This window comes from Phascolarctos cinereus, unplaced genomic scaffold, assembly GCF_003287225.1.
Source record: "Phascolarctos cinereus isolate Bilbo 61053 unplaced genomic scaffold, phaCin_HiC Scaffold_726;HRSCAF=1367, whole genome shotgun sequence".
Classification (NCBI taxonomy): domain Eukaryota; kingdom Metazoa; phylum Chordata; class Mammalia; order Diprotodontia; family Phascolarctidae; genus Phascolarctos; species Phascolarctos cinereus.
The window spans coordinates 255808247-256669658 of NW_027556098.1; the positions used below are offsets into that span (position 1 = coordinate 255808247).

Here is an 861412-nt window from a genome sequence, read left to right on the forward strand (position 1 = left end):
ACTCACAAGAAATATTTACAGGAGATTATATCTTTACTAATATGCAATTTGCTGGGGGGAGAGGAGGCTACAAAATCTCATTTATCATAGGTTAGACTTAAACATTTTTTTATTTTTTTATAATGTAAGGTACTCTTCCCCTTCCTAAGTGAACGTTTTAGTTTTTGAAAGGGGTATAAAAAAAGGAAATCTGTATTAGAAAGACAGTCTAAGATAGTTCTGAGGACCTGTGAGAAAACAAACCCTCAGATAAATGACATGTTTAAAATTGAAAGGGTAATGTGAAGGTTGTTGGTGGTGGTGTTCAGTCATTTCAGTCGTATCCAACTCTCCATGACCCCATTTGGAGTTTTCTTGGCAAAGTTTCTTGGAGTAGTTTACCATTTCCTTCTCTAGCTTATTTTAAGATGAGGAAACTGAGGCAAACAGGGCTAAGTGACTTGCCCAGAGTCACACAGCTGGTAAATGTCTGAGAACAGATTTGAACTCAGAAAGATGAGTCTTCCGGATTCCAGGCCTGGCACTCTATCCACTGCACAACCTAGCTGCCCTGATCTAAAAGTAGGGGTGGCTATATGGTATTTAGTTCATTTACATATGACTTTTCATACTTTTTTCTTTTTTTTCAGACTTTCTAAGGATATAGCTGAGCAACCATAAATCAAAGAACTATTTGTGAAAACAAACATGGAAAAATTTCTATATTGTCTATTTATATCATACTTGAAAAAAATTGTGAATTTGGGTTTTTCAACCTAAAATAGAGATGGGACAGATAGAGGAGGCCCAGATTTGAGATGTTAGATGTCACAAGCTGAATATAGAAGGAGTCAGAAGAAGATGGAGAATGAAGAACACAAAAGATGGGAGAAGCTGAGAAAATAGCTGCTTGGAGCTGAGACAGTTGACAGGAGAAAGACATGCCCTTCGGCCATTTGATTTTGCTGAGAGTAGATGAGCTGGAGAATGATTGTACTGTCCTTTGTCACCATCTACAGCTTGAGAGAGGGGAAACTTCTCAAGGTTCCCTATATTGTCCTTTACTGCCCTCTACAATCTAAGAAGGATTTAAATAAATCGGTGCTAGGGTGGTGCAGTGGATAGAGTGCCAGGCCTAGAATCCGAAAGACTCATCTTCCCCAGTTCAAATCTAGCATCAGACACTTACTAGCTGTGTGAACCTGAGCAAGTCCCTTAGCCTTATTTACTCCATTTTGGGGTTTTTGTCTTCTTGGGGGTTTTTTGGCTAGGCAATGGGGTTAAGTGACTTGCCCAGGGTCACACAGCTAGTAAGTGTTATGTGTCTGAGGCCAGATTTGAACTCAGGTCCTCCTGAATCCAGGGTCGGTGCTGTATCCACTGTACCACCTAGCTGTCCCTGCCTCCATTTTCTGATCTGTAAAATGAGCTGGAGAAGGAAATAGCAAACCATTCCAGTACTTTGCCAAGAAAACCCCAAATAGGGTCACAGAGAGTAAGGTGTGACTCAAAAAATGACTTAACAATAGCAACAACAGGAGGAGGAAAGCAATCTTGCATATGTTTAGCTGGGAGTTATGCTCCCTGGAGGAGAGACATTGTTGCTTGGAGCTGATTGAAGCAATCAAAATCTTGTTCCATGAAGAGTTGGCAGGGCTGGTCTGTACTGCTTTTCAACACCCAGCCAAGGAAGCAGGTCTGGAAAGCTGAAGACTACAGGTTTAGGATTGCTATTTCACTTTAAAAAAAATAAAAGTGTAAAGTTGATATATTTTTGCTAAAAGAGGATATCATTTTCTCAGCATCCTTCCAAGGGTGGCTATGTGCTAAATGAACTCAACACTGCTTCAGTGACCTCAGAGTATCAGAGAAGCAGCTTTTCTGAGCAGGAGAGTTGTGAGGACCTGCAGGGGAGCGGATAATAAAGAAGTAGTTTGGACAAACAAGTGATATACTATTCCCTAAAGAGACTAAGGACATTAAGGCCTACAGTCTAATGTTATAAGTTACCCCAGGTACATGTTTCCTTACTCATGAGACATTCTGTGAGGTATCTGTAACTGTGTTCCTACTTTTCCCAAGAGACATTAGTTACATTGATGGGAGAATATGAACCAGGTTGATGGTAAGTGCCTTTGCTTCCTAGTGAGTAAAAGTCATGATCATTCTTTCTTTTGCCCTTTTGTTTAATAAATGTTTTATGTTTTAAAATTAGTGGTATTTTTATGACTGTTTTGTGTAAATGGGAAATATACTAGTGGAGCCTAATAAGTTAAAGTTGTGAGTAGTAATAGGAATCAGTCTCTCTTAACATACCAACGTTACCCCTAGAACCTTAAGAACAATCCTAGTAGCCGAGTGGCTACCCCTATGGGAAATCACTTTGACTTACCAGTCTGGATACAGGTTGGATGAATGAACCAGGCCTGATCTAGAAATAAAGAGAGTCTGGAGAGTTCCATGCTCATTTTGCAAGAGCAAAGTACTGCTTTCAAGGAGTGCCTCCAAAAAGATATCACCCAGGCTTACCTTAAAAATCATAGAAGATTCCTTGGGGAGAGGGGGGGATTATGACAAAGATAAACTTATTCAGTGACCTTTAGCTCAGTAATATCAATTGAGGTATAATACAGAGAGACTTATGTAAGCAACATTATTCACCACTGTCATGGAGACCATCTCATATTCCAAGTCAAAGAGATTTTTCTATTTGTGAATGATGTGCTGGTTTCCTCAAGTCCTGGAACATTTATGAAGATTCCTAAATGAGATCCCTAATCACTCAAAAGAGTCTGATCTAACTACCCACATAGGAAAAATCAAGTGGATGAAGAGTGTCTATTGTTCAGACTATGATATAGAGTTGGATAGAAACTCTATACACCTAACCTATGTCATCCATCTGTGTGTGTGTGTGTGTGTGTGTGTGTGTGTGTCTGTGTGTGTGACAGACACTCTAAAAGGACAATGAATTGAGCCTAGAATCAAACAGGAGGAGGAAAGGGTGGTGGAATCCCTTTGAGAAATTGCAAAGTTCCTTGAATTGTATCGAATGTGATAAGATCAGTATCTGACAGGGTTTCTTCTCTCCTGATATGTAGTTAGGCAAGTTTTTTCCCTAATGTCCAAAGAAAGGGTACCCAAAACTATGCCCAAAGGACTATAAAAATATGCATACCCTTTGACCCAGCAATACCACTTCTAGGGCTGTATCTCAAAGAGAACATAAAAATGGAAAAAGGACCCACATGTACAAAAATATTTATAGCAGCTCTTTTTGTGGCAGCAGAGAATTGGAAATTCATCAGTTGGGGAATGGCTGAACAAATTGTGACATATGAATGTGATGGAATACGATTGTGCTATAATAAATGATGAGCAAGCAGACTTCAGAAAAACCTGGAAAGACTTGTACAGACTGATGCTGAGTGAAGTGAGCAGAACCAGGAGAACACTGTACACAGTAAGAGCCACATTATGAGACGACTAATTTTGATAGACTTAGCTCCTCTAAGCAATGCAAGGATCTAAGACATCTCCAAAAGTCTCATGATGGAAACTGCTATCCACATCCAGAGAAAAAACTATGGACTCTGAATGCTGATCAAAGCATACTGTGTGCTCTTTTTTTCCTTCTGTTTTGTTTTGTTTCTTCTTTCTTGTGGTTCCTCCCATCTAATTCTACTTTACAACATGAAAAATGTGAAAATTAAAAAAAAAAACCAAGGTACCCAAGATTTAATTGGTTCAGTAGGGTTAGGCTCAAGCCAAGACGCTATTGACACATCTTCCTAGTGGACTCCAGCCATGTTAACATGGTTCCTTGGTCACTTAAAGGATGTAAAATGCTTGCCCACATAGGAGTTAGGCCCTTCAAACTTAGCAGAATTCCCAAGGCTACTTGAATCTCCAAACCCTCCCTTGATGAACAGGAAAGTTTTCATATGAAGATGAAGGGACCCAAGCTAAGTATTGTATCTTCATCAAGTATCTTTTCTATGCTATAGCTAAATAAATCCCCTCTGAATGACTGACAAGTATTGGAGTTTTGGAAAAAATAAAACTAAGAGCAGTTACATGACTTGTTCGTGGGTACATAACTCCTAAGTAATATAGCAAGGATTAGAACCAGGGCCTCTAATCTTCAAGTCCACTGCACCTTTCATTCTACCATACTGCCTCTTATATAGAATAAATACCAAGTGGTTTTTTTTCCTTCTGAAAATGTGAGTTTATCAACATATGGAATTCCCAGTGTGAAAATTCTTGGACCAAAGCACTTCTAGAACTTATGATCAAAATTTCCTGGAGAATTAAGAAGTTAAATGACTTGCTCATGTTCATGTGACCAATATGTAGCAAGCTAGGATTAGAACCACGATCTTCCTGACTCTAAGATCAGCTCTATAGCTACTCTGCCATCCTACCTCTTTTCTATACCAGTACTTCTCCCAAATTCTGGTGCCTGGAAGGAGGGGTTAAGTCAAGATGGGGAAAAAGATGGATGAGAACTCATTCCATTTCCTTTTTCTCCCCTATCTGAAGACCTATGTTAAGGTTAATATTCAGTTAAGTTCTATGGTAAAATATTAACCAAATGGTCTAAGATGTAGTGGGAAGTTGTCTGATCTTTAAAAAGTCAAAACAACATGACACCCTTTGAATGGTGCTTGATTAGCTATAAATGATCTTCCAAAGATGGATTCAAAAGTGAATTCTATCAAGCATTCAAAGGAAAATTGATTTGAATATTACATAAATCATTTGCAAAAATAGCAAAAGAAGAAATTCTACCAAATTCCTTCTATGACACAGATGTGGTCATTACACAAAAACTAGGGAAAATCAAAAGAGGAAAAGAGACTATAGACCAATATCCATAACAAACAGATGCAAAAACTTTAAAATATTAGAAAAGAAGCAAAAATACCATATTACATACATTATACGCTATGACAAGACTGGATTTATGCCAGGAATTGCAGGATTGATATATTAGGAAAACTATAAACTAAAATAACCATATTAATCACAGTCAATAAAAATCACATTGTTGAAGAAGAAGCTTTTGATGAAATACAGCAGTGGCTTCTGTTTTGTAATAGAAAACATAGGAATAAAATGGACCTTTAAAAGTTATATATAGAATATATCTAAAACCAAGCAATACCATTTTTTATAATAGAGACAAACTAGATTCCTTTCCAATAAATTCAGGGGTAAAACAAGGATGTCCTTTGTCACCAATTCTATTTGACATAGTACTAGCATAATCTATAGCTCATAACACATTTACATAGAATTTTCCTCATTGGTAGGCACTGATTACTTAATGCTCCATATCTGCATGAGGAGACCGTTGTCAAGAGCTTGAGAGAAAAGAAATCCTGGTCTTTGGGCTCCCAGCTTCAAGAAACATGTATGGTTAATTAAAATAAATCCCCAAATTGGCCATAGTAAAAAAAAATTATCTCATTCTGAACTCTGAGTCCTTCACCTCTATCAGGAGATGGGCAGCATGCTTCATCCTTAGTTCTCTGGAATCGTGGTTAAGTCATTATATTGATCAGAGTTCCTAATTCTTTCAAATTCTTTGCCTTTACCATGTTGTTGTCATTGTACAAATTGTTCTCCTGATTCTGTTCACTTTACTCTGCATCAGTTCATATAAGTCTTCCCAGATTTCTCTGAAACTTTTTTCATCATTTCTCACAGCACAATAATTGGTCACATTTCCATACCTTAGCTTGTTCAACCTCAATTTATGGGAACCCCTTCAGTTTCTAGTTCTATATGACTGCTTTGTAAACTGTAAAAAAAAATATGCATATATATATTATATATGTTCAGACACATATATGTATGTATATAAAAATTATTATTTGTGTTATAAGGAAGAGAAATTGGATCTACTTGATCAAGAGGAAAGAACTAGAACTAATAGGTGATGGTTACAGGAGACAGATTTCAGATTTATATAATGAAAAATATCTTAAGAGAACTTTTTATTTGACCTGAATCTTTGAATTTTGACTATGATGTTCCTGGGATTTTTTTTTTATTTTGGGATTCTTTCAGGAGTAACCAGCGGATTCTTTCTATTTCCACTTTGCCCTCTGATTCTAATAGAACTCGGCTGTTGTGGCCATTTTTTAAAGATTTCTTGAAATTGAATGTGTAGACTCTTATTTTGGTCATAGCATTCAGGTAGTTTGATGATTCTTAATTTTTTTTCTCCTCAATCTGTTTTCTACGTAAGCTGTTTTTCCTATGAGACACCTTATGTTTTCTTCTACAACGTCTTTTGACTTTGTTTTAATATTTCTTGTTGTCTCACAGAATTGTTGACTTCTATTTGGTCCATTCTAATTTCCTGGGTAAGGTTTTTTATCTCTTGTGCCAAGCTGTTACTTCTCTCTAAGTCTTTCTTCCATAGCTTTCCATATTTTTCCTCAAATGCTCTTACTTTATTTATAAATATGTGTGTGTGTGTGTGTGTGTATATTTTACTTTTTTTTTTAATCCTTGCTTCATCTCTTCTAGGGATTCTAGCTGAATCTGTGATCCAACTGTATTTTTCTTTCAGGGTTAGTGTATAGATGTTTCAGGATCATTCTCTTCTTCTGTCTTTGTGTCTTGAACATCCTGTCACCATACTTTTTATAGTGAGATTCTTTTTTTTTTCTCCATTCTTCCAGCCTACTTTCTGACTTCAGATTTGGCATTAGGGTTGGGCTCTGGCATACTTCTAGAGGTCTGGGCTGGTCCTGTTGCTGCTTTCTTGGGGTTATTGAGTGATGCGTTATTCCAGGGTCTCAGGGATAGGCTGGGTACTTGCAAACTTTCAGTGCTCCCAGTGTGGTCTGATCTATAGTTGTCTAATTATTGTACTCCTGGTCTACATAGAAATCTGTTTTAAAACTTAAGGGGGGGCAGCTAGGTGGCACAGTGGATAGATCATCGGCCCTAAAATCAGGAGAATCTGAGTTCAAATTCAGCCTCAGACCAAATACTTGTCACTTACTAGCTGTGTGACCCTGGGCAAGTCACTTAACCCCAATTGCCTAAAAAAAAAAACAAAAAGTTTTTTAAAAGACTTAAAAGAGTAAAGCTCAATAGATAAAAGTTCACATATCTATTGGGAGATTAATTTTAATGTTAATTCCATAGGGAAATTTTGTTGAGTTATTACTTTTTAACTGAAAGCTGTCACTGAGTGCCAGAAGGCTCTATTTGAAACCATCAGAAGATATAGCATATCTATATATGAGGCTGAAACTGAAACTAGAAGTACTTGGCAAGTGAAGACTGAGGAAACAATGGGGTGTCAAAAGAGCAGCTTTGTAAGAACTATGTATAGAGAGCAGTAGCAACTGGTGACAGAAGCCTTCAGGTCCGTGATTCCTGATTGGCTGGAAATAGAGTCAGCCTCACAAGAAAAGAGCTTCAGTTCCAGTCATTCTTCTTCAGTATATACTAAAGTTTGAGAGAAGTAAAGACTCTCACAATCTTGTGCTGCCCTTTTCTGCCACCTCTGATTTGAGGGGGGAACAGAAAGGTGAAGGACGAGTTCTGAAATTGTTTTTTCTATATAAAAAGAGCTGACATTCAAAGGAGGTAAATGGGTACTTTTGATTACATAAAATTTTAAAAGTTTTTGCACAAACAAACTCAGTGCAGCTACAATTAGAAGAAATGCAGCAGTGGGGGGGGGCAGATCTCTGCAGCAAGTTTCTCTGATAAAGGTCTCATTTCTCAAATGTCTAGGAAGCTAAAATTAATAACCAAATTTATTAGAATAGGAACTATTTCCCAATTCATAAATGGTCAAGGGATATGAACAGGCAATTTTCAGAGGAAGAAATCAAAGCTCTCAGTAGTGATGTGAAAATGGTCTAAATCAGCAATAATTTAAGAAATTCACATTAAAACAACTCTGAGTTAAATTAAAACACCCATCAGATTGACTAAGGCAACAGAAAAGGAAAATGGCAAATGCTGGAAAGTATGTAAGAAAATAGCTACACTAATGCACTGTTGGTAGAGCAGTGAACTAGTCCAACATAGTTCACAACTACATCCCAGCAATACCACCACTAGGTCTATACTGCGAAGAGACAAAAGTAAGAGCCATTTCCCAGTTCATAAATGGTTGAGGGATATGAACAGGTAGTTTTCAGAGGAAGAAATCAAAGCTCTCAGTAGTGATGTGAAAATGCTCTAAATCACTAATAATGTTTATAGCAGCTTTTTGGTGGCAAAAAAATTGGAAACTACTACCCATCAATTAGGGAATGGCTGAACAACTTATGGTATATAAGGGCGGTGGAATATTATTGTACTATAAAAAATTTTGAAGAAGATGGTCTCAGAAAAACTTGAGAAAATTTATATGACCTGATGCAAAGTAAAGTAAGAAGAACCAAGAAAACAATTTACACTGTAACAGCAATATTGTAAAGAGAATCAACTGTGAAAGACTTAGTGACTGAAAAAGCACATGTTGTTGCTGTTCTTCAGTTGTTTTTAATCATGTCTGACTCTTCATGACCTCATTTGGGGTATTCTTGGCAAAGATATTGGAGTGGTTTGCCATTTCCTTCTCCAACTCATTTTACAGATAAGGAAACTAAGGTAAACAGGGTTAAGTGACTTGGCCAGGTCACACAGCTAGGAAGTGTCTGAGGCCAGATTTGAACTCAAGAAGATGAATCTTCCTGACTCCAGACCTGGTGCTCTATCTACTGAGCCACCTAGCTGGACAGAGCAACACCCTGACACAGTACAATTCCAAAGAACTTAGGTTAAAAAAATGTTATCCACACCCCGGGCTAGAGGAGGGGGGAAGGAAGGGAGAGAAAAACAGAAAGAGAGAGAGAGAGAGAAAGAGAGAGGAGAGAGAGAGAGAAGGGATTGATGGACTCAGAGTGGTGCATATTGAAGCATGTTTTTTTCCTTTTTCTCTTTTTTTAACACAGCTAATATGGATATTTGTTTTCGCTTAATTTCATATTTGTAATAGGTTTGTATATCTTGCCTTCTGGATGCGTGGAGGAGAGGTAGGGGAAAAGAATTTGGAACTGAAAATAAAATGGAATAAAAGAAAAAAAAAGAGCTGGCTAGGCTTATTTGCTCTACCATGAAAGTCAATCTGAGTTGTGTTTTGGTAAGTGGTGTCCTAATAAGGCACACAACTTTCACAACTTCTATATCATGCTTAATATGGCATTCCGGTAAGCCACCAGCTAGTTGGGCTGATTTGTTATGCCCAGAAATAGCCAGAATGATAAGCTTGTTTTCTTTGGCTTAAAGGGGGACTACCTAGCAGGTAATTCAATAGTGTTACACTTTTGCAAAGCCCTTTTAAGGGTGATTGTATGTTTAAAGAGCTATTACATGCTATACTAGTTCGAGAAGAGAAGAGGATTTGCCCACCTGGAGAGTGGGAAGGACCAACAGACAAATTACAAAGAAGTAATTTCATGTAGTGCAGATGTGCCTGAATGGATCAATTACATTAAAGTTTGTAGTCCAGCATTGTAAGTCACCACAAGCACATGGGTTTTCCTCTCTCATATATTTCTCTGACAAATTTCTATATTTACCTACTCTTTGCCACAGTTACTGAGTATATTGATAGGAGAGTATGATCCAAGTTTATGGGTGGATTGTAATATATTTTGTTATTCATGCATATGCTTTAATATATGAGTGCCTATGATGTTACTATTTTTGGCCTTATTATTAAGTGGTCATATTTAATATCTAACAATGTAATTATTGTGTTGGCTTTTTGTGTAAAAAGAAACACATAATTGGAGGCTTAAGAGCTAAAATGGTGAGTAATATGAGTTTATTTCCCTACAACACAGCTACCTCTAGGGCCCTGAAAAAATTTAAGGGTAACTACGTGATAGTGGTCTTTCTCTGACAGGGTGAGAGCAAATTGGGAGATGAATTTTAATGTTAATTCCATAGGGAAATTTTGTTGAGTTATTACATTTTAACTGAAAGTACCAAGTAAACCAGAGCAGAGGCCACTAAGTGTCCATACGTCTACATAAGAGTAAGCAGTACAGAGTAGATGGTGACATATTCCCATACATCAGTTACACTTGAATGTGACTGCTAGCTTAGCACTTTCTACTGTTTGTTAACTTGTTATACCTATGTTAGGTAAGGGGGTCCAGATACCATTAGACAATCTATGATTCTACAATTCATCCTTTTTATATTTCAGATAATAGTACCATTATTCTCCCAGTTTTTCGGCCAGACACCTTGAGGTTGTCTTTGAGTTCACCGTCTTTCTTGATTCTATTTACCAATATAGGATAGAAAGATCTCAGTTTCCATTATTTATAAAATTGAGAGAGTTGAATTTGATAATCTTTAAGGTTCCTTCCAGTCCTATCTATCCACAAGTCCATCATTTCTTCACTTACAATTCTTCTTATCTATCTTTCTCTTTCCGTTGTTGTTGCTTTTAACATAATTCAATCCTTTTTCAGCTTACACATGGACTACTGAAATAATTTCCCAACTAGTAGATTTTGATGCCTTTTTTTAAACATCAGAGTCATTTACAAATATACCCTCATACCCCACCTTCCACTGAACCCTACTTTTTTAGAAAGAAAAGTTTGTTTTGGTAGAGCCTGTTTTCTCTTTGATATAGGGAGTTCCTGATGGGGAAATGCCAGCTACTGATGCATGATGGTACTTGCTCTGCAACTTATAATCTTAGAAAGCTGCCTGGGGCACTGAGAGGTTAAGTTATTTGTCCAGGATCATACAGTATGTGTCAGAGGCAATACTTAACCCATGTCTTCCAAGCTTCCTCCAGGAAAGAAAGAAAGAAAGAAAGAAAGAAAGAAAGAAAGAAAGAAAGAAAGAAAGAAAGAAAGAAAGAAAGAAAGAAAGAAAGAAAGAAAGAAAAGAAGAAGAAGAAGAGGAAGGAAGGAAGGAAGGAAGGAAGGAAGGAAGGAAGGAAGGAAGGAAGGAAGGAAGGAAGGAAGGAAGGAAGGAAGGAAGGAAGGAAGGAAAGAAGAAGGAAGGAAGGGAGGGAAAGAAAGAAGGAAGAAGGAAGGAAGGAAGAAAAAGAAGAGAAAGTAGTTAAGTAAAGTCTGTTTCAAAACATAAGAAATATTTCACTTTAATTCCACAACTTCTTTAATGACAGGAGACAGAGGTATTTTATTATTTGATAATTGGGACTAAGATTAGTCATTGCAATTAATTTTAATTTAGCGGCCTTTTAGTATTGTTTTTATTTGCATTATTGTAGTTATTGTGCATATAGTTTTCTTGGTTCTTTCTTCTCTTTATAAAAATTCATATAAATCTTCCTGTGTTTATGTTAGTTTCTCAAATTCATTGTTTTATACATCACAATAGTATTTCATCACATTCACATCCATTTCAAAAGGTACCTAATTTGTTTCCAATATTGTGCTTTCATAAAAAGAGTTGTTACAATGATTATTTTGGTGTATTAGGTGTATTTGTATATATTTTGGTACCTTTCTTTTTGCATTTGTCCTCCTTGGGTTATATGCCCAGTGATGGTATTGCTACATAGAAGTATATGAACAGTTTAGTGACTTTTCTTGTGTAATTCCAAATTGTTTTCCAGAATGACTGGACTAATTCACAGTTTGGTTGTACCTATCTTCCTAAAATACCTCCAACATTAACTTTTGTCATCTTTTGTCATCTAAGGGTAGGTAGGAGATGTAGTGGATAGGGTGCTCAACCTTGAGACAGAAAGATCAATTCTACCTCAGACGTTTACTTGCTGTATAACCCTAGATACGTCATTTAAGCTTTCTCACCTCAGTTTCCTCACCTGTCAGTCAGTCAATAAGCATTTATTAAGTGCCTAGTATGTATCAGGCAATATACTAAGCACTGGGGATACAAAGAAAGGCAAAAGACAGTCTCTGTCCTCAAGGAACTCACAATCTAACTGGGGAGATCACATGCAAAGAATTCTATACAACCAAACCATACACAGAAAAAATAGAAAGTAAACAATATAGGGAAGCCACTGTAATTAAGAGATGTTGGGAAAGGTATCCTGTAGAAGACCAGATTTTAGTTGGATTTGAAAGAAGCCAGGATGTAGAGATGAGGAGGGAGAGCATTCTAGGCATGGGGGACAACCGGAGAAAATGGTCTGAGCAAAGAGATGGAGTATCTTGTTTGAGGAGCAGCAGAGACCAGTGTCAATGGATTGAAGAGTACATGGTGGGGGAGGGTGGGTAAAAAAAGACTAAACGGGTTGGGGTGAGGGAGGCCCAAGTAATTGAAAGTCTTGAATGCCAAACACAGGATTTTATATTTGAGCCAGGAGGTTATAGGGAGATACTGGAATTGATTGAGTAGCTGGGTGATTTGGTCAGATCTATGCTTTATGAAAATCCCTTTGGCAGCTGGATGGCTTGGAGTGGGGAGACACTTATGGCAGGAAGACCAATCAGTACCTTTTCCCAAAGTAAGCACGCAGCATGTGATTATCCATCTATTACTTCCTTTACTGATACATGACTGACTCAGGTCCTTTCTAGGCTGTGTGGTTTTTCATATCACTTTCCAGGTTCAAGTCATTGATGATGTGTTGCAGCCTACTTGTGCATCAGCTTTGGATTACCCTCTATTCTATAACTATAACTTTGCACTTATTCTCAAATATGAGTGGCATAAGGAGTTGGGACTTGGACCTGGGGAGAAGGGAAAAGCCATGGGGCAGAAAGGAAAGGGACTATGGGAAAAGAAGAAGAATCAGGAGTCAATTCTTTATACTGTGTTTTAAGAAGAAAGAACTTAGCTAGTAACAGTTTAATATAACAGTAAGAATTTGTGATGGACTGGAAATTGGGAAGCACTCATTGCAGAAACCCTTACCCTGATATTCAAGGTCCTCAACAATCTGACCTCAACTTTCCTTTCCTACCTTATCTTCCATTTTTCTCCCTATAAGAATCCTCTGAGACCAAGGGAATGAGCATTTTTGTGGGCAGCTGAGGTGGAATAAAGGTGCATATCATGGGAGGTGAGATGGTTGATGAGCTGGGAGACCAGAGTATTTGAGAGGACATCAACATATACATTGAAATCTCTAAATATAAGGGCAAAGACTGGGGTAGAGAGGAAGACTGAGGGCCAAGTGCTGGACTCCTTGATAAAGGAAGGAAAAACAACTTGGGAGAGAGGACTGATGATGATGAAGCATGCTACCTGTAAGGGACAAGGTATCATGCTCCCACAATTTAAGATAACCTTTGACATCTTACAACATCAGTAAAGAATTTGGTAATAGCAAGTTACATTGTTTTAACAAGCTTGCAAAACCTTGAAAGGGCAAACCAATGAGAAGGGCCCTAATCTTTTCATAGACCCCAAAGTTCTAGAGGGCAGAACCAGTTTTAACCAGCCCTAAGTAGGACAAAGGGCACAGGCTTTTGGAACTTCACATACTTAATTAGCTGATATAATATTAACTGACACACCCTGCATAGAATTAGAGTCTCACTAACTGATCGTGTGAGGGACAAGGGGAACCATGGGGTGGGAAGATTATAATCTGGAAAGGAATGGACCAATCCGGGCCTGGAAGGGAGGAGTGGCGGCATTCACAGTATTCTAACAGTATAAAGCTGCCTCTAGCTTCTGTATTTGGTGCACTCTCCTCTGAGAGGTGTGCCGGTTCTCCCAAGAAAGGTAATAAACGATTCTTCTTTAACTGAAAGGCTTGGTTTCTCAGTCATACAATAGAGGGGCAATTGGCTTCGGCAGCTCACCAGGGCTTAAACTACTACTCTGCTCTGAGAGTCTCTAAGGCCTTATTTCTAACACTACCCATCTCTTGACAGAGGGACTGAAGATGCCTAAGGAATTTTCAGACATGGCCACTGTGGGAACTTATTTTGCATGACTATGTATCTTTGTTACAACAGGTTTGTTTTCTTTTTTGTCAATGACAGGTAAGAGTGGGAGGAAAAAAGGTATCTGGGCATAGGTTAGTCTCCTACTCCTCCCCCAAAAAAAGCAAAGAAAAGAAAGAAGGAAGAAAAACAAAGAAAGAAAAAGAAATTAGAGAGGATAATTGAAGCATTTTTTGATGCTCAAGAGAATAGAAGGAAGGACAGAAGAAAAACAGAAGAAGGACAGCTTTGAAAGTTTCATGTTGAATTTAGGACATAGCTGAGACTCATGTACAATCTTTTTTCTGTTCTATTATGTATATGGAGATGCTCATCTTACTTTGTGTTTATTAAGTTCAGAATGTTTTTAAAATTGAGGACCCTCAGGGGCAGCTAGGTGGCACAGTGGATGGAGCACTGGCCCTGAAGTCAGGAGGACCTGAGTTCAAATCCGGCCTCAGACCAAACGTTTGACACTTACTAGCTGTGTGACCCTGGGCAAGTCACTTAACCCCCATTGCCTAAAAAAAAAAATGAGGACCCTCTGATGTATCCAAACTAGTCTGCTCTCTAACCTCTGAACATTACTCATACCTTTCTGTCTCCATTTCTCTGCTTATACCATTTACCATGTATATACTATACTTAGCTCTCCCTATTGCCATCTATCAAAATCCTACCCATCCTTCAAGGCCAAAATAAAACTTTACCTACTCCTCCACCACAATGAACTTCACCTTTTCCGAAGTCCTTTATCACTTGTTGTCTGAACTATTCATGTATTTTAGTTATTTCTGTATAAACTTATCTCCAATGAGATTACACACTCAAGACAGGTAGGGGCCATGTCTTAGATTTCTTTGTAAGTCCCACAATCAACCTTTTGTGCCACAGACACTCAAGAATACTTGTGGAATAAATACAGTACTTCAATTATTTCAATGGATCTGTTATGTTATTGATGTAGGATCTCCCTCTAGTCAGTCAACACATATTTGTTAACCACTTAACATATTCCAGGCACTGTGCTAAGCACTAGGGATGTACAGAAAGGTAAAAACACAGTTCTGGTCCTCACATTCTAATGGGGGAGACAACATGCAAATGTATCATAGATACAGTGTAAGTGGGAGACAACCTAAGATGGAAGGCACTAGCAATAGGGAAAATTGGATAGGTCTCCTACAGAAGGTGGAATTTGAGCTGAGTCTTAAAGGAAATCAGAAAAGCCAATAGACAGATAAAAGTACGGACAGAATTTCAGGTAAGAGGGACAGTCAATGAAAAGACATGCATGTGGTGGTGGGTTTGAATAACAGTAAGAAGGCAGATGTTACGTAATAAAGTATGAGGAGAGGCATAAAATAAAGGGAAACTGAGAAAGTAGGAAGGTGTAAAGTTGGTAAGGTCATTAAATGTCAAACAGAGCATTTTATATTTGATTCTGGAGATAATAGGGAGCCACTTGAGTTTATTAAGCGGTGGGGTGGGGGAGGTGACATAGTCAGACCTGCACTTGAACAAATAGATCACAATCCATCTATACCTTTTCATCTCGTGTGCCTCTCATGCATGTTCTTTCATAGATCCTCCATAGAGCACCTTCCAACATGCTGGCAACCAACCTATCTTTAGGGATTTTTACATTTTATAGGTATCAGTGCTATACTTCACCCTTTGGTCTATTATCCCAAGACTGGCTGACTCCTTTTTTCTGGTCACTGGTCACACATTTCCTTCCTTCCTTCCTTCCTTCCTTCCTTCCTTCCTTCCTTCCTTCCTTCCTTCCTTCTTTCCTTCCTTCCTTCCTTCCTCCTTTCCATCCTTCTTCCTTCTTTCCTTCCTTTCTTCCCCCCCTTCTTCCCATTCTTTGACTCATTAAACCCCATCCCATTGTGACCCAGGTAAGATTTACTGAAAGCTTAAGTCTTGGCTTGTGTCTAGGGTCTCCCCAGAAAGGAAAATAGAAGGTTGGTCAACACATAATGTAAATCAGAAATGAGACAGATATTTATACCTATACACACACACACACACACACACACACACACACACCACAGAAGATTCTCATTAGCTCACATTGACAGAAAAATATAAACAAGCAAACCAATGAGCAGTGAGAACTATTGTTATACTCTACCAAGACACTGAGAGACTTAACACCATCATCAAAACATTAAGCATTTGCCGTGACTGTTAAATAATAGAGATTTCACCTTTCACTTTCCCTCATCACATTCCCATTTAAGGTAGACATCTTGTGCCAAGCAGGTAGTGAGTCCATTTTCTGGTTAGTGGTCATGGACTTCTTCAATGCTGGAGTAGTTGCTAGAATCTCCTTTTGAAGTACAACTAGCCCAGGGATATGCTAGAACCAGCATGAACTGGCTGGTGAGAAAGCCATTGTTAAATTTTTAGTGTGAACATTCTGTTGTTCAGTCGTGTCCTACTCTTCATGACCCCATTTGGGGTTTTTTTTGGCAAAGATACAAGAGTGGTTCGCTATTTCCTTCTCCTGTTCATTTTGCAGATGAGAAAACTGAGTGACTTGCCCAGGGTCCCACTGCTAGCAAGTGTCTGAGGCCAGATTTGAACTCAGAAAGATGAGTCTTCAGGATTCTAAACCCAGTGCTCAATCCTCTGCACCACCTAACTACCCAGTGTAAGCATTTACAATTCAGAAATCAACAAATGCTGATTGTCTTAAAATAGAAAGTGAGAGAAAAAAATGTTAATCATGAAGGTTAAACCTAAAAGTGGTCTCCGGGTATATTCCACCCACTCATCCAGACCCATTGCCAACATTTACCAATACCACCCCACTTTCTCCCCAACCCCAGCCCCAACTGGGTACCTGGGATTCAGACTATTGTAATTCACAAGGTCACCTCCTAGTCTGAACATATTCACTTTAAGATTGATTCAGTCTCCTAGGATCAAGTAAAGAAACACCAAGCAGAAAAAAGCCCCCGAAGGACCATGCTCCAACTAGATCAGTTAAACCCCCCTGCTCTAGCTGCTACATGAGAGCAGCTGACATGCTTCTGAGACAAAGTCATCCCTCCCACAAACTTCATGGGAAGTTTCTGAGTCTCATGATGCTACCTGGTTGGTAGAAGGAAGAAAGAGTCAAGGGTGGAGTTCCTTCCTTTTTAAAGTTCTGATGAGTCAGCAGTTCATCTTGCCTTGTGGCCAGTAAGGGGATTCTACAATCATAACTGAGTCACCTCTGGCCACTGAGAAGCAGCCTGGGAGTTCTTCATCACCAAAGCCCCGAGGGCAGCTTTATGAATGTCTTTTCACATGGGGAATGTTGCAGTGAGGATCTTTTTTCAATTATGCTTGGACTAAATGGCTTCTGAAGGCCATTCCAACTCTGAAATTCTGTCATTCTGTCAATCATTGAGAAGTTCTCATAATGTACCTGTGTCTCCTCATCTGTAAAATAAGTGGGTTAGACCAGATGCCTCTGAATTCTCTTTTAGCTCCAGGTCTCTATCTTACCATCCTATTTTGAAGGAAATGCTCTCTGGAAGCCCAGGGAACCTACTCACAGAAAATAAGTTGTGAGGTGTTAAACCAAATGTAAAAATGCAAGGACATCCGGTAATACCTTTATGAAAGTAGAACAAGTCTCTTGAGTGGATTAGAAAGAGAGTAATCCCATTGGTCATGAAATGATATACTATACCTGGATCACCATTAAAAGCTAGTTCCCATGAAGGCAGGCTGGACCCAGAATCAAACAGGAACCCAGCTCCTACTGAGACATGTAAAAGGCCACAGTGCTGGAGAAAAGGAACCATGGGTAGAGGCAGATGCCAGAAACAGTGGGGCCAGGACACAAATAAAGACTGATTGAACACCAGAAATGTCAGGATGGGTGTTGTGTTGAAATCTTCCAGGCCACAGATGCCAAAGCTATAATTCATATTTCCTTTTTCTCCTTTGACTCCTTCATGGGAGCCTGTAAGTCAGTCAACAAACATTTATTAAGTGCCTACTTATGTGTCCTAAGTGCTGGGAATACAAAGAAAAGCAAAAATAGGAAACAAAACAAAAACCCTATGGTCCCTGCTCTTCAGGACTGTACATTTGAATGGGGAAGACAACACACAAATATTTAGGTATATACAAGATATAGAGAGAGAATAAGAAGATAATTTAAAAAAAATAGACATGGGGGTGGTAGTGGGGGGAGACCAAGTGAGGTTTCTCCAACCTAGCAGTGCCAAGTACTCCCATGTAGCCTGAAGCTTTTTGCTCTGGTCACTGCAAAGGTCAGTTTACCTTTCTTTGTTTTCAATGTTTTCTTTGTCTTTATAAACAGTCAAAACTATAGGCGTTTGTAAATCTGGGTGTATAATTAGAATTATAGTTTGCTATAGGGAGCAGGCAGTTGGTGATCATTCCAGGTGAAGAGGAAAGAGAAACTTAGAATTGTACTGTCTTTCCGGAAAGGAGTCAGAAAGATAAAGAACTATAGATTCCTTTTGTTACAGGGTTTATACAAGGACCCCCAAGTAGGCATTTGAGTCAGTAATAGAGTGAGGAAGCCAACAGGAATGGCTGAATAACCCTGTTCACCAAATGGCCCCCACTGATAGACTACATGAAATTCAAACTCATTAGCCCAGTATTCCAGGCCCAAAGCCACCCTTTCCAACCTTATGTCCTATTCTTTCACCATAGACACTCTGTGCCCCAATCGAACAGGAATACAGATATTCATTCTTCCTGATATCACCAGCTTTTGTGATCTCATTCATGCTATTTTGTTCATACAGAATGTCTTCTTCCTCTCCCCTCCCCCACCCCTCATTACTTTCTCTAGAAATCCTACCATCATTCAATGTCAGACCCAAGCCTCTTAATAAAGAAGCCTTCCCTGATTCCTCTCAATTGGATGTGATCTCTTTCTTTTCTGAACACTTCAGGCACTTTGTATCCCTTTATCCCCCTTTTCCTATTCTACTTTACAGCTATATGTCTTAACCTCCTATAGACTGTGAGAGAAAGGATCTTTGACCATTGCCAAGACCATGCCTCAAGGGAAAAAGTAACAGCCTCAGGTAATATCAAGGAAGTGGCTGAACATCAGGCTCAAAATGCCTTCTCTCTTGGCCTTCTAAAGGCTGGAGAGACCTCCAGGCATTTCACCAGAGAAAGCAGGAATGTACCCAGAAAGACACACAAGGGCATCCCCTACTGCCTGTACTCTTGGGATATAGCAAAAGAAGGCAAAAACACATAGACTAAAGGGAAGACACTTTTACTGATCCCAATCCATAATACTCTAACTCTGCATTGGCAGAATTATGAGATCCAAATTTATGGAAGTACCATATATGTAGCACTGTTTGGTGTGGGGCTGAGAAGCAGCTGGACATGGAGAGGATGGTGTAGCAACTTCAGAAAATTCCCTATGTAGACAGATCTTGCTGCTTCAGGAGTGGCTGATGTATATGATTGGCTGTGCTGGCATTTCCACAAGATTATTTAGGGGTGCCAGAGAGTAGGAAGAGGGAATATTGTTCAAGTGTTGACGGATGCAGAGCCAACCTTAATTTGGCAGCGAGGGAGAAGAGAGTGTAAAGATTAGATCAGAAGTGGGAGTCAGTGGCTGTCACAGTGAGAATCAGAGGAGGGTGAATTTTCTTATGGAGAGGCACATAGAGACTAGGAGGCACATGGTAGCAAATGTCCAGGGCAAAATGTGGAAAACAGAGAAACACAAAAAATAGCCTTCAATCTCATGGAGTCTCCTTTAGTTTCTGCAGTGAGTGGCAGAAAAGGGGATAGAGGGTGCTAAGAATCACTTGGTTTTGGGACTATCTATAAACAAAAATTTAACAGTTCTCAAAGTGAGAGATTCTCATCCAGTGACTAAGGATATGCTACCGGAGGAACTAAATCACATGTGATGATGGAATGTACTACATGTACACTTGTCCCATGGGACACCAGGTACTGCAGGAGCAGTATTTTAAGCATCTACTATGTGTCAGGCACTGGGACAAGTGCTGTGAATATAAATATTAAAAGCAAACAAACCCACAGGCAGTCCTTGCCCTCAGGGAGCTTGCAATTTAACAGGAAGACAACACACAAAGAGAAGCTGAAGAGGGATGAGGGAGGGAAGGTACTAGAAGTCCAAAGAAAGGCAGCCAGGTGGGAAATGAGGAGATGGATGGCCTGGGAACTCCCTTTAAATGAAGGCTTTGGGAGAAGTTCTTTGCTCCATCCTCCATTCCTCCAATCCTAGGGGCAGAGGTACCAAGAGCACTGAAGAGATGTGAGTGCCAAGGCTGATGCAACTGATGATCATCAGTTTCCTGATGATGAGGTTCCTGGGAACATGATGGAACCCAGGGCAAGGAATGGAGACAGGTGGAAAATAAAATCAATAGCAGAAGTCCACAGCAGTCTACGTCCTACTACCTTTAATCCCATAGAAAGACAAAGGCTCACTTCATAATTAATCAGTAAGGAACTGTAATATATAATTAGCCCACCAGGTGGCTCTATACTCAATACACCAGCTCAAGGGTTCAGGCAAGGTTTCTTTGATATATGCACAGATTTTTTAATTTGTACATGCACAAGTTACCCACCCCTCCAACCCCTTTGGCTTCACAAGGGGTGGGTGGCCAAGGGGGAAAAAAAAGACCATTCTGAGTGGATTCTAAATTACAACCTTGGGAGTGATATAAAATTGCTCACAAGTATAAAAATAGTACAATATACAGCTCTAGAGCTCCCACTTCACCTTTGAGAAATTTACTAGCTCGCTCTCAACACTCTATTTATATTACCTAGGCAATCAACTTTCCACAGCCACCGGGTTTATTATGCATAGCTGTACTACAGAAAAACAAAATTGTTAAGCCCTTGGAGTGCTTCACTAAGTCATTTCCCAAAACCTACTCCTATATCTTTGTCCTTCTCAGGGTTTCAGAGATACCCTTCTGAATCTTACACCCTATAAAGGTCATAGGGAAAACTGAGGGAAAGGATTACATGTCTAGGATCTGCCTGAGATCAACTTTGCAAGTAAGGTAGAAACAGGGAAAAAGGCAAAGAAACAAACCCAAAGTAAGCACAAAAGAAGAAATCTTGAAAATTAGAGGAGAAATAGATAAATTAAAAACCCCAAAGACTACAGAACTCAAAAAAACCTAAAAGCTGGTCCTTTGAGAAGACTAACAAAATGGATAAACTTTTAGCCCACATAATTAAAAAGAAGAGATCAGAAAATCAAATGAGCACTAACAACAAAAAAAGGAATAGGGTGAAATTATAATACATGGAAAAGAAATAAAAAAGAATTATGAGAACCTGCTATAAACAGTCATATTTCAACAAAATTTAGAATCCAAAAAAATAGATTATCTACAAAGATATAACATACTCAAATCATCAAGCCAAATGAGGAACTTTCATTTTCTCTCCTGACCACTCCCATTGTAGGGAGAAAAGCACTAAATACATAGTCAAACAAGGTAAACTTCCATATTGACCATGTCCAAAAGTGCATGATTCATTCATTCTGTATCTTAAATCTTTCACCTCTCTGTGAGGAGATGGGTAACATGTGTCATCAGTTCTTTGAACTCATGGTTGGTTTTTGTATGGATCAGAGTTCTTAAAGTCTTTCAAAGTTGTTTGCCTTTACAATAATGTTTTTGTTTAAATTGTTCTCTTGGTTCTGCTCACTTCATCTTGTATCAGTTCTTAAAAGTTTTCCCAGATTTCTCTGAATCATTCCATTCATTGTTTCTTATGGCACAATATACTCCATTAAATTCTTATACCATAATTTGTTTAGTCACTCTCTAGTTGATTGGCACCCCTTTAAATTCTAGTTCTTTGTCACCACAAAAAGGGTTGCTATAAATATGAGATCGGTTGATAAAGTATTCATTAAGCATTTACTATGTGCCAAGCACTGTCCTAAGCTTTAGGGATACAGTTACAAGAAAACAAGATGTTTCCTACTCTCAAGGTACTTCTAACAGGGGAAAGCAAAACATAAGAGGGAGCAGGAAAGCAGGTGGAAGTAAATGGGCAAAGCCCTTCAGTGAGCTCTTTGAGACTATTTAGCCTTCTTTTGCTTTCTCTATCATCCCAAACCCATCTCACCATGCAACTGACTCTTGGAAAATTCAATACTTTTTTTTAATAGAAAATATTCTGGACCATCCAATTTGAAAATAGTGAAAGATTTTTAGAAATTGCACTTGCATTCTTTTTGCCAAGATTTTATTTAAAATTTTTGAATCAATTTCTTTAATGATAGTGGTCTATGGTTCTCTTCCTTTGCCTTGCTATCCTCGTTTTAGATGTTAGGAATATGTTTGTATCAAAATGACTTTAGTAGAACGTTTTCTTTCTCATTTTTAAAAATAATTTGTATGGTATAGGCGTTTTTGGTTCTTTAAATTACAATAGGAATCCTTTAATTTTTTTAAATTATTTTTTAAAATTATCAATCATTCAGTGTTTTCCAAATTTGAGAATTGCATATGTAGATCACTAATCTTCTCTTCTTCTGTTTTGTTAATGTATGCTATTAGGGATGTATTTTTTCCTCCAAGAGAAGTGCTTTAGCTGTATTCCATAAATTTTAGTATGTTGTTTCATCATGATCATTGTCTTTCATATAGTTATTGTTTTTATAATTTGTTTTTTGACCCATTCATTGTTTAGAATTTCATTATTATTATTATAAACTTCATATTATTATGTTTCTATTTAGGTCTTTGTCTTTTATTTGTGTCCCCTGTATTAATTACTATTTTATTGTATTATGGTCTGTAAAGGATGTGTTCAATTTTTTTTTTGCCTTTTCCCACTAATTTGCAATTTCCCTGTGCCCTAAAACACAGTCTATTTTCATAAAGGTGCTATGTGGCACTGAGAAATATGTACATTTGTTAATGTTCCCATTTATCAGATGCCATACATCTTTTAGCTCCAAATTCATAGGCTGCACTATTGTAATAGCCTCCTCACTAATCTCCTTGTTTCTAGTCTCTCCTCTCATCAATCCATGCTCCATACAGTTTCCAAAATAGTCTTCCTAAGTCACAGGTCTGTCATAGAACCTTGAGCAGTTCTCCAATGTCTCTAGAATAAATACAAACTGCTTAACCAGGCATTTAAGGACTTCCACAGTCTGGTTTTTGCCTACCTTTCCAGCTTTATTTCCTTCTATTACATTTTGTGAATTCTACATGGAGCCAAGAGTTGGAATGTTATGTGGGAGAAACAGCAAGTAAACCAGTGTAGCTAGATGGTTCATGAAGGTAGGAGGAGCTGGGTCTGAAGGGTTTTAAATTATAAACAGATGATGAGATATCAGTCCAGACCAGATGGTAGTGTCTCCAAATGGATATTTGCTCCTCCTGTAAGGCAAGCCCCAATTTACAGACATCTGACATAAATAGCTCACATTTATATAGTATTTAATAGTATACAAAGCACTTTCTTCTATTATTATTATCCTCCTTTAACAGAAGATGAAACTGAGGCTGAGAGAAGTCAGTGGCTTGTGGATGGACTATGAACTCAGACCTCTAACTCAATGTCAAGTTCAGCTTTCTTTCCATGTTTTTTCCCATTTTCTTTCCATTGTTCCATGTTGCCCACTTCTCCCCCTCCCCCCACTGTTTTTTAAATTAATTTGTTTTGATTTATCAACCATCACTTCCTTAAGCTTTTGAGTTTAAAATTTTTCTTCCCCTTTCTCCCCACCACCCTCCCCAAGATGGCACACAATCTGATATAGGCTATACATACACATTCCTATTAAACATATTTTCACATTAGGATGTTGTAAGTAAGAATTAAAACCAATAGGAGGAACCACAAGAAAGAGGAAACAAAACTTAACAGAAGAGGAAAAAAAATAGGAAAAAGTATGCTTCGATCTGCATTCAAATTCCATAGCTCTTTCTTTGGATGTGGATAGCATTTTCCATCATGAGGCCTTTGGAAATGTCTTAGATCCTTGTATTGCTGGGAAGGGTTAAGTTTATCAATATTAGTCATCACATAACGTGGCTGTTATTGTGTACAATGTTCTCTTGGTTCTGCTCACTTCACTCAGAATCAGTCCATACAAGTCTTTCCAGGTTTTTCTGAAGTCAGACTGTTCATCATTTCTTACAGCACAATAGTATTCCATTCCATTCCATTCATATACCACAACTTGTTCAGCCATTCCCCAACTGATGGGCATCCTCTCAATTTCCAATTCTTTGCCAGCACAAAAAGAGCTTCTATGAATATTTTTGTACATGTGGGTCCTTTTCCCATTTGTATGATCTCTTTGGGATATAGCCCTAGAAGTGCTATTGCTGGGTCAAAACCACTGTTTTGTTTTGTTTTTTTAATCAATGGCTGCTGTCCACACTCCTATCCTACAACCAGAGCAGCTGCTGCTGTGGCAGCTGTTGTGTTTAAACACACACACACACACACACACACACACACACACACACACACACAGAGCATTTTTGGAGAATCTGTTTGTTCAGAAGTAAAGAAAGGGAAGAAGCTGTGAAAAGCAGGAATATCTTATGGAGCTAATCCTAGGGGCAGACTCCTCCCCAAGCATAGCTACATAGTCATTCTTTGGCTCTAAAACAACTTTCCTCACTGTCTGAACTTTTTACTGTCCGTTTTTGTAGCAGTGCTTGAAACTTTGATAATTATAGATTCATTTTTTAAAAATGCAAATACTTCTGGAATAGTCAAGGAGTTATTAGTCAGTGACACCTTCATGTATATTACCTAGTTTCCTACCTCCTAGCTTAATTTTGCCATGCTGAAGAATGGGAGTTTTTGTTGTTATGGACCAAAGGCTATTACTTGATGACCATGGAGCACTCTGGAAGGCAGTCCTATGTATGATGCCACAGCAGAGGAGGTACTGGGTGTCTAGGGACTGGAGAAAGGGGGAACAGAAAGGTAAAAGCATATCAAACACAAACTTAGACTATTTAACAGTGTTCACCTGGGGCCAGTCTAGTGCCTTGGAGAAGAAATTCTCTGCTTCTTATCCTTTCCCTTCTCCATCCTACTGCAGTGAATGATTTCTCATCCCCAGAACCCTAGATTTAACCTAGAATAATTAGTAGGATAGTAGAGCTACATTTTGAGTTAAATAGACTTTTGTGGAATAATCTTGGCATCTCATCTGCACCATTTACAGCCATTGTTTCTATAAGTTAATGGATTTTTATTTCTGAACAAGTGACCTATAAATGAATTTGTGGAACACAGATTCTTTGCTAAGTTAAGGACTTTTTGTTTAAAAAAAATAGTTAATTTAAAATTATAGATTCCCTACCCAAAAGAGCCTCTGATCTAAAGCAAAGATAATACGTACAAAGATGTAAAAGGAGATCAGTCTTTTAAAAATCAGCTTTTATGTGCATAGGTATGAAATAAAGGGATATGTTAGCACACATGCCATAGCTAAAGCCCAAACTCCTCTAATGTCAACATCAGCATAATCCAAAAATCTAGCAAATGTTTAAACTTTCTAAAAACAGAGTTAATTTATTAACTAATCTCAAAGGAGTATTACCCACATGCTTATAAAGTGGATAGTTGCTTTTTTAAAAAATGATGCTAGCATCTTATCAAAATCTATTTTATTTTTTTCCCCAAAATTTAACAGTAGTTTGAGCATCTACCATATTCGTCATGCATGATGTTCCTAGGCTCACAGATTCAGAACTGGAAAGGACCTTAAAAGTTATCTGGTTGCACCCCTTCATGTTTACAAATGTAGCTTTTAGTTCCAGGAAGTTTGTCACTTTCCCATGATCACATGGATAGTAAATGGGAGAGCTGGGATTTGAACTATAGTCCTCTTAATCCAAATCCAGCATTTGTTACACACACACACACACACACACACACACACACACACACACACACACACAAAGCTATTTGCATGTCTATGGGCCCAGCAATGTACTGCATATTTATTGTCCAAGGATAAACTTACAAATTTGGAAAAGTTTGTCACCCATTTGGTCAAAGTGTGGCATTTTTACCACAGCAACTCTCAAAAGCCATCTCCTAAATTGTACAGTTTTTATAACCTGCATGAACAGAAAGAGGGCCTACACCAATCTTTGAAATGTGTATTTTCTGACCTCGACACAATAAAATTACAATGAATAATGGGCCTTTGAAGCATAAATTAGAAATTAATTGGAAACTAAATAATCTAGTCCTAAAGACTGAATGGGTCAAAAAACAAATCACAGAAACAATCAATAATTTCATCAAAGATAATGATAACAATGAGACAACATACCAAAATGCAGCCAAAGCAGTACTTATGGAAAAATTCATATCTCTAAATCCTTACATAAATAAAAGAAAGAGCAGATCAATGAACTGGGCATGAATCTAAAACCAACTAGAAAAACAACAAATTAAAACCTCCACAATAAAACACCAAAATAGCAATATTGCTAATCAAAGGCAAGATTAATAAAATTGAAAGTAAAAAATCACTGAACTAACAAATAAAACTAGGAGCTGGTTTTTCAAAAACAAAACAGCACTATTAAAATAGTTAAACCATGTTCTAATTTAATTAAGAAAAAGAAAGAAAACCAAATTACCAGTATCAAAAGTGAAAAGGGTAAATTCACAACCAATGAAGACGAAATAAAAGCAATTATTAGGAGCTATTTTGCCCAACCATATGCCAATAAAACTGACAGTTTAAATGAAATGGATAAAAATGTATAAAAACAGAAAATGCTCAGATTAAGAGAATAGGAAATAGAATAAATAAGCTTATTTTAGAAGAAGAAATGCAAGCCACAAATGAGCTCCCTAAGAAATATGTGTGTGTGTACCTATGGTTGTTGCTCTGTTTAAATCATCCTTCCCCAACTTACGCTCCCAGTTTGGGTCTCCTGGGTAAATAACTGCCCCAAGTTCAAAAGTCTCCCTTTGTGGGTCCTCACTTGCAAATCTATGAGCTCTTGAACTCCCTTCAACGCTCAAAGCAAAGGTAGTGAGTAAAATGGCATAAAAAGAAAAATAGCAACAAAATATTACCCCCATTAACCTGAAGCACACTCTCTCACAAATATTTGGAGCATCAATGGGAAGAATGGAAACACATAGGGGTATACAAGTGGAGAAGCACACATAGAGGGAACACATAAGGCTAAAGCACTTTATACTTCTAGCGCTCATGATGCCCTTGAGCTACTCTTGATGAGGTGAGGTATCTCTGAAGGGTAAGTTGCTCCAGTGGGAATCCTGGCCATGCTCCTGGATGGGACACATGAACTCCAATGTTTGGTCTTGGTCTCCACTGTCTCTAGCTTCAGGCTCAGCTGAAATCCTGGCCTGAGATACTAAAAGGAATTTTCGGAAAGAACTAGAACCCACATCCTAGGACCAGCAGGAGTCGTCACCCCAGCTGCAAGCACTGGATAGACACTTGACTCTTCCCAACTGGGCTTCATAGCTCGATTCTGTTCTGCCCAGTGCTACCATGTGCTCTTAATGGGGGAGGTAGGATTGCCTCCATCAGGAGGCACTCGTAGCCAAAAAAAAAATATCACCAGAGTTAGATGTTGTGTTTCAAGATACTATTAAAATCATTAACTTCATTAAAAGCCATGCCCTTAACAGTTGTTTGTTTTCAAACTTTTGGGAAGACATGGATTACAAAAGCTTATTACTACATGCAGAGGTAAAGTGGCTCTCAAGAGGGAGACATTTAAACAGATTATTGACACTGAAAGATGAAGTTGTTATATTTTTGACTGAGTAGAAAACTGATTTTGTTAATTTTTTCATAATGACATGGTTTTCAAAACTGTGTTGTCAGGTATTTTTGAAAAACTCAGTGACTAAACCTGTCACTTCAAGGAAAATATTATAACATTTATGTTAAAAGATAAAATTGAAAGTTTTACTAAAAAAGTTAACATATGGAAGAATAGGGTAGAAAATGGTTCTTTAAAAATGTTTACAGCTACAAATGATTTTATAATTGAAAATAACCTTCCCAAAGACTTCATTGTAAGAGTTATAGTTGATCATCTGAAGTACCTGGAAACATAGTTTTAGAAATATTTCCCTTCAAATTTTGATTCTAAAAAACTAAGTTGTGTTCATAAACCAAACTCAACTGAAATTTTTAAAAAAGCCAGTCATCTGCCATTAAAAGTTCAAGAAGAATTTTCTGAGTGATCAAGTGACACAGGTTTAAAATTTGTTACCTAAAAAATCATTAAATGAATTTTGGCTTGAGATAAGGGCAGAATTGCCAATAATTTCTGAAATCACCCTAAACATACTTTTGCCATTTTGTACTACATATTTATGCAAATCAGTACTCTCAGCATTGATGATTATAAAATTAAAATATTGATCACCTCTGAAAAACATTGAAGGTGCTCTACATCCTACAGTATCAAATATTCCACCAAGATTTAATTCTTTGTGTAAAAATAAATGACACATCTATCTCATTAGTACGCAAATCTGCTTTTATCTTTAATAAATGACAAAATTATGTGTATACCAAAGAATTGTTTTAAAATAAATTTATATATGATTTATTATCAGTAAATGTTTGATTTGTATACCTATTTTATACATCTATATACCCAGGGTCGCATAAAAATTTCTCAGGTGAAAATGGATGATGAGTGGGTTAGGAGTGGAAAAAGTTTAAGAAGCCCTGATCTATGGTTGCTCAGCCAAACAAATCATACAGGAAAAACTAAACAGATAAAAAAGTGCATTGTCCAGACTATGGAAATACAGTTGAATGGCCAGTCTGATGAGTTACCATATCAGTATATATATTTGGGACAGGCACTGCAAGTGGACAATGAGTTTGGCCCAGAAAAGAGTTGTATTACATTTGGGAAACTATCCTGTACTTTCAACAATCCGCAGCTGTTCTCAACATAAAAACCCATCTTTAGAATAAAAATGTTCCCTCCAGTGGTTGTGTAAGGTTAAAAATCCTGGATTATCAGTCTCCTAAGAATTAGGGTGTAGGTGACCTATTGACATAGGTGTGTGTATGGAGCATGGGCCAGGTGTACAAGTATATTCTGGGAGGGAGGAAAAGGGCCAATGGAAATGTTCTCCTAGGATGTGCTAGCATGTCTGGCTCAAAGTCTATGCATATCTACACTAAAAAAGCAATGGAGAGACATGCCTTACAGAAGTTGGTTACAAAGGGGCAACTAGGTAGTACAGTGTATAGAGCACTGGCCCTGAAGTCAGGAGTACCTGAGTTCAAATCTGGCCTCAGACTAAACACTTGACACTTACTAGCTGTGTGACCCTGGGCAAGTCACTCAATCCCAATTCCCTAAAAATTTTTTTAAAAAATTATTAAAGAAGTCGGTTACAACCCATTTGCAATAATGACCTAAAGGCAAGTGGCATGAAATGTATAAATCTCCAAGAAGGTAAAATGGACAATGGATAGAAAGCCAGTCTTGCAGTCAGGAACACAAGTCCTATATCCTATATAGCGTGTTGTTTGTAATTATTCAGTCATTGTCATGTCCACTTCTTCATGACCCTGTGGACCATAGAATACCAATGCTGTCCACGAGGTTTCCTTGGCAAGGATACTCAAGTGATTTGCCATTTCCTTCTCCAGTGGTTTAGAGCAGAGATTAAGTGACTTGCCCAGGGTCACATAGCTAGTAAGTGTCTGAGGCTGGATTTGAACTTAGGTCTTCCTGACATCGGGCCCATTGTTCTTACCATGCCACCAGCTGCCTCTGACATATTGTTTAACCATAAGCCCCTTGTGACTCTCAAGCAACTCTTTTTTTTTTGGTCAAGGTTTCCTTTGGCAATTTGGTGAAGCTTATAGACCTCTTCTCAGAATGTTTTTTTTTTTAATTCCTAATTGAATTTCACTGGGAGGTTGGTGAGAATTAAAATGTAATTTTTTTCCCTCCCATTCAAGTTCATGAACCCAGTAAAGAATCTTGCTCTAAAGGAAACTTCAAAAAGAGATGGGTGTTTTCCATGGAAGTGACACTGTACGAAGGCAAAGAAAGCTCTTTGAAGAGCCTTATCCTGTTATTCCAAAGATCATAGATTTAGAGTCAGAAGGAATCTTTAGGGTTATCTTGTTTAATCCCCTTATTTTATAATGGAGGCTCTACAGGCCCAGAGAAGTGACTTTGTCTTATGGTGACAGATCCAGAATTCAAACCCAGGTCCTCTCTCAATCCAGTCAGGACTCTTTCTACTTTACATATTGTCTTTCTCATGGTTTTGGTACAATAACAAAAACATGTGACTTCAGAGGGTCTTTAGAACTTCAAGTCACTGGAAGCTACTTGTTGCTAAATGTGTTCTATTGATTTTCACTTTTTGTTTGATGCACTATTTCTTCGGTATGTTGTGGCCAGTCTACTTATAAGGCCAAGTTCTTATTGTGCCAAAGGCCAGGACAGTGTCCCCAAAATAAATCCCCACTGAGGCAATTTCCCTAAGCCAGAATCATAGAATTTCAGAATTGGAAAAGACCCATAAGACACTTCAATTCAACCAGCATTTATTACAGGGCACCGATGTTCAAGGCATTGTGCTAAAACAAAACAGTTCCTGCTCTCAAGAAACTCATATTTTCCTGGGGTTAAGATGAGGTTTGTTTGAGTGAAACACTATAGGTAAGTGGTACAATTGCCAGCTACTCAATGTTTGATCTCCCTGGGCAATGGTTCATTACAGAAGGAAGCACCAGGTGCTCTTACTGACATTGTGCCTTTACAAATATAGTTTGGATTTTGATAATCATACTGCATGGAAGTTAGCCTGAGGACAGATTTCACTGTAATAGTCAGGAGACTTGGGTTAACCTTGGGCCTTGGCTATACTCTAAGAAACTCTAGAGTTTCTTACTAATTCTAGAAAATGAGTTTAGACTAGATATTCTTTAAGGTCTGCTTCAGTTATGAGTCTATGATGCTATAATTTTAGTGAGGCTAAGCAGCTCATGAGCACAGTAACAAGACCTGATGGGTGGGGGCTTTAGAGACTTCAACTAAAGAACTTTAACTGGACCCTAACACTCCATACATAAGGCAGAAAAGAAAGGTATGGGGGTGATCAAGAATTAAGTTTTAGTTTAGAAGAACTAGAAAGAGCAATATAAATACTCATAGATTAAAACAGTTTTCAATTCCCCAAATATGGATACAGGATCCAATCCCCCTTCCCTCCCTACCTCCTGCAACATATATACTTTTCTCCTGCCCCCCAACCCCCACCAAACCAGCACTAACAGCTAACCAACTGTCACTAATGAGCAGGTAAGCCTAAGAGTCTCAGGAAGAACAAAACACTAGATTTCAAAACTGAGGACCTATATTCAAATCCAGTCTGTGCCACCCCATGTGGCAAGTCAACTTCAACTTCCTTATCCACTGTGACCAATAAGGTCCTTATAACTCTAAATCTGTGATCCTCTGACCTTGGCTCCACACTGAAAGTAGGTACATGAGCTTGTGTAGAACATGTGACCCAAAGACTATGGAAAACTCATGGAGAGAACATGAGGCAGACTCTAGACTCTCTCATACTGGTACCAAGAGACTCCGATATTTAGGACTCCACTGACTCACATCTGTCCCTTCTCAAATGGTGTCTATTGTTCTTGACCCAACAAAGGCATCCTCCTCTCTGAAATGCTCCCAGATGACCCCATTCCAGTGATCTCACCCTTCCTGTTTGTACTGCTTATATGACACTGTTAAGTACTGCCTGCTGACACTTCTCAAACTTGTTTCATTAGATTTCTTCATTCTATGTCTTCTCTCCCAATTAAACTGCACATGCCTTAAGGCTGAGGACCTCATTATGTGCTTACTATTTTCCTGATCATAGTATATGTTCAAAAAGATTTCCTTGATTTATTTCATTTAATTCTATTTTAAGAGAGATGCAGAATGATATAGCAGGCAAAGACAGGGCTTAAGAAGACTTTGTTTCAAGTCTCCTCACAACCCTGGGCAAACCATTTAACCTGGTACTATTAAGAACAATTCATCTACCCATAAAAATCTCTCTAAGATACTCCAAATGGGTGGGCATCCGGCCTTCCTGTGAAGACCTCAAGGAAGAGCCCACTTCCTTCTAGTGTAGCCCATTCCACTTTTAGTCAGTTAGGAAGTTATCTGCTTCTCTGTAACTTCTACCCCTTGCTTACAGTTATGCCTTCTGGACCAAGCAGAATAACTCTTACTTTGCTTCTGCATAACAGTACTTTAAGACAGCTACCAAAGAAAGGGAAGGGAATAAACAATTATATAGGGCCTACTATGTGCCATACATTACTAAGCTAAAATGTATGTGCCATACATTACTAAACTTTACTATTACCTCATTTGATCATTACAAGGTTCCTTAAAACAACCCTGTAAAATAGATACTGTTATCTCCATTTTACAGTGACGAAACTGAAGGAAACAGAAGTCGTGACTTGCCCAGTAGCAAGAAGCTAAGTGTCTATCTAAGTGTCTGAGACTGGATTTGAACTCAGTTCTTCCTGACTTCAGGTTCAGGCCTTTATCTACTGTGCAGCCTACAATTATGTCTTCCCTGAGTCTTATCTTTTCCTGGCTGTCCTTCAATTCTTTCAACTTTTGCTTGTAGGGCATACTCTTTTTATTACACTCTCATGCTCCCTCACCATCCTGCTTACCTTACCCTCTTAGGTATAACTTTCCAGCTTAACAGTCCTTCCTAAAATGGGACACCTGAGTCCAATTCCATTATGAGCAGAGGGACCTATCATTTCCCGAGTCTTGTGAGCCTGGGTAATCATTTCTCAATGCTCTATCTAGGCAATTCTCCAAGACTGTAAGTTGCAGAGAAGGTACTACCTTACACTGGGAAAGAGAACCAAGCTTGTATGTAGGGAGTTCCCTAAACCAATGAAATCCCAGGCACGGCTTAGGGTCCATTAAAACCCTGAGATCTTTTTCCCCACACAATTTACCCCATGGTGCCAGCCTGGTCATTGTGTACCTGATTTTACCAGTCCATCAAGACCAGGTCCGTTTCATTTTTGTCTTTGTATCCCTAGAATCTAACAGTATCTAGGTGCAAAGGAGGGGCTTGTTTGCTGAACTGAACACTGCAACAATGTGTTCCTTTAGAGGAAATCTTTTAGATAAATAACATTAGAGTGAACTGACACTATTCCATCCCCACCCCTCACCCCCACCCCACACGAAAGGTTTTACATAATTGGGAGAGAAAAGACTGGCCCCAAGCTCTCCCCGAAGTCCACCAACATAGGGCCCCGCAGCTGCGGCGTGCGAGGAGGAGCGCAGTGTCACGCCCAGACAAGGCCATGTGATAACCAGCTGGGAGGGAGGGGGGGTGTGGAGCCTAGGAGTGGTCGAGTGGGCGGAACGCAGGACTCAGGAATCCTGGCTCCCGGCCGGACGGCGATTCCAGCTGCACCCGCGATGCTTTCAGCCCGCGGGAGAGCCGATCCCCGCGTTCGAGCGGCGGCTCGGCCTGGCAGGTGACGGGTGGACGGGTTGCGGGGGAGGGATCGGGGGTGGTAGGAAGTCGCAGCAGCCGTCCCCCACCCTCTCTCCGCCCCGCGTCTCCTTTCCCCTCCGGCCGGAGGTTCTCCGAGCCGCGGTCTGGCCCGTCTCCAGGTCAACGGCTCCCCGACGCAGCAGGCCCGTCGGGCTCGGCCGTTCGGCACCAGGAACCGCTTCGGGGGGAAGCGGCCGCCGCCCCCGCCACTTCCTCCAGGGCCCCGCGAGGAGAGCCGCCGTTCCCGCCGCGGCCGGATCAGGAGCCCAGAACGAAGGGTGAGGTGAGGCGGGGGCCTGGTGGCAACGGCTGCGGTGGGACCAAGCGGCCGCCGCTGCCCTGGGAAGAGGAGGTGGAGGACGAGGAGAAGGAGGAGGAAAGCAGGCCATCCTCGCCCTCTCCGGCTCCACCTACCTCTCCTCTGATTGGCTGAGGCCCTCGCTAATGAGCGCCTCTCGTCTGGGATTGGCTGGAGGGTGCTGCCTATCACACTTGCCCCGTGGGAGTCCGGGTTGCTGAGGGACGCTCCGCTGCAGGCTCGAGTTGGGGAGGGGTTGGGGGCCCTGAGGCCGACCGACTCACCCCTTCTTTTAGGTGGCTGCCCCTGCCCCTGCCTCTGCCCCGAAGGGGACCAGTAGCAGACCAAGGTGGGCTTGGCAGGGAGTGGAAGGAGAATCTGGAGCCTATGGGGCGAAACTTGAACTACGGCCATAGTAACTGAGTGGGGGTTAGTGGATAAGGAAGAAGATTTAGAGGCAAGTCCAACCCCGTGTGATAGAAAGGCCTAGATTTCTCTTGTTAGATGGATGGGACGTCATGCCGAATTTTCGTAACTTAATTTTGGGGGGAATTTCATTTTCTAGGCCTGTTATCTGTCAAAACCCACGTGGAGAATCTGTAGTCTATTGGGGGCAGCAATGGTAGAATACCAGGAAGTATCCAGGCTTCAAAGAGGCAACCTAATTTAAATATTCAACCCTTGCTTTTGAAGGGTATCTCCCAGGGGGAAAAAAGTAATTAAAGGATAATAGTTCATGCCTTTTAAAAAAAATTAGAAAAAAGTTAAACTATGCTTAAATCTTATGATTAAATGATGAATCATACACGAAAATGTCTTTGTAGTATTCAAATTATTACTATTAGTAATAATTTTAGAATAGCTTGATCCCGGGAATAATTTAGTTTTTTTCAGTTATTTAGAAGAAAATAGTATTCAAGGCTCTCTGTTCCTTGTTTAGTGGTAGGTTATGTCCTGATTTGAAAAATTAAAAAATAGATAGCTTTTACAGCTGTTAACTTCCATGTTAGTTACCTGTTTGCCCCATTTCATATCTTAGTTCCTTTTTATGCTCTTAAAGTTAAGCGGCATGAGATTTTTTATAAGTATTAGAATATATAAATATCATTTGAGCATTTCCAGCCTGTTCTTTCAAGCACTTGCCTTAAATGTGTGGGTTTTTCTTACCTTTGGTGAGTAGTCATTTACTTCAGAAATTCCCATTATATCATGTGGTGAGGAAACTACATTGGATTAGAAATCAGAAGACGTGGGTTCTGATTTGAATTTAGACTGAAACTATGGCCCTGGGCAAGCTACGTGATCTCTGGCCTCAGTTTTCTCTTCTCCTAAATGAGTAGGTGAGAAGTAAGGTTTCTTACAGCTGAATCAAATATTCTGCGATGATTAGGAAATCCAAGTCCAAGCTGGAAACCAAGTAGTTGGTATTCTATATGTAGTCTAAGAGCTGTTATATGTACCTGTGCCTGACCAAAGAATAGAGGTTGTTTCCCGTACAAAGTACCCGGTTCTTGCCCTTAAATAGCTTCTCAGGGTGCAAGGGTTAAGACTTGCTACACTGATCAGATATCTAGGACTGAGTGCTCTTTGTGAACAGTGGAAGGAACTTGTTGCCAAAGGAATGGAGAAGTGCAGCTAAGAATTCGTATTTGTTACTTTATGTGGGACTCAATTACCATGTTGGGAATGTTTGACTAGTAACAATATCTAAAACCTAGCAGTGTATGATGCTCTTAAAGTTTTTCAAGCCACATTGTCAGCTCTTATTTGTGGACTTAAGTATTTTTTTTAAATTAATAAGTTTTTATAGGAGTTGATGTAGACTAAATTACCAGAAATTGTATTTAATACCATGTTCTGTTCTTCCCAGCCTTAAATCACTTCCTAGAAGTAAACGAGGTAGATTAATACTTTTGGATCATCCTGGAACTGTTAAATGTAAATGCAGTCATCTTCTTTTTCTCCTTATTTCAATCTACATTTTACACTACTGCTTATACAGTCTTCCTAATGAATTCATCTGCTTCAAAATGTTTAATGGCTCTTTATTGCCTACTGAATAAAATATAAATTTCATATCCTGGCATTCAAGGCCTTCCATTATTGGGAACTAACTTATCTTTCTCCTCTTATCTCTTGATATTCTCCTTCATATACTCTTATGTTTAACCAAACTGCAATGTAATGTCATTCATTCTTGACCTCCCTTTTTTTGTTTTTTGCCTTTGTCCACCCTGTTCCTTTGCTTTCATCCTCTTCCTCCAACTTTTACCTGTTGAAATTCTTTACTTCCTTCAAGATCCAGTTTTGGCGATACTCATTATAGCCTTCTTACTTCTCTGTCTCCCAGCTCCCAAACTGAAAGTGATCTATTCTAAAATTTCTTATAGTATTTTGTCTGTACATCTTCACACTTACCACGTTATGCCTTGTATTATAGTTGTGTTTGTACATACCTTATTACCCGCATTTGATTACAAGCTCTTTGAAGGGCAAGGACTCTGTTTTATTTAATCTTTGTATCCCTAGCACCTTGTTAATAGGGCTTAATAAATGTTTGTAGAATTGAATGCAACAGGATTACAACAGTTTTATTTAATTAGACAAACGGTTTCCTTAAAATAGAAATTTTTTAAAATGTGTAAAATAAAAAAATTCCCATTGACTTGAATTTTAATTGGCTTCACAGGAGAAACAAATGTGGCTATAAGCCAGAAATTTTTCTTGCTGCCTAATCAAAATATCCTCTCATTGACAGGTTTCAGCAAGGCTCACCACAAGTCAGACATTAGAAAAATGTCCATTGGGTAGGGAAAGGTTGGGGTTTAAGATGAAGAGCCATCAGATACTCTAACTTAATACCTTAGACTGCAGCCGTCTCTGTGGAAGTAGCAGTTTTCTATGAGATTTCTTCATATTGTCATTGTACAGGTAGCAGATCTTTCTTTTTGATTTTGGGGAAATAACCTCTCCAGGCAGAGTGGGTAGGAAATAATTGACAGAATTATAGCAATATCTGGTATGGGAAATATTTTACATTTTAGGACTTTGCTTTTTGAAATCTACTTAAATATACTGTTTGATAATCGACAGGTGTTTTTAGCTATTCCTAATTTGGTATGCTAATTGTGTTTTTTAAGCTCTTAGATTCATTTAAATTACTTAGTAATAGTAACTCAGATTAATAGAGTACTCTGAGGTTTACAAAGTATTTTCCTGATAACCCTGTGAGGTAGGTAATACAAGTATTATTAACTCCATTTACAGATGGGGAAACTAAAGCTGAGATTGTGATTTATTGCTAGTAAATATTTGAGATAAGACTCAAATGTTTAAACTGTCTTGCAACAGTTTTTTGGCATGTAAAGTCAGGAAATGTACATCAAAAGATCTAGTTCTTTATTCCTTAAAATTTTTAAAAATATACTTCATTCAGCAAGTCTTTTGTGGCAAAGACTCTGCCCTGGATGAGATATAAAGTTTATATGAGATGAGTCCCTGCATTCAGGGAGCTTATAGTCTAATGGGAGATAATGTATAACATTGCAACTAATATATGTAATATTGGCACAATACTTGACATATAATGTTTAATTTGCTCCATCTATTTCTTTTTAAGTATATTGGAGAGTTGCAAAACAAAGCACTCTATGAGTTCATAGGTGAAAACTATTTCTGACTGGAAGGGTGTGAATTGGGGAAGGCTTTGTAGAGGAGATGGTATCTGAGGTGGCTTGAAAGGGTTAGTAGGCATTCAGCAAGCTTAGAGAATGAGACAGAAGACACTGCAAGTATAGGGAACAGCCTGAGCAGAGGTATTAGGGAAGCTTGAAGGCCCAGGGCATACAGGGTTTAGGAGCAGAAAGTATTTTTGTTTGGTTGGAGTGTAGAGTGAGTGAGGGAAGTAATATGATATAAGGTTTGGAAAGGTTTTGTGGTATAATATTTAATAACTTGTATGCCAGTCAGAGGAGTATAAACTTGGCTTGCTGTTGCCCAGCAAGTACTGAAGTTTTTGAGCCAAGTAGTGATATGCCCACATCCATGTGTAAGGAAGATTATTTTGTCATCAGTAAAGAGAATGGACTGAACAGGAAGAGATTAAAGATAGGAAACATGTTGGGAAGCTAATATAATAACCCAAACAGATGGTAATAAAGTAATAAAGGCCTGTATTGGGGTCCTTGAAAAAAAAATATATATATATATATGGGGAGAGAGAGAGAGAGAGAGAGAGAGAGAGAGAGAGAGAGAGAGAAGAAGGGATGGGTGTGGAAGATACCCTAGACATAAAATTGACGGGATTGGTAATGGGAGAGAAGAATGAAATATATTGTCAAAACATGAGGTGTGTATATGTGTGTATATTATATATAATGCACCCCATGTCACCATTTTGGTTATATATGTATATGTCTGTGTCTGTGTATATACGTGTATATATATACACACATATATATTTGTATTTATATATTATGTACATATATGTATATATACGTGCATACATACATATATATACACATACACATGCGCACGCACACACACATATATAAATAGTGAAGTCAGAGGGAGGAGCAGATTTAGGACAAAGGATAATAAGCTTGGACTGAGTATCAACAAGATTTTCAAGAATTTTAGCAGTAAAGAATAAGAAAGATGAGGTGATAACTAATGGTTTTGAGGGGTAAAAGTTTTTATGTACTTTTAAGAATTGGGAAGATCTGAGCATTTTTTTTATTTTTGTTTTTGTTTGTTTTTTAGCAGATGAGAAGAAGCCATTGATGAAGGAAAGGTTGAAGGCTCATGAAGGGGGAGGGGGGAATGGATACAGGAACAAGAACCTGGAGAGGTGGGGAGGGAATAGAATCAAAGGGGTTGGTAGAGAGATTAATCTTAGGGAGGAGAAGTAAAGATACCTTGTCTTCTGCTGCCAGAGGGAAGGAGGAAAGGGTGCTGATGCCAAGGTATAAGAATGAAATGGGGGCGGGGGTGAAGAATCTCTAGTCTTTTGGCTTTAATATCTTCCCAGGGAAGTGAATAGCTGTGTCATCTGTTGTCAGGGTGGAGGGTGGTAGTGTGGTTGGGTGCAAAAGGAGAAGAAAACAAGGTTTTCTAGTCCAACTTAAATGAAAAATGAAGCAACCTGTAACCTATGATTAACACATTGAATTTTTTTTTGTGTATCGGTTGAACAGGAAGCCAGGATATCACAGCATGGATCAGTCTAGGTCTAGTTCAGGTGGAGGTAGTGAACAGGCCTCTTCTCAAGACCACCGTCACAGTGAAGATGAGCGAAGATGGCAGCAAGAGCGCCTCAGCAGGGAAGAGGCCTATTACCAGTTCATTAATGAACTCAATGATGAAGATTATAGGTTAATGAGAGACCACAATCTCCTAGGCACCCCTGGTAAGAGATGTATAGCAGGAGAGAAATATTTTGGCATTTAAGGAGACAATTCAGAAGCATAGCAAGTGAGGAGTTCTGTTCAGAGAATCAGTGTACTGATTTCTGCCTTAACGTTAACAAGTAAAAAAACTGAACAAACCTGGAATACTCCTTTATGTTGGTGTAGGATAGAAAGCAGGAAATAATTCTGCTACACAAGCAACCTAACTAACTAAACAGGTTGATGATACATAAGGACATCTGTCCCATAAGATGTTCTAGAGAGAGGTGGAGACATATATTTATATGTACACACACAGACATACAAACATTTAAGCAAAGTTTTCATGAATAAAATTACAGACGTTATTCAAAACAAGAGTCTACATATCTTTAGGCATAACTACTTAATCATTTGATTTACTATGTCTCATAAGAAGCCAGTGTACTCTGTAGATCTAATTTGATCATTGGATTATATATGATAAGATTTATTAAATGAAGTTCAAAAAGATTTTGGGAATAAATAATAGTTGATGTTTCCAGAAGCATTCCTTCCTTGATTTCTACATCAAGTTGAGGAAATCCACAGAATCGTACTCCAAGGTTTATCAATGTAGGGCAGCTTGCTAGGAGATCAGGGGATAAATTTAATTTGAATAAAAACATTATTTAAAAAAAGAAAGTATTTGGATTTTCTGGTGACTGTATAGAATGTGTTACTAGAAGTTTAAAATTCCTAGTTATTTACTCTTTGGGCCCAACATTTATATGGCTTTCACTTTCCTTTAGCATCTCCAAAACAATGAACATTTAAATTCATTCTGTTATAGTATGCCAAAGATTTGTTCCCCTGTAAAACTGAGCAATTAAAGGCTGACCTTAAAGTTTCCATTTTCTAATTGCTTTTAGGAGAAATAACATCAGAAGAGCTACAGCAGCGATTAGATGGAGCCAAGGAGCATCTAGCATCCCAGCCTGACCTGGAGAATAGACAGACTGAGGGAGGAACTTTGGGAGGTACTGTGAGCACTTTTTCTTTACCTCCACAAGTACTAGATTTTATCTGAGCGTATAGGACAGTGAAATATATTAGTTGTTTGACAGTCTAGTCTTACATATTCAATTTTTGATTTGATACAAAATTGGATTCATTATTAAGACTAGCTTCACTCTAAGAATGTGTAACTTGCCTACCAAAAAGATATAACTAAACTTAACTTCTAATTGTTTATCAGTAGAGAATGGAATGACTTAATGTCTAGATGCTTGATGAAATTTCCATGTATGAACATACACATGGACACACTTCTCTCTTATTACTGCCACTTATAAGCTTTATTCTTAGACTTCTTGCCTTAGTAATGAAGTAGTAAAAATATCCTAGAATTGTCATGAACTGCAAAAATTGGATGTGGAAGAGGAATAGATGTTAACTGTATATGGTAAAGTTAATTTTTTTTAAACTGTTCTCCTTGATAGCATTTTACATGTTTGGAAAACACAATAAAAGACACCTGGTTAGACATGCTGTGCCTACAGTCATACCATGTGTTTGAGTTATCAAATAAGGAAGTGATTTTAAATCATCAGTGTTTATTTTAAATGCCTTTTTAATTGATGAACTTTCTAAAGCTCATTGGCCAAAAAAAAAAAACATTAACCCATTTGCTTCCTCATACTCACATCTATGTTAAGTTTAATTATGTTTTTACATATAATAAAAAAGAAGCAGCTTTTAAAAGACCATGAAACCAGTGATCTGATTATGTTTTAATGAAAGAGAATTCATCATACATCACATGTTGTGATCTCATAGAGACCTTTCTTGAAGGTTATCCAAAAGCCTTCATTTTAAATACGAAGACCCTTATGTTACTGATGATAAGGCATTTCATCACTGTATCACCCATTCTTTAATTATGAGTAAATATACTAATACTAAATAGATACAATGAAGATCTGTATTCCTATCCATTTAAAAATTTACCCTCATTATCTAATTAGCAGTTTTACTCTCTAAAATAATCTTCTTTAACAAGACAGGTCATGGTCATATGGTGAAACTATAGTCATCTCACCAGTTTTTAATGGTTATTAGTTAATGGAAGAATTTTGTGGATAGAATGATATTTTGTAACTTGATTTGTTAAAGCTATGGTTTCCTAAAAAAGCCTACTTGTAGTGTGACTTTTTACTCTTTTAGAATTTACTAATTTAGTAGTTAACAGTAGAAAATATTAGGAGTTGTACAGACAGGCAGTACACAGCTCTCACAGCATTTATTTGTTCAGTGCATCAGTGTCAGGTGATCAGTTCTTTACAGGCAGTTGTCTTTAGAACTCCTATCCTGAGCTCCAAACTTTTTGGAAGTTCCTGAATAATAAGGTACAGTTCTTGAAGTTCCAGATTTAGAGTAGATCTTTATTTGGCTCTAGGGGTTGATGGTTCTGATCTTAGCTTTGGCAAAAATAATTTTGTATACATTGTTTCTTCTTGCAGTGAGGGTAAGATAATCTTAAAAGCCTTTACATTTTAAAATATAATAATGGTTCCTATTTACTAAGTGCTTTATGGTTATAAAACATTAATTCATAAAGTTTTGATAGATCACGAGAGCTAGGAGGGATCTCAGAGATCATCTTCTACTCTCCTCATTGTACAGATGAGGTAACTTCAGATTCAGAGATGAAATGACTTTCTTAAGGTCACACAAGCTAGTGAGATTGTGACAGTACTTGAATTCAGGTCCTCCTACAGCTAGTTCAAAGCTCTTTCCACTGCATCATGGTGCCTTTTGTTAATATTACTTGTCCTGATGTTTGTTCTAATGAGGATTTATCTGCTGTGATCATATAGACTTGATTTTAAGTTTTGTGATGTTGTGGTAGTCCTAAGATTTTGAAATGTAATCAAACTAATTCTGTTAATTTGACTAACTTTGTTGTTTTTCTTAAGCTTCCTATGAAAAATAGTGTATATATAAATCAATTTTTAAAATGTATTTAAATCCATTTTTTTCCACGTTTCCTAGATGCAGAGATACCCAGGGACAGTTCAAATGGAGACTCTCTGTTAGAGTGGCTAAACACTTTCCGTCGGACAGGCAATGCAACTAGAAGTGGGCAGAGTGGGAACCAAACTTGGAGAGCTGTGAGTCGAACAAATCCGAATAGTGGAGAATTTCGGTTTAGTCTGGAAATTAATATAAATCATGAAAACAATGGATTTGAAGCTCCTAATGATGAATATGCAAGTGTTTCTCATTCTCATGCCAGCAGAAATCATCCTGGAAACGGACACCAAAGAGAAGTTAGTCCCGTGGCCAGGAGAACAAGGAGCCAGACCTCAGTGACTCTGAATGGTGACAGTCTCAGGGTCCCAAGGACTAGAATGGCAAGAAGTTCAAGGAGGCGGAATTCAGTAGAAATGTCTTTTTCTATGTTGGGAAGGGTGAGGAGCAGAAATAGGGGGTCAGTGAGCGTTACTAGAGCAAATTCTGTAAATGATAATCTGAGTGGTCATGCAAACCCCCGTGGCACTAGTGAATATAACATTAGAGAAGGGCTAGGTGCATCTTCACAGCTCCAGGGAAACAGGCGTAGAACTCCTGTTCCCACAAGGAGTGCAAGCCAAAGACAAGAACCAGCAAACTTAGAGTCTGCTGTAAATAGTCGAAGCCGCTCACCAGTTCAAAGACAGAGTGATGCCATGGATTCTGAAGAACATAATTCACATAGGGAAAATAGACCTTCACAACAAACCTTTAGAAGGTCAGTTAGGAGAAGGCATGTAGCTCATGTCTATTTAGAGCCAGCTGGGGAACACAGAGGTACAGCCCACACCCCACTGTCCAATTCAGGACTACTGTCAAGAATTACAGTGGAAGGGGAAGAATCCATTAGGCCCACAGCTGCTGTGAGGCGACATCCAACTATCACACTAGACCTTCAGGTTCGAAGGATTCGTCCTGGAGAAAATAGAGATCGGGATAGTATTGCAAATAGAACTCGTTCTAGAGTAGGGTTGGCAGAAAACACAGTCACCTTTGAGAGCAATAGTGGAGGCTTTCGCCGAACCATTTCTCGCTCAGAACGTGCTGGCATTCGAACCTATGTCAGTACCATAAGGATTCCACTCCGTAGGATTTCAGAGAATGGACTTGGTGAGCCATCATCAGTGGCTTTACGGTCAATTTTAAGGCAAATCATGACTGGATTTGGGGAACTGAGTTCTCTAATGGAAACTGAATCTGAGTCTGAATTTCAGAGGAGTGGGCAACATTTGAGAGAGATGCATTCAGAGGTGAGTAACTCACATGCAGTTGATGGCAGTCAACAAAATGAAGTCTCTTTTCAAGAGAGGCAGGCCCAAGAAGGCAACATTGAAATGAGTGGTGAAAATGAGAGGACCCAATCTAATAACCACAACAATGAAAACAGAGAGAACCGGCAGTCTCAAGATGCAAACAATTTAGTTGAAAGTGGGACGCTACCTATTCTTCGTCTTGCCCATTTCTTTTTATTAAATGAGGATGATGATGATGAGCACTTTAGAGGCTTAACCAAAGAGCAGATTGACAATCTTTCTACACGGAATTTTGGAGATATTGAGAGTGAACTAAGTAAAACCTGTAGTGTTTGTATCAATGAATATGTAACAGGAAACAAGCTCAGGCAGTTACCTTGCATGCATGAGTTTCATATTCATTGTATTGATCGGTGGCTATCTGAGAACTGTACTTGTCCTATTTGTCGGCAGCCTGTTTTAGGATCCAATATAGCAGACAATGGATAAAATAATGAAGCTTGCTTTAATAATTATATTTTATCATAGCTTAGTATGTGTTTAAGCATTCATTTTTTTAGCCTATTTGTGATGAGCCAACTGGGATAAATAATAATTTAGATAATGGTTTGGGCTATTTTCTTGAAAAAAATAAAACAAAAAAACTTGTTTGAAGAGGTAGGAAATTTGCATAAATTTTAAAATGCAAATGATAAATTACTTTACAAAGTTTAGAACAATTAATATTGCTAGAACCAAATAATCTTTAATATGTTTTTATTTTGTTATGCTAAGCACTTTCATATATGTAGAATACAGTAGGATAAAATCAATTTGCTTATTGTTAACAGTGCAACAGACTTTATTTAGGATTCAAATTTTCACAGACTCAGTACTGTGTCAAGAAATTGGTGTCTAAATAGTCACTCATTAGCTTTTTGTTCTAAGAACAATTTCTTTTCATAAAAGAATCTTTTGCTGGATGTTTGCTAAAAGTATTTAAGTTACTTGAATTGTCCAATTTAATATGCAGTATACTATACATACATATATATCTATTTTTAAGATTGAAATGTCCAGTCTGAAAACTACCAGTTTGGTTCTATTTAAACTTTTTGGAAATTTTTGCATGTGGTTTTACACAATGCTTAATGTTGAAAAGTTCATCTTGGAAAGTGGGTGGATTAAGGTGACATTAAAATATATATACAGTTCAGTATGATGTTTCTGACAATCTGACTCTCAGTAGGCAGCAAGCAATCTATTATAGCAAACAAGTATTTCTTTATAGTATGTTTGAACCTGAAATAGATATGAATTCAGAAAGGGAACATGAAAATTTTAGGATATCTAGATTACTTTAACTTTGGTTCAACTTGTTTTTTACTTTACTATTTTGAAAACGCAAAGACTTCTCTTGAATTATAAAATAATGTATACAATATGCACGGTTTCTCAAACTTATATAAAAGGTTTTTTGGAAAGGATACCATTTCTGTACTGAATAAAATGTATAGATAATATAGTGAGTTCTCTTTCAGGCATAATAAAATAACTATAATAAACAAAATGTAGACTTTATATGAACACCAAAAGTCATGTATTTAAAAAAAACCTTTCTATTTCTACAATAAACATTAATGCAAAGGTTGTGTGTAATATTTTTGTAATCATACAATCTCAGAGTTGGAAGGAGTCTTGGGGGCCCATATAACTCATACTTGGATGAGAATTTTTCTGTGATATCTCTAGAAAGCAATTGTCCAGCCTGTGAAGATCTCTAGTGATATCTACCTCACTGTATCTGAGGCAGTTCATTTTACTTTTTGACACCTCTTAGTTTTCTTAAGTTTTTTTTCCTTATTATATATTATATAGGCTTGGGTAATTTAGAGCTGAAATGGGAACTTAGAGATCACCAATTCACGCCTTTCCCAAATCATGAATTGTACTTCCAAAATTCCTTATAACTAGTCACCCAATCTGCAGGTGGTAATTCAGGACTGAAGCACAGGGGTGATACAGGGGCTAGTTATATGGATCTGTGAGTTATCTCAGATGAAAGTTATCTTACAGCTGGTAGTGAAACCCATGGGAGCTTAAAAGGTCTCTAAGAAAGACCATAAAGGTATATGATTGTGGTGGAATACTATATTGTACTATAAGAAATGACGAGCAGAATGGTTTCAGAAAAAACAGGGAAAACTTAGAAGAAATGATGCAAGTGAGCCAAGAGGTCATTGTACACAGTAACAGCAATATTGTATTATGATCAACTGTGAATGATTTAGATATTCTCAGTAATACAATGATCCAAAATAATTCCAAAGGATGTATGATGAAAAATGCTATCTATCCCCAGAAAAAGAACTGATGGAGTCTGAATGTAGATCAAAACACACTTTTTAAACTTTATTTTTTCTCTTTTTTGATCTGTGTTCCTTTGCAACATGGCTAATATGAAAATATGTTTTACATGATTGCAAATGTATAAACTGTCAAGTGCTTGCCTTCAAGGGGGGTGGGGAGAGGAAGGAAGGAACTTGGAAGTCAAAAATTATGAAAAATAAATGTCAAAAATTGTTTTACATGTAATTGAGAAAAAAAAATAAAAACGTTTAAGAAAAAGAGCATATAGAAAGAGAAGAGGACCCAGGACTGAGACTTGGGAATCATCCACAGTTAGGAGATATGATGACCACAATGACCCAGGAAAAAAGACTAAGGAGTGGTCAGGCAGATAGGAGGAGAACCAGGAAAGAGCAGTAGCAGGAAAACAAACAGAGAAAAGCTATGAGATTTAACAATTGAAAGAGATCATTGGTAACTAGAAACAGCAGTGTCAATTGAATGATGAGGTAGGAAGCCACATGCAGGAATGAGTGAGAGGATAGGAAGTGAAAATAATAAGTGTAGATAGCTGTAGCTTAAAATGATGGTAGAGTCCAGTGAAAGCTTTTTGTTTTTGTTATAGGACATGGGAAATTTGGGCATGTTTATACACAGTGAAGAAACTAGTAGTTTCAGGATTCATGAAGGGATTGTTGAGGATGCAATCTGATGAAGACAAAAAGGGCTAGGATCGAGGGCACATGTAGGGGGATTGGCTTTGGCAAGAAGAGAGGCCATCTCATCAGAGACTAGAAGAATGGATTAGAGATGGTAGATAGGTTTTAAGGTTAAGAGAAGGGGAGAAGCCCAACTGTGAGGAGCTCACAATTGAATGACCCTAGTTTTCTGAGTGAAATAAATGGTGGAGTCTAGCTAAAAGGAAGAAGTGTAAGTGGCTTGAGGAGAGAAGGTTAGGGATTAAATTCTGGGAGGTGTGAGGGAATCAAGGAAGAGTAAAGTATTGCTACAGTAAGAGTCCACCTGAAATTGTATAACAAATCTATAGTGTTATCCAATCTGTATGGTTGTGTGACTTCTTTCAGCTCCATTTAGCAGCATGTATGTAGGACCAGAGGAGGGTGGGTGGTGGGAGTAGTCTAGACTTGGTATTTAATAAGCAGTGAGCTCCCATAGGATAGCAGGGTGAGGGATTTGAGAGTTAACTATAGGACTGAGATTGGGAAGGGAGGAAAGGAATCATAGCAGAAGTAATGTCCTTAGCAAATACTAAAGGAGAAGAGAGAGGGATGTCTCATCAATGGTAAGGAATAGTTTTAAGAGCCATTGGGAAGCCATTGGGAAACAGAATGATTGAGAAATGTTCCCATTTTTGACCAAAGAAATGGAATGCTTGTGTGATGGTGAGATCCAAGGTATGACCATCATTCTGTGTGGCTGAGGTGGAGTGTAGAAATAGGTAATGGGATTTGAGTAGATTGAGAAATAGTATAGGAAATTACAGAGAACATTACCTTGAATGTTGTAGTCACCTAATATAAGGGCAGAAGTTATGGAGAAGAGAGTGAGCCAGGTACTACGAAAGCAAGGAGTATCACCTGTATGTCAGTATACAATAAGCTACCATGATTTGAATACTGTAGAAAGTTTTAATAATATGAACTTCAAAGGAATGGGTTGCTTAATTCTGACAGCAGAAGGAGAGTTTGGAAGCACTAGTGAGGAGCAAAAACAATTTCAACTTCCCTCCAAGACTACTGTACGGGGGGTGGGGGGAAGAATGTGAGTGAGAGTACATTCATTGCTGAAGAGGGTATAGCGTCTTGGGGAAGCTGAAAGGTCTTGGTGAGAATGAGTTAAAGGATTATGAGAGGATGAGGTCCAGAATGAAGGGAAGTTTGTTCAGTACAGAATTGGAATTCCAGAGAGCACTGTGGAAGGAGTAAGCAGGGTTGGAATGGAACTTGGGTGGAGGAGAACTGAGGAGAATGGAGATAAAAGAACAAGAGGTGGTGACTTGGTATAGTTTGCTCTTGGGTCTCAGGCAACTAAATGAAACAGGAATAGGGAGAGTAACAGTTGGTGGAAATATGGTACCTATAAGAGTAGAAGTAGGCAGCAGATGAATTATAATAGAATCTTGAAGGGGTATAATTGCTGGGCGATAGACAGCCTACTGCTTCTCCATACTGGGTGGGTGGAGTTGTGACTGGATCATCCATAATGATATATATGTGTGTGTATATAATGTGTGTGTGTGTGTGTGTATGTATATATACACACACATATACATGTATACATATATATACGTGTGTGTGTGTGTGTGTGTGTGTGTGTAGTGCTTGAACTTCAAGTCTGTCTCCAATAATTAACCTATGTGACCCCACACAAATCAACCTTTTTGGGCCTCATTTTCTTCTGTAAAATAAAAGATTGAACTAGATGACCTTTAAGAGTCCCAACGCTCAGTATATGATAAATGACAATTGTCAGTTATTAATTCAGTAGCTTATTATTAGGCTCAAGAGAGATAAAGTATAAAAGCGCTCTCCTTAAGGTATTCACCATCCTGGTAGTATATTTAAGAAAATAGGAGGAATAATGATTTTAGACCTGGAAGAGACCTAAAGATTATTTAATCCAACCTACTCATTTTATAAATGAGGAAACTGAATTCTAGAAGTAACTTACCTAGAACTGCATCACCCAGGTTTCTTGACTTTTAGGTTTTACCATGCTGAATGCCTACTATGTGCAAGATAATGTAGTAAGTGCATGAGGTGGATACAAAGGAGCGAAAGATATGGTCCTTTCCTCCAGGAGCCTGCTATGTATAATTGACCTATAAGCAGTTTGAACATTAAGTGCTATAGCAAGTTGAGTGGAGTGAGAAATTAATTTTAGCTGAGTTATTTGGAGAAAGCTTCATGGAGGAGATATAATTTGAATTGGGCATTGACCCCTTAAACTGGGTTTAGAATGGTAGGAGCTCATTTGCGTGGAGCATGGGAAATGTAGGTGTGTTCAGAGGCAAGTAGATCACTTTGATTGGAAAAGGATTTGTTTAAGGGAACATAGAAGATGATATCAAAGAGGAAAGTTGGGATGGTACTCTGGAATCTAGATTTGGCCCTGTCAACAAAAGGGAACTCCAGTAGATTTTTGAACAAGACAGTGACATGATGAAAGTGTTTTAGAAAAATTAATATGGCTTTGGTGTATAAGGCATATTAGTGGGCAAGAAAAAAATAGTGAGGGAAAGCAACTAGGAAACTCTTGAAATTAGCCAGGTGTGAGATAATAAGAGATGAAACTAAAATAGTGGCAGCAGGAACTGAACAAAAGGACAGGTGTGAGAGATTGGGAATGAAGATTAGATACTAGTTAGAAACTGCCTGCATATGGAGATCCAGAGAGATGGAGTCCGATTTCAAAATAATTCCAAAATTCTGACCCTAGATGACTAGAAAAATGGCACCACAGTTGTTAGAAGTAGGTAAGTCAAGAGGAAGAGTTGGTTTGGAGCAAGGAAAATGGTGCATGCATCCAGCCGTAGATATATTGTGTTTGAAGTGCCAATCAGGCTGGAGGTAGAGGAAGAAACCAGGGCTTGAGATTTAAGTATGAGATATGAGGTAGAGATGATAGTTAGAGCAATGGAAATGAGTGAGATCTCATGTTACAAAGGCTATGTGCAGGAAATGCAAAGGGTTAAGGACAAAACCTTAGGGGACAGGAGGAAGGATCATCCACAGAAGCCATCATGTATGAAAAAAAAATCTAAGAATAAAAAGCAACATCAACAGGCACAAAACAAGACATCTATTTTGACTCCAATTCATAATTCATTCAAATTCAAAAAAGATGGTGAAAGTTTTCTTTGCCCAGCAAATCCTTATTAGTACAAATTAATAGATTTCACATATCATGTTTAAAATATTAAAAGAATTAAACTGTTTTCAAGCTCTTTTAATACACAATTTTTATATAACTAGTTGAATACTAATCACAGAAATGTAATTTTAAAAAAAATGAACAAACCAACCTTTAATTATAATAGGCCCTTCCAAAGATCTCACTAAGGTCCATTGTGAATGAATGAATACTTTATTAACAGCATACTGGCCTTTGGGAACTTACAGCAAATACTTTATAAATTAGGGTTGTGGACATATCAGAAAATTTAAAAATGACGCACTCAGAACCGTGGAAAAAAATTACTGAAATAAAATTTATTGGGGTGAAATTTGAATGCTGATCCTCATCTCAAGTGGGCAAGGACATGACTGCAGAGGGGCCCCAGATCCCAGTTGGGGGTATGTTCCATACATATATGTAACCCTACTTCTGTTCAAGCCTAGGGTACTTTTCTTGAGGAACATCCCTGTGATGCTGAATGCTTCTCAATGGCTGGAAGACCTCTGGTTTAATGATGCATCACACCTGCATAAAAGTCAGACACTTGAGAAGAATTTGAAAGAGGCCATTGAGACAGGTAAGTGAACTATTGATTGATGGTCTGGAGAACTCCCTGAAGTCATAGACATGTGGGGAAAGTCCCTAACATGTCCCTTAATTCTCAGCACCTGAAACTTTAGGAACCGCTAAAAGCAAACTCTCCTCCAGAGAGATTGTTCTCTTCTTGGTTGAGCTGACATGTTATCTCCTCCTGAGTCAAAAAAACTCATTCATTCTGGCTTATTCCATTGTTTACCTTAAATCTGTCTAACTTCTCTGGTTTCTTTTTATTGTTTATTTTGATAAAGAGGTTTACTAGCTATTCACTTCCTGTCATTTGTGTAACCAGAGTTGATGGGAGGGAACTAAGTTGGCAAGGCAAATTTAACTGTTACTTTCCCCTTGAGAGCCATCAGGGAAAGTGACTTTTATTCTGAACCCTTTATCATATCTGACCTAGACTATGGATATTTGATGTATGACAGATAGATATAATTCTACCTAGACAGCCCTCTTGGAGATAGGAGAGTAGAAGAGAGATCACCCAACCTTAGTAGTCCGAGATCCTGTCTACCCCTTCTCTCTCCCCTTGGCCCACTTCCTGCTCTCCCTAAAGAGGGAAACTGTGGTCTCCGTTGGAGATGGGGGCGGGCCAGATATCTGATCTGAAATCTATCCATGCCACTTTTGGCCTACCACATACATAATGTGGGGAGGGGGAGTATAGGATAAAGGATAGAGACTGGACTTATGATTTCATTATGCACAGAATTTCCTGGTGAGGAAATTCCCTTTCCCAATGGCACATTAGCATATTCTTTTCAACTTAGAGTCTTAGAGAGCTGCCTAGGACACTAAGACGTTACATGATTTACTCAGGTTCCCATTTTGATTTAGGAGTAGTACTTGAAACTAGGTCTTCCTGTATCTAAGACCAGCTCTTTATCCACTATGACACATTTCTGTGTGTGTACAGAAATACATACATACATACATATACATACATATCATAGGATCATGATATCAGAGATTTAGAACTAGAAGGGACCTTGAAGAACAAATAGTCCAATTCTTATTATTTTGTGTATGTGAAAACTGAGACTCAGAGAGATCAAGTGATTTCCCCAGGGACCTCCAACTCTAATAGAAATGGATCCCTGTGGGCCACATTATGACTTAGAAAACCACAAATTGACATTTATATTTTATTGTTTTCTAATTTATTTTATTGAACATTTCCCAATTACTTTTTAATATGGTTTTGGCTGTACTCAAGAATATAGGGGGCTTGCTTACTTAATTCCTCCAAGCTATGAATTTGACATCTCTGCTCCAAAGTCAGTGTTCCCTGAGTTCAAATCCAGCCTCAGATACTTATTAGCTGTGTGACCCTGGGCAAGTCATTTAACCCAGATTGCCTCAAAAAAAAAGCCAGTGTTCTTTTTAATGATGTGTATGTGTGTAAAAACAAAAACAAAAAAAAATCTCGTATTATGATGGAGATATATGGATTTGTATATATTTTTTGTATATACATTTTGTTGTCTGTATGATTTTATTTACATATACCTCCCTTGCAAGTCAGGACTTTTTCTGACTAAAATATTAAAATGTATATGCATATAAAACATAATTTTTTTAAAACTAATTTTACTAATTTTTCTTTCTGTTTTTATGAATCTCACTTTTGGTTTATGTACCATGTCTGTGCTTTTATCCAGCTTATCCCCTTTGGACTTTTTGTCTCATTCTGGTCATGTCACTTTCTTCTATTATGAGTAGCTTGTCTTTGGCTTTCTTTCTCACTAGTCCTAGCCCCTCAGTCCTCCATTGCTAAGGCACATTTTCTCCCTCAGAGATCCAGAGGTTAGCCATCCTCAAGATGAGGTGTACAAGGGGCTGACTGGTTCTCTAACCAGGAAGAGGACCAATTCCAATTAGCTTTCTCGGCATGGAAAAATCTTTCCTTCTAGCTGACTGTGCTCATAAATCTATGTTCTTCACCCCATCTCTTCCCTTTTCCTTCTTATGGTTGTTGTTCAGTCATTCTGATTATATCTGACTCTTTGTGATTCCTTTTGGCATTTTCTTGTCAAGATACTGGGGTGGTTTGCCATTTCCTTCTCCAGCTCATTTTGCAGATGAGGAAACTGAGGCAAAGAAGACCTGCCCAGGGTCACACAGCTAGTGAGTGTCTGAGGCCAGATTTGAACTCAAAAAGATGAGTCTTCCTAACTCTAGGCCTGGCATTCTCTCTACTGTGCCACCTAGAAGCCCATTTTTATGATTGGGTAGATTCAATATCTTCTTCCTCTTAAGGACAAGTCACTGTAGTTTGAGAACCAGGCAGGATTTTCTCTCTACCCTCTTCCCTCTGCTCCTGCTCCACAGCCCCCAGCCCTGCCATAGTCAGACCACGATGTTCAATCCTATGAAGTTGTTTCTGATGACTGCACTACCTTTAGTATAGCCTGGGTGTTAGGGCAGTGAGTTCAAGCTTTAACTCTCTACTATTATTATTATTTCATGAGGCCTTTGCCTCCTTTACTTAATATAATTCTGGATTATCATTTGAGAAGTGGTTTCAGCTTTAATAGCTTCATATTTGTTATGTATTTCTTCCTTGTGAGATTTTTCAGTGAAAACCAGCTTTCCTGACATTTTGCTGATCACTGACTTAGGCTAGTACTATTTGGCACTTGGGTGACAACCAATTGAAGAACAAATGTACTAACTTTAATAAGATAGCACCAACATTGTCCATTGTACGTACCATGAATTTTGTTGTTATTTGGTATTATCTTCCTCTACAGGAAGTGAAGTCCGTGTATAAATTGTTCTTTTCCTTTCCATGTAAGTCTTCTTGTGTTCCCTCTAATACCATTTCCATTTCCATTTCTTTTTCCTACCATAATTTTTCATCTTCATCATTCCTTATAGCACAACATTATTCTGTTATATTTATGTACCACAATCACATTAGCCAGTCATTTTCCTAATGGGGGGGGCACATGGATTATTTTCAAAATTTGTTGGTGGTTTGTTTTGTTTTGTTTTGCTATTACCAATAGTACTACTATGACTATTTTTATACAGATGTGTCCTTTCTTTCACTAACCTCCTTAAAGTAGAAACCAGAAAGTGGGATTTCTGGGATAAACATTTGAAGATAAAGATATGATTTTTTGCCCATCCAAGTTTACAGATCCCTTGAAATCTGCCTGGGTACCTCCCTAGGTAAGGAACCCCTAACTGACACCTTCCTTCTAACTGTCCAAGAAAGAACTGAGAACAGATAGAATCACCAGTTTTCAAAGCTTCTCTTCCAGCAGAATAAATCAATACACTTTTATCAAGTACCTACTATGTGCCAGGCTGTATGCTAATTGCAGAAAGCCAGAAGAAGTAACAAAGAGAGCTGAGAACAGGCCTAAAGCCATATAGGTATGCAAAGGAGGAAACCCAGCTAATGCTAAATCAAGATGGATAATAAGTTCAATTGTAGGAGGTACTGAACATGTGTCTGCATGTTTAGAGTTCTCTCAGGCTGCTATGAATTGTGTTACTCCCCAGGCCTCCCTTATTGTGGCTTTCCTAGGTCAGGAGTAATAGAGAAGAAACTTGGAATTATCTAGGTACTTTACTGAGCCATATAGCTCTACCTAGTTGCTGTGGGGTACTCATTCTCTGTGCAATTGAGGCCTGAGCTCCTCCCTTTTCCCTTTTTCCTTAATAACATAGGACTTATGCCTTTTCCCTCTCTCTGCTCCCATCACATTACTAGGCATAGTTACTCCCTTGTTGCTTCCAAAATTTCAAACCCTAGTTCTGGATACTTCATTTCTTTCTTTCCTCTTCTTCTTCTTCTTCTTTTTTTTTTGGTGAGGCAGTTGGGGTTAAGTGACTTGCCCAGGGTCACACAGCTAGTTAGTGTCAAGTGTTTGGTCTGAAACCATATTTGAACTCAGGTCCTCCTGACTTCAGGGCCGGTGCTCTATCTCTTGCGCCACCTAGCTGCCCCTGGATACTTCATTTCTACTATTTTTATTTCTCCTAATTATCATGTCATTGACATATTTTGGCATAATCTTTTACATTCCCAGTCCAAACTCCAGTGAGATCATTCCTCCATTACTCAGGTGAAGTACTGGCATGTTTCCATATTAATACTTCAGTTTAGCACAGTGCCTGGCATATTGTAGATGTTTAATAAATACTGATTGATTGATTGCTTCAATAAATCCTCTAGATATCTTGACCTAATTTCTACTGTTTCTGCATTCCTGGGATCATCCTTCTGTTAGTTCTGGCTTATGCCAGGGGCCGGCCTTATCTATCTGTCTTGTCTCCTCTTTATTTTTGTGATAGGAGTGCTTACTGTTGTGGGGTGGAGCAAAAAGAGGCTGACCTATGACTTCATTGGTAAAAGAATGTCCCAGTAAGGAAACTCCCTCTTACCAATTCAGACCATCACCTGTTCTGCCCTTAGAGAGTTGCCTGGGGGTGCTAAGAAGTTGAATGAACTTGTCCAGGATCACCCAGCCTGGAGGTATCAAACTTGACAAAGGTCTCTTTGTTACAATTCTGTTGTTGGGTCGTTTTCAGTCATGTTTGACTCTTCATGATCTCATTTGGGGTTTTCTTGGCAGAGATACTGGAGTGGTCTGCCATTTCCTTCTCCAGCTCATTTTACAGATGAGAAAACTGAGGCAAATGGGGTTAAGCGATTTAACCAGGGGCACACAACTAGTGTCTGAAGCCAAATTTGAATTCAGGAAGAGGAGTCTTCCTGATTCCAGGGTTGGCACTCTACCCACTCTACCACTTATCTGCTCTTTTGTTACAATAGCTTTCTTAAAAGAAAGTCCAAGAGTTTGTTTACAAATAATACTAGAGAGTCTGAGCCAGCTCCTAACTCTAACCTATTCAAGTCAATTGTACCAGACCAATCTTTAGACCATTTAAACCCTTTTGCCACTGTAACAAGTTGTATCTTTTCTTAGGAACTTTAAACAAAAATAGTAATTACTTATAATTAGGCTGCCAGTCCCGGTCAGAAGTATCAAAGTCAAGTTAGACAGGTTTTGCAACATGTAGCAAATAATCTATGCCATGTGATCAAAGTTCAAGGCAAAGGCAACAGATGTGAGAGAGAGAGAGAGAGAGAGAGAGAGAGAGAGAGAGAGAGAGAGAGAGAGAGAGAGAGAGAGAGAGAAAAAGATTCTAGTTTCCTGGGTCAGAAGGGCATCGTTACCTGGAAGCAGCCCAGCAAACTGCAGAGAAACGTGGAAGACATTGCTCTAACTCTATCCAGGTTTTATCCTAAGAGACCTATTGGAGGAGGGGGGAAGTTCTGTCCTCTCAATGGGAAAAAAATCTCTATTCAGTCATTCAATAAATGTTTATTAAGTGTTTATCAATGTAATTGTTCTCAACAAATTATGTGGGAACACTTTGCTAGGCCTGGGAGGGTTACCAAGAAAGTTCCTATTAATTAGAGCTATCTAAAAATGGAATGGGCTGTCTCCTGAGGTAGTGGACTCCCCATCACTAGAGGTCTTCAAGCAAAGTTTAGATGACCTCTTGTTGTATATGTTGTTAAGGGGATTCACGTTCATGTGTGGCTTAGACTTCCAACTCTGAGATTCTGTGAAAGTTGAGATAAGAGACTTCATCCCTAGCTTCAAGCAGCCTACATTCTGGTAAAGGGAAAGACACAGACAGATAAACATAATACACAACTGCCAGATAAGAAATGGATTACAGCGGTACAGAGAAAGGTGCAGGGCGAGACTGGACAGGAAACATCATCCTCAGATAGGTGACCCGAAGTGTTTGTTGGAGCAGGCCTTCTGAGATGGGTGTACAGGATGGGTCCATATCAAAACTTAAAGGGGATGAATGGTGGGAAGGCATTCCAGGTATAGGGAATGGCATGAACAAAAGCATGGAGGGTAAATGGGACACTGGAAGAAAAAAGAATGGACCCATTTGGTTGGAGTAGTCGGTGAATTGAAAGGTACCATCCTGAAGTGGAGTTGCAAAGTTAAGGGTGGTGTCAGATTGTCAAGAGTCTTAAATAGTGTTAGGAAGTTCATTGGCAATAGAGAACCAGTGAACTTTTTTTTTTATTATTAGAGGGATGATACAACCAGATCTATTTTTAGAGGGACTTCACACATTTATGTCAGATTTTGTCTACATGGGATCAGGATACTTTCCTCATTATTCCTTGAGTGCTTTAAGCATTCAAACAGCCATATTGAAGCTGGCATAGTTAGGTGTTCCTGAATCATACGGGACCTATGCTATACACAAAAGATTCACTCAAGGACACGTAAGTTAGGACAATTTCAAGAGTGACATTGATATCTTGGGTTAGGGCATATTAGGAAAGCAAAAGCCCAGAACCAGTTGAGGCTTGCAAAATATGCCAAGAATGACAAAAAGGGCATAGCAGGGGCAATAAAAAAAAGAATAAGGAAGAGGTAAGCCTGGTTTTTTTTTAAGAGTAGATGGGATGATATTAATAGATGACAGAAAGAATTATTTCACTTCAGTTTCACTGTCAAGAAGACTCATTTTCAGATTGAAAAGGTTGGGGTAGAGGGAAGGTTAAAGAATGGAAGCCCAAGATAAATAGGAAGTTAGTAGAAGTTGATGAACAAACATTTATTAAGCACTTACTATGTGCCAGACAGTGTGCTAAGTACTGAGGATTCAAAGAAAAGCAAAAATACTACCTTTGCCCTCACATTCTTACATATGAGCATATGTACATGCATGCATACATATAGCATGCCGGTTGTTTGGTTGTTGTCCTTTGTTCTTGAAGAGGACCAAAATGACATCACTATGTTGGAGTCAAGGTTTCAGCTGCAAGGCAGATGGAAAGGGCCCACGGTTCTTAGAGTGCAGCAGTAAAGCTGATATTAGTGCATCTTCCTTAGTGCCATCTCCATTAATAAAACCATACTAGTTCCTGAAGTTTAACCAGTTGACCAAGGACTTTGGTGACCAGACTTTTTTTCCAGGTCCACAGTAGCTCGGGCTGCTGTGGAGATCGGGGTTGCAGCACCTGCAGAGACAAGTAGCCAGGTCACCACTCCACAAAGGTCGATTCCCTGCACTATGCCTTCAGGGGCTAAGCTTGAAGAAGGGCTCATGGTCTAGGAGGTACTGCTGTGCCATGTGGCACTTGGAGTGCTTGGAGTTGTTGTTGGTGGACATGGCAGGCTCCTTCTCTACAAGGATGCTTCTTTTGATGATGGCTGCAAGGGCTGGCTGCAAAGAGGATAGAAAAGCAATTGTGGTAACAAGTTTTAAAGTCACTTGGATATTTCTCTGTTCTGAGACTCTTCACTGAAAGTTTTTCACATTTCACTCCCTCTGAGAACAGTGCTGGCAATTGTGACTCATTTGACCCTGAGGTCATAACTTCTTGATCTAGAGATGAAAGAGACCTTAGAAGTCATCTGGTCCAACCCTATTATTTTACAATTGAGGAAGCTGAAAACCGCCAAAAGTGGCAAGTGGGGGGAGGGTCTGGAAATCAAGTCAAATTCCTGGGACTCCACATTCAGAGTTCTTTTTACTGCACCATACTGTCTCTAATAGTGTGGGGAGGCATAGAAGAGTAGTGGATAGCATAGTAGTACTAGAGTCAGGAAAACTTGGGTTCACATCTTGCCTCTGATATTTCCTCAGTGAGTGGTATTTAATTCCTCCGTGTGGCAGTTCATCACTCTGAACCTCAGTTTCCTAGTTATAAAACGGGAATAAGAACACCTGTAGTAACTACCTCACAGGACTGTTGTAAGGCTCAAATGAGATCATGTCTATTGCTACATAAATTTGATGGGATACTATTCTGCTATAAGAAATGACAAGGGAGTTTTCACAAAAACCTGGGAAGATTTATGTGAACTGATATAAAATCTTGTGTGCTGAACTAGGAGAACACTGTACAAGGTAACAGCAATATTGTACGATGATCAACTGGGAAAGAGAAAGACTTAGCTATTCTAATCAATGCAATAATCCAAGACAACTAATGTTCATCTTTTGCAAAAAGTCTTTGATCACAAAATCTCAGAATCATGATAGATGACCTCAGTGTCCATTTAGTCCCACCTGTGACTGAATAATAATTCCATCAACATCATATACTTGACAAATGGTCATCCATGGTCTGATTAAAAGATCTCTGGGAAGGGGGAACCTACTTCTTTCCCAGGTTTTACTTTAGCATATCTCTAATTGTTAGAAAGATTTTCCCAGACTGGCCATTAATTCTCTGTGTGGACTTGAGTGAGTCACCTCACCTTTGCGGACATCAGTTTCTTCATCTTTAGAATGAGAAGGGAGGAGGTAGCATCAAAGGGTAATAGTTATCACTGAAGCTCACGGCCAAAGAAATCAATTCTCTCCCAGCAATCAAGAATCACAGCTGAAGCCTACTGTGAATTGACTACTTCTTAACTGCTAGAAGCTGAGCAACTTTGAAGCCCTTGTGCACTCTCTTCAATTCTCCTCCTTAAGTCCATTGTCAGGTTTTTCTACCTATCAGTTCTTCTTCCTAGTTTTCATTCATTAAACGAGAGCCTTCTGAGTCTCAGAGATTCATGTTTCACTTACAAATTCACAACTCCCTAAACTTTTCCTATCAAATCAATAGTCCTTTAAAAAATAATACTTTGGTCTCCAAATGTTTACATGGTTTCTTTTTGTTGTTGTAGTTGAAGTTTTACCCTTAGTTTGAAAAAAAAAAGAGTTACATATGAATGGAAATACACTTCATGCTTGTAGCTCTGAAGGCTTCACCATGAGCATCTATCACTGATACATCACTTTGGAACTGTTCCTATACATTCATTTATCTAGTTTTTAATAAATGAAAGATTTTTCCCTGCCTACTTTAAACATTAAGCTGTTTCCATACGAGTGAGGCATCATCTTATATCATTCACAAAGGGATTTGAATCTTTATATCATACACCACAAGTGTTTTTTTTGTCTAAATCTTATTTGAAAACCATGTGTGTGTGTGCATAGTAACAGCATATTTTAAAACAAGGTTCTTCTATGTCTCTTTACCTATAATTAACATAAATCCTTTCCTTCACACAAAAATGTTTTCTGTCCTTTTTATCACCAAATTGCAGTGTACTTTACACTATAAATGAGTTTCTAAATACCACATGAAACCACCTGGATCAAACCTTTGGTCTGCACCCACAGAAGGAGAACCTGGAAGATGGAATAACTAAGCATTCACACTTTGCCCACCCAAGACTCTATTGCTCTAATGTTCATGGTTTAGGACAAAGACATTTTTGTTTCAAGAACTCCTTTTTAAATTAGATTCATGAATTTTTGAATTAATGGAAACCACTAAGTTCATTGAAGGATCAGCTCAAGTGCCTCCTATGTCAATATCATTTTTGATTTTTGCTAGGTGTCAGCGGCCCTGTCTCTCTGTCAACACAGACTCGAGAAAGTTTTCAGATATCAGTACAAGAAAACATAGGGCTCAAAACAAGAAAATAAAGCAAGCCAGCTTTCCTGAGGCTTCCTCTGGCCTTCTAGAAAGTCAGTGAGATCACTGTATTCCTTACACATCCCAAATTATGTTTATTTATTTTCTACACACCCTATATGCACTCTATAAATGAGTTGAATCCCCACAGAAGTATGTAAGTTCCCTGTCACTCTGGGTCTCTAAGCTGCAGGTTTTAAGCTGCAACAACAATAGCTAGCAAAGAATTAGGTGGCCCGGTAGGGCCTGCCTATGTGAAATGACTCCTTCTCTCTCAAAGGACTCTTAGTGAGAACTGCTGCTTTTCTGTAAGAAACAAAACTGTTAGCGTGTTGCTTGCATGTGATTTATAATTAGCATGTGGTTTTCATGGTAAAGTGTTAGCAGGTTGTTGGCATGTAATTGGTGTGTTATTGATTTTGTGGGAAAGTGTAAACAGTATAGTTGGCATGTGCCATTTTGTGATAAAGAGGTATCCTTGATGTGTAATTGGCATGTTGTTGATTTCACAGTTGTGTTAGCATGTGGTTGGAGTATAATTGGCATGTTATTTTGTGGGAAGGTATTGGCATGTAGTACCATGTAGTTGTCATGTTGCTTTCATGGTAACGTGTTAGCATGTTGTTGGCTATTGAAATTTTTGTGATTAAAGGGTTGGTGTGTAATTGGCATGTTGTTTATTGTGCTGTAAACTGTTAGCATGTAATTGGTGTGTTTATATTGGCATGGCTTTGATGCTGCTTTTTTTGCTGCTGCTGGTGGTGATAGTGTTACTGGTGGTGGTACTGCTGCTGCTTTTAAAGTATGTAATTAGTGTGTTATTGGCTTTTACAGTGTGTAATCAGAAATTTGGCATATAACTGATGTGTTGCTAACTTCGATGACAGTGGTGGTGCTGGTAATGGTGATGCTTGTGCTGGCTTACGCAGTAAAGTGTTAGCGTGTTGTTGGTGTGTATCAGCTTGTGGATTTTGACAAAGTTGTATCTGTGAGTTATGGGCAATCTCGTTGGCATGTAATTGGTGTGTTGCTAACTTTGAAGATGCTCCTGCTGGTGCTGGTGCTGGTGCTGGTGCTGGTGCTGCTGATACTGGTGGTGGCGCTAGAGCTACTGGTGGTAGTGAAGGTGACAGGGGAGTTGAAGGCGGTAGTGGTGCTGGTAGTGTTGTTGCTGGTGCTGGTGTTGCCACTGATCTTTCTGCTGCTGGTGGAGCTGCCGCTGTATTTGTAGTGGTGTTGGTACTTTAGCTGCTGGTGCTGGAACTGCTGGGGGGTGTGGCGGTGCTACAGTTGCTTTTGGTGGTAGTATGGCTGGTGGAGTTGGTGCTTGCGGTGGTGCTGGTGGCTTTCACGGTAATATGTTTCCGTGTTTTGGGCATGTAGTTAGCATGTTGCCACTGGCTTTCAGGGCAAGCAGTTAGCATGCTGTTGGTGTGTATTTGGCATTTCATTATGGTGTTGATTTTGACACAATGATATCTGTGAGTCATTGACATGTTGGCATGTAATTGATGTGTCGCTATCTTTGAAGTTTGTGGTTTTGATGGTGCTGCTGGTGCTAGTGATGTTGCTCCTGCTGCTGGTGGTGGTGGTGCAAGTGTTGCTTCTGCTGTTTTTCCTGCTGGTGCTGCTGGCTATATATAGTGGCTATAGCAGCACAGCAACCAGCAGCACCAGCACCAGCAATTACACTCCACCAACATACTTTACCTGAAAGCCGACTTCAAACCGATTATACCCTAACACTTTACAATGAAAGCCAGAAATAGCCATCAGCACCACCAGCAGCAGGAGCAGCACCAGCAATTACATTCAACAACAGGCTAACACTTTACCTGAGAGCCAGGAACAGGCCACCAGAAGGAACAGCAGCAGCAGCAATTACACTCCAACAGCATGCTAATACTTTACAGGAAAACAAACAACATGCTACTGGCAAGACAGTTACACCTCAACTCTTTACTACAAAATCCTGAAACAGTCCAGCAGCAGCATCACCAGCAACAGCAGCAATTATACTCCAACAGCTTGCTAACGCTTTACCTCAGAGCCAGCAACAGGCCATCAGCTCCAGCAGCAGCAGCAGCAGGAGCAGCAACAACAGCAGCATATTTTATGACTTTTTTTTTTTTTTGCAAAGAGAGCAGGACAATGTCTGCCACCCTTTTAGGTATGCTCAGAGATAGAAGACTCAATATGTCTTCCCCCAGAAGGGAATTAAGTGTTAATAGGAAAAAGGTGCTAGGACTGGGAATGTGTTCTCTTTACCTTGCTCTTCATAGGTGAAGATTATACCCATCAACACATCAGTAACATCTTCCCTTGGTGCTATATCACAACAACATATAATAGATTATGTAGAATATTTGCTGAGTGACTGCCAAAGCCTTATTTCTTAATTGCTGCATATGCAAATTTTTGGTCTTTGTAATTTTTTTTTTGTTATATAAATAATGGAGGTCAAGCTTCTATTTACTAAGCCAGCCCAGTCTGCAAATGACATCTTTTGTTCCAAAGTCTGTAGTCTAGGACCAAGCACAAAAGTCTACAGGCCTCCATTTATGCTGTATGAATCTTGTATGTAACTATTTATTGTCTCTCACCTTAGAAAGTAAACTACTTGAGTTTTCTTTGTATACTTAACACTTAACAAAGTACCTGGCACACAGGAATTCATTCATAAATGATTGTTGACAGAGTGACCTTTTTTCTTCCACATAATAGCATTTCAAATACTTGCCTTCTCTCTTCCAGTATAAGCATCCTTGGTTCCTTTAACAAATCTTCAAATAATGTAACTTTCACTCTTAGTGTGGTGAGGTATAAAGGGTCCTGGATTTGGCATCAGAAGACATGCAATGTCAATTACTGCTTATAGATAACTTTTATAGGTTCTAAGTTGATACAAGCCATAGTGTTTGCCCTCATGAAACTTATAATCTATTGGCTTATAAGACACAGATAACTATAACAAAGTTCCAGGCTCAAGAAATTTAGGAAAACAATACTAATGTATAAGACCAAGAGCTATTCCCTAATGGATAAGTAGATGAAGAACATGAACAAACAATTCTCAAAGGAACTGCTAACTCTCTTTCTTTTTTGGGGGGTGGGGGCTAGGCAATGGGGTTAAGTGACTTGCCCAGGGTCACACAACTGGTTAAGTGTCCAGTGTCCGAGGCTGGATTTGAACTCAGGTCCTCCTGAATCCAGGGCCAGTGTTCTATCCACTGCACCACCTAGCTGCCCTGGAACTGCCAACTCTTAACAGCAATATCAAACTTGACTACAAATGATTAATGATAGAGAAATGCAAATCAAAATGACCAAGACTTTCCATGACACCAAGCAAATTGTCAAAGATGACAAAATGGCATAGACAAAAATTGGAACACTCAGTGTTGCAGGGAATGTGGCAAGACATGCTCTAATAGACCATTGGTGGAGCTGTGAATTGAGTCAACCATTCTGAAAAGCAATTTGAAATTATGCTAAAACGGTGAATAAAATGTCCATACCCTCTGACCTAAAGATCATGCTGCTAGATATTTAACCCTCACATTCTCAAGGAAGTCAAGGACAGAAAGTTTACATATACACCAATATATTCATAGCAACCTGTTAGGTGGCAGCAAAGAATTGTAAACAAAATGGATGCCCATCAATACGGGTGAATGACTAAACAAACTGTGATCCATGAATAATGGAATATTGCTGTGGCATAAGAAAAATTGAATATGAAGCAACTTAGGAAGATTCATGTGAACTGAGGCAGAAAGAAATACGTAAAACCACATAAACCATATGCACAATAACTACAACAATGTAAATTGAAAGCATAAAGGAAGAAAAAACTGGACACTATATAATTACCGTGGCCAGTAATAATAATGGCCAAGCTTGAACCCAAAGAAAAGATGAGAAAATGTATTTCTCTATCTTCTTTGTAGAGGATATGTCACTAAACAAACCTCCTTCCCTAAGTAAATCCAAAACAAGATACAGCTTCTCTTCTGTTTGAAAAATACAATGTAATTTAACAATAAGTGCATGATTAACTTCTGCTAAGATATCATGCTCTGGTTTTTTTGTTTTGTTTTGTTTTGTTTTTGTTTTAATTTTTAATTTTTTTTTTGCAGCTTCTTAAAATACTTCTTTTCTTGGTCAGGCCTAACCCAGGCCAGTCTGGTGGTCTAGGCTTAGTACTGGAAATGAGACACTCAGAGACCAGCTAGGTGCAGCTCTCTTTCCCTCACAATGAGGCACCACTATTCGGGAGACAGATGAATTTCACAATGTCAGGGATCTCATCAAGCACAAGGAAGTCTAGCACCTCCTGTTCGAACTTTTTATGATTCAGGAAGCTGGAAGTTCTATGAAAATGGTGACTAAGCCTAAGGCTAATTTTGTTGCCTTTATAGAGGGGGGAAAAAACTAACTTAGCCTACTAGCTTAGTAGCCATTGCCACACTGACCTAATGTGTGTGGAATAGATGTTATTCCAGCCACAACTTTCGTTGAATAAAACTGTCAAGCATCATATTCATTTTTTCCCCTATAAATACCTTTGCAAATAATCCCTCTTCTAGTATTTTAAAGAGTTAAAACAGGAAAGATCCTAGTTTTTAATGCACTTCCTTCAAATAATATATGATTATCATTTCTTTGATTTTTGTCTTCTATGGCTTGAGAATTAATCTCTTCTCTCCAGGACTCAAATTGTAGAACTCTGCATAGCATCAATTGAAGTACATTTTTAGTTAGTATGTTTAGTTTAGTTCATTTGTTTAGTTTTGCAGAACTGTTTTCTTTTGCCATCTAAAATGCTAAATGTCCTTGAGTACAGGAATCTAATTTAGCTCTTTATTTTCTTATTCCTAAGCCAAACTGTTGATAATCCCATCATTTCTTTTAAAAATGATTTTAATTTACTTTCAACATTCTTTTATTTTTAATTTGCGTTCCAAATTCTCTCTTTCCCTTCTACCCACTGAGAAGGCAAGCAATATGATATCAAATATACATGTAAAATCATGCAAAACATATTTCCATATAAGCTATATTGCCAAAAAAAAGCAAGAAAAATAAAGTGAAAAATTATACTTCAATTTTCATTCAGAGTTTATCAATTCTCTTTCTGGAGTGGATAGCATTTTCTTTTTTTCCTTTGCGAGGCAATGGGGTTAAGTGACTTGCCCAGGGTCACACAGTTAGTAAGGGTCAAGGGTCTAAGGCCAGATTTGAACTCAGGTCCTCTTGACTCTAGGGCTAGTGCTTTATCCACTGTGCCACCTAGCTGCCCCACAGATAGCAGTTTTCATCATGAGTTCTTTGGAACTGTCTTGGATCATTATATTTATTAGAGTAGCTAAATCTTTCACAATTCATCATTATTACAATATGGCAGTTATTATGTGCAGTGGTCTCCTGGTTCTATTCATTTCACTCTTCACCAATTCATATATGTATCTATATCTATATCTATATCTATCTATCTATCTATCTATCTATCTATCTATCTATCTATCTATCTATCTATCTATGTATCTATTCTATCTATCTATCTATCTATCTATCTATGTATCTATCTATCTATGTATCTATCTATGTATCTATCTATCTATCTATCTATCTATCTATCTATCTATCTATCTATCTATCTATCTATCTTCCCAGGTTTTTCTGAAACTATCCTGCTTGTCATTTCTCATAGTACAATAGTATTCCATCACAATCATATACCATAACTTATATAGTCATTTCCCATTTGATGGGCATCCCTTCAATTTCTAATTATTTGCCACCCATAAAAATAGCTTCTAAAATAGTTTTATATGTATGGGTCCTTTTCATTTTCCTTTGATCTCTTTGGGATACAGACCTAGTAGTGGTTACTGGGTCAAAAGGTATCCACAGTTTTCTGGCCCTTTCAGCATAGTTCCAAACTGTTCTCCAGAATGGTTGGACCAGTTCATAACTTCACCAGTAGTGCATTAGTGTCCCTGCTTTTCCACATCCTCTCTAGCATTTGTCATTTTCTTTTTCTGTCATGTTAGCTAGTACCAATAGCCTTACCTCAGATTTGTTTTGATTTGTATTTCTCTAATTAATAGTGATTTAAAGCATTTTTATATGACTGTAGATGATAATGCCATTATTTCAAAGATTGGTCAGTCACTTATATGACTGAGTTTTGTTTCATGCTCTACACTGAGATCTAACTCAGATTATAATATCATATTTCCTTTGATTCTATGGATAATTAATTATTTCAGATATAATTTACAACCAGTTCTTTCCATGAAGGGCTGCCCTTCCTCTAGACTATGCCCTAATATATATTCAGATGAGACAGATGCCTTACCAAGGATGACAGGAATCTTGAACCCAAACTATGACATGTATCTTTGTGATAAGATAATTCCCCTTTCTCATATTTCGCCTTAACCCCAATCCCCACCTGCCCTCTTCTGAGACTGTATTTAAACTGATGTCATCTCCTTATGAGTGTTCCAGAATCGGGGAAAGGGAAATGTGTCTGGGGAATTTAGAGTAAAGGGTCACCCACAGGAGGAGGAAAGACTGAAAAATTGTATGTGAGCTGCTCTCAGACCTTAACATGGTCATAGTGGTGAAATACATTTAAAATTCACATTGAACCATTAAAGTCATTTCTGAAATGATATTTATAATGATATTCCTGTAGCTTTGCCCTTCAGCCTGCTATTGAAGCAGAAATAATGACAGGATTTGAAATAATAATGAATAAATCCATCACTCTCAACAACTAAGAGGGTCACCAATTAATTCCAGCAGCAGATGACTTTTCAACTTGATCACGTCTGTAACAGTCTTGAAGAAGAGCTGAATTTCAATTGCCAGCCAGTCAACCAGTAAACAACAGATCTTTCAAAACTACCTACTGCAGTAGGAAGCATAAATGTAAATTAACTTAGAGGATCCAGATGAGTTCATTCGATTCTTCCTTAAAATGGCAAAGGTTATTTGCATCATTTCAGTTGCCATTGAATTTCTGAAAACAGCTGCCCAGAATGCAAATGGAAGGACTCCTTCCCTTCACCAGATTGAATGGAGAGTCTGAAATTAGAACTTAAAAATGAAAGAAATAAGAATTTTGTAAATTAAAAAACAGGACCAGATGAGTGGATACATTGTTAACTAGATTAGCAGGAAGCTAGGCTGGAAACTTATCACATATTATGCCTCTAAAATGGTGCACTAGATTCTTTAGGTTTTATTTACCCGTTGCCAAGCAGCAGGTGAGCTTACGCTACGCCGGGGGGGGGGGGGGTTGGTGCAGTCCAGATATATTCATTTGGAGTTGGGGAGATAGAAATTCTGAAGGCTCAGAATCAGTTGATCCCCTGAGAAGGATATTTTATGAAGTCCTAAATAAGCCACATTCCTAAATAAGCCACACTTTACATTCCTAAATAACCCACACTTTTTAGGGGTCTGTAGGGAAGGAGGCTGCTCATGGTACATTCCAAATTTCATTCTTTTAGAAGAATTTAGGAGACATGTGTGAGACTAATGCCTCCTTAGACCCTACTACAATGAAAGCAGTTTTGGATCCAGAATATTGACTTTCTCAGTGCTTAATTTGTCCTCTACTTCTACCTAGTGGTTCCTTTTGGCTTTACAAGAACTGTGGAAATGAGATGTAGAATTCCAGTTAGCTGACAAACAATAGAAAGAGCATTGATTCTAGAGGCAGAGAACTTGGATTTCATGTGAGTTCCCATCAAAATGGAGGCTTCTTAAGTTCAAGGACCTTCTTTTCTTTGTATTTTCTGTGCTTAGCACTGTGTCTGGCCCATAGTAAATACTTAATGCTTATTGACTGACTGAATTCTTACCACCTGTGTGAGCTTCAACAAGTCATCGAAAATTCCCGGGCCTCAGTTTCCTTGTGCGTAAAACAAAGGGGTTAAGCTAAATGTTCATTAAGGTTACTTCCAGCTATAGATCTATGATCCTATAGATGTAAGGATGGCTCCAATTTCCCCCAAATAGAGAAAGGCAAGGTGGCATATCTTGAGAAGTACCCATCAAACAGGAAAATAACACAGTTTCCAACTCAGATATAATCACCTGGAGAAAAAGGACAAAACAGTTTACCCAAAGATGACCCCAAATCCTCTAGTCTTTATATTGAGTTATCTACTTTCCCACTGTTATCTCAAATATATCTAATCTCTGCCCCTCTCTCTATATACATTTAATATTTTAAAGATGGTAGACAGGCAAGTCTTGAGTATTTATTTATAAATTGACCAACAGAACTGTGTGTTTGTGCACTCACTCTGAAAGTGGGCACTAAAATAAAATCTCCATTTGTTTATTTCTTCGATTATTGACTCATAGTGAATACTTTGGACAACAGGATCTAAAAATACCTTGACAAACTAAAAAATTTTGGGCCAGATCATTCAAAAAAAATCACTAGGGATAAATGTGAGGTCCTACATTTGATTTCCAATATCAGTTTTATCCATCTAAGATGATATGATATAGCTGGGTGAAAGGTCTTTTGAAAAAGATGTGGAAGTGTTAATGGACTGAAGGTTCAATATAAGTGAACCAGCTTTTTGGAAGGATCACAGAAATTGGGAGAAGTACCACAGGGCTGGAGAAGGGCACATGCTATCTTGATTTTCAAAAAAGAGAAGAAGTTATATTTTTCAAACTATAGAATGATGAGCTTGACTTCTGTTCATGAAAAATTCCTAGAACCCATAAATAAAGGAATGTTCATGAAGGAAGAATTTATTAAACACCAGCTATGTACTCGGCACTTTACAAATATCATATTTGATCCTCACAACAGCCTTGGGAGATAGATATTATTATTATCATCCTCATTTGAAGTTGAGGAAACAAATTAAGTGATTTACCCAGGGTTATATACTTAGTAAGTATTTGAAGGATTATGAACTTATGTCTTCCTGACTCTAATCCCAGTTCTCTATCCATTGAGCCACCCAGCTCCCTTTGGAGTACTTGGAAAAGGAAGCAGTGATCACAAAGCAGTGTAGATTCTTAAAAACAAATCACACTAGATAAATTTCATTTTATGATATAACACGGTTACTAGATCTGCAGATTAGGGAATGACTTAATTTTGGTGTAAAACAAAGTATTCTTGTGAATAGGATGTGGATATATGAGCTTGATGATAATATACTTCAGTGAATTTGGTGCATTGTTTTGTCCATCATTGGATGAGTTAGGTCTGCAGGAACATGGCTGAATGTGTCCATGGTAAAAATTGAATTCTTCCTAGTGGTGTACCCTGACAATATCAGGAACATGGCAAGCAAGTCAACAATTGGGAAGAGGCCAAAGATGGTATCATAGGGTACAAACCAGAGAGTCTCAGTAAGACTGATAAAGGGTACTAGAAGGAGCCATAGTGCAGTCTGCAGAATAAAAATCCAATTCTGCGTTACAAAAGGTCCAGCTAAACAAAGGGTAAAGTCAATTCATTGTATTCAGTAGCCTCATTGGTACCTGCAAGTGGTAATCTAATTTATTAATTTTCACTGAAGTCCTATTCTATTGACTTAACACTTGATTCTTAAAAGAATTACGAGATCTCAGAATTCAAAAGGATTCAAGAGATCATTTAGTCCAACCCAGGAATCATCTCCTTAACAAGACAACAGACATATAGCTTCTATTCAAATCGTTCAGGGGAGTTAACTATTTCTCAAGGCAACCCATTTTACTTTTGGATTGCTCTAAAAGCTAGGCAGTAAAAACCTGAAAATCAAAGAAGAGTGAAGCATAATTTAAAAGAGAAAGATTTGAGCTAAGGAATATAGCTACTGTTTTAAAAATTGAAATACCATTAGCTACAAAAAAGAGAAATTCCTCAATTGATAAATGGTCACAGGATATGAACAGGTAGTTCTCAGAGGAAGAAAATAAAGCCGTCTATAGTCATGAAAAAATGCTCTAAATCACTATTGATTAGAGAAACGCAAATCAAAACAACCCTGAGGTACCACATCACACCTATCAGATTGGCCAACATGACAAAACAGGAAAATGATAAATGTTGGAGAAGATGTGGGAAAATTGGAACACTAATGCACTGTTGGTGGAGTTGTGAAATGATTCAACCATTTTGGAGAACAATTTGGAACTATGCCCAAAGGGCTATAAAAATGTGAATACCTTTTGACCCCAGCAATAGCACTTCTAGGGCTATATCCCAGAGAGATCATACAAATGGGAAAAGGACCTACATGTACAAAAATATTTATAACAGCTCTTTTTGTGGTGGCAAAGAATTGGAAATTGAGAGGATGCCCCATCAGTTGGGGAATGGCTGAACAAGTTGTGGTATATGAATGTAATGGAACACTATTGTGCTATAAGAAATGATGAACAGGCTGACTTCAGAAAAACCTGGAAAGATTTGTATGGTCTGATGCTGAGTGGAATGAGCAGAACCAGAAGACATTGTACACAATAACAGCCATGTTGTGCTATGACTAATATTGATAGACTTAACCCTTCTCAGCAATACAAGGATCTAAGACATCTCCAAAGGCCTCTTAATGGAAAATGCTATCCACATCCAAAGAAAGAATTTTAGAGTTTGAATGCAGATTGAAGCACACAATTTGCTATTTTTTTTTCTTCTGTTGTGTTTTGTTTCCTCTTTCTGGTGGTTCCTCCTATTAGTTCTAATTCTTTTTTTAGAATATTTTATTAATTTATTTTGATTCAACAACAATCACTTGCGTATGCTTTTGAGTTGAAAATTTTTCTCCCCCTTGCTCTCCCCTACCCTCCCCAAGATGGTGCACATTCTGATATAGACTTTACATTTACATTCCTATTAAATATATTTTCACATTAGTGAAGTTGTAAGTAAAAATTAAAACCAATAGAAGGAACCATCAGAAAGATTAAACAAAACTCAACAGAAGGTAAAAATAAGTGATAGTGATTCGACTTCCATAGTTCTTTCTTTGGATATGGACAGTATTTTTCATCCTGAGGTCTCTGGAGATGTCTTAGATCCTTGTAATGCTGAGAAGGGTTCAGTTTAACAACATTAGTCATCGCATAATGTGGCTGTTATTGTGTACAAAGTCCTCTTGGTTCTGCTCACTTCACTCAGCATCAGACTATATGAGTCTTTCCAGGTTTTTCTGAAGTCAGCCTGTTCATCATTTTTTAGCACAATAGTGTTCCATTACATTCATATACCACAACTAGCTCAGCCATTCCCCAATTGATGGACATCCTCTCAATTTCCAATTCTTTGCCACCACAAAAAGAGCTGCCATGAATATTTTTGTACATGTGGGTCCTTTTCCCATTTGTTCGCTCTCTTTGGGATATAGCCCTAGAAGTGCTATTGCTGGATCAAAGGGTGTGCACATTTTTGTTGCCCTTTGGGCATAGTTTATTGGTTCTAATTCTTACTTACAACATCACTAATGTCAAAATGTTTAATAGGACTGTATATGTATAGCCTATATCACATTGGGAGCCATCTTGGGGAGGGAGGTGGGGAGGGAGGGGGAGAAAAATTTAAAACTCAAAAGCTTATGGAAGTGATTGTTGATAATTCAAAATAAATTAATTAAAAATTTTAAAAAAGAGGGAGAAAACTAATATTACCATAATCCATAATGAAAAGAAATGGAGAAGAAAAGGAAAATTAATGAAAACTATTATGCCCAATTACATGTGAATAAAACTGAAAACAAATGAAATGTGATAATGTTTACAAAAATGAAAAATACATAAATTAACAAAACAGGAAAGAGAAACTATAAACAACCTGATTTCAGAAAGAAAAAATGAACAAGCCATATGTGAACTCTGAAAGAATAAAACCTCTAGTCCAGTTGGATTTACAAGTGAATTTTATGGAACATTTAAAGAAGAAATAAATCCTATGTGACAGAAATCATTTACAAAAATGGGGGGGGGGAAATCACCTCAGCAAACTCTATGAAACATATATGATCTTTTTTTTTTTTAAGGCAATTGGGGTTAAGTGACTTGCCCAGGGTCACACAGCTAGTAAGAGTCAAGTATTTGGTCTGAGGCCAGATTTGAACTCAGGTCTTCCTGACTTCAGTGCTAGTGCTCTATCTGCTGCACCACCTAGCTGCCCCAAAACATCTGTGATCTTCATACTCAAGCAAGAAAAGAGAAATGAGAGGCAGAAAATCTATGCCAATATCACTAATGAATATTTGTTAGTGAAAAGGGGGAGAAGATGCTGGGTGGGTAAGAACTGGGTGACAAATGAGATAAGATTAAGAACCCAGCAACCAAATAAAAAACATAGAAAGTCCAGATGTTGGAAGTGATGTGTGAAGTTGAGGCAGGGTTAAAACCAGGAAACAACAAAGTCTGAAAAGATTATCAAGAGGTAAGATTTAGGGTTCAAGAGGCAAATTCAATTTAGTTCAAAAATTATGCACTCTGTTATTGGAGGCATTGGTGATACAAAGACAAAAACAAAACAATCCCTTCCCTAAAGGAGCTTGTATTCTTCTTGGAGACACAAAGTGCCCACAGAAAAGTGAATACCAAGTTTATAGAAAAATAAACAATACTATTGTGTTGGAAGTAGTCAGCATATACAGACTATATGTCAAAGACCTATGATTTCTTAATTGTGGTGACTTCCTGAAGCAATATTAGATGATAGTGTAATGTAATTTTTATAGTCCAGCTATCATAGTTTTCAAAAGGGAGAGATAATTTACAACTGGGAGAATTAGGAAATGCCTTAGATAGAAGGTGGCACCTGAACTCAACCTCAAAGAAAGCTGAAGAATTCCAAGAGGCAGAGGCAGAGTCAGTACAAAGACCTGTCTGAGGTTCTATGGTTCTCTGCTTTCATCTCATGGGCCTGCCATTTGCCTATGTTATCTTCATCTCCCCAGGGGAATTACCTATGTCAGTATGGGCAGTGATTTGAGGGAAGAATTAAGGATGAAAGTCACAGTTTAAGAGCATGTTCAGAGTGGAAAAGTAGATCAGGTTCTTAGAACTCTGTAGTGAGCCAAAGGGTAGACCAATACAAGAGTGAGGGTGTTGTAGTTTCTTGTTGGTTTTCTCTAACTAGCCATTGGATTGGTGATAAATAGAGGAGAGGTGAACTTCAACCTGAAGAATAATAAAGACAATAGACCAACATTGTGAGGGGGAAGGAGGTCATCCATGCTGAAGGTTTCCTTGAGAATTAATCAAACCATCTTGGCTACTTCAAGGAATCTGGAGCAGGGGTTCAAGCAAATGATCAATAAGTATTTTATTAAGCACATACTATTCACTTGGCAATGTGTTAGGTGTTAATGATACAAGTACCAAGAATGAATCAATCCCTACTCCCAACTAACTTACATGTTAAATGTATATGTAGGTATAAAATACATAAAGCATAAATATAAAGTTAATAAATATAAAAATATTGAAATATATGATAGTCTGGGAGGGTACCAGGGATTGGGTAAATCAGGAAGGCTTCATGCAGAAAATTGTGCTTGAATTACATTAAAAAGAGAGTGAGGGACTCTGGGGCAGAGGTTTTGAGGAATTCCTAGAATTTGTGGCATGTGGGATTGGTAATACAAAGGCATGGAAATGGGAGATAGCAAGTCTAGTAAGGAGCAAAGAGAAGGCCAGTTTGCTGGATTGAAGAATGCAAGAGGGAAAGTAATATCCATTGAGGCCAGAAAGATAGACTGGGATCAGGCTTTTAAAACTATACAGAGGAATTTATTTTCATCTTAGAAGCAATAGGAAGTCATGGGAGTTGATTGAGTAAGAGAGTAACATGGTGAGATGAATAAAGCTACTTTTTATGAGGCTAGATGGCACAGTGGATAGAGCACTGGGCCTGGAGTCAGGAAGATCTGAGTTCAAATCCATCCTCAGACACTTACTAGCTGTGTGACCCTGGGCAAGTGATTAACTTCTGTTTGCCCTGATCTACTAAAGAAGGAAATGGCAGATCACTCTGGTATCTTTGCCAACAAAAACCCCATGGACACTATTGGTGTTCAGTGGAGTCACAAAGAGTTGGAGATGACTAAACAACAAAACCAACTACCACTGAAAAGCAGCGAGTCACTTAGCATTTCTGAGTCATAAGAAATGTCCGAAGCTTATAAATTTTAGCTGGGCTGTCATTTATATTGGTGCAGGGAGTTCCCACACTTTAGAAATCATAGGTCTGTGGGGGTGAGAACTAATTGATTAAATCCATCACCAGGTTTTCAGGACAGTTGAAAGTGGTTATAATAGCCCATGTGGCAGTTCGGTCATTGGGTCATTTGGTCATTGTTTGGGCACATGCCACAGAGCCCAAATGTACTGCCTTAATATCATGCCACACTTGGGATCAATAGAATTCTTATGTGAGCTCATGAATGGCCTTGAATAGCAGCATTGAGTAGTCTGCTGTGGCATAAACTCAATATCACCCTCTGAGCCTACCCAAAAGGTAATGTATCCCCTTGAGCAGAAATGGAGCTGTCCATAAAATACTGCCCTATTTCCAGGAAGATTTTTCCTGTTAGATAGTAGACAGTTGGGCCTGAGAGTAGGAATTCTACACCTATTGTTATTCAGTAAGCTGATGAGATCTAGACAAACTTTTGCAGCTGCCAAATTCCCCAGATGTAATATCATTTGCAGAAAAGGCAGAGTTAAGAGAGTTATGGTCTAACTTCTGCAGCAGGGTGCCAGATTGCTAACTGATGAGGCCTGAAGGATATTATGGAAAAATAACCAATCAATCAGAAAACATTTTTTAAGAGTCTACTATGTGCCAGGCACTGTGCAAAGTGCTGGAGATACAAAAAGAGGCAAAAGTCAGTCCCTGCCCTCAAGGAACTTACAATCTAAAGGGGGAGATAATGTAAAAAAAAAAAAAACCACACATGAAGCAAACTATATACAGGATAAATAGGAAATAATTAACAGAGGGAAGATACTAGAATTAAGAAGGATTGGGAAAGACTTCCTGAAAAATGGGATTTTAATTGGGACTTGAAGTCAGTAGGTGGAGTTGAGGAGGGAAAATATTTCAGCATGGTAGACAGATGAAGAAAAGTGCCCATTTTACGTGTAACTGGTTGAACCATTCACTTGGTCCCCCAGGACCATAGGAAATATAGGAGAACTGGGAGACATCTAGAGTGAGGTACCCCCTCTGTTTTTCCACAGGGGACCATTAAGTATGAATTTTTGAATAATGGTCTTGACCGAAAATATAAAGGGTTCTCTATATTGCCCCTGACAATATCTAGGTATGGAACAGCACTTGCTCCCTCTGGGCCAGTTTTATTTCCAAGAAGCTGGAAGAAGCTTCTGAGCTGACTAAAGCCCAGAGGTGGAGTCTAGATTTAAGTCCAGAGGGTGAAATAGGAGAACCAGTTTTCTGGATGGTTGGCAGTGCTGGTGGGGCAAGGGAGCAAATTTTATTCTGTCAACAGGCCCCTCATAGTGAAATCATGGCATTTCTTTGTTCCCTTAGACTCTTGTTTGGGGATACTGTCAGTAGTAAAAGCACATCACTGGGCTATTTTGCAGGTGTCCATTTGGAATGCTCTGCAGTGCAATGATCCCTCCTGTATTCCCTACTCAAAGCTGCGTGGATTTGTAGGGGATAAGAGATAGGGCAGGGTTTGGAAAATTAAGTAGATGGCACCTGTGTGAAGCCTGACCTTGCCTTGGCCAGGTGCAAGGTCTCTATCCAAGCACAAATTTTGTTTCATGAACCCAATGAAGGCATTATCTTATTCCTTGATCGTTTATCCCAAATCGTGTCTGCCAGGCCCTCCATAAACAAATCCATCATTCAGCCAGTTCCTCCTCCAGGACACCCTGAGTCAGCATCCAGAGGCTGCTTGTATACTCCAGTAATTAGGGCCCTCCCCAGCTGGAGATGACAGGTATGTGGCTCAGTGGATTTAGAATCAGTTGGGTCATTGAAAGTCTCCTGCAACCCCTGTATGAAGTCTTCATAGTTTGTCAGCAGGGGGAAAATGGGTTGCCTTCCATGACAGCTATTTAAATGATGATGTTTTTATTTGGCATGAAAGGTGACTTTTGTGGGAATAAATATATACATTTTAATATAACTGTGGATTTTATTTGCAAGTCTAGTTGGAAATTTGCATTTGAAGTCTTTTCAGAAATATTCCAGATTTTCAGTAGTAGGCTCTTATACCAAAAACCATCTTGCTTGTATTTGAAAGGTTTTCAAACCTTTGAGCCATACGATCATTTCAAGAAAGCTTGATCCACTATAGAAGCTTGTTCTGACATTCCTTTAGGGCTTCCTGAAGAGAAAGAGGGCATAGACTGCCAATCCCATTCAAAATGACCCATAGTCTCCACTTGTGTTTGGCATGCTACTGATTTTAAAAAGACCAAGAAAGTTACTTTACATGGTAATCAAAATGTCTCACTTTTGATTTGGAAAGTAAATCCAGCTCTCCATTTGCTTGGGGTGTTTTTGGGCAATTGGGGTTAAGTGACTTGCCCAGGGTCACACAGCTAGTGTCAAGTGTTTGATTTAAGGCTGGATTTGAACTCAGATCCTCTTGACTTTGGGGCTGGTGCTCTATCCACTGAACTACCTAGCTGTGCCTTCTCCATTTGTTTTTAAGGCTATTCTCCTCAACCTGGAAAATCACTGCAGGTGTGATTAATAAATCCATGTCAACCTGGAAGAAGGTCTCTGGTGGAGCATCCCAGATCTCTAGCTTTATCATTGGTCCTGGTTCAAAATTTTTGCCAATGTTTGGATGAAGGTAAAGATGATGTGCTTATCAAAATATCAGCTGACATGAAATTGGTAGTAATATCTAATATGTTGGATGTCACAATAGGCATCTAAAAGATCCTTGACACATATTGTTGGTGACTCCAAAGCCAGCACCCTCTTAGTTCAGGTTCAATGTGGGGATGAAATGAAACATTCACTCACAAGTTGCTGAATTTTTAACAAAGGAGGAGGTTTACTTTGTCCTAAAACAGTAAGAATATACAGCAAGGATACAGTAGTACTTAGCTTCTCTGGACATGGCCCCTTTGTCTCCATCTGGAAATTGCCTAGTCAATACATCACCAGGTATGGTGACTTGTGTGGTCTCAGGCACCCACCAAGTCTGAGAGTCCCAGATTATACTCAACTGGGAATTCCTTATCAGGAAGCTATGTCAGGGAAGCTGAGTTCAATCAAGTTGTGGGGGAGGGAGGGTGAGGAGTTGAGGGGATAGGAAGCAACATCAGGGAAGCTGCTAGGGAAAATGGGGCTCAAGAAATGGTGTGGGGAGGAAGCTGAGTTAGAAGCTGAAGCTATGGGGGAAAAATGCTGGTTTTATCACAGCTGAGTAGGATGATTGGGCCTGCTAGATGCAAGATGAAATTTAATAGTTACATCCTATTCTATAGTATCACAAAACCAAATGCACAAATACAGGGTGAGGTAGATATATCTAGGGAAGTTCCAGAAAGAGCTGAAGATCTTAGTGGACCATGAGTCAATAGTGTTACATGGCAGCCTTAAAGCTAATTGGGTGCAGACTTCCTCATATTCTAGAAAAGTCATGTCTAAAATGAAGTTGGTCAACTCTGACGTCCTCGCTCTGGTTAGACCACATCTGCAACAATTTTCAACTAGGTCAGCCATCTTTTAGGACAGATGTCAATCCATCTGAGCATGGCCAGAGAAACATAATCTGAATGGTGAATGTCTTCATAATAACGCATAGGAAGATCATTTGAAAGCCCTGATGACATTCAACCTACAGAAAAGAACACTTAAGGGAATCACGATGACCATCCTTAAGCATTTGAAGGACTGTCATATAGAAGATAAGTTTAATTTATTCTGCTTGACCCTAGAGCCAAGAGGTAGAAACAAAGGGTGTAAATTACTGAGAGGTATATGACTTAACATAAGGAAAGACTTCCTAACAATGCTATCCCAAATTGGGATGGACCTGGAATTCTTATAGTTGGGCTGGATGATCACTTGTCAAGAGTCATGTAGAGAGAGGATTACTGTTCAGATATGGATTGAACTATGTGACCAGTGAGGTTCTATCATTCTATGACTAAGTGGCTAGTCTGTGGTCAGTGGTGTATTATTCCCCAGGGTCAGGACCACTCCTCAAGGACTGTGGCTTTATGGATTCTGTGGCTTTATGGATTCAGTGACATTGGTTGAAGCTTTCTGGCTTGAGCAGCAATGTATACCAAAAGGAATGCCTCAGGAGACTCCTGAGTATGTAGGAACTGAAAACTTCATGGGTTAAGCTGATCTGGGGTACAGATCATTGAGATTTGGGGTCAGAAGTGGAAACTAGGGTCTGGAGCAAAAGCAGGGCCAAAAACCAGCATCAAAACAATATATGAGGCAGGTGATGGGGGAGGCAAAGTCTAGGGTCAGGCAGCAGAAGTCTAATGCTGAGGCAAACAATAGGAGGTCAGCTATGGCAGAGTTTTCTCCATTTGATGTAATTAAAGTTTTGAAGTTTAATGCCCAGACAGGAATGGCTGGGTCTGTTTTCCAGCTTCCTCTGAATTTGTTTTGACTGGGGAACTTCTTGTTCTTGCCTTTATTGCTTTCCATAGCAATGGTTCTGCTAAGCCTGGAGGACTAATTGTGTGGTTACTAATCACCTCAGCAGCATTATAGGGATCAATTTGCCTTCAGTATTTGTGTATGTTTAGTATGATGCCCAAAGTTATCTCCTCTTTCTTAGCTATACTCATCAATTTTATGAACATGATGGTTTCCCCTTCTCAGACCAGGATGGCGATCTTAGATTTTCAAGGTAAGCCTGTGCTAAGACAGAGCAGTGGTGATTTAGACTCATCATCTCACCTACTGAAATCGCTTATATCAGTTTGAGAATGCTGCCTTCAATCCAGAAACAACACTATGATTGGCCTTGTATCTGAGGCTCTTGAAAGGTGTACTTAGGTAGTTGGAGCAGAGTCTCAGAGAGGTATTCCATCAGAAATGGGCCCAAGGCTCTCTCGGTAAAGCCTTACCATCACAGGCTCACCAAGAGCAGAAGACTAACACCCAGACAATGGGGAGAAAACAAACATATCCATAGCACAAGATACATCTAGAGTGAGGGGCCTAGAGAGAGAGGAAACATATATACCACACTAGACTTTCCTACATGCTATCTGAAATGTTGATATACTATAAGAGACATACAGAAGTAGGCTCATATTTAAGGATGGTTCCCAGAGCTCCTAAACAATGAGGTTCTGCTCTTCTGAAGTTTCAGAGGCTTACCTAGATCAGAGGAATGCCATAGGTTTCTAAGGCAGTGGCCAGTCTTTCAACTTCCAGCAGCAGTCTTCATCCTTCATTAAATCTGTAGTCAACTATATAGCTTGGGGGAATTTCCACTCATTCACCCACCAATCAGGACAGCTCAGCCTCAAGGCAAATCCATAAAGCTGACTAGTGACTGATAAAAGCACTTATTTCAAAGAGTTGTTGTAAGGATGAAATGAGAGAATAAAGTGTAAAGTGCTTGGCACATAGGAGGTGTTATATAAATGCTTATTCCCTTTCTTCCCTTCATTCCTGAGAGTTTATTTTCCTTAGGATTAATGCCTAGGTGAAGGTCCCCATCTCAGTCAGCCCTGAATCTGTGACTTGGAACTGAATAATGAGCAATAGATTTGCCAGTTAGCAGCTATTCCTGTACACTGACAAGGTTGGGCCCCTCTTTGCTGGATTTGTTCAGATACTTGTTCTCGCTCAGGTACACAACCTTCCCATTGTCCTGTAGTGCTCTGAATAACCATTCCTGGCTACCTCTGTCTGCAGTGCCCACAGAGTTTTCCGTCTTCCTCGCTATGCTGTCCTGGACTATAAGTAAGACTCACTGTGATTTCTTTTCCCTTGGATTTCTTGGTCAGGACTAGCTCTGTTTGAAGTTGTTGTGGGAGGAAGGGGAAGAAGCTCAGCTTACTTCTTCCTGTTACTCTGCCATCTTGGTTCCCTCTCCTGGACTCTTGAGTATCGAAAGGTCATTGTTTCTGGAGAGGAAAGCAGAATGATGGCAAGATGCCCATACTGGGTAGCCTAATGCCTTCATAGATGGTTGGATGAAGTTTACTCAGCTAACTCTTCAAGGTTGCCCTGATATGCTCTTCCTTAGCATGCCATGAATTGAATCAATAAATGAGTAAAATGTCTTAAAGGATCAACTGGGTATTTACTGAATCACTATGATGACTATAAAACTTAACTCCAAAACAGGACTGTGAAATCATTCAGTCAGAGGTCACTGGTCTATATTGTGCCTGGCTTTGAAATTTGACTAATTGAAAGTAGATTATGGGGGCAGGTAGGTGGCGCAGTAGATAGAGCACTGGCCCTGGAATCAGGAGGACCTGAGTTCAAATTCAGCCTCGGACACTTGACCCTTAACTAGCTGTGTGACCCTGGGCAAGTCACTTAACCCCATTGCCTAGCCAAAAAAAAAAAAGGCAGATTATGCCTGCAGTGATGGGCAGGGATCTCAGTGGAGGCAATCATCTCAGATTCAAGGACTTCCACCTTATAAAATCATGAATGATATCTTTGCTATGTTTCTATCGTGTTGCATCACATGCATTTTCAATGACACGGACAGTATTGTCACTTTACTATAGCATTTTGATCCTCTAATAAATGCTTTTGGAATTCAAAGACTAATCCACTTGTTACTTTGGATATCAGAAAACTTAAGAGTTATTAAGTCAAGACACTGAATGTGCTAAAGTAGCCACTATTTTAGATTATCCAGTTCACCCACTCATCTCATTAATGTGAACAAAGAAGTCATGCCTTGTTAAAAGTCAAGTGTTATTACCCAAATCAGGCTGTTAAGTTGTCAGGGTGACCTGCCAGATGTATTTTCTAAACCTCAGTCATTGACATTATCTTTGATAATCCGGTTCCTTCAGCTTTTTCTCATCCTTTGGCCCTATGCTTAACCCTTGGGTCTATTGGATACTGTTCATATATTCTTATTAAGTTTTTTAAAGTTTTCCACATGTCTCTTAAGTTATTGAGTGCTGAACTGTAACCATTATTTTAGGATAGGTTCAACTAATGCTGAATCTGTGTGACAGCCATTCCATAAATGGTATCAAATCCATATTAATAGTCATACATTATGTATATTATGTACACAGATGTCCTGTGTCAAATCCTTTGATACCAACTCAGAGAGTTGCCTCCAAGTTGCCTCCACTTGCCCCCAAGTCCAACTTTCAAGAAAAAGTAAAGGAGGAACACCTCTTTACTTTGCTCCCTAGGCCTGAACTTTGCCTGCCTACAAACATTCCATAGCCTTTTTGCTCTCCTTCACATCTTCTCTATTCAAAGGTCCTTCCCATTCCTCTGCCAATCTCTATGGCAGCCTTGGCATGTTTCTCTGAATAAGAGATGATATAAGATGATGTTTCTGGAATTAAAACATACATTTATAAAAATTAATATTAAAAAAACTTCATTTTGCCCCTTCAGCCTTTCATCATGGGTAGCTATATCCCCAGAGCCTTGGCTTTTATGACCAGGTCCTAGATGAAGTCTATCTCTCTTTTCTCATATCATAATTACTTACATTTTCATGAGGCCCATAAATATTTTTAGGATCATTTCAGTACTAAGTTTCTGCATGTAGTGTCAGAAAATAAAGTAAGAGAGCACTTTGGAGTATGTCTTTGTATGTGCATTTTATACATATATTTGTAAACATGAGCCATTGTGTGAGTATGTCCATATGTGTGTTAATATTTGATTGTGTCTAATGATGATGATGATGATATCTGTGTACTAATCTAAGATTTAAAAAGTAGTTTACATATGCCATCTCATTTGAACCTCACAAGAACCCTGTGAGGTAGGCATTCATTTTACCTTCATTTTAAATATGAAGAAAACTGAGGTTCAGAGCAGTTAAATGACTTGCTCAGGTTCTCAGAACTAGCAAGTATCTGAGGAAGGATTTGAACCTATGTTTTCCTGACTCCAGATATAGTGTTCATTACCACACACTGCTTCTAAGAATGTGCATGGAGATCATAGTGTGAGGAATTTGTGTGTGTGTGTGTGTGTGTGTGTGTGAGAGAGAGAGAGAGAGAGAGAGAGAGAGAGAGAGAGAGAGAGAGAGGTGTATATATTTGGGTCTTTACTTCTTGGGCTTGGCTGGAGCTGAGGCTTACAAAACCATAGCAACTCTGGGGAAGAGGTGGCAATTCTACTCTTGGATGGTCCTAATTATTTTGAAGTTTTTTTCTTTACATTGAAACAAAGTCTGCCTTTTGGCTGATGGTCTGCATAAAAATAGAGGCTAGTTCTTTATTCCTTTTCACACTTATTCTACCCTACTCCTTTCCATCTCTTTCTTGGTCTTCCTTTAGTCCTCTGCTAGTCAATCAACAAGCTTCAATAAGTGCCTACTATGTGCTAGGCACTGGGATTGCAGATGCAAAAGCATGAAAGGGAAGAGAAAGATACAGCATATAACTAAATGCATGTATAAAACAAGGTTATTTAAGGAAGGAGGAAGCACTAACTGGGGAGGGGAGGCTTTAAAAGGCTTTGTGGAAGAGGTGGTTTCTTAACTGAGAACCATCCCCGGTACTACTTTGGTGTGGACAGTAGGTGGCTATTGCTATTCTTAGTTCAGGGAATTTAGTAATTCCCACATACTTGACTTTCCTGAGCTGATTATGCTCCTTCTACAATTACCACCAATCGGGATATACAGAATCAATGTCTTTCACCTAAAAATAGAATTATATTGGGGCAGCTAGGTGGCGCAATGGATAGAGCACTGGCCCTGAAGTCAGGACGACCTGGGTTAAAATCCGGGCTCAGACTAAACACTTGACATTAGCTGTGTGACTCTGGGCAAGTCACTTAACCCCAATTGCCTAAAAAAACCCCAAGAATTATATTTCAACACAATATTCAGGAAAGACAATATAGTAAACACACACGTATATAAGCTACTATCCAAATTCATTTTAGAATTGAAAACCAATGTTTTAGTCATTCAGTTCTATTCAATAAACATTTAGGGTTAAGGTTAGGTTGCCTTACTGGTTGGCTATGTGGAGATACATAGCCAAAAATGAAAGCAAGTCCATTCCTGCTCACTTGGGACATTCTGTATCATTTCAGTCAAATGTAAACTTCTTGAAGGCAGGGATATGTTTTTATTTTTTCATCATTGTACCCCTCAGCATTTTGCACATTATTTAGCACATAGTAGTGTGTAGCTACTAAATAGATGCTTAATATTAAATGGAAGGTTATTTTCATCCTTATCAATATCAAATTAAGATTAAGCAATCTCATATAATGGAAACCATGTAGTGAAATCCTTTTGAAATTTCATCCTTTGATATACTTAAAAAATCTGTGCATAAAGATATTGTCCAAAATAAAGCTTGCTTGAAAAAAGAAAGAAATTGAGAAAGTTTGTGAGGTGGGATAGTTATCAGAATTATGCTTTTCAAAACTATTCTTCTAAATATCTAGAATTTTGTAAATAAGATGATAAATAACTAGGAAAATTTTCAACCCTTTGGCTCTTTCTCATCATGAAATTCAATCTATCTTGGTAGCATTCTTTCAACAGAAATCAGAACATACAAATTCATATAATGTATGTGTTCAAAGGTCACTGTTAATATTATCCACTAGTCAGAAGATGTGACTGAAAAACAGATGTTAGATCAAGATCTTGCTACCTTGTTTCTGTGCAAAAATTGCCCCTTGTTTTGTAGTCATTATAATCACTTGTAGGAACTGATTTTTCTTCCTATTTGCATAGCTCCAACTCTTTGCTGTCAGACACCTTTGCTCAAAACAAGCTAGTCCATCTGATCTAATTTGGTCTGCCAACTATCAGAATTCTCTTTTGGCAGATATGTTTCCCAGAATTCTAGAGGTGTGCTACATTTCCTGGAGTTGTTTTTCAGGACATTCTTAGAGCATTCCTTCCTACCATAGTCTATCCAGCATCGGTTGATTTTTGTTGTTGTTGTTGTAAGAAACTGCTGTTTATTTTCCTTCAGCCTATTTTAGCATTAGGAAAAAGCAAATGGGATAAAACTTAGTTCTTACCTACTCAGTGACCATCAGTAGGAGCTGCAGACCAGTCTTCAGTAGCAGACTGAATGTTCCAGTTATTAGGGAACTGCCAAATGGGCACAGATGGCAATTAAATTCCTTCAGACCAATCTGCAACCTTAGTTGGGATAACAATGAGTTCTGGAGCTGAGGCAGTTCATCCACCTTGAAACTCTCCTTTGCCCCTAACTTTTCAGCTGCTGCCTTCTCCTCCTTTTCATTCTCCTCTGGATTCCCAAAGAAGTAAAGATCAGGCATGACCTCCCATGGCTGCTCATAGGAGATAGCACCACACATGTCCATCCCATTAGATCCACCGAGTAATCTCCTTTATTGATGCATGCAATGGTAATGTCCACGTATCAAAGTGGGGATTCTATGTTCCATAATATTTGGGAGGTTGGGAGGTAAATGTAAGAGGATTTCATCCTAAACTGGTGGTGATCAGCTCTAGGATCAGTAACCACCAAGAGGCAAGACTCCCAGAAAGCTATTTGAATCTGGATAGTGAAGGTGTCAGGTGGTAAATGTCAGCAAGGAATATAATAAATTATTTTAAAAATCAGTTTATTGTACAGTGTTCCTGGATTAGAAGATACTCATATTAGTTGGATTTTCAATAGCAACAATAGTACAAGCTCCTATGAGAAGCATTTCCCAAGTTCTCTTCAGATTTATGATGTACATAGTTTCTAGATCTACTGTTCCATTTGGAAGTCCAGGTTGGTTCTACCAGAATGGGTAAGAGCAGCCAGGAATTTGAGGTCATCGTTCTCCATCCTCAAGACATCTAAGGATCAAGATATTGTGAGTTGCCTTTTAAAGTTACAATGGAAACTGAATACAATGTCTGTTTGGAACCCTGTTCTCTATAATACAAAAAAAACCCTCAAAAATTTACTTTAGAAATTTGTCATCATCCATCCTTTTCACAAAGTCCTACTGGATGTAATGGTTTCACAACTTCATTTCTGTGTTCATGGACTTGCTGAAATTGCAGACTTGATTTTAATGATCTTGTTTTGCCATATGGTTTATGCCAACAGGTAAAGGATGCACAAAAATAAATATTATTATTAAATTAATGTTCTGGTATTTCATTCTCCAAAATAGTATTCTTCCAACTAAGGTTCCCCCATCCTCTGATACCTCATCATGATGTGTGAGGTGACCCAGAATTCTAAAAGGCCATGCTAAGTGTCAGTTCCTGCTCCAAGGTGGAAAGGCTTCTAGCTTGAGCCTATGTACCTATGACTTGTAATTTCTGTTGATGAAGGGAAATCAAGTGATATGTCCGTTGTCTGAAGATCAGCTTGACTCAACTTAGAACCTTAGCAATAACCTGGCCGCAGGGTAATGAATTTTTTGGCCAAACCAATTTTCTTTTTCTTTCTTTCTTTCTTTCTTTCTTTCTTTCTTTCTTTCTTTCTTTCTTTCTTTCTTTCTTTCTTTTTTTGCTTAGGCAATTGGGGTTAAGTGACTTGCCCAAGGTCTAGTAAGTGTCAGGTGTTTGGTCTGAGGCCGGATTTGAACTCAGGTCCTCCTGACTTCAGGGCCAGTGCTCTATCCACTGTGCTACCTAGCTGCCCCATGGCCAAAGCAATTTTCTACACTACAGTATGGTGTAGTAGAAAGCTCCCCGGCTCTGGAGTCAAAGACTTGAGTTCATATTCCACTTCTGATGCTTCTACCTATGTGCCTTCAGGAAAATGAGGTCATTAGACTAGATGGATTCTGAGGCCTCTTCCAGGTCTAGAGCTATGAGCCTATATACTTATGACTTATAATTTTTATTGGTAAATGAATAAAATATTTCTTAAGTGCTTACTAAGCACTGGGGATACAAATAGAAAAGTAAGAGAGTTTCTGATCTCAAGGAGCTCACATTCTAATGGGGGAGACAACATGCATGGAAGTTTCTGGCTCTAAGTCAGATGGAAAGGTCCCATGCTCCTTAGGGTGCAGTGACAAAGCAGATGCTAATGCCTTTTCTCTAATGTCATGTCCACTGATAAAATCATATCAGTTTCAAGTGCCAAGGACTTTAGTGACAAGAATTTTATTTTCTGGCTCTTCATGGTTATAGCAGCTACAGGAACATTTATCAGGCTTCATCTCCATAAGGGTTTTCCTGGCTTCCCAGAATGAATACTACAGACATTGGTATTGCTATTCTGAAGGCTCTTGGGTTAATAACAACAAAGACAAAAATAACAATAGCTGGCATTTACATAATGCCTACTATTTGCTAGGTACTGTGCCAAGCACTTTGCAAGCATTATCTCATTTGATCCTCACAACCCTGGGAGGGAGGTGCTATTATTATCCCCATTTTACAGATGAGGAAACAGGCAAATGGATGTTAAATGATGTGCCCAGGGTCACACAAGTTCAGGGTCCTGTGCTATTTCCATCAGTGTCTGAGAAGAGATGGTGGTCAAAGAGCATGGTGATTTGACTTTCTTGACAAATTGCCTCCTGTCTTTCCTTCAGGGTGCTTTGCCACTTCATCCAGGTTGGTTTGCTTACCCTGTGAATGGCAGTTAGTGGGGACAGCTGGCCCCATCTCCATTGGAGTCACTTCCTGGGATGAATGCTGTGAGAGCTAAAAGCAGGACCTTGGGGAAGGGGACTGCCAGTACCAGGGCTCTTGTCCTTATCTTCCTGTTGGTGGCAATTGGTCAGCCATTGATATTCATAGTGATGAGGAAGGTAAATTCCTCTATGATGATTTTTTCTTTCAATGGTGGCTATGGCAGCTGGACTTGGAAGCAGGTTTGTTGGTTTTGGAGACACTGATAGCCCCAAGGTTATTGGGTTAAAGGTCTTGGACTGTCTTTTTCAAAGTCCAAGGGAAGGCATGTGGTCAAGGTAACGGTGTTGGTGGCTTAACTTGCCTGGCACATTTGGCCTCCTGTTTCTCTCTCAGGATGCTCTGCTAGAAGTGCCCAAATGATAAACTCACAAATGCCTAAACTACTGAAGAAAATAAGGTAATGTTGTTCAATCATTTTCCAGTTGTGTCCTACTCTTCATTACCCCATTTGGGATTTTCTTGACAAAGATACTGGAGTGGTTTGTTGTTTCCTTCTCCAGCTCATTTTACAGATGAAGAAACTGAGTTAATAGGGTTAAGTGACTTGCCCAGGGTCACATAGCTTGTAAGTGTCTGAGATCAGATTTGAAATCAGAAAGATGAGTCTTCCTGACTTCAGGCCCTGCACTCTATCCACTGTGCCACCTAGCTACCCTAAAAGTAATGTTAGAAGAGGCGTATAACATATGAAAGGAATAGTACAAAAGTATCTCTTTATTCAGATGTAAAAGTGGAAAATATGCATCTTTTGAATTATACAGGAGTTAGTTCCCTTGGTGGGTACTGACCTCTGCTGACAGTTTTTTGAACATACATTTGAGGTGTTAGCACCAATGATTCTCTGGTATGTGTACAAACCTGTGAAGATTAATAAGTCTTGCTTACTGTAAAATAACCCCCCCAAAAAAAATTGACAGAATTTTGATTTAGACTTGTGTTTCTTTTTCACACATGATTTTTTTACGTTTAGAATATATACGTGTATATGCGTGTATATGTGTGTGTACATAAGCATGTATATTTTAATTCTGGAAGGTATGACCAGGGCAAGGGTGCTGCGCTTCTCCACATGGCTCATTTAAGAGTTAGTAATTTCCTAACTCAGAAGTATCTATAGCCTTATTACTATATATTATCATAAGATGTCATACCTCAAGGATGGCCCATCAGGGTTCATCTACTAAAAGGAAAAAACTAACCTTCAGAAGAAATTGTTTGATCTAGGAAACATTTGAATCAGGTCATTTGGGTCTGGCCATGAGTTGAAGTAGTAAACCATGATAAGACAATAAAAAATTCAGAGAGCAGAAGAAACAAAAGTCTTAATCAACAAATATGCCTAATACTTTCTTACCATCACTGAGATATGATAAAATAACACTCAGAGTGAGAATAAAGGCCCATCAAGGTATAGATTATTCATCAGCACTGGAAAGACAAAAAAAGCATCAAGAAATTCTGAAGCTATTCTCAAAGTAATCTGATTTTTTCATCAGTTAAAAGTCATACCTGACAAGCTCTGTAAAAGAGCAGACTATATAATCATCTCAGGCCCTAGTCCAGTTACATTAATTCCTTTCTCTCAAATTCTCATTCTGTCCTTTATCAGAGCATCATTAGGGCAAGACAAGAGCATTTCTGTGCTATCAAGTGTTATTTGACCATTTGAGTCAAAGCAGGTTGACCACGTCCAAGTGTAACATTTTCTTCAGGGGCATTTATGGATGATCATGTCTTTCCTGTTACTGTTGGATTTTAGATATTCTCATTGTCTCCCCCCCCATCCCACTTCTCCAGTAATTTTCTATTTGCCTACCAAGTAAGTTTCAAATTTCTTTACTTGGCATTCAAGGCTATACATAATCTACATGCCACTCTTCCTTTCCAGCCTCATCTCATATAATGCCAGTATATACACTCTGTCTTTCAGCCAAATTAGACAACTATTTCCCCCACCTGAATATGCCCTATTTTAGAAACTTCCCAATCCTTTTAGAGCTAGGCTGTTGATAACACATCATTTAGACTTCCATTACAACAAAAAACAAAAATAATTTATTTAAATGTGAAGCATTATGACATCAAGGAAATAAATCCTCAATATGTTCTTCCAATGCCTATGACCCTAAGAAAACCATTTTGTCTCCTCCCAATTCCCCATGGATGGAAGGTTGTGAGACCAAACTCTCCCCCTGCTCTCTAGGCCTTTTCTGTACCATGGGAAAGAGGAAAGCTGTCTGTCTCATAATATAGAACAAGACAGAGATATCTTGGTTATATACAGGAGTGTAACAAGGCAAAGGTTGGTGTCTGTGCTTTTCCACATGGCTCAGACTACTGTGGGAATGTTGGCTGCTACACCTGCTACCTCCCTGACCTGCACAAATTTCTCCATTAGGCAGCACAAAAATGATCGTCCAGCTGACTGCACCATTCACTACCTCACATGAATGGGAGGGATTACTACCTACCCAGAAAATCGGATCCTGTGTATGGATACAGCCATGTCAGTCTATCACTCCCATACTTTTCTTTCCCAGCATTCCTTTCTAAAACCCCTGCCACTATGTCTGCTGATTCAAACATTGTACTGCTATCAGCACAATTGGTCTCTGCCCTAAGTAGGGTGAGTGAGGCTGCATTAGAGCTTCATGGCCTTGGGATGGAACCAAGAAATGGTCTTTCCTACATAGGTTTTGCACTGGGAAGTTGTCATAAACTGACAAGTCAGAATCGTTCTTAATGTGTCTTTTTTTAAAGATATCATCTAATGAACTCCATTAGTCACCTTTAGTTGTGATCCAGAGGAAGTGGATCTGATCCTGAAAGAACACAATTTCTTTGCAGATTGCTGTTTGTTTGTCTCTGTGTCTGTGTACTCCTGGAAGAGATTCAGAGACATTTCTCAAGTTGGTCAATTTAAAAAGGCCTGTGGATCAGAGTTGACCTGATCTCTGAAAGGATATTCTGAGACCCCCACTTATGTCTAACAGTAAAAGCATCAGCAGGGAAAGAAATATTACATTCTGCAAGTCAAATTTAACTCTTATTTAGTCTATTTTGGCTCATAAAATATTCATTAAGTGTTTATTCTGTTCAGAGCATCTTGTTAGCTATGTGAAAGATACCAAATTTAGACAAGACACAATCTCCTATAGAGTAGCAGGGTGACTGTTGAAGGACAGAGCTGGAGAGTCTAATATGGGATAAGGAATTTAGGTTAGAGCTTGACTCTTTCCTTTTCCTACCCATAAGGGCTTACTTATTCAGAATATTTGGCTCACCAACTTCTTGTGCCTGGAAGGTGTTAGAATAATCTGCCTCTTGAACCTTGAAGGCAAGCAGGTGTGAATAATTAAGGATGCACATGAGGGCTGGGATTAGTCAAGTAAGAATGCTGAGAATGCCTCCGGGGATGATTGTTAGCTTTCACTATTTAAACTGGACCCTCAGAATAATAAATTGGCTCAGTCTTTCACTGACCCACCTGGCCCACGTTTCTTCATTTCACACTCCTCTGTTTGATGCAACACTTAGGGTGACAGGTGATAAGGAAAAATATAAATTATTATAATATGAATTCTTATATAATAAATGCCTTAGAGAGAAGCAAAACAAAGTTCTATGTCGGGTTTAAGAAGGAAGGCCATTTCTTTTCTTCCCCCCACTTAATGGTACCATATTTCACCACATAATCATTGCACTCTATTTTTCAGTCCAAAAATTGGTTTATAACCTTTTATAGCATAATTGTTGCGTGGTATAATTCTATTCATCATGTCATTTAAAAGGTAAACAGAGCAGCAATGTATTCACTAGTGGCATATGGATATGCATTTATCTTTCATGCATTGTGAGCCCCGAACCTAGAATTTTCAGCACACACACATTGTTAGTATATTTCAGAAAGTTACTTGTGTGGTTTGATTACAGAGTTATAGTACTTATGGTATTGTCACTCAACCCAGTGAAGAGCCATAGGAGTAAGGGGAGCTGGCAGGCAGGCGAAACTGCCACAACTAAGTCACGTGATATAGTAAGACTTGAATCTTCCCAATTTTAATGCATATTTATGCATATTCCATGCATCCTAATCTTGCACCAAAGATAGTTCAGTAATAAATGTTTTTTTAAGTAATATTGGCACAAGTTTTTTTAAGCTTCAGATAATAGTCACACCCAACTTTTTTGCAAAAAAAATTGGCATAAAATCTGCGATGATTATGGAGTGAAATATGGTATTTTATTTTTTCCAATTATATGTAAAGATAGTTTTCAACATTCACTTTCATAAGATTCTGAGTTCCAAATTTTTTCCCTCCTTCCCCTTCACATTACCTCCCTCCCCCATCTCCAAGATGGCAAGCCATCTGATATAGATTATACATGTACAATCATATTAAACATATTTCTACATTAGTCATGTTGTGAAAGAAGAATCAGAACAAAAGGGGAAAACTACAAGAAAGAAAAAAAGTGAAAATAGTATGCTTTGATCTGCATTCAGACTCCATAGTTCTTTCTCTGGATATGGATAGCATTTTCCATTGAGTCTTTTGGAATTGTCTTAGATCATTGTATTGCTAGGAAGAGCCAAGTCTATCAAAGTTGATCATTGTTACTATGTACAATGTTCTCCTGGTTCTGCTCACTTCACTTAGCATCAATTTATGTAATTCTTTCCATGTTTTTCTGAAATCTGCCTGTTCATCATTTCTTATAGCACAATAGTATTTCATTACATTCATAGGCCACAATTTGTTCAGCCATTCCCAATTGATGGGCATCCCCTCAATTTCTAATTCTTTACTACCACCAAAAGAGCTGCTATATATGTGTAGGTCCTTTTCAATTTTTTATGATCTCTTTGGGGATACTAACTTAGTAGTGGTATTGCTGGATATGCACAGTTTTTTAGCCCTTTGGGCATAGTTCCAAATTGCTCTCCAGAATGGTTGGATCTGTTTACAACTCCACCAACAATGCATTAGTGTTCCAATTTTCCCATATCTCCCCCAATATTTATTATTTACCTTTTCTATCATATTAGCCAATCTGATAGATGTGAAGTGGTACCTCAGAGTTGTTTTAATTTTCATTTCTCTAATCAATAATGATTTAGAATATATTTTCATATAACTATAGACAGCTTTAATTTCTTCATCTGAAAACTGCCTGTTCATAGTCTTTAACCATTTACCAATTGGGGAATGACTTATATTCTTATAAATTTGACTCCATTCTCTAAATATTTTAGAAATGAGGCCTTTATCAGAAACACTGGCAATAAAAATTATTTCCCAGCTTTCTGTTTTCCTTCTAATCTTGGTTGTATTGGCTTTGTTTGTGCAAATTTTTAAAAAATTTAATGTACTCAAAACAATCCTGCATTTCACAACATTCTCTATCTCTTGTTTGGTCATAAATTCAGGAAGGTTGTTTCTAAGAAGTGAGATTAGAAAAAGCTTCTAGGAAGAGGTAGCATTTGAATTGCTTTGTAAATTACAGATAATAATTCAATACACAGAGATGGGTAGATGACATCCTAGGTGTAGGAAATTACAAAGGCACAGGAGCAGAGAAATATAGGCTATATTCAGGTGGGGGAAATAGTTGCCTAATTTGGCTGAAAGACAGAATATATGAACTGGCATTATGTGAGATGAGACTGGAAAGGAAAGGGTGGCACCGGATTATGTATAGCCTTGAATTCCAGGTAAAGAAATTTGAAACTTACTTGGCAGGCAAATACGGAAGTACTGAAGATTTTCAAGTAGCAAGAACAACATGATTAGATCTGTGCATAAGGAAGATTACTTTGGCAGTGCTATAAAGAGTAAATTGGAGGGGAAAGTATGAAGAACTATTGGGGGACTATCACAATAGTCTAGATGGATGGTAATGGAGACCTGATGGTGCAGTGAGAAGGAGGTGGGAGATGGGATGGGTGTGAAAGAGATTATAGAAATGAAATTGTTCATTCATTGTCTTTGTGAAAGATGACTTCTTATCATGTTCCCTATTGAGATTATACCAAAGCATTCCACTGACTTAAAGGCTCTGATTCTACCACTGGTCTACATTTAGAGCAAATTATCAACTTTATTGGAAGACTGAGATCATCAGGCATTCACTCTCTTAATGGTATTCCTCCACAGTGAGTCTACACCTTTAAAAAGTGTCCTTTAAAGTGTCTCTCCTCCTGGGTAAAAGCAATCTTTTTATACTTGTATACCCTTAATAATAACTAGTGTAACCAGAGCTTCAAAGCCCATTTGTGTGAGACTTTCCTAATTGGTGGAGATTAAATACTCAGTGCTTTGGGTTGTATGAGGGGTGGAGTCTGTGAGAGGTTGAGAAAGGAGATATCCTGGTCTTCTGGCTTCAAGCTTCAAGAGAGAAATCTTTATATACTCTCTTCAGGTTTCTGAAGGGAGAGAAAGACTCTAGGAAGAAACCAACATGTAGGGGAGCCTGAACTTCAATCATGTCTCTATCCCCAGCTTACTACAGCAAATACTTTGGAAAATTTTTCCTTGAGCGAGATCTAAGACTCTCCTTTGGTTGAACTGAATCATCTCACTTCCAATAGGATAAGTCATTTACTCTGTGCATTGTCTATTATATATTCTCCTTTGTATACTTTTTCTGATTTCTGTTTTGCTATCAACTTGGATAAATTGGTTTATTCACTATTTGCTATGTGTGTTCATTGTGGAACTGGATGTGTTCCTTGTTAAGGCGCAGTCATTAGGGGCATAGCTTGAATCTAAAAATTATTTCCCCTAGACTAATAATATTTAAGGGAGCAGATGTAAATCTAGCCCAATATCCCTTCTTTCTGAGACAAGCAGAATGTCCAGACCCTGCCTCCAACCTCCTGTTTTCCTTCCTGGCAGGAATCCAAGTCTCTCTTAGAGAAGAGTGAGGGGAGAATATTCTATAGATACTTTTTTTTTGCCTCCATGCAAAGTCATTTAGAATGACCTATGTGGATACGCATAACTTATACAGACAACATAGAACACCCCTCCCCACATACATACGTTACAGACAAGAAACACAATGATTCAGGGTGATTCATGGGATCACGAGAGAAATCATATCTTTATACATCAAGGACCTGCAATTTCATGGGCATGGGGGCTATTTGGTATGGGAACTCCATTCACAATAACAGATCACAATCCATTTATAACTTAGAGTCTTAGATAGTTGCTTTAGGCTCAGACAGGTTAAGTAACTTGCCTATAAACTACTTGCCTAATAAGTCTCAGAGGCAGGATTTGAATCAGGGCTTCTTTTGGAAGACAAGTTCATCATTCCCTCTATCCATTGCTCCTTTTTCATATTAAAAAAAATGCAAGTATTTTGAATGTCAGAAAATCCTTTTTTCCTTGGCACACATGTACTTATTTTATTACAAATGAAGCAGGATGTGTGTGTGTGTGTGTGTGTGTTAGACTGAAGGTGTAAAACCACCGGTTTCAGTCATATCAATGACTCTGCAGCCATTAGAGTAATAAAAGCTGTATTATAATAATTAAATTTGCAATTGTACTATGTCCTAATTGTGCTTAGTTATTCTTTTGTTGCTCTGCTACTGCTATACTTGGAAATGGAAATAAACTCTTTTTTGTGTATCCATTTTGTTTTGAAACAAAAAGTATTTCCCAACAAACATCTCTCCCCCAAGCATTTTTCTTCCAAACAGTTTGGCAAAGCTGCCTAAGATGGCAGATATGACTGATAGAACATCTTATTTTTCACATTTGTGGCTTACTGATTATTAACTGGGAGGAAGATTGTGTGCTTGAACTTTGATAGATTCTTACTAACAGTATCCACTGTATTTGACCTGGGTTTTTTTTTTTCCATTTAATGTTGTTTTTACATTGTTTTAATCACTCGGTATATTATTACTGTGGACCTACTTTATTCTCTCTGCATCTCTTTGTGTAAATCTTATATGCACATAAACATTATAATGTCTAGTAATCTTCCATTATATTCAAATGCTAGTTTGTTCAATGATGTCCCAAATACTGGGCACCCATTTTACTCCTAACTTTTTCCCTAATTTTTATTATTACAATAATGCTGCTATGAATATTTTTGCTTGCTGTCTCTAACTCCTTGGAGCAAAATCTCTGTTTTGGGATTTCTAAGTCAAAGGGTATGAACAAGGTTGTAACTTTTCTTGCAGAATTCTAATTTGCACCTCTACCAGCAAAGTAGGGGCACCTAAGTGGTACAGTGGATAGAATACCAGCCCTGAAGTCAGAAAGACTTCCTGAGTTCAAATTAGACCTCAGACACTAGCTGTGTGACTGTGAGCAAGTCATTTAACCCTGTTTACCTCAGTTCCTCATTTGTAAAATGAGCTGGAGAAGTTAATGGCAAACCATTCTAGTATTTTTGCCAAGAAAACCCCAAACTCACAAAGAGTCAGACACAACTGAAATGACTGAACAACAACAATAACAACCACCACCAGCAATGAATTGACATGGTCCCTCTAACACTGAATTTTCTCATCTTTTGACAACTATGCTAATTCAGTGGAAATGAAATGATGCCTTAGAGTTCTTTTAATGTCCACTTCACTGTTCATTAGTAATTTCTAATACTTTTTCCTAGCTTGTTTATAATTTGTATTTTTTCTTTTTGAACTGTTTGTTTCTGTTTTGAAAACTTGTCTATTAGAGAATAACTAAATTCTATTTCTGTCAATTCTCTGTCGATTTTATGTGTCAGACTTTTATCAGAGATGTTTAATGCAAAGATGTTTTCAGATCAATATCTTTTTTAATTCTCTCCTGCATTGTTTTGTGTGTACAAGAGGTTTGTAATTTTATATGAGATATAATGAAGACCAGTTACAAAATGGAGTTGGTTTAATGTGGGAACTAAGGGAATCAATCAGATTCCATTTTATAAACATTGACACCATCTTGTGCTGCCACATATATTCTCCTCTATCTTGTTTTTCTGTTATTCGTCCATGGGTAACAAGATTATATAAGCCATCTTTTGTTTCATAAATACAGGTGGATGCAATTAATCAACATCTTTGTCTTTTATGAAGAGGATTTTGAAATCTACTCCTCCTCCTCCCAACTTGGAAAGCTTCTAATCTTTCCTTCAGTTAGAAATTAGATTACCTAATTTTGTATTCTAAAATTGTTTTTATCATAATTAATTGGTCTTACCTTATTGTTTTTTGTGTATAAAAATTCACTTCACTCTGTATTCAGGGTCTTTGGACTGACTGGGGAGTCCACTGACCCATTTATTCTAACTGCCTAACTAATAAATTATTTTTGCTCAGATTGTTTCCTCAGTTATTATAAACTAACTACCACACAGAACTAAGATTGTTCATAATTTCATCTATTCAATACCTTCCAAACTGCTCTTTTAAGAGCAACGAAATGATGCCTGTACTTAAAATTGACATAAAATTGCTTCCAGGTGACTGGGGAGAATGGAGTTCTCATTAAGAGAAATAGAAAAGTCAGAACAAAGTTCAGTTTTGGAAGGAAATACAATGATTTATACTTTAGACCTGATGAACTTGAGAGATCAGGCAGCAAGTGGAGATGTCCAGTAAGTAATTAGAAATGAACAACTTGAATTCATCAGAGAGACAGGTTGGTGTCATTGCTAGGGCATTGTAATTGGAGCCTCTTTGTGACTCAATTTCCTGATCTGTTCAATAAAAAGTTTGGATTTGCTGGCCCTTCCAGAACTATAAGCCTTTTATCTCATGATTGATTATAAATGTGGACGTCATCCATATAAAGGTGATAATTGGAGATGTGCCAATATATGAGATCATCAAGAGAAAGTGTAGAGAGAAGAAAGCTGAGGACAGAGCCATGAGGGAGTGCCTATATTAAGGAAATGGAAAGAAAAAGAGTTGATATGGAAAAGATCAGACAAGGAGTGGTTAGAGAAATAAGAAGAGAACCAAGAGTGCAATGTCACAGATGCCTGGGAAAGAATGAGTATGAAGGAAAGGATGGGGGAGTGGTCAATAGTTTTAATGCTGGTGAGAGTTCAAAGAGGATGAATGCTGAGAAAAAAAAATCTTTGGCCTTATCAGTGGGGAATTTCAGAGAGAGGTTTCAGTGAGATGGTGACTGACATCAGATTACAAAGTCTGAGGAATAAGCGGATGATGGGAAAGCAGAGAAATGAAGGAATTAAAAAGGACCCTCACTGGCATTTAGTCAAATCTGTAGCTGAACTAGAATTTACTCTCCAGAATTCCCAAGTAGTCATGCAGACTTCTCTTTCTTAAATTTATTTTTCCACATTTATTTATTTTAATTTACTGAATAAAACAAGCATTTCCATAACACAGTACAATAATAATAATAATAATAATATAATAATAATAATAATAATAATAATAATAATAATAATAATATGATTGCACATGAAGCCTTCTCTTAAAGACCTTTACTGAAGAGGAATCAACTAATTCACCACCCATTCCACTTTGGAACAACTCATTTCCTTAGAAAAATTTTCCTTATGTCAAGCTGTTAGCTTGTTTGCAACTTCCACCTAATCCTCCCAGATCTACCCTCTAGGGTCAAGATGGAAAAATCTAATCCACAAGACAGCCATTCAAATATTTGGCAACTAATACGCCAATCCTAAATCAGTCATTTCAACTGGGAACAGAATAGCAAAAAGTTTTTGTTCATTTGCTTCTAGGACAGGACAGGCTTAAATTTGTTGTTGATAAGTGAAGGAAAAGGAGCCAGTGCATAAGGAGAAATTGAAGATGGATGACAGTTTGCCTCATTCAGTCATTAAACATTTATTTTTGCTTTTTTTTTTGTATCCTCAATGCTTGGCACATAATAAGTGATTAATAAATGTTTATTGATTAAGTGCCTACTAGGTGCCATACACTGTGCTAAGCACTGGGGAAAGGTAAAAAGTAGGCCCTGCTCTTGAGATTAGGCAGTCAGCAGACAAACAAATATATACTAACAAACTATATATACAGGATAAATTGGGGGAAAATTATTGGAGGGAAGGCATTAGAATTGAGGGGCTGGGAAAGGCTTTCTGTAGAAGCTTGGATTTTAGTTAGGACATGAAGAAAACTAGAGAAGCCAAGAGGCAGAGATGCGAAGAGAGAGCTTTCTAGGCAGAAGGGACAGCTAGTGAAAATTCCTGGAGCTGAGAGATAGAGGAAGGAACAGAAAGAGGCCAGTGACACCAGATCAAAGAGTATATGGAGGTAGAAGTGTAAGATGTAAAAAGACTGGAAAGGTGAGGGCAGGGCAGGTTTATGAGAGTCTTTGAATGCCAGAGGATTTTATATTTGATCCTGGCAGTGATAGTGAGCCATGGAGTTTACTGGGAGTAAGGGGGTGACATGGTTAGTTCTATACTCTAGAAAGGTCACTTTTAACAGCTGAGTAGAGGAGGGACTGGGGAAGGGCAAGATTTGTGGCAGGCACGCCAACCAGCAAGCTACTATACAATTGTCTAGACATGCGGTGATACGGACCTGTGCCAGGGTGGTGGCAGTTTCAGAAGAGAGATGTTACAAAGGTAAAATCAACAGGTCTTGGCAACAGGAAGGGCCACCTTTCCATATAAGATAGGTGAAGGAGGAAATAATGGCAGAAGCCATGAAATGAGGAGGAGAGGAAAAGAGGAAGCTCTCTGTGAACGGCCTCAGCGTTCTCGGTAAAATATGAGGCAAACTTCTTAGCTGAGATGGAATTACAGATGAATGAAGAAAGATCCTGGAAAAGATAGGAGACTATGGGATCAAGGATACTTCCAGTTTAAGAGATTTGTATGAATGTTTGAAAGCTTTACTTGTTTCCACCCTCAATAAAAGCATGAACATAATTTTACGTCTTAAAAGAATAATTTAATTCTTTTTAGAGACATTGCAGTAGCAATACAAAAAGAGGCACAGTTAGAGGTACTATATGATTGTCACTTTAATAGTGATAATGCAATTTTTAAAAACTTTAATGGCTACAAAGACATTTATTATGGCATCAGAATTAATGGGCTCTTAGTATCATATTGAATGGAAAAAATACTTTAGGAGGCAGTGAAGCCTCATATAGGCAGTATAGCATGGCTACAAAGACGTTTATTATGGCATCAGAATTAATGGGCTCTTAGTATCATATTGAATGGAAAAAATACTTTAGGAGGCAGTGAAGCCTCATATAGGCAGTATAGCACTGTTGTCAAACTCAAATAGAAACAGGAGCCACTAAATTGTTCACAATGGTTCCTGTTGCCTCATATTGAATCAGGAAAACACATTATCTGTTTTTATTGCATTTTAATTTATTTTGTTAAATATTTTTAAATTACATTTTAATCTGGGTCAGGCAGCCCTGTTTGACATGTCTAGAGTAGAGGACCTGAAGTCAGACAGTTCAAATCCCACCTCAGGCACTTATTAGCTGGACTAATCACTTAAATTCTCTTTTCCTCATCTTTAAGATAGGGATAAAAACAAAAGTTGTAGTATCACTCTCAAAGGGCTGTTCATGTGATCAAATGCCATAGTCATAAAGTACTTGGCAAAGGAAATAGTGCCATCTAAATGTTTATTATTATTATATTTAAATTTCCTTTATTGCACTCATCATATCACAACACTACCGTGTTGTGCCTAAATCTATTAAGGACCTACTATGTGCCAGGCACTGTGCTAAATGCTGGACCTTATGAAGGTTATTATAAAGATGAATGAATTAATGAATGAAGCACTATATGCAAAGCACTGTGTTTAGGATGCAAATACAAAAATAAGATTTCCTGATCTTAAGGAGCTCATATTCTAATGAGGGAGATAACATATATGAACAGTTTCAGCTGCAAGTCAAATAATGAATAAGGTGCTGGGTCAGGAGTCAGGAAGACCTGGTTCAGATACTTCCTCTCATATTTATTAGGTGTGTGGCCCTGGGCAAGTAATTTTAACCACTACATGATTCAGACAACTCTCCAGGACTTATTTACTAAATCTTAGGCGAGTTGTGTCCATTGGTGGAGGGAGATCTCAAAGCAGATGAAATCACAGAGCTTTTCCATATTCATTATTATGGGGATGAAGCTTCCTGGCTCTAAAAGACTGAACAATATTAAATGACAGAGACAAGATGGTATTAATGGAAAATTCACTGCAGTGGGTCCCTGCCCTGCCCAAGCAACACTTGTTGGTTGTTTTTTGGGCCCTCCTGGCTCAGAGTGAATGTAAATAACTTTCTCTTTTGTCCATCAACTTTGAGGGTCTTCCCTTCTCAGTTTGACTTTTTTCTTTTTTTTTTTTTTTAAAGGGGCTGATCCTTGACTCACTTCTTAAAGAGGCCTATTCACTGAATGGGCATTGTCTCACTCAACCTGAGAACTTGAAAAGACCTTAGTTTAAAAAGGCCAAGGTCTCCCACTGCATCCTGGGCCATCTTCACTCATCCTGATCCATATTTGGCCTCTTGACCCAGAAGGACCTCGAGGAGAAAGTTAGGCGGGTGACTTTGCACAGCCCTCTCTCTCTGGTATCAATTCATTTGCAAGTCATGTCATAATCTCCCTGATGTCACAGTCCTATTCAAGAACAAAGGACAAACCACACACACAGGTGTGGGAAGAGGGGACTGATGGGAAGGCTTGTTTTTTTTTTTTTTTACCTTTTATGCTCTGTTCTGAAGGTCACTGAGGCTTGAGAGATGAAAACTAACAATGTAATAATAGCACCAAAAAGTATGGGCTTTACCTATCGACTCAGGCCTTTAACTGGGTAAGGCTGTAACACTCAGGCACAGGATATTAATTTGTCTTATTCTGAACATTCCTTTTGAAATTCCACCTTATCAATAACGTATCCAGGAAACCAGCAATCTTTATACTTTAATTCGTAAAGACAAACAAAACAGCTCCTGCAACAGGAAAAATGAAGTGCAGTCTAGCTGAACCTCAGTGAGGAAAGCTGGAGATCCATTCGATTTCCAGGTTTCCCAGAAACATAAGCCTACTAGGAATACATACCAAAGCCTCCAGAATTCACAAATAGATACCACCAGAAAATCTACACAGCTGCCCCAGGTGAACATACATGTGGTACAGCAGAAGAGAATGAATAAAGGGTTGAGGGACATTCTGCCATATTGAAAAGAGATAGACAGACTGACAGACAGGTAGGCAGATAGGAAGGCAAGCAAACAGACAGCCAGTAAAGAAGACAGACTGACAGAGAAACAGTAAGATAGAAGGACAAGAAGAAAGACAGACAGGCAGCAAGACAGATAAACAAGCAGAAAAGGACAGGAAGGCAGACAGTAAGACAGATTGCAGACGGGTAGGCAAACAGAAGCTGGCAGCAGATTATAAAACAGACAGGCAGACAGTAATACAGACGTTAAGACAGGGAGACAGACAGGGAGACAGGCAGGCAGACCGACCTCGGGAATGTGTGTATATGGGTGTGGGGCTGGGGGTAGAAACTCAACTTTCCGAAGCTTTGGCAAAGTTCACAGCCAAACCCCATGTCCTCAGGCCCACCCATCCTAGCCCATGGCCAAGCACCAAAGTAAGCATCTGGCCCCCACTGCTTGCCCTGGCTCTGTTTCCCAGCCTCTTCTCATCATCCTTCCTGCTTTCCTTCCCTAGCTCGGGCGGAAGGTCGGGATCTAAGCGCCGCCAGAGCTGCTCCCCACCCCCGCCCGCTGCGCAGAGGCCAGCGGAGTCCGCAGTAGCCGCAGCGGGGCGGGCGGGCGGCCGCAGGAGCTGCATTGGGAGCTGCTGCAGCCCAGCCGGCAGCGGCACGAGCCCATGGCCAGGAGTCCGGCCCAGCAGCCGCAGCCGCAGCCGCAACCCCAGCAGCAAGGGCCACGGCAGCTTTCCTCTTCCAGCCCCTGCTTGCCATCCGGGCCGCTGGCCGACCCTGATCCGGAGCAAGATGCCGAACACCTCGGGCCTGGACAAAGCTCTGAAAATGTCTCTGCGGAGGAAATCGAAGATTCATTCGTCAGCGGGTAGGGCAGGAATATAGTGGTGGTCCGTAGTAGCGGACGGGGGGGGGGGCAACGGGGGGCGGGGAGACGATTGCAACGCCTTATTGGGAGGGGAGGAGAGGAGGGATGAGAAGGAAGGACCAGCAGGCAGGGCCGAGCCAGGGGAGGGGGCTGCACCAGAGGAATACACACGGCCAGCCAGCCGGGAAGGGTGGGCGGGACTGGGCCTCTAGTTCCAGGCTGTTATCTGACACACCCTTGCCCCTCCCCTGGACTTTTAGGTTCACGGGCGTTTGCTCTCTCCACAAAGCAAGCCAAAGGGCCAGAGTGTGTTTAAGAGATATCCTTGTCTCCCTTTACCCGGGAAGCACAAGATAACAGCTGCTGTCTCTTTAATGTTGGGGGGTAGTGACTAGGGAAACGAGCCCGGTTAGAACCAGTCGAATTGCCTATACCTCCCAGGCTGGACAAAGACGGAGCGGGGAAGGGGGGGGTAGCAAAAAGGGGAGGGGGTTGTGTGTGTGTATATGTGCCCACTCTTTAAAATTCAGTGCGGTGTTTTGCTGGCGGAGACAGAAGCGCGCCCAGGTTCCTAAAGTCAGGGTGGGCATTGCTGGAATCGGCGTGTAGAGCCCCGTGTCCTCCTGAGCCTGCATGTGGAGGCTATAGCTTCTCCTAGGTTTTGTTTGATTTTGTACACTGTCTTGCTGCAGGAGAGAAAGGGAAAGACAGCCAGAGGGTTGAAAATGTTTATGGGCAGATCCAGTTATCTGAAAAAAAATCACAAAAAACAGTCCCTTAAACAGAATACACCTACTCAACCCCCAAATTTGGAAGGACAGCCAAAACACATACCAAGCACTATGTCTTCATAATGTACACATTGTAAATATGTGTAACTTCTGGTGATTTAAGATATTATGTTATAATGGAAAAAACACTGGACTTGAAGTCAAAACCTGAGGAATTTTGGCTCAGATATAATAGCAATGCGACCTTGAGTAAGTCAATTGATCTTTTCTAGCCTCAGTTTCTTTATCTATAATGGTATGTGTATGGCCTACCTTGAAGGAAGGTGCTTTGTATATGGTCCAGAAGTGAGTGACTTACTTATTGTTATGTATGTTGTTATTTACAATCATAATCTAGAGATAATACATTAGTCTCCTAAATTTAGCACTCCTAATCTAATACATCTCTGTAAGCATGTAGTTTGCTTTTACTTTATTAGTTATTTAGAAGTTCCTTCCTTGGTGTCCTATGTGGTTAAGCATAATGGGTTGCCCTGCTTCCTGTGACCTTGGATAATCTCAGTTTTACTGTGATGAAAATCGAAATGTGACCTTTACTCAGTGACTTTCACATATTGCTAAGAATTTCCTGAAGGCTTGTTAAGAGACTTGATCAGAGGAAGGCACTTTGTTTACATTTGGAGGTTGTTATTTCAGGCTTTTTATAGAGAAGAGAGACATCTAAATATAATTTGACTTTCATACTTCAGGTATTGAATATCACTAATGTGAACTGCCCTCTACTGATACTACCACTAAGGATGTTTGTCTCAGCCATCAAAGCCTGCAAATCTAGAAGTCCCTTTAATATTTAATAAACCATTTGAGATTCAGACTTTTCCAGTGTTCATAATTTACATTTTTTTTAATTTAGTGGGAAAAGTAAGACAATAGCATTTTTAAAAACCAGATACATTTGAAAATAATGGTGGCACTTGAGGGCTTCTCTCAAATAATCATGATAAACAGAAAATATTATGGAATATGGAATCATAGAATATGGAACCATCAAAGCTGGGTACCTCTGGCTCTTTATGTTCCTTAAAAATAAGGTTTATTTTTATACTATAAATAACAGGTTATTTTATATTTTTAGTATAATATCACTCTAGGCATTACTTAATAAAGGCACAACTTGGTTAACTTGTTTTCAGTTAACTTGCTATTTACTCTTGTGGAAACTGATTGTATGATTTTATTAGTAGGCACTGACAGTTCTATGCATTATAGTGGTTTAGATCAATAGTACAAACTGCTTTCTAAAAGCAGCTGTACTTCCATGACTTGGGCAGCTCATTGCTTGAACAAATGCCCTTATATGGAATGTTTATTTAGAGAAGGTAACAATAGTGTAAGTTCAGCTACCTCATCTGAAACAGGAGGGATGTTTCTATTGGAAAATAAAAAACACATTACAGACTAGAGATAGCTGCAAAATTATGTACTGGGTTGCATGATTATATAGTTCTCTGATACATATGTCTATATGTAGGTATATGTATAGCCATAAGAGAGTGCTGTGGGTAGTAATTAGTCAGTCCACCTCTCAGTCAAGACCCTAAGGGCACTAACCCACTGGTTCATCCCTGAATTATATCTTCACAGCTAAGGTCTGATATTCATTTAGGGATGTGTGTGTGCGCGTGCGTGCGTGTGTGTGTGTGTGTGTGTGTGTGTTGTGTGTGTCCATCAATGAAATCTCTCAACTTGTACTCTCACATGTTTAGCCAATGCCTTTCTCCCTCACAGCCATCCATTAAAAGTCTCTGCACAAAGAATCATTACATAGTCTAATTGGATTAAGTAAAACAGCAATTAAAAAGGTAAATGCATTACCGACATCAATATATTCCGACATTCCATTTAATCCCTGGTCCAGCCCTATAAAGAGTTGTTGACTGCATACCCAACTTCACCCCAGCCATAGTCTCCCCAGCCAAGGTCTGGGTCACAGAAGTACAGGAATCAGTATCTCATCTCCCAGCTGCAGCCCAGGATATAAGACAATAGTCCATACTCACAATAGGCATGGAGGTGTGAAGTCTGAAAGGCCCTTTACACTATTACTGAGGACAGAGTTTAGGCTACTGGTCTCAGAGCCCTGCCATTCCCCCCCCCCCCCCCCCCCCCCCCCCCCCCGCCAATGTGAGCGTCTTGAGAACAGGGGCAGTGTGCAGTGTTGCCTTTCTTTATATCCCCAGTACTTAGCATAGTGGCTGGCATGAAGTAAGCATTTACTAAATACTTGTTTACCGATTGGCCAAAGGGCTAGTTGCTCTCAGCCCTTCTCAGGTTCCAGAAAGAGTTTCTATTGCATTGGACCTCTCCAGTGCTTGTCTTTCTCACTTCTTGAAAGCTCTTAGTGCTTACCAAGAATTTGGGTTGGGGATAGAAAGCTATGCCTGGAATCAGGAAGATCTGAGTTTGAATTTTGCCTTAGGCCCTTATGAGCTATACAACTCTGGGTTTCTTAACCTGTGTTTATTTGTAAAATGGGAATAGTAACAGCACCTACTTCACAGAGTTGTTTTGAGGATCAAAGGAGATAATTATGGAAAGTGCTTTGCTATGTAAATGTTAGCAAAATCATCATCATCATCATCATCATCATCATCATCATCATCATCATCAAAGCCCCATTTTCCCTGAGAAGGGTGAAAGATTAGGTCTTACAGACACCTGAGCTCTGGGGCAGAGAGCTCAGCATGTCTGTTGTCATTTCTCTCCTCTCTCTGTGTTCAAAAGTCTGGGTGGAGGATTTGGAATCCAACAGTACATGTTAAGGACTCCACCAATCACCTTGCCCCTCTGTCCTGCTTCAGTTGCAGAATGTACTTACTACTTATAAGAAATTGCTCTTCTCAGAAAGCATTAACCTTGCAGATATTTTTCCATTTAATTTCAGTGGGGGAGTGAGGGGAGTAATATAATCAAGGAGGCATGGAAAAATTATTAATGATAGGATTGATAAAGGAAATCTTCAGGGAGGAACTTGAAAGGGGTTTCATCTCTTATTTACTATTCTATTCCTCATAGCTACTGCTCTTTCTACAAAAATAGACAGATAACTGCCTCCTTTTTTATATCACAGAGGCCATCTGACATAGACTCTCAGAATTGGAAGGGACCTTTGAAGTGGTTTAGTCCAACTAGATGAGTCTCTTAACCAGCTTCCCTAGCTTAGTTTCTATCTCCAACCCATCCTTCACACTGCAGACCTTACTGATTTTCCAAGAGTAACTCTGACCATGCTGTCCCAGTGCTCAGAATCCTTCCATGTTTGTCTATTGAATACAGTCTAAATTCCATATAGAATATTGAGCCCTCTACAATCTGGTTGGAGCCTATATATATTCTACACTCCACTGAAATGGAAATATATCCCCTGAACTTTGCCTTTGTGCCTTTCCTCTTATATTTACTGTGCCTGCATTCTCCCCCCCCCCATATCTCTACTTTCTGAAATTCTACTCATTTATCAAGGCCTAAGTTCAAAGGCTGATAGAGTCTGTAAAGCAGGGATTCTTAACCTGGGGTTCATAGAACCCAAAAACATCCTTGGATAGCTTTCAGAGGGTCTGTGACCTTGGACAGGGGGAAAAAAATCCATCTTTTTTTTTTTTAATTAACCTTTGGTTGCCTTTTAATCCTTTGTATTTTAAGCATTTAAAAACATTCTGAGAAAGGGTCCTCAGCTTCATCAGATTGTAGAAAAGATCCATGAAACAAAAAAATTTAACAATCCCTGCTATAAAGGGAGCTTAGAGGTCACCTAGTCCAACTCTCTCATTATATAAATAAAGAGACTGAGGCCCAGAAAGATTAAGTGATTTTCCCAAGGTCACAAAGGTAGTAAGCATTAGAGGCAGGATTTGAACCCAGATCCCAACCTAATTCCAGAGTCAGTGTTCTTTCGACTCTTCCTGTTACATAAGGTATTTCCTAATCCTTCTAGCTGTAAATGTTATCTGCATTCTCTGAATTCTCAGAGTACCTGTTTAATGTAGTTGTAATTTTTCTGTATTACAGTTTTATATATATATAGTTATATAGATATATATGTATAGATCTATACATATAGATATATATGTACATATATATCTATACATATAATTATATTACAGATATATATGTATAGATCTACACATATAATTATATTCTATCTTATTTCTCCTATTGGATTACAAATTCTTTGGGGACAAGTATCATATATGCTTCATCATTAATAAATATTTGTTAATAGATCAAAAAAAGTCTTTAGTTCTTAGGCAGAAGGAAACTATTCTAAATGGAATGGGAAGTATAAATAGAGGTATGTAACTTCTGTATTAAGGTTTAGCTTACCGTGACTTAATTGTTGATATGGCAGTCAAGACCCAGATATTTTGGGTGAAGAGCACAATCAGTGAGTTTTTATTAAGTGCTTACTATGTACCTGGCATGGGGCATCTAGGTGGTACAGTGGATACAGTACCAGGCCTGGAGTCAGGAAGACCTGAGTTCAAATCCAGACTTAAACACTTACTAGCTATGTGACCCTGGGCATATTACTTCACCCTGTTTGCCTTAGTTTCCTCATCTGTAAAATGAGCTGGAGAAGGAAATGGCAAACCATTCCAGTATCTTTGCCAAGAAAACCCCAAATGGGGTCAAAAAGAGTTGGATACAACTGAACAACAACAAATGTACCAGGCACTGGGGGTGCAATGATTAAAAACAATGAAACAATCCCTGCTTTCAAAGAGCTTATATTCTACCAAAGTTAGAGGGAAGGGAGGCCAACAAGCACTTAAATAAGTATATTCTGAATAAATACAAAATAAATGCTCCCAACATGCAAATGGAACTGTGATCTCATTGATTTGGGAAGCCCTCCAATAATGTAAATCATAACCCATCCAACCCTGCTTATTTTATATGACTCTCATCCATGTCCTCTTCAAAGTTCACTACAGAGGACCCACCCAATATGCTGGGAACTTTCCTCATTTTCTCCCAACATTTAGAGAAGGGTTAGAGCTCTCTGACCATCCACCTGTCATTCCTTTCTCGTACCATGTGGCTACACCATCTTCTCTTTCTGTCAATCAATCCCTTGATGAAATCCTCTACTCTTGTTCTTCTTTGGAGTTTCTTATTGGTTGTATGTTGCAACTTCCTCACACCAACCATGTGTCTTTCTATTGTCCTCTGATGCTCATAATTAGTTCTTCAGAGGCAGTGGTGTTCCATGTGTCACTGTTATATAGAAACATTGGTAAAATGTTTCTACTGAAAAGATGGGCCTTTGAGATTATGGGAAACTTTGGGTCAGTAAAAGTGAATTTTCTAATACCTGAAAGCCATCCAGCTATATCTTCTCCTTTTCAACTCTTGGCCCAGCTTATTGTACATCTATACTGTCTGTTTCCAAGAAGAATATTGTTGGAAAGTCCAGGTATCTATTCAAGGGCATGTTGAAATCTGGGCGATATGGATTCTTCATCCACTTGGTCTTTCTGGTGTGAATAGACAGGCCTTTGAGTGATTAAAGAGCTCTTCCAGAAGGCTCTGCATTGTCTTGGGACTTGGTGAAATTAACCCAATGTCATCCACAAACAGGAGCTGTAAGACTTCATCATTCTATAGGGAATCCCACTTAGGCCTGGATTTCCTCTATTGGAAATACTTTTGGTGTTTCCCTGTTTTAATCTTCTATTATCAAAGGGTAATCAAACAGAAAGATTATTTCTGCTATTACATCTTCTAAATAGTACTAAATGATCTTGATGTGGCTGGGAGAAAACTTTTTATAATAAAAGAGGCTGAAAGAAAGGTAATGTTTTATTCTAAAGAGTTGTGTTTGTTGTTTTGTTAATCAAGAAACAGAAAAATAAGATCTTCTGTCTTTTAAATCTTTCCATCAATTGTCGGAACAATCAATCAAGAAGTATTTACTAAGTGCATATTATGTGCCAGGCACTGGGCTAGGTGCTGGGAATGTAAGTACAAAGAAAGAAATAATTCCTATTCCCAAGGAGACATGTTCTGATAGGGGACACAAGTAACATACATAAATACATACAGCATAAATATAAAGTGATAAGTACAAATATACTCAAAATAGTTAAAAGATAGTTTGGGAAGGAGGGTAACAGCTGTTGTGGGGATCAGGAAAGGCTTAATGCAGAGGGATGATGCTTCCATTTCGTTTTAAAAGAAAACAAGAGACTTCCTTTGTGAAGCAGAGATAAAGAGTAGGTGCAATCCAAGCATGTGGGATGGCCAGTGGTAAAGATGTGGGCCATTGTTGAATATTACTTGTGAAAGCCTACTTGTCCTCTGTGTATACCCTTACCCCGTATGCCCTCAATTCCTGTATAAATTATCCTCATAAAGATTTCATGTTAATGGGAGAGTAGGCATACAAGTCAGTAGATGTTTTCTTATTCACCTTTTTGGGGTATCAACAAAATTCAAGAATTTTTGTATGCCTTTAATTTCTTTCCCTCCTTCAGATATCTTGTACATTGGTTACATAATATCTTCATAGTTATTATCATTACATCGTGGAGGTGATATGTTTATTAAAAATACATATAAAGTAGTTAAAAATAAGATAGAGGGAAAAGCTATTAACACTTAGGGCAAACAGGAAAGACTTCATACTTGCGCTGTGTCTTCAAAGAAGTGGGGGACTCAGTGAAAAGGCAGTGAATTCCAAGCATGACTGATGGCCAATGAAAAGACAGGGAAACTGGGGATAGAGTAACATCTGTGAGAAACAGAGGGAAGTTCAAGTTTGGTTAGACAGTAGAGTGTGAGAAGGGGAGTAATGCATAATGAGGAAGGAAAGTTAATTTGGATCTAAGTTGTAAGGTACTTTGAAGCCAAAGGAGATTATATTCATCTTAGAGGCAAGGGGAGCTACTGAAATTTATGGAGTATGGGAGTGATATTTTTGGAACTGTGCTTAAGGAAAATTATTTTGGTAGCTTTGTAGAGGATGGATTGGAAAGAAGAGAGTTTTAAAGCTGGGAGACCAAGCTGGGAGAAAGTCCTTGCAATAGTCCACATCAGAGGTAGAGAAGCCTGAACTAAAGTGGTTGCTGTGTGAGTAGTGGATAAAGGTCAGATGCAAGAGATGGTGTGTAAGTAGAAATTAACTACTCTTCCACCCTACCTCAGCTACACCCAAAATAATTATACCCTTGATCTTGCCATCAGTCACAAGTATTCCACTTCCATGTTTATGAACTCTGAAATTCTTTTATCTGATTCCAATCTGTTATCATTCTATCTTTGCCTTGCAACCCCATATCTTGTTTTTCATCCTCTCCCTGACCTCCAATCCCTCTGTTCCTCAGTTCCTTCCCTGGCCATCACAGCCCTCTTGGTGATTTCTCTTTGAGATTACTTCCAATTTACCCTGTATATATCTTGTTTGTACATAATTGCTCATATGTTGTCTCCCGTTTTATGCTGTGAGCCCCTTGAGAGCAGGGACTCTTTTCTTTTTTTCCTTTTTTTTAAAAGCTTTTATTTGAATCTTCAGGGGTTAGCATAATGTCTGGCACAAGCCAGGTACTTAGTGAATGCTTATTGTCTTAACAACTTTAAATGACAAGATTTGGCAATAGATTAGACATGTAGGGGAAGGAGAGTGAAGAGTCAATAATAATGCTAAGGTTATGAACCTGGGAGACTAGAAGAATGCTGGTATCTTTGACAGAAATAGTGAAGTTTGAAAGAGGGAGAGGTTCAGTGGGAAAGATAATGAAGTCTTTCTTGATCATGTTGAGTTTTGAGAAATCTCTAGAACATTAATTTTGAAATATCAGTTGGCGATATGGGACTGGACCTCAGAAGGAGACTGGATCTGCATATATGAACCTGTGAGTTATCTGCATTGAAATAAAAATTAACCTCCATAAGTGCTGATGAGGTCATCAAGGAAGAACATATAGAAAAATGAGAGCCCAGGACAGAGCCTTAGGGAACCCACAGTTAGGGAATGTAATAGCAAAGGAAATTAAGAAGGAGTAACTAGACAAGTAGGAGGAGAACCAGAGAGAACAGCACAATGAAAACCTAGAGAGGAAAGAGTATCTAGGAGAAGAGGATGATCATAGTATCAAATGTAGCAAATAGGTAAAAAAAATATGAAGACTGAGAGTTTCAATCTTGATATTCTGTCAGATTTGACAATTAGATCATTGGCTACTTGAAGAGAGTAGTTTCAATTGACTAATGAAATTGGAAGCCAGATTGCAAAGGTTTGAGGAGTGAGTGCAAAGGGGAGCAGAGGTAATAAGAGTAAAAGCTTTTTTTTTTTTCTGGGAGTTTGGCTGAGGAAAGGAGGAGAGATATAGAGCAATAAGTTGAAGGAATGGTATGGTCTAGTGAAGATTTTTTTAAGGATAGAAAGACTGGAGCATATTTGAGCATCAGAAAAAGAATCAGTAGATGTAGAAGAAAAGAGAGACTTTAAAAGAGAGAGAAAGGGAAAGACGCTGGAGAAGACAGGAGGGGACGGGACCAAGGACACCTATAAAGAAATTATCCTTGGCAAGGAAAAAGGTTTTCCTTATCAGGGACTGGAGAAAAGGAGGAAGCAGGGGAGTAGGGATGATGTCAAAGAGTTTTGAAATGAAGGCAAGGGGAGTAGAGGGACCTTATGGTGAATAGCCTTAATTTCTTCAGTGAAGTAAGAAATGAGATCTTACTTGATAGGGTGAATGAAAGTCCTTTAAAAATACCAGGTGATTTTTGGAATTATACAATGTTAGAGTTGGGAGGGCTTTAAAAGACCACCCTGTGATTATATGGATAAGAAAAATAAAGTCTAGAAAGTTCAATTAATTTTCTCAAGGTCTCATTTGGTAGAAGAGTCAAAGCTAGAACCCAGATCTTTTGCTTCCTAGACCATTGTCTTTCTTCATATTTAACATAAATTGACTAGCCCATTTAATTGGTATTTATGTCCTTCCCTGGGAAGGGAGAAAGTGGGTCTTATTCTCCATTCCTCTAATTTTTATGTCATCCTTCTTGATGGTACTAAGATATTAATTGACTGACTGATGATGACCTCTGTCATATATTCACCTTGAACAAGTTGCTTTATGTATCTATCATAGGCAATGGTTTAGAAGTATTTTCAGCATGGAGGCTGGATGAGATATGAAAGCATTAAATTATTGTTAATATCATTTTCAGAATATTTTAAAAGTCTTATGCTTTCCCACTATTATTCTAATGATTTTATCACTAAAGATTTACCCTGGACAACAGCAATTACAAAGGAATTGAATTGAAATCCCTAATTATTTCAAAATTTCCTTTGTCTTGGTCTTTATATGAAGAGATTTGACTAGAGGAAGAACTTTATGGAATTTACATTCATTCATCCATTAACAAATATATATTAAGCACCTACTACATGCAAGCAGTATGCTATGGTAGGTGCTCTGTAAAGAACACAGAAAAATGCAATTCAGATCATCTTTCATTCTAGTTAGACAATTTTAGGAAATAACAAATGTAGATTTGTAAGCTTCATGAGGAAATGACTGTCTTATCTAAACTTTGCATCTCCCTTAGCAATTGGCACAGCCTTTTGTACACAGTAAATAGTGGATAAATGTTTGTTTAGTTGAACAAAAGAGCCAGCCAAAGAGCTGGAGGTTTCAAAAGTTTATCAACTAGTATTTTGTCTTTTTCTTTCCTTTCTTTTCCTTTTCTTCTCCCTTCCTCCTTTCCTTCTTTTCCTCCCTCTCTCTTTCCTTCCCTTCCTGTCTCCCTCCCTTCCTCCCTCCCTCCCTCCCTTCCTTCCTTCCTTCCTTCCTTCCTTCCTTCCTTCCTTCCTTCCTTCCTTCCTTCCTTCCTTCCTTCCTTCCTTCCTTCCTTCCTTCCTTCCTTCCTTCCTTCCTTCCTTCCTTCCTTCCTCTTTTCTTCCTTTCCTTCTTCTCCAAGACTGGAAGCCCAGCAATCTCATTGCTGCTCAATATGGAAGTTTTGACCTGCTCCATTCCTGACCTGATCCAGCTTGCTTCTCTTTAGTCAGTCTGATAGCCCCCATACCTTTAGGGTCTGCTGGATTTAGTGTAGACACTTGACTGGTTTTAGCCCAGTGCAGTTTAGAACTCCCAAGCTCAAACAATCCACCAGCCTCAGCCTCCCCAATAGCAGGGATTACAGGGGTGAGTCACCACTCCTTACTGTCACCTTGTATTAAAGGACTTCCAGCCTAAGTGCTTACCACCTTCTATTTTGAAGGTGGTTAATAATCATTCTGGCTAATGGCTTTGTTTATTTAATTATTGATTTATTTTGCTTTAGGGACATGTCTTTTATCTTAAACCTTCCCCTCACTAAGGTGCTTGTCTAGACAAATGCATTAGATTAAAATTATTCTCAAAGAAGCTTCCAATCATTTCTGGGAGGATATGGAACCATCAAAGCTGGGTCTCTACCTTTCCTTCCTAGATCTTTATGTTCACTGAAAATAAACAATGGTCAATACCACGCTTAGGTACAAGATGTTATTTACATCCATCTAGGCCAGTGAAAGTACACAGAACAAATGTTAACAACCATTAAGATGGGTTAAAAATAAAAGTGAGCTCACTCCTTTCCATTGTGGTTTTTCTCCATAAGCATCAGAAGCAACCACAGAAATAGGGCAAATGGCACAATATGAAGAGAAGAGGTCCCTTGTCAGGGTGTCTAGCAGCAGCAGCAGGATGGACCAAAATAATAGCCATAGTCATTCTGATAGCTAGTCTGAACAGTCTGCTTCCCTACATTAAGGACTGCTAAGCAGGACTACCCAGCCACACATCAGTCCCTGTCCCTGGCTGCGTAGGAATTTCTCTGCAAGTATGGAAGTCTCCTTTTGGTGGTTTCTCTGAGTTTGTGTTTTCCAATATCAGTTTATACATTTTTATTTTCCTCTCACTTCTTATCTCTCACTACTAATCAGGGATGACATTATATTGCCTACTAGAACACTGGATATTAAATGGACTGATGGGACATGGAGTGTTGATCAAAGCTATTGTGAAGGAAGACCTCTACAGGAGTGCCTTGGGACTGTCTTTGGTCCTGTTCTCTGGTCACTGATTGGGATAGAAGCAAACAAGGCGTGCTAAGTATTGCAAATGACATAAAGCTTGGAGAGATAACTAATATATTGGATGGCAGAACTGGCAGGCTAGAACAATGGGCTGAAGTTAAGGTGCAATTCAATAGGGATGAGGGGCAGTATGGAAATGGATTCAGAGTTGGCTTCATAGTCAGAAAATGTTGAGAGCTTCTGCCCCAATGGGTGGAACTAATGCCAGTGGGTTAATGATACTGATAAATAGATTTTTGACTTAGCGTAATACAAGGGGAAAAAAAACAACAAAATTCCTTAACAATTAGAGCTGCCAAAAATATAGTGGCTTGATTGAAGGGGTAATGAGTTCTTTATTCTTGAAGGTCTTTAAATAAAGGTCAGATGAGCTCTTGTCAAGAATGTTGTAGACAAGATTCTTCATGATTGGAATAAGGATTGGACTAGATGGTCCCTTGAGTTCCTTCCATTCTGAGAGTCTGTGTTTTTGATTATGGAATTTTGAGCCATCAGTGAACATATCTCATTGATATCTCTTGCCATACTCTTATTGACTTCAGTAGTTGTTTTGAAGAAAGAACAGCAATTAATTTGTAATTTAAATTACAAATTAATTGTAAATTTAAATTTACAAAAAGTAAATAAGTAATTTAATATGCTAATTAATTTATTTCATGATATGTGATGTGTAATATATTTCACATACGCTATATTTAGAGGTAGAGATTACTGAGATTCTGGGGATCCTTAGGGGAGAGGGAGAAAGGAAGAAATATTTATTAAGTATTTACTATGTAGCGTGTAGTAGACAGTTTATGAATATTATCTTCATTGATCCTATACTAGTATATCCAAAATAACGAGGAATTAACAGGTTAAATTTTGAGTGAGCAGCTCAGACACTTTTTTTTCTCTTAAGTTCTTTTTTTTTTTAAGAGATGTCACATCAACATCTTGTACTGAGGACCCCAGGACAGAAGCCATAATGAGCCTTTAAGTGTTATTACTGATTCTAATTATATGGAAAACTAGGGTGATCAAACTACTATCCAGGGTGCTATATAGTAAGATGCTTCTCCCTGGTACTAAAGGAAACAATGATATTCTAGAAGAGTTAATTCACCTTCAAAAAGGACAGCAGTGTACAACTCTTTCTGAGAGTAGTTTATTTCCCTTCGCTGTCCACAGGATCAGATATTTTTATAAGCCCAGATATTTTTAGCCACATGATTATCTTCATTCAAGACTCTTTCTCTTGGTCTTCCTTTGAGTCTTCTTTACTCTTGCATGACGATGAAATTTCACCTCGAATTTAAGCTACTGCCCTTCTACTGAATGTTGATAGCCCTAATGGGATTGGCACTCAATGATGCCTACCCAACAAACTGAAGAGCCGTTCCTCTGATTCCCTGATTAGTTTCCACACAGTAACTGGCTGGTCTGTTAAATTAACCCGATCAAGCTTCAAAGTCTCAATTTCAGCTGTTCTGTGGTATCAGTTATCCCACCATGCCACTCCCCAAAGTGGTATCATCTCCAGCATCAGTTTTCTCTTTCCTCCTGACTCACCTACCAAGTATTGCTAGAGAATGTCAGAGTTATGATGAGTAGGTCATTTCAACCCAAACTGGGCCTTTACTGTAGCTCAGAAATCTTTTCGTTGGTCCATTTACTTCCCATCAAATTCTCTACTGACTCTATTTCAAGTATTTCCTTTATTCCTCATCATCAAGCCCCTAATCCAATCCATGCCTCCCTCAGTCTCAGCAAATGACTTTGCCTTCCACTTTAGGCTCAGATTAAGACTTACTATTAACTTCACAACCATCTCCCCATTCTTCTTGTCAACATTTTTCTTCTTGTCTCAGAATTTTTCTTCACCCATCCTTTCCTCGTGTCTCAGAAGAGGTGTCTTATGTCTTTCTTAAGGCCAACTCTTCATCTAAGTCAGTTGAGAATGAGATGCACAATCCATTTTTCTCATGTCTCCTCCAAGACTTTGGTTAATCAATTATCTCATTTCTCTCATGCATCTCTCTTCCCCAACTGATTTCTTTCCCTTTACCTACAAATATGCTCAGATCTGTCCTTTCCCATGATACTTTCTCTTATCCTGATACATCTTCAGGTTACTGTCCTATCTTTCTCTTCCACATTACTGCTAATCTTGAAAGAGGGTTCTATGTTCAATATCTATTTCCTTACCATACAGTTTCCTCCTCTGTATCTGACTTCAGTTTCTACTTCTCTACAGAAAATATTCTATCAGATCTCGCCAATGATTGCTTCTTCTCAATCTTTTTGAGGGTCATCTTTCATTTCCTATGCACTGATCATGGGTATCCCCTAAAATTTTGTTCTGGGGCCTCTTTTCTCTACTTCACTGCCTCCTCTTCCTTGCTGACCTCAGTGATAGCTCCAAATTCTCCCTCTTTCCTAATTTCTCATAGCCCTTTGAAGCCTTGTAATAATAATAATAATGACAACTGACATTTATCTAAGTACAAAGCATAGGCTTTGCAAAGCACTTGGCATATGGCATCTCCATTTTGTTTGCTCTCTCTTTCTAAATTAGAGTGCTTGAAAATAGGCACTCTATCTAATACCACCTAGCTGCTGTGTGTAAGGTACATAATGAGTTAATGATATAGAACTTAGGTGAATTCTGTAGTAAATACTGTTGGAGAGGATGTTTTTGCCTTTCTTATTTCACACTTAGCATGGTGCCTGACACATAGTAAGGGACTTAAAAATGCCTATTGATTGATCTAAGATCTAAGGTTGACCTTCCTCATACTGAATGTGAGTGTTACAGTGAGTCTGCAATTCATCTATAGCACAATTTAGCTCTTTGAACCTTTGACTAAAACAACTTATATCAACACCATAGAAGTCAAGGGATCAGCGGAGACACAGAGAACATCTACAGAATTCATTATACCAGCAAATTTTAAACTGCTTTTAATGAGGGCATTGAGCACATGAAGCAAAACATAGGTACAACATCTGGTAAAAACGGAGTGGCCCATATATTATCAGCTCTACAAAGTGAGTAGACATCTTAGCAACAATTTTCTTTTCCAAGAGGCCAGACATTAATTAGATTTGACCTATTCTTTTAAACAACATATTTCAGAAATTCCTCTTAGTCTATATTTACTCCATAATTTATTACTTGCTCAAATAAGCCTCCCAGCGGAAATGCAGGCAATAAAGAGCATATGTGAGTATAGAAAAGGGCCAAATGGAATGTTAAATGGAGAAATGGCCACCATCTCTTCAGGCCATTGGCAATGGATGAATGAAAAAAGAAACATTTATTAAGTTTTTACTGTGTGCCAAGCACAATGCTAAGTGCTGGGGATACAGATGGAAGAGTGAGATGACCCCTGCTCTCAAGGAATTCACATTCTAAATGGGGATGACAACCCATAGAGAAGGGTTAAGCTGCTGTGTAGGTGGAAGGGATGGATGGTCCCAAGATCCTAAGCTGCAAGGAGTCTTGTAAAGCCTTTGGGCCCTCCTGGAAACAGTCACCATAAGAAGCATTCCACCTACCCCTAAACCTTCCTTCCAATTCTCTCTTCTCATTTTTCTTCCTGGCTGCGTGCCAGGAAAAGAGAACCCAGAGGCCCTGTTCCACTCCAACCCTCAGACCCACTTTTTACCTCCCAATGATGGTGAGCTAGGCTGCCTCCAGCTGTTCAGTTCCACCCTACCACCCTCAGTCCCCTCAAGGGATAGTAATATGACTGAGTGCTTGACAGAGAACAAAGATAGCTTTTGGTTGGAAGTCACTCTGTGCTAACATTTGATCGTTCGCTATTCAGAGTTAGTAAGAATTTCTAACTGCAGGTTTCCATTGATGATATGATTCTGTAGAGGTAACAGTGGTATAGTGAATAAAGAGCTGGCCTCAGATCCAGGAAGACCTGAGATCAAGTCCTACCTCAACACATACTATGTGTATGACCCAGAGGTTAAGTTATTTAGCCTCTCTGTGCATTAGTCTCCAAGACTAGATGTTACAAAGAAGGTATTGATCTGCACTGGTAAAAAGAAGTTTCTGAATCTGGTCTCAGACCAAACACTTGACACTGACTAGCTGTGTGACCCTGGGCAAGTCACTTAACCACAATTGCCTGAAAAAAAAAAGAAGTTTCCTTCTTCTAGAGTTCCCTATATCAATAAATTCACAAATTCAGTCTTTTCCTCTACTATGACCATATAAAGATTTGGAGGGCAATAACTCTATCTGTTCTAAAACATTAGTGACAGCATGGTAGGCCAGCCTGGTACATCAGGCTAAGCAATGTCCTAGGGGATGGAATTTAGCCTACAATACATTTGAATCTTCAAAATAAAGAGATTTTCATAGTCTTATTTATGCCCATGTGAATTAATAGTCCACAGACCTACTATGACTTTTTCTGCTGGGTCTATCTCTCCAGGATCTTTTGCCCAGTGCTTGACCACGTTATTTGGAAAAATGGTGTGTCATCTGGCTTAGATGGTGTCTTCTGACCACTGCCTAGCGGCATGGGCACACTAGATATGGCTGTCAGTACCAGCATCACTAAGTTGACCTTGAGAGAATGGCTATGCAGATATAATGAACATGATGATGTTATTGTGTCAGTACCATCACAAAACCTCATTCTACCCTAAGGAGACTGGTGGTGAAAGTTCATTGCCTTCTATTGATATAGATTTGGCACGAAACTGGAGTGGTTTTGGTATATGTGGTAAGTACAAACTGATCTTAAATAAGGGCTAAACCAGATATGATCCTTTGATGAGAAAAAAAATCTTTTAATGAACCCTATCTACAAGGTACTGAAATAATTGGAAGATGTGTTTCATAATTATTAGCATTATTATTATAGTGATAGCTAGCATTTATATTACACTTTAAGGTCTGCTTCTCTCTTAGTTGCAGAGCTGGTTAATGAATCAATAAACTCCTTCCAAAGGCTACCTTTATAGAAGGCTCAAAATGTTCCAACTAACTTTATTTTCAATCAGTTGCTTTGCTTGGTTTCAACTCCACTGGATATGCTGTGGTAGTCCCTCTCCCTTTTCAGTTTCTTCTCATGTATTGTCTCTCTCACCCCCCACCATTAAATTGTAAGCTCCTTGGGGGCAGGGACTGTCCTTTTTCTTATTTGTATCTCCAGTGTTTAGCACAATGCCTGACATATAGGCATTTAATAAATAGTAGGCACTCAATAAATATTTTTTGACTATTGGCAAAGTGTTTTACAGATATTATCTCATTTTATCCTCAGAACAGCTCTGGGAAATAGGTGCTATTGTTATTTACATTTTATAGATGAGCAAATGAGGTAGACTGAGGTAATAAGCTAATAATTGTCTGAGGCCAGATGTAAATTTAGGTCTTTCTGACATCAGATCTGGGCCTCAGGCATACTATCCAGTGACCTTTGAAAGGTTATGGAGAATTGTAAACATATTTTAGGGTAAATAAAGGATAAATGTATTGATTTTCATAAAAGGGAAGAGAATGGACTTTGCAAATTATAGGCTAGGCAGCTTAACTTCAATTCCTGGCAAAAATTCTTGAAGACATTATTGAAGAGATGGTTAGTGAACATCAGGAAAAGGAAATGGTGATCACCAAGAGGAAGTATGTCTTTATAAAGAAAAAGTCATGGCAGACTAACCTTATATTAACCAAGTTTATAGACTGGTAGATCAGGGGAAAGGAATACTAGATATAGTTTATCTAGGTTTTTTGCAAAACATTTGACAGAATTTCTCATGCCATTCTTTTGAACAAGATGGAGAAATGTGCATTAGTTAGACTCAGAGAACAGTGCAATGAAGAATATTTAGAATTTGTTTGGCTGAACCCAATGAGAGGGCCCCTTAATGGTTTAATGTCAACTTTCCAGCCTCATTATACATTACTCCCTTTCCTGCATTCCTCCACTTTCCTTTTCAGCCAAACTAACCTCACATGTGGGGCCAATGTGTCTAGATAATAGTTTGCCTGAAAAAGATCTGGGAGTTTTTAATGTATTACAAGTAAAGGTCTGTAACCAAGAAAGCTACTGCAATTTAGGTTGCATTGGAAGACATGGTGCCTGGGATTGGAGATGTGGTAGTCTCTTCATACTTTATTTTGGAGGAATCAAACCACCTCTGGAATCCCGTTTTCCATTCTGTATTTTACACTTTAGATATGACACTAAGCTAAAAAGCATTGAGAGGATATTAATAAAGATGGTGAAGTGGCTAAAGCTCATGCCATATGATGATCTTTTTGAAGGAACTGTATTTGTTTAGCCTGAAAAAGAGATTTACTAGGGATATGATAGCTATCTTCAAATATTTGCAGGGTTTTCACCTGGAAGGGGGTCATTAGATTTATTCCACCTGGTTGTAGGGGGCAAAGCTCTGAACAATTGAGAAGAGGTAGAGGTATTGTGAAAGAGTAAAAGTAAGTTTGTGGTGAGGCAACTGGGGTTAAGTGACTTGCCCAGAGTCACACAGCTAGGAAGAATTATGGGTGTGAGGCCAGATTTGAACTCAGGTCCTCCTGATGCCAGGGCCAGTGCTCTATCCATTGTGCCACCTAGTAGCCCCCTAAAAGTAAGTTTTGATGGGCAGAAAATATTCCAAAGTATTAGAAGCATCCCAAAATGGAATGGACTGTTGGAGGAGGTAATATGTTTCCCCTTTACTGGAAGTCTTCTCGAAGAAGGAGGATTACAAGTTGTCAAGTATATTATATCAGTAGGGGGCAGCTAGGTGTTACAGTGGATAGAGCACCAGGCCATGAGTCTGGCCTCAGACACTTCTTAGCTGTGTGACCTTGAGCAAGTCACTTAACCCTGTTTGCCTCAGTTTCTTCATCTGTAAAGTGAGCTGGAGAAGGAAATGGCAAACTACTACAGTAACTTTGCTGAAGAAACCCCCAATGGGGTCACAAAGGGTCAGACACAGCTGAAAATAATTGAACTGAAAGGACCTGTTAGAGCTTATTCTTTTCCGCTTAATCCTTGGGAACCCTGACACTGAAAACATTCATAATGCTCCAGTGTCACATGGCTGCCAAAGCACTATATAAATATTAATTGAAATCGTTATGAATTCTCTCATTCTCATTTTGATAGCATGCAGATAGAAATATTTCTGGGACAAGTTGCTACATTGCTATTATTCTTTCCACATGGGGTAGAATAACTGCTAACATACCATATTATAAGGTATATCCTATGGGCTCCCAAGAACATCCTCAATACAACTCTGATAGCATATAGGATGATAGGAACAATAGGTATTTCATTCTGTTCCCATATAGTTTTGATTTCTTCCAAAGATTTTCATTCCCTGTAGGTTAGAGATTATGAGAGCTTCATATAATCTGGTATAGCTACTAAAAACATTGCTCTTCAGTTTTTATAGATCAATGTAATGTTCAGATGATTATGGAAAAATGTTTTTGTCTGTGATCATGGTCCAGTTCCAGTGCAGTTTATTAGTTGAGTTCTTCAGGATATTTTGAAGTCTGCATGCATACTATGGTAATTTGTTATCTCTCTAAGTCCATTAAATATAGTGAGCTTCTGATGGATATATAATTCTATTCATTGGTCAGGTCTTGCTAAATATTTAGTAGGTGCTAAATTTTTGTAGCCTGCACTAATGAAATGTATAGTTTCTACCATTTACTTTAATAGTATTCATTGATCACCAAGTCTGAGCTTCTTAAGAGTAATCCTTCATAATTTCTGATATCAATGACCTGGTCCTGAATTGGCATAATAAACTCTTTTGTTTCCAAGAAAAAAATTCCATGTGACTTGGCTACTGGTCTCATGCTTATGTTACTATTATTATAAATGAGTGTTCAAGGAAGACTAGCACCTCTGGGGTGAGGACTTGCCCAGTCCTTTTCAGGACTGTTCAGCAACCATTGGTGTCCATCTGGTACTCAACTGTCATCTTTGTGGCTCCAAAAAGCTATAGCATGTGCAGTAGCCACTCCAGTAAACCATCTCTGCAAATGGGCTAACCGAGGTTGAGTATGCCTCAAATCCATCAGTGAGTTAACAGAGTCGCTATCTCAAGCATGTAAACACTTCCCTCAGTGGAATGGGCAGATGAGAACAATTTGTTCCAATAGCTATGAAAGCAGCTGAAGCAGGTGTTGTGGAGTGCTTAGAACTTGGTCGGACATTGAAGATGCCAAGGTCATCCACTGCATCCAAGGTTATTGCCAGTATTCCTGACTTATGTCTTAATACTGGACTTTTATGACTCTGGAAGAGAAAATGAGACTGAAGACTTTGTGCAACCTGCCTCACTTAAATCCAATTCACCCACTAGTCAAGACATTACCCTGTGATGTCATTGGTCCTCTTCAAAAATGAAAGACAAAACAACAATTGTTATCTCATTCTTCTCATATTTCTTGATGGAGTTCAGATGGAAATGATCCCAGGACAAATCACTATCCTGTTATTGTTATTTTATATTTAATGTTCTTTGGACTGTTTTTATTCTTTTGGGTATTATGTATGAAGAAGGAGGGAGGTGGTAGTTTTGCTGGGCCTTTCACTGGTCAGAATACATGTGAAATATTATTTATGGGGAGGATGGGGAATAGGAGGGAACAAGTATTCGTTAAGAGCCTACAATGTATCAGGCACTACGCTAAGTGCTTCACAAATATGATCTCATTTGATCCTCACAACAGCTTTAGAGGTAGGTACTATTATTCTTTCCATTTCGCAGTTGAAGAAACTGAGGCAGGCAGAGGTTAAGTGACTTGCTCAGCATTACACAGCTAGTGAGTATCTGGGGCTAGATTTGGGCTCAGGTCTTCCTGACTTCAATGTACCACCTAGCTCTCCTTTGTACTCTGCTGCTTTATGGGTTTATAACAAATGAAAAATAATTAACAAATCACAATAGCTCAGATCTCCCAATTAGAAAAATCCTTAACCTTCAAGCAGAGGTTTGGTTCTCTGCCCTAATTTAAATCATCTTTATCCTTGTCTTTACTAGATAGGTATTGTTCAGGTAAGAGGAGACCTTTTGTTAGAACTTTGTTCTATCCTTGAAGAGATAGGTAAAAGCAGGAGGTTCAGCCCTAACTTTGTTCTCTGAAATATCTGTGGGAGGGGGCTGATAGCCCTCCTCTCCTTTCTCCTTTTTCCTGTTGTCCCCTTGCCACTGAATCTTTCCAGCTCATCTCGTTGTTGGACACGCCGAACTCCACAGCCACTCTGTTTTTCGTAGACTGTGTGTGTGTCTCTTTAAGAACACAGAAGTTGTGTAACTCAGTTCTAGCTTCTGGTTCAAAGATTACATTGGACCTAAATCACTCTTCCGGCTGAGAGGGGAATGCTTATCCCTCTGAACCATAAATCCTTAGATTTCAGTCAGTTCTCAAACTCATATTGCTGGAATATAGATTGACCAGAGGGACATGAAGCTGCCTTCAATTATTTGAATCATTGTCAAATAGAAGAGTCATCAGACTTGCTCCGCTTGGCCTTTCAAGTCAGAATTGTAGGGAGACAGTAGCAGGGAGATAGATTTTGGCATAACATGAGGAGGAATTTCCCAAACAAAGCTTTCTAAAAATGGAGTGGACTGCCTTGAGAGTGAGCTTCCCATCACTGGAGGTCATCAGGTGAAAGTTGGATGACCATTGTTCAGGGATATAGAGGAGATGCCTCAGATGGTGATTGCAGCAGATGACTTTAAGAGTTCCTAATTCTCTGACTAGCCAAAGTGTTTAATGGCTCTCCAAGCTGACCATCAGTATGAGTGAATTTCTGGTGTTGCTTAGTTTTGGGTATGAATGGGTTACAATGTCTAGAACTTTTTAAGAATTATGTATGTTCAAATAGTGAAATATTACTTTTCTAATTTTATTCACGTTCACCAAATGGATCTTCTGTGCAACAGCTTTCTTAAAGGCTCCATCTTAGATGTGCTTTTATAATGAATATCTCAATCAACATAGAGGAGGAAAGGGAGTGCAATTTAGTACATGGGCTTTGGAGTCAGAAAACTGGGATTCAAATCTTTTTTCTGCCATAAATTAATTACCTGTATAACTTTGGGCAGCTCACCTTAACTCTCTCAGCCTCATTTGCTTTATTTCTAAAATGTAAAGGTTACTGAAGTTAATGTAAAGGTAATGTAAATGTTATTAGGGGTAATATCACCTCCATCTTTACAGCGCCTGTTTTAGGTTCCAGAATGAGATGAAAGCAGGGTGAAGAGGACAGTAACTAACTTCGTTTGTCAGGAGTAGAGGTGGGAGCACCAAGAGCTGAATATATTCAAGTGGAAAAAGGGCAGTTGGTTATAAGTCTTAAAGCAGAAAAGAGAACCAAAGGTGCAATCAATATATCATCATGCATTTATTAGGCACCTACTATATGCCAGGCACTTACAGACATAAGTGAAACAATACTTGTCCTCAAGTTGGTTGTAGAAAAAACAAATTCAATTCCTCTTCCACATATAAGTCCTTCAGAAATGTGAAGAAAGTGATCACGTCCCCTGGAAGTCTTTTCTTCCCTTCTATTACATATAGAGAAAGATGGTAAGATTATGCAAAGAGAATGAAGACGGCACATGACCAATGGCTACCACGGAGGACAACCACAAGTTGAAAATACAGGTGTAGACCAAGGAGAAAAGATCCAGAGAGGACATTTTGAGTCTCACAGAGATAAGATATTGCCTCAAACCAAAAAGTAAGAAGACACGTTTGACTACTGAGGTAATAAGAGCTTTGGACTTCTAGTGAAGGGAAACATTATAATTCGTAGACACTAAAGGAATAACTTTTGGTACTATATTTACAACTAGCCAGTGGTCAGAGTTGGGAAGAATTGATGGGGAGGCTGGAAGCAGAAAGGATAAACTGGGAGCTGTTGACTTTATATCAGTGTAGACATGAGATGATTAACACAGTGCCTGGCACATGGCAGGTCCTTAATATATGTTTGTTGATTGATTGATTTGAAGTTAATACATGGAACAGAACAATGGTATTGTTATAAAGGGGTAGCTATCTAGGCAGTTAGGTGGTGCGTGGATAAAGTACCAGGCCCAAAGTCAAGAATACTCACCTTCCTAAGTTCAAATGTGGCCTCAGACATTTACTAGCTGTGTGACCTTGGGCAATCAATTAACCCTGTTTGTCTCAGTCTCCTCATCTGTAAAATGGACTGGAGAAGGAAATAGCAAACCATTCCAGTATCAAGAAGAGCCCAGATGGGGTCATGAAGAGTCAGACACAACTGAACAACAATAGCAATGGAGAGGCAGTGGGATCCAAGAAATAATGAGAAAGAAACTGTAAGACTTAGCATTAAATTGTATGTGAGCACTAGAGGAGAGAAACAGGAAATAATCTCAAAGTTATGACTTTAGGAAGATGGTGGTGCCATCAGTGCTAAGTGGGAAGTTGGGAATAAGTCAGTAAGAGTTTGCTGAACAAGAGAAAGAGCTTTGATTTAGAGATATAATAAAACTTCATTCTTTTAGACACTAACTGATTTAAAATTTGTATCATTGGGCCTAAAGTTTAACTCTGTTCTATGTGAAAAAAGTGTGTGTGGGGGGTTGCATTTTAAGCTAGCAAATCAGATGTACACTATTGCTGTAAGAGTATTTAAAACACTCAAAAGACTGTTTTCAAGCACTTGGGAATACAAATTTTTCTACATTCACAAATACAATTGATAACTAACTACAAGGATTCATAGTTATTTGTCTCCTCCCCATCCCACTCTTTTTAGCCTAGTCCTAGTTACTGCATATATTTCTTTTAAAATAATTTATAATTCAGACTTTTCATTCATTGATTCAGATTAGTCTTACCCTAATTAGCTCAAACCAGTGAGATTTGCCTCTTTATTCATTTTCTTATACTCTTCCACTTTGAGGGTTTAGGCATGCTGCTTATCCTCTTTTGCCTGCTTTTAGTGGAGGCTAAATTATACTTTGCCACTTCCATCAGATCCCAGACAGGGCCAGGGAAAGGGGAAGAAGGAGAAACAAACATCACTTAATTTTATTTCTTATTGGTAACTCTGACAAAATGTTTGTTAGGGAAATCAGTTTTAATTCTTAGTTTAAAAAGTGGTTTGGGGATTATTTTCCAATTTGAATGATATTCCATCTTCTGTTTCTTATCACAATCTACTCACAATTATCCACATAAATTATAAAGTGTCAGAGGCTCTTTCTTCCTATGCCAATTTAAGAAACTCCCCCCCACCCGCCCTGAATTGTTTCCCTCTAAAGACTGAACAGATACACATTTCTGTAAAATGCCACTTGTTCGAAGCCCCTTGGAAGTTCTAAACAACTCTCGACATCAAAGGAAAACAAATGTAATACAAAAAGAATTAATATCCTTGACTTTTGAAATTCAGCCAAAAGTTATATAGTTGATTAGTACAGTTGCCTTAAATCATTTTCTGGGAGGCTGACCAAGAAAAGAATTAAAAATAAAAATAGAACTTTTATTGTGGCAATAATCAATCTAAAGATATGAAACCACAGATAAGCAAATTCCCTACAGGACAGCCTTAGAGATCTTTATTTTGGTATCTTTTAGGCAAACCACACCTTGGAGTATTTTTAAAGAAGTTCAGCAATGTAAAGCAGTGAACAGTATATTACCAAAAGCAGTAAGCCAGAGTGTATGTTTGGTGAATAAGCATTAAACTAGGAAGCCAAGATTAGAGAGGGCATTGGTGTAAATATCATTTAAGCACCCTTGCATCTTAGGGAGTCCATGGAAGGAGCAGGCCCAACTCTGAGGGACATCTATTAATTTTGCATTCATTAAGTATAAAGGAGTCTTTTCAAATTGGTTTGCTTAATTTGAGGGCCTATAATTAAAATTTATGCCAGTAGGTAGAAACAAAGGAGAAAAGGTACTTTTAAACAAAATTATAATGTATATTCTGGTGATATGATATAATGTGGATCACTAGCACATATTAAGTGCTAACTATGTGTCAGGCATGGTGCTAAGGCCTGGGGGATTCAAAGAAAAACAAAAACAGGATCCCTGACTTCAAGGAGCTCGCATTCTAATAGGACAAGACAACATGTAAATAACTATATGTATACACACACACACACACACACACACACACACACACGCCCCTAGTTAGCTAGATGGATTGATAGAAAGAGAATTTTTGTTTTTCATTTGTTTCATTCATGTCTAACTCTTCATGACCCCATTTGGGGTTTTCTTGGCAAAAATACTGGAATGGTTTGCCATTTCCTTCTCCAGCTTATTTTACAGATGAGGAAACTGAGGCAAACAAGGTTAAGTGACTTGCCCAGAGTCACCCAGCTAGTATGTGTCTAAGGCCAGATTTGAACTCAGAAAGATAAGTCTTCCTGACTCTAGGCCTGGCACTCTGTCCACTGAGTCACCTAGCTATCCCCAGATGGAGGATGGATAGAAATTATTATGGGAAGGAAAAGCACTGGTAACTGAGGATACCAGGAACAGCTTCCCGCAGAAGGCCAGATTTTATCTGCTTGCTGGGAAGCTAAGAAGTGGAGGTGAGAGAGAGGGTAGAGCATCCCAGGCATGAGGGACAGTTAACATAAAGGCACAGAGAATGTAGAATATTGTGTGCAGGGAACAAGAAGAAGGCCAGTGCAGCTAAATCAAGTATGTAGAGTTTGTGGAGGGGAGTTATGGATAAGAAAACTGGAAGGGTAAGAAGGGGTCGAGTTATGAGGAGTTTTACAGGATGAAGAGAGGACTTTATATTTGATCCTAGAAGTAATAAGGAGCCAATGGAGTTTAGTGTGTGTGTGTGTGTGTGTGTGTGTGTGTGTGTGTGTGTGTGTGTGTGATCAGATCTATACTTTAGAAGAAATCACATTGGCAGCTAAGTGGAAGATGGGTGGAGTGAGGAAAGAGTTGAAGCTAGGGGACCATTTAGAAAGCTATTGACTACTGACAAGAGATGATGAGGGCCTGAACTAAGCTTGTGACTGTATGAGTAAAGAAAAAGGGACATGTACAAGAGATGTTGCAAAGGTAGAAATGGCAAGATTTGGCAATGGATTGGATATGTAGATTGAGTGAGAATGAAGAGTTGAGGATGACAAGTTTGTGGGCCTGGGTGGCTGGGAGGATGGCGGTACCCTAGGCTACCTAAGGGACTAGAGGGAAGGTTGGAAGAGGGAAAGGCTTTGGAGGAAGATAATGACCTCTGTTTTTAGCATGTGGAGTGTGAGATACCTACAAGGCATCCAATTGGAGACGTCCAAAAGACAGTTGGTGATAAGAAATATAGTTTAGGATAAAAACTAGGGAGATAGATAGATAGATAGATAGATAGATAGATAGATAGATAGATAGATAGATAGATAGACAGACAGACAGACAAACAGACAGAAAGAAAGAACTGTGGAATCATCTGCATAGGTGAAAATAGAACACATTGTAGTTGATGATATTGCCCAGGGAAATAGTATAAAGGGAGAAGAGTGACCAGGACAGAGTCCTTGGCCATTTCTCTCTCCATCCCCATAGTTAATGGGTATGGTATGAATGAAAATACAGCAAAAGAGACCAGGACAGAGTGGTCAAACAAATAAGATGAGAACCAGAAAAGAACGGTGTCCCAATATCCTAGATAAGAGAAAATGCCAAGGAGCTGGTGATCAAAAGTATCAAAAGCTGCAGTGAAGTCAAGTAGAATGAGAGTTGAGAAAAGGCCACTAGACTTGGCAGTTAGGAGATCCATATTTGGCAATTTGAAAGGAGAGTTATCAGTAATATGATGAAGTCAGAAGCCAGGTAGTAGAGGGTTTAGAAGTGAGTGACAGGAAAGCAAGAGGAGAAACTGAGTATGGGTGGCTTTCTTAGGGAGGTTAGCTACAAAGGAATGAGAGATATAGGATGATAGCTAGCAGACAGGGTAGGTTCAAATAAGAATTTTTTAAAAATACTATTTCCCCAATTAGGTTAAAACAATTTTTACATTTTTTACATTTTTAAGTTTTGAGTTCCAAGTTTTGAGATGGCAAGCAATCTGATATAGGTTATACATGTGCAATCACATAAAACATTTCTACATTAGTCATTTTGTACAAAAAGACTCAAACAGAAAAATGAAAGAAAGAGATAGTAAAAAAGAAAGAAAAAGAAAGAAAGAAAGAAAGAAAGAAAGAAAGAAAGAAAGAAAGAAAGGGAGGAAGGAAGGAAGGAAGGAAGGAAGGAAGGAAGGAAGGAAGGAAGGAAGGAAGGAAGGAAGGAAGGAAGGAAGAAAGGAGGAAAGAAAGGAAGAAAGAAAGGAGGAAAGAAAAAAATAGTATGTTTCAGTCTGTATTCAGATAATCTGTTCTTTCTCTGGAGGCAGATAGCATGTTTCATCATGAGTCCTTTGGGTTTGTCTCGGATCATTGTATTGCTGAGAATAGCTAAGTCATTCACAGTTTTTTATCATACAATATTGCTGTTATTATGTACAACATTCTCCTGGTTCTGTTCATTTCACTTTACATCAGTTCATGTAAGCCTTTCCAGGTTTTTCTGAAATCATCCTGCTTGTCATTTCTAACAGCACAATAATATTCCATCACAATTACACACCACAGCTTGTTTAACCATGCCCCAATTGATGAGCATCCCCTCAATTTCCAGTTCTTAGTCACCACAAAACAAACTGCTATAAATATTTTCATACAAATAGGTCCTTTCCACTTTTTTGATCCATTTGGGATACAGACTCAAATGAGGATTTGAGCTAATAGGGAAAGACTGAAGATAGAGGAAGTGGGAATGTTAGTGGCAACAATGTGCTGGAGAAGGGATTAAGGGTACATTTAGAGAGTTTTGCTTTGGGAAGAAAAAGACCATCTCTTTTTTTATAGAAGGAATAAAGAAGGAAATAGTAGAGGAGTTTGTCTGTGATGTAAGATGAGGAGTGGGGAAGAAGAGGTTTATGGTGAATGACTTTAATTGGTAAAATTTGAGGAGAGATCCTCAGTAGGGAGGATAGTCAGGGATGCCATGGGAAGCTTAAAGAGAGACAAAAAGGCTTGGAACAGCTACTGTGTAGAGCAGGGTAGCAAACAAATTGAGGGGATAGAATGATTCCTTCATTGCAGTGAGGACCCAGTTGGAATTAGATCGCATAAATTATTAGTAGATCAAGTTTGTAGTTTCATAACGTCCTCCAGTTCCAACATAAATAGGAACCAAGGAGGCAGGTAGTGAAAATACTCCAGTGGCAATGTTTAGCAACACCTGATAAGTGATATAAAAGGCAGCCAAGGATTTGAGAGCAGGTGATGGTGTAGAGTTGAGTTGGTTATTAAGGGATCAAGATAAGGAAGGCAAGAGAGAGTGGCCAGTGCAATTCTGGAAAAGAAGAGAAGAATAGAAGGAATGGAGGTCATCTTGAGAATGAAGAATAGGGTTAGGGGTCAAAAGGAATAGAGAAAGATGAAATAATAAAATATTATGATCAAATAAAGGAGTTTTAGAGTTTGTGAACATGGAAGTGGAACACTTGTGGGTGATAGCAAAGTCAAGGGTATGCCCAACTCATTGTAAATGAGATGGATTGGAAGGGTCAGTCATTGGAACTGAGTAGCTGAAGGGATCAGAGTTTTCTCCTTCAGACACTTACATCTTTTCCCTTGTACTTTTTTAAAATTCCCTATACCATGACCTCTCCACATAAGTTCCAATCAGCTCTTTAGAATGAACAAACTATTTTTATCACAATACAAAGGAACCTCAGGGTATAAGCTATAAAGAAATTAGGTAAATCATAGGTCCTTTCTGGGTCTCAGTTGAGAGTTTTCTCTTTGAAGTCATTTGAAACCTGGCTTGGCTGTCTCTCCTGTATTCTTCCCTTGTTTCTCCTGAACTGTTACCTTTCCTTGGCATACAATCTCAGGGTTCTTCCCTGCACTACCACCCAGTCTCTTGTTTTAAACCTTTCTCTTTTCTGAATACATTTCTTCTATCAATTCCAATATCCTACAATTTTCACCTAGCATCATAATTCTAGTCTGCCCTCTTTGTTGTTCATATAATCAATGGATTCATATTTCCCAGGCATTCGTTTCTGGGCCTATTGTCTCTTCTTAATATCAATAATTACAGAAACATTACCTTTTCTAAAAACAAATCATATCTCAATTATTCTAGCCTGAAATTTAGAACTGAAAGGGGTCTCAGGGATTATCTAGTCTAATCCCATCATTTTACTGACAACGATTTATTTTTAATTCCCGAAGGATTTTTTTTTTGCTTGTTTCGTCTTGTTTTGCAACAGATGATACTTCCCAGATACTTGTGTAAAGGATTGGCAAATCATTCAGTTTGAGTAGTTCAAAAGATAGAAAAGGAAAGAAGGATGTCCTTTGAAAGAAGCCACCTAAATATTTGTACAGGCGTAGAAAAAATGTTTCTATATGGAAGCAAAACAGTTCTCTATGTGATTGTAATGTTCCCTTAGAATTGGAGGAAAGGGAACATCTGATGTCATGGAGAAGTCTTGAGGAGCAGAAATTTAGCCACCAACTGCCTTTGTGAATTACCTTGAAAGAGAATGTGAGATCACTAAAAGGTAAATTAGGAAGGAGTGGAGCTAGCAGTCATTGAAAGTCCTGCACCCATTTGGCATGGATCCTGTAAGTTATACTGCATTATGCTAAATCATGTGATGGCTTGGGTTGTAGAGAGATGTAAACGGAGTCAGATTCCCATTTTTCCCCCCTCTTGGGATCAAAATCAGCAGTTTCTTCCAATCACCAAGATTCATGACCCAACTTAATGTCACTTTTCTGCTTTGAATTTCCCAGAGCATTTCTTTCAGAGACATGCCAGCTGCTCATTTGATGCTGCAAGTACAAAATGGGAACATCATCCTTTTGGATTATTAGATAGTAATGATATTCTCAGTCCTCTATCCCTGGAAATAAAGGGAAAAATATTTTTCACAGTTTGAGGCTAAGGCAAATGGAGAAGACCTAACAACCAAGAAAATAGCTTTTAATTAGCTTGGGCTCCGAAGTGCTTCCTAGGCAGGGGTGTGTGACTCTGTATACCAGGCTATTTTTTGGTAGGGAATAAAATAGCACAGTTGTCTGTGGGTGGAAGTGTCCAAACTGTTTCCAAATTTTTTACCTTATTTTCACATTTTTATTTCATACATTTGTCTCTGCTGCTGCCATATCCTGTCTTGAGGGGAATTTTCCAGACAGACATATCTTGATTGCCAGTGGGTTGCGTTTACAATCCACTTTATCTTTAGTGCCTGTCCAGTCCAAATAAGATCTAAAACACAGAAGGAAGAGAAATGTAATAGGCCACAGACTTGCCTCATGTAAAATTAGCCTTAACAATGATCTGCTGTTAGCTTCTTGGATACATATGTGAATTTTGGTTTCTTAGTCTCTAAAATGGATACAAATCAAAATCTTTGTCATCAAACCTTTGTTATTACCCCAGGATACACTTGGGAGGGCAAAGTTTGGAAGTAAAGGTAAAATCTCTTAGAATTATTAGTTATTAAAGTTCTACAGAGATAATATTGGAGCACTGATAACAATGATAATTATGGATTTGAAAATTCAACAGCTTTTATTTCTTTTTTTCTTTACATTTCTTATTTTTGTTCTCTAAGTTTTCTATAAACTCATTTTGGTGTCCCTTTGGAGCCTCTGTCTTTCCGTTTTGGAAGTTCTTGATTTCATTATGGTGGTAGACATGTCACTGTTTTATTACATGTTCTTTTTAGTAACATAGTTGGAAAGGAGATTAGTCCTGCACCAATGAACAGGAGGCTGACAACATGAAGAACTGCTTTAGAAAACTGCTGCAGGAGGAATTCAAGGATATGGCTGTTTCAGCCAACGAAGTCTTTCTTCAGTAAGAGAGAGCTCAGCCTTAACAATAGATACCTAGGTGGATGAGAGGGGGAAGTGGCATGAGTGCTAATGTGTAAAGAAAAGAAAAAGAAAATAATTATCTACCTTCTAGATGATTTTACAGAATGCAAGGTGAGAGGGGCCAAAAGGTGTAAAAATAAAGGATCAAAGGCCACTTGTGAAATGCTAGAACATTATTAAAGATGGGATAAACTGTATAAGTGCTATGCTGAAAACTAAAGTAAAATTATAGAGAAAGGACAAGAACAACTTTATTCATAGGATCATATTGAACTTGGACCTGGAAGGCACCTCAGAGGTCATTTTTCTAGTCCAGGGGTTCTAAATCTGGAAACTTTGAATTTAGTTTGGACACAAATTGGTTTCCTTTGTAACTATTTTGTTTTATGCACTTAAAAATATTATTCTGAGAAGGGATCTATAGGCATCTTCAGACAGCCAAAGGGATCCATGATATATATATTAAAAAAAAAATTAAGAACCTCCATTCTAGTCCAGTTTCTTCATGTTATAGGTGAAAAAAGTAGAAAGGAGCAAAATAAAAGTAGAAAGAAAGAAAAAGTAGTAGAAAGAAAAGAAAGAAGTAGAAAGAAGAAAGTTTTGCCCAAGGTTACACAGGAATAATGGCATAATAATAATAATCTCATTCCACTCACTGCATATCTATACCTCTCTTTTAAAAGGATGAGAAAAGAAAAACACTAATTTGTTTAAGAAAGTGTCAATTAATGTATCAGGGAAATCCCTCAAGTTGGTTTTTTTTAAAAAAAATTTAAAATTGTAAGCATCTATTTGTGGAATACTGTAGAATCATAAAGTGTTAGAGCTGAGAGGGACATTACAAGTAATATAGTTCAGGGATCTCAAATCCTGGAATTAACATCTATGTGAAAATAAACAAAGGATGTGATAATTATCAGAGAAATGGATTTATGATAGATAATTCAAACCATCACATTTGGTAATGAGTTTGAGGCAAAGTCATTCTAATCCAAACATTTTTTATTTTACAAATAAAGAGAATGGATTTCTTGGAGATTAAGTGATTTGTGGTGGGTCTGGAAACAGGAAATCATCCTGACAGTTTGAATATTGTTTAATCATTTCACTCATGTCTGACTCTTCATAATGCCATTTGGGGTTTTCTTGGCAAAGGTACTGAAGTGGTTTGCCATTTCCTTCTCCAAATGATTTTATAGATGAGGGAACTGAGACAAACAGGGTTAAGTGACTTGCCTAGGGTCAAACAGCTAGTAAGTGTCTGAGGCCAAAATTGAACTCAGGTCTTTCTGTTCCAGGCCCAGCATGGAACCAAATAGGAATTGATGGATTTTGTAACACCTTTTATGTGAGCTAAAGCTTCAAATGAGAGTGTCTGTCACTGGGTATAATCTGCCCTTTTGCTATTTTATTAAATAGAAATGAATAACAATGAAGCTGCCAGCCTGACCTAGGTGTAGTTGGAGACTTTCAGGCACTTGCCATCATATGTCAGTCCTCAATATGGCTGGGGAGCTTACAGGGAGGGGACAATCTATGATTAGATTAATACAGGTGATTTTGGGAAGCTGGAAGTGATGGGCTATGGGTAGAGATTAATGAGAGGATATTGCGAATCTGTTAATCTTATTCAATTTTGTGCTGAAACATGGAAATCAAGGTATAGAGCTTCACTTGGGTGTTTTCTAGTCAAGTCAAGAAATGTTTATTGAGGGGGCAGCTAGGTGGCGAAGTGGATAGAGCATCAGCCCTGAAGTCAGAGGAGCCTGAGTTCAAATCCAGTCTCAGACCAAACACTTGACACTTACTAGTTGTGTGACCCTGGGCAAGTCACTTAACTCCAATTGCTTAAATATGTGTGTGTGTGTGTGTGTGTATATGTGTGTGTGTATTTATTTATTTATTTATTGAATACTCACCATAGCAAAAACCATGAGAGATGGTGAAGGGATACAAAAAGGTAGAATATTCCTTACTCTCTAGTATTTACACTCTAGTTAGCAAGGCAATCTATAGACAAAGGAAACGTTGAATAACAACAAAATATTCACCTAAAGGTCAAGAGATGATCACAAGGCAAGATTTTGGAAATTGGGAAAATCATTTCAGGCTCCTATGAATCAGGGAAGGTGGCATTTCAGCTGGGGCTTAAAGGATTGGTAGAATTCTGAGATCATGGCAGACAGGAAGATTCTAGTTCAGTATCGAGAAAGCAAGGCAAGAAAGCAATACCAAGGAATGGGGTCAGAGTCAAGGCCAAAAGCATACAGCTCAGTGAGCAAGTCAGAGGCAAACTACAGGCTTATGAGAAATAGGTGAGAAGAGCAGCTTTTGACACAAGCTTTAGAACTGAGCTCATTCAATGACAGATTTAGAATTAAGAAGGTGGATAGAATAGGGGGTGGAAGGGATTTCAGAGGCTATGTCAATCAACCCCCTCATTTTACTAATGATGAAACTGAGGCCCAGAGAGGTGGTGACTTACCTAAAATCAGACAGGCTATAAGTAGCAGAGACAGGATTTGAACTGAAGTCCTTTGACTCCAAATTCAGCAAGTTTTCTGCTGGCCGCCCAAGCTGCCTACTGCCCCTAATTAACTAGTTAGTTATGTAACTAAGGGTAAGTCACAACTCCTCTGAGCCTTAAGTAGCCCTTTAAGTTAGTGGAGACATAAGAAATTATAGGCCCTTCAGAAACTAAAGCTTCAACCTGTGGCAATAGGTGGGGACCCATCAGGAGAACTCTTAAGGATTTGCAAGGCTAAAATATCTGTATTTCTTCATCCTGTAGTCCTTCATTCTACATTCCCTTCTTCACAAAGGTGAAATCTGGTGAAAAGGAAAAGTCAAAGTTGTCACAAAAGGATGCTGTGGGACATTAAGAATGTATTGGTTAGCTGAAAGGAGGGTATTATTGTCAAGTAGTCAAAGCAATCCTGTCTGGGGCGTTGGATTTTATGGAGGCAGATTCTACTATATGCATACGAATACCCCAGGTGTCTTTTAGTACCAGCTGTCAGTCCCACCCACCTCCAAGCTCCTTGGCTATGGCCTCTTTGATTTACTGCCTCCAATGTTCTGGTCCCTTTCCTGGGTCCCAAGGAAACTGCCCTAATTGGCCATACTCTGACAGCTCTGTTTTTAGGACCATCATAAAGTTGTTCTGAGGATAATTTATCAAAAGGGAAGATCTTTGTTTTTGGTTAACATTTAAGAGATTCAGAAGTGGTCTTGGAGGTAGTTATTAATCAGGAAAGCATGGCCTCAGAGCAGAGATTTCTCCAGGGAACAAAAAACAAAAAAACCAAAAAAACCAAAGCAAAACAAAACAAAACAAAAATACCCAGTACTGGCCCTCAGGGAAATAGGATACAGATAAGTATATACATAATAATTTAAGAAGAAAGAGAGCACATAATTGACCAGGGGTGGGGATGGGCAGGAAAACTTTTTTTTCTTTTTTGAGGTGGCACATGAGCTGAATTTTAATAGAGGGAGTACATTCCGGACATGGGCGCACACACGAGCATTCACACAGACAACCTTGAATGGCATAAAGGCAACATAGAATTCTGAGTTGAAGGAATAACAAGTAGGCCAGGCTGGCCAGAATATATCATGTGTGAAGTGGAAGGAAAAACAAATCTTTTCTCTCTTCCTTCCAATCTTCCTTGAGCTAATGGAATAATGGTATATTTGTAGTAGGAACTGGAACTGGCCAATGAGAGCTCAGTCCTTACAGCACATGAACCGTGCTCTGCTTGACTTATACGGATGTCTCTGGTCTGCTTCTTATTTCTGGTCTGCTTACCATGTGAAGATGAGCCTTTCAATGGTTAAACAAGAACTGAGAAACACTTACAGAAAGTTACTTATTGGGTGATTTAGTCTTTCTGTTTCTTGTTTCTGTTTGAGTAAGCTATAAGCCTTCAGGTAGAGAGAGGCCTTGGACCTTTATCTCCCCACCTGGACAATCAGTTTTTTCCAGTATGTTTTCTTTAGTCAGACCAATTACTTTTGAGTTAAAATTTTTTGCATAATTTAATGTTTCAGTACTGATACCAACTGTGTTATCGACTCCTTTACAAGTATTAATATTCTGGCTAATATGAGATGCATGGATTTTGCTTCACTGAAATCTGGTGCCTAGCTGATAAATGCTTCTATTTGTAGTTTGCTTTTAAACAGATATAGACTACTTCCCTTATTTTGAGGGTAAACTTTGTTCACTTGCCTAGAAACCCCAAATACTCAACACAAAATGATTAAATCCCTTTTTTTGGAGCCTCAGACTTGTTATTCAAAGGTGATATGCTCTTGTTTTCTTTTGTCTTTGACTGATCCCACTTCTCCTGTTATTGGGTAAGTTTGAAATTTCAGTAGGATTTCTGTTGCAGTGGCAGAGATCCATTGTGCACATTTCAGATATCCCTTTGTATAGGGATCCAAAGGAAATTTTCCTGGACCTCCAAGGGAATTTCCAAAGGCATAGGGAATGCTGGAAAAAAATGTTGGTATGCCCTAAGTAAAAATGGCTATGCAGAAATTGTCTAGACCTCATTGAGGAATGCACTATGCACTGAGGGTATCATAAAAAGGTTTTTACCCAGGACAGTTTGCTCACCTGCAGGTCCTTAAACCCTGTAGGGAGAGTCCCATTTATTCTTAGATCATTGTAGGGTTAAATCTTTCCTTCCCAGAGGGGAAGTTTGATTGCTTTTTGCTATTTAATGTTGTTAGTGATTAAATCTGACCTGTGAATGTGTGTTTCAAATGAGGGGCTGGGGGTGGAGAGGGAGTGGGCAGGGGTATGTGTGTGGTGGGGTAAGAGATATGAAGAAGTTTCCCATCCTTTCCTGGAACCTAGAGCTGGTTCACAAGTCCCAGACCAGCTGTGAGGCCCTGAAGAAGAACCCGCAGGACCCAACTAGCAACAAATCAGACCTGGCCCCCCAAGGTGCTGTTTCCTGGAGCTATTTCATTCACTGGATATGCAGAATTTGGAAATGGACTTAGTGGGATTAATGTTTTGTAGGAAATTTTAAGTTTGAAGCCACTTTCCTCAGAAATCATGGTGGTATAAGGGGGAATACGCCCCCCACTCAGGGAAATATTAGCACTTTGGTTCTTTCTCTAACCTCTCACTAAGTATCCCCCTACCAGTGTGACTCTGGGCAAGCCACTGAATTTCTATCAGCCTTGGTTTCCTTAATGGTAAAATGAGCATGATAATACCTGCCTCCCAGAGATGTTGGTGGGCCAAATACTATGCTTGTAAAGTACTTTGCAAACCGTACATAAATACAATACAAGTTATTATTGTTTAATTAGCTAATAGCCCTGAGGATAAAGTGCTAGGCCTGAAATCAGGAAGATCTGAGTTCAAGTCTGGCTTCTGACAATATTTACGTGTCACTGGATAAGTCGCTTAACCTCTGTTTGCCTTGGTTTCCTTAACTCCAAAGTAGGGATAATAATAACACCTTCTCCCAGGGTTATTGTAAGGATCAAATGAAATAATATTTGTAAAGCAATCAACACAGTGCCTAGGTAGGCGCAATATAAATGTTAACCATCACTATAATCCTCATTGTTATCAAATCCATCCTCATCCCATCTCTTCATCCTTATCTTTATTTTCTCAATTTATCTTCATGCCATCTAGCCATCCCAACTCTCTATCCACATCATCCACTCTATCCATCCTCATCCTTAATATCTCACCCATGCTTTCTGTCCTCACACCCATCCTTATCCCCATTCCCAGCCCCATGCTTATCCTTATCCTCATCATCCCATCAATCCATCCTCATCATCCTATGCCTGCATTCCATTCCATTTGTCCCCATTTTCATCTCCATTCTCATCTACATCATCACACATCCATTCTTTCCATTTACCCCACCCTCATCATTCCATCTATGCTTTCCATTCAGCCCTCTCTTTGTCCAAGTCATCATTCCCATAATCCTGTTTATCCATTCTCATTTTCCTCATACTATCTATCCATCCCCATCCTTCTCCTAATAATCATGTCTTGAATTCCAGCTATACCTTGAATGGTTAAATTTTGTATATAACTACAACAGAATGCTGAAATAAGGGAAAATAATTCATGATGACTACAAGTTTGCAAAACAGAAAAAGGAAGAAATAAAGTTGCTGATAATCTCCAGGGTTGTGTGACAGGAGACCTCTATATGTTTTCAAAAGTAAGATGTCTTCAGGATAAGGAAAAGGACTTGGATCAATATTATATGAACTGGGGAACAATATTTGGCAATGAAAAGAAACTAGAGTTGTTTGATCGAGGGTATAAAATCTGGAGCACTTTAGAGGAATCTTGTAGTCTCCTGAAGGCTGCCTCATGCGTATGTTCAACCTCCATGCATGTATTTAGGCTACTGCATGTAACAATGAACTTATCATTAAGTTGAGATAATTTCTATCTCCTAATTTTTCTCAATCCAACAATCATGACAAGAAGGAGAAGATTCCTCTTATGGACTTGAGGCAGAGCTGAACCATGTGTGGAAAAGTAGCAGCTTCTAAGCAGGTAATAATACCTGTAGTTTCTGTCTAATTAAGCCTACCCATACTTGCTTCCATTTCACCAGCCCTGGAAGGAGACTCTATATGAACTAAATTCTGAATAAGAGGCATTTGGACTGGTTGTCACCTGCAGTCGTTGGATTCAGATAGTCATAGTTTCCTTCAGGGACTCTTCTAGAGAAGATAGTTAACAAACATGGCCAACCCAATATGCTTCCAACAGATCTCACACTCAGAAGACTAATCTCCCTTCATCATACCTGGAATGGGTATACTTAGGAGGGCCCCACCTGGCAGTGGTCAGATGGAGGATCATCTATTTGAATTAATTAACCTATCTGAAGGGATTTTTGGAATCAAGTCACTAGAAGCAAAAAGACTATGGGTACCTCTAAGATCATGCAAGGGTATAGAAGGAGAAGGAGAAGTTTGCTAAGGACTGCGATAGAGAAAATAAAAATAGATGGAGCTATCTGGAAAAGATGAGGAAATTGAAAGAAAAGGTGAAACAATTAAAGGAAAGTAATATATCATCCCCTATTCCCCAAACTCTTCCTGGAAGGGTGCTTCCTTCCTGCATTACTACTCCCTACTCCTTCCCAAGAAGAAAGAGACTTTCTGGATGACTAGTTTCCTGGGGGTGGTGATGGGAGGATATCTGGGGACTGACAGATACTTTAAGGAAGCAAGTTAACAGTATTTGGGGTATGCATTATTGGGCAGCCAATTCCACCCTACTCCTCTACTAACCTTTTCCCCACTGATCTGACATATCACATGACTCTCAAGGAGCAGTGGCTAGGAAGGAAAAAGAATGTTTGCGATGGTTTTATCATATGTTAGCACTTATAAGGTTCTTGGACTTATAAAGGACCCATCAACTAATAAAGTTAGAGTAATGTTGCAAAGTCAGAATCCTGAAAACAGACGAAAGTTCCATATACAGCTTGCCACTTCTCTCCTCCTACCTCTACTGGGGTCATGCTCTACTGAGGAATCCAATATGTACATGAACCTTTTACAGAAACTGAGACCTGGGAAAGCCCTTAGCTTAAAAAGGCCAAGATCTCCCATTGCTTCGGGGGCCATCTCCAGGCATTCTGATACGTATCTTGCCACTGGAGCCAGATGGCTCCAGAACAGAGAATGAGGCTGGTGACTTTACACAGCCCTGCCTCACTTAAATCCAATTCACTTGCAAGTCAAGACATCACTTTCCTGATGTCATTGGTCCTCTTTGAGAATGAATGGCAAACCACAACAAACAAGGGATTCAGAAAAAAGATAATACTATTAAATTATATTAAGCAAAAGATGAAAAGAGTTAACAACCAGAGAGGCTCTTGGCTACAACCATTATGTCCCAGTTTGCTGATACCAGAAATATGCAGTGAGATCATGACTGTGAAATCTGGTTCAAGTGCTTATCCAGGTTACTGGCACAAACCAAGCAACTGGTAGGAGTAATGTCTGCCATGTCTGCACCTGATAAAACTGAATATGGTGGCTAATTACAAACTCTATGAGGCACTGATGATGGTACTTAGTAAGTGATACAGATGGCTGAGTGTTTAGCTTGCCTGTAGCTGTCCATGTGACTTGTAAAACTGGTGCATGTGGATGGTTAAGTCTTATAAAATCCATTTTAGAGACTGTATCTGAATATAGCCCTAACCCAAACTCCTTTGAGTTGTCCTAGTAAGAATGTGATAGGGAAGGTTTGAAGCGAGTGATCACATAGTCATCATCTCTCAGAAAAAAATTCTTCCTAAATCACGAAGGTTTATAAAAGTTGGAATAAAAATGCTACTCAGAATGAGGGGAGGCAATAGTCTCAAAAGAGACTGAACATTTTTTTAATTGTAAATGTAAAACAACAACAACAAAATACCATAATCAAACATGTAAAATAGAGTCCAATCTTACATACAACTCTTAGCATTCAACAACCATTATAATAGCCATGATTTATGTGGTACTTTCCACCTCAACCCCATTTGATCTTTATTTATTTATATTTTATTTTTTTAAGGCAATTGGGATTATGGGACTTGCCCAGGGTCACACAGCTAGTAGGTGTCAAGTGTTTGGTCTAAGGTCAGATTTGAACTTGGGTCCTCCTGACTTCAGGGGTGGTGCTCCGTCCATTGTGCCACCTAGCTGCCCCCCCCATTTGAGCTTTACAACAGCCCAGGGAGGTGGGTGCTTTTATTGTCCTCATTTTACAGATGAGAAAACTGAGGCACAAAGGGATCAAATGACTTGCCCAGCACACACTGTTACCAGTATCTCAGGCAGGTTCAAATTTGGACCTCTCCATTCAGAGCTCTATCCTTTACAGTACCTGGCATAGATAGAAATAAGTGAATGAGCAAAGAATAAATGGGATGCAAAGGATTTCATTATTGTCCCCTTTCCAGTCTGTCCAAAGCAGACTTTCTGATGCCTATTTCTCTATGGTAATTTTGCCTGGTGCCCTAGTTCTGAGGTATCTGTCCCACACTTGTAAAAATGTGCTTCATCCTTGAGAAAGTGCTAACACAGCCAAATATGGCAACAAAGAGTAGCAAATGTGGCATCCCCAGAGGACCCCACTGGAAGGATTTTGTAGAAGAATCCTTAGAAGTTGGAATTGTCTGGACACACTAAAATGAACTGAACCTATTAAATAAGAGTGTGACCTTATAAACAAGGGTCACACATACATACATAACTCATGACAGGAACCTTTTGGGATAGCATCTTTCACATGTGCTTTTTAAAATTTGTTCATCCCTGCCTGAAATGTATAGTATATTGAATACCTTATTCTTCTGACATTGTCAGAGAATAAGATGTTCCCCGTAAGTTAGCTTTCTAGATACTGAAATAACCCTATGTAAGCCAAACCTTTGTTTCCTTTAACCATTTTAATGGAAATCTTTCTAAAATGTATTATATACTTTCTTGCCTGTTTAGGTAGAGGCTAATGAATCTAATTTAAGATTTTATTGATGACTGATGCAGTACATTTGCATGTCTTCTTTTTAGATTTTTTCATACCCTCTACAGCTGTCAGACTGTCCACTGCTAATCATTATGCCTTACTTGTACCTGTCTCACTCAGCCCACTGCTCTCTTTATAATTTGTTCCTTCTAGTCTGCCATGGGCTAAGAAACCAGATAACCAAGTTTGTTAAAATTAATGTTAAATAAGAGTGAATAGTCCCTTAGTGAAAGTGAAAGCCTGAGAATATATCCTACAGAGCAAAATATATATCTTTGTGATGCCTTTTTCTGCCAGGAAGGAGTCTTTTTTTGCTTTCTTTGAGCCCATGACTATATGTTAAACGATTAAGGTCCACAGAGATTATAAGATTTAGAATGGGAAGGGACCTTAGAAATCATCTAGTCCGAGCCTTTCATTTCATAGATGATGAAACTGAGGCCAAGTGAAGTTAATGTTACCTCCCTAATGAAGCAGAGTCAGGATTTGAACTTAGGTTCTCTGACTATAAATCCTGCATTCTTTCCATTGCATCATGCTACCGAATCTCCAAATGAGTTAGATGTTACTGTAATAGAAGAGATGTCAAGTATTTCCATATTTGGGGAATATCTATCACATTAGACGTAAATGAAAGCCACGAATGTTTGTATATGCCACATTAGAGATTAAAGCTGGAAGAGATGCCAGCAACAAAATGGCCTAATCAACATTTGCAATGAATAGAGTTGAAGTGAGTAGCTCTTGTTTCCTATAAAGGTAGCCCTAGAGCTTTTTGGTTCCAGAATGACTTTTTTCACATTGTTTTTCTCCTGCTTTGGGTTATTTTTGACAATGAATATATTTTATGTTGGGGTGGGATAGACAAATGCCAGCAACTGTTAGTTGAGGGGAAAAACCTTCCCCAAGTAAAATAGATAATGTATGTGAGTGAGTAAGCAACAACAGGCTGTATGGTCTTTGCTTCCTAGTGTTTTTGTATGAATGTGTTTTTCAGCATGAATAGAAATGATGACATTGAATAAGGACCCTTTCAACATTTGCTTTCTCTTTATCTACCATGCTTGTTTGCCATGATAGCCTGACTTCTCAGCAACAGTGGAAGACAGCGATAACGTTTCAGTTAAATCTAGTTTCCTCTTTGCCGAATCAATAGTATCTAGCTTCATCAGTCTGGGCACCCAACAAAATAATGATACTATGGTCTTACTTCTCAGGAAGGGCCTCCAAAATCTAACCTTTTCTAAACCACAAGAAAACCCTCTCTGGGCAAGTAGTTTCTTGTTTAGTGGGCCAGGATAACCTAACTGGTATTGTGTTAATAATTTATCTTCTTGAACCAGGAAGGAGAGAAGTATCAATAGAGGCTTATCCTTGCATCAGCAGTGAGGGCTGTAGAAGGAAGAAGGAATGCTGGGCTTAAATCCTGACTGCCAGCAGCTCCGTGCATGACCTTGGGCAGATCACCTAACATCTCTGAGCCTCAATTTCTTTGTCGGTGAAATAAGACACTTAAATTAAATGATCTCTAAGTTCCTTACAACTCTGAAATTCTGTGGTTCTTGAGACTAAAGATGACCCTATGTTTGTCAATGGGATATGTGGACACTAAGCATTGAGTTATAACCCCCGATTTGCAGCTAAATCACCTTGAAGAGGTTGTTTAACCTTTCTATGCTCCAGATTCCTCATTCAAGGCCAACATTATACATAGACAGAGTAGACAGTCACCTACTCTGTAGGTGGAGTGGTTTGAAGGGTAATGGGAAGGTTACCCATACAAAAATATGTCCTCCTCTGAGGCATGACAATCCACTTATTAGCATTCATTCCTTCTTGTGAAACATCTTCTCTTCACCAGTCATCTTCTAATATTCTAGGGAAGGATAACACATAAACCTCCAACCCCAGAGTGGAAATCAATCCTTCAAACTGCTTTCCACTCTATAGAAGAGTTGGAAGCACAAAATCACTGGAGGAAAGAGGGAAGGTATAGAGGTGGAAAGGTGTGAATAGGAACTGTTCACATCACATAACCCTTCAAGATCTGTACTATATGATCCCCACAACAACCCTATTGTACAAATATTGTTATGTACTTCTTGCAGATTGGGAAACTGAGGTTTAGAGAAGTTAAGTGTTTTGCTGATGGTCACAAGGACAGTAGATATTAGAATCAGGAATTGAAGCTAGGTCTCCTGACTTCAGTCCAAGTGCAGCACTCTTACTGCCTATACCAAGCTGCAGTAGCTCAAAAGAAATGTGAGATGTGCGTATTTAGAGCCATTTCCCTCCTAAATGTTCATAAGGACTATTTGGCCCCAACCTGTGCTAGAACCTTCTGAGCTCATATTGGTTTGATCAGCCACAGTTGGACACACTGTACCTTGACTCTGACATTGTGATGTCATTTTAGTCTTTTTCAACTATGAAGGACAAGAATGCCATGCTGCATGAATGAACTTTGCCTGACTTGCTGTTTTGCCTTGGGGCCAGCCCTGCTTGATTCTCTAAAGTAGAAATTAAATGCATATTAGATTTTACACCCAGATCTTCATTTGTATCATGTAATACTCCTCAAAAACAAAACAAAACAAAACAAACAAAAAACAACCAAAAAAACCCTTATTGTTTGTGCAACTGACTATATCATATACTCCTATACTTTAGCAGCCTATTCAAATGTCCTGATTCTAGCTCCCTGAAAGTGACCTACTGGGGATTAATCCAAAAATAGCATTCAGCCTATAGCCCATTAGCTATACCTAGAATATAAGCATAGTCTCTAGTCTTGCCTGCTAAATGCAGGGAGGTGTCAAAATTGTGCTCTACTTTTTCTAAGCGTTTATGATAAATGTGAGATAATCATAAGAATAATCTCATATTATAAGGAAATTATGAGCAAGAACTAATTAGTCAATTTGCCATGAGGTGCTAATTGTTTTTTTCTAATTTTTCTTTTTGAAACTGGGTCTCCCTATGTTACCAAGACTGGAAGTCTAGTGGCCATTGATGGGTCTGACCCACTGCTGGTCAGCATGGAAGCTTGACCTGCTCTATTTAAGACCTAGGGCAGTTTGCCTCTCCTTAGGCAGCCTAATGGGTCCTCCACTCCTTAGGGCTCACCATATTGGTGCCAATCTTAGTGGGGAAACCCAATCAGCTTTAACCCTACTGCAGCAATAACTCAAGCAATCCACCAGCCTCAGCCTCCCCAGCAGCAGGGAGAACAGGTATGTACCACTGCCTCTAGCCTATCCTGAGCATTTTTTTTAAAGGCTGAAGGTGCTCTATAGCTCAAGAGAGCCTGAGAGGAGACACTTCTGAGTAAAATTATATAAAGGTAGGTTATCTTCTGCTACTCAGTTCCCCTTAAAGGATCCTCTCTTTGATGCCTCCCTACCTCTAGCCTCCTGGCACACTGTGACACTCCCTCCACCTCCCTGAGGCTTGATTTTTGTCTTCTCCATCATCAAGTATAGGTATCCTGTGTCCTATCCCTTTAGGGCCTTGCTCTCTGACACAGAGTTGTTCAAACTGATGTTGGGGAATAGTAACCATGCTTGCATTTTTAATAATGACATCCTATAGATCATGCCTTAAGGGAAGGGTAAGGAATGACACTTTTAGGCAGTCAGGCTTTTTAGCCCCTCAGGTCACACTTTATGAGCAACTTCTTTTATGACCTACTCATAGGGTGAAGCCTCCTCATAGGTTCTTTTGCTTTGAGGACCAAACACTCTTCCCACAGACTTCATAACAAGAGAAATTTATTTCCATGCTGCCTATAAAGAATGACACCACTGCCTTTTATTAAATACTGAAAATTGATGAATCAGTAAGGAAACGATAAGAACAATTTGAAAAAATTGAGGCCTCCATGCCATATGTTTTTGACGAGTATAATTTAAATTACTTATAGTACTGTGTAAATATTCTGAAGTAGGGTCTTATAAAATTAACAATGTAAGGAGGATAATGAAGGATAAGGAAAGAGCTGTCTGACTACCCATTATCCTCATGATTTACAAGGAATTCATTTATTCATTCATTCAACAGACATACCCTTCTTCTTCCAAAGTTCTGCCACTTCAAAGCTCTGCTTAGTGAACTGGTATCACAAAGGTGAACCAGTTCTTTTTGGAGAGGCAGTCCATCTTGATTATCCTCCTCCTGCGATGGATGTATCCAGGCTTGGAGGTGACTTTGTGAATTTGAGAGGCTCTCATTTGGGGCCGGCTGCACTGTCCAAACAGCTCTTTCTGGGTCCATTTCTTCTGACAAGCCAAACCAGGGCTTTGAGGTCTACTGGCTAGTGGCCATTTTCTCTGAAAAGTTTCAGAGTATTTGCCAGAGACTCCTTTTGAAATTCAGGCTGCACCAATGAAAGACCCTGCATTTCCAGACCTCTTGAACTTTCAAGGGTGCCTCAAACCTGGATACCTCCACCTCAATATAGATACTATGGATATTTGGTCACTTGGGATCAGGAAAATTGGCAAAGAAAAACAAAACAGAAGAGGCTGCTAGAGGCCCAGGCTCAGTCTTGCCTGAGTCCCTTTGCTCTTATTCCCATGTGGAAGCAGTCCACAGGCATCTGTGGTGGAGAAGGGCCACCTTCTTCCACCCATCATGGGAAATCCCAAAGTTATATGATGACACCTGGAAGAGATAGACAGAGGGTAACAGCATGCCCTCTTCACAGATCTACTGAGTCATTGGCTCTTCCTGCTCAGTGACCAATAAGGCAGTTTACTTCAACATCCACAAAGCGCAAGTCTTCATCATGAGTCACATGTGTGGTCAGGTGGAAACAGGCAGAACAGCTCTGTGCATGTCTTGTCATTCACATATATGGACATATTGTCTCCTCCATTATAATGTAAACTTTTTGAGGACAGGGACTCTCACTTTTGTCTTTCTTTCCTCCCTCCACCTAGGATCTGTATCCAGGAGCTCGGTAGTGGGCAATAAGGGTACCAATTTGCATCCATCAGGATTTGGTCTGGTATAGTTTCTAGATGTGTTTGGAGCAGTTGGGGGGTAGGGGAGGAGATCTTACTCATTCCTCCTACTCTGCTATCTTGGCAGATGCTACTATTTTCTCCATTTTACTGAAAGAGGTTGAGAGAGGTTAAGTGACTTGCCCAGGTGTCTGAAGCAGGATATTCCTAATGCCACATCCAGTGCTCTATCCATGAAATCACTAGCTTTTACTATGCCTTGGTCTTGCAGTTCCTCATATTTGGCATATGACAATTTCCAATTCAGAATTCAGAAAAGTCTAGTATTATAGTGCCATCATCCTTCAGAAATTCCTCAGAGGAAATATATCACAAGCATACAAACACTGAGCTGTGTGCATTTAACTATAACCTTATTTATAACGTCTAGAATAAAAATGAAATACTTGATGGGGTTTTGCTTTTGATTCCTTTAGTCGCCTTTCTGAAATCCACATGCTCTATGTTGCTATTGCTCTGTTTCCAGCTTTACACAGCATTTATTTATCCCCTTCCTCCTCCTGTTTATATTCACCTATACTCATTTCCCCTGTTATGTTCCTTCCTGTAAAGTCCTCTTCCCTCTCAAACAGCAGTTTCTCGAAATCAGCACTTCTGGCTAGACGAGGCTAGCAGACTAGTTCTTACCACCCTTCTGCTTCTCTGTCTGCTAAAATATTGACATGCAGTCTAAACTCTCAGAAGTAAGGTCTGGTGTCCTGTCTGTTTACAGAGACTTGCCAAAGCTTTGTTTCCTTTCCGTTCCCTTATTGCTTGTTGTTTTTAATGGCATGTTTTACATTGCCCAGAGCCCTGAAGTTGTGATTATTATCCTCATGAAACATGGAAAACATAAAACAAAAACAAAAGACAAAGTTCTTGACATCCAGAGGCCCAAAATCTAAACTGGAAGAGAGACCAAATGCTATGTGCAGAATCTGCCAAGTTGAAATGGATAGTGATGATGAAACAGACAAATTGGAAGAGTAAATGGAAAAAAATGATCGGAAAGAGTGATAGTTTCATCTGAGATACTCTTATGAGCTAGATGTGAGCTTCTATGGCAGAAATAACATTATTTCATAGATCATAGAACTTTAAAACTGAAAGAGTCCTTGGAAATCCTATAATCCAACCCTTTTGTTTTATAGTTGAAGAAGCCCATAGAGGTTACGTGCTTACTTCAGGTCACATAGCAACCAGGTGATAGAGCTAGGACCCACACTTAGGCTTCCTGCCTCTGTAGTCTAGTGTTTTTTCACACTATACCACAATGTTTCCCATGGTGAAACTATGGATTTTAAAGACTTTAGGTTAAATGCCCAAGTTCACATCCTTATAGTAAGGTGGGCTAAAGATAAAATGACCGGGAAAACAAAGGTTTGATAGTCTAAGCACATCAATTTATTAAGCAATGCGTGGCAATTGCCCAACAAATTGGGACCAGGCACCTTCTTCAGCTTTGGAACTGGACCCCAAATACATGAGGAGACAGATTTTTATACATGAAAAATTAATTAAAAAGACCAATTAATTAAAAGGAGATAATATAATATTTAGGTAATCTGATTTATAATTAGATGAAAGATTAGGGACTTTCCAAATTGGGAGGGGGAGAGTGAGCAGGGGTAATTCCCTAAAACTAGAAAAAGAGATGTCCCACTCCCTGTAATTGTCTGTGTATAATCAAAGGAATATGGAAACAAAAACTGATTGATCAGTACAAGGCCAATTTTCAGGTAAGACACATGGGATGCTTGAGATATGTAACTGGGGGAAAGCTCCTTGCATTAGTCTTTGGATCTGACCAGGTTTCTGGTCAGCATAACCCAGGTCCTTAGTTAAAGGTCTCTAAACAATAAAGATGGTTCAGATTCCCAGCCAGGCAGGACTAGGTTCAAACAATTCAGTAAGATTCTGTTCTAATTCACACAACTGGATAAAGTTTTCTTACAAGGTAGAATTTGGACTAGACACACAATGAATAGAAAGGTAACTGAGTTAGCTCCAAAATTGAGTCACAACATGGAGTTGGTGTGGTTCAATCAATTCCCACCACTACTTGCTGCTCCAATCCCCTCAATTCCCTGAGTAGTATCTTGACTGGGCTATTAAATTAGCCTCCCTGCTTCCAGCCTCTTTCCTTTCTAGTCCATTCTCCACAGATGCCAAATTGATATTCCTTTTTTTTTTTAATTTGAAATTTTTCATTTTCAGTTCCAAATTCTCTTCCTCCCACCACCTCTTCCTGTACCCATTGAGAAGGCAAAAAATATGATACCCATTATACATATGAAGTAATGCTAAACATATTTCCACATTAGCCATGTTGTGAGAAAAAAAAAGTGAAAAAATGCTTCAATCTGCACTCAAGAGTTCATTAGTTCTTTCTCTGGAGGTGGATAGATTTTTCATCATGAATTCTTTGGAATTGTCATGTTTCATTGCAGTGATCAGAGTAACTAAATCTTTCACAGTTAATTATCATTAAAATATTGCTACTGTGTGTAATGTTCTCCTAGTTACACCCATTTAATTTACATCAATTCATACATGTCTTCCCAGGTTTTTCTGAAACCATCCCCTTCGTCATTTTTTACAGCGCAATAATATTCCATTACAATCATATACTACAACCTGTCTAGCATTCCCCAATTGATGGGCACCTCACTCCAATTTCCAGTTCTTTGCCAGCACAAAAGGAGCTGCTATAAATATTTTTGAACATCTAGGTCCTTTTCTTTTCTTTTTAAATCTCTTTAGGCTATAGACCTAGTAGCATTATTGCTGGTTCAGAGGGTATACACAGTTTTATAGTTTTTTGGGCAAAGTTCCAAATTGTTCTCCACAATGTTTGGAGCAATTCATAGCTCCACCAACAGTGAATTAGCGTCCTTATTTTTCCTCATCCCCTCCAACACTTGTTTTCCTATTCTTTCATCTTAGCCAATCTGATAGGTATGAGGTGGTACTTCAGAGTTGTTATAATTTGCTAAGTTGAAATTCCTATAGCAGAGGTCAGACCATGGCCTTCCCTTATTCAAGAACCTCCAGTCTTCCTTGTTACATCCTCTGTTTGGCAGTTAGAGCCTGTCACAGTCTGTTTCCAGCTTACTTACTGCTGATTGCAGCTAATCCTCTATTACACTGCCTTTTTTTCTCTTCCCTATATGTTCCCTATTCTATCTCCTTCTTCCAAGTCTTTTGGAATATGCTTCCCTCCATGCTTAGAATGTACTTCCTCTTCATGTTGGCATGTAGGATCCCCAGTTTTCTTCCCAGCTTATCCCAAGTGCTGCCTCCTAATTCCACTGGTCCTCCCTTGGGATACTCCCACTCAATTATTTGTGTATATTTTGTATTTGTGTTTTGGTGTACATATTATTTTTCTCCAATGGAATGTAAAGCTCCTTGAGGTTGGGAATTGTTTTGTTTTTGTCTTTGTTTCCCCAAGGCCTAGCAGATAGTAAGCACTTAAATGTTTATTGAATGAATAAATGAACACGATCTCTACCCTGAAGGAGATCACAGTTTGGGGGGAGGGTGGTGTAGGGACTAGAAAGGAGAATAGATCTAGAGTTAGAAGACCATCTAATTTGACTCCTTAATTTTAAAAGTATGGAAATGGTGGCCTAGGGAGGTTAAAGTGGCAGAAGCTGGCTTTGAACCCAGTTTTTCTGACTCTAGAGTAAGTGCCCTTTCCATTATATCATGTAGCCATGTAAGCAATTAAGTAACTCACTCACCTACCATCAGTGGAGAGACATGTAATTTTTAAACTGTTTTTCTAATAGTTGAGTATGCACTGATTTGGCCACATTCTCACTTACTCAGATTCTCTGGTATTCAACGGAAAGCATTTCAATGTGTTTGTTAAGGATCAGAGGTATAATTTGTGACAATGGAGGAGACCGACCCTAATTGGCCAACTGGCCTCTTTAGTATGATATAGTAATCCGCTTAGTGAAATTCTACATTTAACATAGCTTCAATGTAACATTGATTCTACAGAAGTCTGGTTCACATTTGGGGTAAAATCATGTCCCTCATATATAGTATTAGCCTTCTTTAATCACTGAAATGTATAAGAACTTTTGATTACTATGAAGAAAGGTCATCAATTAAAACAATTAAATGCTTTGTTAAAAACTTAAAACTGAACTTAGGAACTATATACATTTTTTAAAAAATAGGTTTTTATGGATATCTTCTATTTCTTACATTATCATTGTTATCCCAAGTATTCCTCCCCCTTAAGGAGAGCCATCCTATATAACTAATAGTATTTTTAGAGAGGGAAAAAATAATCAGCACAACTGTTCAATACATTGAGTAAGTCTGAAAACATGATCAATGTGTAACACCTGTGGACCTCCCACCTCCATGTAAAGGTGAGTTGGAGGTGTCCTCTTGTGTCTTTTCAATCAAGTACTGCTTGATCTTTATAATTTTGTTACATTTACTTTTGATTTTTTTTTTTGGTGTGTCATTGCTTTTTCCATTTACTTTGTTGCAATTACTATGCATATTGTTTTCTTGGCTCCTTTGCTTACTTCACTCTGCATCAGTTCATATAGATTTTTCCATGCTTCTCCCCATTCATCATACATATCATTTCTTATATCACATTACATTTATGTACCAGAATTTATTTAGTCATTCCCCAATTTATGGACATCTACTTTGTTTCTAATTCTTAGCTGTCACAAAAGGTGTTGCTGTAAATATTTTGGTAAAGAAGAGGGCTTCTCATCAATGGCTTCCTTGGAGTATAAATGCAGTAATGGAGTCTCTGGTTCAAAGACTATGAAAATTTTAGTCACTTTGTTTGCATAATTCCAAATTGCTTTCCAGAATGCTGGTACCACCTCTGGTGGTGGTTTCCTTGCAAGCTGGAGCTCTAGCCTCCTCCCATGCTGGGCAATTTATGCTTCACTAGCTCAAGTCTCTTCCCTGAGTGACTTTTGGGTGGTCTGGATGATGTACTCTTTCCCTCACACTTAGAAGAGTGCTTTACAGCTCCACACACACATAGAGTCTTGTATTGGTTTTCTGGATCACTAGGCAGGTCAAAGAGCTGTTACACTGGTGCTGTGGGGTTGTCCATCCTGGCACTAATAGAACTGCTGCACTGGAGCTATAAGCTTGTACACTCTGGCACTGGCACTTTAGGGCTTTGCAGAGCTGGTGCTACAGGGCTGTGGTACCCAGCAGAGTTTTGCTCCTGAAGGGTTGTTGCCTACTATGGTATCTGTCTATTACTGCCCAGGCAAACGTCTGCAGCCTGGAGCCAGAGTCTCCACAGTACTGGAAAGAGGATGGGGGGATATGGAAATGGAGATGGGTTTTATTGCAAGCTCTGATCCATGTCTCCAGTCCTTCGGCCTGCTCCTGATGGTGGAGGAGGAGAACTGAGTGAGCTCAGGATCATTGAGTCTCAGTTAAGGTTTTTTTTTTTTAAACTTTCTTTTGGATTCTGGGTATCCTAGACCATGGATAAAACTGAAATTGTTTTCTCTTTGGCACATAATTTCTGTTTTGGAGAGAATTGGGATGTTTAGGGATCAGAGAAAATGTTTAGTCCTCCATCTTGTTCATGTGACCCAGAAGTCAAAATAACTATCTACATTTAAATTAATTTTGGTGCATAGAGTATCATTAGAATTTTTCAATCAGTTCCTCCAAGTCCCCATCAAGATTCCTCACCCATTCATTCTTACTTAGTTTTTCTCTTATGTGGTCATAAGTCACGTGTAATTCATTCTTCTGTTTTTTTTTTTCACTTTGCATTATCTCATAAAGGTTTTTCCAGATTTGTTTTCCTCATACTTGATGATCTTAATGGCATTACATTAATGTACTACAATTGATTTAAACATTCCCAGCTGTGAGACATTGAGGTTGTTTCTAGCTTTCTGCAATTATGCATAATACTACTTTGAAAATCTTTTAACATATGAAATCTCATCACTTTTTACTTTGTGAGGATAAACAAGGTAAAAGAATTAATCTATGGTCACACTCTTTCTTTACCCTCTCCATGCCACATCATGGTCCAAAGCTTATTTCTGTCAGTCTCCTTTGCCAATGAATCGTTTATAGAGGGTTTTGCAGTTTACAAAGTGCTTGATTCAAAAAAACTGTGTTAGGTAGATAATGGAAGTATCCTTATTCCAATTTTATAGATAAGGAACAGAACATTAAGAGAGCTTAAGTGACTTGGTCATAGGTTTCAGAGCTAGTAAAACTGTTCAGTTCCATTCAAGATGGCTTTATTATGTGCTTCCTGTTCAGCTAAGAGTACTGAGGATACCAATCCAAAAAGGAAGCAGTCTCTGCCCTCAAAAGTCTTAGGAATCCTAACTCCCAGTCTAGGGCTCTTTCTACTATGTCACAATATTAATAAATATTTTGAGAGCCTATTATGTACAAGGGCACTGTGCTAGATGCATTGTATTTCATCCCACATTTTTTTTGTATGGACTGCAGGTATACCCCTCTACTTAAAAAATTGTTTTCCAGGCAGCTGATAATAAAAACTAGCATTGAAGTTTGCTAAGCACTTTACAAATATCTCATTTTATCCTTACAAAATCCCTGGCAGGTAGGTGCTATTATTATCCCTTTAAAGGTGAGGAAACTGAAGCACAGACTAAGTGACTTGCCTAGGGTCACACAGTAAGTTACTCTGATCAGCATGGGCTTTTAGAATCCCTAGCTTCCTTCAAGACAACTCAAACACCAAGAGGCCTTTCCTAGTTCCTCCAGCTCCCTTTGCTTTTCCTTCTAAGGTTATCTTCTCTCTATGCTGCATGTATCTTGTATATGCTTATTTATATAGATGTTGTCTCCCTCATTAGAATTTAAATTCCTTAAGGGCTGGGGCTTTTTGACTGTATACTCAGCATTTAGCAAAGTGCCTGACACATAACAAGTGTTTAATAAATGCTCATTAATTGTTATTTGGTTGACTTTATTTTCGAGGGAAAAGATGCATGTGGTAGATTGTAGAATAACTGCATAACAAGGCCCTATTTATAAGATATGATAGAATCCTTAGAAGGGTCCTTAGGAATTATCTAGCCCAATACTCCACATTTTACAAATGAAGAAATTAAGGTCCAGATGAGTGTTTTCCCCGAGGTCATTCAACTAGTTATTGGTAGATCAAGAGCCCAGAAGCCATGTCTCTTGGTTCTCCAGCCAAATAGTGCTTTTTCCATATGTTTAAGGAAGGTTAAATGCATTGCCTGTAAATAAGAATACAGGCAGCCCCTGTAGTGTTTGTGGGACCTTGAAAGTAGGATCTCCTAGTCCCATTAGAGTCTAGAGTCCCTTTAATAAAAGGATTCATTCTGTGAAGTTTGGATTCGGTCAAAGGGCCACACTTAAGGACCTAGAGGGCCACAGGTTCACACCCCTGTCCTAGACTATCTGGCAAAGTATTTCTAGGGCTAATGAGCTAGAGAAGATCCCCGCCTTTAAATATTTTTGTTTAGATGGTTGTAATTAAATATATTTCATTGCTGGTACTTTTACAGGAGATAAAACTTTCCACAAGGAAGTGTGGCCCCTGAGACTTCTATAATTTAAGGTCAGTACTGGAACCCAGTAGTCCATACACCCTGCAGGAGGGGAAAGGTCATTTGGTCTCCTAGACCAAATGACCTAGAAGATGGGGCTTGGGAGTTGAGAGGAAATATCACTCTGTTTTAGATTTCAGAGTCCTTAAAGTAAGGACAATATCACTCCTCCATATAAATCCCCAAAGTCGTAAATACAATCAGTAAACTGGGGTCTACACATCACTATCTGTTGTTGCTGAAGATGGTGATCCAGCCAGGAGATGGCACATGTGCCAAAGCTAACAACAGCAGCGCTTGAGCTGCATGCCATGGCAGCACCTGTTGCTATGAGCAACCACGCTCTGACACTCTCTTTTTGAGAAGTGGTAGGTGCCCACTCTTGCTGCTGCCTTAGAGTCAGCATACTCCTCACCTTAATTTCCCAGCAATTAGTAACTCAGGTTTGAAAAACTGCTGACCTCTGATGTAGAGCCTTTCCTTCCTTTGAGAAGCATAAATTTTACTTCATTGTCTTTGTAACATCTCTGTGATGTAAGAAAGTATTTTATGTGTGTGTGTGTGTGTGTGTGTGTGTGTATGTATGTATATACACACACACACATGATAGATGTGAAAATGGAAATATGAAGCGATTAAACATAACCTGAGGTCATGCAGCCAGTCTAGGGGAAAGATAAATTTAGCATTCATATCTTCTGTTATCTAGGTCAGAGAGGCTGCCTGGCATAGTAAATAGAGAGCTGGATTTGGAGTCAGGAAGACCTACATGGTCATGGACAGATAGCTTAAACCTGTCGTTAGTCAGTCATGTCCTACTCTTCATGACCCTATTTGGGGTTTTCTTGGCAGAGAGTGGTTTGCCATTCTCTTGTCTGGCTCATTTTACAGATCAGGAAACTGAGGCACACAAGGTTAAGTGACTTCTCTGGAGTCACACAGCTAGTAAGTGTCTGAGGCAGGATTTGAACTCAGGAAGATGAGTGTTCCTGACTTCAGGCCCAGCACTCTATCCACTGTACCACCTAGCTGCCCTTTAACTTAAACTTAGCCTTAGTTTACTCATCTATAAAATGGGAATAATTATACCTTTAGTACTTAAGTTGTTGGGTTATCATGAAGTTCAAATGAGATTATATATGTCAAATGCTGCATGTGTCAGTTACTATTATTACTTCCACATTATGCTCTCTTCAGTTCCTATAGACAGGAATTTGGAATGCTATGGAAGTCTGAATGGCTGAATCAAGAGTTTTTGTTTGGAGGCAGGGAAAAAAGCCAAAGAGAGAACTGGAAAGGTATCCTTTCTCTCTTTGTCAAACTTCAGGCAAGTGATACTTAGTAGTACCTACATAATATTAAAAATATTAGTCAATTTAGGGGAGGGAGGAAGGAAGAAGGGAATACACATTTATTAAGCATCTACTATGTGCCAGGCACTGTGCTATTATCTCACTTCAGCCTCACAACCCTGTAAGGTTGGTGTTATTTTTGTCTCTATTTTACAGCTGAGGAAACTGAATCAGGAAAAAATCATCCAGGGTCACATAGTTATTAAGTATCTAAGGCTGGATTTGAACTTAGGTCTTTTTGATTCTAGTCGCAATGTTCTTGTCACTGTTCCACCTACCTGGTAGTTTACCAGCTAGTGACCAGTTTGGTAAAAAGTAAAACTATATTTGACTTGAATTTGCCTCTCAATTCAGTCAGTTGGTAATACTAGGTAGGCATATCTTCAAGAATCCCACCCTCTTCCCATTGTCAAGGTATTTCTCTTAATATCTTCCCTCTGTTAAATATTTTCTATTCATTCTGCACATAGCTTGCTTTGTATTTAATTTTTTGCATGATTTCTCCCTCATCATATTGTAAACTCTTTGAGGGTAGAGGTAATGAGTGAAAGTGCTAAGGATACCTAAAAAGCAGCAACAGTAAGCAGCAACAGTAACATTCTTTAAGCTTCCACGATGGGTAACTTCCTATTAGACATCTCAAACTAGATTTCCTGTAGACATCTTTTTTTTTCTTTTTGTTTCTTTTAGGCAGTTGGGGTTAAGTGACTTGCCCAGGGTCACACAGCTAGTAAGTGTCAAGTGTTTGGTCTGAGGTCGGATTTGAACTCAGGTCCTCCTGCCTCCAGGGCTGGTGCTCTATCCACTGCCCCACCTAGCTGCCCTCCTGTAGACATCTTAAATACACCATGTCCAAAACTCAGTTCATTATCTTTCCCCTCAAGCCCTCTCTTCTTCTTAACTTCCCTATTGATGTTGATTGTATCACCATTATCTCAGTCACCTACAGTCAAAACCTAAGGATCATGCCCCTCTCCTCCTTCTCACTCACCATACACATCAAATCTGTTTCTAGGAGCTATTATTTCTACCTTCATAACATCTAACAAACTATGCCCCTTCTCCCCTCTGACACTGCCACCACCCTAGTGCTGGCCCTCACCACCTCATGCCTGGATTATTACAATAGCCTGCTATGGATCTGCCTGCCTCAAGTCTCTCCTCACTGTAGACCATCTTCCAATCAGCAGCCAAAGTGACCTTAAGAGCACATTTAAACATGTTACTCCTGTACTCAAAAAACTTTAGTGGTCCCCAGTTACCTATAGGATGATCAAGTGAAATACTGTTTGGCCTTTAAAATCCTTTACAACATGGTTACTTCCTACTTTTCCATTTTTTCCCCCCTTTATTTACTCAGCAGAATCTTCCCACTATGGGCATTTTATTGGCTGTCCCCCATGCCTGGAATGCTCTCCATCTTTGTGTACATCTCCTGGCTTCTTTGGACTCTTTCAAGTCTCAATTCAAATTCTACCTTCTGTGAGAGGCTTCTTCTCTCTCTCCCACCTTCCTCTCTCCCTCCAGCTGCTAGTGCCTTTTGTTCAGTTGTTTTTCAGTGGCATCTGACTCTTTATGACCCGATTTGGGGTCTTGGTAAAAATGCTGGAATGGCTAGCCATTTGCTTCTCCAGCTCATTTTGCAGAAGAGGAAACTAAGGCAAAAAGGGTTAAGTGACTTCCTTCTGGTTATATAGCTAGTAGGTGCCTAACGCCAGATTTGAATGCAGAAAGATAAGTCTTCCTGATTCCAGTCCTGGCACTCTATCCACTGCACCACCTACCTGTCCCAGTGTGAGTGCCTACCCTCTGAGATTTTCTCCAGTGTACTTTGTATGTGTCTTAAATGTATCTATCTGTTGTCCCCTCCATTAGAACATGCGCTCCTTGAGGGAAGGGTCAATGTTTTTACCTTTCTGAAGATGGCAACGCTTAGCACAGTGCTTAGCACTAGGTAAGTGCTTTTTGAAGGGAGATACAAAGGCATGATTAAAAAACAAACAAACAAACTCAGTCCTCAAAGAACTTCACATTCTGTTGGAGGTCCTTATATTCTCCAGGAATGCTATTGACCAAGCAGGCTCCAAACAGAATCATGCTTGAGGGCTTTTTCCATTCCACCATGTTACCTAGACCAGAGAACAGATGTTTGTCATTCTCTGAATATAAGCTTTCCATCTTCTTGAAGACTGATACCAAATCAATCCCTGGGCTTTCTTTTGAATGAATGAATGATAAACACATTTTTAAGTGTATTATTACCATGTGCATGCACTGGGCTAAGAGCTGGGATACAATTAGAAAAGTAAGACAGGAGCTCCCCAGGAGCTCACATTCTAATGGGAGTATATGTACATTAATGGAAGTTTTCAGCTGCAAGTCAGAAGGAAAGGTCCTATTATGGTGCAGTAGCAAAACAGATGGGAATGCATCTTCTTGAATGCTATTGCCACCAACAAAATCATAAATTTCTGATGTCCCATTTGGCAGTGCCAAGGACTTTTTTTGGCAAGAATGTTCTTTTCTGGTTCTTCAGCAGCTAAGGCTGCAGTGTCTATAGGAGCTATTGCCAAGCTCCATCTCCACAGGGACAGGGACCACTTCCCAGGATGATGGCTGCAGACATTGTGCTGGAAGCATTGCTATTCCTGTCTTTTGGGTTCAGGGGTTCTGGGCTATCTCCATCAGAGTCTGAAGGGAGATGGTTGACAATGTGGTAGTGGTAGTTTGATTTGCCTGGCACATGGTGCCCTGCTGCTTCTGCTAGTCTGGCTTCCCTCCCCTGTGTGTGGCAGTGGATATTTCAAGGTCAGATAATCCTCAATGCCTAGACTTTCCTTACAGCTCTTTGAAGGCAAAGCTATGGTCTTATTTGGTTATGTGTATTATTCACAGTACTTACAACAGTCCCTTTGTTTTTGTTGTTGTTGAGTTGTTTCAGTCGTGTCTGACTCTTCGTGACCCCATTTGGGTTTTCTTGGCAGGGATACTGGAGTGGTTTGACATTTCCTTCTTCAGATCATTTTATAGATGAGGAAACTGATGCAAACAGAGATAAGTGACTACTTGCCCAGGGTCACACAGCTAGTCTGAGGCCAAGTTTGAACTTATGAAGATGTGTTTCCCTGATTCCAAGCCCAGTGCTCTATCCACTGTACCACCTAACTGCCCTTAGAACAGTCCCTTATCCCCTTAAAAAAAGTTGATAAAAAAAATACATATTGAACAGATCACAATGCAGGGTGTTCCAAAAGTCTCAGTGCAGGTTTAACCTTTGGGACACTCTGTACATAGTTGAATGTGAAGCAAAATATTTTTTTTATTTGAATCTAGAATATAGGTCTCAATTTCTAGCTCTTTAGTTAACTCCTCTGGACCCTTTCCCCACTTTAGTTGTGGGAGATATAAGAACACACAGAACTCTAGGAATAATATGTGCAGTGGCTATTATTAGCCATCAGGCCTACCTGAAAAGTGTTAAAGGCAGCTAAGTGCATTTAGTTTCTTCTGGAGATGACAGATCACAGTGCAACTACAAAGACAGTTGAAAGATTTCAAAAATATATATAAATCCTATATACAGATGGATTTCTGTCCACCACTGAAAGAGATCCGTTGGACCTGTTTTCACATTTACAGAGCAACGTTGGACCGGGTGGGTAAGTTCCAAAGTCCCCATCCAAATCTTACGATTTGATAGTTCTAGGTGTCTGTGTCTTTCCAGCATTCCAAACCACTCCAGTGTGATGTAGCAAGAGTTTCTTAAGATTTATTACACCTGTGCAAAGGCACTTCTCTAGTCTCTGATGATACAAAGACAACATAACCTGTGTCTCAAAACCAAATCAAAAGGGCTCAAGAGAATTTGGGGATTTAAGATTAAATGAAACAAAATAAATATCAAGCACCTACCATGGGCATAATATGGTAAAATTTTAGATTTGTGCAGGCTAGAACAGGAGGTAATGCATTTAAAATTAGTTCTTTTTCAATATTGACCCTAAATGGATGCATTAGGTATGAGGAGGGATTCTGGTGTCAAGAGGTGATTTCAGTGATCAATACTTCTTTAAAAAGAGAACGTCCTTAACACACTGGCCTGTCAAGTAGGTCTGCAGACTAGAGCTACTGAGTAGAATAAACAAATAGTCAGATTCTGTCTTGATGTAAAGAAAAACTCTGTAATGATTAGAGGTGGTCTATCGTAAGGGGCAGAATTATAGACATAGGAGCTACAAGAGTCTTTAAGAAATCACCTGATTGGGTCAGCTAGGTGGTGCAGTGGGTAGAGCACCGGCTCTGGAGTCAGGAGGACCTGAGTTCAAATTTAGCCTTAGACACATAACACTCACTAGCTGTGTGATTCTGGGCAAGTCACTTAATCCCAATTACCTCACCAAAAAAAAAAACCAAACACCTGATTAATTCTCCTATATAGTATGTGAGATATTATTTTCACTTTACAATAAAGATTGCTGAGTCATTGAGACATTAAGTGACTTATTCAAGGTCACACATTGTTAAATGGTAGAAGATGAACTAGAACTTGGGTCTTTGGCCTTCCAGGGCAATGACCTCTTCAGTATACCATATTTTTGATGGAAACGTTTAAGAAGAGGCTAGATGACCATTTGTCAGGGGAAAAAAACAAACAAACTATAGAAGGCTTTTTGTTCCTCTACCATATGACTTCTAACATCTCTTCTTCTTCTTCTTCTTCTTCTTCTTCTTCTTCTTCTCTTCTTTTTTGGTAATTTTTTAAAAATTTTAAACAATTACAAAATTAGAAAAGAAAAAAAAAATTACCATGTACACAGCAGACCATGAGACGGGATTCAATATAAAACAATACATTTCCATTTCAAGAAAACCTATATAATAAATACCACACATTGTTTTCAAAGCTGCCCAGCTTTTCTTTGCTTCCTTATTATTTTGTTTTTTACTGTTACTTTTTACTTTATTTTCCCCCTCCCTAAAGAAGGTTACAATTAAGTGTGGATGTATATACATATAGTTGGATATCTATAAACATATACTTATATACACGTAGACATTCATACACATATATGTAACACCGTACCATGCTTATTTCCTCCCATCATTTGTTTCTCTGAAGGTGGACAGCATCTTCCTTTATAAGTCCAAGTCTTTCCATGTTTTTCTAAATCAACCATCTCATCATTTCCTATACTACAGCAATATTCCAACACTATCACACCTTTCTGAGAGATTGTCTATGAAAGTTCCCCCCACCATTTTCTGCATTCCTTCTATTCCTTGTTACATGTTTTATTTATACAAGAAAATTTTAATTCAAAATAATTGAAATTGTCCTTTTTATATTTCAACAATGCTCTCACCTTATAATATAGTTTAAGGAGTAATACTACTGAATTTATTTCCTTTATATCTTTTTCCCTTGGTTTCTTTGAAATTCCTGATCTTTTGTTCTTCTGAATGAACTTCATTATTTTTTCTAGCTCAGCAAAATTTTTTTTAGTAATTTAATTGGGATGACATGGAATAAATTAGGTAAAATTGTCATTTTAAAAATTACATTGGCTTTATCTACTCGTGAACAATAAATATTACTTCAATTATTTAGATTTGACTTTATTTGTATAAAAATTATTTTATGTTTATGTTCATATATTTTCTGTGTCTGTTTTGGCAGGTATACGCTCAGGTTTTTTTAGGCTGCTTAGTTATTTTAAATGGTCTTAAACGGTATCGAATTATATTACTGACACATAGTATAGTTTCTCTATTTTTCTTTTTTGATTAAATCTATTTTAACTTTAACTTTATCTGAGATCATGATTACTACCCTTGCTTTTTTTCATAATACATTCTACTCCTGTCTTTTATTTTATCTTTGCGTACATTTCTCATGTTTATAGTGTTTCCTGAAAGCAGCATGTTGTTGAATTCAAATTTTTAATCTATTATTTGCTTCTGCTTTATGGGTAAATTCATCCCATTCACATTCTAAGCTATAATTACTTGTTGTATATTTTTGCCTTCTTATTTTTCCTCACTATGCTTCTCACTCTATTTACCCTATCCCTCCTCACTCCTCTGCTTTACTTCTACACACTTATTCCTTAACTTATCATCCCTCCAAGAGTCACTTACTTATCCCCTCCCCCCATCCCCTTGCCCTCTTATTTCTTTCTGAATTTAGAAGACCTTTATACCTTTAACTTTTCAACTTTTTTTCAACTTTTCAATTTTTTTTTCAACATTTAAAAAGGTTATTCCCTTTTTAATTCACTCCCAATGAGAGTAAGGTTCCAGCACAACCCGCCCTCTCCACTATTAGCTTTTTCTGTATCATTTATCCCTTTATGCTTCATGTGTATGAGATAATTACTCCTTTTTATCTCTCTCTACACAGTTTTATTTTTTTAGAATCACTCCATCATACTCAGCTCAGCTCAAGCCTTTCTTTCAAACTACCCAAAAATGATGACAGTCATAAGAGTGCTAATATTTTCATATATAAGAAGTAAACAATTTGACTTTGTTGAGTCCTTTATAATTGGTCTTTAATGTTTACCTTATGTTTCTCCTGGATGTTATACGTCAAATTTTCCCTTAAGTTCTGGGGTTTTTGTCACAAAAACATGAAAGTCTTTGAGTTCGTTAAATGTCTATTTTTTCCCCCCCATTCAGGGTTATACTTAACTTTGCTGGATAAATTACCCTTGGTTGTAATTTCAGCTGTTTTGCTCTATGGAATATAATATTCCAAGACCTATAGTTTTTTGACATAGTAGCTACTAGGTCTTATGTAATCCTTACTATAGTTCCATGATATTTAAATTGTTGTTGTTGTTGTTGTTGTTGTTGTTTTTCCCTGTTGCTTCCAATATATTCTCCTTAATCTGAGAGCTTTGAAATTTGGCTATGATATCCCTCTAAGTTTTCCTCCTGGGAGGTGGTGATGGGTGGATTTTTTTTTCTATTTTCTACTTTGCCTTCTTCTTGTAGAACTTCAGGGCAATTTTCCTTGATAATTTCTTGTAATATTGGATCAAGGTTCTTTTTTTTTATTGTAATTTTCAGGTACTCTGACTATTCTTACGTTACTTCTCTTTGATCTGTTCTCCAGATCAGTTGCTTTTCTGATGAGATGTTTTACTTTCTCTTCTATTTTTTTCATTCTTTTTAATTTGTTTTATGATTTTTTGGCATTTTAAAATGTCATTAGCTTCTCCTTGCCCAATTCTAGTTTTCAAGGAATTGTTTTCTTCCTTAAGTTTTGATTCTCTATTTCTAGTTGGTTGACTTTCTTTTCATAATTTTCTTGATTTTCTTGGATTGCTCTTATTTTTTTTCTAATCTTTCCTTGATCTCTCCTATTTGATTTTTAAAGTCCTTTTAAAATTCTTCCAAGAACTGTTTTTGTGCTTGGGACTATTTGATGTTTCTCATTGAAAAAAGAGTGGCTTTTTTAGCTCCGTTATCCTCCTCTGAATAAGAGCCCAGATCTTCTCTATCCTCATAGTAACTATCTATGTTTGGGTCTTTCTCCTTTGCTTACTTATTTTTATTTATTTATTTTTTGTTTTATTTTGTTTTTAGCAGCTATTAGTCTAATCAAGTTATAGTTTCAAGATAAGGGGAATGATGTTCCAAGCCTCAGGTTTTTTTTACTGTTATTTGCTGAGATCTGTCATGGGGCCCAACCTTGAGCTCTTGTCTCCACTCCTAGGCCACAGCTAGGACCCCCAGCCACACTCCCACAAATAATCTTGCTCCTTGTGGTCCCCCGGTGGGCACAAACTATAGCTGTCCTCTCTGTCCGAAGTGGCCAGAGTCAGAGGGTCCCTGCCCCTCACTACTGCACTCACCCAGTGTGTGCTAGCTCCTTCTTCCTGCAGCCACAGCCCAGGAAATATCTGGTCAGCACAGCTGTGCTTGGCATCCCTCCTCTTTTCCTACTCAGCCACACTGTTTGAGAGATGCAAGTTTCCTAGCCTGAAACTACCTCCCAACCTGTCTGTCCCTGGGGCTCGTTTGATTATTCTGCAAAGTATGCCTGGCAGTGTTTGCACTTCACTCAGGCCAAACCTCCACCCATCCAGATCAGGTCTTTCTTAAATTGTTTTAGGAAGACAACTGCTTTACCCTGGGTTCATTTCTGAGGCGATGTTCTGCCTTTATTTGTGGAAGAGATTTGGAGTTGAAAGTTTTCTGACCCACTCTGCCATCTTCCCAGAATCCTCTGCCCTAACATCTCTTCTAACTCTAAAATTGTATGATTCAGTAACATACTTTAAGCCCTTTATACTATCTATGAGGGATCTGAAATAGTTTTTAGGTTGTGATTGTGACATATTTGCTATAATACCTATAGCCCCTGATGGCCCTAGGAGCAGTCCAAGGGTTATTCATTTTAAAATGTTTGGTTGTCTTACAGAATGGAAGTCATCTTTACACCTTCTTAAAGTTGCTTTCATTATTGAACATGTACGCTTTACTTTTTGCCCTGTTATGTAATACCAAAGAATAAAGGAGAATCCAGGCAATTATCAGAAAAAGCCAGGTCTTAACCTCTCTTTCAGTTGAATTCTCTGAAATGATAGCAGCCCATTCACTCACTTTGGTAAAACTTTCCTTTCTAGACCAACTTCATAACATCATCAGGATTTTCCTGGCTTTTTGTCTAATGATTCTTCGGTGTGTAGAATTCCTTCAAGTTGATGTAAAAAAGATTATTTATAGTGAAGCCTCAATTATTCACTATTCTTAAGGAATCTAGTACTGTAGGTTTTTTTAAACTTTTTTTTTAAATTTATGGGTCAAATAGAAGATTCTTTAGTTTCAGATCTTGTTGAAAATTAGTTTTTTTAAAAGTAGCATCAGTGCTAAACTTGAACATTGGCAATGCCCAAATGGCACCCTCCCAACCTTCTCATCTTGTTTTCAATTTCATGGCTCATCTATACTAACATTTACTTTCTATGTATATGTCAGTAAAACTTTCCTGCCTTAGTAAGAACTGTAAAGTTCAATTGTTTCCATCATCCTCCAGCAATGCAGCTAGCAATATATTTGTGCCTTTATAGCTTGTGCAAATCTTGTTCATGTCTTTCTATAAATCCTCCAGAGAGGATTAATCAATGTGCCAGAAGCCTTCCCTCTGGGTCTTTTATTATTTCATGGATACCAAGGCAATACTTGGCACTTGTCCAAGGTCATATAAGGTAGGATTTAATCTCAGGTCATATGATGATAATTTAAGAGCTGGATAGGACCTCAAAAACTATTTAGTCCAAACCATTAATTTTGCTGATGAAGAAACTGAGGCCTGAGAGGTTGTGATTCACCTGAGGTCATATAGCCAGGAAGTAGCAGAGCAGGGCTTTGAACAACCCATGTCCTCTGACTCCTGAACCAGAGCTCCTTTTTTTAAAAAAAAAAAATTATTTTTAGTTTTCAACATTCACTTCCATAAGATTTTGAGTTCCAAATTTTCTCCTCATCTCTCCCCTTCCCCACCCCAAGATGGCATGCAACTTATATAAGCTCTATGTATACATTCATATTGAATGTATTTTCTTTTCTTTTCTTTTTTTTTTTTTTGGTTAGGCAATGGGGTTAAGTGACTTGCCCAGGGTCACACAGCTAGTAAGTGTTATGTGTCTGAGACTGGATTTGAACTCAGATCCTCCTGAATCCATGGCCGGTGCTCTATCCACTGTGCCACCTGGCTTCCCCATATTGAATGTATTTTCACATTAGTCATGTTGTAAAGAAGAATTAAAACCAATAGGAGAAACCACGAGAAAGAAGAAACCAGAGAGAGAGAGAGAGAGAGAGAGAAAGTAATATGTTTTGATCTGCATGCAGACTCCATACTTCTTTTTCTGGATGTGGACAGCGTTTTCCATCATGAGTCCTTTGGAGTCGTCTTGGATCCTTGTATTGCTAAGAAGAGATGAGTCTATCCAAGTTAGTCATCCATCGCACCTTGTAGCCGCTGCTGTGTACAGTGTTCTCCTGCTAAACCAGAGCTCTTCCCACTACACTGTTTTTTTTTTATTAAGTTCTTAAAATTAGAGTCAGAGAACATAAGAACTGGCCACCCTCATTTTACAGATGAGGAAATTGAAGCCCTGCAATGGGGGAAGTGACTTACCCAGTATCACACAGTGTGTAGTATACCTAGACCCCTGGTGTCGTGACCCTTGTTCCACGCTTCTTTCTATTAACCTACACTGCCTCTAATTCGCTTATTTATCATTTGCCTCTGTCTCATAAGAGTTGAATGCCTTCCAGGCCAGTTTGACTAGCTGAGTTTGAGTTAGTGGAGATTTTCTTGTACAGTAATAATCTTACTGAACACTTTTCTCTTGCTGCAAAGCCGTCAGGTTCCATAGTTCCTGCTCTAACCAGTGCATTGCAGCCTGATTCACTTCATGGCAGTAGTTTGGAATTGCTCTTTTAAAGTCACCCAGGAAATGGTGTCATGGCCTAGTGGTTAGTGTTTATGTAGTGTTTCTTTCATCTTCCTTTGGCTTCTCACAAGTGTCACGTCATCTGTTCCTTAGTTTTTGTACCAGCTCCCGAAGAAGGAGGGTCATGGGGAACAGATGCTGCATGAACAATTTATTTACCAGCAGGCCTCCCCTACTTTTCATTATTGGACTGTGTAGAAACACACAACGTAATAAAGAAAAACAACTTTGAGAAGCTTTAGGACTCTGACCAATGCAATGATAAGCCATGAGTCCAGTGAACTGAAGATGAAGCAGACCATTTATCTCTTGCTAGAGAGGTAATGAACTGAAAATGGAGAGGCTTACATTTGGGGGCATGGCCAATGCATGTTTATGTAAGTGCTATATTTTTGATTTATTTTTGTTATTTTTTAATGGATGGGGTAGTGGAAAGGACAGATTACAAATGCATGTATAAATAAATACTTTTTTTTTTAAAAGAAACAAAAGGGGAAGCAGATCCCTCTGCAGAATGGTCACACCTGGTCTCTGAAAAAGCTCAGAATCTACTATTGACTAAGCATAACCATGGCAACCGTGGCTTTTCTCACCTAGACTTGATGCTTCCTTAAGAGAATAGTGTGATCATTTTTTTATGTATTTGTCTGTGAATGTGTTGGACTTGATTGGTGTTTTCTGAGACCCACGCTGGAATCAGCAGGAATTTCAGTGAAACACCAAACACCCATGATTGCAGCATTTGTGCTGAGCAAGAACATTGGAAATGCCCATATGGTACCCTCCCAGCCCCCGGTTCTGTTTTGTTTTTCAATTTCACCTACCTCATATACACTAGCATTTATTTTCCATTTACTTCATAAAACTTCTGATCAGAGAGAAATTTTTTTTGTGTAAGCCTCTTGGGAGACTCCAGTTTCAGTCCTGGCGCCAGGGTCAAAAGGTAGGCCCTTGCTTTTCTGTAGGATGGATCCATCAGACAGTAAGCATAGACAGTCCATCATTGATTCTGGACAGCCTTTGTTATATTAAGTGTTTATATTCTTTACAGAAAACTTAGAATTTATCTTAAGAAAACAGCAACAAAAAATGAACATGCCAAAAAAGGAACCCTGAACAAACCCAGAATTTAAATCAACTTGGAAACATTTGCTTTGCACTATTTCTGATATTATTTGGTTAATATGATACATAAGGAGAAGCATAAATAGCCCTGATGGCTACAGACCTCTTGAAGTAATCTAGCTAGAATGACATTACTGTTGTTAATATTTATGACTGTTGTCCAAATGGTTCCTTTTATCATTTCCCTCTCCCTTTTATCCCCACAGAAGACACAGGAAGTACCTTTGTTATTGGTAATTTTGCATTTTTGTGGATATTTTGTTTTCCTGTTATTACTGTCAGCATAAATGAAGTGACATAACTTAATCGAGCCAAAAAATAACAAACTACAGAAGAAAGAAAAGCATTTGTAATTGTACATTATGATCCTACAGGCATGATATGGGAATCAGAAGATGGGTTAGAAATTGGACTCCATGTTAACTCAAAGACTTGAATTTTAAAATATAAATTTAGGGTTAGGTGAGAGGAATTCTTTGGAGGGTGGATAACCAGTCCATCATATTCTTATCTTCATGAGAATTCAGACTTGTAACAGTTATTATCTTGTCTCACCACTCTGTGACTAAAGGCCAAGACTTGGGCATTCTTTCCTGGAGCTCCAGTTCTAGGAACTCAGCCCACTCTCTTCTCTCTCATGATCTTTCTCAGTATTGTCATGGATATTAGTCTTTAATACAACAGAAATGGCTTTACTACTTGAGTGAAGATTCATAAAGGTATTAATCATATACAGGTACATAACATAAAGAGTACAGCTTTTTTCTTTTTTTTTTTTTAGCTTGGTAGACAAATCATACTGAGAGTGGCAACATGATATGGTAAGAGTCCCATGCTTGCCTTCTGAAGAATTGGGTTTGAGTCCCAGCTTAGAAATTTACTACCTATGTGATTTTGAACAATTGCTTTAGGTCTCTGAGCATTGGTATCCTTATCTGTAAATTGAGGATAATAACATACATGATATTTGCTTCTTATGCTTGTTGTGTGACATAATGTGACATAATGTGGAAGGTATGGGATGTGACTGTGAACAAATTATATCTTCTTCAAGGGTGTTGGTTTCCCTATTTCTAAAACAAGGATGTTAAGCTAAGGTCAGTGGTTCTCAAAGTATGGTCTGGGAACTCTGAGGGATTCTACTAGACTTTTTAGGGGTTCTATGAGGTCAAAACAATTTTTATAACAATATTAAGATATTTTAATTTCTAATATTTAGTTTCAATATTCCAATAAATATGCCCACAATAAAAGCACTGCCAGGAGAGGGAAATTGGGGCAGGGGGAGAGACAGTGAGGTCCTCAATTATTTCTAAGAGTGTTGCAGATTCTTGAGTCCAAAAAGTGTTTGAGTACCACTGGGTTAGCTGACATCTAAGATGTGTTCAAGGACAAAGTTTTTGTAATTCTCTGGTAACAATGAGTGGCTCTGTGGCTCCTGTCTTTTTGGTTTCTGATAGAGAATTGGACTAGAATTGTCCTGGCCCAGTAATGTGGCCAAACTGAATTCCAAAGCCAAGGACATATATATGGGTAGTTGAAGCAAAGGAAACTTGGGGTGCCATAAGTGTGTGTGGAAGGGAGAGAGCTATCTGGACAATTGCCTCAATTCTCTGTTTTGTGTTGTATAGAAAAACAAAAGAATCTATTTATCTAGATATTCAAGAGTAACCTTGTGGTATCCATCCGTGTAGTAGAAAAAGGTAAAATTTACCACTTGGTCATAATATAATATAATAATAAAGTAACATAGTTTTTTCATTTTGTTTTTGCATCAAATCACAATACAAATGGATTTTGTGAGTTATTAACAATCCTTTTCTATTAGCATTTTCTCCCATTAAATTGATATAGGATAAAGTTTTGCTTCTGTCTCCTAAAGAAATTATTGGCTTATTTTTCTTTACTATTCTCTAGGAAATGACAGAAATATTTAGGTGCTTGAGAAAATTCTAGTTTCTTAGTATAGCCTCCACTCACTGTCTTCTTTTGCTTGCTGAAGATCCTCAGTATAAAAAATTTCATCTTTTTCTCTTTTAAGTCATGGTGGTAGTATCTTTAAAACTTTATTATTTTTCAGCTTTTTTTGCAGCAGAGTCTAGACTAGTCTGACATTTTCACTTTAGAATTGCATCTATGCTTCCATTTTTAACATCCTTATAACTTTTGGAAAGATTATTCTCTTAAGCATTTAAATTCCTAACAGGAAGGGGGATTTGGGTTTGGATATTGAAAGTATAGAGACTTTTCTATGAGCTTTTGTACTCGACTAAATAGGATAAAAACAACAACAACCAAAAAGTCCAAATAGCACTTATTACGATGCATTAGGACAAGATGAAGCAAGATGAGATATTGAAAAGTCTAAACTTCCCATTGAGAGGAGATCCCTTTGCCAGTTCTGAAAATAAAAGATTTAAAGTAATTGAAAGCTGGGTGTGCATAATAGACATTTTCTCCAGCTGTCATAGTTAGTTTATCCCAAAGAGTGCTGCAGGCCTATTGAATCAGGCCAGGATCTTTTAAATGACTACTTGCCAGGACTCCCATTAGTTGCCAATTGCTAGTATAATTAGAAGGAGGTTGCTATTGTGCTTTATTGGAGGTGGGAGTGGGTTCATATCATTGGTTTAAATTTATTTTATGGTGGGTTTTTTTTACTTTTTTTAGCCTCAAAATGTATGTTCGCCTGTAACCATTCATGTAGATAAAGTGAAAATAGAAGATCCTCAAGCCACTTAATCACTGTTTTTCAATCAGCTCTGAAGAATCTTAATTTCATAAGGGGTCCAGGTGGGTTACTATATTTCTCACCTTTCAGGCATACCCAATTTCAGAATTCATTTACTGTTGGGGAGGGGATATTGGCAGGAAGGACATTCATTGAGATCGAAAAAACAGGATACCTGAGGCCAAATGACAGTCAAGTTGCCAAGATAAAGAGGAAAAGCCGTAAAGCTGCAGTACACGAAATTGGGGGTGGAGACAGGTTGGTGGTTATGACCAGAGGAAAAAGGTGAGTGTTTTTTGAAGAATGGTATGACTTCTTAGTTGCATTCTTATGAAATTTCTTATTGGGACAAGTAAATGAATGTTTCCCACAATCCTGCAGCTCTATAACATAGAAAGGTGTCTACAGAGATGCCCACCGCTTTCCTCTCTCCTTTTGTCCTTGGTAACGCTGACTTGGCCTTACACACATTTTACAGTTTACAGTGCTTTCAGACGGGAAGATGCTAGTGTAGTCCAGATTACACTAGTGTAAAATATGAGTTGCAATAATTAATGAAAGTAATTAAAAGAATCGTTGAATGTTTGACTTATGGAGTTTAAACAACCAAGTTTTCAATGGGTTTAGTGAATATAATAGTTCATCTAAGAAGAGGGTAAAATAGTTTAGGCAGAAATGGACCTGAATTCAATAAAAATAAGAAATTTCAGTCTGCTAAGAAGTTTGGTCTTTAAATGGCTGGATTCTTTAGAATCTTCTTGTTTAGGGGAGAACGAAGTCTCTAAGTAGCTTCGATATCTTTCTAAACCTTTTGAAGCTTTGGAAAAGATGGGTTTTTGCAAAATTTCTTTTAAAAACTATGACTTAAGCTTGCTAATTGTTTTCTACTTCTTAAAATTTTTTTAAAAATTATTTATTTTTAGTTTTCAACATCCAGTTCCATAAGATTTTGAGTTCCAAATTTTCTCCCCATCTCTCCCCTTCCCCACCCCAAGATGGCTTGTAAATTGATATAGGCTCAACATATATATTCATATTAACCTATTTTCACATTAGATGTGTTATAAAGAATTAGAACCAATGGGACAAACCATGAGAAAGAAGAAACGAAAAAAGAGAGAGAAAGCAAACTTTTTTTACTTAAAAAAAAGTTTACCTAAAAACTAGCATTTATCCTAGAGGTTATTTCTAATATTTATTGATATATGCCGTCAGCTTGGGTTTGGGATTCTGTTATTCAAAATGTACTTTATTTACACAAAGTTGATCTATGAGGAGCAAGAGTAAGCAAGCAAAGCAGGAGGCTGTTTTTAAAAAAGGATTAATTTCTATTTGGCCTTGTTGTATATTGAAAGAGATTCAAATTACAGAAACATTTTACATGATGTTTTATGAACACAGATATTATGAAACTGTCATATCCCTACACAGAGATGGTTGTGGTAATAGCCTTTATAAAGGGATTTAACATATGTTACTTACATACAGTAGAATGCAAGCCCTTTAAGGACAGGGACTACAATTTGTCTTTGTATTCCTCATGCCTGGTATGCCTTGTGCAAAGCAGACACTTAGCAAATGCTTGTCCATTTGGTAAGGGGTATAAGGGTATAAAAAGCATTTTGTTGTTCAGTTGTGTCTTTTTTGGGAAAGTTTTCTTGGCAAAGATACTGGAGGGTTTTCCATTTCCTTCTCCAGCTCATTTTATAGATGAGACAACTGAGGCAAACAGGGTTAAGTCACACAGCTAGTAAGAGTCCGAGGCTGGATTTGAAGTCTGGTCTTCCTGACTGCAGGCCTGATAACTCTATCCACTGTGCCACTTAGCTGCCTCATAAAGAGCATAGCTTCAGCTATATGTTCAACATATTTTTATTAATAAATTTTGTTTTGACATCAGTTATTTCAAAACATACAATCTTTTCTATATTGCCTTCCTATGAAAAAAGTGAAGTGAAACCAGTTAATAGAGAATACACCCCATTTAATGTTACTTTGCTAAATAAGACATTCTAACTTAAATCATTTTTCACTTTGGAGTTAGGTTGTTCTTTGGTCTTAACTAGAGCACTGTATTATTAGCTAAATGTTGTTAGGTATAAATGCTAGTTGACTATTTTCTGCCTGTATTTCCTTTTAGGATATGTAGTGGAATCTTTAAATATATCAGATTTAAAATTTAATTTTAAATTTAAATATATCACATAATGCCTATGAATAGTGTCGGGCAAACGTTTATTATATGCCTATGATGTGCCAGGCATTGTGTTCTAAGCATTAAGGATACCAAAAGAAGCAAAAAAAGCTCCCTTAAGGAGCTCATAATCTATTGGGAGACACAGCAAGCAAGCAAATATGTACAAACAGGGAACATACAGGATAAATAGTAAAACAATTAAAAGAGGGAAGGCACTAGAATTAAGAGAGGTTGAGGAAGGCTTCCTGTAGAAGGTAGGATTTTAGTTGGAACTTAAAGGAAATAAAGAGCAGAACCAAGGAAATATATAATCATCAATAAGCCACCATCTTTAAGTCATGCTCCTTTGGCTTAACATGACAGCAATCAATATTATGGGGACAGTTCTTTATTGGGTTGGCCCATGGGGCAGTTAGCAAGTGCTAGATCTGCCTAAAGTTTTCCTCAATCCCAATAGCCAGTGTCTCTCCTTTTTCTTTCCTTTTATTCTTTTCAATTCTATCCACAGAATCATAGAAAGTTAAGATCTGAAAGAACGATAGAGACCAGTCAATCCAACCCCTTCATTTTTCAGAAAGGGAAATGAAGGTCCAGAGAGACTGACTTGCTTGGGGTTATAAGCTAGCAAATGGTAGACACGAACTCAAATTTTTGATGCCCAGTTTAATACTTTTGCAGTCATTTGACTTCCACCATATACTCAATGGTGGTGAATGATTGAAGAAGGCAAAGGCAAGTGTTTTTGGTTTTTAGTTCTCAGAAAAGATCATGGCGCCATCCATGTTCCTTTCCTGGGTTACTTATCAACTACTATATTAAACAGAGCTTTTAAAAAAGGAACAGACATGAATTGTTAAGAGAACAAATAAAATCTTAAAGACTAAATAAATATATGACAAAGTATTATTTAAAAACCCCATATATTATTTATCCCAGTAATAGCATATTTTGGCATGCATCTCTGACCCTTAGACCATAACAAAACTTATTTTAAAAGCATTTTGACTTGTAGCTCTGCCCTTTAGGGCACATGTGATATTTGATAGCTCTTCTACATATTAGACTGGACTCTACTTAAAGATTTAAAAACATTATGACTGAAGAATCTTAGCTTATAGGTTGCAAACCCAGTTGTGGTTACCATGGAATCTTCTTGACAACATAGCTTCCCTTTATTAAAACTGAGGGTGTGTTACACCTACATCAACAGCATTGTAACCAGTAGCATAAGCTTTAAGAATAGACAAATGTGTTAAGTGTAAGTGTTTTAAAACAAAAGACTCATTGTTTAATCCAGATCAGTTTTTGGTCTTGAGGGCCTGTCTTCTGGTAGAAAACTTGTCAATTTGTAGAGACCTTAATTACTTTTGTCCTTTTGGAAATGGACCATCAAATTTCCACACACAATTTTGAATAACAAGGAAGCAAAAAGAATGCTGTGCTTACATTTTGTCCAAGTTAGAATTTCGATGTCCCAATGGGATTTGTGATATTGTTGATGATGAAACTCCCTCTCATGATGTATCACAACTTAACCTCCTTTGTGTCTCCTGTGCAATTCTTAGACCTATCTCTTACTCTGTGGTTATTAGCAGAGACAGTGTAGAATAGTGGATAGTTCTGTGTTGTGTCTGTGTGTTTAGAGACAAGAAGATCCTCAATGTGACACTGTTGCCTTGGACAAGTCACATATCCTTTAACCTCAAGCAATACCCTTGGACTTATCTAAATAATCATACACATGTTATGATCTGATGAGACGGAGACAGAGAAACACCTTATTCCCTTAGCTGAAAAATATGCTTGACATAGAGGAAAGAGAATGGAATAAGTATTTACTGTGCTAAATGCTTTATAAGTATTATCTCATTTGATCCTCACAACAAACCTGGGTAGTAGGTGCTATTATTATCCCCATTTTATAGATGAGGAAACTGAGGAAGGGAGAAATTAAATGACTTGCCTAAGGTCACACAGCTAGTAAGTGTCTGAAGCTGAGTTTGAATTCATCTCTTCCCACACTTTATCCACTGCACAATTTAACCCGATAGGACTCTGGACTTGATTTAGCAATGTCTTGTTTCAAATCCTGCCTTACATACCAGCTCTGTGACCTTGGGCAAGCAAGTCACTTAACCTCTGTCTCAGTTTCCTCGTCTATAAAATGAGGGAATTGTATTCAATGGCCTCTAAAGTCCCCTCCAGCTCTAAATCTATGATGCTATAATACTTTACTGTAGATTCTTAATAACCACCTTTTTCAAAAGAAAGATTAATTTTTTATTGATTTGGGCATTTCTAAAACGGAATGTTTTTCATTTAGCTTTTTTGATTCTAAATATTGTACACTACTGATAATCCACAAGGGATAGGATACTTAACATGTCACTGAAGTGCTTGCCGGTCATTCATTCACCTTCCACTCTCATGTTGAGTAACTCTTCCCAGTTGACCCTTGTTCTCTTTAATTCCAGGCTTCCTTTGAATTTTAAGCTACTATCCCAACCTTGCCATCACTTAAAATGTTTTTATTCTGTTTTAATTTCTAAACCCACCCGTGTTCAGGTGACACAAAAACTTTAGGAGTAACTACTCCTTGAGCCTTTGTAGTTGTATGTATCTGCTTGAGTATAGCAGCTTGGAGTAATGGACAGAGGACTGGATTTGGAATTACGAAGACCTGAGTACAAATCATATCTTAGACACTCACTATGTAGATTATTTTGTTCAGTTAACTTAATTTCTCTGTGACTCAGTTCCCTAATTTTAAAAATTGGGAGGAACTGGACTTGATGGCCTTGAAGATCCCCTAACAGTTTTAAATCTATGATCCTATAAGTATTGAAAATATAATAATTTCATACAACAGTAATTAAGTGGAACAGGTAGAAATTAATCTCGGGAAACAACCATTCAGTAAATGCACAGAGGGAATAATTCCGAAAGTGTTTGCTTTACCGTGGGTATTTAAGGTAGGGTCTGTGAATTTAAAAAAAAAAGGTATTTTGATAAATATTTCAATATGATGGGTTTCCTTTGTAATCCTATGTATTTTATCCATTTAAAACACTTATTTTGATAAGAGATTCATATGTTTCATCCTGATGGCTATGACAAAAAGTTTTAAAACTCTGGTAGTGCCCATAGGTAAAAGGTTTCTTTTTCTTTTTGTTTTTTGGCAAGATAATTGAGGTTAAATGACTTGCCCAGAGTCACACAGCTAGTAAGTGTTATGTGTCTGAGGCTGAATTTGAACTCTGGTCCTCCTGCCTGCAAGGCTGGTGCTCTATCCTCTGTGCCACCTAGATGCCCCCATATCTTTTTATCTTGTTAAAATCTTTGAAGCTTTTCCAAAGAAACTGTTAAAGCTCTCATGGCTCCAGCCCAGACTTCACATTATTCACATTTATGCTTTTAAATATAAAACTCACTTTAGCCACAATAGGCCTGTGAGGTTGGTAGTACTGTTATCCCCATTTTACAGATGTAGAAACAAAGAGCTTGGAGGAGTGACATTATTACCACCACCATAGCTGGAATTTTATTCAGCACTTTAAGGTTTGTGAAACAATTTACAAATACAATCTCGATTCTCACAGCAACCCTGGGAAGTGGATGCTATCATTATCCCCATTATATAAGTAAGGAAACTGAGGTTGACAAATTAACTGTCTTGTCCAGTGTTACACAGTGGATAGAGCACTGGGCCTGAAATCGGGAAGAGCTAAGTTCAAATCTGGCCTCAGACATTTACTAGCTGCATGAACCTAGACAAGTCACTTAACTACAATCTGCCTCAGTTTCTTCAACTGTAGGATGGGGATAATAACAGCACCCACCTTATAGGACTGTTATGAGGATCAGATGAGATAATATTTGTAAAGCATTTCACGTAATAGATGCTTAATATCTGCTTGTTCCTTACCTTTGCCTCTCCTTTCCCTTACACAGCTAATACACATCTGAGACTGGATTTGAACTTGGGTCTTCGTGACTCCACGTACCTCTTCTATATAATGCACCACCTGGCTACCTCTGACATACTCAAAATGACGTGGTCAGTAGCAAAGCCAAAATTATAGCTTAGGTGTTCTGACTCCAAATTTGGGTATTGGTTCATCTGCATATTGATCATTCTCATTTTTCCCAAACACTGAAAGGGTGTATTAATGTTCTGCATAGCCTTCAAAAAATCAAGAAACTGGTTTGGTATAAGTTATTTAAAGAGTCAGTCACTGGAAAGCTCAGCAAAGTCCATAAATGTTCCTCTATAACCTCATGTGCAGTTGTTTAATAAACTGCTTAATCGTTGTTCATCTCTTTCTGTGTTTGGAATTGGCATTTTGCCTCTGTCTTTTGCCTGGATCTCCTCCTGTCTTTAGCCCAGATCACACTGTTCAGTTTAAAAGCCAATTTCCTTTACATGAAATGCCAAGAAGCAGCACCTTTTGATATGCAAACCTTTTCTGAATGTTTCTATGCCTCAAAATACTGAGAAGAAAGGGAGCTTGAGAGAAACTGAATGACTGAATGAAGTCTGTGGAACTGGAAGGCAAAGCTGCTTTTCTTTTTTAGTGACTTAAGGTGTTGCACTAAGTGTAAAAATAACTAATTTTGTGATTGTCCTAGGGTACTGTTTTACTAGAAACTTCTTTATTACTTTGTGTGTCTTTTTTCCCAAAGTTTACATGCCATGTATTTCCCCCCTTTCTCCCTAGAGGCTCATATCTTTTGTTTATGTCAGTGGAAAAATTGCTTTCCAGACTCTGGGTTTCAGCAAAGAAAATTGTCTTATAACTTTCCTCCATTTCATTTGTATAATGTTTCAAAATTGATTGACATTTTGGATCTTTAACCACAATCTAGCTGGTAATAATAAAACTGGATAGAAAACACAAGGGAGGGGGAGAAAAGAAATTACAGAATCTTGTCATAGGAAGGAGCCATTTAATTTAACGTATATCTGAACAGTTCTGTCTACAGCATTCCAGATAAATGAATATCCAGTCCCTATCAGATCTTCCATGAATCAGCTTTTGGTTAACTCTAATTGCTGGGAGCGCCTTCCACCAAACCAAATGTAAATCTCCCTCACTGCAAATTTCTCCAGTTATTCTTGATTTGTTTCCCTTGGGAGCTATGCCCTTCTTCCTTATATCCCTGTTGAAATGTTTGAAGATACAGCTATTGTATTCCACATGTCTTTTCCCACTCCTCAATTCTCTCCTTCAGACTAAACAACCCAGTTCCTTCAATGAGCTTTCTCTATGAGATGGTCTCAGATAGCTTTGGATGCTGGTCAACGTCTTCCCTAAAATTTAATTCCCAGAATTGAACGTGATACTATAGATGTGATCTGACCAGTGCAGAGCCCAGTGTATGTAGGCACATCCTCATTATGGACATTGCAATCCTCTTAATGAAACTTCATCGAATCATATTGACATGGCTCACAAGGGATGATAAAGGATGAAGGTAAAGAGAAAGGAACTCCCTTGTAAAATTGCTAGCAAATCCTGTTGCTGATATAGAGATTTGCATATTTTTGAAACATTCCATAGCCTTATTGCTTGACCTTTGTACTGCCTACACTTAGTTCTTGATTCTAGTACAAGGCACCAGAAATAAAGATTTCTAATAGTTTTATTTCATTCACTAGATTATAAGCTCCATGAAGGCAGACTTGACTTATTTACCTTTATATCATATAGTATTTTGTATCTACTAGCTGTTTAATAAATATCTGTTGAATGAAAAATGAGAATATAATATGTCTAATGACTGTGATAAATCTGATTTTATTTGTGAGGGCAGTGCAACTTTGGTACACAGAGAGGACCAGCATTTGTTAATTTAGGTATGTTTTTCATGGACAGAATGTCTGTTTACTAATTATTTCTTAGTGAACTTTACTTTATCAGAGATCTAGTTTCAATAAAAGGTTTTGTTTCTGCTAGGAATAATATAAGCACTAAAAAACAACCAACCCAATTAATTTTTTTTCTTTGAAATGCAAATAGAACCATGGGTTTCATGCTTTTAATGTAAATTATTCCTTGGTGGAATATGAGCTGAATATTTTTGGTCTTCCTTTCAGAATTTTAGACTAATTGAGTTTTTGTGTGGGTAGAGCTTTAGTAGGCATCATTAGGAGCCTGGTCTGCATTAGGACTAGGGGATCAGCAGGAAATGTTTAGTAATGATGGATCTGTAACCATGCTGTCACTGCAAAGAAGCTAGCCCAGTATACAAATCAAATGGTAAAGTACAAACCATGGGTTCAGAGAATCATAAATTTAGAGCTGCAAGGGACATTAGTGGATATCTAATACAACACTCATTTAACAAAGAAACTGGGACCAAGAGTGGGCAAGTGAAATGCCTAAGATCACATAGGTATTAGTGTAATAAAGTGTAAGAGGTGGAATTTGAACTCTGGTCCTCTGGCTCTAAATAATTTGCTCTTTCTATCACACCATTCTGCCTCTCAAGGATTACGCATTCAGACTCTGATGTCTTGGAGGCCTTTTTGCTTTTGGCCAGCTGGTTTCAGGACCCCCCAAAGTACCCTAAGCAGGCTTCTCTAGATTTTAGATCTCCACAGAGAAAAGGCTATTTCTAGGGCCGTCTCTAAACAATTCAAAAACCCCAAGGAATCCATCTTTGTGACCCTGCCCAGAGGGTCTTCACATTGGCATAGGTCTAGATTTAGAAGGGATATTAGGGGTAATTTATACCAACCTCCTCAGTTCACAGAGGAAGAAATCTGCTCAAGGTCACAGGCATAGTAAAGGGCAGGACCAGGACTCAAGCTCCAATTCTGTGATCTCTGTACTTCCTCTTAAGACTGTATGGAGCATCCAATGCTTGTGGTGGTCTTGGCCTGCAAGCCAGGGGCAGCCTTAGGATCTCTAAAGCCATTCCTGATTTTTAAGTGTAGGCTGGCCCATGTTGACCTGAGGCCTGAAAGGAGCTGGCTGGAAATAGCCCCCTTTTAGCCTCTCTGACGTCAGAACTCCCATAATGACTTCTGGCTCAAGGATAGATGCTGCTTTAATACAGGCTATTGACTATTGTAGCAAGTAATTCAGCCCACTCGCCCCATTATAGCGATTATAATTATAATTCTGTCCACCTTCTTGTACGAAGGGGGGAAAAAAAAAACAAGGAAGGGTAGGAAGAAATGGCCATGCCACATGGAATCCATAGGCATAGGCCTTGCAGGAAAACCCCTTTGAAAAGTGTGTGTGTGTGTGTGTGTGTGTGTGTGTGTGTGTGTGTGTGTGTGTCTGTCTGTCTCTGTGTGTGTGTGTGTGTGTGTGTGTGTGTCTGTCTGTCTCTCTCTTCACCTCCCAGGCCCTTCTGGTCGTGACCTCCAGTGGGGAGGACAGGTGGCTGTGCCAGAGGGGGCATGGCCACTCACCCCTGCTCTGAAGCCTGGTCACCCCCATTTGGGCCAGGCCTGGGATCTCAGGAGCCTCAGCTACCAGAGCCAGCCCCAGGGGGCAACCTGGAAAAAGTGCCGAAGGGCCGGCCCTGGGGGAGGGCAGGGTAGGACCTTTGACCTTTGCCCTAGGCCTGTGTGTGGGGAGAAGCGTATCCTGAGGTCACAGGGCCTGGAGGCTGGGAAGATGGAGCAGTGCAAGGAGCTCCACTTAGGGCACAAGTTCAGTTTTTGCGGGCAAACCAGGCCTTTTTTGAAATGGGGCGAACATCCAGGCACTCCACAAAACAAGTGCGAGGGCTCCCAGGACTCCTGTGTCAGTGAGTATCCTTGGGAACAACCCCGGGGGTGCTGTAGCTAGCTGCCTGCCCCTCTTACCTCGGGGCACCCTACCCCCACTCTTGGGGCTTCAGACCACGTGCCCCCTACATCCCCTCAGCACCCTTGGCTAAGGCGGCACCCCAGCCTCCTTGGCTGCGCCCCGGGCAGGGACCTGGGGAGCTGGCCTTGGGCAGGGGGTGGGAGCTTGGTGGTCAGGCCAGGCCCTCAATCCCGGGCCTGACCCAGGCTTCTGGGGACCTAGTCAAGATTGGCCTTTGATGGTACCTCAGCCAGAACAGGGGCTAGAATGGGGTGCTCTGGTACCCCTTGGAATGGACTTGGGCAGTATCAGTGTCAAAAAAACCTTTTGACATGCAGAATCGATCCATAGATGTAACAAAATGTGATATGGAACCCCCTACTCTAAATGTAAGAGGATTCCCCCCTTCCTCCAAATTAAGTTTAATACAAAAAACATCTTTGAAGAGCACCCACCCTGTTTAAAGCGCTGTGTTCTGCTCAGGATCCAGCTAATGAGACCCCCTGGCATAAATATCTCAAAAAAAGGTTGATAGTGATGACTACTTGTTTTTGGTGGAAGGGCCCTTTTTTTCTTCATGGAAATGATTTTGTAGAAAGCAGAATTTTCGAGTTGGAAGGGACCTTGGAGGTTATCACAAACCCATATCAGAACTAGAATGTGCTCTGCAGCTTATCTCATGAATGGTTATCTAGCCTTTGCCTGTGGACTTTTCTAGGAGGAGGAATTGGAACCAAAGGCATCCCATTCCACTTGTGGGTAGGCCTGTTGTTAATAATACTAGTAAAATTTATATTATGTTAACTATGTGCAAAGCACTGTGCTAAGAGCCTTATAAATATCTGTTTGGGGAAAAGGAAAAAAAAAACCCAAGCCCTTGTATGTGCCTACTGTGCAATGGGGGCAGCGAGGTGGCTCAGTGGAGAGAGCTCTGGACTTGAAGTCAGGAAGGAGCGCAAATCCAGCCTTAGATATGTACTAGATGCGTGATCCTGGGCAAGTCCCTTAACCTGTTTTTGTCTTATTCCTTAACTGGAGAAGAAATGGTAAACCACTCCAGTATCTTTGCCAAGAATGGATAGCATTAGTATGCTTCACAAGGTCACAAAGAATTTAACTCAGCTGCACAACTGAACAACAAATGTGCCAGGCACTGTGCTAAGCACTTTACAATTATTATCTCATTTGATCATTACAACAACCCCATTTTCCCCCCATTTTACAGATGAAGAAACTGAAGTAAACAGAAGTTAGTTGTTTTGCCCAGGGTCACACAAGTAATAAGTGTCTGAGGCTCTTCTTTACTCTAGGTCCAGGGCTCTATCTACTGTTCCACCTAGCTGCCTCAAATGGAACAACTCTAAACCCTTGTCCTTAAGATAGCTCTTAAAATAATTTAATGATAACTGTTATGTTTCCATTAAGTCTTCTCTTCTCCAAGCCAAATGACCCTACTTCCTTCAATTGATATGGCAGCCTTTCTCTCCATACTGCCAAAGTGATTTTTACAAAAGCACAGTTCTGGTCATGTCACTACCGTGCTTGATAAACTCTCATGTTTCCCTTTTCCGCCTAGGACCAAATATGAAGAGGCACTATGGTATACTCATGGATAGAGAGTCAAAGTCACAGACAGGAAGATCTGGATTCAGGTCCTGACTGATGAACACTGGCTGTGTCACCTCAGTTAACTTTTCTGTGATTTAGGCCACTCTCAAGATTATAATTTGTAGAGAGGTTGCCAACCCATACTGGTAGAGGTTACTTCCTCACCTGGGAGTTCCCTATTGGAGTAATAACGATGATGATGATGATGATAAATAGCCAATATTTACATAATGTTTATTATGTGCCAGGCACTGACTATGCTAAATGCTTAACAAATATCATTTCATTTGATCCTCACAACAACCCTGGGATTTAGGTACCATGATTGCCCCCATTTTACAGATGAGGAAATTGAAGCCAACCGAGTATTAATTGACTTGCCCAAGGTCACACAGTTGGTGTCTGAATTGGGATTTGAACTCGGGTCTTCCTTATTCCAGGTTGACAGCTCTATCTAACATACCACCTATCTCCCTGTCTCTCATTTATTGTTTCCTTCAATAAAATATAAGCTCCTTAAGGGTAGGGACTATTTCATTTTTGTCTCTATATTCCCTAGGACTTAACTCAGTGCCTGGCACATACTAGGTGCTTAGTAAGTGCTTGCTGATTAAATAATCGGGATTCCCTTCACTATCTTGCTTGCCCTCAATTCAGTCTTTTGCTTTTTACTGAAATTTATCGCTTGATACTTAAGGCCTAATTGTGCCTTTACTTTTCTGTACATATTAACATCTCCTTCATGTGTGTTGTATTCTACTTATGTGTGAGCCTTGGTTAAAGGATCTAGAGATGGTTAGCCTGGAGGAGAGAAGTCTTGGGAGAGAGGGGAAAAAGACTGGAATATAAACATTGCCTTTTAATATTTGAAGAGCTGTTATGTGAAAAGAAGATTTTACTTGTTTTGTACCTCTGCAGACAACAGAACTAGGACTAATAAGAAAAATGAAAGGAAACACAGTTTAGCTTAATAAAAGGAACAACTTCTGGACACTTAAAGCAGTTTGAAAACAGATTGGGCTATAGTTCCTTGTCACTACAAGTACTCGAAAAGAAGCCGGATTCATCAGGGATGTTATAGAGAGAATTTGTCCTTTGGGACAAATGAGTTGAACTAAATAATTTCTTTTTAAATTAAATTTTAAAAATATAAACTTAAACAGCAAAAAAAAAGCCAAAACAGAACACAAAAAGATGGTTGTATATAAAAGTGTGAATCTCCATTTCAGTTTGAAATGAAAGTATCTAATACATTCAGCACATTGCTTTCAGAACTGCTTCTGCTTGTCTCTGCTTCCTTTTAACCCCTTCTATATATTTTTAAAAGTTGTAATGCTCCCCCCTTTTTTTGGAGGGGGCTAGGGAGTGGGAGGATCACTTTTGCTAACCATACTCCTCCAAACTCTTTCCAATGAATCATGAGAGGGGAAAAGGACCTTTTTAACTAATAAGCCATTTAAGCCAAATGAATTCATGTAGTGGCCATGTCCAAACAATATGTCTGAACCTTGTTTCTATCCCTTCTCTATCTGGAGATATGGTTGGTCATTGATTTGATTATAGTTCTTAAATCCTTCAAAAGTTATTTTTCTTTACAATGTTGCCCATGTATAAATTATCCTCTTGGTTCTGCTCATTTCCCTCTGCTGCAGTTCATGCTATCCATCTCTAATATAATTTTCCATTATTTCTTATGGTGTGATGACTAAATGACTTCTGAGAACCTGCCCAGTTCTAAGGTTATACGGTTAAATTACCTTTGCTAATATTATTGACTGTTCTGTTTTGGTCTTTTTTGTGTCTTTGTGCCAAGATCTGTTTAAAACATTTCATCCTTGAATATTTTTTAACTCAAATTTAACTTGGTCAATGTTCGAATAGACCAGGCCTGCATAGCCTGTGACCTATGCATTTACAGCCCCCACAGGCATGCCAAAGGATTTCAGTGGCTCCCGAAAAATGTAGAGAAAAACACCTCAAAATCCTTTGGTGTGCTGCAAGGGCAAGGTTGTGCAGGCTTGCCATAGGCCCAAAAGTTTTAGGATAGCCAAAAGGAACCTTGCAGATCACCTACTCCAACAGCCTCTTCCTTTTCCAGACAAGGAAACTGAAGTCTAGAGAGAAGTGACTTACAGTATGTCAGGACAAGGCCTAGAACCCAGGTCTCCTCACTCCTGAAATTAGTTCCATGAAGACATGCTGAGGAGAGCAACTTTTCTGAGAATTGGCAGTTAGTTACACAGGAATAATAAATATTGGAAGTTTACTGATTGAAGAAATTCATTTGGACAGGAGTGGTGGTATCTTATGCAGAGGCTTTTAGATCAAAGATCTGTTAAACTTAAGGCATAAAGAATCTAGTAGTCTTAAACTGGGCTTATAAAAAGCACATGTACTTTGATAGTTTTTGTTCTGTGAGATTATCAGTGTGCATGCTGTAAAGCCATCTGTATCTTTTCATCTTGTGTGATTCTTGACCAAGTCTCCCCATAAATCCCTCCAAGAGGATCTAACTGCCATGTTAGAGACCTTCTCCTAATGTAGAAGCTCTTAATCTGGAGTGTATTAACTTGGTTTGAAAAAATATTTGGATAACTGTACTTCAATAGAATTGGTTTCCTTTCTCATTCTATATACTTCATTTTACATATTAAAAAAAAAACATTCTTCTGAGAAGGAATCCATAGGCTTCACCAGACTGCCAGAGGAATCCATGATACACAAAAGGTTAGGACCCCCTGCACTAATAATTTTATTTTGAAATATGTATCCTAGGCATTTATATGCTTAGAAAACTAATATTCAGCTATAGAGTGTAATCTTTATATCACAAATGTTTTTATGTAATCTAGGGCCTGAGAACACTTTGGGTAATTCTTCACCACATTCTTGACTTTTACCTCTCACCAAGCAAGCTTGGGAAGATATATGCATGGTACTCCCCCACACCAACTCCCTAAATATTTACAATGAATTCCTACTTGTAAGCATGTGGTTTTTAAAATAATGATTACTGAAGAAAATTTCACCCTAAAAAGGAAGAGAAAACATCCTTGAATGACCAATTATCTGTCCCAAATATCTGTCCCAAACTGAGTTTTGGACTTTGTCCAGTCTTAACACCTGTCTTAGCTAACTTTTTGACAGAAGGTATGTCTATATATGTTGGTCATATTCATATGTTGGGCAGCTAAGTGGTGAGCACTGGGCTTAGAATCAGGAGACTCATCTTCATGAGTTTAAATGTAGCCTCAGACACTTACTAGTTGTGTGACCCTTGGCAAGTCACTTAACCCTGTTTGCCTCAGTTTCCTCATCTGTAAAATGAGCTGGAGAAGAAAATGGTAAACTGCTCCAGTATTTGTCAAAAAAAACCCAAATAGGGTCACAAAGAGTCAGATGTGACTGAATAACAATGTGAATTGGGGAAGGTGAGGGTGGAAGGTAGAGAATGGAAATACATATTTTTAAAAAATCCTCCCTAAGTTCTGTCTACTCTTTATGGTACATGACAGCCCATTTGTGCTGTCCGCTAGTCCACCAGTTTCTCATCAGGTGAGTCTTATCATTTTGCACTATTAGCTCCCATGCAAGATGAATTTGACACCATTTGGAGTCCACTTCTCCATGGCTGTCTCCATTCTCTCCCATAGCCCCTTTCTCTGGGCAAAATACTCTGTTAATATTACTCTATGGAGCTGACAGACTTTGTGAATATTGATATGGATAAGATAAGCAGAAGTCATAACTCAATAGATTTAGCTAGTGCTCATCTGGCAGTCAGTATGGAATAGTAGGAAAAGCACTGAGTTAGGAATCAAAAGGCCTCTAACTGGAATCCCTGCTCAACTGTTTGCCACTAGCTGGCCCTTAAGCTCCCAGCCTCAGCTCTGTTGGTGCTGCAGTGAAAAAAAATCAGCCTCTGGAGTTAGGGGACTTGGGTTCAGATACTCTGCTAACTATCTGTGTGACCTTGGGCGAGACCTTTAAACCCTGAGCCTCAGTTCCGTCATCTGAAAATTGAGGCAGTGGGACTGAATGGACTTTGAAGTGCCTTCCATCTCTGGAACTATGATTTTATGACTGTAAACGTTTTACTGTCTACTGCACAGGGCCATGGTGAAAATAAATGGGAGAAACTGGGTAAAGTGCTTTGTAATCATAAAATACTACATAAATACAGGCTGCTACTTTAAAACAAATGAAGCTTTTGTTATACAATCAGAGGTTGTATTTGACATTTTAAGAACATTCTTGAGTGTGGAAACTTTATCAGACAGAATTTGATTAGACTTCTTAGACTGATCTCCAAATGGATTGTAAAGAAGCCATATTATATAGGAAGTCATATTTAAGTCATGGCTATATTATAGGAAAATATTTGGATTCTAGATAGACAGTAAAACCTAATGAATGATTTATTTATCTTCATTTTTGAGAGAGGGAGAAATGAGAAGTAAACAAGCTGATAATTAGGAATTTCATTTTTAGATCAGACCTGTGATTTCATTGATAGGGAGAATCCTAGTGGGGAAAGGCCTTCTGTAAAACAACTCAGAATCTTCTTGGCAACTTATATCTTCAGAGAGTTTTCTAGGGCAGTGGTGTCAAACTCAAATAGAAATAGAGGCTGTTAAACTCTGCAGAAGGATTTCTGCAGATGCATATTGACATAAAAAGCACACAGATGAGCATTAACTTTGTTTTATTGTAGTTTTATTTTGTTAAATGTTTACCAATTATGTTTTAATCTGATTCAGGCTGCTGTCTAGCTAGCAGGCTATTTGGTTGACACCTCCAACTTTTAGGGTACTAAAAGGCTAAGGGTCATATAGTCAGTATGTGTTAGAGGTGGGATCTGAATCCAGGTCTTCCTGGCTTTGAGGGTGCCTCTCTAATTCAATTTTATGTTCGTGATATGTTTTATAAAGTCATTCAGTGGAATCATCATTGTGAACCTATTTTTTACTTCTGTGACTGTACTGCTTGGTGTTTGGAATGTTGACATGTGATGTACATGTGATGTACACTAAGACCCTAAAGTACCTTCTGCATTGTCAAAGAAAGATAGTCCATCCAATCTCATTAGAGTGTGGGCCTGAGGTCTCACTCTAATTTTTTCCTGGTATGGAGGCAATTCTGGGCTCTGAGTGGCTATACCAATGGAGTGTAGTAATTCCTGGTAGGTTCTGCTAAGTTGAGGTGGACCATCTTTGGCCTAAAGGTAAGCCTAAGGAAGCTCCGGAGGACCCATTATTAGAATGTTTACTACCAGGTAATGTGGACTTTTTGTCCATAGCCATTTATGAAGTATTGAGGTCTCTCGTGGAAGAAATCTTTTAAAATCTTTGGGTTTCTAGAGTTTCTAATTGAAATAAATTGTGACTTGAAGTACTGAAATAAGTGTAGTTCTACTGTTAAATATATCATGTACTTAGTCTTTGAAAACTATTGGAGGGGCAGTGTGGAACAGTGACCAGAATGCTGGAATTAGAGTTAAGAAGGCCTAGGTTCAAATCTCACCTGATACGTGTGACTTTGGGCAAGTTGCTTGTACTCTTAGTGTCATTGACCAGAACCAGATTAAAATGCAATTGGGAAATATTTAATAAAATAAATATCCAATAAAAACAGTTAATATTAACATATTTGGGTTTTTTTGTCCATAGTCATATCAACTTTTTTGTGCCTTGGGCAACTAAGTGAACAAGCCAAGTCAGCTGGTTTTAAGCACCTGTTGTGTGCCAGGCACTCTGCTAAGCACTTGGCATACAAAGAAAGGTAAAAACTGTCCCTCCTCTCATGGGGTTCCCATTCTAATGGGGGAGACAACATACAAACAACTGAGTATAGACAAGTTATATACAGGATCAATTGGATAATCTCAGAGAGACTTAACTATTGCTTTGTAGTATCTAGATATGAGAAGAAAAGGTTCAGTACCAGAGTGGTGGCAGGGTCAGAGAGAAGAAAGGAGTATATACAAGAGATGTTATGAAGGTAGAATTGATAAGGCTTGGCAACAGATTAGATACAGAGGAAGGAGTTGTGGATGACACCTAGATTGTTAGTTTGGATGACTGGGAGTATGGTTGTCCCCTTCATAGCAAATAGAACATTAGAAGAGGATAGAATTTGGGGGAAAATATAATTATTTCAGTTTTGGACATGTTATATTTGTGATGTCTTTGGGAAATTCAGTTTGAGATGTCCAGTGGGTCATTGGATACTATAATTTATAAATGGATTGACTTCCCATGCCAACAAAATCACAGATCCTTGCTATATAGTAAGCTAACAAACATTTATCGAGAGGCTACTATGAGCCAAGTTAACATGCTAAGTAAGCACTGGGGATACAAACAAAGTTAAAAACAACAACTACAACAAAAAGCCAAAACCTGCTTTCAGAAAGCTAACATTCTAATGGGGGTGGAGGGAGACAGCATGAAAATAACTACAAATAATTTACATGCAGTATGAACTAGAGAGAGTCAATAGAGATTGAGTTTGACTGGTAACCCATATCAAGTGCTTCTGAATGAACCACAGTGTCACGTCTTTCATCTATTTTGGATAAATGATCTTTTGCCACAGTCTCTTCTGCTATTTCAGTGCAGAAGGCAGCTTGAAATAAACTCTAAGTTGTTACTAACTCAGCACTCTGTTAAACCAAATAGCTCACACACCTAGGTATATGAATGGTCTCTTTGAGATCTATTTTAAGGGGTGATTTGACCTATAAACCAACAAGAAAGGAGGTGATCTGAACTAGGGGGACCCTTAACATCTAAATTCCTTCGAGGTTCAGAATATTAAATTAGGTTTTACTTTGAATTTTTCACTAGTCACAAATTCTTCCATTTGTGATCAGATTGGAAAGTGGTGACACAGAGATATTTTCAGCCTAAACTGAAGTTGGAAGCTTCCCATATTTGATGACAAAACTTATTCTGTTGGGATTAGCTCCATCCAGATTTTATAGGCAAAAGAATTCCAGACAAGTACCCAAAGTACAAGAATATGAGAGAGAATCCAAACATAACCACAGTTGTGAGAGGCAGAATTGGAATGGTGGATTGAGTGCAGACTTTAGGGATGAGATGACTTGGGTTCGGATTCCGCCTCTGACACAAACTGGCCCTCCTGGACAAGTCACTTAAACTTTTATGGCCCCTGGCAACTCTGACTATAAATTGCAGAGCAAATGCTAGTGTGCATTGGTAGAAGGCCTCCTCCCTGGGATTTGCTATACCAATAAAGTCACAGCCCCTCAAAAATAAGTCATAGCACTATGCAGACCTATATAGTTCTTTGTGTCAAAGACAGTGTGATGTTCTGGTTGGATTGGGACAGTCCTGGTTTTTGACCATAGGACTAGCCAGACAGAAGGCCTAGAAAAATAGGTTAACTTTGCTTCAGGACCAATAGCACCCTATACATGGGTGAAATATGGTGGGTTCACTGACTGTTATTTGTCTCATCAATTAAACAATCATGTATTAAGCACTTGCTGAGTTCAAAACGCTGATTAGTTCTGTGAAACTAAATTGGAAGTAGAGTAGTTGGCAAAATAATTTATAGTGTTTAGCAAGTCATCTATAGATGAAATTGTGTCTTCTTAAGGAGGTAGCCACTGGAATCTTTGCTTTTTAGCGGAGAGATATTAAACACTGGGAAGTATTCCATTGGAGATGCCTATTATTCCTCTCCTGTTTAATCAATCAACAAGTATTTCTTAGACATCTACTACATGCCAGGTGCTGGGGATGCAAAAATAATCCCTATTCACAAGGTGCCGCCCTCCCCCTTACTATGGGCTATGGCCAAAGAAAGGAATAGGCTCTTTGGACCTTCTTTGTCGACAAAGCCACCAAAATCCTAGGGGCCATGGAGAAGGTTAAAAATTGGCTTGTCATCTTTCTTTGCCTGGTTTATTGAGCAGTTTATGCCCCTTGGCTTGTTGCCACATCTTGAAATAGCTTATTGGAAGCCTGGCCTCTATTCCTAACTGAATATATTGCTTCCTGTGGCATTGTGAGCTTTGCACACCCTATGCAGGTGCGTATGGGTGACAAAAAGGTACAAATATCCTTTCTTCTAATTGAGTTCCATTAGAGTCTCTCTTTTGCCTTACATCTGTTGTCAGTATTACAGGCAACCAAGCTGTGACATGTGGTTTAAAAACAGTAGTTTTAACAAAAAAAAAAAAAGCCAGAAGCCAAAATCAGGCCTAGTTTCTAGTCCAGCTCCTGTCATTCTTACCTTTAGTAATCTCTCCTAGATGCCCCCTTTTCACCTTTGGCACTGGCACTCCTCTGGTACAGGCCCAATCACCTCACACTGGATCATTGCCATAGTATGCTGATGGGTCTGCCTGCCTCAAGTCTCTCCTTACTTTAGGCTATCTTCCACTTAGCTGTCAGACTAATTTTCCTCCAGTGCAGGTCTGATCATTGCCCTCTTCTTCTCCCCAACTTCTCCCCTTCTCCCCACTTCCCTTTATAAACTCCAGAGGCTGTCTGTTACATCCAAGATTAGATCTAAAATCCTGTCTTCCTTTTTTTTTTTTTGGCAATTGGGGTTAAGTGACTTGCCCAGGGTCACACAGCTAGTGTCAAGTGTTTGGTCTGAGGCTAGATTTGAACTCGGGTCCTCCTGACTTCAGAGCTTGGAGCTCCACCTAGCTGCCCCTCCTCTGTCTTTTAAAGCCCTTTATAACATGCCCCCTTCTTATATTCTCAGTCTTCTTACACCTTACTGTGTGATTAGTGACCCTGACATCCTTTCTGCTCCTCAAACCTGACACTCCACCTTCAACTCTCTCACTCCTCAGATTTGCCTCTTGGCTTCCTTCAAGTCTCAGCTAAAGTCCCACCTTCTGCAAATAACTTCCCCCAGTCCTCCTTAATCTTATAGTACCTTCCCTCTGAGACTACCCCATTTTGTATATATCTTATTTGTGTAGATAGTTGTTTGCATGTTGTCTCCTACATTAGACTGTGAGCTCTTTGAAAGCAAGGATTCTTTTTTTTGCCTTTGTATCCCCAGCACATGGCACAATGCCTGGTACACAGTAAGTAGGTGCTTAATAAATGCCAGTTGATCAATTAATTAGTGGTGTGACCTTAGTCATTTTTGCATGTCTGCTTTTCTGTTTTCCTCAGCTGCCCCCCAGATGTATTGCATGTCTTCCTCGCCTAATTGAGTATGATTAAATTCTGGGGCACTCCCCAAACAGAAGACTCCTTGTTTTCCTTCTAGAAATTGTCACCGTGACTATCAAAGGTGCTATCAAGGAGCTTTGTATTTTGTTTTGTTTTGTTTCCTCATTGGACCATATCCAGGTAACAAAAGTCCTTTCTGGGCCCCTCCTTTAGTAGTGTCTTGAGCACAATTGTTCCAGTAGAATTTTTACCATGTTTGAGCTTTTTTCATAGACAGCCAACGGTTGTATGCATGAAGTACAAACTGTTTCCCCTGCTACATGAGATGGGAAAAGGACTCTCTGGCTTATTACGGAGGATAAAGGTGTTTTTTTTTTCAGCAGGATAGAATAGAAGAAAATGGACAAACAAAACCAAACCAGAATGCAGGGAACAAAACTGGACTTGGGTCAAAAGGTTGGAATATAGAAGAATGTGAAGGATTGCTTGAGTTTTTGCTCTGAAAAAAACAGCTATAAGTCTCAAACTGTAGAAATAAGGGCCTAGCCAGGCATAGTGGCATACACCTGTAATCCAAGCTTCCAGGGATACTGAGGTTAGTGGATTATTGGAGTTTGAGAGTCCTGAATAGCAGTAGCACTGAGCTGACTGGATAACTGCATGCTGGCATAAACATGGTGATGATACATTTATTAGGCACTTACTATGTGTTTGGCTCTGTATTAGGCACTAGTGAGACAAAAAATGGAAAAAACAATTCTTTTCTCAAGGAACTTAATTTCTCCTTGGTGGATAAACATTTAAGTAGGCAGATAAATAAATAAATACAAAAATATACAAAGTATTTGAAGTGTGTACCAGGAATTGGAAGGGTCAGGATATGCTTCATGTTGGAGGTAGTATCTGATCTGAGCCTTGAAGGAAGCTCAGAATTTCAAGGGGTAAAGAAGAAATGTATTCTGGGTGTGGCGGACAGCTTGTGCAAAGGCCCAGAGATGGGAGATGGCATACCTTTATAGGCAACATGAAATAAACCAGTTTGACTAGAATATAAAGTTTGTGAAGAGGAATAATGGGCACTGTGCTTAAATTTTAAGCACCAAATAGATGAGTTTCTATATTGACCCTAGAACCAATAAGGGGCTAATGGAGCTTTTTGAATAAGATATGATATGTTTAGATGTGAAAATAAATGGAGTAACTTGGGGGAAAAAAATCCGGAGATTCTAGAGAACTAGACAGGAAGCTTAAGACTTAGGACCACAGGAATGTTGTGGCTGCTGCCAATTCTTGATAGGGGTTTGAGAAAAGAAAATAGCTTATGGAAAGTGAGTTGCTGCTGAAGACATTTAAATGACTGAACTATGGTTTAAAATACAGGAATAATGGGCTTTGGCCAAGAATAAAGTGCATTTAACGAGGGATGGAATGAATGCTTATCTAGAGGATACACTCCAGAATGACCTTAACTTGGGAAGAAAATAAAGTACCAGTTATAGATTTTAAAGCAGATACCATATAGGTGCTCAGTCATTTGTAGGAGGAAAATAACCAGGAAGAAGAGCAAAAATGATGCCCATAGTTTTAGACGCCCATATTTCACTCTGCAGGGGATGAGTAATAAATACAATGAAATGGAGATTTTAAAGCAAGAAGATAAAGATGACCTTATGAGTATAACCTAAATTTAATACAATGTAGCCCACAGCTGGAATATGACAATGGAAAGATACTTCATTCAGAAGGGGAACATGGACATAAAAAAGACAGTGGAATAGCCTTGTACGTAAAGTAAATATACCTTATTTGGAAGTTCTGAACCCAAAGGGGTAAAACAGAAACAGTACTGTGGTAGAAGTGTGTTGGCGTAGACTACCAGGAGAGTTAGAGAGAATGGATGAGTTCTTTACACAAAGAAAGAGCTGGCACAGGAACAGCATATACTTGTCCTGCAGGGACGTTGTACCTTCAGGAATCTCTTACAAGTTTTTGCTAAAAGGAGAGCAGCTACTAAGTTCTGGCCTTATTTTCCAGCTAATTTCATACTTCATGTGTCAGAAGAGATGATGAAAGCAATTGCTATTCTGAAATGGTTGAAAGAGAAGTTTTGGGAATCTTTGGAAGGCAATGAGCCAAAGGGCAAGGTAACAGTTTCAGCAAGCATGACTTGCCAGGTACCATGCTAATTGCTGAGAACACAAAGAGAAAAGTAAGAAGGTACTAAGCCTTGGATTCTGGAGGACCTGAGTGCAAATTTGGCCTCAGTCACATAACACCTACTAGCTGTGTGACCCTGGGCAAGTCACTTAACCCCATTGCCTACCCAAAAAAAAAAATGTCTAGATAAGGGGTGATATTGAGAGAAGGAGCTGGTGTGAAAGAGCTTTTAAAGATAGAATTGGTGATTTATTGGATATGGGGGTGATGAAAGGAAGCAAAGAATCATGAGTCAATCAACAAACATTTATTACCAGGTGCTGAGCTCACAAAGAGTCCCTGTTCTGAAACAGCCTTCATTCTATTGGGAGAAACTACATGTACCTGCATAAATATGTGTAAAATAGATATAAATACAAGATAGTTTGGGAACCAAGGTACTTTGTATAGAAGATAGCTTTTGAGCTGAGTTTTGAAGGAAGTGCTGAATTCAGTGAGTTGGAGGTGGGGATGAAGTGCATTCCAGCTATCTGAGATGACCATTGTAAAGGCACTGACTGAAATTGTGCTAAGTGTTAAACAGTAATCTAGTTTGGCTCTACTGTAGAGTATGAGATTGGGAGTAGTTGAATAACCTGATTGGAAAGCTAGGTTGAGGCCAGTTTTTGAAGGACTTTAAATGCCAAACAAAGGAATTTATATTTGATCTTAAAGGTAAGAAAGATCAAGCCACTGGAGTTGGTTGAATAGGGAAATCAAATAGTCAGATGTGACTTAAAGAAAATGATGGTAGCTGTGGAAAGAGACTTGAGGTAGGAAGACCAATTGGGAAGCCTTTACTATGAGATGAGAGAGGTGGTAAGGGCCTAACCTGAGATGGTAGCTATGTGAATACAGAGAAAGGGTTGGATATGAGAGATTTTGTGGAGGTAGAAATGACAAGATTTGGCAATTGAATGGATATATAAGGTAGATTGAGACATCAAGGATAACACTGAGGTTATGAATCCAGAATACTGGAGAGAAGGGTGATACCTTGAAGAGAAATAAGAAAGTTTGAATGAGGAGTGGGTTATGAATAAAGATAATGAAATTTGTTTTATATCTGTAATTATTTTAAATGGCATTGTTCTTTCTATCTCTTCCTGATGGGTTTTGATGGTAATATAGAGAAACATTAATGATTTCTGTGGGTTTATTTTATATCCTACATTTTTTTGCTGGAGTTGTTAATGGTTTTAGTTTTTTAGTTGACTCTCTAGGGTTTTCTAAGTAAACCATGATCATGCATTTCTTGACATGGTGTAGGTCCTTAAGATGAGCAGTATGTTGGAGCTGGTCTGTCAGGTGAGGGACATGAAGGCCATGGGATCCTGATGGAGATGGGGGATCCTGGGAGTAAGGTGAGGAATAGGCATGGTCACATGACTAGTATGTTATAGAAAGGCATATGTGGAAGAAGTATTCCTCCTAGTTGTGGGTTCCCTTGAGAAAACCCCTAGCTTCCCCATCAAATTAAAAGCATTAAGCTTGACTAAGCTTCTGTAATTTTTTGATGTTTGCTAGAATGGTAGATCTTTGGATTGCTTTGGATACAGAATACCTGGATTTCAGCAGGACAGATAGCAAAATGCGAACTATTTAATAGAATAAATTTGACTTAGACCCGGAACAGTGGTACTTGTAATTACTACTGGCACCCTGAAGGGTAAGCAGCCCAAATTGGTTTCAGTTACTTGCCTTAAGCCTACAGACAGGCTTATCACTGTATTAATTGTCCTGTGACAAAGTACAATATCTGACTTACCTACTAAGTGATGCTCTCATTCTAAGCTTATGCAGGACAGCTCTCCACCTGAGGGTACCCTAAAGATACCTAGTACAATCCACCATCATTCCCCCCTTCATTCCCCACCAACTTTGGTTTCAAATGGCCATGCTTGCTGGGGTCACAATCTAGTCTCTAGGGGTGAAATGGAATGTTATTTAACATATTAAAAAATATAGAATCTGTATTCTATAAGTAGGGCAGCTTAGGTGGCTCAGTGGATAGAGTGCCAGTCCTAGAATCAGGAAGACTCATCTTTCTGAGTTCAAATCTGACTTTGGACATTTACTGGCTATGTGACTCTGGGCAAGTCACTTAACCCTGTTTGCTTCAGTTTCCTCATCTGTAAAGTGAGCTGATGAAGGAAATTGCAAGCCACTTTGGTAGCTTTGCCAAGAAAACCCCAAATGGGGTCATGAAGAGTCAGATATGACTGGAAACTACTCAACAACAACAACAACAACAACAACAACAAATAGTCTGTAAATAGTCTGAGCCCTTAGATCATGCCTGAGTTTTTTTCTCTATGGTTCAACTCTCCAGTTTTGCAAGATTCTGACACTCCATTTGTGTCTATATAGTTGCTCGAACACAGCAAAAGTAGAAGGAAAAAGTTAAGTACTCATGAATCCATGTGCCTCTAACCATCTCCCTAAATCTTCTCTTGCTTGTCCTCCAAGTTCTTCAGAAATACCTGGGGAAATTTCAAACTATATACCTACATAGGTAATGGAAAAGGAATACAGGGGAGGTATGTGTCCAGATGTTCTATTTCTAGATCATGGACTATATTAGGGGAGAGCATTGAGAGAAGCTGACCTTCTAGCTCATCAGCTTCCTGGGAATCACAGTAACTACTCTCATGACTTGGGATTGATCTAGAATTCTAGATGACCTCTGCAGTTCAAGTGTGTGGCTACTTGAGTCTCTGGATACAGCCATGGCAATGGCCCAGCTCATGGAAGCTTAGGAGTCTGTCTTGTGGCATTTGCTGCTGATTTTTTTCCATGGCTTTCATGGCAGTCTGGAAGTTCTGGTCCAAGAGTCACCTGCCACTCCCCTGCTTGGTGATCAGCCAGATCTCAAGGTCAGTAGAAGGAAGAGAAAGTTAGCCAATCCTGGACACCAGTGTCTGTATCTCTTTCCCTTGATCTTCTCACATGGCTTTGTTATTGGTGTTGGGATACACTACCTCATACCACCAGTAAAGAGGTGGGGGAGGGGGGCTGAAAGAACAGTCATCAGTATTCTTACAGTTTCTCTCTCTGAATCATCACCCTAGGTTCAAGGGTTATAATAATTAAATAGATCAGGGCAATGTGTGGGCACATTTATCTGCCTTAGTTAAACCGTGTCAAGAGTGTTTTTGCCCAATTTTAAGGGTCAAATTTTCAAGAGGATGTTTACAATTTGGGGCATGATTAGAGGGAGGGTGACCAGGTTGTCAAGGGAACAGGCAATCGTGCCATAGAAAGATTAGTTCAAGTTATTGGGTTGTTTAGCCTGGAGAATAAAAGTCTTTTGAAGGGATAGGATCACATTCAAATATTTGGAAAGTCTCCAGAAGGAGGATTAGACTTATTCTGGTTTTCTTTGCACATATAACTAGAACCAGTAGTTAGGCAGATTCAGGCTTGAAATGGGAAAACTTCCTAACAGATAGAAGTCCCTGAAAATAGAATGGGCTTCCTTTGAAAGTACCAAGTGTTCCATAACTAGAGGTCTTCAAATGAAGTCTGGATAAAGCCTTTCCTGATTTCTCCCACCTTTCAACTGGTAGTACCTTCCCCAAAATTATCTTGTATTTATTTAATTATATTTTGTTATTCAAATATATGTACATCATGATATATGTGCATGTGCATATAGACACACAAATATATATTACATGCATACATATATGTATGAAGAGAGACACTCACATGCCTCTCAGGGAGCATTTCTTTTTTGTCTTAGTAATTCTGTGTTTGGAACAGAAACACTTAAATGCTTGTTGAATTGGTTGGATGACTACTTTTAAGAACTATTGTAGAGACAATTCATACTTTGAATCAAGGTTAGACTAGTGACATTTAAGATACCTCTGAACCCTAGAATTCAATAATTGATAATAGTTACCAATAATGTATTGAGACACAACAGTTCTCTCCACAGTAAGAGCAAATCTCAGGGTAAAAGCTATACAATAATTATAATATCTAACATTTATATAGTGCTTTAAGGTTTGTAAGTTCTTTACATATTATCTCATTTGATTCTCACACCATCCTATGAAGTAGGTGCTATTATTAACCCCATGTTATAGATGAGGAACCTGAGGGTAAGAACCTAAGTGATTTACCCAGGGTCACACAGCAAATAAGTGCCTGAAGCAGAATTCTAACTCCAGGACCAGAATTCTACTTCACTGGACCATGTAGAGGTCTACTAGAGTAGGTAAAGAGAAAGATTAGGAGTCCTGGGATCTAGTCACATGTCTCTAGCAATGCCATCTTGGTTGTCACTTTATTTCTATTGATTTTCCCCTCTATAAATCGAGGGGATTGGACTAAGTGATCCCTTAAAATCCTTTCCAACTATAATATTTCATTATTTTAATTAGGCATAACACTGTTCTTCCTGAACAATGTTGAATCTAATTTTAGGCACATGTTCATTTCCATGGTGCATGCTTGAATCCTTTAGCCACCTCCCCCTTCTTTCATGTGACTTCTTAGCAAAATGAGAAATTTTCTAGAGTTGTTACTTTTTTGGTACCATCAGAATCCTGCCTCCTTTTCTGCCCTCCCCCTTCTTTTCAAGGTCAAAGCTTCAGTAACTCTCCTTGCTTCCCATGTACCATTGTCAACCTGTCTATCTTCATAATAATTTCCATCAATTTTTATGCTCACTACTCAAAGTAGGTAATAAATAACCTCATGCCTGGCTTTAAAAATTTATTGATGCTTTGTATTTTTATTTAAGTCCTTCCTGATATATGCCTCCCTCCCCGACCACCTGGATCTTTCCTTATAGCAAAAAAACAGTTAAGTATAACCCAAGGGACATGATGATAGCGTCTGAAGCTGTATCGAGCATTCTTCACTCCTGGCCCCCCACCTTTCTACCAAAAGAAGAGAAGTGTTTTTTTTCCTCCCATGATAAGTCATCGCAATTACATACCTTTGGCTTCATTTAAGTGTTCTTCTCATGTTTATCATTGCATCAGTTGTGTATATTGTTCTGGCTCTGCTTTCTTTTGCTCTTCATCAAATCATATCTTCCCAGGTTTCTGCGCATCCCTCATTTGTTGTTCTAATGGCTCACTAATATACTGTTACATCCATATGCCACAATTGGTTTAGCCAATTGATGGGTACTCATTTATTTTGAACAACAGAAAGTTTATGCGTGGATTATTGCAATAACTCAAATTTTTATTCTGGGCCTTGTCCTTCCAGTCTATCCTGATGCCATTGCTAGATACGTTCTTCTAAAACATTTTCACTGTGAACTCCTGTCTCAAACTTTTAGTGGCTTCAGGTTACTTTAAAAACTGGCATTTGAGCCTGTCTGTAATCAAGTCCCAAGTTGCTTCCCTTCTAGTTTCTAGTACTCCTGGAGTGGCCAGATAAGTCTGTTTGCTGTCCCTTAAACAGTCAAATTCAAACAGCATTCATTAAGCATCTAGATGGAGCAATGGATAGAGCACAGGACTTGAGTTCAGATCCAACCTCAGACCCTTACTAGCTATGTTATCTTGGGCAACTCACTTAAGCTCTGTCTGCCTCAGTTTCTTCATCCATAACATGGGACTAATGATATACCTATTTCACAGGGTTCTTGTGAAGATCCAATGGGGTAATATTTATAAAATGCTTTGCAAACTTCTAAGTACAATATAAATGCTGCCTGTCTTTTAAGATGTGATGTCTCACTGGGGATATGTGCTGTCGTATCACATTCGTGCTAAATGTTCAGTCTACGATGTGAAGAAGGAAGATTTAACTTAAGGGAGAACTTTAAAAGACATATGATTCCAGAGTTTAACTTACTGTGGCTTGGGAACATTATAGTACATGCAGCCACATTGTCATCTGTATAGTGATGCATTTTTGGGGAGGGTAATGAAAGTGAAGTGTTGTTTGGGAGTATTTGTGACTTCAGTCTTAGTTCTGATGGACTCTCAAAGTTTTTGCAAGGATCCTCCTTATGGGTTTTTCCTCATTACTATTCAGGCAGTTATTGTACAACTAAAGTGGCCTTCCTCCCAGCCAAGGGGTTTCAGCACATCCAGCAGCGCATCCTAAATCCTGGAGCTGTGATGGACGCTCTAATTGTTACTTGGACAATCCCAGTCTTGCATAACTTTTTCTTTCTTTCTCATTTTTGTCCCAGTTAACGTTGGTTAACTCCCCATATATTCTTTCTCCTTCCCCTTTTATCCCTTTCTTTCTTTACAGACAGACTCATAGTGATTCTGTTAGGCCTCTGTCTTTCACAGAGTGTGGAAAGGGAATTTGTTGTATAATGAGTTTGAAAGATAGGCTAGGGTCAGGTTGTAAAAGGCTTTAAAAACCAAATAGGGAAGTTTATATTTGATCCTGGAGGCAATTGGGAGCCATTGGAGTTTATTGAACAGGGGAATGAGATGGTCAGAGCTGTGCTGAAGGAAAATGACTTCTACAGCTAATAGGGTGAAGGTAGAGACAGGGAGAGGATGTTGGAGTAGTTCAAATGAGAGGTAATCAAGGTCTGAACTGAGAGATATCGAAAATGTTTGTTCTCATAAATTTGGAGCAAACAGCTATAAAAGTAACTAAGTAAAACAGGATATAGCCCTGTCTTGCCTTGTTTTGCTAATAGAAGTTAGTTAAGTAGAACAAAAGATTCCATAAAATTGAAACGGCTAAAAGTAACTAAGTAAAATGTGATAAAGCTGGTCTTATCTTGTTTTACCGTTAGAAGTTAGTAAGTAGGACAAAGGTTAAGCTTTGCTCAGAGTACACATGCTTAATAGGCTTATAAATATTAGCTTCTCCACCTCCAGGAAAGGGCTAAGACGCCATTTTGTGAATATCGGATGTATGAAGAAGGAGGAGAGACATGTCAAGGAGTATATGTGTAATAGGCATACTGGAAAATTGTACACTCTGGAGTCCTCAGCCAATGAGGAAACAGAGGAGGGACTTTGAGGCCAGGATTAGAGATAAATAGTGAACTCCTGCTTTGGTACAACGTGTCCTAGTCTATAGGACACCTGCGGTTGCAACTGCATAATAAACTGGACTTTTAACTTCATCCCTCCTGAGTTCGAATGAGTTATTTCTCACATGAACCAAGATGGCAGTCATGTAAGTAGAAACAAGAGGTCACATGTGAAAGGCATCACAGAGGTAGCAACAGCAATGCATGAAAATAGAACAGATTTATATAAGACTGTAATGAACTCCTAAAGTACTCATAGTTAAGCCCTCAGTAAAGCAGAGCACAACCCCTTTGCTGTACAGCCCACTTTCTTTCCTAGATATTTCACTCACAGTTACCATAAAGTGATGGACCTTTTTGGTGAAGGCCTGGCATCACCAGGGGACTTTGGAGTCCTGAGGAAAGCACAGGTTCAGGGCCACTCTTTTCTCAGGTGGGTCAGTCTGGATCTAGTAAACTACAGAGACTCTCTCCCTTTATCATCCTAGTGTTTTGGCATGTCTCTAATAGATCATAGTGCCCATGTGCCATGAAAACAGGGTCCATGCTTTAGTTCAGTTTCTTCTCTCCTGGTTTCTCCTTAAGTGGTTCCTATCACACAAGTGATCTGTGCAGCTAGCACTTAAGAAATGTTTGTGAAATTTTTTCCATGCCAACAGAATGGAGTTCTGCAAACAAATACCAAAACTTAACTCATTGTAACTTGCAGAAAGTCTTCAGGTTGAAATGAATTAGACCTTTTTTTCCTGCTTTGTTAGTGACTTTTTGTAGGGCTGATGTGTTGTTTCTGTAATATAGTGAGGGAAAATGCTGGATTTGTAGCATGAAGCTTCAAATTCTGGGTCTGCTACTTCATGGTTGTGAAACCTTAGACAGTGACCTCATCTCTGAGCCTCAGTTTCCCTTCTTACTACAATGCAGCTAATACTTTGCATCATTTTCTACTTTAGAGGGTTGCTATGAAGATAATATGTGTCAAGTGTTATTATAATTATAATCATAAATCAGATTTTCTCGGGAAGGAAACTTTTTTGTGTGGGGTTAATACCTGGGGCCTGTGACCTGTAAATATTTTTTTTCTATTTCAGTATAATTGATTTCCTTTGTAATTTGATAAATTCAATTTTGTGCATTTAAAAACTTTATTCTAAGAAGGGATCCAGAGGATTCACCAGATTGCCAAAGAGGTCCTTGACAATAAAAAAGTTGAGACAGCTGCTTTAAAGGGACTCAATTACTTAACTTCTTCCTTCTTCTGGCTTGGATTAGAGCAGATCTGTTTGAGAATTTTGTCTTGATTCTTTCTTAATATGCTACTCTGTTAAATCTGAGAATAAGGGTAAATGTGGTCTGTGAGGATTAGAAGCCTTGCTTGCTTTATTTTGTGGAATATTGGACAATTACACTAGATGTCTTGGTCATCTTCCTTTTCAGAGGAGAAACTAGGGTTTTTTGCTAGGCAAATAACAAATGGGATGCTATTGTCAGCATGGAATATAACTCTCCCAGATTATCTTGGGGATCATCAGCCCTAATTAGCTTTGTTAATCCTTTTGAAAGACTCCTGCTGTACTCCTCTGCATATAGCCAGAGTAAAAAGCCTGACCACCATGCCTCAGATGTCCCACAGATGGGGAAAATACTGTTCTATAGGTAAGAATGGCTCATTCTTCTGTTGTGGGTGTGGGATTTAAGGCTGATGTGAAGAATAAGGACTATAACAAGAGCACTAATTTTTTTTTTTAGCAGATGCTTGGCGTATACTCAATAATTCTCTAAACCATATAATCCAGAATCTGAGACTGTGGTCCTCTAAGCTTAAAGTGGAGCAAGAATTGTGTGGATATTAGATATGGTTATAGGTTATAGATTGTATGTTGATTAGACATATAATTGCATGGATGTAGACCACTTTTCAAGTAGAAATATTAGTACGTTTCAAACAATAATCCAACTGAGATCCTTCAAATGGGCATCTGCTAGCTGAAACATTTAGATGGAACCATAAAGATAAATTGGACAGTATGCAGACATATTGTAGTAAGAGGACTAGCAGCTTTATGACAGAATGATACTAATTTTAAGACACTGTCAATTTAAGATGATAATGTCAGCCCCTGCTGTTGTCAAAAAGAAAATCTGGAGAGGGTAAGGTAGGGAAGCTATAGTTTTAGTCAGAAACCATTTTACCAACTCAAAACATTACAGTTTTTCAGCTGCTTCTAGGAAATGTTTATTCACAGTACATTTGTAGGTTGCCATTAGTGATAGTGTACCACTGACAATGTTAAAATAGACATTGATTTTACAAGAATGTGTATTTTTCATCGAATTGGAGTGTCATACTGAATCATGGATGAAAGTTCATTTTATTTTGTCCTTGTGGCTTAAGGCTATTGAGAATAATGTCTCAGGTTAAATGAGGCCTTTATTAGTGGATTGACAAATATCTCTGGACAACTTGGGTAATGAACTGCTGAAATGACAACTTCTGAGAGATGTAGGGGTAGGGGAAACCCTTTAAAGCCAAGAGCTGACCAACCATATTACTACCTCCTGGCATAAAACCAGGGACCTCGGTTAGCATCAAATAATCAACTGTGATATATGCCAAATCTAGGTAGGAAAAGGTTTTGAGAAGTGTGTTATTATGTATAGGCTGTCACATTTTTATAACGGGTTTGGTTGTCTTGGAGACACTGTAGTCACACTAAGGCTCCCCATTTTAATTCTTAAAATAAAAAGAAACAAAAATCTCAAACTTCATCTGTAAATATACATGCTGGTTGTTAATACTTGATGCCTTTTTTTCTCCTTCCTTATGTAGACTTGTTGCAGTGCAGGCTGATCCAGGGAACTGACTACTCCTAAAGATGAAATGCTAAATAGTTTATAGATATGCAGATTGTCCTAAAAGTCTTCATGTAGTTTTAAGCTACTAAAGTTTAAAACTGCACTAAGACTAGATATACTCTGTAGAATTATGCATTTACCAGTTATGGGGCCATTAAATGGAAAAGCAAATTTTAATTTAATTTTGTTATCGCATTATAATCACATTATTATTATTATTAAATTTATTATCACAATTTTATCTCCATAATGTCTTCAAAGTAAGTTAGTATCCTTTCTCCTCCCCTCCCCCTATTGTGTTAGTAAATTTGTGAAAAGGGGATTAAGATATATTGGTATTCAAAGATTGTTGTTCAGTTGTTTTAAATTGTGTCCAATTCTTCATGACCCCATTTGGAGTCTTCTTGGCAAAGAGACTGGAGTGGTTTGCCATTTCCTTCTCCAGTTCATTTTGCAGATAGGAAACTGAGGCAAACAGAGTGAAGTGACTTGCCCGGGGTCACATGGCTAATAAGTGTCTGAGGCCAGATTCGAACACAGGAAGATAAGTCTTCCTGATTCCAGGTCTGCACTCTATCCACTGTGTCACCTAGCTGCTCTGTCAAAGATTAAGCTTTGGTCAGTTGTGATGATCAGCGCCAATTTACAACTGCCTAAGGACCCTTTGACCTTTACTTATAAGGTTTGTCTGTCTTTGTGATTAATATCCTAGTATCTTAAAAGCTAGGAAGGCTTTTTTTGTTATAGTGGGGTGGGGTGTAGGCTTGGGAGGATATGAGGGGGGAGACACAGCATACGAAGTTAGAAAAATATTTAAATTAGGCCAAAAGAAGAACAAGAAATAGAATATAAGTAAAGATAATGGTGAAGACATATAGCTAGCTATTAGGGCAGATACTATGATTAAAATGTGAATGAAATGATTGTTTATGGGGGAAAATGATCAATATAAAGGTCATGATTGCATTAATTTTCCCATAAAACAGTTTGCTAGTCTAACTGGATTTGAAAATTAAATTTATATGTCATGTGCATATTTATTAGTCAAATCAAACAACTACTTATAGTATGTCTGTTAAGTAACTACTTGATAAACTCAACCTTGGTGTGAGGGAGGGTAATTGAGATTCAAGTCATTTAACCTATTCTAATGTTAACTATTTAAGATCTAGGCAGCTAGGTGGCAGTGGGTAAGAATATTAGATTTAGAGTATGGAAGACGTGAGTTCAAAACCTATCACAGACACTAGTTGTGTGACCATGGGCAAGTCACTCAACCTTTCTTAGCCTTAGTTTCCTCATCTGTAAAATGGGGATAATAATAGCACAGGGTTGTTATGAGGATCAAGTGAGTTAACATGTAAAGCACTTCACAAAAATTAAAGAACTATGTAAATATTAGTTATTGTTGTAGCTATTATTACCTTCAGCGGTTATTAAGTCCATTAACACATAAAATGAACTTTTAGCTAGAATTCCTAGCCTAATAGCAAGACTATTTAAAATTAAAAATTAAAAACACTTCAGAAATCCCACATTGAATAATCAACAAGTATTGATGTGCCAGGCATCATGCTTGGTGCTCCAGATCCAAAACCAAAAATGATATAGTCCTTGCCCTCAAGGAACTTGTATCCAATGGGGTAAACAATATATACAAGCATAATTCTATGTAGTATTGTTAACACAAGGCAATTTAAATGAGTCCTTTTGCTTAGAAGAGCAGATTGGACTAAATGATGGTGGATTATTAGCCATTCATTTAAAGATTTAAAAAGTCCTCTATATCGTTGCCTCCACTTCCTCTCTTTTCACTTCTCAACTGTATTCAGTCAGGCTTTTGACCTCTAAACTCCTCTGAAACTGGTCTCTCCAAAATTACTAATAACCTCTTAATCACCAGATCTGATGGCCTTTTTTAAATCTCCATCCTCCTTCACCTTGCTTCAGTACAGGATCGTTTTTTCTTTGACACTGCTTTCTCTTGGTTCTTCTCCTAACCTATTTGGCTTCTCCCTCTCTGTCTCCTTTACTACTGTCTTATCATCCACATGCCTAACTGTGTGTGTACTTCAGGGGTCTGTCCTGAGTACTTTTCTATTTTCTCTACACTCTCTTTGGGTTATGGTTTAGTTATTTCTATGCTGATACCTCCCAGATTACTATATCCAGCCCTAATCTTTCTTTTTTTTTTCTCCCCACCATGCAGCATAGCACATTAAGCCCAAATTATGATAAGCCTCAATAAATGCTTGTTAACTGTCCACCTAACTAGTCTCTCTCTCTTGAGCTCTAGTCGTGCATCTCTGACTGCTTTTTGGACATTTCAAATTGAATTTACTTGTAGTGTTTCAAACTTAACATACCCAAAACACATTCTTTTCCTGTTCAAACATACCCCTTTTTATGAACTTGCCTATTTCTGTTAAGGATACATCATCCTTTGAGTTGATAAGATTCATAATCTTTTATCTTGTACTCCTCATTCTCCTTTACCCCACATTTCTAGTTAGTTGCTAGATCTTGACATGTCTACCTCTGCAACATCTCTTGCACATGTCCCTTTCCCTCCACTCATACATCTACCATCTTGGTTCAAGATCTTATCAGTTTTTATTTGAACTAGTGTAGTAATCTCCTGATTGGTATTTCTACCTCCTTCTTTTCCTTCTTCAGTCCATCCACATAGCTGCCAAAGTGACTTCCTTAAGTGCAGAGCTGACCACATCACTGCTGTATTTAGTCAATGCCAATGCCTTGGCTTTTAGAGACCTTTACAACCTGGTCTCAATTCTTCTACCCCTCTTCTAGGATATTGGCTTTTTGCTGCCCAACCTCCCTGGCTGTGCCCTAAGAATGCCCTTCCTACTTTTCTCTGCCTCTTAGAATCCCTGTTTTCCTTAAAACTGCTTAAGTGCAAATTTCTACTAGAAACTTTTCTAGATTTCCCCCAGCTGTAATGCCTTCCCACCCTACTCCCAAAATTGCCTTTTACTTTATACATGCTTATTCATGTATGTATTGTTTTCTCCTATCAAATGCAAGCTCTTTGAAGGTAATCTTTTTAATTTTTTTTCTTTGTGTATCACAGCATCTGTAATATAGGTACCTACTAAGTGTTTGTTAGTTGTGTTAATGATGGCTAAGGTAAGAACAGTGAGGAGGATAATATAACATAACTTTTCTTCCTTTTCCCCCAAACCCAATGGGAGGTAGCATAGTCCATTGGAAAGAACATTAGACTTGGAGTCAGGAGACCTGGGTTTGAGAACTGGCTCTGCCATTTGTTATGGGACTTTTGATAAGTCAGTTTGCCCCTCTGGGCTTGTTTCTTTATCTGTTAACAACAATACTAATTTGGACTAGATCTCTAAGCTCTTTTCAGGCTTTAAATACCTAATGATACTAGTTTCTTTAGTTGTTTTTTTTAAACAGAAATTGAACTTTTGGCATCTATTGAGGTGCTTTTGAAATGTTGGTAGCTGACTGAAAGCAAATTACGTTGGCCTTTTCCCCTGAAGTGCTCTTTGGCAGTTTTAACCACACTTTCAGACTTGAGATGACTGCTCACATGTCACTTGGATACCATCTAAACTTTCTGCCTAAGGTACATTTTTTGAAGGACAATTGTTTTTAACATTTAAAGAGATGCTCACCATTTACCTTGAGTGCTTTTATAGGCTGTCCAGCATGTTATAAAAGCATCTCCTTATCAATACTATTAAATATTCATTGAATATAGTATTATACTTGTCATGATAATAATTTAGCTTAGATCAGGAAAGGCCCAATTGAAAGCTGAGATCTAGCCTTAGATTTGGTGGTGTGTGGCCCCCAGCCATGTAACATATTTTGTTCAGGCACTCCCTAGGCTTCCACTAAAGTAAAGTTTCTTCCCTCCAAATTCTTTTATTTTTAAAAATGCTTTGTCTGGTTTATCTTTTACATCATAGTCACTTACCAAAAACTCTGTCAACTCCATAGAGCCTTGTAATAAAGAAATACACAATTACTACTACTACTACTACTTCTTCTTCTTCTTCTTCTTCTTCTTCTTCTTCTTTTTGGTGAGGGCAATTGGGATTAAATGACTTGCTGAGAGTCACACAGCTAAGTGAGTGTTGTGTCTGAGGCCAGATTTGAACTCGGGTCCTCCTGACTCCAGGGCCAGTAATCTATCCACTGTGCTACCTAGCTGCCCTGAAATATACAGGAACAACATCTGGTCGGATAGACAACATTCTACATCAGTAGTCAAACACCTGTCTACTGAGAAGGAAGTGTGTTTCAACTTCTGCAAGATTGGTCATTGCATTTAAAATCTAATTCTGATAGCTGTGTCTTCGTTTACATTATGTAGTCACCTGTGTATTCTTTTGTTCTGTAAAGCAACATTCTCTTGGATAGCTGAAAGGCTATTACAGCCATTGCCTTCCTACTGAGATATTCTGTTGACCTTGTTGCTTGTCCTTTTGTCCTCAAAGAGGACCAATAACATCAGGAGGATGTCTGTTGACCTACACATTAGGCAGAAGCCCTGCCATTGCCCGCTAAGCTGCTAAGGTGCAGACACATAGATGCAAGATGTTGCAAATTATTGGTTTTGAAAGGTAAACTAAATGTACTGTAACAACTTAGTTCACTGTCATAATTGGCGAATAAACTGTTTGATTTAAACTTGATTCTCTAGGAAATGGAAGTTTAGCTCATTTCTGCAATAAAAGTGTCTTTTGGCAATGCTGCTCTTTAGAATATTAGGTACTTTCCTTTGGACAGTTCTGTTAGTTTTAAACCAAGGCAAGATGGAAGCAGGGAGAATTCTCCAAACAGTAGGATGGGCTCCCACATGAAGTATTGTGTTTCCAATCCTCGAAAGGACTCTGACCCAGCCCACTTTATCCACTGCAACTCCTTGCTGTCTCTAGATAGAGAGATAGGTAAGAACAAAGATAACTACAACATGTGATAAGTGCATTAGAGTTGCCACAGTACTTTGTGTGGTGCAAGAATGTATAAGAAACTAAAGGGAGTTCAAATGGCCTCTGAATCACACAGGCATCTGTCAAAGGCTACAGAGCTTCAGAATCAAGGTAATGATTTTAGTATGGCAAGAATTATTCCTGATAAAATTATGTATAAGTATATGTGTGTATGTGCCATTTTGTAGACTCGGGATACTTGGATTTCAGCAAAGTGTTTAACAGCATCTCTTGTGACATTTCCTGTGGACATCAAGAGACATGAACTAGGTTATAATATAATTAGGTAGATTCAGAACTGGTTGAATAACTAAAGCCAAACCACAAGCATTGATGGTTTGCTGTGAATTTGAAGAGAGGTTTTTAATAAAGTGGCCCAGGGCTCTGTACTTGGATCTGTCCTGAGTCAAAATTCATCAATGACTTGAATGAAATAATAGATGCTAATTTATCAGATTCACAGATGACTTCAAGATGCCAACAAGCAGCAAGACATTCTGAGGGTGAGAGGTGGGTCATACCCCTACCATGTCCCCATGGACCTCACTGAGGATAACCCAAGAGCCTTGGGAATAGTGGTATTCCCCATTCCGTAAGTCCTGCTTCTATCCTAGACCCCATACCCTTTACAGAGGACAAAAACCTTTGTACAGATGCAGCTTGGCAACTTCCTTTGCAGGTGGCCCAGCCCCTACATCCTCATCCTCAACAGCCCCAGTTACTTAAGAACTAGAAAAGAAAGTTTTCACCTCCAAGTCTTTAGTACTATCACAGTTTAACATCAGAAACCAACTCAGTTTTATGAGTGGAAATGACATTAAAGAAGAAGTTACCACCTGCTTTTTTGCTGTACCTCTAAGGTCCATTACAGCTTTCCTCCTATGTAGGAGGAAATATTCATTAGAATTTGAGTTCCCTTGGGGCAGGGAACTACTTGTATCCCAGCACTTAGCACTGTGCTTTGCTTATAATAGGCACTTAATAATTGTTTTTTAATTCATTATTCCTCTTGAGTGGTAGATTCAGGATTAGAACCCATGCATATGTCTACATTTTAGAACAATAGATCACATCTAATATAATAAAGACCTTTTGAAAAACAAACTTCAAATACAAAGGGAGAGAGGGTATGTCTAGATATGTCTATTTTGTACAAAAAAAAATAAGATCTGAGGGTCTTAGTTTACTGTAAACTCCTTAAAAGGAAGTAATGGCATGGCCACCCCAAAAGTTAATGTGAGCTGAAGTTGTTTGGAGAGGAATGGTGTCCAGAATGAGGAGGTGATATGTTTGTACTTGGTCCTGGTCTGACTCCTCTGGGATGTCTAATTCTGGGTGCCTCACTTAAGAGGGAACTTGACAAATTGTAGTATACCTAGAGGAGGATGACCAAGATAGCAAGAGAGCTACCATGTGAGAAACTGAGCTTCATTCTGAAGCTTTCAATAGTTGTGGAATTTTCAGAGAAGCCCTAATGATGCAGGAAACAAAACAAAAACAAGAAAACTGTGACCATTTGGAGAATGCCATTCTAGATAGCAACATTTTCTGCATGACATAATGTTTAACCTTTAAGTAGTAAAACTTAAAACACTTTGGCTAGAAATATATTAGTAATAAACTGGGTACAATACTTGGTATATTATAGAAATGCTGAATATATTCATCTTTTTTTTTGTGAGGCAATTGGAGTTAAGTGACTTTCCCAGAGTCATACAGCTAGTAAGTATTATGTGTCTGAAGCTGGATTTGAACTCTTGTCCTCCTGACTCCAAGGCCAGTGCTCTATCCACTGTGCCACCTAGCTGCTCCTGAATGTTAATCTTGCTGTCTCAAGGATACATTAGTAGATTGGGTGGAAAAAAATGATATAACCAGAGCCTGTTGAGGTATATGTAACAACTTTCCTGTTAGCCCCATAATCTGCTTTTTTTTTAGTTGTTTTGTCTAGAATGGCTTTGTTTCCTCTTAGAACTTTCACTTTTCACTGGTGATAGTCTGCCTTCTCTAGTAGCCCTTTATTCCTCACTACTCTTTTTCTTTTGATTTGCTCTTTTGGTAACTGAACTTGTTAGGGCTCTGTTGAAATTAAGAGTGAAATGAGTCTGAGTGTATGCCAGAGGTTTCTCCTTTTAAAAAAAAATCTTGAATTTAAACATACTAACCTGATCATTTTTTTATTGTTCAGAGACTTAAAAAAATAAGCAACCACAAACCTAAAACAAAACTTGCTTACCAATTCATTCTAATTATGAACTTACCAGTTCATCCTACATTCTAGATAGGTGAATGAAGTGATTTGTCCGTGCTCCAAAGCATTTTATATAGGCAACCGTAGTGTCTCAGTGGGGAAAGGTGAATTAATTGTATTGGGATTAATCTATAGCTAATGGCTCTTAAAATGTTTTGCCAGCAAAAGCTTTTGAGGGTTCAGTTCAGAATTGTCTTAAAGGACAAAAAAATGAAGTTTGATTGGCAATAGTAAGTATGGGATATAACCTATTTAGTGTCTTGATATAGGAAAGACAATTTTAAATGGGTTTGATAAGGATAGAATCCAGAAGAATGTAAAATGAATGAAAGGGAACACTGTGGGGAGGCAGTGAAGATGCCTGAGGGAAATGACTGTTCTTTGGAAATCCTGAAACAGGACAACTGATCAAAAAGAATCTAATGTATTTTGATTGAATTAGGCTATTAATGAGCCCTTGATGTACATAATTACTACATAAATGCTTGCAATTTATGCTTTTTAAAAACTGCAATAAACTTATACTTTTAAATGAAATTGATTCTTGGCCATTTGTAAAATCCTTCTAGAGTACAGTAGAGTTCAGGGTCTGAGGCTGTATTATACACAGTTGATTAGAATTCTGGATTAGAACTGAAGTTTAGTGTTATTGTATCATCAGTTAGGCCCATTTGGTTTGGACATAATGCTAACGAGACCAAGGCTATGTGTTTGATCCTTTCAGAGGGTAGATAGTTTTGTTTCGTTTTCTCTTCAGAGACCGTATGCCTCCTCACCCTGGGGATTAGTCATCTGATACAGATAGAAAAAATGGGGCAAGTCCTTACTCACAATGAGCTCCATTCTAAATAATGGTGACAGCACATGGAGAAGGGATCAACTGTTGGGCAGATGGCAAGGCCTAAGGGTCCTTAGAGTGCATTGGCAGGGCAGATGGTAAGGCCTAGTGGCCTTCTGTATTACAGAAAGGATTTCTAATTGGTGACTTCCTGCTCATTCAAGTGATGTGACCAACCATATCTATCCAGTAAGAGGAGAGAGGTATAGGGACCCAGCCCCAGTCTACCACTATTGGGAAGGGGATGGAGTAGGTTAGATGATTGGAATGGAGGGTTTCTTACCTCAGGGAAGGGAAATGGGGTGGGGTGGAGTCAGTATCTATTTAGCCAGAAAATAGAAGGAAAAAGGGAGAATTGGCAGGAAGGTTGGGGGTCAGGGGTTTCCTTTTGTATGTGCTTCTTGCTGGTCTTGGATGAGATGTAGTGCTTTAAGGTTTGCAAAATGCTACAGTCACAGGAAACATTTTTAAAATTTAAAACCACAGTGTTTTTTTTTTCCTTCAGTAAATGTAATATTCATTTGACCAAAATAAGCATGTGTACTTTTGGGATTTAAAAAAAAAAGTTATATAAGCTCTTAAAATTTAAATAAAAAATTTTTCTGAATTACATGAAATATTTAATATTATAGCCTTACTTTTTTGCTTGACATAAATTCCTGTAAAAATTCTGGAATGTGTTATTAAACAGTTGGTCTGAGCTCTTTGGGAATCGGTGATTTCTATGAGCCAGCTTGGGTTATTAAGGACAAACAATTATCTTTTTTGATGGTTGATCAGTAGAATGTATATGATAAAGTATACCTGTATTTTAATAAGACATTTGAAAAGGTCTCATGATATCTCTGTCAACAAGATAAAGATGTATATACTAGGTAATAGTACAGTTAGGTAGATTCCGAATTTGTTTTACTGGACTCCCAAAGAGGGTAATTAATTGCCAACCTAGCTCTATAGTAGCATGCTGAAGGTCTTTCTTCTGTGGCCTATTTTGTTTAGCTTATTTTTAATCAGCTACCTGGATAAGAGATAGACTTTTTTGGGGGGAGCTAAGCAATAGGGTTAAATGACTTGCCCAGGGTCACACAGCTAGTAAATGTTATGTGTCTGAGGCCAGATTTGAACTCAGGGCCTCCTGAATCCAGAAGGTACTCTATCCGCTGCACCACCTAGCTGTCCCTAAAGATAGACTTCTCAAATGTGTAGTTGACACTAAGAATGACAACCAATGGTTACGGAATTGGTATCCAAAAATATTGGAATCCTGGGCCATCTAATGAAATTAATTTCTTTTAGGTAAAAAAAAATTAACTAGATAAGTCCAGTTTTGGTGAGCTGTGTTTGGAACACAAGAGACCTGGGGATTTTACTGGACTACAAGTGGAATGACTCAGTGTGACATAGCTAGAAAAGCTAATAAAATTTTGGCTGTCTTCATAGAAGTGCAGTACACTGTTAAGTAGAATAAGAGCAATGTTAGTAGTCCTAGGAAATGCCCTTGTCAGACAAGTAGGATTTGTTATGGGGTGGGGGCACACTGATAAGCTGAAGAGTGCTAAAAAGACTTGTATGACTTGTGCCCATATTAATTAGTTATTGTCTTGTATACTTAATGTAGTTTTAATTGCGTTTGTTTTTCACCTCAAATCAGCTGAGGCCTGCTAAGTTATAATTTCATAAATAAGTATATATTTAGATCTAACTACCCACTCTGCCATGCCCCATCCACACCTAGCTCCTGTTATTGTATCATAGATGAGCTCCCCTTATTTCTCTTAACTGACCTTGAGAAGAGGGGGTGGGGTGGAAGAATTATCACATTTATACAAAGATTTGGAGGACTGCATCATCTTGGAGCCTTCTTCCTATATAGTAAATATCATTTAATAAACCTGCTTTGGAAATGTACATCTTGTGCTTGAGTCCTTTTCCCTTCCCTAGTTTAGATGATGAATTATGAAATGATCATTTGTTTGGAGAGCTCCTTGCCAGGATATGTAGAAACTGAAATGGATGGGGAAAATGCATAAAATCTTATTTAAGAACTCCTCAATCTAACAGAATTCTCATTCAAATTGCTGCAGTTAGTGGCTTTAACTCAAGAAGGCTACCCACATTGAACCTAGTGTTTATTGCAAATAGTATGCTTTGATCTGCATTCAAACTCCATAGTTCTTTCTTTGGATGTGGACAGCATTTTCCATCATGAGACTTTTGGAGATGTCTTAGATCCTTGCATTACTGAGAAGGGCTAAGTCTATCAAAGTTAGTCATCGCACAATGTGGCTGTTATTGTGTGCAATGATCTCCTGGTTCTGCTCACTGACACTCAGCATCAGTCCATACAAGTCTTTCCAGGTTTTTCTGAAGTCTGCCTGCTCATCATTTCTTATAGCACAATAGTATTCCATTTTGTTCATATACCACAACTTCCTCAGCCTGTCCCCAATTGATGGGTATCCCCCTCATTTTCCAATTCTTTGCCACCACAAAAAGAGCTGCTATAAATATTTTTGTACATGTGGGTCCTTTTCCCATTTTTATGATCTCTTTGGGATATAGCCCTAGAAGTGCTATTGCTTTATGCACATTTTTATAGCCCTTTGGGCATAGTTCCAAATTGCTCTCCAAAATGGTTGGATCATTTCACAACTCCACCAACAATGCATTAGTGTTCCAATTTTCCCACATCTTCTCCAACATCTATCATTTTCCGGTTTTGTCATGTTGGCCAATTTGATAGGTGTGCTGTGGTGCCTCAGAGTTGTTTTGATTTGCATTTCTCTAATCAATAGTGATTTAGAGCATTTTTTCATATGAGTATAGATGGCTTTAATTTCTTCATCTGAGAACTGCCTGTTCATATCCTTTGACCATTTATCAATTGGGGAATGACTTGTATTCTTATAAATTTGACTTAATTCTCTATATATATTTTAGAAATGAGGCCCTTATCAGAGAGATGGGTTGTAAAAATTCTTTCCCACTTTTCTGCTTCCTTCCTAATCTTGGTTGCATTGGCTTCGTTTGTGCAAAAACTTTTCAATGTAATATAATTAAAATTAACCATTTTGCTTTTTATAATGTTCTCTATCTCCTATTTGGTCATGAATTCTTCTGTTCTCCATAAATCTGACAGGTAAACTATTCCTTGCTCTCCCAGCTTGCTTATAGTATCAGCCTTTATATCTAAATCATGAACCCATTTTGACTTTATTTTGGTATATGGTGTGAGGTTTTGTCCTTGCCTAGTTTCTGCCATACTCTTTTCCAGTTTTCCCAAACAGTTTTTGTGAAATAGTGAGTTCTTATCCCAGAAGCTGGGGTCTTTGGGTTTATCAAATAGTAGATTACTATAGTCATTGACTACTGTGTCTTGTGTACCCAACCTATTCCACTGATCCACCACTCTATTTCTTATTCAGTACCAAGCAGTTTTGATGATTGCTGCTTTATTATACAATTTAAGATCTGGAATGGCTAGACCAGAGAAGGATATATTTGACAGCTTTGACCTTTATTTTCTCTCTTCTGTTAGTATCAGTTGGATCATCATATTCTGTGTGTGTATGTGTGAGAAGGGTTTGACTAGGAGGTGAGGAAGAAGCAACAGGGAGCAGTTTCTCAAATGAAAATTGAAGATTTTCAGGACCTTTTTGTACCCCTCTAACTTCCCCACTTTTTTTTTAACCACCTTATTGACTAAGAGTTAATATAGTCCAATAAATTCTTATGGCATACTTAAGATAGAAAATATAATTTAAAGTGTTAGAATTATTAGAGAAGCAAGCAAAAGTATGATGGGAGTTGGTAGCTGGCTCAGTCAGTGTTAAGTTTGGAGAAAAGTGGGTCCCGGCTTGCTTGCAAAATGGTACCCTACACCATTGTAGGGGTTGAATTAGCTAGAATATTTGAGGAGGGGAGTTACTAGGTGACTGGTAACTTAATCAAGCTAACTAACCGTGGTGCCTTTGAGGGAATCTCGTAAGGCTTGGGAAGGGTACTGCTTCCTTATCTGGACCTCCTGAGGAGGAATTTCCTGTTGGAGACCAGTCTGTGTTTGTTCCATAGTGTATGTTGACCTGCAGGAAGCAGATCATTAAATATGTCATTGCATGTACTTTTCCAGGGTGTTTTGTGCCACATGGCAGTGGTTCAGTGTTCTGATAGGGACTGAGTCTGTGATGATGCGGTCTTTAAGAGACAGCCCTGACTTAGCACTTCTGAGACTGTATCCCATCACCCTATGGGCATAATTTGAAAGCCTAGTCATAGCTATAAGCTTGGCGGAAGTTGAGTAGTGATCACTAATGGATTGAGCATTAGACAGTAATATCATTAATAGAATATTTAAATAGGTTCTAGTCTTGTTTCCCAAATGAGTATTGTATTAGTGCTTTTATTACTTGGACCTTTCTCTGCCATAATAGCAACAGGAAGGACTATGGTTCATATGAAAAATATGCTGTGTAGTTTTTCTTGATTTTTGTTTTTCACTCTAGGTTCTAATGATAACTGTTTTAGAATTTTTGAGGTCATACTATTCAAACTGTAGCAAAACAACTGTGATATAAAGCTCTTGTTGTTTTAGTCTATAAATGAAGGAAAATGGGAGATGACCTTTGTCACAGAATCATAAAATCTCAGAGTTGGAAATGACCTCAGTGGTCATCTAGTACAACCTATATGTTGAGTTACTGTATTTTATCCTAAAAGCAATGAGAGAATTTCTCAGTTTGCCATTTAAAGCCATTTTAAATCTGGTTCTAGTATAGACCTGCGCAACTTGGTTGTTGGTAGGGACCAAAATTAAAATAGGCTAAAGTTCTTCAGGGTGCAGATAGGTTAGACTAGAGACAGACTGATGATGGCTGGTTGCAACAGGTCACATGACAAACAGGCTAATGGACATTGGCAACCCTACTTTTTTGTGGATGGCCCAAAATCCTTTGGTGGGCCATAAACAGCCCATTCATTGGCCATATATTGTGCAGGCCTGCTCTAGTATATCTTTCTAGATGCAGTTCATATCTAACTAACCCCTTCAAGGTCTCTGTTACAGCACAGATGTCCTACTTTTTCACAAATTTCTACCGCCTCAGGGCCTTTTCTTATGCCTGGACTTTTCTTCATTTCCCTAGTTAGTGGTCTTCCCCCTCCTCAGATTTTTTCAGATTTACTATTATTTACCTGTTGTGTTCATTAGAAAGTAAGCTCTTTGAGGGCAAGGGCTATTTTTTTTCTTTGTATCCCCAGTACCTGGTACAAAGTAAGCATTTAATAAGTATTGATCGAGTGGAATATCTGAGCAAGGATGCACTTTACAACACTCCTTACATTCAGTGAAACAAGTCTAACCTTTTTTTATTGGATAACCCTTCACAAAATTGAAGACTGCTATTGTTACTCCTAAATCTTTTTTTCCTCCTGGCTACATAATCCCAGTCCTTTCAACTCATCCTTGCAAGGCATGGTTATAGTCCTTTTTGCCAGCCATTAGCCATGGTCCTGCTGATCAGTGACCTTCCAACAATGTGGTGCCTAGTGCTGAACCAGCACTCTAGATGTGGTTTGACAAGGCCAAAGTATGTAGAGTAAGACATTTCACCTCCCTTGTTCAAGATGCTATATTTTGGTTAATGCAACCAAAGATTTCATCAGAATTTGGTTTCCTTGTCACACTGTCAATTCTTCTCCTGCTTGTAGATTACTAAAGTGCCCAAGTTTTTTTAATATAAATATTGTCTTGCCACATGTCTCCCACCCTTTACTGTACATTAAAGTGTAGGGCTTGAAATTTAAGAGGGATAAATGTAGTCTATTAATTTCAAACCATCATTCTAACCTGTTGAAATCAGTCTTCTACCCTGACCCTGATATGTAACATGTTGACTGCTACTCATAGTTTTAACCACTTACCATTTTCATATTTTTAACTTTGAAAATAACCACAATTAATGTGATGAGTGGGTGTTTAATGTCAAAAAAAATCTCAGTATGGTACTGTTAACATTGTCACTCATAATGATCTGTCAGCCATTGATAGGGATAGATATTTTGTCTTTATAATAATGTCAGAAAACCCATTTCACAAAAAGGTGTTATGAATGGTAATAAAATTTGTTTATGGGACAGCTAGGTGGCACAGTGGATAGAGCACCAGCCCTGAAATCAGGAGGACCTGAATTCAAATGCGGCCTCAGACCAAACACCTGACACTTACTAGCTGTGTGACTCTGGGCAAGTCACTTAACCCCAATTGCCTAAAAAAAAAAATTTGTTTACAAAATTAAAAAAAAAACAACTTCCCTAACATCATCTTCAGCAACGTATTGTACGTATGTAATGAAATGAGCTTCTTGAATTACTTATGCTTCATCCACTTTCCATGCAAAATAGGGAAACTTTGGTTCTTTAATTAATTGGTTGCAACGATCTTTATGGATGATTATATCGATCATATTATATGGATGATATGGATGTTTCCCACCATATTTATGCAAGTTGAAATGTTTGAAACTCCAAGGAGCCACAGCTTTGCAAACCCACATTGAAATAGCCACCCTCTGCCTGCTTTCTGTTCTTTCACTTCTATTACTATATCCTGCAAGGCATAGCTCAGGTGCCATATTCTCTTTCATGAAGCCTCCCTGATCTCCCTAGCTGGGAACAATCTATTTCTGTTGAACCTCTATGGCACTTATTTCCTTGAATTATGATCATTTGTGGACATCTTTATCCTTGCCATGCTGAGAGCTCCTTAAGGGTAGAGGAAATCTGATACATGTTTGTAGTTTTCCCTACCTCTGCCTGTGGCCCCTCAGCAAAATATTTGGCTTACAGGAGGCACTAAAATATTGGTTCAGTGATGGTAAAAACATACATAGGGAACCTCCATACTTCCCTGTTTTCATTTACCTATCAACCTACCAAACTTGTTTTCACGCTTCATTTTCAGTCTTATTTTCCACTACTACCCAGTAGTATTAATTCTTCACTTCAGTCAGAAGGGGTGATTCACTATTTTGTCATCTACTGTGTAGTTTCCTCATGTCTTCTTCTTTTGCTTATGTTGGTTCCTTTAACTTTTACTCATATTTGGCTCTTTTCTTTCTCTCCTTCTAATTAACTCCTCTGTGGATCAAATCCTACCTTCTGTAAAGCTTTCCAATTAATAGACCTTTACTTAGGGCCTACTATGTGAAAAGTGTGCCAGGTACTGTGTTAGGCTCTGGGGATACAAAAAAGAGACAAAAGATAGTCCCTGCCCTCAAGGGGCTTATACTAGCTTGTGTATTTGGACTGGAAAGACATAGGAACTTCTCCTATGGACATTGGTAACAATGGGAATATTTAGCCTACAAAAGAGAAGACTTGGGTTGTGGTTGAGGGTGAGGAACAGAGGATATGACAGCTGTTTTCAGGTTTTGGAAGGGCTGTCATGTAGAAAAAGGAAGGAGAATTGTTCTACCTGACTCCTGATGGCAGAAATTAGAGCAATAGATGGAGGTTACTGAAGTAGTCTTTGGCTGGGAATAAAGGAAAACTTCCTAACCACCAGAGCTGTCCAAAAGTGAAATTAACATTCTTGCCTAAGTGGAGACTGGCTGTGTTCTTGGAAGTCTGGGCAGAAAATAGGTGACCACTTGTCAGGTGTGTGGTATAGGGAGCACCTCTAGTAGGGGTTAGAATGACTATTGACCTATGGTTGTCTTTTCAAGCCTGTTTATTTTATTTAACTTCCTTGAACACTTCTCCTCTGTCCTTTACTGTGACTGAGTGTGACATAGATATGGGCCAAACAATAGTGTATTCATTTACACCTATCAGTGTTAAATGTGAGGTAAAAAGTTAACTTTACTCAAGTGATTCCCTTTGGGACTGTGTTTCAAGTTTGATTTTGTAATTTCAAGATTTTTTTTGTCCTTGATATGTTCACAATCATTGTCATGGAAACCTAGCTTACCCCCTGCTCCTTATTTATGTTTCATCAATAACTCCTAAGCTTTGTGCCTTTTCCAAGCTCTAATCTTTTATATTTGTAAAGCAATTACTATAGTACGTGGCATATGGTAAGTGCTGTAAGTGTTAGCTATTATTATTATCATTGCCTGTGTAACCAATAGTCTGTCTGGGGGCTCATAGTAAAACCACAGTAATCAATTCCAGGATAATATCCTCAGTTGCTGTCCTGGGAGATAGGATATATATAGATATAGATCTATATCTATATCTATCTATATCTATATCTATCTATATCTATCTCTATCTATATAGATATAGATAGAGATAGATATAGATAGATATAGATATAGATATATAGATATATAGATATATAGATATATAGATATATATAGGTATATGTATAGATATATATATATAGATATCCATATATATATCTATATATATATCTGTGCCTTGACTTACTTCTACATTTCTTTCCTCCTTTATTAAATGTCAGAATCCCTGAAGTCTTGCCCCTTCCTCCTCCGTGTATAGCCACCCAGTATAGCTTATTTTTTTTTCTGTCCTGGTAGCTTGAAGTGAGAAAGCTTGTGACTTAACCAGTCCTTGTTTCACAAAAAAAGTACACATTACCATACTGACTGTTGATACCTTTTTCTGATTTACCTTCTATCAGTTTGGATTTGGAACTTTTTTTTTTACCCTGTCTTGCATTTAATAACTGTTTGCTTGTTAAACAGATCTGCTTAGCTGAATTCTTGTCCTTCTGCCTAGACTTGACTTTTGGAAATTACATGTGCTCGTTAATTCTTAACTACCCATATACCTGACCTCATCTCTGCTCTGGTAACTGGGTGTAATTATTAGGTTTTACTGATATTGGCATCTAACTGGTAACCCCAGCACCACTGACATTCATAGAACCATGCTTGGATCCTTAAGGATCTGGCTTCAATAACTAAAAGCCATCTTCAAAATTTAGTTTTTTAAAAAGTATAGGAGCCTGTCAACATATATTTGGATGTCTACTATATTCAAGAACATGGCATTCTGAATGTCCCATCTCTGTCTCTTCTCTTTCCACTCTGTCTCTCAGTGACCCCAAAAAAAGGACAAAAGAGAAGCTTTGTCATTTCTGCCTTGAAATGAAATTCTATTCCACCAATATCACCTTTTTACTTAGCCAATCATTATTTCCTTAGGATACTGGGGTAAAAACAGCATAGATCCAGTATCTGGAGAGATGGAATTTTGGGAAATTGAAGTTTGCTAGGGTCTTAGAGCTTGGTTTTTATACTAAAGGTAGAATTACTGTGGTATTTTGCATTTGCACAACACTTTTATTGTGCTTGGTAGATTAAGGGAAAAGTATCCATCCTGACCATTCTCTAAGTGCTATTTTAAGATCAGAGAAACAACAGCTTTCATAGGTTGAGGATGTAGGAGAAGTTAGGGTTCAAGCGGGGGAACTGTTCTGGAAATGTCAGGGACTTTATTGCTTCCCTTCCAAAGGTGGCTGGGATAGCTGCCTCATAGTTCTTGAGACCTAGCTTCAATAGACTCTATTGTCTGGACATCCAGCATTCAGGTACACAGAAGACAGAGAACACCTCTTCTGTGGAGTTCAAGAAAAAAAAATGAAATTAGTTCAGACTTCAGTAGTTATAAGTAATCCTGTTAGATGTGAACATTTGAATGGGTTGCTGAGGAAAGATTTTATTCCCTGAAGATTTAATGCCCATTCTTTGACTCATTACTGTCTGCACTGTGAGGCAGTCAAAGGAGATACGTGTTTAAGGAGGTTTTGACTTAGTAAAAGAAACAAGGTAAACACATGGGCAAAAATAACCATAGGGCAGTAATCTAACCCATACAGGAGCCGGATTCTCTCCACCACATACCTGACAAATGATCAGCCTTCTCTGCTTAGGGATCTCCAAGGACAAAGAACCCATTTTACTTTTAGAGATCTCTAGTGGTTAGGAAAATTTTCTCTACCTCCAGCCAAAATTTACCTGTGCAACTTTTGTTCTGTGCTCCAGGTCCTGTTTTTGGGAAGAGATCTGTAAGTGTAGGCAGTGTCAAAGAAAAAAAAAATAATACTGTATTCTACACATTAGATAGGGTGCTGGGCTTGGAATCAGGAAGACTTGAGTTCTGATTTGGCCTCACATGTTTCTTAGTTGTGTGACCTTGGGCAAGTCACTTAACCTCTGCTTACTTCAGTTTCCTCAACTATAAAATGGGGATAATAAAAGCACCTACCCTGCAGGGATGTTGTATCAAATGATACTTAACACAACGTTTGGCACATACTAAGCAAAAATAAATGTTCCTTCCTTCTTTTTTCTCTCATTATACAGCTCAGTAATATTTTGTTATGTTTGCATGCAACAGTTAGTTTCGGTAGTTATGGGCTTTCTTAAAGAACATGCCTGAACTTTGAAACAAATGCTGCTTTTCTTTTTGGATAGCTTCTGAACTATAGGTGATAGTTTGAGATTTCTAAACTGAATTTTCTGAATCTGCTCAATTCACATTAATTTCAAAACATCATTAGGAGCTGGTATGTAAATGGGGCAGCATGGCATAGGGGATTGCAAGCTACCCTTTGAGTCAGGAACACATAGGTTCCAGTTTCCCTTGTAACCTGGGGTATATGGTAAATGTCTAACATTTGACTCTTGAAGGGTGTGGAAAACTGTACGTAGAATACACTTTTAAGATTAATCTGAATTGGGGGCAGCTAGGTGGTGTAGTGGATAGAGCTCTGGCCTTGGAGTGGGGAGGACCTGAGTTCAGAACCTGAGTTCAAAAATCTGGCCTCAGACACTTGTCACATACTAGCTATGTGACACTGGGCAAGTCACTTAACCCCGATTGCCTCACCTAAAAAAAAAAAAGAAAGAAAAGGAAAGAAAAGGAAAAAAGAGACTAATCTGAATTAATATGAACATTTTTCCATTAGTCATTATTAACATTTCTTCATCATTTATTACATCTAGATGATCAACAAAACAATAAATTAAGCTTTGATTGGTAGTATTTTCATGTAACACTGAAAACTTAAACTTCTGAGTTGGTTAGAACTGCTTCTAGCACTCATGCTTATAACCTATATTGACAGTGTAATCTGGGTAAATTGCTTAATGGCTTAGTCTAGACAGTTCTCAGACAATAAATTTCAGATCAAGTACCATTTTGCATTGATAGAGGAAGCCTACTCACTGGGAGTTCCCCTTCACCAATGAAATCACAAATCTAGACCAAAAGAATTAATAAGTATTCAAATAAGACCACTTTTATTAAGTACCTACTGTGTAAGAGGCATTTTACTAGTCCCAGAGACATAAATGTAAAAATGCAGTCTGCCCCTTCAAGAAGCTTACATTTTACTAGAGAGGATAGCTCATTCACGGGTAAATATAGTGAAAGGTAGAGTGTTGTGGGGGCAGGAAAGAGGTTCAGACACAATGCTTTAGGAAAACTGGAGGAGTAAGAGTACTTTCATTTAGGGGGATCAGGGAAGGCCTTGCAGAGTGGGAATCAATGGAGTATTAAAAAAAATTCTGAAAGCTGGAGATCAAGAGAGAGTGTATTCTTTATATGAGAAACAATCTGCATGAATAAACAGAGGCAGGAGATGGAATTTAGATTTGGGGAATGGCCAACAATTATTCAGTTGGGGTAGAGTATAGTATATATAAAAGGGAATAATGTTATATAAAATTTAAAAAAGAGATTGCATTCTGATTATAGAACACTAGCCTAAGGAGTCACTATTTTTCTTATAGGCAGTAGAGAGTCACAGAAGGTTTTGGGGCTTTGAAACAACATGCTAAGACTTTAAAGGCACAAGGTATAGGGGGAAAGTGCTACATTTAGAGCAGTAGGAACTGGATTTGAGCCCTGGCTCTGCCACCTACCAGCTGTGTGACCTTAGTTAAGTCAACCTCCCAGGACTTAAGTTTAATGTAAAATGAAAGTTTTGAAGAAGATGACTTTTTAAGTTCTAAATCCCATCCTCTATTTATTAGATTTGTTAGATTTCTTGGATAATAATGTCAAGGATGATTTGGAGAATAGAGACTTGGAGGCAGGGAGACAGACCATTTAGGTGGCTATTTCAATAGTCTAACCAATGGATAATGAAGGCTTGAACTTGATTTATGGCAGTATTAGTTAGAGAGAAGGGAATAGATGAAAAGATATTGTAGAGGTAGAATTGTTAGGACCTGATGACTGATTGATTGTTGGGTTTATCGTGGAGGCATAGTCAGGATCACACAAGATGTAGCAGCTTCCATGTTAAGGAGTGAAGGGCTTTGAAGTATGATATTCCAGAAGGCCAAGGAGCTAGGATTACAACCAAGAATCACTTACCCAGCAAAACTGAGTATAATCCTTCTGGGGAGGAAAATGGTATTCAATGAAATAGAGGACTTCCAGGTATGTCTGATGAAGAGACCAGAGACGATACTTGTTGTAACTCCTAAGAACTTTTTCATTATTAGGGGGAGAAGGAGTATACATAGAGGGCATGGGTATGAGTTGAATATGATGGCATGATATCTAAAAAAAAATGAAATTAAGGGGTGAGGAAAGAGGAATACACTGGGAGAAAGTGAAAGGGAGAGGTAGAATGGGGTAAATTATCACACATAAAAGAGGTGCAAAAGAGTTATTATAGTGGAGGAGAAGATGGGGGGAGCACTTGAACAGAGAATAATATACAAACTCAGTTGGGTATAGAAATCTATCTTACCCTACAGGAAAGTAGGAGGAGAAGGGGATAAGCAAAGGGGAGGAGTGCTGATAGAAGGGAAGAACAATTGAGAGAGGCAGTAGTCAGAAGCAAAACACTTTTGAGGAAGGACAGAGTTAGGTCTTGAGAGTAGATAACTGATATAATGGTAAGTAGAAAGTTAAGAGGAGGTACAATTTTGAGGAAAAGAATTTAAGTTTTGTGCATGTTGAGTTTGAGGGACATTCAGATGGAACTGCCAAAAGACATTTGGAGGTACAGAAATAGAGTTCAGGAGAGAGAATATGGCTAACTGCATAGATTAGTTATTAGGCTAGCTACATAGGAGTCTTTATATATAAGAAGATAATTGAACAAATTGGAAGCTGGTGAGGTCACCAAAGGAGAGATTATAGAGGTTGAAGAGGACCCAGGGTAGATTTGAAAAAGACTTAAGAAGCAGCAAAGCAATGATGGACAGGTAAAGGAGAAGCAGAAAGAGCAGCCAGACATACTTGGAGTATAAGTAGAGAGAACCAGGGAAGTGACGAATGTTTTTGAAGCCCACTTGGAAGAGTATCCAGAAGGGAGAGAATGGTCAGCTGAGTAAACACAATCCTTCATATTCTGTTCCATTTCACTGACAAGAAATACTTATTGACTACCTGACTGCTGACTCTGCAAGACATCCTGCTAGTCTCCAGGGATACAGTATTTCTAAAGAAGTTTTTTTTTCTCTTTTTAAGTGAGCAATACATTTTCTCACATGAATAGTTCATGTTCTTGACTTTTGTAAACTTTGGTCAGCTCTGGATTTATTTATTTATTTTTCCTTGATAGTATTTTTTTTTCCCAATTACATGTAAAGATAGTTTTCAACATTCATTTTTGTAAAATTTTGAGTTCCAAATTTTTCTCCCTCCTTCTTTTCCCTCCCCCCTTCCCCAAGACAGCTAGCAGTCTGATATAGGTTATACATGTACAATCACAACAAAAACCAGTGAAAATAGCGTGCTTTGACCTGCATTTGGACTCCAGAGTTCTTTCTCTGGATCTGGATAATGTTTTCCATCGCGAGTCTTTTGGAATTGTTTTGGATCATTGTATTGCTGAGAAGAGTTGTTTCTTGTAGTTCATCATCGCACAGTGTTGCTTTTGCTATGTATCATGTTCTCCTGGTTCTGCTCACTTCACTCAGCCTCAGACCATACAAGTCTTTCCAGGTTTTTATGATCCTGATTTATTTTTTAATAGTAAATAGGAAGAAGCCTTATTTCTTTCCTGAGCCAAATCAACAAGCATTTATTAAATGACTGCTGTGTGTTGGGCACTGTGCAAAGCACTGGGGATGCAAAGAAGGTCTATAAAAAGTTACTCTTAGAACTCAAGGAGCCTACAGACGATTAAGTTTCTTAAATGACTTCTTTCTTTGTCTGGTGGCTCACTGCTGTGTACTTTTTTTCTTTGAATTTTCACTCAATCTAGAGAGTCTTGAGGTTGAAGATATTTAATTATTCTTCCTCCTATTCCTTTGATGTTTTGGTTTTATGTTGTTGCTTCTCTCACCAATCCCTCTTCCTTCACTTTCACCCTCCACGTAGATTTAGTACTTGGCAATGTACTACAATTTATAGTCAATGCTGATTTTCTTTTGAGTATTAAATCATATATTGTCCTTTAGATTGCTTATGCATTCTACATAAGTATTATCATTCTAAACTCCAAAAATGTAGGACTACAATATCAAACTTTCATTTATTTATTTTTGGCTAGGCAATGGGATTAAGTGACTTGGCCAGGGTCACACAGCTAGTAAGTGTTCTGTGTCTGAGGTCACATTTGAACTCAGGTCCTCCTGAATCCAGAGCCAGTGCTTTATCCACTGAACCGTCTAGCTGACCCCACAACATCAAGCTTTTATGTCTCCTGAAGTAGCTAGCTTAGTGTTAGAGCACAGTATGTAGGTGTTCAGTAAATATCCATTTAAAGCAACCATTCCTTTTTAGTATTTAAAACTTGGCTACATGGCACCTCTTCTCCAGTGTAGTGCCCTGGTGGTAGTTATTGAGGAACGGTTCGGCTTGCCTGCCCTATCTCATGCTTCCTATGGGGGTATGGGAGGAGGAAGAGAAGTAAGTTAAATGTTCATGTTCTGGGCACTTTCACTGGTTCTCCCTCATTTCTAGAACCATCTCCCTCCTCATCTCCACATCCTGGCTTCTTTGGCTCCTTGAAATGTCAACTAAAGTCCTACCTTCTGCAAGAAGCCTTTCCCAATCTTTTCTCTAATTGTAAATCCAATTTATCCTGTATGTATTTTGTTTGTACATAGTTGTTTGCATATCTCCCCCATTAGACTGGGAACTCCTTGGGAGCAGGGATTGTTCTTGCCTTTCTTTGTATCCTAGTATCACACTGCCCATTGCACAGTAGGGACTTAAGTGATAGTTGATTGACTAGAAAAGATTCGGGCTTGGACAGTAAGATTTTTCTAGCTAGGAAACGGGGAGAAGAAAAGGCTTTTAGGGACTGGAGTAAAGGATAAGCACAGAAGGTGGTATAACAAGTGAAATTGTGTAAGTGTGAATGAGTATGTTGTGTGTGGGATGTTCTGTTTATCTGGGCTAGAAAAGAAGATATGAAATAAGGAAATAAGGGTGAGATAGTAGGGTTGGATTATGGAAGGTTTCAAAAGCCAGGCAGAAAAGTTTACGTTTAAGGTAGTTTGAGTAGAGGAGTAACAAGATGCAAACTGTCTTTAAAAAAGATAGGTCTGGCAGTAGTATGCAGGATGGTTGGAAGACTGAGCCTGGATAAGCTAGGCCAGCTAGGAGGGTAGGAGCATAACCAAAACATGACATAATGTGCATTAGGTGGTGTGACAGGAGAAATGAATAAAAAAGATTTTAAAGGAAAAATTCCAGATGTCAAGTCAAACAAGAAACATTTATCCAGTGTCTTCTATAAGTTGGACATTATGTTAGGAGCTGGAGATACACAGACAAAAATAACAGTTTCTGCCTTCTAGTTTGCATTCTACAGGGTAGACTTGTCCCTGTTTGGGAATTCCTCAGCCCAGAGATCCTAAAAACTTCCTGGAGAATAATTTTTCCTCCTTAGGTCCTTTGATTGGAAGGCAATAAATTAAGAGGCAAGGCTGGAAGTTTGATTAGCATCAGCTGATGGGTAGTTGTCCAGTAGCTAGAAACTCCTAGGAACACACACACACACACACACACACACACACACACACACACACACACACACACACACAGAGTCTTATACACAGCTTTAGGGCAAAAGGTGAGGCTGTTCATTGAATTGTGTGTCAGGTGATTTGGGGGAGGGGAGAGAATGTCTTAACTTTGGAATTACCTTGATGTCACTCTAGATCAGGTGACTGGAGTAGAGGCTTCCCTTTGAGATAGGTTAAGTCCAGTCCTGCAGGCTCCATTTCTTTGATCTCTAAGGTTACTTTCCTTGTTGGAGTTAGGAGAGAAGATAGTTCCCCTAAACTCACATAGGGTTCTACATTAGGGTTTACCTGTCTGGTGCACATTTCTGCTAGCTAGTTGGGTCCCCAGAGAGGTGATACTACTTCAAAGATTCTAGGGGTAACTTGGGTGGCTAACCTATTGAACCCTAGTTCTCAAGCCCAAAGTGGTGTGCTTTCCTTTTTAATAGGTTCAGTTTGGCACATACCTATAATCCCTGCCAGTAAGTCAGTTGAAACCGATAGATCACTTGAGTTCAGAAGTTCTGAACTGCAATAGGGCTAAGTTGATTGAGTGTCCACCCTAAATCCAGCACCAATATGGTGAGCCTCTGGAGATGGGTGAGGGGCGGGGTTATCATCCTGCCTAAAGAAGAGTGAATAGTCCTAGTTTGGAAATGGAGCTGGTAAAGATTCTATGTGCATCAGGAGTGGGATCGCTGCTCCACCTCATCACTCCCCTCTGCCTCTCTGGTTAGAGGGTAGGCTGAACCTCCTCATTTCTCACCTGACTGTACTATATTAGGACTTCTGGCTTCGCCACCATGGCCCAGAGTTGGGCACCTTCTCTTCCTCACCCCCCCCACCCCTGCTTTTTAGTTTCCTTTTGTGTGTTGTTTTCCTTCATTAGTTTGTAGATTCTTTCAGGCCAGGGACTATCTTTGTTTTTTCAGATTTGGATGCCCAGTACTTAACACAATACCTGTCACATAGCAGGTACCCAGTAAGGGCAGCTAGGTGGCACAGTAGATAGAGCACCAGACTTGGAGTCAGGAAGACCGAAGTTCAAATATGGCCTCAGACACTTAGTAAGTACCTGTGTGACCCTGGACAAATCATTTAATTCTGTTTATCTCAGTTTTTTCATCTGTAAAATGATCTAAAGAAGGAAACCACTTTGGTATCTTTGCCAAGAAAATCCCAAACTGGGTAATGAAGAGTCAGACATGACTGAACAACAAAAACAAAAAATAAATTTTTATTGATTGATTGGTCAATAGCCTCTATACTTCCAGTCTGGGTGAGCTAGGGAGAACCAGTCTCTAAATAAATAAAAAACAAACAAACAAAAGCCAGTAGACTTAGAGCTCTGACAAAGGTATTTACTCAAATTACACAACCCCAGTAATTACAAATAATTTTCCTCAACCCTAGGGTACACTTTCCTACAAATACACCCAGAATACAGAAGAGGGAAGAATGGGCAAAAACTTGGAATACAATAGCTAGGCACAAGTGTAAGGGACTCACTCAGAATCACAGGACCTTGAAGTCCTTTCTCCAGATGATTCTTGCAAAATTTGGTTATGAGTCACTAGCTGCTGTCTTGGTGGCTTAGCTGGGCTCCATCCTAGAATTAGATGTCTTATCCGTATTGGCTTATCTGCTAAACTAGGCCAGGTAGGTCACTTGGTGGTTAAACTGACTTCTCACTGGGCTCTGGATTGCAGGACTGGTTGCTTCTAGGCAGCTGCTGGTGGACATATGGGGCCATGCAGGTGTCTCTTTAGGGTGGGTTGCTCTGCTGATCTACAATCACCTTATTTCTGAAACTATTTATCTCCTCCAGGCTGCAGAAGGGAGAGGGGTTTGTGCTTTCTTTCTATAAATTCTTCTTCACTTAGAGGCCTCTTCACAACTCCATGTTTCCTTAGAGCTTTCAGGTTGGTTTTGGTTTTTTTGTTTTTACTTCCCAGACTCCTCTGAGAATCTTATGTAGGTAAAAAAATAGCTTGGAGCTTGAATTGTAGTCTGCCTAAATAGGTGCCTTCTTTGTCTTGCTGGCCTCTTCATATATAATTATAGTATTTAAACTCTCTACATTTTTTAGGGTAGAAAATGTTTATTTTGGGAAAGATTTTTCTTTACTGTTCATTCTGTCTTTTGCCTCTGAAGACCTATAATTCTGTCAAAGTCTCACTAGGGCATCTTACTACAATGTAACTTTCCCCCACCTCCTCCTTAGATGGAGGACATACCCTTATCCCCAGTATGTATCCTTTGTATATGGTTGTTTGCTTATTGTTTGTATGTAGTTGTTTGTGTGTTGTTTTCCTTCCTAGATTGTGAGTTCTTAGAAAGCACGGACTGATTTTTGCCTTTCATTGTACCTTCAGCTCTTAGTACAGTGCCTAGTACATTGCAGCACACTTAATAAATTCCAACTGACAAACAGTAAGGAAGCATCCAGTTTGACTGGACCATAAGAGGATATAAAGGGGAGAAAAATATAAGTATGGGAAGGTAGATTAAAGATAGGTTAGAGCTAAATTGTGAATGGCTTTAAAGGGCAGATCTGGTGCCTGATTTGATTTAGAGGATGAAAGAGAAAAATGACTGCAGAGATTCAACAGTTTCACACTTGTAATTGGGAGAATATAATGTTGACCAAATGCGGAGTAGAAATCGGAAAGTAGAGATGCTTTGGAGGCACAGGCAGAAGAAATATATTGGGTTTGAGGTGTTGCTTCGGAGCCATTTCCCTATCCACCAATGATGGCAAGACTTCCAAGTGTCCTTTCCTTTTTTCATACTACTTTCTGTCTATCAAGCTTCTGGGATCCTGTTGGCAGGAAGAAAAAGGAATGGAAAGGAAAGCATGCATACACATTTACTTTGATTTTATGAAAGAGGTGATAGCTAATTTTACCTTTCTCTTCTGTACGCCTGTGTGTATGTGTATACATACATTCTCACTGTAAATGCAGATTGATGTAAAACCAACTAATACATGCAGACAAAGCAAAAGCATTGTCCAGAAATACAACCTAGAGATTTCTCACTTGTTCTAGTAAAGCCTGTGAAAATTTCGCCTTAACAGCCACATTGTGCTAGCGTTGTGAGAAAAGTGTTTTGTATTTGTTACACTGTTTTTAACCAAAGATAAGATAAAAAAATAAGTAAGTTGCCTTTTCAAAAACAACTCTGATTTCTTGAATAAGTAGGGTTGATGGGGGCTGGGTGGAAGAGTGGCTCTGAGGTAGTAAGTCAATTTTTGTTTTGAAGGAGAAAAGATAATTCTGACTTAGCTTGTTCTGTTCCTATCTCAGGGCTCCTAGTAAAGGCTGTGGTCTATAATATTCATAGGTGGGATACTTCCAGAATTTCTTTCCCAATGATAAGGGGACCTGAGTGACCTGAGAGACCATCATAGATTTTAGAGCTAGAAGGATCTTGAATCATCCAATCTACCCATCTCCTTTTATAAACATGATGAAGAAACTGGCCCTCAGTTTCTTTATGTCTACAGAAGGTAGAATACTATGTTCAAGCTCTCAAAGGGATTAAATGACAGAGTTGATATTCAAAACTGGAGAAGGAAGCATCAGAAGGTGCTACTATTGAACATCTTCAGGGGTTTGTAGCTTGCAGCTACACATAGTAGGTCATCAGGATTAGTTTATTGCTAATAGAACATGTTGTTTGAAGATTAAAGTGCACATAGTTTCCTTATGCACATCTTTGCTTTTCTGAGAATTGGAAGGGGGTTTCTCAAATGAACTTGAGTGAGTGAAAATATTGCTAAAAGGCCATGGTTTGCATTGGCTTCATTTTATTACATGTCTTTGATGTAGATATTTTAAGAATGGTTTCCTAGTAAAGTGCTATACACCTATTGGATTTTCAGTAAAGGTTAACAAACGTTGAATTTTCAGATTTTTTTCTTACTCTAAAGGTAATAGTGTTGTGGAATTCCTCAAACAAAAGGTCCTAGGATCCTCCTGGAGATTAATTACCCCCATGATGGATCCAATTTTGACTGAAGGTCAACAAATTAAGAGACAAGGCTAGAAGATAAAAACTTTCACATAAAATGATAGGCATTTTTCAGGTAGATAGCAATGGTCAGAACAAAGGGAAATACACATTTGAGGCTTTATACAACCTTTGGGTGACAGTACCAGAGGTAAAAGAAGACTATCAGATAAGGCCTTTTAGCCACTTAATTTGGGAAGTTGAATAATAGGTATAGGATGTTGGGTGATTTAGGGAAGAATGTGTTAACCTTGGGGTTAGAACTGTTAACCTTGGGGTCTCAAGAGTAACAAAGGTCAGGTTGTTCTGGTGGATATTGCATTTCTTTGAGGTTTGTCGATACAGAATCTTGTGGAGGTGGCAGAAAATCTCTTAAGATAGTGGAAGCTTCCTTCAAAATAGAAATTTTTGTCCTTGCCAGTCTGAGAGTCTCTGCAACCCTGTAGCTGTTTCTTTGATTTCTAAGGTTCCTTATTCTGGGGAGAAGATGTTTTCCCCAAACTAACAGTCTGCTTTCTCCACAATAGTTCCTGATAACTTCTCAAAACGATGTTTCGTACATATCCAGGATACACTTCAAGTGTGGTTATAGGAAGAGATATGTCTTCCCAACTTGTTTCTTAAATGAGGTGAAACAGGTTAAGATTAGAAGAATTTGCCTTTAATTACCCGCAAAATGGTAAATAGATATGACTGGATGTAAATTATTATTTTTAAATACCTAAGGAAACTAAAATGAGAGTCTTCCTGCAAGATATGTAGTCATCTTCCTTTGACATCCTAAGGAGGCAATTTTTAAGGAAATTGATGAGAGATACTTCTATGTGTGTGAGGTACAGCTGGGGACTGGGGCAGGGGAACAGTTAAAGTAAACAGAACACTTCTTTGTGACGCTTGCCCAGAATCATTACGTTTCTCAGAGTAGGGATCTATAAGACCTGTTATTGACCTGCTTTCTTGCCTAGCATGTGGGGTGAATTTACCCTCACGAAAATGTTAATTCTGAAGTAGGTTATATAGGGATGGAAAAAGAATCATTAGGGTTTGTGTTGTATCCAAAGAAACCCTAATTAACACAGCGAAATGTCCTGAACCTGGGTATGGGCTGTATTGCTTCATGTTGCCAGGCAAACTCACGAAGAGACTGTCCTTAGGACCATGGAATGGGGAATCCTCCCCTGTGCGGGGGATGTGCAAACTATAGCACACTTGTCGGAGATACTCTTTGCTCTAGAGCTGCTTGCGTTATCCAGTAGGGCTTATTCGTAAGGCTGCTGAAGATTGATTTGTGCCATCCATCGCTTGCAGGCAAAATCCTTTTGCATCTCTCCATCAAAATCAAACACCACTACTCCGCCCCTCCCCTTTGTCCGCCCCTCGGATAGAGGCGGCTGCATCCCCCATTCTCCCAATTCCGAAGCGTGAGAATTTGTCTTTTTCCTCCTTGTTACCCAAGAGGGTTCTGGTTTGCAGTTGTGACTTGGGGCTGCCAAAGAACAATAGCCTCAGAGCTCAGCTGCCCTCCCTTGCCTCAGCCCAGCCCAGGCCTGGCCTTGGCGCTTTCCCTGCACCAGACAGAAGCTGCTCAAAGCTCCTGCCCTGCCCTCTGCTCCTCCTCGGCGCTCTCTGCTCTGGTGCTCAAGTGCAGTGCTGCCAAGGCTCGGGGAGGTGGGTACTGGTGGAGCAAGCGCCTGCGCCAGCCCCAGCTCGGGCAGGCAGGCTTAGGGGCGGGAGGAGGGGATGGCCACCGCTGCCACCTCTGCTGCCCTGCTCCTCTGCTGTCAGGCTGGAGTCTAAGCCTGGGGAGGGGGAGGAGAGAGGGAGGGAGGAGGAGGAGCTGGGAGCAGCAGCGGCAGCAGTCTCCGGGGGGGGGATAGGTACATAGGCGGGACCTGGGCATCGTGCTGAGAGCATCCTTCCCCCAGCTCTGTCCCCAGCAGCTGCCAGTGTTTGCTCGCCTCTTGCCTGGTTCCTGACTTCTTTTGTGTTCTCTTCCCTGCCCTGTCTGTTGCTTGCTGCAGGACCTGTTTATACCACCTCAAGCTACAAGAAAGCGGATGATGAGATGTCCGGGACCACGTCCACTGCTGACCTGGAGGAAGCACCTACTCGTACCATTTACTTCAACCAGCCCCAGCAGACCAAGTTCCACGACAACCAAGTCAGGTAAAAAAAAAATGGGGCAGTTGGGAGGAGGAGCAAGGAGAAACCCTTCCTTGCATGCACAGTTAGGATGCTAGGTGCTGTTTCTTTCCAGCGACTCCCTCAAAGAACAACAACCATACAAAAAGCAGTTGTATTCTGTGGACCCCTCTGGTTTGGAGTACTTGCCCTCTTGACACTCTCATCCCTTTCCTCTTTTGCTCAGGTGATCCTTTGCCTCAAGCCCTCATAGTTCCTGGAATCCTGAGCAAAGGCTCCCCTGCCCCCACTTCTAAGAGAGGGATCCTTTCTCATCCCAAGGCCCTCACCCAGGGGATCCCCTTGAACCTATTGCTGAGCAGTACTGTGTAGCCAAATGCTAGAAGATATTTCTTGTTTACAGACTGCACAGGCATCTTTTTTAAAAAAAGAAATGACACACTTCATAAAGCTTTATTACCCAAGCATTGTACCTGGCAATTAATTAGTCAAACAGCCTGTCATAAGAAACACCTGGTTTTCACTTGTTTGAGCTTAGAGTAATGAGAACTAAGTTTGCCCAGCTTCTCTGACATTGGCATTTAAACACAGAGTTGTAGAATGTTAGCAGTAGGAGGTGCCCTAGAGGTAATATCTAGTCCTTTCCTTTTACGGAAACGGAAACTGTGACTGGAGGAGGTGAAGTGATTTGTCTCAGGTCATATTACAAGTTAGTAGGAACCTAGTACTAGAACCTTGGTCTCTTTGACTTCTAGTAAAACATTCTTCCTTGAAGGCTCTGTTTAAAATATTTTACAATTTTTTTATTAAGAGAAGAAAAATATTTTGACAGTTCTATTAAAGAAAGATTATTTCAGCAACTATCATAAGTGACTTAATTAGAATAAGCAGTGGTATTAACATATGGAATGACTTCTTTCTTGATGAAGAAGAGCATTATGGGTGTCATGGATTTTCTCTTTGAACCTCTGATCAGTTAAATAAAATGATTAGTGTTGCCTTTAGTGAAAGGATAGTTTAATATTACTGTTAGAAAAACTACATGCTTTTCTTTACTATCATTTTTCAGACTTGCTGTCTGACCATTGATGGACTGAGATGTTGGTTTCTCTATGGTGGGGAGATTTACTCCATTCATTCAGTAGTTTTCCAAGCTGTTCATATTCTCAGCTTCCATTTTAGAAGAAAGGCTTTCTTTCTGAGCTAGCCTGGGCCTGGCCTGTGCTGATATACCTGTGTACCTGTATTAATTCATACCTTTTGCTGTAACTTGCCTATATAAAGTTAAATCATAAAAGTATTTTACATTAAGATAGGAATTGAACAGTTAGGATATTTCTCTTTCTTTCAAGAGTTCAGTGTGCTGACAGGTGTTCTTTCTATTTGACTTCCAGAGTTTAGATCTTATTTGTGTTCTTATTTATTTTTGTCTTCAAATGCTACAGAGGAAATGTGATGGGAGATGGGTATCTTTCGTCATCCTCACTCAGGAAAAAGCTCCTCGTCCCTTTCTTAACTTCTATAGAAGGGGTGTAGTAGAGGAAGTTTAATTCCTGCAGTCTATATTAGGACAAAATTATTTTCTTGAGTCTCATTGCAGTTTAATAGTAGAATTTTAAGAGACTAGTGTGTTGCATGCTTTCAGATATGGTGTGGTGTGCATGTAAACTACAGAGTGTTAACAGCGAGAAAAAATTACAGTAGTCCTTCCTTCTCCCCACCTCCTCTTATGCCTCGGGATAAAAAACCCTGTATAAGTGATCTAAGTTAGAATCAAATTAGCTGAACCTTGTACTTATTAATTATTAAAATATTGTCTGTATATATTCAAGTTTCATAGCATGTACTGTCAGCATAAAATTGGCTCAAAATTGAATAGTTAAGATCTTGAACATTTAAATGTAACTTGCTTTATGGTCTGGGAGCCCAAGCATGCTTGATGTACAACATGTCTGTCAGTAGGAATGACAACCAGACTAATCATATAACATTATCCCTAAGAGGCTTATCATAATAGCATATCATTTCATCAAGAATTCCTTGCAAAACTTGCTTGGACTCTTAATGGTTATCAGAGGGAGGTAAATTATGGCGTCTTTTACTATCATAGTGACTTTGAAGCTTGCCTTTTTTTTATTTAAAGATTTCAGTCAGTTATTGATAATTGTCAAGGCCCTTCTTTTTGGCCAGAAAGGTTTGTTAAGAGTCTAAAACAGAAAAAAAGATCTATTTTTATAATCAAATTGAACACCAAGATTTTATTACTTTGTTTTCATCTTCCAAGGCATTATTTAGGAAAATCACATCACTCTGAGGAAGGACAATTTCCCATAGAGGGAGAATCCCAGATTCTAGATCACTGGTGTTTTCCCCCTAAGTATGATGAAAAATAATATACTATTTTTTTCTAGAGAATAGTACCAAATAAGTTATTTGAGGTGGATCATAGTTTTATATAAAGAGACCTACAATTTGGTTGGACCTTGCTTAAGCATGATTCTTGGTTTCTAATTTCTAACTTTTTACTGGCTTGGCGCTTTATTGCCAGGAGGCTAATCTCTTGCTCCACCAACCATAGGTAGCTAAGGATTTGATTCAGAAAAGGATCACAGTTGGGGATGTCTGCTCAGGTGACTGTGCAGTTGGGACATAAAGTATAAGATGGAGGAGAAGAGGCTAAGTTTTCAGAAAGCAGGGGAAGGGGAATGGAGGTTGATTCTGAGCTTATTCTAGGAATAAGGGAAGCAGAAAGGGGAGAAGATTGCCCTAAATCTCTTCATGAACTAGACTTACTATGCATGCCGTCTCTATTTGATAGCTCTGAAATGTAGAGCTTTACCTTAAGCAATTGTCTTTCCAATTGCCTCTTGTCATTTTACAGCTGGTAGCCAAGTCCCTTAGGGACAGCTAGGTGGTACAGTGGATGGAGGGCAGGGCCTGGAGTCAGGAAGACTCGTCTTCCTGAGTTCAAATTTGTCCTCAGACACTTACTCTAGCTATGTGACCCTGGGCAGGTCACTTAACCCTGTTTGCCTCAGTTTTCTCACCTGTAAAATAAGCTGGAGAAGCAAATAGCAAACAACTCTAGTATCTTTGCCAAGAAAACCCCAAATAAGGTAATGGAGAGTCGAAATGACTAAGTCCCCAAATATTCAAGCTAGAAATAATGTTGGTGTTTCATCTCAAATCTACAATTTCTTGTAGTTCATCATTCACTTAAAATATTCCATTTTGATTTAAGATCATTCATGCTAGTAAGCTACAAATATACCTTTTCCTCCTAGGCAATAATCTTCTTCAGAGTCAGCATGGCATCATGGATAGAGATCTGGTCTGAAAGTCAGGAACACTTGAGTTCATCCTTCTGACCCAAACTGACAATGTGACTGTATTAACCTTTCAGAACTCCAAGAAGCTCTGAAAAACTCTGCGATAGGCGGTGTCCATAGAAATTCCTTCCTTTGGGGGAAATGACAATCATAGAATCCCATTGACATGTATCACTTGTAAATGATAGTTGGAAGTAGTTTAAAAAAATGATGTGACATAGCTCAGCATAGGATAATGTGCCCTATTTTATGTAACAAATGCCTTTCTACAAAGTTGAGTGAAAGACAAATTTTGGTAGTTTGAATTGTGCTTTAAACCCCCTATGAGAACTTGCTGTTTAAAAACATAAGAAGCCAGTGAACCTTTTTTGTTATGTGAATAACCATCTCTTAATTTGATTTGTAAAGCTAGTTTCACCCAAATTTACTCAGAAGAATATACCTGTGTTCAAAATCAAGTTAAAAAACCCCACACAACTCATACATTGAGAAATCAGTATTTATATAATCAGGAACTGGGCCTGGTGCCTAGATGTGGCCTTTTTATGTGGTTGTAAATATCTGATTCTTGAATTGGGGCTTAAAAGCTAAAACAAGTTGTTTTCACAGCTCTTTTGAGATAGAATTCTTAAAAGCAAGATGGGAATGTAACCATATGCCCAGGTATTTAATGCATCATCCATTTCAAGTGGGAGTTTTTTCTTGGCAAAAATAACTCAAGAGTTCAAGCAGCCAGTTACTAGAGCAGCAGCCAAATAGCAATGATAGGATTTTAATTCCAAAGGATACAAGAGCTTACTTCCTCAGGTCGTCTTGTATGTAACTGAAGTCAAATTGTGATTGTCAGTAAAAGGTTGCCTTGCATTCATTGGCTTTAAATTACAGTCATCTTCCTTTGTAAAGTAATAACTATTTACTGGCCCTGTTTTAATGCTATACGGGGTCATGGTTTTATTGTAGTGTCTGTACAAGTTGTTCACGTGCTAAGAGCCTGGTTCTTGAGAACCTCTTTTCTGATATTGCTAAGATGAGATTTTTGGCTATAAAGAATGAAAGGGGACAAAATCCCATCTTGAATGGGAATTATGTCAACTTATTTTCCGCTTGAAGGACCTGTGGCTTCATCTATCTGGCTAGTCCTTCCAACCACACAGATCCCATCCCCTCCATGCCTTAAAGGACGATTCTGATTTTCCATGCACCCTCACCCCCAAATTATCACTTGATAGTTAACCTTCTATCTATGAGCCTCCACATTTAGCTTAGTTGGGTGTCAGATGTGACATATACACATAGCTCATTTTCAGGATCTTTACTCACATCCTTCCAACTTGGTAAGACTGTCAGAGCCTTCATTGGCACTGCTTGTGAAATCCATGGCCACTTCTGTTTCACTTGGAAGCACTGGAGTAGAGAAACCTTGTAGAAGAAAGGTTTTAGCAGAAAGGGGTTATTAGGGTACATGATTTAATGCTTTGATCATTGCAAATCAAGCAGTATTTGGTGATCATCACCACCAACAGAAGGTAGGTACTGTGTAAGCAGCCCCAAGGTGTTGGGGGGTAGAGGAGAGGTAGAATTGGAAGAAGAACCATAGTCTAACTGTAATAAGACAAATATTATACCATCATCTACATTGCAAGTAAAAGCTTTAGAGACCATTTTGGATAAAGTGTGGAAGTCCTACATGTCCCTGAATGTGAAATAGGTATTCCCATGATACAAAGCAAGAGAATATAGACTTTAAGCGCCTCAAGTATAAGAACTACCCTTTTTAAAAGTCTTCATATCCATAGTGGTTATTATTGTGCATATAGGTGCTTAACAGAGGTTTGTAGAATTGGTATTTTTTTTTAAATTTCAATTGAAAACATATATATTTTTTCAAAACATTATTTATAATTATCTCTAGTCATGAAACAGCCCACACATTTTCACCCTCTCTTAGACAGTTTGGCTTCTGAGGCAGTCGTGTTCATTATGTCTGCAGCTCAAGCACTGAGCACTCAATGAAAATGAATTCAGTGAGATCACTGTCATACTCCTTTTTATATAAATACCAACAAATGTCAGAGGGCAAATACAAACCCTGCATGGAAATCCTGTAAATAACATTTTTAACCAGTGCAAAGAGAATGTTGGGCTATGAGAACACCTGGTGATTTACCAGGTTCCCCAGATAACCAACCTCCAAGATGATGCGCTATCACATGGGTTCTCTAGTTCAGTCATCTACTCTGCACTTGTGCTTATTGAGTTTTATTCTTCAAAGCTAAAAAGTAAGTTAGTCAATGTTGTTTGTCAGGCATTAGCCAATTTTGTCCTCCTACTGCTTGCAAGGAAAGGATACATTTCTAAGAAATTAGAGGGCTGTTTAAATGACTTATTTGCTTATCTTTAATTGCCCTCAGAAAATGTAGTAAATACATGCTGAAGCTATCCAAGTGCAAGGACAAGTCCTACTCATAGCTGTGAGAAGTAGGTTTAACAAAATTTTTTTTGAATTAACAAGTATTTATTTTCTCTCCTTCCCACTAAACCCCATCCCCTCTGCCTCCTCAAACCTTAACAGAAAAAAACAAAAACAAAGGCATTGTAAAAATATGTGTAGTCAAGCAGAATAAATTCCTACATTGGTCATATCCAAAAATATGTCTCATTCTACACCGTGAGTATATTGCTTCTGCCGCTAAGCAAGTGTCTTATTTCATCATCATTCTTCTGGATCATGATTGCTCATTGCCCTGGTCAGTGTTCTTTTTTCTATACAATGTTATTATTGTATAATACTGGTCTTCTAGTTTTGTTTATTTCATACCAATTAATGAGTCTTTCCTTTTTTTTTAAACAATCCCTTTCACTATTTCTTAAAGCACAGTTATTATCCATTCCATTCCTATACCATAATTCATTAATTCCCCAAAATAATGGATACCATCTTATTTCTATTTTTGGCTACCACAAAAAGAGCTGTTATAAATATTTTTGTACACATAAATCCTTTTCCTTATTCTTTAGTGTAAGCAATAAATTAGGAGCTAGTTGGCACAGTAGATAGAGTGCTGAGCTTGCAGTCAGGAAAATCTGAGTTCAGATTCTGACACAGACACTATTGACTATATGAACTTGGGCAAGTCATTTAACCCCTGTTGTTTCAGTTTCCTCAACTATAAAATGGAGAAATACCTCCCATTGGTTGTGAGAATCAAATGAGAACATTTATAAAGCACTTAGCTTAGATTCTGGTACACTACTGAGAATTTACACTTACTAGGAATTTAATAAACCTCTTATTCTCTTCCCTTAGTTAAAAGAATCAGCTGATCAGACTATTGCATTGCTCAGTCTTTGTCTTCTCTCCTTTGCCTTAACTGCTGTTGTCCACTGTCTCTGGACAACCTCGATCACCACTTAAAAGGTTATCTGGAATTGGTTAGGTAGATCTCAGTAAAGGAGGTGTAATTTTAGGGCATTTCAGGTCTCTTAGAGATGTTGCCTTCAGGAGGAGTAACAGCCGTTGTGTGGGTTGAGATTGTGTCATGGTCTTTACTCTCTCACGCTAGCTCACGACTCTCTGAAGCATCAGAGAGGAGTCATCAGTCTAGAGCCTGTTAGGTTTTGAGATCACATAGGATACTTATTGCCCCTGGTTTCTGGTGTTGATAGGGTGGCTTGTTTAGGACAGGAAGAATTAAAGAAGAAATGTATGAGATTTCTGAAGGTATGGATTTGGTATCCCTATGCAGGGAGTCAGAGCTATGAAACATTGCAGGAAGTATTTGGGAAAGTAGGAGTTGTAGCTGCCTGGTAATGGTAGAGTAATAAGTTGAGAATGGGCTGTGTGGAGTCCTGAGATATCCTAAAAGAGGGTTATATTTTCAGCCCCAAACTGTAGAATGTACTCTTTGTTTTTGGTTTGTTCTGGACATCTCAAATGATTGTATTCCTCATGAGCAACAAATGGTAGGTTTAAAAAATTCTGCAAGGTGCTGGATAGTTCTGATAGTGAATGATTGCTCAACCAACTCTTCCTTTGCTTCCTCAAACCCTGGCAAGAGGTAGTGAGAGGAAAATAGAGCTCTTTTGAAAGCCAGGACTGTGTAGCCGTGGAAGAGATATGGCCTCTTCAGATAGATCTGCCAAGATCTTACTTCAACGCCACATTCAAATAAGTGTCCCATGTCGTCTTTGGTGATCTGTTCTGACATTAGGACACATTTGTGCAAGATGTTGTGGTAGGATAACTTTAGGGGCAAAAAAAAGACCTGCTAGAATCTGGGAATTAACTAGGGACTTTCCTATATATAGTTGATCATTCATAGATCTAAAGGTAGAAGGAACCCCAGGGGCCATCTAATACAACTCTTTTACCTTACACATAAGGAAACTGAGACCCAGGAGCCTCTGTTAATCCTGAAATATTTCTTTACTGAACAATAACCCACTTACAATGCTTTATGGTTAGCAAAATTGTTATAATACTCCCAATCCTGTGAAACAGTAAATGTAAGTATCCCCATTTTACAGATGAAAAAAGTGAGGCTCTGAGAGGTTCAGTGACTTGCTTATACTTACATGCTTTCTCATTTCTGTTTGCTATTATTCCTAATGCTTTTCTGCCTGGCTCCAAGTTTATTAATTCTAGACAGCTCTTTTTTCAGAACACCCTCTGAAATTATTACTGCGAGTTGACCAGAGACCCTATGGATTGACTGATTCCAGAAAAGCAAATATCTCATTCAGAACCAATTTCCTAAATGAGATACCTAGGACATCTAGGAAATATCTGTTTTTATCCTCAATTTCCATGTTGATGTGTGTTCTTCAGGCTCAGAAAAGCAGTCAGTGGAATAGTGAAAACTTCAGTGTTATTACTACTTAAAACCCTAGTGATTAATGCTAGCTAGCTTAGTTAAATGCAAAAAAAGAATTCTCTTTCAATCTTCCAATAGTTGGGAAAAGACATAACTCAATCATAGACAGGCCCGAGCTGGGGACTGAGGGCAAAGAGTGTTGTTCAGCAATCCTGCAGGGTAATTAAGGGGTAACAGCATGGTACAGTGAAGAGGGTGCTGCCTTTAGAATTAGAGAATCTGGGTTTGAAATGTCAGCTCTGTTACTTACTACCTATGTGACCTTGGGATAACTTTCCTCATCTGTCATATCTCACATCTGACCCCTTCTCTACCCTCACACAGCTATCACCTTAGTTCAGGCCCTCAATACCTCTTGCCTTAGTTATTGCAATTAGTTTCCCTCCCTCAACTCTCTTACTGCTCTGGTCCATCCTATATATCACTCCCAAAGAAATTTTCCTTAAATGCAGACCTGACCATGTGATGCCTCTACCCTGTCAACTCTAGTGGCTTTCTATTGCCTTTAGGATAAAATATAAACTCTTCTGTTTGACTTTTAAATCTCTGTATAACCTGACACTAACTTATCTTTCCAGCCTCATTGGGCAGTGTTCTTTTTTGCACTCTGATACAGCCAAATGGGCCTTCCCTCTGTTCCTTCTATACTATGCTCCATTCTCTCTCTTCATTCCTTTGCCCTAGCCATCTTTTTTTTTTTTTGGCTAGGCAATGGGGTAAAGTGACTTGCCTAGGGTCACACAGCTAGTAAGTGTCAAGTTGGATTTGAACTCAGGTCCTTCTGATTCCAGGGCCAGTGCTCTATCCACTTTGCCAGTTAGCTGCCCCTGCATTAGCCATCCTTTAGACTTGCAATGCACTCCTTCCTTATCTGTGCCTCAGAGTACATTTCTTCTTTTAAGATGCAGCTCGGCACCATCTTCAGCATGAAGTTTTTCCTAATTCCCTCAACTGTTACCACCCTCCTCTCAAAATATCTTGTGTTTAACTAATTTGTATATTTTTGCATTTAACATTATATTTATGCCATATATATATATATATATATTATATATACATGACCCCTTAGAATGCAAGCTCGTTGTGAGTACAGGGTTTGAGTACTGTTTCTTTCTTTGTAACTACAGGGCCTATTGCAGTGCTTAACACATAGGTATTTTAAAAATACTTGCTGATAGATAGACTCTACTCAGTGCATTTGAGGGAGAAGGGGTTGGGTGGAAAAAAAATGTTAGAATATGAATCCTAAATGATTTGCCACCTGATTTCAGAGGAGTTCATAGTGATTTTTGGTTGGGATGGCAGCTAAGAAACTTGACAATGAAAAACCTCATGTCTGAGAACTTGACTTTTTGTCGTTGTTGTTTGTCTTTTGCTTTTGAAGAGGACCATGACATCAGGGAAGCGATACCATGACGTGCAAGTGAATTGGATTTAAGTGAGGGAGGGCTGTGCAAAGTCACCAGCCTCACTTTCTCCTCCAGAGCTACTTGGGTCCAGGAGCAAGATATAGATCAGGAGGAGCAGAGATGGCCCAGGACGCAGTGGGAGATCTTTGGACTTTTTAAGCTAAGGTCTTTAATGGGCCTCAGTTGGACTGAGGCAGAGCCCATTCAGTGATTAAAGCTAGATAAGAATAGAGGGAAAGAATGGCCTCTTTAAAAAACAGATCTGGGAGGGATGGACCCTCAGAGGGCATTGCCATTTATGATCTTATAGGGAAAGTGAATATAGTTTGTACGTGTTACTCATAGCTGCTCTTATTTGTGAACTACTTCAGCCAACGGCAAATTCATAATTAAAAACACTAATCAGCAGCCTGCCCCTTTTAAGAGGGATTGTGAATAAAGAGAACAAAAGAAGCATCAGCTCTTTCATTGTTGGGATGGTAGAATGTATGCAAAGTAATTTCCAGAACATGCAAGGTTAGACTTGGTATTAAATGCTGATTGATCCCTTTCTGTTTCCTCTTTTTAAATGATAGCTAATTCTATAAACTTTAGTTACTGTCTTATCAGTAAAACTATCATTTTTAAATCAATACAAAGTAATTTTTGTAAAGGCTCATTTCTGATAGAGTTCTATGTTTATCTGGGTCCACAGTTGAGGTTAGATCATAAAAGCTACAATGATGTAAATGATACCTTGTGATGGTATCACATGTCATCTCTAATGGCAGTGGTGTAATTCCTTGTTTACACGTTCCACATCTCTAAGAGCTATCAGACACACATTTGACAAAGCCTCTGGTGCTATTCTTATGAAGAAGATCAGATTTAGGAGAGTTAATGGGTCAGTTAGATGGGTTCAGAACTGGTTAAATGGCCACACCTAAAGAGAAGTCATTAATGACCTCATTTCTTCTTGGACAGAAGTCAATAATGGGGTGCCCCAGGGATGTGTGCTGTAGGAGATAATATTTGCAAAGCACTTTGCAAACCTTAAAATACTATATAAATATTAGTTATTATAATTATAATCATAATGATCATCACTGTCAGTAGCTTAGATAGGTGACATGCTTATCATGCTTGCAGAGGACATAAATCTGGGAGGGATAGCTAACACTGAAATGACAGACAGGATTTTTAACAAAAAGACCTTGATAAGATAAAATATCTCATTAATTCTAATAAGATGAAATTTAATGAGGATTAATGTAAAACTCTTACGGTCTTGGTCTGTCCGAGTATCTAGTACAATACTCCATATGTGGTAGGTGCTTAATAGATACTTATTTTTTAATTTGTTCAGGCTTGGATATATGTGCATCATAGCTTTAGTATGGACTTGGACAATTTGGGGCTTCATCATTAATTGACTGTGAACCACAGCTGGTATTTTAAATCATTTAATTAAAATTGACTTTTTGTGGAGTGGGGGTTATGTTGTACTTTTTAAATGCCTGTTTCTTTTTCTTACTTTATTTTCTTGGTCTTTGGAATTTGCAGGATAAGGAACAGTGTTTTAAAAATGTTCCCTATAATATTTAGCACTGTGGGTGTCTAATATTAAATATAGCACACTTAATGACAGGTCCCTACGTGATAGAGTAGCAGTCAACTTTAAATTACACTGTGAAGAATGTTTTTCTTTTCTAATAAGCCTGATGTGCAGCAAAGGTGTTATGATAAATAATATTGTCTGGTCTGTGAAATGAAATTTACCATGCTTTATTTGACAGTCCTTAAAATAGAACTCTCTCCTTTGAAACAAAAAGACTTTTGCTGAATAATACCATAATTACTTCCATGGTGCTCAGTCTTATTTTGTTTAATGCTGCTTTATATTAATATTTAATGTGTTACCTTTACAAAATTAGAGTTCTTTAATCATTTCAGTCATGATGTATCAGAGTAAATCTAATTACTTTATATGAATGGCTTTGCCAAGGGTGGGTAGAAACATTAACTTTTGTATTACAGTGGTGCCTGCCAGCTGTCCTGAAGGGTTGGTAAGCACGTCTGTCTCAAATGAAGTTGATATTTCACTTTATGTTCTCATTAAAGGGGAAAATAATTTTTAAATTTGGAGAAGTCCATTTATTAAGGAAAAAAAACAGAAACTGAACCAAATGTTTGGTTTTGTTTTTAAAATATGAATGAGTGTTAAAAGTGACTTTCTTAAGGCCTAGGGACAAATTTTGTAGTTTCCAGATTAAGTAAATATTAGATTGAATGATTGTTTCTTTCTGGTGTCTTCACCAAATTATTTTCTGTTTCTTAGGAATCGTAAAGATAATAAAATTAAATATCTTTCCTGCTGCCATGCATATCCATATTACCTTTTTTTGTTCACAAAATAACAATCAAACAAATATTTAATTATGTATTATGTACCAGAGAGGTGCTGGGAACATAAAGAAAAAACAAAGATCCTTGCCATGCAGAGCTTACATTCTATTAGGGAAGACTATGTATACATATAAATAATTAAAAATGTATACAAAATAATTATAAAGTAATTGAAGGGGCACTAGTAGTTAGTTGGTAGGGGGTGTTGGGAAAGACCTCATATAAGAGGCAGTGTTTGAGCTGAGCTTTGAAGGGAATTAGGAATATACTAAGAGGCACAGATAAAGGAGTAGAGCATTTGAGGCATGGGCAAACCCTTTGAAAAGGCATGAAAGCTGGAGATAGAACATCAGTGAATTAGGACCATCAAGTAAGCTAGTTCGTCTGGAACACAAATTTATATGGGGAAAGTCATGTAACCAGTTGTGTCAGTGAAGGACAAAATCTAAGTTTGTTTCTATGTTTCTGGCTTTTCCTGCTACTGCTCACTCTGCATTGTCTAGAACCTTCTCCTGTGGTCCCAGGACGCTTGGTCACAGAACTTCTCTATAATTGAAGGCAAATAGGTGGTGCAGTGGAAGAGTGCTAGGCCTGGAATCAGGAAGGCCCGAGTTTAAATCTGGTATCAGACACTTATTAACTGTGTGACCCTGGCCAAGCCATCTGAACTCTGCCTTTGTTTCCTGGATTGTAGTGGGGATAATAATAGGATCTACCTCACAGAGTTGTTGTGAGGATCAAATAAGGTCATATTTGTAAAGTAGCTTAGAAAACGTGCTAAGCATATATGTCAAGCATATGTGCCTGGCACATAGTAAGTACTTAACAAATGCTCCCTTCCCCCTCTTCCACCACTGTCATTCTACTGTTGCAAAAAACACAAACAAATGATCATATTGAGGGATAGTAGAGTAGTGGCCATTGTTTTAAATGAAATGCATAGATGGCAAATTAATGTAGTAGATATGATGACACAGGTGAATCGGGATTTTGGGGGGTTTTGTATGTTTTTTGGGGGAAGGCTTGTAAGATAAAGATCTTATAGGCAGCTTGATATAATTGATAGAGCACTGGAATTGGCGTCAGAAAGAACTGAGTTTGAATCCTGCCTTAGACATTTACCAGTTGTATGACCACGCAGCTAGTCACATAACTTCTGTCAAGTCACATAACCTCTGTCTCACTTAACTTCACAGGGTTGTTGTTAGGATTACATGAGATTGTATATGTAAACCACTTTGCAAACCTTTAGATTGCTGTCTGTGTACATACTAGCTGTTCACTTATTACAGACTTCAAGGTTGAGGATGAGAAACTAAATTTTGGCCCCCTTCTCCTTCAGTGAAAGGATTTAAGGAAGGCAGTGCTGAGCTTTTTATAAGCATAGTATACTTATAGACAACATCATAGTGTTGTTACATCTTGCTTGGACTCCACCAAGGATCAGCAGTTTCAATGATATGAATACTCGCTCTCTGCACTGATGCAGACTGCAATCCCTCTTTGCCTTTATTGGAGGCCATGGCCCAAACACAATGAAAACTCCCTTGTCACCTGGTAGCCAGTCTTTGCCTACTTCCAAACTTCACTGGACCAGCTCTTTGATGACAGACCTTTATGGCAGATGCAGGCTGTTGTTGAGCTTGTACCTCCAGCCTTTCTACTTTGGTGTAGGGCCTATCACTTTCTGCACCCTGCTAGCATGGTCTTGTGCCCTGGAAAGAGCTCTACTCTTGAGGCAGAGGACCTAGGTCTTACTTAGACACTGCTACTTATTACCTAGGTCACAATTTAACCTCTGTGGGTGTCAGTTTTCTAATCTGTAAAATGTCAGTGGGGGTAGGAGGGGTCTGATTTGGATTAGACAATGTTTAAGGGGCCTTTGAACTCTAAATTTGTTATCCCCTAATCTTTCAAGATCCTAGCCACCTGCATGTCACAATAAATGAGGAATAGAAGTAATGGACATTTTTTGCTAAGTCACTTGCTGAAAAACCAAAATCCTCTAAGATGTGGGGTGACAAAAATGACTGAGCACTGTAGTTTGACTGAAGTTGTGACATTGCTGGGCTCTCTCGCTCCCTGGTATACCTGTCCTTTGTACTTCAAATTTGACAGAGGGCCATGAGAACAGATGGGAGAAGACATCACACGGGGGAGGAAGTATTCAAGGTAGGAGCTGACTTTTTTCCTCTCCAGCACTGGCTGTGTCATTTCAGAAGGCAATCCCAAGGTCTCTCCACTGCTAGATCTGGGTGGGTTATATTTTTGTTGATATGCGATGTAGTTTCCTGACCTGCTCTGACAATACCCCTGCAGATTAAGTCACTCTTAAATCTTTATTCTGTCCCCTAGGCCAGGGAGATATTCAAACCTGTGGTGCTGCTGCTCAGGCTGCTTGGCATCTAGACATTTTAATGGCTGCTCCCACAATGACTTTGTATTAATGCTAGCAATTGGGCCTTTTGGCATTTGTGATCAAGTTGCTATTTGCTCCAGCCTCAGCTTTTGGGCTCTTGTTTTGTTTCTGTTCATGTAAACCCAAAACTTGGGTGTACTGGGGGCTATGAGTAAGACCTGGAATGCACTCCAGCCCGCACCTCTGCTTCTTAAAATTCCTGCCTTCCTTAGGAATGCAGCTTTTGTGTTTCTGGTAGGATCCCTTTCCTAATCACTTTAATTGATCTTTCTCTCTCTTCCTGAAATGACCATGTACGTACTTATATGTTGAGCATTTCTACCTTCCTCCCCCCGGCCATTCCATTAGAATGTAGGATCCTTGAAGTTAGTAACTGTTATGTTGTCTTTGTGTCCCCAGTGCCTAGAGGTACTTAGTAAGTGATTGAATAATGATCATAATAGCTAGCATTTATTTAGCCCTTTAAGGGCTTGCAAAGCACTTTACATTCATTATTTATGTTTTAAAGATGATGAAATTGAGACAGAAGGAGATTGTAATTTGCCTAAGGTCATAGCTAAGTAAGTGTCTGAGGCAGGATTTGAACTGAGGTGTTATTAACTCTAAGTCCAGCATTCAATGCACTGTGCCATCTAGCAGCCTGTATTGAATTGGAATCTAGATCCCATTCAGCATAGCATTTCCTCTGGAACTGGGCCCTACATCTTTGACACTAGTCCTTTCAGAGACTTAAGAGTCCTGACTTGTACCCTAGTTCCCATGATTTACTCCTCATTAGCACTAACATCAGATCTCTCTGATATCAGATATGCCTACCTGCCAAATGTTCTACCTACTTTCTCTTTTCTGCCTGCCATTAGTGCTCTGATGCCAGCTGACTGCATCTGCCACTGATAGCCTGAATTTGATCCTTTGTACAAAGGTCTTTGCAGGGCAGAGGATATTTATTTTCTTCAAATTAAATATTTTTTCTTCAATTATCAAATATTTTTCCCATTCCACCTGACCCTCCCCACTAGGGGTGAGGGAAAGAAAAACAAAACACATGTAACAAATATGAATAGACAAGCAAAACAAGTTAGGCATTGTCCATTTGCATATTTAGTTTATCTTCTCTGTAATTGGAGGTGGGTAGCATTCTACATCATCAATCCTCTGGACTCATGACTGATTACAGTTTTCAAATCTTTCAAAATTGTTTTTACAATGTTGTTGTTATGGTATAAGTCACTTTGTTGGTTCTGCTCATTTCACTTTGTATCATTTCATACAAATCTTTCCAGGTTTCTTTGAAACTAGAGTATATGACATTTTCTGAGATTTGTCAAGATAAGTGTAGCTGCTTAATTCCTGCCTCGGTTTTCTCAGTCATAACCAGCAGATTAGTTAATCCAGTGGTGACCAGCCTATTCCCTGCTTGCCCATGTTGTTAACTCTATTCTTTCAACAGACATTTCCCAACTGCCTTCTATTTTCTAGGCATTGTGATAGGCACTGGAAGCAATGCTAACAAATAGCCAATGTAGAGCCAGAGAAAGATTAGGAGAAAGTCAATGGATGTGGAATTGTGATTTATAATGAACTCCATTTGACTGTCTCTCAAGCATATGGATGTACTCAATGTGATTGAGTATTTGGGGTGGCCAGTCCTTGACAAGATAAAAGTGGTAAGCAGATGCCCTTGGCTTCAGTCTTAACTTGAGTTGGTGTTACATAATAGAGGGAAGGACCCTAAGAGAATAACTCTTGATATACCTAGCAATAGCCTGATAGTCAACCAGTAATGACTGACTTACTCAGACATGCATGGTTTTGTACCCAGTCAACTTTGGTAGCTCCCTACAATTTCACAGACATGCGCTATTGGTGGAGTTGTGAAATGATCTGGCAGTTCTGGAGAGCAATTTGGAACTATGTCTAAAAGGCTTTATAAAACTTTGCATATCCTTTGACCCAGTAATATATATGTAATATATAATATGCTAGGTCTATATCCCAAAGAAATAAAAAAAGGAAGGGAAAAGGACCCATATGTACAAAATTATTTATAGCAGCTTTTTGTGGGTGGCACAGAATTGGAAATTGAGGGGATGACCATCAGTTGGGGAATGGCTGAACAAGTTGTAGTATATGATTGTAGTGGAATACTGTTGTGCTATAAGAAAGGAGCAGGAGGTTGTCAGAAAAACTTGGAAAGACTTACGTGAACTGATGCAAAGTGAATGAGCTGAATGAGGAGAACATTGTACACGGTAAGAGCAATATGTATGGTGAACAACTTTGAATGACTTGGCTATTCTGACTTACGTGAACTGATGCAAAGTGAATGAGCTGAATGAGGAGAACATTGTACACGGTAAGAGCAATATGTATGGTGAACAACTTTGAATGACTTGGCTATTCTCAGCAATACAATGATCCTAGACAATTCTGAAGGACTTGATAAAAAATGCTTTCTACCTCCAGAGAAAGAACTGATGACATCTGAATACAGATCAGAGTACTATTTTTTACTTTTTTTCCTTGTTTTGTTTCACAGCATTATGTTTTGCATGACTGCACACATGTAACATATCAAATTGCTTGCCTTCCCAATGAAGGGGAAGGGAATAAATTAATTTTGACAATTTTTACATGTAATTGGAAAAAAAATAGGAAAAAAATTCACAAACATGGTCATCTCTCGTGCTTTTAGTCATGTACCCATCCCATATTCCTCCAGTTTTAACCCACTAATAATACTAAGTATTCCATGGTCCACAAGAGGAATTGCTTTTGATAGCATAATTGTCACAATCCCTATTACAACAGTTGGCAACTTCATAGCACTTTATACCTCTGAAAACTGAACTCCCCCCCAAAAAATGACCAAGTGTATGATCAATTACTATAAGAAAACACAGGAGACCAAGACTGAGCAATGCTGAAGAGATGGAGGAAGAAACAAATATTCTTAAATTCTATTGTTGAATCTTTTACATCGACTCTAGTGAGATGCTTCTTGGGCCAATCCTTAAGTGTCAAATGCCTCTCCTAGAATAAATTCATCACCTCTAATTTTGCCACCTTGCTACTAACTCAAGTCTTGACTGATATCATCTCCCTCAGCCTCTTCTTCCCTCTGGAGGGTGGGGCACCAACTTCTCTCAATGCCTTCTTTTATGAAGGGCAGGAACTGGACTTTTGGACTCGCTCCACTCTGCATCTTCTGCTTTGCCTGGTTTCAATTCCACAGAACAAGATTCCCCTGCTGGTATCCCCTGGCGTTCCATTCTCCCCTTCCCCCTCCCCCAATTAGATTGTAAGCTCCTTAAGGGCAGGGATTGTCTCTCTTTTTTACTAATTGTATCCCCAGTGCTTAGCACTGTAGCTGGCACATTATAGACACTTAATAAATTTTAAATGTTTATTGAATTGGATTTGTTTCTTCTGTTGTATAAACCATTCTCACATCTGTTAACTAAGTTGACTTCAGGTAGTTTGGGCAAAAACAAACAAAACACTAACAAACTTTTGTGGTATTTTGTTACTGCTAACTGTATGCCATACTTAGGGTGTTCTGGCATTTTAGAAAATAAGTATTTTTTATAACTTTAAATTACAACTCATGACTGTTCCTTACTAAGGTATTGAGGTGTTTTGATCTTGGTTTATGGAAAGTTAATCAAATGAAATCAATAGGGTATTTAAAGATTTATAGATATCAATGGAGTGTGTCCCCAAGAATTTATTTTGCTTTTCACCAGTTGGATTTCCAAAATGGTTAGTCATTTTACATTTCAACCATGATGCTTATTAAACATCTTGTATTAATGTACCTTTCTTTAAAAAAAAAAGACAAAAATAACTTCAGATATAGGAGACTTCTGAGAGCCAAGATGGTGGAGTAAGAAGTAAGTCACTCTCACTCTCCCTTATTGACCTCTAAAAACCCAGAAAATATCACCCCAGGAAAAACCCTGGAACAGCTGAGCCAGCAGAAAAATGGGGTGTAGCAGTGTTTTAACCCGAGAAACTTGGGAGGATTAATGGGAAAGGTCCTTCTTGCTGTGGTAGAAAGGCAGCAGTATAGGACAGGAGGCATCTCAGCAAGCCAGCAGCAAGCTCTACCTTGGCAAACCAGTGGAATATCCTGAGCTCCAGGGTGGTGGAGCAGGTAAGTGCCAACACCAAGATACCTCATGTACCTTGGCAATGGCAGGGAGCCAGTAGGCTATAGCAGTCGGACCTCCCCGTGCTTCAGCACAACTCCAGACAGGCAGGCATCTTCTAACAGCCAAACCTCCTGGTGCTTCAGAGCAACTGTTCTACAGGGGCCAGACCCCTCTGCACCCTAAGATCTTTAGTGTTGCTGACACCAGCTCAGCACCAGGTAAGCTGCCAGACCCCTACAGCCTCCAGCTGCCAGCACCTGAGGCCCCAGCATGCAAAGCCTCAGTACAAGAAGCTTGGGTCAGTGCCCCCTGTGCTCCAGCAGGAGAGCTCAACTTTGCAAACATCATGAGAAAAAAGCAGAAATGGACAATGACTATAGATTCTTACTATGGGAACAGGGAAGATCAAAACACAAATTCAGAAGAGGACAAAATTGTCAATATATCCACTTCTGAAACCTCAAAGGGTAATATGAACTGGTCTTGAGCCCAAAAAGCTTTCATGGAAGAGCTCAAGAAGGATTTTAAAAGTCAAATAAGGGAGGCAGAAGAAAAATTGGGAAAAGAAATGAGAGGTATGGAAGAGAGTCAATAGCTTGGAAAAGGAAGGACAAAAATTGGCTGTAGAAAACAACTCCTTAAAAGTAGAATTGGCCAAATGGAAAAGGAGGTACAAAAACTCACTGAAGAGAAGACCTCCTTAAAAAGAAAAATGGGTCAAATGCAAAAGGAGGTACAAAAGCTAATTGAAGAAAACAATTAGTTAAAAATTAGAACTGGCTGTGTGACCATGGGCAAGTCACTTAATCCCGATTGCCTTGCCAAAAAAAAAAAAATTAGAACTGGGCAAGTGGAAGCTAATGACTGTATGAGACATAAGAATCAGTCAAAATCAAAAGAATGAAAAAGTAGAAGAAAATGTAAAATACCTCATTGGAAAAACAGCTGACCTGGAAAATAGATCTGGGAGAGGTCATTTAAGAATTATTGGTCTACCTGAAAGCAGGGATCAAAAAAGGAGCCTGGATAGCATCTTTCAGGAAATCATCAAGGAAAACTGCCCTGAAGTCCTAGAACCAGAGGATAAAATAGTCATTAAAAGAATCCACTGATCACCTCCTAAAAGAGATCCCAAATTGAAAATGCCAAGGAATATTATAGCCAAATTCCAGAATTATCAGGTCAAGGAGAAAATACTGCAAGCAGCCAGAAAGAAACAATTTAAATATCATGGAACCAGTGTCAGGATTACAAAGGACCTTGTAGCTTCTACAATAAAAGATGGCAGGGTTCATAATATGGTATTCCTTGAGGCAAAGAAGCTTGGATTGCAATTAAAGATCCACTACCCAGTGAAGCTGAGCATAATCTTTCAGGGGAGGAGAAGGATATTCAATGAAATAGGGGACTTCTAAACCTCCTTGTTGAAAAGACCAGAGTTCAACAGGAAAATCTGATCTTCAAATACAAGACTCAAGAGAGGCACAAAAAGGTAAACAGGAAAGAAAAAAAATATTATTCAATAAAAGCTAACTGTTTACATCCCTACAAGGGAAAATGGTAATTGTAACTCTTGAGAACTGTATCTTTATTATGATATTTAGAAGGGCTATACATAAAGGGTGTGGGTATAAGTTATCTTTGATGTGATGATAAAAAAATCTAAGTGGTGAAAAGAGCCTTGTACTGGGAAAAGAGAAAAGGAGGAAGCAGAAAAGGGTAAATTACATCACATGAAGAGGCACAAAGACCTATTACAGTAGAGGGAAAGCAGAGAGGGAGATAAGCATTGTTCGAACCTTACATCAAATTTGGCTCAAAGATGGAATAACATACTCAGGTATAGAAATTTAATTTACCAAGTAGGGGAAAGAAAAGGGAGGGAGGATGGATAGAAGAGAGAGAAGAAGTAGTAAGGGAAAAGGGAAAGAAAAGGGAGGGGGTGATAGAAGAGAGGGCAGATTGAAGGACACAGTGGTCGAAAGCAACTCTAGTGAGGAGGGAAAGGGAGAAAGGAGACAGAAAAGCATAAACAGGATGTGAGGGGAATAGGATGGAGAGAAAGACACAGACAGTAATTATAACTGTGAATGGGATGAACTCTACCATAAAACAGAAATGGATAGTAGAATGGATTTAAAACCATAACCCCACAATATGTTGCTTATAGGAAACACATTTGAAAAAGAGTGACACATACAGGGTAAAGGTAAAAGGCTGGAGCAGAATATATTATGCTTCAGCTGAAGTAAAAAAAGCAGGGGTAACAATCCTGATCTCAGACAAAGTAAAAGCACACATAGATCTAATTAAAAGAGATAAGTAAGGAAATTACATGCTGCTAAAGACACCATAGACAATGAAGTAATATTACTAAACATATATGCAGCAAGTGGTATAGCATCCAAATTCCTAGAAGTTAAGGGAGTTACAGGAAGAAATAGACACCAAAACTATATTAGTGGGGTACCTCAACCTCCCCCTCTCAGAAGTAGATATAAATCTAATGGCAAAATAAAGAAGAGAGAAGTTAAGGAGGTGAATAAAATTTTAGAAAAGTTGGATATGTAGAGCTCTGCAGAAAATTGAATAGGGATAAAAAGAAATACACCTTTTTCTCTGGGGTACATGGCACCTACACAAAAATTGACCATATATTAGGGCATAAAAACATCACAATTTAAATGCAGAAAGTCAGAAATATTAAATGCATTCTTTTCAGCTCATGATGCAATAAAAATTACATGTAATAAAGGGCCGTGGAAAATAAACTAAAATTAATTGGAAACTAAATAATCTAATCCTAAAGAATGAATGGGCCAAACAACAAATCATAGAAACAATCAGTAACTTCATCCAAAAGAATGACAATAAGACAGCATACCAAAACTTATGGGATACAGCATGGGTTCTTAGGAAAAGTTTTATATCCCTCAATGCTTACGTGAATAAAACAGAGAAAGAGGAGATCAATGAATTGGGCATACAATTAAAAAAGCTAGAAAAAAAATTAAAACTCTCCAATTGAATGTCAAATTAGAAATTCTGGAAATCAAAGGAGAGAGTAGTAAAACTGAAATTAAGAAAACTAAGAGCTGGTTTTATGGAAAAAACCAGTAAAACAGATAAATCTTCAGTTAATTTTATTAAAAAAAAAAGGAAGAAAACCAAATTACCAGTATCAAAAATGAAGAGTGAATTCAACACCAATGAAGAGGAAATTAAAACAATAATTAGGAGCTATTTTGCCCAACTGTATGCCAATAAATTTGACAATCTTAGTGAAATGGATGAATATTTACAAAAATATAAATTGCCCAGATTAAGGGAAGAGGAAATAAAATACTTTACCCCATTTCAGAAAAAGAAATTGAACAAGCCATCAATGGGCCCCCTAAGAAAAAAATCTCCAAGGCCAGATGGATTTACAAGTGAATTCTACCAAACATTTAAAGAACCATTAATTCTAATACTCTACAAACTATTTGGGAAAAGAGGCAAAGGAGTCCTACCAAATTCTTTTCATGATACAAATATAGTGCTGATACCTAAACTAGGAAGAGCCAAAACAGAGAAAATTATAGACCAATTTCCCTAATGAATATAGATGCAAAAATTTTAAATAAAATATTAGCAAATATATTACAACAACTTATTGCGAGAATAATATGACCAGGTAGGATTTATACCAGGAATGTGAGGCTGGTTCAATATTAGGGAAACTATCAGTGTAATTGACATATTAACAACAAAACTAACAGAAACCATATGATTATCTCAATAGATGCAGAAAAAGCTTTTGACAAAATATAACACCCATTCCTATTAAAAGCACTATATAACATAGGAATAAATGGAGTGTTCCTTAAATTGATAAGTAGCATCTATTGAAAACCATCAGCAAGCATTGTATGTAATGGGAATAGGCTAGAAGCATTTGAATTAAGATTGGAGGTGAAACAAGGATGTCCATTATCTCTACTGTTATTCAAGATTGTACTAGAAATGTTAGCTGTAGCAGAAAGAGAAGAAAAAGAAATTGAAGAAATTAGAATAGGCAAAGAAGAAACAAAGCTATCATCACTCTTTGCAGATATTATAATGGTATACTTAGAGAATCCTACAGAATCAAGTGAAAACTATTTGAAATAATAAACAAATTTAGCAAAGTTGAAGCATATAAAATAAGCCTACATAAATCATCGGCATTTCTATATATTACCAACAAAGCCCAACAGCAGGAGGAGATAGAGAAATTCCATTTAAAGTTACTATAGACATAATAAAATATTTGGGAGTCTACCTGCCAAAACAAACTTAGGATCTATAGGATCTACATGAACACAATTACAAAACACTTTTCACACAAATAAAGTCACATCTAAATACTTGGAAAACTATCAGTTGCTCATGGGTAGGCCAAGCTAATATAATAAAAATGACAATTCTACCTAAATTAATTTGCTTATCTAGTGCCATTACCAATCAAACTACCAAAAATTTATTTTATAGAGCTAGAAAAAAATAACAATTGATCTGGAAGAACAAAAGGTCCAGAATATCAAGGGAATTAATGAAAAGAAATGCAAGGGAAGGTGGCCTAGCTATATCGGATCTTAAATTGTATTATAAAGCAGCAGTCATTAAAACTACTTGGTACTGGCTAAGAAATAGATTGGTAGATGAGTGGAATAGGTTAGGTACATGAGACACAATAGTCAGTGACTATAGTTATCTGTTTGATAAACTCAAAGACTATAGCTTCTGAGATAAAAACTAGTTATTTAACAACAACTGCTGTGACAACTGGAAAACAGTAAGGCAGAAACTAGACACAACCACCAGCTTACACCATATACCAAGATAAAATCAAAATGAGTACATGATTTCAGTATAAAAGCTGATACTATAAAAAAACTAGGAGAGAAAGGAATAGTTTATCTGTCAGATGTATAGAGAAGGGAAGAATTTATGACCAAACAAGAGATAGAAAACATTATGAAATGCAAAATGGATAATTTTGATTACATTAAATTGAAAAGTTTTTACACAAACAAAGCCAATATAACCAAGATTAGAAGGGAAGCAGAAAGCTGGGAAACAATTTTTATAGCCAGTGTCTCTGATAAAGGTCTCATTTCTAACAATGCATAGAGAACTGAGTCAAATTTATAAGAATAAAAGTCATTCCCAATTGATAAATGGTCAAAGGATATGAAGAGGTAGTTTTCAGATGAAGAAATTAAAGCTATCTATAGTCATATAAAAATGCTTTAAATCACTATTGATTAGAGAAATGCAAATCAAAACAACTCTGAGGTACCACAGCACACCTATAAGATTGGCTAATGTGACGAAATGGGAAAATGATAAATTTTGGAGAAGATGTGGGAAAATTTGGAACAGTAATGCATTGTTGGTGGAGTTGTGAACTGATCCAACTATTTTGGGGAGCAATTTGGAACTATGCCTAAAAGGCTATAAAGCTGTGCATACCTTTTGACCCAGCAATAGCACTTCTAGAGCTGTATTTCAAAGAAATTGTAAAAATGGGAAAATGACCCACATGTACAAAACTATTTACATCAGCTCTTTTTGTGGTGTCCAAGAATTGGAAATTGAGGGAATGTCCATCAGTTAGGAATGGTTGAACAAGTTGTTTTATATGAATGTAATGGAATACTGTTGCACTATAAGAAATGATGAACAGGCAGACTTCAGAGAAGCCTGGAAAGACTTGTATGATCTGATGCTGAGTGAAGTGAGCAGAACCAAGACAACATTGTATACAATGACAGCCACATTGTACGATGACCAAGTTTGATAGACTTTGGCTCTTCTCAGCAATACAAGGATCTAAGACAACTCCAAAAGACTCATGATGGAAAATCCTATCCATATCCAGAAAAAGAACTTAGGAGTCTGAATGCAGATGGAAGCATACTATTTGTGTGTTCTCTCTCTCTCTCTCTCTCTCTCTCTCTCTCTCTCTCTCTTTGGTGGTTTTGTTTCTTCTTCCTCATGGTTCCTCCCATTGGTTCTAATTCTTCTTCATAAAATGACCAATGTAAAAATAGGTTAAATATGGATGTATATGTAGAACTTATATAAATTGTAGGTCATCTTGGGTAGGGGGAGAAAATTTAAAACTCAAAATGTTATGGAAGTGAATGTTGAAAACTAAAAATAAATTAATTAAAAAAACTTCACAGCCATGCATGTTTTATCACATTGGGGTCTATATTACCATGATTCTTCACAATGTCATTATGTAAATGCTGTCACTAAGGGATAGAATGGAATGTAATACCTCATTATACAGAAGTAAACAATGTGTGAATAGCTGTATGTGATTTGGAGCATTCTTGTTATTGGATTTTTAAAAGTTTGTTAAAGTTACTCTATAATAAATTTCACCTAGAACATTATTTGCATAAGGATCCAGAAAAAAGGGCTTTCATTTCCCCCCCTCTACTTCTAACTATATGATATGTTAGGTTTGAAAAGTATAAGGTAATTCAATAAGGAAGAGAAATGAAATAAAATTATGTATATTTATTCTTCAATATTATCCCAAATGTAAATCAGTCAGTAAATATTAAGGTCCTTTTATGTGCCAAACTATTTGGTGATGAGGCATAAATACTAATATAAAACAAGCTCTGCTCTTAAGTGGCTTACAGTATAATGAGGGAGACAACAAATATGAACATACACACCTATGTACATACATATACACTATAAATACAAGATAATTTGGAAGGAAGGTTACTGGCATTTGGAAGGTGAAGATAAGGGAAAGCTTGATGTAGAAGATGGTGTTTGAACTATGTCTTAAAGAAGAGAGATTCTATGAGGTTAAGAGAGGAGGAGGTTTATTCTTGATATGGGGGATGACCATTGCAAAGGCATGGAGACAGATGGAATGTAGCATATGAGGAACAGAGAGAAGGCCAGTTTGACAGAATTGCCAAGTATAAGAGAGAAAGTAATATCCAATGAGTCAGAAAAGATAAATTAGGGGCAGGTTGAATAGGGCTTTAAAAGCTAAACAAAAGAATTTCTATTGGATCTTAGATTCAGGAAGCCACTGGAGTTGACTGAGTTAAGGAGTCACAAGATTCAGTCTGCACTTAAGGAAAAGGACTTTTGCTGCAGTGGGTGGGATTAACTGGAGTAGGGAGAGACTTGAGGTAGGGAGACCAATTGAGAGGCAATTATTACCAAGGGCCTGAGCTACAGTGGTAGCTATATGGGGGTGGAGAAAGGGGCCAGATGTGAGAAATGTCAAGAAACTAGAAATGACAAGATTTGGTGACTGATTGGATGTGTTAAGTGAAGGGAGGGTGAGGAGTCCTAGATCGAACACTAAGATGACAAACCCAGGAGATTGGAAGGATGGCTGTGACTTGAGAGAAATAGAGAAGTTTTGAAGAAGGGATAGTCGGGGGAAATAATGGAACATTCCCTTAATTCATAGCATGTTTTGTAGTTTGATTATACACAAACTGTTAAAGGGAAAGTTGGCATGTATCGATGGAAAATTACAGTGGAAATTATACCGTATTAGGAGTTAGAGGACCAGCATTTAAATCCCAGCTCTGTTTTATTAACTGTGTGACCTTGGACAGGTCACTGACTTCTCTGGCCCTCATATTTTCTCGGGTGTAAAATGAAAGGATTGGACCAAAGACTGTCAGAGAGTTTCCTTCTGCTTTTAAATCTGTGAGACTGTCACTGAGATCTGACAAGGTTAATAGATATACTGATTAAAACGGGTGCAGTGATTAACCCCAAACTGTTTGAGCCATTTGCTTACCCTGGTATGTCTTTTACCTTACCCTGGCATGGTTCCTTTTCCTTGTCTTAACCGACATAGTTGTCTTATGTTGCATAACACAAGCTGGGTACAACAGTTAATCACGGATATGAGTGAATTGATAAATACAGTAATTTTTTTTTAATTAGAAACTCTTGGGGTTTCTTGGTCCTTCTCTTTTTTTTTTCTAGGACAGTTCAAATTGAGCATAGTTAAAATGTAGAGAAGCTTCTTTTTGAGTTTATGTTGATAATTTTTAGATGAGGCAAGAAAAATTGTTCTAAAAACTTATTGTAGCTTTCTCTTCTCCATTAGGTTATTTTTAGTAAGAGATTAGCAGTAGGAAGTGTTTGTGATTCTTGATTTATCTGGTGTTAACATCTTTTTTCCTTTTCTCTAAAGATGAATGATTTGTGTTCACATTAGAGAAGTTTAACCCCAAGCCTGTAGTGTCTTTTTAACAAACTTAATTTAAAAAAGTGAGGAACAGATTCTACAATTCACTATAAAATATGTCCAGTTATGTGTTTGCTTCAGGTACATACTTGAAGACAGTGCTGCCAGCACAAAGAATGGACACTTACCTTGAACAGTTTTACAAAAATAATCAAATCTTGAATGAAGATAGCAGAAATTTTGATTGTTCACTCTCTTTACATGATAAATTTTGAGGAATAAACTGTAGGAATTTTCTCTTTCCAGTAAGCATGATCTTAAATAAAATATTTTCCTAAATGTTCTAAATGGCTATATGAGGAAACAGTGATAAAACTTACAATTTTGTAAGACATGGTATATCTAATACCACTAGCTATTGTCCTGTACCTCTCCTCCCTTTCCTAGCTAAACTCCTTGAAAAAGCCATCTACTTCTTTATCCAGGACAGTTGCCTGAGGAGGTATCTAATTGGTGCCTCCACTTCCTTTCCTTTCCTTTCCTTTTCTTAATTCTTCTTGCATTCTGACTTTGGACCTCATCATTCAACTAAAACTCCTTTCTCCAAATTTACCAATAACCTTGTAATTGCTAAATTTAATGGCCTTTTCTTAGCCCTCATCCTTCTTGATCAATCTTCAGCCATTGACAGTGATAAACCTCTTCTTGATACTCTCCTTTCTCTAGATTTCATGACTCTTCCCTCTAGATTCTCTTCCTACTGACCACTCCTCAATTTCCTTTGCTGGATCTTTATCTAGGTTATCCTAACCATTGATGTCCCCCAAGGCTCTGCCTTAGGCCCTCTTGTTTTCTGCTTCTATACTATTTTACTTAATTTCATCAGCTGCCATGATGATTATGCAGATGATTCTCAGATCTACTTGTCTAGCTCTACCCTCTCTCCTGACCTCCAGTCTTGTATCTCTAATTGTCACTTGGACATCCTCGAGCAGGTTGTCCTTTAGACATCTTAAACTCAACATGTCCAAAACTGAATTCATTCCCCCCAGCTTCGTAACTTCCCTTTTTACTATTTCAGGTACCATTATTTTCTCAATTTTCCAGGCGTACAACCAAGGTATTATTCTTAACTCCTCACTCTCTTACCCATATCCAATCAAATTTCACTCTCTTCTCTCCTCTGAATACTGCATTTACCTTGGTGACTCTTCACACTTGGACTATTGCAATAGCCTTTTGGTTGGTTTGCCAGCCATAAGTTTTTCCCCACTCCAGTCCATCTGCCACAAAAATTTGTCTTCCTTAGTGCAAGTCTGACCATGTCATACTGTTCCCTCCCACCTCCAATTCAGTTAATAAATTCCAGCGGCTCCCTCTTGCTTCTGTGACCAAACACAAAATCCTCTGTTTGGATTTTAGAGCCCTCCATGATCTGACCCCTTCCCAGCTTTCCAGCCATTTTATATCTCATTAATCCCCACGTGCTCTGTGGTCAAATGACACTGGCCCCTCTCTTTGCTGGTCCTATCATATAATACTCCATTCCTTGACTCCATGGATTTTTAGTGACTTTCCCATGCCTGTAATTCTCCCATTTCTTATCTCTGCCTCCTAGTTTCCCTAGCTTCCTTCACATCTTGGATAAAATTCTATATTCTGCAAGAAGTTTTTCCAGATCCTCCTTAATCTTAGTGTCTGTTCTCTGAGATTATACTTTATCCTGTGTATGTGTTTGTGTGTTGTCTCCCCTATTGTAATGTGAGTACCTCAAGAACAGTGACTGTTTTTTGCCTTTGTTATCTTTTGGGCTTAAAACTGTGCTTGGCATATAATAGGTACTTAATAAATGCTTGTTGAATGACCTGACTTTCTTAGAATTTTAGTACTCTCTTGTCTGTTATGTCTTCATTACTCCTCTTCTAGAAAAAGTGCTGCATTCATTCAGCAAACATTTATGAAGTCCCTAATATGACCAAAGCAATGACTACGGGCTTAGGAGAGTTACAGAGGAAATCCTTGTCCTAAAGGGAGCTTACCACATTAGTAGGGGAGACAAAATGAATATAGAACTGATATAAAATAAGAGAAGTACAAGGTAAAGGTGAAGGTTCATAGGAGGTAAGAGTTCCCTTCTTGCTGGGAGGACATATTTCAGCTGGTCTTTCAAGCATCTCAAAGATCTCTGCATATAGATCTGTGCAAGAGAGAACATTACAGATAAGATGAAGAAGCAAGAAGCACAAAATCTGTCTGAAAGATAGTCCAGTTTAGCCAGAGTGTGTGATTGGGAATAATGTAGATATGACCAGAAAAGTAGGTTGGAACCTGCATACAGAGGACCTTACATGCCAGGATGAGGAATTGATACTCTATTTAGAGGGCAATTGGATTCCCCATTGCATGTTTTGTTTTCTTTTTGAGTTGGGGGCAATATGATCAAAGCTGAATATCAGGAAAATTAATCTGACTAGTGATGAGGATTCACTAGAATGAGGAGATATTAGAGGTGAAGAGAATAGTTAGGAGGCTATTAAAATAGTTTAGACAAGAAAGAGGTAATGGAATCTAAGCTAGAACAGTGGCACATCGCACATATTTTTGAAGTGAAATGAACTAGAATAGGGTTTTTTTTTGCCTTTTTAAAATTTTATTTAGTATTTTATTTTTCCCCAGTTACATGTAAAAACATTTTTTTTTTTAGTGAGGCAATTGGGGTTAAGTGACTTGCCCAGAGTGACACAGCTAGTAAAGTGTTATGTGTCTGAGGCCAGATTTGAACTCAAGTACTCCTGACTTCAGGGCCAGTGCTCTATCCACTGTGCCACCTAGCTGCCCTGTAAAAACAATTTTTAACACTCATTGTTAAAACTTTGAGTCCCAAATTCTCTCTCTCCCTCCCTACCTCCACCCCCCATTGAGAACGCAAGAATTTGATGTAGGTTATACATGTATAGTTGTGCAAAACATTTCCATATTAGTTATGTTGTGAAAGAAAAAAATAGACAAAAAATACCTCAAGAAAAATAAAGCAAAAAAAAAACCTTCAGTCTGTATTTGGACACCATCAGTTCTTTCTCTGGGTATGGATAACATTTTTCATCAAAAGTCCTTCAGAGTTGTTTTGGATTATTGTATTGCTAGAATAGCTAAGTCATTCACAGCTGATCATTTTACAGTATTGTCGTTACTTTGTACATAGTACATTTCACTTTTCATCAGTTCATGTCTTTCCAGGTTTTTCTGAGAGCATCCTGCTCATCATTTCTTATAGAACAATAGTATTCCATCACAATCACATACCACAATTTGTTCAGCCATTCCCCAAATAATAGGCATCCTCTCAATTTCCAATTCTTTGCCACCAGAAAAGAGCTGGTATAAATATTTTTGTAGATACAGGTCCTTTTTCTTTTTTTTTTATCTCTTTTGGGACACAGACCAAGTCCAATAATGTGTTCAATAATAAAGTGATATTGCTAGGTCAAAGGATATGCAGGGTTTTATAGCCCTTTGGACATAGTTCCAAATTGCTCTTCAGAATGTATAAATCAGTTCACAACTCCACCAATAGTGCATTAATGTCTCATTTTTCCAACATCCCCTTCACCATTTGTCATTTTCCTTTTCTGTTCTATTAACCAATCTAATAGGTATGAGGTAGTCCCTCAGAATTGTTTTAATTTGCATTTCTCAAATCAATAGTGTGTTAGAACATTTTTTCATGTGGCTATAGGTAGCTTTGATTACTTCTTTTGAAAACTGTTCATAACTTTTGATCATTTATCAGTTGGAGAATGGCTCTTATTTTTATAAATTTGACTCAGTTCTCTATATGTTTGAGAAATGAAACCTTTATCAGAAAAAACTTGCTTCAAAATTTTTTCATAGTTACTCTTGCTGACTGTATGTCCCTCCATCCTATTTCCTCCCTGTTTATTCTCCTCTCTATCCGCTTTGACCCTGTCCCTCCTCAAAAATGTTTTGCTTCTAACTACCCTTCCCCCAATTTATCCTTTCTTCTATCACCCCTCCCCTTTCATTTCTTTTATCCCCCTTCCCCTCCTACTGTCCTGTAGGATAAGATAGATTTCTATACCCAATCTAGTGGGTATGTTATTCCCTCTTTGAGCCAGCTTTGATGAAAGTAAGGTTCACTCACTCTCCCACATCTCTCTTCTCTTCCCCTCCACTGTAAGAGCTTTTTCTTGCTTCTTTTATGTTAGATAATTTGTCCCATTCTACCTCTCCCTTTCCCTTTCTCCTTTTTCTCTCTTACCCTTTAATTTTATTTTTTTAGATATCATCCCTTCATATTCAACTCATACCTATGTCTTCTGCCAAATAGAAGTAGATTACAGTCTAAAACCTATACTCCTTCTAACTGGCCTAATAATGAGAAAATTCTTATAAGTTGCAAGTATCATCTTCTCATGTAGGAATATAAATAGTTTAATCTTATTAAGTCCTTTATGATTTTGTCAGTAAAGCTTGCAAGTCCTCTATTTCATTGAATGCCATTTTTTCTCCTGAAGGATTATACACAATTTTGCTGAATAGTTGATTCTTGATTATTATCCTAGCTCCTTTGCCCTCCAGAATATCATATTCAAAGCCCTTCCATCCTTTAATGTGAAAGCTGCTAAATCTTGTGTTATTCTGACTGTGGCTCCATAATACTTGAATTATTTCTTTCTGGCTAATTACAATGTTTTCTCCTTGACCTGAGAGCTCTGGAATTTGGCTAAAATATTCCTGAGAGTTTTCATTTTGGGATCTCTTTCAGGAGGTGATTGGTGGGTTCTTTCAATTTCTACTATACCATCTGGTTCTAGGATATCAAGGTAGTTTTCCTTGATAATTTTTTTATAATTATTTTTAGTTTTCAACATCACTTCCATAAAATTTAAAGTTTTAGATTTTCTCTTCCTCCCTCTCCTTTCCCCTCCCCAAGACGGCATGCAATATATATTCTACATATAGGCTCTACATATATTCATATTAAACATATTTTCATGTTAGTCTTGAACATCTTCTCCAAAATTTATCCCTTGATAATTTCTTGGAAGATGATGTCTAGGTTTTTTTTTTTCATGGCTTTCAGGTAGTCCAATAATTTTAAAATTATCTCTCCTTCATCTATTTCCAGGTCGGTTGTTTTTCCAAAGAGATATTTCACAGTCTTCTATTTTTTCATTCTTTTGGTTTTGTTTTATTGTTTCTTGATTTCTCATAAAGTAATTAGCTTCCATTTGCTTCATTCTATTTTTAAAGGAATTATTTTCTTCATTGAGCTTTTGTACCTCCTTTTCCATTTGGCCAATTTTACTTTTTTTTTAAACCATAATTTTTAAAATTTATTCTTAGTTTCCAACTGAGAGAGGTCTCATGAATTACAAATATCATCTTTCTATGTAGGAATGTGAAGAGTTCAACTTTTTGATAAGTCCTCATGATTTTTCTTTCCTGTTTACCTTTTCATGGTTCTCTTGAATCTTTCAAAAAGTCAAATTTTCTATTCAGCTCTGGTCTTTTCACCAAGAATGCTTGCAAATTTTCTATTTCATTGAATACCCATTTTTTGCCCTGAAGGATTATATTCAGTTTGCTGGATAGGTGATTCTTGGTTTTAATCCTAGCTCCTTTGCCCTCCAGAATATTATATTCCAAGCCCTCTGATCCATTTATGTAGAAGCTGCTAAATCTTGTGTTATCCTGATTTTGTTATTTGACTTGTTTCTTTCCGACTGCTTGCAATATTTTCTCCTCGACCTGGGAACACTGGAATTTGGTTATGATATTCCTAGGCATTTTCCTTTTGGAATCTCTTTCAGGAGGTGATCGGTGGATTCTTTCAATTTCTATTTTACCCTCTCTATTTTTTAGGGAGTTTTTTTCTTCTTCATTGACTTCCTGTGCCTCTTTTTTTCCATGTGGTATGACAATGCTTCTCCTTACCTGGGACTGCCACCCAGGACGGTGAACCAGATCCAAGTATGGGCAAAGCAACAGAGTCCTGTCTCAGTGCTAACAAAAAGAGCCCCGTAATCTCCTTCTGACCACTTCTTCAAGCCCCTTGGAGAGTTCCAGAAGCAGCTGCTACAGCTGCTGATTCAGTGATTACCAAAGTCTGCCCTTGGTTTGTGGGGCTGGGTCTGTGTTGGCACAGCCTGCACTGGATTGTGCTCGGCTGTCATACAGGTGCAGCAGACTGCTCCTGCTGACCTTCTAAGTTGTCTTTGGCTAGAAAATTATTTCACACTATCCTTTTTGGTTCTGCTGCTCCAGGAATTGTTTTGTGGCATTATTTAAAGGTATTCAGAAGGGTTTTAGGGAGAGCTCAGGCAAGTTGCTGCCTTTTCTCAGCCATCTTGGCTCTGTCTCCCCCCCCCCCAGTTTTTTTTTAAACTTTAGAATTTGGTCATAGTTTGGAACTGTGAAACTTGAAGGTATCACTAAGCTAGGATTGAACATTATGTGGATAACTTACATCATTGATTCTGATTGAACGCTTCTAGGGTCCTTAGTACTTTAGCAGGAAGATTGGCTAATATGGCCATCCAGTACATCAGAAGAGGATCTATTGAACACAAACTAATAAAAAAATATTAGATTTTGTGAAAGCTTTCTTGCTGAGTATTTGCACTGAGGAATGTGATAACCATATCAAGAATAAAATCATCATCCATCTTGCATTTAGGAAATAAACTTCAGCATAAAAATTACCAGGAACCTTTATTATGGAGGGTAGTGCTTCACTTGCTCTTCATATATGTGTGTATATTGTCCTTTTAGTTTTTTATTAGGTCTCATCCAAGTGCTTGGCCAGCCCATATAGTTTGGATATTAGGAAGATGGTCTCTCAGTTAATGATAGACTGAAAAGCTGATGCTGACTATCACTACATCTAATGTCAGATTCAACATGAGTTATAGGATAAGTCAGAGAGATCTTAGCTTCAACAATTATTAGAGATTTCTACCTTGTGTAGGGGTACTTTGACATTTAAGGCATTTGAAGGAACTTCATTAATGTTATAGGGCTTGGACTCAGATGTCAGCTCATCCCAGCTCAGATATGGCTTGGTGATCATGGGTAAATAATTTGACTTTTCTGGGCCTCAGTTTCCTAATCTGTAAAATAAGATAATAATAGTAGTACCTACACAATGGAGCTGTTGTGAAGAATAAATTAGATGTGTATATTAAGGATTTTATGAACATTAAGGTACTATGTAAATGTTGGTAGTAGTAGTGAAATGGAACTAATACTTTAGTTGCCATATAGGATAATTGTGAGAAAAGTGACATATCAACCTTTTTTGTGTCATGGTCCCCTTTGTGTAATCTGAGGCCTATGGACCCCTTTTCAGAATGTTTTTAAATGCATAAAATAAAATAGGATTACAAAGGAAACCAATTATATTGAAATGTAATAATCAAGATAATTTGCCTAAGTTCAGAGACCCCTTAATGAGAACCTGTCCCTTAGAGAATGGCCAAACAGCTTAGTAGCAGTCCAAATGCTATGCAGTTTCCCAGATGTAATTTAGACCATTCTCTTCCTCTTGTACCCTGAGCCTGGCCTATTGTGCATCTGCCTCACTTGTCCAAGACAGATTTATTGATAGACTAAGTGAGTTGCTCAGCCAGTTATGTTATAGTTTGGGTAACATAGATACTCATTTATCAAGGACATGATACTGGTGGTAGAGACAGTATCTGGAGTCTTTTCACCTCTTTGTTTTTTATTGAGTAAAATTCTTTAATAGTTAAGGAAATAGAACTACTAAAGAAATACTAAAAATCCATTTCCTATTTTTTTTCCAGAGTTTGCAGCAGCTTATTTAAAAGGATTAGTTAGAACTTCTGCAATTGCAAGCAATATCTTTTTTTCCCATTTTTATCCTAATTTGCTATTGATTTCAGTCTTTGGTCTAATGTATGCCTGCACAACATCTGGGCCACAGGCCGCTTGCTCCCCACCAAGGGATTTTGGGTGGCCCATGAAAAATGTAGGATTGCCACTGTGCTCTCTCTCCTGTTTGTTACGTGACCTGTTGCAACCAACCATTGTCAGTCTCTCTAGTGGCCTGAAGAAGTTTAGCCTATTTTAATTTTTGCCCCTACCTACTGCCGAGTTGTGTAGGTCTGGTCTAATAAGGCAGTGATCTTGGTGCACATGAACAGCTGATTCTGAAGTGATTTCACCCTCATTAACCAATTGTTTCCTGTCTAAGATTGTTTGTGTGTGTGTGTGTGTGTGTGTGTGTGTGTGTGTGTGTGTGTATTGGGATATTCTGTCTTCTTAAAGAAGTACAGAATGAAAAAGTGCTTATTAAGCACTTATAAATAAGATGGCTCCTGGAGCTTCCATTCTAACATTCATAAGATAACATGATATACCCCAGGGGTTTATTAAGCACTTACTATATGCCAGGCACTGTGTTAACCTCTGTGGCTTTTTCTTCTCATTGGCTTGCTTCTCCTAGAACATCCATTTTAAGGAGGATATCCAGGCCAGCTATGTCTTCATTCCTTTCCAGTCTGTACTCCTGACTTCCTGGAGTAAGAATGCATTTACTGTTTTTCATTTAAAAATTTTTTCATCCTAAACCGTATTTTTCAATGTTCTTTGCTCTCCTTATTCAATTATCATAATATTTCCATGTCCCTTGTGAGGCTGCTTCCTTGTCCCCTATTTCCTGTACCTGCAAAGAATTCCAGAGGTATGAAGTTTAAAATGTGGCTTGTTTGGTCTTGTCAAGTTCTTAAAATTTTTTTCACTGCTTTATTCTGTGAAGAAGTTGTTGGTACCTACACCATAATTAATTACCTCTATTTTGGCCCAGGCTGAAGCAGGTTAGGCAAAATGATCAAGGTCCCATGAAATCTTTCTTCTTGCTGATAGGGGCAGAATGAAGTCAATTCCTTAATTTGACTCTTGAAGGAGAATCTGAGAGCCATCTTCTCATTTACCTGCAGTTTCTTTGTGATTTCTGTTTTACATTCCTTTGGTTTTTGAAATATGTTATGAAAGTTATTTAAAGTTTGGACACTGTGTTGCATGCACGTGATAGAGGAAGTCTTAGACTGTCTTCAGTGTATACTAAGAAGCATGAAAGAGGATATTTGCATATTACAATACATAACCTAGGCCCGTGACTACAAAGTTAGGTAGCAAATATTGTGGAGGAAACATCTGGTCATGGAATGACACTTACTCACACACTGCTAACTTTAAGGATTATAGAACTGCTCAGCAGCTGGCAGCAGTTTAGGTAAAGTCAAGTTAAGTGTTTAATGTTTATGTTCCTTTCCATTTCCCCACACCTCTTCCCTTAAGATTTCTGATGCTGCGGTGCAGAATTGCTAGGTGACTAGAGTATGTTATCTGTTCTTTGGACTTGTGAGATTTCCTTTGTCAGTCAAAAAGGATTTATTAAGTACTTATTGTGTGGCAGGCACTGTGCTAACCTCCGCAGCTTCCTGCTCTGAGGCTTGTCTTTCCCAAAACATCCATTTTAAGAAGGGCACCCAGGCCAGCTGTGTCATCATTGCCCTCCAGGCTGTATTCCTAACTCACTGGACCTACTGTCCCATGTCACAGAAACCTCTTCACCCTGCAAATTCGCTCCATCCCTAGACTTCTCACACTGCAAGCATCCTTCCCTGCAGAGGCCTCTTCTTCTAATTGGCTAGTTCCTGCCAGAACCTCCATTCTTAGGGGAATACCCAGGTTAGCCATGTTTTCATTTCTCTCCAGGCTGCACATTTGTCTCTCTGGACTTGCCTGTCTGTGTACCTAATCCTCCCTCTCCCTCCATTGTCAGCATCTTTTTATGTGTTGTTTTGCCCCATTCAAGTATAACTTCCTTGAGTGCAAGTATTGTCTTTCTGCTTGTATTTATATTCCCGGTGCCTAGTATAATGCCAGGCACATAGTAAACTCTTAAAAAATCTGTTTGACTTGACTTGGAAGTACAAAGAAAGGCAAAACCCCAGTCCCTTCCCTCAAGGATATCACATTTTAATCAGGGAGACAGAATGCAAAAAGTTTTATTCTACAAACAAGTTATGTATAATGTAAAAGGAAGGCAATCTCAGAGGAAATCAATGAAGGAGATCTGGAAGGGCCTGTTGGAGAGGATAGCACTTGAGGTGAGTCTTGAAGGAAGCCAAGAGGTGGAAGTGAAGAGAGAGAATATTGAAGGCATGGAGGGAATAATCAGTGAAAAGATAGGGCCTGTGAATCCCTAGTCCTGAAGATGACAGAGGCCAGGACCTAGTGGAACTCTCTCAATATTCTCCCTTAAGCAACTTTAAAATAATGCCTCAAATCAAATTTTATAGTGTTAGAGCCAACAAAAAGTCAGAGGGAGACATTTTTTTCCAGACCAAGGCAATATAGAAGGTTTGCAGGAGAAGTCTGTGAAACGGGGGTAGGTGCAGGCCCGAGTGTAGCAGGAGCACCAGTGGTGGGCCTTGCACGTGGCCACACAGCAACAGTTGCAGTAGCAGCTTTGGGAGTTCTCAGCCTGGAGATAGTTAGGGAGTCAGGCAATTAGTCAGAAAGGGATTACTGGAGTGTAATTGGTGCTGATTGACAGCTCTTTTGTCTATAAGCAGTTCTGGGTCACAGTTCCAGGATGGTGAAGAATGCTTTTGGTCAGTCACAAAAGAGTAGGGGCCCTGGCTACGGTTCCAGGGTCAAGAGGGGTGCTAGCACTTGGGACTGCAGGAGAACAGGAGCCTTTTCTGGGTAAAGACCAGAGTGTAGGCCAGGAGATCAGTGACCCTCATTTCGTCAGATCACACCATATTGGAAGTACCAGAAACTTACAGACCCTCAGAACTAGCTCTGAAAACATCAGCACAAAAAAGTCTGAAGCTTGGAGGGGTTTGGGGGAGAGCTCAAGCAAGTCATTGCTTTTATTCTGTCCTCTTGGCTCCTTCCCCAAGTCTGAAGCTTAGGACAGTACCTCTACACTCCAGGTTTGCAGAGCCCAACTTTAACATAAAATTCAAAATCAAGAAATAGACTAGGGAAAATAAGAAAACAACAACAACAAAAAGAACTTGACCATAAAAAGCTACTGTACTGGCAGGGAAGACCAACATATAAACTTAGAAGAAGACAACAATGTGAAAACAGCTACAAGCAAAGCCTCAAAGAAAAATGCTAATTGGACCTAAGCCCAGAAAGAATTCCTGGAAGAGTTTTTTTTTTTTTAAAGAGGAAAAATTGGGAAAAGAAATGAGAGTGATGCAAGAAAATTATGAAAAAAATTAATAGCTTAGTGAAAGTGGCACAAAAATACTAAAGAAAATAATACCTTAAAAAACAGAGTTGTCAATGATAAAAGAGGCATAAAAACCCACTGAAGAAAAGAACCCTTTAAAAAACAGAATTGATTAAATGGAAAAAGAGGTACAAAAATTCACTTAAGAAAATAATTCCTTAAAAGTTAGAATTGGGTAAGTGGAAGTTAGTGATTCCATCAGACTTCAAGAAACAATAAAGTAAAAAGAATGAAAAAATAGAAGAAAATGTGAAATACTCATTGGAAAAACAACTGACCTGGAAAATAGATTGAGGAGAGATAAGGACAGCAAGAATTATTGGACTTTTACCTAAAAGCCATGATTTAAAAAACATAACTTAGACATCATCTTTCAAGAAATTATGTAGGAGGAGTGCCTTAATATTGTAGAACCAGATGGTGTGAAAGAACCCACCAATCACTTCCTGAAAGAGATCCCAAAATGAAAACTTTCAGGAATATTATTGCCAAATTCCAGAGCTCCCAGGTCAAGGAGAAAGTATTGCAAGCAGCCAGAAAGAAACAATTCATGTATTATGGAGCCACAGTCAGGATAACACAAGATTTAGTAGCTTCCATGTTAAAAGAGCAGAAGGCTTGGAATATGATATTCCAGAGGGCAAAGGATCTAGCATTACAACCAAGAATCATCTACTTAACAAAACTGAATATAATCCTTCAAGGGGAAAATGGGTATTTAATGAAATAGAGGATTTTCAACCATTTCTGATGAACAGACCAGAGCTGAATGCAACAGTCAACATTTAGACAGAAAACTTGAGAGAAGCATAAAAAGGTAAACATACAAGAGAAATCATAAGGAATTCAATAAGGGTAAACTGTGTACATTCCTGTATGGAAAGATACTTGTAACTCCTAAGAACTTTATCATTATTAGGGCACTTAAAAGGAGTTTGCATCAACAAATGGCACCGGTGTGAGTTGATTATGTTGGGATGATCTCCAAAAAAAGAATGTAGGGAGAAGGAGCTAAGTGATGTTGGGGTGGGAGAGATGATAAAAGGGGAGGCAGATTGGGGGAGGTAGTGGTTGGAAGCAAGATAGACTTTTGAGGAGGGATAGATTGAGAGAGAGAGAAAGATACACAGAGGAAAATGAGATGGAGGGAAATGCAGTTAGTGATCATAACTGTGAATGTTAATGAGATGAGCTAAACCATAGAATGGAAGCACTTAGCACAATGGATGGGAAACCAGAATCCAACAAGTGTGTAAGAGATGCTTGGGAAAGAAAGACACACACAGATTTGAAATGAAGGGCTGGAGCAAAGTCTATTATGTTTCAGCTGAAGTGAAGAGGGTAGGGAAAAAAATAATGATCTCAGACAAAGCAAAAACAAAAATAGACCTGAGTGAAAGATAATCAGGAAGACTACATTTTGCTAAAAGTTACAATAGAAGATGAAGTAATTTTAAAAAATTTTAAAGCAGGTATCTCTGATTAAGGCCTAATTTCTTAAATATAGAGAGAACTGAGTCATAAAAGTAAGAGCTATTCTCCAATTGCTAAATTCTGATCAAAGGATATGAACAGGCAATTTTCAGAAGAAGAAATCAAAGTTATATATAGTCATATGAAAAAATTATCCAAATCACTATTGATTAGAGACAGGAAATTAAAACAACTCTGAGGTACCACATCACACCTATTAGAAATGACAAATGCTGGAGGGAGTGAGGGGAAAATAGGTACATTAGTGAACTATTATTGATGAAGTACTAAACTGATTCCAAAGTACCCAAAGAGGTCAAAGAAAAAGGAAGAAGATTTATATATGTAAAACATATTTATGGCAACTCTTTTTGTGTCGACAAAAAATTGGAAATTGAGCAGATGCTCATAATTGGGAACTGGCTAAAAAAATTGTGGCTTATGGTTATGATGGAATACTATTATGCTATAAGAAATGATGAGGGGGTAGTTTCAGAAAAAAAATATGGCAAGACTTATATGAACTGATTCAAAGTGAAGTGAGAAGAACTGGAAATTCATTGTGCACAGTAACAACAATGTTGTGATGATGATCAACTATGACAGACTTGGCTACCCTGATCAGTACAGCAATTCAAGACAATTCCAAAGGACTTGTGATGAAAAAAAAATGCTATCCATCCCCAGAGAGAGAACTAATGAACCCTAAGTACTAATTGAAGTCAGTCTTTCTTCCTGTCCTCCCCTCCCCCTCTCCCTTCCTCTTTTCCCCTTTCTCTCTCCCTCCCTCTTTCTTTTTGCAATATGGCTAATGTGGAAATATGTTTTGTGTGGTTTTACATGTGTGATTGTTATCATAATTTGCCTTCTCAGTGGGTAGGGCAGGTGTGGGAAGGAGAGAGTGAGAATCTGGATCTCAAAATCTAGAAAAAAAGAAGTGCTTAATAAATGTTAGTTGATTGATTTGAAAGAAGTTCCACAGTTTACCCACAGCAACTTTCTTCATTCCTGAAATGGAGGCAGTCCTATATGAACTAACTACCTCACAAACTGATTGTGAAGAAAGCAATTTGTAACCTTTTAATAAATGTCATAGAAATGTTTGTTAACAGAGTCCTAGAAAATTATCACCAATGAGAGTAGGCCAGGGGAAGAAGAAGTTAATGGAGCTTCTTTTCCTGATCCATTCCTTTCTTTTACCTTATCTGCCTCCTCTAGAAGAGTGAGAGCACTAGCCTCTGTTGAGGAGAGTGAGGAAGTCTGGTACAATGGGCAAGTGCTGTATTGGAGTCCAAGGTTCTGAGTTTGAATCTTGATTCTACACTTATTATCTCTGTGACACTGAGCAAGTCATTTGCCTCACTTTCCCTTTCAACAAAATGAGGGCTTTGGAGATGACTTTAAACTCTCTTCAATGCAAAATTGGTGATCCCATGAAAAAGGAAATGGCAAAATGGTAAGATTTCTCCTCATTCCAAAATGTTTACACGTATTGCCAAAAGTGATTTAAAGTTTAGACGTAAAGAACGGAGATGTTTTGAGACTTGTGGTAGTAGCACTTTTATTTATTTATTTTTTCATCAAATAAATCTGAAGCATGTTGGGATTTGAGGGAGGGAATAGATAAATGTAAATTCTTGGCTTTTGCCCTTTATTGACCACTTGCAGAGCAATCTGTAGTGTCTGGTGTTTTCAGGTTGGGATTTACATCCAAGAATGACATAGGTTATGGGGCTTTTCTGGTAGCTACTTATAATGCTTCATAGAGAGCTCCTGAGATATAGAATTTGTCCTATGCGTGGAATAAAAGTACCTCTTTAATTTCCTCTTGCTGCTTGGTTTTTGTTTGTTTGTTTGTTTGTTTTTGAGAGCTAGTGCTGAAGAGAATGGCAGAGCCAGAGTAGTGGGTAGAAGTCTTCCCTTGGAGTCAGAAGGACGTGGGTTCAGATACCACTAAGGACATGTATCCTGGCTTTGTGACCCTGGACAATTCATAAACTTCTTAGTACTCCACACAATTCTCCAAAGTGTAGAGGGGTTACTGGTAAAGCATCAGTCAAGCCACTTGGTGACCCCTTTGTGTCAGTATAGGGAGACCAGATTCACTTTTGTTTGTAAGATTTAACTCATTAATAACATGAGGAAGTGATATTCAGGGCTTTATGGGGAAGGATATATGAGGGGTTTTTTTTCCTCTTAAACTTAAATATTCCAAAAATGAGAGGGTTTAGTCAACTATCTAGGCTTTTGGAGTTCTCAGAGAATAAAAGATAAATAGTACAATACCTTGTTTTGTTGTACTTGTTGTTTTTTAGTCACGTCCGACTCTGTACCTTATTTGGGTTTTTCTTGGTGAAGATACTGGAGTGGTTTGCCATTTCCTTCTTCAGCTCATTTTACAGATGAGTAACTGAGGCAAACTGAAGGTTAAGTGCCTTGCCTAGGGTCACATAGCTAGGAAATATCTGAGGCTGGATTTGAATTTATGAAGATGAGTCTTCCTGATTCCAAGTCCAGTGCTTTATCCATTGTGCCACTTAGCTGTCACAGAATGCCTGGAAGCCTGTGAAAATTTAATGTGTATTTGAATGATGAGTAATGTTGAAGACCATTGTGTGTTGAAGGATTGTTAGGGCTAAAAAGTTTCAACGTGGAGTCAGTGGCATTACTGAAACTTTTTGGGTAAAGATGTGGTTAATATTGATAGAGGAAATAAGTCATATTTTAATATATGCTTCTCTTAAAATTCTCAAATGCTTCAAAATTATATTCTGCTTCTATGATAAATTGAATCCAGTCCAGCAAACATGTCCTAAATGCCGACTGTATGGGTACTGTGCTAGGTCCTATAGGTACCAAGATAAAACAAAAGATAAGCTCTGCCCTCTAAGATCTTACAGTCTACTGAATGTACTGAAAATATTTAAATGAGCATTAAGGAAATTCTTTATGCCTCTGAAATTCCTATAAAAGGTGATTTGTCTTAGAAGCTTTTGTAAGCCTAATTTCTGCTTGACTGGTGAATACAATAATGTTGAAGCCCTCTCCGCATTTCAGGGATGACTGTGTTGCTCAGTGTTGTAAGCATAGTTGATGTTGAAATATTAATGATTGAGTTGAAAATATAGAATTAGATAGATGTTATTAAAGACTTATTAATAGTGCTCATGGACAAATGAAGCATAAATAGGAGTACTTAAGAATTAAGCTAGCTTTATAGGAACTTGTTATTAATATGAACATACTGTGAAATCTTTTTATGAGTACGCACGTACTTTTTCTGTCCTTATGTTTCCGCTGATCTTTGAGATTATTCACTTTCTGCTGATAGAGATGCACACTTCATAATTCCTTTTTTTTAATCTGTTATTTGCCTGCTTCCAATAAAATCTGTAGTTCTTGGTTACCTCACTGACCTTTCTCCTTGGAGAATCCTTACTTAACCTGAGCTGAATAAAGAAGTGTTTTTCAAGGTGTGTTTTAGTAATTCTGAAACTCCTTGGAATGCTACAGTGGCACTTTCTTGGGGAAACCACCTCCCTTGTTAAAGTAAATAATCTCAGATGCATTCCTGGCTTGCAGTATGGGCTTCTCCTTTTTCTGTAACTTTTCAGAGGCAGTATTCCTCTGGGTCTGGCCCAGTAGCTTCTGGAATATTTGACTGTGGCTAGGAATACTGAATTTGCAGCTGGTAGTCTGAGCAAAATGTTGTCTTCCTCCTCCTCCCTTCTTTTCCCCAATTAGTATCAAATTATTTGTATAAATATAATAGTGTGGGCACTGTGAGAGATTACTGGGGTGCAGGGCAGGGCTGTAAGGAGCTGAACTTTGTATCTATGATGTGAGAGAATAATTCTGTGCCTGCAAATAGCCCATTTTTCAGGTATGACCACTTGGTTTTTTTGTATACTGTGCCTCACTAACTATGGAGTTCTAAAGAGGGTAAAGTTGCATTGGGAAATGAGGTTAGAATTGATAGTTTCCTTTCTGATGATTGTCAGTTTTTGGTGACATGCATATGTTAAAGTTTTTTTTTTTAAGTTCAGAAAAGCATTTAGTTGTCTAATTCAGAAAGAACTGGAGTTTTAATTTTAAACCTTTTTTATGTCGTGGTCCCGTGACAGTCTGCTGAAGCTCTTCTCAGAATAATGTTTTTAAATGTATAACATAAAACACATAGATTTACAAGGAAAATAAATTATATCAAAATATTAAAAAAATTTATAGACACTCTTCCCAAATCCATTCACAGACTCCCTGGACCATGAACGCCAGGTTAAGAACCCTCAACTTAATTTATTGTATTCTTTGGAATTCTTATAGTTTTTTTAAAGCTGGATTTTAATATGAAAAAAATTCACAAAGTCATTGAATTTGAGAGTTCAAAGGAATTTCTTAGCCATCTAGTCCAACCCATATGTGAAGGAAATTCCCATTATCACATAACCAACAAATGGTTGCCAGCTTCTGTTGGAAGACTTCCAAGGAGGGAAGACTTCTTGAGGCAGTCCAGTCCTGTTTGGGACAACTCTTGTTTCTGGGAAATTTTTCCCAATATCAAACCTTGTCTTCTTTGCAACTTCCACTGGGGCCAAAGTGAACAAGTATAATGTATCCTCCACATGACTGACATGATACTTGAAAACCAGGGATCATATCTCTCCTCCTCCCTCCCAAAGCTTTTCTTCTCCAGGCTTAACCATGCCCATTTCTTTCAACCAGTATTTAAATGATACCGACCTAAGACCTTTCACCATCTTGGTTGCTGTGTTGCTTGGTGCACTGAGAAATTAAATAACCTACTCAGTCACACAGCCTGTATGTGTCACAGGTGGGACTTCAGCTTTGGTCTTCCTGATTCTGAGACCTGGTCTTTATCTGCCATTCTATGCCACCTCTCATGTCATCTCTATAGGTAGCAATCGTTGCCTTCCTCCCTTTTAACAAAGTTTCTATTTTTTTGAAAGGACAAGCATAGCTGAATGGAAAAGTGCCTTCTTGGTATCCCAGTTAACCAAGCCAGTGGGTAGGAAACATAAGCCGTCAAACCATGAATCTAGAGCCCAGATACCACCATTCACTTAGTGGCAGTTTATATTACTTGCAGACCTAGTACCCCAAAGGAAATAACTGATAGGATGACTACAGGTACTTATTTCTTTTAGTATCCTCTTCATGTTTTCTTTTTCCTATTTGTAATGAAATTTACTTCAGAGTAATAAGAGATGCTATTCCATTAAATAAAAGGAAGGATGTAAAGGAGCTTATGCAGTAGCTGTTCGTAGGACTTTCAAGTATGCAGTTAAGAGAAATAAATTTTAACACATGAGGTTAATATATTTGAATCTACGTTCAGATGTTGGGAAATTGATGACCATTTGTCCCAGGGTTTTTTTTTTAAATTAATTAAGGGATTCCTATTCAGGCAGTGGTCACTTCCTGAGGCCCTTTTCATCTCAGGGCTTCAGTGATATGATATAGTTAACCCCAATTTTGTATGTACTAACCTTCTCTACTTAGCATAAGGCACAAATAGAGCAGTCATTTTAAGAATCCTTGGACCATTGAAAGTTAAGGAATTGTTAACATTATTCGAGCCATATTTAAGATGAATGCTTTGGAAATGCTAATGTCACCATTATTTCTATTTTATAGTAGGAAGATAACCTTCTGGGACCCAGTGATTCAAATACCTAAAATAAGTTTGGCCTTGAACTGCCATACGCACTTTAGTATAGTAACCTTTCTTAATTTCCATGTGGAGTTTGGAGAGTCAGGCCTGACCTCCCTACTACTGCAGAGACCTTTCTGCTAATATTAAAACAGTCATAAATATTTATGTAAAGCTTCCTAAGAGCAAAACCACACTGCAAAGGGCTCTGAAAACTTGTTCATCCTGAAAGGATGGGGAAGAACAAAAATAATGAAAAGCAGAAAGTGATTAGAAGCTCTATTGTGTGTGATATTTATATTTTCAGGATAACCTTGGTCTCCTGCCTGTACCAGCATTTTGTTTAATGAAGTATAAAAAGTTAAAGATAAAATAAAATTCAATATTGATTTGTATCTTTATATCTTCATAAACTGTTTAGCTCATATAAAAGTTCCCCCATTTATTTCTGTCTTAAATCTTATTTTAAACTTTTTTTTATTAATTTATTTTATCAACAATCACTTCCATGTGCTTTTGAGTTTAAAATTTTTCTCTCCCCCTTCCTCCCCACCACCCTTCCCAAGACGGTGCACAATCTGATATAGGCTATACATATACATTCCCATTAAGCATATTTTCACATTAGTGAAAAGTTAAAATTAGAACCAATAGGAGGAACTATCAGAAAGAGGAAGCAAAACTCAACAGGGGAGAAAAAAAATAGCAATTCAACTTCTATAGTTCTTTCTATGGATGTAGATAGGATTTTCCATCACGAGGCCTTTGGAGATGTCTTAGATCCTTGTATTGCTAGGAAGGGTTAAGTTTATCAATATTAGTCATCGCGCAATGTGGCTGTTATTGTGTACAATGTTCTCTCGGTTCTGTTCACTTCACTCAGCATCACACCATACAAGTCTTTCCAGGTTTTTTTCTGAAGTCAGCCTATTCATCATTTCTTATAGCACAATAGTATTCCATTACATTCATATACCACAACTTGCTCAGCCATTCCCTAATTTATGGGCATCCTCTCACTTTCCAATTCTTTGCCACTACAAAAAGAGCTGCTATGAATATTTTTGTACATGTGGGTCCTTTTCCCATTTGTATGATCTCTTTGGGATACAGCCTTAGAAGTGCTATTGCTGGTCAAAGGGTATGCACATTTTTATAGCCCTTTGGGCATAGTTCCAAATTGTTCTCCAAAATGGTTGGATCATTTCACAACTCCACCAACAATGCATTAGTGTTCCAATTTTCCCACATCTTCTCCAACATTTATCATTTTCCTGTTTTGTCATGTTGGCCAATCTGATAGGTGTGATGTGGTACCTCAGAGTTGTTTTGATTTGCATTTCTCTAATCAATAAGATTTAGAGCATTTTTTCATATGACTATAGATGGCTTTAATTTCTTCATCTGAGAACTGTCTGTTCATATCCTTTGACCATTTATCAATTGGGGAATGCTTGTTCTTATAAATTTGTCTTAATTCTCTATATATTTTAGAAATGAGGCCTTATCAGAGAGACTGGTTGTAAAAATTCTTTCCCAATTTTCTACCTTCCTTCTAATCTTGTTGGCTTTGTTTGTGCAAAAACTTTTCAATTTAATGTAATCAAAATTATCCATTTTGCTTTTCATAATGTTCTCTCTCCTGTTTGGTCATGAATTCTTCTGTTCTCCATAGATCTGATAGGTAAACTATTCCTTGTTCTCCCAGTTTGCTTATAGTATCAGCCTTTATATCTAAATCATGAACCCATTTTGACTTTATTTTGGTATATGGTGTGAGATTTGGGTCTATGCCTAGTTTCTGCCATACTCTTTTCCAGTTTTCCCAGCAGTTTTTTTCAAAGAGTGGTTCTTATCCCAGAAGCTGGGGTCTTTGGGTTTATCAAATAATAGATTACTATAGTCATTGACTACTGTGTCTTGCATATTTAACCTATTCCACTGATCACCACTCTATTTCTTAGCCAGTACCAAGCAGTTTTGATGATTGCTGCTTTATAATACAATTTAAGATCTGGAATTGCTAGGCCACCTTCCCCTGCATTTCTTTTCATTAGTTCCCTTGATATTCTGGACCTTTTGTTCCTCCAACTGAATCTTGTTATTTTTTCTAACTCTATAAAATAATTTTTGGTAGTTTGATTGGTATGGCACTGAATAAGTAAATTAGCTTAAGTTGGAATTGTCATTTTTATTGTATTAGCTCGGCCTACCCATGAGCAACTGATGTTTTTCCAATTATTTAGATCTGACTTTATTTGTGTGAAAAGTGTTTTGTAATTGTGTTCATAGAGTTCCTGGGTTTGTTTTGGGAGGTAGACTCCTAAATATTTTATAATGTCTACAGTAAGTTTAAATGGAATTTCTCTTTCTATCTCTTGCTGTTGGGCTTTGTTGGTAATATAATTTCTCTTTCTGATGATTTATGTGGGTTTATTTTATAGCCTGCAACTTTGCTAAAGTTGTTTTGTTATTTCAAGTAGTTTTTTACTTGATTCTCTAGGATTCTCTAAGTGTATCATCATGTTATCTGCAAAGAGTGATAGCTTTGTTTCTTTGTCTATTCTAATTTATTCAATTTCTTTTTCTTCTCTTATTGCTAAAGCTAATGTTTCCAGTAAGATATTGAACAGTGGTGATAATGGACGTCCTTGTTTCACCCCCAATCCTATTGGAAATGCTTCTAGCTTGTCCCCATTACATATGATGCTTGCTGAAAGTTTTAGGTAGATGCTATTTATTATTTTAAGGAAGACTCCATTTATACCTATGCTTTCTAGTGCTTTTAATAGGAATGGGTGTTGTATTTTATGAAAAGCCTTTTCTGCGTCTATGGAGATGATCATGTGGTTTCTGTTTAGGTATTGATATGATCAATTATGCTGATAGTTTTCCTAATATTGAACCAGTCCTGCATACCTGGTATAAATTCTACCTGGTCATAGTGTATTATTCTTGTGATAAATTGCTGCAATCCTATAAGTTTTGGTATGTTGTCTAATTATTGTCATTTTGTTTAAAATTTTTACATCTATATTCATTAGAGAAATTGGTCTATAATTTTATTTCTCTATTTTGACTCTTCCTGGTTTAGGTATCAGTACCATATTTGTATCATAAAAAGAATTTGGTAAAACTCCTTCTTCACCTGTTTTCCCAAATAGTCTATATAGTATTGGAATTAATTGTTCTTTAAATGTTTGATAAAATTCGTATGTAAATCCATCTGGCCCTGGAGATTTTTTCCTAGGAGTTCATCAATGACTTGTTCAATTTCTTTTTCTGAGATGGGGTCATTTAAGTATTTTACTCCCTCTTCTGTTAATCTGGGCAATTTATATTTTTGTAAATATGTATCCATTTGACTAAGATTGTCAAATTTGTTGGCATACAGTTGGGCAAAATAGTTCCTAATTATTGTTTTAATTTCCTCTTCCTTGGTGGTAGCTTCACCCTTTTCATTCTTGATACTAGTAATTTGATTTTCTTCTTTCTTTTTTTTAATTAAATTAACCGAAGGTTTATCTGTTTTGTTGTTTTGGTTTTTTTCATAAAACCAGCTCTTAGTTTTATTTATTAGTTCAATAGTCTTCTTAATTTCAATTTTGTTAATTTTTTCTTTGGTTTTCAATATTTCTAATTTGGTGTTTAATTGAGGATTTTTAATTTGTTCTCCCAATTCATTGATCTCCTCTTTTTCTATTTTATTTATGTAAGCATTTAGAGATATAAAACTTCCCCTAAGAACTGCTTCTGCTGCATCCCATAAGTTTTGGTATGTTGTCTAATTATTGTCATTCTCTTGAATGAAATTATTGAGTTTCTGTAATTTGTTGTTTGACCTAATCATTTTTTTGGATTAGATTATTTAGTTTCCAATTATTTTTTAGTCTATCTTTCCATGGCCCTTTATTACACAGAATTTTTATTGCATCATGATATGAAAATGCTGCCTTTCTGCATTGGATTATGAGGATTTTATACCCTAGTACATGGTCATTTTTTGTATATGTGCCTTGTGCCAACGAGAAAAAAGTATATTCCTTTCTATCCCCATTCAGTTTTCTCCAGAGGTCTATCATACCAAACTTTTGTAATGTTCTATTCACCTCCTTAACTTCTTTCATGTTTATTTTGTGGTTAGATTTATCTAGTTCAGAGAGGGGGAGGTTGAGGTCCCCCACTAGTATAGTTTTGCTGTCTATTTCTTCCTGTAACTCCCTGAACTTCTCCTCTAAGAATTTGGATGCTATACCATTTGGTGCATATATGTTTAGTAATGATATTACTTCATTGTCTATGGTGCCTTTTAGCAGGATGTAGTTTCCTTCCTTATCTCTTTTGATTAGATCTATTTTTTTTTGCTTTGTCTGAGATCAGGATTGCTACCCCTGCTTTTTTTACTTCAGCTGAAGCATAATATATTCTGCTCCAGCCTTTTACCTTTACCCTGTATGTGTCACTCTTTTTCAAATGTGTTTCCTGTAAACAACATATTGTAGGATTATGGTTTTTAATCCATTCTGCAATCCATTTCTGTTTTATGGGAGAGTTCATCCCATTCACATTCACAGTTATGATTACTATCTGTGTCTTTTTCTCCATCCTTTCCCCCTCCCCTTTATGCTTTTCTTTCTCCTTTTTCCTTTCCCCCTTCACTAGTGTTTTGCTTTTGACCACCACCTCCTTCAGTCCCTCCCTTTTATTATCCCTTTCCCTTTTCTTCCCCTTTACTTACTGCTTCTTCCCTCCCTTCTTTCCCCCTCCCTTTTCTTTCCCCTTTTCCCCTCCCTGCCTATAGGGCAAGTTAGATTTCTATACCTAACTGATTATGTTATGCCCTTCTTGAGCCAAATCTGATGAGAGTAAGGTTCAAACAATGCTCCCCCTCCTTCTTTCCCTCTGCTGTAATAGGATTTTGTGTCTTTTCCTGTAATGTAATTTACCCTTGTCTGCCTCCTCCTTTCTCAGTACATTTTCTAAGATCAGATTGATCCACTTATTTGGATCCATTTAACCCACTTGATTAGATTTTTTTTTATCATTACATCAAAGTCAACCAATATCCACCCTCTTTATGTATACTCCTTTAACATGGTGTAATAACAATACAGTTCTCAAGGTTGCAAGTGTCATTTCCCTTGTAGGGTTTAAACAGCCCTTATTAACAACATATTGTATCTTTGTCCCATTTACCTTTTTAAGTCCTTCTTGAGTCCTGTACTTGAAGATCAAATTTTTTGTTGAGCTCTGGTCTTTTTATCAGGAAAGTTTGGAAGTCTCCTATTTTGTTGAATATCCACTCCTCCCTTGAAAAATGATGCTCATTTTTGCTGGGTAATTGATCCTTGGCTGCATTCCAAGCTCCTTTGCCTTAGGAATATCATGTTCCATGCCCTGCGGTCTTTTAATGTAGAAGCTGCAAGGTCCTGTGTAATCCTGACTGTGGTTCCATGATATTTAAATTGTTTCTTTCTGGCTGCTTGCAGCACCTTCTCTTTCATCTGGTAATTTTGGAATTTTGCTATTATATTCCTTGGCTTTCAATTTGGGATCTCTTTCAGGTGGTGAGGTGGATTCTTTCTATGGTTATTTTCCTTCTGGTTCTAGGACTTCAGGGCAGTTTTCCTTTATGATTTCCTGAAAGATACTGTCCAGGCTCTTTTTTCATCATGATTTTCAGGTAGTCCAATAATTTTTAAATTGTCTCTCCTGAGTCATTTTCCAGGTCGTTGTTTTACTGATGAGGTATTTTACATTTTTGTCTATTTTTTCATTTTTTTTGTTTCTGTTTGACTGATTCTTGCTCTCTCATAGAGACATTAGTTTCCATTTGTCCAATTCCAGTTTTTAACAGATTGTTTTCTTCTGTTAGTTTTGTACTTCCTTCTTCAATGGCCAATTGTGTTTTTTAGGGACTTGTTTTCTAGTGTACTTTTTTCCTTTTCCAATTGTGTTTTTTAGGGACTTGTTTTCTTCAGTGTATTTTTTTTCCAATTGGCCAATTGTATTTTTGAAGGACTCTTCTACCTCTCTCATTTGACTATTAAAATCCTTCTTGAGCTCTTCTAAGAAGGCTTTTTGGGCTTCAGACCAGTTCATATTCCCTTTTGATGTTGCAGATGTGGGTTTGTTGACAATGTTGTCCTCTTCAGAATTTCTGTCTTGATCTTCACTCTTCTCATAATATGAATCTATGGTACGTTTCTTTTTACTCATGGTGTTCTTTATTCCCTGGCCTTTAAAGAGATTGAGCTCTCCTGCTGGGCAGAGGGCACTGACCCAAGCTTCTTGTGTTGGGAGCCTAGGTCTTGGTCACTGACTTTGTGTGCTGGGGCCTCCAGTGATCCTGACTGGAGGCTGTAGGGTTCTGGCAACTTACCTGGTGTTGGGCTGGAATCAGCAAGGCTGAAACTTTTGGGAAATTATAGGTTGCCTGCTTTTCCTTTCCTTTAGCATTCTTCAGCTCCTTTCAGATGAATGTTGCAGGGTATTTATCCATCTGGGGCCCTTTGTAGTGCTGATTGCCTTATTTTTGCTGAGGCACTGGGAGACCCATTTGCTGTAGAATGCTGAGGCAGCAGGATCTCCTCCTGGTGTGCTAAAGTGGTACTTTCTGCTAGCTGACTGGGGTATATCCCGTTAGGTACTGCTCCCCTTCCCCCAGGGCAAGAGGGCCTTTCCTGTTAATCCCTCAAGCTACCAGGGCTACTCCACTGCTACTCCCCATCTTTCTTCTGGTTCAGCTGTTCCAGGGTCTTTCCTGGAGTGATATTTTCTGGGCTTTCAGAGGTTGTTAGGGGAGAGTGAGAGCAACTACCTTTTTACCCCGCCATCTTGGCTCCCAGAAGCCTGTCTTAAATCTTATAATGGAAAAAGTTTTATTTTATCCTTAATTGTAAAATGGCAAATGTAATTGTCTTCCTCCACCCTCACCCCCACCCCCATCCCCCCAAAAAAGCCTGAGCTGACTTTCAAAAGAGTGGAGCCAAAAAAAGAAATGTCTGTGCTCAAGGTGTCTTGATTTTGTTCATGGAATGTTAAAGCTTCAAAATAGTTGAATCTGGCCATATTATTTAATACAGTACGTATAACAAACATTGATTAATTAATTGCATGTTGAATAGAAAGAACTGTGCAAGCCCCCAGGGAAAGTTTATGTAAGACTTAGTCCCTACCCTAAAGAAGTTTTCAGTCTAGCAAGGAGACGGGATACCAACACTGGTAGTAATACACACAATTTATGTACTCAATACATTTCAGAAGTGGGACATCTGAATGCTACTTGAGGGAGAAAGTCAATACCAGGGTGGGGGAGGGGGGAGAACAAGGGAGGTTTCACTAAGGAGGTAGCATTTGAATTAGGCTTCTGGAAATGAGTAGGAATAAAATACTTGAAGGGGAGAAGCATGTTCCAAGCATAGGGAACAACATAAATGAAGTTGTGAGAAGGTAATCCATGTTGGGAGGGAAGGAAGGTGACAGAGAATAATACTGAAGTATATGGTATATGAGAGGGAATACTATAAGAAGTCTGGAAAGGTGAGTTGATTTCGGGTTGTAGAATATAAAGATAGTCACAAGGGCCTGGACTAGTGTGGTAAAAGTAGGAATAGAGAGGTGGAGGAGGATTCTAGAGATATTAGAAGGGGAAGTGATAGGCCATGGTAACTAATTAGGGATGATGAGGGAGGGAGAAAGAAAAATTGGGCAACCCGAAGATCTGTACTTAGTAATACAAATATTAACATTAAAAGGAGGTTTAGGGGTAAAACAATTAAGCTGGGTAAAGAAAGGAGGGCTAAAGACAATCATGAGGATCCATAGGACCAGGAAAGAGGATGAGTAGCCAGTGAAGAATCAAAGGAATGATGAGAGTAGTATAGTAGTAAGAGAGCCAGGAAAGCCTGCTGATTCTCAAGCAGGTAGACCAGAGACAATCAGTAGGAATAATATTCAATGGTGTCAAAACTACAGAGAAGCCAGGAATATTGAAAAAAGACAGTTAAATTTAGGATGAGGATATTATTGCTAACCTTAGAACATCTTCTGTAGGTGGGGAGCAGAAGCTAGATTTTAAGAGGTTGAGGAGAGAGTAAATAGGTAGTGAGGAAGTGGAGGTATCAGGTGTAGACAATTTTTTAAAAATCAGAGCTGTTAAGGAGAGGAAAAATATGACATGATGGTCAGGGTAGAAAGATCAAGGGAAAGTGCACCTTTTTAAGGGACTAGGGAAACATCTTTGTAGGCAGATAAGTCATTGGAGAATTAGAGACTGGATATGCTTGTGAGAATTGATGACCAAAAGATGCAGGTCTTTTGGAACGGGTGGGAGAGAATGAGATGAAAGATGTAAGTAGAAGATTAGCTTTTGTGAGTGGTGTGGTTATGTCTCTTGTAACTGGGAGAAAAGGAGAAGGAAAGGTAGAGTCAGAAAGAATGAATGATTTTGAGGTTGTGAAAAATAGAGGTAGAAAACCAAGATAATTAATGTTAAATATTTTTAGTCGAGTAGGAGAAAATGTTACCTGATTTAAGTGTAGGGGACAGGGTGTTGTTGGGGGTCAGAGGAGAGAGGAGAAGGCTTAGAACAGTTGCTGTGGAGAACTAGATGAGGAGGTAAGGCTAAATTGGCAGGATTATCTAGCAGCAGTAAGCTCTGTGTACTATATATTTATAGTAAGTGAGATAAGCTTGATGGTGAAGAAACTGAAGGAGATAGCCTAGAGATTTGTGAAGAATGGTGTGTGAGTGTGTGTGTGTGTGTGTGTGTGTGTGTGTGTGTGTGTGTGTAGGTGGTAGCGATGGGGAGGGGTGCTGTATAATCAAACTGAAAGGGATATGTAGTGAATACCAACCCCAAAACATGACCATCCCTAGGAGAAAACCCTCATTTGTCTGAACTAGCAAGACTCACAAGGATCTGGATAGATTGTATTGATGAATGAAAATCAAAGTTGGACATTGATTGAAATTGTTTGAATGGTTTTGCCAAAAGGGAGTCACAAAATTAAAATGGGCTAAGTATCGAACGTAATGCTTGATTTGATTCTGAACTCTGACATCCTGTATTTCTGGTATTGAGCACATTTGGATTATGTAAGGGAAGTCAGTCTTGCAAATATAAATATATGTAAACCAATGACTATGCATCCTTTGAAATATGAAAGAATTTAAACTGGGGCTCTAATTCTTTTCCTGCTCCACACATTTTATTTATCTATGAAATGACCATAGAGGATGCAGAAATAAATGAAAGTTCAAAAGGTAGGAATAGATACTATTATAAAGAGGTTAGTAAACATAGAAAAAAGAATAGATTTAGTATTCAACAACAATCTATTCAGCACATAGCATATTTACAGCCTGGTAATTTATTGAGAAAGCCATATACATGAGGTACCTCCACATTCTCTTCCACATTCTTCTAAACCCTCTGAAATCTTGCTTTTAAACCCTCATTCAATTGAAACTACTTTCTCCAAAGTTATCAATGATTATTTAATTGCCAAATCTAGTGGCCATTAAACATTTTTTTCTATCCTTACCTTACTGGAGTACTTGACACTATCAGTATGTCTACTCCTTGATACTCTTTTCTCTCTAGGTTTTTGTAACACTGATTCTTTCTGGTTTTCCTTCTACTTGTTTAATTATTTTTACTCAGTAGCCTTTTCTGATTCTTGATCCACGTCACACTTGTTAATTCTAGGTGTCCCCCAAGGCTTTCTTTTCTTTTTCCGATATATAGTCTCATTTGATGATCTCATCAGTTATCATAAATTCCATTTTCATCTCTTTGCAGATAATCCCTAGATCTATATATCCATTTCTAACCTCTCTTCTAGGCAACATTTCTTGGGGGGGTTTTTTGTTTGTTTTGTTTTGTTTTGTTTGTTTTGTTTTGTTTTGGTGAGGCAATTGGGACAAGTGACTTGCCCAGAGTCACATGGCTAGTGAGTATTATGTATGTGTCTGAGGCCAGATTTGAACTCAGGTCCTTTTGACTCCAGGCTGGTGCTCTCCCTACTGTGCCACCTAGCTGCCTCCTACGCAACATTTTCTACATCAGAAACTGCCCTTTGGACATCCTTCACTGTTCTTCTATATCTTCAACTCAGCATGTCCAAAATGGAAAACATTACCTTTCTCCCCAAACCCTGTCCTTTTTCTCAAAGTTCCTAGTCCTGTCAAGGGTACCAGCATTTATCTAGTCACCCAGGTTTTCAGCCTTGATACCAGCTTGACTCCTCACTGGCACTCACCTTACATGTCCAATCTATTGTCACTTCTTGTTTCTACTTCCACAGCTCCCTGTATGCTTCCCTTCTCTCCATTTGCTTAGCCACCACCCTGATCCCTTTTCACTTCTTGTGTGTACTATTGCATTCTCATTGGACTCTCTTTCTCAGGTCTTTCTCCACTCCAATCCAGCCTCCACTCAGCTGCCAGAGGGATTTTGCTCAAGTACAGGTCTGACTGTTACTCCTATACTCATTAAACTCCAGAGGCTGGTTATTACCTATTTATGATCAAATATAAAATACTCTGTTTTGCATTTAAAGCCCTTCACTACCTGGCTGCTTCCTACTTTTCTATTTTCTATTTGCATCCCTTCTTCACACTCTGTGTTGTAGTGACACTGGCCTACTTGCTATTCATGACAGATGACACCCCATTTCCTGTGTATCTTGTCACTGGCCATGCCTGGAATGCTAATCTTCCTCCTCATCTACGCTTCTTAGCTTCCTTGATTTCTTTGAAGACCCAGCTCAAATAACTCATTTTGTTAGGAGGCCTTCCCTTGGTCCCCCTCTCTCTGAGATTATCTTCAATTTATACTGATTATATCTTGCATGTAAAGTGTGATCTCTAGAAGGGTGGGACCAAATTTTTGACTGTCTTTGTATCTCAAGTGCTGAGCACAGTGCAAGGCACATAATAAATGCTTCTTGTCTGATTGACCTCAGAGGCCATCTAGCCCTATCCATACTTGAATAAAAACCCTTTCTTGCTATCTCCAACAAATATTCAGCTAGCTTCTTTTTGTTTTAGGGACCTCTAATAAGAGGGAATCCTCTGTGCCAGGAGGCAAGCCTTTTCTACCTTTGAACAGCTCTTGTTGTTTGAAAGCCTTTCTTTAAATTATGCTCAAGTCTGCTTCTCTATAATTAATAATTATTCTTGGTTCTGCCTTCCAGCTCCTCCTTTCAGAGGAGTATAGTCTAAGAGACAAGATGACTACTTGTGATATTTAATTAGCAATACAAGGCTGTATATGATTAAATGTCAAAGTGAATGAGAAGTTATATAGTAAATATTCTAGGAAGTAACTTCATCCCTCTGTTCCTCAGTTTCCTCTTCTGTAAAATGAGAAGTTTGGTTTAGTTTGTCTGGATGGTCTCGTAATTGGTCAGATGTCCTGGGTGAGTGGGACCCTTGACCTGAGCTTTTAAGGTTGGGTAAGAATTAGGTAAAGTTAAAGGATGAGGATTGCATTTTAGGGCCTGGGAAGAGCTTGAATTGATGAAGGTGGGTTTGGAAGACAGTGAAGCTAGGATAGGCAGATAGGGGCCCAGAATATGGCATGCTTTTAATGTCAGTTTAGAGGTAGGGATGGATTGAGGGTGGGCAGAGATGAAGGTACCCAGAACAGAAGCATGATTTTTATTTCTGGAAGTCAGGAAGAGAGCTGAGATGGGCAAGGAAGGCTGATGTGGGCCCCTCCATAAAATGGAGGCTCCAAGAGGAACTCACTCAAGGGGAAAGAGGGATATTCCAGGTTGAGAAGGCCCCAGGGGTGATTGGATGTTCCAGGATAAGGAAGCCCCAGGTTCTGAGGGAAGTTCCACGTTGAGACAGTGGTAGAGGCATAGTTTTGAAATTTGGAAGCAAAGAATAAGTCTAGGAGGGAAATTAAGACTGTCCTGGGCCCTTCCACAAAATAAAGGCTCTAGGAGGAATTTGGCTATGAGAGAACGGGGCCTTACTCTGCTTAACTCACCAGTGGGAGAAGGGGGCCTACTCTGCCTAAGATAACCTCCGTCTTTAGGAAGAGAGTATCCATTTAATAGGGTAGTTAAAGAAAGGCTTGTTTCCACCATAGAAAATAAAATTAATTACTTTCTATTGGAGAAAGGAGGAGAAATTTTTTAAAAAAGTTGAGAAAAGAAGAAAATGTACCCAGGTTGTCTTCTTTTGTTTTTCTGGGCCTTTCAAAATCTGAATAGTTGCCACCCACCATATAATGTTAAAAAGGGTGGTACCTTTGTAATTTCTAAAGACTATGGACATTTTGGGGTAAAATTTACTTCAAGAGTACAAAGGGATGAGTAATTACTGTAAGGTTCAGGATTTCATACATCTCTGAGTTTGCTGCCAGCATTTTGTAAATATTGTATTTAGGAATAAAGATATTCAGCAGTACACATGTAAGGTATGATCCAACATATAATGGCTTATGAGTAAAAGGAGAGTTTTTAGATCCCTTAAGGACAGATGGACCCTGTTGAGACTAATTTTGTTGTTCATTCATTTTTCAGTCAGTTGTCTATCAGAGGCAAAGATATTTGCTTTGCAGTCAACTCTTCTGTTTTTCTGCCTATGCTTCACAGTTCAGCTCCAGTCCATCTTTTCCGTGAAGTCTTTGCTTGATGCCTCCTTACACTGTTCAGAAGTTACATTTCTCTGATTAACCCTCTTAGCACTATGTACCTCTTACTATTCTTCTACATTCTACCTTATATTATAGTTAGCTGTAGACTGTAAGCTCCCCAATGACAAAGGACTTTTCCCTGCCTCTTTTGGCTTTTTATCTCAAGCTTCTAATAAAGTACCTTGCATAAAATTAGTGCTTAGTATTTGTTAAATGTGGCAGTTTCTTTCTGTACCATGTATTCTCCCCCATTGATCTCTAAAAGTGGACTGCTGTAGTTTTTGTAGCTTATACTAGGCTGTACACGTTATGTGTTGAATAGATTGTTGCTGCATATTGAATGTATTCATTTTTCCTTTGTTTCCTAACTTCCCTTTATAATAATGTTCACTCCTACTTTTTGAATTGTCATTTATTTCTGCATCCTCTGTGATCATTTCATAGAAAAATAAAATGTGTGGAGCAGGATGAGAATTAGAGCCCCAGTTTAAATTCTTCCATATTTCAAAGGATGTATAGACATTTGTTTGGATACTCTAATCATTGGTACAGATTATAACTCATCTCCTCTGTGGCTATTATTATTGTCTGGTTCCTTTCCGTACTCCATGGAGACCTTCCTCTGGTCATTTGAATATTTTTCAGATATTGTGAACATTAGGGCTATCCATCCATTTGCTGCTTCTCTCACTAATGATGGGCTTATCTCCATTTCTGGCCATCCATGTTCTTATGTCCTCTATACCAGTAGTATCAAACTCAAATTACTGAAACAGTCATTGGATGCATATTGACTTAGAAAACTACATATTAACATTATTTCTGTTGTATTTTAATTTTATTTTCCTAAATATTTCACAATTATGTTTTAATCTGGTCTAGCCTCTATTAGAAAGTGTTGCCAGGCTGAGTTTGATACCTCTGCTCACCATTATCTGTTTGTAAAGCCTTCAAAAATACATTTTTATTTGCATTTTATAAATTTCCACTTGTAACCCTACTTATCCTCCCAAATGCCATCATCCTATATAAGTTTTTAAATGAGCAAAATTGATCAATATGTAAACCATCTGGCAATAGATTTTCGGATTTTGACACCCCACTTGTTCTCTACAGAGGAATGACTGTCTTCTCATATCTCTTTTTTGATGGGCAAAAGCTTGCTTCTTGTAATTTTATACAAGTAAATTTTGATGATATATTGTTGCCAATTTTTATCTGTCTGATCCATTTCTGTTGGCTTTTGGGTTGTCTGTACTCATGCTTCTTCCAAGATCATGGTATTTGAGGCTCACAGCCTTATAGCATCACTGGTAAAAAGACAAGCTCTTGCAACAAGGATAAATGTAGATCATTGAAAACACTGTGTACATACCTAAATTTGATCTCTCACTACTAAATTTGATGCTTAGCTAATTGTCTATCTGCAGTGCCTGTTTTAAGTAATGGTAAACTAACTCAGCCTCATGTTATAATCTGGACAGTGTGTTTTTTATCCATTCATCCACTTTGTTTTTCCAATTTCTGTTGTTAGTCTGGTGTATTCAATAATCATGAACTCATTTTGGAGGAGGTAATCCTATTCTATATATTGGTACACATTGTCATCTTCAAAGAAGAGCATTTTAGAAACTTGATTGAGAAGCTACGTTCTGTTTGAATTTGATGTAGTTTCTTTTTTGAGACATTAGACATCTTGGGTAAACATATCTGCCTTTTTAATGCTTGGCTGATATTGATACTTGGTCATTATGCCACAAGTTTATCTACATATGAAAGAAACTATGAAGAGAGCCTCTAGTACTGCATTTCACTCTACCTAGTCAAATGAATTTTTTGGAATCAGCCAAAAGAAATAATGGCAGTAGTTTATTTTTAAAAAAAAACTTCTCAGTCATTTATGGGACTGAGAAGATGTAGCTTGCTATGGAAAATGCTCTGTTAAAGCCATCCTTTTCTGTTTTCATTTTTAAAAATCGAAGATACCCTCAATTCATATACGGACTATTCTCAATGTCTTGCAGAATCTAAATGCAATGGTTCTATTGTCAGTGCTGGTAAGATCACCATAGAAACTTTGGCAGATCTGTTTCAAGTCTCTGTTGTCCCTTTTCTAGTTGCATCTACCAATGCATCCAGTGTGATCTGGTGTAATTGCATCTCAGGCCAATCTGTTTGCAGGTTCATTTTATCTTTTGGGGGGGGGGTTAATGAAGTGACAGTCCACAGTCTTCAGTTTTCTTCTTTGTTGCTGTTATATAAGTTAACTTAGAATTTTAAACCAGTGTTGCCTTTTGTTGTGTGTTTTTTTTTTGTTTTGTTTTGTTTTGCAAGAAGATAAAATCTGGCAAAAGCAGTTTCTGGGTTCTTTATATCTCCTCATTGTAGTGACTGTTTGGTGGATTGGCTTTGGATTCAGTAAGACCTGGTTTCAAGTTCCACCTCTGGCACAGATTGGCTCTGTGACTTTGAAGAAGTCACCTAACCTCTAAGAATGTAAGCTGCAGAATACTTGCTAGTTTGTATTGGTAGAAATTCTTACCAGGAGTTGTCTATATCAGTGAAACTAGGAAGCAATGGAAGGAGACCTAGCTCTGGACTCAGAACACTTGTGTTCAAATTCTAGATCTAGCACTGTCTGTTCAACATTGGATATTAACTCCTCTGTATCTGTTTCCTTTGAAATGGCATAGTTGGATTAGATGGCTTTTGAGATCTGCAGTATTAGATCTATTATCCTATGATATCACAAATCTGGGAGAAGAAAATAAAAATGAAAATTGTGAGCTATTTTTGGGGGTGGAAATAAAGGACACCACCAAATGATAATAATAGTTACCATTTACATGGTATTTAAGGTTTGAATTCTTTACGTATTGGTGTTTCATTTATGGTTCTCACAACAACCCTTTGAAGTAGGTGCTGTTATTATCTCCATTTTACAGCTGGGGAAATTGAGGTGGAAAAAAATAATGTAATTGGTCCATGGCCATATAGTTATCTAAAGGAGCATTTACATGCCTGTCTTCCTGACTCCATGTTCAACATTCAACCCACAATACCACCTGGTGGCCATTAGCAAAATACAGTCTCTGTTTATGTGATTGGGTTTAGGAACAATAGCACTGAAACCAATCAATTTTAACATACCTTATTTCCTTCAGACTAGTATGGTGACTTTAAATCTTGTGGGAAAAGTAATTTCCTGCATTTAGACAGATCAAATGCTTAAAGTATATCCATAAAATAAGCAATTGAGTCCTTGCTACAGAGATCAGGGCTGCTCTGATACTCAGCATCATTTAGAAAAAATGATTGGGGTTTTTTTCCCTCCCTTCTTTTTAATCTGTAAAAGTCTTTCTTGTATTCAGACACAAACCAGTATCGTTTGGTAGAAAAACTACTACATGTGGAATCAAAAGGCCTGGCTTCAAATTCTGTCTCTGTAGCTTAGTAACTGCACAATGTTAGGGAAGTTATGGTGTTCAAGACCCTTCTTTTCCTCAGCTGTAAAATGAAGCAATTGGACAACATTTTTCAGGGTCTTTTCCTGTGCTAACACCTGTGACAAATGAAATAGCAATCTTGTAATCTATGGTGTCCTTTTCCTCTTTTCTTTTTTATATTCTTACAATCTCTACTGAAGTTCTCATGCTGAATATTACAATAGCCTCCCATTAAGTCTCCTTGCTTCCCTGTCCAAAGCATCTTCTACACAGATGCTACATGAATATTCCTGAAATCTAAATCTGAGCATTCCTGTCTCTATCTTTCTCTCTCCCCTTCACTCTGTCCTTCCCCCTCCTCTGTGTGTGTATGTGTGTGTGTGTGTGTCCGTCTGTCTGTCTTTGTGTCTGACTCTCTCTGTCTCACTATGATATCTTTGTCTCTCAACTCAAAAAATCAACACAAAAAATCTTCACTGAACACATCGCTTTTAGGACAAATACAAAATACGTAGGCGCATAAGTCTCCTCTGAACACCCCCACACACACACTCCCCCTACCCTGGCCTCCATAATCTAGATGTCATCTACCCTTCCAGGTTTATTGCATATCTTCACTCTTCCTGCACTCTCCATAGTCAAGCTGACTTGCTAGCCTGTATATAACATTCAGCTGTCCTCTTCTGTGTTTCTTCACTGGCAATCTTCATATCAGGACTGAACTGCCATCACCTACCTTATGGGAAACCTTAGCTATCTTCAAAGCACAGTTTAAGTGGTAGCTCTTTCTTAGCTCTCCAGGTGGTACGGTAGATAGAGCGCTAGCCTGGAGTAAGGAAGACCTGAGTTCAAATACAGCCTCAGATACTAGCTGACCCTGGGCAAGTCGCTTAACCTCCATTTGCTTTAATCCACTGGAGAAAGAAATAGTAAACCACTCTAATACTTTGGCGAAGAAAGCCTCCCAAAGGGGTCATGGAGAATCATACTTCTGGGGAAAAAATTGGGCAGGTAGGTGGCTTAATGGAATCAAGAAGACACATCTTCCTTCAAATCTGACCTCAGATACCTATGACTGTGGGACCTTGGGCAAATCATTTACTTCCTGTTTGCCTCAGTTACCTTATCTGTAAAATGGGAATAATAATAGCAGAGTTGTTGTGAGGATAAAATGAGATAATATTCATAAAGTGCTTTGCAATCATATAAAAATGCTAACTGCTATTATTGGTATTATTTTTTTTCCTGCAAGAAAACTTTCCTGATTGTTTCCATCTCTCTCTCCTTGAAATCATTTTGCATTGCTTTGTAGTTACCTAGTGTAACAGGCACAAGTCTGCCAGAAGCAATTTTATTTCATTACTAATCTAATATTTAAGCATTTTTGTCCTGGAGAGCTGACTGACCATATATCATCCAGTCCCTCTATACCATCAGACATGACTCTAACTCAAGACAATTTGAGGTAACACTTATAGGTATCTTGAACTAGGAAAAGATCATAATATCTTAAATCTAATCTGGGGTAAACATTGCAGATTAGTCACCATTCAGTTCCTCCCTGGACTATTCCCCTTGAGGACTGAAAATATTTTCTTCCCATTGATTAATATCTTAATCTTGAATGCAAAAGAGGACATTGCCTCTAGGTGGGCCACAGTGCCAATCTCTTCTGGGGCTTAGGGAGAAAGCATCTTAACTGATCTTAATTTCCTTATGAAAAGGTTTATTTTTTTTCTACCCACTTTCCCAATGGGAAATGTCTAGAAAGGGTTTTTAGACTAAATAAAATATTATTTCTTAATATTTTCAGTTGAACAAAAAAGGTTTTGTTTTATTTTCATTTTTAAAAGACACTTTCCTACTAGATATATGTTTTATATCCCAGGAGAATGCAGGAACTCCTTGAGGAAAGGGACCGTTCATTTTTCATCCTGTCCCCAGCACCTAGCATGATGCTTAAGCACTTCATAAATTTTTGTTGAATTGAATAGTAAACTTCTTGTTAGTAGAATCCCATGTGTTTGTAACCATAATTTACTTGGTGAAGATATGATTGACTCTGAAATAATCCCGATTCCAGACACTAACAGGTTTTTTCTTTGCATTGCTTGTGACTTAAATGTGTGCAGTTGTCTTGGAGTAAAGCAGACCTTGACACTGTAACAAATTATCCCTGAAATCTTCATTCCTATATGTCATTCCATGTCCCTATTTCCTCAGCCTTCTCTTTACTATGCAATGTGAACCCACTTTTTCAAATACTTATACATGTTCTTGTGCATGTATTTCACTACATCCTGTACTGAGGAGTTATTTAATGGGTTGTTTAGTTCCAACAAAAACACTGTAAAGAAAAACAACTTTGGAAAATTTAAAACTATTTTCATAGCCATAGTAACTCACAAGTCCAGAAGAATGATGGTGAAACACACCACTCACCTCCTGTGGGAGAGGTGATGGACTGAAAATGGAGAATAAGACACATTTTTAGGTGCTGCCAAGGTAAGACTTTATTTTGCTGGACCTCACATATTTTATGAGGATTTTCATTTTCTTTTTTTTTTAATTGTTCAGTCAGGGGAGGGGGCAGGAGACATAAAAAGACCATAGATTTAGACCTGGGACCTTAGAATCCATCTAGTCTAACCTCCTCACTTTTATGAAACTTCATTCTTCTGGACTTGTGAGCTTTCATTGCCCTCTCACAGTCTTGAGAACATCTTTCTCAGTAGCTTATGTTGAATGGTAGATGTTTGCTCCCATGGGTACCATTAGTGAAAAATGCCACAGGCTACAAATAGCTTAGTTTGTACCAGGTAAAATTCCAGTGCAGAAACCATGTGTTTATTTCCTGCTGGCATATATGCTTATTGGCACAGCTTTTCCAGCGAATCATAGAAGTGTTCGTATCCTTGTAACCTTAACAGAATCAGTTTTGAAGTTGGAAGGGACCTCAGAGGCAATTTTGTCTAACCTGAATCTGAGTAACAAGTGGTCATCCAGGCTTTGCCAGAGGGACCTTTCCTTCTCCCAAGGCAGTCTGTTGCACTGTAAGCCCATTCTTTTTCGTGCATGCTCCCAAACATCCATAAAAGATGATGAGGAAAAAAGAGAAGGAGAAAAAAAGGGGAAAAATATCACAAGACTAATTTTGAAAATGATGTTTTGTTTTGTTTTGTTTCTTAGGGATGTAGGCATTGGTGTTTATAATTACTTAGCTATAGGATGGATATGCATCTCACACATACACACACACACACACACACAAACACACACACACACACACACGCTGTCTCAGGATCACAAGCCCTGGGCTGAAATAAATCCCATTTTTGTTTATATTGCCATGAAAGTGGTCCATGATTCTGGGTTCTATCCTTAAAGTTCTTTGAGTTCACTTGCATTAGATATGTCATTAGTATTGTTAAGAGTGGAGAGGCCTGGCATTTGTATGATACAAAACATGTGTATAGTATATGTTTATATGAATGTATGCACATTCATATGCACATTGGGGCAACTAGGTGACACGGTGGATAGAACACTGGGCCTGGAGTCAGGAAGACCTGAGTTCAAATCCAGCTTCAGAAACTTAATAGCTTTGTGATCCTAGGCAAGTCACTTAACCCTGTTTGCCTCAGTTTCCTCATCTATAAAATGAGCTGGAAAAGTAAATGACAAACCACTCTAGTATCTTTGCCAAGAAAACCCCAAACAGGGTCATGAAAAGGCAGAAGAGTTGGACACGACTGAAATGTCTGAACAACAACGAACAATGCGCTTAGATTATACATATGAATATATACATATGAAATTAAAGAAAAAGCTTTGTCACTGTTTAGAATTTACTCTTTGTGTTTCTTATATTTTTATTTATTCTCTCTGTATTTGGATAGCTTGTATATCTTTAAATATGTATGTATTGTCTCCACACGTAGAAAAAGAGCTCCTTGGGGAAAAGGGCCTTTTCACTTGTGTCTTTGTATCCCCAAGCATTTTGCACAGTGTATGGCACTGTATTAATTGCTTAATAAATGCTTATTGGTTGATTTATTCCTGCCTTATAGAAGTTTGGAAGCAACTTTGCACAAAGATATAATGGTTAGAATACTGGACTTGGAGTCATGAAGGCATGAGTTCAAATCTCTTTAACACTTACTAGTTGGATAATTGGTCAATTACTTAACCTTCATCAGTCCCAGTTACCTCATCTATAAATTGCTGGGTAATAATAGCATCTATTTCACAAGGTTATTATGAAGACCAAATGAGATAATGTATATAAACCTTAAACTGCTATATAAATAAAAGCTAATATCATTATTAGAAAATCCAATAAGATAATCAAATTATGCCCTCTCCCTGAACCACCCCACACTGCTACAACACACACCTTGCCTCTAATTAAGTACTTCAAAAAAGGTGCAAATGTTACTTTATCCCTAGGGAACTTGATATCCTGTTTTAGCTAGATTAGGTAAAGCAGCACAGCTGGTGGAAAGAGTTTTATATTCTGAATCAGCAGAGCTGGGTTAAGATCTTGGGTCATTATGTTACCTTGGGTAAGTCACTTAAGTTCTTTAGGCTTCAGTTTCCTTATCTTCAAAATGAAGGGGTTGCACTAAATAATACTGAAGGTCTTTTCTGTCTCTGATTCTGTGAATCCATGATCTTGGCTGTCATAATTCTGAAAAGAAGAATGTTAGTTCATTTAGCTTGTAGAGAAGACTGCTCTAATAGCCGGCCACCAGAGGGCACTGTGGAGTTAATACAAAACGGCTTGATACGTTGTTAGAGGCGGTAGAGAAATAACTTACTATTTAATGACAACAGGAACCAGTCCCCATTTCAGGATGAAAGCTTCAGGTGGTATCCCTTCTTTAAAGGCTGAGTTCAGGAGCTTCTTCTGATAATGACATCATAGAGGGGATCTCAGAGGCCATCTAGATCAACCTCTTTGCTTTACAGATGGGAAAATGAAGGAAGATAACTGACTTTCCAAGGTCACACAGGTAGTATGTAACAGAGGTGAGATTTGAACCCAGGTCCTCTAACTTCAGAGCTAGTGTAGTTTTCACTACACCACACAACCACCCAACCCCTACTTACATCATTTTGTTTGTTAGGTCAGAGAGTGATCCGAGAGCCCTTCCTCTTACGAAGAAGTGAAGATGGGGAGTTAGTTGTGTTGAGTGAGTGTGGTTACTAAATATTTGTTGTGGTTTTTTCCCTTGTGACTAACTTCCTGTGTGACAGTTATTTTTGGACATTTGACATCACATGTGGCTTGATCAGCTTCTCTTGATCATATTTGGATTATGTTTTTTGCTATAATTTTCTTGCTGTGTTTTATTTTCATTTGTGAGGTATTATTTTTTTCTCCTTACTTTTACAAAATCAATTACAAATTGGGATCTAAAATGTTTCACAAGATGTTTGAATAAAGTCTGATGATAAAATTATAGCAGAAATTCAGAATAACAGATTTCTTAAGTCAAAGTAGCTCATTTTTATTTTCTGAGTTTTAAAAAATAATTTCGTTTCTAATTCAGATTTTTTAGCATCTATAGAAGTAAAGTGTGTGTGTGTGTGTGTGTGTGTGTGTGTGAAAATGAGCTTTTCTTTAACTTTAGGCTCAGATGCTTTTTTTCTTATGATGAATTGTAAGTATCAGCTATGTCAGTTCCTGAAAAATCTGTTGGTATTCCCCTTTCCTAGCTTGATTCTCCATCCATTGAGGCTTCTTTTGCAGATAGGCTAATCACTGTAGTCTCTGCATTTTTTTTTTGCTAAAAAAGTGTCTTTCCTGTGATACCATCAGTCCCTTTCATTTATGGCATAGGTGTGTTTATGGTAGCTTCATGGTATGTTCTATTGCTAATGTTTGCTTAGGGTGATTCTTATGTTTTTTAAGTTGGCTAGTGAGAAATTCAGCAGGTTGCTAGATATTTTATAAACTTTCGCTTTGAATGAACAAAAAGTACCTAACATGTATATCTTCATTTTAAGATATTTAATACTCCATTAAACATCATTTGCATATAAACATTGTATTTTTTGTTTACTTTTAAACATGTGATTCTTATTACATCTAAATTTTTATTATTGTCTGATAGGACCACGGACAGCTCCTAAATTCTACTATGCTATTTGTAAACTTATTTCCTAGATGGTTGGAAGTGTGCAAATTTAGTTTTTAAATGAAGGTGGTGAGGTATGTGATGAAAATCACTACTGTGTTTAGATTTGATACTTTTGCCCCCATACTATCCTGTAAAGCTTGATTTTGTGTTTTTGTGGGACAGTGGAAACATTGAGCTCATGAAACTGTTAGTACTCAATGTTAGTTTCTCTTACACTCTTCCCTTCTCTCTCTACAAGGACAACAGTGGAAACAGCACATAATATGGATTGAGAGGACTTTTGTTGAAATCTCAGCTCTGCCATTTACCATTCATGTAGTCATGGAAAAGCTACTCTACTGCCTGGTCCTCAGTTTCCTCATCTGTGATAAGAGGGTTGGACTAGATGATGGCCAAGGATCCTATGATCCTTTGCCAACTGTTAACATTATACTTTTGTCTCAGTCTCACCTGAAGAGCTAAAAGTTGAGTTTCAGGTAATGGTAGCAACTTGTGGGAAATTTAAACAGGGTTTTAGATACACAGCTTACTGCCATTGGATACAGTTCACACAAGTCACCCTTGTTCATTCAGAATAGGCAGGCTATCCCAGGCAGATTGTCTACCCAGTGGTCATTTTGACTAAGCTGTTCCTGATTTTCACACTTTCTTTGCTTTCTCTGCATGTGAACCCATGCTTCAAGTGAATGTAATAGTATCAAAGTCTTTTTTGTTTGGTTTTATTCTTGCTCATCTGGCAGTAATTGACAAGGAGATATGGGAGATTCCTGAAGTAGGAGTGGAGTAGGACAGGCTATTTGAAAGTACAGGTCTGCATTTCTCTACTCAATAGTGATTTAGAGCATTTTTTTCATATGACCATAGATGGTTTTAATTTCTTCATCTGAGAACTGCCTATTCATTTCCTTTGACCATTTATCAATTGGGCAATGACTTGTATTCTTATAAATTTGACTTAATTCTCTATATATTTTATGAGGCCTTTATCAGAGAGACTGGTTGGAAAAATTCTTTCCCAGTTTTCTACTTTCTTGCTAATCTTGGTTGTATTGGCTTTGTTTGTGCAAAACCTTTTCAATTTAATGTAATCAAAGTTGTCCATTTTGCAATTTGTAATGTTCTCTATCTACTGTTTGGTCATGAATTCTTCTGTTCTCCATAAATCTGATAGGTAAATTATTCCTTGCTCTCCCAGTTTGCTTACAGTATCAGCCTTTATATCTAAATCATGAACCCATTTTGACTTTATGTTAGTATATGGTGTGAGATTTTGATCTATGCCTAGTTTCTGCCATACTCTTTTCTAGTTTTCCCAGCAGTTGTTGTTAAAGAGTGAGTTCTTATCCCAGAAGCTGGGGTCTTTGGGTTTATCAAATAGTAGATTATTATAATCATTAACTACTGTGTCTTGTGTATGCAGCCTACTCCACTGATACACCACTCTATTTCTTAGCCAGTACCAAGCAGTTTTGATGATTGATGCTTTATAATACAATTTAAGATCTGGAATAGCTAAGCCACCTTCCCTTGCATTTCTTTTCATTAGTTCCCTTGATATTCTGGATCTTTTGTTATTCCAAATGAATCTTGTTATTATTTTTTCTAACTCTATAAAATAAATTTTTGGTAGTTTGATTGGTACAGCATTGAATAAGTAAATTAGCTTAGGTAAAATTGTTATTATTATTATATTAGCTTGGCCTACCCATGAGCGACTGATGTTTTTCCAGTTATTTAGATCTGACTTTATTTGTGTGAAAAGTGTTTTGTAATTGTGTTCTTAAAGTTCCTGGGTTAGATTAGTTGATTAGAGAAATGCACATCAGAGCAACTCTGAGGTACCACATCACACCTATCAGATTGGCCAATGTGACAAAACAGGAAAATGATAAATGTTGGAGAAGATGTGGGAAAATTGGAACACTAATGCATTGTTAGTGGAGTTATGAAATGATCCAACCATTTTGGAGAGCAATTTGGAACTATGCCCAAAAGGCTATAAAAATGTGCATACCCTTTGCACTTCTAGGGCTATATAACCCAAAGAGATCATACAAATGGGAAAAGGACCTACATGTACAAAAATATTTATAGCAGCTCTTTTTGTGGTGGCAAGGAATTGGAAATTGAGAGGGTGCCCATCAATTGGGGAATGGCTGAACAAGTTGTGGTATATGAATGTAATGGATTACTATTGTGCTGTAAGAGATGATGAACAGGCAGAATTCAGAAAAACCTGGAAAGTCTTATATGGTCTGATGCTGAGTGAAGTGAGCAGAACCAGGAGAATGTTGCACACAGTAACAGCCATGTTGTACAATAACTAATATTGATAGACTTAACCCTTCTCAGCAATACAAGGATCTAAGACATCTCCAAAGACCTCATAATGGAAAATGCTATCCACATCCACAGAAAGAACTATGGAGTTTGAATGCAGATTGAGGCATAGTATTTGCTATTTTTTTTTCTGTTGTATTTTGTTTCCTCTTTCTGGTGGTTCCTCCTATTGGTTCCAATTCTTACTTACAATATCACTAATGTGAAAATATGTTTAATAGGAATGTATATCTATAGCCTATATCACATTGTGTGCCATTTTGGGGAGGTAGGGAGGGAGGGGGAGAAAATTTTAAAACTCAAAAGCTTATGAAAGTGATGGTTGATAAATCAAAGTAAATTAATTTAAATAAAAAATTTAGAAAAAGAAAGTACAGGTCATTGGGAAATTGGGGACTGCCTATAAAAATAAAACCTGCTGCAAATAATACCAAACTCTTTTTTAAAATTTAATTTAATTTTTTAAAATTACTTAATTAATTTTTAGTTTTCAACATTCACTTCTACAAGATTTTGAGTTCCAAATTTTCTCCCCATCTCATCCCTCCCTCCACCCCAAGATGGCATGCATTCTGAATACTCCTTTCCCTAATCTGCCCTCCCTTTTATTTCCCCCTCCTCTTTTCTCTTATCCCCTTCTCCTTCTATTTTCCTATAGGGCAGGATAGATTTCTATACCCCATTGCCTGTATATCTTATTTCCCAGTTGTATGTAAATACAATTTTAACATTTTTTTTTAAACTTTGGGTTCCAAATTTTCTCCCTTCCTCCCTCCCTACCCACTTTCATTGAGAAGGCAAGCAACTCCATACAGGTTATACATGTGTCGTCACACAAAACACTTCCATAGTAGTCATGTTGTGAAAAACTAATTATATTTCCCTTCATCTTATCCTGCCCCCTCTCCCCATTTATTCTGTTCTCTCTTTTGACCCTATCCCTCCTCAGAAGTGTTTGCTTCTGATCACCCTCTCCCCCCAATCTGCCCTCCCCTCTATCATTTCCTTGCTCTCTTATCCCCTTCCCCCCTGTTTTCCTGTAGGGTAAGACAGATTTCCATACCTAATTGAGTGTGTATGTTATTTCCTCCTTAAGCCAAATCCAGTGAGAATAAGATTCACTCATTTCCTCTTACCTCCCCCACTCCCCCTCCAGTGTAAAAGCCTTTTCTTGTCTGTTTTATGTGAGATAATTTATGCCATTCTTTCTCTCCCTTTCTCCTTGTCCAAGTATAATCCTCTGTCACCTCTTAATTTTATTCTCCTGATATCACCCCTTCATCTTCAGCTCACCCTGTGCCTTCTGTGTATCTATGTATGTATGTATATATGTATGTATGTATGTATCTATCTATCTATCTACATATACATATATATAATTTTTTCCTTCCAACTATCCTAATACTGACAAAGGTCTCATGAGTTACAAATATCAGCTTTCCATGTAGGAATGTAAATAGTTCAACCTTAATAATTCCCTTATGATTTCTCTTTCCTGTTTACTTCTTCATGCTTCTCTTCAGTCTTGTATTGAAAGTTGAATTTTCTATTCAGTTCTGGTCTTTTCCTCAAAAATGCTTGAAAGTCCTCTATTTCACTGAATGTCCATTTCCCCCCCTGAATGATTATACTCAGTTTTGCTGGGTGGGTGATTCTTGGTTGTAATCCTATCTCAATTTGACCTTCAGAATATTATATTCCAAGCCCTTTGATCTCTTAATGTAGAAGCTGTTAAATCTTGTGTTATCCTGATTTTGTTACTTGAATTGTTTCTTTCTGGCTGCTTGCAATATTTTCTTCTTGACCTGGGAACTCTGGAATTTGGCAACAATATTCCTAGGAGTTTTCCTTTGGAGATCTCTTTCAGCAGGTGATCCAAGCACAGGCAAAGCAAGAGAATCCTGCCTCAGCACCAGCAAAGAGATCCCTGCAATCCTACTTTGATCAGCCACTCAGTCCCCCCTCAGTTTGTGGGCCAAGAGCTCCAGAAGCGGCCGCCACCCTAGGGCTGTGCCAGGACTGGGGCCGGACTGGCTCCTGTCTCACCATGGTCAAACAGACCTTTCCCACTGACTTCTAAGTTGCCTTTGTTGTTTGTGGGTTGAGAAGTCTGGAAACCCCCCCAGTTTCCTGTGATTCAGTCCCCTGAGGCCTGTTCCAGGTTCACTGAGGCCCTGTCTTTGCTTCTCTCCCAGCCTGTTGCAACAGACCTTTCCAATCAACTATCCAAGTTGTCTCGGGCTAGAAATTTGTTTCACTCTGTCTTTTTGTAGGTTCTGCTGCTCTAGAACTCATTTAGAGCCGTTTTTTACAGGTATTTGAAAGGGTTTGGGGGAGAGCTCAAGCAAGTCACTGCTTTTACTCCGCCATCTTGGCTCCACCTAAACTCTTGGTTTAATTGGAAGTTCAAAACATACTTCCTCAAAATGGTTTGAATAAAGTTTCTGAAAAGTAGTTAATAGAGGCAGAGCCAAGATGGCAGAATATATGCAGCAACCCAGCTAAACTCTTCCAACATTCCTTTCCAAACAGCTTTGAAATAATTCCTATCAAATTTTGGAGGGTCAAAAAGGGTCAAAAAGAAAAGATATTTTTCCAGCCTAAAACAACTTAGGAGGTTGGCAGGGGAGGTCTAACACCAAAGTGGGAGCTGACTTGTTGTAGGCAGGAGCACTAGTTGTAGGTATTGGAGGTGGCTTCAGCAGCATCAGCTTTCAAAACTCTCAGCCCAGAGATGGTAAGGTGCTCAGACAATTGGTCAGAAAGATATGAGTATCCTTTGCTGGCACTGGGTGTAGCTGGCACTGATTGGCAACTCTGTCCATACGCAGTTCTAGGTTGCAGTTCCAGGGCAGAGAGGAGCATTTGTGGTCAGTCAGAAAGGAGCTGGGGCAAGGCAGAGACAAATGCTAGTGCTTGTGGCTGCAGGAGGGCAGGGAACTTGGTCATAGTTACAGGGCCAAGAGGAGTGCTAGTGCTTGCAGCTGCAGGGAACCAGGGGCCCTTCCTGGGTATAGACCAGAGCACACACTGGGAGATCAGTGACCGACACCTCTTCCCAGATCACACCACCTTGGAAGCACCAAAAACCTGCAGATTCCCAGAATTAGCTCTGAAAACAGCAACACATACATACACACATACATACACACACACATACACACACACACACACACACACACACACACACACAAGCCTGAAGCTTGCAACAGTGCCTTCCCACCTCCAGGTGAGCAAAACCCGACTTTAAAGTTCAAAGTCAAGAAATAGTCTGGGAAAATGAGCAAACAGCAACCAAAAAAAAAAACCAACTCCAAAACAAAAAAACTTGATCATAAAAAGCTACTGCATGGCAAGGAAAACCAAGACATAAACTCAGAAGAAGACAACAATAATATGTTGTTTATAAGAGACACACCTGAAACAGAAAGACACACACAGAGTTAAAATAATAGGCTAGAGCAGAATTTATTCTGCTCCAGCTGAAGTAGAAAAGGCAAGGGTAGTAATTATGATCTCAGTCAGAGCAAAAACAAAAATTGATTTAATTGAAAGAGATTATAAAGGAAACTAAAAGGTACCATAGAAAATGAAGTAATATAAATCTTTTTTCAGCAAGTTTCTCTGATAAAAGCCTAATTTCTCAAATATATAGGGAACTGAGTCAAATTTATAACAGTAAGCTATTCATCAATTGATAAATAGTCAAAGAATATGAACAGGCAATTTTCAAAAGAAGCAGTCAAAGCTAGTTATAGTCATATGAGAATGCTGTAATTTCGATTGATTAGAGAAATGCAAATTAAAACGACTCTGAGTTAACACCTCACAGCAGAAATGACAAAACCTGGAAAGGATGAGGAAAAATAGGTACAGTAATGCATTGTTGGTGGAGTTGTGAACTGGTCCAACTATTCTGGAGAACAATCTGGAATTATGCCCAAAGGGCTATAAAACTGTATGTACCCTTTGACCCAGCAATATCACTACTAGATCCATATCACAAAGAGATCAAAGAATAAGGAAAAGGATTTATATGTATAAAAATATTTATAGCAGCCCTTTCTGTGGTGGCAAAGAATTGGAAATTGAGGAGATGTTCATTAGTTGAGAAATGGCTGAATAAGTTGTGGCATATGATTGTGATAGAATATTGTGCTATAAGAAATGGGAAGGGGGATGGTTTCAGGAAAAAAAAAAACATGGCAAGACCTATATGAACTGATGCAAGTGAAGTAAGAAGGGACACATTCGTTGTGCACAGTGATAGTAATATTGTAATGATGATGAACTATGAAAGACTCGACTATTCTGATCAATACAATGACCCAAGACAATTCCAAAGGACTCATGATGAAAAAAATACTGTCCACCTCCAGAGAGAAACCTAATGAACTCTGAGTGCAAAATGAAGTATAACTTTATTGTTTTCTTTTCTTTTCTTTTTCTTTTTTGGTGACATGGCTAATATGGAAATATGTTTTGCATGATTTCACATGTATAATTAATTGATATCATATTGTTTGTTTTCTCAGTGGGAGGGGGAAGGATAGGAGGGAGGAAGAGAATTTAGAACTCAAAATTTAAAAATAGAAGAATGTTATAAATAAATGATAAATTAAAAATGAATTTAAAAGGGAAAGTAGTTAGTTCAGACAGATATGAATTTTAGCTGGTCACTGATGATAGAGATATGTTGGCAGAGCAGTGAAATAGCCAATAATTTTGGCTTCTAGCAGTCCTATCTTTGCCAGTAAATTATTTTTGCAACCTTGGGCAAATTTCTTCCCCTGTGTTTGCTTCTTGATTTGTAAAGTGATAAGATTGGACTTGATGATCCTAAGGTCACCTAGGTCTAAAATTCCATGTGTATGAATTTGTGATTAGTAGGAGGAAGCGAATGGAGAAATTGATCAAAGGGCCTGAGTAACTGAGAATAGTAGTAATGCTTATTTTCAGAGATGAGAATTTCATGATGTATTTTGGTAAGAACTATTAGCAAAACATTGGTGGAATCATTGTCTAGTATTAGAGGATAACCTAATTTCCCTTAAATTGCAGGTTCTGAGTGCTGACTGTTAGTGGAGTTGTTGGGGGGGGGGGTATATCCATTTGGTAGTGGCAGAAGACCAGTGGGAGATTGGCTTTTGGAGGTGGTTTAGAGGGATGCTGGAGATAGATCAATTAGGCTGATATAGAGACATCAGTGGTCTCAGAGCATTAGCACTATTTTCTCGCTCATGACTTGCAGTAACTTGGTTTACCTGGCTATATTGATTGTTGATAATTGAATGTGAAAGAAGGAAATATTTTTAGTGCTTAGATTAGGTAGAAGGAAGTTAAAAAAGCATGATTTAGAGTATGGACAATTAGTTTTTTGAAGAGAAGAGAACCTAGATAAATGAATCAAGAAATATATATTAAGTGTTTACTATTTGTCAGGCATTGTACTAGGGCTCTAAAGAGAGAAATGAGAGTCTCTGCCCTCAGGGAGCTTATTTTTTTGTTGGGGGAGTCATAGAGGTCATCTAATACAACTCCCCCTGCCATTTAAATAGGAAGAAATGAGGCCCTGGGAAGTTCAATGATTTGCCTAGAGTCACATAGCAAAGCTGGAATTCAAGCACAAATGTCCAGTGTTCATTGTACTTCCCTCCGCTCCCCTCCCCTCCCCTCCCCTTCCGTTTCTTTTCTTTTCTTTTGCTTTTTGATGAGGCAATTGCGATTAAGTGACTTGCCCAGGGTCACACAGCTAGTAAGTGTTATGTGTCTGAGGTTGGATTTAAACTCAGGTCCTCCTGACTCCAGGGCCGGTACTCTCCCCGCTGTGCTACCTAGCTGCCCCTCATTGTACTTTTCTACACTATCATGGGGCAGCCAGGTGGTGAAGTGGATAGAGTGCTGCGTCTGGAGTCAGGAAGATTCATCTTCCTGAGTTCAAATCTGGCCCTAGACATTTACTAGCTGTGTGACCTAGGGCAAGTCACTTAACCTTGTTTGCCTTAGTTCCTCATCTGTAAAATGGGGTATAGAAGGAAATGGCAGACCACTCCAGTATCTCTGCCAAGAAAACCGCAAATGGGGTCACGAAGAGTCTGACACTACTGAAAGGACTGAACAACAACAAACAACACTACCATGGATTTCCAGTAGACGGGAGTAGCAGGAATATTTTCCTTAATAGGGACAAATGAGATAGTTCCCATCTTTGCTTTTCTCCTTACCCCAACTTTTCAAGTAGAATTGTGAAGCCTGTAGGTTTTAAAAACCTATCCAAATATCCCCCCCCCAAAAAAAGTCCAAGGAAGAGCCCAGGAAAGTCTGGGCTGGGAAGACCTGAGTCCAAATCCTGCCTTAGATACCTATTAGTTGACTTGGGCAAGTCACTTAAACTCTCTCAGCTTCATTTTCTCCATCTGTAAAACAGGGATGATAACAGCACTTATCTTACAGGGTGCTTAGGAAGATCAAATACGGTAACATGTGTAAAGCTCTTTGTACCCTTAAATCATTGTATACATGATAGCTAGTATTCATTATTTTTATAATTATGTTGAACAAGTGGATCTCCTTAGATTAAAGACAGCAGAAAAAGTATTTCTGAAAATCACTTTCTAATGTGATTTATCTTTTCTCTAAGTGTTTTTGATTTTTTTTTGTTTGCTGTTTTAACTGATAACTTTTTAAATGATTGGCATTACGGACAACATATAATCCCCAAAGAATGAATGATGTATCATCTGACCTTGTTTTATTATTGGCTTCATTGTCCTCTAGGCTCTAATGAAAGGATGTTCTGTATCTGTTTGTCCTGTTATAGAAATAAAGGTCTTGTTTTTTTTTTTCCTGAGTCTTTAATGAATTATCAACATGGGGAAATTAGTAATATATAGCACATTTATAAGCGCACAGAAATAAGATAATAAGAAAATAATCATTTTATTCATCATCTTTGGAGAATAGTTTCCAAAAAATGGATTTTCCAAAAAGCTGAAGCTTACTAGTTTGAGTGACAAAATAATTTCATTTAAACTATTTCTGTTGTTGTCAGAATTATTTCTAAAATGTTTCCATGTCTTATTATTCTTACCTTATGGTCATTAGGAAACAATTGTTCTACTGGACTGTAATATAGTATTGCATATTTGGACCTTTTGAAGTGTACAAAGCTTCTAGCTTCTTCTTTAATTTCTCTAGACAGCTGTTTTCTTTCAGTCTGTTTGTCTTTTTCTTTTTTTTCCTCATTCATCACCTCATGTTGCAATTAGTGTCTGCTTTTTACAAGCCCTCTTCTTGACATGTCTTTTCCCAGCTCTTTTACTCTACTCTCTCCTAACCAACCTCAATACCATTTTTTTAAGTTTGATGCTTCTAGTTGGCTATCAGCTTATAAGCCAAGTAACTGAGTGTCTAGAATCACCCTTAAAATAAAATCATACATGCTTCAGAATTATAGACTGGGACATATCTTTTTGATGTTCAGAAACTGTTTTTGCTCATTGTCTGGTTTTTGCCTGTGTTCTGGAGAGTTGTTGGAAGACAAGTCAAGAATTTATTAATCACTTGATATGAGTGATTTTTGCTAAACTCTAGAGATATAAAGAAAAGCAAAAGTCCTTGATTTCAAAGAGCACACATTCTGATGGACAAATGCTTTCCAAACAAGTGAAGAGTTAAAATATTAGAGAAATCACTGGGACCAACTAAAAGGTAACTTTTGGGAACTCAAAAGAAGTTGTACCAAACCAACAAATTAATGAACGATTATAAGTGTATCATAATAATGTCTTGATCAGTGAGTGGTTTGGTTTTGTCCCCTGCTCATAACATGATAAAACCTCATTTCAGTCCTTTGCCCAAGATGCAGTTGTATATTTAATGATAGATGTGAATTAGTATTTGAGTCCTGCCTTTAGGTCTATTTTCTAGAAGTCTGAATGGGCCAAAGTATGGTTTCTATGACATTTATTGCCTCTTTGTAACACTGAAATGTTTTCTAGGAACCAGTTAATGATGTTAGATAGGGTATGACTGTAGTTGTATGGTTAGGAATAATTGTAATGATGAAATCAACTTCTGCAGAACAGATTGGAATGGGATGTTTTGTACCATATTTTATTTGTACCTTGTATTAATGCGCTACTTATAAAAGTGACAGAATTTAGATGTAGGCATATTCTCTTGCTCATCTTTTCCTTTGGCAGGACTTGTTAGTCTTTTTGAATGAAAAGAATTATTTTCTTTTCAGAGAGTCTTTTGTCAGACTCGACTCTCAGAAATATTTTGTTTCTGAAACACTAAATATATGAGGGGGAAAATGAAGGACATAAGTGTATGTATGTATGATTACATATATGTAATATATACATACAATATGCATATGTGAAATAATGACGTGTATGTATCCCATGATATATTTTCCAGGTTTGTGGAGAAAAGAAAAAAAGTGTTTAAAAAAGACCATTAATATTTATTGAAGAATAAAGCTCATATGCATCTCTTCGTTTCTGATAACAAAACAAGTTAATTTACCTTAATTGTTAAGCTCATAATTGTCTTTTTATCCAGAGCATGATTCATAGGCTGTAGCTTTGTAGTAAACAGTAAGACCCTGCCAAGTTTTGAATGCACTTTCTGCCTTGTTTGTGCCTGATGTTAATGATGAATACTGCGCTCTTTGTTGCTTGATTTCAGTTTCATGAAATCAAGTTTCGGAACTGGAAAGAACCTCAGGTTATCTTATCCAGTCTCTGCATTTTTGAGTGATGATCATTGGGGGGAAATCATGTATTTAGGTATTTGTGGTGTACTTACCAGGTTCATAGCTTAGGTTCCTAAGTTGTAGGCATTTCTTTTGTGTCCCTTACTTGGAAGAAATCAGTTCAGCAACACTTACAAATACAAAGTCAGAATAGAAATTCTGAGTAGTAATAGGTTCTTTTTCTAGACAAATGATCTATAGAAGATTAGGGCCCCATAAATTGTCTGACTGGTTTTAGTTGCTGCTGCTGTTGTTTTTCATCCTTCATAGACATCACAATGTTTGGGTAAAATAGTGGATAATGGATTATATCTTGACTTGTGTGTGAATTGGATTTAAGTGACTGCAGGGTTATGCAAAGTTGTCAGCCTCACTCTCTCTTCCAGAGTCATTGAAGTCCAGTGGCAAGTCAAAAGTCAAGATGACTAGGGATGACCTGGGATGCATTGGATGACCTTGGTCTTCAATGTTTGACCAAGCTGTAAGCACTCCATAGTGCCTGCTTTAGCTGCCTTATTGTTCAGTAATTATTTTGGCTTTTTTTTTAAAAGCTACCTTTGGATTTTTAACAAAGCTGTATTTTTAAAAGCTGTTTGCTTTCTCCTTCTCCCAAACCCAATAGCGTTATTAACAGATAATGTCATTGTTTTGTTTATCTACAGCACAGCAAAGTACAGTGTGGTTACATTTCTACCTCGATTCTTGTATGAGCAGATTAGAAGAGCTGCTAACGCCTTCTTCCTCTTCATTGCCTTATTGCAGGTAATGGTTTTTTGTTTGTTTTTGGTTTGTTGTTTTGGATGCAAATACAACTGTTTCCTTGCAAACAATAATAAATAGCTAAAACTTTGATTTTGAAAGATATTTTAGTTTGTAAGACTTTTATTTCAAATTGAGTTTTTTAGCCCTTGTGTAAGGAAAGTTGATTTGTAAGGAAAATCCTAGTTAATAAAAAAAAAGTCACAGTGAGACTGTATGTGTGATTATTGGGGCCCAGTGGGCTGGATTTTTGATCTATTCTGTGCAGAACCAGAAGTGTATTAAAACTACAAGTCAGTTCACAGATATCCTAATGAAAAATAATTGAGTCTTTAAGTTACTGAGATCTTGATTAGAAGGAAGGCTCAGTTGACTGGGTTGCAGTGATGATCTGGGATACATTTTCTCTTGGGTTGATTTAGCCATCATTGACCCTTCTCTGGATAACTTCCGCTAGATCTTTTAAATGAGCTCCAGTATTAAAAGGATATGATGTCCCCCGATGGTCAACATCAGCTTTTGATAGATAGTGCTTTAGCATTTAATGTCATTTTCAGAGCTATAGTAAATTGAGGATTCTTGGAAAGCGGAACCAAGGGTATAACTTTCTTGTAAACCCCAGGTGGGGGGAGACCTTGAGTATTGCTACCCCTCTGACTTTTTGCAGTTAGACAAATGATCCTTTCAGGTATTTCTAGAGCCAGGTCAGTGAATGCTTTATTCTATTCCAAACACTGAAGGATTTTTCCTCCTTTTTTTATATAGCACAGCACAGTTCAGTAAAATAATATGTTCAGTAAAATAGAAATGTCAGGAAACACATTTAAAGTGCTGTGTTGTTTTTTGGAGTTGTTTCAGGTAGACTTGAAATAGCAGTGAAACGGGAAAAATGGGATTCCTTTTACACTAAGGATATCTTGAGTAGCCCACTAAATGCATATTTATTTTGTGAAGTCCTACAATCCTTGCCCTTCCTTTGGACTCATTATTATGCTAGGCATTTAGACAACAACAATCACCACCACAAGAATCCTTCCCTTCAAGGAACTTTCATTGTCTAACCATGGAGAAAAGATTTAAAAATGCAGGGGTTCAAGGCAGTGTATGATTTTGTATTAGAAGGGTGAGTGCTTAAGTGCTATCAAGCTGTAAGAAGCATTGGGGATCAGGGATTTGGGTAGGCCTTAGAGCTAGATCTTGAAAGATAAACAGAATTTGAAGAAGTGGTATATGTAGTACCCTAAGTATGAGGAGCAACATGAGCAGAAGTCTAGAGGAAGGAAGCATAGCTAATGGGAAGAGTATGTTTGGGTTAGAGCAAAGGGTCCAGATAATGGAGAGAAGGTTCATACAGGGAGAACAGGCCCAAAGAGAATAGGCTCTAAACTTGGATTTTTTTGGAGAATAAATGTTCTAAAGCATTTTTAAGGGGAGGGGAGAGTTTCTGTAAACTTCTCTTGGTGAGTATTAAATTGAAATTGAAAATGAAATGAAAACCCCAAATATGAAGCCTTTGAAAGGTGGTTATTTTGGTAATTGTCTCCCTTTCCAACCCTGCAATAGTACAGTGGTTTGGGGAGTGTTCCAGGGAGGGGCTTGACCCACTAACAAGAAAACCCTTCTACACAAATTGTCATTTCCTGGGCATGCTATGTCCCCAGTGTGTTAGTGATTTAAACCAGTATCTTGTTTGGTGGATACATTAATCCTGTATTTCTGATTATTTTGCAGCAAATTCCAGATGTTTCTCCAACAGGAAGATATACCACCCTGGTGCCATTGATATTTATCCTAACAGTTGCAGGCATCAAAGAGATTATAGAAGATTATGTAAGTTAACTTTTGATTATAGAAAGAAACATGTTCTTAGATCATTGAATTAGATGTAATAAAACCTTCAGAATGGTTGATGCATTTTTTAAGACTATGTATGAAATTGTTTGGAATTAGTATAGTTATGTTTGCAGCTGATAAAAATCAAATATCTGATAGCTAAAGAAATTGAAATATACATATGTGAAACTTTTTTGTTTATATAGAACAGCATTTGAACAAGATCACCTTCACCAGCACAAAAACTGTGACAATGTAGTTAAGGAGATAATACATACATGTGAGAACCTTAAAATCCACGAGAAGGAACAGACAGATGAACACCAACTAAGTACAGTGTATGAGAGCGGAGGTTACAACTCGAGTCTTATTTTGATTGTTCCTTGCTACTAGCCTTGTGAATGGGAAATGCCCAATATGATTCCTATTTTACTTTTCTCCCATACTGTGCTTGCTTTCCCGTGTGCCAGGTATCATTTTATACGTCCTCATTTCCCTTCTTTTACCTTGTTTTCTATGATATTTACCCTGTGAGCCTGACTGTTGCTATTCATACAACTGATTTTTATACAGGTATATTATCAGATGTTATTCACATTTTTTTCCCTTTATGGAAAAGTTTTCTATATCAGCGAAATGTTTTGGACCATATTCACAAAAATTGGAAAAGAAAGCCCATTGTCATTTAGAATGCTGGCTACCTACTCTCACATTTTGTAGTGTTTACTGCCTCTAATTTAGGTTATTACTTCAAGAATTTATGATTTATCCATGCAGATACTCTTCTACAGATATAGAGCATTTCCATGCCTTAGTAGGTAGTTTGAGATCATGTGGGCCAAAAAAAAAAATCACTTGGTGGCAAATAGGCCTAAACTCCCAGTGAAAAGGGAAGAGTGCTAGATTTGTAGTCTGAGAACCTGAGTTCAAATCCTGGCTCTGATATTTATTACCTATGTGTTCTTGGCAAGTCACTTTAACATCTCTGGGCCTCAGTTTCCTCATCTGTGACATGGGGAGTAGGGAGGTGAATTTAATGGCCTCTAAAAGCCATTGTGAATGTATATCTAGGGTTATAAACTCTCTGATGAGCCCTTAGAACTTAAGCAAAACTGGGCCTTAAGCAAGAACTGGTGGACACAGATTGCTGTTGGGCCTGTATTCCAAGCTTTTTCAGCTTGGTACAGCATTCCAGGGCTGTAACTCTGCTGGAGTAGCCTGCAGGAACTCAGGGTCACTTCTGTACCATGATGAAGTATCAGAAAAGGACATGGAAGGAGGAGAAAACCATATAAGAACAAGGAATACTTGAATTAAATTCCTTTCTTAGCTGTAAAACCAAGTTTCCTGTTCTTCGTACTTTGTGCCATTATGGCTTTATTGTGCTAGATAGAGTATTGATATGGACCTTTTGAATTTAATATATTTTATTTATTTTAATATTAATAATATAATTTTTTTAATATATTTATATTCTAGAATTTAATATATTTTAATGTATTTTTCTTTGCTTTTTTTCTATAACAGAAACGTCACAAAGCTGACAACACAGTTAACCGAAAGAAAGCAATAGGTAAGCTAACTTTTCTGCTCTAAAATCCACAGTTCACGTACAAAATTACCAGTAGGATTTAAGAAATGAATTACTGGCTAATATTTTGGTATTTTATGGTAGGAAAAAAAGCAGCATATGTTTGATAAAATAAAGGAATGTAATTAAAAACAAAGGGTAGCTGGGTGGCGCAGTGGATAGAGTGCCAGGCCTGGAGTCAAAAAGATTCATCTTCCTGAGTTCAAATCTGACCTTACTAGCAGTGTGACCCTGGGCAAATCACTTAACCCAGTTTTCTTATCTGTAAAATGAGCCGGAGAAGGAAATGGCAAACCACTTCAGTATCTTTGTCAAGAAAACCCCAAATGGGATCATGAAGAGTTGGATACAACTGAAACCACTAACAACAAAAAACAAATAAAAATATAATTATGTTAATTATTCTATTCTTCTAGTATTTGATTTATTCTACTTAGAATAATAGAATAGTAAAAAAGGGGAAAGGAGTACAATTTTTAGGAAATAGTTTAAAAAAGCAAAAATACCAGAAATTTGATATCTTTATTGTCTTAAAAAGTGTCCTTACCTATCCTGTAATTTAAAATGTATTTCTTGTTATTTGCAGGATATTAGCCAGGTTTCCACCCTATGTGTTTTTCTGACTGGACTTTTTTTTTTCTTTTTAATGCTGAAAGCAGAGAGTATAGATTTTCCATGCCCTCTATAGGACCACTGCTTTTAAAAAAAATTTGGATATAATATTTTGTCATGTTTCTAAGTATACAATCTTATCTTTGCCATGATGCAGAGAGGATTAAAATACCCCAAAGATAATTAACATGAATTTAGTTAGTTTTTATAGAAATGCTCTTTGGTTACTTGGGCTATACCATTGTAATATAGAAAATTAATATAGAACTATTTTCTTTTCAGTGTTAAGAAATGGTATGTGGCAGAACATTATTTGGAAAGAGGTAAATACTAATTTAAAGATGACGTAGCAATTGTTGTTTGAGGCTTGTTCATTTTTGGTGAGGATTGGTCCTTACAAAACAAAAGTTTATTGTCTTAAATATGGATAATGTCTGTGATTGTTAGCTGTACTTAAGTTTTGAACTACCCATGAAAGTGGGAGGGAGTAAGTAGATTGAATGTATGTACTGTTTTCTAGAATATTCTAAAACACATAGAATAATGTAGCATACTGTGTAGTTGAATGTAGGTCATAACACAGCAGTTTTGAACTTTTTGTGCTTATGTTTTGTGATGGTCTCTGAGCCATGTAAACAACTTCAACCAAATAAAAAGATTTTCTCTGTTTCCCCTTCCTCTCTTCCTTACCTTTTCATTAAACCTGTAGAGAATGAATTTGATCTCTTCCAAATGTATGCAAAGTTCTCTTAATTCTTTCTTCTATTTCTAAGTGATTTTTTTTTAACTTCACTCTTTTGGGGATAATGTAAACACTGAACATGGGAAAATCATAGAATTGAGGTCGGAAGTTTATCTACTTTCTGACTCAAGGCAGGACTAAGTCTGAAAAGATTGCTATCATTCATCATCTTAAGAGGTTTGGAGAAAGTCTCTTGGCAACTAGATTGAAGGTTTACAACAATGTTTTTTGCTTTGTTTTGTTTTTTGTCTAACAGGATCATTACTAAAAATACAGTGTCTAGAGTCTACTTTGTAACCTCTTTGTCTCCCTATAGAATTTGTTCTTTAGCAGTAGGGAATCAAATGGCATGGTCTTTTTCTCCATACCAAAAAATTTTTAAATGTGATGGTTAGCTCACTTTCAAAAGGAAAAAATTACCCAGGATAATTAAAATAATCTTATAGCTTTTAAATAAATATACCTTCAAAAAACATTTCTAACATGAATTTTATAACAACTAAGTACGTTCTCTGATCAAGGTGTAGTAATTGCAAAATACTAAAAATATTCACTCCCTCCTCCATTTGTGTCTGTATAAGAACAACTTGGAATTTAGGGAATGTCTCCCTCACCCCCAACATTAAAAAAAAATGTCTCATGTAGGAGACTGAAATATTTTGAGCAGACTATGATGTTAGATACTACAGAGCTTTCAGTTACTCAGTTCTAACAGATTTGTTTCTTGGCAATGTGCAAATATACTCAGAGTTGGCTAGTGTCATTTGGTGGGATCATTAATATATTATAATGAAGCTTCACTGTGGCATCACTTGGCCAGTTGCCCATTTATAATTTTCTGTGTGTATCTGGTTGCCCTATCATGTTGTAATTCTTTTTTAAACCTGGTTTTACAAAATGACTGTAGCTACGTAGCATTTGCCTTGGTTACACTATCAAAATTTTTGCTGAGCATCCATTAAAGTTTATGTCTGCAGGAGGTAAGGGTTCTGCTTGGGAGCATTGAAATACCTCTCATCTAAAAGTCTTAGCTCTGGCACCTCTTCAAAACCTTTTTGGAGGTGACTGTGTCATTAGTTGATACAATTAACCTCTTTTTTGTTTTTTGTTTTTTCATGCTGTTGCATCCCTATTCCTCATTAAACAGGTGGCTGTTGGAGATGTCGTGAAGGTCACCAATGGGCAATATTTTCCAGCAGACTTGATTCTTATTTCTTCCAGGTCAGTGTGAAATGACATTTTTATGCTGAATTAAAATTTCAGGAGATCTTGAAAGTTAAACTTAAATCTGTAATGTCACCTACTACTTTTCTCTGTCCTCATTTTGTGACTCTTCTTTCACCTCCCTTCTACCTGGGTCTCATAGGTCTACCACCTTTTTTGTTTTTTCCTTGTCTTTGCTTTTGGTTCATCTTTCTCGGGCCATGTTATTTCCTTAATTTGCATAGTATACTTTAACTGTGTTTAAAAGTATTTTGGATAGAATACAGATGAGTATTCTTGTTTTATAGATGAAGAAACTGAGATGTGGAGAAAGGCAAAGTTGACTTACTTAAAGTTATACAGCAAGTTAGTGACAAAGCCAGAACCTTCAGGATGTGGCTTTCTTCTGGTTCTACTTGTGAAAGAATGGAGCTAACTTCATTGCATTTTGGGGGGATTTTGATTTCACTCTGTTCCAGACAGAAGGATCTCTCCCTATGTGCCCAGATAATCTGAGGTGCTGAAAATTCTGGATGAATGCTACCCTATATCTCTCTGCAGGCCCAAGCCTTTGCCATCATGAGAACAGCTCTGGCTCTTCACCCCTTTGTTCCTCTGTAACTTCTGCTCAACCTTGACTTAAGCAAGGGTTCATCTATCTACACATGATAGGATTTAAATCTTTCTTTAGGAAAAAAAATCACAAAAGTATCCCTCAGAGTGCTGAAAACTTTACTCACCAATAGAACTAGGACCCAACCCCTTGGATCCGGTGAGTAGAATCATCTGGTTAAATGCCCTAATCCAAGTTAGTTTCATCCTGAGTCCTGTCTGGGATTTAGACTTGGCTACATAGAGATAGGATTCCATCATTAACCAAGAGAAATGCACCATATACTTTTTACCCTCCCAAAGAGTCCCAGGGTATGCCTTTGATCATCTTGATGGGGAAGAGTCAATGACAACTGTTCATCCCCCATATGAGTCAGTATACAATAAGTATTTATTGAATTATATTGACCCAACTTAGGATTTACATGGATTTATAGAAGGGCCAGGAGAAATGTGTTCCCCAGTTTCCTGGAATGGGGATGACTCTGGGATGGCTTCAAGACTAATATCTTCCCCGACCAACTGCAGCAGCAGTGTGAAGGGGTGGGGGCATCTCCTACCAGTGATAATTTTGAAGAAGTAGTTATTTCCTAGTTTGGGGAAAATACCCGAGGGGATATCTAGGGCACATGGCCTAGGAATTACTCTAGGGATAGCCTGATGGTTAAGAGAGCTATTTTTGTATTGTGATAACAAAATTCATGTAAGAATGATTATATAAAAATAATAATATATACCACCTATATTCCCTTTTAGGTTGAAAATGTTTTATCCTGTTCAACTTTGAGACATAGTAAAGAAAGACTGAGAGCCATTATTCTATTGGAAAGGATGTCAAAGACCTTAAGAAATGTGGTCCTAGGTAGATCACTTTAGTCTCTCTGAATCTCAGTTTCCTGATCTCTAAAATAACAACAAAATTGACCTTATGTACCTCACAAATGGTTTTTCGGACAAAATTAGGAAATACATATAAAAACACTCTGAAAGTAAAATTAGCACTAATAAATAGCACAGTGATGGTAATATGGGCTTGTCCAGGACCATGCAGAATGGTTACTGTTGAGTGACAAGTTGTAGAATATTTTCTTGTTATCTGAACATGGAAATCTCTTAAACAGTAGGCACCTGCAAGCACCTTTTTGTGGCTCTCTTTGAAGTCATTGTGAGCCAATGCCTGCATCCTGTAGGGTGACTTCTCAAGTGCCTTTATCAGAGTAAAAGACTGAGGTTTGTAACTGAGGAAATGAGTTATATAATTTCTTTTTACAGGAGAGGAAATCTCAATGTTGTAAAATGGCCTTTAACAAATAAAAAAAGAGGAGGAACTTAGGAAGACCTTTTTTTTTTAAAGTAAACTTGACTAGTTGTGAAGGATGAAAAGAACAGTGTTTGTATTCTCTTGAGAGGCATTTTGAAGCATCAAGAATAACGTTAAAAAAAAACTGGGGGATGATAAGATTCTGTTACTGAGTGCTAGAGAGTTTGTGATTTTTGTCTGTTCTTTCTTTCTAGATTGTGAATCATGGCTACTTAGTTTCTTTGGAGTTATTTTAGCTTATTTTTTATGATTAAGTCCTTCTCCCCTCTCTCCCAACATTAATTCTTTCCTGGAGACAGGTTATTCAAAAAGGAGTCTACAGCATCAAGTGTTGGTCTCCCATTGTCTTGTTGAAGAGAAGATCCCTGCAGTAGCATAGAACAGCATCTGCAGCTGCCCCTAGTGATGTAGACCATAAGTCTACTAAAGACTACTACTACTACTACTAAAAATTTATTCTTTCTTGTATATGGGTTACTCATGTGTTTGTATGCTGTAGTATCTTATCTTTGGGCTTAGGAATCAAGGAGAAAATTTTAAGGTCTTATAGATTGAAATGGGGAAAGAAGTATCATATTACAAAAATTTTAATAATGTTAAGTGTGATGATGGCCTGACCGATTTTGAGTAGCTTTTTGCTGTGTGCTTGCAAGCTGTAAAGTGGAAAATAGCTGCTCTGAGAGATGAATTGTTTTGAGTTTCTTAAAATTAAATATATATACACATATGTATGTATTTGTATATATGTATATAATATATATATATATTATATATACATTATACATACATATATATATATATATATATATATATATATATATATATAGAGAGAGAGAGAGAGAGAGAGAGAGAGAGAGAGAGAGAGAGAGAGAGAGAGAGAGGACTGCAAATTAAAATAGTTTAGCAGGGAATATTTTAGAATATGAAGATAACTCTTGAAGATATTTAATGTGAAAAAAATTTACACATGAATACTTCCATATAGGTATATTAGTAGTTACAATCTTGGAAGAGTACATAGATTATATGGAGAGATTTATTTAATATTGATTTTATTTGCTTTTTTAGTGAACCTCAGGCAATGTGCTATATTGAAACATCTAATCTGGATGGGGAGACCAATCTTAAAATTCGGCAGGTAAAGTCACCTTTTTAGTTTTAGTATTCTCTTTGAGTCCACATGTTCAGATCCCATCTGCAGGTGAACCACTTACCTTTGAAAAGTGAGAAACCATTCCAGACTGTATGCTGACCCTACTCAGACATTTTGAAAAAATATATGCTTTAGGTAGCCTTGGGAATTGGGTGAGAGTGTGGTTGGGTTAAGACATTCATCACAGCTGTTAAAGGGAAAACAAAAAAACACCTCATTAGTAATTGTCCTGTTAAGTGTAAGTTAGCAATTCTCTCTCTGTGTTTTTTTTTAAACTACGGATAGCACATATACCCAGATACCTTTCTGAGTGCTCTTCTTGGGTCCTTGTCTGGGAACTTGTCTGGAAGCTGTGGCAATATGGAAGATCAGTGAGCAGATCCACAGGATGGAGATAATGGGCTCCAAGAAGCCTCATCTCCTCTATTGTTTCTGTGGTCCTAAAGAGAGGATTGGGGTTATAAAATAGAAGAGGATTTTCTGTGACTTTTTTTCAGAGGTATTCCTAGATATACTCTCTTAACTGTACAAAGAATAGGAAAGAGGATAGTAGAAGAGATTATAAATTTCTGTAATTTTCATTTAAAAAATGAAATATACAAAGTTAAAAAAAGATAGTAGCAAAATTTACCCATTCTGTAGCAGAAATATGTGTGTATATTTGTATACGTAAAAAGGTGCTAAAATATGCTTATGCTTTTGCTTGTTGATATTTTCAATGTGAATTGTAGATGTTCTGCTTTGCTAGATTCATTGACTCTTGAGTTGTCTTTTTGGTTCTGACTTCCAGGGTTTGACTCAGACAGCTAATCTGACTTCAAGGGAGCAATTGATAAAAGTATCTGGGAGAATAGAATGTGAAGGTCCCAACCGACACCTTTATGACTTCACTGGAAACTTGTGTTTAGACGGTAACAGGTATTGCTTTTCTTCCTGTAGAGTTTTTCCCTTGATGCATGATGGTAATCCTTGATCTTCAGAGCAGGTGGTAAAAAATTGTTTTGGTTAGTGTAGCTGTTACAGATGGCTTTTGTCTCCAAGCCTCATAATCAAAAACAACTATAAAATTTAAAAATTTATTCAGTATAATATGTGAGAAAATGTTAATATAGCATGATTCTAAAGAGGACAGAATTACTACCACTTTTAGCACATGTATTTTGAGGGAATTCTTCTTGACAGGGAAAATGCTAATTTTTTAGGTGTAAAATGGTGGCTTGCCTTTGAAAAAAATAACTTGTTCTCTTCTTTCCCAAAATAGTAGGGTCAGAAAAAACAAGGCCAAATCTTTGTCATTTTGTTTAGTCAGTCAACAAGCATTTATTAAGTGCTTACTATATTTCAGGCACAGTGCTAAGCATTGGTTATACAAAAAAAAAAAAGGCCAAAAACACAGTCTGTCCTCAAGGAGCTTACATTCAAATGGGGGGGACGTGAAATATTGGAAATAGAAGATATGTACAATATCAATGGAAGGTAATCTTAGAAGGTGGGAACAGTGGGAGGCATCCTGGGAAAAGTGATATTTGAGCTGAGTCTTGAAGAAAGTCAGGGCAACCAGGAACTGGAGATGAAGAAGGAAAGCATTCTAGATGTGGGGGAAAGCTAGTGAAAAGCAAGGCACCAGAAGAGGGAGAGAACTATATGAGGAAGCAATAGGGAGACCAGTGGTGATGGATTGTAGAGTGTGTGGAGGGTAGTGAAGTGTAAGAAGTGTAGAAAGGTAGGAAGAGGCCAGGTTGGGAAAGCTTTTAAAAGCCAAACAGAGGATTTTATATTTGATCATCTATCTTATAGGAGTCATTGGAGTTTATTGAGTAGAGGGAGTGAGGGAAGTGACATAATCAAACCTTTGCTTTAGCAAAAAACACTTTAAAAGCTGAATGGGGGTTGGCCTGTAGCAGGGAGAGACTTGGGAACAGATCAGAAGGCTTCTGTAATAGCAGGTGTAAGGTGATGAGGGTGTACACCAAGATGGTGGCTGCATTGAATAGATAGAAGGGCATATATACAAAATTCACATGAGAATGATTATTTAAAAAATAACAATAGAGATGTTAAGAAGGTATAAAGGATGAAACTTGGCAGATTGGACATGTGGGGTGAGTACAAGTGAAAAGACAAGGTAACAGTGAGGATGTCAGCCTAGGTGATGGGGAAGATGGTGGTACCCTTGACAGTAATAGCGAAGTTTGGGAGAGAGGAGGTTGAAGGGTGGATAATGGGTTCTGTTGACCGACTGAGAAAATTTTAATGTATCTTGAGTCTAGTTAATACATAAATAGGCTATATACATGGTTACACATTATTTTCCATGTAGTAAGTGCCAACTGTTAAATGAACAGGACAAATAAATCTTTGAAAATTAAGTAAAATGTTGGCTTTAATACCAAAGAAGGAGTAATGCAACTGTTACTGTGGATATTTTGTATAGTGAGAGAAACTAATTAGGAACTACTAATCATAGGAAGCTTAGTAGAGAAAAGAGCTGGGACAGAGAAATGGTTACTATACAAGAATTTCTTGGTATTCTTAGAAAATTATTGTTTTGAAGGTGTATGGGAACAAATGAGATGGTTAGTGAAGTGGCTAGTTGGTATTGACAGAATTTCTTTTTCAAAGCAGTGATTTGTTTATTGACAGTAACATTTTAGATTAAGGAATGGGAAACATTTTTTCCCTTTTAGTACCCTTTGTCTGCATTATGTTTTCATTGTTGTATTTTGGTGGCATTTCTATCATTTGTTTCAGGATGGTGTTTGGTGTCTGGTGCTCCTGTCTTTTCTCCTCTGCCTTTCCTGTTCATGTATTTGCTGCTTATGTCTTCTATGGGACCACCTTTTAGATTGTTCAGCTGAGCCAGTGCTGTAAAGAAGGCAGTTAGGAGAAGCAACATTAACTTGAGTTGCTGAAAATGTCTTCTCTTGGGTGCCCTGACTTGCTGTAGACTATAGCCCTTTTAAATAGATAAATTAGGAATGGGGTTGTTATGTGGCTCCTATGTCACTCTTGCAATGTTATTGTGCATTTTCTGAAATGGAATGGAAAGTGATTCCCAAATGAACAAAAAAGACCTTGACTTAGCAATGACACTTGCGGTATGGATTCCAGTACAGCCTCTACTAAGAAGCATCCTTCTTTCCCAATGTCATAGTTTCATAAGAATTTACCATCGCTGTAGTGAAAATTGATGATTAAAAAAATTAACTTTATTTTTATACTTTCTTAACAATAAGCAATCTTGGAAAAAAGCCATCCTAAAGTGAACTTTTGTTTTTTCTGTGGAATGGTTAAACTACACTGAAAAAAATATCGATGTTGTGTATTTGCTCAAGGAGACAGTTTATGCCATCATATTGTGAAAACAGTGAAAAACACCTTTGCCAATATATTATTAAATATAAATTTTATTTTTTTCTTATTTTTAGTTCAGTTTCAATTGGGCCTGACCAGATCTTACTAAGAGGTGCTCAGCTTAGGAATACTCAGTGGGTCTTTGGCATAGTTGTATACACTGGACACGACACCAAGCTCATGCAGGTAAAGCCTTTCTGCACCAACATGATTCTATTCTTCGTCATTGTTTCCTTTTTCTCTGTGTCTGTCCAGGAGGGGGAGAGGCAAGTATAGAATCTAGATGATGCCTGAGATTCAATTCTGTTTAGTTACCTTAGGTTAACCTTTCCATCCTTCTTTTGTGGGTAGGTAAAATTCTTTCTCTTTGGTCTTTTTCTGTTAAAAAAAAAAGGATCTCACATGAAATATAATTGCCCTCCATGTTCTGAGCTTTGGGACAGGGAGAATGACTGGTACCAACTCCCTTTTTGCTTCTTCCCACCCTTGTCCATTTGTTTGAGTTGTAGAACAAATTCACATTTTGAAGGACCAATTATTACTTAGTGAGCTGTTTTCTTTGCATATGTCAAAAAGAAAATATCAGGAACTTTCCCTCAACAGCCTCTTTAGTCTGTCTAAATTAAATTGGCCTTAGTTTTTTTAGTGTGTCTAGACATTTCTGGTTCACCTTTGCCAGGGGACTTTCCAAATTCTGGTTGAATCAGTGCCTTGTGCTGTTCTTCAGAGCTGCTCCCTTTTGAGAGTACTTGAAGGCCCTTTTGCCTTGAAGAGAGACTCTTCCTGTTAGAGGGAATAACTTTGAAGATATTTCTGTCCTTTTCTCTGGCACAATATTTTTATTACACTTGAGGAATTATAGCAATTTTAAAATGTACATTTTGCTCAGTAGTCTTGATCTTATGGAATTGAGGTATGATGTACCAGCCGTTTCCTACCTCATCAAAAATATTTCCATCGACAGGATCAGAATAGGTTGTTTATGCATAAAGGATGGTAGATTGAGAGCTAGAAGACACTTCGATTGCCACCTTGAGCAATCCTCACATTGTATAGATGTGGAAACTGAGGCCCAGAGAGGTCTAGTGGATTGTCTAAGGTCACACAGGTAGTACTAAACGGATTTGAATCTAGGCCCTTTGACTTCATTCGCATCAAACACTCCTTTCACAATGCCACACACTTCCTTAGATCTTGAGGGATCACTTTGTGTTTTCCAGAAGACCATGGATATTTTGGCTTAATCTTTCTTGAGTGCTCTTTGTAACTTCTGTTAAATGTTAATCCAGGAACACTCAGCCAGTTAGAATGGAGGGGGGTGATAAGCCATAATCTTATTCTCATTTTGCCTTCTCTATTTTGTTTTTGTTTCCCCATATTAGGCACTTAATAAATGCTTGTTGATTGATGACTGATTGAATGAACTTTGGGTAGGACAGCCAGGTTTAAAGTTCCACATTTAAGTGATTATGACCTGATCATTCTTCTGAATTGAAGCTGACCTACTGTCAAATTAAGTAGCAACAGCTTATATTTATGGAGTTGCCTAAACATTTTCATCTCGGTGTTTTTATAGTATATTGTACAACAATGTAGCTATCACTTAAAGGATCCTACTCCTCCCTGCAGCACCTCCAACACACCTTAATCTTTTTAAGGTCTCCTCACCTTTTATGTGTGCATCCCATCAACATCTTATGGGATCTGGCCACCACTGTTTTCTTTGGATTTCCTGGGTTGTCTGCCAATGTAGGCTTGTGAAGAAGGCTGTAGGTTTTCTTTGCTTTCCTTTTTCTTCCCTCTGTTCCACACTAAGAGGCCACCAACCTCTTAGATGTTTTGAAAGATTTACTACAATGGTATTGTGAGTCAACATGTACCTACTCCTCCCCCACACCCATGAGTTTTATTTCTATGAGTTACAAGCGTTATTAAGGTAAAATCTTAGTCCATGATTCCAGTTAAAAGACATTCAACCTGATCTTAGTTCCTTCTTGTTTAATTTTTGTACCTGGTCTTTGCCTTGATATTAATTGAGTCAGTCGATCAAAAAGTATTTAGTCAGTGCTTACTAGTGTCATATACTGTGCTTTTTACTGGAGAAATAAATGTAATAAATGAAAAAAACCCTGATCACAAGGAACATAGATTCTAATGGGGAGACGAGAGCACTTAAGTATATGTAACATAAATATAAAGGTAATAAAATAAATACAAAGTAGATACATACAAGGTAGTTTGGGAGGGGAGTGCAAGTAGCAGTTGGGAGAATCAGGAAAGGCTTCATATGGCAGGTGGTAACTGAGCTGCTTCTGGAAGTGAGGAAGGAGGGAGCACATTCCTGGCATTGGAGGAGGGCAACCCATAGTAGAAAAGCATGGAGTTTTCTTTCTATGATTTGGCTACCCATGGTGCTACATGTCTGTCCTCAACTATGCACCTGGTTGTCTAGAGTTTAGACAGGTCCTTTCTTACTAAATGTTGCATTTGCATCTATCTTTTGACTCTCCCTTTCCCTCAGCCACACTGTCCAGCTTAGTCATCTCCTAGATTCCTCACTGACACCTACCTGCTTGCCATGTTTTGGGAAAGTCTCTTTCCATTAATTCCTAGGGAGAGGTTTTCCCCCTCCCTGAACCCTTAAAGATATCTGTCCTTGGGTTCTTCCCCCATTCTCTGTGTTCTGGTCCTCAGAAAATTGCTCATTCTCATTTTGTTGTATCATGGTTAGTCAACCTGAAGCACCATTCTCTGATCTCATCTTTCCTGGCTGGGTTAGACAGTGATGTTTAAATAGTGTTTTCCACTTATATGACACGAGAACTTTGGATTCTGTGACCCAGACGCACAGGCCTCTTTGAGCCTGAGGCCCAATGCTAATTTACCCCCTTAACTTTCTGACTCCCAAGCCAAAATTGATCTCTAGTTTTAAACAGGTACCTTCTTGTAGTGATGCTCTAGTTGAGTAGTGTCAAACTCAAATAGAAATGGAAGCTATACATAAGGATTCCTGTGGGTCACATATTTACTTAGAAAACCATTTATTAATATCATCTGTGTTTTATTATATTATTATTTATTTTGTAAAATCTTTCCTAATTATATTTTAATCTGGTTCAGGCCACACTGGAGAGTGTTGTGGGCGGGATGCATCCCAAGGGCTACATACTTGACATCTCTACTCTAGTTCATCCTTTGTTGGTCAATGTGAAATTATAGGTACAGCCTAGGACCAATGTTTATTGGCCACCTTTGATTGCCCTTAGGTAGGATAACCAATCATCCGGTTACCTCAGATTGTGGCTCACTAGTTCAGATCTGGGCCCCTCCCCTCATGGAGTAAATTATAAAGAATTTGTATCAGCCATTGAAAACTCCATGAGCCAGAGCAATATTTGGTATCTTCTCCATACTCCTCTACCTCCAATAATTGGGCAGGGTTTGATGACGATAAAAAACAAAACAAAACAAAACAAACAAAACAAAAAGCTACTGACTCAGCAATATGTAGGTAATTCTGTAGCTAACAGTTTATACTTCTATAGCAACATATGGCGGAAAAAACTAGCTTAAATGTTTCTCATTTAATCTAATCTACTTATCTGCTCCATTGTGCATAGTTCAGTAACAACAGATGTACACTTTATTATCACATATTGTTTTGGGGGTCTATTTGTATAGCTTTTTGCGAGGCCATTGCAGTTTTCATGGTTTTGAACTATAATAGTAGAAAATCCCCAAAACATCTGTACACAGAATTCCCTGTGTCTTAAGGGCAAAAAAGACAAAAAATAGAGTTCTTTAAAGAAAGATAAAGGATCATGTGTAGCTAAAGACCATCCTGTTTATGAAATAATATTTATAATAAGTATATGTGCTACTTGACCACAGAGAGGAAATATGATTGCTGTGGGGTGTTTTTTTATATTCCTTTTGCCTTTATATTGCTGGCTCATAGCCCTCCTAGAACTTCTCTTGTGGCATGTTAAACCTAGACTTTCCTATAGACTGAACTTTCTTTTAATTGAGTTAATAGACTGAGTTAATGAGATTATATTTTCTTAAAGCAATCCCCTAAATTCTTTATGATGTCTCATGAACCTTCATTCTTATAACTATACAGATTCTGTAAATTTCATCCAAGTATATTTCATCCAAGGGTATAGAATACTTAACCTCCTTTCTTTGGAAGAAATGTCCCTAAAATTAGAACTCAATTACACAGAAAGTATAGGGTTTTTTCTTTATATAAAGAGCTTTATAGCAGTTTCTATAACGCTGATGGGAATTTCACATTAAAAGCTTGTTCCTTGATATTGCTGATATACCCTAGAGTTTTTGTTTCCATGAAATGCAGATGTTATTAAAGTCAGAGGTTTTTTTGGGGGTAATTATTACAGTATTCTTAGGTGGATTTTTTCCAGCAGCCCAGGTGAAAGATAGCTTTGCATAACCTTGTTAACTGGAAAGAGTCCAACCACTGGAAAAGATCAAAAGTCAATAAATTAATGGGATCATGGAAATGAGCTCATTGCCAAAGTATATTTATTTTCCCTGCCTGTCCATTCGCTGAGTGTTTATTAAAATTTTGATAAGGCAGTCATGGACTGTCAAATTTACAGCATTTATTTAAAAAAAATGGAGCCCTTGTGTGAGGGATACTGCTGTGAGACCAGATGTGGATGTGCAGTACTAGAGTAGGGTCGAGGCGGGGGTAGGGGGTGGATTAATCACAGATCTGCTCCTAATGAATTTCCTTTTCTTGTCTCTGGGGCCCCCCTTTTTTACCCTAAATATAAGGCAAATGCCAGGGTTTGAGAGGCTACGCTTTTAGAGAAGTGAAATGTGAAAAGAGTCTCTAAACAAAGGGAAAAGTGGCTATAGTATACATTCATTGCATGGATTTTAATTCCAGAGGGAATTGTCATCCTGGTACTTGAAAAAGCCAAATACAGCATAAAGAGCAGTATTTATGGTTCCACCAGCTGAGCTCAGATACACATCTTGTGGCTGTAGGGTGTAAACAGATCTCATGCTATTTGCAAATGAATTCCCCTTCATTCTCATCCTAGCTGGTTTTCATTTTTGATGACTTTATCTTTTTTATTTTTTTAAGGCTCTTAGATTTATCACTTCCAAAGGAACAATTAAGGCAGATAAGAGTATAGTAACAAAGGAAAGAGCTGATATTCACCCACCCAATTCAAACCATCTTTGTAAGAATTTGAAGCCCTAGAATACTTTTGACCTTGCCTTACAAAAATTATGTGCTTGCACACACACCCAAATACACATATGTGTATGTGTGTGTGTGTGTGTGTGTGTGTGTGTGTGTGTGTGTGTGTGTGTGTGTAACTTGTAACTGGCACTCAGAGCTCCTCTAATCTATCCTCAATCTATCTTCAATCTATTTGAAAATCTACTTCTAACAAAAATCAGTCAGTAAAAGGTTGTTTTTTTTTAAACAAGTTTGGTGTCTTTGTTTGCAAACCTACCCATGCTTTTTATAATTTCTAATCCTTTCCTCATACTGTTGTTTTTGTCTCTTGCTGCTGCTTTATTAGATTTTATACTTAGCATTCTTAACTGAGCCCAAGCACCCCCTCTTGCATAAGAGCTTCTTCCTCCCTGCCCATATTGTACTCTTGAGTACCTGTTGTCTCATTCATTTCATCATGTAATCACATACAGCCTCACATCTGTTGACTTGTGTTGTGTTTGTCTTTCCTTCTACTTAGATTAGTATTGGGGATGGGGAGGCCTTCAGGGAGGGAGGAAGCAGGGATCATGGTTATTGTCCCCTTTAGACTCAGGAGAGGACTGTACATATAGGCACTTGAAGCACTTGTTGTAGGGGGAAAAATGAAGCTTCTAATATTCCTTTGTACATAGTCAGCCCAAGGTATCTTTTAGATTCAATCTAACATCTTTCAGGAACTGTTATTGTGTTTCCAAGATGACTCTTTTTGTATCACCAAATTTAACACTGAAAAGTAGGGTTGGAATTTGATGGGAGAGGACATATGCCCTAGCCAAAAGGTGATTGGAGAGTGACCTTCAGGTCTGAGATGGTGGTAGGAAAGACATTAGGTTGAGGATCAGTGGAACAGATTACTGAGCCAAAAAATGTGATAACACCCAGTTCAATTCAGTAAACATTTATTAAGCACCTTCTGGAAACTGTGCTAAGTGTTGGAGATACAAAAAGAGGCAAAAGATATCCCTGCCCTCAAGGAGCTTACAATCTAATGATAGCTCTCTATTCAGGAATTACTCCCCTCTCCCCCAATACCTGTATGCTATGTGAACATTGACTTTTTGTGCTATTATCCAGAATTCAACTAAAGCACCTCTCAAGAGATCCAATGTTGAGAAAGTGACCAATGTGCAAATTCTGGTTTTGTTCTGCATTCTACTGGTCATGGCCCTAGTGAGTTCTGTGGGCGCATTGCTATGGAACCGAACCCATGAAAACATAAGCTGGTACATTAGTGAAATAGGTAAGTTTCAGTGAATGGGGCATAGAAGCACAATTTCTCTAAGCTCATAACCATTTTCAGTGGGTTGAAGACTTTATTTTTGTTATTAATTTTCTTCCATTAAATAAGGGAAGTGTCTCTAGCCAGTAAATGTTGGAAAATGGGAGTTTAGCACTTTTAGAAACAAGATACATAAGTTTTGAAAGTTTTCCTGGGAACATGTGTTCCTGTTGGCATTCTCCCTTTGGCAGTGACATAGGCTACTTACATTCCAGGGGAAAGATGAAAGAATAAGATCAAAAGGTGACGAAGATGAGGTTGTTCAATACTCAGGTTAATGTCCTGTCAATAAAAAAAATCAAGATAAACTCTTGAATTAAAAATTGGTTTTCTTTTGTACAGTCCTTCCGTTGTTTGCAGGGTAAACTGTTAAAATGTTCTTTACATTAGTCTCTATCCTTTCATCTGAAGAACTCAGACTATTCAAACAGCCCTCAAGGGCACACTTGTTACATTGCCATTTCCAAGGAGAGGGCCCGTTTCAGAAGGACATTGGTTGCAACTGGAATCAGAATCTAGGATTTCAGATTCTGTCATAGTCTATTTTCTTAAACGCCATTGTTTAGTCTAGTCTTGATTTCAGGTTGTCAATCGTTATATTTAAAATCACAAAACCATGCTGTAAAACAAAACCAAAAATAAAATGGTATTCTTTGTATAATTTAATGTGACTGAAAAGAAGAGACCATTCTAGTTTGAAACAGGAATAAATGTATAGAGAACCCACTCTGTAGATTCTTTTGGTGGTTCTGTTTATACATATGTACTTAGCTGTAAAATGTGTTGGGTTCTGGGTAATGTATAACATTGACACTATCTTGGGATACAAGCCTTGGGAAAATAAATAAATGGCAATGAAATTGTTTGGATAATCTCTTTCTAGTAGCTACATGATTTACTGTGGAAGAACTGTCCTCTGCTGTTCCACTTAATGCACTCTGTCTTATTAACAGAGATGTTATCTTTATGGTGAGGGCTGCAATTGCTCTGATACAAAACAGTAAAGCTCCAAATTCCCATTTTTCACCGACTTGCCTTTAACTTTAGTTCTTGGTACTTTGTCCTTCCAAATTACTATCCTTTCTGCTCTGTTAATAAAATTGGGGGGGGGAGAGAATTAAATTAATGGGGGTAGGGAATACAGGAAAGAGTTCATTGTGCCAGAAAATGATAGGCTGGAGAAGGAGGTCTGTGCTACTGTTTGTTCCTCCCTACTCTCTTTACCCTTTCCAACACAAGTTTGGGTTTCCTACCCTAAATTCTTCTGGGGAGCCAGGTGGCACATGGTTAGAGTACTGGAACTAGAGTTGGGAAGATAAGAGTTCAAACCCAGCCTTAGGAAAAGTCGCTTATCCTTTGCCTTAGTTTTCTCAACTATAAAATGTGGAAAATAATAGCACCTGCCTCCCAGGGTTCTTGTGAGGCAAAAATGAGGTATCTTTAAAATGTTTCTCAAATCTTAAAGCTCATTATTGTGGTTGTTATCATTATTACATTCCTCATGGAAAGACCGGCTAGTTAAGTTTTTTGAGGCCCATCATCAAGTTGGCTCTAAAATATGAGTTTTTCAATCATGCAACTTAGAGAGACAGCCCACTAAAGTGCGCAGGGTTACATTAATACAAATTCTTTTTCTACCCTTTAGGCTAGTTGTTTGACTTGCTTAACCTCTTGGTTGTTGGTTTTCACAAACAAAACTGCCTTGAAATGGCATTATTGAATCAATTATCTCCATTTCTACTAGCCTCACAGAACCAAGAATCCTGATCTGAATTTACGAAATAGATCATATGCAGTACTGCCTGGCATAGTTGGAAGGGCTGCTGGTGTTTGGAGTCAGAAAAAAGAATGTGAGCCTTGGTAGTGTCTTTCACCAGCTGTATGATGTTCTCCAAGCCTCTGTTTTCCCCCTTGTAAATTGGGGACAATAATAACTGACCTGCTTAGGTCACAGGATTGTTCCAAGGCAGGATCTTGTGAAAACAATGAACTCTTCTCAGAAAAATGTTTTTAAATGCATAAAATAAAATACATAGGATTATAAAGAAAATTGATTATATTGAAATATAATTATCAAATTAAAAAATATTTCATAGATCCCATATTAAGAACCACTGTTTTAAGGAGATAATGTAGATTAAAGTGCTATAAAGCATGAGCTATAAATGCAAAGTGCTCTTTCATATTTAATAGTATCACAGTGTCTAGAATGAAGAGGTATCAGTTCTTTTATGTAGTCTGTTTGGAATATTGTGTTAAGCCTGAGAGGTGCAGTTTAGGAAAGGCATTGACAAGCTAGAGTAGATTGACAGAACCAGTGACCACGATGTTGAAGGAACTCAAAACCATTTCTTTATGGGAGTTGAATAATGAAAATAGGTGTTTAGTCTGAACAAAAGAAAATTTAGCAGAGATACTATATTGATCTTGAAGCAATTGAAGGGTTGTTATTTAGAAGAGGGATTACACTTATGCTGTTTAGCAACAAGAGGGCTGAACAAGGACCAGTGGGTGGAAGTCATGGAGGGATTTCAGCATGATACAAGGAAAAAACTTCCCAACAATTAGAGATTACTCAAAGAGGAATGATTTTCCTTGTAGCCTGTCCATGGAGGTCTTCAGGTAGAGGCTAGTGATTGTTTTTCAGTGATGCCATAGAAGGGATGCCTGCTCATATTTGGCTTCAACTTGATGACCTCTGAGGTCCCTTCCAGTTCTTGAGAATCTGTGATTGGTCTATATATCAAAATCCATGTAGAGAGGCAGAATTGAATAGTGGATAGAGAACTCATTTTGGAATCAGGATGACTTGGAGGGTCATATTAGTTGTTTTCTTAACTCAATCCTCTTATACAAAGCCATGTATACCTGATCACTGGAATCCTGCTTCAGTGTTTTGAAATATATATTTTAGTGGGAGTGGATTGCATTCTTGTTATTTCAGAATGTCTTCGTCAATAAGATCCTACTTCATACAAAGTATATTTTAGATCTTTCAGTCTAGCTTTCAAATTTTAAACTTACTAAGCAATTGGATAGACTTAATTTTGCATTTTGGATATCACTCTCAACATAAATATTTATTCATCATTATGCCAAATGCAGCATGATATAGTGGGCAGAGTACCAGTCTTGGAGTGAGAACGACCTGGGTTTAAAACCTGCCTCTGATGTTTACTAGTTGTATGACCAAGGATGGGTTGCTGTGTGTCATATAACTCTATAAAATTATAAATTATAAATGGTTTGTGACTTGCCATTTCCCATGCTGACAAAATCATGCTTCCTTATTGTATTGGTGTGTGTTCCCTAATTGTACATGATATGAGGGAAATGCAAGACCAAATCTTTACTCTTAATGTTAATGTCTTTATACTTTTGCATATCATTTTAAATCAGAACTTGTGTGTTATAATTTTTTCCTCCTCGAAAAAAAAAATCCACAAATGATGCATTAAGGTAATGTGAAAATAGAAGAAACTGAACAGAAACTTTAATTCAAACTGTATGGTTTTCTCTTATTGGCTTTCTTTCACAGAGGGAATTTCCAACAATTTTGGATATAATCTGTTGACATTTATCATCTTGTACAACAATCTTATTCCAATTAGTCTTCTGGTCACTCTTGAAGTTGTAAAATTTATTCAGGCCCTTTTTATAAACTGGGTAAGTATTCAAAGCAGAAATGATTAAGATAAATTTTTTCAGCTGCAGAAGCATGATGTGTCAGTCTACCATCCTGTTTTTACTTTCATGTTGAGAATTTTGGAATTAAATGGATCATAAAAAAATGTCTATAGCCACCTTAGCCAATAGTGTTTTGGGTTGTAAGTTCTAAGCAAGGTTGTTTTTCAGTGCTTGTGAAGTGTTTATTTTTTATTAACCTAGTATCATTATGTAGAGAGGTTCCTTTAGCCAAGTGAAGAATGTTAAGTGTATATGTATGGGTTGCAGGTGTCAAAGCATTGGTAAGACACTGAGAAATCAGTATGTATAGAAGAGAACAGAGTGTCCAGTAAGATTGCAGAAGAGATTTAAAGATTTAAAAGGGGAATTAAAAAAAATTAATTGGCATCATTTGTCTTTACATTGCTTAACATTTCTTTCAGCATCCTCCCCAGAGAGCCATCACATAAAACAAAATCATCTTTTTTATTTATAACTCATGAGACCTTTGTCAGTATTAGGGTAGTTGGAGGGAAAAAATTATATGGATGGATGGATGGATAGATAGATAGATAGATAGATAGATAGATAGATAGATAGATAGATAGATAGATAGAGGGCACAGGGTGAGTTGAAGATTAAGGGGTCATATCTGGAGAATAAAATTAAGGGATGAGAGAGGATTATACTCGGAGAAGAAGAAAGGGAGAGGTAGAATGGGGTAAATTATCTCACAAAAAAAAACAGAAAAGAAAAGTCTCTTACAGTGGAGGGGAAATGGGGGAAGGTAAGAGGGAATAGGTGAATCTTATTCTCATAGGATTTGGCTTATGGAGGGAATAACATACACATTCAATTGGGTATGGAAATCTGTCTTACCCTACAGGAAAATAGGGGGAGAAGGGGACAAGAGAGCAGGGGGATGATAGAGAGGAGGGAAGATTGGGAAAGGGGGTAATCAGAAGCAAATACTTCTGAGGAGGGACAGGGTCAAAAGAAAGAATAGAATAAATGGGAGGACAGGATAGGATTAAGGGAAATAGAGTTAGCTTTTCACAACATGTCTACTGTGGAAGTGTTTTGCTTGCCTTTTCAATGAGGGTGGGTGGGGAGGGAGGAAGGGAGAAAATTTGAAACCTAAAGTTTAAAAACATGTGTTTAAAAAAAATGTTTTCACATGCTACTGGGAAATAAGAAATACAGGAAATGGGGTACAGAAGTCTATCCTGCCCTACAGGAAAATAGAAGGGGAAGGGGATAAGAGAAGGAGGGAGAGATAGAGGGGAGGACACACTAGGGGAAGGGATATTCAGAATGCATGCCATCTTGGGGTGGGGGGAGGGGTGAGATGGGCTGAAAATTTGGAACTCAAAATCTTATGGAAGTAAATATTGAAAACTAAAAATAAATTTATATTGAAGAGAAAAAAATAAAATAAAAAACAATCATCTTTTTAAAGAAAAAGGAATAAATGGAAAAAATATTCAGCAAAGCTTATCAATATACTAAAGAATTATAATAACATATGCAGTATTTGAAACCCATAGACCTCCTACATCTGCAAAGGAGTAGGGAGAGGCATCTGAGAAGGGAATCTTAAGGAGCAATGATGGAATCAATTTAGAGCTTGGGGCATGTTTTCTCAGATAATTGCTTTGGTGTTAATTTTATATTCTTTCTCAGCCTGAAAAGGTTGACAGCAACCATCTTTGTACCTTAGTAGAAGTAGAAGTACCTGAGTTTTGCAGCTGAAAAAAAAAAGATTATCTTTTAGCCAACTTTGTAAAAAAAAATCAGCTTTGGTGTTTCTGGAGGTTTGACTGTGATGGAAAATTGAAGGTGGATGAAGTGCTGTATTTGGAGTCAGGAAGACCTAAATTCAAATAAGGCCCCAGACATTTATCCTTCAGGAAATCACTTACATTCTCTCTGCCTCTGTTTTATTAAATATGATGAAATGTAAAATAAGGGTTGGACTTGATCTTTACGGTTCCTTTGAGCTGTAGATACACAATCCCATGAGATGTAATTGAACTGAGAGAAGATCTAATGTATTAGACTTGAGGGTAGTGTTTTTGTTAAGTTATACTTCCTAAACTAAAATTCTTTAGTTCATTTTAGCTGAGTACCTAGTAGAGGACACTGTTAGGACATTGAGACCTTGGTGTCGTGTTGGATCTTCAAGCACAAGTACAATAAGTGGCCATTATTCCCCTTGTATGAGGACTCTCACCTCCTTCCCTGTGGTGGTCTCACCAGTGCTTCAGGCACAGTGTGGATGTAGGCTTCCTAAAGGAATTGTGAGCCCTTCCCTGGTTTGGCACTTCTTGACTTGTTCCCTGTCCTTGCATTTCTTTCAGGACCTGGATATGTATTATATGGAAAATGACACCCCTGCAATGGCCCGGACATCAAACCTTAATGAAGAGCTTGGGCAGGTGAGAACTTTCTTTTATAATTGCAGGAGTGTATGGAATTAAGGAGGAATGTTTGAGGAAGACAAAAGGGAAAACTTAAGCAAAGGGGAAGGTCCAAACTTAGCTTCAGAAAATGATTCCCCTCGATGCCAGCAGGAGCTAGAATGTAACCATCTGAAAAGACGACCACATTAGGAAATGGGCTTTTACTCTGTCTAAATGTCCATGTTAAGACAGAGGTATTGACCCTGATATGGATGAATGTGAGCATGCTGATCAGCACACATGAGAGATTAAAAACCATATCCCATGGGCATGTGGATGAGGATTTCTCATTCACTGCATCTGTTATTGAGATGCAGTGTGGTCTAGTTTAAGGAAACCTGGATTTAGTCATAAGACCTATGTTTGAGTTCTAAACCTCAGTTTCCCCGTCTATAACATGGGGATAGTATAACATTTCTGCTGCTCGCTTCACAGGGATGTTCTGAAGAAAGCTCATTATTAAACCTCAAGCTGCTATATAAATTTGAGTGGTTTTTTTGCTGCTGTTATTATTAATAGTTAACAAGCACAAATTTTTGGCATTAATAATAAACCTTGTTGAATCTACATCAGGAGCATTTTTTATATCTGTCTCCTCATCTCCACTCACACCATATCATCTCTTTTCTACAGTATTGTCTAGACTATTGTCATCTCCTTTAAAAATTTTTTTTCATGGATGGGTCTGACTATATTTCCCCCTCTCCTTATTCCAGAGTGTTCAGTTCTTTTCCCCATTGCTGATAAGATACGATACAACCTCCTTAGCTTGATATTTAAAGCAGTGTAGTTGCTTGCCAGACTCTGTTTCCAGCCATGCTTGATTCAAATCTCCTTCACTGTCTTAATAGTCCAGCCAAATCAGACTTAGCCCACTTTCTTTTGCCCCAGTGTATTTGCTCAGGCTGTCAGGCTGTCACCAGTGCTTGTATTACATTCAGTCTTTGGTCTGTGTTTGGTGAGGGCCCACTTTGTATCACCTTCTCCATGAAATCTTTGATTTCCACTGCCCCAAGCTAAAAGTGATCTCTCCCTTCTTGTACTTCTTGTAGTACTTTATCTTTTTCCTTTCTGACTCTATCCTCCTAGTATCATTCTCTTCTTCCCTCCCCAAGTGCCATCACATATACTAATATATTTTAAAGGGAAAAAAAAGAAGATACAAAAACCATTTAAATTGATTGATAAATGCTGCAGTGTATTCCACCCATAAACCTCCCATAGCTTCAAAAGACTGGGCTGGGGCTGTTTATTCATGTCTCCTTTGGAGCCACACTTATTCTTTGTAATTTTGCAACAATCACTTTTGGTTGCCATGTAGTCCCAGCATCCTAGGGTTGGAATTGGAAGGGGCTTTCAGAAGTCACCCAGTCTAATCCCTTCATCTTAGAGATAAATAAATCGATGGCTGGGGAGGCTGAAGAACTTGCCCAAGGTCACACAGATAGTAGTAAGATCATGGTGGGATTTGAATCTAGTTCTGCTGACTCTGGAGCCAGTCAGAAAACTGCTGTTTTTTTACTTTTCCAATGTATCCCCAAACACCTAGCACAGTGCTTGGCACATTGTAGGCACTTAATAAATGCTGATTGCTCCATTGTAATGAGTGTAAGAGTTCAGAGGGGTGACACTATGGAAGCCCTTCATTGAACAGCACTGGAACAAAGCCTTCTGTTTTTCATCTTTGTAAATGGCACCTCTCCATTTCCCCTCTCTAACCTTAGTATCCTTGCTGCTGAGCATGACTGCATATTTTTATATCCTAAGAGTCATGGGTAAAATCTTCAGATCAAATAGCCTTCTGGTACAATATGAATCTTTCTGTCTATCTCATTGCTATTCCAAAAATATTTCCCATCCAAATTGCTCTTAAAACATATCATACATATTCTCCATTATGCATTAGGCTGCTAGGGAGCACAGGGGATAGAGTGCTGGGCATGGAGTCAGGAAGACCTGAGTTTAAATTCAGCCTTAGACATTTAACTAGTGATGTGACCTTGGGCAAGTGACTTAACCACTGTTGACCTCAGTTTCCTCATCTGTAAAATGGGGATCATAATAGCACCTACCTCCCAGGGTTATAGTGAAAATCAAATGAAATAATATTTGCAAAGCACTTAGCACCGTGTCTGGCATGTAGTAAGTGCTATGTAAGTACTAGTCATTATTATCATTATCATCATTGTTATTATTATTATTATCTCCTATGTTGGGGGAAGATCCCCAGCTCAGTGACTCCTGTAGTACTGCCTTTTTTTCTCACCTGATTTAGTTAGACTGAACACTGGTGAGTAAGCAGCTGTTTTCCTTGTCCTGTGCCCCACACCAGGAAACCTCTATAGGCTTTCTAGGTTTTTAGAACTGAGCATTGGAAGAGGACCTTTGATTGCACTGGCCATGAACCTGTCTGCTTTTGACACATGGCTGAAAAAAGAAAGGAAATTCTTGGTGTTTTTAGAGTATCCATGCCATGTGCAATTACATAGTAGAACATTTTAGAGAGTTGGGGTTGGGATAGGGACTGGGACTAGGTTCTTGAAGGAGGCTGTAGAATCTCTATGTTTCAAAATGTAGAATAACATGTTTCAGTTAAGACATCCAGCAGGAAGGGGATGATGAATGGAGTTGCCTGCTAGTCTTACACTTCTGTGATGGTTTTAGCTGATATTAGTTAGATGATATTCAGTTCCTTGTTGGCACATTGCTGTATGAATCATTCTCATGTTGGCCATGGAGAAGGTTATGATCATGTATAAAACATAAAGGCATTTGACCTGTCTAGACTAAGGCACCTACTCCATGGCAGGCTACAGATTTTGAACTTATGCAGCCTTTGTTCAAGAAGAGATAGATTTTACTAAGTAGCTTTTGTGTAATAATGACCTCCCTTACTGTTCTGCTGTTCTCTTTCCTTATAGGTCAAATATCTATTTTCTGATAAAACGGGAACTCTTACATGCAACATTATGACCTTCAAGAAGTGTAGCATCGCAGGAGTAACCTATGGGTTAGTGTCATATCTCTGTTCCCCATTGCATATTTCCATTGGGTTTACTCAAAAAAACCCAAAATTCACATTTAGTTGCTTTGAAAGTTATCTGGAAATTCTATTTTCTCTTCTGAAAAAAGAAAACTTATTCATGAAGTTTGTTTATCCATTATGTGGTAGATAGCTTGGGGATAGTGGATAAAGTAGACTTGGAGTCAGGATGAACTGGATTCAGATCCCACTGCTGCCATTTTACTCAGTGAATGGTCTTGGGCTACTTGTCTAACTTCCCTGTGTGTGAGACAACTCCCTAGGTCTTATCTACTGCCATAGACAGGTTGTAATCAGTACTGGTGGAAAGAATTCCCCAAACTAACAAAATCATAGATTCTTTACATGCTAACACGTGAAGTATGCATATTTATATAGAGACGTTCTTGGGGATGTTTAACTAGCACTTACTGGAATTTTAATAAAAAACTATTGGTAATAGAAAACCTTGATTTATTTCATATATATATATATATATATATATATATATATATATAAAATATATGTGTGTGTATGTATGTGTATATATATGTACATATGTATGTATATATGTGTACACATATATGTATATATGTGTGTATGTATGTGTATATATATGTACATATGTATGTATATATGTGTACACATATATGTATATGTGTGTGTGTATATACATAAATATACACACACATATAATATATACTATGTATGTGTAGTGTGTGTGTATGTATAAAAAAATTTTGTAGTGAAGAGCCTAAAGGACTTTGTAGACTTCCTAGAGTCAGGAAGACCAGAGTTCAAATCCTGACTCAGATACTTGCTAGTTGTGTGACCTTGTGGGGAGAATAATGGCACTTACTCCTCAGGATTGTTGTGAGCATCAAATGAGATAGTATTTGTAAAGCATTTGCAAACCTTAATGTGATATACATGTATATATTTATATATATACATATTTATTAGCTATTAGAATTATCATTATATATTTAATACAATTGACAACAAATTATAAGCCATTTGTTGACTCAGTCTTTGTTATAATATGTTGTTGTGCTCACACTCTATAACATGTGCATTTTTCTCACACATCGATGGACAGTCATTTCCCAGAGTTGGAAAGAGAACGCTCCTCAGAAGACTTCAGGTGAATATCTATTAGAACTAATGTGAAGTCACTGTGCATGTAGCTATATGTGTGTATGTATGTATGTATTTATTTTTGATGGCTTCCATTTATATTTCTCACTTGCATGTCTGTGGACATAATTATAAAATATATTTATGTTGTAGTTTAAGAATACTGTATAGTCATAATATCTGATGAACTATGGCTTAAATAATGATGGAGGTATACAAGAATGCCATCTGTGGCCTGAGAAATATTGATGGATTAATACTTTTTCTCAGATTGAGATTGAGATGTTAAATGGAAAATAGGGGAATGTCATTTTAGGTTTTGCTAACACCATTCTACATGTTTGCTTTTATTTCCTTTTTCAACCCAGCTAATAGCCTTTACTTTATTGTAATCTCTGTGATTTTTCTTTCTCCTACTTTTCATCCTTTGCTGTAGCTGATTTGTATGCATGAAATAAATAATCTTCTTATGCTTCTGCATCCCCCTTTCCCTTATTCTGACCCCAGGTCTTGTTTCTATATATGTACAAGTTGTTTGAGTGCAGATTTGCCCTGCCTTATTACCTCCTTGAGGGCTGTAATAATGTTTTATATGGTTGTCTGCACCCTTGTATTACCTGGTGGTACTTAAATTTTAGTTCTCTTTGAGTAGCAAAAGGATGGACAGATGTTGCCTCTGGGTTCTTTCTAGCTATGAGCTGTGATTTTACATAAATATGCACATGCTAATAAGAATATATTTCTATTACATGGAATGTTTTTTCTGTTCTTCCTTGCAGTCAGTTGCCTCCTCCCACTAGTGATTCATGTATATTCGATGACCCAAGATTGTTACAGAACATTGAAAATGATCATGTAAGTTTTTGGTTTGGTGCCAAGTTAATTGCTGATGCTGTGCATCTCTAAAGGGATGTACTTTTTTTTTTTTAGCATTTATGAATCCTAAACATAGGGATGGGATGGGATCCTGAAATTTTACAATGTATCAGCACCTCAGGCAAGAGACTTTATGCTAATAATATTCAGCTTGGAAAACTGAATATGGTAGTATGCCCTTGAATGTAAATGTTATACAGTGAAGTAATTGGTGTAGGGGCAGGGATATGTCAGTTATGTTCTATTTTTATCACTTGTAGAGGTCTTGAAGAATTCTTACTTAAGAGGCATCTTAAACTAGGTTTTAAAAATGTTTAAGAAGAATGAGGTATAGAAAAAGTAATATATTCAGTCAGTCAACTAGCATTTATTAAGTCCTTACTATGTGCCAAGCAGGTGCTAAATCCTGGGGATATAAAGATAATTTTAAAAATGTTTAAAGGCTTGCTAAAGTTATCTTCCAGATACATAGGTCTGATCACATTCATCCTGCTCAAAATGATTTAATGGTTTTCTGTTGCTTTGGGGATAAAATGCTTAACCCTTATGCTGGTATAAAAGGCCTTCCACATTCTAGTTACACACTTATCTTTAGAGTCTTATTTTATATTGCTCCCCTGCAAGTATGCAAATATTTATTAAGCATAAACTATATTCTAGGCATTAGGGGTATTTGTAGACACAAAAAAGAAATAAGCCCTAACCTTCAGAAGTTTTTATTCTGTTGAGGGGGGGAGGAACATGAATGCAGATAAGTAAATTAAACATTTATACAAAATAAATACAGAGTAATTTTTATGGAGAAGGGATAAGAAAAAAACTTTAGGAATCAGGAAAAACTTTGTTGGAGGTGGTATTTGATTTGAGCCTTGAATAGAGTTTGGGGCATCAAAAAAGGAGGTTGAAAGGAAGAGTATTTTGGTCTTGGAAGAGATGGCTTATGGAAAAGTAGAGAGATGGGGATTTATGGAGAAAATAGCAAACACTCCAATTTGGCTAGAATGTAAAGTACATGAGGATAAGAAACGTGCAGTTAGTGTGGAAGGATGGGCTACAGCCAGCTTCTGAAAGATTTGAAATGTTAGAGGAATATTTTATCCTTGAGGAAATGGGACCACTGGAGCTTCTTGCACAGAATAGCGATGTGGTGCTTCAGAAATATCTCTGGGGCATACAGAATGGAGAGGCTAGTTGCAGGATGCAGGAAAACCAACTAGAAGCCCATTGCAGTTGTTTAAGAAAGAAGTGGTGAGGCCCTGAACTGGGGTGGTAGATGTGTGAACTGAGAGGAGGAGATGGATATGAGATATATGAAGGAGGTAAAATCAGTAAGACTTGGCAAATCATTACCTGTGGGAAGGGGATAGGAAGGGGGAGTTAAGGATTACTCCTAGTTTATGAGCTTGGCTAAAAGAATGGTAATGTCCTCAAGAGAAATAATGAGTTTAGGAGGATCGAGTGTAGTTGAAAACATAATTCTATTTTGGACACATTGAGTTTGAGATGTCTGTGGGAAAACTAGGTGGAGATGTCCAGCAGTCACTTGGAAATGTGGTACTGGACTTCAGGAAAGGGATGCAGGGAATATATGCAGATATATGGGATATGCTGAACTCAATGATGAACTATACAGAGTGATAAGGCTTTGAAATAGAGCCCTATGATAGACCCATGTGAGAGTGTAACAAGTAAGATTCAACAAAAGGTAGACTGAGGCACTTTCTCTTTGGGCAAGATAATTTATTAGCAAGATTTGAAGTAATAAAGCAGATAAATGGTTGCCTCAGTTCAGGCAAAGATCCTGAATTGCAGGCACAGATCCCTCTTATAAGCATAAAACAAAGACAAGAAGAGGATTGGTGAGGAAATAATACAATTATTTATAGGGTTGGCAACATCACAGGGGTGAAGAATTATGATTGGTTATATAGCTGAGGCATGGGAAACAATATGATTGGTTGGAGATTGGGAATGAGGGGCTGGCAACAACCCCCTCCTTCCCTCCTATGCCTAAGAAAAGTTCATTGTTTGAGTCCACCAGCAAGGTTAGAGATAGTAGACCAGACTTCTTAGGATAATGAACCAGATATCCTTGAAGGGTAGCTCAGTGCTGTAAAGATAAGGAGACTCCCTGGTATCCACCCTTACCCCTCAAGGATATCAGATTTCCCTGAGGTGAGAATAAAATAGTGACTAGCAGGAGAATTGGATTTCTAAACTTAACTCATTACAGGCCAGATGAATTTCTGAACTAAGTTCAGAGACAAAGAACCATGACTTAGTTATCAGACAAAATCAAGTAATTTTAAATAGGGTCAATAAAAAATGATACACAATCAACTTAATCTTCTCAATTGAGAGAATATGGATTATGAGCCCTCTAAGGAGCATGAGAAGGAGTGGTGAGGCATGGAGAAGAACCAGACACTATCAAATATTGCGGAAAGAATAAGAAGGAAAAGTATTGAGAAAACATTGGCTGTAGCAATAAAGATAGCATTTCTGACTTTGATCAGAGTAGTTTCAGTTGACTGGACTCAAACCAGATTGGAAACTGAACAGGAGGGACAAGATAGAGGAAACAACTGTAGATGACTAAGATCTATCAATGAGTATTAATTAAGTGCCACTACGGGTACAGCACTGTACTGGGAGCCAGGCATTCAAATACAAAGAATGAAACACTCTCTCTTCACAAGAAGCTTTTTTATGTTACTAGAGGAGATTAGAGGTATGTAATGATAATGATAATAATAATGACAACAATAATATTCGACATAAATATAATTAACAAATACAAAGTAGTTAAATATAAAGTAGTTGAGGGGCAGCAGTTAAAGAAATGAGACAATGCATCATATAGAAAATGGTGCTTGAGTTGCATTTTAAAGGAAGAGGGACTCTGAGGCAGAAGTAAGGAGGGAGTGCATGGCAGGCAAAGTACAAAGGTACAGAAGTGGGAACTAAGAGTATCTTGTGTGAAGAATAGAGATGTCTGCTTTGACTGAATTGCAGAGTGCCTGAGGAATCAAATCTAATGAGGCTGAGAAAGATAAGTTGGCATCAGGTTACAAAAGGACTTTAAATGCTGAGGAGAATAATTTATTTCCTCAGTAGGGAACCACTGAGATTACTTGAGTAGAGGGAGTCACATGATCAGATCGACTCCACAAGAATGAGGATTAAGCATGATAACTCCTTCCTGATAGAGATGATGGACACAAATACTAAATGAGATACATTTTTGGACATGACCAATAAGGGAATTTGCCTCAATTGACTGTATATTTGTTATGAGAGTTTTCTTTTTCTTTTGATAGTGTTCAATTTGGGGAGGACAGGAGAGGGAGAGAAAATAAATGCTTCTTAATCGAAAATAATAAAATTAAATTTTAGAAAGGGAAAATAACTTTGGCAGCAAAGTGTGAGATGGACTATAATGGCAAAAGCCTTCAGAGAGGGAGGCCAGTTAGGAGATTGTTGCAGTCATTTTGGGAGAGCAGTGTAGCTATGTGAGGGTAGCTATGTGAATGAAGGGAAGGGGTCATATGTGTAGATGGTGTGCAGGCAAAAGTAGCAAGATTTGGCAACTGATTAGATATGTGATGCAAGGAAGCATGAGTTGAGGATAATGTAAAGTTTTACACTGAGAGATAAAGAGAATAGTGGTACCCTAACCAGAGATAAATGCATTTAGAAGAGAAGAGTTTTTAATAGAAAAGAATAATGAGTTCTGTTTGGGGGTATATTGAGTTTAAGTTAATCCTGGGACATCTAGTTGGAAATGTTCAATAGACAATTGAGCAGATAGGTTGTAGTTAGATTACAGTAGATTTTGAAAGCCAGGCAAAGAAATTTGGATTGATTGAATAAGGTACCAATTATAGGTTTTTGAGCAGAAGAAGAAGTGTTTTATGAATTAATCTCTAATTAACATGCAGGATGGATTAGAAAGGAAATTGGGCTCAAAGAGAATAACTTGGAGGCTGTTAAAATATACAGGTATGGAATAATGAAAATCAGATTTAAGTAGAAATGGATGAAATGAGTCCAAGAGACCTTTCAAGGAAGAAATAACAGCATATAATTTTGACAAATTAATTATGTACAGGAATTATTAGTGTTCAAAATGACTTGGAGATACTGTGCAATTTCTGCTCTACAACAATGTATTTTGTTTGTATTAGAATATTTCCTATCCCAGGATAGTAGATTAACACATTTCAGATTTTCATAAGGGGTGAAACAGTTAATCTTTAGTCCTGTGTTAGGAGCAGTCCTTTCCTGAGCATTCCATTTAGTTAAGGAAGAATACTTTTGTATTTGGGGAAAGGGTGAGCTTTTATGTTCCTTTCCTATGCATTTGTAGAAGAAAGAATTTTCTTTAAAATAAAAAAAAATTGTGCTTTGATTTCTTTGGATGATTTCATAGAAATTGGAATCAAAACTGGAAGGGACATAGAGATCCTATAGTCTAACTTCTTGGTATTATAGGAGAGAAGAATGAGTGTTGAAATGACTTTCTTCTGTGTCTTTGTATAGGCTGTCTTTCTTACTAGCCTCTGCATCCCAGATGCCTAGTGTATTTTCCTTTTTCCACTCTGTTTTTTGAATATGTAATTCTGTTCCAAGTTCAACCAGTGCCCTCACCTTCAGGAAGCTTTTCTTGAGTCTCAAGTCGTTTATTTCCACTACCTCCAATTACTTTGTATTTATTTTATGTATATTTTTATGTTTATTTTTCTATGTGTGCATGTTGTTCCTTTCCCCTCCCCTTTGCCATCTCCACCCCTCAATGTAGTAATAAATGACCGTAGTAATCTAGTGTTAGATAAACCCAAAGATCCAAATTTTGGGGGTAAGAACTCAACATTTGACAAACATTTCTGGGAAAACTGGAAAGCAGTTTGGCAAAAACTAGGCATAGACCAATACTTCACTGTATACCAAGATAAGGTAAAAATGGATAAACTATTTAGACATAAAGGGTAATGTCATAAGTAAATTAGGGGAGCATGGAAAAATATCCCTGTCAGATCTGCAAATAAGGGAAGAGTTTATGACCAAACAAAAGCTAGATTGGATCATTGGAAGTAAAATAACTAATTTTGATTATATGAAATAAAAGGAGTTTTTGCACAAACAAAACTAATGCAGCCAAAATTAGAAGGAAAATAGGAAACTGGGAAATATTTTTGCAGCAAGTTTCTCTGATAAAGGCCTCCATTTAAAATCACTGCAGACATTATAAAATACTTGAGAGTCTACTTGCCAGGACAAACCCAGGAACTATACGAACACAATTATAAAACACTTTTCACACAAATAAGTTCTGATATAAATAATTGGAAAAATATTCATTGCTCGTGAGTAGGCTGAACCAATATAGTAAAAATTACAGTTCTGCCTAAATTAATATATTTATTTAGTGCCATATGGAACTACCAAAAATATTTTATGGAGCTAGAAAAAAATAATAAAATTCACTTGGAAGAACAAAAGGTCAAGAATATGAAAGGAATTAATGAGAAAAAAACAGTCTGGTACTGGCTAAGAAAATAGAGTGGTGAATCAGTAGAATAGATTAAAGTATAAGATACACAGTAGGAAACAATCATTCTGGAATGGGAACTCACTATTTGACAAAACTGCTGGGAAACCTGGAAAGCAGTTTGGAAGAAACTAAGTATAGACCAACATCTTACACCATACACCAAGATAAAGTCAAAAAGGTTACATGATTTAGACATAAGCAAATTAGGTGAACATGGAATAGTTTACCTGTCAGATCTGTGGATAAGGGAAGAATTTATTCCCAAAGTTGAGAGAGAAAGCATTACAGGATGTAACAGGGATAATTTTAATTACATTAAATTTCAAAGATTTTGCCCCCAAAAAACTAATAGAACAAAGGTTAGAAGGAAAGCAGAAAACCAGGGTGGGGGAGTGTTACAGCAGATTTTTCTGATGAAGGCTTCATTTCTCAAATATATAGGAAACTGGGCCAAATTTATAAAAATAAGAGTCATTCCTTAATGAATGGTCAAAGGATATGAACAGGCAGTTTTCAGAAGAAATCAAAGCTATCAAGTCACATGAAAATATGCTCTAAATCACTATTGATTAGAGAAATGAAAATTAAAATAACCCTGAAATATCATGCCACATCTGTCAGATTGGCTAACATGACAGAAAAGGAAAATGATAAATGCTGGCGGGGATTAACAAAAATTGAGACACTAATGCACTTTTAGTGGAGTTGTGAACTATTCCAACCATTCTAGAGAACAATTTGGAACTATGCCCAACAGGATAGAAAACAGTGTACACCCTGTGACCCAGCAATACTATTACTAGCTTTGAATCCCGGAGAGATCAAAGAAAAGGAAAGGACTCATACGTACAAAAATATTTTTAGTAGCTTTTTTCTGTGGTGGCAAAGAATTGGAAATCGGGAAGATGCCTATCAAGTGGGGAATAACTGAACAAGTTGTGGTATATGTGTGATGGAATACTATTGTGTTATGATGAGCAGGATGGTTTCAGAAAAACCTGGCAAGACTTATATGAACTCATGCAAAATGACATGAGCAGAACCAGGAGAACATTGTACATAGTAACAATATGACCAAAACAGTAATCCAAGACAATTCCAAAGTACTGCTGATGAAAAACACTATCCAGCCCCCAGAGAGAAAATGGATAACCTCTGAATGCAGATTGAAGCATACTTTTAAATAATTCTGTTTTTCTTGTTCTATTTTGTTTATGTTTTCTTTTGCAACATGGCCAATATGGAAGTAGGTTTTGCATGACCTCACATGTATAATCGAAATCGAGTGGAGTGGAGAGGGGTGATAGGGAGGGATAGATTTTTGGAACTCAAAATTTTTAAAAATGATTGTTAAAATTTTATTTTATGTGTAACTTGAGAATATTCAATGAAATAAAAATAATTTTTAAAAATGCTTGTTGCTGAGAGAATAAGTGTCTTGCCAGTATAGAGGTGATAGCCTGAGGACAAACAGAGAGGTTGAGAGTAGGAAGACAACTACCATAGAAGAACTGAGAGACAGTGTGGTCCAGTAGAAAGAAAACTACATGGAAAGTCAGAGAGCCTGGTTTCAAATACAAGTTCTGCCTCTTTCTTATGATCTGTGTGACCTTTGATAAGTGACTTTGCTTTTTGGGGCTTCAGTTGCATTCTTGATAAGATGCCTAAGTGATGAGGAGAAGCTATTACCAATATTCCCAAATATATGATCTTTGATTCTACAAATCAGTCTAGGATTACATAAATAAAGTTAATTTAGTGATTTTCTTCTATGTATGTGTATATAAGAGAGAAACATTTCACAATTCACTTTTTAAATACCATTCATATCTTTTCAGTTTACAATGGAAAGGCTAGATTCATAGTCAAAGGACCTTGGTTAGGACCATGTGTCTTCCATTTATTATCTGTGTGAACTCTTTGAATCTCAATTTCCTTATCTGTAAAATGAGGGTGTTGGATTCAGTGACCTCTAAGATCCTTCTAGCTCTCTATCTAGGATGATAATGATTTTTATCGTATCATGTTTTTCTCATCAAAGCTTCATGGTATTCTGAAGAAGATCATCACAGCAGCCCACCAAAGGAGAAATTTATTCCTCAGGTTATAGCAATGTGCTTAAGACAGAGATTTTCTCTCTGAGATTTTTGTATACTGATATATATGTAACCCTGTGCAAACTCAATATATTTTTAAAAATTCCTTCAAAATTAAAATACCTCATACCTAATATCACTCTATCAATGGACTCTTCCTCAGATAATTAGTAGTTTCCTTTGAGTACTCATCCTGGACATTCTAAGAAAATACTTTTTCTCTCTCCCCTCCCCTCAGAGTACTAAAAGAGAATAAAATTTTACTTCCAAAGTGTGTACCAGAATTTGGTTCAGCTTAACCTGCTTAACCTAGGGAAAATAGAGAAAAAGGCAGTTTTTACAGTAATTTTTGGGTGCTAGAAAGTCATTGCTGCTATAAATTTCTTTGAATCTAGAGTTTCACATTTATTCATAATCATGAAATGTTTAGAACTGGGAAAGACTTAAGATAAATTATAGTTCATCTTCTCCCCAGCCCAATTTACAGATTTACAGAATAGTCAAGTGACCTGTCCAGCAAATTAGTGACAAAGTCTAGACAGGAAATGGGGGGAGGAGGAGTGTATTTTCTGACTTTTCATCTAGTATTTTTTCTACTATTTATAATTAGAGCCTTTAATACTGGATACGGTTTTCACAACCACAGATATAAATGAAGTCAGTTTTTGGTTCTTAGGGGCAGGGGTAGATTAAATTAACTAAAGATTTTGTCTTGCGTTCAAGGGGCTGATTCCAAGGACTGGATCAGAGATAAGTATCTCTCATCCATTTCCCTGTTTAACAACACATGCTTTCTAAATGGATAGTTATATGGTAAGTCTTAATACCACAGTACCAAAAGATGAAAGCAAAACTCAATGCCCAACTCATGTATAGTCTAGTAGGAAAGGTATAGTATGACTAAATAGAGAATAAAGGAAGTAAGAAAGCTGTCAGGGCTTTTTCAGGCGCCTTCATGTGAGGGATGTCTGCTTTGTGAGGGCCCATAGAGCTTTTGGTCCTATGCCAGCCTTCAGTGCCCTGATATAAATACCATCATCTTTATGAAGGTCATAGAATAACTCTTGGCTGCAAAGTAATTTGAGGCTAGATTATTCTTGCTTACGTAGAGAAAAAAATGCTTCTGAGGGTCAATAAATTCTTACATCACAATCTGGTCTTAAGGGTTTGGAAGCACTGACTGGTCAGCGTACACTCAACTGAACTTTTGGACAGTCTTCAGTGGATTCATGCCTGGTCTTTTGAACAATTTTACTTTGGCTTACATTCAACACCCTCAGCAGCCTCAGACACGTGTGGCTATTGTTTGGAGGGGAGACCTGTTTATGATGGATAGTTCCTTGTAATTCATTTAAGGAGATAGCCGTTGTGTCAGGATAGGCAAGCTGTCAGTGGAGATGCTGTACTTATACTGAAGGTGACCTTGGAAGAAGCTGCTGTTAAACTTAGATTGGAGCTGGCAGAGCCTGTTCACACTTTGTAATTTGCAAATGTTATTATGAAGGGGGTGGGGAACGTTGAATTTTAGAATGGAAACTGTGACGTTACAAATAGCTGTACTACAGAGAAAGCTATTAACTCATAACATGTAAGGAAAAAAGATTGCAGTAAAGTAAATGGTACAGTAAATAAAGTTCTGGCTTTGGGGTCAGGAAGACTTGAGTTCAAATCCTGCTTCGTTATCTGTGTATCCTGGTCATGTAACATAACCTCTCTTAACCTTAGTTTTCTCATCAATAAAATGAATATTAAAAATAGCACCTACTTCTCAGTGGCATCATGAAGATCAAATTAGATTATATATGTAAAGTGTTTTACAAACTATAAAGCACTATATAAATGCTAACTATTATTATAATTATAAGAAAAATTCGTTTCTTTCCTCTACTTAGGTGAGTTCCTTGGGGCAAAGACTGTTTCATTTTGTCTTTGTATCCCATGCCTGACACACAATAGATGTTTAATAAATGCTTATTCACTTCAATTAGGAGGAAAAAATCTCTGGAGGATAAGAAGAAAAAAGTTGGTTATTACAGCTTTGAGCTCTTTAAAATAATAATATAATCATTTTTTATGTTTAGATCTCAGAAGTTTGCCTACCAGGTAATGAGATATATAAAAATACAAAATGGTCCTTTGTCTTATGGACTCTTTGCTACTTCTGGTGGTAGTAGTAGTAGTAGTAATAACAACAATAAAAACATTTATATAACCTTTAAGATTTGCAAAACACTTTACATAGGTTATTTCACTTAATCCTCACAACAAAGCTGTAAGGTAGGTTGAACTTGAGTTGCAGTGGATAGAGTGCTTGCCCTGGAGTTAGGAAGATTCATCTTCCTGAGTTCAAATCCAGCCTCAGACACTTAATTGCTGTGTGACCCTGGGCAAGTCACTTAAACCCTGTTTGCCTCAGTTTCCTCATCTGTAAAATGAGATAGAGAAGGAAATGGTAAACCACTCCAGTATCTTTGCTAAGAGTACTCCAAGTGGGGTCACAGAGCATCTGAAACAACAGAAAAGTGACTGAACAAATAGTAACTTCCTAACTTCAAGTCCATCACTCTAGCTACTACTCCATTTAGCTGCCTCCTGATAATGATAATGGCAGAGCAGGCTAAGAATCATAGTTCTTAAATACATCTCCAGGCATGAATTTAACTATTGGTACTCTGAATCTAGGATCTTTTTCCAAAACCAATGGGTTGACGCATTATTGGAGGAGTTGACTCTCATATTGTTACTGGTTACAGAATCAGCTGTTGGATGAGATCATGTCATTGATTACTCTGGGGCATAGTTCAAAGTAAATGCTGAATTGGAAGAAAAGGATAAAGATTGGAAGATGGGCACTGCATGAACTTGTAAGAGTTGCAACCCAGCCTAATTAAATAAGCTATCAACACTGAAGATAGAAGTGGAGCAAAAGTAAAGATGCTGACTCTGTCACCGTTTCTTAAATCAATTTAATCAACATAGAATTGTTACCACAATGAAGCAGTTTTTAAAAAAAAGTCAACAAGTCATGATAAAGGAATAGGTCGATGGACTTTGAGAACAAGGTGCTCACGAGGACATCAGTTTGTTTCCTGAAGTCTCCCAAGTATGAGAGCAGGGCTTGTTGCAGGGCAGAAGACTATTAGTAGAACGCAGCAACAAGGAGCTGATTGGAATGAACCTCCACGATGAAGTTGCTGTGTGTTGGCTGAAAAGGGGTCCAGAAGAGACAGTGAAGAATGAGGAGTAGGGCTGACTTTCTCCCTAGTCTACTGTGTTTGGGGACATGAGAGAAAGTGCACCTAGCATTGCTGAAGGGTAGCCTAGAATTCAGTGTCTTCTAAAGAAAGCTATGTTTTTTGTGAGCATAAGAAAATTGCAAAAGTGAGAGAAGGAATCTAGAAAGCTTGTTAATGATAGAGCCTGGCTTCCAGAAGGCACGTGGAAAAAGGTGACGGGGATTAGGGATTAAGACATGAGACAAAAACAGGCAAGTTTTCACTATTTCCAACAGTGGGTAATGATCTTAATTGTCACACAACTGGTTGAGGTATGTAGAGAATATAAGATCATCTTGGGTCTGATCTTTCTAAAAAAATGAAGTCATGTCAGATGTGTATTCACCTATCTCAAAGGATATACAAAGCCTTTTCCAAAGGATCTCTTTATGGTAAAGCTCAATTTACTTTTATTTGTAGATGAAATTGTGCTAATTAATTACATTGTGATCCAGAACACTACAAAGCATCCTCAGAGAATACTATGCAGAAGACATTGATCTAAACCAGTGGTGTTAAACTGAATTAGAAAGGAGGTGAACTAAATCATGTATAAGGATCCCTGCAGGTGCATATTGACTTAGAAAACCACGTACTAGGGGCAGCTAGGTGGCACAGGGGATAGAGCATCGGCCCTGGAGTCAGGAGGACCTGAGTTCAAATCTGGCCTCAGATACATGATACTTACTGGCTGTGTGACCCTAGGCAAGTCACTTAACCCTGTTGCCTCACCAAAACAAACAAACAAAAACAACCCCCCCCCAAATCCCACATACTAACATTATATCTTTGTTGTATTTTTATTTATTTTGTTAAATATTTCCCAATTATATTTATCTGGTTCTGGCTACACTCAGGAGTGATGGTCCCTTTGGGCCATGTATTTGACACCTGTGGTCTAAACATCTGTATTGGAAAACCAAGATAGATGAGAAACACCTATTATTTAGATATGCTCATGAAACTCTGGATAAGCAGCCTATTGAATTAGTGTATGGAGGGGTGAGGAAATTAATGGATAGAGAGCCAGCATAGGAAAACCCAGGGTCAAGCCATGCCTCTGATACCAACTGAATGCGTAATCCTAGACAAGTCATTTTAATGTCTCAGTACCTTAGGGTAATTCACTAAGAGGATAAGTTGTAGAGTTGCTGCTAATTTGCTTTGAAAGAAGGGATTTCTTCAAAAGGAGTTCCAAAACCCCATGTCCAAACTGCCTCACTCCCCAAAATTTTACAACCATTTACATGCCTATAGACAATCTTGGGGTTGAGTAAGGTGCCAGAATTAAACAGGAGGAAGAAAGCAGGCTTCTGAATTACAGTTGGAAAATTGTGTGTTGTTTTCAGTCATAGCCAAACACTTTGATTCCTCAGAAGCCCAATATTAGATTTTAAGTCATTGATCATAAGCTATTTGACTATAGAGACTGTCTTTTGCCTCTTTTCTGGCTGTTCTCTTTTTAGGATCATAAATCCTCAGTGGAGGATTCATGAAAAGACATGAGCAAGAATCACAAGAAAAATACCTTGCAGTGGTCAGGTTCTGCAAATTAGAGAACCTCAATTCCAATAAAGTACTAGTGAAAGTGATTTTAGTATAAAGGATTACCCAATCATGGACAAGATTTAAAATATTTAAACTAAGAAAAACCCCTATTCCCTCCCAAGGAAACATTTCCCATCTGCTGTAGAATTTTATTTTGCCTTGGGTCATCATGTTGGGTCTCTTTAGGCACATATTTAAACTTTTAAATGTGGGCTGATGGCCAAGGCTGAGTCTGGCTTTCATTCACTCCACAGAAAGTATCCATGGAAAATAACTCCCTTGTCCCTTGATAACATTCCTAAGCAGCGACTTTCTATATGTGGATAAAACCTGCAAAGAGCAGAATTTGTATTTGTAAAGTTACCATTTCTGTTGTGGTCCCCAGAGAACTCTCAAGCCTGTGTCCCTCTGAAAAGATAATGAATTCACATTACATTTTCATCCTTATATTATTTGTCAAAGCCTGTTTTATAGAAGTCATTTGACTTTGTAAGAAAAGTCCAGACTCTTACATTTCTCTGGTCATTATGGAAGCCATCAAATAAATTGAAAATGACTCATTAGGTAAACAGTTTTACACAGCAGATGAAAACTCATATCTTCGTAGAGGATTCTTAGTTGTTAACAGGAAATATATGTCTATCTGCTAAAAGATTTTTAGACTCTGAGGAAGATGTGTAAGACCATGCCTGGTGCCACCTAGCACTGAATCCCAGTTTTGGAATATATCAGTCCCCTCTGCCTAACTTGGACATCTATAGCTATGAATTAGCAATTATTCTATTTCTCTTAGTGAATTTTTGGACCATTTATTAAATTAGGAAGTTAGTATTCTTTACATGTGTTATCTGGTACCCCTGTGTAATTTTCAAAGGGTATTTATTAATATTTTAATAGTAGTACTGTTCAGCCTTAAATTGGTAAGGGACAAGTGTCCCTCTTGGGAAATTGAGATGAAGAGGAGGGAAAGAAGGACATCTTAACCCAAAATGCAATCAAATAGAGGTAAATTTTTTTTTGTTTAAAAATGTCCTCTGATTTTGTGGAAAGAGCATTGGATTTGGCTTTAGAGGAAATGGATGTGAATCCTGCATCTACCATTTACTACCTTGGTAATTCATTGGACAATGTGCTTTCATTCCCTAAACCTGTTTCCTCATTCCTAAAATGAGGATGATAAATTATATCTCTAAGGTCTTCTCCATCTCTAGATCTATGATGCTATTGTGCCCTGGGTTCAAATACTGGTTCTATTGGTAACTTCCTTGGTGACCTTGAGTAAGTTGCTTCTCCTTGTCTGTGAAATGATGAGCTAAAGTAGATGATCGCTGTAATTCCTTTTGGCCCTAAATCTACATTCCAGTGATGCTGTTTTACCTACAGTATCTATCAATTAAGGACGTTCTTTTTTTGATACTTGAATAGATTTGTGATCTCATTGATGTGGCATGATTCACAGTTCACTCATGAATTTCTGTTCTTTGTGACAATTGCCCACATCATCCTATAAATCATCTAGGGAATCTACCTACCATGCCAAGAGTTTTGCTATAGGTATCTTGACAATGTTGCTTGGGTAATATAGCCCATGGCTTGTTTATGGGTTATCCTTTGTTCTTGTGACATCACCAGCTTACCTGTTTTTAGGAATGCATTTATTTAATATTTTTCAGTTTCCCTTTATAGTTTAAACCCGATATTGATGTACTTCTGTTTTTCACTCTTGGTGTACTTATTTGTGATCTATATTGAGTGGATGAACAGTCAGCACTTCTTCCCATTGTACCCTGCGTCTCAGTCCTGTTGGCTTTATTTGAGAGAAAGGGAAGGGGAAGGAAGGGGATGAGCATTTATTACATTCCCACTATATGCCAGGCGCTATGCTAAGTGCTTTACAAAGATCATCGCAATTGATCCTTATACCAACCCTGGGAAATAAGTGTTATGTAATCTCCACTTTACAATTGAGAGAAATGAAGCAGATAGAGGTTAAGTAAGCTAGTCACAGAACTACTAAGTGTCTGAGGTCAGAACTGAACTCCGACCTTCAAGACCCAGTGTTCTAGCCACTGTAGCCCGTGGTTGCCTTGTCGTTGACTTCCCAGTCATTGGTTAGCCTGGCTTCAACTTGCCTTTCCAGCTTTATTATGTGTGGTTCTTCTCTACTCTGAGGTCCAAGCAAACTGACCTACTTACTGATCTTCACATGTAACATTCCGTCTTCTGTCTCTGTGCTTTGCTAGTAGCTCTCCAAGTCTGGAATGCGCTCCTTTGTTCTTTTGTACTTTTCACCTCTTAGAACTTCTTGTTTCCTGCAACATTCTGCTTAAGCTACACCTTACTATGAAACATTCCCTGATTCCTTTCCCAGCCACTGGATCCCTCTTCCTACCAACATTTACTAAAAATTATGTTGTATGTGTTTTGTGTATAGCTTAATTTAATAAAGGTACTTGGTGAATGCTTAAAAAGAAACCCAAAAACTTGTTGCCTTTCTGAATTATTTATATATGTTTTGTCTCCCCCAATAGAATGTAAGCTTTCTGACAGAAAGGACTGTTTCATTTTTGTCTTTATATCACCAGTGCCTGAAATATAGTAGATCCTAAATAAATGCTTGTTGATTGATTAGACCCTCATGTATGCTTCAGCCAACTCTCCATCCTCCCATCTTTCACCCTTTCACACCTTTCATTTAGAGTAGAACATCCTAATTCTTCCCCCCCCCCCCCGCACTGACTATTTATCATCTTCTCCCTTTGTATTCATTAAGGTAGCAGGTGTTTTGTGTTAGAAGAATAAAAACAGACACATGACAGCTTGGAGAGAGAATGGCAGTGATTAGCAAGGCCTTGGTGTTCTGTAATCTGTAGTTGCATAACTGTCAAGTAATCTATCAAACTATGAAAAGAGTAGCAACAAATTCAGCTGCAGGCTCTCTTTATCTCCCTTTGAAAGATTGAGGGGAGGGTATGAAATCTAGGATATTTGAGGGCAGTCTAAGGGTAGTTGTATTGCCCCAGTTCAAAGGCCATTGTACAGTCGGTGAGGTGATATTGAACTCTAACGTCAAAGTCTCACAGGAACAGATGTTGAAATGTGAATCCCATGCACTATGTGTATGTGGAAATTAAATCATTTTTCTATCAGCATTGAAAGCAGGAGGGAAAAAATGCAACAGGTGGAGGCAACATCCTGGCAAAAATCTAATTGTCAAACACTTTACTCGCCAAAATAGATTTTTATAGATTCTGGTTTCCTTCAGTGTGACTTTCCTTTCACATTTATTGAGTCTGTCCTTGATTTTCCAATAGCAGTGTGTTCTCAGTGTGCAGTATATAGTAAAGTAATTTTATGAAATACTGTTCCAGATTTTTGTTTGAAGGGGGAGGGGAGAACTGGGATGACAGTCACCCTCTTGGGTCAGCTTCCTCAGTATTTCTAAAGGTCATTTTGTATAATCATTGTGACTTTGTAACTGGTTCATAATTTGGGGGTCTTTAGATTTGGGGGAATAGGTTTGCTTGAAACCAGGTCCCATATATGATGGGTTTTACAGATTTGTAAGTATCCTGTAGTCTCCTGTATATTATTACAACTTACTAGAGACAGTTTGATAGAGCTCAGTGGATAGAACACTGGGCCTGGAGTTTGGGAGGCCTGAGTTCAAATCTGCCCTCAGACGCTTACTAGCTGTGTGATACTGGGCAAGTCACTTGACCACTGTTTGCTTCAGTTTCCTCAACTGTAAAATGGGAATCATAATAACCCCTACCTCCAAAGGTAAGGATCAAATGAGATAATAATAGTTTAAAAAATGCTTAGCACGGCTCATGGCATATAGTAGGCACTATATAAATGCTATATGAATATAAATATTCCTCTGCCTCTCCCTGTCACCAGACTGTTTACTTGAATTTCTTATACAGAACCTCTTACTTCAGTGCAACCATAACTGGAAATAGGCATGTGTAGTAAAATTATGATTTAGGAAGCAGAGTTTAATTTTTGCCCAGAAATATGATTATTCAACCAGTATCTGATATAATTATGCTCTTTGGTGGGGAAGAAGGGATAAGAAGAATCTGAGTAAGAGTGGTTAATGTTTGTAGGGATGTTGGTTTTTTATACAAACCTGATCACCAAAGTTTTATTAACCTTTCCATCTATTTCTGGAAACAAAGCATGTTAGAGCTAGGAAGAACCTTAGTTGAGTCCTCTCAGTTTAAAGACAAAACTGAAGCCCTGAGAGATTAAATAATTGTCCTGGCATCACACAGATAATAAGTGGTAGATAGAACTTGGACCCAGATTTTGAGTTCAAAGCCAGACCTCTCTCCACTCTACCAGATTGCTGTTTTGCCACAATGTCTCTTCTGCTGATTTCTCATCATTAGCCTTGAAGAATTATCAGCTTTTATTATGCTTAAAAGTTTTACTTGCTTCCTTCTTTCCTTTCCTTTTTCTTCCTTTTCTTCCTTTCCCTAAACAATTACTATGTACCTAGGCATCTTGTTAAGCGCTGGGGATATGAAGAAAGGCAGAAATATGGTCTCTGCCCTCAGGGGGCTCACAGTCTAATGGGAAAGACAACATGTCAATCAATAACTATGTACATTCAAGGCACATTCAGTGTAAATGGAATGTCATCTCAGAGGAAAAATGGCACCAGAGACTGTAGGGGATGAGAGAGGGAGAGAATAAGAAAGGCCTATTACAGAGGGTGGGGTCTGAACTCAGTTTTGAAGGAAGCCAGGGAAGTTCAGAATCAGAAGTGAGGAAGGAGCGCATGAGGGACAGCCTGAGTAAAGGCACAGATATGGGAGCTGACATCCTGTTGCTAGACGGTAGAGTGTGTGGAGGAGAGTAAAGTATAAGGAGACTGGAAAACTAAGGTAGGTGGAGAATGGGGGGGATGTGAAGGCCTTCAAATACCAAACAGTGGACTTCATATTGGATATTAGAAGTGAGAGAGAACCATTAGAGTTGGAGTAGGGTGGTGATACAGTAGCTATGGTGTCACAGAATGAGGTGAAGCAGTCATAAGATCAGGACCAGAGAGAAGGGGCAGCCAGGACAACATGGCAACATGATAAAGAGGTTTCAGTAAAAGATGGCGCCTAACTCTGCATGCATCTGAGGCCCAAATTGCAGACCACCCACATTTTTAAACACTAAAAGTAATGACAATCTGGTTTTCAGACTTTAATTGTGTAAAATACTTTGCAGCCCACCGCTGCGTGTATACAGGAGTTCCTTACCTTGCTGGCTGTTTGTCACACTGTTGTTCCAGAGCATGATGGCAATACTATCAACTACCAGGCCTCTTCCCCAGGTGAGTGTGTTCCACCTGAGATACTTTGCCTTTTACTTTTTAGATTACTAGATGTATTCTGCCTTTGAGGCTCATGGTGGCTCTGTTGATTGAGAGTGTGGTATAGGTTGAATCTGAAAAAAAACAAAAACAAAAACAAAAACAAAAAACTTATCTATTTGTTTATTTGGGTTTGCTTGGGGCCAGAACCGGTTTCCATGGTTTAAAGGCAGTTGTTGGGAAAGGTATCAGTGCTATGGAAAAGTGACACTGTCTAGTCCCAGCTTTACAACACTTTAGCAGCAGAAACATGACATGTGGAGCCTCAAGAATTCTTGAAAGGTTATCTCTTCATCCTGGCTTCCCAGCAGCAGTTGTTAAACCCTCATCTGAACCCTGAGAGAGAAAAAATGAACCACAATGAGAAAAGAGTGATGTTATGTCTGGCTTTGCCAACGGATTTTAAGTGTGAGAGACCCTGAACTTCCTATTATTAGATAGAGATAAAATGATCTCTTATTACCTTGGCTTTTTTCTCTTGTTGTGGTACAGTGCCATTTGGAGGCATCTCAACCAAGCTGTGCCTGAAAAAAGATCCCTTCTACATCACACCTGATAACTGGGATTTACTACCAGTGATGGGAGCCCACTGTTTCCTGGGGCAGCCAATTATACTTTGGGATGGCTCTCACTGTGAAGAATTTGCCTGACATCAAACAAATCGCCTCTTGGCAGCTTCCATGCCTTTTTCCTTGTTAAGTCCTCTGGGATCAAACTGAACAAGTATATGCCCTTTTCCAGATGGCAGCCTTTCCTTCAAATACTTGAAGACAGTTATTATGTTCCCTTGAGCCTTTGCTTTTCAGACAAAATAGCCAAATAGTCAAAAAAGTAATATGATTTAGACCTTTGTGTCCACCTCACTGGATGATTAATGGGCATATTGAGAAATGTGTATTTTATCTTAACTGTGAATAGTCACAAAATCATTAATTTTCAGCTTCTAGGAGAACTGTTTAACAAATTGCTGATACACTGTTCAAAATGTTATCCAGTGGTTGAAAAAATCTTTGGATCCCTTTCTTATTAAGGCCAATTATGTTAAAATGGTAGGAGAGTCTTAGCATTCAAATGTACCAATACTATAGTTTCATCTTGGTGATAGACATTATTTCTTTAACTCCTTAATATGCACCATTTTTTATCAACAGATGAAGGGGCATTAGTGAAAGGAGCAAAAAAACTTGGCTTCGTCTGTACTGCAAGAACTCCTGATTCTGTTATCATAGAAGTTGTAAGTAGGATGCTTGTGAACTTGGCATGTATCAGACAAATCTCTGTTACGCCTTCAGAAGGAAGGTTTCCTCTCCAGTAACAGACATACAGTACTGACGTAAAGTGCAAAACACAAATAATCTTCCTTGAGCTTTGCTTTACACCCCTATGTGCTAGGTCTTGTTTCCACTTTACAAATGAGGAAACTGAGGGTTAGAAGGTATGTATATGTGACTTGTCCAAGTTGACAAAAATACGTGACAGAGCCTTGGACTCCTTGTCTTCCTAACTCCAAATCTAGCACTCTAGCCACAAGCTCAGGCTCCTCCACATTATAATCAGGAAATAAACTATTTTAATTTTTAACTATGTCTTGTGGGCATGTTTGTTAATTCTTTGTATTATGCACGTTGCTTTAGTAAATGTCACCTAGCCTGAAAGCTCACCATAAGGCTTTTGGTGTTTTGTTTACAAAACTTGGCCTCCACATTTACATCTCTTGAAGTAACTTTATACGTGAAAACAGTGTAATATTCCATTCTTTAGTAGTTTGGGATGATCTTTGTACTTGAGCAAATGTCCTAACTTAATTTTGCCCTAGACTATGATATAACTGTTTGGGGCTACATAGGTAAAAGGCATAGCAGAATAGAAGAGATAGAAGGCAACAGGAATCAAAGATGTGGATAGGAGCAAATTATCATGTTCTGCCTGCCCTGTGGGCTTGAGAACTGGCAACAGAGATTCAGTTCAGGTAAGGAAGCATTAAGTTCAATCAAAGTCAGGGCTCAGAGGTGAGAGAACATCTGAGCCTGGGGGCCAACAGAAGTAAATGTTGGGAGGTGCCAGAGATGGGTTGGAACACTTGATTAGACCAAATCAGGATACTACAAATAGTCAAAGATAAATTTGGGTTGAAAGCATCAGAGGATGACACATACTTGCCATACATGTATTTCACTTTTAGGGATTGTGTCCAGCATAAGGTCTAAATGGAAGAAGGATTCCCTCTAGAAGGTGAAGTCCTTTTAGTAGATGGCATTGTGCTAATGGCTTCAAGCCCTGGGATATTGCAGAGCTTTCTAAATGGAATCCATAAGTATTCAGGAAAGTTTAGCCTCAGTAGCTACATAGGTAAAGCTAAGTGGATGAAGAATATGCATGTGCAGTTGGAGATGCAGTCCAGAGAGGTGGTCCATTGCTATGTCTATATCCTTGGATGGACACTGCATATGAACAGTGAACTAGACACAGAATGAAATGGGAGAAATGGCTGAATTACATAAGGAAAAGTGTTCAGTACTTATAACGATCCTCAAGCTTCTCTCTGAGACAAAGACCAATCATTTTAATATCAAACTTCTTTTGGCCATGCTTCATATGACTATGTAGCATACCAAAGACTATAGAATTAAGCTGTAGGTCACCCAAACGGTAAAGGAGAGGCAGAAGCATGATACGTGTGAGTAGTTCAATGAATAACCACACAGGAGAAGTGAACTAAAGCAAAGTAATGAATGACCGGAAGAGGGAGTGGACTAGTCATGTAATAGGGACAGCAAGGGAAAACCACTGGAAAGAGTGTGTGGGATTGGTACCTGTGCAATATCAAGAGAACTAGAGAAAAGCACCCAGCATATTGGGTGTGTCTTTTGTGAAGGAGTCATGGGAGGACATGATTAATACTCACACAGGAGGACACTGTGTTCATGGCTCGTTATCTGCACCTTTGGAAGGAGAACCCAAGTCAAGGAGATCTCTGATCCATGCAAGCATTGCAACTTCAAAGAATGTTTAAAGATGCTGTAATAAAGAACTGTAGAGATGATCAGATTCAATCCCTTCATTTTAAAGATGAGAAAACAGTCTCTGAAAGTTTAAAGGGCTTTCCAAAGGTCACACAGCTAATAGATCTCTGTCTAAGTCAGAAGTAAAACCCAAAGTTCTTGACACTCTCTCCAATGTGTTTTCCGCTACACCACATACATGGTTTTTTTTTTGTAGTACTGAAAATCAAGTAGAAAAGTCTATACGATATTAGCTGATATAAAACTGAAAGTCTTTCTTCCTCCACTCACCCACCCAAAAGTCTGATTTTTTATGGGTTTGTTTATCCTTCTATATTGTGATGGCATCTTGATTTATGTTTCTGTTTGGATGTGTCATTTCTGTTCCCTTAGTTAAATGTTCTGCCATCTCTGCAACTTGTTTTTTTCCATTTTTGAGTAACAGTTTCAGTTGCCTGATCTTCAGTGAGCTGTCCTTAGATCCTGATGCTCTGTTAGCCAGGTACATACTATGAATCTGACGGCTCTTTTCCGGAAGAGTGCTCAGCTGGCAAATTAGGACTTGTTTTTACCAGAAGAGGGAGCTGTCATCACACAAGTTTTGTCCTATAATTTTTTGAAAATGATGTCTTGGGGCTAGAGGTGGAGCACATATATAGTTTAGGGGAGTATGGAGGTTTGGATATTGTGGGGGGGAAAGTAACTTCTGATTATTTGTAAAAATAGATTGTTTTATCTTCCTGCAGTTGGGTCAAGAAGAAACATTTAAAATTCTTAACATCCTGGAGTTTTCAAGGTATGTTAACTTTTCCACACGCTTAAACATTGTAATGTAAGCAGCAAAGGAATGCATCCTACTTCCTTCATAGGATTATGTGAATGTTTGGGTTTTTTTATATATATTTGGCTGTTGCTTCTAGCAACACATCTTCATTTTACCCAAGATGACATTTCCCCCCACTATCAGTATGCCTACAAAGATGCTTTACATGAAATAAAAATCAAGCCAAGCATCTTCAGCCCCTTAGCAAAAAAAGTTGCTCTAGGGTAGGAGTTCTGAACATTTTTTGGAGTTATAGACCTCCTCTGTAGTCTGTTGAACCTATGGGCTTCTTCTCAGGATAATATTTTTAAACAACTTAAGCAAATGCTAAATTTTAGTTAGAGATGAATGAAAATATGGATACATTATTTTTCCTATCCAAGTTCATGGACCCTCAGAAATCTGTCTTCAAACCTTTGGTTGTCTGTGGACTCTTAGGTTAAGAACCCCTAACTTAGGGTATCTTAAGGATTTTAGAGCTGGAAGAGACTTTAGATGTTAATACATTGTCATCGTAGTAAATGTGATGAAGATGGCTGATGTCCAAAAACCCAGTTGAACCTGAAGTATTAACTTTTTTTTTCTTTAGAGGTGGACAATGAAATCATCTGTTTTTCTTCCTAAATGTCTTTTCTAAAGAAACTCAATACATCTCCATATCCTACTCTCCTTTTCCATTTCAAAGGCCCTAGTGCTCTAGCAGCTGGGGCAGAACTCCCACCAGGGCAGCAGCAGACATGTCTGAATAATTCAGGGTATGTCGATGATGGTATTATTTTCATTGGAGTTTCCCCAGGTCTTGTGAAGTCATACCTCTTGCACCATCTGAGCACTGTTAATGTAAGAGCTGAGAAATTGGAAACGGAAAAGACTGACTGATGAGATCATCAGTTCATCCCAGTGGAGGGTCAACGTAGGATGGCTCCTTTGGCCATGTTCTGAAGCACTCTCCCTCAAATCCATTTTAAAGTGTTTTAAGCCCTGGGGATGTTTGTTCTTTCCCCTGGAAAGATTTTTATTCCAATAAGACTGTCAAAAGAAAATATTTCCTAATATCTAGTATATGTTTCTCGGTTCTTAACATCTGGCTGTTACTTCTAGCAGCACACCCATTTTCTATCCTGCACACTTTCTTCTCCATCATCAGAATGCTCATGTCAGTGCTTTATTCAATCATCAGTCAATAAAAGTTGCATAATAAGATTGCTTTATGTATTTAACCATTATTCAAGCAAGTTGCCTGAATTGGTTTTGAAAAGATATTTTAAAATCATATCAAGCCTTTATGACTTCTCAGTCTTAGTCATTGCCTCTTTGCATTCTGTGTGTGTACAAAGGATCTCTTTAACAGCTCAGGATGCTAGTGATGGAGGGGATTGAGGAAGCAAGATAAGTGGAAAAGATGAACATGGCAGCAGCCTTAAGGCATGAGAAGCTTCTGTCTTCTACCATCTAATCTCTGACATCCTAGAAGAATTACTTGGCTAGTTGTCTACTGAACTTAGGCTCTCTGCAGAGCAAGGACAAGTGCAAAATGACAGGAGTTTGAATAGAAAGACATGGCAAAGGAGTCAGGTCTATGTGCTATGTTTCATGAGAGATATTGACAAGCTGGAACACCTCTCCTGGAGCCATCTAGAAGATGATTTGGATGATGAGGGGACTCACATCCATTTCCTTTGAGGAGCAGTTGAGGAAATGAGGAAGACTTAAGCAAGACATGCTCGTTGTCTTCAAATACTCCAAAGGCTGTCATATTAAAGAAGGACTTATTCTTCCTGACAGAGCTTTCCAAGAATGGAATGAACTGCCTTGGCCCCTCATTTCCATTATGGACAAAGTATTCAACAAGAGAGAAGAAGCAAATGCTTACTTGCTGGAAATTATTCATTCAGAAGCCTTTAAGCTCCTCAGCATCTATTTATGCATCTGAAGAAGGGAAAAGAGGAACTATAAAGGAAAACTCTAAGGTCCCTTCCAGCTCTAAGATTCAATGAAATTGGAGAAGATAGAAAAGAGGAAATATCAAAACTGAGGGGATAAAACAAGTACATTTTGGTCATATTTAGGGTCTATTTCTTGCTAGTTTTATATAAACCCCAACCCATATACTTGTGCTTAAATCTGTCCAATACTGTTTAAAAGATTCTCCTCCATCCCCTTCTAGGATGTTTTCTGCCTCCTCTGCTTCCATTTTACACTTTTGTAAGCCCCCTCTATGTCAGTATTTACACTTCTGAAAGTGAAAAACCCAGTTCTTCTTGTAGTCTGTGTTGATCAGTTAGAATAAACATGGTAGATTTGTAGAAATACCTTCTTGTTTTATTCCATAAATTAAAAATAACATTAAATTAAAAAAAGAAATACCCTCTCTCATAGGATCAATAAGCTCCAAATAACATATTTCTAGCCTGATGGGTTTGGTAACTAAAAGTTTGGGGAAAACTACTTCCAGACACCATTTTCTCTCTTGGTGATGCTGGTCTGGCTACAGAAGAGCAGAGAGCAGGATGAGCTTTTTACTTCAAAAGATACTTTTCAAGTGTGAGTCAGTTGATTGTTAATTTGTTCTTTCATAGCTCTTTACTTAGAGAGTGAATAGAGAAAGGGAAGAATTGTAATCTCATTAGTCAATTATAGTTTTGATTTTTAAAAATTAGTCATGGAATTTAAAAATGATGGAGGGGGGAGGGGGGTAAAGGCAGGGTGGGAGAGCAGGACAGACAGGGAGATGGCCAAATACAGCTCATACCCCTGATTTCCGTAATGTAAGGAACTCCTCTGTGGAGACACCTTCCACTGATACAGAGCAACAACTCCTCTATAACTTAATTTCAAAGAATTTGCTAAAGCACTGAGGCATTGATTAATTGACTTGTCTATGGTCACAAAGCTGATGTGTGTCAGAAACAAGACTTGAACCCAGGTTGTCCTGATTCCAAGGCTTCATCCGTCCATCAGCTGTGACGTGCAAGTAGAGTTAGAGATTAATTTAGATTTTATTTACTTAAGCTGATTCTGGCTCCCTATTGTCACAAATAATTCAACAAACTTTAATTCAGCATTCAGTAGGCATCTCCTAAATAAATTAGAGCAGGGTGTGTATGTATGTATGTATGTGTGTGTGTGTGTGTGTGTGTGTGTGTGTGTGTGTGTGTGTATATACACACACACATACATACATAAATATTTATAAATTAAACATTTTAAATGAAGGACATTCTTGCTTTCTCTCCATTATTATCAGTGAATTACCTAATTATACTGGGAAGTTATCAATTAATTATACTATAAAATCCGTGGAAGTTTGGATCATTTTTTCCTCATTTGACTGTCTTTTAAAAAATAGTTTTATTGAATCAGGCAATGATATTGAATTCCTGGGGGTTATAAAGGAGAAAATGAATGGACTTGGCCACTTAGGCAGTATGGTGGCCAGTCCGTCATTATTTTGTCAGCAGCAAGCTGGTGATTGAAGCTCTGCTCAAGTTTTCCATCTGTTCTCTGTTTCCTCCCACCTCCTAAACAAAACAAAATATTCTTAAGTTGCTCAGGATGTTAGCTTAGTCATTTGGTAATTTGACCAGGAAGAGAGACCAGTGACAATTTCTTTTTCCTTATAGTGACAGAAAAAGGATGTCGGTAATTGTTCGAACACCATCAGGACAAATTCGCCTCTACTGCAAAGGAGCTGTAAGTACCGGCTTGGTCACTTGCATTGCAGTATGAATTTGCTGACTGTTGCCAACCAGAATATGCTACAAATACTTTTGCATTAATAGCCTGTTATAGTATTCCTTTTCATATTCCCAGTCTCACATGTGGATGACTAATTTAATATTGATTCCATGGGGGAGAAATGCCAGTCATGATTGATGACACTTGAATTGAATGATGGAATAGAGGTCATACCAAATTATCAGATAACACTAAGTGGGAAGGCAGAGGTAACTAACCCACTGGATGACAGAGTCTAGATCCAAATAGAACTTGACAGGCTAGAGTAATGGGCCACATCTAATAAGATAAGATGATAAATATGAATGTAAAATTTTATATTTAAATTTTTAATAATCAGCTTTACAAATACAAGATGGGGAGTTATGTCCAGAGGATAGTTCGTAAAGTCTGGGAGTTTAAGTAAATATCAAGCTCAATATGAATTGTCTGTGAAATATGGTTGTCACAAAAACTAATGCAATCATTAAATTTCATTAAGAGATTTTAGCTTAGTGTCCAGGACTAGGAAGGTGTGATATTCCCTGTCTCCTCTCCTCTGGTTAAAACCCATCTGAAGAACTGTCTTTCTGGGAGTCATGACTTCAGAAGGACATGGATAAAATGGAAGGGGGTGGCTTTGCCTTTGTGTCAGGTGAGGTTTAGTTGTAGGAATTGGGAATGTTAACCTTGGTAAAGAGAAGCCCCTTCCTGGCTGTCCACTATTAGGGTCCATCCTCTTTTGCATACTAACCTTTCCAATGAGGTGGGAGAAAATGTCCGAGTCCTATGACAACCTTGGATATTTAGGGTGTACAACAGAAGGCTCAAGAGAGGGCAGTGTGATTGTTGTCTTCAGGTATTTGAGGGCCATTATGTGGAGAATGGATTAGACTTTATTTTGCTGGGTCCATAAGGTAGGACTAAGAGTCACAGGTGGAAGTAGCAAGGCAGCAAATTTAGGTTCGACTTCAGGAAATAGTTTCTTATATTCAGAGCTATTCCAGAGTGGGGCTGGGGCACTCACCTTACAAATAGAATCTCCCTTCTCATAGGTCCTCAAACATAGTTGAGATGACCATTTCTTGGATATGTTGTTGGAAGGGGCTATTGCTTAGGGATGACTTGGGATTACATGGTTTCTATCCCTTCCAACACTGAGGTCCTGTGATCCTGTCTTATTCCAGCACTCAACAAGGAAATGGCATATAAGCACATGATTGGGGAGATGGGCTAGCCATCAATTTATGTCAAAAAGACATAGGGACTTTTGTAGACTGCAAACTCAATATGAGCTAGATAGGAAGTTAGCTATAAAGGGATGCTTTTAGCATACAAAACCCTGTGGCCCTCTGCCCTGGTCAGACCACATGAATAAGAAGAACAATAGCTGGTATTCACATATATATATATATATATATATATATATATATATATATCACATTAAGCTTCACAAAGCATTTTATATATGTAATCTCTTTTGATCCACACAGTCACCTGGTGAGGTAGGTGGTGTTATTATCATCCCCATTTTGAAAATGAGGAAACCAAGGCCGAGAGAACTTAAGTGAAGGGTCACACAGTAAGTTTGTGATGCAGGATTTGGATACTCAGTTCTTCCCGACTTAAGGTCCTATGCTCGACCCACTGTACCCTTTAGTTGTGTGGAGAATTATGTTGTATGTGTGGCACCACAGTTTAGAAAGTAAATTGATGAACTAGGGTTCTGACCCAAGGAGAGCAATCAGTTTGGTACTGAGACTTGAAGCCATGCCATATAAAGAGAGGTGAAAATAATCGGGGGTGGGATGGGGGGAAGACGGAGGAGGTCGTGATCACTGTTATGTTGAAGAGTGATGACACTTGTTTAACTTAGCCCTGGAGAGTAGAACTAGGAGCAATGGGTATAAGTTGGAGAAAGACAGATTTCACTTGGATAGAAGCACAAGAAACTTGCTAATAAGAAGAACTGTACAAAAGTCTTATGGACTGCTTTGGGAGCTAATGAGCTCCCAGGAGCTGGAAGTCTTCAAGTGAAACAGAGACGTCCACTTTTTGGGGATGGCACATCAGAGGCACTGTTTCAAACAGAGGTTAGACTAGGTAAATTTGGAGGCTTCATCCAGCTCTGAGATTCTCAGTCTAATAGCTAAGATTTAAGGAGACTTGAAGGTCATAGTTCTCTTTTATTTGACTTGGAAAGTGATACCAAGTTAGTGTTCTGGTTACTGTGTGGTGGTAATGTGCAATAGGGACTGCCCTGATCCTGTGAGACAAAAATAAGAGTCTGTGGAGGTCTGCTATTTTCAGTACCTGGTCTGAAAAAAGGCAGTTCTCCTGCTTGTGGGAAACTGGCATGTAGTCTTATCTGACTGATAAAACCTCGTGTCTGCATGTATTCATTTCTTGGCATGCATTTAGTATATCTATGATCTTAAGAATCTCATTTTAAATGTTAACATTTAAAATGCCAACATAACATTTTATTGCTCATTCTTTTGTATTGCTATTTTTGAAAAATTCCTTCCTAGATTTGTCAGTGTGTCAATTATTAGTGTTACAGCCGCCACGAAAAGAAATTGAGAGGGTTAAGAAAAGTTGAACTTCTATAAAACCAAACACTATCAGAACAGGAAAGGACATTAGAGATCATCTAGTTTAGGGGGGTCTTTACCTTTTTTTTGTAAGAGACCCCTTTGGTGGTCTGGTGAAGCATATGGACTCATCAGAAGAATGTTTTTAAATACACAAAATAAAATATATAGAATTATGAGGGAAACCAGTCATATTCAGATTTAGTCAACAGTGTAAGTATGTGTGTGTGTGTGTGTGTGTGTGTGTGTGTGTGTGTGTGTGTATGCATGTATTTAAAACAAGTTCATGGACCCTGGGTTAAGAACACTTGATTTAGTCTAAATCCTATTAAGTAAGACAAATTTTGAAAGAAGGGTGAATCACATCTTAGGTTTAGACCTCTCTCTCTATCCTTATTCACATAGAAACCAGAAAACCTAAATGGGTCTTTGTTCTAGTGCCACAAAACAGAAAAAGGTGTTCTGTAATGTTAAACCAAACATCATTGTATCAGAAAATGTACATTCTTGGTTTGGTCATAGTTCTCAGATTTGGTGGGGTACAGTGCTGGATTTGGGTTCACAGGAGGTAGGTTTGAATCCAAATTTTGCTCTTTTCTGCCTGGGTGACTTTAGACAAGTCTTTAAGCTATTTGGGCCTCCATTTTCTCATCTTTAAAATGAAAAGGTTGGACGTACTGCTCTCTGACATGCTTCCTAAAGAATGATCCTAAGGAATCCAACTCACTGTGAAGTTCAAAGCTCATCATTGCTTGTGGATTAGAATTTAGCTACTCTTTCAGGGCTCATCAAAATACCTTTTATTCATTAGGTAGAAAACATATAAAGCTCTAAAATAGTATTTAGAATACTGAAAGATTGAATTGTAATTTTATATGTGAATTTGTTGGTCATGATGACTTCCTCTTTGATAGGATAATGTGATTTATGAGAGACTGTCAGAGAAATCTGAGTTCACAGAACAAACTTTGTGCCATCTTGAATATTTTGCTACAGAAGGTAAGTTATCTTAAACTACTTTTATATTATTACAACTAATAATAAAATTAATATCAACAATAATACCTCACACTTATATATCACTTCTTTTATTTAGCCAGTACTCTCACACTTCTGCATGGGGTCAAATGTTGAAATGTTAGTAATTCTAAATACATATGATTCATGCTTTGTAACACACATATATATGTATGTACATATCTCTGTGTACGCATATATATACACACATGCATGTGTATGCATATATACACATATATATACATATATATACATATATATATATATATACATATATGTGTCTGTGGTGACATGGTCTTAGATGTATATTTGCATGTTTTGGTCCAGAACACTGATACATAAATGTGAATATTTCCAAATCTAGATCTCATTGAGGCTTTTTGAACTTCATCATATTCTGTGTTCATGCCAGCAAGAAAACATATTCATCCTCATGCTATGCTTCCCTCATTCCTGTAGGGAATCTACAGTCCATTATGTACAGTCCATTCAGTGTGTCTGGGTCTGGTGTCAAAGGCCCTCCAGTGGTAATAGGAATTTGAGAGTAGAAAATGGCCTTGTGGATAACATGCATTGTCTGAGATCTTGTAGTTTCATTCTGTCACTCAGAGAAGCCTGTATTCTGTTCACTAAATAGACAGCTGAACCAGCCCCTATAGTTAATGGGCTTAAACTTTTGTTAGCTATATAACACTGACTTCTCATCACTTGATTATAGACACTGAAATCACAGTGACTGACCCCAAGCATTCTCTGAGAGACTCTAAACCAGGCTTCTGGTTTCCATCTTCCTTGCTTTTGGAGGTGACAAAAGTCATAGACTGTCTTGCCCAAGATCATGTTTGAGCTTGTGAGCTCCAGCCTCTCACATGCTTATGTCTCTGGTACGAAAGCATGGATCTCTTTACCAAGGTCTTGGTACCTTTGACTTCTGTCCTAATAAACATAATTGTGCTCCAGGCAGGTATCAGAAGGTAGTTGCAGGAAGTGCTTTAGAATGAAATATGAGACAGCAATTCTTTTAAAGTGGAGATTTGACTTTGAAGTTCTGGCTGTGTTACCATAAATAGCCTTAATTCTTAGAAGAGGACTTACTCTTCCTCTCTTCATTCCCACCAAAGGTTCTCAAAAGAAAGAAGGTTCTCAGAGATGTCAAAGAAGTCTCCTAGTGCTATCCTGATGGATTACTACTTGGTTAAGTTGGGAAATAAAGAGGGAATGGGACAACATGGATAGAGGGCTGGTGTTAGAGTCAGGAAGACCTGGGTTTAAATCATGCTTCTGTCACATACTGACTGTTGTGACCCTGGGCAAGACATTTAACTTCTTGGGGCTCCAGGCTTGGGTCTCCAAGCCTGTAAGTTATAGATGAGCTGCCCATCTGTAGTGGTAGAGGGAGTTCCTATACTAGGAGTTCATTATGCCTATGAAATTGCAACTCTGTATCATCCTCCCCCCCAAAAAAAAAGAAAAAAATGGAAATTCTAACCATTGAAAAGTAGCAAGAACCATTGAAAGACCTCATAAAGCTTGGAGTGTGAGAGAAGACTTTTGTTTTTTGGTGGGGTTTTTTTGGATATTGTCGTCAGGTGGTGAGTTTCTGTGAACTGACATAGAACGTGACATTTCTCCATTATTTGCTGTTCTTCAGGTTTGAGGACACTCTGTATTGCCTATGCAGACATATCTGAGGATGTGTACCAGGAATGGTTGACTGTTTATAATATGGCCAGTGCAACTTTGAAAGACAGAACTCGGAGGTTGGAAGAGTGCTATGAAATCATTGAAAAGGTAACCAGAGCAGATGGACTCTCTCCTACCAAATCAGCTTCCCTTTGACTGGATTATTTTCATAAGTACAAAAAAAAAAACCCAAAACAAAAACAACACAGCTATCATACCATGTTATATTAGCATTTACCTTTTTTATTTTTCCATGATCTTAAACATCTGAAATATTGGGTTTTGTGTCCTTGCAAAAGAAGCTCACTTCTTTTTTTAAAAATTTTTTTTAGAAACTCACTTCTTTAAGAATAATTTAAAAGAGACAAGGCTTAAGCTACAGCTTTTCAGTCGTTATGCTTCCTTCTCTCTATTCACTTCATTCCTAGACACCTTTCCTGTGAAAGGAAACATTAGGGGTTAGACTAGGGGTTAGAACAATTTTGTGAGAATTCAAAGTTCCAAGTTGTAGTTCTGCAGCCTTTCAAGACTCATGGGCAGCTTGTTAGATAGCTTTACTATGCTGTACTTCACATTAGGATTATGACTCCTCTATAAATGTAGGACACCAATTCATGATCGAGTTTGTCAGATATTTCCTTTGATATTAAAATTCAGTAGAGTTTGAAGTTATGTTTGTTTGTCTTGAGTTTAGTGAGCTCACAGGTATAAAAATAATTACAAAATCAAGTCTATACAGACCAGGCATCCCTTCATGAAAAGAGACACCTGGAGTCTGGAATATAAGTCTGTGTTCTGGTCCTAACACTTCTTAGGTGTGTGACCTTTGGCAAATCATTTCATGTCTCTAGGCCTCAAATATGGAATGTGTCAAATAAGAAAGTTGGACCATAGGATGTATGTCCTATGCTGTTGTGATTTGAGTATTTTGGGGAAGATGAACCTTTTAAGAACATCATTGGTATCTTTTAGTGCAACAGAGCAGTAAACTAATTATACTATAGTGTGAGAGAGGTGGAATTTCCCCCAGGTGAAAATTGGGCACAAATTGTACTATTTACTTGGCAGATCTGACTCAACATATCTTAAAATTGACTTTATACCATGTGGCTATGATAGTAGGGGAAAACCTCATGAGTTACTTATAAACTAAATGTAAAAAACCAAACCAACAAACCCCAAACCAAAAAAGAACATTTTCTTGTTCTTTCAGTGTTTTGACTTTTTCCTTCTGAATAAGTTCTTATTTGATTTAGTGCCACTAGAGGGCAATATTTCCACAAAACTTTTTAATGTAACTGAGATGAAACTCTTCCAGGATACTTTAACTTTCCTGAATTTTAGACAAAAGAAAGGAATAGGAATTGGACGTGTGATTTCATTGGTAGAGGGGTGCTCCTGGGAGAGGAAACTCTTAGTACCAGTGCAGGTCAGCGCCTTTTCTGCAGCCTTGAGCAATAAAGAGACAAAACAAACAAACAAACAAACAAAACCATGATTGAAACTAGATCTTTAGGCCATAAGATTTTCTTGAAACATAGCTGCTAACACTCTTAAGAGCTAGTGATTCTTCCATTCATTTTATTTCCCTCAGAGAAAACCCTGAAACCATTTCCCTCAGCTGATTTTCCTGGGGTGCATTAGAAAGGTGATAAGGGAATTCCAGTAAGCATCTGCCAAAATGATTAGTTATAAATGAGGAATGGCAATTTTCTAGCAGTTTGTAGTAGTAGAACACTGGCAGAAGGTCCTCCATACCTTTCTTTAGTTTTAGTTTTTTGGTAGCAACTATTGTAGGATCTCATATTAGAAAAACAGGCAAGAGTAGTGTTATCAAAAAAAAAAAGAGTAGTGTTATCCTTGTTTCTTCTACCCTGTATCCAGTTGTGTTGGATGTACCTTCTGAAAGTGAGACAAACAAAACCAGTGTTGGACTATTGAATTGTAGAGATAATGTTTCAGAGGAAAGGAAACTTCCACTAAGGACTTGCCTTGTGTCTCTTTGTTAAATCTTGGGAGCCATTAACAATCCAATCTGATAAACCCACTTTACTCGTTATCTATCTCAAAGTCATCTGGAACAACACTTTTCCAATACTTACAGAAAACTTACTTTTGTATGGCTTCAGCTGTGGTGTAGCTAAATATCTAAACATTGATTAAAGGTGATTTGGGATGGTCAGGGTCAACATGCATCAGCAAAGTCAGGATAATTTGGAGAAGAACAAGGGTGAAAAAAATCTGCTAATCACACAACATTGCTACAACTCTCTTTTACAGGGTGAGCCTGAATCTAGGGTCTTTGATTTAGTGTGAGGGACAAGGTTACTCTAGGCATCTGAGCCTGTTCCTTTTCCCTTTGAGGTCTTAATCATTCTAAGACCCACATAGCCAGATCAGACACTCTTCCCTATTGTCTCCCCACCCCCACCTCCTTGCCTGGCTGCTTACATGTACATATAGTTCATAAAGCACCTCCCAGGGAAGAGAAGAAATCCTGTGGTGCACTTTCAAAGTCTAGGCAGTTCAAAGGCTGGCTAGTGAGCCTTGAAACAGAATGAACATGTTACTCTATTGCTGTTCAGTTTCATATTATATTATAAAGAGGGAAGAATTTTGGGGGAAAATTAAATATATATGTATATATATATTTATATATATAAACATATTTTACATATATGTGTATATATATACACATATGTGTATATATACACACAGAGAGATAAAAAGAATAGTTGGCATTAATATATCTCACTAAAGTTTCTAAAAGTTTTTACACAGATTTTCATTCGAGCTGCACATCAACCCTTTAAGATAGGTACTAGAAGTATTATTATCCCATTTGACAGATAAGAAAATTGAGGCTTGGAGAGAGGTTAAGTGACTTATCAATGTTTACACAGCTAGTAAGCATCAGATACTATTTTAGGGGAGGCTGAAAAGTGATATTTTGCTGCTGTCAGCATTTATTTGTCTTCTACAATGTATGTGTTAGGGTAGGTGGCATTTGAAATTATTAATCTTACCCTTTCCATTGGTTTGGGACATTAATATTGTCAATTTCAAGTGTTCTCTACTATAAATAAAGAGGCATTTCTGCTTCATTATAGTAAGCAGGGTCTGAAGTTGATGACTTGGAAACCTTGTGAGCCTTGAATTTGAAACGATGGGAGTTGAGAAAAGAAGACATGCCCGTCTAATTCTCTAAGGGAAGAGTTCCTCTATTAAGTCTGTGAATTACTGAATGAACCTAAGTAAATATTCCACTGCAAGTAATGCTCTAATCATGTATTTGGGATCGGAAAGAGGGCATCACAGAGAATGCCCTCCTTACAAAGGTCACCTTTCTTATCCCCATATTTAGCTTCTTTTATCTTACCAGAATTCTTATGCCCTAGGAACCTACAAGGCTTCTTGTCTACAACTGACAGCTAGTGAGCAAAAAAAGCATAATTATAATTAGGATGACAAGAAGCCCTAGGAGATCTGAAGGGAGATCCAGGCAGGTTTAGACACCTATAAGGAGCATTGAGAGACATATTCATGGGTGTTAAGTGAAAGAAGCTCATCACTAGTAGGGAATGGGATACTTGGTGATTGTTTTTTCTTAATTGGGTTTAGTAGAGAGCAGTACAGGAACTTAATCTGAATTGCTTAGGTTGACTAACTTGACAAAAATAGGCTAGACAAATGGGTTTAGGAAAATAAGATGAGAGCATTCATGAGCCAATTACAGCCAGAGTGCTATATGTAGAAAGGACTTTAGGTCATCTGAAAAGGTCAAATCAGATCACTGAGAAACACTGAATATGTAGATCAGATAACCATGTGTAGGATCTCCTCTGAGGCTATTCTCCCAGCTTGAATTTATACTGGTAGGTAGAGTTCCCAAAGGATGGCTGACTTCCTTGGGTTACATTTCTTTATGAGTAGATGATACATGTAACTCCTAAGAACTGTATCATCATTAGGACAGTTAAAAGGTGTCTACTCAGATACAGGGTATAGGTGTGAATCTGTTATGTTGGATCGACTTCAAAAGAAGAATGGAAGGCTGAGAAAAAGGAATGCATTCAGAGAATAGGAAAAAAAGAGATATGCAAAGAAGAGCTTATACAATGGAAGGGAAAATGTAGGGTAGTGAGCAGGCAATGCTTGAATCTCACTTTCACCTCCCCTGTTCAAGGAGGAAAGAATGTATATACACACTCAATCAGGTATAGAAATCTAGCTTACCAAACAAGGAAGTAGAAGGAAAAAGGCCTAAGAGAAAGTGAAGAGTAGAATAAGAAGGATAGATTAAAGAAGGCAGTGGTCAGAAGCAAAACAGACTCTTGAGTAGGGGATAGTGTGAAAAAGAGAAGGCTAAATATAATAGGAAATACACAGTAGCAGTCATAACTGTAAATGCAAATGGAATGAACTCATTCAAAAACAGAATTGGATAGCTGAATGGATTAGAAACTAGAATCTAACAATATGTTATTTAAAAGAGACACTTGAAACAGAAAGAACACACTGAGAATTAAAATAAGAAGCTGGAGCAGAATCTATTATGCTTCAGCTGGTATAAAAAAAAAAGCAAGGGTAACAATCATGATCTCAGACAAAGCAAAAGCAAAGAAAGACCTGATTAAAAAAAGACAGGGAAAATACTTTTTGCTAAGAGGTGCCATAGACATAGACAATGAATTACTATCAGTACTGAGCATATGCACTATATATGGCATAGCATACAAATTTTTGAAGGAAAAATTAAATGAGTCACAAGAGTAAATAAGCAGTGAAACTATATTAGTGGGAGATCTCAATTTACCCCTCTCAGAGCTAGATAAATCTAACCATGAAATAAATAAGAAAGAAGTTAAAGAAATAAATAGAATTTTAGGAAAGTTAGATACAATAGACCCCTAGAGAATATTGGTTGGAAATAGAATAGTACATACCTATTTATTATCTGTGCAAGATATTCACAAAAATTAACTGTGTATTGGGGCATAAAATCTTCAAAAACAAATGCAGAAAAGCAGAAATATTAAATAAACCTTTTTTGATCCATTATGCAATAAAAACTACATTCAGTCAATGGCTTTTGAAGCCATTGTGTAGAATAAAAATTAATTGGAAACTAATCTAATCCTAGAGAATTGGTGGATCAAGAAACAAATCATAGAAACAATCAATTTCATTTAGTATAATGACAACAATAAAACAACATACCAAAATTTGTGGGATGCAAGCAAAGCAGTACTTAGGGGAAATTTTATATCTCTAAACACTTATATTAATAAAAGAGAGAGCTAATAGATGAATTGGGCATTCAATTTAAAAAAAAATAGAAAAAGAACAAATTTAAAATTCCCAATTAAATACCAAAATAGAAATCCTAAAAATCAAAGGAAAGTTTAATAAAATTGAAAGCTGAAAAAAAATTGACCTAATAAATTAAAACAGGAGCTGATTTTTTTGGGAAAAAAAGTTCAATAGCTATATGATGGCTAATTTGATTAAAAAAGGAAAGAAACCAAATTGCTAACACCAAAAATGAAAAGCATGAATACACAATGAAGATGAAATTAAAGAAATTATTGGGAGGTGGTTTGCCCAACTATATGCCAATAAAACTGACAATCTAAATGAATTAGATGAATATTTTTAAAAATATAAATGGCTCAGATTAATAGAAGAGGAAACAGAACATTTAAGTAACCTTATCTTAGAAAAAGAAATTGAGCAAGCCATAAATGAGCCCCCTAAGGAAAAAAAAAACCCAGGACCAAATGGATTTACAAGTGAATTCTATTAAACATTTAAAGAACAATTAATTCCAACAATATAAATTGTTTGGGAAAAAATAGGTAAAGAAAAAGTTCTACCAAATCCCTCAAAACCAAATGTGGTTTTGATAACATAAACCAAGGAAAATAAAGATAGAAAGAAAACTATAGACTTTTTTCTCTAATGAACAGTGATGCAAAAATTTTAAATAAAACACCAACAAGGAGATTATAGCAATATATCATGTACACTATGATCATATACCATGATTAGGTTGGAATGCAGAGCTATTTCAGTATTAGCTGCTATAAGCAAGAACGACCATATCAATAACCAAAACAAAAAAAAATTCATATGATTTTATGAGCAGATGCAGAAAAAGCTTTTTGGCAAAACATAATACATTCTTATTAGAAAACACTAAAAAGTATAGGAATAAATGGAACTTTTCTTAAAATAAGTAGTATTTATAGAAAACCAAAAACAAACATTATTTGTGATGATAATAAACTAGAAACCTTTTATGATTAGATCAGGGTGAAGCAAGGATTTTAATTATCACCCATTATCATTCAGTATTGTACTAGAAGTGCTCGCTACATCAATAAAACAAGAAAAGGAAAGCAAAAGAATATAGACAATGAGGAAACAAAATTATCACTTTTTGCAGCTAATATGATGCTATATATACTTAGAGAACCTTAGAAAGTCAACTAAAAAAACTAACAACTTAAGAAAGTTTCAGAAAATAAAATAAATCCACATAAATCATGAGCATTTCATATATTGCTAGAAAAATCCAGCAGGAAGTGATAGAGAAATTCCTTTAAAATAACTGCAGAAAATACAAAATACTTGGGAATCTACCTGCCAAGACACATACAGGAATTATATGAATGCCGTTACTTTTCACACAAATAAAGATCTAAAAAATTGGAGAAATGTTAATTGATCACAGGTAGGCTGAGCCCAAATAATAAAAAAAGTATGATACCTAAATTAATTTACTTATTCAGTGATGTACTAATCAGATTACCAAATAATTACTTTATAGAGCTAGAAAAAATAATAACTGAGTGCAGATTGAAGCATGTTTTTTCTTTATTTTTCTTGCAGTTTTTTACAGCAAAATGCAGAAATATGTTTTGCATGGCTTTATATCTTAATGGGTATTGTATTTCTTGCTTCCTCAGGGGTGGTGCAGTAAAGAGGAGAATTTAGGGGCAGTTAGGTGGTGCAGTAGATAGAGCTCTGGCCTTGGAGTCAGGAGAACCTGAGTTCAAATTCAGCCTCAGACACTTGACACTTACTAGCTGTATTGACTCTGGGCAAGTCGCTCAACCCCAATTGCCTCACTAAAAGAAAAAGAGAATTTAGAACTGAAAATAATTTTTTTTAAAAGTTAAAGTTTAAAAAAAGTTAGTAGACTTAACTTTTTCTTTGTTTTAAAAGACACATACTAAGAATATATAATAAAAACAGCACTTATAACTCTACCCCCTCCAGCCAAAATTTGGGACATAGTCTCTCACAAATACACAGCTCATAGAAGAGCAGGCTCAAGCTTAGGGTACAATGGTAGTGAGGCTCTTATACAGAGAAAGGCAATGGAGCATTCATTCACAGCTTCTGGTTCTGTAGGATTTTTTCCTTTTAGGTGTAACTCTACTGGATGGGCCAGTCAGCTGGATTCCTATTATCTATCTCTTCCTTTCTTGAATCTGTAACCAGTACTTCTCTCAGATTGAGGGGTTCTTGTCTTATTTGATTCTATCGCTTGTATTTTTATGGTTGTTAATTGAGCACAATTTTTTCTGATTCTTGCTTTGTCTTCTGTTTCACTGGTTTACCCATCTGATTTTTTTTTTAAAACGAATCCCAAATAGGTTTGGCACTTTTTAGTTCCAGGTTCATATTTGAACATAATCCAACTCGAACATAGTTTAAGGCCTGGATGAAGTCTAGTTGAAGTAAGATTACATAGCTTTGTAACAAACCTTTTCTGTAGATGTATCATTTTAACTATTGATGGTCAGCAGTATTTGAATAGAATTGGAAAAGGTGATGTTGAGGGTAATCCAGGAGGCAGGCATAGAGTTTGACAGGGTGTGAGCAGTGATAGGACCAGAGGTCAAGCAGTTGAGGGGTAGAGGACAGTATCTAGTCATGTAACCATGCTGACTGGCTCTACTACATATTTGTTATTTGACTGAAGTTGGTGCCTCAATGAAACAAGAGTCATTTTACTCTTGTCTAATGGAGCTGGGGCAGTTAAGTAGCACAGAGGATAGAGTACTGGGCCTGGAATCAGGAAGACCTGAGTTCAAATGTGGCCTCGGACACTAACTTTGTTACCCCTGTTTGCCTCAGTTTCCTCATCTGTAAAATTACTTAGAGAAGGAAATGGCAAACCATTCCAGTGCCTTTGCCAAGAAAATCCTAAATGGGGTCACGAGTCAGACACAACTGAAAATTACTGAGCAACAAAATTGAGCCTTTTACTTTCCACAGCAGCTGCTACAAACTTCCTCTTTCCTCTTCACCTCATCTTTAACTGAGAAAATTGAGACTACTTTTTGCCAACTATTTACCTTCTTATCTCACACCCTCTTGACATCATATACCTTGTTCCCCTGCCTGACCACTTCCACCAGTGTCTTCTCCTTTTTTCCAATCTTTGGTGAAGTAGTGGCCTTTTTCCCCCAAGGCCAAAACTCCTACATTTATCCTTGATTTCCCCCACAATCATTGCTTCCCTGACTCTAATCTTTAGTGTCTTCCTGGATTCCTTTCTTACTGCCTACAGGCATGCCCAAATCTCCTCCATTCTTAAAAAAAGAAACCTCACCAAACCCATCCATCCCTGCAAGTTGTTTGTCTCTCTTCACTTTCTCGGCCAAAGTCCTTAAAGAAGCCACCTACACTCATTACCTCCTTGTTCTCTGCTCTTATTCTCTTCTAAACCCTCTTCATTCAGGCTGGTAACCTCATCACTCAACTGAAATGCCTCTCTTCAGAGTTACTCATCATCTCTTCATACATCAAATGATATTGCCTCAATTTCCGTGTATATATATATATATATATATATATATATATATACACACACACACACACTTGGTGGGGGGGGCTAGGCAATAGTAAGTGTCAAGTATCTGACGCTGGATTTTAACTTGGGTCCTCCTGACTCCAGGGCCGGTACTCTATCCACTGCACCCCAAGCTGCCCCAACTTTCATATTTCTTGATCTCTGCTGAACTGGATGCTGCCAACCACCATCTCCTCCTGGATTCTCTGTTCTCTCTGGATTTTTGTGACACTGCTCTTTTTTTGGTTTTCTGCCTACCTATCCAATTGCTTCCTTTCATTCTCCTTTTTTGGATTATTATCGACACCATATGCTCTAGCTGGGGGTATATTTCAAAACTCTGTCTTGATCCTTCTTTTATCTCTTTGTGTTCTCATCAGCTCCTGTGGGTTTGAGTTAGGCCTTACAGGTTTAACACGTCTAAAATAGAACACATTGTCTCCTCTCCCCCCTAACCGATCCTAGCTGCTTGATTTCTGCAAGGGCACCACATCATCTTTTCAGTCACCCAGATTTGGAGTCACTGGAGTCTCTTCATTCTCCCTCTCCATTGAATGCAATGATATGCTAAATCTTGTTGTTTCTAGTCTTACAATATCTCTGTAACTCACACAACCATACCCCTAGTTCAGGACCTAATCACCTATTGACTGGACCTCCGTATTGGTTTTCCTGGCCCAAGTCTTCTGTGACTCCATTCCATCTTCCACCATCACCAAAATGATTTTCCTACAGGGCAGTTCTGAGCATATCACTCTCTGACACTTCTTCATCCCACCTTCCACACTCAGTAAAGTCTAATGGCTCTCTGTTACTCCTGGCCATTTAGAGCTCTTCGAAACCTGGCTCCATCCTACCTTTCTAGACATTATATATACATTATTCCCCTCCACATACTCTAAGTTTGTCCCTCATACACCTCCCTTCTCAGTGCCTTTGCATTTGCTGTCCACCACTTCTGGAATGCATTCCTATCTCACTGCCACTTCTTGGAATCATGGGCTTCAAGATACAACTCAAGCATCATCATCTTCTGCATGAGGCCCTTTCTTCTAGTGCCAGCTATGTATGGATACACTGCACTGTTAGAATGTAAGCTCCTTGAAAGCAGGGACTATTTCACCTTTGTCTTTGTATCTCCAGTATGTAGCATAGTGCCTGACACCAAATAGATGCTTCTTAGATGCTTGTCAGCTAGATTGATTTAATACTAGCCAGGCAGAAATCTTGGTGTTAGTGGAGTACTTCATCTGCCTTGATGCTTAGGGTGGTAATGAAAGGCTATAATGTTATTCCAGTGACCCATAAGAGAGTAAGTTCTACCTTTTCCTGAGGCAAGAGGTTCCAGGGCTTTGGGTTCTAGGGGGAGGAGTCTGAACTGGTACACCCACCTTTATCCTGCTTCAGGCCTGAAATTGTGGTTCTCTCCTGACTTTGAAGGAGATATTAGATGCCATTCCACTTCAATCACCACTATTCTACTGAAATTATTCTTTCTCAAAATGTTACTGATGACTTCATCACTAAATACAATACCTTTTTCTCAGTCCTCAGCTTCTTGAGTCTCTGCAACATTTAATACTGTTAACAAACTTTGCTTCTACTGGGTTTCATGGTTCTGTTTTTTCCTTGTCTGTTTGGCTCTTCAGGTCTCCCATCTCCTAAATGAAAGTGGCCCCCTAGTACTATGTTCTTGACCTCTTTCTTTATATTTTCTCCCTTGGTGTTATTATACTTTTCTAGCTTCCATTGTCACCTATGCGGGAGATTCCAAATTTCTACCTCCAGACTTGACTTCTTCCTCCATACCCCCTGCCCCAGACTCCAGTCTGGAATTTGCTTTTATCTGATATTGTTTCACTTAGATGTCCTATTGACACTTCAAAGTCTACATGCCAAAAATTAGACGTATCTGCCTTAAAAGTCTAATGAATCTTCTAACCTTTTTATTTTTGCTTTATTTATTCTCCTAACCATCAAGACTTGAACCTTTGGTGTTGTCTTTGACTTCATCCTGTCCCTTACCCTTGGCATCCATTCAATTGCCATACCCTTTCCTAAGCACTCCACAGGAAGCCTACCAGATGTGTGGGAGCACCTTTCTCTAGACCTCAGAGAACCAAATCAGCTTGCAGGTTTTGTGGGTTATCCCTAGCTCTTGATACATGGCATTGCTGTTTTTCAGTCATTTCAGTCGTGTCTGACTTTCTGTGACTCCTTTTTGGGGTTTTCTTGGCAAAGATAATGGAGTGGTTTGTCATTTCCCTCTCCAGCTCATTTTACAGATGAGGAAACTGAGGCATGGTTAAATGACTTCCCCAGGGTCACACAGCTAGTAAGTGTCTGAGACCATATTTGAACCCAGGAAGATGAGTCTTCCTGACTCCAGAACCAGTACTCTATTCACTGTACCGCCTCCCTTTCCACATGCATCTCTGATATATTTTATGCTGCTTTGTGCCTATACTATTTATTGTTAACTGTATACTGCTGCCTATTCATGCTTACTCATGGGTTTCTCCATTGTTGTAGGTCATCTGAAGTTTTGATAATTCTGTTTCATGATTAGAAACCATATAGCATCACTGAAAGGATACTGGAATTAAAAAGAAGCTTGGTTTTTGTTTCATATAGAAGTTTGTAATTGTTGACAACAACATACAACTTTCCAATTGCAAATTCTCTCACTCTCTTTTTTTGTTCAGTTCTGGGCCCAGCTCTTTGTCCAGCAATGGTCCCTGTGTAAGATAATTTTCCAGTTTTGCTTACACTGGGAAAATCTCACTTTCAAACTACATTTTTACATTCTGTTAGATGAAGACATGCAAGCCAATTTTTATTCTTCAGTTCATAATTTATGTGTGTGTGTGTGTGTGTGTGTGTGTGTGTTGTAAAATATAGTGTTTAGATGTTTAAGTTAACTTGAGCTTCCATTCACTATATGTCATCTTTTGCCTCTTCCTCACATAAAATATTTCATTAGAAGTTCATGTATTTTCTAGCATTGAAATAAAATAGCCTGTGCAGTCATTCCTCTTATGTCTTTTTTCCCAAAAGGAACAAAATTTGCCTAAGATAAACATACAGATGGCAAAAGGATATGTCGTATATGATTTCAATGAAATCATGCTTGTCAAAGCCCTGTGGTATCCTTTAAAGTCATAAAGTATAACACAGGAAACTGTGGATAAAGCACTAACCATCCATTCTAGAATACATAACCTCAGGGACCACAGCCCACTTGAGAGCCATTCTCCTGACTACTATGTCACCAGAATCTTCATATCTATGATTGGCTGTAAACTTCAGTTGCTTCTATAGATAATATAATGTTGTGGGAGCACTGGCTTCATAGCACAATTAGGATGCTTTTATCTAAGCACCATCATGGAACTAGTGGATGACTGGGAATGTTTTCTACTAATACTATCTCCAGACCTCAGGATTTCATTATTATTATGATTATTATTACTAATTTGAAAATTGGTTTCTCCTCTCATCCTATTTATTCTAATGTGATAATGAAACTGTAATCTCTTTTAATAAGGGTGCTCCTTCCAGTAATTCAGATTGCAGCCTTTCCATGATTTCCTATTTCATGGTTTCAGCTCTTCTCTACTTCTGCACATAAATCTACCACAAGGGGATCCAACCAATATGTTGGAAACCATTCTTTTAATATTGCATACTTAGCAATGGAGTACATCAGAATGAGGGAAGGGAATGAAATAAGCATTTAATGTAGTGCCTCTGTTAATTATTGCCTATTTGCCCTGTCTATAGCTTGCTTTGTATACATTTGTTTGCATTTTGACTCCCCATTAGGTTGTAAGCTCCTTGAGAACAGGGATTGTCTTTTGCCTCTTTTTCTATCCCTAGGGCTTATACAGTGCTCAGCACATAGTGAGTACTTAATAAGAATGATTGCCTGCCACTGTGTTAAGTGCCTTTTGCAAATATTATCTCATTTGATATGTATGACAACCTTGGGAGGTAGGTGCTATTATTATCCTTATTTTACAGTTAAAGAAACTGAAGCAATTCTGTATTTGACAGACAAGCTAGGTTTAAATCCTAGCTCTGCCATTTGTTACCTGTGTGACCTTTGGGCAAAGGTCCTTGTATGTAAAACGGGGGCATTTTGATTCTCACTGTATAATCCTGTTGTATGATAATTTCACCCAGGGAAATAATAGTGATGTTATAATGTAGCAAAGCCCTTAGACTCCTGGAAGCATCAATAGACTTATGGGGGGAAAAAAAACTGTACTAATTTATGGACAAACTGCAGCAGACCTAGAAGGGGGAAGACTGGGATGCTGAGGGGATTTGAAACTATGGCATATGAAGGTCAATTAAAGGAGAAGGGGATGTTTTAGCTTACAGGGAAGATAGTAGCTGTTTTCAAGTATTTCCATCTGTTTCTGAGTGATTAGACTTCAATTCTGTGTATTTCCAGATGGTCGAACTAGAACTAGCAAATGGAAGTGATAGGAATATAAATTCCTTCAGTAGAAAGAATTTACTAACAATTACAAGTGTGTAGAAATGAACCAGTGTTCTAGTGGCACGAGCTCCCGTTGCTGGAAATGTTTAAGTAAATGCCAGCTAACTACTTGTCCGAAATGGTGTTGAGGGGATCATCTACACATGGGCAGAGGGGGCATTTGGGGTGGGGGGTGGGGAAGGGAGCAATACTAGATGACCTAAAAAGTTCCTGTGTAACTCAAGAATTTGCAGTCTTTGCTAGCCTATAAAGGTAAAGTGGGACATGATAGGCCTGAGATCTCTTCAGTCTCCTTTGCTAGCTTGTCATCCAATCTGTGCATGTGCAAGGTTCTGTCCTAGGGCCTCTTTTCCTGCCTCTTTCTAACTTGGTAGTTTCATCAGTGGGTTTACCTATCATCTCTATGCAGATGATGCCCAGGTTTCTATATCTAGCCCTTCTGCCTTGACCATTAATCATGTGTCACCAGCTGCTCACTGGACATTTCAGACTGGATTGTCACAGACATCTTGAACTTAGATTTAACGTTGCACTCATTATCTTTCTCCTTAAACCCTCTACCAAAACCTCCTTGTTTCTATTGGAGGAATCACCATCTTTCCAATGTCTCAAGTTTGTAATCATGGTGTTTGTTAGCCTGGACTCCTCACACCCTACCTATCCAATAACTAATTGCCAAAACTTGCCATTTCTACCTCTACAACATCTCTCTCATCTGCCTCCTTACTCACATCACTACCACCACTCCGGCTCTCATCACCTCTTGCCTAGATCTTTGCAACAGCCTCCTAATTGGTCTTGGCCTTAAGTCTTTCCTCCCTCCAAGCACAGCTTGCATGCTGCTGCCAAAATAATTTTCCTTAACTATAGATCTGACCATGTGCCTTCCCTACTCAACCTCCAATGGCTTCTTACTGACTCTATGATGAAATAGAAACTCCTCTGTTTAGCTTTTAAAGCCTTACACAACTTGGCCACAACTGATCTTTTCAGCCTCATTGAGCATGCCTCAATCCAGCCAAGCTGGCCTTCTCTCTCTTCCTCACATACAACAACCCATCTGCCATATCTGTGCCTTTGTACTACGTGTCCGTGTGCCTGGCATGCTCTCCCTTCTTATCTCTGCCTCACAGTCTCTCTCTTCCTTTAAGTTCATCTGTATGTACCTCATTCCCCCTGAAGCCTTTCCTGATCGCCTCAAACTGCTAGTGTCCTCCTTCCCAAAATACCTTTTTTTTAACCATTTTGTATATATTTGCATTTATTAACTTTTTACTTATTCTGCATACATTTTTACACTTGTTTCCCCCTTTAAGACATAGGCTTATTGTGAGTGGCGATTACTTAATTCCTTGTACTTGAATATCCCTAGCACCTGGCACATAGTAGGCACTTAACAAATAAATGCTTATTAATTGATTGAGATACAAAGATTCAGACCTTCTATTCAAAGGTATCAGTATGTGAGCCATACTAATTGGTCAAAAGGTAGGCTATCCATTAATCACATATTTTTTGATCAGTGATTTCATTGGGTTGGGTGCTGAAGAATTCTTACCAATTCTGGTGAACTGCTATTTAGCAACTTACAGAATTAGAGTTGCCTGGAGTCATGAGAAGTTGAAATGCATGCCTAAGGTCACACACACATACACACACAGTATCAGAGGCTGTACTTGAACCCTCCTAACCCTGAGACCATTTCCCTATCCACTCTTCTAGGTGCCTCTCAGTAATGATGATAATTATAATAATGTCTCACATTTCCCTGGCACTTTCTTTGCAAAGTGTTTTGCATTCATTATTTCATTCAGCCTCCCGCAATTGAAAAAAATACCTGTATTTGGCTCCTCACTGAGGCATTAATGATTATATTGAGCAGTATTTTACTGAATTTCAGACTTGATATGTTTTTCTCAATTCTGTGATCCAGAGCATTAGTGCCACAGGATCTTTTTTGATACTTGTCTTGCCAAAAATGTGTCCCAAGTGTTTGAAAATTTGGTTACATCTCATGGTTGATTACAATGAATATGCATCATGGAATAATAGATGGGATTCCTTATCCCTCTCCAGTACTTAAATGCCTAGTTAAATGGGTCTTAAAAAGACATAGATTTTGCTCATCAGTTACAAGACCAGATGATATCCATTCTGTCTGACATGGCCATTGTGCTTTGGATAGTTCCAACATTACTTGATTTTGAAACATTGACGCCCATGAGATCCAAACCATTTGTGTACCATTAATCATTGGAGCTAGTACATTAGATACTGAAGTAGGAATGAATTTAGACAATATACCTCATCAGGATTTTCTATTGTTGATTCTACCTTTGAGTATATTCAGACCTGTAACTGCTTAAAAACTTTTTTGTTAAAAAATTAGGATCTCCTGCTCCTTGGAGCTACAGCCATTGAGGATCGTCTTCAGGCGGGTGTTCCAGAAACAATATCAACACTAATGAAAGCAGAAATTAAAATATGGATCCTAACTGGAGATAAGCAGGAAACAGCAATCAACATAGGTAATCGATTTTTAAAGAAATAATATGTTGGTTATAATGGTAATTAATGTATTCTAGTGTCAAGGATAGGTAGTTGATATCCAACAATTCTTTCAACCTTAACTGAAAAATGGAACCCAATAAGATTTTCCTGTCATGAGGCAAGAGAAAAGCCACTTGAAAAACAGGGGGTTCTAAACATTTTTTGTGTGCCAAGGATCCCTTTGGTAGTCTGATGAAACCTGTAGACTCCTCCTCACATTATTGAAGGAATTGCTAAATTTTAGTCCGAGGATAGTGAAAGTAAAGATGTAATTTTGTTCCCATCCAAGTTCATGGACTCCCCAAAATTAATCCACAGATTAAGAACCCTTGTTCTAACTAAAGGGAATGCATCTGAGTGAAAAGATAGTAAGATAAAAAGTTTGTTGTTTTTCTGATTTTCTAAGGTAAAGTTCTCTTCTGTATGTGGTCTATGCCTTCCTTACTTTGCTTCAGATCTTCCCTGTTTTTCTGCTTGAAATATGATTTATGTGGGGTTTTTATTCAATCCCTATGCTCTTTGTAAACTCAAACTTAGCCATTGTGAGTGAAGACCTATAATATACTTTCTTAGCAAGATATCATAAAATGCAAGATTTTGGCATAAATGTGTGCTTTTATATAAAAGTGCCTTCCCCACCCCCCATAACTTCATGTTATTCTATACCAATTTCTCTTTCTGGACATATAACTCATTATGGATACATAACTTTGAAGTTATTTTTATGTATATTTATAACCAGTTTTGATTATTTAGGGACACATCCAGTTCATGGATTTTCCAGACTTTGTGCTTCTTCAGTCTGTTCCTTAGACTTATTTAGTGCTAGTCAGTCCCAGAAAGAGACCAGAAAGGAAAGGTGAACTAGAAATCAGTCCAACTGCTTTTGTTAGCAGCTTAAATGAAAGGTTTAGGTGTGGAAGGATTGTATTGCTAACCAATATTAGGTTTGAAGATTATCTTAGGAATTTAATTACATGTGATTTTCCTAAAACCATTATTAAGGAATATTGAAGCGTGGTTACACGTAATGGTATACCGGCATAGCTTACCTAATGTCCTACATGTTTTCCTATAACTCATTATGTTAAATAAAAAACACCATGGGAGCAGTTAGCTCTATAGAAACAATGATATCAATGGGCCATCAGCCTAACAATGTTATATAAAGTGGAGTTTCACAACTCTACAATGAAGTTTGGTTGTAATTTGCTAATGATGTTGCAAAATATTATTGGTCAGGGCAAATTTTTGCCTGATGTGTTTGTATGTGGATGACTTAAAAATTAATGTACTAGTACTTGTACATACACAATTGACTCTTAACCTCTTCAGAGTAAACATTAATTACTTAAAGTTATGTCACCATTGCTCAGAGCACTTGCTCAACTCCTTTGGAGTTAGTTTTGAGGTCTCTATTAAACTTAATCTTGAGTATCCTCAGTGGTGACAAATGTCTTTAGAGGAGTGATTTGGCTTTTGGAAACAAATTATTCATAGTCAAGGATGGAAAATAAGGTAGTGATATAAGTTATTACTACTTTCAGGCTTTTAAAAAAGCAAAGTATGATTGTAAAGTGAAGAGAGAGAGAGAGAGAGAGAGAGAGAGAGAGAGTGTGTGTGTGTGTGTGTGTGTGTGTGTGTGTGTGTGAAGCTGTTTGAGTATATACAACTAACTCTGAAGACCTAGCTGTACAATACACCTTGAATTCTAGGATTCTTCCTGGGTATCTTGCCAGTGAATATCATTGGTTTATGATGAGGACTAAGCTGATTTAACACAATCCTATCCCTGTTACTGAAAAAAAAAACACTGAAAGCTCATACTCTCCTGATGTTATGATGTCAAAATTGTAAAAAAAAGGACAGACTTAATGTAGGATGATATTTTATGGTATTTGGAGAGGATGTGCATGATAAAATTTTGAGAATAATCTTCTAGTGTCTTAATGTGGTAAAGGTAAGCTTGGATTCTCAGGGGCTGAGCCCCAGGCTCCAGAAATTCCTAATAAGCAGGAAAGACTTCAAGTACTAGCTGGGTGATAGACTGTAGATCTGTCAGACAGGCTCTTCCCTGCTTGACCTTAGGATATGGCAAATTCTTGAACATCCTCTTCTAAATGGCAGAGGAGTCACAGTTTGTGTCTATGGAAGTGTTATGCATACCCATAAAATTATAGATCTTTGACTCCAATGCCTAGAAGGAGTCTTTAGTCCCTGATCCCCATTATTTTTTAATAACAAGCCACTAAAGCATGGGGATGGCTAAAATGATGAGTTTATGACACCCAGCTACTTTCTGTATGGGAATGTTTTGTAGACTTTTTGGGTAGGGGAAGTGAGTATTGCCTGTAGGAGCTATTGATCTTGAAAAGGAACTATTCTTTGTGAATTTTTAAATGTACTGCAAGCAAAAAAAAATCTGAATTTTCTTTTTTCTGATGCAAATTAAAATGTGTATGTGATCTACACTTTCCTCTCTTTCAGCTCTTCTCTACTTTTCTACTTGAAATGTAATTTATGCAAGTTTTTTTTAATGCCTGTGCTCTTTGTGAACTCAAATTTAGCCACCATGAATTGCCTTGTTGTGGAAATGGTAGAAAAATAGGGCTGGATAGTGCTGATGTGATACTGGTTGGGGGTGGGGAGATAATTGCCTTCTTTCTCTACTGCTCTAACTCCCATCCAAGTAAGCCCTGTGATGAGTATAGTGCTAGAGGGTGGGAGTGTGTGTGTGTGTGTGTGTGTGTGTGTGTGTGTGTGTGTGTGTGTGTGAGAGAGAGAGAGAGAGAGAGAGAGAGAGAGAGAGAGAGAGAGAGAGAGAAAGATTTTTTTTTTGCCTGACCCAACCAAAGTCTGGCCAAGTTAGGAACATACATGAGAACATACTGGCTGAAGCTCAATCTAGATAAGATAGATGTGTTGCTTCTAGGTAAAGGCATTTTTAGCAGCTTGCTGAATAAGGCTTTCTTTATCTTTTATCCTCAAAGGCTTTCTACATAATTCAGTGATAGTTCTTGATTCACAAATAGTGACTGCTCAGATTGCATCTGTGTTATACTGACTCCCTGTCAAAGAAGGCTTAGTGCTAAAGTCTTAATTCATGCTGCTCACACCTCTCAGATTTTATTTAATTGGCTAATAAAGGCTATCAGAAAAGTATGACTGATTCTGAATACCTCCTCCTTGAAATCTGAAGGCTTTGCCAAAGTAATAGTATCTTATCTTCAAGGTTTTTTCTGCCCTTATTTTCTCCCCATCTCCACCTTGCCCCCTGCTCCTAGCATACTAGTAGAGGTCTGCCAAACAACTCCTGTGTTCCTTGGTCTGAATGGCTATAGAATTGATATCTTTGAGAAATAGCAGTAGCTTATCTTAATGTAGAGCTTTATATGCTTTATAAAATTCTCATTTGTACCTTAAGAGGTACAGGGTACAGGTATTATTCCTATTTTACATGGAAGGAAACTGAGGCTCAAGAGGTGAAGGGATTTCAACTTGGCTGGTTATAGGTAGAGTCAGGAATGCTTTCTGATCAATCATGCCTCAAAGTGTTTCTTAAGATTAGCCTTATTTTGTCCCACCACAGTGTTAAACCTGGAAAAGGTCCTTAGAAGTCAGCTAGTCAGTCTCCTAATTTTATACACTGAGGCCTATAGGGATGAAGGGGGCAGGCAGCTAGGTGGCACAATGGATGGAGTGTTGGGCCTAAAGTCCGAAAGACTCATCTTCCTGAGTTCAAATCCACCCTCAGACACCTCTTAGCTTGTGTGACCCTGGGCAAGTCACTTAACCCTGTTTGCCTCAGTTCCTCCTCTTCAAAATGAGCTGGAGAAGAAAATGGCAAACCACTCTAGCATCTTTGCCAGGAAAACCTCATTAGGGGGTCACAGACTGAAGTGACTGTACAAAAAGGGCATTTGGTGTCACAGTGGATGGAGGGTTCTGATTAACTGATTAACCTTTTCTGTGGCTCTCTAGTGCCACCATCCTGTTCTCCCTAATCCCTGTAATTGGGTTACCATTTGTTGAGGGAAAATGTACCCCTCCTAACTTTCCTTGAACTCTCATCCATATCCACTCCTCCATAGTCCATTCCCTCCTTTGTTTTCTAATTCTGTTCTCTTCTCTGAATCCCTTGTTTAACTTACATGAACTTATTAACTTATTTTCTCCGTCCAGCTGTGGGGAACCTGCAGCCTGGAGGCTACATGTGGCCATCTAGGTCCACAAGTGTGGCCCCTTGACTGAATCCAAACTTCACAGAACAAATCACCTTAGGGAGGGACCCTAGATGTCTTTTAGTCCATCTACCTCATTTCACAGATAAAGAAACCAAGGAAACTGACTTAACCAAGCCCACAAGGATAGTAAGTCTCAGGGCAGCATCTCTGACTACAGAGCCCTTGAAATAATAGCTTATATAAATGTACTAAATGACTTAGCAATGGATATGTTGTTGTTGTTGTTGAGTCATGTCCAACTCTTCATGACCCCATTTGGGGTTTTCTTGGCAAAGACAGTGCAGTGGTTTGCCATTTCCTTCTCCAGTTCATTTTACAGATGAGGAAACTGAGGCAAATGTGATTAAGTGACTTGTCCAGGGGCACACAGCTAATAAGTGTCTGAGACCAGATTTGAACTCAGGAAGATGAATCTTTCTGACTTCAGGCTCAGCATTCTATCTACTGTGCTACCTAGCTGCCCAGGCAGGTGGCACATATCACTTCTCAGTTTTGTCCTCTGTTAAATGTGAATGGGTTGTACTAGATGACTCCTGAAGTTCCTTCCTCACAGGGTTGTTTGTCCTTTGTTCTTGAGGAGGACCATATTATCATGGAGGTGATGCCATGACATGCAAGTGAATTGGATTTAAGTGAGGGAGAGTGCTGTACAAAGTCACCAGCGTCACTTTCTCCTCCAGAGCCCTCTGGGTCCCGTAGCCAGACACACATCAGGATGACTGGAGATGGCCCCGAATGAAAGCTAGGAACTTTCTTAATCACTCTTCATAGGGTCATAAATTTGGAACAGGAACCTCTGAGGCCATCAGGTCCTACCTTTGTTTTACAGATGAGGAAACTGAGGCACCATGAGGTTTTTGGCACATGTCAATAGTCAAATAGCTAGTGTTTGAGGAGGAGTATGAGCCAAGGCCTCAGCGATGGCAAGTCCAGTGCTCTAGCCATTATACCACACCGCCTTTTAATGTTGAAAAGAAACTTGGAGAGTTGAGGTGGTGGAGAAAGTCCAAGCATAGCCTCAGTTTCTCTACAGCTTGAGCACCTAGTTGCTCCTCCTTGTTATCACAGCCTTGCTTCTAGGTCTGCCCGAGCCTGGACCTGACCTTGAGGTATGGTTTGAATGGTTCCTTTAGTCATGATCCCTGAGCAGCGGGTATCTTTGGGATCCAGAAGATGGAAAAGATTCTCAGGATGTATATGGTACTGGTCTTTTTGATTCAGGACTTGAGGTAATAGGGAGGCACTCCTAGAACCTATGGAGATGTCATCAGCAAGGCTACCTCTGAATATAAAGGAGGACAAAGGAATGTATAAATATGCAACAAACTTGGTGGCTCTTGTAATTCATGGTGGTTGTTCTCTCTGGCCTGATTTTTTCCCTTGTTCATTTATTTTTCTTAATGTTGTACATTTGCCCAAAGGCTCAGGTCCTAAGAATATTCCTTCCTTCCTTCTTTCCTTTCTTCCTTCCTAAATAGGAATTGTTTCTGTTTTGGACAGAAACCCTGAGGGTATTTCTATGCTAGGTAAAAGAGGCCATTCTTTGCCTCATTTTTTTCTTTTTTTTAACCTAGCCTTAATCAATGTATGGGCATTTCCTCAGTCAAACTTAGATCTGCCAAAGACCTTAGCTTTAAAAGGCCAAGATCTTCTACCTCATCTCTAGTCATCCTGATGTGTATCTGGCCAGTGGACCCAGATGGCTCCGGAGGAGAAAGTGAGACTGGTGACTTTGCACAACCCTCCTTCACTTAAATCCAATTCGGTTGCTTGTCATGGCAGCACCTCCCTGATGTCATGGTCCTCTTCAAGAATGAAGGACAAACTACAACCCTGTGAGGAAGGTACAACAATCTTCCACTCTCTAATGTGATTCTGAGATCATCAGCTCCTTATGTCATGTACCTTCTCTGTTCTCCATTATACCTAACAGTGCTAGGCATATATTAGTGACTTAATATGTTTCTGAATTCTTGAAATGACTTTGTCTTCCCAAGCAGGTGGGCTTTTTGGCCTTTGTCTAAGATTTAGAAAATCCTATTGATTTTCTTTGAAACAAGGAATGGGAAGAAGGAAAAAGAGGGCACCTAGTTTGAATGTGCAATTTGGGAAAGTCTGATGATGTGATTTATGAAAGGCTGTATCTTTCATAGTTTTTGAGCTAAACATCCAAGTTTTGTGATCATTTTTGTGATTTACTAAGTGTTTTTGGGTTGGTGGACTGCATGTATTTTGGGGAAAATCAAGTAGTTGCTAAATTTATGAATATAGATGTGATTTATAAAACTACTTGACATTTTTCATCTGAAACCATCATGTTTCAGAGCTCAAAAGGACCTTGGAGATCATTTAATCCATCCATTCATTTTACAGATGAGAAAGAGGCACAGGAATCATAATGAATTAGCAGCAGAATTGGTATTAGAGTCCCAGCCTCCTGACTTCTAGACGAGAACTGTTTGCGTTATCCCCTGATGCCTTGTGAAACTAACAACAAACTAGTTCTGTGAAATGGGTTAGCTTGTATTTGACATCTTTATAATGAAAGACTTGCTAGCCTAGGGCTTATTGGTTTTTAAAAGTAATCTCTATCACTTTAGAATTTATTTTTAATGGAAATATGCATTTTTTTCTCTTAGTTTATTTGCTGAAATGAAAATGCTGATTTAAATTTAACCTAATTTCAAGTAATTTGTGGTTTTTGTGAGCTAAACTGACCCATTGAGCCTTACCTAGCAAGGTTTGCATAGATGCTGTGGTTTTTAGGAAGCATGGTCCTGGCATGAAGCCAGAATTTTGGCTTTCTGTGCATGAACTTATGCTAACTAGCCATGTTCCAGGGAGTTGGCAGTTTTATTTAACTTAAAAATATGGCATCAGTTAGGCTAAAGTGAAATTTCAGATGTGACCAACACTGGGATTCATATAGTCATGGTTTCTCTTATTGTTGAAGATAATTTTTGTGGTATGTGTAGGCAGTGATACAAATGGATTGGACAGATAATTTTCTGAGCCTATTTTTTTTTAATGGAAGTAGGTCAAAAGCAAAAGTCTTTTAGTGAATATGTAACATTTTTAAAAAAATTTAAGTTGTGAATTGTCTTTTATCCCATATTCAATGTATACTTTGCAACTTTTCCATCAGTAGGTATTTATTTACCTTATTTACCTTCATTTAATGCTTTTTCCATCACTTATGAGGAGAACATTGAACGTCTGACCAAAGGAATGAATTAATCAATGGTGGGCTTGCCAAATAGACAACAATAGTATACTCATTGGCCTGGCCATTTAAAAGATACTATTGTCATTCCTGGTTCAGTCTGGGCCATAAAGTTTATAGTATAGTTGGCATGGGTTCTGAGCCTGTGAATTCAATAAATTATATTGAATTCAACCCCCCCCCAATAAATTAATCACTCAACTATAGTCCACCTGTTATGACCAGTGTGACCTTGGACAAGTTATTTAAATGCTTTAGGCCTTAGGTTCTTCATGTGTAAGGAGAGGGGGCTGGACTAGATGTCCTCAGAAGTCCTTTCCAGTTCTAAATCTTTGATCTTATGCATTGAGCCTCAGGCAGATGCCTATCACAGAAAGGGAATGTGGGGAGTTAGAGGGAGATGGGGTGGCAAAGAAATAGGAGGCACAGACATTGACCCCAAGGAGCTTGTTGTCTAGCTGGCGAGATGAAGCCTAAACTTGAAACGAAACAGAGAACAAGACAAAATACAATTGTGTGAGAGATAAATACAAAAGAAGTTCAGAGATAGACAATCATCTCATTGTGAACTAGACAGGTTAAGGGAAGGCTCCATGTCAGAAGCAGGATGGGAATTTGGGACTTAAAGATGGCTGATGCTATGAAGAAACATGAAGGGAAAGCTGGGGCAGTCTAGACAAAGGGAAGAACTAGAATTATAGCATGGAATTCTACTCAGATCAGTGAGCAATTAGGTTAGATATGAAATCTAAATTTTAAGTTTTAAATCAATTAGATTTCCAGTGTCTGAACTTCTTTTGCAAATGCCCCTAGCACCCAGTTATATATTGTCTCATTTTCTATGTGACAGGCACTGTCCTAGGGATACACATAAAAATTAGATGTTTCCTGTCCTCAAGCATCTCATATTCTGTTCAGGAGAAACAATGAATGCACAGATAAGTAAACACATAATATATAACAGTTAATCAACAAACATGTATATACCTACTACATAGCAGACACTGTGCTCTTGGGATACAAATAAAAAGTGAGACAGTCTTGACCTAGAGTTGTTTACATTCTACTGGGGACCTTTTATATGTTCATAATGAGGAATAAGAGCCTTGGGAGGATTGGGAAAGGCCTTTTGAGTGGGAGGGGCCCCATGAACTGAGCCTTGCAAGGAGTCAACAGTAAGCATGCCATGGGTAGAAGGACCTGAAAAATTGTGGGCAAGGGGAACATAATGGAAAGGAAAGTGAGGTTTAGGGAAAATATGAAAGACAGAGAAGTTGTTTACTTAACCTGATCTAAATTCAGAATCACATTAAACTGTAATTCATGGGAGAACTTGGCTTTTCGTGGTGTAGGTGAGATACCTTTTGAATTGTTGTTTGAAAGAGACTGGCATAGAAGATTTGGCTTATAATGATTTTATCTTAACAAAGAATATAATCAAAAGAAAAGCGGAATCAGTGAGTTTCAAAGGGTCGATACATTTGATTTATGTTGGATGATTTCCAATGTATTTTTTTTCATTAAAAAAATAAAGTGCCATTTCTGAGAACTAGAGTAAAACAAACCGCATGTTACATTTTGGTTTCTTTGAACCTCGATTACACTGAAGTAATATGAAAAACAAACAGTTTTGCAGCACTGTTAATTTCAGAGGCAGAAAACATAAGCTCCCAAAGGTCTTCTCCCCAGCCACTTTATGATCCTCTTGTTAGATGGCTAGATTAAAGATCTAGACCTCAATTTACAAGTGTGGATTGACATTTCATACCTGGCTTTGACCCAGGAGCTGATCTCATTTTATCCACAAACATCAAAAATCAACTGCACCAGAATTGGAGCAGACTTAATTTAATTTGCGACATTAGCTAAGCCCAAATTTACTCCACAAAATAGCCGTGGCTTTTGTAATTACATCTATGATATGTGGTGACTTTCTAAGGAAATTAGCTTCATCCTACACATTTTAGAAAATGCTTTTGGTTGGTCTTAGAGGTCTGACTCACTGCATATTTAAATATGTGGCAGTTTCCTTTGGGGGTGCCCTCCTTCTGACACTCTGACCAGGAAATACTTAAAACATTTTCTCCAGAATATCTTTGGCCAGGTTCACTTGTCAAATGGCATCTTGCTTGAATGGGAAGATATGAAATAAAGCAGTGAGCCGGTATTTAAAAATTACTGCTCACTGACTATAGCAGCTGTTGTTCCAATCAAAAACTGCTAGAAAATCCTTTAGAATTAGTTATACTGAATTTGTAACAGTCTGCTGCCTAAAGCTGCTAGTATCCTCCAGGGGAGGAGTAAGCCCAACAGAGAGGGAAATGATTAAAGTTGCAATATCTCCTCCCAATCCCCCAACCCCTGCCTTTTAAATGAAAATAAAATGCACCACCTTCCTTCTGGACCCAATCTAAAGGTTCAGACTTTGGAGGGTGGGGAAATCAAATTCTGGAACTTGGAAATGGAAAAAAAAAGGATACAAATACTTGAGGATACGTAAAGGTAACAAATGGCTTGGACTATTTTGGTAGTAGTCAGGCACTGTATAAGCTGCTTCTTGTTTGTCACTGCTTGCTCTAAATCTTCATTATTCCTCGTTGGAAGCTACTTTTGACAGAATATAAGAAGTGCTTCTTTTGTCAGACATCAAACTTTCTGAGTGTGTGATTTGTCCTTTACAAAAAACTCAACAGATATACTTGTGGCCTACCTGTATGACTGGTTTGTTTTGAGCATGGTGCAATCACATTGGGATCATAGAAACATAGTTTGTATGCCTGCCAGTCAAGTAAAGAGTCTTTGGAAAGTGTTTGACATTAAAAAATAGTATAACGTAAGGGGGCAGGGGGTGAGAACAAGCGTTTATTAAGCACCTGCTATGTGCCAGGCACTGTTCAAAACACTTTACAAATATTATTTCATTTGGTCCTCACAACTTCGTGGGTGGTAGGTGCTATTATTATCCCCATTTTACAGTTGAGGAGGCTGAGCCAGGCAGCAGCTAAATGATTTGCACAGGGTCATACAGCTAGTAAATGTCTGAGTCCACCTTTGAACTCAAGCCTTCCTGACTCCAGGCCTATCCACTGTACCACTTAGCTGCCTCACTAGGCAAATTATAAAACCATCAAGTATATATAATTTGCTCTTCATTGGCTTATCTTTTTTCTGAGGTGGACTTTGGGCATAAGCCAAACATGTGCCTGGTCTTCATGGAAATGTAGTGTTTAGAGAGTAAAGAATAAAACTTGTTAAGTGTCCCTGCTCTGCAAGTTTGGCCTCTAAGGTGTTTGGAACAGTGATAGTTAAATGTCAGCTCCAAAGAGTTGGCTTTTAAATTTAGCTTTCTAAGTCACTTGCATTTATATTTACATAGTATTATATTTTTATTTTGTTTGTCTTTATTCATTCAATATTATATATGTCCATGTTATCTCTCCTGAAAGTAGATATCATTTCATTCTTTGTATTCTTATCCCTATTGTCCTGCACAGTGCCAGGAACATAGCATATGCTTAATAAATGCTTGTTGATGATGGATTTATAAAATTGTTTCATGTACAAAATGCCTTTCTTCACAATAACCTTGTAAGGGAGGTCATAAAATTAGTATTATACCTACTTTATGGATGAGGAAACTGAAAGTGAGAGCTTGTGGCATGTCTACTCATACATAGAGCAACAGAGCTGAAATGTAAACTCAGTTCTTTTGATTATATGAATAGTTTTTTTTCTGCTGCATCATGATGTATAAAATGCCTGATTATGTGAAGGTGGAATGGACATTCATTGTTTAAGACTAGTACTAAAATCTTAAAATTTCTGACAATTTGTCTAGTATCCAAACAGGTATTGAGACCCATGGGTCCATTGTATTAGGATTCCTTAGAGTAAATGTAAGGAAGATTCCCTTTGTTGTTGTTATTTGACAAACCCATACTTCTTCATGTGTATATAACAGTAGGCAAGTGGATTATTTTTCTATGAGGAAGGTTCTTTTAAATTGACCTTGTGTTCAAGAAAAAGGTGAACACCAGGAACTAAAAGCACTTTTAAAAATGTCTCCTCTCAGAAGACTTTCAGGAGGTACATTCTTCTTTAGTCAAATGAGAGGGTTGGAGTAGATGACTTGTAAGGTCCATTTTGGGCAGGTAGGTTGTGTAGTGAATAATTCACCAGGCCTGGAGTCAGGAAGACTTATCTTCCTGAGTTCAAATCAGGCCTCAGACACTTCTTAGCTGTGTGATGCTGGCAAGTTAGTTAACCCTGTTTGCCTTAGTTTCTTCATCTGTAAAATGAGATGCAGAAGGAAATGGAAAACTATTCAGGTATCTTTACCAAGAAAACCCCTGTGGAGTCATGAAGAGTTGGACATGACTCAAACAACTGAACAACAACAAGGTCTCTTCCGTCTCTCAGTCCTATAATCCTTACGTGAATCCCTTCCTGCTCCACCTGCTAGTACCCTCCCTCCCTAACTAATTCGTATTTAACTGCTGGAGCAGCTACACAAATTATAGTACATAAATGTAATGAAATGTTACTATGCCATAAGAAATGATGGATATGATGGAGGACAAAGCATAAAATAACTTAAATGAACCGATTCAAAGTGAAGGAAATAGAACCAGGAAAGCAACATATAGAATGACTATACTAGTATAGATAAGAACAATAACTTCAATCCCCAAACAATTTGAACTAAATGTTATAAAATTATAAAGACCAAGGTTGTCCCCACTGAAGATATGAAAAGATACTTCCTCCTACTCCTTTGTATCTTTGTCTACATTGAAGCTAATGGGAGATAAGGATAGTAAGGATAGGGGAAAAGCCACAGAAATTCTGAACGTAGTTGTTTAAACTGTTAGTAATGACATTTTCCCCAGGTACTTCTGCTCAAGAAGCAAAATGGGTTGAGTTGAGCTTTTTCCTTCTTAACCTATGTGGATGAGCTAATGAGCCATGAAATGGTTCAAAAGTATAGGGAAGTTGAAGGAAAAGAAGAGCAAAAGTTCTGGATAATTGACAAACTAGCCAATCAGGTTTTAAAAATCAAGAAATCATTGAAGGGATTGGCATTTCAAATGTGTAACATTGGTTTTTATTTCACTTTCTTAACAGGCTATGCCTGCAGACTGGTGTCACAAAACATGTCTCTCATTCTGGTGAATGAACATTCTTTGGATGTAAGTAAATTTTCCTCATAGGTACATTTAATTGAATATGTCAGATTTTCTTAAACTTTGGGGTTTATCTCCATCTTAACTTCTCATGATGACTCAAATGGGTGGGTGGGGGAAATAAAGATTAAACAATATTTCTCTATTTATTCATACTAACTTAGATTTATGGTAATGACATCTTACAGTCACAGACCTTGAAGATCAAAATAAACCTAAGGGTTGGCTCTTCTTGATGAGGCTTTGTTATTATTTAAATAGTTAGAGAAATGTAGCATTAAGTCTAGTAGTTTGAATATGTGATTTTACTTGAAAAAATAAAGAAAAGATTAAAGTACCATGCTTGTAAGAAGTTTCTGATACTGAAGCGTTGTTTATTTTGTTTTTGTTGCTAAGTTCCTGAGTCCTATCCATTCCTTTTTATTGGAACTTTTAATATACCACATGGATCTTCCTTCTAAATAGCATTGTCTAGCACTCCTTAACAGTGGTGATTAAAGTTTAAGTGGTAGGGAGTAAATATTCATCTAATTCTAAGGTAGCTAACCCCTACTATTTTGCAAATAATTTAATAAAAATAGCACCTTAATGCAAACACCTTATGCATTTAAGGAATGCTTTGCAGCTTATAAAGTATTTTCACATGTAGTATATGACTCATTTCTCATGGTAACCCTATGGAGATTAGGGCAAAAATTTTCCCCCTTTTACAGATAAGGAAACTGAGGCTTAGAAATGTCCTTTTGCCTGCTGTCTCAGCAGAATTGCCTCGGTTTGACTATACCTTACTGCCTCTTGAACAGGATTTTTATATATACTAAAGATTCCTTGGAGATGGGGAGAGCTATCTATAATCTTCACATCAGAACACACAAGGTGTTATATATAATTCCACATCACTTCCCTGTTCTGTTGATCCAATATACTATTTTTGACAGAAGTCCTGAGGCATCTTTTGCTGGAAACAGACTTTAAAGGTTAAAGGTACATTGTCTTGCTTCCCATAACAACTAGTTATGGATCTCAGATTTCACAAATTTAACTAGCTTTTTATGAACCCAACATTAAAATCAAATGTTAATACAAGTTCATACACACTTTCTGTCTTCTTGACTTTTTAGAAAATTATTTTATATCATCCTCCTTCATCATTGCCTGGCAGTGCTAGACAGGTGCAAATTAATAGTGAGTTCAAACTTGAAGTTTTGCGTGTTATTGTATATTTAAACAGTGGGGAGCTAAAAAAAAAATCTTTTCCCCTACTCATCTTCCTGGGCTCTAAAGGCAATTTGAAAGTGCTAACAATAATTTTGCTGTAAGCTTGTTAATTAATTTTCATTGGGATACCAATAAAAATTGTTTTGGGGGAGGGGCAAGGGAACCACCCAGCCAGGAGCTTTTTTGAACCCCACAAACCTTGGAGTCCCAAGAAGAAGGCCATCTTTACTGTCTAAACAATGGATGACAGAGGTTGTTAAAAAAAAATAGCCATAAGTAAAAAAGAGTAAGACTTCTTGACTACTTAATTTGTAACTCCAGGCAATGGTTTTTTTTTTTTTTTAAATAGAGGTCCAAGTGTCAAAAATAAGTTTGATATCCACCTTTATTGTAGTAAATGCTTTTGCTTAAGTAAAGTGGGCATGTCTTAACAGTTGGCTCAACATGTTAAGCTTAATACTATGACTACAATACTATGGTTGTTCATGCTGTAGACCTGCCATCATTTCCCTGTACAAATACATGATCACATGACACAATCTATATACTGGTCAAGTTTTCTGACTTGTTATTAAGGATTGGTATAAAAGCAGCTGGTGGCTAGTTAGGGAGTCTAAATAGGATAGCTCTGGGATGATTGTAGAATTCAGCTATGTACAGTGAGGCGGAGAGAAAAAAGTCCACAGCATCAGTTGTCTTTGTCCAGCCTAGGAATGAATAGAAGCCTTATAAGTGTTAAAAAACAGAGTGAAACTGGGAGCACCATACCCCGTCAGCCAGTGCCAGAGCTTCTTGGTTTCCTTACTGAAGAAAGTTGGTGATTACATGGTATGTCCCCAATCTCTGTCATGAGAAATGAGGACTGTCATCAGTGATGGTGATGCTTGAGCTCAGATAACAGGTTTTGGGGCTGTAACAAGGTAGCCCTTATTATTGTAGAGGCAGTAGATAGGTGTATTACCGTTACATCAGAGGCTTATGTCTGTCAGATGGCTTCACTGATGAAGTTCGTTCTACTCTAGGGTTTCCAAGCACTGTTGTCTCTGGGTAAGGACTGAAGATAATATATCTTCCTGTAGGCCTGAGTGTGTTTTATTTGGAAGGACTTCCAAGCAGTATCTCATGTGCAGCCTTTGATACAGCTTACTTGGTTCACATGACAGTTATCAGTATGTGTGCTTTTAAAGTAAATTTGATTATTTTTTTCCTTTCTTGCAGTATGAAAACCTGACCAAGGAGTTTTAGTTAGTTATTTTTTACACTCAGCAGAAAGCAGACATGAGGTCCTTTCCAGCTCAAAATCTATGATCCTGTGATTGTTATGTTTTCTCATGAAGTGGTTGGATGATGGCAACTGTTAGATGAAGTGATATTTTCTTAGCCTTCATTTCCTTAAATGAATTTGTTTCATGATTTACCTTGCGTAAAACCCTGTGAGTTGAAATTAACTTCATGTATTTCATGCATGAAATCATAGTAGCAACAAATGAATTTTCCAGCAGTTGTGGCCAAGCTCTCAGAAGTGGATATAGTTCCCCCTCATGGGGAGCTTTTCTGTTTTTCTTCTTGGCATGCAACAGGTGATACAAAATCAGTGTCACTACTCTGGTTAACATTCCTACTCCACTGAGGTAAGAGAAGCGTCTTCCAGTTATTTTTCACTTAAATCTATAATAGCTTTTTGAAGATAATACCATCCTGATTCAACTCTACACTCACCATAGTCTTGTGCTGATGTGACTTATGCCTTGAGCCTTTTGTACTCTACAGTCTTATAAAACCTCTTTGATAGAAACGCTGAAGGCATTCAAATCTCAGCTGCCTTGACAATCAAATTCCTCTTTCAAAAATTAAGTTATAAATCTTCTGTAGTATAGTCTTGTGTTACTCTTACCATATCTTTTATGATATTTCATTCAATCATTTGGAGTAAAAGAAAAAAGATGATATATCCAGACTTGGTCTTGGAAACCTTAGAGACCAAAACCAACCAACCAACCCTGAATCATCATTTAATATAGAACATTTTGGAAATTGAAAGGAATTGATGAGATGAATATCACATGCACCTGGGCTAGGGAATAGCCAATAGTTTTCCTAAGTTGTATTAGTCAGCCCTGGATTGAAATATTGCATCATTAATGCCATCATTTGGATTCAGATACACCGTTTCGAAGGAAGGCTCAGAAGTGCTAAGGGAAAGGGAGTGAAAGAATTAAATATCTAAATGTCAGGGTTTTAAAAAAAAATGTTCTTAGCCTCTACTTTCAAAAATAGATGGCCAGAAGAGAGATGTTTTTCTAGAAGCTGAGGAAGATTAGTTCTGAACTACACTTTGAAGTAGGAAAGATTTTATGGAGTTCTTGCATTACCCCTCCTGCTTTAATTGATTTGAAATATGTCTCTAGAAGGCTGCCTATCATTCTTATGATGATAAATGCCATTACCAATGACAGTTGGGAGTGGAGGTGCATAGAGGTTAAGTCTTGGTGTGCAGAAAGTATCTTTTAAATAGCATTACATCAAACAGTTTGCCTGTTTTCACATGGACTGAAACCCAAGTAAGTATTAAATGAATATTGTAGTAACCCAGTATGAACACCAAGCAACAAAAAATGCAACAAAATGGATATTTTATTAGGGCAGTATTTCCCCTTTTGACTTGCAAGGGCAACACTTTGTTTTCCCAAATAGATACTTTGTTGTGATGACTTCAGTTTGATTCCCAGTCTTCTAGATGTAAAGAAAAATGTAGTGTTTCTTTAATTTGATGAATTCTTGAGCTGTTCCCAAATTTTTTAAGTCAGTGATGGGTGAAAATAGATCAAGTGTGTTAGTGGGTAATGTTGACACTACCCAAGTGTATTTTATACACCAAAAATGAACAAAAAAATCAACCACTGTGTGACATGTATAAAAGTTTTTTAAGTTCTTATGTGATCCTAAATCCATTTTCTACCTCCTTTCCTAATGTCATTATGAAATGTAAAGCTCTTTGGGGAAAAGTTTAGCAAATAATAATAATAATATTAAGTAAAAAATAATAGCTAGTATTTATATGGCACTTTAAGTTTGGCAAAGCACTGCAGACAAATGTTATCTCATTTGATCCTCACAACAACCCTGGGAGGTAGGTACTATTATTATCCCCATTTTATAGATGAACACACTGAGAAAGTCAGAAGTTAAATAACTTGCCCAGGGTCCCAGATTTGAATATAGGTCTTCCTTACTGCAAATCCAACTTTCCATCCATTGTACCACCTAGCTGTCTCTGAGGAGTTTGCACACATATTCAAACCATTTTAGGATTTCACATATTTTCCCAACAATGTGAAAACCCTTGCTGACATAGATCTGCACATTTAAAAAAGCTTTTCTCAATCCTTTCAGTAACCTGTAGGTCTCACTTGGTAGGATCTATCATTGTAGCTTTGGGAAAAGACTTTTTAAAAACTTCTAAACCTACACTCCCATTAAAAAGAGCATTCCCATAAACGTAGTAGAACACAAAAAGAGGATTCTATGTAAAACTGTAAATCTGGGATCTTGCATTAGCAATAACAGATTTTTTATTGTTAGCTATGCTTTTCTTCAGTATTCTCTGGGCAGGAATGCCCTGTTGTAGGTCTATTCTGCCACAAAATTTGTGCCTTGAGAGCCTGATTCTTTCTTAGGACGGGGGCTATTTGTATATTTAGAAACAATGGATGGAAGAGTCTTGAAAACTTTGTACTTGGAAATTCTTAGAAATTGCACCCTCAGGATTTCCCTTGTGAACCAGATTTTCTCAGTTTTTCCCTACACATTCCCAAGGGTCCCCACTGAACAGGATACCAAAAATAAAGAACGACAGAAAAGAGGCAGACTGTTTTGTAGGATTATAGTTCATCCACCTATCCAGGAGGTATAGAAACCACCAGGGCTACTTCAGCCAGGCCCCTCTAGCCATCTTTCAGGGAAACAACTCCTGTGGAAAAAGGGCCCATCTTTCTTACCACCACCACTATCAACTACCAACCAATAGCTGTCACAGTGGCAGGCCTTCCCGGCTAGCTGAAGCAGCAAGGCATCCTGAAGGAGAAGGAGGATCAACCCGCTCCCCCATCTCCCTTCATATTCAGGGAGAGATTGGCCATTACACTATGACCAACATACCCAGGAAAATCAATACCCCTCAGGTCTTCTTCTATCCCTGCTGCCACAGCCATCATCCAGGAGGCCCCAGAGGGTTAACTGATTTGGCCAAGGTAACAAAGTGGCAGAAACAAGATTAGAATCCTTGTGTCCTGAATCAGGCCTACCTACTTTCCATTAGTCTTGGGGCCTAATCTCTGATATTGTACTCATTTGGAATGTATATTACACATTTTTTAAAAAATAAAATTTTACTGATAATCTTTTATTTCACATCACTTACATCTCTCATTATATTCTTTCCCTACCTCCACTCCTTCACAGAGAGCCGTCCCTTATAATAATTAAACCCAGTATATAGAAAAAGTCTTGAGGTTGCCTGCAGTATCCCATCCCCATGGATTTTAGAGCTGGAAGGAACCTTAGATGCCACCAAAATCAGCATCCTCATTTCACGAACAAGTAAATAGAGACACAGAAAGAGGTTAAGTGACTTCCAGAATCACAAAGATAGTGTCTCTAGGGTGAGAGTTGAACCTGTTTTTTTCCTTTATTCCAATTCCTGCATTCCATATAATATCCCACACTGCCTCTACTTCTAAAAATAATTTTATTAATATCTTTTTTTTTTTACATCATTAGAATTTTTCTTAGCATTTCTTCCTTTCCCTTACCCTAGGGAATCATCCCCATGGGACAAATGATATTAAAAAAAAGAAAAAAGAAGAGGAAAAAAAAGCAAAACTGATTGATATGTTGAAAAAATCTGCAAATGTGTATAATGCACAATACAGTGGACCTCCCACCAGGAGTAGGGTGAAGAGGTCTTCTCAGATCTCTCCTTTGGAGTCAAGCTTGTTCTTTGTAATTTAGTAGCATTTGCTTTGTTTTTGCAGGGTTTTTTTTTTTAGGTTTACATTGTTGAAGAGAATGTGTGTATTGTTTTCTTAGCTCTGCTCGCTTCAGTTTTCATTAGAGCCTATAAATTTTTTTATGCTTCTTCCTATTCATCATATTCTCTATTTGTTATAGTTCTGTAATATTCTGTTACATTCATGTGCCACAATTTGTTTAGCCATCTTCTTTTTTTGGGGGGGGGTTAGGCAGAGCCATCTTCTGATCAATGGGCATCTACTTTATTTTAATCCTTTGCTACCCTAAAAATGCTTTTATAAATATTTTGGTGTATGTGGGGATATTCTTCTTACTAAAGACCACCTGGGAGTATAAACCTAGTAGTGTAATGTCTGGGTTAAAGGATATGGGCATTTTAATCACTTTATTTGCATAATTCCAAATTGCTTCCTACAATACTACAGATTTTTAAAAATATGAATGTAGAGTTTCTTTAGTGTTTAGAACTCCCCATGAGGAAACACCCATTGATGTAGATCGGCATCAGTTCTGTTATCACTTCTGTGAGTTGCTTGGGGCAGTAAGACACTAAACTGACTTGCCCAAAATTACACAGTTAGTATGTATCAGGTACATAACTTGAACCCAGGCCTTTTGACCCCTATGCTAGCTTTTTCTCCATTATGTCACAGTATCCATGCCACCATCCCTACCCTTACACATACAGAATAGCTCAATAGACTCTTCCTTTAACTGCATGCCACAATCTAATAGGTACTTACTTTTCATCCACTTAGTTTTTCCAATGTGGATATTTAGATAAATCTCTTTTCCCTGAGGATGCATTTTAGTATTCTGGATCTCAATGCAGTTAGTACAGTTTACAAATATGGAAAATTGAACTTAACAATCAATAAATAAATCTTTTTTTAAAAAAAAAGACTTTTCTGTGACAGGGGAAAATGCGCATCTCTGACATTACTGAATCAGTGTTTAAAAAAAAAATCAGTTGCAATGGCATCATTTCCACATTCCTCACTCAGATGTGACAATGAAGATTATGATTTGCACAGTGGGTTGGAGAACTAGAAATTTGCTCCAATTCTCCTGGACTCTTAGAACTTGCTAATAGAAGAATTATGTTAAGAGGTAAACTACTTGGAGCTATCTCCCTAGGCAAAGACACCAAAAATTCTAAGGAGACCACAACCTAATGAACTAACCAAGGAGACTAATCTGTAACCCTCAACAGCACTGACTCCTCCACTAGTCCCTAGGTTCTGGCCGTATTCCACAACAGACTCCTCTGCTTGTTTTCTGGGATCTAGGCAGTAATTCCCTGGATACTGCAGTCTTTGTCAGCAAACCTGGCCCAGTCCTGACCTTCCCATCTTATGGAAACAAGCAGCAGGCTATAACTTCTTGCCCTGCCTCCCATTCCCACTCCAGGAGGGGTATAGGAAAGTGGAAGTGTATGCCGTATGGCTTGGCAGAATCCCTGTCATAGTCAGAGAGCTAAGAGCAGATCATCCCGCTCCAAACTGACTCATCTACTCCCATGAAGAGTTTACTCTTCACCGACCTTAGCCTCCCTGCCCCAAGTGATTCTATGGGTTCAAGGGGCCAGAACTAGCCTCCACTGGATACCAGTGCCCTTGTGGAGCTCCACACACATATTGTCCCACTTCCCTCTTGTTCCCTTGTTCACAGCTGGGATGCTGCTCCACCTTTGCTGCACAGTTTTGGTGAAGCAGAGTTGAGTTGTTGCTTGTTGCCTCAGAATGGTAGAGGGAAGGCAGGGAAGGGGGAAGAGGGTTAGCTGGCAAAGAATGAAATTACAGCAAAGGGATTCCTGAGGAGATCTCAGGGGGAGTACAAGTCCACGTGTTAGGCTGTACCTCTCTGCCAGAGTTTTTAGGCTTATGGGGGAATGAGTGCTGAATGAGCAATAAGCATTAGCCTTCCATGTTGTTAGTTGTTACCTCCATAGGGTTATTAGTGCCCTAGATTGTGGAGACAGTTGCAGTTGCTTTATATCTTATGCATAAATTCTAATTTGTAGAGGTATGAGGGTTTATAATCCCAAAGTCCAGTTTCCCATCTCATTGGTCATGTGGTCCAGAACACTCTGCTATCTTTACTTTTAAAAAGAAGCAGGGAGAGGTGTCTTCTCATATCTCTTTTTAGGGGCCATTATTGGTCATTATAACTTCCCAGAATTTAATTTTCAGTCAATCACTTGACTTTTTTTTCATTTTTTATAAAAAATTTTTTTTAAATCTTTTGCAACTAACTTTTATTAAATACCTACTCTGTGCCAGGCACTGATTGTTTTGTTGTTCTTACTATTTCCGTTGTTCAGGTGATTATTCTTCTGACTTTGCTTTCATTGGTTCATAGAAGTCTCCACATGCTTCCTTGTATTCATCCTGTTGATTCTTATAATATAGCAATATTTCTTTTACATTTATGTACCACAATTTCCTTAACCATTCCCCAGTTAATGAGCATCTACCTTGTTTCTAGTTCTTGACTACTGCAAAAACTACTGCTACAAATATTTCATTACATAGGTAGGCTTTCTTTTTCACATAGTTTGCTTTGGACTATATGCCTAGCAGTGGAATTTCTGGATCAAACGACATGGACATTTTAGTTACTTTATTTGTTTAATTCCACATTGCTTTTCTAAACACGTATTAAGTATATCTTTATCCACGTATTAGGGGTTGGAGTCATTTTTTTTTTCTGCTTAAGGCTCTTGGTCAAATGGTGTTCATTTATGATGTCCCATCATCTGTGCTCCAGGAACAGAGTAGATTGAATCATGTAAAGACACCTTTTTCTAGCAGTCCTGGTGGATGATGCTTCCCTAGACTTATATTTTTAGCAAAGCCTTGGGTCTAAGTTTGACAATTAAGATGTGGTTTAGCATAGTTTGCCAGGTTCTCCAGGTCCTTGAGATAATTATTAGTCTTTGAAAAGCAAAGAAAATAATGATGCTGAGAACATTTTTCAGCATGTGAAGGTTTATTCAGTCTTTGAGTTGAAATACTTTTTTATTCATCACTTCTTTGAGTCATGAGTATCATGTGAACTCTGCATTTTATCTTTAAAAAAATTCGACAGATCTTTTTAAAGAGAAGTGATAGGTTGAAGTTGGGCCATCCAGTGGCAGATTGGCACATGTGTCTCCTATTGAAGCTGTTAACCTTTTGAAGGCAATGGCAGCCATATACCTATTTTGTAACCAGGATTCCATCCAGAGTGCGTTATGGGTGTAATTTAAGTTATAACATAAAGATTAAATATATAATTGAAAATGATTTTGCAGAGTGATGCTGAAGGCTAGAATATCATGAAAAGGAAATTATAGCAGGCATAAAAATGGCTTACTGTAGAGTTGAATCATGGTTTGGGTAGTAGATATAACTCCATTTATACAAACTAGGTGGAATAAAGCCCTAAAATGATACTTAGAATACAACTGAAAAACTTGCTGTACATGTATGGAAACAATGAAGGCCTTGATGCCAGGCTGAATGTAAAAGGAGGTTATTTTTCTTGAAGGTAATTGTGTTTGAATTGAGTTTGTTACAGGGTTTCATTATTTAATGGCTCCATACCATTCCTTTGCAGTTGCTTAATGAATTCGTTTTGGGGGTATTTTTGTTAAGTTATCAAGTAACCTTGATTGAAATAGGATATTAGTTTTGTTGTTTTTGGCTGCTGAATATTTTCATATTTCAGCTGATATAAATTTCTGGGTGGTTCATTTGTGTTATTGACTTGAAGTCTTCTAATCAGGTTTCAGTGTGTGATTTCTGTCCCCAGTGGCAAACTGACTTAATGAGACATACTTAATTAAATGTGTTTTGTTGAACAAATGGGCTTATTGACTATGAACCATCTCCCTCACTCACCCTCATGACAGCAGCAGAACAGAGGAATCAATGTCAAAATGCCTGGATCTGCGTTTTGTTTTCTGTGACCTTGGTGCCTTGATTTCATTTATGGTAATATTAATTTTTTCATGACTGTTTTATTAATGTTGTACAGAATTCCTTAATTAAAGATAATGGACTCCTAGTTTCACCTCATAACCAACAAATTGAGAAATATGACAAAATTTAGAAATCTATGCTGGAAGGGGTATAACAAGACAGGAGTGTTACAAGGCTATTGGTGCAGTTATGAATTGGTCTAACCATCCTGCAAAACAATTTGGACCCAAAGGAGTTCAGAGATAAGAGTCTATATATACCAAAATATACAGAGCACTTTCTGTGGTAGTAACAAACAGATAATGGTGCATTAAGTGCCCATGGATTTGGGAATGGCTGACCAAACAGAGATAGATAGGGCACAGTAGATAAAGCTCTGGGCCTGTAGTCAAAAAGACCTGAGTTCGAATTTGGCCTCAGACATTTAATAGCTATGTGACCCTGGGCAAGTCACTTAACCTCTGTTTGCCTTAACCCTCTGGAAAGGGAAATGGCAAACTACTTTAGTGTCTTTGCAAAAAACAAAAAACAAAAAACCCATAAACAGTATAGTCCATGGAGTCACAAAGAGTTGGACACAACTAAACAATAGATAGAGATAATTATCTAGATATTTTGATGTGTAATATATATTTATATCTGTGTTCATATCTGTATACATATATCATACATATACAATGATATTTCATTAAATTATAATTATATCTAGTATCTGAACACATATGCATATAAATATGTATTCAGATACTAGATATCTGTGTTATGTAATGGAATATTGTATATATTCACACATCTGGATATCTATCTATATATATATATATATATGTATACAGGTACCTAAATATATATCTATAAATGTAATGAAATATCATTGTGCCATAAGAAACAATAAGAGGAAATCAAGGAAACATGAGAAGGCTTGCCTAAACAGATGCAAAATGAAGTAAATGCAATCAGGAAAAGAATGTAAACAATAACTACTGGATATTTTGACTTCCTCCTACTTGTCTGATCTTTATCAATCTCCTTTGATGGATCATCATTTATATCCTGACCTCTAAAAGGGTGTATTCCAAGATTCTATCTTAGGTCCTTTTCTCTATGTATTTTCTTGTGGTGCCCTCATGAGTTCCACTATTTTTTTAATGATTATTTTTATGTAGATGACTCCTAAATCTGTATATCTTGCTCTAGTCTATCTCCTGAGTTCACTGACGTTTCCAGTTACATATCCCATAGGTATCTTAAACTCAATATGTCCAAAACAGAATTCATTATTTTTTTCTCCAAACCCACATGTCTTCTGAACTTGACTATTTCTGTCAAGTATACCAACATACTGTCTAGGTTGGAAGCCTTGGTGTCATACTTAGCTCCTCATTCTCACTTATCCCATATATCAAAGTGCATTGCTAAATCTTATTTATGTCTCCACACTATTTCTCACATATCCTCTACTCTTGCTCCCTGCTCACAGGCACAATTCTAGTTCAGGTCTTGTCATCTATGATCTGGACTACCATAGTAGCCTCCTAATTTGTCACTTTGCCTCAAATCTCTCCACATTCCAACTAGCTGCCCAAGTGATATTCTGAAGTACATACCTGATCATTTCACTCTTCTACTCTATAGATTTCAATGGATTAAATACAATTCTATATCATAATATACTTTATAATTACAATGAAAATTAGCTCCAAGTACTTGAACACTTACTTGGGCCACTGAGAGAATAAATATCATCCTTCATTAAACCATGATATTGTACAATAGTCAGTATGGGACAGTTCTTATTGAGAAAAGTTTTATTGTAATCTGTGAGTTTAATAAGCATAATTTAGTGCTTGGAGAAACCAGTGTCTGGTACAAACTAGAGGACTCAGGATATATATATACATATGTGTGTGTGTGTGTGTGTGTATACACATATATATATATATATGTATATATATATATATATATATACACATCTTAAATGGAGGGCATCAATTATTAATAGAGGTAATACTATAGTCAACAAATTCTTAATATTAAGGATAACATTTGCTGTGTAAAGCACTTAGTGTTCATTTGCCTTTTTAGTTCTTCTGGAAACTAAAACAACATGCTGTATATAGATGTTTAATAATTGCTATTGTTGAGCCATTTTAAAAGTCGATTAAATAATACTTTTTTGCCTTCCAGCACTTTAAAGAAACGAATGCTACATTTCTAGGTTTATCTAGCTTTTGACCTACATCGTATGTGGGATGGAGTGGAAGGGGAGGGGGAGATATAATAGATTGATAGATAGATGTGTGTGGTGTGTGGATGTGTGTGTGTGTAATCTTTCTAAAGGATATTCTCTTATTTGGCAGTCTGAAAATGAAGAGGCAGAATGGTACTAGGGAACAAACAGTGTCTTTGAAGTCAGAGGACCTTAGTTCAAGTCCTATCGTTGATACTTAACTACCTGGGTAACCTTGAGCAAGAGCCTCTGGGCCTGTATTTTCATGTGTAAAATAATGGGATTTGAGCAGATATTCTGTAAGGCTCCTTACAGTTCAATTTCTGTGATATGTGTGGAGCTATGTGTTCAACACACAGTATGCATTTCATATAGTAATGGTAGCGCTGTGAGCTTCTCAAGATCTTAAACACAGGTGTCACCTCCTCAGGAAAGCCTTTGATTCCCTTGTTGGTTGGTAAGAAACTTTCTGCTCAAAGTTCATGTGGTACTTTATTTGTAAAATTACTATATAATATTGTATTCTATGGCTATCTGTATTGGTGCTTAATGGGTCACCATGGCCAAATAATTAATCACTTATGGCCAAACTGCTGGCAGCAGGCCATTCCACTTATCTAGGTCGATTTTCACCTATTGAGTCATTTGCTTGCCCATGCCATACTCCAGGCCTTTTCAGCTTGAAAGAATATGTCTGAACTGGAACTATCTGGCATAAGCTTCAAGAAACCTATATCTCTTGCATGATGAAGTATTGAATGAGGACTTCAATAGAGGAGAGATTCCCTACGAATGGTGAGGCTTTCTAAATGCTCTTGTTTCCAAAAGGCATTATGTTAACTGCATTAAGTCCTAGGACATTGAGATTTTTGAATCAATCAATTGACTTATTAAACCAAAAATGAAAAAAAAATTAGATAAACAGGAAGATGTAGGACAGGTGATGTGAGAGACATTATCCATAACATATATTACTCAAAAACTGAGTCAGTCATGTATCGAGGGTAGGAAGCAATAAACAATCTGAGTGTTGCTCCAATATCCATCCGTGAGCTTGTTGTTCTATGTCCTTTGTTCTCCAAGAGGTCCATGACATCGGGGAAGTGATGCCATGACATGCAAGTGAATTGGATTTAAGTGAGCAAGGACTGTGCAAAGTCACCAGCCTCACTTTCTTCTCTGGAGCCATCTGGGTCCACTGGCAAGGTGTAGATCAGGATAACTGGAGATGGCCCTGGATGCAGTGATAGCCATCCATGAGATACCAAGAAATCCAAAGGGAGGCTTCCAGTTTTATATGTGATTCATCTGTGGAGGATTTCTGGAAGGGTATGGAAAGAATCACACTGGATGAAAAATATGAATGGATTGTGATATATATTGGAAGCAGTAGCAATGCCAGCGAGATATGGGTTATCGTTGAGAGTATAAATTAGCAGGCATTTATTAAGCACTTACTATGTGGCAGACATTGTGCTAAGTGCCATGGATACACAAGTCTGATAATCATAGGGCTTACATTCTAATAGAGGGAGATGACATACGTAAGGGGGGTGGTGTTTAGGGAGGAGTGTTCTGGTTTGGGAAGTCATGGGGTAATGTATGGAGCCATAAAGGAGTTGACCAATGAGCCCTTGCCAGTAGCAATGGCAGTGCTGACTAAGTTGTGGTTCCGTATGGTTCCAGAGGCTGTAAAGTGATGAGGACTGTTGACATGATGGTGACTGGACTGGAACATGAAGCATGGCTAGGGCTGCCTAAGTGGAGTGGGCCATGTGGTATACTCACCAGCCTGGACAGTCTGGGCCCCAAGATGGTGTTCCAGAGCCAAACATTCTGCAGGGGAGCATGGGGAGAACAAATATCAAGGTCCCGTGGTTTGAAGACTGCAATTGTAAATAGTGTGGCTGGCAAGAAGAAGTGTGTGTGTGTCTGTGTGTGTTTGTTTCTAGTTGATTGTAGATGATCTTCATTACTAAACTCCTTACTTTACCTAAACTTTGCATCTCCCCCCAGACCTAGTACAATATACTCTATATGAGTGTTTAATAATTCTTGTTAAATTTGTTGTGTAAAATAGATTAAACAACACTGTTTTTTCCTCTTGGGACCTTAAAGTCTAATGTTTTATTTCTATATTCACTTAGCCTGTGACCACATCCTGGGGAGGAAAAGATGTTTTCTTATTTGGTGGTTTTAAATTATTCAGAATTTACTTTGAAATTCTAAGGGTTTTTTTTCTTTTCTCCCTTTTATGAAATTAAGTTGAAAAGTGAATGAATCATTTACCAAGAAGAAGGAGGTCTGAGTTAGCAATGAATCGTGGGAGTAGGAACTCTACATAACTTTTGAAAAGGGTAGTTCACAGCCATTGGTTAGAAAGGTAGCAAGAATAATTAGCACTAACAGTAAATAGCACAAGTGTTAATCACCATAATTTCTTTTCTCTGGAACATGTTAAAAAAGAAAAAAGGTGCTGAGTTGCCTTGGTGGCAAAGATGATAATGGTCTTACTGTTTAAACATTTGTTTTCTCTAGTGCCCAAGTGAAACACCTGACAGTTAAGTAATAAGGAAATTATTTATTTTGGACTTAGAAGTTTTCTTTTAACTTTAGTTTTGAGGTATCCTATCATTTTCAAGAAAAAGTTAAAAGTGAATATATATTAATGCTCTATTCTGAATAACATGTTAAATTTTGTGGGGAAAATGCAGGTTATATTTTTGCTTCTCTGTTTTTCAGGCCTTGAAGATGATTGAATGCTTTGAGAGTAAGCTATTTTAAATAGGTACCACTATTTGCTTGTAGGCAGCTATCCAAGGGACAAGCTTAGTACTTGTAGGGAGCCCGTTTAGGGTTAGCCTTGTACCCGTTAATCTACTTTAGTGACAGAACTGTCACATTTCCTAAATTTGAAATTATTTAGTTCTATTCCTTTCCTATAACTTTATTCTTCCATGGTGCCTATATCTAAATTGTCGGGAATATAAGCCCCAGTATTTTATATCCAAGGACAGGAAAAGATTAATGTTTAATATCATCTGTTTTATGTTATATATATTTGATATTTTATAATATATTTTCATATATTATATTCACTATTCTTCAAACCACAGATTGGGAATCCTCTATTATCACCATTCTTAGAATCAAGGTATGGTTGATATGGGACTGATGTCTCCCCTTATTGCTAAGAACTATTATACACATGAGAACCAAGGCTGTGGTGGCCTGGGAACTTAGTTATAAACAAGATCTTAAAAGAGAAATTTGTTTTGGGGAAAATTCTATTTGTAACAAAATCAATATAACACAAGATCAACTGAACTCTGTATAATGTTGGAACTATTTTTTTCTTATCCTTCTGAGCATTAGGGGACAGTTCATTCATTTCACAGATGCTTTATTGTATGCCCTCTAGAAGCACACTCAGTGTTTGTAAGTTACTTCAAACAACTTGCATGTTGAAATGATGTTTTCCAATTGAGTGAACACGTATAATGGAGTAGTGGCCAGAGAGGGGTGTTTTGGTGAGGGAATTTGAAGAGATAACACTCCCTTTTTCCAGAGTGATAGTATGTCCTTGCTGTGTCCAAGGAGAGTAAAATGTTGAAGAAGGGGTTGGGTGGAAAGGGTAAACAAAGCATGGTATGAAGATAGCTGAGGAGCAGCAGCGTGGTAGACCTGGGTTGAACTAAAAACAGTACTGGTTCACTCATAGGGGAGGAAGTCAAGAGTCACCAATGGCAAAAAGCTGGAAAGATAGCTAACACATTTAATGATAGTCAAGATTTAAAAGAGCTGGATAGATTAGAACATTAGGCTGATGCTAATAAGATGAAATTTAATAGGTATGACACTGGTCATGCCAGTGTTCAAAAAGTTTAGCTTCACAAGTACAAGATGAGGAAAATGTGGGTTTTTGGTTTTGGGTTTTTTTTTCAGTCCTCTGGAAAAAAAGAGCTTGTGTTTTTTGCTTGTTGTGTAGCAAACAATTTAAGTTAACAGTGTGATATGGTAACCAAGACACAATCAAATCCTGATTGTGTTAGGAAAGGCTTAGCCTCTAAGACTAAGGAATGTCGTCATGCTGTACTCTATCCTGATTGGACCACATCTAGGGTGTTGTGTTCAATTTGAGTGCCACATTTTAGGGAGGTCTTTGAGCTAGAAAGAGCCCAGAGGAGAGCAACCAGGATGCTGATCAGCTTTTGCAATATGAGGGTCAGTTGAAGGAAGAATAGATGTTGAGCTTGAAGGGAAGAGTTTAAGTGTTTAAAAAGCTGAAACATAAAAGGTGGGAGAACCTTGTTGTACTTGGTTCTAAAGTGTAAAACTGGAATTGATGGGGGGAAGTTGCAAAGAGGCAAGTTAGGTTTGATGTATAGGGGAAGAAGGTTATAAAAAGTATATGTTGCCTTGGAAAATAGCAGGTTTGAGCAAAGACTGGATATGCTGTAGAGGGGACTCTTTTAGGTGTGGGTTGAAATATATGACCTTCTAAGGTCCCTTCTACATGCTGAAATTCTGTTGTTAGTAAATACACTGGGCTGGAAACAATTATTCATGATGATTCAGAGGGGTCAACTTGAGCTTTCATTATTGTTCTGTATTGTTTAAAAAAAAAGACTCTCCAGGTTGTTGAAGTGTGATTGTCTTTACTCCAAATGCTCCCAGACTTCTGTGTTATTCCAATCTGTGTTCTTTGCCCTTTCCACCTCTTGTGAATCTTTGTGTGCTGCTGTGCCCTCCTCATCTTGCCCTTGCTTGTGGCAGGGTTTATAGAGCTCTTACCAAGCAACAAAAGTGTCTTATTTTATTTTCTGGTGGTTAAAAGACCAATCACCCTTTATCCTTAGTCTTTTTATCTTCACCTTTTTTTACTTTTTGGGTGGGTTGGCAGGGAGAGAGAGGTCTAAGTTTTCTTCAGTAGTTTGAGAACCAGCTGAACATGAGACAGGTGGAATGTTACTGCATTTTTACTCATGTCTGTCTGTCAATTCAGTACTTGATCAATCAGACATATATATTTTAAAATTCTGCTATTGAAAATGAAATGTCCTTAGCTTAGAGGTCAGCATCATGTATAAAAGAAAGATCATTGGACCCCAAGTAAGAAGATCTGGGTTCAAATATAAGTTTTAGGTATATTGCTTGTGTGACCTTGGACAAATCTCATCACTGATCTGGCTTCAGTTTTCTTACCTGTGAAATTAAGATCAAAGGTTCATTCCTTCCAGATTTATATTCTGTGAGTGCAGGCATCTAATGGTTCTATCCCTAAAAATTTGGAGCTACTTATTTTATCCTAAAGACCCTGCTTTACTCATGGAAAAAATAAACTGGAGGCCAGAGCGTCTAGGTGCCTTATCTCAAGGTATATCAATAACATAAGACTCTGTTCTTTACTAATGTCTTTTTCTGAAACTCAGAAAAAGTAGGTAAGTGTGTACTATATTTAGCAGGATTGCCAAAAAAACCAATGACAACAAAATAAAGTTGCAGCAGTTCAAGTTGTAAAGTTTTAGTTACTTGGAAACCTTATGTATCTTGAATATCTCCTCTTCCTTTCTCTCTAATCCTTTCCTGCTTCCCTACTCCCAACCTCACCAGACCTTATTCTGGATAACTGCTGGCATAGGTATGATAATAACCTATTTGGACAACCAGGGATAGCAAGGGTTAAACCAGTAGCTACTTAAACATCTTTTTGCTAGGGAAAAAGAAGGCCATGTCTTAAGTCTTTCTGACCTCACTAAGGAAGTAATTTGGTGTAGGTTGGAAAATGTGTCCAAGGATAAAGTATTCTCTGATCCAAGAAATCCTCTAATCAGAAAGAAAACACTTTGAAATGTTTGTCAACCAGATTCTCTTGGGCAGCTAGGTGGCACAGTGGATAGACCTGAAGGAAGGAAAAAAAAAGATTAAAAAAGAGATCTCTGCTTGGAATGAATGGGGTGCTGAAACAGAGGGAAGGCAGATTTGATCAGTTCTATTTTGTTTCTCTTTCTCCACGAAGAGGAATGATACTTCTACTGGAGATAACAATAAGAAAGCCTATAATGGGAATGTGATACCTAAAATAAGCAGAGGAGGAGTAAGAGATCACCTTGCCGCCCTGGATGAATTCAGGTCGCTGGTACACATCAATACCATTCATCCTCCTTTGCTGAAGACAAGCAGGTGAGCCTGCTGATCTGCTGTGAGCGATATAAGAACTATCATGGGAAAGGGAAGAGGTACCACAATATAGAGAGGGCAAATAAATGTCCTGGTTTTTTTCAAAAAATAGAAGAGAACAGAATCTGAAAACTTTTGTCCAATGAGCTTGACCTTGATTCCTGCGACAATTCTAGAATGAATAATTAAAGAGATGATTGGCAAATACATAAAAATGGAAACAGCGATTACAAAGAGCTAGCATGGCTTCATCCAGGACAGATTATGCCATACCAAGCTCATTTCTTTTTTTGATAGGATGACTAAACTATTAGATGAAGGAAAGGCTGTGGCTATAGTTTACCCAGATTTTAGCAGTCTTTGCCAAAGTCTGTCATACTATTCTTGTGGAGAAGATGGAAAGACACAGCCTGCTGGTTGGTTGGTCTGCCTGTCACAAGTCTCTCCCTGTTCCAGTCTGTCCTCCACTCAGCAGTAAAATGGATCTGCCTAATGCACACGTCTGTCTGTGTCATTCTCCTACTCAATAAACTCCAAGATCAAATATAAAATCCTGTTTGATATTTAAAATCCTTCATAACCACCCCCGCCCTTTCTAGTCTTCTAACAACTTATGTCACTCCATGTACTCTTTAATCCAGTGAACACTGGCTTCCTTGCTGTTCCTCTAACAAGACACTCCTACCATTTTTTTCAGCATTCAGTGGAAGGTTTAATTGATTCATTGAGTTCCTCCATTAGTACATATATTTCACACACATGCCAATAAACTGGGACCAAAACTTAATGGGAGGAACCAAGCTATCTAAAAGGCCTAAAGAAAGTTGTGTAATGCTTTCAATAATTCCAAGATCACTGCCACAAAAAATGCATTTTGTTGAGAGACATTAGTATTAGGGATAATATGGAATTGTGGAGCACCATGATTTCAGAAAAATCACGGTTGGTAAGTGACACAAAAGCTAGTAGGCGGTGAGCTCACTGTCTCAGCCCTTTTCATTATTGCACAGGTCTAACATAGAAGGAAATATCTTATACTGAGTTGACCCTCTTTTTGGTTTCCTCTGCCTCCATCATTACTCCTACTTTCCTTGCTGACTTAGTAGCACAAATGTAAATTATTTTTTTCACCTAATAGCTATTTATTTGTAGATAGGGATCAAGTCTCCACTGAAGTATTTTTTTCTCTAGGTTAAGTATCCTTAGTTTGACAGAGCTGAAAAGGGACCTTAAAATATATTCATTCATTAGAATACTTTTTTTGTATTACATGATTTCTTTATTTGAATTGTTGCTTATTGTCTGAGAAAGAGTAAGCCTAATTCTATTAAGAACTTTTATATTTTTAAAATTCTTTTAGAAAATTTTTGAGTTCCAAATTGTCTCCCTCCTTTCAGCCCCTCCCATACCCATTGAAAAGGCAAGTAATTTATCAATTATACATGTGAAATTATGCAAAACTTATTTCTCAATTAGCTATGTTACCAAAAAGAGGCAAGAAAAATAAAGAGAGTGAAAAAAAATTAATCTGCAATCAGAGTTCGATCAGTTCTCTCTCTGGAGGTGGATAGCATTTTTTATCATGAGTCCTTCAGAATTGTTTGGATATTTGTATTGAAACTGAGCATTTTGATTGGCTGTCCCTCATTCCTAGAATGCTCTCCTTCCTTTTCTCTGCCTTCTGGCTTCTTTCAAGTCCCAGCTAAAATCCCATGGGTTTTTTTTTTTTGAGAATAACAAAGAAACCTATTTATCCAAATCATAACAAAACAGAAATCAGAGAAGGTCTACATAGCAGAATATATTCCAGACAATAAAGAATGAAGGAGCTCACCTCCTGGGGAGTGAGGTAACTCGGTTTAAGCAAAAAAGTAGGTCATGGATCTTACCCAAGAGAAAGCTCTCTGAAGTCTCTAGAGTAGTAAATTGGGAATAGGAACCTGATGGAGACTGCCTGCTCCTTTCATTTCTTCCCAGTCTTTTCTTCCAGCAGCCTAAAGTGGGATTGGCCTCTTCTATCTTCTTTCTCAAAGCTGGAAGTTGAATCTTTTCTACTCTTGAATCTGGGGGACTGGCCTTTGGAGAATCTCAGAGATGATAGACTGATAACTGAAGTTGTCTCTTATTGACTTCATCCCACCCCTCATGCAGGGCAGGAATTTCATCTCTACCAATAAGGAAAGAGTCATATGCCAATGGGCTTTGGGACAGGGGTTACAATTAAAACACACAAGACTCACAAGCATGTATTGATAGACACAAAATAGTATTCAGACGCTTGAAACTACTGTTAGCCTCAGCAGACTCTGAGAATATTAAACAGGCAGCAGTACCATCTACTATCATACCAGGAAGCTGAAACTTAGTTATCAGAAAATGAAGCAGTTTGTTGGGCTGCTGAATGGGCATTTTACATTTTACCTTGCTCTAGACTGCATCTCTAGTATCTTGAAGCTCACATTGTTGCCTCCTTGTGTGAGGGTATTGTAGGTATGGTTCTAAAGCTAGTGCCCTCTTATTGCAGATTCAGTGTTAGGGCAAAATTAGTCACTCACAAGGCTTTGAATGTTCAATAAAGGAGGAGGTTGATTTTGACCTAACATAGCAAGGATAGATATCATGTGTCCTTATATACAATGGCATTTAACTTCTCTGAATGTGGTCTCCCTTGTCTCCATTTGGAAATGCATTTAGTCAACATTTGGCCCCTTGTGTGATCTCAAGCACCCACCAAGTCTGAGAAACTCTGACTACATGAAGCTGTCTGCAGGCTAGGAAGCTATATCAAGGAATCTAGGACCAATCAGGTTGCATGCAGAAAGGAAATTGTATCAAGGAAGTCAGGAAAATTGCATCAGGAAACTGCTAGTCCTATCACAGAAGCATTTTATACCTACCCATTTGGCTTCTTCAGGATCACAAAATTATCTCCATAACTGAACTTTACCATCTTGGGATTTCTCTTTGGGCAGCTGTACTCAGAAAGGCAGCCAGGGGCCCAAAGGCTCAAGTCTAGCTCACCTAGCTGAGTGCCCATTCCGTTATCACATGGATGAAGTCACCATTTCTGCCAGGACAAGGGGAAGGGCAGCTGCCTTCTCATCCCACTTTCCTCAGGATGTACTCAAATTGTCCTGACACAATTGGCAGTAAGAAAGAGAAGTTACAACCAAAGGTTAGTCATCAGGGCTTTCTGTTCAAGGGTCAATGCAGGTATTGCTTTGTCATCACCAAAGCACTTAAATTCTTCTGCGTTGAGAGAAACGTGGCCAGCAATGAGCAGCCAGAAACCTTGTCATGTTAAAAACATCCTAGAGTTGAACTAACATATATAGCCAGAGGCAGGGAAGATACATCTGCATGTCTTGTTATACTAGCAAGAAATATTGTTGTACTTTGTACAACTCTTTAACTTCTATAAATATGTTTCTTTTTAAATTTTTAATATGATTAAATGATTTTAAATACTTTGATAAGTAACACAACCATTATTATGTTAATTTTACAAAGAAAAAAAACTTGATAGGTTCTGTGACTTGTCCAGGGTCACACAGCTATAAATTTCCTCTTTCTTATGGCACATCTTTCCAATGTACATCCTTCCTAGGCAGCACTATGGAATTGGGAATCTTTGTCTTGATCTTTACCTTAAGTCATCATAGTGTATGCATTTGTACTCTTCAGTGGGATCACAACTGATTCTATCTATTTTATATTTCTTGGTCCATTCTCCATGCATACTGTTGGATAGTTGGAGGCTGAGATAGAAATATTCTGATACCTTGCTACCTTGCCAATTTCTAAACTATCTCTTCCATGTTTCACTTGAGTCTTGTATTTGAAAGCCAAATTTTATATTCAGCTCTGGTCTTTTCCTCAGGAATACTTGAAAGTCCCCTATGTCATTGAATGACCACTTTTCACCCTGAAGGATTATACTCAGTTTTGCTGGGTAGGTGATTCTTGGTTACAATCCTATCTCCTTTGCCCTCCGGAAAATTATATTCCATGCCCCGTGGTCCCTTAATGTAGAAGCTGCTAAATCTTGTGTTATCCTGATTTGTTTCCACAATACTTGAATGTTTCTTTCTGGATGCTTGTAATATTTTCTTCTTGACCTTTGAACTCTGAAATTTGGCTACAATATTCCTAGGAGTTTTCCTTTCGGGATGTCTTTCAGGAGATGATCAGTGGATTCTTTCAATTTCTATTTTGCCCTCTGGTTCTAAAATATCAGGTCAGTTTTCCTTGATAATTTCTTAAAAGATGATGTCTAGGCTCTTTTTTTGATCACGGCTTTCAAATAGTCAATTAATTTTTAAGTTCTCTCTCCTGGATCTGTTTTCCAGGTCAGTTGTTTTTCCTTTTTTTTTCTTTTTCTTTTTTTATTTTTAGGCAATTGGGGTTAAGTGACTTGCCCACAGTCACACAGCTAGTAAGTGTCAAGTGTTTGGTCTGGGCCTGGATTTGAACTCAGGTCCTCCTGACTTCAGGGCCAGTGCTCTATTCACTGCGCCACCTAGCTGACCCTGTCAGTTGTTTTTCCAATGAGATATTTCACATTCTCTTCCAATTTTTCATTCTTTTGGATTAGTGTTACAGTGCCTCTATTTCTCAAATTGTCACTAGCTTCCAATTTCTCCATTCAAATTTTTAAGGAAGTATTTTCTTCAGTAATCTTTTGGACTTCCTTTTCCATTTGGCCAATTTTGCTTTTTAGGGCATTCTTTTCCTCATTGGCTTTTTGGATCTCTTTTGCCATTTGGGTTAGGCTATTTTTTAAGGTGTATTTTCTTCAGTATTTTTGTGGGTCTCCTTTAGCATCACTCTCAGTTTTTCCTCTACTTCTCTTACTTGCTTCTCAAAATCCTTTTTGAGCTCTTCCAAGGCCTGGGACCAATTCATATGTTTCTTGGAGGCTTTGGATGTAGAAGCTTTGGCTTCATTGTCTTCTTCTGGTTGTACATTTTGATACTCTTTGTCACCAAAGTAAGATAATATAGTCTGACTCTTTTTGCGCTGCTTGCTCATGATCCTGGCCAATTACTTGAGTTATAAACTCTTTGTTAAGGTAGGAGTCTGTTTCCAGTGTGCAGAATGTGGGGTTTTGTGCAGCTGTTTTCAGAGATACTTCTAGGGACCTGTAAATTTTCAGTTTTTCCAGGGTGCTATGATCAAGGGTGAGGTGCTTCCTGGCCTGTGCTCTGGTCTATGAGTGACCACAAGCAGTCTTTTCTGTCTTGGAACTGTCAGAGTTTTCTCTCCACAGCCACTACAAGCTCCACCACACCAGTGCTCCTCCTTGCCCCAGGACCACCTCCCAGAACTGTGACCCAGATCTAAGCATGGGCAAAGCAAGAGAATCCTGCACTAGCAGAGAGATCCCTGCAATCCCCCTCTGATCAGCTACCTGATTCCCCCTTAGTCTGTGGGCTAGAAGCTTGGGAGGCAGCCGCTGCCTTGACTTCTGGACTATATGCCAATAGCTTCAACAAGAGAAAAAGCATAATTACCTCCAGTTCATGCTCTCATAAACTGGAGCTGAGACCCCACACTCTTCTCTCACCACCGCAGAAACAGACTTTTCCCACTGACCTTCTAAGTTGTCTTTGGCATTCATGAGTTGAGAAGTCTGGAAACCACTATTGTTGCCTGTGATTCAGTCCTCTGAGACCTGCTTCAGGTTTGCTGTGGCCTGTGCACCCATGACAAGCTGTGCTCCTCTCCCTGCCTGGTGTAATACGCCTTTCTGATCAACCATCCAGGTTGTCTTGGGCTGGAAATTTGTTTCACTCTGTCTTTTTGTAGGTTCTGCTGCTTTAGAATTTGTTTAGAGCCATTTTTTATAGGGATTTGGAGGGATTTGGAGGAGAGCTCAAGGAAGTCACTGCTTTACTCCACCATCTTGGCTCCGCACCACCCAATCTAGCCCAAAATCCCATCTTTTACAGGAAGCCTTTCCAATATAAATGTTTCTCTCCTTGCTGCTGAGGTCTCTTGCCACTCAAATTCCTTGATTCTGTGGGAGAGAAATATACAATGGAGAGTATGCATCACTGGGGTGGCCAGCCTAGTAGAAAAGCAAGGAAGATGCCAGGATCTCTTTTGGGGTTGGAGATGGGTGGATATCTCACTAACTCTCCTAGTTTCAGCTGAATGAGAGCTAGAAAAGTACCTCAGTGTTACTCTGCCACTTCTTAGTATGTATGAGGAAACAGCCTCAGAGAAAGTGAGCAGTTTCTCCAACGTCACACAGCTGTTCACGGTACACTTGGAAGGAACCTCTGTTTTGGAGCCTGAGTCTATTACTTTTTTCCACTTTGCCTTCTTCTTTGCTTTGCTGTTATCAATACACCAGTTCTGTAGGAAATTTCCTCTCCTTTGTGGCCAGCCATCTATCACATAGCACTGGTGCCATGGATAGTATGAAGATGATTGAGTGTTTTGTTCCTTTCGTATCTCCATTCCATTACCAGAAAGGCCAAACATCTGAATTTGAGTATCAGTGATCATATAGTGGGAAACTAGGCTTAGTGGCGAACTACATGTAGCAATTCATAATTTATAAGATGAGTCAGGAGTTGAGAGAGTGAGGGGAAAAGGACAGAGGTAATGGTGGCACAGAATTGTACAAGATATTGTCTACCTCATAGTAAGAGGTTGGGTATCACTCCCTTTCCCATCTAGGGAAAGCTTCCTCTTCATTTAGCATCTTACTAAATAGTTTCACTTTCATATTGAGGGCAATGCATAAATGCCTCTCCTGTGGAGTTAGAAGAAGCTGGGGATACAGGAAGAGAGCCCAAGAAAAAGAAATCAAAGTCCTGTATATTTCAGGAGCCATACTATAGGTTCAGTTATTCTAGTGTTTATAGCTAGGGTTTTTTTTTCTAGTTCCTCTGATTTTTATTGCAAAAATACGTTTTAATCCTAATGGCAACTTAGTGGAACAGGCGGTAGAGTGCTGGACTTGAAGACCTGAGTTCAAATCCATCTTTAGATACTTTCAGTGATGTGACCCTGAGCAAGTTATTAACTTAGGTGTTACCTCAGACGGCATCTTAAAAGAAAGTCTTTAGCATTTTCTAAGTTGTTGAAGTAGTGGACATCACTATTGCATACTCTTTTAGGGTGTTTTTTTACCAAAGTTCACAGCCAGTGATAGGATTATTTACTTACTACTGCTGAGTTTTAGGTATTTTTCTTCTAATTAGAGTAGTCTTGAAAAAACAAGTAAGATTATATTCCATTGACTAATTGGATCATCAAACACTAGCTAAACTTTCTTCTGCCTTGACTTCTGGACTATATGCCAATAGCTTCAACAAGAGAAAAAGCATAATTACCTACAGAACTGAATTTACTTATGTAGGGAACCCAAACTAGAACAGAAATCTAGTTATCTTTCCTTTCAACTTCCCTCACCCATTCCAGCCTTCTCAATTCTTTCCTGACAGTCTTTTCCTGACCCTTTATTTTGATTTAAACCTATTTGGCATTTTAGGTCCCTCCTTCATTCTCTTCAAAGAATTTCTCAGCACTGGAAAGATAACAGTCTTATTCCTTAAAATGAGTTCATTGTTCTTTACTCTGGCTAATGTTGATATTTGGAGTGTTCTGTTTTCTGTCCTGACAAATAGATAAGATTTCAGCTCCTAGGAAAATGGAAAAGGTAAGAATTGGATGGTCCAGATGTTACCTGGGGATGGGTAGAACACTTTATTCTTTTATTCATAGAAATAATCTACAATGAATAAACAGACGTTAAAAGCAGTAGAAGATAGATATGCCATAAATCTAGAAGGAACTTGCTAAAAAGCTAGCTTGTACCTTCCAGACCCGCATTACATCTCTCTGTTGTGTCCTCAGCTGTACATTGTGAGAAGAAAAATTGTGACCTTCTTTCAAGGCATTTAAATATTAAGATGAGACAGAGTAAAAAAAGGAAAAGTCTCAACAAATCCTAATAAGCGTTCTTATTCCATTCACTTCTCCCTTTTTCTTATACTTCATGACTGGAGAAGGCAAAGCATTGATAAAGGGGAAGAAAAAGGTGTATTGTAATGAAAAGGAGAGGGGCGGAAGCATCAAATAGGAAGAAGTTAACACTTTTCTCTTTAATCAATTCTTTGACTTTCATAGTCAAAAATATTTTTTAAATTATAGAAGAAAATGTAATATTATAAAAATATTTGCTTACATTAGTACTTTATGATTTAAAAAGTGCTCTCCTCACAACAATCTCATGAGGAAGGTAAAACAAATATTATTGTTCCCATATTACAGATAAGGAAGGTAAGGTTCAGAAAGGTTAAGGTGAAATGTGTATGGACATACAGATAATTTTGGACTCCAAGACCTTCCCTGCTGCCCCGTTCCCCCATTCTGCCTCATTATACTTTTGAGTGTAAAGGTTTCAAATTTCCAGAAACTGTTGTCATGGCCTGAGTGGTGCCTGTCTCTCAAAACTAAAAAATATATGTGATGCTTATTTTGAAACTATACATCTAAAGTTGCTTATGTTGATATATAGTTCTTCAATTAAGGGATCATATTTGAGATATTAGATTTAGGAGTATAGTGGTAATTGTATGCATTTCCTAATTTAGACACAAAAATTTAGATTACAAGTAGATACAATAGGCAGAATGTTATAACTTTTAATACCCCTGAGTTATTTTTAATTTTGAGAATCAGTCAGAAACTTGAACGGTGTTGATATAGTGGGGAAAAAAAGCCATTGTATTTGGAGTGGATTTGGGTTCAAATCCAGGCTCTGCTACTTGGCACTTGTGTGACTTGAGGCAGATTCAATTTAATTTCATTTCCCTGGACTTGAGTTTCCTCATGAAAAATGAAGGAGTTAGACTGATATCAAAAGTCCCTTCCAGCTTTAAATCTATGATCCTATCAAACTGTCAATAATAGACAAAAGCTGTGATTCTTGTATCTTCAGGCGCAAGCAGGTATAGAATTATTTTATTTAAAAAAAAAAGAATTTGAGAACAGGAGATAAACTCCCTCACCCTTGAAGAACTCATTGAATTCATTTATCCTTGTGAAACCCTAACTTTGTGAACCTTTTAGCACCAGTTTTATTTCTGTTCAAGAATTTCTGAAAACCAAAGCTTCACTTAGACTGAAACAAGTTTCTCTACCCTTTGCTGTGTTAGTATGTTTACTGATTATAAGTGGGTTTTGAAACAAATTGCCTTTTCTTTGACACACTGCAAAAAAAATGGAGGAATTTGAAGTGAGAGAAAAGCACAAAGAGTTAAGAATGTCATTTAAAGGCAGTGTGGTGGCTGGGCCCAGAGTCAGGAGCACATGAGTTCAAATCTGGCCTCAGCTTCTCAAAAATTAAAACAACTCAGGGTTATTAGAATTTATAACATCCTGCATTTTGGATTCCTATTTGTAATTTAAAATTAAGATATAATTTTAAGTTAAATTTAAAATCTTTATTTGTAATTTAAATTACTAGCTGTGTGACTCTGAGCAAGTCACTTGACCTGTCTTAATTTCCTTATCTGTCAAACAAGGATAATAATGGCACCTACCTCCAAGGATCGTTGTGAGGATCAAATGAGATATATGTAAAGTACTTTGAAAATCTTAAAATGCTTATGTAAATGCTGATAATTATCACCACTAACCCAACATCACTACCAAGATAGATGCTTAGCAGAATCCTAGGCTGTATTCTTGGGCCCAACTGTAGCATCATCCCTGTTATAACCACCATCCCTACATCTTACTTCATGGGGTTATAGTGCTGATCTTTGCTAGGAATGAGTATCAGTTTTTGTTTGTTTGTTGCTTTTATATCTCTAGTTGAGATAGCCAAAAACATTTATGAGGAGTCATATTCACTATAATCCAATGAGAGAATATATGTAATGTGCTTTGCTTAAAGCTCTATATAAATCTGAGCAAGACAAGATTAGATAAAGCCACCTTGGTGTTTCTGTGTGGCAGGCAATGTTCAGCACTGGCAATGCGTGATCAGGAAAATAAGATTTTCCCTCAAGGGACTTACATTCATTTGGTGGAAGACATGATATAACAGGAAGATGAAAGTTGGGTTGCACGTGAAGTGGAAGGTAACCACTACAGAGTTGAAGCAGATTGGATAGTGTGCTGGGAGAAAATGAGGAATGTGATTGATACGCCAAATGATATAGTGGATGTGGGCAAGGACTTACTTATTGTTGAGTCAGCCTCAGGCTTCCCTCCTTCTCCTCCATCCATCCGTCTTCCTTCTCATCATCTATCCATCATTCTACCCCAAACAATACTTTTGTGTCATAGGATTGTATTGTCATAGCTTTAGAGCTAGAAAAGATCACAGAAGTCATCTAGTCCCACCCTGTCATTTTATACCTGAAGTAACTGAGGATTTGAGAACTTATGTGACATATCCAAGGTTACACAAATAGTGTGACAGACAGATCAAGGATTTGAACCAGGTGTGTGTGTGTGTGTGTGTGTGTGTGTGTGTGTGTATGTGTGTGTGTGTGCATGCCTTGCCTAGTCAACTAGACCAAAAGCTTCTTGAGGATCAGAACATTAGCTCTTTATTTTTTTTACAATCCTCCAAAACACTTATTATATAATTGAGTGACTTTATAACTTCTATGAAAGTCCCTTGGGTTGCCTCCTAACAGCTTAAACAAGCTTTACCTTTGACTTCTGATGTACCAGCTGAGGTTTATTATTAGCATATTGGGTATATGTACATATGTACACAAATACATACATACATATTCATGTATATGTGTATGCTTGTGTATATTATATATATGAAAGTAATGGGGAGGTCTATTAAACTTAAATGACTGCGATATACAGTGTTTAGAAGAAAAAAAAATAATGCCCAAGGGTAAAGGTTTGATTTACATGTTTTATTCCTAACTTTAACTGATTCTGGGCAAGTCTTTTGCCTTCTACCCCTCAGTTAAGTTGATATTTTATTGGTAGTGTAGAAATACAATAATAAGGCACCTAGGAGTTTAAAGTCGAATGCAGTCTTCCTGAGTATTTATAAAGCGCTTGGGACATTGTTATGTGTTGTAAGTACGCTGAAAAATGTGTTCCCAAAGTGCATATTGTAGGGGTTTTTTATTTCACAAAATACTGAACTATAAAAGGCTTTTGAGGAACATGCCCAATTATGTGCTTATAAAGTTAGTAAGTAGTTTGGTAATAGTTGTGTGAATTAGTCTTGGCTAGTGACTGGTGGTGTCTATGCAACCTGTTTTTCAAAAGAAATAAAAAATAAAACAAAAACTGTTGTCTTGTGCCCACATAATGTGATCTGTGTAGTTACCATACTAATTATCCCCTACTAAGCTTTTCAGTTCCATTTTCAGCTCTTGTAAATTTTTCCTTTGTATTATTTTTTAAAAAGCCATAAGTAACATATTAGTACTGTTCTGTGTATTTTTTAGCTGAAGCATATGATCTAGCTTTCCCATGTAAAGTGCCTCAACTCATCAAAGGACAGTAATCTGATTTTTTATTTTTCTTTTAGAGCTTTCAGAAGAAAAACTTCACAAGGGGAGTGAGTTTTGGGAAATTAGTTTTATAAAAGCAACTCAGGAAGTCATTCTGGATTGGGCAACTTAAGTCAGGGGAGTCATCTTAGCTACTGGTAAAGCTGGTGGCAGCAGCAGGTTGATAATTAAGCAAATGGAGTTCTAGAAGAAATTGAGGGTGGGAGAAAGAAAATTAAAGATTAGAGCAATCCATTTCAACTCTAAGACTTTGGATTTTGTAAAGATGTAAAAAATTGTATACAAGTTATTTAAGATTTGCACAAAAGTTTGTGTCCAGTAATCAAACGAAATCTGAGAAATGTTAACTGAGAGGAAACCTTTATTTTACTATTTCCTTTTATTGGATGGAACAAATGTTGCCTTTCACAGTATTAATTGGACATTCAGCAAAGTGTATGTAAAAGCAGTAGTGCCAATGTGATGTAAAATATGTAGTGTTCTACATGAAGTCTCTGTCCACTGTGAAGTTTTTGTCTACAATTACAAATACTAAGGGAATTCTAGCTGCTAATTAGACCTTCAGATTTATATATAATCTGGATTCAATCAAGGATTATTAAATTGCATTTTCAGGAAATAATACTAATGGTTTTGAGCTATGAGTTGCAAGGAGACTTTAAGGAGTATGAAGGACCAAGTATTTCATTGTAGATTTTGGAAGATGTTATGAAAGGTGGTGGAAGAGTTCAATATTTGCTAACACATTATTGGTTGTTTGGGGAGAGCCAAGGCCATTTAAATCCACTTGAAAGTCATTTCAAGTTTGTTTGGGGATTACAGCTAAATAAAAACAATCATGAGCTGAAGACTGAGCTTTTTTTTTCATAATCATTGAATTACTTTGATGGTATTTGCCATAATGAGTAGTCATAGAGATAGGATAAATGTATTATCAAGAAATTTAGCCGTTCTATAACTACTGTCTCATAACCGTATTCAGGAGCTGCTATTTTAGGAAAAAAGTAAAGAGAAGGGTTTAACTAAGTTTATTTAAAAGAATCTTATATTTAGAGTTGAAAGAGATCTTAAAGGTCATCTAGTCCAACCCTCATTTCACAGAGGAAAAATTTGAGGCCCAGAGAAACTAAGACACTAGTTCAAGACTTGCCATATTGGTGGTAAATAAAGCTGGGATTTGAATCTGTGTTTTCTAATTCCAGATACAGAACTTTCCTCATTGCCATGCTACCTTTCCTATTACTTCATATGAATAAGCAACTCTCCTGCTTTTCCTTGTATGTGTCAGTGTGTACACATGTGTATGCTAACTGTACAGAAGTTGTTTAGGAAAACAGAATGCTCATGAGGTTTACTGCTGGATTTGATCATCATTTTGAAATTCAAAGCTAAAGTGGAAGCTTACATGAGTGCCTTGATTTTCACTAGTAGGCTGAATCAGAAAAATATGTACTATATCTGGTCAGACTTACAAAAAGATTAAATTTGAATTTTTGATACTATTTTTTTTTTATTTACCCCATCTGGATTTTCAAAGGAAGCCAAATATCACATCCAAATAACTAACGACAAGCAGCCTCTCAAAGTCAGTTGTAATTCTTTTTGAGTAGTTTACCTTTTGAGGGTTTTCTTCCTCTTTGAAGAGACCTACTCTGATTTCAGAATGTAGGATCACTTTTTTGACTTTGGCTAAACTCTGATAATAGCATTAGATACACTCCAGTTTTCTTTTTTTGTTATACTCTAGCCTTAACATATTAACTTTCTTTGGTCCCCAAAAAACCCAAATGTAAGTACAGGTTTCCTTTTATAAGTGCCTTACTTATTAACTTGTTAAATTCTGTCACCTTTTACATAATTCTTCAAAGGTATTGTGATTTGTAGAAATGACCTACAAGCAAGGACAATTTCAGCATAATTAAGCAAAAATGTTCTGGAAAGCAAGGAAACAAAATTCTATTATTCATTATGCCTAATATGATTTTTTAAAATGTTGATACCTATATTTAAGATGCTGTTTGTTTATATTTGGATTTTTTATAGTTAATAAATTATTCTTACATATATATTATCTCACTTGATTCTAACAATTCCCATAAGGTATGTGGTACAGGATTAATCCTCATTTGACAGATGACACTGAGATTTAGAGGGTTTAAGCTCCACAAAATTCTGTTGAAATACTTCATCATGGCATGGAGGTCACTCTGGAGTTGTCCAAGACTGTTCTGTCAGGTTCTGCCATGCTGAAACAAGCTTCAAGTAATGATCATAGGAAATACCAACTGCTTTCCAAGGACCAGAATAGCTGACTATGCAAAAACTTGGAATCAGTAAGTTTCACACTTGGTGAAGAATTCTTTGGCCCTGACAAACCAGGAAACAAAAGAAAAGGCAAGTGAGCTTTCATTTTCTTGTGGCCTCCTTCCATTTCTGCATTAACAGTGGAAGAGTGACAAAGGAGATGAAGGTGCTAAAAAAAAAAACCAAAACACCTTTTGTTTTGTTTCTTTTTTTTTGGTCCCTTCTATAAGCTTTAACTATTTGTACTCTAAATGGGGGAACTCGATTAATTGAGCAAGTGGATAGACTTATTGGAGAAACAACATCCAGTCAATTTGACATTTTTGCTATGACTAAAATTAAAAGAAAGTAGAAAGTTACAGCTAAATGGAAGGATGACTCATGGTTCTCCTTTAAATTGTTCTTATTGTATTTCAAAGGCAACAAAAAAATCTCATTTCATGGAATGTTTGGTCACTTCATGTTGCATTGTTCATGATACTCATTTGTAAAAAAGACCAGCATAAGATAATTGTAGCTTAAATTTCAGTGTCTGTTGTGGAGAATGTGGAAGTAAAGAAATAAATCAACATACTTTTAATACTTTTTCACTTCAGTGCAAAGATAGACAATAAGGGAGGATGCCACAAGAGTCTGTTGGGGAAATACACTTCAGGATAAAAAAGTGAGCTGCCAAAAGCACGTAGACTAGAAAGAAAGTTTTTACCTATATTTCATGAATATTTTCTTCAAGAGAGTTAAAAGACATTAGATACAACAAATGCTAAACCAGGTCACAAAAAATACATCCTAACAGACATATACTAACAGGTTACCAATATGGAAGGCATTTCAAAATCACCTGTCTGTGTAGTCAAGTCATTGACTGATTATATCAAAGATCAAAATAATTTCCAAATTAGAAGGTTGAATAAAAATGAGATTTGACATATAATTAAGCCAATTACAACCTGGCCTTCTTTAACAAGCTGACATCTAAAAATGTAAATTGATTTAAAAAAACAGGCATTAGAACTCTCTATCACCATTTCCTAAAGAGATTTTAACTAACCAAAAGTAGTCATTACAATGAAGAGATGAAAAGAGACGGAAATCACCTCAGTCAACAAGCTCTTGATCACCTTAGAACATAAGGAAGGTGACAGCCAGAGTCAACACAAGTTTGAAGAATCTTATTAAGGAGGCTCATATACATTAATGACCAACATTATGTTATAAAACAGCTGGAAGCAGTGAGTGTGGGAGGATCAATTTAAAGAAAGCTAACAAGAGATTCAACCAAGTCAAGTTATCTCAAGGGCATTTAAGAATGAAATCTATGAGAGAAAAATCAACAGGCAAAAAAGTGGAAAAGATCTGCAGAGATTCTTTTTTTGAAACAAACTCTTCATCAATAACAATGGAACTCCTATATTTGGCTTTAACGTCACAGTCTCTGTGCTTTGTGAGAAATGGAAATGAGAATAAAGAAATCAAAGATAGGAAGCTCTACATACACAGAGAAAGCCTGAGCTGAAGACATCAGAATTTTGAAAGGAAGATATCTCTTTAGATACTTGGATATACTTTGGAAATGTTAAATACTTGAAAAAATTTATAGAACTTATTCCCTCACAACTCTCCAAGGCAAATTGAAATAATACAAGTGATTCTGGTTCCATATGCTTAATTTTGCATCTTTACAAAATTTTTATGAAAACAGTATACACATATGTTAAAGAAATCCATGATGACAGGATGAGAAGGGAAAATTTGGTCTTTTGCAAACAATATTCTAAAGCAGACTACGTCTTTATAGTCATATGATTGACAAGATGCTTATGTCTTTGACCATAAAAATTTTTTTAATAGAGAAAAGCACTACTTTTAAGAACCTTATTTGTCAAGGCTTCTTCCATGGATATATTAAAACATAATAAAATATTCCTTAGATGTAACAACTTTTTTCAAACTTCTGCTTATTAAGATTGATCAGTCAACAAATTAGGAGGCAGCTAGGTGGCTCAGTGGATAGAGCACTGGGACTAGAATCAGGAAGGCCTTAGTTTAGTCAGGTAATACTAGCTGTGTGACCCTAGGCACGGCACTTAACATGTGTTTGCCTTAATCCATTGGAGAAGGAAATGGCAAACCACTCCAGTCAGTATCTTTGCCAAGAAAATTCCATGGACAGTATAGTTTACAAGGTCTCGAAGAGTCAGACACTACTGAACAATTGAACAACAATCAATAGAAATTTGAGGCAGTAAGCACTATACTGGGTGATATAAATGAAGACAAAAATGAAACAGCTCCTGCCTTCAAGGGGCTAGCATTCTATCAGGGGAGATAACGTATATTTATAAGTGTATGCCAAAACAAAACAAACAAATAAATAATGAGTAATTCAGCAACACAAGCAGCTAGTGGAATTAGGCGAGGCAGTGCCTGGCAAATAGAAGCACTTAATAAAGGCTTAATAAATTGTGTACATTTATTGTGTACAGGGCATCACTTAGCTGAGCTTTGTAGAAAACTAGAGATTCTCAGAGGCAGAGGTAAGGTACAAGCACATGCCAGGCATGGGAAACAAGTTGTGCAAAGGTAAAGAGATGGACAGTGTAAAAGGTTAGGGCAGGGACAGCAAGTAAGCTAGTTTTGATCATATACATAATGTACAAAGAGGAATAATGATTCTCCAGTGGCTTCCTGTCATCTCTAGGATAAAATACCAATTCTTCTGTTGACCTTTTAAAACCAAAAACAACTTTTCCACAAACTATCTTTTGAGACTCATTGGACATGAATCTTGTTCTGTACTTTGTGCAGTATAGCCAAAGTGGCCTCCTCTGTATTCCTCCCACTCCATTTTCCATCTTTGTCCCTTTGTATTGGCTGATCCCCAGGCTTGAAATGCACTACTCTTACCTTAAAATGCAACTCAGTTCCCATCTTCTGCATGGCCCCTTTTCTGACCTCCTCATTTCCCACAACTCCTAGTATCCTTTCTTCCAAACTACCTGGTATTTAACTACCATGATATGTGTTTGCATTCAATAACTTCATATTTGTGCTATATAAAATTTTATATATACTTTTTGCTACCCCTGTTAAAATGTAAGTTTTTTCTAACTAGTGTTTATGAAACAGGAGAATGACATAGTTAAGTGTGTATGTGTTTGTGCATGTGCACATGATTTAGGAAGTCCTATCTGGAAGAATAAACTAACTTGCTCTGGCAGCACTGTTGAGGGTAGATTAGAAAGGAGGGAAATTTGAGGCAGGATGATAATTGGCTGTGTATATAGAAAGATAAGACAGATGGCAAGAGGTGTTTGGGAGAAAAAAATTTATAAGTTGAGCACCTGATTGGATATGTGAAGTGAGAGGGATCAAGGAGTAGTGAATGTCTCTCAAGTTGTCAACCTGGGTAACTGAAAAGGATGGTAGTATTGATAGAAGCAGGGAAGTTGGGGATAGAGATGGTTTAGGGGCAGCTAGGTGACACAGTGGATAGAATGCCAAGAAGACTCATCTTAGTTCAAATCTGGCTTCAGACACTTACCAGCTATGTGACCCTGGGCAAGTCACTTAACCCTGTTTGCCTCAGTTTCCTCATCTATAAAATGAGCTGGAGAAGGAAATGGTAAACCACTCCAATATCTTTGCCAAGAATACCCTAAATGGGGTCACAAAGAGTTGGACACAACTGAAACGACTGGCTACGACAACAACAAATGGTTTGGGGGGAAAATTATGAGTTCTGTTTTGGACACATTGACCTTACGTTGCTTATAGAACATCCAGTTGGAAACATTTAATAAGGTAATTGATAGGATTGGGTATATAGATCTAGGACTCATCTACATGGAGATATTAAAGCCATGGAGGCTAGTGAAGTCACTGAGAGTACATAGAGAGAAGACCCATAACAGAGACCTGGAGTACCTGATTAGTTGGCGGTAAGATAGGAAGGATGATGATCTAACACAGGGGTGAAGAACCTACATCCTCAAGGCCACATGTGGCCCTCTAGGACCTCAAGTGCAGCCCTTTGACTGAATCAAAACTTCATAGAACAACCTTCAGTCTCCAGGCTGTAGGTTCCCCATCCAGAAGAGATTGAGAATGTGTGTTCAGACCAGTAGAAGGAGAATCAAGAGAAAGCAGTGTCATGAAAACCCATAGACCAGAAAGTACTTAGGAGAAGGTTGTGAGAGAACTTTTGTGCTCTACTAGTATCAGTGCAAAACTAAGACAATGATAGGCAGGCCTCCATTATGTTCAGTGCACCCTCTGTGCAGGATTTGTAGGATATCATGGGCAAAAGTTACACAAGATGAGAAAGTGTGAATGGATTACCACCTAACCTTTGGAAGGAGTATCCAACATCATTAGCTTCACAGATCTATCAAGTGTACTGTCTCCTAAAGTGAAGGCCAAATAGGTTTTCAACTAAGCTGGTTTCTCAAATATATTTTAAAGCACAAATATTGATTATAAAGTATTCAGGCTACTCTACAAATGATGCAGTTTTTTAACCAATGGTAATGACAGACCAGAAAAGCAAACTTGTAAAAATGTGGAGTTTATTTTCAATATAAAATTTAATTTGCTACCAGTAGGACTGAAACCTAGAAAAGAATAAAACATAAATTAATATATACACTTAAGAGCTCAATTACTTTCAATGTTGGAAAATGAAAAACAATCTTAAGGGGAATTTTCTTCAGACAGTTAATTAAAAAGTCATTTAATCTTTGAGAGTATGTAGTCCTGATAATTTCATTCCTAACAATCTTCTTTGGGAATTGTATGTCTTTCAGCTCTGAAACTATTTTCCAGATTTTTTTAAACTTGCTTATAGAATGAACTCTAATATTTAGCTTTCCAGAAATGACTTTGCAAATATTTTGTCAGTGATAATGCAGCTCATGCATATATCTCATAAATCACTTTAGTTTAGAGAGCCCAAGATAATAATAGAAATAATGACTAGACAGCTCTTCCAAGCATTACTTGAGGTGGAAGTTCTACTGAACACCTTTAAAAAACTCTCATGTCAATACATGAAAAATATGTTCTTTAATAATACAATATGTTGAAATCTAGGAATAACAAATGCAAGTGAGCCGAGTGTGTTTGATGCCCAGTTTATCTGTTTATTTTAGCTCCTTAATTTCCTTCTCCTTGTTTTTTTTTGGGGGGGGAGCTAATCCATTCTCATGTAATACAAACACTCGAGCTGCTGAGGCAGCAGTCTAAGTTTTATATGTAAACTATTTTGTTCTGCTTGTCCTAATGTTCTGTCTGACAGATTTATGCTAATGTGTCCATGAGTACCTTTTGATAGTTGACAGAGAAAGCTTCATATCTATGGGAAGATAGTTTACTGTTTCTGGTCATTTGGTGGTTAAGAGATAACTCTATTAGCAAAAAAAAATAGAAATAGTTAAGAACTAATATTATTTGAGGTTTTGTTTTGACACAATTTCTCTGAAAGAAAAGAATATTTCCTGATATACTTGTGTTCAATATCAAGTTCTCAGATTTGATGTCCAGTTTCCTTTGGTTGTCTTATGTTAAGGACCCTATTCCTGAGGTCCCTAAGGTCTTTTTCCAAAGGGATTTTGGAAAGGGAGACCAGGGGGGCAGTATTTGGTATGAAGAACAGTTGCTAAAGTTTTGTTCTCAGTAAATAATCAACATGAGAATAAGGGGTAGCCAGGTCTTTGGGGAACTTAATTGCCTGGCCTTCAGATGGCTGTGATTCCCTTTTCAGTCTGTACAAATAATGTATTCATAGGACAATTAAGAACTGACACAATTGTGCTCACTGACAGGCAGCCTAGGCTTGGTATTTCAGTGTGTCCGAAGTGAAGTAGCAGCATGAGCTCCACAGAAGTAGTGAATGAGTGAGACTAAACTCCTTTCCCTTCAGTATGACACTTCTCTCCTGACATGGATTTTTTTGGTGTTGCACTTTCCTCTGCCAATCTAGCCCTACCCTGATCCTCATTTCACATGCATCTGTATTTATCCCATCATTGATAAAACTGGCTTCAGGCTAACTCTCTTCTAAATGAAAGGAGCTTAGATTGATAAAAACAACTAGCTGCTGGATGCAGCCAACTCTTAGGGGCTGTTAGGAATGGAAAGCTGTTCCAAGCACTTCCTTGAGGGCAGAGATGCTCTACAGGAAATGTTTAGAAAGCTATTGTGGTGATATAGCTAAAATATGTTCCTTAATAATACATGTCCATGATTATCAGATGAATGGAGTGTTGAAAGATAATTTAAGTAATCTGATTGGTTAATGAGCAGGATGTTTATTCCCTATGAATATTATGGGCATACTGAAGGCAGTTTCATGATCTGTTGAGAAAGGGTTGGTGGTGGTGGTGGTAATAGGGTTTGTGTGTGTGTGTGTGTGTGTGTGTGTGTGTGTGTGTGTGTGTAAAATGCCTTTTTTTCCAGCTTTTCCTTTTTCATTTACTGTAACTGCTTCTGTGACTTGTATAGAGTATTTCCTGGGGATTAAGGAAGGACTGGGTCAAATTAATGGCCTTTGACTGTGCCCCAGGCCATCAGCTTCTCCCAGGAAATGCCTGGGCACCAGGATTATCAATGCTTAATTATAATATTTGCATCTGTCTACTGGCTGTAATTTCCAGAGATTTTCATTGAACCTTAACTATAATAATTTGTGCATATGTGTGCATATATAGGTATTAATATCCATACATAAACATGTACATACACTCGTGAACTCACCAAAGAAGTGAATAGACTTTACCCAGATGAATTGTTATGTGAGAAAAGGCTTTGATTTTGCCTGTGTCTTATGGACCTGGTGTGAGCTAGGGAAGCTAGGCTTTGGGATTTGGCTTCTTTAATGACTAACAAACACGTACTCCTACCTGATAGTGTGTGACATAATTTCGGGTAATGGGTCACCCCATTCACTTTTTCACCACCCCCAGCTTAACAATAGTTTAAATTTGTTTCAGAAGTTCTTAGCACAACAAAATGATTTGGTTTAAAAGTGAAAAAGCGAAGCTGAATCTTCATTTGAATTGGCATATGCACAAACCAACCACTTTACCAGTCTGATTACTGTTAAAATTTACTATAAAAGCAATATCTTTTTGAAATTAGAAACAGAAGTAGAACTTTGTGATGACCTGTCCGTTCTATTTGAATGAGAGAAATTACTAAAAGTATATTTAGAAGATCCATCTTGGTTTCTATCCTAGCTCTCTGATTGTTGGTAATAGAGAATGTAGTGATGCACTCTATAACAATACTATGTATTTTAGGCACTTTTGAAACAGAATAATCCACTGTAAAATGATGCTGACTCTAACTCGTTCCTTGAAGTAAGCAGAAGCCCAAGTTCCTCTTCTTGGGGTCTGTGAGCAGTTAAGAGAACAACATGGCTTGACTCTCCTCAGACCACATTTCTTTGCCAGATATACTGAATTTGGTATCTTGTGAATTGTTGGTTTGATCTTTGGAATGGATCATTATCCTTAGACCACCCCCATTCCTGACTCTGACTTATTAACTGTACTCTACTGCTCAGCTTGCAAAATGAGGCAGTTCAGACAGTCCCTACTTTTCAGAGATTTTCACTTATGCCTAATTAGTAACATTTCATTTCTGGTTACCTTTATCTGATGACACGAAAGAAATTCACTATAACATAACTGACAAGTAATCCCTTACCATCTGCTTGAAGGCCCCTAAGGAGGGGGAACCCACCACCTCTCAGAGCAACTTACTCTATTTTGGGATAGTTAACAATTGTTAGGTAGTTTTTTCTGACATGAAACATAAATTTGTTTTTTTGTTATTTGCACTTAATAGTATTTTTTTCTAATTACATGTAAAGATAGTTTTCAACATTCTTTTTTTTTTTAAAGATTTTCAGTTCCAAATATTTCTCCCTCCCTCCCTACCTTCCTGCCTTCCCAAGACAGCAAGCAATCTGATATAGGTTATACATGTACAATCATGTTAAACATATTTCCACATTAGTCATGTTGCAAAAGAAGAATCAGAACAAAAGGCAAAACCCATAAGAAAAGGAAAAAAAAACAAAAATGAAAATAGTATGCTTTTGGTCTGGAAGTGGATAGCATTTTCCATCAGGAGTCTTTTGGATTGTCTTGGATCACTGTATTGCTGAGAAGAGCTAAGTCTATCATAATTGATCATCACACAATGTTGCTATTACTGTATATAATGTTCTTCTGGTTCTGCTCACAGCTTCTCTTCATGTAGGTCTTTCCAGGTTTTTCTGAAATCCTCCTTTGCATCATTTCTTATAGAACAGTGGTATTCCATTACATTCATATACCACAACTTGTTCAGCCATTCCCCAGTTGATGGGCATCCCCTCAATTTCCTGTTCTTTGCCACTACAAAAAGAGCAGCTACAAATATTTTTTATTTGTGGGTCCTTTCCCCTTGTTTATGATCTCTTTGGGATACTGACCTAGTAGTGGTATTGCTGGATCAAATGGTATGCACAGTTTGGTTGCTCTTTATACATAGTTCCAAATTGCTTTCCAGAATGGTTGGATCAGTTCACAATTCCACCAATAATGTATTAGTGTCCCAATTTTCCCACATCTTCAACATTTATCATTTTCTGTCGTATTAGTCAATCTGATAAGTGTGAGGTGGTACCTCAGAGTTGTTTTAATTTGCATTTCTCTAAGCAATAGTGATTTGGAGTATTTTTTCATGTGATTATAGATACCTTTATTTCTTCATCTGAAAACCACCTGTTCATATTCTTTGGCCATTTATCAATTGAGGAATGATTTGTATTCTTATAGATTTGACTCAGTTCTCTATATATTTTAGAAATGAAGCCTTTATCAGAGACACAGGCTGTAAAAATTTTTTCTCAGCTTTCTGCTTTTCTTCTAATCTTGGTTGCATTGATTTTGTTTATACAAAACCTTTTTAATTTAATGTAATCAAAATTCTCCATTTTGCATTTCATAGTGTTCTCTGTCTCTTTTTTTTATCATAAATTCTTCCCTTCTCCATAGATCTACAGGTAAATTATTCCTTGCTCTCCTAATTTGCTTATAGTACCATCCCATGTGTCTAAATCATGTACCTATTTCAACCTTATCTTGGTATATTGTGTGAGGTGTTGGTCAATGCCTAGTTTCTGCCATCCTATTTTCCAGTTGTCCCCAGAAGTTTTTGTCAAATACTGAGTTCTTATCCCAAAAACTGGAGTCTTTGTTTTTATCAAACGGTAGATTACTAAAGTCATTTACTGTGTCTTGTGTACCTAATCTATTCCACTGACCCACCACTCTATTTCTTAGCCAGTATCAAATAGTTTTGATGATTGCTGCTTTATAATATAGTTTTAAATCTGATATGTCTAGGCCACCTTCCTTTGAATTTTTTCCATTAATCCCCTTGCTATTCTTGACCTTTTGTTCTTCCAGATGAATTTTATTATTATGTTTTTCTAGCTCTATGAAATAAATTTTTTAGTAGTTTGAATGGTATGGCACTGAGTAAGTAAATTAATTTAGGTAAAATTGTCATTTTTATTATTTTAACTCAGCCTACCCATGAGTGATTAATATTTTTACAGTTGTTTAGATCTGACTTTATTTGCGTGAAAAGTGTTTTGTAATTGTGTTCATATAATTCCTCAGTTTGTTTTGGCAGATAGACTCCCAAATATTTTATATTGTTGGCAGTTATTTTAAATGGAGTTTCTCTTTCTATCTCTTGTTGCTGGGCTTTATTGGTAATATTTAGAAATTCTGATGATTATGTGAGTTTATTTTATATCTTGCAACTTTGCCAAAGTTTTAAATGTTTTAAGTAATTTTTCAGTTGATTCTTTAGGATTCTCTAAGTATACCATCATATCATCTGCACAGAGTGATAGTCTTGTTTCCTCATTGCCTATTCTAATTCCTTCAATTTCTTTTTCTCCTATTGCTAAAGCTAAAATTTCTAGTACAATATCGAATAATGGTGTTGATAATAGGCATCCTTGTTTCACCCAGATCTTATTGGAAATGCTTTTAGCTTATCCCCGTTACAGATAATGCTTGCTGATGTTTTTAGATAGATACTACTTATCATTTTAAGGAAAATTTCATTTATTTCTATGCTTTCTAGTGGTTTTAAAAGAATGGGTGCTAAATTTGGTTCTTTATAACTGCCCCACCCCCTTTGCTCCTGACTCTAAGCTATAGAGCCAAATGGAAATTATCCTACACTTGACAGCCCTTCAAATTCTTAAAAGGTGACTCCCACATTCTCTCTGAATCTTCTTTTCTCCTGGCTAAGCATACTCACTTCCTTCAACTTTTCTTCATTTATTATGGACTACTGGCCCTTCACTATTCTGGTTGCCTTTCTCTGGACACTTTTCAACTTCTTAATATCCTTCTTAAATTGTGGACCCTAGAACTGAGCACAATACTCCAGATGATGGCAGAGTACAGTGGATTTATCACCTCCATATTCTTGGAAGCTATGCCTCTCTTAATTCAGTCCAAGATCACATTTTTGTTTTTGTTTTGTTTTGGTTCTTGGAGCACACTGATGACTTAAATTGAGCTTGTAGTCCACTAAAACTCCCAGTGTTTTTTTTCAGACTAACTGCTTGACCATGCCTCACACATCCTGTATTCATGAAGTTATGTTTGTTTGTTTGTTTTTAGTGCACAAGTGTAAGGCTTTACACTTACTCCTATTGAATTTCATCTTATATTCAGTTTACTTTTCTGGCCTTCAAACATCCTAACTTTGTCATTCACTATATTAGGTATCTCACCCAACTTAGTAAATTGGATAAGCGTGCCATGTATACTTTCATCCAAGATATCGATAAAAATGTCTAATAGCATATTGAGCATATTGAACTTTATTCAGGAGACTTCCTACCACATTGATACTAAACATTAACATCTTGTTTTTGAGTTCAACCATTCTCCCATTCAAAATTTCTTTGATTGTATTATTGTCTAACTCATGTCCTTCTGTACTTTCTGCAAAAATAGAATGAGATACTTCCTCAAGTGTTTGGCTGAAATCTAGATAAACTATATCCACTGCATTCCCCTCATCTGCTTGTTTGGTCATCCTATGAGAAAGAAATAAGCTTACCCTGATATGACCTGTTCTTGAGGAAGCCCCACACTGACTAATTATAATAATTGTTTCCATTTCTAAATGAACACATACTGTCTCTATAATGATCCACACTACAATTCCTGAAATTGAAGTCAAACATACTAGACAAGAGTTTGCAGTCTCTTTTCCCATCCTTTTGACAAAATTCGGACAACATTTCTCCAATCTTGTAGTCCCTCTCCTGTTTTGCATGATATTTCTTGATGATGATTTTTTATGATCACCACTAAAGATGGCTCAGGAATTACATCTGCCTCTGCTTTCAGGACTTGAAGATATAGTTCATCTGTTTTAGGTGACTTGAACTCATCTAAGGGGAGTTAGGTACTCTTATTAGCTCCTTACTTATCCTGTGTATCAACTCCCTGATCATCATTCCTGTTCTGTCATTAGCAGTGTAAAAATAGTTTTCCATGGTAGAGAAAATGGAAACGATAAAAATTGAGAAGCTCTGCTTTTTCTCTGTTGTTAGTTATCAATGCCCCATTTGCCTCAACAAAAGTCCCTGTGCCTTCTGTGATTTTCATTTTTCTCCTAATATAGCTAACCTCCCCCCATTACTTTTAGCTTTCCACACTAGCTTTAGTTCATTCTAAACTTTAGTAATCCTGATGCTCTTTTGACAAGACTCTGCCACTTTATTTTCATCTTCTAATTTAGAGACTTGTTTCGATTTTCTCTAAATTTCTTTTTAAAAATCTAAGTTGGTTGGTCCTTTCCTTGTGCAGCTACATCAGACTTTCTCAGACAAATCCTATTTTTACTATTTATTGGAATTGTTATACTTAGCTTCTTCAAAATTTCATTTTGAGCATCTCCCATCCCTCCAGGGCTGACTTCCTCCTGAAATATTTTTGTCCATGAGATATTACATATTCTTCTCTGAATTCTTTGAAATCTTCTTTCCCAAAATCTAGGGTGGACATCAGATCTACTAAGATTTCCCTTTCTTCTCTATTACAGTCTCTAGAATTAAGTGATCACTTTCCTCCAATTTATTTTCCTCATTCCTCATAATTTATTCCAGAATCCTATTCCTCACTGCTAGTAAAAATTAAATCCAGAATAGAACTTCTTCATGTTGATTTCTCTTCCTTCTGAAGGATACAGTTATTTCTAAGAAAAATTAAGAATACTTTTTAGCTGCTTAGAATAGTTATTAGCTGTGTTGCTTTTAGCAGTGTAAGGGCTGTAGTAGATGTCTTGATAATTAAAGTCCTCCATTATTACTATGTGATGCCTCTGTAGCAGGCTTGTAATCTTTTTCTAAACTCCTCATAATTCCTTCTTCTTCTGTCTGGCACTCCAATGAAAAAATAATTTTGGTTTCTTCTCCCTTTGACCTTAACCTGAATACTGTCATGTTTCCCCCACTGTGGTTCCCAGATTTCCTCATATGAGTATACCTAAATATATAATGCTACTCTACCTTGCCCTTTTTTTGTCTACCCTTTTTTAATTTGAATAAAGCATACCAACCCAGAACCAAAGTTCAGTTATAGGTTTCATTGTTCCAGTTCTCAGGTCGTCTTGTTTGTTATCTAAACTTTGGGCATTTGTATACAGACATTGGAGGCCATGGGTTTTACTACTGTATTCTTTCTCAGATTTTGTCTTCTGTAAATCTCTGCATATCTCAGCTGCTATTATTAATTTTCTATGGCTACTCTTTATGGTGTCTAATTTTAGGGATATCCATAGACTTTCTTTGTCTCCTCCATCCTTTTTAATTTTTTTAAATTAGATTTTCAAGACCCCTGGCAAATACATTCGGCCTTTACCATTTGTATTCTACCTCTGGCCAGGAATCTGTCAACTCTGTGAACTATGAGCAGATATCCAAAACCCTTCCCTAATAAGCCAGCCGTTAGCACTTATGCTTTGTACCTAGTAAGCACTCATAAATGATTGATTGATTCATTCATTCATTCATTCTACTCAGAGAGCCACTACTTTTGTTCAGGCTCTCATCACCTTTCACCTAGTAGAATACTGCAGTACATTATTGTTTGGTCCTGCTTCAAACATCTCTCAATTCTAATTCATCCCTCACACAGCTGTCAAAGTGATTTTCCGTAAGTGCCGATCTGACCATTCAGCAAACCCAGTGACTCCCTATTGCCTCAGGTATCAAACATAAACTCCTCCATTGGACATTTAAACTTCTTCATAAATGAATATCTTGCCATCCTCCCAGTCTTGTTATACTTAGCTCCTTTCTTTCCCTTGGCATCCTAGCCATAATGACCTTATTCACTGTTCTTTACATACAAAGTCAGTCCCTCCTTGCCTCCACTTCTTGAAATTCCTCTTTCCTTCAAGACTCAACTCAAGCTGGGCTTCATGACAAAACCTTACCTGGTCCCCTGAGCCACGCCCTCTACTGAAAATCTCTTGTATTCACTTAGGATAAATTCTTTCTATACTCTTATGTGCATATGTTGTCTCTCCTTTAGGGGGTAAGTTCCTTGAGAATAAGGGCTGGCTGACTTTTCTTTCTGGGTTACCAGTGGATAGCACAGCTCCTTGCACATAGTAAGAGCTTAATCAATATTGATCTCAAAATAGAGAGGCGATTGAGTTAAAGTACTGTCTCTGATACATCATGTCTTGGTGACTCATAGCAAGCCGTTTAACTTCTCAAGGACCAGGCAATCATCTAAGACTATAAATTGCAGAGCAATCTCCTCTACTTTGGTGAGGGAGTTTTACTCAGTGTAAGTGCCCTATAGCAATGAAATCACAGGTCCAGACCCCAAAATAAAATAGATTAGCTGTAAGTCGATGATAACAATAATGACTACAATGAGTATTTTACAAATGACATAATAAAAGGAGGTTTTACTAGGAATACTTTTGTAAACACCCAATATTGAGGCTCAAAAACAGGTCATGAAATTTCTTCCCCTTGACAGCAGAAAGGCAGAATACTTATACATCAGAAGTATAAAACTCGGGGCCTCAGGTGGCCCACAGCACTTCTGAAGGTAGCCTGAACCAGGTTAAAATGTAATTGGGAAATATTTAAAGAAATAAAGAACAATACAATAAAACATAGATAATGTTAACTTGTGGTTTTCTAAGTCAATATGTAGCTACAAGCATCTCTTTCTCTTTTAGCTTGACACCACTGGCATGCATTATCAGGCATCACTATGTTAATTATTTTTAATTTACTATTTTTCTTGCTAGAAGGGAATGTTCAGTGAGTGTGTGTATGTGTGTGTGTGTGATTATTTATAATGTTATGTATCCAGGAAAAAATTAAAGGCATTAATAAACTTTTTTTAAAGATAAGGTGAGAAAGTATTATACTCATTGGTTTTATATATATATATATATATATATATATATATATATATATACACACACACACACATATATGCAGTATATATATGTATATATATATATATAAAGTATATATACAGTGTATCAATATAACCATAAAATATAAATTTGACCTAAGCTTAAAATTTTAAACTAAATTTAATTAGCAGTAATTTCATATGCCTTTTTAGTGCTTGTTTAAGCTGATCAATATTGCTATTCCCTTATATCAATTTGGAGGCTTTCGAAATCTTTCAATTAACCTTATTTTTCAAATGAATATTTGCTATAATATGTTTGATTCTTTCCTTGAAAGTAATTTTTGAAATAAAGACTGATCTAGTATTTCTCCTGTCTTCTTCAGGTTTTTTTTATCTCTATTATTGCAGCAGTTCTGTATAGATGAAATAAAGGTCATACATAAACAATAACTGCTTTTAAGTCTTGAGTTTGACAATTGTCAACACTTCACACTTCACTGGAAAATTATAAATAGATTACCAAGTCATTAGCAAGGGCTTTTAAAAGGGAATTTGGAAAACATCTCTCAATAGACTACTAAGACAGTTAAGTATCCTAAGTGCGTTTTTTTTCAACCTGAACAAATGATCATATTGCATGAACAGCAGACTGAGAATCAAGTATACATGTAGATTTTCATGTTGTGATTAAGTTTGAAATAAAATTTGTCTGATACAGTTAATGATCTACATAATGATTGTGTTACATTCTTACTAGGTATAAATGGTAAGGAGTACACATAAAAGCATTACTTTTATACAATCAAATCAAATTATTATTTTCCCCTTTCTCTCCAGTATAAGCAGTGCCCCATTTTTAAACAGTTTGTGTCCTACAAGCCTATTTATAACATGGAAATGTGAAACATTTTCCCAAAGAAATATTATGGTGGTTAGATTCACTAGTTGGTCCACAAAATTCTAGTAAAGCAATAATGTGGATGAAATTTTATACTATCTTTAAATGACTATAGATATGAAACCCTACCTTGTACATCACATTCCCTATTGCAGTGGCAGTGAGGACTGTCCCTGACTTCAAGGATGATTAGGCAATTCTTACCGAGGACAAATGTTTGCTGAATGGTAAATGTTTGGGGTGGGGGGGAATGAGTCCCAAAAGGAGTTGGGGTAAGAAACTCTGGTTCAGTAGGGAAGCTTTCTGTCTCTGTGTATATTTCTCAGTACTAGCTAGTTAGTCATTCCTCTGTGTGTGTGTGTATGTGAATACACACGCATATATATACATGCATGTGTGTATGCACATGTATGCCGAGGAGTTGGCCCACCCATTTCCTTTTCCACGCCTACCACCTGTTACATCAGATCGAGTTTTTCTCCTTCCCTGGCCTCTCGTAGAACAAAATATGACCTCTCAGTTTCAACCCTTCTTTCCTGTCTCTGAAACAGACATGTATCCCTTGGGAAGTTGTTTTAAGGCTTTTTGATGAAAAAAGGGACCATGATGTCATAGAAATTGCATTGGGGTATGTCTCCTGAGGTTGATTCCCAGTATCTACTCTTTATTTAGCTCTGGTTTTAAGCAATTCATATGATTTCTGAGTATTAGTTAACTCACTTATAAAACTTGTACAATATTATTTGCTCTAACAATTTCATGGGCAGGGAGAAAAGTATGTTATAGACTAAAGTATGAATTGCTGCTGCTATTATTATTTCCATTAAATGAGGAATTGACTAAAAAGGCTCTCCTTTGTGGCCCTCTTCCATTTTTCCACCTTTCACCCTGTGATAAAAGAAAGTTCAGTATAGATGCCACAGGACTGAGAAGTTACCAACAATTCAAATGAAAACCAAAGGTCTTCTGCCCTGGGTATAATACTACCAAAACTGAGACTAGATCTCTTTGAGGTGGAGCTGGATGGGGCTGGGAGTACTACAGATTATTTTATTAAGCAAGTAGCTGGAGGTATGATTATAAGCATAGCAGGTAATAAGAGCTGCCTGAATGGTACAAGTGAAATGCTTGGGGCTGGTGGGGACCTTGGAGATGATTATCCAGCCCCCTCATGTTCTAGATGAGAAACCTGAGGCTCAGGGAGATGGAGTGACTTTTAGTGCCACCAAAATCCCATTTTTTACAGAGAAACCTCCCCAGCCCCTCTTAATTACCATGCCTTTCTTCTTATTTCCTATCTATTTTAGACATAGCTTGCTTTGTATATATTTGTTTGCATGTTTTCTCTCCTATTAGATTGTGAGCTCCTTGAGGGCAAGGGCTGTCTTTTGCCTCCTTTTGTACCCCAAAGCTATAGTACTTGGCACATAGCAGGCATTTAATAAATGTTTATGGACAATTGACAGTGCAAAGGGAGGGAAGAATCACTGTAAGCTTAAGGGACAGACATGATTTTACTGAGGAAGAAGAGATGAGTACAAGTTGAACAGGCATGTTTCTGCTCCACATAAGGGAAAGCTTCTGCACAATTAGAACTATCTAACAATGAAATGGTCCCACTTGGGGAGAATTGGGTTTACATTATTTCCTAGAGGCCGAAGCATAGCCGAGAGAGAAAATTTAGTTGACCCTATGTAAAGTAAGCTATAGAGGAGATTTCTGTATTTCTATTCAGGGGAAGGAGAGAGGAAATAAGCATTTATATGGTGCCTATTATGTGGCAAGCACTGTGCTAAGCACTTTACAAATATTGTCTAACTTGATGATTTGGACAACATGCATTATAAAAGACAGATCTGTGTCTTGTACTTGCCAAGTTTAAAGTGGGGAAGTATAGCTAGAAAGCAGTTTCAAATAGACGTGGAGGCTTTAGTGGCTTGTAAGTTCAAAATGAGTTAATAACGTGATATGGCAGGTAAGAAAGCTAACATAATTTTAGGCTTAGAGTGGCATAAAATCTTGAAATAAAGGGGTGACAATCCCATTGACTCCTACCCAGGTAAATCCATATCTGGAGTACTTGAGTTACCATATTTTAGGTACTATATTTTAGGAAATAAATTGACAAGTTGGAGACCATCCAGTGGAGATCAACCAGGATGGTGAAGAGCCTGAATCATGGTACATAAAGCTTGAATGAAGGAGTAGGGAGAAAAGAAGACTAAAAGATTCATTAATAGCTGTCTTCAAGTATTTGAATGGTTGTCATGTGGAAGAAGAGTTACACATTTTCTCCTTGGACCTATAGAAAAGAAGTAGAAATGGAAATTGCAAAATGGTAAATTAGGGGTTGATTAAAAGAAAAAAAACACCCAACTTGCTAACAATTAGAGCTAAAAGTGGAATGGGCAGCTTTGGAAGGTAGTAGGTTTCTCCTCATGGAAGGATCAAAGGAGCAAAGATTGGATGACCATTGTCAGGCATGTTGAAGGCAAAATGTTTGCTTAAGTGTAGTCAGGACTAAATGGCTGCTGATATCCCTTAAATTGGTTCTTCGTCTCAGGAAAAGAACTGCCCAGAAAAGTAAGAAGTTTCTCCCTTTGGATTATTCATTCTATATATTCTATATAATAGATTTGGCCCAATGGCCTCCCCAGAATGGCTGGGCACTTTGGTAGGATGCCAGGCTACTGAGCCTGTGTCCTTCTCTTAGCCTCTCAGGCACTAGATGTCCATTTGCTTTGGATTTTTTTTTGGGGGGTAGTCTAGCTCTTCTGATGAGAAGTTTAGAAAGCTCCTAGCTCTTTCCACAGTTTGGGGGACTCCTTTGAAGAAGCTTCATCCTTTGATTCTCCCCCCCTCCATGTTATGTCAAGGATGCAGCTGTTGCTAACCTCATGACAGTCATGCTGTGGGATCCCTTTCACTCTGTTTGCCTAGCTCTCTGCCCCTTGGCATGTAACTCAGATGTTCCCCAAAAAATGTAAAGTAGAGTTTTCCTGGTGGGGGTGCCATGATTTGTGTGGTGAGATGGGATGAGGTGATTTAATAAACATTCTGGCCAGTGGAATAATTGCATCTAAATATGAAAGGTGTTAGTGAGGGGTAAAATTAGGTAGATGAGTATGTTCAAGTAGGACCCTGAGAATTTCAGGCTACACAATTTCTAAGGTCTCCTACATAGAAGGAATTGATCCTGGGTCTAAGAATTGCTAGACTAACCTCTGAGTGAACCTGGAGTTTCTTGAACTGGCCTCCAGGGTGGGAGATGGAATGCCCTTTAATTCCACATGGATGATGTCGGAGATCACTTCATCCCCCGTGGGTGGTATAATTTCCCAGTTTCTTCCGTGGAGTCCCCCAGCCTCATCATGAAGAACATTATTGCTGCTGCGGTTTAATGCAGTCAGGGAGTTCTTCTGGAGACGGAAGCAGATACAGAATGACATGTTGCAGCTGTTGGCCATGGGATTTCCCACCCTCACCCCCAAACTGTGATTAGCCTCTACAGCTGTGGTGTAAAGGAAGCCCATGGAGTTTATGTGGGTGAGCAGCTGCAAAAGGTTTCTTTCTGGAACAGAGCCCTCTTTGACCCCTTAGGGCTGACCTTCAGCATGCCCAGGCTGCTCTCCAGCTAATTGTGCCAGACTAAACCTGTGTAGAAATCTAATGATGCATTAATTTGTTCTCTACAAATTTAGAACAGTTGTTTGCCCTACTGCAAGCACGCCTCCCCATTTGTCTTTATTTTAAAGGAACCATTACAAAAACTTTACAATAGATAATAGGAGATATGCATTGTGTAGTATAAATTTACATGTTTATGACTATTTTCATAATGCTTTCCTTGTTATGTTTCAGTAAGTGACAGCATCATTTGAAAGAAGGGTCTAAATATGCACATACTCTCACACACACATACACACACACACACACACACACAACAACAACAATAGGCTGGCAAAGTCGGAAGCACTTTATTTTCAGCATTGCATTCCCTAAGTAGTTTATAAAATACAGCTTTACTTTAAGGACCCAAATGCTTACTGCATCAAACTGCTCTCTGATGAATTCTGCTGTTACTTAGAGTTTTGGTATTTTTTATAAAAGACCCAGTGGAGTCAGATCAATGAGATTCATAGTGCCTATTTAAAGTACAATTTTCCTCATTAATTCAGGATATAGACTTTCCAATTGGGATTGAGAGAAGCTCAGGGATTGAAACGGCTCTCTGGAAAGCCAAGTAAAATGAGTTGGAGATCTCTCTTTAGAGGTGAGGGTCAGGAACTAGAAGTGTGTGAAGGCATAAGCAGGAAATTATTGTTTAATCTGAATTCTGTGATTACAAAACTTTGGCATGCCAAGTTTAGTTGGGGATACATGACAGCATGTTTCAGAGAGCACTTTATAGTAGGTTGAGGAATCTGTCCCCTACAGTTTCAGGGGTAGATTTGTTATATGACCCTTAAACCTCAGTTTCCCTGATCATAGAGGAGAAAGAATAATACCTACTACCTTAATGCTTCTTAGGAATGTTGACAAGGACTAACAAGCCAATTTACCAAAAATCCCTTTAAAAGCAGAGAGTTAGTAATAATTATTATAATGCTATGCATGCCCCCAGCTATGACCCAGGGCACTCTTGCTTGTGTTAACCTGATAGAGAATTTGGACTGCATTTTCTAGTAAGAATAATATCAGAGAGAGATGGCTTCAAACAACAGTTGGGCCCAAAGGCAATGAATTTTGAATGAAAAAAAAGTGGATCCCTGTAATGAACAGAGTTGCAGCTATTGTAAAAAAAAAAAGTTATTTTCAGTAGGCTAATAAAGCTGTATGGCTAGTTAGGGTTTCCATTAGATCAGTTATCAGTTACCTGTGTGTTTATGTGATCTCAAGTTATCATTTCAATTAAGATTTTAGAAATTTTTCAAATTCCTAGAAGTGTTGGGTGAGTTAGCATGTAACACAATGCTATCCTTGCATGTTCTGGGGATGTTATAAATATTTATTGACTGTACCACAAGATGGCCATCTCAGCAGCTTGCTTGACCTAACCTGTGTTGCTAGGAAATTAAGCTAGAACTTGTAAGCTTTACTTTTGATATTTCTAATATACCCTCATAAAATTCTGCAAGCTTCAGAGGAATGGTTTAATTTCTGTCCTTTGAGATGTCAAAAATAACAGGAGGTATTATCAAGGAAAGCTTAGATTATAAGGAAGTTGGGGAGGGGTGATACCTGGTTTTTGAAAGCTGATTATCAGATTCTTTGCTTACAGGTCAATTTGTATGTAGCCATTTTCTGCGCTGCTGAGAATTCTAATAAGTTAGCATATGCAGTTTTAAAAATGTAGTTTGATTGTCTTGAAGGTAATAGAACATGATGACCCCTTGAAAACTGTAGCAGCTCTTTGTAAAAGCTGTAGATTATGGCTGCTGAATTATTGACATAGCAGGTTTCAACCTGCTTTCCAAGTCTGGAAATTTAGAGAAGTTGCCATCAACAAGCTATTGTACTCAAGTTTCACTTAATGAGAGTTTCCTGCCAAGTCATGGTTTGGAGGCAGACTTCCATGTCATGGAACCTTTCAACAATTGCCAATCTGGAGGTATGGAATAGCATGCAAGGATGCTATTCCTATTTTCCAATCCATCGTAATGTTGCTAGACTGAGTCCCAGGGGCCTGGCTCCAGATAAGCTGTCCATGTGCTACTGGATATGGAATGCTTCCCTGCTAATGCATGAAAGCAAAGCAGGATCCCATGGGATTGTATAAGGGTGAACTCAGTTTAGCTGAGCTTTTCAGCATGCAAGAAAAGACGAGTGTTCTAATCCTTTGTTAGGTCAGTGTGGAAAAGTAAGATTGTTATTTCCCCAAATGTGAAATCCTGTGTTGAATCATTTTAAAAAGAAATATTTAAGTCCTACCTTATAAGACAGCCATCTCCTTTTTTAAAGTGGCACTGCAAAAGCTTTCCCTTGTTAGCCTTCAGGATGACACTGAATAAATGATAGGTTTTAAAGAATAGATCAGCAGTCAATTTGGCAGTTCTGCCTTTGGGGAAGACATTTGGAAAAGTGACCTTCTTTTTAACAAGCATGTCATTGCATGTAGAATTAGCTTATTGTGAGCAAAGCCAGGCTCTTGAAACTGTAACTAGGCCTTTGCTCACTTTTTTTGTGGACTAGTTAAAAGTAGTTACCTAGAACTCTGGGTTTGAACATTTTGTTGAAAAAAGGAAACTGAATGGATAGCTTTTACATTTGATTGATGTTAGAAAAGTGAAGTAGCCAGTTAGGTCTTCTAAATATGATATCATGGCATTTATCTTCTATATCATGACCTTTTTTTCTACAAAATTGAGTATACAACTTGAGTTATAAAGTATTGGTTATATAGTATAGCCTCCTACAGATACAAGAATTCTCTTTACAACGTACTTTGAAAGTGAGTATTCAGCCTGTGCTTCTAAAAATGGGGAGATTACTACTTTGAAAAGCAGCTCATTCTATATTTGAGCAATTATGATAGCTTTTGAACCAAAATTTGCTGCCCGCTAATTATTAGTCCTAATTATTTACTGTGACATTACATAGAATAAATCTAGTTCTTCCCTGTGATATTTTTTCAATACACAAAAATAACTATTGTGTCTCTACTAAGTCCTTTCTTTTTCAGACAAAACGTGTGCAATTCCTCAGACTCTATAGTAGGTTCTCATACTCATTACCATGCTTTCTCTTTTTGTTTAGACTAGCTCTAGTTCATCAGTGCTTTTTTTAGTATGTGGCACAAGGAATTAAACATAGTCTTCAGAGCACATATACTGGGTAGAAATTATTTTTAAGAATTTATCAGTTGACTAATTTAAAGTTAAGAAATATTTGCCTCATGAAAGTAAAATTTCATTTTGATGAAATATCTATATCACAACATGATTGGTGTTTCCTGGAGGGCTGGTAGCCCTGAAAACATTGTGCTTATTTCCCTCTCCCTACTTTTGTATCTCCTGTTAGAAATGCCCTTCCTTCTCTCTAATTTCTATATTTTTCTTACAATCTAAGAAAAAGATATAGGATTCACAAAAGAAATTAGACCAGAAAATCATAAAGCAGTTAATGTTTTAACTTAAAAGTGGAGGTTTAAAGTCTCAAAACAAAATGCTCAGGGGAAGGAATATGGGCGACCTGGGAATAGAAGGGACAAACTGTTAGGGGAAAGAATGCAATAGGGTCACTAGGTGAAGTGAGCAGAAGCAGGAGAATATTGTACACAGTAACAGCCACGTTATGTGATGACTAATGTTGGTAGACTTAGCTCTTCTCAGCAATGCAAGGATCTAAGACAACTCCAAAGAACTCATGATGGAAAATGCTATCCACATCCAGAGAAAGAGCTATGGAGGCTGAATACAGATTGAAGCATACTATTTGCTCTTTTTTTCTTCTGTTTTGTTTTGTTTCTTCTTTCTCGTGGTTCCTCCTAATGGTTCTAATTCTTCTTTACAACATGACTAATGTGAAAATATGTTTAATAGGAATTTGTATGTAGAGCCTATATCAGATTGCATGCCATCTTGGAGAGGGGGGAGAGCAGGGAAGCAGAGAAAATTTAAAACTCAAAAGCTTATGGAAGTGAATGTTGAAAACCAAAAATTAATTAATTTTAAAAAAAGAATGCAATAGGATCTTAATTGCTGGAACCTTGGACTGACTAGTCTTTAGGTAACAGCAGGAAGAAGAAGGAGATCAGCAGTAGTCCTCTGGAGATATCATTCTGTAACGTGGCACAGCTGCACCAAGCTCTCTGTTATTCTTCCTAGTTGGTACATAGTGTGCCTGGGTCATAGTAGTCTTCAAGCCAGGTTAGCTCAATAAGGCACCAAGTGATCATAGATTTTATAGAGAGGGAGCAGTGTCCTCTCAAGTGCATTTGGTTGATTTTCTATCTCTGTCATAGCCAGAAAGATGCTAGGTATTGGTGGAGAAAGCCAAACCCAATGAAGAATGTAAGTATGAAGTGTGGAGGCTTCCAGCTAAGAAGATAGAACCCATGTGCAAGGTTAAAAACCTCATGAATTTACACCAGAGAACTTTAATACTTAAAGCTTTCATTCAGTCTCCATATTCCCAATCAATCCTGTGTGCCTACTGTAAGAAACACAAGCAAGCTTTCAGGCTTGTGAGTTAGGAACCAACTGTAGAAAAATCCCATGGCAAGTAATCTCCCCAAATTTGCCTCTTCCCCCAACAAAGCATGGCATAGCAATTCTGCTTGATGGAAAGGAGACAGAATAGAAGCACTTGGGCAGGATTAAAGATTTATGGTGTAGTAGAAATAGAAATTAATCCAGACTCAAAGCACACAGGTTTCAATGCCTCCTGCATTACTTACTACCTATATTATCTTGGGCAAGTCATTTAGAGAGTGGATAGAAGGCCAGACCTGGAGTCAGGAAGACTCATCTTTGTGAATTCAAATCTGGCCTCAGATACTTACTAGCTATGTGACCCTTAGCAAGTCAACTTGACCCTGTTTGCCTCAATTCCTCATCTGTAAAATGAGATAGAGAAGGAAATGGCAACTACTCCAGTATCTTTACCAAGAATACCCCAAATGGGGTCATGAAAAGTTATATGTGACTGAAAAACAACTGAAACAAGTTGTTTAATCTTTGTGGACCCCAGTTTCCTCATATACTACACTTAGAGCCATACGCTAAAAGGGAACTGAGCATTGAGCCAAAGCAGAGTATAGAAAATCCTTTGGGGGTCAGTCCTCTCTCCCTTGAGAGAGTAACTTGGGATTAGCCAGCCCCCATATCTCCTACATCAGTATTCTGAGGATGCTAACACTCTGTGCTTAGGTCTGTACAATAGTGGAAGAAGGGCTAAATGGTGAAAAGAGTTTTCAAAGGGAATGGGGAGGGGAAAGAGAGAAAAATACAGGGGGAAAACTAAAACAGCCTAAGGTCAAGCGAGCCTGAATAAAAACCCAGCCCACAACAGATAAAACAATAGAGGAGAATCATGATCATAAAGTTTGAAGGAAGAATGAGTAAAAACTCAACCAGAAACCAAAGCACATTGAACAAATATAACATGAAAGATAATGAACCAATGTTACCTGATAAAAGAGAGGATCTTGTAAACTCTCTAGAGAGTGTGGGAAAAAGTAAGAATCTACAGGACAATTGTAAAAAGAAATAAAACTTGTACAAGGAAAAATTCAGAATTAACTTAGGACAAAAATGAAAACTTTCAATGCAGAATTAAATATGAACAGTATAGGGGGGAAAGTTGAATAAATTATGGAGTGTTTCCAAAGAAGTAGAAGCTCTGAATGAAGTAATAGACTTGGAATACATAAAAAAAATTATTGAAACTGAGAATTTGGCAGAATAGAGCGAAAGGCAACATTACTTTACAAATACAAGAACTCTACACTAGCCAAAGAAACTAATCTTAAATGAGGATGCACAGAAATAAACTAAGAAACCCCATGCTTCCAGAAGAACCTGCCAAATCAAAAATCCTAAATACCATAATGCAGGAAATGATGCAAGATAATTGTCTAGATCTTCTGAATATAGATAAAAAGCATCAATTAAGAGAATCTACAAATAGCCATTAGAAAAGAAAAAAACAACTATGTGCCTCAAACTCCACATTTTGTAGTAGTTATATTTTAAAATTTCAATAACAACACATTTGGCAAGTAGCTATGAGAAAAGCCAGGATGGTTAGGAGCACAGTAGATAGAGTGCCAGGCCTGGAGTCAGAAAGACTCATCTTCTTGAGTTCAAATCTGGCCTTACTAGCTGTGACCCTGGGCAAATCATTTAATGCTGTTTGCCTCAGTTTCCTCATCTGTAAAGTGAGATGGAGAAGGAAATGGCAAATTACTCCAGTATCTTTGCCAAGAAAACCCCAAATGGGGTCACAAAGAGACAGACGTGACTGAAATGACTGAACAAGGAGAAAAATGAAATTCAAATTCAATATTCTTTCAAACATGAAAGAATGCTTATTTGCATATATTCTACATTCACAAAAAATTGCAGAAGAGTAGAATATTATATTCCAAAGAGGAATTGGATTCAATGTACATCTCCAAATAAGATAACCTGCAAAGGGGAGCTTAATCACTAATGAAAAAAGATTGACATTCAGCCAAAGAGAGGCATTTGAAACATTCCTATAGACAACATATAAACAACAAAATAAAGCAGATTTTTCAATATACAAGCACACCAAACAGAAGCATCAGGTGAATGAACACAATTATCAAGAACAAAGTAATGAAATTAATTCTTTCTTGTCTAAAAGAGGTTTTTTTGTTTGTTATTTTTTTTAGTGAGTAATGGATAGAGTTTATAGCCTAATCAGACACAAAGAAAAAGGGTGTGAGTGACAAGAAGTACAAGTATTGAAATACATTTCTTGAAGGAATGGATTAAAAGCTGTCTTCTAACAAGTGATAATATAAATAGGATAAAGCCAATTTGCATAGTTTTCCAGGGGGCTCTGAAATATTGCCAACTGTCAAAATACCAGCTACATAAAATAAACGTGGAAACGTGTAGGATGTAAATTCTGAAGCACTAATATAATGTAACCAGTATCTCTATTTTAAATGACTGGCAGGCATTGGTTTCTGACTAAGTAGTACATTCTTATTAAGAATACAAGCAAATCTGCCATAAAAACCAAGACATTTCAAAGATGAAAAAACAGCCACATATTTAAAAATGAGAGTCATGGCAAAAATGCTTCAGTACTATACAGTCTGAAAAATAAAAACAAGGCAATTACATGAGTCTTTGTCTAAAGGATTGAGGGTACTAAGAGATGACTGTGGCAAGTCCTTTCCATTAACCATCTCTGTCATATGATGTTTCATCAACAAAGGTTAACTAGGGCCTGAAGGAAGCTTAGGGCATAGGAGACAAAATTGCTACTAGTATTAAGATGGATGCTTCTATGACTGCACACTTTTGTTGGATATTATTCCAGTCTGATATGGTTACTTCCCTTCCAAGAGTCTGTACTCTGTGTTTGGTCATAATTAATTTACATGTTCAATATGGGGTTTAATCCCAAATTATGCCATGATTGTGGCTCCCAGTACAGTCATTATTATACTTTAAATAATCCTTTTTTAATTTTGTAGCATTTGCAGAATGAGGGAATGATCACTTGTCTGCAGGGTCGTCAGTGTGAAAATGAATATCCTTAATGTTTTCTGTTTGACTGACAAAGCTTTAGATCAGTCACATGACCTCAGGTTAACATAAAACATTGCAGACTTAAATAACCATGCTGGATAAGGTTGAGCCTACAAGCCCCAAACCCAAAAGGAATTAAACCAGACCTGAAATAAATTGGGCCCTCAGCAACTCAGAATCTTTCATTTAACATGCACTTGACAGTACTGATATAGTGCTTCTTCAGACTACTGATGTTTCCACCAAAATCCCATTGACAGAATGGAACCAAGGCAGAGTACTGACAAGCTTAAATGAAGAACAGCTATCTGCAAATTCATATTAAAAGTGTAGGTCACTTTGCCATGCACACACTTATATGTCATCAGTATCACCCTTCTCTAATTAAAGAAGAAACAATATATGTTTAGACCACATGTAGAAATCAGTACATTCGCAAGTAGACAGCCCATTGGCTAATTGGTAGATAGAACTTGTATAAAAGTGAAAATTGAAAAATTCAATGAAAGTTTATTTTTCTTAATTTAATACAATAAATGTTTAATTTATTTTACATAAGTACTATCTTCACTATTTAGTACAAATGCAACTTAATAGTTTAAGTACATTAAAAAATCAGCCTGAAATCATTATCTGCCCTTTATATGAGTAGGTCCAAAATGGCTGTTGATGGGTGATATTTTTGAATGAGGCTTGATACATATGTTGAAATAAAATTACGCTTGACTCCATATCATACCCCAACTGTATCTCTCCTGTATCCCTGGATTCCAATTTATTTTTTTTATTTTCTCAGAGTTGACTCAGGATATTGATATTATTCCCTGACCCAGAGAATATGCATTCAAAGGTCTCCATTTCAAGGATTGTTGATTATTGACTTTTGCTAAGCATATAATGTATACCATCAATACCTCTTTCTAGGCACTTCATATTTAGATATTTAGAGGCACTGGATATTCTTATTCAATTTAAGTCAGTTTAAAATGTGGACAACAAGGCTTCGAGGAGCCAGTGATGTACACAACTATGAATTTTGCTTGAATATTATTTGCTACCTTTGGGGAAAAAGGGACCTTCTAAACCACCATTAAGCCAGAAACCAGCAGGAGAGAGTATAGAGATCTTTTTTTAAAGAGTAAACCAAAATTTAGTGTTTATTTAATAGCTGAAGAGAATACTGATGAAAATTAAATGATTCCATTTCATTGTATGCAGTTACTAATCTTGAACATTTACAGTATATTAAGCTCTGTGACATTTGAAGACTGTCACAATTTTTAAAATTAATAGAACTTTTGCAAGCTATGTCTGTTACAAACTGTGGAAAAAACAAAGTGATGAATTTAAATTTTGTAGAAACAATCAGACGCTTTCAGACAGTACCTAGGTGAATGAAGACTCTCAATTATACTGAATAGAACTATCTATGATTTAAGAGATAATATTATCATGTGCAAATGGCAGTGTAAGTTTGCTTTGTTACTAGGCCAAACTCAAATATTCAAAGTAAGAGAAACAATGAAGACTCTCCTCAAAGGGTTGGAAGAATGCTTCCAAAAATGCTCCGTGCTTATCAATATTAATTGCTTTGAGTGATCTCCAATTTCATCATTGAAGTCTTTCCCTAAATGATTTCTGATCACAATACTTTCATGTTTTTTCATCTTGCATAATTTTTGTCTGTGTCCTCTCATAAATCTTCTTCATAAGATCTACCCAACATGGTTAGAGCCCTCCCTCTTGCTCTTTTACTTTTTCCAGGGTTCCCCTGTATTTCTCAGGCTGTTTGTCTTTTATCTCTTATTCTTTGGACGTCACTCATTTACCTTCTTGTCTGGTCATACATAACCTTGATCATGGCTCTTTTGCTGCTTCTCATAAAGAAATTTAATCCCCAAAAGTGAACTTTAGAGGGGGAATTGCACCCCTTAAAAAACATTAACAAAACCACCATTAAAAACTGTTTTTAAACCATTTTGTATGTTCTATTTCAATCATGGAAGCCATTATTGAATTTGAAAGATATTTTCAAATCAGGGAATTAAGAATGCAGATGCACAAAGATGAAGACTAGAGTAGGTTTTATGTAGAAGTAATAGAACCAGAATAGACTGGAGGTAGGATTTGAATTTTGCCATTACAGCTTAGTTGGACAATTACTTAATAGTCATCCAAACAAATAACTAACAACTTGTGAGGGTCGGACATGAGAATGTGAATGAGTTAAAAAAAGATGAGTATTCTGGAATATTCAAAATACCTAGATTGGGATCCTCTGTGCTGCTGCTAAATACAGGAGTACCTTAGTTGTTGTAGTAAAAAAATAAAAATAAACTGATGGTATGGACCTTGAGGGAAAAAATAGGAATTGTGTTTTGTTTTTTGATATTTTTTTTCCAATTACACGTAAAAACAATTTTTAAAACTCATTTTTTAAAATGTTGAGTTCATGAGTTCAAATCCCACCTCAGAAACTTGTTTCTGTATTACATTGGACAAGTTATGTGATTTCTTTGAGTCTTACTTGCCTGGTCTGTAAAAATGAAAGGGCTATATTTCATGACTTCAAAGGTCTGTTCAATCTCAAAACCTATGATCCTGTCATGAGGACAATAGCCTCTAGCCCAGGGGTGGGTAACCTGTGGCCTGGAGGCCATATGTGGCCCTCTAGGTCCTAGGTTGGGCCAGGGGTAAGGTTAAGTGTCTTGCCTAAGGTAATGAAGCTATGTAATCATCAGTGTGGGACTTGATCTGAATCTCCTTCCTGCCTGCTGGGAGCTCAGAATCTAACGATCCCTTCAAGGGTCAGCTCAAGTATCCTCTCCAGTGAGAAGTGCTTGTTCCTCCCCTCCATTGTAAGAGCTCCCTCCACAAAATTATTTTGTATTTATATTTCAAATCTATATTGTGTATCTACTTTTCAATGTACATGTTGTTTCTCTGTAGTAAAATGTAGCATGCTCAGAGACAAAAAAAATTTGATTTCAAAATTCTCTCCCTTTCTCCCCCTACCCCAAGAAAGCAAGCAATTTTATATAGGTTATACATATGCAGTCATGTAAAACATATTTCTGTATTAGTCATGTTTTGAAAGAAAACACAGACCAAAAAAAATCTAAGAAGCATAAAGTTAAAAAAAAAGTATGCTTCAGTATGCATTCATATCCATCAGTTCTTTCTCGGGATGTAGATAGCATTTTTCATCATAAGTCCTTCAGATTGTCTTGAATCATGGTATTGCTGAGAATAGCTAAGTCATTCACAGTTGATCACCATACAATATTGCTGTTACTACGTACACTGTTCTCTTGCTTCTGCTCACTCTGCCTCAGGTCATGTAAATCTTTTCAGGATTTTCTGAAAGCATCCTGCTAGTCATTTATTATAGTATAAAGTATTCCATTACAATCATATACCACAACTTATTCAGCCATTCCCCAAATGATGAGCGTTCCATCAGTTTCTAGTTCTTTGCCATCACGAAAAGAGCTGCTATAACTATTTTTGTACATATAGGTTCTCTTACTTTTTTTTTCTTTCTTTACTCCCTTTGGGATTTGTTGTTGTTGTTTAGTCATTCAGTCATGTCTGACTCTTTGTGACCCCATGGACCATAGCGCACCAGGCCCTTCTGTCCTCGCTCATGTTTATTGTTTCCCTGACACCATCTATACATCACATCTTCTGCCATCCCCTTCTCCTTTTGCCTTTAATCTTTCCCAACATCAGGGTCTTTTCCAGTGAGTTCTGTCTTTTCATTATGTGGCCAAAGTATTTAAGCTTCACCTTCATATTTGTCCTTCCAGTAAATAGTCTGAATTAATTTTTTTAAAGTATTGTCTGATTTGGTCTTGACGTCCAGGCAACTCTCAAAAGTCTTCTGCAGTGCCACAGTACAAAAGCATTGATTCTGCAGCACTCAGCTCTCCTTATAGTCTCTCACAGCCATACATTGCTACAGGAAAAACCATAGCTGTGACTGTTTGTTTGTTTGTTTGTTTTTGTTGTTGTTGTTCCTGCCATTCAGTCACGTCTGGATCTATATGATCCCATGGACCATAGTATGCTAGAGCCTTCTATCCTCTACTAACTTTCTAAACCAGTTCAAGTTCATGTTCATTGTTTCCATGACACTACCTATCCATCTCATCCTCTGCCATTCCTTTTTCCTTCAATATTTCCCAACATCAGGGTCTTTTCCAGTGGGTCCCACCTTCTCAGTATTTGACCTTCCAGTGGAAAGTCTGAATTATTTCTTTAAGTATTGACTAATTTGATCTATTTGCAGTCCAAAGGACTCTCAAAAGCCTTCTGCAGTTCAATTCAAAAGCATCAATTCTGTGGCATTCAGCTTTCCTTATAGTCCAACTCTCACAGCCACCCATGGCTGCTGGAAAAACCATAGTTTTGCCTATATGGACCTTTGTCAACAAGGTGATGTCTCTGCTTTTTAATGTGCTATCCAGATTTGCTGTAACTTTTCTTCCAAGGAGCCAAGCGTCTTTTAATCTCATGGCTGTAGTCACTGTCTGCGGTGATCTTTGAGTCCAAGAATATAAAATATGACACTGCTTCCATCTTTTTCTAAAAGTTTTCAATTCCACCAGTAATGAACTAACTCTCCACAGCTCCATCATTATTGAATTACTCAACTTCTAATGACCTTGGTTAGTTTTATGCATATGAGGCATAATTTTTTCAGTTAACTTTAATTGGTTTCCTATATTCTCCTTCTTACCTAATTCAGAGATTTTGGAGCTTGAAGGGACTATATAGATCATTTAATACAATCTTCTCATTTTATACTTGAGAAAACTGAAACTCAGAAAAATTAATTGATTTGTTTAGAGTCGCACAGGTAAGTAGAAAAGTAGTGATTTTAATCTCATGTTATGACTGCAAATGTAGTATTGCTTTCCTATCACTGCTATATCAGGCAAGTACTCGTATTATCTCCCAGGTGTCTCATACTTTGTTTTTTTACTAAAGAGTAGTAGTATTACTGGACTGAGTGTTGAACTTAGGGGAAAAAAGTCCAAGTTCAAATCTAGCCTCTGACACTTGCTAGCTGTGTGACCCTGGGCATATCACTTAACCTCTACCTGCCTCAATTTGCTTATCTCTAAAATGAGGATAGTAATAGCAATCCCAGGATTGTTGTGAAAATCAAATGACATAACATAAGTAAAATGTCTTGCAAGCCTTAAAGTGCCATGTAGATGTTATTATTATTATTATATGTTTGTATAATATAATCAATTCTCTTACATAAAAGGAATCATCCTTAACATTTTCAGGCCACATTATCTCATGCCTCCCTTGAATATTGTATCTGCTACATATAACATGGAATAAACAACTATTCCTGTGTGACTTCCCCTCTCTCCTCACTTTTTAAGACCTTTAAAGTCCTTTTACATTTAAAAAATATATACCCAAAAATTCTCATTTTAAATATATTGGGACATGGAGGTCTTTGTTAGAATAATTTCTTTGAATTTCTTATATAACAAGTGTTCTGTTGACACAAATTATCTTCCGATTACTATGGGTTAAACCTTAGTTGGTCTTCCTCTTGTTATTCTCATTATCCTTTCTCCAGTAGAAGTGCCCTCTTTCCAGATGCTTTACTGATCCCCAGAGCATGGGAGTTAGACAGCTTCAAGCATGTTGTTCTTCTCCCAGCAGATGGTGATTTCTCTAGTTCACCATGAAGGTGGCAGTGAAAAGTTTTTTCCTCCAAACCTGGATGAAAAATGTTAAGCCAAGTGGTTTTCTGCCTTTACATTCTCTTTGAAATGACCCAAGGAAGATTTTTTTTAATAGTAAATTTTAGAAATAACCACATAGGCTGAAAATTAGGTATTATTCACACTGCCTGGGGGTAGGAAGGAAATGGCAAGAGCATAAGGTCTTTCCGGATGTTTGGGAGTAGGAGCAGTGAATCTAATTAGCCATGGAGAAAGTAATTTCCAACTAATGTATGATTTGTAGGAGAGACTGTGGAGTAGTGTAAAGTACATTGATCAAGGAGCCAAGAGATTTGAGGTCTGTCAGTAGTTGGTGATATGACCTTGAAAAAGTGATTTTGTTTCTCTGGGCCTTAGTTCCTCATCTGTAAAAAGAAGGGGGTTAGTCAGATCTCCCTAAGGTGCTTCCTACTCTAACATTCTATGATATTCTAACATTCATGATTCATTCCATGCTAAACTCCCTCTCTCTGGTAACTGGCCTTTTGAGCCCCTGGAATTCAATCAGTAAAACATTAAAATCAGTGAAACTTCATCCAGCATTTATTAAGTGTCCACTATGTACAAGGCACTGTGCTAAGCAATAGGGATACAAAACACATAGCCTTAACCTTCAAAGTGTTTGTATTGAGTTTGATATCATGTGATTCACATGCTTATAAACAATCTCCTCCATACATTCAACCAGTTCCAGATTCGTTTGGGGTAACCAGCTTTTCTTTTAAAAATGGAACTATCTCTCCTGAGAGTTAAATTTATCCTAGTTCATTTTAATGTGATGTTCAACTCAATCAACATCAAACTGATGACAGTACTCTGGTAATGGAAATTTTGATTGAGGCCAGGAGGCAGGCAAAATCTTCGGAGGGACCTGGGTGCATCACAAAGATTTTGGACAATGAGGTTAGCCTGGGAGCACTGGATCCCTGGCATGAGAGAGAAGAGACTGAAGGAGAGAGAGAGAGAGAGACTCAGAGAAGGAAGTAGGGGTACCGCCAACAAACATTGCCATACCTACTTTGCCATATGCTCTGGTCCTTGAACAGCTGGTCTGTGTCTTGCCAGTTGCCAGTATCTAGGTTAACTCATCAGGACTAGTTTGGAAAGGTTTCCCAGGTGAATTCAGTCTTCACTAGTCCAAATCCAACTCTCCAGTCTAGTTTATTTACTCTGTCCAATGCCTCTCCTTGTTAGGAGGAAAAGGGAAAAAAATACAAAAGGATTAACAGGTGATGATTTATCTGTTCTGCCTCCCCCCACCTTCCTAAACCCACCTCCCCCACTATTATTGGTACATTATTGAAAGGTTTGCATGAGAACCTATTCACTGTTAAGTAACAGCAGGCCAGCTGATTCCCTATGATCTTCCTGGTCTCCTGTATATTCTCTCTGAGTTCTTGTGACTGAAATACTGCAGTCTAGCATTGCTATAGTTTATCAGAATGCCAATTGGAACACAGTTTCACAAGTTGATGGATGAGAGTCTTTTCTAGCTCTGGTCTGAAGCACATGTGGTGTAAAGGCTGATAGATTAGCTGTGGATCAGGGCATATTAAATAGAAAAGGGTGAGGAACCCAGGGGTGCTTTTGAAACTTCCATCTGCCACACAATAGATCTCATTAATTTACTTTAATCATTGGGCATGAGTGAAATCCCATTACAGCAAGAGGAGGTGTAATGAAAATCTCCACATAACACAGAAATTTCCAAGTCCCAGCTGATAGTCCATGTGTTTTACCTAATACTTTCAACACAATTAATTAAATTGTAATAAAACCCAAGTTTCAGTGGTCCCTTAAAACAAGTTGTAACAACATTCAAGTCAATTTAACAAGCATGTATTAAATGCCTCCTCTCAGCCAATCCATAAACATTGGTTAGGTGCCTACTATATGCCAGGTACTATGTTAAATGTTCCTCTGTGCAAACCCTGGGGAGATACAAAGACTGAAGGAAAAAAAAAAGGCTCCTCCCCTCCAGGAGCTTATATTCTACTGTATTTGATTTGTGATGTTTTTGCAATAATTTGTTTCTAAAGATCTTCTGACCTACTTTTGCTATTTTATAGAGATGTGTAGCAGGTTCTAGTGAGTGGATCCAATTAATGGGAATTAATTCCTGTACTTTTGATAGGTAGGTGGTCAAGTAGGTTTGAAGGTAAGGAATGGCACAGGTTGATACATATTTATTAGGCACATACTATGTCCCAGGCACTGTGCTAAGTGCTAGGGATACAAAGAAGGGCAAAACTCAGGCCCTGTCCTCAAAGAGATCAGCATCTAACAGGAAAGACAATATGCAAGCAGCTATGTACAAACAAGCTGTATACAGGATAAATCAGAAATAATCAGAGCAGGGAAAATGCTAGAATTAAAAGGGGTTGGGAGAGGCTTCTTGTAGTAGTTGAGATTTGAGGTGGGACTTAAAGGAGGCCAGGGAAATAAGAAGGTGGAGATGAGGAGCGAAAGCATTTCAGGAATAGGGGACACCAGAAGAAATACCCAGAGTCAGTAGGTGGAATGTTTTGTTAAAATAGCACTGGCTACATTCGCAAGTCTTTACTTGGAGCTTTGCTTAACTATAATGGTAGCCATAAATAGCAGTTTTTCAAGTAATTAGAGTAGGAATACAGAGCCCTATAAATAACATCTTTAATCTTAGTCAGTGAGTATTTATCTAGCATTTTATCATGTGCCAGATGCCGTACTCGGCTCTGGACATAAGAGGAGAAGCAAAAACATGATCCTTGTCCTCAAGGAGCTCATATTCAGATGGAGGAAACATCATACAGATAATTTATACATGTAATATTGTATACAGATAATATATCATGTTATATGTATATTCTACATCAGATGTATATGTATATGTTATATGTGTTTGTATTTTATAATATTTGTATATTATATATTATGCACACAATATTTTTTACATATATATATATTCGATGAAAGGTGATCTCAGGGAAGGCAGTTGCGGTGGAGGAGGTGGAGTGCTAGTACAGGCGTTTTGCAAGAGGTAGAATGTGAATTGTTTTAACGGAGGCCAGGAAAACAATGGGAGAACATTCCAGGAGGAGAGGGAGAATGGTGCTGCGGAGCAGCCATTTGAAAAGGCACAGAGTCTAGAGATGGTATTGTAGTCAAGGATCAAGAAGTAAGCTGGTAAACCTGAATTATTGGAAAGGAAGGTCCAGTTTATGAAGGGCCTCTCATTCACAATTAACCAGATTGGGGCTAGACATTATAGTATCCTACTGGATATCAGTCTTGTTAGAGTGTCCTGTTCTTGTTGACCTTTCATTCTATCCAAAATGATATTTTTCTTAATCATTATTAATAAGCTAGCTTCACAAACTTTTCCCACCCCCAACCCCTTCTTAGCAAAATAATAAGAGGTTCCTAGAAGAGAAGCCTTCTGTAATGACCTGATCCCACTTGGCTGCGTCACTGACATAAATTAGGTTGGGGTTGGCCCATAGGAAACGAAATCTTGGTTGCACAAGAACCTCTAAAGCATTCTTCTGTTGTTTATACTATCTTTTGGGATCTTGAATGCAGATTATATGCTCAGTATTGTTTCCTTTCTAAAGCAGTTTTAGCTCTTCTAAATCTAGGACTCCATAAAGTTTCTGAATGTATTGGGCAGTGACCAAAGACAGTCTGGACATTAAGGGCTTCTTAACTTCTCTAGGCCTGCTCCCTCCTCTGCTGAAGGAGGGGATTGGCCTTGCTGGCCTCTAAGGCCCTTTCTAGATCTAGACCCATTGTCCTTGCTTGAGGTTCCCAAATCAGAGAATGTGTTAGTACTACCCTTTCCACTCTAGTTCTACCTCCCCAGATAGGTGGCATAATTTTTTAATTATTAAATTTTATTTTTTCGATCAATGAAAAACCCACCTTCTCCCTCCCCCACTCCCCGTCTCTGGAAAAAATTGTTTTAAAGTGGTTCTGCTCTGCATTTATGTTGCTTCCTTCCTTATTGTGAAAAATATAAAGGAGGATTGTTAGTAGAAGATTCCAGGAGCCTGCAGGTAGATGAAGAGTGACCTGAAGCTGAGGGAGGGGCACTCACAAAGAGCAAAGCAACCACGGGAAGATCCTTAGTTTTTTAACCTTACTGGAAAGAACATTGTATTTGGAGTCAGTAGACCCGCTTACTCCCTGGGAGACCTTGGCTCACTTTCCCTTTCAGAATCTCAGTTTCCTCACCTATTAAATAAAACAGTTATATCCCTTTCCTCTTCTAAATCCTGTGAACCTAATAACTTTCATGGGGGCAATCTTGAAAATCAAGAGTACAATTTGTGTTTTTCTCCTGTCTTTCCAGCTATTTTATATTTCATCAGTCACCCAGTATTTTTTAAGCACCTACTTCATACCAGGCGTTATGCTCGGTACTAGAGATGCAAGTACAAAGAACAAAACAATCCCTGCTCACAATTATCTTACATTCTTACAAAAGGAGATAAGTACATCTAAAAAATATATACAGCACAAACATAAACATAAAAGATACAATATATACGAAATAGTTAAATACAAAGTAGTTTGGGAAAGAGGAAGTCAGGAAAAGCTTTGTGCAGAGGATGGTTCTTGGACTACATCTTAATGGAAGAGATCTGAGGTAATGGCAAGGAGGATATGCATTCCAGGCATTGAAGAGAGCCAGTGCACAGCCCCAGAGACAGAAAATGAATGGTCATGAGTGAAATAGAGAGAGGAAGGCAGTTTGGCTATATTAAAAAGGTAGGTAATGTCCAGTCAAGCTGGAAAGTTAGGTCGGGGCCAGGTTAGGCTGGAGCTTTTACAATGTAAGTTGACTACAAAAATTGGATTGGGTATGTACTGGCAGGTGAACATTCACAAGCCGCAATCCTTGTTTGGAAAATGAACACTATGATGTAAAAGTGATATGACTTTATGGGGACAGAAGGGACACAGCGGCCCTGAATATGTGGAATAGTTTTGACCTGAGTGCTTATAATGTAATTATTGTCCTGAGGGATTTATTCTCATGGCTCACCCTAGCAGGTGGTACCAAGCACATGCCATTTGTGTTCCTCTGCTGCCCCTGCTGAACAGCTATCAATCATCTTCTGCTTTAAAATGTCTAGCATTCCTTCCTCCCAAGAAGAGCAGGGTGGCTTGTGACAGTCAGGAGGGCATGAGTACATGGCCCCCAAGGAACAGATGGGTTTTTTTTTTTAGAGGGGGAAGTGTTTCTCAAAAGCTATAGATGTGCATTTCCAGCTGTCTCCTGGGCATTTCCACATGGATGTCCTGCTGGCCCATCAAACTCCAAATGTCCAAAGTGTCCTTCATCATATCTCTCTCCCTCCACCCCACCCCAACCTGTTTTTATGGCTTCTAACTAATTCCATTCAGCAATTAGTTGCTGGGTTCTGTTTTTTTTCTCCTTCCATGCCATCTCAGCCTGTCGTGAGTCCATTCCCTTCTCTCTATTCCCACTGTGTGAATCACAGAATTTGAAAATTGGAATGGACCTCAGGGATCCTTCTAGGCCATTCCACATATGAAAGGAATCTTTATTATAATGTCAGATCCCACAAGTACTTGGTCATCTCGCCTCTGTTGGAACACCTCCAAGACAGGGGACCCTACCACCTCTCAAAGCAGCTTATTCCGCCTTGGAGTGCTCTACTATCAGGAAGTTTTTCTTGACATCAAGTCTAAATTGACTTTTGTGTAACTTTGCTCCTGATTCTTTCCTTCAGGACCAAAAAGAACAAGTCTCTCTTCCACAGGACAGCCATCCAGATACATGAAGGTAGCTTCCATGTCCCCTCTGGATCTTCTCTTTTCCCAGCCACACATGCCCATATGTCATGGACCCCAGGCCCTTCACCATCTTTTTTGTTTTCTTCTACACTCTCCTGCCTAATAATAACTCTCTTAAATTATAGTGCCCGATATTGAATATAATACTCCAGATAATGTCTCTTAAGTGTAGACTAGTATGAGACTATCACTTCCCTGTTCCAGGAAGCTATGCTTCTTTTAATGTAACCCAGATGAAATTAATATCTTTTTTTTTTGTCAGAGGGGAGGCTTCTACTTTCCATTGCTGACTCATAACAGGCTTGTAGACTACTAAAAGTAACCCCCCATCCTCCTCAGAATAACTCAACTATTCATGCCTCCCCTTCATTTTTTTGTACTTATGTTTGTCCCTGTTGAATTTCATACAGAATAATAAATACTATCATCCTTCTGACTCTTAATACCTACAACCTCAATTTATTGTAATGCCCTCCAAATGTATCTCCATGCTTCTAATTTTACCACCCCATCACAAATACCCTCTTCCAGTTTATCCTGTAGGCTAAACCCAAAATGTAATGTCTTAGTATAATAAATGAAATACAAAGTTTTGTTATAAGATATCATAATACCTTTTTTGCTATTTAATAATCTAGCAAAGTGTCATGATTATGTAGAAGTTCAGTGGTAATACTTTTTATAGGATGTTACAGTCAGAAATCACTGTTTCATTTGATCTTTATAACAACCTTGTGATGGTATTTGAGCTAGTACAATAATTCTCTATTTTACATATGAGCCAGAGTCTAAGATGAAATGACTCTCTCAAGGTCACACAGTAAATGCTGGAGCTGGGGCCTGGATTTAAAAGATCTAGAGTAAAGTCTAGTATTTTCTCTTGCAGACAGTCCTTGACCATATGATGTTTCCCCTAACCAACATGATTTTATAATAATGTTATTAATGTCATTTTAACCAAACTCCATCATAAGTTGATTTTTCTAGGATCTAGCTCTGGAACTGGAAATGATGTGGAAGGCTATGGAGTCTAAGTGCCCCAATCCTATTATAGGTTTAAATCACTGTGAAGGCCAAATTTATATTTTTATAGCCTGACTGTGGATTGCCAAGGAATGTACTCCAGTTTACATAGATGCAGAACAAGCTACCTCCTCCCTCTCACTCCTCAGCCCCCACCTCCTCCCCACCCCCGGCCTCACCCCAGCATATTTTATTTATGTTCTAGTCCTGTTTTGCTGATATTAGGGTGTTAATCATAGTGTATAGGTCAGGAATCTAGTAGGTTGAAGACTTAAAATCTAAGCTTCAGAGTAGAAAGCAAGCTCAGATTTCACAGGTACGCATGGTGGAAGGCATGCCTTTACTGATTTTTTTTTTCTATGTCCACTTCAGAAAATGTTTTTACAAGTGCTACAATGAACTGCATTTTCCATCAGCTAGTGAATTGTACTGGTTCAGCATAATTCTTTCTGTGAGGTAGTAGGTAAGGAGAATACAAACAAGTCAGTTCAAGACTGTTTGCTGAATTGTAAGATAAGATCTAGGAGAGACCACACAGGAATTTATTTGCTTCAGGGTATTCTAATTGTTTGCCAGTCAACAAATTATACTTTATTTAGTTTTATCCCAGTTTCCTTATATCCTGCATTACCTGTAAGTATTTACCTTACCTATGCTAAAACGAAGGGAATTTTAATTTAGTAAAAACAAAGGGGATTTAGGGACAGGATAGCAAATTAAGAGATTAAGATAGGTGTAACATTTTACATACCTTAAAAAAAAAGACAATTGCACTCAGGTTTGACCACCTAAAATTGTTGATGTGATTTCAGTGAAGTGTAAAGCCAGGCTTTACAGCAGCCACGCTTCCTGTAGCAGGAATTTGGTAGCAGTTTGAAAAGGTATTAATTTAACCAAAACAGTGATGTCTTTGGGTGGGTTGGTGGGTCCGATAACTCTATTTCTTTTCCTTTGGCACATTGAAATATGACCTGTCACCTTGCCTTCACTTGGGGACACATCACAATTGCCACAGTGTTTTATTATACATTGTCTTCTGTCATCTGTTATTGGCTCCCTAACTACTTTTGAAACTTCTTAAAGTCAGGGATAATGGGATTGGGATTATTTACAGTGCCAAAGTTCTGAGCACACAGTAGGCATTTCATAAATACTTGCTCATTGATTTGACAAGCTGTTCAATGAGTTAGTATGTTATATAGTAGAAAGAGCTAGAAATTTGGAGTTGGGAGGCCTACATTTAAATACTAGCTCTATCACTATATCACATTCTGCACATCAAATATATCATTTTGAGCATTGGTTTCCTCATTTTAATATCAGGGTTGGACTTTTAAAGCTTTCTATTTTTTAATTTTATGAAAACTGCCAAATTGTTGGCAGACCTATTCCTTGGTATTGGGGATCTGGATCATGGTAATTCTGGGGTCACTTGTGACATAGGCCATCCTAACGTTCTGCATCTAAGTAGAACCCCTGATGTTCACAAGCCTTCTTGGTGAGTTATTTCTAATATCCTTGCCAATTTTTTTAAAACAACAAAAGCAGGGAATGGGAGAAGCTTGATTAAACTGAAGAACTTGACTGTATCACCCTGAGGAGGTTTTAACAGATTTTGGCTTGAAATAACTCATCCCTTTAGGAGAAGAGGCCTTCTAGAGTTGATTTGGATCAAAATTAAACCTGAAAGTTCCCAAGTTGCCTTCTGGAGGAAGGCCAGTGGGGTCTTGAATGCTAGGAGCTATATAGAAGCTGGCAGTGGGTAAGTTGTAGGCTGGTAGTAATTATTAATGTTTGTGCCAGGCTAAAGGGAGTGGCAAATTACCCTATATGATTGCCTGTACCATTGTTCAAGACCACTTGGCCATGGTGAAAACAAATAGGCTCACATAAACTAGAATCCTATGCCCTCTTTCTGATTTAGGAATATATGAATGCTATTAAACCATATTTTTAAATGAATTTGGAATTTGTGCCAGTATTTTTGCATGATTTTTCACATGTTAAGACTACCAGCAAATGTTTATATTACCCTTTTTAGGGGTTCACTTTAATTTGCTGTGATGATTAATTCTTCAGGACATTGAGACTTTTTATATAATGCTTTTCTTGTTGTGATAGAACTACTTGAATTGTAACCACTGTAGGATCTGGGGTGTTTCTTGCTGTCCCACACCTCTTTTTTATGGATTGGGTTTAAGGAAGCACAGAACTATAATTTCATGTCAACTTGGAGCAAGAATAACAGTTTCTTCCTAAAGTAGCAAGAGCATTAAAGCCAATATAAATTTGTAGTTGGAGAGCCCAGAGTTTTCCTTTTTTTTCTTTAAAAAAAAGTGTGTGTTTTTAAAAACTATTTTCATCATCCTTCCCAAAAAAGCCAATCCTTGAAAAATTCTCTCAAAATTTTATTTATCTTTTAAAGAACTAATTGAAAATATCTCACAAGTCATTCATAGTAATTTAAACTTCTTTAAAAATAGGCTGTCAAGAGGCTTCAATGAAGATTTTGCCTGCCATACTCTATAACATTGATCAAAGACTTCCTTCTTAACCTTCCAGTGTTACCTGTGTATTTATTTCTTGTTAACTGAGTCAGTCCTCTCTTCTTTGCCTCTTTCCTTTTCCCCTCCCAAACTCCTTTTGACTTGGGGAGATTCTCTGAACTCTACAAAGAGAACCTAGTCCAACATTAGAATGAAAGATTGCAGTGACCTGCCATACCTTTTGGCATTGGTGGTTCTTCTTTAGTTGTGTTTTTGCCTTAATTGGCTACCATTTTCTTCATCTGCCATCAAGAACTTTTAAAATATATTCCAGAATTTTGTTCCATGTTTTCCTTCTACTGTCTGTGCTTGCAGTGATCAGACCCCCATGCCCTCTGTCAGTTTGCTCCTCATTTTCTCTGGGAGCAGAGTGTAGCTAAGTTTTCTCAGGCTAATTGTTATATTCAGAATGTTGGATCTAGTTATCAACTGCAGGATGTCTGTTCCAAAAATGTTTTTGGATTTCTCTTAGGGATCCAGTTCTGCTGAGCATGGTATTAGTTTTAATTAGTGTTGACTCTATTCTCTCACAGTAGATGGACAAGGTCATAGGTTAGAATACATACTTGTCATCTTCCAATAAATCCACATCTATAGTTCATATTTAACTATTATACTGAATTCTAGGATTTAAATGAAACAATCCCTCAAGTAACTAAGACTTTTAGGAGAACAATACTACTTTTTATACAGTCCAGAAGCCCCACTTTGTATAAAAATAATAGTCTTTATTATTTATTTGATATAGGGGAATGACCTACAAATTGAGCAAGACTAATCTGTCAAGTATTTGGTCTACAAACTTCTATAGGTCAGGTGCCACTTCTTCCACAAGACCTTCCACATCTTCCTCACTGCCATCCCTTCATTTGAATGTTTCTTATGACACTATCTAGACTTCCTCTTAGCGTTCATTGCATTCTGCTTTGTATCATATTTATTTATGAATATCTTTTCTCCTTTTAGATTATAAGCTTTTTGAGGTCAGGGAATGTTTTTATATGTATATCCCCAACATCTTGTTCCTTGTAGGGAGTAGACACTTAATAAAAGTTGATTGAACAAAATTGATAGCAGTTATTATGCCTGTGGTCATGTGTTATATCCAGGACTTTTTTCAGGTTGAAAGTTTGCTGTGGAGTTTATAAATTCTACTGGTGGAATTCTAATGGATTAAATTGAACAAATATTCATTAAAAACACCTTGTGCTGAGCTCAGTGCTAGGCCCCTGGGGAAATGCTAAGTTTAAAGATTCGATTCTTGTTCTCATGGTCCTTATAATCTAGTAGGAGGATAAAATGAACATAGAAATAACTAGACTGCAAATATTACATGAAACGTGTAAAGCCATGTGCTCTGTGAGGTCTGAGGCAGGAGATTATGTCCAGTAATGCAGATCAGGGAAGGAAGGCTTCATCGAGTTAGAAGTATAAAAAATGAGCAGGAATATATTCAGCCAACAAGCTTTTACATACTTAATATCTGCAAAGTAATAAGCATTGGGGGTACAAAAAAAGCCAAAAACAATCCCCTACACTCAAGAAACTTACATTCCAATGGGAGAGATAGCATGGAAATGACTATGTACTGCCTAGGTACAGAAGATTAAGGTAAATCAGGAAGAGCAAGACACTAGCAGCTGGGTGAAGTGGGAATGGTCTCCTTTAGAGCAGAAAAAAGTGGGTAGAAAGGACTTTACAGGCATGGTATTGGGGGAGGGGCAGGTTGTACAGTGAGTTTGGGAGACAGAGAGTAAGTGCACATTGGTTGTAGTGTAGGGTGCAAAATATGAGATGAGGCTTGAAATATAGGATGGTGCCAGATTGTGGAGGGGCTTCAAATGCCAGGCAGTAAGGAGCCCCTGAAGATTTTAAGTTCAAAAGCAATGAGACCAGCTTGATGAATAAAGAAGACTTGATCAAATTTGGAGCTGAAACATGTGTAAAATAGGTGTTACAGGTGTGTAAAATGGCTAAAGCAGGTGTTGCCTGCTCTCTCTTGTTCTTTTCCTTTCCTCTCCTCTTCCTTTTTTTCTGACTTCCCGCCTTTTTTCCTCTTTTTGTATAACCAGTGCTTAGCACAATTCCTGACACATGGTAGATTAATAATGTTTATTCATATCCTCCCTTCCTTCCTCCTTCCCTTTTTTTCCTCCTCTCTTCTTCCCTCCCTACCTCCCTTCCCTCTTCCTTTCTCCCTTTCTCCTTCTTTCCCTTCTCCCTCCCTCCTTCTCTCCCTTTCCTTCCTCCCTCCCTTCCTTCTTCCTTCACTTCCTCCCCCACCACACAAACACACATAGAATTCTATATTTGACACTGTGCTAGACGTATAGTAGGCACTCAAGAAATATTTATTGATTGATTAGCAGAAGAACTGTATAGATGCAGGAATGTTCTGGCTTCCACTAAAAGGTGGTTGAGTTTCTTGGATTTATGAATAGAGCCTTGCTTGAACTGTAGCTCATAAATGTGCATTCTGTTTTTAGTTGCAATACTTATCTTTACTATATCTAGTCCCACTTCCATTTTCACATCTTTAAAATTGGAATGATACCTACTTTTTGATAGAATGGAGGTTCCTTGAAGACCAGACTTGTTTCATTTTTGTCTTGAAATGTCTAGCAACAGTGCACAACGAAAAATATTTGTTGAATGAATGAATTCCTACTATGGCTCATGTTAGAGCATTCTAAGCCATTTTTAATATTTTGACTAAGAAATTCTCAAAAGTGCTATATTTTGGGTAAAGTATTCTTTTTCCTATTGTATTTTTTTTTACTATCATCCATGATTATAGGAAAAAATTATGGGATAGAAAATTCGATGTGGTTCTCGAGCCCAATTTTAGCTATCAGTTAAATTTCTTCTCAAGTGAAACTTGCAGTAAATCACAAGATATAGTAATTCGAGGTTTCATTTCCTTTTATTGTTTTCATCTATTTTCTTGAGGAAATCCAGCCAAATAGTTAACAGGCAGCTAAACATTTTAAACGAGATTAATGTAAAAGACAGGACTTAGATTGCCTTTAAATAAAAATTTGTTATAATCAGAATCTATAGGGATAAGGACTAGACCTGTGATTTTTTTTTTGTATAGGGATCTTTCTCTACAGATAGAGATTAGTACCTTCTCTCCAACTAATGATCTTCAAGAATTGCCTAGAACACTGAGCCCTGAGTTTCCCAGGATCACATAGAAAAATGTGTGTAGAACTTGAACCTAGGTCTTCCTGAATTTGAGTCTGACTCTCTATCCACTACACCAAATGACTGTAATAATTGTAACTTAGATTTATCTAGTACCTGACATTGTGCAAAGTTCCAGAGTTGATTTCATTTTATTTTCATTTAGCCCTCTCAGCTAGTATAAGTATTATCCCCATTTTAGAAGTAAGGAGAGTGAGGCTTAGTGTTTATTTGCCCCAGGTCACCAGCTAATCAGTCGCATCACCAAGACTTCAGTCAAGGCCCTTTTGCCCCCAGTCCAGCATTCTTCCCCCTGCACTGCACTGATATTAATGATGACTGGATCCAACACAGGAGGAAGCTTTTGTGCTCTGAGCTGCCTGGGAGAACAATCCTAGTATTGAGATGCTTCTGGCTCAACATCCTACCATCGTTCTGCCAGTATTTATTTTTTCAGGCCCATGGGCCCAGAAAAACAATGTTACCAAATTGACACTGGCCATGAAAGCCTCTGAGAAGCGATCTCTGTTTCACTTCACTTATCTTTTATTAGTTTTATTGTAAGTGTTTATCATGAGACAAGGTGAAGTTCAAGACAGCATTGATCTGATCGCTTTTGCTGTGTGCACTGTGGTCTTGGGCTTTCCTCTGGATTGACCGTATCAAGTTCTACTGTTGTGAATGAAAATAATCAGTTGGTGAAAGCACAGAATTAGAAACCTCTTGGTCTATTTATTTCTGTGTCTCAAGAATTCTGATTTAAAGCAGACTTTATTTCCATTAATGTGAACAGTAAGTTTGTTCAGGAGTGTTTAAGTAAATCGATCAACGTTTTTTTCTCCTTGTCTGAGAGAAGACCTATTTAAGGAAAAGGTCAAAGTTTCATTTGTGGTATTAGATTCCAATTATATTACATTTACTGTAAGAAAGTGAGGGCTACATCTTTACTACTCTCAATGTATTGTCATACACACTATAGCCAACATACTCTTCTATGATTATTATTACTGTTATCTAATTATTTCTGAAATATTCAACATTTTCCTTTGTAATAGAGTGTGACTTGCAGCATCTATGGCATAGGATGAACTTGACTCCCTTGAAGATTCTTTTGGGTTCATTAAACTGAGACAGGAGTAGTTTGGACAGTTTAGCAGCTGTCCTAGAGCTCTTTGTGGAGAAGGTTTCATCTCTTAAGTTACACAGAAAGAATCCTCCTGTTTTTAATTGCTTTTGCAAGTAACATTTCTTTTGTTATTTCAAGCTTCCCAGAATTAAGGAGGTCTAGAAGTAAATGAATCCAAATCCAAAAAGAGAGGAGATCCATCATAGGCTTCACTAGAAGCTAGCACTCAGGAGTTCTCTTTTTACTCAAAATGTTTATATTGCAAAGCAGATATTTTTTGTTCTCTATGGAGTGTCACCAACATCTTGACAGATGTATGATATGTATGCATGTATTTTGCAAAGCTAAATCCTTGCAGAATGAAATTTGAGATTCTTTAGGAAATGCATATTACTAAAACAAATACATACATATATATATATATATATATATATACATTCATATCTATGTAGGGATATATTTGCATGTGGGAATGTCCATGATTTCATCAACTAAGTGGCTTAAGTTTTAGTGAACAATCTACATTATCTAGACAGATTGAATAAAGACTGTGGTACAAACAGGTAACCCCCTGTTTTATGTACCACATTTTTGTATATATTAACTAAACGGTCAATTGCTCCTTCCCTGATCTCTAAAGACGGCAAATGTGGAAGGAAATCATTTCCCACAAAGAAACACATGAAAACCCAGTCATCAATGTTCCCCTCAATATCAAAAGTAAATGGCAGGCTGGCCATAGTTAATTCTCTTTCTAAATACTCACGAAGCACATTTAGCCGAATGTAGATAAACTCTCCTTCTGAAGCAGGAAGACTTTCTTCAAACTGATCATGCTCTCCCTGTTTTTCCCTTGGCAAACCCTGGCCAGTCCTTGACTTCATGACCAAGCTGACTACAAAGACCACATGGTTTTGGTTTGTTGGGTTTGAATTCTTCCCTAATAATTGTGAAGTTTGGCTCATGTGTGGCAAGTCCAAGCATAATGAGATCAGCATCCGCTCCACATAAGCAATGATGAGTGTTTGGATCATGGTTAGGTTGAGCTCTTTGTCTTCTAATATAATCCATGATTTTATGTTCTCCTTCACCAGGAGCACTAGCATCAGATAAAATAACAGTCAAATTTTTCCACCCTGGGTCATTATTTAAACGATCAGCAATGTAATATCGAAGGCATTTAGCAAGATTGTCCATGAACTCAGTTCCTGGTGTAATACAATTGGCCTAGGACCCTTTCAAAAAGAGACTGCATAGATAACTTATGTGAGCAGATTGCCTTTTCACCATAATGGGAGCTTGCTCTGTCCAGATGTTTAGAACATATGACCTTCAGGATAACTATTAGTCAACTCCCCTTGCTACTTACTAGCTGTGTGACCTTGGATAAGACACTTAACCTCAGTGTGCCTCAGTTTCTTCAACTGTAAAATGGGTATGATAGCATCTACCCACCAGAGTTGTTGTGAGGGACAAATGAGGTAATAATGTCAAAGAACTTAGCACTAACTGACACATAAGAACTATACAAATGTTAGTTATTGTTATTAAGATTATTATTTGAGAGATAACCCATATTGGCCTTTTCACTTGGGCTGCAGATTCTCTTTCTCTTAATATTATTTTTTAGTTTATAAAATTGATATTTTTATTGTGACACAATTAACAGATGTCACATGCTGAAATAACTCCCTTGTCCCTGTCAAGTGTGTTACCACAAAATAGTAAATCCAATCCTACAAGAATCTATTAACTACCTACCATATGTATGGCAGTATCCTAGATGCTAGGAGTATAAAGCAAAACAAAACAAAAGACAGGTCCTTTTCTCAGTGAACTTACATTCTGCTGCTGGGATATAACACATAAACCAGTAAGAATATACATGATAATTTTATAAGGCAGGGAAGCACTAATCATTAAGGGGATCAAGAAAGAGTTTCTTTAACAGATGGTACATGAGCTAAGGCTTGAAGGGACTAAGGATTCTAAGAGTCAGAGAAGGGATAGAATGATAGAATGTAATCTCCTTGAGGACAGACAAGTACTGTCTCATTTTCTGTTCTTTTATTCCCAGTACCTGGGTCAGTGCTTGACACGTGGTAGGTGCTTGAGTATTAATTTGAAGTATGCAAAGGCATGGAGGCTGGAGATAGAGTGCTAAGTTCAGGAACACCAAGGCAGCCCAGTTTTACTCATGCAGAGGAAATGTATGCAATAAGCTTGGAAGGGTAGGCTAGAGCCACATTGTAATGCCAGGATGACTAGTTATCCTAAAGGCAACAACAGGTCTCTGAAGGTTTGTGAGCATGGTAAAATCTGAGCTTTAGGAATATTATTTTGGCAGGCATGAAAGAAGATAAACTAGCAGGGAAGGGACTAAAAGTTAGCAGTTTAATGAGGAGGCGTTTGAAATAGTGCAGGAGCAAAGTGATAAGGGTTTGAACTAGAGTAGTAGCTGTGTGAGTGGATAGAAGGAAAGAGATGGAGGGAAGGACAAGATTTGGCAATTGACTAGATATGATAAATGAGGGAGAAAGAGTCATGAATGACTCAGAGATTGTAAATGAAGGAATTTTTAAAAATGTTGAATAAGAATTTAATGTGTGCAGAGTGCAAGGATAAAAATAGAAAACCATGACAAACCCTGCATTCAAGGAGCCCACAGGTATTTAAGTTTTCTTTATTAATTTTTTTAAAATTTTGCTTTTGTTTTTTCTTCTTCATCCTCTCACTCCCCCTCAGTTGAAAAGAAAAACAGGATTCTTATAATAAATATACATAGTCAAGTAGGACAAATTCCCACAATGACCATATCCAAAAATGCCTGTCTCATTCTGCATATTTAGTCCATCTCCTCCATATCAAGAGTTGACTAGCATGCTTCCTCTGTCCTCATTAATCATGATTGGTCATGGCATTGATCAATTTCAATTCCACAGTTTAAACTTGTTCATGTTTTAAGTGTCGTTATAGTATAAATTCTTCTTCTGGTTCTCACTTGGCTTTGTATCAGTTCATAGAAGACTTCCCAGGTTTCTCTAAAGCCACCCCTTTCATCATTTCTTATGGTACAATAGTATTTCATTAGATTCATATACCATAATTTGTTCAGCTGTTCCTCAATTGATGGATACTCCCTTAGTTTCCAGTTCATTGGTACTGCAAGAAGAGCTACTATAAATATTCTTGTATCACTGGGTCCTTTTCTTGTTTCTTTGATCTCTTGGGGATACAAGCCTCGCAATTGTATCATTGGGTCAAATGATATACACATTTTAGTAACTTTGAGCAGAGTTCTGGATTGTTTTCCAGAATGGGTAGACTGATCCATAGCCCCACAGCCAGTGCATTAATGTGCCTCTTTTCCTGAATCCTCGCCAAGACTTATTTTCCTTATTTGTTAATTTTACCAATCTTATAGGTATGAGGTAGAACATCAGTGTTGCTTTAGTTTGTAATTCCCTACTTTTTTTAGTGATTCCCAGCAGTTTTCATATGATTGTTGGTATGTTTGGATTTCTTCCCTTGAGAACTGCCTCTAAACCCTGTGACCAATTATGAGTTGGAGTATGCCTCTTAGTCTTATAAATATGAATCGGTTCCTTACATGTTTTGGATATGAGACCTTTTTGAGAGGCGACTTGATAGTGCAGAAATAGAATGTTGGACCTGGAGTCAGGAAGACCTGAGTTCAAATCCAGCCTTAGATACTTACTAGCTTACCCTAGGCAAGTCACACAACTTCTCTGTACCTCAATTTCCTTATCTGTAAAATGATGGTAATAGCAAAACCAGATGTTGTGTGTAAAGCAATTTGCACTATATAAAAGGTACAGCTGTCACCGTCATCAGAGAAGCTTCTTGCAAAGATTTTTTTCCCCCAGCTGTTTTCCCTTATAATTTTAACTGCATTAGATTTCTTCACGCAAAAACTTTTAAATTTTATGTAATAAATATTACTCATTTTTTTTCTGTGACCTCTATATCTTGTGTGGTCATGAACTGTTCCCCTGTTCATAGATTTGAAAGCAAATTTCTACCCTGCTTCTCTAATTTGTTTATGATGTGACCCTTTATGTATAATTGATCCATTTAGATCCATTTAGAGTTTATCTTGGTAAATGGTATGAAGTGCTAGTCGAAATCTCTTTTCTGCCAGACTAATTTCCAATTTTCCTGTCAGTTTGTTGTCAAATGTTGAATCCTTGCCCCAATAACTAGACTGTCTTTGTTTATCCAAAAGTAAACTACGATGCTGCTTCCTTCTGTATGTGCTGTACCTAATTTATTCCACTGACTGACTTCTCTCATTCTTATCTAGTACTAAAGCATTTTGTTGATTATTGCATTGTAGTACAGTTTGAGATTTGGTAGTTAGGTCCCCTCCCTTCCCACTTCTTTTTATTTCCCATGAAATTCTTGACCTCTTGTTTCTTCAGATGGATTTTATTATTCTTTTTTGATCAATAAAGTAATCTTTTGGTAGTTTGATGGCTATGGCACTGAAATAAATTAATTTAGACAGGACTGTCATTTTTATTAAGTTGACTCTGACTACTTATGACCATTAGTATTTCTTCAATTATTTAGATCTATGTAGAATTACGTAAAAATTGCTTTTAGTTGTATTTATATGGTTCCTGGGCGTATCTTGATAGGTAGACTCCAAAGCATTTTATGCATATTATAGTTGTTTTAAATGGAATTTCTCTTACTGTCTCTACCATCGGGATTTGTTAGTAATGTACAGACATACTTATGATTTATGTGGCTACATTTTATGCCTTGCAACTTGAAATAAAGTTATTTCTGTTCATTTTTAGTTGACACTGTAGGGTTATCCAAATATATGTGTGTACATATAAAGGGGTATGTGTGTGTGTGTGTGTGTGTGTGTGTGTGTGTGTGTGTGTGTGTGAGATCACTGTGATGCTTTTCTTTCTTCTTTCTTTTTGCTTATTTCCACCACTTCTGTTTCTTGTCTTACTGCTATAGCTAACATTTCTAGCACCATTTCAAATAGCAATAGTAATAGTGGATCACTGCTTTACCCTTCTTATTATAGGAAAGGCCTCTAATTTATTCTTATTGGCTCTTGGTTTTAGATTAATAACAATTAGCACATTAAGGAAAGGTTCATTTATTCTTGTGTTTTCTAGTTTTTTATATTTTTAGTAGAAATGGGTATTATATTTTGTCAAAAGCTTTTTTCCCTATATCTATTGATATACTCATATTATTTTTGTTATCATTAATAACATGACCAATTTTATTGATAATTTTCTTAAAATTTAACCAACCATACATTTATGGTATAAAACCAGCCTGGTCATAGTATGTAATCTTTTTAATTATGTGATTCTATCTTCTTAGTAATATTTAATTTATTTATTTATCTATTTATTTATTTATTTATTTAGATTATTAGAATTGTCTACCTCTGAAGGGAATATATTAAGGTCTTCTACTATTAAGAGTTTCACTATTTTCCCCTTTAACTCATTTATCTTTTCTTTTAAATATTTATATACTAAGCCATTTGTCAATGATTATTTATTACGTACCTACTATATTTCAGTTAGCATACCAAGCTCTGAGTATACAGAGAACAGTAAAAGATAGCCTCTACTCTCAAGGAATTCACTATCTAATAAAGGAGATAGCTTGTAAACAACTATGTACAAACAAAATGTGTATATGTGTGTAAGATATAATAAATTGGAGATAGTCAATAAATAAAGCTTCAGTAACTTAAAAAACTTTTTTGGAAGTATCCTCAAAGAGTTCTCAGACTGTGCATATCTTTTGACCCAGCTTCATCACTACTAGGCTCATGTTCCAGTGAAATCAAAGGAGGAAGAACACGAACACACACACACGGTGATTTCCTGTCAGGGAGTGGGTAAACAAATCATGGTACATGAATGTGATAAAATATTATTGTGCCATAAGAAATGATGAAATGGACAATTTTGTTTCATTTATTTATTTTTTGTGAGGCAATTGGGGTTAAGTAATTTGCCCAGAGTCACACAGCTAATAAGTGTCATGTATCTGAGGCCAAATTTGAACTCAGGTCCTCCTGACTCCAGGGTCGGTGCTCTATCCACTGTACCACCTAGCTGCCCCTGACATAGGCAATTTTAGAAGAAACTGTGGGAAAACCTCTTTGAAATGATGCAGAGTAAAGTGACCAGAACCAGGAGAACAATTTATACAATGGCATCTACAATATAGAGAAAAATAATTTTGAAAAACTTTAGATTCTAATCAATGCAATGATAAACCTGAATTCAGAAGACTGAAGATGAAACATACTATTTACCTCCTGCCAGAAGAGTGATGGACTTAAAATACAGAGACAGACACACATTTTCAGGCATGGCCAAGGAATTTGTTTTGCTAGACTGTGTGTGTTTTTGATTAGAGTTTTATTTTTCATTCTCTTTTTAAACTTTGCTCATCTTGTTGGGGGGGATAAGAGGTACAGATAAGTGCTCATATAAATATATAAATTTGTTAAAATAATGGCAACTAGAAATAAAAATTTCTTGAATTTCCTTGAAAGAGAAATGAGGTTAAATTTTTACAGAAAGTTTGACTTTCAAGATTGGGTTTTGAGGTTTAAATATTCTATTATAACTAAGTTACACACATATCTGTATGTGTCTATTTACATATACATATATGTATATATACATACACTCTGTGTGTGTGTGTGTGTGTGTGTGTGTGTGTACCTTCACTTTTCAATGAAACAGAAGAATTGGTTGAAAGGGCTAGGGACATTTAGCCTAGAAAAGAGGAGAGGAGGAGACTTGGGAATATAGAATAGTTGTCTTCCAGTATTTTAGGGGCGATCATGTGGAAAAGAGATTGTCCCTATAGAACAGAACTGGAAGCAATGGGAGGAAATTATAGAGAAACAGATTTTGACTCAATTTGAGAATAGTAATTATAGTTATCTGAGAAAGAAAGGCACTCGGGAGACACTGAGGTTCCCATTACTAGGGATCTTCTACCAGAGGCTGAGTGACCACTTGTAAGTGATGTTACATATTTCAAGCATGGGTTGTTCTAGATGACCTCTGAAATTCAATGATCATCTGGAAAAACATTTGTTACAATGAAAGGAAGTAATAAGAGTATAATTTTGTGCTTTTGACTTTTGTAGGCTCATAGTTTTATTCTTGAAATTATTGTAACTATATCTGTTATGTACCTAAATTCTTCAAAGAAATTATGTTTTACTAAATGTTTTACAAATAATTATATGTCTATTCCCTTAAGTATAGCCATTATATGAAAATCTGTGTTTTTAAAACAAGTAAATTAGGGAGCAGTGAATTGCTTTATGGAAGTATTCACCTTAGTATTCTTTTACATGGCAGCTTCCCCTTGGAACATATAAACTAGTCATAAGCCAATTTTTACAAAATACAATCCAGCTGTTCACGAATATTGCAAAAAGCAAGGTACATATTTATGGTTAATCACAACCAGGAAGAGAAATATGTGCATATGTAAATATAAGTTACAGGGATACGATGATGGGAGGTCCATCTGGTTAAGAACTATATTTCCTGTGAGAACCCAAGTCCCAAGAGTTGGACCAGATGGCAAGAGTCTAAGCCTCTGAATTCCCTTAGATCACTGTACTGATAGCAAAGAGATAACATAGTAAGAAAATGAGATGGGAGGTAGGACATTAGATAAAAGAAAAGAAAATGAAATCATATGGGGTGGTGAGCAAGAGAGGAGTCAGCAAAGACCTCAGATTCATAGAGCTGACAAGAATCAGAGTTGAAAACTAACTCAGGGGTTCTTAACCTAGGGGTCTATGGATACATTTCAAGGAGGAGCCTGTGAACTTATTTTTTTTAATATATTGAGAAGTGTTTTAATTTAATTGATTTCCTTTGTTATCCTCTGCATTTTATTTTATTCACTTAAAGCATATATACTTGAGGCTGTATATCGTTGTTAAATGGCATATTTGTGTCACTATAGTGCCCAGTGGATCCAAGACAAAAAAAAAAAGGATTAACCCTTGGACTAAATTAACAGCAAAGCAGGCTGTTTGCAGGCAGTAATCTGGTAGATGGAAACTTCCATTTCATGCTTTACTGATGAATATTGTCAAGAAGAGATTTCTACTGAGGTGCAGATAGATTGTGATCTACAATGACTGAGGGAATGTTCAGATGGAGTAAATGATGGACCTATTGAAATGTTATGTTATCCTACAGAATTTTTTGTCTGGGAAATGGACCTTAGAGATCCAACACCCTCATTTCATAGTCAAGGAAATTTAGAAGTAGGGAAGGGAGGTTTCTTGTTAAAGTCACCCAGGTAGCAGTAGCAGAACTATTCAGCCCCTCTGACTCTGAATTGAAGGCTTTTCCTAATTCTAGATGACCTCTAAGGTACCTTCCAGCTCTGAAACACTATGGTTCTATGATATCTCAGGAACATAGGTTACTAGTGCTAGTTGATTCCATAAATGGGTACCTCCTACAAAAATAATACCATATATTTGTGTACAGCACTCTTAGGATCAAAACAGCCATTCAACATCCCATTAGGCATATGGGACAGGTAGCTTTAACCTGACTTTACAAAACAAACTGGCCCCTAGATGTTAAGTGATTTGCCTAATGTTATACACAGCAAACTAGCAGCAAGAATCGAGATCTTATGTTTTTCTGTTTCAGCATCCTGACTCAGCAATGGACTGATCTTAGGGAATAATAAATAGTATAGGAATGCCATCTCCTTTTAATGGAAATTAAATAATAATTTATTTTAATTTTTTTAAATAAAAATCAGTTTAACATATCTTTCCTCTTGAACACATCTTCCATCCATTAACAGTGCATTTCTACAGTACTACTTTATTTATTCTTTTCAGTAGTAGAAATATCAAGCGTTATTTTTGGTTAAGGGCATGGGAAGTTCTAAATACATCCCCTTCTAATAAGCTCCAAAGTCTCTTGTTGAGAATGAGAAATGATTCAGTAAGATGAGAGGTTCCAGTTTTATAGTGGTAGCTGAGCCTAAAATTAAACTCTACAGGGGGAGAGAGTCTATATTGATTCTCTGCATTTAATTAAATATGCAGAGTATTTGCAGCACATGCAGTATATTCAGTGACATACACACACACAATGACTGGAACTACCTTTTATAGTACCCTAATTAGCTTAATAGTGCCTTTTAAAATTGAGGCACATCCACTCTTAAGTTTCTCACATATGGCACCTAGTTGCTGTTACCACCCCTATTCTGATCTTGTATTTCTTTTTCAGGGTTTGAGTTTAGAGTTACAGCCCTCACTGATTTGAGTATAACTGTGCAGAGATCAAATTTACTACCTTGATATAATTCCACATTCTAATTCCAACTGGAAACGGACATCATGCCTAGATAGTCCCTGTAGTCTGGTGATGGGGTTTCATGTATGTTTCCTATTAAAAGTGAATTTCTTTTCATAAAGATACATTAAGAATATGACCTAAAACCCTCTGGAAAGTCTGAGAATACAGAGTTATAAATGTTATTTTTCCACTTCATTGTCTACAGGGAACTTGACAAAAATCTCATAACACATTTAAAACACACCTGATGCCATATTGAGAAAGCTAATTGCCAAATTACCTGGTGATGAAGATGGTCTTACTAGCCTTAAAGTGCATATTAGGAATAAATACTCATATAGTTTCCCTTTCCACTTGTAATAAGAGGCTAAGGACCACAGAAAGCTATAAAAGAGAAGGTGCAAAAAATACACAATAACCTCTTTTAATGAAACTGTTTAATCAGATCACAGTTTGAATGGTTGAAATCAGTACTAACTCGAAGTAAGATGGATTTACTCATTGAAGTACCAAAAAGACCTCAATATGTAAGGCATGTTGACCAGGACAACAGGCTCTTGATGACATTAAGGTGAAGTGTTAGTATATAAAGTATAAAGTATATAAAGGACTTTTTGATGGAAGAATTTAGATTTAATTCTTACCTCTCCCATACCTTTCTTATTTCAGGCAACAAGAGAAGCCCTTACTCAGCACTGTGTTTGCCTTGGAAATTCTCTGGGCAAAGAAAATGACATTGCCTTGATCATTGATGGCCACACACTGAAGTATGCCCTCTCATTTGAAGTCAGGCAGATCTTCCTGGATTTGGCCCTTTCGTGTAAAGCAGTCATCTGTTGCAGGTAGGAGGATGTTCAGTATTTACCCACTTTGTGTTGATGTATCAAAGTGACTTTTTGTTCATGTTAAGATAACAGAGGTAAAGTTTCTCTTCTAAATGCAAAGCGATCCCATACAATCCACAAGGTCCAAATGTATCTTTTTAGTTGTTAAGTTAACATTTTCAGGAGCCAGTATATCATTGTTAAATAGTAGATTTGTGTCTACTAGCATGATGGACTTAAATTAAAATCCTCCATATAGTATGACATTATAGCTCCAATCATGTGCTGATAGTGGAGAACAAAACAGAGAAGGGTCTGATTACCATTAGTGGGGGAGCTTCCCATATGTTCTGTCTATTAAATCTTCTAATTCTGAAGTCTGGGCAAGCGCCCAACTCCCAGAAGTGTGGTGTTTGTTTATTTATGTGTCTCTTGTCATAGGTCAGTTTCTCTCTCAAGCTCTGTGGTTGAGTATTCCTTTCAGACAACAAGGAGCTTTGGTCTGGTTTTTATTATGTGTATTTTTCTGTTGGGATCTAATCAGTAGAGGTATGGACAGTCTGTGTATATTTCTTCATGTTAATCTTTCAGGGTTAATAAAGGTGGGTGGCATCACATTCTGTTGATAACTGGATGTTATGAGAAGAAAGCAAAGCTGTTTGCAATGAAGGGGAAATTAGATGAAAAATTAGATGAGAGGAAATGAATTTATAATAAGCCAGCAAAGGGGACTCCATCAGCAATAAAATGAATGAATGAATAAATATAAATAAATAAGGTGAAAAGGGTTTGCCTCTCAAGGTGAAGATTTAAGTGCACAAGTTATCAAACCATCCTAGCAACGTAGATTCGTGAAAATATTATGACCATATTTGGAACTCATCTGATGATTATTCTTAATAGTGTACACAGTTATCTTGTCTGCTGTGGACCCAAAACTCTTCTTCATCAACGCTAGGCTGGCCTAACATGGCATATACTTGATGTCACCACTGTCCAATGGCCCTGTGATGCTTTTATTACTAATCTTATTCATGCCTATGTCAGACCATTGCATGACTATCTACTTCTTCTTGTTCCTCCGTCATTCTTCCAGAACTCTGGGTCATATGTTCCTAAAACACCTAAAAGGCACCTTGTCACCAGCAAAATATCTTCAGAATAACCTAGCATGCTCCAACCTTGTTTTAAAAATATGCAAAAGAAGGTGAAAAAGCAATTCAGCAAAACTAACCAGTACATCAATCATGTCTATTATGTGGAATATGTAATATTCTATTCCTGTAGCATCCCACCTCTGGAAAAACACTGAGGGATATGTGTTTTTCAGCTCTTTTTTGAAACCAAGTTTGGTTATAATCATGACATTTAATTTCCTCTTTTTCCTTTCTGTGATATTATTGTTGTTTGTATTGTTTTCTTGATTCTGCTTATGCTACTTTGCATCAGTTGATATATCTTCCCCTGCTTTTCTGAAGTCTTATGTTGTTAGTACTTTATTTATGGTGCAGCAACGATCTATTACATTCATAATACACTTTGTTTAGCTATTTCACATTCAGTGACCCATCTGCTATGTTTCCTATTACTTGCTATCACAAAAGGTATGCCGCGAACGAATATGTTGTTCTATATGGGACTTCTCGTTCTGTCTTTAACTTCTTTAATCAATTTGCCTAACCTTTGGGGGCCCCTCCAACTCTAACTGTTTCCATCTTTTGTCATTTTGGTCTATTTGCTGATAGTGAGGTAAATTCTTAGACCTGTATTAATTTGCATTTTCCTCAGTGATTTGGAAAAAAACTTTCCTATGATTAATAGTGTGCATTTTTTCTCTTGAAAGCTAATTGCTCATATTCTTTGAGGATTTAAACATTGGGGAATGATCATTGCTATTTTGGGGAAAGCACTAACTTTGCAGTCAGGAGACTCCAGGGTTTGAATCCTATCTCTGATATTTACTGGCTTTGCGAAAACGGGTAAGTGGCTTAACCTTTCTGAGTTTGTTTCAGCATTTATTAAATGGAAATAATAATAATAATACCTATATAATTCATCTCACAAGACTTTTGTAAAGAAGCATTTTGTAAGCCTTAACACACTATTTAAATGTGAGTAGTTGCATCATTATTATCATTATTGCTTTTAATTAGTTGTCCTGGCACCACTTTGTCTCATCTCCAGGCTATATCCCAAATAGTCTTTCTAATGCATACTTTATCACACCATTAGTCTGCTCAGAAATCTTCAGTAGGGCTCCCCTGCCTACTCAGTAAAATCCCAACTTTAATGTTGGCATTCAAGACTCTCGACAATTTGGCTGCAGCCTGACTTTCATACAAATTTCTTCCATGTGCTACTAGAATCTTAGATATACTTTTAGGTTTCTCTGCCCTCTCTAATCTGTACTTTTGTACACAAGTTTACTGTGTCTGAAAGGAAGCAACTTTACCTATTTAAATATTATCCTTCAAGGCCCATTTCAGGTTCCACTTCCTCCATGACACCTCAGTTGATTATCTTCCTCCTTTCAACTAGTAATTACCCATTCACCCTTAAATCTCTTGTCATACTCCAATAGTCGATATTCACTTATTCATAGGCATTGCCTTAAAAGAACCCTCAATGAACATCACACAGAAGGGTCATGGAAAGACACATGGTCACTATGAGCAGGCTACAACAAATAATCCCGAGAAGCTCTGAAGAACAGGGGTAAAACACATCAGTAAGAAATTGTGTGACAGAAAGAAACAATGGATAGATCATAGGCAAGAGCAAGGGATAGCTAGTGTACATCCAGAGTGTTCCAGGAGAGTCATTGCAGTGTTCAGAGGCCTCGAGCATGTTCCTGTGGGGAACTTTTGGGGAAGAGCATGGACAGAAGTTGCTTAAGAAGTACCAGCATGGATGGGTTAATGAAAAATTCTAGAATGTAGGCTACCTGTGAGGAGAGATTGTCTAATTTATTGTATTTGTATCCTGAGCACCAGCGTAGTGCCTAGTACATTATAGACATTTAATAAATGCTTGTGGACTTGAAGGAATTCCAGAACACATACACACATACACATACACACACACACACAAACACACACACACAAACACACATGCACACAGAGTAATATATACATATTTTAAAATGTAATACATAATATATAGTATATATAAGATTACTACAACATATAATAAGCATAATCCATATATTATATTATTGGAATATATACTATATAATACTTAAATTACAAATATTGTAATACACAATGAAGTGCCTAACAGGAAATGTGACTTGTCAGCAGAGTAAGGTATGGCAACTCTACTGAGCTTCAGAGGGGCCCAGACTCCATTTAGCTGGTACTTTTTAAGTCCTGATGTGACTGAGCTGCTAAGGGAGGCAGGAGTCAATCAAGTCCCATGGACACTTTGTATTACCTTTTAGAGAAAACTAATCCTTTATTGCAAGGAAATGGGAAACCTTTGTCCTATTACACCTCCACCACAAGATATTGTAACTTGGCCCAGTATACCCTATTTCTCTAAACCTATAAGGGCTCTTCTCATTTGCCCCAAACTCTAGATAAGAATTGATGGATTCCACCTGTGTTCAGTGGCGAGTTAGCTATCTTTAAGAACTTAAAATTAGTGGTGTGGAAGAGAGTTTCAGATTGTTTTGTTTGTTGCCCCAGGACAGAGACTGAAGCAATGGTGGAAGTGACCTAGAGATGAATTTTGGTTTGGCTCCTGAAAAAAAAAAAGATCTTCCTAACAATTAAATCTGTTTAAAAGTGAAATGTGCTAACTGGGGAGGTAGTGGATTCCCCTGCCCTGGAAATGTTCAAGCAAAAGCCACATAAGCACTTACCAGGTATCTTGTAAGTTCAGGTGTGTCCAGTTCTTTCATGGGGTGAACTGAAGGGCTAGGGAGGTGCCTTCCCACTCTAAAACAATGCTATTTTGTTACTAAATGATCTCGAAGATCCTGTCTCAGGCAGACATCCTGATTCTCTGTTTAAGGAAGAGACCTTAGCCCTGGTTTGAGTGAATAGTAAGAATGGGAGAGATAGGAAGTGTGGAAGGAGTTTGGGGGAGGACTTCTCCCTTACAACCTTCTCTTTGTATTTGTGTTGTAAAGTAACTGAGTAAGCATATGCCTGATTGTGTGACTGGCTCATTGATTTCCAACTAAATAAATATGACACTACAAACTGTTGGTGCTTCTCCCTGAGGCCAGAAGGGATCGGAAGTGAGCCAGTTCCTTTCCAGATGCCCCTTATGGTTAAGTAACCATTTCTTTTAATTATTGGGGGAGGAGAGGAGGCAAGGAGGAAAGGAACAAGAAACAATGTACATGGAAAAGTACGGAAAATTGTAAAGCCAAGCCAAAAAAAAAGTGATGTAACTTCATAGGTTTACAAAGGGAAATAAAAATAAGTAGGTTTGGGTCTCAGGAGAGAGTGAGGAATGCCTTTAAGGCTTTACAAGAACGGTCCCTTTTCTTGCCAGGTGCATGATACTAAAGAAAGAAAAACATTTTTTAAAAATTCCTTCCTACTCTAGACTGTTTTAACAGTACTTTGTGTGTCACGTAAGACTGTACACTTCAAAACTTCACAGGAAGGAGCTCAAGCTCTAATTTGGCACAGCTAGGGGAAATTTCAAATTAAATATGTTGCAGTCTTCAAACAGAAACATTAATTGAGGAGGGGAATCTGGTTCTTTGGGGGTTTTGTTTTCTTTCATTTCTTTAAACATGATGGTGCACCACTTGACTCTCCAGGAAGGCCTTTTTTTTTTTAAGGTATTCTCAGAGTCCTAGAACTCTACATGAGTATAGGATGAACCTTTTAAACACATGTATTTACCACTCAGTCATACTTTTAAAAATATTTAAATTCTGTTTATTTCCTTAGCCTCAGAAATTGCAGGCAAAATCTCAGCAGTGATCTTTCAAAAGGTAGTTGTAATAAATTGTACCAGTTTGTGAAACAAGAGAGGGAACTGGTTCCTTCTGGAGGAGAATTAAAAACAAAACAAAACTTTTATAGTTCTATAAAAGCATAACACGATGTTTCTGACAGATTTAGTTCAAAGTCCAGTTAATTTTATGTAAAATTCAGACTTAGCAATTCTGAACTTGAGACTACACAGTGTAATGAAAGAGGACTTGAATTTGGCCTATGAGGGCCACCTCTATAACTGATTGTCACTTATCTTCTCTGAACCCTCCTTATGTCCACCTCCTGGCTTTCCTGGCTTCCTTCAAGTCTTAGTTAAAATCCCACCTTCTGCAAGAAGCCTTTTCTTATCCCTGGTAATCCTGGTGCCTCCTTTCTTTTGATTACCTCCAATTTATCTATATCTAGATTATTTATATATAGCCGTCTGCATGTTGTGAGTGAAGTGCTTTGTAAATCTTCAGGTGCTGTATGTTATATGAGCTGCTCTTGATAAGCTTGAGTAATAGGTTAGGCAGTGAATTGGAAAATGCACACATTTTTATGGTAATATTCAACTTAGGTTACTGTTGAACAAGTTGAATTGAAAGCTCCTAGTATAATTATACTGTAATGTTTTTTAAGGGCAGTACTTATGCATCTGGGAAATCACCCAATGCTAGATTGGGAGGCAGAAGACCTTGGTTTGAATCTGGATATGCTGTGTAGTGTCTGTGACCTTGAGTTGCTCAGCAAGTCATTTAACTTTTGGGGGCCTGTTTCCTTATCTGAAAAATAAGGGAGTTGGACTAGCTGTTTATGTGGTTCATCATGGTTCTGTGACCAGATTCTCAACCAACTCTCTACTTAACCCATCCATCCCATTTATTAGCTCCCATTTATTCCACAGTGTGCTGGTAAATGTGTGTATGCGTGTGTGTGTGTTTAACAACAGAGTTTTCAAATTTTAAATTTAATTTTAAATTTAATCTGCCTTATTAGTATTTTCTTGGTCACTTTATTAAATCTCAGTCTACAGAACAATAAATCTTACATTCTCGATTTATAGCATTTGTGGATTTCTAGGTGTAAATGCCCAATGATGAAAATTGAACAGTCAGCCCCCAAGCTAGTTTAAGCTGGCACGCTGTAGCTCTAATACACCACTTTCTTGTATCCATGAAGATGACTACCCTGGGACCAACTAAATAATTGGTAAGGCTTGCTTGGAACTTTCATATCACCATAAGTCCCAGCCACACTGCTCACTTCATTTCAGATTCATTCTCCAGTCTATCTACCTACCTAGGCTTGCCCCGCTGAAAAGAGATCCACTCTGGGACTGAAGCATGTTCTCAAAGATTGCTTTCTAGTTAATACTGTTTTTAAAAAAAATATTGGCTTGCTCTGGGAAAGCAGTTGCTGTTACCATAGTTACCATGCATTTTACTTTATTGAATTTTTAAAAGAAATGGGTTAAGATGTTTGAGGGCATTACTTTAAGTTTCACACTCATAGTCAACATGACTAACCCTCCCCCCCAAAAAAACCCTGCCCCTCCTCCTATCTTCCCTATTTTTTTAATGGTGTCACCATCTTTCCAGCCAACTGGGTTTGAAGCCTCTGGGGTGTCCTTGGTCTTTCCTTCTTCTTCACCTTCCATTTGAAATGAGTTGCTTCATCCTAACTATTCTACTTTTACAGTATCTTTCATGTGTGATCTCTCTTTTCTACTCCCTTATCAATCACAGTGATTGATGCTTTTATTGTCCTTCCTTGGTCTGTTGCAATAGTCATCGACTTTTCTCTGGCCTTCATCTTTTCTTTCTCCATTTCAACTCTCACATATTGGTCAAAATCATCTTCCTAAGTTTCATTTTCCTCATTTTAACAAGAGATTAAAAATTCCCCTGCCTAAATGAGTTTTGAGTTAATAGAGCAAAAAAATCTTTGTAAAACATGACGTTCTATACAAACACAATGTCCTCTTATTGTTCTTAATCCACCTGTTTGGTTTCTGGGTAAGGAAAAACTATCATTTCTGGGTTCATTTTTTACTTTGGGTTTTTTCTTTTCGTTTAGCCTGGGGCATTCCAAGGCATGTAAATTCCTGACCTTCATTTTTTGGAGGTGTTGACCATTTGAGGTGAAGGCTGTTTTATTTCAGTGGTACTTTATATTTCATCACTTCAATGGTTTTATGATTTTCTTGATGTTGTTATTGCCTTCAGTGGTACAGATTCCAACCCATACCTTTTCATCTATGAAATTATTGACCATGTTCCCTAGTAAACCCTCCATAAGAGATCTACCAAACATACCAAAGGTTTGACTCTAGGCCTTTACGCATTTCCAGGGTATCTGTCCAATGACCCAGGCCATTGATTTGTAGTTCTTTGCTCTCATTGAGTGATTGGCACAACTCTGAACCCAGCCAAACATCTATTGGTTACATACACTGTCTTTGTAGATGTCATCATCTGGTACTATACTTAAGACTACTCATGAATACCGCATGTCTTTATTATTATTCAAGTCCCTCAGTCTTGATTCCTAAGAGATTGTGATGGTTTGTGAGTTATAGCACTGTTAGGAGAATATGGATGGGTTTTTTTGTTTGTTTGGTTTTGGTTTTAGTGAGGGCAATTGGGGTTAAGGGACTTGCCCAAAGTCACACAGCTAGTGAGTGTTGTGTGTCTGAGGCTGGATTTGAACTCGAGTCCACCTGACTCCAGGGCCGGTACTCTATCCACTGAGCTACCTAGCTGCCCCAAGAATATGGGTGTTTAAAAAAAAAAGTAGCTGTGTCAGGGAACAACCTGAGATCATTGAAAACATTTCTTGTTTCCTAAAAGTAATTCAGTTCATTCTCTTCCTACTATTCAGTTCTGGGCCTAGTCCACTCACCTTTTACATATCATGTTTGGTTTGCATACAGTGTTCTGGTGATTCAGTTGGATGTCCCAAAGAAAGAGGCATTTTTTGTCTATTTCATTTTTCCTAGGTTTTTTTTTTTAAGTGGCTGTGACTCTGTATTCAGGCTCTGTATTTAAGAGCTTGATGTAGTCAGCACAATGTCATCCACAAATATGAGCATCTGGAAAGCCTTACCATTTGTAGGTGAGGTTTAACAACAATGATAATCAAGTTGAGATGGCTTTCTGTGTATTCTGTTGCTAGGGGTAATTCTTTTTGGTTTGGTTTTGTTTTCTTTCCTATACTAGGTTTAACTCTCCACTAGCTAATTAGTTCAGATTGGGTGAATATGTCTGGCTTTTTTGATGTTTATCCCATCTAGGATAATGTTCTATTATTATACTTGTTCTACTATAATAGATCTATAATCTATTAGCTATACTTGATATTTCTGTTATAGTTTGAAATCCTTCTTGCCTCATCACAATTGTCTGATTTCTCATAATACTTTTTATGATAGAGTTTTGGTAGCACAATCATTAACGTAAAAACTACTGTTTTTACTGATGTCAATTATTGTCATTTACTGTTAATGGCTACTTAAAAAAATAGAGTAATTGAGTCTTGAAGTTGATAAGACCTTTGTGGCCATTTTGACAATGTGTTCAATCCCCTTACTGAAATCCTAGACAAGTAGTCATCCAGCCCCTACTTAGAGACCTTAATCAGATAAAAAGGAATGCACTACTTCTGGAAGCAGCTCATTTCATTTTTGGATTCATATAATTCTTAGGAAATTTTTCCTTTAATTAAATCTAAATTTGACTGTACAACTTCCAACCATTGTTCCTGTTTAGCACCACGAGGCATATATGCATCATCTAAACTCTCCACTTGCTGGTCATTCTTTAAATACCTTAAGACCACTGTCTTGTCTTCCCTTCCCATCAAGTCTTCTCTTCTTTAGCCCAACAATCGCAGTTCTTTCATCATTTTTTTTTCTAGTAGCTATCACCATTTTTCATGATTAGTATGTAATTAGGTTACAAACTACTTGAAATGTTAGTTATAAAATAGGTATGTCTCACATTGGCAAACCCAGTGTACAAAAATACAAATTTACAAAGATGATAAATCATACAATCATCAATTTTGAATTCAAAGAAACTTTAGAAGTTATCTACTGCAATCCCATTGTCTTAGAAATGAGAAACCTGAGTCTTACAGAGAGAAAATGACTTGTCCATGGTGTAAGTACTGAGATTCAAACCCTGGTCTTTGGACTCCACTCTTCCACTACAAAAGTCAGGGCATGATTTCTTTTAATAAAAAATCCTTCACTTTATAAAAGGATTTGCTCTGATACGCCTTTAAGCAGCAATCTCCCTTGGTATTTATAAAATAATTTAACTCGCATGCATTTTTTTAAAAGCACATCTATTGCTTAAATTCAGCTACATAGATAACAAAAATGCAAATTAGAGTCTATAATTCTTAGGAATAATGTGAAATTAGCTATAAAAATCAGTTCTGGTCAATATTACCACAATGTGAAATTGGGGAAAAAAATAATGAGAATTGGGCATAGAAACTGAAAAATTAATACTTTAGCTGTCAATATTTAAATAAATTTGACATTTTACATTTCCTTTTCATTTTCTGAGACTGTTTTGTTAGGAGGAAAGAGGCTATTTCTTGTAGACAGATGCCTGTATTTTTAAAAAATCAAACACTTAATGATATTTGTAAGAGCATAGTTCATTGCACATAGTGGTTGCTTAATAAATATTTGTCAAATTGTATTGTTGAAAGCAATCAGATTATAAATGAATGGCAATGCCAAATGAGCCTAAGACTAAAACAAACTTTGCAAGACTAATAACATTTTCATCACATGAATGAACATTACAGTAAAATTCTCCTTTTCACTGTATATATTTCAGGGAGCAAGATAAAGAAGTTGTAAATAGACGAGTATGAAATAAAAGTAATAAACTAAGCAGATTATTTTTAGTTGTTAATATTCACAGTGTTGATAATATATAAAATAAACTAACAAATATTTTGGACTTAAGATTTCATGCAATTATTAAAGTCATCTCCCAAGAGCAGAATATTCTAACTCCCTTCTCAGTGTAGCTTCCTCATCAGCTCTGAAGACCACATCAGAGTTATTAAGCATTTTCTAAGATTACATGTTAAGATTCCTGTCTGTGGAATTGTTGAAGAGGTGGGCATTTCCAAACAAAGCACCTTGCCCTCTATACTTCAGTAGTCGAGTCTCTACCTGTAGGCTGGCCTAAATTAAACTAAAAACTGAGGATATTTACAGAATGTATAAGTCATGCACACATATTGCACAAAAGACAGTCTGCAAGGTGAACAGCATCATATATTTTATGTTTTTCTGAAAATGCTTATACATGTCAATAATAGTTTCAATGTATGGTAGTTGCTAGCAGTGCAGTGGATAGAGCACTGGGCCTGGAGTCAGGGGGACCTGAGTTCAAATACAGCCTCAGACACTTACTAGCTGTGTGACCCTGGGCATGTCATTTAACCCTATTTGCTTCAGTTTCTTCATCTGTAAAATGAGCTGGAGAAGGAAATGGTAAACCACTCCACCATCTTTGCCAAGAAAACCCCAAATGGGATCACAAAGAGTTGGACATAATTGAAAAACAACTAAACAAGTTGCTACAACATTTAAAAAAAAATAAAACCTTTAATCCACAAAAAAGAAATGTATTAATAATATTAAGCTGCTCACAGACTTTTGAACCATTGTAGAAATGCATTTGGAGAAATGCTACCATTTACTTTGAGGGATATGTTTGGTATTGTCTGTGTTGGGGCTATTCTTTGTCTTGAGGTAGATAAAACATTTGTTACTATGTGACAGACACTGTGCTAAGTGCAAGGAATACAAAAATAAGAAAACTAGGTGATCCCTGTTTTCAAGGACTAGTAATACTTGGGTATTCTAAGTCTAATAGGAGGAGGCAATACATAAAAGGAAGGTTGGTGAGACAAGGGGGCAACCAGTGTGGAGAAGAATTGGCAGAGCTAGGAGGAAAGTGAGCATCATGGCTGCAACTTATGATGAGGTACAAAGAAATTAATGTACATCTGTTTAGAAAGAATTGCCATATTCTTTATATTTAAAAATATTATATAAAAGGAAAAGATCATCCCTTAAGAAATCCCCATTACTGGGGAAAGGACCTATCTGTACAAAAATATTTATAGCAGCTCTTTTTGTGGTGGCAAAGAATTGGAAATTGAGGGGATGCCAATGAGTTGGGGAATGGTAAGCAAGTTGTGGTATATGAATGTAATGGAATACTATTGCTCTACAAGAAATGATGAGCAGGTAGATTTCAGAAAAATCTGGAAAGACTTATATGAATTGATGCAAAGTGAATTGAGCAGAACTAGGATAATTTTGTACATAGAAACAGCAATATTGTACGATGATCAATTGTGAATGACTTAGGTATTCTCAGCAATACAAGGATCCAAGATAGTTCTAAAGGACTCATGAAGAAAAATGCTATCCACTTCCAGAGAAAGAACTGATAGAATCTGAATGCAGTTTGAAGCATACTATTTTTCACTTTCTGTATCTGTGTGTGTTTTTTTCCCTGCGGTCTGTCTTTTTTCACTACACGACTAATACAGTAATGTGTTTTGTGTAATTGAACATGTATAACCTACATCAAAATTCTTATTGTCACAGGGAGAGGGAGATGAAGGAGGATAGAGGAAATTTGGAAATCAAAAAATTTTTAAATGAATTTTTAAAATTGTCTTTACATGTAACTGGGGGTAAAATAAAATATTGTTTTAAAAAAATCCCCTTTAGGATGCACATTTTGGTAATTTCTGCATTTTTACTGTGGATGATGTGTTTATCATTGAAAAGCTTGGCGGGGGCTAAGCTTTAGCTTCTCTTTTCTTGCCTTTCCCATTGTGGCACTGTTTTCTTTTCTTTTGCTGTGCCTTACTTTTGTGGCTTCTAAGCTTCTCTTCTTCCATGTTTTTTTTTCCCTTTAGAAAGACAGCTTCTGAACCTTTTATATGTTGCAGTTAATCCACTTGGAGAATGGAATGTGTTGGACCCATAAATAGTTGCTGGGAGGAGCAGGCAGGGGGTCAAGGTTGGGAGTAGGGAGAAAGAACTAAATGCCATTTGCTCTTATTAATAACATGTTTTTGCTTTTTTCTTTCCTGTTTACCTTTTTATGCCTTTCTTGAGTCTTATATTTGAAGATCAAAATTTCTGTTGAGCTCTGGTCTTTTCTTCAGGAAGGTGTGGAAGTCCCCTATTTCACTGAATGTCTGTCTCCCCCCAACCCCAAAAGATTATGCTCAATTTCAGTGAGTAGTTGATCCTTGGTTGTGTTAAACCAAGCTCCTTTGCCTTACAGAATATCATATTCCACACCCTCTAGTCTTTTAATGTAGAAACAGCAAGGTCCTGCGTAATCCTGACTGTGGTTCCATGATATTTAGATTGTTTCTTTCTGGCCTCTTGCAATATTATCTCTTTGACCTGATAATTTTGGAATTTGGCTACAATATTGCTTCACATTTTCAATTTGGGATCTCTTTCAGGGGGTGATCACTGGATTCTTTCGATGACTATTTTACCTTCTGGTTATAGTACTATAGGGCAGTTTTCCTTGATGATTTCCTGAAAGATGTTGTCCAGGCTCTTTTTTTTATCATGGTTTTCAAGTAAACCAATAATTTTAAAATTATCTCTCCTGGATCTATTTTCCAAGTCAGTTGTTTTACTGATGAAGTATTTTACATTTTCTTCCATGTTTTCACTCTTTTGTTTCTGTTTGACTGATTCTTGATCTCTCATAGAATCATTAGCTTCCACTTGCCCAGTTCTAATTTTTAATGAATTATTTTCTTCTTTTAGATTTTGTATCACCTTTTCCATTTGGCCCATTTTAGTTATTAAGGATTCTTCTCTTCAGTGAGTTTTTGTGCCTCCTTTTCCATTTGATCATTTGTATTTTTAAGGACTTGTTTTCTACAGTTAATTTTTGTCCTTCCTTTTCCAACCTATTGACTCTCTTTTGCATATCTCTCATTTCTTTTCCCAACATTTCTTCTACCTCTCTTATCTGACTTTTAAAATCCTCCTTGAGCTCTTCTAAGAAGGCTTTTTGGGCTGGAGACCAGTTCATATTCCCCTTTGAGGTTTTGGGTGTGAGTATGTTGGTAATGTTGTCCTCTTCTGAATTTATGCCTTGATCTTCCCTGTCCCCATAATAAGAATCTATGGTCAGGGGCAGCTAGGTGGCACAGTGGATAGAGCACTGGCCCTGAAGTCAGGAGGACCTGAGTTCAAATCCAGCCCCAGATCAAACACTTACTATCAGTGTGACCCTGGGCAAGTCACTTCATCCCAATTGCCTAAAAATTTAAAAAAAAAAAAAGAAAAAAGAAAAAAAATCTGTGGTCATTGTCCATTTCTGCTTTTTACTCATGGTGTTTACCTATTTCCTGACTTCTGAAAAGAGTTGAGCTCTCCTGCTGGAGCATAGGGAGTGCTGACTCAAACTTCTTATGCTGGGAGCCCTGGACCTGGTCACTGGCTTTGTGTGCTGGGGGTTCTGGCAGCTTACCTGGTGCTAAGCTAGGGTCAGCAAAACTGGAGCTCACAGGGTGGGGGTGGGGATTCTAGCCCCTGAGGGATGCCTGCTCACGTGGGCTTTGCACAGGGATGTTTCGCTGCTAGAGTATGTCTGTCAGCCTGGAGCTTTGCCTCCTGGAGTTGTGGAAGATTTGGCTGCTGGAGAAGGCTGTCAAACATGATGGTCTTCTGAGCTGGTGTCTACTGTTCTCCTGCCTGTACTGAGGTATTCAAAAGGTCCTGGTGTTGATGCTTGCCTGCTCCACTATCCTGGAGCTCAGAATCTCCCCCTGGTATGCTGAGGTGGGGCTTGCTGCTGGCTTTCTGGGACACCTCTCATCCTGTATGGTTCCTCCTCCCCCAGAGCAACAGGGGCCTTTCCCATTAATCCCCCAAGCTTCCTGGGCTACACAATTGCTGCACCCCATCTTTCTGCTATCTAAGCTGTTCCAGGGCTTTTTCTGGGATGATATTTTCTGGATTTTCAGAGGTCATTAAGGGAGGGTGAGAGCAACTTACTTCTTACTCAACCATCTTGACTCCTGGAAGTAGAAATCTATTATCATTATTATCATTATCATCATTATTATTTCTATTAATGATAATAATAATAATAATAATGATAATAATAATAGCAAATAGTTTACATCCCTACAAGGGAAGATGACACTTGTAACTCTTAAGAATTGTATTGTTTTTATGACATTTAAAAGGGGTATACATAGACAGAGGGCATGGGTAGAAGTTGACTTTGATGTGATGATCAAAAAATCTAATTATGTGGTGAAAAGGAATTACATAGGGAGAAGAGGAAAGGAGGAGACAAAGAAGGGTAATTTACATCACATGAAAAGGTACAAACAACTATTAAAGAACAGAGGGAGATGAGCATTGTTTGAACCTTACTCTCATCAGATTTGGTTCAAAGAGAGAATAACATAGTCAGTTAGGTATAGAAATCTAACTTAACCTATAGTAAGTAGGAGGGGAAAGAGAAAAGAAAAGGGGGGAAAGAAGTAGTAAGGGGAAAGGGGAAGAAAAAGGAGGAGGTTTAATAGAAGGGAGGGCAGACTGAGGGAGACTGTGGTCGAAAGCAAAACACAAGTGAGGAGAGAAAAGGAGAAAGGAGGGAGAAAATCACAAATGGGGGGAATTAGGATGGAGAGAAAGACACATATAGTAATCATAACTGTGAATGTGAATGAGGTGAACTTCTCCATAAAATGGAAGTGGATAGCAGAGTGGATTAAAAACCATAATTCTACAATATGTTGTTTACATGAAACACATTTGAAGCAGAGGGATACACACAGAATAAAGGTAAAAGGCTGGAGCAGAATATATTATGTTACAGCTGAAGTAAAAAAAAAACAACAGGGGTAGCAATCCTGATTCAGACAAAGCAAAACCAAAAATAGATCTAATTAAAAGAGATAAAGAAGGAAATTATATCCTGCTAAAAGGTACCATAGATAATGAAGTAACATCATTACTAAACATATATGCACCAAGTGGTATAGTATCCAAAATCTTAGAGAAGAAATTAAGGAAGTTACAGGAAGAAATAAATAACAAAACTATACTAGTGGGGGACCTCAACTTCCCCCTCTCAGAACTAGATAAATCTAACCACAGAATAAACAAGAAAGAAGTTAAGGAGATGAATACAATTTTATAAAAGTTAGATATGGTTGACTTCTAGAGAAAATTGAATGGGGATAGAAAGGAATATACCTTTATCTTGGTGGAACATGGCACCTACACAAAAAATTAACCATGTACTAGGGCATAAAAACCTCACAATCCAATGCAGAAAGGCAGAAATATTAAATGCATCCTTTTCAGATCATGATGCAATAAAAATTACATGTAATAAAAGGCCATGGAAAGATGGAGTAAAAATTAATTGGAAACTAAATATTAATCTAATCCTAAAGAACAAGTGGGTCAAATCATAGAAACAATCAATAACTTCATCCGAAAGAATGACAGTAATGAACAACATACTAAAACTTATGGGATGCAGTGAAAGCAGTTCTTAGGGGAAGTTTTATATCTCTGAATACTTAAATGAATAAAATAGAGAAAGAAGTGATCAATGAATTGGGCATTCAACTAAAAAAGCTAGAAAAAGAACAAATTAAAAATCCCCAATTAAATACCAAAGTATAAATTCTGGAAACCTAGGAAGACATTAATAAAATTGAAATTAAGAAAACTATTGAACTAATAAATAAAACTAATAACTGCTTTTATTTTTAAAAAAACCAATAAAATAGATAAACTTTTGGTTAATTTGATTTAAAAAAGAAAAAAAATTGCCAGCATCAAAAATGAAAAGTGAGAATTCATCACCAATGAAGAGGAAATCAAAACAATAATTAGGACCTGTTTTACCCAACTGTAGGCCAATAAGTTTGACAATCTTAATGAAATAGATGAATATTTACAAAAATATAAATTGTCCAGATTAAGGGAAGAGGAAATAAATTACTTAAATAACCTCATTTCAGAAAAAAGAAATTGAACAAGCCATCAATGATCTTCCCTAAGAAAAAATCTCCAGGGCTGCATGGATTTGCAAGTGAATTCTATCATACATTTAAAGAACAATTAATTCCAATACTATGTAAACTATTTGGGAAAATAGGTGAAGAAGGAGTCCTGCCAAATTCTTTTTATGATACAAATATGGTTCTGATAATTAAACCTGCCAAAACAAATTCAGCTCAATATATGAGCACAGTTACAAAACATTTTTGACACAAATAAAGTCAGATCTAAATAACTGGGAAAATATCAGTTGCTTGTGGATAGAGCTAATATAATAAAAATGACAATTCTACCTAAATTGATTTACTTATTCAGTGTCCTACCAATCAAACTACCAAAAAATTATTTTATAGAGCTAGGAAAAAACAATAACAAAATTCATCTGGAAGAACAAAAGGTCCAGAATATAAAGAAAAGTAATGAAAAGAAATGCAAGGGAAGGTGGCTAGCTATACCAGATCTTAAATTGTATTAAAAAACAGCAATTTTCAAAACTACTTCATACTGGCTAAGAAATAGAGTGGTAGATGAGCAGAATAGGTTAGGTATGTAAGACACAACAGTCAATGACTATAGTAATCTACTATTTGATAAATCCAAAGACTCCAACTTCTGGGATAACTCACTATTTAACAGAAACTGCTGGGAAAACTGGAAAATAGTATGGCAGAAACTAGGCATAAACCAACATCTTACATCCTATACTAAGATAAATTCAAAATGGGCATATGATTATATATAAAGACGGATACCGTAAGCAAACTAGGAGAGTAAGGAATAGTTTACCTATCAGATCTATGGAGAAGGGAAGAATTTATGACCAAACAAGAAATAAAGAACATTATGAAATGCAAAATGGATGACTTTGATTACATTAAATTAAAAAGGTTTTGCACAAACAAAGCCAATGCAAACAAGATTAGAAGGGAAGCAGAAAGCTAGGAAACAAGTTTTACAGCCAGTGTTTCTGATAAAGGCTTCATTTCTAAAATATATAGAAAACTGAGTCAAATTTATAAGAATACAAGTCATTCCCCAGTGGTCAAAGTATGTGAATAGTCAGTTTTTGGAGGAAGAAATTAAAGCTATCTATAGTCATATGAAAAAATGCTCTAAGTCACTATTGATTAGAGAAATGTAAATCAAAATGTCTCTGAGGTATTGCATCACACCTATCACATTGGCTAATATGACAGAAAAGGAAAATGATGAGTGTTAAAGAAGATGCGGGAAAATTGGAACACTAATACATTGTTAGTGGGGTTGCAAACTGATCCAGCCATTCTGGAAAGCAATTTGGAACTATGACCAAAGGGCTATAATAATGTGCATACCCTTTGACCCAGCAATACCACTTCTAGGTCTGTATCCCAAAGAGATCATAAAAATGGGAAAAGGACCTATATGTACAAAAAATATTTATAGCAGCTCTTTCTGTGGTGGCAAAGAATTGGAAATGGAGGGGATGTCCATTAATTGTGGAATGGCTGAACAAGTTGTGGTATATGAATGTAATGGAATACTGTTGTTTCATAAGAAATGGTGACCAGGCAGACTTCAGAAAAACTTGGAAAGAGTTACATGAACCAATGTTGAGTGAAGTGAACAGAACCAGGGGAACACTGTACACGGTAACAGCAACATTGTGTAATGACTAACTTTGTTAGACTTAGCTCTTCTGAGCAATGCAGTGATCTAAGACAATTCCAAAAGAATCATGATGGAAAATGCTATCCACATCCAGGGAATGGAGTCTGAATGTAGATCGAAACATATTATTTTCTCTTTTTTTATTGTTGTTTTTTGTTTTTTCTTTCTCATGGTTTTCCCCTTTTGTTCTGATTCTTCTTTTATGACATGACTAATGTGGAAATAAATTTAGTATGATTGTACATGTATAGCCTATATCAGATTGTGTGCCTTCAGGGGGGGGGAATGAAGAGGGGGATTTAGAACTCAAAATCTTATAAAAGCGAATATTGAAAAATTTAAAAAAAGGAACTAAATGCAAAAATTATTTCTTACTTTGCTAAGTTTAACTAGCGAATACTTCAGCCTTGAGTTCAATATATAGATTATTGGGTTGAGAACAGAAGTATTAGCAAGAATGAAACCTATTAACTTTCTGAGAGTACGTGGATATTTTTCTTGAATATTGTAAAAGATGTAAGATTTCAGGATAGGTATTCCTTCTCCAGTGCATTATCCTCTCATCCTACTGTTTTCCTATGTCTCTCCCATAGACTATCTATCCAACATGTTTGTAGCCTTTCTCTTGTTTTTTTGTCTTCCAGGAGGAACTTCTGTACTACTTGGTTTTCCATATGTTGTCTCTCATTCCTGCTACATGACTCTCTGATCTTTTCTACTCACATAAACATGTGTGTTTGCCATAGTTGCTGCTTTGAGTAGGCCTTATTGTTATTTTTTGGCTTAAGAAATAAGTCCTTAAAGGACATTTGTCACTCAGCTAATGTTTAATAGAATTCATCATTTGCTGAGAAGATAGAAGGCCCAGAGTAAGTACACATCACTAGTATGTTCAATAAACAGTTCTCTACTCTCACCACTCTATTTTGTGTGGTTATAAATATCAGCCTTCTCCTTACTTTGGATTTTTTCATAACAGAAGCCCTCCCTCTTTATGAAAGTGGATACTAATTTTAGAGTTATGGGCTACTATTTGAAGACATGATTTTGGCTCCTTGATTTCGGTCTGTGCTTTTGAAAAATCACTGTGTATTCTTGATAAAAATATATGATAACCTCTGAAGAATTTTTTTCACCACACCTCAAAGTTACTTGAAATTTGTATGGCCCCACAACAAGTTCAAAGCAAATAAAGGTTATATTCTCTCAGAGGTGATGTTAATGGGCCCCAAGAGATTGGCCTCAGTTAACAATCATGATTTATGGTTTTTGGTGTCCATGGGATTGGAGGTGGAGGAGGAGAGCACTATGCTAGACATTTCAAGTTGATGTACCAATTAAGAGTTTGAAAAGTCATTATTTATTTCCTAGGATATGTTTAGACTTCTGCCTTTAAGGGTAGATCCAAAGATAAACACTTATAAACACATTCAGATACCTCGAAAACAAGCAGCACTGTGAAAGAGATATGGGCAGCACAGAATTTTAAAGAAAGGAATCCAAAGAATGTATAGCCTCTTTGTCAATTAAAGAAGTACAAATTTGAACAACTTTAAGATACCATTACAAATCAATTAGCCATGTTAAAATAATTGAAAATGAGGCTAAAATCACAATTTTTTTTGGTATATGGAAAAGCTGCTAGTTATATGTTACTGCTGGTGCTGTAAATTGGTCTTTTTGCAGTGCAATCTAGCAATAACATAACAAAGAGCTATAAGATGGTTCATATACTTTGACCCAGTAATTTCTCCTTGGGGGGCTAGACCTCAAGGCAATAACCCCACCAAAAAGTAATTTATTCAAAGATGTTTATGACCATACTACTTTATTAGCGTGAAATCAGAAATAACGAAAGCTTATTTTAAAAATAACTGCCTATGCTCTACAAAGATCTCACAACATCCCATTTGTTGTTGTCACTAAGTCATTCAGTTGTGTTTGACTCTTCATGACCCCATGGACTATGGTATGCCAGGCCCTTGTATCCTTCACTATCTCTCAAAGTCTGTCCAAATTCATGTTTGTTGTTTCCATGATACTTCTATCTACCTCATTCTCTGCCATCTCCTTCTCCGTTTGTCTTCAGTCTTTCCCAACCTCAGGATCTTTTCCACTGAGTCTCATTTTCTCATTATATTGCTAGGGTATTTATGCTTCAGCTTCAGTATTTGTCCTTCCAGTAAACAGCATGAATTAGTTTCTTTTAAGTATTGACTGATTTGATCTCCTTGCTGTCCAAGGTACTCTCAAAAGTCTTCTCTAGCACCACAAATCAAAAGCATTGATTCTGTAGCATTCAGCTTTCCTTGTAGTCCAATTCTCACAGCTTTATATAACTACTGTGAAAACCATAGCTAACATTTATATGGTGTTTACACTGTGCCAGGCACAGTGTTAAGCACTTTTCAGTTATTATCTGCCTTTCTCCTCACAACAACCCTGGAAGGTAGGTGCAATTTTTATCCTCATTTTATAGTTGAGGAAACTGAGGCAAACTTTGGTTAAGTGACTTGCCCAAGGTCACATAGCTAGCAAGGGTCTGGGATTGGATTTGAATTCAAGTCCTTCTGACTTCAGACCTGGTGCTGTATCCATAGCTTTATCTAGCTGCCTAATCAGATCAACTCAAAGTTTACAAATTTTAGTGGTCATTTAGAAGAAGCAACTTTTTGTTTTAGTCATCATTACTCTGGGCTTTTTTCCAGTTGATCCATTTCCCCTCTAATTTTTTATATCTTTTCTTTTATACTTATTTAAGTTTTATTTGTTGGGTTCCTACTTTTTTTTTAAATACATATTCATTTCATTAATCATCCATTTTCATTTTCATAAAGTCTCTTTGTAAGGATATGATTTTCCCCCAAAGACTACCTTATCTGCATCCCAGACATTTTGATATGTTACATAATCATTATCATTTTTTTACATAGTTATTAATTGTTTTTGAGTTCTCTAACCCACTCATCATTTAGAATTTCATTGTCTGCATTTGGATCTTTATCTTTTGTTTGTGATCCCTGAACCAATTGCTATTTTTTATGTGTTATGGCCTGCCTTTTCACATTTGTTTGCAATATCTCCCTCCTCCTATAGTCAGTTTTTATCAAAGTTCTATTCATTGTTGAGAAATAAGTATCTTTTGCTTTCCCATTTAAAATATGCCATAAGTCTTTAAACTCTAGTTTCTCTAGGAATATGTTCAGTTCCACATTTTTCCTTTTGTTTGTCTTTCTGTTAGACTTGTCCAAAACTGATAGAGGTCTGTTAAAGTCTCTTGTAACTATTGTGTTACTGTTCTGTCTTCTTGTAGTTCCGATAACATTTTCTTTATGAATTTGGATGCTAAGGTTTTTGAAGCATATAAATTTATTACTGATTTAAGTTTGTTGTCTGATTCCTTTCAGCATAATATAGTTTCCTTGTTTGTCTCTTTATTTTTTGAATGTTTATTTTTGCTTTGTCAGATAGCATGATTTCAACTCCTTCTTTTTTGGATTCAACTGATGCATAATAATTTATTTTTCATTGCCCTTAGTTTTATTTTGTGTATGTGTTTGTTTTTCAAATGTGTTTCTTGTAAGGAACAGAATGTAAGGTTTGTTTTCTTATCCAATTTGTCACTCTTTTTCATTTTATTGGATTGTTTAATCCATTCACATTTAAAGATATGAGAACTAGGTTTATAATTTCTTCCACCTATTTCTGATTATAGGTTTCTTTTCAAGTTTTGATTTTTTCCTTTTTTCTACTATAAACACAGTGCTATGTTTCTTCAGTTACTTTACCCTAATCTTTATTTTAAAGTTGCTCTGTTCCTGTTGGTTCTCTTCACATCACCTTGGATCCATTCCTCTCATTTGTTACCCTTTTCCTTTTGGGGTTTTTGCTCCTTTATTCCTTTTACTCTCTTTTATCTAGTTATAAAACTCTTTTTCCCCTTTTCCCCCTCTCAATTAGATAAGTAGATTCTTTCTCTCCTTTCCTTCAACTCTTTGCTCTTCAGAACATATTATTCTATTCCTTCCTATATTAGTCAAATGTCTTTTCTCTTATTGAAGGTCTTTCTTCTGATGACTTACAGAACTTGTTGTTTCTGAGTTGAATTGCTAAATTTAGCTATTATGTGTCTTGGAGTTTGCAGACTTGGTCTGTTTGATTGTTTTTCTGGAGGCAATCTGATTTCTTTTTATTAGAATTTCATTTTTACGTTCTGAAGTTCTGGGCAGGGGTCTTCTATTATTTCCTTCATTATGGTTTAAAATTTTTGTCATTTTGTGTTTTGGGAGACATATGATCCTTACATTACCTCTATGTACCCTATCTTTTGATCAGTGTTTTGCTTTTATAATAAGCATGTTTTCTTTTAATGTTATTGTTGTTTGTTTCTTCTTTTAGATTGCCATTCACTTCTGTATATTTGTGTTCCCAATCAATTGTTCTCTTTTTTGTTTCATTGGTGAGGCTTGCCATTGCAGATTCTAGTTTTTCTATTTTGCCCATTTTATTTTTGCTGTGCAAGCCATATATTCTGCTCTCAAAATTCTCATTTTTCTTTTGAGAAATGTGAACTCAGGAACGGTGTTGTGGTTCCACATACTCCCTAAATTCTACAGGGTTCTCTGTCTCATCATATTGGATCATTTTCCTTTGCTGTACACTGTATTTTCAAAGATGCCTGAACTCATTTACTACATCTGGAAGCCATATTGCCTTTTTTTTTTTTTACTGTTTTCCCCATTGATTCATTTGTTTGTATTCAAGGTCTTTAAATTTTCTTCTTCCTGAAATCTTTGGTAATTTCAGCCTTCCCACCCCCCATTTTTCCTATCACTCAGTTTCTGACTCCTCCCCTTTAATTGTGTTTCTTTGGGGGCTGAATCTCAGAGCATTTCAGCCTCTTCTCACACTGCGCATTCATGGTTCATCAGCCTAGATCTCTGCCTCAGCTGACTTTTAGGTAGTCAGAACTGGCCACAGATGGATGCTGTGCTCTTTTCTTCAGGCTTGGTGGAGTGCTGCATACCTCCCCTCATGAACGGTGTCCTATTCTAGTGACCTGTCCCACTCCCTCTGTTTCTTAGTTCTTTGGCCTGGCACTTGCGGTGCAGTGCTTTTCAGTGCTGGTGCTATGGGGTTGTGGTTTTTGTTCCTGAAGGGCTGCTATGCTGGGTAACTATCATTGTCCAAGCAAATTTCTGAAGCCTGGAGCTAGGGTCTCCTGGAAAGACAGGAGGCAAGCAGGGTATGGAGTTGGGTTTTGTTGCCAGAAGCGACAATTAGGTCCTTGGGTCTGCTAGTATAACGTCATTGTCAGTGACATGGGAGGTGGGAGAAGGGTATTGAGTGGGCTCAGGGTCAATGAGTGTCAGATTATTGGGGTTTTTTTTAACCTTTTCAATTCTGGTTGTCATAGACCATGGAGATAACTTTAGTTGTATTATCTTTGTTGCATAATTTCTGTTTTGGAGAGGTAATAGGGATCAGAGAAAATGTCTAGTCTTCCATATTATTGCTTTCACTACTCATTTTGCTATACTATGCTGCCTCCCAAATGCCTGACAATATGGAAATGGCAAAGTAAAATGTATTTTATTAGGATAATAGAGTTTTCAGACCAGAAGGGCCCTTGGAGGTTATCTAATCCAGCCTTCCTCCACTTATTTTACAGATGAGGCAATAGAGACTCTGAAAGATGGAGGGACCTAGCCAAAGTCATATAATTCATAAATGGCAAAACCAAAGCCACACCTCAACTCTCCTGTGGAGTATGATATGGCTGTTAAAAATTATAAGTACATGGGCTATGATGTTATAAGAAAATTTGTATATGAAGCAAGATTTTCTTAAAAGAACATTAATGTTTATCTGCTAATTCTCATAATATAAAAATGTATAGGCAGACCGTAACCCATCAGAAAAGACTGGTGTGAGGAGGTTCTTTTTTCTCTAAAAAGTTGTTCAAGTTGCTAATAAAATGCAGGTTTAAGAAGAAGGGAGCCTGCTCTTCAAGTATAAGAACTTAAAACACTTGGATTAGTAGAGTTGGTCGAGTGTGAAACATTGGTCATGAGCCCATGTTACAAATAGGTCAGTTAATTTGGCTTTGTTCACTAGGCACAGGCTATTATATTCCTGTCCCCAGATAAAACAGACCAGGAAAGAGAATATTACAAACACATAATTGCTAACAGTGAAGTGACTCGATAGCATGTCCTGCTGGAGTCATTGGAATAGTAACTATAATGCTAGCAACTTACAAAGGCTATGACTTGGAGTGAAAGGATAACATATCAATTACCACTGTAGCTGTCTGAGTCTTCCACCCATTTTAAAAGTTGTTTTAGTGACTGACATACATTCAATGTGCCAAAATGTCTATTTCCCTTTATAAGGAACTCTACTTCCCTGCTTAAAGTCTCTCTCCACTCTGGTCCATCTTGCTGCCAAAGGGACTTTCCTTAAGCATAAGTCTGCCCTTGTCACTTCCCTACTCAATAAGCTCCAGTGTCTGCCCATTGCCTCTGGAATTAAATACAAACTCTTCTGTTTGTTTTAAAGCAATTTACAACCTAGCTCTAATTTGTCTTTCCAGCCACATGGTACCTTACTCAAACTCCTGCACTTTACAATCCATCCAAATTGACCTTTTCTTTGTTCCTTACATACAACACTACATCATTTCTTATCTTCATGTCTTTGTACTGGCCATCCCTCATTCCTTGAATGCCCTTCTTCCTGACCTTCTCCCCTAAGATCATTCTGTTGCTTTAAGACCATTTAAGACATGAAGCCTTTCTTGATTTCTTTCCTCCCTCCCAAACTGCCTTCAATGTAACTGTTGCTATATATTTGTATTTGTTTTTCATATGCTTACCATGTCTCTTCTATTAGATTGTAAGACCTTTGCAAGTTAGAATTGTTTTCATTCATTGTGCTTCTATCCCCAGCACCTAGCACAGTGTCTGGAACTTAGTAAGTTCTTTATAAATACTTCTTAATTGATTAAAAAAGGAAAAGAATGAATATGCTATATATACAGCTTCATCTATTTGGCTATATATTACTCTCTCTCATATTTGAGGGGCTTTGTTGGTCCTGTAAAAGAATTAGAGTTAGTACCCTCTGTGTGTTGTATCTTTCAGCATATGAGCTGTACTTGCTACTTAGTATGTCAAAACTTAATTGAAACATAGTAATTGGAGCTATGCTACCAATTACATTTTGATTGGCCTCCGTGTTGGTAAGGATCCAATATGTCTACTTGACATAACTGGAATCATTCTTTAAAGTTTCTTTCAAAATGATGAGTACTCAATATTAGATATGTTTAGTTCTTATTGATTCTTCTACCTTGACATTTTGCTCCAAGAATATGTCATTAGGTCGTCTTGTTACTTAACATATCCTTGGATTATTTGTGTTGCAGCTTAGCATGTACTTGAGGACATATTAGTCATATTGCTTGAATGCAGTTAATATAGAATTAATTACTTTTCCTTTGGCTTCCAGCAGGAATATTATTTTTTTGGCTAATTTTGTTTAGAAACAACCAGTTTATGGTTGTTATTCAGCGTCAGCTTGTTAAAGATATAGCAGATGTCTGAATGTAGCAAGGATTTGAAGGACCTCGTGATCAAAGACCATTTGCAAAAACTCCTAAATTTTCACTAAAACTTACCTTTAAAAGTATCTTTCTATGGTTTTTCCCACTTAATAGTATTTTATTTTTTCCAATTACATGTGAAGATAGTTTTCAACATTCACTACTATAAGATTTTGATTTCCAAATTTTTCTCCCTCTCCCCCCAAAACAGCAAGCAATAGGTTATACATGTACATTAATTTTTTTCATAAATGGAGCCACTAAGTCATTACATAGAATAATTACTTATCAATTATTCAGGGACAGATTATCCATTGTATTGTTTCTGCTGTTGTTAACCTTGAGGAAAATGTCAGTGTTCATGTGCAATTCTGTTAGATTAAATGGGCACACAAAAAGTTAAATTCATATCTCTGTTTTGGGTTATTTGCCTTACATACAAGTTAAAGTGTCTATGGCAGATATGACTAAAGTTAAGGACTAAAAATGAAACTTCTGGATTATTTGTAAATTATTGTTCTGATATTACTTCTTGGTAGCACAGATAATCAAGCATTCAAACTAAGAAATGTTTTCTCTGTTGCTCCTCTCCCAGAGTGAGCTAGGTGGTGTGCTAGGCTTAGAATCAGGAAGACTTATCTTCATGAGTTCAAATCTGGCCTCAGATACTTACAAGTTGTGTGACCCTCAGCAAGCCACTTAACCTTGTTTGCCTCAGTTTCCTCATCTGTAAAATGAGCTGCAGAAGGAAATGGCAAACCACTCCAGTATCTTTGCCAAGAAACCCCCCAAAAAGGGATCATGAGGAATCAAACATAACTGAAACAACTGAACAACAACAACTCTCTCTCCCAGGGCTCCATTTGTTCCAATGCCATATCCCATTTGCTTCTTCCCCAAATTGGAGTAGGGTAGTGGTCAAAGACTATGGTCTATTCCATGGAGGACACAGCATACGTTCTCTTGTACCCAAGAGAACTGTCCTCCTTTACTTGAGGATGTCCAGTGAGGGGTAATCTACCATCCAGATGATATAGTTAGTAGAGCCCTGGTGCTTGAGTCAGAAAGACCCAAGGTCAAATTCGGCCTCATTAGCTGTGTGACCTTGGGCAAGTCACTTAGCCCCATTGTCTGCCTCAATTTCCTAAAATGTAGAACAGGGACAATACTAGCATCTGCCCTATAGAGTTTATGTGAGGATCAAATTAGAAAATATTGCATTGCCTGGCTCACTATAGGTGGTTAATAAATTCTTGTTCCCTTCCCTCCATCTCCTAATTCAGCCCCTTCCACTTTTAGATAGCTTTAGTTGTGAGGAAATTTTCCTTTTCCTCTAGCCTAAAATTTCTTCTTTGTAACTTCCAACTGTTGTTCTTAGCTCTGCCCAATGGCCCTGAGCAGAACAGTTCTGTGCAGCAGCCATTCCAACCGCTGAACATGCAGGTACCATGTGACACCTCTCCTCCTCTTTAAACTAAATACTTGCAGTTCTTTTTGATCCTCACAGCATGAAACTGAAGCCCTTTATCATCATTGTTGCTTGTGTCTAGATGCTCTCTAGCTTTTCAGTACTTTAACACCATCATTTCTCTGGACACCCCCAAGGTTGACTAATGTCCTTCTCAAAGTGTTGGAGGCCAGAATGGAACTCAGTGAACTCCATGTCAGTGCTAAAGACATGATCACCTCTCTAGCCTAAGATGTCATGCCTTTCTTAATGCAGCTCAAGATCTTTGCTGTTTTGCAGCATACAGTATTGATTCCTTGCACCTTGTAATCCACTAAAACTCCCCCATATTTTTTTCAGATAAACTACCATATAGCTACAGCTTAGCCAACTTCATACTTATGTAGTTAATTTTTAACCTAATCACTCAGACAGTAATTATTATTCACCTGCTATGTGTGAGATATTTTGTAAGGTTGTGGGGATAGACGTGTCAAACTTGAAATCTATCATTAAATTTCATCTTATTGTGAAATATAAATTTTATCTTATAGATCAATATTATAACTTGTCAAGATCTTTTTGAATCTACTCTATCTACTAATGTGTCAGCAATCCTTCATTTGCAAATTTGATAAGCATGAGATCTGTGCCTTTTCTTTATCAAAGTGATGAATAAAATGTTAAGCAGAACAAGCCAAGCACAGATTCTTTAGTCATTGTGCTGGAGACATTCCAAGTAGTCACCAAGCCAGTAATGACTATTCTTTGGGTCTGGCTATTCAACCAGCTCTCTGAATCTAACTAATTGTACTATCCTAATTGTACTGCCTCTTCTATCTTTTCCACAAGAACCACATGCCTTTCTCAAATGCTTTACTAAAACTTCCTATCTCCACAGATAGATAAATAAAGTATTTATTGTTTATGATGCATCAGGCAATGTTGTAAGTACTGGAGATACAAATACAAGCAAACATGACAGCCCCTACAGAGCTACAATCTGATAGGAAAAAATAACACATGAGGGGTTGTTCTTGATTTCTTGTATAATGCCTGGCATATAGTAGGCATTTTAAAAGTTCTCTTTATGTTAAATTGAACCAGTAAGCTATTTCTTTAGCAACTCCTGGTCTACCAGTTCAGTATAGCATGGCTTTTATTTGTTTGTTTGTTTGTTTGTTTGAGCATTGGGTCACACTATTTCATCCAGGCTGGAAATGTAGTGGCTATTTATGGTCACAGTCCCATATCTGAAAAGCATAGAAGGTTTATCCCTCCTTAAGCAACCTAGTAGCTCATTGCTCCTGGGGGCTCACCATATTGATGCTGAACTTAGTGTGGATACCCAGTTGGCTTAGCCCATTGCAACTCAGAATTCCTGAGCTTAAGAGATCTACTAGCTGACCCAACCTTCCAGGGAGCAGGGATTATAGGAATGCACCACCGTGGCTGACATCCCATGACCTATTCTTGATGAAGACATGCTGACTTTTTTTTTTATCACTATTTACTTTTCTATAGATTCTTGAAATGTCCCTTTGATTATGGTATGGTCTAGAATTCTAGCCACAAATATGCATTGGGGGAGGCATGGCTAGAATCCAAAGTTAAGCTCTCACTGGTCTGTAGTTTCTGTATTCCATTCACTTTCTTCTTTTCAGATGTAGATATTTCAGTTCTCTAATCCTATTTTATCTCTTATGGTTTTTATAATCTTTCAAAGATCTCTGATAGTGATTCAGTAATCATATTGTCCAGCTCTTTCAGTGTCTGTATATGAAGTGGCTTGTATTCATGAAGGACAGCTCAATACTTTCTTATTATCCTCTTACTTATCTTGAGTATCATCTCTGTATTAGCCATTTTTGTTCTGTCATTTTTAGCACAAAGGCAGTGTTCTTGGCAGAGAAAATAAAAGCAGAGTAAGAATTAAATAATTCTATCTTCTTTTATTTATTATTTGAACCCAAGGCTCCTGTTCTCCACTTTCAGTATTTTGTTGATGCTCTGCCCTGTAGCATTTTAAAAGGATTTACCACAGAGTTTCTTAAAGTTAGAAGCTCCTACAGGGCATTGGAAATAAAAATTGATTTGCAAAATTCTGTTTTCATACCTCTTAGAGAACATATTTATTAGTGAGAGATACTTCTCCTGTGAATAGATGTTTTGTTTGTAGGTAAAACTGAAGCTATGTCATTCTTGTCCTCAAAGCCCTACTAATATCATTAAAATCTTGACAAATTAGTTTATGTAATGATAATCTTAATCTACCCTATCTTGTCAGTTTATTGGAGGGGTTGTCATCACCTTAATGCTTGTATTTTATAATCCCTTATTCACAAGGACCAAATGAAGCCTTACTTTTCCTTTAGTAGTGACATGGTAACAGAGACTATATCATATCACACCCATTTGCTGTACTGCTTTTTAGTAGATGGAAATCTATATGAAATGTTAGACTCATGAGTTTTCAGGTTCTTCCATTCCTCCACTTCCATTACTGATTATTCAAGGCAGCATGACACTTTGACAAGTCACTGCTTGTAGATTGGATGGAAGGATGATGAGGCAGGAGAATATGGACCAAAATCCTAAAGAAAAACTCATAATTGATGATGTCTTTCCCACCAGTACAACAATAAAAAAATAAAAAAACATGAAAAATATGGCACACAAAAGCATACATATCTGGAGTACATCCTGAATATTTATACATTTAAGTCTGGCATTGTTGATGGTGTTCATACTTGACAAAGTAGATTTTTTTTCTTACTGTGGGATAATTCAGCATATATTTTATCAAAAACAAGAAAATGTCATGTTAACTTTCCTTTAAAAAGAACCTACCTCTACTAAGAAAATTGCAACATGTTTTAAATTGAGACTATGCTAAGCAATTCCTATATTAATTGGTCCCAAAGAAAATTATGTATGTATGCCACTTGTCTGTATATGCAGCTGACATTTTCCATCATCTATCACCTCCTGAATTATCGATGCTTACTCTCTTTTTTCTGACTTTGACAACTCATGACAGCCAGCACTCCTCTCATGGCTTTGAAACCATAAGGGAAGCACCATTCTGTAAGCATGTGATTTCTCACTTCATAAGTGGGGGGGGGGGGTTGGAATTTCATTTAGGCTTAGCACAACCACACCCACCCACACTTATGTACTTAGCATGACTGTCTAGGCCCTCTGTCTTCCAGTGTAACTGAAGGAGGAAGTGAATGGAAGAAAGGGGCATTCTATCATTTCATTTGTCACAGTTCAGGGTTTTTCTTTTCTTTTCCTTTTGGAATTCTCTTTAGTGCTTTTCAGGGCCAAGTAAACTTGTGAACTTCAGATAGGGCAAGTTTACAGAGGAAACTTAAATGGACTAAGCTTTGGAGCGCTCTGTGTTTTGTTTGAATTTTATGATTGGTGATTTTAAAGCTTTATTACCCTTGTCATCTGCAAAAGTTTGCTAGGTCAGCAGAACGAGGGCTTCTGCAGAATGAGCTGGCTTCTGTTCATTCTTGTTAATCAGTTTTCAGAGCTGTGACAGGGTTCCTGAGCCTCTCTGTCTCCAGTGGTTAAGTTCATTCTGATAATAGCTGGTGCTTTTAAAAAGAGAGGTGATGGGAAAGTGGGGGTGGTGGCAGGCAGCAAATATCATAAATCTCTGTTGCCCAGGTCAACTGACTAATAGAAAGTAAGCATTTACTCTTTTGTTAAATGACAGCTCAAAGGTGTTTTTGCACTCTTTAGACAAACTAACTACTCAAAGACCAAAGTAAATATCCTGGCTTAAGGATAATCCTTTTACAAACACATGGTTATCAAGGTTAAAAAAATCTCTCATACTTTTGTACACATTTCTAAAATTTGTTTTAGTGTTGAATGCTTGAAAATACCAGAATAATACAATTTGAAGTACTTGTGATGTCTGTATTATATGCAATACTTACAGATGATCTGGTCTAACTATATACTTAGGCAATGTGGTTTTTGTTTTTTTAATTCAGTTGTTTCTGAGTCATATATCAGATATCAAAAATGAATGTGTAGAATTCCATAACGGGAATGTTCATACTGTAAGAAAATAAGGCTTTAAAAAAATCTGAGAAAGTCATCTCATTCATGTAAAATGTGACATGCAAGTTGTAGGAGAAGAACATATTAATGTAAAAGGAAAACTTATTTATGAAGATAGGAAAAGGTATCAAGCTGCCTCAAAACAAGCCAAAATGTAGAATGGTGTTAATTCAGACACTGAGTTCAGGGGATTAGATTTGCATTCTTAAGTAAGAGTAGTTGCATACTAAATTGAGTAATTATTATCCTAGCAGATCTGTGAAGCATTAAGCTAGTGAACCTGTCCCTGGCTAAGAAATTTTAAGTAACTGCAAAATGAAAAATAAAAAAGAAACTGGAAGTTAGGAGTTGATTAGCAATAATTTTGTGGTCCTGCTTTTTAAAGCTTTTCTAGGATTCTTATAAGCACACTATTCAGCGATAGCAAAGCAGAAAGAATGTTTACTGACCTAGAAGTGAGGAGGCCTAGGTTCTACTCCTAACTCTGCTACAAATTACCTCAGTGGCTTTTGTTAAGTCACTTTAGTTCTCCAGGCTGTATTGTTTGCCTCACTTTTAAAATGATCTCCAAGGTTAACTTGTAGACTGAAAATTCTGTGAATTTCCACTTAAGAGCATGCTTTAACAGCTTGTATTGTGCTTAAGGATAAGATGAATGTCGTTGGCATAATGAAGAAGAAAAGGGGTTTAGGGAGGTCATTTTAAAAAAATCTTTCTAAAACTCTTTCTGTCGTTTCATTTCTCATAGAATAAGATTTGTGAACATGTGCTTTAGCCTACATTTTTGCTTGATTTAGTAAAATGATATTTATAGTTGTAGATTTAAAACTAGATGGGACCTCAGAAGTCATCTAGTTCAAGCATCCCATTTTACACATAGAAAACAGAATCTAAAGAGGAGAATGATGTGATGTTGAAGTGGCCGAGCTGGGATTCATACCTAAGTTCTTAACTCCAAAACTGATGCTCTTTCTGTGGTACCATGGTCCCTCTCATTGCAGTACCTCATTCTGTTAGTTTCCAAAAGAACAAAACCCAGGATTCTTTTTTCCATTCCTGACTTTCTCTGGACTTGAAAACCATGCCCTCTCTATTGCTTTCTCATCCTGGAACTTCCCTTGGCACCTTGGGCCTCCTCACTCTGGAATAACCTACCACCTCCTGTAACTCTCTTATCCTGCTATATCTCTTTGCATATCCCACCTTCTTTTCCCATGGGTAAGCTTCTCCAGGAGCTTTCATTTCATGGAGGGGACTAGGCCTGCCTGTCTTCATCCTCCTCCTGGTCCTGTTGCCTGACTTTGTATGGAATTCACAATTGTGTCACCTTGCTAGGTACCTTCACTTCTCCCCACCCCCTTTTCATCTCCATTAATGAATTGTCTTTTACCATTAGAAGGTAAACTCCTTGAGGTCAGGAACTCTCTGTACTTTTGCTTATATTTGTATCCCCAGCATTCAGCACAAGGCCTGGCACATAATAAATGTTTGATTCCTTCCTTCCTTCATGCCTTGAATTTCTGAACAAAAGGCAAAAACAAAACCCCCCCCCAAAATTATTAGATTTCATTCACAACAGGAAATCCTGTTTATGTTGTATTCTAGTCTAGTTAGATCTCACCTGTTTTGATATAAGCTCATCCCATTATATTTGTATAATCCTGCTGTTATTAATGTCACTATCATGTTACCATGTTTACTTTAGAATAGAACCTGAGACTGACTGGAAGAAAAAGAAGAAAACCCAATAGGTTCCTTCCAATTAATGGTATTTTCCAAACTCTGACCATTCCCTTCCACCTCTGTGTGAAGCAAATGGAACAAGAGAAGGAAAGGTGCAATATATTTATGCACTGCCTCGATTACTCACTCGTATGTGAGAAAATGAGAATTAAATCACTGAAAATTTGGCCTCTTTAGTTCTAACTTTCCCACTAGCTAGCTGCATGACCTTAGGCAAGTGATTTGACCAACTCTGGCCATCTTTTTGCTCACTTGCAAAATGAGGAGGCAGAACTAGATGAAGTTGAAGGTACCCTTTTTGTCCATGAAATTTTTTTACTTCATAATAACTCTGAGTTTAGGCCGTGATATAATGGCATTTTATATTTTAAGAATAATTTTTATTAAGTAAGTAGTCTTTAAATGAGTTAATAATTCAAATCCAAAGTTTAAGTTAAATTGGATTTAATTTCTTGTTAGGGTAACAAGGCCTGGAAAGTTAAAGCAATTTTCAGGAAGTCCACATTATAATGTAGTAGTGTCAAACTTAAATAGAAACATGTTCCTGCCAGCACATATTGATTTAGATAAGCCACAAATTAATATTATCCATGTTGTATTGTATTTTGGGGAGTTCTGAAGAAGTGAGTTTGACACCTCTACTGTAATGTAACTTTGTTTGCCATTAGGAATCTCCTACTCAGCATACCCAAGGCTAATTCAGTGCCCGTGGGTAGACTTGAGTAAAATTAACATTAAGTTAGACAATTTGATTGTGACATTTTAAAGTCTTCAATGAAATGTATTGTATAAAAGTAAAGTATTATTACTAAATATTTATGGAACCAGCAGCACAATCAGAATTACAAAATCCTTGTTTATAGCATTCCTATGAGGTAAGCCAGCATCTATAGCTCTTTTCCTGCTCTTAATGCGCTTTTTCCATAATCAGCAAGACTATAGGATGAAGGAGGAGAAACACGACTTATTCATATATATTTGATTTAGTGCCAGAATAATGCAGTGCTTTATTCAGTTTTCACTCTGTCAGGTCATTCTCCCTGTCATCATTCCATAGTTTAAATATGGTAGTTATACTTAAGGTTATTGCCTTAGGACCAGCACCTCTGGTGTGAGGGCTTTCCGCCCCTTTTTCAGGGCTGCTTATCTACCTTTGGTGTCCAACTGGTCTCCCAGCTCTCACTTGTGGTTCCAAGAAAGTGCAGTGGCCACACCCCAGTAAAACCATCTCAGCAGACAAGCTAAACCAAATTGAGGGTAACCAATAGGCCGCAAACCCTTTGGTGAGTTACATTTCATTTTATGCATTTTAAAACATTATTCTGGAAAGAAAATTATCCTGTAGGTTTCACTAGACTGTCACAGGTATCCATGACACACACAAACAAAGTTAGGAGTCCCTGGATTAGACAATCTGAAAGACTCCTCCTTACAACAAAATTATATGATCCTATGAACTATAAAGCAACATAGTAAGAAAAATATTGATGCTTTAAGGACACAGATCAAACGAGTAGTTTGAGTAGCATAACTTAGTCAAGCAAGGCTACACTCTATGAGATGAGTTTTCATATAAGTCTTGAAAGCAATAATGGGCATTGGTTAGCAGTACAAAGGGGTAAGACTTTCCCCATAGAACAAATAATGGGTTGAATTTCATCAGGCCAAGATTTTAATAAGAGATATGTTCTATGCAGTTGAGGACTCCTAGGACACTGAAGGTGGCACCTCCCTTCACTGAAGACTATAATGAAAGCCATGGTCCTTCTGTGAAGTGCAATATAATGTTGTATTTTCTGTCATTAGAATGTAATTTAAAAGGAAAGCAGTCAATCTGTCATTACCTATGTCATCTTTTCTCTTAAAATGTGTAATCTCTTAATGAAAAACGTACTAGGTCAAACTTCTTCTACTTGAATATGATATAGTCACATACTGGTCACTGTGGTCAGATGTTTTTATGCAACCATTGACTTCAGATATGTTAGGATGAATTGAATAACTCATTAGAAATGGATTTTCTGCTCAGTTGTCTCTTGTTTACAAAATGAATGAGGATGCTTTTCACTTCCAGAGTATTAGGACACCTCCCAGAGGCCAATGACTACAGACAGTTGTCAAGAAACTTGTTACCTGTCTCTAGGAAAGGAGGCTTATGTAGGCCAGCCTGGAAAATAAGACTTCCCACAGAATGGGAAGCTAGAGTGACATTATATGTAAAAGTTGTCTTCTGTGGACCCACTCAGCCTGTGGGGGTGGGGTGCAAGAATGTGTGTGTAATATTTTATGTTAGGCAAGCCTTTCATCATCTTTCTGTTAAGCAGGGGCTGCCTCTTCTGCTTATTAGTTTAGCTGGCCCTACCTATCCTCATCCTTAGATTAAAAATAATAGCACCTTTAGTACTTACCTAAGAAAACAGTTGTTATTGTCAAGTGAGATAATATTCACAGAGCTCCTCACAAACTTTTATTTGGGGTATCTCAAAAATCTTAGTGTAGTTTTAAGCTTTAATAGCTCAAAATTGAACTAAGACTCTTTGAGATATCCTGTATAAATGCCCATTATTATTATTATTATTATTATTATTATTATTATTAGGAAAACAATTACAGAATTTGGCATATTTGGTTATCAATCCAGCATACCCATGCCAGCATACATCATCAAAATATTTCATTTGGTAGGTACACAGATGCATTCCTAACATCTCAAGAATTACAGTATGAACACTTCAGTCATGATCCTCAGCAGGGTACACTTGAGCTCTTGTTAGAGAAACTACAGAGAAAATGTTCAAGTGGTAACAGGAAGAATTGATGGCAGCTACTTAGACTTAGGCTCAGGGCTGGTCTTGGGCCTCTTTGGAGCCTTGATTAAGCACTCCAGTCTAGGGCCTCTGGCTATAAAAGGAGGCTGAGCTTCCCATTATAGCACTAAGAATAATGTGCTTAGCTAGAGACCTGCTGGAAAGCAGACTAATCGTGTAAATTTGTTCTAAGTCAAAATCCCTTTATGTACATACAGAATATGTTGTGAGCATTATTGGGGTAATGCTTAGAAAATCCATGAGTATTTCTGTTTCAAGAAAAAGTCTACTTCTAATTCCTATCTGAAACAACAGAGAGAGTCAGGATGATGTGAATTTGTTATACAGAATTGGGAAAATGCCTTCAGAGTTTGGAATAGAAGAGGCTGCTACTGCTGCTTCTTCTTCAAAAAAAAAAACATCAAAGTTGATCCATGAATTAACAAATGAAATTAAGAACTCCAGGAAAGACAAGTCAGTAGGGAAAATAAAAGAACCATGTGAACTTTTGGGAAGCACAAAGGTTGTAGCTACTAACTATATTTTCGTGAATCAAGTAGTTAAAATTGAACTTTGTTTTATTTAATTTAGCTTATTCATATATGAGGCATCATAATCTAATTGATATAGAACCCTCCTTGAAACTAGGAAGATGTTAATATATAACATAATATGTAATATAGCACAAGGCTTGCAAAAGCACTTTACAATTATTCCTTCTTTTGGTCCTCACAGCAATGCTGGGAGGTAGGTGCTATTATTATCCCCATTTTATAGTGAAGGAAACTGAAGCAGACAGTGGTTAGGTAACTTGCCCTGGGTTACACAACTAAGAAGTGTCAGAGACTGGATTTGAACTCATGTCTTTCTGACTCTGAGTCTATCACACTTTCCACTAAACCATGTGGCACTACTGGCTGTGTGACCTTCAGAAAGTCACTGAATATCTCAGTGCTCAGGGCAACTCTCTAAAATTTTAAAGAGGATGCCAGCCTACATTGGTAGAAGGAGTTTCCTCACCCAAGACAGCCATATATATCAATGAAATGAAATTCATATCTTTATCAATATGTAATATAGTATCCTGGATGTGGGGTTTGCCATTTAGTTTTATAAGAATTTTTATTTAACTTCTATTAAATTAAGTTACTTAAAGCTGCATGATATAATCTTGCTTAAAAGTTAGTCTACATCATAGTGTTTTACAGATGTAGAATTTTTAAGTGCTATTCTAAGTGCTAAGGATAAACACACAAGAAAACAAGACAGCCCTTGCCCTCAGAGAGCTCACATTCTAATGGGAGAAGACAACACAAAAGGAGGAGCTGAAAAGAGTTTGGGAGGGAGAGCAGTTCGGGAAGTTACATGGAGACCTGGCCCTGGCGAGATGAACCAAACGGTGACTTATTGAAGCTAAGGAGCCCAGAGACAGAATCCAAGTTAGTAATAGTGGAAGGGCAGTGGAAGTGATAGTCTGAATAGGGGCAACATGATGGAGTGGGATAAAATGGTATTTGTACATGATCCCACCTTACAATATGCTTCAAAGAGTTATGATTTCACTGGCTTGAAGGCTGCCCTCATTAAAAAGCAGAATAAATCAAATGGAAAAATTCCAGAGTTCCCAGGTCAAGGAGAAAATCCTGCAAACAACCAAAAAGAAACAATTCAAATATTATTGAACTACAATCAGGATCACACAAGATTTAGCAGTGTCCATGGTAAAGGAGTAGAGGGTTTGGAATACACTATTCCACAATGCAAAGGAGCTAGGATTATAACCAATATTAATCTAACTAGCAAGATGAGTATAATCCTTCAGGAGAAAAAATAGGAGTTTAATGAAATAGAGTACTTTAAAGAATTCCTGATGAAAAAACCAGAACTGAATTTTTAAAAATGTGACATTCAAACACAAGACTCAAGAGAAGCATGAGAGACTTAATATGATGATCGCTAAAGAATACATGTTTTGTGAATGAAAGTGAGACTTCCAAAGGGTTCAAAGGAAATTTGAATAGGGAAAAAATGTTTTCAGCTGGAGCAATCACAAGAAACATCATGGATGGGCTATTGCCTAAGCTGACTCTTAAGAATAGAAAGATTTCAACAGGTTGAGATGAAGGAATACATCTGTGGTCTATGGAATAGCTTTATCAAATGTGCAGAAGCAGGAGATCACAAAATGGTAATTTAGCTGGAAAAGAAGAGCCATGCAATTTTTTCATTATAGGATGGCATTTGAAAGCCTCCTAAGCACTGTGGAAAGAGGGCTGACCTTGAAGTCAGGGAAACCTAGGTTTAAATCCTGACCCTGACTCACACCGTGTAACCATTAGCAGGTTACTCATCTTTTCAGTGCTCCTAGACAGCTAAGACTTTACATTATAGACATGTTGCTATTCTGCCTCTGTAAAAGTATTTTCCACAATAGAACTTACCTTCGTGGATGACATCACAGGTCTGGGATAGGGGGAGAATGCCATAAAGCTTATGGGCTTTTGCATTTTACAGAATTTAAAATATTTTAGAAGAATGTTGAGTGATGACTTAGAGACATCATGTGTAATGAATAGCAGCTCATGGTCTGTGGGTCTCAGTTTCTTTATCTGTGAAATGAGAGAGCTTGATGACCTTTACCTGCTCTTCTAGCTGTAGTATGCATGTTCTGATGTATAATGTGTTTTTGAGCCTCCAATTTTTTTTTTGCCAGTGTTCAGATAGTCTAGTAATGTCAGAATAAAAGTTTTTTTAAGGTAATTTGATTAGAAGCCTCCTTAGAAAGTCAGCATCTGTGCCTTCTTTCCCCTGTACATTCCCCCCATCTCCCTTTTAGAGGAGGTAAATTTGGCTTCAGTTTGTAGGTAACAAATTTATAATAACAGATGTTTCTCTCCCAGTTCCACCCTTTACTTCCCTGATTTCTATATCTATGAGTCAGTTTTATATGCGGAGTGAGGAATTTAAAATGAAAACTATACTTTTCCAACTCATCTTAATCATATAGCACATGTGCAGCTTTGCAATCACCTACTGTGTGACAGGTCCCTAATGGATCCAGCTTGAATTTAAGAGCCAAGGTTAAACCTTCCGTCTTTGGCATTTTAATTTCCTTCTCATTGCCCTGTTATATTTTTTTTATGGTCGCATTGAAAATCAAGATTAAAAAGGAAAAGGAAACAAGGTCTAATGGACCTAGTAGTTGATAGACCAGATGGCAACAGGTCCCTCAGGTTTGCTGCATAAGTGTGTTCTCAAATTGTGTAACAAGCCTCAAAGCTTTCTTCCTTTGATACAGGGTATGGTCCTGCTGAGGACCTTGTTATGATGCAGCTTGGCACTTGGCTGTATTAAGGAGGTCTGCTTGTTTTGGATGACTTAAATCCATTCCTATTTATTCAGAGACCATCTGGTACAGAGGGAAAACCAGTGGACTTACAGAAAACCCTGGTTCCAGAATCTGCTTTGTTTCTACATTTCAAAAATGAGGATAATACTTTCAGTCCTTGGCGTTGGGTTGAGGAAAGTGCTTTAGTGCCAAAGTGCTACAGAGATGTGAGCGGCTGGCATCATAGTTGTCATTAAAAAAGTGATCTGTACGCCACCAACGAAGTCCTGTAAAAATGTAAGCTGTGATTAGTATGCATGAACAAAAATGATCCATTTGTGGAGATGGGGTTCCCAGTGAGAATTCAGTGTCCAGGAGGGTATACACGGGCAGTGAGTGTTATTAAGTGTGTGGAGTTTATGTTTACAATCTGTTTAGGTAATTCTTGATAAGGATCATTTTCCAGTACCTTCAGAATTGCATAAAATATTTAAAACTGAGTAGCTTTTGCTATCACAAAGGAGAATATTTCTTTAACATAAAATAAAATAGTTATCTAAGCAGAATTTTGGAATCTATGATCTAGATCTAGAAGAGAGTTTAGAAGTCAATTGGTCCAACCCCCTCATTTTACATGTGAGGAAACTGAAGGGTTAAGTGGCTTTTAAAATCTTTTAAATTAACAATCTATTTTCTCCTTCCACCTACCCCCTGCAAAACCCAAAAACAAATCCTTGAGATCTGCACAGTTAAGCAAAAACACATTCCCATATTGGCCATGTCTAAAAATTTGTTTCATTACATGTTTAGTCAATCACAATCACCTCTGTTTTTCGGGAATTCGGCAGACTTCTTTATCATCAACCCTCTGGAATCATTGGTGATCTCTACATTGATCAGAGTTTCTAATTTTTTCAAAGTTCTTTTTTAAAATGTTGTTAACATATAAATTGTTCTCCTGATTCTGCCCACTTCACTCTGCATTAGTTTATGCTGGTCTTCTAGGTTTCTCCAAAACTGTCCCTTTCATCATTTCTTATAGCACAGTAGTATTCCATTTCATTTATGTACCATTAATTTGTCCAGCCATTCCCCAGTTGATGGGTACCTCTTTAGTTTCCAGTTCTTTGTCACCACTGTAAGCTACTGCAACATTTTTGTACATGATTGCATTTTCTCTTTCTTTGATTTCTTTGCAGGATCAGCCTAGTAATAGTATCCTTGGATCAGAAGATATGTATGCACAGTATAGTAACTTTAGGGCACTGTTTCAAATTGCTTTCCAGAATAGCTGTCCCTGTTCATATTTCTATTAATCTTGCATCAATGTATCTGATTTCCCACAATCCCTTCAATATTTGACATTTGCCTTTTTGGTCAATTTTGCCAATCTGGTGGGTTTGAGGTAGAACCTTGGAACAGTTGTTGTTGGGGTTTTTTTTATATGCTTATTGATAGCTTGAATTACTTCCCCTAAGGACAACCTCTTCGTATCCTTTAATCATTAATCAGTTTGAGAAATGGGTCTTCCTGCTTAAGTGACTTGTCCAAAGTCATCCAGCTTAATGACCAGGACCCAGCATTTGAACTCAGGTCTTGAGACGCCAAGTGGAGCACTCTTTTGCATGTGTCATACATATATTCCTACTTTAAGTAACCCAAATTATAAAAATGTGAAGAAAACAGCACAAATTAGGTGTTATAGTATCAAAATATATCTATTTTTCAGAATCATCTACTTTTTGAAATCCCTCATTCCTTGGCTTCTACATTATTAGACTATCTGGATTTATTTCTCTGACTCAGATTTAGAGCTGAGTATTAGAGACCATCTAGGCCAAACTCCTCATTTTACAATGAAGAAACTGAATGTCAGATAAGTCAAGCTAGCGGCACAAGTGGTATTCAAACCCAGGCCCTAAAACTTCCAAGTCCAGGGGTCTTTCCACTATAGCCCACTGACTCAGTCCTTACTCTTTGCTTTCTATGTTATTCTTCTTTCTACCTCTCGTCTACTCCCAGTTGGAGTTCTTCTCCAACTCCAAACTCCCTCTTGAATCCTATTTTGACACTCTATCAGTATATTTTGTCAGCATCTGAAATGCCACGTTTGATTATTCTTTTTTTCACTTGAGCCTCCCTCACACCCCTGTGTGATCAGTAGAGCAGTGATTTTTTCTTCTTCTCCAATCTACAGATCAGTAAACATTTTGTCAGCACCAGGCACTTTGCTAAGTGTTAAGGATACAAAAAAAGGCAAAACACAAACACAGTTCTTGCCCTCAAGGAACTTACAATCTAATGGGACGAGGCAACTGAGGGCCAGAGAAAAGTTTAAACTACTTATCTGAATAATTATAAGCTCAGACTTTGAGCAAGTAACTTAATCTCTCAATGCCTCTCCTCTGTAAAAATGAGGGTGGACTTGATGGACTGGATTTGATATTAAGATCCTAGAAACAGAGGGACCAAATTAAAACCACCAAAAACGCATCAAGTACAATATTGTCCATATGTCACATCTCTCTAAGCTGTGGTTTGTATCGGCAGAGTTCAAATTGAAAATGGACTATTACAAACAACCTAAGCTTTTGTAAACTATACAATTCTGAAGTAATGACAGCAGCCTCTAAAAACTCAGCAATTATGGAGCATCTTGATATGAAAATATAGTTTTTCCTTGGCTCTCTTATGTTCTGTTTGCCATCCTCTGTGCTGCCTTCTTTTAAAAAAAGCAACAATATCCTGTCTTCTCTGTGGCCCTTTCAGCCCCCATTCAGCCTCTTCCCTATAGTCTTAGTTGCTGGTTTTACATACAAGGTTGTCAGATTGATCTCAGTTATTTTGTTGCCAATCTGCTATGTCTAGGGGATATTGATTTTTTTTCCTCCTCCAATGTGTATTGTAAAAATCAATATTTTACTAGCTAGTAAAGAACTAAAGAATCAGCAGCAATCCATGGAAGGCCAGCCAAGTAGACTAGCACACAGGCTCAACCTTAAGAGACTAAATCTGGAAAACAGTAAAATGGAAACAATTTTTTAGCCCAAGAATAACAATGAAATATTAAAACTCTAGTAAATTATTTTAAATTTATTTGCTTAAAAATGGCTAGAACCAAAAACCCTGCCTACATAAGACAACATATAGTGTTTTATGTAGTGATGAATGAAGTTAATAAGTCTTTCTTCTGTTCTAATTGACTCTTGGCACTGGTTAGACATAGAAATGGGTTTGTGTAAAAAGGAGTGGGGGAAATGGGCTTCCGTTCAATAAATTTGTCCAGGGATTTAAAAAAAAAATTCTCTTCCTGTACGTTTTGGTGTCGATTTTTTAAAAAAGGCATTTTCTGACCTGCTCGGCCTCTTTGAATTAGACCTTGGATTGGGATCACATATGTGTCTCTGAGTTGTTTTCCTCTTGAGTTTTCTCAGTCAAATATTTGGATCGAGCTTCATTTGTTCAGCCCCTTTATTAAGTGCTTACTCTGTTCAAAGCACTGTGCTAGGTGCTAGGGGACATATACAAATCCCAACATGTGAATTCATTAGTTAAAATCTAGGTTTTGTTATCCTGTGTGGGATTGTATATTTCTAAGTGTTCTCCCCTTTCCATCCCATTCATGCTTGTGTAGAAAGTCTTGTCTTTGGATTCTGACTTTTCTTAGTACTTTGTTATTTGTTTGATATGAGACTGAGAGGTGAAAGACCTTTTAACTCATTTAATCCAACCCCATCTTGTTATAGATGAGGAGACTGAGATCCAAAGATGTTAAGTGATTTATTCTGACTCACTTAAAGTCATAGAAGAGGAATTTGAACTTGTCTTTTTACTCTGCTTATTCTCTAGTTGTTTCACCTATATCAGTTTTGACTTCTATTAATTAGGGGACAGACTCTTTGATGGATAGGTTTCATAACTTAGACACTTCCTGAGATACAAGGATATCAATGTAAGGTGCATAGTATGTTCTCAATAAAAGATAGACTGGAAAAATGTAGGTTGAAAAAAAACTCACTAGCTTGCAAAATTTAGATTACTTGTGCCTATACTTACTTCAGCCTCCACTTTTTCATTCTTTGCACTCTTCCTTCGCGTTAATGTTTATACTTGGTACTAGTTTCTGGGACCTTAGGATGGAAATCACACAGTCAAGATAACTCAGCGAATATACTCTATGCACAAGCATTGATATATCTTTCATGGTTTGATTTTCTTCTTGTCTTCTGTGGACATATGTCCAGGATGCATCCATGGCTACTTACTTGAGGGAAGGGGCAAGGGAAGTTTTTCTGTTTAATTTCCTCTTCACAAAGGTGGATTCATACCTACGTGTTCTGTATCAGGCTTCTGAGTCAGGAAAGGAAATAAATGATGGGCTAGGTAAGACTGAAGGTCTCTTAAAATACTGAAAGCTTCTGGCCTTTATTCTAATCTTTTATGGGAAAGTCAACATCATGAGACCTACTGTCTATAATACCAGTTGAAAGGGACTTCAACAATTCAGAAGACCTCAGAGACTGTAGTAAGAGTTGGAGGTGGTGATTTAGCCAGCAGTGTCTTTGAGAACTGATCAGTTCATTCTCATCATTGCTTAAAACTCTTTAGAATCTGACTGATTTGTTCATGTTGCTGGGCATGACTAATAAGGGCAGAATAACCAGCTATCTAAACCCTGTGCTTCTGTGAAACCACGTACATGCTTTCTTTCTAAAAAGACCATGAAGAGGAATATAGACTAGTACAAAGGTTCTTACCTGGGATCTATGGACTTTTTTCTTTCTATAACTAATTTCAACATATAATTCATTTTCTTTATAGTCCTCTGTATTCCTTTTCTGCATTTTTCTGATAAGGAGTACATAGACTTCACAGAGCTACAAAAAGGATCCATACATTTAAAAGAAGGTTTAGAATCCATGGTCTAATAGAAAGAGCATTTGGATTTTGAGGTCACAAAACCTGGATTCCAGTGATCAGCTTTGCTAATTATTGCCAATGTAACCTTGGGCAATTTGCTTGAGCATTAGCATTTCTAAAATGAGGGGATTGTACTAGATAGTCAGGAAGATGATTTTCTGTTCTAAATTCTATGAATTCATGATCCAAGATTCCTACTTGGCTGGGTTATTATGGCATTCTAACTTAGACATTCTACTTTTCCAAACTTTACACTTTTCCTGGCTTATTACTCTGACTCTGGACTCTGTCTCAATTAACTTGTCTATGTATTTTAACTCTAAATATGCTCTGGACTGTTCACATGTTTCCCTTACCTAAGTTGGCTTCTGATTCCTGGCCTTGATCCTGAGATTTCTTCTCCATTGGTGCCTCTAAGGTGGCCATCATAGGTTCCTATTCCTGGTGCTCAGCTCTAGTCCTGAACAGTGACTGAATCCTGTAAGGAAATGGCTGCTTGATAAAAGAAACAGGCAGAATACCAGGTGCAACTCTTAAGGTAACGAGACTGATTTCGATAAGCCACATGGGGAATCAGTATCATTGCTTTATAGTCATACCATATGTACCCCTGAACCCAGACCAACAAACAAATGAGAGCACCTATGGAGAAGTAGGGTATACCTGAACTCAGCATGTTCACTAAAAATCTTGAGAAGTTGCATGTAAACCTGTTTTTTCCTAATCTAATTTTTGTAAACTTCCTCATTTTTTAAAGTTCCCTAGGGCAGCTTGATATTTAAAGGAATCATATGGTGAATCCTAACTTATTTGTATAAATCACATATAGGTGTTTCCTTAAAGCAAGATGCACCTGTGATTAGGAAAGAATGGCCCAGGTGGTTCCCAGAGCAGACAGTTGAGCCATAGGTTCTGTATGTATGCTCACACATATGAGTACCCTTTGAGGACAAGGAAGGAGAGATAGGAATTAAGTCAGAAAGTCTTGTCATGAGACGATGGACTTTTAAAAGATGCAAAAATCTTTCTGCAGCCTTCATTGCTTTACTAAAAACAATTTATATTTTTCCTAAATCATGGGCAAGAATGAGCATCTACCCTTCATAGTGAATCAAGAAACTAGCTCTGCATCAGAATTTGGGATTATGCAGATACAGCCAAGACCAGGTACATAAGGAGCAATAATGCACCCTCTTTTCTTCATCATGATGGTCTGCTTTTACCCTACTTAGGGTTTTTTAATGTCTTACCATGTTAGAATACTACAGCAGAACACTGTGGAAATCTGCTAATGTCCATACAATATTTTGTGAAGCATTAACAAGTATCTTAGACATTCTTGTGAAGTTCATTGTCATGAAGCCTAACCTGGCATTGTTCTTGTTGTTAGTTTTACTATTGTTGTTAGAACTGAAGAAACAAACATATGGAGTGAGTAATGCTTATAACAAATCCTAGCAGCCCTGTACCAAAAATGAACTAGCCTATTCTCACTGGCCACAAGCAATCATATTCTAAATTAATTAGAAGTACTCACTGCTTAAGTAAGCCATCATCTGGAATAGGCTTCCCAAATGGGAAATTTTTCAGGTTAGCACAGGGGACCCATAATAAGTAAAAAGTATTAAGTCTCCTCAAGCAACAAAAACATGTGGGATATTTTTCTGTATAATATTTCACATTAAATGTAATTGTAGATTAACTTTTATAAAGAAAACATTTATCCAAGCTAGATAGACTCAAATCCTTTCATTTCCTCAAGTATGACAAAAACAGTGAAAATATGCTCTTATTTAATTTCCTACCAAGCTGCCTTAGTTATGGGTAAACCATTAAGTCTGTCAGAGTCCCTGTATTGAAAACTGCCCACCAAAAGGAAGTCTAAAGTCTATCATCTAAATCTGGAGTTCTTGAGTTTTTTTTCTGTGTTATGTACCCCTTTGGCAGTCTGAAGCCTATGTTCCCCTTCACAGAATGTTTAAATGCATAAAATATAGTAGTGTTACAAAGGAAACCAATTATATTGAAATACAGTTATCAAAATATTTTTTAAAAGTTTATAGATCCATGTTTAAGGATCATTGTTGCATAGTATAGATAATCTATAAAAGAATTATATACCATCTTAAATTTAGACTTCTATGTCTAGACTTACAATATTTGGAATATCAAATATATTTGAGAGAGCTCAAATTTGACGGAGTATCAAGATGGGAAAAATATTAGAACTTGGCCTTTTTAACCTACTATTTATCTGTACATACCCCTACATCATTAGTATATATGCTTAGCAAGTATCTCTAATTTAGAGAAAATCTAGAAAATTTGAACCATGTTACAAAAAAAAACCCTCATGAAAGAATTTGTTTTTTTAATTTTTTTCTACACTGGTACCTTGTAATAATGGTACCATGATTTTTTTTTGAATATAAATTTATTTATTGTTAGTTTTCAACATTCACTTCCACAAGTTTTTGAGTTCCAAATTTTTGCCCCATCTCCCCCTTCCCCCCACCCCAAGATGGCATGCATTCTGAATATCCCTTCCCCTACTCTGTCCTCTCTTCTATCTCTCTCCCCTTCTCTTATCCCCTTCCCCTTCTATTTTCCTGTAGGGCAGGATAGACTTCTATACCCCATCTCATGTATTTCTTGTTTCCCAGTAGCATGTGAAAACATTTTTTTAAACATATATTTTTAAAACTTTAGGTTTCAAATTTTTTCTCTTCCTCCCTCCCCACCCACCCTCATTGAAAAGGCAAACAACTCAATATAGGTTGTACATGTGCAGTTATGCAAAACACTTCCATAGTAGACATGTTGTGAAAAACTAACTCTATTTCCCTTAATCCTATCCTGCCCTCCCATTTATTCTATTCTTTCTTTTGACCCTGTCCCTCCTCAGAAGTATTTACTTCTGATTACCCCTTTCCCAATCTGCCCTCCTCTCTATCATCCCCCTGCTCTCTTGTCCCCTTCTCCCCTATTTTCCTGTAGGGTAAGACAGATTTCCATACCCAATTGAATGTGTATGTTATTCCCTCCTTAAGCCAAATCCTATGAGAATAAGATTCACTCATTCCCTCTCACCTTCCCCTGTTTCCCCTCCACTGTAAGACTTTTCTGTTTTTTTTTTGTGAGATAATTTACCCCATTCTACCTCTCCCTTTCTTCTCCTCTGAGTATCATCCTCTCTCATCCCTTAATTTTATTCTCCAGATATGACCCCTTAATCTTCAACTCACCCTGTGCCCTCTATCTATCTATCTATCTATCTATACATACATATAATTTTTTTTCCTTCAACAACCCTAATACTGACAAAGTTCTCATGAGTTACAAATATCATCTTTCCACGCAGGAATGTAGACAGTTCAATCTTAATAAGTCTCTTATGATTTCTCTTTCCTGTTTACCTCTTCATGTTCCACTGGAGTCCTGTATTTGAAAGTCAAATTTTCTATTTAGCTCTGGTCTTTTCATCAGGAATGCTTGAAAGTCCTCTATTTCACTGAATGACCATTTTTTCCCCTGAAGGATTATACTCAGTTTTGCTGGGTAGGTGATTCTTGGTTACAATCCTATCTCCTTTGCCCTCAGGAATATTATATTCCATGCCCTGTGGTTTAATGTAGAAGCTGCTAAATCTTGTGTTATCCTGATTGTGTTTCCACAGTACTTGAATTGTTTCCTTCTGGCAGCTTGTAATATTTTCTCCTTGACCTGGGAACTCTGGAATTTGGCTACAATATTCCTAGGAGTTTTCCTTTGGGGATCTCTTTCAGGAGGAGATCTGTGGATTCTTTCAATTTCTATTTTGCCCTCTGGTTCTAATATATCAGGGCAGTTTTCCTTGATAATTTCTTGAAAGATGATGTCTAGGCTCTTTTTTTGATCATGGCTTTCAGATAGTCCAATAATTTTTAAATTCTCTCTCCTGGATCTATTTTCCAGGTCAGTTGTTTTTCCAATGAGATATTTCACATTGTTTTCTAATTTTTCATTCTTTTGGATTTGTTTTAGTGTCTTAATTTCTCATAAAGTCACTAGCTCCAATTGCTCTATTCTAATTTTTAAGGAAGTATTTTCTTCAGTAATCTTTTGGACTTCCTTTTCCATTTGGCCAATTTTCTTTTTAGGGCATTTTTCCTCATTGGCTTTTTGGACCTCTTTTGCCATTTGGGTTAGGCTATTTTTTAAGGTGTTATTTTCTTCAGTATATTTTGGGTCTTCTTTAGCAAGCTGTTGACTTGTTTTTCATGATTTTCTTGCATCACTCTCATTTCTCTTCCCAGTTTTTCCTCTACTTCCCTTACTTGCTTCTCAAAATCCCTTTTGAGCTCTTCCAAGGCCTGGGACTGATTCATATTTTTCTTGGAGGCTTTGGATGTAGGAGCTTTGACTTTGTTGTCTTCTTCTGGTTGTATATTTTGATCTTCTTTTTCACCAAAGTAAGATAATATAGTCTGACTCTTTTTGCACTGCTTGCTCATGATCCTGGCTAATTACTTGAGTTTTAAACTCTTTGTTAAGGTAAGAGTCTGCTTCCAATGTGGAGAGTGTACTGTCCCAAGCTTAAGGGGTTTGCACAGCTGTTTTCAGAGATACTTGTAGGGACCTGTAAATTTTCAGTTCTTCCAAGGTGGTATGATGAGGGGCGAGGTGTTTACTCCTTTCCAGGCCTGTGACCACAAGTACTCCTTTCTGTCCTGTAACTGTGAGGAGGGGCTTCTCTTCTTCACAGCCACTATAAGCTCCTCCATGGCAGTGCTCCTCCTCACCCCAGCACTGCCGCCCAAAACTGTGACCCAGATCCAAACACAGGCAAAGCAAGAGATTCCTGCCTCAGCACTGTCAAATAGATCCCTGCAATCCCTCTCTGATCAGCCACTGGATTCCCCCTCAGTCTGTGGGCCAGAAGCTTCGGGAAGCAGCTGACCCCCCAGGGTCATGCTCTTGGGAAATGGAGCTGAAACCCCGCCTTCCTCTCTCAGCACCCACAGAAACAGACTTTTCCCACTGACCTTCTAAGTTGTCTGGCATTGGTGGATTGAGGAGTCTGGAAACCTCCACAGCTGCCCGAGATTCAGTCCTCTGAGTCCTGTTCCAGGTTTGCTTGCCGCGCCCACGCCATGCTCCCAGCCTGGCGCGATACACCTTTCTGATCAATCATCCAGGTTGTCTTGGGCTGGAAATTTGTTTCACTCTGTCTTTTTGTGGGTTCTGCTGCTTCAGAATTTGTCTAGAGCCATTTTTTAATGAGTATTTGGAGGGGTTTGGGGGGAGAGCTCAAGAAAGTCACTGCTTTCACTCTGCCATCTTGGCTCCGCTCCCCAGTACCATGATTTTTTATGATAAAAATTAGTGAATTAGAGAATTTGCACTGGCAAGGGTCTTAGAGATAATCTAGTCCACAAGCTTTATATTACCGATGAAGAAAAAGAGTCATAGAAAAGTTAACTGACTTGCCTAATATCACATAGTCTGTTCCTGGCAGAGCTGAAACTAGAACCTAGGTTACCTCCCTCTTTTCCTAATGTTTTGATGCCATACTACCATGGATATTTGAAAAATAATTGAAAGTATTCATTAGGATAATCCCATTGTTCCTTAGGCTCTTAGGGACTAGTCAGTTCTCTCTTAGTGCACCTGTACCCAAAAGATCTGAGGCTCTTTTCAAAGAAGAAGGAACTAAGTGCTCTGAAAAGGAAGCAACTCTAATATATGATTTTTTTTAAAATCAAACTATGTGTAACCAAGGGCTTCTAAGTGGTGCACTGGATAGAGTGCGGGGCTTAGACTCAGGAAGGCTCATCTTTGTGAGTTCAAATCTGACCTGAGACACTAGCTGTGTGACCCTGGGCAAGTTACTTAACCTTGTTTGCCTCAGTTTCCTCATCTGTAATATGAGCTGGAGTAGGAAATGGCAAACCACTCCAGTATCTTTGCCAAGAAAACCCCAAATGGTATCACGAAGACATGACTGAACAAGAACAACAATGTAACCAAAGTTCACAGTTCCATATACAACTACGTTTGTTCTTTATGTACTGAAGTGTTCGTATTTGCTGCTGGCAACCTTCATAGGTTGCCATACTAAGAACTAGAAATATAAATAGAAAAACAACAGTTCTGACTTTTAAGAGCTCACATTCTAAAGAGGGAGGGGACAGCACAGAGGACATTTCAGCCACAAATCAGAAAGAAGGGCTCTGTGGTCCTTGGGGTGCAAGGGCCAGTCAAATGTTAATGCATTTTCTCAAAATTTTTTTTTTATTATTAAAACCATATGTGTTTCTGCTTTTGAGCCATTTGGCAATGCTAATGATTTTAGCAAGAATTTTCTTTTCTGTGTCTCCAGTAGCTATGGCTGCCAAGGGGGCAGGGGTTACACTATGTGAGGAGACAGTTGCCAGGTAGCATCTCCATAAGACTTTATTCCCTGTTGGCTGGAGATGATGCTAGTCCTGATTCTCGTGGATTTCTCTGTCCAGTGGTGATCTGCCTTCTGTGATGGTGGTAGAGAAAGAAAGCCATTCTCCAAAAGGGCTACTCTCCTCAACAGAGGCTCTGGGGTTGGGCTGGAAGTAGAGCCAGTCACCAGGGGAAGCAAAAGCACAGCTCTTCCTGGGACTCTTGAGCTGAGCTATCTTTTCCAGGAATTGAGGGTAAGGTGTAGTAGCGATTATAGTGATTTAACTTGCCTGGTATGTGCCACTTCCTATCTCTTCCCTCAGGGTGTTTTGGTTCTTCAGCTAGGTTAGCTTCACTGCACCACCGGTGGCATTAGGTTAGCAGGTGATGTTGGTTGTGACAGTGATGATAGACATCTCTTCCACAGAGTTTGCTCTCCTGAATAATGGCTTTGGGGGTAGGCTAGAGTGAGAAGTGTGAGGGAATGCAATGCAGTTCTCTAGATTTTTGTCCTTAGTCACTCCTAGATAGCTTTTAGAATAAGTGAGATCTGGAAAAGGGCAGTAGAGAAGTAAAAAAGAATAGAAAAGAACAACAATATTAATTTTTTTGTAATAGGTGATTAAAGGATAAAGTAAATAAGTTAATTGTGTGTGTTAGGTGCGGGGAGTTTATGATATCAGTTAGCAACCATTTATATAAATGGTTATTATATATTTATTATGTTTATTCACTTATATAAGTGGTTATTATTATCAAGGATTCCATTATCTTTCATTCAGTCACTCAGGTTTACAACCTCCAACTTTTGCCTTCTACTCTTCCCTTATCTATCCCATTTCCCATGTCAGCTACTTGTGCTCTAAGGTGATGATATGGATCCTTCTATTCAAAATTATCCAATAAAAGTCAGATGAAGATAAGAGTAGAATGTTTGGTGATTCCCCACTTAGAAATACTGAAGCAATGATTTGTCTACCAGATAACTGCATAGAAAGATCCACTGATTTCCTAGGACATATATCCAAGCAATAACAGAGAATTTGTCAAACCAGATGACTACTCCAACTCCTAGGTACAGAAACAATGTGGCATAGTAGACTGGATTCTGGACTTGGAATAAGAAAAAGTTGAATTCAAATCCAAATTAAGTACTTAATGGGTGCCAGGCACTGTGTTAAGCATTTTACAAATATCATCTCATCTGATCGTCACAATAACCCTGGAAGGTAGGTGCTATTATTATCCCATTTTGAGCCTGAGTTAAGTAACTTAACTCAGCATCACATAGTTATTAAGTGTCTAAAACTGGATTTGAATTCAGGGCTTCCTGATTCTAGGCCCAGGGCTCCATCCACTGTTCCACCACTGAGTCTGTGTCTTGCACAAACTTACCCTGCCCCCATAATAGCTTTTTATGTTCAAGTTCCTTTTTGTTGTTTGCTCATTTTCCCCAGCGTGTTTGACAGTTCACATTCACAAATTAAAAAGTAAAAAAGTAGCTACTGTGACCAGAGTCAGTCTGTCCATCCCTCCTGACTCTCAGTCCCAATCATCTTGGAGGAACCCACAGTTAAAGGGAGCTATTCAAAGGACTTCTGTTTGTCCTTTCAGCAAGGAAAGGGCTTGCCCTTCAGACCATGTAATCTCATCAAGTTTATTGATGATCATGAAATTGATCAGGATTCCCCAATCATTCCCCTTAGAGTAGAGATGAATTGTGTATACAGCGTAGTTTGGTAACAGAAAGAATGATAAATTCTGAGTCAGATGGCTTAGCTCTGAGTCCCAGCTATGCTACCTCCTATTTATACAACCTTGGGCAAATCGCTTCCACTTTTACTGTTTCTTCATCTCTAAAATGAAGGGGGTAGACTGCATCATCTGAGGTCCCTTCCAGATAAAAGAACATTGAACTTAAAGACAGAAGACATAGATTTTAGTCCTTGCTCTGATACTGACTTACTGTTATGTCATTAGGTTAGAACTCCCTGTTTGTGAAGATGAAAAAACGATCGTGGTGTTAGACTGTATAATCTGTAATGGCTCTTCTGCCTCTTAAATGATCGAATTCTAAAAATCCTGTAAAATTATAAATTTGAATTAAGTTTCTATCAGCAGAAATCAAACATAGTATTCTGATTTTTTTCAAATAGGCTGTGTTCATAATCAGGCTTATATGAGAATCATCTAAAAACTAATTTTTCCAACATTCCTGTGGAATTACAGCTTATTTTAAAAGTGCACTGTACCGAAAGAAAAACAAAAATCCAAAACCTAAACGTGAATATCTTTACCAATGAATGGGGTTATTTTTATGTATTCAGCATGGCTTTGGGTTATGTTTACCCAATGTTGATTAAGTGATAATAGAGCAGACACAGTGTTTTATGAAGTAATAATTCAGGTCTCATGTGGATAAAAAAATGATGACAAAGTGTAAGTAGTTTATCCCAGTAAAGGAACTAGCTTATTGCTGAGAAAATCCATCACATCCATCGTATTGCTGTTATTATTCAGCAGGTGTGAATAAAAGCAGAAAAGCAGAAACATTTGGAAGTTATTGGAAAATTTATTGAAAATTTAGCAAGAAACCTCCCCCTGTGCCCTCCTTCCATGTGCACATAATAGTTGGCCAGGGTTTTTCTTAGGTCTCAGTGGTGCAGTTTCTAAACAAGTAACAAAATTGGATGTACTTTTTAAAAAAAATAATGCACATGTTAAACAGCAGTAAAATAAATTTTTTTGGTTGAAATTTAGGAGCTGATAAAATGTGAGCTGTCATGCAAGCCTTGAGTAGCTAATCAGGAAATAATCTGACTGGCAGTAGGGATTGTGATTAACAGAGACATCAGCTCATGTTATGATTAAAAGGACTGGCAGTGGAATAGCTTATTTTCCCAAAAGATGTGGGCCTTTGCCTGTAGGTAGTTGTTTTAATGAAACAAAATATTAAAAGGAAGTCCAGGTGTTTATTTTTATGAAGGAAGTTGTGAGTAGTTTGTGCCATTATTGAGATCTAGTGTTATTTCTCATATTTGATTTAAAATTATAAGTTTGGCATGTACTAATTGCAGTTAATTGGCCTGTTGCTTGTGGAGGGGTACATAGGGATATTATAATATAATATAATATGATTTGATATGATATGATATGATATGATGTGATGTGATATGATGTGATGTGATGTGATATGATATAACATAACATAAGAACTGTAATACAAGGGATATAATAGGAATAAGTGAGAATTTTGAGAATTCTTCTCTTCTACTTCTTTTATTCAGACAGAACTGTTTAAAATCATCCAGTCCTAATGAAATCCAAACCTATCTGCAAAGACCTCTAGAGAAGAGGATTGCATAGCTTGTTTCAATAACTTTTCCTTGTGTTTAACAATCTTTCCTACCCGAAACTCTTTTCTTTTATCTGACTTTTTTTTGCTATAATTTAAACCTATTTTCCTTTTGTTCTTTGCTTAGTGGAGCTGTCACGATTCTCTATATATTAAACTTCTAAACATTTAAAGACTATGAAATCATGCTTAAACTTCTTTAGAGTTGTACTGGTTCATTTAATATTTTCCCAAAGGCCTTACTTTTCAACCTTTTAATTACCTTGCTTCAATCTGAGCACTCTTTAGATTATATGTGTGCCTTTTAGGTTGCCTAGTATAGAACAGTTCTCCAAAACTGTCATTTAGGGTTTGGCCTGTGTAAAAGGAGAATTAATTTACTGAGTCCTGAACCTGGAGTCCAGAAGACTTGAGTTCAGATTCTGCCTTAGACACGTAATGCTTAGCAAATCACTTAACCCTAAACTCAGCAGAATTTCAGAAATAAAAGGGGCTTCAATGACTAGTCCAACTCACCAAAAAAAAAAAAACCAACTTCTGTAACACAAGACAAATGGTCATCTGACCTTTGCTTGAAAAATTCTAGTGAGAGGAACCTTTCTATAACTCCCTTCATGCAATTTCTCTTTTGGTTATCTCTAATTGTGAAGAGGCATTTCCTGTTATCAAGCCTAAATTTACCTCTTCAAAACTTTTACCCAATACTCCTGTGTCTGCCCCATAGGGACAAACAGAATCTAATCTATTTTCCACATGAGAGTCTTGCAAGTATTTTAAGATAGATATCATTCTGTCCCAAATCTTCCCTTTTCCAGGCTAGATATTCCTAGTTCCTTCAACTAGTCCTCACATGGCGTGTTCTTGAGGGTCTTTGCCATTCTGGCTACCTTCCTTTTGATGATGCCTGTCCTAAACTTGATACCCAGAAGGAAACACAATTCTCCACATATGTGGGCCAGGAATGTACAAGGGAATTTGATGACATTCACTATAATATTATGCTGGCTTTGGGGGTTGGGAGAGATTGGCAGCTCAAAATTTTGGCCTTATATTAATGAGGATTCACCTTATTGATTTCTACCTACTTCTCAAGGTTTTTTTGTTTTGTTTTATTTTATTTTGGGTTTTTTTGCATGATAGTCCTGTCCATTAAGGTGCTGACCACACTTACTTCTCTCCCACCTAAGTAGCATTATCATTTAATAATTTCAGTATTTACAAAAGCAATATGGTATCATGGAAAGGACCTTCTGTTGGAATCAAAAGGCCTAGGTTTGAGTCCTGGCTGATGTTTGCCAACTGTTTGTGATTCTAAGCAATCATTTTACATCTCTGGGTCTCAGTACCTTCATATATAAAGCAAAGTGAGTTGGACCAAATGATCTGAGATCCCTTTCAGTGCTTGCAGTCTGAGTCTATGAAAAGACACTCTAGGTCTTTGGCCATAGGATTCTATCATAATCCTCTGTTTTAGCTGTGAATTCTAATGCCAGCCATGGCCAGCAGCAAGTAAGAAAGTTTGACAGGACAATTTATTTTGGGGAGTCAGAATTTGGAATAGAATGTAAAAGAGAAAGAAATGAAGGGTTTCCTAAAAATAGCTAGTTTTTGCTGGTTTGCTTCTGCTAACAGATTCTCATTTTACATTTCCAGGAACTATAGGTGAAGGGACTTTGAAGCAAGGTCATATGCCTTTTGGAACCTTGCCAACCTTTATTCCAAACGAACAACTTTCTGGATTTGGTACAAATTTTTTTTTCAAAGCTGGCTCCCCCTAAGGAGACAGCAAGGTAAACCTCTGTCTGTTGCCATTGTTTTCAGCATTTTAGTCAGTTTCATAGTATATTTGAAACATTATAAAAATAAAAGCATAAATAAAGCTCCTAAAGATGTTAACAGTTAATTATTTACCATATAAATCATGTATGATCTTTTTAAAGTAAGAAATATCTGCTAAAATGAGAGAAGACAGAAATCTTACAGATAATTGACAAGTGGTGACATAAATTCACTGATTAATATGCCCCTTCTAACTCCAGAGCTGAGGAACATAGGACATAGAATTGAAAGAGATTTTAGAATCATATAGTCTAACCCTTCACAAAAATATGTATTCTACATGACCATGAGCAAAGTGTTCATCTTCTTCCTTGAACATCTCCAGTAATGGCAAACTCACTAACTCATGAAACACACCATCCAATTTTTTAACACTTTTAATTGTTTAAAAGCTCTCCTAGATCAACTACCCTATAACTTAAAACTATTGGTCCTCATTCTTCCCCCTGGAGTCATAAATGATAAGGATACTACCCCTTCTGGAAATACATGAAAATGATAATCACTCTGCTAAGTTTTCTGTTTGCCAGATGAAACATCCCCATTTCCTTCAGCCATTCCTGATAGAATGTGGTTTCTAGTCTCCTTGCCTCAACATACTCCTTTGGACATACGCCATTTTGTCAGAGTCCCTCTTAAAATGTGGCATCCAGAACTAAATAGAATACCTCAAGAGTGGTCTGACCACAGAGTTCTGTGGGACTATCGCCTTCCTTGTTCTGGATGCTATACTTAGAATCAAGATCATCTAGGCCAACCCTCTCATTTTATTTCTATTAATGCATCCAAGATTGCATCAGCTTTCTTGGCAAACATCACACTGACTCATATTGAGCTTTATGTATACTAAAACCACAAGTCTTTCTCACTTGAACAGCTGCTAAGCCAGGTCTTCCCTGTACTCATGCAATACATTGGGGAAAAAAACTTAAATATAAGACATTACTTTTATCCCTATTAAATTTGATCTTTAAGTTGGCCCTTTATAAAGCCCAGCCATCTGATATTTCTAAAACCAACTTCTGCCACTTCAAGTATAAGCTATCCCTTCCAGCTACATGGCAGCCAGCAATTTAATAATTATATTCATTCATTTAATAAGTATTTAATAAGCAACTTCTAGATACCAGGCACTGTGCTAATTGCTGAAAATAAAAAGGCAAAAAAGGAAACAATTTGTGCCCTCAAGGAGCTCACATTCTGTTGGAGGGAAACAGCAGAAATACAGGGCCTAAACCTCTGTTATTATTGATATGGGGAACTCCCTCATTAGGAAACTCCCTGCCAATGCAGGTCAGCAGAGGCATAGATCAGTCATTTTAATTAATATAGAATGTAAGTAAAAAGGGGAGGGTACTAGTAACCAGAGAGATCAGGATAGATCTTGAATAGAACTGAGCTGAGCCTTGAAGGAAGCCAGAATTATAGGAGACATAAAAGAAAAGGAAAGAATGCATTCCAGTCATGAGAAGAATTGCCTTTGTACAATCATTGAGATGGTAGAACAAATAAACCATTTTTATTGTAATATAATGTCTTCAAAAAGTAGTCTGGAGTAATAATGTGAAAGACTTTAAATGCAAAGTTGAGGAAATCACATCTTATTCTGTAGGCACCCAGGCAGCCTCAGAGGCTCTTGCACAAGAGAGCAGGCCTGGTCAGATCTGTGCTTTAAGAATATCAATTTTGCAGTTTTGTGACATATAGATTAGAGAGAGGAGAGGAGAGACAGAGTGAAAAGAGATCAATTAGGAGGTATTGCAAATAGTGTAATTGAGAAATAATGAGGACCTTCACTAGAACAAAGGGTCATTTGAATAGAGATAAGGGAAGCATTTGAGAGAAATGAAAAGAGTTTAAAAGACTTGAAAAATATTTAGACATGGGTGGGGAAAGGGATCATGTGGTAAAGGAAAGAGTTGCAAGATGACTGCAGAGTTATGAATCTCAGTAATTGGGAAGGTGGTAGTGCCCTCAACAGAGAAAGGGAAGATAGGAAGAGTGGAGTATTTACATTGTCAGGAGAAAAATAGTTCTGTTTTAGACAGGTTGAAGGTGTCTTAAAGTATGGGGGGAAAATGTTGAACAATTATGAGGAGAAAGGCCTGAAACATATCACTGGACACTTCCCTCCAGGTTGCCATTGATCCATTACTCAATAAATTTTATGTATAGTTGTTGAATTAGTTCTAGACCCACATAATGGTAGTATCATTTAACCACCAGGTCATTGTCTTTCCCACACAGCCGTTTGTGAGACTTTGGCAGATACCTTGCTGAAATTGAGATGTATTAGGTTGAAAGTATTTCACTAATCCTTCAGTCTGCTAAACCTTTCAGAAAAAGAAGTGGTCTGGAATGACAAATGTACCAATGCTGATTCCTATTGATCACTTCCATTTCTAACTATTTACAAATCTTCTATTGAATTATCTCAAATTTTGCCTGGGATTTATCGGCAAGCTTACCAGTTTATTCTTTGCAGAATATACTACCTTCTTTTGGAACATTGGGATATTTGTCTCTCTCTAGATTCTATCACCTCCTCTATGTTCCATAATTCTTCCAAGGTCATAGCCAGTAGGCAAGTGATCAGATCTTTGAGTTTTCAGTATAAGTTCAGGTATAACGTCCTGGTCCTGGCTTCTTGAATTCATTTAGGAATTCCTACATGCTGTATTAATATTTCCTCAGCTGTCTCTGTTCTGCCCTTTGTCATCTAAAGGGAAATATTCTGTATGGGAACCAAAGTGAAATAGCATCCCCTACAACTAAGGAGAGGCAGAAAATCCTCCTTACGTCTTTAGATCTCTTCACAAACAAACCTTACAGAATTACTGAATGCAAGCTGGAAGCTTCCATGGTCACCAGCTAATACAGGATACTTTCAATTTGTGTACCCAAATTATGTAAAATAATTCCCTCCAAACTTCCTTCCTTTCTCCCTCTCCTTCTTTCTCTTTACATTCTTCTTGTTCTTTTAATAGCATCAAGACATAACAGAACTACTCTTGGACCTTCTAATTAGACTCTCTGTGCAACCTCTTGTGATGTAGGGTTCAGAGGAGACACATGCATTATCTTCCCATTTTAGAATGTAAACAATTTGTCCTTGTTTAGTACCTTGTAATCATTTGTATTTACCTAGTTATGTTTCTCTTAACTTCTGTTTTTGATATTCAAAGTTTCTATGCATTTTTGGCCTTTTTCAATCAGGAATACTTGTAGTACTTTATTTTGTTAAAAGTCCTATGTAGGGTTATACTAAATTTTTCTGGTTATGTCTTGGCTGTAAGCCTTCTGAAATATCATATTCCAGGCTCTCCAATCCTTCATAGTGGTGGTGGTTGAATCATGTGTTCCTGACTGTGTTTCTTCAGTATTTTAATTCTTTCTTTTTTGGCAATATGAAGTAGTTTCTTGTTTCTTTCACCTGGAAGCTTCAAATTTTGGCTGTGATGTTCCTGGGAGTTTTCATTTTAGGGTTGCTTTTAGGAAATGAACAGTTGATTTTTTTTTCTATTTCTACTTTACACTCGGACTCTAAGAAAACGGGGCAGTTTTCTTGAAATGTGTCTAGGCTTTTTTTTTGTCACAATGTTCAGGTGGTCCAACAATTCTTAAATTTGTTGTCCTTGTTCCATTTTCCAAGTCAGGTTTTTGCTCTGTTTTGGTTTAGTTGCTCTGAAATACCTTACATTTTCTTCTATTTTCTTTTTTTAGCTCTTTGACTTTGTTTTATTATATTTCTTGTCTGATGAAGTCATTAGTGTCTATTTGATTCATTCTAATTTTCAGGGAGTTTGTTGCTTGGGCAAGGTTATATACCTCTTTTGCCAAGCTGTTAATTCCCTTTCCAATTCTTTCTTCCATGGATCTCATTTCTTTTCTACTTTTTTTCCTCAAGTGCTTTCATTTCATTTATAAAAAAAGAAAAACTTTTTTTTAACTCTTGGTTCATTTCTTTCAGGAATTCTCATTGAGTTTGTCCCCAAGCTCTATTTTTCTTTGAGGCTTTGTTTGTAGATGTTTTGGAGTCATTCTCATCTTCTGGGTTTGTGTCCTGACTATCCATGTCACCATAATAGCATTTTATGGTGGGATTTTTTTTTTGGTTTCCTCATTCTTCCAGCCTTGTTGCTGACCTTGGACTTGATGTTAGGGCCAGACTCTGTAAATTTCTGAAGGAAATGTCTGAGCTGCCCTGGCTGCTACTATCTTTGGGATATTAAATATTGTATTATTGCAGTATATCTGGGACAGCTCAGACTGGGGACCTACAGCTCTCCAAGTGCTCTTATCCAGGGCAAAGTGTAATCCCTGCCTCCATGATTTAAGCTCTGCAGGTTCCTAACTTTGAGTTTGTGTCTGAACAGTAATAGACCACTGTTAGATTCAGCCACCGTCCATCAGATAAAAATCTTTGTTGGTGACAGAACTACATGCTTCCTGTTCTTTTGGGATACCTTCCCTGTTTATTCCTTTGGAGGCTTCAGAATAAGTTAAAGACTGGAGCTGAGGGACTGCTCTGTTTCTGGGGTCTGAGCCACACCATTGCTGCTTGCTTCTGAACTTGCTCCTCTCTTAATATACCACTTTGGTATATGTCTTTTGCCATTTCTGGGCACAGGTTCCCTCCTTGGTTTCCCTGAATCTGTGGCTTAACCATAGCAGTGGACTAACAAGCTGCTGGTTGCCACCAGTTTCTGAACTCTGCAGAAGGTTGAGGTACCCCAGTATGGACCTGGAGTCTCCTCTTGCCCTGGTGCACAACTCTGCCTGCACAGAAGTGGTCTTCTCCTGGTCAGACCCTGAACCCAAGATCCACAGATCACTTTTTCTATGTATGCTGACTTGGTCTGGAAGAGTGACTCACTGTGACTTTTTCTTGGATTTCTAGATCAGGATTTCGCAAATTTTCTAAATTTTCTAAATTTTCTCGGAGGAATTTGGGGATCATGAGTTTCTGAACTTCTTCCTGATATTCCACTATCTTGGCTTCACTTCCTCTTCCACTTACTGTGTTTAATCAAGCAAATGGAGAGGCAAATTTACCCAGGATTATAATGCATTTGGATTTTCTTCAAACATTTTTTTCTCTCTTCCTATTTTATTTTAGGCAACATTATTTTTATTTTTAATAATATTTTATTTTTCTCCAATTACATGTAAAAACAATTTTTAACATTATTTTAAAAAGTTTTGAGTTCCAAATTCTGTTTTAAAATTTTAAAAATTATTTTGTGCCATACTGTTTTTCAGTTTTTCCAGCAGATTTTCTCAAATACTGAGTTTTTGTCCCAAAAAGTTTGGATCTTTGGATTTACCAAACAAAATTTTTTTTAATCCTGTTTAAAAAGTTTTGAATTCCAAATTCCTTTCCTTCCTCCTCTCCCGGCTCCCAGAGACAATCTGATATGGGTTATGCATGTGTAATCATTTAAAATGTTTCCTTATTAGTCATTTTGTGCAAGAAGATGAAAGAAAAGAAAGAAGAAAGAAAAGGAAGAAAAATAGTATACTTCAGTTCAAATAACTCAGTTCTTTCTATGGAGGTGGATAGCATTTTTCATCCTGACTCCTTTGGGCTTGTCTTAGGTCATTGTATTGCAAAGAACAGCTAAGTCATTCACAGTTCTTCAGCATACAATATTGCTGTTACTGTATCCAGTATTCTCCTGGTTCTGCTTATTTCATTTTATATCAGTTCTTCTAAGTCTTCCCAGGTTTTTTTGTAATCATCCTGCTTGTCATTTCTTATAGAACAGTCATATTCCATTACGATCATATACCGAGACTTGTTTAGCCATTCCCCAATTGCTGAGCATCCTCTCGATTTTCAGTTCTTAGCCACCACAAAAAGAGCTGCTATAAATATTTTTGTACAAATAGGTTCTTTTCCCTTTTCTTTTTTTTTAATCTGTTTGGAGTAGAGACCTGGCAATGGGATTGCTGGATCAAAGGGTATGCAGTTTTTAGCCCTTTGGGCATAGTTCTAAATTGCTTTTGAGAATGGTTGGATCAGTTCACAACTCCACCAATAGTACATTAGTGTCCCACTTTTCTGCTCCAACATTTATCCTTTTCTTTTTCTGATAGGTGTGAGGTGGTACCTCAGAGTTGTTTTAATTTGCATTTCTCTAATCAATAGTGATTTAGAGCATTTTTTCATGTGACTATAGATAGTTTTGATTTCTTTGTCTGAAAACTACCTGTTTATATCTTTTCACCATTTATGAATAGGGGAATGACTTGTATTCTTATACATTTGACTCAGTTCTTTATACATATTTGAGAAAAGAAGCCTTTATCTAAGATACTTGATATAAAAAAAATTTCCCCAGTTTTTTGTTTTCCTTCTAATTTTGGTTGCATTGGTTTTGTTTGTACAAAAACTTTTCTAATTTTATATAATCAAAATTATCCATTTTACACCTTGTCATATTCTCTATGTCTTGTTTGGTCCTAAATTCTTCCCTTATCCATAGATCTGACAGATAACCTGTTCCTTGTTCCCCTAATTGGCTTATGTTCTCACCCTTTATGTGTAAATCATGTACCCATTTTGACCTTATCTTGGTATATGGTGTGAGATGTTGGTCTATACCTACTTTCTGCCATACTGTTTTTCAGTTTTTCTGGCAGTTTTTGTCAAATACTGAGTTTTTGTCCTAAAAGTTTGGATCTTTGAGTTTATCAAACATTAGATTATTCTTGTCATTTACCATATCATGTACCTAATTTATTCCACTGATCCATCATTCTATTTCTTAGCTAGTACCAGATTGTTTTGATAATTACCACTTTATGATACAGTTTGAGATCTAGTGTAGCTACACCATCTTCCTTTACAATGTTTTTTCATTGCTTCCCTGGGCATTCTTGACCTTTTCTTCAAGATGAATTCCAGATGAATTTTAATATTTTTTTCTGTTTCTATAAAATAATTTTTGGCAGTTTGATATGCCACTGAATAGGTATATTAATTTAGATAAAATTGTTATTTTTATTATATTGGCCCAAACTACCCATGAGCAATTGATATTGTTCCAATTGTTTAGATCTAACTTTATTTGTGTGAAAAGTGTTTTATAATTGTGTTCATATAGTTCCTTGGTTTGTCTTGGTAAGTGTACTCTTAAGTATTTTATATTGTCTACAGTTATTTTAAATAAAATTTCTCTTCCATTTCTTGCTACTGGACTTCGTAGGTAATATATAAAAATGACGGTGATTTATGTGGATTCATTTTGTATTCTGCAACTTTGTTAAAGTTAATTATTTCAACTAGTTTTTTAGTTGATTTTCTAGGATTCTCTAGGTATACCATCATATCTTCCATTTCTTTTTTTCTATTATTGCTATAGGTAGCATTTCTAGTATATTATTGAATGATAGTGGTGCTAATCGGCACCTTTAGAAGATTTTTTGACAATAGTCTTTAAATTCTTAGTTCTGTAATAAATTCTTGACTTGGATAAGAGAAATACAGATACTAATTAGCTGGAAGATAATAAATAAAGAGTAATGATAAATGGCAGTATAATTAAGCAACTTGTAACTGGGCCTTGGGGTTATGATGCATCCAGATATATTTAACAACTTATGTAATAGTCTGGAAGGGGAAGTCAGCAGCATTTAATGGAATTTGCAGATGATCCTAAATCAAAGGGTGTTTCAAAAAACTTGGAAAGACAGAGGAATTCTATAAATAGAGGTAACAAGATTAAAAATCTAGACAGGAAATAACAAAATAACAAAATGTATTGCAGCTTACATGAGTACATCTGACACAAAATAATATAAAATACAGACCTGAGTAGAAGAAACTTGGCAAGCCAAAATGCCAGCCACGGACCCTATTTAGGAAGTAGCCTGCTTTACAGTAGGATTGCAAATGGGCTTTAACAGATGATTAAGGGCCATCTACAGAGATGATTCTATGCTTAAATGAATAGATTATGGTCTTCTTTGAAGGAGCATACTCCAGGCATTTTGGTTACTGTGTAGTTTCCCATCTCAATGGGAAAGAACTATAGACATTAAAGACCAAAGTAATAAGAGTCATTTATGATAATAGCTTTTAAGTACCGTTTATGATGAAATGTTAGAAAAATGAAGCTGGTCACAGAAACTCAGATTTGGAAGGGAACTTAGGAGTTAACTGAACAAGAATTCCTTCTATATACTCCTGGGAAGTGATCATCTAGCCTATATTCAGCCTGTATCTTGGGGTCCTCTGTACTTACTAAGGAATAGTGAGACAATTTTAATGGTAATCAAAGAAAAACCACCATGCTGCCCTTCTGCAATTTACATCTATTTTATACCACTCCCCTTCATGAACTCTAATATCTGAGCCAAATGGAATTATTAACCTTCACTAGTTTTGTCCTCTGTTCTATTTTTGTGTATTTGCACAGGATGTCCCTCACGCCCAGAAAACGCTCACTGTTTATCTTGGCGTATGGAAATCTTTCACATCACCTCTTTTCTGAAGCCATCTCCTATCTTCCCAGGTGAAAGACATCAACCTAAACCCTCAGCCTTCTTTGTGCCATGCTTCTGTGTTCCAGCCTCCAGCTTCAACTTGTACTTCTACTCTGGGTCCATGGACTTCTGATTATGAGACTTGATAATTTCTAGCCCATCCCAGATACTAATATTTATACCATGCTTATGACCAGACTTCTGTGGCTCCCAGATCTCATTAGTGCAGGACATAAAGCCCTCATGTCTTCTCAGGTTATATGATTTTATATCCATGCCCTTCTATAACTTCCCAAAAGAGGATCTACCCAGCACAATAGCTTTTGTATTCATAGGATTATGCTTTAGTGTTGCTATGAGGTAGCTAGGTGGCACAGTGGATTGAGCATTGGACCTTGAGTCAGAAAGACAGGAATCCAAATATAGCCTCAGGGGGACAGAGCCAAGATGGCATAGTGAAAGCAGTGACTTGCTTGAGCTCTCCCCAAAAGCCCTCCAAATACCTGTAAAAAATGACTCTAAACAAATTCTAGAGCAGCAGAACCCACACAAAGACAGAGTGAATCAAATTTCCAACCCAAGACAATCTGGATGGTTGATTGGAAAGGTCTGTTGTGCAGTGATAGAAGAGGAATACAGTTCAGCATGGGCCTCAGTGAAGCTGGAGCAGGCGTCAGGGAACTGAATCACTGGCAGCTATGGCAGTTCCAGACTTCTCAACCCACAAACGCCAAAAACAACTTAAAACCTCAGTAGGAAAACTCTGTGACCAGGGTCGGAGAGAAGTTTGGTCACAGCCCTGAGCGGTTGCTTCTGGAGCTCTTAGTCCACAGACTGAGGTGGAATTGAATGGCTGATTAGAGGGAGATTGCAGGGATTTCTTTGTTTGTACTGAGGCAGGATTCTCTTGCTTTGCCCATGCTTGGCTCTGGGTCACAGTTCTGGGTGGTGGCCCCGGGTCAAGGAGAAGCACTAGAGTGGTGGAGCTTGTAGTAGAGGTACAGAGGAAATCTTCTTCACAGTTCCAAGGCAGAAAAGAGTGCTTGTGGTCACTCATAGACCAGAGTGCAGGCCAGAAAAGGAGTAAACACCTTGCCCTTGACTGTACCACCTTGGAAAAACTGAAAATTTACAGGTCCCTAGAAGTATCTCTGAAAACAGCTACACAAAACTCCCAAAACTTGGGACAGTACATTTTCCACAATGGAAGCAGACCCCTACCTTAACGAAGAGTTTAAAACTCAAGTAATTGGCTGGGAACATGAGGAAACTGAACAAAAAAGTCAGACCATAGAATTTTTCTTTGGTGACAAAGAGGATCAAAACATACAACCAGAAGAAGACAACAAAGTCAAAGCTCATATGTCCAAAGCCTCCAAGAAAAATATGAATTGGTACCAGGCCATGGAAGAGCTCAAAAAGGATTTTGAGAATTAAGAGAAGTAGAGGAAAATCTGGGAAGAGAAATTAGAGTGATGTAAGAAAATCATGAAAAACTAGTCAATAGCTTGCTAAAGGAGACCCAAAAAGATACTGAAGAAAATAACACCTTAAAAAATAGCCTAACCCAAATAGCAAAAGAGGTCCAGAAAGCCAATGAAGAGAAGAATGCCTTAAAAAGCAAATACAGCCTCAGACATTGCTAGCTGTGTTATTCTTGGTAAGCTACTTAACCTCTGTCTGCTTCCATTCTCTCGTCTGCAAAATAGGGAAAATAATAAGACCTACCTCCCAGGGTCATTGTGAGGATAAAACAAGACAATATCTTTAAAGTGCCTTGCAAACCTTAAAAGTGCTACATAAATGCTTGTTGCTGTGATAATGATGTGATTTGGCTGTTTCCTTTCAGGATCATGCATGTCCTGTTGATGTCTGTGTAACTGCTTGCATGCAATCATTTATAATATGCTACTGGCTGTGTACTCTACTATTTTCCTTTTGGTCACCTACAACTTTAATTTTTCCAGATTCATGGTCTTTTATAATTTGTGGGCATATAGCTACAGAAGAATAATGGTGATAAAAATCAAGATAAATGGGCTTTGATGGTAGGAAGGCACTTGGGATCAGTTAGAACACTGGGTGATGGCAGTCGCTGCTATTCCAGCGTAGTGTCCAAGGACACTAGCATCCAGAGAGTTTAAGTAAAGTGTGCAGGGTCACACAACTATTTATTTGCGTGATGGAGTGAGGATTCCACACCCCGGTCTTTTGATACTTCGTTGAGTGCTCTATTTGTTACACCATACTTATAAAGCTGATATAATGGAGAGTAGCTATTTTCATTACCAAAGAATGTGATATAGGCTTCTTTTAAAGACCAAATTCCCCTACTGCACATAAAATTCAATTTAATTTATAAAAATTCATGCAGAAATACATTAACTTCATGAAGTTAGATATGTTCATACCTTTTAATTCTTCAGTGCTGGGACAATAGTAGTTGAAAATGTTATGAAATTTATGGCAGCACTTACTTTAATTTACAGTCAGTGCTTGATGTATATTAAGTGTATGGACAAGAAGATATTAGTGAATTATTCCTTATGGGCTACAAATAGATGTGTTTTGTTACACTTTATTTCTTTAAATTTGTTTTCTGTTTTTTTGGTATATGTGTCAAGAAAGTAGACCTGTGTGTTTGCATCCCTTTTATCCTTCCGAATTCTTTCTTTCTGTTGAAGTGGAGGGACTGACTAATGTGCTTGTCACTTTTTCCTTTTCTTTAGTTACGTTAGTCAGTCCTCTCACATAAGACTTGTAGTATTGTTGTTACTCTTTGTCTTCTTATTCCTTTTCATCTGAGACTCTCTTGCCCAGTCTGCCCAACTTCTTTCTCCCTATTCTAACATTTGTAAGGTGACTCTTTTCTTTTTGGCCTCGCAGAAACAATGAACCTTGGAATCTATCTAGAACAATAGAGGGTATTTAGTCCAACTCCTACATGGAGCATGAAATCTTCATTTAATATCACCCAGAGTTCTTCCCCATCTAGTGATGAGAGGACTCCTTCCTTCAGATTTTCCCAAATGCATAATTTCCCTAGTTCTGTCTTGGCACTTGTATGTAAATTTCTCTTTTTCTTATCTCTAAATGTTTCTTCAATTCAACAAATGTTTTAAGTAGTAATTCTTTTGTGCCAAATATTGGTGATGTAAAAGGTGAAAACTTTTTTGTCCCTGTCCTCAAGAATCTTATGGTCCATTAAAGAAAATGAGTTACTTATGTGGATATACAACAAATAATAGATGTTAGAATATGATTAAGTGTGTTGAAGAAGTCAAATAGAGCAGCATTAGAATTTAAAAGATTTTGAATGATCATTTCTAGCTCAAAGAATCAAAGAAAACATCATGGAGAGATAACCCCTCAGCTAGGCCTTTTAGGATGAGAAGGATTTCATTAAATGGAGAGGTAGAGAAAGTACAGCCCAGGAATTGAGAAAGAGTCTTTGAAAACACAGGAAGTAAAGAAGGGCAGGACAAGATTGGAGAACAGCTGGTATTTCAGTTTGAATAGAGCATAAAATGCATGAAGGAGAAGAGTATGAAATAAAATTGGGACCAGTGTGGTATAGTAGAAAGGGCATGAAATTTTGAGTCAGATGGGATTTGGGTGTTTCAATCTGAATTCACCTCCCACCTCTGTCACTTCCAGCCTCTATAACCTTGGGCAAATCACTTAACCAACCTGAGACTTGATTTCCTCATTGATAAAAAGAGAATTTGATTCAATGACTTCTAAAGTCCCTTCGAGCTCTAAATCTCTAAGTCTGTGAACTTAAAAACAAGTCTAAGTTATACGTATATTGTGGGTAGCCAACCGGGAATCTCCAAAAGTTTTTAGAGTAATTGAAAGGCTATTTATTCTCTGTAGAGGGACAGCATGCCCTAGAGCCAGGAAAACCTCATTTTATATACTGTTTCTGACACAACTTACTCAGTGTGACCACAGGCAGGGGTTCTTAACCATCTGGTGGCCCAGAAAACTAACTCTCAGATGCTACAAGTTGTTGTAGATGAGCTGCTGATTTGAACAAGTGGAGTTTCCATACCAAGAGGTGTACAAAATGGTGAAATAATCAGGAAGAAAAATAAAAGCTTTTGACAATGAGCTGTTCAAGAGTCAGATAACTTGCCTCTTAAATGTAAGAGGTTCAGTTCAGAGAGTGTTTCTGCTCAGTTGTGCTTTGGATTAAAGCCCCCAAAGTTCCTTCCAACTCTCAAATTCAATGTTTCTGTGAAATGAGGAGAGTAGGTAACATCGGTGGAGCAGTGTCATAGAGGAGGCAGGAGGGAGGAAATGAAAAGTGTATGGCTTAGCTTTGACCAGCAGGAAAGCCACTTTATCCTCTGAGGGCAGATGGAAGGGTGAGAGATTGAAAGATGAGGTAGAGATCAGGGGACATAAGGAAACACACATTTCTTTTTTGCATTAGCATAGGGTTATCAGTAAAGTAGCATATCAGCCAAACTGCTGAGGGATAAATGTAGCCATTATTGAGTTTGAGAATGGAGATGGTTTGGAACATATCTGTGGAGAAGGTAATAGGAGAGAGGCAGCATGGAGCAGATGACAGAGTGCTATCTTCTTGAAATCAGGAGGATCTGGGTAAAAATCACATCCATTTACTAACCAGATGACTCTGGGCAAGTCATTTAACTTCTCTGCGCCTCAGTTTCTTCATTTGTAAAATGAGAGTGTTTAAATCAATGACCTATAAGGTCCCTTCTGATTCTTGCTCGCTAGTGTCAATAAGAGATAAATGAATGGCCATGCAGCAGTGAAGGCCCAGAGTCTCAAGCTGTACCTCTGGTCCTGGTCTTTGTTCTTTGCTCTATGTGAAGAAAAGTTTTAGCCATTGTGTACATGGGCAAAACATATTTTATCACAGTGACAGTATGTTCATTTTGAGGAATAGAATGCATCAAAAATGGGTTGGGGTGGCTTGAGTAAAAACATATGCATACATATATACACCTCTCTTTGCCTGTCCATAGTATCTTTTCTGTGGGAATCAAAGGTGAGAGAAGGAATAAGAAGAAAGTTAAAGAGTAATTCTAGGATATTTGTGATTGCTAAGGAGCAAAACAAAAAATTCAGAAACCTCCCTATCCCTTACAGAAGGGATAGAATCAGTAACCCTTGACATATTTTACTCTTTGCTCCAACTACAACTTTAGCACTGAACTTATATTATACTGTCTTATTCTCTTGGTTTTCCTCTAACCTGGCATTAAAAAAGATTATTTACCACTCCTTTCTAAGGAAGGAGTTAGATCCTAAATGTGAAGTGCCTAAATTGGAAGCCTTATTTTGTTTGGATACCATTGCTGTGAGGAGATCCTCTCTCTGTTGCACTGAAGCTATTCTTTCTGGCTTTAATTAAGACAATATCATAATGATATGAGATGTCACATTAGAAGAATGAGCCTAACAAAATTTTAAACTCATTTTATATGAAAGTAGAAAGGAGTCTAGCAGAAAACATCTGTTTTACTTTTGTTCAGAGGTGTTAATTAGAAGAACTTTGAGATTTATGTTAGACTTATAGGTGAAAAAACAATGAATCACCATAGTGCATTATCAGGGAACCAATAAAAAAAACATTTAACAAAAATATTCCTCTTTCGCATTCCCTGTTTCTCTCATCTGTCCCTTCTGGCATGAATCACCTTCTTTACTTTGTCTCTCTCTTTTCCTCTCCTCGGAAGGATTTAATGTATATGGTGCAGAAGGGTGGTCATGGAAAATGACTGGTACAAAAGAAAAAGACAGCAATAAAGTTCATTTAATGGGAAAAATGAATCACAATTTCTTCTTTCCCTATTAAAATATATGGGATCATAGATTTAAAGCTAGAAGAGATCTGAAGGTCACCTAGTTTAATCCTTTCATTTTATAGATGAAGAAATGAGATCCAGAGAGGTTATTCAAGGTCACATGGGTAAGACTGGGATTCAAACCCAGGTTCTCCAACTCTAAATATTGCTATCTCTCCACATGTCCATTCTGCCTTACACCAATCCATTTAGTGATTTTGTGACACGATGAAACTGTTCATTGTTAACAAGAATTGAGATATAAAATTGAAAGAAAGATTTAATTGTTTATTCTAGGAATCATAGAATTATAGCACTGGAAGAGATCTTAGAGAACTTCTAGTTCCATCCCTCGTTTTATAAGATGGGAAAACTGAGACCCCAAAGAGAAGATTGTCACATGGTATTACAGCTAGTTAACAACAAAGTTAGGAATATGACTCAGGTCATCTGACTCTTCAGTCTTTCCATTACATCCTGTGTTTCTTATATAGGAATCTTTTATAAAGTTCATATAGCCATTACATGTAAAAAAAAACATTTTAAAAGGAGCATTTTGACCAGGTTTAATGTGATGAATCTAAAATTTATCTTCATTACCTACAACAAAAATTATAGGGGAAAGGGAGCTATTAAGCTTTACATGACAGTCTTGATGCTAAGTAGCTAAAAATTAAATTACTTCATATTTATCACTTTACTAGACCACTGAAATAGCCTTCTAGCTAGCCACCCCTTCTCTAGCCTCTGCATAACCTCAGTTAGCCAGGGTATAGCTACCAGAGTAATTTGTCCATAAGCCTGCTTTCATCATATGACTTTTGTCTATTCTAAAATCTTTAATACCTAAGACCTATAAACACCTAGTCTCAATTACTTATAGGATAAAGTCGTAACTTAGGACTTCCGTTCAATTCAACAGCCATTTACTAAACACCTACTGTGTGTAAGAAGCGGTATGGTGCAGTGGATAGAAAGTTGGCTTTGGAGTCAAGAAAACCCAAATCTAAGTCCCTCTGAACAAGATACTGTGTCTCTCAGTGCCTTAGGCTTTGCTCTAAAATTGTACATTGCAGAGCAAGTATTTATGTCAGGTCAAGTCAGCAAGAATTTATGCATCAGGCACTGTGATGTGTTAGGGCTACCAAAAAAAAGGCACTAGCATTAAGTTACTAGCTAATCTGTATTGTAGAGAGATTTTTCTCATTGGTAGTTCTTTATATCAAAAAATCACAGGTCTAGTACAAAACAGAAAACAAGCACATGATGATGGTGCTTGGACAAAAACCAGCAATCTCTGTCTTCCTCGAGGAACATAAATAGTTTACTGGGAGGATAAAACCATATACGTAGCTACGTAAATACAAAGTGATTTCAGAAGTGAGAGGGCACTCACAACATAGGAAAGCTTTGAGTTGGACATAGCACGTGAACTGAACCCTAAAGATAGTCGAAAACTCTCATGAGGCGCATGTGTGGAGTGAGCTTGTCCAAAAGCTGGAATGTGGGACATGAGATGTCAAGTTTAGGGAATTGCTGGTAGGCAGGTTTGTCTGGAACTTGGAAAGCATGGGGGCCAAACTGCATAAGATTTTAAATGGAACATCTGTATTTTATCCTAGAAGCCATAGTGAATCACATTAAAGGTACCTTACAGTATGTCCCCAACCTAGATCTCCAGACTTCTCTCTACTACTTTCTGCATTAAATTTCCACAGTAACCAAATTGGACTACTTCCCATTCCTAACAGTGACTTGTATTTTCCCACCTTTGTGCCTCTGCTTACATCATTTTCCCCACCTCCATTAATCTCTTTGGACATATCTGTCTTTTCTAATTTTGCCCATCCTTCAAAGTCCTGCTATAATCTTACTTCTGTTGACTGTTTTCAACTGATGCTTTATATAGCTTGTTTGTCTATGGTATTTTGCATGTTGTCTCTCCCATTAGACTGTGAACTCCTTGATATTAAGGACTGCCTTTTACCTTTTTTTTTTGAATCACCAGCACTTAGCACAGTACTTGGCATATAGTAGGTGCTTAATAAATGTTTATTGACTGACTAATCTCTGTCACATAGCCTTCTCTATCTCACCCTGAAGTGTTCCCTTCTTCCTTTAATTACCTATTAAAATTATTGTCTGTAGAAATTGTTTGTTCATGATCATTCAATGTAAAGCAGTAGATAACTTTTTCTGTATAGGTCTTATCTCTAAATTAGATTGTTAGCTGTTCAAAGGAAGGACAGTACAGCACGTTTTCTTTATCTCCTGCAGTTCTTTATACTGTATATGTAGTAAATATAGGAGCTGCTCAGTAAATGTTGTTTTCTTAAGACTCTTAGTGTTATCAATGGATATGAAATTCAGGTTTTTTTAATGATACAGTGCTAGGAATTAAAGATTTGGGTAATATGTTAGTAAGGAGATGCTAGGAAGAAGTTTTTCTATAACCATTTAAACACTAGCTTGTCAATCAGTCAGTAAATCAATAAGCATTTATTAAGTGTTAAGGCACATTTACTATATGCCAGGTAATGTGCTAAGCACTGGGGATACAAAGAAAAGCAAAAACATGGTCCCTGCCCTCAAAAAGCTTACATTCTAATGAAGGAGAAGATCTGCAGACAGCTACGTACATGCAGGATACATGCAGAGTAAATGGAAGGTGATCTTAGAGGGAAGGCAGTAGTTTTAAGGGGTAGGGAAAAGACTGGGAAACGCCTCTTGCAGAAGATAGGTTTTTATGAAAGTTATTTTGCTTTCCATAATTAGTAACCTGAAGGATTCTTAGGTGAAATAGATATTGCATACCTTTCCAAGAGAAGGATACCTCAGCTCCAACCTTGTGGCTGTGAGAAGAACTGGCAAATTAGGCTCCCTCTGAGCTAGAGTTTAGCATTCACCCTTTTGATTAACAGTGGTCATTCATAAATCAGTAGTTGGCATATGTTTGGCTAAGCCAGCTTGAGGATAAAAGTGTTGGACAAATGTGACTTGAGGCAATAAATGGAGCCTTTGAGAAAGATTTGCACAAGTGATTTGCTGTGAAGCTTACAAGTTGATCAATTTCAACCATTTCACCTTTTGCTGAATCTTTTTTAACCTTTGCAACAAAGTTAATTTGTTATGAAAACCTATTATGATGAATGAATTGAAGTGCCCTATGAAGAAGGGCCATGCCATTGGTTAACTATTGATTTATTCATTGTTATTCTGATCCAGGGCAAAGCATTTCAAGTTTCAAGAAAAATACTTTGGCATTCTGTGGGATATGAATTAATCCTGTCTGGAGACTGTACCTGTTACTTAAGGAACATCAAGTATAAACTGTCGTCTGTTACCATACTATAAAAGATTAAAGCCATTTATTATCTTGTGTTATGGATCTGTTTTAGTAATCTTTGGGAAATGTCTACCTTCACCATATGTTCCGATCTTTTGGAAAGGAAGACACTGAAATCCACTTACCTGATCTTATTTTTCTTAACTGCTACCTAATTTCTTTTATTTCTTGAGTTTATAGTTTCTTTTAAACTCTATATGTGTGTGTGTGTGTGTGTGTGTGTGAGAGAGAGAGCGAGAGAGAGAGAGTGTTTAAAATTTGGTATTAGTGAAACTACCATTAACATTTTGTAATTCACTTTCTTCTCTTAGATCATCTCTACCCTGTGCATGCTTTATTTCATCTTTAGTAAAGACCAGTGCTGTGACATTTGCTGGATAAATCATTGTTCCAGGGAATCATGTGTAGCAGGATATATTGAGTCTAATCCTGCTGTCTAAACATGCAGAGTTGGTGGCCAAAATTTCTCTTAGGAAATGGAAAACCATAGATGTCTTTCAAAAGACTTTTAAAATTCATTAGTTCACAGAGTTTAAATCAATCCCAAAAGGAATGGGAAGGGGATGCCTAGTAATTTCATGTTTTGGAATGATGATAAATTTTTTGGACAGTCTTAGAAATCAAGAAACTCTGTGGCTCCATGGGCTAAGAAATAAATGAGAAGCTAAGATTGTCAACTCTGATTCCTGTTCTGCCACCAGTTCACTATGTGGCCTTGGGTAAAATTGTCAAATCTCAGTGCACAGCTTTTGACTTGGTAGGAAGTGGAAATAGTGATATAACTCACAGAACAGCAACAACACAATTAACTCATAGAAAAAAATAGCTCATAGAAAAGGTGTTACTCTAATTTTTCAGAATGCCTGCCTTTTACACGCTGAGAGAAATATTCCTATTATAGGAAATAAAAGAAATTAGGTAGCAGTTAGGAAAAATACGATCAGGTAAGTAGATTTCAGTATCTTCCTTTCCAAAACATCAGAACATATGGTGAAGGTAGACATGCTAGTCTTGCCTAGTAATTGTTTCTTGTGCAAGAATTTAAAATGATATGGGGGGGGTGAGGTCACTAAATGTATACTCTTAATCTTTAAATCTCAGTATCCCCATTTAACTTTAGAAGAAGCTATATGGAACTTAAAATACATCTATTTTTATTTATAACACTGGTTGAGAACTGTGGAAAACTCTTCAATTGAACTACTGGAAAGTATCTTGGAGATGTATACTCCACAAGTCCTTGTGTTTTGGAATGTTTTGTGGGAAGGCAGCAGATCTACCTTCCCAGGATTGGTCCAGTTATTATGAAAGTTATTTTGCTTTCCATAATTAGTAACCAAATGATGGCAGGGGAAAGTGACATGTTTGGTGCCAGGATAAAGTACATTTAGAATTTAAAATTACTACCTATTCCACAGATCATTGAGAGCTGATGGAGTATCTAATTTGTCATAATTTAGCACAGTTCACTGGGTCATTTCACAAGGGGACTGAGAGCATTAAAGCCAACTCCATCTTCATCTTCATTTCATGGAAAAGTTGGAATCACCACTATAAATGCTGTGATGCTGCAATTAAGCAGGGAAATTTAATATACACTCTGGTCTTTTGCCTTCATGATTTTTATTGGTGTTGCCATTTATTGATTGTTCATACCTCATCCTATATACTTTTTGTCCATATGTTTTCTCATAAATTCTCTATAGAATATCTACCAGAAACTTTCCTCTTGTTCCTTTGGTGTCTTGTTAATATTCTAGTACCATTCTGCCTCTCCATCTACTGTCAGTTATATTTACTTGACTTGTAGCCTGCTTATCTTGCATTCTAACCATACACATTCTTGACAATGCCTTTCACTCAACTTCTTGAATTGAAGCCATTGCTTGTAACACAGTACAGTATACATTTATGTGACCTAAGTTTTTCCATTGCTCTTTGGAATATTTAAAAATTTAATTGTTGTGAATCATAATGTTCCATTAATTTTTAGACATCCAGCATCACTGTTAAATATTAATGCTAAAGAGATGGATGGATTTTGTAACAACATGCAATTTGAGAATCTTTGAAAGCACTGTGTGTCTTCTCAAATGTGATGCAGCCTGATCTGGCCCCAGTATAATTGTCTGTCTATAGTATCTGTAACAGATAGATATGGTGATAAACTAATCCAATGGGCTGGAAATTCACCTGCCTCTCTTAATCTAGGGTATATAGTTTTCATCCACTTTGCTTTTCCCACAGGGGTGGTTAAACAAATTTCTTTGGTGTTCTTATAGATTTCACTATACTATGCTCTGTATGCTATAGTTTGGGTATTCATATAATAGCTGCAAATTGAAGCATTTGGAAGAACCATTAATAAAGAATTATTATTTTGTTTGGACCTTACACAGATTATCTTCCACAACACTGGTGAACACTTTAGGTGAGTGTCTGACACCTCTTTTGATGGTCATTAATACTGAATATACCATTGAAGTTATCTCTACAGTCACATCTATCCTAACTAGGATGTTTACTAAACTTGATGTTTACATGGGAGATTCCTAGTCTGAAAAGCCTTTAATCCTGTCTTGGTGCACCTGAGTAGACCTCTTTCTTCTTACATGGTACAGTGGATAGAGAGTCAGGAAGACCTGAGTTAAAATATGGCCCCACACACTTATTAGCTGTGTGACTTTGGGCAAGGCACTTCACTTGTTTGCCTCAGTTTCTTCAAATGTAAAATGGTGATAATAATAGCACCTACCTTGCACGGTAGTTGTAAGGATCAAATGAGATAATGTTTGTAAAGTGCTTAGCACAGTGCCCCGTATATAGTAGATGTTATATAAATCCTTATTCTATCCTTTCCTCCCCTTCAAAACAATAAATATAGTGAAATCTTAAATCTTAATTTTGATCAACTGTACAAATGTTTTCTAATCTAGAGTGTTGTCTGTGAAAGCCTTTCTATACCTTAGTTATTTCATTGAGGATATTCTCAATTCATTCATAATTTGAGTGTCAAATGAGTGGAGCCAAGGTTATCATTCTTACAGAAATAATAGGATACCTAATGAATGAAATGAATATCATATAAGAAAAATAATATATCTATTTCTAGGGTTTTTTCTTTTGTATATATTTTACTTTAGAAGCTGACTATACTGAATGTTATCTTTCTAATTCAGTTGAAAAATCTATACAGTAATGCATTATTACTTGGTCAGAACTTTTAAGTCATACAGAAATGAAATAAGACCCAACCCCTGTGGTATTGACTGGATGCTAAGCAGGAAGTTGACTGCATCTTAATGTGTTTGCTGTCTAGGTCATTCTCACTGAACCCTGCTGTCATGGGAGATTTGGGAAAGACTATTTTGCAGTGAACCATTGTAAAAATGCTGTTGAACACTTAAGGAATCTGCACTGCAAACACCAGAAAATGCAGACACATGTAATTTACATTGATGGCCTTTTTTTCTATTGAAGTTGTCATTCCCACTGAGCTGACAAAGAAACACATATAAATTGATCAAAACTTTACTGTTAACAAGGGATGTACCTTTTTCCAAGAATCTTGAGTTGTAAAGAGACCCTCCACCATCCCACCACCCCCCTCAATAAGTTAGGGTATAATTAAAAGGATGACTTGTAGACATTTTGTCGATTGTTTAAATTAGAAAATGAGAATGGTGAATTCATATTGTTAGGCAGTCAGAATAGCTTACCTTTAAATAGCACTTTGCGTTTGGAATTAGGCCAAGAAAGTGACTAAAATGCCCATACCCTTTGACCCAGAGATTCCACTGCTAGGAATATGCCCCAAAGGATATAAAAGACAGAAAGATCACAAATACACCAAAATATATTAGTAGTAATTATTGTAGTAGCCAATAACTAGAAGCAGAATTAGCTATCTTTCAATTAGGGAATGGATAAACAAAGTGTGGTACACCCATATAAAGGTCTATCAATGTTCCATATGAAATTACAGATATAAAATGTCCAAAGAAACATGGGACAACATGAAGTCATTCAGAGTAAAGTATGCAAAACCAGGAAAACATATATAAAATGACTACAGCAATGTGAGTGGAAAGAATAAAAACAACATAAAAGAAAAACGTATTGTAACTAATGACCAAGGTTGGTCCTGAAAAAGAGATGAAAATATGTAACTTCCTTATTCCTTTGTGGTAGTGATATGCATGTGGAACATTGGTTGATATGTCTGTGAAATGGAAGTTCTGGGAGGAACCAGCCAGTTAGAGGAAGGAGCTTTCAGGATGGAGGGTATTTTCAGGTTGAGAAGGATAGGGGTAGAGTGATGAGGAGGTTTCTTTGGCATTGTAGAGAAAGTCTGCAGCCTGGAGGAGAATGAAGGTGAGCACAACTTCGAAACGAATGGAATTCAAAAGGCATGAAGGAATTGACATTTGAATCTGACAGAGGGGTATTCAATGAAGATTTAATCATGGATCCTTAAAATGATGCTCTGCAAAGAAATTCTCAGAGGAATCTCTTTTTGAAAAAATATAGCACAGTGGTGGCATGTGAATAATCACCTCATTATTGGTTTTATAATTTCTGGTTTAGGCACATTAGATTTTGTGCAAGCAAATTGGCATGGTTTCTTCCCACTTCCTGTCATTCCCATCCTCTGATAGTAATGCCCATATCACTATACTAGCATCTTTCTAGTACCAAGTATTCTAATACTATATATTAGAATATACAGGGGCAGCTAGGTGGCGCAGTGGATAGAGCACCGGCCCTGGAGTCAAGAGGACCTGAGTTCAAATCTGGCCTCACACACATAACACTCACTAGCCATGTGACACTGGGCAAGTCGCTTAACCCCGACTGCCTCCCCCAAAAAAAGAATGTATAAAAACCCCAGATGTTTGTTTTTCTTAGTAGACAAACAGAAAGCATGGAAAGGTGCTTGTTAACTATCGTTAGGTTCATGGTCCTAGTTTTACTAAGCTTTTTCTTAGATTTGTTTTACTCCCTAAGCAAATGGGCAACTTCTTGTTGGTAATTGTCATGTTTGACCAGGTAGGCTTCTATTAGCCTTTTTCCTTAAAAGAAACTTAATGAACTCCATATGGCAGCAATCAGTCCTGCATTTCAGGCCCATGGAATATGCATTTCTTCCATAGGTTCTTATTCTTATTTAAATTTCTTCTTGTATTTTCCAACTGTGATATTGAGGAGTAGGGGTGGGAATACAAAATAACTTTGAAAATCAGCTAATCTATAGCTAAACAGCAAAAACTGAATCTTAAAAGACCAAGTTTGTTCTCCAGATAATTTCTTAACACCCAGAAGAGCATTAGCAAAACAAATCCTCTCAAAGTCATATCTTGTGAAAGTAATTTTCAATATATAAACTTAGCGAGGGAATGAAAAGGAAATTTTACTTAAAACAAGTTAGGGAGGGGAGCAAAAAGGAAATTGTGAATAAACAGTAGTTATATTGCATTTAAATTGTAAAATTTGAAGCAGCAGCTCAAAATAATAAAGTTATAGATTGAATAAACTTCATTTTTTGCCCACTTCCCAAACCCCAACAAGCCTGTCCTTCATAGACATAAGAGGCAACAAAGCCAACTGGTACTCTCCCCCTCCCTGTGAAAAGCAGGTGGCAGAGATGTGGGGAGATGCCTGCAACCTAACTAATTGCTCTGCATCTACCAAAGTTTGAAAGGCAGAGTAATGTGGTGGGGAAAGTCCTGGACTGGGAGTCAGGGCAAGGGAGGGTTTGAACCTTGCCTTTAATGCCTGCTAGTTGTATCATTGTGCGCAAGATACTAAATGTCTGCAAGCCTCAGTTTCCTCATCTCAGAAATGGAGATAGTAATAAAACAGTGTTTAGGGCATAGGTTACATATATATGTATACATATATATATATATATGTGTATGTGTGTATATATATATATACATGTGTGTGTGTGTGTATGTATATATATACATATATATACATATATATATACATATATATACACACATATATATATATATATATATATATATATATATATGTATGTATGTATGTAAAGTCCTTTACAAAACTGTAAAGTGCTATATCAACAGTAGCTATTCCTGTTATTCTTATTCTCCGTCTGATTCCTGATTGGAGGCTTCATTTCTGATCTTCTCTTTCATTCTTCATTTATTTCTGACTGTTCACTTGTCTTCAGTTTGGCCCAAGCCTTCTCACCCTGAACTTAACATACTCTCTGACATGTCCCAGGATTCAATGCTAAGGTTAACCATTAACAAGGTGCTTTGCACTTCTCCATTGCTTAATATTCAGTTTTGGAGAATATTTTCATCTGATTTTGTCCTGCTTCAATATTTTTAGAAAATACAGATGTTTGATCTGGTGTCAAAGTGCTATGCTAGTTAAAAATAATGACAATGACAATTTTGATTGCATTCACAAATACAGGGTATCCCAAAGGCCTTTGTGCAATTTTACTTAAAATTACACTGAGACTTTTGGGATATACCTTGTATGTATATACTAATAGGGATTCAAGGTTCAGCAAATTGTTATAGCTGATATTGGCTTGAGGTTCATAGTCAGTTCAAGTCCGTAATTTTAAAGTAAGCATTGTTCTCCTTTCAGAGAACTTTATATAAATCTGTTCATTTCAGCTTTCCATATTAAGGTCAACCTATTGAAAAGTATTGAAAGTTGTTGAAAGACTAAATGACTTAAGCAAAGCAGATACAGTGATGAAATGGATGTGGGAAGAAAATGTTTGTAGTGGTGGGAAAAAGCATTTCCCAATATTAGATGGAAAAAGCATTTTCACTGAGTGTTTTTCTTCTCCTTAATAGTAAAGATCTTCCACCAAACTGTTCTTTGCCATGAGACCATCCACCATATTCTATTAACCTGCCCAGAGGTCTGTCCATTTCATAGCTGGTTTTTCCTCAGTTGGTAGAAAGTGTCTCTGTTGTGAAAATTGTAACACTTTACTCTGACCATAGAACAAAATGTAAAGCATTGCAATGGGTGGGGGGAGGGTAGGATATTACTTTCAAACATTGATCAGGTCGAGTTATTTTGTTGCTCTTTCATTCAATCTCATCCAACTTTCATCTTAATGGTAGGAGACTGAAGCAATATACTGGTTATTTGTTTAATACAGTGCTTGGTTTTGATCTTTCCCCCCTTGTACTTTCAGAACTGTTGAATCAATCAAAAGGAGTTATTGCTCTTCTGGGCATTAGCATAGATTTAGATGTTTCTGCTTCAGGGTCTGCTCACTAACCAAAATGCTTTTAAGTCTAAAATGGAGAGTAAATAGTATCACTGCTGCTGCTTTGAGGTGGGCAGTTCCTTATGACCCATATACATTGGGAAATGAGCATGTTTGTGTTAGCAATTATTTTGGTTTAGTTTACATGACTTGGGAAATCTTTTTTCTCACCTAAATCCCAACCCTTTCATTTTAATCTACTCTGTTGAGTAATTTTAAGTTGAAAGCTAAAAGTTCTTGGAATTTAGACCTTCTAAGAACTTTGCTAGGATAAGTAGATTGAGGGTAATGGTTTGAAAAGACAGATTAAAATTGTTTGAAATATAGATTGAAGCATGAGGACTTCGTCTAACAAACTGAAGTAGCAGAAGGGTTAAGAATATAACAACATGTTAGATCTAGGAGGGACCCTGGAGATCATCTGGTTTAACTCCCTCATTTAATAGATGAAGAACTTGAGGTTTGTTGGAGTGAAATAACCTGCCTATTTGGTAGGTGCCAGAGCCAGATCTTCTAAATCCAAGTTCAGCGCTTCTCTGTGTGTGTGTGCATATGCATGTGTGCATTCATGCTTTAAAAATTAAAAATAGCATAAAATGTTCTATTCATTTAGATGCTCTGGAAAAATATTATGAAAATAATTTTAAATCTCAACTTGTGGACCATCAAAAATTATAGTTAAAAATTGTTTTTCTGTGTAACTTGGGGGAAAATGAAATACTAAAAAAAAAAGTTATGTCAGTATATTTGCTAAAAATCCCATTAAAAAATGATCACCTCAGCTCCTAGTTACTGTTTTGCCAATACACTTCCAATCTAAAAATAATACACTTCAAACAAGGCAATGGATTAGAATGTTGCACATAATAGGTTTATGGAATGCATTCCACATGCTACTCCTGACATGTTATAATAATGATAAATATGACTGAATCTTCAGAAATCTACTTAGTAGCTCACTTCATCATAAACAAGTGGGGAGAGCACTGTCAGGTTAAGATTGGCTATCAGTCGTTCACTCAACATTCATTCTTTTCAGTATATTCAATAGTATATACCATACACTGTGCTAGGCCTCTAAGATACAAACCAAAATGAAACTTTTCCTGCTCTAAAGGAGGTAACATTCTAGCAGAAAGATGACATGTACATATATGTTTATGTATTGAATACATATGTGTGCATGTGTGTTGAGTACAATAGCAGCTAAGTGGAACAGTGGATGGGGTACCAGGCCCGGAGGCAGGAAGACTCATCTTTCTGAGTTCAAATCCAGCATCAGACACTTACTAGCTATATGACCCTGAGCAAGTCACTTAACCCTGTTTGCCTCAGTTTCCTCATCTGTAAAATGAGCTAGAGAAGGAAATGGCAAACCACTCCAGTATCTTTGCCATGACAACCTCAAATGGGTCATGAAAAGTCAGAAGCAACTGAAAAATAACTCAACAACAAATATTGAGTATATATAATATGTAAAAACAGACATATGTTTGTATGTATACACACACACACACACACACATATGCTGTTGTTTAGTCATTTCCATTATGTTGGATTCTTCGTGACCCCATTTGGGGCTTTCTTGGCAAAGATTCTGGAGTGGTTTGCCACTTCCTTCTCCAGCATGTGATGTACACAAAAAGAATTAAGATAAATTTAGAAGGATCAACCCTAGAACTCTGGAGAAGGTAAAAATTGAGCTAAGCTTTGAAGGATTTGAGGCTTTCTAAGAGACAGATGAGGAGAGAGTGTGTTATAGGCATAGGGAGAGAAATTGTACAAATATGCAAAGGTAGGAGATGGAACGTTTTGTGTGAAGAATAACAAGAAGGCCAACATGACTGGACCATCATATACATGAAGGGGAAGAGTGTGTAATAAGGCTGGAAGGTAGGTTGGAGACAAGTTATGAAGGACTTTAAATTCCAGATATGAGTTTGTGTTTGAGCCTAGGGGTAGTGAAAACTTCCTAAGAAGTAAAGCTGTCCAAAAGTTGAATGGGATGCCATGAAAGATAGTTTTTTTCCCCTATAATTGGAGGTCTTGAAATAGAGGCCAGACGGCCACTTGGAAGATATGTAATAGAAGGGATATTTTTGATTCTAATTTGGACTAGATGGTTACTGAGATCACTTCCTACTTTAATACTTTTGATAAGGAGCCAATGGAGTTTATTGAATGAGGAGTGATGTGCTCACCAAAGGTGTTTGCCACAATTGTGGATGATGACAGCATAGAATCTAAATAGAAGGATTCCCTGTAGATGGTAAGGTCCTCTAAATGTTCCTGTTTATTAATTACATTGCACTGATTGCATCAAGCACCTGAACTTTGTAGATATTCCTAAACTCTGTAAGGAAGGAAACAAGTATTTATTGCTGTTGTTCAGGAATTTCAATCATTTCTGACTCTTTGTGAGCCCATTTGGGGTTTTCTTGGCAAAGATACTGGAATGGTTTGCCATTTTTTCTTCAGCTCATTTTTCAGATGAGAGAAACTGAAGCAAACAGGATTAAGGGGCTTGCCCAGGGTCACACAGGTGAGACAAATCTCAGACAAATCTGAGACCAGATTTGAACTCTGGGAGATGAATCTTTGAATCTTCCTGACTCCAGGCCCAGCCACCTACTTGCCCTTTATATTTATTAAGTACCTACTTTGTGCCAGGCACTGTACTATATGCTTTGCAAATATCCCATTTGATTGTCACAGCAACCCTGAGAAGTAAGTGCTATGATTATTCCTATTTTACAGTAAAAGGCATACAGAGGTTAGATGACTTGTCCAAGGTCACAAAGTTAAAAAGTATCTAAGGCCAGATTTGAACTCAGGTCCTTCTAATTCTAGGAACATTCTATGCCACCTACCTGCCTCTATAAGAAGAGCTGGACTTAACCATAAACACAGGAAATAAACCAAAGGGTTGAAGAATTTGTAATGTCCAGAATATTAATATATATATTTATGTACAACCTCTTCATAAGTACTCTGATATTACAGACTGACAATGAGCTGGGCCCGCCATGAATTAGAGTACTGTTTCTCAAACTTTTTAGTCTCAAGATTCCTTTATACTCTTAAAAATTATTGAGTGCCTCCTTTACACTCTTAAAACTATTGAGGATCCCAAAGAGTTTTTGTTTATATGGATTCTATCAATACTTACTATATTAAAATTCAAAACTGATAATTAAAAATATTTATCAATTCACTTAAAATTAATTCACTCCCATTTATATTGCCTTTTAGGTTTGCACATCATTTTACAAATATTATCTCATTTTATCCTTCCAACAGTAGAAGCGTGTATTATCATTTTGCGGATGAGGAAAATAAGGCAAGCAGAGGTTAAGTGGCTTGCTCAGGATCACACAGCTAGCAGTTACCTGAAGCTGGTTATGAACTTGGTCTTCCTGATTCCAGGTCTAGTACTCTATCCACTGGATCACTGTAACTGCCTCTATAATGATAATGAACCCATTTCATGTTGTCATAATATATTTTATGAAAGCTATATTTTCCAAAACAAAACATTTAGTTAGAAAAGTGGCACCATTCCACATATTTTTGCAAGTATTTTTAGTGTCTGGCATCACTGAAGACAGTTGGCATCTCATATATGCTTCTATGGTCAATCCATTTGTGATATCATTTTTTGGTTGAAGTGTATGAGCTCATACAGATATGTAGTTGGAAAAGGGATGAACATTTTAACAGGCAGATGTCTTAGTATTACTATGAAAATAGTTATCACTTTACTGACCACTTGAAAACCTATCAAGACCCCAGGAATCCACACATTTAGTATCACTGAATTAGAGAAAGAGTATGAATGGTTTTACATTTGGGAGATTACACATGCCTTTAATGACTCCAGACTTCTCCCTGAAATTGACTCATTTTTATATTATCTATACTCTTTCCATTAAGCCATATGTCTGTGAATCCTTCAATATCACATTCTTTAAAGAATCAATTGTCAGTGTCCCAAAATAAAAGAGAGAAATGCATAGTAGGTATAAAATGACTGTAGCTTTTAACAAGTAAAGAATCAGGCACAAAGGGCATAAAAGATGTTATTAAAGAGCTGTGACCAAAGAGAAGATGGTCTAATCATGTGGCCTGAGTAAGAGATAACAGTTAATCATCCCCTATGCTGCATTGTTAAGAAATCTTGAGGAGAACCTGCAGTATGATGGGTAGGTGCTTGGTCAAGGATTTATGGGAGGACCTGAATAAGAACTACAAGGGATACAAAATCATAGATGGTTCATTATTTGTGCCATTGAGGGGAATATCCACAGTGATGAGAGGTCACATATGACCACTGAATCATAGATCCAGAGCTGGAAGGGACAGTTGAGGCTATCTTGTCCAAATCTCTTAGTATATAGATAAGGAAACTGAGGTCCAATGAAGTGCAGTGTCTTGCCCAGCATCACAGAAGCAGGAACTGAAACCTGTGTTCTCCAGCTTTCCATTATAATCTATGCATTTGTTGATATTGAGCTAATAAAATGCCACTGACTTTTAGTTTCATCATTACAGAGCCAATTGTTGACACTCTTAGGTTATATTGCATTATAAATCTGAAGAAGCATTTCTTTTATAGTATAGAACCTGTGTTAGCACCAGACAAGTAATGTTTTCTCACTGCCTGAGTTTTAATAAGCTGACAAATTATGACAGAGAAAACCACATTTTTATAGAGCCTTCCTTAGAGGTAACAGCAGGATTTTATGCAGTATGGTCGAAATATAAATGCTGGGTCTATGTACATATATACATATACATCCCTCTATATATTTAGTTGATAAATAGGTGGAATTTACCATTAATATTTGATCTTCTTTTTTGATCCTTTTTATGTGCCTATATATTACCCATTGCAACTGTGGTTTCTCATAATTTGTTTTTACCAAATTCCATAATTTCATACCAAATCAAGGTTTATTATTATTCAAAATGCCCCACATTCTCCATTTCAGTTATTTCCTTCCTATGAAGATTTGAATTCCCTCAGTACCATTGAGGTTTATATCACCTAGGTATTCAGGAACACAATCTGATTTAGATAGACTTGCAATAATTTCTGATATTATTTCCAAGGGCCGTTGCATTTTAAACAGAACACATAGATGTGTTACAGTACAGGTAATTATTCTTCTAAAGAATCTATGAATTTGCCCATGTCTTTGTCCATTGCCTGTAACGGACTTCTTTCTTAAAATTTACGTTGTAAATTGTAAATAGTAAAAGAGAGAAAGTTCTGTAGTACCAGTCACAATGGCGACAAAAGTCGCCTCTAAAGCAACCAGATCTATTAGTAGCATAGACTGTGTACTTGTCCATGTTAACTTTGTAAGAAATGAAGTTAACAATGTAATATAATATATTACCACTTAGTCTTCTGTTTCTGGTTAGCAGTTTGTCTACTTAAAACAGTACTAAGTTCATCACTGTGGAATATTTATTTGTTGATATGCTTTCAGTGTTTTTCCTCAAAATAGTTCATAGTGAACTCAGCAGCAGCAAATATTAAGCACTTACTGTATGCTAAGCTATCTGTACTCCTGGAGTTTACACTCTAGTCAGGGAAATAAAATCAGTAGGAATTCAAATAGAACATCATAGGATAAGTACCAAATAAATGCTGAAATAATAAATATGTATACCCCATTTACCCTATGATCTTTGAGAATGAGAACTTTTTTTTCCACTTTTTGACCTGTTTTTGTAGGCCAAGTGCTTAGCATAGTGCCTATTTCATAGTAAGCATTTAATAAGTACCTGTTGATTTGCCTTGTCTATATGATTTCAATGATAGACCACTCACCTCAGTCTGCAGTGCTTAGGGGTGGTTTACTGAGGAGGTGTTATTTGGGTTGAGCTTTGAAGGATGGGTAGAATTTTGGTAAGGGAAGATACTCCAGATGATCTGTGCTTTCATGGGATTTATCAAATCATATTCATTTTGTATTATGCTCCCTCATTTTCCCCCCATGGTGTCCTACACATAGGAAGTATTTAATACATGTTTGCACATGTGCCTCAACACTTTAATAAACATGCAGAGGTGAAAGTGTGTGAGGTGTTCAGGAAACAATGAATAAACTAAATGGTCTGGAGTGGAGCCTCTTCAGGAGAAGAGTCATGGGGAAGGGGTCAGAAATGGAAAAGGTAGGCTAGAGTCAGATCATGAAGGGCCTGAAATTTCAGGTTAAGACTTTTGTACTTTATCCTTTAAGAAACTGGAAGCTGTTGGAGTTTTCTCTGCAGGGACAGGACTGGAGTGGTGTTCCAAACAGATGAATTTCGGGGTAGTTTGTCAGGTGAATTAGAGGGGGGATGGATTGGATTCAAGGCTGAAGTTGGAGGTTTCACTTAGCAGCTTGTTTTACTAGTTTAGGCTAGGTAGTAAACATCTGAATGGTAGAGGGTGGGGATGGGAATGATGGTATCTATGAGGGGGGGGGGAAGATAGATACAAAAGATTTTGAAGGGACAATAAATAAGGCTTGATAAACAGATATGGAAAAGGAAATAGTCAAATACATGTCTAAGGTTTCAAGCATAGATAACTAGGGCAATGAGAGGGCCATTAATATAAGGAGAGAAGCTGATTTGAGTAGAGAAGTCTGCTGAGTTTTGTTTTACACTTGGGTCATCTAGAGTTGTGATATACCTTCACAAAACTTTCCTTGATGCTTTCCCCACCCCATCCTCCAGGTGAAACTGATGTTTTTACTTCTCATATTTCTATAGCAGTTCTTTGGATTCTTCATCTGTACTTATTTATCTCTTATATCATAATTATGTGTGCACTGATGCTTTCTCCCATTAGCTTGGAAGCCCTTGAGACCAGGGCAGAGCCTTAACTGCCCCTGGAAACATTCAGTTTGTAGATGAGGAGGTCACAGAGGACAGGACAATCCATTTGAGGACTGGCACAATGGTTTAGAGGATAGTCCCACAACAGATGCAATTCACACTGAGATAAAGCCACCAGACAGATTGAAAGGGAGACAGGGAAGAAGGTTTATTCTAATATTGATGCCCTGAGATAAAGTTGTATTTGTCCTGTATTTGTTATATCATTAGGTCATGGTCTATGTAGTATATGTTTTTGAATCCCCAGAGCCTCGAATACAATAAATGCATTTAATAAATGGTAACTGAATTATATTTCATTGGATTAGATTGAATTGAATGGAAATTAGGATGATGGTCAAACTTTTAGCTATATGAATATTATCTCAAGATAGAGCATAAATCCTACTTAACTAGTGGTACCACAAAGACTCCTTTTCCCGTGTGTCCAAAGTATCCTTCTGTGTCTAAAGGAGAATTTCCATTTGACCCCAAATAAGGTCTCCAAAGTGTATGTGTAGTCCCAAAATCTCATCTAACAACTCAAATTAGTTATCTTAGCTATATATCTCAAATTAATTAAAATGGTTTCTGGTATCTCTCCTAGGAGCATGGGAATACTTTAGTCCAACATTTCTGTATATTCTCCTATCTTTATTCTATTCAACTTGAATAGAGTATTGAAATGAAAGTAATCTAGCTGAATTATTCAGTTATTGCTGGTATACCTAATTAAACATGCTTATAGGACATTTATTAGGGTACTACTCAACTAAGCTTTGCTGTTTTTTATAATAGCACATAAAAAATTTAGAGATGTGTAAGGAAATATTTTAAATTTTTTTTTGTACCATTCATTTATATTGGGCCTTTCAGTCTAGAAAACTTGGGTTCTCTATCATTTTCAGTCTTTGTAGCAGTAATGGTCTGAACTTCCTCATTTTTAAAAAACTGTCTTTCAGACACTGAAAGCCTGAGCAGTCATGTTTTAAATCAGGCTAATACTAGAGCTTTAAAATGGGCAAGGAAAATGGACAAGAAATACTTTTTTCTTAGTAACAAGCTGGTGCTGTCTACCACTTTTCTGTTGCCCAAGAGTTCACCTTTGAAGATAACAAGTCAATAGAAATGGACTCATTACCATGCTGGCTCCCAAAACTTTTCAAAGTCAGTTTCTCTCTAGGAAACAGGATCCTTCAGGCAATGTCCTTCTGCCTGCCTGCTGGGGAGGGGGAAAAGTTAGCTTTAAAAAAATTATGAATAAAAAAAAGACTATATATAAACTGAGTCTTTACTGATATGGCTTAATTGGGCTGCAGCTAGTTTCTTGGAAACCAGCCAAGACTCATTTTTTCTTAATGCTGAAACATTCTCCTTTATGACAGTGGAAATTAATGTCTCCAATTTAAGGACACTGATTGGGGGTTTGTAGATCAAAAAAAAAAAACTCCAAGCAAATAAGAGAACTCTGGAAAATTGTCAAATGTCAAAAATTGGCAAGATGATTTGGCTTTTCTAATTATCCAAACCAAATTTGAAAAACAAATCCAGGGTTTTTTTTTAATTCCCCCACCCCCATAATATTTAATTTGAATTGTGTAGTTGAAGTGGATTTCAGCTTTAATTCTATTTTAACAAAGCAACAGGCAGCCCATTCACTACTTCAGGTGATAAATTTCCTAGATTTTTGGATAGTTAGGATGTTTGGTTAATTTAAAATGATCTTTCTAATCTTAAAGTGAATAGTTCTATTTATCATTTTGCCTTGTCTAGTACCATTTTCCACTGCAGTCCCTGGCTGGGATTTGTTTTGAATTAATGAAATCTTTTCCTATTGTCTTCTACTTCCATTGTTTTTACCTAGGTAGGATTTTTCTTTTTTCTGGTTAGAGAATTAAGCAAGTGTAGAACCATTTCCAGCCTAGTAGGAAAGAGACTGCCTTCTATTTAAAGTTAGGATTTGTGTGTAGAGGGGCTGATTTTTGTAATGTCAGCAAGTGATTCATGTGTTTGTAATTTGTTTTCAGGCACAGCTGACAAAGTTTTCTTTGGGGTTAGGGGTGGCACAGATTGTGCAGTACACTCATTACACACTTCTAATTATTCAGTAGGAACTGTGATGATGATATATGGACAGACTCCAGGGGTAGGGCATTCATCATAGTTGTCCCATTTTAGTCTCCAGCTTTATCCAAGGGCCGAGCTACTCTAAATGAATAAGAATGTGTACGAAAGCCCAAGGCCTCCCTTGATAAGTTTTATTGTACTCTTCAGGATAGTGTTGGGAAATTATACCATTAATGTACACATACACAGACTTAGAGTCAATGCCTTTCAGTTAAAACTACATGCTCTTTTTTTCTATATAAAACTTCTAATCATTTAGAATTATATGTGCTTATGCTAATACATGGTCTTGACTGAAGTCATGTTTAGGGTGGTTTGGTTTGGTTTTTCTTGGAGAGGGGTTATTTTTTCTTGTTTGTAACCGGAAAGGATTATAGAATTTTAAAATGGAAAAAGTGAAGAGACCATCTCTTCCTCCTCTGGATTCTCACAGGACTTTGTACCTCTTTCTCATAGGCACTTAATTCATTCACTTTGACACTTAATTGTTTACACATGGGTCTATATATTTTTATTTGATTTTTTAAAAATAATAATAGTTGCTAGCATTTGTATAATGTTTTAAGGTTTACCAAGCACTTTACATATGCTGTTGCATTTAGTCTTTGCAGCAACCCTGTGAGGTAAGTGCTTTTATCTCCATTTTGCAGATGAGGAAACTGAGACTTACAGGTGAAATAACTAGCCTAGAGTTACACAACCAAGAAGTATCTGAGGCTGAAGTTGAATCTAGGTCCCCTTTCTCTTAGTGCAGAACTTTTCTGTACTGCACCACCTAGCTGCCTGATGTTTTAATTGTGATCTTGACAAACAGGCACTTCCACATACAAAGAAGAAGGGAGAAAATTTTATTTGAAACTGTGAATTTCAAATTATGTAAATTTAACATAATAGTACCCAAGCTGCATTGCTTGGGTACCCTTGGAAATGCCTTTATCAGATATGTATATGATTATATGTACATATAATACACATACATATACATATTAATGTTTCATTGACGTTCTTTGTTTCTTGACTTTTTTCCCTCATCGTTATCTCTGCCAACACTTTCCCCACCCCCCAAAAAAGTCCCTCCCTTATAACAAATATCTGTAAACTCAATCAAATGCATATGTTGGTCATGTCTGAAAATGTGTCTCATTCTATACCTCTATTTGATTCTTTCTCTGTCAGAAGGTAGGAAGCAAGTTTCATCATTAGTCTTGTAGAGTCATGGTTAGACATTGCATTGATAAGAGTTCTTAAATCTCAGAGTTATTTTCCTTTATATTATTGTGGTCATGGTACAACTTGCTCTCTTGGATCTGCTTATTTCACTCTGTATAAATTCATATGAGTCTTAGAAGTTTTCTTTCTGTCCATACATCCCTTTCATCATTTCTCATGGTATAATAGTACACCATTACAATTATATACCATAATTTGTTCTGCCATTCCCCTAGTGGTGAACACTGACTTTGTTTCCAGTCCTTTGTTATTAAGAAAGTGTTGCTATGAATATTTGTGTATGTACCGTACTTTCCTCTTTGATATTTTCAGGACAGGTGCCTACTGGACCAAAGGGTATGTACAGTTGAATAACTTTTTTAGGTATGTTCAGATTGCTTTCCAGAATAGTTACACCAATTCAGAATTCAACCAAGAGTACATTAGTGTACTTAATACATACCAACAATTGCCATTTTTAAAAATTTCTTTGCCTGATATGTGTATTTCCTTTGTATTATTATTAGAAACAAGGAGTTGTCCTGTGATTTTGTTGACATAGGGAACACCAGGTGAGGAACTCCCTCTTCCCATGCAAATTATCATTCATCTTCAATGCAATTTGTGGTCTTAGAGAGTTGCCTAGGGCATTGAGAAGTTAAATGACTTAATCTTTCCCTCCCGTTGCTGTATTAGGAGTCAAGTTATTTTTGTTTTGTAAGTTTTTGATAGTAATTAATTTTAAATAATAAATCTGTTTTTAAAATGTTCCTGTCAGAAATTCATATTAGACTTTTCATCTTTACTAATTACCATATAATCATCAATCAACAAGCAATTTAGTAGGTACTTGTTATGTGCCAGATAATCTGCCAGGTGGCAGGGATATGAAGGCTAAAATGAACAGTCCTTGCCCTTTCCTTCTCCATTTCCTTCTCTCTCCAGAATTTGACTTTTCATATTTGGTTTGTCTTTGCCCTTTTCAGTATAAGACTTGTTTAAGTGATCCAGGACAAGTTTAAAGGACTCATGATGAAAAATGTTGTTCATCTCCAGAGAGAGAACTAATGAACTCTTAAGTGCAAATAATTTTTTCACTTTATTTTTCTTGTGACATGACTAATGTGGGAATATGTTTTGCATGATTTCATATGTGTAATTAATATCATAGTGCTTGCCTTCTCAACGGATAGGGAAGTGACTAGAGAGAGAGAGAATTTGAAACTCAAAAAAATGTTTTAAAGAATTTTAAATTATATATGTATATATATATATAATATTTCTAAAAAGAAAGTAGTAAAATTACATTTTCCTAAAAATAAGTGTAAGACTTGTTTATGAAAAACACTAATAAAGCAACTGCAGTGATAGCTCATTTGCTAGAACAAAGGATGCTTCAGAGTTCTTTTAAAGTTGCTCATTTGTATATGACCAACTGGAGAACTTTGGCATAACTGTGAAACCATGAACCCTAGAATTGTTAGGTGATTATCAGACAATTATGCATTGCTTGATTACAGCTTTGCTGACAAAGAAGAGTTGTTGGTTACTTTCTATAAACAAGAGCCAGGTTTTTTACCATGAGGACCTATTTATGAACCAGGATGTGCTGAGAACAAATGAGACCTTAGAACTGTGTGTAAGAAAGACTCTAGCTGTCTTCACTATTACCTGTAATTGAAAGTTGGTTGGCACAGAAGAGACTATCTCTCTCTCTCTCTCTGCACTATCACCAGTCTGAGAGGTAAAGAATAATCTCAGAACTCAGCCAAGGGAGCAGAACTGGAGAGTCATCTTCTCATCCTAGACTAAGGTTCTCAGCCCTTTCTTTTTTTTAAAAAAAAAAAAGCATAACAGTCAGTGGAAAGTATTATTGTAGTCTGAAACTGGAATTGCTAGAGACCACAGCTGCCATTAGTAATCTGGGAAGTGGAGACATGTACAGTTCAGGATAGTTACATTGGGTCAATCCAAGAAGACCAGGCTACCCAGCTGAGATGCTGTTCACTGTGAAGAGCACAGGTATAGAACAATCCAGCCTAACAGTTTGGTGGACCATCCAACAGACTACAGACCCTCTAGTGAATTCTGTAAAGACAGTCTCAAAGAAAGAGAAAAGGACATTAAGGCCCACAGTTACAATGGTGTGTGTTGTCCTGGCTGCATGTATTCCCTACATTCATCTCACTACCATCAAACTTTAAATTTGTATCTACACAATGTGTACATCAGTGGTAGAATGCACTCCAGATTTATGGATGGAACTTTAAATAATGATTTTTCTTATTTTGCCTTGTCAGTGTTAGGTCAAAAGTTGATTTAGACTTCTGGTCAAATGATCATCAAGACTGAGGAATAGACATTTTCTCCATCCCCAGTAAATCTACAAGAAAAGAAAAAGGAATTATGAACATCAAAGGTAGAGCAGTTGCAGCTCAATCTATACTATAAGAAAGCAAAAAGGCCCAAATGTAACAACATTATAAATTAATAGTGGAGGATGTGAATCCTTAGCACACTTACTTAGCACTCCTCCCCCACCAGCCTCAGTACTCTAATAGGGCTCAAAAACTGATCTGTTGGGCATATGTTCATACAAGCAACAATAACAGCAACAACAACAAACAGAAAACATTGATCTTGAAAACCAAGTGCATACAGGAAATCTGAGGATCCTAGGTCTCTCAGAAGAACATGACAAAATGAAAAAGACCTGAATACCATAATGCAGGAAAATACAAGAAAATTGCCCAGAACTACTGAACACAGGAAACAAATCACCAGTAGAAAGAATCAATGGATCATCTTCAGGAAAAGAAAAAAAATTCTATGCTTCAAATTCCAAGACACATAGTGGTTTTATTTAACAATTCCACTGACAAGCAATAAATTCTGCAAATGGTCAAGAGAAATGCTATGAAACATAAAGAAAAAAATTCAAAGAATAATATTCTACTCACCAGAAACCAGAGAGAGGTTTGAAATAATATATTCTCAAAAGGAAAGAAGCTCAAAATCTTACCCCAAATGGTGAACTCTGCATATTTGAGCCTAATCATCATGGGAAAATGATGAAATGTTCAATAAAAAAGGTATATGAAGCACTCCTGCAAAAATAAAAAAATTGAAAAGATGTGAGCATATTATTCAATCTGTAAAGGCCATCATACAAAAGAAATACAAGTAAGACAAATAAAACTACCAAGGGAAGAATAAACAATGAAATAAATTCTCATCCCTAGACACTACGAAAATTTAAATACAAAAGGAGAAAGAGAAAAGCATCTATAGGGCACTTAAGGGCAGCTATGTGGTTCAGTGGATAGAGAGAACACTGGGCCTAGAGTCAGAAAGACTCATCTTCCTGAGTTCAAATGTAGCTTCAGGCACTTAATAGCTGGGTGACCCTGGGCAAGTTAACTTAACTCTGTTTGCCTCAGTCTCCTCATCTACAAAAGAGCTAAAGAAAGAAATGACAAACCACTCCAGTATCTTTGCCAAGAAAACCCAAATGGAGGCATGAAGAGTCAGATACAACTGAAAAATGACTGAACTAAAGGGCACTCATTCTTGCTAAAGACCATGTAAAGTATAGAAATAGGAGGGTCTTTCTAATGTGCTATCTAATGTGATATAATGACTTCTAATCTGGACAGGTAGGTTGTGCAGTGGATAGGGTGCCTAAGTCTGGAAATGGGGAGAGTTGTTCAAATCTAGCCTCAGACACTTCTTAGCCATTTAACTGTGGACAAGTCATTTATCCTCTGTCTTCCTCAGTTTCCTTAAACATAAAATAAAGAGTTATAATAACAGCTACCTCACAGAGTAGATGCGAGGATCAAATGAGATATTTGTCAAGCACTTAGCATAGCACCTGGCACATAGCACTTAACAAATTCTTGTTCCTTTCCTCTCCCCTTCTCTATCCAAAACCCAAATCAACTATCACATACAGTGGGGATACAATAGAACAGCTCTTAGTAAACAGAGGAATAAAACAAGAATGTCTTCTTCCTTTTCTTATGTGACAGAGTTCTAGAAATGCCAACAATAGTGGTGTGACAAGGAAAAGAAATGAAAGGTGTAAAGATGATCAGAAAGAAAACAAAACTCTTCTGATCTGCTGATTATATGATGGGTTTTGTGACACTACCCTCCCCTGGCTCTCCTCCTACCTGTCTGACCATCCCTCTGTCTCCTTTGATGGATCTTCAGTCACATTATGCTCAGTAACCAGAGGGACCTCCCAATGCTCTGTCCTAGGCCTTGTTCTCTTCCCCCTCTTTAGTATTCACATCAATTCTCATGGTTTCAATTATTGCTTCTATTCAGATGACTCTCAGATCTATTAGTCCAGTCCTAACCTGTCTACTGACTTCCACTCTCACATCTCTACCTGCCAATTCAACATCTCAAAATGCATGTTGAGCTCATCTTTCTCCCCAAACTCTCCCATCACCCTAACTTCCCTGTTACTACTAAGGGCACCACCATCCTTCCTAGTCACCCTACACTCACAGCCTAGGTGTCATCCTCAGCTCATTACTCCCACCTCTCTTCCCCATGTCAAATCAGTTGTCCAATCCTACTGTTTCTACCTTCATTACCTCTCTCATATAGCCTTCCTTCTCATCATTGATACTGCCATCACCCTGGATGGAGGCCCTCTTCACTTCACACTTGGACTAATGAAATACCCTGCTGGTTTGTCTTTCCCCACTCTAATCCATCCTTGACTCAACTGTCAAATTGATCCTCCTGAAACACTATTCTGACCATATCACCTCCCTCTCCACCAATTCCCTCCTCCCTCAATATCATTCAATAAATTCCAGTAACTATTAGGAACAGCTAGGTGGTACAGTGAATAGAGCCCAGGACTTGAGTCAAGAAGACCTGAATTCAGATCTTGACTCGAACCACTTACTAGCTGTGTGACCCTGGGCAAGTAACTTAAACTCTCAGTCTCAGTTTCCTCATCTGCAATATGAGCATAATAATAGCACCTTGGAAAGTTATGGGGAGGATCAATTGAATTAATATATGGAAAGCACTGTGTAAACCTTAAAGTGTTCTCAAATAGTAGCTATAATTATTACCTCCAAGATCAAATATAAAATCATCTGTTTGACTTTTTGCATATAAAATCCCTTTTTATTTTTATTAATTTATTTTTTGTTTTCAACATTCACTTCCATAAGCTTTTGAGTTTTAAAATTTTCCCTCTCCTTCCCTGCCTCCCTCCCCAAGATGGCGTGTAATCTGATGTAGGCCCTACCTATACATTCCTATTAAACATATTTTCACATTAGTCCATGTTGTAAAGAAGAATTAGAACCAATAGGAGGAACCACAAGAAAGAAGAAACAAAACAAAACAGAAGAGAAAAAAGGAGCAAATAGTATGCTTCAATCTGCATTCAAACTCCACAGTTCTTTCTTGGGATGTGGATAGCATTTTCCATCATGAGACTTTTGGAGATGTCTTAGATCGTTGCATTGCTGAGAAGAGCTAAATCTATCAAAGTTGGTCATTGCACAGCATGGCTGTTACTGTGTACAACATTCTCCTGCTTCTGCATTTCACTCAGCATCAGTCCATACAAGTCTTTCCAGGTTTTTCTGAAGTCTGCTTGCTCATTATTTCATATAGCACAATAGTATGCCATAACATTCATACACCACAATTTGTTCAGCCATTCCACAATTGATGGACATTCCCTCAATTTCCAATCCTTTGCTTCCACAAAAAGAGCTGCTATGAATATTTTTGTACATGTGGGTCCTTTTCCTATTTTTATGATCTCTTTGGGATACAGCCCTAGAAATGCTATTGCTGGATCAAAGGGCATGCACATTTTTATAGTCCTTTGGGCATAGTTCCAAATTGCTCTCCAAAATGGTTGGATCAGTTCACAACTCCACCAACAATGCATTAATGTTCCAAATTTCCCACATCTTCTCCAACATTTATCATTTTCCTGTTTTGTCATATTAGGCAGTCTGATAGGTGTGATATAGTACCTCATCTGCTTGACTTTTAAAATACTTCATTACCTGGCCCTTTCTGCATATCCACTGTTCTTACATCTTACTCTCTTCCAGATACAGTACAATACAGTTACACTGACTTTCTCGCTATTCCTGAACACAGCATTAAATTTCCATCCATTTTTGCTGGAAGGCCCCTATTTCTGCAGCCGTCTCCTCTTTCCACCTCCTGGCTTCCTTTAAGTCTCAGCTAAAAGTCCTGCTTTTACAACAAGCCTTTCCCAGTCTTTCTTAATCTTAGTACGATCCCTCTGAGAATATATCCAATTTATCCTGTATATGTCTTGTTTGTACTAGTTAATTGTTTGCTTATTGTCTCCCTCATTAGACCATGAACTCCTTGAGATCAGATTTTTTTTTCTTTTTTTCTTTTTCTGTTTTTTGTCTTTCTTTGTATCCTCAGTGCTTACTGCTGTGCCTGACAAGTAGTGGGGTGTTTAATAAATGCTAGTTTACTGACTGACGACTTTATTTAAGAAATCAGGGAAACGGTACCAAATTCAAATACAGATGGATCCCTGTGAGCTGCCTGTTGGCTTTTGTTACTTGTTCTTCAGCCATATCAGTCATGTCTGACCTTTTGTTACCGAATTTGGGGTTTTCTTGGCAAAGAGACTGGAATGTTTTGTTATTTCCTTCTCCAGCTCATTTTACACATGAGGAAACTGCCAAACAGGGCTAAGTGACTTGCCCAGGGTCACACAGCTATTAAAGTGTCTGAGGCCAGATTCCAACTCAGATCTTCCTGACTTAAGTCCAGCACTCTGTCCACTAGGCCACCAAAGGTGCCAGCATATTGACTCAGAAAAAGACAAGTTAACATTATCTAAGTTATTTTGTTAAATATTTCTCTGTTACATTTTAACCTGGTTCTAGCAATACACCACAGCTGAGTTGCCCTAGAGAATAAAGAAAGAAAGAAAATAAGACAATTAATGGCTTCAGCATTGTTGTGGACTACAAAATAAACCCACAAAAATCAATAGCATCATATATAACAACAAAATTCCAGAGGCCAAATAGGGAAAACCTCAAGGTAACCACAAAATACATAAAATAAGATCTTGTAGGCAATCTAAGGACACTTAGCACTTGTACAGATTCAATTCAAATGGTCCTTAAAAAAATAAAGAATATCTTAAATAGTTGAAGAAACATGCAGGACTTATGACGAGGCCATACCAATATAATAAAAGTAACAATACTATTAAAGTTAATTTGTAGAGTTATTGCTATGCCAATGAACATATGTTTAGAGTTTTGTTTATATTGAACCAACCTCATATTCCTGGGAGAAATCCTACTTGATAATACTATATTATCTTTTTTAGTACATTGTCATTTCTTTGCTAATATTAGCAAAGATTGTGTCAATATTCACTAGGGATATTGGACTATAGGTTTCTTTCTCTGCTTTGTCTCTCCTTGGTCTCTATAAAGACCATATTTGTATCATAGATAAATTTTTCTTATTATTTCAGTTTATATAATAAAAGTTTCTATTAATTTTTGATAGAATTCACTTGCAAATCCATCTGATTCTTTTATTTTTTTCTCAAGGACTTCATTTTATGGCATGTTCAATCTTTTTCTGATACTGGATTATTTAAATAATATATGCCTTGTTCCTTTAATCAGGGTGGTTTATATTTTTGTGTTTATATTTATTATAATTTTCATCCATTTTACCGAAACTGTTTGTTTTGTGGGCATATAATTGGGCAAAATTATTTCTGATAACTTCATTTCATCTTCAATTGCTATGAATTCCTTTTCATTTTTGATATAAACAATAAGATTTTTCTATATCTTTTTAATATCAGACTTGCTATTTATGTATTTTAATAGGTTCCTTCCCCCCCCCAAAAAAAGGCTAGATCTCAGTTATCAATTCAGTGTGTTTTGTTTGCTTTCATTTTTGTTATTCTTTTCTTTGATTTTCTGAATTACTCTTATGCTGTTTAGTTGAATTTTTATTTATTACACATCTAGGGTTTTTTCTAGATATGAGACCAGTTCAGTGATATGCTCTTTTTTGTGGATAAATGTGTTTAGAGAGATAAATTCTCTCCCTCTTTTAGCTGCATCTCAAAAGTTTTACCATTTTGTCTCAATGCTATCATTGTTGAAATGAAATTTTGTGTTATTTCTTTTATTTTCTGACTCCCACAAAATTTCCTTAAGATTAAATTATTCAGTCTTCAGTTAAATGTAATCTTTTCTTCTGAGGTTCTTTATTGTGTATAATTTTATTGCATTGTGGTTATAAATCATATGTGAGTATTTCTGTTTTCCTGAATTTCTCTGAAGTTTTTATACCCCACTATTTGGTATCTGTCTCTATACTTTTGTATTATAACTCTATTTTCTGTGAAGGTGACATGCAGTTCTGAGAAAAGTGCAAACTCACTGTTCCCATATAGTGTTAGATATCTATCGTATCTAACATTTTAAAAGTTTTAAAGTCCTTATCTTCCTTCTTATTTATCTTTTTGTTAGATTTGTTTGAGCAGAATTATTGCATTTCCCTCTTAACAGTTTATTGTCTCCATGCCCTCTCCCTCTCCGAAATTTAATTACATTTTCTTCTAATTATTTAGATGCTATGCCATTCAGTATATATGTGGTATATATTGATAAAAACTCATTATGTATGGTGCCTTTATGCTAAATGTAATTTCCCTTCTTGTCTCTTTATTGTGGCTATTTTTACTGTCTCCTCATCTAAAGTCATGACTGCTTCCCTTGCTTTTTTGAATTCAGCTGATTTGTCATAGTTACTGCAGCCCCTTATTTTAACGCTCTGTGAATATTTCAAGTGTGTTTCTTATAAGCAACATTCTTTTTTGACATCTGCTTTTTAATCCATTTTGCTGCCCTCCATTTTATGGATGAATTCATCCTCTATGCTGTTCTCTTACCTTCTCCTCTCTTTGTACTTTGCTATTCCATGCAAAGAAGGAAACACTGAAGGAAAAAGGGAGTTTGCTTAACAACAGTAATATAAAATTGAAGTGATCTGTTTCTTCTCCATTGCTTCTCTTCTTCTTGGCTCTGCCTCTCATTACAAGTTTTCAGTCTTTGGTTCTTTCCTTTTAATCCCCATTTTGAGATCCATCTTCTGACAATACAATTTATTTTCCTTATAACTACTCACTTATCCTGGCCTCTCTGTCCCCACCCTTTTCCCTGTTTACAATAATGTATCTCTACACGAAACTCTGTGTGTGTGTTTGTGTATATGTGTGTTTTCAATCATCTTTTTATTCAGCTCAAATGAACATGAGATTCTAGGGATGCCTGTTACCTCCTATACCTTCTTCTTTGTGTATATCCTTTTACCTCCTGCACTTTTTATGTAACATGGGAAATTCTGTCACCTTCACCTTCTCTTCCTCCTCCATGTATTTCCTTTCCCCCTCCTTTAAAGACTATCAAAACAGTAAAAATACTCCCAAGCCCTCTGCACCTTTCCCTATGAAGCTTGTAGACTTTAGAGGGAGGACACTTTCTTCTGGCTCTATTAGAATGTAAACAGTTCATCAATATAACCTCTCCCAATTGGTCAAATATATTTGCCTTTCTTTGTTTCACTTTACTACTTTCTTTTCAAAGTGTTTATTCTATTGGGGTCTTTTTCTCAAGAACATTTAAAAGCCCTTTATTTCATTGCAAATCCATTTATTCCTCTAGGATTATACTCCCTTTTACTGGAAAGGATATTCTTGGTTCAGTGTCTTTTGGAATATCATATTACAAGCTTTCCTCTGTATAGTTTTAGAAGCCAAGTCTTATGTGATCCTGACTGTGTCTCCTCAGTACCTAAACTCTTTTATTATGGTTACAGTATTTCTCTCTGACTTGAGACCTCTGTGTTTTGGCTGTGATGTCTCTTAGAGTTCTCATTTTGAGGTTTCTTTCAGGAGAATAGTAGATTATTTCCTAATTTAACTTTGTCTTTTGGTTGTAATTGGTCTGGGCAGTTTTCATTCTTGTTTTCTCCAAGTATGGTATCTAGACCTTGTTTTGATTTTTTTTCCCTGATGATTTTTAAATTTTTTTCTCTTTGATTTATTTTCTAGGTTTCTTGTTTTGACAGGAGATGCCTTTCGTTTTCTTTTTTTTCCTTTCAGTCTTTTGTTTTGTTTGAATATTTCTTGTTTTGTTGTAGAATCACTGCATTTGTTGTAAAATCACCCACTTTAATTTTCAGGGAGTTCGATTCTTGGATAACCTTTACCACTCTCTGTTTTAAGCAATAAGTTCTCTGTACTGTTTTTACCCTAGCTATTGTTCCCTTCAATGTTATATTTTGTATCTCTTGTTTCATTTATTTTATCTGCTTTTTTAACCCTTGTCTAAGACATCCTTTTTCCCTGGGGCTCTACTTATGCACTTCTTCTGGGTTTTCCTCATGTACTTCTCTCAGTCCATAATATTTCTTAATTTTCTTCTGTTTATTCCTATCTCCAGCTTCAATTTCTGGATTAGTATTTTGTGCTTGGGTCAGACTTGGGTGGTGTGTGTAGATGCTGTTTGGTCCTGGATGTAATGGCTAAGACTAAGTCTCATCTTCTACAGGAATTGCTAGGTTTGGGTTCATTCTCCCGAAGGCTTAATTATGGTTTTGTCTCTTACTAGTTCTGTCCCCTTCTCCTTTCATGGCTTCAAACCCAGAGTTTTGTAATCTTGGCAAGGCCCAATCAGATGTTGCTGATTATGCTGATAGCAGGCCTCCTGTAAGACCTTAGAAGATGCTTTACCCCACAGGTTTGCTACACTGACCCTTTCTTCTGCTTGGGTGGACCATGGGCTGCACAGGGCAGAAGTCTGGCCCTCTCTCCTGTGATGGTTCCTGCTTCAGTTGCTGGTCTGGATGTTTCCTGCTGTTGGACTGGGCTTTTCTTTAGTACCTTGTCTTCTTTCTACTCTGCTTTGCCTCTCCATAAAGCTTCCGCGGGATACTTATTTGTTTTTGGGTTTCTTACTGCTGTAGCTTAAATGGAGTGGTTTGGAAGGATGGTTTTTTCTGGTTACTAACATGTCACCATCTTTCCCCATTTCCTCTTTGAATAGTTACAGCAGATGCCTTCCTTGAGAACCCTAAATCTGTCAATGTGGGTTCAAGTTAAGGGGGAATGAGCCCAGAGAGTAAGAGGACAGATAAAGGGAGTGGGAGGATCCACACCTGTGTTGGTTGCACATACATTGCCTGTGGGGAGGGGAGAGGAAAATGGAAAACAAAGACCTATCATCCTATTTTCTGCAATGTATGATTAATTGATGACTGGTTCATAAGAGTCTATTATTATTCTTGTTATCTTTGTTGGGAGTTATAGCAGACAGACTTCTCCATACAAATTTCTTATCAGAATTTATCCCTCAGATGAAATAATGGAGATACATTAGACCCTGAGCCAAGGAAACAGGGTGTGAAGCATTTTGCCATGCAGGCAGGTCTCACCTCTGTTTCACTATAGCTCTGTCATATTTTGATTTCAACTGGAATCTGACAAATAGGTTGACAGGCCCTGGTACTTTGGGTAGAGTAAGGCTTAAGGTGCAACTCCATCCAAGTAGAGGATTCCTAATCAGATGACCTTTTGTTCATTTTGCTTCAGAAGCAGGTAAGAGGTGAAGCACAGGCCTAATTAAAACCATTTTACTAAATATCTTGGTGTTCATTTTCAGGGACATATGAACTTATCTGGCTTGGTCCTTTAGGTGCTATAAGGCTGCTCTGAAATGTTAAAAATCTGACATTTCTCAGCTTCTTTCTTTTTGTGCTATTTCTGATAACCCACCTTCCCGCAGAAAAGGTCAGGCATCAGATATTGAAGTGAAGCATGTGGTAGAACCAAGGAAGGGTATATTTACTTCCAGAAAGGCAAACTCCTAGGAGTGCCTCATGTGCATTAACAAAGCATTTCAAGGAAGTAGAGTATCAAATGAATGTGTTTTGTGTTAAAGACATTAAAGTATTTAAATGTGCTATTTTATTCCCTGTTGCAGCCTGGGAACAGAAGGATCTAATGTCTCTTATTTAAATCCCAGGCTTCCTGCTGCTCTCCCATTCTTCTCACCCCAGCCCAAATAGAAACACACTATAGCAAGTCAGTTCTAGTGAATAGAAAACTATATATAATTCACAGCAATGAACCCATTAAGTTTTTATGCAATGAGTGATTCAACTTTTAAAACATTTTAGAGGAGGTCCCATATGCCAAGGTATTTTACTTTTAGAATCCAGGACTAGTCTTTGAATACAGTCTTAATTAAAAATTTATCTTCTATAAAATAGCATCAATTTTATACCCCTCATCCTCTCCAAAAGAAAATATTTAATAAAACAGTATTTTTGCAGCCAACCTTGATTGCAAAATCATTAGCTGCCTGCTGACAAAGGCCTCATTTTCAGAAAGTACCCCAAAAGCATGGGCTGCTTTGGCATTATGTGTGACTGTGTCCCTGTGTCATAGGCTCATAGCTCTAATTACATCTGGAAGGAACCTCAGAAACCATATCACAACCCCTTCATGAAAGAGGTTTCTACATTGATCTTAAAGAACCTTAGACTGTCCTCAGACCCTATGATTTGCTTGTTAGTAGAATGGAATTCTTAGGAAATAAGAGTATTCAGTATTCAGTGGTAGACAAGGTCAAGTGGTATTTCACTATTTCTTTTCTTTTCTTTTTCTCCAAAAACAATTCACACGATAAAAATATGTGTAATATGGAAGAATTTCAGAGTTTGGAAAAAAGGATTTAGATATTACCTGAGGATAAATTCAGTTGAATAGAGTAGCCAGAAGTGAAATCATTCATGAAGCTTACATTTATTTATTTATTTGCTTGTTTATTTATTTATTTGTTTGTTTATTTATTTATTTGTTTGTTTGTTCATTTATTTATTTATTTATTTAGAGATATTCACATATATGTATACATATGTGTGTGTGTATATGCATATATATGTATGTATGTATATATATATAGTCCATGCAAACTGAAAAATAAAGTGTGATTCTGATTAAAATGACTAACCAAAGCAGCCCAGTGGCCCTCTCCTCCCCAGGCTCACCACATTGGCACCAGGCTTAGCATAGACACCCAATCAGTTTCAGTCCTGTTGTGACTCAGCTCCCCAATTCAAGGAGTCCGCCAGCCTCGCTTCACCAGCAGCAGGGATTATAGGAGTACACCACCATTTCTAGCAAGGTGAAATGAGTTTCAGAAGGTATTCTACATCTATTATGTAAATGTGTAGAGTGAGAATGTGAGAATAGCAATAAAATACTACTTTTCATAGCTTTTCATTTTTGAGTATAGCACTGAATCTTTCATCCTGGAATATGGAAGAGATAGGCATATATGGATGGGAGGATTGATTTGAAAACATGGAAACTTTTTATCTTGGCACAATTATAAACTTGTCTCTTGTCCTTTATTAAATGAGCCTTAATGTACTTCACTGCTTCAAGAATTCAGTGATTTCACCAGTGGAGATGAAATATTTATTATAAGCCCCTGAAGTCCCATTGTTACAAAAAAATTCACCATTTTGAAGCTCTGTGCTCCTAATAATAGCTAACATTTATAGAGCATTTGATGTGTGCCAGGCACTGTGCTAAATACTTTACAATTATCTCATTTGATCCTCACAACAGCCTTGCAAAGTAGATGCTTTTATCACCATTTTACAGATGTGGAAACTGAGGCAAATAGAGATCTAGTAATGTCCCCAAAGTCACACATCTAGCAGGTGAATGAGGTCACATTTGAACTTGTCTGTGTGTTTCTGAGGTGGGACCCTTAACATGCTACCTCCCTAGAGAGAGGAGGAGGAGGAGTACTTAGTAGTAGTTGTAGTTGTAGTAGCAGTAGTAGCAGTAGCAGCAGCAGCAGCAGCAGCAATAATAGCAGCAGCTGTCATTTATATAGTGCTTTAAGGTTTGCAAAGCACTTTAAATATGTGTGTGTGTGGGTGTGTGTGGGTGTGTGTGTGTGTGGGTGTGTGTGTGTTATCTCTTCTATGCTTCCATGGTAGATAAGAGGTCAAATGCATGGAAATGTATGAAAACTGTAACAACATATTAATTAGTCCTTAAAAACAATATGCATATTTAATAGAAGCAATAGACTGGGGTTTCATTAGCTATTAAATAAATTTGACCACTCTCTTCACTAAGATCACATAAGACATGGCCTGTCATGTCAGGATTGATGGCAGTCTGTCCATCCCATTCTTCATAAGTGAAAGGAAACAGCTTCATGATAGGTATAATCTGATTCAATCAGTTTTAAACATAGTTTTTCAAAAATATATCTGGGACCTGGAAGTTGATGTTAGGATTTAGAACACTGAGAAACATAATCAACTCAGTCAGGATAAATAGTGAACCTGACCCGACGCATAATAATACCCATAACAAATGCCTTAGATGAAGATGAGCATCACCAGAAAATAAAACATGTATTTATTGAGCCCCTATTGTGTAAAAGCTACTATGTCAGATAACTTAAAAGAATTTTCATATACTTGTATGTATTTTTGGAGATTTCGTGTGAAAGGATGTAGAAGGGCCAAAGATCACTCTTTAAGACTCAGTACAATATTATGTTCTGAAAAAAAATAGAAAAAAAAACAAAAAAAAAATTATGTTCTGACAAGCCTGGAACCAAAACCAATGCTGCATTTCATCCTCTATCAGACAAACTTTACATGCCAGCGACAAAGAACTGAGAGTGACCAGTAAACACTGCTTCCTAGCATTTCTTTTATTATGCTTAGACAACTGAATCAAGAGGACCAGTATGTCATTCAGGAAACTGGGAGACAAAATGTGGTGCCAAGATGTAAGTCAGACGGAAGGATAAGAATAGAAGTGACTTCTAGCTACTTTTTATGAACATGAAGCTTGGACTTGTCATAGATATTTGTATCTGGCTTTCATGTCATTTCAGCCATAGTGCCTTTGACCTGTACTTAACATTAAAGAGCACAGCAGATAATAACAAAAATGAGCTCCTTAAGTTTTTCATTGTTAAGAAGTTAATATATTTTGTTTTGGAAATAGAGTTAAGACAAAGTTTTATTGTTTTCCATTTTATAGTTGCAGTAAAGCTATAAGGAACATTTTGACATTTTTTTTTTGGTTAGGCAGTGGGGTTAAGTGACTTGCCCAGGGTCACACAGCTAGTAAGTATTATGTGTCTGAGGTCGGATTTGAACTCAGGTCCTCCTGAATCCAGGGCCGGTGCTCTATCCACTGTGCCACCTAGCTGCCCCCTACAAGGAACATTTTGCTCCTGAGGTAGGTTTTCTAGTTCATAGAATCATAGAACATCAGAGACGGAAGGAGTCTTAGAGACTTTCAGTTTTAGCCCCCTCATGTCATAGATGAGGAGACAAAGGCCCATAGAGGATAAGTAACTTTCCCAAGATGATTAATGACTTAGTGGCAGAGCAGAGACTAAAATCCATATCCCTTTACCACCCTACTGTCAGTTCTATCTTATGGACAATCCACTATGTCCAAGGTAATCTGGTGTGTTGTTTGGGTTAGGGAGGAAAGAAGACAAAAATAATGCAACACAGTAATTGATGACCTTATAGAGTCTCATATATATATATATATATATATATATATATATATATATATATATATATATATATGTATATATATATATATAAAACATAATAGTAATAATAATAATAATAATAATAACATAGCTAAAATTTATCTAACACTTAATATAAGTCAGCCACTATGCTAAGTGATATAGAATTATTATCTCATTTGAATTCATAACCCTGGGAAGTAAGTACCATTATTACCACCATTTTACAGGTGAGAAAATGGAGGCAAACAGAGGCTAAATGGCTTACCTACTATAACACAGCTAGTAATGTCTGAGGCAGGATTTAAATTCAGGTCTTCCTGACACCAGGTCCAATGCTTTATCCATTGTGCCACCTAGCTGTCTGCCGATAAGATGTATCCCTTATTAAAAGAAAAATCTTTTGGGTTAGATAAATGTAGTAATGAATACAAGTATAGATTGGCAAATAGCAAATCTGTAATAAGTGCTGTCCAACTGACTAATGGCTGATAATCATTCTGAGCCTTGTCAGTACTCTGTTACTTTGACTCTGTGGTTTTGGTCTAGTTGTTATTCGTAGTCAGCTTTTTAGAGAGCGTGGCATTTGGTGAGAAACCCTCATGTTTCATGTTCAAATAAGAGGAAAATGTCTGGAATGTTGGATTGAAGTTGATACATTCTTCCAGAAGTAGAGAGAGAACATAACAGTATAATCTATAGGATACAACTCATTGTCATGATACAGCCAAGGGAAACAAGATTCATCCTTGGAGGTATTTCCTTGGTACTACTCTTTTGAAGGACAATGCAGTACTGGAATAAAAGCTTCAGGCAGAGGGTTGGCAACAGGAATAGGCCAGTCCTCAGGCATCAGACATATAAAGTTCAGAAAAGCTCATCACCAGGCAATGGAATGATGAGCAGCTACTCACTAAACTGTTCAATAAGGTAAGAGAAAGACTATGGTCAGTGTCAGTGGAAGGAGCACCTATACAGATGAATCATGAGTTAGGTGATTATAAATATGTATATATATATATATATATATATATATATATATATATATATAGAGAGAGAGAGAGAGAGAGAGAGAGAGAGAGAGAGAGAGAGAGAGAGAGAGAGAGAGAGAGAGATAAATACACACACTTAAGTGGTTTTACTTTTTTCTGTAAATATGTCAATACTTCAGGAATGAGTGATTTCATTGGCATGCAAACTCCCTCCATGAACACAGATTGCAGTGCTTTTATGTCTTAGTGGATGGTCTTCCAGAGTTGTTTTGACAGAAAAAAAATCAATCTAATCAATAAGCCTTTATTAAGTGCTTACTGAAAATTCTTCATCCCTTTGCCAGCCATATGATGTTTCTCAGAACCTAGTGAGGTTGATTCTTAGGCAGCAGATATACAGAATTCATCACTAGTCCTCACTCTGCCATTAGGTAACTTTGTAATCTTAGTTAAGTTTCTTAACCTTTTCTGCCAAAGTCTCTTGGTTAGACGTCTGTTCTGTGTTTTATGAAATTATAACTAAAATAATGGCTACTATGAGAGCCAATGTGATACCCTGTGAAAAGAGCACTTGATTTGGAGTCAGAAAACCAGGATTCAGATGGTGATTCTTGTTTATTTTCTCTGTGACTTTGAAGTGAAAATCACTTGATCTCTCTGAGGCTCAGTCTCATCATCTACAAAATGAAAGGGTTGACAAAAAGATTTTTGAGATCTCTTTTAGCTCTAAATCTATGATTCTACAATCCTAGTGTGATTGACCATATTCTAGTCCTAGTATGTCATTATTATATCACCACTCATATCTTTGCCTTATTTCTCATATATACCCTTACTTATATTTGTATACTTTACATGGGTAATTTCTCCTTTTCATGTAAAGTTTAATGCAGTAATTTTCAGGGCTTGTGGGGGTGAAATTCACTTATTTATTATTTCAGTTTGATGTCTAGTTGGCAACCAAGGCATCTGGTCAACCTAAACTTTTCCAGTATTTTTATTCTTTCTTTCTCCCCATGCAGCATCCATCACTTTATCACACAGCATGCCTTATGGTGTTAAAAACATATTGCTTCTTATCACTGGATCTGTATTGTTGCTTCTAAATCCCCTCCATATTGATCCTGAAGCCCAGTCTTCTCTAGTCTTCTGCTATTATGCAAAACCTCCCAATATTATGCATTGCCTCAAATGACAAGTGTTCATCTCAAGGATAAACTCAATTTTTGTGTTTATCCTACTTATTGTGGGGAAGTGCCCTAGAACCAACCCTCTAACACTGACCTAGAGCTGGTGATTATCTTTTGCACTTTCCTGAAAATCTGAAATTGATTTAGAACAAATAAAAATTAAATTGCTATGCTCTAGACTACAGAAATGCCTCCAAGTATGTTTGCCTAAGTATACCATAATAGAAGGAATAGGTTTTAGATTCATGACATAACTTATATATTTGTTGATTTAAGATATGAATGATTTTACAAGGTTTTTATCATTTCTAAAAAGTTGAAAACCACTGTCTATGCAAAAAAATAATAATAAATTTGATGTGGCAATGATAGCTTTCAAAGGAAAGCTATTCAGTTACTTGAATTTTTTTTTAAAGTGAACAGAACAGCCCATTATTTTCTTTTGTAGTCCCTGACTGTGTGGCCTGAGGCTAGATATGAACTCAGGTCTTTTCTGACTCCAGGCCCACTACACCATCTAACTTCTTTGATGGGGCAAATAGTACTTGAACTGCTTACTCATACACATAATGAAAATAGAAGCATGCCTTGCTTTGAGAATGTCTGTTCAACAAAAGGTTGGTTGAACTTAGTTGCTTTAAATATAGTGATTCAGTTTATAAAAATAGGGATGACACATGGCTGTAGAAAGGTATCTGTAACATAGATGCACTTCTATGATGAATTATTATCATTTTTTAAAAAATAGAGTGAAAGCTTCCTATGTCATTTCACAGGTCAGGAAGGAAATTTACAGGATATTCACTTGAAGAAATTCATATTTAAGTCTTTTTCAATTTTGGGTCTTTATTTCACTATCAACCAAAATAGTTAATGAAAGTGTAAAAAATACATAGTTTGTGTCCTCAAACTTACTATAATAGACTGAAGATCAGTATCTAGACATTGTCTTGTGGGAATATGTATTAAATATGTCATTTGAATACAAGTCACAAGTTAAGGTTAAAAAAGAGAGTTGGTAACCTGACTTCTTCAATATTTAACTATAGGTGTTTGAAGAGCAAATGATATCTATTCTGTTCTGTAGAAATTAGCTGTTTGAAGTCTGTTTTGATCCCCCAGTGTGTACTAGAATTATGTTGTTCCAGTGCATTATAGCTGAGGGTATAATAAATCCTTGATGTGAATTTCATGCTTAAAAACACTGGGAATCATTTTTTATAGCCCAGTTAGATTCTTTCCCCTTTACTTTTGGCCTTTGGGAGCAGACATCTGTTGCCTCCTCCTATAGCTTGGGCCAACAGATGGACCTTTCCAGAGTAACTCACTTCTCAGATAGATATGGTGAGAGAATCAAACACTAGAAATTAGGCAATTTTCTTAACTTATTGCTTTAACTTGGTGCCCAAGCTTGGAACAGTCCTAATAGAACCCTCTCATCTGGGGATCTGAGCTTGCTTCTGTTGATACAGGTCTTTGAATTGCTTCAAGTTATAGTCAGTGACAGAATAGGGCTAGGACTGCCTGGGCTCGTCTTTAGGTTCCTAGGTTCTGTCATTTTGCTGTGGATCCAAAGATTCCCAGTTTGGTGTAGATTCCAGTGAGCTATTCCAGTCCTGCTAAATAGCTACTCATCTCCTGGAAAGCCCCCTTATCCACTCCACTCTTTCTGAGTTTGGCAAAAAGATTGTTTCCATACCACATTATCTTTCCTCTGTCTTGCTGTCCCCAAGAACTCATTTCTAACAAGAGTGGACCCTTAGACCTCTCCAGTTGTCACATAGACTTCCTTGCTTATTAACTCCTAGCTACTGAGAGGTAGAAAGTGAAGCAGTTGTTCACTTCATTAAGTTCTAATTTGTTTAAAAGCAGTTTTCAACCGGTCTTTGAAATTCAAAATTTGTTAACTATTAGTTATCACAGTTGGTAATGAAGAGATTGGAACAGATCAACATCTCAGGTCCCTTTCACTTCTCAAGTCCTAGGATTCCATACCTTTAATATTGTTAGATATTTGAAAAAGATTACATTTAAGTTAATTTGCTGGGAGTAGTGCTCTTGGGGGTGGAGAATGGTGCCTGATAATAGTCATGGGAGGGTGTTATGTAACTTCTCTAAAAATTCATTAGAGATTTTTGTAAAGGTTAATTGTTTTTTTGCTTGTGTTTTTGCTGGGTTTGGTGGAGGAGTAAAAAAAATCTGCCTGATTTTTTTTTTAACAAGACTCCAACCTGTTTATGGAACTCACAGGGCAATAAAATGCCAAGACTGTTTACTTGCCAGTGCTGCCAGGATACCCTTGGAGTAATTCAGAAAGGCCACCCACATAGGTTTCCTTCTTTTAAAGAGTGATTCAGGTGCTTGATTTACCAGTTTCCACCCCCCACATCTAAGTACAGACACACACGTACAGTTGAAATCTAGTTGGAGCCAAGGATGCCAGTAACTTGACCAAAATGTGGTGTCAGCTTCCTGGGTTATGTGGAAATGTTTTGTACTTCAGTAAACCAAGTAGTAAACTTGGATGTACGAAGGCTGTTACAATATTCTCCCACCCATCCTTTAAGCTGCGTTACTGCAGAAGTAGATCTTGTGCTCCCTCATCTGCCTCCTTAAATCTATCCTGGCTCCTTTAAAACCCAATCTCCTTTTAAAAACAAGGTGAAGAGGCTTCCACTTTTCCTTTTCCCCTTTCCCTTTTCTCTGGGCCTCTCCCACTTCCCCTTGCACTGCCAGCTCTGTCTTCCTTCTGTAATGGGGAGCAGATTGCTACGTATACTTCTCTCCCCTTCATAAGGAATGTGTTCATGACCCACAACTTTCAAAAGTGCTGTCAGTGCTGGTCTTCTGATTATTGGAAAGGCATTCCCCTAACACCTTTGCAACTGGCTGTATTCTAACTACCTTCATAATCTAGGTGTTCACCCAGGCACCTGGGAAGTGTGATTACAAATCAGCCTCTGTTGACTCAGTCTGGTGTTGTGTGCTTCCTCTGTGAAGTTAGAGAACACTTGAAAGCCACAAGCTACTGGTGTTTTTTTTAAAGCCTCTTTTGGCATAGGCACTAAAGCTTAAGTATCGAATTAGGAAGCTTTCCAATAACCGCCCTCTTCATGCAGCTAAATGTAGATTACAGCTGTCCCTTTTGGAAACATGCATGCAGTAGTATGCTGAGGGCTGACTGGAATTTTCTTTCTATTTTCCTTTCCAGAGTATCTCCCTTGCAGAAGTCTGAAGTTGTTGACATGGTTAAGAAGCATGTGAAAGCCATCACCCTCGCCATCGGGGACGGTGCCAATGATGTGGGGATGATCCAGACTGCTCATGTTGGCGTAGGGATCAGTGGGAACGAGGGCATGCAGGCAACAAACTCCTCCGATTACGCCATTGCACAGGTCAGAAGCGTGACGGAACAGCTGCTGTGGCCTGCTGACAGAGGTGTCAGCTGTGCAGATGCCCTTGGTTGCATCTTATAGAATTTCTACTGCTTCTTTTGAGGCTTGCCATCTAAAAACAATACCACCGGGGTATCTGGGTTTCTCTTTGGTCTTGATCTTCACATAGTTGGAAGCGCCCTTTCCTACAGCTTAAGTTTCTCTCGGCCAGCTGTGGGTCTTGCCCACGTTGTTCTGTCATCAGGGAAAGGCGCCATTCATGACAGCTAAGTCTACAGCCCTGCTAATAATAATCCTTCTCCCACCCACGTTGGCAGTTTAGCTTAGCTAGCATCTCTTGGTAAAGAGCTTTTGTATCTGTAATAGCCATACTCTCCTAGTTAACGGTGTAGTACACCTTGGTTGGTTTGTTCCACACCCCCACGCCACCGCCCAGTTACCTGTTGTAACTGTTTCTTCTCAGTCACTGAAGGGTAGTTTAATGTGGTGGTTTCATTGTTTTCAGTACAAGTAACCAGGGACAACTTTTAGTTTAGCCGCTGCCTTCATGAGTTATTTTCCCTGGGATCATCTATTTCATTTGGATTTTAATGACTCCATGTTCAGCAGCAACATTTATAACCACACACACAAGCCAAGACCATCCTGTGTATTCCTCTCTAAACCAAAAGCTCCATGCGAAAACATCCGACAAGTTTAATGCAGTCAGTACCAACTCATACTAGAAAGAAATGCTTTGATCTGTTACTTGGTGGTATCCAAGAGACAAAAAGAATCAACCATTGCTCCTCATAGTTTAGACCATATTTTAAATCATCCATCATCAACAAGCATTTCATTAAGTACCTCTTATGTGCTAGGCACTGGAATATAAAGACAGCATCCTTGCCTTCAAGGCACTTACAGAGAGATGGACAAAATGTTTATATACAGATCTTTCCATAACATATCCCCAAAGTAACTAGGGGAGGAAAGGCCCTAGCACCTGGGGGGAATCAGGAAAGGCCTCAAGCAGAAGAAGGTTGTGCTAGAGAAGAGTCCCAAAGAAACCTAAAGATTTTAAGGGGCAGAAATATATATGCACCTCAGACATGGGGAATATACCAGCATAAAGCGACAAAGGTAGAAAATATGGGGTCATGCAGAAAGAACATTAAGGAGACCACGTTGGCCCAACCAAGAAATGAGTGAAGATAAGTAATGTAATATGTAATGAAGTTGGAACAGTAGGTTGGAGCTTCTATTTTATCCTAGAGGTATTACAGTGTAATACATTGCTATAAAGAAATATTTTTTTCTTCTCTTGTTAGTTGATTAGGCAGCTAGGTTGCACCACAGTTCACAAAGTACCAGGCCTGGCATCAGGAAGCCCTGAGTTCAAATCCAACCTCACATACTTGCTGGCTATGGACCCTGTTCAAGTCCCTTAGCCTTTGCCTCAGTTTCCCCAATGTAAAACAGGGATAATAATAGTGCTTATTATAGTTGTTATGAATATCAAATAAGACAGTAATTGTAAAGAGCTTAGTATAGTGCCTGGCATATAATAAGCTCTATGTAAATGTTAGATAGTACCTTCATTTTATAGTGATGAAAATCTTTCAAAAGACATAATACTTTTAATCAGCATCAATATCTTTAATAAAGTCAGTCTTACCCACTGCTTTTCATTCTTAAAGGGGCATACATGATGCAGTGAAGAGTCAGAAGCAGTCCTATGCACCCCTAGTTTAGATACTCATCTACCCTGAGATTAGGTGATATCTTGAGGTTTCACATGGTTTTGTGTTTCTTTAGCTACACCTAAGGAAATCCTTACGGTCTTGAACAACATAGGAAAAGTCTTCCTCTTTAAGGAAGATAAAATCCTCAAGTCCCTCTCTGAATTAATGCTGTGATTGTGCAGACCTGAAACCTGGGCCCAGAAGCATTAGGTGGTCTGCCTGAGGGCAGAGTACAGGAACCATCCTAGAGAATAACAGTTATGTGCATGGACAGGGTGACAGCCATGTTATATATACCCTATGACATGCAACCTTCCCTAGGTTAGCAAAAAAAAAACTGTTTGGAAGTCTTGCTTTCCTAGAATATATCAGAGACCAAATGTTATGGACCATGAAGTTATTAAATATTTGAGTTACAGACTTGTAGGGCTGAAAGGGAATCTCATGAGATTCCTGGGCATTCTAGGCAATTATCTACCCATTGCTTAAGAATGTCTAGGAAAGTAGATTCAGTAACCTTCTTTTAGGAAATGGAATCCTAATGAGAAGAGGACTGGACTTTTGAGCAGTTCTTACTTCAGACTAAAATACTGAGTGGAAGGTAGAGGGGTGTAGTGAGCAGTGTTCTGAAACAGAGCCTTTTGATTTTCTTGCTCTAGTTGCAGCCAACTGTTTTCTAATTGAAAAGCTAGTGGCCTCCTCTGCAGACTCTCCCTTTCTCCATCTCAGCCTAATATCAGCATTAGCCTTATAAGTAGGCATGTTCATTCTGTCCTTAAGGCTCAGGTCTCCTCCTACTCTTCCACCTTGCTTGATAGAGTAGAAAAAGCCCTGAACCAGGAGTTATAGGACCTTATTTCAAATTGTGGCTCTATTACATCTGTGTCCTTGGCCGAATCATCTAGCATCTTTGGGCCTCAGTTCCCTCATTAGTACAATGAGGGGGTTGGACTAGATGACTTCTAAGGTTCCTTTCAGTTCTAAATTTATGATCCTATGAAATTCTACTGTCTTCTATTGTAGATTAACTCCTTTGATCCACTTTTAAAATATAAAAGATCCCTACAAAAGGTAATACTTTTAGCCTTATTGGTCATTAATAGCTTGATGTGAATGAGTTTTAAACATCTTTCCTAAGAGCAACTATAAGCAATGGGAATTTAAAGAGTACATACACTGCTTCCATACAGGAAAGGAAGGGATGGAAAGACCTGACGACAACCTTTGTCAACTTTACAGTTTTGCCAAGGGCTGACTTTGTCTTTATCCCTCAGCATATCTGTGTTGTTCTATAGGTTCTATACTACCTTTTCTAACCTTTCTGAATCTACACTTTGACCACTGCTACCACCACTGGAGTGATAGCTTCTCTTTCCTTTCCAGCTTCCATTCAAGTGGCACACAACTTTGCTTGTTCTCCTTGTTACTAAATAAATGAGGATAGTATTATACACCTAGCCTATGCCTTCATGTTTCTTTCTAGAGAGGACATCCCTATCTAGAGAGACTCATCCCTCTACCTTTTTTTTTAAGTTATGCAAAACATTTTCGTATTAGCCATATTGCAAAAGAAAAAAGCAAACAAAAATAGTTGGTTTTTTTTTAAAAAAAGTATGCTTCAGTCTGCATTCAGAGTTCTTCAGTTCTTTCTTTGGAGGTGCATAGCATTTTTCATCATGGGTCCTTTGGAATTGTCTTGAGTAATTGTCTTGATCAGAGTAGCTAAGTCTTTCACAGCTGGTCAGCATTACAATGTTGCTGTTACTGTGTAAAATGTTCTCTTCATTCTGATGCTTCCCTTCTCATGAGTTCAAATGAGTCTTCCCAGGTTTTACTGAAAGCATCCTGCTCATCATTTCTTATAGCACAAGAGTTTTCCATCACAATCGTATACCATAACTTGTTCAGCCAAATAATGGGCATCTTCTCAATTTCCAGTTCTTTGCCACCACAAAAAGAGCTGCTATAAGTATTTTTATACAAATAGGTCCTTTCCCCTTTACTTTGATCTCATTGACTCCCTACTTTCTTAATTTTTTCAAAGCACCTCAAGAAAAGTAGAATTTTGATTTTGGTGTTTTTCCCTGAAGATAAATCATTGCAAAGCTAAAAATTGTGACATTAGAGATGACTCAAGCAGATGTTCTCTGTGCTCATTGATGTTTAATGTCAGGGGTCTGGGTCAAATGCAAACTTCCTTTATATTTGTTTTAGTTAGTTATTTTATGATTCCCTATTCTCCTCTGGAATACTTAATGAGCCTTTATGGAGAGTTTTATTTTTCCATATGTGCCTATTCAAGGCATTTCTGCATCAAAACTTTCAGTTTTCGAATAAGATGCTAAGGTACTGTGCATTACACAGATATCTGGCAATAGCATATGAGAATATGGTCTCACACTAGACAGAAGCACCTCTCTCTGCATGTTATCCTTGGGGAACACATTGTAGACTACATACTTCCTCCTCTTACTTGTATTATTTTGAGTACAGAACTTCTTTTTAAAGAAAAATCAGTTGCATTTTAGCAGTAAGCCCAAACTAATAAAAGGTTCACAATATCCAATGAATTTTTTAATATTCATAGACTGTCAAACATAGCCTGATTGCCACTTCTGGGTACACAATGGGGATTTGAACTGTACTGTGCTCCTGTACTGCCTGCAGCAATTGGTTAGGACAGAGTCCTCTTGACCTTCAGCCCAGAAATAGGGAGATTAAGATTTTATTTCAAGGAAACTGAAAGGAGAATTGGAGGACCCTGTGTAAAATATATTTAATATTCCAAAACTGTGATAGGAAGAATGAGGTTAGTTAGCCTTAATGTATTCATGCTAGAACACTCTAAGAGCTTAAGAATCTCAAAGTGATACTTTTGCCTCACACCAATGCTCACCTTTAAGGTTTTTCTATGCAATAGAAAGGAAGGGAGCAAGCCTGATGGTCAGGAATAGGTAATTTGTCTATGTGGGAGCAGTCAAGGTATGCCAAGAAAGGCCCCTGTGCCAAAGTGAGATTTTATTCTTTTGTGTTAAACGTTACCGTTTCCCTACAGGCCTCTTTCCAAGTGCTAGTGCCCCTGACAAAAATAACTGGATTGTCACTGTCACCCTGTCACCTTATTGTAAATTACTTAATCCACATCACTTCCTTAATTGGCTAGACTTCTGCCTTCATGTTAAAGTGCAGAAAGTGGATGTTGGGGATAATCATTTATTTATTTTTAATTTATTCATTCATTCATTTGTTTATTTATTTATTGGAATTTGGCCTTGTTGGTTTGTTTTTCCTGAAGGCTTAGTTCTAGGAGATGGAAGAATCTCTGTTTCTCTGGGTAGGAAAACTAAGGCAGAATTGTTTTCATTTGTCCCCAGTTGTACAGAAAGTTAGTGGTTCAACTGGAACTTTCCATTCCCTCTAAAATGCCCTTTTCATTAAAAGCTAAGGACTTAATCCCTCTTCCAATGATGAAAGTTCCCAAACCCTGGGATTTAAACTATGCAAATGATAGCTGGGCAAAGACATTAAATGTTTAAGTGCTCTCATAAAATGGAGATTAAGTAGTAATTTTAGTTTAACAGGTCAAGTTATTGTCCCCTGGGTTGGACACTGCACCCCCTCCCCCATCCCAAAGTGAATTGCAATTTGCTAATCTTGTAGTTTCAGAGCCTTCTACACAAAAGGAAAACCTCAGACCTAGCAGTGAGAGGCCTGAGATTTTTCAAACTGCCACTAAATGATTTATGTTATGAAATGGTGAGCTCTTAGCTTCTTGAATTGACTGTTACTTCTCTCTTTCTCTCAGTTTGCCTACTTGGAGAAGCTTCTACTGGTGCACGGAGCCTGGAGTTACAATCGAGTGACCAAATGCATCTTATATTGCTTCTACAAGAATGTGGTGCTTTATATTATTGAGGTAAGGTTGGAGACATGATCTTCTGTGAAGAGATGAGCCTTTGGCAGAGGGGTTAATAGCTGGAGAGTGATTTAAATCATGGAGAAAGGGAGATATTTGTAGATTTAAATTAATCTCAGTGAAATAACTTGTTGATATGCAAATATTTGTGGAAAAGATGTCATTCTAATGTGTTGAGATAATGTGGGGCATAAGTAACTTGTTTTGGAGTCATAATGTGCCCCTGTGCTAAAATATGGATGCCTATAGGAATCAGCAATCTATGCATCACCATCATTTTTAGAGAAGAGTTCTTACCCCAAACTGCTATTAGAGACCATTCTAAGCATTCAGCTAATAGATTTGGGGACAGACCTTTTTCCCTAGTGCCTGTGCTATTCTCTTAACTTCATCACCTGCATAAAGAGAGAAGGAAATAATAATTCATCCACTTCTATTTCCAGACCAATATGTAGGAACATCTAGTTCATGCCTTCTAGCTCTTAAAGGTGGCTGGAGCCAGGTGAGCCCTGAACATTATATGGCAAAGGCTCACACCTGCATGTGGCGCCGCCCCCGCGCCTTCCCCCCACCCCCGTGGCCATAATGAAGCTTGTGTCAGTCCAGATCTTTGCTTTCATGCTGTCTTTGAATGAACAGAATCTGGTGTCTGTATCCATTTTTGTCATTGACCTTGCCATTTTTCTGTGAAGTCACTATTCCTGGTTAAGTGTCCTGAGTATGTGTATGTATGTGTGGTCAACAAGTTTACTTAAATCTATCTAAATGAGCTCAGATTTTGTTGTCAAACGGATTCCAGGATGCTGATAAGATGGTAAGCTCATTGAAGATCAAAGGCTGTAAAAATGGGCCTGGGGTCCAATCATGGGTCAATTTCTGTGGCAAAGCAAATCTTCCCCCCTAGCTACTAAATACTATTGGAGGCAAACTGTCAATTCTAAAATCATTGACAGTTACTAATAACTCCCCGAAGCCAACTTTTTTTGAAGCTAAGCAAAGCGACAGTTCTCATAACCACACAAAGTCAAGTTGGATTTTCTACTCCTATGAAGGTCCCTCATTTATGAGTACAGATGCCATATGAAAGAAATGCAGTTTTGTGGCAGTAGTGGTATATGTACATCTTTGCCCAGGCATTCTCGTTTAGAAAAAGAGACCCCCCACTTTCATACCTGTACTAAAGCTGAAGTAAATGAATCTTGAAAATATCTGCCATTGCCAGTGACAGAAATCAATCCAAGAGTTCCCTCTCCTGAGGAATAAAAAGAGAAGAAAACAAGCAATTCATTTTAGGGAGGCGGTAGCAGTGGGAACAAAGTTGAATCTTATTAGAGTTCTTAACAATAATAATAAAAATAATAGCTAACACTTATATAGCTCTTACTATGTGCCAGGCACTGTACTAAGCATTTTATAATTATTATCTTATTTAATCCTCACAATAACCCTAGGAGGTAGGTGCTGTTATTATCCCCATTACACAGATGAGGAAACTGAAGTAGATAGCAGTTAAGTAATTTGCCCAGGGTCACAATAGCTATTAAGTACCTAAGGCCAGATTTGAACTCTGGTCTGCCTGATTCCAGGCCAGCAGTCAACATTAATAATAATAACTCAGGTTTTTTAGCATACTTTAAGGTTCCCAAGTCAGTCAGTCCTTTTTCAGTCATGTCCAACTCTATGTGACACCACTTGGGGTTTTCTTGTCAAAGATGCTGGAGTGGTTTGCCATGTCCTTCTCCAGCTCATTTTACAGATGAGGAAACGGAGGCAGACAAGGTTAAGTGATTTGCCCAGGGTTACACAGCTAATGTGCATTTGAGGTCTGATTTGAACTCAGGTCTTCCTGACTCCAGGCCCAGTACTCTATCCACTGCACCATCTAGCTGAGCTAAGGTTCACAAAACATTCTACAAATGTTATTTTATTTGATCTTCATATCAGTCCATTTTACAAATGAAAAACTGAGGTGCAGAAAGGTTCATTATTTGCTAATGTCACATTTCAACATAGGTCTCCCTGAGTCTAAGTGTAGTGTTCTGTAAATTTATATGATCATAGAGTAGAAGATTTGCTTATCTTTTTGGCAGCCAACTAATAATCCTCTTAGCCTTGGTAATTAGGGCATCTATTATTTTATGGCCTTGAATGGTTTTCCCTGAAAATGGTAGATGCAGATAATATATAAAACATTTGCAAAAACAGCTGTGATATTATGTGATATGATCCAACTGTTCTCTTTGTCTCCTGATAAGCCTGTATAAAATCATGTGTTTGATCATTGGCTAATGTTTCCCCTATCTTAACTGAAATATTTTGGCTTGATGATTCTCTGGTGAGGTGAGTGCCAGGGTATGGCAATTTTATCTGAATAGAAATTTCTATGTAAATAGAAGAATAGGATTTATCATTAAAGAATGCTACATGTTACTTTAAAAATAAATAATTAAAACCCTGGAAATTAACTTGACTTTACTTCTTTAAGAGAATTCCTTTTGTTTAAGGTCTTTTGCTTTCCTATATTATGCAAATATATGGTAAATACTCCATGGGGAAAAAAATCTTAAATGAAGTTTGGGATGAGAGGTTTTAGTCAATGTATAAAAACCCTCATGTTTAAAATGAAAGATAAAAGAAATATGTTATTGATTTGTCCATATTTCTCACATCCATTCTTGCTTGAAATGATAAGTTCTTATAGGGACACGGATCAAAGGATCATAGATTTAAAGCTGGTAGGAACCTTAGAGGTCATCTAATCTAGCTCTCACAGGTTTGATCTTTTTTATTCCTTTCCTCCTATTTGTAGCATCCTTTGAGCCCCTAGAAAATGTTTTCTTCTCTGCCTCTGCAGCTGTGATAGGAGTGACTGACTCCCCATATGTCACTTAGGGTAGTACATAATTAGATTGAAGTAATTTAAGAGACGCCCAGTATCCACCCCCACACTTCATCCCAAATATCATGTGTATTTTAAGCTGACATAGCTGTTGGCTTTGGGAAGTTCTTTATTTATCTGGTGTTTCCCATTATCAACCAATTACAGATAGTCTAGACTTCTTATCTAGACATTCCCCATTAAGCCTCCTACTCTCCATGGGTTCCTTCCTACTCATTTACACCTACTATCTCACCCATGCTTTGTGGCTCTAATTAGGTGATGAAGATGAGGCTGTAAGGTTAAGAACAAAAGTCTGCTGAACTTAAAATGCAAATGAAACTTAAGATTCAAAGAGTATCATAGAAGCACTTTCAGTTCTGAAATTTGTTGCCAAATAACATTTGTTTAAAACCTACTTTAAAAAACACTTTACAGCAACATGAGGAATTAAGGAAAAAAGCTATTTAGATTTCACTGTCACCTTCATATTGGTGTTTCCAAAAAATATTGCTTTGAAAGCCAAAAAAAGAAAAAAATCTATGACTAGCCATAGATTGGTTGTTTTAGGGTAAAATGTGTGCTTCCATAATGTTTTTAAAATTAATTTTTATTCATATTATTTGTTTTTACATTGCCTATGTTTCCTAAAACACCCCTACTCTTACTCCTCCCAGAGAGCAAACCCTTATAATAAAGAATTAAAAAGATGAAAAAAAATAGTTTAGGAAAACTAATTTGTATATTGAGGAAGTCTGTCATATACAATATTCCACACCCATAGTTTTCTATCTCTGCAAAGAAGAAAGACTGGGGGAAGGGAGATAGCTTCCCATCTCTTTTCTTTGGAGCCAAACTTGATCCTTAATAATTTCTCAGCATTAAATTTTAATTATGTTTATATTGTTATAGTATTATATAGTAGTGTTTTCCTGGTTCTGTTTATTTCATATTGTATCAGTTCATAGAAATCTTCTCATTTTTCTCTACATTCATTTTTCATCGTATTTTATAGCACAGTAATATTCTATTAAATTCACATATCACAACTTGTTTATCTATTTTTCCAGTCAGTTGGACAGGCATCTACTTTATTTCTCGTTCTTTGCTACTACAGAAAATGCTGCTATAAAAATTTTGGTGACTGTGGGGCCTTTTTTGTCATTTATCTCCTTGGGGTATGTATGCCTGCCAGCAGAATCTGTGTGTCAGAGGAAATTAACATTTAAGTCACTTTCTTCAAGTAACTGGAGTCAGGTACAGTGGTAAGATTGCTGTCCTTGGGTCATGAACACCTGAGTTTAAATATAGCCCTGGACAATTATTATTTGTGTTACATTGAACAAGTCATTTAACCTCTGCCTCAGTTTCCTCAACTGTAAAATGAGGATAATAATAGCACCTACCTCCTAGGGTTATTGTAAGGACAAAATTAGATAACTATGTACAATGCTTTGCAAACCTTAAAGCAGTATATAAATGTTAACAATGATGATGATAATAATAATGATATAATTCTGAATTATCTTTCCAGAATTATTAACCCAGTTCACAGTTCCACCATCAATGAGTTAAGGTGTCTGTCTTTACCAACCCTTTCAATAAAGACCATTCTCTCTTGTCATCTTTGCCAGTTTACAAAGAGGTGAAACATCAGAGTTGTTTTGATATATATCTTATTAGTGACTTGAGATATTATTTTGTATAATGATTATTATTAATAAAAATAGCTCATTTTTGTATAGTACATTTAAGTTTATTCTTCACCCATGTCCCTTAACAGAATGAATGAAACAGACTTCTATGGCAATTTGCTCTTAGCCAGATGTGATACCATTTCTAAAACAAAAGTCTTTTGTTTCCTTATCCACTGGGCAACAAAAAAACAAAACAAAACACAATTCTCACTGCTATTTAGTTATTAAACAAAATTCAAATAAGTAAATTGAACATAGACTTTTCTCTTCCCCAAATCTTTCTGTCTATTTATATGCTTATTATAGAGTTAGTTTCCTGTCAATATCAAGAAAAAACTCTCAAGAACATCTATTCTTTAAACAAATCTTCCCCAAAAAAATATTTTTTAAAAAATGTTATGGAAAAGGCTATGACATTGCCACTAAAATAGGGGTTAATTAAGTAAAATGTCCTAATTAATTTCTATGGCATAATTTATTCTATAGTTAAGCTTCATTAAGGGTTAACTAGACTTTTGTGGTCTAGTTTTCTGGCTGGGAACTGGACCATCATTATAATAATGTTTATATGAGAAAAATGCATTCTGAATTCCAAAATTAGAAACAAACTTTTGGAATTTTTATAAATTGGGGATTTTCTGTAATCCATGGGGGAAGGAGAGGGGACCTAAACATTATGATAGTGGAGATGAAGAAGTGATAAAACAACAAAAAGGTCAAGTATTTGTTTCAAATCAAGAGTAAGTTAAAAAAAAAAAAGAAAAAAATGAGCTAATAAATCCACTATCTTCAGCATTTCCCTTGAGTTTTAAAGTATATGCCAAGCAAAATCAATAACAAAGATGATTTTTCCAGAGCATCTACAGCATATACATTGTTATACACTTTCATTATTATGTCTGGATAATACATATCAAATGATTTCCCTAGGCTTTTTGTCCTAAGGGCCTGATGAAACTGTATGATATCTCAAATGAATCTGCAATCTCATTCACTTAGGAGTTCTTACAGTGATACAGATTGTAACCCATCTGTGCCTTTCCATCCTGTTGACCTCTTATCCACATCCACCTAAGAATTTACCATAAGTGGGCTACCTAACTTGCTGGAGGCCTTCCTTATTCTTTCCTGACTTCTTAAGATTATCAGTGAAAGCACTCTGGCTGGCTGCTCGACACTTCCCTCATTCTTGCCCCATTTAATCTAACTATTTTATCTTTCTGCCATGCCATTCTTTGACAATATCCTTCACTCCTTTCATTTGGAGTTCTCTTTTGATTATGTTACAGATTGCTGTCATCTACAGTATGGTTTTCCATTGCCCACATTTGGACTTCCATAGGCAGTGGTATTCTACTTCTTGCTGATGAATAGCAACATTAGTAAAAATGTTTACATTGAAAAAATCACTTCTGGGGTAGCATAGTGGATAGAACACTGGCCTTGGAGTCAGGAGGACCTGAGTTCAAATGCTGACTCAGACACTTTCTAGCTGTGTAACACTAGTCAAGTCACTTAATCCCAATTGCCTCCAAAAAAAAATCATTTCTGCCTATCTTTTGGGCAGCAGTTATGATAGGACACAGAGTCAGAAGATGCGCTTTGCAATTTCTTGAAAGCAATCCATCCTGAATTCCTTCTTATTTTTAACTGTATCCAGCTGAATGTCTATATGTCTATATGTCCATTCCAGATAGACATCCTATTGGATCAGCTCTATTGGGTGTCCATTCAGATGCATACTGAAATATTGACAATAGACATTATTATTTTCTTTTTTTTTCTTTTTTTTTTTTGAGAGGCAGTTGGGGTTAAGTGACTTGCCCCGAGTCACACAGCTAGTAAATTTTATGTGTCTGATTTGAACTCAGGGCCTCCTGATTCCAGAGCTGGGGCTCTATCTATTGTGCCACCTCTCTGCCTCCGACAATAGACATTCTTCATCCATTTATTTGGTCTTTCCTGTTAGATGGATAGGCCAAACTGCTTTAAGTGATTACAGATGTCTCCCAAAAGGCTCTATATCAATCGACACAGTGTCATCCCCAAATTGGAATGTCTGACCATTCATAAGAAATCCCTTCTCAACCTAGACTCTGTACTGGGGCATCAGAGTAGCACATACTTTTGGCAAGTATATATCTCCTTGTTTCACATTTCACTTGATGCTTTTTGTCATAATCATATAACAGTGACCTGGAACAAGGAGATAGATAGCACCATAATATTATTATCATTATCATCATCATCATCATCATCATCATCATCATTATTATTATTGTTGTTGTTGTTGTTGTTGTTGTTGTTGTTGTTGTTGTTGTTGTTGTTGTTATTTAGGGATATGTAGTCCCTTTGGTATAATTGGGTCAACTGACTAAGGTCTTTGGGGCCATGATGAACACCCAAATGAGCCAAAGCTGAGAATGAGCTATAGGTCTTTGGACCTGACAGACTCTTTATGGGGTTCAGGGCAATCTACTTTTGCTACTAACTGGCTCAGAGAGAGCTGTGCTATTTAATGCACTATTTGTCCTTGTGAGAGTTTTTGTTTGGTTTCTTTGCTTTTTTGCTCTCTGCCTCTAACTCAACCTTGACAAATTTGGACTGGCATTTGGGATCAGCTCACAATAGTCTGCACATATATTTATAGATTCTGCAATATAACATCAACAGCATTTTTGTTTGTATTCTTGAAATCAACATGTGCCTATTTTATTAAGTGTGCAAAGCATCATACTAAGCAACCAGGAATTCAAAGACAAAAATAAAGGTACTCCTTCATTAAGAGACTTAACATGTAAATATTGGTTTAAATTCATCTTAGTTGTTAACTCTTCCTCATACACTTTATGCAATAATAGGTAGGGGAAAATATAACCAAAACACACTGCTCTGTGTTAATGTCCTTTGAGCCTAACCATTATATGCTAATACTTCTTGTATCACCTTTTGAACAGATCTTCCATTATGTGCAAGAAATAAATTACTAATTAGCAACATTTCCTGGAATCATAAACCTTAGAAGGGGAAGGGATTTTAGAATTCTATTCCACTCCTCTCATTTTATAAATGGGGAAACAAAGGCTCAGAAGCAGAAGTGATTAGCCTAAGGGAAGTATGACTCATTGCAAAAATCACTAATTCATAGATCAGTAAATATGTTGGTATGGGAACTTCTTCCATGGATACAAATCACAACCCCACTCTAACTTGGCAGATATTTTTTTTCTGGGTTCTAGGGATTAAAAAATTGATAACCCTCTGAAGTCAACCTTATGATAAGCTTCTAAAAATCAGGGTAGGTAACCTATTGCTGGACCCATCCCCATATCCTTTTCAGCTTGGAATAGGGCCTGCCAGAGCTTATACTTCACTGGTGTGACCTTCCAGAACCCAGGGTTACCTCCCATATTCCATTAAAAGTGTGAACTCTTTGAGGGCAGAGACTTGACTTCTGCCTTTTCTTTGTATCCCCAGTGCTTAGCAAACATGTTAAACACTTCGTAAATACTTGTTGATTGATACCATAGTAAGATATTGGAGAGCAACTTTAGCAAATGACTTATAAAAATACCTTGTATAACATTCTTGAAATTTTTGTAGAAGGGGAAGATAAAAGTATATGGAAGTATCAAAAAGACTTTTTGAGAAAAAAGAAGAAAAAGTAATCTTTGCTGTGGGTTAAGTTTTTATTCATTCAATTCAACCAACATTTTTAAAGCATCCTCTATGTGCAGGCACTGTGCTAGAGACGGGGATATGAAGGCAAAGCAAGATGGGTTTGTTCCTTTACCAAGTTTATGTTCTGGGGGAAGAGGGACAGAGCACAGACACAGATAAGTAAATACAAAGGATTTTGAGGAGTTGGAAGAAAACCAACTACTAAGGAAATAAGGAAAGGCCTTGTGTAGGAGATATCATGTGAGCTAGGCCTCTAAGAGAATTAGGGATTCCAAGAGGCTGTGGGAGGAGAGGGTTGAACATTCTTTGCATGAGGGTACAGGAACAACACAGAGGTACAGGAATGATAGAGAATGTCATGTACATAGAATAACAAGTTCAGTAGATCTCTTTACATGGGTAGGAGTCAGATTTTAAAGGGTTTCAAGTGCCAAACCAGAGTCTGTATTTTATCCCAGAGGCTAAAGAGAATCTACAGAAGCTCCCTGAGCAAGGGAAGCTCCCTGACTAAGAGAAGATAGTGATCAGACTAGTGCTTCAGTAATATCAGTTTGGTAGCCGTGTAGAGAATGGATTGAAGAAGGAAGAGAGTAGAGGAAAGGAGATCACTTAGAAGGCTACTACAGTCATTCAGTCAAGAAACAATGAGAACTGGGTGAGGGGTGGGGGAGAATGGCCTTAGAAGTGGAGAGAAGAGAACAAATTCCGTAGTTGTTATGGAAATCAAGACTTCATCCCTAGGTTGATTGGACTTAGTGAGTGAGGATGAAGGCTGAGTTGAGCATAATTTCCCTTTCAGAAAACAGGAGTGCCAATTAAACAAATTGACAGTTGTATACCAGACTGTGAACCTGTTTACTCAAAGGTGACAGTGACAAATGGCTGTTGGGATTTGACCTTTCCCTTAGTTCACTAAGCTAGTACTTGGAGACTAGTGTGTGTATGCATGGGCATGGTGCTTTCCTCTGTACACATGAACATAAGGATGCCCTGTGCTCTAAAACAAACATTCGCTACCCATGTCGCTTGCTTAACAAGCCTTAGTAAGCATAGAAACATGCATTGTCTGGAATCTAATTCATGTTGATAAAAGTAGAAATTCATTTGTATGAAAAAAATTTAAAATTTTAAAACCACATGAAAATCATGGGAAAATAGAGCCTTACTGTTATGTGGTTTTTAATGTGGAGAACCACCTAAGATTACTCATGAAAATCTGGACCAGAATAAAACAGCTAAAAAAAGAAAAGAAAACTAAGAAAATATAACATTTCAAGAAGTAGATTAAAAACTAGGCCATACTTGCCAAATTTTCATTTTCTATATATCTCTAAAAAGTATGATGGAGCATGCTTTATTCATATCTTGTCAACTTAATCCAAAGAAGTCTCAAAGGTGTCTGTACACTTTGATTTTTCTTTTTCTGAAAACATATTCACATTCCCTTTGGCTGTTTTGCAACTCCATTTTTTTCTGTTAGGGCTCTGATGTTTTTTTCCCTTGCATTTCAGTTCTCTGTTATGTTAAAAAATAAAATAATTCTCAGGAAATGGCTTGTAGTCTTGCCCCTTCCTCAGCTTTAATCCATGATTTACTTCTTGTTTGGGGAGTCTTTGTGTAGTATGTTAATCCCTAGAGTTTCGGTCAGTTACAGAGATAAATCCGAACTAGTTTCTATTTCCCTAAAGTAATGCAGATTGCACAGTGAATTGGTTAAGGTGGCCCCCATCCTTCTTAAAGAATTGTGCCTTAAATCCTACAGGAGACAGAGGATGTAAGGAGAGTAGTCAACATGGGTTCATCAAAATATCATCTTTTGGGACAACCAGGTGGCACAGTGCTTAGAGCTCCGACCTTGAAGTCAGGAGGACCTAAGTTCAAATCTGGTCTCAGACGCACAACAAATACTAGTTGTGTGACCCTGGGCAAGTCACTTAACCTCAATTGCCTAACCAAAAAAAAAAAGCCAAAATATCTTTTGTTTCTCCTAAATTTAATGCTTACCATAAGTAAGACAGAGAATGAGTTTCGCATCAGCACTAAGTCAAAAAAGTATGTATTAAAATTGCTGCCCTGTACCAAGCACTGTGCAAATAAGCAGGGGAGGGGAAGGGAGAGAAGGGGCCACCTGTGCAGAAATGGAAAAAAAACAGGTCTTGCCCTCGAGAAACTTACAATCTAATGAGGGAGAAAACATGCAAACTGCTTTGTACAAATAAGGTATATACAATGTTAAACTGGAGATAATCAACCACAGGAAGGCATTAGCATTAGGGAGGATTGAGAAAGGTTTTTCTCAGAAGGTGGGGAAACCCAGGGAAGGGCTAAGACTGGAGGTGAGGAGTCAAATAGTAACATTGTTATAATAAATGGCAAATTGTAATAATGGCTGAATCCCATAGCCTTAATCTGATGAGTTTCACAGGGATGTTACAAAAGATTATTTCACTGTTCATGGAAGTACTTTCTTTTTCGTTTGAGTGACCAGGGGGAAGGACTAGACAAGTTTTAGGGTATATCTGGGATGTACAACAGCTCCTAGAATAATTGAAGTAGAGCAAAGCCTTCGTGATTGCTTCATCCAGTCCACTGTTTGGTCAAAAAAATGGCAATACAATAACATCTTTGGAAACTACTATCCCAAGGGGATCCTGCTGCTTAGCCAGGTCTGCCATGTAATAATGAATCCTGGAATTACATATAAAGAATTATACACAAAAATGAAACTGTTGGTAAAATTAAAACAAGAGTGTTCTACTTCTATAATACCAGGTCCTATCAAGATTTCTCAGAGGTTACTTGAGAATTATAATATATTCTTTCTTCAGTATCAAAATAAATGTGTATTGATGAGAATTGTGAGATAAGAAAGCTAAGGTCCAGAAAAGTCAATTGACTTTAGCCAATATCAAATATCTAATGGCCCATTCAAGACAAGAATGCTAGAATCTCAAGATATAAAGAGACCTTAGAGGTCATCAGGTCTAGTTCCATTCCTCTGACATCTAGTCATGTTTCATGCTGGTTCCAAGTACATAGTATACTCATTGACTTGAAGATTTTAAGAGGGAAACAGTGGTGGTGACTTTCTGTCCTTTTGATAATTCTATAGATCACTTAGTTAAAAGACTTCAGTACTGAATTTCTTCAACATTAAAGATATACAAAAAAACCCATTCATATCTCTAGCTTTTTCATAATTTCATCAATATGCATTCATTTTGATACTGAAGAAGAATATGTTATAGTTCTCAAGTAACCACTGAGAAATCTTGATAGGACCTGGTATTATAGAAGTAGAACTTTCTTATTTTAATTTTACCAACAGTTTTATTTTTGGTATAATTCTTTATATGTAATTCCAGGATTCTTAATTACATGACAGACTTGGCTAAGCAGCAGGATCCCCTTGGGATAGTAGTTTCCAAAGATGTTATTGTATTGCCTCTACCATTTTTTTAACCAAAAAAAAATTGTTACTTTTTTTTCACAGAATAATCCATGCAGATAATCTTCTTAGCTCATTTTATTCAAATGAAATTAAAATTTTATTATAATTTTAGTGATTCTGGGCAACTAAGAGTAGGCCAGTGGGAAATTTGGGTCTTTCTAAAACATTGTATAATAGCAGCAATTCTCAATTTAAAATTGATTTACTTTATCATAAAGTGTATTTGTATATTGGAAAATGGTAAAAAGTAATTTGTGAAAATTGTTTAGTTTACAACCCTTATTTACTATAAAATCATAAAGCAGGGAAAGTTTTGCCAGTCTTTTACCTGAAAGCTAACGATTAGAGAATGATAAATTAATTCCTCCATCAGTTATATAAGATCAAAATTCCTTAACGTGGCCTAAATCTTAGAGTATGTTTTGGGTTGCTGTAGTTGTCCAGTTGCAATTCAGAAACTCTGAGGGTTGGAAAGAACCATTGGGCCAATTCTTCGTCTTCCTCTATTCCACAGACGGCTTTAAGAGGAACCCTTTTTATTATCTTCAATTCTTTGTGGGATAATAATTGATATTATTCTTAAAGGACTAGACCAATTCAATGGACCACTGGTTCACAGTATTTTGGAGTGTCTCTCAAACTGCCATAGGGATTAGTTGTACTCTCAATTTATACCTGTGGCTCAGGAAAACACATAATGGCAGAAAGCTACCCTGAGTTCACCTATGCATTTAAATGAATGTGTTTTCTGCACCACAGTAGTAGCTATATGCATTTGAAAAACTATAAAACATATTTGAGAGGAACATTATTTGGTCTGCAGATTTTTTTTTTGCCAATTTGTGGATTCACATACAGATTTGTGGGCCCCTTGCAGTAATTCTGCACCTACACAAAAGTTTGTAGTGTACAGGCTGGGGACCATTACAGTAGGCATTTATTAACCACCTATTCTGTGCAAGGTTCATTGACAGGTGCTGACAAGCCAATCATCCCCACTGGCTTGATTAACCTGCACTAACTTTCTCTGCCATTTGACAAAAGGCCCCATAGCCACTACTAGACCAACTGCTATGGGCTTCTGCTTGAAGTAAGCTCAATAACCTAGAAGAAGGATTTCCTGGAACCCAGCTGCTTTGACAAATCTACCATCCCTGGAATCTATCACCTCTTTTAAAGTGAGAATCAGTAGATAATAATAATTTTTAAAGTGTACTGTATAACAAATTTGACAGAAATGAATCTATTCTACATGTTAAAAATATAGAAGGGATATAAACGTATTTTGAGGAGATGCTATGTCAACATCTACTTGTAGATTTATGGTAAGCTCTCATTAAGTACTTTTACATTATTTTTAATGAACCTGCTTTTAAATAAAGGTAACTTAGATTTAATTGTATTTTAAAGTTAAGTAAATGAGTAGAGGTTGAACATAGAGATTTGGTGATATTTTATCAGAACAACCTTATGTTAATAACTTTTTTTTCATCAGCAAATATTTTCAGTCTGATAGAAAGCATTATTTCATCTCCCAAATCCTGAATGTTCCAGTAAAAGTCACATTTCCCATTCTACATCCTCATTAGTAACTTTGTACTGACTTTTTAGGGGCAGATGGTAAACCAGCAAAGCTGCCATTGATGTTATTTGAATAGTTTGACACCCATCCTTACAACTGAGATTTTTTTTCTTACTTACAATGAAGAGGTGATGTTTTCCATACCTCAGTTTGAGAGATGTGCAACATAATTGAAGGTAGAGAGAACATATACAAGACTTTCAATTCTGTCTCAAGTGACATCCTCACCAATAAGCAGAGGAAAACATGGTCTGGAGCCCCAAACACCTGTTATGATGCTTTCTTCAGAGTTGTTATAAATAGTTGAATGTCAACTTGAGGCAACAAAACACTGTTATGCAAGGGAAAAGCAAAGGTGTCAACCCCAACATATTTATCAAGAATTCTAATAGGGGAGTCAGATAGATGCTCATTAAGTTCACAGGGCCTTCCACCCCACCTTGCTACCCTTTGCACTTCCCCTTGCAAATACTCTTTCTCCTCCTTCTCCTCTTTCCAGTTCTGGAACTGTAATTGACAGTCATGTCAGTGCCCCTAGAAAAAGCATGTTAACTTTCCTGTAGCACCTGTCTCCATTCCTATGACTAGCCAGACCAAAACACCACTCCCTTATATGTGTTGTCTCCCCCATTAGAATGTATATTCCCTGAGGGCAGGCTCTGGCTTTCTTTTCCAAGTGTATCCACAATGCATGGCACACAGTTCTAACTCTTAATAAATGCTATTTTTCTTTCATTCAAGGAATAATTAGTTGATAGTGGCAATGTCAGTCAGTCAAACGTTTATTAAGTGCCTGCTTTGTGCCAGGCATTGTGCTAAGGGCTGGTTGTACAAATTTGGAAAGGTGAAAAGCAGTCCCTGTCCATAAGGAGCTCAGTCTAATATGGGAGACAACATGCAAACAACCACATACTAACAAGGCCTAAACAGATAATCAGCAGAGGGAATGTGACCAGTACTATTGGCAACTTTTCTCACATCTCCAGACATGGTCCTTGAAGGGAAGTCAGAATATTCCTTCCTCCATATTTCTTCTTTCAGACCTACCTCTGCCAATATTACTCTTGCAGTCTCCTTTGAGGTTCACTCTATCCAAGTTTATCATCTACTGGCCCCTAGCTCACTCTCTCAAGGAGTTCATTACCTGGCTCACAATCTTCTGATGCCTGTCCTTATACTAAGGGACTTCAACATATACATGTTGACATTCCCTCTGATATCCTAACTGTGCACAATCTATTCCATCTCCCATGACTATTCCTTCATATGTCCCAGCTACCTGTTGGTTCTCACAACCAACTACATAACTGGTAAGCAAGGCTTAGCCTAAATAAATGTGGAGAAGCTCATCGAGAGGTTGGCTATAGGGTGATGAAATTTTTAGCTATCAAATTTCAAAGACTATTTTGGGCGGGGGAGGCAATCAGGGTTAAGTGACTTGCCCAGAGTCACACAGCTAGTAAGTGTCAAGTGTTTGAGGCTGTATTTGAACTCAGGTCCTTCTGACTCCAAGGCCACAGCTTTATCCACTGTGCCACCTAGCTGCCCCTCAAAGACTGTTGATTAAGGCATAGTGGAGTTGCTAACCACCTTGGTGAAGGCAGGGTCATATCAATGAAATCTCAGATCTCTGAAGTATGTATATCACATTGTGCCAAGTGCTAGTGCTCCAAAGATAGCTATAACATATACTCTGCTCTTGATCAGGAGTTTATAATCTAATGGGGACAACTAGGTGGCACAGTGGATAGAGTGCCTGGCATGGAATCAGGAAGGCCTAAGTTCAAGTTTAATCTCAGAAACTTACTGCTGTATGACCTTGCACAAGTCACTTAACCCTGTTTGCCTCAGTTTCCTTATCTGTAAAATGAGCTGGAGAAGGAAATGGCAAACCATTCCAGTATCTAAGAAAACCCCAAAATGGGGTCATGAAGAGTTGGACATGACTGAAATAACTGAACAAGAAATCTAATGGGGACTGGGAGAGTTGGAGAAGAGAGAGGGCAGACAACGTGTCTGACCGTGTCACTCCTCTTCTCAAATTCCAGTGATTTCCTATCCTCTAGGAATAATATTTCATTTTTTTTTTACCAATTACATGTAAAACCTCCTCCCCTCAGAAACTTTAGACATGAACCACCCTAGACTCTGACTAATAGGTGAGCTTTTACCTTATCTTGCCTATAATAAGGATTCTACCTCACTTCCCCACTACTGGTTCCAAATCATGTCACCACAGGTAAGCCCTGCCCCCTCTTCCCCAGGATATATTGTCTCCTCCCAATAAAATATAAGTTTCTTGAAGTCAGGCACTTTCTTGGTTGTATTTTTATCCACAGTACTTATTAAACATTTTCTCTCTTTCTTCCTCTTTCTCTTTCCTTTCTATTGAAATCCTGATTTCAATTTATAGTCATTTTCTCTCAAGGTCACTTAAAATAAATAAATGCACCTTATTTGATAAATATGTGAAAAATGCAAAACATTTGTTCAATAGTACTTACAAATCATATAAAAACATATCTAAATTCACAATAAAGTGTGAAACTAGTCAGTATTACCATAGGAAATATAGTATATATATTTTTCCTTACAAATTCTAACAACCAATAGATCATAGTTGAAGAAAAGCTGCTATTCTTAGATTTTTTAAAAGTTATCTGTTAAGTCCCATTCAAGGAGACATAACAATTTGTAGTTCTAGACTTGGCAAAATATACATTTCAAACACTACCAAAGTGCTTAATTCAATTAACTCCTTCCTTTTTTACTAGTATCAAATCAAGAAGAAGATACTCTGTGGTCCATTTTTTCATTTTTCAGTTGTAAGTTATTTACAATCCATGCTCATAACACATTTGACTAAGTTTATTTTTCTGATAGTGTCCAAGAGGATTCCCCCGTCAAATCTGTATTTTGTTCTTTGGAAGAACTGGTAAACTATTTTTAAAAGGCCCAAGAATAGGGTTGATACAGAATACTTCCCCGCATGCATGTGTTTCCAAACTGGGAGAAGTTAAATCTCTTCCCCTTAAGCACTTAAGTACATATCCTAGCACATGCCAGAAGGGCAAATAATCAATGGGATAATGATCGACATTTTCTTTCAAGATTGCTGCCTTTATAGAATCATACCTTCTTTTGCAACTAATATCCTAAATATCTGTTATAATCAGTTATGCAAATTCCTTTTCTTCTTGTGTCTAACTACAGTAGTACAGTATCATGTGTACCATTTGTTAAATATCAGATTCATGATTTGTCAGGGTCTGCAGCAAATTGACAATGTAGGAGAACCATTCCATTCCCACAAAAGGTTCTCCAACAAATGTGTGTTGGAGGCAATGTTGGTGATGATGATGATGATGATGATAGTGGTGGTGATGATGGTGATGGTGATGATTAATGGACCTATGGAATATTCGATCTGGAAGGGACCGAAGAGAACATCAATGCTGAGCCTCTTGTTTGATGGTCAAGGAAACAAAGACCCAGATTTTTATTGAGCTGCTCAAGGTCACATGGCCAGTGAAGATCTGGGACTGTTACCGAGGCCCTCTTATTCTAAGGCTGGTACTCATTGACTCACAGGATCTAGATTTAGAGCTGGAAGGAATCTCAGATGCCATTTAATCCAATTCTTTCACTTTATAGATGAGAGAAACTGAAGCCCAGAAAGGTGAAGTAATTCGCCCAAGGTCACACAGATAGTAAGCATCAAAAGTGGAATTTGAACTCAGGTCGTCTGACTCCAAATCCAATGTTCTTTCCACATAACTGATAGAAGGTTTTCCCAGATCCTCTAATAAGCTGGTGACTTAACCAAACAGCCCCTAGCACTTGCAGCTGTGACAACTTTTCCTGAATTACATCAACAACAGTGAAATTCAACATTAAACATTAAAAGTGAAGTGCTGGTCCCTTAAATCCCTAGACTTTAAACCACCATTGTGGGCTCTGAGTGAAATAGACCTGGCAGGAATCCACATAAAAGAGGCTGCCTTCTTGTGTCCCTGACACATGAGGACTCTTGGTTTCTTTCCAAGCTAAACCGTCTCACATCGATTGATACGGTTCATCAGTATGTACCAGAGCAAGACATCTGCTTCTTTCTCTAAGCCAAGTAGGGCATTGCCTTAAGATATCTGCTAATTGACTGAAAACACTACTTCATTGCCTGCAACTTAATGCTTTAAGCCACTATGATGTAGATAATGAGGATGTCATGGCCTTCAGGTGAATAGAATCCTGTGATGATCACAGGCATTTCTCGCCAGGCCTAACTGTAGACTTAAAGTAGGTGTTCTGTCATCACTTCCCCTTGGGGTTCTAAGATCATACTTGTTGAACAGGTTCTCTATAGGCATAGGGCAGCAATGGACTATACACCAGTGTGTGCTAATCCAGAAATGGAAAATATACTGTAGCTTAATGGCTGAACTTGTTACCGAGGAGAATTTAAATCAATGGACCCGAATGACAGATTGTTGCGTGTTCTGCTCTCTCATTTGTGTGTGTGGGAGGAACCTGATGAAAAGTTAAGGCAAACATTGCTTATTTGTTGAAACAAATTACCAGTCTGTTTTAGCTAGTGTATCAAACTGCTACAAACTGATAAATCCTTAAACATCTTTGTTGTCACCATTTGTGTTCATGACCAGCTGATAAAGACCCATCAAGAAGAACCAGGAAAAGTAACAAAGCAGCTTTTATTCTCTAGTTCTAAAAGTTGCAAATCAAAAACACACACAAAACCATAATATTGTAATTATGCTGTGGTTATGATCCAGGAACAGTTTTCATACCCTAAGGTCATTCTTCAGCTCAGATTATGAAATAACAGAATGATGTGGCTGCTTCACAGTAGTCTCTGCCAACCATCTGCACATGGCATTTCCAAAAAAGCATAAATTTAGAGCTGGATATGGGATGTTGGCAGTCATCTCATCTAACCCCCTCAAATTACAGATGAGGAACCAAACAGTTGAAATGAATTGCCCAAAGTCACATAGATGGGAAATGAAGATAATTCTGGGTTCAGGTCTCTTTCCACTATACCACACTGCTCTGTTCTCCTTAAGGGAGCAATTCAGGTTGCCTGTCAACTACTTACCATGCAAACAGATAATTTGTTTTAGTCATTTCATTGTTGTAGGACATATTTTCATACCACGACCTAAGGTATTTTTCATTTGTGAAGTTGTTTTTTTTTTGTCAACTTAAAAGGTCTAGCAAGAAATTCATCTCTTCCTAACTTAATAACCTTCATTTGTTTCTGACTACATCATGTATTTATAGCCACTACCATACATACTTATATGTTCTTGTAAATAACAAATACATTTTCTCTCTCACCTCCATCCCATTGGGGAAAAAATTCTTGTAACAAATATACATAGTCAAGCAAAACAAATTCCCTCATTGGCTGTGATTTTTAAAAAAATGCGTGTTTTATTCTGAAGCCTGAATCTTATCATCCCTCTGCCAGGAGATAGGATAGTATGTTTTATCATTGGCCCTCTGGAGTCATAAATGGTCATTGATCAGCTTGTTACATAAATTATTCTTCTGGTTCTGATTCATTCATCATCAGTTTACAAAAATTTTCAAATTGATTTTATAACAGTGATATCATAGTATAAATTGTTCTTCTAATTCTGCTTATTTCATTCAGCCTCAGATCATATAGTCATTCCATGTGTCTTTGAAATCATCTCTTCCCTTATTTCTCACAGCACAACAGTATCCCATACCATTCATACATCACAGTTCATTCAACCATTCCCCAGCTGATGAGCATACCTCAATTCACTTTACACCCTTCAGATTGGCAAAGATGACCAAAAACAAAGGGAAAATGACAAATATTGGAGAGACTATAGAAAACTAGGCACACTAATGCACTGTTGATAGACCTGTGAATTTTCCTGGCCAATCTGGAAAGTAGTGAACGCCTTTTGGCCCATCTATAACACTGATAGGCTTATTCCTGAAAATGATCAACCAAAGAGATCATATAGATACAAAAATATTTGTGGTGGCAAAAAAAATAGAAGTTATCTTAACATTTAAATGGTCTCTAGTAGTTCATGTGTTATTGTTTACTATGGCTCCTCAGACCATAAGAGTCTTGAGGGCAAAGGTTGTGTCCATTGTTTCTTCTATATTGCCCACCTTGCCTGAGACTGAGTATACAATGAATATCTGTTGGTTGATTGAGTTAAATACTTAGCAAAACCATTGAATGAGTTGCCTTTTGACCCTAACATGTAATCTCTACTATCCTTTATCCTTGTTTTGAGCAATTGCATCCACTGATCAAAAGAAGGTTTTTTTTGTTTTGTTTTTTAAAAAAGGTCAAGCTCTGAAATAATCCCACCTCAAGAAAGCTTCCTTTGCCAATGGGAGGAAAATATCAGCCAATTATTTGGTTTAGTCAGTCCCTTCTCTTTGAGAAGCAGGGTAAAAATAGTATGGAGTACCAGCTCCTTTAAGAATAGTTTGCTCTGAGTTGTTAAAAATGTTTGAAAGCCAACTGGACTCCAGGAAAGAGATAAGGAAATGTATATCCTATGCTCATCAGTTGGGAAATGGCTGAACAAATTGTGCTATGTGATTATGATGGAATACTATTATGCTATAAGGAATAAGCAGGATGCTCTCAAAAAACTTGGAAAGACTTACATGAGCTGATGCAAAGTGAAATGTACTGTATACAAAGTAACAGCAAAATTGTAAGTGTATTGTGAGTGACCTAGCTATTCTCAGCAATGCAGTGATCCGAGACAACTCTGAAGGACTTATGATGAAAAATGCTATCCATCCCCAGAGAAAGAACTGGTGGTGCCTGAATACAGATCGAAGCATACTTGTTTTACTTTCTTTGTTTTTCTTGAGTTTTTTTGAGGGGGTCTGTGTTTTCTTTCACAACATGACTAATATGGAAATATGTTTTGCATGACTACACATGTATAAACTACATTGAATTGCTCTCCTTCTCAATGAGGAGGTGGGAAGGAAGGAAGGGAGAGATTTGGAAATCAAAGTATTAAAAATGAATGTTAACAAGCATTTTTACATGTGATTGGGGAAGTTTTATTAAATTAAATTTAAAATTTAATTTAATTAAAATTTAAATAATTTGTTTAAAAAAAAAAGAAATGTATTGCCTAATGAGAGAAGGGGAATATGGAGAAAGAATGTTACATACACTGTCACTTGCATTTATTTGTTGCTTGGTTTTGCTTTATGCTATTTTTGTACTACAAAAGAGGGAGGAAGGAAGGAAAGAAAGGAAGGGAGAAAGAAAGAAAGGAAGGGAGAAAGAAAGAAAGAAAGAAAGAAAGAAAAAGAAAGAAAGAAAAAAAAAAAGAAAGAAAAAGAAAGAAAGAAAGAAAAAGAAAGAAAGAAAGAAAGAAAGAAAGAAAGAAAGAAAGAAAGAAAGAAAGAAAGAAAGAAAGAAAGAAAGAAAATGAATTATACCCCCTCACTGCCTGGCCAGGACCTGAAAAATTCAAATATCTTTCTTTTCCTGGCTAGTCTAAAGGAATCTGTGACAGAATGTATATAAGATGATTTGCACATTTTAAAGCACTGTGTTGGCTGTTAAAATTGTTAATTTTGATCATCAGCATCATTGTGATAGATATTCCCAAGAAAAAACTTCTGTGGGCGGGAGCTTGAGATCTCTTAGCTGTCAGCATGGTATAGGACGCTCACTAGCTTTAGAGTCTGAGAACCTGAGCTTAGGTCCCAGCTCTGCCCCCTGCTATCTGACATTTGACAAGTCACTTATTCTCTCTGGGCTTCAGTTTCCTCATCTGTAAAGTGATGGGGTTGAAGATGACCCTAAAAGTCTTTACTAGCTCTAAATCTGTGATCGTATGATCTCCCCCACCCTCTACCCCTAAACTCCTTTTACTTAGAGTTGGTGAGACGTAGCTTAGCACTTACATCACTCAACGATGGAATCTCACAATTGAAAGTGACTATCATGTGCATGAGGCCCCTCTATAAGATGTACAAGAAGTGATATTTTAAATAGCTTATTGCATTTATGACCTGGGTTGGAATACAGTGAAATTAATTACTTCTTGAGTTTTTTTCTTTCTTTTAGCTCAATAGAGGAATTAGATTTTTTTTTTTGGTTAGGCAATGGGGTTAAGTGACTTGCCCAGAGTCACACAGCTAGTAAGTGTTATGTGTCTGCGGCCAGATTTGAACTCAGGTCCTCCTGAATCCAGGGGCAGTGTTCTATCCACTGCACCACCTAGCTTCCCCAAGGAATTAGATCTTTAAGTTATTAATCCTCCAGCCTAGCTTTTCTCTGAATTTTGATACTCTAGCGGATCTGTGACTCTCTCCAGTAGTGGAGACCACCAGTCCATACCATCTTATACTTTCCTCCCATAAATTCTTGCCTTGGTCCATACAAGATCCTGTGGACTTCCTGTCAACCTCTAGATATTTAGCAGATAAAACAAGAGCATTTAGACTATCCTCCATGGCATGGTGCATGGGCACAGAACTTGGAGTCAGGGAGGCCTACATTCAAATCCCACTTCAGACAGTTAGTAGCTTTGTGACTCTGGATCAAGTCACTCAGCTACCCGACCCTCAGTTTCATCATCTGTAAAGTTAGGGGGTTGGACTCTATGGCCACTAAGGTTCCTTCCAGCTCTGAATCTATGATTCTATGCCTTGCCCTCACAAAACGCACATTCTTTTCTAGTCATGCATCTTTTTGATGTTATTCTTTATGCCTCTACTCTTAGGCTATTCTCTTTTTTATAATTTTTTATTTTAAACTTAAGAAACCTCAAACATAAACCTTTTAGTATACAAAACAGAAAGTGTCTTTAAGTTTAGTATGAAAAACTATAAGATTCTGTTTCATATTTTAAGCGTATATTAAGTTTAGCGCAATAATAACAAAATTATCCAGTTTGTCTTTCTTTCTGAACTTCTTTCTTTTTTCTTCTGTGCATTTTCATGTTTCATGGATACTCTTTTCTTTATTCCTTTTTTTTGTATCACTATCACCCCTAACTGACGCTCCTACCCTCTGGGCCCCCTCCCTTTCACAAATAGAAACCTTTTCCCTTGTTCCCAATAAGTATAGTAAGCAAAACAAGTCAGCACATTGGCCACGTCTGTAAATGTTTAGGCTGTTGTTCACTGGTGATATCTTGGAGCCTAGTCACACCCATCATACACTTCTCCATTGCCCTTTGGGTGACCTACAAGTTGAATTATTCAGACACTGATGTTATTCCATGACTCACAGTCATACAATATCACTGGAAGAATATTTGTGATAGAAAGATGAGCCTTTGTTTCAGAGAGAAGCTTGGGGATCATTAAAAGCATTGCACAATTTCCCCAAGGAAATCCACTCCATTTTTCTTCTCCTATTCAGTTCTAGACTCAGTTTCTTGTCTATATTCAGTGTCTGAGATATAATGTATTTACACACAAATATCCTAATGGACCAGCTCTGGGGTTGTCCATTGACCTGCATGTCATACAGTGGTTAATAGATATTTGTTAACTACTCAGTTTTTCCTGTGTGGACAGTTTAATAAAATTTTTTATTATGGATCTCATTTAGAAGGGTTTATGATGTCAGCACAATATGATATGCAAACAGCAACATTTGGAAGGACCTTACTTTCTTTAGGATTTTCCTTCTCCATTCGGATTCTGCACTAAATATCTTCTATGACAGTAGCAAACAACTTTAAGCAAGTATGTGTATGTATATTTTAAGCCTCACTTAACATGAATGGATAGACAGACAAGTAGATAGATACAGCATTTAATAAGTGCTTACTGTCAGACAGATAATGTGTGAAATACTGGCAATACAAAGGCACACAAGCAAGAAATCACTCCCTTCAAGTGGTTCACATTCTAAAAGAAAGATGACACAGGGTGAAGAAAAGAAGGGGTGAGATTGCACATGGTGTGCAGGTGGCCAGGAAGCTGGCAGGACAAAATGGACTCTTACCAATCAGAGTCCAGAGTTCGGGGTTCTAATTGAAAGACAGATAAGAATAATGGTCTGAGCACAGACAGAATGATGTGAAGATGCCCAGGATGTGGTGGGGAGATCTGTTTCTGGGCAGTATAAAGCAAAAGCTCACCTGTCAGAGCCAGGTGTCACAGAGGTAGAGTCTAAGTTTCTGGTTGGGGGAAAATAAGTATGATGGCCAGAGGGCAGAAAGGCTGATGTGGATATGGTTGAGAATAATGAGAATTCCTCATTGTTCCATCTTTCAGAGTCTTGTATAATTTTGCTGAATGTGTGGGAGATAACTCATTGGAGAAGATTATTCAAGCCAACATTTTGTCATAGTCGTGCAATTTTTTAGAGTCAGCAATCGACAAGCACAGTGAGATCTGGTATTCATTGTACCATTCAGTTTGTTGTGTGACTTTGAAGATGTGATCTGACATAGAATAAATTCTGTTTCCTTCTCATGCCTTTATTATAAATAACCCAGATCCATGTGTTGATTATTCTCATTAAGATTTTGTAGCAGTGGGAGAGTAGGAATATTGCTTAGTAGATACTTATATTTTGTTGGTCACTTAGCATATGTTATCTGTCCTTCCTTTCAGATAATTTAAGAATCAGTTTCTCAGGTTAGACTAAGGCCTAGAGGAGTCAAGGAGTGGCATGGGATAGAGGAAAAACTGCTAAACTTCAAGTCATGAGAGGTTTGGACTCTCTTCCTGTCTCAGATTCAGGTTCTGGGCAAATAGCTTACTATCCTCAGGCCTCAGCTTCATCCCCCAATTAACAGGGATAATGACACGTAAGGTACACCCCTCACAGGATGGTTGTGTAAGACTCCAAGGAGACAGAAAATCTATGTAAAGGGCTGTAGAAATGGCAGCAGCTGTCATTGTCAAATGCTTTGCCCAAAGTCGTGCAACTGAGTGACTTGACCCCCCTGATTCCAGTGTAATGCATTGGCTCAATGTGGTGAGCCAAAAATACTTTGAAACCCAACTGGAAAAAAGGAAGATATGATCTATAACCTACTGTCATTTCTTTCTTCTTATAAGTTCCTTGATCTTTTTTACTTGCTTAGCTTTTGTGATCTGTCTGGGAGTTAAGGTGGGTGTTCTAATGTGGATATTTGAATACTTGAATTGGGAGAGGTAGTCAAGGATAACTGCTGTTTAGCAGAACCTAAGAGCTTCGAAGAGCTCAATTCTCTTCTCCCTTTACCCACCTGTAGTTCAAGGAACAAGAACTTCAATATTTTCATTATAGACAGTGCTGATTACATGGACAGAGATCAGAGAGGGCATTTGAATGGGAAAATTAATAATGTAATCATGTCAACAAAATACTAGCTCTCTGAGCCATCCAACAGAACATGGAAAGAACTTGTATATAAAGCCCTTCTTTGTCATGGGATTTGCTGTTAATAAGTTATTAATCCAAGCCTAAATTAGAAATACCTCTTTGAATCTCCCTAAGGGCCAGAACAAAAGAAAGACTACTGAACCCTTTCTCAAGCAAGGAAACTGTGGAAGAGATTATGGATCTGTAACGTAGCCAAGGAGGGGGAGGATTGTGAGGAAACTTACTTATGTGGCATCCCCAGTTTTGAATTGTTACACGGAGACTTCCATTTTGTACTTCTCTTCTGGAAGCACATTGGGCCTCCAAGGCCCAGGAATTAGGGCAGATTTCTCCAGATATGACACAAACCCATCAAAATTTCATATATCTCCTTTATTGGCTCAAAATTGTGGTGGTGAGAATTGATTAGAAGGAAAAATAAAATATTTATTTAGTTCTATGCCATTTTTTCATTTTAGACCTTTAAGTAAACTTTTTATGGTAATAGTTATAAGCCCTAATTTACTTAAATAGGAAAAGCCCTTGCTCAGAAGGTATTTAGCCAATTTTGCAACACCACTCTAAACTGACAGTTAATGGAATGCCTTTAGGTTGACAGATTGTCAGCACACTGTCAGAGAATATACTGGATGTATATTTTTAGTTGAAATAAGTGCCTTTTGAGCTGAGAATTCTTAAGAAATGCAAAGGAAATGAAAAGAAGTTGTCATTGTGGCTTAAAAACTAGAAGAATGTTATATATTTTCCCAGTTTGGGTGGTGGTCAGCTTAGTAATTTTTCTAATTATTGAACATGTATTACCTTTAGTAATCTGGAGATTATGGCTGTGTTGACAAAAAATAGGTTTCTTGGGAACAGCTTTATAAGTAGCAACCAACCCAGAATAATTAAAGATCTATGCTGGGAAAGGAGTAAGAAATGCAAATCTCATCATTTGTAATTCTCAATATATATAATCTATGGGAAGGGCAATGGTGGAAAGAGCCCTTGAACTATACACTTGGGATAAAGGTCTACTGTTTCTCAAACATGTGATGCTAAACAAATTACAACCTCTTTGAGCATCAGTTTCCTCATTTGTAAAATGGGTGTAATGATAATTATGCTATTCACCTCACAGGGCTGTTATTAGAATCAATGATGAAATATATGTAAATTGCTTTATAATTGAAATTATAATATAATTGTATAATTGGAAGTGTTATTCAAATGTTAGCCATTAATATCAGCTATCAAATGCTTTACATTTATTTACAAGGCTGAATTATGCTCTGGAAAACTGTTCAAGCAAAAATAGTATTTTCTCCTATAATTTTTTACTCACCATATAATAAAAATTCTTAAACATGGATTCCCAAAGTGTCCCTGGATACCTTTCAGGAGTCTGTAAACTTAAATGGAAAAAAAAATTACATCTCTAATTTTCCTAATCTCTTAACTGAAATTTAGCATGTATTTCAATTATGAATATAGGCAACAAACATTATTCAGAAAAGGGATCCATAGACTTCACCATATTGCCAGAGTGGTTAGAAGATACCCAGAATCCTGTCCTGAATGGTTCTTCTTAGTGAATAATTTATCAGGATTAAATGTGAATCTATAGGGATAGAGTCAAAAGGTTCATAATCAAAATGTTCTTGATGCCCTGGGGAGACATGCAATGTTGATTGTCCCCTTTTGCCTGTCCTTGACTACCTTCCCACTGAGAACTATCTCATCCTATCAAAGGATAAGATTGGGATGTAAGCCGGAAGTATCTCCCACATGCACTCATCTCTTAAATCTCTCAGAGGTGAGCAAAACTGCCTTCCTGGAGGATAAAATTAGTGATAGAACCAACTAGTTGAAGTTCAGCTGATACTGGCAACATAAACTATGTGTTCCTCAGGAGAATAAAAAGTCTTCTGACTCCTCAGCATCCGGGGGTTAAGGAATATATTCCTTGGGGGTGTATTTGATATAACTGCTGTGTAATTATTACAGTGTCACCAACAGGTCCACATTTAGGTCTCACAATATATAGGAACAGCCTTTATGGAAGAGGAAAACAGTGGAGACTTTAACAAGATCAGCTCTGGTAGGAATGTCAAGCTGGGTAGAGGCTGGGTATGGGGGGGAAAAAGAACAGAGGAAAAAGTGACCCATAAGTTTGGTGGGATTTTGTTTTGTTTTTAATGTTTGATGTTACATCTGAGTATGACTTTGAGGCAATGGGTGTGCTTTAAGGAATCCTAGGTTATGAAATGCTTTTGATCCCTTGCATTTTTGTTTACATATGACAATCTGAAGACCAGCAGACTTTTAGTAGGGTTTTTCAAACCATGTTTCTATGGAACCCTAGAGTGCCGTGCCCCATCTTATGTAATTCTTCCAATGAAAGAAAGTATGACTCTAGTAGACATGTTATCTTCTTCTGTGTTACCTTTACTTCCTGCCCCAGATCTTCAGAGAGGGAGTTGAGGAGCATAAATAACAAGGATGAAAGAATCCCATACCTCAGAACCTAAAGAACAAAGAATCATTCTTCTCTTATGTAATGTCTTACTTCAGATGTCTTTTATTTTATTTTTTTCAGCTTCCTTCTCAAACTCATTGAAAGTATTTTTTTAACATAATTTGGCAACTCTAGAAGTTGGCTGCATTTTATGTTATTGAATTCTTATATAGTTATTTCCTGTTTGTCTTAATCATATAGTTGTTTGGGTATGTTAAAAGTTTATATAGCAAGTTGTAATTGGGCACAGTGAGTGACATACACTGAAGTCAAATTTAATCCAAATTAAGCTTTTCTGTAGCTGGTAATTTTATTTAAAGGAAGTTACTTCATTTTAACCTGAATAAAATTAACATCTAACATACAGGCACATTTTCTAAGGATTTGATTTATAAGTTATCTCACTTAACAAAATCAACAAACATATCTTAAGTGGCAACTCTTTTCAGGGCAGAGAATTAGTGTAGAGAAGACAATAGGGAGATAGCTTAAGAGTCTGGAAGACATAGGTTCAAATACTGCCTCTGATAAGTACAGAATATGTGAATCTAGGCAAGTCATTTGACTTCTTAGCACTCCCAGGCAATTCCTTAAAAGTAACATTGTAGAGTAGTTGTTGTTCCCTGTTCATAGAGGGAGTTTCCCTTTTTAAGATTTAATTTTCCTAATTTTTTTTAATTTTTAAATTAACAAGCATCTTTATCAATATGTCCCACTTACTAACCACCTCCCATTAAGAAAAGCACAACACATTGTACTAAGACTCAAAGGCTACAGAGATAGAAAACTAAGCCATTCCTGACCTCAAGGAGCTGATAAATCAATATGTGAAATATGATATATACATAAGTAAATATTCTACCAGACAGAATGTGATGATCAAGAGAGAAATTCAAAGAACTTATGAGAAAATTTGAGGAGAGAATGATCTCTTTCATCTGGGAGGATCCGAGAAGGTTTCATGGAAGAGGTAGTACCAAATCTGGGCAGGGATATGGAAGGAATGTGTTTCAGGAATGGAGAATGTCTGTGAGAATATATGGAAGAATATAGAATGAGACCAAGGAATTGCTAGGAGTCCATTTGGTCTAGAATATAGACTATGTGAAGGAAAATAGTGTGGAATAAGGAAATAATTAATGAGTCATGTGAAATAAGGAAACGTAAGTGGAACTCCATTGGGGAGAGCTGCAAATAGCAGGCTAATGAGCTAATATTTCATCCAGGGTAACAGGGAACCTCTGAAGGCTTTTGACAAGGAGAAGAATGTTGTCAGACTTCTATATGCTATCAGTTCACTGAGCAATTGAGTGAAACATGAACTGGAAAGGGAAGACAGTAGAAGCAGGGACACCAAGTTAGGAGACTTTATTATAATAATCTAGAGGAGAGATTAGTATGATAGTAGGAGCTACTGTGGTGGCAATGTGAGGGAGGAAAGGATTCAAGAGAGTGTAAAGGTAAATTTGAAGGAAGTTGGAAACTATTAGATGAGCAAAGAATCGAGATTCCCAGGTATTGAATCTGAGTGGGGAGGATGGTGATATTAGCAACAGAAAAAAAGAGGATTGTATGAAGTATCAGGTTTTGGGGAAAAATAACAGCCTTAATTTGAACACAGTGAATTTGTGGTGCTGATATGATACCTAGGTGGAAGCATCCATCTGGGTAGCTGGAGATGCAATACTGGAAGTCAGGGTATAGGTTCTGATGGGTTATATAGATTGTGAGTCATCAGAACAGAGAAGATCATTGTATATATGGAAGTTAATGAGATCCCATGAGAAGTTAATGAGTGTAGGAAAGAAGACAAGAAGGTCAAGGGCAGAGCTTTGGGGGAACATCGACTTAGGAAGTGAGACAAAGGAGACTAAGGAGTAGTCAGAAAAAAAGGAGAATCACCAGAAAACAGTGTCGTGGAAACTAAGGGAGAGAAGAGCATGCCAAGAAGGAGTGGTGATCAGCAGTATCTTTTGTTTCAGAAATGTCAAGAAGTATGGGACCAAAAACAAGCTATTGAGTTTACCTGTTAAAGAGATAATAGATGGTATATGAATGTAATGGAATACTATTGTGCTATAAGAAATGATTAGCAGGTAGACTTCAGAAAAACCTGGAAAGACTTGTATGGACTGATGCTGAGTGAAGTGAACAGAAGCAGGAGAACATTGTACACAGTAACAGCCACGTTATGTGATGACTAATGTTGGTAGACTTAGCCCTTCTCAGCAATGCAAGGATCTAAGACATCTCCAAAGGTCTCATGATGGAAAACACTATCCACATCCAAAGAAAGAACTATGGAGTTTGAATGCAGATCAAAACATACTATTTGCTATTTTTTTCTTCTGTTGTGTTTTGTTTTCTCTTTCTGGTGGCTCCTTGTATTGGTTCTAATTCCTCCTTACAGCATCACTAATGTGAAAATATGTTTAATAGGAACATATGTGTGTAGCTTATATCAGATTGCGTGCCATCTTGGGGAGGGAGGGAGAGAAAATTTTAAAACTCAAAAGCTTATGGAAGTGATTGTTGATAAATCAAAATAAATTAATAAAAAAATTTAAAAAATAAAGAGACAATAGAGACAAGGATAGAAGCCATATTGAAGAGAATTTAAGAGTGGTGGTAAGGAAGTGGAGTCCATGAGTGCAGATTACCCTTTTCAGAGATTTAGAAGTGAAGGAGAGGAGAGGAACTGAGGGAGAGAAGGACATCAGGTCTTTGAGATGGAGGCTAGATCAGGGGAAGGAATTCTTAGCAAAAGGAATGACTGAGCATATGTAGCATTGAAGAAGTAGTGAGGGAGATTTTAGAGGTAGACACAATGGGAATTATTTTTATGGACATAGTTGTTGTTCAGTTGTTTCAGTTATGTCTGACTTGACCCCATTTGGGGTTTTCTTGGCAGAGATACTGGAGCAGTTTGCCATTTCTTTTTCCAGATGAGCATAATAGGGAATGGAATGAAGGGTACAAGTGAAGGGTTAACCTTGGGAAGAATAGGACCACTTTACCCTTAAAGACTGCAGAAAGGAATCGTGTGTGTGTGTGTGTGTGTGTGTGTGTGTGTGTGTGTGTGTGACCAGACATGCATTATCTTTTTTTGGGGGGGGGCTAGGCAATGGGGTTAAGTGACTTGCCTAGGGTCACATGGCTAGTAAGTGTTATGAGTCTGAGGCCAGATTTGAACTCAGGTACTCATGAATTCAGGGCCGGTGCTCTATCCACTTCACCACCTAGCTGCCCCCAGACCTGCAGTTTCTTTAAAATAGGGCACTGTGCCAGACCAGTATAGATCTGTACTGCCCTACAACTTGTGGTCTAGAACATTGCCTAGGACACTGAGAGGTTCAGTGATGGCCAGTATTTGCCAGAGACAAAACAGAAATCCAGGTCTTCCTGAATCCAAGGCTGGCCCTTGTTTTAAATTCTAATTTTTTTCCAATTAACAAGCATTTATTTACTCTCCCTCTCTCCTCCTGCCCCCATTAGTGGTTCAGGGGAGGGACAGGGACAAGAGTAGGCAGGAGAAGACTTGTAAAAATTTGTAGAGTTAAGCAAAACAATATTGACCATGTATCTCATTTTGTACATTTCATTATCAATCCTCTAGAATCATTGTACTGATCAGAGTAAATTTTTAGTTGGTCTGTCAATGAACATTTATTAAGTGCCTTCTTGTGCGCCAAGCACTGTGCTAAGTGCTAATGATGGATAGAAAGGCAAAAGACAAGTCTGCTGTCAAGGAGCTGATAGTCTAATGGGGGAGATAACATGAAAATAACTAGGTACGCAATGAGCTATATACAAAATAATTGGAAATAATTAAGAGAGGGAAGGCATTAGAATTAAGGGGGATTGAGAAAGACTGACCCTGTGATTTTGGACCTTTGCTTCAGTACAGAACTCTCCTTATTTGACCTGTACTTTGCCTTGATCTTATCAATAGGATTTTGTATACTTGTGCCCAAGGGTTGTCTGATAATCTAATGTCTCTGGCAAACACTAGACATCTAATTTAATAATCATGAAGAAGCATTGAACTATCAGGAAAGTTTTCTAAGATTCTTGATTTTCTCTTAAAAGTCCAATGTTACATTTCCCAAAGGCATTTTTCTGTGTCTCTGAGTTAGTTGTGAACATCGACATTAAAGAAGCTACAATTGTGTTCCAGTGTAATAAAGGTAAAAGTTAGCTCCACAGAGTTTGATACAGTTTTCCCCAAGCTATGAACTTTCTTTTTCATCAGCAATGATGTCTATCAATCAGTTAAGCCTAATAATAAAAACAATAATCTCTAATGTGTTAGAGAAAGTCTCTTTGGGGAAATCTTTGAAAAGTACATAGAAGAAAAAGTAAGAAAATGAGTTCCTCATCCATCTGCCTTATTTTTCCCCCTTTGAGAATAGCCTGGTCCCAGAATGTTTTCTGGCTTTGGAGTCTAAGTTGGCATGCATAGTCCTTTAGTAAGTAGATATAAGTAGCACTTGGCATGGTGACAGTTTGCCTTTGTGGCTACATCTTGCAAGAAACAGGCGTTCTTCCAATCTGCTTTTACTTTTCAGCTAGCTAAAGTATAAGCTATTTCTTAGACTTCAATTTTGAGACAGAGAAATATAGTGGATAGGAATCTTGTACGGAAAACAAGTTTTCAATTCAAATCTCTAACACATCTTAGCTGTGTGAATCTGGGAAAGCTACTTAACTTTTCAGAGCTGTAGGCAACTCTCTTAAAATTATAAATTGCAAAGCAGATTGTATTCTGAATAGGTAGAGGAAGCTCCCTTTATCCAGAGTTCTCAATGCCAATGAAATTACAGGTCTGCAAACCTTGAGAATAACTTGAAAATTCTGTGGGCATTAAGCAGGTAACATAGTGGAAGGCCAAGAGGGCTTCAGGATTGAATGGCTGGAGCTAAGTAAAGTTGTGACCATGTTGAGAATTAGGGTCAAGTTGTGTGTCAGCCCCATGATGGATGCCTTGCATTACTTCTAGTGTGGAGCATGTTAATGCATGGGTGGCCAACAAATAGTTACTGGGAAAGAGCCCCCAGTATGAGAAGAGATTATGACCTCTCCATAACCCCTAGTTCTGTCCAGACATAAAATTAATGCTTATGTTCAAGTAGTTATGCACACATAGAAGTGTTAGCATCAAGGATTGGGACATTTTAATATTGCAGGCAATAATTTTAAAATATTGAGAAGAAGATAAAGCATAGAATCAATACTTAGCACAGTGCCCAACACATATTAGGCACTTAATAAATGCTTTTGACGACTTCAGGCATTATTTTTGTGAAAAGCATGATTGATTGGCATCAGAAGGGTGTGGACTGGAAAGAACATTGATACTGGGCAAAATGTGGACTTTTCAAAGATGAATTGGTCTCAGCTTTCTAGGTATGTGTCATGACTTGGATTTGTAACCACTGATAAAATAATTCTCTCATTATTTTATTTTATTAATTTGATTTCAGGATGAAAATTGCATTCTTTAACAACCAGACAATTTCCCTGGTTTTGTTTTACCTAGTCTATAAGTCCTATAACATATGGGTGGTTTTGCCCTTGAGAGTGTTCACTGCTTGATTTAAGGGTACTAATGACCACCACGTGTCCTATAATGAGCTTCCTGACTGAAAACATGCTAGGTCTGTTTCAATTGCTCTGCAAGAAACAGTAGTTTTTCTACTCTGAAGATACTTAACTGTAGAATGAGCAGGCACTACATAACTCAAAAATCCCTCAGGGAAGCATCCATTATTTGTGAAAAATGTCACCCAGCACTCTTAGAAAATCCTCAGCTTTGTCTTGCAGAGCTACATTTGGTACAGATGACCTTCATTAGCTGAGGAAATTATACACTTTGATTTAATTCTCTGTTTAGTTCACCTGGCCTATACAGTGTAAAAAGGTACATTTTTCTTAGGGTTGCTTCCACTGCTGAGGCTGCCATCTTCCATGTAAAACGACAAGTTCAAACAGTTATAACACCTTAGAGAGAAAATAATTTCAAAGAACTCTAGTTTTAAAATGGCCATTATGGTGTAGCTTTGTGATTTTGTTTTTCTTCTCTGCAAGCACCATTCCTTTTGCAGTTCCTAATCATTACCATAGACTTATAAATACTTCCATCTTTTTGCCTCATCCCTGCCCTATGTGTTTCCCAGACCATGCTATCCTTTGCTTAGTTTAGGAAACAGGAGACTAAAAGGCAAGATCTCAGATGGAAAGAATTGTTGGGGTAAATTGTATTCCTTAGGGTAGCTCGAGGAGCAGAGCCTGGTCTGTGTAGCAGTGTTATCTGGTCTGTCACTAGCAGTCCTTGGGACATGAAAAATAATGAATGTGGGCTAAGGGAGGCTCTGACCCAGACAGAGTATGTTCAGTTTGGACCCCAGCCACATAGTTTATGAACTGTCTACCTTTTCTTTCAGTTTGACCCACACAATGCTATCCCTGATAGATCTCCTAGACTTTACTCTGCTCCTCAAGGATGGTAGGAAATATCACCTAGCATCATCTGCCTCCCTGATGTTCAGTTAGATCTACTTTTGCCCAGCTAGCTGTCTTCCTTTGAGTACTCAACCTCTTTCAGTTGATGACAATAGGCCAGAATAGGCATTATGATATAGTGCAAAGAAGGAAGCAGGAGATCTGTATTTGGATCCTGGCTCTGTCACAAATTATCCATTTGACAATTACCAAATCAGTCAATAAACATTTATTAAGGACCTGTGCCAAGCACTGGGGATAAAAAAAAAAAAAGACAAAAGGGGAAAAAAGAAAGACAGCTCCTGTCCCTGCCCCCCAGAGTTTATAATTTAGTGGGAGAAAACAATACAAAAAGGAACTTAAAGAGTGAGTGGTACTAATGGAGGAGGAATAATGGTAAAGTTCAGAGAAGTAGAGCCAGGTAGGAAAATATGGTTGGCCTGGGTGCCCTCCTTAAAGAGAAATCTTGGGAGGAGCTCTTCAATATCCACCTTTCCAATCGGAGAAGGGGAGGGTGGACACAGGGACTGGAGTACTGATTGCTTAAACTCTGAACCCTAGCTTTCTTATCTATAAAATGGGTATACTCATTCTCACACTACCTGATTTACATGGTTATCTTGAAAAATATGCTTTGCATGTCAATTCAGTTCAGTTCAAGGAACAATTATTAAATGTCTGTTATTCATAAGGTAGAGTAGAGTGGGAAGGAAAGATAAGTGCTTGTAAAAATCAATCTATTAATTAAAACAGCAAAAAACAATTAAAGAGATCAGGAGAGACTCTCCCCAGGAGGTAGCACAAGAGCTAGACCATGAAGAAAACCAGGAATTTTAATAGGCAGAGGCAAGGAATGGAGTATATTCCTCACATGGGAATTTACTATTATCAAGACAAGAATGTGTAATATAGCATTTCTAATGAATATTAGTAAACTAATCCTTATGTGTCCATTGGTATAAATATAAAATAGTCAAAATGCAATTTTAAAAGAATCAAGAATGACTATCAAGTCTTAGAGCTTCTCAAAAGCAGTCTCCTAAGCTCCCTTTATGAGTTCTTCCTCCTTCAACCAGAACACCAATGGGTAGTGTGCCTAAGATACTGCCCAGACCTACCCCTGGGCTTCTCATCTCCTTCTTAACTCTGAGTGAGGTATGTATAAATGATAACCACCAAAGAAGGTGGTTAGATTTTTCTGGGAGCTCTTCATGCTTCTTCTGGAGTTTAACCCATCTTCACACTTGAATCTCTGCTTTTTTGAACTACTTCATTTTGATCAGGTTTCCTTTAAAGTTGTGCTTCTCACCCAGGGTGGCTTTGGAGATGACAAGTAGAATTTGTAGTGGTAATCATAGAGAGGCAATATATAGAAGTGGATAGAAAGCTGCCATTGGAGCCAGGAAGACCTGGATTCAAATACTGTCTCTGACCCATCCTGGCCGTGTAACCCTGAGAATGACATTTAAACCTCTTAGCATCTCACATAACTCTATCACTTGCAGATCAGGGGCCCACCCGCGTGAGCAGGAGTTTCTTAAATGAGAGTTTACTAAATTAATTAAATCTTAAGTTCAGTCCCTGTCCGTGTCACAATACTTTTTGAAGTTCTCCTTTGTCTTGTATTTATTTTGTGTATACTTACACATTTGTGTTTCTCACCAGAGAATATGAATTTGTTGAGGGAAAGAACTGTATCCTTTTTACCTTTGTAGCCACAGGACCTAGCACGTGGTTTATACAAGAGATGCTTGTTGCTTGGTAGACTGATTCTCACCATAGTTTTGAGGTGTATTGGACAAGAATTATCTCTGTTTTAGGAATTAGACAACCGCAGGTTTCCTGCATATCTAGTAATTGGTAGAATCTGTTTAGCTGAAATAGGCTTGTGGCACACAGTTTAATTCCTGCCTCTTATGGTTTGACCTGTATTTCTCCAAGAGTTCAGTCTTGTTCTATTTTGACTTCAGTTCTAACTGATTGATTAACTCAATAATTCCGCTTAAATCTTCTATGAATACCTCCCACAACTGCTACTCCTTTCAAGATCTACCAGTTCCTCAGTCTCAGGTTTTAAGGAGATAGGGGAAAAAAGTGGTTTCAGATTGATCAAAGAGGGACTTCTTTGTTTCTTCTTGCCACCTTATCAGAGTTTTTTAATTTGGGATCTGGAAACCTTGGGACAGGGCTTAAATCCTGAAGAGGATCTGAAGGTTAGAAAACTTGGCAGGCAAATACTAATTAATGTAACATTTAAACATTAAACAATAAGGGGATATAGATTCCATTAATTGTATAATAATTCTTTGAATAGTAGCCAATTACTGTTATGTTCATTATAAACATTGATTTTATAATATGTTCTTAGAAGAACATTGAGGATGAATAATAACTAAATTGGAATAAGCTGTGAAAGTGGACATAGTTTAACAATCCAAGAGGAACTTTTGAGGCAGCAAAGATCCAAGCAAGAAGGAGGACTAGACATTTTCTTTGATCCCCATGACCTCTCAGACTTCTTCAAAACAGAAATTATGTGCCAAAGATCAAGCAACTTAAACTGTCTCCATGGTCTAGGACATCCAGAATCCAAACTAAGGTAATTTCCCCCTCAAAAAACAAAATCAAGGACAATTGCTTGAAACAAAGGCTTAACAATGATGTTTATACAGAAACCAGAAAATTGGAGATCATATACTCCAGGTTGTTTATCACTGGGAGAAGAAAATCTGTTGCAACAGAATACCACATATGTATTAGCATTAGTCAGCTCTTTAAAATTACCCAGGAATTGATTACAGTATCTTGATTCATATAGGTGATCTCCATCATATATAAAGTAGTAGTAAGTGTTAATTGTATGAAGTAATTTGACTACTTTTCTCGCACTTAGAGTTTGAAATGGCATCATTCTGTGAAGTGGATTCACATGTTAAGGTCAGGAAGTACTGTCAGGGCATTTGTCCATAAGGAACACTAGAACTCTTACAATCTGTGTGTGCTTGAACTCTTAATTTGTAAGCAGAAGTAGAGCAGGATGGCAAATTAAAATGCCACATTAGTCTAAGTGGCCAATGAAAAACCTGAAGAGATGAAAGATGTCTTTTAAAATTTTTATTTCAAAGTGTGAATTACTCCAGTTGATAGTTCAAGCTTTTTCCTGACCATTTTTTGTCATTATTCTTAGAGGAATCACACCAATTCTGAATTCCTCAGTCGGGATATTGGCCCAATATTTCTTTCCTTCCTGATCTCCTACTAATACCATAACAGCAGCAACAGGTCATTGTTTACAAAATGCTTCCCTGATAACAACCCTGAGATAGGTGGCAGTATTATCCTTAATGGAGCCAGGAGTCACATCCTATTCTCCTGGATCTACGAGAACTGGTCTTAGAGTCAGGAAGACTTGAGTTCAGATCCAGCCTCGGACACATAATACTTACTAGCTGTGTGGCTCTGGGCAAGTCACTTCACCCCGATTGCCTCACTGAAAAAACAAGCAACAAAAAATTGTATTTCACCTTTAAGTGAGATAGATATAACAAGGTCAATAGATATCTATATGGCTTATGCCCAGTACTTTGTCACCTCCTTACTAGATGAGTTTGGTAGAATATCCACCTCTAGGCCAGAAGACCCTAATATGTAGGAGCACTCATAGTAATTTGTCTATGCGGAAGGTTTTCTTTTTTTTTTTTTGAGTGCTAAAATATCAGTAGAGTTGAATTTGTTCTGCTGTTACAAAATGATACAAAGCCATAGCCATATATGTGTATGTATGTATATACATGCATATATATATATATATATATATATATATATATATATATGTATATATATATATATATATGTATATGTATATATCATAGGTATTATGTATTTGGTTAGCTCTTGTTATTCTCCAGCTTTTATAATTAACTGTATACTTTTGGGGTACAGGGAGATTATGAAGAGGTTATAAAAATAAAAACAATATTTGAGACATTCAGTAAATTTAAAACAGGATAGGTATATAGGATGGCTACAAAAAGATGACAATTGTTAACAATCATGAGAATATATACATTCTGTCCAAATATTTATCGTGGACAACTGTAGTCTTCGAGAACTCTCAGAATTGCCTTCAGAGAATATAGCAATTTATTTAAAATCTCTTCAGTGGTAGAAAATCTTTATCTTTTGAGGGTGGATTGGATTTTTGGAAACAATCAAGAGTCATTTGGAGCCATGTTTCCTCAACGAATTGGATGATAAATCAATAACAAGGGTGAGTATGAAACTAACTTTCTGATTTAACTCATGAACTGACTCTGAAGACAGCTCCAAAATAGAAGAATTTAAGAATCTTTTGAGTAATGGGAGAATCATTTGAATAAGTCAAAGGTCACTACTTTGAAGGATAACACTATTTTGGATAGATATGTTCTACTATGTGTTTAAAAATTTTATCACTTGAATGTGAAGAATTCAGAGAAGCATGGTTCATATGAACTGAAAGAGTGTGAAATGAGCAGAATAAGGAAAATAATAGACACAATAACTACACTGATGTAGATGGAAAGAATAATTTAAAAAATAATGCTACATAATTATAATAACCAAGCTTGATCCTGAGGAAGAGATGAGAAAATGTACCCTTTCTTTGTTGAAATGGAAGATAATTAGATGTTGAACATGGTATATTTGGTCAGACTTGGTTGACATAGTGGTTAGTTTTGCTGAACTGCTTTTCCCTCCTTTTAAAAATTTTTATTAGATAGAGCTGTTATGTTCAGAAATGGAGGTGCTATTAAATTAAAATTTCAGAAATTAATCTTGATTTCTAATATCTAATCAAAAGTTTTTATTAACTGTATAAATTATGATTATCTGAGGATAAAGCTGTACAATCCTTGTAACTAACATATTTTGCATAGTTTTCTATTACATAGTTATATAATAGTTCATAATACTTTACCTTTGTACTGTGATTTGTATAAATTATTTGACCATTTAGTCATTTTGTGTATTTTCCTACTGGTAGCAAGACCAACCATAAGCTGCTATCTCTGTTAACTATGGTCTAGAGGCCTGGTATCATAGGAGTTTGTACTGTATGATTCTGGGAGCACTCCAACTATGCTTTCATTTGAGTCTTTCGTGCCTATTATTTGTAGCCCCATAACCGTAACCTATGTCTCCAAACTCCCAGTCCAAAATTGTTTCTATTGAGTTGTGTTTCTGCTAAATATGGCATGAATTATTGTCCAATTATTTTCCATTTAAATATGATTCTCATTTTTTAACCTTCATTTCACAATGATTCATAATAGATGCATCATGACATTTATAGCAGCTAATAACATAGGTATCACTAGTAAATGAAGCCTAAGTTCATTTTAAATGTGATTTATTGGAATTGAATAACATAATTATAAATACTTGGCATTTTCTTAACCATTTAAACTGCTATTCAATGGAAACTACAATATATTTTAATATGTTTAGTAAAGGCAGCTAGATGGCATAATAGAGAGTGCTGGGCCTGGAATCAGGAAAACTTGAGTTCAAATTTGGCTTCAGATACTTAACTAGCTTTGTGACCCTGGGCAAATCATTTAACCTCAGTTTGTCTCAATTTCTTCAACTATGGAATAGGGAAAATAATAGTACTTGCTTCCCAAGGATATCACGAGGATCAAATGAGATTGTGTAAAGTGCTTAGCACAGTGGTTGGCATATAGCAGGTGCTTAATAAATGCTTGTTTCCTTCTTTAATGAGGAACAAAATTTAAAATATTTTTAAGTTACTAGGGCAGTCTATATCAGCAGATCAAGATATAAGAATAGATAGTATTTATATAGTGTTTTAAGATTTACAAACCATATTATAAATATTCTCTTATTTGATTCTCACAAAACTCTGGGAGTTAGATGCTATTATTATGCCTATTACAGTTGAGGAAACAAAGTCAAACAAAGGTTACCTAGGTTGCCCAGAATTACAATGCTGGTAAGTATCTGAAGCCATATCTGAACTGGTTTTCCTGACTCCAGGCCCAGAACTTAATCTACTGTGTTCTATCTAGCTGCAGTACATATATTATCAGTAATTGAACAGGCTACTTTTAAGCACTTGGATTAAGAGTCAAAAAAGAATTACAGCTACATAAATATTGTAGGAAAACCATTCTATATGAGGCACTGTGTTCTAGAGAGAAGGCAGGATAAAAAGATGAAGAAGATACTATTCCTACGTGGGGAGAAATCTAGCTTGGGGAGATTTTTTTTAGTATAAATTTCTATAGTAAAAAGTAGTATGTGACTCATATGAGAGTACCAATGAAGAGTTATATGAGTTTGTTGGTAATAATAATAATAATAGCCAGCATGTATATTGTGCTTTAAGGTTTATAAAAGCACTTTACAAATACCTTATTTGGTCCTCACAACAGTCTTTGGAGGCAGGTGCTGTTATTATCCCCATATTCACAAATGAGGAAACTGAGGCAAAAAGATTTGGTCAGGGTCACACAGCCACTAAGTTTCTCTGGTATAATTTGAACCCAGGTCTTCTTTACTCCAAAGTCAAGCACTCTCTTCATTATGCCACCTACCTACTTCAATTGGTGGGAGAGATTGCCTCTGGCCAGAATTATCAAGGAAGGTTTCATAGAGAAATTGGCCATTTGGGCCTAGAAGGATGGGTAAAATTTCAGCAGGCCTGGAGGGAAATCCAAATGGAATGAAGTACATAAGCAAGGACACTTAGGCAGGAATGGGCTAGTCTTGAAATGGGAATCGGAAATTGATTTGATTTATCTAAAACATAGGATATATATATGAAAAAATGATAAGTCTGGAGAAGTAGGTTGGGACAGTTTTGCAAAGGACCTTGAATGCCAAACTGAGATAGGTGTAATTTATAAAATATACAAAAATAAATGTATATAATATCATATGTAACATGACAAAATATATAATCATTTGTCTTACTTTACATCTTCGTATTTTAGATATTCTTCTTAAAATTCTCTTTGTGAAAAATTATGTTTTTGCCCACAAATAGCTATTTCTGAAACTTAACATTAGGTTGTATTGGTGTTTTTTTAGATCAAGTTACCACTTCCAAAGTACATGTGCTGTTATAAGCAGGCCACATCATACAGGTCATATCTATTGCAGTGACCTTGAAGAAACAACCTACTGCTTTATAAGAATAAGATTTATTGATGGTTTTTATTTTAGAATGCAGTCATTTCTGGATATTATCACCACCACAACCACCAGCGACAGTTGCCCCCAGAATCAAGCCCTCTGTGTAACAAAGAGAAAATATTAAGCATGAACAACCAATACAGTAACTATTTCTGACTGTGTATGTGAAGTTCTCCTCTTTTGGTTTACCCCTGCTCTTCTGCGAACAGAGAGGAATATTTTATTACTTTTTCCTTAGCACTGTTATTGGTTTATTGTTATTTTACTGATCTTTTCATTTATAGTGTTATCGCAATATATGGTACTTCTGGACTACTTCACATGTTTTTATTAAGTTGTAATTTTGTTATATTGTTAAATGCCTAAAATAAGGGGGAAGTACTTTGAAATTTTAAATCTAAAATGGTTTCTGTTGAAAAGGAATTTTTTTAAAGAATTGACATATATGTTGAAAATAATGTGTAGTTCCATATACTTATGTGTGTAAAAATATCTTACTTCTATTTAATTTTTTTGCAGTTCACATTCATTCATTCTTATAAATTCCTAAAATATCTATGGCTCATAGAAACAACAAGCCACCTAACTTGCTGTCAGTTTGTTGACATCATTTAAATTAAATGTATGCAACATTTATTAAGTCCCAACTATGTACAATATACTATAATAGGTGCTGAGTGTGCAAAACCAAAATAAAATGTAGGCTTTTCCCTCTAAAGAAGGATTTAGGGTGAGACAAAGGAGTCACTTTACAAGGAGAAATGATAAAGATTTTTAAAGGCCCTAGGAAATACTGAATTAATGTACTACTTGGTGGGAGGGGGACATTTAACTCATAAAACTTGATGATTGATAAATAAGATATTTGTAAAACACTTTCTACGGTACCTGGCATATAGTAGGTACTGTCTTAGTGATAGGTGATTATTCCCTTCCCTTCCCTGCTGGCCATTTTTATTGTTTAGAATTGTTCTTAATCTACATAGATATGAATGTGCATATCAAAAAGCTCTTTTCTCCTTTTTATTTTGGGCTACTGTCACTGAAGTTCCATTCATTTTTTTTTCAGTGATGTGGACAGTAGGCTTCCTTGTATATATTCAAATAAAGAACAGATTAATTATTCCAAAGCAGTTCAAACAGATAATTTTGATGGTGAAAAAGTATGTCAATAAATATTTTTCACAGCAATATAACTGAATGTGCTTTTAGTCTGCTGTATATTTTGGCAAATATTTCATTTGAATTTAGTGAGCCTTCTAGCTTTTTTTTTTACTTAGAGAAAATACTTTTATTGCTATCATTTTTTCTGGAGTTTAGATGAGGAAGAATGTTAGATATATAGCAATATGCCATCAGTTCACTGTTGGAATGAAGTGTCAGTGAAAATTGCTGCTGAAGTGAAATGTTTATAGAGAAAAAGAATGGACACTTGAAAAGCTATGATGTCTACCTTCCAGTATAAGGGAAAAGATAAGTGGATTGAACAAATTTACATTCTGAAATATGGTGTCCCTCTGGATTTGTTTTAATGATTAGTGATAATGACATAGTCAGAGGTAGTGAACCTTATGATTATGCAGGATTTTGTAGCTAAAAATTGTTGAGTATCAAGAAAGAATAGGTATTGCTTAATTTATATGACTGCTTAGGAGTAGCTAATTTTCCTGCTTTTATTGGGTTCCACGGAGTCAGATACTTGAAGTTAAACAGTCTAAAGCTAGAGATGTCCAAAAGTGTGTATTATTTATTAGAAATAAATTCAAATAAAATTAGTAGCCCACTCTGCTATATAGAGAATCCTGAAGAGACAGATGTTTGGGACCCTAAAATGACCTTACTATAGACCTAATTCAGTGGATGGCAAGGAAGGAAGGAAGAGAAAAATGATTCTGTGAACTTGAATTTCTAGCTTTTACAGGAGGCATTTGCAGGAATGAGCACACACATGCACACACGCACATTCTCACAAAGTCAGAGAGAGATGAAGTTTGAATTTAGTTTGGGAAGAATAAAGGGCTGAGTGACTAGATTCTACTGTCTGATTTGACAGAATATTTTCAGCAGATTCAAATTACTTCATTTGGACAAAGTCCATAATATGCATTATAAACCTGAAACTATTTCTAAGTAAATTTCATATTGTTCATTTTCTTCTTTGCTCCACATTTTCAGTCCAGGTTCTTGGGGTAATTTACTTAATGGTGATTGGTTTTTTTTTAAACAGGTAAATAACAAAGATGGGGTTGTTATTGGTTATTTTTTTCATACACAGACAGAGCTTCTCAGCAGCTGAATTTAAAGGGACCATGTCTGGAATCAGATGATTCAGTTTTTTGCCACTGGAATCCAGGGTTGAAATCAATCTGTTATCTCACCAAACATCCCAGTTAGGATGCCTTATTCTGTAGTAGTGGCCATGAGCATCTATCTCCTTAACTCTCTTTAGAACCTTGTCCAATAGTTTATTACATGTGGATTTTTATTACACACATTGTTTATTGTATGATTGTTTGGACCTTTGATATTAGCAGTATAGAGAGTTCCCTGAATAGGAAAAATCTATAACCCAAAAGTTATGCAACTATTGTATAACTTTTTAGTCGTAGAGAGTTTCCTGGGAGTACTGAGAGGTGATGATTTGCCCAGGGTCACATAGCTAGTAGATTTGGGACTTGAACCCAGGTCTTTTGGACTCCAAGGCCAATTCTCCATTCACTATGCAAGGCTGCCACTTCTCCCATGACTGAAAATTGTATTGGCATTTCAAGTCAGGAAATTGGCATCTCACGAGGCGATTTTCAAGCGGCAGGAAAATAATGTATTAATTTTATAGTCCTACTGGTTATAGAATTGATATTTTAATGAGATCACAGGGCCTATAACGAATGAAGTGAATGAACAAAAAAACACTTACTAAGTGTAAGCACTGGAGATAAAAGGAGAAGAAAAAAAGAGTCTCTGCTCCCAAGGAGCACCTATTGGAATTAGAGGAAACAGGATATAAAAGAAAGTTCAGTTATGAGGAATATGGAAAGGCCAAAAAGTCCCAAGGGCACAATAGGGAAGACAGAAAAGCCTCAAGGACCTTAAGTTACTTAAATAGTTAGGATGATTGGGGAATGCAGGGCACAGAGGCAGATGGGGAGGCCTAGAAGATTTTAGGAGCAGCCTTATGATAAGGCCTGGTGTGGTCCCCCCCATCTCATCAGAAAGAACAGAGTTGTTGACTGTCTTTTCTTTCAAACTCTATGATTAGTCAAGCAGTCCATACAAGGGAGTTGGGGACCCCTCCACACACAGTAATGGTGTTTTTATTGCCGGGCCAAACTGGGTGGATTCTGGGATAGCCCAGGCACATAGAAGGGGAAAGGCAAAAGATAGGGTCCCTTTGTGATGTTGGCTTTTCTTGATGCCTGGCCATCAAAATGGATTCTGGGACAGCCTGGGCAGGGGAGGGGGCATGGCAGAAACTAAAAGGGGAAGGAGGAGATGCTGCCTTCCTTCCACTAAGAAATCCTGGGCTCTGTTAAGGAAGAAGGCTGAGGAGTTAGGGAGCCTTTAGTGGAAGTTAACAAATTTTCTAGTCAAAGCAGCAAGTATTTCTTAAGGTCTCAGTGTATAAGGTCTCATGCTCATTGCTGTCTAATTTGGTAGGTAAGCCTTGTTTCAAATATTAATATAGTCATCAGTGATGAGCATCAGAAACTTCAACTTAAATCATTTTCACGTACTTTGTTGGGTGTCACTCCTATGGAAAAAAAACAGATGAACTGTCTAATAATAATAATAACTAACATTTATATAGAATCTACTGTGTGCAAACCATTGTGCTAAGTGCTGGGAATACAAAGAGAGGGAAGAGACAGTCCCTGCTCTCAAGAGGCTCACAGTCTACTAGAAAAGACGACATGTAAAAAACTATCTTCAGATAAGCTTTAGACAGGATGAATTTGTGATAATTAACAGAAGTAAGGTGCGTACACTAAGAGGAATCAGGAAAGGCTTCCTGTAGAAGATGGGATTTTACCAAGGACTTGAAGGAAGTCAGGAGATGGAGACAAAGAGGGAACACGCTCCAAACATGGGAGCAGCCAGTGAAAATGCAGCAGAGTCAAGCAATGGATTGTCCCATGCAAGGAAAAGCAAAATAGCAATGAGGCAAGGGTCACTGGATCACAGAATATATGGTGGTAAGGAGATGTAAGAAGATGGCAAAGATAGGAGGAAATCACGTTATAAAAGGCTTTGAATGCCAGACAGAGCATTTTATCTTTGTTCCTGGAGGTGATCTGGAAGCCACTGGAATTTATTGAGTTAGCAGGGTTATATGGATATACCGCATTGTAGGGAAATTGGTTGAATAGCTGAATAGAGGATGGACTAGAGTAGCAAAAGGCTTAAGGCAGAGAAACAAAAGGTAAAAACTTTCTTGCTGAGTTCTGTCTAGAATAATGTAGGCTATCCCTAGAAGAACAATGATATAGAATTTAATTGACCGTAGTATGTGGAAGACACTGTAACATCTAGCAGTAATAGTGGATTAGCCAGATCTGCTGAAATGAGTAGCTGTACACAAGTACTGAATATGATCCTAGCAAGGTGTAATGGGTTGAATATTGAATATTGATATGGCAGTCAGGAAGACCTGGGCTCGAATCTTAACTTTGACTGTTACTAGCTGTATGAATGTGGGCAAGTCCACTTGATCTCTCTGATCCACAAGTTCCCCATGTGGAAAATGGGGTTCATAACTATAGCACTGACCTCATGGCATTGCTATATGTCTCAAATAAGATAATGTATGTGGAGCTTTTTACAATCCAAATTATTAGTATGACAAGGGGCCCAATCCTCAGAGCATGTGCAGTATCATCTGCTTGTTGTCTGCTTATTACATAGTGCAGGGGAAACACAAAAAACTTTCAATCAGCTGCTGAATTGGAACAGAAGTACAAACACATTCCCTTCCTTCTCTCAAACCGGGGCACACTTTCCCTCTACTCCTTCATTCAGGTTTGGTCCACAGCAGACAGTTCTTGGAAGTCTATTTGCTCTTCAAACTTTGGAAACTCACAAGGTCATAAACTAGTCTAATTGGTCTTCTCCACTAATTCACCTAAGTATGAAGCACAACAAAGGGAAAACCAGTCACCTCATTTATCAAAGAGATGTTAACCTGGTTAAGAAGGGCCCCTCCCCCTACCCAGAGGCCCATTGCAGTTCTTGCTTCACTGACCATCAGAGAAGAAAGATATTGAGTTTCTCCACTGGGTCCTTTTTATTTGCTTCAAATTCTTATTCAGCAGCCAATTAAAAGGCTTCATTTCACCCACTCTTCAGAAAGGAAACAGTCACAGTATACCAGTGTGTGCTCTGAATTGAAGGCAAGGCCCTTCCATTTAACATCATCTTAACATCATGCTTTCTTCTCACTCGCCCAATCTCCCCACCCCAGGCATTGGTTGGCAGTGGTCAGAGACCACTGCGAGTTCTCTGAGATCTACACTCCATTGGCCATTCCCCTGTGTTGCATAATTATTACTGTTATTATGAAAATAGCAGTAAGAAGAAGGCTTTTTTTCCTCATTCATTTTAATAAAATGTTGTATCCTCTTTGGAAACATAATGGATCTGTGGTTTCTTCATTTCTTATCAGTTATCCCATTTGATGCTTGTTAAAAGACTTGCAACATAATTCTGTGAAAAGGTAACTAGATTGAAACATTGAATTGTAAAGTGAAAAAAAAATGTTAGATGCTGATAGACTTTTTGGAAACTGACAGTAAAGTAGGAAAAGATGTCAGCTATTACTACAAATTAAAGTACAGCTGCTTGCCTTGCCTTTAATGACTCTTTAAAAAAATATATATGCTCTTGCTTACTGTCTTAGAGACAGACTTCATGTGCCTCTTGGTGTCCTAGAGGGTATTCTGAGTGCTTAGGATATCTCCTACTGCCATTGCTTTGAACCCCCACTGGCCATATGCCTCTATATACACACTTTTGGGGGCCAGTGACTAGCGCCCTAATTCTATTTAAACACATCTCTTAGCTTTTACAAAGGGATATTTACTTTGAAGGTATAGTGATAACAAATCTACAAATATTTTCCCCACACCTTGGGAGCATACTCTCCTACACCACTTCCGTCTCCAAGGAGAGTGGCTCTCTCTTTGCACAGTTCCTACATAATCTTGGCCTCACCAAGTTCCGACACAGCTGCTCAGTAAGTGCTTGTCTAGCTGCCCTACTCAGGCTCCCAGAGGCCCCTTCCTAAGGTTACTCCATGCTCCTCTGGACATTACAATTTGGCTGGCTGCAAAACTCAACATGGATGCTATCTCCAAGATTCCTGTGTCTCGCTGTTCTAACCTCTAGAATAATTTCCTTCGCTTAAAAGAGGAAAGGATAAATGCAGAGGCTACTGGTGCCTGTTTCTCAGGGCCACGTGGCTTCAGAGAAGAGAGGGCTCCAAGATCTCCCCTTTACATCATAGCCTTCACCAGACACTAAGCAGAGGAAGCCCAACAATGAACAGAGCAGCCAACAAACTGAGGCGGGAGAGGCGTGGAAGGCCTTTTGAATGCAGAGCCTTCCATTCGCCATGTGATTAGTAGACCAGAACTACTTATTGAATGTCTGCACATATTCTTCCCACAAGGGAATATTGCATCAGCCAAGGAAGCTGATATGCTATGCGTGAACCAAACCTCCATTACAAAAGCAATGTAAGAAATAAGTGCCTGGTTAAATCCAGATCACAAATTGTACATTTCAGAATTGGCACTTGTGGGCATGTTCTGTTGTGGCATTAAGGGTTACAGTATCTCTGCACACATAGTGTATTCAGGACCTTCGTGGAGTGATTTCTGTAAAAGAGGAATTTAATCAGGGCGTTCATGACTTATTACACAGGATATGTAAATCTTGTTTTTTAGTTAAACTATAAATTAGCCTTTTTAGTGAAAGGATAAAATAATGTATGTTGTAAGAAAGGACATTGTGAGAATTTAACTTCTCTATATCATAAAGGCATCTACTATGGCTGTAATTGATGCCTATGGCAATTGTTGATACCCTGACTATATTGGCTTTCTATGCCCTTTAGCAGGATTGGAAAATATTTCTGGTCCTTGTTAAGCTGTCTATTATCATGACATCATAAATATACTCATTTAGAATGGATGATTTGCTATTCCAGTGCCTTCAAGCTCTTTTAAATAAATTTTTCCTACTATTCCAAGACTTAATATTGCCATAATTATGCATAAAGCAATAACATGCAATTAAAGTGGCCTTCACAGTTGTTTAAGGGAGAAAAACATATTAAGAAAATATTACTTGCTCCTTCTGAAAATACAAGTGAAGAGAATGAAAGGAGGGGGCTGGGAAAAACATATTCAGTAGCTAGGGGATGCAGGAGTGCTCCAGAATACTAAACCCTTCATTTCTAGGTCACCAGTATAAATCTACCCCAGGTCAATGCTAACATTAAAGTTATTTCTGTTTTTTGCCATCTCTGTCTGAGATGATGTCCTGAATGTGGCGGGCAGAATGGATGTATCTATGGACATTGCTACTAATTGGTACCTTTGTTGGCAGTCATAGTGGATAATCCCATGCCTGAGCATGAAGAAAGTAAATACTCTGTGTTTTCCATCTCAAGAGAAATCCCTACAAGTTAGTATTATAGCTGTTGTAAGGAAGAGTTGAAATAAAGCTTCTTGCTTCTGGACCAGGGGGAAATGGTGGTGGGGGAAGTAACTTCTCTTGAATTAGCATTAAGTAATTTTACTAGGTCCTAAGGTTTGGGGCTAATACACACCCAGGACAAAGAAAAAGGACATCAGTAGTGCCTGTTATTTTTCCCTCCTTATTTTCTTCCCATACTTTCTCGTGGCCAAACTACCTGGCACAACCCTCTTACTTATGAATTTGAGGAGTTTGCTAGTGAGTCCCCAAAAGTTCATAGCATCAGGACATTTCATGACCACTGCCAGAAGCTGAACATGAACTCCCAAATGGGCAGCACCTTCACCTTGCTTCCTTGCTTGCTACTGATCGTAGTAAGGACAGTAGTCAGAGTGAACACCTATGACTCAGTCTAAGTCCTTTCACATCAGGAGAGGAGCATGAAAGAAGTTTGAGCATAAAGGGGATGGGGAGGTAGTTTCCTTCACAAAGCCCTGATCCCCCTGCTCCACAAAGAAAAGCAAAATCTAACTCACTGCTCCCTTTTTCTGCTACAATTTTTCCAGATTTTATTCTAAAAATGACAACAAACCATAATAGGTTTCTAATTACTCTTCACTTTTAACAATCATGGTAGTTTAGAATTGGAAGGTCCTTCAGAGGTCGTCTGGCATCATCCTGAGCCAAACAACCTAAATATCAAATCTTTTACAAACAACTAAATGATTATCCAGGCTCAGCTTAAACCTCTCCAGTGCCAGGGCTTTCACTACTTTCTAAGACAGCCCATCCCGTTTTTATATAACTCTAATTATAATTTTTCCTTAATATTGAGATTAAAATTCTCCTTCCTTTAACTTTCACCCACTGATCTTGGTTATGATCTCTGGGGTCAAGCAAAACAAAATCTCTCTTTTTTCCCCTACGTGACAATCTTTTTTGGAAGATTGTTGTCATGTCCCCTACATTTTTTTCTTCCCTAGGCATAGTTTCATGTCTCTCCATCTTGGTTGCCCTCTTTAGGATATGCTCAAACTTGTTTATGTCTTTTCTAAAGTGAAGTGCTAAGAACAGAACACAATACTTTAATTATGGCTTGATTAGGGCAGTGGGGAGTGGGACTCTCCACTCCTTCACCTTCAGTTCTATCCAACCTATGATTACTTTGCCCTTTTGAGCTACCATGTTATTGTCTGCTTTGTCATTGCTCCCTAATGACCGTGGGACCTTGCAGCTATAATCATCCATATGTGTCATCACCCTCATTAAAATGGGAGCTCCTTAAGGGAAGAGATTGCCTTGCTTTTCAGTTTATAACCCCTGCACTTACCATCAAACTTTGCACAGAGTAACTATAAGAGTATCAGGCCTAAAGTTAGGGAGATGTGAGTTCAAATCTGGCCTCAGACACTATCTGTGAAATCTTGGACAAGTCACTTAGCCTCTGTCTGCCGCAGTTTCCTCATCCATAAATCAGGGACAATAACACTAATCTCCCAGGGTTGCTGTGAGGATCAAATGAAATGATATTTGTAAAGCACTTAGCACAGTGCCTGGCACTGTGTGCTTAATAAATGCTTGTTCCCTTCCCCTTTAATAAATGCTTTTAATTCATTCATTTACATTCATATTTTTAATCCATTCGTTCACATTCATATTTTCATTTTCAGTTCACTAAGATCCCCTACATCTTTTTTTCATAGGAATTACTTTCTAGCAACATCTCTCCCTCCCTGTACTTATATGGTTAATTTTTTGGTATAAGACTTTACATTTAGGTAAACTCATGCCATGAATTTATGCAAATAGCTAGACTGATGTGTGAATAATTTGGGGGTTATAAAAATGTATAAATTGATTTAACCTTCTATCTTCATCTACTTTGGTACTGTGTATGAGCTTAATGCTTTGTGTGGTGTATGTGTGTTTATGTGACACATGTGTATGCCTTTACATAATTTAAAATTTCATCATAAGACAGTTTCCAGTGTAAATAGAGCATTTGAAATATTGTCTGCTGAGCTCCTTTTAGATTCTGTTTTCTTGGGATCTGACAGAATCCACATCTGTTGACCTTCATCACTTAGCCTTAAGCTTAGTTTAAATGAAACTCTCACCTGTGTTGCTAATAATCAACATGTATTAGAAGCCAGAAAACTTCTCACTTCTTCCTTGGACATCCTTAAAAAACATCCTGCTTCCTTTTAATGGATTTGCCAAAAAAAGATTGTTCTTTTACCATCCTATTTTATTCATCCAACTGAAAAGTTCTATAAATTATTTCCATTTTATTCTGTGTTGAAAGGATCATTAAGGGCTTTAGGAACATGGTCCTCAAAGTATAGTCCAAAGATTTCTGTGAGTCCCTAGACCTTTTCAGGAGGTCCACAAGTTCAAAACTGTTCTCGTAATAATTCTTAGACGTTATCTGCCTATTAAAATATTCCTCATTTTCCAACTACATATATTTGTGAGCCTGAATTTTCTTCATATACTCCAACCAAAACAACATCTCAGCAGATTACTAATGCAGAAGCAAATATGAGAATCCAGCTATCTTCTGTTAAGCCAGATGATAAATTTGCTAAAATACATAAAACTGCCACTTTTCTCATTAAAAAGTTTTTAAAATGTAGTTATTTTTATAAAAATAAGATATTTATATTAACATAATGGTTTTATTGATTTTTTTTTAGTCAATTAATAAATGTTTTAAATGATTAGTTTTAATTTTAAATGTGATAAACATTGATAGATATAATCCACATAAATAAAAGCTCTCTGTGTTCTTCAATGATTTTTAAACATAAAAAGGAGTTCCTGAGACCAAAAATTTTGGGAACCATTGCTTTTAGAGAAGTCTTCAGATTTCTCCTTGCAACATTCTTGTGAGGTGGTGGGGAAGGAAAAAAGTATATAGAGAGTTAATATGACTCCATCAGATCACCAGAAGTCATCTGCATGGGGATGAGACTTCTGGTACCCTCACTCATTGACTGCTGTTCAGTCGCTTGAGCTGACTTGACAATTAGTTGAAAACCTTGTTTTATAAGTAATAGAATTTGTAGTCCATTTACTTTTATAAGTTGAAATCATATCAGACATATTGCTGCCATTCCTTTAAAAAAATAAACCCCTACCACTATTTGACCATCAAAAAGTTGTTAATAACCATGCCATTAATAAATGAAAAGATTCTAACTAGTGACCTCTAGATGAAAGACTTATTATCCCATTTCTAGTTTCTTGAACTGTTTGGTCCCCTAGTACTATATTTGGTCTGAAGAGTCTAATCCTTGAACTATAAAAATCTAAGTAGTCCTTGACACAATTTGGAGCTATTAAAATCTATTGTGCCAAGAATCCTTCATTAAAAAATCAGTATAATTGTGTATATCCCATCTGGTCAGAATTAAATTCTTTTTAAAAATCCTAATTTTGCATTTACCTGATGTCCCATATTGTGAGCATGAATTTTTTTTAATAATAGAAACATTCTGCAGTGCTGAGAAAATAAATATCTAAAGGAAATTTCTTAACATTTACCAGGCTCCCCTTTCCTATTTCATATTCAACCATAAAATTAAACTTCATGCACTTTTTATCATTTGAATGGGCCAAGAAAAGTCTAAGTTCAAGGAGCATATAAATGTAACGTTATATTTATTTGCATATAATCATTTAAATTTTCCTTTTCCTGCTTTCCTTAATTGAAATGGAAATCATTTTAGAGACCAACTGGATTTCCCTGTTGATATTTTTGGTTTGATTTTAAAAAAATTAATTCAGGAAGTTTGAAAACTGAAAAATGAACATTTTCTATTTTCATTAAGTTTTGTTTTCTGGTTTCATCTCCATTAGCAAAAGTGAACCATGTTTCTCTTGACAGTGCTGAAGAAATATGCTTTAAATCATAGGGGTTTATTTTTAATGAAGCCAGCATTTTGTTGTATACTTTCCTAGCTGTTTTGTAACCACACTTAAGTGTAAGAGTCTTTGCTAGCTGAGGTCTGTGTAAAGGTCTAGATCTATTAAAATCTGAAAATGTGGACTTATTATTTGTTTGATAATAATAATAATAGCCAGCATTTATATATTGCTTACTATATCTCAGGCATTGTACTAAGTGTTAAACAAATATTAACTCATTTGAGCCCCACAACAACCCTAGGAGAGGTATTGTTGTCCCCATTTTACAGTTGAGAAAATGGAGGCAAACAAAAGTTAAGTGACTCGCCCAGGGTCACACAGCTAGTAAAAGTGTCTGAGGCCATATTTGAACTTATCTTCCTGATTCCAGGCACAACACTCTCCACTGCACCACCTAGGTGCCTATGGGCACATGATGGTTAAGTCAAATACACAAAATATCAAATCTCATGGTTACTTATAGACAGATAAAACATATGCTTATTGAGATTGGAAACTATTTAGCTTTGTCTGTGTATCACTAGTGTCTAACCTGGTGCCTAGCACATAGTAGATGCTTGATAAATTCTTGTTAATTGGTGGAATAATTAATAATCACAGGTGACAATTCTGAATTTTCTCAATCCCTTTTATTTTATTTAAGTATGAATGGGTCACTATCATGGTGGTGTTGTACTAATTCAGCATACCAATATTTAATATTATATCCCTCAGAACAGTTCATATATGTTACAAAAGTAATCATTACATGTAACTTCTCATTAAGACATCAAGAAGTGTTTGTGTGTTCTTTCAACAAATGTATAAGAAAACTACCACCATACCTTTTTAAAAAACAATCTAAACACAAGCATAGCTTATCACTTTGCCAAACTTAACACCATTTTCATGTACAAACAGCCTAGGATGATGGCAACCACCGTTGGTTAAATAACCCATTGAGTTGAGTGAGAATCCAGGTGTCAGCATAGTCTAAACAAAACTTGATAATGATTGATAGACATTCACTGAGACAGAAGTGTATACCATTAGGCAGTGCTGTTACAGTATTTTTGACAGTCAGGCAATAGTTAAAATGAAAAGGAATCTTTTTTTCCAAAAAGGAAAAGCCATTTAATAACTCTGGGCCAGTTTGCTCATAGCAGTACCGTGCTTGAGATCTGAAAACCCCAGGAGCTTGGCAAGCCAATAAGACTTGGCAGGTTTTCCTACCAACGCACTAAGTCTGAGTCAAACTGAGCCAGACCTTGGCTCACTGAGCTTTATATGTATTTAATATTCCTTGTTAACAAGAAGGTTATGGCGCAGGACTTTTTTTTCCAGTAACCTCAGACAATAAAATATAGCCTCTCTAAACAGCCACAATTTAAGAAACTACGTACAATCACTTGGGGATTTTTGTCCATCCATTCTGATAGCATGGTGTGTGCAGTTGCACGCATGTAAGCATGCCGCTTTGTAGCTTGTGGCTCCATTAAAAATGACATGCATGTGTTTACGAACTGGACTGCGCTCATACTTTCTGTGTAGATTGGCATTTGCTAGTGTGAAAGACTGATTTTATGGCACAGCATGTCACACAACTTGAACAAACCTCTCCCACAATTAGGTAAAAGAAAAGGCAAGTCAGTTTGCAAAGATGCTAAAAATACAGCATGTTCTCGTTTTTCTCAAATTTCACTTGGCAGGATCATTCTAAAATGAAAATGAAATCAAGTTTTAGTTTTCAGATATTTTGTCAAAACAAGGCAAATACCAAACCCAGCCCCTGTTTTTGTTGTTTCTTTAACTACTAAACTTGTTTTGGTTCCAATGAAGCCAATAGTTATAATTATACCCTACTATATTGTGATTGATATATATACGTATATATGTGTGTGTATGTATATATATATGTATATATGTATATATGTATGTATGTATGTATGTATGTATGTATGTATGCATGTATTCTGGGGCTAGGAACCATCTAATCTGTCCTCTCCTGTAGCACCTAACACTGGGCTTGAATGTAGGAGGTGCTTAATCAGTGTTTAAGTTGAGGTAAATGATGGCTTTTTTCATTGACACATAAAAAATATGGAGCTGAGGAAGGTTGTGCATGATTTTTGTTGTGCCCTTCAAAGCCTGCTGCACCTGCAATTGATAATTTAGTGCAGACGTATCAAAATTCTTCACAAAGCACTCACATGAGAAAGCTAACATCAGTTTTGATTAGAAACCGGATGTGACTATTGCTTTGGGTGTTGGTCTCTGAAGCAGATACCATGGCATGGCACCAAAGTAGTATGTGATGAACTAATCAGAGGGTGGCAACCATCATCCCGCCCTCTCTAAGACATTCATGGGTTTGTTTCTAGCACAACTTCATTGTTTCCTTCACCATTGTTGCTCAGTTCAGTTGTGTCTTGACTCTACGTGACCCCATGGACTTTGTTCATGCGGTTTTCTGGACAGAGATACTAGAGTAGTTTGCCATTTCCTTTTCCAGTGTGTTGCCTTTTTATAGATGAGGAACTGAGGCAAATGGAAGTTAAATGACTTGCCCAGGGTCACACAATTAGTAAGTGTCTAAGGCCACATTTGTATTCAGATCTTCCTAACTCCAGGCCTGATGTTCTATCCATTGCACCATCTAACTGCCCCACTTTACCCATTATCACCCAACAAGTCCCCATTCTTCCACCTCTTGTGGCTATATGGGGATATTGGCTACTGGGGATAGTCTCTGGATTCATAACTTCCTCTTTCTCCCTTCCCCCACATCCCAATAGTTGTCAAATCATGTTGTTTCTGCCAACACATCTCACAAATCTGCCCTCTTCTCTCCACTCACTCATCTGCCACCTTAGTTCAGGCCCCTATCACCTCTTGTCAGGACTATTTCAATAATCTCCTAATTGTTCTTCCTGTCTTAATGCTCTTTCCTTTCTCATCCATCTTCCGCATCACTACCATAATGATTTTTCTAAAGCATGTGTTTGACCTTGTAACTTCCCCTACTAAACAAACTTCAGTGGTTCTTATTGATTCTATTACCAATATATTTCATCTTTTTAATTCTTATTCTGTATAAGTTTAATCAGAGAGTAAGACATTATATAATTTATAAATAAGTTTCTATACATATAAACATATGACATATATATATATATAAAGAGAGAGAGAGAGAGAGAGAGAGAGAGAGAGAGAGAGAGAGAGAGAGAGAGAGAGAGAGAGAGAGAGAGAGAGAGAGAGAGAGCGCTACACACTGAAGGTACATAACCCCCAAAATTTTGGAGACAATAGGATTAGAGGAATTGTCAGGATTTCACAAGCATTGGCTTCATTGACTAGCTAATTAAGAATTCTCGCATGAGTGAGGAGTTGGAGAGATTTTACATGGTCCATGTTTATTTGGTGCTGAGTTACAAATGGTTATGAGAGGTACTGGAAAATAGGGTATATGTATTTTATAGAATCTTTCTGTTCATTGTGTCATAAATAGTGTTTAGTGGTCATATTTAATTTACACCTTATTCATAACAAGAGCTAACATTTATATAGCACTTTAAAGCCTATAGAGTACATGCTTCACTTCATTTGATCCTCACAAAAACTCTATGAGGTAGGTTTTATAATTATCCCCATATTACAGATTAGGAAACTGAGGCCAAGAGCCCAAGTGACTTGCCTAGAGTCCCATAACTAGTGTGTGTCTGAGACAGGATTTGAATTCAGGTCTTCAAACTCTAGTTAGAGTAAAGAGATGCTATGGAATTCTGGTTTCTTTTTTTTTATATCATCTCTGGTGATCCATTGAACAAACACTATTTAAAGTCACTATAATGTGCATTGCTTTTGCTAGTATCTGAGAGAGAACAAACCAATGAATAAGAATTCATTAAATGCTTAGCATATGCCAAGCACCATAAGAGGGCTAGGCATACAAAGGTAAAAGTGCAACAGTCCCTGCCCTCAAGAAGCCTACAGTTCATCAGAGGCAGCATTTATACACATGACTCTAAAAATATGTACCAAAGAAATACATGGTAATGTTGGTGGAGAAATATACTAGTTGCTGGGAGTGGGAGAAGGATCAGGAAAGGTCATACAAGACAGAAGTTGATAATCCATCAGAAATAATAAAAAAAAACAAGTTTGAGGATGCCCCACAAAGTTGCCATGACCAATGTATTTATGTAATAATATCACTAATATGTTATCCCTAAGGTACAGAGGATCAGGGATCTCATTAAAAAAGTCCTTGAACCATTCCCAGAGACAGGTTAGCCTCAGCCTGGGTCCTCAGTTTGTCTGTTTTTCATTTGAATGGTTAACTATCACAAAGAGATGCTAGGTACTTTATTCTAATTATCATGTCATTCCTCATAGGCATCAAATTAAAATTATTCCATCTAGCTGCTTTTGCAACACAAAGTAAAAGAAAACAGAAGAAAATCAATCTACATTATCACTTTTTCAAAATAAAACTTTTAGCTCATCTTTCTGAAAGTTCAAGGTCACTACCTTATTTTTTGCCCTATGCCTCCTTTTTGTTGGTGGATGGTCATCCCTGAATTTGGTTGCTCAAGAAGATTTCTGATAGTTTCACCCAATCAACCAATAAAGAAGTACATGACATTGCATTTTAGTAACATTTGTAGATAGATGTTTTAGGAGGCAGCTTGGTGGTGCAGTAGATAGAGCACTGGGCCAGGAATCAGGAAAACCTGAATTCAAATTCAGCATCTGACACTTCCTAGCTGTCTAAATCCTGGGCAAGTCACTTAACTTCTGTTGCCTTAATCCACTAGGGAAGGAAATTGCAGTAGTTCTTTTCCAAGAAAACCCCATAGACAATGTGATCCACAGGGTCATGAAGAGTAGAATGTTACTAAACAAAAAAATAAGCGCTTGTTGATTAATTGCACAAGGTTCTTCCTGATCTTCTTGTTGAAAATACTTTGTATTTACTTACGTATGGTTGTGTTTCCTCAATAGAACATAAGCTTTTTGAGGGTAGGGACAATTTGTTCTTAGGTTACAAGACAAATGAACACGAAATATTAGCACAATAGAAACCAGTAATAATGTCAAAATGTTTGGTATAGGCTGTTGTTCTTATAGAAAGTCAGAGGATATCTTAATGAAATAAAACTTCATAGATGAGGTAGAAATTTGGCCTGAGCTTAATAAATTCCATTTGAGATGGAATTAGTGTTTGACTAGTATTCCAGGCTGGGGGGGAGGGGGGCGGAATGGAAACACAGACATGGTATTTTTTGTGAGGAAAATGGGACTAGCTTTATCAGGCTGTAGAGGTGCATGTTGGAGATTAACGAGGAAATAAAGTTGCTTTGGGTTGGATGAGGTCAGCTTATGGAGGGTTTTGAAAACTAGGCAGAAGAATTAAATTTGATGTAATAGGCAGTTGGAAGCCATTGTAAACTTTGAGTAGTAAAGTGACATGATAAGTACCAGGCTAATCTATAAAGATTATCCTGGTCAGAGTCAGAACCAGAGCAGAACTAACAATAATGGGTAAAAGTTGCAGAGGAAAATTAAAATTTGATGTTGGGGAAAACTTCCTTATGGTTAGAGCTGTCCAAAAATGGCCTGGGCTGCCTACATGGTAATAGATCCCTCCCTCTTTGAAGACCCTTAAACCAAACCGGAGATAACCAGATCACCCTCTGCCCTCTATGTTATGAGGGATTCTTTTTCCGGTAAGGCATTGAAAGCCCTTGAAAATCTAACATTCTATCATTCTGTGATCCGACATTCAGACATTTAATTTGATTCAATGGGCACACCAATTATGTGGCTAGCACTGTGTTAGGCACATTGAGGAGCACAGAAGTTGCAGAACAAGTAATCTCATTCTTTTGAGAAGTGTGACATCTTGCTAGTGAGAAAAGATACGCAAACTTAAAATGATTATTTTTGAGAAATATTCATTATAACAAAATGCCCAAATGGTTTGACATATGCTATAGTAACAAGGCTGAAAGCTCTAATGTTTTAGGCTTTTTGAATTATTAAGTGAAATCTCTATCAAATAAAAAGCAAAAAAAAAATCATTCATAAACTATCTGATTTTTTTATGGTAAGATTCTTGAAAGTGCTGTTTGCATGCTACTGTATCATGGATTTGTAGAACAAGTTTAGCTACCTATAGCAAAGTGCCTGATACACAGTAGATACTGATTGATTGTACTTGTTTTCCTGATAGTCTTCAAGATTCCTTCACTTGTTAATCAGATTATCTTCTAGCTCTTTTGCCTTCTCTTTTCTGCCTGTCAAAAATCTACCTTTCTTTTGAAGCCTTCTTTAGAGTCTCATCTGTGCAAAACTTGCTACAGTTGTTCTGACCCTGAACTCTGAACTCCTATTACATTTATAGTCGCACCTCACTATTTAGTCAATTATATACTTTCTTTAATTATACTCTTTCCTTAGTGTTCCCCGTATTCATTCAATTAAGTTTTAGCCTCTTGCTTTATATGAGGCACTCTGTTTGGGACTGAGGAGAATACACAGATGAAGAAAACGTGGAATCTGCCCTTAAGGAGCTTGCAGTTACATAGGGACATGTGCACAGATTATTTAGAAAAGCAGAATGTGAGGTTGCATAGGAAAGGCTGAAGCAAAATACAATGTAAAGTCTTAGTTTTTATCTCCTCACTTAGACTATAAACCTATGGGCATGCCATATATGTATGCAATAATTAATATTTCATTGGTTCTTATTTGAATGTGATTATTTGCAGTTTTACTTTTATCAATCATTTTTCAGCATAATATACAGTGAAATATTAGAGTACCTCACACAATTTCTTCAAAATATTGATAGCATGATCCATTGAAAAAATGTGTTTTATGAAAGAACAACTGCTATGGTGCTATGGCTAATTATTCTATAGCAGCTGTGTCCAGCTGGTGGTCCACATTCCATACCACTTCCCTTCAGTATATGGAAACATTTAGGTCAATATTGATATAAAGCTTCATACAACTTTCTTCTCTTTCAGCTTTGGTTTGCCTTCGTTAATGGATTTTCTGGACAGATTTTATTTGAACGATGGTGCATTGGCTTGTACAATGTGGTAAGCATTCTCCATCTCTATTTGATAGCCTACAGAACTTCAGTGACATTCCATTGCTGTTTATGTCTGGGAAGTGTATCTAAGTCAATCATCTGTATACATATCATGCACTACAAATACATCTTTAGGGCCTTTGTGGCCACGACACATCCTGCAGAAGCACTAACCCTACACATGTGTTTTCAATCATGGCAGATTATTCTAGAAAAACCCCATGAAATTATTACTCCATATATCTTGATAAAATACTATTGCAACCTCTTCAGCAATTGGCTGTATGACATTTTAATATTTCTTTAGGCCAAATGAAAATTTCTGAAATTTACCTAAACATGTTCTATTCAAAAATTATTTCTGAATTCACAAACATAGAGATACAAATAAAATGTATAATTATTGTCTTTCTTTTTGTCCTACATTGATTTGTAGAAGACTGTTTTCCTACTTAAGTCAGACTAACAGATGAATTCATATTTCTGGGTCCTATCAAGGATAAATTAGTAGTCTAAAATTTTCTACTGTTATAGTGATTTTAAAGTTGTTCAATTATTGGGCTGCTTCCAAACTCAGAAGTAACAATTTCTGGTAAATATGAGGAATAATTATTAAGGGAAATCTAGCTTATACTATAGTATTTCAGAGATGCTCAACAGGCAATAAGATGCCTTTGTGAAAAGCGTGAGCCAGCGAACCTGGGTTCAAGCTCCTAGCTCTACCACATACTATCTCTATGGGATTTTGGACAAGGTACTTCCCCTCTCTGGGCTTCAACTTCTCATCTATAAGATGACGGGCCTTTTGCAACTCTCAGATTCTATGATTAGCATCATTGACACAAATGCCTCCTATAGTGACAACCCTGCCCACGTTGCTTTGTGCTCTTTGGGAGCTTGTTTTCTGCTGGCATCTATGTAGTCAGCCTTGGAAGTCTTTGGACATGCAGAAATATCACTAAATAAAGTTTTAGTAATACTTATATAATGTATATGAATCTATAGTTGGTGAATACAGTTGGTTAGAGAGCTGTGCCGGTAAAATCCAATGCACGTCACAAGTTCGAACTCTGTGTCAACCAGTTAGCTGTGCTGTGTTCCATGAATTCTAATTAATTATACCACTAACCAACTGATGTGCAGATTTGTGCAACTGGAAGCAAGTGAGATTTGGAAGGGAGGTGAACTGAACCAATGGGAATTCAGTCCCTGAATGCTTTGGAATCTATACCCCTATGCTACTACTATGCTAATGAAAATGTAAAGATATGTAATATCTTCTTATGTTAAAGACAGTTTGAAACTATTTATATAAGCATCGAATGAAATTGCTGTGATGTAATAGCTTAGGAAAAATGTTTCAACTTAATAATTCTCTGCTAATTCTTCCTTGATTGAATTTTTACTTAATTTTCATACTGTTTGCAGAGGTAATGTGATAGAGTGGAAAAAAACCCCAAACTTGGATTCTGGTCCTAGTTTGGGCACATATTAGCCATATGTGACCTTGCACAAGTTACTTGGACCACTGTTTGGTCATCAGTCACTCAGTCACCAACCATTTTATTAAATGCCTACTATGTGTCAGACACTGTGGTAAGGGTTCGGGATACCAAGACTAATTTGAAATAATCCATGTTCTTAAGGAGCTTATATTGGGAAAGATAGCATGTGTAAAAATGTGGCATGTAATTGGCAATCTTTATCCATAAAATGAACAGGATTACATTAAAAAAAAAATCTGAGGCCCATTCCAGCTTTTCAAGAAATATGTATTTATATGTCGTTATAATTAAATTAAATACAATATAAGGACAGTGAAACTGAAAGGATATCAAGAAGTTGGTACTGAATAATTTGCAGCAAACCAGTGACTCCATCCATCGTGCAATTTAAGGTCATTGTGAAACTAGTGGGTAGAAGTGGGCTATATTTGGGAAAGAGAAGGGATTCAGTTCAATAGAAACTCTATGCTGTTTTTAACTTCTGGATACCACATTTTAGAAAGAACATTGAACAGGGGGAGAGCTTCCAAAGGAAAGAGACAAAGAGCCTTGAAATCATGTCTTATGAGGATCAATTGAGGAAACTAGGAATGGCTCACCTGGAGAAGAGAAGACTGGTAAAGAGAGGGGAGGGAGAAGGAAATGAAGGTCATGACATATGTACAATATTGAAAAGATGGTCATTTAGAAGAGTAATTAAACTTGCTTTGATTGATCCATCAGGGCAGAAAGAGTAGCAAGAAAGAGGGGTATAGAAAAGGAGATTTAGGGTAATATAAGGAAAAACTTAACTAACAATTAAAGGCATCCAGAAGTAAAATTATTTGCCTTTATAAATAATGAGTCGCCTTTCATGGAGGTACAGATTTAAGGGGAACAGTTTGAGGTAAATGACCTCTGACGTCCCTTTTGAACACTGAAATGCTATGATCTCTTTTGCATTCAGAAAAGGAATTCACAATCCAAAGTAGAGCCTAAGGAACCATTCATTCAAAACACAATTCATGCAAAATGGTGGTGGTTGTTGAATGAGTTCAGAATTTTCCTTGAATAGTCCAAATTAGCCAACACAGATTTTTTTTCTTCACCTTCAAATCAGAGCATCTCAGAGTTCAAAGTGGAGAAGACCTGAAAATTGCTATAGCAGGGCTGGGGGAACCTGTTGGCCTCCAGGCTATCTGTGGCCCTCTAGGTCCTCAAGTGTGACCCTTTGACTGAATCCAAACTTCACAGAACAAATCCCCTTAATAAAAAGATTTGTTCTGTAAAACTTGGATTCAGTCAAAAGGCCACAGCCCAGGACCTGGAAGGCCACATGTGGCCTTGAGGCTGCAGGTTCCCCACCCCTGCAAGTCTAGTCCAATTCTCCATTGTACAGATGAAGAAACTGAAGCCTATATATAGGTAAAATGACCTATCTGTCATCACAAAGCTAATGAAAGCAAAGGCAGGACTGGAATCCATATCCACACACTTCCAATCCATTATCTTCCTACCACATCACGGCTGCTCTCTGAATTCTTTAGCTTAGTTTTGCAGCTTAATTTTTGCAATTTCTCATTATGCTTTGGCTCTTTTATCTCAGCAGCAGAGCTTAACGATTTATAGCCATTTTAACATTTCCAAGTACCTTTTTAGTCTAGGTGACTATATGATGGCAGCTTGGGAGGACTATTTACCTAGCTATGCCAGCATCTCTGGCAAGATTATATTCCAGGTGTTATCTGGCTATCTACCACTTAACAGAATGGAGAGCTAGAACTGAGCTGGCACATCTGCTCTCCTCCTCCCGATTTCTGAGGTTTTAATAGCAATTCATTCCTAACACTCTTGCAACTTTAACCATTCATACTTTAATTCAGAATTGTTCTGCTAATTCCCTTTTTTTCCTACAAAAGTAGTTCATATGGGTGTATGTTTTCAAACACAACGAGCCCCACTTTACTGGGGTTTTTTTTAATGTTTATCATAGCAACATGCAGCACTTACAAACAAATCAAAGTACATGAAGTCAAGCGCATTCCTTCTCACACTATCCTCCCTTCACCTTGTTAGGATACTTGGAAACAATTTATAGGTCTTTAGGGACAGTCTTCAGTGGACTTTAAAATGCTGCCTAGAATGGAGGTAAACACTTTAAGCATAAATATTATAATAATTGCAAATCAGATTAGCTCCCATTGGCATTTAGGCTAATGGTTTTTCCAAGATGGCCAGAGAAATTACTTATGGGCCTTCCAGGTGATCTACAGGCCAATGTCCGGCAATAATTTTTATACTGTAACATTTCCTTTCATTGGATTCCTATGGTGAATAAATAAGTTATTTATATTATCCTTCCTTGGTTTGTCATTAAAAATAGTACCATCCTGATTACCATTCTACTAAGGTGACCATTTCAGTATCTATGCAAATAAGGAATGTATTAAGTTGGTTCACAGTCTTCTTTTGACTCACCCAGAGATCCCATAGCATCTCAAAATTTGAAGATCACTGATTTCAGCTGGTTGTCTCTGCACTGCCCTCTATACTCCAAGCTTATCATCTTTGATACAAGAATTTTAGGACTTCTGTAAAGGACCTTGGAGATCATCTAGTTCTATCACTTCCATTTTGTAGATGAGGAAATTAAGGTCTAGAGCCATGAACTGGTTTGCTTGAGGTCACACAGCTAATTTGTTGCACAAGCTGAAATTTGAACCCACATCGCCTGACTCTCTTTGGATATTTTCCTGTATGACAAATTAAAAAATAGTGCCCAAAATTATGATTGTAGAGTGCTCTTCATATTCACATTTTATGGCTGTTAAAATATAATGGCTGGCATTTATATAACACTTTGAGGTTTATAGCATGCTCTACATAACATTAAATCTTCATAACCTATAAAGTAGGTACTAAACATATCATTTATTATTATTAAGCTGTCTTTGAAGATTTTAAGTCATTTGGCCCAGATGATTCTATGATCTGCATTTTACAGGGGATGGTATTCAGTCTCTGAAACTTAAGTGACTTACCTGTGGTCACAAACTAATAAATGTTAGAGATAGTCTTTATCCCTAGGGCTTTCTGACTCCTGTGCCAGGACTCTATCCACTATATCATGCTGCCACTCACTCAATAGCTTTTTTGTGTTTTGGACACAGGCCTTATAGAAGACTATATAAATCATCTCTCCTTTAGATAATGATTACTATTGAGAATATAGCTTCTTAGGGGTCTTCTCTATTGGGCTTGGCAGTTTCTTGCTTCCTGCCTAGACCTTTCAGCTTTCAATAGGCCATCGGGAAATATCCAGGAGTACTATGAAGCTCATTATGCTGAAGCTACAGGAAGCTCCTAACAAAATAGCTCTAGGCTGGGTACCTGAAAAACAGAGTAGAGAAACAGTGCCCTGTTCCCTGGATAGGATTCAGGACCTAAGTATGATGAGGCTGAGATTTTTATTAATCTTAGTCACCTCATCTCTATTTGCTTTAAACTGATGGGTTTTTACAAAAAAAAAAATGTTTTCTTTCCCTGACATAGGTACTCAATCTCCATCTAACTTGGAAGAGCTAAAGATTTTCTAAGAACCATTTGCTTGTCTCTGAAATCGCTGTGTACATGAATAGAGGGTCAGGGCATTTCTGCTGATGGGGAAATGGAGGGAAGAAGGTCTATAAGTGACTGAATACGAAAAGCAAATGCACATGGATCGGGTGTTTCACTAATAGATTATGGTGTGTTTGTACTAGATAACACTGAGGCAAGACAATTGTGATTAAAATGAGAATGTTTACATCTTAATAATTTCCAAACAGCCTATTTAATTTTTGCTTATGGTGAATGAACCTAATTTATTTTCCTGGCATTTAAGGTTCAGAATTTCCTAGACTGGAATTTATGATTGGAGTTGTAAATTTTGCCTTAGTGAGCTTCAGGAAAACACACTTATACCTTGAATTCTTTTGGAACTGAATACAGTTACATGATATTGACTGGGGTGTGTTGCACAGCCTGTACTGAAAAGGAAAATGGATGTTAATCTATCTGGACTTGTTAGCTAATCATTATTATGTATCCTGTAATTATAACAGGCTCAATTTATTCATTTTTAGGCCAATGAAGGAACAGTAAGATTAAGAAATTATCCTTTGATTCCCTTCCTTTGTGCTGAAGGTGCTTAGAGAGTTATGAATCACAGGGATTCTCAGGTTGGGGCTTGACAGGAAAATTAAGTCATTGCTCTGTAAACCTGAAACACTTTGAAAGTGTGCAAAACAAACCAGCCATTTTAATGGGTCATTGTTCTTTCTGTATAGATTTTCACTGCATTACCACCCTTCACTCTGGGAATCTTTGAGCGGACTTGTACTCAGGAGAGCATGCTCAGGTTTCCACAGCTCTACAGTATTACCCAGAATGCTGAAGGGTTTAACACAAAGGTGAGCAAAAAATGTTACTGAAGGTACTTCATTCTAAAATGCTATCCCACTCCCTTTTCCCCCCTTTCTAGCTCGCTGTATTCTAGTTCTGGTCAACTTTGAGTGGTACCTAACAGTTTATCCTAAGAAATTGAACCGTAGCAGATTAGAACACTGGGCTCATTTCCTCCCCACATAATGTAACCATTGAAATGTTAGGGAGAGGATGGGATTGAGGGGTGGTAGGGAGTATAGAAAGTACAATTATTAAATTTAAATAGGAAATGAGGGAGAAGAATTAATTTGGAGGGGAGTTGGGGAAAGTATTATATCCATTCAATTGTTAAGCTCTGTTCATCTTTTCCTTCATTTACCAATTTGGGGTGGAAAGTCGAAAGCTTTCGGGTCAACTCTAAATAAGGCTACTTGAGCCTTGGGATACAAAGCTGCTTATCTGGGTATCTGGGAAGCTATAAAATCCTGCCCACTCACTCAGAGTGTCCTCTAGTTTCTTGATATGGTTCAGAGGCCCCATGGCAGTTGGGAAAGAATGAGCACAAAGATAGAATCAATCACAGGTGTGTTCCAAAACTGGAATATCCAATGTGTAGGAAAACATCCCAAGAGAAAATAGGGGTTCCCTGGGATACACATAAGAAGGGTGTCTGTGGGCTGTTACAACAGAAGATCTGCCATGTTCCTTGCCAGTTGTGGGTAAGCCTGGAAGTATCAAGATTAACAGAGGCTGCCAATCAAAGGAGACAAAGATGTAAGCTGAATTTGTGTTGTGGAAGTTTGCCTACAAGGGGATTAGAAGAGTATATATAAATTCAGCTGACCAAGTCATATGCTTAAAATGATGCTAGATTTTTGGATTCATGGAATCTTTTCTTGTTTACACATTGTATAGAGCAAAACCCAGGTTCTCAATCAGTTATTGAGGACTATTTTAGGCTAGTTATTATTTATACCATGAGAGAGAGCTCTTCTGCTCCAGTAAAATTCTGGTAGCAATTTCTTTGTTCCTTCTAACAAACACCTCCCTTGGTCCCCTTTCTCCCAGGTCTCATGACAAGCATGGTACAAATTCTAACATGTTGGGGATTGGAAACAATGAAAATTACCATTTTGGTTCTATTATCTCTGATGCTGAATAGGTCTTCAGTTCCTAATTGTATCTGCCCTAATTCGTGATTTCCATGAGCAGTAAAGCATCCAGTTATTTGTGTCTGTTACTAGCATAAATTTTGTGCCTTTTTCTGTAGCATTGTTTTTTTTTAACAAGAATTAATGAACCTCTACAGCCTCAAATACTAGATAATAATACAGAATAGTTTATTTTCATATTTCTTTTCTTTGTTGTTCTTTTTTCCCCTTCAGGTAACTTGTTTTTTGGTTATCCCAGCTTCTACAGAGCTACTGTTATATGAAGAATTTTAAGTGGTTTATTTTTTTTCTATTCTGTACTCTTCCCCTGCCTACCCTATTCCCACATTGTTTCAAATGGTCAAGTTTCTTGATGATACTGGACCCCAAACCTGAAATTTAAAGGGAATGAGACATAGGCAGCAAAAATGGACTGGAGTATCATTTCAAAGGTTATACAATAGAAAAAACAACCAGCCTGGGACTTATTTCTGATACCAGGTGGAAACCTTAGTCAGACACAGAAATTAAAGAGGAAGAGGGACTTTTAAAACCAGAAAAATGCTACCTTCTTGTGACAGAGCAAAAATTCTGTACTGGAACTATTCTCTCCAGTCACCAACAGTCCTTGCATCAATCACCAAAAGAACTTTGGTGTTCCCTTTCAACTTTGCGGTCCCCTTCTCTCCCCCCTCCCCCAAATAGGACTACAGGATTTCTTTTTGGAAAAATTGAGTGGAATAAATGTTGTGCCTTATCACTCACATCCCACCATATTTCCAAATTCTAGAGAGTAGTTAATACATTGTAAGGAAAACCCAGGAAAATAATAAAGACCTTATATTTGTGGCTTCTGATATCCAAGAACAAAGAGTTGTAATGGGAGCAAATGCTTCTGTCTTAATAGATTTAAGACATAATCTAGAACTGACATGATCAGTTTTTCTTTTTTAGAATAATCAGACATCCTAGTCTGAAAAACTCCATTAGCTCATCAAAATTACCATTAGGCCAAGAATGAAATCATGTATTAAGCAACTCTGAACCATCTATGTAATTAATACTGTTTCCCAATGGGGAAGCTGCAAATCCCGCCATTCCTGATGTACGTCACTGAATAGACACACTCATGAAGGGAACATTCAGTCTCAGGTCACAGTCCAAACATATATTGATCTCATTACTCAGATGGAGACACAGAACTATAGGCAAGATTTCTAAAAATTGTTTGAATTTTTTAACTACAGATGATTCATTTTTTAAAATACACATCTCAAATATTGGTATTTATTCTTAGGTATCAACAGTAATTACACTCATAATTTTCTCTTAAGAATCAGTTAGTTGAATTTGGCATATACCAGATTTCATTAGGGGAAGTCCCATAATGTAACAATGAGAGCAAGGAGAAATGTTACATGTGAAAAATAATATTAGTAACTAGATAGACTTTGATTTGCAATTATGTAAATGGAACAGTTGGTTGGTTTCATCATTTGTAGATTATTGTTGGAGGTTTTTCCCTCCATATTGCCTCTTAGAAACTTGAGCCTTGTTTTACTGCAGAGTGGGGAGCACAGACCTCATCTGTGACTTCATCTGTGTAATGAACTCCTAGGGTAAAAACTCCATCCACCAGTGCAGATCAGCAACTTATATGTAACCTAAAGAATTGTGTGGAACGCTGACAGATAAAGCAATTTGTCCTTGGTCACAGAGCTTTTATGCAACAAAAATAGGATCTCAACTCATCAATCAACAAAATATCTATTAAACACTTACTATGTGCCAGGTATTTACCAAGTTCTAGGGATAAAAAGAAAAAACAATAACAGTCCTTGTCCTCAAGGATCTTACTTTCTAATGTGGAAGACAATATATATACATAAGAGAAATAATAGTTGTCACTACTCGAGAACATATGGAAAGTAACCTTAGAGGGTATGAAAGTAAGAGCTGGGAGGACCAGATATTTCTGGATCCAAGGCCAGCCATTTGTGACATGCTGCCTCTTCTGAGTCCTTTAGTACCCCCTCCCCCAAATGATTGTTACAACCATGCAGAAAGAAAAAATTATTTTCTTTGCTACCCCAGGGACCCATACATGTAGGTGATCTGACTATACTCCAGTCATGTTGCTATTGGTTTTTCCCCCTCATAAACATATTAGAAAATGTAGAAGTTCTCTTCAAGATTCTTAGTTTCCAGATACCAGCCATTAAAAAAACAAAGCTGAGACGAGAAACTATGAGATGTTTATCTGTAAGACTCACTTCTCCCATTATAGTCAGACTGTATCATTTAAGCTTTCCTATTTTAAGCATGTCTCTGTGGTGGATTTTTAAAATAAGACTAATACGGTTTTAGTTTTTCTGTCATCTCTGTGGTTCGAAAAGATGATTGAGATACACTAATGAATTTATAATGTGTTTTCTTTTCATGGTTTGGAAAATAATCTGACTTTCCAGTTCCATTGTTTGACTAACCTCTGAAGTATGAAATATTGAAATTCATTTTTAAATGTATGCATTTGATGTTGAAAGTATGAAAAGTTCTGGATTTTTAGCTGAGCAATTCTCAAATTTTAAGGAATAAAACTGAAGGATTTGCCTTATAAAATAATGCTTTGTGAGAAAATGCACACAAAATGGAGCGTTTAGAGAAACAACCTAATAGGGAGGCACTTGGTTTTTTGTTGTTGTTTTTTTTAAAAGGAGATTTAAAAAAACAACGTTTTTTGTCCTTCCTGAGTAATTGAAAGAAGTTTAATCACAACTAACTATCTAGATTTGGGCTGGGTATTAACGCCTCAGGCTTATGTGTGTATTTTTAAAGTGAAATAGAGTTATCCTGCAGTAGCACAGTTATTTTATTTTTAAAGGTGAATGAGGAAATGCATTTTAGAAAACTTTGAAGAATAATATTCTGGCTTTGGAAAATTGTGACATGCTGCCAGTAAACTTCACAATGAGGCATTTGTTGAGAGTTAGACAGAGGTCAAGAGTTTGGGGCAGCCTCCTGACTCCCTCGGTTTGTTTTCCCTTAGGTTTTCTGGGGTCACTGCATCAACGCCTTGATCCACTCCATCATTCTCTTCTGGGGTCCAATGAAAGTACTGGCGCACGGTAACGGCTTCATTATTTCAAATGTCAGCAAGTAGCACTTCAGTCTTACTGGTGCCAATGTGTTTGCAATCTTTTTTTTTCTTTTTCTACAGAAATGGAAGTTGCAACAGATTCTGGAGGGGGAAATACTTCCCTTAAATCTAATGATGACAGGCAGTACCCTGGCTTATAGCTTGCAGACTCAGACATTTATCACCTCTGACCTTCAGAAGCAGGTCTCTTTATATCTGACATGCAGATTTGGAGTATAGGGTCTTTCACACTTAATCTTTAATAGGTGTTTGAGTCACAAAATTTGATGGAAGACACAGTTCTGTTATGAAATTTAATTCCTCTTGTCAATGAGTTTAAAGATTTGTTCCTTTCTGGTTTTTCATTTCCCAAAGCCCATGCTCTAATTCACACAGTAGCTCTCAAGTCCTGGTAAAAATTTAGGTTTTCAGCTATCAGGCCAGGCATTTTCCCCCTGGAACATACATTTTAAATTGAATTCTGGATGAAGACCAATTCACCAAGTTGGCTTTAATCTGTTCTCACTGGAGCTAGAAGGTGGGAGTTGAGGAAGTGTATTATTTGTATATTTTTTGAACTTCTTGACCTGTCCCAAAATGTAGTCCAAAATAATGCCCTCTTAAAAAGACAGAGGTCTTTAGTCTCAACAGATGAAAGAGTATACTAGAGTGTACTATTCATCCCCCTCAAATAGTAATAATCCCCCTGGGAAAAATTATTCCAAGTCTTGACTAGACAAGGCCTTTTATTGTCCAAGGAACCAAAGAATATAAAGTTTCCATCCTTCATTGTGTTTCTGTGCAAAAGCTTTTTCAGCTTCAAACAGAAATGATTAATTCTTCCTGAGATATTCTTTAACCCATTAAATGCTTAAGGATGTTGAATGTGCATGCCTTGCCAATTCACCATGCCAGCTGACTGTCCCTGGTTGTAATATCAGGCCCACTTTCCCTTTCAGATCATTAAGTAGCATAACAATGGATCTGAATATCCTTAAGCCATGAAGCAGTGTGGAAATAAGGGCCATTTTCTGTAAAGGTCAAAAACCTGAAGTCAACTCATGGATTCTTAAATCAAGTTAAAAATTATTCTTGGTGTTTGAGGACTTATGTATAATTTTCATTTTAAAACAACTAACATCTTTAGTAACAAAAGAATCCATTACAGAACAGTAGCGAATACAGTCAGGAAAAATGTTAAATTTGCCTCCTTGTCTCTGAATCCAGACAAAAATTTTTATAGACTAGTAGGAGAGCTGTAGTGATTGTATGCTGAGCTCTGCCTCCAGGACCTGTTGGTGACATCATATAGTGTGTTCCTACCCCCTTCAAAGTCCTACTCCATGGAAACTCCACCCACTGGCCAATAAAAAGTTCAGTTGGCTGGGCCTGCTTGGGGGGACTGATCTGACCCTCTCTTAGCATTTAGATACTAAAGCTCTATCCTTTTAGTCATAACAGATTGGGTGACTTTTGGAAAATCACTTAACTTCATGTTTTCAGGTTCTCCATATGAGTCATCTAAGCTGCAAATTTACAGAGACCAGCATAATGCTGGAAGCTATAACATTCCGGCTAGAGATGGAACCCATCTGTGTTTTTTCATTTGAACTTTAGTAGGCTACTGGTGTGAAAGAGAACGTACTAGAACTGGAATTTAATCAGACCAGCCTCTATCTTTCCCCATTCCCAGTGACCTGAAAGTGGCAACCAGCCATTCAAATGATTTTTCCAAATTTTTGTCATCTTCCTCCTGACCTAGCCATATTTATTAATATATCAGAGTATCTTTGCCAAATGGAGAAAAGGGGAGTAGTTTTCCTTATTAAGAATACTGTGAGGAATAAGCAATAATGCAAATGCAGAAATTGAGACTGAAAGAGTTTAAGTGGCTTGCCCATTTGCCTGGCTAGTATGTATCTGAGGTAGGATTCAGACTCAGATCTCCCAGACTCTTCATCCCCGTTCTATTCACTGTGCCACCTAGCTGCCTCATTATCCTTTTCCCACCCATGAATCATGCTTGTCCTTCAAGGCTTTGTCCTAGGCTTTGAAGAAAAGAAGGCACATCCTTACCTTCACATGCTCACTATTCAGGTCAAACTGACCTACTAACTGTTCCCGTTACGCTGAATTTCAACTCCCACTTCTTTGCCTCTGTCTCTTTGGTTCCCCATGTCTAGAATATACTTTTTTCTCACTTCTGCCTCTTAGAATCCTTAACTTTCTTCAAAACATGACCGTGGAGTCATCTGTATTTTATCTTCTTCATCCCTTCCCTTACCCCTACCCCAAGTATTAGTGTTCTCTTCCTCTTGAAATTACTTTGCGTATTTTAATTTTTTTGTTTTTTTTCTGTACAGATGTTGTATTCTCTCCAATATAATGTAAATTCCTTAAGAGAAAGAACTGTTGTATTTTTAATCATTTATCTTCATGTGGCTTGCCCAAAGCTGGGATTCAAATTCAAGTCCTTTCATTCTAAGCTCAGTACTCTTTCACTAATAATTTTTTGATAATGTATTTGATGTCCACATGGAAAAATTGTTCTCCACTTCAAACACACCACTGTTACTACCATCATTATCATCCTTTACATTATCAATTTTGGGTCATTTCTGTGGTCCCAACAAAAACACAAGCTGGTGCATATGAGAAACAGAAAGCTTGGAAAATTAATGATGCATTAGACAAACAGTTAAATAGGGAAGTTAGGTAGCACAGTAGATAGAGTGCTGTGTCTAGAGTCAGGAAATCTCACCTTCCTGAGTTCAAATCTGGCCTCAGACATTTACTAGCTGTGTGACCTTGGGCAAGTCATGTAACTCTGTTTGCCTCAATTTCCTCATCTGTAAAATGAGCTGGAGAAAAAAATGGCAAACATTCCAGTATCTTTGCCAAGAAAACTCCAAATGGGGTCACAAAGAATCAGACATGACTAAAACGACTGAACAACAGCAAAAACAGTTACGTCAAGGGAGCGATAACTGAAACTCTAGCTTCTCTGCCAAACTATAAAGTAGTGGGGTCAGATACAGTAATTATCAGCTTAGATGCTTCCGAGTTACACAAGAATTCCTATCCAAACACTGCTCCTTTTTCCTCTTAACCCTTTCTTAACAGAAGGCATCACACTACCAAAAGTTAATGCCAGTGGTCCCTAGAAATGTGGGCCAATTACAGATTCATGTACTTTATAAAAAGAATTCACAGCTTATACTACTAAATAAAATCTATAAAACTGGTAAGAAAATGTTATGTTGACTGAAAAGTGAAAAAGATATACGAAAAAACTCCAGGTGTAATGAAGGACAGCTTGTCATTTCAATAATTATTAAACAAATGCTCCAAAATGATATAAACTTGTGCCATGACATAATGGCTTTTACTGATGTCCCAAAGCCCCTGACTCTGTTCTGCACTCGTGTACCACAAGTGTATAAAATTGATCCAGAGAAAATGAGATTTAGAGTATTTGATAACCGCACGGGAAACTTCTCTTCTGAATGCATGCCACCAACACAAACACATCAAGAAGGAGCTTTACAAAATGTAACATTTTTCAAGGAGCTCGTTGAAGCCTGTTATGGTTATGCCTGGCCCTAAAGCAATTATCATCTGTACCAACTAGAATTATGTATGGCTTCCAAAGTAGAGAGAGAAGCAGACCATAATATCTTTTTTGAAACACTTGATATATGTGAATAACATCAAGCTGTATGGCCACACACACACACACACACACACACACACACACACACACACGTATTAAATAACTCCTCTACTTCATAGTATCTTTCTCCAATTATATAAAAATCATTTGGATTTGAGTTTACAAGTTTTAATGCATGCCTCAGAAAGATACAGACTGGAGTCTTTAAGTTGAGTTTAGAGGTGGAATTGAGCCAATAAGGAAGGCTGATATTTTAAAATGCCTTGGTCTACATCAGACAAGACGCATTAAATATAAAGTAGAGGGTGACTCCTCGGGGCAGCATTGTGGATAAAGCACCAGTCCTGGAGTCAAGAAGACCTGAGTTCAAATCCAGCCTCAAACATTTACTGTGTGTCTCTGGACATATCACCTAACCTCTGTCTGAGTTTCCTAATCAATAAAATGGAGATAATAATAACTAATGTTTATATACTGTTTGCTATGTGATAGACACTGTTATAAGCACTTTACAATTACCCTTAAGTTGGTGTTATTATTATTCCCATTTTGCAGTTGAGGAAACTGAGGAAAAAAATAGAGAATTAATGACTCTGCAGGGTCACACGGCTAGCACCCCCCTCCCAGGGTTGTTAGGAGGATCAAATGTAATAATAATTGTAACTGAGGAGCCTGGCACAAAGTAAGCACTATATAAATGTTAGCTTCTATTAGCTAACTGAGTAGTTATTATTAAGGAGAAAGTTTTACCTGAATGTGAATTTAATATGTAGAATCTTAAAATTCAAGCTCAGTGAGGAAAACAATTAAACAGTTAGCGCATTGCAGGAGCCATCAATATAAACCTTCTAGACTGTAAAATGGATCATAAATTTGAAAAGTATCCCAACAAAAATCTATATGATATTAACAGTCAACTAATATATGTTCAGTGGCTCCTATGAGCCAGGCACCATGATGGATGATAAGGATACAAGTACATTGAATAAAACAATCTCTACTTGCAAATATTCCAACAGGGAAACAAATACATATGTAAATATGTATAGAATAAAAATAAATAAATACAAAAAAGTTAAATAAAAGATAATTTTGGAAGGAGGATGCTAATTATGGGGAACAAGAAAGCCTTTATGTAGAAGGTGATGTTTGAAACTGTGTCTGGAAGGAAGAGAGGGATTTTATGCCGCAAAAATAAAAAGGAAATTCACTTCCTGGGGTAGGGGATGGCCAGTGCAAAGGCCCAAAGATAAGAATCAAAAGGCCTCCAAGAATGAAATCCTCATTAACTCAGCCAATAATATATCAACAAAGAAGAATCAAACAAATGTAATGACAAAATTTGTTTATGGAAACTGAGGGGATTAAGATAACACCGACAACTTAACATTTATATAGTGCTTACTGTGTGCCAGTTACTATATTATGTGCTTTATAATTACTATCTCATTTCATCCTACAAAATCCCTGGAGATAGGTTGAGGAAACAGAAGCAGATAGAGGTTAAATGACTTGTCCAGGGTCACATAGCTACTGAGTGTCTGAAGTTGCATTTGAATTTGGGTCTTTCTGCCTCCAGATGTGCTCCGCCCTATGGCACCACCTAGCTGCCCTAGATGGTAATTCAGGAACCCCTCAGCCCTAGAAATTACAGAAAGGCTAATTTAAGGAACTCTGGCTAACTTATCAAGGCAGATTATTCAAGGAAATAATAGAAAATGTGCATCATACTACTGCTGGTTCCTAAAACTGGGACCTGCTCAGCATCTAGAAAGATTCAATCAGATGGCCAGAATTATGCATCAGAAGGTCATTATCCTTCATAAACAAATGACAGTTCCCATACTAGAAATATAGATGTTCACTACTCTTCAGAATTCAACAAATAAGCTGTATTGGAACTAAACCATCATAATAGACCATACTATTGCCTACAGGATATAACCTTGAAACCTAAAATTTTAAGAGTAATGTTTTTAAGTTAACGGTCACACCAGATAATAATATTTATATCCCCATCATCCAGCACAGTGACTAACACATTGTAAATACTTAATACACACTTCTTGTTTGGTCATCTCCAGTCTACATGGAGTGAAAAGCTTTCAGAATACAGAGAACCAGCAGAAGAATCCAGAACCAAGTTAGAAAAGGAAATGATCCTGAAAATGCATTTAGTGAGCTCAGACCCCAGTGAGGAGCTGTTTTGCCACTTTTATTCAGTTACAAAAATAAGTCATTTTATATGACTGCAAAATAGTCCAAAAATTATTCAGTATAAAAGAATAGAGGTAACAGCTTCTCATAGGATCATCTCTCCTATCACCATTGAACAAGATTTGAATGACATAATAACAATAATTATAATAATGTTAAAATTATGGGTTATGAAGCTCTCTCTATATATTTTCTTTTTCTTTTTTAATTAATCTGTTTTTAATTTTCAACATTCACTTCCATCAGCTTTTGAGTTTTACATTTTTCTCCCCTTTCCTCTCCTCCCCCCTCCCCAAGATGGCATGCAGTCTGATATTGAGTATACGTTTACATTCCTGTTGAACATATTTTCACATTAGTGATGTTGTAAAGAAGAATTAGAATCAATAGGAGGAACCACAAAAAAGAAGAAACAAAACAAAACAGAAGAAAAAAAGCAAATAGTATGGCTCGATCTGTATTCAGACTCCATAGTTCTTTCCATCATGAGACCTTTGGAGATGGGTTACATCCTTGCGTTGCTGAGAAGAACCAAGTCTATCAAAGTCACTCATCGCACAATGTGGATGTTACTGGGTACAGGGTTCTCCTGGTTCTGCTCACTTCACTCAGCATCAGTCCATGCAAGTCTTTCCAGGTTTTTCTAAAGTCTGCTGTTCATCATTTCTTATAGCACAATAGTGTTCCATTTCATTCATATACCACAACTTGTTCAGCCTTTCCCCAATTGATGGGCATCCCCTCAATTTCCAATTCTTTGCCACCACAAAAACAGGTGCTATAAATGTTTTTGTACACGTGGGTCCTTTTCCCATTTGTATGATCTCTTTGGGTTACAGACCTAGAAGTGGTATTGCTGGGTCAAAGGGTATACACATTTTTATAGCTCTTTGGGCATAGTTCCAAATTGTTCTCCAAAAGGGTTGGATCAATTCACAACTCCACCAACAATGCATTGGTGTTCCAATTTTCCCACATCTTCAACATTTTTCATTTTCCCATTTTGTTATGTTGGCCAATCTGATAGGTGTGATGTGGTACCTCAGAGTCATTTTGATTTGCATTTCTCTAATCAATAATGATGTAAAGCATTTTTTCATATGACTATAGATGGCTTTAATTTCTTCATATGAAAACTTCCCGTTCATATCCTTTGACCATTTATCAACTGGGGAATGATTTACATATATTTTCAATTGACCTCTCAACAATTCCATGAGGTAGATATGGCAGGAACTATGAGTATATTTCTTTTTTAAAAATGAAGTACATAAAAAATTATAAGTACCTTATCCCAAAGTCACACAGCTAGTTATTAGCTTATAGCCAGGATATGAACTCTGGTCTGCTTGTTACGTATCCTGTGATCTTTCCATGATACAGATTTTTGACCTTTAACTACCTTCCTCAGGCAAATTTAACCGAATAAATTAATGTCTTAGAATCAATTTCTGCAACTCAAATTAATAAGAAAGAAAATAATCATTAAATTAATAGCAGTCAGCATTACTGATCAAGTGTACATTGCTGTTCAGTCATTCCATGACCCCATTTGGGGTTTTCTTGGCAGGGATACTGGGAGTGGTTTGCCATTTCCTTCTCTGGCTCATTTTACAGATAGGAAAACTGAGGCAAACAGGGTTAAGTGACTTGCCCTGGGTCACACAGCTAGTAAGTGTCAGGCTGGATTTGAGCTCATGAAGATTCTAAGCCAGCCACCCTATCCACGGCATTGCCTAGATGCCCCCAAATAGATTTTATTTGTAAGTTTATGTATAAAATCCATTTTGTTTGATAATCACCATTGCAAATTAGGATTGTGCCCAAAGTAAAGTATGGAAAGACAATTGAAATTGGGGAAATGGATGAGTACTACAAGTCATCAGATAGGGATAGGACATAGATGTGTTATCTCACTAGGAGAAGGGGCACACATATGCTAGTAGAGGAAATTCCATATACCACTGCAGCTTAGCCCTTTCTGTCAGACCAGGTGGTCTCGATAGAGTTTTGTAGAGGGCACAGAGGGGCTTCTGATTTGCCCTGGATCACACAGTCATTATGGTCAGAGGCAGGACTGAAACCCAGGTCATCCTTGTTCCTGGCCCAATTCTCGATCCCCTCTACTGCTATGCCTTTTGGAAGCTACTCAACTAAGAAACTGTAACCCAGACCTGTTTCTTTTGCATCCGCCAGCAGTTTCTTTCTGGCATTGCCGCATACCCTATTTATCCCCTGCCCAAGTACACTGCTAAATCTAGAACTCTCAAGTCAAAGAAGTGGAAAGAGTGCCCAGGCACCCTGCTTTGTCCTGACCACTGGGAAAACTCTTAAGTTTTTATGCTAATATGAGTTGTGTCATTACCACAGAAATGTATAAATTATTTTAGGACCCTTGGAGCAAAATCTCCATGTTATAACGCTGCTTACTATAGTATACTTGTTAGAGAAAGATTGCCTTAAACAAGTGTGGGCACGTTGTCTGTTAGAATGCTTCTTAGTTCTCTGCTTTGGTAATATTGGGAGAGGCTTCAGATCTGCTTGAAATTTCAAAATGTTGTTTTTCACTCAGGTAATTCATTTAAATCATGTTCCCCCACAACGTCTCATATACCCATCCAGTGTACACAACCTGTTCCCATAATCTGTCAGCCATACCCATCTTTTGATTTGGAAGGTAAATTTGGTTTTAAACTTTAAACCTTGCTTGGCTATAACCTATCAATGTAGTTTTAAAACAGGCTTGCCATTCCCATGTTTTGTACTCATGAGTCTAAATGAATTGTTAACCGTTCCTCCTAGAATTGGAAAGTGATTACTGACAAAAGAATATTAAATTATCTTACACACACACACACACACACACACACACACACACACACACACACATACATGCATACATATTATTCATATTTCTCTTGATGAAATTTCACAAAAAATTACTTTAAGCAGGAAAAAAATAGTATTACCAGTAGAAATAGTTTTAACTTTAAATATTTTCATCCATTCTTATAGCCCCATTTTTAATAGAGAAAAGATATCAAATAATACTCCCTGAAATAATCCTAGTAAGAGTTAGTGTGTTTGAGTACTATTGAGCCACCCTTTGGGTTAAAAATATGCTACTATTTGACCAGTCCAGGAGTCTATTCTTAAAAATTTTGAAGTATTACTCTCTATGTATGTATATCATAAAGTATGGGCTTCTTCACACTTCTGAGGGAGCATTGGGCCATCATCTGTAGTGTCACTTGAGCCCCTGTTTCTTGTCAAAATGAAATTGATGAGGTGTTCTACATCTGAATCCCAAAGGCCTCCATTATTTCATGTTAAGCTGAGTCCGGATAGCAAACGGCACTTTGATAGGTGTGTCTGCCAGAATCTAATTGATTGGTGTCACAATAATTTGCTGTAGTTGCTTGATACAAGTAAATAACATGTGGTCAAAAGAGACCCAATGGTCATAATTTATTCTGGTTTATAAAAAGCCTTTTCTCAAATTGTATACCTATGGCTTTTTCTAAATTAAAAAAAAATACACTTTTGGTTGTACTGGGAGAAATGTTTTGTCAAGGATACAGAAGTGGCTTAAGTAAAGGGAAAAAATAGAGGGAAGAGTAATTAAGCATGTGGCTAGATGAAGAATTGTTAACAGCAAAGCATCTGATAATTTTTGACAAATATGTTTTTGTTCTAGAAAAATCCAAAAATAGACATATATAGCAAGATTGTGTAAGGCCAGATTTGAAGTGATTTAGGAGAGTTGTTTTGCTAAGTGAATTTATTTCATATTTAAGATTATTATCCATTCTTTTTTCTTTGGTTCTCACAAACTAACTCAGCAATCCAGACTTTCATTTTGAAAAAAGCCTCATACTCTCTGTCAAATATAACTATTGATTAACTAAGGCAGCTAAGTAGTGTAGCAGATAGAATGCTAAGCCTGGAGTCAGGAAGACCTGAGTTCAAATTTGGCCTCAAACACTTAACTGCTGTGTGACCCTGAGAAAGTCACTTAACTTCTGTCTACCTCAGTTTCTTCAACTGTAAACTGGGGATGATGATAATAACACTTATTTCCAGGGTTGTTGTAAGGATAAAATTAGATATTTGTAAAGAATTTAACACAGTACCTGACATATAATAGGTGCTTTATAAATGCTTTTTCCATTTACCTTAACTGTATTAATTCAGAGCACAAACTACTTGAACAAATTGGTCCTATGAAGAGAACTCTCATTTTTTTAAGATAGTGTTCACTGTTGAGGGCAAGTAGGGCTTCCAGCTTCTGCTCTGAAGAAGAGACCTCCTGAATTGCCTTATTTTGTGGTCTCAATCAAAATTGTTTGCCTCAATTTCAATCTCCTCCCCATCCACCTATTACTAAAATTGCTACTGTAGAGAAGAATTGAAATCTGAATTTCATCTCTAAGATCCTTTCCAGCTCTAAATCCTATGATTCTCTTACTATTCTCTAGCCAGGTTTGCTATTAAGAGGAAGAGAGGAATCAGGAGCCTGGATAACCCACAAACTTGGGCTCTTGGCTTCAGAAGAATTGAGAGGTGACTTTAAGAAGACTTGTAATGACTGTGATGTGAAAGGGAAAAAAAAAGCCCTTTCCTACCAATCCGATATGCATTTACTAGGTAACATAGGAGATACATAGAAGACCTGGAAAACAGCCTCTGATTTCAAAGAGCTTACATTCTATAGTTCTTCTAGGTTGGAAACAGACAATCATATTGGAGGCAGTTTCTATGTTACCAAGAGATTGTTTTCCAAAAGTTCATTTCTAAGCAGAATCCCCTCCTAGAAATAGCATTAAACATAGCAGATGTGTTCCCAGACACCCCACAAATGCCTATTTGGTACTCAGTCAGTGCATACTAAGTAACCCTGATCATCTTTGACTCTCTCTGAGCCATCTGGGGGTCTGAAGCCCTGGTTCCCTTTTGCCTTAAGTCCCTTTGAAGCCTAGAGAGGAAGGGAATGGGGGAAGAAGAGGGCAGTTTAGACAGAATCTCCAGCAGCTGGGACATTTCCACAGCAGCATCTCAAAAAAAGACTCTGGCAACAGAGAAGTAATATGGACATCAGGGCTATGGGAATGGGGGCTGGGTGGGTCTTTCAGTGGTTCCCAGAGAAATGATCCATCCTTGGCAGGGTGGACATAGAGCCATTCATGTGTATAAAGTGTTTGTTGTTTTGATTCTGTTATGCTGCCATTTCTTACTGAAATGAATATAAACAATTTTACCTGAAATCAATTGTCTTAATAGTATTGTATGCCTTCCTTTTTTTAAGGGCATCTCAGAAAAGTTACAGTTTCCCACAATAACTTTGTTTTTAAAAACAGAAATTTTCTCAGGGCTGAATTAGTAGTTTTAGGGGTTTTTTTTAACTATTTAATAGTAAAACACAGAAATTACTTGATTTTAATTAATGTTTACTGACAACTATGTGTTATAAAAGTAAGCACCTCTGAGTATGCTGAAATAGGTTACTCACGTGTTGTTTTATTTAAAGTTTTGGAATACCACTAACTGCCTATGTGCAGTTTTTGCCCCACAAATATTTTCAAAAGCCCTTTAGTACACATCTGTGTTTCAGTTACTCCAGATGTTGAAGTATCTGAGGGCAGACACTGCTTATGCTCCATACTTCAGAGCATAGTGTGTCTCCTTTGAGTAACCCCATTCACAAATGCCTTAAGCCATGCCCAAGTCTCACTGCTAAGGCAACTCCCTTGGACACAACTATTCCATTTAGATTGTTTTTATCCTTAACTTCACATTGGCATCATTGTGCCTATCAGCCTCCCAAAGAATGTGTTGATCATTCTAGACTGTGGTCTTTTTTCACTTTAAACAATTTTACTGATATATCATTTTACATACATACATGTGTATGTATGTGTGTGTGTGTGTGTGTGTGTATATATATATATATATATATATATATATATATATATATATATATACACATATATAAGACATTTGAAGGCTATAACATACTTTTGTGTATATTAATTTCATTTAATTAATGGTACCTAATACAAATATTATTGTCCATGTTTTACAGATGAGGAAAATGAGGCTTACGGAAATTGTGTACTTTCTGTTTCATACAGCTATTCAATATCCAGGAACTCATCTTCTGAGAGAAATCATAGTGTGATAGAAAGAATATAGAGTGCTGGAGTCAGGAAACATAGACTTGCATAGCAGCTCTGACACATCCTAGCTGGGTCACCATGGACAAATCACTTTATCCCTCTAAATCTGTTTCCTTATCTATAAAATAGGCCCAATAATACCTGTGCCGTCCAGCTCAGGATGATTGTGAAATGAAACATTTTATAAAGCTTAAAGTGCTCAATAAATGTGAGCTGGCTATTAATATTCTGAGCTGCCTTGCCATGTTCTTCCTCTGTACCATGTTGGCCCATCAAAGGTATACATACATATATATACATACACATACACATATATACGCATGCATATACATACACATATACACACACATCTATATATATATATATATATATATATTGGAAAACCTGCCAAAACAATATTAAGCCTAAATTAGGTAAACCTGATCTAAATGAGACACACTGTTTTGTGGTAATACTTAGACTTGAACCAAAGGGAGGATTTTTCTTAGTTAAGGACCCTAAACTGAGACATATTGGTCTCGATGTCTGTTATCTTCTAGTCTGATACCATGTCATTTGGGAAGAAATAAATACCAATCCCATCTCTAGTCCAAGATAGCCACAAATACTGATTCTATAACACTGAATTGCAAAATCTTGCCTACCCCTTGACTTCATCTAGCTAATCACTGTCATTATTCCCTAATACAAGGAGGATAGAGAGAAGCTTACCTTCTCTTTTGGTTTATAAAATTTTCAGGTTATTATTTCTTTATTGGTAGTAAGTACCTGAGAAATACTTGGCCCGTTCTTTTTCTTTAATGTAGGAATACAAGGGTTGATTTTAAAAAAAAACTTTTAAAATTGATTTTAAATAGCATTGGAAACTTTATACATTAGTTTTACTTTAAAATAAATTAACGTGCCTATGTGAGACATGGTATCCCAAAAGTCTTAGTGCAATTTTAAGCTAAAAAAGTTTAAAGTTTTATTTTTTTTTTAATTTTAAGCTGTATTAGCTTAGAACTGCACTAAGACCTTGTATATATACATATATGCATATGTATATATAATTTTTTTTACTGGACCTGTGATTTTGCCCACATAAGAATCTCTCAGTAAGGAACTCCCTATACAATTAACTTTTTAAAAAATATAGATTCCATTTTATTTTCATTTCCAAATTTTCATTTTCCCACCTTCCGCCCATTGAGAAAGTAAGAAAAAATAAAACCAGTTGCAAATAAATGAATATATATATTTATGTATGTATGTATACACACACACACACACACACACATATATATATGTATATATATATATATATATATATATATATATATATATACATATATATATGTATATGTATATAGCCAAGCATAAAAGATTCCCACATTAGTCATGTCCCAAAAAATGAAAGAAAGAAAATGGGCTTTCATTTCTTTATCTGAAGGTGGCTAGCATGTTTCCTCATGAGTCCTCTGGAACTGTGGCTATGTACAACTTATACTCTTAGAAGTTACACGGGGGCATTGACAGGATAAAATTACCTGTCCAAGGTAACACAGCCACTATCTTTCAAAATGGGACTTAAACCTTGGTCTTTCTGTCTCTTCGGGTAGCCCTCTAGCTATGATAGCACACTGCCTCTCTACGTATATTTTGAAAGGTTTGGTATTTGAAAGAAATACATGTTATTAATAGAATCTTCAACAGTAAAATAAACGTCCCCATCTGCAATTTGGTTTCCTCTTCCTAGGCAGCCCATTCTCCAACCGTTTAACTGTGATTTATATCATATTTTCACATAGACTATGGTGCCAGGGTAAAAACACAAGACTATGAACCAGGTTTTATGCCATGATTTGACATTAGAATTTAAAGTTTAGCCATTAATGAAAACCAAATGGGTTTTTTTTAAAGTGATACATCAAAGACGACTAAGCCTTCCAGGCCTGTAACCATCCGAAAATGTGGATTTCAGAGCTTCTGAGTGTTGACAAGATCAACTAGAGGAAATGGACTGAAGTTTCAGCATGAGACTTGGGTCAAACATCAGAAAACTCCTTGATAGTTAATGTTAAACACTGGAGCTGATCATTGAGGGAAATCATTGTCTGTCTTTGACTGATGAACCCTGAGATTAAGGGAGGCCACCATAGGTCTTGATTGATGAAGGTGTGATTTTGGTGTGGAAGTGAGAAAGGTGGAAAATGGATGACTATTTAAGATCTTTCCCAGCTTCAGATTTGTTTTAGTGTTGAGTAAAATGTTTTCTCTATGGAGTAGCAAAAGGAATTTCTGTTTATTTTTAAAGGTGGAACTTTGTTTTAGAAAAGAGCAGAAGTCATTTCTAAAACCTTAGACTGATAAAATGCTCTCACTTTGTCGTTGATGGTAAGGGGCAGGGATAGTGTGGAAAATTACATTCACTGCATAGCCCCAAAACTCATTTTCTTCCTTGACCCAGCCTTTCACCAGAGTTGCCGTCATACATCCCATAAATTTAACAAAATTGGCCAGTGTGAGTTTTTTTGTGTTCCTCTTGCCTTTCCATTGGCCTGTAGTAATAATAATAATATATTATTATTATTATTATTAGCATTTATAAAGTATTTTAAGGTTTTTACTTATGTTATCTCATTTGATCCTTACAACAGCTCTGTAAGCTAAGTTTATTATGCATATTTTACAGATGAGGCAACTGAGGCTTAGAGATGGCAAACGATTTGTCCAGGGTCATACAACTAGTTAGTGTCTGAGCAAGGATTCAAACTCAAGTCTTCCTGGAAATATCTGAAGGCTCCAAATGAAAGAATTGGCAGGAATAATCAAGGAGGGCAAATGTGAACCTTAGAAAATAACTCAAAAACAGAGACTACTGAGTAACAATGACATCAGCTAAACTATGGGAAAGAAATGTCCCTAAGGGAAGTGGTGGAATCCCAATACTAGACTTAGGCTAGACAAAGAAGGCAGAAATGTATGGTAGGCAGTTTGCCTCAAGGACAAATGGAATAACCTAATTGGTGTTTTATAACCTTGAATTCTCAGTGGGCTCTGGCTTATGATTGTTTTTATCCACAGAAAATTCTTTAGAACTTATGTTCTGCAAGGCTTTTTGGCAGATTATAACTAGAAAATAGAGCCCATAGTTACTCGCCATTAAAGTAGTTCAGTTGCAGTCAGTGAAAAAGCATATTCTGGGAGGATTTCCCCAGTAGGGTGCATAGAACAACCACTTGAATACTGATGTTTTCAAATCAGCTGTATTTTCCAAGGCACTTGGCAAATCCTGATCTATATATTACAGTCTTAGAGAGTTCCTTCAGGCCCTTGTCCACAGTTCCACGGCTAGTGTGTGTCAGAGGGAGGGCTTGAACCCATGTTTTCCTGACTCCAAAGTTGGCCATTGATCCACTATCTTATGCAGCTTCTCCTTTCAAGTGAATAAAAGAATATTATTTCAAGATAGTATTAGACCTGACTTTTGATTTCTACTTTTCTGGACTTAAATTCCTGGCATGGTACTTTAACTCCAGAAAGGTGATTTGTTACTTTGAGAACTATAGAGCCATACACAGAGATCTGGAAGGGACATTGAAAATCTAAATCATACTACAATCCTTTCATCTTAAAGTTGGGGAAACCGAGGCATAGGAAGGCCCAATGACCTGTCTCAAGTTCCACAGTGAGCAAGTGATAGTGCTAGGACTTGAACCCTGGTTTCTTGATTCCAAATCCAGCATGTTTTTAATTGCAACACAGAATCATCCTGTCTTAATTTAATTTTATATGTAGGAAAAGAAATTCTGGTTAAATAGTAGTGTCTGCAGGATTGAAGCCAGTGGCATTCATTATCATAGATAGAAGAAACATATTTGGTAAAACCTCAGAAAGTAAAGATGGAACAGATCTGTTAGGTTATTTTATCCCTTTCCTTTTTTGATGCCAAATCATCTTATAAATATTTTATTTCTTTGGTCAGCCTATTTTTAAATATCCTCCAGAAAGAGTTTCCTTTATGTCTCTTAATGAAGTCTTCATTCCAATAGATCTCACAGAAGGGAAATTTTTCTGGATATCAAGCCCACCAAATTTTGATTCCATCAAGTTATTTTTATTTTTGGGACACCTTTTATTTAAGCCAAAGCTACATATTTCTATTCTCCTATGTGTAAGCCCTAGCTATTGGTAGACAGTTATATCCCATACACTCCCTTTTCCCTCAGCCAGACAGTCAATTATTTTAGTTCTTTCTTCATGTTTGTCCCTCTTCCTCATAGTTATCTATGTTCTATTTCTCTAAACTCCTCCATTCATCTTTATCTTTCTAATAATGAAGTGCCCTAAAGTAAACACAGTATAAGAACTGTTGCCTCTATAGAATTCTCCCCACATCCCTGATTTTTGTGGTTTATTTTATTTTATTCAAACACAGGGATCTTAGTTTAGTGGGGGGGGGGTTTTGCCATAGTATACCTAATTTGCTGTTTATTCTTTTCTAGAAATATCCCCCTTAAGTGACTATGTTCCACATTATTTATTTTCCTTTTTTTCCCCTAAGTCGCTTTATTTTATTGTTTAGGACTCAGTTTTCTACCTCTGCTGATGAAAGACTGGTTTCCCCTCTACAAATTCTTCTCAATTCTTATGAACGTAGAATTTCCTAGATCTGGTGTTTATTTTTTCTTATATTGCATAGGCATAAAACATACTCTAAAATCTTCTCAAATCAATTGCCCTGTGTCACTTACTCCTTGAGTCAATTCATATCTGATAGAATTTTTCTTTCTGTGAGCCTTTTATGACATTTCAAATAATTGCCCAAGCATGGCTTTCTATTTTGTATTTTGCTTCTATTATGTTTATTTAGAAGTTCTTATCTATACTGTGATTTTTCTAGCTCTGCTCAGGGTCTGCTATACACAGATGTCATAGGCTTTCAAAGTAGACTTGTGTTGACAAAATACAACACTCATTCCTATTAAAAACACCAGAGAGCGTAGAGAAAATGGAGTCCTCCTTAAAACAATAAGTAGCATCTACCTAAAACCTTCAGCAAGCATCATATATAATGAGGACAAGTGAGAAGCATTTCCAATAAGATTGGGGGTGAAAGAAGGATGTCCATTATCGACACTGTTGTTCAATATCGTACTGGAAACATTAGCTTTAGCAATAAGAGGAAAAAAAAGAAATTGAAGTTATTAGAATAGGCAAAGAAGAAATAAAGCTATCACTCTTTGCAGACGATATGATGATACACTTAGAGTATCCATGAGAATCAACTAAGAAACTACTTGAAAAAATAAACAACTTTAGCAAAGTTGCAGGATATAAAATAAACCCACATAAACATCAGCATTTCTATATATATTACCAACAAAGCCCAACAGCAAGAGGTAGAAAGAGAAATTCCATTTAAAGTTACTGTAGACATCATAAAATATTTAGTCATCTACCTACTGAAATGAATCCAGGAACTATATGAATGCAATTATAAAACACTTTCCACACAAATTAATTCACATGTAAATAATTGGAAAAACATCAGCTGCTCATGGGTAGGCCAAGCTAATATAATAAACATGACAATTCTATCTAAACTAATTTACTTATTCAATGCCATACCAATCAAACTACCAAAAAAAATATTTTATAGAGCTAGAAAAAATAATAAGATTCATTTGGAATAACAAAAGGTCCAGAATATCAAGGGAACTAATGAAAAGAAATGCAGGGGAAGGTGGCCTAGCTGCTCCAGACCTTAGATTGTGTCATAAAGCAGCAACCATCAAAACTACTTGGTACTGGCTAAGAAACAGAGTGGTAGATCAGTGGAATAGGTTAGGTATGCAAGAAACAGTAGTCAATGACTACAGTAATCTACTATTTGATAAACCCTCAGCTTCTGGGATATAGAGAACATACTTTGACAAAAACTGCTGGGAAAACTGGAAAAGAGTATGGCAGAAACTAGGCATAGACCAAAATCTCACACCATATACCAAAATAAAGTCAAAATGGGTTCATGATTTAGATAGAAAGGCTGATATAAGCAAACTGGGAGAGCAAGGAATAGTTTACCTATCAGATTTATGGAGAACAGAAGAATTCATGACCAAACAGGAGATAGAGAACATTATGAAATGCAAAATGGATAATTTTGATTACATTAAATTGAAAAGTTTTTGCACAAACAAAGCCAATGCAACCAAGATTAGAAAGAAAGTAGAGAATTGGGAAAGAATTTTTACAACCAGTCTCTCTGATAAGGGCCTCATTTCTAAAATATATAGAGAATTAAGTCAAATTTATAAGAATACAAGTCATTCCCCAATTGATAAATGGTCAAAGGATATGAACAGGCAGTTCTCAGATGAAGAAATTAAAGCCATCTATAGTCATATGAAAAAATGCTCTAAATCACTATCGATTAGAGAAATGCAACTCAAAACAACTCTGAGGTATCACATCACATCTATCAGATTGGCCACATGACCAAACAGGAAAATGATACATGTTGGAGGAGATGTGGGAAAATTGGAACACTAATGCTTTATTTGCGGAGTTGTAAAACGATCCAGCCATTTTGGAGAGCAATCTGGAACTATGCCCAAAGGGCTATAAAAATGTCCATATTCTTTGACCCAGCAATAGCACTTCTAGGGCTGTATCCCAAAGAGATCATACAAATGGGAAAAGGACCCACATGTACAAAAATATTTATAGCACCTCTTTTTGTGGTGGCCAAGAACTGGAAATTGAGGGGATGTCCATCAATTGGGGAAAGGCTGAACAAGTTGTGGTATATGAACGAAATGGAATATTATTGTGCTATAAGAAATGATGAGCAGGCAGACTTTAGAAAAACCTGGAAAGATTTGCATGGACTGATGCTGAGTGAAGTGAGCAGAACCAGGAGAACATTGTACACAGTAAGAGCCATGCTTTACAAAGACTAAAGTTGATAGACTTAGCCCTTCTCAGCAATGCAAGGATCTAAGACATCTCCAAAGGTCTCATGATAGAAAATGCTATCCACATCCAAAGAAAGAACTATGGAGTTTGAATGCAGATCGAAGCATAGTCTTGGCTGTTTTTTCTTCTGCTTTGTTTTGTTTTCTCTTTCTTGTGGTTCCTCCTATTGGCTCTAATTCTTCTTTACAACATGACTAATGTGAAAACATGTTTAACAGGAATATGTATGTATAGCCTATATTGTGTGCCGTCTTGGGGAGGGAGGCTGGGAGAGAGGAGGAGAAAAATTTTAAACTCAGAAGCTTATGGAAGTGATTGTTGGTAAATTAAAACAAATTAATAAAAAAGTAGTTCCTAGAAAGATTACAAGTTACGCCCTTTTATTCACAGATAAAGAGATGTGAGACCAGGAGATGTGCCTTAAGTGAGGACGGATGATTAGGAGATCGGATGCTGTAATTTTTTAGCCATTAAATCCATAGTTAACTGCTATATATAAAAACCAACACTTTTCCCAACATTTTAGTTCCTCACAATTGTGAATGTGTACTAAGTGACCAGCTGGTAACTAGTATCAACTGCCATAATGAGAATAACTGGACCCTTCATACGTATCATGTTAGCCACACACACGCACGCACACACACACAGAGCAATGAAATTCAGTGCTGGCTGGTTGTGGAGAAGCAGATGCACTCATACATCACTGGTAGAATTTCAAACTTGTAGAATTTTTTTGAGGAACAGTCCTGCAGAGTACACAATAAAAGTTAGAAAACAATCCTTACCCTGGACCGAATAATTCCAGGCTGGGAATGTAGCTTAAATGTATTTTTAAAAACAAGAACTATTGGGCAGCTAGGTGGCACAGAGCGCTGGCCCTGAAGTCAGGAGGATCCGAGTTCAAATATGGCCTCAGACCAAACACTTGACACTTACTAGCTGTGTGACCCTGGGCAAGTCACTGAACCTCAATTGCCTAAAAATGAAAAAAAAAATTTAAAAAAATTAAAAACAACAACTATCTACTTCTTCAGAAATTTTCATAGCAGCTTTATTTGTAATAGCAAAAGGCTGAGATACACCTAAACACCCAGCAAGAGGTGAATAGTCAAATAAATTTCATTTGGGACAATAAGGTAATTGCAACATAATTGTTAAGAACCAGGAAAATGGCTAAGTGAATTTTTTTTTAGTACGGTTTTCTCCAACTCTTTTGTTTTGTGGAGGGTGTAAAGGGTGGATAATGAAAAATGGGCCCCGTGAATCTTCATCCTTATTTTTGAATCCATGCCTACAGCAGGTTCCAACAGCTAGCTGCCCTCAGTTGCCTCCTTGGTTTTAGGTACACAGGAATGTAGACTCAACTGTTCAACTATGAAACTAGCGCTTGGCTGGCCCTCAGTTTTATTAAGAACAGGGGAATTTGTGAGAGTGGCTATTGAGGCTCCTAAGGTAAAAATGAAGTTGAGTCTATAAACTTAAGTCAGAGCCACAGGCCACAGCTCTGGTTTTGAAGATGAAGGAAGAATTCATCTGAAGAAACTTTTCGTGATCTAAAGAATGGGCAATTTACCGATAGAAATACAACTTGGACTTTTTTATAACAGCCTTAGTATTAGTAGAAATGAATTATGTAACTATTGGAATTACAGTTTCATTATTGTGGTATATTGTGCTTACTATTCTGGAAAGTACAAATGGAAGAAAAATTAAATTTGAATCCATAAAATCCCACTCCTATTACCCAGGATTCTCTCAAAGGAGTATAAGTGCCCCCAGTTTAGTAAAATGTAAAAACATGACTAATGATCATGCTTCAGCATTCTCTGAGTCCAATCATAAATTCACTTGGCATATATGTAGTTATCGTCTTCTTATATGGAGTTTCTATTCCAGCCCAGCAAGAATTAGAAATGGACATTTGCAAAACTGCCAAGATTGGTACCTTCTAAAGATACTCACTCTACAGCTTATTTTTTTATTGTAGAAACAGCAGGTGTTAGAATTAGAGCACTAGGCAGGGATCGTGGTAAAAATGCTAATAAAGGCTGAAATGTTCCATTTTTATTATAACTCTTTTTTAAAAACCATATATACATTTAACAGTAGCCTTTTGGAAAGAGTTTGAAATGGAGAAGCCAGAGGCATCAGGAGAAGAAAGAAACGTTAGGGCGTCACATCCAATGTGACATTAAAATATAACCATCATACTACCTAATCAGTATTTGTTCCCTGGATAAAATCAGATTCAAATGCCTACTCTGCACATTGGAATGTGTGATCTCTGATTTTATGTGTGTGAAAATACACATTCTCAACTTTTACAATCCTGAATTTTTTAGAAGATGATTTTCTTAAAATTATATTTATATCATTGGACATAATAATGACTTTTCCGTTTTTCAGATGCAGTGTTGGCGAGTGGTCGGGTTGTAGACTATTTATTTGTTGGAAATATTGTTTATACAGTAAGTCTTTCAATATACTTCCTTTTATGTAGTGTTTAAGATATACTGTCTTTAATGGTATATGGCTTACTCTTTTTAAGAGCACTACTGATTCTTTAATCTTAATTTATTGTGCTTTTAACTATTTGATGTATATTACTGAAGAACAAAAATTACTGGGTAGTAATTTTTGACTATTAATTTGTAAAAGGTCATAGTCTAAGGACATACATATGTATGTACCTATCTGCATATATGTGTATGTATGTATATCCAAAGAAATAAAACCTTGGATGTTTCTTCCCAACCCCTCCAAGTGGTCTGTTTTTTTAACTAGAATGGGTAGGAATAAAATAAGCAGGTCTGATATGACCTCAAGTTTCCTAAGCCTTGAGACGATAACTTGGTCAGAAGAGAAGGGGACTACTTAAGGTGAAAATCTTTTGTTGGGTGGGGGAAGTATGCCCCTATGTTCCCCAGAAGCCAGATTTTTTTTGAAGTAGCTCCATCATTGAGACTGCCATGAAGGGTGGGGCAAGGTGATTTCTAAGGGGGCAATGTGACAGCACAAGAACACATTCTGACTCCATTCCTCTTTCCACAGTATGTTGTTGTCACTGTTTGTCTAAAAGCTGGTTTAGAGACAAGAGCTTGGACAAAGGTAAGTATTCCTTTTGTATGGTGTGTCTTAGTGCCTGCACTATCTGATGCCATTATCACTATTTTTGCTACGATTTCTCATTGAGAGTCAGGGGAGGTTGGGTACCAAATAAAACTTCCATTTTGCATTTTCATGTTGTGGGTTGATTTAGATCACAGCTAATTTCCCATCTGAAGTTTTCCAGCTGTTCAATTTGCATGTCTGGCATTTGAAATAGACTTCATTTAGCATTCCATTAACTGAGACCCGTGTTAAATGACCCAGCACGTTTACAATGAAATTTAACATGGCATCACTCTGTGCCAAGGTATACTCTGAATATTGTAAGGGAAGAAAATCAGGTTTTACAAGCTTGTCACCTATGAACAGTTAGATTATATAGCTTACCATATATTCTTTTCCAGAGGCAAATTAATGACAAGAATAATAACTGATCTGTGGCCTCACTGATTAGGGAATAATATGGCTGTGGGTATTCCAAAAGCAACCAATAAGGTTGATATCTTCACACCTTCCCATTTATTCGACTGTTTGCCCTCATTTCACTTACTTTTTTTTCCTCTTCTTTAGTTCCCATTTCTGCTTCATTTCCTAAAGTTTGACATAGTCTTCAGATATGTGGTCACTTGTCTTTTATACGTATCCCATGAAGTAACATGCTAGACTTAATATTTCAAGATGTGTATTAACTTAGTAAGGAGAATGGGTAGAAAATTTGGCAACCACAGATTTCCAGACACTCGCCAGGACTTCAGAAATGAGCTTCTTAGAGTACCAGATGCATCATACTATAGAAGGAAATTATTGAATATAAGGACTTTTCACACTATAGAGTTCCTAAAAAAGATAAATTCACAGGTCCAGGACCCTACCCCCAAAGCTGGCAAAATATACTAGCAAAGAAAGAATTATTTACATTTTATAATTTATATGCTTCCCAGTTATTTTGGGAGAGATCTTGTGATTTCATTGATATAGGGAAAGTTGCACTAAGCCCTGGAGGAGTTAAGTAGCTTGCCCAGGATCACACAGCTAGTAGTGTCAGGGGTGGCACTAGAAGCTAGGCCTTCTAATTAAGATGACACTCTGTCCACAGGGTCACACTGCCTTATGCTTCTTACATTATCAGTATAAATTTCCCGTGTTTTTTTTTTAGTGAAGCAATTAGGGTTAAGTGACTTGCCCAGGGTCACACAGCTAGGAAGTATTATGTGTCTGCGGCCGGATTTGAACTCAGGTCCTCCTGACTCCAGGGCTGGTGCTCTATCCACTGTGCCACCTAGCTGCCCCTCCTGTGTTGTTTTGCCAAAGAAATTTGTAAGTGAGTCCAACCTGGAAACATTAGCTAACACACTGGAAGACAGAGATAATGCACAAAGATTGTGAACAGGCCAGAGCATTGGACTGAATCTAAAATCAAATTTGATAAGGATAAAAGTAAATTATGCTTTGTGTAATAAAAATATACAAGGACCACAAAAAATTAAATTCATGAGTATACAAAGTGTGAGTCATGGCTTGATAGCAGTTATCTAAAGGGAAAAAAAAAGATCTAGGAGCTGGTAATCCAGCAGTTCACTACCCTGGTCAAATCATACTGGTAACATGTTCGAGTCACCAAATTTTAAGTACATTACTATCCTGGAGATAAGTTATTGATAAACTGGATAAGTTAGAGAAGTTATTGATTGCTAAGTTATGTTGGATACTATATTATTAATAATAATAAAAAATATTAAAATAAATAAATGAAATAAGAAAAGGAAGGTTTAGGTACTAAATTTTAAGAAGGACATTGGCAGCCAGGATTATAAAGGGCCTCAATTTATGCTATATGAGGTTCAGCTGAAGGAACTAAAGCATTTATTGGAGAAGGCTCTGCAGAGAGGAGGTGAAACATGATAACTGTCTTCACCTATTTGAAGGACTGTTATGTGAAAGGATTAAATTTGTTCTTCTTGGCCCCTACAACAGAATTTAGGAGCAAAAGGTGGAAGTTAAAGAGGCAAACAGGCTTCATGTGAAGAGATACTGCCAAACAATTCGAGCCATCCAAGAGTAGAACAAGCTGCCTCAGAAGGTGGTGGAATCTGTGTTCATTGAGATTTTCAAGCAAGGGCTTGATGACCACCTTCTGGGCACACCTCAGAGGGGAGTCTTATTCAGGACTTGTTAGACTAGCCCCTATCACTGGGATTCTTTGAATCCATTTAGAAACATTCACCTATGGCTTGTGCTCTGGAGTATGCCTGATTTACTGTCCCCTGCTCCTCCTCCAAAACCTAGGGGCCAAATACAGAGATTAACATGGGACTAAGTCAGTCAAGAGAGAACATAGGTTCTAGCCCTTCCTTTCATTGCTTTATCCAGCCCTGTGAATGTCCTTATCCACCTTGCAGGGTCTAGGGAATCAGGGACTCCCACTGCTTCTTCTATCTGGTGTAGGAAGAAAGTCATGATCATTAAGGTAGTCAGAAGATCACATTGTTGACAGTGGGACATACCCTGGAGATCTGCTGCATGTATGATTGTTGGATAGCTTTAAATTCTCCCCCAGGACTATTAACATATGATAATAGCTATTAATGTCTCCCTTTGGTTGAAAACGTTACTCACCAGGGCAGGTAGGTGGCACAGTGCATAGAGCACTGGCTCTGGATTCAGGAAGACCTGAGTTCAAATTTGACCTCAGACAGTTGACGCTTAATAGCTGTGTGACCCTGGGCAAGTCACTTAACCCTATTGCCTAGCCAAAAACAAAACGAACAAACAAACAAACAAAAAAACCCGTTACTCACTGATCCAGGTAAAACTCAGTTTTAGTTTCTTCAGTTTGTAAGTTACCCCTAGCTGTCTTTATAGTTCCCGGGTACTTCCTATTTATGAAAAAGACATGTCTGTGTTTTCAAGCCTCCCTGAGAATTAGGAAGACTCTTTGCTTCCATCGTGTTGGTATATGTGTAAGGGTGTGTTTTCTCGGGGGAGGGCAGCCAAGTTGTCCATGTGGCAGACCTCCCCCGTCCACCACTTGGACAGCCTTCACCCAAGATGCAGTGCCAAGGTCTGACCTGACGGCCTAGAACTGCAAAGCACTTATTATTTCAGCTGCAAGAGAGTCAGCCTTGAAGACCCTTGCATTATTTTAAAAGTATGAAGTTCCCAGCTTTGGGCTGATGCTCATCTCCATCATCAGGTGGATTGGTTACATGGAGCACATCCCCAGGAGACCAAGACTCTCAGCTCAGTAGGTCTGGCGATGGAAAGTCAGCTTGAAGAGGAACAGGGGAATTTTTTGAAAAGTGCTGTATTAAAAACCCACTGGACATGCCACATTGAAACATCCATACGTAGTTTCAGCTGGCATTGCAGCAGTAAATTGTCTTCTCCCTCCTGTTTCTGTATTTTTTACGGGGATTCTTTGCGTTTTTACAAACGTCATTCTGTCTTTTTCCTGTCACTAATCTGTCTGACCACTTAAAATCCATCTTCCACACAGGTATAAAAGTACAATGTTTCTAAAGCACAGGTCTGACCATGTTACTCCGCTGCTCAGTAATCTCCACTGGCTCCCTCTTACCTCTAGGATCAGATACAAATACCTGTGTTGGCATTTAGAGCCCTTCACAAGCTAGCATCAGCCTACCTTTTTACCTTATTATACATTGCTCCCCTTCATATGCTTATAGGTCTAATCAGTCAACAAACATTTATTAAACACCTACTATATGCCAGGTGCTATTCTGAGTGCTGGGGGTGCAAAGAAAGGCAAGCTCATGCACACACACACACACACACACACACACACACACACACACAACGCATAAAAACAATCCCTACCCTCAAGAAGCTTACATGGAAAAGACTATTTATAAATGGGAACAGATGAGACATATACAGAGTAAAAGAAAGGTGGCCTTAGAGTAAAAGGATCAATTAGCAGAGGAGACCAGGAAGGCCTTCTTGTTGTTTGTCATATGTAATACTCCATCTCTAGCCTCCATGCCTTTGTCCAGGCCATCCCCCAGGTCTGGAATGCACTCCCTCTTCACCTCTGCCTCTTAGAATGGCCTGCTCCTTTCATAATTCAGCTTAAGTGTCCCTTTCTACATAAGGCCTTTCATGATCTTTGCCCCTTAGCTCTTAGTGTGACTCCCCCCAAATTACCTTGCATTTCTTTTTTTTTTAATATAAATTAATTTATTTTTAGTTTTCAATATTCACTTTCACAAGTTTTTGAGTTCCAAATTTCTCACCCCTCCCCCCACCCCAAAATAGCCTGCATTCTGAATACCCCTTCCCCTGGTCTGCCTTCTCTTCTATCTCTCCCCCCTCCCTTCTCTTCTCCCCTTCCCCTTCTATTTTCCTGTAGAGCAGGATAGACTTCTGTACCCCATTTCCTATATTTCTTCTTTCCCAGTTGCATGTGAAAACATTTTTTTAAAAAACATGTGTTTTTAAAACTTTGAGTTCCAAATTTTCTCCCTTCCTCCCTCCCCACCCACCCTCATTGAAAAGGCAAGCAACTTAATATAGGTTATACATGTGTTCTTATGCAAAATACTTCCATAGTAGTCCTGTTGTGAAAAACTAACTCTATTTCCCTTAATCCTATTCTGCCCTCCCATTTATTCTATTCTTTCTTTTGACCCTGTCCCTCCTCAGAAGTATTTGCTTCTGATTACACCCTTTCCCAATCTGCCCTCCTCTCCATCACCCCCCTGCTGTCTTGTCCCCTTCTCCCCCTACTTTCCTGTAGGGTAAGACAGATTTCCATACCCAATTGAATGTGTATGTTATTCTCTCCTTAAGCCAAATCCTATGAGAATAAGATTCACTCATTCCCTCACCTTCCCCTGTTTCCCCTCCACTGTGAGAGACTTTTCTTTTCTGTTTTTTTTTGTGAGATAATTTACCCCATTTTACCTCTCCCTTTCTTCTCCAAGTATCATCCTCTCTCATCCCTTAATTTTATTCTCCAGATATGATCCCTTAATCTTCAACTCACCCTGTGTCCTCTATCTATATATACATACATATAATTTTTTTTCCTTCAGCTACCCTAATACTGACAAAGTTCTCATAAGTTATAAATATCATCTTTCCATGCAGGAATGTAAATGGTTCAATCTTAATAAGTCTCTTATGATTTCTCTTTCCTGTTTACCTCTTCATGTTCCACTGAGTCCTGTATTTGAAAGTCAAATTTTCTGTTTAGCTCTGGTCTTTTCATCAAATGCTGAAAGTCCTCTATTTCACTGAATGACCATTTTTTCCCCTGAAGGATTATACTCAGTTTTGCTGGGTAGGTGATTCTTGGTTGTAATCCTATCTCCTTTGCCCTCCGGAATATTATATTCCATGCCCTGCGGTCCTTTAATGTAGAAGCTGCTAAATCTTGTGTTATCCTGATTGTGTTTCCACAGTACTTGAATTGTTTCCTTCTGGCAGCTTGTAATATTTTCTCCTTGACCTGGGAACTCTGGAATTTGGCTACAATATTCCTAGGAGTTTTCCTTTGGGGATCTCTTTCAGGAGGAGATCTGTGGATTCTTTCAATTTCTATTTTGCCCTCTGGTTCTAATATATCAGGGCAGTTTTCCTTGATAATTTCTTGAAAGATGATGTCTAGGCTCTTTTTTTGATCATGGCTTTCAGATAGTCCAATAATTTTTAAATTCTCTCTCCTGGATCTATTTTCCAGGTCAGTTGTTTTTCCAATGAGATATTTCACATTGTTTTCTAATTTTTCATTCTTTTGGATTTGGTTTACAGTGTCTTGATTTCTCATAAAGTCACTGTCTTCCAATTGCTCTATTCTAATTTTTAAGGAAGTATTTTCTTCAGTAATCTTTTGGACTTCCTTTTCCATTTGGCCAATTTTTCTTTTTAGGGCATTTTTCTCCTCATTGGCTTTTTGGACCTCTTTTGCCATTTGGGTTAGGCTATTTTTTAAGGTGTTATTTTTCTTCAGTATTTTTTTGGGTCTCCTTTAGCAAGCTGTTGACTTGTTTTTCATGATTTTCTTGCATCACTCTCATTTCTCTTCCCAGTTTTTCCTCTACTTCCCTTACTTGCTTCTCAAAATCCCTTTTGAGCTCTTCCAAGGCCTGGGACTGATTCATATTTTTCTTGGAGGCTTTGGATGTAGGAGCTTTGATTTTGTTGTCTTCTTCTGGTTGTATATTTTGATCTTCTTTTTCACCAAAGTAAGATAATATAGTCTGACTCTTTTTGCGCTGCTTGCTCATGATCCCAGCCAATTACTTGAGTTTTAAACTCTTTGTTAAGGTAAGAGTCTGCTTCCAATGTGAGAGTGTACTGTCCCAAGCTTCAGGGGTTTGTGTAGCTGTTTTCAGAGATACTTGTAGGGACCTGTAAATTTTCAGTTTTCTACCAAGGTGGTGTATGATAAGGGGCGAGGTGTTTACTCCTTTCCTGGCTGTGACCACAGGTATTCCTTTCTGTCCTGTAACTATGAGGAGGGGTTCCTCTCCACACCAGCGCTCCTCCTCACCCCAGCACTGCCACCCAGAACTGTGACCCAGATCCAAACACAGGCAAAGCAAGAGATTCTTGCCTCAGCACTGGCAAAGAGATCCCTGCAGTCCCTCTCTGATCAGCCACTGGATTTCCCCCTCAGTCTGTGGGCCGGAAGCTTGGGAAGCAGCTGCCCCCCCAGGGCCACGCTCTTGGGGAATGGAGCTGAAACCCGCCTTCCTCTCTCAGCACCCACAGAAACAGACTTGTCCTACTGACCTTCTAAGTTGTCTTTGGCATTGATGGATTGAGGAGTCTGGAAACCTCCACAGCTGCCCGCGATTCAGTCCTGTGAGGCCTGCTCCAGGTTTGCTGTGGCCTGCGCGCCCACGCTGCACTCCCAGCCTGGCGCAATATACCTTTCTGATCAATCATCCAGGTTGTCTTGGGCTGGAAATTTGTTTTACTCTGTCTTTTTGTGGGTTCTGCTGCTTCAGAATTTGTTTAGAGCCATTTTTTATGAGTATTTGGAGGGATTTGGGGGAGAGCTCAAGCAAGTCACTGCTTTCACTTGGCCATCTTGGCTCTGCCCCCCCACCTTGCATTTCTTTTGCATATACGTTATATATGTTAACATATATATATATAATCTCCCCTGATATAATGCAAGCTTCTTGAGAGCAGGGACTTTACCATCCTTGTATTCTCAGAACTGAGCAGAGAGCCTGAAATATCATGCACACTTAATGAGTCCATGTTGACAGGGTGGTTAATTTTAGGCACGATCTGATGCAATCAGGTACAACTATTAAAATCACAGAGCAGAGGAAGATAGAATGCCAGCCCTGGACTCAAGGGCCTCAGTCACTTACTAGCTGTGTGACCTTGGGCAAATCACTTAACCCTGTTTGTCTCAGTTTCCTCAACTGTAAAATGAGCTGGAGAAGGGAATGGCAAACCACTCCAGTCTCTTTGTGAAGAAAACCCCAAATGGGGTCACAAAAGGTTAGATGTAACTGAAACCACTGTACAACAACAAAATTAAAATCACATTTTTAGAGTACTTGAAAGTTTTTAAAGCACTTCCTTCATAACAACGCTGTTATTTGTAGGTAGTAAAAGCTATATAGTCTCCATTTTTACAAATAAGGAGACTGAGGTTCGTAGCAGGGAATCATGTGGCTGTGGTTACCCACCTAGTAAATGTCAGAGCTGTGATTCCAAACCCAGTGCCTAGCCCCGAGTCTAATATTTTTTCCATGTATGACTCTACTGTCTTTAATTCTAATCCATCCTTAAATGTCTGTACTTTGCTAATGTTTAGCTAATTGAATTTTGCATATGGATCCTTTAAACTTTTTTTTTCCGCTTTGGTGTTATGAAAAAAAAAAAGCATTAGAACTTTGTCCCCAATTCAGAAGAGACTCCAGCTCAGATTCCAGCTTTTATTTCTGACCTGGGGCAAGTTATTAAAACTTCTGAGCCTCAGTTTTCTACTCTATAGAATGAAGATAATAATAGGTACACTACCTCATTCACAGGCTTGTGATAGAAAGTACTTTATGAATCTTAGAGCTCCATTACAGGGAATATTATTAATAAAAACAAAAATAGTATTTCTAAGAAATATAGAAAAGTATCTTTCTGGAAAAGGTTTCTTCCTTCCTCTAGTGATAATCTAAAATTTATTTCTGCCGGATATTTTTGTCTCCTTATCTTGGCAGTTTCTGATGCAAATTATATTACTCATCCTAAAGCCCAAAGACAACTCCGGCCATACACACCTCCACTTAGCACTTAAAGAGAGAGTGCCATCCTTGAAAGATTGTTGTGAGGAAAGTGTTATATGTACAAGATCATCATTATTACTCCTTTTGTCAGATGTCACTTGAATCCATAGCTAAAAATCTTTGGTTTGAGCAAAGAATGGAAAGTTATACAGAGGCAGGAACATTCACTTGAAGGGAGAGGAATACCAGAGCTGAAGGAGGTGTATAGTAAGCCAAACCTTTCAGAGTAGAAAGAACTGACTTATTTTTCTCTGTTTTTTTTTCTTCTGTAGTTTAGTCACCTGGCTGTTTGGGGAAGTATAGTGCTCTGGATGGCATTTTTTGGAGTCTACTCGACCTTCTGGCCCGTCATCCCCCTTGCACCAGACATGCTTGGGCAGGTTAGTGCTTCCTCCTGGTGGGTCAATGTGGTTTCCAGAGGGGCTCTTTGTTACTTACTATCTTTGACAGCAATCACAGCTATTGTTACCTGCCTACATCAAGAAAGAGGAAGAAAAGCAAAGGCCAGGAATCAAAAGAACCCTCAGAGTTTGTCTAAGCTAGCTGAATGTTATGTGAAGTGTTTGATATTTATAATGAAAACACATCCATCCAACTGAAATTGAAACTGTTCCTTAGCCAGCACTGCCACATAGCTAAGGTTCTTAACCATGGGAGCTGAGGTTCATCAGTATTACGACAAAGCATTCTGAGATCTGGAGTGGTTTTCTGAATCATGAAGAAGAGAGTAAATATGAGCTACTTACTGGATTTATTTGTTTGAAATTTAACAATCTGTATATGGCATATATGTCCGGGCTAAAAACCAGAATATTAACCAGAATTCTTATCCCATATCATTGTGGAATGACATTCGCTACATAAAAATTCTGACTAGTTTAAAAAGTACATAGTTTTCACTTAGAGACTGGATTTTTAAGACCTTCTTTTGAAAACAGATTTGAGATTTTCGATAACTCTTCCCTGCCTGCCTGAGCATCTTTGGCACTGAAGTCCTAGAATGGTGATAACTAGAAGCAGCCCCTGAGACTGCCTTGGTCCAAGCTCACATTCCTGGAGCTGCTCCAAGGGATGTGGGCCAAGTATCAATCATGGCCTGGCAAAGCTGAGGAACAGGACTGCTGTGTATACCCCCTGTGAATGGCTGCTTTTTTTTTTTTCAGCGTATAGTAATCAGTTTTATAGTTCAGGATTTTCTGACATCCTGTGGATAAAAGGATATTATATCTTTTTCGGGTACAGGAATGAAGTTGAAACTTGCCTGTAGCACTAGAATTCCCTGCTTTTGGAAGGTATCTTAGCATTGTGAAATTAAATGAGAAAACAAGAGATCAAAATGTATTCCAGGTTTTTACCAAACCTTAAGGATCAAAGAAATAGCTTAGTGTTTAAAAATATCTTACTAACTAATAAAGATGTTGGGCTAAGTAGTGAAAAGAGCTTTCCTAACAAGTGTAATTTGTGAAATGAAACATGTCAAATTTACTTAAAGTATTACATGCAATTTGATCAAAAAGGGGGGGGGAAGGAAAACATATATTACAATAACACCTACTCTGTAAGGCATTGGTGCTTATTGTATTTGTTTTATATGTCATTCCTCTCATTTTTAATGTTAAGTCTAGTCATATATATATATATTTATACATCTGTATATCTGTATATGTGTTAGTCATACATATGTATGTAAAATTTTCTGGGCTTTTGAATGACAAGCAATTGGTGGGGCTTCAGTCAATTGCCACGGACAGCTGTCTAACCTAGAGAGAGTGACGAGTGACAAGAAGGAATCAGCACAGTGACTGAGACAAAAGCCAGTTCCTTTGATAGGACATCACAGTGTCTTGCCTATGGATTTTCACACTAGGTAATAATGCATACTTGCATCATCCAGTTACTGACTCTAATTTACATGTCCATAAACTAAGTTGAAATTTGATTGACTCTTCCCTACCCAGAAAGATTTCAGTGGAGAACAATAAGCTTATAATGCAGTAATAACTGTGCAGAGATTTGCATGCACTGTTTAAATAGAGGGTGGACATATATTAAAAAGTTATGTGGGATAAATTTCTTTTTTAATTAGAATGGGGGTAGGACACAAACTAGTGCATTGCTTTGTGACTTAACATCTGCTTTGATGTGTAGACCCATAGGTCCCAAGCAAAGCAAATTAAGTGTTAATTAGCATTTCATTTTTGCTTGAAAATTATCTCAAATATGTTTTTTCTACTTAGCCCATGTTACTTTACCATTTTCTTTTTACCTGCCCTGATTGATGCCTTCAGATGTGACATTAATATCTGGCTGTGAGTAAAACAATACTGTGGAGTTAGGCTCATGGAGTGCACAGGCTTTACCCTGAATGATTGAATGAGATCATTAATGGAGTCAAGTGCTCATATAGTCATGTTCCCGTATTGGAATTCTGCTGTCTGAAGCATTAAAGAGCTGTTCATCATTTTCATTCTTTCACCAGAGGAGAGCTCTTGGGAAAGGAGTGTCATAATACTGTGTCTCTTTTCCAGTTTGAGAGTTATTTTGAATAATGCCCTCCTGTCCTGATGCCATCTGGTCTATATTTGGACTCATTGATTTGCCACTTCTTTGGAGAGTGTAAGAAGGTGATTTTTTTTTAAAAAAATCATTTTGGTCACCTTTTGAAAATGCTGAAAGACCATTCAGGTGGAGGGAGTGCATGAAACTGGCATTAGGTTTCAGAAAGGCTTTCTGTAAACACAAGAGGAATTAAATGCTGTCATAACACTGGCCGATGGTCAAGTAAACTACAGCTGGATTTGGCACTAGTTAATAAAATGAATTACCTCTCTTTCTCCCCTAAGACAAGTCTTAGGCTTTGTCCTGGCCATTTTTGTCTGTGTGGTTCTAGGCAATTGAAAAATATTTAGGAGGATGCTTGTAAATAGTTTCTTTTTTTATTTGTTTTCATTTTTAACCACATTTTCAGGCATTTTTATGAATGAATTCTTTTAAGTCCTCTAAGTACAATGTGCCAAAATGATTCCATTCTTTAGAGCTATAGAAGTAAACCATTGTCTTACGGTGGCCAAAATTTCTTGCCAGGTTGACAGTGTTTTAGGACACTCAGAAGATATGATTCTCTCTAGTCATCAAATGTCTTCATTGAACCTTTCAGATGGAAGTCCTTTGAAAAGTTATGTTGCTTCTGAAGAGTTTATGGAACCATTTTGACTAAATGTTTCTTTATCTTGTCCCTTATATTTGGAGGCTTTCTCACACGGACAAAATACTGGTTTTGTCCTTGAGGGCAAAGGGAAGGAACAATAATTGAATCAAGTGTTTCTTTGTTGTCAAAGACTCTTTCTTAAAGAACCTTCCAATACAGAACATGAAAATGTAATGAGACAAATCAGCCGACAAGTCCCAGGGGGAATTTTTTAAATCAGAAAAATTATCTGTCTTCTTTCTCTGCCTGGAAACTTAAACCATTTGTTCATCTATTCAACAGACATTTGCAGATAACTGTGGTATAGGCGTTGAGGAAAATATGAAGATATCAGACCTCAAGAATGTTCCTATCTAGTAGGGGGAATAAGAATTACATGATAGTTAAAATACAAAATAGGCTATAAGGAGTATGTAAGAAAAATACAACAAATTACTTCATAGGATTTGGAAGGGAGAAATCACTTCTCTCCTATCATGAGTCCAGAGGGATGGAAAGGGAGAGATCAGGGAGTGAATCAGGAAAGACTTCATAGAGAAGAGATCATTTGATCTGGGACTTTAAGGGTGGGTTGAGTTTCAGCAAGTGAAAATGAGAGATAGGAGAAGGGGACCAGCCTCCTGCTCTTCCATTTTCCTGAGCCTGAATAGTCATGAAAATGATAAAAAGCCCAGTACTACTGAGAACCTTTGACAATAATCAAGGATAGAACTGGCTCAACAAATCTGAAATCAACTAGGAAATTGGGGTAAATTTTGCCACAAAGAATCATACTATTCCTATCAATTATATGACCACTGGACTTGTCAGCCAACATACTCTTTCAGAAGCCCCCCTCCAACTTTAGGAAAAATAAAGATTGTCTTTAATATTTACCATTTTTGTAAATTAAAAAGCATTAATGCAAAAGTAAAAAGATGAGATTTTGGTATGACTACAGATAAAGGAAATGTGATCTTAAAAGAGGATTGTATTTGTATTCAATTTGTATGATTTGTATTCAGATCTCACAGGTGATAATTACTACCTGTATGATCTTGAGCAAATCACTTAACTTTACTCATCTGCAGAATGAGAGTGTTGGACAAGTGGCCTCGGAGGTTCTTTCCAGCTCAAGACCTATATGATCCTTTGATAATAAAGCCAGATCAAAAAGCTACCTTATTGTTATTTTCACATGTATCCCACTGTGTAAGAGTCTTCCTTAACAGTTTTGTTCAAGTCTCAGTGGCTGTGTCCCTCTTTTGGTTTGCAGTGTAGGAGATTAGCTGGGTTAGATTTTTAAACCCTCATAGTAAGCACATAATAAAGGCTTTACTCATTCATTCTTGAAAGGAAATGTAGTTTGGCATTAAATTCCCTATTGTCTTTGCAAAATATCTTTGATTTTTTATAGTTTTCAGAGTAGTCTCAAAACTTTTTCTGCCATTCTATTGTATGTGAACCATTTACCTTCTCACCGTCTCTTTTTCAGTTAATGCTTGGTATTATTACAACAGAGGATAGTATACTTAAATTCTTCACAGTGGACTTATATAATCAACCAGCCAAAGAAAATAAGATGCATTCAGGTAATGGTAGTAATCCCCTTAAGGGAGCTAAACTTTCTGAATAGGCAGTTACACCAAATAGCATCTCATCGTGTGCACTGCGGAAAAATCTTTCTCACCAACTTTCTTGTTTTTCTTTAAACTCCTTTTCATTGCTAGTAAAAGAAGAGAAGGGGGATAAAAGAAACCACTTTCACTTCAAAGGCTAAACACCACTAACTTTGTCTTTGGAGCCAAGCTCCCATCTCCAGCCAGTCCCTGGTGCATGACAGTCATTTGTGTAAAATAATGGATAAAGTTTACTTAGAATTTACATTCACGCATGTGCATATACAGTGTAGGTCTCTGGTTTCATAAGAAGGAGCAAAGAAACATTTTGACCATTTTACTATCATTGGTGTATTCTGTTGACACAGAAATCTCAACATTTTCCCTTGCTGGCAGGGAAAGAAGTCTTGGCACTGTCTTGAACCCATTTGTGGGGTTGTGACTTTCACTCTTAATCTAGTTGGAGCTCCAGTATGGTTCCAACTCCATTTGGAGCTTTGAACTTTTATCAAACAGCAAGCCCAATTGCTTTCAACAGATGCCATAGAGACCACTGAACTTGTGCTCCTGTGTCTCACACTGAGAGATCTGAGCTCTGAAACAGTAAGGATCCTAATAATGTTTTTTTTAAAAATATTTCGTTGACTTTGTTAAATGTTTCCCAGTTACATGTAAAAACAATTTTTAACATTCACTTTTTAAAATTTTGAGTTGCAAATTCTTTCCCTCCTTTCTACCCCTCACCACACCTTGAGAGGGTAAGCAATATGATTTAGATTATACATGTGAAGTAAGGCAAAATATATTTGTGTATCAGACATGTTACAAAAGAAAACACAGACACACAAAAAAGAAAAAAGTTTAGAAAGCATGCTTCAATCTACACTCCAAGTTTGTCAGTTCTTTCTCTGGAGATGGGTCCTTTGGAATTGTCTTGGGTCATTGTCTTGATCAGAGTAGCTAAGTCTTTTGCAACTGATCTCATCCATACAATATTGCTATTAGGGTATACAGTGTTCTCCTAGTTCTTCACTTTGCATCAGTTCATATAAGTCTTCCCATATAAGTCTGAAACCATCTTGTCATTTCTTACAGCATAATAGTATTGCATCACAATCGTATACCACATCTTGTTCAGCCATTCCCCATTTTATTAGCATCCCCTTGATTGCCATTTCTTTGCCAGCACAAAAAAGAACTGCTATAAGTATTTTTGTACAAATAGGTCCTTTTTTTTCCTTTTCTTTGATCTTTTTGGGATGGAGACCTAGTAGTGGTATTGCTGGGTCAAAGGATATGCACAGTTTTATAGCCTTTAGGTGCAGGGGTGGGGAACCTACAGCCTCCAGGCCACATGTGGCCCTCTAAGTCCTCAAGTGCAGCCCTTTGACTGAGTTCAAACTTCACAGAACAAATCCCCTTAATAAAAGGATTTATTCTGTAAAACTAGGACTCATTGATAACTCTACTAATGGTGCATTAGTGCCCCAATTTTTCCACATCCCCTCCAGCATTTGTCATTTTCCTTTTCTATCATATTAGCCAATCTGATAGGTGTGAGGTGGTATCTTAAAGTTATTTTAATTTACATTCTTTTGTATTGATTTCTTCTTCTGAAAACTGCCTGTTCATATCATTTCACCATTTATCAGTTGGGGAATGCTCCATTGATTGTTCCTTATATATTTGAGAAATGAGGCCTTCATCAGAGAAACTGGCTGTAAGGTTTTTTCCAGTTTACTGTTTTCCTTCTAATTTTGACTGCATTAGTTTTCTTTGTGCAAAACCTTTTTAATTTCATGTAATCATAATTATTCATTTTACTTTCCATGATTTTATCTGTCTCTTGTTGGTCATAAAATCTGCCCTTAAAAGCATCATAATATTGTTAACAGTTTTAATGCCTACTGAGTACTAATAGCTTCTGGTAAATATTCCACAGTTTTAAATGAAATCATCAACACTTTCTTCAAGAGTTCAGTTGCAAGACAAGCAGAGTTTGGGGTCCTTATGAATTTCTTCTGCAAGCCCCTTTTGTACAAAGTCTAAGTTGCTGCAAGCTTGTAATAGAACATATAACTACAAGGGCATATTAACTGAAATACAGCATGTAGACAAAGGAGATACTCTGCTTTGGCTAGGTCATATTTAGAATGTAAGAACAGTAAGCACTAATATGTATGTGGCACTCTAAGGTTTGCAAAGCACAAATACAGAAATGATTCATGCTTTAGGTGTAGGGATTGAGCTAGATAAAATCTGAGAGCTTATCCATCTCTGGGCCAACAAATCTGATTCTTAAGTTTGAAAGAGGACTAGTGAAATCTTCACTGCATATTCCTGTGGGAAGACACATTTTCATGTGCTTCCTCTTCCAATGTTATCAGTAAAGAATGGACTAGTGAAATCCATCCTCTGCTTGAATGTACAAATTGTTGGCCATTTTTTCAAAGCTGAAAAAGAGAAGGCAACTTATTTTTTTCACAAACCTGTCAGATGCTGGAGCAGGCCAGAGAGGTACCTCTGTGAAAGGTAATCTGTGAGAAATAACTATGCACTTAAATTCAGAACTTTTTTTTTATATTTCCAACAAGTAAATATTTTTGTCATTGTATTTTCTGGTAATGAATAAGCTATATTTTTATTGTTTGGGGTGACGTTGTTGTTTTAGACCTCCACTGTCTTGTGAACACATGCAGAGACACAGAGTCTGCTGTACCATTTTCTGTCAAGATTGCTACCAGCTCAAAAGGATCAGGGCTGCCCGTGGTCCAGGGACTGCAGCCAAGCCTTTTTCATGATGATACAGTAGTACTTTCTGCCAAACAATCAGAGTAAATTACAGCTCTCCCCTGTTATTGCCTTTAGGTACAAAGTGAATTGACTTTAAATAACTTTCTTCCCACATTTTGTTTAGCATACTTTCCCCACTTCATGTGATTAACTTGATTTCAACAAGGGGAAGGCTCTGACTAACATGGTGTACTTGGCTACAGAAGGCTTTCTCTTACAGGGGCTGTTTCCTATTGCTGTAACTTCCATACATTCATGCGTGCACGCACACACACATACACACGACACACACACTCATATATATGTGTGCGTGTGTGTGTGTCTGTATTCATACCATAGCAATGAAATATATACATATACAAATATGTTGGGGTATATTGCATTGCTATACTAATGGAATTATATTGCTATACCAATCTAATTACTGGAATTAGGAAGACCCAAGTTCAAATGCAGCTTCAGACATTTTCATTCTGTGTAACCCCTGGACAAGTCATTTAATCTCTGTTTGCCACAGCTTCTTCAACTGTAAAACAGAGATTATAATAGCATCCACTTTCCAAGGTTGTTATAAGGATCAAATAAAATCATTGTAAAGAACTTATCATAGTACCTGACACATAGTAGGCACTTAACAAATGCTTGTTTCTTTTCTTCCTTCTGCTGGGGAGATAAAATGTACACAGAACATAAAGAAGTGATACAAGCATGAATTCTAGGGATAAGAATCAGCTTATACAAAAGTATTTAGGTGAGAGATGGAATGTCTGTGTGTGGCAACACCTGCCAAGAACGTTTACTATTAGGGTGAAGTTTTGGCTGCTTACAGAACCCTCCATTGTGTTCATAAGACCATAGAATCAAGACCATTTGGAGCTGAAAAGAAACCGCAGAGATCATCTAATCCAATCTCCTGCCCTTCCCTCTTTTGACAAGCGAGAAAACTGAAGCCCGGGGAGTTAAGGTTACCTATTCAAGATCACGTGGGTCATAAAGTGGCAAAACAAAAGTACCAGTCTAGGTCCTTTCTGAATCCAGCGTTCTCTCTGCTGCATTGTGTTGCCTCTCTTCCATTTCTCCCAAGGCGTCTTCTTCTGCAGACAGAAATGCCTTTTTAAAATGCAGACCTCACCCCTTACATGTCCTTACCCTGTTCCTGTCCTCCCATAGGTCTTCTCTCTTTGCCAGGCTTAGGACTCTTCCTGGTGCCTCGGTAGCTATTTCCCTGGGAAGGAGTGGAGGAGCCCCAGCATATCTGTGGGTGGATGATGGGCCCTAGCATCATCTGCTGAAAAGAAAATGCAACATTTCTATTGGCATGGTTGCAATGCTGCTCTTGTAAAGGTGGTGCAATGTAATGAAAAGGCTATTTTCTCTCTAGGTTCAAATCCTGGCCCTGCCACTTACCCTAAGTTTATATCTAAATGTTGATCATATTTTAAATAAGGTAAGGACTGAAATACCAGTACTGAAAAGGGTGCATTTTAAAACTCCTCAACCCAGAGAACCAGTTCAATTCCAATCTTTAGAGAAGTCCATGTAGTCTAGTTCGAAGGACTCCTTAGAGATAGTGTTGGTCCAAGGATTCAGGTCTACCACTAAATGAACTTTGTATGTCCAAGCGTGCCTACCAGAGGTCCCTGGCCACAGTATTGGCTCCAGAACCTGTGATCAGTTAGCATCAATTGAATCCCTGCTGTATATCAAGCACTGCCTATATTTCATTCACAAGGCAAAAGGAAGAACACAGTTCTTATCTTTGAGCACATAGTCCAACTCCGTAAAATCAAGCAGTGTTTTTATTAAGCAACTTATGAAGAAATGTGAATTACTAAGCCAAGATCACGAGCCCTGATTTGCTTTTCGTCTCCTGGGACTACATTGAATTGAATTGACCCTGATTAAACCAATCCCTCTTCTAGACAAGTGTCAATCTAAATTCTCACTGCCAGGCCTCCTGGGCCTTAACCAAACTGGCCATCAGCGTGGCTGAAAGGTAAAATTAACCCAGATGAGCTTTTCTCAATGTCAAACTCTCAGGAAGAGAAAAGGAAAGTGAGGTGTCGTGTGCACATCTGCCAACCATAATTGTGTCCCCCTCAGCTGTTCTATATTTCTGACTGATCTTAATTAGGCGAATGTCCCTGAGCTGGAGTAAAGTGATTGATGGAAAGGAGCTAGGAAATACAATCAAACTTTGTTCGAAGAGCCTTTATCCATAATGGCCAACCAACCAACTGCTTCTGTCGAGCACGTTTCAAATTATTATTCTTTTCTCTGACCGAATGTGGAGAGTCTCAGCATTTCCTGAGGTCTTCTCTCTCCCCCTCCTTTCTACTTGCCCGTCTCCTGGACCCCATAGTCTGGCCATCATCTTCAGTTTAGGGTAGTGGGTTTGTTTTTAACTTATTATAGTTTGGCCTCTCATTTAAAAAAGAAAACTTCATACTGATTAACCAGGTTAGCTGCCTTCATTACGGGTTGTGTATCTGATTGTTTGCATTTTGGGTTGTGGGGCTGGCACTTGTATGTTCATTCCGAAGTTAGTCAAAGAAATCTGTCTGCAAATCGGTGTTCACTGGACATGCTGATTTTGTTTGCTTTTCTTATTTATGCCCGCTCATTGCAGAGCATTCTTGATGTGGCTTTGGAACCTTTCCATTCTCACAGCGTATGAAAATATATGCATATGGAGCACTCATGTTCAAATGATGCTATTACACTTTACTTCTCTGACATCTGCCACACAAACAGCATCATCACGCTTAACGCCAGCCATAATAACAGTAATTAAAGTTACTGTTCGTGGAGCTCTTTTAAGGTTCGCAGGGCATTTGATCTACCTGTCTTCATTTGATCCTCACGACAGCTCCGTGAGGTAGGTGCCATAGGTGTTCCTGTCCCCATTTTATAATGAGGAAAGGCTCAGAACAGTGAAATTACACCCCCATGACTCACACAGCTACCAAGTGTGAGAGATGGGGTTTGAATCGAGAATTCTCCCAATGTGAAGTCCACACTCTTTCCACTCTGCACATTTTTTCTATCCTGGGCCAAAGTACTGCCCAGTGTTAGTTCTTCCATCTTCAAAGGGATATGAAGAAGTTGGAGATGCTCCAGAGAAGAGCTACAAAAATAATCAAGTGACCGTGATGGTGTGGCAACAACCCTTTTCTGAGAGTCAGGAGACAGGGGGTTCCCAGCTCTGCCACTGACCGGCTTGGGACATTAGGCAATTTACCCTCCTTCTTGAGGCCCCAGAGCCCTCATCTGCAAAATAAACGAGTTGGACTTGAGCTCTAAGATCCTCTCCAGCTACCCAGTCCTGAGTTTGGAGGTCCTATGAGGACAAAATAATGATCAGTCACATGGATAGTCCAGTGTGGTACAATGGAAATAATACCACATTTGGAGTCAGAGGACACTGGTAAGGAGACAGTATGATACAGTGGAAATTCAATTCAATAAATGTTCATAAAAAAACCTACTATTTGCCAGTCACTGTGTTAAGTACAGTTGGCTCTAGGGTAAGAGTCTCTAGATTGAAATCCCACATCTGACCTTAGTATTCATATATCCTTGGTCTCAGTTTCTTCTTTGGTAAAATGAAAGATTGGACTAAATGCTCTATGAAGCTCTTCTGTTATCTCCAGGATTGTAAACAATAATCTCTATGCTCTCTGGTTAAAATCTACTTACTACTTCTGTGACATTGGGTAAATCACTTAACTTTACTTAGGCTTCAGTTTCCTCATTTGTAAAATGATGAGATGACCACTAAGATCCCATCCAGCTCTTCAGTCTATGATCCTATCATTCTTCTTGGCTATTGCAGTGATGTAAGTGACTCAAAATTATAGAATCATGTGATGCAGCAGCTGAAAGGGACTTTAGAGATCATCAAGGCTGAATCCTTCAATTTATAGGTGAAACTGAGACCTAGAGAGGCCAAATGACCCAAGGCCACACAGCCGGAGGCAGAGCAAGAGGTTAAGAGTGGCTGCCAAAAGTCCATGCTGGGGATATCAGGGGGAAGGGAAGGGACAGGTATTGACAGGTCACCTAGTATCCAATGCAGTTGGCTCTGCATAGTAGATTAGGGCCTTTTAGCAGCTTGGGTAGTATCCTGTACATATCTTTCTAAATTTTAGAGGGAAGGGGGTTAAGGAGAGTGCTAATATTTGAATAAAAGAAGTGCAGTTAAGTTTCCTTTACCATACTTTGAAAAATTTAGAAATACATATGATTTCATTGATAAAGTAGTATTCTATCCACTGATACAAATTAATCTCTACCCTCCCATTCCCATCCCAGACCTTCCACCCTGGGCTTTTTTGTCCTGTTGGGATAGAAATAAGGGCTGGACTTGTCATTTCATTGATATAAACATCTTCTAAATGAGGAGACTATCCCTACTAGTGCAGGTTTGCACCTTCCTTCTCATTTATAGCCTTAGAGCAGGGGTGGGGAGCCTGTGGCCTGGAGGCCACGTGTGGCCTTCTAGGTCCTTGGGTGTGGCCTTTTGACTGAGTCCAAGTTTTACAGAAAAAATCCTTTTATTAAGGGATTTGTTCTGTGAAGTTTGGATTCAGTCAAAGGGCTGCACTTGAGGACCTCTAGAGCTACATGTGGCCTCAAGGCCACAGGTTCCCCACCCCTGCCTTAGAGAGTTGCCTGAAGCACCAAGAGATTGTGATTGATTTGCCCAGGTTCACACAGCCAGAATGTATCACGGTCTCAGAAGCCAGCTCTCTGTTTTCTCAGTCTGCTTTCCTCATATGTGATTCTTACATACATTTTTTCCATAGTCTGCCTAAAAATCTCCCCTAGAACATCTTCACCAATATTCTGGAAATCATCCAATTGCTTTTCTATCAAAGAGAACCAGAATACCAATAAAGTCATCCATTTATTGTCTTTCATTCTCGCTACATGATCAGCCCACTTAGTTTTCTGGTATTACTTAAAAACTTCAAAAGATTGGTGATTTCATCAGTGTGGTATTCTCACCACCAATGCAGATTACAACATCTACATGCCCCAAGAGATGATTTCCTGGGTTGCTATGGCAAAAAAAAAAAAAAGTATTACATGGTTGCTAGCCATTTAGTGATGAACCTCTCTTTAACTTAACTAGGCTAACCCTACAGTGACAATCAGCTGCCAGAACTTTACTTAGGAGGATCTACATGTGCTCATGTTCTGATGGACAAATAATCTAACCTCTCTGGGTGTCTGTCACTTCCCTCTTCAGTGAAATGGAGGGTTGGACTAAGTGGCAGAAAAGGCTTTTCTATGATTTTTAGGATCATCAAAAGTAATCTCTATGATTTCCAGTTCAAATCTGCTACTTACTACCTCCGTGACCTTAAGTAAATTACTTAACCCCTCCAGGCCTCAGTTTCTTCATCTGTAAACTGATGAGATGACCACCAATAAGATGCCATCCAGCTCTGTGTTTTTGAGAATTCAGGGTCACCTTTACAACACAACAAGGCATCAAAGAAAGACTTTGATGGAGGATTTTGGTCATGTGTGTTCTCATTCTTTAATATAATGTCATGCATGTACTCTGTCTTTGGGCCACATGTTACATGCTGCCTATACCCAGCATTCTTCTTTATTGCCCTTTCCATATTTGTAATTTCAGTTCTTCTGTTCCAGTGTATTTCAGATATTTGCAGCTGGGTGGCATCATGAGTAGAATATTAATGGTTAAAAATATGAGCTTTCGTAGTAACAAGCAATTCAAGATCATTGAAAATACTGTCTAGTTTCCAAAATTCAACCAATGCAATCTCTTCCTCTGGCAACTGCATTATCATAAAAGTGATCATTCATTTAAATATGGCTTGTAGATATACTCAGAGACACACAGCCAAATATACATTTATCCTACTCCATGACTCATTCTTCCCAAACCTTTCTAGGATTGATTTTATTTTGAATATTGACAGTGGAAGATTCCATATCCACTTTATGGCAAGTGAGTCAACCATATTTAAATCATTCTGTTCCTTCTCTTTGTGTGTTATCTGTGAGTGGGGTATAAATTACCCAGTTTACTGAAGGAAGGATGATGAAGACTGAACTAATGGAAAAATTTGGAGGATGAGTAACTCCTTTGAAAATATTTTTAAGACTGAAATTGCCTGGACACTACACATGCATGAATATGGCAATTTTCAAAATGGAGCCTTTACAAGTTTGCTCATAAAGAGCAAAAATAAGTTAGCTCTCTTTTGTCTTAATATTTTCTCTTATGACTTCTACACTATACTTTATATATTTATACATTAAATGAGCAAACATGGTATAATTTGGACATGAAGATAGCCTTATTGACCCACCCCCACTAAGGCCAGAACTTGTAAACTATTTTTTTCTATTGGTGGCAATGGTTTTGCATAATGTCATGCATCCACAAAATGGCCAACCAAGGAGATGACATGTGAAATGAAACATAGTTATTGTTGGAGATATAAAATCCTGATCCAAAATTAATCGACAGCATGTGTTGAACATATTCTAGGCATAAATGTGTGTATGCAGAAAGAGAAAGAATAAAAATTGAAATACAAGTTTATACAAAATAGTTCAATACAAGGTGATGGAGTGCACCAGCAGCTGGGGAATTGGGAAAAGCATTAGAAAGTAATGCTTGAGGGGCAGCTAGGTGGCACAGTGGATAGAGCACCAGCCCTGAATTCAGGAGTACCTGAGTTCAAATCTGGCCTCAGACACATAGCACTTACTAGCTGTGTGACCCTGGGCAAGTCACTTAACCCCATTGCCTAGCCAAAAAAAAAAAAGAAAAAAGTAATGCTTGAGCTATGTCTAGAAGGAAGAGAAAAACAAATACTTTCTTCTGGTATGGTTTTCTCTGTAGGAATATTTTAAATGTTTCTAGATCATAGGGGTGACGTACTTTTTGAAAAAGGCAAGAAAATGAGATCATGGTGAAATCCAGTACGTGACTACCATTGCAAGTATCTGAGGTAGAGTGAGATGGAGGTCTTTGAAATTGAGGAGGTAGTTGAAATGGAAAGCTAAAGTGTCCCAAGGGATATCAGTAAAGATGAGGATGAAGTCCAAGCCTTCCTGGATAGGAAGTCTGTGAACTATATCCTGAACTCCTTCTGGAAGGGGATGGTTCAACTAAGTAAGATGCACATGACAAGGCTAAATGTATTAGGAAGTAGCAAGCTCCAATGTATAATTGCGGTAGGCTGAGTTAGCTGTGGAAATTTCAAGTCTAACTAGAGATGTGGGCTGGAGGGAGACAAGTGGTCTACTGGCCTATGATCAATCTGGGCAATGTGGAACTTCAGAGATAGTTTAGAAAAAAGCTACTTCATGGACTGGATGGGGAAAAAAATTAACCATTCCATATCACTGTAGAAGTAGCCCAGAAGCCTGAGTTAGACAAGTGACCTGAGAGTGCTAAGGTAAACAGAGGACATGGGGAGGGACACAAGACTTAATAAATGAAAGAAAATCATGGCCTGATGTTTCAAAGTTTGGGAGGTATAGAAGGCTACATACAAAAAACCTGGCATGCAAAATAATGAGACTGGATTAGATAAACTAATCAAGGTGCGATGAATGTTGTTGTAGAAAGCTGAAAGACTGAAACGGGGGTGGAAGGGAGTAGAGTAGTGATACAGGGAAGATCGCATAATCTTTTAATTTGATAGGGAAGGCCAGGTGGAGCCATTAATCTGAAAAGAAGGAATTTAACAGTTTAACTTGAGAAAGAGTATACAGTTGATGGAAACATTGGTTATAACATTAAGAATGTTTTATTTCTCTTCTTAAGATTGACCACAAGCATTTCCCTTCTATCATAATAGCTCTGAATTCTTGAATTTTCTGCCAGCAACATGGAAATTTAATAAAAAAAATTTTAAAACTTTAAGGGAAAAATTAGTACCCTTTCATACCATCTCTCATACCATGTAACTATTTTAAATGAATCCTTCTTCCTGCTAAATAAAAGTAAATGTCAAACTTAAATGTTTCATCTGGGTATCATGACTGGATTTTAGAAAAATAAACTTGTTAATCCTGAATGAGAAATGTCTAAAGAAGAGTGATTTGAACAAAGAACTAGCCAGGCCAGCATTGACAAAATGTGCCTGACAATTCATTGTGTACAGTAATCACTAATGTTGGACATCACATTATATAATTAGCAAAGTATCTTGATTTGTTGCTTTATGAGAAATGTTTCTTTTTTCCAAGAAGTATTCATTCTTATGCAAACTTTAACATTTGCAAAGCACTCTCTTCACCATAGTTTCATAAAGTTAACAGCTCAAGTATTATGCCCATTTTAGTTAAGAAAACTGAGACACTGAAAGGTTGATTTTACTTTCTCATGATCACACTGATAGCTACTCAATGTCTGAGGTAAGCCTGGAGCCTAAATCATGTTGGCATTATTATTTTTTTTTCCTAGAAAAATAACACCTGAGTTTATATAGAAAAGTTTGCCTCTAAACTTATTGGAGGAAACTTTGGGAAACAGCCCTGTTGATTTGGGCACAAAATGTCTTCTGACGCTGAAGAGATTCTTGCTGAGGTAGAGGTTGAACTAGTAGACCCCTGGTTCTTGCCATCTCTGAGGTGCTGTTATCTCCCCACTTGCCTATTTATGTCTGAAATTTCTTTAACGAAGGGTACTGCTGCCTTTCATTCCGTGGTCAGAAATAAAGAGCTCTTTAGAAAATTCTCCAAACAGGTCATTCACCTAGAAGCTATGACCTCAGGGCCATCTACTTCATCGTAAAATATCAGGGATTACCCTAAAGTCCTGGTTTTATAAAATGAAACTCACAAGTACAAGGTGGGGGAAGTATGCTAATAGGCTCATCCTGAAAAGACCTGGGGATTTGAAAAGACTGAAAGCTCATAATGAGTCAGCCCTGTAGTGTGGCAGCCAAGAAGGCTTTTTTCAGAGAGACCTTATGTCCAGGTTAGAAAAGTGGTGGCACTGCTATACTTTGCCTGGCTTAGATCTCATCTAGAGTATTGTGCCCAGGTAGGGGTGAGATTTTCAAGAGGACTTTGATAAACTGAAGTATGTCTGGAGGAAGGTCATTATGATGGTGGAGGATGTCAGATTCATATCAGATGAAGATTGGGAATGTTTAGTCTTCGGGGGAAAAAAACAACTAGATTTGCAGGGAAAATGTGAAGATTGTTTTGGAGCATTTTAAGGACTAAGAGGAATTAGACTTATTCTGCTTGGCCTCAGAGGACAGAACTAGAAGCAATGAATTGGAATTGAAAAGAAAGAAATTCAGGCTTGACATAAGGGGAAAAGTTGCTATAGCAAAAGAAATTAGTTGCCTCAAAAGCTGTGGGCTCCCCCTGGCTGGAAGTCTTCAGGCAGAGACTGAATGACCACTCATTGGATGAGCTGCAGAAAGGATTCTTCTTCAAATAGGGCTGTATTCGGTAGTCCCTGAGGTTTCTTTCACTTCCAAGATGCTGTGATAGAGTGATCGCTCCCACTTTCCCCACTACTATCCAAAATTTCTGTAACAAGAAACAAAGTCTTTCATTCTACAGTTGTAAATAAGGCTTAAGATGCATGTATCTCTAAGACAGACTGAGAGTTCACAGTGAAGTGTAAACGATTAGTGTTGGGTCCTTTGTCTGCCAGTAGGTTTTAATCAGAGCACCTGAAGCAGGAGAGAGCGGGCATCCTGAGGAGAAAGGAGAGGCACTGAAGACAAGCTTTGCTTACTTTAATTGTCTTATCTCTGCCTCCAGAACAGGAACAAACACTTTTAAAGTGTTGTTGTTTTTTTTAAATCAGGCATGAGGTTGTAATTTGTTCCTTTGCAGAGCTATAGGCACCATGTTGCTGAATATTTTAGGTAAAAAGCTGATAATGGGGTTTTGCCTGTTTCTGCACTGGCCAATAGAATTGTTTCTACCTTTAAACTTGGCTCAAATGTCATCTCCTGTGTGAGATCTTTCCTGAAACCCCCAGCTGCTAGTAATACCTCTCCCTTAGTTTACCCTGTACTTATTTGTATAGACTTTCATATTTGCACATGTTGTCTTCTCCAATCAAATGTAAGCTCTTTAAAAAGGCAGGGACTGTGGCATTTTTGTCTTTGTACTCCCCAGACTAGCAATAGTGCCAGCACCCTGAAGGAGTTTAATAATTACTTAATGATGCAGAATAAAAGAAAGTAAACTGGTTGTCTGAAAGAGGAAGAAATTAGCAGCTTGAGGATGGAGAATAGGGGAGGCAGCCCTCTTTTAGAAGGTAGCATTTAAGCCAAACCTTGAAGGAAGCCGGGGAAACTGGAAGGTAGGCAATTCTTAAAAGTCTACCTGAATGTGATGGGAGGAGGGCGGGGTTTGAGAGGCTGGAAGAGAAATGTTTTTCATCCAGACCTATGCTTTTCTTCCATATAGGAAATTATTAATAAGAAACATCCTCCCCCAATGTACATTGTCAACTCATCATAATCTATAGTCTTAAAGAGTTACTTGGGCAACTGAGAAGTTGAGTGATTTGCTCATGCTAATTTGTGTCAGAGGCAGGACTTAAACTCTGGTCTTCCTGACTCCAAGCTTCTATATGTACTGTGTCAATGTGAATTGCTATAATTATTATTATAATTATTATAATTATTATAATTATTTTATTATTATTTTATTTAGGAGAGGCAGAGGCCATAACAGCTTAAGCAGAAATATTAACATTGGGCAAATTTTAATTTTCTATACAATTTTCACCCTTCAGAAAGATTCCATAATTTAACTTTCTCATTCTCTTAATACTCTCCTAAGGGATACCCATAGTCTCATAGAAGATAATTGCTCTCTGACTGTGGCTCCAAGGGACAGTTTTAGGTTGTTCTCCAGGGCATCAACTTCAAAAGATGAAGATGGCACATTCCTTTGAACATGCAAGTTTTCTGTTAATCACGAATTTTAACTTCATCATCCAAGACTGTATCTAAAGCCCTCCTGAACTTTAACCTATTTTCATCACATATGACCTTTCGAGGTAAAAGTGCCATGTTTCATATCTACAGCAATAAACAAGTATTTCCTTTTATTTGCTTTAAAACTCCTTTCATCAGATGTCAAAACGGACCCAGTATTTTGCTGTTCTGCATTGAGAAAGTCCGTTTTGACCATCACTACTTAATGGGAGGTAACAGGAATTAATAATAAGAGAAGTGTTCCATAAGCACTCTTTTGAAATGTTTCTTTTTTGATTGCTGAAAAAGAATACAGATGGGCATTTAACACCCAGATTGTTTCGTTTCTTTCAAGGACTTCACATCTTCCAAACCACTTGTTGGCACTTTTATTTTAAGAGTATTTCACTTTACGCGTACTGTTCTTCAGTAAACAAGTATGGTATATGCTCAGTAATATGTGCCTCTTTCATAGCCTGTAAATGACTTCTCTTAAGAGGGAACAGATGCATTCATTAGGCAGGCATTTATTAAGGGCCTACTACATGCACCACACCAAACCAGCCTGATTTAGCCCCACTGACATCTTCCATAGCTCTTATTTCTCTGTCCAACCTGATGTTTTCCTCTTTTCCCCCCTCACAATTTCTCTCAAATCCTTTATTGAATTAGTCATTTAAATTTCCCAATATTCAGTTTATATTTTGTTCAGTATTTAGTTTCTGTTGATGGTTGCTCTTTTCATTTACAATGTTAGGGTTTTGTATATTGTTTTCCTGTCTCTGCTTACTTCATTTTCCATCAGTTTATATCAATCTTTTAATGTTTCTCTGTATTCATCACGTTTGCTATTTCGTAGAGGACAGAAATATCCCGTTACATTCATGTACAACAATTGGTTAGCCATACCCCAATAGATGGGCATCTACTTTGTTTCTCATTCTTTTCTGCCACAAAAAGTGCTGTTATAAACATTTTGGCATATATGGAACCTTTTTTTTGTCAATGACCTTGGAGATGTGTGAGGCACACAGTCCTTTATTATTATTATTATATTTATTTATTTTTAGTTTTCAATATCCACCTCCATAAGATTTTGAGTTTTGAATTTTCTCTCCCACCCTCTTCTTCCCCTTCCCCAAGATGTCATGCAATCTGATATAGGCTGTACTTAGACATTCATATTAAACATTTTCACATCAGTCATGATGTAAAGAAGAATTAGAACTAATGGGAGGAACCACTAGAAAGAAAAAAGAAAAGAAAAGGAAAGCAAATAGTGTGCTTTTAGACTCCAAAGTTCTTTCTCTGGATGTTGATAGCATTTTCCATCATGGGTCTTTTGTGGAGATGCATTAGATCCTTGCATTGCTAAGAAGAGCTAGGTCTATCAAGGTCAGTCATTGCACAATGTAGCTGATACTGTGTACAATGTCCTCCTGGTTCTGCTCATTTCACTCAGCCTCAGTTCGTATAAGTCCAGGTTTTTCTGAAGTCCGCCTGCTCATCATTTCTTATAGCTTAGTAGTATTCCATTACATTCATATACCACAGCTTGTTCAGCCTTTCCCCAATTGATGGACATCCCCTCAATTTCCAGTTCTTGGCCACCACAAAAAGAGCTGCTATAAATATTTTTGTACATGTGGGTCCTTTTCCCATTTTTATGATCTCTTTGGGATACAGCCCTAAAAGTGCTATTGCTGGGTCACAATTTTATAGCCCTTTGGGCATAGTTCCAAATTGCTCTCCAGAAAGGTTGGATCAGTTCACAACTCCATCAACAATGCATTAGTGTTCCAATTTTCCCACATCTTCTTCAACATTTATCATTTTCCTGTTTGGTCATGTTGGCAAATCTAATGGGTGTGATGTGGTACCTCAGAGTCATTTTGATTTCCATTTCTCTAATCAGAGTTGTTTTGATTTGCATTTCTCTAATCAATAATGATTTAGAACATTTTTTCATATGATTATAGATAACTTTAATTTCTTCTTCTGAAAATTGCCTGTTCATATCCTTTGACTGGTTATCAATTGGGGAATGACTGTATATATTTGAGAAACAAGGCCTTTATCAGAGACACTGGTTGTAAAAATTGTTTCCCAGCTTTCTGCTTCCCTTTCAATCTTGGTTGCGTTGATTTTGTTTATACAAAAACTTTTCAATTTAATCTAATCAAAATCATCCATTTTGCGTTTCATAATGTTCTCTGTCTCTTGTTTATCATAAATTCTTCCCTTCTCCATAGATCTGACAGGTAAACTAGGAGGTACACAGTTCTTAAAGGAAATATTTAGTACAGAAAAGATGAGAGGTCAGTGTAGGCAGGATTAATAGCATGAGCAGATTTATAGATGTGGAAACAAAGAACATGTGGGCGGGGAAAACAGGAAAGATGGCAGAATCAGAGACTAGAGCTGGAAGGGCCTTTAGATTCAGCAGGTTAAAAAGCATTTATTTAAGCACGTGACTGTGTGTCAGGCACTGTGCAAAGCAGTGGGGACACAAAGAAAGGCAAAAATAGTCTCTGCCCTTAAGTTCACAGGACATGTAAACAGCTATGTATGTGGAAGGTACATATATATACATATATATATATATATATATATATATATATATATAATATATATATATATATATATATATATATATATATATAGTGTACATAAAACATAAATACATAAAGTGTAAATGGAAAGTAATCTCATAGAAAAGACACTGACAGGGTTGGAGGGGATGAGGGAGAGGAGTTCATGGGGTGGGAGGGTGGGGAAAGGGAGGCAGGATGAGGGTCTGAGCTCAGTCTTAAAGGAAGCCAGGAGGCAGAAATGAAAAGAGCAAGTATTCCAGCCACAGGGGTCAGACATAGCCAGTGCAAAGGCAGAAATTGAGGAGAGAGAATGTTGTGTGTGAGAAGCACCAAGTGGGCTCATGTAGCTGGATAGTGGGAGTACTTGGAGTAAACAGAGGCAGAAGAAAACTGGCAAGGGATAGACCAGCTTGATAAAAACTTTAAATGTCAAAGAGAGTATTTTATACTTGATTTTGGAGGTAATAGGAATCCCTGGAATTTATTAAGTGGGAGAAGTGACATGATTGAGGGAAAAAATTCTGTCAGCTGAGTGGAGGCTGGATTGGAGTGGGGAGATAACCTGAGGCAAGAACACCAAGCGTAGTGAGGTCCTGAGAGCCACCTCATTTTATAGATGAGGAAACAAAGTCCCAGAGAGGTTCACTGACTTTACCAGTGTCACACAGGGATGAAGTGGGTCTTCTGACCCAATCCCATGCACTTTGCACTTTACTAAGAATGAATTGGCTGGTGTAGAAGGGTGTACAAAGAAACAAAGTTGATTAGATGTCAGGGGACTAGTTGATTGATCTTGAATTAACAGTAAGTAATTATCCAATATCTGTGCTTCAAGCAAATTCAGTCAGTGATCCATAGGCTAATAACACACAAACTAAAGTTCAATGAGAAGTAGTGTGATGTTCCAAAAACACATTATGATATTTTTGCTGAAAAAAAGAATAATTGCTTTGGTGCTCTATCAGTGTTGATTAAGCCAAGAACAAAGAACAGAAGACAAAGACATAATTAGCATCTTTTACTATGCTAGATAATACATCACATGAGCGGAGTTGCAGATGGATTATAGTCCAAATCGAATATATCTGGTACTGCAATCAAAGCAAGTTGCCCCCCTCTCCAAGAAATTATTTCATAGAGTGAGGATGGGGATGACAACTGCTTGAAGACAAGCTTATTCCCAGGAGAACATAGATATTTTCATTGTCTTTTTGCTACCTACTTAGCTCAAACTCAGCTATTTCCAATGTGAAAAAAAACAAGTCTGAACTTTAAAAAGATGGTGGAATAACCAGTACGAGGAAGACATACTGTCAGTGAGTTGCTTTTTCTCCACCCAGAAGGAGAGTATTTATTGTTATAAATTCCGTACCCAGAAATGGGAAATGTGATCGTATCCACCCTGAGTGCCCCAGAAGTTTTTCAGCTAAAGAGGATTCTTTCCAGCAGCAGGAGTCAAACTTTTCAAAAGGAATTTGCCGTCTTTGTGGTTTGGGTATTAAATTAAATGTTGTTCTTTTTTACTGGATCCTCAGTGAAATGGACTTAAAAGATAAATTAAAGCTACCCTTTAAAGTCATACCCCAATCCCACCTTCACATATAATTCAACATGAAAGGCATTCTCTATAGAGGCAGCCAAATATTGAGTTAATAGGGGCTTGAGCAAACAGTTTCTAGGTCCAAGGTTAAGGGAATTTATTGCTGGAGGCATTATATGTATTCAAATCCAGGAAGAATGAAATCTAGTACAATGATACTTGTTTGCAAAGTGATAGTAATTTACCTTCTTCCTTCCTTCCTTTTGTTTTTCTCTCTCCAATTTTTCCCTCCTCCTTTTCCTTCTCTTCCTCTTTTAGTTGAATTATGAAGGTTTTTGCCACGGATTGCAAACAAAGCTATATAATGTGCTAATACACAGGAGATCTGTTGATTTCATTGTACAGGCATCAGAGAAATTTTCTTGCATTCTGCCTTTGGCATAACATGCAGGAAATTCCTCATTGGCTTGTCCAATGCAATGAACAGACCTCCTGCAAATAACCATACTTTGCTGAAGCCATTCATAGGGGGTTATTTTTATTTTTCATGTAAAAGTTAAGGGTCCCAGAATTCCTGTTCCATGGTTTCAGATTCTAGTTTGGAGACGAGATTTGGATTGTGTTAGGAAGTAATAGGAATTTTGGCTTGGCTTAGCTCTGCCCTGGAGTTTTATAGGTTATGCTGAATAGGTGGAATCAACTCATATAGGTTCCCACAGAAGGCAGTGGGATCTGATATCTTTGAGCTGATAAATCAACCTAATAATTTTGAACTGTCTCAGGTGGTAATGGGTTCTCCTCCGCTGAAGGTCTCAAGCACATGCTACCTGATCTGGGGTTGGGCATTCCTGCTCAGTTACAGGTTGGACAAGATGACCTCTGAGGTCCCATCCAGCTCTATGATTCTGTGGTTCTATAGATGATGAAAGAAACTTGGACCAGAATTCTCCCTCGTTTGCTCAGTTAGAGATTTATTTACCAGTCTCCACTCCAGTGGACCTTCACAGCCTTAACCTATCCTACCAAAGCTACATAAGCCTACTCCTGGAAGGACTTCAGGAGTAGTTACGAGGGGGGAAGAAGAAAGAAATGTCGAATGGGGCAAAAAGAAACAAGAGCTGCAGAGGACATCGCCTGAGTTAAATTATGCTCATTAATTCAATTTGTGGGAGGAATGTGTGTAAATAAACCCCGGCAGCTGCAGCAGCTCTCATTTCTGCAGGGCTTTGGCAGGAATGCAGGGGCCAATGGACAAGAAAACCTGGCTGTCTTTGAGAAATATCAGGCAAGACAGTTCTGCAGCCAGGAGAGGAAACAATAATAAAGATATTTACTGAAAAGATGTAGTTATCATTTTAAGAAGACTGAAAAAGAGCTGCTAAGTGCCAAGCCAAGGGAAACTGGAGGCTTCTTTTCATAGGCGAGATCTTAATCATTGGAAAGCATTGGGTTTACCTGATTTCCCTTTGTGTTTTTACAAACACAGTTCAAATTGGGGGGAGTGAGGTGCTGGGAGCTTAAAATGAGTATGTCAGCACCATTGTAGCCCACAGACTGTCAGCATTTCCATAATAAACTTAAGTTCACTGGGTTCATAACTTGATTGTATTCATTTATTCTATTTGGAATTTGGGCCTTGGGAAAGGTTGAGTTCAATAAGTTCAGGGCAACTCATTTCATTACAAGCCTGAGAGTAGCTCTCTTTGTACACCTAACTTACCTAGCTGTTTATTGTTAGCCTGGCAGTCATTGATAGTAATTATTTATGAGCAAGGATGTGATTTTTCCTAATTTAAGAAGCAGCGTCTATCGGAGAAAGTGACAGTTTTGTTTACGTTGAGAGGCAGTGGTATCCTGATACCAAGCAAATAAATGAAGATGGTGCGTTAATTTGTAAAGAGCACTGGAGTGAGTACTAGGTGACCTGGGTTCTTGTCATCTTTGTCCCACATTTGGTGTGTGGCCTTGGGAATTTTCTCCCCATCTCTGGGCTTCAGTTTCTTCTTCTGTTTTTTTTTTTTTGCTTGTTTATTTGTTTGTTTGTTTGGCCAGGCAATGGGGTTAAGTAACTTGCCCAGGGTCACACAACTAGTGAGTGTCAAATGTCTGAATCTGGATTTGAACTCAGGTCCTCCTGACTCCAGGGCCAGTACTCTATCCATTGTACCACCTACATGCCCCAGGGCTTCACTTTCTTCATCAAGTGATAGGATGAAATAATCTCTGATTGTCCATTATAGTCCTGTAAGTCAATGAGAAGGTATCCTGGTAGAAAAGATCAATTTTTCTTTATCTGTTAAGTGAGTGCAATAAAATTTATGAGAACTCAGAAATTTTATTTAACTTAAAAAGGACCTAAAGATCAATATTAAAATCCACAAGAAACTTAGAGTTTTACAAGAGCAATTTGGGATCTTCCGTACCATAGTGGAAAGAAAATTACTTTTGAAGTCAGAAAGTCTGTATCTGAATCCTAGTCTTGGTCCTTATTAATTATATGACCTTTGGCAGATCTCTTAACCTTCCAAGGCCTCAGTTTCCTTGTCTATAAATTGAGAGCGTTGGACTAGGGGGTCTTTGAAAGTTTTTTCTAGTTCTGAAATTCTGTTATTGTGGGAAAATGAAATTTAATCCTCAGATATAATGTTTGTGGCTTATTTTTAAAAACCAAAATATTATTGTTTAAAAATATAATAGGGATATATGGTGCTTTTATTCTTTTATAAATGAAAAATAACTTTAGTTTTCTTCAAATGCTGTTATTAGTTCACAGTAGGTAATACACCTATTAATATTTTCAAGAAAATAAAGTCATTTAATTGGTATAGGCATACTGTTTGAATAGGTATGCTGCCCTTACTATTGGATCCAAATGAGTCACATATAGGAGACGTCTACAGGCATCCATTTTCATTATCATCAGCAAACATTAATGACTGTGTACTGTGAATCAGGCAGTGAGCAAGGTGCTGGAGATGCAAAGAGGGATAAAGCATGATCCCTGACCTTAAGGGGCTTACAGTCTTTGCCATGCCTAATTGGTTGGCGGGGAGAAGAATGTGGCCCATCAGCTTGGGATAAATAGGAACAGGTTTGGTCAGGGGATCTGCTTGGCCCAAATGTAGTTTAGATGTTGGTTCATTGGCGTTGCTTGGGTTGCTATGGTTTCACTAGCAAAGTCAGATCATCAGCTCCCCAGGGCAGTTGTTAGTAAAGTACAGCATGTTATGAAACCATCTCATGTGGAGCCAACAGTGATACTTGAACAGACTGTATTTCATATGGAATAAGTTTGACTTTGTTCTTTATTGCCTAGCCTTTCGCTGGGAGAGCCACAATAGAGAATGTTGGTAAGGCCCTAGAGAACACTCGATTGGAGGAAGAACCTGAGGGAATTACAAAACCCTGAGGAAACTCTCAAACTTCTTGGGTTAAACCAACAGTATTGGGGTTTAGCTGGATAACCTCACAGGTCATTTTGTGCTCTAAGATTCTATGATGTCATGCAGAAAATTGAGAGATGACACTGTTCTACCAACTTTAAGAAATGTGTTAGAGAACTAAAGACCTGATTGTCTTAGCCAGTGATTTTCTTTGATAGAAAAGACTGAGGTAGGGAGAAAGTTAGCCCTTAAGACTTTAGGGGATAGTACATAGGTTACAATAGCTAGGATTTAGTCATGATAGTGGGTTCACTAAGATATTCTGAATAACTCTTACACTTTGAGATGGTCATGTTAAAACTGATATTGACATTAAGAGAAGTCATTTGCCTATATTTCATAGCTTTATAAAAAACAGACATGAATCGAAAGTTCTTTTGCTAATGAAATAAAATGCTCAAAAATGAAAGAATGTATTTTGTTTCTGCTATTAAACTGTAAGGTCCTTGAGATCAAGGATTATCTCCTTCATCTGTGTTTGCTCAGCATCTAGAAAAGCGTATAGCGTTATGGTTAGCAGGAGGGGAGGGAGAGCTGCATTATCATCATCACCATAGCTAGCATTTAAAAAGTGCTTTAGGGGCAGCTAGGTGGTGCAGTGGATAGAGCACTGGCCCTGGATTCAGGAGGACCTGAGTTCAAATCTGGCCTCAGACACATAAGACTTACTAGCTGTGTGACCCTGAGCAAGTCACTTAACTCAATTGCCTCACCAAAAAGAAAAAAAAAGTGCTTTAAAGAGTGCAGAACTGTTTGTCTCATTTAATCCTCACAACAACCATGCAAGATAGGTGCTATTGTTTTCCAGATTAGGAAACTGAGATTTCAAAAGGTTAAGGGATTTGCCCACACAGGTATTAAGAGTCTGAGAAAAGATTTTAATTCACATGGTCCTGACTCCAAGTCCCATGCTATATCCATTACACCACCTAGCCTCCTCTAGAAAGCATTTAATAAAAGTTTGAATTGGCCTAAATTCCTCAATATGGGAATCAAGCACAGATTGATCAATTATCCTTAGTGATCCAGGAAAGGATGCTTATTTAGCATAATAATGATGCTGTTCTCCTTTAATAGGTATGGTATTAGATAAAGACAGCCAAGTCAGAAAGGCCTGGGCTCAAGTCCAGCCTTTGACACATTGGCACAATGACCCTGGGCAAGTCACTTGTCACCTAGTTCAGGCCTTCATCCCCTTTCACCTGGACTATTGCAATGGCTTCCTAATCTTTCTCCCTGCTTCTACTCTTTCCCCTTTCCAATCTGTCTTCCATGCAGCTGCCAGTGTGGTCTTCCCAAAGCTCAGATCTGACCCTGTCACTACCTTATTTAAAAAATTCAATGGCTCCCTATTACCTATAGGATCAAATATAAATTCTTATGTTTGTCATTTAAAGCCCTTCAGAACTTGACCCTAACCTACCTTTCTAGGCTTATTACATGTTACTCGCCTTCATGAATACTACAGTCCAACCTAACAGGCCTTCTTACTCTTCCTTACACATAGCAATCCATCTCTTCTCTCTATACCTTTGCATCAGCTGTCTTCCATGCCCAGAAGCACTCTTGCCTCATCACTGCCTTGCAGAATCCCTGGACTCCTCCAAGGCTTAGCTCAGCCCCCTTCTACATGGAGCCATTCTTAATACTCCCAGTTACTAGTACCTTTCCCCTAAATTATCTTGTATCTATTTTTGAATACACAAGCCTATATACGTACATGTTGTCTCCCCTCACTAGATTATAAACTCTTCAAGGTCAGGGACTGTTTTACTTTCATCTTTGTATACCCAGTGCCTAACAGGGTGCCAAGTATATAATAAATGCTATTTGATTGATTGATATAACAAGTCCAAAAAAGAAAAATCCCTTTTCTATTTTATCCAAGAACCTTAACCTCACATCTTAGCTGCTGTTTCCCCCCAGGTCTAATTGATGGAGAAGCAATCCTGCAAAAGTGAAATGACTTGACTGTGCCTGAGCTGATGTGTGATTATAGGTGTAACCTAAGTCACTATGTCAGGCTTGTGGCTGTTCCATAGAAAAGGAGAATCCAGGTTCAGATCTGCTGACCTTTCCCCTGCTTTTCTAAACCACTAGAGAACAGTGCTTCCACACAGGCTACTCAAATTAAAACTAAAGAAAAATTCACCAAGTTATGGTTGGCTATGCCTATGTGGAGCTCCCATTAACATTGATGGGCCCTGCAAGTGTGTATCAAGAGAATACACCAGATAACATTTGCAGGCCATTGAGAGGCTTGATTGACAACTTTGGCACATGCGTTGCTTTTGACATCGAAGGAGAGATTTAAAACCCAGCTGAGAGTGACAGAAAGCAGAGCAAGCTGCTTACATTTCTAGCTGTCTCATCCTCCTTTTGCTCCCTTTCCATTTTTCAGAGATGGGGGGGGGAGGAGAAGTTGCATCTCTTCTTTTGTCTTTCCTACCCAGCGTGTGCCATCAATATTACTAACTTGTAACAACATCTAATGGGAGATTTTAAGCAGCAGAACAACTGTAAGGTTTGCTCACCTCTGCTGTCTTTCAGTATCTGCCTCTGGGTCAGTAGCCTCTGGCTGGCTTTAGCAATCTAGGGCAACTTGAATTTTAATCATTCTTTACCCACTTCTTCCTCCTGGCAGTACTGCAATGAGATTCTGCACATTCATACAAATCCCTGGGATTGATGGGATCTGTTATACAATATTTGGAGGAAGGAGACAGCTTCAGAATTTCATTCTCTCCTGTCAGTCATCCAGCTCAGCAGCCAATTCCCGAATATTCAGAGACTGATTCGTTTGTGGATTATCCAGGTCCCTTGTTTCTCCTCCTACTCCCCTTTCCTGGCTACCTCTTGGGAATTTCACTTTTCATTAGCAAAAGATGGGTTGTGGAAGAGAGAGGGAGGAACAGTTTTACCACTTTAATTATTTGGGTAAAAGTTTTAGTGAAAAAGAGTAGAGTTGCTGTCTTTTGAATATTCCTCTGGACCTCAGAGCTTGGCTAAGAGAAATACTAGATAGATAACTGCCTCCTCAAAATCTTATATGTTTCATTTACATTTATTTTTCTGCCTTATGACTTTTCCATAAACCTAACTAGGCAAGATTGCTCTGACAATGTGGCAGATCACTCCTAACCCTGGCCTGTAAGATGCCCATTGCTTTCTTTGAAAAGTCAAAGAGCAAAAAGAAGAAACAGACCTTAGTGAGGTCAAAGGGCTCCAGTTTAACCTGAGCCGTTCTACTTCTGTCTATAAAGTGTTGTCCTTTAGAGTCAGAAGCTTGAGGAGGAAGCATGGTTACTGGAGCAGTAGATCCCTCCTCTGCCCTGCCCAGGAGCCAGGAACCACTGATGGGGAACAACTTGAGAAGGGCAAATAGGTGATCACTGGAAATCTATGGGATAGGGTTAGAAGGAGGCTTCAGACCCTTCAAAAAAGGATGAGTAAGGTGACAGAAAAGAATGCCATTACCTTGTCCCCCATTAGACACTTCTAGTAACTTCCTAGGAACCGGGAAAGATCCATCTTTTTTCTGGTCCCATCAGCTAAATCAATAGCAGAGGAGAGTGGGAGATAAAAGGATGCTAAAAAGAAGGGAAGTGTGGTTGAGGACAGGGACCTGCTTTGCGATGTGGATGAAGTCTTAAAAGTCAAAAGCAAAGCCAACATGAAATGAAGGATTGCCAGCTGAGGTCCCTCCCCAAAATGGAGACCTCAAAAAGAACTCACTAGTTGGAGAAGGGAACTGGAGAGGAGGGAGATATCTGGGACAAAAAGGCACCAGTATTGAGAGAAGTTTAGGTGATGAAAAAACAGCTGAAGAATGATGGTGAAGAGAAGTAGCACAGTTGGGAGGGGCATGGAAGGTCGAAGGGAACAAGACTATAGTTACTGCTCCCTAAATGCATTGCTAAATTCTTGATTTTCTTGCTGTTCCTAATATTCCTCTCGCCCTTGAACTCAGGCTGCCAGATCTTTCCTTCTGCTTATCTGTTCTCCCCTGGATAAACCTTTGGCTTTCCTTCAGGGGTCCTCCTCTTGCCATAGTGCTCTGGCTGCTCTGCCAGTCCATCTTAATTACCATTCCTAAGCATCAACTCTTTTATCCTCAGGCCTTGCCCTGCCATTTAAGTCTTTCGTCCACTGCAGTAGCAGCAGGTATGACCAGATGCATGGGCCTAACCAACATGTATGTTTCCTTGGGCCCATGATCAAGAATTTTGAAATTCCTTTATCTAGCCATAAGCTCCATTCCATTTCTTCCTATGCCTCACTTCTCCTAAACTCACTTGTCGTAACCATCACCTCTCCATTACTCAGTACATTCCCAGGCCATCACTCCTGCCCTACCTTTACTTTCTTCCGTTTCCAATAATGACTTGATAGTTAACCACTTTAAAGTTATACGCTGTCCTCTACTGTTGAATGCCTTGCCCCTTTTTCATATCATCACTATTTACGCTCTAATAAATGTTTGATGGTTGTAGACTAAGTTGTACAGCATACAAATTAGCAGGTACTTTGTTCTCACTATTGTTTCTCTCTTTCCTGCTTCCTCAAAAAAAAAAATCCTCTCGGTATTTAAGATGGGTAGCAAGGTTAGATTGAATATAAGAGCTAAAAGTTTAAGAATTGGTTTAAGAATTAATTATCTGAGTTGCCTGTGTCATCCTTTAACCTCACTGACAGAGATTGGCTGTGCCTGTTTCTAGACTGATTGAGTTTTTGAGCCAGAGTAAAATTTGGAGACCTCCTATTTCAGACTTCTTCTTTGACATATGAGGAAACTGAGTCACAGAGAAGTAAAGTAATTAATAGCAGACCTGTGCATAGCACCCAGCTCTCCTGACTCCTGGTTTAGCATTTTTTCCACTGTACCATGGTCACGAGAACAAAGAAGTAATTTCCTAACAGTAAAATAAACACACATTTAAATTAGAAGAAATCTCAAGGTCTGCCCATCACTAAGTGCACATTCCTTCCAATTCTTTTTTTTATGTTTGTACCTTTTTTCTTCTCCTTCACAGTTTCAACAGCTTTGTGTCTTATTAGCACTAGAAATCACAATCAGATGCTGGGAGGAGTTTTATCAAGGCAGGACTTTTATGGATACATAAGTCACTTCTTCTTTCCTGGGCCTCTGTTAAATCTACAAAATTATTTTAAGCATCAGTCCTTGATAATGATTTTGGAATTATGTGTGTATATATGAATTGGCTTACCTGGGTTATCTATGTTCTCTGTTGCTACAGATAATTAATTATTAACTTATAATATCCTGGATTCTTGATTACCTGTCCAGGGACAATGTTTAAATAATATATTGTAAAGGAGGGAAAACCCAATGGAATTGCTGTTTCAGAATCCCAAAGAGAGATTCTGAATCAAATACCTACAAAAGGAGTAGAGGGAAATAAAGATCGGATTAAGAGTGTGATCTTTTGGAACAGGATACTGCCAGATGCTGCCTGTTATCCCATGGTTTAAAAGTTGTACAAGTGGTTTTGAGGCTGTCTTTGCTTCAGATTCAGGCTCATATTAACTACTTAGGAAATTGGCATGCAGGGCTATGTCAGTTCCTTGATGAAGTGGTCTGTGGTGTGCATCTTTACACATCTGTAACTACTCAGGAATGGCCAGAAAGTTTTCCAAATTATTATTAACCGCAACAACAATAACAACAACAACAAAAGAGGGTGGGATTGGGGGGGGCAGGTTAAGAAGATTTGTTGTGGGTTTGCAGAGTGAATCCAAATTGCCTTTTTTCATTCTAGAAGGTAGTAAATATAGACATGGTGGCATTTGGGGAAAGCATTTAGTTTGACTGAACATTGCTTTGTGGTTTTTCATAGTTGGAGGGGTTTGTGTGTTTGGGTTTTATATCAAATCCCTTTTGTATCTGTTCTCTTCCTTTCTTCCCCTACCCCTTTTTCCACTTTTGTATGTCACATCTGCAGGCATGGTCTGCTTTTGAAAGCAGGTCACTAAATCTAACCTAGTGGCATAAAATGCCTCTGACGCCTTGCATGGCCATATGAAATCGTTTTCAGGCATGTATGTTGGACACCAACTACTGGGAAATGAGGAGCTCTGGGGATCAGACCTCCTGCAGTCTCATCACCGCTGGGTCATTCAGTTGGAATCAGCCCAGATTACTCTTGTGCCATCTGGTAGCTGTTCAGTTAGTCTATGAGAAAAACATTTTTAGGCTTAGCCCCTTCCCTAGCTGACTGCATCACAAAAGGCAGCGTAGTCCAAATTTAAGTGAGTATGGAAAGAGGTCTATTTATTCCCATAGACTGGCCCTGGCTGATTAGGATTTAGGAGACACTGGTGGAGAAATCTGGGCAGATTGGAATAACACTGCCAATCTAACCCTTTTTCCAAGCACTAATCTAACTTGCCAAGAGGAAAGGCCAGGAAATTCCTGTGTTCAACAGAAAGATGGTGTATATACATAGAATTGGTGGTTATACTTTGTAAAGTTGAGTTTTCCAAAGAAAAAAAAAAGACTAATAAAGCAGCTTGGGTAAGTTTAATAATATCTATCCAGCTGGCAGACCCAGGACCTCTTTTCATATACTAGTTGACTGTATAATATATTTATATGGTCTACATAAAAGCAATATTAAAAGTATGACCTAAGACCTATAATGGAAAGCCTTTTTAAAGTTAAGGAAAAACTTCTGTCCTCAATTCACCCTAAAACCATTGAAAAGCATTCAGCCATGGTTCTTATTTGTTTGGCTTGAATGGTAACTGGTTGTTGTTTCTTCTTTCATTTAGTATTTTAATTTCTTTTGTTTAAAGGTTCTGTGCCTTAACTGATCAATAATTATTTTAAAATAAATTTAAAGGTGTAATCCAACACTTTTGAATAGTCCTTATATCAGCTCCTTATTTAATTACCATACATTTAATCTTCAAATTCAATCCAAATAATTTTACTTTGCATTGTTAGGAGGAGCAGCATAATCAACAGTCTGCTTACAAGTCTAGAATCTGAATGTTGATACTGAATTATTCAACTTCTACCAGCTCAATCTGTTCACTTTTGCAAGTCATTTAAAATTTTCATCATCAAAAACAAGTATCAAGTGCCTACCACATTCATATTATCACGGCTGTGCTCAGAGGGATGCTGGTCTATATGAAATGATGTCTGCCTTCAAGGAGCTTGCAGTCTACCGCAATTTAAAACAGCAAATAAAAAGTGCCAATTGAGGCTAGGGACAGTTTCCATTTTTGTCTTTGTATCCCCAGTACCTGTCATAGTGCCTGGCACATAGTGAAGACACTATAAATGCATGTTGATTGATCTAACTGGAGCAATTGGATAAGGCTGGGATTTAAACTTAGCTTTGAAGGATGGAACAGGCTTTTGCACTTCCCATTCGCTGTCAAGTTTACCATCATCCTCTCAGTTATCCACAGTCACAACCTCAGCGTTATCTTTGACTTCTCACTCACATTTACCCCAATCCACTGAGTAGATAGAAATGACATAACCAGCACCCCACCTAGGCACTCATCTCTGACCTGGACAATTTCCCTAATAACTAATAACTAATTGGTCTTCCTGCCCCAATTCTCCTCACATCTCAGTTCATGCTCCTCGCAAATACCAAGTGACAATTCCACTAGACAATAAACTCCAATGGTTTCCCATTTTTTTAAGTTCAAATAGAACATTTGTGTTTGACATTTAAAGCTCTTCATAATCTGGTCCCTTCCTACTTTTCTGATCTTCTTCCAATTCAGCCATCCTGGCCTGTTTGCTGCTCCTTGACCATGATGCTACATCTCCTGTCTCCATGACTTTTCCCTGGCTGCCCCCCAGGTCCTCCCTGGAATCCTTCAAGAGTCAGCTCAAACACCCCATTCTGCAGGAGGCTTTTCCTGGTTCCCTCCCAATGCTTGAGCCTTGCTCTCCAAGGCTACTCTCCATCTGCTCTGTGTCTGTGTTTATAATATGTACCTATTTGTTTGCCAGTTGCCTCCCTTCACTAGAATGTAAGCTCCTTGAGGGCATACAGTCATGTTTTTTTCCTTTCTAACACTTAGGATAGTGCCTAACATATAGTAAGTGTTTAATAAATCTGTCTTCTACTTATTTGCCTCAAGACGAATAGAAAGAAGTCTGTAAAATTAATGTCAGCAATGCTAAGATCTAAAACAAGTTAAAGGCTGTTTTAGACATATTGGGGGGGAAAGAAGATTAAAGTAGGAAGGAGACTACTTATTTCTTGTGTGGGAGATAAAATAACCATATGTGAAGAAGGAAGAGCTACTCAATTCCTGCATTGTACCTGTTTATTTCTAGCAAGCAGAATGATCTTCATTCTGGGTAATATATGACAAAAGTGGTTAATAGAAAATAAAGTACCAAAATTCATGTGAAGATCATAAGAAAGTGGCTAGTAGGCTAAGGAATAAGATTAATCCATGAAGCTCAGCTGAAGCCCCGAGTGCCAGATTACTGAAAGAAATAGATATGGTTATTGTTTGATGGTCCTCTGCCTGAGGATGATAGCATCATAGATTTGGTGCTAGAAGGTCCCTCAGAGGCTGTTGAGTCCAATCTCCTCATTTTACAAATGAAGAAAGTGAGGCTGAGAAGATATAAGTACCTTGCCCTAGACGGCATGGCTAGTATTAGAGGAGGGATTTATACTCAGATTTTCCTTAGTACAGTGCTTGGCACATTGTAGATGCTTAATAAATATTTATTGATTGTTGATTGATTCATTATAAATCCAGCCTTCCATTCACAGTGCCACTCAGCTGCCACCACATCTGTGATCTTTAAAAAATTATGGAGAACAGGAGACAAGTAATATGTTGTCTCCTTAATTAGACTGTGAGCATTTTGAGGACAAAAATTCTGTTTTAACCCATTTTTGTGCCCCCAGTACTTAAAATAATACCTGGCACATAGTATGTGCACAATGCTTATTGGCTGAGTAACTTGAGGATTAAAGATGGGAGAAAGTCTCAATTTTCCAAAAGAGAAAGAAAGTAGAGTCTTCAAACTATAGGATGAGCACTAATTAAGGAAAATGTTGAGTTAATCAAAAACAAATGAGAAAACTAACCTTTTTTAAACCATATTATGAATTGATGAACCAGGAGAATATATTTTACCTGGATTTCAGTGGGAAATTAAGCAAAATCTCATAATCTCTTTGAACAAAATTGAGAAATACAGATTTAATATAAATATAGCTATGTGGATTCAAACTGGTTAAAGAAATAGAGCCAAAGAGGGATAATTAATGGATAGAGGTCAGCCTGGAGGGAAATATATAGTATAACAGCACTGGTTACAATCTTTGCCCTCATTTTGTTCATTTTTTTTTATCATTGTCTTGGATGAAGACATAAATGGCCTGCTCATTTTATTTGAAGGTAATCTATGTAGTGTGTGGAACAGAGGTCCATGTGAAGTATTGTGTGACGTTTAATGTGGAAACCATCGAGATTAACTGGAAGGAGATTTCTTTGAAAAAGTGACCTTTGAGTAGGGTAAAAAATAGGATTGTGCATTCTGAACATAGTAAAGATCATGAGGAGTCATGAAGAAGGGAAGAGCATGGGATAAGTTTGAAGAACAGTGAGTAGTTCAATTTGGCTGGAGCATAAACTATGTCAAAGGGATGCATTTGGAAAGTACTGTTGTATCACATTGTGGAGGCTCTTGAATACCATATTGTAAAGTTTAAAATGCATCGGGTTCACAACAGGGAACCATTGAAAGGTTTTGTACACAGAAGTGGTATGAACAAACCTACATACAAAGAAGATAAATCTGGCAATGTGATGATATTGACCTTGAGAAATTTTATTTTGGTGACTTTCCAATGCCAGAAGAATGGAAGGATTGATTGAGATAAAAGTTTAGAAAAAGAATAGGCATATTCTCATTGGGTGAGTGGAATGTGCCTTAGGAGCTTCACAAACTACACCTTAATAATTCCTAGTCATTTTGAAAATGGTATAAAAAAATATCTTTAGGGGCAGCTAGATGGCACAGTGGATAGAGCACCAACACTGGAGTCAGAAGGACCTGAGTTCAAATCTCACCTTAGACACTTGACACTTACTAGCTGTGTGATGGGCAAGTCATTTCACCCCATTGCCTCGCCAAAAAAAAATGTCTTTATCTATAAAAGAAGATCTCAGAAACTATCTTAAAGAACTATTGGTTGATGACATCTTAACGGAATCCAGCAGTCCAGGGAAAAAAGGGTGAATACAAATGTACGTGAATTCTGAACAAAAGAATTTAAGTGGATCAGTACAAAATGCCAAGATTTCAAGATGCTCTGAGTTCTGTCATTGTTAGAAGATAGATATTAGAGGTATTACAGAGATGGGGGGGGAAGCCAATCTTTGGTAACTCAGTGCATATGAGATATGAGAGAGCCTCAAAGATAATACTAAAGTTTCAAACATGATAGAGGAGGTAAAAAAAAATGTTGCTAGTGAAAGAAATATTTGTCAAAAGAGGAATAGGTCTCAATGAAAATATTACCTTGCTATAAAACATTTTGTTGAGGTATGAATAGCATCTTATCTAGGTAGAAATACCTAGATAGGAGTAAGTATTATTGGTAAGAGATATAGATTTGGAGCTTGGGAGAGAGGAAAGGACTAGAAAGAGATATTTGAAAATCATCAGTGGAGAGGCATTAGTTGAAGTTGTAGAAGTGAATAAAATTTCAAAGAAAGATGGCATAAGGAAATGACCAAAAGCCAAAGACAGTTCCTTGTGGAATCCCCTCTCTAAATGATTAGGAAGAAAATAAGGAAATAATGAAGGACAGAGAAAAAAAGTTGTTGAAGAGATAGGTGGAGAACCAAAAGGTTAAGGGGATGGTAAAGGAAAAGAGACTATATAGAAGGAAGGGGTGGTAAAATGTATATCAAATTTGGTTCTTATGAGATCATAGGCTACTTTTCAGTGAACAGTGTTCATAAACTGGGTAGAGGGACAAGCCAAATTGTAATAAGTTGAAGAGAAAAAAAAGCAGAAAATGGGTGTAAAGAAATGGAGTCATGGCTATAAACAACTTTTTAAAAATTTCAGACCTACTCTTTGTCTAGGTTATTGGCTGGAATTTATATTATTTAATTACCATTTGCCTTATATGTTATTAAGATAACAATTGTGTGACTTTAAAATGCATGAAAAATCCCTAGATTAGCTAGAGCATGATAGTAGTGAGTAGAGAATTGAAGGTGCCATAGTCATGTAAAACCCTCTGTCTTCATTCTACTCCATGGCCAGGGACCCCACACCTAATCTTTCAAGTGAATGCCATTAGTCAGGAGGGTCATCTTGAAAAGAAAATATGGTAGTGCAGTGGATAGAGCACAGCCCTAGAGTCAGGAGGTCATGAGTTCAAATCTGGCCTCAGACACATAACACTCACTAGCTGTGTGACTCTGGGCAAGTCACTTAACCCCAATTGCCTCACCTCCCAAAAACAAAAAAAAAAAAACATGGTGATCATACATTTTGGGTAGCTAGGTAGTGCAGTGGATAGAGCACCAACTCTGAAGTCAGGAGGATCTGAGTTCAAATCTGGCCTCAGACTAAACACTTGACACTTACTAGCTGTGTGACCCTGGGCAAGTCACTTAGCCCCAATTGCCAAAAGAAAAAAGAAAAGAAAAAATGTATGGATCAGTACAAATCTATCACCCTGGATAGAAAAATAGTTTAAGGCATCCATGCTACCATGGTAAGTCATTAAAGTATTCTTCACTTATAAATAATGACACGCTATTATTATATTTTGGAATTTGTATGAAACATTTCTTTCCAAGTAGAGACATCACATCATTAAAAGCTACCACCACAATTTCTGCTTTTCTTTTTAACTAAGATCTTATGCTAGTGAAAGACATGAACAATAGTGACTTTTTGGCAAGCCACCTTTCTCTCTTAGCTGAACATTTCTGCTATAACTATCTGTAACTCTCATGTTGGGCTTTTCCTGACCAGGAACTACCCTTATATGTAACACTTTGTGGGAAACCCATTATGGGGATTGAAATTATACTTTTCAGAATTCATTTTGTCTTTGTGGAATAGACTGGAATTGAACATAGATCCGTGGGGTATGAATACTTAGACATTTGGATCCATTGTCCCTAATGGGAACTTTTTTTTATTGCCAAAAATGAATATCCCGTACAGTTGGAGGGGAAGCCTAAGAAATTTCACTTTCAAAAACAAACCTGTGTTTGAATTCTATGGAAACAGAAGGTATCACTTAAAAATGACACAACAGATGTTATGAAAATTTGTTTTAAAGTATTGCTCCCAGGTTAAGATTTAGTTTGCCAAGTTGCAACCTGGAATGAATTTTTACAACTCAGCAGAGCTTTGGAAAAATAAAGGTCTGCAATGATAGAAAACTCCTTCCATTGTGTGGTATGCCACGTGTTCTCTGTCAGGTGGTGGATTATGAAATATCTCATGTCTTTTTCAGAAAATTATTTTAATCTCTTCATGTGTAACTTAAATTTCCAGGTAAAAATGGGTAGTGTTTTTATTTGTTAAATTTTCTTTTCCTTCATTAATACTGCTTTTAATAGTGCTTAAGTTTAAGACCTGGCTTAAGCAAGCTTGTAGTGTTATCATTGAGTTTGGGAATTGGTCCTTAAAAATTCCACAGATCAGTGATTTCATCAAGATAGTATTCCCTTCAGTGACACAGATTACAAGTCACCCATGACTACTCATCCTGTGCATTTCTTATATCTCTAGTTCAACATGGAGTCCACTAAACATACTAGGAGCCTGTCTTGCATTCTCTTAACATTGTAAAGATAGCAGTACAGCATTGAAGCTATCTATTGGTCATCTCTTGCACATCAGTATTTGTCTGGTACAGTCAGTGAAAATGGGAATAGATCATTTATCATATAATTTGAAGCGAAGGCCTTGAAGATCACTTAGTCCAGTGATTCCTGTGGGGCAAAAACTCCAGTGGAGTTGGGGGGAGAGCATAAAGTTATTTCAACAAGTTTCCAAATCTATACATATTCCAAGTATCATCATTTTGTTATTATGTATTTTTCTCAATTAACAGATATTAATAGTATGACAACTATGGAAGGAAGGAAGGTCAGATTTTTTTGAAACTTTAAAAAAAAAAGAGAGATCCTCTTGCTCAAAGAGATTAGGGCCACTAAAATATGCCTTCGTTTTACAGATGAGAAACCTGGGAACCTAAAAAGTGACATGATTTATCTAAAATCACCCACATAGTAAGGAATTAGCTCCCCAATAATAGAAAATAACATTTAAATAACACTTACTATGTGCCAGGCACTGTGCTAAGTACTTTACAATTATTATCTCATTTTCTCACATACAGTGTCATACCTTCAAATAAAGATACAATCCCATAAAAGGCTTTGCCCTTATAGTATGTGACATTGTGGAGAACTGAACTCTATGGCAGTGACATTTTTAGCCATCTGCCTTTTGGCTTCCTTTTCACATCTTTGGCCTTCAGTTTCCTCATCTGTAAAATGGATTGTGAAGGGAACTCAGAGATGACTTAAGCCAAATCCTTCATTTTTATAAATTAGGAAACAGATTCCCAGAGAGGTTAGTGCTCAGGATCATACTGGTAGTAAGTGACAAAAAGTAACATTTGTGATTCTTTTGATTCTCATGAGTCCAAAGCCAGGGCTTTTTCTACCACACAGTGACAATTTTTGGTTTTCTTCAAATCCATATGATATTTTTTAGGGAGTGATTGTGCCAGGCAAAGTTCTTATGTGATAAAACTCAATTTACTGTTGTGAAGTAGTGATAAGACCACCTTTATAGAATATTAGCAATTGGAAGGCTGCTCCTGACAGGTAGGAAATTGAGCTCTGGGAGTAGATTCTAGCTCTCCTTTGAAGGCTGACCCACTGCTACCTTGGATTCCCTAACCAAGTCTGTTTCAGTGTTTAAGTTATTAGCCAGACTATAGCATACCATACTGCCCATATTGCAGAGAGGGCAACAGGAAACTGAGCAACCAAAGTTATTTCATTAGTGCATCAAAAATCTAAATAAAATAAAATTAAAATATGCAGAAAAGTCACTAGTAAATATTAAATTTATCTAGCAGAGTTCTAAGCTAAATTTGATTTTATTTTAGGGAAAAAAAAACAAACAGCATATTTTAGATACAAAAATCAGCCATTGCCTTTCCTCAAATTCAAATGATTTTCAGTACTGCAAATAAAATGAGACATCTGAAGACTTCACCATATAGATCATAGAGATCAAGGTCAGATTCAGGAACTTGATAACAGAAGCATTCGGCTAAGTTCATTATCCAAAGACATTGGCCCTGTTGATAACCAGAGAGCAATCCTTTCAACTACATACAACCAAAGAGCCTGATATCTGATTTGCTGGTGGGGTTTTGGGTTTTTTTTTTCATTTCTTTACCAGAAAAGAAGAGTGGCATGAAGGAAAGGTAGAGGAGGGCAGAAAAGTTCACATCATAATCCAATGAGCTCAAAGTGAGCACAGCTCGATGTATTTATTATCCAAAGAAAGATAATTTGTTGACATACCTAAAGCAATCAGAGGGTAAAATGTTTATCAGGAAATTAAGACATTTAGTGAAATACAGTGAATGAATCTAGCTTACAGAAGAAATTTACAAGTTAAATACTAAGGTAAAGTACATATAGGATATGTACATATAGGATACATTCAAATGAATATTGAAGGTCACATTCAAGACTGTTAAAATTGCAGTTCAGTAAGGAAATAACTCCTTGGCCAGTGACTTACTATTGGAAGCTTCATTTCTTATTATAAGTTGCTTTAAAGCCTATCATCCCTATTGTGTTTTGAACCTTTCTTTGTATTCCCAGAGTTTCTCACAATGCTTGGCACTTAATAGCAGTTTAATAAATGCTTCCTAACTTGACAACACTTTAATAGCCTTTATTCTTCTCCTATCTTTTTCCATTCTTACAGTCCCTGTCACTTGTCACTTCTTTCTTCTCTCCCCTTCTTTTGATATCTGTACCTTTTGGTCTATACTGGAGTAAGAGCTGCATTCTTCTCCTGGAGTTCTCCTCCCCTAGCAAAGTTTTGAGGTAGTATGGTAAGTGTGATCTAAATCTCATCTGGGCTTAGGCATTGATAGTGGTATGGTTGCTGTTAGGTGATGGTTGTTTTTAATAGCTTAAAGTGCTAGGTTAAAACCCATTGTGTAGTAAAGCTATTGCCTGGAAACTTAACTGTTAAGTGTCAAGGTTAGAATCAGAGAAGCCTGGAAATTGACCCACCTTCTCAAAGCTGACTGGACAGACTTGGTAAAGGTCTGATTCTGGAGGAGGTTAGCTTTCTCAGGGGAGGCATAAATACTCTCATTGTGCTCACATTTGGACTCTATTTAGAGATAGGAGATGGCACTGGAGAAGCCAGCAAGATTCCACTATAACCCTACTTGAACATTTGAGAGTAGAAAGGAAATTCCCTGATGATAGGAGACAGTAAGTCTGAGATTTTTTTTTTTAATAGCTAGACTGGTCTGGGGCTAAGTGAGCACTAGGAGAAGGATGTCAACATCATACATGGATGTCTGTACTCAGAAAAAACCCAGTGGCCTCAGTTAGCCCAGGTAGCAAATGAACATTATTACTAGTTGTTGCTGGGCTGTTGTTTGAGGGTTCATGAGCAGAATGGGAATGAGAGAGTTTGAGAACTGAGTTACAAAAAGGACAGAAAAGAATAGGAGAAGAAAGTAAAGTGACAAGGAAGGCCTGAAGCTTTTGTTAGATTGAAGGACTTTTCTAGAAAAGGGAGCTTAAGTAACATTTCCCCCCCAAAAAAATATGTTATCTTAAGTATATGAGAGAGAATGAAAAGATATTTTATTTAAAATGTAGTTTTTAAAATATGCACACATACAAAGTCACACAAATGGTTGACTTTGGTAGTATGGTGGATAGAGACCTGGACCTGAGTTCAAATCCAGCCTCAGACACTTACTTAGTTGTTTGTGACCCTGGGCAAGTCACTTAACCTCTGTCTGCCTTAGTTTCCTCAGCTGTAAAATGGGGTAATAATAGCACCTACCTTCCAGGGTTATTTAGAGGATAAAATAAAATAATATTTTTAGGGGCAGCTAGGTGGCACAGTGTATAGAGCGCCAGACCTGGAGTCAGGAGGACCTGAGTTCAAATCCAGCCTCAGACTAGACACTTGACACTTACTAGTTGTGTTAAGCAAGTCGCTTAACCCCAATTGCCTTACCAAAAAAATAATAATAATAATAATAATATTTGTACAGTTCTTTGCAAATCTTGAACCTTAAACCTATAAATCCTAGGTATTACATATGTGACCTCTAGAGTTTACTGCCTGTGTGACTTTGCATGTCATTTAATCTCTCATGGGCCTCAGTCGGCTCATTTGTAAAATGAGGGAATTGGACTAGATGACCTCTAAGATCTCTGGCAGCTCAAAGTGCATTATTTCAGACATTCTGTTCCTTCTAATAAATGAAACATTAAACTACGAATTTTAAAAAATCCTTTAGATTCCAGCCATTGTTAGGAGAAAATCAAACCAGGGAATAGGAAGGACAAAAATAATTTTAATGGAAATACAGAAATATTCATAAGTTTTCACAAGTTTCCCACCCCCAAATTCAGATCTTTAAAACTGGAGGTCACTAATTTCAGAGGCAATGTTGTCCATGTCAGTATTCCTTAATAAAGCACAAATAACATAAAAATTGGTATGGATGACTTAGTTTTTAAAGTTAGATTAAATTTCACTCTAGAGCTTATTAACTAAACTACCATAATTTTTTGGAGAATGTTCCTGGCTTGCTGGCTAAGAAATCATCTCCAAATAAGATATGGTGATTATTTGTAAATGATCATTTTGGGGGCTGACAATAGATCGTTGCTAGGCCTCTTGAGGGATTTTTTTCTACTAGTGCACGTACAGATGATTCCGATGGAAATATCAGCTGTACAGCATTAGCTAATGTATCAAAATTGGAGATGCAGAAGTACATATAATTCACAGTAATTTTAGTACATTAAGATGGATTGGGGACCCTATGGAGCTGAGGTATCAAATATAGGAGAAGGTAAAGATAAATAAGCAAATTCTGGCCAATCAAGAGTATGTGATTTTGATGGGCCAGTTATGAAGTTCACTGAGCAGGAAAAATTGGCGATTACTGAATAAATCTCCAGGAAATCATCCCAACCCCCAACTTTCATCTCTGAATTTCAGAAAGCAAAGAGAACCCATCATGTATTTACAACTGTAAAAAAATACCAATCAGAAGAAATAATCTACCGATATGTAATATAGTTATGCTGTTTCTTTTTCCAAGCTGGCGTGAGGAAGCGTAACTTTTGTAGAAATTCCAGAGAATATGGTTCAGCCTACTCAGGACAACTATATATATTGTTGGCCAGAATAAGAGGCATTTCTCGGATGTACTATGTACCCCTTCCTATTCATATAGAAAGCACTCTATTCTGGAAAAGAAGGAATCAAATATAAACACCATGTGCATTTTAGATCAGAAATTTTGGGGAAAATTGCGTTTTTTCCTTTGAAACTCATGGTCATAACTATAACAGAGGTCAATCAAGAAAAAAATTGTTCTTGAAAAGTCTATTATTGATTGCTGACAACTTCTTTTAAAAAGGGAAGAGTTGCACTCAAATGACTGCTATGCACAGTAAGATTTTACTTACAGGATTATAAATTGAGATACAATTTAAGGGTCTAAAAATCCTATGAGAGAGACAAGATGCTTCTAATTAAGTTATAATTATACTTTAAGTCATTGAAAATGAGCTCATCCCAAAGACACTAGTGCAAGGAAAATACTCAAGGGGGTTTCTCCATTCGATCATACAAGACCAGATGATTTAGATGTATGTAGCATTTTAAAGTTTAATGTACCAAAATTGCAATAATCTCTAAATTGTTTAGTTAGTTGAATAGAGGCAGGAGGCATCCCCATAGATATCTAACAGCTTGAACGATCTTTTCATGCTCCTCCCTCTGTGCCTGGGAGTAGGAGGTATCCTGTAGCAGCCTTCTAGTCCTCATCAAATATATTACCTAAAACTTCAGGTTTTTTTCAGTTTTTATTCATCTTTTGTGTATCCTCAAGTTTGCTCCTCATAAAACCTGTTCTAGATATTTTCTGCTCTCAAGCTTTCAGACCACTTGCCCCAATCTGTAAATTCCTACAACAGCACTTTATAATCCACTGTAACCTCATTGATGTGTATCCTACCAACATCAGTTAGTTTCATACTTTCCCATCCTGGGTGATCAAACAAGATAGTACTTGTAAAAAGCACTTAGCACAGTGCCTGGCACATAGTAGATGTCATATAAATGCTTATTCCCTTCCCCTTGTCCACTTTTTCCCATAGATCCTCTGCAGAAGATCCACCCAGTACGCTGAAGGTTGTCTAACGACATTTAAAAATAATAAATAAGTTTTATTAATGTGTTTCACTTTTACATCATAGTTATTTCTAGAAAGAACCCTCTCCTCCTGCCCTGTCTTGAAACAAAAATTTCCCTGGTAACAAAGGCAGTTCGTTAAGCAAAAATACTTGATGTAGTGACTTTGTCTGACAATGTATTCTACCCTCATAGTCCCCATACCTCTCTGCTAAGAAAGGGAGATAAGTTTCAGTCTTTCATTATCTGTTCCCCAGGACCATTATTAGTTTGGTTTTTTTAATGATCTGAGTTCATTTCAGTAATTTTTATATGCATTGTTATGACCGTTTTATGTATTATTATTTTGGTTCTACTTATTTCACTCTGAATCAGTTCCTCCAAATCTTGCCATGTTTCTCATAGTCATCATTCCTTATAGTCATCACTTGTTAATGCACAATAATATTCCATCACTTTCTTTTGCTAGTTGTTTCTAGTTCTTTGGTACCAGAAGAAGTGCTTCTGTAAATATTTTGGTATATATTGTACTTTTATTTCTGTCTTTGACATCCTCGGGTAGGTGCCTAGGAGGGGTGCCACTGGGTCGAATAGGACAGATAGTTTAGACACTTTTCTTGCATGATTCTAAATTGCTATCCAGAACACTTAGACTAATTCATCTACCAACAATACGTTACTGTGCTTATCTTCCTCTAACCCCTCCAGCATCGACTGTTATCAGTTTGGGTTGTCTTTGCCAATCCTCAGAGTATGAGGGAGAACCTTAAGGTTATTATAATTTGCATTTTTCTTCTTGCTTCAAGACTTCCTCCCATACCCCTTTTCCCCTACAATCCATCTTGAGCACTGCTGCCATATGAATATTATTTTAAAAAATCATTATGATACTCTTTTCTCACTTGAGAACCTATAAATATTCTTTCCTACCTATTCTTTCAATTCCTATCTCTTCTACCTAGCTTTTAGAACTCTTCAGTCTAGTATTGAATTTTATATCCCTTAAACAATTGACACAATATCTGGTGCATAATAATAAGCTTAATAAGCAACTGTAACATTCTAGGTTTATAGATGACCTAAAAACTGGAATTCTTGCACCTTCTGGTCCCTTTTCCACTATTTTTCCACCATTTCTAAGGAAGCAGAAGGAGACCACACTGTATTCAGGGCCATTAGATATAAATTGCATTTATGTCTTCATTCTAACAGGGGAGATAACATGTATGTGGATAAGCATTTACAGAATAAATATTAGATAAATATGAGGTGGTTAAATACAAGACAGTTTTAGTTAAAGAACTCTGAAAAGTCTTCATTTAGAAGATGGTGCTTCACCTGCTGCTACCAACATCCTCCCGGTCACCCAGGCTTATAACTTTAGAAAGATCTTGACTCTTGTTTCTGTCACCCTACACATACATAGAGTTGCCACATCCTGTCATTTCTAACTCCATAACCTTTCATATCTGGCCCTTCTCTATTTTTGCTACAACTATAGTTCAGACCCTCACCTTTCTTGGCCTGGAATATTTTATGCTGTTCTAACTGATCTTCCTACTTTCAATCTGTTTCCTCTTCACTCCACCCTCTTCACAGCTAGCTCATTTTATCTTGTAATCAGTGTGAGTATTGTTAGAGGATCACTAATAGTCATTTTTGCCTATCAGAATCTGGCCATTGCTTACTTAACAAAATTTTAATGTCTGGTCCTAGCAATCAAGTATGTGTGCAATCTGGCTTCAACCTACCTGTCCAGTTTTATCTCGAACCACCCCTACCCCCCTTCATGCATTCTTCATCACACCCAACTTGGACTATTCTTTCTGTTCTCAGCCTGCCATTTCTTGTCTCTGGGCATTTGCTTTAACTATTTCTCCTGTTGAAGTTTTTCCCGTTAATCAGGGCTCAAATCAAATATCACTTACTCCTTGAAACTTTCCTAGACACTCAAAGGTGTAATTGATCTCTCCTACCTCAGTTTTATTATGGCATAACACCAGCAGGTGTCACTCTGCAGGATAGAATGGGTCAGTTCCCTTCTGAAAGGGGTGGAGCTAAATCCTCCCAGGCCTCACTTATCTCCTTCCCAGAGATCATTTCAGGGTATGACATTTTCTTTGGTCCTTGCCTTCTCTTCTTGACTGGAGAGTTAATCTAATCATCCACACCCTATTAAATTTTTTAAATTAAGCACATTTCTAGCCTAGGGGCAAATAATGGCTCTCAGAGATCCACATGGTTGCTCATTCATATCAGATGAAAAGTTATTAATAAAATCATAATAGGTCAGAGCCACTATTTAAGAAAATTTTTAATATTTGGAAAGAAGTTTCACTCTCTGCCCTAATTCCCACCTAAATACTGGTTTCTTCTATTCTCCTATTCTTGGCATAGACTAAGTATATAGATGTGCAATGTAATGCTTCATGAGTGACCATTAGTTTTAATATGAAGCAAAATCCAAATAAAGGAAGTAACTTAGTTAAAGGAAACAAGAAAAGAGTATGTAACAGGGTCCCTTATCAGACTGCATGGGAAGGGAAAGTTGGGGAAAGAAAAGACTTTTTGAAAACGCACTCAGCCCTTGAAGAGGCAACCTGCAGCCTCACTCCAAATTCTTTGTTCCAAAATTCCTGCCTCCCCCCACCTACCCTCCCCAGTGCCTGCCATAGCTCAGCTATCTTCTCTCTTCACCCAACACTCCCCTGTGGCAGAAGGGACAGCACTTCTCTCTCCAATTCATCTAATTAAACCCAAGTCAGGGTTGGGAAGCTGCCACCCCATGGCTGTTCAGTTCAATCAGTCCCAGTTGGAGACTGAAGACTCCACCTCCCCCATTACCTTTGCTGCTTATCTCATTCACAGGTCTGCCCCTTACAAACTGCCTTTTTGGTGATTCTGAGGCAGGACTCATTTGTCTCCTGGCTCAGATATTGTGACAGTCCACATTTCTTCCGGAAGCTAAAAGAATGCTCATCCTTCTGAACTATGAATCCAAGAATGCCAATAAGTTCTCAAACCTCTGTTACAATAGCACTTGGTGAGGATTTGTGTGTGTGTGTGTGTGTGTGTGTGTGTGTGTGTGTGTGTGTTTAGGGTTTGGGTTTTTTTGGTTTAATTTTTCCTCTATCACAGTTCACCTTACATGGTACTTAACTGTGCACATCACATGTATCTTCTCCCACTGGACTATAAACTCCTTGAGAATAGGGACTGTGATCTTTCATGATTCCCCAGCATGTAGCATTGAGCCTTAAACAGTGTAGGCACTTAATAAATGTTTATTATTCTTTGTGGAATAAACTCCCAGCAATAGACTGTGCATGCTGTCCAAGGATGAGCCTCACTGTGAAGTTTTCCAGTAAGTCATGAATTTTTTGGCCATCTGAGCTCCTGAAAGAGAAATAACAATACAAAATGTGCCTTAGTATGCAGAAATTCCACTCCTATTTCTCCGTCCTTCACAACACAATCAGGGGGAAGGTAAAACTTGCTCCTGTTAAGGAGAAAAAGATCCCATACAGTAGGTTACCCAGGATCAGATGCCTTATTCCCTTCTAATAGTCGCCTTCTAGACACCATAACCATCAATGCATTTTACCACTCACTGTTTCTGACCATTGTTACTATCAATCCTCTCATCTCTCACACTTGTCCTAGTGTGTGCAGATTTCTACCTTCTGATCCTCTGGTTCCCTGTGGTTGTCACTTTCTACTCTTTCTGCCCCCCACCTCTCCCTATACTCTAATCCCTATATACCTCAGCTCCACTCCTCCCCAATCTTTCTCTACAATCCTTTTATGCTTCACCCTCCATCATCCCTGATCTCTTTCTTGTACATTCTTTCTACCTTCTGATGCTCATGAAAACCTGGCTTCCTCCTGAATACCTCTCGTCCCTTGCCACATCTATTACTGTGTTGGTCAGTTCTGTCATGTCCTGAGACACACTGGGCCAGGATGAGGAGTTAGCAGACTCCTTGATCTCTGCTGCCACTTCCAGACCCTCTCTACACCATAATCCACAAACTTCTCCTCCTTTGAGATTCATTCCATCTGTCTACATTATACTATCTAGATTTTAGCTGTGGTCCTCCAGATCACTTTACTGCCTTTTTTAAAGAGCCAATAGGTGGTTTGATTTTCCTTTCTACCCATTTATCTGCTGCCATGACATCCCTTTATACACACACACACTAGAATTCAGCTTCACCCTGGCTGGCTTGCACTTAGCCCCTATCACACCATCCTAATATCAGGGTCGCTGGCTTCCTATAGCACTGCAACTAAACCTTTTGGGGTGCAGAGGCTATGGTAGAAGGAAGGCAGCAGAATCTGCAAAGCTTAAATCTTCTCATGTCCCACCTTCTTAGGTTCCTAATGTCCTCGCCTCAATTCCATTTGCTCATTTCTTGCCCCATGGGGAGATTTCCTCTTTCCCTTTTCTGCTTTGGGATGCAGGGAAGGAGCCTGCTCTTTCAGGCACAGTCATGGGCCCTTTAATCCTTGAGCCAGAGTGCACGGAAGAGTTCTTTTCTGAGCTTCAGGTATCCATCTGGAGTCTACTTGTTCCTCCTGTGGGTGCTACCTATTCTGTGTTGATGGAGTATCCTTCCAGAATGGAAACTCTTAGAGTTTTGTTTTGTTTTCATCTTGGTATTCTCAACACCAAACATAATCCATTATATACAGGGTATCTCAAAAGGTTTAGTACAGTTTTAAGCTGTAACAGTTTAATCTAAACGATAGACACTATCAAGCCACTATAGATAGTAGATAGAGATAGACACTACAGAGGCAGCTATGTGGTGCAATGGATGAAGCACTGGACCTGGAGTCAGGAAGACCCGAGTTCAAATCTAGTCTCAGACACTTACTAGCTGTATGACCTTGGGCAAGGCACTTAACCCTGTTTGCCTCAGTTTCCTCAGCTTCAAAATGAGCTGGAGAAGGAAATGGCAAACCACTCCAATATCCCTGCCAAGAAAACCCCACATGGAGTCACAGAGTCAGGCATGACTAAACAACAAAAACACACTCTGCATACTGAGAAATCTTTACTGAATTGAATACATGATTTTAAGACCTCCTTCCACCTCTAAAATTCAAAGTTTTGCTCCAATATGACCTCACCTACTACTGCTTCATGTGCATAATCATTTTATTGAAAGAAAGACAGGTTATAAAAAAGATAGAGCTTTGAATTAGGATTTCAGAAGCCCCAGGTACTAGGCCCGGCTTTGCTAACTAACTATGTGATCCAGGCAAGTCACTAATTTTTCTTAAAGTAGTGACCTCCTTTTAGACCTTCTAGCTCTAAAATTCTGTGTGTCTTGGGGCATATTTTCTACCAAAATGCCTATTATCCTTGATGGGCTTTTATAGCCTTTATTAAAAGGCCCTCTTCCATTTGTTTCTTAGGCTTAGAAGTTTTCCTTCCCCTCCCACCCCAAGCTGCATTTTTGAACATAGATGCTTCTTTCTTTCCATTCCTTCTAATGCTAGGCTTTGCATTTGGCTTTTTTTTTCTTCTTGAGATCTGCTTTATAGTGAAAACTGGGTCAGTAATTTCCTGATTCTTATTTATCTCATTGCATTAATTTAGGTACTCTAACTCTGTCTTGTTTGATTAAGGTTGTTTTAGGTTGGTTGGTTTGGTTTTTAAGAATCTGGTTTATTTCTGTGTGCTGGAAATATGTCTGAGCAGGTAAAAAATTGTCTGCTGAAGCAATGGGACCTAAAGAGTTGTCTCTCTCCAGCAAGTCCCTAGTAATTACTGTAGTTCACAAGACCCTGCCAGTGGTCTTCAGACTTCTGAAACTCTGTCCTTTTAGCTCCTGGCCATTCTTTTTAGAGGATTATCAGAGACCTCTCTTGCATTTACTTAGTGGAAGGGGCAAATGGACCTGTCACCTAAGAAAAACAACTTTTCGAGAAGTACAAGTGCCCACATACTTACTTTAGTCGTTTTTTTAACATGGTTTCAGCCGTTCAGGAGTTTTTCCATAGGTAATGACAGAAAGAAGTCCTGACATCATCCTCATTTGTTTTTAGGCTCTTCTTGGGTTCATTTGTCTTTGTAACTTCTTGTCTGGCAAGGGTGCAATGAGGCCACAATTTCCCTTCCTATTCAGGGTAGATAAGGCTGTCCACGAAGCCTTATGTCCCTGTAGGTGTCTTGTAACAGCCTTTCACAACAGCTGTTCCATTTTAAGGCTCAGCGCACACAACAAATTCCAGACATCCCATGGCTGCTGCTGCTGCTGCTGCTGCTGCTGCATGGTAACTTCAGGCTTCACTTGGTTCAGGCCTCAAGGGGGCTGAGCCAGAGCTGTCATGACTTATTGTTCAAGCAACAAGCTCTAAATAAAGAAAACATTTCAAATACCGATTGACTGCTGTTTTGCTCAAGAGAAATAAACATTTGGAGAGCGATTCTTCCATGACAGACATCATCCATGTCCCATTTGCCTCTGCAGTATTTTAAAGCTTCCTGGACTTTTCAGAGAGTTTGTTTGACCAACAGAGTTTGAATAATACTGGAATGTGTTACTCAACTTGTAAAGGCCATATCAATGAAACTGAAAAGCTCTTTAGAAGACAAAATGAACTAGTGTTCTTCATTGAGGAATATGCATGATAAATATCTTATTCATTTAATCATATATGTGACTTCAAATTGTTTTAGTACTATAATTTAATTGAAGTTTGATGTACCAAGATAACTTTATACAACAAGTGCCCTATTTTGTGTGTGTGTGCCCACCTTGAATATGTTTGGGGGAGAAATGAAGGTAAGGATTTAGTAATCCATATTTACCTTAAGAGCTACCCATCAACTTAATAAAATTAGTGTGTGCATAAACTTCAGACCAAAACAGACATTGCTTTTTCAAGGTGGAATGACTTTCCCTGTGGTCCAAAAGGTTTTTGACCAGGGAGTCATGTTTACATTTGCAAAAACTAAACCAAGATGGAACTTTTTGCTCTTTTAAGGAAGAAATGATTCTTTAGTGGGTACTCACTCCCCATCTGACTATTTTCCGAGTAAACAGCTCTAAACTGTGAAAGTCCAGCCAGAATGACCACTTAATAGCATAAGGCTTCCCTGAAGGCAAAATAACAGAACATTTTGAGGCATTGAAAGAAATATAAGTGAGTAAATGTTAAGTAACAACAAATTTTGCTGTTTTTCCCAGGGCTGAGAGATTTGGGTTGAGGGAGCTGGGGGAAGACCTATGTGTATGTTTGTTTTATGCCTATGAACAAAGATTTAAAATGTTTTCCAGGAAGTTGTGTTACCAGTCCCCTGCCAATCATAAATTTTCATGATGCTTAAAGCAACATCAGCAACTGCATCCAAAACTGTGTTTCTGTTGGACCAAATGGTAGCTTAAAGCCCCCGAAGGAACACACATTGTTTCTGTGGTTTCCTATGGAGCTCAAGGCTGAGTTGAAACCAATCTAGCTGTTGAATTACTTTCCTCATATGTTTTAGCAGATTGGGGGGGGGGGCAGAAGAGGAACAGTGCGAGGGAGAAAGGAGTTTGAGTTAAAATACAGGCTATTTACCAAGAGAACTTAAAACCAAAAAAATATCAACTGCCTTTTGGTCGTGCTTAAGATCCTTGGGGGCGGAACAGCAGATGCAAGTGACCAGGTCCTGAGTTTGGAAAGCCTTGGCGGCTCAGTCACTAAAAATGAATCAAGGCAACAGTCTTTGCTCGAAAGTTGATACCCCAAAATATTAATACATCAACAGTAACTGAGCTTGCAACTTTAAAAAAATGAATAGTGACCTTTGGGATTATGGGAAGCCTCCAATTTATGTCTCATTTTACCTTTTTAGAGAAGTGCTAATTTGTGTTAAGTCCGCATGAGAGACTTGTTTAATGAGCAGATTAAATGGATGATTATATCTCTTAAAAAGGTTGTGCGTTTTGTTGTGTTTTGTTGTTTTGTTTTTTGGGGTTTTTTTAATGGAAAGGCTTATGATGCCACTCTCCTATTTGGCAGGGGAACACAGAGCAGCCCTTTTTTAATTACCCCTGCAGGGTCACAGGGACCCAAGCTGTTTGCTTCATTAAACCCTGGTGGCTTCTTTAGAACAACTCCCCCTAAACTGTGCTGTCACAATTGTATCTAAATTAGCATCTGACTGACCCTCTTTTCACTCTTTTCCAAGTCCCAGCTGACAGGGATTGGCAAAAGATGTTAATTGGTTGGGCCTGGCTCAGGACAATAGACTTGCCAAGAGAACAAAAGAACTAATGTTTCTTTCAATATGCATCCAGATTCACATAAGTACCTCTTTTAATTACCAAGAATTATTGTAATGCCTGGTCAATGGAATAATTGACCCTCAACAGCAAGAGCTTATTATGTAATAAATAATGGCACAGGCCTAGTCAGAGTAGCAGGTACTGTGGTGATTTGCAAAGACTAAAAAAGAGATTTTCTCAGTTAGGGTTCTGTGATGTACCAAGGCATCTTAGTAGGGGTCCAGTAGAGGGGACTAATTTGAGTTTAACTGGGAGGAAATGCACTGAGAGCTTTTAGACTTATCCCCAGGATGACAAAGAATTACATAAAAAGGATTCAGTTAGTAGTTTGGCAGCTTAAGAACAAATAGCCGCTACTACTTATATGATAGATGATGGAGTATGACTTAAGTCATAAGGGGAGAGAGGGAAACAGATTCAAAAGGCTTAGCTTGTAGAAGTAAAAATCGAATTTGGATTTTTGGCATCTCTTTCAGCTGTTACTTTTTGCAGGAGATACTTTATTTCAAATTCAAGTTTGACCATATCTTGCAAATTAGGTATTGTCTCATTTTTCTTTACTGCAAATATATATAACTTTGAAACAACTGGTTATCAACTTGATAACTTTGGCTTAAAAAAAAAAGCCCTCCAAATTTTATGCTTTTCAAAAAGGACCAAGATCAAAATTACTCCATAAATGTGTGTGTGTCTGTATGTGTGTGTGTATGTGCATATGTGCATGCATACATCTATGGTGGAAAGATAGCAGTTGACAACTTATCTGGGAGAACTGAATTGGAAAAAAATGTTCTATTCTGTTTTAAATAATGGTACTACGTGAAATGTCAGTGTTCAACATTTTTTTCTTTGTAAATAAAATTAGACATGAAACTTTGCTAAAGATTTATTTAATAATAATTTCATTTATGTCAGAGTTAAGTCAAGCATTTATTAAATGCTTATTATGTGCCAGGCACTATGCTAAGTGCTTGGGATACAAAGAAAGTTTAATGTGAAAGAGGACCCAAAAACCTCATAGTTGAAAGAAAATTCAGATAGTTTCACTTATAACTGAACAAGAATCCCTTCTACTCCATTCTGAACAAATAGTCATCTAGCTTCCCCTTGAAGATTTCCAGTGAAGGAGATCCCACTACCACCCCCAGACAGTCCATGCCAGGTGTAGGCAGCTCTGTTAGGAAGTTTTCTCCTTACATTAAGCTAAATTTTGCTTCTCTGCAATTTTCATCCATTGTTCCTTGTTCCTTTAGGGCAGACAAAACACAGCTCATTCCTCTTCCCCATGACAGCTTTTCACATAATTGAAGATGGTTTTCATGTCCCTGCTAAATCTTCTACAGGCTAAATATCCAAGTTCCTCCAACTAGTTCATATATAATATGATTCCTCGTCCTTTCACTGTCTTGGTCACCCTCCTCTTGATGGGTTTCAGATTGATTGTCATTCCCAAAATGATACGGCCAGAGCTGAACACACAACTCAAAATATGTGTGGTCCAGGCCAACTACAAAGGAATTATCACCTCTTTTCTGGATGTTGTGCTGCTGTGAATGAAGCCTAAGATAATGTGGGGGTTTTTTAGCTTTGGTTTTATGCCATTGACTTATGTTGAGCACGCCATCCGCTAGACGTGCCCCCCCCAAGTCTTTTTCACATAAACTGCTGAACTTCCCAGGGAATGCTGCAGCCTGCCAGCCTATGGCTGTTGCCTTCACCTCCAGGAATTTCCTGAAAGTTCTGAGTCTCCCTAATCCACCCCACTAGCCTGTGTCCTTTGCCTTTGTTCCTAGTATTTCTCAAGGAGTATTCTGCCTGCCTATCCCTGCTGCCTCTGCCAAAAAATCCCTGGGATTTCCAATAGACCCCTATATCAGCTCTAGATTCAACTCGTCTGTCTTTCCAGGGTGCCCTGGATCCAAGCCTCTAGACTCAGTCTGTCTCAAGGCTTTTTCTTGTGCTCCAAAAGCTGTCCTTAGATTAAACTCACCTCAAATTGCCAGCTCCCACCTCCCATCCAGACTCCTCTAAGCTGTAACTTCACCAGTTCTTGCCTACTAGAAGGTGGACCTTCTAGGCTTCCTAATAGTCAGTATCACCACCTGTCATGATGTTGGCCGTCTGAGGGAGGGCCCTGAACAATCCAGTCACTTGCCTCCCTCATTGGACTTCTCTGTGACATTGATAATCTGCCTTAATTCAGTCCTCATGGTTAGCATCCTCTAACCCAGAGATTTCAAACTTGGTGGGCATGCCTGTGCAACACTCCCTAGTGCTTCTTTGAACCACATAAAAATGTATTGGGAGATAATTAATAAAAGATAAAAATACAGAGCAACATAATGTTAATTTGTGGTTTCCTAAATCAGTATGTGACTGCAGGTTTCCTATCAGATTCTATTTGAGTTTGATACCATTGCTCTAATCCATTCCCCATCCCAGTGATTCCATACTCCACTTACCATTGCACAAATCCTGTTCCCACTCCCTTACTCCAATACTCGTCAATCATGTCTTCCTGTTGTCCCACTCAAGATCTACCCCCCCCCCACTATGCTCTCTGGAACTCTATAGTTAACAAACTTACTTTTATCTTAAACTTTTTTGCTTTTTCACTCTTTACAGCTTCTGGCACTCTAAGACTTGGCTCCCTCCTGATGACACAGCCTCCCTGACCACTCTTTACTGTATTACCTACACTTTCATTGCTACTTACAGATTCTTCCTCAGTTCCTATAACTCTGTAACTTTTCCTTCTCTGAGGTTCTTTCAAACAATCCATGTTTATCATCCAGTAAAAATTCTGACAGCTATTCTCTGCTTGCCTCTAGGACATTTACCTTCCTTCCTCAGTGAGCTCAGTGCCCGGTGCTGGGCTCACAGCCTTTGTCTCTACTCTGATTCCTTCCCTCACACTAAGGGACTACACACACACAATGCACAGACACATATATACATATATGTGTATACACACACATAACACACACATATGTACATAAACACATACACACACATATATTTTTTTTCTCTCAATACCCTAATTTTCTAGTTCCTCACTTGATTCCTCTGCTTCTTCTGCTTCACCTCAGCTGCACACAGATTTGGCCATTCCCTTGATTTCTCCTGTCCCTGCTCTGTAGAACACCTATACATTCTACTTGCATGCTTATCAGCTCTGAAATTCTCTTAGCTGACTCAATCCGCTGTCATTCTACCTGGCTCTCTTCCTTGCAACCTCAACCTTATTCTTCTTCACCACAAACTTCAAACCCTCAACCATCCCTGGGTTCTTTCCTAGGTCATCTCCCCTGCCTGACTATACTCTTCCCTGCCCTATCTCAACCTCATCATGTTCAATCCTGCACCATCCTCTAAACTGGACTTCCTTGACCTCTTATCATTTTATTGGACCTTGACAGGGCCCAAACTTGGATTACTCCTGCAGTCTACTAAATTTGCTCCTAAACACAGGCTGCTGAAAAGAGCTAGAGAAACTAGGATTGGGTCCACTAGAGATTTGTTACATAATCTCAACTAGGCCCTCAAAGCAGCAAGGCAAACCCTTTACACCTCTCTAATCACTGCGCCATCCCCAACATTACCACCCACAACATCCCATGTCATCTCCTCCCCCCAGCACTTTCAGCTGAGAACCTTGCCTCACATTTCCTGAAAGAAATGAGGCCATTTGCCCAGAGCTTTCTCTTAGACCCTTCTTTTCATCTCTCCTATCACTCAGTTGCCTTCTCCTATTATCACCATCTTTCCTTTCACGTCACATGAAGACATGGACAAGGCACACCCTTCTACCTGCCCCTCGATCCCATTCCAATCCCATCTTTTCCAGCAGGTTGCCCCCTTCTATCAACCCTTGAAGTAATTGTCAGTCTCTCTTTGTATCCTGGCTGCTTCTGTGTTGCTCACAAACACCCCCATTGTCAAATAAGCTTTAAGAAACTCTCACTTGATCTGACCATCCCCAGTAGCTACTAGTCCATGTCTTTCCTCTCTTTTATAGCTAAATTGGGGGAGGGGAGGAAAGGTCATCTATAATCGGTGTTTCTGCTTCCTTTCTTCTCACTGTTTTCTAAATTCTCTGGAAGCAGTCTGGCTTCCATCATCATCATTCAACTTAAACTGCTCTCTACAAAGTTATCAGTAATCTCTAAATTGCCAAATATGATGAACCTTTCTCAATCTTCATCCTTCTTGACCTCTCTGCAGCCTTTGTCAACCACCCTCTTCCCCTTGATAGTTTCTCTTCTCAGGGCTTTCATGGCATTGCTCTATCCTGGTTCTCCTACCTAACTGCTCTTTCTCAGCCTTCTTTGTTAGATCTTCATCTGGGTCATTCCCACTAACTATGGGTATCTCCCAAGGTTCTACCCTGGGCTCTCCTCTCTTCTCCTTCTATATTATTTTACTTGGTGATCTCATCAGCTTCCATGGACTCAGTAATCACCTCTATGCACATGATTCTTAGATCTATTTATCCAGCCCTAACCTCTCTCCAGACTTCTTGTCTCACATCTCCAACTGCCTATTAGGCATCTCGAACTAGATATCCCAGAGACATCTTAAACTCAACATGCCCAAAATAGAATTCAATATCTTTCTCCAAAAATGCTCTCCTCTCTTCCCAACTTCCTTGTTACTGTCTAGGGCACCCAATTACTTCCTTAACTCTTCACTCTCACTGACTCCCTATAACAAATCAGTAACTGAGTCATATGATTTCTGTTCTCAGAATACCTTTTATATATACCCTCTTTTCTTTTCTGATATTGCCACCACTTTGGTGCAGGCCCTCATTACTTCACACCTGAACTGTTGCAATAGTCTGCTGGTTGTTCTGCCTGCCCCAAGTCTCTCTATTGGAGTCCATCCTTCGCTCAACTCTGTGTACCTGACAATCCAGGGATAATGGCCTTGCTGCTCCTCACCCAACATACTCTCTTCCAATTCTGTGCCTTGTTTCACTGCCTGTCTCTCTTGCCTAGAATGCTCTTCCTTTTTATCCCCTTCTTCTGGTTTCCTTGGCTTCCTATAAGACTCAGTACAAATCTTACCTTCCCCTAATACTAGTGCCATCCCTCTGAGATTACCTACAATTCACCCTGTCAGTATCTTATATGTATATTTTCTTATATGTACATATCGGTCTCTTGTATGCACAGTTGTTTTCATATCATTTCCTCCATTTGAATATGAGCTCCTTGAGGGTAGGGACTCTTTTTGCCTTTCTTTGTATGTACCAAGGTAACTAACAGGCACTTAATAAACACTTCTCAAAATACTTTGAACCCAACTGTGCGATTTGGGGATTATCATAACTAAAGTTCACCATATTAGATTCAAGCTATAGAGACTTTTCTCCAAGCATGTCATATGTAGCATTTAGGTTTTCTCTACCAAGGAATCACATTTATCCATAAGAAATTATCCTACTCAAATATGTTGTATAAAAATAGAATTTAAGTATATTTTCTTCTAGTCTTTTATTTGGGGGCCAAAGAGGAAGTTACATTGCCAGGATACAGGGTGCTCGAGCTAACTGTGAGGTTTGTTTTCAGATAATGAATTTAACTGAATTTAGCAGGCATTAACTAGGTGCCTACCATGTGCTAGGTGCTGGAAATACACAAAACAAACAAAGAAGTTACTGCCCTCGGGGAGCTTATATTTACTTGAGAGAAAATGACATCTAAACAAATTGTTCTTTCTATATAGAGTAAATTCAAAGTAACTTTAGGAGTGAGGTAGAACATTGGCAATTGGAGTATCTATAGGGAAAAGGCTCATCCAAGAGGCGTGGCACAAGATCTATGACAGGGATTTTGCAAGAGAGAGATAAAAAGTGAGAGCATTCCAAGTATGAGGCATAACCTATACAAAGGCCTGGAGGCAGGGGCTAAAATGGTATGAACAGAGATTACTAAACAGGCCAGTTTGACTAGAACATAAAGTACATGAGAAAAAGTAATGTGCCATCAGTCTGGGAATATAGGTTGGAGCCAGATTGTAAAAGTCTTTAGGTACTAGTCAGAGGAGAAAGTCAATGGGCAGTTGGAGATGTGAGATAACAAATCTGGAGAGAGGTTAGGGCTGGATAAATAGATCTAAGAATCATCTGCATAGAGGTGATTATTGGAGACATTAAAATGGAAGACATCATCAGTAATTAACAACTCTCTCCCTACTTCAGTTTTAGGAATCATTGCAAGATCTTTTAGGTTACAGTTTCTCATCACTGCAAGTTTAAGCATAATAGGCCTGAAGTAAGTTACATCAGTGGTGGAACTTGAGTACAAACACAGCCAGTATCCAACCTTTATTTCCACTCCATGAGTATGTCAGGTACAAATCCACCATACCAAAAAAAAGTTGCTCAGGTTACGTGAGCTACATCTCACTTTTGATTCCTCAATCAGAGACCCTCATTCTTATTTGGAAAGTAGCCTAGAGTAAGCCAGGGACCTGGTTTCTTCTCCCAGCTCTCCCAATAACTAGCCACGTGACCTTGGGCTAGGGTACATGACCTCTCTGGCCCTCAGTTTCCTCAGACATAAAATGAGAGTTACATGTAGCAACTTGCCTGAGTTCCCTTCTATTCCTAAAATCCTAGCTCAGTGCCTTCCCTCCATTCATAACTAGAATGAGAATGTGAAATATTTCCCTCTAATAAATAGAACGTGTTAGGGCATGTTAATTTGTTTTTCATAAAGTTCATATAACTGTTTACGTGAATCTGTTGTTTGGTTTCCTTGAGCCCCTGCGATATATGGTAATTTTAAGCTGATATTTTTCAGCCCTCTATTATGTTTTTAAAGTGTGTTTGGCCAGCATTAAGTAAAATTACATGCAGGAAGGGAAGAGGGGAGCATTTGGTTTAATAAATGCTAATAATATGGGGGAGGAAGAAAAAAGTATGTTAGGGATGAATTCCCCATAACTCATTAGAAATGTTCCCTTTGAATTTGCTCCCTTTGCCATTCTTCAGTCTTGTGCCACTTAAAAAAAAATTGTCAATTAGTTAGGTCTTTGGCAGGGCAGAGCACAGCATGTCTGAGGCTGGAGTCTATGTAACCAGCCCCAGCCTGATGTTCTCTCTGAGGAAACATTCATAAGCAGAAAGGTTCATAACATGCCAACACACATGGGGTCAGCAGCCGTACACAGGCTTTCTTACAGGATCTCCAGCAGTGATGCTTTCTTACCTATGAGTCACATTTCAGCATTTCTTTTCTGATGTCACTTGGACTATTAGAAACATTCTATGGCTTTCCTACTTTGGACCAAAGCTTATGGCATTTAGCCATTGGCAGGGATTTATTTGACAGTGATGAATTCTTGTAGAATAAGTATGGCACCTGGGAGCTGTCCACTAGCTTAGAATTCAGTGTTAGTTTCCAAAAGTTCTTTCAACTTAGCTTTGAATGACATTGGGGAAAGGGAAGGAGATCTATGTGTATTCACAAATACATAATACATTCATGTATGTATGTATTTGTGTAAGTGTATATTTGGATATTTATATAACTGCATGTGAGTTTATTTTTCACGTTGTCTTCCTTCTTCATACCCATTTCTCTTAAAAGTACTTTTATTTTGTTTTCCAATAGCCACTATTGAAATACTTTTTCATTTCCTTATCTTCTGCAGTGTATAGCTTCTCCCAAATTTCCAGGTTCAAGTTTTACCTATATTGTATAACAGACTCATCTACTTTTTCTGCCACAATATCCTCTATCATTTATCAGTCTTTCTACATCAATTTCTTTTTTTCCTTCTTCTTTGCATGTGAATAGCATGCATCCAATTCAGAACATTTGCTTCTGGGCACCTATCCCAACTAAAGCCAAGGGCTCAAAATACTGACAATAATGATACCTGACACCTAGGCACTTTGAATTTTGCAACATACTTTCCAAACATTTTCTCATTTAGCCTCCTAAACTGTGTGAGGGAGATACTACATATTTTATCATACTTCTTTTACAGAAGAAGACACTAAAACTCATAGAGGTTAAGTGACTTGTCTATGGCTACACAGCTAGTAAGGGTCAAAAATGGGATTTGAATTCAGGTCTTCTTGACTTTAATCCAGGTCTCTGTGCCTCTCCAAAGACATAGGATCTTCAAATCGTAACATTAGAAGGGTAATGGAGCCCATCGCCTGCCTTCTTGTCAAAGGAGACTAGTCTTCATCAGAGGGACAGAGGGCACTGATGAGATGTGAGCACCAGACAGATACAGTCTTGCAGCATCATGAGATTTCCCATTGATGAAGTTCCTGGGGAAGGAAGGAAGGAAGGTGTGATGGACAGTGCAGTGGAGCAGATGGTGGCAATGGGCAATTCACAACTGTCATAAGTTTCAACTTCTTCTTCTATAAAATGGGAATGATATCTGCAATGTCATCACAAGGTTTCTTGTGAGGCCCAACTGAGATAACCGATGTGGAGTGCTTTTCACGTACCACGTGCAAGTTACCTGTCTTCATTGTCATACCCCTGATGGATCCTTTACTGCACATACGTGTGTAGATTACTGGACAATTCTACATCAATTTGGCTTCAAATTTGTGTACCTAAAATTGTTTCTTACATTTTTAAATATAATAAAACTATTTTAAAATGTAAAAACTATTCTAGCTCACTGGCCATACAAAAAAGACAGCTGGCCACAGTTTGCCGAGCCCTGGTATAACGTATAGAAATGTAGCTTTTCAGTCAGGAAGACCTGGGTTCGCTTCCAACTTCTGAAGATATTGGCCTTCTCATTGCTTGGCAAGCCTCTGAGACTTTAAGTTGCAGAGTATGTACCATGTACATTAGTAAAAGGTATTTCCTCACTGGTATTTCCCAGTACCAATGAACCTGCAAGTCTCATCCAAAAACCAGTCAATCTTGGTGAAATTATGAGTGAGAATTGACTCTCACCCTACTGTTGTGCACTAAATAAAGGGATTAGTTCAGAGTAGGGACTCAGATGGATGTGCAAATGACAAGTTCAAATGTAGTTTGATATCATAATCATACTGCTAGACATGTCATTGTGATAACACCTTTTTTTAACTGAGCAGATTCTTGAGATTCAGTTTTCCATTTTTGAGTGTTAGGGAGCACCAAAGCTGTGCATACAGTAAGAAGAGGAAAAATAAGTAGAGAGGAAAAATGACAAGATATGGATGTTTGGGGGAGGAGAATGATTATGTGTAGAAGGACATGTGTTTTTAGATTCAATGAATTCATCTTTTATGAAGTGGAAATCCTGGCCAAACCACATAAATAGATTGAACCTAATGCCAGATAAGGAGCATTTTGGAAATAAAAGGGCACCAGGGCAATGTGAAGGATAGGTTTCCTGAAGCAGTCAGATTAAAATAAAATACTTCAAGATGCTAGAGGTATAGAGATGATTTAGAGGCCTTCTCAACTAGGACAGCAGGGGGGAAAATGGGAATAGAAATTTAAAACAGGAAGTGAGGTAGCCAAAAACTTTATTTGTTGTTTTGGTGAATAGATGTAAACTTGCATAATTGTCAAATTCTTATTCAGAGTTCACTTTTTTTTTGCTGCAAACTAAAGTATTGTGTAAGGTACCAAACCCCAAGGTAACAAACTAAATTGCAACAAATGTGGATTCGTTTCTGGAGTTTACTGTTAGAAATTGGGTCTGGCTTCCATCGGACCAAATAGAACCACCAAAAGAGGGAAATTAAATTGCCAAGCCAGAGAAAGTGAGGCTATAGTTCTGAAGGAACTAAGTAAAAGTGCAAAGGTCAGAAACAAGGGTCAGATGGTGCTATAACTTTTAAGGAAGATTATATTGCAGTAATCTCAGAACATTTTTAATTAAATCAAAATGTATCAACTTAGAGTTGGAAGAAACCTTAGAGATCTAGAACAAATCCTTCACTTGCCAGATAAAGAGACTTCTAAAGTTACTACACATAGATGGCCTGATTTGTGTGATTTCTATGGATATGCAGTCTATATCTGTATATTTCTCTTACTAGAATTTTTCAGGAAAACAAAAGCTCCTTTCCATTAGTTTAACTTGAGAGAAGAGGTGATGCACCAAGGAATAGGAACATAAATATTATTACACATGGTTAAGAGGAATTGTTACACATGGGGTTTATCTTTCTAGGGGCCAATATTAGAAAACATGTTACTTAAGAGTGCTGAGTGGCTAATGAGTTGAAATAGGAAGTAAGCCAATTCTGAAAATTTTGAGAGTAAAACACAGGGTAAATCTCTATGTTTTGGGAACCCAGTATATGTAAGATGAAGTGAAAAGAAAAGAAAAAAGCCTACTGTTTTGTGGTCTCAAATCTTCCTTTCTCCTAGTCTATTCTAATCAAGATGTATCTAACAAGGATGGAAGTGTTCAGGTGAATTTGTGTTCCATACTTACATGGAAAAAGAAACTATTCTATTGTTTAGCTTGAAAGAGAAAGATTAAAGGACTTGAATAAAGCATTCATGGTTATGTAAGTTGATCTACCCCATCTCTTAGCTGATTTCATTATATGTGACCTCAGAGCTAGTTAAAAGGAAAAATCCAAAATACTGTTTGAATATTTTTATATTATTAAAATTATAATAACGAACTTGGGCAATTCAATTTTACAAGCGGTTGAGAGTTCCACATCTGGCCAGACTATTTTTTAGAGGGTCAAGTAACATTTGAGTGGCTGATGCTATTTTTTGCTCTAGAGTAAGACTTAGGCATGGTAGTCACTTTTAGAGACAGCACTGAACAATAAAGAAGGTCATCTGTATCTCCCTCTGCAGTATATTCCCCCCACCTTCTCGGATGAGGCTTGAAATTCCTGTAAGAGAGGACAAAGTCTTTCACCCCTAAAAACCTCAAAAATCAAATGCCCTAAGGGAACCATTGATTTAAATGCATAGTAAGGTATAACTAAATGGTTTCAGTCTTTTCCTGACAGTAGGTTAGGGTAGGAGAAAAAAAACACAGGAGAGAGAAGGGGATGTATAGAGACATGAAGGCATAATTCACTACTGTGTCTAGGGCCTCCCCCATTTTGGAAGAGGGGTGTCTTGACAGAGCAGTCATTGCTCATGTGACTTCTTCATAACATTCCTCATATACACACACCTCTTTCTCACCTCTGACACTTGCCACCATCCTGACGCAGGCCTTTATCACCTCATCCCTAGACTATTATAATAGCCTGCTTGTTTTATCTCCCTGCATTAGGTCCATTCCTACGTTATTCCATATCCCACTCACCTGTCAAATTATCTTCTTCAAGGGCAGGTCTGACTGTATCTTACATTGAATGAGTACTCAATAAAATCCAATGGTTCCCTATTATCTCCAGGATCAACTCTGAAATCCTCTGGCATCCAAAGCCCTTCATAACTTGCCTTTCCCTACCTTCTTACAACTTCTCTCAAATCCTCTGTACCCTGCATACTTGCTACCCAATGACAATGGCCTCCTCATTGTTCAAACTAGACACTCCATGTCTGGAATGCTCTCACTCCTTATCTCTGCCTCCTGGCTTCCTTCAAGTCTCAGCTAAAATCCCACCTTCTACAGAAAGCCTTTCCTGATTCCTCTTATTTCTAATGTCTTTCCTCTGTTGATTATCTCCAATTTATCAAATAACTTATTTGTGCCTAGTTGTCTGCATGTGGTCTTCCCTATTAGACTGTGAGCTCCTGGAGAACAGCGTCTATCTCTTCCCTTTCATAGTGTCCACAGTACTCAACACAGTACCTTGAACATAGTAGGTGCTTAATAAATATTTATTGACTAGCTGACTAGGTGTAATAAGACTATTTTCATTGTTAATGATGATCATTTTATTGAAGGAACTGGTTCTATTTCCCCTGGACAAGAGAATAAATGGATAGAAGAGAGGTGTGATAACTAACTTTATTTAGTTGAATGAGAATCATGTAGAATTGGGGTTAGATTCATTCTGTGTGGCTCCAAGGGTTAGATTCATTCTGTGTGGCTCCAAAGTAAGGAACTGGAACCACCAATAAAAATTACAGGGCAACAAATTTCAGTTCCACATGAGGAAGAACTCCTAACAATCATATCTGTCCAAAAGTAGAATGTGGCCACCTCAGGAAGTAGTAGGTTACCTAGTATTGCAGGCCTTTGAACAGAGACTAGATGACCACTTGTTACAAATGTTGTGTAATGAATTCATCCACAGTGTTCTTCACTCCTAACCCTGCTCTGCTCCTGAAACTTCAGACTTCTCCCTACCTAGGGCAGGTACCTTCTGCTACCTCCTCCCCTCATGCCACGCTGCTTTTCAACTCATTTTTATTTAGTGATTTCTCCCATTAAAATGTAAGCTCGGGGCAGCTAGGTGGCGCAATGGAGAGAGCACCAGCCCTGAAGTCAGGAGGACTTGAGTTCAAATCCAGCTCAGATACAACACTCACTAGCTGTGTGACTCTGGGCAAGTCACTTAACCCCAATTGCCTCACCAAAAAAAAAAAAGTGAGCTCCTTGAGGTCAGGTACTATCTTTTTGCATGCATTTGTGTCCCTACTGCATACAACAGTGTTTGGCACATAGTAAGCACTTAATAAAATCTTGTTGGCTTAATTTAATTTGACTTTAAACAGGAGATTAGATTAGTTTGCCTCTACTCCAAGATCTCATGACGTAGAGTATGTTGGCAGGTAGGATGGAGTATTTAGAATAAGAACCGAATTTGGAATGAGGTCTGGTTGTGCAAACTCTGATAGTAACTAACTACATGATCCTAGGCAAGTCCCATAGCCTGTCTGATAGGAATAGTATTTGCACAGCTCATCCCACAAGACTGTTATGAGAATATTGCTTTTTAAGTCTTAAAATGCTCTAGAATTGTAAATTATAATGACTCTTTTTTATTATTATTATAACTAGGTATACAGATATCTGTTGTTATCCCCTTTCACGTTGCAGATTTTTAGGAACATTTTTGCTTCTTGGGCTCTTTAAACTACATGCAAAAAAAATGATTGCCCTGTGAAGAAACCAAGACCTTGGCACAGTCAGGTTTAAAGATGACCAGTAGAGGGTATTTCCATGCCAAGTATGTGTTTCCAAACTGAAAAGGAAGGAATGTTGAGGAAGTGGTGTTTTTGCTGTCATGTAAAATAGAAATTCTTATGCCAATATTGTTATTCAGTTGTGTCCAACTCTTCATGACCCCATTGGGGGTTTTCTTGGCAAGGATATTGGAGTGGTTTTCCATTTCCTTCTCCAGCTCATTTTTACAGATGAGGAACTAAGGCAGACAGGGTTAAGTGACTTGTCTAGGGTCACACAGCTAGTACATGTTTGAAGTTGGAGTTGAACTCAAAAGAAGATGAGTCTTCCTAACTACAGGTCCAGCTTCTATCTACTGCCCTCTTATGCTATTACCTTATTTCTTTTCTCAGCTTATCCTTAAGAATCTAAGTGGTAGGGTTTTCAATATCTAATCTTTCCACTTGTTGCTCAAAAACAGAGCCATCATAAAAGGATTTGGACAGGACAAGATTCCCAGATTTCTTCCAATATAGAAGGATAAACTAAAGAACAAAGTAGTAATTATTAAGTAAGACTAGTGTTACATTTTTTCTTTGAAATCTAGTAACTACATTATTTCTTAATAATAATTAGTAATAATTCTTTTCTTTAAAGATCCAAATCACCATAATCTTTTTTGCCATACAAAATTTTCCACCAGCTCACAGAGTGCTTATTCTTTGTAATTATGCAACATTCACTTTGGGGAATGGAGGCAAGAGAGCCTGGGTCTCTTAATCTTGCCTGGGCTGGTAGGGTTGTAGCCATTCACAGGCCTAATCCCACTACTAATTAACACAAGGGTTTTGACCTCAGTTTCTGGCCTGGGCTGGTTCTTCCCTCCTGAGGCAGTGTAGTTCCCACCCCTACCCCCAGAGGTTCACCATATTGATGCTGGACCTAGTGTGCACACTCATCTGGCTTAGCCCACTGTGGCTCAGAACTCCTGAGTTCGAGAAATCCGTTGGCCTCAGCCTCTCCAATAGAAGATATTACAAACTTGTGCTACCACACCCAGCAACATTCACTTAATCATTTTTAAAAGAAATTTTTATTAATATCTTTTTTATTACAGAATTCCTCCTAGTATTCATCCCCTCTCTCCTCAGAGAAAGCCATCCTATATAACAATTTTTTTTTAAAGAAAAAGAGGAAGAGAAAAAAAGTCACCAATCAGTACATCAAAAAAGTCTGAAAATATATAGTGTTCCACACCTATGGCCTTTTCACTTCTACAAAGGAATGAGGGTATCTTCTCCTATCTCTTCTTTGAGGCCAAGCTTATTCTTTGTAATTTTTCACAGTTTTGATTGCTTTATGGTCATTCATTCTACTTACATTGTTGTAGTCATTGCATATATTTTTTTATCTGCTTACTTCACTGCATCAGTTCATGTAATTATTTCCATGCTTATGTATTTATCATATTCATCGTTTCTTAGAATGCAGTAATATATTCCATTACGATCTTATATCACAGTTTGTTTAACCATTCTTCAGTCAATGGGCATCTACTCTGTGGTGACATTTCTTAAGAATATTTTAGTTTGAGCTAATTTTAAAGATAGCATATAATTGAATCTTTGGTCTCTCTAAAAAAAAAGCCTAGATATCAGAAAAACGGAATTAAAAGCAAATTGCCCATTCAAAGATATAATTTTATTTGTTTACCTATAAAATATTGTGTTAACATGAAAGGCTTATTCCCAGAAGCTGACCTGTGATGGTTTTGATTGATTATGTGATATGTTGAGCAGCAGAAGTATGTGCTATATTTATAGTGTGGAAAATATTTTGTCATCTATTTGATCAGATGTGTGCAAGGGTGGAAAGTATGCTAAAATCTAGGACAGCAGTGTTTAAGTTTTCTATTCCCATACTACTAACTTAAATTAAGTTTGCCATGAATATAGTAGAGGTTTTTTTTTCTCTTAATTATCTTTCCTAGTCTCATATAAAGATGGAAAAGTGACAAGCATTCCTGAGCCCTGGAGCAGAGTAGGAAAAATCCAGTCTCTCATTGGTGACTGTGCCTCTCTAATACATATCCTATCTTATAAAATGCACCAAAAAGATCTCATGTGGTCAGTTGGTAATGCCCATTAGGAGCTTTGGCTTCTAAATCGGTCAAAGTGCAAACACAATCACCTACTTGAGATCCTGTGCATCTTTATGAGGGCTCAGATGAGGAATAGGTTGGTTTTCCCCAAGATTTTCTATTTCACTGTTTTATGTGCTAGCTATAGATGGTGACAGGATGATGAGATCTTCAGATATCTGGGTTTCAATGAACCAAGTAAAAGTAGACAGAAGTAAGCTGACAGCTATCACATTATGGAATCTCAACTATTTTAAATGATGAAAAAAGGTGGTGTATTTTTCTAGTCAAGGGGCAGAGTAGTTAGGTTCCTATACACCAGGTGCCTCTATACAAGGGCACAAAATACCTGTAATTTACAAATAAGTGATGACTGGGGCCTATTCAGAAAGTACATTATTAAACAAGAGTGTTAGCAACTTTGAAGTGTTACTTTTTGGCTTGCTGTTAGAAATACTGTGCCATGTCTCATATGCCTGGATGCTTCCAAATATCCCTCCTGGGTATGGTTTCACAAGAAGTGGGAGGTTTAGTCTGTTATACACATTTGTTGTTCATCTGTACCCATCACAAACAATGTGGCCCAGACACATTTTCTGACAACAAGACAAAATTGTGCTGTGATTCCCGTAATAGAGTGCAGAGCTGACCCAAAGGAAATGCCTGGAGAAAACATTTTATGAGGAACCTGTCTTGGACCCTATTCTTGGTTTCTTTCCTGTTGGTCCTGAATGTGAGGCAGGTTGCATTTTTGGGTATAGGACAAGGTAAGATTAAGAAAAGCCAGAATCTACCACCTCATTTATATTGCCTATGAAATAGCATGGAAAGTTAGCCCTGAAGAAAATGGTAAAAGATCAGAGCTATAAAAATAAAGTTCTATGGATCACACTGGGAAAGCCCAAGTAGTAATCATGTTTGGTGGAACATGGCTATATAAAGATCCTCCACCTTGGTTCTACCACATGTAGCAGTTAGCATTGTGTAAGTTAATGCAGTATCCCTGGAAGAATTCTGTCACAATCACCTAAGTGCCCAGCCAACGTATCTAAGCAAAGCACAACATCCACAATGGTTACATTTTTTCTGCTCTTTGAATTCCTCTTTCTGATTAGGAATAAAAGCAACCTTCAGAGCAACAGAGTACTAAACTGGGAATCCAGAAGACCTAGGTTCAAATCCTGCCTCTGACACCAACTGGGAGACCATAGATGAATCAGTGCACTTTATTGAGCCACAGTTTCCTTATCTCTAAAAAGGGAATAATATCTATAGCACCTACATTACTGGATCATTTTGTAGGACTCAAATGAGATAAAGGTGTTTTGCAAACTTTAAAAAACTATGTGAACATAAGTTATTATTTTCTAATAATTAATATTATTGGTATTCATTGTTCAGAAGACAAAGATTTCAGGGTCAAAAAAGCTTGAATTTGAGCTCCATTTGGGTGTTGACTTGCTTGGAAATGCTGGAATGAGTCATTTGGCCTCTCTGTGTTTCAGTTTCTCTTCCTATAAAAATGGGAGGAGTAACATTTCCTCCTGTTCTCCCAGTGAAGCCAGAGATATAAATGAAGTAAAAGATAGGAAATTATTTCAACTCTACTTAACAAGAGTATAAAATAAATCCAAAGAAGTAGATATTCTGCCTGACTGACTAGTCAGGTAATCAATAAATATTTGCCAAATGACTACTGTGTGCCAGACCACTGTGCCAAGCACTGGAGATATAAAAAGAGGCACAAGATGGAACCCACTCTCAAGGAGAATGGGGGAGACAACATGTAAACAAGCTATCTACAAGACATACATATTTCCAAACAAGTTATATATAAGATAAACAGGAAAAAATCAAGAGAGAAAGCTTAAGAGGTATACAAAAGGACTTCCTGTAAAAGGTGAGATTTAGCTGGAACTTGAAGGAAGCCAGGGAAGCCAGGAGGTGGAAATGAGGAGAGAGAGAGGATGCTAAATATACAGGATAGGAAAATGCCAGGAATCAGGAGGTGGAATGCCTAGTTCAAGAAATAGCCAGGAGGCTAGTATCACTGAATCACAGAGAACTTGGGGATAAGGGACAAGAGGGAAGATATAAGATGTAGGAAGACTGGTAATGTGGATGGCTTTGAATAACAAACAGAGGATTTGATATCTGATCCAGCAGGTGATAGGGAGCCTCTGGTTTTTATTGAGTAGGGGGAACATGGTCAGACTCACACTTTTAGAAGGTCATTTTGACATTTGACAGTGGAGGATAAGTGGGGAGAGACTTTGTACAGGGAGATCAAGCAGCAGGCTTTTGCAATAATTCTGGCATGAGATGATGAGAGTCTACATCAAAGTGGTGGCAGTGTCAGAAAAGACAAGAGTGGGGTGTTCACAAGATGTTAGGTAAAATTGGTAGGCCTTGGCAACAGATTAAATATGTGGGGTGAGAAAGAGTAAAGAGTTGAGGAAATCTCTTAGGTTGAGAATCTGGATTTCAGAAAGCAAATAATTGGACCAGAAGATATTTTGAGATTACTTCAAGATTATTCCAATGGAATAAAAGGATGTATCAAACAGTAAGCATTTATTAAGTGCCAATTTTATGCTGGATGCTGGGGATACAAAGACAAAAAATAAAAGTTCCTTCTCTCGGGGATCTTACAGTGTATCAGAGAAATTTATAGCCAGTGGGAAAAAAGAGGGACTGGTTACATGGCAAGAGTGAAGGATAAGTGAAGGACAATTTACATGTGCCATTGGTATATGAAAAATATCAAGAAAATCAGAGGAAGATCCACAGCACAGAGGGTGAGACCCCCTATAGTAGATTTTTGGGATTCCCAAAGACAAAAGTCACACAAGAAGGGGTGGAATGGATGAGTTATAATCTGCATAATTGGGGGAGGCATATCCATATCGAAAAAATTTCAGAGCAGTTGAAGTATTAGAGAATTCCAGTTTCTTTATTCTCAGATTATAACCTGGATGAGAATATGACAGTCCACCATGAACTACAAAGTTACTTTCTATTTGGACAAAACACAATGGAAAATGACTTCATAGACACCATCTAACATTGAGATTGAAATGCAATCCAAAGAGAATTTCTTTCCAGACAGCTACCAAGGAACAAAGATCCTCTAGCCAGTCTGATTTGATCCTTAGCTTAAATTTCACTTGCCACTTGGAAATCAATGCAGGAGTTAATTTGTTCTGGCCTTAGCACAGCAACCCAAAAAATAATTTGTCTCTCCAATTCCCAACTGTCTCCTGTCCTCTCCCATTCAGAGTAGTACCTCTAAAGGTTTGACTTCATTTGCCAATTAAGGTATAAACAATAGTTATCCCCATTTTCATGAAGTGTTTTCCCCCTGCCTCCATCATTCAATTTGGTTTTTGTTCTTATTATGTGTTGGTCCTATTAGGGCCCAAGTAGCCAAAAAAGAACTTGGAGATATTTGGAAAAAAATAGCCTCAGAAAAAAAGACAACTGCAAATGTAGTCTCCAGGCATCATGAAATGAAACAACTCTACTCTCTCAAAGAGAAAGTTGGTCAGTCTGGTGGGTTTTCATTGTCAAGGCACTTTTCAGGTGATACCTAAGGGATTTTTCAGTTTACTTTTCAGGTGAACTAACAGATTTCCTTTAGGATTCTTAGGTCGTAAAGGAATTTCCAAAACCTAACTTATTTTTTGTATGCCTTTAAAACCTTATTTTATCATTTTCTACATTGAAAAAATAAGCATTTATTTCAAAAATAAATGTGAAGCCTGAAAATAGACAAGTAGTTTACAGGTATAGAAGGCAGCCTTCTAAATTGATGGGGAGCTTCACAACCTTGTACCTTGTAGGTACTCAATGTCTGGTGAGAGAAACTTACTCTGATAACCACAGTCCAAGTAGATTATTAGGATGTGACAAAATTCTGCCTACCACTATAATCAGGCTACTTAGCCTCTTTCTTTCCCATTCCAGTTCTCTCCTTCTGGATGTCTGTCTGTCCATGTGTAGCCCTTCCCTCTATATTCCTCCCTATTTCTCCCACCTTCTGCTTTTCTTTGTATCCCTACCTCTTTCTCACTTAATTGGCTAGACTTGAACTGATTTTTGTCACAGCTGCCTGTTTCTGGTTTCAAAAATAAGTAAGTTGAGAGGCGGAGCCATGATGGCAGAGTTAAAGCAGTGACTTGCTTGAGCTCTCCTCCAAAAACCCTCCAAATACTCATAAAAAATGGCTCTAAACAAATTCTGAAGCAGCAGAACTCACAAAAAGACAGAGTGAAACAAATTTCCAGCCCAAGACAACCTGGATGATTGATCAGAAAGGTGTATCGCACCGGGCTGGGAGCGCAGCCCAGCACGGCGTGGGCGGGCAGACCACAGCAAACCTGGAGCAGGCCTCAGAGGACTGAATCTCAGGCAGCTGTGGAGGTTTCCACACTCCTCAATCCACCAATGCCAAAGACAACTTAGAAGGTCAGTGGGAAAAGTCTGTTTCTGTGGGTGCTGTGAGAGGAAGGCGGGGTTTCAGCTCCATTCCCCAAGAGCTGTGGCCCGGAGGGGGGGGGGCAGCTGTTTCCTCAGCTTCGGGCCCAGAGACTGAGGGGGAATCCAGTGGCTGATCAGAGAGGGATCTCAGGGATCTCTTTGCCAGTGCTGAGGCAGGAATCTCTTGCTTTGTCCATGTTTGGATCTGGGCCACAGTTCCGGGCTGTGGTGCTGGGGTGAGGAGGAGCCCTGGCATGGTGGAGCTTGTAGTGGCTATGGAGAGGAACCCCTCCTCACAGTTACAGGACAGAAAGGAGTACTTGTAGTCACAGGCCAGGAAAGGAGTAAACACCTCGCCCCTTGTCATACCACCTTGGTAGAACTGAAAATTTACAGGGCCCTACAAGTATCTCTGAAAACAGCTACACAAACCCCTGAAGCTTGGGACAGTACACTCTCCACATTGGAAGCAGACTCTTACCTTAACAAAGAGTTTAAAACTCAAGTAATTGGCTGGGATCATGAGCAAGCAGCTCAAAAAGAGTCAGACTATATTATCTTACTTTGGTGAAAAAGAAGATCAAAATATACAACCAGAAGAAGACAACAAAGTCAAAGCTCCTACATCCAAAGCCTCCAAGAAAAATATGAATCAGTCCCAGGCCTTGGAAGAGCTCAAAAGGGATCTTGAGAAGCAAGTAAGGGAAGTAGAGGAAAAACTGAGAGTGATGCAAGAAAATCAAAAAACAAGTCAACAGCTTGCTAAAGGAGACCCAAAAAATACTGAAGAAAATAACACCTTAAAAAATAGCCTAACCCAAATGGCAAAAGAGGTCCAAAAAGCCAATGAGGAGAAAAATGCCCTAAAAAGAAAATTGGCCAAATGGAAAAGGAAGTCCAAAAGCTTACTGAAGAAAATACTTCCTTAAAAATTAGAATAGAGCAATTGGAAGACTAGTGACTTTATGAGAAATCACGACACAGTAGAACAAATCCAAAAGAATGAAAAATTAGAAAACAATGTGAAATATCTCATTGGAAAAACAACTGACCTGGAAAATAGATCCAGGAGAGAGAATTTAAAAATTATTGGACTATCTGAAAGCCATGATCAAAAAAAGAGCCTAGACATCATCTTTCAAGAAATTATCAAGGAAAACTGCCCTGATATAGTAGAACCAGAGGGCAAAATAGAAATTGAAAGAATCCACAGATCTCCTCCTGAAAGAGATCCCCAAAGGAAAACTCCTAGGAATATTATAGCCAAATTCCAGAGTTCCCAGGTCAAGGAGAAAATATTACAAGCTGCCAGAAGGAAACAATTCAAGTACTGTGGAAACACAATCAGGATAACACAAGATTTAGCAGCTTCTACATTAAAGGACTGCAGGGCATGGAATATAATATTCCGGAGGGCAAAGGAGATAGGATTACAACCAAGAATCACCTACCCAGCAAAACTGAGTATAATCCTTCAGGGGAAAAAATGGTCATTCAGTGAAATAGAGGACTTTCAAGCATTCTGATGAAAAGACCAGAGCTAATAGAAAATTTGACTTTCAAATACAGGACTCCAGTGGAACATGAAGAGGTAAACAGGAAAGAGAAATCATAAAAGACTTATTAAGATTGAACTGTTTACATTCCTGCATGGAAAGATGATATTTATAACTCATGAGACCTTTGTCAGTATTAGGGTAGTTGGAGGGAAAAAATTATATGTATGTATATGTAGATAGATAGAGGGCACAGGGTGAGTGAAGATTAAGGGGTCATATCTGGAGAATAAAATTAAGGGATGAGAGAGGATTATACTCAGAGAAGAAGAAAGGGAGAGGTAGAATGGGGTAAATTATCTCACAAAAAAACAGAAAAGTCTCTTACAGTGGAGGGGAAATGGGGAAGGTGAGAGGGAATGAGTGAATCTTATTCTCATAGGATTTGGCTTAAGGAGGAATAACATACACATTCAATTGGGTATGGAAATCTGTCTTACCCTACAGGAAAATAGGGGAGAAGGGGACAAGACAGCAGGGGGTGATAGAGAGGAGGGCAGATTGGGAAAGGGGTAATCAGAAGTAAATACTTCTGAGGAGGGACAGGGTCAAAAGAAAGAATAGAATAAATGGGAGGCAGGATAGGATTAAGGGAAATAGAGTTAGTTTTTCACAACATGTCTACTGTGGATGTGTTTTGCATAACTGCTCATGTACAACCTATATTGAGTTGCCTGCCTTTTCAGTGAGGGTGGGTGGGGAGGAGGAAGAGAGAAAATTTGAAACCTAAAGTTTTAAAAACATATGTTTAAAAAAATTTTCACATGCTACTGGGAAATAAGAAATATAGGAAATGGGGTACAGAAGTCTATCCTGCCCTACAGGAAAATAGAAGGGGAAGGGGATAAGAGAAGGGGAAAGAGATAGAAGAGAGGACAGAGTAGGGGAAGGGATATTCAGAATGCATGCCATCTTGGGGTGGGGGGAGGGGGGAGATGGGGTGAAAATTTGGAACTCAAACATTTGTAGAAGTGAATGTTGAAAACTAAAAATAAATAAATTTATATTAAAAAAAAAGTAAGTTCAGTATTTAGGTTTTCTCCCTACCCACCCCCAAAAGCCTTACATTCCTAAATTGTACTTGAGTTTCTATTTTTGTATGGTCCTCTAGTGACTTTTTTTTCCATGAGTCTATGGGTTTTTATGCTCTTTTCCCTCACTCCTAACTGTAGTCAGCTGCAAAGTCAAAAACTCTAAAATTCTGCTTTGGGAAGTCAGAGTGGGGAGAAATAAAAAGGGTTTTCTCTAAAGATCAGTAAATTTCAAAAGAGGGGAAGAAATATTCAAGGCTATCAAAAGTCTTTTTCTAGTTTTTCATCATGACTTTCTTCTGAGAGGCAGTGCAGGATCAGGAAAAGAACACTAGACTAAATCAGAAGACATGGGTTCTAGTGTTGGTTCTACTATTTACTAACTGTATGACCTTGGGTTAGTACCTTAAAATTGAGAACTTAAATGCCTGTTTATGAGGATCAAAAGAGTTAATGGAAGTGTTTTGAAAACTGTAGGTTATCACTATACATATAAAGTGGCATTATTTGAATTCATGGTATTTAGATTTAAACACTCAAGTTACATTTCTGGTAACAATTCTTCCAGAGTATAAATTTGTATGCTAAGAACTACATTTCTCCCCATTAAAAACATTCACATGTCTATCAGTAGGAAAACGGAATTAATTAGATATATTTTTTATCTTTTTCAAATGATTAATACTTCTCTAACTACAGACTTTTATTGGTGCCAGAAGAACTGAATGAGAAATACCATCATGGTGGTTGCAGGGAAGATGAGGACATGTTAAGAAATCTAATTCTTGGCTTTCAACAGATTAAAATTTTTAAATATTTATAAGGCCCTGTCTAGAACACTCATTGGTTATTAGCTCTTCAAATTGAGGTAGGGATATATAAATCCCTGGAGGTCCAGGCCCTATCCAGTATGAATGAATCTGAACTTAACAGGGAATTGGCACTTGAAGTCTTTCTATTAATGTCCTACCATTCTGCCATGAGGTTTCCCTATATAATAATGTTTTTCTTTCCCATGCCTTCTCTTCTATTGTAGGGTGTGGCATGAGCCCATTTTAAGTTTGAAGTCACTTCCATTTGAAATGTATGTTTGATTCAGTGTCATGTTTATATTCGTTGTCTTCCTTGGCTTCACACATTTCGCATAGAGTCAGATTGCCTTGGAAGCAGAACACCCACAGTTGGAATTGCTGTATTCATTTTTTCTTCTTATGTTTTGGCTTCAATTATCATTTTTAATATTCATGAAGTTAAAAAAATAAGCCTCCTCAACTGTTTCCTCTGCATAGAAATGTTGTTTTCAAACCCTGCTGAAAACAATTGGTAAGTTCTATGAACCCATATTCCTTTCTGGAAAATGAAGAGATGGAAACAGATTCAAGTGACGTTATGAAGGCAGAATCAACAAGACTTGAAAATGGATTGGATAGGTAGGGGGCAGGGGGGGAGGGGAGTAAAAAGTGCAAAAAAATTATTCCAAACCTGATTGATTAGGAGGATGGTGTTGTCATCAGTGGAAATAGAGAAACTGGGAGGGAGAGTATGAGTGGAGTTTTTGATATGTTGAATTTGAGATGACAGTGGGATGTCCAATGAGAAATGGAAAACATGGGGCTGGATCAGGAGAGATATTTGGACTGGATATAGAGACTTGGAAATTATCTTTATAAGTGTGATAATTAAGGCCCCAGTAACAGATGAGATCACCAAGGGGGATGACATAACTAGAGAGAGAGAAAGACAAACAGACAGACCTAGTATAGAGACTTAGAGGACAGTCACACTTAGTGGGAAGGGATAATGAACTCTTGGAGGAGTCCAAAGATGATTAGGGAAAGAAGTGAGAGGAGAATTAGGAGAGACCAAAGACACAGATGTGATTAGAAGAGAGGAAGGCAAAATTAAAAATGATAGATGGAAGGTATAGAGAGTTGTAAATTAGATTTTATATAAGGAAAAACTTACTAACAATTCATGCTATTTAAAGTAGAATGGTCTGTCTTAGAGGCAATAAATTCCTTCTCATATGAGGTCTACAAGTAGAAACAAGCCTAAAAGAGTATAAAGGGGTATTTTCTAGGCGAGATTTTTGCTAAGTTATAGAGTGGACTTGATGAGCTTGGAAGACCCTTCCAACTCCTAGATTCTATAATTCTGAGATAGTAAGGAAAAGAGAGTGGGAAGTTGTTGGATACAACAGAAAAGTCAAGGAAGATGAGACATACAAAGGAGCAATTAAATTTACCAATTAAGTGATTTACCAATCACTGGCTTTTGAACAGTTTAAGTAAAGTGGCAGGTTTGTAAAAACAGATTACAACAAGTTTGAGGTGTGAAAGGGGAGCAGAGTAGAGACACTGAATGTAGACTACTTGTCCTAGGAATTAAAGAGTGGAAATGGAGCAGATAACAGATTCAATGAAAGATATGTGTGTGGGTTTTTAAGGATAAGGAAGATGAGCACATTTGGAAGCTGTAGATAAGGCACCAATAGATAAAGAAGGATTGATAATAAGAAAAAGAGAATAATTAGGGAGAGCTCAGAAAGGAAATGGGATGACATGAAGTGTTTATAAGAGGAGAAGTTAACTTTGGCAAAGAGGAAGAGGAAGCACCTCAGCCTCTAAGATGGGAGCAAAGAAGAAAAGGATAAGTGAAACTTCAGAAAAATTTTAAGATGTAAAAGAGAAAAGGTGAGAGGGCTCATGGTGTCAATCATATGTATAATGCAGGAGGTAAGTTCCTGGATTGAGAGAGTCATTACAGTGTAGATCTGAGGATTGAGGAGGAAAGTTTAGAATACCTCTCCAAAATGGTCGTGTCTCTGATTAAAGAGACCCCAGTGATAGGCACCCACATTCTGGTTGCTCTTCCAGGGATGATAGTACAGACAAATAAAAGATGGAAGAATGGGAAGAAAGGGGTTGGGGGGAGTAATGGTATGGGCATCAGAGTAGATGGCAAGGTAGAGAGTTGGATAGAATGTGAATCTCTGAATCCTTGTCTGGAATTCTGGAGCCACTTGGATATATAAATAGATTAGTCTAGTTTGAGCTCATCAATTAAGGAAACCAGACCCACCTTCAAAACTAAATATATTAACTCCCCAGCTACAATGAAAAGCTTCCCTAGCCATCTGCCTACTTCTAGCTTCATTCCTTTGGGTCTTGGCTATGGAAAGTCTCATAATTTTGAAGCTCTAGGGAACTTTTTGTTTGAAGACCCCCTGGACCACCTTTGACACAGAATAAAAAGAAATTTGTTTTCAATATGTCACCAATTATTTGCACTCCAAAAACAAAACCAAAAGAAAAAACCCATCCTTTAAGTTAGACCTAAGAATCAGTAGTGGTCCTTGCAGTTAGAGATTCCAAACATACCAACAGTACCTTGCAGTCAATGCTATCAAAGGCTGCTGATTTTTTTCCCTCAAGTTTAAAATACTAGTGAGACTAAGGGAGCCCCAATTAAAACTCTGAGCAAGCCAAAGCAAGCATTTGGAGGAGCTGTTTTGATGCTCCTAAAACCTGAATAAACAGAATGGTTCCATTATGTATGGTTGGTTGTAGGATTTGTTCTGGGTGTTTCGACTGCTCAGGGCAAAAGCATGCCTCTCATCCTCCCCTGCCCATCTGGCCATTCCCTAAAGAGTGCCTATGAAGTAACATACAAGGATTCCCAAAAGGGGAAAGCCCTTTTTATAGCTGTCTTTAGTTTAATATCCAACAAAGAGCCAGCTGTCAGGAGCAGCAGCTTGGCACATAGCCCCCACCTTCTGAAGTCACCTCCTAAAGAGTTGAGTCAATTCTGCCTTAGTTATAGAACTGTTGATGTGAACCAGGGCAAGTTGAAATAATGGGACTTCTCTCTCTCAGTCCAGTTGATGCCAGAATATTCCTCGACTATCAAAGGCCTATCATAGAATGTAGCTGTTGGGATTATCACATTTATAGGGTTCTTCAAGGTTTACAAAGTATTTTCTCCCACAACAACCCTGTGTAGTCAGTAGTAGAAATACTACTATTCCCACTTTCTAGATTAAGAAATTGAGCCTCAGAGAAGTTGACATGCTCATGGTCACACAGATTGTAAATACCTAAAGTTGTCTGCAGCACTTAGCCAGAACAAGACCATTCTTTGGGAGTTGGAAAATAAAGGGAAGGGGCAATAGGCCCAGAGTATTCATTTTGTTTGTGGGGAGGAACAGGGGTGTCTTGGACGGTCTGTATTTTCTCTGACACTGTCTCTCTTTTACACATACTATTCAAAAGCAGATCTGCCAAAGGAGCAGCGGATGTCTCTATAGCTACTCTGTTTGGCCTTTATTTCATTTAACTTCTTGAAAATGAAATCACAGTATTTAAGGGTGTGGTAAAATGACCTCTGTCTTACTGGTGATGGAAATTATCTGTTATTACTACATGTTGAAATAATTTTGACCTTGTGGGCCTGGATTCTAGAAAAGATCATTCCCAGTGATATAAGGCTGGAAAGGAGAGGAAGCATTGGAGAATAAGATACGAAAAATTATTTGGGAAGTGAGTCAAGATGGTTCTCTGAGCTGTGGTCATCCATTGGACACAGAGCCTCCCTGGCATCTTAGCTCTGCAAATGAGCTGAGGTAGAGAAGTCCCTGAGTCCAGAGGAATCCCCTGAAGGTACAATCATGAGCAGGGTTGTAAACAAGAAGGGAAGTGTGCTAGGGATATTTGCAGAGAGGTACATTAGAAGAAGTTAGTGATAGCAGTAACTCAGATCTTCTGATGACTGACCACAGAAGTTTTAGGGGCAGAATTATTTTTAAGTGCTAATCTAGAGCAATTAGCAGAAAAATCAAGTTCCACCTAAGGAGCAGAACCATCTGACAATCCAGCCAAGGATAGAAAGGTCCAAGCAGGTCGAGGACAACAGAAGCTTTCCAAAGGTGGTGAATCTAAAATTTCCATGCAGGTAAATTAGGTCACTGCAAAATCAGGGCCAAAAGCCTTAAAGCCACAAAGAATAGTCTTGGTAAGCTAAATAAGGAAGGATCTTTCCAGCTGGAGGAGGAAAGAAGGGTGGGAAGGAGGAGATGTGGAACACTACAGAAAACATTGCCAGCTCATAAAGCTAGATCTGGAATTTCTAAATAAAGTTAGAAAACTGAAAAAAACTATTAATTCAGATTTGAGAGTTAGAAACTACAAATGTTTTTTATCCTCATAATTGAGAGGTGAAAACATCAACTTAGTGGATTTCTTATTTAGCTTTAACAAAAATGTGTCATTTGGGTTTCATTGAGACTATTACTTTTGTGAAATGGCTGAAAGTATACATATGTTATGCCTTTTCAGTTTTAGCAAACTATTTTATCGTTCTCATAAACAATGCTTAAGAATAAGAAAAATTACCAGCTTTACCAAGAGGGCTTTAAATTGAAATTTGAGGAGGGGGGAAAATGGGCATGGTGATGTACTGTATATGTCTATTGCCTGAGGACCAGCCTAGGTCAGTTCAGAGAGACTCATTATCCAGGTTTTATCTACTAAGATATTGGGGGAGTTAGAGGGAGTGTCAGTAAATAAACTTAATAAACACTAAATAAAAAGTTAATAAACATTTATTAAGTGCCTTCTATGTGCCAGGCATTGTGCTAAGCACTGGGAATACAAATATGAAAAAAGAAAGACAACCTCAAGGAGTTTACAATCTAATAAGTGAAGACAACACACAAAAGGAATCTGAAAGGTGGGCAGGAAGGAAGGTAACTGGCATGTGGGCATGATGGAGGCTAGTTATAGGAGTACAAGCTGGTGGGAAGTGAGTCAGCTGGCACGGGAGCCTTCTTTAGATGGAAGCTTTGGTAGTTCTTTACTTACAATCTGATAGGAGTAGAAGAGTTGTAGTCTATTAGAAAGATTTAAACATGTATGATAATGTGAGCTTTAGAGTAGAAGTATGGTATGGAAAGCATTCCAAGCTGCTAGTAAAATAAGAGAAAAGCAGAAATGATATAATTATAAGACTATAATACAGGCCATCTGGCCAAATGGAGAATATGGATGGTGTGTCATTGTTGGGAGTTCTCATTCATACCAATGAGATTACTGATCCTTGAGATAAAGAGTGAATAACTCGCCATTAAAACTGTAAAACTTTTTATTGTGGAGGGCACAGGGTATATTACACACACACACACACACACACACACACACACAGAAACAGTGGAGGAGGTAAACAATAATACATAGGAGGGGAAAAAATAGCTTATGCCAACACAGAAAGATTAGACAATAAATAAGTAAACTTAAATGTTGACACAGGAAGAGAAATGCAGTCTCATTTGTATCACAGAGACATGGCAGGATGGCTTATGATGGAAGCAGAGCAATGGAAGGCTGTGCTCTGTACACAAGAATGGATCTGGTAGGAGTAGAAGAACAGTATTATATTAAGAAGATATGCTTATGCATTGAAGCCTGTGAGCACGAGAGTGGTCACATGGGGTAGAGAGCATTCCAACCAGTTAGAAAAAAGAAGAGAAAAAACTGAAATAATGTCACTGTAAGACTATAATACAGACCACCTGGCCAAATGAAGAATATGAATAATACTTTCCTAATGTAAAACTAGCACAAAAGTAATCTGTATGGGAGACTCAGATATCCAGCAGCTTCTAGAAGTTTTTCATTCTACTAAAAGTAGAGAGTCTGATAGATTATCAACTTGTCTTGATGACAATTCCATCTATAATAAGATAGTGAGAATGACGAGGGTAATTTCTACTCTGACCAACAAGGAACAGTTGGCTAGTGAATTGGAAATAACAACACTGAGAGAAAATTACCATGGATTCATAATTCCAGTAAAAGGAATGCTGACTGTAGCCATACATACAGACTTTAAACAAATTCCAAAGAGATGATAGAATATATATGGCTTTGAAAGTGTGAACTCAGGGCAGCTAGGTGGCAGTGGATAGAGCGCTGGCCCTGGAGTCAGGAGAACTTGAGTTCAAATCTGGCCTCAGACACATAATACGCAGGAGCTATGTAACCTTGGGCAAGTCACCTAACCCCAATTGCCTCACATTAAAAAAAGAAAAGAAAAGAAAATGTGAACTCATGGCTGAAAGCTCTAAAACCTAAAAGGCCTCAAAAGAGATAAGAGAAATTAGATAAATACATAAATAAGTGCTCAAGGGAGAGGGAAGATTTGAGGTGGTGATGTCTACAAATGCAGTAACAGAAATGGAATAGAGGAGGTGGCTCAAATTTGGTATTATAGAAACTACCTCTTGTGAAGGATAAGACAGCATAAAGAGAAAATGAATGAGGGTGTATAGCCTATAAATGGGAGAGTAGAAATCAAAATAGCCTAGAAAAGGATAGAAAAAAGGAGAAGGACAAAGTAAAGGAAAATTCTTTGGAAGATGTTAAAACAAAAGAATGTTACTTAAGGTAAGACTTTGGTGTTGGGGACAGAGGAGTATGATTTTGAACTATGTACTGCATGCTTATCTGGCAAGAGAAAGTCAAAAGAGGGAAGGGGAAATACAGAAATTAACATTTTAAATTCATTCAAGAAACTTGAGATGTCAGGTAAATGGGGGATGGGCAGAAGAATGGAATACAACAGTAATAGAATAGTATAAGTAAAATTAACAACAAGGACAAGTCCTGACTTAAAAGTGGAAAGGAATAAAAATCAAAAAGAAAATGAACACAAATGTGGTGATCATAATCTTAAAATGGGAATGATTTAGAGAATCTAGTAAAATGAAAAAAAACAGAATGAATAAGAAAATATTGCCCATCAATTTGTTACATAAAAACCTAAAATATAAAGTAAATACAGAATAAAAGTGTCTTAAGCAAAATTTACTACATAGTAGATGATTTTTAAAAATGAACAGGAGTTGCAATCATACTATTAGACAAAGCAGTTCCACTGTATACTGTTTTGGTCAGATCATATCAAAAGCATCATGTTCATGTCCAGGTGTCACATTTTAAGAAAGATATTGACAAACTGGAACCTATGCAGAGGAAGGTAACCAGTATGCTGAGATGTCTCAAAACTATGTCATATGAGGAATGATTGAAGGAACTGGAGGTATTTTAGCCTGGAGAAGAGATTTAAGGGATTTATAACTATCTTCAAATATTTGAAGGATCGTCATTTAAGAAAAGATATTAAATATTCTATCTGGCTAATGAGGGTAAAATAAGGACCAATACCTATTTGTTATAGAAAGGTGTATTTCAGCTTAATATAAAGAAGAATTTTCTAACTTGCTTAGGAGGTCCCTATTCCTGGAAATACTCATGAATGATGTAGAAGAGATGAGGTAAGAGGTTTGCTACATAGTCTTATAGGTTCCCTTTTAACTCTTAAATTCTGTAACTATTATTCTTTATCATTAATCTCTTATTGAAATTAGATTTATTTTAATCAGCAGACCTATTAAGTAAATTTTGAAACTTTGAAAAATTCCTCATCTGAAGTAGTATATTGAAAGCAAGATCTGCCTTGTTCTCCTGAGTGATGTCAGGAAAATCAAATCCAGTTCCTGAAATATGCATCTTTTTTTCTTTTTCATTGCAAAGGCAATGAAGACTGTCCTGCTTGTTATTCATTTATCTACCTTCAAACACATCTCTTCATTCAGCAGACATTTATTTAGCACCTAGTGCATGAAGAGCACTGTACTTATGTGACAAAGTTTCAAAAGACTTAAGTAGTATCTTCTATTCAGAACAGACAGTGAATGGGAAGACCTCCTTTACAGGACATGGGGTGTTGTTGTTGTTGTTGTTGGGTTGTTTCAATCATGTCTAACTCTCCATGACTCCATTTGGGGAACAGGGTATGAAGATATTTTCCTACTATGCTTTTAATAACATTTTATAAGAGTGTATGCAAATTACCAGCTGGGTACCAAACTGTAACTTGGATTGGCAGTGTGGTGTTAAAATCATCAATGTTTTGGGGTTTTTTTTGGTAGTCTTTTAAAGCATTCACCTTTGTTCCTTCTAGTTAATATTAAACCTGAAAATCATGTCAGTTACCTTCTTCCTTTGTTCAGATTATTAAATGTGCATGTTATAGAAGAATTAGGAATGTCAACCTACTAATAGAATAGTACCAAGTTATTATAAAGTCCATATCTCACAGGGTTGTTGCAAAAAAAAAATCATTTTGTAAATTTTAAATTGCTATATAAATGTGAGGTAGTTGTTAATACTATTACATGGATCCAGATAGGCACCAGGTTACATCCTATTCCCTTAAATATATGAGGTAGTTAATGGTTAGAGAAGCATCAGAGTGTAACAAATAGAGTCTTTTTCTCTAACTCAGGACTACCTGGGTTCAGGTATACTGGAGGACATACTGCCTGAGTGACTCTGGGCAAGTCATTTAATTTTTCGCTGTCCCCAAGCAACTCTAATCCTATACATTGCAGAACACAACAGTTGCTGATCTGCATTGGTTAAATGCATTTCCTCACTAAGGAATTACCCATGCCTAATGAAATCACAGATTTGGGCCCACAAGAAAAAAGTTGTGGTTAAAACCTGATATCATACTGTTAGTCTATAATTCAAGTGTTATTCCTCTTCTTCAGAATAAACGGTATAAGGGATCCCAAAAGAGTCCCCTTTTCATTAAGGGGAAAGTTAGGGATTTAGTTAGGGGTGCAAATGAGTACTTTATGAACATTTGCACATCATCTCCAAAAAAGACTAAGATTCAATTCAACATTAAATCTGACCACCTCAAATGAAATATTGGAAAAGAACTTACTCATATAGACTATTAATAGGAAAGGAATTTGGGGTACATTTTATGCATGGACCAAACTGCACATAAAAAAGAGAATGCCATAAATTGAACCACTACTGTCAATCCCGGGCCATTTAAAAGACTTGGAGCACATTTATTTTGGATGGGTCCTAAACAGGTGTTTCCTTTATGTTGCAAATGGTTTAAATGAGAACCCCACTTTACGTCCGGCATTTTCAGCTGAAATCACATGGCAAGCTGACACGGGCACTCGTGTGTTTACTCATCTGTGCTAATGCTGACAGCAGATACTTGCTGATTCCCACAGTTGGCCTAGATTGGACATAGAACAGATGTTGGGGATTATGGGGAGGGATTCAAGGAGGCTTTAGGCCTCTGTGTCTGCGGAAGTAATTCATTGTGGAGATGCAGACAGGGCCTCCTGAACCTTCACTGTGAGCAGTTTTGTGAAATAAGCTTCAGTGGGACTGCATCTCAGGACCCAAAACAAATGTTTTCCTGGTGGCCTTTAATTAAAAGAAAAACAGTAAATCATCATGTTAAAGGAAAATTGAATGGAACAGGAAGGTATCGTGTTCCCACAAAGTTTAGTTTAGCCCAAGGTCTAAAAATGTTCATTCACTAGAGACATCATAGCACCCAGGCTTCAAAGTGTAGTCTTTCTGCCTGTTCCAGTGTACTAGTGAGCCATTGGGAAGGGAAAGTTCTGTAGTGTGTCAGAATGTTTGCTGGAAAGTTGATGGCCCACCTGGGAAAGGTCCTTCAATGCAAGCCTGATTTCCCCCTCCCTTTTATTCCCCACATGAAGCAGGTGAATACTTTCCTAGCCATTGCTGTTTTCCCTTGGTGGTTCTTGCACAGCTGCCCCATTGATCATACAGACTTCCCTTCAGCTAGGTGGATTCAAGACATAAGATGGAGAGGTACAAAATCCAGCAAGCTCCAGGTTAGTTGACAGCACAGCAGTCTGCAGTTGCTAGAAGAGGCTTCATGTTTTGCCTTTGGGTCAGGTGAGCTCCATAAAGCCTCACAGGTCCATGAAGTCTAACTGTGTACTCAGTGGAAAGTAAACTTGAGGGTGCTCTGGGTTTGTCCTCAGATACTTGAAAGCAAAACTCATCAGGTTTTCTTTCATACCTCTTAATTTATTGTTCTGCAACTTGAAACATGTTGTTCTCTTTTAAAATTTGAGAATGTTTCAAGAATCATGAGAAGAAAGGGAAATTGTGTACAGTATATTCCTTGCTAGTAATGGCCATACAAGAAAATCACAAAAAACAAAGTGATTTGGACATTGTATGATCATTGTAAACAGAAAAAAATTCAGAAAACATGTTTCTCAGATGGCTTCTCCCTGCCACCTCCCCTAATTTGTTCCATTGGTGGTAGTCTATGAAGGATTTCATAGACAGACAATAAGAGACTAAAATGTAAACTCACTTGTTGCTACCTTAGAAACTTAGAGAGAAAATAATTTGCGTGCCTGCTTTATCAGGGCAGAGTATATGCCTTTTTTTTTCTGAGGAGAAAGTAAGTCCACTGATAAGTATGAATAAGCTGAAAATGTTGACATAGTTTATTAATGAATTTTGAACAGAAAAAAGAGTTCAAAAAAAAGTCCATGTGGAAACATTAAATTCGACAAATGTTTGACAGGTAGGTGCTACCATAAGTATGGTCAGATTATAAGTATGAATAAGATATAGCCTCCAATCTCAATAATAATAATCACCAACAATGAGATAGTGCTTTAAAGTTTGCAAATCCCTTTACATGCATTAGCTCATTTGAACTTTATAGCAATCCTGTGGTATAGGTTCTACAGTTATTACCCCCAATTTAAAGATGAGGAATCTGAGGTAGAGAGATGTCCAGTATCTCGTGACTTATAATATGACACAGAATTTAAACCCATATTTTCCGGATGTTGAGTCCTGCACTTTATCTCTGCTACCTCAATTTTAAAAGAATTGAAAAAGAAAGGGATTAACTCAGTCATTTACTCATTGAGTTAAAAAAAAAAAAAGCAAAGAGTGTGATGTAGAAATTCAGTTCGACAATTTTTTTTTCAACCAGTTAGCTTACATTCTACCAGGGAATACAACATTTATACAAATGAGTTCAATGCAAAATAAACTGAGGGCAAGAGCGTTAACTGGGAATCAAAGAAGGCATTACAGGAGAAATGGCATCTAAGATGAGCCCTGAAGGAAGTCAGGGATTCTAAGAGACAGAAATGAGGAGGGATTGTATCCATACCAGTCTGGGGATGGTTTGTGTGAATTCAGGAAACAACTAGTTATCTAGTTTGGCTAGAAGGAAGAGTTTCGGAGGGAGAGCAGACCAGCTTGAGGGATGGATGGTAACACCTAACCTGTGACTAGTAGAACATCCTTCCCTTGGAGACCAAGAACCGTTTCATTTTTGTCTTTCTGTCTCCAGCACCAAGAGTAGTGCCTCATACACACAATAATAGGCTCTTGCTGAACAGTTATTAAACTGAGTAATGACATCAGGCTGAAAAAGTAAGAAGGAGCCAGGTTGGTGAGGACCTTAAATGACAGGCAGAAACATTTATGTATTTAATCCTATAAGAAGTAGATAGCCATTGAAAGTTTGGGATCCAGGGAATATCAGGACCACATGTGTTCCTTAGGGAGATTATTTTTATAACTATGGGGAAGATGGAAGGGAGAGATTAGAAGCAGAGAGATGAACTAAGAGACTGTTGGGGTTGTCTTGGTGAGAGGTGCTCAGAAGTCTATTCAGAGAAGAAAGTTCTACAGATCCAGGACAGTGGCCACTTTTATAGAGAAGAGACAGATGCAAAAGTTAAGGCAGCATGGTACATTGGGAAGAGTACAGAATTTGGAATCTAGGGGCAGCCAGGAGGCGCAGTGGATAGAGCACCGGCCCTGAAGTCAGGAGGACCTGAGTTCAAATTCGGCCTCAGAGACATAATACTCACTAGCTGTGTGATTCTGGACAAGTCACTTAACCCCAATTGCCTCACCAAAAACAAAAGGATAATCAGAATTTGGAATCTGGGTTCAAATTCCATGTCAGCCACTTACTTTTTGTATGATTTTGGGCAAGTCAGTTCAACTTTCTGGGGCTCAGTTTTCCCATCTGTAAAATGAAAAGATTGACCTAAATGGCCTCTACAATGGCTTCTAGCTCTAAAGCTCTAAAGCTCCTACGAGAAGACATGACAACTATTTGGATATGGGAGATGGAGGAAAGGGAATAGCCGAGGATGTCTTCTGGGTTGTTAACTTGAATGGTTGGAAGGGTTAGGGATGTCAACAAAAATAGGGAAATTTGAAAAAGGTTGGGTTTTAGGGGGTAAGATAGTGGGTTCTGTTCTGGACATGTTGAATTTCAAATGATGATGGAGGTATCTAGAATGCATTTTTTAATGTACTAGAGGATGGGAAAGAGCTTCCTGTTGAATGCATAGATTGGAGATTCATTTGCATGGAAATGATCGTCTGATCCTTGGGAACAGATGAGACCAAGAGAGAGTCTACAGAAAGCAGGTGACATAGAACAGAGCCTTGGGGGTGGAGGATACCCATGGTTAGGGACCAGGACTTGACTGAAAAGAAGCAGTCTGGCAGGTAAGAGGAGAAGCAAAAATGAGAAGTTATCACAGACACTAAAGAAAAACTATCCCAGAAGGAAGTAGGGGTATTGCATTATAGTGTCAAAAGCTGAAAGAAGTCACAGGTGATGAAAACTAAGAAAAACTTCTTAATTCTAGTTTTTGAAAAAGAAAAGAGGTGATCTGATCTTTATATAACCTCCAATAACTTTAATTAAAATAATGGAGTAAATATCAGAAGAGAAGGCCATAAATATCTCAAAATGCACACATAGAGAAGTGTCTCTAAAGGAGAATAACCATTGAATGAAAGAAGACAGGATGGTTTCATTAAGAACATACTGCATAAATCCTTGTTTACACATTTAACCTTATTTCAAGACAAGTAGATTCAGAGACTGCCAGGAATGTGAACATATGGTCAACTGCCAAACTGCAGAAAGCTTAATCAAGTATGTTCATGTTGGACCACATTGAGAAGGGTTGAAAATTAGAGAAGAAAAAAATATTGAAAAGGTACATTGAAATATCTTTAAAAGGGAAACATATCCAAAGGAATTCTATTAGGGTACAATGAAAGAATTTGATTCTGTTTTACTTACATTTTCAACACTGATCTGGAAGAGGAAGTTAAAAAGGACTTCAATTTACAGAGGAAAAAGAAGGTACAGACCCAGGAGGGTAGATATAAAAACTATAGATGAACCAAGAGAAATGAGAGGAAGTAGATGGACTTTTACAATGTGATATTCAGCCTAGAAATATGCAAACTAATACATTGGGGAAAACTAATCAAAAGTTCAGATAGTCAATAAAAAAAATGATGCTAATGAAATATTGAGTCTGAAATACAACCCAGACCACAGTCAGGAAATTGCAAAGTTATGGATCCCATGACAACTGTAAATTAACCTCATTGCACATGTGCAGTATTTCATATTACTGTATAAGGTGTTAACTTTCACGCCTAAATATAGATATGTGTCCTGTGTCTGAGTTATGGTTGCAATGGGAACAAAAGTACAAACAGGGCAAGTGAGTTTATACCTACTTTTTTCATAAGCCGTTGGGTTATCCTTAGAGAACAAGTGATTCCAGGCAAAATGGAAAGTGTACAGAGCAAGGTGACAAGCAGTAGTTTACAAGGGAGGTGTGTGGATCTAGGAAACTGTGAGGCTATATCCCCCGCCAAGTGATAGGAGAGAATGCTGGGGGGGGGGCTCAAATTGGAGAAAGTGGAGAGAGCCCTTCCCATCTGAATGATTCCTGAGCTTCCTTTGCTCCTTTCCTTTATCTTCCACCTTCATATGTCATCCTCAGGCTCTCTCTCATTCTCCAACACCTTTGACATGGACTTTTCTTTTCTCTTGTCTGTCATGTCTCCTACTTCTGCCAGATAGATAGATACATAGAGAATGGATGGATGGATGGATAAGTAGATAGATAGGTAAACAAATAGATGATAGATCGATGGATAGATAGATACTCCCTTTCTTTTGGTTGAACTGATTTACAGAAGCTAAGGTTAGTAGGTATGTGACCTTGAGGAAGTTGCTTCATCTTTGTTTTCTTCAGATTTCCCATCTGTAAAAAGAGCAATAGCACCTATCTCCCTGGGTCATTGTGAGAACAAATGATGTAATATTTGTAAAGCACCTGGCACATAATAAGCAATATGTCAATGCTACCCGTTACCATGGCAGCTGGTAGCACTGGAGGCGCATAATAAGCATGATGTAATAATACATAATAAGCACCCATTACTATGGTCCTGGAGTCAGAAAGACCTGCGTTCAAATCTATCCTTATATACTTATTAGCTGCGTGACCCTGAGCATGTCACTTAACCTCTACCTCAGTTTCTTTAACCACAAAATTGGGATGATCATAATAGTACCTGCCTCCCATGGTTGTGAGGATCAGATGAGATAATATTTATAAAAGCACTTAGCACAGTGTCTGGCACATAGTAGACATCATATAAATGCGTGGTGGTTCCCTCTTAGAACACTTAGACAACTGCCCTAGCTATTTGTCATATGCTTTTTGAGATTCTTCTGTCTGGGGACATAATGTGTTCCTATGTTTCTCTGAAATAGCACTTTGTGAGTACACAGAGCTTTGCAGCCTAAAGGATCCCTGGATTCTTCCTGAACTTTATAGGTCAGAATAGGGCCAGTGTAGTAAAACCGATTACCTTCCCTCCTGTTTTACTAAGAAGATGAAGCTTTCTTGTCTCCCATCCTTTTGCCTCAGACTTTTCTCTCTCCGAGGACTCCTTTGCTGATGCCAACCCTTTTCCTTGTGTCTTGATTTCACCTCCCTCTTGACTCCTGGGATCTTACTCTCTTCATCATTCCTTCTCTTTTCCTCTCATCTTCAGTCCACACCTCTAATTCCTTCTCTTATACATATTAACATGGTCAATTCTCCTTATCCTCAACAAAACCAAAAAGAAAAAAATAATCCCTTAACTTCAAGCTCTTGTTCTCTATGACAATAATAATAGCTCCCATTTACATATACAGTGCTTAAAAGTTGGTGAACTGTTTTGCGTACATTATTTCATTGAATTCTGTCTCCTTATCCCCTTCTTTGGTAAACTTTTAGGAAGAATAGCTGGCCCTCACTCTCTTCACTTCCCTATCACCTCCTTATTCAATGCCATGTAATATGATTCCCCCCTCCCCACTACATAGCAAAAAAAAAAAATGCTTTCCCAGAGGTCATAGTGACTTCTGAATTGTCAAGAACTATGGCTTTTCAAATGTACCATCTTCCTTGATATTTCTGCAGAATTTGACACTAATTACTCTCTCCTTCCTTGACTTTTCTCTCTTCTGGCTCTCTACCTGCCTGTGGGACCACTTATTCCCACTCTCCTTATTCATCTTCCTCTTCCCTAAGTGTGGCGGTCCACCAAGATACCCTCGCCAATTTGGCTCTATTCTCTCTGTGTATCCTCCCTTGGCAATTTCATCCAGTCCCAAGCCTTCAATTATCACCTATACTGATGACTAATTTCTTAGATCATATGCTCAAAAACCTTAGAAATTCAGTCCTGAACTGAAAAAGTCTCTTCCCTGAAACCCAGTGCTACATCTCCAACTGCTCTGCTAGACATGTCAAATCATTTATACCACTTGTGCCTCACATTCATTATATTCAAAACACCATAAATCTTCCCTCAAAACCTTTCCCTCTCCCAATTCCTTGTTTCTTTTGCACCTGGTCACCCAAACTGAAAATCTTTGTCGCTGACGTTTTCTTCTCCCTTATTATGTCCCATGTTCAATCAGCAGCCGAGTCCTAGCAATTCTGCATCTACAATTTCTCTGAAGTAGTCTCCCTGCTTCCAGTCTCTTCCCTTTGTAATGCACCCTTCACACCCTGCCTAATTAATCTACTAAAGCAAAGGTCTGAATCTCTTCTCTCTCTCTCTCTCTCTCTCTCTCTCTCTCTCTCTCTCTCTCTCTCTCTCTCTCTCTCTCTCTCTCACACACACACACACACACACGCATAGTTCAAAAACTTTCAGTGGCCCCCATCACCCATAAGATAAAACTACTTAACCCAGCATTCATGTCCATCTGAAATCTGACTTCACCCCACCTCCACAGCTTTATTTCACTGTACTTTCTTTCATGTACTCCATATTCTCTCCAAACTAGGTTACTAACTATTCCCTGATGTTGTAAGTACATCCTCCACACTGCCCCCCCAACACACCATTTCCATGAATTTTCACAAACTGCCCTTGTGCCTGGAATGTGTTGTCTCCTCCATCGCCAGATGTTAAAAACCTTCTTCTCCTTCGGGATCCAGCTCAAGTGCCCTCACGTCCAAGAAGCCATCTTTGAGTTTTCCTTTCCAAAATGTACTTTTAACATTCATTCTGATTGTATCTCTCACATTGTACTTCGTATCACAAAGGTTTGGGTAGATGATATATTCTTCTTCCTTACTAAGTTGCAGGTTCCATGAGAGCAGGGGCTATTATTTTTGACCCAGGTGCTTAGCACACAGTGGGCCTTTGTGCTAAAGATTTTGAATGTGAGTCTTTTGAGGATTGTCTTGTGTGATTATTTGCATCAGATCAGAGCAGTAAGAACGTCAGTCATTACCATCTCAAGTGAAGCACTTGAACAGAACATAGCTTTTACTCTACTTATTAGCCATCGAGGCATGAGTTGTTCACCTTCCAGGGTCTGAACTTACGAAGCATCTTAGTCATTCTAGGCCCCAAAGGGAGAGACTGTTCCACGAGAGTGGAATACAATCAGCGTAGTTATACTTCAAACAAGTCACAAGCTTGAAATCCCTCAAGTGCTGTTGCTGCCATCAATTTATGTACAGATTCTTCTCCCACACAGACACACACACATACACGCTTACATGGCATATGCAGAAATGATTGTTTTGTAACATGTTGGTGCCCTGTGGGATCACTTGAAAAATGAAATGTTATTTTTGCTTAATAGGCTCAATAATTAATAAGAATTGGCATCCTTTCCGTGATAGTTGCTCTGTACTACTGAGGAAGCATGAAATCAAATAAAGCTTCCCAGCCTGTTTACATTCTTTACTTTCTAATAACAGAAAAGAGTCATGTTGTTTAGAAATGTTGGTTTTATTGGGTAATGATGTATGACTGCTTTCTTAGCACAAAATGGTGTCATGGCCCCTGCACCATGTCACAGGATATACACATTCCCTAAAATCTATTTCATTGCAATTATAAAATTAATATTTTAATATGACTTTCAAAAAGAAATGGGAAAGAGACAGAGGGCTCAGGAGTTTATAAAAAATTAGTGGATAGGCAATAGATTCACCCTAATGAATCAGGAAGGAAAAAATAATAATATTTTGACAAGACTAGAATTAAAAGAATTTCATGATTAGCAACTTACTATTATTATTTATCAACACATTCAGCAAACATTTATAAGGCATCTCATGTGTGTGAGGCACTACGCTAAGAACTGTATATTCTGAAATTAGAGATCAAGCACTAAAAGGTATTTTGTGAATGGAGGTTTTTTCCTACCTTATCCTTCCCTCTCACTTAGTGCTGTGGGAGGGTGAGGATTTCACTCTTTTCCTGATCAGGATCTGCTTTTGGTTTCTTCAGAATCTTCCAGTCTATGAAGGGGGAGGGGGGGAGGGGAGAGAGAAGAGAATGGTGCTCACAGGCTAGATAAATAATTAAGAAGGAGGAATTTTTAACAGTTTCATTCCAAAACACATTTGTTGAGCTTACCATGTGGGAAGCACTGTGGTAGGTACTGAGGGGAATACCAAAGTAATACACAGTCCTCAACTTTACCAGCCAGTAGAGTGAATACAGTACAGCTAGGTGGCATAGTGGATAAAATGCCAGGCCTACGGTCAGGAAGACCTGAGTTCAAATCTGGCCTCAGAAACTTACTAGCTGTATGATTCTGGGCAAGTCACTTAATCCTGTTTGCCTCAGTTTTCTCATCTGTAAAAGGAGTTGGAGAAAGAAATGGCAAACCACTCCACTATCTCTGCTGAGAAAACCCCAAATAAAGACCTGGACACAACTGAACAACAGGGTGAATACAAAATACATGTAAAATGTGAACTACTGTAAAATATATAGAACCACAAAATGATCATTGCAACCATGTAAATTGACTCATAATGACCAAACTTGGCCCCAAAGAGGAGATGTAAGAAAGTACTCCCTCCCCCCACCTTCTTGGCAGAGATGGGTGACTATGAAAGTGGATCAAAGTATACACTGTTAGATTTGATTAATGTATTGATTAGTTTAAACGAACTTGTTTTCCTCTTTTATGTTTATTAAAAGGAATGGCTCTCTGAGTCTCTAAAATGGGAGCAATATGTTAGAAAATGAAGATGATGTAAAAATAAAGGATGTCAATAAATATGCTCAGCCCTTTTAAAAGACATGTACACAAATAGTGTAGAATGCTGGATTTGGTGCTGGACTCAGGCTCCGAGGTCTTAGGCTTTAATCCAGGTTTTGTGGCCTGTGTGGCTTTGAGCAAGTCAGTTCCTGGACCTCAGCTTTCTCTTTGGTAAAAATGGGCAGATTAGACTAGAAATTCTCTAATATCCCTTCCATTTCTCAATACTATGAAACCTTAAAAGTTTGGAAATATAGGCAACCTACTCAGTGCTGAATGAGGTCGCAGTGGAGGGGAATGAGCTCCACAGACTTGGGTAAAATCAGAAAATGCTACATGGAAGATGTATAGTGTGAGATAGCCTTGAAGAATAGATGATCTAGGGGCAGCTAGGTGGCATAGTGGATAGAGCACTGGTCCTGAAGTCAGGAGTTCAAATCCAGCCTCAGACCGAACACTTGACACTTATAGTTGTCACTGAACCCCAATTGCCTAAAAAAAAAAAATAGATGATGACAGCTGCTCATTTCCTTTGGGCTTTGGTGGTTGGTTGGCCAGCTAATCAGATGAGTTCATTCAAACTAAGATGCTAAATGGATGGTAATTGAGACTAGGGACTTAGTGCCTGACTGCTATCCCATGAAGGTCTTATAAGGCAGCCTCCCCAGGTGAGACTGACCAGTGGGTCTGAAAGACTACTGATATAATAGCACATGGCTTTGGCCCTTTGCTAGGAGCTATACCAGTAGTCTTTAAGACCTATTGCTTAGTCTCAACTAGAGAAGCTGTTCTTATCTCATGGGATAGCAATCAGAAATGAAAGGTACCAATTTTGCTAGTAAATTGTTGAGTAAGCTAATTAATGTCCCAGAAAGCCCATATTCCAAAATCATATTGTTGCTTACCAGCACTCTGGAATCATAGATATTAATGTGTGTTTCTGTCAAGCTTCCTTAAAACCCTGGAGAAAGAGCCATATAGAGGAATAAAGCATTATTATTTAAATTTCTCACATTTGGGACCTAGAAATGGATCATTTACAAATTTCATTTTGATATTATGAAAGCTGTGTCTGGCACAGGTCATTTCTCAAACAGAAAAGACAGTGAAGGGGAAAGAAGGAATGAATTTCAGGTAGAGAAGAGTATTGGTTTAAAAAAAAAAGGGGCCAAGTCAGGAGGAGGGAATCCCTGGGGTCTGCTGGCTGCTCAGTTGTGACTGTCAGAGTTAAAGAGAAAAACAGCAGGGGAAAATCGCTTGTAGACACGACCCTACCCAAGGGAAGGCAGTCTGGCCAGATGGGAGTGACTGGCATAAAGTATGTAAGCCAGGTCATTCAACCTTAGAAGCTGAGACTGAAGAAGTACCAATCAACATGCGAGGCTATGCCTCCTCCTCCTTCTAACTTCACAAGCATTTGGAAGATGAGTGAGAAGCAAAGTACCCTTTCAGGAAAAGGGAAATACATGTATTCTAATGGTGGAGGGATAGTAAGATTCTCTTATTTAAAATATTGAATTTTCCAAAAAAAATGGTTTTTATTGTCAAAAACAATTAGAATAAGCTATCTGATTTCTCTGTGGAGAAGTACCCCTGGCTCCTTATAGAGGAGGTAGGTAGTCTCTACCCCCTTCTTAAGCGATGGATTTCTTGGACACTATAAAGACTTGAACTAAGATTTATCACAGTACTCAGTTTGCCAGTAGTTCAGAAAGGAGTTGGTTAAATCAAGATCCCTCCCTTTAGCTTGAAGTGTTGAAGTTTTGAAGTATGTGTGAGAGTATACACTTAAGGCTACTGCTAAGCATCCCTCAAAATATGCACACTGCAACATCCTCCACAAATATTTATTGAGCATTCACAAGGGATACAGCAAGAGCCTAAATCCTGGGGATTTGTTTAAAGGAGTAAGACATGATCTCCATCTTCAGAGAGCTTATTGTCTAGTTAAGGAAACAGCATGGCTATGTAAGAATTTAACTAATGCCAGACTGTAAGAACTAAATGAATAGTACAGACACTATCATCACAGGAGGACATGGGATAAAATTATCACCAAAGGCTACAGTTGGCAGGGATAATTTCACAGACACCTCTGACCCTATAACAGGATTATAGATGTAGGAGTAGAAGTGACCTTAGAGTCCACCTAACTCAACTCCTTAATTTTATAGATGAGGAAACTGAGGCTGAGTACATGGTCATAAAGGGAATAAATGGCAGAGGCAGAAGATAGGAGTTGAGCTACATTTTTAATGGAAATGTGGAGGTGGACATTCAGAGTAGATCATTAATGAGAAAAGATCATTATGGATGGAGCTCATGTAGGAATATGATAGGAGAAGTTTGAAGAGGTAGGATGGAATCAGATTATGGAAAGTCCTAAATGGCAGACTAAGAAATTTGGACTTTAATCCCATAGACAGTGGGAAGTCTTTGAAGTTTTTTGAATACTGGAGAGTGACATACAAAGTAATATTTTAAGGTGGCAGTGTGGAGGATAGGTTAAAGGTGGAGAAAGACTTAAGTCAGGAATGCCAGTTAAAAGAGCCTAATAGTCTCAGCATGCCATAGTAGGGCCTTAATCTAAGTGAGCATTTGAGTCTTGGAAGATAGTAAAGGGAATCAGGTAGAAGAGACAGTCAGTGACTCAAACAAGACACTGCATCTCCCAACTCCAGGTATTTCCACTGGCTGTATCCCAAAAGAGATAAAAAACAAAAAGGAAAAGGACCTACGTGTACAAAAATATTTATAGCAGCCCTTTTTGTGGTGGCAAAGACTTCTAAATTGAAGGGATGCCCATCAATTGGGGAATGGTCGACAAAATGCATTATGTGATTTTTAAGTAATACTATTGTGCTATAAGAAATGATGAGCAGAATGCTCTCAGCTCTCAGAAAAACTTGGAAAGACTTACATGAGCTGATACAAAGTGAAATGTACTGTGTACAAAATAACAGCAATATTGTAAGATGATCAGCTGTGAATGACTTAGCTATTCCCAGCAATACAATGATCCATGACAGCTCTAAAGGACCTATGATGAAAAATGCTATCCATCAAAGTACTGATGGTATCTGAATACAGATTGAAACATACTTTTTTTACCTGAAGTTTTTCTTAAAGTTTTTTTTTGGTCTATGTTTTCTTTCACATGTACTAATATGGAAATATGTTTTGCATGACTACACATGCAATTGCTTGCCTTCTCAGTGGGGGGAGAGGGAATTTGGAGCTCAGAGTTTTAAAGATGAGTGTTAAAAATTCTTGTTACATGGAACTGGGGGAAAATAAAATACTAAATAAAAAAGGCTATATATAGGTAATAAACATGTGTATATACATATATATATATATATATATACATATATATTTAATCAATACAAATTATGTAATGACAGGTATTCAGGGATATATTCCTAACAGTTAGGATCAGGAAAGGACGATCCTTGAAATTGGGGAGAAGAAAATGTATTCTAAGTATGAAGAATAGCCAATGCAAAGGTACAGAGGCAGAGAACTAGGGTTATATGGGAGGAACATAGAAGGCCTGTTTGGCTAGAATGCAGAGTGTGGGAGGGGAAATAATAACATACAATGAGTTTGGAAAGATGGATTGGGGCCAGATTGTGAAAGGCTTTAACAGTTGAATAGAGATAATAGGGAGCTACTGAATTTTGTTTAGTAGAGGAGTGGCACGGTCACATGTGCACTGAGGAAAATCTCTTTGGCAGCAGTTGGAAGGATGAACTGGAGAGGGAAAGGACTCTAAAGAAAGACATGAGGAGGCCGTTGCAACACTCTTGAGTGAGGAGTTAGGAGGTCCTCGAGTGAGGAGAGGCCAGATGTTGGGAGTTGTGGAGGTAGAAGCAACAAGATTTGGCAACTGACTGGTTAATGACATTTGCACTACTTAGCTCACAGAGCACTAGCCAAATATGAGTTATGCTTATTAGAGAAAAATAGAGGGTTGGCAACTGCGCCTTGGGATAGGCCTATTTTCCCTTCTTTAGTAGAGTCTAAAAGCCAGCTTCTTAGCTAGGAGCTTGACATCACAATGTGTTGTCATTAATCCTTGCATGGAATTTGACATTGAGCAGGCCAGTTTGGAGCCCCACCATTTGAAATGTTCATGTAAGATGGGGGAATAGAGAAGCAGCAGCATGGCCTCATGGAGAATGGTGGCCTTGAGTTTAAATTTTGCCTCCGAACTTACTAGCTGAGTGACTCTGAGGTTCATTTACCTTCTATAATACTTCGGACAACTCCCTGGGATTTATGAGCTAGACCAGAAATGGATTGGGAGCTGATGATGAAGAGACCCCTCCAACACAATCATACACCCTGCCCATAGTCCATATCCTCAGGAGAACAATAGCAAGCTGTAGTCCATCTCTATTGATAGAAGAGCTGAACTTTCTATGGTTGGGATCAGGCAGCTAACTTGTGGGGCCTTCTTTAGGACCCGAGGACATTCTTCACCCTGGAATCCAGGTCTCTCTGTCTTGCTGTAGCATACAGGTGTCTTTGTTATGAGCTTATTCAAAGCAGTCACAAAAGGAAGACCACCGTGCACTGTCGTCAGTCACCACCTCACCTGTACAACTGGTGCTAGGAAGTTAGACATGGATCCAGGGGGTTTCTGTACCTGCAGAAAGCAGGCCAAGGCCTTCACATGGTCTAAATCGTTCTTTTCAGGAAAAGCTTCTTCCCCTTAAAGTTCCTCTCATTTGTAAATCCCATCCCATGAATCCAGGATATGAGCAAGTTCTAACCAACTCGGGGAGAGGTAGAAAAGCTGAAAGACTGCTAAAGATGATGTTTTCATTCCTACTGCATACACATGCATATCGACTGTTTCTTCTAAGTAAATGGTTAAATTCCCAACTCTGAAAGTTGAGACTAATAACACATTCCCACAGCTGATAACCAAAGTAAAAGCTCTCTGAAAACAAAAGTGAACGTGAAGCATAGGAGCAATCTTAGAATAATCAAAGCAACGACTTTAGTTGTTGGTTTAGTTAAATGTAACAATTGTTATTAGACCATTTAGAATACTTAAAACAACAAGTATATGCCACTTCAGGATGTTAAGTGATTCAGATGATGTTTCTGAGATTAATTTAATTCAACAGGTATTTATTTGTTCAGGGCCCTACAGGGTACCATCAGTGTACAATTGTAGCATAAAGTATAAGTTTACAATGAACACAGCTTTGTAGTCATTCTGGTCAGTTTGACAAATATTCCAACTATGGTCCATGGCCATATGTGTGTGTGTGTGTGTGTGTGTGTGTGTGTGTGTGTTTATAATATGCATATAAGTATATACTACACTCTAACAAATGGGAAAAAATAATTTTAAAAATATTCCCACCATTATTTTACAAATGATAAAAATAGTAATTTATGCCATTATTTTTCATGTCTCTTTTTAAAACCTATACCTGTGACTTTGTTGATGTGGGGACCTCCCAGGATGAAAAGTCCCTCCCCTGACATAAATCAGTGACTCCTGTATAACTTACCGTCTTAACGAACTACCTGGGGCACTGAGAAGTTCAGGCTACTTCCCCGTGGTTTTATAACTTAGTATTGCCACAGTGAGGATTTGAACTCAGGTCATTATGACTCCAAGGCTGAACTCTAAGAACTCTGTGATGAAAGGATTAGCAATTATGAATATGAAGAAAAAAGAGAAACTTGAGAAGACATATGAACTGATTCAGAATGAAGTAAGCAGGACTAGGAAAACCATATAAATTACTATAAATTTATGAAATTGAAATTTTTATTCATTCAATTCATTTATGAAAATGAAAAGACCAAAAAATATAAAACAGAATGCTTCGTAATTCTAATTACCAAGTTTGGCCCTGAGGAAGAGATGAAAAAATTTTCCTCCCCACTTCTTGGCAGAAATGAGAGACTTTCCCCCTCTCACTCTATAGAGTGTAGAATGCTGCCTTATACTGTCAGACTCAATCAATGTATTGGTTACATAGTTTTAATCTATCTTGCTGTTGTTGTTGTTGTTACAAGGCATGGCTCATTGTGGGAGGGTAAGGGGCAGTGTATTCAAAAATGAAGGGAACATTAAAACAGAAGATATCTTTTAAAATTTTGAAAGGGAAAAAAACACAAACGAAGAGGTATTGATAATAGATAAGATGTCAGAAGTATCGATTAGGCAATGTAGGTTGTACAGTTAAGACGAGGACTCTATAGTACACTTGCCTTATTTAGCTCTACCTCTCAGAAACATTTGCTTTTTTCATTCTCAAAGTAAAAATACAGTAGTGAAGCACCTAGCTCTGCAACTGGATTGTATATCTCATGCTGCTGTCCTAACTTTCCTATGAACACTAAAACTGAAGATTGTGCCCTATTAGTATGTGCAAATGCCTGGCAGAACCCAAAGGATGGTGCCTTCTTAATGTGCAACTGGATCTGGTTTCCATTTTCATCCTCTCTCTGGGGATTGGCATTTTCCTAAAAGAGGCACACAAGAACTCATTCAAGAACCACATGTTGCGCTGGAAGAAGAGTGGCTTTCCATTACAAACTGTTTAATTGCCAGCTTGTTAGAATTCTGAAATAAGCCAGTGGCAGAATAGTCTTAAGCACATTTTACAAAGTATGGCTCTGATGCTCCTTTCTCCATGTTCAGTAAATCTAAACTTAAAATTGGCAGCACTGCCGACATCTTGGATGGTAAAGAGAGGGCATAAGTGATTGCAGGAAACTGGCAACTTAATATCTCCCTGGAATTTGTTTATTTCCTCTCCTGACAAGTGGCATGGTATGTACAAGTATTTTAACATGCCATGTATTTTGGTTACCACTGCAGCAAAAAAAAAAAAAAGCCCATATTATCTGTCACTCTGCTAACACTATGAGGGTTTGAACTCTCTAAATGATAGCAGCATCTGGGAGCACCTGCTGCTTAACCAAGGCTGCTGAAGGTTATTACTACTAAGTATATCTGAACTATGACATAGCCACCCTACATTACTGTGTTCTTGCCATGTCATTCTTCCTAAAATAAAGGTGAGAAAGTGATTAACAAAAGAAGCTTCAGTGTGATAGAAAATATTCAGGATGCCGGAATTCAAAAATAACACTTGAGCCTCAGGAGTTCCAAGTAGGGAAGGCTCCAGAGCCTTTATAGAAGGGAGGAAAAGGGAGGTTATACTTGTTTATCACTGTCATTGATGACTAAATACATGTGGTAGAGCCAAATGTTCCCAAAAGTATTTTCCCCCTCTCACTCTATACCAGGGTCTGACATGCTACAGGGCCCAGAATTAAATTCATGTCATTGCTCCTGTACAGTGAAAGAGTATCATGCCCTTAAAATTAGTCTTGTCCCTTTCTGTTCACAAATAAGCTAGCCAAAGACCAAAAAAGATAGGTGGGCGATAAGGAGACAAGCAATCCCTCACACATAATTTGCTATGCTTAGAAAGGGTGGTTTTATCCCCCCAGGGTCACAACCCACAGTTTTAAGAAGCACTAAAGGGGTCATGAGTGAGTGGAAAAAGTTTAAGGAGTCCTACTTTAAAACACCACTTAAAATTCCCCCTAAGCAAGATGTATAAGTTAGCCTCACCTTAGTATCATTCATCCCAACAGCTTCCTTCAGATTTCCTCCATTCTGCTACTGTTCTTATATGGTCTTCAAGTAAGACCACCATACTTATTAATATCAATCAAATTAGATACTATGTGGCAAGTATTTTCAGACCTTAAATTGCTATATCAATGTTAGCTTTTGTTATTTCTGTTATTATTAATTATTACTAATGATCAGTTCTGAAATGATGCCTGGTTTGGCAATCCTCTTATCATCTTAATGCTTTACTTACTCAGCTACCAACTGGAGGCTTCATTAGGTGCCCTTATCACATCAGGGAAATGTTAAAAACCCAGTGATTAGCTTTGCAAACAAAAATAAAATTATTTCACCATTTATCACTTTGCCCAGCACAATAATTATCTTTTTGATGGACTTAGAGGAGGAGCAAACTTTATTCCAGACACATTCAATTCCATGTTTTCCAGATGAGAGTCGAGCAGGTGGAAACCCTAGAGACACTGTTTTTACAATGAGTGATGAGGCAGATTCTGATACTGGTTGTGAAAAATAATAATAAAACCACTTCTAAACCTCCACATTTCTTCTTAGCATAAGTGAATTATTTTTGGCCAAGTTTCCTGCTTGATCATCTAGCATATAAGACAACAACTAGATTAAAGAGTTAATAAAATAAAAGGTTTGGATTTGTGAATATGGTATTTGTGGAAGAGTATTGGGTGTGGGTGATGGAAGTGAAGGAAAAAGTGAGCATAGGTAAAGAGTTAGAAATGTATGTGGTGTACGTATTGATTGATACGGATTTAAGTGCCTACCCTGTATTAGCATTGAGGATACAAATTCAAAAGTGAGACAGCCAGGAGTTCCAGATAGGAGAGAGGAGGCAGGAAGAGATTCAAAGTAGGGGGAGCACCTGTGCAAAAGGAATGGAATGTTATGTATAAGGAAAAGCATCTAAGACAGTTTGGCTGGAGAGTGGTGACTAATGTGTAGTCATCCTGGAAAGGTGGGCTGAAGCAAGTTTATAAAGGGTTTAAATGCTATATGGGGGAATTTATATGTTATTCTAAAGATAGGGAGTCTCTGCAGCCTCTTGAGGAGGGGAGGGACATTGACAGCGTGGCAGCTATGTAAAGGATGGACTAGAAAGGGACTAAGACAGGAGGCAGATAGACCAATTGGGAGGGTATGATAACAGTCCAGATAAGAGATAGTGAGGATCTAAAAACTAGGACATTTGTGGAGTTAGTGGAAACAAGGGGACAGTTATTGAAAGAAGCTGAGGCAGAATCAATGACATTTAACATTTTGCAGAATATGGGGATGAGAGAAAAGAGTTAAGAAAGACACCTTTGTTATCAACGTGAGTGGCTGAAAGAATGCTGGTATACTCTGCAGAAACAGCAAAGTTAGCTGGATAGAGGGGTTTAAGAAGAAAGATGAGTTTCGTTTTGGACGTGCTGAACTTGAGTTGTCTATGGGACATTCAGGGGGAGCTGTCCAGCAAGCATTTGGGAGGAGTCCTCTGGAGATGAGGGCTAGAGGTTTGGAAGTCATCTACATAGTTGAATCTTGGGGAGCTGATAAGACCACCAAAAGATATATAGTAGAGAAAAAAGAAAGGCCCTGTGACAGAGCCCTAGAGCATACTTATGCTAGGGGACAGGACGTGAATGATTATCCTGCAAAGACCTCATGAGAAAGATCAAAGTAGTGTTATAGAAATGCAAGGAGGAAAAGATTCTCTAGAAGAAGGAAGTAATCATGAACACAGGGTTAAGTCACCCTTTCCCCATCTTAATTACCATTGTCTACCAACTTCTGGGATGTCTGCTCACCTTCCTTAGTAACTTAAACTTAACAAACTGTCTATCCACTACCTCCCATTCTTGGAAGTTTGAATATCTCTATGAATTACTTTTTCAACACCCATGCCTCACAGTTACATTTACATAACAATGATGGACTCAATGACCTCTATTTCAGTTCTGTTTCTGTGTCCCAGTGGTGCAACCACACCATCATTTACAACCTTTCCTCCTTTAGGACCACCAAGAAATTCCCCTATCTGATGACAACTTCTCATCTTCCTACCTCTCCCATTCTTTCACTTGTTTTAGATCTGTTTTTCATCCATATCATAACCTTTGGTCCTCTGAACCCTCGTATTTTTCCAGTCTGTCACCCTACATATGCATCAACTGCCTCTTTACCAAGCCTCAGGTCAGCTTTATATTAGTAATATTTGTGATGTAGCACCACCACTACCATCCCAGATTGTAAGCTCTTTGAAGGGCAGAGACTTATTTATCTTTGTCTTATTCATCTTTGTATGCCAAGCAAAGAGATATTTAGTAAATATTTATTGAATTAATTAATAGGAACATATATTTATGGCCTTCATAACTATGTCACATAACAGGATATGAGCTTTGGTAAAAAAAAAATCAATATATTGATCTTGGGGACTATGTTTTGCTTCCCATAGAATTGGATGTTACATTGTTCTTTCTAGTTGTGAAAACAATCTTCATTGACTGGTTAGGTAAAAGTATTGGTACTAAGCATTCATTTCTTTTTCTTTGCAGGCAGGAATGGTGTTAAGATGTGGATACTTCTGGCTGGGTTTGCTTCTGGTGCCTGGGACATGCTTACTTAAAGATTTAGCATGGACAGCGTAAGTGGACAAATGAAATAACAATGTAAATGTATTAATAATGATCATAATCTCTTCTGGTATCAGTATTATCATTCAAATTAAGCTGAAAGTCTCATCAGAATATTAAATGCCCTAGAAATTCTTATGAGATTCTTTCTATCTAAGGTCAGTTAAGCTATCTTGCCTGCATATGGCTCAATAAGAATTTAGCATTAAGTTGTAATGCAAACCCCATTCTAAAAAAGGAACACAGCATCTGAAAGACACAGGCTTTATACTCCCTCACACCTTTTGAACACTTTCTTCATTCTCATCCTTTATCCTTGGGCCTACAATTCCTTCTTCTTTTTCCCTCACTCTCTACCTACCTGAGTTTGCAGTTACCAACATTCATATATAATTATTTTCTTTCTTAAAACAATAACCAATAAGTTTAGGTCTCAGGAGCTCAAATCTTGAATCCCATTTGTGCTTTACAGGAGTCAAAACTAGATATTCAGTTATTGTAGGCCTGGCCTGGTGGTAAAACTCACTTATAATAAATAGAAATGAGGAGGGAAAAAAGACAGTGATTTCCAAAATTTGCTTCTCCAGCCCAAGAGTGCCACGATGCAGTCATTGTCTACTGGATTTTCGATTCTCAACCAGAGAATCAGATAAAAGCCAACTCCTCCCAAGTGTGCTGTCAGACTTGCCTGCAAGGGTTAGATGACTCCTAATTCCTGGTAGTGAGTGAATGGCACTGGTTCATTTGTTTTTGTTTTCTTTTTTAATGGTCTCAGTCAAGTAAGATTCTGTCATCTTAAATCAGTCTCTTAAAAATCCCATTACTGACCCTGAATGTGGGGATTTCAACAGCAAAGCCTTTCCACCATTTTAGAGAAAGAATGAGCGTTGATTACAAAGCTCACTAAGCCAAAAGCCTCACTGTCTAATTTTCTGGATGTTTTCCTAATGGGCTTTAAACAAAAGTACTTCTATCACTAGTAAGCAAATAATATGTTCTCAGATTTTAAAAGGATTCTTCACTTTATCGAAGGGATCCATAGCAGGACTCCTTCAAATAGCAATTCCCCAGGTTCATTGAAGTATTGGCTTACAGATAACCAAACACATGACCAAGGGTCAGGGGGAGGCAAAGAAATAACAAAAGCATTTGGAGCCCCTCACAATGTATGGTTAATAAGAAATAAAGACAAAGCATTTCCAACACGATGATATGGGAGGGTGAGGGAAATCATCCCAGTTTTTAAAATTTGATTTGTACAGTTTCAAGAATAGTTGTTACATATTATGAAACAATGAAATAAATTGTAAAACATTGTAAATTATAGCTAAATATGTAAGTGGAGTCACTGGTCTAAAGAGAACAATTTTTGCTTTTATTTTAGGGGTGCCCAAGCCTTCACACAAATACTTGCCAGTTTCTCTGAAGATGTAGATTTCCTAACCTGGCTACATTTTGGACAAAGCATAATTATGGATGGGGAGGGGGAGGGGAGACCCAAAAGTAGTAAATTATGGCTTTAATCTGAGGCTTCCAAGAAAAGACATCAGGTTTCATTTTTGTCATTCCCTTCCTCCCACCTTCAATGAGAATTGTTCTTGCCTGACAGTTAAGAATATATCTTTTGAAGAAGTTTTCATTTTGGCATTATCTTGACAACTGATGATACCTAATGTGAAAAAATATATAAAAACCCAAAATATGCTGTATAAAATTGTCAGCGACTCACTAAGGTTTTTAGCTATTGAGATAAATTCAGTAGTTCTCATCTTCTTGGGCTTAGTCTGGGTCCAGTTTTATAGATACAGTGATTTAATGACTCCCCACCACCACCACCATGCTAAGTGCCAAAACTGTGTTTTCCATTAAATGATGCTCAGAATCCTCTGAGAAAAGGCATAACATGACTCTAACTGAGAGTTGAATGCCATGCCCCACATTTGGTCTTTTAGGAAATGGCCCCAAAATAGCACAATGCAATCATTGTCCACCAGGTTTTCTGTATCCAGCAAGAGAATCAAGTACAAATCGCCTTCTGACAAGTGTGCCCTCAGACTTACCTGCATGCATGACTACTTCTTCCTGGTAATGAATGAGAAGCATTGGTTTTGTTGTAAAGTGGTCTCAGTTGATTAAGATTTAATCATCTAGAATTAGTCTCCTGAAAATTCTGTTGCTAAAACTCAGTTTTAGCCTAATGGGATTTCAACAACAATATCCCTGCCTCCCCTTTCACTCTCCACTCTCACCGCTCCCCCCACAACTTCCTTGTTAAAGACAATGTGCAGAGATGAGAAAGTTCACTAGACCAAAACCCTATACCTTACTGTCTGATTTTCTGGATTTTTTCCCCCAATGGATTTTAAGCAGGAGGCCCCTGTCACAGTCAAGAAACTTAATCTGTTCCCTCAAACAGGATTTTTTTTTTGCCTGCTGTCATTGTAAAATTAACACCATTTATATTTTAACTAGGATAAGTCAAATGACAGCTTGCAACCTCACCATATGGAAGAAGTAAAAGTACATTTCCTTTCCAGTGCCTCGGTCAGACAAAACTTGAGCGAGGACCAAGAGCCTTGAAAAGAAGCACTTTAGGGGAAAACGAAGAGGTGACTTTTGTTTGTGCCTGTTGCACTGCAGTATTTGCACACGGCTGTCTGTTTTTCAGCACCAAGCCTGTGTGTCCACATATGAACCAAACAAAAGATATCGCCTAATGCAGAAGGTGTACCCAGCAGTGGAGGGAAAGGTGGTTTGGGAGAGATTCTGCAGGTACTCTAGCACTAGGAGAATCCTTGGGGATGTAGACAATCTGCTTGGGATAGGCATTTTAGTCCCAAACCAGAATGGACTCTTGTTCTGACAAACTGAGTTCTATGATTTTCTTTTGTTCAAATAATCCAGCTATCATCATACAGACCACTTATCGCATACCATGTTCCTTTCAGCCCTGAGCTTGAAACATTTGCTGTTGAGTCAACTAAATCTGGAATGTCTTCCCTCCATTTCTGAGAAGAGGAAGCTTATTATTAAATACTTGGCTCAGTTAGTGCCACATTGTTTAACTCTAGTCTCAAGTCCTAAATTTCAGTTTTGGAAACCATGCAGCATTTTTCTTTCTTGCTTACCGTATTGTTATGAATACACAGTCACTCTGATGACTGAAAGCCGACCACATTCCCAATTTTTGAACTTCATTATTTAGGGGAAATAATTATTAATTAACAGTTGATATAAATCAAGGAGCATCTATAGAATTTAGTGTTAGGTTTTGTGACAAAGTATGTAATGAGCCAGTAGGACAGTATTGTGAGATTTCCTTCCTTCCTGGATTGGACCAAGAACAGAGAAATTCCATTCATTGGTAATGCCCCTTCTTATTGAAAAAGCTAAAAAATTCTGTCCCATTCCAAAGATTAATTTTTCTCAGCTATTTCCAAAAGTCCTTGAGGAGATTTGCTACCCCAATCTCCTGGGTCCCTGCTGGTTTTTCTATCCAATTTATCTCTACCCTTACATATGATTACCGTAACTTCTAAGGGTAAAAAGAGGGGATTGGAAGTAGGTGGTGCAGTGGCTTAGAGTACTTGACCGAGAGTCAAAAAAAAAATTCAAATCCAGCTTCAGATACTTACTTAGCTGTGTGACCACTTAACTAATGTCTGCCTCAGTTTCTCCAGCTATTAAATGTGGATAACAATACCATCTTCCTCCCAGGATTGTTGTGAAGATAAAATAAAATATTTGTAAAGTGCTTTGCAAACCATGAAAGACTATATATAATGCTAGTTATTGTTATTATTATTACCTTTGATTTAAAGTGCTTTGTCAGACAAATATGATCTTGACTAAAAGGTATTTGGTTACAGAAGTAGAAATCTTAAATTGCCTGAGAAAACCTTAACACTTTTCCAAGTTATTTGCCTATGATGACTTTTTTATATAATCTCCCAACCTGCCTATCTCTCAGCAATGGAAAATTCATTATTTGCCCTAAAATCATCTGTTAGAGCTCTAAAGACAGTGAACTCATTTGAGAGGATTTCTTTTTACTTTATTATATTTCCTTCAGGAGCTTAGTTATCATTTCCTAAATTTGTATTATATCCAACCATTCTTTCCCTTGCCATAATCCCCCATAGACACTTAACTCAAAACATAAAGCAACAAACAGCTTAAACATATAAAGGACAGGTAACTTCTGAACCATGTAATTAAGCTCATTTCCTTTTAGCTAGTATCTTTGTGCATGTGAGAGCACTCAGAAGATCTAATGTTTCCTTTTGATCTGCTGACTCTCAACCCCTATGCATCTCAGGGAGAGGAAACAGTTACCTGTGTTAAGGCAAAAAAAGAAACTAAGATAATGGAAAAGCCATAGAAAACACAAGGTTTCTAATATTCAAGTTTCTAACGAGGTTGAAGACTTAAAACCTACCCACTGGTCAGAGATGATACTAATACCTAATACAAACACAGAGATTTGTACCAGGGCCCAACCCACTGCTATTCTAACAGTGCTTAATACAGATGAGGGCTGATCAAAGTAGCCCTTGCAAATTTACTCCATTTAAAGCCTGTCTCAGAAACACCAAATCCAGATTCACATTCATGCCTCAGTGAGATGCCAGTGTACCAGTAACTAATTTGTAAATGCCTTTTGACCTCTTAGTATTAGGACTTATCCAATCCACAAGTATATATTTCCAAGCAAAGATTTTGGAGTTACTTGTCCAATTTTAGGACTTTTTTTTAAGGGGGGGGTTGAGGTGAGACTTGAATAGGTATTTAAGTTAGAAGACCTGGGTTTGATTTCATCTTGGTTTTCATATTTATTAGGTATGTTATATTGAGCATGTCACTTAAAGTTGAATCATGCATCAAATGAGCCTAATTAGACTTGTCTGCCTATCGTACAGGGTTCTACAATGATCAAAGAAGAGACCATAAAAATATGCAAATAAGTGCTGTACAACTAAGCAAGGTTATTATGAATAATACATCATCATGATCAATACCACTCCATATTGGGTACAATATGAGTCATTAGTAACCCACCACTACATGTTCTGAAATTTCTTCTCTAAGTCGTTGTGGAATTCTGAACACATTCTGCTTTAGGAGCAATGTTAATCTACAATTACTAAGAAAACTAAAGGCAAAAGATACCCTTGTAGATTTGTAGTATTCCAACTACCTTATAGGTTATAAATGGGTTTTTATGAGCTAGTCTGACAACCTAAACACCATTTATAGCATAGTTTCTACAGGGAGAAATGTATTCCACAACATAACACTAAATTAGGGAACATAGGCCTAGTGCATAGAGGTGCCAGAAACTCATTCAGGACCATTGAGAAGGTGAAGGAGGAAACTGAGAGGACTTGGGGTTGGAGGGGAATGTGAGTAATTTAGGAATTGAGAGTAGAGTTAGACAATGTAGCACTCCCTCTTCTTAGAAAATTCCAGATTTACATGATACAATAACAAATGTGTGGTGATAGGGGAGCCAGAGTGGGGTAGGAAGGCCCATTACGCAGAAGACTCCTGTCATCTAGGTCTTCATCCTTGAACAGCTCTCAAAACCTAGGCCATAGTTCCTTCAAACCCCCATCCCCAAAAGGATCATGGTGGCACCAAAGACATGTTTTCTCTTCCCAAACCAACCTCCTTGCTAACCATCTAGATGGTCAGGGGTCAGAAGGTCAGAAGAACCAGTTCTCAGTCTCTGGGAAGAGCCTGCCTGAAATAGCACAGGCCAGCCAGGTATTTGGGTATGTGAGAAAACATATGAGTCGGATGTTCATAAGTTGGGGAAGTAGTTTCTGTGCTTACCCTTTGAATTAAATGCAACTGGCCTGACTTAACAGATAGTCTTTCAAAAATGGGCATAATGAAAAGTATATGTTAAAAACAACCAGCGACATTTAGCCAGATTAAGTGGTAATGTTACTCAATGTTCTTTTGGATGTTCCATTACCAAACACATACTATTTAGTTTCCATAAAATTGCCATAGTTTTGTCTTTAAGCCACAGCCTTTTATCTGCAATGATAGTCTCATTGATATGAAGGTATTTCTTTTATTTAAATATTATGTGATTAGCTTTTTATTGATATGTTACTCTGGAGTGAGAAGGACAAACTGTATACATATATAGTGCATATAGAGTACTCATCAGTTACAGATTAATATAGAGTGTAAGAAGTTTGTGTTTTGTCTTAGAATTCATTTTGGTTAAACATAGGTAATGTATACATATATAATTAAGATTTGAAAGTTAATGGACACATCATGACATTAAAAATAATGTAGTCTATACAGCTAAATTATGTCTCATTGAAAATTACATAATAAAGGGGCAGTTTTTAGATATGCATGTGTATTATACGGAGAGAATTATATATATGTGTATGTATATATATAGTAATATATGTATAAGTTAAGAAGATAAGTTTTTTTAATTTTCAAAGTATTAATTAAATTTCTGAATATTTTATCATCACCTAAAAACTCTACAAATTCCAGCTTTAAAAATGAAGCAGAAAGCCTTCTGCTAACTTTTGTTTGAATCTAAGGATTTTACCATTGGTGATTTGGGTAAATCTGCTCACCTATCTTCCTTCATTCCTCGGCCAGATATGCTAAGTCTTCTCTTCTACCTTAGATGAATCTCTTTTGTGGTACAGCAAATGCACAGGGTTTATTTGTTTGTTTGTTTGTTTGTTTGTTTTAATAACAGGTGCTTTTTTTAAATAAACAGGGGGTCCTAGCACATGTTGATAATATCTCAATTCTTTGCCACCTTACAGCTTTACTCTGCCCAGATCTTCCCAGAATGCTTCTGACTGCCTTCTCTTCCATTTTCTTTGCTTGCCAAGTGGTAACATTCTAGGCCTAGAATGATTTGTCTCTACTTTGAAGAGATCCTGTGGCCAACAGATTGCATAAGAATAATGACAAAGATTTTAGTGATTTTTTTTAAGTATGTAGAGGTCATTATAAGAACAGTAATATGAATGGACTTAGGTAAAAAGTATGGTGTTCCAATATCTCCAAGAAGAGGTAAGCTTGTTTCTTGAGAGAACAGCTCAGAAAATGTCTGGAATTCAGGCACAATATATTATTGCTGAATAAAAGGTATTGTGGGGAAGAGGAGAAATTCTTAGGTATGTATTCATCTCTTAGTTTATAAACTTCATTTTATGAGTATCATTAAAATCCAATTCATTTCACAGAAGATATTAAGCTCACTAGGTAAGATAATCAAAGAGTCTAATGGAAAGTGGTTAGCCAGACAAAAATGGAGCATGGGTGTCTTGATATTTTCATTGCCTTCCAGGTTTGGGGTCATAGTCTTCATTCCAAGGGGGTGAACTCTGCCTGGATTAACCTCCCTACCATGTTTGAATTTGTGTAATAGCTGCCTAAAGGACAGGAGAGAAATGCCTGGCATAGTCAGACACCCCCAGCTCCCTTGCCCCCACAGACACACATTTCTTTCACAGCCTTAGGCTCAGGGAATGAAGCAGTATCCATGAGTGACCATTTGGATGAGGTTTGTAAGAACCAAGATGATCAGCTCCTTGAATCAGGTTTTCAGTCTTCTTTAATGAAAAGGTCTTTTGGGACAGGTTGGAAACATGTCTTGCTTGACCCGCTGTGAATATTCAGTGAATCATCAGGTCTCTCCTTGGAATAGCAGAGGGCTGGGCCAGTCCCATGACTTGCCTGTTGGGGCTCCACAGTCCAATCCTAGATCATTAGAGTTTTCATAAAACAGTAAGTATTCTGTGAAGTAGGTGAATAATTCTGTTCTTCATAGACCAGCAGCTAGCTCTGATTAGCAGCATCCTGGTAAGGCTTCCAGTTTCTATGCCCTATATCTTGCATGGAGGCTTTGAATGCCTCGTTATATCCCAAGCCTTCCTTTGGACATGGATGAACCTCTCTGTTCTGAGAGGGGAATGCGGGGTCTTCTTGTAGCTGTATAAACCTCATGTGTTGTCTTCTCTTTTTGTCTTTCCCTTATGATACAGGGCCAAGCATACCTACCATAAAACTTTGCTGGAGCAGGTTCAGGAGTTGGAAACTAAGTCCAAAGATCTGGGGAAAACTATGCTTCATGATAGTAATGGAAAGAGGTGGGGCAATTCTATCCTAATTTTTTAAAAAAGTATCAGTTCTCCCTACCCCTTTCCCCCTATCTCTCTCCACCTTCCCAGTTTTGAAAATAATCATGATTTATTCATGCTTTTCCCCTCTCCCCTGCCCCCCCTCCAAATTTTCACCTCAGGAAGTAAGTAAGTAAATCTGAGACTTTAGCCTCTGTCTCTATGGCAGTGTGGAACACGGGCTCTCCTAACCACCAAGCCTGTCCTCAGTATAGGCCCTTTCTCCACTTACTGGATTCTGTACTGTGGCCTGTCATCACCAAATTGAGTCCAGTGTGGAAAATGGGAAAAGCAGTCGTTCTGACTTAGGGTAGATGAAATCAGGCTCAGCAGTATTACCAAAGACAATTAGAAAGCAGAAGAAAACTCAGTCTGTTTTGGTATCTGGCCCAGTCATCCTCTGCTCAGAATTTACACACTGTTTGGTTTCTTGCTAATGTACAGGGCTGCCAATGTGGATTCCTCAGCTTGCTGATCTTCAAGGGCCATGCATGTCCTTTGGTACCATACCACTTGGAGTGGGCCTGATGAGCTTATTGATTCTTTTTTCCTGGTGGCAGCATGACTGTCACCTGAGCTAGAGCTACCCTCTGTGTTATATGTTTAAATGATTACACCTCCTCACCTCCTTTGCCTTCTGCACACCAGCAGGCCAGACATCTCTGAGAGCAGGTCATGCAAATGAGTCCTTGCTCACAGCATGGAACCATTTCATGGTATGTTCAGTTATGGTGATTAAATTAGATTTGACAAAAACTATATAAATTAGCAAAGAGAAGAAAACCTGGTGCCTGGGAAAAGTTTGCATCCTAATAGACAAGATCAACATTCTTTCAGTTTGGGATGTCTTTTTGGAAGTAAAGAATTATGCACGTCCCTCAGTGAAAAGAGTCCTTTAGCAATTGAATGAGCATTTTTACTAAACACCTGTTATGTGCTGGGTACTCTACTAAGCTCTCTGAGTATACAAAGACAAGAAAACAAAGTAGTCTCTACCCTCAAGAAGCTTACAATCTAGAGTGACATGACTAATCCTTATGTAATTTCTTCTGATTGATGTAAATGCCCAGAGAAAAAAGTTCCACAGTTTCTTGATTTATTATCACAAAAGTGACACAATAAATTGAGTTTTAAGGAACCTTTTTTGTAAACTAAAAATAAGTTATTAATAAAGAATTCTTAATAAATTATATTCATAATAAACTGCCCTCCCCACTCAGAAAAAAGATCCAGTGAAGAGGTACAGGTATTAGTATTTGGTTGAATGGTCATTCTGGAATTGTTCAATAGCTTTACATATAAAACACCCTAGAACTATATGAACATGTCATTGGATGGTAAGATGGAAACTTACAAAGCTTGTATTGTGTATTCATTGAGGTGTAAAGTGAGAAATTTAAGGAGGCTAAAGCACTCCCAAAAGTAAGATTTTATCATTATAATGAAAATTTCTTCACAAATCAAAGCAATATAGTACCTAGTTTATTATAGAGAAAAGTTCATAACTCAAAGGATTATAAATGGAAGGACAGGCATGGTCTGTATTGTAGCCACACACAAGGTAAGATGAATAGTAAATTATCTGTTGATCATTCATTAAATGCTCCACAGCAGAACATAAGCTATCAGACAGTGAGTTCTACTTTTGCAGCTAGAGATGTTGATAAGCACTAGAGACTTCTAGGCAGTCTTTGTCATTAGGGGCTATTTCAATTTTTAGCATTACCCCTCTTGTTTATTAGGGATAGGGTCAGAGAAGAAGCAGTTTTTGAAAAGAGGGAAAGAACTCTAAACATCTCAGAGGGACATGATAGAAAGGGAAGTATTTCAACTTTTTGCAAGGGTGTTATTTTGGGAAATTCGAAGGGATTTCTGTATTTATTCAGGACTTTTTATGATAATATTAGCAACATATAGTTCCTATTTGTAGGGACAGTTTTGAAGAGACAAATTTTTACTGATGATAATTCCTCGTTTAAAATTTTAAGGCAGCTTGAAATACTGTTTGACTCTATCAGGAGGAAGTTGGAGCCTACATTGTATGTGCATCTGTCTAGACTTTGCTCACCTTCCTCATTCATGTTTACATATTGTCTAGTCATCATAAAAACTTAACATTGTAGGTCATGATTTTGTGTCTGTGTCTGTGTGTGTGTGTGTGTGTGTGTGTGTGTGTGTGTGTGTGTGTGTGTGTGCTCAGTGTTTTCATAGACTCCTGTTTTCCTAAGTTCAAACTGCAAGGTCTTTTATCTGTCCTCATCCATACAGATCCCCTGCTCCAATAGCTTGCATGAAGATCATGTAAGGAATCCATCGCCCAATGAGTTTGTTTTTCCTCTCTCCTAATTGCTCCCAGATTTTCTGTGTGGTCCATCTGCAAACAAGATAAATGGGGAAGTTTGCTTCAGTCTGCTAGAGGTGCTGGCTTTATGCTTATGTCATAGCCTCCCAAGTTTAGCCTCAAAATTGTTCTTTTTTTAATCTCCTTTATGTGAAGCCCAGCTCTCTCACACCTGCTTCCATTGATATGCTTTCCCTTGGGCAGGAAAAGCAGAGTAGGGGGGAGGGGGGATTTCTTCAGCATTAGATTTGCAAGACCATGACCATACTCATAGTTTAATAATCTGTATAATTGCTAAGAGCTGCATTATGGTGGTATGGCTTTCCAGCCGTCCCTTCTCAGACCTGCTGAGGGCCCCTGCTGGCACCTCTGAGATTCGTTTTTACCCAGATACTTTCTATGGAGAAAAGCAAGTAACTGGAGTCCATTGGTATCTAAAGAGAGGTAGTGGAGAGAAAGACACATCTGTGGTAATCATAGGCTTTCCAGTGCCCTCTCCACTGGTTGGAAGTGTCTGCGCAAAGCTGCAGCTAAGAGACATCAGGCATCATTAGGGTTCTCTCTGGCTACTACACAGGGCATTTAGATTCGGGGAGGTGTCATCTAGTCTCTTGTGGAGAAAACAGCTATCAGCATGTAATTAAAGATGAAGAGCCCTTGGCAGTGAACTCTTTCAATCTGTACAGGAATGGACATGTTGGAGGCCAGTCCTTCTAAAAGGCCCAAGGCTGCCTAAATTAGAAGCAGGCATCCATCCTAAGTGTGAATCAACCCTAGGTGCTCAGAGCAGGGTCTCCCAAAGTACCTGAAAGTTCTTCTCTAAGAACTTCTCAGTAAACTCTACCTTGAATAAGAAGGAAGGAAAGTAGCTCTGTCTAGAGATCTCATGCTCTATTCCCATTAGCACATCTAAACAATAAGTTTATCAAATTAGCTGTCATTGAAATGTAGCTATTGACTAGCCTTAAGGGACTGAAGGATGGGACAGGAAGAAGCAAAAGTAGAAGGAAATTAAAGTAAGACAACAGTAAACTCTTGCTATCAGGGCCTGAATGGAGGAAGTTTCAGTTCAACAGTTCTGAAAAATGGAAGCTATAGTTCCTGTCCTAAAGGAACTTACATTCTGCTAGGATAATACATGTGCCCAGTGAAAAAAGAGAGGAGTCCCATGAGAACTCTGTGTTTTGGGCAGTAGGAGTACAAGGAGAATAGAAGGAAAAGCAATTGGACCTCTAGGCTTGAGTTCTACTCAAGTCAAAAACAATGACTTAGTCATTCTAGTACCTAAGAATCCTTAGTTTGACTATTAATGAGGTAATAGAGGTTTTAAAATAAAGAATAAGGAAGCAGAGCAGTACTTGGTTATTAAGCAAGATGATTTTTTTCCTTGCTTTAAATGTGTTCATTTAATAATATCCTTCATTTATTGGTACACTATATATTTTTCACAAACTGTCATATACAGCAATATCTTTTAAACAGCAATGAAGCAGCGAGGCCTTCCTTTTATGTTGCACAGTAGACAAATGAATGACATACTTTATACTGTTTTGTACAAAATCAAAAATAGATTTCCTTTCCAACTTTTGGGGGGCTTCCCTTTACTTCAGAAGAATGCCTCTCATGGGGATTTACCATTAGGAAAAGGGGGGGACTATCTAATACAGTTTAAAAATGAAAGCTTTAACTTTAGAAATTTCTTTAAAGGGTATGGCTTAATTAAGACACTTCATAAAATGATGCTTTGATCATTTTCAATAGTATGGACAGTAGTTTTTATTTCAGTGTTGGTTTTTTTGTTTGGTTGGGGTTTTTTTGCGGTGAGGGAGATTTGTTAGTAACACAAGCAAGAAAATAGCGGATGAAAATTTTATCTTCTTTCTCGGTTTTACTTAGTTTACCTCTCATTTAAACCAAGTTCAGGTCTGCAAACTAAGCCTTGTGCTAATCTAGTTCATTTCCCCCCTACCCTTCTAATCATCGGGGGCGGGGCACGACAGCACGGAGGCAGTGAAAGAACAATTTTCTGCATTTTGCTTCAGTCTACTTTAAATATCAAATGTTCCAGGTCCCTGTTCTTGTCTTTTACCAGCAAGACCCTGGGATTTTCTTTCATTTAAGTGCTTTTCACCAAATATAATTTACTCTTTCACTTTGGTAAATGTAGCTGCATGGCTAGCCTTACCCTTTTAGAGCAAGTTATCTTCTTTATCGCCCCTCCAGGACTGTACATGAAAACAGATGCATGGTCAACTGGGTGACGTCCCTCTTCTCCCCCACCCCCAGCTGATGCAGGCACACATGAAGGGGGATCTGTTCACTCAGTTGAGCCCTTGAGAGCAGAGTAAGGGAAGTTTGATTCAGCATTTACCAAGGTCCCCTAGCCTAGTGCTGCAAACTCCTCACCTTCAGGTTGCAGCTGAAAAGCCAGGGCCTGGGTCCAGGCTTCTTCCACCATGGTGTTCCTGTGGCACCTTATGGGGTGTTATATGGGACAAGGCCTGAAGTCCATCAGCAAGCTTTTCAAACAAGTAGACGACATTTCTTCCCACTCTGGGCTTGGTCTGGTACTAACATTTTAAAAAAAAATTGAAAATGCAAATATATTTTGAGTGAGTACTTGACTTGAAGAAGAATATCCCTTAAGGCATTTTGTATAAACAGAGAATAATCTTGATCTCCCAAAACCCAAAAAGCATTTGATACTGTTCTGCTTCTAAGACAGAATATGAATCTTTTAGGACATAAACAGTCTTACAATATTGGTATGGGAGGACACCTTTTTTTGAGGACGATTGTTTTGGCTTCTTAAATTTTAAATCCATTTTTTCAGATGTTCTTGCCATTTCAGTAAAGATTAGGGTTCCAATTATAAGTTCATTCTGTATTCAAGTTTTGTGGTGTGTCAGAACCAGAAGGAACCTTGGAGAACGTCTAGTCCAACCATTCCCATTTGATGAATGAGAGAAGTGAGGCCTAGTGATTTGTTTATTAAGATTATGTAGTTATTGTCAGAACTGGACCTTGAACCCAGGTCTCCTGTCTGCTAGTACAGTACTCATTCCACCCTCTTACTGTGCGACCTTGGCCAAATCACTTAACTTCTTTGTTTGGGAAGGCAACCACAATGTAGTGGAAGAAGTACTAATTTGGGAGTCAGAATACCGGGGTTCAGATCCTACCTCTGGCACTATGAATATGCCACTGGAGCAAATCACCTCACCTCCCTGGGCCTCAGTTTCCTCATCTGTAAAATGAGGGGGTTGGACCTCAGGGGCCAATTAGTGCCTTTCAATTCCAGATCTATGATCCTGTGAACTAAGAAGGAAAGAAGGGAAAACTCAGAAATATTACTGAAGCATGTTCAAGTCAATTAAAACCCAAGAAGCTAGAGAAGATGTCAGTTTAAAAAAAAAACAGTAAGGCAAAAACAATTAGGAGTTACCTGAATGCCCCAAGTCATTATTTCATATTTAGAAGAATACAGGGAGGGGTGCTGGGAATCAGGAAGAGAAACTGAGAGATAACTATCTAGAAATCATAAGTTTGAGACTGGCATTCTTAAAATAATTTATGTATAGTATCCTGGGAGAAACATTGAGGCCGTTTTTAGCAAGAATCAAGTTATGAGGAAAAAATGAACAATGGTTAGAAAGAAGTTTTGTTACTTTATGAATCCCTAAAGTTTAGAAAGGATATGAGGGGAAACCCCCATCAGTCAGGAGCTAAGTCATATGATATTATGGGCAAAAGAGAGATATGTTGGTATAGTCCAGAAAAGAGGATCCTTATTGGGAAATGTGAATGAAATATCTTCCTTGGAATATTTGAAAAAAAATAAGATACATTTCTGATACGGACCTTAATGGAAAATTGAGTTGGGTCAAGGGGATGGAAGAAGAATTTTAATTATAAGGGAAAGTTCTTAGTTAAATTAACAATTGGACAGTGAACTGGACCATCAAAGCAGGTTGATTTAAATCCCTAGCCTTATTGACCAAAACTCAGAAACAGGTAAGGGAAAACATTAGTGAAACAAAGAGAATGAATGGTTCAGGAAATGACACTGGATTATCCAAATGGGATATCCTAGTGACCATATTTGCATGCAAGATGCAGGAACAAGAGGATGAAGAAAGTCAATCTTAAGGAAGTAAAACATGTCTGAACTATCACATACAACTAAAGATATCGGAGGTCTTTGGGCCCATGGGTACATTTTTTTAATGAATAAAAATAAAGAGTTTTAAACTACCATTCATGTGAAATGCAGCAAAATAGGGTTCAGTTCACTTTAATAAAAATGCCTTTGTGATTGGTTTCAGTGGGAAAAGTAATTTTGTTAAAACCCAGTACTATAGTAGGGGTTTTTAATTGCATCATTCTCACAAAATACTTGAGAGGTAAGGTTTCCATGTGGTTTTCCCCACCATTTTTACAGAGGGGGGAAGCTAGTACACAGAGGTAAAATGACCTAAGGTTCACTAATGGCTGAGACGAAAGGAGCACTCTGGACCCCACCTCTACATTTCAAGAATGACTATAATACATGTCTTATGTCTTAAAAGCAATAATCCCACGTAAACTACCCATCTTTCCTGACAAATATGTACTTCTGTGGGATCAATTCTACTCCCACAGCAGACTTCAGCAACAGGTTAATTAGTGCTGATGGTTGGTTGCATCCTTTCAGAAAACACCCAGGACCCATTTGGCTCCTTTTGTAAAATGTCGATTTCATTTGCCCCACATGGCCTGCAGATAGAAGCTGTGGAAGGTGGATTTACAGAGGCAAAGATTATTTCATTATGCTGTTTACATAGTGGAGATATCGGCATTAAACATTCCAGTTAAAGATGGGCTCTTGAAGAGGTTCTCAGAAGATCTTGGTTGATTACATTTCTGCTTCATTATCAGTAGGTTGTTTGCTTTTCAATTTAAAGACTCTCCTCAGGGTCTCCCTCTCCTCCAGCTCTGATTGATCTCAGAAAGTAAGACATTCCACTTAGCTGGTAACTGATAACCAGAAGCCCCTCCTAAAATTGAGTTACAGGGTGGACATAATCCTACAGAAACCTGACTCTACTCATTGTTTTGTGGGCAATTCCAAAGTGCTTGAGATAAAATGGACTGATTTGGTGTTCTTCACGTGCTAGCTGGGTGATAATGAGGCTTTCCCTCCTGTAATTACTGAGTTCAATAAACTAACCAAATTTAAGGAGAGAAAATGAATTTGAGAGAAATTCTTAGAGTAATTTGGAATTCACATTTGAATTTTTGAATGCCCGCAGCTCCCTGAGCAGATTTTTTTGATGCCCCATAGCTTAGAAGGCCACAGTCTTCTCTTCAGTGGTTATGGGTTAGGAGCCTTGAAAATCCATTGTTCCCTTCCTATCCAGAGTAGGATAGGGAAAGGACTGGAGGCGGGATTTCATTGGAATAGAGAACTCCCAGGTGGGGAAAGTCCCTCTGTCAAATGCACCTCTGCAGTTTATAATCTTAGGGAGCTGCCTAGATAACTGAGAATGTAAGTGACTTGCCCAGGGTCACACAGCCAGTACATGTCAAAGGCAGAATTTGGACCCTGATCTTCCTGGTTTTGATATCAGCTCTTTATCCACTAATCCAGGCTGCCTCTTTTTTCCTTTATTCTTATTTGTAGCAGCGAGGTGATTCGGTGGATAAAGCTCTGGGCCTAGAGTCAGGAAGACCTGAGTACAAATCCAGGCTCAATGACGAGCTATATGTGACCCTGGGCAAGCCACTTACCTGCTTTTTGCCTCAGTTTCCTCATCTGTAAAATGGAATAATGATAACAGCTACCTCTCAGAATGGTTGTGAGGATCAAATGAGATATTTGTAAAGCACTTAGCCAGTACAAGTGTTGTGTTGTTGTTATGCAATGGATTTGTCTGTGCAGGCCAGATATAACCTATTGGCCAGTCTCAAATACATCTGACTGTTGGTGAGAGATTTCCTTATTGAGCAAAAGAGAACCAGTAGCTCTTAAGAATGTAAGGGGAAATCTAGTCAACAAACATGTAATAGAAGCAATTGGGTGGCATAGGAGATAGAACCCTGGAGCACCTGGGGTCAAGAAGATCCAAGTGCATATTCTGTCTCAAACGATTGCTGTGTGACCCTAGACAAGTCACAACCTCTATTTGCCTCTGTTTCCTCAACTGTAAAATGGGAATAATAGCACCTATCTCCCAGGATTGTCGTGAGGATCAAATGAAATATTGCAAATTACCTAGCATGGTACCTGGCACACACAAAGGTCATAATAAAAGTTTGTTTCCTTCCTTGTTAAGTGCCTACTGCGTGCCAGGCACTTTGCTAAGCTCTGGAGATACAATGAGAGGCAAAAACCCGTCCCTGCTTTCTTGAAGCTCCTGTGTCAAGGAAGGGATAGCAGTGGGTGCTTAATCAAAGGACCTTGAGTTTTAGCGGGCCTGTGGAGCTGAGCTCAGCTAATCTTCCTTTTGTATTGTGCTTATAATGCTAGTGTTTATTCAAGTAATGCCTCCTTCTTTGCCCAGCTTAACACTCCTTAGGTGGTGCTACTTGGGTATTATTCACACTTACTAATGAGTAACTCCTTGGGTTCTTTCTTAGACTAGTGAATGAAACAGTTTATTCTCTAGCCCCACAGTGATTAAGCAGTGAGCTATAGGCAGTAATGCCAGTCTTATGAATGCCAGGCCCTGCGCAAAGGAGGAAAGTTCATGGCCTTCCTAAGAGAGCCTCCTCCCATACCCAGCCCAGAGACTTTTACAAACAGGCTGCATGCACCACCGATTTGGGCACCTTCATCCAAAATACACATTGTTGTTGCCTTGAACTGTTAGAGTTAGTAGAGCAGAATAATGCAGTATGAAAGCTCAGATAAAAGGCAGGGCTGAACTTCAGGCCTCCTCACAGCCTTCTTTTAGGAATGGGTCTGATGAGATAGGAAAGGAAAAGGTATAGAAGTTAATTTGAACAATCGCATCAAAACCTTCATCTCCTGTACTAATGAGATAAAAGACATGAATAACAAGCAACACCACAAAGGCCAGGAGCGACCAGTTAAGGTTGTGGAACAGTACAATAGAGAACCTGCTAGAAAATAAAAATGGGGAGAATTAGCAGATGAGGAGACAAGCAGAAAAGGACTAGAGGGACTGACTTAAGCCAAGGATAGAGATAAGGGAATACAGTGGTATGGCAAACTCCCACATCAGGCAACCCTCAGTGCCCTTTCCGAAAAATAGAGTCTTAGAGAGGAACTGAGAGCATTTAATGTTGAAGTGACTTGGCCAGGGCCACACAACCGGTGCAAATCTGGGGAAGAGCTTGATCTCAGTCTCTCCTAGCCCCAAAACAAGCTCTTTCATCACTAAGCCAACACGGCTTATTGTAAAGGCCAAACCAGGCTGAGTGAGCTCTTTGAACATTCTCATTCTCCTTAAATCATATTTGAGTCATCTGACTACAGATGTAAGATTTCTAGAACTGTTAATATCATGGGGAGGGGAGGGATGCTCATTTATTGTTGGAGGGGGGAGAGAGGAGCCCAGAATTTTATAGAGATAAATGTGAAGTCTTATATTCCATTTCAAAAAAATCAGCCCCACAAATATAAAATGGGGAACACATGGCCATAATCTCAATATGAATTATGATATAGCAGGAAAAAAAAAACCCTAACATATTAAGCTGTATTGAAAGAGGCAGAGTCTCCAGAACCAGAGAGGGCAACACTCCTGTGGTCCTTGGCCCTAGTCAGAGCAGTCTGGAGGATTTTATTCAGTTCTGCCCACCACAATTAGGGTCCAGATAGAAGAAAGCAACTATAATGATGAAGGTCTTGGAGAATCAAAGGGACAAGAAGGGTTGAACCTGAAGAAGAAAAGTCTTCTGTAGCAGCAGAATTAGGGGCGATATACTAGCTGTCTTCACAAGCCATGTGGAACAATAGAGAGGGTTCTGGACTTCAGGAAGACCTGAGATCAAATTCCATCTCAGATACTTACCAGCTGTTTCACCCTGAGCAAGTCACTGAACCTCTGTTTGCCGCAGTTTTCTCATCTGAAAAATGAGGATGATGATAATAGTGCTTTACCTCCCAGGATTGGCCTGAGTAAAAACCAAGAGAATATTTACAAAACACTTTGCAAACTCTAAAGTGCTTTATAAATGCTAGCTGTTGTTACTGTTATTTAAGTGGTTGAAGATAGCTATCATGGCGATGCTAGCTTTGAGCCCAGAATCAAAACTAGAGGCAATGGATTGAAGGTGTAGTGGCAGATTGAAGCAGGAGGTAGGAACAACCTTCCTTGCCACTGAAACTACACAAAGGTGGAATGGGCCATGGGACCGAGGTGGCTCCTGCCTCCTGGAAATATAGTCTTAATATGTTAGAGTAGAAAAAAGAACTTTACCCAAGGAATATCTGCTAGGCAAAAATGGTAGAATAAGTTTGGACAGTAAACACTTCCTTCTAGTTGGCATATTCAGTTTTTGATAGTGGTGTTCCAAAAGAAGAAATCGTGTTTTCAGGAGTTTGGTCATTGACTGCAGCCCCTACTCTGCCCCCACATTCAAGTTCACGCTGACTGGAAATGAAAGCTTTGAGTGTCGTTTGTACGCCCTCGGTAGCTGTAGTCGGTCACTCAAGGCTGCTCACCGGGCAACCCTCTGGTGTTGATGCTTCTGAAGCAGAGGCTGCTGGAAGAGCGAACGTGGGAAAGACGCTTTGTTGAACATTCTTCCTTGTGGTCTCCCAAACATATGCAATGAAGGATGTTTTTAATGCCTCTGGAGTACTTTGTATCTAGTGATATTTGGAAGCATGTGTATCATTTGGTAGTATTTACAAGCCACATTATAGTTGTTTTGCATCAGCAAAATAGTATTTGCAGCATGAGAAAATGCCCACACGCTAGAAATTGGCCTCAGTGCCTTTTTTTTTTCTGAGAAAAGTATAATCCAGTGGCTATTGTTGTTCAGTCCTTTTAGTTCTGTCCCCACTCTTCTTGACCTTATTTGGTATTTTCTTGGCAAAGATACCGGAACACTTTGCCATTTCCTTCTCCAGCTCATTTTACAGATGAGGAAAGTGAGGCAAACAGGTTAAGAGACTCGCCTAGGGTCACATGGCTAGGAAGTATTTGAAATCAGGAAGATGAGTCTTCCTCAACTCCAGGTCCAATGCTCTATCCACTGTGCCACTTAAGTTATATACAGCACATGCACAGACACTTAAAATGGTGTCCCCTCAGAATCAATTATAAACAGTCTTCAGGCCCTACAGCACTGCCAGGAACCAGGGAGGACATTTTGCTACAACATACAGAATTGGTGTTATTATAGGAATTGAATTATTTGTATTGGTTATGGAAATGGGCTGGTTCAGGTAAAATATAGTTCACTATTCTGAAATCACATTAAGTCAAATGCTTATCTTTTGATAAAGAAAATCACTTTCTGCTTCCTGTGGATTTCAGAGTCACAGAGCTGGATTCTGACTTGAAAACCTTTACCCACTGACTCACTCCTTAGCCCCTGAGCCCTTTGAGCAAGCAGGGTAATAAGCCCCTTGTTTCTAATCTTTACAATAATAACTGGATGCTACTGGCAGTGTTCATTCTACTCTCAGTCCTTTGAGGCCTAGGAAGGAAAGACAGAAACATATTTGGGCTCTAAAATTCTGTGAAATTTGAGATATTCACCAGCCTTGAGATCAAAAGTCAACCAGAAGAAGCCCCATAAGCAAAGAAGCTGTCCTCGTTACTTTTATTGAAAAAAAGAAAGAGACAAAAATGGAGCAGTTCCCCACTCCCAACTTAGGAATACAAATAGACTGTCTTTCTGCATGTAAGAGCTAGGCTAGTCTTTCTTCCTCAGTGCACAGAATAGGTATTATAATCCAATTTTACAGTTTTATGTTACGTTTTCACAATTCATGATTTGTTTTTTTTAATCACTTGTGAGGAGCAAAGGCTGGGTAAGAATTTGGACGTTAGTTTACTTTTAAAAAACGGCCAAATAAATAATTCTAGTAGAAGGAAGAGACTTTTTCTCCTTATATTCTTCCATTTCCCCACCCCTTTCCTTTCTTGTAGACTCTACTGTCTACTGCAATGAGCCTTTCTACCATCTACCTCTTAGAAGGGGAGGTGAGGATTATTCAGCTGAGCTTACCAGGACCAACGTGGAGAATGGAGGAGGTGCTTCTTGGGGAGCAGGGAACATGACTCTCATGGAAATTTTTAAGAAAATTGTTGCCAGAAATTGTGTAAGTGCTGTTTAGAGCAAGGGAAATGGAGTAGATGACCTCTCAAAACCTCTCATTTCTCAGTTTATGACTCTTGAATGAATCCAAATCTTTGGAACTCTGTGGATTTATTTCTTATGTGTAACACTTCCCTCTTATGGATTCTTGACAGAAACTGAGGATTGAAGGATTTTGAGCTGGAGGTGAAGTGAAAGCCAGATCACCTAGTCAAACCCTCTCATTTTGAAGATAGGTAAACTAAGGTTCAGACAGGTTGTGACTTTTCCAAAGTAATGAGTAGCAAAGGTGAAATTTGAATCCAGCTCTTCTAACTCCAAATCATTGCTCTTTCCATTATACCATGAAAAGATTAATGACTTGCCAGTGTTTACCCATGCGTTTAAGCCAACTATCGAGTGAGACACCACATTAATCTACCACATTAATCTACCGTATGTTACATGTGTGATTCTTGAATGGTTGTTAAATTGGAATTAGTACAGAATAACTAATACTAGTCAATTTTTGAGGGATCCAGATGTATGATTTTCTCATTGTATATAACTTGCAGTGAAGAAACTCCCTCTACCAACCTACATTAGCAACTGTTCTGCAATTTATAGACTCAAAGAGTTGCTATAATGGTCTTACAGTCTGAGAAATTAAGTGATTTATCCAGTCCAAGCCAGTATCTCAGGGGTGGGATTTGGACCCAGGTTTTTTGGACTCTTAAGATGAGATCTTCTGTCCACTGTGCTGGGCTGCCTCTCATTACTAAGTAATAGAGTATTATATTATTAAAAAGGTAACAGTATAGAAATAAGAAAAGTGGGCTGGGATACAGAGACCCAGGTTCCAATATTCCATCTCCTTTAATATTCCTGCCTAACCTTCACCTCTCTGGTCCTGTTGCTAAATCTCCTCCGAAAACCGATTCTATGAATGCCTTTAGTCCATTTACAAGCTCAGTGGGGAATATATTTTTTTTAAGTTAAAAAGCCAACACTATAGAGTCTCTAAAATTCTCTGGAGTGTTTCAGTACCAACACTGACATTACTAACCTACAAATAACCACCCGACAGGCCCTCTTTCCATATAAAAAGTTTGAGAGTCCATTGATTAAAATCACTTTCTTTTGAAGGAATGTAACTTTATCAAAAAAGGATGGTGCAAGCATATTTGCAAGAGAAGCCTTTGGAGATTTAACCCAGGTGCCTGACAGTAAGAAATGAAGGGCTGAGTTTAAAAAAAAATGGGTGCAGGATTATGGATAGTGAAATTGTAGCACTGCCTACAAAGTTAATGGGAATCTATCACAAGTTAATGACCAGGAAAGCAAAGCCAAAATGTTTTGTCCAGCCTGTGACAGTTGAGCCAGCTCCAGGGAGGATGTCAGCCTGGACTCCTGTCCCTCAGTTGTTCCTATCACCTAAATGTGACTTTTGTGGCAGCTCTGCAGGGAGAGACTTTTAAGACACTGCAAAGCAGCACCAGTGAGTGGGAGAGAGCTAAGGTGTCAGTGTGCTGGGAAAGAGTCCTGCAGGCAACGAGAAAAGCGGTTATGCATTTATTTTCCTCAGCTCTTGGCTCAGCCTGCGTTCTGTGATACTGGGGCCTTTTATGACAACTCCAAGTCGTTGAGACCTATGTCTATTTTATGTTTGCTGTACATTCAGACACGGGAAGGTATGGGCTGGCAGGCGTGGTGCCCACAAATCATCCTGCCAGAGGGCTTTTTTTTTTTAACAACTCTGAGTAGGATTTGACTGCCCATATTGCATTACTTCATATGGGATGATGGGAAAACAAATAATTTCAAATATTTGTGGTGCCGTTATTAGACTCTGGAATTTTTCAGGAACATAAATAGGGGCGTCTGCTTGAGGGGGGTAAAAATGATGAGAACAGCAAAAAAAAGGGCCAGGCTGAGGTTTAGATACCAGACATCTTGGACGTTTGCTGCTTGCAAACAGTCCTGGAACAGCCTGATTTCATATGTAGTCTATCTATCTGTACGTGTGTACATATGTATGACAACATCTAGACACATCTGTGTATGTCTGTGTGATAATATGTTCATAGATTTGTGTGGAATTCTCTCCCAGCCTTGAGCTGCACATGATTCCCTGAGAGCCACTGCCTGAAGCTCACACCTGCACCCACCTTAAGCTCCTCCTCTTGGTGAGCCTTGCTCTTGCCATCAGCCTGTCAATGAGCTCCACCAGGACACTGAGGTCAGGCTCTGCCAAGCACCTTGAATCCTCATTAACGTTAATTAGTGCTCAGTAGGTTAATTGGTGGTGAAGCTCATCTTTTTTTAATTACTTGAACAAATGAGCCCGAGGGACATTGTGGCCAGCTTTGAATTATTCTCTTTGTTTGGATGCTTCTCATTTGAATTTGTAAAGACAGATGTTTGTTGTCCAGACCTAAGGCCTGTTTGTTTTGTGGGGTAGGGGAGGGAAGAAGACAAAAGGGATTGGGGAGGAAAGAGGGATCTTAATGAAACTAGAAAAATGAATTTTTTTCTCCTAAAAATCCTTACACTCAGAAAAATATCAATTCACCTTTGATTTGAATTTTCCTAAGTTTAACTAGAAAAGGTGGAAGTAGTTTGCCTTTAGGAAAGGTAGCATTCAAAAAATCATAGTGGATTTTTTCTTTTTTGGCAAAAAATAAATACAATGCTATTAGGTCATTTAGCCCATTTTCTTGCCTATGCATATTCAGTGCACCGTCTGATTTAATTTTCAGTGCCTCCAATGATGAACCTTTTACCACGTCCCTTGGGAATTTTCCCTGTGGCTCAGAAATATGCCTTTATGTTTGACTTAACTTTTCCTTTGCTCAGTTCTACCAATTATATTATTGGTTATATTGGTTATATAATTTGTTATAATAATAATTATACTACTAACAATAACAATAATTGTTAACATGTATATAGTACGTACTGTGTGCCAGGCATTGCGCTAAGCACTTTTACAAATATTTTCTCATTTGATCCTCACAACAACCCTGGAAGGTAGGTGCTATCATTATCCCCATTTTACAGATGAGGAAACTGAGGCAAACAGGTTACATGACTTTCCCAAGGTCACACAGTTATAAGTATCTGTGGCCAGATTTAAATTCAAGTCTTCCTGACTCCAGGCCCAGGGCTTTATCCATCCCAACACCTCTTCCTTATACCATATGTAAGTGATATAATAAAAAAGAACACTAGATTTCAAATCAGAAGACCAGGATTCAAGTTCCTGCTCCAGTGCTTACTATTATTGGTGACCAAGGGGCAAGTCCTTTCAGCTCTCCAAGCCTCAAGTTCCTCTGAAGCAGATTACACTTTAGATCTATGCCATGGCATTGTGAGGAAAATGCTTTCCAAACTATAATGTAGCACATAGAGATGAGTTCTACTGTTCTGTGATGTTCTTGGGTATTTTTATCATCCAGTACCTTCTCACTTTCTCTTATGACAAAGAACTCATAATATATAGTCAAGACTTCTAAGTAGCCTACAGCAAGCCTTTGGCCTCTTTTGTTTCTCAAACGTGATCCATATTCTCCAGTGTATTTTTCACCATTGTCCCCTGTGCCTCCCTTTGCATTGAAGTCTCCAAGGAGCAAACTGTTTATTTGGCTGGAAAATCTCTTCATAGGTTTTCTCTTCTCTACCAACATCTGCAGATGTTGGCATGTAAGCTGCAATGATCACATTTTGTTGTCTGTTGTCACTGTGATTTTTCAGTCGTGCCCAACTCTTTGTGACCCCAGTTGAGGTTTTCTTGGCAAAGATACTGGAATAATTTCCCATTTCCTTCTCCTCATTTTACAGATGAGGAAACTGAGGCACACAGGATTAAGTGACTTGCCCAGTGTCACACAGCTAGTAAGTGTGTAGGGCTGGATTTCAAGTTGGGTCTTCCTGACTCCAGGTCCAACTCTATTCATAGCATCATCTAGCTGCCCAGTTATCATCACAGCGGTCTTTTTCCTTGTGCTTCTCACAAATACTGCTAAATGAGATGCCCAAGGGTCTCAGAAATGCTATTTTTTTGTTTCCTTTAAACCCAAGATAACATCAGTTCTCCCAATTCCTTTTGTTTGCCTCTTCTAGGAGAAGTCCTGAACCATATTTCCATTTAGCTGCAGTTTCCTTTTGTCTTCTAGTTTCTTTCATCAGAAAAATATCAATATTGATAGACTTCATTTGTTTCAGCAGCATATCAGTCCATGAGTCATTGGATAAAGATCCCCTAATAGAAAACCTATAGTTGAATTAATGTTTGTTGATAATATAAAAAAAAAGATGAGATTCTTGGCAATCACTCAGCAAGCATTTGTTTAGCTCTTGCTGTGTGCCAACCCTAGGAATACAAAGATAAAAGCAAAGCAGTTTCTGCCCTCAAGGAACTTTCATCCTAATGTAGGATGTAGGAGATAACATGTACATTTACAGATAGATAGATAGATATAGATATAGATGTATGTGTGTGTGTATATGTACTTATATATATGAGACACATGCAAATCAAATACAAGATATTTACATCAACTGGACTGTACAAGGATGAAGTATTCAACACCAACCATTTTCTTGAAGTTTGGTATAGGGATGGTTTTCATCATGTCTAATTGAGTCCACAGTTGGTGCCTCCAGCCTGGAGCTAGGTTTCATTATGAACTGGCCCTGTACCTCCTAGCAGATACATGTTCCATGAAGGACTCCTAGAGGTCGAAGGGTATGTGGAGCCTTTTAATCCCTGTATCAGGAAAGTTTCTCAATAATAGCTCATTTTAATTCCATAAAGATGTTTGCATCCAATAAATGAATATGGAGCTACTTCTCTGGAAAAATTCACCCACAGCTGGTGATGTCTTTCAGTCATTTATCCCTGGTATTGGTCGTGCCATAACAATAACTACATTCATTGTATCAGAATTCGTTATTGTTATTGTTGTTGTCTTAGAGGAGGCATAATTCCTAGTGCCCTTAGAAAATATTTTTAGGTTAATGTACTTTGGGTGATCCTTCTTCTCTTGGTCAGTGTATTTCTGGAGGAAAAATAGCCAGCTTTCCTTTTGTTCTAGAGGACCAAATGAAGCCACAGAATTCACAGTGGGCCAATCTATCAGGCATGACTTCGTATTATGAAAGTTTCTTCATCCTCTTCCTCTACACAGTTTGTTGTTCACTTGTCAATTTTTTTTTATTCTTAAGATTATTGTTATACTTAATGTTGGCAGCAACAAGCAAATCATTGAACAGGAAGCAATGTCATTTGTATCAGTACAGGCCTCTTTTGAATTCTATATGACTATCAATTAGCAGAATCCTTCTGGAATTCATGAAAGACATAGGAAATGTGCATGGGTCCAAGTTTGCGATAGATTCTACTTACTACTAGGCTGTTTCTGCAAGGCTTTGTCATGGAGAAAGATCCTTCATCTGTAAAATGGTCACAATAATACTCTGACAAAGTTATAGGGACCAATAAGATAATGTGGACAAAGTGTTCTGCAAACATAAAAGCAGCATACATATGTGTGAGCAGTTATTATGTCACAGTTGGGATTCTTGTTCAAGTGCAGATTGGACCAGAAGACCTCAGAGATTCTTCCCAACTTTGACATTTTGTGACATTAGTTCATGTAGTGAGAGCCAGAGGTAACAGGAGGATAGCCTGAGAGCCCCACTGGTACTCACAAAATGCAATACCTTAACAAGAGGAAATCTTCCGCCTTGGTGAAAGACCTTTCATTAGAATTTCACAGGATGAGGAGGCATGGATGGGTTGGGATCAACACTGATTAAGTCCCCACACTGATTCAATCACAGATCCAGTGAAGTTTGGATAAAACCCTTCCATTCTTAGAAGTATGGATTTAAGTATTCTAAATCCCTTGACTCTTTCCTGCTACTTCTCAATCTAAGTAAGAAGGCTTAAGTCCTCATTGTACGGTACAATATATCACATGGTATTATCTCCATTATGTGTAAAATGGTATCTTAGCTGGAACAGCCTTTGTTATATACAACCCTAAGTCCCCGTCATCTTCCTAAGGCTGGGACTTCTTTCTCTTCACCAAAAGCATCTTTGCCCCACCTATAGCTGATGCTACAGTTTCATATTCCTGCCCCCCAGAATAAGGTGCAGCTTCTTCTTTCTCCTCAACATAGGAAGAGAAGTTGTCAGCCTCAGAAAGAAGGTAAGGAATGAATTCATATTTATGCTGTCTCATAGGATCATAGATTTAGAACTGGAAGGAGCCTTTAAGGGTATAGAATCCAATCCCCTCGTTTTAAAGATGAGGAAACTGAGGCGTGAGAAGTTCAGTGACCTGCACAAAGCTCATAAATGCCAAAAGCAGGATTTGAATTCAGTGCCTCCTGACTCCCAAGTCCAGCACCCTGTCCGTGAGATCACTGCCCTTCCTCCTGCCCCTTCATCACTTGCTACAGATATTGTTCCACTGGTACAACCACACTTCTTCTTTTAGAGCAGCGTCACACAAACTGTCCCAGGGTCATCACCGCTGGTTTTTAAACATGTCTCCTTCCCTTGAGATTCTAGTTTCTCAAATTATTCCCAAATGTGTCTACTACAATTGGGGGTTTTCTACTGTCACTCTTGCCTACCTCCACAGTATCTTGTCTCTGGGTCACTCACTCCTTGTCCAAATGTCAAACTCGCTTCTCTTTTCTTTATAATCTCATGACTAGAGCCTGACCTTTTCACAACAACCCAGTCTCATAGTACCATGGCTTCCCTCATTTGAGATGAGCCTCACTACCTCATTCTAAGACTCATGAGGCAATGGTTTCCATATGCACTAGGGCTGTCATTCAAATTCTACCTTGTCTGCTCAGCTAATGAGGTCAGAAACAGTACTGCCTGCAGTAGACTGATTCTCCCTTGGGTAATGTACCTCCAGGAGAGATGTATTTGAGTTTCTTCCCACCCACCCCTCTTAAATGCAATAGTTAGAGAGCATTTATTAGCAACATTTCAAAAGAGAAAAACAGTACAGAAACATAAATAGAAAAAGAATTCATAGAAACCAAATGGTTTGAAAAGCTTGGTTGGGGGAGAGTTATTGATTTCTCTTTGATCCAGAAAAAGGCTATATAGTACTACTTTCAGCAGCAACCATCTTTAGAAGTCTCTGCTAGATTGCTGTCTCAGGGGAAGTGAGTGACAGGATAGCATGGTCCCTTAGGGTTAGCCTTATATTCCTTTATGACCTACCTTCCTACCAGGTACTGCCCCCCTCTACTCACCTAAACCCTGACTGATTGTTTAAGTTGCAACCCGGGCTATTAGGTCAAAAGGATGTCTCATTGCTTTACTGGGTGTATTGACTTTCTTTTTCAAATCCAACCAAAGCAAGAGCCCATCTTGTGTGGCATCCCTGGAGGCTTGTTCTCAGCCCTCTGGCGCATTACTTCCTATACCAGCCTTTCTTAATTTGAGGATGCACAAATCCACCACCTTTTAAGGTGGAGGCATTTTCTTGCATCCTTGGATATGTTCTTAAGAACTCCTACTTTCCCCCTCACACACTTTAACTAAACATATCATTGAGATAACTTCTTGAAAAAGAAATCTTTTTTTTTTAGCTTCCCTCTTGCTTCTTAGGGAAGGCCGCAATAAATGGAGGCTAGGTATAATCACAATTTGGGAAAGAGGAGAATTTCATTTCCCCAACTTCTTAAGGTGGGGTGTAGGCTTACTACATGCTCTGGACTCCATGGTACTGTAAGGAAAGAGTAATGACTCTGGGTCCAGAGGACTTGGGTTCAAATCCCACCATTAATGTTTAGTATATGTGTGACTTTGAGCAAGATTCCTAGCCTCCCTGGACCTCTGCATCCTCCCTTGTAAACAGAAGGAATTGAACTAGCTAGACTCTGAGTTCCCTTCCAGCTCTATATCTAAAATCCCATGTTCCCATGACTGGATTTCAAAATGGAAATGGAAAATAGATTTCAAAGAGTATAGCCTGAGGTCCTACTAAGAGGTAGTATGGTCATAGTGTTGTGGAAAGAGATGGGTTAAGTGATATTAGATCACATGACTTTGGACCCAGTTGAACAACTGGACTCAAAAAGCAACGAATCAATGGATCAATGCTAGTCTGAAGGGAAATTTCTAGGCCAAATGTCAAAGAGTTCTATCCTTAGCCCATCAATAACTTGGGGGAAGGCATGTGGAGTAAATCTATCACAATTGGAGAGTTGGGAGAGGAAGCTAATACACTAGATTACAAAACTGAGATTCTAAAGAGGTATCTAAGGGCTAGAACAATGAGCCGTATCTAATTAGATAAAATCTAATGGCAATAAGTGTAAAGTACCACAATTCAGTACAAAAAATTAACTGCCTCAGTACAGAATGGAAAAAGAAGTGGTGAGACAATGGTTCATCTGACAGACTTGTAAATTTTAATGTCATGTAAGCTCCATTAAAGTCAACAACAATGTAATAAAGCAGGTAAGAAGCTAATAAAAAATATCTTGAGCTGTATTAACCAAAGGATCACATCCAGAAAAGGGATGTGATAGTCCTCCTATAATGCCAACCTAGGGAGACCACATCCAGAGCATTATAGTCTCTCCTAAGCACTCAAGTTTAAGGACATAGACAAACTCAAGTACATCCACAGAGAGATGACCAGGCTTGTGAGGGGACATGAAACCTTACCAGACAAGGATCTTTTGAAGGAACTGACAGTGTCTGGCTTAGAGAAATGGGGGAGGGGGGCGAAACACCACCATTACCAACTTCCTGACAAGTAGAGGTGACTAAATGAATGGGCTGCCTTGGGGAGGTAGAGGGAGTTTCCCATCCCTAGAAGCCTTCCATTGAAGGCTGGATGACCCATATCAGAAATATTGCAGAGGGAGTTCTCTTCAGGTGCCAACTTTGGTAGGTGACCTCTGAGATCTGTCCTGGCTCTGAGATTGTGAATGTCACTTGTTTAAGGGTATCAAAGAAGAGCATCTAACTCTATCGTGAATTCAGTTATGACCTCTGAGGTTCCTTCAGACTAATACACATGGAACAATCAGCAATGGGTACAAAACAATAGGATAGCAAGTTCTAAACATGAGTTAAGGAGAAATTCCAAGGAGGGGGAAAATATCAGTGAGGACTGAAAATTTCAGAGAAGGCTTCATGGGGTTGGTGATAACTGAGCTCAACTCTGGAGGATGAGTACAATTTGGATAGGTCAAAGGGAGGGCATTGAAGGGTGGTGGGAGAAACATGAGGAAAGAAAAAGGAATGGGAAGAAACATAATGTGTTCATGAGGCAGTGAGAAGACTAGTTTTACTAGGTCCAACGTTGTGATTGGGGAGCAGTAGAAATGAACGTGAAGGGTGGAGTGGGTCTTAGAGAGATTTGTAAGACAGACAAATTTAGGTTCATTATAATAGGAATACAACACCATTGATTTTTTTAAGCCTGGGAGCCACATGATGAAAGGTAGGCTTATTGGAGAAGATGAGTGTTAAACCAGATTTTGAAAGAAGGATGGAATATATGTGGGTTGCCAGAAAATCCTTCATAAAACAGCGGAAGCTACAGGGCATAGTGGATAGAGTACTGGAATTAGAATCAGAAAGACCTAAATCCAAATTCAACCTGAGACACTTACAGGCTGTGTGACCTTTACCCCTCAAGTCACTTAACTTCTGTTTGCCTCAGTTTCCTCATCTGTAAAATGGGGATAATAATAGTACCTCTCTCCCAGGGTTGTTGTGAGGATAAAATGTGATATTTGTAAAGTCCTTTGCAAGCTTTAAAGTGATATATAAATGCTAGCTACAGTCAACAAATATTTGTTGACCACAAGGTGCTTTCCTAGGCAATAAGGGAGATATAAAGATAAATAAGATACAGTTTCTGACTTCAAAGGGTTTAAAATGTAGCAAATCGCTAATTACTATTTATTAGAATAGTAGTTGTGGAAGCTTCCTTGAATACATTGTTACAGATACAGTTCCTACCTTTTTTTTGTCTCCTTTCTTATTACTCAAGTGATTATGCCAGTCACACTCTTGACATTCCCCAGTTTAGACCACTCCTTTTTTCCTGGCTACTAAAGGATTCGATGAGGTGCCCCCGAGCCACTATGGAATATCATTCTCCTGGAGGCCTTGAAATACAAAATAGTTTATCTTTGCCTGCTTGAAAGTAAGGAGATGTAGGGGCAGCTAGGTGGTGCAGTGGATAGAACATCGGCCCTGAAGTCAGGAGGACCTGAGTTCAAATCTGGCCTCAGACCAAACACTTGACACTTACTAGCTGTGTTACCCTGAGCAAGTCACTTAACCCCAATTGCCTAAAAAAAAAAGTAAGGAGATGTCAGACTAAGTGACTCCTCAAGGAAATCTTTCCAAGCTATCTGATTCCCAGTCTCTATCAGTTAATTGAGAACTCCACGTGGTGTTTCTTTAAAAAAAAAAATGAATTTGAGCTCCTGTTGCTGCTTCAGCTATAAGTCCTATCAGAGTAGAATGGTTACTGAGTAAAAATCCCAGAGTCCAATTGTAATTATTCCCATCATGCTCAGCAGATTTGCTCACTGTGAGTTATGCATTTGTGACTTCCTAAGGGCAGCTTGCTAACAGAAGTTACTCAGTTTCCTCTTCTATAAAAGGAGTCCTTGGGCAGGTTGGATTAGAATGCCCACATAGGTCCCTCCCAGCTCAAAATCTGTGATGTGACCTTCCTTCTATAAATTATAGCACTACTTTTTGAGAATGAAAGCACATTGCGACCTCTAGGCCATCTTAGAACTAGAAATGGAGTAGGGTATTGTAACAATGCTGAGCTTAGCACCTAGTTAGCAAGAATAACTTTTTTTTAAGGGAAGTTACCAGAAGGAATGGGCAACTAAACAGTGCAGTGGATAGAATACCAAGCTTGGAGTCAGGAAGTCATGAGTTCAAATCCAGCCTCAGACACTAGTTTTGTGACCCTGGACAAATCACTTAATCCCTATTTGCCTCAGTTCCTCAGAAGAAATGGGAAGCTTTCTGTCTTAGTGACCGGGCCAAGACACGTGCTTTCTATGAACAATGGTTGTAGCAGTGATGCGCCACAGTCTGTCTCCCTCACACAGGGCAGTGACCTGGGTTCTCTCCCTTCTGCAAGGTCTCCTCCTGAGATTTTCATTCCATCCCTGTCCATGTCAGTGGGATTTGTCTCACTGCTTGCCTCAAATCCCAGAATTGCTGGTTGCATCTCAGTCTATAACAGACCTTTTGGTAGGAGAACATCTCTTCTGGCTGGATTTCAGCATTCTTTCTGAAATGAGCACCAAGGATCATCACTGGGGGATCTAATGTGTCTTGAATATTTCTAATACCCTTGGATCGCAGCACACCAACAGACAAAGTCTACACAGAAGCTACGTCCATCCCCTCTGGAGAGGCAAATCAGGGACAGACCACATCTCTGTCACCACTAAGGCATATTGACACGAACGTCCTTCAGACATGGGATGCTTTATTTGAACAAAATCAAGTTCTGCCTTCGTAGCACACAAGGAATTCCCAGTTGTTTCAGTGGACGATTCATAACGGGAGCCCATGGACAAATTATACCTATTTATGACAGAGGAAATGGGATAAACCTGTGCCTCTGACACCTCCAGTATGGTGTTGTTTACACACTTTGAGAGCTTTCCTGATATTCTATAAAACATTAAGCTCCTTGGGGTAGCTAGATGGGACAGTGGATAGAGTATCAGCTTTGGAGTCAGGAGGACCTGAGTTCCAATCCAGGCATCAGACACTTGATACTTACTAGTTGTGTGACCCTGGGCAAGTCACTTAACCCAGATTGCCTCACCAAAAACAAACAAACAAACAAAAATAAGCTCCTTGAGATCAGGGACCATTCCATTTTGTCTTTGTATCACCAGTACTTAGCACATAGTAGGCACTCACCGAATGCTTCTAGACTTATGTGAAAATGTTTTATTGATGCTCTCTATAAGTCATTTCCAAAGCCCTATCCCTTCGGATTGAACTCTTGCTTGAGGAAAAGAAAATGAAGCAAAAACATACAATATAATCACTATACCCAACAGTGAATATAATATTCTGTCCTGATAGTCCCCCACATCTCTGCCAGGAGGGAGGCAGTATGTTCATGATCTAGTCTTCAAGACCATCATTGAATTTTTCAGTTACTTAGAGTTCAGAATCCTTTTAATAATCTTCTCCTTTATGTTGTTGTAGTCGTATGTATTATTCTCTTGGCTCTGCTTGTACACTATTAGTGTGTTTCTCTGAATAACTCATATTCATTTCTTGCTGCTCAGTAACATTCTATTACATTCCTATACCATCATTTTTTGCAGCCATTCCCCAATTTTGGTGACATAATATTTGTAAAAGCACTTAGCACAGTACCTGCACATAGTAGGTACTGTATGAATGCTAATTATCATAACAGGCACCCATTTTGTTCCCAGTTCCTTGTTTACTCTACTTTGGCATCTATTGAACCTTTGTTCCTGTATTTAACTTGCTTGGGATGTATGCCCAGCAGTGGGATGGATCATTGGTCAAAAGGTACAGACGGTTTATTCACTTTTCTTCCGTAACTCTAAATTGAAATATTTAAGAACCTTTTCCAAAACCTGAAAACAAAAGCTTTCCCCCCAGTCCACAGTTACTTAAAAAGTCCTTGGGGAAGGGTGTTTGTGAAATATGTTGAGTGTTGGGAAAAATCATAAGTTTGTGCAGTTTCATTCTGATGCTTGATCTCCAAGCCCGTGGCACTTTCCAAGTGTGGGCATGAGGGAGAAAGAACAATGCCGACTGTTCAGAAAAACTAAGTTAAGAGGCATTTGTATGAAGAAAAACAGGGCTAAGGAGTCTGTCAGATGACTTTCTGCCTGGGAGTAAATGAAATTTTCATGATGCCACACTACAGGGAAGAGCTTCTGCATGTGAGGGCTGGGGGGGCAGGATAGAAAGGGCACATGATAAGCCCCTATTCCTGTCCTCTCCCTCCTCTCCTAGAAAAGTCATAGTTAGCTTTGATTACCAGCCAAATGCCCCACCCTGGGATAGCATGACCTTGAAGGGTGAGGGGGTAGGAGATGGGATGGTCCAACATAACTTGTATTTAGGCAGGCTCCAGATACCTCTTGTGAACCCTGCAGCCTCAAGTATGGACAAGAAGTCACAAGGCTGCCTTGCTTCCTTGGGATCTGTCCTGTGTTCTTTGAGTGGATCTGAGCCATTTTCATGCTGGGTCAGGCAGGGAGGGCTACAGGCACTTCATAAAACTTTTCCATTTCCTGAAACCAAAAAGCACTGGAAGCTGCTGGTGGCTGCACAGGGGCAGCACAGGGACAGGCAAGCTTGAACATGTTTACTCCTCATTTATCTGAGGGTCACTGTGGTCAGGGCCAGGTGCTCAGCAGGGTCCACTGAGATTAATCTGGCCAGTGGAAGAAAGAAAAAAAAAATTGAGAGAAAAGGCATAGCCAGTGTGATGGCATAGAAAAAGCATTTCGCCTCATCAGCCTTCCAACATATTGCTAGCTCCGCTAAAGCCCAGGCTTCCTTTTAATTGATAATGCATTAAACATTGTGATCTTATCAAAGACAACAGCTACAAAATAGTCTGTTCTGGATACCTAAGTGCAGAGCACACAGAGTTTCCTGTTCATGGGAGAGAAGGCAAAAATCACAAAGCCGGACAGAATCTGAGCCGCTCTTTAAGAGAAAAGAAGGGAGAGAAGGAAAGGAAGAAAAGAAAAAAAAAAGACCTTGACCCAGGAATCACGACCATGCTCTTGCAGACCCTGGTCATTGGGATTCCTGGCTTTAAGAAAAGGATTGAGGCAGTCCAGAATCCCCAGAGATCGATTGGAGACTTTCCCCCCCACATGGTTAGACAGGAATGGGCCTTTTGTGTATGAGTTATGAGACTCTTTGCCCCTTGAGGCCTGAAGCTTGGTCTGAGGTCCTTCTGACTTGCAAGTGAGGGACTGCATAAAGCCCCACCAAGACTTTCAGGCTTTGGGAACTAAGGACTGGGGATGGTGTGCCTAGCCCAGTTATGAGAAGGCTTGATTAAGTCCTGGACTTGGAGTCAGGAAAACCTGGATTTGAATCCTGTCTCTGATATGCTAATATCAGACCTCCCCAAACCTCAGTTTACTCACTTATCTTAAAAATGGAAACAATAGCACCTACCTCACCAGAGCTCACATTCCACAAGGCAACTTAAAAGCACCATTTAATGTGAGTTATTAATGAAATCCTAAAAGGAAGAAGACAAAGCTTATTTGGCTATAGTGTTTCAAAGTTTTTTTGGTTTTTAAGGAGGCAGGTTAGTAACAGAAGCCATCTTGGAGCATGACTCTTATGTTGGTCCAAAGTCAAGTCACCCCCTGGAGGGTACAAGAGGGTTTGCAGAAATGATGATGATGATGATTCATATCTTTGTGATTTAGACAAAAACTCACTTTGATTTCAGATGTTATGGATATAAACACAAGAAGTGAATTCTTTAGAAAGAAATTTAGCTTGATTAGTTGGGGGGAAATTGGGCTTTACAAAAGACAAGCAATGAGGATGCTTGAACTAGTGCCATTTATAACTGTGGTGTTCATAAAGGCAAGCTCCAGATGGGAATGGCAACTTTAAAGACAGGGAGCAAAGTCATCCTCCCTGCTGTCAAAGGGGTCCTGAGAACTAGTGTGAAAAGGGCATTTGTAGTACCCATTGGTGAAGTGGAAGGTAAAGACCAGAGCTGTGTGTCAGGCCACAACATATAAGAGAGAAGCTTTTTAAAGAAAAGTTCCCAATGTATTTACAGACTTCATGGCATGTCTATTGTAAATAGGGAGATGACTTCTGAAACGGCATTTTGCTTGATGTGGGGAAGCTTTCTTTCCCTCTTCCCCCACCCCCTGGCTGTTTTATTTTACAACTTGAAGTTATTCAGCAGGTACCTCTGAGATGGACTTAAAGGAGCTGGGGACTGACTCGTGTTTAATTTCCTTACAGCTTGAATGAGCGAGATCACTTGTTAAAAAGACTGGGCAGAAAAACTCCTCCGAGTCTCTTCCGTTCCAATTCTATCCAGCAAGGTGTATCACGTAAGTAACTGGCTGGAAGCCAAGCAGGTAAAGACAGAGGGGAGGCTTAATGAAGAGTGTAGGTAGCGCTAATAGGGAAAGAGGACTGAGCTGCCAACCCAGAGACATAAATTTGGAAGTGGAATTAGTGTATATGGCCCCGGGCAAGAATAGCTTGAATGTAGGTAATTCCCTGGGACCCAATCAAATGCCTGAATGACAAAATCCTTATATTTAAAATCCTGATGTTTTCAAGATCCCTCTCTCAGGGTCCCAAAAGGATTTTTTTTAAAAGCTAAAATACTTTATTTTGAATTCTTTTTTTTTCCTTAAAGAAAATGTATAAACTCTGGTTTATATAAATATAACAACACTCTTGTGATGGTCCATAACTTTACTAAGTTGTTTAATCTGGGCCCCTTTCCTTTCCCAGTAAGCAGTCTTCCCCATTTCCCCTGTTACAGTTTCACACCTTTTTGCTGCTGGGTCTCCTGGCAAAGACACCTAACCGTGGTAGGGGCACACACAGAATTGGCCATCTCATTGATCCTTTGAGGAAGAGATCCTTTAGGCAGACCTGTCTAGGCCGGGGTAGACAGATAATTCTTGTAGAAGAGAATGCTTGGAGAACTGAAGGTTTATCAGAGTCTGAGGTGTGGACTACCTCCAGCTTTTAAAGGGAGGCCTAGAAACCCACAGGAATGTACCCAAAGAACAAATCTTGAGGCTTTCAGAAATCTTGGCAAATGAGAACAAACCAAGTAGCTTGTTGTATAGACCATTTGTAGTTAAAGGACTTTCAAAGTTGTTCTATCCATGCTCTAGAGAGCACTTTCTATTCAGTCCACTTAATGTCAAATGACCTTTACTGTTCCCATGCCTGACTTTTTCTCTCCCTCCCTGTCCTATTCCAATCTTCTCCCTTGATTTCCCTGTTCATCTCTCCCACTTCTCTTTTTTCTCCCCTCTCCCTCCTCTGATCCCCCCCTTGTCCTTCTCTTTCTTCTCTCCCCTTTTCCACTCCTGCCGTCCCCCCATCTCTTGACTTCTCCCCTTCCCCAGGGAGGTTGAGGAGGAAATAGCTGGCAGAACAAGAAGGTGAAAATGAATCAGTGAAATTGTTGTAAAAATACATCATTGTGTACATAGCACAGACATTGAAAGGATTTGTGTTAACAATCTGAGCTGAATTACATGTGCTAAGATTCCAAAATACTTTGCAAACCAAAAGAAAAAGAATTTTCTTTTTTCAAACCTTCCTCTTCCCCGTCCGTAAATGAATAAAAGCTCAAATGGTCACCAGGAACATATAGAGGGTCATGCATAACTTAGTTATTCCCATGAAACACAGATCCTAAGTCAGTGCTCTTAGGGAAGAAACCTCATTTCCTAAACATTAATTACTGCACCACATTTTCTGACCCTGGGGAATGTGAAGGAATATACAGCAGGCAATCCAGGAAGCACAGTGAACACAAAGTCCCCAAATGTAAAAGTGCCTCTTAATTCTAATAATAATACTAATAATTGCAACTAGCATTTATATAGTACTTTGAGATTTATAAAGTGCTTTACATGCTCTCATTTGATCCTCACATGATGCTGTGATTATCCCCATTTTACAGATGAGGAAACTGAGGCTGAGAGAGGTTGTGACTTGCCCAAAGACCCATGGCTGAAAGGTATCTGAGGCAGGATTTGAGCTCCATGAACTAGGCTACCTACTACCTTTGCAAAATCTTATTTAAAAAAGAAAGAAAAGAAATTGCTAGAACCACCTGAACCTTCAGCAACAACCACCCTGATCAGTCAGCAGCCACCAACACTGAGGCAAGGGTCTCCACCAGCAAAAAGATGACGACTTGCTGAAGGCTCAGATGAGGCTTAGCATTTCTTAGCAATAAAATATTTTTTAATTTTAAAACTTATTTTACTTCAATTCACAACTCGATGGAAAGCTGGCTATTTTTGTTTTTCATTTTAGAAACAGAAATGGTTATCTAGTTACTTTTTACTGGAAAAAGAGGCTTTAAGCAGCTTCTCTTCCTCATTACTACCATAAATAGTGTAATGTAATAAAAATTCACTGGCCTGGGAGTGAGGAAATCCTGGGTTCTAATCCTGCCTCTAACTTTTATCCTTCTCAGTATGACTTGGGGGAAGTTGTTTGAAAACATCTCTGGGTCTTTGTTTCCACATCTAAAAAAGGGGGGAGGGAGCAGTTAGGTGGCACAATAGATAAGAGCACTGGCCTGCCGTAGAGTCAGAAGGACCTGAGTTCAAATGTGGCCTCAGACACTTGACACTAGCTGTGTGGCCCTGGGCAAGTCACTTAACCCCAATTGCAAGAAAGAAAGAAAGAAAGAAAGAAAGAAAGAAAGAAAAGAAAGAAAGAAAGAAAGAAAGAAAGAAAGAGAAAGAAAGAGAGAGAGAAAGAAAGAAAGAAAGAAAGAAAGAAAGAAAGAAAGAAAGAAAGAAAGAAAGAAAGAAAGAAAGAAAGAAAGAAAGAAAGAAAGAAAGAAAAAAAGGGCTGGATTAACTGATCAGTAAGGTCCCTTTTAGCTCTAATGCTCTGTGATTATGTGTGACTTTCTCTATCCTATCCACTGATAATGCTTCTGTACCTTAGTTTACCCTGTAGTATTGGGGCAAACTATCATTGAAGAATACTGTGGATCCCTAAAGCAAGAGCCACAGAAAAGCTGTTTATCTAATTTGATCATTGTGACCACCTCCTCTTTCAATGACAGAAATCTGTTGCCTTTGTTAAGATTTTACCAAAACCCAGTTGGATTTAAAAGGTCCACCAGAGAATGGCATTTAAACTAAGTTGATGAAAAAAAAAATACCACGATTGATTTCTGGGCTTATCAAATGTCCTGCCAAGATGAAGGTGAAAATAGCTTGGAAATTCCCCATCTTTCCCTTCCCCATCCCCCTGTTCCTGGTAGTGGCTGGTATATTTGGGAAGCGCATGCATGAGGAAAGACAAACAAAGCTCCCGAGTTGGCTCCACTGAGTGTATTCTCCAGGTCCACGTCATTACTTTCAGGCTGTCGTGGGTTCCTGCAAGATTTACGAAAGTGGGAAATTAAAAAAAAAAAGAGGAGGAGGTTTCCAGTGAGATGAAGCATTTGGATGCAAACAGCAATTAAAAGTTCATTAGCCAGAGTCCTTAATGCAAGCATCATGCATCTTTGTCATGCTGATGTTCAGGGGACTGGGCAGGAAATCCTAGGCTATTAGGTTGCTTTGTCTACCTGTCCTCCCACAGCTGGTCTGATTCCTACCTAGGGTTCATGTAGGAAATCATGCCCTATATGCTCAACAGTTTCTTGTGAAGACATTGCCTCCCTTTCTTTCCTCCCGAAGAGATGAGTGGCCAGCCCCGTCTGAGCAGACCTGGCTCTCAGCCTTCTGCAAACACCAACAGATATTTTACATCATAAGAAGCTGGTGGTGAGATTGGCTGCCTGTTCATTGCTTTTCCAAGGTGGTGACCTCTCTGGCCTTTGTCTGCCCGGTGGCATGGACGTGTTTGTTAGGAAGTAAAAACTCTTGATTATGGCCACACACCTGATCCTTGCACTTCTTCCCATGACTGCATAACTGAGCAATACCCTTGGAATGCCTGTGGGAAGCCTATTGCTGGGCCCTCACAGGAAGGGCCCAGAGATTGTCATGCAAAGGAAACCCATTGCGCACTCAGGTCTTCCAGGGCTATGTCTGGAAGTGCCACACACAGGATGGGAATTTGATATTACTTCTTTCCTGGGCCTGGGCCCAGGATTCTGGGTGCACCTCCCAAAGGAGGAAGACAGTCGATCCTTTCATTCAAACTAGACAGTTTAATGTGCTGACACAAAATCCTAGGACCACAGATTTAGAGCTGGAAAGGACCCCAAAGATCAAGTAGCCTTCTACCGATGAGGCCCAGAAAAGCAAAATTACTTGTTCAGGGTCAACAACTAATAAATAAGATCTCCAGTCATAGGATCTTGAACTGGAAAGGGACCTTTGAGGTCATACAGTCCAATCCCTTATTTTACAGATGAGGAAACTAAGGTACAGGATTTACCAAGGTCACACAGGTTTGCACATTGAAACCCAGGCCTCATGACTCCAACTTCAACATTCCTTCCCCTGTCCCCCATATTGCTTCTACATAAAAGGGATTAATTCTATCAAGTCAGTGTTCATCTTTATGCCCATCCAAATTTTTCTGATGAAAACACTCTTTTCTTTAAAAAAAAAAAGGCAACTGTGTTTCCATCATTGGCTGTTGTATGGCCACCTTTCTTTGGCCACAGACAATGAGCACTCCAGCTGAGAGGACTGAGACTTAGGAAATCTGCTACTGGTGGACTGTCAGGGCAAGTCATTCATTTCTCTCTTTTTGTACTGACAGATATATGGGATTTACTCATTCACACACACATGCCTCTTTAAAATTTTGCAAAGCAAATGCGCAATTTATTTTCTCGGCATAGCTCCTTCTTTTTCTCTCTCCCACTTCCTACTCCCTGCCTCACCTCCATAAACACACACACACACACACACACACACACACGCACACGTACACATGCCCCCCACACACAGTAGATGAATTTCTACAATGAAATGCATCCAACTAATTTCCCAACAAATCATTAGTACAGTAATAGAAACAAGTATCTCTTAAGATACTGCCCTCACTGCCTAGTGTTTCCCCAGTTTAAATAATCAATAAAACAAGACCTTGAATTTATTCCGACCAAGCAAAGGGGGAAGGGTACCAGCTGAGCACTGTGGGCATTACAGAAGGCCTACAGCTTACCTACCTTCCAGCAGTATACAGTCTAGTTGGAAAGATGAGACAGGAAACCACCTGAGAATAAGGATGATGACAGCTCACATTTACATAAGGCTTTCTGACTTATGAAGCACTTCCCTCACAAGGACAGCAGAACTGTGGAAGAGGCATTCTGGGTACCTGACTTACTACAAGCTGTACCAAGTCCCGAGGGGACAGAAAGAGTTTGATCACTGGGAAACACAATGAGTCCAAGAGCACTTTTCTGAAGGAAAGCTCAGAGCAGGCCCAAGAGGGTAGACAGCTTTCTTCCAAAGAGCCCCCTGCTAACCTTCAGAGCCTGCTATGGAGCTTGAGCTGTGGAGAGCCCCACTTGCAGGTTAGTTTGATTTGCTATTCAGGAGAGTCACCTCTTTTCTGGGCCTTAGCTTCCAAATTTATAAAATGAGTGGGCTAGACCAAATGATCTCCATGGTCCCTTCCAGAGGTAAACATCCCATCTTTCTGTATCATAGGAACTATTCTTATCAGTCCTTTTTTTTTTACGGATGAGAAAAGGTACACAGAGAGGGGAAGTATTTGCCAGAAGCCACACAGCAAATACTAGCATTCATCAGGGCCCAAAATTGCTGACTCTTGCACACCTTGACAAACCATCAGATGTCTACTAGAAATGTTCTGTTAAAAAGAAAAAAACACCAAAGGAGTCAAACTCGAAAGGACTGCTTTCAGATTACCTACCTTGGGAGGTGGTATTATTCATTAGGTTTAGCTTTGAAAACTCCTGAGGAAAGGCTTCTTACTTGGACTGAAGTAACAACTCTTCACAATGAGTACCTTGTTCTGAGCAGGGAATCTGAGGTGTGGTTTGAAAGGTTAGGCTGGAGGGGAAAAGGAGGTTTGGAAACAGCCCAGCTCTAGCTGGAAAAGGGAAGTTTTCATTGTCCAGGTTAGTGATTGAAAACAGTGGTGATGTCCATCCTGATAGGCAGCACCACGAGAATGTAAAAGCATCTAGGAAAACTGAAGACGAGTGAAGACCGTTTCAGGGCAGTGATGTCCAGCAGCTTGCCCATAAGTCTTAAAGCAATCAGAATCAAACCTGGGGGTTATAAAACCACCTTTTGTGGGAACCAATTGTAAGAGATTTCACATACACTTTTTTTCCATGTGAGCACAGGGGAGAAACAGACAAGCACATGATCCTGCCACATACAGAACTCATGCTGACCTGGGAGGTCAGTGGCATTTCCAAGCACAGATCAAGGGAAGAACACCATTCTCACATATCCAATTACTGAGGGGGGGATCCCTTCTCATTAAAAGAGTTTCCAAAAAACTATCCCTAGTCTCATTCTGTCACTGTTTTTCTCTTCAGTCACTCAATCAACAAGCATTTATTAAGCACTTACTATGTGCCAGGCACTGTGCTAAGTGCTGGGGATACAAAGAAAGGGAAAAGACAGCCCCTGCCCTCAAGGAGCTCACAGTCTAATAGTGAGACAACATGCAAACAGCTAAGGACACACAAGCTATACTCAGGATCAATTAGAGCTAATCAACAGAGGGAAGGCCATAGAAATAAGAGGGATCAGGAAAGGCTTCTGAAACTCAAAGGAAGCCAGGAAAGCCAGGAAATGGAGATGAGAAGGGAGAACCTTCTAGGCATGAGGGATAGCCAGAGAAAATGTGTGGAGTTCATGGATAGAATTTCTTGTGTGAGGAATAAAATAGTAAGAAGGCTGGTAGCTTGTGTATGTGAGTGGGCAGTGGGGAGGGACTGACTGGAAAGTTTGGGGGAGGGCTAGGCTTTAAACACCAAACAGATTATTTTTATATTTGATCCTGGAGGTGATAGGGAGTTACATGAATTTATTGAGAATTTGAGGTGGGAGGCATTAGACTGTACGTTTGATCCTCTCCCTCCTTTTTCCCCTTCCCTTCTTTTCCCCCAAGATTCTACAGACACGAACTTTTCCTCTTAAACTTCTTTTCCTTCTCTCTCTCCAGCTTAGTCATGTCCTTCTCCCACTTCATAGCTCCTGGACAGCTCTCCTCTGTATCTTCCTAATTCTCACTCAGCATTGCTCAATCCTGCCTCGATGTCCACAAACAAACCCAGCCAACACGTCCCTTCAGGCGGGACAGATGGCTTATTCCTTGAGCTTTGCTGCTGGGGGACCAAACTAGAGGCTATTGCCCATCCTTTCTAGGAGAGCCAAGAGGCTGGCCAAGAACTTGATACACAGAGCTTCGGGATACAAGAGGCTTGATGATGCTTCAGAATGGATGGTCCCTCACTATCCTGTCTTAAAGAAGGAAACTTCCCCTCCTTTTTTTGTTTTCTTTTCTTCTCACATTCATCAACCTACTCCCACACATGTGATTTGGCACACCTCTAAAGACCAAGTCTAGTCATCCGCACAATCACATTTGCTTTATTTTAGAATCCAGTAATCATTGCCTGATCCCAACTTTACATGACTGATATTTTTTTTTCTCCTTTTAAAGTATGATTGCTGATTAATGGTCCCATTGTCAGTGATGAGTCAGGTAATCATAGACTAGCTTAAACCGATAAGCCTGGATGAGAATATCCATCTCTTTATTATCATTATTTATTATTATTATGCTTTCATTTAATTACAGTGTTTGCCATTTGAGCGTGATAACTCTCTAACCCCTTGACTTACAAAGTCCAGCCAACAATTTAAAAGTCCTTTCCTTGACCTCTTGATATGTGAGAAGCCTACTGTTAGGGAGAAGAAAGAGGAATCCAAAGTTTTTCTCAAACCTGGATTGTGAATGCCATCCTTCCTTTCAACCACAATGCAAGAAATGAGCCTGCTGCGGCCTAGACTGCCCATCAATAAATTCCTCTTAAGTTCCTCATGTTACCTTATTTACTCAAGCTGGAAGGAACCCACTTTAAATATCTGATTGCCAGTCTGAATCAATCTGATTTTTTAAAAACCTAGGAATGCTTCAGGGCATTATGAAATTGCTTTGCCAACTTTCAGTATTAATATTTTTTTCATTCCTCCAGCATGTTTACAACTTTGTAAATTAGTCTGTGAGCCTTCAGTTACAGGCAGAGTCTGGCATTTCCGGTGCAAAAATCTCTTGATTGGTGTTGGGAACATCTAGATGTGGACCAGTGCATCCCCTCTTGACACATCCTGTAAGGTCTGAGGTTGGCAGCAGCAGTCTCCTAACGGAGAAACCTGTCTATCCCAGAGTTATTACATCCTCCTTCAGCAATGAGTGGATGGGCCTCAGGAAAGGGAAGCAGCTTAGGAAGATAGAGCAAGAGACTGCTCTGAGCCCAGTGTGGACGCAGTCTCCCAGGCAAGGGTTCTAAAGCTTGTTTGTATCGCAGACTCCTTTGGCAACCAGGTGAAATTCACAGACCCCTTCTCAGAATCATGTTTTTAAAAGCATAAAAGTAAAACACATAGGATTACAAAGGAAACCAAAGGTTAGTGTAAATATAGATGGAATTTTTTTCCTCATCCAAGTTTACAGACTCCTTCAAATCCATCCATGGACCTCTGGGGGGAGGAGGCATTCTGTGGACCTCTGGTTAAGAACCCTTCTCTGGGAGGAAATGATTCCACCCAAAAGCCAAAGTAGCACTATGCCTTTCTTCATCTTCTGTGACATCTCTTTCTTCATCTTGGGTCTACTAGCTCAAGCTGGCCAAATTGGGTCAAGATTTCTCTGGCCAGTATTTCAGCTAACAGGGGTAGCCATCTCTATGGTACAAAGACAGTTTTATCATCCCCAGAGTGTCCTGAATTGTGTTCATGAACTGACTTGCTCTGTGCTCCCTTCTTTCAGATGGATATGCCTTTTCCCAAGAAGAACACGGCGTGGTCTCTCAGTCAGAAGTGGTCCGCTCCTATGACACAACCAAACAGAGGGCTGGAGCACAGTAGGACACTGCCTTCCTTCCCTGATGGACGCCAGAAATTGATGAGACTCAGATGACTGCATCCAGCGTCCTTGACTAAGGCTGGCAGCAACAGCAGCTGAAACACCAGAAATAAAATTCATTTCTGTGGCCTTAGCCAACAAGTTTGTTAGCTGTGTCTCCCCTTCGCAAACCCTGAGTACATATGGTGGGGGAAATCATTGTTTCAATTTGTCTGCAATGCTCTGCCTAACTTTTGTTTATGTTGTTATGAAGCATTCGACTGTGCTCTGTGAGGTGTGAAATTAAAAACATTATGTTTCACCAATATTTAAACATCAGTACAAGTTGTTCTGGGAGAAAGGTAGAAGAATTTTATGTTCCGTGAGAAGCCTATCTTGCTTTAATTGGAATGGGGGTAAGGAAACTTCCTGTTTTGTTAACGTGCAGATTAAGTGCGCCAGCAGCATGTAAACCTTACGCCAGACTGGTTGTTTCCCTCACTTTGATTTAAATTTTGTTTATATGAAGTTGATATAAACTTCTTGATTGCAATGAAATCACAAATATGTAACAGGATGACAAATCTGAGAATATTTACCTTAACCTTCTTAGCCCCTTACCTTCCCAGCAGTGCTAACACACAGGTGTTCCAATGAAGTATTCTGCAGCCATCCTATGGGCTCTTTCTAGGTCCCGTCTAGCCGTTTTTTCCTTCCCCACATGCTCAGACAGTATTTCTTTCCTTCACACCCTCTGCATGGCGGGCCAGGTGTGCTGGTGGCATGATAACCTAATGCTGCAGCTGTCCCAGCTATGTGATTTCCCTGGCTTTTGGCCTCTGGGCTTGCAAACTCAACAGAATCCTGATCTGGATATGAGAAATATCTTTCCTACCCCCCCTCTCCCTGACCTCTACCATCACAGAAGAGAAGAGACAACCATCCTGCATATACTCTACACATTAACCCTGTCGTCACAAGGCAATCTCTGGATGGCTGGTGCACGGGTCTGCTTCTGGGTCTGCAGCAGACGAGGATGTGGTAGGAGATGCTCCTTTACTATCTGTCAAGCTGATTGCTTCACAGTCACTCTACACCCAGCAGGTTAGTGCCTTTGCAGCCCCTGCTACTGGAATCCACACCCATGCTGCCAGGAGTTCAGAGCCCATGATGGATATTCACCTGCGATACTTAAGATGAGTTCTAGTATTTCTTTCTGGAAAGGACAAAGAGTTAGCAATCCCAGCCTGTCCTTCTGCAGTGGAGGGAGTCATGGAGTGTGCTTCTCCACAGAAGAGGAAAAGTAGGCAAAAGGAAGAAAGCAGCAAAGGGGAAGGGCTGAAAAAGGAAAGATTGCAAGGGTTGGAATGGTGGAATGGGGGGGAGGGAAGGGCGGGGCAGGGAGGGAGTCATGAAGAGTTCATGCTAATCTCCTTCAGAAAAACAAACTATAAAAATCCAGCCCAGGGGACTGGGCTCCTCTTGCATTAACCCTGCAATCAGTGTGTCAAGAAGGAAGCTTTTTAGTAAGGATAGCATTTCTATGTGTAGCACTGAACATTGTTGTATGTATTATCCTTTGAAAGAGTGAGCCCCAGAATATTTACACCATCAGTCCACTAAGTGGGGAGAGGACAAAGAATTAGAAGATGAAGTGTTAATTGAAAAATGCTGACCAACATCCCAAACATTGCCTGGAAAGGAAACCTACTCTTGCATTCTAGTAGGGTATCCATCTGTTTTTGACCATTTAAAACATTGGCACCTCCCTCAGGATTGACTAAGTATCCTGAATCCTAAGAAAAAGAATGGACTGAAATACTGCATTTTCTAGACTGCACAGTGATGTACAATGCCACATTCCTGAATTTTGCTAAACTCTGGATGCCTTGGGGTATGAGCAAAAGCAGTGAGAGCCCCCAGTAAACTACCAGCATCTAGGCACATCCCCTTCATTTCAGTTACCAACCTCCATTCTTGACTGGCATGAAATAAATACTGTTGGGCAGCCTGTTAATGATGGACATTTCACAGTCACTCTGTGGACCAGGGCACTTAAAAAAAAAAACGCACAAGACTGAAGAACGGTACTGTTGGCTTTCTGGCCTTTTAGTTTCTGGTCATTCATAGCTTAGCCGGCATGAATATTTTGTATTCGACTCAAAAACGATCTGCTCTACTAAGCTTAGTTGAAATGGGACTTGGGAAAGGAGCAAAATGCAGCAGGAAGGAGGAGATAATAGGTTTGGGGTCATCTTTTTCCCAGTATCACTGTAAGGGTCAAAAAAAATATCTTTCCCCACACATCAAGGAGAGTAATGTGCTCTTTCATTCCATAGCATAATTCATGGAAGCTGACCACTTGAGAAAGTCAGTACCCACAGTGACTATGAGGGGATGACAACAGAAAGATGCCCATTGTTACATGCACCTGTAGCAAAGGTCCAAATGCCAACGCACTTGTATGTTGGTGGAAGAGAGTGCTTAAGGTATGGGGGAGAAAAGAAACCAGGGACAGATTTGCTTCAAGGATGCTCTCTAACCTTTGGCAACAATCCTAGAATCTTAAGTATTCTTTCGTTACTCCTGTTTGGAAAGGGTAGAGTAAGAAATAATTTCCTCTTTCTGGACCTCCTTCAGTCTTACCAAGTCAGATCCACTCATCATTTTTTTCACTCAACCACAGACCACCTTTCCTGAGATTTTAAGTATATTTTCCATTTTAAAAGATGGACCAAGCTCTTGAAAGAGTAAGGAAATCTATACAACAGGAAAGAGTGAAGGGAAAAGATGTCTTTCTCTGTTTCCTTGGTCCAATGAGCTTTCCTAGAGCCAAATGAATGATCCAAGTTCCTAGGAGAAGCGGCTATCATTTGATGTGATTTATTTAGCTAGTGTACACTTAGAAGCTGTATCATTTTGCCCTATCTCTAAATTGAGGTCAGAATGTCATGCATAAAACCTCCCCAGAGTGAAGCAATAGATTGTAGTAAGACACATATGCTGGATGTTGGCTCAGTAGAAATCCCACATGGGAGCTGTCACCGGGCCATACAGTATGAGACATTGGGGCTGGCAGGTCAAACTTTATCAGTACTGTAGGATCCCAATCTGGATCAGGTTTAATCCTGCAAAACCCACCCCAGGTCAAGACCTAGCATTCTTCTTGTTCTGTGGAATCATTACAAACCTTAATCTATTGTGGTATACAACTGACTCTTTATAGTTGGTGGGCGTGAATGATGACTTAGCATGTTCCTGGCCATCTGGGCAAAAAGAAAGGATAGGTCATTCTGTGTAAACCGAATTGTGGGTTCGTTTGCAGAGATGCTTATGCCAGCAAAGACAGCCTTTGAAAGTACACCATGAAAAGGTGATTGACTGGGCAGGGTGGTGGAGCAGAAAGAACTGAAGCTTTCTGCTTGGCAATCCGGATTAACACTTCTGTTCTGATCAAAAAGGGCTTTCTTTTTTTAGCCCTATGTCTTGGCCAATATTCTGGAACTAAGTTCTGGGGAGCCATTGATGCATCTACCACATTATCTTAAGTTTAAAATACTTAGGGTTCCCTCCTCCACCCTGCCATCCCTCCCAGGAAAGAAAACTCACAAACTTTTTGGTTTGAAATCAATGCACGTTGTAGATAGAAAATACTGTTTCTTTAACACCTTTAGAGTAATATTTTTAAAAGTGGAACCAAGGTTTTAGCACAGCACTGCTGAGAAGTCTGTTGACGTTTTCTTTTCCTTGACAAGGCTTCAGGTCTTGCTGTAGGGAGCTGGCAGTGAAAATTGGTAATAACTTGTCAAGGAGAAACAGTGGGAAAAAATCAGAGTGTTAGTTGCTAATGTTGAGATATGTGTTGGACGTATCTATTATGGACACCAAACTTGACTTTTTCGGACAGCTAAAATCTCCATTTATTATAACAATGACCTTTTAATTTGCTTTTGGAACTATAATGAAGAAAGAGTTCTCATGTGATTTCCTGGCTTCTGAACTTTTCAAGATCCCAGCCCCTAAGTTTGCCTGGAATCCCTCACACAGCCTTGCTCCATAGGATCTATCCCTTGTT

The 861412-nt window shown here is 37.9% G+C and overlaps 2 protein-coding genes and 1 pseudogene across 12 annotated transcripts; 2 read left to right on the plus strand and 1 right to left on the minus strand.

The window, feature by feature from the left end:
• Positions 1 to 33689: 33689 nt before the first annotated feature.
• Positions 33690 to 45112, plus strand: RNF6 (ring finger protein 6). Of its 6 annotated transcripts, none has more exons than XM_020997185.2 (4): positions 33690 to 33772; positions 38988 to 39199; positions 40091 to 40198; positions 42213 to 45112. In XM_020997185.2, the coding sequence occupies exons 2-4, from the start codon at positions 39007 to 39009 to the stop codon at positions 43973 to 43975; spliced, it is 2064 nt and encodes a 687-aa protein (XP_020852844.1). In that variant the 5' UTR covers positions 33690 to 33772; positions 38988 to 39006; the 3' UTR covers positions 43976 to 45112. The 6 variants fall into 6 exon arrangements, with proteins under 6 accessions (XP_020852844.1, XP_020852840.1, XP_078003199.1 ...); XM_020997181.2 differs by having other exon boundaries at positions 33699 to 33777; XM_078147073.1 differs by having other exon boundaries at positions 33754 to 33772; positions 34089 to 39199.
• A 38877-nt stretch (positions 45113 to 83989) lies between these two features.
• Positions 83990 to 89021, minus strand: LOC110215595 (small ribosomal subunit protein uS2 pseudogene; annotated as a pseudogene).
• Positions 89022 to 101283: 12262 nt separating this feature from the next.
• ATP8A2 (ATPase phospholipid transporting 8A2) lies at positions 101284 to 857665 on the plus strand. Of its 6 annotated transcripts, none has more exons than XM_020997141.2 (37): positions 101284 to 101622; positions 233086 to 233230; positions 312448 to 312547; positions 314276 to 314374; positions 315905 to 315950; positions 316863 to 316903; positions 318470 to 318543; positions 321527 to 321596; positions 322402 to 322529; positions 325040 to 325151; positions 331300 to 331465; positions 335043 to 335170; positions 337531 to 337608; positions 340554 to 340642; positions 341754 to 341798; positions 342571 to 342646; positions 360370 to 360475; positions 361666 to 361748; positions 364263 to 364312; positions 367963 to 368032; positions 371565 to 371649; positions 373319 to 373458; positions 389113 to 389251; positions 401865 to 401929; positions 490456 to 490628; positions 602054 to 602237; positions 607767 to 607877; positions 667383 to 667457; positions 673263 to 673385; positions 677557 to 677635; positions 699085 to 699146; positions 699730 to 699786; positions 708326 to 708433; positions 812661 to 812749; positions 820778 to 820882; positions 848560 to 848651; positions 857263 to 857665. In XM_020997141.2, the coding sequence occupies exons 1-37, from the start codon at positions 101547 to 101549 to the stop codon at positions 857358 to 857360; spliced, it is 3567 nt and encodes a 1188-aa protein (XP_020852800.2). In that variant the 5' UTR covers positions 101284 to 101546; the 3' UTR covers positions 857361 to 857665. The 6 variants fall into 6 exon arrangements, with proteins under 6 accessions (XP_020852800.2, XP_078003202.1, XP_078003201.1 ...); XM_020997145.2 differs by lacking the exon at positions 101284 to 101622 and adding an exon at positions 180065 to 180197; XM_020997146.1 differs by lacking the exon at positions 101284 to 101622 and adding an exon at positions 231996 to 232071.
• Positions 857666 to 861412: the final 3747 nt, after the last annotated feature.

Excerpts from the sequence above, each read along its gene's own strand:
- RNF6 (XM_020997185.2), top strand. The coding sequence starts at position 39,007 with ATGGATCAGTCTAGGTCTAGTTCAGGTGGAGGTAGTGAACAGGCCTCT. Across the intron at positions 39,200-40,090 it reads CAATCTCCTAGGCACCCCTG|GAGAAATAACATCAGAAGAG; the intron begins GTAAGAGATGTA and ends AATTGCTTTTAG. Across the intron at positions 40,199-42,212 it reads TGAGGGAGGAACTTTGGGAG|ATGCAGAGATACCCAGGGAC; the intron begins GTACTGTGAGCA and ends CACGTTTCCTAG.
- ATP8A2 (XM_020997145.2), top strand. The coding sequence starts at position 180,065 with ATGGAGCAGTGCAAGGAGCTCCACTTAGGGCACAAGTTCAGTTTTTGC. Across the intron at positions 342,647-360,369 it reads AGAACATTGAAAATGATCAT|CCCACCGCTGCGTGTATACA; the intron begins GTAAGTTTTTGG and ends AATACTTTGCAG. Across the intron at positions 708,434-812,660 it reads CACCAGACATGCTTGGGCAG|GCAGGAATGGTGTTAAGATG; the intron begins GTTAGTGCTTCC and ends TTTTCTTTGCAG.